The sequence below is a fragment of the Bufo bufo genome, chromosome 8 (genome assembly GCF_905171765.1).
Source record: "Bufo bufo chromosome 8, aBufBuf1.1, whole genome shotgun sequence".
Taxonomy (NCBI): Eukaryota; Metazoa; Chordata; class Amphibia; order Anura; family Bufonidae; genus Bufo; species Bufo bufo.
In genome coordinates, this window is record NC_053396.1 from 125,852,091 (window position 1) to 127,005,523 (window position 1,153,433).

The window sequence follows — 1,153,433 nt, forward strand, 5'->3', positions numbered from 1 at the left end:
TCCAGCTCTATGTGACTGGTCTTTGCATAAGGTAAAGACCCTACCAGTGATGGCTAACCTCTGGCACTCCAGCTGTAGTGAAACTTCAATTCCCAGCATGCTCCATTCATTTCTGCGGAGTGCTGAGAGCAGCCAAGCAAGTGTGCATCTTGGGAGTTGTAGTTTTACCACAGCTGGAGTGCCGGAGGTTAGCCCATCATAGCCCTAGCCTAGACCAAGGGTCAGCAACCTCCGGCACTCCAGATGTGAAACTACAATTTCCAGCATGCTCCATTTATTTCTATGGGAGTTCTGAGAAGAGCAGAGCAATTATACATGCTGGGAGTTGTAGTTTCACAACAGCTGGATTGCCAGAGGCTGTCTACCCTGCCCTAGACCATGGATCAGAAACCTTCGGCACTCCAGCTGCTGTGGAACTACAACTCCCAGCATGCACACTGTGCTTAGCTGTTCTTATAACTCCCATAGAAGTGAATGGAGCATTCTGGGAGTTGTAGTTTCAGAACAGCTGGAGTGCGGGAGGTTACTGATCCCTGCTATAGACAATCACACAGAATCCTCGGCTATGACCTATAGCAGAGATGGCCAACCTGAGGCCCTCCAGCTGTTGCAAAACTACAACTCCCATCATGCTCACACTGCCTACAGCTATCAGCCTACAGCAGGGCATGGTGGAAGTTGTAGTTTTACAACAGCTGGAGAGCCTCAGGTTGGCCATCCCTGACCTATAGCATGGCTCCAGCAACCAGCCCAACAAAATCCCAGGCAGCTCCCGTCTCCATGGTGATCCGCCAACGCTTCACAACCAATCAGCGCCCACAGGGGCGGGGCTTAGACATGCACGTTCTAGTAGTAATAAAGCACGTTGACGCAGAGCACGTACGGCTCCCAAGATGGCGACGGCCAATGAAGGCGGCGGTGTGACTGGAGTAAAGAGGGTGCACCTGGGCATCCCCGAGGCTGTGTTCGTGGTAGGTTCGGTGTCTGTCTCCGTGCACCCGTCTGTGGGTGAGGCGGGAGGTCGGTGGGCCTGTGGGACGCGGTGGTTCGGTTGCCTAGGCGGCCGCATCCTTCAGTGGCAGCGTTTGCCGTTTGTGCCCCGCCCTGTGCAGAACACGTGTGGCCCCTGTCATACAATCGGCTGCTGTTCCCCGTAATCCCGGGTTGTCACAGATCTGTGTCTCCCAAAATAGGCCGAATGTATGAGCTAAAGAAAAATCTGTACTACCCCCATTGACATACAGGGGGCGCTCCTGATACAGTGCTATTCTCTCAGGAGCTTCCAGTGTGAACATTACCTAGTAAGATTCTGCTCTGTCCTTGTTTCTGGTCCACTATAGCAGTCACCTGCTATTTCATTTTGTACGTGGCATCAGATGGCCTGACCCATATACAGGCCCTATGGGCACTGGAGATAAGTGGCGCCCTCTACAGAGATTGTAATGTGGTACTGTCACATGAATGTGTCATCTATGATGGAGCACCACGTGGGCGTCACATCATTGTATATGCTATGCAGCGGGCGAGTTGTTCCTGGTGTGGGGTCCCAGGCAGATCCTGATGATCAGTAGGTGCACCTGCACTGATATTTTCCTAGCGGATCTGGCGATGGGCACGGTGAGATGCAGTAGAAAGCTGGGCATAGGTGTCAGGACTGGCGAGTACTGTGCTTGGGGTCAGATCAGTGCAGGTACTGAATCGTTACTACCATCATTAATCCGCTGGTGTACTCATTGTGATGGGCTGTTGACTGTGATCCAGTTATGAGGAGCGCGCGTTTGTAAGAACAGTCTCGATATTCGTCCTGTCCTCGGCTGGTGTAAAACATTGGGGAGGAGTCCATTGACACCTGTGGCCCCGCCTCCTGCCCATGATTGGCAGGTTTCTATTATGTTACACATAGGAAAGGAACCAGCCAGCTATGGACATGAGGCGGGGCCACAAGTTTCAATGGACTCGCCCCTCATGCAGTTTGCCCCGTCAGTACTGTAAAAGTGCATAAAGGGCTATTCCCATCTCGGACAATGGGGCATATCGCTATCTCTAAAACAAAGCCGGCAAAGTGGTGGCTGGCAGTGCCGGGTCTGGCCACCACCAATTGTTCCAATTGGCCCGCCAAAATAGCTAAGCGGTCTTGGAATCCCTACAGAAATGAATGGGAGCGCACCGTGCTTGCGCGGTCACAGCTTCCATTCACTTCTATGTGGCTGATGGAATAGCGCTCGGCTATTTTCAGCGGCCCCATAGAAATGAATGGAGGGCAGCCACGGGGACCCGCGTCTATCAGACAATGGGGGGCATATCCTAGAGAAATCAATGGGTCTGTCACTATACTATGCTTACTCCAGGGAGCGCAACATAAGGGTTCAGGGTGCGGACCCATTCATTTCAATGGGGCTGCAAAAGATGTGGACAGCACACTGTGTGCTGCCTGCATCCGTAGTTCCATTCCGTGGCGCTGCAAAAAAGATCATAAAGTGGAAAGCCCACAGCCAGTATCCGTGTTGGGCTGAACTCTTAGGCCTAGTTCACACGAACGTATGGCTTTTATAGTTTTTTGCGGTCCGTTTTTCACGGATCCGTCGTTCCGTTTTTGAGTTCCGTTGTGTTTCCGTTTCTGTTCCGTTTTTCCATATGGCATATACAGTATACAGTAATTACATAGAAAAAATTGGGCTGGGCATAACATTTTCAATAGATGGTTCAGAAAAAACGGAACGGATACGGAAGACATACGGATGCATTTCCGTATGTGTTCCGTTTTTTTTGCGGACCCATTGACTTTAATGGAGCCACGGAACGTGATTTGCGGCCAAATATAGGACATGTTCTATCTTTCAACGGAACGGAAATACGAAACGGAATGCATACGGAACACATTCCGTTTTTTTTGCGGAACCATTGAAATGAATGGTTCCGTATACGGAACACAAAAAAACGTCCCGTACACCCGCAAAAAAAAACGTTCGTGTGAACTAGGCCTTACCCGTTCATTTCAGTGGGTATAGGCACATGAGCATTATGTTCCACTGACCATCTGTCCATTCATGAAAAAATTGCAGCATGTTCTATCATCAGTTTTTCATGCAGTTCAGGTCAGTGAAAAAAAACTGACAACATGCTGTGTTATTCTTTATCAACCACAGTTCTGAAATAAGGCACTACATGACAAATGTGCCCATATTGACCTCTCTATGGCACCAACACACCCTTGTAGGGCCTTTCTAATAGGGCAGGGGTGGGCAACCTGCGGCTCTAGCGGTGGAGTCGGGAAGCAGTCAGGCCGGGGCACTCTCCGCCCCATGCTCTGATCTCGTCATGCACAGTAGGGATCGACCGATTATCGGTTTGGCCGATATTATCGGCCGATATTGAGGATTTTGACCGTTATCGGTATCGGCATCTATTTTGCCGATATACCGATAACGTATTGGGAACACAGAACGCGCTGCTCTCAGCGCGTTCTGTGTTCCCTCCGCAGCACAGGGGAGAAGGAAGCAGTGTCTCCTCCCCCCTGTGATGCTGCTGCTGCCGCCAATAGCAGGAGAGGAGACAAGAGGAGGGGAGGGGCTGTGGCCGCTGCGCCACCAATGAAGATAAGCCTTTCATTCATTCATATACAGGAGGCGGGAGCTGGCTGCAGAATCACATAGCCGGCTCCCGACCTCTATGAACGGCAGCTGCGGTCCGCGGTAGTTAACTCCTCAGGTGCCGCGGATCGCAGCCACCGCTCATAGAGGTCGGGAGCCGGCTATGTGATTCTGCAGCCAGCTCCCGCCTCCTGTATATGAATGAATGAAAGACTCCTCTTCATTGGTGGCGCAGTGTGCCCCCCCCCCCGAGCCCCCCAGTATTAATCATTGGTGGCGCAGTGCGCCCCCCACCCCAATGCCGGCCAATAGTAAAAACATTGGTGGCGCAGTGCGCCCCTCCCCCCCACCCAGTATTACTCATTGGTGGCAGTGGCCACAGGATCCCCTCTCCCCTGCTCCTCCGATCGGAGCCCCAGCAGTGTAAGCCTGGGGCTCCGATCGGTTACCATGGCAGCCAGGACGCTATTGAAGCCCTGGCTGCCATGATAAGCTCCATGCTGCTGTGTGCACAAAGCACAGAGCAGCAGGGACAGTGTGAGATCCTATTCACTCTGATAGAGATCTATCAGGGGGAATAGGACAAGGGTTCTAGTCCCTAAGGGGGCTAAAAGTTAGTAAAAAAAAAAAAATACAAAAATATTAAGTATAAATGAAAAAGATTTATAAAAAAAAAAAATACACATTAACAATAAACCAAAATACACATTAACAATAAACATATTAATTTTCAGCAGATTTGTGTATGAATTTTTTTTTTTTCTCAAAAATGAAAATTCCCAGAATATCGGTATAAATTATCGGCTATCGGCCTGAAAGTTCACAAATTATCGGTATCGGCCCTAAAAAATCAATATCGGTCGATCCCTAATGCACAGTGTCAGAACGTAGTAGGTGGAGACGCGCCCTATGACCTGACGATGTGCGCATCAGGTCACAGTGGAGACCCTGTCAGACCTGCAGAGTAGCAGGCGCCTGATCAGGAGAGGTAGGCAATTTCTTAAAATTATCTGAGCTTTGGGAGGCTGATCTGAGGGGGGGGTCTGATCTGAGCATTGGGGGTCTTATTTTAGGGGTCTGATTTGGAGTTCTGATGAGGATTGGGGATCTTACTTTGGGTCAGACGAGCATTGGGGGTCTGATGAAAAATGTCTTCTCAGCTGAAACCTAGGAGCATCTTATAGGGTGAAAAATCTGGTGACTCGTGTGTAAATGTATAGCTTGTGGCTCCTGGTAGTCTTAAGTTGTGTGGCTTTTTTTTTCCTGGCTCTGTGTCTGTAAGGTTGGCCACCCCTGTAATAGGGCAATCACTTTAAGGGGTTGTCTCACTTCAGCAAATCGCAAAGTTAATACAAGGCACTTGCTAATGTATTGTGATTGTTCATATTGCCTCCTTCGCTGGCTGGATTCATTTTTCCATTGTATTTTGTATACACTGCTCATTTCTATGGTTACAACCACCCTGCAATCCGTCAGTGGTGGTTGTGCTTGCACACTATAGGCTACTTTCACACTGGCGTTTTGGCTTTCCGTTTGGGAGATCCGTTCAGGGCTCTCACAAGCGTCCAAAACGGATCAGTTTTGCCCTAATGAATTCTGAATGGAAAAGGATCCGCTCAGGATGCATCAGTCTCCCTCCGATCAGTCTCCATTCCGCTCTGGAGGCCGACACCAGAACAGTGCTTGCAGCGTTTTGCTGTCCGTCTAACGAAACTGAGCCAAACGGATCCGTCGTGACACATAATGTAAGTCAATGGGGAAGGATCCGTTTTCACTGACACAATAGAAAACTGATCCGTCCTCCACTGACTTTCAATGGTGTTCAAGACGGATCCGTCTTGGCTATGTTAACTCCTTAAGGACCGGGCTCATTTTCACCTTAAGGACCAGGCCATTTTTTGCAAATCTGACCAGTGTCACTTTATGTGGTGATAACTTTAAAACGCTTTGACTTATCCAGGCCGTTCTGAGATAGTTTTTTCGTCACATATTGTACTTTATGACACTGGTAAAATGGAGTTAAAAAAAATATTTTTATTTATAAAAATAATAATAATTTGCCAAACATTTCTCTACTTCTATAATACATAGTAATATCTACAAAAATAGTTATTACTCTACATTCCCCATATGTCTACTTCATGTTTGGATCATTTTGGGAATGATATTTTATTTTTTGGGGATGTTACAAGGCTTAGTTTAGAAGCAAATCTTGACATTTTTCATAAATTTTCAAAAACCCACTTTTCAAGGACCAGTGCAGGTCTGAAGTCACTTTGTGAGGCTTACATAATAGAAACCACCCAAAAATGACCCCATTCTAGAAACTACCCCCCGCGCATTTAGCCAAGGTGCCTGCTCAATGATCTGAGCAGGCACCTTGTTCCGATCACCGCCCGCCGGTGATCGGAAATACACAGGCCGTACCGGTATGCCCTGAAGAGGTTAAAGATAATACAAACGGATCCGTTCTGAACGGATGCAGACGGTTGTATTATCTGAACGGATGTGTTTGTGCAGATCCATGACGGATCCACACCAAACGTGAGTGTGAAAGTAGCCATAGGAAAAAGTGCTGGCTTATTTGTGGACAGGACAATGGGAACTCACGTAGGCTGGTGCTTTTTTCCTATAGTGTGCAAGCACGACCACCACTGCTGGATTGCGGGGTGGTCATAACCATGGAAACGAGCAGTGTATAATATGATAGAAAAATAAATTAAGACTACTTTCACACTTCCGGCAAAACGTATGCCAACTGATTGCATTTTAAGACTGATCAGGATCCTGATACGTCTTACAAATGCATTGCAAGAACGGATCTCTTTATTAATTTATTTTTAATTTTATTTATTTTTTTCACATTTTTACCGGTCTGCGAATGCACAGACCGGAAGGACGGGTCCGGCATTCTGGTATTTTAAATGCTGGATCTGGCGCTAACACATTCCTATGGGGAAAAAAAATGCCGGATCCGGCATTCAGGCAAGTGTTCAGTTTTTTTTGGCCAGAGATAAAACCGCAGCATCCTGCAGTATTATCTCTTTCCTGATCAGTCAAAAAGGCCGAACAAGATGTCTTCAGAACGGAATGCATGGGGATAAAACTGATCAGTTATTTTCTGGTATTGAGCCCCTAGGACGGAACTCGGCGCCGGAAAAGAAAAACGCTAGTGTGAAAGTACCCTGAATGAAATACCAAAACGAATCCTTGACCTGCCAATCATGCACCACCAGCCCTAGTGCTTTTTTTTTTTTTTTTAACTTTTTGTTTTGTCAATCGTGAGCATTTGTGATTACAATAAAATTGTGTATGGTTTCATTACACTTTGCGTTGGACATTATTTCATACTGTTCAGAAAGTACCCTAAGCCAGCAAAGGAGACGATATGGATAATAATACATTAGTAATGCCTAGGGGTGCACCGAAATTCCGGCAGCCGAAAATATCGTCCGAAAATGCACCTAATCCACTTCGGCCGATATTGTTACATATCGGCCGAAAATATGGGGTGTGGGATTTGTCACCCACCAAGTAGCTCACCATCTGCGGGCGGGCGGGCGGTTTACTTTGTCACTGCATCTTTATTTTACCTTACAATCGTGACGCTCCAGTAACAACTCTGCAGGCAGAGCGGAGGGCGGCGTAACGTCACTTACTCACGTGACGCGCCTGCTCCGCCTCCTTCATTCATAAAGTGGGCGGAGCAGGTGCGTCACGTGAGTAAGTGACGTTACGCCGCCCTCCGCTCTGCCTGCAGAGTTGTTACTGGAGCGTCACGATTGTAAGGTAAAATAAAGATGCAGTGAGTAGTCTGCTGTGAGCAGCAGGGCCGGGGCTGTTATGGGTAGAGGGATCGGTCTATGGCACTGCTATGGGGAGGGGGGATCTGTGCACTGTTATGGGGAAAGGGAACTGTGCACTGTTATGCCCATAACAGTGCACATATCCCCTCTCCATAATAGTGCACAGATCCCCCTCTCCATAACAGTGCACAGATCCCCCTCTCCATAACAGTGCACAGATCCCCCTCTCCATAACAGTGCACAGATCCCCCTCTCCATAACAGTGCACAGATCCCCCTCTCCATAACAGTGCACAGATCCCCCTCTCCATAACAGTGCACAGATCCCCCTCTCCATAACAGTGCACAGATCCCCCTCTCCATAACAGTGCACAGATCCCCCTCTCCATAACAGTGCACAGATCCCCCTCTCCATAACAGTGCACAGATCCCCCTCTCCATAACAGTGCACAGATCCCCCTCTCCATAACAGTGCACAGATCCCCCTCTCCATAACAGTGCACAGATCCCCCTCTCCATAACAGTGCACAGATCCCCCTCTCCATAACAGTGCACAGATCCCCCTCTCCATAACAGTGCACAGATCCCCCTCTCCATAACAGTGCACAGATCCCCCTCTCCATAACAGTGCACAGATCCCCCTCTCCATAACAGTGCACAGATCCCCCTCTCCATAACAGTGCACAGATCCCCCTCTCCATAACAGTGCACAGATCCCCCTCTCCATAACAGTGCACAGATCCCCCTCTCCATAACAGTGCACAGATCCCCCTCTCCATAACAGTGCACAGATCCCCCTCTCCATAACAGTGCACAGATCCCCCTCTCCATAACAGTGCACAGATCCCCCTCTCCATAACAGTGCACAGATCCCCCTCTCCATAACAGTGCACAGATCCCCCTCTCCATAACAGTGCACAGATCCCCCTCTCCATAACAGTGCACAGATCCCCCTCTCCATAACAGTGCACAGATCCCCCTCTCCATAACAGTGCACAGATCCCCCTCTCCATAACAGTGCACAGATCCCCCTCTCCATAACAGTGCACAGATCCCCCTCTCCATAACAGTGCACAGATCCCCCTCTCCATAACAGTGCACAGATCCCCCTCTCCATAACAGTGCACAGATCCCCCTCTCCATAACAGTGCACAGATCCCCCTCTCCATAACAGTGCACAGATCCCCCTCTCCATAACAGTGCACAGATCCCCCTCTCCATAACAGTGCACAGATCCCCCTCTCCATAACAGTGCACAGATCCCCCTCTCCATAACAGTGCACAGATCCCCCTCTCCATAACAGTGCACAGATCCCCCTCTCCATAACAGTGCACAGATCCCCCTCTCCATAACAGTGCACAGATCCCCCTCTCCATAACAGTGCACAGATCCCCCTCTCCATAACAGTGCACAGATCCCCCTCTCCATAACAGTGCACAGATCCCCCTCTCCATAACAGTGCACAGATCCCCCTCTCCATAACAGCGCCACCCACAGATCCCCCTCTCCATAACAGCGCCACCCACAGATCTCCCTCTCCATAACAGCGCCACCCACAGATCTCCCTCTCCATAACAGCGCCACCCACAGATCTCCCTCTCCATAACAGCGCCACCCACAGATCTCCCTCTCCATAACAGCGCCACCCACAGATCCCCCTCTCCATAACAGCGCCACCCACAGATCCCCCTCTCCATAACAGCGCCACCCACAGATCCCCCTCTCCATAACAGCGCCACCCACAGATCCCCCTCTCCATAACAGCGCCACCCACAGATCCCCCTCTCCATAACAGCGCCACCCACAGATGAATTTCATTCATGAAAAATAATTATTAATAAAATCATTAAAAAAAAAGTATTTTAAAAGTATTTGGGCAAAAAGGCGGTTTCGGTCAAGGGCATCCTGAATTTTCGTTTTCGGACCAGAATTTTCATTTCGGTGCACCCCTAGTAATGCCTTGTATTAACTTTCTCTACATGATAAATGCCATTTCCTGAAGTGAGACAGCCCTTAATGTGCACATCATGTAAATCAGTATGTGATTGTCATTTATTGGGTGAAATCACTTAGTGCAGTGTTGGGTGGCAGTTATTTTTGACTCCCTTCTATAGCACCAACCATTTCTGCAGCATTGCACATGGGGCCCGGGGTTTCACTATGTTAATCTGTGTATTTCCTGCAGGAAGATGTGGAGTCCTTTATGAAGAAACCTGGCAATGAGACGGCTGATGTAGTGCTCAAGAGGCTGGATGAGCAGTACCAGAAGTATAAGTTTATGGAGCTAAATCTCTCCCAGAAAAAGAGAAGGTAAGTGCTCACATGTGACACTGTTACATCTTGGGAGCACAACCCATAACATGACTGCTGATTTTCTTTATTTTGTTTTTAGGCTAAAAAGCCAGATTCCAGAAATTAAACAGACGTTGGAAATTTTAATGTATATGCAGAAGAAAAAGGTAATGGTTTACAGACCCCAGGTATCTCATTGTGTGTTGTAAAAGGGTTGTCCCTTTCCAACAACTTACATCCTATTAAAAGGGGATGTGTCTGATCTAGGGATCGACCGATATTGATTTTTTTAGGGCCGATACCGATAATCTGTGAACTTTCCAACCGATAGCCGATAATTTATACCGATATTCTGTGAATTTTAATTTTTGAGGGGAAAAAAATTCCTACTCAAATCTGCTGAAAATTAATGTTCATTGTTAACGTGGTTATTTTTTTGTAAATCTTTCTTTTTTATTTATAATTAATATTTTGGTGTGTTTTAAAAAAAAATAAAAAATTACTATCTATTAGCCCCCTTAGGGACTAGAACCCTTGTCCTATTCACCCTGATAGATCTCTATCAGGGTGAATAGGACCTCACACTGTCCCTGCTGCTCTGTGCTAGCAGCATGGAGCTTACCATGGCAGCCAGGGCTTCAGTAGCGTACTGGCTGCCATGGTAATCGATCGGAGCCCCAGGATTACACAGCTGGGGCTCCGATCAGAACTGCCACCAATGAGGAGGAGGGGAGAGGGGACCCTGTGGCCACTGCCACCAATGATTAATACTGGGGGGTGCACTGCGCCACCAAAGATTAATACTGGGTTTGGGGAAGGGGGGGGGGGGGGGGTGCACTGCGCCACCAATGAAGATGACTATCTCATTAATTCATACACAGGAGGCGGGAGCTGGCTGCAGAATCACATAGCCGGCTCCCAACCTCTATGACAAGTAGCTGCGATCCGCGGCAGTTAACCCCTCAGGTGCGGGGTTAACTACCGCTGATCGCAGCTACTTGTCATAGAGGTCGGGAGCCGGCTATGTGATTCTGCAGCCAGCTCCTGCCTCCTGTATATGAATTAATGAGAGTTATCTTCATTGGTGGCGCAGTGGCCACAGCCCCTCCTTGTCCTCCCTCCTCTCATTGGTGGTGGCAGCAGCAGAACGGGGGTGGGGGGGGGGAGAGAGAGATACACTCTGCTTCGTTCTCCCCTGTGCTGCTGAGGGAACACGGAGAGCTTGATCCTTGTTCCCAATACGTTATCGGTATATAGGCAAAATAGATGCCGATAACGTTTAAAATCCTTAATATCGGTAAAACCGATAATCGGTCGATCCCTAGTTCATTGGCGATCTGACCGCCACGAGAACAGGGTTGCTTGCTCCCCGTTTAAATGGAGGCACGTATGTGTGTCGGTCACTCCTTTCATCCCTATGGGACTACCAGAGATGGCAGAGTACAAGTACATGGCTATCTTTAGCAGCCAGTTAAATGAAGTGGCAGTGCATTCTCGTGATCGATAGGCTCCACAGTGGCCGGACTCCCGCTGATCAGACGGTAGAGCAGATTGGCACCAGATATTTGAGGAGAGCAGGGTCAGTGTGATGCATGCATTCCCTGCACTGACTAAAGCTTGGCTCACCTGAACTCACTGTATCATAGCGATTCATGGTGCTGTGAGTTCCAGCCTGACTGCAGGTCTTTTGTTCTGTACTCACATCACCACTTGGAAATAAAGCAGTTACTCAGTATTTAACGACCGCACACACTCGTCTGAAACCAGCTTTAGGCATCTTCTAAAGGCCATTGGAAGAATTGCTTGAATGTGTATATTTTTGCCCAGTACATAATAGATATTTCACTTTGCAGAGCACTACCAACCCAATGGAAACAAGGTTTTTGCTGGCAGATAATCTGTATTGTAAAGCATCTGTGCCACCAACAGACAAAGTCTGCTTATGGCTTGGGGTGAGTAACAAAGCTTATATGTATTAATGTAACCAGAGACTGGAGCAGTCAGAAAACAAAATCTGTGCACTTTATGATTCTGTCAAGTATTCCTCCCCTTTCCTAAATACGTTTAAGTTATCGACACTATCCACTATAACAGTGACCTCTACAGCACCCCCAAAAACGGTGACCTCCACAGTGCTCCATCCCTTTAAAATTGGACCTCCACAGCAGGCCACCCCCTTAACTTTGACTTTAACAGCAGCCTTCCCCTTTAACAGTGACTTTCACAGCATACCACCCCCTTGACAGTGACCTCCACAGGGGCCTGCCCCATTAACAGTGGCCTTTACTGGATCAGGGGCGTGTCCTTTTGAACAGCTTACTCTGAGGCTCCTTGCAGATGAGCGTTCCTCCCGCAGCGAGTCCGCAACGCAGCTCCCGCCCTGACCGGGTCACATAACATATCGATTTATGATGCTATGTAACCCTTACAGTTCTGCAATGTATTGGATAACACTGGCATAATGCTGCCAGTGTTATCCAATACATTCCAGAACTGTAAGGGTTACATAGCATCATAAATCAATCTAATGCTATGTGAATCCCGTCAGTGCCGGGAGGTCAGGCCGGGTGCTGCGATGCAGTCTCGCTGTGGGAGGAACGCTCATCTGCAAGGGGCCTAAGACAGCAGCACTGTACTGTCGGAGTGTGAGCTGCAGGAAGAAAGTCGCCCTCCCTCCCACCCCTGCAGCTGACAGAAGATGAGGGGGAAAAGTCCAAGATTTTGCCACATGTATGGCGCGCCACAAAATCTGTGACTTTATTACGCCACTATTATAGCGTAAATCTCAACCACTATGAGCCTGCTCCATATGCGGCAGATGCTGGCTGTATAATACAGCAGACACCCGGCTGCAATGACTGACATTTCAACATGATCGCCAATCATTCAACCCCTCAGATACTGCGATTGTGGCATCTGTGAAGTAAGGCAGAGGGATGCGGCTCCCTCTGCCTTCAGATCAGAGCCCCCGCAATGAAATTACGGGACTCCGATCGGTTACCATGACAGCTTGGGCGCTGCTGAAGAATGCTGTAATATAAAAACCCAAAAAACCTTGGTGGAATTATGGGTTTTTATTCAATTTAGCCCCACAAATATTTTTTTTTCCTATACAAGACATGGTAAATTAAATGGTGCCATTAAAAAAATCCACCTTATCCCACACAAAAAAATCTGCCTTCACGTGGCTATATAAATGGAAAATTAAAGTTATGACTATTGGAATGTGTGGAGGAAAAAAGGAAAATGGGCCTGGTACTTAACGGGTTAATAAATATCTCCCTGTGTCTGTAGCAAAGGATGTCTTTAAGAGGGGTTATCCAGGACCTACTTATTGATGACCTGTCTTTAGATTGGGTTAGTGTCAGATCGTCAGGGCTCCAACTCCCAAAACTCTTCAAACAGCTGATTGTGGTGGGGCAGAAAAACTGATCCCATATTTATTTATTTTTTTGCATTTTTAAAGGTCTGCGCGTCCGCAGACCGGAAATCCAGATCCGTTTTGCTGGAACACTTGGGGCCGGATCCGGCATTCCGGCAAGTGTTTAGGATTTTTGGCCGGAGAGAAAACTGCAGTATGCAGTAAGAGGGACTGAACTGATGCATCCTGAACGGATTGCTCTCCATTCAGAATGTATTAGGATAAAACTGATCAGTTTTTTCTGGTATTGAGCCCCTGTGACGGAACTCAGTGCCAGAAAAGAAAACCGCTAGTGTGAAAGTAGCCTTATTCACCAGAAAGTGTAAAGAAGGGCCATATATCTCTTCTCAGCAGTATTCAGTGGTGCCATCCATGCAGCCATGTGTGGTGCGGCAGCCCGGTCCCATTCACGTGATGGGGCTGAGGTGCAGACATGGACGTGCTATGTTGGGTACTGCTGTAAAGGCACCAGGAACATTTACATGTGCTGTATGTTTTGAACAGTCCTAAACTCAATTTCTTCTCCTTATGATGTACATTGATTCCTAGGCCAATGTCATGCTCGAGTATGACATTGATGAAGCCCAGGCTTTACTAGAGAAGAATTTGTCTACAGCCACAAGAAATCTTGAATCGACAGAAGAGGACCTTGACTTCCTGCGGGACCAGTTCACCACCACTGAAGTCAGTATCCTTTTTGAAGGTGTTGCCATGCCTTCTTTTGCTAATTTGGCAAACACTTAACTGGTCCAATCCGTTACCACTGAAGGGCCACCCTGCACCCCACCGATCAGGCCATCACTGGCTGATCGGTGAGGGTCTCATCACCCTGCACCCCAATCTGTCAGCTGTTCAGGTGCAGCTCTGTTCCTAGAGGTCAGAGCTGAAACTACACAGCACTGTCAACCTTGTAGTGGAGGCAGCTTGTCAATGAAGGATAGGCCATAACTTAGTAATGGCTGGAAAGCCCCTTTAATTGTAAGCAGCTGGCATTGCATCATAAAAGTGAAAGAGTAAGACCTCTGCATTGTTGTAAATGGTTTGATCACACCATATACCTGTGTCTTCTGGATAGTGGGGCGAGCTCAGGAAGGCGCGAAACGGTTAATCCAGATTAGAGGGCGGCAGTGTAAAACAGTCGCTCAATTCCACCCGCACTCTGCAGGTCTGCTCTGACTAGGAGAGGAAACGGAGGAGAGTTGTCCAGGTGAACAACGCATATTAATAGCTGTGATATTACAGCTTTAATGGCTACAGTCCCTCTGCTTCATGTCACCATGGCGGCACTTCCTGCCTGATGCTCTTAGGGAGCCTTCACACATGGCAGATTTTGTTGCAGAACTTTGAATGGGGTTAGTTTTGCAAGACTCACATGGATTTTTGCATACTTCATTCAAATGAATGGAACTGATTTTCAGTCGCAGAAATTTTCAGTCGCCGATGACATCACCGAAAGAGAAGACGTCATTGGCGCAGGCGCACTGAGGGAGTGCTGAGGATACGAGCCTCCTCATCTCAGAGCGCCTGCGCCGAATGACGCGAGGCGCGCGATTTTTGAATTACTGACAGGGCCGGCCGGAGGAGGAGATCCTGGCTGGCCCTGTCAATCAACACGGCGAGGGGGCGGATTTCTGCAGCAGCTACCAGCAAGTAGACGCCCTACTTGCTGGTAGAGCCCTCATTTACATATTATAAAAGTTCGTTTTATAAAGAATCGGCCGCATGAAAGTAAGTAAGAGCATTATATTCTGCTATATCGCACTAGGAGGAATCTAACTATCCAAAAAAAAAAAAATGAGTTTTGCGGGGTGACAGAAACCCTTTAAGAGCACTGTTGCATCAGTTTTGTAAATTCCCTTTAAAAAAAAAAGTTTGCACGGTATTTTGGTTGAGAACATGGATAAAAACGGTTATACCGCTTTTTGTATGTGTAAATGTGAGGTTTTTGGTGGTGGTTTATTCCTCCTTGCTCGTGCTTCCTTAACAAGTCTTCTAGATATGGCTCGGGTCTATAACTGGGATGTAAAAAGAAGAAACAAGGATGACGTCTCCAAAAGCAAAGCCTAGCTGTGCCTCTTTTAAATCTTTCCAGACACAGATTGTTTTAGATGAGCCCCCAGTCGTCATTTGGGCAGTCGGGAGGGACATTCAGTTGTGGACCTGTCCCCGCCCGACCCGTCACTCTCCCTTCAAGCAGGCACTTTCTCTTTATTTATTCATCTAGCCCCATGCATGCCCCGGTACATGGAGATGAAACAATAGAAGGGTAAGAATTTCGGCTGCTCATGTCCACTTAGTAAAATAGGTTTCATTAATAAAATGGAGGTGATCTGCAGCAAGGTATCCGCACGTGTTGTGTACTGTATACTAGGAGACTAATAAATCCACTAAGTGCCGTCTGCTTTATTTGACTTTAAATGATTTTGTTACAGCACAGGCCTTGTGTCATATTCTACATGGAAGAGGGGGCAAACAGTTTTAAATAAATGTGATCTGTTGATGGCTGCCGGTGACAGCCTGTTTTTTTAAATGTAATCCATATAAGTTATATTCACAAGCACTGAAATTTGGGTGAAGTGTATCTAGACTTTCCCTCTTGTATAGTCACTGTTGTGTGTTTTACCTAAAATGCTCTTGGAATACAAGGTTTGATCTCCTGTATACTTAGTAAGTATCATATGTGTAGGTTCCCACAGTTTTTTTTTTGGTGGGTGGTGGTGGTTTTGAGGGTTTCCTGCAGGTTTTTTCAGCCAAAGACAGAATTTGGAATTGAAAATTATAAAGGACGGACTTATACTTTTCCTTCCCTTTGGATCCACTTCTGGCTCTGGTGGAAAAACCTGCAGGAAAATCTGCCTCCAAACCGAATTCAAAAACTGTGTGCGAACCTACCCGAAGGGCTCATGCCTACAAACGTAAGGCCGCAGTGTGCACTCTATGATGTGGACCCCTTGACTTAAACGGGTCCACGATCCGTGAGATACGACTGAATATCGGACTCCACCTATGTTTTGTTCCAGTGGAGGCACGGATGAGAAGCACTACAAAGCATTTCCTTGGGTTTTCGGGTCCGTGCCTCTGCACTGCTAAAAGATAGAACATGTTCTTTCTTTGGCTGTATCCTGTGCATAGTGGACCCATTCAAGTCATTGGGTTTGCACCACAATATGGAGTGCACATGGCCAGTGCCCGTGCATTTCGGACAGCTATTTGCGATCTGCAGCATGGGCACTGAGCTAGCACTGTCATTTGCAGGGGCCCTAAGGGTTAAAAAAAAAAAAGAAGAGAAATGGGCCTTGGCAGGTGAATGAACCCCCCCCCCCCCCCCCCCCCCCCCAAAAAACACATTTTCACCTGAATCCTGTTAGTTAAAATACCTGAGCAGCTTTAATGCTTAAAGAAGCTTTCACCTCTACTGATGACTTTTTTTTTTTAGTAAATAATTGTATTCTAAATAAATTGACAATAGTGGAGCATCTATTTGAAGCTGAATATAACTGGGTGTTATACTATATAGTCCAATGCTGCCTGTGGTATCCTGTGCAGGGACCTCTTTGCACATTTATTCATAAACTTCTAGCAGGAATAATAGATGAATGTCACAACATGGGGACAAGGCAAGATGCTCCAGAATTATTGCATGGGGAATGCAATCAGTTAATAAAACAGACATGTTATTGAAGGTTATGGGTCCTCTTTAAGTTGAATCCTAGTGAAGTCTTCAACTGTCGTCTATCTTCATGTATTAACATCCATTGGCAATGTCTTTGTATTTTAGTCACAATGATAAAAAACACAACCCTGGATGCAAACGTGCATAACGTGTTTGTGGTTATTCATGCTAGGATACGATGTGGGCAGTCAAGCTCCTAATAGAGAGGGTGTTCTAGATAACTATTAGGCCTCCATTGTGTGCTGAAACTAATAGTTGGTGCATCTTCAAGTCTAGCATGTCTTTCTAGAGGCTTCTCCACCACCCCTTTACTGGAGTAGGAGTGCAACAATTTGTGTGACTTTTTAGGAAGGGGGCATGTAAATGAGCTCATAAGCCCCATTCGCACTGACATTTTCTGGAGTTTACCCGGAGGGGCTGTATGTGTGAACGCACACATCTGCAATATCAGTCCCAGACTTCTCCCCCAGAGCCCTGGTACTAAGTCCGGGTTATGTCTGAGTGTGCGCATGTGTGAAACCAGCAGTAAATGTTCCAGAACATCACAGTGGCCATGCCTAAAGTTCCTGCCCCTTGTCTAGGCACCTGGAACATTTCCTCCATAGTAAGGACGCACCCGACATGGAACATCTCTGGGGTGATAGCTACGTGTGTGAAAAGCCAACTCTGGTAATCTGGAAATATTCCGGAGTTTAGGTGTGAAAACAGCAATACAGGATCGCTTCCTTACATCTAGTTGTAAGTCAATGCGCAACCTCCTAAACAGGCCTTGAGACATGACACTGGCCGACCGGTTACATGTGCGATTGGAAGCTGAAGGCATCTGTGTTGGTCCCATGTTCATATGTGCTCGCATTGCTGAGAAAAATCTTGTTTTAATATATGGAAACTAGCCACTAGGAGCAATGGTGGTGTTGCCGTTACTCCTAGAGGCTCCGGTCTCACTGCAGCACCCTCTGCACTTTGACAGGGCGATTATGATGTGTACACTGCCTGGTCCTGTCAAGGTGCAGAGGGCTGGGCAGCTGTAGAGAAAGCGGAGCCTCTAGGTGTAATGGTAACATCCCTGTTGCTCCTAAAGGCAATGCAGACACATACGAACACAGGACCAACACAGATGCCTTCAGCTCTCAAGTGCACATGTAACAGGTCAGCCAGTTTCATAGGTACAAATCTGCCTTTAATACATAGTAACATAGTATATAAGGCGGAAAAAAAAAGACATCTGCCCATCCAGTTATCCTGCAAGTTGATCTAGAGGAAGCCCAAAAAAAAAAACACCCCCGTGAGGTACGTGTTTTTTTACCGAAAATAAGACACTGTCTTTTATTTATTTTTTCCTCTAGAATACACACTATGGTTTATTTTCAGGGGATGTCTTATTTTTTTATTAAGTATGGTACAACAATCGCCCCTGGTGTTTGTGTGGGGTGAGAGAGTCCCACAGACTGTTGCTGATCAGTGTTGGGCAGCAGCAGCTTTACTGGTGTTTGTGGGGGGTGAGAGAGACCCACAGTGTTGAGTAAAATGGCCGCCACAGCTTTATTCTTCGCCCTGTGGACACACAATACCTAAAGCAGAACTTCCTGCTCCTCACTCCACTGAGGAGACTTTTACTTTCACTTTCTAGGTCTCCCTCTATGCCTCAGTTTGCAGCACGCACAGAAGGACCGGTACCTGACGGGGGGAGCCGACCTTGTTGATGGGGCTGCCCGCACCTCTCCGGTCACCTCCGAGATAGCAGCAGATGAGAAGGGCTGCCCGTCTTCTTTACCACTCCGCGCCTGTACACTTAGCCACGCCAATCACTGTCTTCTTTTCGGGGTATGGCTTATATTGCGCAAAGACTTTGAAATCCTGCTACTGCTTATTTTATGAGTATGTCTTATTTTTGGGGAAACCTGGTAGAAGCCAATTTTCCAATCAGATCAACGACCCTTCTCCAGAAATCTAGTAACATGTAATATTATTACACTCCAGAAATACACCCAGGCCCCTCTTGAACTCTTAGTGAAGTCACCATCACGTCCTCCTCCTCAGGCAGAGAGTTCCATAGTCTCACTGCTCTTACCGTAAAGAATCCTCTTCTATCTTTGTGTACAAACCTTCTTTCCTCCAGCCGCAGGAGATATCCCCTCATCGCTCAGTCATCAATATCTGATCAGCTGTTTTAAGGAGACTCATAGCGTCAGACCATAAATATTAAACTCCCTGAAAACCTCTCTAATATTACACTACTGACTCTAATGTAACATCTCAGCATATTTGATCTGTGAGGATTGCTGCCCACAGGTTTTTGTTTACAGGGTGACGTTGTTCCAGTCTATCCATTGGTTAACTGCAGCCACTCGCTGACCGGTACGAGACTAGGAAGTAGACCATTCCTTTTTTGATGCCAAAACTTGGAGGGGGATTCAATGAAGAAGAAAAACATAAAACCACTGTATTGATAGCGAGCCCCAGGTACACACCTGCCACAAATAATGCCCCCTACGTGGTATAATAGCCTGTTGCCTCTCCAACCACACTCCTGTAGGACTTGGATACGAAATAAACACGGAGACTTGTTACGAGTTTTATCATTTCACATATTACCAGTAGTTTGTTCTAGGTACAAGCATGTTTAGTCATTCACATACAGCTAGATAGCATATGTTCACATTTACAGTGCAAAACAGAAAGCAAGGAAGTGTACATTTTTATATTCTGGAGGTTCTGAAGAACGCAAAACCAACATGCAGACTTAATTTAGAATGTAAGCTCCTTATATATTAATAGAAATGTATAGACCTTGTCATATAGTTTCCAGAAAAGAACTACAAGTCATGGAAATCCTCCTACTTACTATCATAATGTGCCACTAAAAGGGCAGAAATGTGTCCAGAAACCATCAAGGATATATAAAAACTGGAACGCTCTATATGGATCTCGGCTCATATTGATTACTACGTGGCGCTGTCTTGCTTTGGCCTACATTAAAAGGGCTGTCTAATAAATAGCAGGCCGCAACGGTAACCCGCTCCCCTTGCAGCCTGCTATTGGCTCCACCCCCTGAGGGTCATTTCCTGTTTGTTCAGCGGGACCAGTAAATAGAGACCAGCAGGTAAATGGGAAGGGGTGGGGGATGAGGTTTGTTTTTTTTGTGACCAGACAACCCCCGTTAACATATCAATTGTCCTTTAGAGGAAAGCAGGGAGGCCTTTCTTAAAGCAACTTCTCTCCTGTTATAGGATCAAATAATGTTTCCCATAAAACATGATGCTCACATAGACTGTTTATATAACTATATGAATAAAGCGTAAATGTTAAAGGCTTATTCCCCCCTGGGACACTTATGTCCTCCAGTGACTGTAGAGCAGTTGGCATGCGTGGCCAGCCTTCGCTCATCGCTATTGGAGCTCTGAAAATAGCCAAGCCCTGGCCCATCTGCTTCCGACAGTCCCATAGCAGTGAATGAAGAGGTGGCTGTGCTGGCGCAGCTTGCTCTCCATTCATCCCTACGGCACTTCTAAAAGATAGCCAAGCACGCTCACTCAACTTTTTTTAGGAAGTCCCATCGGGATTAATGGAGTCCTCGACCATATTCAAACAATTTCCCAGGGCTTACCCCTTTACTTGTTATGGGTTATTTAATGTCACACATTGTCAATCGCCAGTATATAGTACCTCTTACCACAGTCTGATGACTTGTGGACTCCTATCTTCACAGGAGGCTTAAGGTACAAAAGTAAAAACCAGTCCTTAACCTGTGGTTCGCTTTAATCAGAAGACAAGTTTTGTAGGGAGGCTTCATGTTGTAGCTGTAATGCCATCTACAAACCCAGTCATCCATTTTAGATGCAATCTAAAACCTCCTAGTGTCCAGTGTGAATCCTACTGCAGCAATTCTCGTAAGTCCACCTCTACCGTATATCCTTGTCTCATAAACAATTACTGGGCTGAAGAATATTAAAGGAATTATCCACAGGGTAGGTTATAAATATCAGACTGTGGGGAAAGTGGCAGATTCAACTGCTGGAAATCCCTGCGATCACAAGAACGAGGGGTCCCTTAGAACCCTTTCAGAATGGAGCGGAAGTGTGCATGTCCACCGCCCCATTCGCTTGGAGAGTCCGAGTTGTGCGCAATCTGATATTTATCACTGATCCTGTCGATATGTGATCATTTTCATGGGTTGATGACCTATCCTCAGATTGGTGGCGATCTGACACGCTGACCCTCACCGATCAGCGGTTTTGGGCAGCTGCCAGTGATGGAAATTATACAGTGAATGTAGCTGGAAGCAGAAGACTCTGACCACAGTTTAGCAGCCATGTTGGGGTAGTCTGGCGCCAGGACCCTCCCATCCACTGTATAGTTTCTGGCATTGGTGGCTGCTTGAAACAGCCGATTGGTGGGGGATGCGGGTGTCAGACCCCCATGATCTCATATTGACAACCTATCCTGAGGAGAGGTCATCCGAAGTCGATTCGCATAATACTTCGTTTGAATACTGTACAGAGCGAGTGCTCCGTACGGAATTAGAATATATTGGCTCCTATGAGCCGAAATTATTACTACTGTAATTTCTACTGTAAAAAAAAACATTTCCCGAACTCAGGTTTGGTTCGAAGTGGTATCTTAGAACTGAACCAGAGTTCAGGAAATGTTTTTTTTTTTTACAGTAGAAATTGATTTATGAAGTTATTATGCAAAGTCTCCCGAGACTTTGCGAAGTTATAACTTCGGCTCATAGGAGCCAATACATTCTAATACTGTATGGAGCGCTTCATCCGAATTCGATTCGCTCATCCCTAGTCATCATACCTAAGTAGTGGAAAACCCCTTTGAATATTACATTTAATTTTTTAGGGCTCAATCCCAAAAGAGTAAAGCTGAGGCCGCGTACGCAATCGGGACAATAGCTGCATAGTTTTGTCGCTTGTGGTCGTGCGTGTTCAGCCACACCATGTTGTCTCACCCCAAAGATGGGAAACAATATAAGAAATGCCGTCCTCTGTTTATCGTTACATAGTTAATACGGTTGAAAAAAGACTTAAGTCCATCAAGTTCAACCAAGGGATAGATGGGGACACGAATCTCAGAAGTTGTGGGGGAAAAGATAGGAAAGGGAACACATACCTCACATATAAAAAAAAAAAAAGAAGCCCCGCAGCTGGTGGCTGGATAGCACTCTGACGTCATGTGCAGTAAAAGGAATATGTCTATATGCCACGTTCACACGGACACTTTTTAACATCTGTATTTCAACCCACAACACCTGGACTCTCCTATAGAACAAAACCTACGTCGCCTTGAGGTTCTAGGATCATCTAAGGTCAGTTCAGTAGAACTGTGCGCAAGTGGGAATAGTACCAGTCAAATAACAGAAGTGCCAATAAATATAAAGTATCTACTGAGGAATATTTCAGCATGTCAATCTACAGAATTTGGACGACACTAGCTTGTCATAACAGAACTTAAAACCTACCCAATGAGGGCTTTTCCTGTGCCCATGATATGTCCAACAAGGCCGTATTTAGTTTTCCTTTAGAACATTTTTGGTTACTCGAAATCTCAATGAGCCATTTAGGTTAGTCATTTTACAATTTTTCAGTCTTATTTTTATCATCTCAGTCTCTGGCCGGTTACCCCGGCAACTCTAATCTCCGAACCATGGAAGGCATCCATTTTTAACCCTAAAGTACAATCTCCTTGGTTAAAACATGGTTTAGGAACTACTGCCAATAATAATAGGCCTGATGACATCTAGGGTTGCTTAACTTAACCCACAGATTTTAAAGGGTTGAGTAACTGTGGACCCTGCAGTGGAGAAGTTACCCTTGTATTAGTTGATGTCGTGCACCGCATACAACCATCTGGTTACACAACAGACTCTCCAATCATGGTAGAGAATAAGTGGCACACTAAGGGTAGGCTCACACTTGCTTTAAATGAATCAGACAGGCTGTTCTAGCAGAGAAGAGCCTGCCGGAGATCTCCATATTTGGCTTAACCAGATTCTGCTATTCACTGCCAGTTCACATTGACTATAATGGGATCCACCCACCGTTGCATGCAACAGTTCTTGTCAGGAATTTTGGCAGATACTATTATAGTCAATAGGGTCCGGCAGTGTCCGGATCCGGAGAACTCGGGCTGGCTGTTCTCTGCTGGAACAGCCTGCCGGATTCGTTTAATTCAAGTGTGAACGTTCCCTAACCATGATGTATTAACATGCCCAGTTCCTGCAACATTAGGCATGAGGTTATGTTGGAACCCAAAGAATGCATACTGGGGGGCTCCTTAAAGAACTTTTCTAGGATTAGAAAAACATGGCTGCTTTCTTCCAAAACCACCACCACCACCACCACCACCACCACCACCACCCCCCCCTGTCCACACGATGCATGTGGTTTTACTGCTCAACCTCGTTCATGTCGATGGGGCTAAGATGAAATACCAAACACAACATAGGCACAAATGAGGCACGGTTTATGTAAGAAAGAAGCCATGTTTATTCTAATTCTGGACTACCCCTTTAAGACAATGAAGAGGCAGTCAATGTCTGGCTGCTGGATCACAGCCCGTACTGGACATTACCAAAGACATTTCAGCGTGTTCTAGTTTGTACGGTTGATTTCTATGTATAGCCAGGAATGTTTTATTCTTCTATCTAATACAAGCATGTGAAACTACTGAACAATACCTGGTCTCAAGGCAGTAATGGTATTTTAAGCAAACATTGTGAGAAAAAGCCCAAAAAAAAAAAAGTGGCTTTTTCCCGTTACCTTGTAATCTGCATCCAAATTGTATTGTCACAGAAGTTAAAAGGGAATTTGTTCTATTGCTTATATTACACTTCTTTTTCCTTTGGAATAGTGCAAAATGTTATTATATTTGGTCGGATTACACACTAGCGTTAATATTTTCCGTTATTGAGATCCGTCATAGGGTCTCAATACTGGAACAAAAAAAACGTTTCAGTTTTGTCCCCATTCATTGTCAATGGGGTCAAAACGTAGCTGAACAGAACAGAATGCTCCAAAATGCTTCCATGCTGTGGTTTGCTTTCCGTCCTGGAATGCGGAGCAAGACGGATCCGTCATGACTCACAATAAAAGTCAATGGGGACGGATCAGTTTTCTCTGATACATTAGAAAACGGATCTGTCCTCCACTGACTTTCAATGGAGTTAATGACGGATCCGTCTTAGGTATGTTAAAGATAATACAACCGGATCTGTTCATGACGGATGCAGATGGTTGTATTATCAGTAACGGAAGCGTTTTTGCTGAACCCTGCAGGATCCAGCAAAAACGCTAGTGTGAAAGTAGCCTTAATCTACAGGATAAGAACTACCATGACGCGATTACATCCAATTGAAAGCACATTGGTCATGAGAATCTCGACAGCTTCAGTATTTTACTTTTTATGGTCGTATCCTCTATTAATTGTTACTTATTCTCCATTAGTATCTACATTTTAATCAGGGCGAGTCTGGAGCAAGCGCCTCCCCTGTGCCTACATAAAGCAACTACCAATCCACTAGGAGGCTTGCAGGTCAGTGGCAGACACTTTTTTTTTTAAGGAATTGGTAGTAGTATTCTTACTTTTTTTCAGTCGCCTCTGCGGGGCGTGAGAGATGATGTTTTAGGGCCGCTGAAATAGGGTCACAGCAACTAGAAGTCGGGAAATAATTTTCAGCGTGTTTCCAGAGTAAGGTAAATGAAAGGCTTGCTTTTTCTAGAACAATATATAATGACCATTACACTGTGGTAATAACTCACGGCATAAAACTACCAACATTGAACTACACAGAATTTATCAAATGAATTAGGATGTATCTGAATTCTTGGTATCATTGATTTATGAATCCCAACTCCTAAACACAGACATGCACACTTGGCCCCAGCCAGAGACCTAAGAGCTTCCTTAAGTTTGAGATGCGATTACGGATTTAACAATTTTTTTTTTCCTTCCGCTGTCCAGCCTCCCTTTGCTTTCTAGTGCCAACAACAAATTCAAGGAACCCTTTACCTCACGAATTGGTTACGGCTGTGTTATTTTATTAGAGTTCACAATGGCGACCTTGATAGTAACTTCTACTGCTTAGCAAAGGCACCGCCTCTCTGATTTAACTACCTCCTCAGACGAGTGCACTACATTTGGGACAAACCCACTTTTTACCCCCTCCCAGCCTTCTTGGATATTTATCTCCCCCTTTCTAACAAGCTCATATATATCGCGAGTCAGATCAGTGAAGGCTTTCTCTACGTTGATGGCGTCTCGGGCGGAGGTTTCTATATATCTCATGCCATAGGCAGTGGCCAGTTTCTCAGCCTCGTGTCTTGTCACTTGCCGTTGTGTGTCTAGGTCACATTTGTGGCCCACCAGGACAAAAACAATCTGGTAGGGCTGAACATGAGCTTTAGCCTCTTCCAACCACTCGTGGACATTCTGGAAGGAGCGGCGGTTGGTGATGTCAAATAGCAGGAGCCCTCCGACAGAATTTCTGTAGTAGGCACGTGTGATGGACCTGAAATGAAAGAGAATACAGCTTTAATAACAGACATATCACATTCTACAAGATCCACTAGGTTTGGCAAGCGTAACATTTACATAATTGGCACGCTACCAAATTTTACTAGTAACCAATGCACCCCTCCGGAAAAATAAAAAATCCCAAGTAGACCGACGTCTGCATTGACGTGGAGACAAAAATGAGTTGTCTAATATTGCCCACTCCTTCTTTTCAAATAATTTCCAGTTTGGTCGATGTTAGAAGCACTGCATTAGGGAATACAGATATCACAGTAGGTGTGGGGTCCTAAAGTGGAGATCTACTGAAAGAGCTGCTCCTGCCTATGGCATGTACTGCAAAATCTCTCCTGTGTCGACCAACAGGCGGTAAAATGTGCTGCCACACACAGCAGTATTGACTGACCACTAGGATTTTCAGCAGTGGGATTTAAAGATGTTCTCTAGTTAAAGGGATATTCTTTTTTTTATTTCATCTTTTATATAATGGGAAGTCATACAATTTTCTAATATACATAGTATTTATAATTTGCTTTGATACAATTGACCCATTTGTGCAGTAGAATGCTATAGCCCATATATCAGTCCTGCGTAATGTAGTTATGGCCTAATTGAAACATGGCATAATGATTTTTATTGTGGTTATTACAGTAACTACAGTACTGTGTGTATTCACATCGTAAATAAGAGGCAAACAGTGAAGAAACAAAAGACTGCTCTGTGCATAATGCTGCTGCAGCAGTAACATATGCTAAAATGGATTTTTTGATAAAAATATGACAGTTATCCTTTAACATGAAATGCCCTATTTATTTCATAGTAATACTTTTCATGGATGAACCCGTAAAATACTGTGTTTTTGACCAGAGGAGTATATTTTGAAAGTATTACTGATTTTTACTACAGGTTTTTCAGTTTATCATTTGTCATGTTTTAAAGGGGTTATCCAATACCATAAACTGCCCCCCCCCCTCTAAGCCGGGCCCCTCACATTGAATATGCTTACCCCGCTCCCTGCCCCCGCAACATCACTGCTGCTTCTCAGTAGGCGGCCAGGCCGGGATACCACGGACCGCTCACGGCCGTGTGCATTCGGCCTAATGGAAAGATCTGCATCTGTTCTGTGCATGTTCTGTGTTTTGGACCCACAACTGGTTTTGGCTCAAAATAACTGACCAAATAAGTGTGAACTCCGATTAAGTTCAGTATTCATTTACTGTCCTTTGTGGGGACTTTAGTTTGCTCTAGGCCAGGCATCTCAAACTCCGGCCCTCCAGCTGTTGCAAAACTACAACTCCCACAATGCCCTGCTGTAGGCCGATACCTGTAGGCTGTCCGGGCATTGTGGAAGTTGTAGTTTTGCAACAGCTGGAGGGCCGCAGTTTGAGATCCCTGCTCTAGGCAAATCTGGGACCCAGCTGCATAACAGCATGCTGGTGGTTTAGTTGCCCAAATCCAGGTGTCTTTAATTTGTTTTCTAGTTAAAGACGTTATCTCAGGATCAATGTAAAAATGGAAATCATATAGTACATGGCATCTCTTTCTAACAAAGTTAGAACCAGCCCTGTACCTCACATGGATCCAGCCAGATGGTCAATTTGGATGTTTGTGATCTACATGCCCTCAAGCAGCACTGCTTTAACCCCTTAATAGTACCGGGCTATTTTTTCACCTTAAGGACCAGACTGATTTTTGCAAATCTGACGTGTCACTTTATGTGGTGATAACTTTAAAACGCTTTTAGGCTACTTTCACACTTGCGTTCAGGGTTCCGCTTGTGAGCTCCGTTTGAAGGCTCTCACAAGCGGCCCCGAACGCATCCGTACAGCCCCAATGCATTCTGTGTGGACGCAGATCCACTCAGAATGCATCAGTCTGGCTCCGTTTCGCCTCCGTTCCGCTCAGCAGGCGGACACCCGAACGCAGCTTGCAGCGTTCGGGTGTCCGCCTGCCCGTGCGGAGCCAAACGGATCCGTACAGACTTACAATGTAAGTCAATGGGGACGGATCCGTTTGAAGATGACACAGTATGGCTCAATTTTTAAACGGATCCGTCCTCCATTGACTTTCAATGCAAAGTCTGGACAGATCCGTCTGACTAACTTTTAGACTTAGATTTTTTTCTGAAAGATAATGCAGACGGATCCGTTCTGAACGGATACCATCGTTTGCATTATAGGAGCGGATCCGTCTGTGCAGACACCAGACGGATCCGCTCCGAACGCAAGTGTGAAAGTAGCCTAAGTTATCCAGGCCATACTGAGATTGTTTTCTCGTCACATATTGTATTTCATGACAGTGGTAAAATTGATTCAAAATATTTCATTTTTATTTATAAAAAAAATACCAAATTTTCCAAACATTTTGAAAAATTTGCAACTTTCCAAATTTCAATTTCTCTGCTTTTAAAACAGATAGTGATACCTCATATAATAGTTATTCCCTTACGTCCTCAACAGCAGCACAGATGGGGTTAACTGCCCCTGTGGACTGGTAGGACCGGCGGAATTTTAATGAGCCCAAGAACCAATAAACGATCTTCAGCTCCCTGAAAGGGAGGAGATCACCCCCCAGCCCACCGTGTTTTTTTCTGTCTTCTGGACAGGTGGACTGGCGTGTCGCTCCCCCTCTGGGAGCTGAAGATTGCTTAGGGGCTCTTTCCCCTCCTTAAGCTTAGCTCGCTTTCTATGGATCTCAGTGCCTTTATTTTAGGCCTGATCATGGCGATTTCGGTCTGGGGTACCGTCGGGAGGGGGGTGTCCCCTCCCCTCTTCTCTCATCATCTGTAGACGGTGCTCCGTCCCTCCGTTACCGCATGTGTGCGGCGCTATGGGCGCCGCCATTTTCCGGAAGTGACGCGCCCTAGGTGCGCTACGTCACTTCCGGTTTTCCGAAGCGATGCGGTGAGGTATAAAACTCACCTTTCTTTTAAACTGGCTCCCTAGAAGGACATCCTGGACTTAGGATTAATCTGGGGAGACATTTTTCGTAATAGGTAGAGCCAGTATAGGCTCCGATTTTTCTTGGGGCAGATCTCGTTTCAGGACCCGCCCAGTGGGCGGGGCTTCCTCCTTTTAAGCGCCCAGAGCCCATCAGTCAGTGCTCTGGTTGCGTTGCTTTCACAAGTTAGCTCCAGAGATCTCCTGTGCTTTGTGATATTCTTGCAGTATTGCTTTGCTTGGGTTTTGTACTTCCTCTTCTTTCAGCTCTATTTCTTCTAGTGCTGGTGGGCCCCTTTAAGGTCTGGTTTTCTCCACCTCCTGATATTGTAGGTGTTATGACCTGTTTTGTTTCTTCCATTACAGACTATGGCTTCCCCTAAGGAGCAGGATCAGCGGAAGGCTGGGCCCAAGAGGAAGCATTTGGCATGTTACGAATGTAACACACCCCTTGATGACAGCTGTCCTTACTCCAGATGTGAGAGTTGTCGCACGGCATCCACGGAACCCACGATGCAGGAGATGTTCCAATGGACCAAGACATACGTGGATGATTCCATCAAGGGAGTAGTTCAGCTGCTTAATGAGAGGCTACCAGGTCCCTCTCAGACTCCCATGGAGGTGGTCGCACCGGTCGAAAGACCTACCCCCTGTTCAGTGGGGTCTTCTTCTGAGGAAGAAGAATCTACTTCTTGCTTTTTCCCTCCAGAAAAGACGCCGAAGTTACTCAAGTCCATCAGGTCGGGGGACCAGGATGTTGACATGGGGGAGTCCTCCGATCCCGCCGGTCAGACACAGTGTGTCTTTAGAGCGGATGAGACCCTTCTCTCTGTGATGCGCACAGAGTGGAAAAGGCCTGAGAAGGGTCCAGTGCTTACCAGAAAATTCAGACTCATGTACCCGATGGCTAAACCCTTGGTGGAATCGTGGGGTTCCGTTCCCAAGGTGGACATGGCTATAGCCAAGTTGTCCCGGCGCACTCTAGTCCCTGCAGACGATGGGTCTAGCCTGCAGGACCCTCTAGACCGGAGGGCAGAGTGCACCCTTAGGAGGGGTTACGCGGCGGCCGCTGCCTCCGCATCTACTTCTATTGCGGCCACTGAGGTAGCCACCTATCTACGCTCTAGGCTTAATCAAATCCAGACGGATGTGGATCAGAGCGTATCAAGAGACGACATCCTGGCAGCCTTCAAGTCAGCCAATCTGGCTATGGACTTTTTAGTCGATTCCTCCCAGATGCAGCTGAAGCTGGCCGCCCAAACTATGGCCCTAGTTTCAGCTGCCCGCAGACCACTTTGGCTGAAACCGTGGATCGCGGATAACACATCCAAGTTTAACCTTTGTGGGCTCCCCTTCGAACCAGATAGGTTATTCGGGTCCGAATTGGACAAGATAATGGAGGGGCTCTCCGATAAAAAGGGGAAGAGCCTCCCCCAGCAGCCCTTTCGGGGACGCCCCAGGCAGGAAAAGAAGGGCGGAGGTCGTCCTGGGCAGCAGTCTAGGCGCAGAGATTGGGGGGGGGGCCGTCTCGTAAATATCCGAGACGCCTCCGCAAACCCACCAGGGAGGCAAAACCCTCCTGACTATGGGCCTCCTTGAGGCTCTTGGATAAGCCCTGCTGCCCCTGCAGTGTCTCCTCTAGATTTTCCCGTACCCCTCCCCCAGATTTCCGTGGGGGGCCGTCTTACCCATTTCAAAGACTCTTGGAGCCGGTTGATTGCAGACCCCTGGGTCCAGGACATAGTTTCCGCCGGGTACCGGGTAGATCTTATCTCTCTCCCCCCAGAGAGATTCATCGCCACACGAAACTTCGGGTCTGCCAAACAGGTGGTCCTAGAATCTTACATTCAGGACTATATTTCCAAGGGAGCCCTAGAGGAGGTACCGGCAGGGGAGGGGGGCCTAGGGATTTATTCACCAGTGTTCCTGGTTCCCAAGAAGACGGGAGATCTCCGGATGATCATCGATTTGAGATTCCTCAATCGATTTATAAGGAAAACAAGGTTTCGCATGGAAACCATAAGGTCAGTCAGCCATATCCTCAATCCTGGGGACGTCATGGCTACTCTGGACCTCAAGGATGCGTACCTTCACATTCCGATCCATCCCGCGTCCCGGAAACTCCTCAGGATCGCGGTCCAGATTTCAGGGGTTTGCAGGCACTTTCAGTTCGCCGTGCTTCCCTTCGGAATCTCTTCTGCCCCCCTTATCTTCACCAAGTTGGTGGTTTTGGTGGTGGCAGCTTTAAGACTCCAAGGATTGACTATTATTCCTTATCTGGACGATTGGTTTTTCATAGCCTCTTCAGTTCCGATCCTTACCTACCATCTTCAGGTCGCAATCTCTTTTCTCTTCCGCCTAGGCTGGATTATCAACTGGCAGAAGTCGAATGTGAGCCCATCGACTTCAATCCATTACTTAGGATTTGTGGTCGACTCTGTGGTGATGTCCCTCCGGTTGACTCCAGAAAGGAGAGCGCGGATTCAGGACCTGGCAAAGGTCCTTTATGTCCCTCGTCGAGTCTCTATCCGGACTCTCATGAAGATGCTGGGGCTCATGTCAGCGGCTGCGGATGCAGTCCCTTGGGCGCTATGGCACTTCCGTCCTCTTCAGTCGGAGGTCTTACACCTATGGAACGGCAGCCCTGCGGGGCTAGATTCCCTGTGCTCCCTGTCCGGTCAAACCCGAAATTCCCTCAGATGGTGGTTTCAGCTACCACCAGGGAAGTCTATGACCCAACCAGCTTGGGTCATATTGACTACAGACGCGTCCCTTGTAGGCTGGGGCGCTCACCTGGACGGATCCCCAATTCAGGGATCTTGGTCTCCTCTGGAGCGGCATCTTTCCTCCAATCTTCACGAGATGCGAGCTATCCGGCTAGCCCTCCTTCACTTTGCGCCTCAGATCCGGGGCAAAGCAGTGAAAGTCCAGTCAGACAATATGACTGCAGTCCTCTATATAAACAAACAGGGAGGCACAAGATCATTGCCCCTTCTGTCAGAGATTGGGGTAATTCTTCGGTGGGCAGAGACGAACCTTTCCCATCTATCTGCCGTTCATATTCGAGGCTCCCTCAATATGATAGCGGACCGCTTAAGTCGAGGATTACCGACCATGGAGTGGTCTCTGCATCCGGAGATCTTCAGGCAGCTAGTTCACAGATGGGGTATGCCAGAAGTGGATCTCATGGCAACCAGGTTCAACGCCAAGGTGAGCAGGTTCTGTTCCCTCTACAGGGAAGACAACCCCCTGGCGATAGATGCTCTGTCAATACCGTGGAGGTTCAGGCTGGCTTACATCTTCCCTCCCTTTTCCATGATACCGAGGGTATTGATGAAAATCCGTCAGGATCAGGCCTCGGTAATAGCCATCATACCGTTTTGGCCCAGAAGATCCTGGTTTACCCAGCTCATTCAGATGAGTCGGGGACAATACTGGAGACTCCCCCCAGAGCAGACCCTGGTGTCGTGGGACACTCACCTCTGCCCAGATCTGCACAGGTTCAACCTGACAGCCTGGAGGTTGATCAGTCCCTTCCCAACATAGAAGGGCTTTCCGAGTCGGTCCTGAGAACTTTGTCGCATTCCTGAGAAGATTCTACAAAGAAGGCCTACTCCAGGATCATGAGAATCTTCGAGGCATGGTGTGATTCCAGACAGGTGGCGTCCGCAGATCCGCCCCTTCCTGCGATACTTCAATTTCTTCAGGATGGATTAGATAGAGGCCTATCTCCAGCTACCTTGAAGGTACAGGTTTATGCCATCTCGGCCTGTCTCAACAGGCCACATTCTCGGGACCCACTCATTAAACGCTTCCTGAAGGGAGCTGAAAGACTAAAGCCTACTATACTGAAACCTATCCCCCAGTGGGATCTTTCAGTAGTGCTCAGGGGGCTAGCATCTGCCCCCTTCGAGCCCTTGGAGGAGGTAAATTTCAAATTGTTGACTTTAAAGATGGTCTTTCTTCTGGCTATAGCTTCAGCCAAAAGGGTTTCTGAATTGCAGGTTTTCTCCGCAATTCACCCGTACATTATTTTTCTACAGGATAGAGTACTCCTGAAGTTTTTACCCTACTTCAGGCCTAAGGTGCCTACATTCCAGAACATCAATCAGGTAATATCTTTACCAGTTTTGTTTACAGCCTCCTCCTCTGATACTCCAGCTAGAGACCCGCTGGATATTTCAAGATGCCTCCAGATCTATGTGGATAGATCTAGTGAGTTCAGGATAGATGAGAATCTTCTTATCCTGTTTGCCGGTAAGTCTAAAGGCCGTAAAGCGTCTAAAGCCACCATTAGTCGCTGGATCAAGGAGGCCATTATGGAAGCTTTCGTCTCCCAACCCTTAGATCCTCCTGAGTTTGTGAGAGCCCATTCTACTAGGGCGGTCTCCACCTTGGTTGCGGAGAGAAGACTCCTCCCCTTAGAGTTGATCTGTAAGGCGGCCTCCTGGAGCTCTGAGTCAACCTTCATCTCCCATTATAGGATAGATGCTAGGATGGCAGAGTTTTCGGCTTTTGGGCAGATTGTTCTTAGTTCTCCCTAGGGGATTCTTCTTGCTATCTCCCCATCTGTGCTGCTGTTGAGGACGTAAGGGAATCGTTAATTTCTAACGATAATTTGTTTTTCCTTAGTCCTAACAGCAGCACACAAATATCCCACCCTAAATACATTATGCTTGTTAAAAACACGGTGGGCTGGGGGGTGATCTCCTCCCTTTCAGGGAGCTGAAGATCGTTTATTGGTTCTTGGGCTCATTAAAATTCCACCAGTCCACAGGGGCAGTTAACCCCATCTGTGCTGCTGTTAGGACTAAGGGAAAACAAATTATCGTTAGAAATTAACGATTACTTTACATTTCCCATATGTCTACTTCATGTTTGGATCATTTTGTAAATGCCATTTTATTTTTTGGGGACGTTACAAGGCTTAGAAGAAGTTTAGAAGCAAATCTTTTTTTCAAATTTTTCAGAAACTTTCTAAAACCCACTTTTTCAGGACCAGTTCAGGTCTGAAGTCACTTTGTGAGGCTTACATAATAGAAACCACCCAAAACTACACCCCCTCAAGGTATTAAAAACTGATTTTACAAACGTTGTTAACCCTTTAGGTGTTCCACAAGAATTAATGGAAAATGGAGATGAAATTTCTGAATTTCACTTTTTTGGCAGATTTTCCATTTTAATCATTTTTTTTCCCCGCTAATAAAAGCAAAGGTTGGCAGCCAAACAGAACTCAATATTTATGTCCCCGATTCTGTAGTTTACAGAAACACCCCATATGTGGTCGTAAAATGCTGTACGGGCACAAGGCAGGGCGCAGAAGAAAAGGAATGCCATACGGTTTTTGGAAGGCAGATTTTGCTGGACTGGTTTTTTGACACCATTTCCCATTTGAAGCCCCCCTGATGCACCCCTAGAGTAGAAACTCCAAAAAAGTGACCCCCATTTTAGAAACTACACCCCTCAAGGTACTTTAAACAGATTTTACAAATTGTGTTAACCCTTTAGGTGTTCCACACGAATTAATGGAAATTGGTGATGACATTTCTGAATTTCACATTTTTTGGGCAGATGTTCCCATTTTAATCCTTTTTTTCTGCTAACAGAGCAAGGATTAACAGCCAAACTAAACTCAATATTTATTGCCCTGATTCTTCATTATGGTGGGCTTTAGTACTACAAGGGGGCATATTTACTACGCGGGCAAACTGTAGGGGCTTTAATACTACTAAAAGGCACTGTGATGGGCTTTTTTTTTTTTACTATCGGGGCACACTGTGGGGACATTATGGTCCACCTCTACTGGAAGCAATTTGGAAAACATTATTACCATTGGGGGCACTCAGTACTAAGGGCAATCTGGGTGAGAATTATTTTCATTTGTGGGACTTTTGGGAGCACTATTACTGTGTGGGCACCCTAGCACAGTAACAGCTTTTTGGTGAACACTATGTTTATGGCACTATTACTGTCAGGGACAATATTTGCTGAGTACAATTATATTTTTAGGTGCACATTGTGGCAATACATATTGAAGAGGGAACTATCTGTGTGGAACTGGTATTTGCAGGGGGCTATTTGTTTCTGCAGTATAGTATTTGGCAGCATTGAAGAGCCCAGTGGGCACCATATTGTGGGGTGACAGGTATGGGTATTCAAAAGCTGGGAGGATGATAAAAAAAAGTGGGAACCCAAGATATCTGTGTGATAAACTCTGCAGACAGAAGGCCTGGCTGAAAGAAGTCATCATGGTGGTCTGAAAGGAATAGAGAAGATGAGGAAAGAATATGTACATCAGGGAATACTTCACTGGATGTAAGGCCCCTTTCACACGAGCGAGTATTCCCGCACGGGTGCAATGCGCAATGCGAACGCATTGCGCCCGCACGGAATCGGGACCCATTCATTTCAATGGGGCTGTGTACATGTGCATTGGTTTTCACTCATCACTTGTGTGTTGCGTGAAAAATCGCAGCATGTTCTATATTCTGCGTTTTTCAGGCAACGCTGGCCCCATAGAAGTGAATGGAGCTGCGTGAAAATCGCATCCGTAAGCAAGTGCGGATATGATGCGTTTCACGGATGGTTGCTAAGAGATGTTGTTTGTATACCTTCAGTTTTTTATCACACGCTTGCAAAACGCATTAAATCACATTGCACCCGCGCAATAAAAACTGAATGTGATCACAGACAAAACGTAATGACTTCGCGGAATCGCAAATTTTTACTGAACGAATTCACAACGCATCTGGACCTAATCCGCACACACTCGTCTGCAAGGGGCCTAAGAGGTAAGTACTGCTGTATTCTTTTTGGTAGCGCAGAATGTAATTTAAAAAGTAACAGTCATTCATTGTGGGTCCTAATGTGGTGTCTGTCATTTTGACAGGAAGATTAGTGCTGCAGGCTACATTTAAAGAAGCCCTCCCACAAAAAATGTTATTCTCTGAGCTGTTAGAAAGGTACATGATGTAATCTGCAATGAAGGTAATTTTCTTACCAGTGTCTGTATTTGCGAGTTATAACCTCCCTTTTGATCCTCAGCTGTGTTAGATGGTGAGTCACATAACACAGCATCTTACAGTGGATATAAAAAGTCTACACACCCCTGTTAAAATGTCAGGTTTCTGTGATGTAAAAAATTGAGACAAAGATAAATCATTTCAGAACTTTTTCCACCTTTAATGTGACCTATAAACTATACCACTCAATTGAAAAGCAAACTGAAATCTTTTAGGTAGAGGGAAGAAAAAATATAAAAATAAAATAATATGGTTGCATAAGTGTGCACACCCTTAAACTAATACTTTGTTGAAGCACCTTTTGAATTTATTACAGCACTCAGTCTTTTTGGGTATGAGTCTATCAGCATGGCACATTTTGACTTGGCAAGATTTGCCCACTCTTCTTTGCAAAAAGACTCCAAATCTGTCAGATTGCGAGGGCATCTCCTGTGCACAGCCCTCTTCAGATCACCCCACAGATTTTTAATCGGATTCAGGTCTGGGCTCTGGCTGGGCCATTCCAAAACTTCAATCTTCTTGTGGCGAAGCCATTCCTTTGTTGATTTGGATGTATGCTTTGGGTCGTTGTCATGGTGAAAGATGAAGTTCCTCTTCATGTTCAGCTTTCTAGCAGAAGCCTGAAGGTTTTGTGCCAATATTGACTGGTATTTGGAACTGTTCATAATTCCCTCTAGCTTAACTAAGGCCCCAGTTCCAGCTGAAGAAAAACAGCCCCTTGGCATGATGCTGCCACCACCATGCTTCACTGTGGGTATGGTGTTCTTTTGGTGATGTGCAGTGTTGTTTTAGCGCCAAACATATCTTTTGGAATTATGGCCAAAAAGTTCAACCTTGGTTTCATCAGACCATAACACCTTTTCCTGCATGCTTTTGGGAGACTTCAGATGTGTTTTTGCAAAATGTAGCCTGGCTTGGATGTTTTTCTTCATAAGAAGAGGCTTTCGTCTTGCCACTCTACCCCATAGCCCAGGCATATGAAGAAGATTGTTGTCACATGTACCACACAGCCAGTACTTGCCAGATATTCCTGCGGCTCCTTTATTGTTGCTGTAGGCCTCTTGGTAGCCTCCCAGACCAGTTTTCTTCTAGTCTTTTCATCAATTTTGGAGGGACGTCCAGTTCTTGGTAGTGTCACTGTTGTGCCATATTTTCTCCACTTGATGAGGTCTTCACTGTGTTCCATGGTACATCTAATGCCTTGGAAATTCTTTTGTAACCTTCTCCTGACTGATACCTTTTAACAATGAGATCCCTCTGATACTTTGGAAGCTCTCTGTGGACCATGGCTTTTGCTGTGGGAAGCGACTAAGAAAATTTCAGGAAAGACCAACTAGAGAAGCTGAACTTTATTTGGGGTTAATCAGAGGCACTTTAAATGATGGCAGGTGACGCTGACTCCTATTTAACATCATTTTAAATGTGATTGCTTAATTCTGAACACAGCTACATCCCCGGTTATTGAGGGTGTGCACACTTATGCAACCACATTATTTTAGTTTTTTTTTTTGTTTTCTTCCCTCCACCTAAAAGATTTCAGTTTGTTTTTCAATTGAGTTGTACAGTTTATAGGTCACATTAAAGGTGGAAAAAGTTCTGAAATGATTTATCTTTGTCTCATTTTTTTTTTTACAGCACAGAAACCTGACATTTTAACAGGGGTGTGTAGACTTTTTATATCCACTGTATGTGTGAACAGGAAGCCAGTTTCTCTATGTATTCCTTATCGGAGCCTCAATGTCAGTCTCTTAGGAATGAATAGAGAAATAAGTGACTTCCTGTCCCTAATCAGTTGGAGATCAGGAAGGAATTTTTTTCCCCTAAAATGAAGAAAATTGGCTTCTACCTCACAGTTTTTTTTTTTTTCTTTTTTGCCTTCCACTGGATCAACTTGCAGAATAACAGGCTGAACTGGACTGACATATGTCTTTTTTTAGCCTTACAAACTACTTTTTTTTTCGCCCTATAAGACGCACAGGCCCATAAGACGCACCTAAGTTTTAGAGGAGGACAATACATATTTTTTTTTTCATTAGACCTCATTTAAGACCTCAGCTAACAGCCCCAATCAGACCCCAATGTTAATAAGACCCCAACAAGACCTCAGCTCAGACGCCAATGTTAATGACCCCCAATCAGACCCGAATCAGACCTCATATCAGCCCCCAGCAGCCCCCCACTGCCTCCCATATTAGCCCCCATTGCCTCATATCAGCCCCCAGCAGCCCCCATTGCCTCTCATATTGGTTCCCAGCAGCCCCCATTGCCTATCAGCCCTCAGTAGCCCCCATTGCCCCATATCAGCCCCCAGTAGACCCTATTGCCACTCATATTGGCCCCCAGCAGCTCCTCACCGCCCGCGCTCTTCTTCCTCCTGCTGTCGGCTGTGCTGTGAACCGGCGCGCACAGCGTGAGGACACAGAGCGCCCTCACGCTTGCGCAGCCACTGCATAGCCGACAGCCGAGGACCAGGAAGCAGCCAGTACAGAGCCTTCACCGCTTCCTGGTCCTCCGGTACTAATGAGCACTTCCATAATGGAAGCACTCATTAGTATTCGCCCCATAAGACGCATGGGCATTTTTTCCCCACTTTTGGGGGGGAAAAAATACGGTATGCTATTATGTAGCGTGTTGGTCAAATGACACCAGGGTTGTCACGATAGAAAACTTTTGATTCGATACCATAAAAAAGTATTGCAATACTAGATACCACGCAAAAGAGAACTAAAACACCAAAAAGCCTGTGTGCATGTTGGAATGTTTGGCCCATAATAGAACAGTCCTAGCCTATTTTTTTGGGGGGAAAGCTGACTAAAAATGGTGAATCGCATGTTTTGTTTTGTTTTTCTGTTACAGCGTTCACCGCATGGGAAATATTTTTTTATATTTTAATAGTTCTGACTTTTCCGGACGTAGTGATACCTAATATGTTTATTTTTTTATTGTTTATATATTTTTATATGTAAACTTGGTAAAGAGGGTGATTTAAACTTTTCATTTTATTTTTTTTACACTTTATTTAATAACTATTAACCCCTTGGGGGCTAGAACTCTTGTCTTATTCACTCTAATACAGATCTATTAGAACAGCATTTCACACTCTCCCTGCTGCCGTGTGCATTGTGCACATAGCAGCAGGGAGCTTACCATGGCAATCATGGATGGCTTTAATAGTGTCCTGGCTGCCATGGTAACTGAACGGAGTCCTGTGATTTCACTGCTGGGGCTCCGATCGGAACCTATCACTGCCACCAATCAAAATACTTAGGGTAGGGGGCTCTGTGGCCACTGCACCCACCAATGAATACAATTCTGAGAAGGGTAGTGGGGCCTGTTGGTGGTCAGTAGCAGCTTCACAGCCCCCTGCCCTTAATCTTTCCATTGATGGCAGTGGCAGCTGCGTCATAGTGGGGAGGGAGGGACTCACATGGCGCACACTATGTTCTCTAAAAGATACTAGGCTGTGCAGTAGTGCAGACCAGTATCAGAAAAAAAGCTAATCCTGGTATCGTATCAATCCGGGTGCAAAAGTATCAATTTGGTATCGAAAGTTTGATACCAGGTGCAACTCTACATGACACAGCTAAGGATCGGAAGGGAGGTTATAACTCAGATACGGTCACTGGTAAGATTACAAAAGTTCACTACAGATTACATCATGTACATTTCTAACAGGTCAGAAAATAAAAATGGGAGTGCTTCTTTAACACTTTGTTTCCTTGAGATACTGGGTTCCAACTTCTTGTCACTAGGGGCTACTTGGCGTGAATAGGTTGAGAACCATGGTAATACGATCCAGTGGGACCTCATCAGAACTTCACCTCTGTATTACAGTTCCCGTTTGCACACTCTTAGGCCTCTTTCACACGAGCGTGTCCGTATAAGGTCCGGATGCGTTGCGGCAAACCCGCGTGAGTAGGTACCCAATTGCAGTCAGTTTTGACTGCGATTGCGTTCCGTTCAGTTTTTATTGCGCGGGTGCAATGTGTTTTGCACGCGCGTGATAAAAAACTGAATGTGGTACCCAGACCCGAACTTCTTCACAGAAGGTTGTGTAGATTGTATTATTTCACCTTATAACATGGTTATAAGGGAAAATAATAGCATTCTGAATACAGAATGCATAGCACAATAGGGCTGGAGGGGTTAAAAAATTTTTTTAACTCACCTTTATCCACTTGTTTGCGCAGCCGGCATCTCTTCTGTCTTCTTCTTTGAGGAATAGGACCTTTGATGACGTCACTGCGCTCATCACATGGCCCATCACATGATCTTTTAATATGGTGATTGATCATGTGAAGGACCATGTGTTGAGCGCAGTGACATCTAAGGTCCTATTCCTCAAAGAAGAAGACAGAAGAGATGCCGGCTGCACGAACAAGTGGATTAAGGCGAGTAAAAAATTATTCTTTTTCTTTTTTTTTAACCCCTCCAGCCCTATTGTGCTATGCATTCTGTATTCAGAATGTTATTATTTTCCCTTATAACCATGTTATAAGGGAAAATAATAAAGATCGGGTCCCCATCCCGATCGTCTCCTAGCAACCGTGCGTGAAAATCCACACTTGCTTGCGATTTTCACTTCTATTGGGCCTGCGTTGCGTGAAAAACACACAATATAGAACATGCTGCGATTTTCACGTAACGCAGAAGTGATGCGTGAAAATCACCGCTCATGTGCACAGCCCCAAAGAAATGAATGGGTCAGGATTCAGTGCGGGTGCAATGCGTTCACCTCACGCATTGCACCCGCGCGGAAATCTCGCCCTTGTGAAAGAGGCCTTAGACCTCTTGCACACGAACGGGTTTTTTTTAGTTTCTGTTCCGTTTGTTGCATTCCGTATACAGAACCATTAATTTTAATGGATCCGCAAAAAAAAAAAAAAAGAAAAGAAAAAGGAAGGTACTCCGTATGCCTTCTGTTTCCGTATTTCCGTTCAAAGATAGAACATGTCCTATTATTGTCCACATAACGGACATGGATAGTACTGTTCTATCAGGAGCCAGCTGTTCCGTTCCGCCTTAGGCCTCTTGCACACGACCATATGGCTTTTTCAGTATTTTGCGGTCCGCAAAAAACGGATCCGCAAAAAATACGGATGACGTCCGTGTGCATTCCGTTTTTTGCGGAATAGAACAGCTGGCCCCTGATAGAACAGTACTATCCTTGTCCGTTATGCGGACAATAATAGGACATTATCTTTGAACGGAACGTAAACGAAAGGCATACGGAGTACCTTAAGTTTTTTTTTGCAGATCCGTTGAAATGAATGGAACGCAAAAATAAAATAAAAAATTGTGTGCAAGAGGCCTTATGGGCCAAAATACATGAGGTTAATAATCCTGCCCTACACTTACAAAATAAGAGCTCATGCACACGACCGTTGTTGTTTTGCGGTCCGTTTTTCACGGATCCATTGTTCCATATAGGAGTTTTTTTTCCCCCAGTTTTGTTTCCGCATCCATTCCATTATGCAACAGAACAGATCCGTATGTGTTCCGTTATTTTTGCGGACCCATTGACTTGAATGGAGCCACGGACCGTGATTTGCGAACAATAATAGGACATGCACTACTTTTTTGCGGAGCGGCCAAGTGGACAAACAGAATGCACACAGCGTTATTTCCGTTGTTTTTGCGGACCCATTGAGGTGAATGGTTCCACATTTGGTCCGCAAAAAAAAAAAAAGGAATGGAAGTGCAAAGAAAATACATTCGTGTGCATGAGCCCTAACTGTAACCATCTCTAAGTAAGGCCTCGTTTACACATTAGTGCTGACATCAGTGACAGGATGGTTCACCCTTGAAGGATCCATGTGTCATCCGTGTTTTACGTACACTGCAAGGCTGAAAATCAGTTTCCAGGGCATTTACCAATTGCATCATGCGGTGTCCGTAAATTTCAATGAACCCAGGGGTGTAGCTATAGGGCGTGCAGAGGTAGCAGTCACTATGGAGCCCAGGAGCCTGAGGGAGCCCGAAGACGACCCTGGTGTTTTAGAAAGTGCATGCAGGTCAAGTTACACCTCTGACTGGAGGGAAGGTGTGACGAATACCACTGCTCGTGCCCGCTTGACGTCACCTACGTCGAGCTCATGAGACGCGGTATGTTCATGGGTTACCAAAAGCATGACGCTACGCCCTCCAGAGGAGCAGGTAAGGTCAGCTTGGTACAGTTTACACAGACTCCTCCTGTCCACGCCGGCACAGAGAGGCAACAAGCTGAGAGGGCCTTTTCACTGCCGCAGTGAAAGCAGCGCCTCCTCAGCCCGGGAAATCTGCCACCAGCTTCTCGTTTGATATAAGCCCGGTCCGCTAACGGGATTATATAGGGTGAGAAACCAACCCGCGGCAGCTTATAACTAGGCCGAAACACGTACGCGGGGATTCGTGATCGAGATACAAGACAGCACAAGATTCAATTCTATATTTAATCACCTTAAGGGCTCACTAGATAACACACTATACACAGAGAATATATACAGTGGTCTGAGGTTACAGATACAGGTGATACATGGGTACAACAGGGTTAAGCAGAGCAAGTCAGTTACCGGGTAGTTGAAAGTTCTAGGATAGTGAAATAGTCCTTGGCTGCAGTCACATGGGGGCAGTGATGTCAGCTGGTTCCCGGTCTTGCCAAACACACTGGCACAATGTGACCCCCTTCAGAAAAGACACGCCCGCTTGCTAGCACAAGCCTTTTAACCTGTAGCCGGCCCCTCCCAGCCTCTGGGAGTGGTCCCCCCCTCCCTGCTGATCCTGGCAGCTCAAGGACCCACAAAACCCTTTAGGGTTCATAGCTCCAGACCAGAACGTTACAGGGGGATGTTTCTGGTACCAACAGATCCGCCTCGGTTCCGGCTACAAGTAGAGTCCAAACATGGTACCATTATTTGGTTTCTGTGGGGAGATATGAATATCTCCCATGCCGGGCATCCTAGCCTCAAGCCAGGACTATGTGGATGTTCGGCTTTGCCCCAGGATCGCAAAAATATAACCGAATTATGCCTGGGATGGATGGACGATTCATAATTCCTTATGAAATGTAGGTGCCAACATGTCTGGGAGGCATCATTGATCCCGGGCAAGAGCTGAGACCCCCTGCTGGGGGTTTTTCTGCAGGATTAGCTTGCCTCCAAACTGTCTGGTTGATGTGTGACATTATCCACCTAGGGCCTCCTTGAAGCCTGGACCCATTGGGCTTTCTCCCTTGCTAGCTGACAATCAGATGGGTAGTGGGAACATATTTTGCATGTACACTGACTGTGTACATGCCAAAAGGTGAATCAAATGACAATCAGGGCTGCCAGTAAATAATAATCCATATTCCTCACAGAAGAGGTTGGTTAAAATTTTTGAATTTAGAATTTTTGCCTCAGGCAGCATAAAAGACCATGTGCTTCCCTGCCCCTGGCCACAAAGCACTGAGGGAAGGGGGACCCCAAGCTGAATTCCTGCACCAGGGCCCATGAGTCTTTAGCTAGGCCCCTGAATAAACCATAGGATATAATATACATGAGGGACCCGTAATTACAGACAAAATGCAGCATCCTTCTGTGGTGTTACCATGGACTCACGGTAAACCACTGACGTGTTTTTACACACGTTAAAGTCAATGAGTACATGTGCTGTCCGTGTCTGTGATTCACTCATGTGTGAAAGAGGCCTGAGGGTATGTTCACATGATGGATTTTGAAAACGTGCTGGGGAAAAAAAATAAAAAATCTGTGCTGATTTTCCAGGTGGTTTTGGTGTACTTTTTTTTAGCTTCCTATGCATCTGAAAGGGAGAATCAGCACGGATTACACTCCAACATAGATCATGCGGCTTCTGTTTTTCACGTGTTTATCATGCCAATAACGCCTTTAACCCCTTTGCTACCAGTGCCGTACATGTACAGCACTGGAGCGATAGGCAAATATGGGGCCTGCTCGCACGTGAGCTGGAAGGGGGGGGGGGGGGCCATCATGACCGGCAGGTCTCTGCTGTTTCAAACAGCAGAGACCTGCAGCTAATTACCGCGACCGGCAATAATGCCGATCGCGGTAATTAAAGGCTTTAGATGTCGTGATCAATTGAGATCACAGCATCTAAATGCGCAAAAATGCATGTTACCGGCGTCCCCTGTGGCTAATGGGGATGTCGGTAATTGATTTGAATGGGCTCAGCCTTGCTGAAGAGGCTGAGAACATTCCAAGTGCTGTCTGTGAAGGTTCTCATTTATCCAGGTCATGGTATATCTGTAAAGAATAAATCGAGGTAACTGGACTTACTGTAGCTATCTTGAAAACGTTTCACTCGTTCTTCCAACGAGCTTTCTCAATTCTGAGAAAGCTCGTTGGAAGAACGAGTGAAACGTTTTCAAGAAAGCTACAGTAAGTCCAGTTACCTCGATTTATTCTTTACAGATATTTAAAGTGCTATTCTTATTTTGGCCACCAGATGGCAGGCCAACATAAGAAATGAGCAATTCTCAAGAATAGGTGCAGTTTCCGTTGTGCTGCAGTCCTTTCCTGCATAACGGAAACCGGACAGATCCGTTATGCAGGCCATAGTCTTCTATTATGACGGAATGAATTACGGAATGCCTCTAAAGGCATTCCGTTATGGAATTGCGTTATGGTCCGTGGTGACGGAATCCATAACGCAATTCACATTATACCACAACCTGAACCGAAACGAATTTTAAAATATAAAATTGGCTTATCCCTAATAAACATCATAGGTATCACCGCGACTGAAACTGAAAACACCCTTACTATTAAAATATAAAAATATTTTTTCAATATGGCGAATGGCGTAACGGTAAAAAGGGTCAAAATGGCTAATTTGCAATTTTTTCATTGCTTCTCTTACCCAAAAAAATTGTCATAAAATATGATCAAAAGTCACACACACTCCAAAATGGTATCAATAAAAACTACAAATTGTCCAGCAAAAAAATTAGCCCAGACCCAACTCAATAGATATAAATCTAAAAAAGTTATGGGGGGTCAGAATATGGGGATGTAAAAAAAAAAAAAAAATTATTCTTCAAAGTTTAAAGGGGTTGTTCGAGTTATGAAAAAAAATAAAAAATTATATTATATATATATATATATATATACACACACACACACACAGTTGCAAGAAAAAGTATGTGAACGCTTTGGAATGATATGATCTGATCTTCATCTAAGTCACAACAATAGACAACCACAGTCTGCTTAAACTAATAACACACAAAGAATTAAATGTTACCATGTTTTTATTGAACACACCATGTAAACATTCACAGTGCAGGTGGAAAAAGTATGTGAACCCCTAGACTAATGACATCTCCAAGAGCTAATTGGAGTGAGGTGTTAGCCAACTGGAGTCCAATCAATGAGATGAGATTGGAGGTGTTGGTTACAGCTGCCCTGCCCTATAAAAACACACACACACACACACACACACACACACACACACACACACACACACAAGTTCTAGGTTTGCTTTTCACAAGAAGCATTGCCTGATGTGAATGATGCCTTGCACAAAAGAGCTCTCAGAAGACCTACGATTAAGAATTGTTGACTTGCATAAAGCTGGAAAGGGTTATAAAAGTATCTCCAAAAGCCTTGGTGTTCATCAGTCCACGGTAAGACAAATTGTCTATAAATGGAGAAAGTTCAGCACTGCTGCTACTCTACCTAGGAGTGGCTGTCCTGTAAAGTTGACTGCAAGAGCACAGCGCAGACTGCTTAATGAGGTGAAGAAGAATCCTAGAGTGTCAGCTAAAGACTTACAAAAGTCTGTGGCATATGCTAACATCACTGTTAGCGAATCTACGATACGTAAAACACTAAACAAGAATGGATTTCATGGGAGGATACCACAGAGGAAGCCACTGCTGTCCAAAAAAAACATTGCTGCACGTTTACAGTTTGCACAAGAGCACCTGGATGTTTCACAGCAGTACTGGCAAAATATTCTGTGGACAGATGAAACCAAAGTTGAGTTGTTTGGAAGAAACACACAACACTGTGTGGAGAAAGAGGAACAGCACACCAACATCAAAACCTCATCCCAACGGTGAAGTATGGTGGTGGGGGCATCATGGTTTGGGGCTGCTTTGCTGCATCAGGGCCTGGACGGATTGCTATTATCGAAGGAAAAATGTATTCCCAAGTTTATCAAGACGTTTTGCAGGAGAACCTAAGGCCATCTGTCCACCAGCTGAAGCTCAACAGAAGATGGGTGTTGCAACAGGACAACGACCCAAAGCATAGAAGTAAATCAACAACAGAATGGCTTAAACAGAAGAAAATACGCCTTCTGGAGTGGCCCAGTCAGAGTCCTGACCTCAACCCGATTGAGATGCTGTGGCATGATCTCAAGAAAGTGATTCACACTAGACATCCCAAGAATATTGCTGAACTGACACAGTTCTGTAAAGAGGAATGGTCAAGAATTACTCCTGACCGTTGTACACGTCTGATCTGCAACTACAGGAAACGTTTGGTTGAAGTTATTGCTGCCAAAGGAGGTTCAACCAGTTATTAAATCCAAGGGTTCACATACTTTTTCCACCTGCACTGTGAATGTTTACATGGTGTGCTCAATAAAAACATGGTAACATTTAATTCTTTGTGTGTTATTAGTTTAAGCAGACTGTGATTGTCTATTGTTGTGACTTAGATGAAGATCAGATCATATTTTATGACCAATTTGTGCAGAAATCCATATCATTCCAAAGGGTTCACATACTTTTTCTTGCAACTGTATATATATATATATCACTGTAAGGCCTCTTTCACACGACAGTATGTCTTTTTCAGTGTTTTGCGGTCTGTTTTAAACAAATCCGTTGTTCCGTTTTTTGTTTCCGTTTCGTTTTTCCGTTCCGTTTTTCCGTATGGCAAATACAGTATACAGTAATTTCATAGAAAAAATTGGGCTGGGCATAACATTTTCAATAGATGGATCCACAAAAAACGGAACGGATACGGAAGACATACGGATGCACTTCCGTATGCATTCCGTTTTTTTGCGGACCCATAGACTTTAATGGAGCCACGGAACGTGATTTGCGGCCAAATATAGGACATGTTCTATGTTAAAACGGAACGGAAATACGGAAACAGAATGCATACGGAGTACATTCCGTTTTTTTTGCGGAACCATTGAAATCAATGGTTCCGTATACGGACCGCAAAAAAAACGGCCCGCAAAACGGAAAAAAAAAACGGCCGTGTGAAAGAGGCCTAAATCTGATGGTCAGCAATGGGAAAGCTGAGGAAGTTTTCGGCAAAAAAAAATCTATTTTCCTCATTTCCCTGGTTCTCTTCTGGCCCTTTGTTTGCAGAGCAGGGGGAGGGGCAGAGATTATTGTTATTGCAGGCAAAGGACAAGCGATGCCCTGAGTGACATGTCTGCCCGCTGGGAGACTCAGCAGCATGTTGTATTTGTAGGACTACAAGTCCCAGCTGTACAATGACACTGGTGATGCACACAGGATCTTCCCCCTACCTTTTCTTTTGCAATGCTCTGCAGAACTCCTCTGTCGGCTCCTGTGCCCAGCATTTGTCTCCTCCATGCTTGCAGCTACTCAGTAAAGCCTTCAGCCCTGAGTCTGTGCAGCTGAAGGGGTTAAGAATCCAGGGAGAGAGCAGATAGCAGCAGTGCAGGGGGGAATGACCAGTACAGTATCTTCTCTCTCAGGCTTGTGCATGAAACATCATCAGAGCAGGGAGAGAAGTTGACATCACAGGTCATGTGACCCTCATTGAAATCTGAGAAAGGAGCAACTACAGATGCAGTAAGTGCATGGTAAAGCTGTTACATTTGCCTAGTTAGAAACATACAAAGAACAAAAAAAATTAACTCAAACAATCCCTTTAAATCAAAGGCGCTTTGGGTATGGTAATTTATTAGTAAGGCCATGTGCACGCTAAACAGACATAGTGTGAACAACAGGAAAGCTCCCAGCATACACTCTAGGGCTCATGCACACTAACGTATTTTCTTTCCGTGTCTGCTCCGTTTTATTTGCAGACTGTATGCGCAACCATTCATTTCAATGGGTCTGCAAAAAAAAACGGAAGTTACTCCGTGTGCATTCCGTTTATGTCCGCATTTCCGTTCCGCAAAAAAATAGAACATGTCCTATTATTGTCCGCACTACGGACAAGGATAGTACTGTTCTATTAGGGGCCAGCTGTTCTGTTCCACAAAATACAGAATGCACATAGACGTCATCCGGATTTTTTGCGGACCACAAAATACATAGAGTCGTGTGCATGAGCCCAAAATGTTTCCATATTTTTTCTATTTTAATTTGTTTTTATAATTGTAGACAAAAAGTGGGGGAGTCCACGCTAAGGTTATGTTCATATGGCAAAGTGTATTTTTGTGCATAAAATGTTTGTATTAAGGGCCATAATACACTCAAAAAGACTTAAAAACCACTTCCCATTGCTTCATCAGATGGCGCAGATTTTTATGCAGATTTTTTTTGTTTTGTTTTTAGTTCCGAGCCACTTTTCACCTTTAAAGGGAACCTGTCATCTGGATTTTGGGTATAGAGCTGAGGACATGGGTTGCTAGATGGCCGCTAGCACATCCGCAATACCCAGTCCCCATAGCCCTGTGTGCTTTTATTGTGTGAAAAAAAAACGATTTTATAGAGATGTAAATGAACCTTAGATGAGTCCTGTCTCCTCCGTGCTTCAGAGATGAGTCCAGCTTTCTCTGACTCTTAGCCCAGCCACGCCCACTGTGAAAGAGCCCAGTACCGCCCCGCATCCTCCGAATCTCCTCCTTGCTCCCCAAAGTCACAAAGCTAGAGCGCCGTAATCTCGCGATGTGCGAGCTAGCGCATGAGCAGTTCGTTCCCTGAGGCTGATGCCAGCATAAGGAAGGAACACTATGCCAACACTGCGCATGCGCTAGCTCGCACATCGCAAGATTACGGCGCTCTAGCTTTGCGACATCGGGGAGCAAGGAGGAGATTGGGAGTATGCGAGGCGGTGCTGGGCTCCGGAAACGTTAGTAACAGCTGCTTGGGCTTCTTACTTGCCTCATTTACATATATATAAAATAGCTTTTTCACACAATAAAAGCACACAGAGCCATGGGGACTGGGTATTGCGGATATGCTAGCGTCCATCTAGCAGCCCATGTCCTCAGCTCTATACCCAAAATCCAGGTGGCAGGTTCCCTTTAACCCCTCAGTGACCAAGACTGTTTGGGCCTTTATGACCAAGCGTTTTTCTTCCTTTTTTCATGGTCTCGTTCCAAGAGCTATAACTTTTTTATTTTTTCGTCTATATAGCTTTACGAGGGCTTGTTTTTTACGGGACAAGTTGTAGTTTTTAATGGCGCCATTTTGGGGTACACATAACTTTCTGATTAACTTTTATTAACTCTTTCTGGGAGGGAAATGGGGAAAAATAGCAATACTGCCACTGCGTTTTTACATTATAAATTTTACGGCGTTCATTTTTCGGTACAAATAACATAATATCTTTATACTCTGGGTCAGTACGATTACAGTGATACTAAATACTTATAATTTTTTTTTACGTTTTACTACTTTTTTTTCAATAAAACCCCTTTTATTAACCAAAAAAATTATTTTGCATTGCCACTTCACAAGACCCATAACTTTATTTTTTTTCTATGGAGTTGTGTGAGGGCTTGATTTTTGAGGGACGACTTGTATTTTTTATTGGTATCATTTTGGAGTAAATGCCGCTTTTTGATCGCTTGTTATTACGTTTTTTTCGGTGGAAACTAAGATGCCGGCTTCCTCACTGTGACGTAGTCGGCGCAAGCGCAGTGAGGAATCCGGCACCAGGATCGTACCATTCACTCACTGCGCCTGCGCCGAAGACAGAAGTGAACGGCGCAGGCGCGGGATTTCGCCAACGATGCAGGGAACAGTGGCATCAATCAAGAGGAGCGGGGCGGGCAGAACACTGGACCTGGGCGGGATAAAGCGTGAGTGGACGGAGCCTCTAGGTGCTGATTTTACGCCCACATAGCACCTAGAGGCTCATTAGCATATAATAAAAGTGCTTTTTTAACAAAAACGGCTGCAGGGACTAACGTTAGAAACATACTGTTATGTAGTGCTGACATTAGCACATCGCCAATGTCAGTCAGCTACATAACAGTATTTCTGGTGGTAGAAGCCCTTTAAAGAAAAATGGAGATGAAATTTCAAAAGTTCACTTTTTTTGGTAGATTTTTTATGTTAATCAATTTTTTCTTGCAACACAGCAAGGGTTAATAGCAAAATAACCCTCAATATATATATTACTCTGATTCTGCAGTTTACAGAAATACCCCATATGTGGCGGTAAACTGCTCTATGGGCATGTGGCAGTGGTCAGAAGGAAAGGAGCGCCATATGGAATTTGGAGGCAGATTTCGCTAGAATGGTTTTTAGGAACCATTTTGTATTTGAAGAGACTCCGACGTACCCCTACAGTGGAAACTAGGGGTGGGCGATATGGCCTAAAATCTATATTGCGATATAATTTTAAGCATGTGCGATATGCGATATATATTGCGATATATTGTTTTCTATATTGGGGGGGGTTTCAATTTTTACTTTTTATTTAATAACTATTAGCCTCCTTAAGGGCTAGAACCCTTGTCATATTCACCCTAATAGAGCTCTATTAGGATGAATAGGACTTTACACTCTCCCAGCTGCCCTGTGCTTTGTGCACACAACAGCAGGGAGCTGACCATGGCAGCCAGCCTCTGATGTGCTTCCCCCCCCCAGCCTCTGATGTGCCCCCCCCCAGCCTCTGATGTGCCCCCCCCCCCAGCCTCTGATGTGCCCCCCCCCCCAGCCTCTGATGTGCCCCCTCTGGTAACTCAAACCCACCCCCCTCCCTCCCTCCCCAGTATTAATTATTGGTGGCAGTGGCCACAGGGTCCCCCTCCATCATTGTTGGCAGTTCCGATCGGAGTCCCAGCAGTGTAATGCTGGGGCTCCGATCGGTTACCATGGCAGCCAGGAGTCACGCTACTGAAGTCCTGGCTGCCATGGTATGTTAGTGAGCAGCATTATACTCACGTGTGCCGTGGCCGCCGGGCGCTCCTTCTCATAGGTCTGTGCGGCGCATTGCTAATGCTATAAGCATTAGCAATCCGCCGCACAGACAGAAGAAGGTGCGCCCGGCGGCCACGGCACACGTGAGTATAATGCTGCTCACTAACATACCATCGCAGCCAGGACTTCAGTAGCGTCCTGGCTGCCATGGTAACCGATCGGAGCCCCACTGCCACTGCCACTAATGATGGGGGGGGAAGGAGGGGGACCCTGTGGGATATGGCCGGCACATTCATTGGTGGTGCAGTGGCCACAGTCCCTCCCCTCCTCTTCCTACTCTGTCCTCATTGGTGTTCAGCGGCAGCCGCGCACAGTGGGGAGGGAGGGACTCCCTCCTTCTCCCTCCACTGTGCCGGCCGGCTCAGGAGAAAATGGTGCGCGCAGAGAGCGCGATCATATCGCGGTCTGGCGATATGGCGAAAATCCATATCGTGGCCCAAATTTATATCGCATATCGCCTATACCGCCCACCCCTAGTGGAAACCCTCAAAAAGTGACCCCATTTTGGAAACTACACCCCTTAAAGAATATATTAAGGGGGTACTGAGCACTTTGACCCCCTTAGCGTTTTACAGAATTTGGAAACACTTGAAAAGATGAAGTTTTGTTTCTTCCAATAAAATGTTGCTTTAGCCCCAAATTTTTCATTTTCAAAAGGGGTAACAGGAGAAAAAGCAGCCCATAATTTGTTACCCATTTTCTCCTGAATACAGCAACACCCCATATGTGGTGGTAAACTGCTGGGGGGGACACATGGCAGAACTCAGAAAGGAAGAAGCGCCATCTGGCTTTTGATGGATTGGTTTATGGGCGCCATTGATTTTTATTTTTTAAGAGATTGTCTTATGTGGGGGCTCATTTTTTGTGGGATGCGATGACAGTTTGATTGGTACCATTAAGGGTACATAAGACCTTTTGATCACTTGGTATTACACTTTTTGTGAGGCAAGGTGACAAGAAAATGGCTTTTTTGACACTGTTTTTATATTATTTTTTTTACAGTGTTGACCTGATGGGGTGGAACATGTGATATTGTTATAGAGCCAGTCTACACACACACAGTGATACCCAATATGTCTACTTTTCTTTTTTACGGGTAAGTGACTTTTTACTTGAAACAAAATTATTTTTTTTAACTTTTTTTTTAAACTTTTTTTTGTCCCACTCTGCAATTTTTGGGGGTCTGATCACCTTTACAATACTTCTGTATTGTAATGCATTGGCTGTAAGTGCATTACCAGTGTAATACATACAGCTTCCTGCCCGTGAGATCCAGGGGGCTGGATCTAACACGCTCTCACCGAAGGCAGCCACGATGCCTAAGGAAGGCATCGGGCTGCCTTGCCTGCCATCGGATCCCCGTCACACCCCGCAGGATACTGCACGTGCCGCGGTCAGCGATGACCCTGGCAGTGCAAGGGTTAATGCGCCGTCATCTGTGTTTTCACCGATCCCGAAACATACAGCAGGGGTCCGGCTATCAGTGACTGTAGCCGTAGCTGTACAGCGTTGGGATTTCTGTCCCAGTATCCAGCGCCGTACATGTCACTGGAGCATTTTACGTGTTGCCTTTTGCCTATTAGTCAGTGAGAGGGCTTAAAAAACGCTGAAATCCGATTTCCATGGGCAACACTTCCTCTTCTTGTTTTCATCATACAATGCTGTCAGGGCATGACCACACAGCGCTGTCGTGACGCAAACACTATGTGGTCGAGTTCTGCACAGCCGTGTGGCCGCGTGGCCATTGACAATGCAGACAGACTGAACACTGCAGTTTCATTAGCTTAAAGGGATTCTGTCACCTCGTTTTCGGTTATAGAGATGCTGACATGCACGGCTAGATCGCCGCTAGCATGTCCGCTATATACCCGTCCTATAGGGCTGTGTGCTTTTATTTTGTTTAAAAATGATTTTAGAGATATGTAAATGAGCCTGGTAAGGTGCCCAGGCACCTTCCTGGTGCCCAGCCACGCCCGCCTGTGAAGGAGCCCAGCACCGCCTGTGTCCTCCGAATCTCCTCCTTTCATCAACGATAGATTGCCGTAATCTCGCGATGCGCAGTTCTTTCCCTGAGGCTGATGCCAGCACAGGGAAGGAACACTATACCGGCACTGCGCATCGCGAGATTACGGCAATCTATCTGTGATAAAAGGAGGAGATTCGGAGGACATAGGCGGTGCTGGGCTCCTTCACAGGCGGGCGTGGCTGGGCACCAGGAAGGTTCGTACAGCCCCTTGGGCACCTTACCAGGCTCATTTACATATCTCTAAAATAATTTTTTTAACTTAATAAAAGCACACAGCCCTATAGGACGGGTATATAGCGGACATGCTAGCGGCGATCAAGCCGTGCATGTCAGCATCTCTATAACCGAAAACGAGGTGACAGAATCCCTTTAACCCCTTAGTGACCAGCCTGTTTTGGCCCTTACTGACCAAGCGTTTTTCTTCCTTTTTTCATCATCGCGTTCCAAGAGCTTTAACTTTTTCATTTTTCCATCTATATAGCTTTATGAGGGCTTATTTTGTTTGCGGGACAAGTTGTAGTTTTTAATGGCGCCATTTTGGGGTGCACATAACATTCTGATTAACTTTTATTAACTCTTTCTGGAAGGGAGATGGGAAAAACAGCAAATACTGCCACTGCGTTTTTACATTATAAATTTTACGGCGTTCATTTTTCGGTATAAATAACATAATATCTTTATTCTCTGGGTCAGTACGATTACAGGGATACCAAATACAAATATTTATTTTTAGGTTTTACCACTTTTTTTGCAATAAAACCCTTTTTTAAAAAAAGAAAATTTTTTTTTTACATTGCCGCTTCCCAAGACCCATAACTTTTTTCTTTTTCTTTTTATAGAGTTGTGTGAGGGCTTTATTTTTGCGGGACGACTTGTATTTTTCATTGGTATCATTTTGGAGTAAATGGTGCTTTTTGATCACTTGTTATTAATTTTTTTTGGTGTCAACTAAAAATAAATTAGAGATTGTTTTTTTTTAACTTTTTTTTTTTTTTTACAGCGTTCATCGTAGGGGATAATTTATGTGATATTTATGTAGTCCGGGTCATTACAGATGCGGAAATACCAAATATGAAGTAATTTTTTTTAATTTAATAAATGTGTTTTTTATTACTTTTTTTTAACCACTTAATGGTCCCACAAGGGGACTATAACAGACAGTATTTTGATTGCTGTTAAAATGCAATGCATTATAGGGATAAGGGTACTTTCACACTAGCGTTCGGGTGTCCGCTCGTGCGCTCCGTTTGAAGGGGCTCACGAGCGGCCCCGAACGCATCCGTCTGGCCCTAATGCATTCTCAGTGGAGGCGGATCTACTGAGAATGCATCCGCCTGCCAGCGTTCAGCCTCCGCTCCGCTCAGTGAGCGGACACCTGAACGCTGCTTGCAGCGTTCGGGTGTCCGCCTGGCCGTGCGGAGGCGAGCGGATCCGTCCAGACTTATAATGAAGTCAATGGGGGCGGATCCGCTTGAAGATGACACCATATGGCTCAATCTTCAAGCGGATCCGTTCCCCATTGACTTACAATGTAAAGTCTGAACGGATCCGCTCAGACAACTTTCACCCTTAGAAAATTTTCTAAGTTTTAATGCAGACGCATCCGTTCTGAACGGATGCGAACGTCTGCATTATCGGAGCGGATCCGTCTGATGAAACATCAGACGGATCCGCTCCGAACGCAAGTGTGAAAGTAGCCTTAGGCATTGCATTTTAAAAACAATGCTAAAATTTTTAACATTGACCAGAGAGGTGCAACCTGCTGGAAAATACTACAGCCGGGACCAGGGCCTACAACAGATGCCAGGTAGCCTTCAAACACATCGGCACCCCGCGATCGCATTTGAGGGGTGCCGATGGGAGACAGAGGGAGTCCGCTCCCTCTGTCACTGCTTTACATGCGGCGGGCGCCATTGCCCGCAGCATGTAAAGTGTTAAACAGCCTGGATCGGCACTCCGTGCAGTGCTTAGACTGGGCGTAAGGCCCCTTAGTGACCGGCGTAAAAAAACACATATGGGTGATCACTAAGGGGTTAAATGGCGTCTGTCAGCAGATTTGTACCTATGAAAGTGGTGGACCTGTTACATGTGCACTTGGCAGCTGAAGACATCTGTGTTGGTGCAATGTTCATGTGCCCGCATTTGCTGGCAAAACTGATGTTTTAATATATGGAAATGAGCCTCTAGGCAGCTTTCTCCGCACTTTGATTGACGGGGCCAGGCAGTGTAAAGTAGAACTGACTCAGTTGCCCATAGCAAACAATCAGATTCCATTTTTCATTTTCCAAAAGGAGCTGTGAAAAATGAAAGGTGGAATCTGATTGGTTGCTATGGGCAACTGAGTCAGTTCTACTTTACACCAAGCCTGGAACCATGGAGACACAAAGCTTTGCATAGGAGCTGTGTACATAAATCAGTGGGGGTCATTTATCATGTGCGGGTGCAATTAGATCGGGATAGGGGATTAGACGGTCAGTATTTTGAACAGAATTTATAAGGAGTCGCACAGAAGGTGATGAATTAGACAAAGGGCCAGATTTATCATTACTCTGACAGCTCACTCCACTTTCACATATGGCTAAAGTCAGTTTTAGGCCTCTTTCACACTTGGATTCGTCGTGTACTCCATTTGCCGGAGGTGCCCGCCGGATCCGTAACAACGCAAGTGAACTGAAAGCATTTGAAGACGGATCCGTCCTGGCTGCCATAGTAGTAGCGGGGATCGGGGGAGCAGTATACTTACCGTCCATGCGGCTCCCGGGGAGCTCCAGAATGACGTCAGAGCGCCCCATGCGCATGGATGACGTGATCCATGCGATCACGTCATCCATGCGCGTGGGGCGCCCTGACGTCATTCTGAAGCGCCCCGGGAGCCGCACGGACGGTAAGTATACTGCTCCCCACTACACTTTACCATGGCAAACAGGACTTTGGTTACCATGGCTGCCAGGACGCTATTCAGAAAAAGCTAAATGTCGGCTCCGGCAATGCGCCGAAACGAAGTTTAGCTTAAGGCCGGATCCGGATCAATGCCTTTCAATGGGCATTAATTCCGGATCCGGCCTTGCGGCAAGTGTTCAGGATTTTTGGCCGGAGCAAAAAGCGCAGCATGCTGCGGTATTTTCTCCGCCCAAAAAAACGTTCCGGTCCGGAACTGAAGACATCCTGAACGGATTTCTCTCCATTCAGAATGCATTAGGATAATCCTGATCAGGATTCTTCCGGCATAGAGCCCCGACGACGGAACTCTATGCCGGAACAGAACAACGCAAGTGTGAAAGAGCCCTAAGCCAAGTCAGATTTATGATCGGCCCTTTAAGACTGTGATAAATGTGGTTTGACGGTAGCAGTTTATCCGTCAGTAAGCAGCTTTAGAAAACTCGCACATCTTTACGAAAAAGTCACACGTTTTTACGAAAAAGTCGCATGTTCTATTAAAAAGTCTCATAAGATAAGCATGGTCCTCACTGGAGTGAAATTGCGCATTTTCTTGCGACTTTTTTAATAGTCCCAATAGTAAATCTGTCTAGAGATTCATTTACATAAGAAAACACGCCCACTTTCAGAAAACTGGCGAGCATAGTGCAGAGCAGAAAAAAGTTGCAAATTTGTGCACAGTTTTAGCGTTTGCGCATTTTTTTGCGACTTTTTCACTCCATTATTCTGACCTGAGCTAATGATAAATCTGGCCCAAAGTGTCTTTGTATTCATCAGGGCGCAGGTAGATTGTGCACAATTACTTTTTTGGTCAGTTCAGGAATTAGGCGCAAATGTGCGGCCAAAAGTCACACATTAAATAAAAAGTTGAAGCCGTATACACGTTTTTATGTTTCTCGAAAAGGCCCAACACATCGCAGACAAACAGAACTATGCCACTACCAATGGAGTGGAGTAAAAATAAAGCTAATTTTTGACAAATTCATACTTAAAAAGGCGTTCCAACATAAATAGGCTAAAATAAAATAAAAAATGAATAAATAAATTAAAAAAAACAAAAACACAGAGCATATTAAGCTCCGCCCTTAAAAGTCACCCACACCATGAAACAGTCTAACGGGTTTAAAAGGACTCCAGAAAAGGCGCAGCGCTATTAGTAAATGTGCCTAAGACAATTAATCTGTCTTAAAAAAGAAAAATTAGACAAAAACAGGCACAAACCCTGTAACTTTTTTTTTTTTTACTAGTCCATCTGCAAATTTTTTTATCTTATTTTTTACTGGTACTGATCTTTTGAAGTACTTTTCTTAGGCTACTTTCACACTTGCGGCAGAGTGATCCGGCATACAGTTCCGTAGCCGTAACTGCCTGCCGGATTCGGCAAAATGTATGCTAACTGATGGCATTTGTAAGACTGATCAGGATCCTTAAAAATGCCTGATCAGTCAAAAAAATGCATTGAAATGCCAGATCCGTCTTTCCGGTGTCATCAGGCAAAACGGATCCGTGATTTATTTTTTTCACCTTTTTTTCGGTCTGCGCATGCGTAGACCGGAAGGTCGGATCCGGCATTTTGAATTTCCTATGGAAAAAATTGCCAGATCCGGCATTCAGGCAAGTCTTCAGTTTTTTTTCGCCGGTTTTCGCTTTTGCCTGATCAGTCAAAAAGACTGAACTGAAGACATCCTGATGCATCCTGAATGGATTACTCTCCATTCAGAATGCATTGGGATATGCCTGATCAGTTCTTTTACGGCATTGGGCCCTTTTGACGGAACTCAGTGCCGGAAAAGAAAAACGCTAGTGTGAAAGTACCCTTATTTTTTTTTGGGAGATGGTAATTTGTTATTTATTATGAGTCCCTAGGCCAGAAACTGGTGTAGAAAAGTCGCATCACCCTGTTTTCGGACCTTCTGAATGCTCGTGCACCTGCATTTAGTCCCATGAGGTGTTCCGATGCCCAGGGGCAGATTGGCCATAGACCTTACGGGGAAATTTCATGGTGGGCCGAAGCGCAGGGGGGCGGCCAGTGTAAGTTTTTGGGGATGTATTTTGTGATGGACTGTGGTATTTGGCTCTGTTGGGGTGGTATAATGTGCCACAATATGGTATTGCTGGCCCTGCCCTCCATCCATTTGGACCCAACTACAAAACGGGGCCACTTATTATTTTTTCCAGGGCCATTTTAAGTTCCCAGTCCGCCCCTGCCGATGCCACTACCGTGAAATGGCAGCTGCGGCACCACCAGCCCCGGCAAGTTCACTATAATTGATGGCACTTTCCTGGTGTAACTGATAGGCGGATAGCTACAGGTGGAGTAGATTTCATAAATTGAATAGAACTTGTCATACTCTTGTCCGTTTTGCGTACAATAGGCATTTCTATTATGGGTGGCCCGTTCCGCAATTTGCGGACCGCAAAACACAGCGCGGTTGTGTGCATGTAGCCTAAGGCTGGATTTAAATGTCCATATTTCTTGCGTGTGTCACGACTAGGGATGAAACATCTGAAGTCGATTCGCATAATACTTTGTTTGAATACTGAACGGGGCGAGCGCTCCGTACAGTATAAGAATGTATTGGCTCCTATGAGCCAAAGTTATTACTTCGCAAAGTCTCGCGAGACTTCGCATAATAACTTCATAAATCAATTTCTACTGTAAAAAAACATTTCCCTAGTCAAAAGTTTACCCGATGTGAAGTCACAGCACCATAGATCCCTTTTTATGCTGCGAGTTCAGGTCAGTTAAACCCACGATAGGGCCGTGACACACAGAAAACGGACATGTGCATCCATCCGGCTTTTTTCATGTTGCAGTAGTTTCCTACAGCTATTGGCCTGATTACTGCACCCATGTTTTTCTTGTGGTGATCTGGAGGCAACACCCGAACACCGCGCCACCACCTAGATCCCTAGGCTGCTGCATGTTCAGTGTTCGGTCAGTGTTTTTTCACTGACCATTGGTAGGAGATGCTTTGGAAATCCTTTTTTCAGCCTATCAGTGCACAAGAAATACAGGGGGCAAAGGCTGTGAAACACCGTTTTGTCTTGGACACCATCACAGACACGGACGAGTGATGGAGGCCTTAGGCCTCATGCACACAGCAATGCCTTGCAGTGCTCAATCTTGACTGTATGTAAAAGCATATACCCATAAAACGAGGCCCCAAGACTGAAACTGAACGCATACTGAGGTCCAGGGGAGACCCCTTAACCCTATGCTTCAGGCCTAATTTTGCTCAGAACATTGTTGGGGGTCCATGTTCACGGACGACCACTGACATGAACTTTTGATCCTCTTAGGGTGCCCCCTCTGGCATATATCACGCTGGCGCTCTCAATCAATGATATCTTTGATATTTTTCTAAAATACGCACACTACAAATGAAATAATGAGATTGGCTGCCAACGGCTCCTTACCTGAACCTCTCTTGGCCAGCCGTGTCCCAAATCTGCAACTTGATCCGCTTGCCTGGTTCAATTTCCACCAGCCGGGAAAAAAAATCCACCCCCACCGTGGGGTCAGACACCTGGGCAAAGCGCCCCTCTGTGAACCTCCGGATCAGACATGACTTCCCTACCGTGGAGTCCCCAATCACGATGAGACGGAATTGGTACAACCAGATTGCTTCCATTACTCCGGCTTCGCCTGTGCTCGTCCTTCTATCCTGTAGGACTCTCCAGCCGTGGGATTCAGTCTTCTGAAGTGACCGCTAATGGACAGACCTCCAAACTTTATTCAGAGGGCCCAGGTACCAGCAGAGGCCTTATACTAAGGGCTCCTAGCACAGGGCAGCCTCATGAACCAGGTGACAAGGCTGATTACTTAGCAGAGCTCAGTCAGTGTTCGCCTCCAGGGGGCGCTGCAGACAGGTAAGAGCAGGAATCAGTGGAGCAGCAGGAGGTGTGTGCTGAGCTCAGCCATGTTCTTCCTGATCACTGGCAGCAGGGGAGGGGTGTGATGGAAAGGTCAGACAGCCTCCATTTTGCAGTCCAGTATGAGGAGTCTGTTATGCACAGGCCGGGGAGGTAGCTGATGGCACAGAAGGGGTCACATCAGTGGGGGCCAGCGATGGGGGCACGCACATTGCAGGGGCACAAGGCCTCAGTGGGCAGAGCCAGGCCAGGTCTGCTCCTCGGTGCACTGGATCACTGCACGGTGCGATCCGGGCACCTACCTCCCCAGGAACGTGCAGGGCTCGCACAGTGGCTGCCAGGGATCAGCATCAGCCCCCGGGCACATGGACGCTCAGCCACCTAATATCAGCTGATCTGCCTCCGGCGACAAGCCTAGGCTGGCGGTGCCCGGCAGATGGCAGTGCCCAGGAGACAATGGAGGGCGCCGCTGCTGTCAGGCGGAGAGCTGGGCTACAGAGGATGATGCCCGCACCGAGCTGATGAAATGGCAGCAACATCAGCACCAAACACTCTGACTCATCATTGGCATCAGCAGCTCCCGTAATCACCGCACTATACGGGCCAGGGCCGGCCTCTACCGTACTGCTCCGAAGAGCTGCGCGCCTGCAGTCACTGCTGCTGGCCTCCTGGTGCATCACATAGAAGGGAAACTTCGGAATAAATCTTCATGTAATGATAAGATTGTCCCTATAGAGGAAGAAGGAAGGCAATCTATCAATTTACAATCTATGTATCTATCAATTATTCTATCTTTTCTATCTAGAAATTACTGGGCCCCACAGCAAGTTTTTGAATGAGCCCCCGACCCACAAGCCGCTCCTCCTGGGCATCCCCCACTCTTGCATCTAGTCGCGATCGCTGCCTTAGACCAGGCCAGGCACACGCTCCGGCCAGGGTTGCCAACCGTCTGGACAGTCCATAAAAATAGGTGACTTTTTTCCGGTGTCCCTGATTTTTTTGAGGCTGGTGATGACTAGATAAATTTTGTGGTAATTTTCATCATTTTACAGCTCACAGTAAATGCTGGTGATGACTTCTTATCAGTATATTGAGCTATAGACATGTATTACGTGTAAGCTTTATCATTCATGATAGTTTAACAATTTGTCCATAAAAAATGATAGCTGTCCGTGATTTTGGGATAAGTTGTCCAGAAAAAAATAAAAATTTGGGTTGGCAACCCTGGCTCCGGCCGTTTCCTACAGTGTCACTGTATATAAAGTAATTTTATAATACTCTTGAGGGGGTCCTGACAATAAAATCTTTCAGTCCTAATCCTGGGTGGGCCCTTTCTGAGTACGGGCCCCAAAGCAGTCTCCTACCCTGCTTCCCCTATAGCTACGCCCCTGTATCTAACTATCATCTATCTATCTATCTATCACATATCTATCACATATCTATCTATCACATATCTATCTATCACATATCTATCTATCTATCTATCTATCTATCTATCTATCTATCTATCACATATCTATCTATCTATCTATCTATCACATATCTATCTATCACATATCTATCTATCTATCTATCACATATCTATCTATCTATCTATCACATATCTATCTATCTATCTATCTATCACATATCTATCTATCTATCTATCTATCTATCTATCACATATCTATCACATATCTATCTATCTATCTATCTATCTATCTATCTATCTATCACATATCTATCTATCACATATCTATCTATCTACTATCTATCACATATCTATCACATATCTATCACATATCTATCTATCACATATCTATCACATATCTATCTATCTATCTATCACATATCTATCTATCTACTATCTATCACATATCTATCACATATCTATCTATCTACTATCTATCACATATCTATCACATATCTATCTATCTATCACATATCTATCACATATCTATCTATCTATCACATATCTATCTATCTATCACATATAATCACCAAAAAAAATGAAACTAACTTTCGTATGTATGAAAATCCAAAAAGCTTTATTGTAAATATATATAAACAGTACATACATGTATTATACAACAGGCAGCACAAGGCGGGACACACAGATGAGGAGCAGGACCCAAGGAGAGGCCGGGAGATCAGTGCACAAAAATACAGGGAAAAAGAATACTAGCTGAAAGAGCATACCTCAGTCTCATAGCAGCAACGCCCCAAACACAATGCAACAGAGGCGATTGTGGAGACTGAGGTTAAGATGGAAGGAACACAATTAAACATACCCTGAATAGTGCAAAGATCTCTCGGCTAACTCCTGACCCAACGCCGTTTCACCAGTAGATCTGGCTTCTTCCGACGACTATCTATCACATATCTATCATCTATCTATCACATATCTATCTATCTTTATTAGGCTCCATTCACACATCCGCAATTCCGTTCCGCATTTTGCGGAACGGAATTGCGGACCCATACATTTCTATGGGGACGTGTGACCCCCGATACGGAATTGCGGACCCGCACTTCTGGGTCCACAATTCCGATCCTGAAAAAAATAGAACATGTCCTATTCTTGTAAAGGGGACCTCCCTTGATCCAGGGGTGATGTTAGGCCACTAGGCCTCAGGTGTCTTTAGCTTGGGGTCTCCTGTCAAAGGCTGTGAGGGCATGCTGGGAGTTGTAGTTTTGCAACAGCTGGAGGCACACTGGTTGGGAAACACTGGTCTAGGACACTACTTCTCTCACTGCTCCAGTGTTTCCAGGGGCTGAACATGGCTGTGGCTCCTCTTTGCCCCAGCAGCACCAACCTACTGCCTCTTCATGAAAGTTACCTGGGCTTCTCACCTTGCATTTTGGTTGTTGTTGCGGCCATTTCATCTGTCTCAGCAGCCCTATCCGTTAGATGAGAGCACACCATCGCCATCCAGAGGACAGCGATACAGTTGAATCAAAAATTCATACATATCCTAAAATGGTATCAATAAAAGCTGTTGATCGAACACCGCCCAAACAAATGAACAAAGATTTTTTTTTAAAGTTTTAAAACCTAAGAAACACTAAGCTGTAACAGTAGAGACCTGCAGAATGATGTTAATGTCAGCTTTACACCGTAAAAACAAGCACTGGCGGAATGTGTTTTATTTTCCAATTTCACCCCATTTAGAATTTTTTCCAGCTTCCCACTACATCATATGAAGTCTTAACTAGTCCCATTATGAAGTACAACTTGTCCTGCAAAAACAAGCCTTCATACGGCTATGTGAACAGAAAAAAAAAAACATGGCTCCTGGGAGGGGGGATTAAAAAAAAATATAAAAAATGAAGAAACAGGAACTGGCTGCATGAGGAAGGGGTTAAGAATATGCCACGGTATGTTGTGTGCGCTACCAAGCTTTCAGTCTTTACTGCTGGGAGGGGTGGCACATTGTTTCCTCATTTCAGAGTATGAACAGTAGCATAATATTTATATCTTAAATATCCTTTTTTTGTGTGGTCTCTCTGAAAATCTTCAAAGCTGGAAATCTAACAAAGTTGTGAATGTGTGACAGCGCTTTACTGGAAGTATTAGCCAGTCCTACTTTACTGAACAATACCTCTGTGTTCTGGTCTATTATGTAACACAGACAAAATGACAAAGGCTTTATTATAGAATTGTTTCTCCAGTCCCCAAGCACCTTCAGCAGGTCATGTGTTCAGGATTTCCTTAGTTTTGCACAGATGATGAGATTATTCTTAGGCATTTTCATAGATGTTCTTATTATGGGCTATCCTCAAATCATGACCTGATGGTTCTGTTCTGGTTCTGGTCAAACTGACAGTTCGGTTGATGTACTGCTCCAAATTTGATGAATGTACGTGCACGGAAAGAGTGGGGGGGTGTAAGGTGGCGTGTATCTTTTCTATTGGCTATAAACTCTTAACTTTTCTGTAACATTGATGACAAGAGGAAGTTCCCCCCTCGCTGGTGGGTGAAGCCGTTACTTCTTCTTTCTTTGTAACTGCTTGCTTGAGCTGAACGGAAACCACAAAGAAGCACATGATAAAACACAAAGTAAGGCTAAGTTCACACGAACGCAATACACGGCCACAGTTCTGTGTGAATTCCGCATCACGGATGCGGACCCATTCACTTCAATGGGTCCGCAAATCCTGAATCGCGGAACGGCCGCACGGGACGGGACCCCTCGCAAGGTCCGGCGGCACGGCGAAATAGCCGCGGGACAGATCCGACATGGTGAAGAGTATGTCGGATCCGTCCTGCCGCAAGTGTGAAAGTAGCCTTAACATAGTCCTCAACAAGCAAGTATCCATTTTGTCTTAATGGTCCCTAACAGTCCCCCCTTCGAAACTTTAGTATAGACTTTCCCTTCGCCTAGCGAATCCCCTGGGCATACCATTCGTATCCTCTTCACCCGCAGTGGCGACAACCTACCCCTTCTAGGTAGGCTCCCGGTTGCTCGGACTTGTGGTAATACCCTGGGATTCATCTCACCCTATCTCAGCCAGACATCATAGTGAGGAGGGGGAGCTGTGTTGAGCGATGTTTCCTTCTGTTCTTCCTCATCGTGGGGAAGCATGATAGGTCGTTCATCAGTTTTCTTCATTCTTTTTGAAAAGCGGGTCACACAAATAAGAACGAGCTTAAATCACTACATATGAACCTGTTAGTTTTCCCCTGAAGACGCCGATTCGCTCGGCGAAACATGTAGGGAAGCAGGCTTCAGTTTTTAGGCAGGAAGGCCGTGTAGGGATCCTAAACTCACATAAGCTGGCACCAAGTGTGTGATCCATATCCATAGGGTCACATAGGTGTAAGAAGTGAAACACATCTTAGTCACAGAGACTGACATCCCGATCATGACTGTTTCCTGATAGTTTTAATCCTATTGATCCCTAGACTTATATGTTCTTTTAGTAGTAGAAATAATAAAGACTAGTTTTAATGTACTGCCGGTGAGGCTGCATAAACACGCTAAGGTCCTAGAGACCACCTGATGATTTTTCTTTCCTTGTTTGAATTATTAGCGTGGCAGCCTCCTGTGGGATCCATTTGTTTGTTATGAATGATAATCACTACATATATCACCAATATTATTAGGGCTACATGCAATATTACTTGGACAATTCCCATGAGCCAACCCCCAATACCTTTAAACCAGTTGTCGGGGTTAAGGAAAGAGAAGGTATCAGACCACCATGTATCTTTATCAGCTTTATGTGAGTCCAGCCATTTATCCCTTAGATCCGCCATTTTCTCTATACCCACCTTAACTTGCAAATTAACCTGCGGGTTTATGTAATGGCAACAAGAGGGTCCCACAACCTGGCACATACCTCCATCTTTAGCTGTGACATGTGACATTAGCCCAGTGTCCCTCTTGCCAGGGAGTAGAGCTATAATCTACTGAGGGTCCTGATCTGTTTATCATGAGCCATGGGGCATCTGCCCACCCTGCGACAGGTAAGGCCACTTCCCTGTCCTTGTGTGTACTGGATTTAACTTGGTGTATACTAGTGAGAAAGATGGTAGAATCAGACAGGTCAATCAGTTCAGAAAGGTCCAGGGGTATTGCAAAATAAGGCATACTGGTTGAACTCACGGGACTGTGGGTACAGATCCAACTATTTCTCAGAGTTTCAGTCTCCTTCAACCCCTGGACTAAAATTTGATGGTGCCGTATCAGCGAATTGTCCCACTCATCACCCAGTGGCGTGAATACTGCGGATATGCCTACTGTCAAAGTCATGATCAGTATTATTATTATTTATTATTAAAGCGCCATTCATTCCATAGCGCTGTACATGTGATAAGGATGCACATACATAATACAGACAATTGCACTAATTATAAACAAGATGAGTTACAAACTGGTACAGAAGGAGAGAGGGCCCTGCCCGCGAGGGCTTACAATCTACGTGGTATGGGAGAACAGTAGGTGCGGGTTAAGTTGGTCATGGCAGTATAGAGGCAGCAGGGTCACTGGTTGTAGGCTTGTCTGAAGAGGTGGGTTTTCAGGTTTCTTTTGAAGGATAGCACTGTGGGTGAGAGTCTGATATTTTGGGGTAGTGAGTATGGGGGATGCACGGGAGAAATCTTGAAGGCGATTGTGGGAAGAGGCGATAAGAGGAGAGAAGGAGGTCTTGTGAGGATCGGAGAGTGTGTGTGGGGGTCTATCGGGAAAGTAGCTCAGAGATGTAGGGAGGGGACAGGTTATGGACAGCCTTGTATGTATTTGTTAGTATTTTGAAGTGAATTCGTTGGGCAATGGGGAGCCAGTGAAAGTATGTGAATCCTTATGGTTCCTGGGATGATGGGACAGCCTTCACTCTTTTACAATGTGAAGCGTGGATCCAGGTGGGTCTCCCTTCGAGTTTCACAGAGGTTTGGGTGGTCAGTAGTGATGAGCGGCAGGTGCCATATTCGATTTCGACGAAATTCGCGAATATTCGTTTTATATTCGTCGAAATCAAATATTCGTCATTATTCTTGTTATCGCGATTAATATGCGATTTAAATAATCGCGTATTGCGATTTTAACTTAAAGGCTACTCTCCTATTGAAATAGCAATGCGATTAATTCAAGTTATAATAATCGAATTTCGATTTTAACTTAGCACTGCTATATTCCATTTTCGTTAATTCTAGCCTAATATGGAATATAGCAGTGCTAAGTTAAAATCTAAATTCGATTATTATAACTTGAATATTTTTATTTTTTTCTTATTGTTATATTTTTTTCTTTCCCACTTCCCTAAAGTTGTTCTTACCTGTCCTTTGGATTCCTGGCTTCCTGGCTGCTCCAGTCAGTGCCCGTTGCCGCTTCTGCCGACTTCCGTGCTCATGGAGCGTCCCCATCACCATGGGAACGTCTCCATATACTAGAATGTACTGTCGGATTTGAGAATTACGTGAAAAATCGCAATTCGATTATTTCAAGTTATAATAATCGAATTTCGATTTTAACTTAGCACTGCTATATTTAATTCTAGCCTAATATGGAATATAGAAGTGCTAAGTTAAAATCGAAATTCGATTATTATAACTTGAATTAATCGAATTGCGATTTCAACTTGGACCTGGTTTACTATGGTTGGCTTGGTAGAATTAGCGAATATGACGAATGTATTCGTCATATTCCACAAAACGAATATAACTAATGTATTCGTCATTTTCCACAAAACGAAGATAACAAAGTATTCTGCATCTTCGTTTTAGCTACCTATTCATCAACTTCGCTAATTCTAGCAATCATATAGGAAAGTTTACTATAGAGACAGCTAAGTTTAATTCGCTATGCGATTATATTACTTTGCTTTTTTTTTATAAATAGAATAATTATAATAATTATCAGGTATTATAATTATTCTATTTTTTTTTAAAAAAGCAGTCATATAATCGCATAGCGAATTAAACTTAGCTGTCTCTATAGTAAACTTTCCTATATGATTGCTAGAATTAGCAAAGTTGATGAATAGGTAGCTAAAATGAAGATACAGAATACTTCGTTATCTTCGTTTTGTGGAATATGACCAATACATTCGTTATATTCGTTTTGTGGAATATGACGAATACATTCGTCATATTCGCTAATTCTACCAAGCCAACCATAGTAAACCAGGTCCAAGTTGAAATCGCAATTCGATTAATTCAAGTTATAATAATCGAATTTCGATTTTAATTTAGCACTGCTATATTCCATATTAGGCTAGAATTAAATATAGCAGTGCTAAGTTAAAATCGAAATTCAATTATTATAACTTGAAATAATCGAATTGCGATTTTTCACGTAATTCTCAAATCCGACAGTACATTCTAGTATATGGAGACGTTCCCATGGTGATGGGGACGCTCCATGAGCACAGAAGTCGGCAGAAGCGGCAACGGGCACTGACTGGAGCAGCCAGGAAGCCAGGAATCCAAAGGACAGGTAAGAACAACTTTAGGGAAGTGGGAAAGAAAAATATATAACAATAAAAAAAAAAAAAAAAAAAAGAATATTCGAAATATCGAATTTATATCACTATATTAGAAATATTCGCGAATTAGCGAAGTGCCGATATTCGCGAAAAAAATTCGATATTCGAATATTCGCGCTCAACACTAGTGGTCAGCAACACCTGGTAAGGTCCCTCATATCGTGGTTCGAGGGTGCTTCTGACGTGTTTCTTGACCACCACCCACTCTCCAGGTTTGAGAGTGTGGCTTCTCTCTAGGAAGTTAGGATCTGGAATGGAAGAGAAAACTTGTGCATGTATATTAGACAATTGGTTGCTCAAGGCTATCACATATTGTGCAACAGATTCATAATGCATTTGTAACTGTTGTGGGAAATACTGTCCCATTCTTGGCCCTGTCCTAAATAAGATCTCATATGGGGTTAGTTTGTGTGGGGGCCTTGGTGTATGCCTAAGTGAAAAGAGGGTAATAGGCAAACACTGAACCCAATCAAGCCCTGTCTCCCTGGTCATCTTCAGCATTTTAGATTTAAACACCCCGTTCAATCTTTCGACTTTGCCGCTGCTTTGGGGCCTGTATGGGGTATGATACGCTAGGTTTGACCCTACCATCTTCCAGACCTCTTGGGTTAGACTAGCAGTGAATGCTGGGCCCTGATCACTCTCAATGACCTCAGGTACTCCGAACCTACAGACAAGCTCCTGCATCAGTTTTTTAGCAGTAGTGGTTGCTGTCTGGTTTCGGACGGGGTAGGCTTCTGGCCACCCAGAGAACAAGTCTATCACTACTAGCACATATTGAAACCCTTGGCACATTGGCATCTGGATATGGTCGATTTGTATCCTCTGAAAGGGATATAAGGCTTTTGGGAGACATTTTCGGGGCGTGGGCTCGGTTCTGCCGGGGTTACACTCTGCACAGATGAGACACGCTTGAGTATGTCTCACCAGGACAGGGGTTATCCCTGGGGCCACCCATATTTTGTCAATTAGTTCTTTCATGATGGTTTTGGTTTGGTGGGTGGGCCCATGGGCCACTGAGGCTATTAGGGGATAAAGAGCTCTGGGTAGGCACACTCTCTTTCCTTGTGTCCAGAGTCCAGATTCTTCTTCGAGGGCTGATTCTTTCAGCCAGATTTACTTTTCCCTGGGAGTGGCCTGTTTCTGCATTTGTTTCAGTAGGTCCCATGTGATTTCTTCTTGTTCCAGGTCTTCCTGTGTTACCATAATCTGGTCTGACTGGACTCTTTCCTCTTTCACTGCTGCTTCCTTGGCTGCTTGGTCAGCTAGGGCGTTTCCTCTGGCCTCAGGGGTGTCGGCTCGAGTATGGGCCTTTACTTTGATCACTGCCACTTGGGTGGGCAGGAGTACTGCTGCCATTAGGGCCGCTACTGCTGCAGCATTCTTAATTGGGGTTCCTGCAGCTGTGATGTAATCCCGGGCCTTCCATATTAGTCCAAAGTCATGAACCACTCCAAAGGCATATCTAGAATCTGTGTAGATATTGGCGGTAGAGTCTTTTGCCATGAGGCAGGCTTCAGTGAGGGCAATGAGTTCAGCCTCCTGTGCTGACTGGTCTGGGCGCAATTGTCTTGCACACAGCACTTCATGCTCACTAGTGACTGCCATGCCTGTATGGAACTTCCCCTTGTCATCGGCATACCTTGAGCCGTCCACAAAGAGAGTCCAATGAGGGTTTGTCAGAGGAGTGTCTTGGACTGATGGTGGTGTCCCTACTTCAGCTTCCATCATTGTGATGCAATCTTGTTCCTTGTAAAAAGAGTCAGTTGAGGCCCATAGTTCTTCTTCCTGAAGATCCTCTTCAGCATGTAGATCAATAAAAATCTTCAGAATCTCCAGTATACTCCCCCTTTGGAAGAGGAAGGAGTGCAGCAGGATTGAGGATGTGGCATCTCTGAATGGTGACATTATCTGGCAGGAGCAGACTACACTGATGTCGGAGGGGGCGCTGTGCAGTGAGGTGTTTAGGTTGAGTCTGCTGGAGGATGGCAGAAATCTCATGGGGAGCCAGAATAGTGAGGGGATGACCCAGCACAACGTCAGATGTGATGTCTAAAAGAGAGCTGGCGGCATGGACAGCTCTGACGCAGGAAGGGACGGCTCTGGCTACCGGGTCAAGACGCTTAGAATAGTAACCCAAGGGTCGATTGCGGCCACCATGAGTTTGAGTGAGGACTCCAGTGGCGTGACCTTGGCGTTCCATGACATACAGTCGGAAAGGAAGGTTGTAGTTGGGGATGCCAAGAGCAGGGGCAGATGCAATGGCGGCCTTCAATGACTGAAAAGCTTCTCCGGCCTCCATTGTCATCTGGAAAGGAGTAGCAGCATTGCAAGGTATACAGTCATATAAGGGCTGCATGAGGACAGAAGCATCAGAGATCCAGCGCCTGCAGTAGGAGATGAGTCCCAGAAAGGTTTGCAGCTGATGAGGGGTGTCCGGGAGTTGGATGTCAGAGATAGCCTTCTTCCTCGCCTCAGTTAGGTGCTTGTGACCTTGAGAGATACAATGACCTAGGAAGACAACTTTGGGGAGACACAGTTGTAGTTTGGCTTGTGAGACTCGACATCCAGCGGAGGCTAGGAACTGGAGAAGTGAGACAGACTTAGTCATGCAGATTTGGGGAGAGACCGCACAGAGGAGAAGGTCATCCACATATTGGAGGAGTTCTACATCCGGGTGATCTGCTTGCCAGGGTTGCAGAACAGAGGACATAGCCTTGCTGAAGCAGGAAGGGCTGTTTTGGGCCCCTTGAGGCATAACAGTCCAGGTGTACTGTTTGCCTGCATGTGTGAAAGCAAAAAGAAGCTGAAATTTCTCATGTAAGGGAATTGAAAAGAATGCATTGGCCAGATCAATGACAGTGAAAGTAGTGGCAGTGGGTGGAATGCCAGCAAGGAGTGTGTGCGGGTTGGGGACAATAGGTGTCTCAAGAACAGTAGCCTCATTGACAGCTCGGAGGTCATGCACCATGCGGTACATTGGAGGCTGTTCTTTCTCCCTTTTCTTCCGAACTGGGTAAAGGGGTGAGTTACAAGGAGAGGTAGTGATCTTGATTGCCCCATTCTGCAGGAGGGCCTGCACCTGGAGGGTAATAGCATCCTGTTGTGAGATAGAAAGCGGATATTGCGCTTTGTATGGCAGAACCTTGGGGTCCTTCAGGGTCACAGTGACCGGTGGGACATTGAGGCGTCCGATATCCTGGGGTCCTTTGGCCCAGAGAGTATCGGAGATGAGGTGCAAAATGGTTTGCAGCGAATCCCCTTGCTCATATGAGTCAGTGTCCTGAAGTGTGGTTAATGCCATAAGGAGGCAAGTATCTTCCGGGTGTAGGGCTGTACCGAGGGTGACCGTTCCATCCTCTTTGAACTGTATGTTAGGCTCTGATTTTCTTCAGAAAATCAGAGCCTAACAGATTGAAGGGGCATGTTTGGCTGACAACAAACTGCGACATGACTCCTGCAGGGAGGTGGAGTTGGGGGGTTTTAGTCCGGGAGAATCTAGGGGAAGTTACTGAGAGTGGCTTGGTCACGGGGTTATGTTGCACAGCCCCCTCTAGTCCAGAACAGGGTAATTGAATGTCAGCGAGTGAAGAATGAGGTACGGCAGTCTCACATAATACACTGCGGGCTGCACCAGTGTCTACAAGAAATGAAAGTTCCTTCCCTGCCACCTCGAGAGTCACTCGAGGGGCGGGACCGGTAGGAGGGGTAGAGACTGTCATATATGGAATGTCCCCTCCCTGCACTGGTTTGCCAGCGTCCTATTGCGATGAAGGGGGCTGAGTGCCCCCCTGTCGCCGTTGATTGGTTGGCCACAGATGTTTGCTACGGCAGTGCCGCTTCATGTGCTTGCCGCACCCATAACAGACATAAGGTGGTGGGTGTTCTCCACCATCTTCTCCTGACATTACGGCTATCACAGCAGCACCGGTTTTCTTTGTGTTACTCTCTAGACCCATTGCAATCTGCTCCAACTTATCTAGTGTCAAGGATTTCCACTCGGGGCGACAGGTCACAAGGGCTTTGTTTATCTCTGGTCGTAGACCATCGACAAACGAGCAGGCCAGGAGTCTGAGATGAACAGGCTCATTCTGACTAAAACCCATGTCTTTGTAATTTAGTTTAATCCTCTGAGCAAATTTCTCGACAGTTTCAACTTTTTCCTGTATCATATCCTGTAATGTGGTAGATTGGTCTGCTAATCTTGCTTTTGTCCATTTCTGTAGCTATAAAGTATTCTCCAGATTCATGATCCTGGGGGTCAAAGTTATCACCCTTCAGTTCAGGGGTGTGGATTTGATCCATTATCAGTGAAGAGTATTCACCTGTCTTGTTTTCCACTATACTTTGCAGGTCCGACCATGTGCACCCATAGGTTTGATGCACTTGGGACAGTTTCCTGAAAAAGGGCATGGGATGGGTCTCAGGGTCAGGCAGTAAATTCACTATGGTGAATAACTGTTGTGGTTGAAAGACATATTTTGGTGGTCCCTGTGGCCGGTTAAGTGCTAGGGCTTCTTTCAGTGTCTCAAGGTTTCCCTGCTCAATTTTCTGTAAGTTCTTTTGTAACTCTGTAATCTGACCCTGCAGTATTTGATCTTGCGAACGTCGTGATGGGTGCACGGCCATGGGTACAGTCCACTGTGGTGCCAGGGATAAAGTTGGCGGATCACCGTAGTCTGTCGGGGTACCCCGCGGAGGAGTCTGCATATTACCCGGTGCATTTTGTATGCCCATAGTAGATTCTGCAGCACCGCCTGCATCCCCCTGTTCTGCTTCATCAGGTTGCCCCCCCACCATTATAGGAGTAAGGATGGCAGGTGTGTGGGGTAGCATGAATGTACCGTCCGGGTTAACCATGGGGTACAAGGTAGCAGTAGGAAGGGGCAAGGGTGACATAGGAGTGACGGGGGGTGGTCCGGACCGAATGATATTAAAGGTCCGTTCATGGGCGTTGGCTGGGGACAAGATGGCGCTGTAGCTAACGCGGGAAGTGATGGGACGTGCTGGGGAGTAGTTACCAAGGTGTGATTTTGTGGGTGGGGAACCCCACAGGGAAGGCACGTATCACGGGAGGAGGGATTCTGTTGACCACATGTTTTGCAGGTCCACCCACCTGCTTTCTTCCCAGCGCCATTATAGGGTGGTGGCAAGTCATGTATCAATGCAACACCAGGTTTACAGAAATATCTCTGTCTTTTCTCATCAAAATTTAGTTCCCCCCCCCCCCCCCCCGGTCTGTTCAAATTCTTTACTACAGTCCAACCACACACGGACCATGTCTGTCAACTTATCATCCTCTAACTTCCCCCTCTTCTCGTTTAACAACACTTACCAGGTGGCAGTACATAGGATGCCTCCTTTACAGACACTATAACTCTTCTCCAACTTAGTTAATCCTTTTATGAAACGTTTGCCTCTCCTGTCCACCACGTACTGTTCAGGTGAACATTAGCCCTTCGGGACACTTTCCTCATTTCCCATTATCTCTCGCACCTACTGAAGCCGTCTAAAGGCCTCTGTATAGAGTAATCACTGGACTTTGTCTTAATGGTCCATAACAGTTCTAGGGGAGAAAACCTCCGTTAGGTATGTCATGAGTTAATATTTTTTTTTTTACTGACAGCTTATTGTACAGTGTGATGTAAAAGAAAATTAGGACATACCTGAGCAGATCAGTGGTTAGCAGTTGTGCCTTGGAGCACTGGGGTCCTAGGTTTAAATCCAACCAACATCTGCATGGAGTTTGTATGTTCTCCCTGTGTTTGCCTGGGTTTCCACCCAAAGTCATACTGCTAGGGAACTTGGATTGTGAGCTCCACTGGAGACAGGGAGTGATGATAATGTCTGTAAAGCTCTGCAGTACATGTCAGCCTTATATAAGTGGGTAAAATAAATACCTTGCACCTTCTTTGTATTTTGGACCCACTCTTGGTTTTGGCAGAATACTGACCATGTGAAGTGACCTTATAGGAGTTTTGCTTTTTAGACAAACCTTTGTTATAGGGAGGACTGTTGCTTAGGAGAGGATCTAGGGTACTACCATTTGGAGTGGCCATGCTGTGCTTGGGATGCGTCCGCCTGCAGCCGAGTACCACATTACCTAATTATTAACTGCGCTGTTTCTTCTGTCTTCGTCGGTAATGGTTACACAGTAATCTGCAAAACCACACTGCCAATGAAGACAGAAAAAACAATGCCGTTGTAATTAGTTAATCGGATGCTGTTTCGGTTTGTACGACTCTACAATAATCGGCTGCAGGTGGGCGCATCCCGAGCACAGCGTGGCCACTCCATGTGGTTGTACTCTTAAGGCTGATTTACATGACGGTGCTTGACCTGGGAAACACGGGCCGTGTGTTGGCCACATCTCCTGGACCGACAACGGCCCCCTGACCCAAACTGACTGCATCATAGTGTTTTATGATGCAGGCAATTCCTCTCAGATTGTGGGTCTATTGTACTGTACTCACAGCATCAGATCACAAGTCTCTTTTACTGTACTCACAGCATCAGAGGTCAGATCGCCAGTCTGTTGTACTGTTCTTACAGCATCAGATCGCCAGTCTGTTGTACTGTACTCACAGCATTAGATGTCAGATTGCCAGTCTGTTGTACTGTTCTCACAGCATTAGATGTCAGATTGCCAGTCTGTTGTACTGTTCTTACAGCATCAGGTCGCCAGTCTGTTGTACCGTACTCACAGCATCAGATCGCCAGTCTGTTGTACTGTACTTACAGCATCAGATCGCCAGTCTATTGTACTGTTCTTACAGCATCAGATCGCCAGTCTGTTGTACTGTTCTTACAGCATCAGATCGCCAGTCTGTTGTACTGTTCTTACAGCATCAGATCGCCAGTCTGTTGTACTGTTCTTACAGCATCAGATCGCCAGTCTGTTGTACTGTTCTTACAGCATCAGGTCGCCAGTCTGTTGTACTGTTCTCACAGCATTAGATGTCAGATTGCCAGTCTGTTGTACTGTTCTTACAGCATCAGATCGCCAGTCTGTTGTACTGTTCTTACAGCATCAGATCGCCAGTCTGTTGTACTGTTCTTACAGCATCAGATCGCCAGTCTGTTGTACTGTTCTTACAGCATCAGATCGCCAGTCTGTTGTACTGTACTCACAGCATCAGATCGCCAGTCTATTGTACCGTACTCACAGCATCAGATCGCCAGTCTATTGTACCGTACTCACAGCATCAGATCGCCAGTCTGTTGTACTGTACTCACAGCATCAGATCGCCAGTCTATTGTACCGTACTCACAGCATCAGATCGCCAGTCTATTGTACCGTACTCACAGCATCAGATCGCCAGTCTATTGTACTTGTACTCACATAATGATGAAAGTTCAGTACAACAAACCCCTGATCTGATAGGAACTGTATGATAAAACACTGTGATGCAGTCAGTTCAGGTCAGGGGAGGTAGGTCCAGGGGATGTGGCCAACACACAGACTCGATTTCCCAGACCGAGCATAGTCATGTAAATCAGCCCTTAGAGGTGTAACTAGATCATTCAAGGATAGCTTCAAGCTTACATCTCAAAAACATTCACACTCTGTCTCAGGTACCAGAAGGCAAGAATCCACCCTGCCAATATAGATACAAATGTTCACCTACAAAAGACAAAATACATTCAAATTATGTGAAATATAGCACATACAGAAAAAAAATAAAAAATTTATATAATAAACGAAAGAGAAACAGTGGGAAGCTCACCAGAATAGAGAACGACCCGCTACTATCCAATAGCTAATACAACTTGATAAATACTCTGGTGGTCAGCTCACAAGAAGTTAAAATACTTATACTTATTTATTATTACCACTAGATTATAATCAATATAAATATGGAAAAATATATCCTGCGTTATTTGTACCTTATTTGTTATTTGGGCACAAATAACGCAGGATATATTTTTCCATGAACATACCATGAATGCGCTCTACTATAAAAAGACTTGAATGAAATATTTCCTATTTATTTATGTTGATAGAATATTACAGCTGTACCATAAAATTGTGAGTTGCGTGAGCTCCGCAATCCACACCATATGACTGGTCCCAGGGACTGTGACCAATTTAAATTTACTGATTATATAAATTTTTAGGCATTTTTTTTTATAATTGTTTTTTTCATCATAATTGTGTTTTCTATCAGAATTGTGTTTATTATAATTATATTTTTATTAATGATAATCTAATGGTAATAATAAATAAGTATCCAGACTTCTTGTGAGCTGACCACCAGAGTATTTAAAGGATAACTTCGTATTTTTATTTTTTTTGGAGTATTGGATTGTGTGATTAATATCACCTTGGTGGCCCTATTTCAACTTTTCACTGTGTATTCAATTACCCCTTAATTCCACATTTTTGTTCCCTGTACTGCCTGCTTTTACCTGTGCTTAAAATAGGGTTGCTAGGCATGTTCCGTCTATCCCGCAAGGTCAGATTACTGACAGCCAGGGACTGTAAGTAAATGATTAAAGCCAGGTCCTCCCCAGCAGCTGATAACAGTGCCTGGGCTGTGTGCACTTCTCCCTGTCCCTGCGCTTGGCAGACGCTCCCTCACTCAGCAGAGCTGAAGAAGGCAGAGTTGGAGCAGACCAGGGAAGGGAGATCTGCCATCTGCTCAGTGTATAAATGAAAGCAACATGTGGTAAGAGGACTCCTTTGTGCTGCAGGAGATTAACCCTTTAGGTGGAGGGCTCTGGTTACTGACACTTTTGGGGGGCTATTGTTACTGGCTAGTGAGGGCAGACGGGATTAGCCTCAGGGTGAGGGCAGTGGTGGCCATCTTAACTGAATAGTGAAATTGCAGTTTTATGCAGATTGGTTGCTAAGAGCTGAATCTTATTAAATATGGGGTAAGTCAGTCTAATAGTAACTGATTCTGGAATATCATGTTATTAGTAACTACATATATGAAAATTGAAATTAGGGTCTAAATGTGACAGTTATCCTTTACAAAAAAAACTTGCAAAACATTTGAAACAAAAGAAAACAAACAAAAAGTATACCCCAACCCACAGCAGAGCAATGACTGAAGGCACAATACATTCTAGTTCCAGTGCCCTGATATGTGGCTCATAGTACATAGGGGATCATTTATCAAACTGACTGATTTGACCTTTCATTTTGGACAGCTCCTTTGGAAATTGAAAGGAACAATCTGATTGGTTGCTATGGGCAACTAAGCCAGTTCTACTTTACACCAGTTTGATAATTGACCTCCATGATGTCTGCATTACAAGTAAGCCAAAAATGTGCCTCCCTTAACAAGTGTCATGTTATACTCCGACATGCCGGATTTTTGTTCCCTCTTGGCAGCAGATGCCAGGGGACAGTTGGCATGTCCTCATACACTTTAGATTATTGGCATATCTCTTCAAAGGCAATTATCTAATATGTATTAACCCCATTGCGGTGTTAAGTCACAGCCCCCGGTATATACAGTTTGACTGCACAGACATTTTGGCAAACACTACTGTTCCTCATAGACTGGTTCTTCTAGTAAGGCCTGTTTATCTGGCATCTGGGTGTGATCGAGAAGACAAATAGCTGAAACAAGTCAATAGAAACAGCCAAGTCCGGTGAGAACCCTTATAAAACATGTCGTTCTGCCAGCAGACACCTTAAAGTTGCAGTATTTTACCATTCAGATGCCTACTGTAAGGTATCTAACGTACTCAATTTAGAAGGACCTTTACTGTCTGAGTATTTCTATACTAAAGGCTCTAAGCTCAAAAAAATAAAATAAAAATATAAAAAGATTCCTTAAACAGGTTGTCCAGTTTATACTAAGTGATGGCCTATCCTCACAATAGCCCATTACTAGCTGATCAGTGAGGGCAGACACCCCACACCAGAAGTTATGAATGAATTGCTAGCAGTCTGCAGTTAGGCTGGCTTCAGACCTGAGCGTATTTCATATGAGCGTTTAACGCGCGTTTTTATGTGCGTTTTTTTGCAATAGTAAACGCGCGTTTGACGCGCGTTTGTGTGATTGACTGCAGTGTCCTATGGCCACAAACGCGCGTCAAAACGCCCCAAAGAAGCTCAAGAACTTGTTTGAGCGTAGGGCGTTTTTCAGCGCGTTCAAACTCGCTGTAAAACGCTCAAGTGAGAACCAGGGCCATAGGGAAGCATTGGTTTTCATGTGTTGAGCGTTTTACAGCGCGTTTGAACGCGCTGTAAAACGCTCAAGTGTGAACCCAGCCTAAGGGTACAAAGGGGAGGGTGTACCTGCACAGACTGAAAATGGCAGCACCGATTGGATAGAGTCAGTCTGTGCAGGTACACCCCCCAACTGGTTAACACAGTCATAAGAATAGATGCTCCAGAATTGTTATTACATGGGGAATGCATGAAACTGTTAAAACAGGAATGTCAGGAGAGGTGAAAGGTCCTCTTTAATAAAAGCTGGACAACCCCTTTAAAGGTCGGTTCTGCTTGACATTCTTGTTTGGAAACAGTAATATAATTCCTGTTTTGTTGATGATCTTGAAAGGAAAAAAAGCAACACTAAACTTCAAAAAAAAATAAAAAATACTGAATATCACAGAATAGAAATATTTTTAGCTACATTCATGTGCACCATGTTCACTTAAAGGGGTATTCCCATCTGAGACAATATTTCCGTCAGCCCCATAGAAGTGAATGGGAGCGGTGGCTGCACAAGCGCGGCCTGCTCCCATTCCTTTCTATGGGGAGAGTGCTTGGTGGTGTCTGGGCCCGGGGTCCTCCAGCCACCACTTTCCCCGTTTCTTTTCGATATAGGTGCCAGTCCCAGCGGAGGGATCTGCACCTATCAGACAATGTGGACATATCCTAGCGATATGCCCCCGTTGTCTTAGACGGGAATATCCCTTTAAGTACAAAAATGGAGAACCCCTTTAATTCCCTACAAGATCCTTCTGCTCTTTTTGCTGTGTAATACTCTTCAATTTTCTAGGTTGACAGCCAGTAAATAGATCATTTCAGTGTCGCTTCTTTCTTCTGCGAGAGAACGATCTCTATTCCCACTACTAAGATCAAAGGACTTGTCGAGTCTGCAAGTAAAATGTCAAGGATAACTTGTCTGTAAGATATGTAGCGGGTGGACCATTTGCAGAGGTTCCAGATGTCATTCACATTTACAAAGTGAGATTCTTTCAGAAAACCATTATTCATTGTGAGTACAGGAACAATTTTGTACCAGGAGTCAAAGCCAAGCGCTAACATTTACAGTAATAGTACGCCTATTCACAAAAGACAAAACTATGCAATAACACAAATGGAATGCACATACTCACAATGATAAATCAATACTATGTTCTACATAGGTGACTATTTTGCTCCTGATATTGCAGATCTATCCTATCGGTATGTATTTGGTGGAGGTAGAGAACCCTCCGCAATCAGCTGTCCCTGCAGACTCCAATGATGGAACAAACACTTGACTTCAATGGGGCTGAGCTGCAGTAAACCGCAAACCAAGCGGCGCTTTGGACTCCAGAGGCTGAAAGGGATGTATTGTGACACGATTTGGTAAATGTGGAAAACACTATGGCATTGTGAGGTTATCAGATGCCTTTAGTAGGTGGCTCAGATGCAACCTGATGAAGAAACAGGATTGTAACACTTAGGACAGTCATGTAAGTGTGTTCAGTTACTAAAGCTTGCTAATGACATACTATATCACTTGTAATCCCTCAATATCCTAACCGTACCACACTGTATAATTTTTAATCCATCAGTACCCTTTTAGCAAGGGTACATGATAGGGCAGCGCTAAAGCCTGCCCATTGGTGTCGGTGATGTCACCGGGCTGACTGGTAGGTGGAAGCTTCACCCCTGGAGAGCTGGTACATCACCGGATCTCCAAAAAAGCCTTTACCCTGTGCGATTCAGCATATCAGTGGGGCTTCCTGGATGAAAATGGGGATATGTCCGGGTTCAGCTCTGGACCCGGACAACCACTTTAAGCCATATTCTTCCAAGTTTGATAAGAATTGATGGATTCAAAGAAAAGCACCAACTTTGGGAAACAAAATAGCACCCACAGTCAAGGAAGACGAACAACGAGCAAATACCCCATCAATACAAAAATGGATGGACCTTAAGGGCTTTTTTAGGTGCGGCCAATGTGGCAATTGCAAATTAACATCTTTCACAAAACAAACAAAAGAATTAATTGCGACCACAAATGGACACAAACACACTATAAGAGAATTTTTAACCTGCAGTACAGAAAATGTCATCTACATGATAGAATGTCCATGTAAACGCCAGTACATAGGCAGGACTAAAAGAACGCTTAAGAAACGCCTTTCTGAACATATATCAAATATTAAAAAGGGCGTAGATACCCACTCACTTTCTAGACACTTTAAAATGGTGCATAATAGTGACCCATCTAATCTAAAATTTGCAGCCATAGATAAAGTTCCAAAAAGCTGGAGAAAAGGCAACCATATTAGCAAAATGTCAAGATTAGAAACACAGAGAATCTTTGAAATGGAGACCATGATTCCTGACGGCTTAAATGCAGAATGTGAACTCTTTGGCTTTTTGTGATTGGTGGTTGGGGCCTGCCTTTGAGGGTGAGCTTTGCCGAATAGCTAACAAGCCCCGGCTGGCTCCCCCTCGACGGCAGTCCTCTAACCGGTTACATCTATCGACCTCATATGCCACTGCCTCAATTTCTTCATTTAATGAAATAATGAAAAATTCCTTCGTATGAAAAGAGAAAGAGTTTTAAAGATTTTTATGAAATTTTTATGTATTTTTGTCATTTTTAGGGGATCCTTTCTAGATCTATAACATTATTGAACAAAAATATATAAAATAAAATTTTAAAAATTCTTTCAGTTTTTGGACACATAAAATGCTGGGATACATAATGTTTCTGGATCTTTAGAAAACATACTGTAGATTTATTTGTGAATATACACTAATATCTACATTTATTTCCACGAATATACAAATATATACTTTATTAGATACAATTGGGTATCCTTGAATATTAGAATGTACATATACTATTAGTTTTGATCTATTTATATTTTAAATATCTGGTTGATTAGGAAACCCTTTACCTTCTTCTGCCTTTTGTTTTCACCATTCCATAAACAAAAATTTTTATAAATGAATTGTTATAGGTTTTTTAATAGGTTTTTTAATATATTTACTATATATATATATATATATATATATATATATATATATATACGTACTGGTAATGTCTTTGGAACGTTCTCTATATATGTTTATATATGCAGACACTATTTGTCTAGCCGTTTCTGCAGTCACAACATATATTTAAAACAAACCGCAAGTGAACCGCAAGATTATTTTAATGTTATTTATTTAACAAAATAACTCTATATGATACTTCTAGATGTGGACATATACTATCAATGGTTGAAACAAATGTAATAAGATAAGCCGCTCTAGTATATTGATAAAGAAAATATATAATTTTTGATGGGACAATCACTTCTATAGGACTTCCGGAATCAGAGCACGAACCGGGTTTTGCAAAGCTCCTTTGTGGAGCATAAAAGAAAGGTCTTTTGGGGAGGTCGGATAGCCACTGAAGAAGGGGATACTTTAGCCCCGAAACGCGTCTGGTCTGACTCCCCAAGTTCTACTTTGTGTGAGTGCACCACACTGATTCTACTCAGGAACAAGTCCGCACCGTCTTTAAAAAGCTGGTCTGAAACTTTTCATCCGGAGCTGTGGTATCGCAACCGCATTGAAACAAGCGGGACCGCGTGCAGCAAATTAACAACTGACAGGTGACCCAAAATACCTACTGGGGGTTCTACCTGATTACAGCGAAAAACAGCAAAGTTCCGATAGACAGCAGAGGCTCCTTCTATACGTGAGGAACCTCCAAAAATCGGTAAGACTGTTCCTAAACCTATTTACCATCTTATCGTTTGATTCCTCTCTGACTGAAAGCGGGACGCCGCCGAGTCAGCTAGGGAGTAAGATACCATTTACGATGAACCGTATCTTTGCCCTGCCAGGGTCCGTTTCTGTTATACCGAACTGACATTTGTTTTACCTGGACCTTCATGATCTCTCCAGGACAGTGAACATTTGTTTTTAAGTCCATACATTTTAGTATACTATATCATATTATATTTTATCTTAGGTTTGCGGTTTATATTCTTATCAAGACTAACATTCTTTTTAGACTATACTTGCCTATATTATACTGTATTTTTACTTATATGCATTGTTGCTTTTATACGAGGTTGTCTTTTATGCATTAATCCTATCTATTTATTTGTACCTGGAGTGTAGCTATTGGTCACAGGCTGTACCGCTATTTCATCAGTGATTAATGCGCACGTCAACTACAAATATATAGAACTTTATATGAAGTGTTGTTCAATGTACACACGTTACACAATTTTACTGTCGCAAGTTTATATCTGATATTATCAACTTCATTACACCTATTGTCTTTTTACCTAATAAACATTGGTAACCAAATATCCTTAGGTGTGCCCAGTCATTTTCCCTGTATTTAATAATAAATGACCCCCATAGTGTTTGGCAACTGTAAAGGGCTCTTTACACGGGCCGAGAATCCCGCAGAAACGCGCGCTTATCGGGCAATAGATCATTTGTGCGGTAACAAAAATGATCGTTTGCCCTCAGCAGATCGTGCTGTGTAAACAGCATCTGCTGCCGGCAAACAACGAGTCAGTATGGTGGCAAGTGAAGGCATTAGCGATCGCTCCACCAGCGAGCAGGTGATTGTCGGGAAGAAACGCTTCCTTGCCAATAATCTGATGCTGTATCGTTCTGTGTAAAGGGACCTTAACACATAGTAATATGTTCCAGAATTTGGATTCTAGAAATTGCATTGCATGTACGGCTTGTGCACCATTCACTGCTATTGGAATTCCGAAATTAGCAAAGCAAGCACAACTGGTTATTTTTTGGAAAGTCTGATAGAAGTGAATGGAGCACATACTGTGCAAGCATGGCCAGCTCTCCATTCACTGCTATGGGACTGCCGGAAATAGCAGAGCCAGCGAGCCATAGCTGTAAAAGAGGGCAACTAAGCGTGCATGATGTGCTCTCCCTTCACTTCGGGGACCCCATTCTGGAGATAAGAGTGGGTACCTGAGGTGATATGCCATCAATGTCCCAGAAGGGAATACCCTTTTAATACCCCTAGCATATTATACAAAACAGCAGCTGCATAATGTAAAAAACACAAGTACAATTACTTTATTTTTTACCATATTTCCCAATGTAAAGTGCAACACTGAAGCACTCTAGATCCATACCTTTGATTTACACAAAACAGAAAAAAGCCTTTTTTTTCAACCCGCAACATAAAATATTGTACCAATATATCTCCTCAGACATGGCAGTGATTAGGAAAATTCGAATTATTCCAGTTATTTGCTTGCTCCATGTATGATTTTATGCTATTTTATGGTTTGCTACGTCTTTTTTTTTTTTCCTTTCTTGTCCGTCCTCTGCCACAGTACCATGACTCCATTGACTGAAACCAAGTTCTTCAGGCGATCATTTAAGACTTCAACTGAGACCTTCACATCTGTGGTATACAAAGGTTTTCAACTCTTTTGGCACACTGAAATGTTCAAAATGTTCTGCTACTTAAGCAGGTTCTGGCAAAGGTTCTGCCAAATATTCCCCTCCAAGGGAGTTCCATGGAAGTCATTAAAGTAGATCCAAAATAAAGTGCTTTGGCATTAAGAAAGAAGTAACCCTTGTGCAGGTCATTTAGTCACAAAAAGAATAACTTTTTAGAAACTGAGAAAACAGACTTGTACCAGGAAAAAATCCAAAATGTGTTGTATTCTCTACACTTAATTAATGTAGATTTCGGGGAAAAAAACACTCACCCCCCAAAAAAATATATATATTTAGTTCTATATTTTATGAGTACCATGATGTGTCTGCAAACAGCAAGTCTATTTGAACTTCCTTCTCCCAGCCAAGGATCTTAAAGGGAGGGATCCTTCAATCCACTCATTTGGAGTCATCATCATTTCCTGCCATAAGGCCACCTCTTCCTGGGTAGAGTCCATCCAGTCCACAACAATCCCATAACTGTAACCTTAATATAGAAGATGATCAAAGACTGGTTAAATAATATAATTACCACCTACATTACCAATACACAAAACCATAAATTCAAAATACATAAATACAAGATAAAAGACTTGTTTGCGCATTCTACATATGAGAAAGTTTGCAGATATTTCACAAGCCGGGGTGGCACAAGACATTTGGATGAATTACAGAAACCTATAGAAGACTTTTTTCAGTTACTTAGACAAGCAGGGTTGCAGATCTATAACAGTATAGCACTGCAATGCTGAAAAACCTAGATTTGTCTTATGTGTAATGGCAAACCCATATCCTTCCATGTCTACAGCAACGACTTTTGTGGGGGTACAGTTGACTTCTGGCACTTACTCTGTTGAGAGGGCTGCATTCTATATATGCAATGCAGAACAGATATCTCAAATGTGCAAAAACAGTACCCCCCTATTCCTCCTACTTACAATGCACCCTAGACAGGTATCTACATTGCCTATCCATTGTCTAAATCCTGATTTTTATTTGTTTTATAGATGCTTTACCTGTACCAAGTCCAAGTCTTATTCCCCCAAGGAAATGATTGCTGAGTTTTTCATGATCCCAGACGGTCAACTCGACACATGCATCTTTTAAGTCTTCAGTGTGGAAGCCATCATAGACAATGGTGTGGTTGAATACTGGGTTTGAATCCTTCTTAATGACGCGTGTCTTTTGGTAACTCTTCTTGCTGGTATCCGGTAATACATAGCTACAAAGTGATTACAAGCGTTTATTTCTGGAATACAGTAACTGTGTATTGCAAGCTATTACCCATTAATATTTTATGACCCCCATATCAAGAGCTTTATACCTTATTGTAAAACAAAACAGGACTTCATACCAATTTCCCCAATTCTGCCTACAGATCGCGTTTCACTGAATTCACTATAATAACTGTTTGTGAATGTCTACAGAATGTGTTCTGAAAACTGGACTGTTCACTCCTCATTTACTGTAAAATATTTTAACAAAATGTTTTATTAATATAAAGTTAAAGGGAACCTGTCACCAGTTTTATGGTGTCCTAACTAAGGGTAACATAAATAAGTGATTGATTCTCTTAGCAAAATGCTGGGTCACTTTCTTTAATTGACCCAGTCAATCTGCCAACATCTTGTATTGAAAAGCTCCAGCTGATAATGATGAGTCCTGAATATTCATGAGCTCCTGACTCTCCCCGCCCACCTGCTGCTGAGTGACAGTTTTTTTCCATATGAATCAGCAGCAGGTGGGCGGGGGAGTGGCTATAGCTCTGAATTAAATATAAGCTGGACTCAATGACATCACGCTGGACTCCAATCAGCTCATTAGCATGTGGCATCTTTGTGTGTATATTATGAGGTAACCATCTGTCACACCAGTAAGTGAATACATCTAAGGTACTCTTTAGTAGTTAATGATTGTATATATTTAGTTAGATTATAATCAAATATCCACATGACAGGTTCCCTTTAAAGGGATATTCCGGAACCAACATATTGATAATATATCCATAAGATAAGTCATCAATATCAGATTGGTAGGGCCGGCACCCCTATCGATCAGCTGTTAGAGGATGAAGTTGGAACACCACAGCTCCGAAGAGGCAATTCTCAGGTACTGCAGCTCCGTTCCTGTTCATGTGAATGGGAGCTGAGCAGCAGTAACTCAGCACATCCACGACACTTAGAACAGAGCTTTGCTTTCAGCTCTGGTGAAAGAGCTCCAATAACAGCTGCAGTCAACAGCTGGTTGGTAGTGGTGCTGGATGGTGATCTGATATTGATGACCAATTTAAGGAGCCCAGAACAATACTTTAAGAAAAACCTGAAGTGTTTTCCTTTATTTTATTTTTTTATTTTTTTTGGAAAAACACATGTATGCAGATTTTTGAGCCATAGCTAGAAGTGGATCCAGTAAAAAGAACATAACTAGTGTTAGTAGATTCAGATTCGTCCTGCTTTGGATGAATGCTAATCTTTGTGATTCTTTAAGCCGTATGATTTCTTGAATACCTTACCTGTATTATACACATGAAGATGGCCACCACCAACGCGAGACTATGTGAGTCTTGTGCATGACCTATTTCTGTAAGTAGCGGTGCATGCAGTAAAAAGGACATAACTAGTGTTAGTAGATTCAGATTCGTCCTGCTTTGGATGAATGCTAATCTTTGTGATTCTTTAAGCCGTATGAATTCCTTAATGCCTTACCTGTATTATACACTTGATGATGGCCACCACTAACGCGAGACTATGTGAATCTTGTGCATGACCTATTACTGTAGGTAGCGGTGCATGCAAACTGTATTACACAATGAATACGAACCTGGATTCGTTATGCATTGCAGCACAATGAACAAATCTGGGTTCATATTTGTTGTGTAAAACAGTTTGGCATGCGCCACTATTCATAGTCTCGCGTTAGTGGCGGTCATCTTCATGCGGCCACTGCAGAGCCCATACTCTATAATACAAGTATGGTGATTAGAACTCATATCGTTTAGTGAAAGAATCACAAAGATTCAGGTTCATCCAAAGCAGGACGAATCCGAATCTAACAACACTAGACATTATTAGATTAGCCCTTCCCATTATAGACAGTTTGATGGTATTCCAAGCATTTATTTTAGATTGCCATTTAGTCAATAGGGGATGGATGTATAGAGAGACATATTCCTTGTGCTTATTGGAAATTGTAACCCTCAGATATTGGAATAAAGTCACACAATGTAAATCACCTACTCTATCTCCCCGCTCCCGAGGCCATGGGTCAAGAGGAATGATGACGATTTCCCCCAGTTAATTTGTAGTCCTGAATAAGTACCAAAGTCGCTTATAGTAGACATGGTATTAGACAGGGATGTGGATGCATCCGCCAGGAATAATAACATATAGTCAGCGTACAGTGCTATCATCTCTTCTCTGGAGCCATACCGAACACTAGACATTATTAACATTTACATTTCCGTCATGTTTCCCATTCCTTTTGGATCTACTTCTGGCTTCAGTTCAAAAACTGCATTGGCGTTAAAAAAACAAAACAAAGGCCAACGATTACTAATGTAAGTGCACCCACCAATTGTTGAAATTTGCCACAATTGGTATATTTAGCTTTAACAATCCACTGTGCCTAGCTCGACAAGGGGGCATTTGTCTTGCCAAGAAGCGGTGTGGTCCAAGATGCTAAGTTTTCTCTAAAATATTTGGTTTCACTTCCATCAGAAAGGGGTATTTCTTAATTAAAAAAATTATTTTTTTAAAAGGCAGTTTTTTATTGCCATTTCAACAGTACTATACCATTGAAAATTATATAGAATATATTGTCCTTCTGTAGCAGTTATCACAATTGGTAAGACCTCTTATATAGAATGGCAATCCATTGTCAGTTTACTACTGCTGTGATGGGAAGAGGTGATCTGAAGGGTAACCTCATAATAATAGGAGGTGTAGACTTGGGATAACAATATAGTCAGTGCTATTGCTCTCTTGATAGGTCTAGAAAAAGACGCCCACTATTGCATTAATATATGTGATGCTGTAATACAGTTAAGACTTGAGGGCTATCTCTGGTAGAAAAGGGTTAATAGAGACTGTTTGCCATGCTAAAAGCCCAAACAAAGAGGAACTTAAAGGGCATCTATGAGAGTTACATATTGGTAACCTATCTTTAGGATAGGTCATCAATATGAGATCGGTGGGGGTCTGACTCCCAGTGCCTGCCCCGATCAGCTGTTTTAGAAAGCCCCAGCCCCCCCCCCCCCCCCGGAGCTCCGGTGAGTGCTGCGGCCTCCTCGCACCTCGCCAAGCACAGAGTCATCCATTTTATAGCAGCTGTGCTTGGCATAGCAGCTCAGCCCCATTCACTTGAATGGGGCTGAGCTGCACCTAGGTCATGTGTCTGATGAACGTGACATCACATGGTCTAGGCCATCAATATGTAAATTCTGGAAATCTCCTTTAAATAGCCAGGATAGGAAGTAGATTACATGGAGTAACTTCAAAAAATTATATCCTTAAAACCGTGTATTTAATTAAAAAAATAATACCTATAATATTCACACATAGGCTGTTATTATGTGTTTATTATTGATGGGAGTGTCCCTTTAAATAAATTGTCCAAAGATGAATCTGCATAATTTGCCTACATGATGACAAATATTTACTCAGATAAACCAATATTGCCATTATAACACAAACATGGATTTAACGTTTAAAGCAAATATAGGTCATGCAAAAGATTTTACCAGAAACAAATTCACAAATCTATGCTATGGCCAGAGGCATGAAATATGGAAATGTATCTCAGGCAGTAAATCCTTGCTGCAGCTGAGCAGAAAGTAAGATAGAAATAATGGAGAAGATCAAATATAGGTTTTCTTTAAAGGGTTGTCCCATGATTAATGTAAAAAATGAAAAACCACAAATGCATCTTGAAATGAAGCTGCCATGGTGATCAGCCAATTGGTGCGGGCCAGGATTCTCTAAACCCTGTGATCAGCTGTTGAAGAGTCTCTACAGGGGGTGTAGTATTACATGGTCCGAATGAAATGAATGTTCAACTACATACAGAAATACATCGTTGTGTGGAGCATGCCAGAGTGGGAGAAAGTCTGCTGCACACAAGGGGGTCTCTAGTCTCATCCCTAAGCATATACTCACCACTTTACAAATGAGTCAACCCCAGAAGGTCGAAGTTGTGGTAAGTCTTTAGTATCTTTCACCCAAATATGAACTTCTCCTGAGGCTGGATGCTTTGGACCTGAAAATGTAAGAACATTTTATTTATTTTTTCATAATCAGCATAATATTTCTAAGGGTAGAACAATGATGACCTAACCTCAGGATTGGTTATCAATATCTGATTGGCGGGGGTCCAACCCTCTTGTTTTAAGAGACCACAGCGCCTTTTGTTCGCGCTGCAGCCTCTTCGTAGGCCAGTGACATCACATTGATCAGACACTTGGCCTAGGTGCAGCTCAGTCTCATTCAATGAGTCTGGACTGCAATACCAAGCACAGCCCCTATACAATGTACAGCACTGTGCCCCAGCCTCTTCATACAGCTAATCGGTGGTGGTGCCTGGTATCTGATCCCCCACTAGTCAGACATTAATAATGACCTATCCCGAGGATAGGTGATCAGTGTAAAAATCTTGGAAAACCCCTTTTCTAGTTTACTACTAACAAAACCCCTTAAAATTCAAATAATCAAATAAACAAATTTCCATTTGTGTTAGTAAGTTCTCCCATTACTAGTGAAATTATATATTATATACCACCTACACTAGAAAGTATTATCCCACACCATGTAGACTTTGTAACTATGGCAGTATTCATTGTCAGCCTGTGACTTTGCCCAAGAGCTGGGACAGTGAAAGAATATGTAGCCTGCTCTGGATGTTATTGGTATACTGTGCCATATAGCATAGCTGGTGGCTAAAACAGCAGATGGCATCCCAGGCGAGTGTATGAACTCTCCGGCACTGCTCAGAGTTATTGGAAATCTGGCATAAACTCTAAAGCAAAGAACCATTAAAATCAATGGCAGTTTTATCAGAATGTATAAGCTAAGATGCATTATTTTAGCAAACATTCTATAATGACTGTAGGCACGGACAGACAAGGACAGTGAGCCCTAAGGCTAGAACCCAGCCTGCTTTCCCTACCTATTTGCAGTACAAGCCCTAGATAGCTAGACCGCAACTGGTCAACGGTCCCTACACTACTTAAGTGCAGAGACGCACAACAAACAAAGACAGACAAACACAATACCAGAGTCGTACGTCAATGGGTCAGAACCAGATAGGGCTACACAGTACCAAAAGAGAGACAGAGAAGCAATCCAATAAAACCAAATACCATCACTGGCAATGATGTATGGCCAGGAAGGAAAAAACAGAGCATTGCATCCTGTCACTAAGGATGCGGTCGCATCACCAGGGGGCACAGTTCAGCAGCGCGTCTCTCCTGACACGGCCGTGCCAAGGCTGAGGATCGTGCCACTAAAGCCCGAACAGATCAATTTATTACACATTCAGACACAATTACATTGGGAAAAACCTAGCTGACCGCATAGTTGACTCTAACTAGTAAAACGTTGCACATACTAAGGTTACGGCCACACGGTCAGGTTTCTACAGGAGTGGATCATGAAAGAAGAAAAAGTATAAAGGACAGAAATTACATCTCCTCTTTTTTAAATTCACTCCTGGCTTTGCCTTCCAAAACTGCATCAGGAAAAGTCATTATGAGTTCACGTGTACGTTTTATCATTTGGGTGGAGAGGGGCTTTAATAAATTCACTATACTACCAGGATCATAATTACAATATATTCCCATATTCACTAACAGATGGATGATGATGTTCTTCTACTAAGGATCTAACCAAGATCTCTAATCTGCTGTAATGAATGCTCCTCATTTAGAATCTTACCAAGGCTTCCTGGAGGGATATACCTAATTGACAAATTCATCACTCCAAGATGATCCACACCATTCATTGCAGATAGACTCTATGGGATGAGAAAAAAAACATTTAATGTCATAGATTTAATATAGGGGATCATTTGCACAGCGCACTCATTTACTTTGTGATGCTGTTGAAGATGGTGGCACCTTCTTAATAATTTAGCATGGTGAAATGCAGTCACTGTAGCTTTTGTGTAATGTTTTTATATTATAATATTGTGACTTCTTAGCAATACAGTGATGCACATCATGTTTTATGCTGTTACCAGACTGATACATTGTTATATCTCCTAGTGACAGTTTCAGTCAGCCTCCAGTAGGGGGTGCATCTGTAACATCAGCTCTACTACAAGCAGGGATATACCGTAACGTCCCAATTGCAAAAGCTGTTGTCCATCTCGCATCGCTTGGTACAGAAACTGATGCCATAAGTGATCCCATAGGTTTCTATAGGATACTTCCTGGCATTCAGAGCATCCGTTTTTATGATGAATGTCTCCTAGCACTGGTGATGCAGCGTTTACTGTTTGGCGCTTTTAGGCTATGAGCGTCTGATCGGTAAACTAAAGTGTATAAAGCCTGAGTAGACAAACGGCAGTTTAAAACTGCTTGCTGGACACAACTGAATGAATATATATATATATATATATATATATATATATATATATATAAAAACGGACAGCACTTCCAATAGAAAACCGTGATTTAATCAGCCACAGTGGCACAGTGAGGCAACGTTTCGGCTCGAACACAGAGCCTTTCTCAAGCATGAGAAAGGCTCTGTGTTCGAGCCGAAATGTTGCCTCACTGTGCCACTGTGGCTGAATAAATCACGGTTTTCTATTGGAAGTGCTGTCCGTTTACTTCTATATTTTTGGGTAAGAAGTTACACCCTGGGACATAGCATCCGTGACTACCATTGTGAATTGGTGCTGACATATAGTTTCCTTTTTGTGTATATATATATATATACACACCCCCAGACTAAAAGAGTTTATGTCAACAGAGACAACTCCAACAAAATGTGGTCAGCGATCAGCTGATTGCTCCAGGTCCCATTTCTGGCACCAACAGAAAAAAGCTAATTTTTCTTTCCACGTAAGCCATGGCCAACCAGGGATTTCCCCAGAAGCTCAGGATTATATCAGTATACAGTACATGGGTTACACTTGCAATATGAGACTACACTATAGCTATGTAGCCCTGCTGTTTACTAGAACGCTTACATACCCGTGGTTTTAAGGTATACCAGTTAGGCTTTGTATTACTCCAATCCCAGCTAGTCAGATCAATCTCTAGCTCTCCGAGGAAGCTGTTCCTGCCAAGTGGGTCATTGTGCCACACAGAAAGGTTGAGTTTCTGGATCAGCAACACCATTTTTTCAATTTTGTACTAAAATTAAAGAAAAAAAAAACAACAAATCAATCAAGGCTCATAGAAAATTCTGGCTATTTTCACATCTGCGTTTTTCTTTTCCGGTGTTGAGATCTGTCATAGAATTGGCCCAAACTGAACTGAACGGAACAGAGTGCACCAGAATGCATTCCATTCTGTTTAGTTGCGTTTTTTCTCTCCGGCATGGAATGCGGAGCAAGACAGATCTTGCATGAAACACAATGTAAGTTAATGGTGCCGGATCCGTTTTCTGGGACACCATGACTTACAATGGTTTTAATGCCGGATCAGTCATAGCCATTTTAGAGATAACACAACCAGATCCATTGATAACGGATAGAGTAGGTTGTATTATCATAACAGAAGATTTTTTGCTAATCCCTGCCGGTTTACGCAAAATCGCAGATGTGAAAGTAGTCTAATTTTATTTTAGGTAAATCTGTAAAATCGGGGTGTAGCTTGGGGAAGGAAGCAGGGTAAATGTTCTGGATGCTGGATAGAAAAATGTCACAGCATATGTTGTGTGATTTTCTTAAAAAATAATATAAAATATATAAATCTAAATAAATAAAATATTATATAATTAATTCAGATGCAAGTAGACATTGGTTGCCTGTTAAGGACTAGACCAGACAGACCAGTGTGAAGTCTTAAGGTGGCCATAAACAATTGTCGGTTTAAGCTGCTGATTTTGGCAGGAGTGTCCAACCATCTAATGCAGGGGTCGGCAACCCCCGGGCACGCGTGCCCGGCATGGCACGCGAGTCTGTCTCTGCTGGCACGTGTGAGCGAGCGGGGACTCGGGGAGGGACTGGGAGGAGGATCTGGGGGCTGGCAATAGCGGCGGGGCGGTGCAGTCAGTGTAGCATAGCCCCGCCCCGCCGCTCCGGTATACTAATATAAGATGTCATATTCATTTATTGGTTATTAAACATGCCCCCTCAGTCCAATTACTACCTTACATCCTAATCGCATCTGTAGAATTCAGGCAGGCCAGGCGGGCGGCAGCGTAACTCTTGTCATGTGCCTGAATGAAGCAGGCGGCGCAGGCAAGTGACGTCAGTGAGAGACGCGCCGGCCGCCTGAATTCTACAGAAGCGATTAGGTCCTAATTAGGATGTAAGGTAGTAATAGGACTGAGGGGGCATGTTTAATAACCAATAAATGAATATAACATCTTATATTTGTATACTGGCGGCGGGGGGGGGGGGGAGGCGGGGGCGATCTGTGGATGGCACAGTTATGGGCTGGGGGGGGTCTGTGGATGTCACTGTTATGGGCTGGGGGGGGGGGTCTGTGGATGTCACTGTTTTGGGCTGGGGGGGGGGGGGGGGGTCTGTGGATGGCACTGTTATGGGCCACCCACAGATCTCCCCAGCCCATAACAGTGCCACCCGCAGATCCCCCCCTGTAACAGTGCCAGCCACAGATCCCCCCCCCCCTGTAACAGTGCCAGCCACAGATCCCCCCCGTAACAGTGTCCGTCATCCACAGATCCCCCCCATAACAGTGTCCATCATCCACAGATCCCCCCCATAACAGTGTCTGTCATCCACAGATCCCCCCCATAACAGTGTCTGTCATCCACAGATCCCCCCCATAACAGTGTCTGTCATCCACAGATCCCCCCCATAACAGTGTCCGTCATCCACAGATCCCCCCCATAACAGTGTCCGTCATCCACAGATCCCCCCATAACAGTGTCCGTCATCCACAGATCCCCCCATAACAGTGTGTCATCCACAGATCCCCCCCATAACAGTGACCGTCATCCACAGATCCCCCCCATAACAGTGTCCGTCATCCACAGATCCCCCCATAACAGTGTCTGTCATCCACAGATCCCCCCCATAACAGTGTCCGTCATCCACAGATACCCCCATAACAGTGTCAGCCCATAACAGATCCCCCCATAACAGTGTCAGCCATCCACAGACCACCATTAGTTCCAAACCCACAGCACACCTTTTGGTTAAAAATATTTTTTTTCTTATTTTCCTCCCCAAAAACCTAGGTGCGTCTTATGGGCCGGTGCGTCTTATAGGGCGAAAAATACGGTACGCGATTCGCCCACCCACCTCTGACATTGCCGCATTTCATTGGCTTGCAAAGGCGCGCTGAGGAGGCTCTCAGCGGTCTGCCCGATCTCCCGCCTGCAGTGCCTGGCGGTTCCCTCGTACAGCAGCAGAAATTGTTCCCTGCCCAGTTTCATCAGGAGCCAGAGCGCAGTGGAGAGAGCTGAAGGATCACCCTGCAGGTTTACGGTATGTGCCCCATGCTTTCTGCCTGCTGTCTGTATGCTGCCCAATTTTACTTTATGTGTTCCATGCTGTATGTATGTTGCCAAGTTTTACTTTATGTGCCCCATGCTGTGTGTATGCTGCCCAGGATTACCCAATGTGCCCCATGCTGTCTGTATGCTGCCCAGGAGTACCCAATGTGCCCCATGCGGTCTGTATGCTGCCCAGGAGTACCCAATGTGCCCCATGCTGTCTGTATGCTGCCCAGAATTACCCAATGTGCCCCATGCTTTCTGTATGCTCAGGATTACTTAATGTGGCCCATGCTCTCCGTATACTGCTCAGGAATACTGTATGTGGCCCATGCTCTCTGTATACAGCCAATGTTGGTCCTCAAACCTGCACACACGCAGATCCCCACAAATGCACTGCAGTATCTTGATCCACAAATAGCTTTGATTTTATTCCTGTCCTAATATATAGGACAGGAATAAAATCAATGCTATTTGTGGCTGATACAGCTGTGCACTTGTATGAGTCTGCATGCCAGGGGAGACTTCTGCTACAATACTTGTTTTCTTTTTCATTTCAAAATTGGGGCTGTTGCAGCCTGAAGTATGTGGATTGGTGTTGGTCTGCCACTCATTGCTGCTTATCTGAGGTCTGCTGTGCATTGGTGGTGTTCTGAGGTCTCCTGTGTATTGGTGGTGTTCTGAGGTCTCCTGTGTATTGCTGCTGGTCTGAGGTCTGGTAAAAGGTTTGAGGCTGACGTGAGGTCTTTTGGTGATGCTGTAGGCCTGTTAGAAATTATTTTCTGTAAGTAATAATTATTTTGTATTTCTTCCAGTCTACCAGAAGAAAATACCTGCCAGTAACCTACAGTCAGAAGTCTACAGCTTGAACGCCTACAGCCCACACGCCTCCGGTCTTTTGTCTCAGCTCTCCATCAGGTAAGTAAAAACCCTGTGTTTTATGAAGGTGCAGTGTTTAGGGCTGATCTGAGGTCTTTTTGTAATGTGGAATAGAATTTCTCACTGCCTTAAAGGAGAACTATGAGGTGAGCTAACACATGCACATAGCTGTAGCTCGCGTTATACTGAGCTTAGGGTGGCAAGGTAAACACCTTTAATTAATTAGTGAGTTTAACTTACTATTAGCAGTACAACTATGTACTTGTACTGTATAAAAAGTATAAAAATGAAAATCTAACTAACACTATGGAGCGCTGTTGTTCACTGGCACCCGGTTGTCTGATGGTTTCAAAAATGGCACTCGGTGTGTAAAAGGTTGCTGACCCCTGATCTAATGTGTATGTGGGTGTCCCATCTCTCCCCTAATCTCAGATGTCAGTGGAAAGAAGGCTTGGGCATGTCGGATTTTAACACACACCCGATCCTTTTGTTCTCGCGGGTGCTAAGCTGAGGTGTCTGACAGCCGTTTATTCCCTTCTCCTTACTGACAACACATGCATGCTCGGCCAGCATTCATGTGTTTGGGGATGGGTGCTGTCGGCCAAGCAAGAGTTCAGCTAACAGCTGTTGAAGGTATATGGCCTCCTTTAAAATGGCCATACACATGAGATATGTATCGGTAGATCATTGGCAGATTCAGCTTATTTTGGTAACATCTGATGTTAATCTTACAGTTATGAGGACCACAGACCAGATTCTCGGTAGATCTCACCAATTTACAGTCCGCCATACACATTACATTAGTATTAGACAGTTGCAGTCCAACGGCCAGTTCTTATCTTCCTGACATCTGCTGTCGGGGAGCTAAGATGGCTGTCGGATGGTTTGGCTTACAGATACCTGTCCTGACCTCTCTATACACTTGTATACTCGGCTTCGCTGAGCATATGTTCACGTGCATATGTTCTCAGAAGGAAGACAGTGGCTTATATATTTGAGAACAAAAGGATGGGGGCAGTTGAAATCTAACTATTCAATACTTACCTTCTCCAACATAAGCCCCCATACACATTAGATGGTCGGCCCGTCCTGCGAAAATCAAAATCTAATGGCTATTTAGACCTCTAGCTAGATCTGCCAAAGGTCGGCAGATAAGTATCTCATGTACATGATGTATATGGTCAGATGTGTATATATATACACTGTAAATTATAAAACAACTCCATATAGAAGCTATGGGTCAAAGGGAATATGAGACGCAGGTTGGGATAAGAAACAATTTCTGCATTTCCTGATTGCCGGATTGTAAAACAAATGGGAAGACTTACCCTTAAGACTTCATTGTAAATTGGGTTTGTCGTCTTTCTTTTGACCGACGTTTTCCTCTTCCCCATCCTTGCCTTATCCGGCAGTAAGTAAGTCTTGACATACCTACAACAGTTAATACATTGCAGTCAGTACAGTAATTGTCGATAATCCTGAGGACTGGAAATAGGTTTTTAATTCACATGTGGACACAGATCTAATAAAAGAGAATGAAACAGGATACAATACCGCTACCAAAATCAAGCAGTGATCAACGGCAGGTCCGCAGCCTACTGCTGTTATCTGTACGTGAAGTGATCGCATCTTTATGTGGACATTTGTATTTCTTCTAGAACTGTAATCCAATTAGATTATGCCTATGTGATTAATGCTGTAAAATGTTGATTCTAAATGAAGAAATCTAAATTACAGACTGTTTGAGATTGGAAAAAGTTTTTTCATGCAGTGTCAGACTGGGCTTCCTTGGGCCCATCAGAGGAACTTATTCTTGAGGCCAAACTCGTATATCATCAGTAAAGTACAGGTGAAACTCGAAACATTAGAATATAGTGCAAAGTTAATTTATTTCAGTAATGCAACTTAAACCCCTTCAGGACACAGCCATTTTTCACCTTAATGACCAGGCCAAATTTTGGAAATCTGCAATGTGTCACTTTATGTGGTAATAACTTTGCAACGCTTTTACTTATCCAAGCCATTCTGAGTTTTCTCGTGACACATTGTACTTCATGATAGTCATAAATTTGAGTCAATATATTTCACCTTTATTTATGAAAACATCCCAAATTTACCAAAAAGTTAGAAAAATTCTTAATTTTTTAAATTTAAATTTCTCTGCTTTTAAAACACAAAGTGATACCTCATAAAATATTTATTACTTAACATTCCCCATATGTCTACTTTATGTTGGCATCATTTTGTAAATGTCATTTTATTTTTTTAGGACGTTAGAAGGCTTAGAATTTTAGAAGCAATTCTTAAAATTTTTAAGAAAATTTCCAAAACCCACTTTTTCAGTTCACAAGTTCAGTTCTGAAGTCACTTTAAGAGGCTTACATAGTGGAAACCCCCCATAAATGACCCCATTGTAGAAACTACACACCTTAAGTTACTCAAAACTGATTTTACTAACTTTGTTAACCCTTTAGGTGTTCCACAAAAATTAAAGGAAAATGGAGATGAAATTTCTAAATTTCACGTTTTGGCAGATTTTCCATTTTAATCAATTTTTTTCTTTAACACATCGAGGGTTACCAGCCAAACAAAACTCAATATTTATTACCCTGATTCTGCACTTTACAGAAACACCCCACATGTGGTCGTAAACTGATGTAAGGGCACACAGCAGGGCGCAGAAGAAAAGGAACGCTGTATGGTTTTTGGAAGGCAGATTTTGCTGGACTGGTTTTTAGACGCCATGTCCCATTTGAAGCCCCCCAGATGCACCTTACAGTAAAAACTCCCAAAAAGTGACCCATTTTAAGAACTAGGAGATAAGGTGCCAGTTTTATTGGTGCTATTTTGGGGTACATATGATTTTTAATTGCTCTATATTACGTTTTTTGTGAGGCAAGGTAACCAAAAAATGGTTTTGGCACAGTTTTAATTTTTTATAACATTCATCTGACATGGTAGATCATGTGCTATGTTACAGAGCAGGTTGTTACGGATGCAATGATATTAAATAGGTCTACTTTCTTTGTAGACGTCAACTCTTCCTGCAAAAAATGAGCCCCTGCACAAGACGATCGGCATAAAAAAAAAAAAATATGACGCTCAGAAAATGGAGACACAAAAACAACATTTTTTTTTTAATTATGTAAAACTGAAAGTTTTACATAATGAAAAAAAAAATTTTGTTTTTGTGTCTCCATTTTCTGAGCGCCATATTTTTTTATTTTTCTGCCGATCGTCTTGTGCAGGGGCTCATTTTTTGCAGGAAGAGTTGACATTTTATTGGTACCATTTTTGGGTACATATGATTTTTTTATCATTCATTATTACACCTTATGGGGCAAGGTGACCAAAAAATTGGTCGTTTTAGCACAGTTTTTATTTTTTATGGTGTTCACTTGAGGGGTTAGGTCATGTGATATTTTCATAGAGCAGGTTGTTACGGACGTGGCAATACCTAATAGGTCTACTTTTTCCTATTTAAGTCTTGCACAATAATAGCATTTTAGGAAAAAAAAAAATTTTGTGTCTTCATTTTCTGAAGGCTATATTTTTTTCATTTTTTGGGCGATTGTCTCACGTAGGGGCTCTTTTTTTCCGGGATGAGGTGATGGTTTGATTGGTACTCTTTTGGGGTACATACGACTTTTTTGATCACTTTTAATACATTTTTTTTTGGAAGTGAGGTGGATAAAAGTTTCATTCCATCATAGTTTTTCTCATATTTTTTTTTTTTTTTTTATGGCGTTCACCGTGCAGGGAAAGTAACATGATCCTTTTACAGATCAGGTTGTTACGGCCACGATTATACCAAACATGTGTAGTGTATTATTTTTTTTAATCAATTATAAATGTGTGGCTATAAGAACAAATGTGATTTACCCAGACCCAGATTTACCCAGACCCAGACCTACTTGGTTCTTAACGATCCAGTGGGTCTGATGGTTTAAAATACACTGCAGTACACTCCATAGTGTACTGCAGTGCATTGTAACTCACAGTAAGCCTGATCAGGCTCCTGATCAGCTATACCATGGCAAGCCGGAAGCCTGTGAAGGCGTCCGGTTGCCTAGGTAACCATCCGCGTCCTGCCACAAGAGCGCAATGGCCAGATGTGGGAGGGAGCTCCCTCCCTCTTTTAACCCATCAAGCATCGGCCGCTGCCACAGCACAGCAGTAGCCTGATTGGAGAGGGAGGGAGCTCCCTCCATCTCTTAACCCCTTCCATACAGCGGTCCCTATGGACCGCAGCATTGAGGGGGTTAAAAGGCTGACATCGATGTCGGTTGTTTCAAGCAGATTTTCCATTTTAATCAATTTTTTTCTTTAACACATCGAGGGTTACCAGCCAAACAAAACTGTATGCTGACACTCTGCTAATGGCTCGGACATCCTGAAAATGGGGGAAGGAAGGGGGGGGGGGGGCGGGGGATCGCGTGCTCCCGACCGCCCGCCCGACCATCCTGAAATTAGGGGGGGGGGCACATCAGGAGCTGCGGGGGGGGGGGGGAGTAATAAAATATTATATAAATACATATATTTAACATATTTAGCAAGGTTCTGATCCCCACAGTCACGATCTGCCGATCGCCGGCCCGGGACCGCCCTCATTGGTCCCAGGCCGGTAAGCTGAGATCCCTGGCTGTGTATAACAGCCGGGGTCTCAGCATTGTCACCATATCTGAAGACATGGTGACAGTTTAATGCCATGACGTGTATACTCGTCATGGAGCGCCAAGTAGCAGTGCTCCATGACGAGTATACACATCAAATAGCACTAAGGGGTTAAAATGTGAAACTAATATATGAGATAGACTCATTACATGCAAAGCAAGATATTTCAAGCCTTTATTTGTTATAATTTGGATGATTATGGCTTACCGCTTATGAAACCTTAAAGTCTCAATTTTGAGGTACCCTTTGCTCAGGGGGTATGGATTAATTAGCTGACTAGAGTGTGACACTTTGAGCCTAGAATATTGAACCTTTTCACAAAATTCGAATTTTAAGTTGCGATACTGAAATAAATTTACTTTTGCACGATATTCTAATTTTTCGAGTTTCACCTGTATAATAGGGTTTTAATCACAGAAATAGATCCTAGCGGCAAGTGACTGGCTCCAAAAGCAGGACCTTTGGGGTCTATTAGGGTATCAAACCCTGGGCCTACCGGAGGATCCTCTGGTGGAACAGTCCGAACCTGGTTTCATGTATGATGGAGATATAAGCTAAATATTCTTTTAATATACCTGCAGAAATAAATCTGCAACGATAATATCTGCATGCCAATAATGTTTCATCAGGAAACGTATATTCTGTCCAGAAACCTATAACACTTTAAGGACATGTCACCACTGTGCCCAGTCACTGGCTGCATTGGTACTTGTGACCCCCATTCATTTTTTTTTTTAAATTCTGTTTATTTGAGGCAGATTCACAAAATACAAGGCAAAGGTCATGATCCCACATAACATACATTAAGCACGCTTTCTCCCCCTTACTTCTGAAGGAAGTCAGGGAGTCACATACAGTAACTTTAGGAACATGAGTTTAATATACATGAATCTGACTGCATTTTTTATTTTTAATTCAAAAGTGTTAGAAGACAGAAATAATAAAGAAAAGAAAGGGAAGAGGGGTAAGGGAAAGAGATATAGGGGGGGGGGGGGGGAGGCAGGGCTATACTGCCAGGGGTCCCAGAGTATTACTTAGAGATGCTTTAAGATACCATGTAGTGTACTGAAAGGGTTTAACCAATTCTCTAACTTCTACCATACTGTAGTGTGCCAAAACAAAAGTGCGCCACTTATTAAAGAATTTGGAAGCTGAACTTTCTTTGTGCCTAGATGCTTCAATCCTTTCATATCCTAAAAGTACTTTCAATTCAGAAATCACAGCAGGAATGTCCGGCATGGCATCTGTGAGCCATCTCTGGAGCAAGACCCTTTTGGCTACCAACAAAACCGAGTGTAATAAAATCGGTATCTTAGTTGGGTTCTCCATACGGATATAATGAAAAACCAAGGTCTGAGGTTCCATAGGTAATTCCACCAACCAGTTAGTCTTGATATATTCAATCACAGCGATCCAAAATTTGATTACCTCAGGACATGTCCAGATGCCATGCCAGAAATCCGTAGCAGCCATTTTACAATTAGGACAATGTGTGATACGGTCTGGAAACTGGGGAGAGGCTGGAAAGTTAAATCCATAAATTGCCCGATGCATCATACTAAAAAACGTTTCACGCCAAATCTCACCAATCACGCACTTACGCACCTTACTCCAACCTTCCAGGATCTTCACCCCAATCTCATCATCCATAGTGATGTGCTCCCACTTCTTAAAAAGAGTGGAAACCTTGGCTTTTGTGAAGTTTCCTGAAAAGGCCCTGTACAGCCTAGAGAGGGAGACTGTTTGGGGAGAGAAACTAAGGATCTCATCAAAGGAGTTTTTGGTCGCCTCTCTCGATAGATCACGTAATCTATGTGAGCAGAAACCCACAATCCGCATTATTTGCAAGAAATGGGAATCTGGTAAAGCGTATTTTTCCTTCAGTTCTTTTGGAGTCAGCCAGCGTTTCTCCCCCTGATGCATCAGATGTTCCGCCCTAGTCAAACCCCTAGATATCCACAACTCAGAAGGTCTCAAACTAGTCCCTGATGGAAATTCTGGATGACCCCATAGCGGCATCCATTTAGAGATTGCATGAGGCAGATTTGCTGTTTTCCTAACCGCCTTCCAGGTTGCTATCGTATCTCTCAATAAAAGCGAGGATTTAATTTCCCTGGGTAATGCGGCCAAATTAGAGTGGAGGCACGCTACCAGGTTCCATGGAGCTACCAGATTTTGTTCTACTTCCCTATTAGAGAAAAGATCAGTATCATGTACCCAATCCGAAACATGACGCATAAGACACGCCAGATTGTAACCCCGTACATTTGGGAATTTCACTCCTCCTTCTGGTTTCCATAACATAAAGCTTCGAAAGAGAGATACGAGGGCGTCTGCCTGACCACAAGAACGTGGTAAAGGCCCTGTTTAGAGCATTGACATCGGTATGTTTCAGTAGAATCGGAAGCGTTTGGAGGGGGTAGAGCAACTTAGAAAAACTCATCATCTTAATGAGCTGGCATCTTCCCAGTAGAGATAAGGGAAGTGAATGCCATTTCTGTAGTTCAGATATTATTTTCGCTATGAGGGGAGGATAGTTTAGTGAGTATAATGACCCCGGGAGCTTACTGATTTTGATCCCTAGGTACGTGATATATTTCTTAACAGCCGATAAAGGGAGACCTATGTCCTGCCAAAACTGCGGTGGGTTAGTGGCGTGAAGCTCTAAAATCTCACTTTTAGACGAATTTATTTTATATCCTGAGAAGGACCCAAAAGAACTCAAGAACTCCATTAGGGGGCCTAAGTGTCGCTGTGGAGAGTCCATGAAAATCAAAAGATCATCTGCATATAAAGTTAGTTTTACCTCTTTCTTGCCTATGATAATGCCCGTATATAAGTCAGAATCCTCTAAAAATCTAGCTAAGGGCTCAATGGCTAGGTCAAAGAGGAGGGGGGAAAGCGGGCAACCCTGTCTAGTCCCTCTCTGGAGAGGAAACACCCGAGATAGGAAACCTCCCGTATGTATGCGCGCCCCTGGGCTGGAATAGAGACCCTTCAGAAAGATCCGGATATCCCCCAAAATCTTGAATTTATCGAGCACCGCCCCCAGCCAGTTCCAACGCAATGAATCAAAAGCTTTTTCCGCATCTAACGCCAACAAAATGGGGGTTCCGGCTGGCTGAGGGCGGCGCTGGACCCAATCCAAGGTTGCCAACACCTTCCTAATATTTGCTACCCCCGACCTCCCTTTAATGAAACCCACCTGGGAGGACCCTATCAGGGCAGGCATTAATAGGCTCAGTCTGTCAGCCAATATTTTAGTCAATATCTTGAGGTCCTGATTAATGAGCGAGATCGGGCGGTATGAACCTGGATCTTGTGGGTCCTTATTTGGTTTAAGTATCAATTTAATGTGGGCAACATTAGCATGAGCAGGGAAACTACCTGTGTGTAAAAGATGGTTAAAATATTCCGTCAGTGTGGGGGCAAGATTTTCTTGTAGCACTTTATAGAATTCTCCTGAGAATCCGTCAGGGCCTGGCGCCTTTCCGTTGTGTAGGGAACGTATTATATGTAGCACTTCCTCAGCCGTTATTTCCGCATTTATAGATCCCTGCTGTTCCTCTGTTAGGGAAGGTAATTTAACGTCTGACAGAAATCTCCTACCCTTTTCAGGATCTTCTGGGGTGTCGCTATAGAGACTCTCATAATATTTTCCTAGCAGATCATTTATCAATTTAGGATTTGTTTGGACCACTCCCCCCTCTCCTTTCAGAGCTGTGATGACTGTAGGAGTCCTCTTACCCCGTGCTAGGTTGGCCAGCATTTTGCCTGACTTATTCCCAAATCTGAACAGATCCGTCTGGAATTCTGACCTATACATTGCCTCTCGTTTATCTACCCAAACTTCAAAGGTATTTCTAGCTGCAACCCAGGCCTCCTTGTGCTGAGTGGTAGCCACCCGGAGAAATTGAGTGTATGCCTTTCTAAGGGCCGAGCTAGCCTCCTGATATTGTTTAGCAACCACCTTGCGTAGATTACTGACATAACCGAGAATTCTACCCCTCAGAACCGCTTTTGCAGCCTCCCAATGGGTCGAAACATCTGATGCATCACGGGGATTGTCACCCCGAAACTCCCACCACCAACCTTGTAGTGTATCTTTGAAATTGTCATCCTTGGCAAGAAAAGAAGGAAAGCGCCATATAAAATCAGTTCCTCTAGGGTAGGTATCCTGCAAGGAAATGGAAACAGGTGAGTGGTCAGAAATTAGTAAGTCATGAATTTCAGCTGAGACCACCCTAGATGACATATGCAGAGGAAGGAAAAGATAGTCAATACGAGACCATACATTATGTGCGTGTGAAAAATGCGTATACTCCCTGTCGTCAGGATGTAGAGAGCGCCAGGTATCATATAAACCTGTAGAAGTTAGAAAGGGAGGTATAACCTTGTCAGAGAGTCTTTGCGAGCTGACCATCCCCTCCTCCCTCTTCCGGTCTTCCAGAACAGAGGCGACTGAGTTAAAATCACCACCCACAATTCTGTTGTGGGTTCCATCCATATGCAGTCTGTTCTCTAGAAGAGCGTAAAAGGGAGCATTGTTTTCGTTTGGGGCATACACATTATGAATGCTATAGGAGATCCCTCCTATCTCTACCACCAACTTATGCCATCTGCCTTCACTGTCATGAGACTCTGAAAGTATTTTCCCTGAGAAATTTCTATGTACTAAAGTGAGTACTCCAGCTTTGCGCTCCCTGGCTGAGGATCCAACCACAGAACCTACCCAAAACTTTTTCATACGGAAGAAATCCGTATCCTCCAGATGCGTCTCTTGCAGGAGAACTACATCAGGTTTAAGACGTTTTAGGTGACGTAAAATTTTTGACCGCTTCTGTGGGGAACGTAAGCCCTTGACGTTCCAGGAGATAATTTTCATTTCAGTTCCGGTATGTACGGATCCCCAGACAGAGAAAGCCAAGGGAGAAGGGAAGAGGGAAGGAAGAAGGGGGGGAGGAAAAGAGAACAGAAAAAACGAACAAAAATCAATATAAATACAACCAAATAAAATAAAACTGCCTAAGTGTGTGGCAGCAGGTACTGATCCACTGGACCGGATACGGCTAGATGGAGTCAGCCGTCACAAAATCTAGTTATAGACTTTCCTTTTTTCCGCCATGGCAGAACTCTCACATAACCAGCCTGAACAATTGCTATCTGTACAACTGAACAATAACGGCCCTAATACGGAGCATAAAGCAGAATAATAAAACATTCTTAAACTGGAACAGCTTAGTAGCATTAACGAAATTCTACCCCTAAGGGTTGAGTTTCAACCACATTTAGAATTGAGGAATGTCAACGTCCCCTCCTGGGGGGCCTTTCTTGGCCATTGCGCGAACGGTCATTCCCTCGCCGAACCTCTGGAATCAATGAGTCCTTCAAGGTAGACCGTTGGGGAGAGAGGGATACATCTTGCTGCTCTGAATTAATAATCTCATCCAAAGTCTCCTCTGCCTCAGTGGGAGATCTAAAAGTGATAGTCCCTCCATGTGCTTTGTGAATCTTTAGAACCGCCGGGAAAAGAAGCTGAAATCTGATGTCCCTTTGGTAGAGTGCAGTGCAGACTGGGCTAAAGGCCTTGCGTTTCTTCGCCACCTCAGCCGAGAAGTCCTCAAATAATAAAATTTTGTGGCCCCTTATAGTTATCTGGCGTCTCCTCCTACGAAAACTGCGAAGTAAAGCCACCTTATCATTGAAATCCAGCAGTTTAAATATAACTTGGCGAGGTCTCCCATCTCCACTGCGGGGAGACTCCGAATTAGAGTCCCTAGTGGCGCCTCTTTCCGGACCAATCCTGTGGGCCCTCTCCACTCGGCAGAAAAACTTTAGGCCCAGGGCCTCTGGCAGTTCTTTCTCACATATATCTAAAAGGTCCAATTGTTTAATGGACTCAGGCAGCCCAACCACTCTCAGGTTGTTGCGGCGTGACCTGTTTTCCAGGTCATCAACCTTGAAACGCAGGTATTCCAGGGCATGCTGCTGGGATTTTAAAACAGACTCAGTGTCCCCCGCTTGCTGCTTCAAAGACCGCATCTCTTTCTCCAGGGCCCCAACTTGTATGCTGGTTTGATTTACCTCCTCCCTCAGGGAGTTAAAAGAGGCCAATATTGTCGTTTCCAGTGTTTTCTGGATGTCCGGCATTATACGCATTGCCACTTCAATGGCTAGCTGTTTATAATCTATTGTGGCCGTGCCACCTAGGGGGGACCCCTCTCCCTGGGTATTCTGAGAGCCCTCTTCCCTGAAAAGTAGTGGCTGAGTGTCCGCCATTTTTGCCGCGTTCTGTGAGGCTGCTAGCTGCGCACCTGTAATCTTCTGCCCGCTCCGGAGGAGATATCTTTCCATCGGCTCCTTGCTGTGGGTAAGTGGTGTCAGTCGGACGTCCCTTAGGGCTGAAAAAACAGTTCCCTGCGCTGCCAAATGACCAAAATGTTCGGCGGTATGCAGGAGCTCTGAGCGCTGCGTCCTCACATGGCGGCGCCGGAACCGGAAGTCCCCCATTCATTTTTGAAGTTGACAATCAGAGAACCGGAGTGCGAGAACTGAAGGAGCAGGAACCAAGCAGCGGGGAGCCACAGGTGTGGGGGAGGATGGCTGGCTGCCATAAAGCTAGGGAACCCCTTTAATATAAATCCCTGTACACTAGAAGCAGAAGTGATAACCACAAAGAATGAAATACTGTGATTCCAAACTGACAGGTATCACTGGCCAGGAAAGGACCATACGTCTACAAAAAGTATTCAACTCTGCATACAGGCCACAGCTTATGTCACAGCTTATGCATTTCGGGATTATAAAGCGGTTACAATAAAAATAATACATTTGGCAGCAGCCAACCACCTTAGAAAATTATGGCAAGCTCAGATCGCCTGACAAACATTAAAAGGATATAAAGAATAAAACGATTTTGTAGAGATTGCGGCATGACAGGTACCACTGGAGCAAATATAACTAGCACAAATAGTAATAAACTATAGGGCATATACAGTATATGGTATAAACATACTGAACGTACACTATATACTTGGAAGGATTTGTGATGCCCCTGCCACATCTTGTTGGGAAATGAAATCCATAGCAAATGTACAGTATATATCTATATTAAAGTTTAGAGCAGTGATTCCCAACCGTATTACCATAAGGGAACCACTGAACAATGTTTCCACGCTTGATGAACCCCTTATGCCATTCCTGCCTTCAAGACGCTTCGTGTTGAGGCAAGTATAGCATTCTCCAATTCTTGTTCAGAGGCTAATTTAGCTCAGAACGGTTCACTTCTTCATAAAGCTTCCCTATTGTAGTGACAGGTCTTGTTGTTGCTGTGTTTAGGGGAAACCCTGATCAGGATGTAAGGAACCTCTGCACCATCCGTGAAAATAGGGGACTTTTTTCCAGTGTCCATGAAAAAAAATTAGATTTTTTTGAGGCTGGTGGTACTTGAGCAGGTCACTTTTCTCAGTAAAGGCTGGCAATGTGTTCAGCATTAGTATCTGACCTATAGACATCTATTACTTAGAATCTTTTTTATTGTGGTTTTCCAAATTGTCCTTAAAAAATGTTGGCTGTCCATGAGGTTTGGATAAATTGTCCAGAAAAAAATAAAAAATTTAGGTTGGCAACCCTGGCCAGCGTTCCTGGAAAACCTGGCTAAGAAACCCTGGTTCAGAGCCATTAGTAGATCGTCAGATTCCATAAAGTATATTGTGATCGTATCACTACACTTGTGTCTCTCAGCACTAGAGATAGTGGTGTACAGTCATGGCTGGTGGCTACAATGTAGATAATGTCTCTGTGTTTCATTTTCTTCTGTTGGCACTGTCAAGAATTATTCTTGGCACTAGTATGAAAACATAGCTAGCAGACAGGTGCATCTTAAAGCAGATTGTTTGCAAATGGAATCATTAATTTTACTTGGACGCAACACAACATTTTGTCAAACAGGTTTCTCCTGGGCTTGAAATATCCCGTGTTTCATAATAGGCACATTCTACCTTGTCAGCAAAACAATAGCCTTCCTCTTATATAGGTGTATATATGTAAATGGAGAACCAGACGACTGTCCGCAAGCTGTGGATCTCCTGGGAGCGGGTGGTCCAAGACCTGGATGACGAGAGCTGGAGGGCTTGCTTGGGGACAGTCGTTTGGCTCTCAGTTGAGCGGGCTTTAAAAAAAAAAAGAAAAAACACTCTGGGGTATTACATATATACCTAGGCCATTTGCTTGTATAAATATATAGCATGCTGCTCGATATAAACACAGCATTGTTCACATCATCTGGCTCTGTTGTTTAGCCACATTAAATAAGTCTTGGGTCATGGGCTTGAAGACACCAAAGGGATTAAAAAAGTTTTTTTGCTGGGTAATGAGCTCGATTTTTTAAAATCCAAAAGGTGGCAAGAAGCCTTAGATAGATGACGGTAGAAAGATGGTTTGGCCAACAGCTGTTTCTTCCCCCTCACTTTCCATACACATGCATCATGGGCTCAGCCGAGCATGCATGTGTTCTTAGTAGGGAGAGGAGAATAAGTCACTGCCAGACACTTATGGTGATAGTTTATCTCCAGGGAGAATCAAAAGATTAAGTATGTTGAAATAGTAAGATCCTTCTTTCCTACAACATTTCACATCGGTGGAGATTCTGGACACCTCCATATACAGCACTTTAGATGGTGACACTGAAATCAGCAGGTTCAGCCCATATTCTTCCAATGTGTATTGTGTGTTAGTCTTGTGTTCTTGTTGTGTCGGTACAGCATGTTACTGCTGAACTTCTTGCACATGCTGAGGCCACTGATTGGCTGCAGTGGTCTTGTGTCCAAGAAGGGGGGTCTCCATCACAACTGCCTTTTTACACAGTACACACTATTCATTTCAATAGTATGTAACAAGATAATTTGCATCTGTCAGCAGATTTGTACCTATGACACTGGCTGACCTGTTACATGTGCGCTTGGCAGCTGAGGGCATCTGTGTTGGTCCCATGTTTATATGTGCCCGCATTGCTGAGAAAAATGTATGTTTTAATACATGCAAATGAGCCTCTAGGAGCAACAGGGGCGTTGTCATTACACCTAGAGGCTCAGCTCTCTCTGCACTTTGATTGACAGGACCAGGCAGGTGTGATGACGTTTAATGTCAGTTTAGGGTTTCCTACATCTGTCCACAACTACATCCATTCTTATCAACCAGAATAGCTTTACTACTGCACATATAACCCATGTGTTCATCCAGAGTTCACATATATTTGCTGTGGACAGAAAGTACAACATATACAAAAGAAACATGATGACCACAAAGCAGAACAGGGAAACTGCAATACTAACGGGTCTGATCGTCCTTTCTTCTCATCCACCACAGCCAGGTCCCTGCACTGAGCCACGTATATCTGGAACTCACGGTTCTTCTCATCATAATCCAGAGAAAACTGAACAGTTCCTTGTGCGTCCACACTTCCAAAATCACCGCTGTACACACTGAGGACACTGTTACTGACCTGCCAAAAGAATGGAGGTTAAAGTGTTATTTACACAGGGTTCGGAGTAGTTCTTAACCCCTTAGTGACCAGCCTGTTTGGGCCTTTATGACCAAGCGTTTTTCTTCCTTTTTTCATGGTCTCGTTCCAAGAGCTATAACGTTTTTATTTTTTCGTCTATATAGCTTTATGAGGGCTTGTTTTTTACGGGACAAGTTGTAGTTTTTAATGGCGCCATTTTGGAGTACACATAGCTTTCTGATTAACTTTTATTAACTCTTTCTGGGAGGGAGATGGGGAAAAATAGCAATACTGCCACTGCGTTTTTACATTATAAATTTTACGGCGTTCATTTTTCGGTACAAATAACATAATATCGTTATTCTCTGGGTCAGCACGATTACAGTGATAGTAAATACTTATAATTTTTTTTACGTTTTACTACTTTTTTTTTGCAATAAAACCCCTTTTATTAACCAAAAAAATGATTTTACATTGCCACTTCACAAGACCCATAACTTTTTTTTTTCTATGGAGTTGTGTGAGGGCTTGTTTTTTGAGGGACGGCTTGTATTTTTCATTGGTATCATTTTGGAGTAAATGCCGCTTTTTGATCGCTTATTAAGTTTTTTTCGGTGGAAACTAAGAATAAATTAGAAATTCTGTCTTTTTTTTTGATTATTTTTTTACGGCGTTCACCATAGGGGATAATTTATGTAATATTTATGTAGTCCGGGTCGCTATGGATGCGGCAATACCAAACATATAGGGGATATTTTCTTTTTGCAATTTTTACATTGAAAAGCGTATTTTCAATGGAAAAAAAAGGATATTTTTTATTTTATGGAATTTTTTTATTTTATTTAATAAATCTATTTTTTATTTTTTTTCTTTACTACTTAATAGTCCCACAAGGGGACTATAATATACAGTATTTTGATTGGTTTTAAAATGTAATGCATTATCTCTATAATGCATTACATTTCAATAGCAATGCTATTCAAACATTGACCAGCAGGCTGCGCCAGAGAGGCACAGCCTGCAGGAGATAACTGAAGACAGGCTCGGGGCCCTGATCGCAAGCAAGGTAAGCTTCCCAACACATCAGCACCCCGCAATCGCATTTTCGGGGTGCTGATGGGAGACAGAGGGAGTCCGCTCCCTCTGTCACCACTTTACATGCAGCGGGCGCCATTGAGCCCGGCATGTAAAGGGTTAAACAGCCCAGATCGGCACTCCTGCTGGTTAGAGCAGGGCCCCGGCTCTCATGTGAGAGTCGGGTCTGCGCTCCCCGCTGCATGGGGGAGCCGTGCAGTGCTTAGACGTGGCCACCGTAAAAACGCGGCAGCCCAGCCTAAGGCCCCTTAGTGACCGCCGTAAAAAGGCGTATGGGTGGTCACTAAGGGGTTAAAACTAAACCAGACGTACTTGACACCTATGTCCAATGAAAACCTAAGAATGCAGTTGTAATTGCAGTTTACCCTAATATCTCATCCCCCCCGCTGTCTTAGGCTACATGCACACGAACGTTGTTTGTTTCCGTGTCTGTTCCGGGTTTTTTTTGTGGATATTGTCCGCATAATGGACAAGGATAGTAGCCGTCCCGTAAAAAACAGAATGCACACGGACGTCATCCGTATTTTTTGCGGATCCGTTTTTTGCGGACCGCAAAATACTGAAAAAGCCATACGGTTGTGTGCAAGAAGCCTTAATCATAAGTTCCGGAAATAATTAACCAAATTGCCCCTAATTGTGTTTCTTCGTTTTTTATTTTATTTGATTGTCCAGCGAGCAGTCAAAAAATGTCCACTACATGTCTGCCAGCATCTACAATATAGATTATACTGTACAGCAGTGGCGTGGCCAGAGGGGGCCACGGCCCCCCCTACATCATACTGTGCCCCCCCAACTAAAATGCCCCCCCCCCCCCAAGTGAGCCGCCGCCGGGCACAGGGAGATGAGCGCTTCCATTGCGCTCATCTCCATTGTAATCTGCCTGTGCCAGCGGAGGTGCAGTGGAGGGAGAGGCGTGTCCCTTCCCCTTCCTCTGATAGGCTGCAGGCACTAGGCCGGCAGCCTATCAGAGGCGCCGCCTGAGCCTTACAGCGCGGGACACAGGAAGAGTCTGCATCGCATCGCTGGCACTGAGGTAAGTATAAGTGTTTTTTTTTTACAATAGTGTTACTGGCACATTGGGGGGGCTTATTACAATGGGGGGGGGCTTATTACAATGGGGGGGGACTTAATACTGGCACGTGATGGGGGGGGGCTTATTACTGGCACGTGATGGGGGGCTTATTACTGGCACGTGATGGGGGGCTTATTACTGGCACGTGATGGGGGGCTTATTACTGGCACGTGATGGGGGGCTTGTTACTGGCACGTGATGGGGGGCTTGTTACTGGCACGTGATGGGGGGCTTGTTACTGGCACGTGATGGGGGGCTTGTTACTGGCACGTGATGGGGGCTCTTGTTACTGGCACGTGATGGGGGCTTATTACTGGCACATTGGGGGGCTCTTGTTACTGGCACATTGGGGGGCTCTTGTTACTGGCACATTGGGGGGCTCTTGTTACTGGCACATTGGGGGGCTCTTGTTACTGGCACATTGGGGGGCTCTTGTTACTGGCACATTGGGGGGCTCTTGTTACTGGCACATTGGGGGGCTCTTGTTACTGGCACATTGGGGGGCTCTTGTTACTGGCACATTGGGGGGCTCTTGTTACTGGCACATTGGGGGGCTCTTGTTACTGGCACATTGGGGGGCTCTTGTTACTGGCAGTGGCACGTTATTGAGGGCACTTATTACTGGCACATTATTGGTGGGCACTATAGGGGCATATACGGTATGTGGCATCCACAGATCCCCCCCATAGCAGTGTCATCCACAGATCCCCCTCTCTATAAAAGTGTCATCCACAGACAGCTGGACTTTTCTTCCCTGTTGCGGTTTTAGGTATTGGGTAAAGTATTGCAGCATTTCTAAGCGTACTTGTGTAAATGTATCGTTGTTATAGCTGCCCCCCCTACTTTTGTCCTGGCCCCCAGTGTGCCCCCCCAAAATTTGAAAGCTAGAGACGCCACTGCTGTACAGCCCTATAGCTGTCCGTAAAAATGGAGAATGCTCCTCACACAGAGTTGGTCCTGGATCATACTTTTTACCTTCTGTTATGCATTACTTAATCAAAGTTTATTTAAATGGAATATATGTACCCAGTAATAATAATATGAGACACAGATTATAAGACAGCTCTGAAAGTAAACGGGTATGCTAGTGAAAGGCCATCAAGTACTTACGGAAGATACTGATGCCATATCAGAGGAGTTGCTGCCACCGCTAAGGGTCTTTCTGTGTTTCCTAATGTTGAAGCTGATTTCAGAGGCAGTGTCAGATTCAGTCTGAGACCAAAACAGAGAGAAACAAAGGTTAAAAATGTACGTCTCAAGAAAATTTGTATAGTTCATAAATGTAAGACTCCGTTCCCAGCATCCCTGGGAGGTACACATGGGGAGTATTCCCTGATATATATTTGAATCAATGCATCCAATGTATGTCACTGCACATGCATACAATGACTATTGGCCACTGTGAAAACATATGTCATGCAGTATACTTTTTTTTTTACTGTTTCCATCAGTAGATTAGACTTTCCCATATATTGAAAAGAAAGTATGTACATACTGGACCAGCGTGAGCCCAAACAGCACTATTTTGCCATATACTAGGTGCATGTGGGCCTATGGTCATGTTCGGCATGAGAGCTACAGTATGAACATGCCCTTAGGCTGTGATCACATTATTTTTTTGGCCCAGGTTTAAAGGGCATCTGTCAGCAGTTTTGTCCCTATGACACTGGCCGACCTGTTACATGTGCACTTGGCAGCTGAAGGTACGGTATCTGTGTTGGTCCCATGCTCATATGTGCCCGCATTGCTGAGAAAAATGATATTTGCATACATGCAAATTAGCCTCCATGAGCAACGGGGGCGTTGCCGTTACACCTAGAGGCTCTGTTTCAGATAGTGAAAATGTCATCACACCTGGCCCTGTCAATCAAAGTGCAGAGGGCGCGGCAGATGCATAGAGAGCAGGCCCTCTAGGTGTAATGACAACGCCCCCGTTGCTCCTAGAGGCTCATTTGCATATATTAAACCATCATTTTTTCTCAGCAGCGCAGGCACCTTCAGCTGCCAAGCGCACCTGCAACCGGTCAGCCAGTTTCTGCTGACAGATGCCCTTTAATATATACTTTGGGGGGAAGATGCAAAATCATAGTATGTTGTGCTTTTCCATCCTGCAGAGTCCAGCAAAAAAAACAAAAAAACAAAAACATATATGTTAAATCGGATACTTTTTTTTCGGATGTAATTATACGCTCTGAGGCATCCCTTTACTGTATACATCATGTGTATAAATTAAAGGTGGCACATAATTGTGATTGCTATGAAGCAGAAGCTATACAAACCCCAGCCATGCTCTTTCCTGCGTCTGTCCTTACCTCTGAATGCAGGGCAGGAGTGGATCTGCTCAGCTCTTTAGCGCGTTCCGGCTCCAGAAGCTGGTGACTTAACGTGTTCGGCTTGTTATATGCTTAGAAGAACAAAAGAAGGAAATTAATAGTGATAAACATAACCTTGAGAAACAAAAAGGACACATCAAACTGGCAACATATAATACTGATGCGACCTCAGTTGTTTCCTCACTACATTGCCATACTACATTTGTTTTTCTCTTTTTCTGCACATGGCTTTCATGAAAGAATAAATATTGAGTCTTCGGAAGTTTTTTTTTTTTCTATAATAAAGCAAAGCGGGTTTCAAGGAGGACCTTACCTTACCCACTCACCTAAGCCGCAATGGTGCATATCTCATTAAACACTGCTAACAGCACTAGGAAGGGGCTGGGGACACCAGGGCAAACACATCTTTTGCGGATCTTTACTATCAGAAGTAGCGTGAATATGAACTTTTATTCTGCTAGATTCTGCTCCTGTAAGAGCCCAGGAGGTGAAGATTCACGGTTAAGTGCTCTCTGTATTGAGCTGCTTCACCGCCCCTCCCTTCTGCTGTGAGTGACAGGTGTAGCATCCAACCAGAAGACCACTACAGTTGTCCCTCAGAGCAGTGGGGAGGTGCCATAAAGCAGTTAAATGCACAGAGCACATCAAAGTGAAGCTCCGCCTCCTAAGCACTTGCAGGAACAGAACCAAGCAGAATAAAACTACAAATTCACACTACTCCTGATGATGAAAGTTCCACATAAAGTATGTGTTCCCTTCTCTCTCCAACCTCTACCTAGTGCTGCCAGCAGTTTTGCATGGTCAAAATTTTCTGAAAGACTCTTTTCAAGAAAGTGTCCTGCTAAGGATGTCGGAAATATCTGCTAAAAAAAAAATCAGACCCTAGTCAATAAATGTTCCTTTCAAGCTATGTTTGGATTTAAATGGTCCTGAGATCTACAAAAGAAGGGCAAAAAGAGATATTTTGAAGGTTACATAGATTTGAGCCCAGGAATAGTCATTTCACCTGATGTCCTGATATATTAGCTTATAGATATATGTCTAGGTGCACGTAGGCATTTTTTCCAGTCTGCTGTCTTCCACATTTTATAACTGTTCAATGTCCACAATACACAGATTAGTGACCAGGACGCACGTCACTGTGTCATACTTCACCCTCCCGATTTCAGTTTTTCTTTCCATGCTGTTTGCGTCTGTCGTTCCCTGCACAAGTTGTCAACAGTTCTTTATTCAAATACAAAGACCTTGCGGAAATCTATTTTACACCTGACTCCATGACTTGTATCAGGAAAAGGATGTGGACGAACAAACAGTAGATTTGTAAAACAGAGTCAACATTATGAATTGAACGCTTGGTTTCCTAGGTAAACTGACAGATGGGGTGCTATGATTGTGCTGTAATCATCTGTAATGGGATGTTAAAGAGACAATAGCAATCTTCAGAAGAAATAACATGGTTATCTTCACCAAAACCCAAAGAGGAACAATGACCAATACAGTGAAACTATCTTCCATCCCTGTGAAACTCACTTTCCGTGGTTGTATAAATATTCACCATGCTTCTTGCGTTGCTGACATTATTAGACTTTGATGCAGCCACATCCTCAGGGTAATCTTCAGAGCTCCGGCCTAGAGAAGAAACCAAATAGTTATGGGGGTGAGATGAGCAAATTGATTTGTCTCATCAGAAGGGCTTCTTCACTGTGGGGGGCAGTCCCCGTAGGTGACGAAGCGCACAACTGCCACAGTATTGACAGGGATGGACATTTAGCCCAAACGTGACAATTTCTAAATGTCTGGTCCTGTCCATCTTGTGCCAGGTTGGCGCTTCTTTACCTCTGCTGTCAGCCCCCCCAAGGGGAAGAAGCCCCGCTGATGAGACACATTGATTTGTTAGAATCAATTTGCTCATCTTTATTATGGGGTTCACGATGAGCAAACATTTTACTTGTTTTTATTTGTCAATGTGTGGAGAACCTTACTGATCGCTAATCCAAAGGAGAAAAACCTTCTTATGTTGTAGCCTATGGGGTTCTCAAAAACTGGTCTCCACAGATGACATCTTCTCTATGATATGTCAGAAGTCATAGTACAGTATGTGTGCATTCAACATGTGCAGCTACATAGGGGCCATCCAGGCAAGGGAGCCCACTGTTAATAATAGTGTTCCCTATGGTCTATTAGATCACATGTAACCAGCTACACAGTATATCCATGTCTCCAATAATCTGGTGGTTTGGCACAATGATGAGGAAATGAAGAAAATCTGTTTATCCACTGAGCTGCTGTGACATCACAACTGTGTTTGTCAGGGGAGTAGTTGTCACATCAGAAATGTATTTGTGTCAGGTAATCTCCTGAGACATCACAAGTAGATTTCAATCAGGTAATCTGCTGTGACATCACTAGTGAATCTCAGTCAGGTAATCTGCTGTGACATCACTAGTGAATCTCAGTCAGGTAATCTGCTGTGACATCACTAGTGAATTTCAGTCAGGTAATCTGCTGTGACATCACTGGTGAATTTCAGTCAGGTAATCTGCTGTGACATCACTAGTGAATTTCAGTCAGGTAATCTGCTGTGACATCACTGGTGAATTTCAGTCAGGTAATCTGCTGTGACATCACTAGTGAATTGCAGTCAGGTAATCTGCTGTGACGTCACTAGTGGATTTCAGTCAGGTAATCTGCTGTGACATCACTAGTAAATTTCAGTCAGGTAATCTGCTGTGACATCACTAGTAAATTTCGGTCAGGTAATCTGCTGTGACATCATTGGTGAATTTCAGTCAGGTAATCTGCTGTGACGTCACAAGTAGATTTCAGTCAGGTAATCTGATGTGTCATCACAAGTAGATTTCAGTCAGGTAATCTGATGTGTCATCACAAGTAGATTTCAGTCATATGTGATGCTGTGTCATCACAAGTGGATTTCATTCACGTAATATCCTGCGAAATCACAAGTGCATTTCAGTCAGGTATGATGCTGTGACATCACAAGAGAATTTCAGTCAGGTAATCTGCTGTGTCATCACAAGTGGGTTTCTGTCATGTGTGACATCACAAGTGGGTTTCTGTCAGGTAATCTGCTGTGACGTCACTAGTGGATTTCAGTCAGGTAATCTGCTGTGACATCACTAGTAAATTTCAGTCAGGTAATCTGCTGTGACATCACTAGTAAATTTCGGTCAGGTAATCTGCTGTGACATCATTGGTGAATTTCAGTCAGGTAATCTGCTGTGACGTCACAAGTAGATTTCAGTCAGGTAATCTGCTGTGACGTCACAAGTAGATTTCAGTCAGGTAATCTGCTGTGACGTCACAAGTAGATTTCAGTCAGGTAATCTGATGTGTCATCACAAGTAGATTTCAGTCATATGTGATGCTGTGTCATCACAAGTGGATTTCATTCACGTAATATCCTGCGAAATCACAAGTGCATTTCAGTCAGGTATGATGCTGTGACATCACTAGTGAATTTCAGTCATGTAATCTGCTGTGACATCACTAGTGGATTTCAGTCAGGTAATCTGATGTGACATCACCAGTGAATTTCAGTCAGGTAATCTGCTGTGACGTCACTAGTGGATTTCAGTCAGGTAATCTGCTGTGACGTCACTAGTGGATTTCAGTCAGGTAATCTGCTGTGACGTCACTAGTGGATTTCAGTCAGGTAATCTGCTGTGACATCACTAGTAAATTTCAGTCAGGTAGTCTGCTGTGACATCACAAGTGGATTTCATTAACGTAATATCCTGCAAAATCACAAGTGGGTTTCTGTCAGGTATGATGCTGTGACATCACAAGTAGGTTTCTGTCAGGTAACCTACTGTGACATCATAGTGGGTTTCAGCATTAGTGGCTATATCTGTCGCTGTTCAAAAATTGTACAGACAGTTTGAGCTAACAGCCCAGGAGGCATGACCAAGAACTCATCTTTTATCCCTGGCAGATGTATGTCCTTTTATATTTACTTTGGCTCTTTACTTTTGTATCAGAGCGTTCCCTTTAGGGTGCATTTACACGACAGTATAAATGGATCCGCATCCGTTCTGTTCCAGTATCCATGTTTTGCGGAACGGGTGCGGACCCATTCATTTCAATGGGGCCGCAAAAGATGCGGACAGCACACCGTGTGCTGTCCGCATCCGTTTTTCCGTTTCGTGGCCCTGCAAAAAAGATACGGCCGGTATCCATGTTTTGCGGATCCGCAATTTGTGGAACGCACTCGGCCGGTATCAGTGTTTTGCGGATCCACAATTTGCGGACCGCAAAACACCTACGGTCCTGTGAATGCACCCTTACTTGGAGTAGCACTACTGAAATCTGATAGAACCAATAAATTTGGTAAAAACCAAGGTGACATCAGCATGTACTACAACTCTTCTATATTCAGATGGCACACAAAAAACCCCACAATTTTTGTATAATGTGAACCCAATGATTATCTTCAATCTGTGTGGGAACCCAGCAACAAGTCTTTAATTTCCCTGCAGTGCCAAAATGGTGCAGATGAAGCATTACTTGGTGACTATAATAATCAATGGACTATCCTTCTAACTTATGAAAATGTTAGCGTAAAAGACACTCTTTTTAGCCGATCTTCACCTTGGCTCAAACTAGCCAAACACATAAGATAAAAGATATCCAAACTCGCCAACCTTGAGGTCTCCTGTGTTTCCTTCTACTGCAGAATTTGAGGGAAAGAAAAATTGTGCATGTTGGATTTCAATATGCCGATCTTTATTTCCTTGTGGGAGATGAACCACTGCCAGAAGAGTCTGGAAGAGAATTATTCTCTTTTCCCTTCAAAATAAACCATGCATGTCTGTGCACACTGAGCGTGAGGAATACTATCGGACGAGTGTTCAGCCAATGTGTGTGTGCTCAAACTGTATTGTCGCTACGGATCACTGAAAGTGCCATTATGGGTTCTGTGGCTATTGTAAATCACTATGAGGGCATTGCGGCGGCTCTGCTGTGCTACAGCACTTTGGCTAGCTCTGCTATCTCCATAACATAGCCAACCATAGCTGCCACAATGTATAGCTCTTCTGTGGGGAAACTATGGAATTAGCTCTATATTTCCCCAAAAATGTGCATTTATTAGCCAAAACCACATAAGTTATGTCTTGACTGCCTAGTAACATGTTGTCCACATTCCTGGTACGTGCAAAAGGCTACTTAATGAATGGCTTGTACAGTCACTCAGAATTGAGAAAGCTCGTTGGAAGAACGAGTGAAACGTTTTCAAGAAATCTACAGTACGTCCAGTTGCCTTGATTTATTCTTTACAGATATACCATGACCTGGATAAATGAGAACCTTCACAGACTTAATGAATGGCTGCACTATAGAGAACACTATTGTATGACATATTATTTTCTGAAGTATTCCTCAAATATAATAGGTCAGATCAAATATTCCTTAATCTATTCTACATTTTAATATCATGTAAGATCTGAAACAACCCCTGACAGAAGTTAAAACATGCTGAATACAATACAAACAGTATTACCGTTTTCAGTTTCCAGTAGTGAATGTCCGGTCTTGTCTTCTTCACTCTTGGGTTTTTTATCTGTCCCTCCCTGTTCTTCATCAGAGGACACAGTATCAATTAAAATCTGAACCTTGCTATAAAGTGACTCTGCTACTTTTGGTTTGCTTTGTGGGACAATGATTTCGTCCACAGAGTCTGTTATCTCTGGCACAGAAACGACAGGTAGCTTGTCTTTGGGAGAAGAAGTAGGATCACCTTTAGTCTCCTTGACAACTGAAGAAGCTCTAACTGGAAGCTTTGATTTCTTAGAAGAGCGATTAACGCCACTGTTGTCCTCACTGTGTGAGGTTGTCCCATTGCTTTCTGATACAGACATACTTCTCGAATTTGATGAACCCTTGCTTTTAGCATAAGTTGATCTTGGTATTGAAGAGGATGGGGTTTTTCGATGTGGAACCACATGGACCATTTCATCTTCACTGGAGGATACCACTTGAGGTCTTTGTGAGAAATACTTCAGTCGATGTGTATACTCTGGTAGAGATCTCTCCTCGCTATTAACTTTTGTGGTGGATTGTATAGTAACTGAGTGATTAGGCTTTGCAGGAGACTCATCTAAATTCACTGCATCTTCTGCTTCTTGCTTTAAATGGCCCTGACTTGCATTCCCTGAATTCCCTGCTCCCTTTTCCCAAAATTTTCTTAGAGATATAAACTGGTCTTTGTCTAGAATGGAATCTTGCTCTCCTTGCATCTCTTTGATTGAATGGACTTCAAAGTTTGCATTGGTTTTGACATTTTTCGGCTGCTCTGTCTCTGGAGAGGATAATCCAGACTGTGCCAATGTTTCTGTCTTCTTGAAAGTGATGCTTGAATGATCCGATTGTGCTGAAATGTCAGTCTTTGATGCTTCCCTACTTGTTTTCCTTTTGACTGGTATCTTACTAGGACTTCCACTTTCTTCGTTTGGACTTTTCTCAGGAGAAGATATTTTTCTAGCAAGAGGAACAGGTCTTGATATTAAATTCTTATTTGGTGCGCTGCTCTCTTGCAGATTACTTCTGTGTTCTCCTATGGAAATATAAAATGACACATAATTATAAAACTAACACTATGGTAAAATACAGAATATACAGAGCAAACATGCTGCAGTATGTAGCACATAATAAAGGTGTATACAATATACAGATGTATACAAGACGTTGTCAACACACCAGAGCTTTTTTTGTGATATGCAGGTAAGTCTATATACAGTATATATTCTCCATAGCTAATGCTTTGGCTTTTTTTTAAATTTTTTATCTCTGACTGGTTCTGCGTTATATCCTGTTCTATAGCCCAAAGATGCATTCAGTGTTGTGCTGTAACACTTAAGCAGCCTGTCGGTACATACCCCTGACAGCTTGATTCAGTAATGAAACGTTCTCTACATCTCTACGTTCTGGGAAACTCATTTTTTGCACATCAGATTACTGTACAGCACCTTGTATAAAGATCACACATCCCAAAATACCAATAAGTTCTATGCTGATACTGAACCAGCAGAGAATGCCAAGAGATCTCGGCTCAGCAGTCTGCAGTATTGTGATTGAAGCCCTAGGTGAAAATTGGGATAAAACCTGCTGTAACTAAAGATAAATACAAGGTAAATAAATCTATCTTTTGATAAAGTAATTTTTCTTCTATATACAGTATAAACTGTAAAATGGTGTTCAGACACAATAACATTTTGAATATGATTTAGGCTTATTTCACACTAGCGTTGGGCTTTTCCGGCCACCTCTCGGCATGTTTGCCGTGCTGTGGCCGCATCTCCTGGCCGTCCCCATTATAGTGAATGCCGGGACGGACTTCCGGCAGCACACATGTGCAAGCGTTAGTACGGATCCGGCAGCTAGTGTGAAAGAAGCCTTAGATCAGTGGTGGCGAACCTTTTACAGATCGAGTGCCCAAACTGCAACCCAAAACCCACTTATTTATCGCAAAGTGCCGACACGGTAATTCACCCTGAATACTACAGTCCAGTATAGTGTATCTTCCATGTACTTTATCGTTTAGCTATAATACCCTGCCTACATTCAGTGCTCTGCCTGTGCCGTTCATAGTGCGCCCTGCGCTGATGAATGGCAGGAAAAGTCCAAGGCATATTGGTACACCATAGACTTATTCCAGGATGCGGGTGCCCACAGGGAGGGCTCTGAGTGCCACCTCTGGCACCCGTGCCATAGGTTCGCCACCACTGCCTTAGATCATGTGAACATACACTTCAAGGTAGGGTCGGACTGGAGTTCTTTGGGCCCACCAGAGGAAATTATTTAAGATAGGGGGGTTGGGCCACGAGAATAAAGTCTAATTGGTTTTGATTCAGAGAAAAAGACCCTAGTCTCCTGCACCTTTATGGCCCACTATTGTATCAGAGCCTGGGCCCACTGGAGGATCCCTCTGGTACTCTGGTGGGCCAGTCTGACGCTACTTCAAGGTACAGTAGAAACTCAGTTATTTCACAATGGCAAATAAATAAAAAAAATGGAGGTTAAAACTCAGAACATTCATAATACGTTAAAATTATTTAAAAAAATGCATAATGCATTACTGGATATATTTTTTTATTTTAAAATAAAGTCTGGTATTTAATAGACATATATATATGTTATTCACTACAACCAAGAATCGTTCTTGTATGATAATCCAATACAATTAAGGAATTGTTAAAGGGGTTTTCCAGCAAGAAAAAAACTGGAGGCGGCAGGCTCAAAGGGGGTTAAAAAAATAACAGAACCGATACAATACTCACTGATCCCCGCCACTTCTGTTCTGATGCTACCCAGGTGCCCGCTGGTCTGTCCATCCTGGTCCCATCTTGACACACAGGAAATGCCCACTCAGCCAATGACTGGATAAGGCGGGTCACTGCTGTGGCCAGTAATTAGATGTGCATACATTTCCAGGCATTTCCTGCGTGTTGATACGGGACCAGAAAGTAGAGATCAGCGAGCACCTGGGCAGTGCCAGAACAGAAGTGGCGGGAGATCAGTGAGGTCACACATTTTTTTCCAGCTAAAAAAACCCTTTAAACATCAGTGGGCGAGATAAAGTGCTGTGGTTACATTTTACCGTAATAAACATCAAGCTCTGTACATGAAGGTCACCAAACAATGGGCATGAATCCTGCCCCAAATAATTGAGATATATAGCAGATACGAGAAAGGTTCATAGACGTTACCTCGTTCAGGAAAGCTTTGAGTCTCAGAAGACGGAGATAAGCCTTCATTAGTTACACGGTCTACTGGTTTATTGCCATTGAGGCTCCTCTGCAAAAATAATAATAATAGAAATATTGCCAATTGCAGCTAGACAGGTAGTGGACAAACAATGGAGGGCCTATTGTTTCCCGGAATCCTATTCTATTGTGATCCTTGGAGAGATGATTTTAAAGGGGTTTTCTAGGAATTAGGAAAAACATGGCTGCTGTCTTCCAAAAACAGCCCCACATCTGTCCATAGGATATGCATGGTACTGCAACTCAGCCACATTCACTTCAGTAAAACTACAAAACCAGACACAAATAATGGACGCGTCTGGAGCTGTTTCTGGAAGAAAGTAACCATGTTTTTCTAATCCTGAAAAACTGCTTTAGAAAGGAAACTAACCTAAAAAGGTAACACCCTAGACCAGGGATGCCCAACCTGCGGCCCTCCAGCTGTTGCTAAACTTCAACTCCCAGCATGTCTGGACAGCCTACAGCTATTCGGGCATGCTGGGAGTTGTAGTTTTACAACAGCTGGAGAGCCGCAGTTTGCTCATCCCTGCCCTAGACCAATACCTTTTCCTGAAGCTATTGTTTCACATGCAGAAGCACTGGAGGGGAGAAAAAAAGAGGAGGACAAATGTGTGCTTACTGGGACACAAATGGAGGTCTTGTATATTTAGACTGGAATATGGGATAAGATGGGATTGAGGATGAGGACAATATTAGGGCATTTGTAGCTACAATTTTAGCTCTTTTTGTTTGCTTAGTTCTCAATTAGTGTCTTTTTAATAATAAGCATAATTAAGTGATGGACGGCAAGGCCAAAGCTGGCCATACACGATACATTAATCTCAGCCAAACCTGCCATTTTTGGTGGGACCAGCTGACCTTATTTGTATGGGGGAGATTCCAATATGCCTGCTCTGAAGATATGCCACTGCCAGTGCATGTGCAAGTATATGGTGGGTGGGAGAGATAGCTGTCGGCCAAACAAGCATTCGGCAAACAGGTATCTAAAGAGCATCTTTAGATAGTATATAATATGCATTCATAACAGATGTCCAGACTGGTGCGGACACTGGTGATTATAGTCACTTTTGCCTATTGTTCTATATAGTCATATATGAAAATATCCCATAACGCCAAACATACTTATCTTATAATTACTTGCCTTTTCTGGTGAATTGTGACTGGATGATTCAGGCTCTACAGATGGATCTATCTGCAGCTGAGGCACACTGGCAGTCCTATCATAAATACCATCAACAGGACTGCAAATGAAGAAGCATGAAACGAGAAATATATCATTATACTGCACAGCATTGGTGGTCTTAATGACTTTGCATTTTTATCCCCACAAGAAATGTTTTAATCAGTCAACAAAGTATGCAAAGTGTACAAGGTGCATGTACAATGGTGTCCCAGCTAGTTCATGGTGAGGTTCCCCCCGGTATTGGTGAGGCATAGCTAGGGAGGCATGTCATGGTGAGGCAACCCCTGGTATTGGTGAGGCATAGCTAGGGAGGCAGTTCATGGTGAGGTTCCCCCTGTTAGTGAGGCACAGCTAGGGAGGCAGTTTATGGTGAGGCAACCCCCTGTTGTTGGTGAGGCACAGCTAGGGAGGCAGTTCATGGTGAGGCAACCCCCCGTTGTTGGTGAGGCACAGCTAGGGAGGCAGTTCATGGTGAGGCACAGCTAGGGAGGCAGTTCATGGTGAGGCAACCCTCTGTTGTTGGTGAGGCACAGCTAGGGAGGCAGTTCATGGTGAGGCAACCCCCCGTTGTTGGTGAGGCACAGCTAGGGAGGCAGTTCATGGTGAGGCAACCCCCCGTTATTGGTGAGGCACAGCTAGGGAGGCAGTTCATGGTGAGGCAACCCCCCGTTGTTGGTGAGGCACAGCTAGGGAGGCAGTTTATGGTGAGGCAACCCCCTGTTGTTGGTGAGGCACAGCTAGGGAGGCAGTTCATGGTGAGGCACAGCTAGGGAGGCAGTTCATGGTGAGGCAACCCCCCGTTGTTGGTGAGGCACAGCTAGGGAGGCAGTTCATGGTGAGGCAACCCCCAGTTGTTGGTGAGGCACAGCTAGGGAGGCAGTTCATGGTGAGGCAACCCCCCGTTGTTGGTGAGGCACAGCTAGGGAGGCAGTTCATGGTGAGGCAACCCCCTGTTGTTGGTGAGGCACAGCTAGGGAGAGAGTTCATGGGGAGTCCCAGCAATTTTGGGACTGTTGGCAACTATATAATTTCTAGAATATTTTGCAAGGCTGTGAAAGTTGAGGGAGGAAATTTTATAGTGAAACGATCAAAGTAATGCCATCCCAGAATATTTAGAAGCTCCTGGTTTTCAGTCTAGACTTTGTTAACTTGCGTTTTCATGTGAGTTTACCTTTGCTGTCCCTGAGAGTCAAGCTCCCCGTGTGTGGATAGATTGTGTATTGCTTCTTTGAAACCATCTCCTTTTCCATTCTTTATGCCTGATTGTGGAGTAAAATGTGGATAATATATTAATTTCATCCGATTACAGTTAATATAGAACATATAATACACATTTCAATGTAGAAACAGCAGCCTTTCTTCCTGGATCCAGCAATATAAAAAACTGTGACCTTTACCTCAGCTGTGGCCCCCAAGATCTACTCTTGGGTACTAATTTTTTAGTTATTTGTATTACAAAATTTGACTCTAGATGTGCTCATTGTATTAACCCACAAGATTTTAGCACTGCAAATTAAGAGGATGATGAGAAAGAATATTTCTTTACTGATATGAATAGAGAAGGACTGAATCCCCGAAAAGTTGTTCTTATTTGCTATGTTCTTCAGGCCACTCCTAGAAAAAATTGCATTCCAGCTGAATAGGCTGTCTCATCTGTGCAAGGATAAACTTAAGGCTGTATTAGACAGCCCGATTTAACAGGCGATTGTTGGGAAGGAAGCGTACCTTCCCGGCAATTACCTGCTCACTAGCTATTACACGCAGCGATCTCCATCGTTATACCATCGCTCTTCCCTATACTGAATCATTGTTTCCTGCTAGCAAATTGAGATTAGACATCACGATCTGCTGCCAGTATTTGCTCATTTATCGGATGATCACTAATAAGCGTTACTATGAGCGCTCATTAGTGACCACCTGCTGTAAAATCTGAAAGTGTAATACGCCCTTTAGGTGGTTTTGTAATGCCTGGAGAGCCATAAGTCATAAAGCCTAAGGACATCTACAGGGAAACGTAAAAAAATAAAAATAAATTATGTAGACCTATTTTAGGTTAACAAAAAAAGATCCTGTTTTTAGATTGTCTTAAAAACTCTGCACCATTTGGCTTCTGCAGCTTCTATGTTTCACAGTACATAGCGGCTGCAGAATACTAATTTATTATAAATCTGCAGGAATACTGCAGAACCTAAATGTTTAATTAAATCCTTTAAAACCCCAAATCATTCGATCCTTTTTAGTGATTCTGATGGCGATCCACCAGTTCCTGGTCCAATCTGCATTCATATATAATAGCTGCCAACTTCTCAGACTACCCGATCTATGCACAGTCTTTGTTTCCTCCCTGCGCTGCTGAAGGATTCGCCTAATTTATGGAGTTGTACTCCTCCTCATAAATTAGGTGCACATCTGGCGATCTGTGTGCCTGAAGTGGTTTTTGCTCCTCTTTTATGCCTGTTTTCAGCAGTAAATAATAGTAAATTTGCTGGAGCCCCCCGCCACTCCCATGTGGTGAGGATGGCATAAAAACACCCTTGCAAAAGTTTTAAAAAGGGGGTTTTCACCTCTTTTTACACCTGAAACTGGTGTATAAATGTTTGTAAATGACCCCAATTGTGCTTTGGCAGTCTGAGACACTACTCCCTGCTCTTGGATTGGTGTGTGCTGGCAACACTCTATACAGCATAGTACAGAACAGTCCATAACGTCATTGGCAGTTGTGTAGATCTTTTGTCTGTGACTGCGAGCTGCAGGTTACACCTTGGGATGTGCAGGGGCGTAGCTATATAGTGTTCTGCTTATAGGTAAATCTGGCCCTGGACACGTGCCGAATTTTCCAAAGTGTGACACAGGTCTACTAGTTTTTGTATCAAGCGCATTTAAGCCTAGAACAGGGATCAGCAACTTTCGGCACCCCAGCTGCTGTGCAACTACAACTCCCAGCATTCACACTTTCTTGGCTGTTTTTGTAACTCCCACAGAAGTGAAAGGAGCATTCTGGGAGTTGTAGTTTCAGAACAGCTGGAGTGCGGGAGGTTACTGATCCCTGGCTTAGAAGATTGCACACATCAAAAAAAATGGGGAGGAGCGCTCGCTTATGCCATCGCTGTAGCCCGTACTGACTCGTTGTTTGCCGGCAGCGGATCATGTTTGCTGTCGGGAAATGAGGATTTGTGTGCGAGTTTCACTTGTTCATTGGGTAATCAGCGGCACATTTACACCGCCAGCGATTATCTTATGAATGCTCAGCCTGTGTAAAGGGCACTTCAGTATAGGCCATTACAGAGGTAGTCCACAATTAGGAAAAAGGGGCTATTTTTTTCCAAAAACCACACCACCCCCATCCACAGGTTGTGTGCAGTCTTGCTCTACCTTATTGACTTCAATGGAGCTGAGTTGCAATACCAAACGCAACCCATGTTTTTCTAATCCTGATCCTAATCTAACTATTGCAGCTGGTACTTTTTGAAATCCGACTGGAAAAAAATGTGGGTCTAATAGGCTCAAGTTTCCAAATCAGCAGTTGTGGGGGTTAGTTAAATTTCACATTGAAGGTCTGATTTCTACTATGGTATGTGAAATATGAAAGTAGAAGAGCGGATTTACTAATCCTTACATCGGCGATGTCAAGTAACTTGCGGAGGAAATGCGTCACCTCAGCCACCGGTTGATGTACAGCAAATTCTGAGACAAAATAATCACTTATGCAGCAGATTTATATATATGTGGTTTTTCATGTTAATTTTACTCCATGTTTATGAACTGGTTATAATTCTGCATTATCTGTTACAAGTTCTGGTATAATTCTCTGTATCAGTGTTTCTCAACCTCTCTCCGTTTTGTATCCTCCAGTCAAATACATTTCAAACGATGACCCCCCAAAACTTCGGTTCATTGCAAATTAAGAAAAATGCACCCAGCGTACTGCTTATAACCAACGCTGCCAGTATTGCAAGTGCATGCTTAAAGCAATCAAATATAACTGAATACAACAGGCATGAAAAGCAACAAGAAAAATTCAATACCGCTTGTGGAGGTTCACAGCTTTCCCCTAATTACTGCCGCCATACAGTGTTTATGTAGTACTCCATTAATACTTCCCAGACAATCATTAATTACATAATGCCATCATTCTGTGTCAAATTAAAGCTGCATACTGCCAGTACTCATTTGACAGTACAATTAATTCACCCATTTAGTTGTCAATCTGGCCACATCACAGTTATGCTACAATTATACCATAGTTACCCAGTCCCAGTACAAAAAAAATCCTGTCATCTACAGACCGTTCAACTGATGACAGCACCCACCCCTAGAAAAAGGAATGCTGCCACTCACCCCTATGTAATTAAACTGCAATATTCTACCATGATTTTTTCAAAAACTTGTTTCAAAATATTGCACATTTTTCATTATCGGTTTCCAACAAACCAAAACAAATTGACAGTATTTTGTCATGATTTTTTACTGAAAACTCGCAATATGAGGACACAGCCTGGATGCTTGTTGTGTATCCCCTGGACCTGAGGCACATACCGTTGGTTGAGAACCACTGCTCTATACTATATGCCAGGCATGTTCAACCTGCGGCCCTCAAGGGGGTAGAAATCAATCTTCCCCACTCAAGGGGAAAATAATTCCTTCCCGACTCCAATAAGGCAATCAGAATAACTCCCTGGATCAACGACCCCCCTCTAGTAGCTATAGCCTGTAATATTATTACGCTCCAGAAATACATCCAGGCCCCTCTTGAACTCTTAGGCTACTTTCACACCTGCGTTCGGGTGTCCGCTCGTGAGCTCCGTTTGAAGGGGCTCACAAGCGGCCCCGAACGCAACCGTCCAGCCCTAATGCATTCTCAGTGGACGCGGATCCGCTGAGAATGCATCAGTCTGCCAGCGTTCAGCCTCCGCTCCGCTCAGCGAGCGGACACCTGAACGCTGCTTGCAGCGTTCGGGTGTCAGCCTGGCCGTGCGGAGGCAAGCGGATCCGTCCAGACTTACAATGGAAGTCAATGGGGACGGATCCGCTTGAAGATGACACCATATGGCTCAATCTTCAAACGGATCCGTCCCCCATTGACTTTCAATGTAAAGTCTGGACGGATCCGCTCAGGTTACTTTCAGACTTAGTTTTTTTTTTCAAACTATAATGCAGACGGATCCGTTCTGAACGGATACAAACGTCTGCATTATAGGAGCGGATCCGTCTGAGCAGACATCAGACGGACCCGCTCTGAACGCTAGTGTGAAAGTAGCCTAAGTGAAGTCACCATCACCACCTCCTCAGGCAGAGAGGTCCATAGTCTCACTGCTCTTACCGTAAAGAATCCTTTTCTATGTTTGTGTACAAACCTTCTTTCCTCCAGACGCAGAGGATGTCCCCTCGTCACAGTCACAGTCCTGGGGATAAATAGATGATGGGAAGATCTCTGTACTGACCCCTGATATATTTATACATAGTTCTTAGATCTCCCCTCAGTCTTTTTTCTAAACGGAATAAACCTAATCTTTCTGGGTACTGTAGTCCAACCATTCCAGTTATTAGTTTAGTTGCCCTCCTCTGAACCCTCTCCAGCTCTGCTATGTCTGCCTTGTTCACAGGGGCCCAGAAATGCATCCTGTGAAGGATAGGTCATCAATGTAGGAAACAGCACAACCCCTTTAAGTAGATAATATTTTCAAAATCTCATGTACATGGTGCAAACATTTTCTGCACAGAAATTGACCTGGGATGAGGATATTGAAATTTGCAGCAGGTACTGTTTGTGCAGATTTTCAGTGCAGACTTCACCCTTTGCAATGCAAATAGTGAGATCCGGTGCAAATCCGCCTCAAAATCCACACCAGAATCTACAAGTAACGCATGTGGAAAATCCGCATAATCTACAATGCCATGTGCCTGCCACTAAGCTTTATAGCCTAGTCATAAGATGTGCCATAAATTCATGATAGGTGCAGGTCCTACCTCTGTATGCCTGACCTAGCAGGCTGTGGTTTTGCTGTAAAGCTGGCCATACACATTAGGTAGAAGTAGGCTGATGGCTGAATATCAGTTGGCTGAAACGATCGTTCACTGTTACAACTGATGAACGTTCGTTTTGGTTCAAATCACCCATTTTGGTCAGCTTTTATGCACACAAACTAATTTTTTCTTCACATCTGATCAGCATATTTTGGGGTCGGATGTATTTATTTATTTATTTCACGCACTTATATAGCGCTGACATATTCCGCAGCGCTTTACAGATATTAACATCCAACTGTCCCCAATCAGTCCCTATCAGTATGAAGTGTGGGAGGAAACCGGAGAACCCAGAGGAAACCCACGCAAACATGCAAACTCCATGCAGATCTTGTCCTTGGTCAGACTCGAACCCAGGACCCCAGCGCTGCAAGGCACCAATGCTAACCACTGAGCCATCGTGCTGTCGGACGCGGACCTATTGACTTCAATGCGACTGCAAAAGATGCGGTATGTCCATTCCATGGCATCCGCAAAAATATAGAACGTGTCCTATTCTTGTCTGCTTTCCGGAACAGGATAGGACTGTTCTATTATAGGACGGACAGATGTTCTGCAAAATGGGGAATTCACACGACTGGTATGCGTGGAGCACAAAACAGGCAACAGTCGTGTGCATGAGCCTTAGGCTAAAGGTTATGGAAAGAGGTGGGAATCGCACGTCTCATATGACACTGAGTACATACATATGTAACGCCCCAGAGTGGCATTACCACTTCTGCACCCTGCTACTGTCTTTGTTGGTTAACCTCATGTCATCTTGTTTATTCCAAGTCCTTCACAATGTGCATTCCTATTTCTATGCAACCATTGTGTCAATATATAATGTGCCTGGTTCACCAGCAGGTGGCAGCAAATATGGCAGAGCTATCTTAGATAGAATGGAACCTTCCACTTCATTCTAACCCCCCTCTGTAAAGGAGTGGGCGAGTCCCACTTCCTGCAGATAGGGTGGGGATGAGAGTTAGTCTAGCTTACCCCCTGCTAGGGGATAAATGGTGTGCTGGGCACATCTCTGCTGGACGTGCCCAGACCAAGCCAAGCCAGCCAAAGCACCTTCAGCTCTGCTGGAAGTGGAGGCCACAGCTTAGAGCCTCAGGAGCCAGGAGGAGAGTTCCCTGGCATAATTAAGAGACAGACTACCAAGAGAGAAGTTGCAGCATAAAGAAGAAGCCAAGTTATACAGCAAGCCTGTCAGTACAGCAGAGCAACAGATGTAGCAGAGTTGAGTTTGCCTGCCAGAGTTTTAATGCCAAAGCCTTCTAGGACAAAGACAAAGTTGGAAGATTGTGTCTGATGAAAGTTTACCAAAGTAAAGCTGCTATTCAACTTCATCACAAGGTCTGGACTCAATTATTTCTTCAAATTCCTCAACTATTCCCCCCTATTTGTCTGCTTCGGAGCCCACGCCTGGGGTCCAGTCGTATCCAGGTAGGAGCACGGTAACACAAAACATTAAGGGACATTTTAGGCCACCCTATACCACTAGGCCATTCCTACACCTGGGTACCACCACCAATTACCAAAGGGGCCCTGGCCGTTGCCGCTGCATTGCACATACGCTGTCACTGTGTAGAGAATTTCGGCTTTTATGCATACATGATTAGTAACTAGATCTGTGCAATTATGAGTCGTGTGCAAAGCTGTCCGATTTGAATGTGTACACATAAACATGCACAAAAGCTAAAAAAAAAAAGCAGAATACAAGAGATTTCCATGAGTGTACATGGCAGCATAGCAGAAATATCACGGGTGGGGTATGTCATCACTCTGTCAGCGTGTTACAACCATACCGACAGAGCAGGACACGTAACCACTGCAGCTAATCCACTCCAGGACTTTGGTTTAACAACTTCCTGTTCAGTGAGAAAGTCACCTGATATGGGCAAACATAGGAGGAGGCTAACAAATATAATATAGCAGCGAGGTACTGTTTGCATTGGCACAGGCCCAGTCTGAACTGGGAACTATTGCTGGAAAGGAATGAAAACTAAAACTGGCACTGGCACTCTTTGTGGCACCCTTTCTGAAGGCATTACATGGTTGGGTGTACAGCATTTGCCAGATAGCACTTAGTAAAAATTGCAGAACTAGAAATGGAATTATACCAAGGGTGCACGTACCATAGGGTAGAGCCATTGATGGGGCTACTGCTCAGGTTTTGTCCAGTCCCCCTTTCATAAACCTATGCAGGGCTTGATCTTTGCCCAGGTACAGCTACATTAAGGTCTCAGGCACATGACCACAAAATGCGGACGTGCGAAATACGCAAAGCATCTGTGTAATGTCCATGTTGCATCCATTTTTTTTGCAGACCCATTGATGGGTCCATGGTGCGCATTTTGCGGTCAAGTATAGTACATGTTCTATCTTATTATCTTCATATTCACTTGCATTCTGACGCCGTGCTCCAACAAACCAGCAGTAATATGCACTGACAGGACTCCTCTCCATTATGTACGTGAGCACGAGAGTCCTGTCAATGCATTTTACTGCTGGTTTGTGGGAGCACAACGTCAGAATGCAATTGAGTTTGACCATAACTGGACTATACACCACCTACACTATCCACCACCACTTACACTATACACCACCACTTACACTATCCACCACCACTTACACTATCCACCACCACTTACACTATACACCACCACTTACACTATACACCACCACTTACACTATACACCACCACTTACACTATACACCACCACTTACACTATCCACCACCACTTACACTATCCACCACCACTTACACTATCCACCACCACTTACACTATACACCACCACTTACACTATACACCACCACTTACACTATACACCACCACTTACACTATACACCACCACTTACACTATACACCACCACTTACACTATACACCACTTACACCAGTTTCGGAGCTGACAGATTCCCTTTAATGATGATCAATGCAAAACTACATTACATGATAACCCATTACACTTGACATCTATAAAGCTTACTTTGATTTAGATTCCGCTTCTTCCGAATTGATGCTCTAAGTAATTCAGAGCCTTGTAAGTCTTCCTTGAAACGTCGAAACTTGACATCATGAAACCACTCCCCGGTCACAAATTTTTTCTTTTTTTCATCTTTCAATGATCCCTGAAGACGTCTAAATGAAAAAAAATAATAATCTATTTAACTGTATCCATAATGGCTCCTCTCATCCCATATTTCTGTATACACTTTCTTCTACATTTACCTAAGCGTACTTTCACACTAGCGTTTTCTTTTCCGGCATAGAGCTCCATCCTAGGGGCTCAATACCGGAAAAGAACTGATCAGTTTTATCCCCATGCATTCTGAATAGAGAGCAAATCGGTTCAGGATGCATCAGGATGTCTTCAGTTCAGTCTTTTTGACTGATCAGGCAAAAGATAAAACCGCAGCATGCTACGGTTTTATCTCTGGCCAAAAAAAAAACGGAAGACTTGCCTGATTTTTTTTTTATACATAGGAATGTATTAGTGCATTCAAAATACCGGAATGCTGGATCCGTCCGGTGGAAAAAATTAATGCCGGATCCGTTTTTCCGGATAACACCGGAAAGATGGATCTGGAATTTCAATGCATTTGTAAGATGGATCAGGATCCTGATCAGTCTTACAAATGCCATCAGTTGGCATACGTCTTGACGGATCCGGCAGGCAGTTCCGGCGACGGAACTGCTTGCCGGATCACTCTGCCGCAAGTGTAAAAGTACCCTTAAAGGAGTTTTACGGGAAGAAAATATTGATGACCTATCCTCAGGAATGGTCATCAATATCTGATCGGTGGGGGTCTGACTCCTGGCACAGCCATTGACAAACTTTTTGAAGAGACCTCTGGTGAGTGCTGCAGCCTCTTCACAGCATAGCAAGCGCAGCGTCATCCACCTGAATGGGACTGAACTGTTCTTAGTGTATGTGACTGATGAAAGTAATGGCACTGGCTTAGGAGGAGGCTGCGGCATTCCTGTTTCTTCGATCAGCTGATTGATGGTGGGGGTGCTCTGAGCGGGACCCCCACTAATCAGATATTGATGACCTATCCTGTGGAAAGGTCATCAATGTGTTCCTTCTGGAAAACCCCTTTAAGTTAAATGTAGATTTATTACACTCTTGAGGAACCCCTTCCATGAACATATTGTACAACAATATCATAGTATAATAAAAGAGGAAATCGCCAGTTGCAATGTCGAACAACAAAGATTAGGTCGCTGTGACAGATATGGTGAGGAGGTTGGCACTGATCTGGGCAAACAATACATACAGTATGTTAGAATTTTTTCTTTTTATTGTTGAATATAGAATTTATTTTCTTTATTGTAACCTGGTCTTTACTATTGATCTATTAGGAACAGAGTAACAGGTATTAAACGGAGCTGTGAGACCTAACTGAGGAGTTTGTCAAATTCCACAAGGGGAGGCTTAGTCATGGCCAACTTGCTAAAATATTTAGTAGTGGGAAAGCGGCTCTGTCACCAGGATCAACCCTATTAAACCAGACATACTGGCTGGTAGGGCTCATCATGCTGAATAAAACCATATCATTCTTTTGTCTGTACGTTAATCGCTGCAGAGAAATGTCCTTTTTATTCATATGCAAATGAGCAATTGGAGCACTCAGAGGCGGGACTGAATCATCTGAGCACTGCTCTGTAACACCCCTGTGCTCTAGACACTAGTAGATCTTACAATTCAATGATAATCATCTAATCCTCTAAAAATACTGTTTAAGGGCTCGTTCAGACAGCTGTATGCTGTCCGCATTTTTTGCAGACCCATAGACTTCAATGGGGCCACATCCTGATTTTTACTGACAAGTATAGGACATGTTTTATTTGTTTGACGAAGCCATAGAGCAGAAGAAAAAAAGGCCCCATAGAAGCATCTAATCCCCCAAAAAAACGGATCTGGACATTTTTGCGGACAGCATACGGCGGTCTGAATGAGCCCCAAATGTCCTGCAGCTCCAGCACTGCTGCTCCAGCACCCCGCTGGTCCTGCAGCGACAGAGTCCATGGTTTACGTGAACACTGCTGCCAATCACAGGCCCCTGCCGTCAAATGCTGTTCATGCACACATGACTGCTGAAGCCACTGACTGGCTGCAGTGTTCATGTGAATGATGAATGGCACATGACCGCTGCAGGCTCAGCGGAGACTCAAGCAGAGGGTTCTGAATCTGTGGTGCTGGAGCACTGGGATATTGAACAGTGTCACCAGGCACAGCTCCATTAATCTGCAGCGACTGTGCCTGGTACTACTGGTTTTTACAGTTTTGCTTTTATGAAAGTGAAAATACTTTTTACCTAAAATGAAAAGGTCTCGTGATATCAACATTTTATGATATGACATGAATGTCAGATAATATCTAGATTATAATGCAGTGATGTGAAAAATGATTTTATATGTGCCCCTAGTACTGCGCAGTTGTCAAACCGGGCAGTACTAGAAAAAGGGAACCTCAGAAAATATGTAGGATAAGGCGCTCCTGATTAACATAATTGTCATCATGAATCTGGTTTGACCAGTTAAATGCTTGGGGCTGATTGCTTCTAGCTATGTGACCATGCTTTCTTTGTAGTTTGTATTACTTGTAAACATGATTTTTGGGCCATATAATTGTTTTGCTTGTCATTTTATTATGGGCTATTTGGCTCATTTACTACCATATTTCCTTTGATCTTATATCTCTGTTCACACACAGATGTGTCTTCCTTAACTCGACATATCTCGAGAAAAACATATACTGTACGATGCCACATGTCCGCCATGTTTCATTGTAGAAAACCTCATACGTTTCATATTTTTATCTTATTCAGGATAGCAGAAGACTGTACTGATTTTGTAATCTGAGAAACTGGAGTCCGTAAAAAAAAATTGGACACACATCTATGTATATTTCTTTTTGCATGTGTTGTCTTGAGGCTTATTAGACTCTGGACCTTCCTGATGGGAATTCATACACTTCTGGGTTCTTAAAATGACCTCCTACCTTATAAAGGTGAAAATGCAGTTTTATTCCCATTGGAAAGATGTCCACCCCAAAGTTATGTCTCATTCACATCTCAGTGTTCGGTCAGTGAATTCCATCAGTGATTTTGAGCCAAAACCAGGTGTGGCTCTCAACACACAACAGGTGCAGATCTTTCCATTATACCTTATGTCTGTGGAGGCTCCAATCCTGGTTTGGCTCACAATCACTGATGGAAATCACTGACCAAAACACTGACGTGTGAATGAGGCATGGGCTGCTTTCACACAGTCAGTGTTTTGGTCATAGTCTGAATGCTTCCAATCAGGGCAATGATGAAGGGAGTGGTAGACGAAGTAGCAGCTGCTGGGGCACCACTGAAGAGAGGGGTGGGCACAGGGGTGGACTGGGAATTTAAAGTAGCCTCGTGTTGACAAAAGTCCCAGTAGAACCAAATATCACAGTGCAATACAAGATGCTGCCCCAGAGGTGCAAAATACCTCCCCAGAAGGTGCCCCTCGGAGGTGGTCAGAACCAGCTTCCACGTTCTGTCCTTCTCCTCCTCCTCTTGTTTCTAATTAACATATGGAGGGGGGCTAAGGAGGTGAGATGTGTGTATAAGGCTACTTTCACACCTGCATTAGGTGCGGATCCGTCTGGTATCTGCACAGACGGATCCGCACCTATAATGCAAACGCTTGTATCCATTCAGAATGGATCCGTTTGCATTATTCTTTTAAAAAAAAAGTCTAAGTCAAAACGGATCCATCCTGACTTACATTGGAAGTCAATGGGGGACGGATCAGTTTTCAATTGCACCATATTGTGTCAGTGAAAACGGATCCGTCCCCATTGACTTACATTGTAAGTCAGGACGGATCCGTTTGGCTCCGCATCGCCAGGCAGACACTAAAACGCTGCAAGCAGCATTTTGGTGTCCGCATCCAGAGCGGAATGGAGGCGGAACGGAGCCAAGCTGATGCATTCTGAACAGATCCTTATCCGTTCAGAATGCATTGGGGCTGAACTGATCCGTTTTGAACCGTTTGTGAGATCCCTGAAACGGATCTCACAAACAGAATTCAAAACGCCAGTGTGAAAGTAGCCTAAAGCGGCAAGACAGTTCTACCAACAGCATACTGCCTGCCAGCTCTATCAAATATACAGTAGAATACAGCACTACATACCTACCTACTACATCCAGTGACGTCTCCTCTGATGAAGATGTTTTCTTTCCTCATCTTCGCCGTTCGGCCCGGACCACCATGACAAATCCCTTCACATCTTGTCTCTGCCGAGTTTGCCACACAGATATTTTTAATTCCAAACTTTTCCATCATCCCCCCCACCTTCTCAGCACAAACATCCCATCCTGGAGTCCCAACTGTGTCATTCTGCTCTCACCCACAATACTGTGCCGACTGTGCTCCTCAATGCCCTAAAAACTATACTGCAAAAAAAAATTATTGTTCCCCCCAGTAGTAATAATGCCCCCTAAAATGCCTCAATTAATAATAATGCCCTTTTAATGCCTCCAGCAATAATAATGCACCCTAAAATGCCCACCCCTAATAATAATACCCTCCATTGTGCACCTAGTAATAATGCCTGTATACCCCCCAGTAATAATGTCCCATAAAATGACCCTAGTAATAAAAGTAGCCCCTCCCAACAGTAATGTATCCCAAATTTTCCCCCATAGTAATGTCCTCTGCAGTGCTCCCCAGTAGTAATGTCCCCCACAGTGCCTTCCCAGTAGTAATGTCCCCCACAGTGCTCCCCTGCAGTAGTAATGTACCTCAAATTACCTCCTGTAGTAATGTGCCCCCTACACTAGTAATGTCCCCCCAAATACCCCCCAGTAATAATGTCCCCATGGTGTCCCCCAGTAGTAATGTCCCCCACAGTGCCCCCTTACACTATTAATGGCCTCCACACAGTGTGTCCCAGTAGTAATGTCTTCCACAGTGTACCCCTCAAATTGCCTTCTATAGTAATGTACCCCAGAGTTCCCCCAAGTAGTACTGTCCCTCACCCAGTGCACTTTTCAGTAGTAATGTCCCCCCACAGTGCTCCCCCAGTAGTAATGTCCCCCACAGTACCCCCTTAAACTATTAATGCCCTCCACACAGTGTGTCCCAGTAGTAATGTCTTCCACAGTGTACCCCTCAAATTGCCTCCTGTAGTAATGTACCCCAGAGTTCCCCCAAGTAGTACTGTCCCTCACCCGGTGCACTTTTCAGTAGTAATGTCCCCCCACAGTGCTCCCCCAGTAGTAATGTCCCCCCACAGTGCCAGTCCAGTTGTAATGTCCCCCACAGTGCCCCTTCTACTAGTAAAAATGTACTCCAAATTGCTCCGTCTAGTAGTAATGTATTAAAGTCCACACCACATCTAAAGTGATGTGCAGATTTCATTTTGGACATTTTTCGCAGTGTATGTAAGAGATTTGTTAATATTTCACCCGCTTATAATCTTTATATAGCGCCAACATATTCTGCAGCGCTTTACAATCAGGGGGTTCAAGTACAAACAGAGTCCTAAGTAACATAGCAGCAAACAAGTGAACAATTGAAAAAAGAGGAATGAGGGCTCACAAGAGCTTACAATCTATGAGGAGATAGGGATGACACAGAAGGTGACAAGTGTTTGTTTTGTACAATGGTCCGGCCATCTTAAACACAATAGGGGAGTACATATAAGGCTGCATGAGCAGTCACAGCTGATATCTGTAGTGCTTTTGAGTTCATGGATTGTGATAGATATTGATGGATCAGGTTCAGAAGAATGATTCTGAAGGGGAGGGGGAGCGGTAAATGAAGGAGGCTTAGATCAGAGCATGCAATAGGCTAACCTAAAATAGGTTTTTAGGGAGCGCCTAAAACTGTGGATGTTGAGAATTAACCTAAATGCTTGGGGTAGTGCATTCCAGAGAACTGGTGCAGCTCAGGAGAAGTCTATTATGGTGGATGTCAGTTGTAAGTCATTAGCTGAACGGAGAGCCTGGGTAGGACAGAAATGAGGGAGGGGATGTAGGGGGTGCAGCACTGTGGAGGGCTTTGTGGGTGAAATTGAAGACTTTAAATTGAATCCTGTACTGACTGGCTGTCACGGCGGGGAGTGGGGGAAACCCCCACCGTGCGGTGTCAGAGGGTAAAGGGGATTAGCCTGGCCAAAAGGAGTAATAAGGGAGCAGGTCACCTCCTACCGCGTCCCTAATCCTCTCCCTGACTCCTCACTGTATGAGCGGACCCCGATGGTAGGACGACTCATACTCAGGATTCCTAGAAACCCTAAGTCGCCCTGGTAATCCCTCACTTAGGAGCAGGAGAGAGACAACCTGTTCATCCCAGTCATGGAGGAACAGGAGTCTTTGAGGCCAGGCTGCAAGGAGAGGGGAACACATACAGCTATAAGGAGATGGCAGGTAAGTGAAACCAGCAACACACTTACCTGCCACAGACACACTGACTGGAACCGGTGCACAAGTGCTGGTGTCCACACCAACATTAAAAGGACAAAGCACACACCACAACCACACAGGAACAAAGGACATCCATAGCTGCAATAAACGTGAGACACCATAAAAACATCTATGACCACAAGGGTGGCCCTCACTGGAGAGATGGAATATGAAGACCAGGAGGATAGCTCCAGCATACACCATGGCTTAGGGTGGCCACTGGCTTCACCCTAGAAAGCCGGACCGGCCCAAACCACACCCACAACACCCCAAACCACTCCCACAATGACCCAAACCACGCCTCCAAACCACAAAGCTGCACCCCCATGCCAGTGAAGCCACGCCCCCACCATCGGCTGGAAAAACACGGGGGAGGAGAGGGAAGAACTTTGTGAATGGAAGGTGAGCGGGGGCAGCCGGGGTCCTTCTCTTCCCCTCAGTCATCCACAGGGAGCCATATCTGCGGCTCTAGTGACTGACTGGGGGTGAGAGAAGCCTCGGTCAGTTGCTGCAGCTTACGCTCAGACAGCACAATGCTGCTGTCTGAGACGTGAGCTACTGAAAAGGAGGGCATCCCTGTGTCCGTCCAGACACTGCGCCGGACGGAGGACAGGGAGCCTGAAAACCGGACTGTCCGGCCTAAAACCGGACGTCTGGCCACCCTACCATGGCTGGAGTACCCCCCAGCTTCAGGCATCCAGCAGAGGCAAAATAGCCCAAGCAGCCACACCCACACACAAACCCAGTGTTAACAAAACACTAGGAAGGGAGTTAACCCTTCCAACACCAGACAAGGGAAGGAAGCCACTTAAAGGGGAAGTGCACACACAAGCATACCAATGCATATGTTACCACCGGCAATCACGCAGAAGGCGGAGACACTGCCACCGCATGCTCTAACAGCAACACGTTGCCACGGGCAACCGCAAGTGTAGCAACAGTGTCACAGCGCACACCATAGGCCGTGACACTGGCACAGGGTGGAGGCATCAAAGTAGCGGTTAGACAGATAAATGAGCCTGGCTGCTGCGTACAGGATAGATTGGAGAGGGGACAGTCTAGTAAGGGGGAGGCCAATTAGTAATTAGTTATAGTAATTGAGACAGCAATGGATCAGGGCAACAATGAGAGTTTTTGTTGCTTCCACAGTCTGAAGGGGGCAGATTCTAGAGATGTTTTAGAGGTGCAGGCAGCATGAGCGGGCGAGAGACTGAATATGGGGGGTAAAGGAAAGATCAGTGTCAAACACGGGCGTAGGCGTTATTGTACTGCCACACACTGAGATGGAGATATCAGGTTTGGGTAGGTCAGAAGATGGAGAAAACACCAGTAGTTCAGTTTTGGAAACATTTAGTTTCAGATAGAGAGAGGACATGATGTTAGAGACAGTGGAGTCATTAGTGTTTTGTAGTACAGCAGGGGTGATATCATGGGAAGAAGTATATAGTTGGCTATCATCAGCACAGAGATGGTACTGGAAACCAAATTTGCTGATAGGCTGTCCGATAGGGGCTGTGTAGAGAGAAAAGAGGAGAGGGCCTAGAACTGAACCCTGAGGAACCTCAACAGCAAGAAGTAGAGGAGAAGAAGTAAAGCAGCTAGAGAGATAGGCCCCTTTCACACGCGCGAGTATTCCGCGCGGATGCGATGCGCGAGTTGAACGCATTGCACCCGCACTGAATCCCGACCCATTAATTTCTATGGGGCTGTTCACATGAGCGGTGATTTTTACGCATCACTTGTGCGTTGCGTGAAAATCGCAGCATGCTCTATATTCTGCGTTTTTCACGCAACGCAGGCCCCATAGAAGTGAATGGGGTTGCGTGAAAATCGCAAGCATCCGCAAGCAAGTGCGTATGCGGTGCGATTTTCACGCACGGTTGCTAGGAGACGATCGGGATGGAGACCCGATCATTATTATTTTCCCTTATAACATGGTTATAAGGGAAAATAATAGCATTCTGAATACACCTTAATCCACTTGCTCGCGCTGCCGGCATCTCGTCTGTCTCCTTCTTTGCTGAACAGGACCTGTGGTGAGCATTCATTGCAGGAACAGGACCTGTGGTGACGTCACTCCGGTCATCACATGATCCATCACATGATCTTTTACCATGGTGATGGGTCATGTTATGGATCATGTGATGACCGGAGTGACATCACCACAGGTCCTGTTCCTGCAATGAATGCTTACCACAGGTCCTGTTCAGCAAAGGAGGAGACAGACGAGATGCCGGCAGCGCGAGCAAGTGGATTAAGGTGTATTCAGAATGCTATTATTTTCCCTTATAAACCATGTTATAAGGGAAAATAATAATGATCGGGTCTCCATCCCGATCGTCTCCTAGCAACCGTGCGTGAAAATCGCACCGCATACGCAAGTGGATTAAGGTGAGTTAAAATTTTTTATTTATTTTTTTAACCCGTCCAGCGCTATTTTACTATGCATTCTGTATTCAGAATGTATTATTTTCCCTTATAACCATGTTATAAGGGAAAATAATACAATCTACACAACCCCGATCCCAACCCCGAACTTCTGTGAAGAAGTTCGGGTACCAAACATGCGCGATTTTTCGCACACGAGTGCAAAGCGCATTAGAATGTTTTGCACTCGCGCGGAAAAATCGCGCGTGTGCCCGCAACGCCTGTGTGAAAGGGGCCATAGGAAAAAAAACAAGAGAGAGCAGTAGATTGGAGCATGGTGAGGAGTAAATGGTGGTCTACAGTGTACTGTGCAAATGCTACTGACATTACTTACGTTATTCCTCTGCTGATAATGTGCAGCCTTTATGCCACATGTGGCTGTACCCTATATTCAGATTTTGTGGTGTGGAGTTGGTCCAAAATAGTTTTGATAAAAAATATTTATAAAATTCTCTATATATTTGTGTAATGTGATTGGGTGTAGAATTGTTTGGCTGCAGCGTTCATGTGACTGATGGCACAGGCCCAGCGTAAATCCACCCTTAGGTTATGTCCACTGATAAAATCGGCAACATGAATGGAGACGCTGCAGATTTAAAGTCCATACCGCAGGTCACCATCAATGCACAATTTGTAGAATCTCATTCACAGTTCTACAATGAAAAATCTGCAGCGTATCATCATGTGTGGACCTACCTTAATTGTCAGGGGCGGACTGGCCATAGACCTTACAGGGAAATTTCCCAGCGGGCTGATGTCACAGGGGGCCACCCAAGTCCTCCTCTCTGCCGCTGACCGGGTACATAATGAGCGCTCTCAACAGTAATTAATGCAGTGAGAACCAGGTACTCATGTACCCGGCCAGTGACTGCACATGTCCTCCTGAATTCATTTTACCTCCTAAGCCCCCTGCTCCATAGACAACTGGAGGAGGAGGACAAAAGATGGTAGCTATTGATGCACACTACAGAGGAAAGCTTTTGGGGCAGTATATTGTGCTACACTGTGTTATTTGGTTTTGCACCATGGTATTGTGCAAATACTTGTTTTTCCCCAACTTCTGTTATTTGGACCTGCCTACAAATTGGGACCACTTTTAGTTTTCTTTTTCCATGGCCACTTTACGTTCCTAGTCCGCCCCTGCTAAATTGTATGGATAGTGCACAAAAAGTTTATTTGAAAGCATGCACATTTTGCAGAAAAAGTTTAAAGGGTGTTTCCACACTTATTTCTATTTTTATAAAAAGCACCATGAAATCCATGTATTTTTTACAACCTTTTTTCAGTGGTGTTTTTTAGTCATAATGTTTTACTTGCATTTTTAACTCACTTTTTTTTTCTATAGAAATTGCCTGAAAAAAGCGACACCCAAAGCATGCTGCAATTTAAAGGGGTTTTCCAAGACTTTTATTTGATTGGTGGAGGTTCGACATCTGGGACCGCCACCGATGAGGTCTTTGAGAAGGTACCAGACCTCCCAATAGCACTGCAGCCTTCTCGTAACTTAGCTTACGCCATGTGAAGTCACGTTCATCAGTCACATGGCCTAGGCGCAGCTCAGTCCTATTGAAGTGAATGGGGCTGAGCAAGATACCAAGCACAGCCGTTATCAAATGGACTACGCTGTGCTTGTTAAGATGAGAGAAGGCTGCGGCGTTACTGTGAGCACTGGTGCCTTCTCAAACAGCTGATCGGCAGGGGTCCCTGGTGTTGGACCCCCACTAATCAGATACTGATGACCTATACAGGAGGATATGGAGGATAGGGTCATCAGTATAAAAGTCTCAGAAAAGAACTTTGGCAAAAAACAAAACAAAAAAAACCCACCAGGATACGGTTTTAAAATGCCACCACAAAATGTACTGTTTGTAACACGTAACATCTGGCAGACCAAAAAAGCAGCAAAAAAAAATACTTGTGGAACCACCCTAAAAGCTGGCATTTCACTTTTCCAGACAGACATTGAGAAGAATATCCTGCAATGACTACCTTAAGATATTCAGCAATGACTACCTTACAGACAAGTGAAAGCAAGGCAGTTTATTCTAAGTGTCAGACATTCTAAAGAAACCCATGATACCATATGTTGCTTTTTCCTCACACGTCAACCAATGAAGAGTTAAATCTATTTGTTTTAATCACGCAGTACACGATCTCTGAGTAACAATCTGTCTGAGGTTTTACGATCACTTCTTGTAGACTTGTTCACAGGGTCCTACCTGATGCGGTCGCTGTCTTTCTTCTGTAGCTCAGCATCTCTCTGCAGAACTTTCATGAGCTTCTCATACTCCTCATCCGTCAAGAAGGTGAGGTCCAGCATGGTGCCCGAGCTGTTCTTCATTGTAAACAGTACAGAAACTACTACTTCAAATCAAGCTGGTAAACGTCAACCATGGAGGACCACAAGCAGGAACTTCTTTATGGAGAAATGGAGTTAGCAAGAGCTAAACATGTGGAAATTTGGCAGCTTCATCGTCTCAATTTATTTGCTGTCCAGAAGTAATGAAGGATAATTTCCATCCACTTTCCCCAGTGCAGTCACTGTGTTTCCAAGTAACGCAAGCAGACTACAGTGGTCCCCATTGTCTCTAGTAATAGCGCTTAGGGTCCATTCCAGACGTCATAGTTTTTCCTGTGAAAGAAAACAAGAGTTGTCAACTGGACTGGTTAGTGGAGAGAAAGAGAGAAAAAGACTCTTCCTAGATTAAGATGAATGCAGCATATGGCGACTGAATGTGTACTATGGGGGCGGATATTTACTCGTCGATTCCAAAGAACGCTACAGAACCCTACTTATTCCAAGTTCTGGTAAGGTAACTGAATGTGGTGATATCAGCTCTCTGAAGTAAGGGCACGGGAAAAGCAAACACGGAAAGACCAGGACGTGTTCTTTTAGAAAAAAAAAAAATGAAAGGGTAAACATGGAGCCTAGCGTGTGTGGACAGAACAAAGCAGGGGGTCATTTGTCAAATTCCAAGGTCACCTGCAGCTGCAGAGAGAATGATCTCAGGTAGACTCAGCAAGTCTGAATAAGGGTCTTCCAGATGTTAACAGTCCATATGTTCTTCTGGACTCCGATCTGGAGGCATCTGCAGAGCAGTAATAAACTTCAGATGGGAGTGTCTACCTGTCCTACCACTTTCCTTTACCATCCTGCACGCTGATAATTCCATTAACCCTTTTACTCATCATTGCCCGTGGCCACAGCCAGAAATACATGGTGACAACCTCCTTTTGTGGACATGCTATGATGACAGTCAGCCCAGTTTCCTTAAAGCTATAGTGAACAATTGCTGGAAAGGAGCCAGCAAAGCCTGTTCTTGAAGTCTTGTACACGAAAGGTTACAAAAATAGAGCGGCAGCTTTCTATACATGTACATATCAGTGCACATTAGAAAGCTGTAAAAAGCTGACATTGTCCAGAGGCAGCTACATTGTCTCCCCCGTGGAACCTAAAGGCTTATCGACATTTGCCGTGCAACTGAATGTCATCTATTGTTCCCTGTTATCAGCCATTTCAGTCTGTGAAGGGACAAAAGGCACATTTGATGAGCAGTAGATTGATGGGAAGGAAGCGTTTCTTCCTGACAATCGGCTGCTTGTTCAGTAGGGTTAAAGCACTGCATTTACAGGCATCGATCACCTCCACAGTATGAGAATGAGCGATCGTTGCTGCTATCGCTCGTCCACATACAAAATCATTGCTCCTGGGCAGCAGAGTGCTGTTTAGACAGTGCGATCTGCTGCCTTGGAACGATAATTGAGGTGTCCGCTTTTCGCTCATTCATCGCATGATCTGCGGCACCTTTAAATGGGCAGATTATTAGGAACGAGCGTTCATTGGAGCGTTCGTTCCCAGTAATCGGCCCGAATATTGGGCAGTCTAAATCCAGCCTAATGGTAATGTTCTAGTGAATTATTGCTCCTGTGATCGCTGCTTTATTTCATATATCTCCAATTCAGAGAGCCTCCATAAAGTTTCACATACAGACGCGGGGAACGTTTTTCATCTTGGATGCACAGGTGTAATAAATACTGTAAACTAGATGCAAATGTGTACAAACCTGATGAGAATAAAACAATACTTTGAAAGCTAATATACGGTATATATGTCTTCCCTCTTTCAGGGATGACCACTAAAGGCCCCCATACACATTAGTGTACTGTCAGCCAATGAGCCCCTGACCTCCTTCCAACATTATGTCGGGGGAGAGTTGGGAGCTTCCTATACATGTTAGGGCTCATGCACTCGACCGTGCCTGTATTGCGGTCCGCAAACAGCGGGTCCGCAATATGCGAGCACCGGCCGTGTGCACCCCCCAACACGGATGTGGACTTATTCACTTGAATGGGTCTGCAATCCAGAAGGTCCGATGCAGCACAAAGGCACGGAACCCATAGAAGCACTTCCGTGGGGTTTCTTTCTGTGCCTCCGCACCGCAAAAAAATAGAACATGTTCTATTTTTTTGCAGTGCAGACAGATCACGGACCCATTCAAGTTCAATGGGTCTGGATCAGTCTACGGAATCCGCACGCATGTTGCCCGTGCATTGGGAACTGCAAATAACGGTCCCCAATGCACGGAAAAGGCGGGCAACGGCAGTGTGCACGAGCCCTTACTCAGAATTTTTTATTCATTCCTTTTGTTCTCCTGGAAGCTAAGTTGGTGCCTGAGGTGTCTGACAGCGGCTTTCTTCTCTCTTCCCATTGCAAACACATGCATGCTCAGCCAAACCGAACATGTATGTGTATGGGGGAGTCAGGCCGACAGCTATAGGAGATTATGCACGCTTTAATACATCCGATTCACTCATTGTCTATATTTCTCTATCTGCCTATTCCATATTTCACACCAAAATATATGCCCTTGGTTGCCACGGAAGGTATCAACAAGCCAATCTGAAATTAGATTAAAAAAAATACACACTAGGCCCCTATAGCACATCAAATGTGGCAAGTCAGGCACGACGCTGAATGGACTTGTAGAAATAGTATAACAGCTGCAGCCAGATCCGCACCGGGGCATCAGCGATGTCCGCAGCTGTAGAGGCAAACTGGCGATCGGTGCTGCTGATGAAGTGAATGATGATTTATTGAGAAAACAATAAAATTGTGATGCCTTTACACTTAATCTTGGTATGTATGTATTCCGTACATGCCTGTGTAACATACATACCTGTATATGAGGTTAGTGGTCCCATACATATTTTCTTGCCAGAACAGGAATACATCCTGTCTGAGAGCAGAAGGGAAACCTTTCCCAAAACAAATTGCTTTCATTCTTCCCGACACGTGGGGTTGATGGATCATTATCAGTAAGACTCTAGTGATATTAGGAGTCATGCACACGACAAAGCCTAGAACATGTGTAGTATACAGAGGCTCTTTTAAACTCTATAGATATGAAGATAGCACCATACAAGAAGAGTCCAATGGAGAATGTCATCATTTTGTTTTCGGTCAGGTTCATATGCAATGAATTTGGAGGGATGACGCATATGCCCATTTCAACCATATCTGCGTCCTAAGGACACAGATACAGTAGAATGAAACAGGGAAGCTAGGAGCAGTCAGCTCCCTGCTCCACCATTCCCCAGCCAGTGCTTTCTCCAGCAGTAAGCACAATGCCATGACATCATCATGCCCGCTGAGCAGAAGACTACAGAGTGTACAGGCCGGGGATCATTCATGGGACAACAACTATGTGAGGAAACTAAGGGGGCGTTCTGCCTTCCCTCACATATTGCCTGTTTTCCATAAGGTACAAATTCTATGTCTTAACATCAGCTTGCTCTTCTGCTTGTGCCATGCACCATTTTCTTTTAATTCGCCTGGACCTGTAAATGGCTACATTTATAAAAGAAAAATCACAGAAAATAATGCACTAACACAGTAGAGTTTAGAGTAGGTCCTGCCTTACTGAGACTACCTTGGCGCGGGTAGGCGGGCACAGATGTGTTTTGATTAAAAATATATTGGCTGAGAGTCTCAGATTTTATCATATCAGAGTGAGGGCTTAGTCCATATATAATGTTTACATCTATTGTGTTTTCTTTTATAAATGTAGCCATGTACATCCGCATATTCATTTTTCATATCATGCATGAAGTTTTTTTTAATCTGTTTCTGTGATTTTTTATTATATTATATCCTGGTAATTTGCGGCACTGTGTGAAGCCGTATTCAATATGTGGATCCATGTTACTAGTGAATGCAACCTTGAACAGATAGAAACGAATGACTATTATGCAATAGTTTTATTTCTTCCTCTTCTGGCTTGTAAATGTTGACACGTGAATGCATGCTGTAGGCCGTGCTCCTTTGTGGAGTGTATTTATCCATAATGATACATTAGGCACAGGTCTTTTTTATATATGGGCCCAATGTACTATATTAGACAAGTTTTGCTGCAGGATAAAATCAAAAAAATATTACTGTACTATGTAGAAACATACAACCCTTTAATACTGCGTGTGTGTGTTCAATATTTGACAAGTTCCCATTGTTTGCTACAGGTGTAGGCTATTGACACAACACTCGAAAAAATAATATACAGATTGCAAATGTAATAGTTAGAGTGGGTTCACATCACGTTTTATGCCTCAGTTTGACATATACGTTAGAAAAAAAAAACGGATACAAAAACACAGCACACCACATTCTTGTATCCTGCAGAGTCCGGTAAAAAAACATATTTTTTTTTTACAATAAAAACTCTATGGTGAACGGATGCCACTGTATGTTTACGGCATCCGTTTAAGGTATACGATTTTTGTATACGTTAAACGGATGGGAAAAACGTGACGTGAGCCCACTGCCAGCAGAGCCACCGCCAGGCCTGCCCACTACTGTACACTCCAGAAGACTACACTTAGTAGCTAAAGTGGTCTCCTCATGGTCAGAAGAGACAATATATATCTCCTATATTGGTATATGACCCCTACCAATCCTTAGAATGAAAGAGCAGCAGCACTCAGGTGCATAGCTATAGTGGAAACAGGGGAAGCCACTGCTATTGTCAGGGCCTCCTCAACAGTATTACACAATTACATTATATACAGTGACAGTATATACAGTAATATGAAATACAGTATATATGTGTAGGAAACTGACAGAGCGGCTGCAAATGCTCATTCGTTGGGTGATGGCATCATTCATGCGGCACCTAAAATCACTGTTTGTCGGCAGCACATCGCTCTCCGTACACAGACACAAACAATAAATCTATATGGGGGGGGGGGGGGGGGAGAAGGATTTTAGTAACTATTGCTCATGCACATCCATAAACTGTACATGTAAATGCAGCTCTACTAATATAATATGGGGTCTGGTGGAGATCCAGCCGCTACCCAGGCAATATGCTGAGATTTTTGCTTAACTCCTTAAGGACACAGCCATATTTCACCTTAAGGACCAGGCCATTTTTTGCAAATCTGACCAGTGTCACTAAGTGGTGATAACTTTAAAACGCTTTGACTTATCCAGGCCATTCTGAGATTGTTTTTTCGTCACATATTGTACTTCATGACACTGGTAAAATGGAGTCATTTTTATATATAAAAAAATACCAAAAATTTGCAAATTTCCAAGTTTCAATTTCTCTACTTCTATAATACATACGGTAGTAATACCTACAAAAATAGTTATTACTTTACATTCCCCATATGTCTACTATGTGTTATAGGGGTGCACCGAAATGAAAATTCTGGTCCGAAACCGAAAATTCAGGATGCCCTTGACCGAAACTGCCTTTTTGCCCAAATACTTTTAAAATACTTTTTTTTTAAATGATTTTATTAATAATTATTTTTCATGAATGAAATTCATCTGTGGGTGGCGCTGTTATGGAGAGGGGGATCTGTGGGTGGCGCTGTTATGGAGAGGGGGATCTGTGGGTGGCGCTGTTATGGAGAGGGGGATCTGTGGGTGGCGCTGTTATGGAGAGGTGGATCTGTGGGTGGCGCTGTTATGGAGAGGGGGATATGTGCACTGTTATGGGGAAGGGGATATGTGCACTGTTATGGGCATAACAGTGCACAGATCCCTTTCCCCATAACAGTGCACAGATCCCCCCTCCCCATAGCAGTGCCATAGACCGATCCCCCTACCCATAACAGCCCCGGCCCATAACAGCAGACTAATCACTCACTGCATCTTTATTTTACCTTACAATCGTGACGCTACAGTAACAACTCTGCAGGCAGAGCGGAGGGCGGCGTAACGTCACTTACTCACGTGACGCACCTGCTCCGCCCACTTTATGAATGAAGGAGGCGGAGCAGGCGCGTCACGTGAGTAAGTGACGCTACGCCGCCCTCCGCTCTGCCTGCAGAGTTGTTACTAGAGCGTCACGATTGTAAGGTAAAATAAAGATCCAGTGAGTTAAAGTAAACCGCCCGCCCGGCGCGGGTGACAAATCCCACAAATCCCAAACCCCATATTTTCTGCCGATATGTACCAATATCGGCCGAAACGGATTAGGCCCATTTTCGGCCGATATTTTCGGCCGCCGGAATTTTGGTGCACCCCTAATGTGTTAGGATCATTTTGGGAATGACATTTTATTTTTGGGGGACATTACAAGGCTTAGAAGTTTAGAAGCAAATCTTGAAATTTCTCAGAAATTTTCAAAAACCAACTTTTTAAAGGACCAGTTCAGGTCTGAAGTCACTGAGGCTTACATAATAGAAACCACCCAAAAATGACCCCATTCTAGAAACTACACCCCTCAAGGTATTTAAAACTGATTTTACTAACTTTGTTAACCCTTTAGGTGTTCCACAAGAATTAATGGAAAATAGAGATACAATTTCCAAATTTCACTTTTTTGGCAGATTTTCCATTTTAATAATTTTTTTCCAGTTACAAAGCAAGGGTTAACAGCCAAACAAAACTCAATATTTATGGCTCTGATTGTGTAGTTTACAGAAACACCCCATATGTGGTCGTAAACCGCTGTACGGGCACACGGCAGGGCGCAGAAGGAAAGGAATGCCATACGTTTTTGGAAGGCAGATTTTGCTGGACTGGTTTTTTGACACCATGTCCCATTTGAATCCCCCCTGATGCAACCCTAGAGTAGAAACTCCAAAAAAGTGACCCCATTTTAGAAACTACAGGATAGGGTGGCAGTTCTGTTGGTACTAGTTTAGGGTACATATGATTTTTGGTTGCTCTATATTACACTTTTTGTGAGGCAAGGTAACAAGAAATAGCTGTTTTGGCACCTTTTTTTTGTTGTTTTTATTTACAACATTCATCTGACAGGTTAGATCATGTGGTATTTTTATAGAGAAGGTTGCCACGGACACGGCGATACCTAATATGTATACAATTTTTTTTATTTAAGTAACTTTTACACAATGATTTCATTTTTGAAACAAAAAAAATCATGTTTTAGTGTTTCCATAGTCTGAGAGCCATAGTTTTTTCAGTTTTTTGGCGATTATCTTGGGTAGGGTATGATTTTTGCGGAATGAGATGACGGTTTGATTGGCACTATTTTGGGATGCGTATGACTTTTTGATCGCTTGCTATTACACTTTTTGTGATGTAAGGTGACAAAAAATGGCTTTTTTACACGGTTTTAATTTTTTTATGGTATTCACCTGAGGGGTTAGGTCATGTGATATTTTTATAGAGCAAGTTATTACGGCCGCGGTGATACCTAATATGTATACTTTTTTTTATTTAAGTAACTTTTACACAATGATTTCATTTTTGAAACAAAAAAAATCATGTTTTAGTGTCTCCATAGTCTGAGAGCCATAGTTTTTTGTTTTTTTTGGGCCATTGTCTCATGTAGGGGCTAATTTTTTGCGGGATGAGGTGGCGGTTTGATTGGTACTATTTTGGCGTACATACGACTTTTTTTTATCACTTTTATTACCTTTTTTGGGAAGTAAGGTGGGCAAAATTTCAATTTCATCATATTTTTTTTTTTTTTTTTATGGCGTACACCGTGCGGGGAAAGTAACAGGACCGTTTTATAGATCAGGTCGTTACGGACACGGTGATATCAAACATGTGTAGGGAATTTAATTTTTTTCATTTTTAATCAGTGATAAATGTGTTTTTTATTTTTACTTTTTTTTCACTTTTTGTTTTACATTTTTTTGACCCAGACCCACTTGGTTCTTGAAGATCCAGTGGGTCTGATGTCTGTATAATACAGTACAGTACACTATATAGTGTACTGCACTGTATTTTCACTTTACAAAGTCTGATTAGACTTTTGCCTTTAGCAGAAGTCTGATCAGCACCATGGACAGCCGGACGCCTTCGACAGCCGGTTGTCATGGTAACCAACACTCACTGCCACAGCAGAGCAGTGGGTGATGGGGAGGGGGGCCCCCTCCCTCTCCCATCGGGGGCTGAAAAGGCACAGCAGCCCTCCGATGGGAGAGGGAGCTCCCTCCCTGTTAACCTCTTCCATACTATGGACCGCGGCATGGAAGGGGTTAAATGCCTGACATCTGTGCGAGCACAGATTTCAGGCGTTTTTAAGCAGAGTGTCAGCAATGTGCTGACACTCTGCTAACCGCTTGGCCATCATGAGAGAGGGGGCGGGCGGATGATCGCATGCCTGCCCGCCCCCCCCCCAGCACAGCCCTGATGATCACAGACCGCGGGGATCAGAAATCTCCCGAAAGCGCTGCAAACCGCAGGTCTGAATTGACCTGCGGTTTGAAGCGATCGCCGATACGGGGGGGTCACAGGACCCCCCTGGGCATTGACCCTGGGTGCCTGCTGATTGATTTCAGCAGGCACCGGGTTCAGATCACCGCCGGCCGAGCGGCGGCGATTGGAAATACATAGGACGTACAGGTACGCCCTGTGTCCTTAAGGACTCGGACATCAGGGCGTATCGGTACGCCCTATGTCCGGAACAGGTTAAAATAGAAAGAGAATGTGTCATCTCATTTCTAACTTTCTTAACTGTTCACAGTAACAGTAATTTTGACCAGGTGTGTCCATACTTATGCATGCCACTGTAGATAGACATTGTACATATATATATATACTGTATTTTTCGCTTTATAAGATGCACGTTTTTTCCTCCAAAAGTGAAGGGAAAATGGCAGTGCGTCTTATAAAGCAAATGCTGCCATTTTTACTTTTCTGACACTGATACATCACTGGCCACTATGCTGCACAGCACGGCCTGCACTGTATTACCGGGAAGGGACTAGGGGCTGGAGGCCAGAAAAACGCGGCGCGGCTCGTTGCAGTCACTGTACTCTATTACACCGGGCCCCGCACAGCAATCTTCATATGTAAAGTGTAGTCATGTAATCCTAAATAAAGTAGTGCAAACCTCTCCAGTAGTACTTACTATCAAACTACTATAGCAGGCAGGCCGGCAGCGTAACGTCACTCACTCTGTCACGCGCCTGCTCTTCCTGTTTCATTAATAAAGTAGGAGGAGCAGGCGCATGACGGAGTGAGTGACGTTACGCTGCCGGACGGCCAGCCTGCTATGGTAGTTTGATAGTGAGTACTACTGCAGAGGATTGCGCTACTTTAATTAGGATTACATGACTACACCTTACATATGAAAATTGCTGTGCGGGGCCCAGTGTTTTGGGGTCGCTATTTACACAGTGACACTTATGGGGGGGATCTGTGGATGACACATATATAGCATAAGATGCTATATATGTGCCATCCACAGATCCTCATAACAATGTCATCCACAGATGCCCCCCTAATAGTGTAATCCACAGATCCCCCCAATATTGTCGTCCACAGATCCCCCCATAACAGTGCGTCATCCACAGATGCCCCATAACAGTGCTTCATCCACAGATGCCCCCATAACAGTGCGTCATCCACAGATGCCCCCATAACAGTGAGTCATCCACAGATGCCCCCATAACAGTGCGTCATCCACAGATGCCCCCATAACAGTGTGTCATCCACAGATGCCCCCATAACAGTGCGTCATCCACAGATGCTCCCATAACAGTGCGTCATCCACAGATGCCCCCATAACAGTGCGTCATCCACAGATGCCCCCATAACAGTGCGTCATCCACAGATGCCCCCATAACAGTGCGTCATCCACAGATGCCCCCATAACAGTGCGTCATCCACAGATGCACCATAACAGTGCGTCATCCACAGATGCACCATAACAGTGCGTCATCCACAGATGCCCCATAACAGTGCGTCATCCACAGATGCCCCATAACAGTGCGTCATCCACAGATGTCCCATAACAGTGCGTCATCCACAGATGCCCCCATAACAGTGCGTCATCCACAGATGCCCCCATAACAGTGCGTCATCCACAGATGCCCCATAACAGTGCGTCATCCACAGATGCCCCCATAATAGTGTCATCCCCAGACCACCATTAGTTCAAAATCCACCAAAAGCACACCTTTTGGTTCAAAATATTTTTTTTCTTATTTTCCTCCTCAAAAACCTAGGTGTGTCTTATCATCAGGTGCGTCTTATAAAGCGAAAAATACGGTATGTACAATAAAACATTAAAATAGTCAGGCCTGTCTTAGACTGTACATCTTGAAGTATAGAGGGATTTCCCCACCATATTTATATCGTATTATTAGATGTGACAAAAAATTCAGACCAGTGGGATTAGGCCACTGGGATCCCTATAGATGACAACAATGGGCTTGTATCCATATTTTTCATTTACCATAATTGACAGTAACATTGTACATTGAGCGTAATGAAAAAGCAATTACATAGAGTCAAGGGTTGCATCCGGCTATGGGTTGACCACCACTGCTCTATTATAGAGCTATTATAACTGATCATAACTGATCCTTTTGTTCAACTATCTCAACGATAAGTAGAAGGCCAAAGCCATGGACATTGTGCTAGCCAGGCCAGAGCACAAAAGGTTTTCAATGAAAACCCATTGCACATAGTTCACTATAAAATAATCTCAAGACATTAAGATAATACTCATAATAAAACATCTGTTATTTTATCACATTTACTGGGTAATAAAAGCAAATGGAAATGAATAATCATGCACCATACACAAATATTGGAATACCTCTAGATGATGATTAAAGGGGACAGGATAGGTCATCAATATTAGTCACTGACATCAAAATCAGATTGGTGGGGTTCAACTCCTGGCACCTCCAACTATCAACTGTTTGAAGAGACTGTGGTGCTCTGGTGATGTCACGTTCATCAGTCACATGGCCTGGACGCAGCTCAGTCTCATTCAAGTGAAATGACCTGAGTTGTAATACCAAGCTATACAGAGTACGGCACTGAGCTGGATATGCTGTGAAGAGACCGCAGTGTTCACTGGATCGCCCCGGCCTCTTAAAACAGCTGGCTTACTTTGAACATAGCCCATGAATGTTGTATAAAAACTTGTGATACTGACGTCCAGCAGAAATGTTCAAAAATGGAATTGACTGGAAGTTTTGTAATAAAGTTATATTTTTAATCTCTTTAATAATTTTTATTTTTATAAGCTGGCTCTTTATGCATTGACATTTCATGAGCGCTGAGCAGATGGTATACATCCCAGCAACCCAGCTGCAGCGCTGAGATAAATATTTTTTTTAGCTGCTGTAACAGGAAAATTATTTCTTTCCATTCAGGTTCAGACCCATCTGGACTGAGTTTTATTTCAAGATGTTGATTTGTTAGATAAGATGTTCTGCACCTGGGAGGAAAAAAATCTAGTCTAATGTACCACATGGGTTCTCAACATTCAGATCTGTACATTTTGCTGTCTCATTTAAAAAAAGATCAAATTTATTTCTAAAAGACACATAGTTGCTAAATATTGCTACTTGATATACACAACAGAAAACAGTTGAAGCTAAACCATTGGTAGGTCCTGATCCTGACTCTATGCAAAAGGACTTTGTAAATGGCGTCCATAATGTGTAGGAAGTTCAGTAAATCTACAAGGATTTATTACATAAATGGTATTCGGATTCCACAGAAAAATTATTTTTAGGATATGTAGAACATTTTAAAGTAAACCAATAAACATTCATGCTGGGACTGTCGTAAACTCAAACCTTTCAGGTTGGCAGACAACGCCGCCATTTATAAAGTACTGTATGCTCTGTCACTTAAATTAAACTGGCCCTGGAACATATTTTTATTTAGCTCCCCAGATATGGCAACTGACGTACAGTAGCTACTCATCTTCTCAATGCAGCTTAACAACTAATACCTTTCAAATGGAGGAACACAAACCCTCCCGCCACAGACATGTGGGTGGCCAGTAGGATGGACAAATTGGCTGGCTGCGAGAATAAAATTATGGCTTCCTTCCTGTGGGTTTGATCGCCTTGGTTGAATTCTGAATACTTAAAGGGGTTCTCGAGGATTACAAAAATATGTCTGCTTTCTTCCATAAACAGCATCGCATCTGTCCACAGGTGTGGTATTACAGTTCAGCCCCATTACGTCAATGGAGCTGAGCTGCAATACCTACCACACACAACCTGTGGACAGCTGTGGTGCTGTTTTGGGGAGAAAGCAGCCATCTTTTGTAGAACTCCTCTGATGGAGTTCTGTCCTAATCCTCCTCTGTTACTCCTTATCCTCTGACCATAACTTTCTATCTACACTCTTGTAGACTCATTCTCCCTACCTGCACGCCACAGTTTGTTCTTCCTGGTAGCTTAGATGTTTTGATGTCCAATGTCAACAACTTATGCTGATTTGTAAGGATGTTACATCTATGTATCATTGACTCTTGCTGTTCAATAAAAACAGTTCTGACAAAAAAAAAGTAAAAAAAAAAATTTAACAGACCAATAAAAGTTTAGTTACTCTTGAAATATACTAATTGACATCAAAATATATTGTTAAAATGGGCTCCCTATTTTGCTTCATTTTGATATAAATATCTATTTACATACAGTTTTGTGTAAATAATGCCACTATGATGATGGTTCTGTTTGTTTTTTTTTGTTTTTTTTATATATTTTTTGTTTTATTTATTTATTTTTCTTAACCCCTTAGTGACTAGCCTGTTTTGGGCCTTACTGACCAAGCATTTTTCTTCCTTTTTTCATCGTCACGTTCCAAGAGCTATAACTTTTTAATTTTTCCGTCTATATAGCTTTATGAGGGCTTGGTTTTTGCGGGACAAGTTGAAGTTTTTAATGGCGTCATTTTGGGGTACACATAGCTTTCTGATTAACTTTTATTAACTCTTTCTGGGAGGAAGATGGGAAAAACAGCAATACTGCCACTGCGTTTTTACGTTATAATTTTACGGCGTTAATTTTTTGGTATAAATAACATAATATCTTTATTCTCTGGGTCAATATGATTACAGTGATACCAAATACATATAGTTTTATTTACATTTTACTACTTTTTTGCAATAAAACACCTTTTTTATGGTTCAATCTGTTTATTGGGCAGATTATAAAGGCAAAATGACTATACAACATGACCCATAATATTTTCGAAGTACAGGCATAGCAAATAATAACATAACTTGTGGGGTTGTCAAGACAAGACAGACGAGTGGGAGAGACAGGAAGGAAGGAGAAACAGAAGATATAAGCCAGAGGGCAAGGGTGAGGGGGAGAGGGGAGCACAGAATGCAAGAGGAGCACCAAAGCCTAATCCGCTAGGCGGGGAGAAGCATCATCTGCCAACCAGGTTAGGAACTGAGGAGAGCCTCTGAATTGCAGCCATGGCTCCCAAATCGGAGCGTGGGTGGACAGCTGGTTATGGGACTCTGCGCCTAATTCTTCCATGTGTACCAAGGTGTCTAGTGCCGTCGAACAAGTGATTCTCCTCAAACTATCAGCGGACTTCCAGTTACGAGGAATTATTTGTCTCATGGATTGGATAAACGTCCGAAGGGCACCTCTTTTGACCTGGCGGATATGGGATTTTTTTTATTTTACTTTTTTTACCACTTAATAGTCCCACAAGGGGACTATAACAGACAGTTTTTTGATTGCTCTTAAAATGCAATGCACTATCCCTATGCTATTCTAACATTGACCAGCAGGCTGCACCAGAGAGGCGCAGCCTGCTGGAAATTACTGAAGGGTGGTCGGGGGCTTACATCAGACCCCAGGCAGCCTTCACACACATCGGCAACCGCGATCGCATTTGCGGGGTGCCGATTGGGAGACTGTCACGGTCATATTGGTGTTTGACGGTAGCCGTGCAGACTGGTTGCCAGGGGCAACATGTAGTTTGCACGTGCACTTCCCCTTTAAGGTGTGCCTCCCTGCTGTTTGATTAGCAAGAGGTTAATCTTCTGGCTAGTGAGGATTAAGGTGTTTCCTGAGTGTGGCCGCAAGCTTGATATAAACCTGTCATCCCGGTGTCTCCTTCCCTTCCTATCTTTATTTGTTTGGAGTGGGTTATGTTCAGGGTGTTTGTATGTCTAGTTTGGTGTTACATGTCTGGTGGTGTTTGGTGTCCAGCATGTTTGCTAGACATTTCCCTGTCTTACGTTGTATCCTAAGAGTTATGACATTTACTTGCACAGTATGGCACCACCTGGTGGTCAATGTGTACAGCAATGTGCATGTCCATGTGCTGAGCTATGTGCTGCTGGTCACACATGCACAGTTGCTCTCCCCACAGTCAGGTCTATGGCTAGTGATCTTCTGTTTACTGCAGAGCAGCTTCTAGCCTTCTGAAGGCCATTTTTATGGGCTGTTCTGCAGGGAACACAGGGCAGAAAGCCATTTTTAATGGCTGCTCTACAGTGAACAGAGTCCTGACTGTAGGAAGAATGAGTGCGCTTGCTTGACCCTACTATCCTGCTCAGTAAAAGGATGTGGCCTATACACTTTGAACACTAGGCAGTGCCATTCTAAGTAAATGCCATAACTCTTCTCTGGATTGGTTTGTAAATGGCAAATAGGCATAATTTTTTATCATCTATGGCAGGGATCAGCAACCTTTGGCACTCCAGCTGTTCTAAAACTACAACTCCCAGAATCTACCTTTCACTTCTATGGGAGTTACAAGAACAGCAGACCAAATCTGCATGTTGGGAGTTGTAGCTTCACAGCGACTGGAGTGCCAAAGGTTGCTGACCCCTTATCTATAAAATGATTATGGCTTGCAATTATGGGACAACTCCTTTAACTCTTTAGTGACCAGCCTGTTTTGGGCCATAATGGCCACTCAATTGGTTTTCATTTTTCTGTTGTCTAAAACTTTTTTATTTTTCCATCTATGTAGCCATATGAGAGTTTGTTATTTGTGGGACAAGCTGTAGTTTTTTTTAATGTTGCCATTTTGGGGTACACAAAACTTACTGGTTAAGTTTTATTAATTTATTCTGGGAGGGGGATAGGAAAAAACAGCAACACTGCCACTGAGATTTTACATTATAGATTTTACGCCAATCATTTTTCGACATAAACAACATTATAACTTTTTTAGTTTTCAATGGTATCATTTTGGAGTACATAATTCTTTTAGAGCACTTTTTATTCTTTTTTTGTATTGTGTGTGTGTGTGGCTAATATGAAAAAAGTAGGAATTCTGGCATTTTTTTAATAGCATTCACCGTAGGGAATAAATTACATGCTAATTGTGGGACACAGCAATACCAAATATGTGGAGATTTTATTTTTGATTTTTTTTTTTTCCAGTAAAAATAGTTTTTTTCAGTGGAAAAAGGTATATTTTTTACTTATATATTTTTTTATTTAATAACATTTTTGTAACTTTTTTTAACCACTTAATAGTCCCACAAGAGGACTATAAAAGGCTCTCTTGATCATTTCTAAAATACTTTGCACTATTCTTGTAGCCAGAGACGCAAGGCCTTCTGGGACATGCTAGAGGCTGGTCTGGGGTCTTCACTAGGCCCCAGCCTGCGTGCACAGACATCAGCACCCTGTGATCTCATTTGTGAGGTGCTGAGGGGAGACGGAGTCCACTCCCTCTGTAACCGCTTACATGCCACAGGCGCTATTGCTTGCAGCATCTAAGGAGTTAAATGGCCCAGATTGGCATTTCTGCTTGGCGTTACGTGTGAGCTAAGCCCCTGCTCTCATGCTTAGAGTAGGCTGCCATTGAAAGGCAACAGCCCAGCCTAAGTCTCCTTATTGACCAGCATAAAAAGTTATATTGGTGTTCACTAAGGAGTTAAAGTGTAATGCTATAATAACGTAAACTTTGCTTTCTTAAAATAAAGTTTAGGTTTTGAAGCAGATTTCTCTTACCTAATGAGAACCAGAGAACTGGAACGCAGTGACAAAATCGTCACTTAAAACCAATTTACTGCAGTGTTAAAACCAGTGTAAACGAATCCACATCTAACAAACTGCTGCTGTTTTTCCCAGTGCCTAATGCACACCGAACCAAAGAAAATAGTCCTCTAAGCTCTTTCTATTTGCTGTGCGTGCAGACAGGATGTGCACACATATCACAATTTCTTAAGATGGGACATAGATAAAGTAATCCAACTCAGCACCGAAAAAAATCATTTTAAAGTGAATTTACAGCTAAACAGGAGACATTGCTTATGGATTTTCTTTTTATAAAACATTTTTTTAAAGTAAATTAAACCTGACTTTTTTTAAACTAATCCAAACATGTGGAACACTACAAATGCAGAACAAAAGTAATTAGCAATGTACAAGAGCTTGCAAAATGTCAAACATTTTCTGCTATTAGTCCTAGTTGTATCACAATGGACCAGGACCTGACAACAGAAAAACCTTTGCACTAATGCATCTAAGGAACTAATTGGTTCTCTTCACAAACCTCCTATCTTGTGAATGTACAATGCAACGTTAGTTAATGGGATTTTAATAAACCCCATTCGCTCATAGCGTGAGATAACAGTATGAATAAAAATCTACAATATTACAAAACCACAATTGGTGCAATATGTGTGACACCGTACCTAAAATCACCAAATATTCAAACACACACATATGATGCAAAATGATAATTTATTGATGCAATTTAATACAAAACTCAATGAATAACATTATATAAAGTTTAGCAGCAATACATGAGATGCCATGACAAAGATACTCTCCCCAAGGTTATGGTCACATGTTAACTATAACTCACACGAGTATAGACAAAAGTCAATGTATAGTGACCACTATAATCGGTACCACACTTACATACTCCATCCTGATCCTGCACAAGGCATTGGGAACATACATTCAAAAAGCAGCCCAAATATTTAAGGCAAAAAAATTACCATAAGGCCCCTTTCACACGGGCGAGTTTTCCGCGCGAGTGCAAGACGTGAGTTGAACGCATTGCACCCGCACTGAATCCTGACCGATTCATTTCTATAGGGCTGTGCACACGAGCGGTGATTTTCGCGCATCACTTGTGCGTTGCGTGAAAATCGCAGCATGCTCTATATTCTGCGTTTTTCACGCAACGCAGGCCCCATAGAAGTGAATGGGTCCGCGTGAAAATCGCAAGCATCCGCAAGCAAGTGCGGATGCGGTGCGATTTTCACGCATGGTTGCTAGGTGACGATCGGGCTGGGGACCCGATCTGTATTATTTTCCCTCAGAACATGGTTATAAGGGAAAATAATAGCATTCTGAATACAGAATGCAAAGTAAAATAGTGATGGAGGGGTTAAAAATAAAAAAAAATTAACTCACCGAGTCCACTTGATCGCGTAGTTGCGGATCTCTGTCTTCTTCTGTAATGTTGAGCTGCCGGCTAAGGACCTGTGGTGACGTCACATCACATGATCCAATCACATGATCCCTCACCATGGTGATGAACCATATGATTGGACCATGTGATGAGCACAGTGACGTCATCAAAGGTCCTATTCCTGTGCACAGCAAAGAAGAAGACAGAAGAGATGCCGGCTGCGCGATCAAGTGGATTAAGGGGAGTTAAATTATTATTTTTTAACCCCTCCAGCCCTATTTTACTAAGCATTCTGTATTCAGAATGCTATTATTTTCCCTTATAACCATGTTATAAGGGAAAATAATACAATCTACAGAACACCTAACCCAAACCCGAACTTCTGTGAAGAAGTTCGGGTTTGGGTACCAAACATGCCGATTTTTCTCACGCGCGTGCAAAACGCATTACAATGTTTTGCACTCGCGCGGAAAAATTGTGCATGTTCTCGCAACGCATCCGCACCTTTTCCGGCAATGCCCGTGTGAAAGAGGCCTGATACACCCCACTTGGGCACAAGGCTACTGCTATAGGTGTAATAAAATACCAAAAAATAACACCAGATCATTATGAGGAGTTTCCTATACAGACCGAGAACCTGGAGAGACCACGTAACCCCGATGCGCGTTTCGTGCACGCCCCCAGGAGGAAGAGTTATAATGTTATTCATTGACTTTTGTATTAAATTGCATCAATAAATGATCATTTTACATTATATGTGTGTGTTTGAATATTTGGTGATAACAGTATGAATGCCACATATTTTCCCCATGGTTTTAATTCAGTTAGTGATGCACCAAAATCCACAACAAAATCTGTATGGAGAGCTACAGGTTGCCATAGTGCCACCTGCTGCTCTCCAGCTGTTGTAAAACTACAACTCCCACCATGCCCTGCTGTAGGCTAATAGTTGTACGGGCATGCTGGGAGTTGTAGTTTTGCAACAGCTGGAGGGCAGCAGGTAGGGCATCCCTGCCATAGTGGATGTTGGTGCAGATATTTATGCCAGTTCCACAGCATAATTTTTAAGGTGTGTGTAAACCCAGCCTTATAAGGCCTCATGCACACGACCGTATTTTTTTGCGGTCCGCAAAACGGGGTTCCGTTTTTCCGTGATCCGTGACCGTTTTTTCGTCCGTGGGTCTTCCTTGATTTTTGGAGGATCCACGGACATGAAAAAAAAGTCGTTTTGGTGTCCGCCTGGCCGTGCGGAGCCAAACGGATCCGTCCTGAATTACAATGCAAGTCAATGGGGACGGATCCGTTTGACGTTGACACAATATGGTGCAATTTCAAACGGATCCGTCCCCCATTGACTTTCAATGTAAAGTCAGGAGTTAATATACCATCGGATCGGAGTTTTCTCCAATCCGATGGTATATTTTAACTTGAAGCGTCCCCATCACCATGGGAACGCCTCTATGTTAGAATATACTGTCGGATTTGAGTTACATCGTGAAACTCAAATCTGACAGTATATTCTAACACAGAGGCATTCCCATGGTGATGGGGACGCTTCAGGTTAGAATATAGTAAAAGAACTGTGTACATGACTGCCCCCTGCTGCCTGGCAGGTGCTGCCAGGCAGCAGGGGGCAGCCCCCCCCCCTGTAGTTAACACATTGGTGGCCGGCCCCCCCTCCCCTGTAGTTAACTCATTGGTGGCCAGTGCGGCTGGCCCCCCCCTCCCCTGTAGTTAACTCATTGGTGGCCAGTGGCCCCCCCCCCTCCCCTGTAGTTAACTCATTGGTGGCCAGTGGGCCCCCCCCCTCCCCTGTAGTTAACTCATTGGTGGCCAGTGGCCCCCCCCTCCCCTGTAGTTAACTCATTGGTGGCCAGTGGGCCCCCCCTCCCCTGTAGTTAACTCATTGGTGGCCAGTGGGCCCCCCCTCCCCTGTAGTTAACTCATTGGTGGCCAGTGCGGCCGGCCCCCCTCCCTCCCCTGTAGTTAACTCGTTGGTGGGCAGTGGGCCTTCTCCCCTCCCTCCCCCTCCTAATTAAAATCTCCCCCCTATCATTGGTGGCAGCGGAGTGTACCGATCGGAGTCCCAGTTTAATCGCTGGGGCTCCGATCGGTAACCATGGCAACCAGGATGCTACTGCAGTCCCGGTTGCCATGGTTACTTAGCAATTTGTACAACCATTATACTTACCTGCGAGCTGCGATCTCTGCTTTCGGCCGGGAGCTCCTCCTACTGGTAAGTGACAGGTCCGGCCGGGAGCTCCTCCTACTGGTAAGTGACATGACCTGTCACTTACCAGTAGGAGGAGCTCCCGGCCGGACCTGTCACTTACCAGTAGGAGGAGCTCCCGGCCGGACGCAGAGATCGCAGCTCGCAGGTAAGTATAATGGTTGTACAAATTGCTAAGTAACCATGTCAACCGGGACTGCAGTAGCGTCCTGGTTGCCATGGTTACCGATCGGAGCCCCAGCGATTAAACTGGGACTCCGATCGGTACACTCCGCTGCCACCAATGATAGGGGGGAGATTTTAATTAGGAGGGGGAGGGAGGGGAGAAGGCCCACTGCCCACCAACGAGTTAACTACAGGGGAGGGAGGGGGGCCGGCCGCACTGGCCACCAATGAGTTAACTACAGGGGGGGGGGCCCACTGGCCACCAATGAGTTAACTACAGGGGAGGGGAGGGACCGCACTGGCCACCAATGAGTTAACTACAGGGGAGGGGGGGGGGGGCGGCCGCACTGGCCACCAATGTGTTAACTACAGGGGGGGGGGCTGCCAGGCAGCAGGGGGCAGTCATCTACACAGTTCTGTTAGTATATTCTAACCTGAAGCGTCCCCATCACCATGGGAACGCCTCTGTGTTAGAATATACTGTCGGATTTGAGTTTTCACGAAGTGAAAACTCATCTCTGAAAAAGCTTTTATGCAGACGGATCTTCGGATCAGTCTGTATAAAAACTAACCTACGGCCACGGATCACGGACACGGATGCCAATCTTGTGTGCATCCGTGTTCTTTCACGGACCCATTGACTTGAATGGGTCCGTAAACCGTTGGCCGTGAAAAAAATAGGACAGGTCATATTTTTTTCACGGCCAGGAAACACGGCTCACGGATGCGGCTGCCAAACGGTGCATTTTCCGATTTTTCCACGGACCCATTGAAAGTCAATGGGTCCGCGAAAAAAAAAACGGAAAACGGCACAACGGCCACGGATGCACACAACGGTCGTGTGCATGAGGCCTTAAAGGGGTTTTCGGAGATGTGAAAACTGATGACCTATCTTCTGGATAGGTCATCAGTATCTGAAGGGTGGGGGTCAGACACCCGGGACCCCTGCCGATCAACTGTATGAGGAGGTACAGGCGTTCCTGTGACCGTCGCGGCCTTCTCTCTGCTTCTCCTAGGCCAATGACAACACCTTCATCGTTTGCATGACCTAGGCGCAGCTCAGCCCCATAGAAGTAAATAGAGCTGAGCGTGATACCAAGCACAGCTGCTATACTATATACGGTGCTGTGCTTGGTAAGCTGTGAAACGGCAGCGGTGTTCACAGGAGCGCCGCTGCCTTCTCAAACAGCTGATCGGTGGGGCTCCTGGGTGTCGGACCCTACCAATCAAATACTTATGACCTATCCTGAGGATAGCTCATTAGTAGTAAAATGTTGGAAAACCCCTTTAAATGGCATCAGCTTCCAACATTATTGAACGGCTCACTGCATGTAATAAATGCTGCTGACACTATAAGGCTAGTTTCACACTGGAGCTAAAATATTTATAGCATTAACCCTTTTAGCAGTGAACCGGGTACTGAAATCACTTGACCGACAGTCCATTCACACGTCCGTGTGTGTTTTGCGGATCCACGGATCCGTTGATCCGCAAAACACAGACATCGGCGATGTGCGTTCCGCATTTTGCAGACCATACATCACCGGCACTTAATAGAAAATGCCTATTCTTGTCCGCAATTGCGGACCCGGAAGTGCGGATATACAATTCCGGATCCGGGCAGGACATAGGTGCTGCCCCATAGAAATGAATGGGTCCGCAATTCCATTCTGCAAAATGCGGAACGAAATTGCGGACGTGTGAATGGACCCTTATTCTAGTAGGAGAATTTCTGGGCACCTGGCTCCTTGGATATGTTCAGCTCGGTTGTACAGGGACAGCTGAAGGAGGACTACACAGGGCTGCACTCTCTCAATTATGCCACAATTATCTAAATAGATTAACTGCTTAGAGCAAGGGAGCTAAGAACCTCATAAGCCTGAAGGAATTTGTGTAACTTAACCCTTTAGGAAAATGTACTGTATCTTGTAAAACAATGGATGACAACAGCCACAAGGTGCGGGAAGATGTTGCTTGAATAACAAGAGCAAAATAAGGTTATGGGTGACAGGGGTTATTTTGGCTTTAGTTTTGGATACAAACTTTACAAAGGTGACCACACACCTTAAAGCCTTAGGCCTTTTCAACGTCCGTGCGGCGGCTGGGATGGATCCAGACCCATTCAACTTGAATGGGTGCGTGATCCGTCCGTTCCGCAAAAAGATAGAACAAGTTCTATTTTTTGGCAGAACAGAAGCACGGAACGGAAGGAAGCACCGCATCTCCGGACCTATTAAAGTAAATGGGTCCACATCCGTGATGCGGAATGCACACAGCTGGTGACCCGTGTATTGCGGAACCGCCGTATGTGGCCCACAATACGGCCAAGGAACAAATACGTTCGCGTGAAAGAGGCCTTACTAAGGTGTCATTGATCACCCAATGAAAAAGTAAACACTTGTTCATCGGGTGAAAGCATTGTTCTGCAGCACCACACTGTCCTGTGTAAACAGCGATCTGCTGCCCTGAAACCATTAATCTGTATGGCCATGAGTGACTGATGAAATCGCTTGTCCCTATATAGAGGAGTTAATTGCTGCATGTAAATGATAAGTAGGTGATCAGGAACATTTAAAGAGGTTGTCCCACAAAAAATATTCTACCGTTTTCAAACCAGCACCTGGATCCAGAGCCTGGTCTCGGGAGGGGCACTTCCCCGAGCAATAGGAGATTATGGGGCCCCTGTGTCCCCGCCCACCCTCAAGCCACACCCACACACAGCCCCACCCGTATATCGCGCCCATATCTCTTACATCCAGTGACATCTCCTTTGATGTAGATGTTCTCTTTCTTCATCTTCTCCATTCAGACCAGACCACCATGATGATTTCTTTCAGCCATCTCTTCAGAGTTTGACAGACAGACATCTTAGGTTCCTACTTTTCTTCCCACCTTCTCAACATCCCATCATGCACCCCCCATACTGAGACTCTGTGCCCCCCAAAACTATACTGTAAAAACAGATAAACCCCCTGAAAATACTAGTTACACACAGAGAGCGCCCCTTTCAATAATTATTGGAACATAATGCTCTAAAACAATAACTGCACCCAGGAAATAGTGCCCCGACAATAATAGTGTAACCATAATGTCCCCCAAAAATAACTGTGCTAAGCTGATACTGTGCCAGGGGGCCCCCACAGTAATAGTGCTCCCAAAAATCACAACAATAGTAATAATTCTGTGCCAGAGGGCACTTAGTAGTAATAGTGCTCCTACAGTGCCCCCAACAGTAATTGTGTCCCAGAAGTAATAATGCTCCCATAGTCCTCCAGTTGTAATAAAGCCCTCTTATAATGTGCGCAAGTAGAAAAAATGCTCGGTTGTGTGGCAGTAAAAAAAAAAAAAAAAACCTCCTCTTAGTGCCCCCAGTAGAGTCAATGTCCCCAGAGTGCCCTCATGTGATCCAATGACCCTTAGTGCCTACAGTTGAGCTAAGGTGCCCATAGTGCCCCTATAAATTTGTGCCAGTATAAAATACTCCTTTAGTGCCCCCAGAAGATGCCCCCATAGTGCTCCTCCCCATCGTATATAGTGCCCACAGAAGATGCTCCCATAGTGCTACTCCCCGTCCTATATAGTGCCCCCAGAAGATGCCCCCATAGTGCCCTTCATAATGTGGCAGTATAAAATGCCCCTATATACTGCCCCACATAGATGCCCCCATAATGCTTCTCTTTCCCTTCCCCATAGTGGCACCAAAATGGGTGCCAGTATTAAATGCCCCTATATAATGCCCCCATAGTGCTCTTCCCCCCCTTCTCCATAGTGCTCCCCCTCATAATGTGCCAGTATATAGCACCCCACCCCCCTTCTTGCATACTGTATTAAAAATAATTAAAACAATAAACACTTATACTTACCTCCATGACACTGCAATGCGATGCAGGCCTCTTCCGGACTGTGTCCCGCTATGTATGGCTCAGGCGGCACGATGACGTCATCGCGCCGCCTGCACCAGCCTCTGATAGGCTGCAGGAACTAGCAAGGGAGACGCCTCTCCCCTGCCCTGCACTGTTCATCAGATGAATATAGAAATGAGCGCTTCCACAATGGAAGCGCTCATCTCTCCCTGCTGCTGCCACCGTCGCCAGAATGGTCAGTCCGCCCCTGGCTTTCATTATATTCTCAGGGCGGGGGGGGGGGGGGAGGCAATTGCCCCATTGCCTTCCCCCTGGATCCACCAATGCCTGGATCTGAATACTTATGTAATTGCATGTTATTAAAAATGTAGCATAGCCACAGGCCTGGTGGAGAAGAAGCTGGGAGCCAGTGCCTGGAAGCAGGTAAGGCCTCTTTCACACTTGCGTTGTTGGGATCCGGCATGCACTTCCGTTGCCGGAGGTGCCTGCCGGATCCGGAAAAACGCAAGTGTACTGAAAGCATTTGAAGACGGAACCGTCTTCCAAATGCTTTCAGTGTTACTATGGCACCCAGGACGCTATTAAGGTCCTGGTTGCCATAGTAGGAGCGGGGAGCGGGGGAGCAGTATACTTACAGTCCGTGCGGCTCCCGGGGCGCTCCAGAGTGACGTCAGAGCGCCCCATGCGCATGGATGACGTGATCCATGCGATCACGTGATCCATGCGCTTGGGGCGCCCTGACGTCACTCTGGAGCGCCCGGGGAGCCGCACGGACGGTAAGTACACTGCTCCCCCGCTCCCCACTACACTTACCATGGCTGTCAGGACTTTAGCGTCCCGGCAGCCATGGTAACCACTCTGAAAAAGCTAAATGTCGGCTCCGGCAATGCGCCGAAACGACGTTTAGCTTAAGGCCGGATCCGGATCAATGCCTTCCAATGGGCATTAATTCCGGATCCGGCCTTGCGGCAAGTGTTCCGGATTTTTGGCCGGAGCAAAAAGCGCAGCATGCTGCGGTATTTTCTCCGGCCAACAAACGTTCCGTACCGGAACTGAAGACATCCTGATGCATCCTGAACGGATTACTCTCCATTCAGAATGCATTAGGATAATCCTGATCAGGATTCTTCCGGCATAGAGCCCCGACGACGGAACTCTATGCCGGAAGACAAGAACGCAGGTGTGAAAGAGCCCTTAAGTAAGCTTCCCTGTACAGATCTGGCAAAGTGGGGGGTGTGCCAAAAACTCCTTTAAGCTAATCGCTAGGGGTCGAGTACAGTGGTCATGTTCCGATGGCATGTCATGCATGCCCACTACATTTATTCTCTATGGAAGTGTGGAGATAGCCGAGTACAGCACTAAGTCTCTCTCTCTCTATGGGAGCGCAGAGATAGCCAAGTATAGCGCTAAGTCTCTCTCTATGGGAGCACGCAGATAGACGAGTACAGCGCTAAGTCTCTCTCTCTATGGGAGCACGCAGATAGACGAGTACAGCGCTAAGTCTCTCTCTCTCTCTCTCTATGGGAGCACGCAGATAGACGAGTACAGCGCTAAGTCTCTCTCTGTGGGAGCACGCAGATAGACGAGTACAGCACTAAGTCTCTCTCTCTCTCTATGGGAGCACGCAGATAGACGAGTACAGCGCTAAGTCTCTCTCTATGGGAGCACGCAGATAGACGAGTACAGCGCTAAGTCTTTCTCTCTCTATGGGAGCACGCAGATAGACGAGTACAGCGCTAAGTCTCTCTCTCTATGGGAGCATACAGATAGACGAGTACAGCGCTAAGTCTCTCTTTCTATGGGAGCACGCATATAGACGAGTACAGCGCTAAGTCTCTCTCTCTATGGGAGCACGCAGATAGACGAGTACAGCGCTAAGTCTCTCTCACTCTCTATGGGAGCATGCAGATAGACGAGTACAGCGCTAAGTCTCTCTCTCTATGGGAGCACGCAGATAGACGAGTACAGCGCTAAGTCTCTCTCACTCTCTATGGGAGCATGCAGATAGACGAGTACAGTGCTAAGTCTCTCTCTCTATGGGAGAACGCAGATAGACGAGTACAGCGCTAAGTCTCTCTCTTTATGGGAGCACGCAGATAGACGAGTACAGCGCTAAGTCTCTCTCTCTATGGGAGCACGCAGATAGACGAGTACAGCGCTAAGTCTCTGGAGCACCAATTTATTAATTTAAATAATGGAATGGGCCTCCTATGCACCCCTCTCTTCCGATGGGATTCATTGAATCACATAAATTTCAGTACTAGAAAATGAGCTTTTCAAGAGAAACAAACAAGAAATCTGCTTTCCCTACACCCTACAGCCGCTCCCTCTAAATAAATATTGGTCAGCGGGTGTTGCTGAAAGCATTCAAATTATTCTGCCGATATATGGAAAGTAACCACACTCAATGTATGTGGTAAGTCATGCATACTGGGAATAGTAGATAACCAAGTTTATAAGTATCATGCTTAGACAATCTACAAAGTAAAGGAAGGACAATTGTATTTAGGGTCATGTCCCCACAGAACATAACTTGCAGTGAAAAAAAATCATTGTCAAATAAGCAGCAAAATTCGCATGAGTTACTTGCAAAATTGTTGCAGATTTAGCAGTGGAATTGCCACAGATTTCACTTTAAAAGGGTTTTCTGACATTTTTGTACTGATGACCTATCCTCGGGATAGGTCATCAGTATCTGATCATTGGGGTCCGACACAGGGACCCCCGCCAATCAGCTTGTATTAGAAGGCACCGCGACCTTCTCCGTGCTCACCAAGCACAGCGCTGTACATTGTATAGCGGCTGTGCTTGGTATTGCACTCAGCCCTATTCACTTGAATGGTGCTGAGCTGCTCCTAGGCCACCTGACACATGAACGTGTCGTCACTGGCCTAGGAAAAGAAGGCCGCTGCACTCACAGAAGCACCGGTGCCTTCTCTAGCAGCTGATTAGCAGGGATCCCAGGTGTCGGACCCCCACCAATCACATAGGAGGATAGGTCAACAGCATAAAAATGTCGGAAAACCCCTTTAACATTAAAATCACATGTTATTTTACATTGCAGTTTTCCAGAGCACATAGATAAGATTTCATAAAATCTCTCATCCTCTTTGCACTTCAGCCTATCCGTCCGGCGGGGAACAATCCCCTCCCCAATAGCTGTACACTGTTCCTTCTTCACAACTACACTGCGTGCAGAATTATTAGGCAAATGAGTATTTTGACCACATCATCCTCTTTATGCATGTTGTCTTACTCCAAGCTGTATAGGCTAGAAAGCCTACTACCAATTAAGCATATTAGGTGATGTGCATCTCTGTAATGAGAAGGGGTGTGGTCTAATGACATCAACACCCTATATCAGGTGTGCATAATTATTAGGCAACTTCCTTTCCTTTGGCAAAATGGGTCAAAAGAAGTACTTGACAGGCTCAGAAAAGTCAAAAATAGTGAGATATCTTGCAGAGGGATGCAGCACTCTTAAAATTGCAAAGCTTCTGAAGCGTGATCATCGAACAATCAAGCGTTTCATTCAAAATAGTCAACAGGGTCGCAAGAAGCGTGTGGAAAAACCAAGGCGCAAAATAACTGCCCATGAACTGAGAAAAGTCAAGCGTGCAGCTGCCAAGATGCCACTTGCCACCAGTTTGGACATATTTCAGAGCTGCAACATCACTGGAGTGCCCAAAAGCACAAGGTGTGCAATACTCAGAGACATGGCCAAGGTAAGAAAGGCTGAAAGACGACCACCACTGAACAAGACAAACAAGCTGAAACGTCAAGACTGGGCCAAGAAATATCTCAAGACTGATTTTTCTAAGGTTTTATGGACTGATGAAATGAGAGTGAGTCTTGATGGGCCAGATGGATGGGCCCGTGGCTGGATTGGTAAAGGGCAGAGAGCTCCAGTCCGACTCAGACGCCAGCAAGGTGGAGGTGGACTACTGGTTTGGGCTGGTATCATCAAAGATGAGCTTGTGGGGCCTTTTCGGGTTGAGGATGGAGTCAAGCTCAACTCCCAGTCCTACTGCCAGTTTCTGGAAGACACCTTCTTCAAGCAGTGGTACAGGAAGAAGTCTGCATCCTTCAAGAAAAACATGATTTTCATGCAGGACAATGCTCCATCACACGCGTCCAAGTACTCCACAGCGTGGCTGGCAAGAAAGGGTATAAAAGAAGAAAATCAAATGACATGGCCTCCTTGTTCACCTGATCTGAACCCCATTGAGAACCTGTGGTCCATCATCAAATGTGAGATTTACAAGGAGGGAAAACAGTACACCTCTCTGAACAGTGTCTGGGAGGCTGTGGTTGCTGCTGCACGCAATGTTGATGGTGAACAGATCAAAACACTGACAGAATCCATGGATGGCAGGCTTTTGAGTGTCCTTGCAAAGAAAGGTGGCTATATTGGTCACTGATTTGTTTTTGTTTAGTTTTTGAATGTCAGAAATGTATATTTGTGAATGTTGAGATGTTATATTGGTTTGACTGGTAAAAATAAATAATTGAAATGGGTATATATTTGTTTTTTGTTAAGTTGCCTAATAATTATGCACAGTAATAGTCACCTGCACACACAGATATCCCCCTAAAATAGCTAAAACTAAAAACAAACTAAAAACTACTTCCAAAAATATTCAGCTTTGATATTAATGAGTTTTTTGGGTTCATTGAGAACATGGTTGTTGTTCAATAATAAAATTAATCCTCAAAAATACAACTTGCCTAATAATTCTGCACTCCCTGTATAAATGCTTGTAAGTTTTCTTCACAGCCGTCAATACATTCCTGAGGACGTGTAGGCATTCTCATGAGTGGTTCACGTTACACACCTCCATCCTCAGCACATACAAACAGATCATCTTTCCTGATATTCCAGTATGGGAAGTGTGACACCGGTTAGGCTCAGTAAACACGGTGTCACCTTAACCAACATAATGGATCAAAACAAGTTCTCTACAGGATGTCTTTCAGCCGATGCAGAATACTGGGTGCATTCCCATGACTAATTACTTGCATGACTCATGGCATCAGCACCTTGGCTATTTCTCAGCTCATCAGTGAATTCATTTTAAAGGGGTTGTCTGGTGGCATATAATATTAATAATCTTTATTTGTATAGCGCCAACATATTCCGCAGCGCTTAACAGTTCAGGGGTTCATGTACAAACAGTCATAAATAACATAGCAACAGACATGTCAATAATTACAGCAAGAGGGCCCTGCTCGCAAAAGCTTACAATCTATGAGACCCCAAGGACGTGCCACCAATGTTCCATAGGTAAGGGTCTCACTCCTATCTCCAGAACGGGCCCCCCAAAGAGAAGGAGCGCTGCCACCATCCATTTACCACTATGGGAGTTCCAAAAATTGCAGAGTGCTAGCTCAGCTATTTTTGGCAGTCCCATAGAGATGAATGGAGAGGTGGCTGTGCATGTGCGTTGCACTCTCCATTCACTGCTATGGGACTGCCGAAAATATCTGAGCATGGTCGTTTAGCTATTTTCGGAACTCTCATAAAAGTGAAAGGACACAATGCTGCGCCTGCACAGTGGGCTCTCTTTCACTTTGGGGGACTTGTTCTAGAGATAGAAGCGGGTCTCAAAGGTGAGACCCACACCTATCTGACACTGGTGGTAGGACACCAATGTCTGAGATGGGTATACCCCTTTAACATTTTTTTAAACTAACTTAAAGAAACTAACTTTTACAGAAAAACTTAAAGGGAATCCGTCACCTAGTTTGAGCATATTAAACTGTTAACATAGCAATGTTTACTAAAGTACCTTCATTCCAGCAAGGGTCTTCTTTCTTTTATTCAAGAATAGTATAGAGCCTGTTCTATACTACGGCTCCTGAGGGCAACAGCGCTCTGATTACGTCACTGGGCTCGGCGCATGCCCAGTGACACTATTGAGGCTGTTGCCCTCAGGAGCCGTAGTATAGAACAGGCGCAGGCAGTCGGCGATCCTGCCGGCTGCGCGAGATCTCTGGGGAAAGAAAGGAGGACGCAAGGATCGTGGGGTGAATAAATTACATGACGTAGCGGAGGGGGCGGCGCCGTTCGGCTCCGATGTGGGAGTAAATTAATTTATGAGGAGGCGTGCTGGGCTTGAAATAAAGGAGGGCGTTACTGGGCACTTGAGGAGAGGAATAACGCCCCTCTGGGCACCTTGAAGCTTAACTAGCATAACCGAAAAATCGCTTTTTGATCAAAATGAAAACTTGAATAAAAGAAAGAAGACCCTTGCTGGAATGAAGGTACTTTATTGAACATTGCTATGTTAACAGTTTAATATGCTCAAACTAGGTGACAGATTCCCTTTAACATTGAAGTCAATGACCATAGGGAAAGCAGCATAACTAGGTTGCTAGGGATACGTTGCCTATAAATGACATAGAAATAATGATACATATTTTTTCCTGAATTATAAGTTAGGCTTTGTTAACAGCAGTTAGGAGCCTCTGCTGCAGATTCGATAGCATGATACGTTATTTTGTCCAGTAAGGGCCAAGCCTTGAAGGGGTTGTCTCATTTCAGCAAATGGTATTTATCATGTAGAGAAAGTTAATACGAGGTACTTACTACTGTAGTGTTATTATCCATATTTCTTCCTTTGCTGGTTGGATTCACTTCTCCATCACATTATACACTGCTTGTATCCATGGCTACGACCACCCTGCAATCCAGCAGCAGTGGTCGTGCTTGCACACTATAGGAAAAAGCGCAGGCCTATGCACAGTCCCGGCCACCAGAGAGGCCGGCACTTTTTCCTATAGTGTGCAAGCACGACCACCACTGCTGGATTACAGGGTGGTCATAACCATGGAAACGAGCAGTGTAAAATGTGATGGAAAAATGAATCAGGCAGCAAAGGAGGCAATATGGACAATCACAATACATTAGTAAGTCGCTTGTACAGTGCTCCCACAGGATACAATGGCCTCAGGATACAATGGTCTTTTCTGACCCATCATAAGTTGAAACCAGACTCAACAAACGATGCCTCAGACTCAGATCCATCCAACCAAGGCCACTTCTCTGGTAAAATAGCTGGATTACCGTATTTTTCGCTTTATAAGACGCACCTGATGATAAGACGCACCTAGGTTTTTGAGGAGGAAAATAAGAAAAAAATATTTTGAACCAAAAGGTGTGCTTTTGGTAGCTTTTGAACTAATGGTGGTCTGTGGATGACACTGTTATGAGGGGTCTTTGGATGACGCACTGTTATAGGGGGATCTGTGGATGACGCACTGTTATGGGGGATCTGTGGATGACACTGATGGGGGGGGATCTGTGAATGACTGATTGGGGCTCTGTGGATGACACTTATGGGGCTCTGTGGATGACACTTATGGGGCTCTGTGGATGACACTTATGGGGCTCTGTGGATGACACTTATGGGGCTCTGTGGATGACACTTATGGGGCTCTGTGGATGGCACTTATGGGGCTCTGTGGATGACACTTATGGGGCTCTGTGGATGACACTTATGGGGCTCTGTGGATGACACTTATGGGGCTCTGTGGATGACACTTATGGGGCTCTGTGGATGACACTTATGGGGCTCTGTGGATGACACTTATGGGGCTCTGTGGATGACACTTATGGGGCTCTGTGGATGACACTTATGGGGCTCTGTGGATGACACTTATGGGGCTCTGTGGATGACACTTATGGGGCTCTGTGGATGACACTTATGGGGCTCTGTGGATGACACTTATGGGGCTCTGTGGATGACACTTATGTCATCCACAGATCCCCATAAGTGTCATCTACAGATCCCCCATCAGATGTATCAGTGTGTAGGGAGGAGGCGGGGCCCAGTGCAGTAACTCTACTCTAATACACCGGGCCCCGCAACTGTTAAACATTCAATCTGATAGTATATGCTCTGTACGGCTCTTACTATAGTACCGTAAGTATAGTGCAGACCGGCATCTCCATCGGTCATGCGCCACCTGCCGCAGCTCCCTCTGTCATGCGCCGTCTGCTCCAGCTCCCTCTATCATGCGCCGCCTGCCCCAGCTCCCTCTATCATGCGCCGCCTGCCTGCTTATCTCACTTTATGAATGAACAGGCAGGCGGCGCATGACAGAGGGAGCTGGGGCAGGCGGCGCATGACAGAGGGAGCTGGGGCAGGCGACGCATGACAGAGGGAGCTGGGGCAGGCGACGCATGACAGAGGGAGCTGGGGCAGGTGACGCATGAGGAAGGAGGTGCGGCAAGCGGCGCATGACCGAGGGAGATGCCGGTCTGCGCTATACTTATGGTACTATAGTAAGAGCCGTACAGAGCATATACAGTTAGATATAGATCAGATTGAATGTTTAACAGTTGCGGGGCCCGGTGTATTAGAGTAGAGTCACTGCACCGGGCCCCGCCTCCTCCCTCCACACTGTCACTGATACTTCGCTGACCACGCTGTGCAGCATAGCGGCCAGCGAAGTATTCGCTTTATAAGACGCACGGCAATTTTCCCTCCACTTTTGGGGGGGAAAAAGTGCGTCTTATAAAGCGAAAAATATGGTAGTTACTAGTTAGCAGCTGTTCCTGACTGCTATATGTAAGGACTTGTTTTATCTTTCTTAGTTATCTGCTTATTTTGCTTAAATCTTAATTTTCTCTTATCTTGGATAACATTTAGGGGCTTTGGAACCGATTACTCAGGTTACAAAGATTTCAACATACAATGGTCGCCTCGAAACCAATTCATATTGTAACCTGAGGGACCACTGTGTTAACTTTCTCTACATGAGAAATGCCATGTGCTGAAGTGACACAACCCTGTTAAGGTGGAAACCTCATTGACCCCATTATAGTCCATGGATTCCTTTGGGTAGCATTTGTATGTTTTATGCCAAGGATGCTGTGCTTCCATTAAAGTGACAGCAAAATGGAAAATGCAACACTAGTGTGAATTCAGTCTTATCTGTCCATTTCATATGTAAATCCACAGCGAAGCCTCTCTATACATCCTCCAGACCTCCTCTGTGAGGAGACCACTCCATTTACGTGAGAGCTCTTTTATTCCCCTATACTGGTCGTCTTCTTTGAGAAAACCACCAGCCTAGGAGACCATTTTCCAATTTGGTCATTTTTAGAAATTTCTCTATAAATTTCTACATGACACAGAAGTCATATAAACCAGAAGGAAACACAGGAAAAATATATTTTTACATTTGAATACAGGACTCCATTGCTCTAATAGGCCACAGTGACCATATTGATGCACCAGTACAATCAATTATTATTTATTAAAAATGCAAGGATCAAATCATGTCTAGAGAGGAGACAAGTATGAAAAATGCAATATAGGTGAAGAGGCCTTGCACACTTCTAAGGACAAACTAGCAACGATTTTATTGAGTTTTCCATGTAGTATAACATTGTTAAATGCAAGCCACAATAAAGGTATTTGTAAGTCAGCAAAACAGTATCAGTGCAGTTTAGTTTTACAATACCAAGCATTGAAATAAGTGACTGTCTTTGGTTGCTGCAAGATGTGAACTCGTATAGACAACACATGTATAGTTAAATTAAAGAATGTGAAATGAAATAGGAGAAAAGGGGAGAGGCTGAAGAAGAGACTGGAGAGAAGAAAAGGAGAGGGAAGTAACGAGAGAGGGGGGGGGGGTTGTATATATTTAATAATCATGGGGGAGATGACTCCACAAAACTGGAGGTTCCTTTAGGACATCTCTCAAGTGGAGAGTAAGGAAAGGAAGTTCGGGGAATTCTGAAAATCTATCCATTTCGACCAGATCCTTATTGGAGGACTGATCATTTACTTCGGAGAAATCTCCTTCACATTCTAGCAATATATAGCATTTCTTGGTACCATTCTCTCAAGTTAGGTACATCTGTCGTGCGCCAGTGTCTAGGTATTACCGATCTAGCTGCCGTGATACAGAATGCGCGTTTCGCTCAGCCCCTTTTTGAAGAAGCTGAGCGAAACGCGCGTCAGGGGTGCGCTCACCAAGGTCCCAAGGTTGGTTCCCCTTTACTCTATCTTATATATGTGTTTTACATGCCTGTTGTGACCCTTTATGTGTTGGATACATGTGGCATTCTACTATGTCCGTTGTTGTGGATATGCTATCCATACACTGCGTCCATTTACACTTCTGATTTGGCTGGCATGTTAACACCTGCATTATTACTTAAGCCCACGCTTCCCCTGGCCTGTGGATGAGACAACTTATCTCGATATAGCTATTTAGCTTACTCAGGCAGGTGACGTGTGCTTAAGGGGGATATATTCACTTTGTGTAACCGAGGTGGGGCGCTGATCCGCAGTGCGGCCACATTACTGCTGTTATTCATTACATTTACTATTGTCTACCCTTTTTTTTCCTTTATGTGACAAATTAATAAAATATTTTTGTGATCTATGTACTTGTTTATCGGATCTATTGAGTTTGTGCTCACATATGATTTTCTAAATTTTTTTTGGAGAAGTATTTTGGTTATAACTTTATCATTTAAGTATAATGACCTGCCTACATTCAATGTGCTGTCCATGATGTTCATAGTGCGCCCAGCGCTGATGAATGGCTGGTGAAGTCCAGAGTATATTGGTACACCATAGACTTTTTCCAGGGTGCGGGTGCCCACAGAGAGAGCTCTGAGTGCCGCCTCTGGCACCCGTGCCATAGGTTCGCCATCACTGGCCTAGAGTGTCTCTATAAGAATCTGCCAATAGATTTCGGTATAGCTGAGAGATCAAGTGTGTTGGCGGAGAGGACAGAGTAAACAATTTTTCAGTCTCCGTCAGAGATGTCCCAGAAGCGCACTGCTCTCCTCCAGAGGAAATATATGATTTCAGTTGTTCATATTTTAGCCATGAGATCCGTGCGTTAGGGAATTTTGGGGCTATCGCGGATAAAGAAGGCAAAGGGTTCCCTAACAGAAGGTGGTGAAAGCGAGGATCGTCTATAATGCATATACCAAGGAAAGAATCTCTGCCTGTGCTAGTGGGGAAGGCCGGGTTGTGAAACATCGGAGTAAATGGGCTGAGTCTTCTGGCGCAAATGCCTCTCTGAGTCAGGGAATCCCACAATTTAAGAGTTTGTCGTAATAAGGCATTCTTTTTAATCAGTTGTGGACGAGCTTCAGGAACAATCCAAGGGGTGTATTTAAGAGGAAGAGGATAAAGGGATTGTTCTAACCCTACCTATTGTTTTATTTCTCTATTGTACTGCCAATCAAGTAATCTTGTGAGGGATGCCGCTGTGTGATATAACTTAAGATCAGGAAGGCCTACCCCCCCTTGAGACTTAGGTCTGATTAAAGTGGAGAATACTATCTGAAGGCTAAGGTGTCCCCAAACAAATCGGGTGATTGCTGTTCTAATTTTCGAAAGAAGGATGAGGGCGATGTCAGTGGAATGGTTTGAAAGATGTACAAGAATTTTGGTAAGATGTCCATTTTGAGGACGTTTATTCGACCGAACCGTGACAAGCCTTTTTTGTTAAAAGTAGCAAGATCCTTCAGCGTTCGTTCCAATAAGGGACGGTAGTTCAGATTAAAAATATGATTCATAGTTACTGGAATATGTATTCCCAAATATTTAAGCGAAGATGGTTGATGTCTAAACGGGAATGAGGTGAGGAGTCTGACAAACTCACTCTGGGGGATAGATATGTTGAGGATTTCAGATTTTGTGTAATTAACCTTGAAGTTGCTTAAGTGGCCAAATCTTTCAAATTCACTTACTATCGAGGGAAGGGATATGTGGGGCTGAGTAACGTATAACAAGAGATCATCTGCGTATAATGCTGATTTATATTGGGACCCCCTGAATGTGAAGCCATGTATTGATGAATTAGAGCGCTGGCCAAGTGTTCCATCACTAGAACATACAACAACGGGGATAACGGCCATCCCTGTCTGGTTCCGTTTCTGATCGGTATAGAAGGGGATAAAAGCCAATTTACCCTCACTATGGCTGTGGGGTTAGAATATAGGGCGCTAATTTTATGTAAAAACTTGGGTCCTAATCCGATTTGTTGTAGAGTGGAATCCAGGAAAGCCAGTGGACCAGGTCAAATGCCTTCTCGGCATCTACCAACAGCAGGCATAAAGGAGAAGCTTCAGATTTCGCTATGTTAGTGAGAATCAGGGTTTTAATCGTGTTGTCTCGCGTCTCCCTTCCGTGTACGAAACCCACCTGGTCCGTGTGTATTACTTTTGGGATTATAGGAGCCAACCTATCTGCAAGAATCTTAGAATATAGTTTAAGGTCAATGTTAATCAATGAGATTGGCCTATAGTTAGATGATATAGTGGGGTCCTTTCCTGATTTAGGTATTACACTGATGTATGCCTCCAGCGATTGAGTAGTAAACAAGGACTTTGGGCCGATGCTATTAAAGACCTTTGTTAAAAAGGGTGAAATGAGGTCATTGAAGCGTTTGTAAAAAGCGGTTGTGAATTCTTGATAATGGTCATCACATCTTTTTCAGAGAAGTCATTGTCTAGCTCTTCTCTGTCATGTTCAGGTATTGTGGGTAATGCTGTGTCGGAGTCTCGGAGATGTATTCATCTATGCGTGTAGAAAGAGAAGAATGTGTCATGTCTGAGAATTGGCCTATGATGTTATAAAGATGGGAGTAATAAGATCGAAATTGGTACAAATGGAGAGAGAGAGAGAGAGAGAGAGAGAGAGAGAGAGAGAGAGAGAGAGAGAGAGAGAGAGAGAGAGAGAGAGAGAGAGAGAGAGAGAGAGAGAGAGAGAATAAAAAAAAAAAAAAAAAAAGGGGGGGGGGAGATGGAGGGGGGGGTTGCTAAGAGGGTGGTGAAGAGAAAGAACGAAAGAGGAAAGGAAACGTTAGGACAGTTAAAGATTAAGAATAAGGCTTGGAGAAGTGTTGAGTTAAAGAGAAAGTAGCAGGTAAGATTACCAAGTCAAATCCAATATATATACTTGGAATTTTAAGATGATGCAGAGGATGTAGAAAGAAGGGAAAGAGTATATCTCACATCAAGAGAGGCGTGAGTCCCTATGTGGAAGCGTGCTTTCAACAGAGGAGTTACCTTCTCTGGATGGGAGGACCCTGTATGAGGATCTGAAGAACAACAATAAAGTATAAACATCACCATTTAATAACCATGAACTTCTAGTGAGCCATGAGCCCTTAATCATAAAGTCACCCTGCTAAGGTATATGTGTCTCAAAGGTTAGTAACATCAGTGTCATGGTTAACACCATGCCTATGAGAATCAGCCATCCAGGGACCCGGCCCCCAATGGAGGAAGCCGCGTCCCCAGGGGCCGACCGACACAGGAGGGCCAGGCAAACAGCTCAACGGTTGTGATCATATAACAGGTTCGGACTAAAGCCCCACACTATATCCTACCGTCAAACCCTATGGCAACTTCAAAACTAAGTATATAGCATCAACAACAGATATATCTATATCTAGAATCTTTTGGCTAGGGCCTTGAGCGGCCTCGGTATGTGGAGCTTTTTATCATTATGAGCTGGCCACCTACTAGAACCCTCTATCTCTCAGATACCATGTTAGTTCATATATATATATATCACAAAATTGGCCATTACTGGTATTAGACATGATGCCATGCCCATGAGGATGCGCCATCCGACACCCCTCTCCTCAAAGGAGAGCCGGGTCCCAGCGGCCAGACCAACACAGGAGGGCCAGATGATCCAGTTAGGAGTTGTAGCCCTTTGGCAGGGCCCAGCTCGTCAAAACTAAGTGTCAACATTAAGTATTTTTTTCAGAACTCTAAGGCCCCTTTCACACGGGCGAGTTTTCCGCGCAGGTGCAATGTGTGAGTTGAACGCATTGCACCCGCACTGAATCCTGACCCATTCATTTCTATGGGGCTGTGCACATGAGCTGTGATTTTCACGCATCACTTGTGCGTTGCGTGAAAATCGCAGCAAGCTCTATATTCTGCGTTTTTCACGCAACGCAGGCCCCATAGAAGTGAATGGGGCCGCGTGAAAATCACAAGCATCCGCAAGCAAGTGCGGATGCGGTGCGATTTTCACGCATGGTTGCTAGGTGACGATCGGGCTGGGGACCCCGATCTGTATTATTTTCCCTTATAACATGGTTATAAGGGAAAATAATAGCATTCTGAATACAGTAAAATAGTGATGGAGGGGTTAAAAAAAAAAATATATTAACTCACCGAGTCCACTTGATTGCGTAGTTGCGGATCTCTGTCTTCTTCTGTAATGTTGAGCTGCCGGCTAAGGACCTGTGGTGACGTCACATCACATGATCCAATCACATGGTCCCTCACCATGGTGATGAACCATGTGATTGGACCATGTGATGAGCACAGTGACGTCATCAATGGTCCTATTCCTGTGCACAGCAAAGACGAAGACAGAAGAGATGCCGGCTGCGCGATCAAGTGGATTAAGGTGAGTTAAATTTTATTTTTATTTTTTTAACTCCTCCAGCCCTATTTTACTGTATTCAGAATGCTATTATTTTCCCTTATAACCATGTTATAAGGGAAAATAATACAATCTACAGAACACCGAACCCAAACCCGAACTTCTGTGAAGAAGTTCGGGTTTGGGTACCAAACATGCCGATTCTCACGCGCGCGCAAAACGCATTACAATGTTTTGCACTCGCACGAAAAAATCGCGCATGTTCCCGCAACGCACCCGCACCTTTTCCTGCAACGCCCGTGTGAAAGAGGCCCAAGTCAGCTTCTAAAGTAAGTGTATCAAGCTAATAGCTTGATTCCTGACAATAGCTTGTTTCCTGACAACCTCCCTGGCTTCTGGTAGTACGGTGAACTTTCCGGCGAGGTGGTCTGGCTTCCCCCTGAGGCATTGGTGCCGTATCCCTTGTGATTCCATTGGGTAGAGAGGGCCATTCCAAGGTCTCCACTAAAGCAATATCTTGCGCCTCAGAGAGGGTTGTTCGAAGGACCACTGTCTGTCTGTTTACAAAAACCTGCAGGCGGAAGGGAAATCCCCAGGTGTACACAATTTTGTGTTGTTGTAGGAGGGGCGCAAGGACTTCCGTTTTAGTAAAGTATAGCGTGAAAGGTCTGACAGAAGTTGTATGGTGGAACCTTTAAATTGCACCTGACCAGCCTCTCTGGCCCTCTTCATTATGGCTTCCTCCTGTTGATAGTGGTGTACTTGGCATATCACATTTCTAACCCTATCTGGGTCAGTAGGTTTGGGTCCCAGAGCACAATGGGTCCTATCCAGCTCCAGGGGTGTATCTAAAGGAACCCCTAAGAGGTTATTGAAGATAGAGCGCAAAGTGTTTTCTAAGACCCCTGGTGCTACTTCTTCAGGGAGGCCACTCACTCTGATATAGTACTAATACATTATAATCTTATATGCGTACATAGATGTGTACATTAGCTACATAAAGAATGTAAACCAATTAAACACTGCGCACCGAGGAAACCTAACTATAGCCTCTAGAAGGGAAAGGACACCAACATGCAAAATAACCGGTCAGTGCGATGACTCAAACATGAAATAGCAGTTTAACTGGTTAAACCTGGTCTTTCGAAGCCATTAAGACTCTTCAATAATATGTATTTTAGCGTAAACCTAAAGTGTGTGTTTGTAGAAGACAGAGAAAAAAAAAAAAGTCATCTGAGCACCGCCAATCCACCTTCCCCTTATGTACATCGGTACAGTAAATCTGCACAAAAACTGGGTAATCTGCGACAGACCGGCTGCTTAACCCCTTAAGGACACGCCCATATTTCACCTTCAGGACCAGGCCATTTTTTGCAAATCTGACCAGTGTCACTTTATGTGTGAATAACTTTAAAACGCTTTGACTTATCCAGGCCAATCTGAAATAGTTTTTTCGTCACATATTGTACTTTATGACACTGGTAAAATGGAGTAAAAAAAATGCATTTTTATTTATAGAAAAATACCAAATTTATCAAAAATTTGGAAAAATTTGCAAATTTCAATTTCTCTACTTCTATAATACATAGTAATACCTCCAAAAATAGCTATTAATTTACATTTCCCATATGTCTACTTCATGTTTGGATCATTTTGGGAATGCCATTTTATTTTTTGGGGACGTTACAAGGCTTAGAAGTTTAGAAGCAAATCTTGAAATTTTTCTGAAAATTTCTAAAACCCACTTTTTAAGGACCAGTTCAGGTCTGAAGTCACTTTGTGAGGCTTACATAATAGAAACAACCCAAAAATGACCCCATTTTACAAACTATACCCCTCAAGGTATTCAAAACTGATTTTACAAACTTTGTTAACCCTTTAGGTGTTCCACAAGAATTAATGGAAAATAGAGATAACATTTCAAAATGTCACTTTTTTGGCAGATTTTCCATTTGAATCAATTTTTTCCAGTTACAAAGCAAGGGTTAACAGCCATACAAAACTCAATATTTATGGCCCTGATTCTGTAGTTCACAGAAACACCCCATATGTGGTCGAAAACTGCTGTACGGGCACAAGGAAAGGAATGCCATACGGTTTTTGGAAGGCAGATTTTGCTGGACTGTTTTTTTGGACACCATGTCCCATTTGAAGCCCCCCTGATGCACCCCTAGAGTAGAAACTCCAAAAAAGTGACCCCATTTTGGAAACTAAGGGATAGGGTGGCAGTTTTGTTGGTACTATTTTAGGGTACATATGATATTTGGTTGCTCTATATTACACTTTTTGTAAAACAAGGTAACAAGAAATAGCTGCTTTGGCACAGTTTTTATTTTTTGTTATTTATAACAGGTTAGATCATGTGGTATTTTTATAGAGCAGGTTGTCACGGACGCGACAATACCAAATATGACTACTTTTTTTGTTATTTGTTTCAGTTTTACATAACAAAGCATTTAAAAAAAAAATAATAATGATTCTTTAGTGTCTCCACATTCTGAAAGACATATTTTTATTTATTTTTTGGGCGACTGTCTTGTGTAGGGGCTAATTTTTTTCGGGATGAGATGACGGTTTGATTGGCACTATTTTGGGGTGCGTATGACTTTTTGATCGCTTGTTATTACACCTTTTGTGTGATTTGTGTGATTTTTTTTTTACGGTATTCACCTGAGGGGTTAGGTCATGTGATATTTTTATAGAGCAGGTTCTTACGGACGCGGTGATACCAAATATGTATACTTTTTATTTACCTAAGTTTTACACAATACCAGCATTTTTTAAACAAAAAAAATGATGTTTTAGTGTCTCCATATTCTGAGCCATATTTTTTTTTTTTTTTGGGTGATTGGCTTAGGTAGGGGCTCATTTTTTGCAGGATGAGGTGATGGTTAGATTGGTACTATTTTGGGGAGCATACGCCTTTTTGATCACTTGGTGTTGCACTTTTTGTGACAACACCAAGTGGTATTTATCGGACAGGGTGGATCATGTGATATATTTATAGAGCCGGTCATTACGGACGTGGCGATACCTAATATTTGTGTTTTTTTATTTATTTTTTATTATAAAATAATAATTCTTTTTTTACTTTATTAATTTTATTACTTTATTAATTTTATTAAAAACACTTTTTAAACTTTTTTTTTCTTTACTTTATTTCTGATTTTCACATTTGGGGGTCTGATCCCCTCTACAATGCATTACAATACATCTGTATTGTAATGCATTGCCTGTTAGTGTATTACACAGAGTAATACACTAACAGGTTGCCTAGGAGACCCAGCCTGAGGCTGGATCCCCTCGGCTCCCGTAGAAGGCAGTTCCCGATGCCGTGCAAGGCATTGGGCAGCCTCTTCACGGCATCAGGCTGCCTTCTGAGACATCGAGTCCCCGCCACAGCAGCGCGGGGACTCGATGCGCTCCCTCAAACACAAACCCCTTCTATGCCGCAATAGTGGCAGGCATAGAAGGGGTTAATACGCAGCGATCGCCGATACGGGGGGGGGGGGGGGGTCACAGGACCCCCTCGGCATTGACCCAGGGTGCCTGCTGATTGATTTCAGCAGGCACCCAGTTCCGATCACCGCCCGGCGCGCGGATGTGATCGGAAATACACAGGGCATACAGGTACGCCCTGTGTCCTTAAGTACCGGGACATCAGGGCGTACCTGTACGCCCTATGTCCGTAAGAGGTTAAAGAGGTTTTCCTGGACTGTAATATGGATGACGTATCCGTAGGTCCTCACCTAACCTCTTTAAAGCATGTTTTGAGTCCCTTTGGCCAGTAGAGCGCATAATCTAACGCTAAAAGTACAGTGATAGGTGTCTATGGTAGGAGCACTTAAAACGTGTTTAGTAGTCAATGCTGATGGATCCCGACTTATCCTTACCACTTCTGGCATATGTCTAGACACACTATTGCAGTACTACTTGAGCTGACTTTCGTTTTCCCCCTTTACAGTGCATATTGAAATCCATTCAGGTGCTGGGACACCCTGCCAACCTACACATGTGATAGATGAAAGCAAATCTAGGACCTCTGATTCAAAGGGAATCTGTCACCCTGAATTTGGACCATTATCTACAGTAATACATCAGTAAAACTGCAGATAAGTCCAGATCACTATTTTGTATGTTCCTAACGCCCCCCTTTCCCCAGCTGTCAGCACTCAGATCTGCATTGAAATACATTGTCAGGACTGCTGTACATGCGCCTATGAGTCGTCTCCGTTATGTTGGCACAACACAGTTGACTGTGTATTTCAGTGCAGTTTTGAGCACTGACTAACCATTAATCCCTTCAGGATCGGACCATTTTCCGTCTTTTCGTTTTCCACTTCCAGCCTTCTCAGAGCCATAACTTTTTTCCCCCATTCACATAGTCACATGAGAGCTTGTTTTTTGCAGGACAAGTTGTACTTTCTAATGGCACTATTTACTGTTGCATATAATGTAGTGGGAAGCTGGGAAAATGGGGGAAAAAAATAAAATAATTATGCCACAGTTTTATGGGTTTTCTTTTTACAGCGTTCCCTATGCAGTAAAACGGACCTGTTCCCTTCATTATCTGGGTCAGCACAATTACAACAATACCACCTTTATATATTCTTGCATGTTAATACAAAAAAATAATATCGAAAAAATGAATTTTTTTGTTTACATTGCCATAATAAGACCCCCATAACTTTTTTATAGTATAGTGTCAGGGCTCATTTTTTTGCTGGACAATCTGTAGTTTTTATTGATACCATTTTGGAGTGTGTATGACTTTTTGATCACTTTTTAGTAAAATTTTTTGGGGGAGGTGAAGTGACCAAAAAGTTTTGAATCGACAGTTTTGAAGCTTTTTCCCATTACACTATTTGCCGTATGGGATAAATATTTTTATATTTTCGCATGCAGTGATGTCTATGGTATTTTTTTATATTTAATTATTTTATTTTAATTTTGGGGAAAGGGGGATGGTGTGGAGTTTTTTTTTTTTTTTTTTTTCCTTTCACACTTTTTCATAATTCCCCTTGGGAACTTGAATGAGCAGTCATTAGAATGTATTAGCATTGGAGTCTAGGCAAATTTCACTGTGTTCCTATATAGCAGGGATGGGCAAACTGCGGCTCTCCAGCTGTTGTAAAAATACAAATCCCATCATGCCCTGCTGTAGGCTGATAGCTGTAGGCAGACTGGGCATACTGGGAGTTGTAGTTTTACAACAGCTGGAGAGCCGCAGTTTGCCATTCCCTGCTATAGAGCCCTGCCACAGGCAGGGTCTGCATAGGAACCTTTCTGCGGCAGCCTCGGATCATTCAGGAGGACCGAGGCTGTCAGGCTGTCTGAAAGAAAGAGTTTAGTTAACGCCCCAGAGAAACCCTTTTAAAGAAACTGTTGCAACAAAAATTGTGTTTTCTGCGATGCAAATTAGGGGAAAAAAATGTATTTAAGATATTCTATATATTACTATAGTACACATGGACAGTGGGGTATTAAGAAACACTTCTACTTTAAGGAGGTGTTCTTTTAGTGCCTTTATCCTTCATTGACATCTTTTACATACCGTGAAGATTAAGCCTCACCCAAAGCTTTCACTGTCTTTTAAATCTGTTGTGTCAGTGGTGCGGAATAGAATGCGAATACACTATACAAGCTTTTGTTTTTTGGATCTTTGTGTCTTCACACTTTGAAATATTGTCTTCTATTTGCATAATGATCTTTTGCTCTCATAGGAAATGTAGATCCGTTGGCAAGAAAAAGTTCCACATATGCAGGATGTGCTTACCAACCTTGTGCTGAGCAGGTGTCTATGCTCCTATGAATGTGTGCTCACGTGTAGACTGCGCTCACGCCCTCTGTTGTTTTATTACTGGAACTGCACTGATATCAGCTCCAAAACAGGTTCTTCAGAAAGTACTGGCTGAAAGTAGTTACCAGGCTCCCAGCATTGTCATTAAATATTAAAAAAACTTAGAAAATCCCTTTAAGATTCTGTAAAGTAATGTTACCAATAACAACGTCCTGAAGAACAATACATAAAACAAATCCACACATTCCACATGAATTCTTAGCCTTGTGCGGGGGGCTTATCCGTCCCCATAGAGTTTTACAAGGAGGAAATTCACTGTGGTGAAGAATAAAGGATAGGGCTGGGGCACCCTGACCCGTCACATGTAAGATTTATTGAGGGGTAGCACGGGAGACAATGTGGAGCCTGTGTCTCTGTCCTGACCTAATTCAGCCTCGGCACAGTGAATCTGCAAGTGGATTCAGCCAGCAGCCGGCATTCCCTATAGTAATACAAGATGCCATTACTGTCCTAATGCCCACCTAAAGCTGGTGACACAGATAAAGGAGCACTCCGGGACACTGTAAAGAGAGCCTGTCATCATGAAAACTCAAAAAATGGCATTTGTACCTCTGGACTACCTTACACTCCCCAACAGTAAGGCCTCTTTCACACGGGCGTCATAGCTGGGTGTTGTTAGGGGCAGTGATAGGGGAGTGTCTATGTAACTAGCTGGTGGGAGGAGCTATAAACCAGCTGGGTGTTGTCAGAGGCGGTGCTGGAGCTGTTTCAGAGGAAGGAGAAGTGCATCATGGGATTGGTTGGATACAGCAACAGGAAGTGCTACATACAGGATGGAAACAAACCCACGATGGAAAAAAACGTACATGGTGAAACTGGGTCAGGAGAGTCCAAATTAGCCCCTAATAAGGATCTGCGCAGTGCAAAATGCAATGGTCAACCTCAGATCTGTACCATGGAAATACATTTCAGATTTCAGAAATACAGATATGATGTGTTAAGCTGGTCGCTTCTCTGCACTGTAATGCATCCCCCGGACTCCTGAGCTCAGAGAAATGGCACAGCGGACTCCTAAATGCTTCATCAGCATACAGGGTTTACTGAGGGGGGGGGGGGAGGTCAGAGATAATAATCACCTCCTGGGAATCTGTGTCTCCTCAGCTAATCCCACATTATAGTAGCCGGAGAAGTGGTTTTAATAGTGACAGATTACCTTGAAAGTACATGGAACAGTACACTGCCATGTTCTGCATGAATTTGTCTTGAGCAGACCCAAACACATTAGATTAAAATTGGTGAAAATAGGAGACTTTGACCATAACAAGCATTCATCAAGTCAAACTTACAATTTTTATATTTTGACCCACCAATGACACATCGTCATCGTCTGGAAAAAAAAGTCGGCCATGCTTGAAATTTTCTTCCAATAGTCAGACTTAAGATCTTTCAGTCCTAAAAAAGTTGTTTCCAATGGTCTATTTTTGAAAGGATGTTTCCTTCGCCTGTTGTGACTCTACATGTAAGGGCAATATGACTGTAATGGCCAATACAGAGTAAACTATCTATGGCTGAGTCTGCAAAATGATCATTCACCAGAAGGTCATGCATCAACCTACTCTCTATATACTATGTATGGCCACTATTAGGCCTCCTGCACACGACGGTATCCATTTTTGCGGTCTGCAAATCGTAGATCCGCAAAACACACATACCACCCGTGCGCGTTCCACATTTTGCAGCTCGGTACGTCCGCCTCCTGTTAGAAATGTATATTCTAGTCTGTGTTACGGATGTGTTCTTTTTTTTTGCGGGGCCATGTAATGGAAATACAGACGTGGACAGCACACAGTGTGGTTGCGGTCCCATTGAAATAAATGGGTCTGCATCCAATCCACAAAAAAAAAGCGTATCGGATGCAGACAAAACTACAGCCGTGTGCATGCGCCCTAAACCTGTATATATTTACAGGGACAGCTCATGTTTGCATTTGGGGCATCTATGGGCACACAGAACAAGTAGAACAGGAAAGTACGTAGGTAGGTCTCCTCTGCGTGTACCCCAGCATGTGACATATCCCCCATTATGGTTCTCACCTTTACTGTACAGCACGAAGACATAAGAGGGGCGGAAATTGTAGATAAATCAGTGACATGTTGGGAAAGTGTCTGCGGCTGTGACTCATATTGGGGGACATTTATCAATAATGGCGTAATTTTGGCGTTACAAATCAAAAGTGGTGATTTGTTTCACCTCATATATCAAAAGACGCACGGCCCTTTTAAAATGTGACTTTTTAAAATATAAACTTGATTATCCGCCAATTTCTCTCGACTTTTAAACGCCAATAGCACTAAAAATGGGACTTTTTCCAAACTGAAATGCGCCATTTCAGCCAACCCCTGCCAGGCCACACTTGCAACAGATTTGCGACTTTTGAAGCATATTTGCGAAATTTCCAGTGGTAATTTGCGACTTTTGTCTTTTTTGTCGGGATATTTTTGTTATTGTTTTTGTTGAATGTCAATTTACTGACAAAACCCAGTTTTTTTTTAACCTAATTTCCTTTAGGTATAAATAACTGCATCCTGTTTTAATACTAACCCATCACTTGTTCCCACGATGACTTGTTTTTTTCATTTTCATAAATTCCACTTTTTGACAAAAAGTTGCATCTTTATGCCATAAATTAGTATCTCAATAGATCCTAAAAGACTTGTGATAGAAACACTCAAATATATATATATATATATATATCTCATGATTAAAAACAATGTCAAAGTACAGCATAATGGTAAGTAATCCAAATATGAAGCACTGCCAGATCCATAAACAATACCTAACACTGGTATGGAATAAATATCTGTACAAAAGCCTAAAAATTCATATACAAAGTGAATAGGACTACGGGAAACGTGCGTAGAGGGGATAGCGGCTGCCTCACCATTCACCTTCTGGTAGGTTCATCTGTTTACAAGGCCTGGCACTTGTTACGGATATTTATTTATTCCATACCAGTGTTAGGTATTGTTTATGGATCTGGCAGTGCTTCATATTTGGATTCCTTACCATTATGCTGTACTTTGACATTGTTTTTAATCCTGATTAATAAAAAATTGTTTTGCTTATTAGGACATTGATTCACTCGTTTTGTTTTGATTGAGATATTTATGCCATAAATGTGACTTTTTGCACATAAGTGGGCTTAATTGTCCGCAACAACTGGAGCCGTTTCTGCCGATATGAGGATGATGAGGCGCAATATGCGCCAATTTGATAGCCCCGCCCACTTTGACATTTATAACTCATTTCTGGCGTGATGCATTCTTTATGGCCAAACAGTTGATATATTTGGCGCAAAGCAATTGTTGTTTTTTTTGCATTTTACACCATAATGCAACATGCTAAGTAAATCTCCCCCAATGTGTGCAGAAGCCGCCTTCCTCCTGCCGCGGTCATATATCCGAGGCACTCGCCATGACAGAGGTGACAGGACCAGGCGGGCGCTTTACTTCCTGATTCCATGTAGTCACCTCTTACAGAAGAGACACCTTGCCCTTAAGGGATTCCAAAGTAACTTTACATGTGTCACTCGCTGCTCCCTGGTGACTCCGCCATACACGAGATGATAACATTTTGGTAAAATTAGTAGGAAATGTCACAATGCACGCATCAAATGGCGCTGCGTGGCTTTGTATTGTCAATGCAAGCGTAAATGGGTATAAAAACCAGTGCAAAGATGCAAATAACTAAATCTGCACTGGAAATATACTAGAAACTGCCCCACATGTACTTTACAGCCATTGTATACCCTCGCATGCAAAAACACTCTGTGGCATTTTCAAGTACATAAAATGAGGGAGTATATAAGAAGAAGCAGTATGTGCTCTCCTATACCAGAGGTCCTATGTACAGGACGTCATGTTTATCACTATTACATCACTGAATAAATTACAAAGGACGTAAATCAGAGACCCTAAATATATAAAAGTAGTACAGTCCCCTAAAAGGCATGTTATGTACAGCTCGGAATAAACCACTTATAGCTCAGGGGTGTATTCTGTCAGTGTGTACAGTCTCTTACCTGCGTGCTGGGCGGCAGGTGCGGGTCTAGTGAGGGAGCAGCGCACACACTCGGCTCTGCACTGCTGCCCCCGCCCCGGACCACACGGATACGGAGGGTGAGGAAAACCCGGAGACTGGATCACGGAGGGAAGGCGGCTGCAGCCTGACTGACAGGTTGTGTTACCTCAGCCGACTGTTATAGTGGGCGAGGGAGATGGGTGTCACTGCGCGAGCGTCAGAATTAACCCCTTGTGGTCACAAAAAGCTGTCACAAAAAGCTCGGAGAACCCACTACAAATAGCACATGAATATTATGTATTACATATCCAAAGCAGAAAGCCGCAGCTTCGGCCGCACAGTATGATTTATCTCATTATGTAGCACTTTTATTAATTTGGCTTTTTTTCCCCCCTAAGCTTGCTCATGTCCCCCGCCAGTACTCCTTTAACCCCTTCCTGCCCTGTGGCATTGCAATGGGCAGTTCATCCACACAAATCTCTGTAGTATCAGGCCGCCTGCACACAATGCGGAATCCGCGCGTTTTTTCCACGCAGATGACCGTGCGGAGAAACCACAGCGTAGTACAGTACCAGTAAAGTGTATGAGGTTACACAAATCTCATATACACTTTGCAGATTTTTTTCCTTTGCAGGAATTGACCCGCTGCGTGGATTTCCAAAACCGCAGCATGTCAATTATGTTTGCGTCTTTACAATGAAGGATAGGGGCCAGTTCACACTGAGTTTTTTGGCGCTGACTTTTGAGCATTCTGCCTCAAAATCAGCTCTATAAACGCCTCAAAACAGCCTCCCATTCAAAAACCTTAACTTCTGTCACCCCCCAAAAGTCATTTTTTATTTTTGGGCTAATTAAAATCCTTATAGTGCGATTATTCAATATATAGGGCTCTAAACTTTTTCTGTGGCTTAGTTTCTTTAAAAACCGCACTTTTATAATATGTTAATTACCTTGCTACCAGCAAGTAGGGCGGTTACTTGCTGGTAGCCGCCGCATCCTCCTTTCAAAAAAACGCCCCCTCCTCCTGTTGATTGACAGGGCCAGCGAGCACTCTTCTCCTCCGGCTGGCCCTGTCTGCGTTCCAAATCTCGCGCCTGCGCCGTACCGGTCTTCAGTCGGTGCAGGCGCACTGAGAGGAGAAGGCTCGCTCGGCGGCTCCTTCCTCAGTGCGCCTGCGCCGGGTGTAGATGTGACGTCATTGGCGCAGGTGCACTGAGGAAGGAGCGGCCGAGCAAGCGTCCTCCTCTCAGTGCGCCTGCGCCGACTGAAGACCGGTACGGCGCAGGCGCACTGAGAGGAGGACGCTCGCTCGTAACCGCCTGCTGGTAGCGAGGTAATTAACATATTATAAAAGTGCGGTTTTTAAAGAAACTAAGCCACAGAAAAAGGTAAGAGCACTATATATTGAATAATCGCACTATAAGGATTTTAATTAGCCCAAAAATGAAAAATGACTTTTGGGGGGTGACAGAAGCCCTTTAAGCTGAAAATGCAGCTTTGTATTGAAGTGAACACCCACAGGTTAAAAAAAAAGACACTTAAAAACACACATCAAAAACGTGCTTTACAGGCTAAGGTAGCGCTGAAACCCGCCCATTAGTGTCGGTGACATCACCGGGGACACTGCTAGGTAGAGGCCTCTGCTTAGCAGAGACCCGGTACATCACCGGATCTGCAGAAAAAGCCCTTGCCCTGCGCAATTCAGCACAGGGCAAGGGGGAGAATCGGAGCATCTCAGAGGGGGCTACCTGGGTGAAAACAGGGATTTGACCGGGTTCAACTCTGAACAGGGATCTATCAAAGTCTATTCTTTACAGCACATGTTTGTGGAGGTGTGTGGCATGAGGTGTATTTTTCATGGGTGTATGGTGGAGGCACGAACAAAGGAGATTTCTGAGGACCTCAGAAGAAGAGTTGTTGATGCTCATCAGGCTGGAAAAGATTACTAAGGGCTCTTTCACACTTGCGTTCTTTTCTTCCGGCATAGAGTTCCGTCGTCGGGGCTCTATGCCGGAAGAATCCTGATCAGTTTTATCCTAATGCATTCTGAATGGAGAGAAATCCGTTCAGGATGCATCAGGATGTCTTCAGTTCCGGACCGGAACGTTTTTTGGCCGGAGAAAATACCGCAGCATGCTGCGCTTTTTGCTCCGGCCAAAAATCCTGAACACTTGCCGCAAGGCCGGATCCGGAATTAATGCCCATTGAAAGGCATTGATCCGGATCCGGCCTTAAGCTAAACGTCGTTTCGGCGCATTGCCGGATCCGACGTTTAGCTTTTTCTGAATGGTTACCATGGCTGCCAGGACGCTAAAGTCCTGTTTGCCATGGTAAAGTGTAGTGGGGAGCGGGGGAGCAGTATACTTACCATCCGTGCGGCTCCCCGGGCGCTCCAGAGTGACGTTAGGGCGCCCCACGCGCATGGGTGACCTGATCACATGGATCACGTCATCCATGCGCATGGGGCGCTCTGACGTCATTCTGGAGCTCCCCGGGAGCCGCACGGACTGTAAGTATACTGCTCCCCCGCTCCCCACTACTACTATGGCAACCAGGACTTTAATAGTGTCCTGGCTGCCATAGTAACACTGAACGCATTTTGAAGACGGATCCGTCTTCAAATGCTTTCAGTTCACTTGCGTTTTTCCGGATCCGGCGGGCACCTCCGGCAAATGGAGTACACAACGGATCCGGACAACGCAAGTGTGAAAGAGGCCTTAACCACCTAGTTTGGACTCCATCCATTCACAGTCAGACACATTTGGGGGAGATCCATCAAAGGTTAAAAAAAAAGTCGCAAAATATTGTGCACGCCATATTTGTGCCGTAATTTGTGACTTTTTAAACTTCTAAAGTGGTGTGAAAAGGGACGGGTCTTTGTGCAGCACGCCAGATTTACTATAAATTACGCCAGAAGCTAGCATAAGTGACAGCTCGAATCTATGCCGGTTAACCTCTAAAGGGGTTATACCATGATTGATGTAAAAAATGAAAATCAGACATCATGTACTGCATGACAATACATTTCTAACAAAGCTAGTACCAGCCCTGTACCACATATGGGTCCAGAGATCTCCACATTCATTGCTCCAATTGCTCTGCTAGATTCTCTTCAGCATGACAGCACAGGGGGCATGTCCTTTCTGCTGCAGCTTTCTCCCTGTATTTGCCACAGCTTCTAACAGAACATATGGCTGATGGCAGTTGAAGATTTAAACTTAACACGTTCCACCAGCTCAATGAGACACCGAAAAAATAAGGAAAAGAACAAACAGCAGGAGGCGCTATACAGATAGATCTTATTGTATAAGTGGCTATGCTAAATTTTTGATTACATGCAGTTGCAAAAGTATTCAGATCCAGGTGCTGCTTTGAAAAATGTAGAATAGATTATTGTTTCATAACACCAATTGTCAACAGTTGTCCTAACTAGGAGGAATATAAACTAGTGACAGATCCACTCTCAAAATGTTTGGTCAATTTCTTTAATTGACCAAGTCGTTTTCCTGAAATCTTCTGATGAACAGTTCGAACCAATGTCGATGAGTCTTGAATATCCATGAGTACGATGCAACCACAGGGCGGACCCTCACGTCAGACTATGCTCTGCACCTTTTTTGAACAAGTTGCCATACTCACAGTTTAGAATTCACAATGTCCTCGGTGGGATGTGGAACAGTGGGCATATCCGGATTTCTGCCTTTTGTAAACTTATCCTGGGCCTGAAGCCTTTACGCTACTGAACAATATGGCTGTAGAGACTATAAGCGTCTTGTGATGCAGTTCACCTGCTTTTCCAGTAATGTTCTTTTCTGGCCTGGCCTTGTCTGATACCTAATCCAGGACTGGCTTTTCCATCAGCTTCCTTACTTGACATGCTTTGTCCTTTCTGCTCTGACACAGGACAGGTCTAAACTGATTACACTGACCGACTATGTTCTCACTCCTCCTTTCTATATAGAGAGGGTGACACCAGCCCCATCTAGTGGTTGCTGTGAATACGGCCTATTAACATACATAATACAGAAATGCATGTACCATACAAAATACATTTTTAACCCCTTTGCAGTGTAATGCACTAGGAAATAAAGGAGAGAGTGCTCCATAGTATAGAAGACCAAAGTAGCATAAAAAGAGAAAGCACTTAGGAGCCCACCTAATGAGCTTGTGCCAGGGGCGGGACTGAAATTATTTTCAAAAGGTGGACTCAAATAAGCACAGGAGGTGTCAGCAGCATAGCACATCACAGAAAACTATCTCTAAATTAATAATCAATAAGACAATCAGGATATTCCAAATATATAATCTAGAAGGATAACTTTTTTTGAAATAGGGGTGAGAGGGTTAAGCAAATAAAAGAAATGATGCTTTCCTAACTGATCTCCCGCTGCTCCCATTTCAATGCTAACTGGACTTCTGCTGGTCTGTACTTCCTGGTCGCTCTTGGCGTACAAGAAATGCAAGAAGATGCCTGCTCAGCCAATCACTGGCTGAATAAAGTCACCATACCTCCATTGATACCATAAGCCCCCTAAATATAAATCCCCTCTGTCAGCAGATTTGTACCTATAAAACTGGCTGACCTGTTACATGTGCGCTTGGCAGCTGAAGGCATCTGTGTTGGTCCCATGTTCGTATGTGCCCGCATTGCTGAGAAAAATAATGATTTACTATATGTTATGTAAATTATCCTCTAGGAGCAATGGGGGACTTCTAGAGGCTCAACTCTCTCTGCAAGTGCCGCGCCCCCTTCACTTCGATTGACAGGGGCAGGTTGTCACGGCCTTTGGTGTGCGCCGTGACACGGTTGCCGTGCATGCTGTTGCCAGCGGCAACGTGTTGTGGTTGCAGCGTGTAGGTGCCTCCTCCTTTCTCCTGGGGCCTTCCCTGTGTGGTGTCGGAGGGGTTAATTATCTAGCTGGTGGGGATTTAGGTGTGTCCTGGGTGTGGCCACGAGGTTTATATTGCCTGTGGCCTGTTGGCTGGGTTCAGTTGTCCTCCAGCCTCTGTTGGTGCTGGAGCTATGCTCGTGTCCTGGGTATTCCATCGTCCCAGTGTTTGAGGGCCACCTTGTGGAACATCAAGGTCTCTTCTATGTTTTCCCGGTGTCACCTTCCCTTCTCTACCCCTCATATATGTGTGGTGTTGTCCGTATGGTGGGTGTTGTCTTGTCTAGTGTTGTTACATGTCTTGTCTATTGTCTGTAGTCCAGTCTGTAGGGGGTGTCAGGGTTCCCCGGAGGGGGAACTACAAGTCTGTACGCTGCTCTGCCTGGGGCCGCCATGCGTCCTGTTTGCATGGGGGTTTCCAGGCAGTAACTGCTGTGCTGGATACCTGGGTGTGCTTGTTTCTACTGTGTTTCTATTGTATGTTGATACTCACCCCTGTTCCTATGCCGTGCACCTGCAAACTGGCAAATACATTGAGAGGACTGATGAGCGAGCGCATAATGGAGAGTACACCAGGAGGAGTCCTCTTAGTCTCAGGCAATCAGCGGGTGAACAGGGGTATCAGCACAAGTCAGGGGCAGCAGTACTATTCATGTAGTACTGTTCTTAATAGGGCTTGAGGGATTTGACAGACTCACTTTAGGTTTTATGCACACGACTGTGTCCGTATGGAGGTCCGAAAACCACAAATTCACAAAATACAGATACTTTCTGTGTGCAATCCGCATTTTTCCCACTGCTGTCACTACAAATGTCAATTCTCATTAGATTGTGCAGGGACGCACACCCAAGTGGTTACACCTATTGGTTTCTTTACTGCAAGCTGCTGATGATTCATTCATACATTTCTAGTAGAAATAACAGAGGAATGGAAAAACATAGAGCCATAAGAATAGATGCTCCAAAATTGTTATTACATGGGGAATGCAAGTAGTTACTAAGACAGACATGTCAGGAGAGGTGAGGTCTGCATGTGACAGGCTCCCCAAACACATGGAAGTTTTTTGGTCAGAGAAGAAATTTAACTTTTTGGCAATCATGGGAAATGCTATGGGTGGTCCAAACCTAGCACTTCCCATCACCCCAAGAAGACCATTCACATAGTGAAGCATGGTGGTGGCAGCATCATTCTGGGGTGGATGCTTTTTATCTGGACTGGAAAATTGGTCAGGATTGAAGGAAAAATGGATCGATGGCAGTAAATGCTGGGCAATTCTTGAGGACGAGCAACAAAACAATAAGTAACAGAACACTACACAAGCCTGTCTTTTACAGTACTTTGCATAATTAGTCAATGCTGCATAAAAGGCAAATGTAAACTGTAATTTAAAGAAGAAAAAAAAGTAGACCCTGGTAATATATCTGTAGCTCCATGAAATTTGGATATTATCTGGTTCTTTCTGTGAAATGTACTCTTGAAAACTCTTATTAATAGATGAACTAACAATTTACATGTATTTTGTATATTATGAGATCTTAGCAATATTGTTAACCTTTTTTTTTATACAGTGAAATAAATAATAAAGATTATAAATAATATATGTCTATGTCCGCACACATTAGCTTTTACTGTAAAATGAAGAAAATTATAGTAACCTACATAAGAACCCTAAGCTTAAAAAAATCACAGGCAGAGAGTCAAAAAATCTTAGTTCCCTATCAGTATGTCTTTGGAGTGTGGGAGGAAACCTGAGCAGCCGAAGGAAACCCAGGCAAACACGGGGAGAACACACAAACTCCATGCAGATGTTGTCCTTGGTCGGATTTGAATCTAGGACCCCAGAGCTGCAAGGCACCAGTGCTAACCACTGAGCCACCGTGCTGCCATGTTATTAGTATTTGCTGTGGCACAAAAGCTGAGCTAAATAATCATTATGTACTGTATATACCTCAATCATCATACTATATGGATATATACATGGGGTTAGTAACCAGTTGTAAGTCATAAGGCAAATGGCACAATACAGAAAATACACGGAGAGCACTCCCATGATTACATATGTTCACACATCCATATTGCAAAAAAGTTGTAGAGTCCAGCTTCCCATAAAAAGATTATTTTATTCATTCGACGTAAAATCCAGACATCCAATACAGTATAAAACGTCTACGCGTTTTGGACCCCAATATATAGGTCCTTCATCATGACATACAAATAAAAGACTTACACACGTCCGTAACTGTTTTGTTGCCCTTAAACAGCGGATCCGCAAAACACAGTTTCCAGCTGTGTGCACGCTGCACCAGTGAGCAGACCCATTGACTTCAATGAGCCTGGTTCTGTATGTTACAGTGAAGTATTAGGACACATACTATCTTTTGCAGCGCAGCCGCATAGATGCAGAAGCCCATCTGTGCAGCCACTCCACAAAAGATAGTACTTGTCCTATACTTCGCTGTAACATGTGGACCATGGAAATATGAAAGCCAGTGGTCCGCAATGTGATGCGACGTGCATATGGATGATATCTGTGTTTTGCAGATCGCAAAACAATCATGGTGATGTGAAAGCCCGCTTAATGTAAAAAATGAAAATCATACATCATATAGTATATGACAATTTCTTTCCAACAATGCTAGAACCAGCCCTGTACCTCACAGGGATCCAGAGCTTCCCCCATGCATTGCTCTAATCGCTCTGTTAGATTCTCTTCAAGCTGGCAGCTCAGGGGCTTGTCCTTTCTGCTGCAGGTCAGGGGATGTGTGCTTTCTGCTGCAACTCAGGGGGTGTATGATTTCTTAGGAAGAGTAACTTTTCTGCTGCAGTTCTCTCCCTGTAACTGTCACTGCAGCTTCTAACAATAGATATGGCTGGTGGCAGTTGAAAGATGGAACTGATCATGTGCAACCACCTCAGTGAAGTGGACAGAGCAATAAGGAAAGCAACAAACTGCAGGTGGCGCTAATACAGATACAATTTTTAGAATACTTAACTTTTAATTACACCAAATTACAAAAATATTCTGATACAAGTGTTGATTTGAAAAAGTTGTAGACATCCCTTTTAAAGGGTTTATGCATAGCTGCTTTCTTCCATAAATAATGCCACCCTTGTCCACCCGTTGTGTGTGGTATTTCAGCATAGCCGCATTCACTTCAGTGGAGTAAAGTTGGAGTACCAACAACTTCTTAGTTTTCCCTTATGGTGTCAGGATGCGGTGTTTTACTAAATAAATCAAACCTACTAATGTCCCAAGGACTAAATTACACCTCTTAATCCTGCACCTCCTTATTACTAAAACTTAGCTTTTAATTGGTCTATCTAATATATTTACTAAAGGATGCTTTTAAAATTGCCAGCTAGTCTCAGCTTACACTTCTAAGTATACATTACAATTCCTGCTATAGTGTCCTAGCTAGGAATGTAACATTGCTACCTTATAATCTGTAGGTACAATGTATCAATTACTTGGTGTTATATTGTCGTACTAGTGCTTTGCTAGAGACTAAGCTGAGTTAAAACATAAGAGCAACGCTGCACCCCCCGACATGTTTCGCCGAGTACCGGCGTCTTCAGGGGTTAGGGCAGAGTGTGAGCGTACTCCCTGCTCGGCTCAATTAATAATCTTATTATCTTAACCAATGAAGGTGTATTCGTCAGTGAACTTCTAATCTGATCGGTAGCGATTACAATCCTTGCCCTCCGCTGTCATCATTTGTCCAACCTATCTTTTCTGGTTGGTTGCGATCAATACATGTCATCAATAAGCGCGGCGCATGCTTAATAATCTTAGACTCTTAACCCACCGTCCGTGCCATTGCGCATGTCATGAGAGTTAGTATTCAGCACTCCCATGTCTTTGCCGTAAAGCTGCGCATGCGTTAGTACTTAGTTGCCTGTGCTGTCATTCGTGCCAGAGCGCATGTCACTGAACATAGTCTCCTTTTGCCATTTAATTTCACTTGCTCGTTGGCGCATCCTATATACTGCGCATGCGCCAGCACTTAGTATATTCCTCTATCATTCATGCTATTACTCATGTCTCAGGACTTTGGTCTCTTACGCGGGTTTGTATGTCTATGCATGCATTACAGCTTAGTTGTTGGTACTGCCATCGGTACTATTGCGCATGTATTAGAACTTGATATCTTTCACTGACAATCTATATCCTACCATTGCGCATGCGTTGAAACTTAGTTATCCGTTCTACCATTCTTACTAAGGCGCATGTCAGGGAACTTAGTCACCCTCACTATGGAACTATAGTCATCTGTATTTTAGTATATTACTTTGTATCTATCGCTCTCAGAACAGTGGCTTTACGACCGCGCGTACGTTATAAGGTTGTCCTATATCATTAAATACTTTAATTGGGTTGATTCACTTATTGATTACCTTCTATGCCACCATATATTCAGTTATTTACATTATTTTTGCTAAACAGTTTCTCTGTTTACAATTAGTTTTTGTATTATTGTAATAAATTCCTTCTTTTCAGTTTATTAAATCGTTTTTATTTAAATTTTATCTTAGAAGGGGGTCAAGCTACAGGAAGGACGAGTACGTGAAACCTTCATTCAGGCCTCTTGGGGATAGACTGTTTAAACGGTAAATCCATTTTGTCTCCTCTTGCTGGAGCCTTCTGTCAATATCTCCTTTACGTGGACCTGATTTTATTTTAGTTACTCCCCAGAATTTAAAGTTCGTACTGTTTCCTTTATGTTTTTTTCTCATATGTGTGGCCAGGCTTGTATCTTCTCCCGTGTTAATACTGCTCAAGTGTCTAGAAATCTGTCTTTTTAGTTCTTGAGTAGTTTTTCCTACGTACAGTCTGGGACAGTCACATTTAATAATGTACACTACTCCTTTCGTTTTGCAATTTATGTAATCTCTTATTTTGTAATTCCTCCTATTAACCGGATTTTCAAACGTTTTTTGTAATACTCATTTGATCACAAAATGTACAGTCTCCACATGGGTATGATTCTTTAACCACCTCAGCCCCCAGTGCTTAAACACCCTGAAAGACCAGGCCACTTTTTACACTTCTGACCTACACTACTTTCACCGTTTATTGCTCGGTCATGCAACTTACCACCCAAATGAATTTTACCTCCTTTTCTTCTCACTAATAGAGCTTTCATTTGGTGGTATTTCATTGCTGCTGATATTTTTACTTTTTTTGTTATTAATCGAAATTTAACGATTTTTTTGCAAAAAAATGACATTTTTCACTTTCAGTTGTAAAATTTTGCAAAAAAAACGAGATCCATATAGAAATTTTGCTCTAAATTTATAGTTCTACATGTCTTTGATAAAAAAAAAATGTTTGGGTAAAAAAAAAATGGTTTGGGTAAAAGTTATAGCGTTTACAAACTATGGTACAAAAATGTGAATTTCCGCTTTTTGAAGCAGCTCTGACTTTCTGAGCACCTGTCATGTTTCCTGAGGTTCTACAATGGCCAGACAGTACAAACACCCCACAAATGACCCCATTTCGGAAAGTACACACCCTAAGGTATTCGCTGATGGGCATAGTGAGTTCATAGAACTTTTTATTTTTTGTCACAAGTTAGCGGAAAATGATGATTTTTTTTTTTTTTTTCTTACAAAGTCTCATATCCACTAACTTGTGACAAAAAATAAAAACTTCTATGAACTCACTATGCCCATCACGAAATACCTTGGGGTCTCTTCTTTCCAAAATGGGGTCACTTGTGGGGTAGTTATACTGCCCTGGCATTTTAGGGGCCCAAATGTGTGGTAAGGAGTTTGAAATCAAATTCTGTAAAAAATGACCTGTGAAATCCGAAAGGTGCTCTTTGGAATATGGGCCCCTTTGCCCACCTAGGCTGCAAAAAAGTGTCACACATCTGGTATCTCCGTACTCAGGAGAAGGTGGGGAATGTGTTTTGGGGTGTCATTTTACATATACCCATGCTGGGTGAGAGAAATATCTTGGTCAAATGCCAACTTTGTATAAAAAAATGGGAAAAGTTGTCTTTTGCCAAGATATTTCTCTCACCCAGCATGGGTATATGTAAAATGACACCCCAAAACACATTCCCCACCTTCTCCTGAGTATGGAGATACCAGATGTGTGACACTTTTTTGCAGCCTAGGTGGGCAAAGGGGCCCATATTCCAAAGAGCACCTTTCGGATTTCACAGGTCATTTTTTACAGAATTTGATTTCAAACTCCTTACCACACATTTGGGCCCCTAGAATGCCAGGGCAGTATAACTACCCCACAAGTGACCCCATTTTGGAAAGAAGACACCCCAAGGTATTCCGTGAGGGGCATGGCAAGTTCCTAGAATTTTTTATTTTTTGTCACAAGTTAGTGGAAAATGATGATTTTTTTTATTTTATTTTTTTCATACAAAGTCTCATATTCCACTAACTTGTGACAAAAAATAAAAACTTCCATGAACTCACTATGCCCATCAGCGAATACCTTGGGGTCTCTTCTTTCCAAAATGGGGTCACTTGTGGGGTAGTTATACTGCCCTGGCATTCTAGGGGCCCAAATGTGTGGTAAGGAGTTTGAAATCAAATTCTGTAAAAAATGACCTGTGAAATCCGAAAGGTGCTCTTTGGATTATGGGCCCCTTTGCCCACCTAGGCTGCAAAAAAGTGTCACACATCTGGTATCTCCGTACTCAGGAGAAGGTGGGGAATGTGTTTTGGGGTGTCATTTTACATATACCCATGCTGGGTGAGATAAATATCTTGGTCAAATGCCAACTTTGTATAAAAAAATGGGAAAAGTTGTCTTTTGCCAAGATATTTCTCTCACCCAGCATGGGTATATGTAAAATGACACCGCAAAACACATTCCCCACCTTCTCCTGAGTACGGAGATACCAGATGTGTGACACTTTTTTGCAGTCTAGGTGGGCAAAGGGGCCCATATTCCAAAGAGCACCTTTCGGATTTCACAGGTCATTTTTTACAGAATTTGATTTCAAACTCCTTACCACACATTTGGGCCCCTAGAATGCCAGGGCAGTATAACTACCCCACAAGTGACCCCATTTTGGAAAGAAGAGACCCCAAGGTATTCGCTGATGGGCATAGTGAGTTCATGGAAGTTTTTATTTTTTGTCACAAGTTAGTGGAATATGAGACTTTGTATGAAAAAAAAAATAAAAAATCAGCATTTTCCACTAACTTGTGACAAAAAATAAAAAATTCTAGGAACTCGCCATGCCCCTCACGGAATACCTTGGGGTGTCTTCTTTCCAAAATGGGGTCACTTGTGGGGTAGTTATACTGCCCTGGCATTTTCCAGGGGCCCTAATGTGTGGTAAGTAGGTAAATGACCTGTGAAATCCTAAAGGTGCTCTTTGGAATGTGGGCCCCTTTGCCCACCTAGGCTGCAAAAAAGTGTCACACATGTGGTATCGCCGTATTCAGGAGAAGTTGGGGAATGTGTTTTGGGGTGTCATTTTACATATACCCTTGCTGGGTGAGAGAAATATCTTGGCAAAAAAAACTTTTCCCATTTTTTTAGACAAAGTTGGCATTTGACCAAGATATTTCTCTCACCCAGCATGGGTATATGTAAAATGACACCCCAAAACACATTCCCCACCTTCTCCTGAGTACGGCGATACCAGATGTGTGACACTTTTTTGCAGCCTAGATGCGCAAAGGGGCCCAAATTCCTTTTAGGAGGGCATTTTTAGACATTTGGATACCAGACTTCTTCTCACGCTTTGGGGCCCCTAGAATGCCAGGGCAGTATAAATACCCCACATGTGACCCCATTTTGGAAAGAAGACACCCCAAGGTATTCAATGAGGGGCATGGCGAGTTCATAGAATTTTTTTTTTTTTGGCACAAGTTAGCGGAAATTGATATTTTTAATTTTTTTCTCACAAAGTCTCCCGTTCCGCTAACTTGGGACAAAAATTTCAATCTTTCATGGACTCAATATGCCCCTCACGGAATACCTGGGGGTGTCTTCTTTCCGAAATGGGGTCACATGTGGGGTATTTATACTGCCCTGGCATTCTAGGGGCCCTAAAGCGTGAGAAGAAGTCTGGAATATAAATGTCTAAAAAATTTTACGCATTTGGTTTCCGTGAGGGGTATGGTGAGTTCATGTGAGATTTTATTTTTTGACACAAGTTAGTGGAATATGAGACTTTGTAAGAAAAAAAAAAAAAAATTCCGCTAACTTGGGCCAAAAAAATGTCTGAATGGAGCCTTACAGAGGGGTGATCAATGACAGGGGGGTGATCAATGACAGGGGGAGTGATCAATAACAGGGGGGTGATCAATGACAGGGGGGTGATCAATGACAGGGGGGTGATCAGGGAGTCTATATGGGGTGATAACCACAGTCATTGATCACGCCCGTGTAAGGCTTCATTCAGACGTCGGTTTGCGTTTTGCGGATCCGATCCATCTATCAGTGGATCCGTAAAAATCATGCGGACGTCTGAATGGAGCTTTACAGGGGGGTAATCAATGACAGGGGGGTAATCAATGACAGGGGGGTGATCAGGGAGTCTATATGGGGTGATCACCACAGTCATTGATCACGCCCCTGTAAGGCTTCATTCAGACGTCCGTATGCGTTTTGCGGATCCGATCCATCTATCAGTGCATCCGTAAAAATCATGCGGACATCTGAATGGAGCTTTACAGGGGGGTAATCAATGACAGGGGGGTGATCAGGGAGTCTATATGGGGTGATCACCACAGTCATTGATCACGCCCCTGTAAGGCTTCATTCAGACGTCCGGATGCGTTTTGCGGATCCGATCCATCCATCAGTGGATCCGTAAAAATCATGCGGACGTCTGAATGGAGCTTTACAGGGGGGTAATCAATGACAGGGGGGTAATCAATGACAGGGGGGTGATCAGGGAGTCTATATGGGGTGATCACCACAGTCATTGATCATGCCCCTGTAAGGCTTCATTCAGACGTCCGGATGCGTTTTGCGGATCGGATCCATCTATCAGTGCATCCGTAAAAATCATGCGGACATCTGAATGGAGCTTTACAGGGGGGTGATCAGGGAGTCTATATGGGGTGATCACCACAGTCATTGATCATGCCCCTGTAAGGCTTCATTCAGACGTCCGGATGCGTTTTGCGGATCCGATCCATCTATCAGTGGATCCGTAAAAATCATGCGGACGTCTGAATGGAGCTTTACAGGGGGGTAATCAATGACAGGGGGGTAATCAATGACAGGGGGGTGATCAGGGAGTCTATATGGGGTGATCACCACAGTCATTGATCACGCCCCTGTAAGGCTTCATTCAGACGTCCGGATGCGTTTTGCGGATCCGATCCATCTATCAGTGGATCCGTAAAAATCATGTGGACATCTGAATGGAGCTTTACAGGGGGGTAATCAATGACAGGGGGGTGATCAATGACAGGGGGGTAATCAATGACAGGGGGGTGATCAGGGAGTCTATATGGGGTGATCAGGGGTGATCAGGGGCTAATAAGGGGTTAATAAGTGACGGGGGGGGGGGGGGTGTAGTGTAGTGTAGTGGTGCTTGGTGCTACTTTACTGAGCTACCTGTGTCCTCTGGTGGTCGATCCAAACAAAGGGGACCACCAGAGGACCAGGTAGCAGGTATATTAGACGCTGTTATCAAAACAGCGTCTAATATACCTGTTAGGGGTTAAAAAAAACACATCTCCAGCCTGCCAGCGAACGATCGCCGCTGGCAGGCTGGAGATCAACTCTCTTACCTTCCGTTCCTGTGAGCGCGCGCGCCTGTGTGCGCGCGTTCACAGGAAATCTCGGCCATCGCGAGATGACGCGTATATGCGTGACTGTGCGCAGCGCTGCCACCTCCGGAACGCGATCCTGCGTTAGGCGGTCCGGAGGTGGTTAAGGTTTAACCAAGTTGTTTTATATGCTTTTTTATGCGGTTGATAGTGGCTATGCACTAGCATCTCTCTCATATTTTTTCCCCTTCTATAAGTTATCATAGGGTATCGCGGTATCACTTCCTGTATATCGGTATCTGCTTGTAAAATATGCCAGTGGCATCTCAAAATCTGGTTAACTATATCATGCTCAGTATCATATTTTCCTATACAACGTATAATTTTTTCTCCTCCTTTTTGGATCTTACCTGCTAGTAGTTCTAGTCTTCCCATCTTTTTAGCTTTATTGTATGCTCTGTGTAGGCACTTAGAGTATCCCCTATTCTGAAAGCGTAAATTCAGTGTGCTACACTCTTCTTCAAGTGCTTCCTCTGTAGAGCAGTTCCGCCTGGCTCCAAGATACTGCCCCACTGGAATTCCTTTTTTAAGGGGTTGAGGATGGAAGCTTTGCCAGTGCAAGAAATTATTTTATGGATGTTGGTTTTCGGTAAATTTCTGTTTGGATACTGCCGTCAGGCTGCAACAGAATCTTAAGATCCAGGAAATTGAGTGTACTCTTGTGTATTTCTGCTGTAAATGTCATTCCAATTTGATTATCATTAAGATGGCAAACAAATTCATGAAAAAGTGCTTCTGTGTCATCCCAAAAAATCTATATATCATCGATATATCGACCCCAAAATGAAATGTGATGCGTGTACTTATTGTAAGTGTCCGTGAAAACTATACGGTCTTCCCAGCACCCTAAAAAAAGGTTAGCGAAACTTAGTGCACAAATCGTACCCATAGCGGTACCGGTTGTCTGTAAATAATATTTGCCATTGAATATAAAATAATTGTGCTTCAACAAAAATACCAAAAGTGCTAAAACATAACAATTGTGCTTGTGATATTGTACCCCTTTAGTGCTAAGATAATGCTCAACTGCCTGTATGCCCAGGTTGTGCTGAATGCTGGTATATAAAGCCTCAACATCCAGACTTGCTATAAATGTTTGCGGATTTACCTGGATCTCTTGCAACCTGACGACAGTATCCTTAGTATCTTTAAGATATGAAGGTAGTGATTTAACAAATGGGGAGATTACTTGTTCTACATATTCACTAATATCCTCGCACAAACTCTGGTTACCTGAAACGATGGGTCTACCTGCAATGGGTTTCCTTTGTTTGTGTATTTTGGGTATGGCATAAAATGTAGCTATGGTAGGACGTGGTCTGAAAAGTATACTGAATTCTTCCTTTGTAATCAAATTACTATCTTTAGCACTTTTTAGCAACCTTTTTAGATCTAGTACATATTTTTCAGTCGGATCAGCACTCAGCTCTTTATATGAGTGTCATTACTATCTGTTTATAATAGTCTTTTTCCAATAACACTATGTTCCCCCTTTTGTCCTAGGGCTTAATAATGAGATTCTCATTTTCTGCTAGATCTTTCATAGCTGCTTGTTCTTCTATGGTCAGGTTGCAATATGTGTTGTTTCTTTGTACTTTAATTCTTTGTAGGTCTCTCGTTACAACATCCATAAAAGTCTGAATGTTCGCATATTTCCCAAACGGTGGAGTGAATTTGGGAGTCAGCATACTGAAAGGGGGGATTGGGATGACTATTTCTCCTTCACTTTCCTTCATCAGGAGTTCAAGTGTCTCAATAGCTGCTCTCTCACGTTTTTGTATTGTTTCTGTTTCATACTCTTTGGTTTTGAATTCTTTATGTAAGGCTAGTTTTCTAGCGAACAAGTTTATGTCCTTTACCCATAAGAAACTGTTGAATTGTGGGGCTGGTGTAAATGACAGACTTTATGTATCAGGCTTAGGCTACTTTCACACTAGCGTTCGGGGCTCCGCTTGTGAGTTCCGTTTGAAGGCTCCGTCCAGCCCTAAGGCTGGGTTCACACTTGAGCGTTTTACAGCGCGTTCAAACGCGCTGTAAAACGCTCAACACATGAAAACCAATGCTTCCCTATGGCCCTGGTTCTCACTTGAGCGTTTTACAGCGCGTTTGAACGCGCTGAAAAACGCCCTACGCTCAAACAAGTTCTTGAGCTTCTTTGGGGCGTTTTGACGCGCGTTTGTAGCCATAGGACACTGCAGTCAATCACACAAACGCGCGTCAAACGCGCGTTTACTATTGCAAAAAACGCGCATAAAAACGCGCGACAAAAACGCGCGTTAAACGCGCATATAAAATGCGCTCAAGTGTGAACCCAGCCTAATGCATTCTGAGTGGATGCGGATCCGCTCAGAATGCATCAGTTTGGCTCCGTTTGGCCTCCGTTCCGCTCAGCAGGCGGACACCTGAACGCAGCTTGCAACGTTCGGGTGTCCGCCTGGCCGTGCGGAGGCAAACGGATCCGTCCAGACTTACAATGTAAGTCAATGGGGACGGATCCGTTTGAAGTTGACACAATATGGCTCAGTTTTCAAACGGATCCGTCCCCCATTGACTTTCAATGTAAAGTCAAAACGGATCCGTTTTTTTTTGTTCATGGTAATGCAAACGGATCCGTTCTGAACGGATCTAAGCGTTTGCATTATAGGTGCGGATCCGTCTGTGCAGATACCAGACGGATCCGCACCTAACGCAGGTGTGAAAGTAGCCTTACATGTTCAGGCCTTAGTTCTATATCAGTTTTATTAATAATCTGCATCGCTCCCTTAGTATTTTTGTGATGTAGTTCATTTATTTTTTGGTTCAGATCTTTTGGTTGTAGCCCCATTTGTCTCGGTCTCTCAACTGTACTCCCATTCCTAAAAAACTCGCTGATGTCATAGTTAGGCTGGGTTCACACTTGAGCGCATTTTATATGCGCGTTTAACGCGCGTTTTTGTCGCGCGTTTTTATGCGCGTTTTTTGCAATAGTAAACGCGCGTTTGACGCGCGTTTGTGTGATTGACTGCAGTGTCCTATGGCTACAAACGCGCGTCAAAACGCCCCAAAGAAGCTCAAGAACTTGTTTGAGCGTAGGGCGTTTTTCAGCGCGTTCAAACGCGCTGTAAAACGCTCAAGTGAGAACCAGGGCCATAGGGAAGCATTGGTTTTCATGTGTTGAGCGTTTTACAGCGCGTTTGAACGCGCTGTAAAACGCTCAAGTGTGAACCCAGCCTTAGGGTTGGTTGAATAGTATATGTTACTAGTGGTGTAGCAGAGGAGGATGATTGTGGAAATTGTGAATATTGTGCTGACATACTTGATGATGGCTCTTGATTCCTTATGCATTTTGAATTCTCACTGGTATTAGGGTTCATGTTTTAAGGGGGGATTTTTTGTAGGATTTTTCCTCGGTGGATAAGGTAATCTATTTTTAACTTTCCTTTTTGTACCTGCCTTAGATTCCGTATAGTTAACTTCCGCTTCTGATATCTCAGATTATGAGATATCAGTATATTCCCTCCAATTGCCCCATACATTGTACCTACAGATTATACTGGCAGCGTGCAACCAGTAAGGTAACAATGTTACATTCCTAGCTAGGACACTATAGCAGGAATTGTAATGTATACTTAGAAGTGTAAGCTGAGACTAGCTGGCAATTTTAAAAGCATCCTTTAGTAAATATATTAGATAAGTTGGAGTACCAGACACAACCTATGGACAGGCGTGGCATTGTTTGGTATAGTGGCGCAACTAACCACTGCGCCACCATCTGCGCCTGAAATACGCTTAACATTGGCATATTTCAGTATAATAAATGACCCCCATAAAGTATACAAAAATACAGAAAAATTCTGGGAAAGCGGCTCACCCCACTCAACTAGTGGACCTAGGTACTCGTGTTCCAAGGCTATCCCACATCCCAGGCGCCTTTACATCCAGGCTACTGCCTACCAACTACGCTCGCCACACAGGGCCACAGAGCCCTTTATGAACGCAGCTTTCTGCTACCCACTGAGGGTACATTTCTTCCACGCTTCTATCCTATATCTGCGGCTCAAACCGGTTGTACTGAAGAAGGCTATAAGCCGAAAAACCTTTTTTTGACTGGAACCGCACAATAATAAAAGCATTATTCTTGAAAATCAAGTGGAGTACAGGAGTCTAAATTCTATCATTATCTGGTTTGGGAACCATCTCCGAATACCCACGCTATCAGATTGGAGTACGATCCAACCTTATACTACGAGAGGTAGAATATGTAACTAATGGTGGAACAGGCACTCTATCACCTGGATTTTATATAGAAAATAGCTATTTTATTGCAATCGTTGCCAAAAGTATAACCACAATTCCAAAGTCCCCTAAAATTTATATATATATAAAAAAACATATCACTTGTGTAGGACGTGTACAGGCTGGCTGTATTCCCCCAGGCACCTCCCAACTGGGGCTGTGTGTGTGGTACTAGAGACAGCAAGCTGGGTCCACACAGACGCACTAAACCTCAATACATAAAAACATCAATACATAAAAGAAAAATACACAAAATTAAAAGTGCTTAAATACAAGATGCGGAATCCTAAAAAGGGTTGATCATCGGTTCCGAGAGCCCGTCAAACCATAAGATATTAAAACATGGGTCCAGAAATTATGGATGGTAAATATAAATGGATTAAGTTGGTAGTTAATATCCCAATGGTCCTCTTTTATATGGGAGTCCAGTCATGCCATCTTTTAATATAATGTCAAACAGAATCAGGATTTAGGGATGTAAAGGGTATTGTGGATTAGGTGATCAGTCAAACCCACTGTGTCACAATATAGCCCGATCTATATTATTTGAAACAGTCTCACATAGTCCACAGATTAGTGCTGCTCTGTATAGTATGCAATCACGTATATGTTCTTCCTTAGCCACCAGGACTAAGGCTGACAAAATCAACAGTAATAGGTACTGATTAATAGATACGGTTGTTACCATGTCTTCAGCGTCTGTTTCCGCGAATATCGGTCAGCTTAGTAGAACACTGCTCGCTGTACCGCCAAGGGCTTGTTTCTTCCAAGCGGCAAATCACGTGGCGTGCCCAGCATGTCACGTGGCGTCCCACGTGATAGACTCGTATGCCGGATTTAATATTCTTCAGCGCGCTGAGGTTGGTTTATATAGACTTGATCACAGTAACTGTATTACATGCTACTCAGCAACTACATTATTCTGAGTAACATGTAATACAGTTACTGTGACTCTCATATAAAAGAGGACCATTGGGATATTAACTACCAACTTAATCCATTTACAGTTGCAAGAAAAAGTATGTGAACCCTTTGGAATGATATGGATTTCTGCACAAATTGGTCATAAAATGTGATCTGATCTTCATCTTAGTCACAACAATAGACAATCACAGTCTGCTTAAACTAATAACACAAAAATAAATGTTACCATGTTTTTATTGAACAGACCATGTAACCATTCACAGTGCAGGTGGAAAAAGTATGTGAACCCCTAGACTAATGACATCTCCTAGAGCTAATTGGAGTGAGGTGTCAGCCAACTGGAGTCCAATCAATGAGATGAGATTGGAGGTGTTGGTTACAGCTGCCCTGCCCTATAAAAGAGTGTACCAAACTAGGGGGACTGGAGGGTGTTGATAACACCTCAATCTCACCTGTTACTGAAAACCCTTATTGAGCGCCAATAGTGGTAGGTCAGTGGGGAGATGTTTTCGAGTAGTGTGGGTTTCAAATACAATAAAAGTTCTAAAAAGTGTAACAACATATATATAAATATATAAAAAAATAATAGTATAAAAAAAATATATATATATATATATACACTCACCTAAAGAATTATTAGGAACACCTGTTCTATTTCTCATTAATGCAATTATCTAGTCAACCAATCACATGGCAGTTGCTTCAATGCATTTAGGAGGGTGGTCCTGGTCAAGACAATCTCCTGAACTCCAAACTGAATGTCAGAATGGGAAAGAAAGGTGATTTAAGCAATTTTGAGCGTGGCATGGTTGTTGGTGCCAGACGGGCCGGTCTGAGTATTTCACAATCTGCTCAGTTACTGGGATTTTCACGCACAACCATTTCTAGGGTTTACAAAGAATGGTGTGAAAAGGGAAAAACATCCAGTATGCGGCAGTCCTGTTGGCAAAAATGCCTTGTGGATGCTAGAGGTCAGAGGAGAATGGGCCGACTGATTCAAGCTGATAGAAGAGCAACGTTGACTGAAATAACCACTCGTTACAACCGAGGTATGCAGCAAAGCATTTGTGAAGCCACAACACGCACAACCTTGAGGCGGATGGGCTACAACAGCAGAAGACCCCACCGGGTACCACTCATCTCCACTACAAATAGGAAAAAGAGGCTACAATTTGCACGAGCTCCCCAAAATTCGACTGTTGAAGACTGGAAAAATGTTGCCTGGTCTGATGAGTCTCGATTTCTGTTGAGACATTCAAATGGTAGAGTCCGAATTTGGCGTAAACAGAAGGAGAACATGTATCCATCCTCTGATGGCTACTTCCAGCAGGATAATGCACCATGTCACAAAGCTCAAATCATTTCAAATTGGTTTCTTGAACATGACAATGAGTTCACTGTACTAAAATGGCCCCCACAGTCACCAGATCTCAACCCAATAGAGCATCTTTGGGATGTGGTGGAACGGGAGCTTCGTGCCCTGGATGTTCATCCCTCAAATCTCCACCAACTGCAAGATGTTATCCTATCAATATGGGCCAACATTTCTAAAGAATGCTATCAGCACCTTGTTGAATCAATGCCACGTAGAATTAAGGCAGTTTTGAAGGCAAAAGGGGGTCCAACACCGTATTAGTATGGTGTTCCTAATAATTCTTTAGGTGAGTGTATATATATAAAGAGAATGATAGGAACAATTTAGAAATGGATGAGCATAAGTACACTACATTGGGTCTCAAGTGCCTAAGAGACCGTTGTCTGTAGTATCATACACGTCAAGACGTCAAGGTGTAGTGTAATGAGGCGAATGAGTTGTAACAAATAGTAAAATCCGTTTAAAAGTATACAAGTATAATAAAATAAAAATACTAAAGTATCGTATACTTATTTACTCACTTCACGAGGGGGGTGGTTTACTAGGATAAGCATAATACACTTGTAAACCAAACAACCCCCCCAGCCTGGATCGCTTCTAGTATCTTACAAGATGAAGGCAGCCAATCACACGGGTGCTTCTGTTCACTTGTCTTTATTGGAATATATGTATAAATCCGTCTCAACGCATTTCGGGACAGGCACGTCCCTTCATCAGGAGCAATATTTCATTCATGTGTTGGCAGGGTATTTATACCCTTTGTTTGTAGTTAAAATGGCGCCAAATTAACAAATGGGCGCCAAAACAAGGAGGGACCTCCCAGAAGATGGGAAAAGACTGCCAAACCCGTTTTTCCCGGATGGCCGGAAGCAGAAGTGTCCGGCCGTGATGTTGCGCATGACCGGAAGTCGATGCGTGTCAAGCTGGAATGCATCGCGGCATCCAGCGGTGTTTGTTTCCGGAGTGGCTGCGAGGCGTGGCTGTGCACAGGTCCGGAAGTGGGCTTTCGTGGTGTAGCGTTCCAAGCTGGAACGCAAAGTGTTCTTCCTGCTGGTGCGATTTTCCTTGTTGTTTTCTCTTGGATATCTTTGTGATGATCGCGGTCATGTTTGTTCGGAGTCATAAATGGACAATCACTCTCATAACACTATTCTCAACGATGCAAAAAACTTTATTCATAATGAAATAGATCACTTTTTTCTTAAAGTATACCTGGCCCTAGACCTCATCCCCAGAGGATTAAGACTATCACTTAAACTTACATTTCCCAACGATCAAGCTTTCAACACAGACTGGTTATACATCAGTGATAACTGTTCCCCGTCCCTTATGAAGATCCTTATAGTCAAACATAGGAACACTAGTATAATAGTATAAACCTTGCCCATAATCTCGACTACCACCTCAAAAAAAACAGAGCCACTACCAAAACAAGTCCACCCCTAAACGATCTAAAAGAACACTTAAGGATATATGAATATAATCAAGTACGATCTAAATGCACTAAACTCCTTAGAGACCTTAGGGACTACAGCAACAATTTAGTAAGAACCTGGGAAAGAAAACCCTGCAGAGGAGCCTCAACTAACCTTCCCCTTGAATATCAGAAAAGACCCCAAACCGTTTAGACACAATAGTAATACAGAAAAAGCGGGGAAGCCCAAAACCTATGCTGAGGCAGTAAGCAGACAAGAGAGAAAAGATATAACAATACACAATAACAAGTCTAATGGATACAACCCCCCACCAAATCTGCCCAAAAGACTGCAGACCATTCCCTTCCCCGCAAACAGGAGAGAACCAAAAAACCTCCACATCACTAATCTCTTAACCGGCCTAACCCCAACACACGAATGCGACCCAGACATATCCATCTACACCACACCCCAAGCAACCAACAAACATGGATCAAACACCCTGCCGCATCACACACCTGGAGCTATGCAGGCCAAATACATACCCGTATGTGTCTCACCGCCCGCCCATCAATTTCCTCTCCACAACCCTAGTGAGGCTGAACCAGAAACGGATACGAATCAAGACTTACTCCATCCCCTATCCCCACTCAATATCACCACCCACTCAGTCAGCTCATCCTATCCAAGTCCAGACCAGCATTTTTTAGACTTACCCCCCATTCTAACAGAAAGTCCTCTCCTAGAGAAGCTATCTACGCTCAACAAGACAGGACCACGGGGGGCCTCACCATCCCTCTCAATACCCCCACCCCGCCTAAACTTATCCAGCACACAAATCCTAAACACACTCATCTCCACACCAGGCCCTTCCCACCCCAGCTCACCAAAACTACAGGAACCTCTAAAAATCACCAACTTCTGCAGCCCTATCCCGAACCTCAAAAAAAGACCAAACCCCGCTACAGAGGATGTAGAGGTGGTAGGAAACAGTCTACCAACAAACAAAAAACACAAACCGAAAACCCAATTATCATAAAATCAGAATTTGACTAAAAGAAAAAGGTATCTTCAATCTATCCGGATACAGCCTAAAAGAAACAGAGGTCCAACTACTCAGCAAGGGTCTCTCTTTCTGCCCCACCAAGAAACCAGACCTATTTGAGCTATTTGTAGACTTAAATTAGTTTATCAGGAGACTAACCCTCCAGCGCCACTTCTGTATTAAAAACTCTGGGGCAAATATAACTAAAAGTTCCAACACCAATGGAACAGACGATGCAATAGCTTCCACCTCATCGGCACCAACTCCAGCCCACGACGAGACATACATCCCGGAACCTACTATTACCATAAAACCCCCATTAAAAAACAAATCCTCCTACTATCCCCTAGAAAGCTGAGGCCCGCACCTAGAAAGCTACTACAATATGGTTCTAGATGACCTCAAACAAGCATTCCCCTCAACAAAAGGTCCACTAGCAAAAGACATTGGAACAACCAAACCAAACAAATCCAAATCAACACCCCACAAACTCAAATTAGATAATCTGAACACCAATCAGAAAAAAGCCCTAAAAAGCCTAAAAAACAACCCTAACATTATTATAAAAAATGCAGACAAAGGAGGAGGAATAGTTGTCCTTAACACTGATCAATACGAAAAAGAGGCCCAAAGAATTCTGTCAGACACAAACTACTATAGACCTCTCACAGAAGATCCCACCAAAAACTACAAAACTCAACTACATGATCTGATAGATCATGGATCATCCCAAGGAATTCTAGACAAAAAAGAACAAAAATATCTAAACCCATCCAGCCATTGCACGATTCTACTACCTCCCCAAAATACATAAATCCCTACTAAATCCCCCCGGTAGACCTATAATTTCAGGCATAGACTCTCTAACCTTTCAGAATACATTGACGGCATCCTCCAAAGATACGTGATCACCCTCCCATCTCACCTAAAAGACTCAGCACACCTCATCCAGAGCCTAGATGAGGTCACGTGGCAAGATGACTACATCTGGGCCACGCTAGATGTAACATCACTATATAGCAACATTATACATTCATTAGGCCTCAAAGCCACAAATACATTTTTAGACACCGACACCGTCATGACACCCGTCCAAAAAGAATTCATCCTCAGATCTATAGAATTCATCCTATGCCACAATTATTTCACCTATAAAGAGAAATTCTACATCCAAACCAAAGGAACAGCAATGGGCACCAAATTTGCACCTTCTTATGCAAACTTGTTCATGGGTGCTTTCGAGGACCTACATGGCCTACTAAAACACCCCAACATCAAATTTTACAAAAGATATATCGATGATATCATCTTCATTTGGCAGGGAAACAATGAGGACCTTAGAACATTTGTAGACACTCTCAACAAGAATGATTGGAACATAAATTTCACATTAGAATCTGACCCAACAAATGCAGTTTTCCTAGACCTCCATCTCAACAGCAAAGACAACATTATCTCCACCAGCACACATTTCAAAAATGTAGACGCCAACAGCTTTTTAGACTTCAACAGTTGCCACAACCACAAATGGAAAACTAACATACCCTTTAGCCAGATGAAAGAATAAGATGCAACTGCACAAATACAGACACCATGAAAACACAAATAGAGACCCTGAGCCAAAGATTCCTAGAAAAAGGCTATCCCCCGCAGCTCATCAAGAATTCAAAAAAGAAAATCTCTCAAATAGACCAGAAACAAAGCCTTCAACCCAGACCAAAAGACATAAAAGAAACTCCCTTTAGACCAGGCTTAATAACAAGATACAATCAGAATCACCAAACAATCAGACATATTCTAACCAAACACTGGTCTGTACTACTAAAAGACCCCATATTAGGTAGGGAAATACCAAAAACGCAGAGACTCACCTTCCGAAGAGCAAAAACCCTAAAAAACATTTTGGCCCCATCATGCCCAAAGAAACATACCCCGAAAACTACTGAACATATAGACAAAAAAAACACTAGAATTCAAGGGATCCTCCAAATGTGGCACAAAAAAAATGCAAATGTTGCCGAATGATAAAAACAGCAGAAAGAGAAATCGATATTCCACACCCCATAGGGAAACTATCATTTCAACAACAAATGACGTGCAAGTAGAAATATTATTTATCTACTCCAATGCCCCTGTAACATCTACTATGTAGGCCGCACCACCCAAACCCTGAGAGAGCGGATGAACGAACACAGATCAAACATAAAAAGAAAAATTCTAACACAGTGTATCGCGGCACTTCTCATTGCTACATGAGGGCAATCCCCTAGATCTTAAAGTGATCCCATTGGAACAAGCCCCTTCCTTCCAACAACTCTGTAGGAAGGAAATGTTCTGGATTTTCAAGCTCAATACCCTCACCCTGTTCGGTCTAAATGAAACACTAGAACACGCCAACTACTAATTACCACTGCAGTCACAAGAAAAATCCAGATCTCAATAAGAAACGACCACTTCCGTCATTCCCTTCCGCCCCCTAACCCCCCCCCCCCCCACCGACCCTCCGTACAAGACCGTATTAAAGTCCTTATACATATATTCAGAAATAAACTAATTTGCAAACAAACCAACATCGTCTCACTGACCCACCCAATCGTTATAACTTCAGATACATGCACCAAACCAAAAACGACAAGGTCACGATGTCCAAAAAGACTAAAAGAACCGGGACTACAAGTATAGGACATCACAAGAGGTCCCAATCCCACTGTACATCCTCCCATAATACCCCTACTAGAAGTCCGGACCCCATGCCAAATCTTTATAATTACACACTCTCATACCTATACCTATCACACCACATCCTCATTTATACCCTCATTAAAAAAAAAGGCCCCATTTCCATAAATCATAAAACCCCATACATCCAAAGATACCCGAAATACGAAAAATTTAAAACAGAAAAGCCAATAGCAATACCAAGAAATTGATCCAGCCCCATATCATCAGATCTTCTTATTTTACGTATTCTGTTTATATCCCTTTACCCATCATCACCACACCATATCTCCATTTACACCTACATCCAAAAAGCTACCCAAAAGAAGATAGATAGGAACAACAGAAAAGCGGATAGCGATATAAATAAATAGCGATACAAATAAATAGATCCAGCCCCATACCATTAATACATTTTTTCATGGATTTTATCTCTTATAATGTACTGTCTTTACACACCCTTATCACTACTTCCAATTTTAGATCTCATTTCTCATTTTTTATTCTTTATATTTTATATGTATACATGGATTATATATACCCCAATCCTCATATGTATTACTGCATCTAATACCCAATTCATGTATAACCTGATATTGATGTATAATTTATAACCCTCATATTGATTATCCTATTTTATACTTAATTCATGCATATCAATGGTCAGACACCCCTATGATGTTTATCAAATACATCCCAATATCTAGTTTTTATGTCCCACACAAAACAATGAATTGACATAATGATGAAGTTTTTATCAAAAAGACTACCACAAAGACGCTTTTATATGGCCCATTTATGCCTCCGAACAAACATAACCGCGATCATCACAAAGATATCCAAGATAAAACAATAAGAGAAATCGCACCAGCCGGAAGAACACTTTGCATTCCAGCTTGGAACGCTACACCACGAAAGCCCACTTCCGGACCTGCGCACAGGCTGCGTAGCCACTCCGGAAACAAACACCGCCGGATGCCGCGATGCGTTCCAGCTTGACACGCATCGACTTCTGGTCATGCGCAACATCACGGCCGGACACTTCCGCTTCCGGCCAGCCGGGAAAAATGGGTTTGGCGGTCTTTTTCCATCTTCTGGGCGGTCCCTCCTTGGTTTTGGCACCCTTTTGTTAATTTGGCGCCATTTTAACTACAAACAAAGGGTATAAATACCCTGCCACCACATGAATGAAATATTTCTCCTGACGAAGGGGCGTGCCTGTCCCGAAACACGTTGAGCCGGATTTATACATATATTCCAATAAAGACAAGTGAACAGAAGCACCCGTGTGATTGGCTGCCTTCATCTTGTAAGATTCTAGAAGCGATCCAGGCTGGGGGGGGGTTGGTTTACAGGTGTATTATGCTTATCCTAGTAAACCACCCCCCTCGTGAAGTGAGTAAATAAGTATACGATACTTCAGTATTTTTATTTTATCATACTTGTATCCTTTTAAACGTATTTTACTTATTTGTTACAACTCATTCGCCTCATTACACTACACCTTGATGTGTATGACACTACAGACAACGGTCTCTTAGGCACTTGAGACCCAATGTAGTGTACTTATGCTCATCCATTTCTAAATTGTTTCTATCATTCTCTTTATATATATATATATATATATATATATATTCTACTATTATTTTTTAATATATTTATATATATCTTGTTACACTTTTTAGAACTTTTATTGTATTTAAAACCCACACTACTCGAAAACATCTCCCCACTGACCTACCACTATTGGCGCTCAATAAGGGTTTTCAGTAACAGGCGAGATTGAGGTGTTATCAACACCCACCAGTCCCGCTAGTTCGGTACACTCCCATATTCCATACAGGCAGACACTCTAGTCTGCCTGGTAAACCCTGAGCAGCCTTTACCACTCCGTTTTCTCCACTCCACTCCTACAAACCCTTGGCGCCTCAAGTTTTTCAGATCCAGTGGAATCCTTTCCATCAGATCTGTCTGACCCTCAAACTCTCTCTCTTCCTTTACTGCCCTATAAAAAACACACACTAGTTCTGGGTTTGCTTTTCACAAGAAACATTGCCTGATGTGAATGATGCCTCGCACAAAAGAGCTCTCAGAAGACCTACGATTAAGAATTGTTGACTTGCATAAAGCTGGAAAGGGTTATAAAAGTATCTCTAAAAGCCTTGCTGTTCATCAGTCCACTGTAAGACAAATTGTCTATAAATGGAGAAAGTTCAGCACTGCTGCTACTCTCCCTAGGAGCGGCCATCCTGTAAAGATGACTGCAAGAGCACAGCGCAGACTGCTCAATGAGGTAAAGAAGAATCCTAGGGTGTCAGCTAAAGACTTACAAAAGTTTCTGGCATACGCTAACATCCCTGTTAGCGAATCTACGATACGTGAAACACTAAACAAATATTGATTTCATGGGAGGATTCCACAGAGGAAGCCACTGCTGTTCAAAAAAAACATTGCTGCACGTTTACAGTTTGCACAAGAGAACCTGGATGTTCCACAGCAGTACTGGCAAAATATACTGTGGACAGATGAAACCAAAGTTGAGTTGTTTGGAAGAAACACACAGCACTATGTGTGGAGAAAAAGAGGCACAGCACACCAACATCAAAACCTCATCCCAACTGTAAAGTATGGTCGTGGGGGCATCATGGTTTGGGGCTGCTTTGCTGCGTCAGGGCCTGGACGGATTACTATCATGGAAGGAAAAATGAATTCCCAAGTTTATCAAGACATTTTGCAGGAGAACTTAAGGCCATCTGTCCACCAGCTGAAGCTCAACAGAAGATGGGTGTTGCAACAGGACAACGACCCAAAGAATATAAGTAAATCAACAACAGAATGGCTTAAACAGAAGAAAATACGCCTTCTGGAGTGGCCCAGTCATAGTCCTGACCTCAACCCGATTGAGATGCTGTAGCATGACCTCAAGAAAGCGATTCACACCAGACATCCCAAGAATATTGCTGAACTGAAATAGTTCTGTAAAGAGGAATGGTCAAGAATTACTCCTGACCGTTGTGCTCATCTGATCTGCAACTACAGGAAACGTTTTGTTGAAGTTATTGCTGCCAAAGGAGGTTCAACCAGTTATTAAATCCAAGGATTCACATACTTTTTCCACCTGCACTGTGAATGTTTACATGGTGTGTTCAATAAAAACATGGTAACATTTAATTCTTTGTGTGTTATTAGTTTAAGCAGACTGTGATTGTCTATTGTTGTGACTTAGATGAAGATCAGATCACATTTTATGACCAATTTGTGCAGAAATCCATATAATTCCAAAGGGTTCACATACTTTTTCTTGCAACTGTATATTTACCATCCATAATTTCTGGACCCATGTTTTAATATCTTATGGTTTGACGGGCTCTCGGAACCGATGATCTACCCTTTTTAGGATTCCGCATCTTGTATTTAAGCACTTTTAATTTTGTGTATTTTTCTTTTATGTATTGATGTTTTTATGTAATGATGTTTAGTGCGTCTGTGTGGACCCAGCTTGCTGTCTCTAGTCCCACACACACAGCCCCAGTTGGGAGGTGCCTGTGGGAATACAGCCAGCCTGTACACGTCCTACACAAGTGATATGTTTTTTAAAAAAAATCCAGGTGATAGAATGCCTGTTCCACAATTATTTACATATTCTGGGAAAGGGTTAGAGGTAGTGGAGCAGTAATGGCAACCAAGAGGTGCTACAGACCCCTAACTTTTAGGTACACCTCTCCTTTATATCTGAGAGTCTGCTTCTTCACATTGTCTGGTTATATTATGCCTGTAGGTAGGGACAGACATGGACAGTGAGCCCTGACCTAGAATGCAGCCCACTTTTCCTACCTACTTGCAGTACAACCCTATACTACTAAGGTGCAGAGACAAACATCAAGAGACAAAACAACACAAAAACAGGGTCATACGTAAATGGTTCAGAACCAGACAGGCTATGCTATACCAAACCAGAGACAGAGAGTGGTCAGAAGACAAGTCAAGATCAGAACCAGATGGACAATGCAGTACCAAAACGAGAGACAGGGAGGGGTCAGAAGACAAGCCTGGGTCAAAGGAACAAGTAATCCAACAAGCTGAGGAATCAGGAACAGAGCTAGTGAGTCAGAGACTATCATTGGCACTGGTATTTGGCCAAGAAGGGTTTTAAATAGAGCACTGAGTTTCAGGATCAGAGCCTGATAGGTCATGGCTCGACGCTCCATTAGTCAGAACACATAGGAATAGAGCAGCTGAGCAATCATCCCACTGCAGAGGAGGAGGTCCTGTGAGGATCGGAGATTAGGTGTGTGGGGATGTATCAGGAAAGCAGGTCAGAGATTTACAGAGGGGACATATTGTGGACGGCCTTATATGAAATTGTTTTCGCTGGGCAATGGGGAGCCAGTGAAGGGACTGGCAGAGGAAAAACAAGAGGAGAGGTAGATTAACTGGGCAGAAGAGTTGAGGATAGATTGGAGGGGAGCGAGAGTGCTAGAAGGGAGGCTACAGAAAAGGATGTAACAGTACTCCATGCGGGAGATGACAAGGGCATGCACTTTTAGTTGACTTAGTGGTGAGGAAGGAGCAAATACAAGAGATGTTCTTGAGTTGAAGCAGCAAGTTGTGGTAAAGGTTTGGATGTGTGGCTTGAAGGACAGGGCATTGTTATCACTTAGCTGTTTATTGTGGAAATATTGTGGAAAGATTCTGGGAGGCAGAATACTGCGCTATACTGTACACAGCATTAATAATTTTATACTTTTCACAAATGTATCCACAGTTTCTTCTATTGGCACTCTTTTTCATTTATAGTTGTAGTAAAGAGAGATGGAATACCTTTGATACATACCAAAACTGAGTTATGCTTTTCCTCTGCTAAATTCTAACCATATTTCTTGCTGCGTCTGACACATTCATACAGTACACCTTTGATAACAGATTCTGGTTGGAAAATAATTAACAAAACCAAACTCCTGTGAACAAGGATCCTGTTATTCAGCGCTGGGAAACAGAGGGCAACGTAAGATGCTGACATATTATCTTAAATAGTTACACAGGCCTTCATGTTTTCTAAAATGTCACCTAAATTTACAGGCTCTCACCTTGGTGAGCTAAAGATTAACCTGATCACTCATGCTGCAAACATTCCTTGTGAAACAAGCAGACATTACTCATTCCTTGACAACAGATAATAGTTGTCTACCAGGTTGCTAATGCAGTGTTGTTCCATGTGACCGTATAAAAGACAAAGACATTTTTTTTAAAGATTTTGCTATTCAATTAATCGTTTACTTCTATCATGTACTGTATATGTCTTCTACATGAAGATTCATATTGAATATAAATAGGGATGATCCAACTTGATGTTTTCAAGTTCGGGTTCACGTTCTGTGGCATTTCTGTTATGGATTCTGTTATAACGGAATTCTATGACGGAATGCACCACGGAAGCCTTTAAAGGGGTATTCCGGTTACCATAAATATAACTTATGTTTTAGACTAATTCATCATCAATAATTACCTAATATAATTTGACATATTTACCGTTCAGTAGTTATAAAAGTAGATTTCCTCCTCTTCTACCCACTGTGTTTCCTCATAAATCACCATGGCATCGATCTGTAGTTCTGAGCGTTAGTTAGGTCGAGCATGCTCAGTGTGTTGCTATCAATTCTCTAGCTAAATGTCTTGTGAAACAAAGGGCGTGTTACTGTGCTAGTGATTACTTAGTAGAGGGGGCGTGACTGCACTGTATATCAGACAGCCAATCAATAAACATCGACACTCACAGCAGGAAAGCTAGGGATTGTGGGAATTGTAGTCTTTGAAGTTTTGTGAGGGAAGATCAGGCGCCATGATACTCTAAGGCCCCTTTCACACGAGCGAGTTTACCGCGCGGGTGCAATGCGTGACGTGAACGCATAGCACCCGCACTGAATCCTGACCCATTCATTTCAATGGATCTGTGTACATGAGCGTTGTTTTTTACGCATCAGTTCTGCATTGTGTGAAAATCGCACCATGTTCTATATTCTGCGTTTTTCACGCAGCCCTGGCCCCATAGGGCTGTTTCACACGAGCGGATGCCGTGCGTGGCATCCGCTCCGTCAAAGAGTGCCTAGACCCGATGCAGACTGCAGAGGCACGGAGCATTAACATGACTGATAATGCTCCGTGCCTCTCTGTGACTTCTTTACTACGAAATCACAGTTGTCACTGTGATTTCGTAGTAAAGAGATCACAGAGAGGCACGGAGCATTATCAGTCATGTTAATGCTCCGTGCTTCTGCAGTCTGCATCGGGTCTTGGCACTCTTTGACGGAGCGGATGCCACGCACGGCATCCGCTCGTGTGAAACAGCCCATAGAAGTGAATGGGGGTGCGTGAAAAACGCATTGCATCCGCAAGCATGTGCGGGTGCGATGCATTTTTCAGTGATGGTTGCTAAGAGATGTTGTTTGTAAACCTTCCGTTTTTTATCACGCGCGTGAAAAACGCATCAAAACGCATTGCACCTGCGCGGAAACAACTGAACGCAATCGCAGACAAAACTGACTGAACTTGCTTGCAAAATAGTGCGAGTTTCACTGAACGCATCCTGAACGCATCCGGACCTAATCCGTCACGCTTGTGTGAAAGGGGCCTAAGTGTGATGCATGCTCACATAGGAGCTAGACAAATAGATTGCAAGGTAAATTTAAACTCTGGTTATATGTAAAGGTATGGGTTCTGGCAGGGGCGTAGCTATAGGGGGTGCAGAGGTAGCAGTCGCTACCGGGCTCAAGAGACTGAGAGGGCCCAAAGACCCTTGTGCCACATAAGAAGACACTGGTATTATGGAAAGTGCATACTTGTCAAGTTACACCTCTGGCTGGAAGGAAGGAGTTAGGTCAAGAAATTGGCATGGGGGTGCCATTTCAATTTTTGCCTCAGGCAGTGTGAAGGCTATGTTCTTCCCTGTCCCTGGCCACTAAGCACTGACGGAAGGGGGACCCAAGCTGAACTCTTGAACCAGGGCTCATGAGCCTTTAGCTACGCCCCTGAGTTCTGGTTGGGTCACAGCTTGCAGCCTAAATGCAATTTAAAAAAAAAATTAAGTTACTTTACCGGAATACCCCTTTAAGAGACATTCTGTTTTGCACTCTATCATAATAGAAGTCTATGGGCAGCATAACGGATCCAGCCAACAAGACAGCGTTGAAATAAATCAAAAAGTCAGTCAGAATATGACATGATACAGTCAGGTCCATAAATATTGGGACATCTACACAATTCTAACATTTTTGGTTCTATACACCACCACAATGGATTTGAAATGAAACAAACAAGATGTGCTTTAACTGCAGACTGTCAGCTTTAATTTGAGGGTATTTACATCCAAATCAGGTGAACGGTGTAGGAATTACAACAGTTTGCATATGTGCCTCCCACTTGTTAAAGGAACAAAAGTAATGGGACAATTGGCTTCTCAGCTGTTCCATGGCCAGGTGTGTGTTATTCCCTCATTATCCCAATTATAATGAGCAGATAAAAGGTCCAGAGTTCATTTCAAGTGTGCTATTTGCATTTGGAATCTGTAGCTGACAACTGTCAAGATGAGATCCAAAGAGATGTCACTATCAGTAAAGCAAGCCATCATTAGGCTGAAAAAACAAAACAAACCCATCAGAGAGATAGCAAAAACATTAGGCATGGCCAAAACAACTGTTTGGAACATTCTTAAAAAGAAGGAACCCGCCGGTGAGCCCAGCAACACCAAAAGACCCGGAAGACCACGGAAATTAACTGTGGTGGATGACCGAAGAATTATTTCCCTGGTGAAGAAAACGCCCTTCACAACAGTTGGCCAGATCAAGAACACTCTCCAGGAGGTAGGTGTATGTGTGTCAAAGTCAACAATCAAGAGAAGACTTCACCAGAGTGAATACAGAGGGTTCACCACAAGATGTAAACCATTGGTGAGCCTCAAAAACAGGAAGGCCCGATTAGAGTTTGCCAAACGACATCTAAAAAAATCCTTCACAGTTCTGGAACAACATCCTATGGACAGATGAGACCAAGATCAACTTGTACCATAGTGATGGGAAGAGAAAAGTATGGAGAAGGAAAGGAACTGCTCATGATCCTAAGCATACCACCTCATCAGTGAAGCATGGTGGTGGTAGTGTCATGGCGTGGGCATGTATGCTGCCAATGGAACTGGTTCTCTTGTATTTATTGATCATGTGACTGCTGACAAAAGCAGCAGGATGAATTCTGAAGTGTTTCGGGCAATATTATCTGTTCATATTCAGCCAAATGCTTCAGAACTCAATGGATGGCGCTTCACAGTGCAGATGGACAGTGACCCAAAGCATACTGCAAAAGCAACCAAAGCGTTTTTTAAGGGAAAGAAGTGGAATGTTATGCAATGGCCAAGTCAATCACCTGACCTGAATCCGATTGAGCATGTATTTCACTTGCTGAAGACAAAACTAAAGGGAAAATGCCCCAAGAACAAGCAGGAACTGAAGACAGTTGCAGTACAGACCTGGCAGAGCATCACCAGGGATGAAACCCAGCGTCTGGTGATGTCTATGCATTCCAGACTTCAGGCTGTAATTGACTGCAAAGGATTTGCAACCAAGTATTAAAAAGTGAAAGTTTGATTTATGATTAATATTATGTCCCATTACTTTTGGTCCTTTAACAAGTGGGAGGCAAACTGTTGTAATTCCTACACCGTTCACCTGATGTGGATGTAAATACCTCACATTAAAGCTGACAGTCTGCAGTTAAAGCACATCTAGTTCGTTTCATTTCAAATCCATTGTGGTGGTGTATAGAGCCAAAAAATTTAGAATTGGGTCAATGTCCCAATATTTATGGACCTGGCTGTAGATGGAAGTGTAAAGCAGCAGTAGAAAAAAGGGCAGTGCTTTGTTCAGTTATGTCCCCAAACATGCGCTTTTACACCCCAGAGAACAAAGGAATAATTAGTATTATAACTTGAGTTTTCTGCAGTGTACTGCCGTCCATAGACATCAATGTGTTTGATACATTACATCATTAATAGGTTGATATTAATTTCTATGATCACATTATGTAAGAAAATTCACACCTCTTTAATTCTTGACTGGTTAAAAATTATTTTTACGTGACAACCTCCAAACATCAATATGAATAAGGAAGACTTACACCTCTTTATACTTCATGATAGTTAATTGGCTAAAAGTTTTCACACGGGCGAGTATTCCGCACGGATGCAATGCGTGAGTTGAACGCATTGCACCCGCACTGAATCCTGACCCATTCATTTCTATGGGGCTGTGCACACGAGCGGTGATTTTCACGCATCACTTGTGCGTTGCGTGAAAATCGTTGCTCCTCTTTGTGCGTTTTTCACGTAACGCAGGCCCCATAAAAATGAATGGGGTTGCGTGAAAATTGCAAGCATCCGCAAGCAAGTGCGGATGCGGTGCGATTTTCACGCACGGTTGCTAGGTGACGATCGGGACCCGATCATTATTATTTCCCCTTATAACATGGTTATAAGGGAAAATAATAGCATTCTGAATACAGAATGCATAGTACAATAGGGCTGGAGGGGTTAAAAATTTATTTTTATTTTTTTAACTCACCTTAATCCACTTGTTCGCGCAGCCGGCATCTCTTCTGTCTTTAACTGTGAGCAATAGGACCTTTGATGACGTCACTACGCTCATCACATAATCCATCACCATGGTGATGGATCATGTGATGGACCATGTGATGAACGCAGTGACGTCATCAAAGGTCCTATTGCTCACAGTTAAAGACAGAAGAGATGCCGGCTGCGCGAACAAGTGGATTAAGGTGAGTTAAATTATTATTATTTTTTTTTTTTTAACCCCTCCAGCCCTATTGTACTATGCATTCTGTATTCAGAATGCTATTATTTTCCCTTATAACCATGTTATAAGGGGGAATAATACAATCTACACTACAACTAACCCAAACCTGAACTTCTGTAAAGAAGTTCGGGTCTGGGTACCACAGTCGGTTTTTTATCACGCGCGTGCAAAACACATTGCACCTGCGCGATAAAACTGTACATCGGAACGCAATCGCAGTCAAAACTGACTGCAATTGCGTTCCTACTGGCGCGGGTTTGCCACAATGCACCGGGACACATCCGGACCTAGATCCGTCAAAACGTATGCAAACTGATGGCATTTGTCAGACGGATCAGGATCCTGATCTGTATGACAAATGCATTGAAATGCCGGATCCGTCTCTCCAGTGTCATCCGGAAAAACGGATCCGGCATTTTTTTTCTTCACATTTTTCGCAGTCTGAGCATGCGCAGACCGCAATGCCAGATCCATTTTGCACTCGGCATTAATGCATTTTAATGGGAAAAAATGCTGGATCCGGCATTTCAGGAAGTGTTCCGGAATTAGTGTAAAAGTACCCTAACACATATGAGAATGAATATCTAATGCATTTTTAACCTTTAATCCATCATCCTCTGATTCCATTATCCTTGAAAGTGTTTTTTTGGCATAAATAAAAGAAGCTGACAAGTGTCCAATAATCAGTTATCTAAAAGAAGCTATGGAGTACTTAAATATGTCGCTAAGACTCCATGATTTTATTACTAGCTAGTCCTAATCAGAAAACATATGTTTTAATTGATCACCTAAGGACCTCTATTTTCTTAGCAAAAGTTATCAGTATTTAAGTTAACTCTTTAGTTAAGCTTTAACCCCTTAGGGACCCATGATGTACCGGTACGGCATGGTTCCCGAGTCCTTAAGGACCCATGACGTACCGGTACGTCATGTATAGTTCCGATCACTGCCGCCCGGCGGGCGGTAATCGGAACCCGGTGCCTGCTCAAATCATTGAGCAGGCACCTTGGCTAAATGCGCAGGGGGGTCCCATGCCCCCCCCCCCCCCGTGTCGGCGATCACCGCAAACCGCAGGTCAATTCAGACCTGCGGTTTGCGGCTTTTACCTGGTGCGGCGGCGGTGGTGCCATCAGGTCCCCATGGGGCTGTAGGGGGGACCCGATGGCATCGAAGGCAGCGCGATGCCTTCCTGAGGCATTGCCGCTGCCTACCTGTGACGTGCCTGTGAGATCCAGCCCCCTGGATCTCACATGCCGGAAGCTGTATGAGTAATACACACAGTATTACTCATACAGCCAATGCATTCCAATACAGAAGTATTGGAATGCATAGTAAAGGATTAGATCCCCAAAAGTTCAAGTCCCAAAGTGGGACAAAAAATAAAGTGAAAAAATAAAGTTTTCCCCCCAAAATTTTTTAAGTTTTAAGTAAAAATAAACAAAAACTTCATTTTCCCCAAATAAAGTTAAAAAAATTGGTAAAGTATACATATTAGGTATCGCCGCGTCCGTATCGACCGGCTCTATAAACATATCACATGACCTAACCCCTCAGATCAACACCATAAAAAATAAAAACTGTGCTAAATAAACAATTTTTTTGTCACCTTACATCACAAAAAGTACAACAGCAAGCGATCAAAAAGGCGTTTGCCCACCAAAATAGTACCAATCTAACCGTCACCTCATTCCGCAAAAATTGAGCCCCTACCTGAGACAATCAAACAAAAAATAAAAAAACTATGGCTCAGAATATGGTGATACTAAAACATCATTTTTTTTGTTATTGTGTAAAACTTACATAAATAAAAAAAAAATTATATATATTTGGTATCGCCACGTTCGTATCGACTGGCTCTATAAAAATATCACATGACCTAACCCCTCAGATGAACATAAAAAAATAAAAAATACAAAATAAACCATTTTTTGTCACCTTACATCACAAAAAGTGTAATAGCAAGCGATCAAAAAGTCACACGCACCCCAAAATAGTGCCAATAAAACCGTCATCTAATCCCGCAAAAATCATACCCTACCCAAGGTAATCGCCAAAAAACTGAAAAAATTATGGCTCTCAGATTATGGAAACACTAAAACATGATTTTTTTTGCTTCAAAAATGAAATCATTGTGTGAAACTTACATAAATAAAAAAAAGTATACATATTAGGTATCGCCGCATCCGTGACAACCTGCTCTATAAAAATACCACATGATCCAACCTGTCAGATGAATGTTGTAAATAGCAAAAAATAAAAACGGTGCCAAAACAGCTATTTCTTGTTATCTTGTCTCACAAAAAGTGTAATATAGAGCAACCAAAAATCATATGTACCCTAAACTAGTACCAATAATACTGCCACCCTATCCTGTAGTTTCTAAAATGTGGCCACTTTTTTTGAGTTTCTTCTCTAGGGGTGCATCAGGGGGTCTTCAAATGGGACATGGTGTCAAAAAAAACAGTCCAGCAAAATCTGCCTTCCAAAAACCCTATGCATTCCTTTCCTTCTGCGCCCTGCCGTGTGCCTGTACAGCTGTTTACGGCCACATATGGGGTGTTTCTGTAAACTACAGAATCAGGGCCATAAATATTGAGTTTTGTTTGGCTGTTAACCCTTGCTTTGTTACTGGTAAAAATGGATTAAAATGGAAGATTTGCCAAAAATTAGAAATTCTGAAATTTCATCTCCATTTGCCAATAACTCTTGTGGAACAACTAAAGGGTTAACGACGTTTGTAAAATCTGTTTTGAATACCTTGAGGGGTGTAGATTCTTAGATGGGGTCACTTTTATGGAGTTTCTATTCTAGGGGTGCATCAGGGGGGCTTCAAATGGGACATGGTGTCAAAAAAACCAGTCCATTAAAATCTGCCTTCCAAAAACCGTATGGCATTCCTTTCCTTCTGCGCCCTGCTGTCACGGAACCATGAACCAGACGTACAACAAGAGATAAGTGAAAATAAGAAGGCTTTATTGAAAATAAAGCTGTAAAGCAAAAGTCCAAACGGATGGTGAAACCAAGCAGAGTCTTTGCGAAGCCAGAGGTCAGGAACCAGAAGGGTAGTCAGACGAAGCCAGGATCAGGAACCAGCAGGGTAGTCAGACGAAGCCAGGATCAGGAACCAGCAGGGTAGTCAGACGAAGCCAGGATCAGGAACCAGCAGGGTAGTCAGACGAAGCCAGGATCAGGAACCAGAAGCAGCAGCAGTCTTAGAAGCATGTGAACACAGGAGGACCAAGCAAGGAACTGAAGCCACAGACCTCCTATATATATGAGCTAGGCATCCAGCTCCTCCCAGGGGAAGGAGGAGCCGCAGGGTGGAAGGCTACAAGAAACCCAGGACCCAAGATGGCCGCCAGCACATGTCAAACGAAGGAGAGCAGCAAGCAGGTAAGACCATGACAGTACCTCCCCCTCAAGGGCCCCTCCTCCGCGGAGCACAAAACGGTTTCTGAGGGAAGCGTGCGTGGAAGGCTCGGAGCAAGGCAGGAGCATGGACATCTGCGGAGGGAACCCAGGAACGCTCCTCTGGACCATAACCACGCCAATGGACCAAAAACTGCAACCGACCGCGGACCAGGCGTGAGTCCAGGATATTGCTCACCTCATATTCCTCACGATTGCCCACTTGGACCGGACGAGGCCGAGGAACCGAGGAAGTGAAACGATTACACACCAGTGGCTTCAACAGGGAGACATGAAACACGTTGGAGATCCGCATGCCAGGAGGAAGCGCAAGGGCATAGGCTACTGGGTTTACCCTGCGAAGCACTCGGAAGGGACCAACAAAGCGAGGCGCCAGCTTGGGAGTGGGCACTCGAAGGTTGAGGTTGCGGGTGGACAACCATACACGGTCTCCGACCTGGTAGGAAGGAGCAGGCGCTCGTCTGCGATCAGCCTGGAATCTCTGGCGCTGCGCAGAGACCTCAAGGGACTTCTGGATCTGTACCCAAGAAGCACGTAGGACGGAAAGGTGATCCTCCACAGCCGGAATATCCTGGGGAGAGAATACCTCCGGTAACACGGCAGGTTGGAACCCATAATTGGCCATGAAGGGAGACGTCCCAGAGGAAGAGTTCACCGCCGTGTTCCTGGCAAACTCAGCCCAAGGCAGGAGGTCAACCCAATTGTCTTGGTGATCGGAGACATAGCAACGAAGGAATTGCTCCAAGGCCTGATTGGATCGTTCTGCGGCCCCATTGGACTGAGGGTGGTAGGCCGAGGAGAAGGAGAGATGAATCCCCAATTGGGAGCAAAAGGCGCGCCAGAACCTGGACACAAACTGACTCCCCCGATCCGACACAATCTCCTTAGGCAAACCGTGCAACCGGAAGACCTCCCTGGCAAAAATCGTGGCCAACTCTTGTGCAGAGGGTAACTTCTTGAGAGGAACACAGTGGCACATTTTGGAAAACCGATCCACAATCATGAGAATGACCGTATGGCCTCGGGATGCAGGGAGGTCCACAATAAAATCCATCCCCAGGTGTGACCATGGGCGCTCCCCGGTGGCTATGGGTTGCAGAAGGCCCAACGGAAGGTGCCGAGGGGACTTACTCTGGGCACAAACGGAGCATGCCGCTACATATGCGGCGATGTCGGAACGTAGGGAAGGCCACCAGAACAGACGTGAAACAGCCCAGGACAGCTGATTCTTTCCAGGATGCCCCGCGGTCTTGGAGTTATGGTAGGTTCGCAACAACCGAGTGCGCAACTCCTCAGGCACAAAACATCTGCCGTTGGGTCTCCCAGAGGGAGCACCAGATTGAGCCGCCAAAATCTGCTCACCCAGGGGAGAGGTCAGGCTGGTGCGAATGGCGGCCAGGATCTGATTCGGAGGTATGACCGAAGTCGGAATCGACTCCTCCCTGGACAGCTCGGAGTACTGCCGTGATAAGGCATCCGCCCTGATGTTCTTGGAACCGGGTAGGTAGGAGACCACGTAATTAAAACGTGACAAGAACAGAGCCCATCTGGCCTGACGTGGTGTCAATCTCTTGGCCTCAAAAAGGTAGGTCAGATTCTTGTGGTCCGTCAGGATGAGAACCGGAACCACCGAACCCTCGAGCAAGTGCCTCCATTCTTTAAGGGCCTGCACGATGGCCAATAACTCCCTGTCACCAATCTGATAGTTGCACTCCGCGGAAGACAGTTTCCGGGAGTAAAACCCACAAGGAAGCAGAGGACCCTCTGGTGTTCTACGCTGAGACAGAAGGGCGCCTACTCCCGTCTCAGACGCGTCCACCTCGAGGACAAAGGGCAACCCAGGGTTGGGATGCGACAGAATCGGAGCCGACACAAAGGCGGACTTTAGGGCCTCAAAAGCTCGGATGGCCTCGAGCGGCCAGACCTGGGAATTACTGCCCTTCCTGGTCAGATCCGTGAGAGGCTTGGCCAGCATGGAAAAGTCCCTGATGAACTTCCGATAATAATTGGCGAAGCCCAAAAAGCGCTGCAGGGAACGAAGACCACTGGGCTGGGGCCACTGTAAGACAGCCGAAACCCTCTCAGGATCCATGGAGAACCCCTCAGCGGAAATGATGTAACCTAAGAAGGTTACCTGGGATCGGTGAAATTCGCATTTCTCAAGCTTACCGAACAGCTTGTTCTCTCGTAACCGTTGCAACACTCGTCTGACATCCAGAATGTGGGCCTCCATGGATTCAGAATATACCAAGATGTCATCCAAATAGACTACCACACACTGCTGCAACAGGTCACGGAAAACATCGTTGATGAATTCCTGAAAGACTGCGGGCGCATTGCACAACCCAAAGGGCATAACCAAGGATTCGTAATGACCGGTCCTGGTGTTAAACGCGGTCTTCCACTCATCGCCCGCCTTGATCCTTACCAGGTTATATGCCGCCCTCAGGTCGAGTTTGGTAAAGACCGTGGCCCCTTTAAGGCGATCGAACAGCTCGGAAATCAAGGGTATCGGGTAAGCGTTCTTGATCGTGATGCGATTGAGACCCCTGTAATCGATGCAAGGCCTCAACTCACCGCCCTTCTTTTTCACAAAGAAAAATCCAGCCCCTGCCGGGGACGAAGATTTGCGAATGTGTCCGCGTGAAAGCGCCTCCCTCACGTACTCCTCCATGGCCTCATTCTCCGCTACCGACAGTGGATAGACTTTGCCACGAGGAGGAACGGCACCAGATTGTAACTCTATGGCACAATCGTATGGGCGGTGCGGAGGTAGGGCAACCGCGCGCACCTTATCGAATACATCCCGGTACTCCTCGTATTCAGGAGGCAACAGAGAGTCCGAGGAAGTACACAGCAACTTGACAGACCCATGGATGCAACTAGCCCCACACTGCGGTGACCACGAGAGGATCTTGACCGATCTCCAATCGAAAGTCGGATTATGCTTCTGGAGCCAGGGGTACCCCAAGACCACCGAGTAGTGTGGAGACGAAATAACCTGGAGGCAGACCGACTCTCTGTGAACGGCACCAATGGCTATCCCCACTGGAAGGGTCTCATGAGTCACGTGTGGCGGCAGAAGGGGTCTGCCGTCTATCGCCTCAAGAGCCAGTGGGGAACCTCGAGCCTGCAGAGGAATGGAATTGGCGGCAGCGAACACACTATCAATGAACAAACCACCAGCACCAGAGTCCACCAACGCCTGGGTCGTCACCGAGCCCCCGACCCAGGAGAGGACAACAGTGATCAGTGGTTTGTCAACACGGGAAACCGGGGACGAGGAGACTCCACCCAAGATCTGCCCCCGACAGGATCTCAGGGTACGAGCGTTTCCCGGACGGTTCGGACATGCCAACCGAAAATGCCCACCGAGACCACAGTACATGCATCGGCCCTCGCGTCTCCGGAGTGCCCTCTCCCCCTCGGACAGGCGAGCAAACCCCAGCTGCATGGGTTCACCCCCAGACAAGTCATCCCCAGGAGGCGTGGGAGGAGAGGGAGGCACGGGTGGGACAGCAAACGTAGGCACCAATCTGTTAGAAGACCTCCGCAGGTTCTCCTTAAAGGAAGGTCTCTCCCTGAGTCTGGTGTCAATCAAAATCAGGAAAGAAATAATTGACTCGAGCTCAACTGGTAGGTCCTTAGCTGCAACCTCATCCTTCAAGGCATCCGAGAGACCATGAGAGAAAGCAGCGACCAGAGCCTCATTATTCCAGCCCACCTCTGCTGCCAGGGTACGAAACTCAATGGCGTATTCAGCTACGGATCGTGAACCCTGTCTGATGGACATAAGGAGCTTCGCAGCAGAGGCAGCACGAGCCGGCACATCGAATACCTTCCGAAGAGAAGCAACAAAACCGGAAAACTCGGCAACCACCGGATTGTTGTTCTCCCATAAAGGGCTGGCCCAGGCCAAGGCCTTGTCCGAGAGCAGCGAGATCAAGAAGCCCACCTTTGATCTCTCAGTGGGAAAGGCATGTGGCAGCAACTCGAAATAAATGCCCACCTGGTTAAGGAAACCTCGGCACTGAGTTGGCTCTCCCCCAAAGCGCTGTGGAAGAGGGGCAGAACCGGTCATACCCCGAAACACCGCAGGCGCAACAACAGGTGTCGGGGTAGACTCTGGCGCAACAACCGGAGCGGCAGTAGGAGCGAGCCCAGGAGCGACAACCGACCCATCGGCAACGGGAGCGAAATGAGCCGTGCGTTCAAGCAGGGTTTGCAACGCCACAGCGAACCGACCCAACAGGTGATCCTGCTGATCAAGTCTGGCAACCAGCGTGGGTAGCGAGGATGGCCCTGTACCGTCAGAATTCATGGCTTGGTCCTAATGTCACGGAACCATGAACCAGACGTACAACAAGAGATAAGTGAAAATAAGAAGGCTTTATTGAAAATAAAGCTGTAAAGCAAAAGTCCAAACGGATGGTGAAACCAAGCAGAGTCTTTGCGAAGCCAGAGGTCAGGAACCAGAAGGGTAGTCAGACGAAGCCAGGATCAGGAACCAGCAGGGTAGTCAGACGAAGCCAGGATCAGGAACCAGCAGGGTAGTCAGACGAAGCCAGGATCAGGAACCAGCAGGGTAGTCAGACGAAGCCAGGATCAGGAACCAGAAGCAGCAGCAGTCTTAGAAGCATGTGAACACAGGAGGACCAAGCAAGGAACTGAAGCCACAGACCTCCTATATATATGAGCTAGGCATCCAGCTCCTCCCAGGGGAAGGAGGAGCCGCAGGGTGGAAGGCTACAAGAAACCCAGGACCCAAGATGGCCGCCAGCACATGTCAAACGAAGGAGAGCAGCAAGCAGGTAAGACCATGACACCTGCCGTGTGCCCGTACAGTAGTTTACGACCACATATGGGGTGTTTCTGTAAACTACAGAATCAGGGCCATAAATATTGAGTTTGGTTTGGCTGTTAACTCTTGCTTTGTAACTGGAAAAAAATTATTAAAATGGAAAATCTGCCAAAATAGTGAAATTTTGAAATTGTATCTCTACTTTCCATTAATTTTTGTGGAACACCTAAAGGGTTAACAAAGTTTGTAAAATCAGTTTTGAATACCTTGACGGGTGTAGTTTTTGGGTGGTTTCTATTATGTAAGCCTCGCAAAGTGACTTCAGACCTCAACTGGTCCATAAAAATTGGGTTTTTGAAAATGTCAGAAAAATTTCAAGATTTGCTTCTAAACTTCTAAGCCTTGTAACATCCCCAAAAAATAAAATATCATTCCCAAAATGATCCAAACATGAAGAAGACATATGGGGAATGTAAAGTAATAACTATTCTGGGAGGTATTACTATGTATTATAGAAGTAGAGTATTTTTTTAAAAATAAAAATGATTTTTTTTTTTACTTTATTTTACCAGTGTCATGAAGTACAATATGTGACGAAAAAACACTCTCAGAATGGCCTGGATAAGTCAAAGCGTTTTAAAGTTATCAGCACTTAAAGTGACACTGGTCAGATTTGCAAAAAATGGCCAAGTCCTTAAGGTCAAATAGGGCTGAGTCCTTAAGGGGTTAAGGTAGAAATATAAGATGTCTGACTCAGACAACATGGTGGACCATCAGATAATATCTTACAGTGCATTGTGTTGTGACAAGGGATTTCAGCTGTAAGTCAGGAAGTTTTATGTGAGCTCCATTTCAGTAGATAATGAATGTAAATGGATAGAATAGGCCATCAATGTCATATTGGTGAGAGTCCGATACTCCCACCGTTTAGCCGTTCACAGCAGTTGCCAGTGCCGGAATTGACACAGAAATGGAGCCGGAAGCAGACAATCCCAGTCTCTGTGTAGTGGTCATGCCAGGTCAGCGCCCTTTCTCTGTTTAGTGAATGGGAGCTGAGCTGCAGTAACCAGGACGGCCGCCACACATAGCGCCGCTAGTGACTCCGTTCTCTGTGTTAGTTCCAGTGCCAGTGGCTGCTGTACACAGATGGGTTAGGATAGATCATCAATCTCTATAATTATCTACCTGGCGCTGTCATTACCATAGTCTTCCCTGTGCAGCAGCACGATGAAGACTATCCCTAGGGTTGCTGCTGGTGTGGGCACAGAGTCGGACTTGCTTTGGTGGTCCCCAGCTGTGATACCACAGTGGGCCCTAAAGGATCGGTAGAAATAAACCCATTTTTAGCTGCCTATTAATCCAATCACATTCCTATTCTTTTGAATCAAACCTTGTTAATGGATAATATACCGTTTGGATCCTAAGAATAATTTCCTCTTTTGGGCCCAAGGAACCCCAGTCCGACACTGTGTAGACAGCTTCTTAGAAATAAATGATAGACAAACAGAGATATATTTTACCAATTGCTGCACCATTGCCATAAGACAGTCAGTTTTGCTGCAGTTTTCCATCCATGGTTTCTGTGCCTCAGTGCAAAAAACTTAGCCTACAGCTTTTAAAGGGGTATTCCAGTAAAGTAACTTAATTTTTGAAAAACTGCATTAAGGCTGCAAGCTGTGACCCAACCAATACCCATACCTATACATTTAACCAGAGTTTCAATTTACCTTGAAATCCATTTGTCTAGCTCCTATGTGAGCCTGCACCACACTGAGAGCATCATGGCACCTGATCTTCCCTCACAAAACTTCAAATACTACAATCCCCACAATCCCTAGCTTTCCTGCTGTGAGTGTTAATGTTTATTGATTGGCTGTCTGATATACAGTGCAGTCATACCCATTGGCGTATACAGGGGGGGGCAACAGGGCAATTGCACCCCCCCCCTCCCCGAGAATATAGCTCATCTCTATATTCATCTGATGAACGGTGCGGGGCAGGGGAGAGGCGTCTCCCTTGCCCGTTTCTCTGATAGACTACAGGCACTAGGTCTGCAGCCTATCAGAGGCTGGTGCAGGCGACGTGATGACGTTATCGCACCGCCTGAGCCGTACAGAGCGGGACACAGGCCGGAAGAGGCCTGCATCGCATCACAGTGTCATGGAGGTAAGTATAAGTGTTTATTGTTTTAATTATTTTTAGTACAGTATGGCAAGAAGGGGGGTGGGGCCCTATATACTGGCACATTATGGGGGGAGCACTATGGAGAAGGGCGGGAAGGAGCACTATGGGGGCATCTAATGGGGGCCCTATATACTGGCACATTATGGGGGGCACTATGGAGAAGGGGGAGGGGGAGAGCACAATTGGACATTATATAGGGAACCCATTTTGGTTCCACTATGGAGAAGGGGGAGAGAAGCATTATGTGGGCATCTATGTGGGGCAGTCTATAGGGGCCTTTTATACTGCCACCATATGAAGGGCACTATGGGGACGGGGGAGGAGCACTTCTGTTCAGTTTTTACAAAGGAAAATGAAGGAAAAGGACTATAGGGAGGAAGACTAATAATTATTTTGATGCATGTGTCTTTACGGAGGAAAAGGTTTTAAGTCAGCTGTCTAAAATTAATACAAACAAGTCACAGGGGCCTGATGGGATACACCCAAAGCTATTAAAAGAGCTTAGCGGTGTACTAGCAAAACCATTAACAGATTTATTTAACCAATTACTGGTAACAGTAGTCGTCCCAAAAGATTGGAAATTAGCAAATGTTGTGCCCATTCACAAGAAAGGTAGTAGGGAGGAATCAAGCAACTATAGGCCAGTAAGCCTGACATCAATAGTGGGGAAATTAATGGAAACCATACTTAAGGAGAGGATTGTGGAACATCTAAAATCCCATGGATTGAAAGATGAAAAACAGCATGGGTTTACTTCAGGGAGATCATGTCGAACTAATCTTATTGATTTTTTTGATTGCGTGACTAAAATATTAGATGGCGGAGGTGCAGTAGACATCGCTAATCTAGACTTTAGTAAGGCTTTTGATACTGTCCCACATAGAAGGCTTATCAATAAATTGCAGTCTTTGTGCTTGGACTCCCATATTGTTGAATGGATTAGGCATTGGCTGAGGGACAGACAACAGAGGGTTGTAGTCAATGGAGTATATTCAGTCCATGGTCTTGTTACCAGTGGGGTACCTCAGGGACCTGTTCATGGACCTATTTTGTTTAATATCTTTATCAGCGAAATTGCAGAAGGCCTCGATGATAAGGTGTGTCTTTTTGCTGATGACACAAAGATTTGTAACAGGGTTGATGTTCCTGGAGGAATACACCAAATGGAAAAAGATTTAGGAAAACTAGAGGAATGGTCAAAAATCTGGCAACTAAAATTTAATGTTGATAAGTGCAAGATAATGCACTTGGGGCGTAAAAACCCAAGAGCAGAATATAAATTCAGTGATACAGTTCTAACCTCAGTATCTGAGAAAGGGATTTAGGGGTCATTGCAATAGAGCAGGACCGTGGTGCGGTTACACGGACACCAAATTATGCAGTGGGTCAGGATAAGGGTATAATAGTCTATAGTTTTGTTTGTGACGCCAATTGCAGCGTCCGCAGTGTACAGTCACAGGGCCCTTTAAGGTGTTGTAACTCACGTACCAGGTTAGGAATGCCAGAGTGGTGTAATGTCTCTGTATGGTAGTGGTAATGGTGTCAACGGTGTCTCCTACCTGGGTACGGCTAGACTCCTGGATCCTGGCTCACTTGCAATAAATTGAGTGTTGTACTAGTAGGAGTAATAGAGGGATTTTCAGCAGTAATTGAGATCCAGACCTTTGGTAAAGTTCAAACTTGTCTTTACTGAGAGTAGCTTTCATCCAAGCAGGGTACAGCATTAGTCTTTGGTCCCAGCAGGTATTGGCAATGTGTGGCAGGAATATATCTTCTGCTCTATCATATACCTGGATCTTGCTGGAAAAGGACATCTGCTTGTCAGCTCTATACTGTGGCAGGAATTTGGCTTCTGCGCTTTCTATCTTCTGCTGTCTGGGGACTGACTAGCTGAGGAGGAATATGGCTTCTCCTGGGTCTCTGGACTTTGACTCACAGTTAGCTTCACAGGGTATGCTTCTTCCTGAACTGGAGTTGTCTGCTTGCTTCTTCCAGCTGAGGCTGCAAGACTCAGACTGGGGATGATGATCAATGTCTCAGCCGAGACAAGATCCTGGCTTTGGATCCCTATATCTGGGAGCTCCTACACGCAAAGCCTTCCCTTAGCCAGGGGGGCTGGCACACTAACTTAACTTCCTTCCCTCCCTATGAGGCAGGATATGGGCATAGCCCACTTCTGCTCACAGAGGGGGGAGTTAAACTGGAATTAACTATTCCAGTCTAGAAACACTAAACTGTAGCTGACTCCTTGCTAACACATTGCTGCCACCTGCTGGTGAACATAGAAATTACAGCAACATACATTTAACAAGGCTTTTAGTGCACATTTGATGACAATGTAAATGCTCTTAAGAGATTGTAGCGGGGTAGAAGAGCTTAGTGACACAACTCTGGGGTGTTACATCATTATTTCAGAAGACTTAAAGGTAGGCAGACAATGTCATAGAGCAGCAGGAAATGCTAGCAGAATGCTTGGGTGTATAGGGAGGGGCGCAGTACTGGAGACCATATCTCCAGAAGGATATTGATACTTTGGAGAGAGTTCAGAGAAGAGAAGAGCTACTAAACTAGTACATGGATTGCAGGATCAAACTTACCAGGAAAGACAGAGGGGATATGATAGAAACTTTTAAATACATAAAGGGATTCAACAAGGTAAAAGAGGAGAAAATATTTTAAAGAAGAAAAACTGCTACAAGAGGACATAGTTTTAATTTAGAGGGGCAAAGGTTTAAAAGTAATATCAGGAAGTATTACTTTCCTGATAGAGTAGTGGATGTATGGAATAGCCTTCCTGCAGAAGTGGTAGCTGAAAATACAGTGAAGGAGTTTAAGTATGCATGGGATAGGCATAAGGCCATCCTTCATATAAGATAGGGCCAGCTACTATTCATAGTATTCAGTATATTGGGCAGACTAGATGGGCCAAATGGTTCTTATCTGCTGACACATTCTATGTTTTTATGTTTCTATCTTCTGGGGGCACTATATAGGAGGGGGAGGAGCACTATGGGGGTATCTTCTGGGGGCACTATATAGGACGGGGAGGAGCACTATGGGGGCATCTTCTGGTGGCACTATATAGGAGTATTTTATACTGGCACAAATTATACCGGCAATATGGGCACCTTAGCTCAACTGGGGGCACTTTTTTTTGTAGTGGCACACAGTACGGGTCATTGGATCACATGAGGGCACTCTGGGGACATTGACTGTACTGGGGGCATTAAGAGGTGTTTTTTTTTTGTTTTGTTTTTTACTGCCACACAACGGAGCATTTTTTTTGTACTGCCACACATTATAAGGTGGCTTTATTACAACTGGGGGACTATGGGAGCATTATTACTTCTGGGACACAATTACTGTTAGGGGCACTGTAGGAGCACTATTACTACTAAGTGCACTCTGGCACAGAATTATTACTATTATTGGGAGCACTATTACTGTAGGGGCGCCCTGGCACAGTATCCGCTTAGCACAGTCATTTTTTGGGGACATTATGGTTACACTATTAGTGTCGGGGGCACTATTTGCTGGGTGCAGATATTTTTTTAGAGCATTGTGTTCCAATAATTATTGAAGGGGGCACTATCTGTGTGTAACTAGTATTTTCAGGGGGTTTATCTGTTTCTACTGTATAGTTTGGGGGGCACAGCGTCTCAGTATTGGGGGTGCATGATGGGATGTTGAGAAGGTGGGAGGAAAAGTAGGAAACTAAGATGTCTGTCTGTCAAACTGCAGAGATGAGAGATGGCTGAAAGAAATCATCATGGTGGTCTGGTCTGAATGGAGAAGATGAAGAAAGAGAACATCTACATCAAAGGAGACATCACTGAATTTAAGAGGTATGGGCATGATATACGGGTGGGGCTGTGTGTGGGTGTGGCTGGAGGGTTGGCGGGGACACAGGGTCCCCATAATCTCCTATTGCCCGGGGAAGTGCCCCTCCCGAGACCAGGCTCTGGATCTGCCACTGGTCATGCCCCCTCTAATTAAAGAGGACCTTTCACCGATCCTGACATTGTGAACAAAGTATCATGACATATACAGCGGCGCCCAGGGATCTCACTGCACTTACTATTATCCCTGGGCGCCGCTCCGTTCTCCCGTTATGTCCTCTGGTATGTTCGGGGACTTGCTTATAGTAGGCGGAGTCTGCCCTTGTTCTGCGGGCGTCTCCTTCTCCTAGGCTGTAGCGCTGGCCAATCGCAGCGCAGAGCTCACAGCCTGAGAGGTTTTCTTCTCCCAGGCTGTGAGCTCTGCGCTGCGATTGGCCAGCGCTACAGCCTAGGAGAAGGAGACGCCCGCAGAACAAGGGCAGACTCCGCCTACTATAAGCAAGTCCCCGAACATACCAGAGGACATAACGGGAGAACGGAGCGGCGCCCAGGGATAATAGTAAGTGCAGTGAGATCCCTGGGCGCCGCTGTATATATCATGATACTTAGTTCACAATGTCAGGATCGGTGAAAGGTCCTCTTTAATAATCACAGCACACTAACACTCCCTTTGTTTCACAAGACATTTAGCTAGAGAATTGATAGCAACACACTGAGCATGCTCGACCTAACAAAGGCTCAGAACTACAGGTCGATACCCTGGTAATTTAGAAGGAAACACAGATGAAGAAAACTACTTTTATAACTACTGAACGGTAAATATGTGAAATATACATTATATTAGGTCATTATTGATGATGAATTAGTCTAAAACATAAGTTATATTTATGTTAACCAAAATACCCCTTTAAAAAGTACCTGTCACAGTGCAATCTACAGGCAGCAGGTTATAGAGCAGGAGGAGCTGAAGAGATTGATGTATAGTTTCTGGGAAAACATTCAGCAAAATTTGTAAGTAATACAATTAAATCTCTGCTGTGGGCAGTCTTATCAAAAGATCAGATATTTAAATGTATAAATGATAGAAGTTTTGCTGATCTCACAAAACTATATATCAATCTGCTCAGCTCCTCCTGATTTATAACCTGCTGACTGTAGATTGCACTGCATTTCGTGGTGACAGGTTCCCTTTAAAGATACTTCAACTAGGTCTGTCAAAGAGGGACAAAATGGCAGAATTATTTCTGACCAGGGGTTCTATATGAGATCCTTTTTTGCTTCCTGCTTCTCCTGTCCAGGACCTTATGCAATCTGTGTTAGATTTCTGATCGACAGATATTCAAACCAGACATACAGCACCTTCTATGAGGGACGCATTCCTATATTTATATTTGAACATAAAAGTTGTATTGAGCTGATTCATTTTAGAAGTTTAGAATGCTATTTGTGAGAATCTGTGGGTGCTTATTAAATGCAAACATATATCTTAAGCTTTTCACTTGGAAATGGTAATCAGTTCTCAGGAAGTTGTGACTCATTCAACATTTCCTGATCATGAATAGTTTATTGGCACAGAAAGAAGTTAAGATAAGATAAATGTACTGTAATAAAGCATGTTGTAGATGTAGATCTGCCCTCTTACTTTGTAGTACTGATTGACAGTAGGCTCTGTATATGCAGTAGCCGGGTTTGGGGTGGCTCCAACGCTACACTAGGTCCCTCAGACACCGTCAAAGTGTTACCGTGTGTGGCTGGTTTTCGGAAGGGATGGTAAGGTGTGGTGCACCCCAATAGGAAATAAGTCCAGAGAGTCAGGGTCTGCAGTAGATCAGCATGCTTCTTTACTGGAGGAATTCAGGTGCAAAACAATGCAGGAGAGGCATAGGACTGGCTTCTCCAGTCTCCTTCATGGCAGAAGAAGGGTTCATTGCTGACGAAAATCCTGAGCTAGGTGTCCCTCTCTCGCTCTCTCTCAGAATGCTGGTACCCTAGTTAAAGGCTGGAGGTCCATGGTCTGTAGCTCAGTAGTCCCATCTTCTAAGCACTGTTCCCTAACTGCAGAACACTATGGGCTCTGACTGCTCTCAGTTTCTAGCTCCCCTTCGTGTGTGTGTGTGGGGGGGGGGGGGGGGTCGGGGGGGATGGAGTGGAGAAACTCAGCACAAATAGATACAAAGTTACCACTCCGTCTGACTTACATTAAAGCTTCAATGATACTCAATTGCAATGACACAGCAGTTTTTTCCCAGACACAAACTGGTTTTCAGAGCTAAGGGCTCTTTCACACTTGCCCGCCGGATCCGTAACACCGCAAGTGAACTGAAAGCATTTGAAGACTGATCAGTCTTCAAAATGCGTTCAGTGTTACTATGGCAGCCAGGACGCTATTAAAGTCCTGGTTGCCATGGTAGTGGTGGGGAGCGGGGGTGCAGTGTGCTTGCAGCCCGTGCGGCTCCCGGGGCGCTCCGGGGTGGCGTCGGGGCGCCCCATGCGCATGGATCGTGTGATCCATGCGATCGCGTGGTCCATGCGCGTGGGGCGCACTGGCGTCGCTCTGGGGCGCCCCGGGGGCCTCGCGGACGGTGGGTGTGCTGCTCCCCCGCTCCCCACTACACTTTACCATGGCAGACAGGACTTTAGCGTCCTGGCAGCCATGGTAACCATTCAGAAAAAGCTGAACGTCGGATCCGGTAATGCGCCGAAACAACGTTTAGCTTAAGGCCGGATCCGGATCAATGCCTTTCAATGGGCATTAATTCCGGATCCGGCCTTGCGGCAAGTGTTCAGGATTTTTGGCCGGAGCAAAAAGCGCAGCATGCTGCAGTATTTTCTTCGGCCAAAAAACGTTCCGGTCCTGAACTGAAGATCCTGATGCATCCTGAACAGATTTCTCTCCATTCAGAATGCATTGGGATAATCCTGATCAGGATTTTTCCGGCATAGAGCCCCGACGACGGAACTCTATGTCGGAAAAGAGCAACGCAAGTGTGAAAGAGCCCTAAACCAGGCATTCAAGAGGTCAGTCTGTCTGGTTTTTGGTTGTAAACAAGTCTGTTTTTTTCCCCCCAAAACATGCTTTTCTTTAAACCCTATGGCAGCTGTGGAAAATTACCAGCTTCTCATTCAAGTTCCAAAAGCCTCTCTGTATTCATTAACCCTTTCCACAGAGCCTCGCAAATACAGTGCAAATGAACAGCATATACACTCACCTAAAGAATTATTAGGAACACCTGTTCTATTTCTCATTAATGCAATTATCTAGTCAACCAATCACATGGCAGTTGCTTCAATGCATTTAGGGCTGTGGTCCTGGTCAAGACAATCTCCTGAACTCCAAACTGAATGTCAGAATGGGAAAGAAAGGTGATTTAAGCAATTTTGAGTGTGGCATGGTTGTTGGTGCCAGACGGGCCGGTCTGAGTATTTCACAATCTGCTCAGTTACTGGGATTTTCACGCACAACCATTTCTAGGGTTTACAAAGAATGGTGTGAAAAGGGAAAAACATCCAGTATGCGGCAGTCCTGTGGGCAAAAATGCCTTGTGGATGCTAGAGGTCAGAGGAGAATGGGCCGACTGATTCAAGCTGATAGAAGAGCAACGTTGACTGAAATAACCACTCGTTACAACCGAGGTATGCAGCAAAGCATTTGTGAAGCCACAACACGCACAACCTTGAGGCGGATGGGCTACCACAGCAGAAGACTCCACCGGGTACCACTCATCTCCACTACAAATAGGAAAAAGAGGCTACAATTTGCACGAGCTCACCAAAATTGGACTGTTAAATCCTGGAAAAATGTTGCCTGGTCTGATGAGTCTCGATTTCTGTTAAGACATTCAAATGGTAGAGTCCGAATTTGGCGTAAACAGAATCAGAACATGTATCCATCCTCTGATGGCTACTTCCAGCAGGATAATGCACCATGTCACAAAGCTCGAATAATTTCAAATTGGTTTCTTGAACATGACAATGAGTTCACTGTACTAAAATGGCCCCCACAGTCACCAGATCTCAACCCAATAGAGCATCTTTGGGATGTGGTGGAATGGGAGCTTCGTGCCCTGGATGTGCATCCCTCAAATCTCCATCAACTGCAAGATGCTATCCTATCAATATGGGCCAACATTTCTAAAGAATGCTATCAGCATCGTGTTGAATCAATGCCACGTAGAATTAAGGCAGTTCTGAAGGCAAAATTGTGTTCCTAATAATTCTTTAGGTGAGTGTATATCACAACATATCGTGACACAGTGAGAGGTTTGGTCTTGGAAAACAGGTATTTTCCTCCCAGCATGTGCTGCTGGGCTGATTTACAGCCAGGGAAGGTCAAATACCGGACCGGGGAAGGGGCGTGGCCTGAGAGCGCATGGAGTAGGTCGCACCGCACTGAGCTCCTGCAGATATCCTGACTTTAGAGTGGTAGCAACCCCCTATATCGCTGATTCTTTCCTACCTGGTGGTTGAGAGGCGACAGGAGGGTGCTGTGCTAAATTTCTGAGCGCCGACATGCCGAGGAAGTCCGGTAAAGGGCCGCGATCTGACAGGCCAGAGGTGAGCCGGCATGGCGCCGAGGAAGAAGAGGGGCCGGCCTTACAGCCCAAGCTGAGACAGACTGCGGCCGCAAAGCTGAGCAGGTTTGCTCGCATGGATAGCGCTGTGGGAGACTGGGCTGAGGAAAAGGAGATGGACGCTCATATCTCCTCTGGACAGGAGGATGAATCCACTGATGGGAAAGGCCCTAGATGCGGTGAATTGGCCGCCATTAACCCCTGCACGGCCGGCAAAAGACGCGGTAGGCCCGAAAGCTGTGGTTGATGCAGAGCCTACTTTAAAAGATATTATGGCCGCTGTGGCCAGTTGTAATAGCACACTGAAGGTGCTTACAGTACAAGTTGGCAGCCTGAGGTCGGATGTGTCTTTAATTAGGCATGACCTACACAAAATTACAGAACGCACCTCTGAATTGGAGAAGAGGGTGTCCACCATTGAGGACGTTATTCAGCCTTTGCAAATGGCGGCAAAAACAACTGCTAAAGATATAGCTGCTTTATACGCCAAAACAGATGATCTGGAGAACAGGTCCAGAAGGAATAACCTGCGGATTGTGGGTATGCCAGAGAAGACGGAGGGGGATAATGCCACCGAATTTGTGGAAAAATGGTTGCACCAACTATTTCATGAAAAAGGTCTATCCTCATTATATGCGGTGGAGCGGGCGCACAGAGTCCCCATGCGGCCGCTTCCGCCTGGCAGACCTCCCCGTCCCATACTGGCGAAGATCCTGCATTTTAAAGACCGGGACACTATCCTGCGACAATCAAGGGACAATGAGGAGATGGTCCTGAATGGGGTTAAAGTGTCCATATTTCCGGATTATTCCAACGAAGTGCAGCGGAGGCGAAGTAGTGGCATTGGGATCCACCAGATTTTTTGAAGATCCGGAGGAGGCGGCGCAGTGGCTGGACGTCCACGAGCGACAATTGAGAAGTGGAGCCCTGGACACTTGAAGGAGGCAGATATATGTTTCTTATGTTCACGTTATATATGCATTTGCACTCTAGGATTGCTTTAAATGTTGCACCAGTTAGGGAGTGTATTATGTAATGCTACCACATGGTAGTTCCTGAGGAGGGAGCAGGCGGTAAAGAAAGTAAAATGTATTTCTCAGATGTGGGGAGGATTCTCTACCTGAGGAAATGTGTTATAAACTGTTATGTTTATTGTAGGTTGGGGGGCAGGTTGCTCTCGGATTGCCCTGTTTTAATGTGTGAAGTGGATACTGAGGGGACAGTGATCCCCAGTTACAGTAACCTGACTACGAGAGGGAGGGAGGGGGGTGGGGGGGCAAGGAGAAGGTTGGGGGGAAGGGTTAAGGTCTTTAACTATGAGCGAATGTTATCTGAGTGGGCGGTGAGATTCAAATATGGTTTGAAGTTTTACCATGTCACAGGTGATTAGAGTCTTAAGTTGGAATGTGAGAGGGATGGCTGATGCACGGAAAAGACAGTGTATTTTTCAGTATTTGGGGTGGTTTCAGCCGGCTATATGTTGCCTTCAGGAAACGCATTTGACTGGAGAAAATTTACACTGGATGAGTAAAAATTGGGTGATCCATGCGTTACATTCAACTCATTCCTCTCATTCTAGAGGTGTAAGTATGATTGTGCATAGTAGTATTAGGTATGAACATATGCAGGATTGTGTGGATGCTGAGGGTAGATATGTGTGTGTTGTGTGTAAGGTGGATGGGATACAGGTGGTGCTGGTGTCTGTGTATGTGCCTCCACCGTTTGCTTCCCCATTAATAAGAGAGATCATGGGCTTTGTGGCGGACTTCCCTGGGTTGCCGTGGCTATTGGTTGGAGACTTCAATTGCACGCTGAATGACTCCCTAGATAGATGCCGGGTGGAGGGAGCAGGTGGTTCACCGGGGAGTGCGGCTCTCAGGAATATTTTGGGTGAAGTAGGAGTACAGGATGTATGGAGATTGCGTAACCCTGATAAACGTGAATTCTCGTGTAGATCAGCCACGCACCATTCGCTATCGCGTATAGATCTGGCCCTTGTTAACGACATAATGCTACCACTGGTTAAGGATGTCGTTTATCATCCTCGGTCGTTGTCGGACCATTCTCTGGTGCAGATTGACTTGTGCCTGGGGGTGCTCAGACAGGGACCGAGGCTGTGGAAGTGTAATTCTCATTGGTTGAATGTGTTGGGTGACCTGTCTGGGATTTCTCTGGAAATTAAGGAATTTTTTGATATTAATACAGGGTCGGCTTCGATACCAGGTGTATGGGACGCCATGAAAGCATTCCTGAGGGGAGTTCTGATGAAAGAAATTAACAAGCATAAATCCAGATCCAGGGAGGCGGATGTTAAGGCGCATGTACTAGTGGCTGAGGCTGAGAGAGAGTTTAGTAGATCCCCCACCACGGTTAGTAGTGAGGCGCTGGAGGTAGCTCAGGAGCAGCTGAGATGTCATTTAGTCCAGGCCGCAGATAGAAAGAGAAGCTTTTATCGTCAGAGATCTTTTAAGGAAGGAGAGAAGGTGGGTCATTTGTTGTCGGTGGTCTCGCAGGCCCAGAGGGGCTCCTCTTGCATTCAGGAACTGAGAGATGACATGGGGAACAGTAGCCAGGACACGAAAGGAATATTAGATATTCTAAAAAGCTTTTATGTATCTCTATATACTTCCACTGGATCTAGTTCTGATGAGGCTCTGAATGATTTCCTAGGGGAGGCACAGTTATCGGTGCTGTCAGAAGAGGATAGAGAGAGGCTGGAGGAGCCGATTACACTTGAGGAACTGGAAGCTGCACTTGGGGACATGGCAAGTGGTAAGGCGCCTGGAGCTGATGGTCTCCCAGTAGAGGTATACAAAAAGTTGCAGGGGATATTACTCCCTGAATTACTTAAGGTGTTTGAGCACTCATTGGAGGCAGGTTCGTTACCACATTCGATGCAGGAAGCTATAATTGTGGTTATACCTAAACCTGGAAAGGATCCTAAAATACCGGATTCCTACAGGCCAATTTCACTTCTCACGGCTGATGTTAAGCTCCTGGCGAAGGTGTTGGCGAACAGGCTGTCCAAAGTGATTTTGACCATAGTACACCCGGATCAGACGGGGTTTATGCCAGGGAAATCGACGGCTATTAATCTTCGTAGGCTGTACACTAGTTTAAATATTCCGGCGGATAACAGTGGAGACAGGGCCTTGCTTGCGCTTGACGCCGCTAAGGCGTTTGACAGTGTGGAATGGAAGTATTTGTGGGGGGTCCTGAGAACTATGGGCTTTGGTGAGCGGTTCATTCAGTGGGTACAGGTCCTGTATTCTAGTCCTAAGGCGAGAATTAGAGCTAATGGAGGGTTGTCAGACTGTTTTCCCCTTGCCAGGGGCTCCAGGCAGGGATGCCCACTGTCGCCCTTATTGTTTGCTCTTGCAATAGAGCCGCTTGCGGCACATATTCGCTTATCAACAAGTATAGAGGGCTTTAGATACGGCGAGCTGCACAATAAAGTGGCTATGTACGCTGATGATACTCTACTTTTCATGGGCGATACTGGTGCGTCCCTGGATGCGGCCATGGCATTGATTGACAGATTTGGTAGCTTTTCTGGACTGCGGATAAATTGGCAAAAATCCTCTTTGATGCCAATTGATGGGCGGGCCCTGGCAGGCAGACAAGTAGATAGTTTGGTGCCCTGGGTGGATAAATTTAAATATCTGGGATTACATATAACACAGAGGCTATCGGATTTTGAAGAACTTAATCTGTCCCCATTGCTGGCTACTTTTAGGCTTAAAGTGAGGTCATGGTGTAGACTCTTTCTTTCGGTGGTAGGTAGAGTTAACCTTTTAAAAATGGTTATGATGCCCCAGTTGCTATATATACTGAATAATGCTCCAGTTTGGATCCCTCTGGATAGATTCAAGAAAATTCACTCTATATTTAGAGATCTTACTTGGAAGTACGGACAGGCTAGGATCAAACTGGAGACATTACAGTATTCTAAGTCGGAAGGGGGCCTAGCTGTCCCTAACGCATGGATTTATTTTTTGGCTTCCCAATGTCAGCATTTTAAGGGATGGATTGATCTACAAGCACCGGACATGACTGGGCAGATATTGCAGCATTGGCTGGGCAGTCATGACCTCATGGGCATTCTGGAAGGCTCAGGAATGCATGCAGGGAGGGAAAAACTTCCTCTTATTGAACTTATGAAAAAAGTTTGGGCAAAAGTGAAGCAGCTAAGAGGAGTGGGGGGTATTAGTGAACTTTCTCCTATTGGAAAGAACCACTTGTTGCCAGAACTATTTGCCATACCAGGACTTAGGAACTGGGAAACTTATGGAGTGACGAGAATTGGACAATTAATTAAGGACAAGATATGTAAGTCATTTCAAAACCTGCAGCAGGAATTTAATATCCCTAGGGAGTGGTTCTATAAATATCTTCAAATAAGGCATGCCCTTGAGGTCACGTTGCGGAAAGGATGTGAGATAGCTAAAATGGAGGGGGTTCATAAGCTTGTTCTTCCGACAGGTGGAGGGAAAAGAGGGTTAATATCGCAGGTGTACGCTCTTTTACTGGTAAAATTCTTAGAGGGATATCCGCTTTCAAGAATGAAAAAATGGGAGGCTGACGTGGGAGATATGTCTAAGGATAAGTGGGAAGATATATTGGAAGGAGTCCCCAAGGTGTCCTTGAGTGAACAGGGCAAATTGTCCCAACTATTTATCATACATAGAGTGTACAAAACACCGGTGTTCCTGAAAAAGATAGGAGTGAGAAGTGATGACAAGTGTCCAAAGTGTATGGAAGATGGTGCGGACTTGTTGCATATGCTGTGGTCTTGTCTGGTAGTTGGTAATTATTGGGAGGATGTTAGGAATATGATTAATAGCAAACTGACATTGGGAATTCAAAAAGATCCTAAGGTGTGTATTCTGGGGTATGTGTCTGAGATTGGAGGGACTGAACTGGTTAAGGTAGCTGTGGGGAGATTGCTATATGTGGCCAGGAAACTGATTGCTATGAGGTGGATCCAGGGAAGTCCGCCTACACTGAGCGAGTTTGAACGGAAGGTGCATGACATGCTGATATTTGAAAAAGGGGTGTATGTGAAGAGAGGGTGCCCTCAGAAGTTTGATAAAATGTGGAGTGAATGGTTATCTCATACCCATGTGGTTATATATGCTCGTGATGATCAAGACCAGTTGTTAGGGTTGGGGGGGTTAGGGCAGGGTTGGGGGGGTTAGGGCAGGGCAAGGGGGGGAGGGATGTTGGGAAGGTTAATATATTGGTAATTCTATGTCTAAAATACTTGTTTCAGCAAGTGTACACGTAATGTACAGATACGTGATAAAACTGTGTGCTGGTATCTCTATGATTACTGTTGTTCACTGATTCCACACGGTGGATAATGCAAAGAAAGGAAAATACAACGTATTGTTTTATGTTTTACTATGTATTTATTGTTCAATAAAAACGATTTGATTTAAAAAAAAAATACCGGACCGGATTTGAAATGCCGGTCTGGGTTTTGGCAGCACCTGGCTGTCCTTAAATAGGCAGCTGGGCTCAGAAGCCATGTCTCTGCAAGGTGACTTTTTGTTTGAATATGACTGCTTGTTTTGTCACTTGCCTAATGTGTGAATAAAACACTGAACTGTTTGATCCAACGAACTTGTTGTTGCCTCTATACTGCGTCCGCTAATCCTGTCTACCAGAGCGACTCCCAACAGTTGGTGGAGGATGCGGGCAAGAGCAGTGAGGCTGAAGTGAACGCCGATATTTTTGGTTTCTGCATTTTTCAGGCATGGTTGTATTTCGTACATTAAACCAGCTGTATTACAACCAGTGCATCATGACAAAATGGAGGCTGTTATGAAGGCCCTCATGGAGGCTAATCTTCAGCAGCGAGACAAACCTGCAGCAATGCGAGGCTAATAAGCAGCAGCAGGAGACTAACTAGTTGCTGCTACAACACGTGATGGCTTTGCAGACAGCAGGAGCAACCCCGAGTGTCCACGATGCCCGGAAAGCAGTCTGTGCCACGATTCCTAAGATGATCCCCGCAGACGACATTGAAACCTACCTGGCGATGTATGAGAAAGTGGCAATCAGGGAAAATCTACCCCGTGACCAGTGGGCTGAGGTCATCGCTCCATTCCTGGCATCCAATTCCCAGCGGGTGTATTTCGACTTGCCGGACGATCAAGCGGTTGACTACCAAAAAGTAAAGGGTGAGATTTTGGCAAGACTGGGGGTAAACGTGTTGGTCCGAGCCCAGCGCGTACATCAGTGGGGGTTTAAAGGGTTTCTGTCACCCCACAAAACTCTTTTTTTTTTTTTTGGATAGTTAGATTCCTCATAGCGCGATATAGGAGAATATAATAGTCTTACTTACTTTCATGCTGCCTATTCTTTATAAAACGAAGTTTTATAATATGTAAATGAGGGCTCTACCAGCAAGTAGGGCGTCTACTTGCTGGTAGCCGCAGCAGAAAACCGCCCCCTCGCCGTGTTGATTGACAGGGCCAGCCGTGATCTCCTCCTCCGGCCGGCCCTGTCAGTAATTCAAAAATCGCGCGCCTCTGGTCATTCGGCGCAGGCGCTCTGAGATGAGGAGGCTCGTCTCCTCAGCACTCCCTCAGTGCACCTGCGCCGATGACGTCTTTTCTTTCGGTGATGTCATCGGCGCAGGCGCACTGAGGGAGTGCTGAGGAGACGAGCCTCCTCATCTCAGAGCGCCTGCGCCCAATGACCAGAGGCGCGCGATTTTTGAATTACTGACAGGGCCGGCCGGAGGAGGAGATCACGGCTGGCCCTGTCAATCAACACGGCGAGGGGGCGGTTTTCTGCTGCGGCTACCAGCAAGTAGACGCCCTACTTGCTGGTAGAGCCCTCATTTACATATTATAAAACTTCGTTTTATAAAGAATCGGCCGCATGAAAGTAAGTAAGACTATTATATTCTCCTATATCGCGCTATGAGGAATCTAACTATCCAAAAAAAAAAAAAAAGAGTTTTGTGGGGTGACAGAAACCCTTTAAGCTGGCTGAGCCTGCGAGGACCCAGTATTATGACTTACTCCACCTCTTCCAAAAGTGGCTACAGCCTGATGTGCTGAGTCCCCCGGCCATGCTGGATAGACTATTAGCCGATATGTTCTGGAGGTCTTTGCCACACCCTCTCCAGCACTGGATCGGTCAGGTGTCTCCTGGCAATGCCCTTGAGATGGTGGACCTGGTGGAATGCTATGAAGCTACCAGGAATCTAAAGGAGGGTTCTGCCAGGAGGGGGATCGGCAAACCCCGGACATATCCACCCCAGGCCCCATGGATTTGAGCCGATAAAACCTGCCCGGGATGTACCCAAGGTGGACCTGGCTCCGATAGTCTGCTGGCAGTGTTATGTAAGGGTGGACGTCCCCATCGGGTTGAGCCTATGGACACTAACTATGGCTACTGTGAGTCGCTACATGCCAGGAGGCTGTGTGCAACAGGTACCCCAGTGTCACGGATGTAGTAGGGGAGAACACCAAAAGACAACAATAAGAAAGGGGAAAGACACTAGGCCTCACCGCTAGGGAAGGAAAAGGGTCATCACCTATAAAACCCTGCTCCTGGCCCTAAATCCTATCCGTATGGGCACCTCTCGATGGTAGAGATGCCCATACACAGGAACCTATAAAACCCTGGTGACCCTCGAATGCCTTAAAGGTAATGATAGGGCAGAGACAACCCGTTGCTTCCCTGGTGAAGGAACCAGCGTCTCGCGGAGGCCTAGTAAACAACCAGGGGGGGGGATACAAAATACAACAAGCGGAACACTTAACTTCTGAGGATGATGGATGAACAAGACTTCAACAAGAACCACACTCCAGCTCTTTCAAAACCAAATGAAGCTATCTAGAGCAAGGAGTAATGTGTAAAGTCAGACTAAATAGAGGGAGGTAAAGGTCACATGATCCACACCTGAACAGGAGGTGTGGACATACCAGCAACACACAGACAAAGTGAAACCAAAAGAGGCTGTTAGATCACTCATGTGCAGCCAGTCTTTCAGACCTTCTAACACCTGTCACAGGTGTGACACCCAGAGTCTCTACATCACTTGTGCCTAGGTAGAAGTGGGAGACACTACAGCGGAGGCTCTGCTTGACTCAGGGAGTCTGGTGACCCTAGTAAGGGCTACCCTGGTGCGGTCCACTGAGGATACTGGCTAAAAAGTCGGGGTGATGCCTATCCACTGAGACTTAAAAGACTACCCCACCGCGCTGGTGTCTCTAACCACAGTGGCCGGTAGATGGACCCATGAGGTGGCTGTCGCCACAAATCTGCATTATGAACTCATAATAGGGAGAGACTTCCTGGGCTTCCCGGCACTGTGGCCTGCTATGAGAGTGACTGATACCCATGAGACAGGGGTAACCCTAGCAAAGTGGCCCGCGTCAGGGGGGAGACCAGAACCCTGGGAACCTGAGACCAAAGGGCCAGCATTAGGGGTGACCGCCACTTTGTGGAAGAGCGGGAGACAACCCCGCTAAGTGTGATGTTGGGAGATGTGGAGGACTTGCCGCCGGGCCCTAAATTTACAGACCTCAATGTCTATGGGGATAATTTTGGTACCGCCCAACGTCGGGACCCAACCCTATCCCGCGCCTGGGAAAATGTGTTAATAGTAGATGGTGAACCACAACAACCTGGGGCAGAGTCAGTGTTTCCCCGTTTTGTGATTCATCAAGATATGTTGTATCGGGTAAACCAACTACAGGGTGAGGCTATTGAACATTTGGTGGTCCCCAAGGCTTATCGCAAGCTTGTGTTAGATCTAGCCCACAATACGTTCTCGGGGGTCACCTGGGGCATCAGAAAACTCAGGATCGTATTCTACAGCGGTTTTACTGGCCCAGCATATTCAAAGAAGTGGAAGAGTTTTATAAGTATTGCCCGACCTGCCAGATAACTAGCCCCCAGCCACATTTCCGTAGTCCCCTAGTACCTCTCCCGATTATCGAAGTACCATTTGACCAAATAGCTGTGGATCTCAAAAGCCAGGTAGCAAAGTCTGCCAGAGGGCATCAATACATCTTAGTTATTCTAGACTACGCCACACAGTGAGAGGTTTGGTCTGGAAAAACAGGCATTTTCCTCCCAGCATGTGCTGCTGGGCTGATTTACAGCCAGGTGAGGTCAAATACCGGACTGGATTTTAAATGCCGGTCTGGGTTTTGGCAGCACCTGGCTGTCCTTAAATAGGCAGCTGGGCTCAGAAGCGGTCTCTGTGTTGGGATCTGGGAGCCCTGTGTCTGGATGAAGGCTTGCTACCTATTTGGCATGAAAACAGGTTGGTTCTGCTATCAGCAAGGACTCTTTGAGGCAGAATTGCTGCATGGTGTGAATTACCACCAACACCGCAAGGTGACTTTTTGTTTGAATATGACTGCTTGTTTTGTCACTTGCCTAAAGTGTGAATAAAACACTGAACTGTTTGATCCAAAGAACTTGTTGTTACCTCTATATTGCGTCCGATAATCCTGTCTACCAGAGCGAGTCCCAAAAATATATATAAAATGCAGTTAAACAGTATTAAACAGTGCAAGTTAACCCTTTCAAGTGAAATAAAGTAAATAGTTTATAACTTTGCATAAGGGAAACAGGGGCAAATGTCCACAAATGTCCAGACTTCACAGTACCCCTGCTCCAAGGCACTATGAAGGCATCAAAACTATGAATTCACACATGTGAAATTATATACATAACAAACAAGTGTGAAATAACTGAAAATATGTCATATTCTAGGTTCTTCAAAGTAGCCACCTTTTGCTTTGATTACTGCTTTGCACACTCTTGGCATTCTCTTGATGAGCTTCAAGAGGTAGTCCCCTGAAATGGTCTTCCAACAGTCTTGAAGGAGTTCCCAGAGATGCTTAGCACTTGTTGGCCCTTTTGCCTTCACTCTGCCGTCCAGCTCACCCCAAACCATCTCGATTGGGTTCAGGTCCGGTGGCTGTGGAGGCCAGGTCATCTGGCGCAGCACCCCATCACTCTCCTTTATGGTCAAATAGCCCTTACTTTCAAAGTTTTCCCAATTTTTCGGCTGACTGACTGACTGACCTTCATTTCTTAAAGTAATGATGGCCACTCGTTTTTCTTTACTTAGCTGCTTTTTTCTTGCCATAAAACAAATTCTAACAGTCTATTCAGTAGGACTCTCAGCTGTGTATCCAGCTGACTTCTCCTCAACGCAACTGATGGTCCCAACCCCATTTATAAGGCAAGAAATCCCACTTATTAAACCTGACAGGGCACACCTGTGAAGTGAAAACCATTTGAAGAACCTAGAATATGACATATTTTCAGTTGTTTCACACTTGTTTGTTATGTATATAATTCCACATGTGTTAATTCATAGTTTTGATGCCTTCAGTGTGAATCTTCAATTTTCATAGTCATGAAAATAAAGAAAACTCTTTGAATGAGAAGGTGTGTCCAAACTTTTGGTCTGTACTGTATATATATATACACTGGACCCATAACCTTTAAGGTGTACCTGATTATTATTTTTTTAAGTTTGTATAATGGCTGTGCTTCTTTGTTTAATCATAACTGTAAAGGATCTGGTGTTTTTCAGCTTTTTTAGCTCTATTATTCCCTGAGTCAGCTGCACAGCTAGATGCATTTCTCTCAAAAGCAGGAGGCATATTCCCACTGTGAAATCTGCCACTACTATACTGCTATAACATCCTTTCACTTACATCCCACTATATTTGTTTTTAGCTCTGCATCTCACTGAACAGAAAAGGAGGGGTAATCACACTTACAGACACATCGGAGGCTCTCTGTGTAGAAAGCTGTGTAGAAGCTGTTCATTTCCTGTGAGCTGTCTTCTTTGTCTCTGTTAACAAGGACCTATCTTGCGTGACAACAGGCAGTGGACAGCAAATTAGATGGAAGTGAGACCCCTAGTGGCCACGACTTTGCAGCTTTTTTCAGGCAGCTGCAGGTAGATTTTTTAAATAAAGTAATAAAAAAATTTGCTAGTTATGCCATTCTTTTTAAATTAAATTCAATTGTATGAAGGTACAGTGACTCTTTAAAGCTGATCTGTCAGCAAAATATATTGTGCTATGTAATGACAGCATATTATAGCTAGATGCCCATACTATAAGTAGCCAAAACAGCCATGTGGCTACTAACAGCACTGAAAGAATGCGCTGGACAGGCTCCCCCTGCCCCTCCACAGGTTGGTGATTGACAGGTTGCTGTGTATGCACATATACACAATATACTGTCAGTCGCCAACCTGAGGATTAGGGAAGGGCTCAGGTAGGCTATCTTCAAAAATACACTGGTCTCACAAATTCACTTTACTAAGGTATAGACTGGGACAAATTCCAATGTGCCCCGGTGAAGAAGGTAAGCATCTAGTACCTGATATTACTGATACTGTCTAAAGGGGTTATGCCATAGATGATGTAAATAATAAAAAAATAGAAATCCTATAGTACATGAAAATCCCTTTCTAACAAAGCTAAAACCAACCCTCTACCTCACATGGATCCAGAGATCTCCCCATTCATTGCTCCAATTGTTCTGCTAGATTTATTTCAAGCTGGCAGCTCAGTCCTTTCTTAGGAGGGCATGTCCTGTAACTCTCACAGCTTCTAAAAGAAGATATAGCTGGTGACAGTTGAAGATTTAAACTGAGCATGTGTGACCACCTCAGTGAGGTGGACATGAAATGAGCAAAAAAAAAACAGCAGGTGGCACTATTGTTCTGCCATAGTCAGAGTATTTCAGGGTGTTTAGTGTGGTTATAGCACCATATAGCAGTGTTAAATTGTATTACCCTTTGTTTTCTTGTTACAAGACTATTGCAATGTGTGTTATTGCAAGGCATCCTAAGAAAGAGAAGTCTCCAGGATCTCAGAGCTGTTGTCACGAGTTGGAGGTCCCAAGAGAGACCACCGCGTCGTCAAGCAATAAACAAACGGAAATCAGGTACAGACATATAAGAGTTTATTGCACAAACAAAAACCAGGGAAGGCAGCACAGACAAAACATGAGCTCTATGTACCGTCAGCACAGTGGGAGAAAACCCCCACTGCGCCACTGTCTAGTAATACTCCAGAGGGGCGTGACTAAGCAACTCCGGAGGACAGGACCAGAAGCAGATACCTGCGCCGATAAAGGAAAACATGGCCGTAGGCAGAACGCATGCTAAAAGGCTACACCGGACGTTGCCCCTGGCAACCAGCATACACGGAAAACACCGCAGCCAGTACACCAAAGCAACCAAATCCGATACCTAAAGGCAGCATAAAGAGGGAAATACAGAATGCACACACACCACAGATAAGCAGAAAACAGAACAAAAAAACTCTGGGAAGGTTCACTTGTTCATTCAGTCACGAGTTGGAGGTCCCAAGAGAGACCACCGCGTTGTCAAGCAATAAACAAACGGAAATCAGGTACAGACACATAAGAGTTTATTGCACAAACAAAAACCAGGGAAGGCAGCACAGACAAAACATGAGCTCTATGTACCGTCAGCACAGTGGGAGAAAACCCCCACTGCGCCACTGTCTAGTAATACTCCAGAGGGGCGTGACTAAGCAACTCCTGGTATTCACTAGGGCCCCAGATGGTAGGGTTAGACTTTGCAGCAGGAAGTTGCCAGGGTCCACTCCAGAGCGTGAACTAGACAGTGACAGCCAGAACAAATGGACAACAGGTACCTGAAGGTACCGACGGCACATAGGCAAACATGACATAGACAGGCAAATACAAAACAGGGCAACTAAAACATAAGCAGGAATACATAGCAAGGAAACAGGAGTGACAATGAGCAGAGAAGGACTTGCTCCACCAGTAGTAAACTGCATGGCCTTGCGCATGGCACTCTGCTGCAAAGAAAAGTGCAGCAAGGGCTTGCTGAACACAGACATATGAATACACACAAAGTAACTAAAACATAACTGGCAGAACAGATATCAGAAAGACAGGAAAGAGGACGGGAATGAACAAGTAGGAAACCCACAAAGCACAGACAGACAGACACGGATCCCATGGGTCAGCAGCATGGGAGAGTGAGTACAAACAGGAGCAGGACAAGACAACACACACCAGGAGAGCTGACCCAGAACTGAGGAAACCTCAGCCTTATATACAGGTTCCATGGGTGCAGCAGAGAGGCCACACCCATGGAGCAGACAGAGAGGATTAACTCCTAATAGGCACACAGGGGAGTTAACCCATAAAGAACCACAAATAACACACAGGAACGGAGCTGCAGCGAGAGCATAGACAGAAGGTCACAGCCAGAGGTAACGACTGTGACACTCCCACCCCTCAAAGCCCCTCCCTCCCCCCCAAACAGAAAACGGGAGGAAGTGGGGCAACAAACCAAACAGAACCAGGCAAGGGGACAGAAATCAAAGGGGTGACGAGGTACATGGGCCGGAACACAAAAGACAACCACAGCCAGCACAAGCCCCTGAAAACCAGCCTGCACGGAGGGTCCGCAGCCAGTACGCCAGGGGAAGATATCCAGTCAACACAGAAAACACGTCAAGTGAACCGCACCATGCAGTTACCTCCCCCTCCACTCTCCCTCCGAAGAATGACATGTCTGCCAAGAACTAATTGGCCAAACATGCTGAAACCCCCTTCCGGAGGAGTGGGACCAGGAACGGGAACCAGACTGGAATACAAAGAAAATCAGAATCAAAGGGGTACAGAGGTACACAAGCAGAACACATAAGACGACCGCAGCCCGCATGCAGCCCCTAGCAACCAGCCTACACGAAAAACGCAGCCAGTACGCCAAGGGGAATGCCACCAGCCTACACGGCCACAAAAGTCACGGTGAACTGCAGTGTGCTAACACCTCCCCCTCCACTCTCCCTCCGGAGAATTGCATGTCTGCCAAGAACTGATTGGTCAAACATGTTGACACCCCCTTCCGGAGGACAGGACCAGAAGCAGATACCTGCGCCGATAAAGGAAAACATGGCCGTAGGCAGAACGCATGCTAAAAGGCTACACCGGACGTTGCCCCTGGCAACCAGCATACACGGAAAACACCGCAGCCAGTACACCAAAGCAACCAAATCCGATACCTAAAGGCAGCATAAAGAGGGAAATACAGAATGCACACACACCACAGATAAGCAGAAAACAGAACAAAAAAACTCTGTGAAAGTTCACTTGTTCATTCTGTCACGAGTTGGAGGTCCCAAGAGAGACCACCGCGTTGTCAAGCAATAAACAAACGGAAATCAGGTACAGACACATAAGAGTTTATTGCACAAACAAAAACCAGGGAAGGCAGCACAGACAAAACATGAGCTCTATGTACCGTCAGCACAGTGGGAGAAAACCCCCACTGCGCCACTGTCTAGTAATACTCCAGAGGGGCGTGACTAAGCAACTCCTGGTATTCACTAGGGCCCCAGATGGTAGGGTTAGACTTTGCAGCAGGAAGTTGCCAGGGTCCACTCCAGAGCGTGAACTAGACAGTGACAGCCAGAACAAATGGACAACAGGTACCTGAAGGTACCGACGGCACATAGGCAAACATAACATAGACAGGCAAATACAAAACAGGGCAACTAAAACATAAGCAGGAATACATAGCAAGGAAACGAGTGACAATGAGCAGAGAAGGACTTGCTCCACCAGTAGTAAACTGCATGGCCTTGCGCATGGCACTCTGCTGCAAAGAAAGGTGCAGCAAGGGCTTGCTGAACACAGACATATGAATACACACAAAGTAACTAAAACATAACTGGCAGAACAGATAACAGAAAGACAGGAAAGAGGACGGGAATGAACAAGTAGGAAACCCACAAAGCACAGACAGACAGACACGGATCCCATGGGTCAGCAGCATGGGAGAGTGAGTACAAACAGGAGCAGGACAAGACAACACACACCAGGAGAGCTGACCCAGAACTGAGGAAACCTCAGCCTTATATACAGGTTCCATGGGTGTAGCAGAGAGGCCACACCCATGGAGCAGACAGAGAGGATTAACTCCTAATAGGCAAACAGGGGAGTTAACCCATAAAGAACCACAAATAACACACAGGAACGGAGCTGCATTGAGAGCATAGACAGAAGGTCACAGCCAGAGGTAACGACTGTGACAGCTGTCCTATGCATATCTCATTCTCAAACTCCATTATCCTTGCAAAAGCATATCTGGTGATCTACCTTTGTTTCAGGGACATTATGTTATGCAGAGCTGCTAAGTTAGTTGTAATTGGTACTCAGGGAGTTGTTATTACTGTTAGCTAGCTATGCAATCTGATCTATAGGCAGCCATTTTACCATGTGCCTTCATTGTTAATGTAAATGCTATAGTATGTGCTATCTTATACTTAATACTTATACATGCTATTTGTATTCTTGTAGTTTTACCAATCAATCAATCATATACAATCACATATATAACCTGTTGACCAATAAACAAGTTAGACTACAAAGAACCGTCCTCTTATTTGTATGACCGGAATGGTTTATGCTATATTTCACACTGCACACTGTGTGAACGTGTAAGAAGACAGAACAGTAAAACAGTTACCACCGATAAAGGATCTGACTATACGGAGCCGCCATTAGCCATGCGGTCCTGCGTACAAGATTGCAGCGGCTGCCATACAGTCACAAGAAGCAAGAGTGCAGCCCCCAGCAAGCACGGCACGATCCAGACCATGCTGAAGTCCATTCCTACCGAGACTGAGTCCGCATAGAGACATTAGGCAGCCAGCAAACAGGCACACAATGTCCACAAGCCAGCCATCATCATTCAGGACTAGGTCACAAGCAAGTCGATCTAGCAATTCCTCAATAAAATAAATGGCTGCTCTCGTCTGTGCAGAAGCTGAGGCTGCAAAATAAGGTCTTCCTTTGCTGCACAAGAGATGCAACTAAAGTTAAAGCAAACAGATCAAGCATCACTGCCAGTGTCACTGGAAAAAGAGAGAGCATGCCTGAAAGCGTCACTGGAAAAAGAGAGAGCATGCCTGCAAGTGTCACTGGAAAGACTCGCTGCTGAGAAAGAAGCAGCAGCCGCAATAGCCAAAGCAGAGTACCTGGAAGCCATGGAGTTCCCCAAATCTGAGACACACAGCAAAGTACTTGGGCCAGACCTAGATCAACGAGATCCAGCACAGCGCGTCTCAGAATATGTCTATCAGCATCCCAAGACAGATGACGACTATAATCCAGTATATCAGCTTATAAAGAGCACCAAAGATCCTACATTAAACCGCAGTACCTCAAGCAGGACGGTATACGAAAAAGCGATGCCAGCCACAGCTACCGCCCTACAGAACAAAAGCTACAACCTTCGCTTCGACTTAAAACCTTTGCATTAACACAGTATTATTCGGACTTACCTAAGCCAGAAACCCCTAAAAGGTATGGTGATACACCACACACACAGTATAACAACAGCACACCGGCTAGTATTGGCTTTAATCAGGCTGCCATTGACTTTGCTAAGTTATTTGCTAAACCGGAGCTGGTTACCAAAGGACTTACAAAGTTCACCGATCGGGCCGATAACTACAGGGCATGGCGAGCCTCCTTCCAAAATGCCATAAGGGATTTAGATATTTCCTATAGTGAGGAGTAAGATCTCTTGGTAAAGTGGCTTGGAAGCGAGTCTGCTGAAGACACCAAAAGAATCAGAGACAGTAACATAAACTATCCGGGCAAATGCCTAAAGATGGTGTGGGAAAGACTTGATGATTGTTATGGAGCAATAGAAGCTATAGAAAAAGCTTTATATAAGAGAATTGATAATTTTCCCAGAATAGTGGGTAGGGGTTACCAGAAGCTCAGGGAACTCAATGACTTGTTGATAGAGCTAGAGGTTGCTTATGCAAAAGGAGATCTGCCAGGGTTAGCATTCTGCCAGAGGTGTTAATTCGATTGTCCAAAAACTCCCTTATAACCTACAGGAAATAATGGCAAAGAAGGAGAGAGAGGCGCTCATAGGGTGAGTACGTCAATTAACAATGCCCTCACTAAAGGGAGATGGTTTGCTCACCTATTTGTGTTGCACCAAATTGGGCGCAACCACAATGAGGGCCAACTGAAGACTAGGTCTATGAATAAATTGGAATTTGTTTGACTCCTGGTTGTGGTTCTGTGCCCAGTATTGTCCTCATGCTCACTTGATTCCTATGGCCCAGTGCTTTCCTAGTACTTATAACCTACAGGAGAAGTAGATTATGGTTCCCGTTATGAACAAACAGGTTCATAATGTACCATTCCACCCCTTTGTGGTGTTTGTAGACTTTGTCACTCAACAGGCAAGGATCAGAAATGATCTCAGTTTTGACTTTACTCTCTCATGTCCCACTACTCCTGGTGTCAAACGTCATAAAACACCAGTGGCAGTCCACAAAACTAACGTTTCCTCCATAGGTTCTCCTTACAGGCCGTTTAAGTCTTCTCAAGAAGAGAACAAACCCAAAGATCTTACCAAACAATGCCCCCTATACAAGAAACCACATTCTCTACTAAAATGCAGAACCTTGAGATAGAAGTCTTTAGAAGACCGCAAAGATTGCCTGAAAGAAAACAACATCTGCTTCAGGTGCTACACAACATCGCACTTCGCCAGGAACTGTAAGGTCAGTGTGACATGCACAGAACACGGTTTTACACCCTGGACCACCCTCTCAGGTTCCAAACCAGTGGAGCAGATAGAAACTGTCATAGACACCCCAGGAGTCACTTCTCAGTGTACAGAGATCTGTAAAGGACTTGTAGGAGGGAGGTCCTGCTCAAAAATCTGCCTTGTCAGAGTTTATCCAGTCGGCCACCGAGATAAGGCGATCAAGGTATATGCAATCTTAAATGATCAAAGCAACAGGTCTTTAGCTAAATCTACCTTCTTCAACACCTTCAACATCATAGGGCCCAGTTCTCACTACTCCTTAAGGACATGTGCTGGTACCGTTGAGACGGCGGGGAGGAAAGCAACTGGGTACAAGGTAGAGTCCATGGATGGTCAGACCTGTTTGTCCCTGCCAACTATACTGGAGTGCAATCATATTCCTGACAACTCGTCTGAAATTCTTACACCAGAGGTAGCGGCATACCACCCCCACCTGAGGCATATAGCTCACCTGATACTGGAATTGGACCCAGAAGCCCCGATAGTCTTACTCCTTGGAAAAGACATACTACAAGTTCATAAGGCTAGAGGACAGATTAACGGCCCCCAAAACGCTCCATACGCCTAGAGACTTGACCTAGGATGGGTCATCATAGGAGACGTCTGTCTAGGAGGAGCACACAAGCCGACCTCAGTCAACAGTATGCTCACCAAAACACTTGAAAATGGACGTCCTTCCCTATTCCAGCCATGTTAGAACAGTTTTCTGATAAAAGAATTGCCACACAGCGCTCCTGTGCCTTGTCCTTTCGCAGATCCCTCTTGTTAAGACCATGCCTGCGATGGTGAGCAAGATCACTTAGGGTGCACAATCTTCCACAGGACAAGAGAAGACAACAGGGTCACAATGTTCATAGAAGACAGGCTGTTCTTGGATATCATGGATCAAGGAATAATAAAAGACAAGTAAAAAAGCTGGGTCGCACCTTTACCGTTTAAACCCCGGAGATGACGCTTACCTAACAACAAAGAACTTGTCTACAGCCGATTTATCTCCCTCAAACACAAACTTCAGAGGACATCAGAGACGAAAGAACATTTCTTTACCTTGATGGAAAGAATATACCAAAAAAAAATGCAGAAATGGCACCCGCGCTCCAAGACTCTGAGGAGTGTTGGTACTTACCCATATTCGGCGTGTATCATCCTAAAAAATCAAGGCAGATAAAAGTAGTATTCGACTTGAGTGCAAGGTGCAAAGGCGTCTTGCTAAACAATGTCTTACTGTCTGGTCCCAACCTCAACAACAGACTTCTGGAGGCACTTCTCCGCTTCCACAGAGATTCCGTGGCATTTATGGCTGACATACAACAGATGTTCCACTGCTTCCTCATCAAGGAAGAACACAGGAACTACTTGAGGTTCTTCTGGTACCGCAACAACAACCACAATGAAGACATTGTAGAGTAACGAATAAGAGTGCACATCTTTGGAAACAGCGCTTCCCTTGCAGTTGCTATCTATGGTCTCAGACATTCAGCCCAAGAGGATGAAACAAAGTATGGGTCGGATTTCAGGTCCTTTGTGGAAAAAGATTTCTATGTGGACAACTGCTTGAAATCCACACCCACAAACAAGACTGCGATCAGTCTCCTAAAAAGGGCTCAAGAAATGCTCGCTCTATCTAATTTGAGGTTGCACAAAATTGCCTCCAACAGCCGTGAGTTAAAAGGGTTGTCCGAGTTCAGAGCTGAACCCGGAAATACCCATAATTTCACCCAGGCAGCCCCCCTGACTTGAGCATTGGAGCAGTTCATGCTCGAAGCTCTCCTTTGCCCTGCGCTAAATTGCGCAGGGCAAAGGCATTTTCTGGAGTTCCGGTGACGAATCGGGCTCTCCATGGGGCTGCCAAGAAGCCCGGTGATGTCACCGGCACTGATGGGTGGGCTTTAGCACTGCCCTAGCCAGTAAAACAGCTAGGGCAGTGCTAAAGCACGCCCATCAGAGCCGGGGACGTCACCGAACACACTGCCGGGCGGAAGCTTCCGCCTGGCAGTGTGTTATTGTAAACAAAAGAGCCCTTTCCCTGCGCGATCTAGCACAGGGCAAGGGAGCGCATTGGTGCATGAGATGCTCTGATGCTAACATCAGGGGGGCTGCCTGGGTGAAAATATGAGTATGTCCGGGTTCAGCTCTGAACCCAGACAACCCCTTTAATGGAGGCCTTCTCACCCCAAGACCATTCAAATAATTTAAATGAATTAGATCTTAGCACCGACTCCCTTCTCATGCAGCAGAGCCTCGGTTTGTTCTGGGATCTAAAGGCAGATACATTCACCTTCCAAATCAGCAAGGAAGAAAAGCCCTTCACATGCAGAGGAGTCCTGTCCTCCATAAACACCTTATAAGATCCTCTTGGATTCGTAGCGCCTGTTACCATCCAAGTTAAATAATGCTAAGAGACTTCACCACAGAGACATCTGATTGGGATGATCAGCTTCCCATGGAGAAAAAAGACCTGTGGACAGGTTGGAGGAAGTGTCTTGAAGCTTTGTCCAGACTTCATGTGGCACGACCGTATGCTTCTGTGCCATCAACTGAAGTCAAGATGCAAAGACTGTATATCTTCTGCAATGCTTCCGTAAAGGCGATTGCAGTCATAGCATACCTAAAGACTATAGACGTCAAAGAACAATGCCATATTGGGTTTGTTATGAGCCAGACCAAACTGGGGCCACTCCGTGAGCACATGATACCCAGACTGAAACTCTGCGCTGCTGTGCTTGCAGTGGAGTTGGCTGAGCATAATTATAACGACAAGAATGAACCTGGAAATCAAAAAAGTTGAGTTTTACATGGACAGCAAGGTAGTCCTAGGATATATTTACAACAAAACCAGATGCTTTTATGTCTATGTCAGCAATCGGGTCCTAAGGATCAGGAGATCCACTTGTCCTAAACAGTGGCACTATGTGCCCACACACCATAATCCTGCAGACCATGCGACTAGATCCGTCGCAACGAGCTACCTTAAAGACACAGTATGGTTTACGGGTCCTGCATTCCTGTACCGTTCCACGTCTTGCAGCGTAGGATCTGATACGTTTGAATTGGTAGACCCAGATGCCAATGAAGAAATCCGACTGAAGTATCTGTTCTACATACGGTGACTTTGGACCACCAACTCAAATCCCATCGTTTAAACAGGTTCTCCACCTGGATGTTGCTGTTGCTCATTTGTGCTATAGCCTGTCTAGTTCATATAGCTCAGCCTCATAAGTCGACATTACCTGTGAGCCAGAAGCCCTGCAAAGGTTGGCATCACTGCAAACACGCCTTTACCACTGCTAATCTGAAAAAGTCCAAGAACATAATAATTTGTATGATACATCTTGAATGTTATGCTAAAGAAATAGACTACCTCAGCGAAGGCCAAACAGTCTCCAAGGATAGCGCTTTAAAAAGGCTTGATCCCATCATTGACCAAAATGGGTTGCTAAGAATGAAGGAACCAATAGTGGCATCTGTTGACACCAGGCGGGGAGTGTTATGCCACAGTCAGGGTATTTCGGAGTGTCCAGTGTGGTTATATGGTTAAATTGTATTACACTTTGTTTTCTTGTTACAAGTTATTGCAAGGCATCCTGGGAAAGAGAAGTCTCCATTAGTGATGGACGAACATCTGCCGGGACGATCCGCAAACGCGATTGCGCGAGCGCAATCAAATGTTCGCGAACCGCAAGTTTGTGGCGGGCTTGATTCACTTTAATGGCAAGCAAACCTGAAAAACCTTCAGGTCATATTTGCAGCCACCAAATACTTACAAAAAGTGCACAAATCGTGCCACAACATGGACAATGACATACCAGAGGGGGATCAATGGCAAAAATTCCCCCCCAAAATCTGTATTTTAATCAGGGGCCATTTTTATGCGTTTTAAAGGGAAATTCTCAGAAACGTTCCCTGCTGGAGCATAGAAAATTTTTATTTTAGGCCACGGGAGTACGGTCCTTAAAAATTAGGCTTTCACCTGACATAAAAGAAATTGTGATTATGTGGCTCAAGGTACATTATGCGGTCAATGGATAAAAATTTTAATGTAGGCCACTGTAGGCCCCAAACAGGCATTCACTGGACAGAAAAGAACAAGTAATTGTGTGGCTGGAGGTATATTAGACAGTCATTGGATATCAATTTTACTGCAGGCCAGTACAAATAGATGTCAAATACATATGTTTAAAAGAACAAAAAATATAAAATTGGATTAAAAACATGGTTAACGAAATCCCCCCTCTTGAAAACCCCCCAAATGATAATAGTTGACATTCGATAATACATGGTCGTCACAGGTGTTGAATTCCTCCGAGGTCCCAAACATTAGGCATTCACCAGACAGAAAAGAACAAGTTAATTATGTGGCTGGAGGTATATTAGAAGGTCATTCAATATAAATTTTACTGCAGGCCTGTGTAGTACAGGCCCCAAACATTAGGCATTCACCGGACAGTAAAAGAACAATTGATAATGTGGATTGAGGTACATTAGGCGGTCACTGTATAACAATTTTACTGTTGGCCAGTTAGATTACAGGCCCCAAAAATTATGCATTCACCTTACATAAAAGATCAAGCGATTATGTGGCCGGAGGTATATTAGACGGTCAATGGATATCAATTTTACTGCAGGCCAATGGACTACAGGTCCCAAAAATTATTAATTCACCATACAGAAAAGAACAATTGATAATGTGGCTGGAGGTACATTAGGCGGTCACCGTATAACAATTTTACTGTTGGCCAGTTAGATTACATGCCCCAAAAATTATGCATTCAACGTACATAAATGATCAAATGATTATGTGGCCGGAGGTATATTAGACGGTCAATGGATATCAATTTTACAGCAGGCCAGTGGACTACAGGCCCCAAAAATTATTAATTCACCGTACAGAAATGCACAATTGATAATGTGGCTGGAGGTATATTAGAGGGTCATTGGATATCAATTTTACTGCAGGCCAGTACAAATAGATGACAAATACATATGTTTAAAAGAACAAAAAATATAAAATTGGATTTAAAACATCGCTCACGAAATCCCCCCTCTTGAAAAAAAACCAAATGATAATAGTTGAAATTCGATAACACGTGGTCGTCACAGGTGTTGAATTCCTCTGAGGTCCCAAACATTAGGCATTCACCGGACAGAAAAGGCCTTTTATGCCACTTTATTTACCTAGGACAGGGACCATTATTTGTTTTGTGTGGTGGCGGATATTTGTGGGCTGTCATGAGGAAATTCAATGAAACGTGGTCGTCACAGGTGTTGAATTCCTCCGAGATCCATGCCTCATTCATTTTTAGAAATGTGAGGTAGTCCACACTGTCGTGAGCTAGGCGAGTGCGCTTATCGGTCACAATCCCCCCTGCTGCGCTGAACGTCCATTCGGACAGGACACTCGACGAGGGGCAAGCCAAGAGTTCCATGGCAAATCGTGCCAGCTCTGGCCACAGGTTAAGCATGCACACCCAGTAGTCAAGGGGTTCCTCGCTTCTCAGAGCGTCCACATCGGCCATTAACTCGATGTAGTCGGACACCCGAGGCTGGATCCGGAGGGCGGCTGTCAATGGGTTGGCTGCAAGAATGATCTCATATTCGAAGTGACCAACACATCTTCAAACCGCCCTCTTCTTGCATGCGCTGTAGGATTGGTACTCGCAACTGTTTCTCTGTGGGTGGAAATTCCTCTGCCAGTGCCCGCAACAGCAGAATGCAGCATCTCATGCAGCAAGGCCTGAAAATGCTGCATTCTGACAGCCCTCTGTGATGCTCGTAACATGTCCGCCATTTTGTGTTTGTACCAGGGGTCTAAGTACGTTGCCACCCAGTACTGGTCCTTGCCCTTTATGCTTTTGGGCGTCCCTCTTCAAACACTGGAGCATGAAGGTCCCCATTTGCACTAAATTGGAAGCGGTGGAGCGGCCTGGCTCCTGCTCATCGCCCAGGAGAATGTTGTCCTCGGTCTCCTCCCCCCTTCCACGGACAATTGCGACTTCCTCATCTTCCTGCTCCTGCTCCTCGACGGCTTGATCAATGACACGATGCAATGCACGCTCCAGAAAGAAGGCCTAAGGTACGATGTCACTGATGGCGCCCTGGCTGCGACTGACCAGTTTGGTGATCTCATCAAATGGCCGCAGAATTCTGCATGCGTCGCGCATGAGCAGCCACTAGGTCAAAAAAAAACAAGCTCCCAGAACCTGTCCTGCCTCAGAGTTTGTACAGGTAGTCCTTAACGGCACATTTCTGCTGGAGCAGCCTATCAAGCATATACAAGCTGGAGTTCCAGCGCGTCGGGCAGTGACAAATCAGACGTCTGACGGGCAAGTGGTGTCGCCGCTGAACGTCAGCAAGGCGAGCCATGGCCGTGTAAGATCTTCTAAAATGGCCAGAGATTTTCCTGGCCTGCCGCAAGACGTCCTAGACCCTGGGATATTTAGCAATGAATCGCTACACAACTAAGTTCAGGACGTGTGCCATGCACGGCACGTGTGTCATTTTGCCCTGTTTCAGCACGCTCAGCAGATTGGCACCGTTTTCGCACACCACTTTACCAACTGTCAAATTGAGCGGGGTTAGCCACTGATCGGCATGTGACCATAGAACTGAAAGAAGTGCAGGACCGGTGTGGCTCTTGGCTTCCAGGCACAACAGCCGCAGCACAGCATGGCAATGTCTCACCTGGCACGTCGAATATGTTCCGGGGAGCTTGGGGGGAGCAGCGGAAGAGGCGATAGCAGTGGAAAAGGAGGAGTCAGCCGAGGAGGAGACGGAGGATGGAGTAGGAGGAGGAGGAGAAGAAGAGGCAATCCGTGGTGGTAACACCAAATCCACACGGGTGCCACGGGTTACATGCTTGACGGCCATCAGAAGGTTTACCCAGTGGGCAGTAAAAGTTATGTACTTTCCTTGCCTGTGTTTGCTAGACCACGTGTCTGTGGTCAGATGTATCTTGGCACCGACACTGTGTGCCAGAGATATATTAACTTGCCGCTGAATGTGGCAATATAGTTCAGGGATGCCCTTCTGGGAGAAATATTTCCTTCCGGGACCTTCCATTGCGGTGTGCCAATGGCCACAAATTTTCTAAAAGCCTCTGAGTCCACCAATTTATATGGCATTAGTTGGCGGGCTAGCAGTTCCAACAAGCCAGCGGTCAGCCGTTGGACAAGAGGATTATCCGGCGTCATCATTTTTTTTACGCTTGAACATTTTGGCCACGGAAGCATGCCTTGTGCCAGATGAATGCGACGATGGCACAGTGGAAGGTGGAGTGGAGAAAAAATGGAAGGAGAGAGGAGTAGAAGAGGCAGGACGTGGAGCACCAGGAGTGTGGCTTTGTGGGTTCTGATGGCGTTGCTTCCACTGGGCTCGGTGATGGGAGGCCAGGTGCCTTTTTAAGGCGGTCGTCCCTAGGTGACTGTTGGGCTTACCGCGACTTATGCGTTGACCGCATAGGCTGCAGATGGTAACACTATTATCAGCAGTTGACACGTTAAAAAAAGCCCACACTGTGGAGCCAAGTGACGGCGTTCTGGGAGCGCAAGATGTGACCGTGCATGGTGGATGGCTCGCTCCAGATACATTTGCAGTCTGCTTTTTGCCTCCTGTCCACTGCGAGTTCTGCCTGCTTCTCCTCCTTCTTCCTCCTATCTGCTGCTCTGTCTCTCCCTCTTAACTCCACTCTCCTCTTCCTCTCTTGTGGGCACCCACGTGACGTCCATTGACATGTCATCATCGTCACATTCACCAACACTGACATTAGAGATCTCAGAGCAGGCAGCAACAGCGGGGACCACCCTCCTTGGGCTGATCTGGGTACTGTCATCAGACTGCTGGGTTGCGGCTGTTTCTACCTCCTCATCCGATGCCAAGAATGGCTGCGCATCAGTAATGTCTGGAAATTGATTGGAAAATAATTCCTCTGACTTGAGTGGAGGGGCTATGGTGGTTGAAGGGTTAAATAGAATAAGCTATATGATCTGTATGAAGGACAGGATACTGGGTGACATCATACTAGAGGGTGAATGTGTTTACATTAGCCTTATGTCCATATAGGGAATGGATTCTGCCCAGCAACAGTGAATATGTGAATCAAATCTGTTTCCAATATGTGTGGATGTATGTGTATAAGAGGCCGTATGGTCCAGATTAAATCAGAACTGTTTCAGAGACACTGTCTGTGTGTATCATTGAGACAAGTTCTCCAGGTGCCTGACTGTGGAGACGAAGGAGGAACCAGGGTGCATTCAGAAGCATATTTCTTTCAGCTGGGGGCTCTGTCCGGGATAGAACATACAGCAACTCGGTAAGTACCGGAACATTCCTGTATTTAACGACTGGGGACATTCCGATGCTTTCCGAAAACATACTGTTGTTTCTATTTTAAATCCACTTCAGACACACTGAAAGGAATAGTATCTATCTTTAGGCAAGATAGATTTTAAATAGACTACTGGCCAAGTCTAACAGATAAATTCTTTAGGGAAGCATTTAAAAGAGGAATTCTTTTGGGAAGAATTCAAATATTGTCTGCACCCTGGTTTTTTCTTGTCAGCCAATTTTTGTCGCTTCTTATCTGTCGCTTTCTTTATGCTCTCTTTTATGCTGAAGGTAAGCAGCAAATGATACTGTGAAAACTGTACTAACTTTATTGTGTGTGTCCTGGATAACAGTAAGACGCCCCACTACTCTCGCGAGGGGAAACCCGCTAACCCAGAAACTGGTGAACGCAAGTGACGGTTTTAAGGGATAATACTAACAGTCAGTTGAGAAGGAGGTTGAGCATAGACATAAGTCCTCTCTACCCAGTTGACAGAAATTGTCGGAGCCTTTACGGTTCAGTACAGCCAGTCCTGGGGAGAGTTTTGCTCTGCCTCCGTCTCAATTAAGTTATAAGAAATGGGTGCAAAGCAAGGAAAGATCTCTCCACCCCCTCCGTATGTAGGAGAAACATGTAAGGATTATGTAGCCCGGGTCTGTGGGACTGATTATTATTTAGTTACTCCCTGGGTGGATAATATGGCAGGATGGACAGAGGGGATGAAGAGTATAAATTCGTTCCCTCAGGAAGGGGCTAATGACACCTTCCATATGGACATGGTAAAAGGGTTATGTTTGGGTGACACTGAAGCTTACGCATATTATGGTCCAGACCCCCAGTGGGACATGCAGTATATGAAGTTGGGAGGGGAAAATTGGCTTACTTATGCACCATATTGGTATGACAGGTTAGGAAACAGAAGGTAGAGAACCAGGAGGGATATAAAAAGAAACATGAGTTAGAAAAAGAATTGACAAGGGGTTCACTTCAAAAGCCCCCTCCTCCCTATTTAGGAAATATCCCACAGATATATCCATCCCTTACAAAAGATGACTTAGATTTACTGGCTGGATATACTGCTACCAATACCCAACCACCTACAGCTTCCCAGCTCACAAAAGTATTTTCCCAAACCTGAACATATACCTCATCCTGATGAGGACTATGACCCTGAGGAACAGTTCCCTTTTATGACTGTAGGGGATGAAAGGGTAAAATTTCCTTATCAATGCACCTCGATTCCATCCTTTGTCCCCGAAGACAGACGTCTGGAGAACATGTCAGTGACACAAGCAGTATGATGTCAGTAACAGTTCTATTTATTACTTGGTATACAGGCCTTATATACATTCATGCATACATACGAGAATAGCTGCAGCTCTCATTACAATAATAGCAGTTCCTTCTATAGACAGCAACTCTTGTTATAATAATGCTGACTAGAAACTTTTCCTTATAGAGAGAGGAGGTACATGTATATATAGTCACCCTTCAATATGATGTCACCCAACCTCCTGTCCTTCATACAGATCATATAGCTAATTCTTGTCAACCCTTCAATCCCCTCTTAAGTCATGAATATGACTTATCTTTTCTCTCTCATAGAGAGGTAAGTAGCATATGATTGTCCAGGATCTGTGGGTTTTAGACTCATTACACAAAACATCTGTATGAGGGAAGGGATACACTGGATGCAACAACATATGACAATTAAGGAAGCAATAATAATTATAATACTGATCAATAATGTTCTTAACCAACTCAAATCCAGCAGCCAGCTCAATAACCAGTCCCACCAAGAGGATGAATCAACATCTTTCCTGATATTATTAGCAATTTCATGTAACCCTTGAATATGGGACTGGATTGATCTGGAATGATCAGATAAATTAAGGCAACACATTCCTTTAAAATCTTGACATCCTATATTATGTTTTAGTAACAGATAGTCTACAGTGAATCTAGTTTCTAGCACTGCTCCTCTTATGCCTTGTATATCTAAAAGCATGTCTGATAAGGCGATAGAGGTATTATTCAGAGATTTAGCTAAGTCACATGCAATAGAATTTATAGTACGAGTATTATATATAGCCAGTCCAGGCACTTCTAATATAGAGGCGCCCAAACTTGTATATTCTGTATGTCTGAGAAGGGGTAAAGTAGAGTCACAGTCTTCTGATAAAGTCTTGGTAACCGATCTGTAAGCTCTCCTGATAGGGGGTTGACTGGGAAGGGCCAAAGTCAGCCTGGATAATGCACAGGGACCTCCAATAACATTAGCAGGAATGTAATTGTAGGTGTTGTTACCATAAGACAAAAACCATCCCTTAGGGAGCATTATATTATAGATAAAACTGGGAGTCACAATGGTCTTATTACAACTCATGGAATTATCCAGGGAGCTAGCAAGCCTACTATTCTTTTTACAAGTGTCGTCAATATACTCATATACACTATTCCTAGGTAATCCACTTTTTATGTCTCTATTATCACAATATAAAGTCATATCCTGGGAAAAGGTAAAACAAGTTTCTGCTGTAGTCACGTTAATAGTAGTTATTCTAATATTATCCCTAATATTTCCTAATCTCTGACACTCTCCACAGAAGTCATACAAGGGAATAAAAGATTGTGTATTGTTAGCCATTGACCAGACTTCAAGGAGGGTTTCATCGGGTGTAGGCACAGCAATAACACATGTTTGTATAAGATCCCGCGGGCTCTGTAAGTCTTTAAGGCACAATCAACTAACATTTAGGGCATTTGCCATCCTGACTATACTATTCTGTTCAGAATAAAAGGGGACGGGAGCAAAGGGATCTTGCTCCTGAGCTCTTTTATATACTGGCCGATTATTTGGTGCACCGCAGAAGAAACTCATCTCCTCTGGGTGATAAATACATGTAATAAGCCAGACTGGCAAGAAGACACAAAGATTAATAATTATCAGAAGACAAACAAATCTCCCAGAATATTGTGGGGTCATCATCTTCAGCTTGTGGCAAGGCACTTTTCAGGGAAACTTCTTCTGAGTCCCCCTCTTTGTTCAGGGATTTCACACCTGCTTCACCCTCTTTATCTTTGTCCGTCACCGGAGAAGAAGCCTCAGGGACCCTTTTCACTCTGCTAGCGTGAATCCACATTGGAGCCTCTTCTGTGAGAATCGCTGTTCTGGTGACTGCTACCACTCGGGTGGGTGGTCCAAACGGGAACTCAGTCTGTTTTCGTCCTTTTGCCAGGCGCAGGACTATCACCACGTCTCCTGGTTGGAAAGGATGCGTAGGTTCCTGTGGAGAGAAAGGAGAGGCACGAGCAATATCTTGTTCAATATGATCTAAGATTTCTACAATTTTCCTCACATATTCTGCGTGTACTACTTCTAGATCCCCTTTTTCTATCACAGGGGCCTTTGGACCCTAAGGGTTGGGGAAGGTCTTTCCATTAGGACCTCAAATGGTGAGTAACCAGTATTCTTATTAGGCTGCATCCTAATTTCTGCTACATATAATACACCGTAAAACATAAGATTGTACCTTTGAGCTAAGACCTAGTATAAAAAAATCTCTCTGAATGAGGTCAGTGGTTGCCTGTGCTCCCCTATGGCCAAGACCATGATACTGTGCAATTAAAATCGGGGCGCTTGCAACTGGGATACATGGCTTCCCCTCTTTGCAGAGAAGACCCGTATTAGGGTCTTGTACTGCACCTACCGACTGCCATTCTATTTTGTCACTACTGGTGGCCAAATCCTGGAGGCTGAGCAATAGAATGTCAGTAAGGGTAATGTCTGGAACTAGGGAGGGCATTTAAACTGTTGCTGCAGTTCTAATAGAAGCCTCTTTTGCTGACTGATCAGCTAGGGTATTCCCTTTAGCTATGTGTGTTTGGAGTCCAGTATGTGCCTTACAATGGATAATAGCAACTTTGCTCGGTAATTGGATGGCGGCCAGGAGATCATGTACTAGGGTGGAAAGTGAAATTTGTCTCCCATCTGAAGCTATGAAGCCTCTCCTCTGCCAGATTACCCCATGATTGTGTACAACCCCAAAGGTATACTTGGAATCAGTGTATACATTTACATCTTCCCCCTCAAAAAGACAACAAGCTCTAGTGAGGGCAATCAGTTCATCAGCTTGGACCGAACGTGGCTGCTGAGTATATGATATGAAGTTGAGGATTAGATAGCAACAAAACTTCATATCCACTCAGTCTTTGTGCTGACATGTGTTGCGTATGTATGTTCCTCAATAGGGCCTGAACATTGTGTGAGGTATGCAGAGTGGTGGGATGACCTAGGGTGATAGACGTGGCCATCTCAGCGACCATAGCACAGGCTGCCAAACTCCTGAGACACACAGGCATGCCCTGAACCTGTACGGGAACCACTTTTGAGAAAAAAGCAACAGGGCGGTATTTACCTCCATGATCCTGCGCCAGGACTCCTGCCATGGTTTTACAATTGTCCCTGGCAAATAAGTGAAACATCAGGCCATAGTCGGGTAGGCCCAAACCAGGACTTGAAACTATTGTACATTTCAAATGACTAAAAGCTTGTAAGTTGTAACATGTCATCAGACCATTTAATGGAGTCAGGCATATCAGTATTAGTGGCTTGTCTCAGAATATTATCATAGTAGGAACAATCATCAATCCATTGGCGGCAGTAACCAATCATGCCAAGAAAGGTCAACATGTCTTTCTTGGTTTGTGGGCGGGACAGACCCAGAACGGAGGTAATTCTGACATGGCTTATTCTCCTCTCACCTTTACTGAGAACAAAGCCCAAATACTCAACACTTTCCATACACCATTGTAATTTCTTCCTAGAAACTTTGTGACCATTTTCACATAACCACAGTAGTAAACTAACACAGTCTGCTTGGCAGGCCTCCCGAATAGGACTACATATGAGGAGATCGTCCACATATTGTAGAAGGACAGAACCATGAGGGGCAGTCCAAGGGCGCAGTGTAGCTTGGAGGACAATGGAGTAGACTACTGGGGAGTCTACATAACCCTGAGGCATTCTACACCATGTAATATAAAAGCAAAAAGTGGCCGTGTCTCCTTGTCAACTAGGACAGAAAAAAATGCATTCTTCAAATCAATAACAGAGAAAAACTCTGCATGGGCAGGAATAGCTGATAGCAGAGATGGTACGTCTGGAACCACAGGTAATAACAATCTTATTAATAACATCTACTTCAATAGGTTCCTTTAACAAGGTGACCCCTACAGTCATAAAAGTGAACTGTTCCTCAAGGTCACTGTCCACATCATGATGAGGTATATGTTCAGGTTTGGGAAAACATTTTTTGGTGATCTAAGGGGCATGGGAGATATAACATCTCTAGTGTTAGAAATGTGTGAATTGTATTCTACATGTGCTCGTATCTCCAGGACAACAACTGGTCAATCCCAAACTGTCAGAAACTGCATTTTTAGCTCAGGAGCCATCCCCCCCTCCCTTTACTACTGTCACTCGAAGCCTTGTGTATGTAATGGACATGAGGAGAAGGGGGGCAGGGAGCTGCGCTGTGGGCAGCGTCTGAACTATCACCCAACAGATGCTTTGAAGAAGAAGTGTGTACTGTAAAAGGACTGTGAGTGAGTGTGAGCTCTTCTCCTCCTATCTTCTTCCCTTTTGAGCCAGTTTAATAATGTCGGGGCCTCAAAGTACTTTTTAATCTAAGTCATCTTTTAGAAGGGACGGATATATCTGTGGGATATTTCCTAAATAGGGAGGAGGCGGCTTCTGAAGTGAAGTCCTTTTCAATTCTTTTTCTAACACATGTTTCTTTTTTCATATATATATATCTCTCCTGGTTCCCTGCCTTCTGCTTGTGAACCTTTTTATTTGGTCACTCATACCAGTATGGTGCATAAGTAAGGCAATTTTCCCTTCTTGACTGCATATACTGCATGTCCCACTGGGGTCTGGACCATAATATGGGTAAGCTTCAGTGTCACCAAACATAACCTTTCTCACCATATCCATATGGAAGGTGTCATTAGCCCCTTCCCGAGGGAACAAATTTATACTCTTTATTGCCTCTGTCCATCCTGGCATATTATCCACCCAGGGAGTAACTAAATAATAATCAGTCCCACAGACCCGGGCTACATAATCCCTACATGTTTCTCCTACATTCGGAGGGGGTGGAGAGACCTTTCCTTGCTTTGCACCCATTACTTAAAACTTAATTGAGATGGAGGCAGAGCTGAATTTTCCCCAGGACCGTGAAGGACTTATGTCTATGCACAACCTCCTGCTCAACTGTCTGTTAGTATAATCCCTTAAAATAGTTACTTGCGTTCACCAGTTCCTGGGTTAGAAGGTCATCCAGGACACACAATAAAGTTAGTAAATTTTTCACAGTATCAATTGCTGCTTACCTTCAGCATAAAAAGTACTGAATGCTTCATAACATCATAACATAACAGAAAGCAGAAGAAAGCGACAGAAAAGAAGCAACAGACAGTGGGTGACAAGAGAAATCAAGGTGCAGACTCTATATGAATTCTTCCCAAAAAAATTCCACTAGTAAATCCTTCCCCTTAAAGGATATATCTAATAAATACTTCCCCAAAGAATTTATCTGTGTGACCTGGCCAGGAGTCTATTTACAGTCTATCTTCTCTAAAGACAGACACTATTATTTTTCATTCTATCTTCCCTAAAGATAGCTACCATATCTTTCAGAGTGTCTAAAGCGGATTCAAAATAGAAGCAACAGAAAATGTTATGGAAAGTATCGGAATGTCCCCAGTCTTTAGACAGGAATGTTCCGTTACTTACCGAATTCCTGTATTTCCTATTCCACAGACAAGCTCCCAACTGAAAGGGTAAAATTTCCTTATCAATGCACCTCGATTCCATCCTTTGTCCCCGAAGACAGACGTCTGGAGAACATGTCAGTGACACAAGCAGTATGATGTCAGTAACAGTTCTATTTATTACTTGGTATACAGGCCTTATATACATTCATGCATACATACGAGAATAGCTGCAGCTCTCATTACAATAATAGCAGTTCCTTCTATAGACAGCAACTCTTGTCATAATAATGCTGACTAGAAACTTTTCCTTATAGAGAGAGGAGGTACATGTATATATAGTCACCCTTCAATATGATGTCACCCAACCTCCTGTCCTTCATACAGATCATATAGCTAATTCTTGTTAACCCTTCAGGGGACACCTTGTTAAAGAAACCTATTGAAGTAGATGATATTAATAAGATTGTTAAACACTGCCTAAACCGTCTTCATCTTCATCTGGGACATTTCATTATTTGAAGAGAGCTTGTAAAGGGAGATGTCTGACTCATGAGGATATGCACGTCATAATAGATGGGATCGTTGGGCACAATTCCCCCTGGGATTGGAGTAAGGTCCCCTCTATAAGCACTATAGAACCCCCGAATACGCCGGCTGGAAATTATAAATTACCGTATTTATCGGCATATAACACGCACTTTTTCAATGATGTATGCGTGTTATACGCCGATATTCATTGCGGCTCGGCAAAGATGCAGCATCACAGACTGCGCTGTATGAGCCGGAAGAGAGGAGGGGCTGGAGTCCGTAACTAGGGGCGGGGCCCGGTGCAGTCACTGTACTCTTACACCGGGCCCCGCCGCTCACCAAAGTATTTATAAACGTGAATCCTTATCCTGTTATTAAGTTGAACTAACGCTGCTCTCTCCCATGTTCCCATGTTCCCCTGTATCCCCATAGCACTTACTTAAGCTTCAATAGCAGGCAGAGCGGACGGCAGCAGTAACGTCACTCACTGACGTTGAGCGCCTGCTCCGCCCACTTTATGAATGAAGCAGGCGGAGCAGACGCGCGACGTCAGTGAGTGACGTTACTGGTGCCGTCCGCTCTGCCTGCTATGGAAGCGTGTTCGTAAGTGCTGTGGGGATACAGGGGGGACATGGGAACATGGGAGAGCGCAGCGTTAGTTCAACTTAATAACAGGATAAGGATTCACGTTTATAAATACTTCGGTGAGCAGAGGGCCGGTGTATTGGGGGACACTGTTATGAGGGGGATCTGTGGATGACATATAGCAGTGTCATCCACAGATCCCCCCCATAACAGTTCCATCCACAGATCCCCCCACCTCATAACAATGCCATCCACAGATAGTCCACCCCATAGCAGTACCATCCACAGATATCCCACCCCATAACAATGCCATCCACAGATCCCCCACCTCATAACAATGCCATCCACAGATCAACAGTGGCTTTTACTGTCCTTTTACATTATTTACCTTATAAGTGGTAATAATATTAATAAAAAAAAAGTTCTGAGCTACCCTTATTTTGCTTCAAAGTTCTTTATTTGAAATTAAAAAAAATTTCCTGAAATTTCCCTTAAAATGAAGGTGCGTGTTATACGCCTGTGCGTGTTATACGCCGATAAATACGGTAAATACTAAGGCAGGCATAGACACAATGTGGGAAGAAATTAAGTGTGAAATGGAAAGGTGTTTTCAGACTAGGTCCTCGTTGCCGACTGCTTTAGCCTGTAAACAAAAATCAGGAGAGTCTGTTATATTCTTTTGGAAGAGGTTTAATGAAGTTTGGACTCTGGAGGCAGGAATGAGTATTCAGGATAATATGCATTCTATGCTCATTCAGACTTTCCTTACCAACCTACAGCCACATCTCCAGCTTACTGTTAAACAAATGATCTCCGAATGGCCTAGTCTTAATAAAGATCAATTCCAAAATAAGTTAATAGAGAAAGATGCGGCGGGTTGTTTTGAAATGGTAGGACCTAAAGAGGCCCATTACCAAACTCAGGATAGGAATTGTCCCTCAGATCAGCCCAATAGGGAAAGTGGCAGAAGAAGGGGTAGAGGGCCATGCTCTGGAAGAGGGGGGAATAATAGAAATCGTTCTGCACGTTGCTTTAATTGTGGTAAGACTGACCACTGGATCAGTCGATGCCCTTACCCACTCAGACAACCTGCCCTAAATGATACCCAAGCTCAAGGCACCCAACCATATCCACAAGCTCAGATCCGAGATATCTCCCCCCCCCCCCACTGCCACAGCCCCAGAATAATACCCCTCGTTTTCCCGCAGCAGACATCACAATGAGGATGCCCGGGGGACAGTATCCCAGCATTCACTCTTATCACAAACCACTATAAGGAATCACCACTGATTGTGTTAACCATAGAGGGACGTCCTCTCCCTTTTCTTGTGGATTCTGGTGCTACTAGTAGTACTATATGTGAGGATTATTATAGTGGTCCAAGAGAGAATGCTGAGCCCTCTGTGGGAATTAATGGGATACTGACCAGATCTTATAAAACTCCTCCCCTCTCGATCCAACATCCATACAAGCACCAGTCAATGTTCACACACAGTTTTAGGATCATTCCAAATTGTCCTGTGAATTTATTAGGGAGAGATTTGTTTGTTCTGTTAAAGTTGCAGTTGGGGATTAGCAAGACGGGACGCCTACATATCACATCCTCAGTTATGCCCATTCATGTACCAAAGGATAAATGTTTTTTATATTTGGAATGCCAACCTCAGGATCCACTACTTGATCCGGTTCCTCCTGAGGTTTGGGCAAATACTGACCAAGATGTTGGCCTTATCTCTTGCACACCATATAAGGCAATGCTTAAGCCCGGCGCTGCACCTGTGTCACGGGGTTCCGAAGGTGCACTCGGTCCCCCATTGCCCGCAGAACTGTTGCTTAGCTTTTGGAATGAGGTTCTGTGTTTGACCTCATTCCCAGGGCGGCTTTACTAGCTGGGTGGCTCCTTGCTCCTAAGTCTGCCTTGAGCGCCGAGCTGATCACTCGGTGCTCGACTGGTTGGTCTGTCGGTCATGTGACGCTGGCCACGTCACATGACCCTCACTCCCCACTATAAATACAGGCAGCCTGCTGGCTACAGGTTGCCTGTTAATTTCTAGGTTCCTGGTATTTGTTGGACTGCTGAATACTTACCTGATCCTGTTCCTTGACCATCCTTTTGCCTGATCCTCCTGTACTACGCATCCGTCCTGGTATTGTGACCTCGGCTCCCACCTGACTACTCTCTTAGGACTCCTCTTGTACTTCTCTGCTCTCCTGGTATTTATGACCCCGGCTTCTCCTGACAATTCTCTGCTTGCTCCATTTGTACTTTGCAGCTTTCCTGGTATTGACTCGGTCCGTTCACGTCCTGTTGTTTGTCTGTCTGTCATCCCTGCACTTACTCCAAGTTAGGGATTGCCGTCCAGTTGTCCCCTGTCATTAGGACTCGCGAGGCAAGTAGGCAGGGCCAGGGGTAAGGATGGAGCGCAGTGGTCACTTCCCTTCCCCCTGTGTGTGTGTGTACGCGACCGTTACAGATTAACAGGCCCAATAACCACTGTATTATGAATCCTCTAGTGACCCTGACTGACTATGTCTCTAATCTGACGCAGATGGTGCAGGAGTTAGGGGAAAAACTCAGCTCTTTTGAGTTAGGGCAAGGCTCTTCCACTCCTCAGGCCTCCAGTCCGCATTTTGAGCCCCAGATTAAGCTCCCAGAAACCTTTTCTGGAGACCGGAAGAAGTTTCTCTCTTTTAAGGAGAGTTGTAAACTTTACTTCCGTTTGCGCCCCGTGTCCTCTGGCCCCGAGAGTCAACGCGTGGGCATTATCATTTCCCGATTACAGGGTGATCCCCAGGACTGGGCGTTCTCTTTACCTGCTGGCGCCAGTTGTTTATATTCTGTGGAGGGGTTCTTTCAGGCCCTAGGTACCCTCTATGATGAACCAGACAGGGCTCTAGTAGCCGAGACGGCTCTAAAGCACTGGTTCAGGGCAATTTACCAGCGGAGGATTATTGCACCCAATTCAGAAGGTGGTGTGTCCCCTCAGGATGGAACGAACCAGCCCTGAAGAGTCAGTTCAGGTCAGGTCTGTCTGATAAATTAAAGGATCTTCTGGTCAGTTATCAACTTCCAGAGACCTTAGAGGAGATGATGACCCTTGTTGTCCGACTTGACCGACGGGTTAGAGAGAGACGACAGGAGCAACAGTTCTGCGGGCAATGGGGGACCGAGTGCACCTTCAGAACCCCGTGACAACCTGTTTACATTAAACAGTACCCCCTTTCACCAGAAAAAAAAAAGGGGATTGAGTCTATGTTGATGGAATTCCTAGAGGCAGGGGTTATTGAGGAAATTATCTCCCCCTATAATACACCTATCAACCTAGTGAGAAAGGCAGATAATACCTTTAGGTTTGTCCAGGATCTTAGAGCGGTAAATGCACAGATCATACCCATAGCCCCTGTGGTTCCAGACGTACCATCTCTGCTATCAGCTATTCCTGCCCATGCAGAGTTTTTCTTTGTTATTGATTTAAAGAATTATTTTTTTTCTGTCCCAGTTGACAAGGAGACACGGCCACTTTTGCCTTTACATTTAAATTTCGCCAGTATACTTGGTGTAGAATGCCTCAGGGTTATGTAGACTCCCCAGTAGTCTACTCCATTGTCCTCCAAGTTACACTGCGCCCTTGGACTGCCCCGTATGGTTCTGTCCTTCTATAATATGTGGATGATCTCCTCATATGTAGTCCTACTCGGGAGGCCTGCCAGGCAGACTGTGTTAGTTTATTACTGTGGTTATGTGAAAGTGGTCACAAAGTTTTTAGGAAGAAATTACAATGGTGTATGGAAAGTGTTGAGTATTTGGGCTTTGTTCTCAGTAAAGGTGAGAGGATAATCAGCCATGCCAGAATTACCTCCGTACTGGGTCTGCCCCGCCCACAAACCAAGAAAGACATGTTGACCTTTCTTGGCATGATTGGTTACTGCCGCCAATGGATTGCTGATTGTTCCTACTATGATAATATTCTGAGACAAAACACTAATACTGATATGCCTGACTTCATTAAATGGTCTGAGGAAATGTTACAAGCTTTTAGTCATTTGAAATGTGAAATAGTTTCAAGTCCTGGTTTGTGCCTTCCTGACTATGGCGTGATGTTTCACTTATTTGCCAGGGACAATTGTAAAACTATGGCGGGAGTCCTGGCGCAAGATCATGGAGGCAAATTCCACCCTGTTGCTTTTTTCTCAAAAGTGGTTCCCGTACAGGTTCAGGGCATGCCTGCGTGTCTCCGGAGTTTGGCAGCCTGTGCTATGGTCACTGAGATGGCCATGCCTATCACCCTATGTCATCCCACCACTCTGCATACCTCACACAATGTTCAGGCCCTATTGAAGAACATACATACACAACATATGTCAGCACAAAGACTGAGTAGATATGAAGTTTTGTTGCTATCTAATCCTCAACTTTATATCAAATACCCACATTCGATCCAATGGCTATACTGAATGCCCTGCTTGGCTACAAGGGAGAGCAGGATGATTTGCCTCCTCCCCATGCATGTGCTGAACTTATCCATGAACATACCTCACCTAGGCCTGACTTACAGTCCACACCCATTGAAGGAGCACCTGATATTTTTGTGGATGGATCCTGTTCCCGCCCTAATGATACAACATCATGCAGGATACGCTGTGGTTCAACTCCCTGATGTTATACTGGAACCGAATCCTATACCTTTTCAGTCAGCCCAAGCAGCTGAACTGATTGCCCTCACTAGAGCTTGTTGTCTTTTTGAGGAGAGAGATGTAAATGTATACACCGATTCCAAGTATGCCTTTGGGGTTGTACATGATCATGGGGTAATCTGGCAGAGGAGAGGCTTCATAGCTGCAGATGGAAGGCAAATCTCACATTCCACGCTAGTACATGATCTCCTGGCCGCCATCCAATTACCAAGCAAAGTTGCTATTATCCATTGTAAGACACATACTGGTCTCCAAACACACATAGCTAAAGGGAATGCCCTAGCTGATCAGGCAGCAAAAGAGGCTGCTATTAGAACGGCAGCAACAGTTCAAATGCCCTCCCAAGTTACAGACATTACCCTTACTGACAATCTATTGCTCAGTCTCCAGGATTTGGCTACCAGTAGTGACAAAATAGAATGGCAGTCGGTAGGTGCAGTACAAGACCCTGATACGGGTCTTATCTACAAAGTGGGGAAACCATGTATCCCAGTTGCAAGTGCCCCCGATTTTAATTGCACAATATCATGGTCTTGGCCATAGGGGAGCACAGGCAACCACTGACCTCATTCGGAGAATTTTTTTTATACCAGGTCTTAGATCAAAGGTACAATCTTAAGTTTCACGGTGTATTATATGTCTCAGAAACAACCCAAATAATTCAAAGAAGGCCCAACACCAGCATCTGAATTGCCCGACTTCGCCATTCACTCACTTACAAATTGACTTCACCCATATCCCAAAGACAGGAAGAAAGCAGGAGTATGCCCTTGTAATTGTGGATATGTTCTCTAGATGGCCGGAGGTCTTTCCTACCACCAATGAAACCACACAAATTGTGGTAAATTTTTTTTTACAAGAGATCATCCCCAGATGGGGGTGTCCTGTTCAAATTGACTCAGATAATGGCCGAACTTTTGCGTCCAGGGTATGTAAGGAGCTTTCCAAAGCCCTTAGGATTGACTGGAAGTTCCATCTCCCTTATCACCCACAGAGTTCCGGGGTAGTAGAAAGAATGAATAGAACAATTGAAGAGAAAATAAGGAAAATTACTGGAGGCACATTCACTAATTGGAAAAAGTTCTTGCCTATAGCCCTAGCAGAAATTAGGATGTAGCCTAATAAGAATACTGGTTACTTACCATTTGAGGTCCTAATGGGAAGACCCTTACCCACCCCTTGGATTCCAAAGGCCCCCGTGATAGAAAAAGGGGATCTAGAAGTAGTACAGGCAGAATATGTGAGGAAACCTGTAGAAACTTTAGATCAAATTGAACGAGATGTTGCTCGTGCCTCTCCTTTCTCTCCACAGGAACCTACGCATCCTTTCCAACCAGGAGACGTGGTGATAGTCCTGCGCCTGGCAAAAGGACGAAAACATACTGAGTTCCCGTTTGGACCACCCATCCGAGTGGTAGCAGTCACCAGAACAGCGATTCTCACAGAGGAGGCTCCAATCTGGATTCACGCTAGCAGAGTGAAAAGGGTCCCTGAGGCTTCTTCTCCGATGACGGACAAAGACAAAGAGGGTGAAGCAGGTGTGAAATCCCTGAACAAAGAGGGGAGCTCAGAAGAAGTTTCCGTGAAAAGTGCCTTGCCACAGGCTGAAGATGATGACCCCACAATATTCTGGGAGATTTGTTTGTCTGCTGATAATTATTAATCTTTGTGTTTTCTTGCCAGTCTGGCTTATTACTACATGTATTTATCACCCAGAGGAGATGAGTTTCTTCTGCAGTGCACCAAATAATCAGTCAGTATATAAAAGAGCTCAGGAGCAAGATCCCTTTGCTCCCGTCCCCTTTTATTCTGAACAGAATAGTATAGTCAGGATGGCAAATGCCCTAAATGTTAGTTCATTGTGCCTTAAAGACTTACAGAGCCCGCAGGATCTTATACAAACATGTGTTATTGCTGTGCCTACACACGATAAATCCCTCCTTGAAGTCTGGTCGAAGGCTAACAATACACAATCTTTTATTCCCTTGTATGACTTCTGTGGGGAGTGTCAGAAATTAGGAAATAGCAGGGATAATATTAGAATAATTACTATTAATGTAACTGCAGCAGAGACTTGTTTTTCCTTTTCCCAGGATATGACTTTATATTGTGATGGTAGAGACATAAAAAGGGGATTACCTAAGAATAGTGTATATGATTATATTGACGACACCTGTAAAAAGAATAGTAGGCTTGCTAGCTCCCTGAATAATTCCATGAGTTGTAATAAGACCATTGTGACTCGCAGTTTTATCTATAATATAATGCTCCCTAAGGGATGGTTTTTGTCTTGTGGTAACAGCACTTACAATTACATTCCTGCTAATGTTATTGGAGGTCCCTGTGCGTTATCCAGGCTGACTTTGGCCCTTCCCAGTCAACCCCCTATCAGGAGAGCTTACAGATCGGTTACCAAGACTTTATCAGAAGACTGTGACTCTACTTTACCCCTTCTCAGTCATACAGAATATACAAGTTTGGGCGCCTCTATATTAGGAGTGCTTGGACTGGCTATATATAATACTTGTACTATAAATTCTATTGCATGTGACTTGGCTAAATCTCTGAATCATACTTCTATTGCCTTATCAGACATGCTTTTAGATATACAAGGCTTAAGAGGAGCAGTGCTAGAACCTAGATTTGCTGTGGATTATTTGTTACTCAAACATAATATAGGATGTCAAGATTTTAAAGGAATGTGTTGCTTTAATTTATCTGATCATTCCAGATCAATCCAGTCCCATATTCAAGCGTTACATGAAATTGCTAATAATATCAAGAAAGATGTTGATTCATCCTCTTGGTGGTACTGGTTATTGAGCTGGCTGCTGGATTTGAGTTGGTTGAGAACATTATTTATCAGTATTATAATTATAATTGCTTCCTTGATTGTCATATGTTGTTGTATCCAATGTATCCCTTCCCTCATACAGATGTTTTGTGTAATGTGTCCAAAACACACAGACCCTGGACAATCATATGCTACTTACCTCTCTATGAGAGAAAGAAGATAAGTCATATTCATGACTTAAGAGGGGATTGAAGGGTTAAATAGAATAAGCTATATGATCTGTATGAAGAACAGGATGCTGGGTGACATCATACTAGAGGGTGAATGTGTTTACATTAGCCTTATGTCCATATAGGGAATGGATTCTGCCCAGCAACAGTAAATATGTGAATCACATCTGTTTCCAATATGTGTGAATGTATGTGTATAGGGCCGTATGGTCCAGATTAAATCAGAACTGTTTCAGAGACACTGTCTGTGTGTATCATTGAGACAAGTTCTCCAGGCACCTGACTGTGGAGACGAAGGAGGAACCAGGGTGCATTGAGAAGCAGATTTCTTTCAGTGGTGGTGGTGTCTTTGGGGGTGCACACAGCAGAGAGTGAGGAGGGTGCTGATACAGAGGATGAGGAGGGTACAGAAGCGGAAGGCTGAGTGAGCCACTCAACCAACTCTGGTGCATCCTTTGATGTAATCGCACGCACGCACCTTCTCCAACTTCCCACTTAGGCTCTGGCCTGGTGCACCTGCCCGACCCCTACCACTCCTGCAGAACGGCCTGCCTCTTCCTCTGCCTGTCATTTTCAAAATAATCCTGTGCCAAAGTTCCTAGAGAAGAGCAGTATTTGTGGAAGCAGGTATATAGTACCCCTTAATCAGTTTTTTTGGGGGGCAACTGGTATATCACACCAGTTGCAATTAGTTGTTCCAATGGCGTTTGTCCCTCTGTATAGCTGCGGTATCTCAGCAGAACCGCACACAAATGCACTATATAGAAATTATATGCTAGGTATATCACACCCCTGCCTCAATCAGATTTTTTTGGGGCAACTGGTATGTCACACCAGTTGCAATTAGTTGTTCCAATGATGGCCCATTGCGCCTTCCTACATACCTCCCCCCTCTGTTCAACCCTGAGGAGGTGAACACCCACCAGTGTACCCGGGACAGGGCATTTGTGTTTCCCTGTAACCTGCCTGCCCTATGTTCCGTGGAAAATTTTAAGTTTTGTAATGACAAGAACCACCTGGTGACCCGAGCATTCCTCTCTTTGGCCTGGCTCATCCGCTTGCGAGGGGATTGATCGGTCATCAGATGGAACTTTCTCCCCAATAGGTAATAGCGGAGAGACTCGAGTGCCCATTTGATGGCCAGGCACTCTCTCTCCACTATACTGTACCTAGTCTCGGCTGGGGTAAGCTTTCGGCTCAGGAAAACAACAGGATGTTCCTCCCCATTGATGTCCTGAGAGAATACAGCTCCGAGGCCTACTTCAGAGGCATCGGTCTGTACCACAAACTTCCTCTTGAAGTCAGGCATCACCAATACCGGGGACCCACACAGGGCAGACTTCAAAACGGAGAGAGCCTTTTCCGCCTGCTCATTCCACTGAACCGTTACTGACCGTTTCGTCCCTTCGAAAGGCCTGTCAATGGTGTCGCGACTGTAGCAAAATTGGGGACAAATTTTCATATAGTACCCCACCATACCCAGAAACGACTTTACTTGCCGAGTATTGACAGGTCGGGTTCAATTCTTAATGGCCTCAATTTTGTTCACCTGAGGTTTGATTATTCCGCGCCCAATTACATACCCCAGGTACTTGGTCTCTTCTAACTCTATCGCTTTTTTGGGCTAGCAGTTAAGCCAGTCTTCCTAAGGGAGTCCACTACAGCCTGTACTTTAGGTAGGTGACTTTCCTAGTCGGTGCTGTGGATAATGATTTCGTCCAGGTACGCCGAAGCGTACCGACGATGTGGACGGAGTACAATGTCCATTAGCCTTTGAAACGTGGCGGGAGTGCCATGTAGACCAAAGGGTAATACCTTGTACCCTTTGGTGAGGTCCAACACAGAAAAATACCAGGCTTGGCCCAACTTCTCAATAAGCTCATTCACTCGGGGCATGGGATATGCGTCAAACTTGGACACCTCATTCAGTTTGCGGAAGTCGTTACAGAACCGCAATGTCCCATCCGGCTTGGGTATTAAGACTATCAGATTGGCCTATTCACTTTTTGACTTCTCGATGACACCTAGCTGGAGCATTAGCTGCACTTTCTCCGCGATGGCTTGTAGTCGAGCCTCGGATACCTAGTATGGTTTTAATCAGACTTTTGCCTGAGGCTCAGTGATAATGTCATGTCGGACTATGGAAGTGCGTCCAGGGAGGTACGAGAACACATCCGTGTTCCGACTAATGAACTCCCTGGCTTCCTGAGCCTGTTTAGAGGAGAGGCTGTCAGCAATTTCCACTGTGGCAGCCGCTTCCCTTGCTTCAGACAGAGGGGCAAAAACCGCTTCCCCTAGGAACCCTGGTCGTGGGCTGTCTTCCGTACAGGTTTCCGTATCTTTACAGGGTTTGAGCAGATTCACATTGTACACCTGCTACGGCTTTCGCCTCCCTGGCTGGTGTACCTTGTAATCTACCTCTCCAATTATTTCAAGCACATCGTAGGGCCCCTGCCACAAGGCTAGGAACTTACTGTCTACGGTTGGTACCAGAACCAATACCCGATCACCCAGGTTAAAGGTCCGGAACGGAGCCTGCCGATTATAGATCCTACTCTGGGCTCGCTGCGCTGCCTTCATATGCTCCCTAACCAGAGGTAAAATTGTTTCCATCCGTCCTTGCATCTGGGTGACGTACTCAACAACACTTCTGTGCGGTGTGGGTTGTTGTTCCCATGCCTCTTTGGCCACGTCCAACAGACCGCGAGGGTGTCTGCCGTATAACAGTTCGAAGGGCGAGAACCCAGTAGAGGCCTGGGGCACCTCTCGCACTGCGAACATTAGATAGGACAGAAGGCCCCAGTCCCTCCATCCTTAGAGACCACTCTTTTTAGCATATTTTTTTATGTTTGATTAAACCTCTCTACCAGGCCATCCGTTTGCGGATGATACACGGTCGTCCGTAGCTGTTTTATGTGAAGCAAGTTACAGAGTTCCCTCATGACCTTGGACATAAACGGGGTCCCTTGGTCAGTCAGAACCTCCTTAGGCAGACCCACGCGAGAAAACATCTCTATTAACTCCTTAGCTATGAGTTTGGCTGATGTATGCCGCAGTCACACCACCTCCCGGTACCGAGTGGCTTAGTCGAGGACAACCAAGATGTGTTGGTAACCTCTAGCAGACTTCGGTACCGGGCCTACGAGATCCATAGCGATTCGCTCGAACGGGACCTCGATAATCGGGAGGGGTACTGGGGGACTACTGAAATGTGGCTGGGGGCTCGTTATCTGACAAGTTGGGCAAGATTTACAATATTCTTCTACCTCTCTGAACACACTGGGCTAGTAAAACCACTGTAGAATCCAGTCCTGCGTTTTTTGCATTCCCAGATGACTCCCGAGAACATGCTGGTGGGCTAACTCTAACACGAGTTGGCAATAAGCCTGGGGCACCACCAACAGTTCAATAGATTCACCTCGCAGCTGGTTTACTCGATGCAACATCTCTTGATGAACCACAAAACGGGGAAACACCGACTCTGCCCCCCATTGTTGTGGTTCCCCATCTATTATTGATACATTTTCCCAGGCTCGGGATAGGGTTGGGTCCCAATGTTGTGCAGTACCAAAATTGTCCCAGGAGACATTGAGGTCAGCTAGCTCCGGACCTGGTGGCAAGTCCTCCATGTCTCCCACCATCACACTTAGCAGGGTTGTCTCCCCCTCTTCCACCGAAGTGGCGGTCACCCCTACCGCTGGCCCTTCGGACTCAGGTTCCCAGGGTTCTGGTCTCCCCCCTGAGCCGGGCCATTCTGCTAGGATCACATCTGTCTCACAGGTATCGGTAACTTTCGTGTCCGGCCATAGTACCGGGAAACCGGGGTAGTCTCTCCCAATTATTAGTTCATACGGTAATTTTGTGGCGACGGCCACCTCATGAGTCCACCTGCCGGCCACTGTTGATATAGAGACCAGGGCGGTGGGATAGTCCTTTAAGTCCCCATGAATGCACACAACGCAGACTCTTTGGCCAGTATACTCGCCGCACCAGGGCAGCTCTTACCAGGAACACCAGGCTCCCTGAATCCAGCAGTGCCACCGCCAGAGTGTCCCCCACTTCCACCTGGCACAGGTGGCTATTGTCTACCGTCTCGGAGGTACCTGTGGCACACAGCTTCCTGGCATACAATGACTGGCGGTAGCCATAGTTGGTATCCATGGGTTCACCCTGATGGGGACAGTCGGCCCTTATGTGTCCAGGCTCATGACACCGCTAGCAAACCACTGGGTCTGGGTCTGCCGTCCCGGGTGGGTTTGGCAGGCATCGGCCGTCAAGTCTGGGGTGGAGATTTCCGGGGTTTGACTGGCCCCCTCCCAAAAGAACCCCCTTGCAGATTTCTGGTGGCCTCGTAGCGCTCCACCAGGTCAACCATCTCTAAGGCATTACCAGGAGACACCTGGCCGATCCAGTGCTGGAGAGGGTAGGGTAAAGCTCTCCAAAACACATCTGCCAACAGATGGTCCAGCATAGCAGTGGGAGTCAATATGTCAGGCTGCAGCCATTTCTGCAACCGGTGTAGCAGGTCATAATATTGTGGTCTGGTGGGTTCAGCAGAGTTAACTTCCCACTGGTGCACCCGCTGAGCCCAGACCAATACATTCACCCTCAGTCTCGTCAGGATCTCACCTTTCACGGTCGGGTAGTCGGCCGCTTGATCATCGGGGAGATCAAAATACACTTGCTGGGGTCCAGACCAGGAATGGAGCGACGGTCTCAACCCACTGGTCTCGGGGTAACTTCTCCCTCACGGCCACCTTTTCAAACATCGCCAGATAGGTCTCGACATCATCCGAGGGGGACATCTTAGGGATCGCCGCATGGACTGCTTTCCGGGCATCGTGGACGTTCTGGGACGCTCCGGCTGCTTGCAACGCCATTACATGTTGTAATAGCAGCTGGTTAGTTTCCTGCTGCTGCTTGTTAGCCTCCCACTGCTGCAAGTTAGCCTCCATGAGGACTTTCACGACCGCCTCCATTTTATCCGGGGACACGGGTTGTAACCTTGCCGGCTTAATATAGGACATGCCCTTTTGCCCGGGATAAACAAAAATAACTTTTCGGCCTTCAGGCCTGCCTCACTGCGTTTGCTCGCATCCTTCACCAATTGTGGGGTTTTGCTCTGGTAGACAGGCTAGTGGACGCAGTATAGAGGCAATCACAAAGTCTTTAACTTAAACAGTTCATTGTTTATTCACACATAAGGAAAAACAAAATGACCGTTCACAGTCTTGGTGTTTGTTCTCACCATGCAATGTGAAAAGAAGAACAAAATCTTCACCTGCTTAGCAGTTTTCCACCCGCAGTCCACAGCAGGCTTTAGGGGCCTGTTTCCCGCCATGCGGCTCTCAGCCCTTTAGCATGGCACAAATTCACAGGTCCCAAAACACAGAGACTCTCCAGCTTCTCTGTCAGATGGAGGATAAACCACACCCAGCTGAAACTGCTGGCTGGGTTTTATATAGGCCAAAAAAGACCTGGCCTGGATCGTGGGGAGAAGCCACCCACCCAGCACTTTGGCTACTCCCAGTAAGAGCCGGCCCGGATCGACTTTACAGCCATACTAACAATAAACAGTGTCAGTCAGCACTAGCTGCCGCTGACACTTAAAACTACCGGCTCTTACCTCACCGAGGCCAGGAATCTCGGTGACACATACCTTCCATCAATGATGGCCCCTTGCGCCTTCCTACAGGGGCAACTGGTATATCACACCAGTTGCAATTACTTGTTCCAATGATGTTTGTCCCTCTGTATAGCTGCGGTATCTCAGCAGAACCGCACACAAATGCTGCACAATATAAATGCACTATATAGAAATTATATTATAGGTATATCACACCCCTGCCTCAATCAGATTTTTTGGGGTGCAACTGTTATATCACACCAGTTGCAATTAGTTGTTCCAATGACGTTTGTCCCTCTGTATAGCTGCTGTATCCCAGCAGAACCGCACACAAATGCTGCATAATACAAATGCACTATATAGAAATTATATTATAGGTATATCGCACCCCTGCCTCAATCAGATTTTTTTGGGGGGCAACTGTTATATCAAACCAGTTGCAATTAGTTGTTCCAATGGCGTTTGTCCCTCTGTATAGCTGCGGTATCTCAGCAGAACAGCACACAAATGCTGCACAATACAAATGCACTATATAGAAATTATATTCTAGGTATATCGCCCCCCCCCCTGCCTCAATCAGATTTTTTTGGTGGCAACTGTTATATTCCACCATTTGCAATTAGTTGTTCCAATGACGTTTGTCCCTCTGTATAGCTGCACACAAATGCAGCACAATACAAGAGCACTATATAGAAATTATATTATAGGTATATCACACCCCTGCCTCAATCAGATTTTTTGGGGGGAAACGGGTATAGTACACAGTTGCAATTAGTTGTTCCAATAGCGTTTGTCCCTCTGTATAGCTGCAGTATCGCAGCAGAACCGCAGATAACTGCTGCACAATACAAATGCACTATAATACACTTTCTATGTTAGAAAGTATATTATAAGTATATTGCACCCCTCAGTATGTCACACCTATCAAAAGCACACCTATACCAGTCCTTAAAAGGACTTTTGTGGCCCTATTAGCTAGCATTTGGTGTCTCTATACTCTCTAACAGTCTGCCCCTGCTCCACACAGCAACCTCTCCCTACACTGGCAAAAAACAGAATGTAAAATGGCTGCCATATCGGGTTTATTTATAGGGTAGGGGGTGTGTCTATGTGCTGAAACATCTCAGTTGGCTGTCCTGTCCCACCTGATGGATGTGTCATGGGTCAAAGTTCTGCACAATGCAAAGGATATGGCACCGGCGGACATCGCCATATGTTCGCCTGTTCGGCGAACAGCGAACAAGCAAAAATAAAACAAAGCTTTAAAATTCCAGTCCGTTGTTACCAGGATTTACCGCAGCGATTCCCGAAGGTGAAGTGGGAACAATTCACAGTTCAGTCAATGCGTTATATGGGACCCTATCCAATCAGAAGAAAGCCTCTTCAAGCTTAGATCATCCAATTTCATACACATAGGCAAAACATCAGGTCCCACCAATACTGTTTTCCACCTGGAGGATTTTCCGTAACTGTGTAACACCCCAGAGTTGTGTTACTACACTCCACTGCCCCGCTACTGTCTCCTAAGAGCCTTTACCTTGTCATCTGATATGATTTTACATTATGTCATTCACAAATGTGCATAAACCATGTTAAATGTAATTATTGTTGTAATTTTCCATGTTCACCAGCAGGTGGCAGCAATGGCTTGGTAAGGCGTTAGCTTCATTTTAGTTTATCTAAGCTGGAATGGATTATTCCAGCTTAGCTCCCTCTCTGAGGAGGTGTGGACTGTTCCCACATCCTGCACTTGGGTGAAGAAGGAAGTTAGGTCAGTGTGCCAGCCACTCCTGTTGGTGAAGGCTGTGTGTTAGTCCAGGAGTCCTCTTGCATAGGGAAGAAAAGCAGGATCTGGTCTCGGCTGAGACATTGATCACCTCCCCAGCTTGAGTCCTTCAGCCTCAGCTGGATGACAAGCAAGCAGACAAACTCCAGAGGAGATGCAGTTAAAAAGATAGATCGGCGAGAAGTGAAGTCGATATATGAGCTAGATACAATTCAACCGCAAGGACTTAATGTGGAATTGGATTTCAAGCCGTGCCTGGTGGAGTAGCGGTGATTTGTACAAGGAGTATTAGAAGTGGGGTGTGTCGCCACTGACCAATCAGGGAAGGTGTGTGTGTACCACGTGAGGTGCTGCACATTGGAGGATTGACCAGAGGAGATTTATGAATGAAGGGTCCGTGGATGAATTAATGAAAATGAGGGAATATATTATAATAGAAATTAGTGATGAAATTGGTAAGGTTGTGTATTTGGTCTGTGGATGGGGAGACAATACTGTGCCGAATTTTATTATTAAATTTTAAAAGTTTGTTTGTTATAGGCAAAATGGGGGAGGGGTATGAGGGTATTTAGAGACTTGTGGGAAAAACTGTTGAACACGCCCCAGATAAAGCTTGGAGCGAAACCTGGGTCGGGCTGGATCGTTCGATTGGTTTTATTGTATTGCCTGTAACCTTTTTATGCTTGTGAGTATAATAAATCCATTTTATACTGTTTTTTTTAAGCGGTGCTTCACTATTGGAGCAATTTAAATATTTTATACAGCTACACTGGATAAAAGAGAAGAAAGGAAGGAGTGTGAAGCCTCCGGATTCGTTTGATGTGCCTGCATGTTCATTTGCGCTCGTGAGTATAATCATACGAGTGTCATTAGCATTGGATTACAGTGCTTCATCAGTGCATTTTCTGATATCCCACAGGAATATCTGGTGGAAAACAATATTGGTGGGACCTGATGTTTTGCCTATGTGTATGAAATTGGATGATCTGAGCTTGAAGAGGCTTTCTCCTGATTCGATAGGGAACGCATGGTCCCATATAACGCATTGAGCAAACGAGCAAAGTTCGCCGCGAAACGACCGCCGGGTGAACCGCAAGGCCATCTCTAGTCTCCATGTCCAGTCCCAGGATCTCAGAACTGTTCTATGGATGTCTCCTTCTCAAACTCCACTATCCTTGCAAAAGCATATCTGGTGAAAGATCTACCTCTGTTTCAGGGACATGATGTTATGCAGAGCTGTTCAGTTAGTTGTAATTGGTACTCAGAGAGTTGTTATTACTGTTAGCTATCCATGCAATCCTATGTATAGGCAGCCATTTTACCATGTGCCTTCATTGTTAATGTAAATGTCATAGTACATGCTATCTTATATTTAATACTTATATGCTATTTTTATTCTTGTAGTTTTACCAATCAATCAATCAATCAATCGTATGCAATCACATATATACAACCTGTTGACCAATAAACAAGTTAGACTACAAAGAACAGTCCTCTTATTTGGAAGACAGGAATTGTTTATGCTGAACGTCAGACTGCACACTGTGTGAACGTGTAAGAAGACAGAACAGCTATACACATGCATTTTATTGAATAGCTCAGTGGCTATGCTACATTTTGCATTACATGCAGTTACAAAAGTATTCAGATGCAGGTGCTGGTTTGAAAAATGTAAAATATTTTTTGTGGCATATATTTGTGTAAACAAACTATAAAAAATAGAAATTCCTATTAATGGTAAAGATAATATGTAAGACTTTCTGGATATGGAGTATTCAAAATTAAAATGCAGAAGATCTTGTGATTTAGTAGGATCCTTCTTTTTCCTTCAGTTTATTAGCTCATCCCTAGACCAGTGGTTTAGTGGCCTGTATCTGGTGTCTATTATTATTTCAATACCCAATCTTTCCCAAAGATGCAAAATGTACACCTTGGTGGTTTATTGCCAAGTCCTTATGGCAGGATTTTAAGACCCCTGTGGCTATTCTAGGATCCCTTGTACTAATGCTAAATTCCTTCTGTCAGTTGGTTCAGTCGCTGGTGATTATCAATATGCTCCCTCATATTTGGCTCAGAGAAGCTCTGTTTACTCCTCCTGTAAAAGCATTTTAAGGTAAATCATCCTCTCCAAGACATTTTTCCTTATGTTTTCCAGAACTAACTAGGTACACGTATACAGCTATATTATTCAGTATAAAAAGTTACTTCTGCTATTTCAGATGTGCCAGTTTTTGCATGTCCATAAAGGGGTTGTCCAGCGTTTTTTAAGTGATGGCCTATCCTCATGATAGACCATCAGTAGCTGATGGTGGTGGTCCAGCACCATGCTCACCTGCTGATCAGCTGTTCTGTGCACCTCAGTTGCAGGAAGTCGGCACCAGAGCCTCAGAGCACCGTTAACATTGTAGTGGGCAGCATTTGTCACTGCAGTGCCGCTCCTATTGACTTCAGTAGCAAGCGCTGTCCACCACAAAATTGACGGTACAATGCCTGTACAGCGACGGAGCTACAACCAAACAGCTGATCGGTGGGGGTGGAGGTGTTGGACCCTGAGGTTAGGCCATCACTTAGAAAAAGCTGGACAACCCCTTTAATGATAAATGTCTTTTGCCTTACCAAAAAAACATTTCAGACATAAGTATTGACTTAGTAGCACATTGGATGCATGTATTTTGACCTAGTGCAGGGATGGCCAACCTGCGGCTCTCCAGCTGTTGTAAAACTACAACTGTCATGCCCCACTCTGACGATGTGCGGAGGTCAGCCAGGATTGCAGCACTAGTCTAGTATTTGTTTTGATACTGTGCACGTCCGCCGTGACATTATAATCCGCCATACTGTGACCGCCATTTCTCAGTGTTTATGTGATGGCGTCAATTGATGCACTGGTTGACCGCATGCAGGGTTTGTCCCTGGAGATAGGAGAAAATGGATTGCGCTGCAGGAGAGTATGCTAAAATGGTTAAAGTCCAAAAATAAATTTTCTTTCTTATGTAAATCTTCGGTCAAATGGGTTCATCCATATAAAACAAACACAACTGTGGTGTAGAAATCTGAAATAAAATAGAAACCGCACAATGGTATAGTACTTCTAAAAAGGAGTATCACCTGGCCACAGGTTATACTCACAGGACTCAGATGATAATAAGCGTAGAAGACCGACTCGGCACTTTCATCCACCCAGGAGCTGCACACCTCAGATCCCGTTCACTAGACCGCACGGACGAACAGGATCTTTAGCCGCTTGTAGGAAATCTTGCACAAGCACAAACTGGATCTTAAATTGGCAAGATGTCACCAAACTTTACTCTCTTCAAGGTCTCGGAAGAAGGATATCAACCAATGGTGAAGTACATACCACAGTGTTGGATAAAAAAGGATTTATTATACTCACAAACAAAGCAAGTTTTGGAGCAGATTAAAACAAGTACAAAGTGCCCGACCTGGGTTTCGCCATGATGCTTCGTCTGGGGCGTATGTTTCCTAAATGTATGCAGCTGAATATAAAGGATCCAGGGAACCTCCCCTGTTGGGCGTCATGAGACTTTTCAATAAAAAAATTGTTTTTATTTTTTTTTCCTAAAATGTATATACACACATATGTATACTATCCTCCCCCGCAAACAGATGGGTTGGAAACATAAAAGGTAGTCGCTAAAAATAATAAATATAAAATAAATAAAATCTAGTACAATCGTCTCCCTATCATAGACAACGCGGACCTATTATACAAACATCCTAGATTTAAACTATGCAAGCATTCACATCACATTCTATATTGAGTCCCTGGGGTTGAATGGTGTTTAATAAAAACATCCACTCCACCTCCCTTTTGTTTAATATTGAAATAAAATCCCCTCCCCGTATAGGGGTGCGGACCAACTCAATACCAGTAAAAATAAGCCCCCTGGGATTTTTCTGATGGTGAATTTTAAAGTGAAGGGAGACACTGTGGGTCTCCAATCCTTTTTTGATGTTACAGATATGTTCTTGCACTCGAGTCTTCAAATTACGCGTGGTTCTCCCCACATATTGGAGGCCACAGGGGCACTCCAACAAATAAATGACACCCACATTATTACATGACAGATTGCCTTTTATTTTAAAATTGGTGCCTGCTCTTTTATTGGATACTACAGAGTCTACACAGATTTTTCGATTTGTCCCTGGAGGTTGCGGATCTACGTAGTACGGTCACACATTGTCAGAGGGTGTTGGCTTCAGGTACAGGTCAAATTGTTGGGGAGCCTAAAGTCGCTCTTCCGGAGAAATTTGCAGGGGGTACTGATGATTTTTTCCGTTTCAAGGAATCATGTAAGTTGTACTTTCGATTGTGCCCATTTTCATCAGGTAATGAGGATCAGAGGGTGGGTATCGTCATGTCTTTGCTGAAAGGGGACGCGCAATCCTGGGCTTTTTCCCTGCCGCCCGGTTCTCTGGCTCTCCGGTCGGTGGAGGAATTTTTTAAAGCCCTGGGATTGATTTACGATGACCCAGATCGAGTTTCGATGGCAGAGTCAAAATTACGTAACTTACTACAGGGTAAACATATTGCTGAGGTTTACTGCACAGAGTTTAGGAGGTGGGCTACTGAGTCAGGGTGGAACGACCCCGCGTTACGTAGCCAGTTTTGTCAGGGGTTATCTGAAAGGTTGAAGGATGCTCTGGCTTTTCATGAATTCCCAGATACTTTGGAAAATGCAATGTCTTTGGCGATACGTTTGGATAGACGTATCAGAGAGAGGTGTATGGGTCCCTCTGTGCAGGGGATTCCTCCTGCGTGTGGTTTTGTTTCACCAGCTGCCCAGGGAGATATTGCTTGTTATTCTGGAGTAGGAGAGGAACCCATGCAGTTAGGCCAGATATCTTTCCATTCGGATAGTAGAGACTTTCGTAAAGCGCACAATTTATGTTTCTTTTGTGGAAAGAGGGGTCATTTTGTTTTTTCTTGTCCGTATGTTGAATCACAGGGGAAAGTGATAAAGAAAAAAGAAAAAGAAAAAAAAACCTCCCTCACACTTGGTAGTATGAATGGTGTGGTAGAGCAGACTGGTATGCAAGTTCCCTGCAGTTCCCGTTTTCTCCTTTCAGCTATGGTGGCGCTAGAGTCTCGAAATGTGTTTGTTGATGTTTTTCTTGATTGTGGTGCTGGGGTAAATTTAATTGACTATCGGTTTCTTGAGTGTTTGGGACTAAGTATTTGCACGGTAGAGAACGAGATTCGTATTTTTGCCATTGATTCTTCCCCTCTTTCTCAAGGGAGCCTTACTCACGTTGTTCATGATATTCATTTAAGGGTGGGTGATTCACATGCTGAGATTATTTCCTGTTTCGTCATGAAGGATTTGCCAGCTCCAATAGTTCTGGGGTTGCCATGGTTGTCTAAACATAACCCAATTATAGACTGGCAGGCGAGACAAATCATTGGTTGGAGCAAGTTTTGTTCGGATAATTGTCTTGTCACATCTATTTCTGAAGTGTCCGTTACGGCCTTGCCTCAGTATCTCTCAGATTTTTCGGACGTGTTTGCGGAGGGTGGGGCTCAGGAATTGCCCCTCATCGTGATTATGATTGTCCTGTGAATCTCATTCCGGGGGCTAAGTTGCCTAAGTCTCGGCTCTACAACCTCTCTCAACCCGAGAGAGAGGTCATGCGAAAGTATGTCGCCGAGAGTTCGGCAAAGGGTCATATTAGACCATCTAAGTCTCCAGTGGCTGTAGGTTTGTTCTTCGTGAAGAAGAAAGATGGATCACTGAGACCGTGTTTGGATTTCCGGGAGCTGAATCGTATTACAGTCCGGGATCCATATCCCCTGCCTTTGATCTCTGATCTTTTTGATCAGATTGTTGGAGCCAAGGTGTTCTCCAAGTTGGATTTGAGAGGAGCATACAATCTGATCAGGATCAAGGAGGGGGATGAGTGGAAAACGGCCTTCAATATGCACGAGGGTCATTTTGAGAACCTGGTAATGCCTTTTGGGTTGACGAATGCGCCAGCGGTATTTCAGTGATTCGTCAATGATATTTTTCATCATTTGGTGGGGAGGTTCGTAGTAGTCTACCTTGATGACATTTTAATTTATTCTCCTGATCTGAAGACCCATCAGGATCATGTGAGACAGGTTTTGACGATCCTGCGGGAGAATAAGTTATACGCCAAATTGGAGAAATGTTTGTTTGCGGTGCAAGAGCTTCCATTTTTGGGATACATGCTTTCTGATTCTGGTTTTCGTATGGACCCCAAAAAGGTCCGGGCGGTTCTGGAGTGGGACCGACCGGAGAATCCGAAAGCTTTGATGCAATTTTTGGGGTTTATGAATTATTATAGAAAATTTATTTTGAATTATTCCACGCTAGTCAAACCTCTTACTGATATGACCAAGAAGGGCGCTGATGTCTCTGTCTGGTCGGATGAGGCATTGCAGGCCTTTTCGGCTATTAAGGAGCGTTTTGCGTCTGCTCCCATTCTGGTGCAGCCGGATGTATCTCAGCCATTCGTGGTCGAGGTTGATGCATCAGAGGTGGGGGTTGGGGCGGTGCTTTCGCAGGGTCCTTCTCCTGGCAAGTGGGTCCCGTGTGCCTTCTTCTCCAGGAAGCTCTCGGTCGCCGAGAGGAATTATGATGTTGGAGATAGGGAGTTGTTGGCGATCAAGTTGGCCTTTGAAGAATGGCGTCACTGGTTAGAGGGGGCTTCTCACCCCGTTACTGTGTATACAGACCATAAGAATTTGGCTTACCTGCAATCTGCCAAGCGTCTGAACCCTAGACAGGCCAGATGGTCATTGTTTTTTACCAGGTTCAATTTCGTGGTTACCTTTCGCCCAGGGGTCAAGAACGTCAAGGCAGATGCCTTGTCTCGCAGCTTCCCTGGGGGAGGTGATTCAGAAGATCCAGCGCCGATTTTGGCGGATGGAGTGGTGGTCTCCACTCTGTACCCTGAATTGGAGATGGAGGTGTTGGGAGCTCAGGAGGGGGCTCCTAGTTCGTGTCCCCCAGGGAGGTTGTTTGTTCCTGAGGGCCTACGATACAAGATGTTCAAGGAACATCACGATACTGTTCTCGCTGGACATCCTGGTGGAAAGTCCACCTGTGATCTGGTGTCCCGGAGGTTCTGGTGGCCAGGTTTGCGTAAGAGTATTGAGAATTACGTGGCAGCTTGTGAAACCTGCGCTCGGTCTAAGGTTGCTCATACTCGACCGCCTGGTTCACTTCTTCCATTGTCTATTCCATCTCGTCCTTGGACACATTTGTCCATGGACTTTATTACGGACCTACCGAGTTCCTCCGGGAGAACAGTGATTTTGGTGGTAGTCGATCGTTTCAGTAAAATGGCTCACTTTATACCACTAACAAGTCTGCCTAACGCTAAGACTCTTGCGCAGATTTTTGTGGATAATATTGTTAAATTGCACGGTATTCCTTCGGATATTGTCTCTGATAGGGGCACGCAGTTTGTCTCCAGGTTTTGGAGGGCGTTCTGCTCTCGACTTGGCATTCAACTTTCTTTCTCGTCGGCTTTTCATCCACAGTCGAATGGTCAGACGGAGCGTACCAATCAAAACCTGGAGACCTACTTGAGGTGCTTTGTGGCTGAGAATCAGGAGGACTGGTCCTCATTCTTGCCCTTAGCAGAATTTGCATTGAATAACCGTAGGCAGGAGTCCACGGGTAAGTCGCCATTTTTTGGCGCATACGGTTTCCATCCTCAGTTTGGTACCTTTTCTGGGTCTGGTTCCTCCGGGATGCCAGAGGAGGAGAGATTCTCTTCTGCCTTATCCTCCATCTGGCGGGGGATTCAAGGGAATTTGGAGAGGATGGGTGAGAGGTATAAACGAATGGCTGACAGGAGACGTGTGACTGGTCCGGACCTGTGTGTGGGTGATTTGGTGTGGTTGTCCACTAGGAATATCAAGTTGAGAATGCCATCTTGGAAACTGGTTCCAAGATTTGTTGGTCCATATAAGATTTCTGCTGTGATCAATCCTGTGGCATTTTGACTTGATCTGCCGCAGACTTGGAGGATCCACGATGTCTTCCACAAGTCTTTACTAAAAAAATATGTTAAACCGGTGGTACCATCGCCATTGCCTCCTCCTCCTGTTCTGGTCGAGGGAAACTTGGAGTTCGAGATCTCCAGGATTCTCGACTCAAGAGTTCTGCGGGGTTCCCTCCAGTACCTGGTTCACTGGAGGGGATACGGTCCTGAGGAGAGGATGTGGGTTCCGGCGTCAGATGTCAACGCCAGCCGTTTGGTGAGGGCCTTTCAAAGGTCCCATCCGGATAAGGTTGGTCCAGGGTGTCCGGAGGTCACCCGTAGAAGGGGGGGTACTGTCATGCCCCACTCTGACGATGTGCGGAGGTCAGCCAGGATTGCAGCACGAGTCTAGTATTTGTTTTGATACTGTGCACGTCCGCCGTGACAACAACTCTAGCATGCCCAGAATGCCTACAGTTATCAGCCTACTGCAGGGCATGGTGGGAATTGTAGTTTTACAACATCTGGAGAGCCGAAGGTTGGCCATCACTGACCTAGTGATATATTCTGTGCCCGGTCTTTGCTGATCCAGTTATGTATTGTCAAAGTACCGGTATTTCATGTGGTAATTTTTTATATTATTCAGTCCCTAATGATCCTTTGCTTGAGATAATACATAATGTATTTGCTATTATGGGTTCAAAATATATATCAGCGCAAGATATGGAACTTCACGTTTTGTCCACTGGAGGTCACTGCAGCACATTCAGTTTCTTTATCTGGCCAGTAGCACATATACAGTACCTGGGACAAGCATGTAATGAAAGGAGCTTAGAAAATGTGTAAACATGCATTACATACTATAGTCATTGTGTGGAATATCTAAATGTCCATGTCAACTGTAAATCAGGATATCGTGAAATCTAATTAGTGGGCTGTTTTTTTATTCATTAGTTATTAAATTAATCCAGGTCGGTCATTCATCCCGATGCCACATTTACTGCTCCAGACAGATGACATATTGTGTGAAAATAAGGTTGTAATGATTGTCATGTATCTTCTGTTGGGCTGAAAGACAAGTCTCCAGTGTTAATAATCTCCCCCAAGCAAACCTTGAACTGAACCCTCAAGAAACACTGCACCCTGCAGCCATGACCTGCTGGGTCAGTGATCATGGACTACATTTTTAAGCTGCCCTCCGTGGTCTCTGGCCATACACCACTGAGGCCAGGAGTGTAGCCTACACAGAGAGGAGGTAAATAGGAAAGATCTGCTCCTGTTCTGTGTGTTTGATCCACACCTGGTTTTGGCTCACAATCATTTATGGAAATCACTGAAACCGAACACTGACCATGTTAATGAGGGCATATGTACATGGCCATCCGCAAATTGCGGACCTGCAAAACACAGGTACCGGCCGCGTGCGTTCCGCATTTTGCGGAACGGAGCGTCCTACCCTCTATAGAACTGTCCTATCTTTGTCCATTAAATGGACAAAAATAGGACATGTTCTATTTTTTTGCAGGCTCCAAAATGGACATATGGATGCAAAAAATGCAGATCGGATGTGGACCAAAAATGCATTTGTGTGCATGAAGTGAGAGAGGGAAGGGACTTTTTTTTATTATTTTACCAGGCCCCATTACTTTGGTAAAATAAAATAAAAAACTTAGTTCACCCCTTTAAAATATATGAAAGGTGCTATAAAGGTGTAGCCCCAGCTTTGGATTTTGGTGGTGAGAAAAATAATTATTTTATTTTCACTATATCATATGTGGTGATGTGCACAGTATAAGTGCTGGAAGACATGTATATCCCACCCAGATACCACAGCTGGGTGGGATAAATAAAGTCCAGAAAGCTGCAGGGATTTCAGCAAAGCATAGTTTGCTGAGGCAGTTTTGTTTACATTTTCTTCTGGGCTGGATTTTATTTGGACTGGTGGATAGGTTTGGTAGTGGGATCTGCCAGTCCACACCCTTCCAGTTCGGGTATTGTCTTTTACCTGAGGTCATTGCAGGTGAGGCCTGCTGTAATCAAGGAGGTATAAAATCAACCCTCTGGGTGTCAGTCTGGGGGAGAGAAAACTTGGAAACAGAGGCCTACAGAGGCTCTGGGTGGTCTCAGCCAGGAAGACTAAGGGGCCACGAGGCTACGTGTAGCCGGACCTCTTCCCCTTATGGACTTGTGTTTGATTACCGGATCTGCTAAGGCTTGGAGCCTGAGACCCTGTGCATAACCTGTGCTTAGAGGTGAGTCAGGGAAAACTACTGTGTATTAGTTAGAGCCCAGACGGACAGGTGTTTGTTTTGCTGTTTTGTGTGTGCTGGTGCCAAAATAAATGACCATTTTGGACTTTAAATCCGCTGTCTGACGAGATGTTTGTGATTGTGACCCCTTTTTTTTATTTTTTGAATCATAGATCTTTATTATATTTTTTCCAATCATGTTACAATTTTTCAATAAATAACATTTTTACATCCATATCTAATTATTGATATTCCATTTTACATGTTTGTATATATTGCCCCTCCCCCTCCCTTGCACGCCATGAAAAAAAAAAAAAGGAAATTTCCCCTCCTCTCATCCACCCCCTCAACCTCCCCGCAGCCTCCCCATCCTCCCAATTCCCCCCCCCCCCCCCCCCCGAAACCTAGCAAATCCAGTTTTTTTCTTGCCTACCAAATGGAATTCCTCCCCAACAAGCGAGACTCTGAAGGACCTCTCCCATTCTTTGACCGTGGGAGCAGCACTCCCCCCCCAACGCCCAACAATGCATTTCCTTGCCTGGAATAGAAGTTTAGAGGCTATCTCTCGATGTTGGGGGACTTCCACTCCATCCATTACCCACATAATACAGTTTTCAAATTGCCTTGGCACTTTAAACTGGTGATATTCCTATTCCTATTCCTATTTACACATGTCCATAACACATGTATATCGTCTACTCCTAACTCCCTACATTTTGGGCACCTAAACTCTTTGAACTTATAGCACTTCATTAACATCTTAGGAGAATAATGAAGTCGATACAGTATATTAAATTGAATAATTCTATGAGAGAAATTCCTTGAGACCTTATTTTTTGCCTGTATGGCCAGATCCCAAAAATCTCTGCGTTGAATATCTAAATCCGGCCGCCATTTGTTCATTAAACTGTGATTGTGACCCCTTGAGAGAGAGCAATCCCTTAAACATAGTAATTTACTATGTTACATTGCCAACTGATAGTCTGAGTTGTGGAGAATGCGTCATCTTCACTGTATTAAGTTCATGTCTATTACTATGAATTGCTTACATATTAATCCCACCAGACATGTACCGACTGCTGGACTAGAGTTTACCGTTCTACTGTGGTGTCTGAACTGATTTTATACCGTGTACACACAGAAACCAGTCATTGGTTGTAAGACAAACAGCTCGTCAGCGCTCCGGTTGATACATAATAGTATCAGCAGAGATTTACAGCTAAGCCAACAAATCTTTACACAGGTGTGTCAATCCGTGTAGTCCACAGCCTGCAGTACTGATTCACTTCCTGCATACAGGGGTGTTGCTAGGGTCTCAAAAGATTCGGGGCCCATTGACCAATTCTCTAAGGCTACTTTCACACTGGCGTTTCTGGGTCCGCTTGTGAGATCCGTTTCAGGGCTCTCACAAGCGCCCAAAACGGATCAGTCCTGATTTCACTGACACAATATGGTGCAATTGAAAACGGCTCCATCCCCCATTGACTTTCAATGTAAATCAACATGGATCCGTTTTGACTTAGACTTTTTTTAATGAATAATGCAAACGGATCCGTTATGAATGGATACAAGCGTTTGCATTAGCGGTGCGGATCTGTCTGTGCAGATACAAGACGGATCCACATCGAACGCCAGTGTAAAAGTAACCTAAGGCTACTTTCACACTTGCGGCAGTGTGATCCGGCGAGCAGTTCCGTCGTCTGTGACTGAAAGCATTTGTGAGACGCATCCGGATGCGGATCCGTCTCACAAATGCATTGCAAGAACGGATCCGTCTCTCTGCTTGTCATGCGGACAGGCGGATCCGTCTTGTATCTTTTTTCAAGACTGATCCAGCATTCCGGTATTTTGAATGCCGGATCCGGCACTAATACATTCCTATGGGAAAAAATGCTGGATCCGGCATTCTGGCAAGTCTTCAGTTTTTTTCGCCGGAGGTAAAACCGTAGCATGCTGCGGTTTTATCTTTTGCCTGATCAGTCAAAATGACTGAACTGAAGACATCCTGATGCATCCTGAAGTGATTACTCTCCATTCAGAATGCATGGGGATATGCTTGATCAGTTCTTTTCCGGTATAGAGCCCCTGTGACAGAACTCTATGCCGGAAAAGAAAAACGCTAGTGTGAAAGTACCCTAAGTCAACCAACCGACCCCAACCTCCACACCACCGCAAACACTAGCACTGAAGACATTTTACTGTACTTGCTATACAGCTATACCTCTCACATCCAGTGCTTCCCAGGTGACGTCTCCTCTCATGTAGATCTTCTCTGTCATCATCTTCTCCATTCAGTCTGGACAACTTCTCTCAGCTGCCTCGTCTCTGCAGAGTGTGACACACAGACATCTTAGGTTCCTCACTTTTCGGTACCCCCAAATACTATTCTGAAGAAAAAGGAGTGCCATACAGATAATCTTACCCATAGTAATAGTGCTCCTCATAGTCCAACCAATAGAAATTCCCTTCTAGAATGCCCTCATTAGTAATAATGCCCCCTACAGTGCCCTAAACAGTGATAGTGCTCCCCAAGAGTGCCTCCATTAGTAGAACAGCCCTCCAGTATTAATAATGCCCTTAGAGAAGTGAAGTCTGCATAACGAGAGATACATATTATACCTCTGCTGCGGTTTCGCTATCCCTTTCTAGATACATATCTGCTTTTAAGACATTGCTATGGCTATTGTCAGTATACGGTACGAGTATACCGACAAGGCAGCAGAGGTATAATATGTATCTCTCGTTATGCAGACTTCACTTCTCTAATGTGTATAGACATTTGAAGGGAAGAAGCCCAGTGCATTGCACTTAGTGCTCACAAACCGGCAAACGCCCCCCTACACACTGAGAACACGTCTCCAAGCCCATGAGAAGGTTTTCATACTGACAGTTTTACCATTGGTCCCGATTCAACCCAAGTACCCTCTGCTAGAGAGTTCTTCGGTTAAATCCAACACAGGGAGACAGATGACAATCTATAAAACACACACACATCCTAAGATAAAATGTCCGCATAATAAAATTTCCACAACAGTCCCTCCTTTTTTTCATATGCTCCCCAGTGTCCCTCGATGAATCTTGATCTTCTTCTTTGAAAAAAAAAAAACTGTCTTGTCTATGAAAAGTCCTGAATCCATAAAACAAAACAGATGATGGAAAACAGAAAGTCAATCTTGACACATAGCATCGGGAGGTGACTCAGGAGGTGGCATTTCGCGTTGGTCGCCGGCTGGCTTGGAATCCTCTGCATCTGGTCCATGGTTTGGTCTTCAGGGCGTCTTGCCTGTTCGGGCTTCCGTAACTCGGTCGATTAGACATCAGGAACATCTCACTCCGGCGCATAGAAGGAATGGAAACAAAAAAACATAAATACATGTCCTATTTCCTTTCGCCCCGGATCCCATGGAAAACCAGTGAGCCCCAAGACCTCCCAAAGCTTTAAAAAGGATTCCGACCCTCACTAGTCATAGCTCCTCCTCTGCCCTGCTCCTGTCAGTATGGGCCTGACCCTTGTCAATGGTGTCTGCTAGCCAGGCATAACCATACCACATCTACGGGTCGCCTAGCTGCCCGCACACCCATACAGGATTAACAAGCGAGGAGCAGGAGCCAGAGCTAATTTTAAACCTATAGCTGATATTACCTTCTAGGAATGTATCGTTATGTGCTATCAACAAATGTCTCCTTGTAACAAATAAACAAAAGTGATACTCTTCATTCTTTGACTTAGTTGAGCAGCTTCTTGCAATGACTGGTGTGAATCCAGTTGTCTCGTCCCTCGAACTTCAGAGAGGTTGGCGTCATCAGCATCACCTTGAATGGCCCAAGATATCTCGGCTTTAGTCCTGTCCTCGGATGTTTCTTTAGTACGACCCAATCACCTGGTTGAATGAACACTGGTTATTGAGTCTGGGTCCGGGAGAAACTCCCGAACCCAGTGGTGGACATCGGGTGATAACCCGTGGGGCTGCCTGGGGGCATACCTGATGGAATAAAAGGGTTACAGCGGAACATTCAGGCCATGGATTGGCAGTGATTTTTACCTTCTTTGCAAAAATCTGACCCAAGTACCATCAAAGAAAAGGCAGTCGTGATGGTTCTCAATGTAATTCCCTACTAGGTTAGAAATTAATTGACATTTGAGAGGTTAGAATGGTTAGTAAAAAGTTTGAAGATTTTTGTTTTCGGCACCACTTTCCCCCCTTTTCCTCGTCCTTAAAACCAGGACGAAGAGAAGCTGGATTCAACATGGTGCATCGTCTCAAGGTTAGATGGAGAGGATGAGGGAGGGATGAGAGAGAGAGGGAGAGATATAGAGAGAGAAAGAGAAAAGCGCTTCTCTTGGACTCTGTAGCTTTAGCTGGACGGGAGTACATGACAGTGTTAGTTCGTACTGTCTGGGACTTTTGAATGCCCTGTTGCTGGAGATCGATGGATTCGTGCAGCCACAGTCCTGCTTTCTGGAGGGAGTCTAGTGGGGAATTCACGGACTAACTTTTTCCCAATCCAGACCTCAAAGGTCCCTTCTTTTGGGGATGGTCCACTCTGAACCTACAGTCCCTTGGTGACAATCTTTGAGGGGCTTAACAACTCCTCCTCCATAGATAGATTTAATGTACTGCTTGGCTGTCCTATACTCAGAAGTGGTACCCTTCTGTTCGCTAGATTTCCCTAAACCCATGCTCGAGCCTTCTAAAAGTAGGTGCGTCCATCTACAGTGTCCCGCGACACACGCCTGGACTGTCCCGCGACACACGCCTGGACTGTCCCGTGACACACGCCTGGACGGCTGCTACTCCCCTTCGTTCACCTCTGAGTTGCCCTAGGGTTTCTGGCACCGACACACGGACTCCGTTCACCCTAGTTAGACCTCAGGAAAAGGAGTAACAGTGTGAGGAAAAGGGCTCTCGCCGACACACGGCAGCCCTCTGAGTCTCCTAATGAGATATACTAGCCTCGGTTTTGGCTCTGAATAGTGACCTGACCACAGGATAGGGCTTCCAATTGATCTGGAGTGGAATGTATGCACAGGAAACAAACACACAGTACTCCTGTGGGGAAAGGGGTTACTCACACAGCTATTGATATGCCCGGGTGATATATATCACCTTGTCTCCTTAAAAAAAGCTCATCAACTCACTTTCCTTTGCCTATATTATTCTATATAGTCAAGCTGAACAGCACACAAAGCCCTTTTTGCAGTGACTGATCAAAAACCTCTCGCTCAGCAGCAACCCTTGAATTCAGACAGTAGTTCCCACACAATATCATGAGACCCCCAGTACTCCTAACCAAATCTACAGAGAAGAGAGAGGGAAAGAGAGAGAAAGAGAAAAAGAAAGAGAAAAGCGCCAAAATATGAAAAAGGAAAAAATTAATAATATACTAAAAATAAAAATGGGTTAGTAAAAAGGAAAAACTGAAAAAAACGCGCGCCTGAAGAACAGAAGACAGGGAGGCTTCGGGGACGGACGGCGCATGCGCGATTCACTTACAGGATCGCGCTTCAGTCCGCGCGATAGACGGGATCGCGCTGCTACTGAGACCGACAGCGCATGCGCCGCCAGTACAAGCGCGGTCCTGGCGACTGAGCCGGGTGTCAGTTACACTACTTAGAGGAGGGGTTAGGGCAGGGGAGTTACAGCCCGGAGTGAGGGAAGGACTACCCCCTTGACTTCTAGCGTGACTGCAGGAGCTGGAGACAAGGACTTTATAAGTCGTTTTTTTCATCAATATACATCCCAGGAAAGCGGGACAAGAATGCATTTAAACAGAATGAGGATAATCTCTAAGGTACTGGTAATAGTTTATTAGGTGAAATCCTGGTGAAAGGTTCGCTTTAAAAACCGAAACTCAAATACAAAACCCTTTGGTAAACATACAACTGTATAGGCCTGAATTAACAAATCAATGTCTTGGAGGGTTCACCTAAAACCGTGAGCAGGAGAATTTCTACCCACCCATTGAAATGTTAATTTGCCCAGCCCCAAACCAGCTTCAGATTCATTTTCCCAAAGAAGTAGGATTTAACATTACAAGGTCCCAAAACCGTTTTTTTTTTTTTTTTTTTTAGGGGAACGGAAAAATCTATTTAAATTAGGTCTTAGAGTTAAAATGGTTTATAAAGACCTTAATTCACCCTTCTCTGGCACAAAAATTAGAAACTTTACTGAATTCCAGGAACCGATCTCTTTCCTCTCTGAGCATCAAATTTTCACATTTTAACCGTTCATATTGGTATTTAAAATCTGCTTCCCTGATCAAAGACCTTGGCTGTCCCTGGGTCCTATACCTTTGCAAAGAACCATGTCTGGGACCATTACCCCACCTTGCTGAATAAACCACTTTACTTCTAGGTGTGGTTCTGGGGTACTTAACATGTCTGTGTCTGTTGCCATTAGCAACGTCACAATATCATGCAATGTGCCAGTATTCCCTGCATGCACAACAACGAATAGCTTGTCTCCCTGCACAATATCTTCTCTGGGAACATGGTGATTTGATTTGCTGCACACTATTTACCATCCCAGCATGACTAGATCCTACACTACTATCTGTATTGAGTCCACTTACCACGGACTCATCTGAAGAATCTTCTGGCATTGTGTTTACACTCAGTGGCGTCTCTAGCTTTCAAATTTTGGGGGGGCACACTGGGGGCCAGGGCAAAAGTAGGGGGGGACAGCTATAACAACGATACATTTATACAAGTACGCTTAGAAATGCTGCGATACTTTACCCAATACCTAAAACCGAAACAGGGAAGAAAAGTCCTGCTGTCTGTGGTTTAAAAAATAAATAAAAAAATGTCCTAGCTGCCTGTGGATGACACTTTTATAGGGAGGGGGATCTGTGGATGACACTGCTATGGGGGGGGAATCTGTGAATGACACTGCTATGGGGAGGGGGGGATCTGTGGATGACACATACCGTATATGTGTCATCCACAGATCCACCCCATGACAGTGTCATCCCCATTTCCCCCTCTATAACAGTGTCATCCACAGATCTCCCTCCCCGCCACTCACAGGAGTGTACATTTGACATTTCTAAACTGTAATCTATATCCTGCAGTAACTTTAACTTTAAATCCGGATTCAGCAGCCGCTCATCTCTACTAGTACCTTAACCTTACACCACTCGGCTAGCTTCAGTAACAGGGCCAGGCTACAGCCTTCAGGTACTGCCTGTTAGTTGTTACCGAGCGAGTGCTGATTTTTGCAGGTCAGAGGATACGGATTACAGTTTAGAAGAAATGTACAATCCTGTGAGCGGTCCAGTGGCGGATCCAGAGCCTGGTCTCGGGAGGGGCACTTCCAGATTATTTTCTGTCCGCCGCCACAGAACAAGGGTGCTTATAGAACAGACTACACAGTGTAGAGGTATACTGTACATTGTGTGGCACAGTGTAGAGGTATACTGTACATTGTGTGGCACAGTGTAGAGGTATACTGTACATTGTGTGGCACAGTGTAGAGGTATACTGTACATTGTGTGGCACAGTGTAGAGGTATACTGTACATTGTGTGGCACAGTGTAGAGGTATATTGTACATTGTGTGGCACAGTGTAGAGGTATACTGTACATTGTGTGGCACAGTGTAGAGGTATAGTGTATATTGTGTGGCACAGTGTAGAGGTATACTGTACTTTGTGTGGCACAGTGTAGAGGTATACTGTACATTGTGTGGCACAGTGTAGAGGTATACTGTACATTGTGTGGCACAGTGTAGAGGTATACTGTACATTGTGTGGCACAGTGTAGAGGTATACTGTACATTGTGTGGCACAGTGTAGAGGTATACTGTACATTGTGTGGCACAGTGTAGAGGTATACTGTACATTGTGTGGCACAGTGTAGAGGTATACTGTACATTGTGTGGCACAGTGTAGAGGTATAGTGTACATTGTGTGGCACAGTGTAGAGGTATTTTGTACATTGTGTGGCACAGTGTAGAGGTATACTGTACATTGTGTGGCACAGTGTAGAGGTATAGTGTACATTGTGTGGCACAGTGTAGAGGTATACTGTACATTGTGTGGCACAGTGTAGAGGTATAGTGTACATTGTGTCGCACAGTGTAGAGGTATACTGTACTTTGTGTGGCACAGTGTAGAGGTATACTGTACATTGTGTGGCACAGTGTAGAGGTATACTGTACATTGTGTGGCACAGTGTAGAGGTATTTTGTACATTGTGTGGCACAGTGTAGAGGTATACTGTACATTGTGTGGCACAGTGTAGAGGTATACTGTACATTGTGTGGCACAGTGTAGAGGTATACTGTACATTGTGTGGCACAGTGTAGAGGTATACTGTACATTGAGTGGCACAGTGTAGAGGTATAGTGTACATTGTGTGGCACAGTGTAGAGGTATTTTGTACATTGTGTGGCACAGTGTAGAGGTATACTGTACATTGTGTGGCACAGTGTAGAGGTATAGTGTACATTGTGTGGCACAGTGTAGAGGTATACTGTACATTGTGTGGCACAGTGTAGAGGTATAGTGTACATTGTGTCGCACAGTGTAGAGGTATACTGTACTTTGTGTGGCACAGTGTAGAGGTATACTGTACATTGTGTGGCACAGTGTAGAGGTATACTGTACATTGTGTGGCACAGTGTAGAGGTATTTTGTACATTGTGTGGCACAGTGTAGAGGTATACTGTACATTGTGTGGCACAGTGTAGAGGTATACTGTACATTGTGTGGCACAGTGTAGAGGTATACTGTACATTGTGTGGCACAGTGTAGAGGTATACTGTACATTGTGTGGCACAGTGTAGAGGTATTTTGTACATTGTGTGGCACAGTGTAGAGGTATACTGTACATTGTGTGGCACAGTGTAGAGGTATACTGTACATTGTGTGGCACAGTGTAGAGGTATACTGTACATTGTGTGGCACAGTGTAGAGGTATTTTGTACATTGTGTGGCACAGTGTAGAGGTATACTGTACATTGTGTGGCACAGTGTAGAGGTATACTGTACATTGTGTGGCACAGTGTAGAGGTATACTGTATATTGTGTGGCACAGTGTAGAGGTATACTGTATATTGTGTGGCACAGTGTAGCGATATACTGTACATTGTGTGGCACAGTGTAGCGATATACTGTACATTGTGTGTCACAGTGTGTGCTATATGTGTATAACATAAACATATTTCACATGAAAACTTACAATTACTTGGCTTGGCCCTTGGGGATCTCGGACACCACTTCAGCACTTTGGCCGGGGGCTCGGCTGAGCTGATGTTGTGTTTCATCCTAATGAGAAAGATTTCATAATAAGGATTTGGAGAAGGGGCAGAGGGATAGCAGAGGAGGGAGAGGCTGGTGCTGCTACTAGGGGGTCATACCATGGGGGAGTAATAAAGCCCACCATAATGCCCCCCCCCCCCAGTAGAAATAATCTTCCTTATAATGTGACAGTGCAAAAAATACCCCCTTGTAATGCCCCTAGTTGAGCTAATGTCCCCCATAATGTGCCAGTATAAAATACCCCTATATAGTGCCCCCAGTAAATACCCCCATAGTGCTCCTCTCCCCCCTTCCTCCTAGTGCCCCCCATAATGTACCAGTATAAAATGCCCCATATATATCGTGCCCCAGTAGATGCCCTCAGTGTCCCCCATAATTTGCAAGTATAAAATACCCCTTCTTAGTGCCCCCCGTAGATGACCCCATAGTACTCCTCTCCCCCCTTCCTCATAGTACCCACCATAATGTGTCCCAGTATAAAATGCTACTGTACAGAGCCCCCATATAAAATACCCCTTCTTTGTGGCCTCAGTAGATGCCCCTATAGTGCCAGTAATAAGCCCCCCAATGTGCCAGTAATAAGCCCCCCCAATGTGCCAGTAATAAGCCCCCCAATGTGCCAGTAATAAGCCCCCCAATGTGCCAGTAATAAGCCCCCCCAATGTGCCAGTAATAAGCCCCCCCAATGTGCCAGTAATAAGCCATGCCCCCCAATGTGCCAGTAATAAGCCATGCCCCCCAATGTGCCAGTAATAAGCCATGCCCCCCAATGTGCCAGTAATAAGCCATGCCCCCGCCCAATGTGCCAGTAATAAGCCCCCCAATGTGCCAGTAATAAGCCCTTCAATGTGCCAGTAATAAGCCGCCCCCCCAATGTGCCAGTAATAAGCCGCCCCCCCAATGTGCCAGTAATAAGCCCCCCCAATGTGCCAGTAATAAGCCCCCCCAATGTGCCAGTAATAAGCGCCCCCCAATGTGCCAGTAATAAGCCCCCCCCAATGTGCCAGTAATAAGCCGCCCCCCCCCCAATGTGCCAGTAACACTGTTGTAAAAAAAAATCATACTTACCTCTATGTCAGCGATGCGATGCAGGCCTCTTCCGGCCTGTGTCCCGCGCTGTATGGCTCAGGCGACACGATGACGTCCTAGGGCCTGCATCCTATCAGAGGAAGGGGAAGGGACACGCCTCTCCCTTCCCTGCACCGCCGCAGCACAGGCCGGCAGATGACTATGGAGATGAGCGCAGTGGAAGCGCTCATCTCCCTGTGCCCGGCGGCGGCTCACTTGTGGGGGGCATTTTAGTTGGGGGGCACATGGGGGGGCACAGCATGATGTAGGGGGGGCCGTGGACCCTTCTGGCCCCCCCCTGGCGACGCCACTGTTTACACTTCCAACTCCAGGGTCAGACACATTGTCCATCTCCATTCCTGAGTCGGATCCACTATGTGACCCACAGTCCTCAGACTTCTTCATGCTTACAGCCCATACATTTCCTCTAATCCCAGACACATTACTCTCCAACGGTTGCTTCAATGCCTCTGGCTGCACTAAGCACTGAGAATGCTCATCCTCTGTCCTCCTGCAGAGAGCAGACAATTCCCTTACAGCACCCTGTGCATGCGTCAGGTTAAAACCTGCAGCACCAAACTAACAAAGATGGCCGACAAAATCTCATGTCTTCACACACATAAAGGACAATCAAAGATGTCCGACAAACCCACATGGCTTGACACAAAGGAAATCAAGATAGTGTCTACAAAATCCAGCAATAGAAAATCCAAATTAAACAAAACAGTTTCTATATTCCCTGTTCCCCACCCCCAAAACCAGAGCAAATCTCCACTCTGCGAGGGATTTACAGCCTAACAATATAAAAATACTCTTTAAATGCTATCTCTAATGTACAAAAACTAAAACAAATTGCTGCCTCTATAAACCTCTATAAAATCGTCTCTTACAAAATCACAGTAATATGAAAGTTAAGAAGTTACAACAAAAAAACACAATACCCTGTACTGCTCAGCACACATCATACAATCTCTGTACAATCAACTCAGATCCACCAAAAACTACACAACTGAAAAACACTTACCTTATCCTTACACCCCTTGACGCAGCAGACATCAACCACATACACCAAAAGGTTCTTTCAGTAGATTTTTTTCCTGATATCAGCAGATTGGAGTACACAGATTTCAATTCACAAAGAGCAAAACTTTCTCAAAAATAAGAGTAAGGCCTCATGCACACAACCGTTTGTTTTTGCGGTCCGCAAAACGGATTTCCGTTGTTCCGTGATCCGTGACCGTTTTTTCTTCCGTGGGTCTTCCTTGATTTTTGGAGGATCCACGGACATGAAGGAAAAAGTCATTTTGGTGTCCGCCTGGCCATGCGGAGCCAAATGGATCCGTCCTGACTTACAATGCAAGTCAATGGGGACGGATCCATTTGACGTTGACACAATATGGTGCAATTGCAAACGGATCCGTCCCCCATTGACTTTCAATGTAAAGTCAGGAGTCCCTATTATGCCATCGGATCTGAGTTTTCTCCAATCCGATGGTATATTTTAACTTGAATCGTCCCCATCACCATGGGAATGCCTCTATGTTAGAATATACCATCGGATTTCAGTTAGATCGTGAAACTCAGATCCGACAGTATATTCTAACACAGAGGCGTTCCCATAGTGATGGGGACGCTTCAAGTTAGAATATACTGAGAACTATGTAATAACTGCCCCCTGCTGCCTGGCAGCACCCGATCTCTTACAGGGGGCTGTGATCCGCACAATTAACCCCCCAGGTGCTGCCAGGCAGGAGGGGGCAGACCCCCTCCCTCCCCAGTTTTAAATTCATTGGTGGCCAGTGCGGCCCCCCTCCCTCCCCTGTATTTAACTCATTGGTGGCCAGTGCAGCCCCCCTCCCTCCCTCCCCTGTATTTAACTCATTGGTGGCCAGTGCGGCCCCCTCCCTCCCCAGTATTATATTCATTGGTGGCCAGTGCGGCCTCCCCTCCCCCCCCCTAATTAAAATCACCTTCCCCCATCATTGGTGGCCAGTGCGGCCTCCCCTCTCCCCCCCTAATTAAAATCACCCCCCATCATTGGTGGCCAGTGCGGATCTGCAAAATACATACGGACGTCTGAATGGAGTCTTACAGGGGGGTGATCAATGACAGGGGGGTGATCACCCAATATTAGACTCCCTGATCACCCCCCTGTCATTGATCACCCCCCTGTAAGGCTCCATTCAGACGTCAGTATGTGTTTTGCTGATCCGCGGACCCACGGATCCGCGGATCCGCAAAACACATACGGACGTCTGAATGGAGCCTTACAGGGGGGTGATCACCCCATATAGACTCCCTGATCACCCCTCTCATTGATCACCTCCCTGTAAGGCTCCATTCAGACGTCAGTATGTGTTTTGCGGATCCGCGGAACCGATCCACATACGGACATCTGAATGGAGCCTTACAGGGTGGTGATCACCCCATATAGACTCCCTGATCACCCCCCTGTCATTGATCACCCCCCTGTAAGGCTCCATTCAGACGTCCGTATCTGTTTTGAGGATCCACGGACACCGCGGATCCGCAAAACACGGACACCGGCAATGTGCTTTCCGCATTTTGCGGATCCGCACATTGCCAGAACTATATAGAAAATGCCTTTTCTTGTCCGCAATTGCGGACAAGAATAGGACATGTTCTATAGGCTCTACAAAAAACGCAGTGTTCGCCCGATCAGGCCTGATCTTGTGCGCATACTTCAGTCCGCCCCACCGCAGTGACAGAAATTGTTTTTTTCTGATCACTGCAAAAACACCGTAAAATCGCTGCGGCGCTATAAAAAGATCACTTTTGAGGGGCATGGCGAGTTCATAGAAGATTTTTTTTTTTTGTCACAAGTTAGCGGAAATTGATTTTTTGTTTTTTATTTTTTCTTACAAAGTCTTATATTCCACTAACTTGTGACAAAAAATAAAATCTCACATGAACTCACCATACCCCTCACGGAATCCAAATGCACAAGTGACCCCATTTCGGAAAGAAGACACCCCAAGGTATTTCGTGAGGGGACTGGCGAGTTCATGTAAAATTTTATTTTTTGTCACAAGTTAGTGGAATATAAGACTTTGTAAGAGAAAAAAATAAAATAAAAATCATTTTCCGCTAACTTGTGCCACTAGGAACTCGCCATGCCCCTCACGGAATACCTTGGGGTGTCTTCTTTCCAAAATGGGGTCACTTGTGGAGTATTTATGTGTTTTGTGGTGTCTTTTTACACATGCCCATGCTGGGTGAGATAAATATCTCTGTCAAATGACAACTTTGTATAAAAAAATGGGAAAAGTTGTCTTTTAGAGAGATATTTCTCTTACCCAGCATGGGTATATGTAAAAAGACACCCCAAAACACATTGTCCAACTTCTCCTGAGTACGGCGATACCACATGTGTGACACTTTTTTGCAGCCTAGGTTGGCAAAGGGGCCCAAATTCTAAAAAGCACCTTTAGGATTTCACAGGACATTTTTTACACATTTGAATTTCAAACTACTTCTCACGCATTAGGGCCCCTAAAATGCCAGGGCAGTATAACTACCCCACAAGTGACCCTATTTTGGAAAGAAGACACCCCAAGGTATTTCGTGATGGGCATAGTGAGTTCATGGAAGCTTTTATTTTTTTTCACAAGTTAGTGGAATATGAGAGTTTGTAAGAAGAAAATAAAATAAAAAATCATCATTTTCCACTAACTTGTGACAAAAAATAAAAATTTCTATGAACTCACTATGCCCATCAGCGAATACCTTAGGGTGTCTACTTTCCGAAATGGGGTCATTTGTGGGGTTTTTCTACTGTCTGGGCATTGTAGAACCTCAGGAAACATGACAGGTGCTCAGAAAGTCAGAGCTGCTTCAAAATGCGGAAATTCACATTTTTGTACCATAGTTTGTAAACGCTATAACTTTTACCCAAACCATTTTTTTTTTACCCAAACATTTTTTTTATCAAAGACATGTAGAACAATAAATTTATAGAAAAATTTATATAGAAATGTATTTTAAAAAAAAAAAAATTTACAACTGAAAGTGAAAAATGTCATTTTTTTGCAAAGAATTTGGTAAATTTCGATTAATAACAGAAAAAGTAAAAATGTCAGCAGCAATGAAATACCACCAAATGAAATCTCTATTAGTGAGAAGAAAAGGAGGTAAAATTCATTTGGGTGGTAAGTTGTATGACCGAGCAATAAACCGTGAAAGTAGTGTAGTGCAGAATTGTAAAAAGTGGTCTGGTCATTAAAGAGGACCTTTCACTAGTTTAAAAACTAAAAACTAACTATATCAGTGGGCAGAGCGGCGCCCAGGGGTCCCCCTGCACTTACTAGTCCCAGGCTATGAGCTGTGCGCTACGATTGGCCAGCGCTGCGGCAAGGGACAACCCTAATACAAAAACTCCGCCCAGTACAACAGAGGGAGCTGCAGACACCGGAGCCTATACCGGGCGAACGGAGCGGCGCCCAGACATACTAGTAAGTGCGGGGGACCCCTGGGCGCCGCTCTGCCCACTGATATAGTTAGTTTTTAGTTTTTAAACTAGTGAAAGGTCCTCTTTAATGGTGTTTAAGCTAGGGGAGCTGAGGTGGTTAATTAGGGAAGGGGGGGGAGAGGGGAGGTCGCACTGGCCATCAATGATGGGGGGGTGATTTTAATTAGTGGGGGAGAGGGGAGGCCGCACTGGCCACCAATGATGGGGGAAGGTGATTTTAATTGGGGGGGAGAGGGGAGGCCGCACTGGCCACCAATGAATATAATACTGGGGAGGGAGGGAGGGAGGGGGGCCGCACTGGCCACCAATGAGTTAAATACAGGGGAGGGAGGGGGGCCGCACTGGCCACCAATGAGTTAAATACATGGGAGGGAGGGGGTGGCCGCACTGGCCACCAATGAATTTAAAACTGGGGAGGAAGGGGGTCTGCCCCCTCCTGCCTGGCAGTACCTGATCTCTTACAGGGGGCTATGATACGCACAATTAACCCCTCAGGTGTGGCACCTGAGGGGTTAATTGTGCGGATCACAGCCCCCTGTAAGAGATCAGGTGCTGCCAGGCAGCAGGGGGCAGTCATGTACACAGTTTGTAGTATATTCTAACTTGAAGCGTCCCCATCACTATGGGAACGCCTCTGTGCTAGAATATACTGTCGGATCTGAGTTTTCACGAGGTGAAAACTCAGATCTAAAAAGCTTTTATGCAGACGGATCAGCGGATCCGTCTGTGTGAAAGTAGCCTACGGACACTCATGACGGACGTGGATGACAATCTTGTGTGCATCCGTGTTTTTTCACGGACCCATTGACTTGAATGGGTCCGTGAACCATTGTCCGTCAAAAAAATAGGACAGGTCATATTTTTTTGACGGACAGGAAACACGGATCACGGACGCGGATGTACAACGGTGCATTTTCCGAGTTTTCAATGGACCCATTGAAAGTCAATGGGTCTGCAGAAAATCACGGAAAACGGAACAACGGACACGGATGCACACAACGGTCGTGTGCATGAGGCCTAAGGAAAAGGATTGTATTACCTTATGCCGGCCTTTTTTTGCTTTTTTAAAATTGAGCTGTGTCTCCTTTAAGTTCTGCTGATAACGGGGGGAAAAATTATCTCCCTAACTGTGCTTGCCAAACTGTTGTAAAAATATTAATATTAGAAATCCGCTCGCATCGGGCTTTGTGTAAGGACAGGCAAATCCCTCTCCCCAGCCACCTTCAACATACAGCCCCATGTAAATAACATTACCCCTCAATATTCAGTTCCATGTAAATAATTTATCACTCCCTTCCACAGCCGCCTTTAACATATTTTCCCATGTAAATAACATCACCCTGCCCTAGCAACCTCCAACATGCATTCCCATGTAAATAACATCACCCCCTCAATTTTCAGTCCCATGTAAATAACTTCCCTCCCTTCAGCCCTAACATACAGTCCCAGTTAAATAACCACAACTCCTTTACCACAGCTTCTTCCCAGGATTTCTCTTCACTGCTGAGCTGTCCTCTCCTTCACTGGTCACATGATGGTGACATCATCGCAGGTCCTTTTAAGCTACTGCATTTAGAACTGATCACATGACCTGTGATGTCACCACAGGTCCTTCAGCTCTTGCAGGGCATTAGATTCAATTGCATTGCCGTCCTGAGGACGGCAATACAGTTTTCTCATTAATGTCATTGGGGGACACAGCACCATGGGTATATGCCCAGCTACCACTAGGAGGCGACACTAGATATCAAAAAGGTTGGCTCCGCCCAGGTGGGGTATACCTACAGCCACTAGGCTAATCAGTTTTTAGTCTAGTGTCCGTAGCAGCAAACATGACCTGCTCTGTTTTTTGCAGGTCTTGCTGCTTTTAATTTTTATTTTTTATTTTATTCTTTTTTCCTTTCCTCTGCAGGTCTCGGCCTGCTGCAGGATGGGGCTCCATCGTGGATTACCACTTTAGTTGCAGCCCCTGCAGGCGCGTACTTGAAGTACCTACGCCGGTCACCCAGTCCCCCATTATTGCATCTGAAGTGGCATGCCGGCAATCCCACGTAAGTGTTGGGTTTGCAGAAGGGGTGACCCTGTGGAGCCTGAAGACGCCGGACGGTAAGTATTCTCCCCTGCGTCCCTGCCACAGGAGGTTCCCCGGGTTAAACCAAGGGATGGGATTCATTTTATTTGTGGGGCCTGGTTAGTTCCCTCCTTTCCCCTTTTTCTTCCCTCCCTTGGGTATTCTTCACCTTCCTGGCCCGACCTTTACCTCTACTATAAGGATAAGTCGGCCAGCACTCGCTTGATGCACGCCGCGCGGGACAGGACCAATTCCACGTGCTATAAAGTGAAGAGTCCCAGCAGACGTGACTTGAATGCTCATAAGGAATTTATTGCAAAGTAACAATATGCTTCTGCCGGGACTAGGCCGCATCTTCCCCGGCCTGTCCTCGGGCCCCTGGTGCTACTTTTGCCTCGTTTTTACCCTCCCTGAGCATCGCTCCTCCTCAGGAGCCCCGCTCACCCGTTTTTTTCATTCCGGAGGGCCCCAGGTCTCCCGCGGTTCCAGTCCTCCAATGACGCTCCTTTTCCGTCCACCTCATTAATCAAGGCCCTGGCTTCTTTCTCGCGTCTTCTCCCGGCCACACCCCCCCTCACTTCCTGGGCTTTTTCTTGGCCCCTCCCCGCTCCTCTCGGTTTATGGGAGGGGTTCTCTTCCCCTTCTATCCCAGCCAAGTGCGGGCTTTAACCCTGTGGGGGGAGGTTTCTACTTTACCTCTTTTTCAAGAAGAAAGAGCCTCCATCTTGCCAGCAAATCTCCTTGCACGTTTCTGCAGCTGCTGCAACACCTCTTCGGGGATATGGCACCTGGGGTCCGGTAGGACAGCCTCTGCCTCGCTGTTTTAATTTTTTCGGGCTCCTTATCAGCCCCCATATCCTCCTCCAGAGAGGACTCTCATTCCCAGCCCCCACTCCTGGTCGCCATGTTTTTTACATGCGCCCGTTGCGATAAAAAGTTGCCAGGCGGTCAGCCTTCCCTGATTGTGCGTAGTACCTTGCTCCCAGGCACTTTCTCCCTGACCACCCCTTGTGTGTCGGTCCCTCCTGAATGGGTCTCTTCCCTTTCCCAAGCCATAAGGAACCTTGTCCGACACTCCCAATCCATGGTGGAGTCGCTGGACCGCTTGCCTGCCCAACTTGCGGCCGCATCGGCCCCTCCCAGGGACTCCTCCGCGGATGGGGAACACTCACATTCAGACACCAGGTCCTGCAAACAACCTCGAGTTAACTAAGTCCCTTTCCTCCTCGGCATCCTCTGGTCACCCCCAGGACAGGTCTGAGGCTGGTGACGTATTCTTCCCTGACACATCTTACGCCTCCTCGGGGGACACATCTGCACCGATTCTGACTCGGAACAGAGCATCAGGCAGTCTTCCACCATACAGAATCTCTCTGGGTGGTCAAAGACAAATATCCACTGAGGAACCTCTCCTCTCCAGGGTTGGTATCCCCTTTAGGTGGATTTTCAGATGGCACTCCCCTGGCTGCACAGGATATTATCCACAGAGGTAAGTCAGCTTGCCGCCTCTCCAGTACATGGTGCTTTACCCGTCACCGCGTTTAGCACGCCATCACACCTATGTGGTGTCCCAGGTACGTACGCCTTCCCCTTCACAAGGAGGTACTCGTACCACTGCCAAATGCTGTATCTGGCAGACTTTCCTCGTTCCAAGATATCTCCTTTTCAGCTGGAGTAATTTCTCTAGTCCAGGGGCTATATTCAACACACTCTCATACTCGGAGAGTGTTACAGGCCACAGTATTACTTCTCCAAACGCTGTAGCCAGTACACCAGCCTGGGGCTAGCGTGCACCATGCAACATATTACTGGGGGAGCCCTGGTTTACCATATTACTCCTTTATTAGGTGAAGTACCTGTATCCTCTCCAGAGGCTGTAGCCATTACACCTGTTCGGTTCTAGTGTGCACTACAGGCGAAGTATACATGTCATGTTCAGTTGCTGTAGCCATGGCACCTGTCTGGCTCTAGTGTGCACCATGCAGCCACCTTGCTTCCTTCTTCAGTGGAGTACCTGTACCATCTCCAGATACTGTATCCATTACATCTGTCTGGTTTTTAGTCTGCACTACACGACGTATTACTCCCTTATTAGGTAGAGTGCCTGTACCATCTCCAGATGCTGTAGCCATTCCATCTGTCTGGTTTTTAGTGTGCACTACACAATGTATTACTCCCTTATGGGTAGAGTACCTGTACCATTTCCTGATGCTATAGCCTTTACAACTGGCTGGTTTTTAGTCTGAATTACACAGCCGTTTTTCTCGCCATTACACTTGTCTGGTTCTAGTATGCATCATGCAGTCATTCTACTCCTTTATCAAGCACAGTACCTATACCATTTCAAGATGCTGTAGCTATTTCTCCACTCTCATTATCGTGTGCACCATGCAATCAGATGACTCCCATTCAGGCAGAGTATTTATAGTATCTCCAAGCGCTGTGCCCTATTGGTACAATCTGTGGCCCATACGGCTCCTACATTACTGGGTGTATTTTCCTGGCTCTAATGTGTGCTAGGCAATCATGGGGCCCCTCTTCATGCTGAGTGATGGTACCATCCCCAGACGCTGTATTCATCACCCTTTTCTGGTTCTAGTATGCATCTGGCACCTCATTACTGTCATGCTCGGCGGTGTACTTGTACTATCTCAAGGCGCTGTATCCGACAGGCCATCGTGGTTGGAGTATGTACCTGGCAACCATATATTCTCCCCCCTTTTTGGGCGGAGTAGAGTTGCATTTCTTAGATCCAGTATATGGCTGGCCTCTTCAGATCTCACACCCGGTGCAGTACCTCCAAGTCTTCTCATTGCCCCTGTACTAGGCATGATTTTTACTTTATTGCTTGCACCAGACAGCCACACTCCCCTCGCATGCACAGGTTGTTTTCTGTCATGCAAGATTTTCAACCCTATAAAGTACTACCGTATTCCGCACAGTTGCGTTACCCCATTTCATGATGGAGTACTCACGTTGTTTTTACTGCTTTTCTGCTTTGTTTTCACAGAGTTACGTGGTTCAGTCCTGACAGAGTTCCTGGATCTCCACTGAATGCTCTATCCTGCAGGGATACGAAGCATTGTGAGCACCAGCCGCTACTGCAGTTTTCGGGTCATCGCTGGACGTCCTCGCTGATATGGCTGTGACAGGACTAGTGAGCGCCACACACCTACTTCGTGGGTGGGATTTTCCGCTGCTCGCCCTGGTATCGGATATGGTCCAGTAGTTTTTAAATTTTATTGTACGCCCTTAGATTCACGGATTAGTGGTGCTACATGACAGTAGTGCCGTCCCCTTGGGCCTTGCCGTTTTCTGCACCTGTCAGTTTCTTCCCCCTGCCTTGGGGGTTTCATTGTGCTCTGCTGGTAGCTGATTTCTACATGTCAGTGTAGTCTCTCCCGGCTTCCCCTGGTAAATTCTGCATCCTCTTCTGACATATGGATATCTGGCCTTTCTTTTACAAAATCCAGGCTGCTGTACTTTCCCATTACGGGGCAGTGTTATACAGTATGCTAGCCACTACACTTGGGATGGTTGGTTGACCATGGCTGATGTTTTTTTCCCTATGGTGCATACATTTCACTTGATAATCTGGCTATTATTGTCCTCATGTGGTCCAGTTCTGTGGACCCTACCTGAGTCTCTGTATGGGTAATCTTTCTTGGAGTCCCTGCCCCTATGATTCTTTGACCATCTAGCTTTGCAATTTGGATCGTATTGGTTACTTTCGTGATGGAGCTTTCCCTCATTTGAGAACTGTTCCTCCTTAGGCTGTTTGGAGTCCTCTCCCTTCTACTCTAATATTTCTCAGAAGTGTGTCTCTGCTTGTATTACCAGGGTCTGCTACTGTTTCCCTTTTCCCTGAGACTTCATGTGGCCAGGGATATCTCTGGTCTTACATTTCACAGTGATATTTTGTTATTTTTTTCAGAGGCTCGATCCTAGCCTCTTTTTTATGGGAAGCAGGTCTTTACGTTCCCTTCTCCTGGCCATTACCTAGGACCCCCTCCTCCTGCAGGGGTTGGCTGCTTTCTATAGCAGGATGGGGTTTCCACCTTCTCATAGGGTGTTTCTCTTTGCCCACATGCCTTGCTGTGGAAGAGGCTCACTCCCTTCCCATGGTTCCTCTCTAACCTGGCCTTTACAGGAGGTTGGCCACAGACAGGCCATGTTTTTGGTCTGCGACAAGTTAAAGTTTTTTCCTTGATGGGTCCTCTTTCTGGTCGGGTTCCTTTGCTTCCAGGCCTTATAGAAGCGCCTTCCTTTTGCCGAGGGGCGGTCCACAGGGCCTTTGAGCTTGTTTCCAGGAAATTTTTCTCCTTGGTTAAGGACTGCCCTTCCTTTTTCCAGCCATTTTTTCTCCTGCCAGGTACCCTCATAGTCTAATTTTCTTGTTGGGTCTGTCCTCTTATGGATTCTCCTCCTGGAGCATCCTTCCATATGCCGAGCGCTAGGTCATTACCAACAGACGTTGCTGTGCTTCTCTCCTGTTTCTTCAGGAGGAGGCCTGGTTCTACCAGATCCTTCCTCGGGCTTTTTAGTGCGCACTTGTTCAACTCTTGGTTCTTGCTCAGGACATCTGCCTTGCTCCCTATCCCACCTCGGGAGGAATCAGGTGTTTTTCCTTGTTCCTTCTTAGGCTCTTTTCCCAGGCACTTGTGCTTGGAATCCTGACGGTCTCCTATATTTTTTCCTTTAGAACCATTTCATGCTATGGCCTCTCCTGGTCCAGTTGGGTCACAGGGTTCGCCAGCACCTGTGCGTCCAACTTTTTGCATGAGCTTTCCTTCCCACCCTCTGGGACTGCTTTGGGACGTCCCATGGTGCTGTGCCCCCAAATGACATTAACGAGAAAATTAGATTTTTGCATTTCTTACCGTAAAATCACTTTCTCATTCAATTCATTGGGGGACACAGATCCCACCCTTTGTTTTCACTTCTGTTCCTGTCACTGGGCTGCTGTTCTCATTTCCTTTCCCGGTCCAGGACATGTTGGTTCTTCACTTATGTTTCTCTCTCCTACTGCTATTGGTACAAACTCATTAGCCTAGTGGCTGTGGAGAGAGTATAGTCCACCTGGGCGGAACCAACCTTTTTGATATCTAGTGTCGCCTCCTAGTGGTATCTGGACGTATTCCCATGGTGTTGTGTCCCCCAATGAATTGAACGAGAAAGGGATTTTACGTTAGGTACAAAAATCCAATTGTATCAATCTGGCAGGCAGGACATTCGGGGCCTGGGACAAAACATCAGGGGCCCAGGCCCCGAATGTTTTAACCTAGAAACGCCCCTGCCTTGATAGATGTGAAGATCTGGCCTTAGGGGAACCTGCACACATTGAGGAATTGCTACGGAATTCTTCCGCACCACTTCCGCCAAAAAAATCTGCACCAAATTGTGCAAATTTCCTTGTGGATTTCACCTTCAGAACATAAGTTATTGGCTACAGCGATCACATGGAACGATATATCATTGCAGGAGGACGGGTTGTACTGAGACTAGCAGGCAAGGGAACCAGGGAACATCAATATTCTGTTTTTAAATATATTTATTTTCTTGAGATTTGTCATATGTAGATACGTGATCAACATCAAAATCTGTAGCAACACTCATTTATGCAGATTTGGTGCAGAAAATAGATCTGACATATAAATTGACATGCTGTGGCTATTAAAATCCTCACCACAGGTCATGTTACAGGTGGAATAATTTGATAAATAAAGTATATTTATATTTTTTAATTACCGTATATGAAATAATTATTATTTTTTTATTATATGAAGACCAAAATACCCCTCTAATGCCTGGTCCAGTACCTTCTGATTTATTTATTCATCATACAGTAAAAGTGAGGCCACACAGTCTGGTGCCACACGTTGCTGAAGCCTTGCCCATCCATATTGGCCAGTGCTGATTCTACAGCAAAATCATGCAGTCAATGGCCACCGTATGGCCTTACCATAAAGTTACCTGAATCAGAAAGGGATAAAAAAAATAAGCATTAAAGGGGTATTTCCATGTGAGACAATGGGGAAATATCGCTAGGATACACCGAGAACGGAGCCCCGAAAGTTGTTAAGGGCACACTGCGCATGCGCAGCCGCCCTCAATTCATTTCCATGGGGTAGCCGAAAATAGCCAAGCGCTGGCTCTGCTATTTTAGTTGGCCCCATAGAAATGAATGGAAGCAGTGGCTGCGCAAGCGTGGTGCGCTCCCATTCATTACCATGGGGAGAGTGCTTTGTGGTGGCCAGACCTCAAAAACCCGGGGTCCTCCGGCCACCACCTTCCCCGCTCCGTACTCGGTGTAGGTGCGGGTTCCAGCGGTGGGACCCACACCTACCAGACAATAGGGGCATATCCTAGCAATATGCCCCCATTGTCTCACATGGGAATACCCCTTTAAGGGTTCAGTTAAAACTAGTGATTTATTTACTCACTTTCCAATAGCAGCCTTTACCAGTATATTTTGTGAAGTGACTATTCTTGCTGACCTTTACATGTGACAATGGTGCGATATCTTGTAATAATCATCTTGCTACGTTTGTGCAGTTCGCACAGTTGTATGGGCAAATCTATGTGTGGCGGCAGTGCTAGTTGTCTGGCCCAGTGGTTTGGGCACTGCACTTAAAGGGAATGTGTCATCAGCAAATGACCTATTGTTTAAATCAGGTTTTTATGTTAAACATTTATTTTATTTTATTTTTTGAAATTTTGGTGTTTTTTTCCCTCCTATATCACTATCGATATTAAAAATGCATAGAATCCTGCAATTTTCACACTGGCCACTATGTCTAAAATTAGATCATGATTTCCTGTTCTGTGCAGATAACTTTTCAGTAGCTATTATAATTTTCACCACAGGTAGGAATGAGCGAACCCAAACTGCAAAGTCCGGGTTAGTACCGAACTTTGCAAGTTCTGGTACCCGGACCCGAACCCTGACTTTTTCACTGTAGTCTGGGTTCAGGGTTTGGGTGATTTATGAATTACTTTATTATTTTCCGCTATAACATGGTTATATTGGAAAATAACATAATACTTAAGACGGAATGCAAAAGAGACACCTTTAGATGCATTCCGTCATAATAGAAGTCTATGGGCAGCATAACGGATCCAAATCCATAGACATACACTTTTGTTTTAAGCCGGCTGGACCTGTTGATTTTAACGACACTGACCACTAACTTACAGATTTGAGGGTAAAGAAGGACCTGGCCTGTTGGATTTTAACATGCTCAATTGTTCCCCTCTCCCCACGGTAAACACATCCATGCGCAGCCGAGCCAAGTGTGCTTGTATGGAGGAACAGCTTTTGGCCACATTTTTAAGGTGTATGACCACTTTTACCATGACTGGTCAAGCACTATAACTTATATTGACTCACTGTACTGTGTCTCTGAGTTTCTGTTGCATTTGGAGATAAGATATAAACATTCACGGTTCGATGAGAAAAGGGAAGAAGGCCGTTGTGACAGACATTCATATACAGTATATGGCCATTACTTCTTGTTTTGCATTCGATAAGGGAGGATTTTTTTTTTTCTCTGTCATTTGCATCTAGTAACTAAGCAAATAAAAATAGCCCACATTTCTCCAGTGCTCCAACCATTTGGACGGGCAAGATTTTTCTGGCTCAGTATCTCCCTCACACCTTTGATTACACAGTAACACAGCTATCAGATCTCTTCATGAAACTGCTTGTTGAATCACACAGCTCCTGGTACTGACAATTTCCAAGTGGATAACAATTAATTTCCCTCCTACTACAGGCTGAGTCACTTCATAGCTCAGCTCCCACCAAGAAAAACACAGTCTGAGTGTTTGTATGCCTGACCGAAACCTTGTAGATTTAGTATTCAGTTTTTTATTTATTTAATTAAGATAATTTTTATTAACAATTTTTCAATTATACAAAAATAAACATGGAATATCAGCAGCGGATACAATAATAGGTAGAAGTAATCCATTTGGACCCGTAGTAATTTATCTAGACATTTTCCAAAAGTAATAGTACAGGTTACATGTCAAGGCCTCTTCATCCATATTTTAAAATTAACAGTAACTACCCCACCCTTAAACCATCCTACCCACCCCGGCGATGAAATGGGCAAAGCAACCACAATAAAGATATATTGTATTGGAACACCAACAGACAAACTCTTGATACACTAAGTATGGGCTTCATATCCAGCCGCATCAAGACAGTGTTACCTATCCACCTCCACGCCAGGTCTACACACCTATTCTCCATTCTACATTGTGGGATTCATATAAGGAAGTCCTGCATCTACACAGATCTCTGCGACCCTTCCTCACGAAAAAAGTTCCACAGCCATGAGCCCTGTTATACCACAATGGACCTACATTCAACCCATTTGTCCCATATTTTGTTAAACTTAGCCAGGCATTTCCTTTTAAGATAAACACCCGTTTCTAGGCGAAGGATCTCGGTCATTCTGTTAAAAAATTCAGCCCTAGTTGGGGGTTGGGGTCTAAGCCAGTGTTTAGCTATTAATTTCCTGGCCTGGAAGAGCAAGCGCTGCACTCCGGTGCGTGAGTGTCAGTTTCGAATATTCCCAGTACACATGTCCTCGGACCGGGCAAAACCGCAACCTGATAGGCGTCCTTGATATCTGCTAGCACACCCGACCAGAAGTTTCCAAGCCCCGCACACTCCCACAACATGTGCAGCAAGGATGCAGGACTCACTCCACATCTAGGGTATGAAGCATCATTCCCAACACCAAACTTGAACAGAAATGCCGGAGTTCTATATACCCGGTGGACAAGAAACAACTGAGACATACGCTGGCCCTCACATAATGATAACTGAGGCGTCAAGGCTAAAACTGCCTTCCATTGGTCTTCTGATATTGGGCCAACCTCTCCTTCCCACCTTCGCTTGACCACTAATGTATCTTGTTTCACAGATTTCACAAACAAGTTCCAATATATGATATTAAGCCACTGGAGGAGTCACTTGTGAGAATCTGCTGAAACAATGGGACTGTTGTGCATGTAAGCGACATAGATTTTGCCTGAGCCTGGAATGCGTGCCGTGCCTGCAAGAATTGTTAAAAGGCCGTATGAGGCAGGGCAAAGTCGTCCCTGAGCTGTTCAAATGATTTGAACGCCCCATCCCTCTGCAGCTGATACAGAAATGTCACGCCTTTCCGTTCCCAGGGCGAAAACTCTTCTAAGCGAAATATCTCAGGTAGCAGGGGATTTTTCCACAGGGGAGTGACCTGAGTGAATCCCTGTACAGACAGCAAATCCCGACACTTATGCCAAATCTTATGTATCAGATTAAGTGTAGGGTGTCTCCCCAACTTACCAGAGAGGCCATTTTGTTCCCATAGGACCCCCGGTGAGTCATCTTCTATAATGTGTGCTATTGGCCGGGCAGATGCGATATCCCCTGGGGTCTCTCCCAACCCCTCAGCTGCTGCAACTGAGAGGATATATAATATAGCCATGGATTTGGAATGGATAGACCCCCTGCTTCTTTTCGTCTCTGTAAAATATCCAGCCGGATCCTGGCTCGTTTCTTACGCCAGATCAAGCTTCTAAACATTCTATCTATCCTGAAAAAGATTCGTTGTGGAATCCAGACAGGGGAATTGTGCAAGACATACATAAGCTTTGGCATGAGAATCATTTTAAGGAGATTGCTCCTACCTATTTCAGACATTGGTAGTTTGCACCACGCATTGATTTTTTCACCCATTTATTTAGAAGCGATTCTATATTGTTTTTCACGTAGTGCCCAATGTTTGTTGAGACCACAATTCCCAAGTACTTAAATTCGTGGGCGACCTGCAGCTGAGTGTATAAAAGGGAGAAATCAATAGGGGTCTGATCCAGTGGACACAGAATAGACTTGTCCCAATTTATACAAAGATCAGACCTGTCTCTGAAATCCTGTATAAGAGACATGATAGGGCCCAGCGACTGCTTCACATTGCCCACATATATGAGCATGTCATCTGCATAGAGACACCCTCTCCTCTTTGGCTCCCATAGGGAAACCCACAATTTTTTCCGAGGATCGGCGTTAACATGCAACCGATTGAATCGCGATGGCGAATAAAAGAGGGGATAATGGGCACCCCTGACGTGTGCCTCTGCCCAACCCAAATACCTCTGATGTAGTATTCAGTTTTTAATATGGAATTTTTATTGAATACTAAAAATTAAGAATGAATTTACTTCTGTCTGAAACATCTAGGACATAGACCTTCAACTTAGGACAATTCCAGGATGTCCAAATAAATGTCTCCGTTCCCTCTAAAGTGCCAAGCACTGAACCACTAAGACTGAAAGTTAGGCCTCTTTCACAGGAACGTAAGGGCTCCATGCCTGTGCTGCGAACCACAAATTGTGGTCTGCAATGCACGGGCACCAACACAGAAGCAAGGGAACAGAAGCACGGAACAGAACACCACAGAAGCACTCTGTAGTGCTTCCATGGGGTTCTGTTCCGCACCGCATCTCCGGATTTGTGGACCCTTTCAAGTGAATGGGTCCGCATCCGTGATGCGGAATGCACACTGCTGGTGACCCATGTATTGCGGAACCACCGCATGCGGCCCGCAGCACAGGCATGGAGCCCTTACGTTCGCGTGAAAGAGGCCTTATAATGTTAGCGTTCAGATTTGGTAGCCCCTGTTCCCTCACAGTGCTCACACAATACAGCCATTCAGTGCCCAAATAATATTGCAATGTATTGCCTAAATAAAACCTCTATACAGTATTGAAATACTACCATACTTTCCATATATTTCCCCACAAATATTGCCATTATAAGATCACATAGAACTGCCATTCAGTGTCTAAAAAAATACCATACAAGGCCTACATAATACTCCCATAATCTCCACAAAATACAACATATGCCACTGACATATCCACCAGTATCCAAATAATACTACCGTATAGTTTTCATATAATACTGTATTTCAACTCTCGGATAATACCACCATACCTCTGTACATGATACAGGGTGGTTTAGGGTTAGGCCAAGTTCACACTTCAGTTATTTCATCTGTTATTTCCATGAGTTATTGTGAGCCAAAACCAGTAGTGAAACATACTCAGAGATCAGGTGTAATGTAAAGGTTTGCACTTACCGTATTCTGTGTTTTTGACCTGCACCTGGTTTTGACTCACAATATATCCATTTCATTCTTTTTTGGAACCCCTTAGCAAATGGACCCTGGGAAGTTGCCCAGTTTGTCATCCCCCTAATCTAACCTTGAGAGGAGGGTTGCACAAATTCAAACCTGCACAATGTGACTTTAGCTTTTCTTGAATTGTACAACTTTTTTTAAAAATAAATCAAGTAAATATGCAGTTTATATAAACACATTTTTAATGGAGTCTGAAACAGGAGGTGAGGTTACAGATGACCATGTCCAGACATACTTAATGTGCAGTAAACCTCATTGTGAATGCTCACATGACTTTAGATTACACATCAGAATTTTTACACACATTTTTGGATTAGACTGGAAAAGAAAATATGAGACTGCTATATAAGAACAAATTTAGTAAGATATTTATAAAATGATTTCCGTAGATTCAAACTGTGAAATGTTCTGAAGAATGCACACAAAAGAGGGCAGGCAGAAAGTGGGGAAGAAACGCAGGTTTTTAGATCAAATGTTCTCAGTTGTTCCATCTCAGAATCAGACTGGGTTCAGTTTTTTGAAACAATGGTCATTTAGATAATAATAAAGAGGAGCTTAGTAAAAATGTTTCTGTATACTACCCCAACAGACAGTACTTATATACAGGGGCGTAGCTAAAGGCTCATGGGCCCTGGTGCAAGAGTTCAGCTTGGGCCCCCCTTCCCTCAAACCTTCGTGCTGCATGAGGCAAAAAATTGAAACTGCACCCCCCCCCCCTCCTCTATACCAAATTCTTAACCTAACCCCTTCTGTCCAGCCAGAGGTGTAACTTGCATACACTTTCTATAATACCAGTGTCTTCTTATGTGGCACAAGGGTCTTTGGGCCCCTCAGGCTCCTGGGCCCAGGTAGCGACTGCTACCTCTGCACCCCCTATAGCTAGGCCCCTGCTTATATAGTTCACTGAGGATTTTTGTCATACCTCACAGCATTGTATTGTTCTGCTTGCAGCGTTGCATGCGTTTCTTAGGCAGTATTGATGACTATAAGGCCTCTTGCACACGATGTTGTGGGTCCGTTCCGTGCATTGGGGAACGCAATTTGCGATCCCCAATACACGGGCAACGTCCGTGCGGCGGCCGGGACGGATTGAGACCCATTCAATAAGTTCTATTTTTTTCCCGTGCGGAGGCACGGACAGAAACAACACAGAAGCACTCCGTAGTGCTTCCGTGGGGTTTTGATCCGTGCTTCCGTTCCGCATCTCCGTGATTGCGGACCCATTCAAGTGCGGCCACGGGCACACATCGGCCGTGTGCAAGAGGCCTAAATCCAATAAAAATAGGTATGCGCTGCTCTAAATAATAAAGAAAACTATAGGAGAAGGCTGGTTAGTCATTATCTCACTCGCAGGGCTCCTCAGGTAGATCTTAAATCCTTGAGGCAATTTTGCAATTTTCACACTTTTGTTACTATGGGAAACTTCACACATCTTGTGACTCCTGAAGTCCCAATTTGTAGAAAATATAAGAGGGCAAGCAGCAACAAGTGAAGTACCACTACTTTAGTTTCTCAAAACACAGAAACTATGGTAGTGACAGGAGTAAAAACAGAATTGCACATATCAGTAAAAAATGCAGCTCCCGCATGGGACCCACTTATCTTGAGTTTTGCTAAAGCTTGAGATGCAGTGCGGATTTAGTGCTGCCTAGAGGCTCCTAAGACACCCCATGCAAGGAACTGCAGCATGGATAACGCCACTGTGCAGGGAAGACTTAGAAGGGGATGCAGCCTAAAAACAGTGGTATAGTTGTACCATTCTCAAGATCAGCGAGGTACCCAGAGGTCAGACCCTCATTGATCACCAAGTGTTAACAAATTCTAACAAAATGGCATCTATAAAATGGGAATATCCCACTCCTTAACATTGAAATTGCAACACCAAAAGGACAATCTGTACAGTTTTGCAAATAGAGGAAGTATGTAACAGGTGTCACTATAATCTACCGATGATCACATTTTTAAGAACCTAGTTCCTATCTGTGTCATGTGGGAGGTGCACAAAAGCCAGATTGAAGGCAAAGTTTTTTTAGCCAAATGAAATCTCAAAAATTGGATCAAGTCATGTGGGATGATTGTGCAATGCACCCTGTTCATAGAAGTGCCAGTTATCGCCACTTGTGGCAAACTGAGGGGGACAGAATCTTTTAACTGAGAGACCTTGGTTTATCACTATGCAACTAGGCTGGGATTTCAGCACTGTTCAATAGTACATGTCCCGGTGGTTGGAAGAACAATGACAAACTGGAATGACAGCAAGAGGTGCACAGAGGCGAACCTCTACATGGACGGATTGACTGATTAGAAGATTGACGGGTAGTGATCCGTTCATCAAGTGAAATCGGATGTCACATCTAATGCCTTGGGAAGCAAATGGTGTCTACACAAACAACCAGAAGGCATTTGGGCTCTCAAAGGCTATGATGGTGCACAGCAAGATGGCAATGGAGGATGGAATAGAGGTCTGTCCTCTTCAGCAATGAGTCCTACTTTTGTCTCGGATTCACTGATAACTGGAGATTGATCTGGAGACCACTTGGGCAATGCCTTGAAGAAGCCTTCACAAGGGAATATCAGACTGATCCTACTGCCATGATTATGGTGTAGGGTGGCATAATTGACAGGAGATGGACCCTTCAAGTCTTCATTTCAGGTACATGAACAGCTTGGCTTTACATTGATTTGGTAATGGAACCAGTGGTACGGCCATTTTTCCAAAGTATCTCAGGCTGTTTTTCAGCAGGACAACACCAGCCCCATGTTGGTCGTGCTACTGTGAGCAGCCTAAACTTGCTACCATGGCAGCATGGCCTAAATGTGCTACCATGGCATGCAGCGTCTCCAGACTTGTCTCCCATCGAGCAAATCTGAGACATCATTGATCAGCAATTGCAAAGAGAGAGGCCAGCAGTGGATCTTGATGATTTGAATGCCCAAGTGCATTCAGTGTGGCGGAACATTACTCACACAACCATTAATAACCTCATTGATAGCATGCCAAGGTGTGTAAATGTGTGTATTTCTACGAGTGGCGCTCATACGCAATAAATATAATCCAGCTTCCTTGCTATCTTACATTTAGACCAGGCATAGAAAATGATGAATGAGACGGGCCTACCGGCCTGTCCCCTTCCCCTCCCTGCCCACACCACACCCACTTTTTTAGACCAGGCGTGAGCGGGAAAAAGTCATATTTCAGGATAATAAATGACCCCCATAATCTGTTTCCTGGTTCTGTTTTGATGTCTAGATATATTTTTCTGTACCATTATGCTTCTGATTGGTTGCTTTAATAAATGCTTGCGATTGGACATATTAAAATTAATGGCTAAAGGGGTGGGGGGGTTAGACGCCTAATGTACAACTAATAAAATTGACTCTACGGGTGTTGCCGGGCAGAGAATCCTTTAACCAGCAAAGTGTCTGGGTCTTTAATTCTTAAGTCGACCGCATCCCCTGGCACATGGGGAGAACTTATTAACCAATGTGAATCCCACAGACAGGCGAGGTGAAGTCCCCTCTTTTGGGACTTGTCCTAAATTGCAGCAACAGGCAATATGAAGACAAGTGTGTTAGCAACTATAAAGTCACAATTCAAAACGCTGAATGTATTGTTGGGTCAGTGTAATGATGACTTTACTTTTGGTGGCTCCGCATGATGCATAGAAGTGTCACCCAAACTTAGTGTAGACAAGTGTAGACAACTACTTTGTATATTGCATACATTTTCACACTATGATTATATAAATATTAGTACATTAAAGGGGTTTTCCCCTCTAATAACACTTATACCCTATGACTGATTGCTGGGTATTCCAACGCTGGGACCCCAGTGATCATGGAAACACAGGTCATGGAGTCACTTATATGGGACAGGTGAGTGCAGAGCTTGGCTTTCTCTCTCTCTCTCTCTCTCTCTCTCTCTAATACAATTGAATAGATGTATGCACCACCACTCCATTCTCATGGTGGACACCAGGATCACTATTTTCATGATCTCAGGGGTTACAACCAGTTTGACCCTAGTGATCAGCCACTTATGCTTACAGGAGTAAGTATTCTGAATGTCTACTATACTTTATTTTAGTGTTTGATAAACGTCACAGAGCTTAGTGGTGAGCTGGCAAAACCGTTAACAGATTTATTTAACCAATCATTAGTAACAGGAGTCGTCCTGGAAGATTGGAAATTGGCAAATGTCGTGCCCATTCACAAGAAAGGTAGTAGGGAGGAATTGAGCAACTATAGACCAGTGAGTCTGACATCAATAGTAGGCAAATTAATGGAAACCCTATTAAAGGATAGGATTGTGGAACATCTAAAATCCCATGGATTGCAAGATGAAAAACAACATGGGTTTACTTCAGGGAGATCATGTCAAACAAATCTTATAGATTTTTTTGACTGGGTGAATAAAATAATAGACGGTGGAGGTGCAGTAGACATCGCATATCTAGATTTTAGTAAGGCTTTTGACACTGTCCCACATAGAAGACTTATCAATAAACTGCAGTCATTGAGCATGGACTCCCATATTGTTGAGTGGATTAGGCAGTGGCTGAGTGACAGACAACAGAGGGTTGTAGTCAATGGAGAACATTCAAAACAAGGTAATGTTACCAGTGGGGTTCCACAGGGATCTGTACTGGGACCGATTTTGTTTAATATCTTCATAAGTGATATTGCAAAAGGCCTCGCTGGTAAGGTTTGTCTTTTTGCTGATGACACAAAGATATGTAACAGGGTTGATGTTCCTGGAGGGAAACGCCAAATGGAAAAGGATTTAGGAAAACTATAAGAATGGTCAGAACTCTGGAAACTGAAATTTAATGTGGATAAGTGCAAGATAATGCACCTGGGGCGTAAAAACCCAAGGGCAGAATATAGAATATTTGACACAGTCAAGACCTCAGTATCTGAGGAAAGGGATTTAGGAGTAATTATTTCAGAAGACTTAAAGGTGGGAAGACAATGTAATAGAGCAGCACGAAATGCCAGCAGAATGCTTGGATGTATAGGGAGAGGTATAAGCAGTAGAAAGAGTGAAGTGCTTATGCCGCTGTACAGAACACTGGTGAGACCTCACTTGGAGTATTGTGCGCAGTACTGGAGGCCATATCTCCAGAAGGATATAGATACTCTAGAGAGAGTTCAGAGAAGAGCTACTAAACTAGTACATGGATTGCAGGATAAAACTTACCAGGAAAGGTTAAAGGACCTTAATATGTATAGCTTGGAAGAAAGAAGAGACAGAGGGGATATGATAGAAACTTTTAAATACATAAAGGGAATCAACTCGGTAAAGGAAGAGAGCATATTTAAAAGAAGAAAAACTACCACAAGAGGACACAGTTTTAAATTAGAGGGGCAAAGGTTTAAAAGTAATATAAGGAAGTATTACTTTACTGAGAGAGTAGTGGATGCATGGAATAGCCTTCCTGCAGAAGTGGTAGCTGCAAATACAGTGAAGGGGTTTAAGCATGCATGGGATAGGCATAAGGCCATCCTTCATATAAGATAGGGCCGGGGGCTATCCATAGTATTCAGTATATTGGGCAGACTAGATGGGCCAAATGGTTCTTATCTGCCGACACATTCTATGTTTCTATGTTTCTATGTTTCTATGTTTCACCGAAGTTGCCTTGCAAGAAAAATCTAATAAAAATAATGCACTGATGATACCACATCCATAGGTGTGCTGAAGTTTTATTCTATGCCTATTAGTTCCTACAAGAGGCCTTGCATATGTATTTCAGTATATTATTGAAGTGACCAAGCATGGTCAAGTCCTCTAGTGGGACAGAAAATAAATGTGAAAAAATGTAAATCAAATGTTTAAAATATACTCTGAAAACTCTTTTCCTTAAAAAAAAAATAGCGGTACAAATAACTGGCATCACTGCACCCATAATAAACTGTACTATAAAACAAATGCATTATTGCTGAAAACTGTAAGGGCTCATGCACACGACAGTATTTTTCGTTCAGTATACTGGCCGTTTTTTGAGTTCAGTATGCGGTACATATACTGAACCATTCATTTCAATGGTTCAGCAAAAAAAATAAGGTGTCTCCGTGTGCATTCCGTTTCAGTATTTCCGTACCGTGAAAAGATAGAACATGTCCTATTCTTGTCCGCAAATCACATTCCGTGGCTCCAAAATTGAACACATACCGAAATGCATCCGTATGTCTTCTGTATCCGTTCCGTTTTTGCGGAACCATCTATTGAAAATGTTATGCCCAGTCCAATTTTGTAATGTAATTACTGTATAAGGGTCCATTCACACGTCCGCAATTTCGTTCTGCATTTTGCGGAACGGAATTGCGGACCCATTCATTTCTATGGGGCAGCATGATGTGCTGCCCGGATACGGAAATGCGTACCCGCACTTCCGGGTCCGCAGTTCCTTTCCCGAAAAAAATAGAACATGTCCTATTCTTGTCCACAATTGCGGAAAAGAATAGGCATATTCTATTAGTGCCGTGGATCCGCAAAACACACATGGATGTGTGAATGGACCCTAATGTATATGGCATACGGAAAAACGGAACGGAAACAAAAAACGGAACAACGGATCCATAAAAAACAGACCGCAAAACACTGAAAAAGCCATACGGTCGCGTGCATGAGCCCTAAGACAAAGGGTAGAATAGCACTTAGTAAACCCAGATTGGTACTAGTGAAAACTACAGATCATCCTGCAAAAAGAAAGCACATGTGAAGCTCAGTTTACCGAAAAAATTAAACATTTATGAAATTTAATACACAGATTAAGAAGTTAAAATGGCGTAAAGATAAAACCCAGAAAACAAATGGCAGAATTGGCATGTTTTTGTTATATGTATCCCAAAATGGTGCTGTTAAAAATTACAACTTGTCCCCCAAAAAGCTAAGCCCCCATACAAGCCTGTGATGAAAAAAAATAATAATAATTGGCCCTCAACCCAAAAATACTGCCACCTTCATAGGGGTAAAGGGTTTAAAACGAAACCACCCACGGTTCAATCAGTGTGTAATGCCCTCCAAGAACTCACAGGGGTTAACACAGAATACAAATACTACAGGTGCACACACCCTGATATAAAATTGAGCTGAAAATACAAAACCCAACAGAGTGTTATTGGGAGACGTCTGAGGAGTGTTTTTGATAAAGACTGTGAAAAGCCCTTGTTGACTTGCGATAAGAGGAAACACTGGGTAGAAGTCACAAGGAACTCAAGCTAGACGGAGGCAGCACCTGGTTCTTCACGCTTCAGATATCCTAGCAGGATGATACCACCTTTTCTTAGGACTTTCGTACTTTTGGGGAGTTTTATAGGTAAGGAGAAAAGAGAAAAATCCTATTCAATATACAGTATTGAAAAAATGATATACATGCAGACACTGGCATAAAGATGTAATACATTTTAGAAGATGTTTAGCTTTTATAATGAACATATAGGGCCAGATTTATCATTACTCTGACAGCTCACTCCACTTTCACATGTGGCTAAAGTCAGTTTTAGCCAAGTCAGATTTATGATCGGCCCTTTAAGACTGTAATAAATGTGGTTTGACGGTAGCAGTTTATCCGTCAGTAAGCAGCTTTACAAAAGTCGCACATCTTTACGAAAAAGTCGCACGTTTTACGAAAAAGTCGTATGTTCTATTAAAAAGTCTCATAAGATAAGCATGGTCCTCACTGGAGTGAAATTGCGCATTTTTGCGACTTTTTCACTCCATTATTCTGACTTGAGCTAATGATAAATCTGGCCCAGAGTCTTAATCCTGTAAACTGTGACCATTGCTGTTTGATATATGACATTAATAAGTATACTTTTTAATTTAAAAAAATGTGTTTCCATCCTTTTGTTATCGAATCAGATAAAAAAATATATATATTTAATAATATTTTTTACGGTAACTGTGACAAGGTTGTGTTGTAGAGATTTCCGTAGCCTCGTTGAAAGCTATTCCATGCTAATGGTGAAACCTTCTTTCCTCAAGTCATAGTGGATGGCCCAATGCTATCTTTCTTGGCCTGGGTATAAAAGGACCATTAGATAGATCTCTATACTGACCTAATAATAAGGTCACCTTTATGGCCCATTTTCACAGGTTGATACACTGAGAAATCTTTAGAAACGGATGTTTATAGGAACGCTTATTCCGGACCATTGCCTGCTTGTTAGCTACATTTACTGTACATGCAGCAGTCACTGGTGCTGTCCGGGGATGAATGATCACCCCCCTTCCCCCATACATTTTAATTCTTTTTCAGCAGCATATCCCTTTACAGAGTGATTTGCTGTCACGTAACAGCGATTTATTTTTTTCTTCCGCACAAATAATGAGATTAGGTAAAAAAAAAAACAAGCATTTGCTCATTTGTCGGGTGATCGGTGGCACATTTACAGTAAATGGGCCAATTATTGTGAACAGGTTTCGTACGAACGTTTACTCCCAATTATTGGTCTGGTCATCTCTTAGGGCTCATGCACACGAACGTATATTCTTTCCGTGTCCGTTCCGTTTTTTTTGTGGACCGTATATGGAACCATTCAATTAAATGGGTCCGCAAAAAAAACGGAAGTTACTCTGTGTGCATTCCATATTTCCGTTCCTCAAAAAAATAGAGCATGTCCTATTACACCGTGCAACAATGATTTTGCTACTGAGATAAAAACATGTGATTTATACTAAAATGAGCGCGCTGATTTTAAATATGAACTCGGAATTTGCCTGACACGTTTAGATTTTAACCCCTTAAGGACCCTGGGATTTTCCATTTTTGGCTTATTTTTTGCGGGACAAGTTGTACTTTATAATGGCACCATTTACGGTCTCATACCATGTAGGAGGAAGCAGAAAAAAAACTCCAAATGGAGTAGAATTGGGAAAAAACGCAATTCTGATAAAGGTTTTTACATTATGCGGTAAAATTGACCTGTTATCTTCATTCTCCAGGTCAGTACAATTACAACAATACCACACTTGTATAATTTTTTTTGCGTTTTAATACTAAATTAAAACCTTTGAGGAAATTTTTTTTTTAGAACCATATTCTGACCCCTATAACCTTTTTGTAGTTATGTGTACGGGTCTATGTGAGGGCTAATTTTTTTGCAGGACGATCTGTTCAGCGATACCAAATTGAAGTGTGTGCGACTTTTTGATCACTTTTTATAAAAAAAATTATCGGGTAGTTGAAGTGGCAAAAAAGGCAAATTGGCTGTTTTAATTTTTTTCCCGTTACGCCATTTGCCGTATGCCATTAATATTGTTATATTTTAATAGTATGGGCATTTTCTATTGTTTAAGTATTTTTATTTCTATTTTAAGGAAAGGGGGGTGATTTGAACTTTTTTTTAACCACTTGCCATCTGGGCCATTTGCCCCCTTCCTGACCAGGCCTAATTTTGCAAAACTGACATATCTCACTTTATGTGGTAATAACTTTGGAACGCCTTTATTTATCCAAGTCATTCAGAGATTGTTTTCTCGTGACACATTGTACTTATTTTTTTAGGATGTTAGAAGGCTTAGAAGTTTAGAAGCAATTCTTCAAATTTTTAAGAAAATTGCCAAAACCCACTTTTTAAGGACCAGTTCAGGTCTGAAGTCACTTTGTGGGGCCTACATAGTGGATACCCCCATAAATGACCCCATTGTAGAAACTACACCCCTCAAGGTATTCAAAACCGATTTTACAAACTTTGTTAACCCTTTAAGCGTTCCACAAGAATTAAAGGAAAATGGAGATCAAATTTTTAAATTTCACTTTTTTGGCAGATTTTCCATTTTAATCCAATTTTTTCTTTAACACATCGATGGTTAACAGCCAAACAAAACTCAATATTTATTACCCAGATTCTTCAGTTTACAGAAACACCCCACATGTGGTCATAAACTGCTGTATGGGCACACGGCAGGGCGCAGAAGAAAAGGAACTCCACATGGTTTTTAGATGCCATGTCCCATTTGAAGCCCCCTGATGCACCCTTACAGTAGAAACTCCCAAGAAGTGACCCCATTTTGGAAACTAGGGGATAAGGTGCCAGTTTTATTAGTACTATTTTTGGGTACATATGATTTTTTGATCATTCATTATAACACTTTATGGGGCAAGGTGACCAAAAAATTGGTTGTTTTAGCACAGTTTCTATTTATTTATTTTTACAGCGTTCACCTTAGAGGTTCAGTCAAGTGACATTTTTATAGAGCAGATTGTTACGGACGTGGCGATACCTAATATGTATACTTTTTCTCATTTATTAAAGTTTTACACAATAATAGCATTTTTGAAACAAAAAAATTATGTTTTAATGTGTCCATGTTCTGAGAGCTATAGTTTTTTTATTTTTGAGAGATTTTCTTATGTAGGGGCTCATTTTTTGCGGGATGAGGTGACGGTTTTATTGGTACCATTTTGTGGGACATACGCGGTTTTGATCACTTGGTGTTGCACCTTTTGTGATGCAAGGTGACAAAAATTGCTTGTTTTGACACTTTTTTTTTTTTTTTTTACGGTGTTCACCTGAGGGGTTAGCTCATGTGATATTTTTATAGAGCTGGTTTTTACGGATGCGGCAATACCTAATATGTATACTTTTTTTTATTTGTTTCACTTTAACACAATAATAGCATTTTTGAAACCAAAAAAATGATGTTTTAATGTTTCCATGTTCTAAGAGCTATAGTTTTTTATATTTTTTGAGAGATTTTCTTATGTAGGGGCTCATTTTTTGCGGGATGAGGTGACGGTTTTATTTGTACCATTTTGTGGGACATACGAGTTTTTGATCACTTGGTGTTGCACCTTTTGTGATGTAAGGTGACAAAAATTGCTTGTTTTGACACAGTTTTTTTTTTTTTTTTTTTACGGTGTTCACCCGAGGGGTTAGGTCATGTGATATTTTTATAGAGCTGGTTTTTACGGACGCGGCAATACCAAATATGTCTATTTTATTAAATTTTTTCTATCTTTAACTTTTTTTTTTATTCCTTACTTGGGGACTTTTTTTTTTTACATGTGAAACTTTTTTTTCTTTTATTTTTTCAACCCTTTATTTTTATTTTTTTTATTTTACACTTTTCGTCCCCCATAAGGTCATACAAGACCTCTGGGGGACATTTGCTTCACTTTTTCTTTTATTTTTCACTGTTGATTTCTCCTCTGGGGGACATTTGCTTCACTTTTTCTTTTTTTTTTCACTGTTGATTTCCCCCAGAGAGGCTGTACAGCATAATTCTGCGCTGTACAGCCTCAGAGCAGGGCTGATCGAGGTCTGTGAAAGACCTCACACAGCCCCTGCACTCTCCGGTCCCGGCGGTCACATGACCGCCGGGCCGGAACAGGAAGCGCATATCGCTTCCTGCTCTGCATACACAGCGCTCGGTGAGCGCTGTGTATGCAGCGATCCAGAAGGCAGGGACACCTGGGAACTGTCCCTGCCTTCTCTCTGGGTTGCCCTGCTGTCACTGACAGCGGGCAACCTGATCAGCAGCTGCACGATTAGCGTGCAGCTGCACTTTCTGAACCGACGTTTTAAAACGTCCGTTCAGAAATAGAGATCCACCCATAGGACGTTTATAGTCTATGGGCGGACGGAAAGTGGTTAACTTTTTTTTTTTTAAGTCATTAGATTGCCTATTGTGTTCATTGATGTCTATAGAGACACCATTAAACACTTCATTTGCACTATACAAATACAATGCTGCCACCTAGAGGCCTGTATTGGTATAGTCATCTGATAGGCACCGAAGCCTGCTTGAAGCTTCAGTCTATTAGATCAATGTAACAGGTTCCCCGATCTCAGCCAGGGAACGCTGTTACCGGAGCGTAAGTGCACTACTTCTCCTTCCGGACTGCGCAGATGACCACGGCATCTGAAAGGGAAAATGTATGCCAGGGCTACTCAACCTGCGGCCCTCCAGCTGTTGCAAAACTACAATTCCCAGCATGCCTTAATAGCTGTAGGCTGTCCGAGCATACTGGGAGTTGTAGTTTTATAACATCTGGAGGGCCGCAGGTTGGGTATCCCTGATGTATGCGATCAGCCTTATGGCTGCTCGTGCGAGCGGGCGCCATGTTTGGGGACCGGACTTCCACCGTACATGTACGGCGGAGGTCCTTAAAGGGTTAAGTTATAAATGCATTATAATATTAATGTATTATATTGGAGATATTCTAATGGACATGTCCAGACCTGTTCGGACACACTAAGGCTGATGTCAGTATATAAGGCAAGCTGGACAGATTTTGATAAAGTGATCTGTTATAGTGCTATCCGTTTTGAAACTTAAGATGGATAAACGCAAATGTGTTAATGATCCAGACAATTTCTGCTACATATGTGGCAAATACACTACTTATGATCAGCGCAAGAATCTGACAAAGCGAGTGCGTCTTGCAGCTTGGGATGCATTTGTGCTAGTAGTGCAGAACTTCTTTGGGAACAGACGAGCTGCAAACTACGCTGAATTAGTAGACAACATGCTTACAGCATATGAACAACTTGGCTGCCAAATGTCATTGAACGTGCATTTCTTAGGCTACTTTCACACTCGCATTTGGTGCGGATCCATCTTGTATCTGCACAGATGGATCCGCACCGATAATGCAAACGTTTGTATCCGTTCACAACGGATCCGTTTGCATTATTCATAAAAAAAAAGTATAAGTCAAAACGGATCCGTCTTGACTTACATTGAAAGTCAATGGGGGACGGATCCGTTTTCAATTGCACCATTGTGTCAGTGAAAATGGATCCGTCCCCATTGACTTACATTGTAAGTCAGGACGGATCCGTTTGGCTCTGCATAGTCAGACGGTCACCAAAACGCTGCAAGCTGCGTTTTAGTGTCCGCCTGAAAAGCGCAACAGAGACCAAACGCAGCCAAATTGATGCATTCTGAACAGATCCTTATCCATTCAGAATGCATTGGGGCTGAACTGATCCGTTTTGGGCCGCTTGTGAGAGCCCTAAAACGGATCTCACAAGCGCACCTAGAAACGCCAAGGTGAAAGTAGCCTTACATTCCCATTTAGACTTTTTCCCACCCAATTTGGGACACGTAAGTGACGAACATGGAGAGCGGTTCCATAAAGATATTTCTACAATGGAGAACAGGTATCAAGGCCGCTGGAATCCCAACATGATGGGGGGACTACTGCTGGTTTTTGCACAGGAAAATATGACCGTTCACAAACGCAAAAGCAGATGCCTGAAGCACTTTTAACAGTTCTGGGCCTTGCTCAAGAAAGACTTTTAAACTGAAAAACAAGACTTTTTGAAATGTTGTTATTCCATTACATTTTCATACACTGTTTACTACGCAAACTTTGATGTAGATCAGGTGATAGTTGGAGTAAAACTCGTTCTGTTCAAAATTATTCAATGCTTTCCAAGTGCTTAATTCCTTTAGGCATACTTCTGCATAGCAAAATTTTGTGACGTGTTACAACAATTCTGACTTCGGATTTGAAATCGATTTAGTATAGGACAAATGTTTTTTGCCCTGTAGCAGACGAACATTTTTTTGTTGTTGCGTGGTGTTATTGTCTGCATTACGGACAAGGATAGGACTGTTCTATCAGGGGCCAGCTGCGCCGTTCCGCAAAATACGGAATGCACACGGACGTCATCCGTATTTTTTGCAGACCGCAAAATACATACGGTCGTGTGCATGAGGCCTTAGTGTAAGTGCACCCTTAAGCTTTCTTTTTCCCCCCAAGAAATTAACACAATTCTGCTATATTTTTCTTATGTACGGCATGGCAGCCATTCTCTTAAATATGTAAGTCACCCACCTAGGAACACTTTCTGCTGTTTTTCTCATACACAGGTGCCCAAAACAGCCTAGATTTACTATTAGTTAGAGTAAACTTGGACTAGGCAGTCTTAGGCCTCTTTCACAACGAGCGTGTCCGGATAAGGTCCGGATGCGTTGTGGCAAACCCGTGCGAGTATGTACCCAAGTGCAGTCAGTTTTGACTGCGATTGCGTTCCGTTTTTATCGCGCGGGTGCAATGTGTTTTGCACGCGCGTGATAAAAAACTGAATGTGGTACCCAGACCCGAACTTCTTCACAGAAGTTCAGGTTTGGGTTCGGTGTTGTGTAGATTGTATTATTTCCCCTTATAACATGGTTATAAGGGGAAATAATACATTCTTAATACAGAATGCATAGTACAATAGGGCTGGAGGGGTTAAAAAAATAAAAATTTAACTCACCTTAATCCACTTGTTCGCGCAGCCGGCATCTCTTCTGTCTTCTTCTTTGTGGAATTGGACCTTTGATGACGTCACTGCGCTCATCACATGGTCCATCACATGATCTTTTTACCATGGTGGTGGATCATGTGATGGACAATGTGATGATCGCAGTGACGTCATCAAAGGTCCTTTTCCTGTAAACAGCAAAGAAGAAGACAGAAGAGAAGCCGGGCTGCACGATCAAGTGGATTAAGGTGAGTTAAATAATTTTTTATTTTTTTTAACCCCTCCAGCCCTATTGTACTATGCATTCTGTATTAAGAATGCTATTATTTTCCCTTATAACCATGTTATAAGGGAAAATAATAATGATCGGGTCTCCATCCCGATCGTCTCCTAGCAACTGTGCGTGAAAATCGCACCGCATCCGCACTTGCTTGCGGATGCTTGCGATTTTCACGCAGCCCCATTCACTTCTATTGGGCCTGTGTTGCGTGAAAAACGCACAATATAGAGCTTGCTGCGATTTTCACGCAACGCACAAGTGATGCGTGAAAATCACCGCTCATGTGCACAGCCCAATAGAAATTAATGGGTCCGGATTCAGTGCGGGTGCAATGCGTTCACTTCACGTATTGCACCCGCGCGGAAAACTCTTCCATGTGAAAGGGGCCTTAAGATTTATCACAGTGCCCCACGTTTACTAATGTGAGTGCACCTAGAATTTGCTGTATATTGCACAAAAAAAGTGGTGCAATTTGGCACATCTAGGTTTAGAGAAATTATCTGCACCTAGCCTTTGAAGGGAAATGGGCATGGTATAATATGCAACATTTTGGGCCAACCAATAGTTGGTATAAAGTTACACAAAAGTCTCTGTCCCTGCACCACATTTATCATCCAGTCTGAGCCTCTGTGATAAATCTGATGTCGGTCTAGACCATCTGTCTAAATTTACACCATCCATAGCAGGCATGCTAAACCTGCGGCCCTCCAGCTGTTGCAAAACTACAACTCCCAGCATGCCTGAACAGCCTACAGCTATCATCCTACAGCAGGGCATTTTGGGAGTTGTAGTTTTACAACAACTGGAGGGCCACAGGTTGAGCATGCCTGATCTACAGGATTAGGAAATCTTTGTTAGCTGTCACAGTCATCTAAGGCCTCTTTCACACGAACGTGTGCTGGCCGTGCCCAGTCCGTAATGCACGGGCACCGAACGTGGGGCAGCCGCATGCGGATCGCAGACCCATTCACTTGAATGGGGCCCGCAATCCGTACATTCTGCAAAAAGATAGAAAAAGTCCTATTTTTTTGCGGAACGGAAGCACGGAATGGAACCCCACAAAAGCACTCCGTAGTGCTTCCGTGGGGTTCCGTTCCGCACCATGTATGGGTCTGCATACGTGATGCGGAATGCACAAGGCCTGTGCCCCGTGTATTGTGTACCCGCCGTATGAGGGTCGCAATACGGTCACGGCCAGCACATGTGATTGTGAGCCAAAACCAGGTGCGGGTTAAAAACACAGAACAGGTGCAGATCTTTCCATTACACCTGATCTCTTTGTAGGCTTCACTACAGGTTTTGGCTCACAATAAGGGCTCATGCACATGAACTTATTATGTTTCCGTGTCCGTTCCGGTTTTTCTTGCAGCCCGTATGCGGAACTGTTCACTTCACTGGAGCTGCAAAAAAATGGAAATGACTCTGTGTGCATTCCGTTTGTCCATTCTGCAAAAAAATAGAACATGTCCTATTTAATTCAGGCCTACACTGGTTCAGACCGTGTGAGATACACCGTCTACATACAGGGGTTTGATTCAGGCATTTTAAATACAGCCATTTTGTGCAAAGAAATCTTTAATTCAGGCCTACACTGGTTCAGGCCCTGTGAGATACACCCTCTACATACAGGGGTTTGATTCAGGCATTTGAAATACAGCCATTTGAAATACAGCCATTACACCCATTTTCAAAAAGCCTTCACTTGACCAGTCTTTGTCCAGTTATCGCCCCATATCGCTTCTTCCGTATGCCTCAAAGCTACTTGAACAACATGTCCATTCTGAACTGTCCTCTCACCTCTCCTCCTGCTCCCTCTTTGACCGCCTACAATCTGGCTTATGACCCCACCACTCGACTGAGACTGCCCTTACCAAAGTCACCAATGACCTACTGACAGCCAAAACCAAGAAACAATACTCTGTCCTCCTTCTCCTTGAACTGTCCTCTGCCTTCGACACTGTTGACCACTCCCTTCTGTTGCAAACTCTCTCATCTCTTGGCATCACTGACCTGGCCCTCTCCTGGATCACATCATACCTCACAGACCGGACGTTTAGCGCCTCCCACTCCCGCAGCACCTCCTCGTCTCATACCCTCTCTGTTGGTGTCCCGCAAGGCTCTGTCCTAGGACCCCTGCTCTTCTCTATCTACACTTTTGGCCTGGTACAGCTCATAGAGTCCCATGGCTTTCAGTATCACTCCTACGCTGATGACACACAATCTAACTCTGTGGTCCAGACATCACCACCTTACTATCAAGAATCCCACAATGTCTATCTGCTATATCATCCTTCTTCGCCTTTCGCTTTCTAAAACTTAACATGGATAAAACAGAATTCATCATCTTTCCCCCATCTTGCTCAACCCCCCCCAACAGACCTATCTATCATGATCAATGGCTGCACACTCTCCCCGGTCAACCAAGTCCGCTGCCTTGGAGTGACCTTGGATTCTGCCCTCTCCTTCAGACCGCACAGCCAAGCCCTTTCCACCACCTGCCGCCTCCAACTCTCTCACATCCGTGCTTTCCTTAACTTTGAATCTGCGAAAAATGCTTGTACATGCCCTCATCATCTCCCGCCAGGACTACTGCAACACTCTCCTCTGTGGCCTTCCATCTGGCACTCTCGCACCCCTCCAATCTATCCCTTAACTCTGCTGCCCGACTAATCCACCTCTCACCCTATTACTCCTCTGCCTCTCCCCTCTGCCAATCCCTTCACTGGCTTCCCATTGCCCAGCGAAATCACTTCAAAGTACTAACAAATACATACAAGGCCGTCCATAACCTGTCCCCTCCCTACATCTCTGAGCTACTTTCCCGATACACCCCCACACGCACTCTCCGATCCTCATAAGACCTCCTTCTCTCCTCTCCTCTTATCGCCTCTTCCCACAATCGACTCCAAGATTTCTCCCGTGCATCCCCCATACTCTGGAACTCGCTACCCCAACATATCAGACTCTCACCTACAGTGGAATTCTTCAAAAGAAACCTGAAAACCCACCTCTTCAGACAAGCCTACAACCAGTGACCCTGCTGCCTCTATACCGCCACGACCAACTTCACCCGCACCTACTGTGTCCTTCTCCCATACCATGTAGATTGTAAGCCCTCACGGGCAGGGCCTTCTCTCCTTCTGTACCAGTTTGTAACTCGTCTTGTTTATGATTAGTGCAATTGTCTGTATTATGTATGTGCACCGCTTATAATATGTACAACGCTATGGAATGAATGGCGCTTTAATAATAAATAATAATAATAAAATTATTGCACGCATTACGGGCAAGGATAGAACTGTTCTATTAGGGGCCAGCTACGGAATGCACACAGACGTCATCTGTATTTTTTGCAGATCCGTTTTTTGCGAACCGCTAAATACATAAGGTCATGTGCATGACTGATGGAAACTGATGGAAATAACTGAACAAATAACTGAACTGTGAACTCAGCCTAAGGCCTCTTTCACACGAACGTGTGCGCTCCATGCGGATCCATAATATACGGGCGCCGTTCCTTGGGCATTCTGCATCACGGATGCGGACCCATTCGCTTGAATGGGTCCGCAAATCCGGAGATGCGGAATGGTGCGTAACGGAAGCACGGAACCGAACCCTACGGAAGCACTACGGAGTGCTTCCGTGGGGTTTCGTCCCGTACTTCCGTTCCGCAAAAAGATAGAACATGTCCTATCTTTTTGCGGAACGGGCGGATTGCGGACCCATTAAAGTGAATGGGTCCGCTATCCGCTGCGGCTGCCCCACGGTTGGTGTTCGTGCATTGCGGCCCGCAATTTGCGAGCCTCAGCACGGCCACGGGGCACACACGTTCATGTGCAAGAGGCCTAACTTCTCCAGAAGTGTATGTTTTAAAGTGACCTTGTACTTTGAACAAACTTTTGACATGTTGTAGGGACATATCAAAAGTTTAGATCGGTGGGTGACTGAGCGCTGAGACCCCACTAATCTCTAGAATGGGGGGAGAGTAGCGTGCACATATTGCGCTCTCTTTGCGCAAGACAGGAGAGAGACGGGCCTATAGACTTTCTATTGAGTCACTTCCTGTAAGGTAGCCAGGAGAGAGAGGGAGGTATGCATGCACTGCTCCCCCCTCATTCTAGAGGTCAGTGGGGGTCTCAGCGCTCACACCCCCACCAAAAATGGAGCTATTTTGATGTGGAAATACATGGTGATCCAAGATCACAGTCTTCACCAATATGATCTTCTCTCATCTTGATCAATGACAAGGGATCGTTTTGGCTGAACATACCCTTCAAGCCGAGCATTTACAGGTATATCACAAAATACAAATCTTATCTACCGGCCTTGGCTTTAACTGTGTTATAAACCAAATATATCGATGTGATTAGAATAGAGATTCATAGACAAACACTTGTGTGATGGAGAAAATGAATTAGTGTGTTCTGTGTTTTTAGGAGTCGTCCACTGCGTGCAGGTGACGGTACCGAAGTCTGTAGTGAATGTGACGGTGGGGCAGAGTGCCACCCTTCCCTGTACGTACACTCTTGCTAACCCCAACATTCGCAATCTTGTTATACAATGGGATTTTGTAGAAGCGCACTCACAGAAGACTGTTTCTGTAAGTATACCCAGTAATCAATGTCGTTACCATTATTGGATCTCACACATGTACTAACATTGGCTGGAATAGATTACGCAGAGTCATAGCCTTTCCTCCACTAGGGGCTAAGACTTTGTTTACTGCCCCCGCCCTGTATCTAAATACCCGATAGCGGCTTGCTGGCACCTCCCTGTTCCAAAAGCAGCACACACAGTCGGGGACACAAGTCCGGAATCCATGCCTAAATCCAGAGACAATTCACAGAGTGTGAACATGGCCTAAATCTGGCCCTAGACTTCATGTACATTTTTAGCTAGAGTCAGCATTTTAATTTAGTGGAGCATAGTATGACGGACAGATGTCAGTCATGTCATGTGCTTCTCATCTTAGGGGACACTACAGAATCACATAGGGAACAAATTCCGCCTTTCACATTTTTTGTTTCTTATCTGCATCGTAATAGATATTTGGTACAATTTGGCTGTTGTATATGTGCCTTACAAAATCACTTCTGCCCAATCCTAGCTTGCACGTTATTCACATTGTGTATTCTTTTTAGTGTTCCTATGTAAGATGATGTTATTAAAATCAATCATTAAAATTATTCTGATCATAGTATTAGAGGCAGACACTGACAGCAAAGGGCCCTTGTGCAAGATGTGTGTCTGGATATCTGCATATACCCACATACACCATATGTACATACTGTAACCACTGTACTGCACACATTGTATATACATTACACAGGCATACATATACACAAGGCCCACACATATACATATTATATATGTATATTGCCATTATGCACACAAATTCATATTACATATATACACTATCATATGTAAAATATACACATACATATTATACATGCATATACACATTGCATATATACATCACACGTGCATATACATTTTTGTGTATTATGCACGAATATTACACACATTTGCACATTACATATGCATGTGCACATTACACATATGCATTGAGCACCACACAATGCACATATACACGTACAGTATATGTAACAGCAGGACGGGCAGAGCATACACATGACTGAGGGACTCCTGTAAGTGTCCTGATCTGTTCTTACCCGTGCGGTGTCTGCAGATGTTCTCCCTTTTCCTCCCAGTCCTGACTACTGGCTTTACTCATGCAGCATTACAACAGCAAGAGGAAACTCCTGCTGTTGTAATGGCTACGCTGCTATGTATTGTATTCCAGAGCCCCGCTGCTGCAGCACACACTGCGCAATGCATAGGCACAAAGGCCATTCAGATCAGCTCAGATAAGCACCCTGGCTGGGTCCCCCACCCCTGGCTGGGTCCCCCACCCCTGCTGAACCAACTGCACAGGCTTAATGTCCGGCCCATTTCTTTTAAAGGCGTTAGTGCTATTCAGTGTATCACTAGTATTCCAAAAGAACAACTTTAAATAAGTTGCTTGATAGACAACCAGATTTCTAAATGCAGCTGGAGGACCTTGTGCTTTTCTCACACTGAGGATGAGGTGAACAGATTGTGACGACAGTGGCCCAAAAATAGATTTTTTTTAAAAAAGACCTAGATTTTCATTAAAAATAAAATAAAACTATACATAATTGGTATCTTTGTATCTGTAACAAACTGTATAACATAAGCATAATACAATTTTTGTTTGATAAACATCATATATAACAAAAGTATTCCCCCCCCCCCATCAACAAAATAAGAAAAAAGCCCACACACAGTTCCATGGATGGAAAAACTTAAATGTTATCAATTTATGAATGCAGCGACACAGGAAATTACATTCTATTAAAATAAAAATATATTATTGTGCAAAAATATCCATGTTATCTTCACATTAGTATGAACCTGCAATAAAAAGTTGTTGGGTAACAAAACAATGGCAGATTATTATCAAAAAATTTCACACTGCCCCCTTCCCCAAAAGAAAACAAAAAAAGAAAAAAAATTTGAAGTACTACAAAATGATTCCATTTAAACTTGTCCCACGAAAGAGTTCTTATAGTTCCAATATGGTTATGTTGATGGAAAAATAAGGTTTTTGGTTATTCAAAAGCGGAGCTAAAAAAAAAATTGAAGATAAGCTGGTTCTTTAAAAGGGTTGTCCAGCTTTTTTTTTTTTTTTGCTTTTTTTTCCTTTCGCTAACAGTCTGTTATACCCTTTGACCAAATATCCTAATTTTCTGCTCCCCGCAACTCCATACCATCCCCATACTCCCTTCTTCCAGTCCGTATGCTATAAACGTCTGGATAGATGAGATCACATGTGCTATTGCAGCCAATGACTGGCCTCAGTGGAAGGAATTGGGGAACATGTTGAGGATGGTAATGGAATAGAAGGTGACTGAGGAAAGATTGTTTCTTTACATCTCGTGGATTTTTTTTTTTATTGCATTGTGATCTCCATTATAATTTGGTTCCATCAAGACAGTGTTTTTTTAGCCATCTTTTTAAAATGGGTATCATTTCAAACTTCATAATGTGAACATTTTCATTTTAATGCAATGTTTTTTAATGTTTTTCCTAAAGTACAATGACATGACATAAGCACAGTAGATTACATTACCAGCAGGCCTATGTGCTTGTAATCATTTATCCTTAAGCGGGGTTAAATGACGCCCCACCTTCAGCTAACACTAGATATAAAGTCAACAAATGTCAAATCCAGCCAGCTGGTGAGAACACATCAAACGGTATTGTAGATTTTTTTTTCTTTTACTTTAGTGGGTATGTGTCATAGAGAGTACAATGAAACTCACACATTGGTTTTAATCCATGTTTTACAATTCATTACATTCAATTATAACCCAGGCTATAGGGTTTGCCCAAGTGTTTAACCCCTTAAGGACACGGCCATATTTCACCTTAAGGACCAGGCCATTATTTGCAAATCTGACCAGTGTCAATTTAAGTGGTGATAACTTTAAAACGCTTTGACTTATCCAGGCCATTCTGAGACCGTTTTTTCGTCACATATTGTACTTCATGACACTGGCAAAATGTAGTAAAAAAAAATTCATTTTTATTTATAAAAAAATACCAAATTTGGCAAAAAATTTCAAATTTCCAAGTTTAAATTTCTCTACTTCTATAATACATAGTAATACCTACAAAAATAGTTATTACTTTACATTCCCCATATGTCTACTTAATGTTAGGATCATTTTGTGAATGACATTTTATTTTTGGGGGATGTTACAAGGCTTAGAAGTTTAGTAGCAAATCTTGAAATTTCTCAGAAATTTTCAAAAACCAACTTTTTAAGGACTAGTTCAGGTCTGAAGTCACTTTGTGAGGCTTACATAATAGAAACCACCCAAAAACTACACCTCTCAAGGTATTCAAAACTGGTTTTACAAACTTTGTTAACCCTTTAGGTGTTCCACAAGAATTAATGGAAAATAGAGATACAATTTAAAAATTTCACATTTTTGGCAGATTTTCCATTTTAATAATTTTTTTCCAGTTACAAAGCAAGGGTTAACAGCCAAACAAAACTTAATATTTATGGCTCTGATTCTGTAGTTTACAGAAACACCCCATATGTGGTCGTAAACCTCTGTACGGGCACACGGCAGGGCGCAGAAGGAAAGGAATGCCATACGGTTTTTGGAAGGCAGAATTTGCTGGACTGTTTTTTTGACACCATGTCCCATTTGAAGCCCCCCTGATGCACCCCTAGAGTAGAAACTCCAAAAAAGTGACCCCATTTTAGAAACTACACCCCTCAAGGTATTCAAAACTGGTTTTACAAACTTTGTTAACCCTTTAGGTGTTCCACAAGAATTAATGGACAATAGAGATACAATTTCTAAATTTCACTTTTTTGGCAGATTTTCCATTTTAATAATTTTTTTCCAGTTACAAAGCAAAGGTTAACAGCCAAACAAAACTCAATATTTATGGCTCTGATTCTGTAGTTTACAGAAACACCCCATATGTGGTCGTAAACCGCTGTACGGGCACACGGCAGGGCGCAGAAGGAAAGGAATGCCATATGGTTTTTGGAAGGCAGATTTTGCTGGACTGGTTTTTTGACACCATGTCCCATTTGAAGCCCCCCTGATGCACCCCTAGAGTAGAAACTCCAAAAAAGTGACCCCATTTTAGAAACTACAGGATAGGGTGTTAGTTTTGTTGGTACTAGTTTAGGGTACATATGATTTTTGGTTGCTTTATATTACACTTTTTATGAGGCAAGGTAACAAGAAATAGCTATTTTGGCACAGTTTTTTTTTTTGTTATTTACAACATTCATCTGACAGGTTAGATCATGTGGTATTTTTATAGAGTAGGTTGCCACGGATGCGGTGATACCTAATATGTATACTATTTTTTTTATTTATGTAAGTTTTACACAATGATTTCCTTTTTTAAACAAAAAAATCATGCTTTAGTGTCTCCATAGTCTGAGAGCCATAGTTTTTTCAGTTTTTGGGCGATTATCTTAGGTAGGGTCTAATTTTTTGTGAGATGAGATGACGGTTTGATTGGTCCTATTTTGGGGTGCATATGACTTTTTGATCGCTCGCTATTACTCTTTTTGTAATGTAAGGTGACAAAAAATAGCTTTTTTTACACCGTTTATATATATAATTTTTAACAGTATTCACCTGAGGGGTTAGGTCATGTGATATTTTTATAGAGCAGGTTATTACGGACGCGGAGATACCTAATATGTATACTTTTTTTTATTTATGTAAGTTTTACACAATATCATTTTTTAAACAAAAAAAGAAATCATGTTTTAGTGTCTCCATAGTCTGAGAGCCATATTTTTTTTTTTTTTGGGCCATCGTCTTATGTAGGGGCTCATTTTTTGCGGGATGAGGTGAAGGTTTGATTGGTACTATTTTGGCGTATATACGACTTTTTTGATCACTTTTATTACCTTTTTTGGGAAGTAAGGTGGGCAAAATTTCAATTTCGTCATAGTTTTTATTTTTTTATGGCGTTCATCGTGCGGGGAAAGGAACATGATCATTTTTTAGATCAGGTCGTTATGGACGCGGTGATATCAAACATGTGTAGGGAATTTTATTTTTCTCATTTTTAATCAGTGATAAATGTGTTTTTTTATTTTTACTTTTTTCTTCACTTTTTTTTTACCCAGACCCACTTGGTTCTTGAAGATCCAGTGGGTCTGATGTCTGTATAATACAGTACAGTACACTATGTAGTGTACTGTACTGTATTTTCACTTTACAAAGTCTGATTAGACTTCTGCCTTTAGCAGAAGTCTGATCAGCACCATGGACCGCCTCTGATCAGCACCATGGACAGCCGGACGCCTGTGAAGGCATCCAGTTGCCATGGTAACCATGACTCGCTGCCAGCACAGATGTCAGGCGTTTCAAGCAGAGTGTCAGCAATGTGCTGACACTCTGCAAACCTCTCGGCCATCCTGAGAGAGGGGGCGGACGAATGATCACATGCCTGCCCGCCCCCCCAGCACCGCCGTGATGATCGCAGCCCTCCCGCCCGCACTGCCACACTGCACGGCGGTGATGGGAACTACACAGGACGTACAAGTACGCCCTGTGTCCTTAAGGGGTTAAGGGCTCATGCACACAAACGTATTTTCTTTCTGTGTCCGTTCCATTCTTTTTTTTTGCGGACCGTATGTGGAACCATTCATTTCAAGGGGTCCTCAAAAAAAAGTTATTCCGTGTGCATTCCGTTTCCGTGTGTCTGTATTTCCATTCCGCAAAAAAATAGAACATGTCCTATTATTGTCCGTATTACGGACAAGAATAGGACTGTTCTATTAGGGCTCAGCTGTTCCGTTCTGCAAAATATGGAATGCACACGGACGTCATCCGTATTTTTTGCGGATCCGTTTTTTGCGGACCACAAAATACATATTGTCGTGTGCATGAGCTGTAATTCTGATGAATGGTGACCTATCCTCATGTGCTGGATAAGCTGCAGGGAGATCGCAGCGCTCATCAGAGGACCGCAGCCTCTTCAGACAGTGGATCAGCAGGTGTGCCAGGAGCCAGACCCCCTACCAATGACATATTGACCACCTATCCTGAGGATAGGTCATCTGTATTAAACATTCGGACAACCCCTCTAATAGAATGTCCATCAAAGGTGTGCGTATGTAAGCCGTGTACCGGGGTGGGCTCCCCAGAATACAGCGAAGTCACAGACAAGGAAAGCGATACTGACACCAGCTTAATATGCAAGAAACAGAAAACTTACTTAAGCATTACCAAAGAGCTGGATACAGAAAGGATATTACAGCTACTCTCCTCCTTCTGAGTGTCCATTACTTGCCGGACATCTAAAAACCAGGATGGAATCGGATTCAGTCCCTCAAAGCACAATCCTTCCACCATGCTAGATCAACACACTTCCTGGTTCACTCACAGGCAGCAGCATGAATCATCATCTGTTTTGCATATTCAAATCTCAGAGTGTGCTGGCTGTAGCTGCAAAACAGTGGCCTCTAGTGCCCGGAATGCCAAATGACAGTTTAAGTACAGACATTATGCAGAAATAGCTGTTTCACAATCTCACACGTATATGAAGCAGATGTAGCAGGGCTATAGTCATCACTACATGCATCATTATGATATCATAATATGATACACAGCACAGCCACTACTACAGTACTGTCTATGGTAATTAGTGTTGATCAAACTTCTATTTGCAAGTTCGGTGTACAAGGTTCGGGTTATCTAAGAATTCCGTTGTGGATTCCGCTACCACGGACCATAAGTTATGGTCCGTGGTAGCGGAATCCATAACGGAATTCTTAGATAACCCGAACCCGAACGTTGTACGCCGAACTTGAAAACACAAGCACATCAAACACATCCCTAATGGTAAATGTGGCAGCCTGTTTATTACACGTTGGGCTCCTTTCCTTGCAGTCGCCTGCTCTCAGTCCGCTGAGGACGAGCTGCACCTGCTTACACCCATTGTGGGCTGCCTGCTGGTGCCAAACGAAACGTCATCACTAGAGATGGCCAGTTCGCAGTGTTCGCCAGCGAACACATGCTATCTGCCATCTTAACTGACAAGTCCGGCGAGGCACAGGTAAGTCGTTACCTGTGCCTGTGCGCGAGCCGGTCTGAAATGAAATGCGGTCTCTGGGAGCAGGAGCCAGGCAGTTACTGCTTCAGAATGTGGCGGGATTTATCATAACTTCATTATTATTAACATTTCTATTATTTATGATTGCATGTGGAGTTATCTAGAATAAAGAGGGTCTGTCACATGGTAGAACTTATTTTAAGGAAAAATTCCTCACTGTGATACAGGAGCTCTCGCTCCACATAAAATGAAGAGGTTGTACCAGCTAAGAAAAATGTGGCTGACACCCCGTCCATGGGACATGTCTGTTATTACAGCTCAGCACGAGGCGCTTGAACAGAGCTGCGTGGGTAAGAGTGGTGGTGTTTCTAGAAAAGAGCAGCTATATTTTCCAACCTCATGAAGCACCTTTAGGGTACGTTCACACGGGACTGAAATGCTGCGGATTTGCTGCTGCACATTTGAGTGTGGAAAAAGAGCAGCATTTTACAGTAGCAGAAAAATAGATGAGATTTTAAGAAATCTCATCCACACACTGCAAAAAAAATCTGCATTGTAAATTGACCTGTTGTGCAGATCTTACATCCATAGCATATAAAGTTATGCTGCAGATTTTCACCATGAATTTCACCTTTTGCCAAACATAGAGTAAATTCTGCAGGAAAAACACAGCAAACTCTACAAGTAAGGCCTGTTTCACACGACCGTTTTTTTCCCCGTTTACGTGCCGTTTTTTGTGTTGTGTATACGGTTCGTATACGTAGCCATTAATTTTCAATTTTCAACCTTTCAATGGTTCCGCAAAAAAAACGGGAATGTACTCCGGATGCATTCCATTTCCGTATTTCCGTTTTTCCGTTCCGTTGAAAGATAGAACATGTCCTATTATTGCCCGCAAATCACATTCCGTGGCTCCATTCAAGTCAATGGGTCCGCAAAAAAAAATGAAACATATACGGAAATGCATCCGTATGTCTTCCGTATCCGTTCCGTTTTTGCGGAACCATCTATTGAATAATTTTATGCCCAGCCCAATTTTTTCTATGTAATTACTGTATACTGTACATGGCATACGGAAAAACAGAATGGAAAAAACGGAACAGAAACGGAAACACAACGGAAACAAAAAAACAGAACAACGGATCCGTGAAAAACAGACTGCAAATCACTGAAAAAGCCATACGGTCGTGTGAAAGAGGCCTAACACATATGGATTCTGCTGTGAATTCAAGACACATTTTGATTTGGATCCAGGCAAAAGAGGTTGTCCACTCTTTTACTATTGATCGGTATCTGATGGGTGGTGGTCCGATACCCTGCACTCCTGCCAATCAGCTGTTTCCGAGTAGCTTCAGCACCGTAAGGGCTCATGCACACAAGCGTATTTTTGCCCGGCATCCATTCCGCAATTTTTAGGGGTCAGATGCGGACCCATTCACATCAATGGGGCCAACAAAATACAGACAGCACCTGCATCCGTATGTCCGTTCCGTGGCACCAGAAAAAATATATAACATGTCCTATTCTTGTCCGCATTACGGGCAAGGATATGACTGTTCTATTATGGTGTTTTCACAGCTAAGATAATAACCCACCAGAAGGTATAATCCACAACAGTGGTATATACACTGAACAAAAATATAAACGCGACACTTTCGGTTTTGCTCTCATTTTGCATAAGCTGAACTCAAAGATCTGAAACATTTTCTACCTACACAAAAGACTCATTACTCTCAAATATTGTTCACAAATCTGTCTAAATCTGTGTTAGTGAGCAATTCTCCTTTGCCGAGATAATCCATCCCACCTCACAGGTGTGGCATATCAAGGTGCTAGTTAGGACAACGAACACAGGTGCATTTTATTGATGGCATTTTGAATGCACAGAGATACCGTGATGAGATCCTGAGGCCCATTGTTGTGGGCCTCAGGATCTCGTACAGTGTATTAAGCAAAGTATTCACAGATTACCACCTTTAAAACATAGCCTTTATTCTAATCATATTAAAATTAAAACAACCTTAAAATGTAGAAAATATAGAAAAAAGAAAATAACCCAAAATTTTAAAAAATATTAAAGAATGATATTCTCATAGGTATGGACTGATTGCTTATTGGGACTCGGTCTCAAAGTCTCACACAAATTATATTTGGATAGGTGTAGACAGATTACTAACTGGGACTCTGTCCCTGAGTCTCACCCTATTCACAAAGCCCTGCCTATAAAAAGGGGTGATCCCGAATCAAGAACCTCCTATATACCCCTAGGGTGGCCTTGATAAGGGGATAGAGTGCCTATACATGGGCTGAGAGGCTACTATAAACACCAAAAATAAACATAAATCAAATGTTTAACCACCATGAATGTAGCATCCGCCACAGTTATCTTATTAACTCATTAGAACCAGATACTTCTTCAGGAGCCACCTATGGTGCTTCCCATATTTTTCAGATAATTATATTTCATGATGACCCTGTCTAATGCATTTCGCCCCTTCAATCACAGGGCTCATCAAAATGCAGAATGCACACAGTATCTGTTTTTTTTGGGGATCCACAATTTGCGGGCCGCAAAACAGGCAATGGTCATGTGCATGAGCCCTAAGTCAGCACTGCAACTACGTATCTCTGTTCATTATGCAGTGGAGATGATTACTGCAGCGCTGCTCCCATTGAAATAAAAGGGAGTAGTGCTGCAGTTACAAGCTCCATTCACTGAACAACAGAGAGAGCTGTGTAGTCCTTACACTGAAGCTACTCAGATATTGATGGCCTATCCTTAGTAGGCAACCCCTTTAAATATGTGTCTGTGAAGGTTCTCATTTATCCAGGTCATGGTATATCTGTAAAGAATAAATCAAGGCAACTGGACTTACTGTAGATTTCTTGAAAACGTTTCACTCGTTCTTCCAACGAGCTTTCTCAATTCTGAGTGACTGTACAAGAATTCTCTGGGAATAAATATGTAACTGAATCAACATCTGGTAATTATACCCAGCATGGGGTCAGAGAGGTCATTATACCCAGCATGGGGTCAAATGTGTTGATTCCATTATCCTAATTGGAGTCAGTAGGTGATAATGACCTCTCAGAAAAAGGTGTCAAGACAGCATTGTATGTGGCAGACAATAGATGTCTAACACCTTTTTCTGGGAGGTCATTATCACCTACTGACTCCAATTAGGATAATGGGATCAACACCTTTGACCCCATGCTGGGTATAATGACCTCTGACCCCATGCTGGGTATAATTACCAGATGTTGATTCAGTTACATATTTATTCCCAGATAATTCTTGTACAGTCACTCAGAATTGAGAAAGCTCGTTGGAAGAACGAGTGAAACGTTTTCAAGAAATCTACAGTACGTCCAGTTGCCTTGATTTATTCTTTACAGATATACCTTTAAATATGTGTTCACACAGCCTAAATTATACAGACCTGCATTCATTCCCAAACGCATTTCCAAAGGGAAACTGTGTTTAAGGCATGGCGGCTGTCCACGGCATGACAAACTACAAATCCCTGGCCGTATGCACATACACTATGACTGGAGTCTAGACGTTTTTGATCTCTAGGATTTTCGGCGGCCCCACTTTCAGGGTTCTGTTCTCCATGTAGGTGCGGGTCCCAGGGGTGGGACCTGCACCAATGAGACAATGGGGGCATATCCTAGCGATATTCCCCCATTGTCTGAGATGGGAAAACCCCTTTAATTGACTGACACGTCACATGTGGATAATTTATTTCGATGTAATTGTGCAGTAATGGTAAAGGATCAGGGCTCCAAATTTCAGGGTCCCAGTAATTATGCACAATGACAGCAGGAGCTCCAAGATCTCAATCAAGAATACTTCAATATTAAACAAAGTTTACTACTGTGACAGCTTCTCTTTAATGCTGCCGTTTTGTCATGTAAAACAGTATAAATGTATACCCAATAGAATATAGTTTTTTATTCTTTTTTTTTCCCCTTACAAAATAGATTGATGCAGTATAAGTGCCAACCGGGTCTCATTATACTGAAAAGTCTATTTTAAAGTGAATGTTGGAGCGCTGGTACATTACTTTCTCTATATCTGGTGGCTAATTATTATCGGGCAGGGTTCAGTTCTTAGGACTTTGGACCTTATTTTCTGTTTGATTTCCCTTTGTTTCATATTCCATATTGACTTAGGCCTCCTGCACCCGTATTGCGGCACTGGCCGTGTGCACCCCGCATCATGGATGCGGACCCATTCACTTGAATGGGTCCGCAAACCCGGAGATGTGGTGTGGAAGCACGGATCGGAACCCCACCGAAGCACTACGGAGTGCTTCCATGGCGTTTCTGGCCGTGCCTCTGCACAGAAAAAAAGTAGTGCATGCACTACTTTTTAGCGGTGCGGCCCGTCTGATGCGGATTCAAGGGAATGGGTCCGTGATCCACATGCGGCTGCCCCACGGTCGGTGCCCGTACATTGCGGTCGTGTGCAGGAGCCATTATTAGTATCAACACAATAAGGCAATCTACTTTCCAAGATATAATCTGGAGGTTATATTTCAAGACTTGGGATTTATTCGCATTTCTTGAGCAGGCTTCCCAGAAGGAGAAAATAATTGGCTATGTACAATAAGACTTACAGATCTTTAGATTGAGCAGATGCTATGGTGTGCAGTACGCTTTCAATCCTGAAAAATATGTAAATACAAGAATTACAAATTTTTTCCCATTTACTTATTTCTTACTGAATTTAAGTTCCAACTAGGAGCATCTTAAACAATATATTAGGGAAATAGATAATTGCAAATAAAATAAATTAGAACAGCACCCATGGCTGACATGTAAAAGAAAACACTATAGCAGCATACTGTACAGGGCACAAAGACACATGGAAACATTGGAAACATAAATTATACTAAATTGTATTACGGCTATACTTACTATACATGAAGATTCAAAGCGCTTTGTGCACATTTTATTTTTAAATTGTGTGGGGCACAGCTACCAACTACTAGGTGGCTTCTGCAGAAGGCAACCTTAAGGGTATGTTAACACAGCCAAAATCTGTCACTGATTCAACAGTGAAAAACAGGCGTTTTCCGCTGCTGAATTCACATTCAAAACTCAACTCTGTTGACTTTAATATTAAAAACTCCACCTTGTGCACACGGTATAAAATGGTAGATGTTTTTTCAGTAGCTGATTTGAAAAACGAGAAGTGACATGTTCACTTCTTGGAAACAGATTTGATTGTGGATTACATAGAAGTCAATGGGGAGGCAGAAAACCTTTTCTAAAACTCCTCTACAACAGACAGCAAATTAGAAATCTGCCACCAAAAATGACCAGTTTTCAGCTACTAATCTGCTACTGTTTTTTCTGCTGTGGATCTTGCCGTGTGAACACACCCTAACACTATTAGGCCCCTTTCACACGAGCGAGTTTTCCACATGGGTGCGATGTGTGACGTGAACGCATTGCACCCGCACTGAATCCTGACCCATTCATCTCAATGGGTCTGTGTACATGAGAGGTTTTTTCACGCATCAGTTCTGCGTTGCGTGAGAATCGCAGCATGTTCTATATTCTACGTTTTTCACGCAGCCCTGGCCTCATAGAAGTGAATGGGGCTTCAGTAAAAAACACATTGGGCCAGATGTATCATTACTCTGACAGCTCACTCCACTTTAACATATGGCTAAAGTCAGTTTTAGCCAAGTCAGATTTATGATCGTCCCTTTAAGACTGTAATAAATGTGGTTTGACGGTAGCAGTTTATCCGTCAGTAAGCAGCTTTACAAAAGTCGCACATCTTTACGAAAAAGTCGCAAGTTTTTATGAAAAAGTCGCATGTTCTATTAAAAAGTCTCATAAGATAAGCATGGTCCTCACTGGAGTGAAATTGCGACTTTTTTGCGACTTTTTAAATAGTCCCAATAATAAATCTGTCTAGAGATTCATTTACATAAGAAAACACGCCCACTTTCAGAAAACTGGCGAGCATAGTGCAGAGCAGAAAAAAGTCGCAAATTTGTGCGCAGTTTTAGCGTTTGGGACTTTTTTGGGGACTTTTTCACTCCATTATTCTGACCTGAGCTAATGATAAATCTGGCCCAATGTGTTTTTCACTGATGGTTGCTAGGAGATGTTTGTAAACCTTCAGTTATTTTTTATGCGCGTGAAAATTGCATCAAAATGCATTGCACCCGCACGGAAAAAAATGAACTGAACGCAATCACACATAAAACTGACTGAACTTGCTTGCAAAATGGTGTACGTTTCACTGAACACATCCCGAGCCAATCCGTATCGTTCATCATGTGAAAGAGGCTATAGAATGGCCTCTCCTGGACCTAAGCCTAAAAAATTCAGGGCAGTGTATGATCCAGCTATAGTATAAATAAAAAAAAAGCCTTGGGCAGGAGTGCACGTTTTAAACTGCGGCAGACACTTCCCCATTTGTACAATGCAAAAAAATAAAAAATTTGACCAGCACCTCCAAACAATATGAAATAAAGTGCAGTTGCACGCTACAATGGCTGACATGAAAAAACAAAACAAAAAAAACACTACCATCTACCTCCCAGGGTTTTGCCTTCCCCTGGACCAACTTGCAGGATAACAGTCTGAACTGGATGGACAGAGGGCTTTTTCAGCCTTATAAACTGTTATTAAATGGAGCAGCACCCTGTCCATGCGCAAAGACATATGCAAACACTGGAAAAATGAATGGTACAGAATTGCATTACTGCTCTACTAACCATACATGAAAATTTGAAGCCCTTTGTGCACATTTTTTTTCCAAAATGAGATCATTGCTATATCAGCACCCTTCATTCACGTTTGCCCTTGCCCTTGTGGTATCTATATTAAATGGACAGACTTGGTTAAGTTCTTAGATCATTTCTGCCCCACAACAGCATTCCCCGTGCTACAGCTTGAAGAACAGTTCAGTGAATCAGTGTCTAAAGCTGGCGTATGGCAGAGATGCACGGGGAAGGTGTAGCATGAGATACCAGGTAAGCTCAGAATTGTAATAATAATCACTAGGTGTAAGTATCTTAAAGGGGTTGTCCCACAAATAATATTCCACAGTTTTCAAACCAGCACCTGGATCTGATTACTTTAGTATTTGCTTATAATTAATAATTTATTATAGTTATTCAATAAAATCTATCTGTATATCGCCACCTGCTGTTTGCTCTTTTTCTCAATTACTCTGTCCCTCTCACTGAGATGGCTGCACATGCTCTGTTCCATCCTTTAACTGCCAGCAGCAGACAGGATCCATCCTCTGAGAAAGGGCACGCTCCTGAGCTGCCAGCTTGAAATAAATCTAGCAGAACAATTGGAGACATTAATGGGGAGATGTCTGGATCCATGTGAGGTACAGGGCTGGTTCTAGCTTTGATAGATATAGTCATGTATGATGTTCTGTATGATTTTCATTTTTCCCTACAATAAAATTCATGACCCATTGTACCAGCTAATTAATGTTTGCAAATAGAACACAATTACCAAAAATGAATGTATCAAAACATATCAGCCCACATGCCCATGCATAAAAATGCCCCATCCTATTGTTTCACATTCTGTTGCTAGCAGGCTAAGCAGATCTTCCATATGGCGGGTTATGTTCTCTCTCTGAGCAGTGAGATGGTGCATGCGGTGTTCTCATTGCACAGTGCAGGCATGCACAGTTTACAAGCGCTTGCCCCGCAAGCTTCAATACCCCCCACCATTACTATATCTACAGAACTATGCTTTGGGACATACTACCAGACAAGACCTAAACAGTAAGGCCCCTTTCACACGGGCGAGTATTCCGCGCGGATGCGATGCGCGAGTTGAACGCATTGCACCCGCTCTGAATCCTGACCCATTCATTTCTATGGGGCTGTGCACACGAGCGGTGATTTTCACGCATCACTTGTGCGTTGCGTGAAAATCGCAGCATGCTCCTCTTTGTGCGTTTTTCACGTAACGCAGGCCCCATAGAAATGAATGGGGTTGCGTGAAAATCGCAAGCATCCGCAAGCAAGTGCGGATGCGGTGCGATTTTCATGCACGGTTGCTAGGAGACGATCGGGATGGAGACCCGATCATTATTATTTCCCCTTATAACATGGTTATAAGGGAAAATAATAGCATTCTGAATACAGAATGCATAGTACAATAGGGCTGGAGGGGTTAAAAAAAATACAAAATAATTGAACTCACCTTAATCCACTTGCTCGCGCAGCCTGGCTTTTCTTCTGTCTTCTTTTTTGCTGTGTGCAGGAAAAGGACCTATGGTGACGTCACTCCGGTCATCACATGGTCCGTCACATGATCTTTTACCATGGTGATGGAACATGTGATGACCGGGAGTGACGTCACCACAGGTCCTTTTCCTGCACACAGCAAAAAAGAAGACAGAAGAGAAGCTGGACTGCACGAGCAAGTGGATTAAGGTGAGTTAAATTATTATTATTTTTCTTTAACCCCTCCAGCGCTATTGTACTATGCATTCTGTATTCAGAATGCTATTATTTTCCCTTATAACCATGTTATAAGGGAAAATAATACAATCTACCCAGCACCTAACCCAAACCCGAACGTCTGTGAAGAAGTTCAGGTTTGGGTACCAAACATGCCGATTTTTCTCATGCGAGTGCAAAACGCATTACAATGTTTTGCACTCGCACGGAAAAATCGCGCATGTTCCCGCAACGCACCCGCACATTTTCCCACAACGCCCGTGTGAAAGAGGCCTAAGAGAAGTCTAGTATAGAGCGCAGGGGGGGGAGCAGCTGCCTTAACTGCTCATATCTCTGTTTTGCTAGCAGCTAGAGATATGGGCTTTGTATTTTTTGAAAGCTATCATTCCAAGCTTTCAAACAATACCATTATTATCTTCACTACATGAGAAGATATCACTGTTAGAAATCGGAATGCAGTGAATGCAGCTGAAAGTGAAAGTAAAAGCAGGTTTTACCTACAATTATTCCTGACTCGATTTTTAACAGTGATTTCTCCTCTGTTGCTTGGACTTTAGCTGTCATTTTGGGCTTGTATGAAAGGCTGGAATGCCAGATTTCAAACAAGACCAGCCCCATGCTACCAATCTGGAAATATCAGCAGCTTAAGCAGCCCCTTCCTCTTCCAGTTCTGCCCGAGCCCAGCTCGGGCAGAACAGTTAAGTACTTTTCCCACAGCCCAAGCTGAGCTCGGGCAAAACAGTTCATTGGTTAAAGGGGTTTTCCAACTCTTTTTTACTGATAACCTATTCTTCCCTGCTGATGAACTGTTTGAGAAGGCCACGGTGCAACAGTGACGTCACGTTCATCAGTCACATGGCCCAGACTCAGCTCAGTCCAATTCAGGAGAATGGGGCCAAGCGCAACTGCTATATAATGTATGGCGCTGTGCTTGGTAAACTCTAATGAGGCAGTGATGGTCACCAGAGCACCACAGTCTCCTCAAAGAGCTGATCGGCAGAGCTGATTGTTGGGGGTCCCCGGTGTTGGACCCCCACCGATCTGATACTGATGACCTATCCTGAGGACAGGTCATCAGTATAAAAATGTTGGAAAACCCCTTTAAAACCTCCTCCAAAAAACTCTGTGTGAACCCACCCGTATACTGACTGATATGTATGAATGTATCACTCATAGACCAGGCAGATACGTTGCAGAATGTGGCTGATCAGCCGCACAAGAGGGAGCAGAGTGGAAATTATCATTACTGCAGGGACACTGTGCAGAGTACCTGTGACCAGTGATGGCCAGTTCGCATTGTTCGCCCGCGAACACATGCGGGCTGCCATCTTTTCTCACAAGTCCAGCGAGGCACAGGTAAGCCCTTACCTGTGCCTGTGCCGCGAGCCGGTCGGAAACAAATGCGGTCAGCGGGAGCAGGCAGTTTCCGAGAACAGCCCGATGAAGGCCCCCGGCGGCTGTTCTCGGAACTGCCTGCTCCCATTTGATTTCAGACCGGCTCGCGCACAGGCACAGGTAAGGGCTTACCTGTGCCTCGCCGGACTTGTGAGAAAAGATGTCAGCTCGCATGTGTTCGCGGGCGAAAAATGTGAACTGGCCATCACTGCCTGTAACTGCCCCTCTGCATAATATATAGACCAGGGACACAACCATTTCTGGTGGAGGGCCACATTGTTAGACTGAACTGATCCAGAGGGCCGAAAATTAAACTTAAAGGGGTATTACCAACTGAAATATTTATGGCATATCCAATATGTATACAGTAAATATCTGGTTACATTTCCATTACTCCCATCTAATGGAGGAATACATGAAAAATACATGTGAGCAGCTGCTAGAAATAGATAGACTTGTCTGTTACCAGATAGCTAGGGGCCCCACAGAATGGCACCAGGGGCCACATGTTGCCTCCAGGCTGTGCACTGCTGATTCAGTCCATTCCCCTGCTGTACCTATTGTGAGGTAACTTTTCATTCAGCCAACTCAATCATGGCTGCCATTGTATGTGTGCGGGTGCTCCATCTGGATTTTTGGCAGAAAAGCTACCAGACACCGAACGTACCGCCCCTCTCTCCCACAATCCGCCATACCACCAGGACTGCCTTGTGGGTAATGGAGGCTTAAAAAAAAACAAAGCAGGTGGCTCCATGGATTGAACTCCTGGACCAGCCATTCTGCTATCATTTTCAAGTCTCTAAATTGACAGATGGGTTTGGCTCAAATGAAATGACACATTTATTACATGTATCCTCTTTGTAATGGTACGTTCAGAAGGAGAACCTCTTGTAGAAAGTACACTGACTGACTGATGAGAAGTTACTTTTTCTGCATTTTCTTTGTGAATTTTATACCTTTAATAGTTTCATTCCTAATGTATATTTTGCATGTTCTGCCTTCTAGGTATATGCTTACCAAAATGGGCAATCATACTCAATGGGAAGGTTTCAGAACAGGGTGACATTTTCCAATACCACTGGGAACGCTACAATAACCATTTCCAACATGCAGCCGCAAGATACTGGAGTCTACAGGTGTGAGGTGTCCAACTTTCCAGATCCCCTCGGTGAAGGCCAAATTCAGCTGATTGTACAGGGTATTTATTAGTCATCCATTTTAATTATCATAAACTCTGCTCCTGCTGTGGCCGTCGTGTCACATACTGCAGTAAGTGACAAAGAGTGACAAAGCTGCAGTGGGGACACAAATTCAAAGTGAGAGCGGGGCCCTTTATAGAACACCTGCTGTGCTGATCAGGTGAGATTGGGAGGGCAAGAAGGCACATTTTTTACGGTAATATATATATACTGAGTAACCCTTGTATTTTTTTTTAATTAGAGGGCTACTTTAAAAAGAAAAGGAAAACCCTTCTGTTTTTTAAGTACTTATAATTGATTTTACAGTGGCTCCATCAGCTCCACACTGCAGTATTCAAGGCAACATCGTGACGGGGCATTCTGTAAAGCTGGTATGTTATTCTGAGCAGGGCATGCCTCGCCCAGACTATATCTGGCAGAGAGTGACAAATGGAATTGTGAAACCAATTAATATGGGTAAGTAAATTTATACGGCAGTAGAAAGTCTGAGGCAGAGATTGTCCAGAGTGGTGATTGGCAGTAAGGGCTCATTCAGACGGCCATAGTGCTTCGCGGATCCACAAAACACGAATACCGGCCGTGTGCGTTCCGCAATTTGCGGCAGGTATCGCACATGACTGCAACCATAATAGAAAATGCCTTTTCTTGTCCGTGATTGCGGACAAGAATAGGACATGTTCTATCTTTTCCGCAGAGCCGTGGAACGGAACCACGGATGCGGACAGCACGCGGTGTGTTGTCCCCATCTTTTGCAGCCCCATTGAAATGAATAGGTCCGCCCCTGTTGATATCACACTCCATATTATTATTTTTTTATCATTAAAAAATGCTGTATCCAGATGTTCCATGTTGGGCAATAGTAACATGTAAAATTACCTAAACTTTGAGTTTTTATGATATTTTTCTAGCTTGTTCTGCTCTTTGGAGTATTTTTTTTTTTTCTTCTTAAATTGCAGCATGTCTGGGTGCTTTGCTGTTTCATACTCTGGCTGTGGTGTGGCTTCAGGTGTTTTACCATAGGCATGTCTATGGGAAAAAAAAGAAACACCTGGAAAAAATGCCACAAAAATGCTGTGTGACAAAAAACAACACCATGCAAAAAATGCATGAAATTCATTCATTAGCATGAGCCCTAAAGGTGAAAAGAGTTTTAGAGGTTTAGAGGTTCATCCTGTTGAACAACACATATAATTATACTGCACAGTATATATAGCATGATCAAAAATAAGTTTACATTTAATGGTCTTACAACATTAAGTAGCCAATCTGGGTTAACCCCCTCCCAACATCTGCTGTATATGTAAAAAGCATGATTTCTCTGAAATGGAGGTGCTGATCTGCATGGGGACAAAAACATTTCAGTAAGGGCTCATGCACACAACCATTGGTGTTTTGCAGTCCACAATTTATGTTTATTCCGTATTTTGTGGAACGGATCGGTCCACCCATAATAGAACAGTCCTATCCTTGTCTGTAATGTGGACAATATTAGGACATGTTTTTAGTTTTTTGGTGGAATGGCCATGCGGACATACAGACACGGAACGCACATGGAGTAATTTTAGGTTTTTTTTGCAGCCCCATTGAAGTGAATGGTTGCACATACAGGCCACAATAAAATGTAACGGACACAGACAAAAAATATGTTTGTGTGCATGAGCCCTAAGGAGACCACAACTATGTGGTGTGTGGTGACAGATTCCCCTAAATTTCCTAATAAACACAGGAACACAGCGATTTTATCATAAACTGCAAGCATTAGGCCTCTTTCACACAACCGTATGGCTTTTTCTGTATTTTGCGGTCCGTTTTTCACGGATCCGTTGTTCCGTTTTTTGTTTCCGTTGTGTTTCCGTTCTGTTTTTCTGTTTGGCATATACAGTATACAGTAATTACATAGAAAAAATTGGGCTGGGCATAACATTTTCAATAGATGGTTCTGCAAAAACGGAACGGATACGGAAGACATACGGATGCATTTCCGTATGTGTTCCGTTTTTTTTGCTGACCCATTTGCTGACCCACTGACTTGAATGGAGCCACAGAACGTGATTTGCGGGCAATAATAGGACATGTTCTATGGAACAGAAAAACGGAAATACGGAAACGGAATGCATACGGAGTACATTCGTTTTTTTTTCTGGAACCATTGAAATTAATGGTTCTGTATACGGTCCATATACGGGACGCAAAAAAACGGTCCATAAACTGGAAAAATAAAACGGTCGTGTGAAAGAGGCCTTAGCCATTGTAGTCTATAGTATAAGCAATCTAAAGGTTGCATGTTCAAACCCCCAGATTTTTTAAATATAAAAAAAATTATTAGAATATAAAATTAAAAATGTGAATTCCCATTTTCTTCAATTTACAATAAAAAATAAACAGAATTTTTTTTTTTCCTGTTTATCACTGCATCCACAACTATTAAATTACAAATCTATCTTTCCATTATGGTGAATGCCATAACAGAAAAAATGGACAAAAAATCATATATACCTCAAAACTACAGATTAGCCTTGAAAAAAAAAATTTTTTTTTACATAGCTCCAAAAAATTATTGGTTATGGCGATGCAAACAAAACTTTTTTTTTTTCAAGTTATTTTTATTCATTTATTATTAAAGTTTTAAGACCAATGAAAAACTAGATAATTTTGGCTTCACTGTAATCTTGAAGGAAAGGAAACGTAATTTTCATCACACAATAAATGCTATAAACCACTGCTAAATGTAGACCTCAAGTTGTTCGCCAAAATTCTAGCTACGCGACTTGTTCCTCTTCGGCCAGGTCTTATCCATTCTGATGAAGTGGGCTTCATCCCATCTAGAGAGGCTCGCGATTAATACTATTGAAGTGATGAACCAGATCCAGCATGCTAAATTGCAGCGCTCCTCTTTTTGTCTCTTGTCCACGGATGCCAAAAAGGCATTTGACATAGTAAGTTGGCCTTGGCTCTTTGCAGTCCTGAAGCATGTGGGCATAGGTGACTCCATGATGGCTTGGATCCGATCCCTCTATACCTCCCGTACAGCCTCGACAAAGGTTAATGGTGTCTTGTCCGCTTTTGACACACGAAATGGGACCCGCCGGGGTTGTCCTCTCTCTCCCTTGATTTTTGTCCTAATCTTAGAGCCCCTGCTCCGTACAGTGCAGATAACTTCTAACATTGCAGGCCTCTCCTTAGGTGCCCAGAAAGTTTGCTGCATATGCCGATGACCTGGTGTTTACAATCACTAAGCCCCTAACCTCTCTCCCGAACCGGATCACAGAGTTTAATAAATTCCACACTTTAGCCAATCTAAAAATCAATTTTCAAAAATCAGAGGCTTTAAATTTGTCGTTAGCAAGCTCACTGGAATCCACCCTAGCCACCTCCCTTCCATTTAAATGGGCAGCGGGAACTGTCAAATACCTTGGGACCTGGATCCCAAGGGATCTGAAAGAGGTTTACAGCAGGAATTATGCTCCCCTTTTAGAGAGGACCTCAATAGATGGTCTAAGGGACTATACACATGGTTTGGCCAATGTGCCATATTTAAGATGAATGTTCTTCCTTGTCTGCTGTACCTCTTTCAAACCCTTCCCATGAAATTATCCCCAAGTTTCTTTGCTACTGCCCACCGAGATCTTTTTAAGTTTATCTTGGCAAGTAAGAGACAGAGGCTTGCTCGTTTCTTGCTTCGTACCCCTAAGGAGGGGCCTGGGGATCTCCGTAAATACTGTGCAGCCACCATGCTCCGGCGGGTCATGGACTGTTGCCGTCACGCTCCTTTTAAATAATGAACATCTGTGTTCCCAGTCCCCCCTTGCTCTTTTACCGTGGGCGATGTTCCAGATCACTATTACACTTTCTACCCACCCTACCATAGGCCCTACCTTACTCCAATTTCACAACAATGCTAGCCCTGCTATGATCTCGCCAGCACCATCCTCGCTGTTCCCAGTCCTAGGACACCTGGATTTCCCAGCTAGCTGTTCTCCTGGCCCATTTACCACCTGGCGCCTAGGGAGTAAGTGTTGAGCCCCTTACTTTAGAACATCAGGACTATGGTTTACATATCCCGAATTAATGAATCTCTCTGACCCACGTGTATTGGGGCCTTGGAGAGTTAGGCAGCTGTCCTATTTCCTTTCCACTATCCCCACGGCCCTGGGATTTGACAGACCTCATACTCCTTTTGAAAAAGTGTGTATTTGCTCGGGTACCTGCATTCTCTGACTGAATTCTATAGGGCTCTGGTGTCGCCGCAGTCGGATTTCTACCCTCCCTACATTGACCCATTGGCTTCTGATCTGGAAATGGACATCCCCTCCGACCAGTGGCCAAGACTATACCGTTTCATGCACAAATCCTCGATGGCTAGCAAATTTCAGGAAGCAGGTTACAAAGTACTGTCTAGATGGTATTATGTACGACTCGTCTACGTAAAATGTTCCCTTCAGCCTCCCCCTTGTGTTGGCGGTGTGAGTCAGCACAAGGCTCTCTGATTCATATCTTCTGGCATTGTAGCAAGCTCAGACTGTTTTTCAGAGATGTCCACAGGACCATTGCTTCAATTTTTCCATTTTCCATACCAAATACCCCTGGTTTCTTTTTGCTATTCCTCTCAGATTTGCCTACTCGTCTTCTCAGTAAGTCAATCTTACGACATTTGGTAAGTGCTGCTCGGGCCTGCATTCCAGCCGGATGCAAGTCCCCCTCTCCACCTTCTGTAGATCTTTCGGTTCACTAGGTGGAAAACATCCGGAGAATGGAGGAGCTGACAGCTCTTTTGAGAAACACTTACAAGGCCTTCATTACCTCTTGGATCCCGTGGTTTGTGTTCCAGGGCTCTCCGGAATATCAGGCTTTATTGGCCTAATGGGGACTTAGAGATAGTTTTTTTGCTTTTTCTATTTTCCTTAAATAAAGAATAATAAATAAAAAAAATGCTATGAACATAAAACGCAGAAAACAATGGAAAAATTGAGTTTTTTTTTTTCTAATTTCACCCCATTATGATTTTTTTTTCAGTTTTTCACTACATTGCATGAGATATTAAATGATGCCATTAGAAAGCACAACTTGTCCTACAAAAAACAAGCCCTTATATGTGTATGTGAATAAAATAAAGCTGTTGGAAGGCAATGGAAATGGCTGCAATAAGTATGGGTTCAATTTAGCTATACCAGCACAATTCTACCTGAACGGATACAGAAAGGACACTCTTTTGTCAGGTCAATGGAAGTTTATGGATGCATTTGGCATATGCCCCAGGAGTATTCAACTCTACAGTATATCTACATTTGATTTTGTCCTGTTTAGGCACATGTGCTTTTATACTCGAACAATTTCAGTATGGTTCAGTTTATTAAGGAAATGTGCAAATTCTGTTACATCATTTGGTCATTTGAATTGAGTGTAAAAATCATTACAAATCACAGCCTTTTTCTTATTTATTAAATCATATATTCTACAGGACAGCAGAATGGAGTCCTTACTATTGGAAATATGAGTAAGTTGGAAGATGGATACTACCACTGCACAGCAAGCAACAGCTTAGGCAATACCACCTGTCAACTGGATTTACATACCGGAGGTATGGTACTGTTATTTTTATTCCACAGCTAACACGATACTACTCATTTTCTGTTGAAAATTTTGTACATTTTTCTTGTTCACTATAATGAATAGAAGGTTTACACAGCTAGAAACAGAGTATTAGACACACTTCATATAATCCAGCAACGGCTTCAGAAATTGCAGAAGAAAAGAGCAAATGATAGTCTTGGGGACTGTTCACACCTAGCACAGAAACACCCAAATGAGCAAGGTCCAAAACTCATGTTATACAGATAATGAATAGAAGGTATGCGCAACTAGGAACAGATTATTAAGACCATCGTTTGCTCTTTTTTTTTTCTTGTTCACTATGTTTTCTTCTTCTATAGTAGTACACCTGTTTGTTTTTTAAACTTTTTTTATTTCATGTAAAGCTAATTGCTTTTACGCAGACCTAAATGTTTACATGGTAACAAACTACAAGTAAACTGTGTAGTCTGATCCTGCAGTAATATTGACATCTATCTTTCACCTACGAACTAACCTAGTGTAATATGAATTAGGAGACCAAGGGCAGCAGGTTTGGCCGACACACTAATGAATATATTTGCCTAATCCTTTTGTTCTCCCGGGACATAAGCCTCCAGCAAGTATGTGTATGGATGGAGTCAGAAGAGATAGCTCAATCATTTGGCCAACAGCTATTGAAAGTGTATGGCCTCTTTCACACGGGCGTCGTGTGTGAGGGCTGGACAAGATGCGGGTGCGTTGCGGGAAAAAGCGTGATTTTTTTCAGCGCGAGTGCAAAGCGTTTTAATGCGTTTTGTATGCGCGTGAGAAAAATCGGCATATTTGGTACCCAGACCCGAACCCGGACTTCTTCACAGAAGTTCTGGTTTGGGTTAGGTGTTGTGTAGATTTTATTATTTTCCCTTATAACATGGTTATAAGGGAAAATAATAACATTCTTAATACAGAATGCTAAGTAAATTAGGGATGGAGGGGTTAAAAAATAAAAATTAAACTCACCTCATCCTATTGTTCGCGCAGCCCGGCTTGTCTTCTTTCTTCTTTGAGGACCTGGGAGGAAAAGGACCTTTGGTGATGTCACTGTGCTCATAACATGGTCCGTCACATGGTCCATCACCATGGTGATGGACCATGTGATGAGCGCAGTGAGTTTACCAAAGGTCCTTTTCCTTCCAGGTCCACCAAGAAGAAGAAAGAAGACAAGCCGGGCTGCACGAACAAGTGGATGAGGTGAGTTAAATTATTTATTTTTATTTTTTAACCCCTCCATCCCAAATTTACTTAGCATTCTGTATTAAGAATGCTATTATTTTCCCTTATAACCATGTTATAAGGGAAAATAATAAAGATCGGGTCCCCATCCCGATCGTCTCCTAGCAGCCATATGTGAAAATCGCACCGCATCCGCACTTGCTTGCGGATGCTTGCGATTTTCATGCAGCCCCATTCACTTCCATGGGGCCTGCGTTGCGTGAAAAACGCACAATATAGAGCTTGCTGCGATTTTCATGCAACGCACAAGTGATGCGTGAAAATCACCGCTCATGTGCACAGCCCTATTGGAGTGAATGGATCCGGATTCAGTGCGGGTGCAATGCGTGAGGTGAACGCATTGCACCCGCACTGAATCCAGATCCATTCACTCCAATAAGGCTGTGCACATGAGCGGTGATTTTCACGTGGAATTCTCGCCTGTGTGAAAGGGGCCTATGAGTTAGTGCTTATGCACACGACCGCTCTGTGTTTTGCGTTGCACGGATGCTGCCAATGTGCGCTCCACAATTTGCGGAACAGAACCGGCCACCCATTATAAAAATGCCTATTATTGTCCGTAAAATGGACAAGAATAGGACATGTTCTATTTTTTTTCCGCGCCATGGAATGTAGCAACAGATGCGGACAGCACACAGAGTGCTGTCCGTATTTTTTGCAGCCCCATTGAAGTGAATGGGTCCACATCCGAGCTGCAAAATTGTTCTTTTTACATTTTCGATACATTGAAACAATATCCCCCCCTCCCTCCACTGGAGTGACTTTTAGTCCAGTAAAGTGGTCTACACTAAAACCACTGCCACTTTGGAGTCGAGGTCAAAGCACGGACAAGAATAGGACATGTTATATTTTTTTAGCGGGGCCGCGGAATCGAGCCACGGATGCGGACAGCACACGGAGTGCTGTCCGCATCTTTTGCGGCCCCATTGAAGTGAATGGGTCCGCATCCGAGCCGCCAAAACGGCGGCTCGGATGCGGACCCAAACAACAGTCGTGTGCATGAGGCCTAAGGCATAACCCAGGTTCAGTGCATGGATAAAAAATAAAAAAACTGGGAAAGGATTTTATTCCTCACTATTGAAATTAGTGTTGCTGCTTACTAATACATTGATAAGATATTGCTAACCTGGACCCCACACTTCCTTAGGCCTCATGCACATGACTTTGGGGCCACTGTGCCTGTGACCACAACATAGGCACGGTGGACCTACGGTCATGTGCATGAGGTTTTAGTCAATTACTCCATTGGTCAATTGGACTTTGCTTTAATTTCATATTGCTAGGCATATATTGTGTAGCGTTATTTCAGCATCATGTCGGCATTGATGCTAGCTGGCATGATGCTGAAATAATGCTATATTTCACAGCGCTATAACCAAAAGCCATAACCACCACCTCAAATACATGTACAGTAACAATGAGTAACTGCTTAGAATATATATTTCCATATGGTTGCTGTTGTTGGGGAACCATAGGAACCCAGGGGACAATGCTATATCTTGCCGATAATGTCTTGTTCCATGCAGGTATATTACCTGTCACTTGTGAAGAGATTAATACATAACTTTAAATAAACTCATTGGAGGCCATTTATAAAAAAAAACTGCACTTCTATAGCCCCTGCACTGCCATGGTACGTCACATGATCTTTTACCATGGTGATTCACTCACCATGTTATAAGGGAAAATAATAATGATCGGGTCTCCATCCCGATCGTCTCCTAAAAAAATAATAATGATCGGGTCTCCATCCCGATCGTCTCCTAGCAACCATGCGTGAAAATCGCACCGCATCCGCACTTGCTTGCGGATGCTTGCGATTTTCACGCAACCCCATTCACTTCTATGGGGCCTGCTTTGCGTGAAAAACGCAGAATATAGAGCATGCTGCGATTTTCACGCAACGCATAAGTGATGCGTGAAAATCACCGCTCATCTGAACAGCCCCATAGAAATGAATGGGTCGGTATTCAGTGCGGGTGCAATGCGTTCACCTCACGCATCCGCGCAGAATACTCGCCCGTGTGAAAGGGGCCTTGTGGAAACAGGTATGAATGTTAGTGAATTAGGCTGGGTTCACACGAGCGTGTCCGGATTAGGTCCGGATGCGTCCCGGTGTGTTGCGGCAAACCCGCGCGAGTAGGAATGCAATTGCAGTTCCGATGTTCAGTTTTTATCGCGCGGGTGCAATGTTTTTTGCACGCGCGTGATAAAAAACCGACTGTGGTACCCAGACCCGAACTTCTTCACAGAAGTTCGGGCTTGGGATCGGTGTTCTGTAGATGTTATTATTTTCCCTTATAACATGGTTATAAGGGAAAATAATAGCATTCTGAATACAGAATGCATAGTAGGTGATCAATTGAGGGTTAAAAAAAAATAAAAAAATTAACTCACCTCCTCCGCGTAGTTCCCAGTCTCTTCTGATGAGCTGTCGGCTAAAGGACCTTTGGTGACGTCAGATCACATGCTCCAATCACATGGTCCATCACCGTGGTGATGTACCATGTGATTGGAGCATGTGATCTGACCTCACCAAAGGTCCTTTAGCCGACAGCTCATCAGAAGAGACTGGGAACTACGCGATCAAGAGCAGAAGGTGAGTTAATTTGTTTATTTTTTTTAACCCCTCCAGCGCTATTTTACTAAGCATTCTGTTCCCATGTTATAAGGGAAAATAATACAGTGAATAGACTGTCACCTAGCAACCATGCGTGAAAATCGCACCGCATCCGCACTTGCTTGCGGATGCTTGCGATTTTCACGCAACCTCATTCACTTCTATGGGGTCTGCGTTGCGTGAAAAACGCAGAATATAGAGCATGCTGCGATTTTCACGCAACGCATAAGTGATGCGTGAAAATCACCGCTCATCTGAACAGCCCCATAGAAATGAATGGGTCGGTATTCAGTGCGGGTGCAATGCGTTCACCTCACGCATCGCATCCGCGCGGAATACTCGCCCGTGTGAAAGGGGCCTTGTGGAAACAGGTATGAATGTTAGTGAATTAGGCTGGGTTCACACGAGCGTGTCCGGATTAGGTCCGGATGCGTCCCGGTGTGTTGCGGCAAACCCGCGCGAGTAGGAATGCAATTGCAGTTCCGATGTTCAGTTTTTATCGCGCGGGTGCAATGTTTTTTGCACGCGCGTGATAAAAAACCGACTGTGGTACCCAGACCCGAACTTCTTCACAGAAGTTCGGGCTTGGGATCGGTGTTCTGTAGATGTTATTATTTTCCCTTATAACATGGTTATAAGGGAAAATAATAGCATTCTGAATACAGAATGCATAGTAGGTGATCAATTGAGGGTTAAAAAAAAATAAAAAAATTAACTCACCTCCTCCGCGTAGTTCCCAGTCTCTTCTGATGAGCTGTCGGCTAAAGGACCTTTGGTGACGTCAGATCACATGCTCCAATCACATGGTCCATCACCACGGTGATGGACCATGTGATTGGAGCATGTGATCTGACCTCACCAAAGGTCCTTTAGCCGACAGCTCATCAGAAGAGACTGGGAACTACGCGATCAAGAGCAGAAGGTGAGTTAATTTGTTTATTTTTTTTAACCCCTCCAGCGCTATTTTACTAAGCATTCTGTTCCCATGTTATAAGGGAAAATAATACAGTGAATAGACTGTCACCTAGCAACCATGCGTGAAAATCGCACCGCATCCGCACTTGCTTGCGGATGCTTGCGATTTTCACGCAACCTCATTCACTTCTATGGGGTCTGCGTTGCGTGAAAAACGCAAAATATAGAGCATGCTGCGATTTTCACGCAACGCATAAGTGATGCGTGAAAATCATCGCTCATCTGAACAGCCCCATAGAAATGAATGGGTCCGGGTTCAGTGCGGGTTCAGTGCGGGTGCAATGCGTTCACCTACCGCATTGCACCCGCGCGGAAATCTCGCCCGTGTGAACGCAGCCTTAGTCCCCAGTAAACACCAGCGGAAAAACACCTCATGTGACAAAATTATGTTGGACGGCGGTTTAAAAATTCACAAAGTGGGGGCTGGCAACTCTTTTACTCCAAAACCTGGTGTAAGGAGTCTTAATAAATGACTCCTGTTGTGAAAATGTACTTCTGTGTCATATTTGAAGACCATCATTTTATTACTACCGCAGGTGCAGCAGGGGCTATCGTTGGAGGAATTATCGGAGCAGTACTCTTGGCAACTATTATTTGTGTCGTCATCTGGTTCCTCGTTGTGAAAAATAAGCACAAAAAGAAGCATTTAAAGAGCAGCGAACTAAAGTAAGATTCTGTGATAAGGTTATAAGCAAGTAAACTGAGGTTTCTAATATACTTCATCACTAGAGCTACTAGGCAGTGTGGCATGGATGCAGTGTGCACATACATTCCCACATTATTGCCATATTATGATGGACTCACACACACGGACCCCCTGAGAACACTGCACAAGTAATGGCTCACAGAAAGTAATGGTGCTCCAATGGTGACAAGTAATGGCTCTCAGAAAGTAATAATGCTCCAATGGTGATAAGTAATGGCTCTCAGAAAGTAATGGTGCTCCAATGGTGACAAGTAAGGGCTCTCAGAAAGTAATGGTGCTCCAATGGTGACAAGTAATGGCTCTCAGAAAGTAATGGTGCTCCAGTGGTGACAAGCAATGGCTCACAGAAAGTAATGATGGTCCAATGGTGACAAGTAAGGGCTCTCAGAAAGTAATGATGCTCCAATGGTGACAAGTAAGGGCTCTCAGAAAGTAATGGTGCTCCAATGGTGACAAGTAATGGCTCTCAGAAAGTAATGGTGCTCCAATGGTGACAAGTAAGGGCTCTCAGAAAGTAATGATGCTCCAATGGTGATAAGTAATGGCTCTCAGAAAGTAATGATGCTCCAATGGTGAGAAGTAATGGCTCTCAGAAAGTAATGGTGCTCCAATGGTGACAAGTAATGGCTCTCAGAAAGTAATGCTGCTCCAATGGTGACAAGTAATGGCTCTCAGAAAGTAATGCTGCTCCAATGGTGACAAGTAATGGCTCTCAGAAAGTAATGGTGCTCCAATGGTGACAAGTAATGGCTCTCAGAAAGTAATGATGCTCCAATGGTGACAAGTAATGGCTCTCAGAAAGTAATGGTGCTCCAATGGTGACAAGTAATGGCTCTCAGAAAGTAGTGGTGCTCCAATGGTGACAAGTAAGGGCTCTCACAAAGTAATGGTGCTCCAATGGTGACAAGTAATGGCTCTCAGAAAGTAATGATGCTCCAATAGTGATAAGTAATGGCTCTCAGAGAGTAATGATGCTCCAATGGTGACAAGTAATGGCTCTCAGAAAGTAATGGTGCTCCAGTGGTGACAAGTAATGGCTCTCAATAAGTAATGGTGCTCCAGTGGTGACAAGTAATGTCTCTCAGTAAGTAATGGTGCTCCAGTGGTGACAAGTAATGGCTCTCAGTAAGTAATGGTGCTCCAGTGGTGACAAGTAATGTCTCTCAGTAAGTAATGGTGCTCCAGTGGTGACAAGTAATGTCTCTCAGTAAGTAATGGTGCTCCAGTGGTGACAAGTAATGGTTCTCAATAGGTAATGGTGCTCCAGTGGTGACAGGTAATGGTTCACAGTAAGTAATGGTGCTCCAGTGGTGACAAGTAATGGCTCTCAGAAAGTAATGGTGTTCCAGTGGTGACAGGTAATGGCTCTCAATAAGTAATGGTGCTCCAGTGGTGACAAGTAATGTCTCTCAGTAAGTAATGATGCTCCAATAGTGATAAGTAATGGCTCTCAGAGAGTAATGGTGCTCCAGTGGTGACAAGTAATGGCTCTCAGTAAGTAATGGTGCTCCAATGGTGACAAGTAAGGGCTCTCAAAAAGTAATGGTGCTCCAGTGGTGACAAGTAATGGTTCTCAATAGGTAATGGTGCTCCAGTGGTGACAAGTAATGTCTCTCAGAAAGTAATGGTGCTCCAGTGGTGACAAGTAATGGCTCTCAGTAAGTAATGGTTCCCAATTCAGCCTTTGGGACTTGTTTGTGGTAGACTTCTTTTAAGCCATGTTCATGAGTGCAGTCGTTAGGGGCCTTTTACGTGGGCGGAGACTGGCTCAATTATCAAGGACGAGCATTTGTACAGGTGAAACTCAAAAAATTAGAATATCGTGCAAAGTTAATTTATTTCAGTAATCCAACTTAAAAGGTGAAACTAAGATATTTCAAGCCTTTATTTGTTATAATTTGGATGATTATGGCTTATAGCTTATGAAACCCCAAAGTCACAATTTTGAGGTCCCCTTTGCTCAGGGGGTATGGATTAATTAGCTGACTAGAGGGTGACACTTTGAGCCTAGAATATTGAACCTTTTCACAAAATTCTAATTTTAAGCTGCATTAATGCAATTCCTTTTAATTTGCATTACTGAAATAAATGGACTTTTGCATGATATTCTAATTTTCTGAGTTTCACCTGTATATTCGCTCCCAATAATAGCAGTGTAAAAGGGCCACCAATCACCTGACGAATGAACAAATACTCATTCTTCAGGTGATCACATCTTTCATGTGGAACCTAAAATCATTGCTGTCATCAACACATCGCCCTGGGTAAACATGACAAACAATGAATCTGTATGTAGGTGAGTGATCATTTCATAGCCATACACAGGGGATCATTGCTGCATGTAAATGTAGATTTACTGCATAGAACAATCAGGCAGTGATCACGAATGAACAGTTTGTTCCTTATCATTGTCCTTTGGATTGGCCCATGTAAATGTGCCCTTAAATGTCCTGGAGGCACCACCCATGCACCAAAGTAACCAGATCAAATCCCTTTTGGTCACCTATGTGAATGCTATCCAATCTATGGGCAAAATGTTATAGAACAGGAGGAAGTGAGCAGACTGATATAGAGTAGCGTTTAGTTGGAAAAGATTCAGTAGAACTTGTAATTCATTCATTTAAATTCCTGCTCCTCCCAGGTTTAGCAGTCCAGCGGGTGGTCCTATCAGAGATTCATAGCTATCTTTGGATGGCTATGCATACAGAGATGACTGTCAATCACTGATAAGACCACACTTCTGCTCTATAGCAGTGACCTTAAGTTCAATCTGACAGGTTCCCTATGATTAATTTTCACCAATTTATTGTAAATAACGTAATTTCAATAAAATTGAAACTAGTGTATTGTGACCAAAAAATTTTGTAGCAGGGATGGAGTAGACATGGTATTTAATGGGGTTGTGCACCTTTGGGTGGGGTTCTGGCAAACCCTTCCTCATGGGCAGACCTGTGAAGGGGCGCATACTTGCTTACTTCCCCATGCTGGCTGCAGGCTCCTTCTCTTCCCGGCCTCAGCTTCTCTCCCTGGCTCCCAGGATGTAAACTTCTGTTTTGACGCCGCTGCAGCCAATCGTTGGGCACAGCAGTGACCTGCCCCCCTTGCATCATGTGAACATTTGACATGATGCAAGGGGAGGTCGCAGCTGCAGCCCGAGATTGGCTAAGCTGTGTCTAAACTGAAGTTTATACCCTGGAAGCCGAAGCCGGAAAAGAGGAGAAGCTGGGAGCCAGCACAGGGTAGCAGGTAACTTCTCAGGTCTGCCAACTTTGAGGGGTTTGCAGTGGTGGTATCCAGGCTCGGACTGGCCCATAGGGGTACAAGTGAATCCCCCGGTGGGCCCCTGAGCAACGTGGGCCTCTAGTCTCCCACCCCCTACACAAGTGGCACATAACACAGTAGACTACAGTGCACTACACACATATATTCAATGTACAGCACCTCAACCAGCCGATGGTCATATAAAAAACATGATAGAATATTAAAGAAACTTCCCAGTATATTATTATAGACACGATAGAGGAAAGCTAGCCAGTGTCCTCTTCTCCCCAGGACCTACCTTCTCAAAGTTGCTGCAGGGACCCCCATATTCAATCATCTGGTAGCATGTTGCTGTGTATATAATAAAGATATAATAAAGCTGCAGCAATATCTACGTCTACCATACAGGGATTAGACCTGCTGGGGATTCACCACGGATTTCATCTCTGCTATACTGAAAAGTGGTTGAAAATCCATAGGAAGAGTCATGCGGAAAATGCCTGCAGCATGAGCTTGTAAAACGTCCTCCATTTCCTTGTACTGCTAATGGCTATAACTTTTTCATTTGTTAGGATATTGGTGTAATTATTATTTTTTTGGTGTGACTAACTCAGGTCTCTTTTTTTACATTTATATAAACATTATTGTTCGTTTTTCTGGCAATCATACAGTGTTAACCCAAAATAAACCTTCTATTGTTTCTCATTGTCTACCATTAATTTGATACATTACATATCCAATTGATACTGGGTCAGAGTTTTTATGGCGGTAATCAGTTGGGGCTGGCTTTTAGAGGATTTATTTCATGCAGTGTTTTACATTTTTTTTTCGATACTATAATCTAAACGCTCATTTCTCTTTCATCCACAGAACAGTGTCCGCTACAACAGGTCAGAGCGCAGCAGAGGAGCCAGCCCGCCAGAACCTCGTGGTCTCTGAGCCCCCAGAAACCAGAGAATATCAAGATGTGCCTGAAAATGTGGCAGCTGGCCATGGTGAAGTAGAGGATCCAGCAGTGTGATATGCTTTGTAGATCTACGATATACAGATTTCTCAGTTCAGCCACAACTATCAGATTGTAAAGGCAGCAAATGCAGTAATAATAAAGAGGTTTCCCACAAAATACATTTAAGGCATATTAGGGCACACCATGACCGCTAGCCATCGCATCCAGGCAGATTGAATAGAGAGATGGCTGCACATGTTCTCAGCTCTCTCCATTGTAGTTTATGGGAGTTTTAGAAATATCTGCCAGACATTTATGGCATATCATGTAAATATGCCATTAATGTCTTTTGTGGGGAAACCCCATATTACCTGCCTCCAAAGAGAAATCTATTTTTTTATGTATTTTATTCTTGGCTTTGTATATTGTTTTTTTTTTTTTACTTGTGTTAATCAAGATTTACAGGAAAGGTTCAACTATTTTCTGTCCAAATGTAATAAAGAAGCATAGTAATGGCCACAAATTAGGGATATAGCAAGCATTTTAAACAGCTGAGCAAAGCACCCCATGTATCCAAGAATATACAGTGTATTTCAATTTATAGCTGTTAGTAAAGGCGTTTGGTACATTTCTGTAGGTGCTGTACAGTGGAGATTTGAACCCTTTGTGTTAGAATAACATTTTTTATTTACTACTCGATTCACATGTAAGCTTTAGGTAATGTGGGCAGCAGCCTTGAGAATGATCCATTGTGTTAAAAAAATAAAAAAAATAAAAAAATAGTGGGATATATAAGCTAGTTCGTTGTAGTGTGCTGGGGTGCTGTTTTTTTTGGAATTTATAGCAATGTTAATAAATAATATGGCCACACTTCATCTTTGTATTTATGTATAAGATACTATGTGGCATATACAGTATTTTTCACTTTATAAGATGCATCTAGGTTTTAGAGAAGGGAAATATGAAAAATTATTTTTCAGAAGACCTCACATCAGACCTCCCTTCAGACCCACCAATCTTCATCAGACCTCCCAATTAGGGATGAGTGAACTTCAGTTTTTGAAGTTCAGGTTTACGCTGAATTGGGTTATGGATTCCGTTACCACAGAACATAACTCAATTCAATGACGGATTGCATAACAGAATGCCTTTAAAGGCTTTCTGTTATGCAATCCATCATAATGGAAGTCTATGGCCAGCATAACGGATCCGTCCGGTTTCCGTTATGCAGGAGAAGACTCTCCTGTATAACATAAACCGGACGGAGATCAGTTATGCTGCCCATAGACTTCTATTATGACAGAATCCATTCAGCGTAAATCTGAAATTTAAGTTCGCTCATCCATACTCCCAATCTTTATCAGACCTCAAATAAGACCCCCGTTCAGACCCTCAATCTTTATCAGACCTCATATCAGACAGTAAAATAAAACAACTTACCTCTACTGCTCTGGACAGTGAGCTCTTCCTGCACTCTCCCTGGTTATCTACTGGCGCTGCGCTGCACTGCACTGTGACAGCGTCGGGTCATAGTGCCCGCCTATACAGTCCACCCGGAAGACCAGGGAGCAGTAAGTACAGCCAGCACTACACTCACTGCACCTTGTGTATACTAGTGAGTGCTTCTATTATGGAAATCCTCACTAGTATTCACTTTATAAGACGCACTGCCATTTCTCCCCCACTTTTGGGGGGGAAAAAAGCATCTTAAACAGTGAAAAATACGGTAATTAAATACTTTTTGTAGCAATAATAGGACACAAAGATCCATAAAGTGACAGCGTTCATGGCATCTTCTAATAATTGTAACATCATTTCATGACATGTGAAGCATGAAAACATGAAACATGTTATTTCTTCCAGTGTTCTAAAAATTGCAATAATATAGAAGTTTTACATGCCTTATATAATACACTAGATCACCATTCTGTGTTTTCACCAATGCTTTCTCTCTCTTAGATCATCTTTGTTGATTTCTTCCATTTATATTTGCCACTATAGGTAATGATTAATAAATTAAAAAAGTAAAAGTTTTCGGGTTATTTAAAAAAAAAAAATATAGCTCTAAATAATGTTTTATTTCAAAGAGGAGTATGATCAGTAGACCTACCACTGGATCTCTTCTAGTATGGACTTACAATGTGCACATGAGTTGAAAATGCCTCTCTTGCATAAAAATGTTTCCTTTTTCAGCTGAATGCATATTTCTGCTCTGTTCCCATGGGGTAATGTTGACCCTCTCATGGTGGCAATACCACCCAAGCTGAACTGTTGAACAGTTAGTGACTGGAGCATATGCAGTTCGGATCTCATCAGGCTGCCCCCATTGCTGAGATTTGAACTGCACAGGCACAGATTCAATATTCATCAGCGTGTGTGTGGGATTACAGGGTCAGGAAGGAAGACAGGGGATGCCTGGCCCTGTCACTCAAGGGGGAAAGGCAGTGGTGATGAAGTGCTCTGAGAGGTTAGGCATACCCTTCAGTGCTCCAAACACCTCATTAGTGTATGCCAGGCATGCTCAACCTGCGGCCCTCCAGCTGTTGCAAAACTACAACTCCCATCATTCCCGGACAGCCTACAGCAGGGATGCTCAACCTGCGGCCCTCCAGCTGTTGCAAAACTACAACTCCCAGCATGTCTGGACAGCCTACAGCTATCAGCCTACAGAAGGGCATGGTGGGAGTTGTACAACAGCTGGAGGACCACAGGTTGAGCATCCCTGGTGTATGCAATAAAGTGGTGATGTCTTCACAATGGTCATCTGATTTCAAAGGGATCGTTTAACTCAGCACGATCAACCCTAACAGGTAGTATGCCTGGTCTAATAAGGTTGATCATGGTGATAGATGCTTTTTAAAGAAGTATTCTGCAAATGCCTGGTTGGTGCAGGTTCCACCACTGGGATCCTCACATGTCAGGGGAACAGGGGTTTGGTGATCTTCTTTTGCCAATAGCAGGCCACCTCACTGTCCATACAGTAAGTTTTCATGCAACTCTCTCCATTGAAGTCTATGGGAAGAGTCAATAAAGAGGTCTGTGGACATGCCATAATGCTTAAGATGGAAATACGTCTTTAAGGGACTTTTTACACAGCAGATTTAGATATTGTCAAAATCTGATGGTCGTTCACTTTAGATGCTGTAGACCCGCCCGATGCTTAGCTCCATCAAGCGGAGGCTGACCTTACACAGCGCCAAGAAGACACTGTCCCGGCTTTAAACCACCAGCCTGCAACCTGCAGCACTGCCTCCCATTAAAAACAAAGGGCCCCTACAGAGGATCTGCCAACTCTCCTGACAAGTCAATTTCAGTAAATACTTGTATTCTTCATAATATAACAATTATCATCATGTTCCGCAGGCCATTGTTCACAATGAAGCGGTCATCCGTGTGGGAGGTGGCCAAAGGACACTATCTCTGTAGCAACCTGCTGATGACACTCTAAGCTCAGCGGCCACTTCCGTCTGAGAACATCCTGCTTGAAGCCTCCCAATGGCGGGGTAGTGTTGATCAATTGTTAGGTGTCGTCTTGGTCTCATGATGTCAAAATGTCAACAGCATGATGAGGAGTACTGTTTAAATACCAATTTTAATTGAACCAGGAAATTTATTGGGCGAGTCATGGATAAACCATCTCTGGTGAATTTTGCCATTAATTTCCTTGTCAGAGAACAGCAAGTTGTGCAAAAAGTACTGAAACATTGAACAGTTAGACATGTGCATTCAAAAGTTTAGAGAAGATCACATTAACCACCTCAGCCCCCCCTAGCTTAAACACCCTTAATGACCAGACCACTTTTTACAATTCTGCACTACACTACTTTCACGGTTTATTGCTCGGTCATAGAACTTACCACCCAAATGAATTTTACCTCCTTTTCTTCTCACTAATAGAGCTTTCATTTGGTGGTATTTCATTGCTGCTGACATTTAAACTTTTTTTGTTATTAATCAAAATTTTATGAAATTTTTTCAAAAAAATGACATTTTTCACTTTCAGTTATAATTTTTTTTTTTTTAAAACTTCATTTCTATATAAATTTTTCTCTAAATTTATTGTTCTACATGTCTTTGATAAAAAAAAAATGTTTGGGTAAAAGTTATAGCGTTTACAAACTATGGTACAAAAATGTGAATTTCCGCATTTTGAAGCAGCTCTGACTTTCTGAGCACCTGTCATGTTTCCTGAGGTTCTACAATGGCCAGACAGTACAAACACCCCACAAATGACCCCATTTCGGAAAGTAGACACCCTAAGGTATTCACTGATGGGCATAGTGAGTTCATAGAACTTTTTGTCACAAGTTAGCGGAAAATGATGATTTTTTTTTTTTCTTACAAAGTCTCATATTCCACTAACTTGTGACAAAAAATAAAAACTTCCATAAACTCACTATGCCCATCACGAAATACCTTGGGGTGTCTTCTTTCCAAAATGGGGTCACTTGTGGGGTAGTTATACATTTTAGGGGCCCTAATGCGTGAAAAGAAGTCTGGAATCCAAATGTGTAAAAAATGCCCTGTAAAATCCTAAAAGTACTCATTGGAATTTGGGCCCCTTTGCCCACCTAGGCTGCAAAAAAGTGTCACACATGTGGTATTGCCATACTCAGGAGAAGTAGGGCAATGTGTTTTGGGGTGTATTTTTACATATACCCATGCTGGGTGAGAGAAATATCTCTCTAAAAGTCAACTTTTCCCATTTTTTTATATAAAATTGTCATTATAGAGAGATATTTCTCTCACCCAGCATGTATATATGTAAAAAGACACCCCAAAACACAATGCCCAACTTCTCCCGAGTACGGCGATACCACATGTGTGACACTTTTTTGCAGCCTAGGTGCGCAAAGGGGCCCAAATTCCAATGAGTACCTTTTAGAAGGGCATTTGGATTCCAGACTTCTTCTCACGCTTTAGGGGCCCTAAAATGCCAGGGCAGTATAAATACCCCACGTGACCCCATTTTGGAAAGAAGACACCCCAGGGTATTCCGTGAGGGGCATGGCGAGTTCATAGAAGTTTTTTTTTTTTTGGCACAAGTTAGCGGAATTTTTTATTTTTTTCTCACAAAGTCTCCCTTTCCGCTAACCAATAAGATTCCTCCTTTCATTTTTGACAGCTCTTTTGGAAAATGAAAGGTGGAATCTGATTGGTTGCTATGGGCAACTAAGCCAATTCTACTTTACACCAGTTTGATAAATGACCCCATATATTCTTTGCACCGTTCGGTCACTTATTTAATTCCATAGAGAATTTGATTTAATACCTCATGTGGATATAGGGAGCATTCAGATTGTGCAGTCATTTCATGTATTTCCGGCAGCCTTGAAAAAAAAAATGATGATTACACTTACCGGTAATCGGATTTTCCGGACCCCACGACAGCACCTTAGAGAGATGGCTCCGCCCCAGGACAGGAAACCTGCAGCATAAAAAGGTGGAGCCGCTCTCCCACCTCAGTGAGTTTCCAGAGCATGAGAGGGACTCCCCCTTACGTTAGTTCAGTTTAACATTCTTCTTTTTTTTTTTTTTTTTTTCTTTGCAACACCCGTGAACACACAGACTTACACCAACAGGGAGGGAATAAAGAGGTGCTGTCGTGGGGTCAGGAAAATCCGATTACCGGTAAGTGTAATCATCATTTTTCCCCTCCCCCACGACAGCACCTTAGAGAGAGATTTCAGAGATCAGCCTCAGGGTGGGAAACAGTACTCAAGACTTTTGTACCAAAGAGAAGGTCAGAAATAGAGTCAAGTTGAAGCCTATAGTGTTTATAGAAAGTGGACGGAGAAGACCAGGTGGCAGCCCGACAGATCTGTTCAATGGATACGATGGCCCTCTCAGCCCAAGAAGTGGACACCGCCCTCGTGGAGTGAGCCCTCACAGAAATAGGGGGAGACACACCGGATACTGAATATGCCAAGGATATAGCTTCTCTGATCCAGCGGGCAATAGATGCCTTAGAGGCAGTATTACCTTTCCTAGCCCCGCCGAACAGAACAAATAAGGCAGAAGACTTCCTCCAGTCCTTAGTCACCTCCAGGTACTGCAAAATACACCTCCTGACATCGAGGGAATGCATCTCCTTCTCTCTGTCATCCTTTGGTTCTGAAAAGAAAGCTGGAAGAACTACCTCCTGAGCCCTATTAATCCTAGAAGGAACCTTCGGCATAAAGGCGGGATCTGGTCTGAGAACTACCCTGTCTTCTCTGATGGACATGAAAGGGGGGTTAATGGAGAGGGCCTGAATCTCCCCAACCCTTCTGGCTGACGTTAAGGCTACCAGCAAAACTAGCTTAAGGGAAAGCACTTTAATTGAGCAAGAGACTAGAGGTTCAAAGGGATGTTTAGTTAGGGCATTTAACACCAAGTTAAGGTCCCAAGGAGGAAATCTAGGGCCTGCTACTGGCGTAATCCTATCTACTGCCTTAAAAAACCTAACAATCCAAGGGTCCATGGCTAAACTCCTTCTCCCTAAGACCGACAAAGCTGACACCTGCACTTTTAATGTACTTTTTGCCAACCCTAGGGACAATCCCCTCTGTAAAAAATCCAACACCTGAACCACTGAAAATTCTAATGGCCAGGAAACCCTTTCTGTGCCTATAAAGGATAGGAACTTCCTCCATACCCGCGCATAAATAATATTCGTCACCTCCTTTCTACTTTTCATCAGAGTGGAAATGACCTCCTTAGAGAATCCCTGACTGGCTAAAAATGACCTCTCAAATTCCACGCCGAAAGATGCAGAGACTCTACCTCCGGGTGGAATACTGGACCCTGTCACAATAGGTCCGGAATTCCCGGCAGGATCCATGGATCCGAAACAGACATGGCCCTCAACAGGGAAAACCACGCCCTTTTCGGCCAGAAGGGAGCTATCAGAATCACTCTCGCCCTTTCGTATCTGATCTTCCTTATCACTAACGGAATCATTTGTAGCGGGGGAAAGGCATAACCTAGCGGGAAGTCCCATCTCTGGAGGAAGGCGTCCACCCCAGATGGGCACTCTTCTGGACTGAGGGAGAAGAACTCCGGTACCTTTCTGTTCTCCCTTGTGGCAAACATGTCTACCGAAGGCAGACCCCATAAATCTACTATCTGGGAGAATATCTTTGGATTTAGTGACCACTCCCCCTGACGTAGCCTGTGGCGACTCAGGAAGTCTGCCTGGAAATTCTCGACCCCTCGAATATGAATGGCCGAGAGATGAAGCACTTTCTCCTCTATTTCCTCGAAAATCCATCTTGTCTCCTTCTGTAAGGAATCTGACCTGGTTCCCCCCTGATGATTGAGATATGAGACCACTGTCCGATTGTCGGACATCACCCTCACATGTCTGTTCTGTATCATAGGAAGAACTGCCCTCAAGGCCAACAAAACAGCTCTCAGCTCCTTTCGATTTGACGAGAACAGCTTCTGACCCTGGGACCACTCTCCCTGAAAGATCTGATCCTCCACGTGAGCCCCCCATCCCCAGGGGCTGGCGTCCGTAGTCACAACTACCGGTTCCCGGAAAGGACCAGGGAAGTCCCTGAGTCAGATTCTCTTCTTCTTTCCACCAATTTAGGGATGAAAGAGTTACGTCGGACAAACTTATAACTGACTCCAGAGACGTCCCTGCTCGCCTTGTGGCAGCCAAAATCTCTCCCTGTAACTGGCGAGAGTGTCGCTGCGCCCACTGAACTGCTGGCATGCAGGATGTTAAGACTCCTAACAGGGACATGGCTTTCCTTATAGACAGGGTTCCTCCTGACTGAACCCTCCGAACTACTTCCTGAATCCTGGCTACCTTCTCCTCTGTGAGGAAAGTTTTCTCCAACCTGGAATTTAAAACCAGACCCAAGAAAACCTGGCTTGATGATGGCTCCATCCTGGACTTCTGGGTATTCAAAAGCCACCCCAGGGACTGAAGTACCTCCATCACCCGATTCAGAGCCCTGACACACTCCTCTTGAGTTTGGGCCACCACCAGAAAGTCGTCCAAGTAAGGCAGAAACGTGATGTTCTTCTTCCTGATGAAGGAGGCCATCTCCGCCACTACCTTCGTAAAGATACGAGGTGCCATGGAAAGGCCAAAGGGGAGTGCCTGGAACTGATAATGAAGAAGTCCTGTCTCGGTTCTTACAGCCACCCGGAGGAATCTCTGGTGATCTGGATGAATCGGAATATGATGGTACGCATCTTTTAAATCCAGAACCGCCATATGACAACCCGGAGATAAAAGAAATATCGCTGACCTGATTGTTTCCATCTTGAATTTCCTGGCTTTCAGGAATTTGTTCAGGCATCTGAGGTTTATTATAGTCCGGTATGACCCATCTGGTTTCTTCACTAGAAACAGGGTGGAATAAAAACCTCTCCCTATCTCTGACTCTGGGACAGGAATTAACACTTTTTTGCTTATTAGTTTTTTTATTTCTTGCAGCATAATGATAGAAAACTTTGAAATCACAAATTTTTCTGCGGGGTATCTCAAGAATTCTAACCTTAGACCTTCCCGCAGAAGACCTATCAACCATCTGCCCGCCATCTTTTCCCAAGCAGGAAGAAAGAATCTTAATCTTCCTCCTACTGGGATCATGGCGTCATTGCTTTCCTTGTTTTCCCCCACGAGCTGCGGCTGATCTAAACAAAAAACCCTTACTTCCTGATCTAGGCCTTGCTCCCTGCTCTCTGTCCCCCGTCTGCTTTTTATTCTGAAATCCACTCGGGTTCCGAAAGGGCCGTCTATATTGCTTAAATTGAGTGAAAGATTCTTGGGGAAACTTTTTCTTTCTATCTGCCGCTTTTTCGAGTAAGGAGTCAAGTTCAGACCCAAAAAGGAACTGGCCATCACAGGGAATGCTACACAATCTCAGCTTGGACGGCATATCCCCCCCTTTCCAATTCTTAAGCCACAAAGCACGTCGCGCAGAATTGGAAAGGGATGCGGCTCTCGCTTCCAGCCTCACCGAGTCCACTGCGGCATCTGCAATAAAGTCTGCGGCCTTCTGGAAAGTGGGCATAGATGCTAACAATTGCTCTCTAGGGCATTTATCCCTAATCTGCCCCTCTAGCCTATCCAACCACAGTGACATAGATCTCGCAACCACTGTGGCGGCTATACTAGGCCTGAAAGCCGCCGCAGAAGATTCCCATGAATTCTTAAGGGCAGAATCTATTCTTTTATCTAAGGGATCCCTCAAGAAACCCATGTCCTCAAAGGGCAGAGAGGATTTTTTAGAAATCTTGGAAATGGCTACATCCAGCTTCGGGGCCCTGTCCCAAGATGTAGATGCCTCTTTCTCAAAGGGGTATTTCCGCTTAAAGGTTTTAGAAATAAACGTTTTTTTATCCGGTTTTTTCCATTCTTTTTCTATCACAGCTGAAACCGATTTATGGACAGGGAAACACCTACGCTTCTTTTCCCTAAGTCCCCCAAACACAACATCCTCTACAGATCTATTTTCTCTGGTATCTTCCAATTCCAGGGTAGATCGGATAACCTTTAACAATTTGTCCGTATCTTCTGCCGGAAAAAGGAACTTTCCTTCTTTGGTGTCATCCTCAGAAGAGAAGGAATCATTAGAGTCCTCATCCCCGGAGAGAGAGCCACTATCTTCCGATTCCACGTCGGACTCCTGCCTCACCGCTCTTCTTCTCTTCCTACCGGCTTTCAAGGAATTTTTGACTTCGGACATAATAGACTTAATGTCTTTTAGAAGACTCGGAGTCTCCTCGGCCACTGTCTTCTCAATGCACTGCTGACAGAGCTTCTTAGCATAAGAAGAAGACAGCGAGCACTTGCAGATAGGGCATTCCTTGTTCTTTGTCGCCACCTTATTAGGCACCGTCTAAGAAAAATGGAATATACCCAATCTAAGTAACAGCCTAGACCCTGAAAGGAGCGAGAATAGGACTCACAATACCGGCGGCAAGATTTCAATATCTGCACATTCAGATCTCCCCTCTTCATCCATAATGAAAGGTAACCTGCAAAAATATTGTCCAGGTTATCTACTGCCACCAAGAATTCCTCTCACCTGAGAGATACATAGTTACTGCAAACCTCGCCACGCCAAGATAGCACAGGAACTTGGTCCACTTCAGGCACACTGAACAACAGACAACGGCGTCCAATAACTCCAGCACCCTCATACCTGTATGTAGTTGGTTTTAAAACTGCCGGGCAGCCGAACTTCCGGTCACCTGACCGGAAGCGCACGGCCGTGGAACGCATGGCACTTCCTGTCCGGACGCCACCCACCAGCGTCTACATCCGGTGGCGTCCTGGCTGGTTTGCAGCAATACTGGGGCCTTCTGGCCACCCTAGATCCGTTGGTGCGGTCCTCCTCGCCTGAGGGACCAGCACCTTCTGCCCTTGTGACCCGGGATCTTCTCACCGGTATCCTGCCCCCGACGCCTGTGGGGATGATCGGACAGGTAAACAAGCCGCCTCCAACCCTCCGGCATCTACCTGGACTTCCAGGTCAGGACGACAACTGCAGGCTCCCGTACCAGGACAGGAAACCTCACTGAGGTGGGAGAGCGGCTCCACCTTTTTATGCTGCAGGTTTCCTGTCCTGGGGCAGAGCCATCTCTCTAAGGTGCTGTCGTGGGGGAGGGGAAAAATAAAGTTTTGCCCCTGCAGTTTGTTCTATGTTACTAGGTGCTTTGGCATCCTCTGCACCAGTGGCAGATACAGAACCCTCCGTGGACACTCACAATTACATAGAAACATCATACCATTTCTCATTTCACTGAGTGACTGCTGCCACCTGTTGGCTGCATTAGTTGCAATCTGCTGCGTGAAAGAGAGCCAAGCCCCGTTCCGGACAGCAGGGACACGGAGCAGTAACATGATTGATAACGCTCCATGCATCTCTGTGATCTTTTTTTACTACAAATTCACAGTGAGAAATTTGTCACTGTGATTTTGTAGTAAAAAGGTCACAGACAGGCAAAGAGCATTATCAATCATGTTACTGCTCCGTGTCTCTGCTGTCCGGAACGGGGCTTAGCTTTCTTTCACGCAGTGGATTCCACACACGGGATCTGCTCATGTGAAAGAGCCCTTAGGGCTCACACGAACATATTTTTGGTTCGCAACCGACCCACATTTTGTGTGGATCAGATGTGGACTCATTCACTTCAACGGGGCCACAAAAGATGCAGACAGCACACCGTGTGCTGTGCGCATATGTCCGTTCAGCGGCATCCGCAAAAAAAATAAAAGATAGAACATGTCCTATTCTCGTACACATTATGAATAGTTCCAGTATTTTCTATGACACTTCCATTATGGGCCAGACGTTACGCGAAACGCTGAAAGGCACACGGCCAGTATCCGTATTTTGCAGACTGCAAAGCGGCAACAGCCTTGTACCCTTACTGATACTTACAAAGAGCCAATGGTCCTGGGAGAAGGAAGGTTATACGCAGGAGAGCATTCTCAATTTTGGATTTCAGCACTAAATCCAGGAAATTGAGGATGCTTTCAGCATCATTGACACATTCATATCTGTCACTGTTTTAACAACCAGCAAATACAAGCACTGTCATTTGTATTCAATGAAGACTGTAATAGGTAAAGGGGTTTGGCTAGGATATGTCTTCAATGTCTAACAGGTGGGGGTCCCACCTCTGGGACCTGCATCTATCTCTGGCGCGGGCCACCCTCTGTTCACTTCTATGGTCGAGCGCTTTCTGGAACTCCCGTAGAGGTGAATGGAGAGGTGGCCATACTTGCGCTGTGGCCGTTCAATTAATTTCTATGGCCTCTTTTTGGAACTGTCATAGAAGTGAATGGAGAGTGCGCTGCCCATGCATGATGCGCTCACTTTTGCTTTGGGGGCCCTGTTCTACAGATATCTTGGAGATATGCCACCAAAGTTCGAGATGCAAAAACAGTCACAGATATACTGTTAAAAAAAATATTACTTGCATGTATCCTCAGGTGACATTTCAAAACCTGTTCTTAAAGGGGTTGTCTCCTCATGGACAATGGGGGCATATCACTGGGACGCGCACCTATATCGAGAACAGAGCCCCGCAAGGTGGTGGCTGGAGGACTCCGGTCCAGCCACCACCAAACCGGATCCCCATAGAAGTCAATGGGAGCGTTCGGCGCATGCACGACCCCCGCTCCCATTAATTTCTATAGGGCCGACGGAAAAAGCTGAGCCAGCGCTTGGCTATTTTCGCCGGCCCCATTGAAAATGAATGGAGGGCAGCTGCGCATGTGCAGTGTGCGCTTCTTTACTTGTGGGCCTCCATTCTCGATATAGGTGCGGGTCCCAGCGGTGGGACCCGCACTTATAAGACAATGGGGGCATATCCTAGCGATATACCCCCATTGTCCATGATGAGACAACCCCTTTAACTATTTGACTGACTGAACTGACTACAAGGTGTATCTTTTTATTTGTGAATTGAAGACTACTGACCTATCAAAGTCCCATCATTGCCCTGTAGAGTCATGAGTGAGAGCTTTAGACAGGAACTGCCATTTACAACCTATTTTGTGGGCCTTCATAATAAAGCCATGAAGCGTTCGATTTCCCGGCAGCTACCTTGGATCGCTCCTACTCATGAAGGGACAATGAATGAACTATCCCTGAATATTGATGAACATGCAATATTGTGCAGTGTAAGTCCACACTGACTTTAGGTGTATCACAGAAGAACCTACTGATTTCACGGCAGGTGTTTTAAACACATCCATCACAAACTCAACCAGTCAATTAATATATGTGGAATCAGAGCTCTGAACAAAGAATATTTTATCAAAATGGCTAGTTTCTACATTTATTGTGAATGAATACCAATGCACGCAATGTCTAGTTTGCATCTATTATAGGCTATGAGCACCTTCGGGGGCAATTTTTTTATGATTGCATTTTACTCATTTTGAGCTAAAATCATTTTTTCAGTTAGTCTTTATTAAACATTTTCAACAGTTTTTGTTCCACAGGTGTTTTCAGTCCAGCTGCAGTGTATCTTGCTTTTAATTTCACACTAAACCAATCAGGTTGCTGCTCTGATGGCTCGATGTATAGCCCTTATCTCTGAACTGCTGACAGCTTATACACATTCATATAAGCCATATTTATATCAGTTTGATATTAATTTAGCTATGCAAGTGTTTATTAGCTGTTAGGAGCTGAGCGATAAAAGCTACAGATCATGCCATCAGAACAGCAACATGATGGGACTCAGTGTAAGGCACACAACAGTGTTCATATTGTGGCCTGTAAACCAAGGATCCAGAAAATACAGATACCTTCGGTGTGCAATCCACATTTTTCTCACTCCCAATACTAGAAATGAATATTATTAGGGCCCATTCACACGTCCGCATGAACGGGTCTGCATATGTTCTGCAAAATGCGGACCCATTCATTTCAATGGGGCAGCAAAAGATGCGGACGGCACACCCCGCAAAAAAGATAGAACATGTCCTTTTCTTTTCTGCAGCCAAGGAGAAGAATAGGCATTTCTATCATAGTGCCGGCCATGTGTGGTCCGCAAAATGCAGAACGCAAATGACCGGTGTCCATGCTTTGCGGACCGCAAAACACTTGCGGACGTGTGAATGCACCCTTAAGAAAAGGACATGCTCTATAATATGCAAAATGGAAATGTGGATGCAGGCTCTTTTTTTTGCAGACCAATAGAATTAAAATTGGTCCATGTGCAATCCACAAAAAAATTTAAATAAAAATGCGGGTCAGACATGGAAAAATAAGTGCTAAAACAGAAAGTGACAGTCTGCAGAGACTAAAACTTAACCCTGTAGGACAAAATAGCTGAATATGATTTTTAGACCAAAATAAGTAAAATGCAATCATAAAAACAATTGTCCCCAAAAGGTGTTCATAGCCCATAAGAGGTTCTAAGAGCCTTATACAAATCTATAAAAGCAGAGAACTTGTTGGTGTGATTCTGTAAAAGTATCCAAACTAGTTTTAACATATAACACAAAGAACAGACCATGTGATGGAAAATATATAAGTTACAGATGTGGCAGTTTAACATTTGTGCAAAAGTAACTAGCCCTCTACTATCCTTCTTAGCAGTGCCCCCAGTCCTCCTCTAGCTACTTGTAGGGGCGTCTTCTCATCTTTGTTCTCTATATAAATACTTGCTCCATGTTCTACCAAGAACTTGGCTTCCTCCGTTCGCTCCTCATCACAGGCAAGATGACTGAAAGAGACAATAAATGGATTATCTACAGGACTGTTCATAATGAGAGTAGATTGTAAGCCCTTATACCAGTTTGTAACTTGCTTTGTTCATGCTTATTGTACTTGCTTTTTATTATTACTACCAGAAGGACCCGGCTTCGCTCGGGTATATTTCATCTATTTCATTTAATGTTTGTGTGCGTTGTTAAAAGATATCAACACTATCCACTATAACAGTGACCTTTACAGCGCCCTGCCCCCTAAACAGTGACATCCACAGCCCCCCACCCCTTAACACTGACCCCCCCCCCCCACAGTACCCTATCCCTTAAAATTGGACCTCCACAGCAGCCCACCCCCTTAACTTTGACCCAGTGAGTTTCACAGCACACCACCCCCTTGACAGTGACCTCCACAGGGGCCCAACCCCTTAACAGTGGCCTTTACCGCAAGCTGCCCCTTAACACTGACCTCCATAGCGGATCATGACCCTTAACTATGACCTCCACAGCAGCCTGCCCCTAGGGTGGCCAGAGGTGCAGTTTTAGGCCGGACAGTCCGGCTTTCAGACTCCCTGTCCTCTGTCCGGTGCAGGGCCTGGACGGACACAAGGATGTCCTTTTGAACAGCTCACTCTCAGACAGCAGCACTGTACTGTCTGAGTGTGAGCTTCAGGGAGAAAGTCACCATCCCTCCCACCCCTGCAACTGACAGAAGTTGATTTTTAACTTCATTTTTTCAATCCCTATTGGCTGAGGGGTGATGGCATGGCCTACCCGAATTGGGGGCGTAGAAGTTGATTTTTAATGAATTTTTTTTTTATCCCAGTCGGCTGAGGATTGGGAGGGGGCGTGGCTTATCGGGACCTAGAAGTTGATTTTTAACTTCATTTTTTCAATATCTGTCAGCTGAGTGGTAGGGGCGTGGCCTAACTGGATCGGGGGCATGTCCTTTTGAACAGGATTTAAGGAAAGATCACCAGAATTGAACACTTTGAGCTTCATACTTAAAGGGGTTCTCCAACACCATATTTTTCAATGAATTTACACCATAAATGCATGTACATATGTGGGGCTGCAGTGTATCTGTGGGTATGCAACAGCAGAAAAATTCACACCAAGTGGTGCTGTTTTGTTGCAGAATTCCTTGCAGAAATGAAGCGAATTTGCCACAGATTTTACCCTAAAGGATTAATTAAACGGCAGAAATCTACTATGTAAATTGACATACTGCAGATTAAATATCCAAGTTATGTACAGATTCAGCATTATATAAAATGTCATCCACTTTGCTGTTACTGTAAATGGTGCATATTTTCTGTACGCAGTTCTGCTGCGGAAACGCTGTAGCATTTATGCCACGTGTGGTCGTACCATAAAGTTGCCAAAAACACAGTGATAAATCTGCTCCTAACTAGTTGTAGACCATTTCATATTACAATATATCTTACAAAAAGCGATCAGGCTCCAGAAGTATATTCCATGGCAAGTACTTACAGAGGAGTATTCCCTTCAGTGTCTTGTATGTTTGTTGAGGCTTTGTGTTTTAGGAGGAGTTCTACGATTTTCAGGTTGCCTTTGGACGCAGCACGATGCAGAGGTGTGGACTCCAGTTTGTCCTTTGCATCGGGAGAAGCACCATTTTCAAGGAGCAAAACTGCAATCTGCAAACAGAGATATTTGAGACATGTCACATCAAACAAATAATATGCACAGAAATATATTGTAGCTCAAAAACTTAGCTTTTTCCCTTTGGCAGAGTGGTCGCAGGGTTGCACTTGTTTGGCTGACTGCTATCTCCTCCAACCCCCTCTCCCCCTTCATTCACTCAACTTGGCCAAGCATGCATGTGTTCTAAATGGGGAGAGGGGAAGTAACCGCAGGCAGCTCTGTTTGGTGGCTTCTGAGAGCAAAAGGATCAGGCGTGTTGAAATCCAACTGCCTGATCCTTCTCTTTCAGAGGAGACTTGGAAGATGGTTGGCTGGTCTCACCAAAATCTAATGTATATGGCCAGCAGACAGATCTACTCTATTGTTAGAGGTCTAGATAAGGCAGAACCGTAATGCTGGATGCTTATACGCCCCAACCAGCCACTAATTATCGGGAAAGAAGCGCTCCTTCCCAGGAATTCCCCTGCTCGTCAGTGGAGGATAAGAGCTGCATTTACATGCAGCGATCGCCTCCAAAGTAAGAGGACGAGTGATGGCTACTGCGGTCGCTCGTCCTCATACAGCTGCATTGTTTCTGGTCTGCAGATCGCTGTTTACACCTCATGATCTGCGGGCCAGAAATGATAATTTTGGTGTCAACAACTGTTCAATTTTCTGTACATTAGATGGGTAAATTAACGGAAATGAGTGTGCATAAGAACATGCATGCCCGATCTGACCATTTACTCCCAGTCACTGGATGTACATGAAGCACAAGGCACACATGCAATGTAGGCGAAATGTGCGTGTCTGCGATACTGCTGTCCTAGGGAATTAATTCATTTTTGATTTGCTACAAATAACTCACTTAAAGGGGTTGTTTCACGTCAGCAAATGGCATTTATCACATAGACAAAGTTAATACAAGGCACTTACTAATGTATTGTCATTGTCCATATTGCCTCCTTTGCTGGCTGGATTCATTTTTCCATCACGTTATACACTGCACGTATCCAGGAGTTATGGCCACCACAGCAGCGGAGACACAGGGTGGCCAGGATAGGAGCTGCTGCCTATGAGCGTTACCAACGGTCCCGCCCACCAGAGAGACCGGTGCATTTTCCTATAGTGTGCAAGCACGACCACCACTGCTGGATTGTAGGGTGGTCATAACCCCTGGATACGAGCAGTGTATAATATGATGGAAATATGAATGAAGCCAGCAAAGGAGACAATATTGATAATAACAATACATTAGTAAGTGCCTTGTATTCCCTTTCACTACATGATAAATGCCATTTGCTGAAGTGACAACTAGGGCTGCAACGATTAATCGACTATCGCCGCCCGATCTGCCTGTTACCTGAGCTTCATTGTAAGGTAATAAAGATGCGCTGAGTAAAAGTTATTGCCAGAATAGTCTGCTGTGAGCAGCGGGGACGGGGCTGTTATTGGGAGGGGGATCTGTGTATGGCACTGTTATGGGGAGGGGGATCTGTGCCATCCACAGATCGCCCTCCCCATAACAGCGCCATCCACAGATCGCCCTCCCCATAACAGCGCCATCCACAGATCGCCCTCCCCATAACAGCGCCATCCACAGATCGCCCTCCCCATAACAGCGCCATCCACAGATCGCCCTCCCCATAACAGCGCCATCCACAGATCGCCCTCCCCATAACAGCGCCATCCACAGATCGCCCTCCCCATAACAGCGCCATCCACAGATCGCCCTCCCCATAACAGCGCCATCCACAGATCGCCCTCCCCATAACAGCGCCATCCACAGATCGCCCTCCCCATAACAGCGCCATCCACAGATCGCCCTCCCCATAACAGCGCCATCCACAGATCGCCCTCCCCATAACAGCGCCATCCACAGATCGCCCTCCCCATAACAGCGCCATCCACAGATCGCCCTCCCCATAACAGCGCCATCCACAGATCCCCCTCCCCATAACAGCGCCATCCACAGATCCCCCTCCCATAACAGCGCCATCCACAGATCCCCCTCCTATAACAGCGCCATCCACAGATCCCCCTCCCATAACAGCGCCATCCACAGATCCCCCTCCCATAACAGCGCCATCCACAGATCCCCCTCCTATAACAGCGCCATCCACAAATCCCCTCCATAACAGTGCCATCCACAGATCCCCCTCCTATAACAGCGCCATCCACAAATCCCCTCCATAACAGTGCCATCCACAGATCCCCTCCATAACAGCGCCATCCACAGATCCCCCATAATAGAGTCATCCACAGATCCCCCATAATAGAGTCATCCACAGATCCCCCCATAACAGCGCCATCCACAGATCCCCCCATAACAGTGCCATCCACAATTTGTTGTAATATGGCCTTTGAACATAATTTTTCAAGTAAAATCATATAAACCTCTTTGTTTTGTGATTTTGTTTCCCCCCCCCCCGATTAAATTATCGACAACTAATCGATTATTCATATAATCGTTAACTGCAGCCCTAGACACAACCACTTTAATGATATAACTAATGTGCTGCAACAGAAATGAATAAATGTTACAGTCACATACTGATTCTTCAGTCCGGGCTACCAGGGCACAAGTCTTTCTGTGCATGCGCAAGAAAATATGAAAGTATTTCAGTCGACTGATACTTCTTTGTTTAGCGCTGGTACTTTTCTGATAAAATCATGAGAAAAACGTGGCACTTATATCTCGGCACCGTTTGAAGTAGTGACTTTATTTGGTATAACAGATGGTTATCGATGTGTTAATGATACCTCGTGCTTGTTCTTAGAGGCGGCATAGTGCAGGGGTGTGCAGCCGTTCTGATTGGTTGCATTCACTTGCGCCCCTTTCCCAATCAGGGCTCCGACTATATCGGTGCGTCCTGCAGAAGCGGCAATGTGAAGAGGCGTCCACCCTGCCTGGGAGAGAGAAAGCAAACACTTGTAAAACATACTGTGATCTCTTGCCTCGCAAGGCCATGACGGATCTGCCTGCTCTGGTTAAAGGGGTTGTTCAGTTCTTGTAGAAGGAAAAAAAATGAGCTGTGAATATTATAAAGAAAAACTAAACACTACTCATTACTAGTGTTGAGCGAACTTGTGTTTTAAGTTCGGCGTCTAAAGCTCGGGTTATCGAAGTATCCCGTTATGGATTCCGCTACCACGGACCATAACGGAATTTAGAATCCATAACGGGATACTTCGATAACCTGAACTTTAGACGCCGAACTTAAAACACAAGTTCGCTCAACACTACTCATTACTTCAATTCAGCTGATTCGGCGCAGCTGCTCTGGTGGTAAAAGCCCGCTACGGCGTGCTGTGACCAGTGAGGTGACTGATTGGCTGCAGCAGCCATGTGCCGAAATACTGGCAGTGTGTTGCAGGATAAAACTTACCAGGAAAGATTAAAGGACCTTAACATGTATAGCTTGGAAGAAAGACGAGACAGAGGGGATATGATAGAAACTTTTAAATACATAAAGGGAATCAACAAGGTAAAAGAGGAGAGAATATTTAAAAGAAGAAAAACTACCACAAGAGGACATAGTTTTAAATTAGAGGGGCAAAGGTTTAAAAGTAATATCAGGAAGTATTACTTTACTGAGAGAGTAGTGGATGCATGGAATAGCCTTCCTGCAGAAGTGGTAGCTGCAAATACAGTGAAGGAGTTTAAGCATGCATGGGATAGGCATAAGGCCATCCTTCATATAAGATAGGGCCGGGGGCTATCCATAGTATTCAGTATATTGGGCAGACTAGATGGGCCAAATGGTTCTTATCTGCCGACACATTCTATGTGTCAACAAACGCTGCCAGGGAACTGCTGGAGCACCTGCGCAGGATGGTAGTAGAGGTTATTCTAGTGGTAGAGGTTCAACTTACATCATCTTTGTCATCAACATGTACGCCTAGTTTAAGTAAATAGTCAGCCACTTCTGTCTGCCCTGCAGAACATGCCCAGTGCAGGGGTGTCCTGTCATCCTAGAAAGATAAAAACAGTTGTTTCGTCTAAAATGATAGTTCAAATAATGTTTATAATAAAAACAATGTCAAGATATTGCCCCGTCCATGTGGATTTTGGTGTGGACTGCACTGCGTTTCCGTTCTCCATAAGGGCTCTTTCACACTTGTGGCAGGACGGATCCGACATGCTATTCACCATGTCGGATCCGTCCTGCCGCTATTTCGCCGTGCCGCCGCTCCGTCCCCATTGACTATAATGGGGACAGGGGCGGAGCTCCGGCACAGCACGGCGGTGCACGGCGAAAGCCGCCGGACATGCAGGACTTTTTAGTCCGGCGGCTTTCGCTGTGCACCGCCTTTCTGCGCCGGAGCTCCGCCCCCATTATAGTCAATGGGGACGGAGCGGCGGTCCGGCGAAATAGCGGCAGGACGGATCCGACATGGTGAATAGCATGTCGGATCCGTCCTGCCGCAAGTGTGAAAGAGCCCTTATCCATGTAAAAATCTGTACGTGTTCCACGTAGATTTTGTTGCGGATTTACCCCAGATTAGGCAAACCCCCTCCCCTTCCTGGGCAGACCTGCAAAGGGAAGCATACTTAATGGGCCTCTGTCAGCAGATTTGTACCTATGAAACTGCCTGACCTGTTACATGTGCTCCTGGCAGCTAAAGACATCTGTGTTGGTCCCATGTCCATATGTGGCTGCATTACTGAGAAAAATGATGTTTTAATATATGCAAATGAGCCTCTAGGAGCGACGGGGGCGTTGCCGTTACACCTAGAGGCTCCGCTCTCTCTGCAACTACCACGCCCACTGCACTTTGACAGGGCCAGGCAGTGTAAATATGATCACACCTGGTCCTTTCAATCAAAGTGCAGATGTAGAGGCAGTTGCAGAGAGAGCAGAGCCTCTCGGTGTAATGACAACGCCCCCGTTGCTCCTAGAGGCTCATTTGCATATATTAAAACATAATTTTTCTCAGCAATGCGGGCACATATGAACATGGGACCAACACAGATGCCTTCAGCTGCCAAGCGCACATGTAACAGGTCAGCCAGTGTCATAGGTACAAATCTGCTGACATATGCCCTTTAGCTGCTTCCCAACACTGGCTTTTGCACTCTCCAGCCTCTGCTGCTCCGCTTGGGTCCCTGGATGTAAACTTCCTTTTTGACCCTGCTGCAGCCAATTGCTGGCCGCAGCAGTGATCTGATCCCCTTGCGTCATGAAAAATGATGACGTGATACAAGGGAAGCAGGTCACCACTGTAGCCAGTGATTGGAGTCAAACCGGAAGTTTACGGATTACAATAGGGACGTTCGGGTCGGCAGCCCCGGGCCCAGCACCACTGGGGGGCCCAACGCTGACCTGAATGCCCACATACTGCGGCGGGGCACGAGAGCGCATAGTTCCCTGCCCCGCTGCCGATCACCGCCATAGGCTTCAGGCTTATGCGGTAGTGAAATCCCGGCGCAAGTGTGCGTGATTACATCATCGTGCGCGCCTGTGCCGGGACGCAGTGAAGTGTCCACGCCTGCCATCGCGAGCCTGGACATAGTTGAATATTTAGCTTTTAGGTTTTTATTTTATGTGCCAACTTTGGGGGACATGGGGGAAGGGACACACAGGTGGACATGTGAAGAGACATCGGAGGCAAATTATTATGGGAGGGATGGCAGTGTGGGGGCAAATGGCTGTGTGGGGGAAACTACTGTGCGGGGGAAACTACTATGTGGGGCAAATTACTATGTGGGGGGGCAAATTACTATGTGGGGGGGCAAATTACTATGTGGGGGGGCAAATTACTATGTGGGGGGGCAAATTACTATGTGGGGGGGCAAATTACTATGAGAGGGATGGCAGTGTGGGGGCAAATGGCTGTGTGGGGGAAACTACTGTGCGGGCAAATTACTATGTGGGGGGGGGGGACAAATTACTATGGGGGGGCAAATTACTATGGGGGGGATGTGTGGGGGAAATTACTATATGGGGCAGTGTGGGGGGCCTTGCTATTGGGGAGGCACTGTAGGGGCAATTCTATTATTTTGGGGGACACTATACAGAGATTATTACCTGGAGCACAATATAGGGTGTTATTATTACTGGGGCACGCTAGGGGACATTTGGGGTAATTTATCAAACTGGTGTAAAGTAGAACTGGCTTAGTTGCCCATAGCAACCAATCAGATCTTACCTTTCATTTTTAACAGCTCTTTTGGAAATCCAGTTCTACTTTACACCAGTTTGATAAATGACCCCAATTATGTCTATTAGGGTCACTATTTTTTCAGCAGTATAGTACCTGGGACAATGGGGAGCACAACGGGCACAGTATTGGGGGTGGCAGCAGGATGACACTGTGGGGACACCAGGATGGGGGGGTTGATGGAAAAATTGAGAAATCTAACATGTCTGTGTTACAAACTCTGTAGAGACGAGATGCGGCTGAAAGAATTAGCCATGGTGTTCTGGGTCTAACGGAGGAGAAGAGGAAAGAGGAGGTCCACATGACAGGAGATGTCCCTGGATGTAAGAGGTATGTGGTGCTGTATTCTCCTCCATGTCTTTTTTATTATAATTATATGCATTTTAAATTTGGTGACCACATTTTTTAGTTTAGGAGCCAATTTGGGGTATTTATTTTTAGTCTGGAGATGTCATATGGCCTAAGAAGAGACTGTGGCGCTCACGAAGCACCGCAGCCTCTTCATCCAAAAATAATCAACTAAAATGGAGGGAGGGGCCCAGGTTGGGTAGACAGCCCCGGGCATATCATGCACTTAATCCGCCCCTGGACCAGAGTGGAGCAGCAAAGGCTGAAGCGCGCAGGAACAGTTTAGTATGCTTCCCTTTGCAGGTCTGCCAACCCCCCTCAAATGTGCACAACCTGTTTAAAGGGGTTATCCAGGAAATGATAATGATGGCCTATCCTCAGGATAGGTTATCATTATCACATTGGCGGTATTCCCACCGATCAGCTGCGCTCACCGGAGCTCTAACCAAGCATAGTGCCGTACATTGTATAGCAGCTCAGTCCCATTCACTTCAATGGGGCTGACCTGCAACTAGGCCACGTGGCTGCTGCATGGTGACGTCACATGTCCTAGGTAGAGGTCGTTGTGCTCACAAAGCGCTGGCCTCTTCTAACAGCTGATTGGTGTGGGTGCGAGGCCCCCCACCAATCTGATACTATTGACCTATCTGGACGATGTCATCAATATTATTTCCAGGATAACCCTTTAAGCCTCTTTCACACGTCCGTGATGACATTCGTGACCAGATGGTCAGTGGTTCATCTGTGAAGGTGTCCATGAAGGATCAGTGCTTGGTCCGTGTATCTGTTCTTTGCTTTCAATGTCCGTATTCCACAGACACTGCCAGGCTGAAAATTTATTTCCAGAGCATCTTCTAGCAACAATCCGTGAAAACCACAGACCAAAGACGGGTGGCATCTGAGGTTTTTACGGACCCATAGACTATAATGTGCGGGAGGAATCCATAATCAAGGAGAAAGGTCATGCTTCTGTGGTCATATGTGAAAACATATATTAGATTCAATGAGTACATGTGCTGTCTGCGGAGACCACGGACAGCACATGTACGTGAATCACTGAAGTGTGAAAGTCCTTTGTGTACAACCACACGTGGCGTAAAATACAGCGGAAAAGTCTGCACAGGTCAATTTACGCTGCTAATTTTTTTACGCATCGCTTGTGAAAACTTCACTTTGCTGGTACGGTACCAGGGGTGCACCTACCCTTTCTGCTGCCCGAGGCGAAAACTGAAATGGCACCTCCCCCCTCCCCAATGCCAATTTAACGTAACCCCTTCCCTTCTGCCCATGGCCCTTCGGCTGCCCCCCTCTTGCCCCTACCTGGTGCTGCCTGAGGCGAACCCCTCACCTGGCCTCATTGGTGGTGCACCCCTGCACAGTACCATGCATGAAAATCGGTGACATGTCCCTCATATGTGACCCCATCCCATGTGTGAACCCAACTCATCCCATTTCCTGACCCATGAAGACATGGGGTCATCTGTAGGTTCTGGTTCAGAGCATGCTGAGACTAGTAGTTCCACTGCAGCTGGGGGGGACACAAGTAAGTGCCTCTCACATGTTAGACTCACCTGGTCTGTCCTGCTGGCCAGAGACTTGTCTGCTAGGACCCTGCTCCTCAGCTCGTCCAGCCGCCCCCCGTACGCCAGGTTACACACCTCCACATCAGACACTCTCACCTCCTCCATGCTGACAAAGGGAAAGAAGTCGCCTGCGGCCGCCAGCCTATCGCCGGCTTCCAAAACTCTGACGTCAAAACCTGGGTTTGAAAGTAGCACAATGAGCTATGGGAATTGTAGTTTTTCTTCGCCAAAGTACAGGCGAGCTAGACTTGCTATAGACTGCATTTCCCAGAGAGCATTGCGCCCACTGTTGTTGTGGACTAGACTGCGCCGGTCCCTGGGTGACAGGGCAGGATGGAGGCCGGTAAGTTCTTCACTCCAAAACGTCCTCCCATAGTGTGTAAGTGAAGGAATAAGTCCTGCAAGTGTGAACTGGAGTGGTGCCGGGGATTCAGGGGCCCGAGGTGGGCTTTGTGGCCCCTTGTGCCCAGTTCTCTGCTATTGTTGTTCACAGACTCCAGTTACCTTATTGTTTCCTTGACTGTTGTCACTTGTGTCTAGTGAGAATGTGTGACATTATGTCTGTGGAGCAGCTGCCGCAGAACCTCTTGGAAGGTAAGTCTGCTGCACCTTCCCTCCAACTTTTCCTTTTGCAGGATTATGCAGCCCTATGGTGGAGCGGTGTACAACTCCCAGGCGTGGTGATGTCATAAAGCAGTGTGCGCTGTAAAAGTGGCGGTGATCGTCAGTCACGTGGTCGGTGACTTAAAGATGAGAAAGTGTCAGGACCCTTCATAAGGATGGCGCTAGTGCCGAGTACTGTTTCTTCAATGTAGTAATGCCCCAAATCCCTCGTGCTGCCACTGTGGGGGCGAGAAAATGGGGATGCCATATCCTTTTGTGTCAGAAAAACGGACTTATTGCAGTAATAAATCCCTCAATCCGTCTGCAGAGCATCCAGTACTAGCAGCGGCCGTCTGACACCGCTGTACAAACCTAGCGCTTCGTGCAATCCACAACATTCAAATCGCAGCACCAATGTTACGGACCAGCGAGCGTGGACCCACTGTGCCGACTGTGTGGCTTTGGGCTAAAGGCGTTATTCTGGTGCTCCCCTGGTATGCACCTTTTAACCCCCATATAGGGATCTGGCGTTCGCTGCAGGGAAGCAACCGCTACCTCTTGTGATAGTCCTTGGAGGCTGACCTATGGGGTGCACCAGAAGCTCAGGATACAGAAAACGGACCAAAAACTCAGGAAACCTGCAGGGACAGTCAGGATAAACAGGCAGGCAGGGTGATACGGAAGGTACAGACGAGGCGGGCAAACTGGATACTCGGCAGTAAGGCAGTCGGACAGATCTGAAACTGAAAGGGCAGGTACAAGCTGGAGCACAGACAGGAACAGGATAGAGGAACGCAGGATAAACGTGGGTAAATCACAATAGCACAAGACTATCAGAACACCTTTGCTGGTCACAAGGGGACCTCTGTCTGGAGAGGTTGCCTAAGATACCCAGGGACCCTCAGCAGGGGCGTAGCTAACGGCTCATGGGCCCTGGTGCAAGAGTTCAGCTTTGGCCCCTCTTCCCTCAGTGCGTTGTGTGTCTTCTTATGTGTCACAAGGGTCTTTGGGCCCACTCAGGCTCCTGGGCCCGGTAGCGACTGCTACCTCTGCACCCCCTATAGCTACGCCCATGACCCTCAGCTGTTGGCTGGGGAAGTATTTGAAAGCACGCACACTGGCCGTTTAAGCGGTCATGGGTGAGCACGTGCCCTAAGGAGACAGACCTGAGCACAAGGCAGCAGCATGGTGAGTAGCGTGGATATCATACCTGCAGGGGACAGCACGGCAGCAGCGAACATAGGCAGATGACCTAAGAACCAAGAAGGACAAGCCACTAGGTTAGGCAAATTGTGTAGCAGGTGTCGCTAAGATCTGCAGCACCTAGCTCCAATCTGTGGCATGTGGGAGGGGCATAAAAGCCAGATTGAAAACAAAGATTTTTAGCCAAATAAAAACCTCAAAGGTTGGACTAAGTCACGTGGAATGATTTTGTGATGCCTCCTGTTTGTGGACGTGCCAGTCATCACCACTTTTCACAAATTGAGAAGGACAAAATCCTTCAACTAAGAAACCTTGGTTTATCACTCCGCCAGATCAGAATGATAGGTCCAGATGTCAGCACTGTTGGAGGTTGCATGTCCCAGTGGTTGGGAGAACAAGGACTACTTGAATGACAAAAAGAGGTGCACCGATAAGACTTGTAAGGAAACCGCAGCACTCTCTTGTCTTCAGTATTCAAAGGTTTATTCACCAATACAATGCGACGTTTCGACCAGTGAGGTCTTTCTCCGGAGAAAGACCACACTAGTCGAAACGTCGCATTGTATTGGATACTGAAGACAAGAGAGTGCTGCGGTTTCCTTACAAGTCTTATCTATGTCTGGGGGAGCTTCGGACTGGCTCCCAACACGGCTGGCACCACCACATAAAGGACCGCTATACTGTTTGTCGTTGTGCTGCTACACCCTTTTTCCCTTTCAGAAAGAGGTGCACAGAGATGATGGCATGTAGTGATCCATTCGGTTCCACAAGTGAAACTGGATGTCACATCCAAAACCTAGTCTTCCCTTGTATACAAAGGTTTTGAGACTGACACAAATTTTGGTTTTCATAGATTTTGCTGGTTCAGTGTTTTGAGATCTTTTTGTCAGATGTTTCTATGGTGTACTGAAGTACAATTATAAGCATTTCATAAATGTTTACATTTTATCGACAAATCTATCAAGTTTATGCAAACAGTTATTCTGATTACCTGATTGGAGTCGGGAAGGAATTTTTTATTCCCCTAAAGTGAGGAAAATTGGCCTCTACCTCACAGGTTTTTTTTGCCTTCCTCTGGATCAACTTGCAGGATGACAGGCCGAACTGGATGGACAAATGTCTTTTTTTGGCCTTATGTACTATGTTACTATGTTACTCAATATTTCCAGTGTTGACCCTTCTTTTTCAAGACTTCATCAGTTTGCCCTGGCATGCTGGATATCAGACTGGGCCAGATCCTGACTGATGGCAACCTATTCTTGCTTAATAAGAGCTTGGACTTAACTACAATTTTTATGTTTTTATTTGTCCACCTGTTTTTTGAGGATTGACCACAGGTTCTCTGTAGGATTAAGATCTGTGTCATTTCCCGGCCATGGACCCAAAATTTCAATGTTTTGTTCACTGAGCCCCTTAGTTCGCACTGTTTCCTTGTGACATAGTTCTCTATCATGCTGGAAGAAGCATTGTTCATCACCAAGTTCCTCTTGGATTGTTGGCTGAAGTTGTTCTTGGAGGATGTTTGATCCCATTATTTAGTGTTCTTAGGCAAAATTGTGAGTGAGCCCACTCACTTGGATGAGAAGCAACACCACGCATGAATGGTCTCAGGATGCTTTACTGTTGGCATGACACAGGACTCGCTACAATCATATTTCCAGATGTCCCAAACAGTCGCAAAATGTCATTCTGTCCTTCATGTTTTTCTTCATCCGATAAATGGCTGATAATTAGGTGCAATCTTACAAGCAGCAATGTCCTTGCATGTGAAGCCCTTTTAATGCAAACCAATGAGGGAGGTAACCATAGTTACCAGAAGAAGACCCCCCCCATCCTTTTTTAAAGCAAGTAGTCTGCTCTTCTAATTATGAATCCATCTTACCTGCCTATGCTTTATAATGGTCTTCGTTTCATTTTGATAGAGGGCATCTTTGTTGAGAATTCACCTTTTTATTTTCTGCTAATTCACCCCTGGGTGGTCGGGAATGAAAAGGAGCAGTAGGCTAATACGTTTTGAAAAGGGTATTTCTGATAAATGATGGTATTTGGGGAAAGAGAAATAACAGCGATATCTTTTGGGTGGGATACATTTATATTAGTGCCACAACCCCTTTAAAGAGAACCTTTCACCCATTATTACACTATGAACTAAGTATACAGACATGGAGAGCGGCGCCCGGGGATCTCACTGCACTTACTATTATCCCCGAGCGTCGCTCCGTTCTCCTGCTATGCCCTCCGGTATCTCCGCTCACTAAGTTATAGTAGGCGGAGATTCCAGTCACTAAGTTATGGTAGGCGGAGTCTGCCCTTGTTCTGCTCTAGCGCTGGCCAATCGCAGCGCAGAGCTCACAGCCTGGGAGGTTATTTTCTCCCAGGCTGTGAGCTCTGCAATGCGATTGGCCAGCGCTACAGAAGAACAAGGGCAGACTCCGCCTACCATAACTTAGTGAACGGAGATACCGGAGGACATAGCAGGAGAACGGAGCGGCGCCCGGGGATAATAGTAAGTGCAGTGAGATCCCCGGGCGCCGCTCTCCATGTCTGTATAGTTAGTTCATAGTGTAATAATCGGTGAAAGGTCCTCTTTAAGGCTGATGCAAGAAGTCATATCTGACTGCAAATGTTTTACTCCATTGAAGTCTGGGAAATGGCACTTCTCGGTAGCACAATTTTCAATGGACTTAAAGGGGTTGTCCCATTTCAGACATTGGGAGCATATTGCTAGGATAACCCCCCAATGTCTGATACAGTCCTGATCAAAAGTTTAAGACCACTTGAAAAATGGCAAAAAATCATATTTAGTATGGCTGGATCTTAACAAGGTTCCAAGTAGAGCTTCAACATGCAACAAGAAGAAATGGGAGTGAGACAAAACCTTTTTGAGCATTCAATTTAATGAAAACAAGGAATAAACTGAAACAGGCTGTTTTTCAGCTGATCAAAAGTTTAGGACCACACCTCCAAAAAAACTCTAAACCCCCCCCCCCCCAAAACAGAAATCCAACTTCCAAACATGAACTCGGTAATGAGTAGCTCCGCCGTTATTGTTTATCACTACAAAAATTTGTTTCGGCATGCTTGATGCAAGCGTTTCCATGAGGTGAGTGGGAACATTTCTCCAAGTGGTGAAGACGGCCGCACGAAGGCCATCTACTGTCTGGAACTGTTGTCCATTTTTGTAAACTTCCCTTGCCATCCATCCCCAAAGGTTCTCAATTGGATTTAGATCAGGGGAACATGCAGGATGGGCCAAAAGAGTGATGTTATTCTCCTGGAAGAAGTCCCTTGTCCTGCGGGCATTGTGTACTGTAGCGTTGTCCTGTTGAAAAACCCAGTCGTTACCACACAGACGAGGGCCCTCAGTCATGAGGAATGCTCTCTGCAACATCTGGACATAGCCAGCGGCCGTTTGATGCCCCTGCACTTCCTGTAGCTCCATTGTTTCACTGAAGGAAAAAGCACCCCAGACCATTATGGCGCCCCCTCCACTGTGGCGCGTAGAAAACATCTCAGGTGGGATCTGCTTGTCATGCCAGTAACGTTGGAAACCATCAGGACCATCAAGGCTAAAAAAAATTCTCATCAGAGAATAAAACTTTCTTCCACCTTTGAATGTCCCATGTTTGGTGCTCTCTGGCAAAGTCCAAACGAGCAGTTCTGTGGCGTTCAAGGAGACGAGGTCTTTGAAGACGTTTTTTGTTTTTGAAGCCCTTCAGTCTCAGATGGCGTCTGATGGTTATGGGGCTGCAGTCAGCACCAGTAAGGGCCTTAATTTGGGTCGAGGATCGTCCAGTGTCTTGACGGACAGCCAATTGGATCCTCCGGCTCAGTGCTGCTAAAAAAAAATTGGGTCTTCCACTTCACTTTTTTGTTCCATAACCCTCAGGATCATTTAAGAAATTCCAAATGACTGTCTTACTGCTTCCCACCTCAGCAGCGATGGCGCGCTGTGAGAGACCCTGCTTATGCAGTTCAACAACCCAACCACGTTCAAAAAGGGAGAGTTTTTTTGCCTTTGCCATCACAACGTGTGACTACCTGACAGAAAATGACAATGAATCCACATCTTTGCACAGATTTGGCCTTTTTTAAGGCATGTGGTCCTAAACTTTGGATCAGCTGAAAAACAGCCTGTTTCAGTTTAATCGTTATTTTCAATTAATTGATCAAAAAATGTTTTGTCTCACTCCCATTTCTTCTTGTTGCATGTTGAAGCTCTACTTGGAACCTTGTTAAGATCCAACAATGTAAAATAAGATTTTTTGCCATTTTTCAAGTGGTCTTAAACTTTTGATCAGGACTGTATGTGCGATTTCCACCTCTGAGACCTGCACCTACCTTTTGAAAAGAGCCTTCAAAGTGAAGGAGGGCGCACCAAGCCTGCATGGCCACCCTCCTTTCATCTCTATGGGAGTGCTGGCTATTTCTGTCAACCCCATAGAAGTGAACGGAGCGGTGGCTGCTCCTGTGCGGTGCGCTTCCCATCCATTTCAATAGGACTAGAAATGAGTGGAGGGTGGCTGTGCATGTGCGGTGCCCCCTCCTTCACTTTGCGGGCTCTGTTCTAAAGATAGGTTCAGGTCCAAGAAGTGGGACCCGCACCTATCAGACCTATCCTAGCGATGTGCCCCCAATGTATGAGATGGGACAACCCCTTTAAGGGTCCATTCACATGTCCGTTATAACACTCAGTTTTTTCGGATCCATTAATTTCAATTGCCACTGCAAAAATGCGGACACCAATCATAGTGCTGTCCGAATCACGGAATCCGTTCCGTTTTCCTATGTTCGAGTATGCGGATCCTGAAAAAAAATTAAGCTTGTCCTACTTTCTGTCCGTTTTTCGGGTCCGTTGTCCATTCAAGTCAATGGATCCGCATAAATGCGGATGACATGCACAAAACCATCCGAATGTCATCTGATTTTGCGGATCCGTTGACAGGAAAATGGATGGGAAAAAAACCCCCAAAAAACGGAATAACGGAAACACGGAACGGATTCGGAAGCACTTTAGTAAAAAAACGGAAGGTTGTACTGAAAAACGGATCCGCAAAAAAAAAGAACGTTTATCTGGAAAGGTAAAAATACTGACATCTGAATGGACCCTTAAAGGTGATCTGTCACTAGATTTGTTGTATTAGAAACCAACCCAATGGTCTTCCATAAGTCAAGCAAAGTGACCCATTAGTTCTTGAGTGATTTGGTCAGTGTTTGATCAGTGATTGTGAGCCAAAACCAGAAGTGGATCCTACACAGAGATAAGGTAGAATGGAAAGATTTGCACCCGTTCTGTGTTTTTCACCCGCTCCTGTTTCTGGCTCACAATCACTGATGGAAACCACGGACCAAACACTGAAGTGTGAACTAGGCCTTATAGGGTAATGCTGTGTAAGGTGTGCCATCATCAGCACCATGATGTCATGTCCATACCACCACATTGTCCCTAGATCCTCGCTGGAAAAGCCCTTTAACATAAAATGAGCTGTAACGTAGTAATATTTTATCACAAAATGGTGAAAATTATAGCCATAATGGTACATTGGGTTGTAGTAGTTTCTCTGTGAATTTGTGAGGCATTTTGGTGTACATGGTACAGATAATGTGTTTCCTTCCCACTATGTGCATGCGTACCGTGGTCCCCTCAATGCACTATGTGCATGCGTACCGGGGTCCCCTCAATGCACTATGTGCATGCGTACCGGGGTCCCCTCAATGCACTTGCAGGAGGAAAGGGTCCATTACTCTGTAGTTTGGGAGTAGGGGTGTTCCTGTGCTGACACGTTCCCTTTAAAAGGGGTTCTTTGTGTTCTCCTGTATGTGTCAGGGTTAGTTTCGGGTAACGGCTGCTGGGGTGGTGGACATGGGTTCTGAAGATTCTTTGGTGCCCGGGTGAATTTTCCTAGGAGCCCATATATTTCAGGCATAGCCATAGTAGAAGAGGCCACTGCTATGTCATCAGTGTGGAGATAGCAGCGTCCGTATACGGTAATGTGCTACGGTGGTATGTATTTTATACAGATATGTCTCACCAGGATATTACTTTACATCTGAAAACACCACTGTGGTTAGTCATTAGGCAGTAATTCGAGAAGCAACTTGTGACAATTTATATTCATGTCACCTAAAAGACGGGCAGCAAGCCCTGGAATCCGTCATATTCTCATTCCTATTGGTAAAGCCAAGCAAATGGTTCCACAAGCCTGCGTCATAACCAAGAACATAACTATGCCATAATATTATTATTCTTCACATTACTCCTGATGTTTGTACTGCTTTTTTCCAGCCCCTATCTACTGCTGTTACAGTGAGGGCTCTTTGACACGAGCGGATCCTGAAATAATTATAGCAGTGCAACTGGAGCAATGAATAGGGAACTCTCTGGAAGGATGGAACTGAGCATGTGCAACCTCTTCCGTGGTTGGACGTTCACATTACTATACAGGGGCACCAGGGGGCGCCATTATAATAAAGAGAATATCACCCAACTGTAACATTTTTGTAACTGAACGTAAATTACGAATGTAACTAGTTTTTCATGCTGAATTGTAATTTAAAAAAAATGACTGGTGGTGTAACCCCTTTAGGACAGGTAAACCTACGGTGAACAGCTGACGCCTGGGACAGCTTCATTCTAAGGCCTATTGCACACGACCGTATGGCTTTTTCAGTGTTTTTTGTTCCGTTTTTTGTTTCAGTTTCTGTTCCGTTTTTCCGTATGGCATATACAGCATACAGTAATTACATAGATAAAATTGGGCTGGGCATAACATTTTCAATAGATGGTTCAGCAAAAAACAGAACGGAAACGGAAGACATACGGATGCATTTCCGTATGTGTTCCGTTTTTTTGCGGCCCCATTGACTTGAATGGAGCCACGGAACATGATTTGCGGGCAATAATAGGACATGTTCTATCTTTAAACGGAACAGAAATACGGAAACGGAATGCATACGGAGTACATTCTGTTTTTTTTTGCGGTACCATTGAAATGAATGGTTCCAGATACGGACCGTATACGGAACGCAAAAAACGGCCAGTAAACGGGGAAAAAAAAACGGTCGTGTGCAGGAGGCCTAAGGGTGTATTCATACGACTATGGTGTAACAGTGCCTGTGCTGTGGACCGCATGTCCGCAAAACACAGGCATCGGCCGTGTCAACTCTGTGCTGCGGTGACTTGAATGGGTCCACGATCCGCAACATACGGCAAAAGATAGGACGTGATTTATCTTTTGCGGAGTGGAGGGAGGGATCGTAAACCCATGGAAAAACACTCTAAGCGTTTCCATGGGCTTTCGGGTCCGTGCCTTGCCTGGCAAAAGTTAGGACATGTCCTATCATTTGGTGTGTGTTGCAGATCGCAGACCCATTCAAGTCAGTGGGTCCACACCACAATGTGGAGTTCACACAGCCACTGCCTGTGTTTTGCGGTTTGAGGTCTGCAACATGGGCACGGCTAGAGCACGGTCGTGTAACTGCACTCTAAGAGAGGATTTCCAGCTGGGACATGCTCATTATTGAAATACATTAAAGAAGGTCTCCGGGCTTTTAATATTGATGACCTATTCTCAGGATAGGTCATCAATATCAGATCGGCGGGGGTCCGACACCCAGCACTGCCACTGATCAGCTGTATGAAAGGAAGGCGTGTGCACGTGCCGTCTCCCTTCTCTCTTCCTGCTCGCCTTAGACATAGCAGCAGTGAGCAGGAAGAGAAAAGGGAGACGGCACGTGCACAGTACGCGCGCCTTCCCTTAAGGCTCCATTCGGACGTCCGTAGTGCATTGCGGATCCGCAATCCACCCGGCCGGTACCCCCATAGAAATGCCTATTGCGGACAAGAATAGGACATGCTCTATTTTCTTGCGGAGCTGCGGACCAGAAGATCGGGGGCGTGCTCCGGAAATGCGGATGTGGAGAGCACATAGTGTGCTCTCCGCATCTTTTCCGGCCCCATAGAGAATGAATGGGTCCGCACCCGTTCCGGATAATTGCGGAACGGATGCAGACCCATTCTATGGACGTCTAAATGGAGCCTTACACCCGTCAATCCCGCCGATCTGATATTGATGACCTATCCTGAGGTTAGGTCATCAATATTAAAAGCCCGGAAAATGCCGGAGATAAAAACATGTGATATCGAAGTCATAATTGGAGGTGCTCTTTAACTTCTAATGTGTAACAAATATGCAACATTTCTTTAGGTAATCCGTATTGTTTCTGTTCATTCCAGGTTTTACCAGTTATGAAAATGAGATTTTTGAATCGAATTATTTGGAACTAGAAGAACTCCCAGATACTGATGAGCCCGTTTACATTCTGGGAAAACAGTATGACATTAAAACAGGTTGGTCGTGCGAGCAGCAGCCCAGAAGCTGGCGTCATGGAAGTAGCTGACAAACGCACATTAAGTGTCTAAAAGAAAAACTCGTTTATATCGCAGCCAATCACAGGGCAGCTTTCATTTCTAAATCCGCTCTTTAAAAAGTGAAAGCTGCCCTGAGGAGAAGTCATCAGTCTCTGTAGCCTAGACAACCCATTCGGTTTGCAAGCTTATAACTTCAAAATAGTGCAAAACTTTTCTTCTCCAAAAAGCCACTTTTACTCATATATAGTAGGGGAACAATACATAGAAGTAAATTGATGCATTGTTATCAGTAGTATGATACTTTCAGGTTCAAGTGATACCATTTTGACTGGAATCTCTCTCTTTCTTACAGAAAAATGTAATCTTCTCTCAGACATTACCTCCCGTTTGTGGTTTACATATAGAAAGAAGTTTTCTCCCATAGGCAAGTATTGAGCTGCTCCTGCCACGGACTTTACTGTACCTTTTCTGTCATTAAAGGGGTTGTCTCACTTTAGCACATGGCATTTATTATGTAGAGAAAGTTGATACAAGGCACTTACTAATGTATTGTGATTGTCCATATTGCCTCCTTTGCCGGCTGGATTCATTTTTCCATCACATTATACACTGCTCGCTTCGATGGTTACGACCACCCAGCAATCCATCAGCGGTGGTCGTGTTTGCACACTAGGAAAAAACGCAATGCTTTTTCTTATAGTGTACAAGCACGGCCATCGCTGCTGGATTGCAGGGTGGTCATAACCATAGAACGAAGCAGCATATAATGTGATGGAAAAATGAATCCAGCCAGCAAAGGCGTCAATATGGATAATAACAATACATTAGTAAGTGCCTTGTATCAACTTCCTCTACATAATAAATGCCATTTGCTGAGGTGAGATATAAGCACAGCAACTTAAGTTGATGAATAATTGGACCTCTGTATAAACTCCAAATTACGCGGAGAGACTTACTACATTTCAGTACTGAGGTTTTCACATTGCTTTCTTTATACAGAATAGCTTTAGGTTAGTGATGAGTGAATCCGTTTAGGCAGGTTAGGGTACTTTCACATTAGCGTTTTTCTTTTCTGGCATAGAGTTCCATCACAGGTGCTCTATACCAGAAAAGAACTGATAAGTTTTATCCCCATGCATTCTGAATGGAGAGTAAGGCCTCTTTCACACTTGCGTTGTCCGGATCCGGCGTGTACTCCATTTGCCGGAATTACACGCCGGATCCGTAACACCGCAAGTGTACTGAAAGCATTTGAAGACGGAGCCGTCTTCAAATTGCGTTCAGTGTTACTATGGCAGCCAGGACGCTATTAAAGTCCTGGTTGCCATAGTAGGAGCGGGGGAGCGGTATACTTACAGTCCGTGCGGCTCCCGGGGCGCTACAGAATGACGTCAGAGCGCCCCATGCGCATGGATGACGTGATCCATGCGATCACGTGATCCATGCGCTTGGGGCGCCCTGACGTCACTCTGGAGCGCCCCGGGAGCCGCACGGACGGTAAGTATACTGCTCCCCCGCTCCCCACTACACTTTACCATGGCTGCCAGGACTTTAGCGTCCCGGCAGCCATGGTAACCACTCTGAAAAAGCTAAATGTCGGGTCCGGCAATGTGCCGAAACAACGTTTAGCTTAAGGCCGGATCCGGATCAATGCCTTTCAATGGGCATTAATTCCGGATCCGGCCTTGCGGCAAGTCTTCAGGATTTTTGGCCGGAGCAAAAAGCGCAGCATGCTGCGGTATTTTCTCCAGCCAAAAAACGTTCCGTTCCGGAACTGAAGACATCCTGATGCATCCTGAACGGATTTCACTCCATTCAGAATGCATTAGGATAAAACTGATCAGGATTCTTCCGGCATAGAGCCCCGACGACGGAACTCTATGCCGGAAGAAAAGAACGCAGGTGTGAAAGAGCCCTAATCCGTTCAGGATGTCTTCAGTTCAGTCGTTTTGACTGATCAGGCAAAACCTAAAACTGCAGCATGCTACGGTTTTATCTCAGGCGAAAAAAACTGAAGACTTGCCTGAATGGCATTTTTTCCCATAGGAATGTATTAGTGCCGGATCCGGCATTCAGAATACCGGAATGCCGGATCCGTCGCTCCGGCATGCGCATGCGCAGACTGAAAAAAAGGTGAAAAAAATAAATGCTGGATCCGTTTTTGCCGGATGACACCAGAAAGACGGATCCGGCATTTCAATGCATTTTTTCGACTGATCAGGCATTTTTAAGACTGAAACAAGCAAGTGGAAGTAATGTATCAAAATATAATTTATTATAAAATATAAAGTATGGGGAAACAACAGGATGGTATACAGTATACAGAAAAGCAAAGGGCCATGCGACACCAATCCATACACCTATCAACCTATGCAAGATAGAACACAGGGTAGTAAAGCCATTGAACCGGGGCATTAGCTCTGGGACAACCAGAATGACACAAAATAATCACCACAATGGGGCTATGTACAGTAGGTACAGATGATCGTACCTGGTTGACCATGAGCTATCCCACACATCCCAAAATACATAGGCAACAAAACTGACCAGTATAACAAAAAACCCTCAATTAGAGTCAGTATCTGGATCTCAAAAAGTGGCAAAATAAACCTGAATATACAGGACCCACTATGGATATATATAGGAGTGCCCTATGGGGATGCCAGGCTGTACTAAACGCAGGACGTACATGAAGACATGGTGAATGGATGGATAACAGACCCTGAGCGCGAGACCTCGACGCGCGTTTCACCTCAGCGGTTTCACCTCCTGACGAAGCCCCCATCTATCAGGTGTTTGAAGAGGTTGCGGTGCTCTGTTGAGCGCTGTGGCCTCCCCTCAGCAAACCAAGCACAGCACGGTACATTGTATAGCAGCTGCACTTGGTATTGCTGTCCAGGCCCATTCACTTGAGCAAATAAGCAAATAAGCCATGTGACTGATGATGTGATGTCACTGGCCTAGGAAGAGGCTGCAATGCTCAACAGAGCACCACATGCTCTTGAAACAGTTGATCAGAGGGGGTTCCGACCCCTGCCATCAGATTTAGATGACCTATTCGGACGATAAGTCATCAATTTTGAACTCCCAGAATCCCCCTTTAAGTTGCCCACATCTTTGTCCCTCCCACCACCAGATTCGTGGTGTTATTACGATTCCATTTCCACAGTTGCATTTTTCTTATAGATATCGAAAGGGTTCTTCTATATTTCTTTGACACCTATATGGGAAAACCCAAGCACGCTGTATCCACAACTCTACACTGTAGTATTCCAAAATATATCCTTATTAAAGTTATAAAATGACATAATAAAAGACATGAATGAATTGGCAATGACAGACACAAACCACAAGAGTGGGCCAAAATAGGGTCAGATGTAAATGAACATAAGATAAAATGAAGTAAATTCAAGAGGAGGGTGTATCACAACAGTCTCGCCATATGGCTCACCCCCCTAAAATGTAGAAAAGTTACACAGTCCACAACATGTAAAATACAGACCCGGTTGATTGCACCTTTTAAACACCCCGACGCGTGTTTCGCATCCGCTTCCTCATTCAGACTGGTCAGGGTTAGAACTGCACATCAGTATTGTTACCAAGAAAGAGTACTTTATTTTCAAAGATGACATGTATTTCGGCACCAAGTGGACGCCAGGTCCTTGTTTGTGAAGGATAATTGTTCTGTGTCTCTAGTCTATTACGTTCTCCTTCATAGAGGCCAACTGAAGTATAAAGTAATTGCTAAAAACCACAGGGAATAGAATATGTGTGTGTGTATGTGTATATATATATATATATATATATAAATACTCTGGGGTCATTGATTAAGGTCTTTATACCGGTCTTAATAACTGGCGGCGGTGGTGGTTGATTCTCCCAACTTATGAAGAGGCACCGGCCTCTACATAACTTCGGTGTGTCCAGTGCCAGTCTAAATGTAAGACAGCTTCCTTGCTGGTGTAAATTTAGACCATTTTCTCAGCCTAAAACAGGCGTATAAAATGATAAATGAGACGGGCCTGCCGGCCCCTCCCCTTCCCACACCACACCACCTTTTTTAGACCTGGCTTGAGAGGGGAAAAGTGGCATATTGCCGCGCCTAATATATGTGTATTTTTGATAGTCTTTAGTCCTTAAAGTGTAACTGTCATATTTTTATTTTATTCGCTACTTTATTACAACTAGGCATGTATACCTGAGTTAGTCTGTCAATGATTGTCAAAAGATATGTAATTACCTTATAATAATAGATTTCATTATTGTCCCCTGTCCCTTTCCACTGCTCCCTTAAAAGAAAGTTGCTATGGCTTTTCTGTCTCTGGCTAAGAAGACAGGAAGACAGAGGGGCGGTCCTTCACACTGCATGCCTGTATTAGGCTTCAGAGTGAGGAGGCGTGTCTCTCAGTAATCCAATCTGATTGGCTGGCCGGGAGCTGCTGGCTACAGCAAGTGTGTATGTGAAGTGAGGGAAAGCAGTTTTGGCCTCAGAGAACTGGCAGAGGAGCCATCTTGAGAAGATCCTCATATTGTACATTTTTATACAGCCATAACTAAGGGAAAAACTCAAGGAAAACATAATGCTGCTGCAGTAGTAACATATGCTAAATATACTGTCGGATCTGAGTTTTCACAAAGTGAAAAATCAGATCTGAAAAAAACAGTTATGCAGACGGATCCGTTCTGAACGGATGCAAGCGTTTGCATTATAGGAGCGGATCCGTCTGTACAGACACCAGACGGATCCGCTCCGAACGCAAGTGTGAAAGTAGCCTAAAATTGATTTTTCAATGAAAACATGATGGTTGCACTTTAAATATAGTGCACTGTCAATTTCAGGTAATATATCAATATATCCAGGGAAAACACACCGTAGTTGCTTGTTCTGTTCTCTCCCTTCTACTCTTGTTATAGGCATGTGAATAGCCAGTTCATGGTATTGCCTTGTTTTCCAAGGTAGCATTTTCAAATTCCTCCTGCTGTTTAAGGCTGAAATGACACATCCAACAAAAACAATTTCCATTGGGTAACAACCTTAATTTCAAATTCTGCACTTTATGCACTTATAAATGTAGCAGAAAGACAAGAATATCATATGGTCGGCCATAGACCAATCACCTGCAAACTGCTCATTTTGTCATCAGAACTGCAGACAGCCAGAATGAGATATATTATATTATATTGTATTATATAGGTGCCAAAGTAAAGATTTGTGACTTTTACGTTTAAAAACAGGTGGAACGGGACCTTCGTCTGATGCTGGCTGGGGATGTATGCTGAGATGTGGACAGATGATGCTGGCACAGGCCTTAATCTGCCAGCATTTAGGCAGAGGTTAGTAACGCTGATAGTATAGATGATAACATGCCTATCACATGACTGCTGTTTGAAAAGTCTGCAGTACTTAAAAGACTGTGCACCTGTAGTGCAAACACTGTGATGTAAATGATGATTTTTTAAATTGAGTTTATGTTTAACTCCTTAAGGGTCCATTCACACGTCCGTAGTGTATCCGCAATACACCCGGCTGGCACCTCCATAGAACTGCCTATTCTTGTTTGCAATTGCGGACACGATTAGGACATGTTCTATTTTTTGGCGGAGCCGCAGGCCGGAAGTTCGGGGCCGAAGCCCGGAAATTCGGTGCTGCGCTCCTGGAATGCGGATGCGGAGAGCACATAGTGTGCTCTCCACATCCATTCCTGCCCCATTGAGAATGAATGGGTCCGCACCTGTTCCCGATATTGCGGAACGGATGCGGACCCATTTGTGGACGTGTGAATGGACTCTAAGTACGTGGCCCATTTTTGGTTTTGCATTTTTGTTTATTCCTTCCTATGTTCCAATAGTCATAACTTTTTAAATTTTCCGTTCATATAGCCATATTTTTTGCAGGATAAGTTCTATCTTTTAATGGCACCTTAATTTACCATGTGCATCCAGAGAAAGGAAAAAAACAGCAGTCTGGTTTGAAGTTGTTTGGGAGCACCTATACAAGCAGACAAACAACGCGAGTGTGTGTGTGTATAAAGTCTGTGACTTTAGATTAGTGACTTGAGATTCAGGGACTTTAGGAGGGGACTACAGTCAGTCACTTGCTTATCATTGCACTGTATTGTACTTTTTCTTTCTCTTTTCTTGTGTTATCCCCATTAGTATGTGTTCCATTATTGGCAGCACAGTCCAGTGCACGTCTAAAATATGCAGTCCTGGAACAGCCGTTTGAGGGTGCATATGTTTGTTCAAAATGGAAGCAAATTGCCCTTTTCGATTGGCACAATTCGAGCCAGTTTCGACACTGGGAAGCGTTGGCAATTTAGAAAATAGTTTGCTGCTCACTGAGCAGGCACTCTATGGGGTAGATGTGGGCCAGTGTGGTAGCATGGAGGCTCAGGAAAGTGAGGTAGGTAGCTGGATAACAGAAAGCAGGGAAGAGGGGGCATGGCCTACCACAGCATGGTGTGAGACGCGTCTCTGTGCGCTCCTGCCATTATCCTGCTTCAATCTGCTGATAGGCACAGTCTGCTGGACGTGGACACGGCTGAAAAGGGTCAGAGTGAGAGAGGAGTCCTCTGAAGTGTTTCTGGAAAGACCAAGATGCCCAAGAACGGAGCAGTGGGCGCCTGGACAGGGCGGAGAGCGGGCAAAATGCCGCCGGAGCGGAGGAGGAGGAGAAGCAGCTTGAGGGAGTTAGCTGGAGAGCGGCAGCGCGCCTCAGCAGATTCGCCAGAGAGTTGGAGGGGGTGCGGGACTGGTCTCAAAGTAAGGTAGCTGAGAACATGTCCTCCTCAGAACAAGAGGATCGATTCTCGGATGAGGAGGGAGAAGTAATCAAGGGACTCCAGCTCCCTGTGCAAAAGGGGCAGACACAGGGCAAAGTAAACTCTCACAACCCCAGTGAACAAGAGCCTACTCTCAAAGATATTATGAAGGCAGTAGCTAGCTGCAACACAACCCTTAAAGCCCTTCATCTTCAAGAGGGCAGTCTGAGGAAAGACATCTCCCTAATAAGAAATGATATGCATAAAATTACTGAGAGAACCTCAGAAGTGGAGAAAAGAGTGTCAGTAATAGAGGATGAAGTGCGGCTTCTCAAAATGGCGGTTAAATCAACAGCAAGGGATATGGCTGCCAAGGCGTACAATTTAGAAAATAGATCACGCTGCAATAATATATGAATCGTGGGGGTACCCGAAAAAACTGAAGGGGCGAACGCCACAGAATATATAGAAAAGTGGATACATCTAAAATTTCAGGACAAAGGACTGTCCCCGTTTATATGCTGTAGAAAGAGCCCTCCGGGTGCCCACAAGACCTCTACCTCCTGGTAGACCACCGAGGCCCATCATTGCTAAAATACTGCACTTTCAAGATAGAGATACCATAATAAGACATTCTCGGGAGCATGCTGATCTGGCCATAAATGGAGTAAGGATCTCCATCTTTCCGGATTATTCTACTGAGGTCCAGAAGAGACGGACTTAGAAATCTGCAGGTCCAATACTCTATGTTGTTCCCGGCTAAGCTGAGAGTGGTGGCTATGGGATCTGCCAGGTTCTTTGAGGATCCAGAAGAGGCGGCGAATTGGCTGGATTGCCATGAAAGTCAGTTGAAAGAACAGAACAAGGTCACCTGAGCAGGGTTATAGGGATGGCCTTTCTTGTGGGGTTAGTGCAACATCGGTCAGTAAAGCTGAGGGGTCAGGATAATGTTTGAATTAAAGAATATGACATATATGACTAAGCTCCTCAGTTGGAATGTGCGGGGTATGACTGAGGTCAGGAAGCATCATAGTATTTTAAACTACTTATCAAGATTTCAGCCAGCTACATATTGTTTACAGGAGACGCATTTAACTAAGAATACACTACACTGGTTAATCAAGTCGTGGGTGGGCTATGCGGCTCATCCGGTATTCTCTTCACATTCCAGGGGATTAAGTATACTAGTACATAAATATATTAGGTTTGAATGTATTAGAGAATTCTTTGATGAGGAAGGAAGGTGTATATGTATACTATGCAAAATTGAGGGTATTCAATTGATACTGGTGGCAATACAGGGAGTGCAGAATTATTAGGCAAGTTGTATTTTTGAGGATTAATTTTATTATTGAACAACAACCATGTTCTCAATGAACCCAAAAAACTCATTAATATCAAAGCTGAATATTTTTGGAAGTAGTTTTTAGTTTGTTTTTAGTTTTAGCTATTTTAGGGGGATATCTGTGTGTGCAGGTGACTATTACTGTGCATAATTATTAGGCAACTTAACAAAAAACAAATATATACCCATTTCAATTATTTATTTTTACCAGTGAAACCAATATAACATCTCAACATTCACAAATATACATTTCTGACATTCAAAAACAAAACAAAAACAAATCAGTGACCAATATAGCCACCTTTCTTTGCAAGGACACTCAAAAGCCTGCCATCCATGGATTCTGTCAGTGTTTTGATCTGTTCACCATCAACATTGCGTGCAGCAGCAACCACAGCCTCCCAGACACTGTTCAGAGAGGTGTACTGTTTTCCCTCCTTGTAAATCTCACATTTGATGATGGACCACAGGTTCTCAATGGGGTTCAGATCAGGTGAACAAGGAGGCCATGTCATTAGATTTTCTTCTTTTATACCCTTTCTTGCCAGCCACGCTGTGGAGTACTTGGACGCGTGTGATGGAGCATTGTCCTGCATGAAAATCATGTTTTTCTTGAAGGATGCAGACTTCTTCCTGTACCACTGCTTGAAGAAGGTGTCTTCCAGAAACTGGCAGTAGGACTGGGAGTTGAGCTTGACTCCATCCTCAACCCCAAAAAGGCCCCACAAGCTCATCTTTGACGATACCAGCCCAAACCAGTACTCCACCTCCACCTTGCTGGCGTCTGAGTCGGACTGGAGCTCTCTGCCCTTTACCAATCCAGCCACGGGCCCATCCATCTGGCCCATCAAGACTCACTCTCATTTCATCAGTCCATAAAACCTTAGAAAAATCAGTCTTGAGATATTTCTTGGCCCAGTCTTGACGTTTCAGCTTGTGTGTCTTGTTCAGTGGTGGTCGTCTTTCAGCCTTTCTTACCTTGGCCATGTCTCTGAGTATTGCACACCTTGTGCTTTTGGGCACTCCAGTGATGTTGCAGCTCTGAAATATGGCCAAACTGGTGGCAAGTGGCATCTTGGCAGCTGCACGCTTGACTTTTCTCAGTTCATGGGCAGTTATTTTGCGCCTTGGTTTTTCCACACGCTTCTTGCGACCCTGTTGACTATTTTGAATGAAACGCTTGATTGTTCGATGATCATGCTTCAGAAACTTTGCAATTTTAAGAGTGCTGCATCCCTCTGCAAGATATCTCACTATTTTTGACTTTTCTGAGCCTGTCAAGTCCTTCTTTTGACCCATTTTGCCAAAGGAAAGGAAGTTGCCTAATAATTATGCACACCTAATATAGGGTGTTGATGTCATTAGACCACACCCCTTCTCATTACAGAGATGCACATCACCTAATATGCTTAATTGGTAGTAGGCTTTCGAGCCTATACAGCTTGGAGTAAGACAACATGCATAAAGAGGATGATGTGGTCAAAATACTCATTTGCCTAATAATTCTGCACGCAGTGTATATATTCCCCCGTTGTTTGCATCGACCCCTTTGAGAATGATACTTACCTTTTTGGCGGATTACCCAGGGCTACCATGGGTTCTCATTGGAGACTTTAATTGCACACCAGATGATCGGTTGTTAGAGGGGTCTGGAAGCTCTCAGGGAAGCTCGGCGTTATGTAATATCATGAAAGAAGTAGGTTTGATTGATATGTGGAGGGTGCGGAACCCTACAGAACGTAAATACTCTTGTTGCTCCTTGACATATCAAAACCTGTCTCGAATAGATCTGGCGTTGGTGAAAGATGCTATGTTTCCGTTTATCCATTCCTCTGAATATATGCCTAGAGCATTATCGGATCACTCTATAATGAAGGTGGAGATGGGGTTCGGGGGGGCCAGACCGGGGCTGAAATTGTGGAAGTGCAATGCAATGTGGCTGCAAATTCTGGGAGACCTGTCAGGTATGACGGAATCCATTAAAGAATATTTTAGGTTTAATACAGGTACGGCGTCCCCACATGCTGTTTGGGAGGCGATGAAAGCATACCTGAGGGGTTCATTGATTAAGGCTATAAGTGTACATAAAAACAGGTCTAAGGAAGCGGACATCAGGGCTCACAAAGCAGTAGTGGAGGCGGAGGGGGCCTATGGGGTAGCACCTTCCCTGATTACTAGTAGAGTATTGAGAGAGGCACAGGAACAACTGAGATGTCATCTACTACAGGCAGCAGACAGAAAAAGTATATTCTATAAGCAAAAATTGTTTGCAGAAGGAGATAAAGTGGGACACATGTTATCGGTTGTCTCTAGGGCCCAGCAAGCGACAACCTAATTGATGGATACTCAGGGGAGGATATGTACCGACACGGGGGATATACTAGATATACTTGAGGGATTCTACTCCTCTCTATATTCCACTAAGACCTTTAATTCGGAGGAGAAGCTATTACAGTTTCTTGAGGAAGCAGGTTTGCCTACATTATCGGAGAGGGAGAGATTAGAGGAACCCTTGGTGCTGGAGGAATTGGAGGAGGCCCTGAAAGATATGGCCAATGATAAAGCCCCAGGTTCGGATGGTATTCCAATGGAAGTATATAAGCACTTCCAAGGAGTGTTATTACCGGAATTATTGAAAGTTTTCAACTACTCGTTAGAGGTGTGTTCCCTACCGGCGTCGAAGCAGGAAGCTCTTATAGAGGCAATACCTAAGGAAGGGAAGGATAAGAGGCTGCCCGACTCATATAGACCTATATCCCTTCTAACGGCGGACGTTAAACTATTGGCAATGGTCTTGGCAAAACGTTTGGCTAGGGTGGTTCTCAGTGTAGTCCATTCTGACCAAACAGGTTTCATGCCTCAGAAGTCCACGGCAATTAACATTCGTAGAGTATATACTATTCTGCAAACTGCGGCTGACAATTGTGGGGATAGGGCTATTCTGTTTCTTGATGCTGCCAAGGCCTTTGACAGTGTGGAGTGGGGATATCTTTGGGGAACGCTGAAATGTATGGGATTTGGTCCCCAGTTTATTAGGTGAGTGCAGGTTTTATACTCCAACCCAAAGGCAAGAATAAGGGCTAATGGGGGAATGTCTAATTACATTCAATTGTCTAGAGGAACTAGGCAGGGCTGCCCACTACCGCCGCTGCTATTTGCTATAGCCATAGAACCGCTAGCGGCAGCGGTGTGTAAATCGCCAGAGATAAAGGGGTTTCAATATGGACAGATACATAATAAAATTGCGTTATATGTGGATGATACTCTTTTATTCTTAGGAGATACAATGGCCTTCTTATCCGCTACTATGTCCCTTATAGACAAGTTTAGTAGTCAGTCGGGACACACTATAAATTGGCAAATATCGGTGCTGATGCCTATTGATGGTCCGGAGGTGTCTACTACAGTCCTTGTTAATGATATTCCACATGTGGGGAAAATTAAATATTTAGGAATTCATATTTCGCCCAGGAGTACGGAATATGAGGAGCTTAACCTGTCCCCATTGCTGTCGAGATTCAGATTGAAGGCCAAGGCATGGTGTAAGCAGAGTAAGGCTCCATTCACATATCTGCAATTCCATTCCGCATTTTGCGGAACGGAATTGCGGACCCATCCATTTCTATGGGGCCGGGTCCGCAATTCCGATCCTGAAAAAAATAGAACATGCCCTATTCTTGTCCGCAATAGCTGACAAGAATAGGCATATTCTCTTAGTGCCGGCAATGTGCGGAACGCACATTGCCGCTGTCCGTGTTTTGCGGATCCGCAAAACACACACGGATGTGTGAATGGACGCTTAACCTCCTCAAGATGATAATGATGATGCAGCTGCTGTACATGCTCCACAACGCCCCAGTCTGGTTGCCTGTGGAAAGATTTCATAAAATCAATGCGATATTTAGAGATCTAATATGGAGAGGAGGTCAACCCAGAATCAAACTGGAGATATTGCAGTATCCTAAAACAAAGAGGGGACTGGCGGTACCAAACCCATGGATTTACTACCTAGCAGCACAGTGGCAGCATCTTAAGGTATGGATGGATTATAGGTTGGCGGATATGTCTAGCCAGATTTTACTGCACCAAATAGGCAAGAGGGACTTGATGTGGTTTTTGGAGGGGGCGGGGTTACATAATTTGGAGTTAAATTTACCTTTTGATAGGGCTTATTTCCAAAATATGGGACAAGATCAAACAGTTGAGGGGAATTGGGGGAGTTAGTGAATTTTCTCCGATCTGAAACAACACGCGACTCCCTGAATTTATTCCTCTGTCAGGTACTCAGACTTGGGAGACTAAGGGGATCCTTAGAATAGGAGATCTATTAGACAACGGGATATTTAGATCCTTTACGGATATGCAGGAGAGATATCAGTTTCCGCGCACACGCTTCTACCAATACCTTCAAGTTCGACATGCGTATGACACTACGATCAAAAAAGGTACTAACGGGGGGCGTGGCTTGTGAGTGCATGGAGTAAGACGCACGTTTCACTGCTCCTGCTAAGATCCTGCTCATTTACTGTGAAAGCGCACTCAAACTGCCTGAAACTACTTTACCTAAGGAGAGGAAGGTGACCAGTGATTGCGGTGACAAAGTCGGAGCCTGAAAATGCCGAGGAAATCGTCCAAACTGGCGAAACAAGACCGCATGGAGAAAATCCAAGATGGCGCCGGAAGTGGAGAGGGGTCGGTGCGGCAGGAGATGGTGAGCCAGAGTGCGGCTGCTAAACTTAGTAAATATGCCAGATTGGACGGTGGAGTGGGCGATTCGGCCAGTGATAAAGGGACTGATATACCTACATCCTCTGACCAGGAGGACGGATCCATGGACGGTGATGACCCGGTTTTCACCGGTCAGCCGGTGCCCAATTCTGCGGTCCCTGAAATAGTTCCAGCAGACCTGCGGGCTGATTCTATAAGGGAGCCCACACTGAAAGATATAATGGTGGCAGTGGCAAGCTGCAACAGTACCCTTAAAGTGCTTGCAGTACAAGTAGGCAGCCTGAGATCAGATGTGTCCATAATCAGGCATGACCTGCATAAGATTTCTGAGCGCACTTCAGATCTGGAAAAGAGGGTGTCCTCACTGGAAGATGTTATTCAGCCCCTGCAAATGGCGTCAAAAATGAATGGGAAAGATATAGCTGCCCTATACGCCAAAGCGGATGATTTAGAGAACAGATCGCGGAGGAATAATTTGCGAATTGTTGGAATGCCAGAAAAAACAGAAGGGACCAATGCTACAGAGTTTGTGGAGAAATGGTTGCACCAGTTATTCCATGAGAAGGGCCTATCTTCCCTGTACGCGGTTGAGCGGGCGCACAGAGTCCCTTCGCGGCCGCTCCCGCCAGGCAGGCCTCCTCGCCCCATACTGGCGAAGATTCTACACTTTAAAGATCGGGACACTATCCTACGCCAGTCAAGGGACAATGATGAGATGATCATGAATGGGGTCAGAGTGTCCATTTATCCGGATTATTCCAATGAGGTACAGCGGAGGAGGAGCAGATTTATAGATATAAAGAAAAGGCTCAGAGTACTACAAGTTCCATACGCCATGTTGTTTCCGGCCAGATTGCGAGTGGTGGCATTGGGATCCACCAGATTTTTTGAGGATCCGGAAGAAGCAACACAGTGGCTGGACGTCCACGAGAGGCAATTGAGAAGTGGGGCCCTGGACACCTGAAGGAAATAGTTTGCAGTTTGTGTTCACCTTATATGCATAGGATTGCACCCTAATGTCACTTTAATGTTATACCAGTTATAAAGTGTATTGAGTGTTGCTACCACATGGTAGATCCTGATGCAGGAGTAGGAAGTTGGGATAAGAAATGTATGTCCCAGTCGTGGAGAGGATTCTCTACCTGAGGGAGAGTGTTGGAATCAGAAATGATTTTTGTTCAGTATTGGGCATGGTGCTTGCAGATTGCCCTGCGTTAGAGTTGGATGTTTGGGAGGGGGGGGGTTGGGGTTACTGTTCAAAGTAGTCTGATCACTGGGGAGGGGGAGGGACGGGGGGGGGAGGGGGACGGGTCAGAGATGGGTGAGAGGCGTGAATTATGCGAGAGTGACTTTAGTACGGAGTGTGAGATTCAAACATGATGTAATCTTTCATTATGACACAGGTGATTAAAGTGTTGAGCTGGAATGTGAGGGGAATGGCTGATGCACGAAAAAGACAATGTATATTTCAATATTTGAGTCGATTTCAGCCAGCTATCTGCTGCCTGCAGGAAACGCATTTGTCCAATGATAATGTGCAGTGGCTGAACAAAAATTGGGTAGGTCATGTGGTACATGCAATCCATTCCTCTCACTCCAGGGGCGTAAGTGTGATTGTGCATAAAAGTATAAGGTATGAACATCTGAAGCAATGTGTGGATGCTGAGGGCAGGTATGTGTGTGTAGTGTGCAAGATTGATGGGATCCAGGTGGTGTTGGTGTCAGTGTATGTGCCTCCACCGTTTGCTTCTCCCTTGATACGGGATATTATGACCTTTGTGGCGGACTTCCCTGGACTGCCGTGGCTGCTAGTGGGGGACTTCAATTGTACATTGAATGACTCCATAGATAGGTGTCGGGTAGAAGGTGCCAGTGGATCACCGGGGAGTGTGGCTCTAAAGAATATTATGAGGGAAACTGGCTTACTTGATGTTTGGAGGCTGCGCAACCCTGATAAGCGGGTGTTTTCATGTAGATCTGCTACGCATCATTCATTATCACGCATAGATCTGGCTTTGGTTAATGATGTTATGCTACCACTGATAAGAGATGTTATTTATCACCCTCGGTCGTTGTCTGACCATTCCTTGGTGCAGGTTGATTTGTGCCTGGGCGTGCTTAGGCAGGGACCGAGGTTGTGGAAATGTAACCCGCATTGGCTGAATGTATTGGGTGATCTGTCTGAGATTACTAGGGAGATCAGGGAGTACTTTTCTATTAATGGAGGGACGGCTTCAATTCACGGAGTATGGGATGCCATGAAAGCGTTTCTGAGAGGGGTATTGATCAAAGAAATAAGTAAGCATAAATCTAAATCTAGAGAGGCGGATGTTAAAGCTCATGTACAAGTAACAGAAGCTGAAAGGGAGTTTGGTAGAATCCCCACCATGGCTAATAGTGAGGTGCTGGAGGTAGCTCAGGAACAACTGAGGTGTCACCTACTACAGGCTGCGGATAGGAAGCGTAGTTTCTATCGCCAAAGATCCTTTGAGGAGGGAGAGAAAGTTGGGCATTTGCTCTCAGTGGTTTCTCAGGCACAGAGGGGTTCTTCTTGTATACAAGAGCTAATGGATGGCAATGGGAATAGTAGCCAGGATACAAAAGGGATATTAGATATTCTAAAAGGTTTTTACGTCTCTCTCTATGCTTCCAAGGCGTCTAGCTCGGAGGAGGCCTTGTCCGCATTTCTGGCTGAGGCTCAGCTATCAGTGTTATCAGAGGAGGATAGAGAGAGACTGGAAGAGCCGATCACGCTGGAGGAGTTAGAGGCAGCTCTTGGGGGGATGGCGAACGGTAAGGCGCCGGGGGCAGACGGTATACCAGTGGAGGTGTATAAAAAGTTGCAAGGGATACTTCTTCCTGAATTACTTCAGGTTCTTGAATATTCTCTGGAGACGGGTTCGCTACCTAATTCTATTTCGCTATTAACAGCAGATGTGAAGCTCCTGGCGAAAGTGTTGGCGAACAGGCTGTCCAGGGTAATACTGACTATAGTGCACCCGGATCAAACGGGCTTTATGCCTGGGAAATCGACTGCTATAAATATCCGTAGAGTATATGCTAGTCTGAATATTCCAGCAGATAATGGAGGAGATAGGGCCTTACTTGCGTTAGATGCCGCCAAGGCGTTCGACAGTGTTGAATGGAACTACCTATGGGAAACATTGAGAGTCATGGGCTTTGGTACTCGATTTATTCAGTGGGTGAAAGTGTTGTATTCAAGCCCAAAAGCACGGATCAGAGCTAATGGGGGGCTGTCAGATAGCTTCTCTTTGGCCAGGGGCACCAGACAGGGGTGCCCATTGTCACCCTTGTTGTTTGCGTTAGCAATTGAACCACTTGCACCCCATTTTCGCCTGTCACCTCATATTGTGGGGTTTAGATATGGTGAGACGCAAAACAAAGTGGCAATGTATGCTGATGACACTATGCTATTTTTGGGTGACACTGGGGGCTCTCTGGATGCGGCCATGGCTTTGATAGATAAATTTGGTGGCTTCTCTGGACTTCGGATAAATTGGCAGAAGTCTGCCTTGATGCCGGTAGACGGACAGGCACTCTCTGGTGTGCGGGCAGATAGTTTGATTCCCTGGGTGGGCAAGTTTAAATATTTGGGGCTATATATAACACCTAGACTGCTAGATTTTGAAGAGCTTAATTTAACTCATTTGCTAAATACCTTCAGGCTTAAGGCAAGGACATGGGGTAGACTCTTTTTGTCAGTAGTGGGCAGAGTGAATCTCCTAAAAATGGTAATGATGCCTCAGTTACTATATATATTGAATAATGCACCTGTATGGATTCCAGTGGAGAGATTTAGAAAAATACACTCGATATTTAAAGATCTCATCTGGAAATATGGTCAAGCTAGAATTAAGCTGGAGACGCTGCAATATCCCAAGGCTGAAGGTGGCTTAGCTGTCCCTGACTCCTGGATTTATTTCTTAGCCTCTCAGTGTCAACATTTCAAGGGTTGGATGGAATTTCAGCTACCAGATGTGACGGGGAAGATACTGCAACACTGGTTGGGTAGTAGGGATCTTATGGGTATTCTGGAAGGTGCAGGGATGCATGGGGGAAGAGAGAAAGCGACGCTTATAGAGCTTATGAAAAAAGTGTGGGCAAAGGTGAAATTGATCAGGGGTGTTGGTGGGGTAGGTGAGCTTTCCCCAATATGGAACAATAACTTGTTGCCAGAATTCACTTCTCTATCAGGAATCCGAAATTGGGAATCCCATGGAGTAATGAGGATAGGTCAATTGATTGAGACTAGTGTATTTAAATCATTTCAAGGTCTACAGCAGGAATTCAACATTCCCAAAGTGTGGTTCTATCAATATCTGCAACTGAGACACGCCTATGAGGTCACGATAAGGAAGGGATGCATTATTGCAAAAGTGGATGTGGTCCATAAACTGGTTCTCCCAGCTGGAGGAAAGAGAGGTTTGATATCACAGGTGTATACTCTGCTTTTAGATAAATTTCTGGTAGAATTCCCCCTTACTAGGATGAGAAAATGGGAAAAGGATCTGGGGGACATCCCTAAGGAACAGTGGGAAGATATATTGGAGGCAATTCCGAGAGTGTCTGTAAGTGAACAGGGCAAGTTTCACAACTATTTATCATTCACAGAGTTTACAAAACTCCAGTGTTTTTACGGAAAATTGGGATTAGAACTGATGATAATTGTCCAAAATGTATGGCGGAAGGTGCAGATCTATTTCATATGCTTTGGTCTTGTCCAGTGCTAAGTAGATATTGGGATGAGGTGTTGACTTTGATTAATCGTAACCTGGAGTTGAGGGTGCAGAAGGACCCTAAGATATGTTTGCTGGGATATGTGAAGGAGATTGGTGGGGGAGAGGCGGTCAAGGTGGCAGTTGGGAGACTACTGTATGTGGCCAGGAAATTGATTGCCTTTAGGTGGATCCAGGGGAGTCCGCCAACTGTGGATGAATTTGTGAGAAAGGTGCATGATATGTTAACATTAGAGAAGGGAGTGTTTGTTAGGAGGGGATGTCCTTTGAAGTTTGAAAAGTTGTGGAAGGAAAGGTTGTCTCACACTCATGTTGTAATATAAAAGGTCTTGGAAACTCATGCTCTGACCTGGGGGGGGGGGGGGGGGGGGGGGGGGGGGGGGGGGGGGTGGGTGTTGTTGGGGTTATAACAGTCAAATGTCTCTGTCAATGATTTGTCTTTATTTTGGTATATTCATTATGTACAATGATTGTAGAAGATGTAACAAATATATGGACATATGATAATGTTTTTATAATTGTGTATATTTGAGATGCGGAGGGGAGAAAACACCAAGAAAATTGTGATGCAAAATGTATTGTGATATACCAACTTTATGTGAACAATAAAAAACGATTTGATTGAAAAAAAAAAAAAGGTACTAACATCACTAAATAAGGGTACTTTCACACTAGCGTTTTTTCTTTTCCGGCACTGAGTTCCGTCCTAGGGGCTCAAATCCAGAAAAGAACTGATCAGTTTTATCCCCATGCATTCTGAATGGAGAGAAATCCGTTCAGGATGCATCCGGATGTCTTCAGCTCAGTCACTGAACAGCGTTTTGGACGGTATTATCTTCGTCCAAAATTCCGGATCAGTTGCCGGAATGCCGGATCTGGCATTAATTTACATTGAAATGTATTAGTGCTGGATCTGGGATTTTGGGTATAGAGCTGAGGACATGGGTTGCTAGATGGCTGCTAGCACATCCGCAATATCCAGTCCCCATAGCTCTGTGTGCATTTATTGTGTAAAAAAAACCCGATTTGATACATATCCAAATTAACATAAAAGAGTCATATCTTACTTGTGTGACCAGAGAAGAGTCATATTTTCAAGCTCTGACTCCTCTCAGGTTAATTTGCATATGCTTCAAATCGGTTTTTATACACCATAAAAGCACACAGAGCTATGGGGACTGGGTATTGCGGATGTGCTAGTGGCCATCTAGCAACCCATGTCCTCAGCTCTATACCCCAAATCCCGGTGATAGGTTCCCTTTAAAAGGCCAAATCTGTGCAAAGATGTGGATTCATTGTCATTTTCTGTCAGGTAGTCACACGTTGTGATGGCAAAGGCAAAAAAAACTCTCCCTTTTTTTAACGTGGTCGGGTTGTTGAACTGCATAAGCAGGGTCTCTCACAGCGCGCCATCGCTGCTGAGGTGGGACGCAGTAAGACAGTCATTTGGAATTTCTTAAATGATCCTGAGGGTTATGGAACAAAAAAGTCAAGTGGAAGACCCAAAAAAATTTCATCAGCACTGATCCAATTGGCTGTCCGTCAAGACACTGGACGATCCTCAACCCAAATTAAGGCCCTTACTGGTGCTGACTGCAGCCCCATAACCATCAGACGACATCTGAGACTGAAGGGCTTCAGAAAGAAAAAACGTCTTCAAAGACCTCGTCTCCTTGAACTCCACAGAACTGCTCGTTTGGACTTTGCAAGAGAGCCCCAAACATGGGACATTCAATTTTTTTTTTACCTTGATGGTCCTGATGGTTTCCAACGTTACTGGCATGACAAGCAGATCCCACCTGAGATGTTTTCTACGCGCCACAGTGGAGGGGGCGCCATAATGGACTGGGGTGCTTTTTCCTTCAGTGGAACAATGGAGCTACAGGAAGTGCAGGGGCGTCAAACGGCCGCTGGCTATGTCCAGATGTTGCAGAGAGCATTCCTCATGACTGAGGGCCCTCGTCTGTGTGGTAACGACTGGGTTTTTCAACAGGACAATGCTACAGTACACAATGCCCGCAGGACAAGGGACTTCTTCCAGGAGAATAACATCACTCTTTTGGCCCATCCTGCATGTTCCCCTGATCTAAATCCAATTGAGAACCTTTGGGGATGGATGGCAAGGGAAGTTTACAAAAATGGACAACAGTTCCAGACAGTAGATGGCCTTCGTGCGGCCGTCTTCACCACTTGGAGAAATGTTCCCACTCACCTCATGGAAACGCTTGCATCAAGCATGCCGAAACGAATTTTGGAAGTGATAAACAATAACGGCGGAGCTACTCATTACTGAGTTCATGTTTGGAAGTTGGATTTCAGTTTTTTTTTTTTTGTTTTGTTTTTTGGAGGTGTGGTCCTAAACTTTTGATCAGCTAAAAAACAGCCTGTTTCAGTTTATTCGTTGTTTTCATTAAATTGAATGCTCCAAAAATTTGTTGTCTCCCATTTCTTCTTGTTGTATGTTGAAGCTCTACTTGGAACCTTGTTAAGATCCAGCCATGCTAAATATGATTTTTTGCCATTTTTCAAGTGGTCTTAAACTTTTGATCAGGACTGTATATGTGTGTGTATATATATATATATATATATATATATATATATATATATATAAATAATAATGTGTGCTTACTATTTTCATTTAGAATGGAGATGGGAAAAACATAGAAAACAGCCAGAAGAATATTACCAAATCCTACAGTGTTTTCTAGACAGAAAAAACAGTTGTTATTCCATTCATCAGATGGGTAAGAACACTATTCATTGATGGATTTTATGCGGAAATAGATATTACAGCTGCGATAACATTAGTCAGTACCTGTAGTAAATGTTTCACCACTTTACTATGTTTTGTGTCAAAATACTGTATTTTATGACGTAGGATTTTCTGAGATTTTTATACTGATGACCATTGGTGCGGGTCTGTCACCTTGGAACCCCACTGTTTAGCTGTTTGAGAAGGCAGCGGCACCCCTTTGAGCGCCGCAGCCTTCTCTCAGCTTTCCCTAGGTCACATTCATCGGTCACAAGGCCTGGGAGCAGCTCAGACCCTTAGAAGTGAATGGGGCTGAGCGCAATACCAAGCACAGCCTCTATACAACGTATGGCGCTTGGCTTGATAAGCACAGAAAAAGGCACTGGCACTCATAGGAGCGCCAATGCTTTCTCAAACAGCTGATCGGCAGATGTCCCAGGTGTCAGACCCTCACCGATCAGATATAAAATCTTGGAAAACCTTTTTAACTCCATGCTGACTGCCCATTACATAGTACATAAGGCCGAAAAAAGACATTTGTCCATCCAGTTCGGCCTGTCATCCTGCAAGTTGATCCAGAGGAAGGCAAAAAAAACCCTGTGAGGTAGAAGCCAATTTTCCTCACTTTAGGGGAATAAAAAATTCCTTCCCGACTCCAATCAGGCAATCAGAATAACTCCCTGGATCAGTCGGCACTTATCTTTATATAGCCATTTATAAGCATCCTTGCAGAGACTGCAGCTGTATGCTAATTTTGTGGGAGCGGGGAGCCTGCTGTCAGTGACTGTAGGGTTCCCCATAGTGAAGGCAGGGACAGTTTCTTATAGTTCTTGTCCTCCCTTTTGCTGCAAACACAGGGCTCAATGAGCTCAGTATATACAGATCAGGAAACAGCAATACTGCTTCCTGCTCCCGTCCCTGTGGTCATGTTCCCGCTGGGTGTCTGAGCTGCTGGGTCTTAGGGGGACTCAGATCAGCTCAGCAGTGACACTGCACAGCCTTGTACAACCACTCTGGGGGCTGTATTCCCCCTGTAACTGGAGCTTATACACCAGTTACAGGAGAAACTAGCAGTAAAAAAATTTATTAAATTTATTAAATTGCCCCCAAAGGTCTTTTATGACCTTATAAGGGACACTAAGTGTAAAATTGGACAAATAAATAAAACCAAAATTAATATATATATTTTTAAATTCCACTACACACCCCCACTGCAGCTTCTAGCTCCGCCCTCAACGACCATAATCTATAATGCCATATATCAAAATGACCATTACAGAAAGGGGCATCATTTTAAAAAGTTAAGAACAATTTGTAAAACACCATTTTTATTTTTTTAAATAAATAAATACTAAAAATTACCTAAAAATAATGCCCCATATATCACCGAAAAAGGCACAAAAATTATTTAGACAAATTAATGGAATAAGTTTTGGCTTTCAAAGACGCATGTATTAAGAAATTTGAAAATGCGTTCAGTCAGAACTGGTTAGTTTGCAGCCAGCGGCGTAGATAGAGAAGTAAGGACCCCATAGCAAGGATCAAACCCCCCCACAGGACAGAAGGTTTTCTGCCTAAACCCTTTTCAATGACCCTTGGACCATTTTTCCACTGCCTCGTTTGCTAAAAGTTGTTTCTTTGAACGGTCCTGACCAAGTTTTCACCCCCAGTAGAAGAAATGATACCAACTAGTCCCCCTCTTGCCCTGGGCCCCATAGCAGTCGCATGGTCTGCTGCTATGGTAGTTACACCCCTGTTTGCAGCCTTAGTTGTATCAGCAACACGGTTTTAGGCAATAACATATTTCATGAAGAAATGAGCCACATAAGAGGAAGTCGGATCTGACAGTAATAAAGGATTCTTACTAAATAGCTGAAACTTTGTGTAAAGATGAATTGTTGAAATCTCAGTGTGAACAGTGTATGCAGCAGCCGTCTGTTGTGGATTCTGACTTCAGTGATCTGGTCAGTTGTTTTTGAGTGATTTCAATCAGTGATAGTGAGCCACAACCTGGAGTGTATAATGGGGAGATCTGCACATGTTCTGTGTATTTGACCCGCTCCTGGTTTTGAGATGAACGTTTTATTAAAACATAAAACAGTAAAAAAAAAATCTTACAGAGACTGTTAATCATCTTCATAATGAAATCCATGTCTCTTCAAAATCACAGTATGTGATGAGCGTAACAATAGGTATTATATATAAAAAGAAAAGCAAAAGAAACACAAATCAAAGAACATGAATCAAAAGAATGAATGCAGTCACAGATACAAGTACTATTACAGATACATATGGGCTAGGTAGGGCAAAGTAGTCACTGTGAGAAGTAGATTCTGCTAATCCAGATACTTAAAGCTAGTTGGAATTGAGAAAATTTGTTTTGTTGAGCGGCCAACATCTTCTCATACATGCATATAGTATTAACCTCTTGGGGACACAGGGCGTACAGGTACGCCCTGATGTCCCGGTTATTAAAGGACACAGGGCGTACCTGTACGTCCTGTGTATTTCCCATCACTGCTGCGCTGCGCTGATTGCTGAAATCATTCAGCAGGCACTCTGTGACAATGCCGAGGGGGGGGTCCTGTGACCCCCCTAAATCGGCGATCGCTGCAAACCGCAGGTCAATTCAGACCTGCAGTTTGCAGCGCTTTCGGAAGTTTCTGATCCCTGAGGTCCGTGACCGCGGGGATCAGAAACTTCAAAATGACAGATATTTTGCTTTTTAACCCCCTTCCCTGCAGCCCTCATTATTATGTGCCGATGGGGTGGGGGGTGGGGGGCGGGTTTGCTGGCGGTGCGGGCGCACGAGCGATCATCTGCCCGCCCACTCTCTCAGGATGGCCGAGCAGTTAGCAGAGTGTCAGCACATTGCTGACACTCTGCTTGAAACGGCTGACATCTGTGCTCATAAATGTCAGCCGTTTAACCCTTTCCATGCCGCGGTCCGTAGGGACTGCTGTATGGAAGGTGTTAACAGGGAGGGAGCTCCCTCCCTCTCCCATCGGGGGCTGCTGTGCCGTTTCAGCCCCCGATTCTTGACGGGATCACAGAGGGAGGGGCCCCCCTCCCTCCCCATCACCCGCTGCTCTGTTGTGGCAGCGGGTGATAGTTACCATGGCAACCGGACGCCTTCACAGGCTTTCTGCTTGCCATGGTAAGGCTAAGTCTGATCAGACTTCTGCTAAAGGCAGAATTCTGATCAGACGAAGTGTAAAGTGAAAATACAGTACAGTACACTATATAGTGTACTGTATTGTATTATACAGACATTAGACCCACTGGATCTTCAAGAACCAAGTGGGTCTGGGTCAAAAAAAAAAAGAAAACCTTTATCACTGATTAAAAAAAAAATGTAAAAAATGCACTACACATGTTTGATATCACCGCGTCCGTAATGACCTGATCTATGAAACGGTCATGTTACTTTCTCCACACGGTGAACGCCATAAAAAAAAAAAAAAAAAATTATGATGAAATTTAAATTTTGCCCACCTTGCTTCCCAAAAAAGGTAATAAAAGTGATCAGAAAAAAGTCGTATGTACGCCAAAATGGTACCAATCAAATCTGCACCTCATCCCGCAAAATATTAGCCCCTACATGAGACAATCGCCCAAAAAGTTAAAAAAAATTGCTCTCAGACTATGTAAACACTAAAACTGATTACAATTTTTTTTTAAAATGCTGTTATTGTGTTAAAGTAAAATAAAAAAATAAAAAACTATACATATTATGTATCGCCACGTCCGTAAGAACCTGCTCTATAAAAATATCACATGACCTAACCCCTCAGGTAAATGCAGTTAAAAAATAAAAATAAAAACGGTGTAAAAAAAGCTATTTTTCTCACCTCACATCACAAAAAGTGTAATAGCAAGCGATCAAAAAGTTATATGCCTCCCAAAATAGTACCAATCAAACCGCCATCTCATCCCGCAAAAATCATACCCTACCCAAGATAATCGCCCCAAAAAATATGGCTCTCAGACTATGGAGACATTAAAACATGATTTTTTTTTTTTGTTTCAAAAATGATATTGTGTAAAACTTTAAGAAATTAAAAAAAGTATACATATTAGGTATTGCCACGTCTGTAATAACCTGCTCTATAAAAATATCACATGACCTAACCCCTCAGGGGAATACCGTTAAAAAAAAAAAAACGGTGTAAAAAAAAAAGCAATTTTTTTTCAAAAAGTGTAATAGCACTTAATTGAAAAAAATGATTCTTTTGTGTCTCCACATTCTGAAAGCCAAAGTTTTATTTTTTGGGCGACTGTCTTGTGTGGGGGCTCATTTTTTTGGGATGAGATGACGGTTTGATTGGCACTATTTTGGGGTGCGTATGACTTTTTGATCACTTGCTATTACACTTTTTGTGATGCAAGGTGACACCGTTTTACAACGTTTTTTTTTTTTTATGGCATTCACCTGAGGGTCATGTGATATTTTTATAGAGCAGGTTATTATGGACGCGGCGATACCGAATATGTATACTTTTATTTTGAATTTATGTAAGTTTTACACAATAGCAGCTTTTTTAAAACAATGAAAATGGGCGATTGTCTTAGGTAGGGGCTCATTTTTTGTGGGATGAGGTGACAGTTAGATTGGTACTATTTTGGTGGGCATATGCCTTTTTAATCGCTTGCTGTTGTTCTTTTAGTGATGTAAATTGACAAAAAATGGTTTATTTAGCACAGTTTTTATTGTAAATTTTTTACGGTGTTCATTTGAGGGGTTAGGTCATGTGATATGTTTATAGAGCCGGTCGATACGGACCTTTATATGTCTACTTTTTTATTTTTTTTCCTATTTTTTCCTAATTTTGTTTTACTTTATTTGGGGGAAATGACTTTTTATTTTATTTAATTTTTTTTACTTGAAACTTAATTTTTTGGGGGGAAAACTTTATTTTTTAAACTTTTTTTTTACTTTATTTTTTGTCCCACTTTGGGACTTCAACTTTTGGGGGTCTGATCCCCTTTACAATGCATTCCAATACTTCTGTATTGGAATGCATTGGCTGTATGTGTAATACAGTGTGTATTACTCATACAGCTTCCTGCCTGTGAGATCCAGGGGGCTGGATCTCACAGGCTCTTCACCGGAAGGCAGCACCGATGCCTAAGGAAGGCATCGCGCTGCCTTCCATGCCATCGGGTCCCCATTACAGCAGCACGGGGACCCGATGGCACAGCCGATCCCCGCCGGAACGACTTGTAAACGCCGCAAACCGCAGATCTGAATTATACGGGGCGGCGGTGATCGCAACTAAACATGATGTACCGGTACGTCATGTGTCCTTAAGTACCAGGATCTCATGACGTACTGGTATGTCATATGTCCCTAAGAGGTTAAGGGGTTAAAGTAGCGTCCCCCCCCCCCAATATTTTTTTTTATTCTCTGACCTGTTAAAAAGGTACATGATGTAATCTGTAGTGCATGTAATCTTCTTACCAGTGACTGTATTTGTGAGTTATAACCTCCCTTCTGATCCTTAGCTGTGTCATGGGACCAACTCTCCAACTGCCATAGGACAGGGAAAAGTTACTTCTCTATTCATTCCTATGAGACTGACATTGTGCTTTTATAGGAATATACAGTACAGAGAAACTGACATCCTGTCCACACATAAGATGCTGTGTTATTTGGAAAGTCTGATTGTTGGTCACATGACACAGCTGAGGATCAGAAGAGAGGGGATAGCTTACAAATAGAGTCACTGGTAAGAAACTTACCTTCACCACAGTTAACATCAATCAAGGACCTTTCTAACAGGTCAGAGAATAAAAAAATTTGTGGGAGCGCTACTTTAACTAAATTAATAACCTCATTAATGTGTGGGATTTCCACCTTCTCCCAATATCTAGTAATTACTAGTTTTGTGGCCATTAGTAGGTTTGCTACTATAGATCTAACTGTCACAGGGAGAGATATGGTGGTCTGTGCAAGTAGATGTGTAAGCTGTTGCGTAGCGGTCCACAGTGGTTATATGTTTGCACATTCCCAAAGTATGTGAAGCAGAGTTCCCGTGTGACCACAATGTCTCCAGCATAAGTTAGTGCAAGATGGTAACATACGGTTTATTTTATCCAGAGTATAATACCATCTGAATTGGGTATTTACGACATCCTCTTTGTGTGTGACACTACGAAACAGTTTGTATATACATCCATAGGAAACTTCCCATTCCTCAATCGATAGCAGTCTGTGAATCTGTCTTCCACTTCCTCATATGTACATTCAGACAGTTTTGCCTTGAAGGAGGTTATAAAAGCGAGACATTCCCTGGGTTTTCACTACAGTTTACTTACATCTAATATATCAGATAATGAAATATCCCTTGAAGGGGCATTTTTTTGTATGAAATGGCTTAGTCGGAGGAATTTCAGTGTTCAGGATGTTTTTTGTCGAATTTAGATGATGAAAATGTAGGGAGTTAGATCTATTGTGTAAGTCCCAAACACTTTGGATGCCCATCTTGGAGATCAGAAGTCTAGATCAGACATATTGTCTTCCAGAAAGCCCAGGGGAATCTCACTCAAAGGGCAAGCCACTCGGCCTTTCTTATAAAATGTCTTCATATGTTGTCAGATACAGAAACAATATTGATAGGGGGTGTGAATCAGGGAGATCCCACAGAATGGATATCATATGTGGTTCACAGAATCATATGTGGTTTTAAGTAACTCATGCCGCATTGGTGGTTTTCAATCTGAACCCATAGTTTATTAAAATTAGTATCCCGCCAGTGAGTTATATCTAATAAAGTAGTTGAATAGTAGTCTTGAATATTGGAAAGCCCCAATCCCACCACTTTCCAGTGTTTAGATAGAATATGAGAAGCCACTTTTGGTTCCCCCCCCCCATTCCAAATAAAGTTTCGGAGACTGCTGTTTGTCATCTGGAAGAAGGTTTTTGGTAGGTTGGTTGGTAGAGATCTGAATAGATATACGGTAACAATGGCACTTCCGTTATCACCCTCCATGTTTTCAGTTGGGCACATCCTGCTTCTGCTGACTTGATGACTTGCGTATTTCAGTTGTGGGTTGTCAAAATCATTACTGGAAATCCCCACCTGTAGGGTATAATATGCTGGTGGAGAACTTGGGTCGGTGGGAGGAATTTCCTTCTGGCTTGCATAGTAGCTGCGGATAAATCTGTGAATAGTTTTGAACTGGAATATGCAGCAGGTAGGTGATGCACCTTCCATGCTTTAGCAAGAGTCTTATCTTTAACATTAGAGAATGTAAATCTAGCATGGACATCTCTTGGAGTTTCTGGTGGCAAACTTGCTGGCTTGGTGATCCTGTGTGCTCTGTACTCAACTCATATTCTCTTTCTTCTGGAATGTGCACTCTAAATTATTGGTAAGATACAAGTGTGGAATGGAGATTGTTTCTGGGATCCCCCTGAGTTTTATATTGTTTCTCCTGCTCCTGATTTCTAAATCAATGATTTTAGCTTGTAGTGCTTCAGTTGTGTCCTCCAGAGCATTTTGGGAGTCTACGGAGTGAGCTGTGTAAAGCCTCAAGCATATCTTTCAGTGTCTGCACAGATAACTCCTTATCAGTAGCCTGAGAGTCTGCAAAAGTCTCTACAGAGTCCTGAAGGTGAGTTTACAGGGGGAGATAATTGGGCAGATTATGGGGAATGAACGTTACTGTGAATGCTCATTCCCAAAAATCTGCCCATGTAAAGGTGCAACCGATCACCCGATGAGTGAACCTCTCATTCATGCAGGCAAGTAAATTACCGTTTCTGGGCAGCAGATTGTGCAATCTAAACAGCTGTATCCCAATAGCGATCCCACGTCCTCATACTGTGGAGGTGATGGCTGCATGTGCTTACTGCCCATCTGTAGCATGAATCCGTCCTGTATCAGCGCTTGTGCAGTCGCTGGCAGGTTTCTGAACTCTGAAGTGAGCGAAGTAAGCGAGGAGCTGTGTGCTCACGTGGCCATTACATCTGGCAGCCAACCCCCCCCCCCCCCCCCCCCCCAAATCCGCACCAGGTTTTGGCTCACTATCAATGATGGAAATCACTGCCCAAATCGCTGAAGTGTGAGCTAGGCCTTACAATAATGGGCATTCAACTGAATAGAGCTACATTTCTCTGTACAGCCTCTGCAAGAGGAATAAATAGGTGAATACTCTTGAAAGCCGATTGCTGTGTTGGTTCTCATATTAAATGTTTCTGTGCAATTTCTGAAACTTTGTTTGCAGATCAAGTATAATTTTGTGCTTTTTTTCTTTACCTGGTGGTCTTAAATTAGCACAGATGGGAGTTGGAGAAGGAAAGTCTATAGGAGAATGGTTTGGACCAAATACTGTGGCTCAGGTTTTAAAGTAAGTATGGTGTTCCTTACACCGTCCATCGTACAATGTAAAATATTTTCAACCTTAATTGAGAAGTTTATTCATTTTACTCATATTTCCAGGAAACTTGCTGTGTTTGATGAGTGGAACTCATTAGCTGTCTATGTTTCCATGGACAACACGGTGGTCATCGAAGATATAAGTAAGTTACATTTTCCTCTCCTTAAAGCCCGATTATCTGATATCGCAATCATTTAAGAACCTACAACTATTGTCCATCTGTCAAATCTACCAAGTGTCTTCATTGGCAATCTCAAAAGAATGCAATGTAGACAGAAGAATAAAATAGACATAGTTGAAAAACCCAAAGCGGCATGATTAATAACACATAATATGTGTTTAACCTCCAGCTACAAAGCACGGTACACTGCTGGCGAGATGTAGTTGTCTGTTCTCCTGAAATGCCCGTATTAGTAATATCTGTGTTCCCCACGAAATATCAATTCTGAAGCATCTTTTCTTTAGATCTCTGCATTGCCCCATTCCTCTGTTATTCCCCCTGTATTTGTATGAATAAATTGACAGCTGGGTGTTTCCTTACCCCTCGTCAGTGGAGCATCTCCCTAAGGGCCCTTGCACACGGCCATATGTCCCAGAGCAGCATTGATCGTGCGCATGGGAGCACACAGCACCATAGATTACAATGATGCTGTGGATGTCGGGGCTATTGTCCGGTGCTCATATGATTTTATGAGTGCGGGACAATAGCCCCATGGGCGGCCCAACATGCACAGCATCATTGTCATCTATGATGCTGTGTACTCCCGTGTGCACGATCAGTGCCGTTTTGGGACATATGGCCCGCTCACGGACCGTATATCTCGGAGGGCATACGGTCGCGGGCAGTTAGTGCTGATAGCCTCAGGCTGAAATAAAGTGGCCTAAATGGGAGGAAACGCTCAAAAACCCCAAACACTGTAGGGTGTTTATAACCGGGGGAGCAATTCCTCCACATGTGATCCGTTGCTAACGGCAATCCCCAGCAAAAATGCATACAATGGAGGATGTCGGCAGCGGACCACATGCACCACAATGGCATCCTACACAAGATGGGATAATGTGTGGATGCAAATTTAAAAATACATAAATCACTGCGAAAGGTGCACCACAATAATATGCAACTGACAACACTGGCTAATCCCTACAGCTGATGTTAAGAGCTGAGACTTTAGCCAATGTTTCCTGTCAGGAACACATCGGAGCCCTTTTTCACCACCGTCAAGGTATCTGTGTGGCATGGGTTCCTACCACTAGACTACCCACGGAGTGTGAACATGGTCTGAGAGGTGCTAAGATACCTGTTATAGGTGGGGCTTACAGCCTTATCATCTCTCCCACTACCTGAGTGATTTCACTATGGAGGTATGTGGGAGCTTGGCTGTAAGTTGGATCCTAGCACCTCTCAGACCGTGTTCACACACAGTAGGTAGTCTAGTGGTAGGAACCCATGTCACACTGAGATACCTTGACGGTGGCGCAAAAGGAATACATTGGAATACATTGGCTAAAGTCTCAGCTCTTAACATCAGCTGCAGGGATTAGCCAGTGGTGTCAGTTGCATATTATTGTGGTGCACCTTTTAGAGTGATTTCTGTAGGGATATATCCTATTGATATAGGAAATTGCATCACCTAGTTGTCAGTTTATTCATACATTTCCAGGAAGAATAATACAAGGCAGCATCCTGAGCAAATTTTCACAAGAATTATTTTACGGAGAATGCAAATACTTGCTAAAACAGAATTGTGCCAACAGCTCTTTGACCTACAATTACATTGGTAAACACAAACCACAGTAATAGTATGTCACATTGATGCAGGCACATGAGCTGTTAAGATGCCATCTCTTTTGAATGTCGACTGTATTATACAGCCAACACCCTGCTCTATCAGCTCATAGAAGTCGCTGCCAAAAACAACCATAATACCTAAATGGTTTTACAGTCACGAGTGCTCATGGGTGGCTGTGTCAATTAGATAATCTTATTATGGCCCTCTGTCACACTGACAGGCCTATTACATTGCAATACAAATGTATTACACTGTTTTATAAGTCAACCAGAGGATTGTATATTTAAAGGTGACCTTTCACCTCTCCTGACAAGCCTGTTTAATAGCTTCATGCATTCCCCATGTAATAACAATTCTGGAGCATCTATTCCTATGACTGTATGCTGTGCCATTCCTTTATTATTTCTACTAGAAGTTATGAATGAATTGCTAGCAGTCTGCAGTAAGGGTACAGAGGGGAGGTGACAAGTTGGGGGTGTGTCCCTGCACAGTTTGAAAATGGCAGCACTGATTGGATAGAGTCAGTCAGTGCAGGTTCACACCCCCAACTTGTAACCACCCCTCTGTACCCTTACTGCAGACTGCTAGCAATTCATTCATAACTTCTAGTAGAAATCATAAAGGAATAGCACAACATACAGTCATAGGAATAGATGCTCCAGAATTGTTATTACACGGGGAATGCATGAAGCTGTTAAAACAGGCATGTCAGGAGTGGCGAAAGGTCCTCTTTTAGTCCCCCTACTAGAACTAAAAAAATAAATAAAATTGTTTTATTTTTAAAAAATACAGCTAGGAAAAAAAGACAAAAACAAGACTTTGCAAGGCTGATATTATGCCAAAAAACTCCTAATGATTCGTATGATAAAAAAAATTAACGTGTAAATTCCCTGTCCCCATTTTGGTTCACAAGTTAAGCAATACCAGAACTGCTGGTTTTTCTACATCCAAGAAAAAGAAGAAAAGATAATAAATAAGTTGTATGCACCCCAAAATGGCACTAATGAAAGCTACAAGTTGTCCTATTAATGACAAGGACTTTCACAGCTCTGTCAACAGAGACAAAAACACATTATGTACAAAAATGTATTTATATTGTGCAAAAGTAGATTTTTTTTTTATTATCTTGGACAACCCTTTTAAGGATACGAGCTAGCCTGGGCCTTTTGGACAATGATTTATTTATTTATTTGCTTTTTCATTTAGAATTAGAAAAGCACAGCAATAGCCTACAATAAAAAATCATCTTCTACTCACCCCTTTCTCCAGTGCCGTTCTCTCAGAGTGTAGGTGACGCTCACAGTGGTGTGCAGGCGTATGGAACGTCACCGCTGCAGCCCATCATTGTCCTCAGCTTTAGAACACTGAAGACAGTAATAGGCTGCAGCAGTCACGGGGAGTATACTGGCATGTTCCCGATGTAGTTTGTACACCAGTAGCGTCAGAAAGATCGGACCAGCACAGCATAGAATGACACTGGAGAGAGGGTGAGCATATCATAATTCTTTATTTTACACTATTCCAGGGTTTGTCTCAGATTTTTAATCTCGGACAGCCCCTTCTAATAGGCTGAGAATATTAATGATGTTGTAATTACCATGTCATAAATCACTCTGCTTCACATTGTATAGACTGGATTAGAAGTGACTGATGTGGTTGTTCTGTTGATGTAGGGAAAATGTGCCGCTATCAGCCACATAGGTGGAGCACAGTGCAGAGCAAACCTTACACACACCAAAGTGCTTGGAGCAGAGACCCATCAGAGCAGTGTTCTGCCTGGAGGCCGCTGCTGCTAGTTGTACCACTGCGTCTGGGAATTAACCACATTAACCCTGTTTATATCGATGCTTTTAAGGTAAGCTTTCTCACACTTCGTGGTTTTTAGAAGTTGCCTGGTTTGGACACCCTAGGAGCACAACAGCATTCTGTGCTATTAAAGGAGTTCTCCGCTTATCCTATATTGATTACCTAGGCTGAGGATAGGTCATCAATATCAGATCAGCGGGAGATCAACTGCCGCACCACGCCGATCAGCTGTTAGAAGAGACCGCAGCGCTCGTACAAACGCTGTGTTCTCTTCACTGTTTATCTGCTTGCCGTCGACATCGCAGTGGTGAGCGGGAGTAATTACAGCTCCTCCGTCCTATTCACTCCAATGGGACGTCTCTGTCCTATTCACTTGGAGTGAATGGGACGGAGGAGCTGTAATTACACTGCCTGCTGCTGCAAAGTTTATAGCGAGCAGGTAAACAACAAGGAGAACACGGCGCTTGTACCAGTGCTGCGTTTTCTTCATACAGATAATCGGCGATATGATATTGATAACCTATTCTGAGGATAGGTCATCAATGTAGGAAACGGACAACCCCTTTAAATGGGTTGTCTCACCTCTTGATTTCAGTTTTGCATCACTCCCGACACACTCTCTAAGCTGAAGTGGGGGTGGTGCCTCTTGCTGAGAGTGATGGCACAGGCAAGCAGCTGTGTGTGGCCGCTCCCAAGGCTGATAGTGTATCAGAATCACTAGCAGCTTCGGCTGTGTGAGCACTGTGCAGATTGTGACAGCCAGCGATAAATGGTTGCCGCAATGTGTTTTCTAATTCTCCATCTTCCCATAGATGTATAGAACAGCTCCTAGGCTGTGGCATATGCCCTGGAGCTGTTCTATACAAGCAGCCATAGTTGAAACGAGGTGGCCAGGGACGAGAGCAACTGCCAGAGAAGAGAGAGCGGTGGACGGGGACCAGAGCTAATGTACATGTGCAGGTGTCTCTGCTTGCACCCGCAATTCCCGGCCACCAGAAAGGCCAGCTTATACTCTTGTTGTGAGCCAGCGCGGCCACCGCTGCTGCATTGCCATAATCCCTAGTGATGAACAGTGTATAAAAAGGAACAAATCTGAAGATACTAGGGACCAGAGCCATTATTGAAAACGAACATAGAATAGTAAGTTACTCATATAAACTTTATACAGATAATACTTTATATACATAATAAATTCAACTTGATGAAGTGAGACCCTTGGAGAGGAAGCTTCTGGTGAGCCCTCATCTGTGGCTTCAGAAAAAAAAAAAGATTCATTACACAGCACTCACTGAAATCAATTGGCAAGCCATGTAATATGCTTTTTATGCACATCTATCCTGGGAGTTCTCACTATTACATGCATATGCCCAAATAGGTTATATGAAAAGGCGTAAACCATTTGAATGGAGTGGTGGTCTCGCATGTGTGCTGCTACTTCTTTCAGCTCTATGGGGCTGGCGGCGATAGCCAAGGCTTGTACTCTGCTATCTGTGGCAGCCACCTCCAGAAGTTAAATGGAGCAGTGGACATGCATGTCTGTCATTCCATTCAGTTGGGGAGCACAGGCCCCATTCTAGTTACCAGCAGGGCCCCCAGTGGTCCCCAAGAATCAGACGTTTATCTTACGTTGTCTCAGTCACACAACCAGGAAAATCTGGTTAAAACTACTAAATGGGCCTCACCTGTAGTAGTGAGAAATAGTCCGTTTTCTATGAGATAGTTGATTTAAAATAACTTTGTTCGGACACTTATTTCCAGTAACTTTAAAGAGGTATTGTGTTGTACAAAATGGGAGTCCTATTTAAAATATGTTGTACAAAATAAAAATGCTCAATGTAGAGTAATTAAGTGTATAGACGTCTGGTTCTTGTGTAGAAGACTAGTTTTCACTCCCCGTTCCTAAGATTCACATCCCCACCCATGCCTTGCTTGAACTTGATGGACTTATGTCTGTTTTCAGCCGTACTATGTAAATCTTTTTCAGTAGTTTCCCATATAACCCCTACCCCTTGTGGAGTAAAATGTGATGTTTATAGCTTGCTGCCTATGGTTACCACCTGTAGTTCAGCTCCGCTTGCTGGTTGAGCTCGCTCAGTTCCAGCTTTATGAGTTTTAGGGAGTGGTGACCAGCAGTCAGGGAGCACAATATATATTGCACAAGAGGGGGAGCCCTGGGAATACATAGGGAGGAGAACAGCCTTATATAGCTTGCTAGTTCCAAGTGTTCTCTTCCTGTTTGACCGCACCTGTTTACCGATTCTGATGCTCCACTGCCTGACCTCTTCCTGTTTACCATATTGGCCCTCTGCCCTTTCCTCAGATTAGGTTTACAGATTCGCACGAACTCTTCCTGCGCTGACAACTTCCTACTAGTATTGCCTGATGCTTTGGTGCTTCACATCAGTGTCTTTGACCCCAGTCGGTCAGAGGCCAATCACACCAGGACCTTTCCAAGAAGTAGTGGCCTAGTGGCTTTCCTGCAGCGAATTCCAGATCCCTGTATCGGGTTAAAGGGAGGGAGAGGGCTGCCAGGATAACGCCTTTAGGTTTGGTGGGTTGGCACAGTGGTACCCCACTTCCATAGCAGCTTTATACTAAACTGATTGACTATAGGTAATATTTGCACTTTCTTCTATCTACAGGAATGTTTTAAAATGCCACAGTCACTAGGAGTATTAGGTGGAAAACCAAATAACGCCTATTATTTCATAGGCTTTTCAGGTAAGCTAATGATCAGCTATTTGACTGGACTTAAAGGGAATATGTCACCTATAATTTTTTATGCCAGTGAGATGGTGACACATCCTTTTTTTCTAATCTGTTATTACTTTCTGTATATTTTTAATTGTTTATTGTACATGATTATGAGGGCTGCCATCTTGCTCGAGCTGCTGTTAACAGCATTTAGAGATACGCTTTACAGCAGCCACCATGGGCCATAGACAGGAGGGGACCTCATTGACTTCTGTGAAGCAAAGTATAGATGTGACATAGAAAAGTAAAAATTCTTTAAAACTACCTTTCACATAAAAGCTTGATTTAAACAATAGGTCATCTCTTCAACCATTTACTGGAGACACAAGTCCTTATGACAGATTGTATAAAGCTCGAAATACAATAATACTATTACTCATCGGACTTTGTTTCTCGTCAGCTGCAACTTTCATAGATCGAAAATCAATACGTTTAATGCCACATTTAAAAAATAGCATTGTAGTGTGTAACAATGTATAGATTTACATAAACTGCCCTTTTTTATTTTTTAAAGGGGACGAGCTTATTTACCTAGATCCTCACACAACGCAGACCTTTGTGGACACAGAAGAAGCTGGCACGGTGCAGGATCAAACGTACCACTGCCAAAAAAATCCTAATAGGATGAAGATTCTGAATCTGGACCCCTCAGTAGCATTAGTAAGTAAAGGGAGTCAAACTCTTCTTTGTGCTTGCAGGTCAGTGCCGCCACACCGCAAAAGATGTTTTAGCTGCATCTTGTAGATTGTGGACCCATTGAAATCAATAGGTCCTCACTGCGATACGGGGTGCACATGGCCTCTGCCCGTGTTTTGCGAATCTGCAGTTTATGGTCTGCAAAATGGACATAGCTGTCACATGGTCATGTGAATGGGGCCTAAAATGTCATCAAGCCATAGACACTTTAAAGGGGACCTAAACTTTTACTGAAATCATGGAAGGTGCAGCAGTGCTTTCCAGAGTATGGATCTATAGAACGTTTATATCCATACCCCACATGCTGGAAAAGCCAAAGGTGCAGGGCGATCTGAGAAGCACTGCTGCACCTTCCATGCTTTCAGTAAAGGTTTTGGTTTCTTTAAAAGTTGTGTTTACAGTCAAGTTCTATCAAATGCTCCGATATGTCAGACAGCGCAGCATCACTGATAACAATCCAGTATCTCTCCCTACAAAACATTTCTCATCTTATAAAATGATAGCATCTCACTAGGATATGCTATCACTTTATGACAGGTGGGGGGGTCAAACCTTTTCAACCTCTACCAATCCGGAGAACGAAAGGGCTACAAAGGGAGTTTACCCGGCCTAAGTCTGCATTTCTTTCACAGACAATTGGCAAGGAGCGCTACTGTGCAGGGCAAACTTAGAAAGGGACATGGAGCTAAACTAGCACGGCGCCACCTTCCTTCTCTGGATCGGTGTCAGGAAAGGTCCAACCATTGGGATTATCATAAAATGATGGTGTATCCTAGTCATATGCCATCAATTTACACGGTGTCAACTCCTTTTTAAAGTGGTTGTCATATCTGAGACATTGGTGGCATATAACTAGGACATGCCACCAATGTCAGATTGGTGCAGGTCCCACCTCTGGGACCCACACCTATCTGACGTTGGTGGCATACAATGTCTCAGATGAGACAACCCGTTTAAGAAGGTAAGTACTGTAGTAATGAGGTAAATGTAGTAAATATGTAACATCAGAAATGCACAATAAAAATAGCAGGGCACATTTATTAAGACCTGGATTTTATACGCTGGTCTTAATAAACCCCCAAGCTGGCGGTGGTTCTGCCGAAGTTATGAAGAGGCGCCGGTCTCTTCAGAACTTCGGCAGATGATCCGCCAGTTCTAAATGTAAGACAGCTTCCTAGCTTTCTAGCTGTCTTAGGCCTCATGCACACGGCCGTTGTTGGGGTCCGCATCCGAGCCGCATTTATTGCGGCTCGGGTGTGGACCTATTCATTTCAATGGGGCCACAAAAGATGCGGACAGCACTCTGTGTGCTGTCCGCATCCGTTGCTCCGTTCCGTGGCCCCGCAAAAAAAATTTAGCCTGTCCTATTCTTGTCCGTTTTGCGGACAAGAAGCCCATTCCGTTCTGCAAATTGCGGAAGGCACACGGGCGGCTTCCGTTTTTTGCGGACCGCAAAATACGGAACAGTCGTCTGCATGAGGCCTTACTTATAGACCGTTTTCCACTCCTGAAACGGGCATAGAAAATGGTAAATCAGATGGCCCCTCCCCTTCCACTTTTTTAGACTTGGCGTGAGTAGGGAGAAGTTGCAGATTGCGGCGCACCTGAAATAAGCATAATATAGCCGTATTTCAGCATCATAAATGACCCCCAGTATGTCCAACATTAATGATGTTAATGGCTTGTGATATCATTAAGTCTGTTTTTACCATATTTCCTAGGGATTTTTTTGCAAAGAAGAAGCAGATTTTGATACTTGGTGTACTACCGTAGAGAAGGTAAGCATTAATGTATTATGAGAATATGATAATATACAAATAACAGTAATGTGCTGAAAATAGATAAAGAATGTACGGTATAATATGCGGTAGGTCTTTGTATAAAAAGATATTCGGGTTCCTTATCATAGGACTGCATTGTCCGGTGTTCACCTTTATGACAGTATGGCTATTGCTTTTTACCACCTCCAATCCTGAGCAGAAATTTTAACGACGTGTTATTGGTACATTTGTTTGTTTTCTGTTTTTGCCACATTACAGTGGGTTGATATGACCTTACTCTCAACAGCCTTCTAATACATGTTAACCCCTCTGCACGTTGTGACATACATCACAATTGCCCAGGGATTTTATGGAGTGGGCTTAGGAGCCATATGCCACCGTTTCACACAGTACCAAGTGGTTTTCATGGCAGCTGTGGCCCTAGTGAAGGCCCCTCATATCAAGCTATGAGACAGGAGAGGGCCAAATGCAGGGCTTAATAGGATGATGCTGGAGGTGCAATTTACTGCAATACAGAAGTATGGTACTGTACTATGTAGGTTCAGGTCCCCTAGGGGGACTTAACATTTTTATTTTCTAAGTTAAGTAATATGTTTAAAAATCTTTAGTCCCGCACAAATATTGAAAGTGCCCCCCTTCCTTTTCTCACTTATCAGTCTTAGCTTAGTAACAAGAATTGTCTTTGATTTTGGGTGTTATGTTGGAGATAACAAGTGTTCATCTTTCATCAGATGTTTCTGTTTTTCTCCAGGAAATATTAAAGAATCAGAGTTTACGGATGTTTGAACTTGCACCAAAGCACCCTCCTCACTGGCCTCCATTCATCCCACCAACCAAGCCAGAGGTCTCCACAACAGGTGCCGGTTAGTAATCAGATCAACTCCTCATGTAAATGTTTGTATCTCTTTTTAGATGAATTCTAGACGATTGTTAGCTATAGTCTCCTACACAATGCCCAGGAGCTGCTATTGAGATAGAGGTCTGTTTTTTTATGGAACGGATCTTCCTAGGAGCACGAATGAAGGTGTCACGTCAGCCATGTAACATTGAGGGACACTGAAATAAAAAGGGCTGGATAGAGTGATACAAGTCTATCCAGAAATATTTCTAAACGTATTCCACTGCCTCCGACCTCCTTTCTTAGTATAATTTCTTCATATTCATGAGGACAGCATATTGCTACCAGGGGCAGACTGGTCATAGACTCTACAAGGAAATTACCTGGTGGTCCAATGCCAAGGATGCCGCCTGAGCCCTCTTCCGAGTACATAGCAACCTGATGCCATCAGCATTAATTAATGCTAGGCACATCAGGCACTTATCCACCTGGCCGGCAACGGAAAGTGCCCTCCTGCATTGTATGACCTACAGTTGAACACTGCAACTGGGTTGGCAGTATTTTATGCTGGACTGTGGTATTTGTTTCTGTTGGTGCAGGATTTTGTGCTGCACTACAGTATTGCTAGCCCCACCTACTTAACCCCTTAGTGACCACCCATATGCCTTTTTACGGCAGTCACTAAGAGGCCTTAGTCTGAGCCGCCACCTTTTCATGGTGGCCCGTTGTAAGTGCTCCAGGGGTCCCCCGTGCAGTGGAGAGTTGGGGCTCAGCTCTCACATGAGATCCGCTCTCCTCCTCTAACAGCTCGGACCGGCAGGGGTGCTGATTCAGGCTTTTTAACCCCTTACATGCAATAGCGCCCACCACATGTAAGTGGTGACAGAGGGAGCAGACTCCCTGTGTCTCCCATTTGCACCCCACAAATGCGATTGTGGGGTGCCGATGTGTGTAAAGGCTGGCTGGGACCTCCAGCCAGCCTTTACACTACTTCTCTCTTGCGCAGCCTGCTGGTCAATGTCAGTATAGCACTGACATTAAAATGCAATGCACTATAGGGATAGTGCATTGTATTTTAGAAGCAATCAAAAGATTGCCTTTTATAGTCTCCTTGTGGGACTATTATGCGGTTTAAAAAAAAGTTTAAAAAAATTCCACTAAAAGAAAAAAAATAGCAAAAATAAAATTTCCCCCACATTTGGTATCGCTGTGTCCGTAACGACTCGCAGTAGACAAATATCATGTAAATTATCCCCTATAGTAAACACCGTAAAAATAAATGCCAGAATTGCTAATTTATCCTAAACTTAATAACAAGCGATTAAAAAGTATTATTTACCCAAAAATGATACCAATAAAAAATACAAATCATCCCGCAAAAATAAAGCCTTCACATAACTCCATAGAAAGAAAAATAAAAAAATTATATTTCTTGGGATGTGACGATGCAACTTTATTCTTTTTTTTTTTTTTTTTAAAAGGGGTTTATTTCACAAGAGTAGTAAAACATAAAAAAAAGCTATATGTATTTGCTATTGCTGTAATCGTACTGACCCAGAAAATAAAGATTTTTGCCGAAAACTGAACAGCAGAAAGAGTTAATAAAAGTTAATCAGGAAGTTATATGTACCCCAAAATGGCACCATTAAAAACTACAACTTGTCCTGCAAAAAACAGGCCCTCATACAGCTACATAGACAGAAAAATAAGGCTACTTTCAAAGTCGCGTTTGGTGCAGATCCGTCATGGAGCTGCACAAACGCATCCATTCAGATAATACAACCGCATGCATCAGTTCAGAACGGATCTGTTTGTATTATCTTTAACATAGCCAAAACGGATCCGTCTTCAACACCATTGAAAGTCAATAGGGGACGGATCCGTTTTCTATTGTGCCAGATTGTGTCAGTTTCATCAGACGGACACCAAAACACTGCAAGCAGCGTTTTGATGTCGGCCTCCAGAGCGGAATGGAGGCGGAACGGAGCCAAACTGATGCATTCTGAGCGGATCCTTATCCATTCAGAATGCATTGGGGCTGAACTGATCCGTTTTGGACCGCTTGTGAGATCTCTGAACGGATCTCACAAACGGAAACCAAAACGCCCGTGTGAAAGTAGCCTAAAAAAGGTAGACGACCGGTGATGGTCAGTTCGCAGTGTTCGCCAGCGAACACATGCGGGCTGCCATCTTTAGTAAGGTAGACTCACCCGTCCGGCGATGCACAGCTAAGCCCTTACCTGTGCCGGAAGCCGGTCTGAAATCAAATGCAGTCAACGGGAGCAGGCAGTTCCGAGAACAGCCGCCGGGGGCCTTCATCGGGCTGTCCTCGGAACTGCCTGCTCCCGGTGACTGCATTTGATTTCAGACCGGCTCCCGGCACAGGTAAGGGCTTACCTGTGCATCGCCGGACGGGCGAGTGTCCCTTAATAAAGATGGCAGACCGCATGTGTTCACTGGCGAACACTGCGAACTGACCATCACTGTAGACGACGATGAAAAAAGGAAGAAAAACACTTGGTCAGTAAGGCCCAAAACAGGCTGGCCACTAAGGGGTTAAGTTGGCCCTGCAATCTGTCGATTTGGACCCACCTACAACATGGGGCCACTTCTAGGTTTTTTCCAGGGTTGCTTTACTTTCCCAGTCCGCCCCTGATTGCTACAAAACCAGTGCTGGACTGATAGTCTTTTCTCTTTGTATGCACATTTTCCCATCACTTACTACTTCTCTATGAAATAGGAAAACCCTTTTAATGGGTCTTTATATTACTTCATAGTGTTTGACATTTGTGGTGTTTTTTTTCCAACAGAACTATATTTCATATAGCCTGATGCTTTCTACCAATTCCAACAGAGGTTCAGAAACAGGACAATTCTTCCCTCCTTGTCTTATGTGGCGAAAAGGGGAACAGCGCTCATAGGGTAGTAAGTTTTGCTTGATTTATAAAACAGGTGAAGAATAGTATTTATGCTCACCTTTTGGTGTTGTGCGATCATAGGCACAACACTAGTGTAGGTGTGTGTAGGCAAGTGGTCGGCGCTGCCGGTATCGTTCAGTCCTCGTTCGTGGAGTTGCCAGTCCTCCGGAGGATTAATACAATAGAAGACAGGAATAGAGTGGTTAATGGGGGCCACCAATTTTGATACCTCCTGGCGCAAATACACGACCTCAGTAACTTGGAGAATATTCTTTTTTATTTAAATAAAGCGTGACAGTGCGTTTCGGAGCTGCAACGCTCCTTTTTCAAGTCTAAAAGTTGATAATTAGTTTCACAAAATAGATAAAATTATAATCAAAGCCATAAGGAGAAATTAATAAATAAAATTTAGCTGATTTGCAAGTTGATTGTAGTAAACATAAAAATAGAATAAAAAGTCCATGAACTGCTAATTATTGACAGTGACAAAAATATGTAATATCATGTAAAAATGGGGATACAAAGTCATCCTCCTATTCAAGTGAGGATAGTAAATGTAATGAATTAATTAAATAAGTAATAAAAATCATTAATTAAAATAAGATCATTCATGATTCAGATACATACAAGCCATGTACAATCCAAAAAACATGTATTTAAATCATAATGATGTTATCATGCCCATGAGAGAGAAGTAGCGCTACCAGGAACAATAATAAATGATACTCGTAACATTATGACAACTGCAAATAGAGGAAATGCTATATTATCAATGTTAATACCTGTGTAGCGGTATCTGTGCCTCCTGGTACAAATGGTGCGGTTTTTCTGCGTTTGTGAGAAAAGCGCGCCATAATAAGGGGTCAGGAGGGAGTGGTGACTATGAACGGTTGTCTGAAAGGGATAGTGGCGCTGCCGGTGCGGGCAGATGCGGACACGAGCGTTCTGAGCCGTAGGAGTGTCATAAGAAGGGATGGAGCGCTGCGTGTCTAGTCAGTTGAATGGAAGGAGCGCGATCAGCGGGGGAGAAATGATTATATGAATGGACTAGCTGACATGTAAAAATGTGTATATATACGGAATGTAAATGAAAATTGGTTATTGTTGTACAGATGAGATGTATATATAAATTGGAAAAGAAGGAATGGATAATGGAGTTTGTATCTCTAAGGCTACTTTCACACCTGCGTTAGGTGTGGATCCGTCTGGTATCTGCACAGACTGATCCGCACCTATAATGCAAACGCTTAGATCCGTTCAGAACGGATCCGTTTGCATTAGCATGAACAAAAAAAAAAAAAAAAAAAAAAAAAAAATTTTTTTTTTTTGGTTCATGATAATGCAAACGGATCTGTTTTGACTTTACATTGAAAGTCAATAGGAGACGGATCCGTTTGAAAATTGAGCCATACTGTGTCAACTTCAAACGGATCCGTCCCCATTGACTTACATTGTAAGTCTGGACGGATCCGCTTGCCTCCGCACGGCCAGGCGGACACCCGAACGCTGCAAGCTGCGTTCAGGTGTCCGCCTGCTGAGCGGAGGACAAACGGTGCCAGACTGATGCATTCTGAGCGGATCCGCATCCACTGAGAATGCATTAGGGCTGGACGGATCCGTTCGGGGCCGCTTGTGAGCCCCTTCAAACGGAACTCACAAGCGGAGCCCCGAACGCTAGTGTGAAAGTAGCCTAACTAGGGGATTTGTATGCTGTGTATTGAATGAATGGAGAATATAAATTTGAATTTTAAAGGCAGTGAATTGATGGAAACAGTGTATATAAATAAATGAGTCTTGAATTAATGTATATATTTCACTATGTGAAACTTAATATGAGTGGAAATATGAAATATATAAAAAAATAAATATATATATATACATACATACACACTATTAATAATATAAATAAATAAAAATAAAAGAATGAATGTAATAAAAATAAGGAAAAATAAATAAATAATGAGTAAAAATTAGAGTTTAACTTATGGAAAATAGCTGAAAATAAAAAGGGTTTAAAGGCACATAAAGTAATAGTGAAAATGAGTCTGAATACGTGTACATATCCGCACATTAACACACGTACAGAGTGTGCGTGTACACACACACACACACACTCTGAGGCATACATACATACCTGTATGCGTACACATGCACATGTATATAAAGAGAGGGGAGGAAGAGAAAAAAAACTAAAACCCCAACCTATCTCATATCAAAAACAGTTACTTTCAAGAGATTCATTAAGACCGTAAGGTGCTATTGTTTGCATCTTGAAGATCCAAAACATTTCTTTGCGTCTAAGTTTCTGGAAGCGGTTAGAGTGTGTGATTGGGATGTGTTCAATGGGTGTTACCATAAATTTAGTGTGGTCCTTATTGTGAACTTGTAAAAAATGTCGGGATACCCCATGTTTGGTGAACCCATTGACTATGTTCCAACAATGTTTATTTACTCTCTCTCTCAAGCCAAGGGTTGTACGGCCTATAAATTGGAGTCCGCAGGTACATTCTAATAAATATATGATATAGGATGAGGAGCAATTCAAAAAGTGTTTAATTTTGAATTGTTCTCCGGTGCAGAGGTCGCACTACATTTTTTTTGGAAGAGTAAAAATTCTCCTCCTACCATTTTTGAGGAGTATTTTTAGGCGAGGAGGAGTACAAAACTTGAAGTAGTAGAAATAACTAATAGTAGGCCTACATAATGTTAAGGGCTTGTTCACATCTCCGCTGGAGGCTCTGTACGAGGCTCTGTCGCAGATTCTGTCAAAGACTGGCCAAAAAAAACTTACATTAAGGACTTTCTTGTCTGGTAAAAAGATAGGATCCTGAACAGAAACGGAATAGACTCCATAACAGCTACATGGTGTCTGTTCATCTCAGCCTGATCCAGCACTTCCATTATTTTCATTGTTCTGCAGAACAACAGAAATAAATAGTGGTGATGTGAACGGGGCCTAAGAGGTGGGTATGCAGGGAACCGTCTTAATAACAGCAGGCAATTATAGCAGTGATAAAGTATAGTCCAGTATAGTGGATCTTCCCTGTACATTATCACCAGTCAGACAGGTCAGTCATAAAAGTGACAGCTCCCCTGACAGAAGCAGTAGGCCGCAACAGCCCTCTGGTTTTAGGTGGCATACAGCTGCATGTAGGTCTATGGGAGTTACAGGCAGGGACCCATTAGCACTGGGACCCTGTCCTTGTCCACACCAGTGGATCCTATGACATGTTACATGGGAGTGAAGCAGAGCTTCACTTCCAGCCTAAGTACTGCAGAAAGGCATGAGAGCCACAGCAGAGCACAAGCCTGCCAGCCTCTTACAAACCCCACTGCCCTCCACATGCACAGGGCAACTTCAGAACACCAGTGCCAGGGGCATGCCCCCTCCTCTTCTCAGAGCATACACACACTGGAGGCTGCAGTGCCACAGCTCTGTGCCTTTACACCATGAATTAATACACATACTGTAGACATAATACATGGTGCCCCTGCCCACAGCACCTATCACCACAAGAGAAGAGGAGCTAACTTACTGGGCACATCCTGAGCAGGAAATCTCCCAAGGTTTTGACTGAGAGAGAGCAATACCTTTATTTCACCAAATCGCAGGATGAAAAGGGGAAATGCAAAGTTTCATTTGTGTGGGTCCTTCTTCTGAAGGAACAGCAAGAGTTAATAGAGCTTGGTGCATGTGTGCAGATCAACAAGCTGAAGCTACCCAAGCTGTACCCACAATGCCCATACAATCTGTAATGGGAACAGAAGGGAAAGGAAACGGGATGTAAGATCTTACAGTAGGACGGGATTAGATCGACTGAAGGGGTTAACAATGGGGGATGCTTTGCAGACAGCTCGGCACAGTCCGGTACTAAACAAGTTCATGGCATCAGGTAAACCTCAGAACACTCCTTTGGTGCAGTGTTTCCCAACCAGGATGCCTCCAGCTGTTGCAAAACTACAACTCCCAGCATGCCCGGACTGCATTTGGCTGTGCGGACATGCTGGGAGGTGAAGTTTTGCAACAGCTGGAGGCACACTGGTTGGGGAACTCTGCTTTGGTGCATTATCAGTGGTACACACTGTAGAGATGATACCTGGTGCCCCCCTACCCACAGCGCCCCTCACCACAGTAGAAGAAGAGCTAACTTACTGGGCTCATGCTGAGCAGCAGCTGGGACTGGAGGGCGAGCCCTGCTCTAGTTCCTGAACATTGTGCTCCGGGTGCTGTAGAGTGTGGGCAGCACCCACTGCGAAAGCTGCCCTGTGCAGATGGTGTGTGCACATATAATTAGATCGCGCGCTGCAGCTTCAGAGCGGCGTGCTGAATGGTCGGCAGCCCGCTCAAACTGACCAATAACAAAGCTCCTTACTTGTAAGGAGCCTTGTTATTGGTTTTTTCAAGCAGCATCGCTGCGCTGCCTGTGCCGTTCACAGCGCTCACTGTGATGAATGGCAGGGAAAAGTCTAAGGCGTATCGGTACACCTTAGACTTTTTCCAGGGAGTAAAATGCCCTGAACAGGTGTCTATGCCGCTTGTACAGGCGTTATTGCGACCTCTGTTCCGGTGACATTGCTGGTGAACTGAGAGATACATGTGGAGATGTTCAGACAGCATTTACATCGACGATGACCACATTTAGAGCTTCCCAGAAGTTGAGGAAATAAAGTAGTTGGATGACGTTTGTTGCTCTTTTTGGCTTGTATGTGACTGAGAGCTAAAAGATTCTTCAGGGACTGGACTCTTCTAAAGGTAATCTGGGGTTTTGGTTTGATGTACTTCTTTAAAAATGGCTTTTGTTTTGGAATCTGCACTTGATAGTTTGACTCTGAGTGGCGTAATCCTCGTCACTCGTGCAGTCTCTACGTATCCGCTTAAACTGACTAAAGGGAATGTTATTTTTCCATTTTTTATGGTGTGAACTTTGGTAGTCCAGATAGCTATTACCATCGACTTTTTATTTTATTTTTTTAAGTTTTAGTTTTTATGGACTTTCCTTTAAAGGATAAAAATAGATTTAAATATTCAATGGCTGTATTGGAATCATTGGCTGTAAACGTGAGATTAAACATATTATTGTTCAAATATGAGGTGAATTCAGTAGCATCATTCATACTCCCATCCCAAATGATTAACAAATCATCAATATAAGGCCTCATGCACATGACTGTTTTTTTTTGCGGTCCGCAAAACGGATTTCCGTTGTTCAGTGATCCATGACCGTTTTTTCTTCCATGGGTCTTCCTTGATTTTTGGAGGATCCACGGACATGAAAAGTGAAAAAAAAAACTAAGTCAAGTGTCCATTGAAAATTATAGGAAAAACGGACACAGATCACGGACGCGGATGACTATCTTCTGTGCATCCGTTATTTTTCATGGACCCATTGACTTGAATGGGTCCATGAACCGTTGTCTGTGAAAAAAATAGGACAGGTCTTATTTTTTTCACGGACTGGAAAAACGGATCACGGACACGGAAACCAAACGGTGCATTTTCCGATTTTTCCACGGACCCATTGAAAGTCAATGGGTCCGCGAAAAAATTGAAAATAGAACAACGGCCGCGGATGCACACAACGGTCGTGTGCATGAGGCCTTACGCTTATAGAATATTATCTTGTTAGACCAGGGGTGTTTACCATAAATGTATGGTTCTTCAAAAAGTCCCATATACAGATTTGCGAAAGGCGGTACCTTTAGTCTGTTTATGTATTTTATTTTCGAAAGTGAATGTATTGTGAATACAAATTACTCTTGTGAGGTGGGCATTGCTTCATCTTGTTGGAGAAAATGTTGCATTGCTCGTTTACCTGCCACATGTGGAATATTCGAATAAAGGGCAGAGACATCTAATGTGACCCAGATAAATGCCTCTTGCCATTCAACGTCCTTAAATTGAGAGATTAGGCTAGGTGAGTCTTTCAGGTAAGAGGGTAATCTGATGACATGTTTCTGTAGTAGAATGTCTACATAATGTGATAGGTTACATGTTAGGGACGAAATGCCAGAGATGATTGGTCTCCCTGGGGGGTTATGGATGGCTTTGTGTACTTTAGGTAAATGATCAAATAAAGTTAAATTCGGATGGTCAACGGTAATGTATTCTTTTTTTTGTCAGAATCTGTTGTCTTTCGGCCTCTTTCAAAAGAAGCATTCGTTTTTTTAAATCTTCTTTTAGCTGATTTTCAGTCAGGATTTGATAATATTCCTCATCTGTCAATATCTTGTAGGCTTCTGCCAAGTAATCGTCTCTATCCTGGATGCCTCCCCCTTTGACTGCGTTCCTAATTATAATGGTCTCATTGGACATTACATTTTTAAGGGCATTTATTTATTTTTACTGAAATTATGGGGAACGATTAAATCTTTGTTTATGTTGCTCAAGTCTTTGGTAACTGCCCCAATGATGAACGGGGTTGTACGACGATTTAGGTTTTAGTCCTGTATTAATCACTTTGGGTACTTCGTCCAGAGATGTTAATATATTATCTGGTATGGCATGACGTGTGGCTTGGGGTTTGACAGCTTGAATCTCAAAATATCTCTGTAATGTCAGTTTACGAATAAACAAATTTAAGTCAACAAATAATTCAAACTCATTGAATTTCCCTGTGGGGCAAAAAGAGATGCCTTTTTGTAGAAGTCTAGGTTCTGCATTACTGAGTTTGTGTGTAGATAAATTGAAGATGCGTACTAGTGCGTTATCTTGTTCCTTTTGGGGCTCAGGGTATTCATGTCAGGTTTCTTGATTGCATGTGGCCTCATTTCTTTGGGGTTCATTGTGTTTTGATTTCCCACCGTGTGTTCCTCTCCGAAGCTTATTTTTCTTTTGAGGCCTCTTGCTTGGGTGGATCGAAAAAAATCTGTTATCATGGTGGTCCCTGATGGTTGCCTTAAGGCATAAGTGGCTTCCGGGGTCAAGGCCCCGGGTAGGGGTAAAAAAAGATATTGATTGGTGTTCACTGGGATCTGGAGTATCGTGGGAACTGATATTGTGGATAGTGGATAAGTGAGTCCTCTGAAAGAGTAGAATTGTCATTATTGCAACTGATCTGGTTGTTATCAATTGACTTGCTGTTATGAATTGGTATGGGAGTAGGATGCAATGGTTGCATTACATTACACATGGGGGAATTGACTGTGGTTGGTGGAAAGTTAAGATGGTCGTCTTGAAGGTTTTCCAGGTCTAGTGTTGATGGTGATATGCAATGAGTTAGATGGCTGGGCTGGTGGTGTGTTTGGAACAGAAGGTGAGGGACCAATGGTAGTGGAAATATGATTGAGATGAGGAGTGAGTGGTTCCGGGATGTTATGTGGTTTGGTGCATGTTTCAGTGCTGAGACTATGGGGTCTATTGGTATCATTACGAGTTCTTGGTCTATTGATATTGAAAAAAAAGTTTTTATGATATTGTTTCCTAGTGGTGGTGTTTTTGGAATTTGGTTCTGATGCACGATGCATTACAGGTACCTGAGTATGATGGTATGGGACATCAACCGAACGGGTACCACCTGTATGATGAGACTTGGATATGGCTGGATTCATATTATTGGCGGATGGCCTGGAGGAATTGCCCATAAAATTATGGTGGTGATTAGATTTGTTTAGCCAGAATTTTATATTATTTGTACGGAAATCTGACCTATCTCTGTTGAGTTTAGTGGTATCCACTGTTTCTTTTTCGTATTGAAGGATTCTACATGTGATCAGACGGTTGAATTTAATGAAATCACTATGTGTTGCGTACTGTGATAGTGTGACCACTTGTTTGTCTATTTGGTCCTTTAGTGTATTACATAGTTGTTTAAGTTTGGTACAAAGTCTCTCAAGCATACCCTAGGCACATGTTAGCATATACTCATCGCATTCTTTTGTAAAGGTAATGTCATTTTTAAAAGCACTTTCAAACCTCAACCTCAGGCCCCTGGGTACCAGGTTCTCCTTTAGATAAACTTCAAGCAGCAACCAGTCCATATGATGTTTTATCTATTTTGTGAAACGGATTATCAACTTTTAGACTTGAATAAGGAGCGTCGCAGCTCCGAAATGCGTTGTCACCCTTTATTTAAATAAAAAAGAATATTCTTCAAGTTACTAAGGTCGTGTATTTGCTCCAGGAGGTATCAAAATTTGTGGACCCGATTACCACTCTATTTCTGTCTCCCTCCTTGTCTTGAAATCAATAAACATTTCCTGCCATCTGCAGATATGTCCCTCGTCTTTCTATAATAAAAAACTGCAAGTGTTATAGAATTGGTGAATGAGAGGGCAAAACACATAATGTAACACCATTCAAATAGTAACTCCAGATATTTATTGTACTCACAAAAGTAAAAGCACACAAGCTACTAAGAACACAAATACTTTAACCCCTTTAACAACCAAGAAGCCCTCAGTGCTATGCGCTGTACAATCCTAATGCTAAGCCCTCATGCACACGACCGTTCCGTTTTTGCCCATTGTAGAAATGCCTATTCTTGTCTGCAAAACGGACAAGTATAGGACGTTATATATTTTTTTTGCGGGGCCACAGAACGGAGCAACGGATGCGGACAGCACACTGAGTGCTGTGGCATCTTTTGCGGCCCCACAGAACTATGGTCGTGTGCATGAGGCCTAATGGTGGCAATGGGCATCAGGAACTGATTGGAGACCAATAAAGTTGGTTTCCATTAGTTTAACTCCTTAGTTTCCATGAGGTGTTTGATGGAAGGAGGAGGCCAATTGTTTACTATGGCAGTCAGGAGCCTAGCAATCCTGGTCTGCAATAAGCATCTGCCTGTGAGGCCATGCTGGTGGCAGTCATTGTGATCTGCTTTCTCCATCAGCGATTCATATCACATAGCTTTTTTGGAGAAGGACAGGGTGTACATATCTACAGACGCAAAGAATTCTTTGATCATTCTAGTGGACAAGCAAAAGAGGATGTCTGGTTTTGGAACCTTCATCAGATCTGGTAGAGCACATTGGGCTATATGTGAAATATCACCTTAAGAAGTGTGAACATAGGCACTGTGTTCCTGAACCCAGTTTGAGGTGGTTGCCGTTAAAAAGACCTCTTTTCTTTCCCAACAGAACTAATTGAATCCACTGATAAACTGTTTGAAGAGGAAGAGTTTGAGATCCTGACCGTGTGACAAGGTTTCAAGTGTTGACTATTAGTGGATCGCTGATACTCCAACCTTTGCTAGCCAGAAAGTGCCTCAAACACGATCGATCACAGAGCACAATCCAGGGGCATTGGACTAACGGCAGAAGTTGTATGGAAACCTCCATGGGGAGAATCACACCGCTACCTTGCATGTTCCTGTCTCTGGGATCACACAGCAGGTTGTTTACAGCCACACTCAGTGTGTCCAAGGAGCTGGTTGTCAGACACTTGGGCTTAAGTCGTTGCAGGCCAGTGTATTCTACAGTATATCAGTAGCGACAATGGTTGCCTGTTCCTTTAGCAATACCCTAACCCATAGTAGCCTACGGGATTTTTGCATATTATTTAACACTTCCATGCTGGAAAACTGTATGTAATTTGTAAGACTCATAACAATAATTTGGGGTTTCTACGTATGTATTATTGACTTTTTTCCATGGAGGGTTTTCTGTGTTATGTCCTCCCTGGTAATGATGCAATTGTATGATAAGATCCAGGCAGCATTCTGTATTTTTATGTTGCAATGTCTGAATGATGTCTGTCGATGACATACGGTGAGTAATGTTTTTTTATAGCTGCCGCAGTTTGTAAGATTTACCGACAATCACTTATTACAATTGTGCCAATTCATTTACACCATTCACATTCATAGCAATACGCTTCGTGAAAGGAGCCATCTCCTTACATACAATACATTGAAACAACAGAATTTCTCTTCTGCACTTTTTTATATAGATTTTAAGCATTATACTGTAAGCGTATGTGGAAAGGTATTAGTGGGACACGGAGAGGTAAGCAGGCAGTGTTTTTTACTTTTCACTACATGATAACTTTACCGCACTCAGGTTTGGTTTACTACGCATGAATAAATTCATTGTGTATTATTCACAAATATCGTGTCTTACATGTTGGATGAAATGGTTTTCTGCCAATGAAATATGAATATATATGAGATTTGTGTCACTGATTACACATGGCATTATAAGCGACGAGGACAGGACTACTGCTGCTTCAGTTTACTGTCAGTTGAGCAGAATTTTTCTTTGACAGAGATAAAGAATATTAGCGTGGCAGCTCATCATTTGTTGTGCTGTCTGAATTATCTTTGTGTCTATGACTAACTTCACTCATTAAGAAAAAGTCCGAACACAGACCATGTATAAGAAGATGCAGAGCTGCAATAGCTATGTTGTATGGCCTCTGTACAGCACTGCATTAAAGGGGTTGTGCAAGAATGGGTGAAAGGGGCTGGCCCACTTGGCTGTAGTTGCAAAGGGAAGCTTACTTACCCACTTCACAGCATTGGCTCCCTGCTCCTCCTCCTCCAGGTCTGCCATGCTCCAATGAGCTTCCTTGATGTAAACATTCGGTATGACATGGCCACAGCCAATCAATGGCCGCGGCAGAGACTGGATCCCTTTGCGTTATGTGACCATTTGTCAAGACGTAAGGGGAGCTTGTCACCGCCACAGCCAGTGATTGGCTGTGGCGATGTTAAATCCGATGTTTACACGAGGGAGCCCAGCAGAGCATTGCAGGCTGGGAGGAGAAGTAGCCAGCACCGGAAAGCAGGTAAGTAAGCTTCCCTTTATAGGTATGGCTTTCCTACCCCCCCCCTTTTATTCTTGCACAACCTATTTAAGGTGGTATTCCCTAGAAGTGATGGATCATTACTAACACAGGTTAAGAGCAGCAAAAATCTGTGAACTGTTGGGCAGATTCAGGAGAATAGTCAGCTAGGAAAAGGAGTTGCACATACTCTACGGCTACCTGCACACCTTGTGGACCATGCACAGTTTTTACGTGTAACGGAGTACAGTACCACTTTACAACAAGGTCTGCAGCTTATGTGGTCCTGCGTGACCGGAATACTCTAAGATTCAATGCAACAACAAAAAGAAGAGTATATATAATACCTTACATATGAAATATATATTTTTATTGATAATTAAAAAAGTGTACAAAACACTGTCATGAATAACCTAGTATGAGTTTCCAAAGTTGTTAATACAATGTCTATAGCGTCCAATAATTAATTTAATACATATGTATGGGTTACAATTCAATATGCAAGGGAAACACTATATGCGTGGCTTTATGAACTGCAGGGTATGGTAATCTCTGCTGGACTAAAGTGACTAGTGCATAATAGTAGATAAGATCGATGATCTGTCATGCAATGTAAAGAGACTAGTGCATAATAGTAGATAAGATCGATGATCTGTCAATACCTATAAGGTGACGATATGGACGAAGGTGCCGCTCCTCGACGCGCGTTTCGTCGTCAGTGAGTTTCTCAGGAGGAGTGAACTTTTAATGGGGAGAATGGTGGTGTATTTAAATTACATGTTGTCCTATCACGGGCTAGAGCCTGGGTCATGTGTTGAATATAATTACCTTATGCTGTTCAGGTAATGAACGCGGCGCATGACCCGCCTCTTCCTACGTATAGTGTCTTCCGCCCTCACCCTGAGTCGAGTGTCGGAGAGGGCAATCACTGACGTCACTTGTGACGTGGATTGAACTGTCCGGCACCCGATCTCGGTGGATGACGGCGCAAGCGCACGCATGGTGAGACTGTCATGCGCACCAAAACCTTTAGCATACTGAAAAAGTACCAGCAAAGTGTATTAGTTAAGCCAAATCTCATGTACACTTTGCTTTCTTTCTATGTGTAAATTGACCTGCCGTATGTCTAATCTTTGTGCGGTTCTGCAATGCAATGTGTGAGATCTGCAGCTGTAACAGTGGCTGCTGTACGCCGCTGTTCTCCTGCTTACCGCCGCAGTCCCGGGCGTCGTGTTCAGCAGTGATCTGCTGCCAGTGTTTACTTTCAGCCCTGGCCACAGCATGCTTGCTGCTTGTTTCCTGCAGCATTTCCTTAAGGGCCGGCGTGTGTCACTTCCTGTGTCTTATGGGTTGGATCATGTGACCTCGCCAACTAATCCTAGCCCTCCTGCACATATATAAGTGGCTCAACCCCCTTTCCAGATGCTTCAGTGTCAAGGTCCTTGTGTCCTGCTAAGGTTTCTAATATCCGCTTGTGTTCCTGACTCGTACTTGTGTTCCTGGACTCTGCTACCTATTTGATCCCTGCCTGCTTGCCTTGACTCTCTTGTTGCCAAGCCGGATTACCTGTACCTGTGCTGCCTGCCCTGACCTATTGCCTGTCTGACTTGCCTGGTCCTGCACTATTGCTCCTGGTAACAACTCAGCCTGCTGACAACGCCTGTACCTCTGCTACCTTTCTCAGGTACCTTCTGGACCAGCTGCCTTGTGTGCCTATCCTCCTCAAGAGGTAGCGACCTGGGGTTCCCCTCGGGAAAGTCTATCCCCACCATCAGGGGTACTGTAAAGATCGAGGGGTTCACTTAGACAACGCCCTTAGAGGAGGTAGGACACATGGCACAGTGGGTTCACACCCGCTTGTTCGTGACAGCAGCAAAACCACATCAAAAACACACGCAGATTTTAGTGCAGAAATGCACAGAAATCCATACACGGAAATTCGTGTGGGTATTTCTGTTTGTAAATTTTCACACGTGTGCAGGTTCCCTACAGCAGCATACTGGTAGGATATTCTTAATAAAGCTTATTTAGACTGTTGCATTTAAGAAGCCAATAAAAAGAAATCAATTGAAAGGTGTTAACAGCTTCTAAGATTAGATATTTTTTCTGGTAGCAAAGTAATTTTCCATCAACATCCTGCACATAGATTTCATTAGGCAGCACAGACTGCTGGAAGAGCCAGTCATAAATTACATGGCCCCTCTGGCAGCGCAGGCTCCTTCAATGCGAGAAACTCGCTGCGTGTGTCAGTGCAAGTTCCCGTTCTGACCTCTGCTCCTGCTATCAATGTAATTCAGTACATTCCAGGTTTCACAGGGACATACAGTCTTATAAATCATTATAATGATGTGTGGTCCTGTCAGAGGAGTGGAGTTCAGAACGGGAACTCACACTGCCACACGCAGCAAGTTTCTCACATTGAATTCGCTTGTCTGTGTCTGGCCTAACTTCTTCTGTGCAATACATGTCTTGCTTCTGTGTGCATTGCTATCTGGTGATGTCATATGTCTACATGTCGACAGGCATATTGCCATAGCGTCCAATTTTCTGTTGGGGTAAAAAAAAAAATTATCGACACTGTTTTAGTGAGGGATCATTTTTATTCAAAATTTACACAGTGGTTGTGTTCACTTCAAATCTTTCTATTCAAATTTCCCTTACACAGTAAATATTATTCATGTTGTGAGACATATGATGAAGAGTAACAGAGCTTTGCCTCAGTAGTCCTGAATGTGGAATTGCACCTAAAGGAAAACTCTGCTATAGTAGAATAAAACACAAACAGTTTTGGAATAAAAATCCTATCAAGTAAAATAGAAGCTATTGTACAAATATAATCAACTAGAATTTACATATTCACTGTGTTATGTCTAGCCTGTATATGGGCAAATGTGAAAAAAAATCTTTATAATTACAAAACATAAGCACCAAGGCTACCTCGGAAAGACCGGGATCTAGTGGTCAACAAAAGAAATTGGTGAGGGACAGTCCCCAACGTTGGTGGGATGTAGAATATTCTAGAGCAAGGTCAGTACAAGTCAGGCTATCCAGGTCTTCATAATGATGGCTGTAGCAGTCTTTATGGAACATTATAATCATTCATCTTTTAAGGCTTGTTCACACATCCTTAGTAGTACATGGCTGGAGATCCATCTTCTTGGCTACACCACCTCATAAGGTACTATGTGAACAAGCTATGGATCACCGCCATCGAGAATTCTTTAATATACAATAATACGTGTCTAGTTTGGTATAATATAATGTGATGCTGCAACTTAAGTATAATAAAGCTCTAATATAGTGAAAATGTGCAAGCATCCTCAGAAACAATTCACTTTAGGTTTTGCATCGATTTAGGAAGTCTTACCTATATTTTGACTTAAGTGTCCTTAGAAAATATGGCGATCTTATGTATCTTAAGGTGAACATTACAGATTATACTTTGGAAAAGTGACTGAAGTAGCACGTCATATTCAAGTTACCTAATACTCTAGCCTAGCATGCTGCAGCAGAAAGTCACCTTAATCTATGACAGTACCACATAGTTGTAGATGAGTATTTTCAGAAGGCGTTTCTGAGGTAGCCAGGAATAATACACTATTTTAAGACAAACCTAAAAGGTTAGCACCATTTTTTTTGTTTAAAATATTTACTTTTCAAAATGCGACCTGTCCATACTTCATGTACAGTGTCTCACTCATTTGTCCAAGGGATGAGTTTACAGCAGATATCCTTGCTATTTTCTAAAAAAGTGCCTTGTTGTCATCTCCAAGCTTCAAGGCAGTTGCCCATGGATTAGGTTGGCCAGCTTCCATGCCATTTCTGAACATTGACTGAGGCTGGAAATCAAGTTAAGTTCTTGGAAGGACAGATGTGCTACAAGTTCTTCATGCAAACCTGACAGCGGCTCACACGTGTTCGAAGCTGTCCAGATTTCAGTGTTTCAGAAGGAGGAGCAGCACCAAACTGTCGCCTCTCTTCCACAGTCGTAAGCCAGAAACTGTACTTATTTGCAAAATAATGGCAAGTTCCTCTTCCTCCATTGCATTCAATGAAAGGTGTAGCCCGGAAATCTTCTAAACATGACCCGGGGGATACCAAGGACTGACCACCTCCTTCGGCACCAGCTGCTGTGTGCTGTGGAAACAATCAGCAAGATGATGAAGCATAGAAACCAGCATATCAATATACAGCATTTGTAAATGTATACATTTCCACAGATTCCTAGTTCCTTATGATATACAGGTACATAATATATAAATTAAATTCCATTTAGTGTTTTTTTTTTTTACTATTTTTCACTTTTGACCACCCTATTTATCCCCTACCCTTTTTGGTTGCCACAGATTTAAAGGGAAAGTGTCATCAGAAAACAACCTATTGTTTAAATCACCTTTTTATGTTTAACATATCTTTGAAGAATTTTTGAGGTTATTTTTAATTTTTCAAGTCAATATCTATATTTAAACAAAAACTATAACATTCGGCAGTTTTTCGCACTGGCCACTAAGCCTAATAATAGGAATCAGTTCTTGGTCTGTAAAGATCACTTTACCGCAGTTACCTGCTTATCCATCATTTTAATCCTGCCTGTAATGATATAACCTCCGTGTATAGATAAGACAGCATTCACCATTCACAATAGGTGATTGTGTAAAAGCTTATCTATTCGTTCCTTGTACAATGACCTCTGCTCAGGTCCTAAAGCAGCCTAACACATGACACAGCTGAGTATCAGAAGGGAGGTTATAACTCGCAAATACACTGCAGATTACATACCTTTCTAACAGGTTAGATATTAAACAGTTTTGTGGGAGTTCTACTTTAATGCAACAACTTATGATTTTATGTGTAGTCTGCCTAAGCTGTCCAGACCAGCTGTAAAAATGGCATCTAAACTAAATTCCACAGCATTTAACTGAGTGCGTATCAGTGGCGGTTTACAAATAATATCATAAGGTATTGCACTAAACCACGGGTGGGGAACCTTTTTGCTGCTGAGGGCCATTTGGATATTTGTAACATAATTTGCGGGCCATACAAAATTCTCAAACATATAATTGACTTAGGGGTAAGTTACAGAAATTGCACTCCAGAGGGGTATACCCAGCTTTCACTCTCTACCTGCCATTACTCCTGCCTCTTTCTTCGCAACTGTCCCTGCCTTTGTCCCTTTCTCAGCCTCAGATCTGCCCCCAGCTCCATCAGCCTCAGATCAGACTCTTATTAGACCTCCCAGTCTCAGATTAGACCCGAATCAGACCCTCCCTAGCTTCAGATCAGACCCCCAGCCTCAGATAAGACCCTCCCCTGCTTTAGATCAGACCCCCAGCCTCAGATCAGACCCCTCATCAGACCCTCCCTAGCCTCAGCTCAGCCCCCATCAGAACCGCCCCAGCCTCAGATCAGCCCCCATTGTTTTCCCAAGTACCGTTTTGTTGCAAAAATGATGGCAAAACAAAGTGCAACAAAATTGCACATGTAAATACAGCCCTACAATGGGGGGATTATTAGATTGTCTCTCACAGCACGACAGATTTATTAATATTATTACAGCAATCAAAACATTAATTTCAGAGACATACAGTACAGACCAAAAGTTTGGACACACCTTCTCATTCAAAGAGTTTTCTTTACATGACTATGAAGACATCAAAACTATGAATTAACACATGTGGAATTATATACATAACAAACAAGTGTGAAACAACTGAAAATATGTCATATTCTAGGTTCTTCAAAGTAGCCACCTTTTGCTTTGATTACTGCTTTGCACACTCTTGATGAGCTTCAAGAGGTAGTTCAATGAAATGGTCTTCCAACAGTCTTGAAGGAGTTCCCAGAGATGCTTAGCACTTGTTGGCCCTTTTGCCTTCACTCTGCGGTCCAGCTCACCCCAAACCATCTCGATTGGGTTCAGGTCCGGTGACTGTGGAGGCCAGGTCATCTGGCGCAGCACCCCATCACTCTCCTTCATGGTCAAATAGCCCTTACTTTCAAAGTTTTCCCAATTTTTCGTCTGACTGACCGACCTTCATTTCTTAAAGTAATGATGGGCACTAGTTTTTCTTTACTTAGCTGCTTTTTTCTTGCCATAATACAAATTCTAACAGTCTATTCAGTAGGGCTATCAGCTGTGTATCCACCTGACTTCTCCTCAACGCAACTGATGGTCCCAACCCAATTTATAAGGCAAGAAATCCCACTTATTAAACATGACAGGGCACACCTGTGAAGTGAAAACCATTTCAGGGGACTACCTCTTGAAGCTCATCAAGAGAATGCCAAGAGTGTGCAAAGCAGTAATCAAAGCAAAAGGTGGCTACTTTGAAGAACCTAGAATATGACATATTTTCAGTTGTTTCACACTTGTTTGTTATGTATATAATTCCACATGTGTTAATTCATAGTTTTGATGCCTTCAGTGTGAATCTACAATTTTCATAGTCATGAAAATAAAGAAAACTCTTTGAATGAGAAGGTGTGTCCAAACCTTTGGTCTGTACTGTACGTATGACACTATTAAACAACCCATGATCTGTTGTTAAGGCTAGTTTCACACTACAGTTAAAATCATATCTGGCATAACCGGATACTACCTTTCCCTGCCGGAGCCCATTCCCTATAATGGGATTCAGCCTGTTTCCGGCATTAGTGCCGTGATTCGGCTGGGCAAAAATGCTTCAAGCAACGTGTTTTGTCTGGCCGAATCCTGTCACTAATGCCTGAAACAAGCCGGATTTTAGCAGTAGTCTGAATCCTAAGAAGGTCAAATTTCATTGTGAGATGTGCCATTCACATGGGTGGTAATTTGCTGCAGTGCAGGAATGGTGCTGGTCTCTGCCGCATTGTTACCACCCAATATGAATGAACCTTTTCATGCTTAACGTTTTCCATTTACTTCTGCATTTCAGACACATGGATAAATCATCTTTGTATTGAGAAAGAATTGGTTCCATGAAGTTTAATAACAGCAATATTACCATAAGGAAAGAGTATCCTATCCAGAGACTCCTCCAACCTTCTGGGCACTGAGGGATTGTGTTGTCTTGGCTGTGAACAGCAACAGCTTGAGAAGGAGCCTCGCACACAGAGCAGCGGCTGATGTAGTTTCTAATCTGTGTGCTGGACACTGGCATCATGGGAATAGGTGCAGTAGTAGAGAGCCAGTACGATTTGTCATTCCTGCTGGCATAGTAGCAAACCTCATTGAGGTTGCAATAAATAAAAGGCATGGTGGTAAATCGAGGTAAACAAGATCCGGCGAGACCTAAAATAAAATGTGAAATGGGGATAATCATTGAACAGCCATAACCCAATTTACAGATCTCAATCCTGCACATAATTCAAGCCTCTCGAGATACAAATTTATCCGTGCACTGAACCTTATTCATTTTCATTGTCCTGGATTATTTTTGGTGTGCAATCTGCACAGGTAATCCCCAATAAATTCACCACATGGCACTGTAGTTTTAGTGAGCTGGTCTGAGAGGGTACTTACCCAGGTCTTGACTGTGAGCCTTTTCCTGTCCTTCTACGTACAGCAGACTGTAACCATCCCAAAGCTTGCTCATGCCAACAGGACATGGAGGAATCTGTTCTGCCTGGCTGTGTTTTACCAAAGTATACCCAACGCCCACACTCCGTCCAGGCATACCGGGTAATCCTGCCACGCCTTGCTTTCCTGGGGCACCTGTGGTCATGAACAAATGTACAAATAATTAGATGACGCTGACAAGTGAGGTTGTGTGGAGCTTCTGCCCTGAGCGCACTCACTAGCTACTACCCAGATAACAAGGGCAGATAGAGTGAGCGGTGGTGAGTAAGACTAAATACTAAAGTTCCTCCTTTTGTTTAGAGGGGTCATGACATATCAATTGATCCCCTATCCAAAGTTGGGGTCTAACCAATGAGACTGCACCCACTCATCAAAGACTGCTAGAGATAGTCCAAGTACAGAGCCTCAATGTAGCTGCAGAATGCACGGTCAACCTGACGCTCCCTTCCTACAGCCATATGGGACTTCCATATTTAGGTCTAGTGGGGATCCCATCAGTTGGCCCCCCCCACGACCAGATGCATATCCCCTATCCTTTGGATAGAAGATAAGTTTATAACATGACAACCCCTTTAATTGTTGAATATCATTTAATTTGATTATTTGTCACGTATGTTTACTGCTTGTATTATACTCCATCGAAGGCTGAAAGAACAGAGGTATCTACATACACACATCACCTGGAGAGCAGTTACAAGGAGCGTCTCACTCTGGAGGACACAAACAATCCATTGATTTGAATAGATGTTTTTGTAATGCTTAATTTTCCCTTTGGTAACACTGAAGGCAAATTGAATAATTACTGCCAGATTTCCTATAGACTGCATCTGATTGCTGGGTATACCAGCAGTGATAATTTAAAGTGTAGAAGTTGTCTAGTTTCTAGATATAGACCTACAGTGCTTCCCATAATTATTCATACCCCTGGCAAATTTTGACTTGAAGTTACTTTTATTCAACCAGCAAGTAATTTTTTGACGGGAAATGACATGGGTGTCTCCCAAAAGATAATAACGCGATGTACAAGAGGCATTATTCTGGAAAAAAAAAACATTTCTCAGCTTTTATTTACATTTAAGCAAAAAGTGTCCAGTCCAAAATTATTCATAACCTTCTAAATAATCAATAGAAAAGCCTTTATTGGCTATTACAGCAATCAAATGCTTCCTATAATTGCAAACAAGCTTTTTACATGTCTCCACAGGTATTTTTGCCTATTCATCTTTAGCAATGAGCTCCAAATCTTTCAGGTTGGAGGGTCTTCTTGCCATCACACTGATCTTTAGCTCCCTCCACAGATTCTCAATTGGATTCAAGTCTGGACTCTGGCTGGGCCACTCCAAAACGTTAATGTTGTTGTCTGCTAACCATATCTTCACCACTTTTGCTGTGTGTTTTGGGTCATTGTCATGCAGAATTGTCCACTGGTGCCCAAGGCCAAGTTTCTCTGCAGACTGCCTGATGTTGTCGTTGTGAATCCTCATGTATTGCTCTTTTTTCATGGAGCTGTTTACTGTGATTAGGTTCCCTGGTCCATTGGCTGAAAAACACCCCCAAAGCATGAGGTTCCCACCACCATGTTTGACAGTGGGGATGGTGTTCTTTGGGTTGAAGGCTTCTCCTTTTTTACGCCAAATGAAGGAAACATCATTGTGACCAAACAATTCAATTTTTGTTTCATCTGACCATAACACAGAAGACCAGAAGTAGTCTTCTTTGTCCAGATGAGCTTTTGCAAAGGCCAAGCAAGCTTTTGTGTGCCTTATCTGGAGAAGTGGAACCCAGCAGTGTGCAGTGTCCGCAGGATTGTCTGCCTTGAGACATTGCCACCAGCAGAGCCCAGATTCACCAGGATGGCCTTGGTGGTGATCCTTGGATTCTTTTTCACCTCTCTAACTATCCTCCTGGCCAGCACAGGTGTCACTTTTGGCTTCCGACCACGTCCTCTGAGATTTTCCACAGTGTGGAACACCTATTATTTTTTGCTCAAATGTAAATAAAAGCTGAGAAATGTTTATTTTCCACAATAATGCCTCTTGTACATAGTCTTATTATCTTTTGGGAGACACCTATGTCATTTCCCGTCAAAAAATTACTTGCTGGTTGAATAAAAGTAACTTTAAGTCAAAATTTGCCAGGGGGGGGGGGGGGCGGAGCTAGCGCCGGACGGAGATGGTCGCATAGCTCTCTGCTCTGTGAGGAGACTCGTCCCTAACGCCAGCAAAAATCAGCTTTCATTAGCAAAAATGGTCAAGATCGGGAATGCCAGACACGGTGACACACCTGCTCCCTCTAAGAACCAAACATCGAGCGGGGATATGGAGAAATTTCTCAAAAAGGCTGCCGCCACGATCGCGGCCAGAGAACCTAAGATGGCGCCGACGCCACAGCCTAAAGCTCTGAAGCGCGCACCTGCATTGTCGGAAGGGGAAAGCGACTCAGAAGGCTCACACCCCACTACAGAGCTTCCGATTACAAGAAGGTACCTCGACCGTGCTCTAAATAGAGTAATGGAGCCGATCCTGACGGAACTTTCTGCATGCAGGCACGAGGTGAGACAAATAGGGGAACGTGTGGAGTCTTTGGAAACACACCAAGCAGCGATATTAAACCACCAGGCTTCGGTGTCAGACTCCTTCCGACGCTGCGCCTCATACCTAAACGACCTCCACAACTCACTAGAGGACCAGGAGAATAGGGGGCGCCGAAATAACCTGAGATTTAGGGGTGTGCCAGAATCGGTCCCTCCTGGTGAAGTGTCAGCCGCCATTATAGAAATCTGCGGATCGCTATTGGGCCCCGATCACCCGCAAGAAATTATTATAGAACGGGCGCATAGAGCCCTGAGGCCCAAGCCAAAGCCAACAGAACCACCCAGAGATATCATTTGCAAATTTCTCAACTTTCAAGTGAAGACAGCTGTCCTGGACTCTGCACGCAATCACCCGGATTTGGTTTATGAAGATTCCAGGGTCGAGATATTCCAAGATTTAGCCCCATCTACCTTGAAGAAGCGTAGATCCCTCAAGCCCCTGACGGATTGGCTTCGGTCCAACAAAGTGCTATATCGCTGGTCCTACCCATTTGGACTAACCTTTTCATACGCAGGCAAAAGGGTTAATGTTTCTTCCTTCACAGATCTAATAGCAGTGTATGATCTATTAAAAGTGCCTCCAATGCCAATTGAAAACTGGGAACTCTTTCAAGACCTAAGCATCCTGCCTGATATTCCCAGCGTGGTCCCTTTTGAAGTCCTCCGTACACCGAAGTCTTCCCGCTCCAAGAAAAGAGGCCAGCATCTTACCCCTAGAAGCCTCTCACAAGAGCAATAGATGGACGTATGGAGTCTTTACCTAATTGTATTAGTTTATAATGTTATCTAGAATCCTCAGTTCTGTGTAACTTAATGTCAGAGTTTCACCATTGCATTTCCTAATGTGACTTTTCCCTGAAAGGAAAAGTCTTTTCTTCCCTTTCCTGCCAAAATACGGCCCATACCTGGGCGTTACACGGTCTCCTAACCGGTCTACCGACCACTTAAACCCCCCCATCAATACGACATACCTTACTATGTCTGTTTTCTTATATTATGTTTGTTTAACCCGTTATGTCCTGTTTTCCCTTTCCTTTTCTATCCCTATTCCTCGACTAAGGTATTTCCCTCCACCATTGACATGGATTGAACTCCTTTCTTCCACATCTTCTCTGATACACCGAACAGTGGACCCCCACAAGCCTGATATGCTCTCTTGGGAAAGATCACACCAGCTACAAGGTAATTCCGCACACACCCTCACCAATGGCTGACCTCTTGGTAGCTTCTTATAATGTCAAGGGTTTTCACTCCCCATCAAAACGGAGCCAAATCTTTGCCATTCTGAGAAAAGCCGGAGCTGGGGTGATATTTCTACAAGAGAAACATTTCCGCTTTAACCATTACCCTGATATGCGCTTCTCCCATTACTCCAACTGGTATCATTGTGGGGGAGGTTCTTCAGCTTCTAGCGGAGTCAGCATAGGGCTACAAAGGAAAATCCCTTTCAAATTTATCAGCCAAATACTGGACCCGGAGGGAAGGTACATCCTACTTAAAGGTACTATTGGACCGCAGACTTACACCTTAATCAACCTATATGCCCCCAATTCTAGCCAGTCCCGCTGGTTCTCTGACATTTTCCCTGTCATAGAATCCTTCAAAGAAGGTATAGTTATTGCAGGTGGCGATTTCAACGTGGCTCTACTACCGCAATTAGATATATCCTCCCACAAATCATCCCACTCTAACAAGTCCTTAAGAGCAATTAGGAACCTCTTATGGGAATCACATCTGGTAGATGTATGGCGATCTCACCATCCCAACACCTCAGATTTCACATTTTATTCCTCTATGCATGGCTCCTATCATAGAATAGACTACCTGTTTATCTCTAAAGAACACATACATCTATGTAAAGAGTCATCTATAGGCTCTATACATTTATCGGACCATTCTCCCATCTTTATATCAGTTCTAGCTCCCCATGAAACCCCATCGTGCTTTAATTGGCGCCTAAATGAGTCTCTCCTGGGATATCAGGATTCAATCGAGGCAATATCTAAACATATCACAGAGTACTTTTCCCTTAATAAGAACCCGGAACTCCAGATAAATACTCTCTGGGACGCCCATAAACCAGTAATTAGGGGTCACTTCATTAGCATAGGCACGCATTTAAAGAAAGTTAGAGAAAAAGAAATTGATGAAGCTCTAAAAAATATTCAGAGGCTTGAATCCCAGCACAAAATTAAGCCCTCCGACCCAAAATTCCAAGAGCTGTCGAGATATAGAGCCAAACTCAAATCCCTCCTAAATTCCAGAGCAAATTCTATATGAACTCCCAACATAAATTCTTTGCCCATGGAGATAGGGCCACCAAGTTTGTCATGAGCAGGATTAAAGGGAGGAGATCTGCGAACTATGTCCATTAATTATCTTCGCAAGATGGGACCCCCATCTTCTCCTCTACCCAGATTGCTGCCCATTTTCGCTCCTACTACAACGACCTCTATAATCTTCCCCCTAATGCAGATTTGGAAACCCATGCCTCTGCTACATCAACCTTTTTAGAAGCCGCTAAACTACCAAACATTTCCCCAGCACAGAAGTTAGCCCTAGAAGCCCCCTTTTCCCTAAATGAGCTCAAAAAAGCAATGAACCAAATGCCGTCAGGAAAGAGCCCAGGCCCCGACGGTCTTCCGTTAGCCTACTACAAAACATTTCATGAACTTCTATTCCCTCATCTCTTAGAAATTTGCAATCAGACTCTCCAGGGAACCCCTCTTTCCAGAGATATAACAGCGGCCAACATCACCCTTATTCCTAAAGAAGGGAAAGATGCTAAATTGTGCCCCAGCTATAGACCCATCTCCCTCCTAAACATAGACCTCAAACTCCTGGCCAAGATGCTTGCTAACAGATTAGCTACTCTCCTCCCCCAACTAATTCATGGAGATCAGGCAGGCTTCATCCGCAACAGAGAAGGCAAAGATAACACTACTAGGGTGATCAATACCCTCTGCCATGCCAAGCGGATTTCCTCTCCCCTGCTTCTACTTAGCACAGATGCAGAAAAAGCATTCGACAGGGTCAACTGGTCATACTTAAAACACGTTCTGTCGAAATTTGGCATACCTGACCCTTTCATCCAGGCGACCTTTTCGATGTATAAACAAGCTACTGCATCTGTCCTAATCAATGGTACCATATCTCCCCCATTTTCTATTAGAAATGGGACACGCCAGGGTTGCCCCTTATCACCTCTCCTATTTTCATTGGCCCTTGAGCCGCTACTAGCATCTATAAGATTGGACCAGGAGGTAAGGGGTCTATGTTTGGGAGGCAGAGAACAGAAATTAGCTGCCTTTGCGGATGAAGTCTTGATAATGACGATCAATCCGAAGGTCTCACTACCTCGAATCCAGACCCATTTAAATACATATAGCATTTTGTCAGACTTCAAAATTAACTCCAGCAAGTCATTGGTCCTCTGTTCAGGCATATCACAGACAATTAGACACCAATTGATGGTAGATTCCCCATTCAATTGGTCCTCTCCCAATATTAAATACTTGTGGGTAAGGATCAGTTCTGAAATAACTGAACTCTTTTCCCTTAATTATACCCCCTTAAAGCAATCACTTTTTGACACAATAGATAATCTGGCCCGATCTAGCCCGACACTGTCCTGGTTCGGTCGCAAAAACCTTCTCTCCTCCTTAATACTCCCCCGACTTACCTACTTACAGCAAACCCTCCCCATCCCAGTCCCCAAAAGCTACTATAACTCTATCATGCAAAAATTCAGGTCCTTCATCTGGAATGGAAGGAAAGCGAGATTGTCATCTGCTCTTCTCACTAAGCCCAGACATGCAGGGGGAATAGGCTTACCAAATCCTGAACTGTACGGAAAGGCCATTCTCCTCTCACGTGCTATTGCATGGTTACGCCCCTCTTCACCTTCTTTAGCGGTACAGGTAGAACTAGAGATATTAAACAGGCCAGCCAGAGCACTTCTCCTAGGCCATAAATTGTTTCTTCCCGGCTCTATGTCCCACTACCCAATTCTTAAAGCCACGCTTGAGACATGGAAGTGGATATCCTCCACACATTGCCATATCCCATTCCCCTCCCCAACGCTATCAGTGTCTGATGTTTTAAACACAGCCCCTCCTGTCCTAAGAAATGCAACCTCAACAGGACTTTTATCCTCAGCTACCTCTGTGATTTCTCTCGCCCTCCCAACTGGAGAATGGATGGATCTAAAAGCTACAAATGTTTTGCTAAACCCTCATCCGTGGGATTTTCTTTCAGTCACCTACATCAGAGCCTACTTGAAACAACACATTAAATTTAGGGATCTCCTTCGACCACGGGTCTGGCTAGAATCCCAGATATCCTTACACTCACCACCCAGAAAACTCGTCTCACAAATCTACAGTAAACTGCGGTTACCCCCCATGATAGCTAAACCTTCCTTTGTGACGCAATGGGAACAAGACTTGAACATTGTAATTCCCTATGAATCTCTACCCAAACTGCTGGATTCTCCTCATAGGGCCTCCCGCTGTGTCAGAATCCAGGAAAATGGATATAAAATTCTTACTAGATGGTACAATACGCCAGATAAAACATCAAGATATGCCGTGTCTGCTTCTGACATTTGCTGGAGGTGCCTTGGGGAGAAGGGAACTTTTTTCCACATCTGGTGGACCTGCCCCCTTATCCATAAATGGTGGGGCGAGGTCTTTTCGGTTGTAAACAAAATTTGTGGCACCTCAATCCCTCCCTCTCCACAAATTGCTCTTCTATCTTTTTTCCATGGCATGGGACATGCAAAACCCCCATTTGTATTCACACAGATGCTGCTCGCAGCTAGGTTACAGATCCCGAAACACTGGTTACAACCTGTAGCCCCATCACTAGAACAATGGATTCAAAAAGTGGATCAGATCCATAGGTTTGAAGAATTGTCATCCTGGGAAACACGTACCCATGTAACTTTCCTTAAAAAATGGTCCTTGTGGTCCAAGTATAGATCCCCCACAACGTAACCACTTAGCAAACCATCTTACACTCTAGGGCTCTAGAGTGAAAGGCGTACTCTCTCCATGTTATAGTCTTTAATGCTCTGATGACAGCCTCTTGACTACTTTCCACTACATGTGTCTCCTTGATCTATACCACTTCAAAGATGGATAGGGATTGATTTGTGTACCATATAGTGAAAGGCGCTACACTGTTGTATCTACCATTTATCTACTCTGTATCTATACTATTTTAATATGGCCTGCGAGCCGAAACCTTGGTATCCCTGTTACCTATTGTTATACTTGAAAACTTATAATAAAAATATAAAAAAAAAAAATAATAATAATTTGCCAGGGGTATGAATAATTATGGGCAGCACTGTATCCTCCTAATGGGAGCTGAGCTGGAATAATCAGCACGGCTACTAAACCGCGAACTGAGCTTTCTGCTTGCTTCTCTGTACAATATGATCAGTCCGGCATCAGTGGCTGCAGAAAACAAAGGATCAGCCCCACCAATCTGATACTGATGGCCTATCCTGAGGATAGTCATCAGTATCTAGGAACCATACAACCGTTTAAGATATTATATAATAGACTCTATTGGTTTTAATAAACTATTGATTACAATTCAGCAGGGGTGGACTGGAAAGTGGCCCTGCGAAAAAACTAAAAGTGGCAGTGGATCCAAATTGACAGAAGGCGGGGCAACACAAGTAGGCAGAGACAACAGAAGTAGGTGGAGCCAGCAATAGTGCAGAACAATATACCGCCCCAGCAGAACCAAACCGCAGCACAAAATACTGCCTATGCAAAACCAAATACCACAGTGGAGCAGAAAATACTGCTGCCTATGCCATGGGTGGCATTGTCGGACAGCACGGTTGCTGTTTGACTCCTGGGTCCCGCTGCCTACTAGGGCAGTGCCGCTTTGTCACTGCATTGTGCTGTGCCTTTTTTGTCAGAGTAGGTCCCACTCAAAGAGGCGACCTTGGCGTGGTGAGTGAGCTTATGCCTTTTGATGAAAATGTACACTAATGCACCAGCATGCAGTATGGGGGGCTGTACACTTTAAAATGGTGCTGAGAAGCGAGTTTAGATCAAAGCATAGCATTGTGGATGTGCGATCCAGTTCTGTTTTTCCCCCCCTGATAACTGCTGCCTATGCCACAGTATAAAACTGTATCATCGTCCTGAGGATGGCGATACAGTTGAATTCAGGAGGGCAACTATGGCCACTGGCGAAGTGCATAAGTGCCTGATGCTCCTACATTAATCAAGGCTGAGAGCATCAGATCTTTATGTACCTGACTGGTGGCCATTAAGAGGGCTTGGGTATTGGCCAACTGGGAGGTTGCCCTGTAGGGTCTATGGTCAGTCCGCCCCTGCAATTCAGAAACAACTGAAAAACAGAAATAGCACTGTGTCCATCACTTGTATACTAAAATGTACATAAAATGATATTGCTAATAACATATATAACAAAATAAAGCTTGATTACTAAGTATATGAAGAGCATAGTAAAAATCTAGCAGTAAATAACTTTATATATGCTTGTTTCATAGCCACAGAATGTCACAGCAGATTCAAGCAAACATTATATTTCCTGACTCTTTTTATTTGACTATTAAACTTCTGCAAGAATTACCTTCAAATCCTGGGAGTCCTGGAAATCCAGGCTCACCGGGATCACCAATAAAGCCAGGCTGACCCGAAGGACCATTTCTTCCCATCTGCCCTTGCCTGCCAGGAAAGCCTTTTCCACCTGAAATAAATAATCACATTATTAATTTACACACATATCATAGACAAAACAGCGGTAAAACAGATCATACACAACCAAATGGGACTAAATATGTCAGCAAAACAGGCAGATATGATGCTTCATCTATCAATATAATACCTTGGGCCATATTTTACCGATATACAGTACATGGACAATGACTGGAAATCCCCCTTTTAATATATTCTTGTCTAAGTTACCTGCTCAAAGCCTGAGCTGCGCCATGTCCCAATGACGGATTACGATTAGGGAGCAGCCTGTGGCACTCGTGGCTTTGTTTCGGCTGGCTGCAATAACCGCACACGTGGCACTGGTGGGGGAAATGTGTTCCTGCCAGCAGCAGTTGCTCCGGGTTTTGCAACCAAGAAACAGTGCCTGAGGCCACGTCTCTTCAACTCCATTAATGCCAAGTGCTCCACTGGTGGTGAGGTGTCCTTGTGGATGTAAAGCTATACGGTACCTGTGTATGTATGAATGTAAAAGTATGGCTATGTGTGTGTACGTATGTGTAAAAGTTCACCTATGTGTGTATATGTATGAGGAACACTGCGCCTATGCGTGCGTAAAAGTACATGTCTGTATGTACATGTAATGGTAAATTGTACAGGGAGTGCAGAATTATTAGGCAAATGAGTATTTTGACCACATCATCCTCTTTATGCATGTTGTCTTACTCCAAGCTATATAGGCTCGAAAGCCTACTACCAATTAAGCATATTAGGTGATGTGCATCTCTGTAATGAGAAGGGGTGTGGTCTAATGACATCAACACCCTATATTAGGTGTGCATAATTATTAGGCAACTTCCTTTCCTTTGGCAAAATGGGTCAAAAGAAGGACTTGACAGGCTCAGAAAAGTCAAAAATAGTGAGATATCTTGCAGAGGGATGCAGCACTCTTAAAATTGCAAAGCTTCTGAAGCGTGATCATCGAACAATCAAGCGTTTCATTCAAAATAGTCAACAGGGTCGCAAGAAGCGTATGGAAAAACCAAAGTGCAAAATAACTGCCCATGAACTGAGAAAAGTCAAGCGTGCAGCTGCCAAGATGCCACTTGCCACCAGTTTGGCCATATTTCAGAGCTGCAACATCACTGGAGTGCCCAAAAGCACAAGGTGTGCAATACTCAGAGACATGGCCAAGGTAAGAAAGGCTGAAAGACGACCACCACTGAACAAGACACACAAGCTGAAACATCAAGACTGGGCCAAGAAATATCTCAAGACTGATTTTTCTAAGGTTTTATGGACTGATGAAATGAGAGTGAGTCTTGATGGGCCAGATGGATGGGCCCGTGGCTGGATTGGTAAAGGGCAGAGAGCTCCAGTCCGACTCAGACGCCAGCAAGGTGGAGGTGGAGTACTGGTTTGGGCTGGTATCATCAAAGATGAGCTTGTGGGGCCTTTTCGGGTTGAGGATGGAGTCAAGCTCAACTCCCAAGTCTGCATCCTTCAAGAAAAACATGATTTCCATGCAGGACAATGCTCCATCACACGCGTCCAAGTACTCCACAGCGTGGCTGGCAAGAAAGGGTATAAAAGAAGAAAATCTAATGACATGGCCTCCTTGTTCACCTGATCTGAACCCCATTGAGAACCTGTGGTCCATCATCAAATGTGAGATTTACAAGGAGGGAAAACAGTACACCTCTCTGAACAGTGTCTGGGAGGCTGTGGTTGCTGCTGCACGCAATGTTGATGGTGAACAGATCAAAACACTGACAGAATCCATGGATGGCAGGCTTTTGAGTGTCCTTGCAAAGAAAGGTGGCTATATTGGTCACTGATTTGTTTTTGAATGTCAGAAATGTATATTTGTGAATGTTGAGATGTTATATTGGTTTCACTGGTAAAAATAAATAATTGAAATGGGTATATATTTGTTTTTTGTTAAGTTGCCTAATAATTATGCACAGTAATAGTCACCTGCACACACAGATATCCCCCTAAAATAGCTAAAACTAAAAACAAACTAAAAACTACTTCCAAAAATATTCAGCTTTGATATTAAGGAGTTTTTTTGGGTTCATTGAGAACATGGTTGTTGTTCAATAATAAAATTAATCCTCAAAAATACAACTTGCCTAATAATTCTGCACTCCCTGTATGTGTGTATGTATGAGTAAAAACATATGTGTTTTTGTGTATGTATTATACTATTACTATTATGCAGGAGTAAAAGTGTACATATATGTGTGTATATGCATCAGAATAAATGTGCCTGTGTGTGTATATATTAGTAATAACGCACATATGAGTGTATAAACATGCCTATGCCTGTGTATATGTATGAGTAAAAGCACACCTTCAGTGGTGCTTGAAAGTTTTGTATATTTCTGCATGAACCTGCATAAAGATGTACATAACCTTTAATGATAAAAACTATTAGACTTGGTCATTTATTTATTGATGAAAATGGTCCAATATCGCATGTCTGTGAGTGGCAAAAGTGTGTGACCCTTTAGGATTAGCAGATAATTTGAAGGTGAAGAGACAGGTGTTTTCAATCATTGGGATGGATGACAATAAGGTGAGAGTGCTGAAAATAGTTGAGTGCCAACTCAGCTATTTCCAGAATTCCCATCGAGGTGGAGAGGCAGCAGCGCTTGTGTGGTGCGCTTACCATTCACTTCTATGGGAGTTCCAGGATTAGCAGTGCGCAACACTGATGGCACATCCTAGCGACATGGGCTAACCCCTTTAATTCAATAGAAATGGTGGCTGGAATGGGAGCTGCTGCGCATGTGTGCCTATGTGAGCTCCCACAGTCCCGTCCACCAGTGAGGCCGGCGCTTTTTTTCTATAGTGTGCAAGCACGGCCACCACTGCTGGATTGCAGGGTGGTCATTTTGTGTTTGTTTTGTACGGAGGAATGGGCTAAAATTCCTCTAATCCGACGTGCAGGACGAATCAACAATTACCTAACACATTTAGCTGCAGACACTAACAGACATTTGATATTGGATCATTTTCCTCAATAAATGAAAGGGCAAGCCTAATATTTTTGACTCATTTGTTTAATTTAGTTCTTTGTTTTAGGGCTTGTGTGCAAATCTCATGTGGTTTTAGGTTACATTTATGCAAAAATATAGAAATATGTATATTTATGTGTACAAGTGTGCCCCTGTACTTGCCCGATGTGCCTGTAAATAAAAGTGTACATGTATGTTCAAAAATATATTCAGATATGGGCATATATACTCTGTAAATTTTGGCTCGATTTAAATCATGTTTTGAACTGCATCCAGGCATACTATATTTTTGGATTGATCTTTTGTTTTTCAAAATGGCAGTGGAGATATTCTTCTGACACAGACGAAAGGCAAACATAATTCTGGTGCTGTTTCTATGCAGTAAGCATGATTCTAGAACTATCTTTGCAGTAAGCTTGGTTCTAGTATTGTATCTTTTCATTCTGGTTCTGTATCTATGCAGTAAGTTTGTTATTGATATTTTAGATATTTAGTACGTTTGGTTCTAGTACTGTATCTATGAAGCAAAATGAATTCTTCTACTATATCTATACAGTAAGCCTTGCCACTCTATCTGTGTACTAAGCTGTGTTTATGTATTATTTTATATAAGCAGTAAGCTTGGTTCTGGTATTGTATAAAACAATAAAAGGACGCGCACCACAGTTCCTTCTCCTAATGCAATGTGCTCTCCCCACAGCTCAAAAGGTTCCGGCAACCGCAGACCAATGGTCCAGTTTCAGAAAGCGTGTAGGATGTGGGTCAACTACTACTGTACTGCAAATTTTATTCAGAAGATGAAATAAAAGTTGGATGATTGTAACAAAGGTTCTGGATTTGGCCTTCTGAATCTGGTATTTGGTACAATATTTATATTTATGTAGTAAGCCTGGTTCTGGTATTGTATCTCTGCAGTAAGCTTGGTTTTGGTACTATGTTTATGTAGTAAGCCTGGTTCTGGTATTGTATATCTGCAGTAAGCTTGGTTTTGGTACCATGTTTATGTAGTAAGCCTGGTTCTGGTATTGTATCTCTGCAGTAAGCTTGGTTTTGGTACTATGTTTATGTAGTAAGCCTGGTTCTGGTATTGTATGTCTGCAGTAAGCTTGGTTTTGGTACCATGTTTATGTAGTAAGCCTGGTTCTGGTATTGTATCTCTGCAGTAAGCTTGGTTTTAGTACTATGTTTATGTAGTAAGCCTGGTTCTGGTATTGTATATCTGCAGTAAGCTTGGTTTTAGTACTATGTTTGTGTAGTAAGCCTGGTTCTGGTATTGTATATCTGCAGTAAGCTTGGTTTTAGTACTATGTTTATGTAGTAAGCCTGGTTCTGGTATTGTATATCTGCAGTAAGCTTGGTTTTGGTACCATGTTTATGTAGTAAGCCTGGTTCTGGTATTGTAGCTCTGCAGTAAGCTTGGTTTTAGTACTATGTTTATGTAGTAAGCCTGGTTCTGGTATTGTATCTCTGCAGTAAGCTTGGTTTTGGTACCATGTTTATGTAGTAAGCCTGGTTCTGGTATTGTAGCTCTGCAGTAAGCTTGGTTTTAGTACTATGTTTATGTAGTAAGCCTGGTTCTGGTATTGTATCTCTGCAGTAAGCTTGGTTTTGGTACCATGTTTATGTAGTAAGCCTGGTTCTGGTATTGTAGCTCTGCAGTAAGCTTGGTTTTGCAAATGAAAACTTTTACCCTCATTATAAACTCCCCTTTATTGTCACTGAGCGATCATATTACACAAAGCAATGACGTGCGAAAGAGGGAGAAGGAGAAGTCCTGCGATCATTAGATATACATATTCTTAGAGGATCCGTTTTTCTGCTGAACAGAATACAGATCATGCTCTAGAAATGCTGGCCATACACCTTCAATAGCTATCAGTCTAACAATCATTCGTCAGATAGCTATTACCTCCTGACCCTTATACACATGCACTCTCCCCTGAGCATGCATGTGTTCTCTATGTACAGAGCAGAGTGAGCTGCTGGTTATGGCTTATCTCTCCTCTGGGCAAGTTGAATTTCAACAAGACAATCATTTGTTCTCAAGCATCATCCCCCTTACACATTAGATGGTCATCTCTTCCCGCCAAAATCGGTAGGTTCAGCTGACATTAATCTAACATACATGGCCATTATAGTAATATACTAACTCAAACTGGAGCTTAAACTGTAACTGATCTAGACTGGACTGCTGCTCGTCTGCTATGTTTTGATATTGAATATTTGATTACCAAATTTCTTAAAACTTTCTCATTGCTTCCCATCAACAGGTAAATAAAGTGATTCCATTATATTGTTACATTACATGGTTATTTCACCAGCGTCCTAATACATGCAGAAAATCTATTACTTTATATATGTGAACAAATTATTCTGAAGTTTCCCTTCCATACCAGGTTGTCCTGATGGTCCTTGTGCACCACGATCTCCAGGCCCACCATCAAAGCCATTAATTCCAGGCAGACCAGGATTCCCAAGCGCATACTGAAAATCATCAACAGGAGGAAGACCTGGACGTCCGACAGGACCTTGAAAACCTGAAAGAACAAACAGTCATTCTAATTCAGATAATGGTCAATATCACGCCCCATAAGGACTGTTGATAATGGAGAAGATGACTACTTTCACGTTTTCACAAACAGCAACACACAAACCCCTGACCCCCTACTGAACAATTGGCCTTGTTCAGGTTTCCATGAGTTCTGCCAAACACACACCATATGTACTTTCCGGTATATTAAAGTGGATTAGGCTAGTTTTACATATGCTTTTAAGCGGTTATCCAAGAAATTATAATGATGACCTATCCTCACGATTAGTTTATCATTTCAGCAGGGGTCTGAGTCCCAGCACTTGGTCAGATGTTCCAGGGAGCCGCGGTCACCGGAGCTCTGGTGTGCGAGGTGGCCTCCTGGCAGATCACCAAGCACAGCGACCTACATAATATAGCGGATGTGCTTGGTTTTGCAGCTCAGCTCCATTCACTTCAATGGGGCCGGGCTGTGCCTAGACCATGTGACCGATGTACGGTGGTGTCACATGGCTTAGGAAGAAGCCATGGAGCTCAGGGAATGCCTGACCTTTCCTAATCTGACCCCTGCTGATCTGATATTGATGACCTATCCTAAGGATAGGCCATCAATATTATTTCCAGGGTAACCCCTTTAAGGCTATACAGTAGACTGTTCCATAAGAGGATCAGCCTGCCGGAGTTCACAAATGTTGTACAGTTGGTCTGGAAGAGGTTGAACCTGTAACTATTTAACATACATGTCCATTGTGTTCATTAGGATAGTGCTCCCCTCGCCTCTAATGGAGGTGATTAAATGACCAGGCTCATGCATATGTGAATATACCACAGAGAGAGGCGTTGGGATGTGGGGGCACTATTCTCATGAATACACTGGATTCATAGCTATGTATGAATATCCATTCAGTAGCCAAATGACACAACACCTATTGTGCCATTTTGGCTACTAGTATTATGCACCTGTAGTTCTAATGTAGTCCGTATATACATTATGGGGGTCATTTACGAACAGCTATACGCCAAAAGGTTATTTGTGCCACAATCTCCGACTTTTGCCCCTTTTCTGCCACTCACGCCAGGTTCAAAAATGGGGGCATGCAGGCCAGTCTCATTTATCATTTTCTATGCCTCTTTTAGGAGTAAAAGATGGTCTAAATTTAAGCCAGCAAGGGAGCTGGCGTGGATTTAGACAAGTGTAAAGTCCGCCTAAGTTATGTAGAGACCGGTAGAGAGTTATGTAGAGTCTAAATTGCCGATCTTCATAAATGTCCCCCCATGTCTTTTATCATAAAAATGTGAGACATTCTCACAAGCATCTCCTTTACAAGATCATAAAAATACATTATAATAGTTTCTTAAGATTTCAATACAGACGGTAACATTTTTAGAAATGGGCCTTTTTGATTTGGTAAAATGTGCAAATTGCACTTAAAATTGTAGTGTTTTTGACACTACAATTTAAAGTGCAATTTGCACATTTTACCAAATTAGTAATGATGTTTTCTGCCTGACTGCTCCTATTGTTAAAATAAGAGAGGAGTTTTTATTTTCTGTTGGGTGCATGTGTACTGTCCTGTGACCTATAAGTTATGTCATATATCAGAGATTATAAGTGCCTTCCTCCTGTATACTAATCCAAGTAGTCACAGAGTATACAGACATGGAGGAGGAATAGAGGGAATAGTCTGTGTATACTTGTAGTCAAGTGGGTTACCGGGTGGCAAAACTAGCTCTCTATAGACTTTGATATGCCTGGCAATATTTGCAAATATTTGGGGCAAAAATGTGCTTTAAGTCTAAAATGTAAAAACAAATAACGGGGGTCTTACTTTACGCCCACCTTAATAGATCTTTTTTTTATCTTAGAAACTTCAGTCTATGACCTACTATATCTTTATTGCAGTTTAAGCCACCACTGGGGAAAAATAGCATGTAGTCAGCTCAGTTCCTAAGCTTCCCCTAGTGGGGGATTAAAAACAGTCAGAATTAATTATGTCTTTTAGGGATTAAATCAATGCCAATCGATTTTAACTAATTAATTTGTCTCATAAGTAAGGTTCTTCACCTGTGAGGGCCTGTCCTCACAGGTGAAGAAGCGCCCACCTGCCATTTGATTGACAGGGCCAGACATCTCACCTGGCCCTGCCAATCTCGTGCCTGCGCCGCTGCTTTGTGTAGTGGTGCAAGCGCAGAGGCACTGATTCAGCAGCGACTGTTCATGCAACGCTACCTGGAAGTGTAGCAGTGCAAGCGCAATTGCTGCTCCAGTAAAAGATGGATGTGTGCTTCTTCATCTCTGGGAACAGCCCCTCATAGGTGAAGAACTCTTGAATTGATTCATTATCCCACTATTAATGTCTAGGAAGGTAATTTGGAACTCTGTATCAGAAAATGGACGTCTGAGCTGTATAAGTATATATTAATAAAATAATAACCACAAAATATTGGGCCTAAAAAGTAGTGCCAGTCGCCAGGTCTTTTTATATTAGCACTCACCTGCATTGCCCCTTTCTCCTTTAGAACCAAAAAATCCAGAATCTCCGACAGGACCTTCTTTTCCTGGAACACCCATGAAACCGGGATCCCCCCTGAGACCTAAGCAGGGTGAGAAAATGTTAACATGGTCACAGAAACCTAAGGAAAGTTTTTTATTTTTTACAGTAGTGGATATTATGGACTGAACTGTTAACTGGGCCGTAGGTTGTTTAAGATCCAGAATGCTTGGACACAAACCATTTATAATTTAGTTTGATGCTGCACTGTAATTGAAACTTTTGGACTTTTTGTACACATATTTTCTGTATTGGTGGTTAACACCATATAAACCGTTACAAGACTCAAGACTATCTCTGGAAGTGAATAATGAAGCTTTCCTTTAATGTGCATTACTGAATAATTTTTGCCTTCCTTAGTGAAACTATTGACTAGTAGTGACTTTTTATTATTGACCATTTCATTGCTGAACATTCGTTCTTATCATAGATGCAAATTTTAAAAATCATTCCCAGTTATGCTAACACACAAATACAAACAACAGTGATTTACCTTTTACTCCAGGTGCTCCGGAGCTTCCAGGGTTTCCTGGTATTCCTGAATCTCCCTTGAATCCAGGTCTTCCTGGTCCTCCCGGTACTCCAGAATCTCCTGTATCTCCTTGATTTGAGGCAGGTCCTGGGGGTCCACGTGGACCAGGAAGGCCAGGCAGTCCTGAAACCATACAAATAGAAACATTTTTTGCTAACGAGTTTATTTCAATTAGAATGTCAGAGTAGTGCCGCCATGGCTATCACTGTAGAGGCTATCACTCTGGAGTACACAATCTGTCCATGTATTAGATAAATGGACATTAATTTATTTGGACTACCCAACATACAAATTTTAATATGCAGCACCTGGTGCACCTTTCCCCGGCCGGGTTTCTGTAGCTAGACCTGCAACAACCAGCTGGCCAAATACTATGTGGAAAGGTGATGTCTTGATGAACAACCTCTTTAAATGGTTGCAGAGTTTAATGCACATCATAAGGATTCTTCTCTTAATCCCTATCCTCTTACAACTAAATCTATAACTTATATATCTATATATCATGGAAACAATGACAGCAGAGGCGGATCTGTCACACGACAGACATCAATAGCGCTGTCAAATCTAACTAAACTGCTGACAGAAGCTCCAAAGTGTCTGACGGTAATGGAACCCACCTTTAGGGCTCATGCAGACAAACATATTTTTTGTCCGCATCAGATCTGCATTTTTTGCAGGTCAGATGTGGATCCATTCACTTCAATGGGGCCGCAAAAGATGTGGAAAGCACACCTGGAAAGCATAAGTCCGTTGCTCAGCCCCGCAAAAAATTTGAACTTGTCCTATTCTTGTCCATTTTACGGACAAGGATAGGACAGTTTTATAAAGAGTAGAACGTTCCGCTGACTGCAAAAAGGCAACGGCCGTGTACATGAGCCCTTAATCTGGTAGATATCAGAGCTGTGGGCAATAGATGAACCCTTAGCTCACACAACAGAAAAGAAGACAAATATTACATTGTAAAAAAAAATTGCTGGGTAATTGTGCTATGTAAACTTCTACTAATAATCCCCTCCTAAACTGCCTTTACACTTCCTAAACCTATTTTGGTCTGCTAAAAACAAATCCACAAAATATGGACAGCTTCTGTGTGCACTGAGGATTTTTCTCACTCCCATCAATAGCTAGGACTATACTACTACTACTATAATACAAATGTGGACAAGAATAGGATCTGCACTGAGATTTGCAGATCAAGCACACTGCAAAGAGAATGGATCTGTACATAGCAATATAGTAATAAATGGGTCAGCATGTTATCCGTGAATGCATAAGCCTTTAGAGTTTAGAGACATATTACAGTGAAAGACTATATAACAACAATTAAACAAAAAGAGGAGTCCAATAGACAGAATGCAACAAAAACTGTTCTGAGCAAGCATTTCCTTTTTATATAAGTAAGCTGCAAAAAAAAAAAAAAAAAAGAATAGAACACAACAATTTGTAGACATACCCAACTCTCCATGTCTTCCGGCGGGTCCAGGGTCTCCAGGTATTCCAGGGATAACAGTTGATGTTCCAGGAGGTCCGGAAGGTCCAGGGGGGCCAGGAACACCAGGTAAGCCTAAAAAGTACATTTTAGGTGTTTATATAATAAGAGCAGATCACAACAGCTTCAAGGATGTGGGTCCAATGTGAATGTATATTCAGCTTAATTTTAGTACAGGAGTGACTATGAACAGTTATTCATGGATACACAGATAGGTATTTTACCTAATAACACACTAGGAATGTAAGATGAATATTATGTGAATAAAAATTTACACTTAAGATTACTAAAGGGTCTTCTGGATGTAATGGGAAAAGGGAGACTTTACCAGGCAATGCAGATGATTAAATGCCTGGAAGCATGGCCTCTTTTATTGATGGTGCAAAAGCAATGTTTTATTTTTAAAAGCAAAGTTTTTTTTATTAAGCAATAACTGATGAAGGGACTAGTTCAGTCCTGAAACATGTTGCTTTTACACTGTCGATAAAAGGTAAAATAGATCACGCCTCCACACACTTCCTCCTCGGCAGTGCCTGGTAAATTCCACTTTGTCCCAGGACTTCCAGTTGATCTCCACAGGCTCCACCAGTGTTCCCGCTTTGGACCTTGGGCTGCAGCCCTGACCATTGTACGTTGGGGTGGATAGTGCCCTATATTGTGCCATTGTTTTTTTTTTTTTCTTGGAAAAGGATCTTGTCTTACCTGAATCTCCACTAACACCTTTTACACCATTAATCCCTGGCTGTCCAGGTACTGTGTTGGAGAAGCCCCTTTCGCCTTTAGAACCTGGAAATCCTGGTGATCCTGGGCGTCCTGCTTCACTTAAACCTTTTATTTAGAGGGTAAAAACACTAAATTGAAAAAAAAAACTAAAAAAAAAGTTTTTACCAATATATCCATGCAGAACCACAAGACAGTTTTCCTACAACAGGAGAATGCTACAAGTGATTGGAGTCAATTTACTAAACTACCAGTTTCTAAAATTCACTATTTTGATCATTCTTGTATGTCTAATAAGACTGTATTATTTAGGGTATGTGATAATTACCAGGCGTGCCAGGTAAGCCCCTTGTGCCAGGCAAACCATTTAGTCCATCCAAACCTGGAAATCCTCGAAAACCTAAAATATAGGCAAAAAAAGATTAGTAGTACTTAGAAGAATAAGTGAACAGGAAATTTAGACTTGTTCACAAGAAACAGAAAACAAAACTTTTGAGGGCTTAAAAAATTAGGGGGGCTGTCTCACTAAGACAACCACTTAAAAAAAAAGTCATGTCTGACTATAAAGATACCTTGGAGTGGCTAAATGAACGGTCGCCCATGTAGTGCATGAAAGGGCTGGGTCTGCCAGAGTGGGAGCCACTCTTAAAAAGCAGCTCTCTCTTAAGACTCCTTTTATTCCAAGATTGTACAATTACGATTATTTGAAATAAAAAATGTAAAAAAAAAGAAGAAAAAAAAAGCTCTCCATTGTGGCTCATGGAGGAGAATCCTGAGCTGGGCAGTCCCCTCTATGATGTCCATATGCCCAAATAAAGTATATGGACAAACGTTTCCTAATGAGACAACCCCTTTCATTACTGTGCCCCTCCAGCAATGATAGCTGCCCCTTCTCAACCCACAGGGGAAACATCCTTGAACCCCCCTGAAGGCACTGAACATGCCTATAAGGTCCTCAAAATGGCGGCCCAGCAGACAGTTAAAGAAAAGGCCACAGATCAGCCGGCTTCACCCTGTGCTGCAGAGGCTACCCCTATGGAGCTTGGGCACTTTGCTATTGATGGAGAAGAACCCACAATTAAAGATATCTTCGCTGCTGTGCAGCATTGCAGCAGTTCACTGATAATTCTTAATACACATATGGGCAGGCTGCAAGAGAATGTCTCCCTCATCAGGCAAGATCTCGGGCAGGTTAATGAGAGGATCAAAGAGGTGGAAGATAGAGTGAGCACTGTAGAGGATCAACAACCCCCCGTGAAAAGAGATCTTGGCTGAATTATAGATAATTGATGTCTAACACCAACGACTTGGAAAAAAGGTCGCGCAGAAATAATCTCAGACTGGTTGGGGTCCCTGAAAAGGCAGAAGGGTCTGACCTGATTGTGTTTTTGAAGATTGGCTGACCCATTAATTCGGCAAAGACTCTATCTTGTGTATTTGCCATTGAAAGGGCACATAGAGTGACATTCCGAGCTCCTCCTTGTCCAATTCTGATGAAGCTTCTCCACTTCAGGGACAGAGATACTATCTTTAAAGGGGTTCTGCACTTTGTTTAAACTGATGATCTATCCTCTGGATAGATAATTAGCATCTGATCGGCGGGTGTCGGACCCCCGCCGATCAGATGCTGATGATCTATCCAGAGGATAGATCATCAGTTTAAACAAAGTGCAGAACCCCTTTAAGAAAGCCAGGGATCACTCTGATCTCCTAATTAATGGAAATAAAATATCTATCTTCCCGGATTTTTCCGCCAACGTCCAACGCAGAATAGTGAAGTTCCAGGACGTCAAACGTCGCTTACGGGATTTACAGATTCCCTATTCTATGCTCTGCCCTGCCAAGTTAAGAGTGGTTGCCTATAGAGAAGTCTGTATATTTGCAACACCGTTGGATGCAGTGCAATGGTTGGAGACCAACGAACGCTCCCTTAAAGCTTCTGCAAGCACAGGATGAAGACAACGCCCTCCTGAAAGGGCATGGAATTGTTTTTATGCTTGCCATTCTGCTCCAAGGACGTGTCTGAAAAGTGCTGTATATTTTCTACCTTAATGATGTGTTTTTTTCTCTCCCTAGTTTTATCCTAGTTCCCCTGGGCTTTTGATAGGGCTGTTATAATGTCTATTACTTGCTCTTGCAGGGTATAGCTCCTCCGCTAGATAGCATAAGCATGTCTAAGATTATCCTAAAGAGGGGGTGCATTAAGCTTAGTACAGTTTTTTTTATATGGTGCGCACTGCAGATTGTAATCTATAGGAGTTAGGCTACTTTCACTCTTGCGGCAGGACGGATCCGACAGGCTGTTCACCCTGTCGGATCCGTCCTTCCGCTATTTCACCGTGCCGCCGCCACGTCCCCATTGACTATAATGGGGACGGGGGCGGAGCTCCGATGCAGCCACCGGACTAAAGGCCACCGGACTAAAAGTCTTGCATGTCCGACCTTTTAGTCCGGCGAAATAGCGGAAGGACGGATCCGACAGGGTGAACAGCCTGTCGGATCTGTCCTGCCGCAAGTGTGAAAGTAGCCTTAGAGGAGCCACCCTGAAGCATGTTTAATCACAATGTGTTACTGACTGTTTTTTCTTTATGCCGATGCTCGGCTACAGGAATGGTAATTGCCCCAAACGTCCTTTTTTCTTTGTCTGTGGATCACATCCTTCAAAAATGTTTCTATGTTTTGTGACAACTCAGGGTCAGTTAGCTCTCCAGGATCGCCGTCTTCTCCGCTTAGACGGTTGGCACAACTCAAGAAGCCACTAGTCTCCAACACTGCAGATTTGGGTACAAACTGGCCACGACCAGCTTTATTGTCACTTTAACAGCAGACCAAACATAAATCATAAACACAAATCCTAGGCCGTCTGGCCACTGACTATACAGTAGTGCTGCCTCTCTATCGGGGTCTGGGTCTACCACCCAGCTCCCCAAAACACAGCACCGTGCTTACCCCACACAGGGTCAGAGGGTCCCGGCTCCCACAGACCTTGGCACAGCCTGCTTCTTCCCCAGACAGGGAGCCCTGATTGAGGAGATCAGCCCACATTTACCTGAGCTCCTCAGCTGGCTGCTAATTCTCTTAATTACCAGCCTAGCTGCCGCAGACAGTGGGAGAAACCTATTTTCCCAGCCTTTCCTGTTCTCACCCAGGCTCCTCTGGGTGAGATACACCATTTCAATGGCCTTCATATGGCCCTCTGGCAGCTCCACTGCCACAGTTTGTAATGTATATTTTGTTATGGGGGTTGCGCGGGTTTGGCAAAGAGACGGTTACATCAAGAGTCTGGTTCTGGGAGCTGCGGTGGAGAATGAAACATGGTTCCAGTGCTGCCTATTCTGGCCTACCTTTATCCTACGCGGATTATGGCTGACAAACTTAAAATTGTGGGCTGGAATGTCAGGAGATTGGGAGAGATAATAAAATGTGCCGCAGTGTTTCTCGCGGTTCAGCACTATCAACCCCCAGTGATATGCTTGTTCGAGACGCACTTAGTGCCCAACACTACATGTTTGCTACATAAATCATGGGTGGGACACGCGTATCATTCTATGCTGTGCATGCACTCTAGGGGGGTGAGTGTTCTCATACACAAATCTGTACCTTTTGTATGTCACTCTTCCTGACTGGACCCTATGGGCAGATATGTGTGCTTAAAATGTATTTGTTACTACTTCTTCGTTATCCTTGTAGCGGTATACATTCCCCCCCCATATAGTGCGGAAGTTTTGAAAGAGGCCATGGCCTTTGTTGAAGTACTCCCTCCGTGCCCAATCTTATTAATTGGGGATTTCAATACCTGCCCCTCACTACGGTTGGACAAGCTGGGGACAACGGGAGCGGGCGGAATAGACAGAGATACTAATTTTGCTAAAGTACTACGGGAATTAGATTTACATGAGGTTTGCCGAGTGAAAAACCCGGACGTGCATAGGAATCTTATTGTGAAGTCTGTGGGAGATGAACCTCTGCTGGTTAGACACAAATGGGAGAAGGATGTTGGCCCTATATCAGTTGATCAATGAAGGCCAGCGTATGTCTCAACTATTACTCGTTCACCACATATACCGAACCCCATCCTTTCTGTTTAAAATCTGGGTTACAGCTGACCCTCCTGCCCGAGATGTGGGGTCGGTCCTGCGTCTCTAGTGCACATGTTCTGCGAGTGTGCAGAGCTTTCGAATTTCTGGATGGGCGTGCAACAAAGTATTAAGAACACTTATCATGTAGTGGTTCCGCCTGGTCCTAGGTCATGTGTATTGGGGATATTGGACATTACGGACCATTGTACGCGCTTGAGTGTACAACGCCTACTTTTTCAGGCCCGGAAACAAATTGTTAAGCACTGGCTTTGCTCACAACCCCCGACTTTAGCTGAGTTTCTGAATAGAATGGATGGTATACTTCAACTAGAAAAAGGGGTCTATGTCAAAAGACAGTGTATCGCCAAGTTTACAAAAAATGGGACAAGTGGTTTTCTTTCAAGATTGGTGCATCTTCCTCCGGGCCTTCCTCTAATCCCCTGGCGATGAGGGGAGGGGGGGCTCAAGTGGTGGGGTTAGATAGCAAATCTTTAGTGTTCATATTCCGATGTAGGGAACAATAGATTTGGTGAGAATGACGTGAAATGGGAGCTATGTTTGAATTTGGAGACAGGCGGATCCATGACCACACTCATATAGATAGACATGATATCTTAGACGATAGGAAGTTTGATACCCTTGCAGGGGTTCCGAGTAACAGTCTCTTCGCTAGGGGGTGGGTTAGTGTGGGGTCTGTTTTATGGTACACAGCTGACAACTATGTATAATGGTGTGAATACTTGTCGGAGTATTATCTGAGATATCTGTGTCCCTTATGTTTATGTAACTTTAATAACTGTTGAATAAAAAATTATCTGATAGAAAAAAGGGAACACGTTTTGGAAAAGGGTCTTGAACATTATTGGGGATGTACTATTTTCTTGTACACTTATTGTACACTTAATGTACGTTGTACATTTTGAAAGCTGTTGAGGCTTTATTGTTTATATTGACAAAAATTATCTGGTTAAAGAAAAATATACTATGTAGACTTTTACCTTTAACACCTGGAGCTCCTACAGGTCCGGGGAATCCTGGGCGTCCTGGTAAACCTGGGTTTCCCACAAATCCAGGGTTTCCTCTAAATCCCTGCAGGCCTGGGGAACCTAAGAAAAAGCATTGTTGTGGATTAACGCTCTGTATACAGCAGATATAGCTCATATTAGTCCCATGTCACCTGAAGCAAATGTACCGGACTCCGTTCCATCATTGACTATTGCTATCTTTATTACTATATTGCTGTCTTCGCAGAAATGATCAGACTGCTGAATGTGAATGGAGCGAACAAGGTCAGGAATGAACAGGCTGTTCACGATCATTGTCCATACACCTTAGGTAACTGTAAGGCTGGGTTCACACGGGCGTTGCGGGTGACGTGCGGGAAAAGATGCGGGAAAATGCATGATTTTCCCCCGCGAGTGCAAAGCGTTTTAATGCGTTTTACATGCGCGTGAGAAAAATCGGACTTCTTCACAGAAGTTTGTGTTTGGGTTAGGTGTTGTGTAAATTTTATTATTTTCCCTTATAACATGGTTATAAGGCAAAATAATAGCATTCTTAATATAAAATGCTAAGTAAATTAGGGATGGAGGGGTTAAACAAAAATAATAAATAATTAAACTCATGGTGATGGATCATGTGATGAGCGCAGTGACTTCACCACAGGTCCTTTTCTCCCAGCTCATCAAAGAAGAAGAAAGAAGACAAGTCGGGCTGCGCGAACAAGTGGATGAGGTGAGTTAAAAAAAATTTAAGCCCTTCATCCCTAATTTACTTAGCATCCTGTATTAAGAATGCTATTATTTTCCCTTATAACCATGTTATAAGGTAAAAATAATAAAGGTCGGGTCCCCATCCCGATCGTCTCCTAGCAACCATGCGTGAAAATCGCACTGCATCTGCACTTGCTTGCGATTTTCACGCAGCCCCATTCACTTCTATGGGGCCTGCATTGCGTGAAAAACGCACAATGTGCTGCGATTTTCATGCAACACACAAGTGATGCGTGAAAATCACCGCTCATGTGCACAGCCCCATAGAAATGAATAGGTCCGGATTCAGTGCGAGTGCAATGCGTTCACCTCACGCATTACACCCGCGCGGAAATCTTGCCCGTGTGAAAGAGGCCTAAGACAGCCTTACATAACGACCACACCCCATACACATGCACACTTGGCTGGGCCGAATGTGCATTTGGTTTCAATAAGGCCTTGTTCACAAGTCAGTTTTTGTGAGCCAAAACCAGGAGGGGGCGGCACACACAGAGATAAGGTGTAATGAAAAGATCTGCAACTGTTCTTTGTGTCTGACCTGCACCTGGTTTTCGCTCACACTATCTGATGGAAATAACTGATGGAAATAACTGACGTGTGAACAAGGCCTAAGGAGACAGGAATAAGCTGCTGCCAGAGACGTCTGGATAGAAAACGAAGGACTCAGCTGAAATCCTTTGTGTGATGACCCTAAACACATAATAGACAGTCCCTTTGAAAAAAAACTGCAGGTTCGGCTGACATTTGTTTAATGTTATGATTACATTAAGGCCTCATTTACACCAGTATTTGATCAGATTTTTCTTTCATCCATTTCATTTAGCAATCATCATTCATCAGGAGTCGATACTAATCACAGAAGCATATCATGGAAGCCTTTTTTGAATTCAATTCAATCTTAGCCTAAAAAAATCACTGCAGAGCTGTTGCAGAAATTTCTGCAACTCAAAATCCATTCTATACATCTGAATGGGGTTGTTTCTGCAGCATGTCCATTGATTTCTGCAAACCTCATTGAAATGAACAGAGATTTTGGAAATCTCTGCAACACATCTGGTGTGTGTATAAACGTACACAAAGGGCTCACTTACATTTTGCTGTTCAGTTTGGGCACATGGATTGTTATTTCATTTCTACAGGCATATATCATATTCAATGAGGATCTGTGCCCAACATACAGTTGCAAAAAAAAGTATGTGAACCCTTTGGAATGATATGGATTTCTGCACAAATTGGTCATAAAATGTGATCTGACCTTCATCTAAGTCACAACAATAGACAATCACAGTCTGCTTAAACTAATAACACACAAAGAATTCAATGTTACCATGTTTTTATTGAACACACCATGTAAACATTCACAGTGCAGGTGAAAAAAGTATGTGAACCCTTGGATTTAATAACTGGTTGAACCTCCTTTGGCAGCAATAACTTCAACCAAACGTTTCCTGTAGTTGCAGATCAGACGTGCACAACGGTCAGGAGTAATTCTTGACCATTCCTCTTTACAGAACTGTTTCAGTTCAGCAATATTCTTGGGATGTCTGGTGTGAATCGCTTTCTTGAGGTCATGCCTCAGCATCTCAATCGGGTTGAGGTCAGGACTCTGACTGGGCCACTCCAGAAGGCGTATTTTCTTTGGTTTTAGCCATTCTGTTGTTGATTTGCTTCTATGCTTTAGGTTGTTGTCCTGTTGCAACACCCATCTTCTGTTGAGCTTCAGCTGGTGGACAGATGGCCTTAAGTTCTCCTGCAAAATGTCTTGATAAACTTGGAAATTAATTTTTCCTTCTATGATAGCAATCCGTCCAGGCCCTGACGCAGCAAAGCAGCCCCAAACCATGATGCCCCCCACCACCATACTTCACAGTTGGGATGAGGTTTTGATGTTGGTGTGCTGTGTCTCTTTTTCTCCACACATAGTGTTGTGTGTTTCTCCAAACAACTCAACTTTAGTTTCATCTGTCCACAGAATATTTTGCCAGTACTGCTGTGGAACATCCAGGTGCTCTTGTGCACCTGGACAGCAGTGGCTTCCTCTGTGGTATCCTCCCATGAAATCCATTCTTGTTTAGTGTTTTACGTATCGTAGATTCGCTAACAGGGATGTTAGCATACGCCAGAAACTTTTGTAAGTCTTTAGCTGACACTCTAGGATTCTTCTTCACCTCATTGTGCAGTCTGCGCTGTGCTCTTGCAGTCATCTTTACAGGACGGCCACTCCTAGGGAGAGTAGCAGCAGTGCTGAACTTTCTCCATTTATTGACAATTTGTCTTACAGTGAACTGATGAACAGCAAGGCTTTTGGAGATACTTTTATAACCCTTTCCAGCTTTATTCAAGTCAACAATTCTTAATCGTAGGTCTTCTGAGAGCTCTTTTGTGCGAGGCATCATTCACATCAGGCAATGCTTCTTGTGAAAAGCAAACCCAGAACTGGTGTGTGTTTTTTATAGGGCAGGACAGCTGTAACCAACACCTCCAATCTCATCTCATTGATTGAACTACAGTTGGCTGACACCTCATTCCAATTAGCTCTTGGAGATGTCATTGGTATAGGGGTTCACATACTTTTTTCACCTGCACTGTGAATGTTTACATGGTGTGTTCAATAAAAACATGGTAACATTTAATTCTTTGTGTGTTATTAGTTTAAGCAGACTGTGATTGTCTATTGTTGTGACTTAGATGAAGATCAGATCACATTTTATGACCAATTTGTGCAGAAATCCATATCATTCCAAAGGGTTCACATACAGATGCTGGGTATTTTCCTATAACATATCAATCCAAGCTCTTTCACATTGGACCTGTAGTTCAGCTAAGGTTCTTGGCTGCTGTTCATGGAGATCCATCACCCTATCCAGTCCCAGAACCTCTCAATGGGGGAGAGACTGGGTGATCAAGCTGGTCAGGGGAGCTGCTGGATATCCTGAAGAGCATGTTATGTAGTGCGGGCAGTGTGTGGGTGGCCGTTGGAACACTAAGTTTCCTAGCTGAGTTAAAAAAGGAAGCAGGACTGGTTCCACAATGTCCTGGACGTAGCAAAGGCTGGTAAACCTTCCCTCAATATCAGACAGGAATGGCCATGGTAGCTATTGGTGCCCTAAACCATGACATCTGGCATGGGTCCTCTGTGTCTCCGCACTACGCATTATGTCGGTAGGTGATCTCCAGCCTTATGGCAGTAGGTGCTCTTCAGCCCTCCTGCAAACTATGATGCGGCCATCAATGGAAAACAGTGGTGTTCACTGTTAAAACGGGTTCTGCCTTGGTACTAATTATGACCGCATTAGAGTTCGCATGAAGGCGTCTACTGCCATCAAGTTTTCCAGGTGTTCTTTTTCATTTTCCAGCAGTGTATTATAGGGATTCTGACACCTCCAAACTCGTTTTCAAGGTAAGCTGAAGTAGAGGACCTGATTTGTATGTTTATGGTTATGTTTTACGGCCTTTACCCTATATTGTGAAATACTTACTTTGAAACTGATTTTGGAGCTGACAGACTACTTTTACCAGCCACTGAGGACTCATTGGCCACAAGTGATGACTGACATCTTAGCTCCCAGTAATTCTTGGTGCTAAATGTAATACACATAAGTAGAGATGTGACTAATACTTTACAGCACCTGGTTGTCCTGGACGCCCTGTATCTCCAGCTTGGCCTTTCAGTCCAGGGCTTCCTGGAGTTCCAATTCGTCCAACATCTCCTGGAAATCCTTTGAATCCTCTTGAACCTGCAAATTAAAAGACAACTTAGTGTCAGGTAGGTTCTTTATCCTAGTAACATCAGCAGCCTCCTGCTGATCTCAGCTATATGTACGTTAAATAGGGTTTTTTGCGTTATTACATTATGACATACCTCTATGACAATGTTCCCGAGCCTGTAAGTGTACGGCCACATGGTCAGGTTTCTCTCCACATCTTTTATCATGCACTGACAGCATGTGGCTATCAGGGCATGATTGGAGTTGTAGTTTTGCAACAGTTGGAAAGCCACAGTTTGGAGGTCACTGCTCTAGAATATCCCATAATGTATTGATTACCGGTAATCGATGTCCAACTACTGGGACTCATATGATCACTATCATGAGAAGACTGCAGAGCTAGTAAACCACAGTTACTCTTCCAATTTTTCCCTGCATAGTTTCCACCTCCAACCGAGGAGTTGTCCTGAAGTCACAGGGCCATATGAGCAGAAGTACTGTACAGATAGCATGCATAAGGGTTCTCAGCCATTGGTTATCCCACAAATGAAATTTATCACCTATTCACAGGTGGGACCCACGTAGCCCCTTAAATGGATCAGTGGTCACATGTGTGATTTGGTGCTCTATTCAATGTTTATGGGGCCAACAAAAACAACTGAGCCCTGTACTTGGCGTATTCTTGCTTTGTGTGATCATGGGTATCTACATGGTGGGGCCCCCAGCAATCAGACATGTGCCACTTGTCCTGTACATAGGTGATTAATGCCCTTTGCTGGATGACATACGAAGGGCATTCAAGGTGTGAAAACCACTTTAACCACCTAACAGTTTTCCCTGAACTCAGCTCGGGCTCTAAGAAAAGCACTTAACCGTTTTGCCAGAGCCCAGCTCGGAAAAAAGGGGAAAGGGGGAGCTGCTTTAGCTGCTGGTATCTCCTGATTGGTAGCAGCTAGAGACATGGGCCTGGTCTTGTTTGAAAGCTGGCATACAAGACAAATTACGGCATTAACTCAACAGAATCAGGAGATATCACTGTTAGAAATCGAGTCTGGAATAAACGCTGTAAAACCCGCTTTTGGTTTCACTTTCAGCTACATTCACTGCATCCCAATTTCTAACAGCAATATCTTCCCATGTAGTGAATATAATACTGTGCTTCTGGTATGGCTTGAAAGCTCGGAATGTCAGCTTATATAGAGTCCTGATCAAAAGTTTAAGACCACTTGAAAAATGGCAAAAAATCATATTTAGCATGGCTGGATCTTAACAAGGTTCCAAGTAGAGCTTCAACATGCAACAAGAAGAAATGGGAGTGAGACAAAACATTTTTTGAGCATTCAATTTATTGAAAACAACGAATAAACTGAAACAGGCTGTTTTTTAGCTGATCAAAAGTTTAGGACCACACCTCCAAAAAAAAACTAAACCCCCCCCAAAACAGAAATCCAACTTCTAAACATGAACTCAGTAATGAGTAGCTCCGCCGTTATTGTTTATCACTTCAAAAATTCGTTTCGGCATGCTTGATGCAAGCGTTTCCATGAGGTGAGTGGGAACATTTCTCCAAGTGGTGAAGACGGCCGCACGAAGGCCATCTACTGTCTGGAACTGTTGTCCATTTTTGTAAACTTCCCTTGCCATCCATCCCCAAAGGTTCTCAATTGGATTTAGATCAGGGGAACACGCAGGATGGGCCAAAAGAGTGATGTTATTCTCCTGGAAGAAGTCCCTTGTCCTCCGGGCATTGTGTACTGTAGCGTTGTCCTGTTGAAAAACCCAGTCATTACCACACAGACGAGGGCCCTCAGTCATGAGGAATGCTCTATGCAACATCTGGACATAGCCACCGGCCGTTTAACGCCCCTGCACTTCCTGAAGCTCCATTGTTCCACTGAAGGAAAAAGCACCCCAGACCATTATGGCGCCCCCTCCACTGTGGCGTGTAGAAAACATCTCAGGTGGGATCTGCTTGTCATGCCAGTAACGTTGGAAACCATCAGGACCATCAAGGTTAAATTTTTTCTCATCAGAGAATAAAACTTTCTTCCACCTTTGAATGTCCCATGTTTGGGGCTCTCTTGCAAAGTCCAAACGAGCAGTTCTGTGGCGTTCAAGGAGACGAGGTCTTTGAAGACGTTTTTTGTTTTTGAAGCCCTTCAGTCTCAGATGCCGTCTGATGGTTATGGGGCTGCAGTCAGCACCAGTAAGGGCCTTAATTTGGGTCGAGGATCATCCAATGTCTTGACCGACAGCCAATTGGATCCTCCGGCTCAGTGCTGATGAAATTGTTTTGGGTCTTCCACTTGACTTTTTTGTTCCATAACCCTCAGAATCATTTAAGAAATTCCAAATGACTGTCTTACTGCGTCCCACCTCAGCAGCGATGGTGCGCTGTGAGAGACCCTGCTTATGCAGTTCAACAACCCGACCACATTCAAAAAGGGAGAGTTTTTTTTGCCTTTGCCATCACAAAGTGTGACTACCTGACAGAAAATGACAATGAATCCACATCTTTGCTCAGATTTGGCCTTTTAAAGGCATGTGGTCCTAAAATTTGGATCAGATGAAAAACAGCCTGTTTCAGTTTAATCGTTATTGTCAATTAATTGAATGCTCAAAAAATGTTTTGTCTCACTCTCATTTCTTCTTGTTGCATGTTGAAGCTCTACTTGGAACCTTGTTAAGATCGAACAATGTAAAATATGATTTTTTGCCATTTTTCAAGTGGTCTTAAACTTTTGATCAGGACTGTATCATATCTCTGGCTGCTACCTATCCAGAAATATGAGCAGCTAAAGCAGCCACACCCCTCTTCTTTCAGTTTGGAGGAGGAGGGGGGCAGTTGGGGAGCTGTTTTTTTTATTTTTCTCTCTAAAAATAAAATAATAAACGTTATTTCATACAGTATATATACCCAAAAATTGTTTCTAAAAATCCTAAAACTAATCCTACAAAAAAATAAAATTAAATAGAAGAAAAAAATTTAAATGTTATGACTGCTGGAACACAGAGGGCTAAAACTAATTATAATAGATAAATAGAAAAAAAAGGAGGAGGTTAAACAAATATTCAGGGGATAGGTGAAACCCCTTTAGGAGTGTGTGTAACCTTTGGGTGCCAGCAGTGATGGCTAAGAGAAAAGGTAGTATCCAAGAGGGAATGTAAAAGTAAAGTGGGGGAAGGCTGCTGAGAATAGTGTTAGCATTACTAAACGCTTAATCGTATTAATAGAGTGAACACTGGAAAAGAATGTGGTGGTGGTGGGAGGTGAAATATTCCACAGATTTTTCCACTACTTAGTGCTAATTTGTGAGAATCAGCAAGTGCAAACACAGAGCGCCACTCCCCGTATAGCCATTAATGGAACTAGTTAACCGTTTGGTAGAAATGCACAAGCTAGAGAGGAAAGTATCCGTGTGGAGAGTGTAAACACATCTAACACGGGATGGTCTAGAGAGAGGTGAGTATATGGTTAGGTAATTAAAATGAAATATTTTATAAAAAGGTAATCAATATATTCATCATTGATAAAGATAATCTAAAAAACAACAAGGAAATAAATAATAAAATATATGAGCCATATATTCTTCCAATAAAGAGATTGACCTGAAGCCACCTGAGGACTGTGCTGCCTTTAGTCTCCAACATTCTACATGCGATCCTGGCCGGGGGGATTAAATGTCTCAGGTGTCTTAAGCTTATCCTGCTGACAACCCCCAGCGAAGTGAGTTGACACCATTATTTTATTTTATTATTTATTTCCTTGTTGTTTTTTAGATTATCTTTATCAATGATGAATATATCGATTACCTTTTTATAACATATTTCATTTTAATTACCTAACCATATACTCACCTCTCTCTAGACCATCCCGTGTTAGATGTGTTTACACTCTCCACGCGGATACTTTCCTCTCTAGCTTGTGCATTTCTACCAAACGGTTAAGTAGTTCCGTTAATGGCTATACGGGGAGTGGTGCTCTGTCTTTGCACTTGCTGATTCTCACAAATCAGCACTAAGCACTGTAATAATCTGTGGAATATTCCACCTCCCACCACCACATTCTTTTTCAGTGCTCACTCTATTAAAACTAATTATGTTACTAAGGAGTTAAAAATGCAATTGTGTGCCAACAAGATTTAGGCTACTTTCACATTAGCGTTTTTTATGGATCCCTCATGGATCTGCAAAAACGCTTCCGTTACAATAATACAACTGCATGCATCCGTCATGAATGGATCCGGTTGTATTATGTCTTCTATAGCCATGACGGATCCGCCTTGAACACCACTGAAAGTCAATGGGGGACGGATCAGTTTTCTATTCTACCAGATTGTGTCAGAAAAAAGGGATCCGTCCCCGTTGACTTATATTGTGTGTCAGGACGTCTTGCTATGCACAACATCACGGACAGAAAAACATTGCTTGCAGCGTTTTTCTGTCTGCGATGGGGACGCAACCAAACGGAATGGAATGCATTTTGGTGCATTCCGTTTCGTTCAGTTCAGTTTTGTCCCCATTGACAATGAATGGGGACAAAACTGAAGCGTTTTCTTCCGCTATTGAGATCCTAACTTCCAACACATATTAAAAATCTACAATAAAAAAGTGACAGTTTTGAGACGGTTTTTCCAATGTTAATGTGACTGCTAGGAGGTTAAAGCAGGGTTACCAACTAGGGATGAGCGAATAGACTTCGGAGTTGATTCGCATAAAACTTCTACTGTGCGAAGCGAGTACTCCTTCCAGTATTAGAATGTATTGGCTCAGTGATACCTAGGAACCGAACCCGAGTTCAGGAAAAGGTTTTTAACAGTAGAAATGAATTTTTGAAGTTATTACCCGAAGTCTCGCGAGACTTCGCGAAGTAATAACTTCGGCTCATCTGAGCCCATACATTCTAATGCTGTACGGAGTGCTCGCTCCATACAGTATTCTAACAAAGTTTTATGCGAATCGACTTCAGATGTTTCATTCGAAGTCGAGTCGCTCATCCCTATTACCAGCCATCTATTGATTCATGGCCGTAAAATGATTAGAATTTTTCCACTATTCTTAAAAAAACTTATGTGTCTGTGATTTTTTTAAGTTACTGGGTTTGAAATGGCTATTTATGTGTTTATACCAATATTCTGAGACTTATATCACTTAGGCCTCATGCACACGACCGTATTTTTTTGCGGTCCGCAAAACGGGGTTCCGTTTTCCCGTGATCCGTGACCGTTTTTTCGTCCGTGGGTCTTCCTTGATTTTTGGAGGATCCACGGACATGAAAAAAAAAGTTGTTTTGGTGTCCGCCTGGCCGTGCGGAGCCAAACGGATCCGTCCTGAATTACAATGCAAGTCAATGGGGACGGATCCGTTTGACGTTGACACAATATGGTGCCATTTCAAACGGATCCGTCCCCATTGACTTTCAATGTAAAGTCTGGAGTCCCTTTTATACCATCGGATAGGAGTTTTCTCCAATCCGATGGTATATTTTAACTTGAAGCGTCCCCATCACCATGGGAACGCCTCTATGTTAGAATATACTGTCGGATATGAGTTAGATCGTGAAACCTCATTTCCGACAGTATATTCTAACACAGAGGCGTTCCCATGGTGATGGGGACGCTTCTAGTTAGAATATACTACAAACTGTGTACATGACTGCCCCCTGCTGCCTAGCAGCATCCGATCTCTTACAGGGGGCCGTGATCAGCACAATTAACCCCTCAGGTGCCGCACCTGAAGGGGTTAATTGTACTATCATATCCCCCTGTAAGAGATCAGGGCTGCCAGGCAGCAGGGGGCAGACCCCCCCCCCTCCCCAGTTTGAATATCATTGGTGGCCAGTGCGGCCCCCCCCCCCCCCCTTCCTCCCTCTATTGTAATAATTCGTTGGTGGCACAGTGTGCCCCCCCCCTTCCATTGTAATAATTCGTTGGTGGCACAGTGTGCCCCCCCCGCCCCCCCCCTTCCTCCCTCTATTGTAATAATTCGTTGGTGGCACAGTGTGCCCCCCCCCCCCCTTCCTCCCTCTATTGTAATAATTCGTTGGTGGCACAGTGTGCGCCCTTCCCCCTTCCTCCCTCTATTGTAATAAATCGTTGGTGGCACAGTGTGCGCCCCCCATCGGCCCCCCCTCCCTCTATAGCATTAACAACATTGGTGGCCAGTGTGCGGCCTCCCATCTACCCCCCGATCATTGGTGGCAGCGGGTTACTAGCAATAGTACAATAGTAAAAGATTCATACTTACCTGGGAGCTGCGATCTCTGCGTCCGGCCGGGAGCTCCTCCTACTGGTAAGTGACAGTTCATTTAGCAATGCGCCGCACAGACCTGTCACTTACAAGTAGGTGGAGCTCCTGGCCGGACACGAACATCGCAGCAGCCGGTAAGTATGAATCTTCTACTATTGTACTATTGCTAAGTAACCATGGCAACCAGGACTGTAGTAGCGTCCTGGTTGCCATGGTTACCGATCGGAGCCCCAGCGATTAAACTGGGACTCCGATCGGAACTCCGCTGCCACCAATGATGGGGGGGGGGGGGGAGATGGGAGGCCGCACACTGGCCACCAATGTTGTTAATGCTATAGAGGGAGGGGGGGCCGCACACTGTGCCACCAACGAATTATTACAATAGAGGGAGGGAGGGGGGGGGCGCACACTGTGCCACCAACGAATTATTACAATAGAGGGAGGGGGGGGCCGCCCTGGCCACCAACCTATTATTACAATAGAGGGGGGGGGGGGCCGCACTGGCCACCAATGATATTCAAACTGGGGAGGGGGGGGAGGGTCTGCCCCCTGCTGCCTGGCAGCCCTGATCTCTTACAGGGGGCCGTGATCAGCAAAATTAACCCCTTCAGGTGCCGCACCTGAAGGGGTTAATTGTGCTGATCACGGCCCCCTGTAAGAGATCGGGTGCTGCCAGGCAGCAGGGGGCAGTCTTGTACACAGTTTGTAGTGTATTCTAACTAGAAGCGTCCCCATCACCATGGGAACGCTTCTGTGTTAGAATATACTGTCGGTTCTGAGTTTTCACGAAGTGAAAACTCAGCTTTGAAAAAGCTTTTATGCAGACGGATCTTCGGATCTGTCTGTATAAAAACTAACCTACGGCCACGGATCACGGACACGGATGCCAATCTTGTGTGCATCCGTGTTCTTTCACGGACCCATTGACTTGAATAGGTCCGTGAACCGTTGGCCGTGAAAAAAATAGGACAGCTCATATTTTTTTCACGGCCAGGAAACACGGATCACGGATGCGGCTGCAAAACGGTGCATTTTCCGATTTTTCCACAGACCCATTGAAAGTCACGGGTGCACACAACGGTCGTGTGCATGAGGCCTTATCCATATTTGCTAACCCCCATAGAACCTCTAGGAGGCTCTCAGAGAAAGAAGAGACCTTCTGGACTACCGGAACAGTTAGCAAATCACCCAAGCACTGAATGAACTTTAACTGTATGTGGTTACAGGATGCTGCAATATCAAATTCAAGTGTAATGTCCAGACATGCATTGAGGGGGTGGTGCTGTGGACTGAAAAAGGGGTGTGGCCAATTAGAAAAAAGTTCAAAAATGAGGCATGGTCTGTTAGTACAGACTGAGACCTCCTGGAGGACACTTATGGAAGTTGGCAAGTATGCACTTATGATCTCACTCCGTTCCAATCAGTTCAGTGAGAGAAGAGTTGCAGTTACCACCTCTGTCTACTACAGAGTGGAAGCACTGTGTAGTTCTAGTGCCGGCTTCACTAGTTACTCTGAAATAGCTGATCAGAGGGGTTGTGGGACCACTGAGGATTAGATATTGATGGCCTCATGAGGATTAGATATTGATGGCCTCATGAGGCTATCAATATTAAACTGGAATTAAAAATTAAAACCTTTTAGGTAAAATGACTTTACAAAACATTACCTGGATTTCCTGGTTCTCCTTTGGGCCCTGGAATACTAGACTGTCCCAGTGATTCTCCACGTTCACCTTTAATGAGAAAGAGAAAATAATAATTTGTAATTCATGTAAGTCATCTATAATAAGTCACTAGTATACAGGCAGCCCTCAGCATGCTTATGTGATGGATCCACTTTAAAGGGATCCTGTCACCGGGATTTTGTGTATAGAGCTGAGGACATGGGCTGCTAGATCGCCGCTAGCACATCTGCAATACCCAATCCCCATAGCTCTGTGTGCTTTTATTGTGTAAAAAAAAACGATTTGATACATATGCAAATTAACCTGAGATGAGTCCTGTCCCTGACTCATCTCATGTACAGGACTCATCTCAGAATAATTTGCATATGTATGAAATCGTTTTTTTTTTACACAATAAAAGAACACAGAGCTATGGGGACTGGGTATTGCGGATGTGCTAGCGGCCACCTAGCAACCCATGTCCTCAGCTCTATACACAAAATCCAGGTGACAGGTTCCCTTTAAGATGCGTTGGAGAATGCCATGTCATTCACTATTGATCAGTGGTCAATCTAACACAACAGTTAGTTGGTTAATTCATTCAATTACGGGTCATGTCCAAGCATTGTCATGTCATAATCACCTTTAATTCCAGGTTGACCGGAGGGGCCAGCAAAACCTGGGGTTCCAGGTAATCCTTCTGCACCCTGTAAATGACATATAATGGTGATAACTGTGATCACAATAATATTTTCAGGTTTGGTTTGTGCTTTGCAAGACAATGGTTCCATTTAAACCAATATTTTTAAAATGTGAGTGTCATGTTGCTAGTGGTACAATGGGGACAAAACTGAACCGAAAGGAACGGACTGCACCCGAATGCATTCCGTTCCGTTTGAGTGCCTTCCCATGACGCACACAAAAGCGCTGCAAGCAGCGTTTTTTTGTGCGTCCTGGGATGCGGAGCAAGACCGATCCATCATGACTCACTGATATTCTCTGACACAAAAGAAAAAGGATCCGTCCATTGACTTACAGTGGTTTTAGAGACAGGTCCATCATGGCTGTTTTAGACATAATACAACCGGATCTGTTCATAACGGATGCAGACGGTTGTATTATTGTGACTGAAGCGTTTTTAACGAATCCATGATGGATCCAGCAAAAACGCAGATGTGAAAGTAGCCTTAGTCATCTATAGGATTAATAAATCTGTTCCACTGTGTATCAGCAGTAAAGCTCAGTAAATACACCCTAAGAAAATGTCACTTATAATTGTCCACACTGCAAATTTACAAAGAAGACTTACAACTGGTCCTGGCATCCCCGGAAAACCTACGATTCCTTGTGCTCCTTTCAATCCAGGGCTACCTGGCCTTCCATTTGCTCCTGGGAAACCAGCATCTCCAGGTCTACCCTTCTCTAGCCCCGGGGAACCTGGCAAACCTGGAAGTCCAGATGAACCAGGAACACCAGGAAATCCTTTATCACCTAAAATGAATCAAAACACTGACATTTCAGTAACAGATGCTATGGCCCTGAATCACTTTATTACTGTAATGTGAAGTTCTCTGCTTCAGAAAATTATAAGACATACCAAACAGGTAGCTAAATATTACCTCTTGGTCCAGGGAAACCTGGGCGCCCTGCTCTTCCTGGGTCACCACGATCTCCTCTCAGTTCACTAAGGTCTACAAGTTTTTCAGGGCCTCGTGGGCCTGGATCACCTGTACTGCCTGAAAAATACAGACATGGTTGAACAAGCTACTTTTATTGGAGCAAGAGTTAACAATGCTTTAGGCCTCTTGCACGCACCGTTGGGCGGCCGTGGCCGTATTGCTGGCTGCAAACGGCGGGTCGCAATCCACGGCCGCCGGCTGTGTGCACCACGCATCACGGATGTGGACCCAATCACTTGAATGGGTCAGCAATTTCGGAGATGCGGAACGGAGTCACGGAACGGAACACTGGAAGCACTACGGAGTGCTTCTGTGGTGTTTCTTTCCGTTGTTCCGCACCGCAAATAAATATGACGTCATATTTTTGGGCGGTGCGGACAGACCACGGACCTATTCAAGTTGAATGGGTCCGGCCCGCTGCACGGATGTTGCCCGTGCATTGGGGACTGCAATTTTGGTCTCCAATGCACGGAACGGCCGAACAACGGCCGTGTGCATGCGGCCTTAGGAAAATGAAAAAAACTATAGTAAAGTAACAATATTTCATTAAATTGCAGTAGACATCGGGTCCGAGTTTGGTTATAAAAAGTCATAGTTTACCCTGCATAGCAATGCACATAAAATATCAAACAACTAAGGCTACTTTCACACTTGCGTTTTGGTTTCCGTTTGTGAGATCCATTTCAGGGCTCTCACAAGCGGTCCAAAACGGATCAGTTTTGCCCTAATGCATTCTGAATGGATAAGGATCTGCTCAGAATGCATCAGTTTTTTGGTGTCTGCCTGACGATGCGGAGGCAAACCGATCCGTCCTGACACAATGTAAGTCAATGGGGAAGATCCGTTTTCACTGACACAATTTGGCACAATAGAAAATGGATCCGTCCCCCATTGATTTTCCATGGTGTTCAAGACGGATCCGTTTTGGCAATGTTAAAGATAATACAAACGGATCCGTTCTGAACGGATGCATGTGGTTGTATTATCGGTGCGGATCCGTCTGTGCAGATCCATGACTGATCCGCGAGTGTGAAAGTAGCCTAACAATGTATAACAGTAACTGTAAAGCGCAAGTATAATAAGTGTATAGAAAGCATACTGACCAAAAATGCAGACTACTCAGATTTGCCAAACAAACAGCATGGCCTGGCATTCAACTATACGATTAAGGGAAATTTATCACCAGCGACCTTCCTATCCAAATGCTTGCATAGACATATAGTTGGAGGTTCACCTGATTAAAACGCTGTTTATCTTTTGTTAATCCCAGGTTCCACTCCTTTCTTTTACCAGCCCCGATTGACAGGGCCAGGCAGTGACGAAGCAGCGAGGGAGGGACTAGCCACAGAACGGAGTGGAGCTTGGGTGCAACAAGAACAATGGTGACACCCTCACTGCACAAAAGGCCTAATTTGCCTAGTAAGAAATATTATCATAACTTGGGAACGTAGCCTCAGATCAAAAGAAAAAAAGTGTTTTAATCAGGAAAAACAGCATTTTATTCAGATGAACCACAGCTATGTGACTATGCAGACAGCTGGATAGGGAGGTCGCTGGTGGCAGATTCCCTTTAAAGAGGTATTTTGACAAGTAAACATTTAAGATATTTGCCATAACTAGTATATACAATAAACAGTGTCGGACTGGGGTTCCTAGGGCTCGCCAGTAAAATTCATTCTAGAGGCCCTCTGTGTAGCTATATTGTCTGCTCACAAAGTGAACTGATGCGTCTAAATAACACAATAGTTTTTTAAATAATTTAGCCCGTTTTGATATAGGCTTTTGAGATGCTGTACACTGCCTATCTACATGTAGTGCAGTCCACCCTTGCTTAGGGACCTGCCAGGGTATTCACCTGTTCCCCTGTGGGCCAGTCCGAGTCTGGCCATAAACATTAGATATTTTAGGGTCTCTGTTGAACCATCAAGTCAGCAAAGCAAGACCTCAAAGGAGAGGAGAATGTGAGTCTGACTGATGGGTCTCCCACCTGTCCTTTGGTGGATCTTCCCATCAGGCCTTAATGATCAGAAGGTTATAGAATATCCCATCTGTATGACATAACCTTTTGGGATGGAAATAAGCCTTAAAAAAAAGAAGCGGCAAACAAAATATTAAATATGCTAAACTCTTAAATCCCCTGCAGATCAAGCACAGATGCTCCAGTGGCTCCCCACCCGTCTTTGCTTACAGGCTCCCAGCGACGATGTCCTGTACCTGCATGTGACCACTGCAGCCTATCACTTACCTCAGCTGTCATGTGCCATGCGTACTGGCTTCACAACGTTTCTTTTTCTTTTTTTTGTAACAATCGGAACCCCTTTAAAGCATTATAATTGCAAACAAGGTAACACAAGAAGATGATAAATCGAAAGAGGATATATCTGAGACTATACTGTGCCCAACAGAAGTTTCTGAAGAAACAGGGTCTTTATTACCTTGCTCTCCTTTTCTCCCATTCAGACCAGGAATGCCATCTCTTCCAGGAAATCCAGAAGATCCTTTTATTCCAACACCACCAGGAAGCCCTGGCAGACCAGGCATTCCAGGAAAGCCAATCAAACCTGGAGAGCCTTTATCACCTGGAAATAAAAAAAAATGCATATATTTTATAGTTTATAAATCTCTCTCTCTCTCTCTCTCTTTCTTTCTCTCTCTCTCTCTCTTATACAGACCAAAAGTTTGGACACACCTTCTCATTCAAAGAGTTTTCTTTATTTTCATGACTATGAAAATTGTAGATTCACACTGAAGGCATCAAAACTATGAATTAACACATGTGGAATTATATCCATAACAAACAAGTGTGAAACAACTGAAAATATGTCATATTCTAGGTTCTTCAAAGTAGCCACCTTTTGCTTTGATTACTGCTTTGCACACTCTTGGCATTCTCTTGATGAGCTTCAAAAGGTAGTCCCCTGAAATGGTTTTCACTTCACAGGTGTGCCCTGTCAGGTTTAATAAGTGGGATTTCTTGCCTTATAAATGGGGTTGGGACCATCAGTTGCGTTGAGGAGAAGTCAGGTGGATACACAGCTGATAGTCCTATTGAATAGACTGTTAGAATTTGTATTATGGCAAGAAAAAAGCAGCTAAGTAAAGAAAAACGAGTGGCCATCATTACTTTAAGAAATGAAGGTCAGTCAGTCAGCCGAAAAATTGGGAAAACTTTGAAAGTAAGGGCTATTTGACCATGAAGGAGAGTGATGGGGTGCTGCGCCAGATGACCTGGCCTCCACAGTCACCGGACCTGAACCCAATGGTTTGGGGTGAGCTGGACCGCAGAGTGAAGGCAAAAGGGCCAACAAGTGCTAAGCATCTCTGGGAACTCCTTCAAGACTGTTGGAAGACCATTTCAGGGGACTACCTCTTGAAGCTCATCAAGAGAATGCCAAGAGTGTGCAAAGCAGTAATCAAAGCAAAAGGTGGCTACTTTGAAGAACCTAGAATATGACATATTTTCAGTTGTTTCACACTTGTTTGTTATGTATATAATTCCACAAGTGTTAATTCATAGTTTTGATGCCTTCATAGTCATGAAAATAAAAAAAAATCTTTGAATGAGAAGGTGTGTCCAAACTTTTGGTCTGTACTGTATATAAGAAAAAAGGTAAGGCAGCACTCTAGTCTTCAAGTGAAAGTGGATCTTTTATTACACCCAACAGCTGTTGGGTGTAATTAAAGATTCACTTTCACTTGAAGACTGTAGCATCCTTACCTTTTTTCTTCAATTTCATAGTTTCTAGTCCAGGAACTATTGGGGAGTTGCACCCGGCATAATTTTGCTGGTAATTTTTCTTTTTCTTTTCATATATATATATATATATATATATATATATACACATACATACACAAAGATGAAAGAAGGCCAGCAGCACACCACGGATTTCAGAAGAAAACGTGAAGTTTATTCACCCAGTGTCAGCAGCGACGTTTCAACAGCTTGTTGCTGTCTTTCTCAAGCTATGTGCACATGTGTTACAGGCTTACAAAATAAAGGTGCATCAATTAAAAATGCAATCAAAGCAATTTATCCATACAAAGATAGAAATTCATAGGTGCAATAGTCCATCTTAATAAACAAAGTACATAAATAGTGTCTCAAAAGTTGCAGGATACAGTACATATAACAGGTGTCCAATAAAAATACATAATGTTTACAGTGTAGGGCAAGTACTGTAATTGCCCCTAATTAGTGCAGGTGTGTCCACATGATCCCAAAACATGAAAAACTCACAATCAGCTGATGATCCGTATAGAGCCGGCATCGCGATCTCAGTGGCGTCCCTATTCGGTCTCTGCGCATGCGCGAAAAAATCAAAGTCGCGCGATACTTCGAGCGCAGAGAAACTGACTAGCGACCACAACAAAGATAGCCAGGCCTGTCTCCCGGTCAGTGTGCGCATGTCCATGTGTAAGTATCGGCCTCCCAGCAGTAGTCACGTGATCTAAGTCACATGATCGGATATCAACAGGTACATGAGCTGTAATAAGGAATCTACAGATTATAATATAGGTCTGGACCACTGTATACCCTGAAATCCCACAGAAGTACAACTGTGGGAATCCAGGGCCCAACGTCCTATCAACCCTATTACTGGCCATATAATCACCCTACCGTGCACATAATGGAAAGGATTCTGTGGGATTTCAGGGTATACAGTGGTCCAGACTTATATAATAATCTGTAGATTCCTTATTACAGCTCTTGTACCTGTTGATATCCGATCATGTGACTTAGATCACGTGACTACTGCTGGGAGGCCGATACTTACACACGGACATGCGCACACTGACCGGGAGACAGGCCTGGCCATCTTTGTTGTGGTCGCTAGTCAGTTTCTCTGCGCTCGAAGTATCGCGCGACTGATTTTTTCGCGCATGCGCAGAGACCGAATAGGGACGCCACTGAGATCGCGATGCCGGCTCTATACGATCATCAGCTGATTGTGAGTTTTTTATGTTTTGGGATCATGTGGACACACCTGCACTAATTAGGGGCAATTACAGTACTTGCCCTACACTGTAAACATTATGTATTTTTATTGGACACGTGTTAAGGCTGGCCGCAGGCTAGCCTGGATTTGTGGGAGGGGCCGGTACCTGTCTCAAGCAGTCTGGCTCTCCCAGGCAGCCTGGATTTGTGGGAGGGGCCGGTACCTGTCTTAAGCAGTCTGGCTCTCCCAGGCAGCACGTCGGCATTCGGACGTCTGCTACTTCCGGGTGTGACGTCATCAGCAAGCGTCCTGCACGAGTCGGATCTCAGAGAAGCCGGGTGTACCTTTCACTTCAGTCTGCAAGCTGTTCAGGTCGTTTTCCATGATAACTGCTTTGTTCGGGGAGCGTGGTAACGTGGAGGAGGGTAGGAGGGGGTGTAGAGAGGGGGAAGTGTGCCAGAGGATCGCTTCTCCTCACTGCGTTCAGGCACATGCAATTCAAGTTTTGGCAGCATTGTCACATAGTTGGAGCTCATTGCCTGTCTCAGCATAACCTGTATCTAAGTTCATACAGGGGCTGCGAGTCATCTGGGCTCAGCAGGTTAAACTCTGGCAGCTGGGTCCTGGTGCCATTACTGAGTTGATTACTTACAAGGTTGCTGCTTGTGCACATGTTTGACACTCATCACATACACTACATACATACCTTAGACACATAGTTCGCACATCAGGCAGTTTGACGAAAAAAAAAAAAAAAAAAAAAAGGGTACAAGTGGATTGTTAAATAAAGAAAAAAAAAAAGTGGGTTGTTCAAATAAAAAAAAAAAAAAAACTTTATCCACCAAGCTTCATCCATACACCTCTAGCATAGGTACATCCGCCAATACAGCTACACGCTCGCACGACATACACACCCCGTTTCATCTCGTAGACTAGTGTCATACGTCATACGGTCTGTTTTCCACAAATCCTATACTTACATACATCACCTACCACGTCTGTAGGTTCTTTAGCCCGCAGTATTCGTTTTTAATTAATCTGCCACGTCACAGATTCACACAAACTCGGGCTCGCTTCATACGTCAGTGGAAACGACTATCATACTCCCTGTCAGCCTCGAAGGCTTTTCGTTCAATCGTTTCACGCTGCTGGGGGGGGGGGGGGGGGGGGAAAGGGGAGGGGCTTAGATTCCGTCAGCTGGGTCCTGGTGCCATTACTGAGTTGATTACTTACAAGGTTGCTGCTTGTGCACATGTTTGGCACTCATCACATACACTACATACATACCTTAGACACATAGTTCGCACATCAGGCAGTTTGACAAAAAAAAAAAAAAAAAAAAGGGTACAAGTGGATTGTTAAAAAAAAAAAAAAAAAAAAAAAAAAACTGGTTTGTTTAAATAAAGAAAAAAAAAAAAAAAGTGGGTTGTTCAAATAAAGAAAAAAAAAAAAGAAAAAAAAAAACCTTTATCCACCAAGCTTCATCCATACACCTCTAGCATAGGTACATCCGCCAATACAGCTACACGCTCGCACGACATACACACCCCGTTTCATCTCGTAGACTAGTGTCATACGTCATACGGTCTGTTTTCCACAAATCCTATACTTACATACATCACCTACCACGTCTGTAGGTTCTTTAGCCCGCAGTATTCGTTTTTAATTAATCTACCACGTCACAGATTCACACAAACTCGGGCTCGCTTCATACGTCGGTGGAAATGACTATCATACTCCCTGTCAGCCTCGAAGGCTTTTCGTTCAATCGTTTCACGCTGCTGGGGGGGGAAGGAGAGGGGCTTAGATTCCGTCATCTTGTTTGTCAGCTTACGGGCAGCAGGTCGTAGGGTTAACAGGTTGTTTTTTTGTTTTGTTTTTTCTCTTTTTCTTTCTTCGTTTTTTTTTTTTTGTTGTTGTTTTGTGGTGTTTGTTGTGTTGTTTGCAGTGGTCTACGCCATCTGCAACTTCAGCCAGTGCAGGCTCCTGCATGTCTGTGCCACATGTTTTAGGGCACATCCGGTCACGGTCTGCACATTGAAGCTGGCGTGACTGAGCCGGGTGAATGTGGAGGCACTAGACCAGCTGCTGCGGCTTCATCCGGTTCAGCCGTTCCGTACATTCCTGGTGGAAGGGTTTTCACGGGGATTTCACACTGGGCTCATCACCTTGCCCCAGCAGACTCATGAATGCCCCAACTTGCAGTCGGCTTCTAAACATGCTGGTCTGGTGGATTCACTCTTGGCAGTTGAGCTGGACAAGGGTTTCATCATTGGTCCTTTCCAGTCCCCTCCTTTCTGCACTTGGAGGGTGAGCCCGGTGGGGGTGGTGCAGGGAAAATATTCCAATAAATTTCGTTTGATTTATGATTTGTCTGCTCCACATTCTTCCCACGTTCCTAGTCTCAACTCGTTGATTCCGTCCGAGGAATTTTCCTTGAAGTATACTTCCGTAGACCAGACTATCCAGGTCATTCTTCAAGACAGGCATGGGGGCTTGGCTGTCCAAAGCAGATGTCTCTGATGCGTTCAAACTGCTGCCCATTAGCCCATCTCTCTGGCAGTGGCATGGCATCAAATGGAGAGATGCGTACTATTTCGCCACCAAGTTGACGTTTGGTTCCTAGAGCAGCCCCAGTCTGTTTGACAGGTTAGCGCAGGCACTGGAATGGATTTTGTTGGAACAGGGTTGCCAGAATGTCATTCACTACCTGGATGATTTTCTGTTGATCGAAGAACCCTCACAGGCACCTGTTGACTTGCAGGTTCTCTTGCAGGTCTTCAAGGAGTTAAACATTCCAGTGGCCGAACACAAAACAGAAGGGCCTGCGCAGGTTGTCACGTTCTTGGGGATCTCTCTGGATTCACGTGCCATGTCAGCCAGTCTGCCACAAGACAAACTCGACAGAATCAAATCAGGTGTCCGTTCCTTGCTCATGTCTCAGGTTTGCAAGAGAGAATTGCAGTCTCTGTTGGGCATGTTATACTTTGCCATGAGGATCATTCCTCAGGGTAGAGCATTCATTTCAAGATTGCTAGTCTTATTACAACAGACCAGTGATTTGGACGCATCAGTGCATCTTAATGCGAACGCCCGAGCAGATCTGTTCATGTGGGACAGATTTCTCAGTGGGTGGAACGGCATTTCCATGTTTATTCCGAGGGCCACTTCCGATTCTCCACACGTATTTTCAGACGCGGCTGCCTCGGTAGGTTTCGCGGCCATATTTGGCTCACATTGGTTCGCCGGCTCATGGCCCACACACGTGCTACAGTTGCCGGGGTTTTCTCAGATGTCGGCATTGTTCGAGATCTATCCTATCGTAGCAGCTGCTATAGTCTGGGGGCATAGGTGGTCGGGTCACACGGTGGTTTTCCACACTGACTACATGGCGACCGCAGAGATCATTAACAAGGGCAGATCTAAATCGTTACTTATCATGTCTTTCATGCGTAGATTGACCTGGGTAGCTCTGGAACGGGGGTTTCATTTTCATGCCCGGTTTTTGGACGGGGTCAGCAACGTTGCAGCTGATGCTTTATCTCGTTTTGATTTTTCTCGCTTTTTCTTACAGAACCCAGAAGCAGACTCAGTGGACACCCCGGTACCGGACTGGCGGCTGCTGGTCTTGGATTAGACTCTCTGATGGTGGTCGCCAGTTCACTCATTACCAAGTCTTTGTCGGCCAGTACGTTGCGGTCGTACCGCCGAGCGTGGGTGGTTTTTTCGAACTTTAAGTTGGCATATCCTAGAGGTGACACAGGTCAGGTCAAGTATATGGTGGCTTTCGTGCCTTATTGTCATTCGGTATTGGCTTTATCCTACAACACCATTAGGCTATATTTGGCTGGGGTGTAGCATTTTTTGGCACTTCAAGAGCCAGACAGACCCTCTATATTTTCAGCTCACCCGATCAAGGCCATCCTCAGAGGCATTCAAAAGAGCCAGGTCACGGTCAAGTCGGTCCGTCGACCTATTAAGGTGGACACGTTTCGTAGCCTGTCGGAAGTTCTCACATTCTCATCATTCAGAGTCCTTCCCAGCCTGGTGATCAAGGCGGCGATGTACTTGGCGTTTACGGGTTTTTAAGACCAGGTGAAGTGACACAGGCCAGACAAGGGGCGGTGGCTCTCCGCAAGGGAGATTTAGTCAGGATGGGCAGTAACTCATTTGCAGTTGCCTCACAACAAAACAAGGCAGGTAGGTCCCGGCCATGTAGTTAAGTTCTTCCAGACCACAAACGCATAGTGTCCAGTGACAGTCTTGGACAACCTCTTGCTGGCCCTTAGTCTTCACAGCCCCACTGACCCATTACTTCCATTCCCTGTTGGTCCACTGACGTCCAGCCAGTTCATCAAACATATTCGCATCCTGTTGACCAGTGTAGGATTGAATCCGGCTCAATTCTCGGGGCATTCTTTCCGCATCGGTGCTGCATCCGCAGCGTCCAAGCATGGAGTCCCTGTGCATATCATTAAACACTTGGGGCGCTGGCGCTCGGGGTGCTTTGTACGGTATATCCCGAAGCCACAAGCGGAGCTGGTCCAAGCATTCAGTACATTGGCAGAGTAGCACCTAGCACCTCAGGCCTATCCTTCCCTCACTGGTGGGTTTTGCCCCCTTTTTCAGGCATACCGACCTAGTGAGGCCAAGGCACACCTCAGGCCAATTAGGTAGGGGGGTGGTGGTTGGGCATCTTCCACTCGTTTAGGTCCTGACCACAAGTGTTAAGGCTGGCCGCAGGCTAGCCTGGATTTGTGGGAGGGGCCGGTACCTGTCTCAAGCAGTCTGGCTCTCCCAGGCAGCCTGGATTTGTGGGAGGGGCCGGTACCTGTCTTAAGCAGTCTGGCTCTCCCAGGCAGCACGTCGGCATTCGGACGTCCCCTGCCCACCCATTCCCATTCTTCATTCAGTCATTCAACCATCACATTCAGGGTATGCCCCCTTTTTCAGGCATACCGACCTAGTGAGGCCAAGGCACACCTCAGGCCAATTAGGTAGGGGGGTGGTGGTTGGGCATCTTCCACTCGTTTAGGTCCTGACCACAACTGTTATATGTACTGTATCCTGCAACTTTTGAGACACTATTTATGTACTTTGTTTATTAAGATGGACTATTGCACCTATGAATTTCTATCTTTGTATGGATAAATTGCTTTGATTGCATTTTTAATTGATGCACCTTTATATTGTAAGCCTGTAACACATGTGCACATAGCTTGAGAAAGACAGCAACAAGCTGTTGAAACGTCGCTGCTGACACTGGGTGAATAAACTTCACGTTTTCTGCTGAAATCCGTGGTGTGCTGCTGGCCTTCTTTCATCTTTGTATCGCATTGGACCCAGGTGCCGGTTCATATTGGCTTGATCTGCACCCGCATCTTTTAGTGTGCTGCATCCTCATTTTTCTAAAGCCTATTTATATATATATATATATATATATATATATATATATATATATATACAGTTTCTAGCACATTGTACATTATTTTAAAGTCCCAACCTTTAGATCCTGGGAAGCCAGACAAAGCATCACGTCCGCTAGGACCTGGCGATCCAGGAGGTCCTAACTCTCCCGGGCGACCAGGATCTCCATCAGGACCTGGACGACCTTTTGTCCCAACTGGGCTAGGGGCTCCTCTATCTCCAGGTACACCCTTTGCTCCCGGAAAACCTGAAATAAGATATATAATGTTATAATCTAAAACTAAACAGAAAATGGAAGGGAAAAATACCCCTGTCACTTCTAGAGGATGCTTAATGGAAAGAGCAAATGATCCTCCATTAGTGAAAGGTAGATGATTACTAGCAGAACTTCGTTCTGCTACATACAGCCACCTGGCAGGAGGGACGTTAGCTGCAAAAGCATTAGTTAAAAAAAAAAAAAGTAACCTATTGCAAGGATTACTGCCTATAACACTACAACTGACAGCAGTGAAACCCCTTATGATGGTATTTTCTCCATATTATACATATGTGACTGGATAAGACAAGATGAATTGTAAAAGTCACAAACACAAGACACCTGCATTACTACAAGAATGAGTAAATGCCATATCATAGATATATTAATTGAACCATTGTCAGGCGAGTGGTGTGCTGAAGGCGGCACGTTTGGCATAAAATCTCTGAAAATTTAAGCAGTATTTCAAATTCTGGGCAGCAGAAATGATTTTACTGTTAAAAAGTCCAGTAAGGCTAATACATGTGGCAAAATGGCCACTGGGCAACTGTTTGGTTTCTATTGTCAACTTTTTCATCTCAGTAAAGCAGCATACATGTATACCCAGGGGTGGATTGGCCATAGACCTTACAGGGAAATTTCCCGGTGGGCCGATGTCCTGGGGGCCACCTGAGCCCTCCTTACTGCTGGCCATTGGAAGTTTTTGGGGCTGTATTTTGTGCTGCTGGCAGTATTTTGTGATGGAGTGTGGTATTTAGCTTTGTTGGGGTAGTATAATGTGCCACAATATGGTATTGCTGGCCCGGCCTTCCATCAATTTGGACCCAACTACAAAATGGGGCCACTTTTAGTAGTTTTTCCAGGGCCACTTTAAGTTCCCAGTCAGCCCCTGTTTATATACTTAGTATACTTCTACCATACTGTATAGCGGGTCATACACTAGATCAGAGACAGCCTTTTCAAAATGTCTAGTCGTTCATGGTTGTTCTATGAAGTTAATGCAACAAGTTAAAATGATCAAAAATCACTGACTGATCTCTGGCTGGAGCTATGACCTAGGCTGACCAAGACTGGTCTTCTAAGGATGGGTGCACATCTGTAGTTTTTTGGGATTAGCTTGATTTACTCCACATAGTCTATGTCTCAAATCACTTGTATGCCAATTCTAACCAGATCTGGCCTGGACTGAAGAGAGAATAAACGACACTTCACGTTTTAATGCTTTTAAAGAATCGGTCTTTATCACTCTTACAAAAAAAATTATTCTCTGAACTGTTGGAAAGGTGCATGATGTAATCTGTAGTGAAGATAATCTTCTTACCAGGGACTGTATTTATGAGTTATAACCTCCCTTCTAATTCCAGCTGTGTCATCTGACCAACATTCTGATCTCCAAATGACACAGGACAAAAAGTCAGTTACTTCTCTATTCATTGCTATGAGACCTGGATTGAGGCTTCCATAGGAATACACAGGCAAACTGGCTTCCCGTCCATTCATAAAATGCTGTGTTATTTGGAAAGTGCTGGTCACATGATACAGCTGAGGATCAGAAGGGAGGTTTTAACTTACAAATACAGGTATTAGTAAGAAAATTACCGTCACTACAGTTTGCATAATATACCTTTCTAACAGGTCAGAGAATAACATTTTTGTGGGAGTGCTTTTTTAAATGGGTTTTCAGCCATTAATATCTGATCGCTGGAGGTCCAACACCCGACACCCCCACGATCATCTGTTTAAAAAGGAAGTGGCGCTCCATGCGAGCGCTACTTTCTCCTAATTACACTGCACATCGTCTCAAAAGTGCAGTGAAATGACAAGTACTCTCTCCATTCAAGCGAATGGAGCAAGTACTTGTAATTACACTATGCCACAGCTCCATAGGAGACTAGGTGTAGCATAAAGACCAGGAAGCGGCGCTCTTATGGGGTACCGCCTCCTTGTCAAACAGCTGATCAGCGGGGTGCCGAGTGTCGAACCTGCGCCGATCAGATATTGATGACCTATCTTGCCAAACAAACCATATAACTTTCAAAGCTGATCCAGGTCAATATGGCTGATGTAATGTAAGGCAATAGTAATTGTACAGAATAATCGGATGTTTTGGTCCTTTATGAACAGTAAAGCCATATAACGTGATGTGGATATGGCCCCTGCCTGGAATGCTGAGTGGCACGGACTGCCAACGAGGACTGTAACTGTAATTCTCAGACCTTTTTAGATAAAGGAAAAATGCAATATTCACTCAAAGCACATAATGGTTTGAATTACTGACATTACTTACAAAGATGTTTCTACAGAAAAACTGTGTTTGAACTGTGAATGTTTTCTTTCCTAATGCTTCCCATAAGCCTGCCAATATACCAAACCATGCTGGGATAGGTAACTGATGACCCAAACTATGAAATACTGCTTTGCTATTGCTTCACAATAGCATGTCTTTTATAACAGGTAATACAGTATATATGAAGAATGGTCATATTAAACTCTATGTTTTTTGGACCACATGAGCACAATGGTTCTTGTATAGTGTTTAATCAAATAAGGGGTGTCACCTATGGTCAATGCTCGCAGCATCAAAAGCTGGGCTGTTAGTCCGTCTGCCTTTATGCTAGAGAGCACTTTCTCACCTTGGCAGCCTATGTGAAGAAGCCGACACCATAGATAATGACATCAGAATATGGAGGATTGGTGATATTTGGAATAAAAGCATGATGAAGGAAAAATAGACAAAATGTATGAAAGATAGCACACGGTGGAATGGAAATTGCCAGCTGAGAGATACAACAAAAAAAGTGAATCATTTTCTTTATGAGAGCAACCCATGGGAGGAAGGAGAGAGAGAATGATGTACCTGAACTTGATTTGAGATTAGATTTAGCCACCGGATTGAGTTTTGGTTAGTGATCAGGGTTAGAAAACCATAACAAATCAGAAGCAGAATTTTAGGCAAGCAGATAAAGAGAGAAAAGACAGCATTTTATGAGAATTCCACTATCTTGTCTCCAGTATTCACTCATTCTTATCATGATAATGTCCACTTATCAGTAGCCCATTAAATACACTGCTCAAAAAAATAAAGGGAACACAAAAATAACACATCCTAGATCTGAATTAATTAAATATTCTTCTGAAATACTTTGTTCTTTACATAGTTGAATGTGCTGACAACAAAATCACACAAAAATAAAAAAATGGAAATGGAGGTCTGGATTTGGAGTCACACTCAAAATTAAAGTGGAAAAACACACTACAGGCTGATCCAACTTTGATGTAATGTCCTTAAAACAAGTCAAAATGAGGCTCAGTAGTGTGTGTGGCCTCCACGTGCCTGTATGACCTCCCTACAACGCCTGTGCATGCTCCTGATGAGGTGGGGGATGGTCTCCGGAGGGATCTCCTCCCAGACCTGGACTAAAGCATCTGCCAACTCCTGGACAGTCTGTGGTGCAACGTGACGTTGGTGGATAGAGCCAGACATGATGTCCCAGATGTGCTCAATTGGATTCAGGTCTGGGGAACGGGCGGGCCAGTCCATAGCATCAATGCCTTCGTCTTGCAGGAACTGCTGACACACTCCAGTCACATGAGGTCTAGCATTGTCTTGCATTAGGAGGAACCCAGGGCCAACCACACCAGCATAGGGTCTCACAAGGGGTCTGAGGATCTCATCTCGGTACCTAATGGCAGTCAGGCTACCTCTGGCGAGCACATGGAGGGCTGTGCGGCCCTCCAAAGAAATGCCACCCCACACCATTACTGACCCAATGCAAAACCGGTCATGCTGGAGGATGTTGCAGGCAGCAGAAGGTTCTCCACGGCGTCTCCAGACTCTGTCACGTCTGTCACATGTGCTCAGTGTGAACCTGCTTTCATCTGTGAAGAGCACAGGGCGCCAGTGGCGAATTTGCCAATCTTGGTGTTCTCTGGCAAATGCCAAACGTCCTGCAAGGTGTAGGACGTCGGGCCCTCATATCACCCTCATGGAGTCTGTTTCTGACCGTTTGAGCAGACACATGCACATTTGTGGCCTGCTGGAGGTCATTTTGCAGGGCTCTGGCAGTGCTCCTCCTGTTCCTCCTTGCACAAAGGCGGAGGTAGCGGTCCTGCTGCTGGGTTGTTGCCCTCCTACGGCCTCCTCCACGTCTCCCGATGTACTGGCCTGTCTCCTGGTAGCACCTCCATGCTCTGGACACTATGCTGACAGACACAGCAAACCTTCTTGCCACAGCTCGCATTGATGTGCCATCCTGGATAAGCTGCACTACCTGAGCCACTTGTGTGGGTTGTAGACTCCGTCTCATGCTACCACTAGAGTGAAAGCACCGCCAGCATTCAAAAGTGACCAAAACATCAGCCAGGAAGCATAGGAACTGAGAAGTGGTCTGTGATCACCACCTGCAGAACCAATCCTTTATTGGGGGTGTCTTGCTAATTGCCTATAATTTCCAACTGTTGTCTATCCCATTTGCACAACAGCATGTGAAATTGATTGTCACTCAGTGTTGCTTCCTAAGTGGACAGTTTGATTTCACAGAAGTGTGATTGACTTGGAGTTACATTGTGTTGTTTAAGTGTTCCCTTTATTTTTTTGAGCAGTGTATAATGATATCCTCCTATAAGACTGGGTCACATCACTAGTGGAGTACCACAGAAGTCAGCATTGGGCCCTCTTTTTAATATATTAATGACCTTGTAGAAGGATTGTACAGTAAAATATACATTTTTGCAGATAACATTACAAAGGACAGTATTATTTTACAAATAAGTCTGGATAAGTTGGAGGCTTGGACAGATATGGCAAGTGAAGTTTAATACACACAAATATAAGGTTATGTACATGCGAAAGGAAAATACATATTGACACGAATAGGAATTTTAGTTGACAGTAAACCTAACTGCAGCAACCAGCGTCAGACAGCTGCTGCCAAGGCCAATAAGATCATGGAGTGCATCAAAAGGGACATAGATGCCCGTGATGAGAACATAGTCCTGCCACTTTACAAACTTGTAGTCAAACCGCAAATGGATTATTGTGTAGGAATTTGGGCACCAGATGTCAGCAGATTTGTAAAGATGATACTGGCTGACCTGGTGCATGTGCACTTGGCAGCTGAAGGTATCTGTGTTGGCCCCATGTTCATATGTGTCCGCATTGCTGAGAAAAATGAGGTTTTAATATATGTATGTAATATATGTAGGGGCAACAGGGGGGTTGCTGTTACACCTAGAGACTCTGCAACTGCTATACCCGCTGCACTTTGATTTACAGAGCCAGGCGTGGGCCTGTCAATCAAATTGCAGAGTGTGCAGCAGAAGCAGAAAAAGTGGAGCCTCTAGGTATAACGGCAACGACCTGTTGCTCCTAGAGGCTCATTTTCATGTATTAAAACATCGTTTTTCTCAGCAATGCGGACACAGATGAACATGGGACCAACAGAGATGCCTTCAGCTGCCAAGTGCACATGTAACAGGTCTGTTAGTTTCATAGGTACAAATCTGCTGACAGACGCCCTTTAAAGGGGCCCTCTGAATTATTTTTTTTAAAGAAGGTAGGCTATCAAAATATTAAAAACCTTTTTATACATACAGCCTCAAGCATCTAGTGCTACCAACTCCTTTCCTTCCTGCTGCTGCAGCCATGATGCACCTGTAATATATGGGCATGACACTGCTACGGCCAGGAAGACAAAGGCAGGACGGAGGCTTGGGGCAATAAGTAATACAATTTTTTATTCTTGAGACACTTTCTCTGCCTTTAGAAAAAAACTAAAATAAATTAGAAACTCCTTTAGTAAAAAAAAAAAAAAGACACCTGAGAAGTAACCTAATGTACAGTATAAAGAGTATAACTATAATAAGGTAGCCCTCTCTATGTCTAGAGGAAAGAAGGTTTCTACACCAGCAAAGAAGGGCCATGAGACTATGGAGCTCTCTATGGAGGTTGTGATTATGAATTCAGTTCAAAAGGGGCCTGGATTACAGGCTCTCGGGCACTGATCCAAGGAGTTACTCTAATTGGCAGATTTAGAGTTGAGAAGGTACTGTTTTCTTGAGATGGTTTTTGCCTTCATCTGTATCAGCTCTGCAGGATAATACAATGGACTGGATGAACATATGTCTTATTTCAGTCTTACAAACTACAGTATATTACTATGTTCTAATAATCACTAATGGACACTCATTCTGGCCTTAACATTTTTATCATGTCCAGTTAGAACATAACCAGTCCGAGGACACATTAACCAGTGATGACATTTGTTTTTTAGTTTTGTGTTTTAGTAACTGTATAATACAATGGAAATATCTCCTCCACTGCAATGGTATTCTCTCAGTAAATATAACTATTGAGGCTCTTCGTAATGATACTAACCATGCATGGACTTTATCACATGCCATTCTAGTGGGCCATATATTATTATTTGGGTCATCCCATACCCTTAGATCTACTTGCCCCCTTGGGCCTTGATTGCACTAGTACTGCTTGCATAACATAAGCTACATTCTACGTTGGTCACATGCAGCCATTACACAGCTGTATTTCCATTGATTAGTTGTCAATCAATATCCATAGATCTGCTGCTTTTCCTTTTTTGATTTTTGCTCTTTGTTTCATCTTCCATTATCTCTTGTATTATATTTATGTTACTGTATAAACAATAAATGAATAAAAATAATAATACCAAGAACATTAAACACGCATCAGACAATAAATCACATATGAGCACTCCTTTTGGCTGTCCAGTGTACTTACCAATCTGTTACTTATTATTGCACCTGAGATACAGATATTGACTTTATTCTCAAAGAACATCACAATTTAGTTTTTCAATGATGAGTGAAACGGTACCATAAAACTTATTATAAGAACTGACCGGTCTTTAAGTCATTTCTGACAACGGATTATAACTGAATATTTAGTATCTTCTACAACATTAAGAGCATCTATTACAAACTTTGGTTGACATACCCGGTGACCCTGGAAATCCAGTTTCTCCCACAGGACCTTGTCTTCCTTTAATACCAGCTGCACCTCCAAATCCAGGGAATCCTCTGGGACCTTGGCTACCAGGAAAACCAGCATTACCCTTTTCACCTTTAGCACCCATTAGCCCAGGACGTCCATCTAAACCTATTACACAGAAATCAAAAGCAAACTCAGCATCAGAAGCAAATACAATGAAACCTCTTTAAGACCATTACCCAAAATTGCACATCAAATGGTCTTTTATAGGGGTGGTCCTCCCTGTTCACGGGCAGCACAATGTCAGTGGCACACAAAACATGGAGCTCCCCTCCCCTGGCTCCTTCCCATTCTCCAGTAGGTGGCACATTGCTCTCCTGTGCTGCATTCAATCTGGGAATGCATCAGCACAGTGATGGAGGAAGGAGGAGAAAAAAAATGTGAAGCTTGGCAGCTGCCTCTGCTCCACTGGCTTTCTCCTGTCCTCTGCATGGCTTTGCTGATCTATGCTGCATTTTATTTCATGGTATAAAAATGGCAATTGAATACACAATGTGTGGCAATGTAAATTCACAAAAAAACACACAGAAAAACTAATAAAAAGCAAAGTAACAACAATATTAAAGTACAAATGGAGATAAAACATCACACATCCATTTTATAGGGAACCTGTCACATTGAACATGGTGTTGTGTGATATGTAGTCAGCAAGAGCAGAAGGGGCTGAGCATTTCATTTGAATCAGTGCTTTTTTACACTTAGGAGTCCAGTGGGCAGTCCTACAGCTGTCCCCATTTGAATGTGCATACAATTAGCTGGTAATCACTGATGGGACTGCAGGAACAGACACCCTGTTCAATGAAACAGGTTAAAATAGAGATAGAACATTGGGGCAGATTTCCTATTTAAAATGCACCAGTTTTTTGGCACATTTTACACCAAAAAAACTGGCGTGCATGCTTTGCATCACATTTGCTAACTATGTTACACTCTTTTATAAGCATTTTACATAGTTTCATAGTAAAGGGGTGTAACCCAAGTGCACCTCAATGCATCAAGATTTGGGGGCATTTTTCAATTTAAAACTATGCCAAGTTATAGGTAAAGTAAACTTAGACTAAACAGATTTTTTGGTGCACAGGCACTTTTTTTGGCACATGGACAAAATTTTGGGCTCTTGGCCAAATTTTAGGTGAACAAAATTTTAAACAGAATTCTAGTGGAAATCTGACGCAGGATTTATGATACTCCAAACTTACAAAGGTCTATGCTCCAGAATAGTAAATTTGTCTAATATTAAGTCTGTGATTCGTATTCTTAGACAAAGTATGACACTATTAGTAAATCTGAGACATCGTGTCTGTGGTATTCTATCTTCATTTATTTGTTAACTATGTAGTAATGTAATACAGTTATTACTTGGTGATGACATTTGTGTGGTGTGTGTCCTTTAATAGGCCATTTTATTTAATGGGACAATGCAATGCAGGAAATGGTCAAACAAATGAAACATGTCTATACAGAGATAATCCCAGCAAAAAAGGGCTGGTCAAGATGAGAGGTGATTATTATGTAGTTGCAAACAGGTCACAAAAACATCTGGTCTTTATGGTAGTGGTCCTGTCAGAGGTGGGAAGGTCACAGTATAGTGACCATCTTTGAGTATTCACATTCAACTTCACATAGTGTCAGTTCTTAAAGAGTACCTGTCATGTCCTCCAGAAATTATCTGTCTGTAGATGCCAGTCCACAGATTCCAGTGTTTTTTTTCCTAAGCCTCCCATTCCAGAGCAACTGGTATGCTGGTGTTTTTGGTTCCCTATATGTTATTGTGGCTATGCAATGTCAAGGGGGTGTAACTCTCAAATGAGAGTGAACCTGAGCACTGATGCTGTCCAATCTTTTTTTACTTCTTGTTTAGAATTATGAACCCTTGACGATGCATAGCCTCAAAGGCATATCAGGAGCCAAAACTAACAGCACCAAGAGCATCATGAGTTGGTGTTTGCACAATTTTGAGTTGACTTGTTCAGCCAACATTTCTCTGTCATGACACCACATATATGTATATGTGTTTAATTTGAAAGTGGAGAAAAAAGCCCCTTACGAAGGGGAACAGAGGGTCTGGCATGCTGAAATCCAACACGATAGATCACTCTGTCCCCAAATTCTGCTGTCAGGGAATTATCATCTTGCCCTCATAAACATTATAACTGGCCAATGATCCAAACATTAATGTATATTGCCAACTCAAAATCTAAATTCTACAAATGGCATTCAAGAAAACTTTCTAATTACCTCTCTGTCCATCAAAACCAGATTCTCCTCTAATTCCTTTATCTCCTATGACACCTGGTCTTCCAGGCTCACCAGGAGCACCAGGTTCAGCACCCAAAACTTCACCACGTGCTCCTTTAAAACCAGGCAAACCAGGGATTCCTGGTTTTCCCGGTAGTCCATCAATGCCATCCAAGCCAGGAAAACCAATAGGACCTTCATCTCCACGAGGTCCAGTAAATCCTGAAAAACAAATGGACCACAGCCGTAAGAAATAAATTACATTAATTATCAATCTATATACTAAATGCATATTTGTTTTATACCTGGAGGTCCTGGAAATCCACCAAGTCCTGGGCTACCTGGTTGTCCTTTGGCGCCATCAAAGCCACGTAGCCCAGGAATTCCTGAGAATCCGTTTTCACCCTTGGGACCTAAGTGATAGTTCAATGTATTAATTATCTCATTTTAAAAGACCCACAAGTAAATAAATGCAAAAGTATCACTCTCTCTCTATGAATAAATGCAAGCAATACCTGGAAGCCCAGGGTTGCCGGGAATTCCTGGATCTCCAACTTCTCCAGCAATTATACATGGCAAGGTGAGGCCTGTAAGAACACAAAACTGTTAATTTCTCACAAATGACATTATGTTAGTGTGCCACAACCAAACTTAGGAGGCAGATGAAAACAATGGATGTGCATTGGATGGTTGATGCAAAAGCTGCTGTAACGTGGGTTAAAGCTGTGGTTTAAAATATGTTACAGATTATGGATGATGAATGCATATCACAATGACCAGTGAATGAATCCTAAATGATGCAAACGTGCCAACAAATACACACATAACCCTGATTCCTAGAAATAGCAGCACCACAACCTAATTGCTTAGCACAGGGATGCTCAACCTGTGACCCTCCAGCTGTTGTAAAACTACAACTCCCATCATGCCCTGGCATAGGTTGATAGCTGTAGGCTGTCCAAGCATGCTGGGAGTTGTAGTTTTGCAACAGCTGGAGGGCCGCATGTTGGGCGTCCCTGGCTTAGCACAAATGCCTGTAACTGGAACAAATAAGGCTCTGTTCAGTATTTTATTATCCCTAACCTCTCCACACCCTTAAATGACCTTAAACAGCTGTGAGGGGGCGACCCAGACTAAAATGCACAGACTACTATGCCAAAACCAACTGATTTCTTTTTTGTATTCAACCTTACACCTTTAGCATCTTCTCCTGGTGAAATAAAGCTTAAAAAATATTGCAAGTGTATTATAAGTCTGCTTACATTTTAGTTCAGTAGCTACTTTACAGTGAACCTACACATAAAAATACTGTAATATTTTGCCACCCATAGGTGTTGTATTGTTTTGGATAACAATTACATATATCCAATAAATCTAAAAGTAATGCATTTTAAAGCCCATGGACATCTCTGATATGTAAATAATTGAAAAAAAAAAAAAAAAGATTTTTCCATATTTCAGTGGCTATCGAATTAAATAAGTTGCACTAAGTTTCAGGCTGCAATCTTTATTCCTTCATTAATTTTCAGACCACTGGTAGGCAGTTTGCTACCTTCTCCTAGTTTCAGACATTTCTCAATTGGACACGTAATACATGCTGGATGTTGGGTTCTTTTGCCCAGGATGCTGCTGCCTTCGCTAGCTCTCATGTACCAGCACAGGTGCATTCCTGATGCTGACGAGTAAGCGATTTTCCTCTCCCTCTGCAGATTCTGCTGTGGGAGCTCTCCTTCCTCTATGCAAAGCCTGTATGAGCCTCCCTCTGTCTGCTTACCTCCCTCTCTACACTCGGATACAGTACAGCTTGTGTGATCGGCTTTTCATGAAAACTTGGATGCTTTCCTCTACTTCCTCTAAACTGCCCTGTACAACCTCCTTCCCCACCCTGCTACTGTAACAATTAGAGAATGCAGAAAGAAGACACCGTCATGAGCAGGGTGCTGATCAGAAGCAGCTGCACAGCAGCTATGTGAAGGAGTTGCACAGACTCTACAGCAGTAAAATGGACATATATAATTAATTGTAGAAACTTGCTTAATTTTGTTTTTAAGATCAAATGAACAATAAAAAAAATCAGTGCAAAGGTTGTCTGACCCAAAAGTAATTTTCATTATTGCCCTGAAAGTGATTACCATAACGTAAAAATGTCATTCACCTATTAATAGGTGTTCTGTTCCAGCGCTGAGGGCTTAGCCCCATTGTTTCCAGTCCCCTGTGGACCGGAAGTGTGACATCCTGATCGTCGATATGTGCACAGCTGCAGCCATTCACTGTTTGAAGTGGCACATGACTGCTGAGGTTAGTGAATGGCTGCAGTGGTGCAGGTGATGATGAATTAGATGTCACACTTTTGGTCCACAGGGATGAGAATCAGTATGGAGCTGGAACAGAGCACTGGTGAACAGGTGAGGTGGCTTTTTTTCTTTATAGTAATCACTGTCAGGGCCATAATTATTACTACTTTTGGAGTCGGACAATCCCTTTAAGGAAATCAATAATTGTAAATTAGTTTACAGAAGCATTTCTCACTATTACTGAGATGAATGTAGGTGCACCTCTTGTGTTACAATGGTGAACCGATTTGTATCTAAATACACATTGGTAAAGGATGTTTCCCATCCGCAAATTCATTGACTACTGTGACATTGAATACATTCTTCACTATAATTGTGTGCTGTCCTACCTTCTTTAATTTGTAAACTGTAAAATAATCCTCTGTATTAATGAGGCTGTTTCAGTATAAACTTTGAGCCTAAAAGTCTGGAGTGAAAAAGCAGAGTTCTACAGTGTAAAGGTCTTGTTTCTACACACTGAAAATTTGGCATGCAGAAATTTGGGGCATCTCTGGTCAAAACTACTGTTACTGTAAACAGTTAAGCAAGTTAGAGATTAAATACACTTTTCAACATTTTAAGCAATATCAGTGTATTAATTTGGTTTTGTGATATTTAAGAGTGAAAAATGGAAAGGAAGTATGGGAAGGATATTTGAGTGATCAGATAACTTTGAACAAGGTCTCAGACCTTAAATAGTCTATAAGGGTTAGGGCTGTATTACACCAACAGATTATTTAACCAATTTCTGTCTAATGAGACCAATAGCTGGTGTGTATAAAAAAAGATCTGTGTGTAAACGGCCATCTGACCAATGTTTGGTCAAAAAATCTGTCAGATAATCTGTTGGTGTAAGAATTGAAAGACTTCTGGAGGCTACAAAAAATTTACAAGCTGTGATACTTGCCAAAGGGGGTGCTACTAGGTACTAACCATGCAGGGTGCCCAGAGTTTTGCTTCTGGCCCTTTTCCTTTTTTATTATTTCGAAAATGTAAAAGATGAAAATAATTTTTATTTTTTTAAAAATTAAAATACAAAGGGAATTTGTCATCTTCAACTTCAAGCCTTTTGGAGACTATTTCATCTTCGACTTGTTTAACTGTTCACAATAACAGTAATTTTGACTAGGGGTGCCCAAATTTTTGCATGTCACTGTAAGTAAATGGCACTTACACTCAACTTACAAAGGCATCACAAAATGTGATGAGAGGTTGCTGTAAGTTGACCTCAACACTATAGTGTATGTGTTGTTGAAAATGTTCTGTCTGCTACACTAGTTACTATTGCACCATTTTCACATACACATGAAGCACCTTTAGCTGTTATGATAACATTAAAAATGGGTTAGCAAGCAGATTGAAACGTTGGCACAATTCCAAGCCTGAGGCAGTAGTGAACAACCACTGTGAAGGGAAGCCTAAAAGCGGGTAACATTACCAGGGTACCACAGCATTCACCATCACAAAGCAAGTTATGATTGACCGAAGTCAGAATATGGCTTAATGTATAAAAGGTTGCTCATCACTGTGTACAAACATTCCTAAAATTGTCTACCAAGCTATGGATTGAATGACCAGATGTAACATGCATGCAAATCCAGAGGTTCTAACCAGCACCAGGAGATCAGATGGATCCCACAGCTGTCTTTATCTTCAACCTCTAGGATCTATCCTCTCACCTCCCTCTGTGACTAAGTCTCCATTACCAACATTGTCCCCGCAGCAGCAGTCACCTATACCAGTTAAGCAAAGGATGACAGGTTAGACATAGGTAAGAAAATCCCTCAAGAGAGGAAGCTTTTCAGCAGCACAAATATATTCACATTCCCACATGATGACGTCTTAAATATGTACATTTATGTTACTAAGTGATCTACTCTTCATATAGAGTTCTTTTCATTTCTCAAGCTTGAAGCCTTGGCTTTCAGCCTCTACCCATTGTGCTATGTTTCACAATATGGATGCTAACACTATATTTTTTGGGCTGGGATGAATTACAGAACTCATTATTTCACTACTGACATGCAATTTCCTTTGAGCTCTGAGTACAACTTGATTATATTTGCCTTCAACTATTGTAAAATAGAAGACTCTTTACTAACACATCACCATTGTAGTGAATATATTTGGCTGATTTCACAAGTTAAATATGCAAAAGCAGAAAATTGAAAATAATTTATTAAACAAGCAAAAGCAGGAAGAGAAGGTACAAAACTTTTTATAAAAAAAAACTCGAGTTGGAGAAGCATAGACTGCAGCTGACCCTCTGATAGCACTGGATATGTTGGAATGGATTCCCAAATCAGCTATCACCAAATAGCAACTGGAATAGTACTTCCTGCTGTTTTGTAATTGCCAAAAACAAACATATCATGAAAATTATTTGTATAGATAAAATAGCAATTATTCATTTATTTTTGACTGACGGAGATGCACTGGAAAGAAAGAATTGAGAAATTGAGAAAGCTCGTCGGAAGAACGAGTGAAATGTTTTCAAGAAATCTACAGTAAGTCCAGTTGCCTTGATTTATTCTTTACAGATACTGGAAAGAAAGGAGTGTAAAAAAATATACATATAAAAGCACATTATCATATATATGATTACACAGTATATATATATATATATATCCTTATTTAAACAGCCGCATTGAATGCTATATATCTGCAGTTTGTTAAGAAATATCATATTTTAGAATAGTACATAGCACTAGCTTTTCAGCTGTACACAGCCATAGTATGTCTCCCTCTGCATGGCACAATCTCATATGAAGATTTTTTTCTCTTGGATTCATATGGCAGCCAAGAAAACTGAAAACTAGTTCTATCCAATGCTGAAATATGGAGATATTTAGCCCTATGTATCTATGTTCTATAGAACCATAAGGAATACTGTATGGCCAGACAAGCTCCATGCTCATGGATCTGCTGTGTGCATAAGCCCAAATCATGTAGACTGTTTTCAAGTACTTCGCATAGTTGAATGCTTACATTTCAGTGGGGTGAGTTGAGAATGGCTAGTTTAGAAATGCAGACATCCCAACCTGCAAAAACTCATTTCAGGGAGGTGCACTTCTCATTTCAGGGAGGTTTTCTTTTTTTTTTTTCTTTCACAAACTTTTTATTACATTTTCCAGACATATGCAGTATCTGCACACTTTGCTCTATGGTGTGGAGGACTGGGCTCATTACCCTGCCCCAAATTATCATATTTATGTATATGATTAAAGGGATTCTGTCACCACCTATAAGCCCTGTGAGCTAAACATATGCTCATGTCCAGTAGCATTCTGATTTCTAAGGTGGCCTTATAAAAGCTATTTGTGGCTTTATTCTGCGGAAAAACAGGTTTTACTAACCTGTCAATCACTGAATTAAGGTGCCCAAGCAGGGGAGGTCTGTGGATGCATGGTGCCCAGCCGCACGCATCGCCGCCTTCTACTCCTCAGTGCCGCCTCTCCCTCCCTCCTCCCGCTTTGAGATCCCGCGCGTGCGCACAGGCTCAGCCTGATGCGCCGTTGCGGACTGCTGGCATCGGCTTCTTCTTGCACTGTGCGCACGCGCCGAGAAGAGGACACTGCTACAGGTTGCCGGAAAGGTTTACTGCGAGTAAACTAGAGAAGGGAAGTTCGGATCTTTCACATGAATCGGTTCATTTGAATCAGTTCATTCAAATGAACCGATTCATGAATCAAATCTTCGGTTCATTCGCTGAGCTGACAAGAAGCAAGTGAACCCTGTGTGTAATTATCTACCCCACTGTAGGAAAAAAACAAGCATCGGGGGGGGGGGGGGGGGGGGGGGGTATTTAACACTGGGGTAAATAATATAATTAAAATGGAGGGGTAAATGTGTAAATGTATTTTAAAAAAATACATCTCTCTCAATAGTTCTATAGCTACTGAATGAGACAGAAGAAGATGCCTCCTTGAGAAGCCAATTTGACCCTAAAGGGTTAATTCAACCTGTAATCTAAACTCTGTGTCCTGTCACTTCTCTTATCTCTCTGCTCTGCTATCAGTAAACCTTTCCGGGATATATTGTCTCACATGCGGGTGTCAGGGAGCCGCTATCTAATAGCGGGAGACTCCCTGAACTTCAGGGAGACTTGAGATCCCTGGAAATGAAAGGTTGGCTGGAGTTACTCTTTACTACGTAGGACGACATACAATCTACATATACATAATGTTGCTTTACTTAGCCTACATCTTGAAATAAAACATGTTGCAGAATTCAATAATGCCGTTTTACCTAGCAGTAAGTATTCCATTTTTGTTTGCTTACTTTTAAGGGATCTGCTGAAAATCTAATGTCTATGAGGACTATATCTACATTTACAAATATACAAAAAAATTATAGTACTATAAGTTGTCACCTTTCAGTAGAATAATTTCTTTCAATAGAATAATTCTTAAATACATAGAAAAAAAGATACATAGTGGTTAAATAGAAGATCTGTAAAATACATACCAGGAGGTCCAGGTTCACCTGCTCGTCCATCCAGTCCCGGTAAACCTGGGTCACCAGGAAGCCCACGAGAACCAGGTAAACCTGGAAAGCCAACACCTGGAAGTCCACTTTCTCCTCGACTTCCCTTTTGACCAGGTTGACCTGGAAAACCCTTCTCCCCCGGGTTGCCAATTCCACCTTCACCCTAGACATTTAAACAAGCAATAATAAATACAGAAATCCATAATAAGCAAAACATATATGAAAAAACCTGATTTCCTTGGTCCAGAGATGGGTAACATAAACGGTGCAAGATCTGAGGTACAAAACGCTGTGGCTTAGTGGTTAGTACTGGTGCCTTGCAGTGCTAGGGTCCCAGGTTTGAATCTAACCAAGGACATCATCTGCATGATGTATGTAGGGTTGTTTCGGGTATTGAACTTTCGATACCCAATCGATACTTTTAGCCCGGCATCGATACGATACCAGGATTTATCTTTCATCGATACTAGGCTGTGCGCCATGTTACCTCAGCAGCACAGGGAAGAAGGAAGCAGTCTCTCCCTCCCCCTGTGCTGCCACCAATGAGAGGAGAAAAGGGAAGGGGCTGTGGCAACTGCGCCACCAATGATAACTAACGTTTAATACAAATGCAGACGGTGGCAGAAACACATTGCCGGCTCCTGCCTCTGACAGGGCACTGCGATCCGCGGCAATTAACCCTTCAGGTGCCGCAGGACACCTGAACAGGACACTTGAAGTGGGCATACGCGGCCACTTTCCATTCATTTCTATGGGCCTGCTGAAAATCTCTTGCTCACTCAGCTATATTTGGAAGTCCTATAAAAATGAATGAAGCGTGGTCCACTCTCCTTAACTTTCATGGGCCCATTCTGGAGTTAGGTATGAGTCTCAGAGGTGGGACCTGCACCTATATGACTTTGATGGTATAGCCTAGTATGCCATCAAAGTCTGAGATGACAAAACCCCTTTAAAGGGGTTGGCAACCTTGGTGCCTATTAGGTAGTTAATACTTGTGTGCCTATTAGGTAGTTAAAACTTGAAACAGACTTCTCATTGATGGAAAGGTAAATCAACAGCAATTGGTTTGTGAAATAGACAATGAGACGGGTGAAAACAAAAAATGCCGACTTGTAATTTCCCCCCAAAAAATAAAAAAAATAAAACAAAATTTACAGAGAAAAATTATAAATAGGCAGATTAGATGGATTTCTTGATCTATTCTAAAGATTGTTGACAGTTGTAAGCCAGGTCATACATATGAAATAGTGTCAGCCAAATGCTTGTTCAGTCAACAGCTTTTTCGTTCAACTTATACATACTAGCTCTGCTGAGTGTGCACACTAATTGAGAGGGGAATAAGCCAGTTTTAGACACCTCTGGTAGCATCTTATCTCCCATGATAGCAAAGGATCATCATACTGAAATCCAATATTTCTGATTCTTCTTTCTTACAACATGCGCCATCAGGCAGAGTCAAAAGGCACCCAATTATGTTAATGTATGGGCATTTTTAGGGCCTACAATGCAAATCTTAATCAAATTAAGAAATACTGTTCATTGTACATGCATTTATCTAATATATGTTTAAATAGCTAAACAGTTCCATGAAAGCTTACAGGTGCGCCTTTTCGACCAGCAGACCCTGGTCGGCCATCCCTGCCTGGGTTTCCCGAAAATCCAGGTGCCCCTCTAAGTCCAACAGATCCTGGGTCTCCACGTGATCCTCTGCCAGAAGGAAATATTGGATCTCCCTTTTCTCCTTTTGGTCCTGGACCACCAGGTTGTCCTGCAGATCCCTAAGGATAAAAAAGCTAATCTTATCAGGACATAAAATAGATAAGAATCAGTACGGTAAGGATAAGTTAATGTAGTGCACAATTAACTACAGATTAATGGGGTGGATTCTTAACTGAAAAAAATCTGCAGAAATCTGACATAGCTTGTAGGTGGGATTATAGGTGGCGTTTCAAAAACCTCTTACACATGTAGCATAGAAAATCTCAGTGGAATACTGTGAATTTTCTAATTAAATTCTGCTGTGGATTTGCTGCACATTTGCACCACAGCTTTTAATATAAAATATGTGGATTTTGTGCAGGTTCACAATGGACTTATTACAAAATTTGTAACAATGCCTGTCCACATCGTGTAGTCTCTGCCTATGGTAGGTTTCTGAATAAGAAACTAACAGGCAGATTATACCTGGGTTATTGTATGACAGCAAATCAAGAATGCACTAAGTGATAAGGGAAAATATGAATAACTTCTTCTGTCATTCTGCTGCCTATAAATGACGTAAGCCAGCCATCCAGTTGTATCTGCCTAATTTCAGTGGCCTTAACAAGAATCTATCACCTATGTTTTGGGATTTTTTATTAATTAAAACAAGATACTGAAATATATACTTTTCTCACCATCTTCCTTCCTTTTATAGACTGTATATTTTTTATTTTATTTTTTTTCTGTACGTGATTACAAGGTAGCCAAGTTGCCTAACCTGTTGCTGTGTTAACGGCAGTTAGAGATGTGGTTTCACCTATTGTCATTGGTGGATTCTGTGTTATCTGCCTCAGCTTTATAATAGAGGTGTAATCCTTCATGTGATAATAATGAGATGACTGGTGAGAATTATTTTCTAAATAACAGAAAGTGTCTGTCTATTATGAGGCACAGGAACCAGCGTGAAAACTACAAAATGTATTTATTTATTTTTAAATATAGTTACATGTAAAATTAAACAAAAAAATAAAGAAAAAAAATGTAAAAAGGCATATAATTGAAGAAATATTATTAACATATAAACTTGATTTAAACAAGAAAATACAATTCTGACAGTACAGTTCCTATAAGTCTGCAAAGTGCCACATACATGCTACTGTACGGGGCACAGTTTAAAGCCCCTCCTGTGCCTGTTCTTTATTTATAGTTTATTTCTGTCCCTCCACCTTCCTGCTTCACATTAACTAGAGCTTCTTGGTAAATTCAATCTGATCACACCTATCTGAGATACCTGAGAAAAGCATTATGGAACATGTAGTTATCAAAGTTACTGCTTGCAGTGATTTTTAAAGTCAAGATCATTAAAAGAAGCAAGCTAGATGCTGCACAGAGGAAATGGAGAACACTGTTATAATAATGATGAGGAGAAGAGGAGGTGGGTATACTTTCATGTGTCTCCTGCAGTTTCTCTTTACAAACACAATTAGGATGGATTCACACTTACCAGTTTTATTCCAGTTTTTGCTATTTTTTGTGTACAGTAAAATCTATTCTGTCATTTTACACAAAAAAGCATCTAAAATCAATTTTAAAACAAACACGTGTGAATAATACATTACAATGATTTATTTTATAGCCTACTGGCGTATACTGTACATACGATTAATCATTGGGATATTCTGGACACTGATAGTTTATCCATCAAATTTTGATTAGAAAAGGCCCAATGACCACCAATCAGCAAGCATAGCGCTGAATATAAAAGTGTGCTTGGGCCTGGTACTGTAGATCAATCCCGTTCACATCAATGGAACTGGGGTGCAGTAACAGGCATAGTCCTCCATGCCGGAGTGCCAAATCCTCTCCATTCTACTCATTCTGACTCACACCAATTAAACATTGCCTATTTAATAATAAATTAGGCATCAGTACTTTACAGAATTAATAATCCCTTGCAGCATTATTCATGTCTTGCCTAGATTTTTCTAAATTTTTTACCTCTGATTAGTTACAGTTATACAAAATTTGCTTACAGGAGGTCCAGCTGGGCCCTCTGATCCTCTTCTGCCAGGATCGCCAGGTTGTCCATCGAATCCAGGAAATCCATCAGTTCCTGGTGGGCCTGCAGGTCCGGGATCTCCAACTCTTCCATTGCCAACAGTACCACCACGGCATGCACAGTCACCAAAGTCTCCTTAAAGTATGAAAACATAAAAGCTTATAACAATCCTGAAGCACAAAATGGCTTTGGTATGATGAATATAACGCATTCCTCCAGAGGCAATACTTCATACATAGACTTCATAACAGAAAGAAGAAAAAACAATAATGTTGGTATCACACTGATATTAAATCACAGATTTGGCATTTCCTTTCAGAGACAATCTCCAACAAGCATTTGTATCCCAATGTCTCTATGTAGAATGTTTTTTTTCACTGTTTCACATTTGAGAAGTTGTTCTAACATGTCTCCTGGCACTGTTGGCACATGTCTCCATCTGTCCGGGTAGACTGGGAACTTAAAGTCGCTCTGGAAAAAGGAGATTTTTTCTTAATTGGGGGCACAGGAACCGTGGGTATAGCTATGTCCTCTAGGAGGCGTTGACACTAGTAAAAGCTGTTAGCTCCTCCCCTGGCAGCTATATATCCTCCAGCCTGGAGAGAGAGCTTCAGTTTGTGTACAAACAGTAGGAGAAGCAAGCCAACGAAAGAAAAACACGTGGAACTCCAACCATGTCAAAGGACCCAACAGGGTTCTAACCAGCAACAGCCACAACTGTGGTCGAGCAACAATACTGGGTGGGTGCTGTGTCCCCCAATGAAGAGCGATAAAGAGATTTTACTGGTAAGTTATACAAAAACCTCCTTTTCTCTCCCATATTCATTGGGGGACACAGGAACCGTGGGACATCCAAAAGCAGTCCACAGGGAGGGAAAAACCACAGACACATGGAAGCAAGCGTCCCTGCAGGCATCTAAGAACTGTCGCCTGCAAGACCACGCGGCCCAAGGCAGCGACCGCCGATGCATAAGTATGCACCTGGTAAATTTTTGTGAACGTGTAAGGAAGACCAAGTACCCGCCTTACACAACTGTGCAGCCGAAGTGTTATTCCTATGAGCCCAAGAAAGCGCCCACCGATCTGGAGTGAGCCGTGACACCGAAGGGCGAAACCCTGCTCCGGGCGCAGTATGCTTCAGCACTTGCAGACTGAATCCAACGTGCAATCGCCACCTTGGAGGCTGCCAATCCCTAGCGAGGACCCTCCGGAAGACAAAAAGGGGTTCCGTACGCCGAAAGGGACTGGAGGCTGTCAAATAATGATCAGAGCTCTGACAATGTCCAATAATGTAACTCCCTTCCGTAGGGTGTGAAGGAGAAGGACAGTGAAGGAAGGACCATTTCTTCATTGATATGGAAATCAGAGACCACCTTCGGGAGAAGAAGGAATGGGCCGTAGAACTGCCTTAACCTTGTGAAGAACCAGGAAGTGTTTTCGGCAAGAGAGCACCCCCAACTCGAAAAACATCCGTCTGATGGATTTGATAGCCACAAGAAAAAACTACCTTCTAGGACAGGAGCCGGAGTGAGATCTCCCGCAAGGGCTCAAAGGGAGAAGACTGGAACGCTGAGAGAACTATATTCAGATCCCAAGGCAGTAGAGGAGGACGGTACGGAGGAACCGTATGTGCCATTCCCTGAAGGAAGGTTTCCGTGGGCACCAGGGGAACCAGAGGACGCTGGAAAGCTGCCCCAGGATAGAAGCGCCAACACCTGACCCATCAAGGAACTAAGGGCTAAACCAAGGTCCAACCCTGATTGTAGAAAGGATAGGACCGTGGGGAGAGAAAAAACGGAGTGAGGGGATGTCCTGGCTTTCACAGAAGCCCAGGAAGGACCTCCAGGTCCTATAATAGATCCTGGGTGATGCAGACATCCTGGCCTGAATCATAGTGCGGATGACGTCCGCCGAAAACCCTCTCCACATCAGAATGGTGGTTTCAATAGCCACGCCGTCAACCAAAGAACCTAAATGTTGATGTAAGACTGGACCCTGTGAAAGAAGGTCGTCTCTGAGTGGCAGTGACCAAGGGACGTCTCCTAGAAGGAGAACAAGGTCGGCGTACCACACGCGACGGGGCCAATCCGGAGCGACTAGGATTTGTCGGAATGCCCTCCATCTTGATGTTCCATAGAACCCTGGGTAGGAGGGGAAGGGGAAAAAACACGTAAGGAGGGAGAACTCCCGCCAAGGAGATATCAGGGCATCCACGCCGCATGCTTCCAGAACTCTTGCTCTTGTAGATACCGTTAGGAAACCTGGACCAATGGAAGGAGTCCCTGTAGAAGAAGGGATGTGGAGGGCGCCACAGCCCATCAGTCGGGACCGGAGCGTTTCTGGAAATGGAAGGCCACCAAACAAATACCCTGTGCAAATGCAGATGAGGGAAGGTAGTAACGTAGGAACTACCAAGGCATGCGGGGTGGCAATGAACCATGAGCCAGAGGAGGAAAAAGACAGGAGAAGAATAGGCTAGGTCTAAGCCCATTACCCGTCTGAGACTGGCGCTATACAGAAGTAGCCAAGGATTAAGTGGCTGTGCAAAAACTCCTCCTGAGGAGGAAGCCAAGCAAGCGGAGTCACACTGTATTGCTAGCCCCATACCCCTGCAGAGTAGGGGGCCACCCGCAGAGGCCACCAAATTCAGTGGTAGAAGAGTCCACCACCTGACGAAAGAGCTGTGCAGTAAGAACCCAAGTATGTAGTGGTAACGCAATACCGCTCCCACAGTAGTAGCCAGCGCTTGCCCCGTCAGCGCAAAGCTGAGGGGGAGGCCTGAGACTATCCTTAGAAGCCACATACCATACTGCCCCAGTTAAGTAGAGCTAACCTTAAAAACTCTACCTGGAAGGGCGCTGAACAGGAGCAACTGCCAAACTAGCGCCAGGGTAGGACCCCTACCTGAGGGGGATGTCCCACTGCAGTGACCACGAACTCGAGCATTAGCAAAAAGATGCACCTGTGGAGGAGAACATGCTGTAGCAGCTAAACCAGAGTGCCCGCATAACCACTTTCCCAGAGAAGGAGGAGCGGTGGATAGAGAATACAGAGTCAGTGAAACACTCGACTCGCTGGAACATACTCACCATATATGTGCAATGGTGTACACACTACGTATTGATGCGGACAATATCATGACCGACTGAAACAATGGAGGCCCATGGAGATGGGGGGTCTCTAGGACACAAAAGTGATGCTAGGTAACCCGCTGGGAAGACAGGGGATGTTATAATCATGCCCAAAACCAGCACCAAAAAGAAAGGAAGGATACAATGAGGAATAGCCACCGTATCCATTGGCGGCACCCATATACCACTAGAGTAAGAGTACCGGGCACCCGCGGGTACTGACTGTGCCACGCCCCCTTGTGAAATAAGCGAAGGCACCTAGAGCCGTGGCGCAGTTGAATTGCAGCATCCGAAGATGTTTAGTTATTCCCACGCTAGTGGATCACTTGTGGAAGGGGGTAATGCAACAGGAAGCATGGAAGGATAGCGCGACAGTCGGGACCGTATAAAATGGTGGTGCAATTACCCTACCTATGGAAGGTGGAATGCATACGGCAAGTACTTAAGCCAGTGGTAGGTAAAATACTCCACCTATGAAGGGGTTAAGGCCCACGGCGAGAACTAGTGCATATGGCGAGTCCTGTACCCTGTGGGAGAGCAATTAGTTAACCTAAGCAAGGGGGTAATGCATACAGCACACATTGTAACCAGTGATGTCATCACGCCACCTATGGAAGGGGCTAATGCATACGGCAGGTACTGCAGGTGAACCCAGTGGAAATGCAATTCAGGCTGGAGGCGGTATAACTGCCAGGGGAGGAGCTAACAGGCGTGTCAATGCCTCCTAGAGGACATAGCTATACCCACACGGTTCCTGTGTCGCCCAATGTATATGGGCGAGAAAAAAACTAAAAGTCCATGTTGTAGACGGGTCCAAATTCACAGAGGGCAGGGACAGCACAATACCGAACAAAATACTGCCCCTGCAGAACCAAATAGCACAGTGCAGCACAAAATACTGCTGAGCACGCCACAGTATACTGTAAAACGGTATCGTCGTTCTGAGGATGGCAATACAGTTGAAATCAGGAGAGCATCTATGGCCGCTGGCCAGGTGCATAAGTGCCTGATGCTCCTACATTAATTAATGTTGAGAGCATCTTTATGTACCTGGCTGGCGACCATGAGGAGGCCTCGGGTGGCCCTTGGGCATTGCCACCAAGATATTAGGGTCTATGGCCAATCCGCCCCTGCCTAGGTCTTCAATGGAAAACTTTAAAACTTTATGCTAGCCCTGATGTTCTTTTGTTTTCTTCTGTAGAAGTAATTTATGCAGCCTCTGTTGTTTTTTTCTGCAATTACATTACCTCCATCTGTATACAGTATACTGTTTAAAAAAGAATCAATTATTGATACGTCTACATGTATAAAAATGACTTATATGGAGTGTCAGAATGCATCAGTTTGCCTCCGTTCAGTCACCATTCCGCTTTGGAGGCGGACACCAAAACGCTGTACGTCTGACGAAGCGGAGCCAAATGGATCCGTCCTGACACACAATGTAAGTCAATGGGGACGGATCCGTTTTCTCTGACACAATCTAGCACAATAGAAAACGGATCCGTCCCCCATTGACTTTCAATGGTGTTTAAGACGGATCCGTCATAGCTATAGAAGACATAATACAACCGGTCATGACGGATGCATGCGGTTGTATTATTGTAACGGAAGCGTTTTTGCAGATCCATGCTGGATCCGCAAAAAACGCTAATGTGAAAGTAACCTTACTTTTTCACATAAATGTATCTCGTAAAAGAATGTGTAACAAAGTAAAATAAAATGTCACCTTTATTTCCTTTGGCTCCAATTTTTCCTGGTGGCCCTTGCAAACCATTTTCTCCTGGTTCCCCACGCTCACCTCTTTCTAATCGTTGTGAACGAAAAGCTAAATGAAAATGGATAACAGTAAATGGATTATCTTATTCCTCATTTCAACAATCTAATATTTCTTTAACCTAATAATAAAGCAATTGTCAACCTAATTTGACTCAGAAATCAAGAATTAAGGATTTGACTTTTTCAGTAGGAAACAGAATCATGCCTTGTCTGTGCCAATGGCACATCAGCCTCTATGATCATATGTACTTGTAAGACATCTAATCTAAAGCATAGATCAATTATACTAAGAAAAAATATCAAGTGGCCGTGTGAGGTAAACTTCCTATTAATTCTGTGATCAGTTACTTCTTAGAAATAAATGCTCATGTGAACATAGAAAAGCAAGAAATCAACTTATTTTGATATAATAAGGGCTCTTTCAAACCTGCGTTCTTGTGTTCCGGCATAGAGTTCCGTCGTCGGGGCTCTATGCCGGAAGAATCCTGATCAGGATTATCCCCATGCATTCTGAATGGAGTGAAATCCGTTCAGGATGCATCAGGATGTCTTCAGTTCCGGAACGGAACGTTTTTTGGCCGGAGAAAATACCGCAGCATGCTGCGCTTTTTGCTCCGGCCAAAAATCCTGAAGACTTGCCGCAAGGCCGGATCCGGAATTAATGCCCATTGAAAGGCATTGATCCGGATCCGGCCTTAAGCTAAACGTCGTTTCGGCGCATTGCCGGAGCCGACATTTAGCTTTTTCTGAATGGTTACCATGGCTGCCGGGACGCTAAAGTCCTGGCAGCCATGGTAAAGTGTAGCGGGGAGCAGCATACTTACCGTCCGTGCGGCTCCCGGGGCGCTCCAGAGTGATCGTATTGGACACGTCATCCATGCGCATGGGGCGCTCTGACGTCATTCTGGAGCGCCCCGGGAGCCGCACGGACTGTAAGTATACTGCTCCCCCGCTCCCCACTACTACTATGGCAACCAGGACTTTAATAGCATCCTGGCTGCCATAGTAACACTGAACGCATTTTGAAGACGGTTCCGTCTTCAAATGCTTTCAGTACACTTGCGTTTTTCCGGATCCGGAGTGTAATTCCGGCAAGTGGAGTACACGCCGGATCCGGACAACGCAAGTGTGAAAGAGGCCTAACATGACTTTGTATCTCTTGCACTTGTCTGTGTTACTACAATTAATGCTGATAACTGCATAGTATAAAAATCATACCTGGAAGTCCTGGTGGCCCTGGTGGGCCAGGTGGCCCTAGTGGACCAACTCTTCCTGGGGTACCATTTTGCCCAAAAGCTGGTCTTCCATTGTCTCCCCTTTCCCCCTTAGATCCTGGAACACCTTGAAATCCTGGACTACCAGGAAAGCCTGAAAAAGAAGAACGTCACATTAAAATATGTAATTGTGAAAAAAATACATAAATTACTGAACTTCCAGCATGTACATATCCTGAGGAGTAAAGACATGTTCCTCACACAGTGTGGTGTCACAAGCTATACATACACAGCAGAAGAGTTACATGAAGCTCTGATCTCATATGTGTCCCGGAGACCCCCAACCATTACATCTCACTATTAAGCAGACAGTTCTCTTCAACTTTTTAGTTATACCTGTTCCTGACAAAGTTGTCTGGGAGCTAATACAGTTCACAAGTTGGGTTCACTTTCTAGTGCAACAGTGTGTCCGCCCCTGGATCCCCAATGTATCCACTTCCAAGGAAGTTTCAATAAACTTATCCATTTGTATCCTGGTGAGTGCCGCAACGCTACTATTTCTTCTCCTCGCATTGTCACTTTCTAGTTGGTTTAGTGTTATACTGGTGTGCGCTACTCCCATAAAACTACAAAGGTCTGGAAAAGATGGGTGTACATCCCTGTGGCAGCTGTAATGGCAGTCATTTAGGTTGTCACTAAGCAGAAAGTCATAATTGCCCCACTCTCTAAAACTTCGTCATATAGTCATCAACCTTGAAGTTGAGAACCTGTATGAAGGTCCAATAATCAGGTCAATGAGGAACTCGCCTTGCATTACTTTTATTAAGCCTGCCATACAATTTTAGTGGTTCACTGAAGTGTTGGAGCTTAGTAGGAAACAGGGAGGACTTACCGGGAAAGGGCTATAGTTTAGGATCTAAAAATGTCTGTCAAAATACTGCCAAAATTACCGTGCAAAATTTTGGCACAAAGTAAGCCAACTAATAGGTGGTATAAACTGAAGACCCTTTTACATGTTCTGATGTATTGGAAATTAGTACAATAAACTACACGTTCTTGATAATTGCTTGAGCATATGAGGAACTAAGAGCTTCATTTACATGCTGCAATCATCTTCTCTCTTTGTGGACAAATAATCGCTGATGTGATTGCTTGTAAGTTGTCCCTATACAGATTCATTGTTTGCCAGCAGCACAACCCTGTTTACACGAGATGATGTGCTGCTGGTCAACGATGATCTTCTATGCAGGAGAAAAAGATCATCCTATAAATGAGTTTGTTCATTTGTTGGGTGATCGTTGGCACATTTACACAGGACAATTCTACAATGACAATGGCTCATTCCTGGTTTATTGCCTGTAAATCCGCAAGAGTAAAAGGCCCGTAAATTTACACTGTCTAAATCTTAAGGGATTACTAATTCTGCACCAATGTCGCTAATTTTAAGTAAGTAACCTAATCATGGGCACATCAACTTGGTCACTCCTTTGTGACACTTTCAATAGGTTTTTAGCAGTGTATTGTGCTGTTTTTTTTTTCTGTGGAAATAACTTGCATGCTAAGAATGCCAATGACTTTTGTTGAATTAATGCAGAGGCCCCTCTTAATATGAATGTCCACCTTCAAGCCATGTTTTACAGATTACATACACAAGTTATGTTTGTATACTTTGGAATAACAATCAAATATCTTGCACTAGTTTTGATTTACAGCTGCCATTGCAGTCCAAAGCTTCAGGGCCATCTCACAGAACTATGAGCATCAGCACAGAGCTTGTATCTGATTTCTGAACAGTGTGGTCTATACACCAGGCACTGTACAGTAAACTCATATAGATAAAGCAGTTTTTATGCACACAAAAAATGATATTAGTTAAAGGGGTTGGCCACTCTTTAAATACTCTCAACTACAGTGTTGCAGGCAGGGAAAAAATGAAGTTCCTAATATACTTCATTAAACACACCTGCCTGCTTCTCTTTCAGTTATAAGCCGCTCCCCCTTAGTCCAGCTCTACCTTGCAGCTGAGTTCGTCCATGGCTGCACGTGACATGGAGGAGCTTGAGAGGAAGTCTGCTCCTGTCAGTGGTCGGCTCTCTGCTGCCCGCTCCAACTGTTCCAGGAATCAGCTGCTTGTTCCCTCTCTACAAACAGCTGATTCCTGTCAGAAGCTGGCTGTGAGAAAAACCTGCAGAGTCCCTACTGCAGAAGATACAGTACTTAGTCAATCCCCACCCCCCTGCACCACACAGCTGACCCGCTAAGCCACGCCCACAGGTTCAGTTAGGCCACGCCCCCTGCAACCAACAGGGAAACCAGGAAATCTAGCCAAAAACTATGATTTTGTGTGTGTGTGTGTGTATATATATATATATATATATATATATATATATATATACATACATACACCTTTACCTTGGAGTGCTGCCTGCTTTTTGGAATATATATATATATACACACACACACATATTTATTTATACACAAAATATAACACACGTGTTTAATATATCTATATGTGTATATACATTGCGGTCCCCAATGCATGGGCACTGACCGTATGTGTATATATATGTATATATGTGTGTATGTATCTATATGTATGTGTGTGTCCATTCACACATCCGTGTGTGTTTTGTGGATCCACGGATCCGCAAAACACGGACAGTGGCAATGTTCGTAACGCATTTTGCGGACTGCACATTTCCGGCACTAAGAGAATATGCCTATTCTTGTCCGCAATAGTATACTAATTGCGGACAAGAATAGGACATGTTCTATTTTTTTCAGGATCGGAAGGTTCGCAATTCCGGATCGGGGCCGCACGTCGTGCGGCCCCATAGAAATGTATGGGTCCGCAATTCCGTTCCGCAAAATGCGGAACGGAATTGCGGATGTGTGAATGGAGCCTAAGTATGTGTACATATAAATATATATAAATATATATATATGAATATACATACACATATGTATATATACATACTGATATACATACCGTATTTTTCGCCCTATAAGACGCACCGGCCTATAAGACGCACCTAGGTTTTTGAGGTCAAAAATAAGAAAAAAAATATTTTTAACCAAAAGGTGTGCTTTTGGTGGGTTTTGAATTAATGGTGGTCTGTGCATGACACTATTATGGGGGATCTGTGGATGACGTACTGTCATGTGGGGGATCTGTGGATGACGTACTGTCATGTGGGGGATCTGTGGATGGCACTGTTATGGGGGACCTGTGGATGGCACTGTTATGGGGGATCTCTGGATGGCACTGTTATGGGGATCTGTGGATGGCGCTGTTATGGGGGATCTGTGGATGGTACTGCTATGGGGTGGGAGATCTGTGGATGGCATTGTTATGGGGCGGGGGATCTGTGGATGGCATTGTTATGGGGTGGGGGATCTGTGGATGGCATTGTTATGGAGTGGGGGATCTGTGGATGGCATTGTTATGGGGTGGGGGATCTGTGGATGGCATTGAATGGGGTGGGGGATCTGTGGATGGCATTGTTATGGGGTGGGGGATCTGTGGATGGCATTGTTATGGGGTGGGGGATCTGTGGATGGCATTGAATGGGGTGGGGGATCTGTGGATGGAACTGTTATGGGGGGATCTGTGGATGACACTGCTATATGTCATCCTCAGATCCCCCTCCTAACAGTGTACCCCAAAATACACCGGCCCTCCGCTCACCGCAGTATTTATAAACATGAATCCTCATCCTGTAACTAACGCTGCGCTCTCCCATGTTCCCATGTCCCCTGTATCCCCACAGCACTTACGAACAAGCTCCCATAGCAGGCAGAGCGGCTGGCAGCGTTACGTCACTCACTGACGTCGCGCGCCTGCTCCGCCTGCTTCATTCATAAAGTGGGCGGAGCAGACGCTTAACGTCAGTGAGTGACGTAACGCTGCCAGCCGCTCTGCCTGCTATGGGAGCTTGTTCGTAAGTGCTGTGGGGATACAGGGGACATGGGAACATGGGAGAGCGCAGCGTTAGTTACAGGATGAGGATTCATGTTTATAAATACTGCGGTGAGCGGCGGGGCCGGTGTAAGAGTACAGTGACTGCACCGGGCCCCGCCCCTAGTTCCGGACTACAGCCCCTCCTCTCTCTCCGCTCATACATCACAGTCCGCGATGCTGCAGCGTCGCAGACTGCGATGTAAAATGGAAGCATTCGCCCCATAAGACGCAGGGGCATTTTCCCCCCACTTTTGGGGGGGGGAAAGTGCGTCTTATGGGGCGAAAAATACAGTATATTTACACACGTGTGTATACACATTGCAATGCATGGGCGCCGACAGTGTGTCCACTGTCTGCAGACATGAACCCATTCATTTAAATGGGGTCTGCAATCTGCATCTGACAGTACTTTTTCGCAGTGCGGAGGCATGGACAGAAAACCCATGGATGCACTCCATAGGTTTCCAATCTGCGCTTCCATTCCAGACCACACCGTATCTTTCGGATTTCAGACCCATCACTTGATACGGTGCACACACGGCTGGTGCCTGTATATTGCAGACCCCCTGTTCTCTGGCCACAATACAGGCACAGGCAGGCTACGGTCATGTGCATGAGGCCTAAAGCCATACCTCCTTCCAGTATCCAGAGGGACAGTCCCGGATTTCAGTGGCGGTCCTGGTACAGGGGGAGGTATGTCGAAAATGGATCAGTTTTGCCCTAATGCATTCTGAATGGAAAAGGATCCACTCAGAATGCATCAGTTTGCCTTCGATCAGTCACCATTCCGCTTTGGAGGCGGACACCAAAAAGCTGTCCGCCTGATGAAACTGAGCCAAACGGATCCGTCCTGGCACACAATGTAAGTCAATGGGGACGGATCCGTTTTCTCTGGCACAATAGAAAACAGATCCGTCCCCCATACACTTTCAATGGTGTTCAAGATGGATCCGTTATGGTTATAGAAGACCTAATACAAATGGATCCATTTATGACGGATGCATGCGGTTATATTATGGTAACAGAACCGTTTTTGCAGATCCATGACGGATCCGCAAAAAACACAAGTGTGAAAGTAGCCTTGGGCACGTAGTGTCCCTGTTCCATCTATTCTAAAGTTAGGAGGTATGCTAAAGCACTGATGAAATGACACCTAATGTGCTGTTGTCACTATGGCATCACAAGTAGGCAGAGATGTCATGTGACTGCTCCCATGGAGACGCTTTGCTGTGATGCATGCTGGGATTTTTACTTTCACTTTGCAGCTGCTTCGCCCACACAGCCTCTCATTAATGGAAGCATGCTATGCTGAATGCAGAAGAAAAATGATATATATATATACAGTATATCTGTCATGATACAAATTCCTCTTGGCTTTAGTTATTGTCTGGGGCACTTTATTGTTTTTTATACTTATGGTGGCCAACCCCTTTAACTTTAAAATGATCCATGACGAGACATATTATAAGGAGGTAGTGCAAGCAGGACTACCAGGGTTCTGCATATATAGCTGCCCTCCATCCACGTGGAGGAACGCTGTGCACTGCTCTAGAGGAAATTCTATCTATCCTGCCATCATTCTACTCCTCTATGTATGAATCTAAGGCCATTCCTGCCGATATGCAATCCTTTTTTTCTCGGCATTCCCTATCTTCTCTGACTGAAGATCAGAGGAAACTGCTGGATGCACCACTCACATTGCAGGAAGACAGCACTGGGAAGTATATAAAAAATTAAGGCCCCGGGTATAGATGGCATCCCAGTGGAGGTTTTCAAAACATATAAATCAGTGCTATTGCCTCTTCTCTTAGATGTGTACATTGAGGAATGGGATCAGGGAGCGTTACCACCCTCAATGAATGAAGCTATAGTGGTAGTACTGCCTAAGCTAGACAAAGATGTGTTGTTACCAGAATCTTATAGACTCATATCACTGCTTACAGCTGATGTTGAAATTCTAGCAAAAATACTAGCTAATAGATTGGCCACAGTGATTACTTCACTTATTCATTCAGACCAGGCTGGCTTTATGTCTAACATGTCCACAGCTGTCAATGTCCAGCACTTATTCCTGATTATTCAGGCACATTAGGTCTCCACCTCCATCCTTGAATGTGGTTAAAGCATTTGACTGTGTAGAATGGCGTCACCTATGGGCGTTATCTGAAAAGATGAGCTTTGGAGCTGGATTTATTTCCTGGATAAAACTGCTATATGACTCTCCATCTGCCCGGATCCGAGCGAACCGGTTGCTCTTACATGCTTTTTCTTTATATAGAGAGACCCGGCTGGGTTGTCAGCTTTCAACGCTCTTATTTGCGGTGACTGTGGAGCCCCTGGCGGCTGCCCTTAAAAGGTCTGAAGTTGTGAAGGGTTTCTGGAATGGTGCTGTTCATGAGAAAGTTGCAGTGTGTGCGGGTAATTTTTTCTGGATGACAGGACACAGTCACTCCACCATGCTATGTCTATAATAAATGCCTTTGGCAAACTAATTGGACAAAGTCGGTCTTATTGCCATTGAGTAGTTCGCCTGGTCAAAATTGTTGATCATATCTTTCAAATATTTGGGGATTCAGGTATCAGCTAGGATTCAGGATTTTGATGTTTTAAGTAAGCAACCACTTTTGGTCAAATTTCGGTGTAAGGTGCATGGCTGGTCTAGACTTCCTCTTACACTGGTTGGTTGGGCCAATCTCACTAAAATGATTCTGATGCCCCAACTGCTCTACATGTTCCACAATGCTCTGGTGTGGGTCCCAATGCTCTGGTGTGGGCCTAAAACACATGGGAGGCTCACGGTCCCAAACCCTTGGGTATATTATTTAGCTGCCCAGTTTCAAAATCTCAGGGGTTTGGCAGAGGGAGATAAGGGGAGTTATTTACTACTGGAAATATGTCTATATAAGGCATATTTCTACCACAGATTTTTGCACCGCAATCTCCGACTTTTCCCCTCTCACGCCAGGTCTAAAAAAAGTAGGTGTGGCGTGGGCGGGGATGGGCCGGCAAGCCCCTCTAATTCATCATTTTCTATGCCTGTTTTAGGCCTACAAAGTGGTCTAAATCTACGCCAGCAAGGGAGCTGGCATAGATTTTGATTTTTGTATTGTATGACCAAAAGCTTAATAAAAAATATCTGACAAAAAAAAATTATTCATCACCTTCAAAGTTGTTGCCCCATAAGCTCTGTGCCCATGCCCAGTTGGGACAACTAAATGTCATATAGAGACATATAAAGATCTCCTCTATGAGCCAGTGTGGATAGCTTAATGTAGAACTCCCACAAAAAATGTTATTCTCTGACCTGTTAAAAAGTTACATGATGTAATTTGTAGTGAATGTAATCTTCTCATCAGTGACTGAATTTGTGAGCTATCCGCTCCCTTCTAATTTTTAGCTGTCATGTGACCAACAGATCTCCAACTGACACAGGACAGAAAGTCAGTTACTTCTCTATTCATTCATATGAGACTGACATTGAGGCTCCCATAGGAATACATAGAGAAACTGACTTCCTGTCCACACATAAGATGCTGTGTCAGTTGGAGAGTCTGATTGCTGGTCACATGACACGGGTAAAAAGCATAAGGGAGGTATAACTCACAAATACAGCCACTGCTAAGAAAATTACATTCACTACAGATTACATGTATCTTTCTAGTAGGTCAGAGAATAAAAAAATTTTTGTGAGTTCTTCTTTAAGTAAGTGCAGCTCCTGCTTTGGTGGATTTGGCCCAAATATTGCAATATCCACCATTAATCTGACAAAACTGAGAATAGCTATCTTTTATGATCTGGACTCAGGAATGATTGCTAAGGTGGCTGTTTTCAGGAAAGATGTTTTCTTGATGAGAAGCTTATTGGATGGTACAAAAAAGCACTATATATACAGTATATTGCCCATTGCAAAAAAAACAAAAAAAAAAACAGAAAAACATTTCTTACCCCTTCCAAACGCTGGAAATCCGGGGGGACCAGGAGGACCAGGTGGACCAAAGTCTCCATCGTCCCCTGGCATTCCCTGGAATCCAGGAGGTCCTGGATCTCCTGGAAAACCTAAAACAAAGTACATAAGAAAGTCACGTGTCTATGCAGGAAGCTACTGAAGGATAATACAAAATAAATGAGGATTCTTTTTTTTGATAAGGGCAACATATACCAAGTTGGAAGAAGTTATCATCTGATCAGATCCTTATACTTGTTTTCAAGCTGGGTAAATATTGGAACTATATGAGGCATCAGGTTCACTTTCGAAATACTGATGCTGGATATTGTAGGAAATGCTGTCACTGACAAGGTTGCAGCATATTTTACCAACAGTGTTATAGGCTTCTGTACAAATCCCAACGCCTCTAACAAAGTCTCCACCCATGAAGTGCTAACAAGTTGTGATGTACATAGTATTAAACATTTGCTGTGGAGAGCAGCTACAGAAGGAAGGTAGCAGGAAACTTCTACAGTGTCTGCAGGCTGATTTTCGTCGTCTTATTATCAAGTGATATCATCTTGAAGAAGAGAGAAAACCTTAGTGAAAAAAGCAGAGAACTGTATTACCTTGAATTGCTGCACCACCGTTATTAATATATACTGGGCTTCCTGGAAAACCTAAGTCTCCTGGTTCACCCTAAAACAAAGAGAAAAACTGGATAAACAGATCTGACTATAAAAGGGTTATCCAGATTCCTAAACTGGAATGCAGTGATAGCAGTGGTATGGCACTTGATCTCTGAGGCTGCAAACAAACCAGCATCTGCAGTGGTTCAGTGGGAGATTGAAGAGTTGACTAGTGTTTCCGTTTTATAGTATTTGTCAAAAATTGTCTAGGTGGCTGGCACTCCACAGTATAATATGTTCTGGTGCTCAGTGATGGAATAATAATCCCAGAGTGGCAGAGTAAAGATTCACGGCACTCAGATGTAGAAGATATCGTAATTGAATATTTATTTAATCCACCAATAGTTTTTAATACATTCACACTGGCCTTATGTACTGAATATACTAAAAACTATTGGTGGATTAAATAATTGTTCAATTATGATATCTTCTACATTTGAGTGCCGTGAATCTTATAGTATTTGTAACTCTTTTCATCTGATTCATGGCAGCTGTTAGTATCACACACCATACTGAACCCATGAGTAGAAGATATAATAATAGTAGGATGGTTGTTACCTTCATCCCTTTGAAACCTTCACGTCCTGGACCCCCAGCAAGACCGGTCTGACCCTGTGGTAACACAAACATATGAATACATGATCCTACACACAAGATTAACTTGTAGACAGATGTCTTCTATGACACTGAGCAAATGAAAGGTTATCTTGACAATTGGTTGCTGCTAACATGAAAGGAAACACTGAAGGCTATGTACACCTTTGGAGGCAATTTTTGTTTATGATTTTTGGCTCTATTAAAAATATTGAGCCATTCTGTCATAAAGGGTTAACTATTTTTCTAACTGTGTGACTGGTACTTTCATTTTGTGCCTCTAATAAACCTTATGTCTAAACTACTAAGAGGTCCTAAACACTTATTTAAGCCACATTCTTATTAGTAAGATAAGAATTGAGCTATAATGAGTGTTTATAATGTCAGAGAGCAGAGATAAGGAGTCTGTCTGCTCCCCAGATGACAGAAAATCCACAGGCTGCTACTAGAGCATCTCAGCTCTCTACACAAAAAAGGATTCCATATTTTAAATTAAGACCATTTGAAAAAATGATGTTAAGCTCAAAATAAGTACAATACAATAATAATAAAAAGCCACCCAAATGTGTACATAGCCTTTAAAGTTTCTATGTAAAACTGGAAGAAAGTTAGTTTTAATTTAGGTCTATAATTTTATTTTACTTTTTCAACATAACGATAAAACCTTTTGCTAGGTGATGCATTTTTGTACAAATAACTATTTCTGCATTGTCTTATCTTTCAACTCTTTATTAAACACAGCTTTCAGTACCTAAAATATTTTTAGTGGACAATCTATTTATGTGATTCTTGTATGTTTACTTGCTAACCACTGGATTTGACATTTAAATTAGAGCCCTACTTGAAGTCTACAAGCCTCCTCACATGAAGTCATCACCTCAAATTCTTATTTCTCCTAATGGGAATTGTCTAGCAGCCATCACAGATATTAGATTACTGATAGCTGATGCTGAAATCTCTAAGAACCGCTTACTAAAATCTATGGGTGGCCTTAGATGCCTGCAAATACATCTACAGATGTTCTACAAATACCGTACAGTAAGGAAAGCTTTACCTTGAACATCCACTCTGTGCTCTCAACAAATGACACATTATCGTGGTGCTTACAGAGAATAATTTCATGTTCCCATAGATTATATGCATATTGCTCAATGATTTGTGTTCAGTACCTTGTTACCCGGAAACCCATCAAGACCATCTTGTCCAGGAAAGCCCTAAAAGAAGCAGTAACATTTGTGAATCCACTGGTTATCTGGCAGCTCATGTTGTTTCTTCTAATGTTTTCCTATTTTTGGAGTAGTAGTGTGTGCACAGCACTGAGAATTACACATGGGACTTTTCAATGTATATAAAGTATTATGTGTGGCATGAGGATTATTTTTTAACTTCATACATAGTTGTATACTAATAAAGAGTGTGACACATACAGTGTACAGCAGCATCGGGAAAATGTATTTTTCAATGCAAACATAACAGTACATAGCATTAACTTCTGTGGGTTCTTTAATACATCGATGGACAGGGGACAGAGAGAAATCACTGATAAAAGTACTATATATTTCCCATTTCTGAATCTGTAGGTTAATATTCATGTATATGATAACAGGAATTCATGTATCTGAAAACAGGCACTGTAAATGTAGTAACTCACCCTTTGACCAGGCAGACCGGGAATACCCTTTTCCCCTTTTTCTCCTTGTCCTCTAAACCCCTATAAAAAGAAAAAAAATAAAGAGTATTGAAAACCAAGAAAGGCACTACAAGGACTGTTGCACAAAGCAGTGTCCAGCGTGCTCTAAAAATCCTAATTTCTATTTTAATATCAAATGAATAAGTGCCAACTTACTGGAGGACCAGGTGGTCCAGGCAACCCGGGAGATCCAAGAGGACCAAAATCACCCTGAGAAGAAATAAAGAATAAAATATTTAATTAAAAATATAGACTTTAAATATCTAATTATAGTGAGGTGTAAAATAGATACAAAGTATCAACGATTGTGAGCTCAATTGCTAAATAATGACCCATTTAGCAACTGGTATCTCTTAGTTTACTACTGTAAAGTTACCCAACAGACCGTGCATGGCACGTCTCATCAATTTCCAAGGAATAGGGATAAAGGGAGTCAAATGAATTTTTTCTACAGAAACCCACGTGACTATGTGAATGTTATTCTTTACGATGAACTATGTGTAACTGTAGATACACTTAAGACCACTATATAAGTCCACAGGAAACTAACTATGTACAAACGATTTGCATGCTGCTTTTGGGTATTATGAGAGGTGTACTGCATATGGAATATAATCCATGAGACGAATATCAAGGCTCTGTTCCAACAGGAATTCACATATATGTCTACTTATTTCATTCATAAGGTTTAGGTTAATTTCAGAATTTTATTCAGGTTAATAGTTAGAATTGCTCATACAGCTGGAAGGTATAAACAAAAAAGTTCAGCAGGACGTGTAGAACTGCAGTTCATTCCATATCTTATCCAACTTTCTACCATTATCCATTATTCTTGTCTGAATATTTCTGTAATATACAAACTCAACATGCATACATACTAGGTCTCCAGGGATTCCTTTCAGAAAAGTTGCAAAGAATTCCATTCCACTTGAAGCAGGAGGTCCTGGTTCACCCTGACGGCCAGTGTCTCCCTGCATGAAATCAGATGTAATGTGTGACTATGCGGTATATTGAGAACCGGCGCAAAGAGGTAGTGACATATAACATATAAAGCTGCACTTCAGTTCCTTCACATGGTGCTCCTTCAAGAACCACCAACCAAGAATACACATAAAAATAACTAAACAGGGCTATAGCCCAAATATATTTTATGCATTGGGTAGTCTGAATTAATACAGACCTGCCCGCATCATTTACTTCCTGCAGCATTTGTTCATAATCAATAGCCCACATGTATGTGAACCACTGCACGGCAAACAAAAATATCTTCTGGGGTTCACTGATGAATAATTTCTATGGGAGGATAGGTCATCAGTATTAAAATCCTGGAAATCACTTTTAAGGGGGTTGTGCCACAATGGACATTATCACCTATCTATAGGCTAAATGTCTGACAATGGGGACCCCCATGAACACTGGAACAGATGTCGGGGCCAGAATTAGGGAGAAGGGGGGGCAAACTCGGCAAATGCCCAGGGCCCGATTCCCCCAAGGAATCAGGGGTGGGGACAGAAAAGAAAGCTTGTCTTTAAATTTTTCTTACAGCCACTCTTAGCAGATGGTTATACAGTGCATTAATCCCTGCATGAAGGTAATATTTAGTCCTGGTGTTGAGGTATTATTTGGTAACTATATATCCTATATAATAACTATATATCCTATATATCCATATGCCTTTTGGGGCTTATGTCCCTTATTTTATAAGACCCCAGCAAAGACTGGGAAGCACTAGAGATTAATGCTGCAGATCTCTGCACACCACCTACTTAATGTTATTGTCTTGTTGGCACAGCATTCTGGGCACCACTTTTAATTTTTCTCAGGACCACATTTTGTCTAAAAGCGGCCCTGACAGAGGTCCCAAACCCCCACAATACCAGTGAATAGGAGTTTCAATGGAGTGGTGATAATATATGTGCCCTACTGTCTATAGCTGGTGGTAATATATGAGCCCTGCTGTCTATAGCTGGTGGTAATATATGTGCCCTACTGTCTATAGCTGGTGGTAATATATGTGCCCTGCTGTCTATAGCTGGTGGTAATATATGTGCCCTGCTGTCTATAGCTGGTGGTAAAAGATCTGCCCTGCTGTCTATAGCTGGTGGTAATATATGTGCCCTGCTGTCTATAGCTGGTGGTAATATATGTGCCCTGCTGTCTATAGCTGGTGGTAATATATGTGCCCTGCTGTCTATAGCTGGTGGTAATATATGTGCCCTGCTGTCTATAGCTGGTGGTAATATATGTGCCCTGCTGTCTATAGCTGGTGGTAATATATGTGCCCTGCTGTCTATAGCTGGTGGTAATAAATGTGCCCTGCTGTCTATAGCTGGTGGTAATATATGTGCCCTGCTGTCTATAGCTGGTGGTAATATATGTGCCCTGCTGTCTATAGCTGGTGGTAATATATGTGCCCTGCTGTCTATAGCTGGTGGTAATATATGTGCCCTGCTGTCTATAGCTGCTGGTAATATATTTGCTGTGTTTAATGTCTATAGCTGACAGAAACAGCCAAGCTCTGTACTTGGTTGTTTCCATCAGTCCCATAGACATTGAATGGAGTGGCAATGTGCATGCTTGATGGACACTCTTTTCAAAATCTTCCTCTGTGATCATGCAGTGACGAGGAAAGGATGGTTCAGGACTACCATTTTAGTGATTACTGTGGGTTCCGCCAATTCACACAACGCCCATACATCATAAAGGGTTTGTCCACCTTTTATTAAGTGACGGCCTATGCTCTGTATAGGCCGTCACTTAACAATGAACTACTTCAACAATGAACTACTTCAATAACAAAGTTGGGATATCAATTTTATTACATACCTTATCTCCCTTCTCGCCTTGATAACCTACTCCCATGTTACCCTGAAAAATGAAGCCACAAAAACTTAGCTTGTAGTAAGTAATCATTCATTTGTGATATATTCAATTGTTTCTGGGTCATCAATATTGAGTAGACCATTAATAATAAGAATAGAAGAATATAGTAATAAACACAGAAACTTACTTTTGGACCTGGGAAGCCGGGCATCCCCGGTGGACCCTAGAGACAGGTTCAATATGGATTCAGTTATTAATAACTATGTACACTTGTTTTACATTGGATTGATGTTACATATAGGAAACATTTTCATTCTGAATAATACAAAAATCTATATGTAGACATACTAATACCTCTGGAATAGGACATGCAGTATATTAGCAGTTTTGTAATACAACTCTTTGTGAAGATAACAGTGTGTTTGTGCATCTCTGCTCAATATTTGCATTCAATATGCATTGTGGGGATTCGCTCTGGTAGACAGGGTGTGCGGATGCAGTACAGAGGCAAATTACCAGTTCTTAAATCAAACTTTCGTGTTTATTCACACAAAGCAAAAACAAAACGTCACTTTGCAGTCTTGGTGTTAGTTCACACTAGGGATCGACCGATATTGATTTTTTAGGGCCGATACTGATACCGATAATTTGTGAACTTTCAGGCCGATAGCCGATAATTTATACCGATATTCTGGGAATTTTCATAAAAAAAAAAAAATAATTCCTACACAAATTTGATGAAAATTAATATGTTTATTGTTAACGTGTATTTTTTTTTTTTGTAAATTTTTCTTTTTCATTTATACTTAGTATTTATTTATTTTTTATTTTTTTTTTACTAACTTTTAGCCCCCTTAGGGACTAGAACCCTTGTCCTATTAGGATCTCACACTGTCCCTGCTGCTCTGTGCTTTGTGCACACAGCAGCATGGAGCTGAACATGGCAGCCAGGGCTTCAGTAGCGTCCTGGCTGCCATGGTAACCGATCGGAGCCCCAGGATTACACAGCTGGGGCTCCGATCGGAGGAGCAGGGGAGAGGGGATCCTGTGGCCACTGCCACCAATGATTAATACTGGGGGGGGGGCTTGGGTGGGGGGCGCACTGCGCCACCAACGTTTTTAATACTGGGATGGGGGTGGGAGGCGCACTGCGCCACCAATGATTAATACTGGGGGGCTTGGGGGGGCGCACTGCGCCACCAATGAAGAGAAATCTCTCATTAATTCATATACAGGAGGCGGGAGCTGGCTGCAGAATCACATAGCCGGCTCCCGACCTCTATGAGCGGTAGCTGCGATCCGCGGCACCTAAGGGGTTAACTACCGCAGATCGCAGCTACCGCTCATAGAGGTCGGGAGCCGGCTATGTGATTCTGCAGCCAGCTCCCGCCTCCTGTATATGAATTAATGAAAGACTTTATCTTCACTGGTGGAGCGGTGGCCACAGCCCCTCCCCTTCTTTTGTCCTCTCTCCTCTAATTGGCAGCAGACGCTGCTTCCTTCTCCCCTGTGCTGCTGAGGGAACACGGAGAGCGCTGAGAGCAGCGCGTTCTGTGTTCCCAATACGTTATCGGTATTTCGGCAAAATACATGCCGATACCGATAACTGTCAAAATCCTGAATATCGGCCGATAATATCGGTAAAACCGATAATAGGTCGATCCCTAGTTCACACACAATGGAAAGTCCACATAGCAAAAATCACCTTGTTGGCAGTTCTGCCTCTAGCAGTCCATAGCATGCTTTTAGGGGGCCCATTTCCCTTACAGACGGGTCTCAGCCCTCCAGCACCGCACAAGCCTCAGATCCCATCACATACACCTCCTGAGCTCCACTGTCAGACTGAGGTAATCCTCCTCACCTGGCAGTGCTGGCTGTTTTTTTAGGCCTGGCAAAACCCAGCATGGAACATGGGGAGTAGTCACCCACCCAGCACTTTGACTACTCCCAGTAAGAGCCGTCCCGGATCAGCTATACAGCCATACTAAGTAATAAGGTGTCAAACAGAAACTGCTGCTGACACATAAAAAATGGCTCTTACTCCACCGAGGCCAGGAACCTCGGTGACACGTACCTATCATCCATGATCATTCCTTGTACCTTCTTACAGCATATACATACAGTGTGTATATATATATATATATATATATATATATATACATACACCGCCTGTCCAAAAAAAAGTCACCACCAAAAAAAAGCCTTTAGCTTTGATTACGGCACGCATTCGCTGTGGCATTGTTTTGATAAGCTTCTGCATTGTCACAAGATTTATTTCCATCCAGTGTTCCATGAATTTTTCACCAAGATCTTGCATGGGTGAATGGTAGAGTCTGACCGCTGCGCAAAGCCTTCTTCAGCACATCCCAAAGATTCTCAATGGGGTTAAGGTCTGGACTCTCTGGTGGCCAATCCATGTGTGAAAATTATGTCTCATGCTCCCTGAACCACTCTTTCACAATTTGAGCCCGATGAATCCTGGCATTGTCATCTTGTAATATGCCCATGCCATCAGGGAAGAAAAAAATCCATTGATGGAATAACCTGGTCATTCAGTATGTTCAGGTAGTCGCTGACCTCATTCTTGGAATACATACTGTTGCTGAACCTAGACCTGACCAACTGCAGCAACCCCAGATCATAGTACTGCCCCCAAAGGCTTGTACAGTAGGCACTAGGCATGATGGGTGCATCACTTCATCTGCCTCTCTTCTTACCCTGATGCGCCCATCACTCTGGACCAGGGTAAATCTGGACTCATCAGACCACATGACCTTCTTCCACTGCTCCAGAGTCCAATCTTTATGCTCCCTAGCAAATTGAAGCCATTTTTTCTGGTTTGCCTCACTAATTAGTGGTTTTCTTACAGCTACACAGCTGTTCAGTCCCAATCCCTTGAGTTCCCTTCGCATTGTGCGTGTGGAAATGCTCTTACTTTCACTATTAAACATAGCCCTGAGTTCTACTGTTGTTTCTTCGATTTGATTTCATTAAACGTTTAAGTGATCGCCGATCACGATCATTCAGGATTTTTTTCCCGCCACATTTCTTCCTCGAATACGAGGGGTTCCTACTATCCTTCCAGTTTTTAATAATGCGTTGGACAGTTCTTAACCCAATTTTAGTAGTTTCTGCAATCTCCTTAGATGTTTTCTCTGCTTGATCCATGCCAATGATTTGACCCTTCTCAAACAGACTAACATCTTTTCCACGACCACGAGCTGTGTCTTTCGACATGGTTGTTTAAGAAATGAGAAGCAACTCCTTGCACCAGTTGGAGTTAAATAACTTATTGCCAGCTGAAATATAATCGCCCATGCAGTAATTATCCAATAAGAGGCTCATAACTATTTGCTTAGTTAATTCCAGGTGGCGACTTTTTTTTTGGACAGGTAGTGTATATACAGACATATAAGATTGCTGTAAAGGGGACACAATTGGCAAAATCTTTGTTTTCTTACCAACATATAACTACAGAAGCAAAGGTGGCATTGTAATGACAATTACTTACTGCTAAGCCAGGTGGCCCAGCTGGCCCTGTTGGACCTTGAGGTCCAGGTGGTCCCCGTGGCCCCTGTAGTGAGGCAAATCAATTATAAAATCAGACATATTTTTATACCAGTGACATGTGACCAACTTTTTTATCATGTAACATAAAATCTGTAAACGACTTGTTCACCAGATTCACTACTGATTTCAATATTTCAAGTTTTGACGGATGAAGGATGGAGAATGGATCATCTTCTCAGGAAATCGGCAGCACCTTACATCCAATAAGGCCTGACGATTCATAGAGGAAACTCTGATCCTTTCTACTGCTCTACACATTCATAATCAGGATTTAGGAAGCATAAGTCAAATAAAAAAAAAAGAGCATAAAAATGGCGAAAAGTTGAAAAATAGATTTTAACAATATTAACCCGTTCAGCACCTTGGATTTTCCATTTTTGCACTTTCGCTTTTCACTCCCTGCCTTCCCGGAGTCCTAACTTTATTTTTCCTGTTCACAGGGCTTGTTTTTGTGGTACAAGTTTTAGTTTCTAATGACACCATTTACTATTGCACACGATGTAGTGAGAAGATAGAAAATAATTCCAAATGGGGTGGAACCTAAAAAAAAAATACAATTCCACCACAGATTTATGGGTTTCATTTTTATGGTATTTATTATGCGGTAAAACTGACCTGTTCCTTTTATTCTCTGGGTCAGTACGATTATAATAATACCACATTTACATAGTTTTTCTTATGTTTTAATGCTGAAAAAAATACAAACTTTGGAAAAAAATTTTTTGATTTGCGTAGCCATTTTCTGACCCCCATACTTTCATAATTCCATTTATGGAGCTGTGTGAGGGCTAATTTTTTTTTGTAGGGAATCAGTATTTTGTGTATGGATCACTTTTTATTATTTTTTGTTTGGGGAAGTAAAGCAACGAAAAAACTGTAAATCAGCAATTTTTTAATTTTTTTTACTGTTATGGTGTTCAGTCGATTTTTGTGGGACCATCTGTAGTTTTTACTGATACCATTTTTGGGGGTGTATAACTTTTTATTAATTTTTTCTTTTGAGGTGAAGTGACAAAAAATGCAAATCAGCCATTTTGATTTATTTTCCATCACAGCATTCGGGATAAATACATTTAGGTTTTAATAGTTCAGGCATTTTGGGATGCGGCGGCGCATATTTTTTATTGATTATATAAGTTTATTATGGAGAAAGGGAGGTAATTTGAATTTTTATATATTACCTATTACCACTAAGGCCTATTACCACTAAGGAATACCTTCCCCAATCTAGATGACTTCCCCAATCTTACTTTTAACCACGGCATGTGAGGGGCTAAATGTCAGCAATCGGCGTTATCGCCGATCACAGACATTAGCCCCAGGAGTCTACCATGTGAAACTGAAGGCACACGGAGGCTATGGTGCTCCCTCCACTCTGGACCGGGCCCCATCTTTAAAGAGATGACATCGGTTGTACAACAGTAGATGTTGTCAAGGGGTTAATATAACTATGATAATCCTTTTAATTGTATATTATTTGTGTTGGTATATAAACAGGTATAGGATGATTAAAATTCCAAAATAAAATAATATGATTAAAAAAAAAAATTACGTACAGGAAAACCATCAATTCCGTTTAGTCCATCATCACCCTAAAATAATGAAAAAACACAGTGACGATATTTAGTACACTGTTCTAATACATTTTGTAACAATGTGGTAAAAGAGGATCTACCACTGTTCTCTGTTTTTCACCTTGCTGCAATTGCTTTTTCGAAAACTTTGCTATATACAATATACTTGCCAACTCTCTCAAAAAAAGGAGACATTTCCTATACAACCCAAAAAGTTATCAAATCTCCCAGGGCTGACATTTTTTAATTATACTCGCCTTTCTCTACTGCGGCATTTCTCTTACTCCCAGCTACTGGCACTACATTCAGCATTCTGACACTGGATATACACATTGCCAGGGTAGGATAGGTCATCAAGATCAGATTGGTGGGGGTCTGACAGCCAGCACTTCTTCCCCACCAATCAGTTACGGATAAGACCACAATATTTAAGTCCCAGACACCCCCTTTAAAGAGTCTACCCAATTCAGTCCATGCACTGTATAGCAGTGCTAGAATTGTGAGGCTAAAACTGACTGAAGTAGGAACGGTGACCCTGATTTACTACTGTGTCGGTGCAATTTTGTGCAACTATATTTTCTACAACTTATCTGACCCTGTGTTCACACAGCTTCCTCCATACTTCCCCACAGTACTCCAAAAACAACTAGTAATAAAATTATTTAGAATAAAGAGGCTTTACATAGTATAGCAGTGTGTAAATGTGTTCTCTACTCTTTTCTTCCCTAATTCACTACAAAAAACTGGTCCATATTTGGACTAGAGTCACTGTATCTTACCTTTGGTCCTTTAATTTCACCCTGAGCAAAGGAAGGTTCTCCCTTTTGGCCTTTTGGGCCTGAAAATCCCTAGGATAAAAGAAGGCATGAAAATATTTTTGCATATACAACAATAAAAAAATAAATAAAAATTTACAAAAATAGTTCAGTGTTTACAAGGGAAATCAAGTAAAACTTACTGATGAACCTGGACTCCCTTGAAATCCTGGAGGCCCAGGGTAGCCATCATCTCCTTTAGTACCATTACACCCATCTAGTCCAGGAAAACCTCTATGACCTGGCTGTCCGCTATGACCCTTAAAGGTTAATGAAAAGAACAATATTTTTTAGAGTATAGTTTTTTGTCAGCACAAGTGACTGAAAGTGTATTATATTTTGTGACAAATAATGGGACGAGGATCGGGCCCATCCTGATAACTGGTCTGTGCAAATGTGCCGACGATCACCCGACAAATGAATAAATGCTTGTTTTTTGGGTAATTGCACCAGAGATGCTCAGTTGTCAGCCACACATTGCCCTGGGTTAACAGGAAAGTGCTGCTGACAAACAATGACGCTCTATAGGGGAATGAGCAATCGCAGAAATGATTGTTCAACCTCATACAGTATATGCAGCTAATACGTGGGCAACGATCAGGGATGAACGATCTCATTGCTCACTCTATTGGTCTGTGTAAAAAGGCTTTAAAGAGGTTGTCCAAGTTGACAAAAAAAACCTCACAAAAATCCTTAAAAAAAACAAAAAAAACATCCTATAATAATCTTTTTCTCCAATGATATTTTCTGAGCCACAGCTCCGGTCCGTCTCCTGCTGTTTGTATACACAGCATCAGAGGTGACAAGCAGGTATACAGCACATGATTGCTGCAGCTAGTCATATCGCTGAGGACACTGATAGGCTGCAGCCATCACATGCCATATACTTGCACGGCACCACTGCAACCCTATGTACAAACAGTGGGAGGAAGACTGAAGATGAGGCGCAGAGAACATTGCTGGAAAAAAGAGGTGAGTATATGATGTTTTTTTATTTTAAGGATTTTAGTGGGATGCAACTCCACGCAACTCCAATACACAGAGGCACTCCACGCCAATTAAATTCAAATCAGTAACAACTTTTTTAAATTATACAATTAGTACAATTAAAAATATGCTAAATATAATGGGGGAAATGACTGTGCACCAAGGCGTGACATATCACTAGTGTCAATATGTGTAATTTAAAGAGCTTGTCAGCATGATCAAGCCAAGTAACCCACACATTTTGCCTGGTAGGGCTGATCATGCTGAGTAAAAATGGTATGGTCTTTTGGCTATATGATCAACTGCTGCTGAAATATATTTGTTTTTATATTTAGGGAAATCACCTATTTCGAGCACCAAGAGCCTGGCCATAGCTTCTTGGAGCACAAAAAGCTCTCCATTTCAAGACCTGTTAGTTGCATAGCATCTTGTACTTCATACCAGAGAGGTGCAATGGATTTTCAAATAGGGTTCCCTTCCACACATATTAGGATGGTCTCCATTATAAATCAGAGACACATAGATAGAAAGACATGTGACACAACTTACTGGAATCCCATTAGCACCCTGAAACCCAGGAACTCCCATAGCACCCTGTGGAAAGATAAAATTAAAATATTGTTATATATATTAATAAGCATGAGGTGGATACAAAATACATATAACAACAGGACACAGAATTTAACTCTACATATCTAGAATAGCGTAAATGTCTCAAAAATGTAAATTCTTTTTTCAAAGTCCTTTAAAAAAAATGCTAACAGTACACAGAATAAATAGTTCACAGCACTCAGACAGTAGCAATCACAATCTATCTGCCTTAGGTCAATGCATTTTTTGCATTATTTGATATTTTACAAAATGAAAATCGTATTTTTAAAGTGGAACTTTTGAACAGCACTGTGTAAACTCTACAGGTAAAATGGTATGTAAATCTTTAAATGTGCTGCATTACTTATCTCGTACTGCCTAGATGCATTTGGGCACACATTTCGCTAATACATGGAAAGGTTAGAACTGCCCAAACAAGAGGCAAGGGTCTAAGCTCTAACAGGGCATAGTGAAAGAGGCAATCATTGACGGCCGCCAAATTAATAACTTGGCTAAGCTTCTGTAATTCAGGGAAGTGTTACAGATTACTGTTCAGTGGAACATGACTCTCAAGAATTGAAATCACCAGATCCAGCTTTGCGCCAACATTCAGGCAGAAGGCATCAGCTCTGATGCCAGAAGTTGTGAATGCAGCCTTTAAAGTTATGTTCTATAATACACGCTGTAAAAAAGGAGGCGTATGAAATAAACTTACTCAGCTTTCATGTAGATTAATATGAATAAGGTAAAACAGTATTCAAAGGGGAAAATTTGCTCTAAAACATTAGGTGCCACACATTTCCTAACAAGTCAGGTAATTTTCACCGTACAATACATATCTGCATCTAGTGAATGCTGTGGAAGACTGTACAGTAGGTGTGCACAACCTTTGGCCTGGGGCCACATGTGGCAGGCAGTGGTGGTATTCAACCACGCTTGTCTGTGGATGGTGTCTGCTCATATTTATTTTCCATGTCAGAAAGAATTAGAAGAGGAATGGCAATCATAGCAGGGTAGCTGGAAGTACTAATGGTGCACTGTATTGATATCTCTGGAACCCCATATACTGGCAGAATAGGCATCATCTGACCCCTGTGTGACACTACAACTTCATTGTAGTTATAGGAGTATTGAAAATACTGTTTCATCAACTACAGTGGAGACACATGCATGGCTGGCCCCTTCCTTGCTGGAGTTAAAGGGGTTTTTAGACAGTTTTATACAGATGACCTATCTATCCTCCTTGTATGGTGCTGCGCTTGGTAAGCGGTGTGAAGGCTGCAACACTCACTGGAGTGCCGTGGCCCCCTCAAACAGCTCACTAGCTACGTTACAGGCTTTCGGACCCTCATCGATCAGATACTGATGACCTAAACAGGTCATAAATATAAAACAGTCGGGAGAAATGGACCCTTATTTTCCCAATAGATTAGCTATGTGTCCCTTGGGATTGGTTCAATATGACAATGTGGCCCTTGGAGCAGGGATCTCCCTGCTCCATAAGATTCATAAAATGGCATAATTTCAATGTCTGTTACAGGAGGACACAGAATTGAAGAGTAACTGCTTGACTGATGGGTGGTGCTGAGTGCTGGAGCAAAATCATGAAATCACCAAATATAAAATAAATACAGCCAATGTACCATCTCTATATAAAGCACATGAAAGGAGAGTCATAGCAGAGACTAAAGACTGCAGTCGAACAAGAAGGAAGAGTAGAGTAGAGATGAAACTGAGCTCCTCTTTTTGGTGCTGACTCATGCTACCATATTCTTCCCCATCTTGGACAATAGATTTGGCTGTTTGCATCTTAACAGCCCTTTCTATCATCCCTGGGCAAAATCCCCCTCTCCCCTGGTGTTGTGGTGGCCATAGAGGAAGGAAACGTGCATTTTTGCTTCTTTCATTAAAAGAATGAGCTGGGAGCCCTATCTCCAGAAGGCCCATAGCAGCCATGATGTGTGCCTGTGAACTTGATATATACATTGTTTCTGCATGGAAATGTGTAAATGCATAATTAATCAGACCTGGTCTCCTTTAGGTCCAGATGGTCCTGGTGATCCTTGATACCCTCTTTCACCTTTAGGTCCGGAAATGCCAGTTGGCCCTTGAAATCCTGGGGGCCCCATCGGGCCCTGTGGCCCAAGCTGTCCAGGACGACCCTAGTAAAGACACAATAAATCCATGAAAACATTAAACAATGTAAAGAATTAATATGTGATTATGAACAAGGATGGTTACATAAACCAACACATGAAAAATGAACTAACAGACATAGAGGCAACAATGCACACGTCACCTAAAACACCACTACAAATATTTGTGAGCCTGATAAATTGTCCACATTCAGACTGAATTATTAAATTGTGGCCATGTATTAATCAAAGCCAGTTATCGATCACAACTATACAATCATATAAAAATGAAAAAAAAAAAAACAGAAAACAAAACGTACATATTGGATGCCCAACACCTCCCAACATTTTGGATGGTCAAAGAAGGACACTTTTGGTTCATTGTACACAAGCACACCAAAGGCGCATAAACCTTTATTAGGATATATAAATTGGCAGAAGGGTGACAGACATGGTGGAAACACGTCACTGTAGCTGGCATGGACCTTGTCTGTGTCCCTCTCTCTCTCTGCCATGCATTGTGCTGGCTGTATGGCTGATAGCTCAAACTACCTTTGTGACAGTACTGTCTGCAGCAAACAGTGTGCGAAAATGTCTGCATAAAAAATGCAATGTATAATAGCACCCTCAAAGGTAATCTGAAATTAAAAGCTACTAAATATTTATATAGCATGTCCAGGACCTGGACCAGTTTTTTCTTGCACTGGAATACCACTTTAAATAAAAAAAATATAATAATCTGTTTATAGACATTTTAAGGTCCAAGTTACAGCAAATAATATGTTGACGATTCATGCAGGTAGGAAGCAGACAGCAGACAGCTTCTGGAGCAGTTTAGTAAATGTATTAATGCACATTTAATTACCAGGTTATAAAGGACTATTTAAGGAGCAAAGAGGGACAGGGAGACGGGTCAAAGAGAAGGTCTGCCCCTCCAAAAACAGGATACTTCTTCCCAATTCCACATATAAAATTAAACAATAGAAAATAACCATGATTGTTATTCCCACTTCTGAAAACGTCCAAACTATTAAAATATAAAAATATTTATCATGTGCGGTAAATACAAAACAAATGCCTGTTTCTATGATTTTTTTTTCCACCTTGCCCCCATCAAAAAAAAACACCAAAATTGTACAAATAAAAACTATAGCTCACCACACAAGCCCTCACACAGCTCTGTAAACAGAAATCAAAAATGCGTATGGGTTTTAGAATATGGTGATGCAATTTTTTTTTTTTACAAAGGTTTTTACTTTTTTTAAAGTGTACAAATTGCCAATGCTGTTATCATACTGCCCCACAGAACAAGGCTGACATGTCATTTTAAGTGCACAGAGTACGCTGTAAAAACAAACCCCAAAAAAAACACTGCAGAATTTTTTTCCTGTTCCATCCTGCACAGAATAATTTTTCCTATTTTTACAAGATATGGTAAATCAAATAGTGCAAAAGAAACCTAATACAGCTATCTGAACTAGTAAGGCTAGTTTCACAGTAGCGGTAAGAGATCCGGCAGGCTGTACCCTGCCAGAACAGCCTACCAGATCTCTTACCGTTACTGTGAAACTTGCCTAAAAAGGTTAAGGCTCTTGGAAGGCAGAAAGGAGAAAACAAAAACTTAAAAAATTAAAATTGGTCTGGTCCTCAAAAGGTTCAGGGCCTTTGCCTTTTAATGCATTTGTTGTATCTTACTCTAGTGCCCTACAGTCCTGTTACTGTATCATGCTGCCCATGATTAGACCAGCAAGAAGCTGGTGACATTTTCCAGCACGACTGTCTGTAGTGTTGTACCGCAGCTTTGGCAATGGGTTTCTGGAAAGGCTTGTTATTTCCAGCCCATGGGTAAAGGACTACAGTACGCTAAACTCTCACCCATTGATGCAGACTGATGTAAATGTGCATAGCGGTCCTTATTTCTTACCTGAATTGCTTCTAAATGTCAAAGGCTGATTTAGAGTATTAGATAATTTCAGATAACACAATGTCCTAATATGTCCCAGTGATAAAAAAAAAAGTCTTCACTTTAAGTCTTTAAAATGTCTTAATATTGTTCTAGTGTAGCTTCATTTCGAGCAATTTAACCAGTTTACACTGACATCTGTAGTCACAGATGAGTTAAATGAGGAATGCATGCAATTTTACATCATACATGTACTTTATAAAACACCAGCACACAGTTAAATAAAAACTGTGTTGTCATTCCTGATACTGCTCAGCAGGGGGAGCTCAAGGTTCACTCAGCACAGGGGCCTCTAGGCCATATGAAGTTGGTGCATGCGGTAGGAGCCCCAACTGCAGACCATTAACACTTGTAGAGACCTGCCAAGGTAAATTTTCTTTGTTGGTTCCTAGAAATGTGTCTGTTATTGAAAAGTTAAATACAGAGAGGCATGCAAAGATATTTCTCTTGTGGATTGAAACATCTGGTGTTGTGCACACCCTGTGATGTCATTCCGGCAATAAAGGAAAGTAAATGCTAACCTTTCACCTATACCCCTCTTAATGAATGTCTCCACTTAATTACGGTAAGAATCACAGTAACACATCTGAAAAGGTGTGTGTCTGCCCCTCCTCACCATTAGCTTATTTCTCATGTCATCCATCCTTTTCACACATAGAGAAGCTTCGCTCACTACCTAGGTCTCATTTAATGAAGAGTTAGACGAATATTGAGCGAGGAATCTCTGTGTGAAAAGGATGGATGACATGAGAAATAAGTTCCTGAGTAGAGGGTATCCAGATACACTTCCGAGAGAACAATTACTAACATGTACCCAGAAGAAAGACTCAACCAGGATACCCTTTGTGAGTACCTTTAGTCATCAAGAATGGCAAAATTATACGTGGTAACTGGGATATCATCCAAAGGGGTCATCCGGACATAGAGACACTAAAAGAACCATGGCCTATAAGAGACCAACAAATTTTAAAGATTTCCTTGTAAAAGCCCGATTCTGGGATCGACACAAACTTACCTGGCCCCACAGAAGCAAGGATGTTATCCATGTTTGAACTGCTGCAATTGTAACACAATGGTGAAAGGCTTCCCCACTTTACACACCCGAGAACTGGCAAGAGTTATAAAATCAGACACTTTCCAACCTGCCAATCATCATATGTGATTTATATCATACAGTGCCCATGTGGCCTCCTATATGTGGGCGAAACAACCATGGAATGTAGAGAACAGATTACGAAACACAAGTCGACTATTAGAAAGAAGGAAGAGCTACCGGACATTTTATAGAGGCGAAACATAACATCAGTCAGATACGGTTTCGCATCATTGATCAAATTCCCAGACAAAAAAGTGGTGGTGACAGGGAGAAACTGCTGAGAGTTGGATACTCTAACTCCGAAGGGCATGAATATTGACTTCGCCCTCACCCCTACTTGTAAATAGAAGTACCTTATATTGTCTTTACAGTATATATTCCTGCGCTAATATCTTGTCTTAATATTACAGGTTTTCCTATATTTTCATGGACACTATATGCTCATATCGCCCATTTTTTTCACTCTTACCAAAGGGTAAGATGCCATGATTGACATATGTCTTGTGTCCTATATAAAGACACCTTCAAAAAAAGTGGAAGGATATTGTATATGTGATATTTTTATCTATCTTTCTTCATGTGTAATGTCTATGGACAGAACATTATATCTATATATTCTGCAATGATTATGCGGTTTCAGAGTGGTATTTTACACTCAATCCTCATTAAGAATTGACATATCACTTTTTTTTCCACTATGTAGATTTAAATCTGCAGGGGAAAATAATCTGCATAATCAATGGGATGCTGAGTACACGCGGATTCCTGTGTACCCTTTCGAATCCGTGTACAAAAATCCACTATGTGAATACATCCTTGCAACCTATATGTAAAAAAACATTTCTATGTGCATTCCTAGAACAGTTTATTTTCAGACAAAAATATGGCAATGCTGCATGCACTTACGTTAATTTTTACGGCAGTTACTGTGGTGTGGTAGCAATGTGTCTCTTTGTCGCATCACTACTGATCAGTCTCAATATACCCAAAAAATACATATGATTTTGTAACATATTAAATAAACTTATAGTTCTATTTGCACAATATAAAATTACTGCAAGAACATGTTGAGATGCATCACATTACATCCTCTTCTTTTGTTTAGTCCCTTTAGGTTCTGCATTATTAAGTGCCCTTTCATTAAGAATCTGGCTCACAATAACCAACAAACTTTATAAATGCAGAAATCAAAGACCGTATAAGGCCACAGTGTTCCGTGAGAGGGCAGAGGTTGGTAACTGTTTATTAAAATGTTCTGGGAAGAAACGGAATCGAGAAACGGTAACTCAGACATAAAAAGGAATATTAAAGGGCTTCTGTCACCGCACTAAACAGTTTTTTTTTGTTACTTATAATCCCTATACTGCGATTTATGCATACATACTGTAATTAATCATTTTGGTTCAGCAGATTCTGTTAAAAACGTACTTTTAAAATATGCAAATTACCTTGCTACCAGCAAGTAGGGCGGCTACTTGCTGGTAGCAGCCGCATCCTCCTATCCTAAAGACGCCCCCTCCGCATGTTGACTGACAGGGCCAGCGGACGGGATCTTTCTCTGCTGGCCCTGTTTGCATTCAAAATCTGGCGCCTGCGCCGTACCTGTCTTCAGTCGACGCAGGCGCACTGAGAGGCGGATGCTTGCTCAGCCGCTCCATCCTCAATGCGCCTGCGCCGATGACGTCACATCTACACCCGGCGCAGGCGCACTGAGGAGGGAGCGGCCGAGCGAGCGTCCCCCTTCTCAATGCGCCTGCGCCGGGTGTAGATGTGACGTCATCAGCGCAGGCGCATTGAGGATGGAGCGGCCGAGCGAGCGTCCGCCTCTCAGTGCGCCTGCGCCGACTGAAGACAGGTACGGCGCACGGGCCAGATTTTGAATGCAAACAGGGCCAGCAGAGAGAGATCCCGCCCGCTGGCCCTGTCAATCAACATGCGGAGGGGGTGTCTTTAGGATAGGAGGATGCGGCTGCTACCAGCAAGTAGCCGCCCTACTTGCTGGTAGCAAGGTAATTTGCATATTTTAAAAGTGCGTTTTTAACATAATCTGCTGAACCAAAATGATTAATTACAGTATGTATGCATAAATCGCAGTATAGGGATTATAAGTAACCAAAAAAAAAAAAAAAACTGTTTAGTGGGGTGACAGAAGCCCTTTAAGATGTCCGTCAATTAAACTGCAAATTATATCCAGTATATGGATCTCAAGTACTGATCACCCTGTGGATTGAAAAACAGGTTTCAATATATCTGTAGGCACTTTATATGGACATCATAAAGTGTAAATGAACCTATAATTTAAAGGAATATAATGAGATACCGTACTTTTGTTTCTTGCTAGTGGTTACTATGCATTGTTGAAACTTTGAATTTACATATAACATGTATTTTGGTGTCTTACTACCTGCAAGACTTAACATGACTCTAAAGGACGCAAGAGCATTCATGCGTTCCCACCAAAACAGTAAACCATCAGTCTAGACCAATTCTGTAAGCCAAGTGCAGTGATTTTTTTCCAGCATTTTCTCAGTTGATTTAGGAATAGGGAGAGTTCAAATAAAGCATAAAAAGCTCCACGCCACATTTCAATGGGATGGTTGTTTGCCCCATTGGAAGAATGTACTACAATTTCATGGGTGACCTCCTGTGGGGTTAGGGCAAGACAGAGTTATCCTAGCTGCTGTCTTCTATGAGAGGGTCAGGAAGGCGGAAGACAGTTTTATCTTCCCAGATTACACATTGAAAGGGCTTCACAACACAGAAAAGATGAATGGGGGTAGTTAGGATTGTAAAAAACTCAGGAACCAATCAAAACTCTATCAAGTCTTTAAAAGTGTCATATGTGCAATAAAAGGACCATATCCTAATAAATCAGCTTCTAGAGTAAAGGTGCCTTCATACACTGATATACAAGCAAATATTGTTATATAACTACCAATTAGATGTTTCACGCAGAAATACTATTATAAGTGTTTACACCACAAAAATGATTCTACATTTTTTAAACCAGCAGCTGGATCTGAATATTTTTAAGTGCATTTAATAAAAAAAATCTAGTATGGTCCCTGAGCTATTCAATAAAATATATATGTATAGCAACACCTGCTGTCTGTTCTTTTCCACATTTCTTGTTCACTTCACTCAGGTGGTCGCACATGCCCACTTTAGATCTTCAACTACCACCAGCCATATCTTTTGTTATAAACTGCGGAAGTCATAGGGAAAGAGCTACTGTAGAAAGGACATGGCCCCTGAGCTGCGATAGGAAGAGAGCTGCAGCAGAAAGGACATACTCCCTGAGAAAGTGCACGACCCCTAAACTGCCAGCCTGAAATAAATCTAGAAAAACTAAGAAATGGAGTAATGAATGTGAAGATCTCTGAAATCCATGTGAGCTACAGGGCTGGTTCCAGTTTTGTTATACAGAGATCTCAGAATCCATGTGAGGTACAGGGCTGGTTCCAGCTTTGTTATAAAGAGATTGCAAGAGGATAGGTCATCAATAAAAAAAAAAAGGAAAACCCTTTTAAGAATGACTGAAAACCAACATTAAATGGGGTGTCCAAGATCAACCAAAATGGATCAATGGTAGGAAATGCCAAAAAATAATAAACATTACTTAGGATTCATTGCCATAAACAAAAACAGGTACTTGTTAAGAGGGTTCCTTGAAAATCAGCTGATCACAAAATGTCTTCCTGCAGGAGAATCGTGGCAATAAGTGTTCAGTTTCCCTGCAGCGCCACCACAGGGGAAATTAAACATTACACAGTGACCATTCAAATCAACAGTGTAACGGGGTGCCGAAGGCGCACTCGGTCTCCCATCAGCCGCAGACCTGCTGCTTAGCTTCGGGAGCGAGGATCTGTGTTTGACCTTGTTCCCAGGGCAGCTTTGCTAGCTGGGAGGCTCCCTGCTCCTAGGTCTGCCTTGAGCGCCGAGCTGATCACTCGGTGCTCGACGGGTCGCTCATGTGATGCTGGCCCCGTCACATGACCCTCACTCCCCACTATAAATACAGACAGCCTGCTGGCCACAGGTTGCCTGTTAATTTTAGGTATCTGGTGATTGTCTTGTTCCTGCATACTTACCTGATCCCGTGTTCCCTGACGATTCTCTGCCTGCTCCTCCTGTACTGCGCATCTCTCCTGGTATCCTGACCCCGGCTTCCACCTGACGATTCTTTGCAGACTCCTGTTGTACTTTGTTTCTCTCCTGGTATTTGACCTCGGCTTTTCCTGACTATTTTCTGCTCATTCCTTAGTACTGCGTAGCTCTCTAGGTATTGACCCGGTCCGTTCACGTTCCGTTATTTGTCTTGTCTGTCTTCCCAGCACGTATCATAAGTTAGGGACTGCCGTCTAGTTGTCCCCTGTCATTAGGACTTGCGAGGCAAGTAGGCAGGGCCAGGGGTCAGGGTAGAGCGCAGTGGTCACTATCCTCCCCCCTGTGTGTAGTGTACGTGACCGTCACAAATAGGTAGTGTAATGCAGGACAGGACAGGTGCTCCAGCTCCTTGTATCCACTCGGCACTCTGGCCAAGACATGAGGGTCTTGAACAGAAGATCTCCTCTATTAGCTCCCTAATAGGGTATATCACTATGTTTTTTTCCGCAAGTAAAGGCCAGTTTACATGATGATTTTTTTGACAAAAAATGCCAGGTCAATCAGTACAGATGGTGGACAGGAAATGTCATTGGTGCCTGGTAATGGCTAGAGCTATGTACTAATCAGGCACATGTAATGCACATACAGTAATACTATAATCATTAATATTGATTATTTTTCTTAATTCATGATTAATGTATGATAAATAAATCAGAATGATAGATGCTGATAATTGTAAATGTGTCATATGGGTAGTGACTTGAAAAAAAGGAAAAAGTTAAATTTTCACATATTTAGAATAAGTCACTGACCAAATATTTACATACATTTAAATTAATTTTACAGATGTGTTCTGCAATACTAGACAGTATCCTACTGGCATTGTAACTCATTTAGTGTACTGCATCGTACTGGTATACCATAAGCATATCCATGGGGTAGGTTGCACAATTTAGATAAATGCTCTGCACTGCTAATTCATTCTCAGGCTTTCTGGTTACTAATTAGGAAGTGACCTCCTCACCATGGTGATTATGACTTTATAATAGTGACTGTAAGCCAAGTTCTTTCTAGTTAATTGCATTTCATTTTGTTCACAAACCATCTATTGTCATTATAATAAAGGAAAAGGTGGAATGCCTGGTGTGCAATAAGCAAAAGGGGTTTGTTAAGGATGTAGTTAGTGACTACTCCTATACCAGCGCCTCCAGATGTTTGGCCGCCAGTCTAGAGTGTACCAGTTTAGAAAGATAGAAAACTTGAGTGGTTCTTTCAAGTTATTTTTCACAACATAAAGTTCTTTTAAATGGGGGATGGCTAAAATCTCCCACTGTGTTGCATCTCTGGAGGGCCACATGCTGAGGAGGGTTTATGGAGGGTTACAGAACAAGGGGGAGGAGTAATAGACAAATTGGTCCTCTTTTGTTGGTGAAGCAATAAATACTTCTCCCTGTAGATTCACATATCACTTGCATAAGACAGGTGAATCTGAGCAGCAGAAGGATCTGAATGCTGGAAAACAAGAGCTGAAATAGTCATTTACATCACAAAGGCAGAGACTGAGAAGTCTTCTATAGAGGCTTTTAAACCACCTAACTTCATACTGTGATACTTCAAAGAGGAGAAAGTTTGCCCTCCCAAATCACTTTTCATTCTCCATTACCACGGGCAAACATGATAACAAAAACACTCCTCTACTTGATCTTCCCATATTGTGCTTCATGTTGGCCACGTAATTAGCATGTCGTGGCAGTAGCGTCCACAATGAGAAGTTCTTGTTCCCAGACATAAATATTTATCAGTGATGAGAAAATTTTCAGTGACGGTGCATTGTTTGGGATTCAAACCTGTTTGGAGAACCCACTTCGGGCAACTTCCCATTTTGCGATGTAATGTGGCATTCCCCACCAAAACCAGCATGACAAAAACCCAAGACAAAACTGTACGCCACACTTAGAATATGTTCACAAGTCATGGATTTGCTTTAGAATATGAGCCTGGACTTGGCATTGGCGAGTCTTGGCACTGAAAAATTAACTTCAAAATCCACAGCAAAATCTGTAAGTGACACAAGTGCTGCAGCTTTTAAAGCCCATCACAGAGGTTTTTAAGGTTTGAGTGACCTTTTTCAAATAGGTAATATATCAAATTGTGCAAGGATTGGCTGCTGGGACCCCTAGTGATTCAGAGAACCTGGGTTTCCCAAGTTCACTCTCTGAATGATGCAGCAATGCACATGCCAGTCCACTACTCCTTCCACGTTTATGGGAGGTAGACAGATCAGCCCCCTCTCCATTCAAAGAGGGGATTCAAGGGAACTTCTGATTTAAAAAATTGCTCGGAGTCCCAACGTTTGGATCCCCCATGATCACATATTTATAACTTATACATTTCCTGGGATGACTCCACAGGAAGACCAATGGTGACCAACAATTTGCTCAATTTTGAGCTTGATATATGCACAATTTAAGAATATGTTATATAATTAAATGATCTAACGAGGTTTAAAAAATTAGTATTATCAGAGCGGACAATTGTTCTGTACTTGGTACCGTCACCTTAGTTCAATTCTACAACCCAGAAAAACGGCACTGCCTGCAGTATGCATCTAAAGAGCAGTGATTCTTTAAAGAATTATGGCCCCTGCAGCGATGCACCTGTTCCTTACAAGTGGCCATTGTTCTACAGACAACTTTGGAGACAAGAAGTTTGGTCCATAGCTAGACAATTCCAGAAGTGAACTATTAACCTACATGAATTTCCATTGGCTAAGCGCATAGAATAAACGATTAAGCCCAATGTTGCTTATCATCACTTAGATTGTGTGTTTAAGTCCAGGGACAGTATTACGTGGCTATGTTAACACTTCAATAGGCCAGAATCATTTGTTGGTATAAACTACACTTCCAGTCTGCTTAATCTTTGATGGACAGATTCTATTGTTTCCCAAATCTCTCTCCAAATAATACAACAAAGGCTTAAATGACTATGTGGATTGGTGAATCTACCCATGGTGCTCTATGTTTCCTGCCAATATATCCCTGGAATTCATGACCATGCAGATCACCAAATAACACAAAGGGCCAGGGATTAAGCCGGGTCCTTTGTATGGGACAATCTGAGGTCTGGAGGAAGATTTCACCTGTCACGGTTTGTGTTCATTAGGCCTTGATGAGAGGCAGAAGGAAGCAGCGCTGCAGAAGATCACAAACACTAGAGTGTGATAGTCACTGATCTGGACATGATAGTCTAATTCCAGCTGTCCTGGACTCGAGTCTAAAAAGCTTGAAATTATCCATAAATGTCTGCACTTTCTCTTCAGTGGCTTAGGACATTACATTATCCTAAGTGACTCCTTTCTTTATCATGAAAGAAGGTAAAGTGCTATTGTAGAGGATGCTGCAAGGCGCACTATGCAAAGACAATGAGCATCCCTAGGTTCTATATACAATGCATTAGGAAAGTCTTCAGACCCTTTCCCTTGTATCACAGTTTTCCCCATTAATCTGCACTCAATACCCCATAATAAGAATTTTAGATTTTTTTTTGCTAATTTATTAAAAAGGAAAAACTAAAATTTTGCAAAGACAAGAATTCAGACCCTCTTCTGTGACACTTGACATTTATTTCTGGGGCCTCCCATTTTTCTTGATCATCTTTCAGATGTTGCTACGCCTTGATTTGAGTCACCAGTGGTAAATTCAGATGATTGGACATGATTTGGAAAGACACAACCCTATCTATATAAGGCCTCACAGCTGACAATGCATATCAGAGGGAAAAAAACAAGCGATGAAAAGAAAACAACTGCCTGCAGAGCTCAGAGACAGGATTGTGTGAAGGCACAGATCTGGAGAAGGGTCCAGAAACATTTCTGCTGCACTGAAAGTTCCTAAGGTCACAGCGGCCTCCATACTTCTTAAGTGGAAGAAGTTTGGAACAACCAGGACTGTATCTAGAGATGGCTGCCCCAACAAACTAATCAGGGGAGACAGGCCATGGTAAGAGAGGTGACCAAGAACCGAATGCAACTCTGGCTGAGGTCCAAAGATCATGTGTGCAGATGGGAGAAAAGTCCAGAAGGTCAACTATCAGTGTAGCACTCCACCAATCTGGGCATTATGGCAGAGTCGCTAGAAAGAACCCTAAAGGACTCTCAGACTGTAAAGGTGCCTTCATACCCTGCAGATGTTTTTTGCTGAAAATTCTCTGACTTAAAATCGGTTCTATTCCCCTAAATGGTGCTTGCAGAAATCCATGCATTTTTTGCCCCATTCAAATGATTGCAACCGATTTTCAGTTGCAACATTTTCTGCAACAAAATCTGCAGAATGTGAAGGCACTCTAAGAACAAGAATCTCTGGTGCGACAAAACTAAGATTTAACTTTTTGGCCTCAATTCAAAGTGGCATGTTTGGAGGGAACCAGGCACTGCTCATCTCCTGTCCAATATCATTCTTACAGTGAAGCATGATACTGGCAGCTTCATGCTGTGGAGGTGTTTTTTAGAGGCTGGGACAGTGAGACTGGTCACAGTTAATTAAAGCTAAAAGGAGCAGAGATATTCTTAATTTAAATCTGAGTGCTCTGGACCTCAGACTGGGATGAAGGTTCAGCTTCCATCAAGACAATGACCTTAAGCACACAGCCAAGAAACACGGGAGTGTAAATGTCCTTGAGTGGCCCATCCAGAGCACTGACTTGAACCCAATCGAACATCTCTGGAGAGACCTGAAAATGGCTGTCCATCGATGGTGCCAATCCACCCTGACAGAGCTCTAGGGAATCTGCAGAGAAGAATGGCAGAAAGTCCCCAAATCTAGGTGTGCAAACCTTGTGGAGTCATACTCAAGAAGACTGGAGGCTGTAATTGCTGCCAATTGTGTTTTAACCAAGTACTGAGTAAGGGGTACTCAATGCACGATTTTAGCTTTTCATTTTCAATAAATTAGCAAAGATTTCTAACAGGTAGTGCAGAATGATTGGGGGGGGGGGGAGAGACTTGATTTTATTTATTATTTTAGCACAAAGCTGCAATATAACAAAATGTGAAAAACGTTAAAGGGTCTGAAGACTTTCTGAATCAGTGTATGTACAGCAAACATGGAAGACAGGAAATTATCTATCTATGTCCATCAGTCGTCTATCCAAGATTACTTTATATTCAAATAACTATATGTAATTCCGTTAAGAACCACTAGAGGGGACTGGATGATACCGTAATTGCTGCCAGTGACATCTAACTACGCATTTTTGTTTTATTCTCATAAATTCTCTTGAACACATACATCACAGTATTTATGAGTATATAATAAGATAGGCTAGCAATTTAGTTTCAAATATGGAAATATGCAGGCATCAGGGAGTAGATACCATATTATGAAGGGTAGCTTTGGTATGAATGTTGCACCCCTGGTGGCATGCTATATACCCACACTGTACCCCAGGTGACCTTTAAACCTAGGTCTCTGCCATAAGGTTAGATAACTGCAAAATCTAAGCAGAAAGGTCAGCTAGTGCCAATCTCCATATCGAAGGCTCGCTTGTGGCGCTCTAAGCTTTGCAGTTGGTGTGGTAAGACGCCGGGAAGGAAGGGTTTTCTCTCCTTTCCAGTAGAGTACTTATTTATGTAACTTAAAAAAAATCTCACAGTGGAAATGAGGATATTAGCTTTGGAGCTGGCGGTATAGTGCACAGCAGGGGAGACTTGACTGTCCCTCTTCCACAAGGACTTATTAAGTGTTTACATTGTCATGCCTGAAGAAACCTCCATGTCAAAATCTCCTTCGTTGTGATTGGTGACAGGTTCACATTTCTTGAAGATATTTTCCTATCAGCTGAACAAATCACTACTTCAAAGTGAAGCAATATACTCCAGACACGTCTTGAATCAAGCAGGAATATAGAAAGGCGCCAACGCCAGGTTAGAGATAACAGACCACAATTCTCCCTTTACATCGCCCATGCGAAATGGCTTGAGAAAAGCCGGATTTTCTGGGGAATTCCACCAAAATGATACTTAGAAAGCATCACCCTGTTTAATATTTGTATACATTTTTATGGAAAGAGTGTGAATCTGTTTGTGAAGTTATAGCAGTAGACTGGAATATCCTGAGACTCTGTAAAGATGGATCAGATAGATCAGTAGATAACTGCTGAATATACTGTGCAGCAATGATGGATCAGTCAGGTCTCCTATACTACACAGTATAGAGAGGGGTATGCTCAGCTATGGGGTATATAGCTTCCCATGATCTGATTCTTTATATTCATTCAGATGATTTGGATATGACACATATTTTGGCAAATCCAATGACAATCTGCAGTACAGTGTACCACTGACGTCAGTGAACGGCTGCTGTGGTCATATGTTGTCCCCCCATAACTGCGCCCCAATAAAGTACCAGATCAGTAGTATTTTTCAAGTGACTTTTATTATTTTAGCTCATTTGGGTAAATTTTGCCAATTTCTGGAAATCCCGTTGTGCAGTGTAGCCACTAACAGAACCTCAGATCTCTTTACTTCCTATAAATGACGGCTTGTATCATGTAATGCCTGCTGCAAAGTGTTGCATCGTGAAAAGCAAATATAATTCGAGCCATATGTGACTTGCTTTTTTATTTGTTTCTGTTCACTTTTGCAAATTTTTGGGTCATGTTACACATATACTGAATACCTGTCCTATAATAAAAAGTTTATACTGTAAAATATCTATAGGCTCTGACTGATGTGTCCTCTTGGCATAAGTTTAACAGGTATATGACAATACTTTTTCTTTCCCATACTAAGAAGTGCAGGCTTCATCTTTTTTGGTACATGAAAACTGATTTGCCCTTCAATACGTCCCTATCATAGTGCATTGGTTATGTATGAAATGTGCTCCTAATACATATGACAGCGACAGTATAAGGCTCAGTTAATACTAGTCCCATGCTTTTCAAGCATATAATGGTGAACCCCAATATTTCTAAATAGGTGGCGTTATTTTTGTCATAAAAAATACCAAAAGCAAAACCATGAAAGTAATAGATTTGTGACTTTTAATCTAATGCGAGTCATGATTTATTACAATCGACTTTCCGACTCCTACTTACCGTGGTGAACCAGTTGGCACTATATGTCACTGTATGTATTCATAGACTCCTGTTAGGCATACAGTGGGGAACAGAAGTATATGAACACCCTGCGATTTTGCAAGTTCTCCCACTTAGAAATCATGGAGGAGTCTGAAACTCACATTGTAGGTGCATTCCCACTCTGAGAGACAGAATAAAAATAAAAAAAAATCAGGAAATCACATTGTATGATTTTTAAAGAATTTATTTGTCTTGCACTGCTGAACATAAGTATTTGAACACCTGAGAAACAGCAAGAATTCTGGCTCTCAAAGACCTGTTACTGTGCCTTTAAAAGTCCACCTCTACTCCACTCATTAATCTAACTTAGTAGCACCTGTCCGAGCTCTTTAAAGACACCTGTCCACCCCACAGTCAGTCAGACGCCAACTACTACCATGGGCAAGACCAAAGAGCTGTCAAAAGACACCATGTCACGGATGGTGTACAGGAAACAAGACAATAATATAAACAATGACTCACTGGATCCACAACTAAGGAACAAAAGGGGAGACCCCTGCAAGAGACCTGCCGCTCTCCCTTATTGCTCAGCCTATGCGACCACCCCAAAGGTGGATGGGCGCATATCCACGTACCTCGACTATCTTACACCTGAAGACCCTACAATAGTGAGGGGACACGACCACCGGCTCCCTACACAGACACGGAGGGAGTCAGGGTCACCTGGATCCAGAAAACAGAAAATCATAAATACATAAACAGAACTTATCTTGCAGACGACTGGGGACTGTGGACTGGGAACAAGGAACAGCATGCACACACACTCCAGGAAGTTGTATAAGCCGCGCACTACTGCATTCTGGGGAGGAACTTAAAGGGCAGCAATCAGTCCAACAGCATGACAGCTGAGATAGACTAACGAGATGAGAAATTAACCAAAACAAAGAAATTCAAGGAGGAGGATCTGAAAGGCTCCTGTCAGGGCTTCTCAACTGTCTGGCTGTGACAGTACCCCTCCCTCTACGAGTGGACTCCGGACACTCAGAGCCCACCTTCTCAGGATGGGACCTATGGAAAGCCCTGATGAGACGAGAGGCCTTAATGTCCGTCACTGGGACCCACATCCTCTCCTCAGGACCATAACCCTCCCAATGAACGAGGTACTGGAGGGAACCGCGGACAAGACGAGAATCCACAATCCTAGAGACCTGAAATTCAAGATTTCCATCAACCACAATCGGAGGAGGAGGCAAAGGCGAGGGCACAATAGGTTGAACATAAGGTTTCAATAAGGACTTATGAAAAACATTATGGATCTTCCAAGTCTGAGGAAGATCAAGACGGTAGGCAACAGGATTGATGACAGACAGGATCTTGTAAGGCCCAATAAACCTAGGACCCAACTTCCAGGAGGGAACCTTCAATCTGATATTCTTGGTAGACAACCATACCAGATCACCAACATTCAGGTCCGGACCAGGCACACGTCTCTTATCTGCCACACGCTTATATCTCTCACTCATGCTCTTTAGATTATCCTGAATCTTTTGCCAAATAGATGACAAAGACGAGGAGAATCTGTCCTCATCAGGTAAACCAGAAGACCCCTCTCCCGAGAAAGTCCCAAACTGCGGATGAAACCCATATGCACCAAAAAATGGTGACTTATCAGAGGACTCCTGACGACGGTTATTTAAAGCAAACTCAGCAAGGGACAAAAAAGAACACCAATCCACCTGATTCTCCGCCACAAAACAGCGCAGATATGTCTCCAGATTCTGATTGACGCGCTCTGTCTGGCCATTCGACTGCGGGTGGAAAGCAGAAGAGAATGACAACCGAACCCCCAAGCGAGAACAGAAAGCCTTCCAGAATCTGGAAACAAACTGCGTGCCCCTATCAGAGACTATGTCTGAAGGAATACCATGCAATTTGACAATGTGGTCAATAAATGCCTGCGCCAGCGTCTTAGCATTGGGCAAACCAGGAAAAGGGATGAAATGCACCATTTTGCTAAAACGATCCACCACCACCAGAGTCATAGTCTTCCCCAAGGAACGAGGCAAGTCCGTTATGAAGTCCATGGACAGATGTGTCCAAGGACGGGAAGGAATGGGTAAGGGAAGGAGAGGACCTGATGGCCGTGAATGAGGGACTTTGGCACGAGCGAAAGTCTCGCAAGCTGCCACAAAACCCTCAACCGACTTACGAAGCGCAGGCCACCAGAATCTCCGAGCGATGAGATCCAGTGTGGCTCTTGCCCCCGGGTGCCCAGCAAGGACCGTATCGTGGTGTTCCTTAAAAATCTTGTGTCTCAAAGCGAGAGGCACAAACAACCTCCCAGGAGGACAAAGATCAGGAGCCTCTGACTGGGCTGCCTGCACCTCTGCCTCCAATTCACGAAAAAGAGCAGAGACCACCACACCTTCAGCCAAAATGGGACCCGGGTCTTCAAAATTCCCACCTCCCGGAAAACAACGTGACAGGGCATCTGCCTTCACATTCTTAACCCCAGGGCGGAATGTGACAACAAAATTAAACCTTGAAAAGAACAAAGACCATCTGGCCTGTCTCGGGTTCAGACGCTTGGCTGACTCCAAGTAGGCCAGATTTTTATGGTCAGTAAACACAGTAATAGGGTGTCTGGCTCCCTCTAGCCAATGGCGCCATTCTTCAAAAGCCAACTTGATGGCCAACAATTCCCTATCTCCCACATCATAATTTCTCTCTGGGGAGGAGAGTTTCTTTGAGAAAAAGGCACACGGTTGCCATTTGGCAGGAGAGGAACCCTGAGACAAGACCGCACCCACCCCTACCTCAGAAGCATCAACCTCAACTATGAAGGGTAACGAAATATCAGGTTGTACCAGGATGGGAGCGGAAGCAAAACTCTCCTTGATATTAGAAAAGGCCTTACGCGCCTCTACCGACCAGGAAGAAAAATCTACCCCCTTTCTGGTCATATCAGTGAGTGGTTTAACAACAGAGGAATAATTCAAAATAAATTTCCTGTAATAATTGGCAAAGCCCAAAAAACGCATCAGCGCCTTCTGATTCTCAGGAAGTTCCCACTCAAGCACAGCGCGGACCTTCTCGGGGTCCATGCGAAAACCAGAAGCGGAGAGAAGAAACCCCAGAAATTAAATTTCTGGAACCGCAAACACACATTTTTCCAGTTTCGCGTATAATTTATTCTCCCGCAGGATGAGCAAGACCTGACGTAAATGTTCCTTATGAGTCTTGAAATCAGGAGAAAAAATCAAAATGTCATCCAAATACACTAATACAAATTTTCCCATTAAATGATAAAAAATGCTGTTCACGAAATGCTGAAAAACGGCTGGGGCATTCATCAAACCAAAAGGCATAACCAAATTCTCAAAATGGCCCTCAGGGGTATTGAAAGCCGTCTTCCATTCGTCTCCTTCTCTGACCCTGACCAGGTTGTATGCCCCTCTTAGGTCTAATTTGGAAAAGACTTTAGCCCCAACAACCTGGTTAAACAGGTCCGGGATCAGAGGAAGCGGATAAGGGTCACGAATAGTGATACTGTTCAGCTCCCTGAAATCGAGACAAGGTCTTAAAGAACCATCTTTTTTCTTAACAAAGAAAAAACCAGGGGCAACAGGTGACTTCGAGGGTCGTATGTGTTTTTTTCTCAGACTCTCAGAGATATAAGCACGCATAGCGACCCTCTCAGGTTGGGAAAGATTGTATAAACGAGATTTAGGCAGCTTGGCGCCTGGGATGAGATTAATAGGGCAATCGTACTCCCTGTGCGGGGGCAAATCCTGAACTCCACTCTCAGAGAAGACATCCGAAAATTCAGAGAGGAAAGGTGGTACAGTCTTAGTAGAAACCTCAGAAACAGATGTCATGAGGCAATTCTCTCTGCAAAAGTCACTCCAACCATTTATTTGCCTCGCTTGCCAATCAATGGTGGGGTTATGTTTAGTGAGCCAGGGTAGCCCCAACACTAGAGGAGTAGGCAAACCGCTAAGGACGAAACATGACACATCCTCAACATGAGCATCACTGACAATTAAACGGATATTGTAAACTATGCCCTTTAATGATTTCTGAGAAAGTGGAGCGGAATCAATAGCAAAAACAGGAATATCCTTTCCCAAAGTGCATACCTGGAAACCATGAGTTATTGCAAATTGATTATCAATGAGATTGACAGCTGCTCCACTATCCACAAAAATCTCACAAAAAATGCTTTTGCTCTCTATTGCCACCCTAGCAGCCAGGACAAAACGGGAACTACAAGCAAACGGAAAACCTTCAATTTCCGCCTCAACAGTCTGCCAATAGTAACAGACGGAACATTTTTAAAAGATTTTTTCCTTTTAGTTTCTTTATTACTCCCAGAAAACTGCCTGAATCTCCTAGAGGGACAAACATTTGCCAAATGATTTATACCTCCACAACAAAAACAAACCCTCCCATGCGGGCTGAATCTTCTATTGTCAGAGGCAATCAACCTCTGAGACCCCTGCGCACAGAAAGAGACCACTGCACTGTCCCGGGACTGAGTATGACAGGAAGGAGAGATCTCTCCTCTCTCTCTAAGACGCCTGTCAATACGAACGGCCTGAGACATAGCAGAATCCAAGGAGGTAGGTCTCTCATGAAAGGCAAATGCATCTTTCAATCTCTCTGAAAGACCATGGCAAAATTGACTTCGGAGTGCAGCATCATTCCAACCAGTATCAGCTGCCCATCTCCGAAATTCTGAGCAGTATATCTCTGCGGATTGTTTACCCTGGCATAACAGACGTAGTCTAGACTCAGCCAGAGCAATACGATCCGGATCATCATATATCTGACCCAGGGCTAAAAAGAATTCATCCACTGAACGGAGGGGCCGTGCCCCCTCCGGCAGCGAAAAGGCCCAGGATTGAGCGTTACCCCTGAGCAGCGATATAATGATCCCCACCCTCCGTTTTTCATCACCAGAGGAATGGGGAAGAAGGCGAAAATGGAGTTTGCAAGCCTCTCTAAAACGCACAAAATACTCAATACCCCCAGAGAACGTATCCGGGAGCGAGATCTTAGGCTCAGAACAAACTCCATGAACGCAAGCTGAACCGGTCACTTAAAACTGAGAAAAAGTCTTACGGAGATCAGCTACCTCCAATGAAAGACCCTGTAAGCGCTTAGCCAAAAGTGAAACCGGATCCATGCTTGAGACGGTTTTGGCGGCTTATAATGTCACGGATGGTGTACAGGAAACAAGACAATAATATAAACAATGACTCACTGGATCCACAACTAAGGAACAAAAGGGGAGACCCCTGCAAGAGACCTGCCGCTCTCCCTTATTGCTCAGCCTATGCGACCACCCCAAAGGTGGATGGGCGCATATCCACGTACCTCGACTATCTTACACCTGAAGACCCTACAATAGTGAGGGGACACGACCACCGGCTCCCTACACAGACACGGAGGGAGTCAGGGTCACCTGGATCCAGAAAACAGAAAATCATAAATACATAAACAGAACTTATCTTGCAGACGACTGGGGACTGTGGACTGGGAACAAGGAACAGCATGCACACACACTCCAGGAAGTTGTATAAGCCGCACACTACTGCATTCTGGGGAGGAACTTAAAGGGCAGCAATCAGTCCAACAGCATGACAGCTGAGATAGACTAACGAGATGAAAAATTAACCAAAACAAAGAAATTCAAGGAGGAGGATCTGAAAGGCTCCTGTCAGAGCTTCTCAACTGTCTGGCTGTGACACACCAGAGACAAAATTGTGGACCTCCACAAGGCTGGAAAGGGCTACGGGGTAATTGCCAAGCAGCTTGGTGAAAATAGATCAACTGTTGGAGCAATTGTTAGAAAATGTAAGAGGCTAAAGATGACTGTCAGTCTCCCTCGGACTGGACTCCATGTAAGATCTCACCTCGTGGGGTATCACTGATGATAAGAAAGGTAAGGAATCAGCCCATAACTACAAGGGAGGAGCTGGTCAATGACATGAAGAGAGCTGGGACCACAGTTTCAAAGGTCACTGTTGGTAGAACACTACACCTTCATGGTTTCAAATCATGCATTGCATGGAAGGTTCCCCTGCTCAAGTCATCACATGTCCAGGCCTGTCTGAAGTTTGCCAATGACCATGTGGATGATCCAGAGGAGGCATGGGAGAAAGTCATGTTGTCAGATGAGACTAAAGTAGAACTTTTTGGTCTAAACTTCACTCGTCATGTTCGGAGGAAGATGAAAGATGAGTTGCATCCAAAGAACACCATCCCTACTGTGAAGCATGGGGGTGGTAACATCATGCTTTGGGGGTGCTTTTGTGCGAAGGGGACAGGACGACTGCACTGTATTAAGGAGAGGATGAATGGGGCCATTTATTGTGAGATTTTGAGCAACAACCTCCTTCCCTCAGTCCGAGAATTGACGATGGGTCGCTGGGTCTTCCAACATGACAATGATCCGAAGCACACAGCCAGGATAACCAAGGAGTGGCTGCGTAAGAAGCATATCAAGGTTCTGGAGTGGCCTAGCCAGTCTCCAGACCTAAATCCAATAGAACATCTTTGGAGGCAGCTGAAACTCTGTGTTGCTCAGCGACAGCCTCGAAACCTGACAGATCTAGAGGAGATATGTGTGGAGGAGTGGGCCAAAATCCCTGTTGCAGTGTGTGCAAACCTGGTCAAGAACTACAGGAAACATTTGACCTCCGTAATTGCAAACAAAGGCTTCTGTACCAAATATTAACACTGATTTTCTCAGGTGTTCAAATACTTATGTTCAGCAGTGCAAGACAAATACATTCTTTAAAAATCATACAATGTAATTTCCTTTTTTTTTTCTTCTGTCTCTTAGGGTGGGAATGCACCTACAATGGGAATTTCAGACTCCTCCATGATTTCTAAGTGGGGGAACTTGCAAAATCGCAGGGTGTTCAAATACTTCTGTTCCTCACTGTATATATGCAAAAAATACCAGAAATCTGCCAAAAATACCAGATCCATCAATCATCTGTGCACAACTATAAACCAATTACATACTATTTCACAGAACAAGTAGACTTGCAGATTAAGTTGCATTCCTTTCTTGCAGTGTACTTTTTTTTTTATATCCCTGAAAAGCGTATGTCTCTTAAAGGTCACCTAGAGTAAAATGTAGAAAACATATACTTGTAGTAAATTATCAAACGCCATCTACATCTGGCTAAAATGCTGCATATGTTACCCTCTTACTCCTGCTCTCTGCTATGCTCTAAAGGCACAGGAAATCTAAATGTATATCATAAAGATCTTATAATAATCCCCCTCTTTACATCATTAAGATAATTATACACATGTCCAGATGCATTACCTCCTCTGCGTTCACTCATTAGAGGTCCAGAATCGTGGCTGAAGCCCATAATTGTCATATAAATATTTAAATACGTAATATACATTTTAAACTAAATACTGTGGTGCAGGCATTAAGTCCTCAGGGAGACTGATTCATCCCATGTGGTAGATCGAGGAAAAACACTAAACATTCCCTGGAGGAGCAGCAATAACGGCCAAGGAATGGTATGACAAGTGGCCAGGTGGTCTGGGGATGTGGTGGGAAACGTGGAGCGTGTTTACAAGTAAACATGATTAAGGGATCTGTAGATATCGTTGACGTTGCAAAATATTTCCTAAAGTGATTAACATTTGTAATGTCTGTTTTACAGGCCCACTTTTATTATGTCTAGCCGAATCACGCTACCAGTGTATTATACAGCATAACCCTCTGAGCTGTCTCTACAATGACAAAGCAGTCATCGGTAGTGCAGCACAGCCTAATGCCTTAATTCTGTTCTATAAGTGTACAGTATATATGTCTGTATGTATATGTGTACCTGTTCTAGGTTTATGATCCACGCCTGGTTTTGGCTCACAATTACTGATGTAATTCACTGATCAAACCCTGACCAAACACTGAGGCCTCGTTCACATTTCCATGTCTGTTTGATGTCTGGGAAAAAATCAGTAAAGCCTCGTTCACATGTCAGTGTTCCACAGACGTGTGCTGTATGTGTTCTCCACGGACAGCACACGTCCCCATTCATTTTAAACCTAGGTCTCTGACCCACAGTCTATGGGTCCGTTTTTTTTTAGCACCGATGCATGTTCTATTTTGTAAAATAGAAAAAAACGGCTGGCACTCACTATGTGGTTTCACATCAAACAACAGTTTTATTCACCGCTAATTCAACAATAGAATACTAGCAGCAATGCATTCCACAATACAGTTAAAACATAAATGTTAAAAAACCCCTAAAAAATAAATAATAAAATCCAATGCACTGATGATGACAATAATTGTAAAAAAACGCACTAGAGTATAGTCTCCTGAAGATATATACTACAACACTAGTCCTTTGCCTGACAATAGTATGTATCCAAAACAACTGTATCAAGGATACTGTCTCTTTAAATACAGAATGTAGCCAAGTCCACAGGCTATATTGGCTGCTGCTGCGAGATATCGTCTCTCTTAGTAAATTTATCTTCAGCAGTTCCTTTGTTGGTTGGTATAGTGGCCTTCAATATTAAGGTATATTGTGGGTTGTTGGAAAGTGTTGCTTACCCACGTTGGACGAGTCTCCGGCAGTCTGATTCCACCGCTCGTTGTGCCGTTCACTTTCGGCGTCTCCGCACTCTGGCGTTGGTCACGTGGTATGCCAGAGGTATCGCGGGACTTGAAGACTCCGGTCCGATGTTCCTATACAAGGTGCAGGTCAGATGAAAGAATGGAGCGCTCCACTTGTGCAAGATGGTTTAGATTTCGTCAATCATGTCCAAGCACTTAATATCAGCAGGGATATAACGCTAAACGCGTTTCGAGGACTTCAATCCTCTTCCTCAGTAGCTATATCCCTGTTGTTAAATCCCTTCCTTTTATATCTTCATAAGATATCCACAAAATCTGGACTGGAATCACTTATTCCAATAGTGCGGTTTTTGGTGCGTTTCTGGTGCGGTTTTAAAATCGCATATGCGTTTTTTATGGCATTAAAACCGCAACCTCTTAGTTAGTATTAATTTGTCCAAGAACAATAAAAATCCAATATAAAAAGCAGAAATATTATACAATATATAAAATTCTATAAAAAACATTATAAGATCATGCCTTAGGAGATAAATATTCATTTCTAAATAGATAAGAACTAAATGGTAATTTCATACAAACAGTAATACATAAAAACCTATCGGGTATGAAAGGGCCTCATCCTATACCTCTATATTTTCATATTGCTTCTAATACTGATATTTGCAGTAGAGGATGATGTAAAGGGAGGCGTGCCCATCAGCAAGAGGGGATCGCAGCACCGGTAAACGGCCAAGCATGTGATCCCCAATTGAATGAGGGGCACGCCGCCTAATCTACAAGAAGCCAAAAATTTCCAGCTCGGCATTTAGGCCAACTGGCATCAGGCTTCCAAAATTATAGATTTGCTTGGATTCCGCCCTAGACATCCGCTCGATATGGTTGCCACCCCTCCAATGTCTTTCAATTTTTTCTAAGGCCACAAAGGACAAACCTGTAGGATCTTGTCCGTGAGCTTCTTTAAAGTGCCTTGAGAGTGAGTGTTTTTCGTATCCCTTCTTAATATTGGAAATATGTTCCGATATCCTCACTCTCAAGGCTCTTTTAGTCCGTCCAATGTATTGCCTTGAGCATGGACATTGAGCTAAATAAATCACACTCACCGAGTTGCATGTGAGGAATTGTTCAATCTCCCACACAAAAGAATTTTGTGTGGAAGATACCTTCTTGGTATTCCTTGGGATTTTTGTAGTTTTGCAACAAATGCAATGTCCACATTTATAAAAACCTTTCAAATTAGTTAGTCTCCCAATATTTGATGTTTTTATCTTTTTGGTCTTGATCGATGGGGCTACTTTTATCCCTAAATTGGCCGCCCTTGTATATATTATTTGAGGTCTAGCTGGTATTATCCTGCCTATTATTTTATCTTGTAGAAGGTGGTGCCAGTGACGTTTGATAATTTCTATTATTCTATGTTCTATTTTGTCCATTTTCACGGATCGATCACACCCGTTATAGTCTATGGGTCTGTGAAAACCACAGATGCAACGCAGATGCCATCCGTGTTTCTGTCACGGCCATGGCTATGACCGTGACTCCTGAACCGCATGCGGTTGTCAGCGGTTTTCATTGGTGTTCAATCACAGGTGAGGGCTGTGGTATTGGCCTCACCTGTGGTTGCCGCTGGCAACAGTATGTATGTGGCAGCGTAGCAGGCTGAGCTGTGCCATGCAGCTCGCTACGCTGCGCATGCGGTTTTGTGTGTGATGTGTGGATGTGTGCACTGTGTTTTATGTTATTGTGTGCACGTTCCCTTTAAGTGGTGTTTTCCCTTCCCTGGTGTTGGAAGGGTTAATCTCCTTCCTAGTGTGTGTGATCACTGGGTGTGTCCGACTGTGGGGTGTGGCTTCTTGGCCTATAAAGCCTCACTGCTTTTGCAGGCCTTCAGGTTGCTTCAGCCATGCTTAGCTGAGAGCAGCCTCATGTATTTATTACCTGCCAGTAAGAGCCACCCCTGTGGTCATAACCATAATGTCGCTTTAAGTTATTTCTAGTTATGTGTGATGTCCGTGTGATGTTTTATATGTGATTTTGTGCAGCTATGGATCTGGGTCCCTGTGTGGGGATGCGTTTGTGATCTGCACCCTGCTAACACAGGGATCCAGTCAGCAAGGCTGTGGCAGGTAGGTGGAACTCTTTGTTCACCTGCCATATCCATAGAGCTGTTTATGTCTCCCCTTTTCCTGCAGCTTGGCCGTTGAGACTCCTGCTCCTCCGTGTCTAGGAGGAGTGGGCTTGTCTTACTCAGCTCCTAGGTGAGGGTCATCTTGAGGGCTAGCAGGGACTTTTAGGTTCCGGAGCATGGGCCCTCCTACCATCAAGGTTGGCTCATGTAGCTAGGAGCCAGGGTCAGGTTAGGGATGCGTTTAGGAGGTGACCTGCTCCCTAATCCTGTTTTCATGGCCAAGCAGCCGTAACATCACCGGGCTCCACACGGCTGAGGATTTCCCCCATCCTCAGCCGTGACAGTTTCACGGATCATTAGGAAGATTTTTTTTTCCAGCTGTTCAGCAAAAAAACACACACGGACCAAACATAGATCCTTTACGGACATCAGTGACCACCTTTTCACGGATTTAAGCATGGACACGGACATGTGAATGAGCTTTAAGTCTTTCATCCATGAAGGATCCGTGTTTGGTCTGTGTGTCAGTTTTTTGCATATTCCACAGACACTGCTCAGTCGAAAGTTAGTTTACAAGCATCTCCTATTAGTAATCAGTGAAAAACAGACCGAAAAGCCGTGTGGTGTCCATGGTTTTTCACTGACCCATAGGCTATAATGGGCCTGTTTGGTCCACATCGCGGACCAAAGTAGTGAATGTCTCTGACCCACGATCAGTAAAAAAATACTGATGTGTGAACAGACATAGACTGAGTTCACACGTCAGTAATATTTGGTCAGTTATTTCCATCAGTTATTGTGAAACAAAAAAAGTAGCGAAGCCTACTCAGAGATTAGGTGTAATGATTTGACTGCACCTGTTCTGTTTTCTTTTACCTGCACCTGGTTTTGGCTCACAATAACTGACCAAATAACTAGCACACGTCATTGAAAAACAGAAATGTGAATGAGGCCTGACTGTGTGAAAGTACCCTTAGGTTTCTTTAACATGAGCGAGTTTTCCGTCAGGGTGTGATGCGTCAAACGTGAAAAAAAAAGGACTGAATCCGAATGCAATGCATTTTTCAATGATGGTTTCTAGAAGATGTAGATTGTTATTCTTCAGGTTTTTAACACACACGTGAAAAAAGCATCAAAAACTGATTGCACCCGCACAGAAAAAACTGAAATCGCAGACAAAACTGACTGAACTTGTGTGCAAAACCATCAGTTTTTTCCTGAACAGACCCTGAGAGAATCCATAACGCTCCTTAGATGTTGGATGAAGTAGCAGTGCACATGCTCAAGTGCTGCTCCATTCAAATGGGGGTTATGGGACCCCTGTTCTCATGATGGTCCAATCAGCTGGATCTCTGCCAATCACACACTTATTATATATACCGTGGATAGACGATAAGTTGTGATTATGGGACAACCCTTTTAATTTTAAAAATTTAAGAGCCATTCTTGGGAAGCTCAGTTGTCCTCTCTAAGAGACACAGCTAAGGCTTGATAGCCATGATAACAGAACCACATGGGAGTCAGCATAATGAATAGTGTGGTTGTTGACTGTATCACACAGTAACAATATGATAACTGAACAGGACTGTGATAACCCCCAAGGAGTTTATGTAGGAAATACTACACTGTCAGTAAATGTGGATATGCCTGTTATGTATATACACAGCGTCCTCATCCATAAATGAAGTCATGGACAACATGGAAGAAGTCATCAGCAGAACATGCAGAAGGGGGGTCTTAAAGGAACATGCAGTAGAAGCCTTGTCCCCATGCTGTAGCCCTGTTCAGCTAAAAACTGTTTTTCAAGGTAATCATGTTTATGTGGAAGCATTCTTGACTCTCAATTCTTTATTCATTTTACTCACTTATATAACACTGACATATTCTGCAGCACTTTACAGAAGTTATCATTACCGGAAGAAATTGGAGCACCTAGAACAAACCGACGTAAATACAGGGAGAACATAAAAACTCCATACAGATGTTGTCCTTGGTTGGATTCTGCTCTAGGATGCCAGCCCTACAAGGCACTATTGCTAACCACTGAGACACAGTGCTGCACAATGTGTATGAGCGGTAGTCGTTTTTGTAGTAAACTCAGCTGTTTGTGCTCCAGACTTTACTTGGCTGGAGTTTCTTGGTTGGGAAACTTTTGGCAATACTTATTCTCCTTGCAGAGATCCAGCTAATGAAGGGAGTCCTACAGGCAATAAATCCTAGTAAAAAACGATATTCCTCGAGAAAACTGCATCAAGGGCATGTCACCCACACAACCTGTACCCTGCTCTGTACTGGCAAGGGGCAAGAACCCCAAAACAGCTGTCTGCAGATGGGTGTCTTTGGTTTGGCTGAAATCACTAGTCAAGCTTGAAGGATCTTTAATTGGTCGGGCATTGACTTATAGGGTACCTACCTATAGATGGCCCTAGAGACAGTTTTCTGTCATAGGATGGAAAGCATGTCGGACAACTACCATTGTCAGCCATATTGGCTTTTTGGGGGTGCTCATCTGCTTGATCATTCTCTCAATCAGATTTCTCTCTCCCTCTCAGACATCTCACTGAGGAAAACACGATTTCATTTATATATCCATCTTGGGTTGACCTCAGTGAAGAAGGAAGCAGAAAACTCCAATGTATGGAACTCAGTATAGCGTCCAGCTTGGTATACAACTGCATGTAAAGACACATCTGAGACATATCCTAAATACATTTAGACCACAGGGACTGTAGTTGACATTGCTGATGTATAGGAAGGGGTTTACTTATGTATGACACATACTTTTCAGCTGTTCTCACAATGTACTACACTGGTCGCCATCTGTAAATGTTGATAACTTCGACTCCTGGGAATGTAGAACCACTTATATATTTTTTTTGTGAGAGACTCTATATATGCCATGGAGGTTCTTTAAATATTTGCATGATTTGTCTCACCATACAGAAAAACTTTCTGATGGGGATAAGTTGTATAAACAATATATTTTCAGAGGGACGTAAATCTATAATGTCTAATGGCCAACTGAGGGAGGTCTAGTGTTAGGCTAGCCTTACAAACAAATGCATTTCCTGCATAATGATATAATGTATTTCCCATTTTATTTTCTCCCTTAACAGACCAGCCTTCAGATCAATGTCCAAGATGAGGAAGCAAGATGGCCAGATAGCTGGAAGTTAAACATATGGTCCTTCTGGCATCATTCCAGGAAAAAAGTCTACATTTTGAGTTTGTACTTTACTGGGTCACCAGGAAAAATGACATCCTATGTTAATAGTTGGACACCCATCACGTTCATGACCTAGAACTGAACATTCCTGGCTCCGACTGTAGTAAAGGTTCCCACTATAGTAATACATGGAGCTTTCTAAGGATTAGGCTACGGAGGGCTCAGTAACCTGGTCCTTACCTAGTTTTCTTCTCTTACTTACTGAGCTGCAACAATTTCATTTATTTTTATTGTCTCATGAATATGCCAATTAATTTGTGCTTTTTCTTGCATAAACCCAACTGTTAAGGCTGTATTAGACAGCCCGATACTGCTGTTGATTGTCGGCGAGGAACCGTTCCTTCCCGGCAATCGCCTGATCGCTAGCGGAGGAGACCACTGCTATTACAGCATGGGGAGGAGCAATCGTTATACCATCGTTCATCCCCATACTGTCCAGTTGTTTGACGGCAGCAGATAGTGATTAGACAACAGCACGATCTGCCGCCGGCAAAGGTTATTTTTAAACCTGTCAAAAGATTTGGATTGCCCGATTGGTTTGCTTGTTCATTGGGTAATAAGCAGCAGAATTACATTACCAGATCATTGCTACAACACTCGTTAGCGATGACTGGTCTGACAATCGCCTGGTGTAATACAGGCTGTAGGGTTCATTTGCTTCCTGAGGTACTCAGCTAGTCTTATACTTTCCCTTTATCTTCACTGCACCTCTTGCTGAATGTCGGGCCCTCTGTTCTCCTTTACATGCTGTCCGCATTATTTTGTGGACCCAATAAGTCTGTGGTCTGCATTTACTATAACCTATTTATTCTCTTTTTACCTTTTTTACTACTTTTGAATGTACTTATTTTGATTTTTTTTATGTTTTCCCCACTGCGTGGGATTGTGTTTGACTGATAACCTTATGTTCCAAAAAACTAATTTTGGAACTAAACTGTGTTTACGTATTGTAAAATCTATTACTTTTACTATATAATATTGTAAGACCTTGGCCTTGGGTATTTATCTTCTGGCTGTAAGTAGTAATAATTCTGTCACATTAGTACTTTGTACATACATTTTCTTTTTAACTAAACAAAGGAAAACCGCATGAGCCGCAGATCTCATTAACCATTCAAACCAAGAGAGAAAGCAGCTGACTTATGACTTATAGGCTATGGCAGAAACTTCTGAGAGCCAAATACTCCTTGCACGGTTAACTTGCTGTTAACTCTTCTCATACATTGACTCTCGCAAACAGAGCTAAGCGGAGTGTCTGTGTTACATTAGATGTCACTTCTCTGTTGTAATCTGTTTAAATCATTGCTAAATATGCAGACTATTAGAGACCTCACAGAAAGGGCTCATGCACAAGACCATGCCTTTTTTTTGCGGCCCGCAAATTGCGGATCCGCAAAAAACTGATGCCGCCCGTGTGCCTTCTGCAATTTGCGGAACGGAACAGGAGGCCCATTATAGAAATGCCTATTCTTGTCCGCAAAACGGACAAGAATAGGACATGCCTCATCATTTTTGCGGGGCCACGGAACGGAGCAACGGATGCGGACAGCACACAGAGTACTGTCTGCATCTTTTGCGGACCCATTGAAATGAATGGTTCCATATACGGAATCAAAATTTGGCCCGTATACGGAACGCAAAAAACGTTTTTGTGCATGAGCCCAAACACATAAGGCATGTCCCCTTATGCAAGGCATTGTGCATAGAGCAAGTGTAGCTTAGTGTAAGCTGTGCTGTTTTCAGACATATGGCCAGCTATAATGGCATACTTTTAGGCACTGTGGGGGAACTCTGACTTTCCATTTTCCAATTATTTTGGTAGGAGCTATAACCGTTTGAGGGCAATATCTGCTGACCACAATTATTTTGGTTGGCCTGGTGTGACACTATTACTGTCAGGGGCACTATCTCTGTCAGGGGGCACTGTTCACAATTATGTTAAGGGACACTGTGAGAGGCAATATATGAATGGAAAAATTATTATTGGCATGACTGTAGTTATATCATTATTATCTCTGCACCACAACAGGCATAGTATTAACCAACCTGCGGCTCTCCAGCTGTTGTAAAACTACAACTCCCACCATGCCCTGCTGTAGGCTGATAGCTGTAGGCAGACTGGGCATGCTAGGAGTTTTAGTTTTGCAACAGCTGGAGAGCCGGAGGTTGGCCAGCCCTGCCTTATATCCTATGTCTGCGGAGGCTCCAATCCTGGTTTTGATGGAAATCACTGATCAAAACACTGATGTGTGAATGAGGCGTTAGGGGTGGCAGCAGGAAAAGGAGTTAGTATTGAGAAGGTGGAGAATGTGATGGAAAAGTGAGGAACCTAAGATGCCTGTACAGCAAACACTACTGGAAGAATCGTTCTCTCTTTAAGGCTGCCTACCCCTGCTTTTAGGGTCTTGTGAAATTTCAGTTTAGGCTACTTTCACACTGGCGTTTTGGGTTCCGTTTGTGAGATCCGTTCAGGGATCTCAAAAGCGGTCCAAAATGGATCAGTTTTGCCCTTAATGCATTCTGAATGGATAAGGATCCGCTCAGAATGCATCAGTTTGGCTCCGTTCCGCCCCCATTCCACTTTGGAGGCGGACACCAAAACTCTGCTTGCAGCGTTTTGGTGTCCGTCTGACGAAACTGAGCCAAACGGATCCGTCCTGAGACACAATATAAGTCAATGAGGATGGATCCGTTTTTTACTGACAAAATAGAAAACGGATCCACCCCCCATTGACTTTCAATGGTGTTCAAGACGGATCCGTCTTGGCTATGTTAAAGATAATACAAGCGTATCCCTTCTGAACGGATTCAGACGGTTGTATTATCTGAAGGGATGCGTTTGTGCAGATCCATGACGGATCCACACCAAATGCGAATGTGAAAGTAGCCTAAAACGGGCGAATACACAACAGTGATTACAAAATAATATTCACCATAATACAATCAAAAAAGAGTCATTGGTAGTAATTGTGACTTTACAAAACCCACTGTAAAATTACCACTGTTCATAAACATTGTGGCATTTAAAAGTTATTGCATACCAAGACCCCAGAAGAAAAATGCAGGGTTGCTTACATCTTACTAATTTATACCAAAAATAAATGAAGTGTTGAGTTTGTGACATAATTTTGGAGTCATATTAAAAAACACATTTGCAGGCCGCAATTTATTTTCATTAAGACTACATGCACACGAACGTTGTTTGTTTCTGTGTCCATTCCATTTTTTTTGCGGATAGGATGCGGACCCATTCATTTCAATAGATCCGCAAAAAATCTGTATGTCCATTCCGTAGCTCCGCCCAAAAAATTAGAACATGTCCTATTCTTGTCCGTTTTATGCATTGTTACAATGGATCCGCAAAAAAAAAAAACGGATGGCATGCGGATGTCATCCGTTTTTTTTTTGCGGATCCGCAATTTGCAGACCGCAAAACACATACGGTTGTGTGCATGTAGCCTGAACTGCAGTTTGTCTTCACTAAAATAAATTGTTGGAAAAGTCTCAAAGCTAAAATATTAAAATGCACCAATGGGAGGTTTGTACATTCTTAGTAAAAATTGTATTGGATTAGAAACCTATGTGAATCTGGTCTAACAAGGAGATATCCTGACTCTGGAGCCTTGTTTAGATAGAATAATACAGGGTATTTTAATACTTAAAGAAGACCTGTCGCCTCTCCTGACATGTCTGTTTTAGTAACTACTTGAATTTCCCCATGGAATTCTGGAGCAGATATTTTTATGACTCTGTGCCAGGGTTGCTAACCGTCCAGAAATTTCTGGACAGTCTGCAAGAATAGGCGACTTTTTTCCTGTGTCCATAAAAAAAATGTAAGTGTCCGTGATTTTTTTTCGAGGCTGGTGGTATATGCCTAGTAAATGCTGGTTATGACGTATTCTCAGTATATTGAGCTGTAGACATGGTTTACTTAGAATATTTATCGTTCATTATAGTTTTCTAATTTGTCCATAAAAAATGTTGGCTGTCCGTGATTTTGTGATGAATTGTCCAGAAAAAGGAAAAAATCAGGTTGGCAACCCTGCTCTGTGCTGTACCATTCCTGTATTATTCCTGCCAGAAGTTTACAAATACATTGCCAGCAGTCTGCAGTAAAGGTACTGGTGCCTCAGACTGGTAACACCCATCTGTACCTTTACTGCAAACTGCTTCTAATTCCTTCATACACTCCTTCTAGTAGAAATAACAGAGGAATGGCACAACATAGACCCGCAAGAACAGAATGCAAGTAGTTACTAAAACAGATATGTCAGGAGAGGTTCCAGGATCTCTTTAATAAAATACATAGCAGTCTTGTGTGTCTAAATGCATAAATGTATGTCTGTAGGAATATATTTGTATATATCTGTGTAGACATCCATGTAAAATATAATGTATTTGTTTAAGGCATGTGACGGTTGTCGGCAATCAGCTACTTCCGAAAACCATCAGCAGGATCCTTTCATCTTGGTTTGCTGGAGGACTGGTTCATTTCTTTACTCTGTGAGTTAAAGTATTTTTAAAGCTATAAAGTGGAAATTATTTACAGACTTCAGAAGACAGGGAAGATGCAAATCTTTATGTGCAGTCACTGTTTGGGTGCCCATTACCATCAGCAGGTCCAATGTGCTGCCCAGTTAAATAATAGGGATGGGATAGGTGGAGTGGGCTACGTGAAATGGGTATTAATTAAATGATTCTTTTGTTGTGCGCACAAAATAAATCAGATGTAGGAAAAAAAATCTGGTGAAAATATTTTCTTGCTGTATAGACAAAAAAACAATACACTTGTCAAATAGTGACCTAACTTGTTTAGAACAGTAAGGCCCCTTGCAGACGAGCGTGTCCGGATTAGGTCCGGATGCATTCAGTGAAAACTGTGCGATTTCGCAAACAAAGTCATTTACTGCATTTTGCACACGCGTGATAAAAAAGTGAATGTTTACAAACAACATCTCTTAGCAACCATCCGTGAAGTGCGGATGCGATTTGAAGCGCAGCCCCATTCACTTCTATGGGGCCAGCGTTGTGGAAAATTGCAGAATATAGAACATGCTGCGATTTTCACGCAACGCAAAAGTGATGCGTGAAAAACACCGCTCATGTACACAGAACCACGCATTGCACCCACGCAGAATTCTTGCTCATGTGAAATGGGCCTAAGGGTCTGTTCACACACAGTTGATATGTTTCAGACATTTCTGCAACTGCCCTATTAATATGCATAAGGCTTGCAGAAATCCATTTATCTGCTGTGAAACAACTTGTGATTTTCACCCAGTGAAAATCATAAAACGCCTCTGCAGCATGTGAATATATCCAGTATTTGTTGCACTTTTTTATGCCATTTAGCAATTGCCAGAACTGGAGCCAAAGACAGGAAAAGTGTAAAGGAAATACTGATATTTTTTCCCTCTTTTATAAATATTTCTTTGTCTGGGTCAAAAATACATGTGATTCTAGTTTTCTGGCATATAAATTTTTCACATTTTGGTGCAAGCCCTGTTTTGGCTACAATTTGTGACTTTTCCCCCAATTCTGTAACCCTCACCACTTTTGTAAAAGGTGGGTGGAGCATATGCAGGAGGGAGTGGGCCATGGATGGGACCTTCATGCCGGATATATTTCAATTTCTGTATCAAGGAATTCCTCAAGATGCGGCAAAATTATTAAGAGACCCGTGTCTCTTAATAATTTTGTCACATTGTATTCAAAATATCTACAGTATATTTTTTAAGACTGGCATACGAAACGCCAGTTTCAATAAATTCCCCAGACAGATACAAATGCATTTCAAGAACGGATCCGTCTCTCCGTTTGTCATCCAGAGAAACAGATACATTATATATTTTTTTCACATTTTTACCGGTCTGCGCATGCACAGACCGGAAGGTCGGATCCGGCATTGCGGTATTTTGAATGCCGGACCCGGCACTAATACATTCCTATGGAAAAAAATGACGGATCTGGCCTTCAGGCAAGTGTTCAGGTTTTTTGGCCGGAGATAAAACCGCAGCATGCTGCAGTATTATCTCCGTCCTGAACAGTCAAAAAGACTGAACTGAAGACATCCTGATGCATCCTGAACGGATTGCTCTCCATTCAGAATGCATTAGGAAAAAACTGATCAGTTCTTTTCCGGTATAGAGCCCCTAGGAAAGTACCCTAAAAGTGCAGAACAGCATAACAATTATACTTAACCCCTTAAGGACTCAGCCCTATTTCACCTTAAGGACTTGGCCATTTTTTGCAAATCTGACCAGTGTCACTTTAAGTGCTGATAACTTTAAAACGCATTGACTTATCCAGGCCGTTCTGAGATTGTTTTTTCGTCACATATTGTACTTCATGACACTGCTAAAATTGGGTCAAAAAAGTATTGCATAATTGCATAAAAAAATACCATATTTACCAAAGATTTAGAAAAATTTGCAAATTTCAAAGTTTCAGTTTCTCTACTTCTGTAATACATAGTAATACCCCCAAAAATTGTGATGACTTTACATTCCCCATATGTCTACTTCATGTTTGTAGCATTTTGGGAATGATATTTAATTTTTTGGGGATGTTATAAGGCTTAGAAGTTTAGAAGCAAATCTTGAAATTTTTCAGAAATTTACAAAAACCCAATTTTTAGGGACCACTACAGGTCTGAAGTCACTTTGCGAGGCTTACATAATAGAAACCGCCCAAAAATGACCCCATTCTATAAACTACACCCCTCAAGGTATTCAAAACTGATTTTACAAACTTCGTTAACCCTTTAGGTGTTGCACAAGAGTTATTGGCAAATGGGGATGAAATTTGAGAATTTCATTTTTTTGCCTAATTTTCCATTTTAACCCATTTTTTCCACTAACAAAGCAAGGGTTAACAGCCAAACAAGACTGTATCTTTATTGCCCTGACTCTGCTGTTTACAGAAACACCCCATATGTGGCCGTAAACTACTGTAGGGCGTAGAGGGAAAGGTGCGCAGTATGGTTTTTGGAAGGCAGATTTTGCTGGACTGGTTTTTTGACACCATGTCCCATTTGAAGCCCCCCTGATGCACCCCTAGAGTAGAAACTCCATAAAAGTGACCCCATCTAAGAAACTACACCCCTCAAGGTATTCAAAACTGATTTTACAAACTTTGTTAACCCTTTAGGTGTTGCACAAGATTTAATGGAAAATAGAGATACAATTTCAAAATTTCACTTTTTTGGCAGATTTTCCATTTTAATATTTTTTTTCCAGTTACAAAGCAAGGGTGAACAGCCAAACAAAACTCATTATTTATGGCCCTGATTCTGTAGTTTACAGAAACACCCCATATGTGGTCGTTAACCGCTGTACGGGCACACGGCAGGGCGCAGAAGGAAAGGAATGCCATACGGTTTTTGGAAGGCAGATTTTGCTGGACTGTTTTTATTGACACCATGTCCCATTTGAAGCCCCCCTGATGCACCCCTAGAGTAGAAACTCCAAAAAAGTTACCCCATTTTAGAAACTACGGGATAGGGTGGAAGTTTTGTTGGTACTAGTTTAGGGTACATATGATTTTTGGTTGCTCTATATTACACTTTTTGTGCGGCAAGTTAACAAGAAATAGATTTTTTGGCCCGTTTTTTTTTTTGTTATTTACAACATTCATCTGACAGGTTAGATCATGTGGTAATTTTATAGAGCAGGTACAATTTTTTTTATTTATGTAAGTTTTACACAATGATTTCATTTTTAAAACCCCCCAATTTTTTTTAGTGTCTCCATAATAAGATCCAGAGTTTTTTCAGTTTTTGGGCGATTATCTTAAGTAGGTTCTCATTTTTTGCGGGATGAGATGACGGTTTGATTGGCACTATTTTGGGGTGCATATGACTTTTTTATCGCTTGCTATTACACTTTTTGTGACGTAAGATGACAAAAAATTGCTTTTTTTACACCGTTTTTATTTTTTTACGGTGGTCACCTGAGGGGTTAGGTCATGTGATATTTTTATAGAGCCAGTCGATACGGACGCGGCAATACCTAATATGTATACTTTTTTATTTTTTTTATTTAAGTTTTACACAATGATTTCATTTTTGAAACAAAAAAAATCATGTTTTAGTGTTTCCATAGTCTAAGAGCCATAGTTTTTTCAGTTTTTGGGCGATTATCTTGGGTAGGGTATGATTTTTGCGGGATGAGATGACGGTTTTATTGTTACAATTTTGGCGTACATACGACTTTTTTGATCACTTTTATTACCTTTTTTGGGAAGTAAGGTGGGCAACATTTCAATTTCATCATAGTTTTTTATTTTTTATTTTTATGGCGTTCACCGTTTGGGTAAAGTAACATGACCGTTTTATAGATCAGGTCGTTACGGAGGCGGCGATACCAAACATGTGTAGAGATAAATGTGTTTTTGGATTTTTACTTTATTTTCACTTTTTTTCACATTTTTTTTGACCCAGACCCACTTGGTTCTTGAAGATCCATTGGGTCTGATGTCTGTATAATACAGTACAGTACAATATTTATTGTACTGTACTGTATTTTACACTTTGTCTGAACAGATCTATGCCTTTTAGCACAGATATGTTAAGCACCATGGACAGCAGGATGCCTGAGACGGCGTCCTGTTGCCATGGGAACCTTCCCCGTCTGCTCAGTAGTGGTCAGAACTTCGCAAACGGGGAAGGGTAAGGACGGGGCTGTCGGGGGGCTGTCTGGGAGCTCTCTCCCTCTCCATCGGGGGGCTGCAAAGGCACTGCAGCCCCCCGATGGGAGAGGGAGGGAGCTCCCTCTTCCTGTTAACTTTTTCCATACAGCGGTCCGTACCGACCGCAGTATGGAAAGGGTTAAACGGTTGACATCGCATCATTGATGTCAGCCGTTTATACCAGGGTGTCAGCAATGTGCTGGCACCCTGGTATACCCACTGTACACCAACGATTTATTCAAGGGGAGGCGGGCGGGGGATCGCGATCCCGCCTGCCGCACCGCCCGCCTCCCGCACCGCCCCCAACTCCCCCCCTGCACCACCCACCGGCAAAAAATCATGCAGGGGTGCAGGGGGGGTGTAAAATCTATATTTTAGGGACTGCAGAAAGCGCAGCAAACCGCAGGTCTGAATTGACCTGCGGTTTTCTGCAATCGCCTTTACGGGGGGGTCAAATGACCCCCCCCCCTGTGTTGTTACGGGATGCCGGCTGAATGATTTCAGCCGGCATCCCGTTGCGATAAACCCCCGGGCGCCGGAATCCCGATTTAAAGTTAGGACGTACCGGTACGCCCCGAGTCCTTAAGGACTCGGGAAATAGGGCGTACCGGTACGCCCTGCGTCCTTAAGGGGTTAAAGGGATTCTGTCACCTCTTTTTACCCTATAGAGATGCAGACATGCACGGCTAGATCGCCGCTAGCATGTCCGCTATATATATGTCCCATATCTTTAAGTGGTTTTATTGAGTGTAAAAAATGATTTTATAAATATGTAAATCAGCCTGGTAAGGAGCCCAAGGGGCTGCACTTACCGTTCTGGAGCCCAGCCATGCCCCCTGTGAAGGAGCCCAGCACCGCCTGTAACCAGAAATCTTCTCCTTGCTCATGAAGGCGAAAACTGAAGCAGCGCTTCTCCTTCCTCAATGCCAGTTGCTTAACCTAACACTTTCCCTTCATCCCATGGCCCTTCGACTGCCCCTCTCTTGCCCCTATCTGGTGCTGCCTGAGGCAATCGCCTCATCTGGCCTCATTGGTGGTGCACCCCTGAATGTATATACATAAACACACACATACACTGCAGCATTTGATACTATAGGCCACCATATCCTCCTCATCATCCTCCAATCTATTGGTCTTAAAAGGAATCTGTCACCAGCTTTAAGGTGTCCTAACTAAGAGCAACATAAACTAGTGATCCCCTTAGCAAAATGCTGGGTCTTTCTTTAATTGACGCAGGCGTTTTGCCAAAATCTTCTATTGAACAGCTCTAGCACATGCTGATTAATCCCCATATTCATGAGTCCCAGGCTTTCCCCACCCACCTGCTGCTGATTCATAAGGAAAAACTGTCAATCAGAGGCAGGTGGGGGGATCCATGATCTCATGAATACGAGGACTCATTGGCATGTGCTGGAGCTGTTAGGATTTAAAAGTGAAGGCAGCAGAAAACTGCTGACAGATTCCCTTTAAGGACACTGCTCTCTTTTGGTTTTCTTCCAATCTCTCTGGCTGCTCTTTCAGCATCACACTTGCTGACTTTACAACTCCCCTTCCTTTTGCTATTGGAGTTCTTTAGGGTCCCGTCCTAGGTCCGCTGCTCTTTTCTCTCTACACATCCCCTATCGGTTTTCAGTACCATCTATATACCGATGACACCCAATTTTATACAGTGCCTCATCCTGTGACCCCACCCCTGCTGTACTACAAAGCACCAGTGACTGTCTGTCTCAAACATCATGTCCTCTTTCTACCTGAAATGAAATATTTCAAAAACAGAACTTTACCATCTTACCTAACAAACCTGATAGTTCCATTTCAGTATGTGGTACTACCATAACTCCTAGGCAGGACACCCAATATCTTGGGGTTGTGTCCGCCAATCAGAAAAGAATAAGACACGTTCTATATTTTGTGGAACGGCCACACGGATGTGGACAGTACATGGGTGACATCAGGGACCTCTGCAGTCCTATATGTTTTTTTCCTTATTGTCACCAAAAATGTTATCCACCAGTTAAAACCAGATAGCAGAACATTTTTTTTATTCTATTTCTTGAACATGATTATGGGGGCAGCCATCTTGCCTAAATTGTTCTTAACAGCATTTAAAAATATAGACACAATGGTCTAGAGAGGAGGTGGCCCCTCCAGGCCACTGAATTCTATGGGAGAGTATTCTAGGCATGCTCTATGACCTGTGCAGAGGTCACTGTAGAAGGAAAGAATAGATAAGCTTTGACAATCACCTATTGTGAATGGTAAATCCTGTCTTATCTATACACAGAGGTGATATCATTGTAGGCAGGAATACAATGACAGATCAGCAGCTAACTGCAGTAAAGTGATATGTACAGACCAAGAAGTGGCGCCTTATTATTACGCTTAATGGCCAGTGCGAAAACTGCAGGAATTTATTGTTTTAGTTTAAATATAGATATTGACATGGAACATTAAAAACATCAAATATTATTTTAAAATATGTTAAACATAAAAATAGGATTTAAACAATAGGTCATTTTTTTTATTACACATTCCCTTTAAGTCCATCAAGCTATTTCCATTACAATCAGTCATTATGGTTACAATTGGTACTAAAATAATGAAATTGAATAATCCTCTAAAAGAAAACAGAAGTATTACCTACACAGTAATTTATTGCCACCGCTTAGTACTCAGGACAAATTGGAATGGCATGTATATGATTTACAACTACCATTGTTGTTAAAGGGAACCTGTCATGACCTCACTGAGGTCAGCATAAAATAGTGACAGAAATGCTGATGTCAGCGGTGTGTCACTTATGAGCTAAAAGTAAGTGGTTGCTGAGAACCAGCATCATAATCATTGCAGCCCAGGCCTCGAAAAGAGTCAAATCTACCTGAGAATAGTCCTGGTTATTCATAATCTCCTGCTCTCACCCATTTGCTGATGATTGGCAGTTCTCTCCGAGAGAGAAAGGGAGAAAACTAGGTAGAAGGTAGAAGTCATCAGCAGGTGGGCAGGAGAGCAGGAATTAATGAATAACCAGGACTCTTCTCAGGTGGCCGGGACTCTTTTCCAGGCCCAGTCTGCAATGATTGTGATGTTGGTTCTCGGCAACCACTTATTTTTAACTTATAAATGACAGACCGCTGAAATCATCTCACCTGTCTCTACTTCATGCTTCCATTAGTAGGGGCAGGATAAAGTTGATGACAGGTTCCCTTTAATACTAAATGCATCTGTCAGTTGGGCGAGTCACCTACAGCCACAAAATTAGCATTCCTCAAATAATATTAATAGACCCCCTAAGCTATAAAAAAAAACAATGGAGTGAGACTGCTGAAAATCAGACAGCACCACAAGTTGTGACAGGTCATCCTACCTAAAAGAAAAAGACAGTCAATTCCTTTTGGGTTTTACTGACGAATACACCTGCAAGGGGGGAAAAAATCCCATGTTTAAATTTTGGAAGTCTTGAGGCAAGTTCTACGGCAGACATGAAATGCAAACTTTTATAAAGCAAATATTTAAATACTTGAAAGGAAGAATGTTTTGCCAAGTCAAACCACGTAAGTGCAGTGATGACAGTGGAGCTGTAGGGATTGCTTGCTGTGGTTTATACATTGAAAAATTAAGCCAGCCATAATATATAAGGCAGAATGTGTATTAAATGGGTTTATTTGAGTCAAAGGATTGTTATTTTTACACATATTTGTCATTACAGTTCAATGTACAACTTGCTGCAGGAATCATTCATTATTCCTTGCCTTTTTTCCAACTTAACATTGGGAATGAGAGCAAACAAAACATGTTCCTTGGATTCAGGTAGGATTTGCAGGTCACCTTTCTAATGACCACAAGATAGGAATCAAATTCCTTAGAATGCAGCCCCCTAATTTAAGGTTGCTTGTCAACTTAGCGCAAATTATTTTCACCCTTGTTTCTTACCAAGAATCATAGTAGCCTGCTTCTATCTATCTAGCATTTCATATATTATTACACAATTTTATTGCACTGTGGTTATGGCTTCCTGTGCTTCCCTTGCAAAAAAATTGGTACTTGGATGGCCTTACTATTCTCCATGTAGTATCAAAGCTACAAGTTGGTTTCACTTACAGTGGTTTCCTGAAATTTATGATGCCCTATTCTTAAAATATCCATCAATGTATAATCATTAACGTTACCAACCCAGAGGATGTCCGAGATTAGCAGAACAATGGGGTCTATGGTGCTTTCTCATAGTTTATTAAGGAAAAGCGATGTATAGTATGTGCATGACTGTGCCTGGTACTGAAGATCACCCCTGCTCAGTGCTGCTGTAGAGCCAAAATTACCCTGGTCCTGAATAAGCAAAGTGGCCATGGGTTAAGGGCTGGTGCATGATGTGAGGGCATTCAAGGGGTTTAGCCTCTACAGAGCACATATTAGGCCTTGTTCACATGGGCACTAATGATTTATGTTGTTCTGCTTCGCTACAGTAGAAGAATAATGAAAATGATGGAAGTGCCACATAACTGAGACAACCTGAGCCAGACGAACCCCACTGATTATGAGGCCTGTTAGGTTTTTTACAAGTCAACCATTTTACCAGACAAACTAATGCATCATGTGCTATTTTATCCCATCATTTTGATGGAATCTGGAATGGAGGCCCTAACGGTGCCTCCAATGCAGATGTGAACTCATAGAAGGTCCCCTCCTAATATGCATGTGCATAGAAAATAGAGCTAATAGTGAAATAGTATTGTCGTTAATGTTAGGAGTTATTGAGAGTTATAACAGGTAGGTTATAACAGGAGTATAGATAAGTATATTTTAAAAAGAAGATTTGTCATACTTAACCACTTAAGGACCACAGGTTTATACCCCCCTAAAGACCAGGCCCTTTTTTACAAATCGGCACTACACTACTTTCACCGTTTATTGCTCGGTCATGCAACTTACCACCCAAATGAATTTTACCTCCTTTTCTTCTCACTAATAGAGCTTTCATTTGGTGGTATTTCATTGCTGCTGACATTTTTACTTTTTTTGTTATTAATCGAAATTTAACGATTTTTTTTGCAAAAAAATGACATTTTTCACTTTCAGTTGTAAAATTTTGCAAAAAAAACGAGATCCATATAGAAATTTTGCTCTAAATTTATAGTTCTACATGTCTTTGATAAAAAAAAAATGTTTGGGTAAAAAAAAAAAATGGTTTGGGTAAAAGTTATAGCGTTTACAAACTATGGTACAAAAATGTGAATTTCCGCTTTTTGAAGCAGCTCTGACTTTCTGAGCACCTGTCATGTTTCCTGAGGTTCTACAATGGCCAGACAGTACAAACACCCCACAAATGACCCCATTTCGGAAAGTACACACCCTAAGGTATTCGCTGATGGGCATAGTGAGTTCATAGAACTTTTTATTTTTTTTCACAAGTTAGCGGAAAATGATGATTTTTTTTTTTTTTTTTTTTTTCTTACAAAGTCTCATATTCCACTAACTTGTGACAAAAAATAAAAACTTCTATGAACTCACTATGCCCATTACGAAATACCTTGGGGTCTCTTCTTTCCAAAATGGGGTCACTTGTGGGGTAGTTATACTGCCCTGGCATTCTAGGGGCCCAAATGTGTGGTAAGGAGTTTGAAATCAAATTCTGTAAAAAATGACCTGTGAAATCCGAAAGGTGCTCTTTGGAATATGGGCCCCTTTGCCCACCTAGGCTGCAAAAAAGTGTCACACATCTGGTATCTCTGTATTCAGGAGAAGTTGAGGAATGTGTTTTGGGGTGTCTTTTTACATATACCCATGCTGGGTGGGATAAATATCTTGGTCAAATGCCAACTTTGTATAAAAAAATGGGAAAAGTTGTCTTTTGCCAAGATATTTCTCTCACCCAGCATGGGTATATGTAAAATGACACCCCAAAACACATTCCCCACCTTCTCCTGAGTACGGCAATACCAGATGTGTGACACTTTTTTGCAGCCTAGGTGGGCAAAGGGGCCCATATTCCAAAGAGCACCTTTCGGATTTCACAGGTCATTTGTTACAGAATTTGATTTCAAACTCCTTACCACACATTCGGGCCCCTAGAATGCCAGGGCAGTATAACTACCCCACAAGTGACCCCATTTTGGAAAGAAGACACCCCAAGGTATTCCGTGAGGGGCATGGCAAGTTCCTAGAATTTTTTATTTTTTGTCACAAGTTAGTGGAAAATGATGATTTTTTTTTTTTTTTTTTTTTTCATACAAAGTCTCATATTCCACTAACTTGTGACAAAAAATAAAAACTTCCATGAACTCACTATGCCCATCAGCGAATACCTTGGGGTCTCTTCTTTCCAAAATGGGGTCACTTGTGGGGTAGTTATACTGCCCTGGCATTCTAGGGGCCCGAATGTGTGGTAAGGAGTTTGAAATCAAATTCTGCAAAAAATGACGAGTGAAATCCGAAAGGTGCTCTTTGGAATATGGGCCCCTTTGCCCACCTAGGCTGCAAAAACGTGTCACACATCTGGTATCTCTGTATTCAGGAGAAGTTGAGGAATGTGTTTTGGGGTGTCTTTTTACATATACCCATGCTGGGTGAGATAAATATCTTGGTCAAATGCCAACTTTGTATAAAAAAAATGGGAAAAGTTGTCTTTTGCCAAGATATTTCTCTCACCCAGCATGGGTATATGTAAAATGACACCCCAAAACACATTCCCCACCTTCTCCTGAGTACGGGGATACCAGATGTGTGACACGTTTTTGCAGCCTAGGTGGGCAAAGGGGCCCATATTCCAAAGAGCACCTTTCGGATTTCACAGGTCATTTTTTACAGAATTTGATTTCAAACTCCTTACCACACATTTGGGCCCCTAGAATGCCAGGGCAGTATAACTACCCCACAAGTGACCCCATTTTGGAAAGAAGAGACCCCAAGGTATTCGCTGATGGGCATAGTGAGTTCATGGAAGTTTTTATTTTTTGTCACAAGTTAGTGGAATATGAGACTTTGTATGAAAAAAAAAAAAAAAAAAAAAATCATCATTTTCCACTAACTTGTGACAAAAAATAAAAAATTCTAGGAACTCGCCATGCCCCTCACGGAATACCTTGGGGTGTCTTCTTTCCAAAATGGGGTCACTTGTTGGGTAGTTATACTGCCCTGGCATTTTCCAGGGGCACTAATGTGTGGTAAGTAGGTAAATGACCTGTGAAATCCTAAAGGTGCTCTTTGGAATGTGGGCCCCTTTGCCCACCTAGGCTGCAAAAAAGTGTCACACATGTGGTATCGCCGTATTCAGGAGAAGTTGGGGAATGTGTTTTGGGGTGTCATTTTACATATACCCATGCTGGGTGAGAGAAATATCTTGGCAAAAGACAACTTTTCCCATTTTTTTATACAAAGTTGGCATTTGACCAAGATATTTCTCTCACCCAGCATGGGTATATGTAAAATGACACCCCAAAACACATTCCCCAACTTCTCCTGAGTACGGCGATACCAGATGTGTGACACTTTTTTGCAGCCTAGATGCGCAAAGGTGCCCAAATTCCTTTTAGGAGGGCATTTTTAGACATTTGGATACCAGACTTCTTCTCACGCTTTGGGGCCCCTAGAATGCCAGGGCAGTATAAATACCCCACATGTGACCCCATTTTGGAAAGAAGACACCCCAAGGTATTCAATGAGGGGCATGGCGAGTTCATAGAAATTTTTTTTTTTTGGCACAAGTTAGCGGAAATTGATATTTTTAATTTTTTTCTCACAAAGTCTCCCGTTCCGCTAACTTGGGACAAAAATTTCAATCTTTCATGGACTCAATATGCCCCTCACGGAATACCTGGGGGTGTCTTCTTTCCGAAATGGGGTCACATGTGGGGTATTTATACTGCCCTGGCATTCTAGGGGCCCTAAAGCGTGAGAAGAAGTCTGGAATATAAATGTCTAAAAAATTTTACGCATTTGGTTTCCGTGAGGGGTATGGTGAGTTCATGTGAGATTTTATTTTTTGACACAAGTTAGTGGAATATGAGACTTTGTAAGAAAAAAATAATAATAATTCCGCTAACTTGGGCCAAAAAAATGTCTGAATGGAGCCTTACAGGGGGGTGATCAATGACAGGGGGGTGATCAATGACAGGGGGGTGATCAATGACAGGGGGGTGATCAATGACAGGGGGGGTGATCAATGACAGGGGGGTGATCAGGGAGTCTATATGGGGTGATCACCACAGTCATTGATCACGCCCCTGTAAGGCTTCATTCAGACGTCCGGATGCGTTTTGCGGATCCGATCCATCTATCAGTGCATCCGTAAAAATCATGCGGACGTCTGAATGGAGCTTTACAGGGGGGTAATCAATGACAGGGGGGTAATCAATGACATGGGGGGTGATCAGGGAGTCTATATGGGGTGATCACCACAGTCATTGATCACGCCCCTGTAAGGCTTCATTCAGACGTCCGGATGCGTTTTGCGGATCCGATCCATCTATCAGTGCATCCGTAAAAATCATGCGGACATCTGAATGGAGCTTTACAGGGGGGTAATCACCACAGTCATTGATCATGCCCCTGTAAGGCTTCATTCAGACGTCCGGATGCGTTTTGCGGATCCGATCCATCTATCAGTGCATCCGTAAAAATCATGCGGACATCTGAATGGAGCTTTACAGGGGGGTGATCAGGGAGTCTATATGGGGTGATCACCACAGTCATTGATCATGCCCCTGTAAGGCTTCATTCAGACGTCCGGATGCGTTTTGCGGATCGGATCCATCTATCAGTGCATCCGTAAAAATCATGCGGACATCTGAATGGAGCTTTACAGGGGGGTGATCAGGGAGTCTATATGGGGTGATCACCACAGTCATTGATCACGCCCCTGTAAGGCTTCATTCAGACGTCCGGATGCGTTTTGCGGATCCGATCCATCTATCAGTGCATCCGTAAAAATCATGCGGACGTCTGAATGGAGCTTTACAGGGGGGTAATCAATGACAGGGGGGTAATCAATGACAGGGGGGGTGATCAGGGAGTCTATATGGGGTGATCACCACAGTCATTGATCACGCCCCTGTAAGGCTTCATTCAGACGTCCGGATGCGTTTTGCGGATCCGATCCATCTATCAGTGCATCCGTAAAAATCATGCGGACATCTGAATGGAGCTTTACAGGGGGGTAATCACCACAGTCATTGATCATGCCCCTGTAAGGCTTCATTCAGACGTCCGGATGCGTTTTGCGGATCCGATCCATCTATCAGTGCATCCGTAAAAATCATGCGGACATCTGAATGGAGCTTTACAGGGGGGTGATCAGGGAGTCTATATGGGGTGATCACCACAGTCATTGATCATGCCCCTGTAAGGCTTCATTCAGACGTCCGGATGCGTTTTGCGGATCGGATCCATCTATCAGTGCATCCGTAAAAATCATGCGGACATCTGAATGGAGCTTTACAGGGGGGTGATCAGGGAGTCTATATGGGGTGATCACCACAGTCATTGATCATGCCCCTGTAAGGCTTCATTCAGACGTCCGGATGCGTTTTGCGGATCGGATCCATCTATCAGTGCATCCGTAAAAATCATGCGGACGTCTGAATGGAGCTTTACAGGGGGGTGATCAATGACAGGGGTGTAATCAATGACAGGGGGGTGATCAGGGAGTCTATATGGGGTGATCACCACAGTCATTGATCACGCCCCTGTAAGGCTTCATTCAGACGTCCGGATGCGTTTTGCGGATCCGATCCATCTATCAGTGGATCCGTAAAAATCATGCGGACGTCTGAATGGAGCTTTACAGGGGGGTAATCAATGACAGGGGGGTAATCAATGACAGGGGGGTAATCAGGGAGTCTATATGGGGTGATCAGGGGCTAATAAGGGGTTAATAAGTGACGGGGGGGGGGGTGTAGTGTAGTGTAGTGGTGCTTGGTGCTACTTTACTGAGCTACCTGTGTCCTCTGGTGGTCGATCCAAACAAAGGGGACCACCAGAGGACCAGGTAGCAGGTATATTAGACGCTGTTATCAAAACAGCGTCTAATATACCTGTTAGGGGTTAAAAAAAACACATCTCCAGCCTGCCAGCGAACGATCGCCGCTGGCAGGCTGGAGATCAACTCTCTTACCTTCCGTTCCTGTGAGCGCGCGCGCCTGTGTGCGCGCGTTCACAGGAAATCTCGGCTCACGCGAGATGACGCCTATTGGCGTTAGTGTGACCTGGGAGCGCCGCAGAAATGACGCCTTTCGGCGTTAGCGTGGCGGGAAGTGGTTAAAGGAGTTGTCTGAGTTAAACATAACATGGGCAATGCCTGAATATGTGGGAAAATAACAAAAGAATCAATTGATTTCCTGGCTGCAGTGGTGACGTTCCATGCCCACAGGTCACCGGGCAGCCAATTACTGGCCTCAGCAGTATATGGGAAATCACTGCTGAGGTGAGTGATTGGCTGCAGCAGTAACCTGTGGGCATGGAATGTCACCACTGCAGCCAGAAAAACAAAGATCAGCAGGGGAGAAAAGGGGTCAGTATCATTTCTTCTGTTATTTTCCCACATGCACAGGGACTGCCCACATTTTTATATAACTCAGAAAACAACTTTAACTCACCATGGTGACTTTAACATCTCTGTTCCAAACATATTTAGTTTAGTACTTTGGAAAGTAGGCGGATGATAAAAAAAAAGAAATGATCAGAGTAAGTAAAAATAATCAAGGACTGCCAAACACCACGTAACAGAAAGTAATTCTGATATATTAGGACAGCCTGTCAACAAGTAGCCAGTAAAACCACCTAGTGATATGGGAAGATAAAGATTATGACATGAAATAAACGTAGCAAATTGAAGCAAAGGGGTTTCTTCATGCCATCTACATAAGTGAGATGGAAATCTACAAACACCCTTGAGTTAAGCATATACTAATAATAGTCATACAAGATATTTTATTGGACAAACACCTAGATCAGGGATCAGCAACCTTCGGCACTCCAGCTGTTGTGAAACTACAACTCCCAGCATGCTCCTTTCACATCTGTGAGAGTTCAGAGAACAACCAAGCAAGTGTGGATGGGAGATGTACTGTAGTTTCACAACACCTTAAATGCTGGAGGTTACTGACCCCTGACCTAGATACTGGTGGCAACATTTTTGTGATATCATATAGCGTAGGGACAACCTTAAGGCTGGTTTCACACGAGCGTGAAGGATTAGGTCCGGATGCGTTCAGGGTGCGTTCAGTGAAACTCGCACTATTTTGCAAGCAAGTTCAGTCAGTTTTGTCTGCGGTTGCGTTCAGTTGTTCAGTTTTTTCCGCGCAGGTGCAATGGGTTTTGATGCGTTTTTCACGTGCGTGATAAAAAACGGAATGTTTACAAACAACATCTCTTAGCAACCATCAGTGAAAAACGCATCGCACCCGCACTTGCTTGCGGATGCAATGCGTTTTTCACGCAGCCCCATTCACTTCTATGGGGCCAGGGCTGCGTGAAAAACGCAGAATATAGAACATGCTGCGATTTTCACGCAACGCAGAACTGATGCGTGAAAAACAACGCTCATGTACACAGACCCATTGAAATGAATGGGTCAGGATTCAGTGCGGTTGCTATGCGTTCACGTCACGCATGGCACCCGCGCGGAAAACTCGCTCGTGTGAAAGGGACCTAAAGGGCTTCTGTCACCCCACTAAACTCATATATTTTTTTTTTTGGTACTTATAATCCCTATACTGCGATATATCTATACATTATGTTATTAATCATTTTCGTTCAGTAGATAATGCAAAAAACTTACTTTTATAATACTCCTCAGCACTCCCTCAGTGCGCCTGCGCCGATGACGTCTTCTCTTTCGGTGACGTCATCGGCGCACTGAGGGAGTGCTGAGGAGGCGAGCCTCCTTCTCTCAGAGCGCCTGCACCGAATCAAGGCGCGCGATTTTTGAAATGCAGACATAGCCAGCCGTAGGAGGAGATCGCTGCTGGCCCTGTCAATCAACAGGAGGAGGGGGCGGTTTTTTGCGGCTGCTACCAGCAAGTAGCCGCCCTACTTGCTGGTAGACAGTTAATTTGCAAATTATAAAAGTAAGTTTTTTGCATTATCTACTGAACGAAAATGATTAATAACATAATGTATAGATATATCGCAGTATAGGGATTATAAGTACCCCAAAAAAAAAAAAAAAAGAGTTTAGTGGGGTGACAGAAGCCCTTTAATGACTTAGGAAAGCCACCAGCAGCAGCATCTAGCCTGCGTACAAGAAGACACCATCTAAAAAGAAAGTGTGAAAAAAAAACCTAAAACCATTTATATATATATATATATATATATATATATATATATACTTATTTTAATAACTGCAATTATTCAAGTGTTGAGTCAGCATAGCCTTTTTTTATTTTTTTTTGCAGACTTCAAAGTCCCCCCCCCCCTTGGAATTGGACAACTAAACATATCCTAACCTTAAAGGCTATGTACACCTTTGGAGGCAATTTTTGTTTATGATTGCATTTGACTCATTTTTGGCTAAAAGTCATATTTTCAATTGGCCTTTATTAAAATTAATGAGCCGTTCTGTCACAAAGGTTTAACTGTTTTTCTAACTGTGTGACTGGTACTTTCACTTTGTGCCAGTCATCTAATAACCTTTATCTTTAAACTACTAAGAGGTCAAATCCACATATTCAAGCCACATTCTTATCAGTAGGATAAGAACTGAACTATAATGAGTGTTTATAAGGACAGAGAGCAGAGATAAGGAGTCCATCTCCTCCTCAGATGACGGAAAGGACAAAAAAATCCTACTAGAACACGTCAGCTCTGTACAGAAAAAAAGGATTCCATATTTTTTATAAAGACCAATTGAAAAAAGTTTTTTAGCTCACAATAAGTACATTTCAATAATTGCTCCCAAATGTATACCTAGCCTTTAAGATCTCTTTCACACAAGCAAGTTTTCCGTCCGGGTGCATTGTGCGAAACAAAAGAATAGCATCTGGACTGAATCCTGAAGTTTTTCACACATCATTTCTGTGTTCAGGAAAAATCGCAGCATGTTCTATATTCTGCATTTTTCATGCAGCTCTGGCTCCGTAGAAGTGAATGGCACTTCCGTGAAAAACGGATTGCATCCGGATGCAATCTGTTTTTCACTGATGGTTGCTAGGAGATGTAGTTTGTAATTCTTCATTTTATTTTCAAGCGTGTGAAAAATGCATAAAAAAACTGATTGCAAACGACGTAGAAAAAACTGAAACACTGAACGCAGTTGCAGACAAAACTGACTGAATTTGTGTGCAAAACCATCTCTTTTTTCCTGAACAGATCCTGACACAATCCGTATAGCTTGTGTGAAATAGGCCTAAGGCTACTTTCACACTAGTGTTAGGCCTCTTTCACACGGGCGTTGCTGAAAAATGCGCGGGTGCGTTGCGGGAACACCCGCGATTTTTCCGCGCGAGTGCAATACATTGTAATGCGTTTTGCACTCGCGTGAGAAAAATCGTGCGTGTTTGGTACCCAAACCCGAACTTCTTCACAGAAGTTCGGGCTTGGGATCGGTGTTCTGTGGATTGTATTATTTTCCCTTATAACATGGTTATAAGGGAAAATAATAGCATTCTGAATACAGAATGCATAGTAAAATACTGCTGGAGGGGTTAAAAAAAATAATAAATAATTTAACTCACCTTAATCCACTTGATAGCGCAGCCGGCATCTGCTTCTGTATTCTTTTCTTTAGGACCTGGCTAAAGGACCTTCGATGACGTCACTCCGGTCATCACATGGTACGTCACATGATCTTTTACCATGGTGAATCACCATGGTAAAAGATCATGTGACGTACCATGTGATGACCGGAGTGACGTCATCCCAGGTCCTTAAACTATAGTTAATGCTCTCCACAGGTCCTATACAGTAAAAGAGTCAGACGGAGATGCCGGGCATCGCGAGCAAGTGGATTAAGGTGAGTTAAATGATTTTTATTTTTTTTTAACCCCTCCAGCCCTGTTTTACTTAGCATTCTGTATTCAGAATGCTATTATTTTCCCTTATAACCATGTTATAAGGGAAAATAATAAGGTTCGGGTCTCCATCCCGATCGTCTCCTAGCAACCGTGCGTGAAAATCGCACCGCATCCGCACTTGCTTGCGGATGCTTGCGATTTTCACGCAACCCCATTCATTTCTATGGGGCCTGCGTTACGTGAAAAACGCACAAAGAGGAGCATGCTGCGATTTTCACGCAACGCAAAAGTGATGCGTGAAAATCACCGCTCGTGTGCACAGCCCCATAGAAATGAATGGGTCGGTATTCAGTGCGGGTGCAATGCGTTCACCTCCCGCATCGCATCCGCGCGGAATACTCGCTCGTGTGAAAGGGGCCTTAATATTTTCTGGTATTGAGTTCAGTCATAGGGTCTCAATACCGAAAAAAAAAACGCTTCTGTTTTGTCCCCATTCATTGTGAACGATGGGAACAAAAGGTAACTGAACAGAACGGAATGCTAAAAATGCATGCTGCGGTTTGCTTTCCGTTCTGGGAGCGTTGGAACCCACTATGCAAGTCAATGGGGATGGATCCGTTTTCTCTGACACAATAGAAATCGGATCCATCCCTCATTAATTTTCAATGGAGTTCATGATGGATCTGTCTTGGCTATGTGTTAAAGATAATACAACCGGATCCGTTCATAACAGCTGCAGATGGTTGTATTATCAGTAACGGAAGCGTTTTTGCTGAACCCTGCCGAATCCAGGAAAAACGCTAGTGTGAAAGTAGCCTAATAGCTGCTGTAGGCAGATTCTATAAAGAAACAAAACTGGCATATAGGCACATCTAAGGCTGGTTTCACACGGGCGTTGCGGGAAAAAAAGGTGCGGGTGCGTTGCGGGAACATGCACGATTTTTCCGCGCGAGTGCAAAACATTGTAATGCGTTTTGCACTCGCGTGAGAAAAATCGCGCATGTTTGGTACCCAAACCCGAACTTCTTCACAGAAGTTCGGGCTTGGGATCGGTGTTCTGTAGATTGTATTATTTTCCCTTATAACATGGTTATAAGGGAAAATAATAGCATTCCATTCTGAATACAGAATGCATAGTACAATAGGGCTGGAGGGGTTAAAAAAAAATACAAAATAATTGAACTCACCTTAATCCACTTGTTCGCGCAGCCGTCATCTCTTCTGTCTTTAACTGTGAGCAATAGGACCTTTGATGAGGTCACTGCGTTCATCACATGGTCCCTCACATGATCCATCACCATGGTGATGGATCATGTGATGAGCGTAGTGACGTCATCAAAGGTCCTATTGCTCACAGTTAAAGACAGAAGAGATGCCGTCTGCGCGAACAAGTGGATTAAGGTGAGTTAAATATATATATATCTTTTTTTAACCCCTCCAGCCCTATTGTACTGTATTCAGAATGCTATTATTTTCTTTTATAACCATGTTATAAGGGGAAATAATAATGATCGGGTCCCCATCCCGATCGTCACCTAGCAACCGTGCGTGAAAATCGCACCGCATCCGCACTTGCTTGCGGATGCTTGCGATTTTCACGCAACCCCATTCACTTCTATGGGGCCTGCGATGGGGCCTTCTATATAGAGCATGCTGCGATTTTCACGCAACGCACAAGTGATGCGTGAAAATCAGCGCTCGTGTGCACAGCCCCATAGAAATGAATAGGTCCGGATTCAGTGCGGGTGCAATGCGTTCAGCTCACGCATCGCATCCGCGCGGAATACTCGCCTGTGTGAAAGGGGTCTAAATGTCACATTGCATATAACCTGCATTCTTTTCAGTGAATGATTACATGTACATACTACGACTGAATAAATCTACAGAAAATGGAAAAGAAAATAATTCAATACAATGAAGTCAGTCTTGTTGAGTTGACCTAACAGAAACATGCATGGTCTTTTTCCTGCTGTTGCCTGGGCATGCTAGCTAATTCCTGGCCTGAAAAAAAATCAGTATTCAAGGATAAATCAAACACCATGTGGAACAAAAATATGCTATGAGGTATTTAAGAATGCAAAAAAAAATATAAATGCTCTTCTGTACCTGTCTTGCCTAAAGCTTCAAGATTCCTAAAGCAAACTGAAGTGTACTCCGTTATCAGGTAGGGTGTTCTGTCCTGAGACAAAGTCAATATGAATTTGCTGAACACTAAAATACTCTTTTACTCCTGTATGGTTGGAATGTAACCTATTTCCCTGAAAAGCATTAGAATCACAGGAAATAAAATTACTTGTCTTTTGAGTACGTTAATTTCTGATAAGACGCCATACTTATGAATAAGACATAATACTGATAGAGAACCAGAGCTGTCTGAAGAGGCTTTCCTAATCTGGAGATATCTGAACTTAGTTTCACTGCACGGATTGCATATTGGTGATCACTGTTTCTCCCGATATTTTGGTTCTTTGCAGAATTCCACCAAGGTCCAAATCTGCGTCAGGGGCATCATTTAAAAGTTGAAACAGGGCCCTCCACCTATAATGTGCCATTTATAAAACAGCTGTCTTCTTATATGGCAGAGGGCCCTCAGGCAACCTTGGCCCCAGAACAATTCTGACCTATGCACCCACTATAGGTATGCTTTTAGGGTATGTTTAGATGGAGATTTTTGCTGTGACAGCTGCCATAGGAATGAATGAAATTGCAGCACAACCTGCATGTTTGGGAGCAGTGTTGGATTTTGTGTGATTCTTGTGTCACAGTCGCAGCAAACGTGCAAGTTGTGCTGTGACCCCATTCATTCCTATGGGAGCCCCACTACACTGGAATCATTAGTCACGTGACAGCTGTCGCTGACAACATCCCTGTGTGGACATACCCTTAATCTTCATGACGTGTTTACATTCTCTTCATGTTTTTGTGGGCATTTCCAGGTACTCAGGTTACCCCCCACACTCCAAAAACAAACTTACAGGTAAACTGACCATAGTGTAAATGTGCCTGATCAGATTGTGAGCCCTATTAAGGACAGGGACTCAGGGTGCTGTTGGAGAGGCTTCCAGTTGCCCAGAAACCCCCCTGTGATCACTGTTCTCTCTGAGGAAGCAGCTCAGAAGCAATCCCCACTCAGACTCCCTGAGTTGAGAGAGAGAATTCCTGAATTAATCTGCCTGATCATAAAGAAAGCCGGGCAGCTAACCAGTTACTGCTGCACAATCCTCTCCATCTCCTCCCTGTATATCTATGATCAGAGTAGGCAAGGAACAGCCAAGATAATAATGGAGCCTGGAGAGGTGAGTAACCCTTTAAACCCCAGAAGTGAAAGATTAACCCCGCACTACCTCTGAAGATCAGAGATTTTGACATTAACCCATTCCCTGCTCTAGACCACCAGGGATGCTGGAATCAACCCCTTAATTACTGTGGACCACAAGTGATACTTACACTAACCCCTTTACTACTCAACACCAGCAGGGATTCTGACGATAACCTATTCACTGCCCTAGACCATCAGGAATATTGACACCTAGAATGTATGAACATGAACCTTCTTTACAGAAAAAGATCTCTAGGCATTAACCTCTTTACAGCCCTAGACCACCAGAGATACAGAAGGTAACCTTCGCTGCGTTAAACCTGGATGCTGTTTAATACTATTTAATATTAAATATTGATACACTATTACCTGGATCTTATGTGGCCCTGTATATCTGGATTCTTTATTAGGGTGTTGTATCCTAATATTTATTTGACGTGGTTCTGTGTTGACTGGCTTATAGGTACCCAGGTCACAACCTACCCAAAACACAGGGCAGGGGGCTTAGAAGAAACATTGATCCTGATTTCATCAAGTAACCAGCTCTGTATACATTCCACAGTGCACAGGTCTTTGATGACTTACCAGGAGCAATGATGTGCCGAAGTGGCACGTGACCGATTCAGCCAGTCAGTGGCTTCAGTGGTAATTCCAATATGTATGGGGCATGACAACTGAGGCCAGTGATTTGAAAACCCCTTTTAGAAATCCTTCATTTGCCAGTGGGACTAATGTGAATGGTCACACTCTTCATACAGTAATGATACAAGCAATTGGAAATAAAATATACATAAAGGAATCATTTTAATTTTTTTCTCTTGGCTGATCTTCCACTCTGTATGAATCAGAGAAAAAAATAACTACCACACACCCACATAAAATAACAGACACGGAGGTGAAGTATAAACATCTTTGGGTGCCAATATTAGAGCTCTGCAAAACAAAGAGTTTGGGTGTAATATACTATACTGTTATAATTACAATATAAAAAAGTTAATCAAAGTATGAATTATTCTCTAGAATATTTATGAATGTGAGTTATGAATGTAAGGACTGTGAGTTCAGTGGTTAAAAGGTAGTTTTAGTTTAAATACCACAAGGTTGGTTAGCAAGATAAGGCATGTAATGATGATAGTAGCTTGAGAAAGTAGAACTGTGCGCAGATACAGGTTATGTCTTGACACAGCCATGCAAAGCACCAGGTACAAATCACAAAAATTTCATTCAAACATGGTTGTTTACATAGCATCAATCTATCCTTGCCGCCAGGAATTATCCAGCATACGCAATTAGTTAAATACTGGAGACATTGATTTGAAAAGAACAAAGAAGCTTTTTTCTCCTTTGAAAATACCAAATGGTACATCAGAACATAATAGGTTTACAGGGAAAGCTCAAGAAATGTAACAAATGCTGAAATTGTAACCCAGACTTTCTCTATTATTATCGTGTAATATTTTCAAGCTTTGTTTTAAACCTATTTTAATCAAGGAATGATGGTATAATGCCAGCAATATTAAAACTGACAAGTAATGAAGTCACCTATTAGTCCGCCTAGTTTGGGTGTAGTCACGTAGAATTATTTTACAAGGCACATGAAAGGGATTTTTGTGGTGCCAATTCAAACCCTACTAGAGCGAAGCTTGGATTTTAAGCTTTAAATCCACAATATATAATGCGGAAACATTCCTGCATCCAACCCATATGGAGCTATTTCGTCACAATCAAACATCCTACTAATTATGGCTTCCTTATTTGTAGTTTTTTAATAAAAACCTGAAACTACCTAACTGACAAAATCTAAAATGCATATAATGAGGTCATAACATAATACTGCAAAACGCAGAAACAATAAAACATAGGCATGTGCAAGGCTATGGAGTCGGAGTCCTGGAGTCAAAGTTAGTTTTGGGCGGAGTCAATAGAAATGTACTGACTCCGACTCTATCTTAAAAAAATAATATTTTCTGTTTTTAATATTGTGTAATTCATTTATTAACTTTCATATAAATTTAGCAAAGTTTAAAAATGTTAACCATAAATATATTTTATGTTCTATGAATCTGAAGTCCTTGTCAAAAACAGGATGTTCTAATGGTGATAGAGAATCCATTCTCACCTCTGTGTTCTCTGCTGTCCCTATACTATCATCAGTTATAAGTAGTATGTTACAGTGGTGATAGAAAATCAGTTCTTACCTCTCCTATGTTCTCTCCTGTACCTTATACTATAGTCGGTAATAAGCAGGATGTTCTAGTGGTGATAGAGAATCAGTTCTCACCTCTCCTTATACTATAGTCGGTGATAAGCAGGATGTTCTAGTGGTGATAGAGAATCAGTTCTCACCTCTCCTATGTTCTCCCCTGTACCTTATACTATAGTCGGTGATAAGCAGGATGTTCTAGTGGTGATAGAGAATCAGTTCTCACCTCTCCTTATACTATAGTCGGTGATAAGCAGGATGTTCTAGTGGTGATAGAGAATCAGTTCTCACCTCTCCTATGTTCTCTCCTGTACCTTATACTATAGTCGGTGATAAGCAGGATGTTCTAGTGGTGATAGAGAATCAGTTCTCACCTCTCCTTATACTATAGTCGGTGATAAGCAGGATGTTCTAGTGGTGATAGAGAATCAGTTCTCACCTCTCCTATCTTTTTCTCTCCTGTCCCTTATACTAGGTGACTTCATGTGTCCATCTTCTGGTCCACCGCTTGTTTAATTCGTCCCCTGCATGGGCATGATCATCTGCTCTACTGCAGCCAATTATCGGCTTCAGTGGTGATGTTACCGGCTACAGAGGAGCAGATGATCATGCTCATGGTGGAGAGTAAATAATCCAGAAATCAAAAGATGTAGACAGTGTGGTCCAGTGCGCAGGACCAGAGCTGCAAGAAGCAGGTAAGTATGAATCTTTCCATAGCAGAGGAAGGCACCTTTTGATTCTTGCTTCCCACGTTCCAATAGCCATGAGTTTTTTTTCCGTTCACATAGCCATATGAAGGCTTATTTTTGGCGGGACAAGATGCATTTTTTAATGGCACCATTTTTTATGGCAGCAGATGGGTGGGTAGAGCAGGAGCTCTATGAATAAAGGCTGATTCAGATGGCCATATGCTGTCCGCATATGCTGTCCTTTTCTTCCATTGCACAGCTCAGCAAAAAATGAAACATATCCTATACTTGTCAGTAAAAATCAGGACATGGCCCTATTGAAGTCTATGGATCAGCAAAAAAACGTAATGAAATTCGTTTTTTGCAGACATGCTGAACTGTCTGCAAAAAAACGGATCCGCATTTTTGCGGACAGAATACGGCCGACTGAATGAGCCCTAAGGGTACTTTCACACTTGCGGTAGAGGATTCCGGCAGGCAGTTCCGTTGCAATCCGGCAATCAGGACACAAACGGATGGCATTTTTCAGACGGATCCATCTGACAAATGCATTGAAATACCGGATCCGTCTCTCCGGTGTCATCCAGAAAAATTGATCCGGTATTAATTTTTTTAGCATTTTTAAAGGTCTGTGCATGCGTAGACCGGAAAGCCAGATCCGTTTTGCTGGAACACTTAATGCCGGATCCCGCACTAATACACTTCAATGTAAATTAATGCCGGATCTGGCAAGTGATCAGTATTTTTGGCTGGAGAGAAAACTGCAGCATGCTGCGATATTTTCTCCGTTCAAAAAACGTAAGAGGGACTGAACTGATGCATCCTGAACGGAATGCTCTCCATTCAGAATGCATTATGATAAAACTGATCCGTTTTTTTCTGGTATTGCGCTCCTGTGACGGAACTCAATACCGGAAAACAAAAACGCCAGTGTGAAAGTACCCTAAGGCTAAGTTCACACGAACGTGTGTGATCTGTGACCGTATTGCGGCCCGCAAATCGCGGGCCGCAATACACAGCCACAGTTCCGTGTGAATTCCACATCACGGATGCAGACCCATTCACTTCAATGGGTCTGCAAATCCGGAATCGCGGAACGGCCGCACGGGACGGGACCCCTCGGAAGCACTACGGAGTGCCTCTGTGGGGTTACGTCCCGTACTTCCGTTCCGCTAAAAGATAGAGCAAGTCCTATCTTTTAGCAGAACGGCCGGATCGCGGACCCATTAAAGTGAATGGGTCCGCGATCCGATGCGGCTGACCTACGGCTGGCGATCGTGCATTGCGGCCCGCTATTTGCAGGCCGCAGCACAGGCACGGGTCACACACGTTTGTGTGAACTCAGCCTAACTCTGAGTCTTCTCAGGTAGATTTGACTCTTTTCCAGGCCTGTGCTGCAATGATTATGTTGCTGGTTCTCGGCAATCACTTACTTTTAGCTCATGAGTGACACACCGCTGAAATCAGCGCGTCTGTCACTACTTTATGCTGCTCTGAGTAAGGGCAGCATAACGTTCATGACAGGTTCCCTTTAAAGGGTTTCTGTCACCCCACAAAACTCATTTTTTTTTTTGGGATAGTTAGATTCCTTATAGGGCGATATAGGAGAATATAATAGTCTTACTTACTTTCATGCGGCCGATTCTTTATAAAACGAAGTTTTATAATATGTAAATGAGGGCTCTACCAGCAAGTAGGGTGTCTACTTGCTGGTAGCCGCAGCAGCAATCCGCCCCCTCGCTGTGTTGATTGACAGGGCCAGCCGTGATCTCCTCCTCCGGCCGGCCCTGTCAGTAATTCAAAAATCGCGCGCCTCTGGTCATTCGGCGCAGGCGCTCTGAGATGAGGAGGCTCGTCTCCTCAGCACTCCCTCAGTGCGCCTGCGCCGATGACGTCTTCTCTTTCGGTGATGTCATCGGCGCAGGCGCACTGAGGAGACGAGCCTCCTCATCTCAGAGCGCCTGCGCCGAATGACCAGAGGCGCGCGATTTTTGAATTACTGACAGGGCCGGCCGGAGGAGGAGATCCCGGCTGGCCCTGTCAATCAACACGGCGAGGGGGCGGATTGCTGCTGCGGCTACCAGCAAGTAGGCGCCCTACTTGCTGGTAGAGCCCTCATTTACATATTATAAAACTTCGTTTTATAAAGAATCGGCCGCATGAAAGTAAGTAAGACTATTATATTCTCCTATATCGCCCTATAAGGAATCTAACTATCCCAAAAAAAAAAAAATGAGTTTTGTGGGGTGACAGAAACCCTTTAAGCATATAATCTCAAGAAGAAACATTTTAATATAATATACATAGACACAGATATGTTGCTACATCTATTAAGTGCATAGCCCTCATGAGAAATTCTAATTAATACAGCTTGTATCCCTTTCCAATTCAATGGAAACCTATCTCTGTACACAGAAAGTATAATCTTTCTAGTTTCTGCCCCCTCCATGCCACGTATTATCTTCCTGAAACAGCATTAAAGGGTGCCACTGTACTATGGGGCAGTGCTACAGCAGAAGATACTTGCAGTGACCACCTCTGTATGGCCACCATCTGAACACATGGGCCTTCTTGTCATGTGCTCAAATGGTGGTCACCCAGACATGAAGTCTGGCTGCTAGGCAACCCGAGCCCTTGCTCTCAAAATAATAAACATCATTTCTGAAGGTGATATTTACCCTAATGGTTGTTAATTCTAGTAAATACATGATGGGGAGATTAATCAAAGCTGGTGTAAAGGAAAACTGGCTAAGGGTACTTCACACTAGCGTTATTGTTTTCCGGTATTGAAATCCGGTAAAGGGTCTCAATACCGGAAAAAAATGCATCAGTTTTGTCCTAATGCATTCTGAATGGAAAGCAATCCGTTCAGAATGCATCAGGATGTCTTCCTTTCCGTCCCTTGTACGGTATTTGACCGGACAAAATATCGCAGCTTGCTACGGTATATTTTGTCTGGCCAAAATCCCAAAACAATACCGCACTTGCCAGATCCGACATTCATTTCCTTAGAGATGTATTAATGCCGGATCCGGTACCAAGTGTTCTGAAAATGGCCGTGTCGCCATATTTGGTTTTACGGTCTGCGCATGCGCCGGGATATAGGAGGAGCTGGTTTCGCTTTTGATCTTTGTAAAAATTTAAATACCGGATCCGTTATTCCAGATGATACCGGATGAGACGGATCTGGAAAAAAAAAGGACATCGGTTTGCATACTGTTTGCCGAATTCTAACAACGCTAGAGTGAAAGTACCCTAAGTTGCCCATAGCAACCAATCAGATGAAACCTTTCATTCTTTGGAGGACCTCTGGAAAATGAAAGGAGAAATCTGATTGGTTGCTATGGGCAACTTAGCCAGTTTTCCTTTACACCAGTTTTGCCCAGATGTGTTTAGTAGCTTTCCTAACCAATGAAACACATTTTTGAGTAATAAATGGTGGTTTTTGTATTCCAGCTACAAAATTATCATAAACAAGAATCATATTAGGGGAATAAGCTGTATGTATGTGTTAGCAGTTACATGTGTATTTTTGTATCCTAAAGAAGTTATAAAGAACAAAGTGATGACATGCTATCCAGGCTTTCAGCAACCCATTGGGATCAAAAACACTGCCCCATAGAAGTGAATGGAGAAGTGGCCGCGCTTGTGCGGTGCGCTTCCCATTCATTTCTTTGGGACTTCCAAAAAATAGCAGAGCACACTGCTTGGCTGTTTTCTGCAGTGCCATAGAAATGAATAGATGGTGACCACGCATGCGCGGCCCGCTCTCCTTCACTTTGTGGGCTATGTTCTATAGATAGGTGTGGGTGCCAGAGGTGAGACCTGCACCTATCAGACATTGAGGGCATATCCTAGTGTTAGGCCCCCAACGTATGAGATGGGCCAACTCCTTTTACATAGTGGTATTTGAGCTGTGGTGTATATGTTCACTTGCATCTGAAGAAGGGGCTGTGACCCCGAAACGTGTTATGTTTTTGGAACCAATAAAGCCATTTTGAATTACAACTGGGTAAGTGCTGGAGTGTGTATTTTCCACTGTGGAACCCCGAGGTCCCCTAGAGATTGCTCTACACTGCTTCCCATATCCGGATTGTCACCATGAAGGTCACTGATCCTCATCCAGACTATACCTATTGTTCTACGCTCATATACTGGTTGTTTGGAATTATGGACGTGCCTAGATATTTGGGGTACAGTAAAAAAGCGCACAATAGGGTAGTACATTCTAAATGGTGTTTATAATATAAAAAACGTGGAATGGAGGCTCACCTTGTAGGGTTGTGCGAATATAGGAACAACCCTATTGAAGGCTTGTTATACAAGATCTTGTTGTCGGGTGTGCTGCCGCAGGTCGTAGTTCCTTTGGAGAGGGATGTTCAGTCCCTCCATAAAGTGCTTTAAGACAAAGACAAAGTTCCTGATCCGGCACTCAAAAACCCGGTATAGACAGTCTTGAATGTAGAAAAGTCTTCTTTATTTCATAAAAATGTGCATAAAATACGCATAAAATAAAACAACTTTTTATTTTATGCACTTTTTTTTTAATGAAATAAAGAAGACCTTTCTACATTCAAGACTGTCTATACCGGGTTTTTGAGCACCAGATCAGGAACATTGTCTTTCTCATATACTGATTGTAGCTTATCACACTCTAATAAGGTGAGAGCATTACCTTACATAGACCCTTTTAGGGTACTTTCACACTCGCGGCAGGACGGATCCGACATGCTGTTCACGATGTCGGATCCGTCCTGCGGCTATTTCGCCGTGCCGCCGGACCGCCGCTCCGTCCCCATTGCTCCGTCCCCATTGTACACAAACATAGAAGAGGATTCTTTACGGTAAGAGTAGTGAGACTATGGAACTCTCTGCCTGAGGAGGTGGTGATGGTGAGTACAATAAAGGAATTCAAGAGGGGCCTGGGTGTATTTCTGGAGTGTAATAATATTACAGGCTATAGCTACTAGAGAGGGGTCGTTGATCCAGGGAGATATTCTGATTGCCTGATTGGAGTCGGGAAGGAATTTTTTATTCCCCTAAAGTGGAGAAAATTGGCTTCTACCTCACAGGGTTTTTGGCCTTCCTCTGGATCAACTTGCAGGATAACAGGCCGAACTGGATGGACAAATGTCTTTTTTCGGCCTTATGTACTATGTTACTATAATGGGGACGGGGGCGGAGCTCCGGCACAGCGCGGCGAAAGGCCGCCGGACTAAAATTACTGCATGTCAGGCTTTTTAGTCCGGCGGCTTTCGCCGTGCTGCGCCGGAGCTCCGCCCCCGTCCCCATTATAGTCAATGGGGACGGAGCGGCGGTCTGGCGGCACGGCGAAATAGCCGCAGGACGGATCCGACATGGTGAACAGCATGTCGGATCCGTCCTGCCGCAAGTGTGAAACTAGCCTTAGACTACTCTCTAGCATCTGGTGCTGTGTTTTTCTACTTTCTCTCTAGAATCATTCAGTGTTTGGACATAGAGCTTTTACTTAGGCCTCTTTCACACGACCGTATGGCTTTTTCAGTATTTTGCGGTCCGTTTTTTTGTTTCCGTTGTGTTTCCGTTCTGTTTTTCCGTATTGCATATAGAGTATACAGTAATTACATTGAAAATTTTATGCCCAGCAAATAATTTTCTATGGATGCTTCTGCAAAAACAGAACGTATACAGAAGACATATGGAGTACATTCCGTTTTTTTTGTAGACCCATTGACTTGAATAGGGCCACGGAACGTCATTTGCGGGCAATAATAGGACATGTTCTATCTTTCAATGGAACGGAAAAACGAAAATATGGAAACGGAATGCATACGGAGTACATTCCGTATTTTTTGTGGAACCATTTAAATGAATGGTTCTGTATACGGACCGTATACATAACGCAAAAAACAGCCCGCAAACGGAAAATTGTGGATCTGCAAAACATGGATGCCGCCCGTGTGTGTTCCGCAACTTGCTATTGAAGTGAATGGGTCCGCATCCGAGCCACAAAAATGCAACTCAGATGCGGACCCAAACGACGTTCGTGTGCATGAGGCTGCTATCTAAAGAATCAGGACATATAGGTGTTGCCTATGAACTGAATAACTTGGATAATAACAGCTCTTCCATAATGCACAGTATTGCATGGTCTTATGCTTAGCATTTCCTCCAGTCATAAAGATCTCAATCACTTTCATTGCATTTTATTGTGATGCATTTTCCTGTCAACACAGGCAGTTAGGAGAGAGATAAGAAGACCAGAGATCACAGAAAAAGTGCAACCCATTCAATGACCTCTTCAGAAAGGCTTTCCAAACAAATGTTGCTCTTGATATGAAGATCCCAGGCATTCCGCTGTCCTCATAAGTCATACACTAGCTGCAGACCATCCAGCAAAAGGTTAACAAATATACTAATCCGAACAAGGTGCAGGCTTGTAGTACAGATTGGTACCTGCTGGTCAGCTAGAGGGGTTTCCCAGCTCTCACCACTGTCATCATTCTTTATGTAGTAATGTTTTTAATCAGATAGGACCTACAAGCTGATGGTTACAGCAGATTTTGTCGTGCTAAAGAGGGCTTCCAGGAGCAAAACTTGGACAACCTATCCTCAGGATCATCTCCTTCTTTTAAAATCCCTGCCGATCAGCTCCATTTTAGAAGCTGACTGGACAACCCCCATCATGAATATCACAAGGGCTACCACCTTAGGTATCTAACCTCTATTTGCTGCTGCAAAAACTGGATCTCACGCTGGTGGACTTGGTGTATTATTTGGTTGCCGAATTATTTAATTGGAGACGGCAGTATCAAGTATTAGTATTTAATATACATAGCATCAAACAATCATAAAAACATCCATACCAGTTGGGACAGTGAGCCGTTCCCCCCCAAGTAACCACAAGTGATCAAGAAGAAACAACGGCGGTCGAGTTTACCTATACAATCTGTCTCGCATTGAGACTGCATCTTTGAGAAAGACTGATTACATCACCACCTCCGCAGCCGAGGAGTCACGTGAGACGTCACGTTTAGACTCTATACCACGTGGGACGCCGCGTTTGTAGCTGTGACCGGCTGTTTCTCTGATACACTACGCTGAGCCCAGTGACGGAGTGGGGTAAGAGACTTTTTGCTATCTTCTATCCATCTGAATAGAGAGTCCTCCCAGGATTGGACATAACTGTTTGTCCCTCTACATTGGAGCTCCGAAATTGGGCAGTACATTACATTGTAACCATCTAATTGAAGCTGACGGATTGTGCTGCTTGGATCCTTGTACAGAGCATTAAGATCCGCTGTGAATGACTGTCACTGTGGGGAGTGTTCATTGTTCATGAACTTTTTGAACTTCTACCATCTTTGGCAATTTCCAGGACCCTTTTCCACCTTGTCTGTTGTTTTTTTATTATTTTATTATGATATGGATGTTTTTATGATTGTTTAATGTTATGTATATTAAATACTAATACTTGATACTGCCGTCTCCTGTTCCCTTATACGGAGTGCCCCTCTATTTGTTATTACTATTTTTGTCTACCGTACGGTCTGGGTGGACCGAGAGGTGAGCACCCACATCCATTCAGTCTATAGGTTGAGTCGCTGATTTGTATCACAAATTATTTAATTATTTAATATTACATTTCCCATGAATTGAAATTTGTGGCCATGTGCAGCTTTCCTAGCAACATCAACTGGATTTAGCAGCTAGACCCCCAGGAATCAGTTGATATATCTTGCTTTTATGATGGTGTTATCCAGTTGGAACAACGCTTTTAAAGTGGTTGTAAAGACTTTTTAAAGGGAACCTGTCACCAGTTTTATGGTGTCCTAACTAAGGCCTCTTTCACACTTGCGTTGTCCGGATCCGGCGTGTACTCCACTTGCCGGAATTACACGCCGGATCCGGAAAAACGCAAGTGTACTGAAAGCATTTGAAGACGGAACCGTCTTCCAAATGCGTTCAGTGTTACTATGGCACCCAGGACGCTATTAAAGTCCTGGTTGCCATAGTAGTAGTGGGGAGCGGGGGAGCGGTATACTTACAGTCCGTGCGGCTCCCGGGGCGCTCCAGAGTGACGTCAGAGCGCCCCATGCGCATGGATGACGTGATCCATGTGATCACATGATCCATGCGCTTGGGGCGCCCTGACGTCACTCTGGAGTGCCCGGGGAGCCGCACAGACGGTAAGTACACTGCTCCCCCGCTCCCCGCTACACTTTACCATGGCTGCCAGGACTTTAGCGTCCCGGCAGCCATGGTAACCACTCTGAAAAAGCTAAATGTCGGCTCCGGCAATGCGCCGAAACGACGTTTAGCTTAAGGCCGGATCCGGATCAATGCCTTTCAATGGGCATTAATTCCGGATCCGGCCTTGCGGCAAGTGTTCCGGATTTTTGGCCGGAGCAAAAAGCGCAGCATGCTGCGGTATTTTCTCCGGCCAAAAAACGTTCCGTTCCGGAACTGAAGACATCCTGATGCATCCTGAACGGATTACTCTCCATTCAGAATGCATTAGGATAATCCTGATCAGGATTCTTCCGGCATAGAGCCCCGACGACGGAACTCTATGCCGGAAGACAAGAACGCAAGTGTGAAAGAGCCCTAAGGGCAACATAAATAAGTGACTGATTCTCTTAGCACAATGCTGGGTCACTTTCTTAAATTGACCCAGTCAATCTGCCAACATCTTGTATTGAAAAGCTCCAGCTGATAATGATGAGTCATGAATATTCATGAGCTCCTGACTCTTCCCGCCTACCTGCTGCTGATTGACAGTTATTTTCCATATGAATCAGCAGCAGGTGGGCAGGGAAGTGGCTATAGCTCTGAATTTAATAAACGCTGAACTCAATGACATCACGCTGGACTCAAATCAGCTCATTAGCATGCGGCATGTAGCATCTTTGTGTGTATATTATGAGGTAACCATCTGTCACACCAGTAAGTGAATACATCTAAGGCACTTTTTAGTAGTTAATGATTGTATATAATTAGTTAGATTATAATCAAATATCGACATGACAGGTTCCCTTTAAATGTTCCACACCAGTCTGCTGTACCTTTTGGGAAAAATCATGCTCACCTTTCCTCTATCACTTCATTCTGGCACGCTGGCTTCTTTCAGAGGTCTTTTAGTCCTGTCCTGTGAATTTGTTAATGTGATGGACTCGGGTTAAATCACATGACACCACTGAGGCCAGTCACTGGCTGCAGCAGCACACATGACCACGTCTATCTAGAAGTTTACAGGATCGGGTCCAGAAGACCTCTGACGAGCCAAAAAGCAGGAATGGTCTATACCAGTGGTGGCGAACCTATGGCACGGGTGCCAGAGGCGGCACTCAGAGCCCTCTCTGTGGGCACCCACACCCTGAAAAAAGTCTAAGGCATGCCAGTATGCCTAACACTTTTTCTGCCATTCATCAGCGCAGGCGTGCTATGAACAGCACAGGCAGCACACAAAATGTAGGCAGGCTATCATAGATAAATGATAAAGTACATAAAATATATATTATATTGGACTGTGCTGTTCAGGGTAAATTGCCGTGTTGGAACTTTGCGATAAATAAGTGGGTTTTGGGTTGCAGTTTGGGCACTCTGTCTGTAAAAGGTTCGCCATCACTGGTCTATACCCTTCAAGAAGAAGCATCCTAACAGTGAAAAATTATTATATCTTGGGTGGCATTTGGGACCAAGTGTCCTGTGCCTGGCTATAGATTCCATATTTCAGCTCCAAAGGTTAAAGGGGTTTTCTCACCTCAGACATTGGTTGCATATTGCTAGGATATGCTACCATGTAAGATAGGTGTGGGTCCCACCTCTGGGACCTGTTCCTATCTCCAGAACGAGACCCTCAAAATGAAGGGAGGGCAGCCACACACCCTCCATTCATTTTTATGGGAGTCCCGAAAATAGCCGAGCACTTGCTCAGATATTTCTGGTAGTCCCAAAGATGTGGACGTGCTTGAGCGGTGCACTCACCATTAATTTCTATGAAACTTCTGAAAATAGCTAATTACTGGCTCTTCTATTTCTGGCAATCTTATAGAGTTGAATGGAACGGTTGCTGCGCTTGTGCAGCTGGGCTCCATTCACTTTGGGGGTCTGGTTCTGGAGATAGGGCTGGGTCCCAGAGGAGGGATCCACACCTATCTGACATTGGTGCGCTCTTCTTCACTTGCCAGGGCTGGTTCTGGAGATAGGAGTGTGTCCCAGAGGTGGGGCCCGCACCTATCTGACATTTATGCACTGTTGTTCAACTTTCGGGGGCTTGTTCTGGAGATTGGTGCGGGTCCTAGCGGGGAGACCTGCACCTATCTGACATTGGTGGCTTAACCTAGCGATAAGCCACCAATGTCTGAGATGATAATACCCCAACGTTGAAAAAAGCGACAGATAAAACACTGCAGTGGAGTTTTAGTTATGTGGTTTTGGCAAAATCCTAATCTATTGGAGTAAACATATAATAAAAATGGCACACCTATAGGAAGCTGCCATTTTGAAAAACTGCATGGAAAATACCACAAACAAACACCTACTGTGTAAACAGGCATTTAACATCTGACTGTTGTGCAGCCCTCACCTCTGACCACTCAAAAACAACGGAAAACTCTTGGAAACCTGACCAATTCACTTTCTATAATTGATTGATGCATTATGCCTGGCTGAGGCTACTTTCACACTTGCGGCAGAGTGATCCGGCAAACAGTTCCGTTCCAACTGATGGCATTTGTAAGACTGATCAGGATCCTGATCCGTCTCACAAATGCATTGAAATGCCGGCTCCGTCTTTCTGGTGTCATCCGGAAATACGGATCCGGCATTTATTTTTTTCGGTCTGTGCAGGACGGAACCGGCATTCCGGTATTTTGAATGCCGGATCCGGCATTCAGGCAAGTGTTACGTTTTTTTGGACGGAGATAAAACCGTAGCATGCTGCGGTATTATTTCCGTCCTGAACAGTCAAAAAGACTGAACTGAAGACATCCTGATGCATCCTGAACGGATTTCTCTCCATTCAGAATGCATGGGGATATGCCTGATCAGTTCTTTTCCGGTATAGAGCCCCTAGGACAGAACTCAATGCCGGAAAAGAAAAACCGCTAGTGTGAAAGTACCCTAACTATACCATTTTATGTATTGTGTCATTTTTCCTAGACTTTGAAAATACATTTCGGGGACTGTAATTTCTCTTATTACGTTCTCAATCATGTCTAGATGTTTTGTAACCAGAATGCATATCCAGAACCACTTAACTTTTTTCCTGTTTAAATAGTGTTTTAACCTATGCGGTGAACTGTTCCTGCAGAAGACCACCCAGCAGGTTGAAGCATTTCCTTTGTTAACTTTTGAAGTGCACCACTGAAGAATACACTCGGCAAAGCTGCAAGTATTTAAATGCTATTACCATGGATCATCTACCTCTGGCATCAAGTATAGCTCGAATGCCCAATACTGAAAATATAAAACTGTGAAGCTGTGGTGAGGATGGTAACTGGATTATCAATAGATCATCCGTGTGCTTCCTGCATCCTTATGTGCCTACTGCAAAAAGAATACGTCCCCAAACAAAATGTGGACCACGGACCCATTGAAGTCCGCTAAAATATATGGACTGCATCCATATTTTGCAGATCTGCAGTTTGCAGATTGCAAAACAGATATATTCATGTGCATGAGGGCTTAGGCTGGGGGTAAACCTAGACTTTTTGTACTATTTTTAATTGACAGCTGTCTTGCCCACTACTGCAGATGTCACTCAAAAATACTCAAAAGTCCTACAAGAGGTCTAGGTGTAGCCTCAGCCTTATAAGTGGTCTGGTGGCCACCATCCAATGGATCCGTCACAGCATCATGGCTTTTGTTATAAACAGGAGCCATGATGCCAGTGTCTACAGTGTTGTTTTTTTCTTATGTTTGAAAATATGTTTTGAACCATTTTGTAAGGATCTCCAGCACTGTTTACTGCGCATCAATATTTTATCTGCAGAGAGCTGAGGAAACTGCACTGTGCAGACAATTACAGCAGTCTTTACTCTGCAAATTAATTGCTCAAAAAAATAATATTTATGGGTGATATGCTACATGAAATTGCTCTTTAAGAATCTATTTAAAGAAAATCAACCACCAGTATGGATCCCTTTAATTTAAAGGGGGTTGTGCCACGTATGACAGTTATCTCCTACTAACCACATAGGGGAATACTATCTGATCGTTTGGAGTCCGACCAGTGGAGTCCCCACTAATCCTGAGGGCTCCCGTTCTGATGGAGCGGCAGTCCTATAAAGAATAAATAGAGTGCATGTTTAGCCTGACTCTCCATCAGGATGGGAACATGGGACCCCCATTCTTGGGATTGGTGGGAGTTTCAGCGGTTATTCATTTTCTATTCTGTGGATAGGGGATAACGTTCCTTTAAAGCCGCGGTAATACAAAATATACAATGCTGTGCATCATTATCTAGGCTGTGTCTATTCCTCTAGACACTGTTTTAGTAAAGTGGTACTTGTGGTCCTGCAATACAAGCTGAAAAGCGTGACCTTAAGGCCCTGGCTTACAATGTGACTATACTTATTGCTTTTATAATGAAACCAATCAATTCCCACTCACACAATTACAATGGAGAATGAGGTTAATTGGTGATTGTAACTTTTTTTCTCTAAATGCAGACTTTTGTAACATGAAACAAATTCCTTTCTTTTTTTTTCTATGGAATGGTAAATCTTTAAGCTCAGAGCAATGTACAGCCATTTGCTGTTAAGCAGATTAAGGCCTTTTTCAGGGGGTGAATCTCTGCAGGCTATATAATTGCCCCAGTGCTGCGCTATAATAAATGTTTACAGACATGGAAAACTTTGGAAAGTATTATGCCGAATCCAAAATCCCTTTCCCATGAGATAAAATTAGCTCAGTCCGTTCAGATTTTCATCCCGTTTTGAAACAGTCAGCCTGGATATGTATATAAGAAGAGGAGAGAGCATTTTTAACCCGAAAAAAACTGTACATGTCAGGGACATAACTCTGAGGTGCTGCTAAATGAAGAAGGCTGCAGGAAGCTCAGCTGTCAGTGACAGCTATGGGCTCTGGAGAAAAATCAGTACTGATTCTCTATAACTGTGTAAGGCCTCATGCACACAGCTGTTGCCATATTGCGGTCCGCATACAGCGGGTCTGCAATACACGGGCACCGGCCCTGTGCACCCCGCATCACGGATTTAAGTGAATGGGTCCAAAAAGCGGGAGATGCGGTGCGGAATGGAAGCCCACGGAAGCACTACGGAATGCTTCCGCGGTGTTTCTGTCCGTGCCTCCGCACAGCAAAAAAATAGAACATGTTCTATTTTTTTACGGTGCGGAAAGATCACGGACCCATTCAAGTTGAATGGGTCTCGATCCGTCCCGGCCGCCGCACGGATGTTGCCCGTGCATTGGGGACTGCAAATTGCAGTCCCTAATGCACGGAACGGCTGCACAACGGCCGTTTGAATGAGGCCTAAAGCTGAGTTCACACTTCAGTTATTTGGTCAGTTATTGTGAGCCAAAACCAGTAAACCAGCAGTGATGGCCAGTTCGCCGTGTTCGCCCTCACAAGTCCAGCGAGGCACAGGTAAGCCCTTACCTGTGCGCGAGTCGGTCTGAAACAAATGCGGTCAGCGGGAGCAGGCAGTTCCGAGAACAGCCACCGGGGGCATTCATCGGGCTGTTCTCGGAACTACCTGCTCCCGGTGACCGCATTTGTTTTTCATACCAGCTCGCGGCACAGGTAAGGGCTTACCTGTGCCTCGCCGGACTTGTGAGTTGAGATGGCAGCCCGCATGTGTTCGCGGGCGAACTGGCCATCACTGTAAACCAGAAGTGAAGCCTACACAGAGATAAGGTATAATGGAAAGATTTGTACTTGTTCTGTTTTTTTGGCTCACAATAAGGGCTTATTCAGACGAATGTAATGGCTTCGTGGCTGTATTGTAAATGGCGGGTCCGCAATATACCGGCACTGGCCGTGTGCACTCCGTACTGCGGATGTAGACCCATTGACTTAAATGGGTCCGTAATCCACAAGATACAGCAAAAGATAGGACATGTTGGAGGCACAGATCAGAAGCCCACAGAAACACTCGGAAGCGGTTCCTGGGCTTTCGGGTGCTTTCGCACCGCAAAAGATAGGACATGTCCTACCTTTTGCCCTATTTTGTGGATCGTGGACCCATTCAAGTCAATGGGTCCGCACTGCAATACGGGATTCACACAGCCAATACCCGTGCATTGCAGACAGCAACACGGGCTCGTAGCCCTTACATTTATGTGAATGAGTCCTTACTGATGGGAATAACTGACCAAATAACTAAACTGTGAACTTGGCCTAAGCAGCAGTGGGCAACCGCGCAGTTTAATGTGATATGTTATGTACTTTGTTTTACATACTTTTGTGAGTATAATAAATCTGTTGGTTTTTATCCTCGTGCATGCGGTGCTATTCTGCCCCCCATTTCTGATTGAAAACATGTGTGGTGTACTTGTACTTCAAGTGGATGAAAGAAAAAATCCCCCATGTAATAATGCCATTCCTTTATTATACCTGCTAGAAGTTAAGAAAAAGTTAAGTTGTCAGCAGCTTGTAGTAAAAGTACAGATTCGTGTTACCAGTCAGGGGGGGTGTCCCTCTACAGTCTGACACTGGCAGCACTGATTGGGCAGAGTAACACCCAGCAGTACCTTTACTGCAGACTGCTGGCAATTTGTTTGCAAACTTCTAGCAGGAATAATACAGGAATGCCACAACATAGAGTCATAAAAAGAGATGCTCCAGAATTGTTATTTCATGGGGAGTGCAAATAGCTACTAAAACAGACAAGTCAGGAGAGGTGACAGGTCCATTTTAAAGGGGTTGTCCCGCTGTTTCATATTGTTGACAGGGGCTGACAGCTGACACCCCTGCCAGTGAAGTGAATGGGATGGCTTAGTTGTAATTACACTGCTAGCCACTGCAGTTGTGACGGCGAGCAGGTAAATAGTGAAGAGATGGCAGCTGATCGGCGGGGGTGCTGGCAGTCGACAAGCCAACCCCCCTCCCCCACCGGGATTTGATATTGAAGACCTAGCAACGGTCAACCCCTTTAATAAAATAAAAAATTTTGAAAACAACCCATGATGACCATACTGGTAGCCATGGTCCTATTCCAAATACTGAAAGTCTGAAAATATACATGCAACAAAAAGCTAAAGCTAGAGGGTGTCATTTACTAATGTTTTTGGTGTATAAAAGTCAAAAGACCCATTTTGCGACTTTTTTAATGACAGTTAGACAATGTTTTGTTGCACAAGCGTTTTTACACCATCCTTGGCATTTGTGAGTAGAGGGGCACGGTGGGACCAGGCTGCCAAATTTATTAACATTTATGCTAAGAAACAAGGGTATAAAATAAGTGAAAAGTACTCCAGTTAGGGTCTGGCATAGTTTTCAGTCCAGGCGCACAGCCTGCACCTCGTCATAAATTAGGCACTTCCTCCAAAGACTATCAAAGACCAGCGTAAAAGGCCGGTCTTCGATAAATGACCCGAAATGGTCCCAAATGCCACTGGTATGAAGGGTTATATGCATTATAGAAACTAAGCGAAACAACATGTGCCTTCAAACTCAAGAAAAATAGCAAAAACACAAACATGGGGAGTTAATATGGTGCGCAGATTGCCTGATGTGCTTCGTGAAGAGGGGCTTTCTGTTCTCAGATTGACTGTGAAAACAAGCCAAATCTTTGTGACATCCCGACAAAAGGGATGCCAACAGCTTTTAGTGCAATGTCAACACTTCTAAAGCCAGTTCAAACAGCCATGCCAAGGCTTGAGAGAGAAGCAGAAGACAGATATGGGAGCCCCTGATCCCTCCACGTTATGGTCAGCAGCTGCGAGAGGGCTTTGATTTGGACTTAAGCTTCCATTGTTCTTCGGTCATAGAAAAATATTATCAGCTCACTTGCCTCACATTAAGATGCCATGCTGCCTTCATTAATGTGATCTTTCAGCAGAATTGCAGGAATTGGACACAGAGCAGATGCTCTACATATCTCTCTATTCTGCAATCTTTTCCCTTCGTGTGTAAATGCCAATTAGGGCTTACCAGCCTAATTTACCAAAAGAGGAACGTGAACCCACTGGCATCAAGTGGGTCATATCCATAATACTCACAGTTTGGTCAGTGTTCGGTCAGTGATTTTAAACCAAAACCAGGTGTGGCTCTAAGCACAGAAAGGGAGCAGATCTTCCCCTTATACCTTATGTCTATGGAGGCTCCACTCCTGGTTTTGGCTCACAATCACTGATGGACATCACTAGTGTCGAGAGAATCGAGCTTCAGATCCAAGATTCGAAGTCAATTCGCTCAAAACTTCGTCTTAATGCTGTATGGAGACCCGTCTCCGTACAGCATTAAAATGTATGTCCTCCTACAAGGTGAAATTCGTTATGAGACTTTGGTGAATAACTTCGGTATTCGATTTTTAAACTTGAAAAACATTTTACTACAGGAATGCAAAGTCGGTTTCAGTACCAGCCGTACTGTGATTTTCAAGTAAGGTTATTTTTTCTTTATCAATACTGTCAGTGATTTGGTAACTGCACACGATGCAGGTTATGTTTGTTTTTCCGCCCGGATTTTTCGTGCAGATAAATCGCAGCATAAGGCTACATGCACACGACTTTTCCATTTTTTGCGGTCCGCAAATTGCGGATCCGCAAAACACAGAAGCCATCCGTGTGCCTTCTGCAATTTGCGGAACGAAACAGACGGCCCATTGTAGAAATGCCTATTCTTGTCCGCAAAACGGACAAGAATAGGACATGTTCTATTTTTTTTGCGGGGCCACGGAACGGAGCAACGGATGCGGACAGCACAAGGAGTGCTGTCTGCATCTCTTGCGGCCCCATTGAAGTGAATGGGTCCGCATCCGAGCCGCGAAAACGGCGGCTCGGATGCGGACCAAAACAACGGTCGTGTGCATGAGGCCTAATACAGTAATAGCAAAGTGAATGAAATTTGACAAATCTCATGTACACTTACCTTTTTGTGGCGGGGACCTAACTGCCTGCACCCCCACCGATCATCTGTAGATGGCAGCACTTATATAAGTGCTGCCTTCTTTTCACTGTTTCCCTGCTCACCGTCACAACCGCAGCGGTGAGCAGTGTAATTACATCTCAGCCATAGCATTAACTTTAATGGGACAGCTCTGTAGTATTCACTTGAATAGGAAGGAGCTAGCCCAGTGAAGTGAATAGGACTGTGTAGTTGCAATTATACTGCTCAACAGTGCAGTTGCGAAAGCAAGCAGGTAAACAGTGAGGAGAAGGCAACGCTTGTACGAGTGCTGCCTCTCTTCATACAGCTGATTGGCAGAGTTGTTGGGAGTTGGCCCCCCTTCAATCTGATATTGATGACCTATCCTGAGGATAGGTCATCAATATAAAAAAAGTGGACAACCTATTTAAAACCGACATGTGAGGGTCGTTAAACAAAAGTCGTCATATGTAGTTTTTCGTGTAAATGTAGCCTAACTCTGTACCCATCAATGGTTCATCCATGTAATCCATGGAGAGCTCCTTCAGAAGGAGACCTATTCCTGGTAGTGACTTTCTGTTCTGACTAATAGATTAGGATCCCTAAGGCTGGTTTCACACGGGCGTTGCGGATTGGGGCCGGATGCGTTCAGAGTGCGTTCAGTGAAACTCGCACTATTTTGCAACCAAGTTCAGTCAGTTTTGTCTGCGGTTGCGTTTAGTTGTTCAGTTTTTTCCACGCGGGTGCAATGCGTTTTGATGCGTTTTTCACGCGCGTGATAAAAAACTGAATGTTTACAAACAACATCTCTTAGCAACCATCAGTGAAAAACGCATCGCACCCGCACTTGCTTGCGGATGCAATGCGTTTTTCACGCAGCCCCATTCACTTTTATGGGGCCAGGGCTGCGTGAAAAACGCAGAATATAGAACATGCTGTGATTTTCACGCAACGCAGAACTGATGCGTGAAAAACAACGCTCATGTACAAAGCACCATAGAAATGAATGGGTCAGGATTCAGTGCGGGTGCTATGCATTCACATCACGCATTGCACCCGCGCAGAAAACTCGCTCGTGTGAAAGGGACCTAAAGGTGGCCAGACACATTTGATACAATAAATCTGCAGCAGAAAGGACACACCCCTAAGGCTACTTTCACACTAGCGTTCGGAGCGGATCCGTCTGATGTTTCATCAGACGGATCCGCTCCGATAATGCAGACGTTCGCATCCGTTCAGAACGGATGCGTCTGCATTAAAACTTAGAAAATTTTCTAAGTGTGAAAGTTGTCTGACCGGATCCGTTCAGACTTTACATTGAAAGTCAATGGGGAACGGATCCGCTTGAAGATTGAGCCATATTGTGTCATCTTCAAGCAGATCCGTCCCCATTGACTTACATTGTAAGTGTGGACGGATCCGCTCGCCTCCGCACGGCCAGGCGGACACCCGAACGCTGCAAGCAGCGTTCAGGTGTCCGCTCACTGAGCGGAGCGGAGGCTGAACGCTGGCAGGCGGATGCATTCTCAGTGGATCCGCCTCCACTGAGAATGCATTGGGGCCAGACGGATGCGTTCGGGGCCGCTCGTGAGCCCCTTCAAACGGAGCGCACGAGCGGACACCCGAACGCTAGTGTGAAAGTAGCCTAAGAAAGGGCAAGTCCCCTATGCTGACAGACTGAAATAAATCTAGCAGAACAATTGGAGCAGTGAATACGGGGATTTCTGGTTCCATGTGAGGTACAGGGCTGGTTATAGCTTTATTAGAAAGAGGTTGTCATGTACTAGATTATGTATTATTCTTTACATTATTTATGTGAGAAGCCCTTTAAGGACAGCTCCCCACTCCCCATCAAAAACGTATATATGCTTGACTAAACCAAGCATGTACAGTATGTGTATGGGGGAGTTGGGAGGGTATAGACAGATATAGCTGTCCAATGATTGACTGACAAGTATTGAAGGTGTATGGGCATCTTTACAGTCAACCTGACATTCTTTTCTGGGTGAATAAGTATGTAATAAGTCATATTACACTAAATTCATAGGGGGAATTTATCACTCCCTAATTTCTCACTACACTTAGAGAATTCTGGAACTTTTTGTCACTTTTTTGGGGTCACTTGTGCAAACCTTTTTGCAACTTTTTGCATTTTTACACCAATTACTCCAGTTTTGAAAGAATGGTGAAACATTTCACTCCAGATTTATCACTAGGATTTTTTTTTAAAAGTCGCAAAAAAAAAATGCCAAAGTCACTCCAGTACGGTAAGGGGGGTGGTTGTAGAAAACTGCAGTAGTATTTCTACACCAAAGGTTAAGTTTTAAATATTTAACAAACAAAATCGGCCATTTGATAAATGTGGCACAAAGTACATCAACGCAGACTCATGGAAAACTGACTTCAGATATTCCCCTCGTGATAAATTCCTCCCGCTAGATTCTTGTGACAACCTACAGCTCAAACAGCATTGTTAAACAGATCTAGAGAAAAACCTGCTGGACCATATGTTCAGCTGCACGCCGGCTACAAAGAGGGTGAAAGAGTCAGTGTCTTACAGACCCCCAGTTAGGTCAGGAGACCACATGGTCCCACAGATGTTCTCCGTCTCTAGCGCAGATGCATGATGTTACTACATTCTTGTTTCTCCAGATGTACTTTGTGGGGGGAAAAAAAAACCGAAGAGATAAGAGTTAGCTGCAAATTTTTCCATCCTAAGTGGAAGGAAAAAAACTTACTCGAGCTCCTTTCTCTGGAAAACATTTGCAGCCCCCGCTGCAATCTCGTCCTGCACATGGCCCCTGATAGGTCTTCTTTCCTCCCTGTGAAAGGAAAACATAAATATGAGATCATTTATGGCTCCCACAAACCTTGCATAAATAGATTACCAGTCACATTAATAACTGTTTCTCTTCATTCTGACACTGATGTCCTGAGCTGTAATCACCTCTGACAAGTGTTTGGTAACATCTGACATAAGGATATATAGAATACAGCCTCCCAAGAAGAGCCTATGTGAAATGTTTACTTCTTTATAATGTATATATAAAGGGTGACCTCTGGGTAAAGCCCATCTGCTAATCTTCGAAAGTGGTTGATAAAACTTCTCTATACAGCTGTATGAAGAGCATATACTGTCAAGATGTAGTAAACTAAAGAAGGACAAAGTACATACTGCTGCCCAAGGCATAGTTTAAACAGGTGGCTTGTACACTGTATATGGAAAAAAAAAAATAAAAAAAAAAATATATATATATATATATATATATAAAAAAAAATATATATATATATATATATATATATATATATATACACTGCTCAAAAAAATAAAGGGAACACAAAAATAACACATCCTAGATCTGAATTAATTAAATATTCTTTTGAAATACTTTGTTCTTTACATAGTTGAATGTGCTGACAACAAAATCACACAAAAATAAAAAAATGGAAATCAAAATTTTCAACCCATGGAGGTCTGGATTTGGAGTCACACTCAAAATTTAAGTGGAAAAACACACTACAGGCTGATCCAACTTTGATGTAATGTCCTTAAAACAAGTCAAAATGAGGCTCAGTAGTGTGTGTGGCCTCCACGTGCCTGTATGACCTCCCTACAACGCCTGTGCATGCTCCTGATGAGGTGGCGGACGGTCTCCTGAGGGATCTCCTCCCAGATCTGGACTAAAGCATCTGCCAACTCCTGGACAGTCTGTGGTGCAACGTGACGTTGGTGGATAGAGTGAGACGTGATGTCCCAGATGTGCTCAATTGGATTCAGGTCTGGGGAACAGGCGGGCCAGTCCATAGCATCAATGCCTTCGTCTTGCAGGAACTGCTGACACACTCCAGCCACATGAGGTCTAGCATTGTCTTGCATTAGGAGGAAGACAGGGCCAACCGCACCAGCATATGGTCTCACAAGGGGTCTGAGGATCTCATCTCGGTACCTAATGGCAGTCAGGCTACCTCTGGCGAGCACATGGAGGGCTGTGTGGCCCTCCAAAGAAATGCCACCCCACACCATTACTGACCCAATGCCAAACCGGTCATGCTGGAGGATGTTGCAGGCAGCAGAACGTTCTCCACGGCATCTCCAGACTCTGTCACGTCTGTCACATGTGCTCAGTGTGAACCTGCTTTCATCTGTGAAGAGCACAGGGCGTCAGTGGCAAATTTGCCAATCTTGGTGTTCTCTGGCAAATGCCAAACGTCCTGCACGGTGTTGGGCTGTAAGCACAACCCCCACCTGTGGACGTCGGGCCCTCATATCACCCTCATGGAGTCTGTTTCTGACCGTTTGAGCAGACACATGCACATTTGTGGCCTGCTGGAGGTCATTTTGCAGGACTGGCAGTGCTCCTCCTGTTCTTCCTTGCACAAAGGCGGAGGTAGCGGTCCTGCTGCTGGGTTGTTGCCCTCCTACGGCCTCCTCCACGTCTCCTGATGTACTGGCCTGTCTCCTGGTAGCGCCTCTATGCTCTGGACACTACGCTGACAGACACAGCAAACCTTCTTGCCACAGCTCGCATTGATGTGCCATCCTGGATAATCTGCACTACCTGAGCCACTTGTGTGGGTTGTAGACTCCGTCTCATGCTACCACTAGAGTGAAAGCACCGCCAGCATTCAAAAGTGACCAAAACATCAGCCAGGAAGCATCGGAACTGAGAAGTGGTCTGTGGTTACCACCTGCAGAACCACTCCTTTATTGGGGGGGTCTTGCTAATTGCCTATAATTTCCACCTGTTGTCTATCCCATTTGCACAACAGCATGTGAAATTGTCACTCAGTGTTGCTTCCTAAGTGGACAGTTTGATTTCACAGAAGTGTGATTGACTTGGAGTTACATTGTGTTGTTTAAGTGTTCCCTTTATTTTTTTGAGCAGTGTATATATATGTTGTGGTAAATATTAATAGTTGCAATCAGCTCGCATCAAAGTTTGTGTAAGGAAAATGGTGAGACCCCCTTCCCTCAGCCCCAGTCAGAGAGACACACATCTGTTACCATCTTGATTGAAAATCCTGAGAGACTCCCCCCGCCCTTCTCAGTCTGCTCACCTTTATTTACTCACAAAAGGTGTAAAAGGGGCTGGCCCAAGACAAGGATACAGGAAGTTATAACATGCAGGAAGTGATGTCAAAGGACAGGGCGGGGCAACCAATGTGGCCAGGCAGACAATGCACACGCCCCATCCCTGTATAAGGAAGGAATAGTCATGTCCATTGTCCGATCAGCCAGGTGGCCGCCCACCCCCCATCACTGTCAGCATGGACCTCATTCAACACTGCTCAAAGGTGATCAGTGTCTAATAAAGATCATTCTACTGGTTCCCATAGGTTTGAAATTATCTGCGAGGCATTGCTACGGCTATTGTCAGTATACGGTACTAGTATACCGACAAGGCAGATATGCATGTCTTAAAGGCAGATATGTCTCCAAGCCAATGAGAAGGTTTTCATACTGACGGTTTTGCCACTGGTCCCAATCCAGCCAAAGTGCCCTCTGCTAGAGCGCTCCCTGGCTAAATCAGACACAGGGAGACAGATGACAAACTATAAAAACACACACACATCCTAAAGTAAAATGTCTGCATAATAAAATTTCCACAACATATACATAGTAAAGAAAAAATTGCAGCACTTCCAATCGGTGAAAAAATGTGAGGTCCTTTATTCACCCATGCAACGTTTCAGTCCGCTTCCTGGGACCGTTCTCACGCTCAGGCTTGAGAACGGTCCCAGTAAGCGGACTGAAACGTCGCATGGGTGAATAAAGGACCTCACATTTTTTCACCGATTAGAAGTGCTGCAGTTTTTTATTTACTGTATTTCAAGACGGTGGGTTGCGTCTTATTGCTGGCACTCCTTACTTTGGTCACATATTTGTGCTGCCTTGAACTTTCTTTTTTGAGATATACGGTATATATATATATTTTATATATTTTTTTAAATATATGTATATGATATATTTTGCAATTTAATATTATATGTGATGGACTCCTATTACCCCTATACACATACATGCCTAAATGAAAGGATCGGGCAGAACTACTGATCCTTAGCTGAAGAGCCTGAAAGCACCATGCACCGATTTTGGTCCTGCCGAAATCGGTCGGCTGAGCCGACAAACATCTGATGACCAGATTAACAGAACCAAAGTCAACATGGTGTGGAAATACAATAGGACAAAGATTTGAAAGAAAATAACAATGAGGCATCATAAAAGAAGAGGCATGCCTGAGCCTATGGCATTATTACAGGGCAGTGCAGACAATTCAGTTTTACCAATTAGGAGCACAGGAACTCAAACCCTTATGGGTGAAAGTGGAATTTAATCTATCCGTTTATCAATAGCCACACTTTAAGCCTGGACTGGAAGTTATACAATTTAAATGGAGGAAGAGCAAAAAGTCAAAAAAGCAAAAAATGTATAGAGGTTAACGAGAATTTGATAGATGTAATAAAGAAAGATTGAGTTGTTTACAGGTCTATAATTTCTTCAAAAAGTATTAGCAAGGAAAAGAAGTACAAGAGACAACTTCTGAAAATATTTTTCTATATCAGCCACATAGAAAGGGACAAATATCACCAGTCCACAACATGCTCAATGAAAGTGATAAAATTGAGACACATGGTGAAGTGGGAAGAGGAGTTGGGGAAAACTTTCTTGTATCAGATGTGTGAAGACCTTAGAGAGGTTGGTAGACAAGAACCCTCAACATAACCCTTGTAAATACTGCTAGATAGAGCTTAGATCACTCTAGATGCATCTGGGGGTGTGGTGAAGAAGAAGGTAACATGTTTCATAAGTGGAGTAAGTGTAGGCAGGGGTGCACCACCAATGAGGCCAGGTGAGGCGATTGCCTCAAGAAGCACCAGCTAGGGGCAAGAGGGGGGCAGCCGAAGGGCCATGGGCTGAAAGGAAGGGGTTAGGTTAAGAAATTTGAATTGGGAAGGGGTGTGCCCATTCCAGTTTTTCGCCTCAGGCAGCAGAAAGGCTAGGTGCACCCCTGAGTGTAGGATGGTAGAGAAATACTGGGAGAAGTAATACAAACTAAAATCCAGGAGTTTGGTCTAGGAAACCATCACTCACTGTATTTTTAAGTGTGGCTTTTTAAGCCACAAAGTATATGACAAACACTTCTTATGGTATAAAACATTGCATTACTAAGAAGATCAAACCACAGTGGTCTAACAGCACAAGAATGGAAGCTCAGTTGTCCTGTCATGGCTTGCTGGCTCTTTGCCTTTAGGCAGGTACAGTTTCTAACTAGACCAAGGATGATGTATTACATACATTCTTGAATTTTTTTTCCTTAAGGCAAGTAAAATAGAGTTCAATAAATATAAAAGAAATTCTGTAGATGGTGTTTCATCTTTAGTAGAGCAACATAAAAACCTATATTAATCAGTACCACAACACACTAGCAGGTCAGAGATACAAATACCTAAAAGGGAACGTGTCATCAGGAAATGACGGATTGTTATACATACAGATTTTTTAATATTTTTATTTTATTTTCCATTTTATTGTTCACAATTTAAAAAAAGTCCTAATATTTTGCAGTTTTCACTCTAGCCTCTCACAGGCCGAGATTTCTTGCTCTGCACATATAATCTCAGTGGTCACCTCATTATCATCACAGACTATGTATAGATAACTCTGGATCACACCATTCATAAAGAATGATGGCATATCACTAGGCTCCCCTGATCTTTTACTTATAAGACTGACCAAGTGAGGTGGTTGCAGCATACAGAAATGATAAAACGTGTATATGGGTCATGCGTTGGTCCATCAGTGAGCAGTAGAGGGAAAAAGCACTATTTGCTGGGTGCACTTGCATAGACCCAAAAGATATTGGCCCAGAAGATATTACCCAAAAGATATTACTAATCCTGTAGATGGTGTAAGCTTAGACCTGCACCAGATTGATCACAGGGGCTCAGGCCGGATGATAAATGTGGTGCAGGGAGAGACTCTTCTCTTTGAATTTTATGTCTGAATCATAGCACATTTGAGACAAATTGCTCCCAAATTGCGCAAATTTTCTCAATTTTTACAAAGATTTTAAGTGCAGACAGACATATTAGTAAATCTGGGCCATTATGTTCATTAGAGATTAATTGGAAATAAAGCATATGTGACTATTCCCAGTTTTCCACACAAACAATGACTACTATATCCCTTAGATATGATTTAATTTGGGCCATGACTTCTTTTAATGAGCTGTGCTAATCAACATCAAGGGTACATTGATGACATATGAATAGCATTGTAGAATAAATCAATAGCACAAAGACATACATGTAGTGTCTGGGTGTAGGTTTTTGCATCATAGTGTTTTCTTATCCAGTCAGTTCCTATCTGATCGTGGTTTTATTGTACTGTACTCACATGATGATGTGAATACAGTACAAATCAGGAACTGACTGTATCATAAAACACTATGATGCAGTCAGTTCAGGTCAGGGCAGCTGCGGTTGGTCTGGGAGATGCTGATCGATCACGGTCCTGTGAATCAGCCCTTAAAATATTGCCCTGTTTTCCACTCTTATGTTAGTTCAGAGCAGCTATTCATTGTGAAAGGGTTATTCCAATAGGGTAAAATGTTACATCAAATATACACAGATGTGTGCATCATCTTTGGAGGACATCAAGTAACCATACCATTTCTTCTGACCGATCACACATAAGTACATAGGTACACTTATAAATATGCCCCATTATTCCGTACTATTAAGCAGGCAAACCTTTCACAAACGGCATGCTTTTAGCAAACGTTGAAATAAGACAGCCCTGCCTGAAAATGAAAACATGCCCCAAGTTCAATGCTGCAATTCTTAGCATAGAAGGAATACATTGATGAGTTGAGTATTCTGCTAAATATTTGCCTGGAGTGAAATATTTGGATGTCAAGATCAGAGATCAAACCAGAGAGTAAACTTATATATGTATAGGAATGCTATTGTATATATGTATATATCTATCACTTATTACTTGCGCGTTCAGACACGATCAATGCTGCAAAAAGTTTACCATCTGAAAGGATTAGCCTGACAATGTTACCACTTAAGGCAACATGTACTGAGTTTTCTTCAATTGTAAGCAAAACTATTAGGCTGGGTTCACACGGGCGAATGCATTGCACCAGCACTGAATCCTGACCCATTCACTTCTATGGGGCTGTGCACATGAGCGGTGATTTTCACGCATCACTTGTGCGTTGCGTGAAAATCACAGCATGCTCTATATTGTGCGTTTATCACGCAACACAGGCCCCATAGAAGTGAATGGGGCTGCGTGAAAATCGCAAGCATCCGCAAGCAAGTGCAGATGCGGTGTGATTTTCACGCATGGTTGCTAAGATGACAGTCTATTCACTGTATTATTTTCCCTTATAACATGGTTATAAGGGAAAATAATAGCATTCTTTAATACAGAATGCTTAGTAGAAGGTCAATTGAGGGTTAAAAAAATATAATAATAATTAACTCACCTCCTCCTCTTGATCGCGTAGTTGCCGATCTCTTCTTACTTCTTTAATCATGAGCTGCCGGCTAAAGGACCTGTGGTGATGTCACATCACATGGTCCAATCACATGGTCTATCACCATGGTGATGGACCATGTGATTGGACCATGTGATAAGCTCAGTGACATCACCACAGGTCCTTTGACAGGTCCTGAAGATAGAACAGGAGACCGGCAGCTACGCAATTAATTGGAGGAGGTGAGTTAATTTTATTTATTTTTTTAACCCTCAATTGACCTTCTACTAAGCATTCTGTATTAAGAATGCTATTATTTTCTCTTATAACCATGTTATAAGGGAAAATAATTACATCTGCAAAACATCAAACCCAAACCTGAACTTCAGTGAAGAAGTTTGGGTCTGGGTACCACATTCAGTTTTTTATCATGCGTTGGCAAAACGCATTGCACCCGTGCGATATAAACTGAACAACGGAACGCAATCGCAGTCAAAACTGACTGCAATTGGGTACCTGCTCGCGCGGGTTTGCCGCAATGCACCCGGGACGCATCCTGAGCCAAAACGTGACGCCTGTGTGAACCCAGCCTTAGATTTTTCTGTTCATTTCTAAAGTGTATCTTCCTGTTGCTGTGCTCCCCTGCTGGAGGTGCAGACCTGGCTCTCAATCTTCCCCTCCTGGTTAGCTCGTCCCTCCATGCAGGCTGTGGCCTGCTTGCCAGTTCAGCCTTTCTCTGCCCGTATGGTGCACTCTTAAAGGACCAGTGCATGCATCCTTATCTTCACCAGCTGATGGCTGGCAACCTTGGGGAGATTAAGGCACCTTCCCCTGTGGGATGGTGTCTAAACAATAGGTTCCTAGTTCACTAGTGTACTGCTAGGTTTGCTATAATACGAGCACCCACTTCTGCCTGTTTTCCGGATTTGACCCTTCACTGCCTGTCCTGACCCCTGCCCGATCTCTGTGCCGACCCTGTGCTGCCTGCCCTGACCCTAGACTGTTTCTCGGATTGCACATACTCTGCCTGCTCTGACTTCAGCCTGTCCCTGATTATGATTTTTCCTAATCCCTTGGTGCTCTGCACCAGTGACTCTTGACTCTGTGGGTTAGCTGTCAATCATACATCGATTACTCCAGGAGGAGGTAGCATGGTGGTTTTCCTGCAGCAAAGGTCCAGATCCCTGTAGAGGGGTTAAACGGTGAAGACTAGGGGACTGCCACGATAATACCCATAGGAATAGCTCAAATTCTATTCAGTTGACAAAGTAGCTCCGTACACCCTAAGTATAAGGCTCCATTCACACATCCGCAACGTGTTTTGCGGATCCACAAAACACGGAAAGCGGCATTGTGCGTTCCGCATTTTGCAGACCGCACATTGCCGTCACTAATAGAATATGCATGTTCTTGTCCGTAATTACAGACAAGAATAGGACATGTTCTATTTTTTTGCGGAATGGAAGTGCGGACCCGGAAGTGCGGATCCGCAATTCCGTGTCCGGGCAGCACCTCGTGCTGCCGCATAGGAATAAATGGGTCCGCAATTCCGTTCCGCAAAATGCGGAACGAAATTGCGGACGTGTGAATGGAGCCTAACAGTATAACTATATGAAAAGTAATGTACTTAACTCCTTAAGGACACAGCCTTATTTCACCTTAAGGACCAGGCCATTTTCTGCAAATCTGACCAATGTCACTTTAAGTGGTGATAACTTAAAATGCTTTTACTTTTCAGGCCATTCTGAGATAGATTTTTCGTCACATATTGTACTTCATGACAGTGGTAAAATGGAGTAAAAAATCATTTTTATTTATAAAAAAATACGAAATTTGCCTAAGTTTCAATTTCTCTACTTCTATAATACATAGTAATACCTACAAAAATAGTTATTACTTTACATTCCCCATATGTCTACTTCATGTTAGGATCATTTTGGGAATGACATTTTATTTTTGGGGGACGTTACAAGGCTTAGAAGTTTAGAAGTAAATCTTAAAATTTCTCAGAAATGTTCAAAAACCAACTTTTTAGGGACCAGTTCAGGTCTGAAGTCACTTTGTGAGGCTTACATAATAGAAACTACACAAAAAGAAAACCCCATTCTAGAAACTACACCCCTCAAGGTATTCAAAACTGATTTTACAAACGTTGTTAACCCTTTAGGTGTTCCACAAGAATTAATGGAAAATAGATATACAATTTCAAAATTTCACTTTTATGGCAGATTTTCCATTTTAATATTTTTTTTCCAGTTACAAAGCAAGGGTTAACAGCCAAACAAAACTCAATATTTATGGCCCTGATTCTGTAGTTTACAGAAACACCCCATATGTGGTCGTAATCTGCTGTATGTGCACACGGCAGGGAGCAGAAGGAAAGGAATGCCATACGGTTTTTGGAAGGCAGATTTTGCTGGACTGTTTTTTTTTTATACCATGTCCCATTTGAAGCCCCCTGATGCACCCCTAGAGTAGAAACTCCAAAAAAGTGACCCCATTTCTAGAAACTCCGGGATAGGGTGGAAGTTTTGTTGGTACTAGTTTAGGGTACATATGATTTTTGGTTGCTCTGTTTTGGCACCGTTTTTTTTTTTGTTATTTACAACATTTATCTGACAGGTTAGATCATGTGGTATTTTTATAGAGCTGGTTGTCACGGACGTGGAGATACCTAATATGTATACAATTTTTTTATTTATGTAAGTTTTACACAATGATTTCATTTTAGAAACAAAAAAAATCATGTTTTAGTTTTTCCATAGTCTGAGAGCCATAGTTTTTTCAGTTTTTGGGCGATCATCTTGGGTAGGGTATGATTTTTCTGGGATGAGATGACTGTTTGATTGGCACTATTTTGGGGTGCATATGACTTTTTGATCGCTTGCTATTACACTTTTTGTGATGTAAGGTGACAAAAAATGGTTTATTTAGCACAGTTTTTATTTTAATTTTTTTACGGTGTTCATCTGAGGGGTTAGGTCATGTGATATATTTATAGAGCCGGTCGATATGGACGCGGCGATACCTAATATGTATACATTTTTTTTATTTATGTAAGTTTTACACAATAACAGCTTTTTTAAAACAAAAAAAATGATGTTTTAGTGTCTCCATAATATGAGCCATAGTTTTTAAATTTTTTGGGCGATTGTCTCAGGTAGGGGCTAATTTTTTGCGGGATGAGGCGACGGTTAGATTGGTACTATTTTGGTGGGCGTACGCCTTTTTGATTGCTTGCTGTTGACCCCCCCTCCCCCCGTGCATTTAGTTGAGGTGCCTGCTTAATGATTTGAGCGGGCACCGGCTTCCGATCACTGCCCACCGCGCGGCGGTGATCGGAAATACACAGGGCGTACAGGTACGCCCTGTGTCCTTAAGTACCAGGACATAAGGGCGTACCTGTACGCCCTGTCTCCTGAAGAGGTTAAAGGGGTTGTCCCACAAAAAATATTCTACAGTTTTCAAACTAGCACCTGAATCTGAATTATTTTGTAATTGCATGTAATAAAAATTTTAGCATAGCCACTGAGTTATTCAATACAATCTTGTTTATTTCTTATTTCTTTGATCTGCTCACTGAGAAGGCCGCACATGCTCAGTTTTATCCTTTAACTGCCTCCTGAGCTGTGATAGGGAGAGCTGAGACACGCCCCCTGAGCTGCAGCAGAAAAGACACTCCCCTTGAGCTGTCAGCTTGATATAAATCTAGCAGAGCAGTGAATGGGGAGATCTCTGGATCCATGTGAGGTACAGGGCTGGTTCTAGCTCTGTTAGAAATAGACCGCCATGTACTATATGATGTCATGGGATAACCCCTTACACATTTATGTTAGTAAAAAGCAACCAATCTTCTATTCTATCAGCTGAACTTTCCATATTCACAGGACATGCCATAATCTCTTGGCAGGTGGGTCATTCAGCTCTTCTCTCAATGGCAAGAGCCTCTCTAAATTGACAAACAAGGAGAAACGGGCCCCATGTTCACAGCTGACCGTGGCCCCATGTTCACAGCTGACCGTCAGTCAGAGCTTAGAAAATCATGTAAAACCTTCTGGCATCACAGATACAAACTGTCCCACTGGACTAAAAATGTAGGCACAAAAAGGACCAGTGTCCTTACAGCAGTGTGCTGATTGATTACGTACGCTGTAAAGGTAGAAAGCTTCTGAATTCATTTTTCTTAAGACAGAGGAAGAAAGAAAAAAGAAAGACATAAATGTTTATAGTTTTAACCGAGGCCAAGTCAAAAATATTCCCATCCACAAACATTAAACTTTCACAGATGTTCAGGAACAAGCAGATCTGCTAAGCGAAGCCAACATGTCATCAAGAGGCTCCACTTACAATACACAGTGCTTTCTCTACGAGGGGCAGACAACACGTTCGGTGGACACCATCATGTACGGAGTGCAAAGTTCACTCAAACCTGAACAGGAATCAATCATGTTTTCAGGGAATCCATGACCGAAATAAGTCTTGGAAATGAAGGCAGCTAACAGTTCCTAATATATAGAAAAATGGACAAACCAAAGAACAGGCTGGTTCCTTAGGGTACTTTCACACTCGCGTTGTTAGAATTCGGCAGGCAGTTCCGTTGCCAGAACTGCCTGCCGGATCCGGAAATCCGTATGCAAACGAATATCTTTTTTTTTCTGGATTCGTTAGACTTATTCATTAAAATACCGGATCCGCCTTTCCGGTATCCGAAATAACGGATCCAGTATTAAATTTTTTCAAAGCTAGAGGGAACTGCGCATGCGCAGACTGGAAAACCGGATCCGGCAATTTCCGGAAAACTTGGTACCGGAACCGGTATTAATACATTTCAATGGAAATTAATGCTGGATCCGGAAAGTGCGGTAGTGTTCCAGAATTGCAAGCTGCAGTATTTTGGCCGGTCTAATACCATACAAGGGACTGAACGGAAGACATCCTGATGCATACTGAATGGATTGCTTTCTATTCAGAATGCATTGGGACAAAACTGATGCGTTTTTTTTCGGTATTGAGACCCTTTACCGGATTTCAATACCGGAAAAGAATAACGCTAGCGTGAAAGTACCCTTAGATGTCTTGCTGTCCACTCAGTGTACTACATACACCTGTGGTTGACTGTAATTGACACCAACATAGCTGTTGTATGATATACACTGCTCCAAAAAATAAAGGGAACACAAAAATAACACATCCTAGATCTGAGTTAATTAAATATTCTTCTGAAATACTTTGTTCTTTACATAGTTGAATGTGCTGACAACAAAATCACACCAAAATTAAAAATGGAAATCAAATTTTTCAACCCATGGAGGTCTGGATTTGGAGTCACACTCAAAATTTAAGTGGAAAAACACACTACAGGCTGATCCAACTTTGATGTAATGTCCTTAAAACAAGTCAAAATGAGGCTCAGTAGTGTGTGTGGCCTCCACGTGCCTGTATGACCTCCCTACAATGCCTGGGCATGCTCCTGATGAGGTGGCGAACGGTCTCCTGAGGGATCTCCTCCCAGGCCTGGACTAAAGCATCTGCCAACTCCTGGACAGTCTGTGGTGCAACATGATGTTGGTGGATAGAGCGAGACATGATGTCCCAGATGTGCTCAATTGGATTCAGGTCTGGAGAACGGGCGGGCCAGTCCATAGCATCAATGCCTTCGTCTTGCAGGAACTGCTGACACACTTCAGCCACATGAGGTCTAGCATTGTCTTGCATTAGGAGGAACCCAGGGCCAACCGCATCAGCATATGGTCTCACAAGGGGTCTGAGGATCTCATCTCGGTACCTAATGGCAGTCAGGCTACCTCTGGCGAGCACATGGAGGGCTGTGGGACCCTCCAAAGAAATGCCACCCCACACCATTACTGACCAAATGCCAAACCAGTCATGCTGGAGGATGTTGCAGGCAGCAGAACGTTCTCCACGGCATCTCCAGACTCTGTCACGTCTGTCACATGTGCTCAGTGTGAACCTGCTTTTATCTGTGAAAAGCACAGGGCGCCAGTGGGGAATTTGCCAATCTTGGTGTTCTCTGGCAAATGCCAAACGTCCTGCACGGTGTTGGGCTGTAAGAACAACCCCCACCTGTGGACGTCGGGCCCTCATATCACCCTCATGGAGTCTGTTTCTGACCGTTTGAGCAGACACATGCACATTTGTGGCCTGCTGGAGGTCATTTTGCAGGGCTCTGGCAGTGCTCCTCCTGTTCCTCCTTGCACAAAGGCGGAGGTAGCGGTCCTGCTGCTGGGTTGTTGCCCTCCTACGGCCTCCTCTACGTCTCCTGATGTACTGGCCTGTCTCCTGGTAGCGCCTCCATGCTCTGGACACTACGCTGATAGACACAGCAAACCTTCTTGCCACAGCTCGCATTGATGTGCCATCCTGGATAAGCTGCACTACCTGAGCCACTTGTGTCGGTTGTAGACTCCGTCTCATGCTACCACTAGAGTGAAAGCACCGCCAGCATTCAAAAGTGACCAAAACATCAGCCAGGAAGCATAGGGACTGAGAAGTGTCTGTGGTCACCACCTGCAGAACCACTCCTTTATTGGGGGTGTCTTGCTAATTGCCTATAATTTCCACCTGTTGTCTATCCCATTTGCACAACAGCATGTGAAATTGATTGTCACTCAGTGTTGCTTCCTAAGTGGACAGTTTGATTTCACAGAAGTGTGATTGACTTGGAGTTACATTGTGTTGTTTAAGTGTTCCCTTTATTTTTTTGAGCAGTGTATATGTACAGGTGTCTTCACATTTTTACTAAACCATTTTTTGAGTAAGAAATTTAAACAGATTCATGTCTTTGCATACGACCCTATTAACGTGAAAGCTCTTTTTCCCCTATGGCTTTTTCTTGCCAATTACAAGGGCTGCACAGCCTGTAAAGAGTCACAAGGACCCTGTGTCCCTATCATGAAACAACCGGCACTCAGATTGCCACCATATGGAGCTCTGTAAGCAACTGTATTATGAGGTTATTTTCTCCTAGAAGCAGAATACCTCTGTAATATGGCATTTGTATGAAGGTACAGTAGAGCCATATACTGTAGATGGTTATGGGTGCTCTATGCAACGCATAGGTTGTGACCTTCTTATTGAAGAGTCCATATTCAATTCTAACTTGCACCTCATAACATGGTGATACTGGCAGATGTACAGATGTAGTAGAGTTAACACACGTTTTATGAGACGTGTTATCTAAACTAAATGCGTTAAGCAAACACCTTCAATTGCTTTTCAATGGCTTTTGTTTCAAGATAACGCGATGAGTTAAGAAATTTGAGTTAAGAGTTTGTGTGTTAACCCTGCTACATCTGTATATGGTGGCCATGGTATGTGGTGAGATTCTCACAAGGCTCAAGATCACGCAGATGATTAACACACTAGTGAATAGGTCCTACAGAGGTAATGGCAGGGAAGGAACGCCTGATTAGGACAACCTTCTATAAAGAGCAGTACATGGATTTTCACCTACAGGAGAGCTCCCTAGAATCAGCTACTTGGCGGGGAACAAATCAGACAAACGGAATAGTCAAAGTGGACAATCCCTTTAAACTTAAAAGGAACAATGAACAAAATGTCTACCATGTTACCATTTAGGGCATTGCTACACTGCAATTTTGGCTGCAACAACTGTTGTGCGACCACAGTTCACAGTGCAGCTGGCTTGCCATGGATTTTTTGGTATTTGGGTTTGGCAGTGGCAGCAAACATGTTTTTCTATGGGGCGCGATACTGGGGCGCTCAACATGTGTCACAGCCATAGTCACCATGTAGCCGACCCCTCACTGTGCAGTCTCATCCTGGGCAGAACCGACTGTGAATGGTCTTCAAAGAAATTACTAAGAAGATCTTAATAGAACCCCCTACAGCACATGCAAAGTCAATTAAAAAATGATACAAAAAACCCCAAGAAAACAGAATATGGTTTAAGTTATAGTCAAATCGGTCAAGTTGGACAAACTGAATGAGTTCTCAGGTTGAAGAATTCGCCAGTTGTGTGGTCAGATGTCGTACACTGTACGCAAACAAAACTTTTATTTTATTTTTTTGTCCCTTCTAACAAATTAAGAAAATATGGAAAGTTATTGGAGCCAGATGACCAGCCCCATTGTTGTTGTTCTCTGTCTCCGTACTAAAAATAATCTGAATAAAAAAGAACCAGCTATGGTTCTCATTAGGTTAATCAGTTCCTATGTTCCATTTACAACGGCTCAGGCACAAGAAGGAAACATAGTTATGTTACAGCAAAAGTGTCACATTTTGAAGATATGTTTACAGTATCAATGCGGGGTTAATAATATGTACCTGCGATTTTACTTAAAATGTACCAGATTCCTGTACAGGGTGGCCAATTGGAAAGGAAAACTCACTAAAACTAAGACAATTTTTTTTTGTTTCCTAACAACGTGAGTATAGTGAACGACGAAGCACTTTTAGGGTAACTGCACATGATGCGGATTACGTGTGGTTTATCAATACAGGTTTTCATGCAGAAAAACCACAGTGTACGGTACCAGCAAAGTGAATTTGAGATTTGTACAGAGTCACATGTACAGATTGCGTATTGCAGAATTGATCTACCGAATGGATTTTACAATCCGCAGCGTGTCAATTGTTATATACCGTATAGGGGTTTTTCCCATAGATTTTAAAAGGGTTGTTAAAATAAATCCACACCAAAAACTGAATTTAAAAAAATGCAATTGCGCAGTTTTCATGTAGATTCAGGCAACATGTGCAGGAGAGGAGGATTTGGCAACCCACCTCCACTTGGTCAAACCTGTAAAGGGAAGCTTACTTACCTTCTCTTCCCAGCATGGGATGCTCCGCTGGGCTCCCTCGCTGAAAACATCCAGTTTGACGCCTCCTGCAGCCACAAGGTCACATGACACATGGGAATCTGGTCATCGCCACGGCCAGTTATAATGGGCAAATAGTTTAGGAATAAGATTGCACACCATATACTAGGGGTGGGCGATATAAACCATATACGATATTATCGACATAAATTCGGGCAACGATATAGATTTTAGCTAGATCGCGATAGATGACCACAGAGCGGTAGTGAATTGAAGAAGCTTCTCACTCACCGCTCCGTGGCCTCCCGACTCTGCAAAGCGCTGCACTGGCCAGGGCCTTGCGTGCACACATAGTCAGCGCGCTGGCTGACGCTGTGTGTGACGTCAGGTCCCTCTCAGTGCATGCTGGGAAGAAGATGCGGTCCGTCTCCTGCGGACTCCATCAGACAGCCGCGCACCGTTCAGGAAAGGTAAGTATATTAGCAGGGGCCCAAATCTACCGGGGGGTGGATGGCTATGGCATGGGGCTGATGGCGCTGGCTGGAGGACATGATGATGGTGTCAAACTGACAATGGCATTGGGCTGATGGCACTGGCTGGGGGACATGATGGTGGCAATGGCATGGGGCTGATGGTGCTGGCTGGGTACATGATGATGGTGACAATGGCATTGGGCTGATGGCGCTGGCTGTAAGACATGATGATGGTGGCAATGATATGGGGCTGATGGCGCTGGCTGGGTACATGATGATGGTGACAATGGCATGAGGCTGATGGCGCAGGCTGGGTACATGATGATGGTGACAATGGCATGAGGCTGATGGCGCAGGCTGGGTACATGATGATGGTGACAATGGCATGGGGCTGATGGCACTGGCTGTGGGACATGATGATGGTGGCAATAATATGGGCTGATGGCACTGGCTGGGGCACATGGATGATGATGGCCATGTAATTTGTATACATACAGAAGAACATAATATATCGCAATATATCGTTATATCGCACATGCTTCAAATTATATTGCGATATAGATTTTAGGCCGTGTCGCCCAGCCCGACCATATACTATGCATGGGAGCGGAAGTATGAGGGAGATAGGCTTTATGCATTATCAATGAATATGTATAAGGCCTCTTTCACACGTCCATGTCCATGATGCAGTCTGTGATAAGATTGGTCAGTGGTTCATCCAGGAAGATGTCCGTGAAAAATCTATGTTCGTGTGTCCCTTTTTTCCTTTTGGTGTGTTAGCAGTATTCCATGGACACTGCTGGGCGGAAAATTAATTTCCAGAGCATATTCTAGGAACGATCCGTAAAATCCACAGACCAAACACATGGCATTCATGTCTCAGACTACAAGGGCTAATACACACGAGCGTGTGAGCCCTGTGCCCGTGCTGCGGACCACAAATAGCAGTGCGATCCGCACCGCAAAAAAAATTGTACGCAACACAGACACAAACCCTCCTGTGCATGAGCCCTAATGTGCATGAGTGATCCATAAACACGGACAAAAATAGGTCATGGCTTCCGTGGGGTCACCACTGACCCACTGTCCGTGGAAAACCACTGATGTGAATACACACATTAAAGTCAATCGGTACGTGAACGGTCCGTTGAGACCACAGACAGTGCGCGTCTGTGATTTACTGACGTGTGAAAGACGCCTGTGTTACAAATTACCTACACTACATGTCATACATTTGAAAGTTAATATAGTATTTTCCCCTGATTCTTAAGGTACTATTACTCCAACAGATGACATACAGATCACGATGAACGAAGATGTAGCGACTCGTTAGCGATGAACATTTTGACTATTATACACATAGATCATCGTTCATACTTGCAGTCGTTGCTCATTTGCTTTTAAATTGTTCCTTGTAATTACATGTAAAGATGAGGGACAGATGCTTTGTCAAAAGCCATGTATGAGATCGTTAGCGAGTAGACGACTCCGTATTATACGAACGCATCTATTAACGAGGAGCGATAATTTTTTAGCATGCTGAAAGATCACTATTTGTCGCTCCTCTTTGAATCATTCATACTATTACATCACAAGATTCTCGTTCATTTTCACTCGCACGCACGAGAATCTGTACGATATTCGCTCCGTGTAACAGGGCCTTTACAACATGTACCATCTTATGGCCCACACTATGAACATCTCAGTGTCTTGTTTTGTGCTGCCCACAATGCAATATCATGCATTCTGATTATGGCCCTAGTCATGGATTCCGCTCTATAATCCTGGAATAACATGCTGCAATTTAATTGAAGATTGTCGTGGAATTTTTGACTGGAGTCACAAGAAGTGACATGTACACAACATCCCAGATAAACACACGCTGGATGATAGGAATAACCCTGCTGCAGGTCGCCCCTTGTTTACACCACACTGCTATGTTTTTTGGCTGGCAGGGGGGTGGCTCTATCGACTTGTGAATGAACACATACTGGAAGAGGAAAGAAACTGACACCATCTGGCTCGGAAACAAGTGACACAGGGGAAGTTGCTAAACTGGAACTCCAAGAGCCTATTTATGAGTGAATGGCCTTATCAGATGCTTAAAGGGTATGTGTCATCAGAAAATGAAACATTGTTTAAATTAAGTTTTTATATTAAACATATTTTGAAATAAATTTTGGCAGTGCTATTTTTCATTTCCACCTTGTGGAAGTGGCTCCCTATGACTCAAACTCCAACTTTTAGTTTAAAAGTCAAATTTTGACAAGGTGGTGCCAGAGAGATGGTTCTCTTTCCTTGGGAGATACCTCTTTGCATATTCTTTTCCCATGGTGCATTGCTAATAAGTCCCATATGATGAAGCACTTCCAGTAAATCTCTATACATAGCTGGTCTCTTTAAGGAGACCCAGCACCCTGCCTAAGCTATATTTTTTTTTGAAAAATTCTAAAATCCTGCAGTTTTCACATCAGCCACTAAGCCTAATAATAGGCGTCACTTTATAGTCTGTACAGTAACTTTGCAGCAGTCATATCATTATCATTGCAGTCAAGATTACAATGACAGATATCACCAAGGATCAACCATTCACAATAGGTGATTGTCAGACCTTATCTACCCCTTCTTTACACAATGTCCTCTGCACAGGTCACAGAGCAGGTACAGAAATCTCTCCCACAGAAGTCAATGAGGTCCCCTCCTGTCCATTGTGTCTGTGGCCAATGGTGGCTGCTGTAAAGCATATCTTTAAATGCTGTTAACAACAGCTCAGCCAAGATGGCAGCCCCAATAAAAACAGGTTGAAAAGAAAGGTGTCACTATCTGGTTTTGACTGGCTAAAAAAAATGGGACCCGCACCTATCTATAGAACATGGCCCCCAAAGCAGAGGAGAACGAACTGCGCATGCGCAGCATGCTCTCTATTCTCTTCTATGGGAGTTCCCAAAAAGAACCGAGCAAGCGCACTCTGCTATTTCCAGAACTCCCATAGAAGTGAATGGAGAGTGCAACACACAAGCACAGCCACCCTCTGTTCACTTCTATGACAGTTCTGGAAATAGCCGAGTGGCGTAAAAGTGAATGGAGCGTGGCTGCACTTGCGCAGTGCACCTTTGTTCACTTTGTGGGCCTCCTTCCAGAAATAGGTGCGGGTCCCAGAGGTGAGAACCGCACTTATCTGACATTGGTGGTATATCCTAGCAATATGCCCCTAATGTGTGAGATGGGCCAACCCCTTTAAGTGCCTCCTCCTGAGACCCAAGCCCTATCAAGATAAATCAGGACAATATTGTCTGAATTCTAGCCTTACATTCAATGTAAAACATGAAGACAGTGGCAAAATACATGACATTGGTCAACAGAGTAACTGTGTCCTGCTGGGTAACAGTTTATTGGTGTTGTGAATGAGTCCAGCATGCTGCATGAGCAACTGTTCAGCCATATTAGATTTCAGTCTTCGAATGGTGACATCAGGACAACACGTCAGGGAAACTGTAAATTGGAACAGTAAATATGGCTAGGAGAGATCTCAGCTAGATAAAGCGTACAGTACCTTTAGCTGGTATAGAAATGCATACACGACCATTATTAATACCAGGCACAGCTGCTGGCTGCCTCCTTACCTGCTGCTACATGTAGAGAACTTTGTGCAGCAGCCGCCACAGATGCCATGCTGTATTACATGTTGTATTCTTTACAAAACATGATTGGATGTTTGCATAGTGTCAGGCTGCTCAGTGCGCCATTCATTTCATGTCACTTATCACTGGCAAAAGACTGCAGATGGGAGCAATTATTAGGCATGGCTCTTCATCATCTCGGTGGATAGGAGACAGTATTATGACTCAGAGCTGCGCTTCTCCCTTCTAAAATCATCTACAAATCCACCCAAATAACAGCAGCCTTTCCAGGAGCTGCGCTGCTTCACATATTTTATTTACTGCCTAATGAAATTAAAGGGGTATTCCGATCTGAAACAATGGGGGCATAGCGCTAGGATATGATCCCATTGTCTGTTAGAGGTGGGACCTACACCTACACCGAGAGCGGAACGGGGAAGGTGGTGGCTGGAGGAACCCGGGTTTCCCCGTGTCCAGCTACCACCAAGCGCTTTCCCCACAGTAGTGAATGGGAGAGCACCGCGCTTGCGCGGATACATCTCCCATTCATTTCTATGGGGCCCCCATAGAAGTTAATGGAGGGAGGCTGTGCATGCGCAGTGCGCCCTCCACATTTTTTTCGGGGCTCTGTTCTCGGTGTAGATGCGGGTCCCAGAGGTGGGACCCGCACCTTTCAGAGAATGGGTGCATTTCCTAGCAATATGCCCCCATTTTCTGAGATGGGAACACCCCTTAAAAGGAGTTGTCTAGTATACTAATGTACTGTGATTCTCCATATTGCCTCCTTTGCTGGCTGGATTCATTTTTCCATCACATTATACACTGCTTATATCCAGGGCTTATGACCACCCTACAATCCAGCAGTGGTGGTCATGCTTGCACAATAAATAAAAGAGGACCGGCCTATACACACTCCCGTAATTCCGGTCCTATACTGCAAGCACAGCCGCCACTGCTGGATTGCAGGGTGGTCATAACATCTGGATACGAGCAGTGTATAATGTGATGGAAAAATTAATGAACAATATGGACAATCACAATACATTAGTAAGTGCCTTGTATTAACTTTGTCTACATGATAAATGCCATGTGCTGGAAAAGTGGGAAAACTCCTTTAATAAGGGCTGTCCATCTGCTAGGCTGTCTGTATTTTGGTCGGCAAACAGCAGATCCGCAAAATACGGATACATTCCATGTGCATTCCCTATGTTTCTCACTCCCATCAACAGAAATGACTATTCTCTTCTGCAATACAGACAAGAATAGAACAGGTTCTATAATTTGAGGAACGGCTTCACGGATCCACAAAAATGGATGTGTGCATGGCCCCATAGAAATGAATGTGTTGGTGTACTATCCGCAAAAAACCTGGATAGCACAAGGATGAAAAATATGGTGGTGAGCATGAAGCCAAAAAGACATATTAAAGAATACACAATGACATGGCAACAGACATGTGGGATGCAGATACTCCCTATGAGACGAGCAGCATGTAAGGATGATACAGATTGTGATACTACACATTATACACCGACGTGCACATAGTAGTTCAGGACTGCACTGTATATGCCTTAGGGTAACTTCACATCACCGTTTCGTTTCTGTTCTGATCTGAAAACAAGAAAAGATCCTGTATTTTGAACATCCGTTATGTCCATTTTGCATCCGTTTTAGCCATTTCTGTCTGAGATCTGTTATTTTAGATGGTAGAAAAATTCCTCCACAAAGTACTTTTTCACCCATTGAAAATAACGGATCTCAGATGGAAATGGTTAAAATGGATGCAAAACGAGCATAACAAATGCTCAAAATAAAGGATCTGTTTTTGGTTACTGTTCTTCTTACAGATCACAAGAACTGAAAATGAAGCGGTGATGGGAACCCACCCTTATCTAAAAAGGGGGCATTTTAAAAACAAATTTGGAAAATGTTCCTAGGAAATTGTCTGCCAAACTACTCATCTGATATTGTGATGAGAGTAAGTTCTACCAAAATTCCTTGCTAATGTATATGAAATCCCACTGAGCAGAAAAGAGAGCATTAGGTCAGTCAACATACTAGAACTTTACTACGCCTCTGCCTTATGTACGGTATATCACCCCATTCTTGCAGTGTACACAGTCACCACTCTGACACTGAAAATGAAGGCTGCTATTACAAACAATACGATTTCAATAGAAATAAATTCCACTTCGCCAAATCTCTGTACTAACAGGTATTTACCCTTCACATGTCAACTGCGCGTTTAACATTTATTTGGTCCTTTTCAGCGGGTCTTGAGGAGACCTGTCATAATAAAAGAAACTCCAAAATGCACATTCCTCCAGCTAATTTATCATAATGCGTTGGAGGGCATAAAACTAAATAGTGCATATATAACAAGATCTATGCATGACCGCTACTAAAGGTCAGCGTTGTTAACCACTGAGGAGCTGCTGGACCGGCTATGTCTGGAGTTAAAATTGCTATGTTCATACTCCCCAAAAAATATCTGATTCCCAAAATCAGTCAAATAACTATTTCAAAGGACCCAAATCTGAAAACAAACAATCGCTGGTATGTAATGAGGATGGCCTGGCTCACACTTTCACTTACTCTGAATGTCAGAACAACTTAGTATGCCCTGATAATCTTTTTTGGCCCAAGTAAAACATGTAAGTAGCTTATTAACACAACACGAAATTGCTGGCATTCCCGTTGCTTTGGATAAAACAATGGCAGAAGAACGTGGGTGCAGAACTACGCTATAGCTTCTCCTTTTACCAATGAACATTCGACTGGATATGATTGGCACCTTGCATGTACACAGGTGCATATAAAAATAAGGAAATGCAGTTCTACATACTGTGTATGAAAAGGAAATACGTTATGTTTTCTGTAAACTTTCCATTACTGGAATTATTCACTACCGCAATGGAAGGAAAAAAAATGACATAACACTAATCAAAAGAATGGCGTAAGGGATTATCAGAAGTTTTCTATAAAGCTCAATTCAGTGGACAAACAAGGCATGTGACTCAAATGTTGGCAGACAGGCCTTCAGAGTCATAGACCCAGATATTAGCAGATAGGCCTTCAAAGTCTTAGCTTGGTAACCACAGAAAAGGCAAATGACTGCCTGTAAAATGAATGTATGAGCCCCGTCTTGTACACCACCTTTCTTACTAATATCCATTAACAGGCACAGATACAGCCGAGCTCAAATTGACTGTGATGACTCTGATAACACATGGTACAGTGTTATTTTGTGCCAAAAGCCATTGAAATACATTAAAAGAGTTAGTTAACCTTTTTGTGCCATTTTTTTACTTAAAGGGATTCTGTCACCTCCCCTAACCCAAAATCGGATTTTAAAGCAGTCATGCAGCACAGCTTACCTTGAATTGGCTGTGCTCTTCTATCTTGTAATTCGTCCAGTAGTTTATGAGAAAAACGACTTTTATGATTATGTAAATTAGCCCTGAAGGTGCCCAGAGGGGCGTTTTATTCCCCTTAGTGTGCCCAGTAACGCCCCTCTTATAGTGCCCAGAACGCCTTCCTTCCGACTGCCTAACCGCCCACAGCCTCTCATCCCTCTCCTCCCCCTCCCTCACGGCCGAACGAACTCTCGCGCAGGCGCAGTACTCACTGAGGAGGGGGAGGAGAGGGATGAGAGGCTGTGGGCGGTTAGGCAGTCGGAAGGAAGGCGTTTTGGGCACTATAAGAGGGGCGTTACTGGGCACTCTAAGGGGAATAAAACGCCCCTCTGGGCACCTTCAGTGCTAATTTACATAATCATAAAAGTCGTTCTTCTCATAAACTACTGGACGGATTACAAGATAGAAGAGCACAGCCAATTCAAGGTAAGCTGTGCTGCATGACTGCTTTAAAATCCGATTTTGGGTTAGGGGAGGTGACAGAATCCCTTTAATGTGTCAAAGTGTAGCAGTGAGTTGTCGCATTGCATGTTTTTGTCTTTTAATGTGTCAAAGGTCAAGTTTAGCTCGGCTGCCTCTGTAACTACTAAAATAATGGAAAAGAATCATAAAGAGGCTATAGTCACCATGATCTTCAATGCACTCTTGTACAGAATATACAAATATTTCTATAGTATATCTACTTCAAAGGCATATTTTTTACGGAAAAAAAAAATCCCTTCGTTCAAGTTCATGTGTGGGTGTAAATCTCTTTTAGTTTCTTTTCAGATACTATTTGACACAACTTACTGAGCAGATGTGGACTGCCTGGGTTGCTCAGTATTTGGCATCTAGCTAAACCAGAGAGTGGAGTCTATGGGATTTTGATTTTTTTTCACACTAGAACCCCATGAGGGTTATTAATACTTCTACAGTAATCTCCATTAACAACAGCTGATGTAAGATTGAACTACAGCCACTGATATGTGGTACCAAGGATGGAGGCGAAAAGGGTAGTCAGAGGTTAAAGCAGGCAGAGTAAATTTAGTATAGTAGTGTACAGAGGCAAAGGTCAGGGCTGGCAGAGTTCAGGCAGTATGGTAGTCAGATAGTAATTCAAGATGGGCAGCAGACAGGTATACAAGTTCAGAAGACAAGCTGAGTCAACAAGGAATACACATACAGAAATACAGAAGAAAACCTTATACTTCACAGGTATGTAAACAACCTACATAAAGGTACGTAGGGAACAAGAAGATGGGGAAGGGTCTTTTAAAGAGCTGTGATCACTAGGCATTAGCTGGAGAGAAAAGGTATTGATGTACTCTGGCAGTTTAAGAATCTTAGAGTCAGGGTGCGCATATGAGGGAGACAAAAACAGAGAGCCCAGGAGAGCAGCTATGGGAAGGTGGATGCCAGGGATATAGCAAAAGAGCAGGAGAAGACAGCAGGATGCTGGGAATGAAGGCCCCGACACCAAGGACCAGGCAGGAGAACCGGATGCTGTGAGGCAGAAGCAGAAGTGTAACATTATTTCATCATATCATATTTCCATTGTATCTTCCAAAGAACATACTCTGACAATTATTCCCCCTCAAAGGCTGTTAACGTTTCATGTAGCCATGCCAGACAGAATATGAGCAGAACGATTTGTCATTGATGTTACTTTGTACATGTCTTTAAACATGGTGGCCTCCTAATTGCTTCATTAAATCTGCAGGAACACCTGTGAAGACAGACACTGCTGTACTCCAAATTTTACCAAATGTGTCTGTAGGAAAGATGATGGTGGTGTGGCTAGTTGTCATCAATATGTACCATTTTATAAAACACTACATATGAGTAATTCTGTACAGATTTTGACCAATTTATGGTAAGCAGGATATATTATATACACAATAAGGGTCCATTCACACGTCCGTTTTTTCTTTCCTGATCTGTTCCGTTTTTTGCGGAACAGATCAGGACCAGATCTGGACCCATTCATTTTCAATGGGTCCTGGAAAAAATCGGACAGCACAATGTGTGCTGTCCGTTTCCGTTGTTCCGTTCCGCTTGTCCGTTTAAATATAAAACATGTCCTATTCTTTTCCTGAAATATCGGATCCTGGTACAATACAAAGTCAATGGATCCGCAAAAAACGGATGACATACGGATATCATTCCGTATGTCATCCGTTTTATACGGAATCCGTTCCTGGAAATTACATTAAAATTTTTATTTTTTTTTTATTTTTTTTTAAAGAAATCCAAACAACTTTATTTGCTTATTGAAATTTATACATGTTTCCGTTTTTTGAGGATCCGCAAAAAACGAATGAAATACGGATGACATACGGAAACATTTTCAGGAACAACGGATCCGCAAAAAACGGACAGAAAATCGGATTAGAGAAAAATACTGACGTGTGAATGTAGCCTAAGACTGAGCACCATGTCTCGAAATGAACTGATACATCATTAAAAAAACATAAACGAATATATGTGGATCACACAATGACAGGGCACATAAAAGAAAAAGAAAAAAGCGATATTGGGCCCCAGGCTCCAACAGGTTTCACCCAACTTTGTCAGGAATTACACGCACTGCGTTTATCCACAGCAAACTCTGCACTGTAAATTCACTTGTATTTACATGATGATTTTGATACAAATGCTGCCATAGATGTCAGTCATACAACACAATGGGTGAATGGGTGGCCATTCTGAAGAAAAATCCCATACGGGATAATACAGGCCTTTTTTATTTCTATAGGCACGGGTGTGATGCTGCATGCAATGTCAGCCTAATTGATTGCACAGTTTTGCATGTGAACAGGAGTTACAGAAATCCGATTTGAATTTACACTAATTTCATGTAGGTTTTAAGGGTATGCTCACGTGGTACAAATATATGTTGGAACAAAACTGTCATGTATTTGCTGGGGAATCCACGGCAGAAATCCCCGTTAACCCTTGGATTTCTGCCAAGGTTTTACAGTTTGCATGGTATGGATCTTCCCCTGGACAAGAAGACACACAATGCTTTTTTCTGCGACGTGGTTTAGAAACCACACAGAAAAATATAAAGTACGGTGTGGATTTCCCATAATGGGAGGAGAACTCTGTGTAGTAAAATGCTCTGTGAACATACCCTTAAAGGGCTTCTGTCACCCGCCAACCCCCAATTTTCATTTAATGTAAGCAGATTCCATATATGCCCCTCTTACCTCGGGCTGTGCAGTAATTACAATAAAAAACATACTTTTATTATATGTAAATTTCTTCACTACCAGCAAGTTGGGCGGACTTGTTGGTAGCCGCCGCATCCTGTTTTAAAAAACGCCCCCTCCTCCACTTAATTGACAGCAGCCTCAAATCCCGCGCCTGCGCCGTACCGGTCGTCATTCGGCGCAGGCGCTCTGAGAGAAGGACGGCCGCTCCTTCCTCAGTGCGCCTGCGTCAATGACGTCAGCCCTACACCCGGAAGAGAAGACCTCTCTTCCGGGTGTAGGGCTGACGTCCGGTACGGCGCATGACGACCGGTACGGCGCGGGATTTGAGGCTGCAGGCAGGGCCAGCAAGAGGAGGAGCGCGCTCGCTGGCCTGTCAATCAAGTGGAGGAGGGGGCGTTTTTTCAAACAGAGGATGCGGCAGCTACCAGCAAGTCCGCCCAACTTGCTGGTAGTGAAGAAATATACATATAATAAAAGTAAGTTTTTTACTGTAATTACTGCATACGTAAGAGGGGCATATATGGAATCTGCTTACATTAACAAATATAATAAGTCAAAAACTGAAAATTGGGGGTTGGGGGGGGGGGTGACAGAAGCCCTTTAAGGTCCTTTTATATGGACCAATGTTTTAGGCAATTACTTGGAAGGACCCAAACGTTCCTGATAGCTGTCTGATCTTCAGTGGAGATGAAGCTGGATTTAAATGCAGCAAATACCTCCACTGTAAGCGATTGCTTGTCCTCATAGAAAATCATTGTTTTTGGCCAGCAGATCCTTACACAGGACAATCTGCTCCACAGAAACAATAATTCTGGTGACGGCTGAAAGACACGAACATCAGGTGATTGCCGGCACTATTAATCTGGGATGCTCAGTCCATGTAAAAGGTCCATTAGACAGGACCTGTACAGATACACATGGAGTCCCTGCACCTTGCCGTACAAAGGTATATCAGGACCTTATTGGTGCACTGCCATACACATAAAACTGCAGTGTGCATGAGCCCTTGGAGGGGTACCCAGGTCAAATGTACTGAAGGATTGTAAACCCTAATTGTATGTTTTCTCCCAAAATAATTACTTTCAGCTGTTATCTTCAGGTATGATGTTACAAACATTAGCAGATGCTTATACCCAAGGCAGTTCCTACATCATGAGCATCCAGTCACATAAACAAAAGCCAACAATGTGACTGGAAATAAACTCTGGGAACAAAACGAGGCTTGAATACATTAGGATGGAGATTGTGGAAATGAAACATACAACTGTTTCCAATTTGCTAACACTAAACGACATCTAAAAACAAAGGGCAAGAAAAAAGTGTAAGTGGGAGTTTGGGGGAAATCCAAACTTTTGCTTTCTTTGGAGATTGTAAGGATGAGCCTTCAAGCTGTAGAGCAACACAACCTCTCTAAAACTCATCTGTTCACCCTGGGGTATTGGGCGACCTCTGGGTCCCGGAAAGGTTTTGTAATTCCCATTTGCACATTGGCCAAATTCTGAACAAACTAGCTTTATCTTCATCCCCCTTTCGCTTTTGACAAAGTTGACTCTTTAAATGCTCCTGGGGCAAATATGTGCTGCAACATTGTTCGTCTACCAAACATGTGTAGTCATATTTATCAGAGTCCAATATCACCAAAACACAAATAGTTAAATATGTGTGAATATATGCAATAACTCACCAAATATTTGGAAACACATATGTAATGTAACTTCCTCTTTTATTGATAAAATGTCCTACAACACATAACATCTGATATCATTTATAGACTATCAGCAATACAGGACAATGCTGTGATAGAAATGATCCCCCCCAGCCAAAACAGGTCGGCATATTCAAGTCTCAAAGGAGTGTGCAATATACTAAGGTGTCAAGATATTTATAATTACACATACCGTAATCCTCCATTTTGCTACAAGCAATATTGCACAATCCCACAAACGTAATGCCTGTCAGTCATTGCAAAGAATCTCAGCAGTAAAGAACTTTAAGTAAGTGATAATACATAGTCCAAGCAAGACCAGGAGCCAAGGGGGAACACCAACCCCAAGAGGAAGTGATAATACATAGTCCAAGCAAGACCAGGAGCCAAGGGGGAACACCAAGAGGAAGTGATAATACATAGTCCAAGCAAGACCAGGCAATAAAAGGGTTACAAACAGTTTTTATAAATAGCATAAAAAGGACAGACATATACAGACCAGGAGCCAAGGGGGGAACACCAACCCCGACGAGCGTTTCGCCTCGCTTCCTCTTGAGGTTGGTGTTCCCCCTTGGCTCCTGGTCTTGCTTGGACTATGTATTATCACTTACTTAAAGTTCTTCACTGCTGAGATTCTTTGCAATGACTGACAGGCATTAAGTTTGTGGGAATGTGCAATATTGCTTGTAGCAAAATGGAGGATTACGGTATGTGTAATTTCAAATATCTTGACACCTTAGTGTCAAGCGTTATATATATTGCACACTCCTTTGAGACTTGAATATGCCGACCTGTTTTGGCTGGGGGGGATCATTTCTATGACAGCATTGTCCTGTATTGCTGCTAGTCTATAAATGATATCAGATGTTATGTGTTGTAGGACATTTTATCAATAAAGGATGAAGTTACATTACATGTGTGTTTCCAAATATTTGGTGAGAGATTATCAGAGCCCCAAAATACGTTCCCCTTTCAGAAAACATCATCATGTTCTGATCTGACCAATTCCATTGAAGAAATATTGTTCAACAAACAAGATATTTTTCTTCTCTTTTTCCTTTTGCTTTCACTTAAATAAGCCCTTAGTCCAATCTAAGGCTCCTTTCACATTAGCGTTTTCAATTCCGCTATTGAGATCAGTCATAGGATGTCAAAAGCGGAAGAAAACACTTAAGTTTTGTTCCCATTCATTGTCAACAGGGACAAAAATGAACTGAATGAAACGGAGTGCACCAGAATGCATTCCGTTCCATTCGGTTGCGCTTCCATCACAGACAGCGTTTTTCTGTCCGTGATGTGATGCGGAGCAAGACGGATCCGTCCTGGCACACAATGTAAGTCAATGGGGATGGATCCGTCCATCTTCTCTGACACAGAAGAAAACGGATCCGTCCCCCATTGACTTTCAATGGTGTTCATGATGGATCCGTCATGGCTATAGAAGACATAATACAACCGGATCCATTCATGACGGATTATGGTAACGGAAGCGTTTTTTGAAGATCCATGACGGATCCGCAAAAAACGCTGGTGTGAAAGTAGCCTAATCCAAAAGTCTGTATAGTGGTCTTCATAGTGGTAAAAAGGCCAGTTCACTGCGATGCACTTAAAAAATTTTTATGGTTGAGCATTGGTTTTCCTCATTGACTTCAATGTTTTGAAGATGCATCTTGTAAAAACTATATTAAATCAGTACCTTTTCCAAAGAAACTGTTTCAGGTAAAACTATCACCGCAGCATTTTTCACACAGTATTCAATACAAAGTCACCCACATAATTGCAGCAAAAAAAAAATGTACTAGAGCTGCAGTCCAAATCAATATATTCAACGGGGATCCACAGACTTTTCTTCTACTTGATATAGTTGGACTCAACTGAATGCTTTGAGAAATAAACCATGGTTTTAACTGTATCTCCATCATAAACGGCAAAAGATCTACTGCTCAAGCAACTTCTAGAAAGCCATCACCAAGTAAAATAAAGTATCTGGATAGCAAATAGTGAAAACCTAAAATAGAGTTTACACAAACTAATTGTTTTACAGAAGGGTAAAGGTGGATTTACATGGGGTGACTAGAGGCCGACTGTCAAGAAGGAAGCGTTCATTAAGTGGAGGTGAAGTGCTGCATTTACGTGCAGCGATCACCTCCACAGTATTGCTATCGTTCACTCTCATATAATGTATAAACAGCACGATCTCCTGGCCAGAAACAATAATTTACTTGCAAGCACTATTATTATTATACTCACTTATATAGCGCTGACATATTCCGCATCAAGCTGTCCCAATCTAAGTTTCCTATCAGTATGCAGTGTGGGAGGAAACCAGAGAACGCGGAGGAAACCCACGCAAACATACAAACTCCATGCAGACGTTGTCCTTGGTCAGACTCGAACCCAGGACCCCAGCGCTGCAAGGCACCAGTTTCACCCGATGAATAAGCATTTTGTTAGTTCATCGTGTGATCGGCTGCAGCTTCAGATGGGCAGATTGTCGGAAACCAGCGTTTGCAGGAATGTTCGTTCCCAATAATCTGGCTGACTATCACCCCATCTAAATCCACAAAGTGGTACAATTGTGTTACAGTAGATTCTATTAAAGAAGTATGGCCTTCCAAATATAGTCCACAAGATAACAAGCGGTGAAAATGAAAAATGAGATAAAAATAACAGAAAGCATGTAACTGCATATTCAGCCGCTCTTTTTTCAAATATTATTTTTAAAAGGAGACAACAGCATTGGGGACATACTTCCTCCCTTTACATAGTTTTTCAAGGTCACTTAACTTGCGGGTTATGCCCACATCGTGTAAGACGCTTTTCCTGTAGAAAGAATTAGCATAGGAGAACACTGTGCGACAATGTACACATGCATACACACAAATGCACTACTGCACTCATTAAGACGCCAGGGCTGTGTGGTAACCATCAAAGGATTCCAGGGGCCTAGCAAGGCATGACCCTTTCTTCCTAGGTTAAATCAAGCTGTCTCTCTGTGGAACCCTCCACATTTTCACAATGTCTCCACAACCAATGCCTAACTACTTTAACTAATCTGCCACATCCCACTGTGCCCGGCATGGCCTTTGTTACTCCTCTAAGCACCTTTGTGTCCTTTTAGTTCTTTCACACCAAGGGAAAAAGCTTTGTAGTAGGGGCTGCTGAGAGCCCAGTGACACATCCAAAATAAGATATTACTGATGGGACATCATGTTCTATACCGATACATTTATCTACAAGACAGCACAAAAATGTTCACTCATTAACTATGTTAAAAGACGTTGGGGCCGTGCAGAAATATGCAGAATTCTGCTTTCACTCTTTAACTTTAAAGGGCGTCGGACCCCTGCTGATCAGACATTGAAGGCCTATCCTGAGGACATCAACATCCTGGACAAACACCCTCAAAAAAGATTTAGATTAAATCAGTTTACCATATAGAAATGCTAGCCATAAGCTGAATCGCATGGACTTTGTTTTGTACACATCATTTTTACTTGGAAATACTTCAATAAAACCAAATGTTCTTGGGGAAAAAAGGAACTGTCTAATTATTTTTAATGAAAAAAAAGTACTGAATGTACTGCCTGCTAGTAAAGAGTAAAAAAGCCAAGTCACAATCCCTTCTTGACTCCCAGACAAGGCTTCAGAAATGTAGCACCTCACTTCAATGTAACTGCTTCCACAGCAAACAAAATCATTTTCTTTTGAGTAAATGTCCATGGTATTTCCACATAAGACTTCAAGCACACATCTGTATTGGGATCTGGGGGGTACTGATCCGTAATATGTCTAGAACTCTGTGGGTCCATACGGTACCTTTGTGCGCCTCTGATTCAATATGGAGGACGGTCAGAAGAAACCAGTCAGCAATCCATTAATGTACTCATTTCTGCAACTAAGTAAACTTTTTTCGTTTTTTCCCTTTCACAATGCTTTGCATTCATGTGGTCTGCAAAATACAGATGATGTCCATGTGACGTTTGTGTTCTATCGGTTTTTTTTGCAGACCCATTGACTTCAATAGGTCAGTGAACCACATTTTATGGCCAAGTATAGGACATGTTTTATCTTTCCGCCTCCGTATGTCCATTCGACAGGACAGAATGTGTCCTATACTTGGCTGGAAAATGTGGTTCACGGACCTATTGTAGTGAATGGGCCAGCAAAAGAATCCCAGATGCAACACAGACTTCATCTGTATTTTGAAGACCGCAAAATACATATGGTCGTGTGAATGCACTCTCAGTCATAAGATCTGACGATAAAGTGAGGTACTATAATTTCTTTCTTTAAAGGGGTTATCCAATCCTCTAAAATGCCCCCCATATGCCGGGCCCCTCACTTTGAATATAGTTACCTGGCTGCTTCGGTTTGCGGGGAGCCAAGTAAGTATATTCAATGTGAGGGGCTCGGTGTATGGGGGGACATTTTAGAGGATTGGATAACCCCTTTAAATGTAATTATGAAAGATAAAAGTAAAGATCTATATAAAACATATGACTAGCTGATGTAGAAGGACCCATTGTTATTTGGGCAGCACGGTGGCTCAGTGGTTAGTACTGGTACCTTGCAGCGCTGGGGCCCTGGGTTTGAATCTGACCAGGGGCAACATCTGCATGGAGTTTGTATGTTCTCCCCATGTTTGTGTGGGTTTCCTCCCACACTCCAAAAACTTACTGATAGGGACCTTAGATTGTGAGCCCCATTGGGGACAGTTAGATGCTAATGTCTGTAAAGCGCTGCGGAATAAAGTAGCGCTATATAAGTGCATAAAATAAATATATTTGCCTGAGTCACTCTTTAGCACACCTTGGCTTGTCTGAAGAAAAATGACTTGTGCAAAGGTTTAAATTTAGCATATGACCTAATGACTACGCAAGCAGGAACATGCATCACTGCCCCATCCTGCTTGCGTTAGGTATTAAACATGTCAGCCAATCTCTCTGTTGAGTCTGAGACAACAGTCTGGTTGCTAGAGGAAATAATTACTGTCTTTCTTTTGTGATGTACTTAACACATTTTATGAAGACTGGTGCACGTGACGAGGTGCTGTAGCCCTTGATCACCAATTCGATTTTTATGTAAATGAGCTTGAACACGTTTGCTCTGAAATTCAGCTACTTTTATTTCTTGTTGTTTACAAAGTTCTGATGATTTTATAGTAAAGAAAACTGGACATCCTAGAAAAGGACATAAGGAATACCTAGAATAAGGTTTTATTAAAGGTTCCCTCTAATATTGTACAAAGGAAGCTACCTGAATTAAAGAAGCTATCAAGGAATTTGATATTCATGGCCTATCCTCAGGCTTAGGCACAGGAGAGGCAAGTCTGACAGTGTAGATCCTGTCTGTTGGAAGCCACCTAGTCGCTGATAGACGGGACTGACACAATTTTAATCAAAAATGTGCGCGAAGAGCCCGTTCATTGGGTACTCTGATCATTTATGTGGACACAAAAAGCGTTATTTGCAGATCGTGCTGTGTCAGCAACGAGTCAGTATGGGGAAGAGCGATGGCATTAGCGATCGCTCCTCCCCATACTCTGTAGCAGATCGCTACATGTAAATGCAGCGTCTCCTCCACCAGCGAGCAGTAGATTGTCGGGAAGGAACGCTTCCTTCCTGATAATCTGCTGCTCTGTCGTCCCGTGTAAAGCATCTATAAGCTGGAGAGAAGCTGTAGTACAAGGCAAAGTGATATGGAATTGGTCCTAAGTCAGGAGGTAAAGTGTAGGGTTGCTCTTGTTGGTGGAAGGTGGTGGTCTTGGAAAGGCCCTCAGTTTTACAGTATATCCCAGAGGAACCCTTTAACGTACAATATATATATATGGATGAGTAATGTGTATACACTAAACAATATGCATCCATTTTAATTCTTGGATACTTCAGATGCAAGAAGAGCATTGGTGCCTTTACCTGTGGTCCTGAAGTTCTGCTCTCGAAAACAGAATAACTGTATCACATTTCAAGACATTCAGAATTGACCTTGCGTCTACGCTCCCAGTGAATCCCTGTGAGCTGTACCTTTTATGGCTAGAACGTTAACATACAGATTTTTAGTGCATTACGGGCTAAAATGAAAGTGGGATCACACTAAGGGCTACGGTCTAAGAAGAGTGGGTGGTGAAGTGGAGGAGATGTTAGTGAGGATGTGGTTACTGAGGCCTCTGGAAAGCATCTCATTCCAACTCAGAGCCAAGTGATAAAAAGTGTTACTGGGAGGTAAAAGTGCGAAGAGAGTGTGCGGAGGAGGTCGGAGGGGAATTGGATGACTTTCTAACTGGCATCAAACCCAAATAATCAAACATAAGCCTACTTATGTATGCCCGACCAACTGTCGTGACTATACCAAATACATGGTTTTTCAAAAAAGTTTTTTTCGGAATTGAACTTTAGTGCAATGAAATATGTACCATAAATTTATTGCCAACTGGCAAAGCTACTGGTACAGTGGAATTCTGTGGTACACAGAGGTATTTTCTTCCCACAGATTATAACTTACAATTTATTATAAATAGATTGTAGTACTTCTGTGTGCACCACTGGAATTCAGCTATGTTTTATTGCTTATATTGAGTACACCTGTCTTTTAGGCATTCTGGCCAGTGTCAAAATGGAGATATCTGCTAGGAATGGAATTTATCAGTTTGAGGTTACTATTAAGGTAGTTGAGATGCCTTCTAGCTAATTTGACTGATGTAAACCTTGAGATGTAGAGAAAACTGAATCTTGGACGGTAACTACAAGAGCAATTGTCTTACTATGCTTAATATAACTGTACTACTACTATTGGTCATTAGGAAAGTTACTGCAAACTTCACACCTCTGCTCCAAAGTAACTGGTGTGTTATTATCAGGTATTTTAGAGAATATGGTTGGAGGTTAATCACTGATGACTTGTGCTGATGGACAGATCCTGTCTACTCAACCTGGTAATGCTGGATGATATGACAATTTGCAAATCTGGTTACATAGTAAAGAGTCTCACCTTGTTAGCTAGTACTAGCACCCATTAGCTGAAATGTATTGTGTGGTACAGACACTGATGCATAATATGGAAAAATAAAAGTCATAATTAAAGGGTCACTGAGTTTTTATAGAACTTTTGATATGTCATAGAGACATATGAAAAGTATTGATCGGTGGGGGTCTGAGAACTGAGAAACCCACTGATCGACAGAATGAGGAGAGAGAAGTGTTCCCGTATCACGCTCTGTCTCTTCGCTGCAGGAGAGGAAGCAACACGGACTCAATAGAATGTCTATGGGCTCATCTTAATTCCATCCCCTGCAGTGAGGAGAGAATGTGTGATATGCAATGGCTTCTCTCTTTTCATTCTTGGAATTGGTGGTGGTCTCAGTACTCAGACTCCCACTAATCAAAACTTTTGATATGTCTCTATGACATATCAAAAGTTGTATGAAAACTCAGTGACTCTTCGAGATCACCGCTATACTTACTACATATACAATGTAAACTAACAATGCATTATTTATACATCGTAATAAATGAAATGACCATAATTAGTACTTTATGATGTGTATGTCATTGCAAATTAATATGAATTAGGTGATAGCAACCTTTGGTGGTTAACAAAGGGGTTAATTGGGTGACAAAAGCCTTTTATTGAAAGTTATTGAAGTTATTTCTTGCAATCCAAGAAAAAATAATAAAAGATAATAATCTTTACAAGTAAACAGATAAGACCGTGCATTTTTCCTCCTCTCAGAATCCAGGTGATTTCACTCTCACCACGCCACAAGAAGACCAGGGACCACAGACATCACTTCCAAATTACGCCCAGAGGGAGAAAAAAAGTCAGGTTTTTTCTCCATGTGTATCCACTCATGCAAACAATGCTCAGGGAGTCAGGGAGAAAAAACCTGACTATTCGATGTGCCTTAAACCTGCTTGCCCTTGTGAGTAAAATAGCACATTAGTGTAAGATCTATACAGCGGTATTCACACTATTAGCGCATTTTGGTGTCACACAGGGCGTAATTTGGAAAGGACATCTGTGGACCCTGGTCTTCTTGTGGTGAGAGTGAAAACAATTGGATTCTGAGAGGAGGAAAAACGCGCGGTCTCATCTGTTTACTTTTGCTTCATGTGAATTGAACCCACATCACTTTGGAGACTCGCTGCATGTTCCATCTAGTAACGGACTGGAACTATTGTTTTTTATATAATAATCTTTACAAGTTTGTATGTTTTGAGAAAGCTGTCCTCTGTGAAACTGGGATGGTGGGGAAAAGTACACAAAGACTCCGCCAGCTCTAAGATACCTCAATGGTTCCACGAGAAACTAAAGCACTGGACAAGTCTTTGGCCACAGCCTGCCCTTTAAAGCAGGAGACACAATAGAGCCCGATTGTGATCTGTCACCCCACTGTATTGCTGCATTTCCTTTTGTTACACATTCCTTTAGATAAAAGAGCAATGCTTTCACAAGTCAGGAGACACTTTAAAGATGGTTGTCTGATTCAGAATAATTGCAGAGGGTATTCTAGCCAATCTCTAGGGCTTTTCAAACTGTTGCCTTTGTTATAATTCCTTCTGTGAAAGTTATATGCCTCAGAAATGAATGCTGTCAGATATGACATGTGTTTTAACCAGACATGCTTGGGTGGGCTGGTTGTGGAATCCCAGTGGGAACATCTGAGGTCTCAGCGGGACCAAAAGCTTGACATAATATGAAGGGCGGCCTTTCCGTGTGTGGAGCCTAGGCCTAGGAAGTCCAGAGCAACACGGTACTAGTGCAGCACTGGAACAGCAGCATTGGCATCACTTCTTTTTTATTTTTAACACTTCTTCAACCCAGACTCATAATTTTTTTTTTACCATACATTAAAGGGGTTGTGCAGCTATTTATATTGATGACCTGTCCTCAGGATAGGTCATCAATATCTGATCAGCAGGGGTTTGACACCCGGCACCATACCAATCAGTGTAATGACAAGTACTAGCTCCATTCACTTGAAACTTATAATTACACTTCACCGCTACTCCACAGGAGACAACGCATAGTGTAAAGACCAGGAAAAGGCGTTCAAACAGCTGATCGAAGGGGCTGGCGAAAGGTTTAACCCCCGCCAATCTGATATTGATGACCTATACTGAGTGTAGGTCATCAATATAAATAAAACAGACAACCCCTTTAAATACACCACTTTTTTGAAGTTACTCCATGTATACTACTTTCTGTCCTGGCTCTTTATCTTTCTCTGGACTTTTAGCATGCGACCAGAGAGGGAAGGGGATGAGTGATTCAATTAGAACATCACACTTTACACTATTCAATGCGATGTTCTGTCAGCATCTTTATCTAGGACTAACAAGTGTAGTATCTGTTCTTATAAGGTCCTGGTAGCACAGAGCCACCACCAGGATGTAGGGCAGAGAACCACACGGTCATCCCTAGGGGGGTACACCTTTCACCATTACAGCCATATGGTAGGTGACCAAGGGACTGCCGGATCTAAGCCAGGGGTCTAGATGTGCTTGAAAGCCTGAGGTGTAGAAATGCCCTAGGAGTGATGGCCCTGGGGTGCCTGAACTCACTGGGGCTGGGAGCCCACTGGGTGATGGCACATTTGCATGCACTTCACTTCACACATTTTGAGCGCACACACCTCTACTCTTTGCCGGGCCTGGTGTACAGAGAAAGAAGTTTTATAATTTAATTGGTTGTTGTTCACTTTACATGTTTGTTTGTCATAAGGATCTTCAGGTTGCGGCATCCTTATGGGTTATCCTTTCCTGTGGTATAGGGGGTTGTGTGGCTATATTGGTTTCTCCCCCCCTTGCAAAACCCCTTGGCCTCTCCCTCTGGGGAGAGGCCAGACCTAGACTTTTGGCTCTTGGCCAACACCTTGGGTGGCAGCCAGGTGGAAGCCAGAGAAAGACCATGGCCTCAGTCCTGGTCCCTTGCAGGACCCTTCTGGCCAGAAGGGACCAGGAATGGTTTATGGGGGGCTCTTCTCTTATGGAGATGGCCTGTGATGGACTACGAAATAGTGCACGTTTTTGTGTGGTACGCTGCACGATTTTGATGTACAGGTGTAGAAAGCATGTACATTAGGCTTTTTAAATAAAATCAAGAGAACAATACAGCTCTCAGCAATTCTACATCTGTTATTAATAATGAAGTTTAACTTGCAGATAACATCCTCCCCTCACAACATCCTCCCCTCACAGCAGCAGTCAATTAACACTGGATTACCGACCCATCTATATAGGAGTTTTATCTCTCTCTCTGCTGACTGCCACAGGAGGACAATATATTGTATTTCATTTTCAGTGGTATACTACTACCAAAATAAAAAAATACAATAAAAATTAACAGTTTTCTATGAATACTGAGTACAAAAAACCTCTTTCTGATGGAAGTGACCCATCTAATTGCTAAAACTGTCTGCTTCCTAGAGACTTCACTAGTACTCACATATGAGACCATAGTCTGGCTATTTGGCATATACCGTATACCAAAGAGGTGAATTCATAGTGACGAACTATGCTAGGCATGCTAGCAAAAAGGTATTACAATTAAAGAATTCATCTGATTGCTGACTGGTGTACTCCACCCACTATACAAGACACGTTTGAATCTTTGGCAGCAAAAACGCTGCGAATACCAGAGTTGCAGTAAGACAGAGGGTAGCTTGAGGCACGTAGCATTATTGGCCATGCAAAGGTCATGCAAGGGAATAAAAAGGTGTAATCATTTTTGGGACGGACATGTAAATTTCAACAAAATTCATGCTTTGCAGGCAAATGTTTTAAGCTATTCCCTTCAAGCCATTCAGAATTCTCCAGAAAAAAAAACTAATCGCAGTATAGGTGACTGAAGAAAAAAGATAAACTTGCCTTACAGGCTTTTGTATAGCCTGTGACTAAATGTGTGGAATGTGTATAGAAGATGTATATTCTGTGGTACAGCTGTTCCAGAAGAAAAAAATAAGATTAGAAAATGATAGAGGCAGGCATAGCTATGTCATTCATTTACAAATGAGTCGAGGAATACTTGCAGAACTCTCAATTATTCTTGCTGTACATATTTCCAGTACAGAAAAATCTCCATGGATCTAGAGCACTCATATTCTATTGGTGTTTGTTATTACCCTACATAAAAAAAACGGTACAATTTCCAATTGCCATGGACTAACTGCAGTTGTCAAAGGGACAATTTTCAATAAAATTTTACTGAAATGTTGCCAGCATTATCGAGATTTGAAAAAGTGGCATGCATTACACCAGAAATCTACTCCAGCTATTTGCTGGCATATGTTAAATTTTTGGGCACATGGACCTCCTGAGCCTCTTAATAATTTGGTCCCATCATTCGCCAGTGAATTTGTTGACGAAGACTGGTGTGATGAATGTCAATCTTAATTAATTCTTCCCAAAGTGTCCACATGTATGGGGCAAAGGGCACCCTATGCATGAAATAAAGCTGTCAAAGGGCTTCAGCTAGAAGAGAAATTCCAAGAAGGGCTAGGACCATAGCCCAAGGTGCCGGGAGTCTTAGGACAGTTCCTTACAGGAGGTTTATCCATCCCCTTAGAATGGACATGTTCCCAGGAGACGGAATTCTCCCATTAAGTTTCAGGTGGTACATTAAAAGCAGATGTTATCTGCATGCTTTTCTCTTCCCAGGTGTGTAGTCCTAACAGCCAATTATATTATTCTTGGACTACATACCTACCTGAATGCACTTACTGATCCTCATAGAGGGACACTATTAGAAAGTGTAGTGATTATAGCTATTAGACTTGCTGAATATTTAATTGGCACTTATGCATTTGGCATCCAAAAGAAAGAGAATTGAGCACGAGAACTTGTGGGACTTATATGAATTCCAAGCAGAGGGAAAAAATCAACCATGTCAATTATCGCCAGGGTCAATTACACCAGATTCATTCAATAACAGTAAAGCCAAGAACAAATATTGAATATTTTTGCTAAATAATAGTGATATTTGGCAGACTAGATGAGCCAAATGGTTCTTATCTGCCAACACATTCTATGTTTCTATATATAATGACCAATACATTTAGTAAAGAGTCTCTCTCACATTCTGAATGGGGAGGTCTTGATACTGTGTTTTTAATACAATAGGATCATGGTGCAATATGGTGTTACATGGCAGGCATTATGTATGCCAAACTGGATGAGATCCTTCTATTATTATATATATTATATACATAATATACATAATACAGACAATTGCACTAAGCATGAACAAGACGAGTTACAAACTGCCCGTGAGGGCTTACAATCTAGGAGTGCTATGCACTGGTATTATATGAACTCTTAAAGGGTTTTTCTGAGATTCTGATATTGATGATGTATCCTGAGGACACCTTCTGACACCCGCTGATCAGCTGTCTAAAGAGGCCGCTGTGCTTCATGAGTGTTGCGATTTCTCGCAGCTTACCAACCACAGCGCCGTCCACCTGGATAGCACCTGTGTAGCTCAGCCCCATTTACTTGAATAGGATTGAGCTGAGCCCAGGCCATGTGATCGATGAACGACATCACTGGCCTAGGAAGAGACTGTGGCACTCACAAGCACCATGGCCTTTTCAAACAGCCGAATGGCGGCGGTGCAAGTTGTCGGACCCCTGCCAATATAATATTGATGACCTGGAGATAGGTCATCAATACCAGAATCTCAAAAAAAAAATCCTTTCAGTGACATTAGAAGATATATATTCAGTTGGGTTAATTCCGTATTACAAATTGTGCCCAAGTTAATTGTGCAAGTTACAGTATTTGCTGATGATATACTGAAGCAGAAACTGGATAAAACATATTTTTAAATATGAGGCATACACGACATGAGTAAGTCATTGTTAGACATAACTTCAGAACTTCCAGGTTTAGGTCCCCCCCGCATGTGGCTGTACAGAACCTGGCTCTGCCATATGCCTTCTGTGCAGGAATTTCCTCACGTAAATTCTATGCTATTGTTATACAGATCTGTACAGGCAACCTCTACAATGACTGCAAGTAAATGTACCCGTAGAAACCACGGTTTGCAGTCCTGTCTTACAATCTGGTAGTGCAGAACTCTGGAATGTATATGTTTGGAGACAGAGATCTTAGTGAGCACACCTACGGGCATGGGAAATCTCCAGAAATAAGTCAGGTTTCATTTTACTTTTCAGTGAGAGAATGAACTTCCTAAAATAACACAAATGAAAATGTTTAAAGGGGTTATCTCTTAAAAGGGTTTTTCAATATTTTACTACTGATGAGCTATCCTCAGGATAGGTTATCAGTATCTGATCGTGGGGTCCGACACCCAGAACCCCCACCGATCAGCTGTTTGAGAAGGCGCCGGTGCTACTGTAAGCACAGCACTGTACATAGTATAGCGGCTGTGCTAGGTATTACAGCTCAGCACCATTCACCACTATGGGGCCGAGCTGCACCTAGGCCATGTGACTGGTGAACGTGTCGTCATTGACCTAGGGAAAGCGGTGAGAAGGCCACAGCGCTACTGCGAACACCGCTTCCTTCTCAAACCAATCGGACCCCCACCAATCTGGTACTGATGACCTATCCTGAGGATAGGTCACCAGAAGTAAAATGTCAGAAAACCCCTTTAAAACTGGCAACAAACAACTGCAAATGATAAATGTCTCCCTATATACTTATTATACATCTATTTACTGCCATTTATACAGTCACTATTCCAAACAGGATGCAGATGATGGTGACTAAATGGGTGAAGTGTTTATGTCCCACCAGAGATTTAAACTGAGAAAATCCCTTTGTGACATGGAGCAGCCTTTGTGGGGGGGTTGTTAGATTTAGGATTTGGAGCCTCCTATGGGAGAAGACTGGGCACTAAAAGAGTTGGATTAAGAACTTAATTAAGATTTCTTCAGTCCTTGTCTCTGCCACCCACCGGAAGAAGGTATGTGATGATGTTAACAGAAATGACAAAGCCAATCCACAAGGGAGCTAACTCGCAGGCACTGATTATTTGCTTGAAAGACATTGGTAAAAAAAATAATAATCTTTGTTTTGACAGCTGTTCGGGCAAAATGCTGAGTCTTTTATTATAGACAGATTAGATAAAGTGTCTTCAATGGTCTGGAATCAGTACCCATCTCAAGTATGTAGGCCATTGTGCCAAATTCATAAAGAGAAGGATAACTGTTGTTTTAAGGCTGAGATTTGGGTGCGGACAAAAGCATTCCTCTGCCATCACATTCTATATAACAAGACTATGATGTCCTTCAAAGACCAGTGACAAGAGAACGACCATAAAGGTGCAACGACGACTAAGGCTACTTTCACACTCGCATTTTGTGCGGATCCGTCATGGATGGATCCGTTCAGACAATGCAACCGTCTGCATCCGTTCAGAACGGATCCGTTTGTATTATCTTTAAAATAGCCAAGACCGATCCGTCTTGAACACCATTGAAAGTCAATTGAGGACGGATCCGTTTTCTATTGTGCCAGATTGTGTCAGTGAAAACGGATCCGTTCCCATTGACTTACATTGTGTGCCAGGACGGATCCGTTTGGCTCAGTTTCATCAAACGGAAGCAGCATTTTGGTGTCCGTCTCCAAAGCGGAATGGAGACTGAGCGGATCCTTATCCACTCAGAATGCATTAGGGCAAAACTGTTCTGTTTTGGACCGCTTCTGAGAGCCCTGAACGGATCTCACAAACGGAAAGCTAAAACGCGAGTGTGAAAGTAGACTAAGGATTAGTGATACTGCCTAAAAACACATTCTTCTACAGCTTATCCGGGTAAATATTTCACAGATATGGGGCAAAAGTCAAAGCCAGAGCGGCATTTGTGAAATGAATATGTCTCTTTTTGTGTCAGATTATGGAAATGATAAAGATGGAGCTTATCAATGCAAACATGGCACTTTTTAGGCTTATAGGGGTTGTGCAGACAATATATATTGATGACCTATCGTCAGGATAGGTCATCAATGTCTGATTGGTGGAGACCCGACACCCCTGCCGATCAGCTGTTTGAAGAGGCTCTACATGTGAGCACCACTTTCTTGTTCATTACGCTATGCATTATCTCCTCTGGAGCAGTGGCGTAGCCGTTTTCATCCTGCCTTTTTTCTGCATATTTGCCAGGTTGAAGCCGGATCTCCGTGGGTCTCTATTATAGTTTAATGGGGTCAGATGGGAACACAGTGGCTTCCGGCAATGCCGGATCCAGAAACTAGCCTTAGATAGAGCCAGGAGACCAAGACAGCTAGTCTAATGGATTTTGTTCTGCAGTTTGCTATGTACTGTTAAACATAAAAGATTCAAAAGCCAAATTTAGCAAAGTGTAAAAAACAATTACACAAACATTTTAGCCCAAAAGACTTACAAATCAATAAATAAAGTTCTAAGTATTTTCACAGTCTCAAAAGCGGCTTTTGGCAGGGTGCTGGTTCTCCTTGAACAGACTAGTCCTGTATCAAGACTTACTGGAAGTACCACATGATATGGAGAATTATTGGCAACGTCAATGGGAAAAGTATATGCAAAGAGAAAGAGAACCATCTCACTGGCGTCACCTATTGGAAGTGGCTCCTCCCTATGGGTCTAGATCCAACTTCCCAACAAGCCTTGGGAACTTTCCAACAAGCCTTAACAAGGGAATATAGCTAGGCCAGATATCCATCCATCCATGGAATACTGTTTCGGTGTGCTTGACCCTCATCAGTACAGAGTGGGATTCTGGCTGGCTCAGTGCGATGCCTTAATTAAGGCTGTATTATACAGCCCGATTCTGTTGGCGATTGTCGGGAAAGAAGGGTTCCTTCCCAGCAATTGCCTGCTCGCTAGTGGAGAAGACCGCTGCCCAGGAGCAGATCGTGATTAGCCCCCACAATCTGCCACTTGCAAACAATAATTTTTAAACATGTCAAAATATTTGGATTGCCCGATGAACGGATAATCGGAGGCAGTTAATACAGGCTTAAGAAGCAGCTCAGGCATGGTGCTAAATCTCCTTGAAGAGACCACACCTGTCTGGAGACTTACTGGCAGTAAGCACTCCGTATTGACAAAGGCCAAGATGGTTCTCTTTCTTGGTAAATATGTCTTTGCATACAAAGTCTTTAAAAGAATAGTATTGTTTAAATTAATTTAAAATAGGACACTGATACATTTTCCTTTTTTCTAATCTATTCCTATTTCTGATTGTAATTTTTTTCTTATTCCATTTTCAGTGTCTGAATATGGGGGCAGCCATCTTGCCTAAACTGCTGATAATAGCATTCAGAGAAATGCTTTACAACAGCCACATGGACCATAAGAACCTGTAGACTGGAGATTACTTATTGACTTATATGGGGGAGTTTTCTAGGCATGCTGAGTGACCTGTGCAGAACTAATAGTGCAGGGAGGGGAAGTCTCTACAGCCCAGGTAGGGTCAACTTATTATGAGGCTCAGTAGCCAGAGTGAAAACTGCAGGATTTAAAGGAACACTGTCACCTGGATTTCACTTACTGAGCTATTAACATCACCACATCAGTCTCCACGATTTATATTAAAATATACTAGTATTACTGCCCTGTGTCTTCTCATTTGTCTAAAAAATAGCTTTTAATCATATGTTAATTACCTCGAGAAGGAGCCCAAGGGGCTGTCACTCCGGCCGTTGGAGCCCAGCACCGCCCCACTGCTAATTTATTCACTGCTCATCGCCGGGGTAATGTGCTTGTTGTGCCTGAAATCTTGCGCATTTCCTGGTCAAGCGAAGCTGGCGCATGCGCACTTCATTCTGTGAGGCCGATGCCAGGACATCGCGCTGACATGTGTATCCACGGCGCATGCGCGAGATTTTGGGCACAACAAACACATTACATTGGCGATGAGCAGTGAATAAATTAGCAGTGAGGCAGTGCTGGGCTCCAACAGCCGGAGGGACAGCCGTTTGGGCTCCTTATTGAGGTAATTAACATATGATTAAAAGCTATTTTCTAGACAAATGAAAAGACACAGGGCAGTAATACTAGTATATTTTAATGTAAATCGTGGAGACTGATGTGGTGATGATAATAGCTCAGTAAGTGAAATCCAGGTGACAGTGTCCTTTTAAGTTTATTTTTAATATAGTTACACAGGAAATTAAAAAGAAATAACCAAAGGTTTTTGAAAATGTGTTTAAGATAAAAAGTAAATTTAATCAATAGGTCACCCCTGATGACACATTCCCTTTAACTGTAAGTACAGCTAGATTAAAGGGAATCTGTTACCATGAACAACACTAAGAAACCAGGCACAATGCCAGGTAGGTCTGCCTGAGCTGATTATATCAATACCCATTTAATCCAGATCTGTTGTGGCATTCTGGCTTTGCCAGTCACATCCCGCCTGTCACGGTCCTGCCCCAGTTGATTAACAGGTCCAGGCGAGATGGCATTAGGGTACTTTCACCCTAGTGTTAAAGTTTCCGATATTGAGTTCCGTCACAGGGGCTCAATACTGGAAAAAACGCTTCAGTTTTATCCTAATGCATTCTGAATAGAAAGCATTCCGTTCAGGATGTCTTCAGTTCAGTCCCTCTTATGGTATTTGGCCGGAGAAAATACCACAGCATGCTGCAGTATTTTCTCCAGCCAAAATTCTGGAACACTTGCCGGAATGCCGGATCCGGTATTAATTTCCATTGAAATGTATTAATGCCAAATCCGGTACCAAGTGTTTAGTAAAACCGCATGTGCAAACCTTTAAAAATGCGAAAAAATTAAATCCCGGATCCGTTTTTCCGGATGACACCGAAGAGACGGATCCGGAATTTCAATGCATTTGTCAGACGGATCTGCATCCGGATTCATCTACAAATGATATCCGTTTGCATACGGATTTCTGGATCCGGCAGGCAGTTCCGGCAACGGAACCGCCTGCCGGATCCTCACAACGCAAGAGTGAAAGTACCCTTAGGATGCCTATTATACTGCATATACATAACCAGCTATACTGCATGCAAATGATCAAAAATTAGACAACTTTCTAATAAACCTAATAAACATTTATTAAGACCAGTGTTTTACATGCTGGTCTTAATCTACCTCCCGCTGTTTCCTGGCGTAAATTATGATAAATGTGATGGGTCAACTATGCCCGACACCGTTCTACCTATTCGGAAAGGTTGCAAAATTTTGTGCAAGCGAAGTGCGCTCAAAACATTACTATTTTTTGACACCAGTTTTCAATGAGCCCCTCTATGAGCTTAAATTTCTTGTCATTTTTAATATTAGATAGAGAATTGTTTGTATTAAGAGGGAAAAAACCCATCCTGATCATGTCCTGCTGACAAGGTGGACAGCTCATTTTAAGTAATCCTAACGGATGTCGTTATGACTTTTAGGCTACCACTTACCTCCACTGCCAGTAATCTAAGATTGTTCAGATATTTGTAATAAATGTCATCAAAGTCTAAAGGTCCCTTTAGACAGGACAATTTAGCAGGCGATGTATTACTAAATTACAGGAACTGAAATTGGTTGGTTTTAACTATAAATAGTTTAGACAAGACGACATGATGCACATATTTGCCAGTAGACAGTCTTTACATATAAGATAGGCCTACCTGATGTTCTTGTCTCAACGTCCATAACCATTCTCTTGACCAGTGTATTTGCAGCTAGCAATGATTATTTTTAGCCCAATTAAACCTTAACATAGTACAGTTCTAGGTATGAGTAAGAAAGCAAACATACAACTGAATGATGTTACTTCTCTGAGAAAAAAGGCCCTCCATGTTTCAGCTTAGATCCTAAACATTACAGACCTCTCACCTAGTTTATACATTCCAGATGTATAGTTCATTCTAGTTCTATTTCTAGATTTGGGTCCTCAAAGGGGTTGTCCGATTCAGAGCTGAACCCGGATATTACCTTTTTACTTATTTACTATGCCCACAGAGGTCAGTATAAAATAATAAAGGAATATTAAAACCTAAAAGAGGACCTGTCACTACAAAATGCAAAGCAATGTGCAAGTAGCATGTTATAGAGCAGGAAGAGCTGAGCAGATTGATATATAGTTTTGTGGGTATTTATACATTTATATGTGCCTTCTTGTAGCTATCAGTACATGGGGGAGATGTGACGGACAGCTATATGGAGAATAGTATCAACCACTGATAACACTTCCCCTGTGTACTGAGAGCAGTATATGGGCGGGGTCCGGCGGAGGGGTCAGTAGGGGTTCTATTGCTCAGACCACCACCAATCACAGATAATGGTGACCGGTATGAAGATAATAACTTCTCTAATGACCTCAATGGTCGGCTGATTGCACCGAGTATAGCTCCTAGCACCATGACTATTCAAATCTACTTAGCTTTCCCTACTCTGGCTCATAGATGGAGGTCCTCAGGGAGTACACACCACTCTCCGATGACTATATGCTCTGACGGACTGTGAACATAAAGTGGCCCTGGAAAAAAAACTAAAAGTGGCCCCATGATATAGGTGGGTCCAAATTGACAGAATATGGGGCTACACAAGTAGGCAGGGACAACAAAAGTAGGCAGGGTAGCAATACCAGGACAAAATACCACCCCAGCAGAACTAAATACTACAGATCAGCACAAAGTACTGCCTCCCTCACCATAGTAATCAACTGTGTCATGGGGCAGTGGAATTCAGGAGGGTACCTGTGGCCACCAGCCAGATGCATAATTACTTGATGTTCCTAACATTAATTAATGCTAAGAGCTCTAGATCATCATGTACCTAGCTGGAGGTTCCTGGGCAACAGCCACCCGGGAATTTTCCCTGTAGGGTCTATGGCCAATCTGACCCTCAATGATGTATGCTCTAAAAAAGTATATGAGCTGCAAAGAAGTCTCCAGTGTGAATGAAGCAGTAGTGCGCAGGCATGACCACCACTCCATCTAGCTAACTCCACCAGTCCCACAGAAGTGAATGGAGTGGTGGTCATGCACTTGGGGAACCCCTTTCTGGTGATCGGTGGAGGTCCCAGCTGTCAGATCCTCAGTGATTGAAAATGTATCACCTCTCCTGCAGATAAGTTATAAATTATGTAAATGTTAGGCTATAACTTGAATATTCAATACATAATAAAGATATTAATGAGGTGCAAACACAAAACTTAGAAAGAGGTACATTTGGATCTGATCGTAGAATGCCACAAACCATCAAATTTAGCTTTAAAACACACAAAAAAAGGAAACAAACTAGACACAGGCAGCCACAGGCAAACCACAAGAACCACTTGCACGTGTACAATTTTTTGTATACCAACATACATTTGGGGTATCACAGCTACGTTGTTCTACTATAGACAGCATTCAGGTTACATATGGAGATTTAGGGGAGGGTTCACAATTCTGTGCACCTAAAGACTCTATAAAGTTACAGCTGAAATTACCTTCACATTTGAGGAACACAAACCTTATTACCCTGGAGCATAACACCGCGGCACAGCGCAGTCCAATGGAATACATTACAAATGATTAGCACTCAGTCCTAGACAAGAGTTCACAATTTGTTTTTCCTACAATTTATGGAATATCTCTTAGGATGAGATGCTGTCTCTTACAGTTCAGATTTTTATCAGTAACAAAAATACAAGCTACATTGATGGACTAAAATAAATAGCTATGCCTGCCAAGATACAGACTAGCTTATACTATTTGTTTTTGGTTCTGCTGAAACTGACATGACCTTATTGGCCGACACCAGTCACAGCAGGGAGGCAAGACAAGAACGAAAATCAACTTTTTACCAAATATTTATACATGCAGAACAAAAATTGTGGCATATAATATATCTATGTTTAGTCATTTAAACATCTTTTAGTTTAAAAGGGTTGTTTGAGTTCGATTTATTTTGTGTCAAAAGGACATGAATGCTGCAGCCAGTCAATGGCCTCAGTGGTGTACGACATGAGACCACCGATTGGCTGTAGAGACCACGTGCAGGATAACACACTTCACCGCTGGAGCCAAAACAATGTCATGGCTGCAGCCCAGTGGAGAGGATGGTGTGGTGGTGCCGAAATGGCAGCAGAGGTGGCCGTGGAGCAATGCAGCTAGAATCCAGCAGCGGGAACCACACAAACCCCACCGTGGGTCCAGGCACTCTGAAGAGGTCTTGGATAAACCCTTTAATACCAAATCTATCCAGAAAGCACAATGTGGAGACTCAAAAAGTATCAGTATTAGACTTACATGACTGTGAGCATGGGCTGCATGTGTTAAACTAGCAGATTGTTGGCTGAAGATGGTTTTTTGCTATTATGTTTCCACAACTGGATTATGTCATGAATCTGATTTATCTGTGTTTGATAGAAAATTGAACTAGGAGCCAATTAGGGTCCATTCACACATCCGTGTGTGTTTTGCGGATCCGCGGTTCCGCAAAACACGGACACCGGCAATGTGCGTTCCGCACATCGCCAGCACTAATAGAATATGCCTATTCTTGTGCGCAATTGCGCACAAGAATAGGGCATGTTCTATTTTTTTCAGGAACGGAAATGCGGACCTGTAAGTGCGGGTCCGCATTTCCGGAACGGGCCGCATATCGTGCAGCCCCATAGAAATGAATGGGTCCGGAATTGCAGATGTGTGAATGGAGCCTTAGGCCTCTTTCACACGGGCGTTGCGGATTGGGGCCGGATGCGTTCAGGGAAAATGGTGCGATTTTAACACTAAAACAAGTTAGTTTTCACTGCGATTGCGTTCCATGTTTGCGTTTTTTTAGCGTGGGTGCAAAACATTGTAATGCGTTTTGCACGCGTGTGAAAGAAATCGGCATGTTTGGTACCCAGACCCAAACCCGGACTTCTTCACAGAAGTTCGGGTTTGGGTTAGGTGTTGTGTATATTGTATTATTTTCCCTTATAACATAGTTATAAGGGAAAATAATAGCATTCTGAATACAAAATGCATAGTACAATAGGGCTGGAGGGGTTAAAAAAATAAAATAAAATTGAACTCACCTTAATCCACTTGTTCGCGCAGCCGGCATCTCTTCTGTCTTCTTCTTTGAGGAATAGGACCTTTGATGACGTCACTACGCTCATCACATGGTCCGTCACATGATCCATCACCAGGAGCCGGAACGCTCCATACCAGTATGACAATCCCTCAGGCAGCTGCTCCCAGCCAATCCCAGTGCTTCTCTCATATACACCTCATGTGAGAGCAGCCATAACAGGCCCGCTGATTGGTTAGTGGTAAGACAAATGCTGATTGGATATAAACGAATTGGGGTTAGGCTACTTTCACACTTGCGTTCAGAGCGGGTCCGTCTGGTATCTGCACAGACGGATCCGCTCCTATAATGCAAACGCTTAGATCCGTTCAGAACGGATCCGTTTGCATTACCATGAACAAAAAAAACAAAAAATATTATTTTTTTTGTTCATGATAATGCAAACGGATCCGTTTTGACTTTACATTGAAAGTCAATGGGAGACGGATCCGTTTGAAAATTGAGCCATACTGTGTCAACTTCAAACGGATCCGTCCCCATTGACTTACATTGTAAATCTGGACGGATCCGCTTGCCTCCGCACGGCCAGGCGGACACCCGAACGCTGCAAGCAGCGTTCAGGTGTCCGTCTGCTGAGCGGAGCGGAGGACAAACGCTGCCAGACTGATGCATTCTGAGCGGATCCGCATCCACTCAGGATGCATTAGGGCAGTACGGATGCGTTCGGGGCCGCTTGTGAGAGCCTTCAAACGGAGCTCACAAGCGGAGCCCCGAACGCTAGTGTGAAAGTAGCCTAAGTGTGGCTTGCTGTACATTACTGGGGCTGGTGACTACCTGCAGTTCATCACCCTGTGTGCTGTGTGGGCCGTAGCTGCTGTCATGGGGTTGTCACTGTTACTGCCTGAGGTAGGTGATGCTTTGTGTTTGCATCATACAATAAGCTAATGTTAAAGAAGCAACCTGTGGCCTTAAGTGCACTACAAAGCCCAGCAAGCCCTCATCTATTTATGCCATGCAGACACTGAATAGATATTGTATTGGAAGGTGGGGGGTACTGTTGCCCCTTGCAGTATAAAGTCACCATTTGGCCCACCCCATGCAGAATAATGTCTCCTTGGCCTCAGCCACCCCATGCAGTATAATCCTCCCCATATAGTATAAAGTCACCTTGTCCCCAGCCGCCTCATATAGTAAATTGTCACCTTGTGGCCCCATGAGGTATAATGTCACCTTGTGGCCCCATGCAGTATAATGTCACCTTGTGGCCCCATGCAGTATAATGTCATCTTGATGGCACGGGGGTGAGGGAGAGCTGATGGCACCGAGTGGGGAGAGCTGAAGGCACTGGCGGGAGAGAGCTGATGGCACTGGGGTGGGGGAGAGCTGAAGGCACTCGGGGGGGGAGAGCTGAAGGCACTCAGGGGGGAGAGCTGAAGGCACTCGGGGGGAGAGCTGATGGCACAGGGGGATATGGGAGGAACGGAGCTGATGGCACTGGGGGGAACTGATGCACTTGGGCTGGTCACACAGGGGGGAATGAAGGGTGTTGGGGACTGATGGCAGGGGGTCTGATGTGTTTTTATAAAGGAAAACAGTTTATTTATTATTTTTTTTCTTATTAGAGTACTCGATTAATCGTAAAAACAATCGGTAGAATACTCGATTACTGAAAAATTTGTTTACTGCAGCCCTAACTTGAGTCCTCTCTGTACCTAAAAATGTTGTCTGCTGAATAGCCCTCCTCCAGAATTCCTATTAGTCTGTGAACATAAATGCAGGAAAAATCCCAGAGAGCACTGATGTTTTTGGCAGTAGTATATTGCTAAACCTGACTACTCAAGTCAATAACGGCTTTAAAAAAAAACAACTGGCTAAAATGGAAGGAGACAGATGGTATAAGCTATTATCGAGGATAAGGAGAGGACTTTTAATTGAAGAGTAATGGACAGAGAGTGAACTTCTTCCTAGCCAAACGGATAGGAGCACATTGGTTGCTGAAGCTTTAACCATCACTAATGTAATGCCTTATTTGGGAAAGTTTAGTTTGACCAGCTTATGGAAGCTAACCAAGAAGAGAAGAATGTCAGGTCTTCAAAACACATCCACTACAGGGTTTACTTCAGGGTTTATACTTTTCATTGCAAGATTATATTTCCACCGACATGCAGCACGTCCATTTTCTGGCTCATGGACACATTCTTTTAGCTCTTGATGTCTCATAATGTCATCATGTGCAGTCATCTTAGTAACAATGGTCTTCAACCTGCTTAACAAGGGGCATTATTTTGGCAGCTTGTACATATGTTCCTTATAGTAGACAGCAGGCTTCCCAACAATTACTAAACTTCATAGTTAAAGGAGTTTTTAAGGAGTATGCAATTTGTGGGGGTTTAATTCCCAGCACCCCCTGAAAGGGCTTCAGCACTCCTGAAAGCATACCATGCACAGCGCCGTAGACTGTATAGTCACCGTATTGCAGTGCAATCTCATCCACTTGAAGGGGATTGAGCTGCACATAGGCCATGTGCCAATGAACTTGACTTCACTGCCCATGGAAGAGGGCACTGAACTCTTCAAGTGTTGCTGTCTCTTCAAACAGCTCATTGGTGGTGGTTCTGGGAGCTGGACCCCACCAATTATAGAAACATAGAAGACTGACAGCATAAAAAGACCCCTTGGTCCATCGAGTCTGTCCTTATATTATTGCTTATTAATTTTAGGATAGAGGTATTTACCCAGGAATGTTTAAATTCACTTACTGTAAATTTCCTGACCTGATGGGAGTTTGTTCCGAGCCTGAACTATTCTTTCAGTGTAAAAATATTTCCTGAAATTAGTTCTGATCTTCCCCTCCAACAAATTTCTGAATCAGATATTGATGACCTATGCTGAGGATACGCCATCAATATTTTATTCCCTGAAAAACTCTTTAAAATACAGGCTTATTTTAGAGAAAACAGTAAAGTCTGAATTACACAGGCAGATCAGCAAGAGATTGTTGGGAGGGAAGCGTTCCCTTCTGGCAATTGCTTGCTTGCTAGCGGAGGAGACTGCTGCTATGACATGCAGTGATCTCCTCCACAGCAAGGAGAGGAGCGATCGCTATGCTAACACTCGTCCCCATACTGTCTAGCGGTTTGCCAGCGGCAGATCGCTATTAGACAGCACGATCTGCCGCCGCCAAGCGCTGATTTTTAAGAAATCGGCCAACCGGCGGCAGTATTACACTGAAAGATGATCGCTAAGAAGCGTTCATGTTCGTTACCGATTGTGGGCCAAAAAATCTGCCAGTTTAATACAGCCTTAATATTGAAGTATCTACAGATACTATAAGATAAGATAAACTTTGTTGTGAAGAGTCCATAAATGAAACGCTAAAGGCATGGCCCCATAAAGTTGTATGGGTTGTGATAAGCTAGACCTGTGGTGATTAATTTATTTGATGCCCTCAGTGGCTTCAACCTGAAAAATGGTTGTCTCACAAAATGCTATGTTCATTTTATTGTGCTTTTTATTGAGTGATTAACTTGTAAGAGGTAACTCCAATAAGTGACCCCAACTAAAGTTTTAAGCATTCAGCTGCACATAGACATAAGACAGCTGACAATTATTTTTACCTGCGTCTCCCATTAAAATGGGAGATGTTGGGGTACTGGCAGGGGATTTTTAAAATTTCTGTAAAAATTGCCAACTGGTCACATCAATCTGATTGAGGCATAAAGATAGCCATACAGATTTATTAGAAGTTGTTTGATGGTTGAATAGCAGATGAACAAAAAACATCTGGTGAACCTTTTCTTTCACAGACATGGCCATACACATTTTAGTCCATACTGGCCGTTACAGTTGTTTAAATTGCCCATACATGGTCAACAAAACTGGGCGATGGACTAAAGATCTTTCTTAGAACATTCTTTGAATGAAAGATCTTTCGTCAGACGATCGGGCAAGAATAAACAGGGCTGACCTCTTATGAGGTGATGATGCTCTGTCATCGGTCAGCTAAAACGATCGTTCATTGTTAAATTTCAACCGAGGAACATCTGTTTTGATCAACTTTAGCCACCTTAAAAAAAATAAAAAATGAATATAACTGGACAGACTTTGGCTTTCTCTTATCCCAGAGATAAATGGCACCAGAAGTCTATGGCAGCTGATTATTTTGCATTCTTTGTTGAAATAACTTGCATGTCTGGTAATGTTCCTCATCACTCACTCAGCTTATCACCTACTCAATCAAGTACTCACCCAGTTTTATCCATGATCACTAAAGATGGCCATACACATAATAATTACACATATAATTAGGCTGATAATTGAATAATTGTTGAATGAACGATCCACAGTTGTCCAATTATCAACCTATGCAGTAATTCAACCTGGCCATACATTTTCAGTGACACAGGGTTTAGGGCAAACAATGTTCCTGGGAATGCACTAGAAACTTTCTTTTGAAGTAAATGGTTGGACAGGATGGTGACCCACAGCAATATTAGGTGTGGCCAATGCTCTGTTTGTTGAATACGCTGAGTGTTAGGAATTTGAATTTGGTTGGGATACAACATGTAGTGTGCCAATGTGTGCCCATGTGGCTTGTTTTATATAGGGAAAATGATCAGAAGTCTTCATAAGAAATTTGAAGAACATGTGAGATCGGTAACTACTGGCATTGGATCACGTGAGAGAGGAGTAAAGGAAAGCTAAATGGACAATATGAACAAATGCCATCTGCCCTCTTGAGTTGAATGATAAAAATGACTGTAGTGGTTTACTTTATGAAATGTGGACTGTGCAATGTTTTTTAATTGTATGTTTAGATTCTTACTATGGTGACACCAGGAGGGACATATATCTGTGCATGTTGGCATCATGACATAGCAGGCTTGACAAAGTGCAGGGCACATGAAGTGGCCGTCACCTGATTGCACACCTACACCCAGAAACTGCTTATGTTGAAGGAAACAGTAAAGCGCCAAAAGTTTAACGATTGGGGAGAGCTGCTCATTGTTTTACACTAGTGTGTATGGCTACATTTACTCGTATATACTGCATCATTATGTCAAGTTACAGTACAATGGATCTCAAAGGGACTGTCTGCTGGAGATAAACCCTAGTTGTCCTAAGGGTCCTCTGACAATAAGATGATCACAGGGTTTCCAGCTGCAGCAGGTGAAATGAAGAACATACTCACTACTAACTCAGAATTTCCTAATAGGTTATTTGAAAAAGGGTTTGCAAAACTGGACAGTCCCTTTAAAGGTAAAAGTAAGGATACCTCTATGAAACGGCTTCTAAAATCATTCACAAATCGAGGCAGAAAAGACTGCTAACATGGAACAATTAGTTGCAAGTAACTGAAAAAAAAAAATCGATCAGATAGTATCCGTGTAAAGAAAATCCAGATCCTGACCGTCAGTTATGGTTGCTATCCTCCTTCCCCTGGCAGCCAAGAAAGAAAGAATTGCTGTCTCCAGCCAGGCAGGGATACAAAATATTTTCTTTTTATTTATAAAGATGGTAATATTAAGGAAAATTATTTTTAAAAAAAGCACACAGAAACAAGGACACACTCGAGAAGACTGCAGTCCACATCAAGGAAAACCAAACTGTAGACATAGAACATTAATACTGCTGTACGTCTAACCTCAGCAGGTGTATAACCCCTGTAGGTGGACATTTGTCTTCCTTCAGTACATAAATAATACCTTCTTTCTTGGACAGATGTTTCTACTCTTAATTAGGCTCATATGTTTGGAGATATACTGTATTTGCGGGGGTGAGCATGAGGTTCATCTCCAGACGCTAGCTAGTCAGCTAATCCGTAAAGGAGTCCTGTTTTTGTCTGCAATGCCTATCTATGATGTTTTACTGTGCTTTATGCCATTGTATTCCCATCTACACTGCACGCAGTAATTAGCCAATGAGTGGGTATTTACAGCATGACGCCAGCATTGACACAGAACATCCAACTATGAACAGATCTAATTCAACATAATGGACCAGTGGATGGTTTACTCTGATCAGTCAGCAGTGTCTGGCGTTACCTGTACCAATTTACTAGAGCACTGAGTATACAAAGGGAGATTTAAGGCAATGCACTGTGGACAATATGTGCAAATCATTTATTAATTTATTATCTACATCATTTATTGGCTGCGGTAGGACAGTTCTGTGTCGGCAGATGTCTGGCATTGGGGCGGGGGGGCATTTGATCTTGTTGAAGGTGCCTAGATAAGGATACAACCATCTAAAGTCTAAGGGTAGCACAGGTGTTATGAAGAACTACTGGCTGACTGATCTCTAATGTGATAATTAACTGAGGTTAAAGGGTGTTTCCGATACTTAGATATTGATGATTTATCAGGAAAACTCATCAATATCAGAAAAGTGGGGGGTCTTACACCTAGCGCCCACTGATAAGCTGTTTTGGGCAGTCATTGGCACAGAAAAGTCAGCCAATTGTGCCTTTTGGATGGTGCTTCTATCCATAAAATGGCAAATGGAGGTGGTGACATGTTCACATGCCCTTATAAGGGTTGCCAACTGTTCAGAAATTCCTGGACAGTCCGTAAAAATAGTCGTGTCCAGGAAAAAAGATAGATGTGTCCGTAATTTTTTTGAGGCTGGTGGTTCATGACTAGATTATTTTGGTGGTAATTATCAGAATTTTACAGCTCACAGTAAATGCTGGTAATGAGTTCTTATCAATATATTGAGCTATAGACATGTATTACTATAATCTTTATCATTCACTATGGTTTTCCAATTTGTCCGTAACAAATGTTGGCTGTCCGTGATTTTGGAAAAAAAGAAAAATTCTGGCTGGCAACCCTGGCCCTTTCAGCTGCATCCATTTTATGGACAATAGCTCAACCTGAATGGAACAGCGGGCTGGCCGAGCAGGAGGGACATGGCTTCAATTATCAAGCAAATATCCCCAAAGTTGTAATTAAGATGTATAAGTGACATATTATCCAACATGAGATTCCCAGGTATAAAGTTAAAATAAAGTGGCCAACCCTTTTTATTAGCTTTACCAATACTGATGTACTCAAAACACGCAGGTTGCAGAGTTGCATGACTGCGCTCCCCACCACCACCTGCGCATACCAAGATGTGAGCATGCATGTTTGTGGAAACATATCTGAAGGTTTTCATTAATGAAGGTTTTCATTTCATGAAGTTAGGCCTCATTCACAGATACGTGGATCACGGTCCGTGAAAACCTGTCCTGCTGAGTGCACGAACTTCCTGAGCGCTTCCTGCCGCTGTACAGTAATACACGGGTATAGATCATACGAGTGTATTACTGTACAGCGGCGGCGGCACGAAGTGCACGGCGTCATAGCAACCAATGACGCTGTGCGCTCGGCAGGACAGGTTTTCACGGACCGTGGTCCGCGTATGTGTGGATGAGGCCTTATACAACTAACATTTGACAATACTGCATCCAGTTGTGGCCCACATTTATCATCCTCTTCTTGCATTATGTAATATTCTAACAAAGACTGAGACATCCAAGTATCCAACCAGCAGGTACAGCTATATAGAAGTGCCCCATTATTCAATAGTCTATTGGCAAAGCCACAATCCACTATTTTCGAGAACATTTAAAGCAGTTTTCTTGCTTTGATAAATGAAACATGATTGTGGTAATTAATCCTGCCATGGCTAAACTAAAGAAGAACACTACTATACAAAGCATGAGACTCATCTGGATGAAAGTCAAAGCAGGTGTAAGCCAGCACATGGAAGGTGCCAAACAACCGCACTGGGCACGCTTCACAATGAGTTTAATTTAGGGAATCCTAAAGGCAGACTACAATTCACACCTCCCTCCCCTTGACAGAAGTAAATATCTCAGTGCCTAGTCTGGACAGTGCTAAACATGTAAATGTGGTATTCAGCACCATTTCCAAAACCCACAGTCACAAAGAGCTCAATTTCTTACTCCACTCCATACTACGAGTTGTGCCTGAATTAGTTATTGTAGATGGCCAATAAGAAAAGTGATTGCAACAATACATGTGTCCAAGTCCACCGTCATCTATGTGTCTGAAGGTCGCAGATCACTTTTGGATAGAGTTGATGTTGGGGAACTGCTCTTCCACAAATCTCTCAGGATGCATTTACATGTTGCAGAAAAATGTAAAAAGAATTTTGCCAAAATTAACACAAAATCATAGCAAACCGGATGCAGTGATTTTGTGGTAATCATGGCAAAAGAACCCTTGACTGCAACATGTGACTGTACCTTAAGGGAATGGCTACGAGGCGACACTGGTCGTCACACGACAGCTGTCGCGGCCTGTAAGGCAGGGGCATCGCAGTGTAGTGGTGACCCCATAGAAATGAATTGGGCCGCAGCACCACGTAACCAGTGTCGTCGTGTAGCCGTACCTTTAGGCTGGACTCTCACGTTATAAAGCAGACCAACACAGTTTTCTTATTTGGCTGTCTGGTAAACTGATGTTTAGGGTCCATTCACACGTCTATAATTTGGGTCCGCATTCGTTCCGCAATTTGCGGACCCATTCACTTTCAATGGGGCTGCAGATCCGCAAAACACTTACGGACGTGTAAATAGACCCTTAGCTGCAAAACCAGGCAGCCATTAACAATCAAACTCCTTTTTGCAGCAGTTTGAAAACCAAGCCAATCTGAATGGCAGCGCAGATCAGAAATGCTGCACTGATTGCGGGTGGTAGACTGCATCATTTTTTGAAAAAACACAGCAGTTTTTTTACACCATATATATTTTTTTCTTTAATGCTGTGGTCAAATGCTAAATTGATCAGCAGGAAATGATGAAATGCCCGGCAAGCAATTTTTTTTGTAGTGGCAGTTTCCTTTTGCTCCTTTGGTGTTCTTTTTTTATTGCAGCATACTGAGTTTGGCCTTTTATTTCACACATTTTCCTCTAGCCCTCTCTTTAGGGAAAAGAGAAACTCCCCCCCGCCCCCCCAAAAAATACTTACCTGAATTTCATGGCGTTTTTTAAAGGCAAAAAAAAAAGTCAAGAAAGCGACATAGGGGGTCATTTATTATTGCTTTTTGAAATATTTATGTCGCAGAGTTGTTCTGCTGCAAAATCTCGGACTTTTCCTTGCTCGCTCCACTTTTGCAAAGTGGCGAAAAAAGGAGGCGCAGTGTGGGCAGGGAAAATGACCTTAATCTACATCATGGGAGCTGGTATAGATTAAAGCACGTCGCACGGCCGGTGGGAGCAGGCGCCAAAGTTATGTAGAGGGTTTGTGTCTCAAATCACCAGTCTTAATAAATGTCCCCCATAGTGTGGAAGCAGCCTCAGGAAGACTTTAAAATCTTATGCAGCCCCTCCCCCAACAACTACAGAAAAGCCCATCAGCCAACAGAAGTATTTAGCGATAGACACTGCATCAAAGCCAATGCCTTCTTAATTAATCCAAATTAATTGCTGTACAAGGAGATACCCAATAATCCTTAATAAGAGTGTAGCTTCCATATGACAATACACTTTTAGTTTTTGATTTCCATTTTTGTAATTACTTAACGTTTTAGTAAACGAAAATGTAATTGAAATGGTATTACTGGTACTGGGCAATGGTCATTTCAGTTTTATTTTCCTAATGTAATGCAGTGCTGGCATCTGATATTCATTCACCTTACTGAACCAGGTCAGGGTTCTAACTTGTACCTGTGTGTCTCATTCGCATTCCCATGGAATTCCAGCCCTGCACCCCTCCCCCTCTATTCAGCAAGATTATCTCTAAATACATTCCATGATGTCATAATTGATAGAAATCCTATATCTGGATTGCTTCAAAGGACCAGATAGAAACAGTTACAGGCCATGTCAGCATAATGAACAGGACATTTCTTGTACATCCTCACAGCACCATAGGGCTCTGCTTAAAAGTATTTCGTGCTCCAAAATATTTTGTATGAAAATAAACTCATTAACAAGTTTAAAACTTATATTTTATTTTATTTTAATTTGGGATGTTTGTGTACAAACCTTCTTTCCTCCAGACGCAGAGGATGTCCCCTGGTCACAGTCCTGGGGATAAATAGATGATGGGAGTGATCTCTGTACTGACCCCTGATATATTTATACATAGTAATTAGATCACCCCCCAGTCGTCTTTTTTCTAAACTGAATAACCCTCATTTTGATAATCTTTCAGGATATTGTAGTTGCCCCATTCCAGTTATTACTTTAGTTGCCCTCCTCTGGACCCTCTCCAGCTCTGCTATGTTTTTCACGTGCACAGGAGCCCAGAATTGCACACAGTACTCCATGTGTGGTCTGACTAGTGATTTTAAAATACAATAGTAGCAGACCTATGGGCTTGTCACATGCATATTCTTTGAATAAATCCTCTCACAAGGTACAAACCGGATTCCAAAAAAGTTGGGACACTAAACAAATTGTGAATAAAAACTGAATGCAATGATGTGGAGATGGCAAATGTCAATATTTTATTTGTAATAGAACGTAGATGACAGATCAAACGTTTAATCCGAGTAAATGTATCAGTTTAAAGGAAAAATACATTGATTCCAATTTTCACAGTGTCAACAAATCCCAAAAAAGTTGGGACAAGTAGCAATAAGAGGCTGGAAAAAGTAAATTTGATCATAACGAAGAGCTGGAAGACCAATTAACACTAATTAGGTCAATTGGCAACATGATTGGGTATAAAAAGAGCTTCTCATAGTGGCAGTGTCTCTCAGAAGCCAAGATGGGTAGAGGATCACCAATTCCCACAATGTTTCGCAGAAAGATAGTGGAGCAATATCAGAAAGGTGTTACCCAGCGAAAAATTGCAAAGACTTTGCATCTATCATCATCAACTGTGCATAACATCATCCGAAGATTCAGAGAATCTGGAACAATCTCTGTGCGTAAGGGTCAAGGCCGTAAAACCATACTGGATGCCCGTGATCTCCGGGCCCTTAAACGACACTGCACCACAAACAGGAATGCTACTGTAAAGGAAATCACAGAATGGGCTCAGGAATACTTCCAGAAACCATTGTCAGTGAACACAATCCACCGTGCCATCCGCCGTTGCCAGCTGAAACTCTACAGTGCAAAGAAGAAGCTATTTCTAAGCAAGATCCACAAGCTCAGGCGTTTTCACTGGGCCAGGGATCATTTAAAATGGAGTGTGGCAAAATGGAAGACTGTTCTGTGGTCAGACGAGTCACGATTCGAAGTTCTTTTTGGAAATCTGTGACGCCATGTCATCCGGACCAAAGAGGACAAGGACAACCCAAGTTGTTATCAACGTTCAGTTCAGAAGCCTGCATCTCTGATGGTATGGGGTTGCATGAGTGCGTGTGGCATGGGCAGCTTGCATGTCTGGAAAGGCACCATCAATGCAGAAAAATATATTCAGGTTCTAGAACAACATATGCTCCCATCCAGACGTCATCTCTTTCAGGGAAGACCCTGCATTTTTCAACAAGATAATGCCAGACCACATTCTGCATCAATCACAACATCATGGCTGCGTAGGAGAAGGATCCGGGTACTGAAATGGCCAGTCTGCAGTCCAGATCTTTCACCTATAGAGAACATTTGGCGCATCATAAAGAGGAAGGTGCAACAAAGAAGGCCCAAGACGATTGAACAGTTAGAGGCCTGTATTAGACAAGAATGGGAGAGCATTCCTATTTCTAAACTTGAGAAACTGGTCTCCTCGGTCCCCAGACGTCTGTTGAGTGTTGTAAGAAGAAGGGGAGATGCCACACAGTGGTGAAAATGGCCTTGTCCCAACTTTTTGGGGATTTGTTGACACCATGAAATTCTGATTCAACATATTTTTCCCTTAAAATGGTACATTTTCTCAGTTTAAACTTTTGTTCCGTGATTTATGTTCTATTCTGAATAAAATATTAGAAGTTGGCACCTCCACATCATTGCATTCAGTTTTTATTCACGATTTGTATAGTGTCCCAACTTTTTGGAATCCGGTTTGTAATATGATCTGCTGCCAGGACTCCTGGAGACACAACCACTAAAGCAATATTTGACAACCCACATTCTAAGGCCTCATGCACACGACCGCACACAGCCATTGATATAACTGCCTATTCTTGTCCGTAAAACGGACAAGAATAGGACAGGTTATATTTTTTTTGCGGACCACGGAACGGAGCAACGAATGTGGACAACACAGGGAGTGCTGTCCGCATCTTTTGCGGCCCCATTGAAGTGAATGGGTCCGCATCCAAGCTGCAAAAACTGCGGCTCGGATGCGGACCAAAACAACAGTCGTGTGCATGAGGCCTAAAGCCACTCCACCCTCCATCTTTCCTTTGTATGCTGGGACTTAGAAATGCTAGCTCCAGCTATTCTTCCCCACCTCCAAATCTCTATAGGCGTGTAGAAAGTTGTACATGTCATACACTGGTGGGTTTTTGTGCACGTTGGGAAGCAAAACCAATAAAGGGGTTTTCTGGGATTTTCATATTGATGGTCTATCCTCAGAATAGGTCATCAATTGAGATTGTTGGATTCTGGCTCCTGGCACCCCCAACGAACAACTCTATGATGAGGCCGCGGTGCTATTTGAGTGCTTAGTCTTCTTCATAGGCCATGTGATGTCACGTTCATCAGTCATATATATACGCTGCTCAGTCACATTCAAGTGAATGGGGCTGAGCTGCGAAACCAAGCGCAGCCGCTATACAATGCACAGCGCTGTGCTCAGTAAGCTGTTAGGAGGCTGTGGTGTTCACCAGAGCTCCGGTAAGTGCCGTGGCTTCCTCAAACAGCTGATTGGTGGGGGTGCCAGGAGTTTTACCCCCACTGATCTCATATTAATGACCTATCCTGAGGATAGGCCATGAATATGAAAATTCTGGAAAAACCCTATAAATAAAACACAGGCAGAGCAAACAGCAGACAGATGTTGTCCTTGAAACCACATCTAAGCCTAAGCTTAAAGCTTCATGCACAAGACCCTGTGCTTTCTACATTTTTGCAAAAAGCACACTGACCCATTTATTTCTATGGGGCCAAACACGACATCCACATTTTTTGTGGATTAGTGTGGCCATTTATAGAACTTGTGTGGACCAAAACACGGACATGGTCGTGTGCATTAAGCCTTAGCCTAAGGGCTCATGCACACGATTGTGCCGTTTTTTGCGGTCCGCAAATTGCGGATCCGCAAGAAACGGATGCCGCCCGTGTGCCTTCCGCAATTTGCGGAACGGAACAGGAGGCCCATTATAGAAATGCCTATTCTTGTCCGCAAAACGGAGCAACGGATGAGGACAGCACACAGACCCGTATACGGAAAGCAAAAAACTTTGTGTGCATGAGCCCTAAGGGTACAACCACACGGCACAGTTGTGATCCATTCGGGTTGCAGCCAGCTGCGGTCAAGAACCACGCTGGCTGTGACCCGAATGGATCACAACTGTGCCGTGTGGTCGTACCCTAAGGCTGGGTTCACACTTGAGCGTTTTACAGCGCGTTCAAACGCGCTGTAAAACGCTCAACACATGAAAACCAATGCTTCCCTATGGCCCTGGTTCTCACTTGAGTGTTTTACAGCGCGTTTGAACGCGCTGAAAAACGCCCTACGCTCAAACAAGTTCTTGAGCTTCTTTGGGGCGTTTTACAGCGCGTTTGTGGCCATAGGACACTGCAGTCAATCACACAAACGCGCGCCAAACGCGCGTTTACTATTGCAAAAAACGCACATAAAAACGCGCGACAAAAACGCGCATATCAAATACGCTCAGGTCTGAACCCAGCCTTAGACTAGACGTTTCAGTGTGATGTCATGTATATTTCTAGCAGAGAAATGACTGTTGCATGATACAGTAACTATATTCTGTAATATTTTGGACTATTAGCTCTATGAAACCAATGAGACAAGTATTATTATTTTAAACATTCCAATTTCTCCGTTTCCCCCTTGATATACTATAGCACTGTTATCCCAAACATGTGCAGAAGATCACTCAGAGGTGTGAAAATTGAGTTTAAAAGCCGCTCTTCCTCGCAGTGTGACATTCACAGAGCCATGCTACCACATTAGGAAAACAGAAGTAAAGTTTCCTGGAGATTGAGCTCTTGAGTAATGCAGGCGGGAGCGTTACAGCTCTTGTCCTTTCACTGAAGAAATGCTGTGGGGCTCGCCACCAGGCTACAAGGTGTAAATCGACTGCATACGTTGTGTTACAATGCTCTCTATGGGAGGAGACCAAGCTACTATGCACTTCCCTAATTCTCTACAAAGGCTGCTATTCCAACAGATCATTGAGGCCAAGGGATTCCTTTCAGCTGGCCGCTCACAAGTCTGGAATAGTGTCAGAGCGTTACCAGCCAATGCTGAAATACAAAGACAAACCTTCCTGTTCCTTTTGGCTCATCTGTACATAAATGAATCCATATTACAGGCGGTAAACTAACAATGACTGCAAGGATTCCCCATTACAAATAGATGAGGCTACATCCAAAATTCTAATTTCCGGTGGCTCAGTGGTTAGCACTGGTGCCTTGGAGCGCTGGGGTCCTATGTTTGAGGACATGTCTGCATGGAGTTCTTATGTTCTTCCAGTGTTTGGTGGGACCCCGCCGATCAGATACTGATGACCTATACTGAGAAAGTGTCAGCATCACAATCTTTCTGAAATTCAGAAGGTAAAATCTGCAACAATCCGGCTGATTCATTTTTGCTACGGAATTCACACCATTTGGAGCAGATTTTGCTGCTGAGGAATACCGGCATGTCTGATGCAGATTTTCTACTCATCACGTGTGATCGCACCTTAGACCCCATGCATGCAAAAATATTTCACTACTATTGAAATAGCTTAAAACCACCTAGGCGACTGATGTCAAACGCAATAATGGAGTTGGGTACAATACTAACTACTGAGTATATTTCCACTATCTTTTTGTCATAATAACTCCTCTTTTGACTCATCCAACATTTTGACCAATATATGCCAATTTTCTCTTCCTAGCAACATGTTCTGATTACCACACAAGTTCTAATACAAACATCCATTTCACCAAGCACACAGTGGTATATTGCTTATCTTCATATTTGCAGATACCTGAGCTCAGGTAAGGCTACTTTCACACTCACGTTTGGTGCGGATGCGTCATGGATCTGCACAAACGCATCCGTTCTGATAATACAACCGCATGCATCCATTCAGAACGGATCCGTTTGTATTATCTTCAACATAGCCAAAACTGATCCGTCTTGAACACCATTGAAAGTCAATGGGGACGGATCCGTTTTCGATTGTGTTAGTGAAAACTGATCCATTGATATACATTGTGTGTCAGGAGGGATCCATTTGGCTCAGTTTCGTCAGACGGATGGATCATGTGATGGACCATGTGATGAGCGCAGTGACGTCACCACAGGTCCTTTCCCTCCTGGTCATCAAAGAAGAAGACAGAAGAGAAGCCGGGCTGCGCGAACAAGGGGATTAAGGTGAGTTAAATTATAATTTTTTTTTTCAACCTCTCCATCCCTATTGTACTAAGCATTCTGTATTAAGAATGCTATTATTTTCCTTTATAACCATGTTATAAAGGAAAATAATAAAATCTACACAACACCTAACCCAAACCCGAACTCCTGTGAAGAAGTCCGGGTTCGGGTACCAAACATGCCGATTATTCTCACACACGTGCAAAACACATTAAAGGAAACCTGTCACCAGGATTTTGTGCATAGAGCTGGGGACATGGGCTGCTAGATGGCCACTAGCACATCTGCAATACCCAGTCCCCACAGCTCTCTGCGCTTTTATTGTGTTAAAAAAACGTTTTGATCCATATGCAAATGAACATGATATGTGTCCTGTGTCCGGAGATGAGTCCAGCGGAAAGGAGCCCAGCACCGCCCCGCGTCCTCCGAATCTCCTCCTTGCTGGCTGACGTCACAGAGCTGGAGCGCCGAAATCTCGCGATGCACATGCGCCGTGTCGGCATCATGTTCATTCCCTGTGCTGGCATCAGCACAGGGAACGAACTGCGCATGCGCTAGTTCGCGCATCACGAGATTTCGGCGTTCCAGCTCTGTGACGTCAGCCAGCAAGGAGGAGATTCGGAGGACGCGGGGCGGTGCTGGGCTCCTTTCCGCTGGACTCATCTCCGGATACAGGACTCATATCAGGTCGTTTGCATATTGATCAAAACGGTTTTTTAACACAATAAAAGCGCAGAGAGCTGTGGGGACTGGGTATTGCAGATGTGCTAGTGGCCATCTAGCAGCCCATGTCCCCAGCTCTATGCGCAAAATCCTGGAGACAGGTTTCCTTTAAAACGCTTTGCACTCGCGCGGAAAGATTGTGCATTATCAGTGACCTCCACAGCATCCAGCCCCCCCTCAGCAGTGACCTCCACAGCAGCCTACCCCTTTAATAATGACCTCCACAGTGGCTGCCCCTTTATTAGTGACCTCCACAGTACCCCATCTCCTTAACAGTGATTTCCACAACACACCGTCCTCTTAACAGTGGCCTCTACAGCAATCTGCCCCTTAACATTGAACACCATAGCGGACCGTCCCTTTAACTGTGACCTCCACCGCAGCCTGCCCCTAGGGTGGCCAGAGGTCCGGTTTTAGGCCGGACAGCCCGGCTTTCAGACTCCATGTCCACCATCCGGGATGTCATTTAGAACAGCTCACTCTCAGACAGCCGCACTGTGCTGTCTGAGCGTGAGTTGCAGGGGGAAAGTCACCCTCTTTCCGACCCCTGCAGCTGACAGAAGTTGATTTTTACCTTCATTTTTTCAATCCCTGTCGGCTGCATAGTGAGAAGGGGCGTGGCCTAACCGGATCGGGGACATGGCTTAGCGGGAACGGCCACCCTACCTGCCCCTGAACTGTGACCTCCACAGCACTCCGCTCCCTTAACAGTGTCATCCACAGCGCCCTGCCCCTTTAAAGCTGACCTACAGCAGTGAAGAAAATGGCTGGGTTGTTATGCTAACCTGGTGTAAAACTGTGTGTATGTGGAGACTAAGGGCCTGTGAGCTTCTATTGGCTGATAAGGGTCATGTGACCAGGCTTCTATTGGCTAATGCATTTTTTGGGAATATCTCAGGAATGGTACGGGCTAGAGAGCTGAGACCCGTTCTAAAACCTTCCTATACACCTGATATACCTGTGTGCCAAATTTCGTGATTGCAAATGCGATGGTGCGGATTCCTTTAGAGGAAATACATACATACATACACTCAGCTTTATATATATGAGATTATCAGGAATGAACTAAAGATTCCCAATAATTGCCTGATCTTCACTTACATGCAGCAAACACACCTGCTGTATGAGGAAAAGTGATCGCTTCTTCCCATAGAAAATCATTGTTCCTGGGCAGCATATCGCTGTTTAGACAGCACAATCTGCTCCACAGGAAAGACGAATTTGGTGCTGGCCAAAAGACAAGATAACCCCGATAAATGAACGTTTGCTCGTTGATCGGGTGATCCCAGCACCCTTCACACAGGCCAACGGGTGTCTATGCAAACACTCATACCTGATAACTGGCATGATTATCAAGACCTTTAGGGTGAGACCACATGTCAAGGTCACGTTGCTGCGTTAGAGTACCACGTGGTCATAATGGCTGCAGAGGGCACTAATTAAACTAATGAGACTGCGCTATTTAGTCAGTCTGTATTGTTAATGGCCTTACAGTATTGAAGGTGCCATGTGGACATTAACAGTACAGGCAGACTAAACAGTGCAGTCTCATTAGTTTAATTAAAGCCCGCGGCAGCCCATACAGCCACACGCAGCGAGGCCGCATCACAAGTGCCGCACAACTGCACCCTGTGGTCATACCTTTACCCTAAGATGTAAGTTGTATATTAAGGGTAGATCACACTTATTATACATGCAGAAGAGTGCAGTGGAAAATATTATAGACGAGCACTCGACAGTGCTCCTGATAAGGAAACCACAGCTGAGGGAATGGCTGAGAGGCATTCTAATATCAGAACAAGATCAGGACAAGTCTGAGCAGAACATGTGAAATAAGCGAGCAAACGAAGCCAAGATTGTCTCTATTATCCACTGGGAATTCACAAAACCAAGCACATAATCTGGGGTCCAGTTTTCCCACACAGTTTCATAAAAAAAAAATATAATAAAGTTTAGTCCTTTTTCATATACCGGAGAATTAATCTAATATGTTAAATACCTGTATTACTGCTTGCTCTGAAGGTCAAAAACACAGATGAAAAAACTGCTCTAATACCTGCTTTCACATGGTCATAATGAGCATCCAAAGTCCATCTCATGACCGCTTTCTATGGTTCTACTGACTTCGATCACATAGCAGCCTATGAAAATCTATGTTTGGTTTAGTAGAACCGTAATAAGGCTGAGTTCAGAAAGTGTGTTCGGTCCATGACACAGTCTGTGTGATGCCCGAATTTCCTGGACCATCCGCAGCTCTGCTGACAGGAGCTCATTGCATCATAGAGATTTACGATGATGTGAATTCCTGTCTGGCTGACCGGAGGTGTACAGTCCCGCACTTACATGGGGCTGTTAGCACAGGACAACAGATCTGCAGTCGGGCTGGAATTCACAGCATCATAGATAACTATTAAGCAGTGAGTTTGGGTGAGCTGAGGCACAGTCAATCCGGGAAATGCAGCCGTCATGTGGATCATGTTCCATGGACTGAACACAGTAGTCTGAAACCAGCCTAAAATGAACTCTAAGGGTACTTTCACACTTGCGGCAGAGGATTCCGGCAGGCAGTTCCGTCGCCGGAACAGCCTGCCGAATCGAGCAATCCGGACTCAAACGGATGGCATTTGTCAGACAGATCCGGATGCACTTGGAACCGAACCTGAGTTCAGGAAATGTTTTTTTACAGTATAAATCAATTTCTGAAGATATTAGGCAAAGTCTCGCGAGACTTTGCGAAGTAATAACTTCGGCTTATCGGAGCTAATACATTCTAGTACAGTATTGAAACGAAGTTTTATGAGAATTGAGATATTTCAACCGAAGTCGATTCGCTCATCCCTAATGGCTAGCTTTAGTTCTGCTGACAGCGACATTACCTGCATTACATCTCCTGTATAACGTTGCGCATCCTAAATATCTGTGACATTCAGTGTAATTTTTTCTTAGCCGCTGGTGACAGCGACATTACCTGCGCTACATCTCCTGGATAACATTTGCGCATCCTAAATATCTGTGACATTCAGTGTAATTTTTCGCTGCTGGTGACAGCGACAGTACCTGCTCTATGTCTTTTGTATAACGTTTGCGCATCCTAAATATCTGTGACATTCAGTGTAATTTTTTCTTAGCCGCTGGTGACAGCGACATTACCTGCGCTACATCTTCTGTATAACGTTTGCGCATCCTAAATATCTGTGACATTCAATCTAATTTATTTGCGCATACACTTATAAAACCTGCGCTACTGTAGGTGTGACATACTTGCAAGCATATATATACCATTTAATATGCTCAAGGCGAGCAGTAAGGGAGGGGGAAGTGTCCGTGCTGCTGATGGTGCACGCAGAGGCCGTGGCCCTGGGCGCGGTGAAACTGTGCCTGCTGCCAGAGCACAAGAAACACACTAATCCACGATACCTAGCTTCATATCCCAGTTTGCAGGGCGGCGCAGGACACCACTCTCGAAGTCATACAAGTGCGACCAGGTGGTCAGTTGGATTGCAGCAGATAATGCTTCCAGTCGGTTAAGCACCAACCTGTCTTCCACAAAGTCCAGTCTCAGTAGCCAAGAGTCTGGTCAACAGAATCCTCACCCTGATCCTCTTTCCTCCCACCATGGAGAGTCTTGGCAAACAAGTGATCCCACACTCGGATATGCCAAGGAGCTCTTTTCAGCACTATTCCTTGACTTGGGCGTCTCCCCAAGCCCGCTTGAAGAGGGACATAAGGAGTTCTTGTGCACTGATTCCCAAACTCTTGAGCAGCCACAGTCAGAAGAAGATGACGGTGGGGAACGGCAATTAGTGTTTCACAAGGTGGATGATGATGATGAGACACAGTTGCCAATAAGTCAACGGCAATTAGTGTCTCAAGAGGTTGATGATGAGGATTATACACAGTTGTCAATAAGTGAGGTTCTTGTTAGGTCAACAAGTCAAGAGGATGACCAGAGTGAGGAAGAGGAAGTGGTGGACGATGACCACCTGGGAAGGTGGCAAGCCGAGCGAGGACAGCAGTACAGAGGGGGAAGGATCTGCAACAGGCTGGAAGAGGCAGTGGGGTGGCAAAAGGGAGAATGTGGGCCACACCAAACAGGCCCGCAACTGTTCCCTGGAGCACCCCCTTGCAAAAATCTCCCTTGCCAAGGGGTAGGTGTTACACAGTCTGGTGCTTTTTTGAGAAAAGTGCGGACAATAAAAGAATTGTGATTTGCAACCTGTGCCGTACCAAAATGAGCAGGGGCGTGAACACTAGCAACCTCACCACCACCAGCATGATCCGCCACATGGCATTAAAGCACCCTAATAGGTGGGCCGAATGCCTGGGTCCACAATCAGTGTCTGCGGGTCACACCACTGCCTCCTCTTCCTCTGTTTTACGTGCTGGCCAATCCCCTGTCCAAGACGCAGGCCCGGATGCCTCCCGCCCTGGACCTTCGCAAGCACATCAGTAGCACATCCACTTCTGTGTCCTAGCGCAGCGTACAGATGTCCATACCCCAGGCCTTTGAACGAAAGCGCAAATACCCAGCCACCCACCCACAGGCCATAGCACTAAATGCGCACCTTTCCAAATTGCTGGCCCTGGAAATGTTGCCATTTAGGCTTGTGGACACTGAGGTTTTCCGCTGCCTGATGGCGGCGGTCGTCCCTTGTTACTCAGTCCCCAACCGCCACGATTTTTCTCGGTGTGCCGTCCCCGCCTTACACCAGCATGTGTCCCGTAACATCACCCATGCCCTGACCAACGCAGTTATTGGGAAGGTCCACTTAACGACTGACACATGGACAAGTGCTTTTGGCCAGGGACGCTACATTTCCCTGACGGCACACTGGGTGAACGTTGTGGAGGCCGGGAGCGAGTCGTACCTTGGGATGGCACAGGTGCTACCGACGCCAAGGACCGCGGGCCCTACTTCCATCAGGATTTCTGCCACCACCTACATTAGTGGCTGCAACCCCCTCTTCTCCTCCTCCACCTCCTTCTCTCAATTCTCATCTTGCAGCATCAGTCAGCCATCGGTCAGTAGCTGAAAGCAGTGCAGCACTGCAGTGGGGAAGCGGCAACAGGCCGGGCTGAAACAAATTTGCTTAGGTGACAAACAGCACACTGCCACAGAGCTGTGACTAGGTATAAAGGACCAGACTGAGCTATGGCTCTCGCCACTCAACCTACAACCAGGCATGGTTGTGTCTGATAATGGCCGTAAATTGGTAGTGGCTTTGAAGCTCGGCAAGCACACACACATACCATGCCTAGCCCACGTGTTCAACTTAGTGGTTCAGCGGTTTCTCAAAACCTACCCCAATTTGCCTGAGCTACTGGTGAAAGTGAGCCGTGTGTGTGCCCATTTCCGAAACTCATCTACAGCTGCGCCGGTCTGGCAACGCTGCAGCAGCGTTTGCAATTTTTAGCTCACCGACTGTTGTGCGACGTGAGCACGCGCTGGAACTTCATGTTCCACAGGTTGGCCAGGCTTTGTGAGCTGCAGAGGGAAGTAGTGGAATACCAGCTGCAACATGGTCGTCGCCTTTCCAGTAAGCTTCTGCTCTTCACAAGCGATGAGTGGGCATGGATGTCTGACCTCTGAGAGGTTTTACGCAACTTTGAGGAATCAACACAGATGGTGAGCGGCGATGACGCTATTATAAGCATAACCATCCCACTTTTGTGTCTACTGAAACGCTCACTGCTCACAATGAAGGAGGACGCTTTGCATGTGGAAGAGGTGGAAATGGGGAAAGACAGTAAACAGGGTGATAGCCAGACCACCCTCAGTTCGTCTTCTCAGCGCAAATTGGATGATGATGAGGAGGAGGATCAGGAGACAGTTGCCTCCGCAACATAGCGTAGCCATAGCAGGTTTATTCCATCTGTTCCGCGTGGATGGGCCGAAGAGGAGGAAGAGGATGAGGAGATTGAGAGTCCTCCTCCTGATGAGGACAGCAAAGTCTTGTCTGTTGGGACTCTGTTGGGACTTTATGTTACGCTGCCTTTCCCATGACCCTCGTGTTATACGCATTTTGGCCAACACCGATTACTGGTTGTTTACCCTTCTCGACCCCCGCTACAAAGAGAACTTCCCATCTCTCATTCCTGCTGTGGAGAGGACTAGCAAAATGGTGCAATACCAGAAGGTCCTTATGGAGAAATTGCTCCAAAAATTTCCAGCTGACTACGCTGGCGGCAGAGTACATAGTCCCTTGGGCAACCAAGGAGGGGAGATGAGGGGAACACACAGCAGTTCCAACAGAGGCAGGGCAACACTCTCCAAGGCCTGGGACAGTTTCATGACACCCGGCCAGCACCTGTCACGAGGGTGTCAAGAACCACGCCTGACTCCGTTATACCTGGGGTCAGGAAGTCGCAGCGGTTGGCTGCGCGCTCTATGTAAGATAGGGCTGTTTCCTTATGGTAGCTTTCTGGGTTTGCTTTGCAACCCTTTTGGCTCACTCAGGGATCCGTAGCTCCTTCTCCTCAGCTGTTCCTTGACCAGCACTCCCAACCTCCTTATATTCCCCTCTCACACCTCTCTGGTTGCCAGATATAGAGCTTCCTGCCTGGACTTCTATACTGACCTACTGGAGCTGTGTTGCTGCGTTCTCTGGTTGTTGGTCCAGAACGCTACCCTCCGGATCCCTGTTGGACCTTTGTGGTCTGCTGTGGTCGCCCACCTGGGTGTATGTGTTTGTCTGTATTGTCTGTCCTCTCCCTGGTGTTTCCCTCTTAGTGTCAGTGGTGCGGACTAGCGATCCCACCGGCCCGTTCACTATCTAGGGCTCATTTTAGGGAAAGCCAGGGTTTAGGCACGTGATCGCCGCATGGGTGAGGAACCCGTCTAGGGACGTCAGGGCAGTCAGGTGCCAGCCGCAAGGTGAGTCAGGGGTCACCACCTTTCCCTCTCCCTTGGGCAGGGCTTTCCCTTTTCCCTCCCTGTGCGTGACGCCGGTCATTACAGCACCCTCACCCTGATGCACGGCCTAGTGTCACAAGGAGGGAAAGTTTTGAAAGATGATGAAGGAGTACGTAGGAGACCGTTTCAGCATCTTCAGTGATCCCTCTGTGCCTTACAACTATTGGGTGTCCAAGCTGGACACATGGCACGAACTGGCGCTCTATGCCTTGGAGGTGCTGGCCTGCCCTTCTGCCAGTGTTTTTGCATAGTGGGTATTTAGTGCTGCTGGGGGCATAATAACTGATAAGCGCATCCGCCTGTGAACTGAAAATGTTACTGTTAGTTTTAACCTGTCTACGTACGATTTGTGTTTAATAATTCAGGATTTTAAAGGTGAACTGAAAATGCTGACAGGTTGACTCTTATCAAAATGAACAAGGCCTGTATTGCCCCTGACTTCTCTACTTCACCAGAGGAAAGCGGCTGAACATAAAGTTTAAATGTGGCTTTTATGGTGTATAGAATACACTGTATTCCCATGCACCCCTTCCACCACAAAAAAGGGTATATGGTTCAATCTTCCTTTTCTCGTCGGCCTCCTCCATCATATCAACATGCTTATTAGGCTGCCCTCGCTCCTAATGTTTTAGAGGGTCAGCTCAGCAGCAGACCCTCACTCCTAATGTTTTAGAGGGTCACCAGCAGGCTCTCACCCATAATGTTTTAGATGGTCAGATCAGCAGCAGGCACTCACCCCTGTTTTAGAGGGTCAGCTTAGCAGCAGACCCTCACCCCTAATGTTTTAGATGGTCAGATCAGCAGCAGGCCCTCGCCCCTAATGGTTTAGAGTGTCAACTCAGCAGCAGACCCTTACCCCTAATGTTTTAGATGGTCAGATCAGCAACAGGCCCTCGCCCCTAATGTTTTAGAGGGTCACCAGCAGGCCTTTGCTCCTAATGTTTTTGAGGGTTACCAGCAGGCCATCAATTATAATTTTTCAAGGGTGTGTATGATGCCCCCCTTTATGTGTAACAAAGAGTGTATTGTAGTGCCAGTTCCTTGTAATTTTTGGCCGCCCTTTGACTTAGAGCATAGGCTTTATGAGTGTAGGAGTCCCACTACCTGAATAATTCTACCACAATGTGAATGAGGCCCTCCTTTATGTGATATACAGGTTGTATCGGAGTGCCTCTTCTTTGTAATTTTTGGCAGCACTTGCACATTATATACAAGTAAATATACAGGAAAGAATGTTTCCTAACAATTTTTACTCTAAAATCTATTTTATCTTCAGTTTGGTGCTTATTATTGTCAGTCTATAAAAGTGGCGTACTACTCGGACAACATCGTTCCCAGCAGCGACCTGAGAGTCCAAGATGCATCCAGACATCCTCCCCATGTTGTTCCCGAACCATTTCAGTGATGTTTCCATCAATTTCTGACCTTTTCCTGTGAACCAGACACCCTCCCCTCTTCAGAGCAGGGGGTGCCTGGTTTAATGCTCTGGTTCTCCCATTGACTTCCATTGTGCATCCCGAGGTGTTTTACTCGAGCACCCAAGCACTTTGGTGCTCGATCAACACTAGTATACATGCCTAGCTCTAATAAACTAGCAAATAAAATAAAATATGTCAGTTACACTTTAACAACATTTATATCCTGTCCCCCTATCCTCCGGTGAGCGCTGCAGCCCCCTTGCAAGCTGTGCTTAATTTGCAGCTCAGGCCCATTCATTGAGCTTCCCCTAAGTCATGTGACTGACGTATGGTGACGTCACTGGCCTAGGAAGAGGCCACGGCGCTCTGTCTCTTCAAACAGCTGATCGGTGGGGCTGCTGGTAGTCGGACCTCACCTATCAGATATTGATGACCTATCCTGAGGATAGGCCATAAATATAAAATTCTCGGACAAACCCTTTAATTGTGGCAAAGGTACACGGGCCTTCCTAAAAGCCACAGTTTGACAAGATCGTGAGTCCCTGACACCACTGAACTGAATGTGCAGATCTTGTGCAGCTGCAGAGAAAGAACATAATGTTTTAGGGGGTGAAAAGTTTGAAATGTGAAAATGTGGTTAAAATATTGGTCATAGCTTAAAAGGAGAACACAGAAAGGTTTTGTGTCACTGTGCAGTCATCTGCTATGATCTGTTTCCAAATGCAGCTTGTGGTCAAATGTAACCACAGAACAGCATATTAAACTTATCCTCTGGGACCAAAGCAAATCATTACCAGACTGCTCGATTTAATCTTAGTTCTCAGGCTGTTCTCTTGCTTTTGACATTTACACGGAAGAACAGGTGAATTTCATAATAGGCTAAAGCAAAGGAAAGGAAGCATCAACGTGACGCCTGCCAATAAATAATACAGTAATAATACAGTAATAATTTACACTTCAGACTAAGTCCCAGGAGATACACGGACAACGCTAAAACATTGTCAAAGACACATCTAATATATATATATATTTCTTTTCAGGCTTCCCTTTAACCGCTGCTGTAAAAAGACGCATGAGTATAGCAACTCTATTGTGAAAAATTGTCGATTTTTTTTAGGATAGAGCTGCAGGGGGACCTAAATTACAACACAGTGGCACACATTTTTTTTTTACTAAGGAGAGCGCATCTAGACAATAAGCGGCTGAATCCTGGCATATTTGCCAGGTAGCGGCCAGATCTCAGCTGGATCCCATTATAGTCATTGGGCCCAGTGGGCATTCCAGTAACATTTGGCATTGCCGGATCCAGACAGCCCCAGCAGAACTACTGCCACAGTGTTAAACAGGCCTTAGCTTTTAATCACTAAGAAGAACCACCCACATGACTTCTGAGACTAGAACGAGCAGAGATTAAAATGGATGAGTTACAAAATCTGCTGAAAAACATACATGCACTTTTATTTCCTCATGATATCATGTGGTTGGATCTGATCCCTACTATTGATTACATGGACTGTCAATTAACAGAGGGCATCTTAATTCTACAAGCTTCAAACCTGTTGATTCCCACAGGTGAACCCTTAAAGGGAACCTGTCACCTGGATTTTGGGTATAGAGCTGAGGACATGTGCTGCTAGATCGCCGCTAGCATATCCGCAATATCCAGTCCCCATAGCTCTGTGTGCTTTTATTGTGTCAAAAAAACGATTTTATAGATATGTAAATGAACCTTAGTTGAGTCTTGTCTCCTCCGTGCTTCAGAGTTGAGTCCATCGTTCTCTGACTCTTAGCCCAGCCACACCCACTGTGAAGGAGCCCAGCTACGCCCACTGTGAAGGAGCCCAGCACCACCCACTGTGAAGGAGCCCAGCACCGCCCCGCATCCTCCGAATCTCCTCCTTGCTCCCCGAAGTCACAAAGCTAGAGCGCCATAATCTCGCGATGTGCGAGCTAGCGCATGAGCAGTTCGTTCCCTGAGGCTGATGCCAGCATAAGGAAGGAACACTATGCTCTCTAGCTTTGTGACGGCTCTCTAGCTTTGTGACGTCGGGGAGCAAGGAGGAGATTGGGAGTATGCGGGGCGGTGCTGGACTCCTTCACAGTGGGCGTGGCTGGGCTCCGGAAACGTTAGTAACAGCTGCTTGGGCTTCTTACTTGCCTCATTTACATATATATAAAATAGCATTTTTCACACAATAAAAGCACATAGCTATGGGGAATGGATATTGCGGATGTGCTAGCGGCGATCTAGCAGCCCATGTCCTCAGCTCTATACCCAAAATCCAGGTTCCCTTTAAAAAAGGTCTCCATTCCTGAAAATCCCCCTACTGCCTAAAACAAGCTTGGTGTAGGGGTTGGTAAAGCTTAGGGGTTGGTAAAGCTTTCTATAATTCCTGTCCAGTGCCGTAATTCTCTGCTCTTCAAAGAGTCTTTGAGAAGGTTGAAGTTGCCCCCGCTATTGTAAACGTAACAGCAAGTCTTGTTGTTGCAGAGTTCTGGGGAACCCCCGATCAAGGCTGAAGGAGCTCTAGGATGACTGGAAACCCTGGTTGGTAAAAACGGCTCGAATCAAATCAAAATTGGCCATCTTGAGCAGCATATGCCAACCACATGGTCCACATCTAGAGAGGGTTAGATATGGAGATTAGATGAAATCACAAGCATAGCTACGTCATACTGTGCTTGATTAAGCCTAACCAAGTTAGAGCCAAGGGTTGTTAACGGCTTATTCAAAAAGATAATGAGGCTGTAGATATTTCCATTCCACATTTACACCTGTTCCATGAAAATCAAGTTAATTGTTGTAATTTAATAAATAATTCTTCAGCGTGACGGTGGGAACAAGTGTGTTGCATGGATAAGTATAGATTATTTGCCAAAATCAAACTAGAGCATGGTTAAATGTCTCCCATTTTAGAGCCCTCTGCTGTACAACAGAAATTTTACCACGCCCGTTTAAAGTGCAAAGCCATGTGCACGGAGTCTGTACAAGGGTAGCTGGATTCCCTATAGTTCTGTATTACAGCAAAAAGCCCTCCTTGTGCCACCAATGTCTTGGTGCATCATCATACTTCCTTAATTCATCTTCCTACGGAACAAGTCACAACAAATTCCATGTTAGGCCAGGACTACATGGAGATGTGTTTTGCTACTGACTGATTTTAAAAGGGTTGTCCAGGCCACAGATATTGAAGACCTACCAATGCGAAGGTACTGTTGTGCTGCTCTATATGATATATTGTTTCTATCCTCAGGATAGGTCATCAGTATCAGATCGGTGGGGGTCAGACAAACAGCACCACCATAGATTAACCGTTTTGGCAATCACGGCTCTGGAAACAGCTGATGGGTGGGGGTGTTGGACCCCCACAAAACTGACATTTATTACTTGTCCTGAGGATAGGTCTCCAATATCTGTAGCCTGAATAAACCCTTTAACTATGAAGCTATACCTGTAGTACAAAGAGTTACAAGCAATCCTGTGGACAGCAGCTGTCACCAAATAATCAAAAACAATTAGTAGTGCTACAAAAAGAAAAAGAGGAGGAAGGGAAATCAAAACCCCTTAAAGGGAACCTGTCACCGGGATTTTGGGTATAGAGCTGAGGACATGGGTTGCTAGATCGCCGCTAGCACATCCGCAATACCCAGTCCCCATAGCTCTGTGTGCTTTTATTGTTTAAAAAACCCGATTTGATATATATGAAAATTAACGTGAGATGAGCCAGAGCTTGAAAATATGACTCTTCTCTGGTCACACAAGTAAGATATGACTCTTTTATGTTAATTTGCATATGTATCAAATTGTTTTTTTTTTACACAATAAAAGCACACAGAGCTATGGGGACTGGGCATTGCGGATGTGCTAGTGGCCATCTAGCAACCCATGTCCTCAGCTCTATACACAAAATCCCGGTGACAGGTTGCCCTTAAGAAGACCCCTATAGGTGGCAGAATCAACGTGAACTGCGCTCAGTGGACTTTAATGGATAGGTCTTGAGCGTCAGGGGAGAACTATGTATGATAAATATAAGTCACTACCCACCTGTTACTGCCACAGGGGGGGGAAAGGGGGTTTGTATTGAACTGGTTAGCGATTTTATACACTGAGTCCAGGGTGCACCATACATGTGGAACACCCCACACAGGGTCCTAGTGATTAGAAGATCCACAACCAGGTATAAAAGAAATTTCACTGCAGCCAGAGCCAATACAAACCCCTATGTATCAGGGGAAGAAAAGAGGGAAGGTGTGTAGGTAAGGGCATGCACCTGAGGCTGGACTGGCGCAGTGAAAAAAGAGCCAATAATAGAAATCCACAAGGGTGCCCCACATAAACTAGGGGATTGAAAAATGACCCTACACGTGGAATAGAAGGAGGGAATCCCAATACATTTGTATAATAATTGGTTTAAAAAACAGATGAAGGAATACCAATCCTCAATACTATTTGGGCTCAGGAGCTACATCAATAGCTCAGCTTCATCAACATCAAGCAGCGCGTCTCAGCTCAACGCGTTTGGAAGCCCAATGGACCTTTATACTGGGAACCTTGCGGCCTCATGGACTCAATGACCACATTTCGTATGTCAGTTTCATTGAATGATTGCAGTGCGGTTTGTCATTGTCTGAGTGGGCTATGTATCCATCCGACATATGCTGATAAGAACAATTGTTCTGTGTAGCACATGGATACTTTATGTGAGGCTGTGCCCTGGCTGACACATTGTTTATACATCACATCTTTGCATTATGTTCTTCTCTGCATAATAATGTAACTTGGTTCTGCACTATATCCGCTATGATCTCACCTCCACGTTTCAATATCTATTGGGGTTTGAATACCCGTGACTTTTGTGGCTGTTTTCCATCAGATTGGCTGATGTTAGCATGTATTTGTGTAACTGCATGGTTTTCCCGCTCGTCCCCCCGGTCATTGGGTTTATAATTCATTACCTTGATGTGGGTATTCCTCATTTCATATGGACGATCGCGTCGCCAGGAGCTGACAGGCGGTGGGTGCCACCCCCTGGCCCGTGATTCGTTCGCCTTTAAATTCCTACGTCATTCTTAAAACGAGGAGCGTTCGGCTGCCGCTTCACGGCCGACCTAGCGCCGGAGGCTGTCACCACGCTGGTGGGACAGCTGATGCTCAGCAAATCTGTATACCCACAGGCAGATAGAATAGTTCCTGATGACTCTAGTTAGAAGAAACGCGTTGAGCTGAGACGCGCTGCTTGATGTTGATGAAGCTGAGCTATTGATGTAGCTCCTGAGCCCAAATAGTAGTGAGGATTGGTATCCCTTCATCTGTTTTTTAAACCAATTATTATACAGATGTATAGGGATTCCCTCCTTCTATTCCACGTGTAGGGTCATTTTTCAAATCCCCTAGTTTATGTGGGGCACCCTTGTGGATTTCTATTATTGGCTCTTTTTTCACTGCGCCAGTCCAGCCTCAGGTGCATGCCCTTACCTACACAAATAGCACCATGCCAGTCTACGATAAAGTCCCCCCTGTTTATATCTAGACATTTGGTTTGTGAACAAATTAGTTTCAAGATTATGTCCGAAACAGGCAAGTTATTTTTTACTTTTTACAACTGTCTTAGGCACTCAACCATATCAGACATCAGAGGAATGAAGCACTCTAAAGACTTCTGAAGCACCATATCCACCCACATATACTTAAATGGAGGGGTTGTAAACATACCAGTCGTGCATCATCAGGGCATGACAGAAACTATGATAAAATGAGTTAGACTGGACATCTTAGGACATTGCAGGGCAATATGTACTACACCAAAAGTCAACACACAAACTAAGGCTACTTTCACACTAGCGTTCGGGGCTCCGCTTGTGAGCTCCGTTTGAAGGGTCTCACAAGCGGCCCCGAACGGATCCGTCCAGCCCTAATGCATTCTGAGTGGACGCGGATCCGCTCAGAATGCATCAGTTTGGCAGCGTTCAGCCTCCGTTCCGCTCAGCAGGCGGACACCTGAACGCAGCTTGCAGCGTTCGGGTGTCCGCCTGGCCGTGCGGAGGCAAACGGATCCGTCCAGACTTACAATGTAAGTCAATGGGGACGGATCCGTTTGAAGTTGACACAATATGGCTCAATTTTCAAACGGATCCGTCCCCCATTGACTTTCAATGTAAAGTCAAAACGGATCCGTTTGCATTATCATGAACAAAAAAAACTTAAAAAAAAATAATATATATTTTTTTTTCATGGTAATGCAAACGGATCCGTTCTGAACGGATCTAAGCGTTTGCATTATAGGTGCGGATCCGTCTGTGCAGATACCTGACGGATCCGCACCTAACGCAGGTGTGAAAGTAGCCTAAAACAAAACTGCTAAAACATCAAAGCTGAGGTTTTTACATATAAAATAAATACATAAAACTGCAACCATAAAATACAATGAATATTGACTAATTTCTATTGCTTACAGTACATGCTACAGATTTGAATTGTTTCTAGTGCATTAGTAACAGATGCTACACTGCAGTGAATGGGGTTTTATAAAATTCCATATACTGTACACAGTAAGGTTGAAAACTGCTAGGTTTTTAGATCATATTGGGGGGAATGCATCAAGCCCTGCACTTTTGGGGCTCATTAGCTTAGACAGCATGACCTGCTGCCCAGAAACAATGATTTACGTGCCTGCACGAATGACAGGATCAACCGATGAATGAGTATTTCACTCGTTCATCGGGTGATTGGCGGCACATTTAGACGTGCAGAGTGTAGGCAACGAGCGTTCGCAGGAATGTTCGTTCCCGATAATCTGCCCAAAAATCGGGCCATGTAAATCCACCTTTACTTCCGTAAACGGTGGCATAGAAAGCGGAGTATCATCTGAAGGCAACAGTGCTAAACTTACAGATGCGCTAAATTTATCAAACATTGTGGGACAGCTTATAAATTTGGCACAAATTAAAACAATGCAGAATGCAAAACTGACTGTAAAATTAAAACTGCAACACGCTTCTTTTGGTCATGCGTTTTGCCAAGGTTTTCACACTGCCCTAATGGTGCTGCTTTTTTGGGCACCATGACATAGCATATACAAAGACCATAAGGCTACGGCTACGTGGCCATTTTGGGCACAATGTGTGTTGTGCTCAAGTATCGCTGTATGAAAGGGCAGAAACAGGAATGAATGGATTTGCAGTGCGACATATTCGCTGCAACTGCAACACAAAACTGCAAAAAATCCAGCAGTGAGGCTCCTTTCACACAAGCGAGTTTTCCGCGCGGGTGCGATGCATGACGTGAACGCATTGCACCCGCACTGAATCCTGACCCATTAATTTCAATGGGTCTGTGTACATTTTTTTCACGCATCAGTTCAGCGTTTTTCATGCAGCCCTGTCCCCATAGAAGTAAATGGGGCTGCGTGAAAAACGCATTGCAAGCAAGTACAGATGCAATGCGTTTTTCACTGATGGTTGCTGAGAGATGTTGTTTGTAAACCTTCAGTTTTTTATCATGTGTGTGAAAAACACATCAAAACACATTGCACCCGCGCGGAACAATATTAACAACTGAAGTGCAATCACAGACAAAACTGACTGAACTTGCTTGCCAAGTGGGGCGAGTTTTCCTGAACGCACCCTGAACGCATCCGGACCTAATACGTCACGCTCGTGTGAAAGAGGCCTGATCCTTTTGTGATTTGCGTGTTGTGGTCGCACTGCGACCTCATTCATTCCTATGGCTGCCCTGCTACATGCGTTGTGCCCAAAATCACTGTGTTGCAAACCATACTGACACATTGAAATGGCTTGCAGTCATGGAATCAGTGAAAATAGAAACAGTAATAGTAAAATCATGTTATATACAAATTTGTCTTAAGGTAATTTCAATGATTGTGGAAACTAAGAAGACATGCTGGTTGTTCCGGGCAGAGAAACCAAGACAGACGCAAACATGATGATAGGGGATGGCGGGGAAGAAGATGCAGACAGAGATGACCAGGCAGCCACTGGCTGGGATAAAAAAAGAAGTACAGATATAGAAAGAGACATACAAAGTCTGCCTGTCTGGAAGGTAACACGTGCATATAGACAGAGGAAACGTGTCTGATGGGACAGCTACAAGAGCTGCGGTACACAGGTGCAGACAGGTACGAACAAAAGCCGCTCTGAATATGCAGGGCAGTGACGGCCCTAGGGTTACAAGTTGAATGGTGACGTCATGGTTACTCACCTTACATCAATTCATAAATAATAGGGAAATAAATAAAAATTTTATGTGACGGCCGAAGTAATGCCAGAACAGTTTTATGTTAGTGTCGCCCCCTAGGGGCTGGCTTCAGTACTAATATTTGCAACCAACACCACCTGTAAGAAGAAACCACCCCCGTTATGGCGGAGGCCACAGGATAGGTGCAGTGGGAGGGATTTGTTCATAGTGTTGCATTTTTTTTCTTTTGTCCATTTTGTCATTTTTATTTTGTGCCATATTCGTTAACAGTGTGTTCTTTGTCTGTTAAATGGGTCGTACTTGTGAATTATGCATTAAAGGTATTAACATAGTTAAATGTGGCCAAGATTGTGAAGATCTGTAGTATTTTATGAAGGTATTCTGTGCGACCAATGCTCCATGTGATGGTGTGAGGGGTGACTGTGCAATACGGTGCACCACGGGGATGCCTATGTGCGACACAGTGCACCACAGGGCTTTCTGCTAACAGAATTTGACATAATTTATATTCCACCTTGGAGCTGGCATACTTTTAGAAAACTCAACATGGCAAAAAACACACGTCTATCATGCGTACTTCGTATGACACAGCAAACTAATATATAGCATGCAAGGGGAAAGAATGGCGCAATGGCTGATGGATTCTAAGTGCAAGTGCTATCCTCCCTCTGCCCCAATACAGCCAACATGACTGGCGGTTACCTTTACGGCCACATTCACAGCTATTTATTTCCGTTGCTCTGCTCCATTAGAGGAGCAAACAACGACAATGATAGAGGTGCCAGATTCTGCAAATAACTGAAACCAACGTAGCCCAACAGACCCTACTGACTATAATCTGGGAGGTTCAGCTGTTCACTTTATATAATGCAGGACTTTTTTGTCCCTTCTTTTTGGTGGAATCTGCAACGGAGGCCTCAAACGGAGCCTTCAATGCAGATGTGAACGAACCCTTATTTGTAAACTTGCTTTGAATTAGTTTTATGATATTTATTGTATTTATTCATAATCTAAAAATTTTATTTTTCTTAAAGTGGGTTATCCAAGACTAAACTTTATTAACAGACTGCTTTAGAGAGGCTGGTTCATACTCACCTAGTCCTCCCCACTGGATTCCAGCTGCATCACTCCACGGCCGGTCCCCTATCATCCTGCTGACAGGCATCACATGACTACTGCAGCCAATCACTGGCTACAGTGGTGACCAAATGATTGGCTGCATGACTTCCGTCAAAAGGATGTTAATTCCCAGAGAGCCGGGACCTGCCGAGGAGGCCGTGGAGCGATGCAGCTGGAATCCAGTGGCGAGGACTAGGTAAGTATGAACCCCACCACCAGTCCAGCCACTCCATGCAGTCTGTTAAAAAAGTTTAGCCTTGGATAACCCCTTTAATTTACCTGATATGCTCTCCCTCTTTAACTGGTGTTTTCATAAAGTTGAGTAAAAAAACATTAATTTTAATTTCTTAAACGGGAGTAATTAAAGCTTCTTCCAATGAAGGATTATTTATAACTTGTATATTTTAATACTTGACTTTTCTTGCCAAGAACAATGTACCAGCATTGTTTCAACTTGCTTCTATGACTTCACCGCTCACAGTCCCCTAATATAACTCACCCTATACTTAGCTGTACTTTTAACACTTTCATATATAAAACGTCATTTGCCCGACAGGTAACGATTTGAAAACCACTAGACATACAGATGTAGCAGGGCTAACACACAAACTCTTAACTCAAATTTCTTAACTCATCGCGTTATCTTGAAACAAAAGCCATTGAAAAGCAATTGAAGGTGTTTGCTTAACGCCTTTAGTTTAGATAACACGTCTCAGAAAGCATGTGTGTTAACTCTACTACATCTGTACTAGAGTAATATCAGTGATCACAGGGTATGTAGACACAGACATCAGATTCTTGTCAGGGGATCTCACCAATTTCAGCAAAATCCAGGTAGATTATCGTGTCTATTGGGACCAGCAGACACAACAGGGAAGCAGAGATCAGACAGGTCGGAATTCAACACTTCCTGTCCTATTGTATGCATTGTGCTAAGTGGTGCCAGGCATATGGAGGGGACGGGGTAGCTGTCAGATGTCAGCCATAGGCTACAACTATACTGCTTTGGCCATGGATATGGCTGATGTATCACTGCAGGAAAATCCAGAATGCAACTGCAGGACAAACCACCACTGCTTCACTTCCTTGCGTTAATGTCACAGCCACATTGTTTTGTGCAATATGTGAGAGATGGTCGTCAATCTAAAGATGGTCACCAATTTAGAGGGAACCTGTTCTAAGGATTTAGGATGCCACTAACATATTACCCAAGATGGTGACAGGACCACAATGACATTCTTCTATATTCTGGTAGATTCTGCACAATGCAGAAAAATAACTAAACTCTGTTTTTAGATGTAAGGAGTCAGAGGGGCTCCTCAGAAGAGTCACTCTGGAGGGTCCCCCTCCTGGCTTGATTGGCATCTCACAAGTCTTCTCCAAATGCCAAATATGCCAGGACATCAATGAGAACCTATCACCATCCTGGATAAAATGTTCCCTTTAAGGATTTTAGCTGCTTTAAAAATAAATTGAGCTAAAACAGCAATTCCACCCTACAATAATATCACTGAATCAGGAGATCTACTTGAGCAGACACGAGTGTGTGGGAAAATTATTATTTTTTATCACAATGAAATTTTTAAGAGCTCTGTCTGACAATCTGGAATCTTATTGCATTAGAGATGTTAGGGTTATGGGTTGATGATGGGAAGAAGAGAGGGCAAAATAAAGAAAAGTGTGAGGCTGTGATCAAGTATGGCAGGAGCAGCAAACGTTTAGGTCTACGGAGATATCTAACCGTGCAGATGTTGGGAAGTGGAGCTGTGCCTTTCTAGAACTGCGGTGACATGTGGACCCCTGGTCTTGAAAGCAATTTCTTTTGGCGCCAGTGGAAAAATGCAGCTGTCGCATGACAAATGTTGCAGTGTAGTCGTGCCCTATCTGTCGCGCGACTTATTGTCGCGCGACAAATCTCGTCATGTAGACCTAGCCTAAGGCCTCATGCACACGACAGTATTTTTTCACAGTCCGCAAAACGAGGTTCCGTTGTTCCGTGATCCGTTTTTCTTACCGTGTGTCTTGCTTGAGTTTTGGAGGATCACCAGACATGAAAAGTGAAACAAAAATCTAAGTCAAGTTTGCCTTGCAAATGATAAGAAAAAAACGGACACGGATCACGGACGCGGATGGCAATCTTGACTTGAATGGGTCCGCGAACCGTTGTCCGTGAAAAAAATAGGACAGGTCATATTTTTTTGACGGACTGGAAACACGGATCACGGACGCGGATGACAAACGGTGCATTATCCGAGTTTTCAACTGACCCATTGAAAGTCAATGGGTCCGCAGAAAATCACGGAAAATGGAACAACGGACACGAAACACAACAACGGTCGTGTGGATGAGGCCTAAGACTGTGAACATAGCCCTTGTGAACATAGCCCTTGTAAAGCTATGGAGCGGAGCATCTTTGTAGGGTCTTGTGGTTCTTGTTGGATTGTAGACCTGTGGTGCTCTGCACTCTTTGGGCTGACGTTCTGCACCTAGGCTGCTGTGAAACTGAATGCAGGTATCCTGAAATGTTATTTTTATTTTACAGACAAATTATTAAAGGGGTTTTCCAAGATGACACTGATGACTTATCCTCAGGACAGGTCATTAGTATCCGATCGGTATGGGTCTGACCCCCGAGACGCCCTGCCTATCAGCTATTTGAGAAGGCTCTTGTGAGCTCCACTGCCTTCTCCCTGCTCACCAAGCACAGCGCCGTACACTGTATAGTGGCTGTGCTCACTACCGCACTTAGCCCCATTCACTTCAATGGGGATGAGAGCGATAGGTCATCAGTCTCAAAATCTCGGAAAACCCCTTTAAGATTAGAAGGATTCCTACTTGTAAGCTAAGAATCTTCTTAAAGTCTTTGAATAAGTTACTTGTATAAAGTCATAAGTAACTACTGAGACGTCTGAAGATACTATCAAGCTGAGACAATATTTCATGACTCTAGAAAATGTCTCTCAAAGTTAAAGGGGTTATCCAATTTCTCAAACAGCCCCCCCATGTGCCGGGCCCCTCATAGGTGATATACTTATTATATACTAAATATATATATATATAATATACTTCACCCACAATGCTAAAGAGGTTCGTCCCTGTCCCCGCCTGCCATTGGCTGCTCCCACCCCGACACCAGATGTTTTCATCCGTGTACAGGGAGAAGCAGCAGAGGTAGTACAGGGACCGGGAGCGGTGCCGGGAGCGAGGAGCAGGGTAATTATATAACCTATGAGAGGCCCGCCACCCGGCACATGGGGGGGCTGATTGAGAGATTGGATAACCCCTTTAAAGAGAACCTGTCATGAAATGCAGTGCAATCAGCAGGCAGCATTGAATACAGCAGGAGGAGCTGAACAGAATGAGATATAATTTTGCAGGAAAAGATTCAGAAAAACTTGTAATTTTTGTATTTGAACCTCTTCTCTCTATGCACAGGAGATATTTGGGTGGCCCTACTCAGTGATTGATGGCTGTTCATGTATGTTTAGTCCTGCTGAGTTAGCTGTCAATCACTGAGTGGAGCCGCCCACATGACTCCTATGCATAAAGAAAAGAGGTTTAAGTACATAAATTACAGCTTTTCCTGAATCTTTTTCTGCAGAACTATATATCAGTCTGCTCAACTCCTCCGGCTCTATAATGTACTGCCTGCAGCTTGTACTGCATTTCGCGGTGGCAGGATCCCTTCAAAGTAGGTGAAGCCCCTAAGCAAACATGTGAGCTGTGGAGGCAGGAACCCAGAAGTGCACCACCTGAGGTTAACCACAAGATGGGATTCAAAGGTTTATTTGCTGTCCCACTCGGTCAGGAACACTATACATGCGTTCAGGAGCAATCGTGCCTTGTATCAATGACAGCAATGGGGTAACACATCAGGAGAAAGAGAGGGATGAGTTATTTGAAAGTGTGTGGTCCACAACTATGTCCACCCCAACCCTTTACCATTAGAACTAGGGATGAGCCAAGTTCGGCGTAGAAGGTTCGGGTTATCTAAGAATTCCGTTATAGATTCCGCTACCACGGACCATGACTTATGGTCCGGAATTCTTAGATACCCCGAACCTTGTACGCCAAACTTGAAAACAGAAGTTCACTCATCCCTAATCAGAACCATTTCATATTCACGACATGTGCCAATTGGTCAGTGCAATGTGCACAATATATAAGTGCGTAACCATACATCTCATTACAAGGGCTCATGCACACGACCGTATGTATTTTGCAGTCCGCAATACAGAGATCCACAAAAAAAAAAAAAAAAAAAAGGATGACATCCGTGTGACGTCTGTGTTGCATCCGTTTTTTTTTTTTTTGTGTGGATCCATTGTAACTAGGGATGAGCGAATCGACTCACTGTTAAAAACCTTTTCCCGAACTCAAGTTCAGTTCCAAGTGGTACCTTGGAATTTCCGTTTTTTTTTTGCAGACCCATTGAAATAAATGGATTCGCATACGGTCCGCAAATAAAACGGAACGGACAGGGAAAGAAAATATGTTCATGTGCATGAGCCCCAATGCAAACTTATAGCATTTGTGACTGTAGGTAAGTACTCTCCATCATTACATTTGTGCTGAATGGGACAAGTCTACCTGCGCACGTTGTGTATTTATGTGCAGAAAATCCGCACCAAAACTGCATAAAAAATGCCCATAAATCCTTACTCTTTATCGTGGTTTTGGTGTGTTTTTTATGCATTTTTTATGTTGTTTTTGCAACATTTTTTGGTGCAGATTTTCGGTTTATGTTAACAACTCCATTGACGTTTATGGGGAAAAAATCTCTATAAAAGGTGCTGAACTGCACACACAATTGACATTGCAGATTTTAAAATCTGCACAACAAGCCAATTTCTGCATGGAAAAAATATGCAAAGTGTACAGGAGATTTGTAAAACCTCATTCACTTTCCACACGAACATTCTGGTGGCAAACCCATGCCTGCGACGTGTGCAGGTAGCGTAAATGGGTATTTCAGAATAAAACTAATAATAATAGTGTCTGTAAGAAATATTAAAATGCAAATGAGCGCATCTCTGCTATCTCCTACAACTATAAGGGCTCATGCACAAAACTTTCGGTATTTTGCGTCCTGCAAAAAAACGGATCCGCAAAAAATACGGATGACGTCTGTGTGCATTCTGTATTTTGCGGAACGGAACAGCTGGCCGCTAATAGACCAGTCCTATACTTGTCTGTAATGCGGACAATAATAGGACATGTTCTTTTTTTGTGTTGCAGAATCTAAATGCAGGCGTATCCGAATTTTGCTCAATAGTAGAAGGAAATAAAGAAAGAAAACAGGGGCGCACATTAGGGTAGTATGTTCAACAATAAATATGTAATCAGCAATTAATGAGAATGGACGCTCACCTAAATGGCTGTGCTAGAAATAGGCACCACCCTATCGTAGGCATATATCGCAAAAGACCTTCAGTCACCAGGTATGTGCCCAATCCCACAAATAGATGCTTACGGACAGGAGGATTCTGCTTCGGCGCAAGAACTATTTTTTTGCAGAACGGACATACGGAAACGGGATGCACACTGAGTCATTTCCGTTTTTTTTTTTTGCGGTCCCATTGAAGTGAACGGTTCTGCATACGGGCCGCAAAATAACCGGAAACGGACATGGGCACAAAATACGTTTGTGTGCATGAGCCCTAATACCGAATACTAATACAATGTCAGCTTCCTGTTACTGAACCCCTTATCTGTCTATTATCGTTTAACCCTTTAAAGAAACCATTGGCCATCACCCTACATGAAGGCAGCCTAGCGCTCCACTTTGTCCATGCTACACAAGAACTGTAGTAAAATGAGCAAAAATGGCAAAATCATGTAAGACTTTAACATTTTAAAGTCCAGTTGATGCCCAATCGGCAATCACTTTCTGTCACTTTGCACTTCCACCAAACAGTCCATGTGCTTCTCCTATGTATAGATGACGTCCCCTGCTGCAGACATCTAATATCACTATAGAGATTTAGTCACGGTTGCACATCCGGGCGTTTATTTTTTTATTTTTCTTCTTTTGTCAATTTTTTGGCTTCTCCCGGACGCCAGACCATTACGCCGTCTATGGACGTAACAATTTTTCATCGATGACCGCTTCGCCCATCATCAGGTCAGATGTCATCGACTGAAACTGAATGACAGTCCACAGCCTCGGTGATAGCTGTCATGCAGGGACTGGGAAACTTCATGGTCCATACATCCTGCCTATAAGGAACCTATCAGTATTGCTATCAATAACCCTTTCACTGATGATGGGCCAGAATATGACATTATTTGCACAGGTACTGGTTAACTCTTGCAAACCCAAACCCATGTGTGGTGAATGCCATAGAGTGCATGCCCCGCTGAGGAGGACACTACAGTGGTAAAGGAACTCACCGCTTGCACCAAGTCCGCAACAAAGCAGGCAGCAAGAAGCAGCAGCAGCAGGCAAGTTCTGCAAGAGAAGCACAAGGCAGTATTATGACACCTGGGTCCCACGGACATGTTGGCACCCACAGAAAGTAACCGCAGTACTCACCGTGCCCTCATCTTGTGGCAGTCACTGACTGGCAGCCTGACCCCCCTGCGTTCTTCTACAGCTACAGTGGTCTGTCCCGGGGGCTCATTGAAAGCTTCTTGGCGGAGCTCAGAAAAGTCAGTCTAGTGGGGGTGTCCCGGGGGGGGGGGAACTGCGACACAGATAGGAAGAGGACACGGAGTTAAAACAGCGCGGCTCCGGTCGGGAGAAGAGCCGGTCGTGATAGAGAACTGTGTCACGAGAGAACCTGCCCGGACCTACTTGCCTCAGCCTGGAGAACGGCTCGCGTCCATACACTGTACAGGCAGCCTAAGGTTAGGCATGGAGGAAGGGGGCGGGGCCGGGCGCCTGTCAATCACTGCTCAGTGGGATTTTGGGGGACGGCTGAGGGGATTCTCATTTACACCTAGAAACTGTAATACATGGACATAAAGCTTATATTATTCCAGTCACAATTACATGCTTCTATTATATACTATACATATACAGCGCCCACCGGCTGCTCTCTTCACAATTACCCCGGGTGCAATGACTTTACACATTGCACCTTGCAACAAATTCGTCGCCAATTGTATATTTTTATTCCCCTAATAATGTGGACGGGCTGGGGTGGCTAATACGTTATATCGCGATATTCCTAGGCCGAGGATGCATGTGTGAGGAGAAGTGCATGGTCTCCATTGACTTTGCCATTCCAAACTATTTATTCCACAGAAAGGACAAATATTAGTTTTCAATTACAGACAAAATAAGTCCCCCCCCCCCCCCCCCCCCTTTAGAAATGCAGAGTCTCTGTGAGACACCGGTGGGCGGGAGTGGGTGTTGGGAGTGGGTGGGCTGTTCAGCAGGAGGCTGGGGTCACTATCACCACAGGGGGAGAGAAAAAAAATCCTAAGGAGTCTCTCCATTAATTTAGAGAAAAGGCTGCGGAGAGGCCACAGCTATCTGCCTCACACAGGTTTCTGTAGCCTAGGGGAGATGCTGCGGCGGAGGGATCCTTGAGAAAGTAGTGCGCCTCGTAACTTCACTAAGGGGGAAAAAAAAGTTTCGCAGCACTTTGCAGAAGGCAGTAGTGGCCCCTGCTGAGTGTGTCCTGCCGCCTCTCCTCCTCTGCCGGGCCATTCCGCAGAATATGTCAGCGCCTCTGCCTCTGCCTTGCAGTCGGAGCCGGTGCTGAGACATTTACAGCTTGAAGAATGAGGTTGGGGCATTTGCACAGTCTGGCTGCCCTGCTGCTGCTGGGGCACTGGGTGCAGAAGGCAGACCCTGCGGTAAGTACCCTCTTGTATAGAGATGCATGGAGTGGCTGACAGCCACCCTCTTATTATATTTATAAACCTTGTAACTCAAACCCTTCTGGTTAAAAATAGTGGATTGTGACCTCACTAGGACCAGGAAGGGGCAGGGGGGCTATTTCTGTCATTTTGGAAGAAAATGTGGCACATTGTTTCTATGGAGGAGGCCATGGGCTGACAGCTCTCACCCTCCCCAGTAGGCACTTTACTGGGAAGCACTTGTTTCCAGTTCAGATCAAGTTCTCTGTGAATTCGATGTATTTATGTTTTTTATTTTATTTACTTAGTGTCAGATTTTTAATATTGTTTCTTTCTTAGCGAACAGCAATATTACACCCTCTACATACCGCCCCTATGAGTAGGTGAATGAATGGTGAGATAGGGTGTATGGAGGCTCATCTCTTTACTGTGCCCCTGTCGAGGTCCGCAAACACGGATCCTTAAAATACGCACGCCTTTCCGTGGGCAATCCGCATTTATCACTGGAAAGGACTATTTTTCTACGCATAGGAGATGTTCTACCATTTGTGGAACGGACAGCCGTGGGCTGTCTCTCTCTCTCTCTTTTTTTATTTTTTATCTGCAAAATCCGGTCGTGTGCATGAGCCTTAACTCTATATAGTCTTTAAGCCAGCGGTCTGCAACCTCTGGTTCTCCAGATGTCGTGAGACTACAACTCCTAGTCTGAGACTGTCAGAGCATCCTGGCACCTGTAGTTCTACAACTGGGGAGGTACAGTTTAGAGACCTGACGCCTGCAGCTAGAGATGAGCGAATTTCATATTTAGAAATTCGTTCACGCTTCGTTTGGTGGTAAAAGCAGAATTGCGTTATGGATTCCGTTACCACGGACCATAACGCAATTCTGTGACGGAATGCCTTTAGAGGGGAGTCCTCTCCTGCATAACGGTAATGGGACGGATCCGTTTTGCAGCCCATAGACTTCTATTATGACGGAAAATGCATTCCGTCATAGAATTGCGTTATGGTCCGTGCAAACGGAATCCATAACGCAATTCTGCTTTTAACACCAAACTAAGCCATTGAAATTTGCTCATCTCTACCTGCAGCGTCTCTAATGGATTCTCGCATTATGAGATGCATAACCAGATAACGTATGGAAGCTCCCGGCTGTCCGGGGTGCGCACATCTCATTACACGTATGATAGCATTGTGTGGTCTTCTGTAGAGAACATCTGAGAAATCGCATTACAGCAGCCAGAGGACTTCCTACCTGTCCCGATAGGTTTCTGGAAGTAGATTTCAGGAGGAGGAGACTGTTCCACTATGGTACTGCAGCGAGAGCAGCTGAAAGGCTGGACTGCTGAGCAGGTTAGGCCTCGAAATGCCACAGGGAAGCATCCCGGAGCAGTCCTGACATGCTGGGCGGATTGTGGAATATAGGACATTCGTTCTGCGCAGGTAGCGTTAGACTTTTCCATGTACAGGCTGAGCTTTTCCAACCTTAAACTTTCTTGTTTTTTTTTTCTATAAGGGTGCATTCACACCACCGTATGTATTTTGCTGTATTCAAAATACAGATGACGTCCGTGTTGCATCCGTTTTTTTGTTTTGTTTTTTTTGCAGTTCCATTGACTTCAGTAAGTTCATGGTCTGCCTTTGTGGCAAAGAATAGGACACGTTCTATCTCTTGCAGAACGGACATACGGATGCAGAAAGCACATGGGGATGACATCTGTGTGCTTTCTGTGTCCGTATGTCCATAATGCAAATGGTACTTATTGAAGTCAATGGGTCCCCCCCCCCAAAAAAAAAAAATGGATGCCACACGGACATCAGTCGTGTGAATGTACCCTTAGTCTTACATGTTAATATTTGGTATATACATGGTGTATATACTTGCAGGACAGTAACCAGTACATCAGCTTGGCCAATAGACAAAGCTATTCGTGAACACTTTTCTATGACCAGGAAGGTAAATGTGCCTAACAGTGAAAAAAACATAGCCCCCAAATGCCTCATTTCACCGTTATCAGGGTCTAATCCTGTGCAAAATCCATTACTACACATAAGGCTCCATTCACACATCCGTGGTGTGTTGCGGACCCGCAACACACACGCCCGGCACCCCTATAGAAATGCCTATTCTCATCCGCAAGCTGCGGACAAGAATAGGACATGTTCTATCTTTTGCGGAGCTGCGGACCTGAAGATCGGGGCCGCGCTCCGCAAATGCGGATGCTGACAGCACACTGTGTGCTGTCCGCATCCATTCCGTCCCCATAGAAAATGAATGGGTCCGCACCCGTTCCACAAAATTGTGGAACGGATGCGGACCCATTTGCGGATGTGTGAATGGAGCCTAAGAAAGTGAACTGGTCAATCACACTAAAAAACCCTCTGGAAAGTGAACTGGTTAAGGAAGGGAAATCCAGTGTGAGTTGATGCCCGTTAGCACATTGATGAGGCGGTCGTGGCAGCCCTCGTTGGCATCATTGGCACATAGTCTTATATTAAATCAGTGCAGTTCACTGAGACCTCTGGAGTCCATCTACTGACAGTTTTCTAACTATAGAAATGAAAACTGGGACCTGGGACCACATCTGAGACTTCTCGACTGCCAAGTGCTTGTAAGATCAGGACTGTCAGATTTAGGCCTCTTGTACACGACCGTATGGTTTTTTCAGTGTTTTGCGGTCCGTTGCTCACGGATCCGTTGTTCCGTTTTTTTGTTTCCGTTGTGTTTCCGTTCTGTTTTTCCGTATGGCATATACAGTATACAGTAATTACATCGAAAAAATTGGGCTGGACATAAAATTTTCAATAGATGGTTCCGCAAAAACGGAACGGATACGGAAGACATATGGAGTACATTCCGTATGTGTTCTGTTTTTTTTGCGGACCCATTGACTTGAATGGAGCCACGGAACGTGATTTGCGGGCAATAGTACATGTTCTATCTTTGAACGGAAATATGGAAACAGAATGCATACAGAGTACATTCCGTTGTTTTTTTTGCGGAACCATTGAAATGAAATGGTTCCGTATACGGAACGCAAAAAACGGCCCGTAAACGGAAAAAAAAACGGTTGTGTGAAAGAGGCCTTAGGTGAAGTGGGATAGAATCCAGAATCCCTGTCTTCTGGTTATACGATGCCTTTAACAAAGATTGCTTCCCATCACTTTCCTTTCACCTGTTATTCAGGGGCAGTGAACATGAGTAATACACCGATTCAATGGAAAGCTCACGTAATGGCCGCAGCCACTCATTTCAGCTAGCATTGTCAAACAGACTAAGGCCTCTTTTACACGACAGTATGTCTTTTTCAGTGTTTTGCGTTCCGTTTTTTGTTTCCGTTGTGTTTCCGTTCCGTTTTTCCGTTCCGTTTTTCCGTATGGCATATACAGTGTACAGTAATTTCATAGTAAAAATTGGGCTGGGCATAACATTTCTAATAGATGGTTCCGCAAAAAACGGAACGGATACGGAAGACATACGGATGCATTTCCGTATGCATTCCGTTTTTTTGCGGACCCATAGACTTTAATGGAGCAACGGAACGTGATTTGCGGCCAAATATAGGACATGTTCTATCTTTGAACGGAAAAACGGAAATACGGAAACGGAATGCATACGGAACACATTCCGTTTTTTTTGCGGAACCATTGAAATGAATGGTCCCGTTTACGGACCGCAAAAAACGGCCCGCAAAACGGAAAAAAAAACGGCCGTGTGAAAGAGGCCTAAGGCATCATGCACACGTCCATATGTTTTTTACTGTCGCAAAAAATACGGATGACGTCCGTGTGCATTCCGTATTTTGCAGAACGGAACAGCTGGCCCCTAATAGAACAGTCCTATCCTTGTCCAATATGCGGACAATAATAGGACAGGTTCTATATTTTGTGGACCGGACCTACGGAAACAGAATGCACACAGAGTAAATTCTGTTTTTTTTTTTTGAGGACCCATTGAAATGAATGGTTCCGCCTACAGTCTGCAAAAAAAACGGAACGGACACCCCTTAGTGCTCATGCACAGCAATGTATTTTCGTTCCATTTTTTTGTGGTGGACCGTATGCAAACCATTTATTTCAACGGGTCCGCAAAAAAAAAAAAAACGGAAGGTACTCTGTGCGCATTCCGTTTTACAAATGTCCGCATGTCTGTTCTGCAAAAAAATAGAACATGTCCTATTATTGTCTTCATTACTGACAAGGATAGGACTGTTCTATTTGGGGCCAGCTGTTCTGTTCCGCAAAATACGGAATGCACACGGACGTCATCCGTATTTTTTGCGGACCGCAAAATGCATATGTTCGTGTGCATGAGCCCTTAAAGAGTGTGAGATCCTTGTAGTCAGTGCCCTTAGTAATGTGCTGCTGGAATCTAGCGTTCTCACTTGTGCCATCTATGAAAAATACATCCATTTCTGACAACTTTCAGTTTAAAACGTTTCCTGCCTACGGCGCACAATGACCAACCAGACTTTTTTGTGGCAACAAGAAGCCGTATCCCTCTGCGTTCATGCACATGATGCAAATACAGATGTCTCCACATTCGGCGCACTGGCGTTTTGATGCAGGTTTTTGAGCCATAGCCAACAGTTGGATCTGGCAGCAAGAAGAATTTTAAGTCCTTATATTTCCTGATCCTTTTGAATAAGACCAAAACAATTGCTCGACGTGCGGCAGTTTCTGAAAAACGCTGTGTGTGAATTCAACCTAAAGGCCATTTTTAAAGAATGACTTATAAGATTGAGCAATTTTGCACCAGAGCTACCTACCGTTCTCGGAAGATCTTCACATGCATCTTCATAAGTCGGTCCCCATTAACGCATGTATTTTTTCCCCGTTTTTGTGGATTCCAGCGTTGAAGTCATTAATAAACTGCGTGGTACCAGGCGGCACTGCAGGGGTGATTAGCCGAATCACCATAGTTTCACAAGTAGGACAAGAAAACTGCTATCCTACAAATTCCAGAGGAATTCCCACTTCATATGAATGATTACTGCCCACAGTTCTGTATGACATGTCCTTTATGACCAAACCTGACAGTCGCAACGTGAAGAGCAATCTTCTCCTCTTCATGCAATGGATATTGGGTGACATTTGCTGATTTGTTAGCCTAGAAGTAGGTGAATTAGCTGAGTTTAGCATATGTTTTATATACAGAATCGGGGTGGACTGGGAACTGAACGTGGCCCTGGGAATAAAAAACTAAAAGTGCCCCCATGTTGTAGGCGAGTCCAAATTGACAAGTAGGCAGGGACAACAGAAGTAGACGGGGCCAGCAATCCTTAGGTAGCACAAAATACTGCCCCAACAGAACCAGATACCACAGTGCATCTCAAAATACTGCCCCAGCAAAACCAGATACCACAGTGCAGCACAAAATACTGCCCCAGCAGAACCAGATACCACAGTGCAGCACATAATACGGCCCCAGCAGAACCAGATACCACAGTGCATCTCAAAATACTGCCCCAGCAAAACCAGATACCACAGTGCAGCACAAAATACTGCCCCAGCAGAACCAGATACCACAGTGCAGCACAAAATACTGCCCCAGCAGAACCAGATACCACAGTGCAGCTCAAAATACTGCCCCAGCAAAACCAGATACCACAGTGCAGCACAAAATATGGCCCCAACAGAACCAAATACAACAGTGCAGAACAAAATACTGCCCCAGCAGAACCAAATACCACAGTGCAGCATAAAATACTGCCCCAACAGAACCAGATACCACAGTGCAGCACAAAATATGGCCCCAGCAGAACCAGATACCACAGTGCAGCACAAAATACTGCCCCAGCAGAACCAGATACCACAGTGCAGCTCAAAATACTGCCCCAGCAGAACCAGATACCACAGTGCAGCACAAAATACTGCCCCAGCAGAACCAGATACCACAGTGCAGCTTAAAATACTGCCCCAGCAGAACCAGATACCACAGTGCAGCTCAAAATACTGCCCCAGCAGAACCAGATACCACAGTGCAGCATGAAATACTGCTCCATCAGAACCAGATACCACAGTGAAGCACAAAATACTGCTCCATCAGAACCAGATACCACAGTGCAACACAAAATATGGCCTCAGCAGAACCAAGTATCACAGTGCAGCATAACATACTGCCCCAGCAGAACCAGATACCACAGTGAGGCACAAAATACTGCTCTAGCAGAACCAGATACCACAGTGCAGAACAAAATACTGCTGAGGGCAACGATACAGTTGGATTCAGGAGGTCACCTGCAGCCACCGACCAAGTGCCTAAGTACCTGATGCTCCTACCATTAATTAATGTCGCGATCATCAGATCATTATGTACCTGGCCAGTGGCTGTGAGGAGGGCTCGGGTGGTCTCCTAGGCATGATCGGCCCACCTGGAAATTTCCCTGTTGGGTCTGTGGCCGGTCCACCCCTGTACAGAATATTGCATGTTGAGGATGTTTGAGCTCCCGCATTTCTACCCTCCATTACCAGGACAGGGAATGACAAGACACATACACTGCGTGCAGAATTATTAGGCAAATGAGTATTTTGACCACATCATCCTCTTTATGCATGTTGTCTTACTCCAAACTGTATAGGCTCGAAAGCCTACTACCAATTAAGCATATTAGGTGATGTGCATCTCTGTAATGAGAAGGGGTGTGGTCTAATGACTTCAAAACCCTATATTAGGTGTGCATAATTATTATCCTTTCCTTTGGCAAAATGGGTCAAAAGAAGGACTTGACAGGCTCAGAAAAGTCAAAAATAGTGAGATATCTTGCAGAGGGATGCAGCACTCTTAAAATTGCAAAGCTTCTGAAGCGTGATCATCGAACAATCAAGCGTTTCATTCAAAATAGTCAACAGGGTCGCAAGAAGCGTGTGGAAAAACCAAGGCGCAAAATAACTGCCCATGAACTGAGAAAAGTCAAGCGTGCAGCTGCTAAGATGCCACTTGCCACCAGTTTGGCCATATTTCAGAGCTGCAACATCACTGGAGTGCCCAAAAGCACAAGGTGTGCAATACTCAGAGACATGGCCAAGGTAAGAAAAGCTGAAAGACGACCACCACTGAACAAGACACACAAGCTGAAACGTCAAGACTGGGCCAAGAAATATCTCAAGACTGATATTTCTAAGGTTTTATGGACTGATGAAATGAGAGTGAGTCTTGATGGGCCAGATGGATGGGCCCGTGGCTGGATTGGTAAAGGGCAGAGAGCTCCAGTCCGACTCAGACGCCAGCAAGGTGGAGGTGGAGTACTGGTTTGGGCTGGTATCATCAAAGATGAGCTTGTGGGGCCTTTTCGGGTTGAGGATGGAGTCAAGCTCAACTCCCAGTCCTACTGCCAGTTTCTGGAAGACACTTTCTTCAAGCAGTGGTACAGGAAGAAGTCTGCATCCTTCAAGAAAAACATGATTTTCATGCAGGACAATGCTCCATCACACGCGTCCAAGTACTCCACAGCGTGGCTGGCAAGAAAGGGTATAAAAGAAGAAAATCTAATGACATGGCCTCCTTGTTCACCTGATCTGAACCCCATTGAGAACCTGTGGTCCATCATCAAATGTGAGATTTACAAGGAGGGAAAACAGTACACCTCTCTGAACAGTGTCTGGGAGGCTGTGGTTGCTGCTGCACGCAATGTTGATGGTGAACAGATCAAAACACTGACAGAATCCATGGATGGCAGGCTTTTGAGTGTCCTTGCAAAGAAAGGTGGCTATATTGGTCACTGATTTGTTTTTGTTTTGTTTTTGAATGTCAGAAATGTATATTTGTGAATGTTGAGATGTTATATTGGTTTCACTGGTAAAAATAAATAATTGAAATGGGTATATATTTGTTTTTTGTTAAGTTGCCTAATAATTATGCACAGTAATAGTCACCTGCACACACAGATATCCCCCTAAAATAGCTAAAACTAAAAACTACTTCCAAAAATATTCAGCTTTGATATTAATGAGTTTTTTGGGTTCATTGAGAACATGGTTGTTGTTCAATAATAAAATTAATCCTCAAAAATACAACTTGCCTAATAATTCTGCACTCCCTGTATGGCATTGAATGAGGTTGTGACTTACCACTCTACAGCTGGATTCACATTTACTTTTCAGCTCTGTACATACCGTAGTTTTATTTGAACTGTGCACACTGTAAGAGGATACATTGTACAAAGTGCTAGATGTAAAGAAATTTCCATTTTATGAAATGGAAGTGTCATAAATATTTATATAATATGATTTAGTCTCAGCTAAAAAAAAAACATTTAACTCTTTTGAAATGGGGTTTCAAAGTGAAAACTCTGCTAGGATAACTAAAAAAGGACCTGTAACCTCTCCCTACTTAGCTCTTTTAGTAACTACTTGCATTCCCCATGTAATATCAATTCTGGAGTCTCTATTCTTATGGCTATGTTGTGCCATTCCTTTATTATTCTTTCTGTAAGTTATAAAATAATTAGCTGCAGTTTGTAGTGAAGATCTAAGCTGGGTGTTACCAGTTAGGGGTGGGTCCCTGCACAGATTGGATAGTGTCAAGCTGTGTAGGGACAAAAGGGCTGTGGAGTCGGTAGATAAATGTTCCGACTCCGACTCCTCAGTTTTATGTACTTCCGACTCCGACTCCGACTCCCCGACTCCTCTGTATTAATATGCGAATGTATTTTATACATTCCTTGAGGGAAAGAAACGCAACCTACCACAGGACTACTGGCTGGGAAGCCTTAGCCTTAGCTAAATGACAGCAGTTTTTCCAATGGTTTACAGCTTCAGTCTTGAACTATTGGCCCTCCATTCCCTTCACTTATACAAGTGTCTCACTCTCTAGTCCTGCAAAAAACATATTTATTTAATCCCTTATCAGTGAGAGGCTAGGTTACACATGGACGCTGCGTTCCCTGTAAAAGCAGAACACAACACTATGGAAAGTATAAGTATTGCAGCTCCTAATTGTGCGTTGCGTGCCATATAGTGAAGTACATGAAAAGCATGCTTCTTCACCGTCACTTAACGTGTTCGTTTTGCGGTTACGTGAGGCACTGCATGCATTGGTCTTTATTCTTACAGTAGAGAAGTCATTAATTATAACTTTTTGTGAATTGGGACATTTAAACTTGCTTTTTTTTTTTATTCCAATCTAAATTTAGTAGGAGTCGGAGTCGGAGTCGGTGCATTGTTTGCCGACTCCGACTCCAGGTACCCAAAATTTCCCCCGACTCCGACTCCACAGCCCTGGACAAAACCTAGACTAGTAACACCCAACTGCAACTTAAAGGGGTTGTCTGATCTTGGACTTTGGGGGCTTATCTCTAGGAAATACCCCCAATGCCTGATGTAAGCCCCATAGAAGTGAATGGAGCTGTGGTCGTGCATTAATAAATAAAAATAATATTTTTTTTGTATATAGTGCCACCATATTCCGCAGCTCTTTACAAATTCAGAGGGTTTATGTACAAAACAAAATACATCACAATGTAACTAGCTAAAATACAACTGAAACACTAGGAATGAGGGCCCTGATCACAAGAGCTACCAATCTATGCATTCATTTCAATGAGACTATTAAAGAAATGTGGGCTGCACTCTCCATCACTTTACGGGTCCATTCTAAGGATAGGTGCAGGTTCCAGAGGTGGGACCGACACCTATCAGTCATTGGGGGCTTAATCTAGTGATATGCCCACAATGTCCAAGGTGAGACAATCCCTTTAATTGCAAACTGCTAGCAATTTCTTCATAACTTCTAGCAGGAAAAAAAAAGGGATGGTTCAACACAGAGTCATACAGATAGTTGCTCCAAAGTTGTTATTACACGAGGAAGTCAGGAGAGGTGACAGGTCTTATTTAATTGTGCAGACTAGGGCTGCAGCTGTTGATTATTTTAGTAATCAAGTATTCTATCGATTAATCCAACTATTTTTTCGAGTACTCTAATAAGAAAAAAATAATTAAAAGAACATTTTCCTTTATGAAACTCATCAGCTTCCTCAATGCCATCATCAGACCCCCATGCCATCAGTTTCCCCCCCCCCATGCCATCAGGCTCCCCCCAGTGCCATCAGCTGCACCCACCAGTGCCATCAGCTGCACCCCCAGTGCCATCAGCGGTTTCCCCCATGCCATCAGGCTCTTCTTCCCCCCCCCAGTGCCACCATCTCCCCCTCCTAGCCATAAGTCCCCAGCGCCAGTGAAATAAAATACTTACCTCTCCTGTAGGGGAGCTGCACGCGCTGCACTGGGAACAGACGTCACACAGCGCTTACGTGCACTATGTCCTGATGATGTGTCAGGATCCAGTGCAGCACTGTGCGGGCCAGTGGGTGACCCCGGAGCGGTGAGTAATAATAAGCATAATTTTCCGCGCGAGTGCAAAACATTGTAATGCGTTTTGCACTCGCGTGAGAAAAATCGCTCATGTTTGGTACCCAGACCCGAACTTCTTCACAGAAGTTCGGGCTTGGGATCGGTGTTCTGTAGATTGTATTATTTCCCCTTATAACATAGTTATAAGGGAAAATAATAGCATTCTGAATACAGAATGCATAGTAAAATAGCGCTGGAGGGGTTAAAAAAATTATAATAATAATTTAACTCACCTTAGTCCACTTGATCGCGATGCCCGGCATCTCCTTCTGTCTCCTTTACTGAACAGGACCTGTGGTGAGCATTCATTACAGGTAAAGGACCTGTGGTGACGTCACTCCGGTCATCACATGATCCATCACATGATCTTTTACCATGGTGATGGATCATGTGATGACCGGAGTGACGTCACCACAGGTCCTTGACATGTAATGAATGCTCACCACAGGTCCTGTTCAGTAAAGGAGACAGAAGGAGGTGCCGGGCATCGCGATCAAGTGGACTAAGGTGAGTAAAAAAAAATTATTATTTTTCTTTAACCCCTCCAGCGCTATTGTACTATGCATTCTGTATTCAGAATGCTATTATTTTCCCTTATAACCATGTTATAAGGGAAAATAATAATGATCGGGTCTCCATCCCGATCGTCTCCTAGCAACCGTGCGTGAAAATCGCACCGCATCCGCACTTGCTTGCGGATGCTTGCGATTTTCACACAACCCCATTAACTTCTATGGGGCCTGCGTTGCGTGAAAAACGCAGAATATAGAGCATGCTGTGATTTTCACGCAACGCACAAGTGATGCGTGAAAATCACCGCTCATGTGAACAGCCCCATAGAAATGAATGGGTCGGTATTCAGTGCGGGTGCAATGCGTTCAACTCACGCATCGCATCCGCGCGGAATACTCGCCCGTGTGAAAGGGGCCTAACAGTTCGAAATGATAGGCTAGGGGGTGAGGTTTGTTCAGGAATTACTCTTGTGTTAGATAGCAGTGGACGCTTGATTACTGTCAGTGATTGAATAGAAGCTTGTTAGCGATGCAAGGAATGAGAACGTGTTGCAGTTTTTCTTGCCAGGGTTTCCAAACCGGTATAAAATTGTAGAAACAAGCTATTCGTATCGACTGTGATTTATTGTATAGCTACAGTAGTTGGCCTTCTTTAACCACTATGAAATTGATAGATGTTCTTCAAAAGGAATGTACTAGTAGTTATACTCCGGCTAAGGCTTTTTACACACAACTGTATTTTTGGTCTAAAAAAGAAGGGGTGCAACCTCCAGGATCATCCAAAGCTTGGGGTGCTCAAGAATGCAAAAACTTTATTGGGATAGTCTCACAGTTCTTAGGTCTTGGTGATGTCTCCCCTTTACTAGATTCAGACTTTTTGATGAAGGGGAGACGCATCAAAATGTGTCGTCTTTTAGACTATATGAATAAAGTTATTGCATTTGTGTGCATCCCAAGCCTTGGATGACTTTATTCCACGATTCTGGAAGGTTATCAGTATTAGGCCTCATGCACACAGCCGTTGTTTTGGTCCGCATCTGAGCCGCAGTTTTGGTGGCTCGGATGCGGACCCATTCACTTCAATGGGGCAGCAAAAGATGCGTACAGCACTCCGTGTGCTGTCCGCATCCGTTGCTCCGTTCCGTGGTCCGCAAAAAAAAATATAACATGTCCTATTCTTGTCCGCGTTTTCCGGACAAGAATAGGCAGTTATATTAATGGCTGTCCGTGCCATTCCGCAAACGCACACAGACGCCATCCGTGTTTTGCGGATCCGTGGTGTGCGGACCGCAAAACGCACAACAGTCGTGTGCATGAGGCCTTATGCTAGATCCGATGTCATTTTCATCCCATCTTTCATGTTCAGGTAGCAGCGGTTCCCTCCTGAACTGAGGCTAAGGCATCTAGCAGAGCAGCCACTCTGCTCACTGCTTTAATATGAAAGGTGAGCAACCTACCGATAGAAATCTATACATAATGTATCACACAAAGCACCAAATTGCCTTTCTGCTTTCCTTCTAGTGTAAGTTATGCATAGGTAGATTCTTTTATCACATTAACAGTTAATATGTGAATATTCTATGTTGGGCAAGCCTCGAGTCGTTATAAATAGGTGGCTCCTGAGGCAGTCCGTGAGCTTGGATTGAAATCTGCGGTAACTCGGAGCTGCTGTCGATTTTAGTCTTTATGTACGCCAGCTTCTGGTGTAAATAACGATGAATGAGTCGGGGGTCGATGGCCCCGCCCACACTTCTCCTTCACCACTCCCCCTTTTCTTAAAATTGGCATAAAATGCCAATTGCAACTAGAAAAGTTGGATCTGGTGGATTTGCCAAAAACAGTCGTAGGTGGAAAATTGAATTTCCCTCAATATGTTTCCCTGATTGGTCATTCTAAGAAGCAGATCAGAGCTGAAAGGGACCAGACCTGCACTAAATGTGGGGGACCTTCCCAGCAGGTCATCCCAGCGATGACGGATTTAAGGTCAGACCGCTACCATTTTTTTCTTACAAATACTTTTTTGATTTTCTCAAAAATGGAAAGCTACCTGCACTTGCTTTTAAAACGGTACACAGCCACCATGCTTAAAAGCACCACCAATTTTTATGCTAAAGCATGAAGAACAGGTCAGTAATACAATGCAGTGATGAACACAGGCCTCCTCTGTACATCTATTGGCTTACATTTGCACTCAGTGCTCTTTCCTCTTCATGCACTCAGGCGTCATCATGTAATATCTGATTCATGTGTTCACCCATTCAGTCTATTACACATCAACACATCCACCAGTGGAATCCCAGTTCATGTGCCCTCATGTTACCTTTTTTAAAGAGGAAGTCAGTGTAAAAATGCATATTTACCTAGCAAGAACATATGAAATAAATGTAACATTGAGCATTTGAGTATTAAACATATATATTAATTAATATTCTTTACATACTGCCAGAATTCACTATGTCATGGATACCTGAAATCTGTCTCATTTTAATTGACAATAATGCACTTCCTAATGAGGGAATATTCTATTATATGGGCTGTTATAGTATTGGAGAAATTAACTTCAACAAGAATAAACGACATTGTTTCTAAAAAGATTGGATTAATTTCTAATGATGAGATTTTTTCTCTAACCCCTGGGGATCAGTGTTTCCCCTCGAAACAGTTGCTTTGCAGCATTAAAGGATCTTCCAGCATCAACAACTTATCTCCTATCCAATGGGTAGATTTGTGGTAATCCTACTGCTGAGACCCCTACCCACCATCAGTACAGGGATCGAGGGTCCCATGCTTGCATGGAGCGGTGGTGGAGCATGCTCACTGCTGCCCCATTCAAACACTGTAGCACTCTACTTAGCTTATCTTCACCGGTCCCATAAACTTTTAAATCCTCAGTATCGGTAGTAGTCCCAGTGGTTAGGCTTTGCACATTTATTAAACTTTTTTTGACTATTCGGACCAAAGGGAATGGCTTATGAGTGTGGCATGCAAGAAAGGTGTATGGCTTAGGGCTCATGCACACAACTGTTTGTTTTTTTGCGGATTGGATGCGGACTGATTCACTTCAATGGGGCTGCACAAGATATAGACAGCACAATGCAAAAAAATAGAACATGTCCTAGTCTTGTTTGTTTTACGGACAAGGATAAGACAGTTCTATATAGGGCCAGACGTTCCGTTCCGCAAAATGCGGAACACACACACGGCTGGTATCTGTGTGCATGAGCCCTTTAAGCTGAGCCAATGTGCGCAAACACTGCGACAACATTTTGGCACAAAATTCTGCCATACAGTAATCCAGGTAATAGGTGGTATAAACTAAACTGCAAACGGTCGTTCCCGACAATCTGAATTTGCCACCGATCACCTGATGAATGAGTGAAACGCTTGTTCATCGGGTGATCCTGTTGCTCGTGCAGGCACCACCGATTTTAGCTTCTGGGCAGCAGATCGTGTGGTCTAAACAGTGATCTACTGCTCAGAAACCATGACGCTATAGCAATCCCCCGTCCTCATACAGTGAAGGAGATCGCTGCACATAAATGTGCGGTCTCCTTCACTGAACGGGCAGCCAACCTCAGGAAGGCCGCACATTGCCCCGTGTAAGCCCAGCTGTAGACTGGACAATATAAATGTGCCTCAGATTTACCATTGAGCATCAGCCACTGCGATAAATGTGGTCCATGTTTAGACTGTCTAGTCTAAGCTTACACCGTATGTGCTCATGTATCGGTCTTATTCCAAAAATGAAGTTGAGCACATTACGCCACCCCTGCCTTAAATTCTAATAGCTGTGAGTTTTTGTCTGAGATTGCATGAGTGCACACGAGCAACCCGCAACCATTGTGGGCTGAAACGGGGCTAAGATCACGTGTCCAATGTACAGCACATGATCCTGGAAGTGTCCGCTACAGAATTACACAGGGAGCACAGCACTCACCCGGTAAGGATAAAAAAATGATGGTCATACTATTCTTGTAAGGGTACTTTCACACTTGCGGCAAAGGATTCCGGCAGGCTCTGGCAATCTGGACGCAAACGGATGCATTTGTGAGACGGATACGGATGCGGTTCCGTCTCACAAATGCATTGCAATACCGGATCCGTCTTTCCGGTTGTCATCCGGAAAAACGGATCCGGTATTTTTTTTTTTACAGATTTAATGGTCTGCGCATGCGCAGACGGAAAGAACGGATCCGTTATCAATGGAAATTAATGCCGGATCCGGCAAGTGTTCAGGATTTGTGGCCAGAGATAAACCTGCAGCATGCTGCGGTATTTTCTCCGTCCAAAAAAATGTAAGAGGGTCTGAACTGATGCATCCTGAACGGATTTCTCTCCATTCAGAATGCATTAGGATAAAACTGATCAGTTTTTTTCCGGTATAGAGCCCCTAGGACGGAACTCAATACCGGAAAACAAAAACGCCAGTGTGAAAGTACCCTAAGACTTACCGCTCTGCGCGAGATGAGATGATAAAATATAACCAGATATCCCCTTTAATTCCCTTAGTAAATGTCTCTTCGGTCACAGTTTTTCACCACGTGTGTGAAGGCACCCCCACCCCACACAGTTGTTGTAGATATCTCTATGCTTCCGCCATTGCAGCAGATAGTCAAGGAGTCATACAAATGGTATATGAACCTGTCTGTCATCTATGCCTGACAAAAATGTTAAAAAGAAAGACGCCATTACAGACCCGCAAAACTTTTAAAATCTTGCATATGGGGGAGGGGCAGTGGCCTAAACTCCATCCAAAGCTGGATGCCAGCCAAATGAGATACAGTTTCAAATACCCCCCTTGAATCCACAGTATAGCAAACGAGCAACGTTTTCTTGTATATTTCATGATAATACACAATAGAAAATTTCCCGTCATTATTAAGTATAGTATTTCTGGAAATATGGGCTTATGTCATGGTATGCCAATGCACAATGTACCCCCTGTCTAGATTACATCTCCATGGTCAGGAGACAGAATCACTGATGCAGGGAGTCATTTCCTGAAATTTTAACCTGAGTCTTTCACTTCACCTGAAAGAAAAAAATAAGGTGGAATAACAGAAAGTAGGAAATATACAATTAACCATTTTGCACCCACAGGCGGTGTATATCTTGCTTTGGATTACTCGAGCGTGAATGCCGGACAATGCACAAATGTTTCCAATGTTCTGATTAATGATTGCCTAAAGTGGAGGAAAAGAAGGAAATTGAAGAATGGAGATCCCAAATCATTCCCAAAGCTTTCTGTGCCATTAACCTATAAGAATCATAATCAATCCCCAAACTATAACTGCTGAATACATCCTGGTGCAGCTTGTGTTTTACATGCTGTAATGAAAACTGAAATGAAAGCAACCAATCAGAGCTCTGCTTTCATTTCTTAAATTGATTTGGGAAAGGGAAAGCTTCGCTGTGATTGGTTGTGAGGGGCAATAGGCCTTATATTTGTGTCAGTTTTCAGATGGGGCCAGTTTTGCAAATTCAGTTTAGCAGTTCGACCTTTGCAAGTTTAGAAACGTTAAAAAGCCTGGATAAAGCTATGAGTTCACCGATACCTTCTGTGGCCTGGACATGTGGTGATTACCACTCACTAGGTCTCATGCACACGGCCGTGAGTGTTTTGTGATCCGCAAATCGGGGATCTGCAAAACACGGATGCCAGCCGAGTGCAAGACACCATTATTATTAAACTTCTGTAAAAACGTCCTATCCTTGTCCACAAAATGGACAAGGATAGGACATGCTCTATTTTTTTGCGGGCCACCGGAACAGACGTGCAGATGCTGACATCACACGAGATGAATGGGACAGAAACTACGGCCGTGTGCATGAACCCTAAACCTGTATTTGCCCGGCAGCACCTGTATTTGCTGTTGTTTTAAATAGCAGGTATGGGTCCAATTTAGCTACCAACAGTCTTGAATTTGCAGGGACTGTCTATAATTTTCAGAGACAGGTCTCTGCAACTTCAGGCTGACCAAGGTTAAAAAATGGATGGGGCTTGTGTAAGCCCCGCCATCAGGTGGTTGGCCCTGGATTGGTTTGGGCATTCCCAAGGCGGGCTTACATGACCCAAATTTACCAGCTACATTGTTGGTAGCTATGGTGCGGCCGGGCAGGTAGTGGTAAGCTGCATGCAATTCAGACCGGCTAAACAGTGCAGTCTTCAGCCTAATTGCTCCTGATCTGATCGCAGCTGGCTGTGTCCCAAACGGCTCACGTCCGCGCCATGTGGTCATACCCTTAGTGTCGTGCTGGGATGGGGGCTCACCAGTCGAATAAACACTGGGAGCCCAACTAAAGTTATGTGCAAGTATTACTTGTTCATGTTTAGGCCTTAATTAAGTTACATTTGACAAAAAAAAATAGCACTGCATGCAGCACTATTTTTTCTGGCAACAACAGATATCTGAATGGGACTCCACGGCCTCTATTCTAATTCATTGGGGTCTGTTAAGCGACACTGGTATCCATCATGTGATGCATCCATTATTGCACAGATGTGAACAGAGGCTAAACGATTTTAGGACTAACAAGGACTAATTTTAAACATTTTTACCCCTTGAGGTGGCTTTACGGAGCGCCATAAACAAAGCAGCATCAGAACCATACTAAAAGGTCGATCCACCGCTACTCAAAGATGCTACTGTTAGTAGATAGTTAACATCTGCAAAGAGCGGCATCCTTCTAGTAAGTACAGGATCTAGCGGGGGGAGTGTGTGTTTATACAGCTGACCATATGGACCCTGACACCATAGCGGTTGGAAATGCTCTTATGGTTGCTCAGCAGAGCTTTGTATTAGACTTTGTTTAGACAGCAGGGTTTATACTCCATATTGTAAGCTCACAAATCAGATTTCCCTCTTGCTGTCCATTGTCCTGTTGCTCTAGAGTTGCGTCTCCTATGCTTCCCTACATTTCAGATCTTTAAAGAGGGAAAATTAGGGTATATTCATGTGTTTGTTGGAGAAATGTCTTTAATTGAAAATCAGATGCATTCACATGAATGGGGTTTGGCAGCAAGCACATGGATTTCTTCAAGGCCCATTCAGTTGAATAGGACAGTTGCGGACACTTCTGCATCAAATCTGCCACATGAGAAAATATACTTAAGGGGGGTTTCTGAGATTTTTATACTGATGACCAATCCTCTGGATAGGTCGTCAGTATCTGGTGGGGGTCTGACACCAGGGACCCCCACAGACCAGCTGTTTGGAAAGGCACCGGCACTCCTGTGAGCGCCACGGCCTTCCCTCAGCTTTTCCTAGGCCAGTGATGACACGTTCATGTGTCAGGTGGCCTAGAAGCAGATCAGCCCTATTCCAGTGAATGGGACTGAGCGCACTACCAAGCACAGCCATTATATAATGCATGACAGTGTGCTTGGTAAGCTGCGAGAAGGCCATGGTGCTCACAGGAGAACAGGTGTCTTCTCAAACAGCTGATCGGCGGGGGTTCTGATTGTCGGACCTCCACCTATGAGATACTGATTACCTATTCAGAGGATAGGTCATTAATATAAAAGACCCGGAAAACCCTTTTAAAGGGGACATATTCTCAAGTATTTCAGTTACTATCCGAACATTATAACTTCAGTAAATGTTTTAATGAACATCACTTTTGTATGAATGAGTCCGTTTTTTGTGTATGAGGACATTTTTCAGTGCTAGCGAAGGTAATGTACAGTGCAAGTGCTAATAAGCAGTTAAGCGCTAACCTACTCTCACATAACTTTTGGTGATGTCCAAAATAGGGCCAGTTTAAGATCAAAGCGGGTCAAGGGTCAAAAGTGATGGCCATCTTTCACTAAAGGAGGCCACTTGAGAAGTATGACTCCCTGCTGCAAGTGGGAACAGAAAGTTCCATCCATAGCGACTCCATGGAAAAAGAACATCTATCTATAAATCAAACATTCAGAAATTTTTTATTAAAAAAACTCTAAAGACACTTTTAAACAATTACAGCAAGTATATAGTGTTACGAAGAACTCATAAGAAACAGCTGAAGAATAAGTCTTGGCCAGCTGTTGGAGGCTTTAGTACATCCCAGGTCATAAAGGGAAGCTAGTGGTTTAGCTCAACTTTCATACCTGGTATTTTTTTGAGGAATGCAACAAGCGGGAAGGTTAGATCTCAGCACTGAGTTTTGTTGGCATGTTTGTTCATGCCTGAAAATGAGCTAGCCTTTGGAATGCATTACAGAATACATAAAGATTATAAAAATCCAACCAGCACTCTTCTGTATTCTTTAAGAGGCTCTTCTTAATTTAAGGGGGAGGAAAAAGTACATTTGCTCCAGATCTCCATGCTGCTGAGAACTTCCAGGCTTGGCATAAAAGGGCCATGGCATCTGAGGGCAGTAATTTGACATACTGTGAACATATTTAAAGTTTTACCATGTCTAATAGAACTTATTATTTAAAATGGTGGATCGTTCTAATTTTATATGTCAGTGCCTGTTACTCTGTGAGCAGCAGTCTGTATTCGATCCATAGTTATATATGCAATTTTTATTGCGTTAGCACTACCGTTGCTACAGACTTGTGTTTGTCATTTCCACCCAAACATGGTGTCCTGTAGACTAAAGATGGACATACATAAGGCAGCAGAACCCACAAATTACATGTGTAGGAATCTAATGTGTAGGAAACATAGACGGACTGGCCATAGACCCTACAGAGAAATTTCCCGGTGGGCCGATGCCCAAGGGGCCGTCCAAGCCCTCCTCTTGACCATCGGCCAGGTAATAAAGATCGGATCCTCTCACCATTAATTAATGTAGGCAGTATTTTATGCTGCTTTGTGGTATCTGGTTCTGCTGGGGTGGTATTTTGTTCTGCACTGTAGTATTGCTCATTTCGCCTATTTATGTTGTCCTGCCTTCTCTCAATTTGGACCCGCCTACAACATAGGGCCACTTAGGCTTTTTTCCAGGGCCACTTTAAGTTCCCAGTCCGCCACTGATAAAAAATGCTGGGTGAAGTGTCTGGGGAAGAAAGGATTGGCCCTGTTAAAGGTCCATATACCTGATCCTTTGTTTGCAAGAGTGATAAGCCGACTCCATTGGTGTCTAGCGATGGCTTATTCATCTCTTCCCTTTGTGAGTAGTAACAAGATGCGTGTACTCATGGGGAGCTCGGTAGGAATAGCTGATAGCTATTGAAATTGTACGACCATCTCCATCGTTCTCTACAGAGTCGTAGCTAGGCTTTCCTTCACCTGGAGCAAAGATTTGGTTCGCTACCATCGTCCTGTATCTGAATACCGTAGCCAAACCAGAGTGGCTTGTTGGCAGTCTCCGCTACGCAGGGAGCTATATAGAATAAAGGAACACTCAGGATATATATAATTGTCAGGACACCATTAGCTATTCCCAAAGAACCCAGGGTTACTAGACCCTGTATTTTCCTGTTTGCTTTTACTTAGCTTTTTTAATTCATGTCCACAATAGTCTTTTCGTTCCCCATTAACCATTTCTATAATGTTTAACCAGACAATGATTTTAAAGGAGTTTGGGGCGAACTGGTTGGTCAAGTGCATTACTTCTCAGTAACATTATAAATTACCTTGGCTGGTGAAACATTACAAGAAATAGGCAGTTTGTTTGTCGTCAGTGATCCAATCTTTCCACAGGAATTTGAGGACATTCCTTAGTTATCTAGGGACAGTTGAAGCTTAGATTGCACCCATCTTCTGTTTAAATGCCATCCAGGATTTGCCAGCAATGGTTTTTACTGACATAATAATCAGAAATTTGCACTTGAGGTGCTAAGGGGTGGTATGGTACATGGAGGGGACGTGTATAGGCTTCTATGCTGTATGTTGACCTGGTATTATGATAATAGCAGCTTCCCAAAAGACATCCAGAAGATTGCATGGGTGGAGGTCTGGGGCAAGTACCCATCGATGTAATGATCAGTTTGACCATTGAAAGAACTAAAAAACAACAGCAAGTGTTTTAAAATAACAAAAAGAACAGCTCTCCAATCCCCCACTGATCTAGTGCCGATGCTCCAGCTGTCCACCTGCTCTCTGCTTACAAGCAACTCGCACATGCCTGCTGCTTCCAATCAGTGGTCTCAGCAGGCTGTACTACTGACATAATGGCTCCAATTGCTGAGAGGTTATGCTTGTAGTAGGGTGCGTGACCACTGAGATCACTGATTGGCTGCAGTGGTCATGTGCCTAGTAAACAAAGAGAGGGCGGATCGGCAGGCGGTTAAAGAAGTGAGTATAGTTGTTCTTTCTTTTATCATTTTCACTGATGTTTTTTGTCAATAACATTCCCAATGATTTCAGTAGGATTTTTCTGATGACAAAAGCCGTACCTCTTGTACTCAGTGCTCGATCTGCATATTATTTATATATTGCTTACAACTAAGGAGAACAGCCTGCTGGATTTCCCTGGATCTGGCATTGCCGGATACTGCAGCCTGCCAGCTGGACCCCTTCACTATAATGGGGTCTGGCAAGAATCCGTCGCCTACCTGGCAAATATGCTGGGCGTCAGTCAGACAAAAAACCCTGCACACAATGCTTTTTGTCCGGCGGATTTCCGACGTTCTGTGTCTGGCGGTGAGGACAGCCGCAGGTGTGAAAATAGCCTTAGCAGAAGAGGTTTCATCATGGCAGATTAGACTTCTGTGTAGAAAGTAATGGAGTCAAATATTTATTGCTTATTTTGGGATTTTCTTGTCATAAACCCTTCACTGGTAATAATAATAATCTTTATATAGCGTCACCATCTACCGCAGCGGCTTTACAATTCATAGGGTTCATGTACAAAACAAAAGACACCAGAAAGTTGCCGGCTAATATACAACTAGGAGTGAGTGTAAGAGGAAAATAAGTATCAACCCTGGTCAGCTTCTCAGTGATTGGGCAGATCTACTGTAAATGGAAATACTCTTTTTAATTTAGTTGGGGGGGAAAAAAGTGCAGTTATTAATGAAAAACCTAAGTATTCAAGGCTTTCCAAATCTAGATGTCAGCTTCGTTTTAAACTGCAATTCCTCACACACTTCAGACGTATGTCTCAAGACTTCAGCTGAGCCACAGGCGATGACAGGCGAATTTCTTAGCTGTTAAGCACTAGTTCATTTTCAGGCATCTGAGCACATTTATTAGTATAGCCAACATGAAGGAGGAACGTCCCAGCACAGTGTTTTCATAGTATGGAGTGGACGGCACAGCTAATAAATACCACATGCTGTTTCATTACATCTGGAAATGGTTTTTGAAGAAAACCCCCGAGGTTCATGCCGGGAGGCCTGGGTAACATTTAAACAAAATCCGGATATCCTGAAAACTTGAACAGCATCAGCGGCTATGCTCCTCATTGATCTTACTGATTTAGTGGGAAGTTACGCTTGACAGTTGTAAGCGGTTTTGGAAAGGATATTAAATGAAAGCATTTACACAGACACGAGTCAAGGATAATTTACTTATTCTGTCTCCATACTGACGGGAAAGTGTGTGTGTAGATAGATTATGAATAGTATGGTATGGTAAAGTGCAGCCTGCTTTCCTATGTAGTCTTATTATCTACAATGGCAGCCTATAGCTTCATCTGTCGGTATATATCAGGATTAATTCCTGATATAAACATCAAACAGATGCCCTAAATCATTGTCAATCTGAAGTGCCTAAGGGCCCACGAGTAAAAGTTATTCTGGGGGCCCGCTGTACGGCTACATGAAAATACTACCCGCTCACACAGCGGTAGCAGCAGGGGCACAAGTCCACTGTGTTGAAATTGCACATTAAAGGCATGCTTAAAGGGGTGTTCTGGTTTACGCAAATGAAGTGCAATACTTTCCAATATCTGTTATGTTTCATTTCCTCACCACTGCAGAAATCTTTGCTTGGGCCCTTTAATATTGATGGGAGTGGACCCTGGGCAACCCCACAGATCATCCCCCCACCCCCCTTGTACTTATTCCGCTGATTCGCTACTTGTGGGCTGCGCGGGCATGAGTTTAGTCACTTCGGTGCGCAATCCCGTCCTTCGGCGCGTGATCCCGCGAGACCCGTGACCTCCCGCGGTGGGTCTCGCGGGATCACTCGCCGCAGGACGGGATTGAGCACCGAAGTAACTGAACTCATGCCCGCGCAGCCCGCAAGTAGCGGATCAGCGGAACAAGTACAAGTGGGCTGTGGGGATGATCTGTGGTGGGTTGCCCAGGTCCAATCAATATTAAAGGGCCCTGGAATAGCCAAATAAATGCTACCAGCATAACATTCGGGGGACTGAACAAAACATTAGGGGCTCAAGCCCCGAATGTTTTGACCTAACGACGCCCCTGGGTAGCAGCAGGACGCCCAAGATGATTGATTATGGGGTCCCTGCAGAGGCTTTTAGGAGGCAGGTCACTGGTGAAAGAGGAAACTGGCTGGCCTGTCTATGTGCCTGGAAGTCTTCTCCACCACCCAATGCATCTATAATAATAAACGGGGTGGTATTTTTAATAATCTACCCAGTTTTTATGTGGACAGATGTTGGTTAAAGGGTTTCTGTCACCACACTTTTCACTACTAAACAGGCTGACATTATACATGTGCAAATGTCACCTGAATTTAACTCTGCTATTCTTTTTTTTCAGTGTGCCCCCGTTTTTGTGCAATTATAACTTTTATTATATGCAAATTAGCCTCTAGGGGCATGGGGGATGTTGCACCTGCTCCTAGAGGCTCCGTTCGCCCACCTCTTTCCACTCCCTTCTACTCTTGATTGACAGGGCCAGGCCAGCGTTGGTATCCTCCTGCCGACCCTGTCTGCCAGGAAAATCTTGCGCCTGCGCCGCCCTGTTCAGTATTCGGCGCAGGCGCAGTGAGAAAAGGACTCTCGTCGGTTTCCTCACTGCGCCGAATACGTCGCAGTTATGTGGGAAGTGGGGGACTAGCGATCCACTGTTCTTTTCACTAGTTCCTCTTTGGGCCAGTCCAAACCTACCCTAATAGCAGTGGAGGGAAGTCAGTTTTGCTTGAGTCTGCATTGCCATTATATACACCAAATCTATCAAATGTCTCAAGTTGTTTGGTGCATCTTTAAAGCGTCACAGCAGTTATATAAAAAAATAGCATCATAGTGACAAATCAAAGGTTTTGATCGGTGGGGGTCTGAGTGCTGAGACCCTCTGCCAATTGCTAGAACATGGAGAGGGAAGCACTCAGATAGCCTAGTCTCTCTCCTCACTGCAGGAGATGGAAGCGAAACAGACTGAATAGAAATTCTATGGGCCCATCTTGATAGTGCTCTGTGTGAGTGCTTCCCTCTTCTCGTTCTAGCAGTTGGACTCTCAGCACTCAGACCCGTCCCCCACCAATGAAAACCTGTGATATGTCACTATGATATATAAAAAGTTTTTTCGTAAGTGCAGTGACACTTTAAAAGGGATAGGTCATCAGTATCTGATCAGTGGGGTTTAACACCACCCCAGCCGACCAGCTGTTTGAGAAGGCAGCGGCGCTCCTATGAACACCGCTGCCGTCTCACAGCTTACCAAGCACAGCACCGTATATAGTATAGCAGCTGTGCTTGGTATCGCGCTCAGCTCCATTCACTTCTATGGGGCTGAGCTGCGCCTAGGCTACTTGGGCTGATGAACGTGTTGTCACTGGCTTCGGAAAAGCAGAGAGAAGGCCGCCTTCTCAAACAGCTGATCAGTGGGGGTCCCGGATGTCAGACTCCCACCGATCACATCACAGGATAGGTCATCAGTATAAAAATCTCCGAAAAACCTGTGGCATACCTTCCATGAAAGCAGGTAAGGCAAGTCCTATGAAGGGAAGGGGACCCATTGCTAGATTTGGACTAACTATGGCAGGGGTGAGACAGGACTGGGATTTCTTTCATCCTGCTGCTCAGAGGCTGCTCTGACTCTGTATGGTCAGCAGATAAGAACTTATTTTTCCTGAAGAATTGATTGGTGGAATGTTTGTCAGATGAAAACTCTGATTGGGCACAGCCTGGTACAGGAAGTGGAGGGGAGGGCTATCTGCCTCCGCAGGCATGTGTAAAGAGCGGGAGGGTCCTGAATACATGCCTGATGCCAGCAATGGAGGAACGGATTATAGACCAGTTTTTTTGGTGGCGGTGGTGTTTGTGTGCTTTTAGTATAAGCACATCGTGTTATGGGGTAATCATACCTCCCACCCACTAGACATTTGCAAGCTTGGCCCGATCCCTCCCAGAAACACACTTATTACAGTATATTTTTTTAAAAGCCCCGCCCCTATAAATCTTATTTCGCTTTTCAATTCTGCAAAACAAGCAAAAGAAAATAGAAAGCTTGGAAGGAGCACTAATGTACATTCCATCAGAGTGGACTGAATTATATAACTTCCCATGCACATGGAGCAAAAGCTTGGTTTTTGGGGCAGGCTGCAGATTAGAAATTCCACAGTGTAATTTACTGTAACACCCTGTGGGGCAGATTTACTAATCCTCTAGGTAGCGTAAACATAGCCCACCTAGACCCGCAGCAGATTTATCACAGGGGCTCAGGCTGGATGATAAATCTGGTGCAGGGATAGACGCTTTTTTCTGTTGGTTGACTTAGGTCTCATGCACAAGAACGTTGTTTGGTTCCGCAACTGAGACACAGTTTTTGCAGCTCGGATGCGGACCCATTCACTCCCTGTGCTGTCCGTATCTGTTTCTGCGTTCCGTGGGGCTGCAAAAAAAATGGATCATGTCCTATTCTTGCCCGTTTTGCCGACAAGAATAGGCATTTCTATTATGAAATTGCGGAACGCACACGGGCGGCATCCATGTTTTGCGGATCCGCAATTTGCGGACTACAAAAAACAGCACGATCATGTGCATGAGCCCTTACTTTGTAACAGAATTTTACACTTGAATTGTGGCCCAAAGTGTTGGATCTCAGCCAGCTCTGCTTTTCTGATAAGCTGCCTCCTCTTTTTCGGCAGATAATTTCTCTAAACCTAGATTTGCCAATGGCCGATGGCAAATTTTCACCAAAATGTAGGCACGCACAGATTGGTAAATGTGGCCCACTGTGTTTTGTATTTTTCAGTGGTGTAAAAATCACAAAAACTTGCAATAGCCAACTTTTGGAGCCAGAATTCTGGAGTGCGGGGCTAGCTAAATCCCCTCCAATGTGAATAAAGGCCTAACAATCTCTCTGTGTTGTTTTTTTTTTTGTGAGTTAATGATCTGTCATGATTGTGTGTTCTCCAGCAGATATATGTGATACTGCCACAAATACTTGCCCGTTAATGTTCACAATACTCCCTCATTGCTGCCAAAGCTGTCCCGTCATATGATCACCCGCATCCAGTAGAATCGGCCAGAGAATTTTTTCATCTTTGTACACTGCCAGATTGGGGTTTTTCCTTTGGTTTTTGTGTCCTTTTGGCAACACTCCATTTTTGTGTCAAGCTAACGTAGCTCACCTGCAGGTGACCTTCACATGTCTTCGTTTTGGTGCACATCTGATCTATGGAGGTATGCTACTTGTATATCGCTACACAGTTGCATGCATTGATAACCATCAGGGTGAAACCATCGAGATGACTTATTAATATATTTGCACGCGTACCTTGTACGTTTGTGCCCGGTACACAATTTATCTATTTGATTATAAGGCCTACATGTTCTATAAATCAGTCACACTGCATTTGGAAATTACATTTGGTGTGAAAATCTGTATGAAATGATCCAATGAACATATTCACCTCAAATGTATACCACTATATGCGTATACAGTGGCATACACTTGTATATGGCGGTATAGCAGAGCCCCATAGACTTCTATGGACAAAGCTTTTAATACAGTTGTGTGCAGCTAAGAACTATATCACCTAGGCCAGTGTTTCCCAACCAGCGTGCCTCCAGCTGTTGCAAAACTACAACTCCCAGCATGCCCAGACTGCATTTGGCTGTGCGGGCATGCTGGGAGGTGTAGTTTTGCAACAGCTGGAGGCACGCTGGTTGGGAAACACTGACCTAGGCTACATTCACAGGAACCTATGAATGAGTCTGCTTTTGTTACGCAATATAGCGGAACGGGTGCAGCACCCATTCATTTCTGCCCGCATCCTTTGCTCCGTGCCGCGGCCCCGCAAAAAAAAAAATAGAACATGTCCTATTATTGTCCGCAATAGGCATTTTCTATGATAGCCACTGCATTTATTATTTTTAATATGTACCGTATGTTATTTAAGCTTTTTTAGAATCATCAATCATACAATAAACTAATATTTAATTACAAGCGGTCTGGTAGTGATTTATAGGTATAATAGCCACGGCATGTGCGGTCTGCAAATTGCAGAACGCACATAAGCCAGTATCCGTGTTTTGCGGATCTGTGTTTTGTGGATCCGTAAAACACAACGTTCGTGTGAATGTAGCCTAAGGCTACATGCGCACGACTGTATGTATTTTGCTGTCCGCAAAAAATACGGATGACGTCTGTGTGACATCCGTGTTGCTTCTGTTTTTGTTTGCGGATCCATTGTAACAATGACTATCCTTGTCTGCAGAACGGACAAAATAGGACATGCTCTATATTTTTTGCGGTACTACGGAACGGACATACACAGTGTGCTGTCCCCATTTTTTGCGGACCCATTGAAATGAATGGGTCCTCATCCTATCCTCAAAAAACAATGGAACAGACATGGAAACAAAATATGTTTGTGTGCATGAGGCCTCCTTATTTCTACGTCTTTACTGTCCTCTCTAGATTTCAGTTTATTCAAGGCTTTCCTTTTATATTTTATAGTTTTATGTCCTACCGTATGCATTTACAATAAAGTTCCCTCCACAGACTTGTAAATTGTGAACTTGAGGTTTTACAATCTATAAAAAATACAGTTTACTGCCACCTAAGCAAAATGTGTTTTCTTGTGAAAGCTTTCAAGAGTATGCTTTTGAACTTTTACAGGGTCATATAATGGACCATGAAATCTAAAATACAAATAATTGGGGATTTTAGTGGATGAATATTGTTTATGGCCTCTTGTTGATGTGATCAGTGTGGTTTGCATTCATGTTGGTTGAGAAAGTCGTATTTTACCTATCTGTGATGAGTTTAATATTAGACTTGTAGTCTTAATAGCACAAAATTGAGTACAAGTTCCTAACGAGAAACTAATGCTTGGACCATTCCCACGGTGGACATGTCACCCCCAGCTCCTAGGAGCCTGGTGGTACCAATAATAATACTATGATCTGTATCCATTTATCATTCAGGTATAAGGTAAATGACAGGAAAACAAAGGAACAAACAGTGAAACAAACGGCCTTAAGAGCTTACAATCTAAATAATATGGTTCTGGTTTAAAATATGATTTTCTCAATATACATCTTACAAAGAAGATTTACCCTTGTGTTAACTTCATTCAAATGGTCGTCCCAGACTTGGGGCCCTTGGATAGTCTATTGATGTTTGTCCCCAGGACCCCCCTCCCCTGTCAGTACTATGAAGGAGCTATAGCACTCCTCTAGAGAGGAGAATGGCCAAGGGAATGGGACTGCGCAGCAGCACCAGACGTAGTCTCCTATATGGGCAAAACATTATGCCTGTGTAAGCAACAAAGGTGACTAACGACCCCTTTCCTTTATAAGCAGAAAACCATGTGAACAGTTCCCTAATATTCCTGCATTACACTGCCTGTGGGTAATATGTCCAGTCAATTTTCCTTAAGGCCTCTTTCACACTACAGTATTTTGCGTTCAGTATACTGGACGTTTTTTGAGTTCAGTATACGGAACATATACTGAACCATTCATTTCAATGGTTCAGCAAAAAATACTGAAGTGTCTCCGTGTGCATTCCGTTTCAGTATTTCAGTATTTCCGTGCCGTGAAAAGATAGAACATGTCCTATTCTTGTCCGCAAATCACGGTGCTTGGCTCCATTCAAGTCAATGGGTCTGCAAAAAAAACTGAACACATACGGAAATGCATCCGTATGTCTTCCGTTTCCGTTCCGTTTTTTGCTGAACCATCTATTGAAAATGTTATGCCCAGCCCAATTTTCTCTATGTAATTACTGTATACTGTATATGCCATACGGGAAAACGGAACCGAAACGGAGACACAACGGAACCCAAAAATGGGACAACGGATCCGTGAAAAACGGAACGCAAAACACTGAAATGGACATACTGTAGTGTGAAAGAGGCCTAAGTCTGCATACTTTGCACCAAATTGATCAAACAGCACATGTTGTTTGTTAAATTTGACACATCTTTAAACCTGCCACTTTTGTCTAGAAATGCTATTCCAGTTTTCTGCACCTCCCCCTACTTCAGTAGCTTTGGGACTTAAAAAAAAAAAAAGTCCCAGTCAAAAATCTAGAGTGAAACTCATTAAAGGGCCTCTGTCAGCAGATTTGTACCTATGAAACTGGTTGACCTGTTACATGTGCGCTTAGCAGCTGAAGGCATCTGTGTTGGTCCTGTGTTCATATGTGCCTGCATTGCTGAAAACAAAATGATGTTTCAGTATATGCAAATGAGCCTCTAGGAGCAACGGGGGCGTTCCCATTACTCCTAGAGACTCAGCTCTCTCTGCAATTGTCACACCCTCTGCACTTTGATTGACAGAGCCAGGCAGAAAAATTTCATCATGGCACATAAGAACATGGGACCAACAGAGATGTCTTCAGCTGCCAAGCGCACACGCAACAGGTCGGCCAGTAGGTACAAATCTGCTGACAGATGCCCTTAAACATAACTAACCATGCCCACTTTACCACCCTGTTTTCAAAACTGAAGCGAGTAGCTTAAAACTGTAGAATGTTACAAAATCCCCCCCCCCCCATAGTTTGCAACTTCTTGAAGCCAAAATTCAGGAGTGCAAGGTGATAAACCCCCTTTCCCTGTATGTATTAGGGATAATCTCTAATTCTTGGTTCAGTAGCTTCTCAGATGCCATACTTCACTGCCATCATGGACATGGCATAAATCTGCCAGTCTAAGTACATCTTTGCTGTAATAGTCTTATTGCTATAACAGTCAATTTGTTTTCTCAATAATAAATTCAAGATTGTTTTTGCGTCAGGAAGTCTTTACCTCTCGGCCTCCTCTGTATATTTCCCGTTGTTTGCTTCTCACATTTGTTTGGCTGTTAGAGGAGTGGAATGTGATCTTTTCCTTCACACAGTCCTGCCTTCTAAGCTGCAAAGGTCCTAATTTCACTTAATTGCAAGATCATAGGCAAGGGACTTTGCAGGCCTGCCTGACCTCTAACCTTTCGGGGTCACTAGTCACCAACTATTACTTTTTCTTAGGAAACAATATATGCTCATACACAGTCTCTTTTCTTGGTTCCTTAGACATCATATTGATTTTTAAACTCAATTGTTTCTACGTAGCAATAGGTATTAGGTGAATAGGTATTGTCATATATTATTACTTTGAGATTTGAGTGGTATATGTCAACCCAGGATTAGGTAACTACAATATTCATGCATGCTATATGACTAATAATGAGGACTGTGATGTTCTTTGTAGCTAAGGTATGAAAATGTTTAGATACTTCTGTGTTGAAACCTGTTGCGTGTATAAAAATAATAATAATAATATTTATTTATATAGCACCAACATATTCCACAGCACAATACACTCAGGGGTTCAAGTACAAACAGAGTCAAATAATAGCAGTGTGGAGTTCAATGAGTGAGGTCATTCATTCTTTGAAAAACAGGTGCCAATTATTGCCCTTATTTAAGGAAGGAAGGCAGCAAATGTTGTACATGCTGGTTAAAGTGCATTTCTCTCTGAAATTCTGAGGAAAATAGGTCGTTCCAGACATTGTTCAGAAGAACAGCGTACCTTGATTAAAAAGTTGATTGTGAAAACATATAAAGAAGTGCAGAAAATGATAAGCTGCTCAGCTAAAATGATCGCAAATGCTTTAAAATGGCAATTAAAACCTGAAAGACGTGGAGGAAAGCGAAAAACTACCATTCAAATGGATAGAAGAATAGCAAAAATGGCAAGGACTCAGCCAACAATCAGCTCCAGGAAGATCAAAGAAGGTCTAAAGTTACCTGTGAGTACTGTTACAATTAGAAGACGCCTATGTGAAGCCATCTGCAAGAAGCCCCCGCAAAGTCCCACTGTGCTGAAGAGGTTACAATTGCACATTGACTGGCCTAAAGAGACATTTTGTGCACTGATGAAAGTAAGATTGTTCTTTTTGGGTCTAGTGGCCGGAGACAGTTTGTCAGACGACCCCCAAACACTGAATTTAAGCCACAGTACACTGTGAAGACCGTGAAGCATGGTGGCGCAAGCATCATGATATGGGGATGTTTCTCATACTAGGGTGTTGGGCCTATTTATCGCATATCAGGGATCATGGATCAGTTTGAATACATCAGAATACTTGAAGAGGTCATGCTGCCTTAGGCCTCTTTCACACTACAGTATGTCCATTTCAGTGTTTTGCGTTCCGTTTTTCACGGATCCGTTGTCCCGTTTTTGGGTTCCGTTGTGTCTCCGTTTCCGTTCAGTATGTCCGCAAAAACCTTTCAGTATGGTTTCCGTATGGTTCCCGTATACGGTCCGTTTTTCACGGATCAAAAACGGAAGCCACCTGTATTTGTGCTCAGCCAAAGTTTGGCAACAAGAAACACATGGCCACAGTGGGCTGGGCCTAGCATTTGTTAATGACGGATCCGCAAAAAACGGATGACATACGGATGACATACGGATGCCTTCCGTATGCATTCCGTTTTTTTGCGGACCCATTGACTTTAATGGAGCCACGGACCGTGATTTGCGGACAAACATAGGACATGTTCTATCTTTCCACGGCACGGAAATACTGAAATACTGAAACGGAATGCACACGGAGACACTTCAGTATTTTTTGCTGAACCATTGAAATGAATGGTTCAGTATCTGTTCCGTATACTGAACTCAAAAAACGTCCAGTATACTGAACGCAAAATACTGTAGTGTGAAAGAGGCCTTATGCTGAAGAGGAAATGCCCTTGAAATGGGTGTTCCAACAAGACAACGACCCCAAACACACCAGTAAACGTGCAACATCTTGGTTCCAGACCAACAAGATTGACGTTGTGGAGTGGTCAGCCCAATCCCCGGATCTTAATCCAATAGAAAACTTGTGGGGTGACATCAAAAATGCAGTTTCTGAGGCAAAACCAAGAAAATGGAGAAGAACTGTGGAATGTAGTTCAATCATCCTGGGCTGGAATACCTTCACAGGTGCCAGAAGTTGGTTGACTCCATGCAACACAGATGTACAGCAGTTCTCAGAAACAGCGGTTATACAACTAAATATTAGTTAAGTGATTCAAAGGAAAGCAAAATCTTCAAACATTTTTCAGTTTATATAGTGAATGTTTGAGTTTGTAAAGAAGAATACAAACACTGCTATTTTTTTTAACAGTCTAATATTCACTTTTCTTAATTTTTTTTAGAGGAACAACACAAATTTCATATATTTTTCTTCATGTTTTGATTTGGAATAGAATGTGTAGTGTTCCCAATGCATTTGTGTGTATGGAAATAAAAGCTATTAGAAGGATTTTGAGCTTTATTCACTTTTTTAAACACACTGCTATTATTTTGAACACAACTGTAGGTCACAGATATCTTGCATTTGCTTTTTGTTGTATTTTTATCCAAAATAGTATCTAATCTATTATGCTACATATACATTAACTATTTGGACCATAATTTAGAGTAGTTTGCACTATGGACGTCAAAATTGGATTGATAAGTGCAAATGGCTTGCTGCTTAGGCTACTTTCACATCTGCGGCATGGATTCCGGTAGTCTGCTTAGGCGGTCTGTTCCTACAGAGAACAGCCTGATGAATTGCATCGAATCCAGCACTGCTGGATGCAACTATAGTGGGGTCCGGTGGAGATCCAGCCACATTCTGCCAAATATGCCAAGAATTGGGCGGATACAAACTGCTGCATGTCGGAACTGGCAGCCGGATCATAGTGCCCCAGATGTGAAAGTAGCCTTAGGACAAATTTTTAAAATACATCTTTAAAAAAAAAAAAGTCTCATTGTTGCATCTTTTTTCCACACAGACCCTGGCATAAAAAAAAAGCCAGAATTTTAGCCAGTATGAAACCTAATGATAGTGCATTAAGGCTGAGCCCACGCGGCTATTTGGCCAAGACATCCGTGTCACTACCAAAGATCGTTGTGTAGCAGTGCAGCCATTGAACTGAATGGGGTCACACCAGGACTCGCAAGTTAACGCAAAAAAATCGATTGGTTTTGTGGCTGATATCGTCGTGTAGCCCCAGCCTAAAGAGCTGAATGGAGTTAACCCTTTTAGGACTGGAAGTTTTTTGTTTGCGTTTTCGTTTTGCGCTCCCTGCCTTCCCAGAGCCATAACTTTTTTATTTGTCTGTTCACATATCCGTATGAGGGCTTGTTTTTTGCGGGACAAGTTGTACTTTCCAACTCCACCATTTAATATTGCATATGATGTAGTGGGAAGCGGGAAACAAAATTCCAAATGGGGTGAAATAGCAAAAAAAGCGATTCCACCGCAGTTTTACGGGTTTTTTAATTACAACGTTCGATGAACGATAAAATTTACCAGTTATTTTTATTCTACAGGTCAGTACGAATCCGGCGATACCTTATATGTATAGTTTTTTTTGCGTTTTGATGGTGATAAAAAAATGTAAAAGTGGGAAAAAATCTGTTTTGACCCCTATAACTTTTTTGTAATTATGTGTACAGAGCTGTATGGTGGCTAATTTTTTGAGGGGCAATATGAACTTTTCATTGATACCATTCTGGGGTGTGTATGACTTTTTTATCACTTTTTATAAAAAAAATTGTAGAAAATTAAGCGACCAAAAACGGCAAATCGGCCATTTGGACGCTTTTTTTCGTTTAGCTGTTTGCCGTATGGGGAATATATTTTTATACTATGGGCGTTTTTGCACATCGCGACACCCATGATGTGTATTTTTTATTTATTTTTTTAGTTTTATTCTTATTTTGGGAAAAGGGGGGTGATTTGAATTTCTATGTTTTTTTTATTTATTTATCTTTAAATTTTTATTTTATTTTTTTTTACACTTTTTTATAGCTCCCATAGGGAACTATAAGGCTCCATTCACACGTCCGCAAATGGGTCCGCATCCGTTTCCGCAATTTTGAAAGTAGCCACTAGTGTGAAAGTAGCCTTAATTAAGTTTGTACCTTGGAAGCATCCGTAGGACTGCTGTGACATCACACAACGTTCCCATACACCTTACCAGCCGACTCCTTCACGCGCGTGTCAGCTACTAGCCGGAGCGGCGCACGCTCAAGAAGTTGAGCCCGAAGTATTTCAGGAAGACTCAGTTTGCTCTACCAAAGAAAGAAATAACCTGAAACTACCATGTCCTTTCCGGTCCCACACTGAAACCTCTGTCCCAAATACTAGAAACTCCATTAACTCGTAATTCCTTCGAGTATCTGCAGCTTTAGCACTTTTATACCTCTTTAAGCAAAACCCACACTCTAGAAAACTCACTGAGTTTGAGCAGATGTGTGTTTCCCCCTCAGCGGTCTTACACCCCATATCTTCTGTGTACAAGCTGCTGATACACCAGCGATCCTCATGTCTTCCTCCATATTGTCAAGCCTAGGAGCGGGATCTGGGAAACCACTATACCCCAGCCCAGTTGAACAGATGCTTCCTTCTATCGCACAAATCAACAATTTCGGCCAAAGCTCAAGAAACGAGCTACAAAATTGTATCTAGATGGTACAGAGTTCCAGCGTTACTCCATAAATGGTTCCCGACAGTATCGGACCGTTGCTGGAGGTGTTTCACGGAGGAGGGCACGATGATCCACGTGTGGTGGAATTGTAGCGGCTTACGGCCTTTCTGGAACTTTGTTCACAAAACAATCAAAGAAGTCACAGGTGTCCCCATTCAAAACTCTCCAGAAGCCCTCTTGCTGTTCGACTGTGTCCTGAATGTCCCAGCATATAAGAAATCCCTCCTAAAATACATGGTACAGGCAGCGAAGGCGGTGATTCCCAGGCATTGGAAGTCCTCCTCTCCCCCCTCGCCTGAGGAGTGGTTTGATGAAATCGCCCTGTATCAGAGACTAGAAGACCTCATTAGTATTACACCCGCTGACACCTTACGATATGTGAAGATATGGAGCCCCTGGGAAGCCTTTCGCTCCTCAGCCTCATTTCGGGATGTGCAGGTCTGACCTCTTCAAAAGAAACTGCACAACCCCTTTTCCTTCTCCCTCCTTCCCTCCCCCCTGCCCCCTTGTCTAATGTCTCGTCTGTTTGTCTACTATCATAATCTACATGTCCACTTGGGCATTTCTACCTCATATTGTTCCGTGGTTCATATTGTCTGATGTCGGGTTCTATATACCCATTACAGTTCTATAGACATCATACTTGAAATGTTCATATCACGTGAATTTGCAACTGTTTTATATTGTTATATTGCAAAAACTCAATAAAACCTAAATGAAGAAATAACCTGAAAACCAGGACGCTTACCTTCGATCCCCTGGACAGGTACAGGCACTGATTTCTTTACTATAATAAGAACTGATCATTGCTACTAATAGTCATTCCCAACTAGCGCGGGTATTTCTAAGTTTTATATTTGTTTACAAACATTACTGTACATTACAGTAATGATTACAAATGTCATGTTTCCGTTTGCGAACCGCAAAAAACGGATCGCATACGGAAACCATACAGAGATTTTTTGCGGTACTACGGAACGTGAACAGAAACAAAACACTGAGCAACGGATCCGTTAAAAGCAGACCACAAAATACTGAAAAAAGGCCATAAAAAGGCAAGAGGCCATAGTAGGAAATAAAGGAAGGTTGTACAGCTAATACAAACAACATGTATGCACCTTTCCGTATCATACAATGCAATCAGCTGGCCTATGTGTCAGGTACAATTAGAGAGATCCTCAGGCTAACCCTTGGAAAACTTTCTCCGATCCTTCAAATGCAAACTAGCAAAATGTTAAAAAATGTTCCTGGGAGAGACGCATTCCTGTGAGGCTTGTGATTGACTAGTATGAGAAGCATTCATGCCCTGAGGACACCTTTCACAGGCGCTCATCCCTCTCCTGCGCTCATACTTGTCATTACAGGGCTGGCCCCAGACATGATACTGCATTCTGTAAGTGTCCAAACCACCTGTGTCACTGACAAATGGCTTTGGTGGGATCATGTCAGCTTCTTGCACTGGCTTTGTGAGCAGCAGGGTGTTTGCAGTGAGGGTAGATTGTAATAATTTAATAAGGATGTACTATGGGAATATTAAGAGTTTTCCGAGACTTTTATACTGATGACCTAGCCTCTAGATAGATCTTCAGAATCTGATCGGCGAGTGTCCGACACCAAGGACCCCACCCATCAGCTGTTTGAGAAGGCATCGTCGCTCGTGCAGTAGTGTCATGGCCTTCACGCAGCTTAGCCAAGGCCAGGGGTCCCGGTTGTCAGACCCCCAACGATCAGATACTGATGACCTATCCAGAAGATATGATCTGTATACAAAATTGGGTAACTTTGAAAATGCAGTACTTATTTAGTACTGGCCTTGAGTTTATGCTGCGGTGTAGATACATAAACTACTTTTTTTTAATAATAATAATTTCCACCATTCCAAATGTTCATGTGCTCTACAGTATGTGGTTCTTCACCCGAACAGAAGCTTATAAATTCTGCAATGATATGGGCCCTTTACACGGGCTGAAAATTGAAACGATCATCGCTAACCAGCATCACTAGTAACGGTCGTTAGCGATCTGGAGGTGTAAATGAACCGCCGATTACCCGATGAACGAGCAAAACACTCGTTCATCGGGTAATTGTATCTTTTGTGCAGCACGAAAGATCATCATTTCCCAGTGGCAGATCATTCTGTGTAAACACGATCTGCTGGCAGGAAACAACGAGACAGTATGGGGAAGAGCGATTAGCGATCGCTCCTCTCCATACTCTGGAGGAGATCACTACATGTAAATGCAGCGATCTCCCCTGCTAGCGATCAGCAGATTGTTTGGGGGGTCTATTTAAAATACAAAAACCATTAATAAAGTATATTACTAAATGTGTTATTATGACATTAGGGACATTTTAACAAAAATGTATTCAAATGTTTAGTTACTCTTTAAAGTTAATGGAGGCCAGTTTAGGTAGGACCTGTAGAGGAAAGTAATGTAAAAATACTATGGCTAAAATCCACTGTGCATGCTATATAATGGCTCCCTCTAGTGGCCATCTATGATTGTCACATGCATTATTGCTCTATTGGGCACATCACTTTTTCTTTGGCGGTTTTTTCCCCACAAGGGCAGAAACACAAAATCACAAGATCTTTTGGAAGCAGATTCACTTGTAAATAGTGCAGTATGAAAAAAATATTTCATTAATGCAGACTGACAGCATGATATTCTGGGGATCATGTACTTGCCCTCAGTGCTCCAGTGTCAGGATTAAGGCCCCTTTCACACGGGCGAGTATTCCGCGCGGATGCGTTGCGGGAGGTGAACGCATTGCACCCGCACTGAATACCGACCCATTCATTTCTATGGGGCTGTTCACATGAGCAGTGATTTTCACGCATCACTTGTGCGTTGCATGAAAATCGCAGCATGCTCCTCTTTGTGCGTTTTTCACATAACGCAGGCCCCATAGAAATGAATGGGGTTGCGTGAAAATCGCAAGCATCCGCAAGCAAGCATCCGCAAACATGGTTATAAGGGAAAATAATAGCATTCTGAATACAGAATGCATAGTAAAGCATCGCTGGAGGGGTTAAAAAAAATAAAAAAATAATTTAACTCACCTTAGTCCACTTGATCGCGTAGCCCGGCATCTCCTTCTGTCTTCATCTGATCTCTGTTCAGCAATAGGACCTGTGGTGACGTCACTCCGGTCATCACATGATCCATCACATGATCTTTTACAATGGTGATGGATCATGTGATGACCGGAATGACGTCACCACAGATCCTATTGCTGCACAGAGATCAGATGAAGACAGAAGGAGATGCCAGGCTACGCGATCAAGTGGACTAAGGTGAGTTAAATTATTATTATTATTTTTTTTAACCCCTCCAGCAATGTTTTACTATGCATTCTGTATTCAGAATGCTATTATTTTCCCTTATAACCATGTTATAAGGGAAAATAATACAATCTACAGAACACCGATCCCAAGCCTGAACTTCTGTGAAGAAGTTCGGGTTTGGGTACCAAACACGTGCGATTTTTCTCACGCGAGTGCAAAACGCATTACAATGTTTTGCACTCACGCGGAAAAATTGCGGGTGTTCCCGTAACGCACCCGCACCTTTTCCCGCAACGCCCGTCTGAAAGGAGCCTAACAATAGATACGACTTGAACTTTCTGGCTTAAAGTAGATGCAATTCCAAGTCATTGATTTCTACATGAAACCGTGTATACCATACAGTGATGAGATGTGAGACAGAGCATACTGTTAATGAATACTTTGTGCTTGCTGCTTTGATATATGATGTCCAGTTTTCACTCTGGACACTGAGCCTCAGAGTAGGCTGATACTTCTTGTTTTGGTGAGATCAGTTTTCAGCAGTCATCTCATTATCATCACATTAGATAGATAGGTACATAGTAGATGCATAGAAAGGTAGCACAAGATGTTCACAGGTCACAGAGTATACTCACAACACACTCCCATAGAAGTTAATCTCCAGTCTACAGGTTCCTGTGATCCATGTGGCTTATACAAAGTGTATCTCAGAATGCTGTTAACATAGTCAAGTATAGAAAATAGAATAACAGTATACAATCAGAAAATAAAAATGGATTATAAAAAATATAATGTTTTAGTATCTGGTTTTAATTAGTAAAAAAATAAAAGTGATACGTGCCCTTTAGGTAGAGTATAATGTTATTAGTGTTTAACAGTATCTGAGCAAAAAAATAAATACGTATCAGAAATTTAATCCGGATCATAAATCTTGTTACATCATACAGCAAAGTAGATTCAGCGGATTTGTGCAAACATTAGATGCAAAAAGAACAAGTAAATAAGGAAAAGAAAACATATTCTTAGTCTGGGAGGTGTAGCATGAATATTGTACGGAGTGTAAGGATGATAGACAATCATGTCCATGCCGTATCACTAGTGACAGGTTATGTGATGATACGTCTTGAGTAAGGTCTCATGCACATGGCCTCCGTTCCATTTTTTTTTTTTGCGGATAGGATGGGGACCCATTCATTTCAATGGGTCAGCTAAAAAATGCTGATAGTTCATCCGTTTGTGTTCCGCATCCATCGCCCGTGTTTCCCTTCAGCAAAAAAAAATAGTGCATGTCCTACTTTTTTCACATTTGCGGACAAGAATAGGCATTTATTACAAGGGATCTGTGGAAAAAACGGATCCTACAAAAAAAACGGATGCCGCATTCGTTTTTTTTAGCGGACGCACAATTTGCAGACGCAACAAACAACTGTCGTGTGCATGAGGCATAAGGGTACTTTCACACTAGCGCTTTTCTTTTCCGGCATAGAGTTCCGTCCTAGGGGCTCATTACCGGAAAAGAACTGATCAGTTTTATCCCCATGCATTCTGAATGGAGAGCAATCCGTTCAGGATGTCTTCAGTTCAGTCTTTTTGTCTTTTCAGGACGGAGATAATGCCGCAGCATGCTGCGGTTTTATCTCCGTCCAAAATTCTAGGACACTTGCCGGAATGCCGGATCTGGCATTTTTTCCCATTGAAATGCATTAATGCCGGCCCCGAGTGTTCCGGCAAAACAGATCTGGCATTGCGGTCTGCGCATGCTCAGACTGCAAAAAATGTAAAAAAATAAATGCCGGATCCGAAAAGACGGATCCGGCATTTCAATGCATTTGTCATACGGATCAGGATTCTGATCCATCTGACAAATGGCATCAGTTTTCATACGTTTTGACAGATCCTGCAGGCAGTGCCGGCGACAGAACTGCCTGCCAGAATCCTCTGCCGCAAGTGTGAAAGTACCCTAATGCATCCACGCTTCCCACGTCTGAACAAAGTTATGACCTGTATGAATTGCCAAATGTAATAAACTTTTCACATATAAAAGTGTTAGTAATAGCTGCGATAACCTCTTCCTTTTTGGGAATTGTAGAGCTCTTCCAGGCTCGGGCGAGGATTATCTTTGCTATTATCATTATTTTACAGACCAAAGATCTGCTAAACAGTTTTCAGCGTGAACCAGTGCTTGCTGGACATAGGCTGAAAAGAGGACCCATAACTTCTCCTGACAATGTTGTTTTAGTGACTACTGGCATTCCTCACTTAGTAACAATTCTGGAGCGTCTATTCTTATGACTCTATGTTGTTTAGTTCATTTATTATTCCATCTGGAAGTTATGAATGAAGAATTAATTACTAGTAGGGATGAGCAAACTTGTGTTTTCAAGTTCGACGTACAAGGTTCGTGTTATCTAAGAATTCTGTTATGGATTCTGCTACCACGGACCATAATTATGATCCATGGTAGCAGAATCCCTAACGGAATTCTTAGATAACCTGGAATCTTGTACGTCGAACTTGAAAACACAACTTTGCTCAACACTAATTACTAGCAGTTTACAATAAAGGTCCAGATGGGTGTTAGGCTTCTTTCACACTGGCGTGTGCGGCCCGTTGCCGTATTGCGGACCGCATTTGCGGATCCGCAAAACACGGGTAGCATTCCGTGGGCATTCTGAATCATGGATGCGGACCCATTCACTTGAATGCGTCCGCAAATCCGGAGATGCCGAATGGTGCGGAACGGAACCCTACAGAAGCAGTCCTATCTTTTTGCGATCCGCTGCGGCTGCCCCACGGACTGTGCTCTTGTATTGCGGCCCGCATTTTGCGGGCCGCAATACGGCAACGGGCCGCACACGCCAGTGTGAAAGAGGCCTTACCAGTTGGGAGGGGTGTCCCCTGTACAGTCTGACACTATCCAGTCAGTGCTGCTGGTGTCAGACAGTGTAGGGACACACCCCAACTGGTAATACCCATCTGGACCTTCACTGCTAGCAATTCATTCATAACTTCTATGGCACATCATAGAATTATATGAATAGATACTCCAGAATGGATATTACATGGGGAACACAGTAATTACGAAAACTTAGAAGTCAGAATGGGTGACAGGTCCTCTTTAAAGCCTCATTATCTACTCTAATAAGGAAAATAGTAATGCTCAGTTGTCAATTCATTCATGCATTTCTAGGAGGAATAACAATGAAACTTCACAGGGCATAGTTTTATGAAGACGTTCTCCAGTCTTTCTGTTTTATGGGGAATGCAGGACATGTCAGGAGAGTTTACAAGTCCTCTTTAAGTTACATTTGTACAAGATTTAGCACTCTCCATGCCAAAGCATTGAAAACGTCTTCAAAAACCTTTCATTAATACTCTGTATCTCTTAAAATATTTCTTATATTATCACTGCAAATGTAATCATTTATTTCCTCTACATGTATCCTCCAGCGTTTCATACGAGCCGTAGGCTTGCTTGTTCACCAGTGGGTAGCCTTCATCTGCTGACGCATCTCTCCCCCTGGCTCCATTGTAATGTCTTGTTCACAGATTAGCATGGCTGCTGAGCCAGCACTTCTGCCAGCTTTGAAGATTATAGCACTGATCAATACTTGCATGTAGTCGGCTACGACTCCCAGCGGATTTATTAGCTTACTTAATAGTCATGAATTTTGATTTGCACTTCTTGTGTATTTTTGGTGCATACCTCTTCCTATAAATACAGAACTGTTGGAAGGAACAGGTGGCCCCAGATATGGCATGTTACCCCTGCTGTCAGCCTGAGCTTATCCTTCTCAATACTTCACTACGACGACTCCTACAAAGCCCCGGCCTCAGTAACCGTTAGAGACTCGTATGAATGGATGTTTGAGTTGTTGGATGGGTGTTTCTATAATGCTGCTGTGCATCATGTTCTGCAGAGCCTAAATATCAAGAAAGTGCAAAAACATCTCATTTTATTTTTCTTTTCTTCACAGGCTTGCCAGGGTTGTACATCCAAATGTGACTGCAGTGGTGTAAAGGGGGATAAGGTAAATATCACCCAGCTACGCTCATGCGCATTTCACCTTCCAGTAGATCCAGTATTCCAGTGCATGGACTTTGCTTCTGGCGTCTAGGTGTTTTCTCCAGTTCTCCTTCATGGAGGACTGAAGGCATAACTGAGGGAGCGGATATCGCCATATAGTATGAACATAACCTGTATAAATTGCATAAGCAGATGTTAGGTTTTTACCATAGAGACTATGGCACAGTCTTAGGGAGCATTCACACGACCGTATAAATGGATCCGCATCGTGCGCACCCATTCATTTCAATGTGTGCTGTCCGCTTGCGTTGTTCCATTCCGCAAAACACTTACGGTCGTGTGAATGCTCCCTTATTGAGGTTAGTGCCACATGACTACAACTTTGCCAGTTAGGATCAGATTAGCTTTAGAAATGTTTAATCATAGCTACCCACAGGCTAGTAACAACTCAAGAGGATAAAGAAAGACTGTGCAAGCACGAGCAAAAGACAGTTACTCATTTAATTGTTTCGCTAATAAAAAAAAAGGGCTTCTGCGCGGAGTGAAACAAAGCGAAGATGTTGTCAGGAGACTTCAAAGGTGGCGAGAAGGAGGGAAGCACACAGCGCTGTGGCCTTGCATCATTGGCAGTTACACGGAATGAGCAGTGCCAGACAAAGCACTGGTGACGTAACTGTTCGGTTTCAACTTGTCATTTTCTGGGTTTTTTTTCCAACTTTTGTTGGCTGATTTTACACTGGAGGTTACCGTATATCAATTGAATAGTAGGTTGGAGATTAGTAATCAATACTTAGTCAGTGTCTCCATTGCAGTGCATAGCAAGGACATGCAACCTGTCTGACCTGTAAAATCTTACTGTGTGGACCTATGGTTCTAATGAGGCTGATGGCATTCCACATGACTGACAAAGACATTGGGGGTCATTTACCAACTGTCACAGATTGAGGCGCTGCAGTCTGCGACTTTTTCCCGCTCACGCCAAAAAAAGGGGTGGGCAGAGAAGGGTGCGGACTGCCAGGCCCGTCTCATTTTTAATTTTCTACGCCTGTTTTAGGCATAGAAAATGTTCTAAATTTACACCAGCAAGGAAGCTGGTGTAGATTTAGACAGGCGGTGGATGCGCCAAAGTTATGTAGAGGCCGGTGCCTTTACATAACTTCAGTGGATCTACCGCCAGATATGGGGGTTATTAAGACCAGCATCTAAAATGCTGATCTTAATAAATGACCCCCATCATGTCCTGATAAGTCCCAACGCCCTGTTAGGTATTAGTTAACATATGAATGATAATAATTCATTCAAAAGCCGAAATCACAGTAAGCCCCTTACAGACGAGCGTGTGCGGATTAGGTCCGGATGCGTTGCGAATGCATTCAGTGAAAAATGTGCGATTTCGCAAGCAAAGTCATTCAGTTTGTCTGCGATCGCGTTCAGTTATTCATGCGATTTAATGCGTTTTGCACGTGCGTGATAAAAAAACTGAAGGTATACAAACAACATCTCTTAGCAACCATCTATGAAGAACTCATCACACCCGCACTTGCTTGAGGATGCGATGCGATTTTCACGCAGCCCCATTCACTTCTATGGGGCCAGCGTTGCATGAAAATCGCAGAATATAGAACATGCTGCGATTTTCACGCAATGCACAAGTGATGCGTGAAAACCAACGCACATGTATGTACGCAGCCCCATTGAAATGAATGGGTCCGGATTCCGTGCGGGCGCAATGCGTTCACATAACGCATTGCACCCGCGCGGAATACTCGCTCGTGGAGTTCATTCAAATTACATATTCTGGTGTCACAGGTCTCTGTGTATGAATTTATTGCAGTGAAATTACTGATCACCAAAATATAATCAACCCCTTTACCCTAGAAAGTAAAGTTTGGCACACGCCCTCTTGTGCAAAAATTTAGAAACTTTCTGTTCACTACTTTTAAAAAGTGGACAGAGTTGGGGGAGGAGAGGGCGTTACGGGGCAGAATATAGCTGATCTGGCATATTTATAATCTATGCCAGGAAAGGGTTATTGGTTATACCTGAAATCTATACTTGCTCCCTACTGGTGTAGATTTCAGTTGTGATGCATGGACCTGCACAGCAATTATTAAGAGACTTGTGAGTCTTAATAATTGTGGCACATCTGATGCCAGTGGGGCATAGATTAAGACTGGCTGGTAAAACACCAATTCTTAATAAATGCCCATCTATGGTTGTATCTCTTATAAAAAGCCATTAGATGTGGTTAGCGGAGTGATAATATATTACAGTGTGGTGTGAGAAAAGATGTTACAGTGTGTAAGTGGACAACGCTGGAAGCCCAAGAAGTATATGCTGCCTTGTAGAAGATCTGAAAGCATGGCAGGTACTACCAATGCCCGTATAATTACAGTACTATAGGAGTAGTAGCTGTATGATCAGGTTGCTGTTACGCAAAGTTTCATATATATATACAGTGGATATAAAAAGTCTACACACCCCTGTTAAAATGTCAGGTTTCTGTGCTGTAAAAAAATGAGACAAAGATAAATCATTTCAGAACTTTTTCCACCTTTAATGTGACCTATAAACTGTACAACTCAATTGAAAATCAAACTGAAATCTTTTAGGTAGAGGGAAGAAAAATAAATAAAAATAATAATGTGGTTGCATACGTGTTCACACCCTCAATAACCGGGGATGTAGCTGTGTTCAGAATTAAGCAATCACATTCAAAATCATGTTAATAGGAGTCAGCATACACCTGCCATCATTTAAAGTGCCTCTGATTAACCCCAAATAAAGTTCAGCTTCTCTAGTTGGTCTTTCCTGAAATGTTCTTAGTCGCATCCCACAGCAAAAGCCATGGTCCACAGAGAGCTTCCAAAGCATCAGAGGGATCTCATTGTTAAAGGTATCAGTCAGGAGAAGGGTACAAAAGAATTTCCAAGGCATTAGATATACCATGGAACACAGTGAAGACCGTCATCATCAAGTGGAGAAAATATGGCACAACAGTGACATTACCAAGAACTGGACGTCCCTCCAAAATTTATGAGAAGACGAGAAGAAAACTGGTCTGGGAGGCTACCAAGAGGCCTACAGCAACAATAAAGGAGCCGCAGGAATATCTGGCAAGTACTGGCTGTGTGGTACATGTGACAACAATCTCCCGTATTCTTCATATGTCTGGGCTATGGGGTAGAGTGGCAAGACGAAAGCCTCTTCTTATGAAGAAAGACATCCAAGCCAGGCTACATTTTGCAAAAACACATCTGAAGTCTCCCAAAAGGATGTGGGAAAAGGTGTTATGGTCTGATGAAAAAAAGGTTGAACTTTTTGGCCATAATTCCAAAAGATATGTTTGGCCCAAAAAAAACACTTCACATCACCAAAAGAACACCATACCCACAGTGAAGCATGGTGGTGGCAGCATCATGCTTTGGGGCTGTTTTTCTTCAGCTGGAACTGGGGCCTTAGTTAAGCTAGAGGGAATTATGAACAGTTCCAAATACCAGTCAATATTGGCACAAAACCTTCAGGCTTCTGCTAGAAAGCTGAACATGAAGAGGAACTTAATCTTTCAGCATGACAACAACCCAAAGCATATATCCAAATCAACAAAGGAATGGCTTCACCAGAAGAAGATTAAAGTTTTGGAATGGCCCAGACCTGAATCCGATTGAAAATCTGTGGTGGGATCTGAAGATGGCTGTGCACAGGAGATGCCCTCGCAATCTGACAGATTTGGAGTCTTTTTGCAAAGAAGAGTGGGCAAATCTTGCCAAGTCAAAATGTGCCATGCTGATAGACTCATGCCCAAAAAGACTGAGTGCTGTAATAAAATCAAAAGGTGCTTCAACAAAGTATTAGTTTAAGGGTGTGCACACTTATGCAACCATATTATTTTATTTTTATATATTTTTTTCCAATATTTTTATTATCAGCAAGAAATGGTACAAATGATGTGTAACAAATTATACAAAAAGAATAAACATTGTAAGTACATAGATTTTGCTTTTCACAATAGAGAGTTGTAAAGATTAAGTGTCTTACTCCTTTTTTTTTCTTTTCTTAACATAGAACAATAAATGTCCAAACAATGAAAACATTGAGTTCTCCCCCTCTTTCCCACCCAGAACTTAAAAACCTTATTTTTCTTCCCTCCACCTAAAAGATTTCAGTTTGTTTTTCAGTTGAGTTGTACAGTTTATAAGTCACATTAAAGGTGGAAAAAGTTCTGAAATGATTTATCTTTGTCTTATTTTTTTTTACATCACAGAAACCTGACATTTTAACAGGGGTGTGTAGACTTTTTATTTCCACTGTATATATATATTTACTTATATATTAGACCACAATAAAACAGGAGACAAGGGCTTGTTGGTTCCAGGTACTGGGTGGTTCCGCTGTTCAGCTGCCTGAGCATGAATACCTCGCTAGGCATCAAGTCATCCGCAGGCAGGAGCCAGCAGGAGCTCAGTTACAACATGCTCTGTACACTTTGTTTTATTATACAAGTCTTGCATCTTTGATGAGGTGATTATATGAGATTATTCTTTGTAACAACAGTCAGAAATAACTCTACACAGTTAGGGAACAACTTAAAGGGAACCTGTCACCGGGATTTTGTGTATAGAGCTGAGGACATGGGTTGCTAGATGGCCGCTAGCACATCCGCAATACCCAGTCCCCATAGCTCTGTGTGCTTTTATTGTGTAAAAAAAACGATTTGATACATATGCAAATTAACCTGAGATGAGTCCTGTCCCTGACTAATCTCACGTACAGGACTCATCTCAGGTTAAGGCCTCTTTCACACGACCGTTTGTTTTTTTTTCGTTTTGCGGGCCGTTTTTTGCGTTCTGCATACGGTCCGTATACGGAACCATTCATTTCAATGGTTCCGCAAAAAAAACGGAATGTACTCCGTATGCATTCCGTTTCCGTTTTTCCGTTCCGTTGAAAGATAGAACATGTCCTATATTTGGCCGCAAATCACGTTCCGTGGCTCCATTAAAGTCTATGGGTCCGCAAAAAAAACGGAATGCATACTGAAATGCATCCGTATGTCTTCCGTATCCGTTCCGTTTTTTGCGGAACCATCTATTGAAAATGTTATGCCCAGCCCAATTTTTTCTATGAAATTACTGTATACTGTATATGCCATACGGAAAAACGGAACGGAAACGGAAACACAGCGGAACAACGGATCCGTTTAAAACGGACCGCAAAACACTGAAAAAGCCATACGGTCGTGTGAAAGAGGCCTAACTTGCATATGTATCAAATCTTTTTTTTACACAATAAAAGCACACAGAGCTATGGGGACTGGGTATTGCGGATGTGCTGGTGGCGATCTAGCAACCCATGTCCTCAGCTCTATACCCAAAATTCCAGGTGACAGGTTCCCTTTAATACTTGGCAGTCTGCATACAAATAAGATGAAATACTTGTAGAGAATCCAACATGACACTGACATATTTTATACTATTGCTGTTATATCATGCCCCAGGGGCCTGCTTACTAATCACCCTTTTCTAGGCAAGTCATTGATTAAGGGCTGTCTCACTTCAGCAAATGGCATTTATCGTAGAGAAAGTTAATACAAGGCACTTACTAATGTATTGTGATTGTCCATATTGCCTCCTTTGCTGGCTGAATTAATTTTTCCATCACATTATACACTGCTCGTATCCAGGGGTTATGACCACCCTGCAATCTAGCAGCGGTCGCCGTACTTGCACACTATAGGAAAAAGCACCAGCCTATGCGCACTCCTCTGGTCCCTGGCAGGGTCATTTGACGTTTCTTTTTTGCCACTTTTAGCTTGGCACTCCAGTTCTCCTCAATGGTGTTTGTTTTCCATAGTATAAAAGTGATGTCCCATGCACACCACCTCAACGCTGCAGCCAGTCACTGGCCTCAGTAGTCATGTGCTGTATAATGCTAAAGCCAGTGATTGGGTGCACGGCGACATCGTATGCACAGGATGTCACCGCTGTAGCCAGGAAGATGACGTCAGCGCTGAAGGGCCAGAGCATGATGCTAAAAGTAGCATGGGAGAAACGTAGTTTCTAATTTTATCACATTTAATGCATACATAGGTTTTTAGTGGTGACTTCTGCATTTTTACATTTTTAGTTACTTTTTTGCACCTGTTTTTCTGTGCAGTAAAAATGCCAGCTCCAGATGTTAGGTGAAAGTCTATAGCAGAGGTTAGATCGTGGTTGACAGCCGTCTGGACCGCTGCATGTTATGCTTTCAACTGTATCTGTGTCCTCAGGACCATTCCCCTGCTGCCTGTAGTTCAGTTTGCGATGTAGTGATGTCATCACACCTGCTGCACAGATAGCTCTGCACAGAGCGGAGCAGACATGCTCTGCTCTGTTCGTCAGGTCAGTGTGGGGTAGGTAAGTATTGAAACAGGAGGCACAACTCTGTGAGGAGGGCATCTAAGGGGGCATAACTAAAAGCGGGGCATCACTGTGTGAGGGCCATCTAAGGAGCCGTTATCTATGAAGGAGGGATCACTGTGAGGGGGACATCGCTGTGTCTGTTTAGGGACACCTCAGGGGACATCACTATAAGGGGATGTCACTGTGTGGGGAGCCATCTAAGGGGCCATAACTATGAGGCAGACATCACTGTGTGAGGGGGCATGTAAGGGGAGATAACTATGAGTGGGGGGCATCACTGTGTGTGGGGTCACTTAATGGGGCATCATACTATGTGGGGTGCACTTAAGGGGGCATCATACTGTGTGTTGGGCACTTAAAGGAACATTATACTGGGTGGAAGCCACTTAATAGGGCATAACTATGAGACGAGCATTTAAATGGACATCATACTGTATAAGGGAGGCACTTAGAGGACATCAGTTTGTTCTGGGGGCATTTAAGAGGGTCTCATTCTGTGTGGGGAAACTTAAAGGGGTTGGCCACTTTCTGGCTACTTGTGACCAATGTGTGTCTAAGATGACTATATGGCACTTAGTAATATAACCTTTTGTTGATATTCTGTTCTGTTTGCTACTGTATATTTCATATGTCCCATTGTTGGGCAATACTTCTGTGCTTTCCACATAGAGGTTCTGTCCGTAAGATGGCCGCTGATGGAGGGTCATGTGACCAGGCACATCACTCACACAGTCACAGTCTCCTCTATTCAAACACATTCAAACAAATGCCCAACAGTGCAAGTACAGATGGCAGGTGCAGTGTATTTTGTATTTCCCTGGTCATATGACCCTCCACCGGCAGCCATTTTATGGACAAAACCTCTATGTGGACAGCACAAAAGACTTGGCATATATATTATGAAATAAAGAAAATTACACAGAATTTCAACAAAGGTTATATCAGTTTGTGCCTTATAGTCAACTTACAAACATATTGGTCAACCGTAACCAGAAAGTGGTCAACCCCTTTAAAGGGGTTGTCCGTGTTCAGAGCTGAACCCGGACATACTCTTATTTTCACCCAGGCAGCCCCCCTGAGGCTAGCATCGGAGCATCTCATGTTCCGATGCGCTCCCTTGCCCTGCGCTAAATCGCGCAGGGCACGGGCTCTTTTTATCATAACACACTGCCGGGCTGAAGCTTCCGCCCGGCAGTGTGTTCGGTGACGTCACTGGCTCTGATGGGCTGGCTTTAGTGCTGCCCTAGCCGTTTTACTGGCTAGGGCAGCGCTAAATCCCGCCCATCATTGCCGATGACGTCACCGGACTTTCTGGCAGCCCCATGGAGAGCCCGGTACGTCACCGGATCTCAAAAAAATCGCGATTTAGCAAAGGAGAGCATCGGAGCATGAAGTGCTCCGATGCTCAAGTCAGGGGGGCTGCCTGGGTGAAAATGGAGGAATGTCCGGGTTCAGCTCTGAACCCGGACAACCCCTTTAAGGGATCATACTACTGTGAGGGAAAACTTGAAGGCATCATACTGTGTGGGGAGGCACTAATGTGGCATCACACTGTGTCAGGGGCACTAAAGGAGCATCTTACTGTGAGGGGGCACCAAGGAATCACCCTGCTCTGAGGGGGCAGTTAGGGGACATCCTACTCGAAGGGGCATCATAATTGTAAGTTGGTACTTGGAAGACATACTGTGTGGGGAGGCACAAAGGGGGAACCAGTGGTGCACAATTACTGTGTGGTCGGCAGAAAGAGGATTAGGTGGGCTTACAGGTGTGGCTTATTATTTAAAAAAAATGGATGGTGCCCGCTCTAACTCTCCCAGCGTGGTGATAGCACATGATCACTAGGGAGGGAACGATCAAGTGGCATAGGGAGCATCGGCATCTGGGGGGTTAAATGGTCCGGATGGAAGTTTTCTCTGATCCTAGCTACCGAAGGTGGGTGTCAGCTGTTCAGCACAGCCAGCACTCGCCACGTACGTCTCGGTCAAGATGTGCAAAGGGGTTAAGCTTCCCCTAGAGGTTGCAACCACAATTTTTGCTTTTAACCGTGGTTACGCAGGACATATGGAACTTTGCATCAGAAAAATGAAGCCCGACTGTACTCATAATCACCCACAGATTTACAAGGAAAACCACTGTTATTTTTTCGTACCGGGGACGCTTAAAAACAAGGTCATAGATAATTTTATTGGACTTGATCTGAAAAGAACTGAAAGATTTTAGTAGGAAATGATATCCGCTATATAATTAGTCCCTCGGGGCAGTCTGTGGTATTGTACTGGATATTTGCCCAGCAGAAGCTTTGAGTCATGTTCACAGAGAGCCCATGTTTGCAACCAGTCAGAAGGTTTAGACGGCTTGTCTCATATGTCCACCTGCCGGGGGCTTATAATCAGAAGAATAGATGTGTTCCATGTAATCCAGTGCAGACACACAGCTTATAGAATATCTTCATGTCAGTGTCACAAAGTATAAAGCAGTTCATTACTCTGTGCCTAGGTGTCTCAGCAGTATCTGATAGATGTTGGATATTTATATGGGGTGTGCAGATAGAAGGCTTGAACATTAGCTATATACACTTATAAAGTACTTTTCTTCTTTGGTGTCCCCTTGAACATTGGCTTGTAAGTTGTGTCATACCTTCAATGGAGGCAGACCACGCAACTGCTACAGGGGGAGGGGGGCCTGGCGCTGCACTCGAAGCTTCAATTCTCGATGTGAAAACACTGCAACACTGCATTTTTATGCAGCCGCCACTAGAGGGAGCTCAGTGCAAAAAAGATTATTACAGTTTCTAGTTCAGTAAGTTGTAAACTCATTAAAGGGGTTCTCTGCAATTTAAAGGAATTGTTTGCTGTATAAGACGCTCCTGATCATAAGACGCACCTAGGTTCTTGAGAAGGAAAATAAGGAAAAAATATTTTTGACCAGACAGTAAAATAAAATAAAAAACTTCAGTGAGCTCTTCCTGCACTCACCCCTCTTCTGCCAGCGCCTCACTGCACTGTGACCTGATATTGCACAGCTTGAGGTCATAGTGCAGGCCTACGTACACTACGTCCTGACACTATACACAGTCAGGATATAGCACAGTGGGTGAGCGGTGAGTACATAATGAAAGTGTTCAACAGTATTACTTTCTCCCACTTTTGAGGAGAAAAAAGTACATCTTATAAAACAAAAAATACAGTACATATTGATGACCTATCCTCAGGATAGGTCATCAATATGAGGTCGGCGGGCAGTCGACTCCCAGGTCCCCTGCCGATCGGCTGTGCTCTGAGTATTTAGATCTCTTCCTAGGCCATGTGATGTCACATTCATCGGTGGCATCTAGATAGGTCATCGGTATATGATCAGTGGGGGTCCAACACCTGGGACCTCCGCCAATCAGCTTTTGAGAAGGCACTGGTTATGGCAGTAGCACCACAGCCTTCTCCAGCTTTTCCGAGGCCATGTGACTTTACATTCATTGGTCACATACCCTAGGTGCAGCTCAGCCCTATTGAAGTGAACACAACGACTATATATAGGGCAGTGTGCTTGGTGAGCTGAGAAAAGGCCATGGTGATACTGCAAGCGCTGATGCCTTCTCAAACACCTAATTGGCAGGGGTCCCAGGTGTCAAATCCCCACCGATCAGATACTGATCTAGAGGACCTATCCAGAGAACTCTTGGGAGATCCTGTTAATTAAAAAAAAAACATAAATTTGTTAGAAATCTGGAGCTTGTGCTTTACGTTGACAGGAAGTGATTGTCACACATGTACTGGGAAATTGGGTGGGGCAGGAGGGCCCATAGTAAGTTTTACTGAGGGGCCCTATCAGATCTGTGCACTTCTGCTTATAAGGGTCCATTCACATGTCCGTATTTCTTTTGTGGATCCGCAAAACACGGACACCGGCAATGTGCGTTCCGCATTTTGCGAACCGCACATCGCCGGCACTCTCATAGAAAATGCCTTTTCTTGTCCGCAATTGCGGACAAGAATAGGACATGTTCTATGTTTTTCGGGAACGGAATTGCGGATCCGGAAGTGCTGATCCGCAAATGCGGATGCGGACAGCACATTTCGGCCTATTGAAAATGAATGGGTCCGCACCCGTTTCACAAAATTGCGGAACGGATGCGGACGTGTGAATGGACGCTAAGGCCTAGTTCACACGACCGTATGGCTTTTATTGTTTTTTGCGGTCCGTTTTTCACGGATCCGTTGTTCCGTTTTTGAGTTCCGTTGTGTTTCCGTTTCCTTTCCGTTTTTCCGTTCCGTTTTTCCGTATGGCATATACAGTATACAGTAATTACATAGAAAAAATTGGGCTGGGCATAACATTTTCAATAGATGGTTCAGAAAAAACGGAACGGATACGGAAGACATACGGATGCATTTCCGTATGTGTTCCGTTTTTTTTGTGGACCCATTGACTTTAATGGAGCCACGGAACGTGATTTGCGGCCAAATATAGGACATGTTCTATCTTTCAACGGAACGGAAAAACGGAAATACGGAAACGGAATGCATACGGAACACATTCCGTTTTTTTTGCGGAACCATTGAAATGAATGGTTCCGTATACGGACCGTATACGGAACACAAAAAAACGGCCCGTACACCCGCAAAAAAAACGTTTGTGTGAACTAGGCCTAAGGGTTTGCATATAAAACAATCACCATTGTAATTATCTAATTTGATGGCAGGCCTATTATCTATTGCTCCTTTCTAATGTTAGAAGTGTATTATTATTGATGTACATATAGTACTGCCATACAGTACCCATGTATCTTAGAAATGTTTCAAGACTCTTTAGTGGAGCGGACATTGACTTGCAGGGCAGCTACCTATAGGTGGCGCTAGAAGGAGTTTCCTTACTCCTGGAAGAGAATTATTTCATTCACCAATTTATTTGGTAAGTTTAGCTTTACCTTTGGCACCTCAGCTTCATATACTGTAGCAAACAAGTATATCATCTTATAAAATACTCACATTATGGGCTCATTCAGACGGCCGTATGCTGTCCGCAAAAATACTGAATGCTATCCGTTTTTTTTGCGGATCCGCAAAAAAAATGAAACATGTCCTATACTTGTCTGTGAAAATCAGGACATGGCCCCATTGAAGTCTATGGGTCCGCAAAAATACTGAATGCTATCCGTTTTTTTGCAGATCCGTTTTTTTGCGGATCCGCAAAAAAACGTATAGCATTCAGTATTTTTGCGGACAGCATACGGCCGTCTGAATGAGCCCTATTACCTTTTCTGAAAGTCTTCCTAGACAGGACTTTTCACAACCTCATTTTATAGCAAATGTTACTTCTCCAATATAGAAAGCCTTTCTCATTATTAACTCTTTGTTTGTAATAGGGAGAAAGGGGGCTTCCCGGATTAGAAGGACAGCTTGGCTTACCTGGATTTCCAGGACCTGAAGGAACACCTGGACCTCGGGGTCCAAAGGTAAGAAGAAGAAGTTTGTTTGTGCTCTGTAGTAAAAAGTCAAGTAATTATGCAATGTGTTATTAAATGCTTATTTAGGGAGTTTTCCATTATTTTTATAGTGATGGCCTATTCTCAGAATTTTAGATCATTCTGTGCGAGGCATGATGACAAGGAGGAGGGCAGGAGGTGTAGAGAAGAGGAGGGCAGGAGCAGTGTTCTGCTCCAATGGGCACGGCTGGGCTTCTTTGGCAATAAGGACAGCCCCTTGGGTTCTTTTTATCCTCATTTGCATATTTATCAAAACCCCTTTTTTCAGGATCAAAAGATGAGGGATCAGAAGAAATAAAAATAAAGGTATATTTGGAAATGACATTAGGAGAGCTACAGCTTGATGCAAATGGGCCGCGGTGGTGACAGACTCCCTTTAAGTCTATTTCAGGAAAATAATAACATTAAATTAAATACTTGCAGCAAAGGATCCACTTTCTATGAATAAATCTAAAGCCAAAGCATTTGTTGTGGACATTAAACATCAGCGAGTTTCTGATCCCCTGTTAATAGCTGGTCTTGCATATTATTTTGTATGGAATAGAGGAGGCAATTATTGATTCGTCCACTAGATGTCAGTAAATACACATGAAGAAATATACCACTTCAGTCAGGTGTCTTTTATACCATTCTCAGCTGCTTGTAAAAATTTGGAGTTGGAAGACCCTTTTAATAAAAGTTTTTTTTATCCTGTGTTTTCACTTTTCGTTTTATTTAGAGCATGATCTGCAGCTCGTTTATTTTATTTACTGTTTTTTTTTTATAGCAATTATAAGCTATGCTATTTTACAATTTTACTGTGTTCACAAGAATCTAAGTGGAAACAATATGATTTCCAGTAACACGTCTCTCAAACTATATCTGTTTTAGGGTGATGATGGCACATCAGGACCAATTGGACCCAAAGGAATAAGAGTATGTAAATTTGTGTCACTAATTATGTGGGTGTGTATGGAAGTTGAGGACGGTTTTGATCATATTGAAATACATATTTCTCTTTTCAGGGACCTCCGGGCCTTCCAGGATTTCCTGGTACTCCTGGGTTGCCTGTAAGTACAACCCCATATGTTCTTAAATGGTTCTTTATCCTGTTTATATTTATTCTAAATATACAATGATAATCCAAATTGTACTTTCAGGGGTTACCTGGGCAGGATGGAGCCCCTGGACCTGCTGGTATCCCAGGATGCAATGGGACTAAGGTATTCAAATGTCTTATTTCTTTCTTTAGAAGGCTGGAATGCTGTGGACTATACAGGGCTCAGACCCGTGGTTCATTAGACAAGAGGAAGAAGACATTGTATACTATCTGAAGGCTCATTTAGATGAGTAGATAATCGTTACGATCTGAATGCTAGCGATTCATGGTGGAAGATAATCATGTAATGTGAATGTATGTAGGGACTGAACGATTTTACTAAAAACGTTCATTCAGCTCTTGTGAAATCATTGATGTGAACAAGCAAATGGTTTGTCGTTAATGAATTGTGGCGATGTAAATGTGCATTATGTGACCTTTCGCCGACAGGCATGAAGACTAGAAGTGTCATTGATCATCATTTAAGCGAGTATACAATTAAATATAAACAAATTTGTACACCATACTTCTTGCATGTAAATACTTATTGTTATTATTGGCACTGTGTCGTAGGACACTCGTGTCGTAAATCACCTGAATGATTATCTACTCTAAATGAGCCTTTAGAAGGGTAAATGAGGATGAATAGTTACATTTGAACATTGTATTTTAATCCCTTTAATCTGATTTGTAGGGTGAACGTGGTTTTCCAGGTGGTTCAGGAATTCCTGGTTTTCAAGGTCCACAGGTAAGAGTTAAGTAGATGTATTTAACTCCTTCAACCATCGTGACGTACCGGGACGTCACGGTGGTTGAGGGAATGTATGGAACGGGCTGCTTCGGTGAGCCCACTCCATACGTGTATATAATACATCAAGCACAAGGCCGTCTGGGAACGGCGATTGCGCTGAACCCTGCCATTTAACCCCTCAGGTGCTGCAACAAACGTTGATTGCGGCATCTGTGAGGCAAGGCAGAGGGCTACGGTTCCCTCTGCTTTCCGATCGGAGCCCCCCCCCCCAGTGAAATTGTGGGGCTCTGATCGGTTACCATGGCAGCCTGGACGCTTCTGAAGCTTTCCAGGCTGCTGTGGTGAGCAGCCTACTAAGCTGTGCACAAAGCACAGCTCAGCAGGGAGCACGTCAAAATCCTATTCACCCAAATAGATCTCTGTTAGAGTGAATAGGAAGAGGTATAAAAAATACAGTTTTTGATTATTACTGTAAAATAAATAAAATAAAATTACGGGTCTCTGATAGGTTACCATGGCAGCCTGGAAGCTTCTGAAGCTTTCCAGGCTGTCGTGGTAAGCGCCCTGCTAAGCTGTGCACAAAGCACAGCTCAGCAGGCAGCGTGTCCAAAACCTACCTAGATGTATATTAGGGTGAGTAGGACAAGGGACGGAAAAATTCCAGGTTCTAGATTATAACTGTAAAGGTAAAATAAAAAATAAAAAAAGCATTCAAATATAAAAAGTTTAAATCACCCTCCTTTCCCAATTTTACATATAAAAATATATTAACAATAAAAAAACATATCAGGTATCGTCGCATCCAAAAATGTCTGAACTATTAAAATATTTTTAAAAATGTCTGTGCGGTGATCTATGTAGCGTAAAAAAAAAAATAATGAAAACCACACAATTCGCTATTTTTAGTCACCTTTTCCCCAAAAAATTTTTATGACAGTGATTAAAAAGTCATACATACCACAAAAATGGTACTAATAAAAACTAGAGTTCATTCTGCAAAAAACAAGCCCTCATATAGCTCTCTAGACTGATAAATATTAGTGAATACCTCAGTGGTTATACTAAATTAAAAATGACAAGCAATTACAAAATTATTCAGATCCAGGTACTGGTTTGAAAAATGTAGAAAATTTTTAGTGGAACAACCCGTTTAACATGTACTGGATAGGTAGTAAGTGTCTGACCAGTGGTAGCTCCGCTGCTAAGACCCCAGCAAATTACAAGAAAGGGTCCAAAGTCCTCTATTTGAATTGACCCCTATTGATCAGTTAATGGTGGCGTATATATCAAAATTATGTGTTGTTGATTTTTTGTGTTAATTATGTCATTTTTATATATTTTCAGGGTCCTCCTGGATTACCAGGCTTAAAAGTAAGTCAACACATGCAACAAAGTCTAAAATACAAAAACATGTATAAACCTTAGAAGTCTGTAATAATAATAATAGTAGATAATAATATGGTTATAAAGCTGGTGGAAACCACATGGTAATGCACATCATGCAAATCAATAGCCAGAAACACAGTGATAAACAGACAATTATTCCCCACACGATGACTGGTTCAATCAGGGAACCGGAGTACAAATCAGATAGACTGGTACATGATGCTGACACCATGATGAGCTGGTATATACAATTTATCTGAATATGCCGCCACATAGTTTATTTCTTCGGTATAGTCAGAGAAGTAAGAATTCCTAATATTCAAATACTCTGTTACTCTCTTTCAAAACTGAATGAGCCCTCCATAGAATTAGAATAGGAATTGGAGGTTTTAATGCATTCAGTGGTCTGTATGTATTGTATCAAGTAAATCCCTACTTGGGGTTTATTAATGTCCTATTGTATTGACAGAAGCTGTTTCTGTTAAAGGGGTTGTCTGGGATCACAGTCTTTTTAACTAACATTAGTATTCACCGTTAAATGTATCTGTAAGGTCCCCCTGAAGGTTCCCAGTTATTTTTTTCACTCCTCCGGGTCCCCGAAGCTGCGCTCGGTATTGTTTACATTACAGCGCTCCCTCTATGTCGTTTCCTGCTGCACTGCCTTATGGGTCCCGCAAGGCAGTGCGACTCTGTAGATTGACGTCTCAATCCCAACCATGAGAGGCGTGCCTACAGGACACGGGAGGCGTGTCTACAGGACACGGGAGGCGTGTCTACAGGACATGGGAGGCGTGTCTACAGGACATGGGAGGCGTGTCTACAGGACATGCGAGGCGTGTCTACAGGACATGGGAGGCGTGCTTACCGAATCCATGCGGTGTACATGCAGATGAGAGGCGTGCACTATGCTAAACAGCAGCGTTCCCTGCCTTTAAATCAACCTCCTTCAGCCCAGAATAACGCCTCTCTGTGCCCAGTGACGTCACCGGGCTCTCTGCTAAGCGGAAGACAAGGCTTAGCACACCAGTAAGGAGTCCAGTACGTCACCAGCTGAACAAAAAATAACACTTCCGGTCCGCAAATCCAGTCTGAGGAATGGGGGCATCAGAATAAAGAAATAAAGGTAGAACCCACATATATGTAGGCTGTTAGTGAAAAGCAGCCTATTTACTAATAATCACCGAACCCGGACAACCCCTTTAAGAGGTTAGATATCCTAGAGACTGCTCATGTGGCTGCTCTGGGGCCCTTGGAGAATTCTTTTTTTTTTTTGTGGGTGGGAGAACTTGTGCAGGACTCTCCTTTCTAGAAACAAAATTGTTAGCTAACAAAGGGATAGGAACTGGCCGTTAGGTCATGGAAAGTGTATGGTAAGGGAAACCAAACATTAGGCTCTTCTGTCAGGGTGGCAGCACCATAATGATATGCACTGTGCACCACTGTTTTGGTTGGCGACATGTCTGTTTTAGTAACCACTTGCATTTCCCCATTAAAAGAACTATTCTGCAGCATCTATTCTTATGGCTCTGTGCTGTGCCATTCCTGTATTATTCCTGCTAGAAGTTTACAAATAAATTGCCAGCAGTCTGCAATAATGGTACGGCTGGCAGGGCCGGATTAACGTAGGGGGGGATGGAGCTGCAGCTCCAGGCCCCTGCATGAAAATAGGCCCAGCAGCCCGCATAGGCCAACCGGAGCTAGGCCCGCATAGGCCGCCTCGCTGAGGTTGCCTGGCGGCCGCCCCGCATCCCTTTAGTAGGACCGAACCGTGCCGACTGTCAGATGATGACAGGGCCGGCGCGCAAGGAGAAATCTCCCAGGCCGGCCCTTTACAGAACTCACCAGGACAGTGACAGCTGACAGATCAGGTCAGGTGACAGGTCAGCTGTGCACGCCGCGCTGCGTTGTCACATCAGACTCCTCCCCTGGGGCCTAGGCCATGCCGTAAAGTGAAAGACCGTGACGGCTGCTGCGCGCGGGAAGTACAAAATTCTTCCTGCGTGGAGTCAGGGGTGCTGCCAGCGGTGAGTCGCGTTCAGCAGCCTTCAATGTACTGCCCAGAAAACAACTCATAGGCGGTAAGTAAATCAGCATTGGCTCACCTCACCTATTATACTGTATACTGTATAATTTATACATGTCATTCAGGAGCATGGAAAAGCTGGGTGATGATTTTTTTCACCTAGCTTTTCCATGCTCCTGAATTGCATATCTGTTTATAGGCATATATATCTTTATAATAGCTGAGCCTGATCTGCCATTCAGGAGCATGGAAAAGCTAAGTGAGAAATAGTCACCTAGCTCTTCAATGCTCCTGAGTGGTATATCTGCTTATAATAGATCAGGTATTATAAACAGATATGCCTATAGGCAGATTTGCCACTCAGGAGCATGGAAATGCTAGGTGACTATTTCTCACCTAGGTTTTCCATGCTCCTGAATGGCATATCTGCTTATAATAGATCAGGTATTATAAACAGATATGCCTAAAGGCAGATTTGCCATTCAGGAGCATAGCATGGAAAAGTTAGGTGAGAAATTGTCACCTAGCTTTTCCATGCTCCTGAATGATATATCTGCTTATAATAGTTCAGCTATTACAAACAGATATGCCTAAAGGCAGATCTGCCATTCAGGAGCATGGAAAAGCTAGGTGACTGTTTCTCACCTAGCTTTTCCATGCTCCTGAATGGCAGATCTGCATATAATAGCTTGGCTATTATAAACATGTATGCATATAAGCAGATATGCCATTCAGGAGCATGGAAAAGCTAGGTGACTATTTCTTGCCTACCTATCTTTTCCAAGCTCCTCAATGGCATATCTGCTTATAATAGATTAGCTTTTATAAACACATATGCCATTCAGGAGCATGGAAAAGCTAGACGTGAATAGCTTTTTCATGCTCCTGAATGACATATCCAGCAGCACTAGTTAACTCCTTTGGCCAGAGATGTGCACTTAGGCTCAGTTCAGACCTGAGCGTTTTACAGCGCGTTCCTACGCGCTGTAAAACGCTCAACAAGGAGAAACCAATGCTTCCCTATGGGAATAGTTCTCACCTGGGCGTTTTACAGCGCGTACGATCGCGCTGTAAAACGGCCGACGCTCAAACAAGTACATGAGCGTTTTTTTGGGCGTTTGTCGCGCGTTCCCGTACATAGACTTTCGGGAACGCGCGACAATGTGTGTTCACTTGTCTCTGTATGCGCGCTTGTAAACGCCCGTACAATCGCGCATACAGAGCGCTCCTTTCAGAACGCTCTGGTGTGAACCCAGCGTTAGGCTAAGTTCACACAGCAGATTTTTCACACGCAAACCCATGCGTAAATCTGCTTCAAAATTACGCATGAACTTTAGTCCAATAGACTTCAAACTTTATGCATGCGTATTTTCACATGTGTAATTTTGCGTAAATTCACACTTTATTTATGCTATAAAAAGTTGCTCTGCGTTGTGTTTTCATTTTCTATAAAAAGGCCCATTAAAATCTTCTGCACCAGGCCCATGATGCTCTTAATCCGGCCCTGACGGCTGGGTGTTACCAATAGATAGTATGGCTGACAATTCATTTATAAATTCTTGTATAAATAACAGAGGATTGATACATCACAGAGCAATAAGAATTGATGCTCCAGAATTGTTGTTACATGGGAAATGCAAGCAGTTAGGGCTGTTTCACACGAGCGAGTCCATTGCGGGAATCACGCTCCGTGTGTGAGTGTGATCCTCCGCTCTGGACTTGCAGGAGCGCACGGCATTATTATGATTTATAATGCCATCTGTCTCTGCATGGCCTTTTTTCCACATAATCATAGTGACATAAAGCTGTCAGTATGATTCTGTAGAAATAAGGTCAAGCAGAGGCACATGGCATTATAAATCATGATAATGCCGTGCGCTCCTGCAAGTCCAGAGCGGAGAATCACACTCACACACGGAGCGCGATTCCCGCAATGGACTCGCTTGTGTGAAACAGCCCTTAGAAAGAGAGACGTGTCAAGAGAGGTGACAGGTCCTCTTTAATGTGACATCTGAAAGTATCCGAATGTGATTAAAATGTATGAACTATCATCTAGTGTAGGAATCACCTGTCGATAACCTAGGACTGTGATGGCTAACCTCTGGCTCTCCAGCTCTGGTGAAACTACAACTCCCAGCATTCTCCATTCATTTCTAAGGAGTTCTGAGAACAGCCAAGCAAGTGTACATTTTGGGATTTGTAGTTTTACCACAACTGGAGTGCCGAAGGTTAGCCATCACTGAACCAGGAGCTGTATTTTAATAGCTGCAGTTTGTGATTCAGCCACTAGATGTCATCAGTACACCTCGAATATAACTTGGAAGTTCACTTTTTTTAGACTCTATTTTAATGCAGTTTCCATTTTTTCCCTTAGGGGGAGCCAGGAGCAGTCATTTCTCTTTCTCAGTCAGGACAGAAAGGTGACTCAGGACTTCCAGGTCTACCAGGTTTACCAGTAAGTTTTTACAACCAGTCATCTCGATAATGAATGCATTTGATATTATGTTTCCACAATCCATTAAAACAAGCTATTTAAAACATAAGAGTAAATGTGCATATTTTTGCGTAGTTTATAATGTGCATATTATATTTCTCCGTTTGTAAAATGACTGAAAGCTTGTGAAGACACAGGTCTATCAAATTCAACTTGATCAATCTTACTCATTGTTTAATTTATTATAACCCACAGTGGCATTTGCTATTAGATAATCATCCAGCCCTTTTTAAATGCTGACATACTTTCTGCCACTACTAACCCTTGGAGTAGGGCATTCGACAGTTTGACTGCTCTAACTTTAATGAATCCTTTCTTGTATTGTTTATTTGACTCTTTGTGATTTAATAGTCACACACATACTACTCATCAGTATTGTCAAATATATAGTCACTGGATTTTTTCACTGTTCATATAGTGAACATTTCGTTTGATGTACATGTGCCACACGAGTGTCACACGTTTAAGTGTCAGACAATGGGGGCATATCGCTAGTATATGCCCCCATTGTCTCATAGGTGCGGGTTCCACCTCTGGGACCCGGACCTTCATTGTAAACTGAGCCAGCAAGTGGAGAAGGACGCACCACGCATGTGTGGCCACCCTCCATTCATTTCTAAGGGGCTGCCGAAAATAGCCGAGCGCTGGCTTGACGATTTCCGTCGGCCCCATGGAAAAAAAATGGGAGCTCACTGCTGTTGCGTGGCCACCCCTTCCATTCACTTCAGTGGGGCCGACAGAAATAGCCGGCTCAGTTTACGATATGGTTCCAGAGATGGAACCCGTGCCTATCAGACAATGGGGGCATATACTAGCGATATGCCCCCATTGTCTGAGATGGGAATACACCAAAACATATCAAAGAGGCATAGCTTGATTTTGCTAAATCCTGGTCCAAAAACTAAAATAGGACTGCCAGGGGCAGAATTAATTGCACCTCTTTGTAATAATGTCCTGATAGGGTAAAGAGGACATTATGGGACTCATAGGGTAAAGAGGGACTGAGCGTGTCCACCAGGAATGGGGTACTCGGCACCCTTATTCTTGAGAGAGGCCATGATCCCAGTTCCCCCAAAGCAGATACTTTTGACATATCCTGTCAATATGCCAAGGTCATATGTTTTTATATGACTACATTCATTTATAAATGAGTAATGCTGTGTGTGGCTTTATCAGTGCTTTTCTATCGTCACAAGATTCTCAGATGTTACCATGTCTTTAAAGTGTGCTTCCTTCAAGAAGCACATGGTACAGTGAAATGCTAAGGAATTACAAATTACAAGGAAGAAAATAAGACACGTGGAAACTCAGATGAATTAGCCATGATGACAGTTATCATGTTTATAGCAGTTCCTGTGAAATGAACGTCTGGATTTCTTTGCAGGGTCTGCTTGGGCCCCCAGGAATGCAGGGTTCAGCTGGGCGTCCAGGACCTGCAGGTTTACCGGTACAGTATGATTAGTTTATTCAATAAAAATAATTTCCGCTCCTTAATAGCATATATCACACTAATGGCATGGAATGGAAGCGATGTGACAAATCTGTGTCCCGGCCAATTCAAGTGGTCACTTTGGCCCTAATTCACTTTAAAGGGGCCAGTTGGGGTTCTGATACTTTTCTAAGGACAAAAATAGAATTGCAGAGCGCACTATGCTCATCTTCAGAAATCCCTGAGAGGCCAATAGAAACCCTGAGATATGCTGTTAGTGTGAACAGAGCTGTATCTGAGTACTCTTGAGTACAGATATCTACTCACCATAATCACAAAGATGTGGCCCCTACCAGACAGGCAATCTGATGTATAACCTTCAATGGAGCAGAACATCCTCCTTGCGCAGTATTTTGCTGCAATATATATAAATATTTAAGTTTCCTATTACTGCACATTTTTGGCAGTTGTGGTTAAAGCTTGTTAGAAAAGTATAGTGAGAAAATTAGCAATTTAAAGTTAATCTGTTCATTTTAATCAGTCACGGCATATGATAAATGAGTGAACCTGCAGAATTATTCTGTGTAGATAATCTAATCATTCATGACATGATCCCTCAGACACTTCTCTGGAGGATCTACAGTAGACTCTCTTTTATCCACATCCTCTACCCTCCCTGGTAATAGTAATGCTTATAGTAAACTAGTACCATTTCTCATGGTAGATATTTCATTTGGTTTAGGGTAACATTTAATATTTTATTTTATGTTTTAGGGACCTTCAGGATCCCCTGGAATTCCAGGAGCAAAGGTGAGACTTATCCAGTTTTATTTTAAAGGGGTTGTCTCATCTGAAACATTGGTGGCATATCGCAAGGAACGGGACCCAGAAGTGAGCGGAGAGCAGCTGCGCATATACGGCTATCCTCCATTAATTTCTATGGGATTGATGAAAATAGCCGAGCGCTGGCTTGCCTATTTCCAGCAGTCCCATACAAATGAATAAAGTGGTGGGCATGCTTGCGCTCTCCATTCATCTCTATGAGATTTCTGAAAATAGCCACGTGCTTGCTTTTTTCGGAACTCCTATATAGAGCATGCCGTGCTTCACTTTCAGGGGTCCGATTTAGAAATAGATGCGATTTCTTTCAGAAGCGGGACCTGAACCTATATGACTTTGATGGCATATTCTAGCCCATATCCCCAGATGAAACAACCCAGCCCAAGAATTTTAATATTTTTAAAATTACATTTTATGTTGATATTAACAACTTCCAATTTGATTTCATTAGGGTAACATGGGCTTAAATTTCCAAGGATCAAAAGGAGAAAAGGTATGTAAACTATCATGTTATGCGACACATTATATTTCAGGTTATTATTATAGTGTAGTATAGAGGTTTTTTTAGCATTGGGATATAGTCACGCTAAAAGCTAGATTTTCATAAGCTTGTTATGTTGAAAATAGACTTATGGTTCATTTGTAGGGTGACTCTGGACTTCAAGGACCCCCTGGACCTCCCGGACAGTCAACAGAACAGAAGGAACCAGGGGATAGTCAAGTCCAAAAAGGAGAGAAGGTTTGAACCATGACTTTATTATGTAGTAATATGACAGCACATATATATTCACACATATGCTTTTGGTTGCAATTTGGTCCCTGAGCACCCTCCACTTCACCCATGTGTTCATAGACAAGTCTGTGGAAACAAGCATTGTCCCATCTGCAGTCACAAGAGGCTGGTACCTATAGGGAGGCCTCTATGAAGTGTGAGTGCCATACTGTATGTGCTATTTAGCAAAACCTTTGTTCCTTTTGCCTTAAAGTGAATGTCAGCCCTTAAATACCATTTTGCTTTTTAGTCTAAATAATATAAAAAAAATCTGTGCTGAATAGTTTCTTTATATATCTATATAGTGATTGGTGCTTTGCTTTTTCTTAGTTTTTTCAACTGCATAAAATAAAACATGTTTTTTTTCCTGCAGCCACCATTATTATTATTAATGTGTGTATGCAGTAAGCTCCCTCTGGTGGTGACCTCTAGTGGCAGCCAGCATATTATATTTTACCTCTGTCTATGCAGGGAACTTGGAGCTCTGTATCAGAGAAACAGATCTCCAACTGCTATAAGGACATATTAAGACATTAAAGGGGTATTCCGGTTGTTTGAAGTTAGAGGATGGGGATAACGGTTAGGCCTCACCGATCACAAGAACGGGAGCCCTGGACCCCCTGCAGCTGTGGGAGTTCCGGAGACAGCCGAGTACAGCTAGTATATTAATTGAAGTTCCTGCTCATACTGGGTTTTGAAGTCAAGGAGGCGGTCAAACAGCAGCTCTGACACCATGTGACAGGTTTCTTTTAAATTTTCTTATTCAGATTTTAATTTTAAACCTTTGTAACCTGGAGACTCCGTGACTAATGATCCCTTCCTAGGGAGCCCTTACAAGTCATCCATACTGTAAAACTATTACAGTTGTTTCCTGTAGAGTCCTTTGCAGATTCAAAGCTTGCTAGGAAACGTGCTTGGAAAAATTATGGTGTGCTAATTTTTGCAGAACAGCAGTAATTTTTTACATAGTAACAAATAGGACTTTTAGGGGATCTATATTTACTGTTTGGGCATACATTTGTTTGAGATTCTGTATTTTTTTCATATGGCAACATGCCATATTTCTTGTATGTTTATGTTTGTCCAGTGGAATATATATGGTAGACCATAATGATATCCAATTCTTTCCTTCTAGGGTTCACAAGGTGGGCCAGGATTTTCTGGACCGCCCGGACCTCCGGGTCCTCCTGTAAGTAGTGTGAATTGTGTGACATGAAAACAGTAATAACTTGGTCATCTTATTAAATATTTCAGATAATCATAATAATTTCCTGAAATAAACCGTGAATACTATTATAAATATGAGAGGCTTCACTTTTGTTAATATTTCCTATTTACATGTAACATACATGAATAATAACAGCAAAAAATACAAAAAGAAACAAGCTTTTAATTTCTCCCATAAAAATATTTTGTTAAAACTCAATTAAAAATCCCACAATAAATATAAGTAACTTAGTGACTTAGATTTATTGTGTGATTTTTTTTTATTGATTTTCAATAAAATATTTTTATAGAACTAATTAAAAGCTTTTTTTTCTTTTAGAATTTTTGATCTTGAGATGTTTAGCTATTTCTAGTAATGGATTGGGTGTTACAGATTAAAGAATGTTTCATGTGGATATGCATAATAATCAGTATACATATAATACAGTCAAGATAATATTATTTATAGTAAATTGTATAATAAATACTCATATTTATCTTTCTAGGGTCCTTCTGGAGGTATTAAAGGACAAAAAGGACAACCAGGAGACCTAGGAAAAATAGTAAGTATTTCCATCCAGAATTTTATAGGGGTTGTCCCATGAAGACGATCCCTTGAGTGTATGGACATCTTAGAGAAGGTCCTCCTAAGATTCATAGCTCAAAGCTCTCCAAACAGTTGTTCTCAGTCTGGTGTAATGTATGGACAGCCATTTATGACCACTGGGGTTTCCTGAGCGGATCCCACAGGAATCAGTTGACTATCAGTCTGGTTCTAGTAAAGATACATTTCTATATTGGGGAGAATTTACTAATCTAAATGCGCCAGAATTCAGGCCCAGTTCGCATAAAAAACTGGTGTACATGCCTTGCGAGAGGTTTATTGTGTTTTATACAGGTTTTGCTCCTCACTAGACAGTTTTTAAAGTGTCTAGAAAAGGATGTGTGACTTAGAGAAGTGTTAAAATTCACCACAATAACTGCAACATTTTGTCACAAATCGTAAGTAAGGCAACCTCTGTGAAAAATTAGCAAAATTACAAATCTTTTAAATATCTAATTGTGACAAACAGGGCAAGCCTGGGAAAGAAGGAAGGAGTGGTCTTCCTGGTACTGAGGTTAGTATCAATTATATCCAAATCTGTATTATCTATGTCAAATTAAAATAAATTAATAAATGTACATTTTGTTTTCAGGGTCTTCCTGGAGATCGTGGTTTTCCAGGAAATTCTGGTAGAGATGGTGAGAAGGTAAGTAATGTTGACATTTATGATACGAGACTCAGTCATCTAGTAGACCTACGTCTACTAGATGACTACGTAATACATAATCTAGTGTAACGATCCAGCAGGTGTGAACCCACTGTGCCACTAACTGGCAATACTCCGGAGGGGCGTAACTAAGCAACACCTGGTATTCACTAGAGCCTCAGATGGTGAGGATAGGCTTGGGCCGAAGGTAGTTGCCAGGGGCTACTCCAGAGCGTAAACCGAGTCAGTGGCAGCTGGTCCAGCAGACCAGGAGGTACCTGAAATAGGTACCGGCAGGAAGCATAACATACAAGACATGACACAAGGCAAGGTAAAAAGCATGGTCAAGGCATAGCAAGGTACAGGACATGGATGAGGCATGGTATGGAACAAAACAAGAACAAGGCAAAGCGAAAAACAGGACATGGATGAGGTATGGCATGAAACAAGACGAGACAGAAAATGGGCATTCCCCCTCCGGGGAACACAAGAACCCTCCTCCGAAGGTAGGACATAGGACAGACATGAACAGAACATGGACAGAAGCAGAGGCACTACAGGACAGACATGGGACAGGATACAACGGAAGCAGTTAAGCACTGCCAGGCTCTCAGACGCAGTTACGCACTGCCAGGCTCTCAGACGCAGTTACGCACTGCCAGGCTCTCAGACGCAGTTACGCGCTGCCAGGCTCTCAGACGCAGTTACGCGCTGCCAGGCTCTCAGACGCAGTTACGCGCTGCCAGGCTCTCAGACGCAGTTACGCACTGCCAGGCTCTCAGACGCAGTTACGCACTGCCAGGCTCTCAGACGCAGTTACGCGCTGCCAGGCTCTCAGACGCAGTTACGCGCTGCCAGGCTCTCAGACGCAGTTACGCACTGCCAGGCTCTCAGACGCAGTTACGCACTGCTAGGCGAACATGGACAAGACATAGATAACAAACAAGATACAGAGCAGGAACCGAGCATAATACAGGGAAGATACAGATCAGGCAAGGATAAACAAGATACTGAATACAACAATGTAAAACCAGGCGGACCCATACAAACGGGCAGATGGTAAGACCCCTTGGGTCAGCTGCAAGAAGCTACACCTAGAATGAAAATGGACAGACTGACCCCAAGCCCTACAGCTCACAGGAACTTAAGGCTGCATAACGAGGCACCTGAGAAGCCCCACCCAGGCTCAGAACAGGGAAGTTAACCTCAACAGAAGCAGGCACAAAACTTAGGCTGCATTCACACGTCCGTGGTGTGTTGCGGATCCGCAAATTGCGGGTCCGCAACACACCAGCCCGGCACCCCCATAGAAATGCCTATTCTTGTCCGCAAGCTGCGGACAAGAATAGGACATGCTCTATCTTTTTGCGGAGCTGCGGACCCAAAGATCGGGGCCGCGTACCGCAAATGCGGATGCGGACAGCACACTGTGTGCTGTCCGCATCCATTCCGTCCCCATAGAGAATGAATGGGTCCGCACCCGTTCCGCAAAATTGCGGAACGGATGCGGACCCATTTTGCGGACGTGTGAATGGAGCCTAACAGGCAGAAGTGCATGTCGTTGCCCCTGGCAACCAGCATCCACAGAACACCGCAGCCAGTACACCAGAGCACAACGAGCCTGAACACAACAGAAACAGACAGGAGGATAGCAAAACACTCACAGGCAGTTGACAACAGACACCGCAGGTAGCACGCAGCCCCTAACAACCAGCCTGCACAGGAGGCAACCTGCAGTCAGTATGCTAGGGAGCCTGCAGCCAGCCTACACCGACACCACAGTCAAAGTGAACCGCACTGTGACATCTAGTACATGACAACCTCTTTCTAACAAAGCTAGAAGCAGCCATGTTCCTCACATGGATCTATAGATCTCCCGATTCATTGCTCCAATTGCCCTGCTAGATTTATTCCAAGCTGGCAGCCCAAGGGGGCTTGTCTTTTCTCAGGGGGTGTGCCCTGTCTGCTGCAGCTGGTGGCATTTGAAGGATGGAACTGAGCATGTGTGTCCATCTTAGTGAAGAAGAAATTAGAGAAAGAACAAACAGTAGGTGGTGCTATAAAGGTACACTTACTCAGTGACTACAAAATTTTACTTACATGCAATTACAAAAGTATTCCAATCCAGGTGCTGGTTTGAAAACTGTAAAAAAAAAATTGTGCAACAACCCCTTTAATGACTGAAGACATTCTCCCCTCTTGAATACACCGGACCATGGCAGCATAGTATGCTGACAGATCCGCTTTAAACTCTTTATGTGATCTGGTAATGAATTCCTGCAGCTAAAGGAGCTCTGTTTAATACAGTGAGTTTCATTTTCAGGGTCAAAAAGGTGACCGAGGATTCCCTGGACCTCCTGGACAGGTAATAGATGTCATACATGCATTTGCCCTAGGCCATTATGGTAATTCCAATGCATCTAGCACTAGTTGCCAGCAGAGACCATAAGTAGTCTGTGTACAGTAGTCTGTATTCCGTATGTGGAGCATGTAGTGAGCTGTCACTTAGTCCATTCTCACATGGCAGCTCAGTTAATACTAGTTCTGTGCATATAGTAACGGTTGACATAAATGTTCTGCTGAAGGCAGCCCTTACCACTGAGGGTAGCCCTGTGCTATTACCTGTGATACCCTCGTTCCTTATGGAAGTAATAGGTATTTATTAAATACGTGGATATCTTTGTGGTATTTATACTCATATGGGGATTGAAGTGGTTCTGTTAAATTACTTAAAAAAGAATACGGTTTAAAGTATACTTGTTTTGGCTAAGTAGGTCTAAGGCCTCTTTCACACGGCCGTTTTTTTTTTCCCGTTTACTGGCCGTTTTTTGCGGTCCGTATACGGTCCGTATACGGAACCATTGATTTCAATGGGTCCGCAAAAAAAACGGAATGTACTCCGTATGCATTCCGTTTCCGTTTTTCCGTTCCGTTTTAACATAGAACATGTCCTATATTTGGCCGCAAATCACGTTCCGTGGCTCCATTAAAGTCTATGGGTCCGCAAAAAAACGGAATGCATACGGAAGTGCATCCGTATGTCTTCCGTATCCGTTCCGTTTTTTGCGGATCCATCTATTGAAAATGTTATGCCCAGCCCAATTTTTTCTATGAAATTACTGTATACTGTATTTGCCATACGGAAAAACGGAACGGAAAAACGGAACGGAAACGGAAACACAACGGAAACAAAAAACGGAACAACGGATCCGTTTAAAACGGACCGCAAAACACTGAAAAAGACATACGGTCGTGTGCAATAGGCCTAACTCTGCATTTATTATTTCAATATTCATAGGTGATTTCTGGACCAGAACCAACCATTGGACCAAAAGGAAACACTGGACCTCCAGGATTCCCTGGAGATAAAGGAGAACGTGGCTTTCCAGGATCACTAGGTCCACCTGGTCTTCCAGGAACCCCAGGTGAGTCTGTGACAGATTTATGTAAAATTTACCTTACAGTTTATATGAGAAATCAAGTGAAAAGGTGAAGTCTAATCATGACCAGAACCTCACCCGTTAAAGCATTGGTTTGTGATCGAGAACTGCTCTTACTACTGTAAAAGGGACCTGGAAGTTGCAGCCATTGTAATCAGCTACTGTATGTTGCAGGCAAATAGAAATTCTCTTTAGTCTCTGAACATGTATGCAGATACACAAAGAGAAGGCACTCCTACACTAATATAGTAAAGCCTACATGACACACTAACATTGGTGACTCCTCTTAAGGGCTCGTTCACATGACCGTGCCGTTTTTTGCGGTCCGCAAAACACGGATGGCGCCCGTGTGCCTTCCGCAATTTGCGGAACGGAACAGGAGGCCTATTATAGAAATGCCTATTCTTGTCCGCAAAACGGACAAGAATAGGACAGGACTCATAATTTTTGCGGGGCCACAGAACGGAGCAACGGATGCGGATAGCACACAGAGTGCTGTCCACATCTTTTGCGGACCCATTGAAATGAATGGTTCCGTATACAGACCGTATGCGGAACGTAGAAAACGGCCCAAATACGGAACGCAAAATACGTTCGTGTGAACAAGCCCTAAGGCTGTATTACATCCCGATGTGGCAGATGATTGTCGGGAAGGAAGCGTTCCCTCCCAGCAATCACCTGCTCGCTAGCAGAGGAGACATTTGCTATTACATGCAGCGATCTCCTCTGCAGCACGGGAGGAGCGATTGCTATGCCATCACTCATCCCCATGCTGTATAGAGGTTTGCCGGTGGCTGATCGTGATTAGACACCACGATCTGCTGCCTGCAAATGATAATTTTTTAACATGTCAAGAGATTTGGATTGCCAGATGTCTGAGTAATTTCCTCGTTCATCGGGCAATTGGCGGCAGTATTAGGCCTCTTTCACACGGGCGTTGCGTGTGAGGGCCGGATAGGATGCGGGTGCGACGCTGGAAAATTTGCGATTTCTTCTGCGCGAATGCAAAATGTTTTAATGTCTTTTACACGCGCGTGAGAAAAATCGGCATGTTTGGTACCCGAACCCGAACTTCTTCACAGAAGTTTGGGTTTGGGTTAGGTGTTGTGTAAATTTTATTATTTTCCCTTATAATAGCATTCTTCATACAGAATGCTAAGTAAATTAGGGATGGAGGGGTTAAAAAAAATAAAAATGTATTAAACTCACCTCATCCACTTGTTCGCGCTGCCCGACTCGTCTTCTTTCTTCTTCTTTGATGACCTGGGCGAAAAGGACCTTTGGTGACGTCACTGCGCTCATCACATGGCCCATCACCATGGTGATGGGCCATGTGATGAGCGCAGTGACGTCACCAAAGGTCCTTTTCGCCCAGGTCATCAAAGAATAAGAAAGAAGACGAATCGGGCAGCGCGAACAAGTGGATGAGGTGAGTTTAATTAATTTAAAAAAAATTAACCCCTATATCCCTAATTTACTTAGCATTCTGTATGAAGAATGCTATTATTTTCCCTTATAACCATGTTATAAGGGAAAATAATAAAGATCGGGTCCCCATCCCAATTGTCTCCTAGCAACCGTGCGTGAAAATCGCACCGCATCCGCACTTGCTTGCGGATTTTTGCGATTTTCATGCAGCCCCATTCACTTCTATGGGGCCTGAGTTGCGTGAAAAAACGCACAATATAGAGCTTGCTGCGATTTTCACGCAACGCACAAGTGATACGTGAAAATCACCGCTCATATGCACAGCCCCATAGAAATGAATGGGTCCGGATTCAGTGCGGGTGCAATGCGTTCACCTCATGCATTGCACGCACGCGGAAAACTCGCTCGTGTGAAAGGGGCCTTACACTGCAAGATGATTGCTCATGAGCTTTTATGCAAACACTCGTTAGCGATTATCTGCTGAAAAATTGGGCAGTGTAATAATTTCCTAATTTCATCAGCAGAGAACTGCATTGTGGGCCATGATGCCGGTTATGATGTGATGGTTGAGGCCTCTGATCAGCTGCTTGTGAATAAAGACCAGGGGTGGACTGCCAGATTATTTTTAGTTTTTTTGGTTAGGTTTTTCCAGTTTAGAAACAGAAAAATAAAAAAAATAAAAAGCATCTCAGGTTCTGGCAAAAATGCAACCTGCCCGAACTGGAGATGGCTGCTCCTCCACTACAGATGTGAACCTAGTCTTAAACAAGGGACGAATACTATTCTCAGCCGCTACCCAACTGATGCCTGGGGGGACCAGGATTCGGACCCTTACCAATGTAATATTGATGACCTACCTCACAGGTAGGTCATCAATATTATATTCCGAGACAACCCCTTTAAATGGGGTCAGTGTTGTTTCACACAACTTTACATAAATCAATAGTACACGCAAATGTAAGCAAATTTGTAATATATTTTATCACAGCAAAGTGCCTTGTTCTAGAGCTATTCCCTCTCTTCTAAACTAACTTTTTCAGAAATATGTGATAAAGCAGTCTTGTTTAAACCAAGATGGAAAGATCACATTACATCATCCCATAGAAGTCTATAGAGAGGGGAGGGAGTGGAGGAGGGAGAGAGTCATTCTGAGTGATTGAATTTTAGGAAGAGGTCTCTCCTGTCTCTATCTGTACTCTGTGGTAAGACATCATATAAAGCAGTTTCTGCTCACCAGCTCAGAGCCACCTGAGAATTAAAGGTGCAGCATGCAAAGAAGAAAACAGCTAAAAAATGCCAAATACAAGTTATATAATGTATACTCCTATATAATCCTACATAGACTATCACTATTATTACATTAGACTATTTAAAACAGTCAGTGTAAGTTTCAGATTTTTGTACCACTTTCTTACTTTTATAATACAATTAATATATCTACAGTATAATACAATACATATCCAACATGCACAGTAATACTGTATAATGATTAATATATATGTGATTTGAATTCCCAGCATCAAATTTATGGACAGTCTTTAATATTTAGCAGTAGTACAGTATGTGGAAATGTATGGTTTGTTTTATTTTGTGTAGGTTCTTCTGCCACGGGTCCTCCAGGGGACCCTGGCTTTCCAGGAGAAAGAGGACAGAAAGGAGATCAAGGATCTCCAGGAATATCTATACCAGGTACTCCTGGTGAAGATGGTAGTACTGGATTTCCTGGACCTCCAGGACCACCTGGACCTCCAGGGTCTTCAGATCCTTCTAGTAAGTATCTGGACTGCTTCTTAATGTACAATGTCCTTCACAACACTTTATAGTTCAGTTGGTCCATTTGTAAGATTAAACCTAAACAGGAGTACAGTGAGTCTTTTACCAATGGCATACCAATGTTATAAAATCAATGCTAGTTATGGAATAACATTGTTTGCTCCTATCTGCTCAAATTGCTATGCATTGCATCCTGTTCAATTGCATCAACACATAACCTGACCCTAAATCAGTACCCCTAGAATGGATGTGTTATTTGTGGTCATCTCAGTGCTTCTGATTATTTTTTCTCATACTCAGTTGGAGAGCTATGTATGCCAGGACCACAGGGCTTTCCAGGCTCCCAAGGCAATCCAGGTCTTAATGGGGAAAGAGGACAAAAAGGTAATGTTTTCAGTGTTTGTTACACTTGTCTGCAGTGGCATAATTAGAGTGTTATGGGCCCCGGTGCAAACTTTGGATTAGGCCCCCCCCCCCCCAATTTATACAAAGAGGCGGCAATTTTTTTTACACTAAGCCCAATGCATGGCTACACTCACCCAGTCCTAACTACTAAAATCTGGTCCTACCTCATCCAGGGTGTTGCTGGCGTTGGTGTGAAGTCCACTGGATCCAGAACAAGGTCCCTGTGGTGATAGAGAAAATAAGAATAAGGAAGGGATGGCGACTGTCCCTGTAAAATCACCAGCAGGGGGCGCTGTGCTGGCCTGTAAGAATGAGCCATGCCAATGTAAAGCAGGGTAATCTAGGACATTTCCCCTAAGTGCTACCACACAGTACTAATGCCCACATTGTGGCCCCTCACAGTAATGAAGCCCACCTTGTGGCCCCTTCACAATAGTTATGTCCCCCTTGTGGCCCCTCACAGCAGTTATGCCCACCTTTGTTTCTGTCACAGTAGTTATGCCCACTTTTGTGCCCCCTCATTGTAGTTATGCCCAGATATGTGTCCCCTCACAGTAGTTATACAAGATATGGTTCCCCCTCACAGTAGTTATGCCCAGATATGTGCCCCCTCACAGTAGTAATGCCCAATTTTGTGCCCCCTCACAATAGTAATGCCCAGACATGTGCCCCCTCACAGTAGTTATGGCCAGATATGTGCTCCCTCACAGTAGATATGCCAGATATCTGTCCCCTCACAGTGGTTATGGCCAGATATGTGCCCCCTCACAGTGGTTATGGCCAGATATGTGCCCCCTCACAGTAGTTATGCCCAGTTATGTGCCCCCTTACAGTAGTTATGCCTTCAAAGTAGTTATGGCAGATTAGGTGCCCCCCTTAGTAAAAATGCCCACTTTTGTACCCCCTCACTCTTCTTGTGGCCCCCCTTTAGCCTCCAGTATGCAGCTTTATGAAAAAAATAAAAAAACATCTTTCTTCCCTAAAGACGCGCTCCCACACTCACATCGCGCTGTTGGCTGTGCTGGAGGCCGATTCCCGGGCTTTCAGCGCTCCTCCCACAGCCAGTAGCGCGATGTGCGGCCTGCAGGGGGAGCGCCGGAGCTCAGAAGAAAAGTGAAGCAGGAAGTGGAGACCACAGCCCGGCAGTGACAAGAACTGCGAGGTGAGTATGCCCGCCCCCCTCTTGCCTCTGCGCCGCCTCTTGTCTGTGCGCCTGGGGCACATTATATAGATGTTTGAAGAGCACTCTGACGGGGCCCGGCATTGTCACTGTACTTCATGCCAGGCCCCGTCAGAGCGCTCCCATTACATGAGAGCGCAGTGGGCCCCCTCCCCCCGCCGGGCCCGATTACGCCCCTGCTTGTCTGGCTTTCTAGCAGACATACTGATATTATATGAAGTAGGTTAAATTCAACTTTTAAAATCTCTTCTGGAGATACCACTGTATAAGCCTTTTCCAGTAGCCAACAAATCTTGATCATTCCTACTTATTATATGGAAAAAGATACATGACACAACTTGACAAAGATGTAACATCACAATGATATCGATGTCTGCAGAACTTACGTGTGGCCTACATCTTTATATAGCTATGTAGTTATTGCATTGTAATAATGTTATATGTCTACAGGTGACAAGGGAGATACCTGCTTCAACTGTATAGGAAATGAAATTACTGGCCAGAAAGGGGAACCTGGCCCTGCTGGTCCTCCTGGAAATCCAGGTAAATGAGAAGTTTTTGATTCTCGTAAAATTGGAGGATAAAAAAATTTGTTGGCAGATAGATCTATAATATTATTTTAACATTTCTCTTACCGGTGTTTTAAAGGGTTTCTGTCATCAGAAAAATGAGTATTAAGCTGGCTGACATTAGCGATGTGCTAATGTCAGCTGAACATAACTATATTAGTGCCATCTCTCTGCCTGCCGCCGTTATTGGGAAAAACAAACTTTTATAATATGCAAATGAGCCTCTAGGAGCAGGGGGGCGTTGCACCTGTTCGCTTACCTCTTTCCATGCCCTTCTACACTTGATTGACAGGGCCAGGCCAGCGTTGGTCTCCTGTCTGCCGGGGAAATCTCACGCCTGCGCCGTCCCGTTCAGTAATCGGCGCAGGCACAGTGAGGGAAGGACGTTTGCCGTCAGCCAGCTTCCTCACTGCGATGTATTCAGCGCAGGCCTCTAGGAGCAGGTGCAACACCCCCCCTGCTCCTAGAGGCTAATTTGCATATTATAAAAGTTTGTTTTTCTAAATAACGGCGGCACATAGTGACATGAGACTAATATAGTTATGTTCAGCTGACATTAGCACATCGCTAATGTCAGCCAGGTTAATACCCATTTTTCTGATGACAGAAACCCTTTAAGTAACTAGTAATCCCATTTACACAAGAACAGTTTATTCATTCTCTGTGCATCCCTCTGGCTCTACTTTCTAGCTGTTTAGAGTCTGTAATAAAAGCTGCTATCTGCTGATGAAAGGAGAACAGTATATGGGAGATATTCAGCTTTCACCAGCAGATGGCAGGCTGCATTACAAACAGCAGTCCAGTCAGAGGAGAGGGAGGGAGACAGATTTTCTGACCAATCATTGGTCAGATGGCCGTTTACACACACAGATTTTGACTGGAGCAGTCTTGTCCTGCTGTGCCCAAACCTGCTCAAATAAGCAAGTCATGTTTGACTTTTGTGTGTCATATATATATATATATATATATATATATATATATATATATATATATATACGCATGTGTGGGTGAATGTATCCATATGTACTGTATGTTTATATGTAAGTGTCACATTGTGTGTGTATATATATATATATATATATATATATATCACAGCAAAAATACACTGCCTGTCCAAAAAAAAAGTTGCCACCTGGATTTAACTAAGCAAATAGTTATGAGCCTCCTATTGGATAATTACTGCATGGGCGATTATCTTTCAGCTGACAATAAGTTATTTAACCCCAACTGGTGCAATGAGTTGCTTCTTATTTCTTAAACAACCATGTCGAAAGACACATCTCGTGGTCGTGGAAAAGATGTTAGTCTGTTTGAGAAGGGTCAAGTCATTGGCATGCATCAAGCAGAGAAGGAGATTGCAGAAACTACTAAAATTGGGTTAAGAACTGTCCAACGCATTATTAAAAACTGGAAGGATAGTGGGGACGCATCGTATTCGAGGAAGAAATGTGGCGGGAAAAAAATCCTGAATGATCGTGATCGGCGATCACTTAAATGTTTGGTGAAATCAAATCGAAGAAAAACAACAGTAGAACTCAGGACTATGTTTAATAGTGAAAGTAAGAGCATTTCCACACACACAATGCGAAGGGAACTCAAGGGATTGGGACTGAACAGCTGTGCAGCCGTAAAAAAAACACTAATCAGTGAGGCAAACCAGAAAAAAGGCTTCAATTTGCTAGGAAGCTGTCACTGATGGTGTTGCAGAAAACTGGAAGTTATAAACATCCGACTGACTTGATCCCAAACTAAGGAACATATGGGTGAGCCCTATAAAATCCCTAGAGCTATCCCTGACTGCTTTGCCCATGCAAAGATCTTTATGATAGAAAATTGCATGCCCTCGTACCTAGACTGCATGCCCTCGTACACCTGAAAAACCTATAATAGTGAGGGGACACGACCACCGGCTCCCTGCACTTAATACGGAGGGAGTCAGGGTCACCTAGAATCAAGCCAGCACGGAAACACAAATAAAGGAAAAGACTTATCTGAGGAACCAGTAGTTGCAGCCTCTTGCAGTGAACACAATCCAGGAAGTAGTATAAACCGCAAAGTGAGGCAGTATGGGAGGGAATATAAAGGGAGGCAATCAGTGTAAATAGATGACAGCTGGGAGAAGGAAAAGAGAAGACAAAGTGCAACCAAAACAAAGAACATCATGCAAGAGGTACAGAAGAACATCTGCCACAGCTTCTCAGAGCTGGCGGTGACAGTACCCCTCCCTCTACGAGTGGACTCCAGACACTCAGAGCCCATCTTCTCAGGATGGGACCTATGGAAAGCCCTGATAAGACGAGTGGCCTTAATGTCCGCCACTGGGACCCACATCCTCTCCTCAGGACCATAACCCTCCCAATGAACGAGGTACTGGAGAGAACCGCGGATAATGCGAGAATCCACAATCCTAGAGACCTGAAATTCAAGATTACCATCAACAACAATCAGAGGAGGAGGCAAAGAGGAGGGTACAGTGGGTTGGACATACAGTTTTAATAGGGACCTGTGAAAAACATTATGGATCTTCCAAGTCTGAGGAAGATCAAGACGGAAGGCAACAGGATTGATGACGGACAAGATCTTGTAAGGCCCAATAAACTTAGGACCCAACTTCCAGGAGGGAACCTTCAGTTCTTTGTAGACAACTACACCAGATCACCCACATTCAGGTCCGGACCAGGCACACGTCTCTTATCCGCCACACGCTTATATCTCTCACTCATCCTCTTCAGATTACCCTGAATCTTTTGCCAAATAAATGACAAAGACGAGGAAAATCTCTCCTCATCAGGTAAACCAGAAGACCCCTCTCCAGAGAATGTCCCAAACTGCGGATGAAACCCATATGCACCAAAAAATGGTGACTTATCCGAGGACTCCTGGCAACGGTTATTTAAAGCAAACTCAGCAAGGGACAAAAATGAACACCAAACCTCCTCATTCTCTGCCACAAAACAGCACAGATATGTCTCCAGATTCTGATTGACGCATTCGGTCTGGCCATTCGACTGCGGGTGAAAAGCAGAAGAGAACGACAACCGAACCCCCAAGCGAGAACAGAAGGCCTTCCAGAATCTGGAAACAAACTGTGTGCCCCTATCAGAAACTATGTCTAAAGGAATGCCATGCAATCTGACAATGTGATCAACAAATGCTTGGGCCAGCGTTTTAGCATTGGGTAACCTAGGAAAGGGAATGAAATACGCCATTTTGCTAAAACGGTCCACTACTACCAGAATCACAGTCTTCCCTGAGGAACGAGGCAGGTCCGTAATGAAGTCCATGGACAGATGCGTCCAAGGACGGGAAGGAATGGGTAACGGGAGGAGAGAACCCGATGGCCGTGAATGAGGGACCTTGGCACAAGCGCAGGTCTCGCAGGCTGCCACAAAACCATCAACCGTCTTACGAAGAGCGGGCCACCAGAATCTCCGAGCAATGAGATCCACTGTGGCTCTACTCCCCGGGTGCCCAGCAAGGACAGTATCGTGGTGCTCCTTAAAAACCTTGTGTCGTAAAGCGAGAGGCACAAACAACCTCCCAGGAGGACAAACATCAGGAGTCTGCCTGGGCTGCCTGAACCTCTGCCTCCAAATCAGGATAAAGAGCAGAGACGACCACCCCTTCAGCCAAAATGGTACCTGGGTCTTCAAAGTTCCCCCCTCCCGGGAAAACAACGTTGACAGGGCATCAGCCTTCACATTTTTAACCCCAGGGCGGAACGTGACAACAAAATTAAACCTAGAAAAGAATAAAGACCATCTGGCCTGTCTCCCTCTAGCCAATGGCGCCATTCCTCAAAAGCTAATTTGATGGCCAACAACTCCCTATCTCCCACATCTTAATTTCTCTCTGCGGGGGAGAGTTTCCTTGGGAAAAAGGCACACGGTCGCCATTTGGCAAGAGAGGGACCCTGAGACAAGACCGCACCTACACCCACCTCAGAAGCGTCCATCTCAACAATGATAGGCAGAGAGATATCAGGTTGTACCAAGATGGGAGCGGAAGCAAAACTCTCTTTGATACTAGAAAAGACCTTAAGCGCATCTACCGACCAGGAGGAAAAATCTTCCCCCTTTTTAGTCATATCAGTGAGTGGCTTAACAACAGAGGAATAATTTAAAATGAACTTCCTGTAATAATTAGCAAAACCGTATCAGCGCCTTCTGATTCTCAGGAAGCTCCCAATCAAGCACAGCGCGGACCTTCTCAGGGTCCATGCGAAAACCAGAAGTGGAGAGAAGAAAACCCAGAAATTGAATTTCTGGAACCGCAAACACACATTTTTCCAGTTTAGCGTACAATTTATTCTGCCGCAGAATGAGCAAGACCTGACGTAGGTGGTCCCTATGAGTTTTGAAATCAGGAGAAAAAATCTAAATGTCATCTAGATACACCAGTACAAATTTCCCCATTAAATGATAAAAAATGCTGTTCACAAAATGTTGGAAGACGGCTGGAGCATTCATCAAACCGAAGGGCATAACCAAATTCTCGAAATGGCCCTTAGGGGTATTGAAGGCCGTCTTCCATTCGTCCCCTTCCCTGACCCTGACTAGGTTGTATGCCCCTCTTAAATCCAACTTAGAAAAAACTTTAGCCCCAACAATCTGGTTAAACAGGTCCGGGATCAGAGGAAGCGGATAAGGGTCACGAATTGTGATACAGTTCAGCTCCCTGAAACCAGACATGATCTTAAAGAACCATCTTTTTTCTTAACAACCCAGCAGCAACAGGTGACTTCGAGGGTCAGATGTGTCCCTTTCTCAGGCTCTCAGAGATATAAGTACGCATAGCGACTCTTTCCGGTTGGGAGAGATTATATAAACGTGATTTTGGCAGCTTGGCGCCTGGGATGAGATTAATAGGGCAATCGTACTCCCGGTGAGGGGGCAGCTCCTGGACACCACTCTCTGAAAACACATCCGAAAATTCAGAGAGAAAAGATGGTACAGTCTTGGTAGAAACCTCTGAAAGAGACGCCGTGAGGCAATTCTCTCTGCAAAAGTCACTCCAATCATTTATTTGCCTTGCTTGACAATCAATGGTGGGGTTATGTTTAGTGAGCTAGGGTAGCCCCAACACTAGAGGAGTAGGTAATCCATTTAGGACGAAACATGACATATCCTCAACATGAGCATCGGGAACTACAAGCAAACGGCAAACCTTCAATTTCCACATCAATCTTGTCAATAGTAACAGATGGAAAGTTTTTAGAGGTTTTTTTTTTGTTTGTTTCTTTATTACCCTCAGAGAACTCCCTGAATCTCCTAGAGGGGCAAACATTTGCCAAATAATTTATACCTCCACATCAGAAACAAACCCTCCTCTGAGAGCTGAATCCTCTACTATCAGAGACAAGCAAACCCAGCTGCATGGCCTCCTCCTCAGAGGGGATTTAGAGAGGCTGAGACCCCTGCGCACTGAATGAGACCGCCCCACTGTCCTTGAACTGAATATGACAGGAAGGAGTGATCTCTCCTCTCTTTCTAAGATGCCTGTCAATACGAACAGCTCGAGACATGGCAGACTCCAAGGAGGCAGGTCTCTCATGAAAGGCAAATTCATCTTTCAATCCCTCCGAAAGACCATGGCAAAATTGACTTCGAAGTGCAGCATCATTCCAACCAGTATCAGCTGCCCATCTCCGAAATTCTGAACAATATATCTCTGCGGACTGTTTACCCTGGCATAAAAGACGCAGTTTAGATTCAGCCAGAGCAATACGATCCGGGTCATCATATATCTGCCCCAGGGCTACAAAAAATTAATCCACCGATCGGAGGGCCGTGCCCCCACCGGCAGTGAAAAGGCCCAAGACTGAGCGTTATCCCTGAGCAGCGAGATGATGATCCCCACCCTCTGCTCCTCATCACCAGAGGAATGGGGAAGTAGGCGAAAATGGAGTTTGCAAGCCTCTCTAAAACGAACAAAATTCTCACTACCCCCGGAGAACGTATCCGGAAGCGAGATCTTAGGCTCGGAACAAACTCCATGAACGCAAGCAGAACCGGTCACCTGAAACTGAGACACAGTTTTACGGAGATCTGCTACCTCCAGTGAAAGACCCTGCATGCGGTCAATCAAGGCTGAAACCGGATCCATGCTTAAGACGGTTATGGCGGTTTATAATGTCACGGATGGTGTTGCAGAAAACTGGACTGACTTGATCCCAAACTAAGGAACATATGGGTGAGCCCTATAAAACCCATAGAGCTCTCCCTGACTGCTTTGCCCATGCAAAGATCTTTATGATAGAAAATTGCATGCCCTCGTACCTAGACTGAGTGACACCTGAAAAAACCCTATAATAGTGAGGGGACACGACCACCGGCTCCCTGCACTTAATACGGAGGGAGTCAGGGTCACCTAGAATCAAGCCAGCACTGAAACACAAATAAAGTAAAAGACTTATCTGAGGAACCAGCAGTTGCAGCCTCTTGCAGTGAACACAATCCAGGAAGTAGTATAAACCACAAAGTGAGGCAGTATGGAAGGGAATATAAAGGGAGGCAATCAGTGTAAATAGATGACAGCTGGGAGAAGGAAAAGAGATGACAAAGTGAAACCAAAACAAAGAACATCATGCAAGAGGTACAGAAGAACGTCTGCCACAGCTTCTCAGAGAGCTGGCGGTGACAGGAGCATAAAGTTTGGACTCTGGAGCGAAGAAAGTCATGTGGTCTGATGAGTCCAGATTTACCCTGTTCCAGAGTGATGGGCGCATCAGGGTAAGAAGAGAGGCAGATGAAGTGATGCACCCATCATGCCTAGTGCCTACTGTACAAGCCTGTGGGGGCAGTGCTATGATCTGGGGTTGCTACAGTTGGTCAGGTCTAGGTTCAGCAACAGTATGTGCTCCAAGAATGAGGTCAGCTGACTACCTAAACATACTGAATGACCAGGTTATTCCATCAATGGATTTTTACTTCCCTGATGGCACGGGCATATTCCAAGATGACAATGCGAGGATTCATTGGGCTCAAATTGTGAAAGAGTGGTTCAGTGAGCATGAGACATCATTTCCACACATGTATTGGCCACCACAGTGTCCAGACCTTAACCCTATTGAGAATCTTTGTTATGTGCTGGAGAAGGCTTTGCGCAGCAGTCAGACTCTAACATCATCAATGCAAGATCTTGGTGAAAAATTAATGCAACACTGGATGGAAATAAATCTTGTGACATTGCAGAAGCTTATCTAAACAATGCCACAGCGAATACGTGCCGTAATCAAAGCTAAAGGCAGTCCAACAAAATATTAGAGTGTGTGACCTTTTTTTTTTGGGTGGTGACTTTTTTTTTGGACAGGCAGTGTATTTGCAAAGTATCTACCTGCTAGTGTCATACTGGGTATATTAGCCATTTGTGTACATCTCACACATTTTCTTATTTTGATAGGGTTGCCTGGTTATTCAGGACCAAAAGGTGATCCTGGTCTTCCCGGTTTGTTGGGTCCTCCTGGACAACCAGTAAGTATAAATCTGGATTTTGTGCATGTCTATTACTTTAAAACAAATGCACCCAGTTTTATCAGCAGTGCTTGTGATGAATATTATTGAATTCTGACGGGTTCAGGGTCAAGAAAACCTGTTTAGCAGATCTCCAGGATTTTGAAGACCCACTGTCTAAAAAAAACCTTCCAATGCTGGCAGATAAAATGAAGGCATTATTCTGAATATGTAAAAAGAAGAAATGTTATCTGTGCACATTAATAAATGTACTAAGCAGCGTATGTGAGATATGGCAACAAGAAATGTGATAAGTAAATAATACCTTTATCTCTGTGCCACACAGGGATTTCCTGGTTCTTCTGGTAACCCTGGCCGCCCTGGGCCTAAAGGAGATTCTGGTGACGTGATTGCACTACCTGGACTGAAAGGAGATAAAGGTGACACTGGATTCCCAGGTCCAGGTGGAAGCCCAGGCCTTGATGGTCTTCCTGGAAGAGATGGAATTCCAGGAATTCCTGGTCCTAAGGGAGAGCCGGTATGTATGTTTTATGTAGACACCATTTTCTCTTCAATGGAGCATGTCCCAACACACTGTTTCCATGGTCCAGTCAGTGCTGATGGTATCAGTGTGTGTGGGGACACTTCCTGTTCAGAAGCATAAGGGCTGTTTCACACGAGCGGATGCCGTGCGTGGCATCCGCTCCGTGAAAGAGTGCCAAGACCCGATGCAGACTGCAGAGGCACGGAGCATTAACATGACCGATAATGCTCCGTGCCTCTCTGTGACCTCTTTACTACGAAATCACAGTTGTCACTGTGATTTCGTAGTAAAGAGATCACAGAGAGGCACGGAGCATTATCAGTCATGTTAATGCTCCGTGCCTCTGCAGTCTGCATCGGGTCTTGGCACTCTTTCACGGAGCGGATGTCACGCACGGCATCCGCTCGTGTGAAACAGCCCTAATGGAAACATCCACTTGTCAGTTTATTGAAACATTTCCAGGAGGAATAGCAGAGTAGTGGCACATTGTGCAGATTCTCCAGTATTATTTCATGGAGAATTATTTACTATGTCAGAAGAGCTGACCTCTTAATGTTGCTCCGTATGCAAAGTCGCCAAAACCCTATGCATAAGCACTGTTTTACTGATTAATAATAAAGTGACTAATTATAGCTGAACCCTCAAGGATTATAATGATTTATTCTAGGAAGTAATTTCATGAAATAGAACTCTTTAGTCTTTAAGTCTATACTTATCTAGGCTTTGCATTTCATAGTTTCTGGAAACAATACATGTCAAGAGATATAGGAAGGAATTATATTTAACTCCATAATGACCACATGCTGTGGTTTTTATGCCAGTTTGCTTATTGGATCCAGTGATCACATGATCATGGATGCGTCCTGGCATAGCCCTATGGTCCCATCAGTCACTGGCTGAGCTGATTTCCAGTGACAGATTGTTAGCCTTTATTTACTAGGCATACTAGCCATCTTTGAGAGGACCCCACATTTTTCAGTGCAGTTTCAGTGGTCATCTCCCTGAGGTTTTATTGTGTGCATAAATCAACTATTAAAAGACTTTTTTTTATTTTGGATTTTTTCGTAAAACTAGTAATAATTTAACTCTTATTATTTCTAGGGTGGCCTTGCTTTCAAAGGGGAGCGTGGTCTGTCTGGTGAACCTGGCCTCCCTGGACTTCCAGGTGACAGAGGTCCTTTAGGTCCACCTGGCTTTGGTCCATCTGGTCCTGTTGGTGAAAAAGGAGTTCAGGGAGTTTCTGGTCGACCGGGAGCACCTGGAGCTCCAGGTAACTAAATTGTGAACACAAAGAAAATATAATATTCATTATTGCAATTAAAACATCACAGAACTGACGATAAGGGTATGTTATACGTATATGGGTTCATTTATCAAACTGGTGTAAAGTAGAACTGGCTTAGTTGTCCATAGCAGCCAATCAGATTACAAATTACATTTTTGACAGCTCCTTTGGTAAATGAAAGTTGGGATCTGATTGGTTGCTAGGGGCAACTAAGCCAGTTCTACTTTACACCAGTTTGATAAATGACCCCAATAGTTCTGTGGACGCTTGTCATACCTAAATATCTCATGTCTAATTATTTGACACTTGGCCTCTGTCTCTTCCAAGTTTAAGGTTCTAGAAAGATTTATGGTACATATAAATAACATTGGAACTCTGCTTTAAATTGTACATTCCAATAAAGATATAGGGATACATTTATTAAGACCGGTGTTTTAGACACCGGTCTCAATAAAGCCCTGCATTGGCGGTGGATCCGCCGGAGTTATGAAGAGGCGCCACTCCACCACTTCTAAATGTTTTACATTCAGACATTTTTCTACGCCTAAAACCGGCGTAGAAAATGGTAAATGAGATGGGCCTGCTGACCCTTCCCCGCCCACACCACGCCCCCTTTTTTAGACTTGGCATGAGCGGGGAGAAGTCACAGATTGCGGCACAAAGGACCGCAATCTGTGCCAGAAATACGCCTTATTTAGGCATATTTGTGTTTGATAAATGACCCCCATAGATGTCATTAGAGTCCATTACATATATAAAACAGATTAGAGCTATTAACTAGACATTAAAGGTTTTTTATTATTGCATCTACATTTATTCCTTATGGGGCATCTGCCAGTCTGCAGAATGACAGGTAGATTGCCGTCCATAATTGTTTGCAGCATTGGCTGCTGTGAGAGAATTGTAAAATTGTACACTGGCTAGTCAGAAATGAATGACCATCCATGTAATTCTTTGATGTGCTGGTTCTTCCAGAATGGAGTGCAGTGCGCCTTCCATTAATTTCCCCGCTCCGTTCTCGTTGTAGGGGCGGGTCCCAGAGGTGGGACTCGCACCTATCAGACAATGGGGGCATATTCTAGCGATATGCACCCATTGTATGTGATGACAAAACACCTTTAAGGTCCCAGAATCTGGAATAAGAGTGGAGAGGCACACAGTCCAAGTTGCATGAGGTCCAGTGTGAAGTTTCCACAGTCATTGATGGTTTGGGGAGCCATGTCATCTGCTGATATTGGTCCACTATGTTATATCAAGTCTTAAGTCACCACAGCCGTCTACTAGGAGATTTTAGAGCACTTCATGCTTCCACCTACTGACTAGCTTCGTGGGAATGCTGATTTAATTTTCCAGCAGGACTTGGCACCTACCCACACTGCCAAATGTACCAATACCTGGTTTAATTACCATGGTATCACTGTGCTGGATTAGCCAGCAAACTTGCCTGACCTAAACCTCATAGAGAATCTATGGGGTATTGTCAAGAGGAAGATGAGACACCAGACCCAACAATGTAGATGAGCTGAAGGCCGCTATCAAAGCAACCTGGGCTTCCATAACCCCTCAGCAGTGCCACAGGCTGATCGTCTCCATGCCATGCCGCATTGATGCAGTAATTCATGCCAAAAAAAAGTATTTAGTGCATATACTGTAAATACTTTTGAATAGGCCAACTTTTCTGTATTAAAAATCTTTTTTTCAATTGGTCTTATATAATAATCAAATTTTCTGAGATACTGACTTTTGGGTTTTCATTAGCTGTAAGCCATAATCATCAATATTAAAATAAATAAACACTTAAAATAGATCAATCTGTGTGTAATGAATCTATAGAATATGAGTTTCACTTTTTGAATTGAATTACTGAAATAAATTAAACTTTTCAATAATATTAAAATTTATTGAGATGAACCTAGTATAGGTATTAGTACATTATAAAACGTTCTCTAAAGCAATGAATTATTATTTTTTGTTTATAATGAAACATAATGCATTAAACTCTTATTGTAATGCCCTCAACCAATCCGATGAATGTAAGGAAAGGCAAGAATATGGCTTCCATGGACAGCTCTTCTATGCTTCTCCTCGTAAATATTTTTTACCCATGGTCATCAATACTTCCTTTTCTTTCTGCCTGAGTATTGTAGCTAACGGTTGCCAGTGCACAGTGCTCCGTTAATTGGCATTTTACTTGTCTTCATTTAGTGATTTGATATTGATTGTGACTGCCATCTGTCATCTGCACTGTTACTGCCAGCTCTTATATGGGAATCTTTGCATATTTGGTCTTTAAAGGAAGAGACACTTCAGTACTCTATATTATTAACTAGAATCACTGTCACCTTATTAGCTTTAAAGGTTAAATACACTTAAATATAGAATATTGCCCATAATTGAATAAGGCCTGTTAAGGAAACATCTAATGTAACACTTTTCCTGATCCATTTTCTGATGCATGCCTTCAATAGATGCTGAATACAGGACAACAGTTATAAATGTCTTTGGTGGAATTATTCTTTAATTATTTAGATATATATTTATACTATGGATACTATGCTGAACTCAAACAGGATTCGATTCTGACTAGGGACAGCATCTGCATGGACGTTGTATGTTCTCTTTGGTGCATGGGTTTCCTCCTTGCATTCCGGCTTCCTCTCGAACGCCAAAAGCATACTGATAGATTAATTGGCCCTAGAAGGTATGGGTAGTGAGCCTCATTGGGTACAGGGAGTAATATGAGTGTTGACAATTTCTGTATAGCGCTGCAGAATATTTTGAGGTTATATAAGTAATTGGAAAATGGGACATTGACTATAATAGTCATAATCAGTCTCGAACTAGCCCACTGGAGCATCCACTGATGGGCCCCTCCATTTAGATGGCCCCTTTCAATACGATGCTGAACAAACCAAGGCCCCTGCTTCTAGTTGCTTCCTTGCAGTACGACTCCGCACAGTCAGACCGGTCATATATATCGGGAGACTCCAGCAGGGGGTCAGTTCAGAGCTGCTCCAGTAAGATGGAGGATACACCGGACTCTGCCTGTATGTGAGGGTCTGCATCAGAGCTCTGCAGGCTGGACACTACTCCAAGAAGACCTGTCTTAATGGCTCCCTGCCTGCCTAGGTCAGTTTAGAGCTGGGCTAAACGTTTTATTTGCTGCACAGAACACAAGAAATGCCCTGACGCTATGCAACATCTGAATCTGCCCCTTCAGCCTCTGGATGCAAACAAGCAGGAGCTGCCATGGGTAGAGTGTCCGGGAAATACACTTACATAAAACAATACTTCCATACGTGACTTGCTGGCACTTTAGTAACATACTATATTACACAAACGACTTACTGACACACTGACTTACTGATAAAAACTTGTCCCAAACTGACACAGTGGAAGAGAAAACCTTGTCACTCCACCCCCAGCCAAAAGATCAATATCCTCTACTGTAAAATAGATCAGCCCCAATAAGCTATGTCTTATTGGCTGTAAATAAGCAGTAGCTGCAAACCAATACACACTTACTAACATACATTAAATCACATCTGCATTTTACTTACAGTAACTTTACTGACATGCATGCTTAATGACCTATATGCTGACTTGCTGATACACACTTTACTTACATACTGCATGACACACACCAATTTACTGACATATGCACTTACATGTTCACTTGCAGACACTTGCTGATATACTTTGTTAGAGACTACCATGTACACTTACATACTGACAAGCACAGACACAGATTTACTGACACATGAACTTACATATGACACACGTACTTACTAACAATTTTTACTGACTTACATTCTTAGAGACTCACACACTGACTTACTGTCAAACATTGACAGGTAGTCAGTGTGATGCTGCATGGTGCTTCCATACTGCACCATATTACAGAAAAAGTTTGCGGATGTTTAATACTGATGACCTATGCTCAGGATGTGATTGGTGCGGGTCCGACTCCCGACGCCAATCAGCTCTTTAAGGAGACTGCGGCACTCCTCACAACTTACAAAGCACAGCTCCATCCATTGGATAGCGGCTGTGCTTAGTATTGCAGCTCAGCATCATTCACTTAAATGTGACTGACGTGAGACTAGGCCATGTGACCAATTAATGTGATAACACTTGCATTGGGGGGTGTCAGGAGTCAGACGCCCGTTGATCTGATATTGATGACCTTTCCTGAGGATTGACCATCAATGTCAAACTCTCAGACCACCCCTTTAAATCAAAAGGCTTTTGGAGGTGCAGTATAGTAGTGCTCCATACAGTACTCCTATTACACCACTTGGTACAGAGCTGTATGGAACCAGAATATGCTTGCGTGCAGTAAGAGTACATTCACATGTGGAGAATACGCCAAAGATTTTCCACTGTGGAATTGTATGTGGAAAATCCGCAGAGGGTTACAGTTCTGGTACAGTGAGTGAGAGTTTATAAAATCCACAGCAGAAATTGACTTTTTAAATCCATAGCAAAAAGGTGAAATAAAATGCACGACTGCATTTGACAAATTCTGATGCGGAAAATCTGCAAAAAATGGCCATATCGATATTTTTTTGTGCATATCTGAAACTGAACAGGCAACATTTCTATATAGGTATAGAGTGGGCTGCAAAAATCAATTGCACTGGTGGGCCCTGAGCTCCGTAGTCCCAGACTGTACATAAGAGAGAGAGTTCATTTTTAAATTGTATTGTTGTATCCATATTGATTTCATTCATGATTTGTTCATTCATTTTCTAGGTACTAAGGGACCACCTGGCCAAACAGTAACGGAGAAAGGAGCTAAAGGTCTTCAGGGTCCTCTTGGCAGTTCAGGTCCACCAGGATCCCCAGGTGAGTCGTGTTCCTCAGTGGACCCCAAAAATTCTAATGTTTAAGCCCTAATTCATTGATATATATTGTATGGCCTGTAGGAATTAGCTCAATTTGCAGCACCTTTAGGATACTTTCATCTTCATCTGCCACTGCTGAAACAAAATAAAGCTGTGTCGTTGAGAGTATTAATGTTGTTGTCACCAATGTGATCTGGGTCTGAGGTCTATTTTGGGCAGCTTAAGCTACCTCTTCATAACTCTTACTAAACCTCATACTGACTGTTTGCATTAATTGCGTTACGCTCTCTGTTTTTAGGTGAGCCTGGTCTGCCTGGACAATCTGGACTTCCAGGCCTTACAGGAATGAAAGGAGATCCAGGTGTCCCAGGAATTGGACTTCCAGGACCAGCTGGTCCAAAAGGTATGCACTAATAATATTTATTAGGAAAGTTCATGAATAAGAACGTCATGAAGACATCTCTATTTTACAAATGGGACATTATTCCAACTGTCTTAGAGGTGTATATATATTGCTATATTGATCTACTACATATTATGTGAAAAGAGAACAAAATCTGTTGTTGCACTTTTAGATGAATATGCTGCTTTTATTCAATGACTGTACAGTGCAATGTCTTTTGGAAGAGGAAAGATTGAACAGCACATGTTTTGTTTCTCAGGGTTTCTGGGTGCACCTGGACCACCAGGACCACCAGGTTTATCAGGAAATCCGGGATCAGATGGAATACCTGGCCAGCCAGGTTTCCCAGGACCAAAGGTAAAAATGGCGGTGGATTCATAGATGTTACTTTATTGCAAAAAACCCTGAGATGTCTCAGATAATAGATAAGCGATATTGTAGAGTTGACAATGAAGAAATGTCTATTGTTCTATCTAGAAGTTGACATCTATGTAGAGATAATTCTACTGCAATAATATACTGTGCATGTAGTTTCAGTTCTCGCCCAGTTTTCCTTAATGCTTTGTTTGAAATAAAAGGGTGAGCCAGGATTTGGATTACCAGGACCTCAAGGGCAACCAGGTTCTATTGGATTTAAAGGATCTCAAGGACCAAAAGGAGATTCTGGATTCCCAGGGATGCCAGGGGCTCCAGGAAGATCAGGATTTGATGGCTCTCCTGGACCAAAAGGTAAAGAGTAAAAGAAGGGTTTTTTGGGATGGGAATGGTCAAGACAGAAAAAAAGGTTTAAAACCTGGGTGTATGTACCATTCATGCATCCCATGAGGCTTCTGTGGTCCTAAAATATGAGCGAACAAGAGTGTGGGGAACTCAAGGATCATGGAAAGGAGGTGAGATTGTAATCAAGCACCAAAAGGGAGATTTATTCAAACTGGTGCCAAGGAAAACTGGCTTAGTTACCCAATCAGAATGAGCCTTTAATTTTCTGAAGGAGCGCTGAAAAGTGAAAGGTAAAATTTGATTGGTGGTTGCTGTGGACAACTAAGCCAGTTTTCCTTTGCACCAGTTTTGATAAATCCCCACCCAAGTCTCTCTGATCCAAGTGGATTTCATTCATTGCATCGGAGAGCCCATCTCTATGTTTTCTCCTGAGTTAAAGGGGTTCTCTGAGCTTTTAAAATTGATATCAGATTGGGGGGGAGGGGGTCCAACACAACGCTGATCAACTGTATGAAGGGAAGGCGCGCATAGTGCTTGCCTGCCGTCTCCCTTCTCTCTTCCTGCTCGCCATAGACAGCAGTAACCAGGAAGAGAGAAGGGAGACCGCAGGCGCACACCTTCCCTTCATACAGCTGATTTTTTTTGGGGGTGCCGAGTGTCAGACCCCCGCCAATCTGATATTGATGACCTATCCTGAGGACAGGTCATCAATATTAAAAGCCCGGAGAACCCCTTTAAATCAGCATGGGTGTTGATTACATACTTTTCATTCACTTTTTGAGCTCTGAAGATGCAGAATTGTGAATGCAGCTCTGTATCTCTCTATAATAGAGGCTGTAATTTGCAGTCATGCAATGTACATAATTTACACATTACTCAGCTTTGGAATAATTGTACACATAAACTGTTAAATATTGTTAGTATCTGGAAGACACTTGCCATTTAAGCGTGCAGATTACCGGGTCATTTTAGGCGGATAGATGTCCGCCCCTTACCGTGCTCCAGTAGAAAAAACTGCATGTCAATCTTTGCTCGTTATGTGCTGATTACATGTGGCAATCATTGTCTGTATGGTGACCAGTGATTAATACGATTGTTTGCCCACATACAGTTTTCATTTTTCAGCAGCACATTCCCTGTTTACATGGGGCGATGAGCTGCTGACAAATGATTTTTAGTGCTGCATAAAAGAAACGATCACACATTGGGCACCGTTCTGGAATAGTTCATTCTCAATCACTAGCATGGGTAAAAAGGCACATAGTGTTGCATGTCATTCACTCTTATATTAATATGAAAATTGCTCTTAAGCCTCATTCACGCCACCGTATTTTTCATCCGTGTGCTACCTGACCCATTCATTTCTATGGGGCCATGCATATATCCATATATTTTGCAGATTTGTGTGGCCATTCCACAAATTAAATTACATGTGCTATTCTGGTCCATATTGAGCACAAGAGTAGCCCTTTGATTGAAAAAATGTGGATCGCACAAGGAAGGTGTCTGTATTTTGTGGATCTGTTGCTTGCAGACCAAAATACGGACTCTGTTGTGTGCATGAAGCCTTAGGCCCCTTTCACACGGGCAGGTTTTCCGCGCGGGTGCAAAGCGTGATGTGAACGCATTGCACCCGCTCTGAATCCGGACCCATTCATTTCTATGGGGCTGTGTACATGAGCGATTTTTTTTTTTCACGCATTACTTGTACGTTGAGTGAAAATCGCAGCAAGCTCTATATTGTGCGTTTTTCACGCAATACAGACCCCATAGAAGTGAATGGGGCTGTGTGAAAATCGCGAGCATCCCCAAGCAAGTACGGATGCGGTGCGATTTTCACGCATGGTGGCTAGGTAACGATCGGGATGGGGACCCGATCTTTATTATTTTCCCTTATAATATGGTTAATAATAGCATTATTATTGGGGATGGAGGGGTTAAAAAAAATAAAAAAATTAAACTCACCTCATCCACTTGTTCACACAGGCCGGCTTGTCTTCTTTCTTCTTCTTTGAGGACCTGGGAGAAAAGGACCTTTGGTGACGTCACTGCGCTCATCACATGGTCCATCACCATGGTGATGGACCATGTGATGAGCGGAGTGACGTCACCAAAGGTCCTTTTCTCCCAGGTCCTCGAAGAAGAAAGAAGACAAGCCGGGTTGCGCGAACAAGTGGATGAGTTGAGTTTAATTTTATTTATTTTTTTAACCCCTCCATCCCTAATTTACTTAGCATTCTGTATTAAGAATCCTATTATTTTCCCGTTTAACCATGTTATAAGGGAAAATATTAAAATCTACAGAACACCAAACCCAAACTTCAGTGAAGAAGTCCGGGTTTGGGTCTGGGTACCACATTCAGTTTTTTCTCACTCGCGTGCAAAATGCATTGCACTCGCGCGGAAAAAACTAAAGAACGCAACACAATCCCATACAATACTCACCCCACTTGCAGGCAAAATCGCGTGATTTTCCTGCGACGTACCTATCCGGCCCTTACACGCGACGCCCGTGTGAAAGAGGCCTTACTGTGGGAGCCATCTAACAGTCACATCCAGGGCTGGAAAATGACAATCTTGCTTGACCTGCAGGGGCTAAGAGAATGCATGCACTTGATGCTTGCACTGCATAAAAGAAGTAGTATACGCCAAAACATCTTGATGAGCAGGGTTCTGCAACACAGCCCCCTCAGCTGTATGAGACTGTGCTGCAATTCTCTGCCCAGCAGGTGGCAGGAGCGTTTCTGTCCAGAGAAACACTATGAAGGGGCCACAGAGCTTAGCTCCTCACTTCTAAGGAAAAGGGGGATGAGGCCACTTGTGACTATTAGATGCTGGCATATCCTAGCACTATCCTATTATGGGAAATCCTTTATAGGAGTTTTATGAGGTTAGCAAAATATGTGTGTAGTATTGCGGCTCCGTTCCATTGAAGTGAATTTAAGCTGCAATACAACATATGACTTGTAGACAGATGTGGCACTGGTTTTAGGAGAAAGCACTTAAGTATTTCTGTACAACACCTTTAAAGAGGACATGTAACCTCCGAATGAGGGAAAAAAATAGAAAAGAAGCGCACAATAGGGTAATATTGTTTAAACAAACAAATTAATACAGTGGGAATTATCCACACTCACCTTGTAGGGTTGTGATTAAATAGGCACAACTCTACTGTAGACTTGATAGAAATAAGATCTTTTAACCAGGACTGCAGCCGCAGATTGTTTGTTCTTTTCGGTGGGGTGTCCAATCCCCCAAAAAGGAATTTTCAGTAAAGAGAGAAAAGGTTTCTGCCTCGGTGCAAAATCACTGGAGAAGATGATCTTAGTGCAAGAATTCTTCTTGGTTTAATAGAAACTTGTAACCTCTAATGACATGCCTGTTTTACTAACTACTTGCATTCCCCATCTAATAACAATTCTGGAGCATCTCCTCTTATGATTCTATGATGTATCTTTTATATTTCATTATTCCTGCTAGAAGATGCATGCATGAATAAATTGCTTGCGGTCTGCAATGAAGGTCCAGATGGGTGTTACAAATTAGGGGTGTGTACTAGCACAGTCTGACAGTGGCAGCATTGATTGGATAGTGTCACACTGTGCAGAGACATGCCACCAACTGGTAACACCCATCTCGACATTCATTATGGACTGCTAGTAGTTACAAAAAGACATCTGTCCATCCAGTTCGGCCTGTTATCCTGCAAGTTGATCCAGAGGAAGGCAAAAAATAACTGTGAGGTAGAAGCCAATTTTCCTCACTTTAGGGGAAAAAATTCCTTCCCGACTCCAATCAGGCAATCAGAATGATCTCTACTAGCTATAACCTGTAATATTATTACACTCCAGAAATACATCCAGGGCCCTCTTGAACTCTTTTAGTGAATTCACCATCACCACCTCCTCAGGCAGAGAGTTCCATAGTCTCACTGCTCTTACCGTAAAGAATCCTTTTCTTTGTTTGTGTACAAACCTTCTTTCCTCCAGGCGCAGAGGATGTCTCCTCGTCACAGTCCTGGGGATAAATAGATGATGGGAGAGATCTCTGTACTGACCCCTGATATATTTATACATAGTAAATTAAATCTCCCCTCGGTTGTCTTTTTTCTAAAGTGAATAACCCTAATTTTGATAATCTTTGAGGGTACTGTAGTTGCCACATTCCAGTTATTACTTTAGTTGCCCTCCTCTGAACCCTCTCCAGCTCTGCTATGTCTGACTTGTTCACAGGAGCCCAGAACTGTACACAGTGCTCCATGTGTGGTCTGACTAGTGATTTGTAAAGTGGTAAAACTATGTTCTCATCACAGGCATCTATGCCCCTTTTGATGCAACCCATTATCTTATTGGCCTTGGCAGCAGCTGCCTGACACTGGTTTCTACAGCTTAGTTTGCGGTTCACCAAAATTCCTAGGTCCTTTTCAATGTCAGTGTTACCCAGTGTTTTACCATTTAGTATGTACGGGTGACTTGCATTATTCCTTCCCATGTGCATAACCTTACATTTGTCAGTGTTAAACCTCATCTGCCACTTCTCTGCCCAAGCCTCCAGTCTATCCAGATCCCTCTGTAGTAGTATACTGTCCTCTTCAGTGTTAATTACTTTACACAGTTTAGTGTCATCTAAAAAAAATATATTTTACTGTGCAAGCCTTCTACAAGATCATTAATAAAGATATTGAAGAGAATAGGGCCCAATACTGACCCCTGAGGTACCCCACTAGTGACAGTGACCCAATCTGAGTGTGTACCAATAATAACCACCCTCTGTTTTCTATCATTGAGCCACTTACTTACCCACATGCAGATATTTTCTCCCAGTCCGAGCATTCTCATTTTATATACTAACCTTTTATGTGGCACAGTATCAAATGCTTTGGAGAAGTCCAGATATATAACATCCATTGATTCGCCGCCATCAAGTCTAGAACTTACCTCCTCATAGAAACTGATTAAATTAGTTTGACATGACCGATCCCTCATGAAGCCATGCTAATTTGATGTTATTTGCTTATTTTCATTGAGATCCTCCAAGATAGCATCTCTAACGCTGGGTTCACACATGAGCGTACCTTGTTGTGCTCTGTATGCACGATTTTATCGGGCGTCTCACATACGCGGCTCCGAAACTAGCAAACGCCCATTGTCGCGCGTTCCCGGAAGTCTATGTACGGGAACGTGCGACCATACGCCCCAAAGAAGCTCCTGTACTTCTTGGGGCGTAGGGCGTTTTACAGCGCGTTCGTACGCGCTGTAAAACGCTCAGGTGAGAACCGTTCCCATAGGGAATCATTGGTTCTTGCCTGTTGAGCGTTTTACAGCGCGTAGGAACGCGCTGTAAAACGCTCAGGTGTGAACCCAGCCTTAGAAAACCTTCAAACAGTTTACCCACGACAGATGTTAAACTTACTGGCCTATAGTTTCCAGGCTCTGTTTTTGGACTCTTTTTGAATATTGGCACCACATTTGCTATGAACCAATCCTGTGGGACACTCCCTGTTCATTCATAGTTTCTAGCAGGAATAATAAATGAATGATATATCATTGAGTCATAAGAATAGATAATAAGAGGGGTGCAAGATGTTACTAAAACAGGCATGTCAGGAAAGTTTACAGGTCATCTTTCTCATTGTCATGCAGTAATGAGTGATAATTGTAGATTCTATTTTTTTTTATTAATTATGCTGTGTTAAATATAGGATTTCCAAAAGCCAACATCTGTAAAATCTTAGATAACAAACTCTTATTTCCAGGGAAATTTATTTTAAATTGTTTTAGTGTGCAGGCATTTAATAAAACATTATTCAAAATACATTGTCTGTTATGCCTTTTTATCATAGGTGACTCTGGTCAGAATGGACTTCCTGGCCCAGCAGGTCCTCCTGGGATTCCAGGTACTGGTGGCGAAGGTCCTCCTGGCCCTCCAGGGCTTCCTGGATCAGCCGGCCCCCCAGGTAAGTCATACATTCTCTCTGGTCTCTACAAGATTAAGCTGAGAAGTCATTTCAGTCACAGCAGGTATAGGTACGATGCAAATGAATATAACTTTGCATTTCTGCTGTTGTATTGTAGTAGTATTGTATATAGCAGTTTTTATACTCGTCAGATAAATGCATGTTCAAAAATCATTTACATCTCATTCTTGATTCATGGAATGTCACAACATTATCCATTTTAAAAATAACAGTTTTTTTTTTGGCTGTTTTGTTTCAAGGGGCTATGTCACCTGGTACTAGCATGAGTAGATGACACTATAAAATGTATAAAGAAGAAATACAATCTAAATTATGAAAATAATTATTATTATTAAAGTGTAATCTAAGCAAATAGTGTGGGCTTTATTTTGGACATTCATAAATTGGGTAAATGCCTTGAAGAGAGGGCACAGCCCTAGTTTGTCCCATCCTCTTTACTTTAGGTTTCCATAAACAGTGTAGGAGTCCCCTTTACAAACGTAATGCATTCTCAGTAAACGTGGTAGCCCAAAGGTCATACAACGAGGCACCTGATGATAAGACACACCCCAGGTTTTAGAGGATGAAAATAAGAAAAAAAAAATCATCAAACCTCAAATCAGACCCCATATCAGATCCTCACATCAGACCTCCATATCAGGACCTCACATGACCCCCATATCAGACCTCAGATCAGACTCCCATATCAGGGACTCGCATCAGACCTCAGATCAGATTCCCATTAGACCCCCGTATCGCCTCACATCAGACCTCCGATCATGATCTGACCCCCATCAGACCTACATATCAGACTCCCGTATCAGACCTCAGATGAGACCCCCATCAGACCTCACATCAGACCTTCATGTCAGACCTCTGTATCAGAACTCAGATCAAGATCAGACCCACATCAGACCTCCTTCAGACCTCAGATCAAACCATAAAATAAATAAATTCACTTTACTTCTTTACAGGTCTGGCGTTCTCCCCTGCATTCTTCTCTCCCTGATCTTCTCAGGGCCCGTGCTGGGGTGCAGTGCAGTCTGGATAGTGCAGTGTGGCCTGCAGAAGGGAGGATGAGTACTGGCAGAGCTCGCAGCACCTCACTCCTGGCTCCCAGCACGTACTACATACTAGTGAGTGCTTCCATAATGGAATTGCTCACTAGTATTCATTTTATAAGACACTTGGGGGGGAAAGTGCATCTTATATATGCTATATCTTTACTTTTCTTATATAAATGTTGTAATAGAAATATATATAGGTGTATATCTTCTGCCCCCTCAAGGTGACATAACCCCTTAAAATGCTTATTTAGTGACAGCTGTATTTTGCATAAATATGGTGTAATCTACAGAAACTGAAGGAGAATCCCCTCTCAGCACTATAGACAAACATAATGGTTCCTGTAGTCTCCATTGTATTTCTGCCATCTACATCCTGTTATTAAATATGCTTTCACACTTCTTATTGCAGCTGGTATGTACACTAATGAACACCGAAAAAGAAACTCATATACTGTATTTGCTTCACCGCTGTTAACTGAGCACTTTTCAGGACCTTTTATATTACATTTTCCTGCCACCAGCTCTGTGTGAGGCCACATCACCCTATGCATAAGCCGCCTGCACAATGTCCCACAAAAGGCTTTGGCCTGAAGAGCACTTGTGTGATCACTATTCACTGAACACTCTGCCTTCTTGCATCCTGCTCCCCGCTATACTGTGTTCAAGCTTTGCGAATGATTTCTACTAACTGCATGCATTAATATGACGCATGTTCACCATGCTTAACGTTTTATTATAAAGACACTGCCATCTTTTGTTTAATGGTATGGAGACTGTGGGCAATAGTTATACATAGGTACTATGTCAAATATTGCCTGATCACCGTCATGGCATTCTAGCCTATGGTCTATGGCTGCCCTTATTAGAACACAGGGAATTAATTGCCTAAGATGGTCTTTATTTTTTATTATACAATACTATTTTCTTAAGATTTTCCAAACAGTTTTTAGAGCACGATTGTCCAATCTCATTGTGCGTGTGATTGGGTTTATGAAAAAAAGGGGACCGGAAATTTTGTTTTATATGTCTTTGCAAAGCTCGTTTTGGACTATTGAGTGTACAAGTGGTTGGATCATCCCATACCATCTAGTGTCTTGCTTTAATTTTTTGCAGACACGATTCTTGTGCTTACATGGGTCACACTCTGGGTCTGGTTCTGTTTAGGAATCCAGCCGCAGCAAATAAACCATGGCGTTTACACACGCTTCACACGTGGGGGATAGGTTAACTGTCTTTATATGAAATTGCCTCTCGAGAGCGTATGTGCATGGTGGAGAAATTACTGAGGTCTATGCAAGGTGGTAGAGTAAGGCCTCTTTCACACTACCGTATGGCTATTTCAGTGTTTTGCGGTCCATTTTTCACGGATCCCTTGTTCAGTTTTTTTTGTTTCCGTTCTGTTTTTCCATTCCGTTTTTCTGTATGGCATATACAGTATAAAGTAATTATATATAAAAAATTGGGCTGGGCATAACATTTTCAATAGATGGTTCCGCAAAAACGGAACGGATACGGAAGACATACGGATGCATTTCCGTATGTGTTCCGTTTTTTGCGGACCCATTGACTTGAATGGAGCCACGGAACCGTGATTTGTGGGCAATAATAGGACATGTTCTATCTTTCAACGGAACGGAAATACAGGAACGGAATGCATACGGAGTACATTCCGTTTTTTTGCGGAACCATTGAAATGAATAGTTCCGTATACGGAACGTAAAAAACAGCCCGGAAACGGAAAAAAAAAACGGTAGTGTGAAAGAGGCCTAAGTTAGTGATATAATACATTGATATGATACAGAAGCATTATATTAGATTTTTATGGGGTTCTACTTTGCATTAGATATTAATATGTTAATACACTGGTCTGCGATTTAAAAGATGGCAGTGTTTTTACACGATCTATCTTTCTGTGTCACTTACTAATATCATTTATATGCATGTCATCACTTTGCTAGATTATTCTAAATCACATGTATCCATTATGTAGCATTTAGTTGCAAAAGAAAGAAGCCGCATTACTGTGCATTAAACCAGTGCAGTAGATTAGAGAGTCTAATATGGCAGGACGAAATAGGAAGTCATTACTAGAGTGGTGGATATTTTTCTATAATGTGCCCCTTTGTATTAGATTATCAGGTATGTCTTTTATTAGGGACTGATAAACTGGAGACCCTATCAGTGTCCTGATGTCAACTGAAGCTGACACAAGAGGGTTAATTTGCTACTTACATTCACATTATGTGATGTACAGTTATTACTAGTGGAGGAGAGACTCTCAATGAACCTTTTATCTCAACCACAATCATTCCCAATGCCAAGAAGCACAGTAAAGTCATGTTTCGTTCCATCATATGGTAGATATGAAGTAATCACTGTGTTGCAGTCACCCTATGTAACTGAAAAAGGCTTATACATTTTAAGGTTTACCTTTAATTACCCGTCTTATTTATATGCTTAATTGAGCACCTCGAGATGACAGTCTTACCAATTGCAGGACAGGCGTTTTCCTTGCGCACCACTACCCCTCTCCAGTAACTGTGCAGAGAATCGCAGCACTGCTCCATACAGGTGTGCTACCTGCATAACACCTAGACAGGAGTAGTGCTGCGCAGGGAAAAATCAGAGGTAGTCACAGTGTGCCAGGGCCTCTTTGTTCCACCAGTTGTGAGGGCTCCAGCAGGTAGACCCCCACCGTTCATCAAATGACAGCATATCCAAGCGTGTGTCCATGGGAAAACCCTAAAAATGATGGTTTAAAATGGAAGTAAATAGAGTTTGTAAGGCTACCTACACATCTGTGCAGCAGTTTCCATCTTTCTGTTCTGTTATAGAAACGGCATAGCCGGGGCCCTCGTATATATGATGGACCCCATTGACTTAATGGGACCCATCAGGATTCCGTCATGATGGCTCAGCCTTTTGTCTGCCATTTTCACAGAATCTGTGAGCACCCTCCATCACAGATGTGAACGTAGCCTAATGTGTTTGTGGTATCACAGGGTCTGATCTACAGTGTGGTATAAATGTACTAGAGAAATACACTGACCTCTAAACCATATTGCCTGAGACAGAACCATACACATACAAGAATTTCAGTATTAAAGGGCATCTGTCAGCAGATGTGTACCTATAAAACTGGCTGACCTGCTACATGTGTGTTTGGCAGCTGAAGGCATCTGTGTTTGTCCCATGCTCATATGTGGCTGTATTGCTGAGAAGTTTTAATATATGCATATGAGCTTCTAGGAGCAACGGGGGTGTTGCCGTTACACCTAGAGGCTCAGCTCTCTCTGCAACTGCTGCCCCCTCTGCACTTTGATTAACAAGCCCAGGCAGTGTAAACGTGATCACACCTGCCCCTATCAATCAAATTGGAGAGGGTGTGGCAGTTGCAGAGAAAGCAGAGCCTCTGGGTGTAACTGCAACGGCCTTGTTGCTCCTAGAGGCGTATTTGCATATATTAGGGTACTTTCACACTTGCATTGTGAGGATCTGGCAGGCAGTTCCGTCGCAGAATATCATTTGTAGACGGATCCGGATGCGGATCCATCTGACAAATGCATTGAAATTCTAGATCCATCTCTCCGGTGTCATCCGGAAAAACGGATCCGGTATTTATTTTTCTCGCATTTTTAAAGGTTTGCGCATGGGCAGACCGGTTTTCCGGAACACTTAGTACAGGATCCGGCATTAATACATTTCAATGAGAAATAATGCCAAGTGTTCCAGAATTTTGGCCGGAGAAAATACCGCAGCATGCTGCGGTATTTTCTCCGGCCAGATACCGTAAAGGGACTGAACTGATGCATACTGAACGGATTGCTCTCCATTCAGAATGCATTAGGATAAAACTGAAGTGTTTTTTTCCGGTATTGAGCCCCTGTGACGGAACTCAATACCGGAAAAGAATAACGCTAGTGTGATAGTACCCTTAAAGTATCTTTTTTCTCAGCAATGAGGGCACATATGATCATGGGGCCAACACTGATGCCTTCAGTTGCCGAGTCTACTAAGTCTGCTGATAGATGCCCTTTAAAGTATGCTCTATTAGAAATGCAATCCTACACATATTTCCAGAGTACGTGTGTACAGGGCTGACGTTTGCTTTTTGTTTGATGCAGATTGTGCTTTTTTTTTTAAATTTTCCATTCTATAATTAACTTAGTCTTTTATCTTAACCTAACTTCTTCCTGACTACATTATTTGCAACTCATTTCTGCTTGATGCCTCCTGATGATCCTAAACCTGCTGACTTGTGACCAAGGTCCACCAGGTACTGTGGTTCCTCCTCCATTCTAGCTCATTCTGTATCAGTTCTCTAACCTATTTACAAGGGTGCACTAATGCTATATTCTTGCATTAAATGTAAATTTTTTTTTTTGATTTTTGCATTATTTGACCTTATTTCAGCGCTATCCACTAGTCTAATACAGTTTTCCTGGAGCATAAAAGTAGCCATACAGATTAGATGAATGTCAGCTAAACCTGTTGATTTCAGCATGACCAACTGACCACCTAATACTGTATGTTTGGGGTATCCTGACTTCCTGATGGCAGTTGTCAGAGAAAAGAAGGTTTGGGAATGTTGGCTTTCAACATACCTGATCCTTTTATTTGGTGATATGCTACAGCCAGAGATGCCTGGCAGCAGTATTTTATATCCATTGCACGGTCAGCCAAGCGTTTGGCCAACATATGTCTAAGTGACTCTGTCTTAGCAGATGGTACTGAAGATGGGTATGACAGATGTGAAGTGTCCATACCTTATTTACAAAAGATAACACTTATATTTGCTATTGATTTAAAGGTTATGGACTCCTTAGGAGCCATTTTTAGCACTGATTTACATGTATTTTGGACTAAAAACATTTTGTAAATTCTATTACGTTTTCATTAAACATTTTGCGCCATTTGGCTTTTGCAGCCAAATCAAAGTTGATCTTTGCTGTGAGCATAAATCAAATTAGTATATCATGCAGAGGAGGGCAGAGAGAGAATGGGCAACGAGGGCTATATCACAGAACAGCTTTCTGCAGCTGGCTTAGAAGTGTAAAAGTTAGAAACTCAAAATCTTTAATAAAGAAAACTATTACAAAAAATGGGCTGTGGCTCAAAATACATGTAAAATCAGTAATACAAAGTGAAATGATATGAAGAATTTCACAGTGACGTGATATACAGAATATCACAGGGACATGATATATAGAATATCACACATATAGTGACATAGTAACATAGTAAAATAGTCATGTTTATGATATTTATATTTTCCTAAGGCTCATTTTCACTTTATCATAAAACTGTGAATGTTGTTAACCTCATTACCACTTTACAATATCAGTGATACATTAGCAGGTTCCTGGAAGAGGAGACAAGACCATTATTTTCTGGGCTGTCTCCATGTTGAGCTACATCAGTTGTCCCTGTGGCTGCTGGCAACACAAACGTAAAATGAGACTAAAGGGGAACAAACATACATACAATAATTGTCCTGTGTAAATGTGCTACCGATCACCCGATGAATGAGCAAACAGTTGGACGATCCTGACATTCCTGACGATCAGGCAATTATTGGGAACAAATGGTTTGTTCCTGATAATTGCCTGGTCAGTTGGTCTCTGTAAAGGTGCCTTAAGACCTCGTGCTCACAGAACAGAGGCCGTACAGCACATAGAGCCCTATATGGGTCCATGCCACAGCACCATACAAGACTGTGGGGTGCAGTAAAATGCTCTGCTGGGTGTTGTACATATGGAGCTCTATATTTCTAGAAGCAGTGCTTCCTGGGGGAGGATCAGATTGGTACAGGAGCGGATTGGCCATAGACCTTACAGGAAAATTTTCTGGTGGAACGATGCCCAGGGGGCTGCCTAGGCCCTCCTCATGGCCTACCAGTGGAAGTTTTGGGGGATGTATTTTGTGCTACTGGCAGTATTTTGTGATGGACTGTGGTATTTGGCTCTGCTGGGGTGGTATAATGTGCCACAATATGGTATTGTTGGCCCTGCCCTCTATCAATTTGGACCCGACTACAAAACGGTGCCACTTTTAGTATTTTTTCCAGGGCCATTTTAAGTTTGCCCCTGTATTGGAACATAAGGCATCTGATAGAACGTGCCACATTTTTTTTTATCACATTATTACAGAAGTAACCTCTGTAGGCCTCCTTGTGAAACTGAGACAGACAGAGGTGCAGTAAAGGACCCATGCACAAAAAGGAGAAGCAATACGGCTGTGTGCATGAAGCCTAACATAAGAGTCTCAATCCTTCACTAACAAAGTTGTTGCTTTGCTCATTAATAAAATGGATTTTTGAACCAGTAAGGGAAATAAAATCAGTAGTTACCACCTCAGTGGTCCGGTGTATCTGATCGGACATTATCCATCCATTTGATTTTGTTGGAAGTATGCTCCCAGCCGGGCGAGGACAGTTATTATTGCTGCATTTACATTTACAGACCATGCTTATAACGATGATTTTTATGGTGGTTGAGCACTCATGATCAATGTAAGATGTTATATCATTAATCATTGATCGCTTCCTGCATTCACACGCATTGTTTCAGTCACTTGGAAACCAGTGACTTATAATAATAATTGGCTGGTGTTGCTGGTTCACTAAACAATGTCCCATGCCTTGACTTTATATGAGCAGTAAGTGGGTGATATGGTTGGGGGAGGGGAAGGTAAGAGGGGATCTGTTGCATTTATTGAGGTGTTCTGTGAGGTTGGGCTTTAAGAACATATACAGTCATGTGAAAAAATTAGGACACCCTTTGAAAGCATGTGGTTTTTTGTAACATTTTTAATAAATGGTTATTTCATCTCCGTTTCAACAATACAGAGAGATTAAAGTAATCCGACTAAACAAAGAAAACTGAAGAAAAGTCTTTTCAAGATCTTCTGTAAATGTCATTCTACAAAAATGCCTATTCTAACTGAGGAAAAAGATAGGACACCCTTGCCCCTAATAGCGAGTGTTACCTCCTTTGGCTGAAATAACTGCAGTGAGACGGTTCTTGTAGCCATCTACCAGTCTTCGACATCGGTCTGAGGAAATTTTACCCCACTCCTCAATGCAGAACTTTTTCAGCTGTGAGATGTTTGAGGGGTTTCTTGCACGTACAGCCCTTTTCAAGTCACCCCACAGCATCTCAATGGGATTCAAATCTGGACTTTGACTTGGCCATTCCAGGACTCTCCATTTCTTCTTTTTCAGCCAATCTTTGGTTGATTTACTAGTATGTTTTGGGTCATTGTCATGTTGCATGGTCCAGTTCCGCTTCAGCTTTAATTTTCTAACTGATGGTCTCACATGTTCTTCAAGCACCTTCTGATACACAGTAGAATTCATCGTGGATTCTATGATGGTGAGCTGACCAGGTCCTGCTGCAGCAAAGCAGCCCCAAACCATGACACTTCCACCTCCATGCTTCACAGTTGGTATGAGGTTCTTTTCTTGGAATGCTGTGTTTGGTTTACGCCAAACATGTCCTCTGCTGTTGTGTCCAAATAATTCAATTTTGGACTCATCTGTCCAAAGAACATTATTCCAGAAGTCCTGGTCTTTGTCAACTTTATCTCTGGCAAATGTCAGTCTGGCCTCGATGTTTCTCTTGGAAAGCAAAGGTTTCCTCCTTGCACACCTCCCATGCAAGTTAAACTTGTACAGTCTCTTTCTGATTGTAGAGGCATGTACTTCTACATCAACAGTAGCCAGAGCCTGCTGTAGTTCTCGAGATGACACTTTAGGGTTTTTGGAGACCTCTTTTAGCATCTTGCGGTCTGCTCTTGGGGTGAACTTGCTGGGGCGACCAGTCCTGGGCATGTTGGCAGTTGTTTTGAAAGCCCTCCACTTGTAGACTATCTTCCGGACAGTGGAATGGCTGATTTCAAAATCTTTTGAGATCTTTTTAAATCCCTTCCCAGACTCATAGGCTGCTACAATCTTTTTTCTGAAGTCCTCTGACAGCTCTTTTGCTCTCACCATGGTGCTCACTCTCACTTCAACAGTCAGGAGCACACCAAACTAAATGTCTGAGGTTTAAATAGGGCAAGCCTCATTCAACATGCAGAGTAACGATCTACTAATTATGTGCACCTGGTGTGATATACCTGTGTGAGATCTGAGCCAATTTAAGAGGGAATACATGTGAGGGTGTCCTATCTTTTTCCTCAGTTAGAATAGGCATTTTTGTAGAATGACATTTACAGAAGATCTTGAAAAGACTTTTCTTCAGTTTTCTTTGTTTAGTTGGATTACTTTAATCTCTCTGTATTGTTGAAACGGAGATGAAATAACCATTTATTAAAAATGTTACAAAAAACCACATGCTTTCAAAGGGTGTCCTAATTTTTTCACATGACTGTAGATATTTAACAGATATCCTCTATAGTGAAATAACCGCATCAATGTACTGTAGACTACTATGTTCATGCCTGTGTTAAATACATATTTCTGTATATCACTGTCTCAATAAAAATATTTAGGGAAAATATGAATCATCTTGGAGTAACTGTTATTTGCATCAGCTTTACCTTTGCAAGTGTATTTGCAGTATTTAACATATTGTATTGTAATTCAGGGTTGCTGGGTATACCTGGTGACAAGGGTGATACTGGTCCTCCAGGATTTGAGACTCCTGGCCGACAAGGAGATCGTGGTAATCCTGGTTATCCTGGAGAACGTGGATTTTCAGGTCCTCCAGGGCCACCTGGGTTTCCAGGCCGTGACGGAGTACCAGGCACTAAAGGTAAACTTATTGCATACATTTGGTGAATATTGTTTTTTCTTAAAGGGGTTGTCCCACGAAAAATATTCTACAGTTTTCAAACCAGCACCTGGATCTGAATACTTTTGTAATTGCATGTAATTAAAAATGTATAACCAGTGAGCTATTCAATAAAATTTCTGTATAGCGCCACCTGCAGTTTTTTTTTCTTATTTCTTTGACCTGCTCACAGAGCTGGCCGCACATGCTCAGTTTCAACTTCAACTGCCTCCTGAGCTGTGATTTGGAGAGCACGGACACACCCCCTTAGCTGCAGCAGAAAAGACACTCCCCTGAGCTGTCAGCTTGATATAAATCTAGCAGAGCAATGAATGGGGAGATCTCTGGATCCATGTGAGGTGCACGGCTGGTTCTAGCTTTGTTGGAAAGACTGTCATGTACTATATGATGCCCGATTTTCATTTTTTACAATAGTCACGGGATAACCCCTTTAATGTTTTAAGTTATTCATTTGTTATTATTGTTTATAGTACCAATACATGTATAATTAGAGTAACAGTATCTTCTGATTTCACCCCTCACGATGACTTGTTCATGTACCTTCAATAGCATGTAAAAATACAAACAATCAGCGCCTGGCTTAATCACCACTTATCTATATATAGATTATTCTTTCTTGGCAACTACATAAAGCCGGTGTTCTGCCAGAATGCTATACCTTGGCAGAATGCTATACCCAGAAGTGCTATACCCGAAAGTGACGCGGCCGCACCGGAATCAGCTGGAGGAGGGTGTGTGTGGCGCTGCACAAGCGCAGATCCACTGGTAAGTAAAAATTATAGCACCGCAGCGGGAGAAGCACGCCCACTTAATGCGCATGCGCGAAACTGGCTGGGACACACTGCGCGCATTCTGCTAAAGTATAGTATCCTGGCAGGCCATATTTCTGAAGGGGCACAGCTGGGCATATTTCTGTGGGGGCACAATCCTGGCCAGCTGTGCCTCTTCAGAAATATGTCCTGCCAGAATACTATACCTTAGCAGAATGCTCGCAGTGTGTCCCGGCCGGATTCGCGCATGCGCATTAAGTGGGCGCGCTTCTCCCGCTGCGGTGCTATGATTTTTACTTACCAGTGGATCTGCGCTTGCGCAGCGCCGCACACATCCTCCTCTAGCTGATTTGTCACTTCCGGTGCGGCTGCGTCACTTCCGGGTATAGCATTCTGCCAAGGTATAGTATTCTGGCAGAACACCGGGATCATGGTGATGGGAGCTTTCAAAACTTAAAGGGGTTGTCCAGTTTCATGATGTTGACGATCTGTCCTCAGGATAAGTCGATATCAGATCAGAGAGGGTGGCACCTCCACTGATGAGCAGTTTGAGGTGTCCACTGCCCTTGTGTGAGCACTGCATTCTCTGTGGTGTTTATCTGCACACTGTCTCCATTGTAGCGGCGGTGTAGTTTACTTGCAGCTGTTTGTCTCATCCATGTGAATGAAAGAGGAAGCTGTAATTACACTGCACCACCACTACAATGGAGAAAGTGTGCAGGTAAACACCACAGAGAATGCAGTGCTAACATGAGTGCAGCAGTCCCTTCAAATAACTCATCAGTGGAGGTCCCAGGTGTAGGACCCCCACCAATCTGATACTGATTATCTATCCTGAGGATACGTCATCGATATCACGAAATTCTAAACTCTAAACCTGGAATGATAAAACTGAACAAGAGATAATCTTACCTCCACTCTTTTTCAGTCCGCAGCATTTTAAAGGGGTTGTTAAAGGGGTTTGCTAATTAAAGTGTGTTTTAACCAGTGTGTAGAAAATGGGTCTATATGCAATTTATTAATATGGTCTTGCACCGCACATTTGACAGGGAAAGCAATTTCCACATTTTGCACAGAGCCTTATTTTGGAAATGACCATTGATGGAAGGTCATGTAACCAAAACCTTCAGCAACCTCCTCACCCTGCGCATGCGCAGCTTTCTGATAGACAGTATTTTTCAGTGGAGGTTGGTGACGAATGGGACTGGTCACATGACTTTTTATCTGCATCCATTTGAAGACAAGAGCTCAGTGCTGTTCACACAGAATTGTCTGCCTCACTAAGAATATATTATTACATTAGTTATAGTCCAAGTTCTTAAATAGTGCTGAAATAAACATAAAGCGTCCAACCATTTTAGTAGTAATTGTAATTCGAGACAAAGTTGGATCAAAGCATAGGAAGAGATTAGTAGAGGATGTGCTGGAATATTTTTATTTTTGGGGGGTGTTCAGTTAAGGGGTTTATATATGATTAAAGTCTATACCTCTCCTTACCCTAAGTTCAAATCTGTCCACTTCTCCATTGAAACCAGAGGACAGTATTTGCGTGTCATGATTGTGGGGATCCCAACAATGGAACTCTACCAGTGATTTATAGCAAAGTCCATTTGTGACTAAAAGATGAATCAGATATAAATGAAGAGGATATAAGACCTCTTCCAGTTCACTTATAAACATCCAATTGCTAAACACATCTGAAAACATTATATTAATACCTCACAGAATTAGATACGCAGTAAATAAATGATGCATCCTACTGCTTCTGTTTGAAAGTAAGTTATCTACACCTGACATTTTTTTTATTCCTCTTCATCATCATCAATCATTATTATGTTGATATTGTCTGTAGGTGTAAAAGGTGACATGGGAATTATGGGAACACCCGGACCAGCTGGACCACCTGGCAATCCTGGCAGTCCTGGTTTTCCTGGCCCTAAAGGTAACATATACACATCAAAGTATGAAAATCTTACTTTATGTCACACTGACCATTGATGATATAATCATGCCTCGTGTGAGCGCCACAGCGTTCTCTCTGCTTTTCCTAGGCCGAGTGACGACGTGGCCTAGGAGTAGCTCAGCCCCATTCAAACCCTTTTAAGAGTTTTCCTTGACCATCTTTCTATATTCCTGATTATAAAGTGCCCTATAACCTATGACTGTCTTGCCCTAGCTGCATCCTCCTGACCACTAGCTGGACTATTTTTCTGGCTGTTAGAGAGAGCGGTATCCACTAGGGCTGCCATTTAAAACTAGCATCCTAAAGTTATCACCCAACTTGGCAATTAAGCTTGGAAGCACAGAAGTAGGGGTTTACTTCCTTTCTTGTGAACCCTTTCTACTCCCCCTAACTGACCCATTTACACACCTCCATTTCTACTCCCATAACTGCTTGCTCAGTGAGCAGCATGCTCTTCTCAAGACTAGTAAAGGGGTTTTAATGCAAGCTTCAAGATGGAAAACATACATCTGCCATAGATGTATACGTGCATAAGTATGGCAAACTGAAGAAAATCTCCATCTTGCTATCCATTATCTGAGTTACAAAAAACAGTAAAGTGTGAATAAAAAGTAGCGCTTACAGAGGATCTAATTCTGCCTTTAACTCATTTTAACCACTTATTTACAAATCCTGTAGTTAAGCAAGCCCAGTAAACACAAGCCCCAATAAATGTTTCTTCTACATGGTTAGATGGTAGATTGCCATCCTTTCAGTAGATTAGCACACAGATTATGAAATCATTCTATTTCTTATTATTCAATTGTATCGCAGGTCTTGATGGATTTCCTGGTCAACCTGGTACCAATGGTAACACTGGACCTACGGGTGACAAGGGAGAACGTGGTCTTGCAGGCCCACCGGGCTCTATTATAGGAGGTCTAGGAAGCAAAGGAGCCAAAGGAGAACCTGGGCCAGATGGTAAGTGTGATAGGGATAAGGAAATGTCATTAGCATTTTAATGTTGGGAATCTGGAGGAACCTGGATCTTGCTGGATTAATCTCACATTATTCATGAAAACTGTACTTTAGCAGACCGTTTTCCTATGGTATACACTGTTAGTAATGCAGTGTTTCAAGGTTTCATAGGAAGATACCACTTAAGAGAGCTGTCTGGGTATCTTCTGCAGAAGATGCTGGATCTTAGCAGATCAGCTCTGCAGTGAAGTTCAATAGCCTTGTGAAACCTCTGGGGCTGTATTCCCCATGTAACTGGAGCCAGTATGACCTCATAGGGGCACAAAGTATAAAAAAGATTACATGGATGAAGGCAAATTATATATATACTACTATATACTACTCACAAAAAGTTAGGGATAAAAATGCACTCTAACCTTTACAGGTGAACTTAATGTGACCTTCTCTAAATGTTTGAATGCACATGTCCAACTGTTCAATGTTTCAGTACTTTTTGCACAACCTGCTGTTCCCTAACAAGGAGCTTAAAGAGGACCTTTCACTTGTAAAAACAATGTGAACTAAGTATGCTGACATGTAGAGCGGCGCCCGGGGATCTCACTGCACTTACTATTATCCCCGGGCGCCGCTCCGTTCTCCTGTTATAGGCTCCGGTACCTTTGCTCTTTAAGTTATAGTAGGCGGTGTCTGCCCTTGTCCTGTGGGCGTCTCCTTCTCTTAGGCTGCAGCGCTGGCCAATCACAGCGCACAGCTCACAGCCTGGGAGAAAAAACCTCCCAGGCTGTGAGCTGTGCGCTGCGATTGGCCAGCGCTGCAGCCTAGGAGAAGGAGACGCCCACAGGACAAGGGAAGACACCGCCTACTATAACTTAAAGAGCAATGGTACCGGAGGGCATAACGGGAGAACGGAGCGGCGCCCGGGGATAATAGTAAGTGCAGTGAGATCCCCGGGCGCCGCTCTATATGTCAGCATACTTAGTTCACATTGTTTTTACAAGTGAAAGGTCCTCTTTAACAGCAAAATTCACAACAGGTGTTTTATCCATGAATCGCCCAATAAATTTCCTGGTTCAATTAGAATTGGTATTTAAACAATCCTCATCCTATTAACATTTTCACATCATGAGACCAAGAAGACACCTAACAATTGATCAACAGTACCTCGCTATTGGAAGGCTTCAAGCAGGATGTTCTCAGACGGAAGTAACCACTGAGCTTAGAGTGTCACAGAGTGTCATCAGCAGGTTGCAACAGAGATACAGAGAGATGGGAAGAGTCACAGAAAAGCATAGAAGTGGACGTCCTTTGGCCAAATCCCACACTGATAATCGCTTCATTGTGAACAATGCCCTGCAGAACCAGATAATGAAGGTCACACAACTCCATGTACATTTAAGGGAGGTGAGAGGCACCTATGTGTCACTTCAGACCATTTGAAACTCTTTACATCAGCGTGGTCTGGGTGCTAGATGACCTGCAAGTGTACCTGACCACAGGCGTCATCGTCTTGCATGGGCCAGGGAGCATCTATGCTGGATGAAGGACTAGTGGGCCTCAGTGGTGTTCACTGAAGAAAGTCGATTCACGCTGAGCAGAAATGATGGCCGCCAACCATGTTTGAGACGTCAAGGAGAGCGCTATGCATTAGCCATTGTTTGCCTTTGGCGGTGGTGATGTTACAGTGTGGGCAGGTGTGTCTAGTCAATACAGAACTGCCCTACACTTTGCGAATGGTACAGTGAAAAGCCCATGTTACTTGAATAACATCATTAATCCAGTCAATGTGCCTCTGCATGAACAACACAGGCCTAATTTCATCTTCATGGACGACAATGTGCCAGCTCATCGAGGTTGCATCATTAGGGAACGGCTGCTGGAGACTGGGGTATTTCAAATGGAGTGGCCTGCATTTTCTCCAGACCTGAATCCCATTGAAAACCTATAAGATCAGCTGAGTTGCCGTGTAGCGGCTCGTAACTCTGTACCCCAGAACCTCAATGACCTGAGGGCTGCCCTTCAAGAAGAGTGGGATGCCTCAGCAGACAATAAGTCGACTTGTGATCATCATGAGACGTCGTTGTCAAGCTGTAATTGATGCCCAAGGCCACATGACAAGTTATTAAGACCCAGCACTGGTGTCGGCTTTTGTTTCAATAAATTGTTTGAGATGAGGAATTCACCATTGCTGCTTCTACGTAAATGCACTACTTTCATGATATAATATCACTGTAGTGTGAACTTTACGTTTTCCATAAATTTCACCCAAAAGCCAAATATTCCTAATTTTAGATATATAAAAATGGCACTTCTAGCCCTGTCCCTGGTGACAGTACGTTTATATATCCTCTATATCGAAATAACAATAACAGAAAGTATTTTATATTTTTTCCAGCTGTAAAACATAAGAAGAAAAAATACAAAATTAAACGTAGCATAGAAAAAAAGATTTAAGAATTATTTTAAATAACCGAACAGAAAAAAAGCTATGGTTTTCAAAAAAATGTAGAGAAAGGGGTGGCAGAGGAAGGAGGAGAAGCAAGGGTGCACAGAGTGACTTAGGTCCACCTTTAGTGAATTTAGCTGCTCATTTGCATATGGATTAAAAGTACTTTTTTACCTGAGTGAAGAAGCGGGTGGCTAAGTGAAAGGTATCATTACCTTTTACCTACAGGGCATTGTGTCTTGTTTCACAAGTGAATTTCCTGATGACAGACTTGCATTAATTTATTTTGGAGCACGCTATGCAGTAAAAGGTGTCAGTGAAGGATTTGTTCAAGTCACCATAATCCAGAGGCAGAGATTTCATGGCACCTACAAAAGGTAGTAATGCTTAATGCGTATTTTATTAGGCCTCTTTCACACTTGCGTTGTTGGGATCCGGCATGCACTTCCGTTGCCGGAGGTGCCTGCCGGATCCGGAAAAACGCAAGTGTACTGAAAGCATTTGAAGACGGAACCGTCTTCCAAATGCTTTCAGTGTTACTATGGCACCCAGGACGCTATTAAAGTCCTGGTTGCCATAGTAGGAGCGGGGAGCGGGGGAGCGGTATACTTACAGTCCGTGCGGCTCCCGGGGCGCTCCAGAGTGACGTCAGAGCGCCCCATGCGCATGGATGACGTGATCCATGTGATCACATGATCCATGCGCTTGGGGCGCCCTGACGTCACTCTGGAGCGCCCCGGGAGCCGCACGGACGGTAAGTACACTGCTCCCCCGCTCCCCGCTACACTTACCATGGCTGTCAGGACTTTAGCGTCCCGGCAGCCATGGTAACCACTCTGAAAAAGCTAAACGTCGGATCCGGCAATGCGCCGAAACGACGTTTAGCTTAAGGCCGGATCCGGATCAATGCCTTTCAATGGGCATTAATTCCGGATCCGGCCTTGCGGCAAGTGTTCCGGATTTTTGGCCGGAGCAAAAAGCGCAGCATGCTGCGGTATTTTCTCCGGCCAACAAACGTTCCGTACCGGAACTGAAGACATCCTGATGCATCCTGAACGGATTACTCTCCATTCAGAATGCATTAGGATAATCCTGATCAGGATTCTTCCGGCATAGAGCCCCGACGACGGAACTCTATGCCGGAAGACAATAACGCAGGTGTGAAAGAGCCCTTATTAGCCATTATTATATTATCCAGGCTAAGACAATCAGAACCAGGCTCCAGGCTCATCACACATACTTATTTAGCCTTACAGAAACAGTGCTGAGAAAGGTCCAAGTGGATTGAAATGCTTAGTACTAACCAAGTACTTGCGCTAACATGTTGTGCTTCTGATTGCCTTAGGCGGAATAGTGTAATAATTGTTCGTAAAATAAAAATTAAACTTTACAGCCTTTTGCAAGGGCCACAAATTCTCTGCCTTTAGACTAGGGTCACTAAGACAGGACGTAATGTAATTTGAGGGAATTATATGTAGGAGATCCATTTTACATGTCGGGTTGTGCCTGTTACATAAGTCAAATGTTGCTTTGTCACTGAACTTAGGTTTTAAGATCTTTTAGTTTTTATTCCATAAGATACACCCTCGCTTTCACTAAAACACACATGGGGGAATCTATAAGAGACTGTACATCAGTTTTCTAGTGTCCAAATGTTGTGACATTTTGTGCACAGCCTGCCAGATCTCTTTGTATTTCAGCATTCCCGGAAACCTAAATGTTGCCGTCCAGCCCCATTGACTATAATAGGGTAACAGCAGAGATCCGGCCACATCCCGGTGAATATGGCTAGAATTGACCCAGAAGAAAACTGCTGCGTGGGTTACAACTGGATCTCTGCTGGTCCCCATTATAGTTAATAGGCCAGAAGACAACGTTTACGCTTCTGACAATGCCGAAATCCAGAGAGAAAAGCCTGCCAGATTTTAATCGCTAGTGTGAAACTAGCCTTACAGCACTCTTTCAACTTGCAGAAAGTGATCCAACAGCTTCACTATAGTTTATACCAGAATTATAGTGCAAATCTATTTCAGTTCATAGTGCTCACAGATTTGCTTTTCTGGTGCACGGACTGGCAGAAGATATACCAAATTTATTTTGTAGTCATTTGCAACTAATTTCTACAGGTAAAAACATATCATAGGTCTGTAGAATAAATAGTAGCAATAAGTAATCTTTTTTCCAGATAGTATTAATTCCGGCATTATTAATCCAAAATTGTTTCTTTGAATAATTACAGTAGTAACTGAATTAAACTAGTAAGAAATCTGTCTAATTAGGGTACTTTCACACTAGCGTTTTTCTTTTCCAGCATAGAGTTCCGTCACAGGGGCTCTATACCGGAAAAGAACTGATCAGTTTTATCCCCATGCATTCTGAATCCGTTCAGTTTGCATCAGGATGTCTTCAGTTCAGTCGTTTTGACTGATCAGGCAAAAGAGAAAACCGCAGCATGCTACGGTTTTATCTCCGGCTAAAGAAACTGAAGACTTGCCTGAATGCCGGATCCGTCTTTCCGGTATGCGCATGCGCAGACTGAAAAAAAGGTGAAAAAATAAATGCCGGATCCGTTTTTGCCGGATGACACCGGAAAGACGGATCCGGCATTTCAATGCATTTTTTAGACTGATCAGGCATTTTTAAGACTGATCAGGATCCTGATCAGTCTCAGGCTACTTTCACACTTGCGGCAGTGTGATCCGGCGGGCAGTTCCATCATCGGAACTGCCCGCCGGATCCGCCGATCTGCCGCTGACTGAAAGCATTTGTGAGACGGATCCGGGTGCGGATCCGTCTCACAAATGCATTGCAAGGACGAATCCGTCTCTCCGCTTGTCATGCGGACAGACGGATCCGTCTTGAACATTTTTTCACATTTTTACCGATCTGCGCATGCGCATGCCGGAGCGACGGATCCGGCATTCCGGTATTCTGAATGCCGGATCCGGCGCTAATTCATTCCTATGGGAAAAAATGCTGGATCCGGCGTTCAGGCAAGTCTTCCGTTTTTTTCGCTGGAGAGAAAACCGTAGCATGCTGCGATTTTCTCTTTTGCCTGATCAGTCAAAACAACTGAACTGAAGACATCCTGATGCATCCTGAACGAATTACTCTCCATTCAGAATGCATGGGGATAAAACTGATCAGTTCTTTTCCGGTATAGAGCCCCTGTGACGGAACTCTATGCTGGAAAAGAACAACGCAAGTGTGAAAGTACCCTTAGTAATGCCATCAGTTAGCATACATTTTGCCTGATCGGGCAGGCAGTTCCGGCAACGGAACTGCTTGCCGGATCTCTCTGCCACAAGTGTGAAAGTAGCCTAAGGTCACCAATAGGAAGTATGTTCAGTGATCTGTACTCATTATTACAATCCTGTTATTAACAAAGATATACACATGAGACAAACTCTGTAAAATGTACAAAAAACTACTGTACAAATGCATTGTAATGTTGATTGATATGTTAATTGATGGAAAATAAATAAAGAATTATAATAAATAAATAAATCTGTAAAATACACCACTTCATTCACATTCTTGAATCTTTGCCTGGAATTTATTACACAAGTCCATACACACAGATACAGCTTTGATTCTATCTTTTTCTGTTATTGAAAAGAGGGAGTTATAATTGATGTGCTTTACAATTTGAAACAATGAGTTCAATGAGCAAATGTTGGAAAATTAAACAGAAATATACCAAACATAAGACGCTTGGAAAACAACATTTCTTGCAGTTTTACACAATTGTTTCTGATATAACTTTCAGGTCAATCTGGCATTAATGGAGAAAAAGGCTTTAGCGGGATGCCTGGTTCTCCTGGATCACCAGGCCAAAGTGGACTTCCAGGATCTCCAGGACTACCTGGTAAGGAGAAAAGCACTACGAAGATGGGGGACAATGTTAATGTAATACACGCGGTCTAAGGCTACTTTCACACTAGCGTTCGGGGCTCCGCTTGTGAGTTCCGTTTGAAGGGGCTCACAAGCGGCCCCGAACGGATCCGTCCAGCCCTAATGCATTCTGAATGGATGCGGATCCGCTCAGAATGCATCAGTCTGGCTCAGTTTGTCCTCCGCTCAGCAGGCGGACACCTGAACGCAGCTTGCAGCGTTCAGGTGTCCGCCTGGCCGTGCGGAGGCAAACGGATCCGTCCAGACTTACAATGGAAGTCAATGGGGACGGATCCGTTTGAAGTTGACACAGTATGGCTCAATTTTCAAACGGATCCGTCTCCCATTGACTTTCAATGTAAAGTCAAAACGGATCCGTTTGCATTATCATGAACAAAACAAAAAAAAAAATTTTTTTTTTTTTTTTTTTGTTCATGGTAATGCAAACGGATCCGTTCTGAACGGATCTAAGCGTTTGCATTATAGGTGCGGATCCGTCTGGGCACATACCAGACGGATCCGACCTAAACGCAGGTGTGAAAGTAGCCTTACCTGCATTACAGATATCTCTGTAGTTGACTAATATTTGCATCTAATGTGTCAGATGATTCTCTTTATGCTAAATTACTGGGGAGAAATTGTTTGTTACTCCTATTAGAGAATATATTCTTGTCTTAAGAATTAGATCTATAGCAACATTTATATCTATATGCACTTTTATGCAAATTTACTTGTGTTATGGGGTAATTCATTTTCATTCATGTATCTAGGACCTAAAGGAGATGCTGGATTTCCTGGGCAGCCTGGATCAACTGGTCCTCCCGGACTAAAGGGGAATATGGGAGAGATGGGATTTCCAGGTATGTGCATTGCTGCTTTAGAGGTCACCTAAGCGACAATTTTAGAATTATATAAGCCCAAATCGGTCATTTAAGCTAGTCATTTATACAAGACAAGACCGGCACTCACTGGATGCGATATAGTTCTCTTTTTTATTTGTCAAATGAAGAACAACTGTGACGCGTTTCGGCTCGTAAGGTGGACCTTTCTCAAACAGACAAAATACAATGAAACACAAAGGTTTTAAATAGCCCCGGCAATACCGGATATGACGTCAGGTTACTATAGAAACCATATAAACAAAACAAAATAACCAAAGCAGCAGGAGCAAACCACTTGGGGTAAATATGAAACTGACATACAGTATTATTTATCGCAAAAAGCAACTAGCACGTAGGACAAAATATACTAGGTATGCAAAATATAATAAGTATGCAGAGAAGTTGAGGTGTACTCATATACTGTCCATCACGTTTTCTGTAAAAAAAAAAAAAAACAAAGAAAAATATACAATTAAAAACAAATATGAGTATTGTTCTTCATGTGACAAATAAAAAAGCAAAGGATATCGCATCCAGTGAGTGCCGGTCTTGTTTTGTATAGCGTACATGGGAGATTGATCTGGGACACGTGCATCACGCCACTGAGTAAACGGAGTGCCGACTGGACCATTGTTGGTTAAGCAAGTAATTGTAAGATTTTCTTTTGCCCAGAACAGAAGATGCTATCCGCCTTATGAGACGTTTTACTGAAATGCACAGTCACACTGTAATATTTGTTTTATGTGAAAATCATTTACACTATTTTTAATGGGCCCTAATGCTGTATTTTTCTATGAATGCATATTTTATCAATGACAAAGGGCAATCAGACATAGCTGCATATGTTAGGGTTCATATTACAGATCCAACACCTGGACCACCCAGATGCTACATGAAAAGTTAAATATGGGTCCAATACGTTTGTCAGTAAAAGCTTTAAGTCGAAAGTGCAATTATCCTTTAATTTGCCACACAATAAAGTGTCATTTCATAAATGGGATTACATAGGCACCTGTGCCAGTCATAATTATCATTATGTGCTGTACAAATTCATTTAGGAGAAATGTAATGCTTAGCTCTTATGACCAGCTTTATTGAGATATTGAAAATTTGCATTAATTGAATATATGTGACTATTAGTATTAGAAGAAAAATCTGGACCCCTGTCGTTCTTGTTTGCCTTTGTGTGAACGAGACCTTCCAGACCTGATGGAGAACCTTATATACCATATTACCATGTACCATTACAATGTCATCTGAGATTAGGTTAATTCCCAGGATTATAGAAATGCGTATCTGCTGTTTTATGGTCACATTTCTTTAAATGTAATTTACCCATATTCTCATAGGACCAAGTGGTCAAAACGGTGCATCTGGGCAGCCGGGGCGCCCTGGCTCACCAGGACCTCCAGGATTTAGTGGATTGAAAGGTGAAAAAGGTGAACCAGCATTTTCAGGCACTGGACAACCTGGTTTACCTGGCCAAAAGGTATGAACATTCCCATACTTGATATTACGTGGTTATTTTTGATTTGGCTAATTGTAAGGTAGAGATAATAAAAAAGTCACAAACTGATGTTCATTTGAGTTTGAGATAATTTTTATTACCAGTACTATAAAATTATATTTATAGGCTATGGATACCTATGGAACTTATTTATTATAAATTTACATGTATGTTCAGCTAAAAGATTATTGTAATTGGTTTTTATTAACAATTTGACTGTTTGGCTTCTGCATCTTCTATGTATCACAGTACATAGCAGCTGTAATGCTATTAAGTGATCGGTCCGTCAGACTGGTTGTTTGCCGGCTTGTTCTCTAGCTCCTCTCTGACGTCTATTGAACAATCTTCTAAACTGATTTCTATACAAATCAAAAGTTTAACTTTTACAGTCAACATATTGAGGTAATATATACAATACTTCTTGTTTTGTCTAGGGAGAACCAGGACCTGCAGGGTTTCCAGGTAGTAAAGGTGACACAGGAAGCCCTGGACTGCCTGGATTACCAGGAGTTTCAGGCCCTAAAGGAGATCCAGGCGACTCAGGATTTACAGGTACAAAAAATAGATCAATATGTGTACATTTTCAAATCAGTATACATTACATTAAAGGGTTATTCCCATCTCTTAACATCATTCTTGGTATATAGCATTAAAGTATAATTTGCCTGGGGTATGCTCAGTGTGTAAATTCTAAACTAGCATTGCTCTTTGGTATCTTTTTTTATTGACAGGCTGCATACTTAGTAAATTTATTTCTTAGTTTATAAAGTCCTGTGATTACAGCAGACTCAGCACTGATTCAAGCAGTGTGTGTGAGGAAGGATTGGCCAGTGTTATGTGAGCAAGCACTCTTGTAAGACAGTAACTGCATCTGTAACATGGCACACAATGTAACAAATTCCTTTAAGTGAATTAGGAGCTGAGCTTTAGGAAAAAGGCTCTACAAAAGTGCTGCACATGTGCTGTAGGTACTTGTGTTCTAAGACCACTATTAAGTCACTGTTTTTCACTGGAAGTGCACTTTAAATTAGATTTCTGCTCATTAAAAAATTACGGTGTCTTGCTTTTCTTGATATTTAGGTGCTCCAGGTCTTGCAGGATCAAAAGGACTTGATGGACCTCCAGGAAACCCTGGTGTCCCAGGCTCTTCTGGACCAAGGGGTAAAAAAATAATTGTAAACCTTGGATAGGTTATTGGGGCAAAATACATGTTCATGATACTTGGCTTTAGTAAATACAGAGTATATTTGGGTAGTTGACACAATACTATGTATGAACTACCGTATTTCCCTTTTGATATTTAAGAGAAAATAAGCCCAATAATGGTTAGGAAAAGAGCTGGTGTAAATTAAGATAAATGTTTTGGGGCCCACTGGCCTCACCCTCACCATAACCTCTTTTTGAGATGTTCAAACTTTTTTTAGCCAGAAAAGTGGCACAGGAGGAATGATAAATCCCCCCCATGTATTTTGCCATATATATTTGTGTACACACATATATATATATATATATATATATATATATATAGTGTGTTAAAAACTGCTATCATTTATCCAGGTCATTTATATATGTGATATTGCTGAGACAGTTATACTTTTTATAGTAATTAACACTAAGGTTACCTTGGGTGCCTTCACTGAAATCAGTACATGTGTATTTTTAGGTTTGTGTGGATTTTGGTGCATTTTTTTGGTGCAGATTTTAGTTCAGATTTCATGGGGCATTATTGCTTCCCATTAAAATCTTTGGAGAAATTGGGCTTCACAAAATCTGGAACATATCATGTTTTCTTCAGTGGAAGGACAGATTTTTTCCACAAATGCGTTCTGCCACATGTAAAAACACCATAGTAGTAATTCATGCAATGTCACATAATATAACTGGTAAATATTTTTGGATGTAAAAATTTCTTGTCTGTATTGTTTTGGATGGGAAGCAAGCAACAAAGTGCTTTTGCTCCCACCAACATGCAGTTACTGTGCTCTATTCTACCATCAAGTAGTTTTAATGCTCATACTGTTGTATGTGCTTTATATAAACATGTGAATACCTATCTGATACCTGTCCCTCGGATACCCACTTTTCTACAGTATGTATTGTGATACCTGAAGACCAAATTATAGATAAAGCAGCATGATCTAGTAATAGACTGTAGGGCCAATAGCATCGGGACTGCAAATTATTTCTGTATCTAATCTCAAAGTATGGTTAATTAAGAAAAGACTGTTCTCATTGCTAACTACCCATCCATTTAAGCTGGAGGTACAATGATATAAGTAAAATGGAAGTAAAAGGGATGGGGGAATAATAGCTGTTACAAAAGTATTACTGGATTAGCGATCATAGTAGAGCTCATGAGGAACTGACTAGAATTTAAGATGCTTACAAGGGGTCTTTCACACGACTGTATCCGTTTTGCAGTGCTCAAAACACAGATACTGGCCATGTGCATTCTGCATTTTTCCCTTATGCAGGTCCTGCACTATGCTACATATGCCTATTCTTATCGGCAAAATGGTCAAGAACAGGACATGTTAACATTTTTTTTTTTTTTTTTGCGGGGCCGCAGAACGGACATACCGATGTAGACAGCACACAGTGTGCTGCCTGTATCTTTTCCTGCCCCATTGAAATTATTGGGTCCGCATCCAATCGACAAAAAATGCAGATATGGGCCGAAATACGGTTGCGTGAATGCCCCCTGAGTATTTAATAAAAGAAAACAATTGTGAATATTTTGTATATTTAGATAATGTGTATCTTTTAGCACTAACTTAATGTATTATATTTTATAGGAGATGCCGGTCGCCCTGGTCCACCGGGATCTCCAGGCGAAAAGGGTCAACCGGGCCAAGATGGAATTCCTGGTCCTGCCGGCCTAAAAGGAGACCCAGGTCTGTGGCAGTCAGTTGTGACCACAACCTCTTATATTCCTGGATCTTTTTTAAATGCTGTATGCCTCTGTTTCAGGACTACCAGGCTTTGGGACACCAGGAACAAATGGATTTCCTGGGGCTCCAGGTATGGATCGATTTTCTTAAAGGGCATCTGTCGCCCTGATTTTGGACTGTAATCTACAGTAATACATGAGTAGTGCTGCAGATAAGGAGTCCTAATCACTATTTTTTATTTTCCTATTGCACCATTTACCTGCTCAAGGCTCACACCTGTGTTGAAATACATTGTCAGGACTGCTGTATGCGCACAGGAGTCCTCTCCATTATGTTAGAACAACACAACAGTCCAGACTTTGTATTTCACTGCAGCTTTGAGCGATGACAGCTTGGTAACTGGGAGCAGTAGGAAAATAAAAAAATAGTGATCTGGACTCCTTATCTGCATTACTGCTCATGTATTACTGTAGATAATAGTCCAAAATCAGGGTGACAAATTCCATTTAATTTACAATTTCTATACATTATAAGTTGTATCTGCCCATATAGAATTTATAAATCATATTAATTTGTCATAGCAAAACATTTCCTTTTTATTTGTATTTACGCCTGAGGAACAAAAAACTGAGAAAGTTACAGATCTGCTGTAGGCTGTGCACTCTAAATTATTAAAAGTTTAAATTATTATTAAACTTTTACCTTAAATGTAATTGTCCGATGTTGTATTTGCAGGTGCAAAGGGTGAGCCAGGATTTTCTGGTTCCCCCGGATCCCCTGGATTTCCTGGCGCTAAAGGAGACAGTGGTTATCCTGGACGTCCAGGTAGCCCAGGACCACCAGGACAACCAGGTCTCCCCGAACTAGTCAAACCAGGTCCTAAAGGAAATACTGGACCAGCAGGAACTCCTGGACGCCCAGGTAAAAACATTTACTCCTAAATGAATGTGGGTAATTCTTTTGCTACCAGATATTAAGTTTCAGAGTTAATTTTTATTTGTCCAATAAAAAAGTAAAATATCATTCCAAATCCAATAGACATAAATATGTATGTTTCTTTCCACTACCAACAGTAGTGAAAATAAACACAATAAAGATGTTAAGTATCAGCAAAACAATGTAGTATTGTAGGATGCAATAAGAGCAAAATATATCCAAATATAAATTGGGACATAAATAAGGTGACATAAAATGGGATATTTTCTCCCCTTACTGAAAGGCTAATAGCTGGTAGCAAAATACAGAGCACCTGTTTCCGCATGATGTCACTGAAATATGCTAGTGAGCACAAATAGCCTTGGCACAACCTGTGGCAGCTCAATTTATGGTCACCTAGTCCATGAACATAGTGAGCACTTGTAAAAAAAAATCATCGCCTTCTACACTGTGAAATTAAATCCATTGGGGCACAGAAGCATGAAAAAAATTTGGAGCCTTGTGTCTGCGATTCTCATTCCTGCACTCCATTGACTTCATCTCATTGCATTAGACGGCGGAATCCACTGAACATCAGTCCTCACCTTGTGTTCCATTTTTGTGGGCAGTATCTGCATATATTTGTTGTCTCTTATGTACAAGGAAAACATGACCGATATATGTCTGTGTGCATAGTGCTGTAGTGAGTGACACATACATTGGATAAAGGCCACTTGCCAGTAAACACCATGTTCACCTATCAATACTCTATTGGGTCTGTCGGAGAGAGAGCGCAGGCTAATACTATTTAGCAATGCCAATGAGTTATACGAGTTGCTATTCTGAATTTTTATGACACTATTTTCTAATTGTCAAAAAAATATCTTAACCCTGGTGTTACATGTAAATAGCATTATACAGGTTACACATAAGTAATTAGTAGCTCATGCTGAATTATATTAAAGTAACATTTAATGTTGGGACAACCCCTATCACTGCATACGTGTAGTCTCATAAAATCAGCAGGGGATACACCATACAGAAACTGAAATATGAGTTATTACTGGGCGTTTGATCTCACAGGCCATTAGATTTCTAAGTGAAGCTCTGACTTATAAGGGCATTTTAACACATAATTGGTAGAATATAAGTAAAGCACCAATGTATCATACGTTTCATTCAGTTTGGAAATGACAACTTGTATTTATTTCTTGTATGAACAAGCAAATCATTAGCTCTCTCCAACAGACAATCAACAGCGCCCGTGTTAAATGAGAAAAGTCTAGCACGTCCCGGCTCGGTCATGCTCTCCTTGTAAGCCTTGTATTTATTGCATGTATTGTGGGAACAAACCATTTTCATCTTGTTTATTTGTGCATGTGCTAATGTGGATAAAGCAAGCTATTATCAGTGTTCACAAAAGTCAGCAATTCGACCCTTTATCCCACAGGCCAGTAGGATAAATGCTGCACGTGCAACGCTTCGGTGTCCAGTCCGACATCAATTAGAAAAAAAAAAAACAGCCACCAGTATAGACATTTTAAGAGTAAAAACCATAAATTAACAGACCGGCAGATCAGTTTATTTCAAATATCATCTACAACCAGCAGCAGCGCACGTCTGCTGCTCCACTGGATTGGCCCTGCACATGGTTGTACAGCAATGCAGTGAGCACTTTCCTCTCCACTTCTGCATCATATTCAGTTACAACGCTGATAATAACTTGTTTCCACTGGTACGTTTGGGACTTGCTGAAGTAAAGTTTATGTAACCAGAATGTAGGATTTATTGTTGCTGAATATTCTAACAATCTTCGTGTTTCCCCCTCATTCATCTAATGATCAATATGGAAATGGATATTTGAATTGTGATCTCTCTTCCAGGCCCTGAAGGTCAGCCCTTAAATCCTAGATTATTGCAGATTATTATTATTATGTAAACTGACAATGTTAAATCACAGGCTATATTCAGGAACAGTGGTCTGTGGTATGCCAAGTCATTGATTTTGCTGTTACACTTACATTCCCTAAAGATCCTTACCAGCTATTAAGCCAATGGAGCTCTTTTTTAGTTGACAAAAACCAGCAGCAGAGTGTCAAGAGCTGGGACCATTCCTGAGACATGGATTAGTTGATCATATTGCTGTATTTTCAGAAGCCGTTCAGCTTCTATTAACATTATAAAGAAAAAGAACCCCAAATATAATATTTAAAGGCTATGTACACCTTAAAGTTTAAAGGGGTGTCCGTTTAATTAATATTGAAGAACTATCTTCGGTATAGGTCATCAGTATCTGATCAGTGGGGGTCTGACTCCCGGCATCCCCGCCGAACAGCTGTTTGAAGAGAGCGCAGCTATCGTATAAGCGCTGCCTTCTCTTCACTATTTACCTGCTCGCCATCACAACTGCAGCAGTGAGCAGGTGTAATTACATCATAGCCGTCCCATTCACTTCAATGGGATGGCTTCTATCTAACCACTTGAATAGCAAGGAGCCATCCTATAGAAGTGAATGGAACGGCTGAGATGTAATTACACCTGCTCACTGCTGCGGCTGCGGTTGTGAAGGCAAGCAGGAAAACCATGAAGGGAAGGCAGCACTCGTACTAGCATGGCCTTCTCTTTAAACAGCTGATCGACGGGCGTGTTGGGTGTCGGACCCCCACCGATCTGATATTGATGACCTATCCCGAAGATAGGTCATCAGTATAAATAAACCAAACAAAGCCTCTAACCCCGATGATGTTGTGGTCATTGACATTTAAGCAGTTAGCTAGTGGGAGGGAGCTTTTATATTGCCACCCTAACCTCAAAACAAATTGAAATAAATATGATCAAAAGGTCCCAGTATCCAAAAATGGTTTCAATAAAAACTGTAGTTCACTTGCCAAAAAAGCCCTTACACAACTCCATCGGCAGAAAAATAAATAGATGGGTGTCAGAATACACTGACACAAAGCAATTTAAAAAAATAATAATTTGTAAAAGTAGTAAAACATAACAACAAAAAAACATATCAATTTGGTATCTCCATAATTGTACTGTCCCGCAGAATGCAGTTACACTGTCATAATTGCCATGCAGTGAACACCATAAAGACAAAAAACTAAAAACCATGGTGGAATTAAAAGTTAACCAATTCACCTGATGTACCATAAAATGATGCCATTAAAAATACAACTTGCCCAGCAAAAATAAGCCCTCATACAGCTATAGCGATGGAAAAATAACAAAAAAGTTATGGATTTTGAAATGCAGGGATCTAAAAAAAATTCGTAGAATCTCCTTCCAAACTAGGCGGCATTCCTTAAGGGGTTGAAGAGGATCTGTCAGCTCTCCTGACAAGTATTTTTTTTAGCAAATGCCTGCATGTCTCCATGAAAAAAAGTAATTCTGAAGCACCTTGTCTTAGACATATGCATTGTGCTGGTCCTTTGTGATTCCTCCTGCAAATGTATTAATACATTAGAAAACTAGGTGTTACCATTCCCCTTGTATACCCTGACACTGTCAGCATTGACTGGACATTGTCAGATTGTGTAGGGACTCAACCTACTGACAAAGCAAATGGTTACACCAAGAGTCAATTTCTTAAAGAGGACCTTTCATGTTTTTTTAAATTCTAGATAAATACCTTAACTGATGCTGCCACCCTGCCTGTTTTTTTTTTTTATATTGCTCCTATGCCCCACTGTGCCCCCCTGCTATTTTCCTGCTCAGTACGTTAAGGCTCCATTCACACGTCCATTATAACACTCCGTTTCCGTTCCGTTTTAAATCGGAACTTTTTTTCGGATCCATTAATTTCAATTGCCTCAGCAAAAATGCGGACACCAATCATAGTGCTGTCCGAATCACTGAATCCATTCCGTTTTCCTATTTTCGAGTATGCGGATCCTGAAAAAAAATTAAGCTTGTCCAACTTTCTGTCAGTTTTTCTGGTCCGTTGTCCATTCAAGTCAATGGATCCGCATAAAAACGGATGACATGCACAAAACCATCCGAATGTCATCAGTTTTTTAACTCAGTTGACAGGACACAAGAAAAAAAATTAAGTCCAGCCCTCAGTGCCTGTGGTGAGAGAAGTTCAGGTCATCTTCTGCTCTCCTGCTCTCCTGCAAAATGGCATATGAAGTGGACCGATTGATCACTAGGATCCAGGAATGACCCTCTCTATGGGATACCAGACAAGAGGCCTACCAAAATAGGTCGCTAAGGGACCGGTGTTGGGAGGAAATTGCCCATGAACTTTTGCCATCCTCCTGGGACTCAGGCAACTTAGCCAAGAGGGAAAAAAAATAAGTGAGTAAATATATTATAATATGTGTAATTTTACTTTTCCATCTGTCCTAGAGCAGTATACTGTACGTGTTTGTCATTTTTTTTGTGCTAATTAGAAAATTGCAGCTTGAAGACATGTGGTTCACTGCATTTATCAGAGATTTCTTACACAGCTCCTACTACACCAAAAGCACAATAAAATGGCCCCTGTTCTAGAAGATGTCCTCTGTTTTCACCACTTTTTTTTTTTGGTGCCCTAGCAACATCTATTCCTCCTCCTCTTTTTTCTTTTTGAAAAAAAAATAAAAAAATGGAAACACGGAATGGATTCGGAAGCACTTTAGTAAAAAAACGGAAGGTTGTACTGAAAAACAGATCCGCAAAAAAAAGGAACGTTTATCTGGACAGGTAAAAATACTGACATGTGAATGGAGCCTAATACTGAGCATCGGTACAGGGAGGAGGAGACGGCAGGGTTTCTTAATGGGCGTCTCCTTCTCCCTGGCTATGCCGCAATCCAATCATAGCAGGGAGTGTCACAGCCAGGGAGAAAAAAAAGCTCACCTTCTCTCTGGCTGTGACGCTCTCCTTTGTGATTGGACCACGGCAGAGCCAGGGAGAAGGAGACGCCCATTAAGAAACCCTGGCGTCTCCTCCTCCCTGTACTGATGCTCAGTATTAACAGGGCTGTCAGTAAACTTACAGTATTACCAATATTATAAACAAGTATTAAAAGTAATTTTTTTAGGATCAATCAATGCCGGAGCTGTGTCTGAAGTTTTGTCATAAGACAAGCTGAGCGGCATGACGGCTTGGTTGTATTCTGACAGGCATGCAACACTGCACAGAGAACTTAAAGAGATTTTATTAATGCCACCTACTTTTGACAAGTGACTGAGAAAGAACTGTGTGTTCTTTTGGAATTATAGGTCACCCTGGAAATATCACATTTGCACAGAGAAATGGGTATCATGCCATGGCCATTCCCTGTTCAGAGATGCCTGGGCTTCTGTAATTGCTATAATTAGGTTGTGCAAATTACCTAGTTAATGCAATTATAAGGCAAAGTCTCACCTCGTAGAGTGCAGCACGTGATTTACTCTGTAATAACCAAGAAAATCAGCTGTGGAAGGAGAATCCAACACAACATTCACATATATCAATTTAAACGTGTGTGACAGCAAAAACATTAAAGAGAACCTGTCACCATAAAAATGCTAATTAATCTGCAGGCAGCATGTTATAGAGCAGGAGGAGCTGAGCACATTGATATTTAGTTTTATGGGAATTACAAATGAACGTGTAATTCATTTATATCCGTGCTCATTCTGAGCTTTGAAGTCAAGGAGGCGGTCCTATCAGGATTGGGCGGGTTCAGACGTCAATACACTAATGTGTAAGGGGGCCTTAACCCCTTTTCAACCAGCGCCATACATGTAAAAGATGTATAGGTACCATAGCCGCCAGGTGCCTGCAGTTTCATACAGCAGACAGTCAGTCGTGACCACAGCATCTGGACGTGCTTAAACCAAGAAGAGCACACTTCCAGATGTGCTCCAGCTCCCCTTGCGGGGATCATGGGAGCCCGAGTGTGTGTTTGCGGCAGCTCCTGTCCTCCTATATGACAGAGGCTGCTGCAAATTAGTTCCTATGGAGCCCCTGCCTGTACACTTCTCATAGACTCCAATGCTAATCCATTGGATTCTATGAAAGAAGCAAGCTAATGATTGCTTTTTATAGTTCCCTATGGGAACTATAAAAAAAAAGTGTAAAATAATATATTTAAAAATATAAAAATTCAAATTACCCCCTTACTCCAAAAAAAAAACAAAAAAACATAAAATATAAAAAAAATACACATCATAGGCATTGCTACATGCGAAAATGCCCATACTTTAAGTCTAAAAATATTTATCCTATATGGAAAACGGCAAAATTGAAAAAAAGTCAAAATTGTTGTTTCTCCTCCCACAAAAAATTTAATAAGTCATCAAAAAGTTGTACTCACAGTAAAATGGCACCAATGAAAAGTACAGATTGCCCTGTAAAAAGTTACCCCACACAGCTCCATACACATAACTACAAAAAACTTATAGGGGTCAGAAAATGGTGACAAAAGAAAAACTATACATATGTGGTATCGCCGTAATCGTACTGACCTGGAGAATGAAAGTAACTGGTCAGTTTTACTGTATAGGGATTGCCATATAAACAAATCCCATAAAACTGTAGCGTAATTGCTTTTTTTTTTCCAATTTCAGGTCTCCACTATATTGTATGCAATATTAAAATAGTGGAATCAGAAAGTGCAACTTGCCCCGCAAAAAACAAGTCCTCATACGGCTATGTGAACAGAAAAATAAAAATTTTATGGCCCCAGAAAGGCAGGAAGTGATAAAAGGGTTAAAGGGGTTGTCCAGTTTCCAATATTAATGACCTATCCTCAGGATAGATGATCAATATCAGATTGGCGGGGGTCTGCTTCTCCATCCTATTCACTTGAAAGGGAAGGAGCAGTTGTAGTAACACACTGTCCCAGCGAAGAGATCATCAACATTGGAAACTGGACAACCCCTTTAACCCACGCAGCCTGACCTGTGAATATGGATATCTTTATTGTATATCTAAATAGTTTTCTATGGATTTATACCATATTTGCCATATTTGTAGTGCAGGCAGTAAACAAGTTACAAAAAAATATCCTTGCAGCCATGGTCCTTGAGATCAAGGTGATTAAAATACACATGTGATCTGTTAGTTTAGACATATTTTCTGAATAACTTAAATCACCGATATTCACTTTAATACAAGTCCCATATCCTAAGACTTATCTGATTAGCAGCCATATTCACAGAATCTGACTTTCTATCAGTGTATATAATATTCTTGATTATTAGAGCCGATACAGCAATGACTTGGCATACTATTACAGTGTCAGGCGGTGTCACACATCATCTTTCATGACAGAGTATCATGGGTCATGTCATTCAGTAAGAGATGAAGTTTTATTTCTACCCAGGTTGGGTTAATTCTTGATGACTTTTCTATATACCGCCCTATAGTGCGTTAAATTGGTCATCATCAATAAGTGATAATGTTTACAATACTAATAAGCAATATGGTAATATGAGCTATGTAATCTGTCTGTATAATCACTTGATTTTGTGCCATACATAACAAGTGTTTCCATATGCTTGCGCAGCTGAGAATATACATAATTTACACATGGGCAAAATCTCATAATACATATAATGCCTCATTTCCACAGTAAGAACAGCATTCTGGCAACTTGTTTTTTTTCTACTAATTGCAATGTACCTGGAATAATGGTCCACTGCTGTAAATTGTGGTAAATACATATTTTCACTGACTCAAATTCTACCAAAGGCCGCTTTCAGACGAGCTAGTGTCACGCTCCGGACTCGCACCGCAGGACCCGTCCTGAACTTCCAGCATTGCCAGGGTCGCATAGCATTATACTGATTTATGATGTTATGTAACCCTTAGGCCTCTTTCACACGAGCGTGTCCGGATAAGGTCCGGATGCGTTGCGGCAAACCCGCGCGAGTAGGTACCCAATTGCAGTCAGTTTTGACTGCGATTGCGTTCCGTTGTTCAGTTTTTATTGTGCCGTTGCAATGCGTTTTGCACGCGTGGGATAAAAAACTGACTGTGGTACCCAGACCCGAACTACTTCACAGAAGTTGAGGTTTGGGTTCAAGGTTGTGTAGATTGTATTATTTTCCCTTATAACATGATTATAAGGGAAAATAATAGCATTCTGAATACAGAATGCTAAGTAAAATAGGGCTGTCAGTGTTATCCAATACATTCCAGAACTGTAAGGGTTTACATAACATCATAAATCAATATAATGCTATGCGACCCTGGTAATGCTGGAAGTTCAGGACGGGTCTTGCGCTGCGAGTCCAGAGCGTGACACTAGCTCGTCTGAAAGCTGCAATAGTCTTAGTGAAGAGTACACATCCTGATGTGTGTTTTAATAGGAGTTTACCATCTCAACATTTGTTGCGTATCATACGCCACAAATGTAAGATAGGTGTGGGGTCCACCTCTGGGACCCACTCCTATCCCAAGAACAGGGCCCACAAAGTGAAGGAAAGGGCACCATTCATTGCACTTGGCCGTTTTCAGAAGTCCCATAGCAGCGAATAGAGAGCAAGCCGTGCAACCGCGTGCACCTCTCCATTTGCCGCTATGAGACTGCTGCAAATAGCCTAGCTTGCTGGCTTGGCTATTTTTGGAAATCCCACAGCAGTGAATAGAGGGTGGCTGGGCATTTGCAATTGCTCTCCCTTCACTTCTGGGGTCCCGTTGTGGATAAAAGAGCGGGTCCCAGAGGTGGCATATACTAGTGATGTGCTGCAAATGTTGAGATAGGACAAGCCCAAATGAGATGTTTGTTTTATAGGAAACCTGTCATGTTGAACATGGTGTCTGAGCTGCAGGCGGCATGCTATAGAGCAGGAGGAGCTGAGCAGATTGATATATAGTAAGGCGGTGCACACAGAAATAGCTGTCAGTCGCTGAGTAGGGCCGCCCACTGAACTCCTAAGCATAGAAAGAACAGAAATTTAAAAGTTTTAAATCTTTTCCCACAAAAAATCTATATCAATCTGCTCAGCTCCTCCTGTAGCGTAGATGTTAGGTTCAATGTCACAGGTTCCCTTTAAGTGAAATAAAACTTGAATTAAGGTACTGTCCTTCCCTGTGAACAAGCAGAAGAGGGATCCTACAAGTTAGGCTACTTTCACACTTGAATTATTGTTACCGTTTAGTCCTCATGCATTCTGAATGGAAAGAGATCCGTTCAGGATGCATCGGGATGTCTTCCGTTCTGGCAGCATTCCGTTTTGTGACCAGACACAAAACCGCTGCAAGCTGTGGTTTTGTGTCCACTCATAAAAACAGAAAAAAAACGGCAATCCAGTACTGGAAACAATGTAAGTCAATGGTGACAGGTCCATTTTTTTAGGAGCCTAAAAAACTGTATCCATCACCCATTGACTTTGAATGTATTTAGTGACGGATCAGTTTTTTCTGTTTTGATTTCACACAACCACATCCTAGCGGAACGGATGCATCTTGATGTGCAAAATCAAAACGGATCCGTTTAATTCCGGTATTGAGATCCTCTGCCGGATCTCAATACCGGAATTAACAATGCAAGTGTGAAAGTGGTCTTATTGCTGAACATAAGCCACAATATGCAGTTCGCAGTTACAGACGTGTTCTGTGGTTCACAGCAGAGGATGCAAAGCTTGCCAGTTCTCTAAAAAGCAGAATGAAGACGTTGTAGTACTTGATGGATTCACTCCCCCTGTGCAGTGAACTGAAGTCGTAATCTAGACAAGAGTGCTGGGCTATGTTACAGTATCTCCTATTATATGTATATGTTGTGTTTTAAATGTGAATTTATAGGAAAAAAATAAAATTTAGTTCTGGCAGAAACTGGGTCCTAAACCCCCCCTCTATTTCCTGACCCAAGACTTTAACACAAAGGTCCCCTAAATCCATGCAAAAAGCCAGCAGTTCAGCCATTACTGATCAGTGCTACCTAAAGCTTTGTTCACACCACGTTAAGTTTGTAGTCTAGATGTATATGCTGGGAATATTTCCCAAAGTATACAATAGATGTATCCATTTACTTTTTTTTTTACCAGACCTGTGCCATTAGTCTTTGTTTGAAATGCTTTATCATACTTTTTTTTGGACTGTATTATATTATATTAATGGTAGACACTCAGATTGGGTCACCGTCACTCTTGGGGTATCACAGGGGTCAGTACTGGGCCCTATTCTCTTCAATATATTTATTAATGATCTTGTAGAAGGCTTGCACAGTAAAATATCAATTTGTTCAGATGACACTAAACTGTGTAAAGCAATTAACACTGAAGAGGACAGTATACTACTACAGAGGGATCTGGATAGATTGGAGGCTTGGGCAGAAAAGTGGCAGATGAGGTTTAACACTGACAAATGTAAAGTTATGCACATGGGAAGGAATAATGCAAGTCACCCGTACATACTAAATGGTAAAACACTGGGTAACACTGACATGGAAAAGGAATTTTAGTGAACAGCAAACTAAGCTGTAGAAACCAGTGTCAGGCAGTTGCTGCCAAGGCCAATAAGATAATGGGTTGTATCAAAAGAGGCATAGATGCCCGTGATGAGAACATAGTCCTACCACTTTACAAATCACTAGTCAGGGCCAAATTATCTGGAACAAACGTTTGTACGAACGTTCATTTAACCAATCATTTCTGTGTGTAAACATGCCCCCAATCACTCAACAGACTAGCTGTTTGGTGATCTAATCTTTTGTGCAGCATTAAAAATTGTTTTCAGCAGCTCACCGCTAATGTAAATGGGATATGCTGCAAACCAATGAAAACAGTATGGAGGTGAATGATCATATTAAGGATCATTCTTCCCTATACTAATGATAATTAGCATTTAGTGAGCGCTGATCAACATGGTGTATCACTGATTGACACTTCATAACAGGGAGAAAATCCCATGTAAAAGGACCTTTAGTTATCCTGGTTCAGAATTATTTGGGAGTGTTGTCCAATCTCCAGGCTCATCTGAAGTTTCACACTTACCAGCAAATGGATCAGATATTACAGTTCATGTTTAAAGGGCTTCTGTCCCCAGTTTCATAGCATTAGAACTGGCCGACCTTAGACCTGTGCAGTGCACTGGTCAGCAGAATTGGTTGGTCTTCGTCCTATCCCAATATGTGGCCACATTTAGTTGAAATAGAAGTTTTGATATATGCAAATGTACCTGTAGGAGCATTGGGGCATTGCCGTTACTCCTAGAGGCTCCGTTCTCCCTGCTGCTGTCACACCCCCTGCATCGCGTTACTGAACCGCATGGAGCAGAGGCGAGACTTCATGAGAAGTCAGAGCCAGGAGTGATGACCTTCTCAATTATTGGCCCTGTCAATCAAAGTACAGCAGGGAGAACGGAGCCTCTAAGAGTAACAGCAACGCCCCATTGCTCCTACAGGCTCATTTGCATATATCAAAACTTCTATTTCAACTAAATGTGGCCACATATTGGGATAGGACTAAGACAGACCAATTCTGCTGACCAGTGCACAGGTCTAAGGTGAGCCAGTTCTGGTGCTAGAAGCTCTTTAACTTGAAATTCTTCAGATAATGTGATCATATTGAAGCCTTATTATTACGTTTCCCTTTCTTTATAGAGGTGTTAAGAAATGTAAGGTGATGAGAAAAAATAACCAGTTCCACTGTTATTTATTACAATGATTTGTAAATCATCTAGGGGTATGAAAATGCACTGAGCTCACTTTAAATGTTCTAAGTTGGCTCGAGACCACCACGTTATATATGATATTCTATGGCAGAAGTAGAAAACCCTGTCCCTTCACTGAACGCCAGCCTCCATTGCACATATCCAGTCTGTTGCTAGTTAAGAACAGTGGGCACTCTTACTTGCAAAGATGTGAAGTGACAAGGGCGACCTACTTGTGTTCTAGAGGTCTCCTAGGTATATTATATATGAAAGATGTTTGGGTCACTAGCTGAGTGTATCATTGAACCCTGCTCCAATTGTATTGTGACCAAAGGTATAATGTATTATAAACTATTCACTGACACAATGCTTATTGAATTGACCTTATTCATGTATTACTGATAGAGCAGACACAATGGAAAGTATCCATTATTCATGTCATGTTGTACAAAGTACATGGTGACATTGGTCGTGGCTGTCACTGCTGCCAGTATATCCATTATTTGCAGATAAAGTAGATAACTTTGAGAGGGGAATAAGAAGTTGATAATTTTGCTCAGCTACTTCTTTAAAATGGAGAGCTGCGTTTTATTTTTCATTAAAATAGTCCTGAAGTAGGGATGACAGACAGTCCTGTAATATGAATTGAAAATGGTGAACCCAACTAGTATTAGGCTCCTTTCACACCAGCGTTTTTTGTGGATCTGTCATGGATCTTCAAAAACGCTTCCGTTACTGATAATACAACCGCATGCATCCATCATGAACGGATCCGGTTGTATTATGTCTTCTATAGCCATGACGGATCCGTCTTGAACACCATTGAAAGTCAATGAGGGACGGATCTATTTTCTATTTTGTCAGAGAAAACGGATCCGTCCCCATTGACTTACATTGTGTGTCAGGACGGATCCATCTTGCTCCGCACCACATCGCGCACAGATAACCACTGCTTGCAGCGTTATTCTGTCTGCGATGGGAGCGCAACCAAATGGAACGGAATGCATTCTGGTGTACTCCATTTCATTCAGTTTAGTTTTGTCCCCATTGACAATGAATGGGCACAACTGAAGCGTTTTTATCCGCTATGGAGATCCTATGATGGATCTCAATAGCGGAATTGAAAACTCTAATGTGAAAGTAGCCTTAGAAAGGCCAGTCCATCCTTCAGTAGAGACTGCAGAGATACCAGATTCAGTCCCCATGGTGGACACATACTCAGTGCACCCCAAGTACCATAGTTTTGCTGTTTTGTACCCCTTGCAGTCTGTATTAGTAGCTGTTTCATCACCACATGCTCTTCTTTCCCTCTTTCCCAGCCGACACCATTCCCTCTTTTTCAATAAGCTTCTATCTTATCAATTTTTCTTCCTTCCTTCTTTTGCTCTTCCATTTCTTGGCTAGAGGTTTTCCCATAAATAACATTTATCATATATCCACAGTATAGGTGATATATGATATATGTATGACCCCCATCAATCATGATACCAGGGAGTCCCCAAGTCCCCTGGAACAGTAGTGCATGTGCATGACCACCACTCCGGTCCATGTCTATGTGAAGATATCTGAGCACCATCTCTGGTAGTCCCATATTGATGAATGGAGTAGCAGAGCACATGCTTCTTATTGGGGAACACATGACCTCATGATGTCCAGCTGTCGGACCCCATTTGATCAGACGCTTATCCACTATTCTGTGGAGAGGGGATAAGTTTAAATCTTGTGACGACCTCTTTAACTCTACCATGTCCAGTAAATGTAGCCTTGGTGGCATTAATAATGAAGACAATATATTAAAGGAATTGCAGTTCATACATTTGCCTAATGTAGTGTATAAGAAAGCTCCAAAATTTTAAATCTGGTGCCAAAGTGACTGCATCACTTATACAAGCTAGTTATTACTGTGAAGAAATGCATGACATTACTAAGTGCCTCCTCATTCTACGAGCTGAAAATCCCATTAAAATATGTATGTCAGTTTAGTTTCCCGCACCGGATGCCTTCCCTGAGGTCTGCTAATTCATTTTCCCATGAAAGCAGCATATTTTTTTTTCCCTCTGAAATTAATTCATAATTCGCACTGGTGTCAGTGAATGGCTTATATCCCTCTTAAATCAGACGTCAATGAATGAAGCATGCCTATCCAGTTACCAAGTTCAATGCCTTCATTATTATTGGAAAAACCTTGTATTTCCTGCCTGATATTGAGAACAATGATTGTGTACTGTGCATGAAGTCCTCCTGTGAACATCTTTTGGTCATGATGTCTCTTTGTGCTGTGTATTAACCGGTGATTTTGTTTTGTGTTGTGTGACCCTTTCTAACATCGAACACTGGGCATTGGTGAACCTCTCCCAGGTCCTCAAGGTTAGATCTTAACATGCGCCGTCTTCTTTCATTGCATGTTGTTTCATTCTGACATTGCGATAAATGCCTTTGCCTCCTGTGGCTGTGGTGTAACCATAGTCATTACATTTTATAATGTCAAATCATACAGCTCTGACAGTACAGCCAGACCTGGCGTTGTTTTGAAGTGAACAGGTTCTTCTCCTCTAGTTTTCCAGCAGGCTTGGTCACACTGACTTCTGCTAACTTTTGTCTCACTGAAATAATACATCTCCTGCCTGTATTCCACATAAGTGATGTAATTTACTCCTCCGAGCTGGTAAAAGCTTATTCCACAGATTCTGAATTGTAGGATAGAAATTCTCATGCTTAGTATGAAGCAGCTATTTGAATATGAGAATTTCAATTGAAATGCTGCTTTTCATCTTTTTTGAACTTTAAAAACACATAATTATGTTCTCAGATACATAAATTGCCTTAAATTATGATGTAATGTATAATATTAAAGGGGCTGTCCACTTTTGACAATCTCTCTTTTTGTTGGAAGGGTCCTCAAAAAATAAACTGACCACAGACTATCCCACTGCTGAAATCCCTAGCAATCAGCTGGAATAGGTAGGGAAACCAAACAGCAGTTGAGTAATCTCCTGCAGCGTCACCAAAGGACACATTAAAGGGGTTATCCAGGTAAAGATAACGACGTATCCTCAAGGTTATCACATCAGTGGGGGTCCCGGCACCGCTACCAATCAGCTGTTTTGGGAAGCTGCAGTGCTCACCGGACCTCTGGTGAGCTTGGTGACCTCCCAGGCGCTTACCAAGCACAGCGCTGTACATTGTATAGCGGCTGTGCTTAGTATTCCAGCTCAGCCCCTTAGTCTATGTGACCGATGTACAGTGACATCACATGGACTAGGAAGAGGCCGTGATACTCATGGAGTGCCGGCCTCTTCTAACAGCTGATCAGCGGTGGTCCTGGGTGTCAGAACCCCATCGATCTGATATTGATGACCTATCCTGAGGATAGGTCATCAATATAAATTACCAAATAACCACTTAAGCTTTTCATATTGAGCATTAAAGAAGACCTGTCACCTCTCCTGACATGTCTGTTTTAGCAACTATTTGCATCACTCTTGTAATATCAATTTCTGGTGACTGCATTGGGGGACACAGCACTATGGGTATACAGTATTCCCAGTTGCCACTAGGAGGCTGACACTAGAACAAAAGAAGTCTTGGGTCCGCTCAGGTAGGCTATACCTTCTCCACAGACCAATATCAATTTTGAAGCATGTATTTTTATGACTATATGATGTGTCACTCCTTTATTATTTCTGCTAGAAGTTGTGAATGGATTACCAATAGATTGCAATGAAAGTCCAGATGGGTGTTACCAGTTAGGGGTGTGTCCCTGCACTGTGTGAACCTATTCAGTGATGCTAATCTCACACTGTGCAGGGACACACCCCCAACTAGTAACACCCACCTGGACCTTCAATGCAGACTGCTAACAATTCACTCATAAATTCTATCTGGAATAATACAAGAATGGCACAGCACAGAGTCATAAGAATACATGCTCCAGAATTGTTATTACATGGGGAATGCAAGCAATTACTACAGACAGGTCAGGAGATGGCGCACATCCTGTCTAGGTTAATATATAGACAGTGGGTCTTTTACTCCCTTTATTAATATCCAAATAGCATATTTCAAAAAATGTATTTTTAAACCAAAGTACTTTTGTAGTATTACATCACATCACATAATCTGTGGTCATTTATTTTCTTCCATCGTTTATTTCAGGTTACCTAGTTTTAACATATATAATAAAAGTTATATTTTAATAGAGTAGGATTGATGTCCAGTGATAGGTTATAATAATACTACTCCGTGATACTGTTACTTACTGTGAGTTGCCTAGCAACCAATTTTTTTGGGCAGGATGGACACAAATAATATACATATAGCTTCATGTACAAAAGTAGTCACATGTGGTTCTGTATTACAGTAGACGGCCTCTGGATGCTATACATTGGACAGAATGATACTTGGTCACATCTGAGGTGTTAGAGATGACTGCCAGTCCAGCAGTAAAAATCACTGCAATCTCCAATCAGAGTTAAAGTATATTTTATTAATTAATGTCCAGGTTAATCCAAGCAAAGGGTGAACGTTTTTTGTCTTATGACCTTTATCAAACCATCCTCCTTTAACCATACCTTGTAAGCACTAGGGAGTATACTGGACACTGCCGCATGTGTCTCACTATGCACACAGCAGTGTCTGATATAGTCCCTAGCACTGACATGGTATTGGTTAAAGGGAGTGTGTCATCAGCGACCTCCCTTTCAAATTGTTTGTGTAGACACGAAGCTGTGATTCCCCTGATTAAAAGACTGTTTTTCTTTTGCTGACCTGAAACTCAGTAATATATGCAGGCTTTTAGTGCAATGAGGGCGTCACCACTGCTCTTGTTGCACCCTAGCTCCACTCCTTTCTTTCAACAAAAGAAAAACAGCTATGTGTCTTTGCTGGTCATAAACTCCCTTTAAATGACAGTCCGGTGGTCTGATGAAGGTCGTAAGGCAGCAACCGTCCACCATTTGCTTGGATTGTCCTGGACATCACTAAATAAAAAAAGAAGTTTAAAGAGGACCTTTCACTTGTAAAAACTATGTGAACTAAGTATGCTGCCATGTAGAGCGGCGCCCGGGGATCTCACTGCACTTACTATTATCCCCGGGCGCCGCTCCGTTCTCCCGTTATAGGCTCCGGTACCTTTGCTGCTTAAGTTATAGTAGGCGGGTCTTCCCTTGTTCTGTGGGCGTCTCCTTCTCCTAGGCTGTAGCGCTGGCCAATCGCAGCGCACAGCTCACAGCCTGGGAGAAAAAAACCTCCCAGGCTGTGAGCTGTGCGCTGCGATTGGCCAGCGCTGCAGCCTAGGATAAGGAGACGCCCACAGGACAAGGGAAGACCCGCCTACTATAACTTAAGGAGCAAAGGTACCGGAGGGCATAACGGGAGAACGGAGCGGCGCCCGGGGATAATAGTAAGTGCAGTGAGATCCCGGGGCGCCGCTCTACATGGCAGCATACTTAGTTCACATTGTTTTTACAAGTGAAAGGTCCTCTTTAACTGTGACTGGAGATGACACTTGATGCTATAAAGGATTAACAGAATGCGTAAGAAGACAGGGAGGCTGGGTGTAGTAGTGGGCTGCAAAAAAAAAAAGGGCTTTAAATGTATGCAGAATGTTGCTGGAAAGTATCAAGGAACAGTCTGTTCAGATTACTTCTGATTTTCAGAAGTATTGCCAAATCCAAGTACACAAACGGGTCATCAGACCAGTTTCCCAAATTGTCTGGGTCCAGATTACAGTTCTGTATTGTGTTTTAGTGTTTACAGAATGCAAATGAATCACTAACTAGATGAAGAACATGTTCACTTCATAACAATCCACATCTGGCATCTACCTATTTTACTATTGGAAGAAGTCCTCACATTTCCTCAGTCCAGGGTGACATACGGCTTCATGGATTGTTGTTTTTGATCAAATGATTATTGCATATATTTAGACTGTTTACAAATGTCCTTTTCTATCAGTCATTAGTATTGTCTGTATTTTATGTCTGAATGGTAATGAATACAGTACCAAATGTAACTAATCAACATACCTTGTGTAGTTAATCATAGGGAAAAAAAGAGGAAAAAATAAAGTTCGGTTCACAAAACATGCACATAGCCGTAACAGTTTCTGGGTCGCGCTGACTTCCTTGACAATAGCCTCTTTGTTCAGTTAGATGCAGTAAACTCTTCTGTATAGACCTGAAACTGAGCAGAGCAATAGTCTGCATTACCTGAAGAGATCTTTATTGCAGAGGTAGCCTATTCTCTCCCATGATAATGCACAATGCTACTGCTGCCAAAAGATGTCATTCACGTTAAGGTTGTTCAGTATATATAGATTCCCAAACCTTAAAGAGCATCTGTCAGCAGATTCACACCTATGAAACTGGCTGACCTGTTACATGTGCGCTTGGCAGGTGAAAGCATCTGTGCCCCATGTTCATATGTGCCCGCATTGCTGAGAAAAATAAAGTTTTCATATATGCAAATGAGCTTCTAGGAGCAACAGGGGCATCACTATTACTCCTACAGGCTCTGCTCTCTCTGCAACTCCCGCGTCCTCTCCACTGATTGACAGGGCCAGGCGCAATGACGTTTTCACTGCCTGGTCCTGATAGTCAAAGTGGAGAGGATGCTGCAGTTGCAGAGAGAGCAGAGCCTCTAGGTGTAATGGTGACGCCCCCGTTGCTCCTAGAGGCTCATTTGCATATATTAAAACTTAATTTTCCCAGCAATGCGGGCACATATGAACATGGGACCAACACAGATGTCTTCAGCTGCCAAACGCGCATGTTTCATAGGTACAAATCTGCTGACAGATGCCCTTTAAATCCAAGGCCTAACTACCTGAGAATGTTTTTCCCTACACCTGCCTATAAGACACTTGGGGGGGGGGGGGTTACTAATAGAAATAAGTCTGTAGCAGATCTGCGACTTTTCCCCTCTCACGCCGGATCTAAAAAAGTGGGTGTGGTGTGGGTGGGGAAGGGGACGGGCTGGCAGGCCCGTCTCATTCATAATTTTGTATGCCTGTTTTAGGCATAGAAAATGGTCTAAATCTAGATTTAGAAGCGGCAGTGGATCCGCCGAAGTTATGTAGAGGCTGGCGCTTCTACATAACTTTGGCGAATCCACCGCCAGTGCAGGGGCTTATTAAGACCAACGTCTAAAACGCCAGTCTTAATAAATGACCCTCTTGGTATGTAACTAGGCAAAGTATTTCACTTCTTGGCCTACACATGGTCATAGATTAACACCAATAATAGATAACTCACAAAGTGAGTATGCGTACTAGGCCTGTACACCAAGTATCAACACCAAAAAAGGAGAAAAAGGCAAAGCACGACTAACAATATATATAAACTTTATCATTTATTATTCCCAAAAAGGGGAAAATCCGATAAAATACAATGACAGACAATACAGTGGTGGGTAATAGACACACAGGGTGGAAGAGGATCACAATATGGACAACATGTAAAAACAATTAATGAAAAGGTCAAAGGGATACTAAATAATTAATAAATACCCGAATGGAGAGTGTACTACAATGACCTAACCAAAGCCATGAACAAGATATTGGAGCCAAATACAGTACATAGGTTTTAAAGTGCAAAAGATACAATGTACATAGACAATAAAATGAACAGTATGAAAAAAAATAATTATAATTTACACCTGGGTCAAGATAGGTTCCGTTGCCTGGTTAGGCATTTGAAGTATTAATTTACACCTGGGTCAAGATAGGTTCCGTTGCCTGGTTAGGCATTTGTAAATAAACTAATTACATAAATACCAAAATAGTGATCCAAAAGCTCCAACACGCGTTTCGCGTAAGCTTCCTCAGGGGGTGTACACATACACCCCCTGAGGAAGCTTACACGAAACACGTGTTGGGGCTTTTGGATCACTATTTTGGTATTTATGTAATTTTTTATTTTTTCATACTGTTCATTTTATTGTCCATGTACATTGTATCTTTTGCACTTTTCACTTTAAAACCTATGTACTGTATTTGGCTCCAATATCTTGTTCATGGCTTTGGTTAGGTCATTGTAGTACACTCTCCATTCGGGTATTTATTAATTATTTAGTATCCCTTTGACCTTTTCATTAATTGTTTTTACATGTTGTCCATATTGTGATCCTCTTCCACCCTGTGTGTCTATTACCCACCACTGTATTGTCTGTCATTGTATTTTATCGGATTTTCCCCTTTTTGGGAACCAAAATAAAGTTTATATATATTGTTAGTCGTGCTTTGCCTTTTTCTCCTTTTTTGGTGTTGATGGTCATAGATTAGGTAATTGATTTTACTGCACCACACTTAGTATTTTTTTAACAACCTGAAATTAATTTACTATCCCTCCTGTAAAAGTGAAAGCTCTGCCGTCATCTTTGATGGATCCCCATACCAGGGTCCAAAGAGCGCCAGGGCTGAGATAGGAAATACTGCCAGGATTACTAAAGCATTTCACATTGCATTTCCACTAGGCAATCAAACAATTTAGTCAAACAACACAAGGTATTGTTATTCTGTTATAGTGTACATGTATACAATAAAGAACATCATCCAGTAGGTTGAACAATGGCAGTTTGAATCTCATTTTGTTTTCCTAACTTTCATTTATGATTATATAAAGGTCTACCTGGCCCAGAAGGTCCTCGCGGCCCCCCTGGCAATGGAGGTTTCAAAGGTGAGAAAGGTAATTCTGGCCTCCCTGGACAGCCTGGATTTCCGGGAGCAAAAGGAGATACAGGAACACCAGGAATACCGGTAATTATTACTGGATGTTACATTAATGTAGATTTTTTTTTTTTCTGTAAATCTAACTGATATATTAAGGGTATGTCTACATGGGACAGATACGCTGCAGATCTGTATGTGGTAAACCCTCAGTGTGTTATGGTACCAGCAGCATATGGATGAGATATTAGCAAATCTTATCCACACACTGCTGAAATAATCCCCAGTGTAAATTCACGGTGTGGATTTTAAATCTGCAGGATGTCAATTTAGGCTACATTCACACATCAGTATTTTTCTACATCCCGATTTTCGGTCCGTTTTTTGCGGATCCGTTGTTCCTGAAAATGTTTCCGTATGTCATCCGTTTTTTGCGGATCCGCAAAAAACGGAAACATGTGAAAACTCAAATCCGACAGTATATTCTAACACAGAGGCGTTCCCATGGTGATGGGGACGCTTCATGTTAGAATATACTAAAAGAACTGTGTACATGACTGCCCCCTGCTGCCTGGCAGCACCCGATCTCTTACAGGGGGCTGTGATCCCCACAATTATTGTGCGAATCATAGCCCCCTGTAAGAGATCAGGTGCTGCCAGGCAGGAGGGGGCAGACCCCCTCCCTCCCCTGTATTAAATGTGACCAGTGCGGCCCCCCTCCCTCTATATTCATTGGTGGCCAGTGCGGATTCCCAGTATTAAATGTGACCAGTGCGGCCCCCCTCCCTCTATATTCATTGGTGGCCAGTGCGGATTGCCAGTATTAAATGTGACCAGTGCGGCCTCACCTCTTCCCCCCCCCCCCCATCATTGGTGGCAGTGGAGAGTTCCGATCGGAGTCCCAGTTTAATCGCTTGGGCTCCGATCAGTTACCATGGCAGCCAAGACGCTATTGCAGTCTTGGCTGCCATGGTTACTTAGCAATAAATAGAAGCATTATACTTACCTGCGACTGCGAGCTGCGATGTCTGTGACCGGTCGGGCGCTCCTCCTACTGGTAAGTGAAAGGTCTGTGCGGCGCATTGCTTATAGCACAGACCTGTCACTTACCAGTAGGAGGAGCGCTCGGCCGGTCACAGACATCGCAGTCGCAGGTAAGTATAATGCTTCTATTTATTGCTAAGTAACCATGGCAGCCAAGACTGCAATAGCGTCTTGGCTGCCATGGTAACCGATCGGAGCCCAAGCGATTAAACTGGGACTCCGATCGGAACTCTCCGCTGCCACCAATGATGGGGGGGGGGGAAAGAGGTGAGGCCGCACTGGTCACATTTATAATACTGGGAATCCGCACTGGCCACCAATGAATATAGAGGGGGAAGGGGGGCCGCACTGGTCACATTTAATACTGGGAATCCGCACTGGCCACCAATGAATATAGAGGGAAGGGGGCCGCACTGGTCACATTTAATACAGGGGAGGGAGGGGGTCTGCCCTCTCCTGCCTGACAGCACCTGATCTCTTACAGGGGGCTATGATTCGCACAATAATTGTGGGGATCACAGCCCCCTGTAAGAGATCGGGTGCTGCCAGGCAGCAGGGGGCAGTCATGTACACAGTTCTCAGTATATTCTAACTAGAAGCGTCCCCATCACCATGGGAACGCCTCTGTGTTAGAATATACTGTCGGATCTGAGTTTTTCACGAAGTGAAAAATCTGATCTGTAAAAAACTTACTGGGAATCCGCACTGGCCACCAATGAATATAGAGGGAGGGGGGCTGCACTGGTCACATTTAATACTGGGGAGGAAGCCTAATTTCCAGGAACGGAATCCGCATAAAACGGATGACATACGTAATGACATACGAATGTCTTCCGTTTTTTGCGGATCCATTGACTTTGTATTGGTCCAGGGTCCGATTTTTGCGGAAAAGAATAGGACATGTTTTATATTTTTTCGGACATGCAGAACGGAACAACGGAAACGGACAGCACACATTGTACTGTCCAATTTTTTCCAGGACCCATTGAAAATGAATGGGTCCAGATCTGTTCCTTCCGCAAAAAACGGAACAGATCAGGAAAGAAAAAATGGACGTGTGAATGGACCCTTATGCTGCAGATTTCTCCCTTTAAAATGCACAGGGTAAAATCTGCAACAAATCTACATGAAACTCATGCAAGTCCATGGCAAAATCTGCTCTGGATTTTTCCACAACAAATTACAACCTGTGTGGATGAACCCAAAGTGGATTCAAGTTGAATCATTGACACATAACATTCATTTCAATTCACAGTAAAGAAGATAATAGATTTGGTGGAGCTTTTATTATCAAGAGTAGTATAATTATGAATACTTAGTCTGCTAGGTTCTGCTCCTGCAAGTGTCCAGGAGGCAGTGCTTCACTATGCAGTGCTCTCTACATTGAGCTGCTTCTTAGCCCCTCCCCTCAGCATTCAGTGCCAGATGTAACATCCAACCAGGAGACCTCTACAGCTGCCATTCACAGCAGAATGAATGTACTGCTCTCCCCAGACCCTACCTTGTGCTGTCAGGAGTTTTTGTATGCTCAGAACTGATGATAGACTCCCTTTATGGTTGATTTTGCTTTAATAAACTTGAGAAAATGTTCATCTTCATCATGGCATTTTTCACCTCTGCACAACTACTGATTAAGGTATATGACAGATGACTAAAATTGTCATTGGGAATTTTTTCATTAGCCATTACATTCACTGTAAGTCATCAGTATGTCCAGCAGTGAAGTCATTGGAACAACATCAGTTTTTTCTCCATCATTTCTAGCATTGTAACCAGTAGGATGGCAAAATTGATTTATTTCTTCCATCCATAGCCCTGAATAATTTTTCATTCGGAGATGGCATTAAAAATATAACAATTGTTTCTCCTCCTGTAAGGCCATTTGGATTTGGGCTTTGGTGCTTACCAACAAGATGTTAATTTAATCCATTCTTTTGCTGTTTTTGCACTGAGCATAGATGGTTAAAACATAGATCCACATTTACTAATGTGAGTGCACCTAGATGTTGTTGTAAAGAGAGGTGGCTTAAGGCCATCTGTCAGCAGATTTGTACCTATGAAACTGGCTGACTTGTTACATGTGCGCTTGGGAGCTGAAGACATCTGTGTTGGTCCCATGTCCATATGTGCCCGCATTGCTGAGAAAAATGAAGTTTTAATATATGCAAATTAGCCTGTTGGAGCAATTAGGGCGTTGCCTTTACACGTAGATGCTCTGCTCTCTCTGCAACTGCCATGTCCTCTGTACTTTGATTGACAGGGCCAGGCAGTGTAAACATCAAAATGCCTGGCCTGTCAAAGTGGAAAGGACACAGCAATCGCAGACAGAGCACATTCTGTAGGTGTAACGGCAACGCCCCTGTTGTCCCATTTGCATTTATTAAAACTATTTTTCTCAGCAATGCGGACACATATGAACATGGGACCAACACAGATGCCTTTAGCTGCCAAGTGCACATGTAACAGATCAGCCAGTGTCATAGGGACAAATCTGCTGACAGATGCCCTTTAATTGAAAAGGGCATAGCTTAGCAGGAAAGTGGTGTGTACTTATATGCCACGTTTTGCACCAAAATTGCACCACAATTCGGTAAAATTTGGTAAAATTTTGTCTTAAACTAAGCCAATAGATGATATATAATTGGACAAAAGAGGACATAGGATTAGTAAATCTGCCCCAGTTTTCAATGTGACATTGGCAGGAGGAAAATTATATTTTGTAAGTCTTTAAAGAGAATGTTGTGCTTGTCAACAGGGTGACTCCGGAAGACCAGGTCTGAATGGAATGAAAGGAGATCAAGGTGTACCTGGTGTCCCTGGTTTCCCAGGTAATATTAATGGGGGCTGGATGTGTATGGAGTCTTAGTTGCTGTCCCAGAGTTCACATATCATCATGGAAATATTTGCCCTCCAAGACAATGGACAGAGCCAAGCATGAGAGAACAGCAAAGATTAACTTGAACAATTCTCTATATAATCCATATAATATGGTGGAATGTGATATTTTAATCCTCGCTAAGATCTTCTTTTTATGTTATTTATACCGGTTGCCTGCCAGAGGTAGACAATGGTGGGTGCCGAGTTACATCACTCTTTGCCTTCCTGATACATAGCTGACTATAGCTGACAGGCGTGAGATGTACATTGCATATTCTGTCTAGACAACTAATACAGCATTTCAGCAAGTTAAGTGAAAGCCAAATGACCAGTCTGTAATCATATTATGTGTCTTTCCAGGTATGAAAGGGCCCAGTGGACCTCCTGGTTTGGCAGGCTTTAAAGGTGACCCAGGCAACCCAGGTCTTCCAGGTGAGAAGAATCTTAATTTTGATTTTGTGTTCTAGTTTTTGTAATTTCTACATTATTGTTGTTAATTATATGTCTTCATTATATGGCTGCATAACCTCTGGCTGCACTACTGTACTACTTAAAGGGACTAAAGCACAGTGAAACCTTCACAAGGCTACCTTTTTAAACAGTCCACCCCCTTATCCAAATAACATTTCCTGTGAAAGATTTTCAGTTCCATCATATATTATTCATACTAGACAGAAGACCACTTTTTAGTATAATTTTGGGTTAATAACTTTGGGTTCAAAAATGGTCAAGGGGTTGGTGGGGGAGAATTGCATAAAATAAAATAATAAAAGAAACAATAGTCACCTGTTATATGCCCTGCTGCTCCAGTACCCCACTCTCTTTGTTGACTGTGCTGTAGCGATGACATAGACACACATGTCTGCTGCAGCTAATCGTTGGCCTCAACAGTCTAGGCGCTGAGGGCCGTGGTTATCTGCAGCGGTCACCTGTCGACGTAACGTCATCATTACAACAAAGTCGACAAAGGCCAGTGGGATACTGGAGCAATGGCACATTTAACCGTTTGCAATTTCCCCCGTGACCCATATTTTCATTGAACTCAGACATGACAACTCCTTTAACTCTGAACAAGGCAGGAGTTGAATAGCAAGATGAGATATGATCTCAAAAAGCCGCCACATGTGCTTAGTAGCCAAAGTACTGTGATACATTTCTATGCAAGCAGGTGAGATGTACAGTGGCTGTCAAAAAAATAAAATGTAGCCTTGCTTCATTCTCTTATAGATCATATATCAAATGTAAGACAGGAGAAAACAAGTAGACTCTCCTGCTAGCATAACTACAGGTGACAGAAATGGCCATATTACCATGCTCACTGCCACTGATTTATCAAAGTTATACAACACTTTTCTATCTAGGAAAGTGGCGGTGCTGCACTGAGGATCGTGACCGCTGCGGGTTGGATAGTCATGCATGGTCTCTGAAAGCTTCTCAATTCTTCTGTACATGCACATCACATGCACATTTTCTGTTTTACTAACAGGTTTGCCAGGAACACCTGGTCCAAAGGGTGAGATCAGGACTATACCAGGACCTCCTGGTCCACCTGGGCGCCCAGGAAGCAATGGACCTCCCGGACCACCAGGACCATCTGGAATAGCAGGTAATTAAACTACAGGATTTAAAATATGGTTGATCGACCATTCATCACCACTTAACCAATTAGAGAGGCATTTGTGATTGTCTAAGCATGAACTAATCATCTTAGGCTACTTTCACACCAGTGTTTTCTCTTTCCGCTAGTGAGATCCGTCATAGGATCTCAATAGTGGGGGAAATTGCTTCCGTTTTGTCCCCATTCATTGTTAATGGGGACAAAAATGAACTGAACGAAATGCAATGCACTAGAATGCATTTCGTTCCGTTTGGTTGCGTCCCCATCGCGGACAGAGAAAACGCTGTAAGCAGCGTTTTTCAGTCCGCGATGTAGTGCGAAGCAAGACAGATCCGTCATGACACACAATGTAAGTCAATGGTGGGGGATCCGTTTTCTCGGACACAAAAGATAACAGATTCGTCCCCCATTGACTTACAATGGTTTTAGAGACGGATCTGTCTATTGGCTATTTGGTTGTATTATTATGACGGAAGCGTTTTTCGCTGGTGTGAAAGTAGCCTTAGGCCTCATGCACACGACCGTTATTCTGGTCCGCATCCGAGCCGTAGTTTTTGCGGCTCGGGTGTGGACCCATTCACTTCAATGGGGCCGCAAAAGATGTAGACAGCACTCCGTGTGCTGTCCGCATCCGTTGCTCCGTTCCACACCTGAGGGGTTAATTGTGCGTATCATAGCCCCCTGTAAGAGATCAGGTGCTGCCAGGCAGCAGGGGGCCAGACCCCCCTCCCTCCCCAGTTTTAAATTCATTGGTGGCCAGTGCGGCCCCCCCCTCCCTCCCCAGTATTAAATTCATTGGTGGCCAGTGCGGCCCCCCCTCCCTCCCTCCCCAGTATTAAATTCATTGGTGGCCAGTGCGGCCTCCCCTCTCCACCCCCCCCTAATTAAAATCACCCCCACCCCCATCATTGGTGGCAGCGGAGAGTTCCGATCGGAGTCCCAGTTTAATCGCTGGGGCTCCGATCGGTTACCATGACAGCCAAGACGCTACTGCAGTCCTGGCTGCCATGGTTACTTAGCACTTTTAGAAGCATTATACTTACCTGGGCTGTCTGTGGCCGGCCGGTCGCTCCTCTTACTGGTAAGTGAAAGGTCTGTGCGGCGCATTGCTTATAGCACAGGCCTGTCACTTACCAGTAGGAGGAGCGCCCGGCCGGCCACAGACAGCGCAGGTAAGTATAATGCTTCTAAAATTGCTAAGTAACCATGGCAGCCAGGACTGCAGTAGCGTCTTGGCTGCCATGGTAACCGATCAGAGCCCCAGCGATTAAACTGGGACTCCGATCGGAACTCTCCGCTGCCACCAATGATGGGGGGGGGATTTTAATTAGGGGGGGGAGAGGGGAGGCCGCACTGGCCACCAATGAATTTAATACTGGGGAGGGAGGGAGGGGGGGCCGCACTGGCCACCAATGAATTTAATACTTGGGAGGGAGGGAGGGGGGGGCCGCACTGGCCACCAATGAATTTAATACTAGGGAGGGAGGGGGGCCGCACTGGCCACCAATGAATTTAATACTGGGGAGGGAGGGAGGGAGGGGGGGCCGCACTGGCCACCAATGAATTTAATACTGGGGAGGGAGGGAGGGGGGGCCGCACTGGCCACCAATGAATTTAATACTAGGGAGGGAGGGGGGCCGCACTGGCCACCAATGAATTTAATACTGGGGAGGGAGGGGGGGGCCGCACTGGCCACCAATGAATTTAAAACTGGGGAGGGAGTGCGGCACCTGAGGGGTTAATTGTGCGGATCACAGCCCCCTGTAAGAGATCGGGTGCTGCCAGGCAGCAGGGGGCAGTTATGTACACAGTTCTCAGTATATTCTAACTTGAAGCGTCCCCATCACTATGGGAACGCCTCTGTGTTAGAATATACTGTCGGATCTGAGTTTTCACGATCTAACTCAAATCCGATGGTATATTCTAACATAGAGGCGTTCCCATGGTGATGGGGACGCTTCAAGTTAAAATATACCATCGGATTGGAGAAAACTCTGATCCGATGGTATATTAATAGGGACTCCTGACTTTACATTGAAAGTCAATGGGGGACGGATCCGTTTGCAATTGCACCATATTGTGTCAACGTCAAACGGATCCGTCCCCATTGACTTGCATTGTAAGTCAGGACGGATCCGTTTGGCTCCGCACGGCCAGGCGGACACCAAAACGCTGCAAGCTGCGTTTTGGTGTCCGCCTCCAGAGCGGAATGGAGGCGGAACGGAGCCAAACTGATGCATTCTGAACGGATCCTTATCCATTCAGAATGCATTGGGGATGAAAGGATCAGTTCGGGGCCGCTTGTAAGAGCCCTCAAACGGATCTCACAAGCGGAACCCCAAACGCAAGTGTGAAAGTAGCCTAACATGGTTTGCATCTTTATTATTTTAACTTAATTTTACATTTCTGTTTTGTCTTCTACTAGGTTCACTAGGGCCTCCCGGTGATCCTGGCAGAGATGGGCTACCTGGATTTGAGGGGCAGCCAGGATTTAAAGGTGACCGGGGTCAACCAGGCCAGCCAGGTAAGTTCTATTCTTATTTAATTAGAATTGTATGTTTTAATGAGTGCTCACAATACATGTCAGTTAAGCATGGAGCTGCACAGTCAAATCCGTTGGTAGGATGACCTGAAAACATGGTGGTTTGTCCAGCTGATCTGGACAGCACAGTGGCTTAGTGATTAGTGCTGGGGTCCTAGGTTCAACTCTGACCAAGGACAACATCTGCATGGAGTTTGTATGTTCTCTTCACGTTTGCATGGGTTTCCTCTGAGAACTCTGGTTACCTCCCACACTTCAAAGACATACTGATAGGGACCTTAGATTATGAGCTCCATTGGTGACAGATCGATGCAAATATCTGTAAAGCGCTGCAGAATATGACAGCGCTATATAAGTGCATAAAATAAATAAATAACTGTTTGTTGTTCTTATGTAGTTATATACAATATTGATATACACTACATTATATGGTATGATCTATTTTCAGTCTTTTAAACATACAGTTTAGGTTTCTGATGCTGTAAAGACATTTGTGTTTTCTTTTATGTAAAAAGGTTTAAGAGGAAACCAAGGTACCCCGGGTCCAGATGGATTGCAAGGCCCTCCTGGTTCACCAGGCTTAGGATCTGTAGCTCATGGATTTCTTATAACCCGCCACAGTCAGGCAACCGAATCACCAGCCTGCCCTCAGGGTACCAGCAGGATCTACGATGGATATTCTCTTTTATATGTACAGGGGAATGAACGAGCACATGGACAGGACTTGGGTAAGATGTTGTCTAAGACAAGTCATTAACTGACTGTAGAAATCCCTATAAAGCTAAGACATCTCTAGGAGAAGCTTTTTTCCCTCGAGAGCAAAAGGATTGGGCATGTTGAAATCCAACAGGCCGACCCTTCTTTCCTCGTGGGTCTACCTGACGTATATCTAACGCGTATGACCTCTTGCCTGATATAAAGAGGAAAATCAGAAATCAGACACCCAGTTTTTATAAAGGTGTAGCCTACCCATATATTGAATGCAGACATGTCTGCCTGCTCATGCTGTGACTCAGCAGTGAACTATTCATTTCATTTTAGGTACCGCGGGGAGCTGTCTCAGGCGTTTTAGCACAATGCCTTTTATGTTTTGCAATATCAATAATGTATGCAATTTTGCATCAAGAAATGATTACTCCTACTGGCTATCCACGCCAGAGCCAATGCCACAGAACATGGAGCCACTAAGGGGAAAAGACATTCAGCCATTTATAAGCCGGTAAGAAACTGTATGTGATGTGGTGACGCAATGTAGAGAGAACCTCATCACTAAATCTAACTTTACAAAATTTCACATTTTACCTATGAACTGCACTGAGTCATAGATTACTGCACATAACCGTTGGCACGGACAGTCCTGAAGACTCCTTAATAATGTAGTCATCCCAAAAACTCCTAATCTTAAATGACACTAGATTTTATCAATCTTTTACAATATATAGCTTCTTCAAGGGGTTTTCTATTGAGGGCCTATTGTGTGCAACAGCCAGAACCCCAAGTGATCAGCAGGATAAACCTATGAAACCAGGCATACTGCCTGGTAGGGTTAATCCCACTGGCGTTCCAGAGAAAAAAGACTTTTATCAAAAAAGGGCTTCAGTGCACCAAGAGACGGGGGCTTGCCACTCGGTGCACTTCAGCTCCTTGCCTTTCCAGGGCTGGACCCCGCCGCTCAGTGCACTGAAGCCCAACCACTCACCTGTTTGGATGTCACTTTTCCTGAATTGACAACAAAGGGCCAAAGCAACAGAATCTTAAAGGGAACCTGTCAGCAAGATCATGCTGCCCTAACGATGTTTACCTTTCAAGAGCTGCCTTGTCCTACAGAAAAAATAGTTTTATCAATGAGTTGTAGCCAGTGTTCCATAGAGGGCTCAGGGAGAAACATCCACTGGGTGGTCCTTCTCTAATTTTCCCTGTACAGCTGTCAATGACAGGACTCCTATTCCTATTCACCAAAAATATAGTAAAGTTTTGGCAGCATGATCTTGCTGACAGGCTCCATTTAATTAGGTTTACAATACAAGGTCTGAATTTGTCTCTTTCAGTTGAACCCCTGTAGGAAAGTTTTGGTAGCATGATCTTACTGTTGGGTACCTTTAAATAGGCATACATTACAAGGTCTGAACTTGGCTCTTTCAGTTGAACCCCTACAGGAAAGTTTTGGTAGCATGGTCTTGCTGACAGGTTCCCTTTAATTACACTTACATTGCAAGGTCTGAATTTGACTCTTTCAGTTGAACCCCTTTATGTCTAAACGCTAACACATTTTTATGCCTTAGACTTGCGTATGCATGCATAAAAAAGTGATAGAAGCATGCTCACTTTACTCACAAGAAATGTTCTGTGAGATCATTGAAGAATGGGAACGCTGCCAGTTGTCAGGATGTTGGTTATGAATGATTACAAGAGATTAGTGTCACAGGAACTTCATTCAGCAGGATAGCCCACACAATGTAGTTTATATAATGCCCCAGGCATGATATAGTGGGAGAACAGCCTGCTGGAACTACACAGCGCCTGTACACAGATGAAAACAGTGCAAGGTTCTGAGCAGATTGAATGATGGTGAATGATCACAGATATAACAGAATGTCTGTATGCTGAAAGATCATAGGATTAACATAACATCTGTAATATAAAATGACATTCGTCTCTGAGAAGTGTGATCTCTAGACAAACAGTGGCCATCTATATTAATGTGTATACTGAATAACCAGGAATTCATCAGTCTGGGGAAGATCTTGGCTGTGAATCATGTTGGCTCCATTATCATGCATTGGAATACTACCTCTTTGCTTCCGGATTCAAATTCAGCATATTGCTTCATGCTAGTCACCTTTGTCAACATATGGGAAAAGCATTGCTGCAGATGAATAGTTTGGCGAGTCTTCCAGCCGTGCTGTTGCTAGAAGTGTAGCCACATCCAATTCCTATAAACAATGAATGAGCACATACCTCTTGTTCCTCTTTTAACCTTGATTTTTAATTATAATTTTTTTTAATCCATTCAGATGCAGTGTCTGTGAAGCTCCTGCCATGGTGATTGCCATTCACAGTCAAACCATTCAGATTCCACCATGTCCACAGGGCTGGTCTTCTCTTTGGATTGGATATTCATTCATGATGGTAATGTTAAACCACTGCATCGTACCTAGAGCATGGGGTTAAAATGCTGTGCGGTTAATTGGTGTAGTTGACAAAGTACACATAGGAACTTGCTGCTTAAAGGGGTTTTCCAGAAACAATTCACTATTAATGAAAGGCCTCTAGTCTGCATCGCCTGAGAGATTAAGTTCCTCCCATGATGTGTCGCTTGGGACACATCACTGCTGAAGCCAATTATTGGCTGCAGTGGGGAACAAGACCATGTCCATACCCAGCCAGAAGAAAACATGCTGTGGATCAGAAGATAGAGGGATAGGAGTCAGCACATAGGACCGGAGCAAGTAAGTAGGAATCTTTCAGTAGGTGATGCAAGCTAGGGGCCTTCAGTTAAAAGGGTTTTCCAAGATTTTTTTTTACTGATGATCTATCCTCTGGATAGGTCATCAGAATCTGATCATGGGGTACCCTCACTAATCAGCTGTTTTAAGAAGGCATCAGTGCTCCTATGAGCACCACATTGTATAGCGGCTGTGGTTGGTATCGCACTCAGCCCCATTTACTTCTATGGTGCTGAGCTGCTTCTAGGCCACATGACACATGAACGTGTCGTCATTCGGCCGTGCCTTCTCAAACAGCTGATCGGTGGGAGTCCCGGGTGTTGGACCCCCAACGATCAGATACTGATGACCTATCCTGAGTAGGGATGAGTGAATCGATTTCGGATGAAACATCTGAAGTCAATTCGCATAAAACTTTGTTCTATTGCGAGACTTCGCATAATAACTTCATAAATCAATTTCTACTGTAAAAAAACATTTCCTGAACTCGGGTTCAGTTCCGAGTGGTACCTTGGAACCGAACCTGAGTTCAGGAAATGGTGTTTTACAGTACAAATTAATTTATGAAGTTATGCAAAGTCTTGCGGGACTTCGTGAAGCAATAACTTCGGCTCATCGGAGCCAATACATTGTAATACTGTACAGAGCTCCTGCTCTGTACATTATTAGAACTAAGTTTTATGCAAATCAACTTCGGATGTTTCATCCAAAGTCGATTCGCTCATCCCTAATCCCGAGGATAGATCATCAGTAAAAAAATTATCTCGGAAAACCACTTTAATAGCTAATTATTCCCGGAAAACTCCTTTAAGTGTATGTTCATACATCAAATAAAATATCATGTATTCACATGTATTTTTGCAACTGAAATCCATGGCTGACCCTTGGATTTTTGGCAGACATATGCAGTTTGAATTGGCGCAGATCCACACGAGCACTATCCTCATCATCTTTTGTTGGCTTTCCCATACAGAACCCACAGCACCAAAATGTAAATTTACCACTGCGTGTAAGTGGGGTTGCAGAAACGCCATTCACATGCATGGGATGTGGATTTTCATCGGATTTGATATTTGCAAGGAATGTGCTCTAAAGTGAGGTCTGAGTCAAGTCCGACACAAGAAATCTCCTCCATGGCTTGTCCTCATACCAAAAAAAGACAATGCAGCAGCACTCTGCAAACACAAATAAAGTACAATAATGCCATAATTATAGAAAACATTCTGGTGCTAATGCTACGCTTATTTTGCAAATTTGAGATTCTTGGCAAATACATTTTGTACAAAATTATTTGGGCCCGTCTGCCAAACGTCAAGGCGATCTCTGTAAGACGGGAACCTAACACTAAATACTACCTGTTATGTGCCATAATGGCCACCATATAATTCAGTGAGTGCAGGTTCCACATGCATGCTGGGTCCACTCTGCTTTTTACCATTTTTGGTGCCATAACGGCCTCTATTAAATCCAGGGATGCAGGTACCAACATGCATGCTGAGCCCACTCTATACTTCTCCCGGTGCCAAATGACTTCCAATAAATACAATGAGAGCAGGCTACAGCTTTATACTTACTCTAATTAAAATCATATGGGGCAGACAGGCTAGTCAGGGGTGCAAGACCAACTGGAGTCAGCCACACCTCCAGCTCTAGTACAACTGCAAAAAAAGGGGGTCAGTCAGCACATCCCAATGTGCAGGTCCACGCTGCCATGGCTAGAAACATACAGGAAAAAAAAGACAATGCAGCAGCAGTCTGCAAACACAAATAAAGTACAATAATGCCATAATTATAGAAATGTTTTTGTCCTCATAGCAAATCATTGTTTGCCAGCAGCAGAATTCTGTTTAGATGGCACGATCTGTTGCCCGCCAACATATGATTTTGGCGACTGCACCAACAAACCTATTACCTGATGGACAGGCGTTTTGCTCGTTCATCTGGTAACTGGCGGCACCTTTACATGACAGATAATCTGCCTGAACATCTGCAAGTGTAAAGGGGCCTGTAGACTACAATGTTGAGAGCTGTGTATATGCACTACAAATCTGGATTCATTTTCACACTAGGTAGTAACTGTAGCCGTTACTTTTCTTTCCTAGCATACTAGTGCTGGTGCAGAAGGCTCAGGACAAGCTTTAGCATCGCCTGGATCATGTCTAGAGGAATTCCGTTCAGCACCTTTCATTGAATGTCATGGTCGTGGTACCTGCAATTACTATGCCAACTCCTACAGCTTCTGGTTGGCCACCGTAGAAATGTCTGAAATGTTTAGGTAAGTCTATACACAAAGGATTCATTGCTTTAAGGGAAATCTGTGATTTTGGCGGTGTGTGGGGCAAAAATATCATCTGAGTGTGTCTGCTCTTTATCCGCAATATAGTAAATGACCTCAGGCAGTAAAGTTGGATGTAGCCTTCACAGAATGAACAACTAAGATCATAAATCATAGCTCAATATTAAACAAAATGGAGGGTAATGTTATCCGACAGCTGTCATGACATGTCGGTGGTAGTAAAACATGACTCTTTTCTATTCATTACCAGTAAACCTCAGTCTGAAACACTCAAGGCTGGTGACCTGAGAACACGTGTCAGCCGCTGCCAAGTATGTATGAAGAGGACGTAACATTTTGGAGAACTGGCTACCTGTTGAAGAGTGCTAAGGTCTGAATTGTCCCCCGTGACAATGGTGCTACTATGTAGATAAAGCAAAAAACCAGATAATGTTTAAAACAATTTCAAATGTACCTCACCAAAGTGCCATACTGAAGATTGTCTGGTGCATACTGTCGAGTGGACTAAGAAAACGATAAAACCTCTTCCAAGACAGAAAAGCTAAGTTTTGGCGAGGATCACATGAAGTTTTTTTTCCAGTACCAAAATGGCACTTTTCCTATCAGCTATACGAAGAAAAGCACTGAGTATCTTTACATAACAAGGCTGCAGTTTTGAAAACAAAAAACACATTTTGTATGGTGCTACTAACCCCTCCGTATCCTGGGTTTCAAAATATACAAATGCTAAGCTTGTTTCTCCTTGTAAGTAATGAAATGTGTATATTGTGTAAAACTTTTTCTTTTTTTTTCTTTTTAGTTTATCCATGAACTTATGTAGGAAAATCCAAGTATAAAATCACACTTTCAGTTCACAAACATATAAGAATAATATTCAAATTATATGCCACAGTATTTTCTGTATATTTTAAGCATCAGAATACTACTGATTTTATAGCTTTGCTTTCCCTCCCCGTGTTTCATTTGGACTCTATGTTGGCCTTGTATTATACATATGTCTTTAGCCAGGCTCATTTTATTGTTGCGATCCCGTTTTATTTGAACATTTTTTAACGTTTTGTTTTTGTACACTGAACACGTTAAATAATTAGCCATATTCTTTATAACACACATCCAACACCCGAATTTACCTGTCACCGGAAACCCTTCAGGAATCGCCAACGTAATTACACATATGGAAAGTGTTGTCATGTATATTATTGAACCTAGTGTGAATGAAATAAAGAGAGATTGGCTATATTGGTATTTTCTGGTCTTCTTATAAGAAGGAATACAAATATCTCATATCCATCTCAGACATGCACCTCCAGCGTGTCCAATAGCCCCTGTGCTCCCCGTGTATGCCAAAAGAGTGGCTTTTTGGCATAAGGACTGATTTTCACTTTCCTTTGCAGAGCTGTACAAAAATACATTTTTTTGTATGTAAGTGGCCTCAGAAGTCTCTCCTGATGTACACCTCCAATGTAGTCTGGATACAAGATATGAACAAAGTCTAAAGCCAAAAATACATACAATTGTCTCATAATAGTTGTACCCAGGATGCAGGCTCAGACTAGCCCACAGGGGTACTGGTGAATTCCCCTGTGATGACTTCTAGGTATAGAGGAAAGCTAGCCAGTATCCTCTTCTCCCCAGGACCTACCTTCTCAAAGTTGCTGCAGGGACCCCCATATTCAATCATCTGGTAGCATCTTGGTGCTCTGTGAGCAGGTAATATCTGAATGTATCCTACGGTGTGCCCTAGGCACCCCAGTCAGACACTGCCAGGATCTAATGGAGCCTATACAGTTGTGTTAAAAATAATAGCAGTCAGACATCACTAACCTGATCAATCACTGTTTTTAGTAGAAATGATACTTCTACATGGCAAATAATTTACTAGCAGGTGTAGTAGAGTAATAGAAATCCAACAGACCCAACAGTCATGACATGCATGCTGCTGATTGTGTGTAATTGAATCACTAATTGAAAGGGGCATGTTCAAAATAATAGCAGTGTGGAGTTCAATGAGTGAGGCCATTCATTCTTTGAAAAACAGGTGGAAATTATTGCCCTAATTTAAGGAAGGCAGCAAATGTTGTACATGCTGGTAACAGTGCATTTCTCTCTGAAATTCTGAGAAAAATGGGTCGTTCCAGACATTGTTCAGAAGAACAGCGTACCTTGATTAAAAAGTTGATTGGAGAGGGGAAAACATATAAAGAAGTGCAGAAAATGATAAGCTGCTCAGCTAAAATGATCGCTAATGCTTTAAAATGGCAACCAAAACCTGAAAGATGTGGAAGAAAGCGAAAAACTACCATTCAAATGGATAGAAGAATAGCCAAAATGGCAAGGACTCAGCCAACAATCAGCTCCAGGAAGATGAAAGAAGGTCTAAAGTTACCTGTGAGTACTGTTACAATTAGAAGACACATATGTGAAGCCAAGCTATCTGCAAGAAGCCCCCGCAAAGTCCCACTGTTGAAAAAAAGACTTGTGCTGAAGAGGTTACAATTGGCCAAAGAGCACATTGACTAGCCTAAAGAGACATTTTGTGGACTGATGAAAGTAAGATTGTTCTTTTTGGGTCTAGTGGCCGGAGACAGTTTGTCAGACGACCCCCAAACACTGAATTTAAGCCACAGTAAATTGTGAAGACAGTGAAGCAGGTCATGCTGCCTTATGCTGAAGAGGAAATGCCCTTGAAATGGGTGTTCCAACAAGACAACGACCCCAAACACACCAGTAAACGTGCAACATCTTGGTTCCAGACCAACAAGATTGACGTTGTGGAGTGGTCAGCCCAATCCCCAGATCGTAATCCAATAGAAAACTTGTGGGGTGACATAAAAAATGCAGTTTCTGAGGCAAAACCAAGAAAATGGAGAAGAACTGTGGAATGTAGTCCAATCATCCTGGGCTGGAATACCTGATCACAGGTGCCAGAAGTTGGTTGACTCCATGCAACACAGATGTACAGCAGTTCTCAGAAACAGGGGTTATACAACTAAATATTAGTTATGTGATTCAAAGGAAACCAAAATCTTCAAACATTTTTCAGTTTATATAGTGAATGTTTGAGTTTGTAAAGAAGAATACAAACACTGCTATTTTTTTTTAAGTCTAATATTCACTTTTCTTTAATTTGTTTAGAGGAACAACACAAATTTTATATATTTTTCTTCATGTTTTGATTTTGAATAGAATGTGTAGTGTTCCCAATGCATTTGTGTGTATGAAAATAAAATCTATTAGAAGGATTTTGAGCTTTATTCACTTTTTTAAACACACTGCTATTATTTTGAACACAACTGTAGATAGGGGTGTGCAGGGCTCCTCAAACCAGCAAGTACTATAATGGTTCCAAAAAAGAGGAGGATGGACCAGCTTTTGGGCACTTTCACTCTGCAGCATTTTGCTCAGCTTGAAGCTGATTTATCAAGACTATGAAGCAGATTTATCAAGACAGGCGTTCCCATACACCAGTCTTGATCCCCCTGTGCTGGTGTAAGATGGTATGGCTTTTAATAAATTTGGTGCATTTCTTCTTTTTAACTCCAAAATAGTGGCGTAAATAAAGTAATTAAATTTCCCTTTAAGTGGAATCTATAGACAAAAGAAAAAGTATGAAAAGATTTGCATGTCGTCTGTTTTTGGGATTTTATTTTGTGGTATTGATTGGGATCTTTCGTAGTCACTTACAGGGTATATATATTTATCCTGGTCACATGACTTGTTACATAACACTGATACCTGTACTGTATGTGTGGTAATCACATGACCAAGACCATTCCCTGAATGTAAACAATAAAGATTCCCATTCAGTGACTGCAAGCAGAGGTCTTGAGGAGTTGATACTCAAAGTATATTAAATTGCATAACTGAAAACCACTTTAAAAGGGTTTTTATATTGATGGTCTATCCTCAATAGATGATTGCTAATGTCTGTAAAGCGCTGCAGAATATAGTAGCGCTATTTAAGTGCATTAAATAAATAAATAGCTGATCACCAACCCCACCAATCAGATGTTGCCAAGTAACTCCAGCGCTGGAACCACACAGCTCTGTCCACTGTGTAGTGGTCGGAGCTGGTTACTGCAGCGCTGCTCCTAATGAAGTGAATGGGAACAGTGATGTAGTAACCAGCTCTATCCACTATACAGCGGACGGAGCTACTCAGGAACAGCCAATCATTATTGATGGTCTATCCTGAAGTTAGGCCATCAATATTAAAACCTTGGACAACCCCTTTAAAGGCACAGCCTTGTGTAATGTAAATGGTGTGGTCTTTCTGGAACAGAACTGCATGTGGAAAGTTGTTCGTTTAAAGTAGCAGAGAGGTGAATGCGATTGAGGCAGAAATTGACCTGCAATGCAGATTGTAAATGCTCAGCATATCAATATAGGTTGTGGACATCTGCTGCCCTTTGCTATCACTATTTGGATGTTTTTTATTGCAGAATAGCCACAGTGGAGCTGCAGTGTGTGGCTATATGCTCATATGGCCAGGAGGGGTTGCATAAGGCTCCTCTCCTCTGATTGAAGATGAACCTTTTGGCAGGTTTGATTTTGGGGTTTAAGTGAATTACGGAATCCATCATGTAATTCAGGGATGCTCAACCTGCGGCCCTCCAGCTGTTGTAACATAGTACATAAGGCCGAAAAAAGACATTTGTCCGTCCAGTTTGGCCTGTTATCCTGCAAGTTGATCCAGAGGAAGGCAAAAAAAAACCCTGTGAGGTAGAAGCCAATTTTCCCCACTTTAGGGGAATAAAAAATTCCTTCCCGACTCCAATCAGGCAATCAGAATAACTCCCTGGATCAACGACCCCTCTCTAGTAGCTATAGCCTGTAATATTATTACACTCCAGAAATACGTCCAGGCCCCTCTTGAATTCCTTTATTGTACTCACCATCACCACCTCCTCAGGCAGAGAGTTCCATAGTCTCACTTCTCTTACCGTAAAGAATCCTCTTCTATGTTTGTGTACAAACCTTCTCGTCACAGTCACAGTCCTGGGGATAAATAGATGATGGGAGAGATCTCTGTACTGACCCCTGATATATTTATACATATTAATTAGATCTCCCCTCAGTCATCTTTTTTCTAAAGTGAATAACCCTAATTTTGATAATCTTTCAGGGTACTGTAGTTGCCCCATTCCAGTTATTACTTTAGTTGCCCTCCTCTGGACCTTCTCCAGCTCTGCTATGTCTGCCTTGTTTACAGGAGCCCAGAACTGTACACAGTACTCCATGTGTGGTCTGACTAGTGATTTGTAAAGTGGTAGGACTATGTTCTTATCACGGGCATCTATGCCCCTTCTGATGCAACCCATTATCTTATTGGCCTTGGCAGCAGCTGCCTGACACTGTTTTTTGCAGCTTAGTTTTCTGTTTATTAAAATTCCTAGATCCTTTTCCATGTCAGTGTTACCGAGTGTTTTACCATTTAGTATGTACGGGTGACTTGCATTATTCCTTCCCATGTGCATAACTTTACATTTGTCAGTGTTAAACCTCATCTGCCACTTATCTGCCCAAGCATCCAATCTATCCAGATCCCTCTGTAGTAGTATACTGTCCTCTTCAGTGTAAATTACTTTACACAGTTTAGTGTCATCTGCGAAATTTGATACTTTACTATGCAAACCTTCTACAAGATCATTAATAAATATATTGAAGAGAATAGGGCCCAATACTGACCCCTGAGGTACCCCACTAGTGACAGTGACCCAATCTGAGTATGTACCGTTAATAACCACCCTCTGTTTTCTATCATTGAGCCAGTTACTTACCCACTTACAGACGTTTTCTCCCAGTCCAAGCATTCTCATTTTATATACTAACCTTTTATGCGGTACAGTGTCAAATGCTTTGGAGAAGTCCAGATATACGACATCCATTGATTCGCCGCTGTCAAGTCTAGAACTTACCTCCTCATAGAAACTGATTAAATTAGTTTGGCATGACCGATCCCTCACGAAGCCATGCTGATATGGCATTATTTGCTTATTTCCGTTGAGATGCTCTAATATAGCATCTCTCAGAAAACCTTCAAACAGTTTACCCACAACAGATGTTAAACTTACCGGCCTATAGTTTCCAGGCTCTGTTTTTGGACCCTTTTTGAATATTGGCACCACATTTGCCATGCGCCAATCCTGTGGGACATTCCCTGCCAGTTTAGAGTCCGCAAATATCAGAAATAAGGGTCTGGCTATGACATTACTTAATTCCCTTAGGATACGGGGGTGTATGCCATCCGGTCCTGGCGATTTGTCTATTTGTAAAACTACAACTCCCACAATGCCCTGCTATAGGCTGATAGCTGTAGGCTGTCCAGGCATGCTGGGAGCTGTAGTTTTGCAACATCTGGAGGGCCGCAGGTTGGGCATCCCTGATGTAATTCAATGCCGACATGTCGCATAATACAAGTGTGTGGCCTGCTCCAGGGGTTCCATTCTGCTGGCCATGCACTTGTATTAGGACGGAATGCCTCTAAAGGCATGCCGGCATTGAATTACGTTATGTATTCTGCGAGAATGGAATCCGTTATGTAATTCACTTAAACCCCGAACCTGCCAAAAGGCAGGTTTGCTCAACTCTAATTTATTTGCCTTATAAATACTTAATTCTACACTTTGATTCTGCAGACTATTTCTTGTGTGTAAATGTGTGCATCATTTGATGTGTATTTTAGCTACGTGTCTTTTCACTTGCATTTTTAGGTTATAACTTCCACACAGACTTTATATTGTGGCTGGTTGTTGTGCTCAGCTCCTTTCCTATTCTGACCCATCTCACTAGATCAGCGGTTCTCAACCTAGGGGTCGCGACCCCTTTGGGGGTCGATCGGCCCTTTCCGGGGGGTCGCCTGAGGCTTCCTATTGTGGGTCGCCTGCACAACGGCAGCGGCCCCTTATCCTCGCGCACAGGAAGTGATGTCCTATCACTGCCTGTGCTTGAAGGAGCCTGACGTCTGGACGGGTAAGTCGGGCCGCCTGTCTGCTGAGGTCCGAGTTTTGTCGTTAATGACACCGCCGCTGAGCACCACTGCCACCAATGATTTAATTGAGCCTGGCTAATTTTATTTTAATTATTTGGCTGAGCAAGGCTTAATTTATTTGGGGGGACATGAAGCACCGCTGATTTATTTATTTGGGGGACCCCGAGCACCATTTATTTATTTGGGGGGGGGGGGGACCTGAAGCACCGCTGATTTATTTATTTGGGGGACCCTGAGCACTTCTGATTTATTTATTTGGGGGACCCTGAGCACCGTTGATTTATTTATTTGGGGGAAACCTGATGCACCACTGATTTATTTATTTGGGGGTACCCTGAGCACTTCTGATTTATTTATTTGGGGGACCCTGAGCACCATTTATTTATTTGGGGGAGACCTGAAGCGCCGCTGATTTATTTATTTGGGGGACCCTGAGCACTTCTGATTTATTTATTTGGGGGACCCTGAGCACCATTGATTTATTTATTTGGGGGAAACCTGATGCACCACTGATTTATTTATTTGGGGGTACCCTGAGCACCGCTGATTTATTTATTTGGGGGAGACCTGAAGCCCCGCTGATTTATTTATTTGGGGGACCCTGAGCACTTCTGATTTATTTATTTGAGGGGTACCCTGAGCACCACTGATTTTTTTTTTTTGGGGGGGGGGGTACTGTGAGCACCACTGAGTTATTTATTTGAGGGGTACTGTGCGCACCACTGATTTATTTTTTAGGGGGTATTTGTTGTTTATTATTTATTTTAAAGTTATTTATTTGGTTTACAAATATTTTGTATTTATGCTAAAGTTCTGTGGTTATGAATAAATACTTGTGTATTTGAATTAACATTTGGTGTATTGGTGTATGTGCGTGTTTTTGGTGGGTCATCATAACAGTAGCAAAATTAGTTATGACGTAGCAAGGAAAAAAATGTAATGGTTAAGGGTCACCACAACATGAGGAACTGTATTAAGGGGTCACGGCTTTAGAAAGGTTGAGATCCACTGCACTAGATGATGAGGTTTTAGACATATTGTATATCCTTTGCTAGAATGGATTTAAGACAAAGCATTTCAGCATTACTTCCACAGGGGTAATCTTAATAAAATGTCATAGATATTCAGTGACATTCCAGTTTGACCCCTAGTGCTGTGTATAATTCTACTGAACAATTATTTCTATTATTTTTACATTTTCCTGGAAGCTGTCACCCACCGTAATTTCTTCTAATTCATGTAATCTATATAATTTCCAATGACCTTATGTCCCTGGTCATGAAGTACTGAAGGCAGTTCTATTTTTCCAGAAGGGGGCACTATTGTTTGATAAAACATTCTAAATAGATTTTAATTAGAACATTTAGTTTACAAATATTTGTAGAAAATTTAGTTTGTATATGAAACATAGTAGCTATATATTAAGTTTGTATATACCGTAACTTGCACCATGGGCAAATAAAGAGCCCACAGGACCCCATAGCAAAAATTTGTAAGGGCCCCCCTGCTTCATCCAGTTTAACAGTATGAATGCATTAAGCTACTTTCACACTTGCGTTCGGAGCGGATCCGTCTGGTGTCTGCACAGAAGGATCCGCTCCTATAATGCAAACGATGGTATCCGTTCAGAACGGATCCGTCTGCATTATATTTCACAAAAAAACCTAAGTGTGAAAGTTAGTCAGACGGATCCGTCCAGACTTTGCATTGAAAGTCAATGGGGGACGGATCCGTTTGGAAATTGCACCATATTGTGTCAACTTCAAACGGATCTGTCCCTATTGACTTACATTGTAAGTCTGGACGGATCCGTTTGGCTCCGCACGGCCACCGGACACCCGAACGCTGCAAGCTGCGTTCGGGTGTCCGCCTGCTGAGCGGAACGGAGGCCAAGCGGAGCCAGACTGAGGCATTCTGAGCGGATCCGCATCCACTCAGAATGCATTGGGGCTGGACGGATGCGTGTGGGGCCGCTTGTGAGAGCCTTCAAACGGAGCTCACAAGCGGAACCCCGAACGCAAGTGTGAAAGTAGCTTTAAACACTCCCAGGCAAAATACAATGCTCCAGATTTCTGAGTTAACTTTTTTAAAATTAATTATAATAAATTATTTAAAAAAAAAATTGTAATAAAAATTTCCCTTAGGTTCACCCATTTTATCTGACTTATATATCTGAGGTGGGACAGGTTCTACAAAAATAAGGCACCCCCTCTGAACACCATATGCCTCAATGTATTTACACCACAAGGGGGAGCACAAATCTGCCACATATGAATTGAACCTTATTAATTGCAGCCATTGCAGTTTATTAATTAACTACAGTCATCATAGATCCGAAGTTGATTAGTAACTTTGCTTTTAATGCTGTTTCCGTACAGCATTACAATGTATTGGCTCCATGTACAGTCGTGGCCAAAAGTTTTGAGAATTACATAAATATTGGAAACTGGAAAAGTTGCTGCTTAAGTTTTTATAATAGCAATTTGCATATACTCCAGAATGTTATGAAGAGTGATCAGATGAATTGCATAGTCCTTCTTTGCCATGAAAATTAACTTAATCCCAAAAAAAACTTTCCACTGCATTTCATTGCTGTCATTAAAGGACCTGCTGAGATCATTTCAGTAATCGTCTTGTTAACTTGTTAAGGTGAGAATGTTGACGAGCACAAGGCTGGAGATCATTATGTCAGGCTGATTGGGTTAAAATGGCAGACTTGACATGTTAAAAGGAGGGTGATGCTTGAAATCATTGTTCTTCCATTGTTAACCATGGTGACCTGCAAAGAAACACGTGCAGCCATCATTGCATTGCATAAAAATGGCTTCACAGGCAGGGATATTGTGGCTACTAAGATTGCACCTCAATCAACAATTTATAGGATCATCAAGAACTTCAAGGAAAGAGGTTCAATTCTTGTTAAGAAGGCTTCAGGGCGTCAAAGAAAGTCCAGCAAGCGCCAGGATCGTCTCCTAAAGAGTATTCAGCTGCGGGATCGGAGTGCCACCAGTGCAGAGCTTGCTCAGGAATGGCAGCAGGCAGGTGTGAGCGCATCTGCACGCACAGTGAGGCGAAGACTTTTGGAAGATAGACTGGTGTCAAGAAGAGCAGCAAAGAAGTGACTTCTCTCCAAAAAAAAACATCAGGGACAGATTGATCTTCTGCAGAAAGTATGGTGAATGGACTGCTGAGGACTGGGGCAAAGTCATATTCTCCGAGGAAGCCTCTTTCCGATTGTTTGGGGCATCTGGAAAAAGGCTTGTCCGGAGAAGAAAAGGTGAGCGCTACCATCAGTCCTGTGTCATGGCAACAGTAAAGCATCCTGAGACCATTCATGTGTGGGGTTGCTTCTCATCCAAGGGAGTGGGCTCACTCACAATTTTGCCCAAAAACACAGCCATGAATAAAGAATGGTACCAAAACACCCTCCAACAGCAACTTCTTCCAACAATCCAACAACAGTTTGGTGAAGAACAATGCATTTTCCAGCACGATGGAGCACTGTGCCATATGGCAAAAGTGATAACTAAGTGGCTCGGGGACCAAAACGTTGACATTTTGGGTCCATGGCCTGGAAACTCCCCAGATCTTAATCCCATTGAGAACTTGTGGTCAATCCTCAAGAGGCGGGTGGACAAACAAAAACCCACTAATTCTGACAAACTCCAAGAAGTGATTATGAAAGAATGGGTTGCTATCATTCAGGAATTGGCCCAGAAGTTGATTGAGAGCATGCCCAGTCGAATTGCAGAGGTCCTGAAAAAGAAGGGCCAACACTGCAAATACTGACTTTTAGCATAAATTGTCATGTAATTGTCGATAAAAGCCTTTGAAACGTATGAAGTGCGTGTAATTATATTTCACTACATCACAGAAAGAACTGAAACAAAGATCTAAAAGCAGTTTAGCAGCAAACTTTGTGAAAACTAATATTTGTGTCATTCTCAAAACTTTTGGCCACGACTGTAGGCAAAATTCGTCTTGCCGAAGTTGCGCGAGATTTCGGTGAATTAGCATGGTATTCCTATGTGGGTATTTAAAAAAGTTTAAAAATAGCAAGCCGAAGTGGGGTTTGGTACCGAGGTACAAGCTGGTGTAACGTTACATTTCCCTACCTCGTGAAATTTCCCTACCCTCGTCCCTTCCGGTCGCACCGGACATGACGTGAGGAGGTGTGCCACGCAGGCACACAACAACGCTGTAGGGAAATTTCACAGCAGAGTGCGCATGCGCCAGGAGCCTCGCCAGCGGTTAGGGTAGGGAAAATTTACGGGCCAGTGTGCAGGCGCAGTGATCGGATGGATGTTCTCAGCTGGACACCGGCCGACACTGCGCATGCGCCGGGAGCCTCACCAGCGTTTAGGGAAGGAAAAAATTGCCGGCCAGTGCTTTTTCCCTACCCCCCAAACCACTGGTGAGGCTCCCAGCGCATGTGCAGTGTTGGCCAGTGTCCAACTGAGAACATCCATCCGATCACTGCACCTGCGCACTGGCCCGTAATTTTTCCCTACACTAACCGCTGGCTCGGCTCGGCACACCGCCTTACGTCATGTCCGGTGCGACCGGAAGTGAGGAGGTTAGGGAAATCTCACGAGGTAGGGAAATGTAACGTTACACCAGTACCAAAGCCCACTTCGGATTGCTATTATACTTACCTTTCTTGTAGAGGCGCTGCCGACACTCCACAGATCTTCCAGCCTCTTCTTCACGTGCTGCACTGTCCTCCTGATGTCACGCAGAGTCAGGTCATAGTGCGCTCTTATGTGCACTACATCCTGACTATGTGTGTACGTCAGGAGGACAGTGCCGGCTGGCGGGAGATTACAGAGCAGTGAGTAACAGCAAGCGCTTCACTCACGCTCCATGGTCACATGGTACAAATTAATCCTCGATGCAAAAGGATTTTTTTGTGTTGAGTTTCTCGAGTAATCATTCCAGCCCTAGGCGGCGGTCCCCTTACGATCTGATATTGATGACCTATTCTAATCAATCTAGGATAAGCAGACCTCTTTAAGGTGTTCTAGTGGAAGAAAGTAGTAGCTTGTGGCCTTTCTTATGCAAAAAATACCACAACAAATATTTTTCAATTCCTTTGAAGTATCCTCCAAATACTCTCACAAAAAAAACATTTTCGTCATGTTTCACATAGCAGTTTTTTTTTCCATAGCAGACGTTTTGCACATGGTTTTTCCAGTCGAATTATAGAAAAATAATCAGTGCCAGTATGCATGGCCCCACCAAGCTGTGCTAGCGCCCATTCTATTGCAGATCATCACCTACAAAGTCTGAGCAGACAGCTCAGCTCTGAAAAATCCCTTAGAACAAGATGGATTATGATTTTTTTCTGCTAGTTGGTCCCTGTGATCACCTGATGTCGGGAGGACAGGACCCATTACAGTCAATGGAGGGCTATTGTTTGCAGTGTCTGCCTGCTTTCCCCCAGATCAAATGAGTTGTGCTAGGTGCAACCCCTTCACTGAAACAATTTGGAGAGCTCATATAGGAGCGTACATGAGCAAGCAGCAGGAAGGGGAGTAGGACTATAATCAGACTACAGAGGCTTGTCTTTAACCATACAGGTTGGCATAGAGATAGAATATTTTTAATCAATATTACTTAATTTTTTATAAAAACATTGCATGCATATAACCATTATACAGGATTGTGTTCAGCTTTGTTTAGTTATTGGATTATACAAGAATAAAGCAACATTTTGAGGGCATATACAGATTCTACCTTGGGCTCTAACTCTTCCTAAGGCTTCATGCACGTGGCTATTTGCAGTCCCCAATGCACGGGCAACGTTCGTGCGGCGGCTGGGACGGATCAAGACCCATTCAACTTGAATGGGTCCGTGATCCGTCCGCACTGAAAAAATAGAACATGTTCTATTTTTTTGCGGTGCGGAGGCACGGACAGAAACATCACGGAAGCCTCCGTTCAAATGAATGAGGCTTAAGGCTTCATTCACACGACCGTATTATTTTTAGTTCTTATCTGATCCTCATTTTTTTCGCATCACTTCAATGGGGCTGCAAAAGATACAGACAGCACTCCGTGTGCTGTCCGCATCCATGTGTCCATTACAAAGCCCGGCAAAAAATATAATATATCCTATTTTTCTCTATTTTGCTGACAAGAAGGCATTTCTGCCAAGGGCCAAACGTTTAATTCTGCAGTCCGCAAAAAACGATATGAAAGTGTGAATGGGGCCTAACAATGAGTCAGCCTCAAGAAATGGAGGATTCTTGAGTAATATTCTGATCATTGATTTTTGGATCAACACAACGGGCCGATCAGCGCAGCTGCACTCTTTACCTCTATGGCTCTTTGTATGGCTGGTCCACGGAGAGGTGGGGTTAGCAGTGTATAGGCCACTGATGGCTAACCTCCGGCACTCCAGCTGTAGTGAAACTACGACTCCCAGCATGCTCTATTCATTTCTAAGGAGTTCTGAAAACCGCTAAGCAAGTGTGCATCTTGGGAGTTGTAGTTAGCCATCACAGGTATAGTCCATAGACTTTCTATAAGGGCTCATGCACACAAACGTATTTTCTTTCCTTGCGCGTTCAGTTTTTTTTTGCAGACCGTATGCGGAACCATTCACTCCAATGGGTCCCAGTTGTCCTTTTTCTGTGTTTTTTCTTACCATAGAATAAAAGCAGCAGAAAAAAGCTTTAACAAATGTTTAAAACCATTAAAACATGAAACCATTTGTATAAAATATCAATATAAATGAGAAGGATCAAAAAGGCTGAAAAACGCACATGCGATTTCTGTGCGTTTTCAATGCGTTTTTTTTAAAAAAAGTGAAAAGGCTTGTATATATGCCTGCTGGTATCAAAATATACAAAATACACATGAGTGATGGAAAAATAAGGTGCACTAGTGCTATAAAAGAGGCAAAGACGCACATGCTGTTCCTGTGCGTTTGCAATGTGTTTTCTATCTGCCTATTTGGTTCAAATATATATATATATATACACATATATATACACATATACACACACACACACATATATATATATATATATATATATATACACACACACACTGCTCAAAAAAATAAAGGGAACACAAAAAAAACACATCCTAGATCTGAATTAATTTAATATTCTTCTGAAATACTTTGTTCTTTACATAGTTGAATGTGCTGACAACAAAATCACACAAAAATAAAGAAATGGAAATCAAATTTTTCAACCCATGGAGGTCTGGATTTGGAGTCACACTCAAAATTAAAGTGGAAAAACACACTACAAGCTGATCCAACTTTGATGTAATGTCCTTAAAACAAGTCAAAATGAGGCTCAGTACTGTGTGTGGCCTCCACGTGCCTGTATGACCTCCCTACAACGCCTGTGCATGCTCCTGATGAGGTGGCGGACGGTCTCTTGAGGGATCTCTTCTCAGACCTGGACTAAAGCATCTGCCAACTCCTGGACAGTCTGTGGTGCAACGTGACGTTGGTGGATAGAGCGAGACATGATGTCCCAGATGTGCTCAATTGGATTCAGGTCTGGGGAACGGGCGGGCTAGTCCATAGCATCAATGCCTTCGTCTTGCAGGAACTGCTGACACACTCCAGCCACATGAGGTCTAGCATTGTCTTGCATTAGGAGGAACCCAGGGCCAACCGCACCAGCATATGGTCTCACAAGGGGTCTGAGGATCTCATCTCTGTACCTAATGGCAGTCAGGCTACCTCTGGCGAGCACATGGAGGGCTGTATGGCCCTCCAAAGAAATGCCACCCCACACCATTACTAACCCAATGCCAAACCGGTCATGCTGGAGGATGCTGCAGGCAGCAGAACGTTCTCCACGGCGTCTCAAGACTCTGTCACATGTGCTCAGTGTGAACCTGCTTTCATCTGTGAAGAGCACAGGGCACCAGTGGCAAATTTGCCAATCTTGGTATTCTCTGTCAAATGCCAAACGTCCTGCACGGTGTTGGGCTGTAAGCACAACCCCCACCTGTGGACATCGGACCCTCATGGAGTCTGTTTCTGACTGTTTGAGCAGACACATGCACATTTGTGGCCTGCTGGAGGTCATTTTGCAGGACTCTGTGCAAGGAGGAACAGGAGGAGCACTGCCAAAGGCGGAGGTAGCGGTCCTGCTGCTGGGTTGTTGCCCTCTTACGGCCTCCTCCACGTCTCCTGATGTACTGGCCTGTCTCCTGGTAGCGCCTCCATGCTCTGGACACTACGCTGACAGACACAGCAAACCTTCTTGCCACAGCTCGCATTGATGTGCCATCCTGGATAAGCTGCACTACCTGAGCCACTTGTGTGGGTTGTAGACTCCGTCTCATGCTACCACTAGAGTGAAAGCACCGGCAGCATTCAAAAGTGACCAAAACATCAGCCAGGAAGCATAGGAACTGAGAAGTGGTCTGTGGTCACCACCTGCAGAACCACTCCTTTATTGGGGGTGTCTTGCTAATTGCCTATAATTTCCACCTGTTGTCTATCCCATTTGCACAACAGCATGTGAAATTGATTGTCACTCAGTGTTGCTTCCTAAGTGGACAGTTTGATTTCACAGAAGTGTGATTGACTTGGAGTTATATTGTGTTGTTTAAGTGTTCCCTTTATTTATTTATTTTGAGCAGTGTATTATGTCCCTTTACTCTCCTCAAGTCATTTTCCACACATTTTTTGAAAGTTGCTATTTGGTGGCTAATTTCTTGCTTTGGGTATCTTTTTGAAGTCACCTTCAGATTTGTATGTTGGTAACTAGTACTATCTACATCCCCATTGGTCTCTCTCGTCACTGGATTTTTAATAAAGTACTTTTTTAGATATTGTTTTCTGACAAATTTCTCCACCCCTATATAGGTAGAGAACTTGTCTAACTTAGCAGTGGGGGCATATTTTAAACCTTTGTTGAGTAAGGTTATTTGTGCATTTGTGAATGGGGCATTGCTCAGATTAACTACATTCGATATGGTTTCTGTTGGTTGTGCCCGTTTCTTTTTAGAGTGCCTTCCTCTGTGAATCTTCCTTAGTTTGTGTACGACTGTGTCAAATGTACATGAGTAATGAGGTGTACAGGTATAGATGGTACTCATTCATATCCATCTATACCTGTACACCTCATTACTCATGTACATTTGAATTGAACAAGGAGCTTAATCCAATGAGATGCAGTTCCCATATTGTCTCCTATTAATCTTAGAAAAAGAATATCGAAAACGCACAGAAAGCACATGTGCATTTTGTTGGTTTCTATATGTAACAATGAATGTTCCATGCCATAATGGTTTTCAAGATCGCACCTTATCACTCCACCACTCACGTTTATTGTTACAATTAACATTAATATATATATATATATATATATATATATATATATATATATATATATTATAGTATATGGATTTGAACCAAATAGGCAGATAGAAAACACATTGCAAACGCACAGGAACAGCATGTGCATCTTTGCCTCTTTTATAGCACTAGTGCACCTTATTATTCCATCACTCATGTGTAGTTTGTATATTTTGATACCAGCAGGCATATATACAAGCCTTTTCACTTTTTTTTTGAAAAAATGCATTGAAAACACACAGAAATCGCATGTGCGTTTTTAAGCCTTTTTGATCCTTCACATTTATATTTTATACAAAATGTTTCATGTTTTAAACATTTGTTAAAGCTTTTTTCTGCTGCTTTTATTCTATGGTAAGAAAAAACACAGAAAAAGGACAACTGGTACATATACAACTGTCCTTAGGATGCTATGATGGAAATCGTGAATGGGAATAGGTGCGGAATAATGTCACAATCCAACATGATGGACAATGTTTCATTATGAATCTACATGTGAGTCCCAGTATAACAAATCAGGATTCCTATCCATGCTTTCCAAAAATCCCTCACTGTCCCAGCATACATTGCAACATCCATAGACACTATATAAAAGGAAGAGCTCGGAACATCACTGTTTAAACCACCGAGGAAGGGGTCTTTTTACCCCAAAACGCGTTTGGTAAATAACAGTGAGGGAATATCAAGGAAGAAGAGCTACTAAGAAAGAGCGCTCTGGTTCGCATTAATATATACCCGGGAAATCTAACAATACTTGAAAAAGACCTTTGTATCCAAATATGGAATAGAGCTCCGCCTGAACTCTTGATCACGTGACCTGCTCGAGAACCACGTGGGCCGCCACACAGGTCCTTGCAGGTCACAGCGGAGACCAACATTACACAGGTCCCTGCAGGCCACAGTGAAGATTAACTTCACCCTGTACAAGTGGATCGCCAAAAGCGGACGTCAAGAGCGGTAAAGTACTGCACCATATCAATAAGAATACTGTCTGATAATTGGCCTTTTCTCAAAAAGCATATGTGGTAGAATCCTAAGAGAGATTCCAAAACTGAGTCCTATTGTGTGGATACCACTGTGATACACACATTGTATGCATCCAATTGACTTGTCTCCTCAGATAGGAGCCTACTGAGACTGTGGTGAACAACTATCCAATTCACCAATCAATCGACTTTGCTGCTATCTTGCTAATTTGCAAACTTTCTTACCATATGTTATTAGACATCTATTATGACTGTTTACCATTGATCATGGTTTTACTATCAACTATGTTGATCATGTTTAGGGAGTACATTTGATAAAGTATCCTTTGATAAATCTTATACCCTTGTAATAAATGCCTATACTTGTCCGCAAATGTGAAAAGAGTAGGACATGCACTATTTTTTTTTGCTGAAGGGAAACACAGACAACGGACGTGGAACACATACGGATGAACTATCAGCATTTTTTGGCTGACCCATTGAAATGAATGGGTCCCTATCCTATCCGCAAAAAAAAAAAACGGAACGGAGGCTGAGAAAAACAAATGTCGTGTGCATGAGGCCTTAATATGGCTCAATAATATTTTTTATATGAACTTTCAATAAAGATGGTAATTTTATCATTGTATCTTGGGTCCAGTAAATTTTATTTGGTGGTATAACTAGTTATATTTATTGGGGGCTGTTTTTATGGCAGTTTTCTAAATGGTCTTAATGCAAGATCAAAAATTCTAAATTACATCAGGATAATGGCGCATTCACTATGTGCGACTTTTACAAAAAAAAGTCAAAAAATAATAATTTGCATCTCCACGCCAGGCAACCTACCGTGGTGTACTTTTACAAAAGTGTCCAATTAGTAGGGATGTCCCGATACCGGGCATTTGCACGAGTACATGTACTCGTGCAAATGTCCCCGATACCACTGCCGATACCTGTGCACCGCTTTTATGTGTCCGTCCGCGGCCCCTGCATCTCCCACAGCTAACAGCTTCACAGACAGCAGCAGGCAGTGTAATAGGAGCCTAGAGTGGAAGCTAGGCCCGCCCCTCCCCGCCCTCCAACCAATCAGAGGCAACCAGCACTGACTCACAGCACAGGGAGCGTAGTGCAGGGACTCAGAGAATCGTCTGACAGTTTATTAGTTAAAAGAATCCAATGAGTCACAGACTGTGTCACCGAGTCCCTGCCAGGCTTCCTGCTCTGCGGCTCCCAGTAAGTCCGTCCGGGGGAAGGGGGGGCATTATTAGCATAGCATGTAGTGGAGCTGTGTGTGTACAGGGTGCATGTAGCAGAGCAGGAAGTCTGGGGTGACACAGTCTCTGACTCATTCGATTCATTTTAACTAATAAACTCTCAGACGATTCTCTGAGTCCCTGCAATAACTGTAATTACATCACAGTCTGCTCCACTGTGTTTGCCAGGAGCGAGTCCCTCTAAAAGTGATAGTGTCTGTCTTCTATGGCCCTGGTCCTTCCCTTCCTGCAAGCTGCACATTGATCTCTAAAAGCAGGCATTAGGGCAAGAAGAAATATACATTACTGTATGATGGCCACAAGAGTATTATACTGAGGAGGGGGGCTTCAAAAATTGTTGTCCTGACTCCTTACAGTAACGTCTCCTTGTGGCTGCCCCCCATACAGTATAACGTCTCCTTGTGGCTGACCCATACAGTATAACGTCTCCTTGTGGCTTCCCCCATACAGTGTAACGTCTCCTTGTGGCTGCCCCCCATACAGTGTAACGTCTCCTTGTGGCTGCCCCCATACAGTGTAACGTCTCCTTGTGGCTGCCCCCCATACAGTATAACGTCTCCTTGTGGCTGCCCCCCATACAGTGTAACGTCTCCTTGTGGCTGCCCCCCATACAGTGTAACGTCTCCTTGTGGCTGCCCCCCATACAGTGTAACGTCTCCTTGTGGCTGCCCCCATACAGTATAACGTCTCCTTGTGGCTGCCCCCATACAGTATAACGTCTCCTTGTGGCTGCCCCCCATACAGTGTAACGTCTCCTTGTGGCTGCCCCCATACAGTGTAACGTCTCCTTGTGGCTGCCCCCATACAGTGTAACATCTCCTTGTGGCTGCCCCCATACAGTGTAACGTCTCCTTGTGGCTGCCCCCCATACAGTATAACGTCTCCTTGTGGCCGCCCCCATACAGTATAACGTCTCCTTGTGGCCCCCATACAGTATAACGTCTCCTTGGAATGTTATAGTTCTGTTTTTGGGCCTTTTGGTTGGTCAGTGGTCAGAAAATACATGTGTGTGTATTTTATTGTTAAAATTAGTATCGGTAATTGGTATCGGTGAGTACTTAAATAAAAGTATCGGTACTCGTACTCGGTCTTAAAATGGTATCGGGACATCCCTACCAATTAGTGATTGAATCAAAACCAGGCATTGGTGAAAAACACAGAACAGGTGCAAATCTTTACATTATACCTTATATCTGTACAGGTTCCACTCCTGGTTCTGGTTCTGGTTCTCAATGAATGACCGTATGAATGAGTCCGCATCCATTCCGCAATTTTGTGGAACGGGTGCGGACCCATTCATTTCTACGGGGGCGCATATGATTCGGACAGCACACCGTGTGCTGTCCGCATCAGTTGCTCCGTGCCTCAGCCCTGCAAAAAAAAAAAAAAAAAAAAAAAAAAAAACACAGGTTGATTCTATTCTTGTCTGCGGACAAGAATAGGCATTTTCTATGACAGCCGTGGCATGTGCGGTCCGCAAACTGCGGAATGCACATGGGTCGTGTCGGTGTTTTGCAGATCTGCAATACACCACCATTTGTGTGAATGTAGCCTAACTGAAGGAAAAACTGATCAAACACTAACCAAACCACGCTGCTTATCTCTTCCTGTGAGACACAGGTCAACAGGTCATTGGGAGACAGAACTTCTGTCTTCTCACTATGACATGGCAGAAGCTTTGTAAATAAGTATGAGGACAGGGGGGGCTGGGTGTGTATTATATTCAGTCCGTTGTAGAATTACAACCTTAAGAAGAAGATTTAGGTTAGGCTACTTTCACACTAGCGTTCGGGTGTCCGCTCGTGCGCTCCGTTTGAAGGGGCTCACGAGCGGTCCCGAACGCATCCGTCTGGCCCCAATGCATTCTCAGTGGACGCGGATCCACTGAGAATGCATCAGTCTGGCAGCGTTCAGCCTCCGCTCCGCTCAGCGAGCGGACACCTGAACGCTGCTTGCAGCGTTCGGGTGTCCGCCTGGCCGTGCGGAGGCGAGCGGATCCGTCCAGACTTACAATGTAAGTCAATGGGGACGGATCCGCTTGAAGATGACACCATATGGCTCAATCTTCAAGCGGATCCGTTCCCCATTGACTTACAATGTAAAGTCTGAACGGATCCGCTCAGACAACTTTCACACTTAGAAAATTTTCTAAGTTTTAATGCAGACGCATCCGTTCTGAACGGATGCAAACGTCTGCATTATCGGAGCGGATCCGTCTGATGAAACATCGGACGGATCCGTTCCAAACGCTAGTGTGAAAGTAGCCTTAGTTGTGCTACAATTCTGGCTCAATTTCCACCAAACCCCCCCCTTCAGAATCACAGGTGCATATCCATGAAGCAAACATTATTACAAAAAACTAAATGGCTGCACACTGTTATATATACAAACAATAGAGCTAGGAAATGGGGGTCACTCTAGATAAAGGTGGTACAATACCGACTATAAATGAATAATGGAAGCTCTTAGCGCACATACGTGTCAGGCCCATCTACCCAGATGGGCCCGACACGTATGGAAGCTCTTAGCACACATTTATAGTCGGTATTGCACCACTTATCTAGAATGACCCCCATTTCCTAGCTCTATTTGTATATATATCGGTGTGCAGCCATTTTGTTTTTTGTCCTTATTCTAGTTGTCACCGAGTTTCTCATGAAAATTGTGACAAACTACAGAAGGGGGGGGGGATGCAAAACAAACTGAAATTTTGAACACTTTTTTTTTTAACTCAATACCTGTGTCTAATCATTTCTCTCACTGACATACAGCACGAGCATGTGAATGAATGAGAAGGAACAACAAATGTAATAAAGAGTACCAACCAGGTTTTATTAATTTGTACAGACAAAATAACTTTCCAATATGAAATTAAATTTACAGGACACACAATTCTCCCATCATTGGTAAATTTTAAACTATACAGCAGCATAAACTGACAGCTGGAAGATATTATCTAGTGATATGCTTTACATTATTCCAGCACAATACTGAATAAATTAGTTTTGTTTGTAAACTAAGAGATTGCATATTTTATGCTGTACCTGTGTAACTGACAGTGAACTAACTAAGGTTGAGGTCATCCATCGTAAGATCTAAACTGGCAGCCGCAAGATCTCGAGTTAAAAAAAATAAAATAAAAAAAATCTATGGCAATCAATCATATAACCGGTGTTGGGTGGCATTACAGATCTTCTGACTGAGTGATCATTTTGGTACTTTAGAGAAGTTTTCATTTGGGAAAGGAAAATACTGACTGGAGACCCATAAAGAACAAAATCTCTCAAATACTTCAGTTTAATACATGGCAAACTTTAAAAAGGCTGGTTCGGAAAAGATACTAGAAATAACAAACTGATAGAGAAGTGGTCATCTGTCGAGCGGGTACTTTGGATTTCTAACCGCAAAGATCTTTACACCAAGGCTCAGATTTTAAATATAAAATCAATCCCCGTTAAGATGGCCTTCGAGATTGGGAAGCCATCTCTGGGTATGCCTCACTGTCCTCCTCAGCCAATAAACAGTAAGGGCAGGGTTGTGCTTTAGCATACCATGGTCACAGTAATGAGGAGGCTCCGAAACAGAAACTTCAGCACAAACTAAATGGTCCATTTGTAGGAAGATGCCAGTTTTAACACAAACCACTAAAATCATGTATTACAACTCATTTCATTCTCTGAGTAACTGTAGTGTATCGTCTGAATTTACTTGCTGCTCAGTCGTACCTATACTTTAGGTTTTGGCTTCTACCTCTTGAAAACAGGGAAACACAAGCAACAATGGAAATAAATAGCTAAAATGAATGTAGGAAATCCCATCCTTGTCTGTTTTAGCTTGCACATGCCAGAGAACATCTTAATAAAGATTAATACTGTACCTTTTGCTTAAAAGGGGTATTCCAGTTTTTAATATTTTTATTTGTTTAATAGGAAATCAAACACTTTTCTAAGACACATGGATTTTTAATTCTGTATACATACCACATATCAGATGCCTATATGGAGTAAAAAGGGTAACAAACATGACATCAGTCATGAGACACTCAACATCATATAATCCCTGACATTCAGTAAGAAGCAGTGTACCATGACATACATGTGTTGGATCAGCATACATCCAGGTGATAAAGAAATAGGATTAGTGGTGGAATCAAGATTTGTATTGTGATTATTACAATACCTACATTACTGTAGTTACATGCCTGCCTGAGTGATGCTGTAAAATTTCAAAAAATAACCATCGCCTGCACAGGACATGTTCTTCTCCCCAATACGCTACTATTCACCTGTTAGAAACGTGGGCAATTAACTGAATGCCAAGTCACATGATGGATCACATGACCAATGCCATGTTTAGCCCTGTTCATCCTATGGATGCAAAATTTTAAGTAGATGCATATTAGAAAATTCTTCAACATCCTATTCTCTAAATAAATGTAATCTTTAAAACTGGAATACCATTTTAATGCTAAATAAAACTAATATTGCCACTTACAAGAAGGACAATGGTGTATAAAGTGAGAAATGCAGAGGTGGGGGGGGACTTCATGTACCATAGTCAAACGTATACATTTGTTCAATGAAGGAGGCATCTTTCCATAATATAGATCAAGTAAAATACATAGACTTTGACTTAAAAAAAATTAAACTTTCAAAATATTTCTTTTTACATATATCATAGTATCCTTTGTATGAGAAAATTAGATCTTGTATCGATCAACAAGCAAGCTGATTTACACAACTTACACCCTGTAAGGGTATGTTCTTGAAGTACAAGTTTAAAATTCTCCCAAGTGCTATAGAAGCACATGTCAAAAATACGTAAAGAGCAGATCTGGGATGTAAAATGGCACCAAAAGTGCAACATGGAAGTCCGTTCTGAACTATTTTACAAGCCAGAGCCACTTCATGAGAACACAGCAATATATTGTATGCAATTTTGTAAAACATGCCATGAGAACTCGGCTTTTTTTTTATTCCTCCCCTCACAAAAATAAGTTTACTGGAAAAAAAAAAAAAAAAAAGCTCTTTCGCCACACATTAATACAAGCTTTAAATGGCTGTACATTTAATCTGTGTGGGAAAAGCAGATACATGTCCATATGAAATCCAACAAGGCGTCACGCGTTCTATATGTGTATGCCGTCTTCCAGAGTCACCTTAGCCTAGTTTTACAGCGGAAGGCTGGCGTGACAATGTTCACCAGGTTTCCATGGTAATGCACTCAGTCTGTGGAAAATAAAATACAAATAAAAAGTCAATTAATGCTGAACAATAAAAGTGTACAAAATGCAATAAAGCACCCAGTGTAGGTTCACGTACAGCTGGCAAGTTTATGCAGGAAAATACTGTATGTTCAGCATTATTTCTGCAGTGGAAACCTCCCTGCCTATAATAAATCAGATCGGTGGAGGTCCGGGACTCCCACTAATGAGCTGTATCCGGCAGCCACTAGTGCCAGAAACTATACAATGGATGGAGGGCTCTGCAGCTTCTATTCACATAAATGGTTGCTGCGCTGCAGTACCCTGGTATGGCCACTACACAGGGGATGGAACCTTGAGCTCCTGCCCAAAAGAGCTGACTATCTATCGTTCTGTAGAACTGCGTATGAACAGTGCCGTAGTGATTGGGCCAGAATAATACATCGCCTGCACAGGACATAACTATAGAATATCCAGATGAGATCTATACATCAGATGGACAGAACCCAGTTGCTATGGTAATAAGCAAACCACAGCTGTGCCTGCTATACAATACATCACTGGCTTCCTGCAGCCGCCACTAGGGCGATATGTATTTATATAGCTATGGGTAAATATGTATGCGGAGAGACCCCTAGTGGCAGGTGCAAGCAGCAATAGTCTTATATAAAATCTTCCTTTTTCTACTCCCCATAACTTTTTTTATTTTTCCATTCACACTGCCATATGAGGGCTTGATTCTCTTGTGGGATGCACTGTAAAGCAGGGGGGGGCACTAATTGTGCCATTGTTTTCGGCCGTTCGCTGTGCAGTGAGTGGGTCAGTCCAATTACAATGATACCAAATTTACATAGTTTTTGTTATGTTTAAATATTTTTGCATCAGCATATTCTGACAACCCAGAAGTTTTATACTTCCATGGAGCGGTGGTTAAGGCTGTTTTTTGGTGCTACAATCTGTAGTTTGTGTTGATAGTTGATAACTTAGGTATGACTTTATAATCAGATTTTAATAATTGGTGTATTTTTGGGTGCAACAGTAGGAATGACGTTTATTTTCGTATTTTAATATACAGGTGAAACCCGAAAAATATGAATATCGTACAAAGTTAATTTATTTCAGTAATGCAACTTAAAGGGTGAAACATATAAGATATTTAAAGCCTTTATTTGTTATAATTTGGATGATTATGGCTTATGAAACCCCAAAGTCACAATTTTGAGGTCCCCTTTGCTCAGGGGGTATGGATTAATTAGCTGACTAGAGTGTGACACTTTGAGCCTAGAATATTGAACCTTTTCACAAAATTCAAATTTTAAGCTGCATGAATGCAATTCCTTTTCATTTGCATTATTGAATTACACACTAATTATATATATATATATATATATTTTTTTTTTTTTTTTTTTTTAACATTTACTGGTGTACGAGGTTTTGAAGAATCTTGCACCACAGCGAGCTTCAAATGTTTGCTCTACCTTTATTACACTGGACACTTCTCAGAAACAGACTCTAGTTTAGGCCTCATGCACATAAGTGTGGTTTTTTTTTTGCATTCATTCATTTTAAACGGTACTGCACACATCCGTATCTCCACACATCTATCCCGCAAAAAAATAGAACATGTCGTATTCTTGTCCATTTTGCGGACAAGAACAGGCATTTTGACTGGGTGGCCTGCAGAAATTGTGGGACTGGGACGCACACGGCTGGTACCCAGTATACGTGGTTCGCGGATCACAAAATGCAGTCTTCTATAAGTGGCAAGTGCTCAGAATAAGTGACCCTGAAGACGTTCTCCTTGCACTTGGCACCACGTCCTGGATACTACAACTAGCAGATATTCCGAACTATAGTGCACAGTACTACCCGCAGTGCCCATACAAATGTACAGTAATACATTTTTCTCCTTTAGGGCATGTTCACACATGGCAGAAATGCTGTGAATTAGCACGTGGAAAATGACGGTATTTTGCAGTGGAGAATATGTATCCAGCCTTATGGATCTGCACTGATCTCTACTATACTTGTAAGGCTGAACGTCTGAGCAGCAAACCATTAACCACTTCTTGTACGTTCAGCTCTGGCTCTCTTCTATTGAGGATAAGTTACATCCTAGGGCAATGATAGAACTTATTAGATCGGAGACATGAGTTTTCCCACAGGCTTAGGGCTCATGCACACAAACTTGTGCGCCCTGTGCCCTTACTGCAGACTGCCGTGTGCCCACCTTTTGCGGATGTGGACTCATTCACTTGAATGGGTCTGTGCTCCACAAGATTCAGTCCGCACATGTTTTAATTTATTTTTGCCGGGGAGGCCCAGACCACAAAAGCTCTCCATAGTGCTTCCATGGGCATCCACGCCGTATCTTGCAGACCCATTCAAGGGAATATCTTCAGCAGAAATCCGAAGCTGACCCTCAGGTTTTTGCCAGGATTGAGAGAAATGAGCATATATTATCATAAGAGGATACTGAACAGATACAAGAAGTGGGGAAGGAGAAGCTGCGGTTCTGTAGTGTGGGACAAAGGTAACAAGTCGCTAGGATATGCCCACATTGTCTGGGACCCGCAACTACATCGAGAACTGAGCCCCAAAAGTGATGGTGGGCACACTGCACATGTGCAGCCACCCTCCATTCATTTCTATGGGGCCACCAAAAATAGCTGAGCGTTGGCTCAGCCATGTCCGTCGAGCCCATAAAAGTGAATGAGAGCAGCGGTCGGTCATGTGCGGTGCTCTCCCATTCATTTTTATGGGGAGAGCGCTTGGTGGTGGCCAGACCAGAGTCCTCCAGCCACCATTTTGAGGGGCTCTGTTTAGGAGATAAGTGCAGGTCCAAGAAGTGGGAACTGGACCTATAAGACAATGTGGGCATACCCTTGTCAGAGATGAGACAGCTCCTTCAAGCTCAAGTTCTCATACACAGAGGTTTACTTTGAAGAATGAATGCAGATTAAAACAAATTTTCATTATTTTTTTATATATACACACACACAAGAGGCAGAGCCACATGGGGCAGGTTGTGGTCACTGTGGTTTTTAAGTGGTCATGTAGCAGCAGGACAGCTTATTCAAAAGCAAAAAATGTGTGGAGGATTGTGTTGCCTGCATGGTACTGCAGAAGCAGTGGGCTATACCCTGATGCTTCATTTGTAAGTCAGAATTTGGTTAGGTTAGTAAATGAAAAGCTGCTGCCACCACCACCAGCTGGAGGAGGTTTTCAGATACGCGGGGGCTCCTACAGACTCGTACACATGGCAGATCAGCACCCACAGAACTGTATTATCCCACATGCTACTGTCACAGGTTTAGGATAAAATATATATAAATATATATATATATATATATATATATATATATATATAGCAAAAAAACCACTGGCAGCACCACCCTGGATAGTGTGGAAAAATAGACGGGTGCAATGTCCAAGTATGGTAAAAAGGTGCTTACCCACTTTAGAAGACAAAAAATCGGACTGCACTCCAAGCATTTCTTCAAAAAAGTTTCGTTTTTATTCACCCATAAGGTGGCAAAGTGACGTTTCGGCTCAAGCATGAGCCTTTCTCAAGCTTGAGAAAGGCTCATGCTTGAGCCGAAACGTCGCTTTGCCACCTTATGGGTGAATAAAAACTAAACTTTTTTGAAGAAATGCTTGGAGTGCAGTCCGATTTTTTGTTTTCTATATATATATATATATTTATTTTTTTAAGCATTTGTAGGTTTTTTGCTCGGATTCACTGAGAATCGGTGACAAAACAAACAAAAATAATAATTATGCCATGGTCTAGCACATGCCGAAGTACTGAGGCATGGCTTCTAGGAAAGAACTGGGTGCTGTGCAGAACACTTCTGGCTGTAATGTGGAAGGACGGGCTCCACTGCCATTACCTTGTATGTGGTGATGCCTCCAGCAGCGCAGTATTGCAGTGTCCTCACTACACCCATAGGCAGATGGAACAGTGCAGGAGATTATAAGGCTTGGTTTACACCAGCGCTGTCCCAGATCTGCTCCATTACAAACAACAAAAATAACTGAAGTGGCATCTGGAACATAGCGGAGACTAACAGACCCCAATGACTACTTTTAGGTTTCAATGGGACTCTGTTAGAAGGCCTGGCATGTTACCAGACAAATATTGGAGCATTCTGCACTATTTTGTCTGTATTTTTTAAATAATATGTGACAGACATCTCTAATAGAGCCACCAACACAGATGTGAGTGAACCCTTATGGTCTTAAGAGAATCTGTAAGAAGGATCAACCCTCAAACCAGGCATGCCTGGTAGGGCTCATCCTGCTTAATAAAATACACAGGCCAGATAATCCTGCGCCGTACAAACTAGCATCAGCACATGCACAGTAGTCATCTGTTCAGCAGGGAAAAGTAGTACAGCACATGTGCCAATGCTAGGTCGTACACATGGAATTGGGGCCAGACAAGAGGCCAATGCCTGGTGCTATAGATAAAGGGCAGGGGAGTGAACACAGCACGAAAGCATAGGAGCTAAGGTGCACAGAACTGCACCCAGTGCACTGAAGCCCTCATCTGCATACAGATGTTTTTCTCAACAAGAGAAATGTGGTTTTAGTCAGCAGGATCAGCCCTCCCAGACATTATGCCTGCTTTAAGAGGGTTGATGCTGCTGACATATGTGGCACACCGTAAATGTGGTGCATCGTGCAAGACTTGTCGGACACTATTCTCTTCCTTAAAAAGGGGTTGTTTCCACGTCAAGTTGGAACCAAGTACCGGCCCCAGATGGCCAGGCTTATGGAAACTTCTGAGCGGGCCGGCACTGTGCCATTTCCGTAGCTCCAACTGCAGTGAATGAGAGCTATGGGTATAGCGTAGGTCGTTTCTTTAACTCAAGCAGTGTAGCTTCTTCTGCGATGCGGTTTACGTAGCTCCCCATTCACTGCAATGGGAATAATGGACACTGGCCCATTTGGCAGTGTCCGTAAGCCTGGAAACCTGGGTTCAGCACTTAGTCACATCTTGTCATTTCCACACAGTGGAAACAGCGAGCCTGGACACCCCCTTCAAGAAATAAAAAATTCAAAATAATTCACATCGACTGGGGAATTAACCAAACACTTACATGGTGTCCACCTAGTCATCCTTTCAGCAGCGCGTCTGCCGATTTACAGGCTCCTCTTCTGTCGTCCAAGATGGCCGCGCCACTTCGTAGACTACATGATGCACACGGTGCAGACACTTCCTGCATGTCCAGCAGGAAAGTCCTGGATTAGGAAATGCACAGTATGCATCAGGTAGTCTGAGAACAAGAGCACTATCCTGATAGGCAGAAGAGAAGCCCAGGAATTGTCCGATCTGCAGCTGAAAGGGATGGCACCAGGTAAGGGTTCCGTTTATTTCCCAGTAAGGCTACATTCACACGGCCCTAAGTGTTTTGCAGTCCACAAATTGCAGATCTGCAAAACACGGATACCAGAAAAAAAACAGGGGTCCGGAATTGCAGAACAGATGCGGACCCATTCATACGGTTGTGTGAACGTACCCTTAATGTGATTTTTAGCTTTAAGCCATTTCTTTGTTGACCTGCTTTACGTCAGTATAAAAGTTACCACTCCTCCTAGCCAAGACCCTTTTCTAGACTCGGCAGCAATCCTCATTAGAATTTAGCTTTGTAAATCCCCCCAATGTATTTATGGCTATAAACTACAATGGGCACCCCATGTAATTTAACATAATGGGTTGCATCAAAAGACCACTTTACAAATCACTAGTCAGACCACACATGGAGTACTGTGTACAGTTCTGGGCTCATGTGAACAAGGCAGACATAGCAGAGCTGGAGAGAGTTCAGAGGAGGTAGGGCTGCAGCTATCGACTATTTTCGTAATCGAGTATTCTATTGATTAAATAGAGTACTCTAATAACAAAAAACTAATTAAAAGAACGTTTTTCTTTATAAAAACTCATCAGCCCCCCCCATGCCATCAGCTGCCTCCTCAGTGCCACCAGCTTGCCCCCTCCTAGCCATGTCCCCAGCACCAGTACTTACCTTTCCTGTAGGGGCACTGCTCCACAGCTCCTCCCTCTTCTCTGCGTGCTGCACTGTAGTCCTGACGTCACACAGTGTCGGGTCATAGTGCACTATGTCCTGACGATGTGTCAGGGCTGAAAGTGCAGCGCGGTGCAGGCTGGCGGGTGACCATGGAGCGGTAAGTAATAGCAAGCACTTCACTCCCGCTCCGTGTTCACATGACAAACGAATCCTTGATGCTAGGGATCGACCGATTATCGGTTTCACCGATATCAGCATCTATTTTGCTGATATACCGATAACGTATTGGGAACAAGGATTGTGCTGCTGACAGCGCTCTCTGTGTTCCCTCAGCAGCACAGGGGAGAAGGGAGCATTGCTGTGCTGCCACCAATGAGAGGAAGGGAGGACAAGAGGAGGGGAGGGGCTGCGGCCACTGCGCCACCAATGATGATAAGTCTCATTGATTCATATACAGCAGGCGGGATCTGGCTGCAAAATCACATAGCCGGCTCCCGACCTCTATGACAAGTAACTGCGATCCGCGGCAGTTAACCCCTCAGGTGCCGCATTTGAGGGGTTAACTGCCACGGATCGCAGCTACTTGTCATAGAGGTCGGGAGCCGGCTATGTGATTCTGCAGCCAGCTACCGCCTGCTGTATATGAATAAGATAGTTATCATCATTGGTAGCGCAGTGCGCCCCCTCACCCAAGCCCCCCCATTTTTAATCATTGGTGGCAGTGGCCACAGGGTCCCCTCTCCCCTCCTCCTCAGTGGAAGTTCCGATCAGAGCCCCAGCAGTGTAAGCCTGGGGCTCCGATCGGCTACCATGACGCTACTGAAGCCCTGGCTGCCATAGTTAGCTCCCTGCTGCTGTGTGGACAAAGCACAGAGCAGCAGGGACAGTGTGAGGTCCTATTCACCCTGAGAGATCTATCAGGGTGAATAGGACAAGGGTTCTAGTCCCTAAGGGGGCTAATAGTAACAAAAAAATATTATCGGTCGATCCCTACTTGATGCAAAAAATTTGCATTGAGGATTTTTCAGTGTCGAATTACTCAATTCAATCTAGTGATCGTTTCAGCCCTAAGAGGAGGGCAACTAAAGTAATAACTGGAATGGGTGGACTACAGTACCCTGAAAGATTATCAAAATTAGAGTTATTCACTTTAGAAAAAAAGTTAACTGTGGGGAGATCTAAGAACTATGTATAAATATATCAGGGATCAGTACAGAGATCTCTCTCATCATCTATTTATCCCCAGGACTGTGACTGTGACCAGGGGACATCCTCTGCATCTGGAGGAAAGAAGGTTTGTACACAGACATAGAAGAGGATTCTTTACGGTAAGAGCAGTGAGACTATGGAACTCTCTGCCTGAGGAGGTGGTGATGGTGACTTCACTAAGAGTTCAAGAGGGGTCTCGGTGTATTTCTGGAGTAGGGCTGCAGCTAACGATTATTTGAATAGTCGATTAGTTGTCGATAATTTCAATCAATTAAATCGGGAAAAAACACCAAAATGACAAAGGGGGTTTATATGATTTTACTTGAAAAATTTAGTTCAAAGGTCATATTAAAACAAATTTAGGAGTTACATAATTATTAAAATTTTGCATTACAATGTAAAAAAAAAGACAAGTTATGGGGGATCTGTGGATGACACTTATGGGGAGGGGTGGGGGATCTGTGGATAGCACTGCTATGGGGAGGGGGAGATCTGTGGATGGCAGTGGTACTATTATTGGGAGGGGGGGGGGGGATCTGTGGATGGTACTGTTATGGGTAGGGGGGGGGGGATCAGTGGATGACACTGCTATGGGGTGGAAGGGGGGGAATCTTTGGATGACACTATATAGCATTGTATGCTATATGTGTCATCCACAGAGCCCCCTCCCCATAACAGTACCATCCACGGAACCCCCTCCCCATAACAGTACCATCCACGGAACCCCTTCCCCATAACAGTACCATCCACGGAACCCCCTCCCCATAACAGTACCATCCACGGAACCCCCTCCCCATAACAGTACCATCCACGGAACCCCCTCCCCATAACAGTACCATCCACGGAACCCCCTCCCCATAACAGTACCATCCACGGAACCCCTTCCCCATAACAGTACCATCCACGGAACCCCCTCCCCATAACAGTACCATCCACGGAACCCCCTCCCCATAACAGTACCATCCACGGAACCCCCTCCCCATAACAGTACCATCCACGGAACCCCCTCCCCATAACAGTACCATCCACGGAACCCCCTCCCCATAACAGTACCATCCACAGATCCCCCTCCCATAACAGTGCCATCCACAGAACCCCCTCCCATAACAGTACCATCCACAGATCCCCCTCCCCATAACAGTACCATCCACAGATCCCCCTCCCCATAACAGTGCCATCCACAGAACCCCCTCCCATAACAGTGCCATCCACAGACCCCCCTCCCCATAGCAGTGCCATCCACAGATCCCCCTCCCCATAGCAGTGCACAGATCCCCCTCCCCATAACAGTGCCATCCACAGATGCCCCAACATAGCGGCCACATCAGTATTCAGACTATTCCTTAACTGGCAGTAACTTTTACCTAAACTTTAAATCAGCTCTATGATCTTTATTATCTTACAAATACAATGAAGCTCCAGTTACTGGCAGAGCAGGCGGCGGTGTAACGTCACTCACTCACGTGACGCGCCTGCTCCGCCCACTTTATGAATGAAGCAGGCGCGTCACGTGAGTAAGTGACGTTACGCCGCCGCCCGCTCTGCCTGTTACCGGAGCTTCATTGTAAGTTAGTAAAGATGCGCCGATTTAAAGTTGAAGTAAAAGTTACTGCTTTTGTTAAGGACCCTGACCGCCCCGCATAGCAACGAATCGGCTGATTATTCGATAACTGGATTCGTTGACAACGAATCCCGTTATCGAATATTATCGATAACTTCAATTAATCGTTGCAGCCCTATTCTGGAGTGTAATATTACAGTTTATAGTTACTAGAGAGGGGTCTTTGATCCGGGGAGTTATTCTGATTGCCTGATTAGGGGTAAAAAATTCCTTCCCGACTCCAAAGTGGGAGAAATTGGCTTCTACTTCAGTTTTTTTTTTGCCTTCCTCTGGATCAACTTGCAGGATAACAGGCCGAACTGGATGGACAGATGTCTTTTTTCAGCCTTATAAACTATGTTACTAAAATGCCGATACGTTTCTGCTACATCAGTAATTGTCTACAGACTAAGGCCTAGTTCACACGAACGTGTGTGATCCGTGGCCGTATTGCAGCCCGCAATACACGGCCACAGTTCCGTGTGCATTCCGCATCACGGATGTGGACCCATTCACTTCAACGGGCTCGCAAATCCGGAATCGCGGAACGGCCGCACGGGACGGGACCCCTCGGAAGCACTACGGAGTGCTTCCGTGGGGTTACGTCCTGTACTTCCGTTCCGCAAAAAGATAGAACATGTCCTATTTTTTTGCAGAACGGGCGGATCGCAGACCCATTAAAGTGAATGGGTCCGCGATCCGATGAGGCTGACCTACGGCTGGCGATCGTGCATTGCGGCACGGGTCACACATGTTCGTGTGAACTCGGCCTAAGGGTACTTTCACACTTGCCCTTTTCTTTTCCGGCATAGAGTTCCGTCACAGGGGCTCTATACCGGAAAATAACTGATCAGTTTCATCCCCATGCATTCTGAATGGAGAGTAATCCGTACAGGATGCATCAGGATGTCTCCAGTTCAGTCGTTTTGACTTATCAGGCAAAAGAGAAAACCGCAGCATGCTACGGTTTTATCTCCGGCGAAAAAAAACTGAAGACTTACCTGAATGCCGGATCCGTCCTTCCGGTCTGCGCATGCGCAGACTGAAAAAAAAAAGGTGAAAAAAATAAATGCCGGATCCGTTTTGCCGGATGACACCGGAAAGACGGATCCGGCATTTCAATGCATTTTTTCGACTGATCAGGCATTTTTAAAAGACTGATCAAGTCTTACTAATGCCATCAGTTAGCATACGGTTTGCCTGATCCGGCAGGCAGTTCCGGCGACAGAACTGCTTGCCGGATCTCTCTGCCGCAAGTGAGAAAGTACCCTTAGGGCTCATGCACACGAACGCATTCTTTCCACTTCCATTCCTTTTGTGTTCAATGGGTCCACAAAAACAAAGGAAGGTACTCAGTGTGCACTCCATTTCTGTATTTCCTTTCTGCAAAAAAGTAGTGCATGCCCTATTATTGTCCGCAAATCACAGTCTGAGGCCCCATTCAAGTCAATGGGTCCGCAAAAAATACGAAACACATCCGTATTTTGCGGATTCATACTGTAGAAATGCTATGCCCAGCCCATATTGCCCATGTGTTTGGTGATTATTAAGTTACTGTTTCCTTTTCCGATCCGCAAAAAAACAGATCAAATACGGAAATCATACAGATAGGTTTTGTGGAAGAGGACTTAAAGGGCTTCTGTCAGCCCACTAAACCGTTTTTTTTTTTTTCTTTACTAATAATCCCTATACTGCGAGCTCTGCATACATAAGTTAAATAATCATTTTGGTTCAGTAGAATTTGATAAAAAGCTATTTTTAAAATATGCAAATTACCTTGCTACCAGCAAGTAGGGCGGCTACTTGCTGGTAGCAGCCGCATCCTCCGATCCTAATGACACCCCCTCCGCATTGTGATCGACAGGGCCAGGGAACAGAATCATTCTCTGCTGGCGCCTGCGCCCGCTCGCTCCTCAATGCGCCTGCGCCGGGTGTAGATGTGACGACATCGGCGCAGGCGCATTGAGGATGGAGCGGCCGAGCAAGCGGCCGCCTCTCAGTGCGCCTGCGCAGATTGAAGATAGGTACGGCCGCGGCGCAGGCGCCAGATTTTAAATGCGAACAGGCAGGGCCAGCAGAGAACGATTCCGTTCCCTGGCCCTGTCAATCACAATGCGGAGGGGGCGTCATTAGGATCGGAGGATGCGGCTGCTACCAGCAAGTAGCCGCCCTACTTGCTGGTAGCAAGGTAATTTGCATATTATAAAAATAGCTTTTTATCAAATTCTACTGAACTAAAATGATTATTTAACTTATGTATGCAGAGCTCGCAGTATAGGGATTATTAGTAAAGGAAAAAAAAAAAAAGGGTTTAGTGGGCTGACAGAAGCCCTTTAAAAGGGACACTGACAGGCCCTATAAACATACCGCAAAACAATGGTCGTGTGCATGAGCCCTTCGAGCCAGGGTTACAAGTTCCCTTTTTGCATCTTGAGATGGCTGCTTGTTGGCACACACGTAACCATTTGTGAGCAACTACAAGCTGCCTTTTACAGCAGTGAATAATCTGCAGGTAACACGGGCTGCAGACATTCCTAGTCTGTAATTTTCTGAAAAGCTCATCTCACCTCATGAACATATTGGGAATGCAGATAATGAGCCGTCACACCAAAACAATGTTCAGCGCTGATTTGAAAGACAAGCCTCGGATCTCTGCTCTCAGGATAGGTGGGGGTCCCTGCCGGTTCGCTGTTTCAGTGTAGCTCCAGAACTACACAGCTCTATTCATTGCGTAGTGGACGGAGCTGTGTAGTTCCCCTTCCACAGCGGGGTGTTGGACCCCTGCCAATCAGATTGTGATAGCCTATCCACAGGATAGGCTATCACTTGTAAAACGCTAGACAATTACTTCAAGGAGGGCCCGTCACCAGATTTCACAATACAAAATGCTTACATTATAAGGCCTGTGCGCCCCTTGGCTGTGCTGCGGGCCGCAATGCACGAACACCAACCACGGGGCAGCCGCAGCGGATCGCGGACCCCTTCACTTTAATGGGTCAGTGATCCACCCGTTCTGCAAAAAGATAGGACATGTTCTATATTTTTTGCGGAACGGAAGTACGGGACGAAACTCCACAGAAGCACTCCGTTCCGTGCCGCACCACAGCTCCGGATTTGCGGACCCATGCAAGTGAATGATCCGTATCCATGAGGCGGAATGCCCACGGCACGACGCCAGTGTATTGCGGATCTGCAAATGCGGTCTGCAATACGGCCACGGAGCGCACACGTTCATGTGAAAGAGGCCTAAGGGTGGAATCACAGGACCTTATTTTGGGTCCGATCTGAATCTTTTGCAGATCACACACTGACCAATTCATCTCTATGGGGCTGCAAAAAAGGTCATCCGTGTGCTGTCCACATCCGTCAACAGAGTTGCAAACAAGAATAGGCATTTTTTTCCAGGGGGCACCTGAAGTCTGGGCAGCACACAGACCACATCCGAATTTTGTGGAACTGATTTGCAGACAGCAAAATGGAGACTCATCTGAATGCACCCTTAAATAGATCTTAGACTTGATGAAACTGATATATGTACTTTGAGAAGGACCAGCTGGACTCATGTTAATGAGATGGATAAGGCCCCTTTCACACAAACGATATGGATTGCGTCTGGATAAAACGGATGGTGGTTCAGTTTTTTTTCCCACATAGATGCTATCAGTTTATATACGTTTTTCATGCGCATGTAAAAAGAAAACTGAAAAATAATCTACATCTCCTAGGAAGCGGAAGCCCCATTCACTTCTGTGGGACCAGGGCTGTGTGAAAAAGACAGAATATAGAACATGCTTGATTTTCACGTAATGCAGAGAGGATGCGTGAAAAACCACAGACCCATAGAAATTAGGTTACTTTCACACTTGCGTTTTGGCTTTCCGTTTCTGAGATCCGTTCAGGGCTCTCACAAGCGGCCCAAAACGGATTAGTTTTTCCCTAATGAATTCTGAATGGAAAAGGATCTGTTCAGAATGCATCAGTCTCCCTCCGATCAGTCTCCATTCCGCTCTGGAGGTGGACACTAAAACGCTGCGGAGCCAAACGGATCCGTCCTGACACACAATGCAAGTCAATGGGGATGGATCGGTTTTCTCTGACACAATAGAAAACAGATCCGTCTCCCATAGACTTTCAATGGAGTTCATGACGGATCCGTCATGGCTATGTTACAGATAATACAAATCGATCCGTTCATGACGGATGCAGATGGTTGTATTATTGTAACAGATCAGTTTTTGCTGAACCATGCCGGATCCGCCCAAAACACGAGTGTGAAAGTAGCCTTAATGGGTCTGGATTCAGAGTGGGTGCAATGCGTTCAATTCACGCATTTTACCCGTACAGAAAACTCACTCGTGTGAAAGAGGCCAAAAACATTCAAAAAGGATCCCATAACTATTCAGAGATGGATTCTTTATGTCAGTACTCCAGCCTCATCAGCTCCAAGATCACGTATGCATATTGCAGAGTAAAATCTGGTGACAGACCTTTTAAAGGGGCTTTAATCAACCTACAGGATCCCTCTGCACCTAGCAATCAGTAAAATACTACAACATAACCAAGTCCAAAGCAATAGCAATTATTACATAAAACTATTCTGTACAAAACTGAAACAAAAACAGCCGATTAAAAATAACCAAGTACAGTGAGAAATACAGGAGAGGCTGTGCCAAGTCCTAAGTCACAAGGGTATGTCACCATTCATAGAACTACATGCATACCAATGTCCAGCACCCTATTAAAGGAAACATGTCACCCTGAAAATGCAGTGTAAGCTAGGGGTACCATGTTCTAGAGCAGGAGGAGCTGGGCAGACTGGTCTATAGTTTTAGAGGGAAAGACTCATTCATGTAAGTTCCTGCTCATTCTGGGCTTTGAAGTCCAGGAGTCGGTCCTATCAGTGATGGACAGCCTTCCCTCTATGACTGTGTATACAGAGAGAGCTGTCAGTCACTGATCGGACCGAACCCTGGACTTCAAAGCCCAGAATGAGCAGGAACTTACATGAATGAAACACAAGTTTTAATGAATCTTTCCCTATAAAACTATACATCAGTCTGCTCAGCTCCTCCTGCTCTACTGCCTGCAGCACAGACACCATATTCAATGTGACAGGTTCCCTTTAAAGAGGACCCGTCACCTCTCCCAGTAACTACTTGCATTTCTCATGTAATAATGATTATGCCGTTCCTTTATTATTCCTGTTAGAGATTTATGAATGGAGGCCCAGCAGTCAGCAATGAGGCTAGGGCTACAATAAGTCACGCAACAAAAACCTGACAACTACACCTGTAACTAAAGTCAATGGTGTCGCACTGCTACATGCTGACGCGGCAAACAGAAACCCAACTTGGATGGATTTTTTGCAAATGTCGTGTGGCAGTACACCACCATTGTAACACCGGATGCTACGTGTTCACTACACACATCACATCCGAAAGGAAATCGTGTGAAAGAGGACTTAAAGGGGTCGTCTCACGTCAGTAAGTGGCATTTATTATGTAGAGGAAGTTAATACAAGGCACTTACTAATGTATTGTGATTGTCCATATAGTCTCCTTCGCTGGCTGGATTCATTTTTTACGGCGAAATTTTTTTGCCCCATCTGTGAGACCAAATATGGTCTACATAGACTACCACTATACCTACAGCTCAAATTATAAAGAGGCAGTAATATTAATAAAACGTAACTTTTACTATAAATGCACTAAAAAAGGGGAAATCAATAACGCATTTCCCTCTTAGCACAGGCCCCAGGACACAGACGCCTACTATTCTTAAACTCCGCAACATACTGTATATGAATATAGTGCTACAATAAGATGGAGTAGCCCCAGCGATTACTAATATCTCTTACCAGTAGAGCCGGATAGGTATACACATGACTCTTGGTAGGATAAGGCAATCAGTCAGGTTATTCTGAGACCTTGCTCCAGGTTCTCTCTCACCCCCCGGTATAGTGAAGTGGGGTACTGGAATCGCTCACCAATCGGGGAGGCCCTGGTTACCCTAATCCTGGAGTCTGTGTCCTGGGGCCTGTGCTAAGAGGGAAATGCGTTATTGATTTCCCCTTTTTAGTGGATTTATAGTAAAAGTTACGTTTTATTAATACTACTGCCCCTTTATAATTTGAGCTGGATTCATTTTTCCATCACATTATACAGAGCTCGTTTCCATGGTTACGACCACCCTGCAATCCAACAGTAGTGGGTGTGTTTGCACACTATAGGAAAAAGCATCATGCTCTCTGGTGGCCGGGACCATGGGAGTGCACATAGGCTGGTGCTTTTGCCTATATTGCACAAGCACGACCACCACTGATGGATTGCAGGGTGGTCTGTAACCATGGAAACAAGCAGTGTATAATGTGATTCCCAGCCAGCAAAGGAAGCAAAATGGATAATAACAGTACATTAGTAAGTGGCTTGTACATGATAAATTCCACTTACTGAAGTGAGACAACCCCTTTAAAGTGTTTTTTTTTTTTTTTTTTTTTTTTATAGATTTAGGTTTTGTCTTATAAGACAAAAAAAGAAAAAAAAAAAAAAAAAAAAAAGAAGAGGTCCCCAAAGTTCAGGCCTTCCTGAAGTACCACCAGCCATATCGGCGGTGTCTGGATCCTGCGTTCTACAATATGCCCTGTAGTGGGTGCAGTACTAGCGGGGGCACACATCACTATTCCTGCCTGTGCCCTCTAGTACAGCGCTCACTGCAGCGCCTATCGGAGAACACACATATGGCGTATGTACTCTGTAAACACTGCAGTTAAGAGCGCTTCAGGAAGGCCCAAACTTTGGGGGCATTTTTTGGTTTGTAAAACAAAATCAATACTTCTACTTAAAGGGCTTCTGTCACCCCACTAAAGTCTTTTTTTTGGCTAGTTAAATTCCTTATACTGCGATATATGAATATATAATGCTCTTACTCACTTTCCTTCAGCAGTTTCTTCAAAACTGACTTTTAGAATATGTAAATGAGCTCTCTACCAGCAAGTAGGACGGCTACTTGCTGGTAGCAGCCGCATGCTCCTTTCATAATGACGCCCCCTCCTCATGTTGACAGGGCAAGCGAACGCGCTCGTCCTCTAACTGGCCCTGTCTGCGTTCAAAATCTGGCGCCTGCGCCGTACCTGTCTTCGGACGCTCGCTCGGCCGTTCCTTCCTCAGTGCGCCTGCGCCGGGTGTAGATGTGACGTCATCGGCGCATTGAGGATGGAGCGACCGAGCGAGCGTCCTCCTCTCAGTGTGCGCCTGCACCGACTGAAGACAGGTACGGCGCAGGCGCCAGATTTTGAACGCAGACAGGGCCAGTTAGAGGACGAGCGCGTTCGTTTGCCCTGTCAACATGAGGAGGGGGCGTCATTATGAAAGGAGGATGCGGCTGCTACCAGCAAGTAGCCGTCCTACTTGCTGGTAGAGAGCTCATTTACATATTATAAAAGTCTGTTTTGAAGAAACTGCTGAAGGAAAGTGAGTAAGAGCATTATATATTCATATATCGCAGTATAAGGAATTTAACTAGCCAAAAAAAAAAGGGACTTTAATGGGGTGACAGAAGCCCTTTAAAGTACAGGGTGGGCCATTTATATGGATACACCTTAATAAAATGGGAATGGTTGGTGATATTAACTTCCTGTTTGTGGCACATTAGTATTTGTGAGGGGGGAAACTTTTCAAGATGGGTGGTGACCATGGCGGCCATTTTGAAGTCGGCCATTTTGAATCCAACTTTTGTTTTTTCAATAGGAAGAGGGTCATGTGACATCAAACTTATTGGGAATTTCACAAGAAATGGTTGGTGCTTGGTTTTAACGTAACTTTATTCTTTCATGAGTTATTTACAAGTTTCTGACCACTTATAAAATGTGTTCAATGTGCTGCCCATTGTGTTGGATTGTCAATGCAACCCTCTTCTCCCACTCACACACTGATAGCAACATCGCAGGAGAAATGCTAGCACAGGCTTCCAGTATCCGTAGTTTCAGGTGCTGCACATCTTGTATCTTCACAGCATAGACAATTGCCTTCAGATGACCCCAAAGATAAAAGTCTAAGGGGGTCAGATCGGGAGACCTTGGGGGCCATTCAACTGGCCCACGACGACCAATCCACTTTCCAGGAAACTGTTCATCTAGGAATGCTCGGACCTGACACCCATAATGTGGTGGTGCACCACTACTGCACATAATAGTCCAAGACTGGTGACTGATTCCACCTAACTCCTCCCTGACTTGGCTTGCTCGGCTATTTACGTCTGCCCCATAGAAATGATTGTGAGCAGTGGCGGTGCAGCGCTTGGTGGTGGACAGACCCAGAGAAACCCGGGGTCCTCCAGCCACAGCTCTTCTCGCTCAGTTCTTGTAGGTGCGGGCCCCAGAGGACCCACACCTATAAGACAATGGGGGCATATCCTAGCGATATGCCCCCATTGTATGCGATAGGAATACCCCTTTAAATGAGTTACCAGGCCTAATAAAAAATATTAAAAATTGCATTTTAAAGTGCCCTCTGTTTCTGCATCCCAGCTCCCTTTAGATCGGAATTAACAAGGAGACATGCTTGGTCACACGACCGCTGAAGCTGATCAATGTCCTCTGCAGTCATGTGTACAGAAATGGCACACCGCTGTAGTATGTGATTCTTGCACACATGACTGGTGACCTTGTGACCAAGAATGGGTAACCGTCACTTCCAGTTCAACAGGACTGCTTGGAGCCATAAAGCAGGAATGGAGGGCCATCCACTAGTTTTTTTTAACCCCTTAGGGTACTTTCACACTTGTGGCAGCGTGATCCAGCAATCTGCATGCAAACGGACAGCATTTGTAGACGGATCCATCTCACAAATGCATTGCAAGAACGGATCCGCTATATTATTTTTTTCACATTTTTACCGGTCTGCGCATGCGCAGACAGGAAGGACAGATCCGGCATTGCAGTATTTTTAATGCCGGATCCGGCACTAATACATTTCAATGTAAATTAATGCCAGATCCGGCATTCCGGCAACTGATCCGGAATTTTGGACGGAGATAATACCGCAGTATTTCCTCCGTCCAAAACGCAGTTCAGTGACTGAACTGAAGACATCCTGAACGGATTTCTCTCCATTCTCTAGGATGGAACTCTATGCCGGAAAAGAAAACCGCTAGTGTGAAAGAACCCTAAGTGACCAGCGTGTTTTGGGCCTTACTGACCAAGCATTTTTCATTGCGTTCCAAGAGCTATAACTTTTTTTATTTTTCTGTCTGTATAACTATATGAGGGCTTGTTTATTGCGGGACAAGTTGTAGTTTTTAATGGCGCCATTTTGGGGTACACAACTTTTTATTAACTCTTTCTGGGAGGGAGATGGGAAAACAGCAATACTGCCACTGCATTTTTAAGTTATAAATTTTATGGTGTTCATTTTTCTGTATAAATAACATATCTTTATTCTCTTGGTCAACATGATTACAGCGATACCAAATACATATAGTTTGTCACGTTTTACTATTTTATTGCAACAAAACCCCTTTTTTTTGCATTGCCACTTCAAGACCCATAACTTTTTTTTTATTTTTATTTCTATGGAGTTGTGTGAGGGCTTGATTTTTGCGGGACGACTTGTATTTTTCAATGGTATCATTTTGTAGTAAATAGCGCTTTTTTTTTTACGGCGTTTACCGTAGGGGATAATTTACATATTTATGTAGTCCGGGTCGTTACAGATGCGGCAATACCAAACATATGGGGGAGATTTTTATTAATTTTTTTCATTGAAAAGAGTATTTTCAAATGGAAAAAGTGCAACTTTTTTATGGAATAAATGTGGTTTCTTTTACCACTTAATAGTCCCACAAGGGGACTATAACAGACAACATTCTGATTCATTTTAAAATGCAATGCATTATTCCTATAGTGCATTGCATTTTAATATCAGTGCTATTCTGACATTAACAAGCAGGCTGCGCCAGAGAGGAGCTGCCTGCTAGAAATTACTAAAGGCTCGTCTGGGGCCTACACGAGACCCCAGCCAGCATTCTCACTCACACACACATCGGCACCCCGCGATTGCATTTGCGGGGTGCCGATGGGAGTCCGCTCCCTCTGTACTTTACATGCGGCGGGCGCCATTGCGTGAGTCATGTGAGAGCTGGAGCCCTGCTCCCTGGGGGGCCTGTGCAGCACTTAGACTGAGACGCCGTAAAAAAGCGGTGGTCCAGCCTAAGGCCCCATAGTGACCGCCGTAAAAAGGCATATGAGTGGTCACTAAGGGATTAAATAGGCCGGACAACCCCTTTAAAATGTTAAAACACTAATACCCATTTTTCTTTTATTCGTGCATGGCTGACATCAGAATAGGAGACATATGCACTGGGGTTAGAGGGGTTGTGCAGCGTCATGATACCGATGACTTATCCTTGGGATAGTTCATAAATATCAAACTGGCGAGAGTCTGACTCCGGGCACCGCCGCCGATCAGCTGCTTTAATTAAGGCTCATGCACACGAACATATTTTATTTCCGTGTCAGTTTCGTTTTTTTGCGGAGCGTATGCTGAATTAAAAAAAATAAATAAATAAAAAAAAAAAATTGTAATTACACCAGACTGCCGCTCCACAAGAGATGACCCCTTAGTTGCAAATCAGAGATATAGAAATATATATATTTATTTATCACACACACACACACACTACAATCCTTAACAAGAGTCCTTTACCCGTGACGGGCTGTCCCCACTGGTGAAGAAGCCTCGCCCTGACAGATTACATGCTGCCACCCGGAAGTGTAAGAATTGATTTGCTCATCTCCACTTCCATTCACTTCTACCGCAGTTACAGAGACAGCGAAGTACAGGCCACAACGCTGCTTCTGTACACCTAACCTCCTCTAGCTGCTCCATAACGGCTGGATTCTGATCGCAGCCATAAAGACTTGAAGTGGGTGAAATAGCTGGAATTTTAGATGCCACATGTCTACAACATGTTACGCGCATTTTATCAAGCTGCTTTCTTGGATATCAGATCGTGTCTTCGACACAATTACCTCCACTATCAGGTTTTCGTTCACAATTCCGTCATTTCCAAAATGCACATAAAGTTGCATTAAAACAGGGTCCCCAAGTGCCGATCTAGGGGATCCTGTTCTAATGCAAGGGGTAGAGGAGTGCATCTGACCACTGACATAGTCCACACAGCAGTCTATGGACATGCACTTGTAAAACTTCTTTAAGATGAGCATAAAGCCTCATTCACACGTCAGTGATGTCCATCAGAGACTGGGAGTCAAAAGCAGGATCGGGGCCTCCAAAGATATAAGGTCTAAGGGAAAGCTCTGCATCTTCTGTGACTAGAGCCGCACCTGGTTTTGGCTCAGTCAGATGGAAAACACTGACGTGTGAGGCATAAGATGAAAGCTAAAACACAGCTTGCTTTCCTGAATCTGAGACCTCTCTATACAGCAAGGCAAATTCTCCTCACATAAAACCAACACAGCCACAAGTTATCTAACAAAACCACTATCCAGCCACTAGAATGAGGGTTTAACCTTGTAATTTCCCCAGGAACTGGTTACTTCACAGACAGCGCTATAACAATATGCCCACGCACCAGCTGTACCACTGGGCCAGACGTGCCACCTCACCAGCAGAAGCCTTTCCGGCAGACACTATAGAAGACAATGCTGCAGGCTGGATACAAGATAAATCAGTAAGGCCTCTTTCACACTTGCGTTGTCCGGATCCGGCGTGTACTCCACTTGCCGGAATTACACGCCGGATCCGGAAAAACGCAAGTGTACTGAAAGCATTTGAAGACGGAACCGTCTTCCAAATGCGTTCAGTGTTACTATGGCACCCAGGACGCTATTAAAGTCCTGGTTGCCATAGTAGTGGGGAGCGGGGGAGTGGTATACTTACAGTCCGTGCGGCTCCCCGGGCGCTCCAGAGTGACGTCAGAGCGCCCCATGCGCATGGATGACGTGATCCATGTGATCACATGATCCATGCGCTTGGGGCGCCCTGACGTCACTCTGGAGCGCCCGGGGAGCCGCACGAACGGTAAGTACACTGCTCCCCCGCTCCCCTTTACCATGGCTGCCAGGACTTTAGCGTCTTGGCAGCCATGGTAACCACTCTGAAAAAGCTAAATGTCGGCTCCGGCAATGCGCCGAAACGACGTTTAGCTTAAGGCCGGATCCGGATCAATGCCTTTCAATGGGCATTAATTCCGGATCCGGCCTTGCGGCAAGTGTTCCGGATTTTTGGCCGGAGCAAAAAGCGCAGCATGCTGCGGTATTTTCTCCGGCCAAAAAACGTTCCGTTCCGGAACTGAAGACATCCTGATGCATCCTGAACGGATTTCTCTCCATTCAGAATGCATTAGGATAAAACTGATCAGGATTCTTCCGGCATAGATCCCCGACGACGGAACTCTATGCCGGAAGACAAGAACGCAAGTGTGAAAGAGCCCTAAAAGACACATGTACCAGTCTAATTAGTTTAAAAAAAAACAACGTTTCATAAAATATACAAACCTTTTCTGAAGGCAGGACACTTCAGACAGTCAGATCTTGTGAAGTCGATGCTCACATAAGCCCCACTTTCCAAATTTCTGCTGCCGTTCTGGTGCTGGCTGCAGGCCGGTGAGGACGCCTCGCAGACACCATCGTGCATACTTAGGGCTATGTAATTTAAGCCATGCTGGAAACCCGTGGAGCAGTGCTTGGACATGGTTTTCTCTTGATCACAAGTGCCTTCATCAGGCTTCAGCCAAACATTGTCAAAGGAGGCAGAACTGTGCCGTTTGCCACTTTCAGTGAAGCAAGAGGAAGTAGTAGTAGTAGTCACTGTGCTGGCGGAGGAGAAAGTCTCAGAGCTATGCCTCCGCCGTCCTTGGGCATCTGCGCGAATTACCTTAGGACCGACTACAGGCTCAGACACAGGGTGAAGAACCGAAGGAAAGCCACTGTTAAAGGAGGTCACGTCGCCAATGCGTAACCGGTCCACGATAGAAGAAGGGCTGCCCAGCTGTGTACCATTTTCAGCTTCACTAGGGAAGGGCCTTGGAGGAGTCATTGCCATATTAAAAGTCATTGTGGTGTAGTCCTCGTTCATATTTGTGGCACTGACACAGGCTGTACCACACGGGAGCTTGGCATAGTCTGCACTGGGCTGAATTCTAGAAATACCAGGGCATGAATACGATGAAATGTCCGTTAAAGAGTTGGACAGCTCAGCTGAGGCTTTGGGGGACTGTACATCTATATCTACACTCATGTAATCAGATAACGGGGACTGTCTATGGTCACAGCTTGAGCCCAATGAAGATGGTGAACCTTCTGCAGACAAGGAATATGGAGTACTGCTTGCTTTATCGCTGAAGTCGATATTGATGTATTCCCCGGGACTAGTGGGTTCAGTGGAATTTGAATGGTCAAACATCCTGGGTATTGTATTGCTCCCTCTCATAGACAGTGTAAGTTTGGTCGGCCTCGTGGCCCTCACTTGTTGATCCAGTATGCTGGCGGAAGATTTCAAGTCAATCTTTGATTCACCATCTCCATCTGTTGCATTTTCCAAACCCAAGTGCAGTAACTTTCCAGGAGAGGACATGGGGACATACTCATTGTGATCACTGCAGGGCTTTGATGAACTTTTAAAGCTTCTTGGTAGAGAAAAATAGGAGCTGAACCCCCGGGAATTACTCAAGTTAGAGTCATTGGTTTGTTTAACAGTTGAAGAGTTCCTGCAAGACATGTCCATGTATTCACCATTGGTGACTTTCTCTTGGTTACCCTTAGAAAGGCTTCCAGATGTGAAGTTTCTGACAGGTGAACTGGCAGTCGGAAACATCATCATGTACCCTTTGGAGTCCACCTGAGAAGGACACATGGACACGATTTGTTTTGGTGCAGAAGCACTCTTAGGGGCCATTGGCAAATAGTCACTGTCATAGGAAACAGAAGGCATCATTGGCATATAGCCGTCATCCTTGGCTTTACTCCCACTTTGGTTACAAACTGAGTTAATGAGACCATTGCTGTAATCCTCGGGATGATTGCTGTCTGTCAACTTTGGTGATTCAGAGTAGGCAAACTGCTTGTTGATGTCATCTTCATCTAAGGAGGCAGCAGCATGGGACTTGTGTTGCTGTAATGTACTACTGGTGGGTTTCGTTAACGAGTAGGTTCTTTTTCGGAAACATTTGTCTGCCTCCATATAGTCATCCCTCCCGTTGGGTTGGTTTCTCGTACTCATGGACATGTAGTCGCTTAAGGTATTTTCTTCCTGGATTGGTGGGGTGTTCCCCAAGGAATCTGGGGTATTACTTCTTACCCTAAAGTACCTGAGGTCACCTGGGCTGGAACCATATTCATCAGAAGAGATAAAGCCTCCGTCACTCGGAGATCCACACACAGAAGAACTTGATGGCCTGGTCAAGGTCTCCGATGCAGAACCGAGGCCGCTACTAGAACACACACTGATGGGGCTGGTGGCCGACGGGAAATGGGAGACTGGCAGAGAGGCCGATCTTGAGTGGTATCCAGAATTAAAGGGGGCTCTGACATACCTCCCAGTGCCCTCCTGCTTCCCCAGGTTGATCCTTGCAGTGTTTAAATGGATTAAGCTCCCAGTCACTGACCTGAACGGCCTGGTCATGGTCCCTTCCCCTTCACTTGAGGTCCTAAACCTGTAAGCACTGTTTTTAGTAGTAGTAGGAGGGGTGCCGGCCACACTCTCAGTCCTGGATCTCCTCTGCAGGCCGGTCTGGCTGGGGGGCAGGTTGCCCAGGTATCTCCTGGTGGTGATGAAGGAGATGGGGTTGGTGCCGGAGGACTGGCTCTTGCTCCTGGGTCTGAATTCGGAGTAAGCTTTCAGGGCTTTCATGGTCTCCAGGAAGGTTTCGTGCATGTTCTGGGCCACCACGCAGTCGTCCACCTGCATCCAGAGCTCGCCGGCGCCGGTGGAGGACGAGCGGCCGACCTCGATGAAGAAGTAGTTCTCGGAGTGGCCGCAGCGGCGGATGTTCATGAGCAGCAGGTGGACGCAGGCGACGTCCGAGCTCAGCTTCACCAGGTGCACCGCCTTGCTGGACAGGCAGAGGCGGTAGACGCCGGACAGGTTCTTGCTCTGGCCCAGGCCCCGGGGCTTGACGTTCACCTGCCAGACCTCCTTGAAGAGCGAGCCGCCCCGCAGCCCGCCGCAGTTGTCCTCCAGCTCCTCGGTGTCCAGGCACGACTTCTTGTTCTCGGTGATGAGGTCGCTCAGGGCCTGGTACCACGAGTCCTGCTCCGGCTCGCTCTCCGCCACCATGGCGAAGTACTCGTCCTTGGTGTACAGCGCCAGCAGGTGCTTGTTTTTGGCGTCGGCCCTGCGGCTGACGGTGAAGCACTGGGAGAGGAGGATGACCCTCTTGGGTGGGCAGCCCGGCCGCTGCCCGCTACGGAATTTCTTCTCGTTGTCGTAGTACTCCAGCCGGGCGGGCCCCAGGTGGCTGTGAGTCCGCAGCACGAAGTAGCGCTTGTGGCCGTGCTTCTGCTTCCTCAGGTAGCCGCGCTTCCGCACGTCCTCGTCTCCCGGCTGCACCGGCGGCTGTGCGGGCTGCAGACACTCGCTGCTGGCACACTCCTCCTGCACCTGAGACAGCGCCGGGCCGGACAGCCGCCGGTAAGACGAGTCCTCCTGCTGAGGGGGAGACGGGGGCAGAACCTTCATGGCCGCCCGGTTGCTTCTGTCCTCCTCCCAGTTGAGGACACCCGCCATGGGAGGAATGGGAGCCTCGCTGCTGCTGCTGCTGTGGAGTGAGCCGGCGAATGAATTAAAGAGTGCGGCTTCCAGCGTCATAGAGCTAGACGGCAGGCATGGCGTCCAGCAGGGAGACCACGCGCTCCGTATCCCCGGTCCGGACGGGGCAGCGGCTCCTCTCGCCGTACAACATTCACCACAGACAGACTACAGCGGGGGAGGGAGAGCGGCACGGCAAAAACAACACGTGACCCCACCCGCCCGCGTCACTCAGACAGCCGCCTTCCACGGGGGTCCGGTCACTATCTATCAATGACAGACCGGTCAGCCAATCGCAGGCCAGCCCCGGGCAAACATTCCCGCAGAATGGGCGGGAATCCTACTCCGCTCGTAGCGCCCCTCCCCCTTTTTACTCACGCTTTGGCATGTAAACAGCGACCTGATTGGTGGCCACGGGGGAGGAACACGGGATTCTACTAATAGGCGTTCAGTAGTAAAGGGCGTGGCCAGGGTGAAATTTACTGGCTGCCGACTGGCTGACAGCGAGAACAGTTTAGGTTTGGCAGCTTGTGATTGGTTGGTCTGGGTGTCTCCCTCTCAGTCCTTTCTGAGTGGGCGGGGTTTATCGTCTGGTTGTGAGGAGAGGTAAACAACAGTCTGGGGAGCGACGGTGGAGGGAGGGAGACGGTTCTACAGATGGGGGGACGACACGTCAAATTAGACCTGCCAAACAAATGGATGCGGCGCAGCGGAGGGCGCCTCACTGCGCAGTATCCGTCAGCCGGTGTGCCCGCTGCGGCAGGCGGCGACCCATTCTGCGGCAATGCAGGACAGCCCATAGCATCTGCATTGTAGAGTGCGGAGTCCGAGCCTCACGTGAGAGGGCTGCTGGGATGTCACACCGGAGCTCAGTGTCACCGGGAAGCCACCGCCTGTCACAGCACATTGGGGGTCAATATACTGAAACAGGGTGTGGTAATGTCATGTAAGGGTCTGTTCACACCTGAGAGAAAAAACATTCATCAAAATGGATTAAGGCTACATGCACACGACTTCCGTATGCCATCCGTTTTTTGTGTGTGTTTTTTTGCAGATCCATTGTAAGGCCTCATGCACACGGCCGTTGTTTGGCTCCGCATCCGAGCCGCTGTGTTGGCGGGCGGCTTCCGTTTTTTGCGGATCTGCGGTTTGCGAACCGCAAAAAATGGAACAGTCGTGTGCATGAGGCCTAACAATGCCTAAAAAAGGACAAGAACAGGACATGTTCTATTTATTTTTTTGCGGGGCTAAGGAACGGACATACTGATGCAGACAGCACACGGTGTGCTGTCCGCATTTTTTGCGGACCCATTGAAATGAATGGGTCCGCATCCTATCCGCAAAAAAAAAAAACGGAAACAGAAACAAACAACGTTCGTGTGCATGAGGCGTAAATGTCAGTTTTTCATCAGCATGTGGAAGAACTTTCTGACCTTTTATCCGTTTTTAATGTCCTTTAAAAATTAGTTTAATTGAATTTTTTTTTTTACTAAAAAACCCTCCAATTGCCCTCAGTGTATTTTAGCCCCCCTCCCACAGTATATATAGTGCCCCCAGTAGTTATAATAGCCCCCATAGTGCCCCCTGTATATTAAACAACTCCATATATTTAAAGGGATTCTGTCATGAGATTTGAGCCCTATAAGCTAAACATATGGCCAGGTCCGTACTAATAACATGAATCCTAAACTGCCCTTATTAAACCTGCTTGTGGCTCTATTAGCCCAAAAAACTGGTTTTTATAAGCTGTCACTCACCTACCTAAGGTGTCCAAGGGGTTTTACGTTAACCCAGGGTGCCCGCCCGCACCCCTCGCCGTCTGGTGCCCAGCGCCGCCTTCCTCACCTCAGCCCCGCCTCCGCAATCCTCCCGTCCCTCTGCTAGATCCGGCGCCTGCGCACTAGGCTCAGCCTGATGCGCCGCGGACTCCTGGCAGCGGCTTCGTTGAGCGAAGTGCACATGCGCATCAGGCTGAGCCTAGTGCGCAGGCGCCGGATCTAGCAGAGGGACGGGAGGATTGCATAATGCCCCCAAAAGTGCCTGTGCACCTCATACAGGTTATACTTACCCGGTCCCCGACACCCACGTTGTGCGGATCAAAACATACAGGGGCAGTGATTCTACTGGTGATTCTAGAGAGGCTCATCCCCGTCGCCGGATGTTTTGATCAGCGAGACGGGGAGATACGGGTGCTGGGGAGCAGGGTAAGTATAACCTGTATGTGGTGCCCAGGCGTTTTTGGGGGCATTATAGGGGTTGGATAACCGCTTTAAAGCCTCCAGCCCAGCCATGATAGTGCCAAAAAATAAACTTTTTTTTTTTTTTTACATATACCGGTATATATACTCACCTCACCACCAGCACTCGTGGGAACATGTGCCCCACACTGGAGGCAGCACATGTTCTCCAGTGGGGAGCAAATGTTCCCTGTCATGCCTGTGGAGAGGTGAGTATATATATATATATATAATTTTTTTTCCATAGTTTACCAATTTTTAACAACCTTTAGACAGATGCACTTCTGTCTAAACGTTCATTAAAACTGGGCCCATTGATGTAAGTGAGGTCCGTCAAAAGTAGGACATGCGCTATTTTTGGCTGGGCGGTATTCAGGGGCCATTAAAAAAAACTGCAATAAGGGCCTTGTGATGGTTTTCAGTTTCGTGTGATGGCACCCCAATTCTGCATATATAAGGCTGGGGTGACCTAGCGAGCTTGGTCGTGACCTGCCGTTGCTGTGTAGCAGGGCTAGATTTTTTGTGACTCTGGGGTCACAGTAAGGCTTCATGCACACGGCCGTGGCCTGTATTGTGACCCGCAACATGTTCTATTGTTTTGCGGTGTGGACGGATCACGGAGCCGTTCAAGTTAAATGGATCTGGATCCATCGCGGCAGCCGCACAAATAGTGCCCGTGCATATTGCAGTCCCCAAAGCACAGAACAGCGGTGTGTGCATGAGGCCTAAAGGTAACTAGTAACCTCATTCAGTTTAGTGGCTTCAGTGCTACACAGCGATTGTTGGTCACACGACCAGTATAGCGGCCAGTGTAGCCCCAGTATGTCACACAGTTTACAATAAAAACAAAAGGTAGAAAAATCAGGTACTGAATCTACCTCCTAAATCATTTGGTTTTCTGCTGAATTTTGGAAGTTCCTTTTTCATGCAGTTAAAATTGTTAAAGGGGTTCTGCACTTTCATTTAACTGATGATCTATCCTCTGGATAGCTCATCAGCTTCTGATCGGCGGGGGTCCGACACCCGGGACCCCTGCCGATCAGCTGTTTCAGAAGGCGACAATGCGGCAGCACTCTGCAAATCAGACAAAGTACAACAATGCTAACAAAAATTATGATGCTAATACTACGCTTAAAAAGCGAGATGCTTGGTCAATGCATTTTGTACAAAACCATCTAAGCCCGTATGCCAAACGTCAAGGCGATCTCTGTTACACGGGTCCTAACACTAAATACTACCTGTTATGCGCCATAATGACCGCCATAAAATTCAGGGAGTGTTGGACCCACATGCATGCTGGATCCACTCTGCCTCTTTGCCATGGCGGCGTGCACCTGCGCACTGGTGCTGACTAACCCTCTTTTTTTGCTGTTTCAGAAGGCAGCGCCGCGGCCTTCTCACTGTTTACCGCCGGCCCACTGACGTCACGACTAGTATCAACTAGCGTGGGCGTGGCTAAGCTCCATTCAAGTGAACAGAGCTTAGCTCCGCCCACACTAGTTAATACTAGTTGTGACGTCAGTGGGCCGGCGGTAAACAGTGAGTAGGCAGCAGCGTTGCTGGAGCGCCGCTGCCTTCTGAAACAGCTGATCGGCGGGGGTCCCGGGTGTCGGACCCCTGCCGATCAGAAGCTGATGATTTATCCAGAGGATAGATCATCAGTTAAATGAAAGTGCAGAACCCCTTTAAGGCTGGAACTACATGGGAGTTTTTGGGAGTGCAACTTTCCAATTTTAACCCTCAAACTCTTGAATTGCATGCAGCTTAGTGCTTTCTTGTGTAGACTACAGCAGTCGCTCAACAGTTAAAATTGGAAAGTTGCAATTCTGTGTGGCCTGAGCCTAAGGGCTTATGCCCACGAGCGTACTTGCTCAGTGCCCTTATTGCGGACCGCAAACAGCCAGACCGCAGTATACGGGCACTGGCCGTGTGCACTCCGTATCACCAATGTGGGCCCATTAACTTGAATGGGTCAGCACCTGCCAGATACAAATAAAGATAGGGCTTCACCTATCTTTTTGCGGTTCAGAGGCATGGATCAGAAACCCACGGAAGCACCACGAATCGCTTCCATGGGCTTCTGATCCATGCTTCCGTACCACAAAAAGATAGAACATGTTCTATCTTTGGCCGTATGTTGCGAATCACGAACCCATTCAAGTCAATGGGTCCGGAAGAAGAGTGCACAATTTGTGGTCTGCAGCACGGGCACTGAGCTAGTACACTCAAGGGCATGAGCCCTAACAGGTGTATTTTAATATTTTTGGCACACCCAACAAGAGATATAAAAGAACGGCACACCCAACATATTTGCAAGGCATGGTAGACCACCCAAAACTATCACTATCAGTGTATTTCATGGAATGAGAGCAGATCAAGTTCCATTCTTGCTTCAGATCTGGACAAAGCTGCTTTTTTAAAGGGAACCTGTCATCAACTTTATGTTGCCCATACTAGCGGCAGTATAAAGTAGAGACAGGTGAGTTGATTTCAGCGGTCTGTCATTTAAATATAAGTGGTTGCCGAGAACCAACATCACAATCATTGCAGACTGGGCCTGGAAAAGAGTCCCGGCCACCTGAGAAGAGTCCTGGTTATCCATGGATTCCTGCTCTCCTGCCCACCTGCTGATGGCTGACAGGCTTCTACCTAGTTTTCTCCCTTTCTCTCACGGAGAGAACTGCCAATCATCAGCAGACGGGTGAGAGCAGGAGATTATGAATAACCAGGACTCTTCCCAAGTAGATGTGACTCTTTTCCAGGCCTGGGCTGCAATGATTATGATGCTGGTTCTCAGCAACCACTTATGTTTAGTTCATGAATGACACACCGCTGACATCAGCATTTCTGTCACAAATGTATGCCGCCCTCAGTGAGATCAGCATAAAGTTGATAACAGGTTCCCCCTTTAAGTCCTCCAACTCTAAAACCTAAAGGGTTGTCTCACTTCAGCAAATGGCATTTATCATGTAGATAAAGTTAATACAAGGCACTTACTAATGTATTGTGATTGTCCATATTGCCCCCTTTGCTGGCTGGACTCATTTTTCCATCAAATCATACACTGCTTGTTTCTGTGGTTACGACCACCCTGCAATCCAGCACAATGGCCGTGCTTGCACATTATTGATGAAAGAGGTGGCCTATGCGGACACCCACAGTCCCAGACTCCAGAGTGGCTGGTGCTTTTTCCTAAAGTGTGCAAGCACGACCACCACTGCTGGATTACAGGGTGGTCATAACCATGGAAACAAGCAGTGTATAATATGATGGAAAAATAAATCCAGCCAGCAAAGGAGGCAATATGGATAATAAAAATACATTAGTAAGTGGCATGTGTTAACTTTCTCTACTTGATAAATACCATTTGCTGTTGTGAAACAACCCTTTTAACTTTTGGGGTCTGGGAGGACATGTAGCTGTCAAGAAGCCATTACTGAGAAAAAGATAATAGGCGGATAAGAATCAAGATTGCATCAAAATTACGAGAGTGGATATCTAGGATTGAAGAAGCACTCTCAGAAATGTTTTTCCCACTTTATAATTCACAGCGGGAACATAGTAGTGCTTTATTCCCATCAACCTCCTTCCGGTGCTCCCGGTGTACCAGGTATGTGCATGACTGAAGCAAGAAGACTCTTCCAACTAAGGATCAGTCATGTATTTTGGAGGATCAGTACTGGTGTGAGGATGAACAATGTCTGGAGTTAGCTGCAGACACATTTGAATACGTGATACAGTGAAAGACAGTTGGACACTTGGTTCTCCAACAAGATAACAACGCCAAGATGTCCTTATCAAACTAAGCTTCTGCTGGTGTTCTCAGAATGATGGACTGGCCACCTCAGAACTTCTACGTCATTGAATGTGTTTGGGATTAGATGACTGTGAGAAGCAAAAAATACAACTTTTCTAAAGTCTGCTATACACGAGCTGGTGTCTGACTCCCTCAAACTTTACCTGCTTACAGTATTTCAAAGTGGAGAGAGAATCCACTTTCAGTTACCTCTCCTGCTGGAGCAGACTTGGAAATCCAACGTGCTTAATCCTTCTTTTTCCTGATGGTGGACATTAATTGAGGGTCATCTATCCCCACACACCCTATACACACTAGATCAGTGATAACGAACCTTTTACAGACCCAAAAAATGACTTATTTATCGCAAAGTGCCAACAGGGCAATGTAACCTGAATACTACAGTCCAATATAGTATGTCTTCCATGTACTTTATCTTTGAGCTATAATAGCCTACATTCAGTGCGCGCCCTGCGCTGTTCATAGTGTGCCCTGCGCTGATGAATGGCAGGACAAGTCTAAGACATATTGGTGCACTATAGACTTATTCAAGGGTGTGGGTGCCCAGATAGAGGGCTCTGAGTGCCACCTCTGGCACCCGTGCCATAGGTTCACCACCACTGCACTAGATCAACAACCGATCGCTCTGAAATCTGCAGTCTTGGCCAACGCTCATCTAAATTGTATAGTTGGATTATAGATGCTTTCCCAGTACAGATATTTATCACATATTCACAAATTAGGTGATAAATTTATGATCAGTATGGGCCAACCACTGGGACCTCCACTGACCACTAAAAAGAGTCAGTCCCACAAACTTCTGTCTCCATTAGGCCCTTAGACATTTAATTGAGCGGCAGCGCACCTTCTTGATTGCTGCTCCTTTCAGTTTCCCGACTGCAGCGACTCTTGATTCCTGGGTACCGTTCTAGTGGGTGTCCCATCAATCATATATTTATTACTTGCCCTGAGCATAAATGATGTGTCTTTTCTGGGAAAACCCTCTAGACTAATTTTTGGAGGGAAGGCACATCTGAAAATACACCGATACTTTAGTTGGCAACCCATGAAATGAATGACCAACCCTGTAATGTATGAATGGACTGGGTCCGGCAGTAGGAGTGAAAATCTTATAGCCATTGAGGAAGGTCCGGAGCACTGGTGACATTTCTATATGATGATTCTTTTAAGGCCTCATGCACACGACCGTTGTGTGCATCCGTGGCCGTTGTGCCGTTTTCCGTTTTTTTTCGCGGATCCATTGACTTTCAATGGGTTCGTGGAAAAATCGCAAAATGCACAGTTTTGCAGCCGCATCCGTGATCCGTGTTTCCTGTCCGTCAAAAAAATATGACCTGTCCTATTTTTTTGACAACGGTTCACGGACCCATTCAAGTCAATGGGTCCGTGAAAGAACACGGATGCACACAAGATTGGCGTCCGTGGCCGTAGGTTACTTTCATACAGACGGATCCGAAGATCCGTCTGCATAAAAGCTTTTTCAGAGCTGAGTTTTCACTTCGTGAAAACTCATATCCGACAGTATATTCTAACACAGAGGCGTTCCCATGGTGATGGGGACGCTTCTAGTTAGAATATACTACGAACTGTGTACATGACTGCTGCCTGGCAGCACCCGATCTCTTACAGGGGGCTGTGATCCGCACAATTAACCCCTCAGGTGCTGCACCTGAGGGGTTAATTGTGCATATCATAGCCCCCTATAAGAGATCAAGGGCTGTCAGGCAGCAGGGGGCAGACCCCCCTCCCTCCCCAGTTTTAATTTCATTGGTGGCCAGTGTGGCCCCCGCTCCCTCCCTCTATTGTATTATTTTCATTGGTGGCACAGTGTGCGGCACCTGAGGGGTTAATTGTGCGGATCACAGCCCCCTGTAAGAGATCGGGTGCTGCCAGGCAGCAGGGGGCAGTCATGTACACAGTTCTTAGTATATTCTAACTTGAAGCGTCCCCATCACCATGGGAACGCCTCTGTGTTAGAATATACTGTCGGATCTGAGTTTCACGATCTAACTCATATCCGACAGTATATTCTAACATAGAGGCGTTCCCATGGTTATGGGGACGCTTCAAGTTAAAATATACCATCGGATTGGAGAAAACTCTGATCCGATGGTATAATAGGGACTCCTGACTTTACATTGAAAGTCAATGGGGGACGGATCCGTTTGCAATTGCACCATATTGTGTCAACGTCAAACGGATCCGTCCCCATTGACTTGCATTGTAAGTCAGGACGGATCCGTTTGGGTCCCCACGGCCAGGCGGACACCAAAACGACTTTTTTTTCATGTCCGTGGATCCTCCAAAAATCAAGGAAGACCCACGGACGAAAAAAGGGTCACGGACCTACGGACCCCGTTTTTGCGGACCTTAAAAAAAAACGGTCGTGTGCATGAGGCCTAAGGCTGTTGTTTTGGTAGTGAACATAAAATGTACCTCTCACCAGTGGCATAGTGCGGGTTGCCAGCGCCTGGAACAAGTTAAGTACCCTAACTTGTGACAAGTGATTGCTGGGCCAACTTGAGGAAGAGGAGTAGACGCTTCTTCCCTTCACCACATAGCGCTCATTGAGCTCTGCACCAAGCAAAAGAAAAGCCAGAAGCAGTAACAGACTGGGGGTTCCTGACAGCTGGAGACCCATAGCAGCAGTAAACTGCTGTATGTTCAATGTATATTATACCATATAATACATGCAATGTGTACAGATATATATTCTATACAGCAGTGTACTGATATGTGAGGTACAAGGTATAATACATGCAGTGTGTACATATTCTATACAGCAGAGCTATATATTCTATACAGCAGTGTACTGATATGTGAGGTACAAGGTATAATACATGCAGTGTGTACAGATATATATTCTATACAGCAGAGCTATATATTCTATACAGTAGTGTACTGATATGTGAGGTACAAGGTATAATACATGCAGTGTGTACAGATATATATATATATACAGCAGTGTACTGATATGTGAGGTACGAGGTATAATGGATGCAGTGGTTACACACATATCAGTACACTGCTGTCAGTTGGTAGTATTAGTGTTAATATTAGGGTTAGGACACATGGAGAGAAAAGGGGAGCACTCCAGAGGGAGGACCTTATTCTACCTATTCCATTCTAGTTTCCACCCTGCATTTTTTTATTGAGGGGTAAAGGACCTTTGATGATGTCATCACAGGTTCTGCAGCTGCACTATCCGAACCTAGGGCCTACACCATTGTCAGTGCAGTTCCTTTACTGGTATACAGTTCAGGACCTGTGATGATGTCATCACAGGTCCCTTAGCTTCCTTAGGCTCCAAACTGAACTAAAGACGCAGGGTTTGCATCATTAGTGCAGTTAATGTAAAGTCGTGTCAGGCTGCCGAGCACCCCCTGGCAGTTTGGCAGTCGCCCCAGTCTCCCAACACTACCCCCTCCCACCCCCATCCTCTGTATTAGGCCTCTTGCACACAAATGTTTTTTTATTCCGTTTGTGTTTAGTTTTTTTGCGTTCCGTATACGGACTGTATACGGAACCATTCATTTCAATTGATCCGCAAAAAAAAACGGAAGGTACTCCGTATGCCTTCCATTTCTGTATTTCAGTTGTTCCGTTCAAAGATAGAACATGTCTTATTATTGTCCACATAACGGACAAGGATAGTACTGTTCTATCAGGGGCCAGCTGTTCCGTTCCGCAAAAAATGGAATGCACACGGACCGCAAAATACTGAAAAAGCCATACGGTCGTGTGCAAGAGGCCTTACACTATTTTGTCCAATAGGTTTATATTAATCTAGGATGTGTTCCATCAATTCTGCAAGCTTACATTTTATGTGAGGCAATAGTTCGGACTTCAAAAAACCCTTTTACCGAACTCGGGTTCGGTTCCAAGGTGCCACTTAGAACCGAAACCGAGTTCGGTAAAAGGTTTTTTACAGTAGAAATATAATTTTCGAATTTATTACCCGAAGACTCGTGAGACTTATCGAAGTAATAACTTCGGCTCATCGGAGCCAATACACACGTTAGTCATCCCTAGTTACGACCACCCTGCCATCCATCAGTGGTGGTCGTGCTTGCACACTGTAGGAAAAAGTGCCAGACCCTCTGGAGGACTGGACTGTGGGAGCTCAAATAGGCTGTTGCTTTTTTCTATAGTGTGACTGTGCAAGAACGGCCTCCACTGCTGGATTGCAAGGTGGTCGTAACAACGGAAACGAGCAGTGTATAATGTGATGGAAAAATGAATCCAGCCAGCAAAGGAGGCAATATAGACAATCACAATACATTAGTAAGTGCCTTGTATTAACTTTCTCTACATAATAAATGCCACCTGCTGAAGTGACACAACCCCCTTAAGGTACCACACCTGCCCATAGCAACCCCATCCATCCCCCTAAAAAAAAGTAAATGAAATTCAAGCTTACAGGGAGTCCACTTTGCTGTGTATGCGCTGCACATTGAGCACATGCACAGTGAATTGGGCTGCACCATCCTCTGCTTCATGAGCGCAGTTTACAAGAGGCTAATGTCGCTAGAGAAGTCCTGGACATTTTGCTGCACATCGTGCACGTGCGCAGTGAAGGAAGGTGCACTGTCCTGGACTCTTCTCCTAGTAATTTTGAATTTCAAGCTTTATTCTGCAGGCACAAATGGGTTTACTATGGGCAGGGTTGGGACCCTGTATATACTGGAAGTATCAAGATAACCTTGGTCCTGCAGCCACTTCTGTAGTGAGCAGGAGAGCCTGAAAGACTCGTGAGCAATTCATGAACGTTTCTTTGCTAAGATGCAAAAATCAGAACACAAGTCACAAGTGGGGTCATTTACCAAACTGGTGTAAAGTAGAACTGGCTTAGTTGCCCATAGCAACCAATCAGATTTTACCTTTCATTTTCCAAATGAGCTATGAAATCTGATTGGTTCCTATGGGCATCTTTTTGCCTTTTACAAAACTAGAAGCTATATGAATAAAGCCACAATCTAGATCTAAGTTTGGGTTATCACTTTCCTTTACTTGGCACTGGGCTCTGATGTACACCCTTGTACTGAATAGCAGACGTACCCCCAGATCTTTACATAAGTGGTTACCTGCAGCTCGTTTTGTGGTTGATCCGTAGTTTTGTCCTGTAGAGCTCCTTCACAAATTAATTTGGACTGACATTTGCCGTTCAGAAAACACATTTTGTTATTTATTTTTTGCATGTTCCGAGTTTTTATAGCATTTTTATTGCCATTTGTTCACCATTTGTTCAAAAACGGATCCGCAAAAAATATGGATGGCGTTGATATTTATGCCTATATGTTGTCATTTACTTGCGATGCCTGCTCGAAAATGAAACTACCATGCTTGCTGCAGCTGGCTTGTGGTACAGAGGTGTACAAACATCACATTCCACACATTTTCATTTTCTAATTTTTGTCAACATGTCAACCGAAAGGGCAAGCAGGGCTTCCTTTGTTTAACCCATAGTATACCAGCACCGTACATGTACAGCGCTGGAAACTGGGACAGAAATCCCAGCGCCGTACAGCTACAGCACTCTGATCGGGCGGGCGCAGGAGCTGCACCCGCCCGATCAGCTGCAGGGGTCCGGCAGTCACTGATAGTCACTGACGCGCTGATGTGACGGGGACCCTTAGGCATCGTGGCTGCCATCCATGTGAGCATGTGAGATCCAGCCCCCTGATCTCACAGGAAGCAGGCTGAAGTGTATTACAGTGTGTAATACACTTACAACCAATGCAACACAATACAGAAGTATTGTAATGCATTGTAAAGGGGATCAAACTCCCAAAAGTTAAAGTCCCAGAGTGGGACAAAAAATAAAGTGAAAAAAATAACTGAAAAAATAAAGTTTTACAAAAAAATTAAACGTTTCAAGTAAAAAAAAGCGTCCTTTTCCCAAAATAAAGTAAATTAAATATGGGAAATAGGGAAAAAAAGTAGACATATTAGGTATAGCCGCGTCCATATCGACCGGCTCTATAAAAATATCACATGATCCACCCATCAGGTGAACGCTGTAAAAAAATAAAAACAGTGTCAAAAAGCCATTTTCTGGTCACCTTGGCTCACAAAAAGTGTAATACCAAGTGATAAAAAAAGTGTTATGTAGCCCCAAATGGTACCAATCAAACAGTCATCTCATCCCTCAAAAAATGAGCTCCTACCTAAGACAATCGCCCAAAAAAATAGGGCTTTCAGAAAATGGCAACACAAAAACAATATTTTATTCATTTCAAAAATATTTTCACTGTGTAAAACTTAACAAAAGTAAAAATTATAGACATATTGGGTATCGCCGCGTCTGTAACAACCTTCTCTATAAAAAATATCACATTATATGCCCCCTCAAGTGAATGCTGTAAAAAAAAATTTAAAACGATGCCAAAACAGCCATTTTTTTACCTTGCCTCCCAAAAAGTGTAATACCAAGTGATCAAAAATCTTATGTACCCCAAAATGGTACCAAACCATCATCTCATCCCGCAAAAAATGAGCCCATACCTAAGACAAGCACCCAAAAAATATAAAAAATAGGGCTCTCAGAACAACACAAAAACAAGATGTTATTCTGTTAAAAAATGATTTCACTGTATAAAACTTAACAAAAATAAAAATGATAGACATATTAGGTATCGTCGCGTTTGTAACAACCTTCTCTATAAAAATATCACATTATATGCCCCCTCAGGTGAATGCTTTAAAAAAAAATTATAATATGCCAAAACAGCAATTTTTTTCACCTTGCCTCACAAAAAGTTTAATACCAAGCAATCAAAAAGTCTTATTTACCCCAAAATGGTACTAATCAAACCGTCACCTCATCCCGCAAAAAATGAGCCCCCACATAAGACAATCACCTAAAAAAAAAAAAACAATCGCACCGATAAACCTATCCATCAAAATCTGCGCTGAAAAAGCCATATAGCGCTCCTTCCTTTCTGAGTCCTGCCATGTGTCCCCGAAGCAGATTACCACCACATATGGGGTGTTGCCGTATTCAAGAGAAAATGGGTAATAAATTATGGTGTGCTTTTTCGCCTGTTACGCCTTGTGAAAATGAAAAAGTTGGGGCTAAAGCAACATTTTATTGGAAGAAACAAAACTTTTCATTTTTACAGCCAAGTGTTTCCAAATTCCGTAAAACGCTTAGAGGGTCAAAGTGCTCAGTACCTCACTTAATATATTTTTTAAGGGGTGTAGTTTCCAAAATGTGGTCACTTTTTGAGGGTTTCCAATGTAGGAATACGTCAGGGTCTCTTCAAATACAAAATGGTGCCTAAAAACCATTCTAGCGAAGCCTGCCTCCAAAATCCATATGGCGCCCCTATCCTTTTGACCACTGTTACGTGCCCATAGAGCAGTTTACCGCCACATATGGGGTATTTCTGTAAACTGCAGAATCAGAGTAATATATATTGAGGTTTATTTTGCTGCTAACCCTTGCTGTGTTGCAAGAAAAAATTGATTAACAAAAAATCTACCAAAAAGAGTGACATTTTGAAATTTCTCCTCCATTTTCCTTTAATTCTTGTGGAACACCTCAACGGTTAACAAAGTTTGTAACATCAGTTTTGAATAATTTGAGGGGTGTAGTTTCTAAAATGGGGTCATTTATGGGTAGTTTACATTACGTAAGCCCCTCAAAACCACTTTATAACTGAATTGGTGCTTAAAAAAATGTTTTTTGAAATTTTGTTGAAAATTTGAAAAATAGCTTCTAAACTTCTAAGCCTTCTAATGTCCTAAAAAAATAGTGACATTTACAAAAATTGACGACATAAAGCAGACATATGGGGAATGTTGATTGATAACCATTTTATGAGGTATTACTATCTGTCTTAAAAGTAGAGACATTCAAATTTAGAAAATTGTGAATTTTTCCAAATTTATGATAAATTTTGGATTATTTTATAAATAAAGGTGAAATATATCGACTCAAATTTACCACTGTCATGAAGTACAATGTGTCACGAGAAAACAGTCTCAGAATGGCTTGGATTAGTAAAAGCGTTCCAAAGTTATTACCACATAAAATGGCACATGTCAGATTTGCAAACATCGGCCTGGGATTTAAGGTGAAAAGTGGCTCGGTACTGAAAGGGTTAAACAAGGTCCTTCAAAACATTTGAGAAAATGTTGCCCAATTACTTTGCTTCCTGCAATTTCTGAGGCATTCAGCAAGGATTTTAAAAACAAGTTATGAAACATCTGCAAATCTGAATTAGAGACAACAAGCAATACATTTTTAAAGCAGAAGAACAGCTAAGGTAGGGTTCAGCGGGGACACCAGTGTGACGTTTCATGAGGCTAAGACGACTGTTTTCCTGTTTTCCTCAGATTTGCCTCTTGTTTTTCCTCTGAGCCGTTTATAGACGATTGAGGCCAGCTTCTGAATGTTGTTTGTGCTGCCGTCCAATAATGCTGGGTCCGTTTTTCAAATTAATTATATCTCAGAAATGGTCTATCAACTGTACGTTCAGTCAAGCTGTTTTCCGCATCAGAGTGGCTGGGTGACTGGGGTCAGATGATTAAAGTAATAAGAACCTTCACCTGAAGGCAACATTTGGCCAATATGTCAAGGACCATAATTGAAAGCATTTTGTCTCATTCATGTAGTAGAAGAATACCTCTTGTTTTGCTGCTGTCAGACCCCTTTCAATCTTTTGGAACTTGAGAGTCACTGTTGGCTGTTGTCCTCTATCATCTTCTGCTCCACATGCCGAGAATGCTTGCAGTGTGGGGCGGAATGGATCAATTACTGACTCACAGGACTAATCATGTAGACAATATAAACTTACCACCCCCTTGGAAGTTACTTTGAAATTTTTGGTACAAGTGGTGGCTGCACTGTACTTCTGTCATAGGGCCAATTAAAACTAAACATTCATAGTATAATTCATAGTATCCAATGCAGCTACACAAAATAGGAGCTTTTAAGCATAGAAAAAATATATTGCCTCTGTATGAAATCAGATGTACACTAAGGTACAGTTTTAGACACATGGTAGTCTATGGGCGCTCTATTATGTATCCTTAAAGAGGTTGTGCCACCAAATTAAATATTAGTTCAGTATAAGGGCTCTTTCACACTTGCGTTCTTTTCTTCCGGCATAGAGTTCCGTCGTCGGGGCTCTATGCCGGAAGAATCCTGATCAGGATTATCTAGGGGTGCACCGAAATGAAAATTCTTGTCCGAAACCGAAAATTCAGGATGCCCTTGACCGAAAACCGAAACCGAAACTGCCTTTTTGCCCAAATACTTTTAAAATACTTTTTTTTTAATGATTTTATTAATAATTCTTTTTCATGAATGAAATTCATCTGTGGGTGGCGCTGTTATGGAGAGGGGGATCTGTGGGTGGCGCTGTTATGGAGAGGGGGATCTGTGGGTGGCGCTGTTATGGAGAGGGGGATCTGTGGGTGGCGCTGTTATGGAGAGGGGGATCTGTGGGTGGCGCTCTGGAAAGGGGGATCTGTGGGTGGCGCTATGGAGAGGGGGATCTGTGGGTGGCGCTGTTATGGAGAGGGGGATCTGTGGGTGGCGCTGTTATGGAGAGGGGGATCTGTGGGTGGCGCTGTTATGGAGAGGGGGATCTGTGGGTGGCGCTATGGAAAGGGGGATCTGTGGGTGGCGCTATGGAGAGGGGGATCTGTGGGTGGCGCTGTTATGGAGAGGGGGATCTGTGGGTGGCGCTGTTATGGAGAGGGGGATCTGTGGGTGGCGCTGTTATGGAGAGGGGGATATGTGGGTGGCGCTGTTATGGAGAGGGGGATCTGTGGGTGGCGCTGTTATGGAGAGGGGGATCTGTGGGTGGCGCTGTTATGGAGAGGGGGATCTGTGGGTGGCGCTGTTATGGAGAGGGGGATCTGTGGGTGGCGCTGTTATGGAGAGGGGGGATCTGTGGGTGGCGCTGTTATGGAGAGGGGGATCTGTGGGTGGCGCTGTTATGGAGAGGGGGATCTGTGCACTGTTATGGAAAGGGGATATGTGCACTGTTATGGGCATAACAGTGCACAGATCCCTTTCCCCATAACAGTGCACAGATCCCCCCTCCCCATAGCAGTGCACAGATCCCCCCTCCCCATAGCAGTGCCATAGACCGATCCCCCTACCCATAACAGCCCCGGCCCTGCTGCTCACAGCATCACTCACTGCATCTTTATTTTACCTTACAATCGTGAGGCTCCAGTAACTAACAACTCTGCAGGCAGAGCGGAGGGCGGCGTAACGTCACTTACTCACGTGACGCACCTGCTCCGCCCACTTTATGAATGAAGGAGGCGGAGCAGGCGCGTCACGTGAGTAAGTGACGTTACGCCGCCCTCCGCTCTGCCTGCAGAGTTGTTAGTTACTGGAGCCTCACGATTGTAAGGTAAAATAAAGATGCAGTGACAAAGTAAACCGCCCGCCCGCAGATGGTGGGTGACAAATCCCACACCCCATATTTTCGGCCGATATGTAACAATATCGGCCGAAGTGGATTAGGTGCATTTTCGGCCAATATTTTCAGCTGCCGAAATTTCGGTGCACCCCTAGGATTATCCCAATGCATTCTGAATGGAGAGAAATCCGTTCAGGATGCATCAGGATGTCTTCAGTTCCGGACCGGAACGTTTTTTGGCCGGAGAAAATACTGCGCTTTTTGCTCCGGCCAAAAATCCTGAACACTTGCCGCAAGGCCGGATCCGGAATTAATGCCCATTAAAAGGCATTAATCCGGATCCGGCCTTAAGCTAAACGTCGTTTCGGCGCATTGCCGGATCCGACGTTTAGCTTTTTCTGAATGGTTACCATGGCTGCCAAGACGCTAAAGTCCTGGCTGCCATAGTAGTAGTGGGGAGCGGGGGAGCAGTATACTTACCGTCCATGCGGCTCCCCGGGCGCTCCAGAGTGACGTCAGAGCGCCCCACGCTCATGGATGACATGTCGGATGGATCACGTCATCCATGCGCATGGGCCGCTCTGACGTCATTCTGGAGCGCCCAGGGAGCCGCACGGACTGTAAGTATACTGCTCCCCCGCTTCCCACTACTACTATGGCAGCCAGGACTTTAATAGCGTCCTGGGTGCCATAGTAACACTGAACGCATTTTGAAGACGGATCCGTCTTCAAATGCTTTCAATTCACTTGCGTTTTTCCGGATCCGGCGTGTAATTCCGGCAAATGGAGTACACGCCGGTTCCGGACAACACAAGTGTGAAAGGGCCCTAATTCAGTGTGAAAAATACTTCAGTTTTTTACTGTATGTCCTTACCGTATAGTCTCTTTACTTCATTATAATGGCACCCCTTGGTGTTTAATCTGTATAGTAATGTGCATGTCCACCTGTTGAGGTGGTTGCACATGCTCAGTTCCAACTTTAGTTAAACTTCCACTGGCCATATCTACTGTTAGAAGCTGTGACAGTTACATGGGATAGCACGGCAGCAGAAAGGACATCCTCCCCCACTTCCCCCAGAAAACAAGAAAAGACACAACCCTTGAGAAAGGACATGTCTCCTAAACTGGACCAGAAAGGACACCCCCCGAGCTGCTAGCCTGAAGAGACAGTAGCAGAGCAATTGGAACAATGAATGGTGAAAGCTCTGGACCCTTGTGAGGTACAGGGTTGGTTTTAGCTATAGTAGAAAGAGATTGTCATGTACTTTATGATGTCTGATTTTCATTTTTTACTTCAGTCATGGGATAATGCGACCATGCACATGAGCCTTCAGTCCAGTGGCATAACTAGAACTGACTGGGCCCCAGAGCAAATATTTTAAAGCCCACACCCCCAGCAATTTCTTTGCAACCCCCAACTCACGTGCAACCCCTTCTCCTGTGACTAGTTAAGATCTAGCTCTCAGACAAGGCTCAGCAGCCGCTCCGTCTGTTCCCTACAATGTCACTGTATATAATATTATTGTATAATATTGTTGAGGGGTCCTGACAATAAAATATTTTAGTCCTCCTACCGAGGGGGCCCCCAAAGAACCTGCTTCCCTTATAGCTATGCCCCTGCTTAAGACTCGTGTCTATAATGTTCCTTGACTAAATTGCCAAATCTTAGAACATTTGCGAATCGTATGCAATCTTTTTTTTAAAACTCCATGCTAATCTATATTCCATTGATTTATTAAAAAAAACAAGTAAGAAACCCTTATTTTGAAAATAAATCTACCTTTCCCTGTTTGTCAAGTCACTTTTATATGAAAACACATTAAAGTTAGTTACTATTTAATGAAAAGCTCAAGAAAGTAGAATCTGGATAACTGGTGACAATGCATTTTTGGGGTTATTTATTAATCTTCTTAAACTCAAATACTTGTTTGGTCACTTTCTGTGCCCACGCACCACCTTTTTATTCATGTGGCATGTTAGCAGGTACCCATAGAACAAATAGAGTGCCCAAACTGTGTCAAAGAGAAAGATATCCATGAAGAAAAGAATCGAGGACATGAAAGTGAGTATTAGGTAGAAAAGAAGAGAGAGGACTATTGATTTTAAAAACCAAAGCAACAATGTTTATGCAGATATAGTTAGTGATTAAATATGGCGCATCTGGCTATGTATATGACAGTGTGTGATACTGATGGTGGGGACATCAAAAGACACGGGCGTGAATTTTCTGGTGTGACAACAGTACAAAACATCTGTGTCCCACAAGACATGCATACAGGTCCTAGGGCAGGGATCAGCAACCTTCGGCACTCCATCTGTTGTGAAACTACAATTCCCAGCATGCTCCATTCATGTCTATGTGCGTTATTAGAAGAGCAGAGCAAGTATGCATACTGGGAGTTGTAGTTTCACAACAGCTGGAGTGCCGGAGGTTGCCCACCCCTGTCCTAGGGAAAGCAGGTGCAAGTTAAATGGGAGTAGGAAACAATACCTTGTATTATAGTCATTATATCACAATGTTGCTCTTATGTATGTAGTGCTTAAAAGCAGTAAATGTGGTAAAATAGTTTATACTTACCAGGTAATTCCTCCTGTTACTCCAGCAATTTTGCTGTGTTGGTCCCACCAGTCATGGTTGACTTATTCTGCAGTGATGACCTGTCATGTGTGTGTCCATAGCTAATCACTGGCCTCGCCGGTCTTTTGCCGGACATACAGGCATTATTGATAGGACTCCAGTGGTCACATGCACATGTATTACATGTCATCCCTACAAGTAAGTAAATAAGTAGGGGCCACCAAATTTTTTGTGCTGGAGTGATAGGGGATTTGCCAAGTGAATCTATGTTATGTTTTTATTTTACCATTTAGTAAATGTTTTCTACTGCTCTGGACAACCCCCTTAAAGAGGAAAACTTGAGTTGACTTCAACAGTGTCACAAGGTGGATTTTAAGTAATAGTGTGGTGTTGACTCAAGTACAGCAGAAGTCACTTGGAAGGACTGAGCGCATGCCCTTGGTGCAGTGCTCTCAGGTGTAATGGGCACTGTTAGAATAAAACAATCTAATGTTAACTACAAGAGAGGTGTCCTCCAGTGGACGGGAGGGTGATCTCGCTGCACAGGACACCTGTTGCTTCAGAGACTAAAGGTCCCTTTACATGGGACGACAGAGCAGCAGATTGTCGGGAAGGACCCGTTCCTTCCCGATAATCGCCTGCTCATCAGCAGAGGAGAACACTGCATTTACATGCATCAATCTCCTCCAGAGTATGGGAAGGAGCGATCGCTAATGCCATCGCTCTTTCCCATACTAACTCGTTTGGTGCAGTGCTCCAGACAAAAAAAAATTACCAGGAGCCATTGGCTCCTAAACTAAAGAATTTAGGAGCCAAATTTAATTTTTTAGTCGCCAAATTTAAAATGCATATAATTAAAAAAAAAGGACTTTGAGAAGATGAGACGCAGGTGACAGTAGTGAGCCAGCACTACATATAGGAGAAAACAGCACCACATACCTCTCACATCCAGGGACATCTTCTGGGGGACAAGGTGACTAAAAATGGCGAATTGCGTGGTTTAGAGGTTTTTTTTCTGTTGCGGCCTTCACCGGCCTTCATTAATATTTTAATAGCTCACACTTTTTGGGACGTGGCGATATGTAATATGTTTATTCTTTATTGTTTGTAAATTTTATATGTAAAACTGGGAAGGATGCCATTTAAACTTTTAGTATTTTGGTGTTTTTTTTAAACTTTTTATTTAATAACCATTTCTTCCCTTAGGGACTAGAACCTGGATCTTTTCATCCCTTGTGCTATTCACCCTGATAGAGATCTATCAGGGTGAATAGGATCTCACACATCTCCCTGCTGCCCTGTGCTCGGTGCACACAGCAGCAGGGAGCTGAACATGGCAGCCAGGGCTTCAGTAGCGTCCTGGCTGCCATGGTAACGATCTGAGCCCCAGCAGTGTAATCTGCCACTGCCACCAACAATGAAGGGGATGGGACCCTGTGGCCACCATATAACAATGGGGGGGGACTTGTGGCCAGTGATAATGGGGGGGGGGAGAGGCTTTGGGGGGGCGCACTGCACCACCAATGAATGTAATTAAAGAGGACCTTTCATGGGTCCAAAGAATATGAACTTAGTAGCAGGCTGCATAGAGCGGCGCCCAGGGATCTAAGTGCACTTACTATTATTCCTGGGCGCCGCTCCGTTCGCCCCCGCTGTGGCCCCCAGTATTTTCAACATTCAGAGCAAGGAGGAGGAGACGCCAGTGTCTCTCCTTCTCCCTGACAGCAGCGCTGTCCAATCACAGCGCAGAGCTCAGAGCCAGGGAGTTGTTTTTTTTTCTCCCTGGCTCTGAGCTCTGCGCTGTGATTGGACAGCGCTGCTGTCAGGGAGACGTAGAGACACTGGCGTCTCCTCCTCCTTGCTCTGAATGTTGAAAATACCGGGGGCCACAGCGGGCGAACGGAGCGGCGCCCAGGAATAATAGTAAATGCACTTAGATCCCTGGGCACCTCTCTATGCAGCCTGCTACTAAGTTCATATTCTTTGGACCCACGAAAGGTCCTCTTTAACTCCTTTATACAATTGTCTGCAGCGGTATCACAGACCCGGCAGCCGGCCTCAATAACAGGGCATGCGATCTGTGGCTCCTGAGGGGTTAATTGCCGCGGATCGCATGCCCTGTTATTGAGGCCGGGTGCCGGGTCTGTGATACCGCTGCCTATACTTATGTTTTACATTCATTGGTGGCGCAGTGGTGACAGCTCCTCCTCTCCTCCTCCCCTGCTATCTCCCCATTGGTGGTAGTGGCGGCCGCGTCACAGTGGAGAGGGAGGGACTCCTTCCTTCTCCACTGTGCTACTGAAGAGAACTTAGGCTGCGCAGGATCGCGGAGGTACAGTCGCAAATGGCGACAAGACTAAAAAGTCTTGTCGCCATCTGCAAATTTTAAGTCGCATTGGCGACCGTTTTGGTCGCCATCTGGAGCCCTGTGGTGGCAGAAGATCATGTTTACACAGTGCGATCTGCTGCCGGCAACGATGATTTTTGTGTGCTCACAAGTGATAGAATTACCCAATGAACGAGCGTTTTGCTCCTTCATCGAGTAATCATAAGTACATTTACACCTAAATATACCGTAATCACTAACAAGCATTCCTATGAACGTTTGGTAGCGATTATCTTTGGGATTCTCGGCCCTTCTAAAGGGCCATTAAGAAGCAGAGAACTGTGTAGCTTTGGAAAACTTTGTGAATTTTCACATTTGAATCCCTCTGCTTTTAAGACAGATAATGATACCTCACAAAATAGTTATTAATTAAAATTCACTATATGTCTACTTTATGTTGCCCTTATTTTCTAAATGTCATTTTATTTTAGGACGTTACAAGGCATAGAATTTTAGAAGCAATTTGTCAAATTTCCAAGAAGATTTCAAAAACTACTTTTAAAGGGCCAGTTCAGTTCTGAAGTGACTTTGAGGTGCTTACATAACATAAACCAACCATAAATGAACCCATTTTAGAAACTGCACCCCTCAAATTATTCAAAATTTAAAATGAAAAATTAGAAACGTTGTTAGCCTTTTAGGTGCCCTGCAAAATGGAGCTGAAATTTTAAATTTTTTATTTTTTTTGCAGATTTCCCATTTTAATCAATTTTATTTTGTTTGTAACGGACAACAGCAAAAAAAGCATTAATATTTATTATTCTGATTCTGCAGTTTACAGAAACACCCCATATATGGGCACACTGCAGGATTCAGAAGGGAAGCAGCGCTATATGGCTTTCGGGTACCATGTGGCATTTGAAGAGACTCAGAGGTACTCCTTCAGTGGAAACCATGATAAGTGACCCCATCTTGAAAACTATACCCCTTAAGGAATTTTTCAAGTAGTGTACTGAGCACTTTGATCCAAGAAGCTTTTCATACAATTTGGAAACACTAAATTAAAAATTATATTTTTTCCAATAAAATGCTTTAGCCCCAAATTTTTCAATGTCATAAGTGGGGATGGGGGGGAGGAACAGGAGACAAAGCACCCCACAATTTCTTACCCACTTTCTCTTGAATACAGCAATACCCCATATGTCGTCGTAAGTTATTGTATGAGCACCCTACAGGACTCAGAAGGGAAGAAGCACTATATGGCTTTTAGAAGGCAGATTTTGCTGAACTGGTTCTCGGGCACTATATTGCATTTGAAGAGACCCTGAGGTGCCCCTACAGTGGAAACCCCCAGAAATGATCCCATTTTTGAAACTACACCCCTCAAGGAGTTGAATTTTTTTGAAGGGGTGTGGGGAGCACATTGCCCCAACAAGTGTTTCATAGAATTTAGAAAAACTGTGAAAATGAAAAATTTTATTTTTTACAGTAAAAGGCTGCTTTAATCCAAAATTTTGGGATTTATGCAACATTGGCTAACAGTAGCAGAAGCTCTAATATGACATAAAAAAGAGCCCCGCAAGAAGGGATCCCATTTTGGAAACTACACCCCTCAAGGAATTTTTCAAGGGTTGTAGTGAGCATTCTGACCCCACAGGTGTTTAGCAGATCTGAATGTGTAATGGATGGTGAAAATGAAAATTGCAATTTTTCCACAGATATGCGATTTCAGTGCCCAATATGGTGTTCCCAATTTGTGCCACTATGAAAAGTCAGCTTTCTAATTATTGCAGTGTTTCCTGTTTGGAGAAACACCCCACATGTGTCCCTGAACTGTAGTCTGTATACACGACAGGACTCCAAATTGAAAGTGCACCATGCACATTTGAGACCTACAGTCTTGTGAAAAAATTAGGACACCCTTTGAAAGCATGTGGTTTTTTGTAACATTTTTAATAAATGGTTATTTCATCTCCGTTTCAACAATACAGAGAGATTAAAGTAATCCGACTAAACAAAGAAAACTGAAGAAAAGTCTTTTCAAGATCTTCTGTAAATGTCATTCTACAAAAATGCCTATTCTAACTGAGGAAAAAGATAGGACACCCTTGCCCCTAATAGCGAGTGTTACCTCCTTTGGCTGAAATAACTGCAGTGAGACGGTTCTTGTAGCCATCTACCAGTCTTCGACATCGGTCTGAGGAAATTTTACCCCACTCCTCAATGCAGAACTTTTTCAGCTGTGAGATGTTTGAGGGGTTTCTTGCACGTACAGCCCTTTTCAAGTCACCCCACAGCATCTCAATGGGATTCAAATCTGGACTTTGACTTGGCCATTCCAGGACTCTCCATTTCTTCTTTTTCAGCCAATCTTTGGTTGATTTACTAGTATGTTTTGGGTCATTGTCATGTTGCATGGTCCAGTTCCGCTTCAGCTTTAATTTTCTAACTGATGGTCTCACATGTTCTTCAAGCACCTTCTGATACACAGTAGAATTCATCGTGGATTCTATGATGGTGAGCTGACCAGGTCCTGCTGCAGCAAAGCAGCCCCAAACCATGACACTTCCACCTCCATGCTTCACAGTTGGTATGAGGTTCTTTTCTTGGAATGCTGTGTTTGGTTTACGCCAAACATGTCCTCTGCTGTTGTGTCCAAATAATTCAATTTTGGACTCATCTGTCCAAAGAACATTATTCCAGAAGTCCTGGTCTTTGTCAACTTTATCGCTGGCAAATGTCAGTCTGGCCTCGATGTTTCTCTTGGAAAGCAAAGGTTTCCTCCTTGCACACCTCCCATGCAAGTTAAACTTGTACAGTCTCTTTCTGATTGTAGAGGCATGTACTTCTACATCAACAGTAGCCAGAGCCTGCTGTAGTTCTCGAGATGACACTTTAGGGTTTTTGGATACCTCTTTTAGCATCTTGCGGTCTGCTCTTGGGGTGAACTTGCTGGGGCGACCAGTCCTGGGCATGTTGGCAGTTGTTTTGAAAGCCCTCCACTTGTAGACTATCTTCCGGACAGTGGAATGGCTGATTTCAAAATCTTTTGAGATCTTTTTAAATCCCTTCCCAGACTCATAGGCTGCTACAATCTTTTTTCTGAAGTCTTCTGACAGCTCTTTTGCTCTCACCATGGTGCTCACTCTCACTTCAACAGTCAGGAGCACACCAAACTAAATGTCTGAGGTTTAAATAGGGCAAGCCTCATTCAACATGCAGAGTAACGATCTACTAATTATGTGCACCTGGTGTGATATACCTGTGTGAGATCTGAGCCAATTTAAGAGGGAATACATGTGAGGGTGTCCTATCTTTTTCCTCAGTTAGAATAGGCATTTTTGTAGAATGACATTTACAGAAGATCTTGAAAAGACTTTTCTTCAGTTTTCTTTGTTTAGTTGGATTACTTTAATCTCTCTGTATTGTTGAAACGGAGATGAAATAACCATTTATTAAAAATGTTACAAAAAACCACATGCTTTCAAAGGGTGTCCTAATTTTTTCACATGACTGTAAGTTGGTGATTTACACAGTATCAGTTATCAATTGCTGAGGCCCTGATGTGAAATTAAAAATAGCCCCCATTCAGTGACCTCATTTTGGAAACTACACCCCTCAAGGAATTTTTCAAGGGGTGTAGGGAGTATTTTGACCCCACAGGTGTTTTCCAGAAATGCATGAGTAGTGGGTGGTGAAATATGAATTACTGGACACATTAAGGATAAAATTAATAATCCATGGAGTGGTACACTTTAAAGAATTCCTTTATGCACAGACCAGGTTTTTTCAGGGCAGGTTCACAATGATAAATGGTGTCCTTTTGTATCCCTCTTTTGGAACACACTGTACTTATTTTTTGTGTCCTTCCTTGCTGTTTCGTGGGCTTCGCCAGGAGATTGTTGCTCGGGCACAACACAGAAACTCAGAAGTACTGGGGTCGTCCCCCTTAATCATGATGTCTTCAGACTAAAATAATTATCCCGTCTGACCGCAGAACGAAATAATATAAGCATTATACAGTGCCATCTGTACAATGTGAAGGCCAGCTTTTTGTACCACACCTTCGTTTTCTGCATGGCTAGGGTTGGATGATATCAAAAATATTCCTACGATAACGATATTAAGAAATTTATCGCGATAACGATATATATCGCGATAAATGCCCATTTAGAAGAAAAAAAACACTTGGGGCCACAAGGAGACATTATACTGTATGGGGGCAGCCACAAGGAGACGTTACACTGTATGGGGGCAGCCACAAGGAGACATTATACTGTATGGGGGCAGCCACAAGGAGACATTATACTGTATGGGGGCAGCCACAAGGAGACATTATACTGTATGGGGCGGCCACAAGGAGACGTTACACTGTATGGGGCGGCCACAAGGAGACATTACACTGTATGGGGCGGCCACAAGGAGACATTACACTGTATTGGGCGGCCACAAAGAGACGTTACACTGTATGGGGGCAGCCACAAGGAGACGTTATACTGTATGGGGCAGCCACAAGGAGACACTACTGTATGGGGCAGCCACAAGGAGACGTTACACTGTATGGGGCGGCCACAAGGAGACGTTACACTGTATGGGGCGGCCACAAGGAGACGTTACACTGTATGGGAACAGCCACAAGGAGACGTTATACTGTATGGGGGCAGCCACAAGGAGACGTTAATTGTTATACTTTTATATGTCATTTTTCACCATTTCGGGTATCTGTAACTAGTCAATTGACTTCTAGTAACAACAAAAACATTATAGGGTTAATTCAGCCCCTAGCCTCTGATCAGCCCCCCCAGCCTCTCATGTGCCCCCCAGCCTCTTCCTCTTATCAGGCCCCTCTGGTAACTAAACCCCCCCCCCCTAGTATTAATCATTGGTGGCAGTGGCCACAGTGTCCCCCTCCCCCCCATCATTGGTGACAGTCGGCAGTGCCCTGCCGACCCCGGTATTAATCATTGGTGGCAGTGGCCACAGGGTCCCCCTCCCATCATTGGTGGCAGTGGGCAGTTCCGATCGGAGTCCCAGCAGTGTAATGCTGGGGCTCCGATCGGTTACCATGGCAGCCAGGACGCTACTGAAGCTGCTATGGTATGTTAGTGAGCAGCATTATACTCACGTGCGCCATGGCCGCCGGTCGCTCCTTCTTCTGTCTGTGCGGCGCATTGCTAATGCTTATAGCATTAGCAATGCGCCGCTCATACCTATGAGAAGAAGGAGCGCCCGGCGGCCACTGCGCACGTGAGTATAATGCTGCCCACTAACATGCAGAGACTGAAGAACATTCCCGACCTCTGAGAGGACGCTGTGATCTGCGCAATTAACCCCTCAGGTGCCACACCTGAGGGGTTAATTGCGTGGATCACAGCGTCCTCTCAGAGGTCGGGTGCCGGGAATGCAAGTCACAGAATTCCTTCCCCCACGCCGCACTGCTAAGAGCGCCGCCGCAAGCGGCCGGCAGGTATCGGCAGTGGTATCGGGGACATTTGCACGAGTACAAGTACTCTGCAAATGTCCAGTATCGGTTCATGCTGGGGCGGGCAGCCGCGGACGCAGATTTAGAAGCGGTCAGCGCACTTGACCACTTCTATGATGTCACGAAATACCGCGGTAATTAGGAAACAGCGATATCACCGTTTTTTTAATACCGCAGTATATTGTGATACCGGTATATCGCCCAACCCTAAGCTGTACCTTGTGTAGGAGCAGGGGAGCCACTGTTCCCATGAATTGTGGTCAGTTCAAGGACAGAGAGCCCTGCTTTCAACCTTTCTGAGTGGTTGCCAAGCAGGAACTTAGGGAGGCCTCTCAGATTTTTTCATACCATTCCACAAGCTACAGTAGCCCCAGTGTTCTGCTGGGCAATAGTTATCCACATAGAGGTGGTAACCCTGATCCAGCAGTAGGTGCAGTAAGTCCCTTTAATGTGTATAGAGACTCATCTACACAGATCCTTTTTTGAAACTTGGTGCTAAAGTGGTCGAGGACAGGCATTATGCATTATCATGCTAATGAAGAATTTTTGGAATTGATGTGAATCAATTCTAGGACGTAGCTGTACAGTAAATTGGAGTGTGGTACAATATAGCTGTACTCTAATACTGTTACTTCTGGCTTTCTTACAAGGCCCATATGCAGCAATAACTTACTGGGCGTATAAATTAGTTTGGCTACTACAAAATGTACAAAATACTCAGAGAAAAAGATTTTGAAAAAATTAATTTCTGTGAAGCCTTTAGTGTTCACCTGGATTCCTGTGCTGCCCATAAACCCAGGAATTTAAAGCTGCTAATCCTCAGGGGGTGGGGTCCATAATGGGGTTAATTTTGGGGGCTTTCTCACCTGTTGTCCTGGGGCACCTTCTTGAGGATCCCCTATCACTGGGTGATGATTATGAGGAAGAGGATAAAAGGAATGTGGCATTCTCTTCTCACTTGCTGGCCATATGCGTATCAATGATGGCATGTAGCACCGGGGTGCCATCTCCCCATGTTTGTGTATTGCTGTGATTATTAAATAAAGATACAGTGGTTGTTTCTTATCTGTGCTGGATCCATTCTTTGGTGTTCAAGCGGCATATAGCATAGCCGCCAATAGGAGGGCTTACAGGTGACAGCAAACCCTGGTGTTCCCTGTCTAACCTCGGGGGTGAGACTGTCCATTTCAGCACCAATCACCCCCCTTCCTTTCTTCAAAGCCCACCTGCAGCGCCCTCACTAGCTGGTCAATCCGCAATAACTGCCCAATTGCTGCGATCTGGGGGTGGGGGGGGTACAACTTCACTGGGCCCTTAGCAAGATGGCTTGCTATCACGGAGAACCACCATCTTACCTCAGTCACCCTGTCTATAGACACAGTGATCAGATTTTCGTTGCGACATACATGTACGCCGCTGGTTCTGAAGGTGTTAAAAAAGCGGACCACGCAGACGTTTAAAGTTTCAGGGGGAAATTTATCACAGACCAGTGTAAAATGCCAGATGATGCGCCTAATTTATGGCGAGGTGCAGGCCTTGTCATATATTACGTGCATCGCCCAGCAGGCCATGGGCCCCTAGAGAACTGCTGTAGGTTTCTGTCTTTAGGCGCAAATTAAGATAAATGTGTGGCACTCGCTTGCCCTGCTGACACCCCACCATACCCCCTTTTCAGAAAGTGGCAAGGGTGGTGCAGAAGCACCACTTGCAACTAAATTTGTCACAAGTGGAGTTAACAAAGTCGCAAACAAAGTGCAACTTTTTTACACCACAATACAGACTTGGAGAGATGTTAAAGGGGTTATCCAACCGCTGTAAAGTCCCCCCTAATGCACAGGCCCCTCATATAGGTTATACGTACCCTTAGGGCTGCAGCAAACGATTATTTTAGTAATCAAGTATTCTATTGATTATTTTTACAATTAATCGAGTAATCTAATAAGAAAAACCTTCTTAAAATAACATATTGCTTTATAAAAACAATATTTTTATTTCTTACAGTGGTATAGCAAATAATTGCACACACATAAGGCTTCTTTCACAGCTGCAATATACATTCTGTCAGAAGAACAGCCATCCAGAATGTACCATATCTGGTATAGCTGGATTATCTGCCGGCTGCTGCAGCGATTGACTGTAATGGAATCCGGCCTTGTTACAGCATTCAGGCTGGGTTTTGGCCGGACAAAAAAAAAAAAGCTTTTGACGATACGCAGCATGTATGCCGGAACATGGCCAGATGGCCTTGGACCACATTATAGTAAATGAGAGCATATAGCTGGTTGTATCCGGCTATACCCAATACGGTATACTCCAGCAGGCTGTTCTTCTGCCAGAATTTGTATCTAAGGTTATGTTGTGAACTGTCAGTCTGTTCCGGTGGAGGAACAGACTGCCGGAGTTCACTGGCTGAATCTGTCATAGCTGGATGCCCATTGACTGTAATGGTGATGCCCCCCTTACTGCCTCCAATTTGAATACTCACCCACCCAATGTTCCCCCAATGAACAGAGCGGAGCACGTCTGCTCCAGTCTGGGCTCAGCAAAGCAGGCTTGATTACGTCATTGTATCTCGCCTGCCTATGCTCAACCAATGGCAGGGAGCCGACAACTCCCTGCTGCACCACTCTTTACTATTTTTATAGGAAGTGCTTGCAGTCCGCGTACTGAAACAGAAGAGTCATACTTACCTGCCTTAAATCCGTCTGTGCATGGGCCTGGTCACATGCACCGCTCCTGCCAATGAGTAGCTTCAGTGCTGACGTGCTGCTTGTGACCACATCACCGCTGAAGCCAGTCACTGCATGTGACTGTGACCATGTCCATGCACAGCCTGATGTAGAGGCAGAGGCAGCACGTAAGACTGCAGGTAAGTATGAATCCCGTGTGGACATGCCCTCAGTGTTTCCCTGCCCAGCAGCACTGTCACATATTGCAGCCTGCCCCATTCACTTGAATGCAGATGTGCTGCAGTTCCCTGCATGGCGGATGGCTGGGGCACCACTATGCAGAGAAACACTGTGACGGGTGCAGCATGAATCAGTGTTGCAGCCCCTTCAGCTCCTCTGAACACAAGAATGGGGGGTCTGTACCCCCAAAATGAATATAGCGCTGGTCAAGCATGCACACTGCAGCTTGACTGCAGTCAGATATAGCCGGGCGCGGTACTCAGCAATCTCTGACAGTCCCATAGAAAATGAATGGTGCGACGGTGTGCATGCTTGACCAGCCCTCCATTCATTCCAGGGTATGGGGGTCCCCATTCTTGTGATCAGTGGAGTCCCTAGCACTCAGACCCACTCTGATCTCATAGTAATGCCCTGTCCTGTGGATAGGGAATAACTTCTTACCATAATACCCTATTAAAGGGGTCCTCCTCTCAGATCAGCCTCTGTCCATAAGAAGACATGGATGTCATAGAGAGGGAGCCCCTATTAGGCCGAATGCACGCGGCTGTGAGCGGTCCGTGGTATGCCGGCCTGGATTCCTGCTGACAGCAGGAGCGCACGGCGTCATTGGTTGCTATGACGCTGTGCGCTTCATGCCGCCGCTGCACTACAGTAATACACTGGTAATATACCATCAAAAGCTGAGACCAGCAATTATATATACCGCACGGCCACAAAACATGAAACTCCTACAAAAGCAAAACCAACCCGCGGTAATGTCTTTATAAATCTTTATTGAACAAATATGCACACATACAAGATAAATAATTAAAACCCAGTAGGGAAATGCAGAGAAGTGTGGATAACCCCCCCCCCCCCCAATGGCAGTACGTATGTCAATACATAATAGTTGCATATAGTTACCGCTGCTTATGTGATACACCAAGAAATATCCAGAAAGGAATGAACCAATCAATATGCTATATGCCAGTCTCCTCAATGAATGCATAAATATACCACAGGCCTATAGAATTGAAACCTGAATAAGCATAACACTGTATAAAGTACCACTAACACTCGGTACTAACACATAAGAAGCGATAATAGCATAATGAATACATCGCAGATAACCAACCTGGCTGGAGGGACGGCCCGACGTCCGTTTCGCTCACTAGCTTTTTCACAGGACCCTGTTGTAAAAACCTCAAAAGCCCCTTGAAAACATAAGTAAAATGTGGAGATGAAAGTACATGTGAAGTCATTTCAAGCAGGGGAAGTCAGACCCAGTTGCACATACTGTACGTCTGTAATGCAATGTGTCACACGTCATAATGTGATACAATGTAAACGAATGGCTGGGGTAAGTTAGCTCTTCATTATTTAACCTTGCTTCAATGGAGGTTGCATTTGTTTATACTCCTTTTATAGTTGGCCATGATAAAGCTACAAAACACATGCAGCAGCAGTCAGCGGCGGCAATAAAAATATATATTTCTCTAGCATCTCGTCACCATAGGAACAAAGTGGGGAAATCAACAGCAGTTTTTTCTCAGCTAATTCTGAACAATATAATAACAGCTGTGGCATTTGAGAAAGAATTCACTGTGGAGGTTTCTGCAAGTTTACATTCATTTATTTCCTTCGTAACTGTACATGTCATGCTCATTAATACTATTTCAATAACGCCGCGTGCCATCTAACTAAATTTACAAAATGGAAGTGACCTATGTTACCTGGCAGAGAGTGGTCTTTTTGAAAAACAATTTATTAAAACTAGCGTAAAGAAATTTAGAGGAATTGTCCATAATGAGTCAGATAGAAACATGGATTGTACACTTCTTTGCACTATGCTTTTTTTTCAATAAATTACAAAAAATATTAATATATATAAATTATATATATATATATATATATATCTATTTAAAGTATTTTATGGGTCAGAATTTTCATGCAATGGTGGGTAGGTTGCTAGAGGGACCTGCCATTCCCTCCCCCACACCGGTACACCACTTTCTCCTAGCCTGAGGCAAACCCAGGCATAGCTACTGGGCTCATTAGGTTGCCTTTCCAAGCTGCGGATTTTGTTGCAGAATTTTCCACATCTGAAAATCTGTTCCAAAATCCACAGCGTGTGAAGGCGCCCTTAGTGCGGGCATACCTAAAGGCTAAAATGCTCTGTCAGTGTCAGAAGAGCCTGATCATGTGTTTACCTAGGTGAGGTGATGATTCTATTTAGTTAGCGCCCAGACGGGTAAGTACTTTATGTTGCTGTCCATGGTTTATTTTGCTGTGGAGTCACACAAGTGAACATATTACTTGGATGGGAGTGATGGACTTTTTTGAAACGGCTGAATCCTGTGAAAACTGTCATCACTGACCCCTGTTCACAAACGAATCTCAACTATATATATATATATATATAGTAAACTATTCACTAGAATTGCAATTTATTCAATGAAGGAGACATTTCCAAAATTGTTCATGGCGGTATGGTGATGGGCTTGCTCGCCAGACTGCACTAGCATTGTCCTTGCTATGATCCTACAGTTTACACCTATGTAATTTTCCCCAGAGGCATACATATTGTAAAAAAATGGTTGATGTGTAGGATTCACCCAACAGTAAGCACATTGCCATTAGCCTGGCTGCTAAAACACCCTGTGATCTGCGGTGATAGTCAGTGGAAGCTGCCAGCCATCCAAATTTCTACATGTAGTATTACACATTGTTCTTTGAAGCCCTATACCATAGTAGGGCATTTGCATGATTATTGTCATGATGGGTTCATCCATAAATAAATAATTAAATAAGTAATCTCTTTGCTGGAAGATTCAGCAAAGACATTTTTTTATTCAGTTGACTAGATCGGTTTTGACTCCACGTCATGCAGTGATAGTACCATGCAGAGGAAATGACTGTAAGCAGGATAAAATGATGCAGATATGATATGATCCACCGCCACATATTTTAGAAGCAATTCCAGCAAGTGCTCCTATAGCTGCATGTATTGGGTTGTCCACAATTTGTTGAGCTTCATATAATGTAAAAGACTATACAACACATGCATTTCTACACAGACCAGCCCTGATAGAAAGTGTTACTTTTTTCTATAAGGGTTTGTCTGTGTAGAAATGCATTTGATGGCCACCATTTTACATTATACGCAGCTCAGCACATGTACCCGTTTCTGTAGGGGCTAGTCTGTGGATCTATACATTTGCACAGAACGTATGGAGACTGGTACATGTCTGCTTAGAAAGCTAATCTACATATTGCTGCTTTATTCCCACACAATACATCATTATAAAGACACCAGTAATGCGTGTTAGCTTATAAGCATGGAAAAAAACACACATCTCTGTATAGTAATGCTATAGTTTGGTGGTTAAGTGATTTGTTTTGCATTTAGAGATCCCAGGTTTAAATCTTGGGAGAGGTTTGGAAGTTTTTTTTCTTCCATAAGAAAATTTTATATCCTTATCATATTGAGAATATTGTTTCTTAGAAAGTTAATAAATATTACTGGTTTCTTTATAATCATATATTGTGCCTGTAAATAAACCAGTAATGGGTTTTATCAACAACAAAAAAAAAAAGCTCTATTCTCAATATAGTAAGGCCTTTTTATTATGATTATTATTATTATTATTACTATTATTATGATATCATTATTTATTATAGTATAGCCTTTTAATGTGGTTTTAAATAAGAGAGAAGAAAATAACTGAAAGAAAATGTATAACTCTCCTAGGACTTAACCAAATCTCTTTTTATCGAGAAAGCATATAGTCAAATAGTGCAGTGGTATGACAAGCGCCATATGGCATCTGACAAGTATAGTCAAATACAACAGTATTCAAAACTTATGAGGTGGGGGAACACACAAAAACAAACAAGACTAACAAACAGGGAGGAAGAAATCACATATGAGAAGAAGGGAGGGTGGGAGGGGGGGGGGGTGTAGGTACAATAATTGAGGTGTCGCTCATTACATGATGAGGTCACTCAGTTCGCCGGGTGGCGATAAGCTTTCCAGGAGCTCCAAATGTCCAGGAAACGAGGGCGAGTGTGAGATTCCGAGTGAGACAGTTCTTCAAAACTGCATATCTGGTCGACTTTCTCTTGCCACATTAGCAGCGTAGGCGCAGAGTTGTTCTTCCACAACACAGGGATCAGCAGGCGGGCCGCAGTAAGAAGTAATGTTGGTAAGTTGTTCTTAGATGGGGTTAGGGACATGTTGGGGCACCAGAGCAGGACCAATTGTGCGTCTAGTCTTATAGGAGAGCCGCAAATTTGGCCGATTAGGCTCTCAATCTGTTTCCAGAAGGGACAGATTAGACTGCAGGACCACCATATGTGAGATAGGGATCCCTTCTCTGTTCCACACCGCCAGCACTGATCGGGTATCTCGTGGTTAAGATTGTGTAGGAATTCAGGTGTTTTGTACCAACGTGTCAGCAACTTAAAGGAATTTTCCTGAATTTTGATACAACGACTGAATCCATGAGAATTGGAGAGAATGAATGCTTTTTCAGGTTCTGAGAGGCGGTACGAGAGTTCCTTCTCCCAGGCGGGTATAAAGGATAGTACTGGAGGTGTGGAAGAAAGTAACTCCTTGTAAAGAGTTGACAGGGGCTTCTTCGGGGGGATCGGCATATCTAGTTTCTTTTCCAGCCAGGTGGGTTCTTCAGTGCAGATAGGAGGAAGTTTCAAAATCGCAATATCTTTGCGAAAGGCTGCAAGAGCCAGGAAGGATTGCTTTTGAACCTCAGGTAAGGCCTGAATTGCGTCCCATGCCAAGTCCCCAACCGTGGATATAATCTCCTGTAGGGTGAGGTTAGATAATCTATACCAAACACCTGAGGGGGCAGAGGTTTCGGGGTGTACTAAGTTTTGTAGGAGGTGTAGAGGGAGGTAGGGGCTAAGGAATCTGAGATCTTTAGATTTGTAGAGTTTAGCCCATTCTACTAGCATGCCTTTCCAAATAGGAGAGACAAAGGAGTGTGAGGGCGTGCAGCTACGAACCCCCCATAGGATGAGATTGTCCTTATATGTAATGAGGTCACGCTCCAAAGCTGTGCATAGGTTCGGGAAAGGAGGGAGAAACACCTATTCAGGTGCGTAGCTGTATAATACAGGTGGACATCGGGAAGGCCGAAGCCTCCAAACCTCTTTTCCCTCGTCAGTGTGGAGTAGGCTATCCTAGATGGTTTGTTCGTCCAGAGGAAAAGGGAGAATCTCCGCCGCAGCTCCGTGAAGCATGAGCGTGGGAACCATATGGGTAGTGTCTGCAGCAGGTATAGGAGTTTGGGGACAATGAAGGTCTTGAGGTAGTTCTTCCTGCCTATCCAAGAGATGAAGGGGAGTTTAACCTACTGTAGGTGGGATGTAATAGAATTAAGCATAGGGGTGTAGTTAAGGCTGAAAAGGTCATTCAGATTTGCAGAAATGTGAACTCCCAGAAATGTGATGTCCGGGTGGCCCAAGCGACGCAACAAGAGCGGGTTTACAGGTGACATTCAAGGCAAGGGATTTGCTATAGTTGATCTTGAAATTGGAGACCCAGCCAAATTCTTTAAATATAGAGTGTAGCCGGGGGAAGGATTTCTCAGGGTTGGTGGTCATGATCAGGAGGTCGTCCGCAAATGCAGCCGTGAGGTGCGTGTGGGAGGCTCTCCGAAGGCCTTCAATATCGGGATCTTGCCTGATTTTGCATAGAAGAGTTTCCATGACTATCACGAATAGGGAGGGGGAGAGAGGGCAACCTTGTCTAGTGCCATTAGTAATGGCAAAGGCGGGTGAAAGAATGCCGTTGACTTTGACCCTGGCAGAGGGGGCTGAGTATAGAGAAAGAATAGCCGAGATAAGTTGGTCAGGAAAGCCAAATTTCGACAAAGCCAGTAACATATACTGCCAGCTCACTCTGGCAAAAGCTTTCTCTGCATCAGTGCTTAGCAGAGCTTGCGGAGTAGAAGTAGGCCGTGCCCAGTTCATAAGATGAAGGAGGCGAACGGTGTTCTCATTTCCCTGTCTGCCAGAGACAAAGCCAACCTGTTCTTTGTGGATAACGTCTGGGAGACCTTTTTGAATCCGCTGAGCCAAAATCTTAGCCCACCATTTAATGTCCGTATTTAGCAGAGAGATAGGGCGGTAACTGCCGCAATGCAACGGGTCTTTGTTTTCTTTGTGAATAATGGTAATATGGGTTGTAAGTCATTGGGGAGGGAGGTGGCCACCGCCCAGGAGATAATTGCATAAAGAGCTAAATTGAGGGGCCAGGACAGTTTTAAAAGTTTTGTAATAAGAGATGGTGAAACCATCAGGGCCAGGACTACGACCGGAGGGGATAGTGGCCAGGACTTTCAGTACTTCGGGGCCGGATATGGGAGCTAGTAATTGGGAAGACTGGTCTGGGGATATAGAGGGGAGTTGAAGGGAGGAGAGGAACTTATTTGAGGCCTCCGCGATGGAACAGGGAGATGAGCCAGGAGGGGCCGGGAGATTGTAAAGGTCTTCGTAAAAGGCACAAAATGCCTTGGCTATGTCAGGGGTAGATTTAAGATGGTTGCCCGCAGCGTCCTTGATTGCCAGTATGAAGGAGTCAGAATATTGTTGTTTAGTTAGTGCCGCCATAAGTTTGTTCCCTCTGTCCCCGATGGAAACTTTATCTTTTTGTAGCAAGGAAATCACCTGGGATCTTTTGCACAGCTCGTTCAGGCCTCGAACATTAAGAGAGGAAACTACAAGAGAAGCCATTTTAAGTCAGTAGGAAAGCACATAGCAATCAGAAACTGAGCGTACCTGTTGAGGAACGGTTGAGATGTATGCATATATATCCATGCATGCCTGCAAACACGTGCGGGCATGTATGGTATATATGTGCATACATTAGACATAGCATCATGGGACGATGTGCGCAGATGTGCCCAGCATCTGCGCACGTCTGCCCATGGTGATCCCCAGGGGCTCATGCTGGCCCCTGTGGGAAATATGTGTCCCCTGATAATGTAGGGGCTTGTGCCCCCTGATGTAGGGGCTTGTGCCCCCTGATAATGTAGGGGCTTGTGCCCCCTGATAATGTAGGGGCTTGTGCCCCCTGATAATGTAGGGGCTGGTGCCCCCTGATAATGTAGGGGCTGGTGCCCCCTTATATTGTAGGGGCTGGTGCCCCCTTATCTGTGCCCCCTTATATACATGAATGTGGCCCCTTATGTGAGTTATAATCCCCCTTAGATATATATCCCCCCCCTCCTACAACTGAAACCAGGTGCATCAGTGTGAATGTGCCCCAAGCATTCGCACCGATGCAATCTGGCTAATTGCATCAGAATGACCGGACAAGGGTCCGGTCATCCTGATGGATACAAAGAGCTCAGATTCAACAGAATCTGAGCCCTTTGTTGTAATTATCCCCAGCGCCTCTGGAGATAATTACACATCATAGAAGAAGGGGAGAAGCCTCTCCTCCTTCTATTATGTGCATTCCGACAGTGCGATTACTATTGCACTGTCCGGAATGCTAGATGCAGCAGGCGGGAGATCAAAGGCTTCTCCCGCCTGTCTGCAGCGCGTCCCCGATGTGCTGGGCGGCGCAGTGACGTCATATCACTGCGCCGGCCCACGTGGATGATGGGGGCGCGCGCACGCCCCCTGGTGGCGCGGGAGTGCGGGCCGCCGGGGGATAAATATCCGGCGGCCCCGGCACTCAGGGTTCAGGATCGGGGCCCCCACCTGGTGAGCGCATCGGCGCTCAGGAACGCGGCCTCCACAAGGCCACTGACCGGACCCAGCCGCACTTACCCCCACTCCCTGCTGTGTCCCTGATCCCTGCTGTAACCCTGGTAAACATCAGCACTCACTTGCAAGTAACCCTTGCAGTGCTGAGTCTATAGTGTCTGTGGCCTGCACTCCCTTGCAGTGCCACCATTAACCCCGTAGGGACAGTGAGTACAGATGGGTGGGTTATTGTTAATATAACTTGTATGTGTGAACTGTGTAGTTAGTTTATGGGTGGAATTGGGAATGTGTAGTGTAGTTTAGGATTGTATATGTAGTGCTGTATTGTAGTGTACTGCGTGCGTAGTGTATTGTTAGTGTATTGTTAATAAATACCGTTATATTTGTAACTATCTGTGTAACGTGTAGTTATTGGCGATAGTTAGTAAGGCGCATGCAGTTAGCATAAGTGATCAGTGTAAAGTATAGCGAAAGTATTGTGTTATTATGATATAAAGGCATAAATGGGCGGAGTTATCACTAGATGGCTCCTCCCATTTATGAATATTAATTATCGATATTTGCATAAATATTGGTGATTAATATTCTCCCTTTACAGTACCAAATAAGAACATAAGGATGGGATAAGAGGACACAAGAGGGGGAACACATGAGGGCAAAAGAAGGTAGACAATAAGGCAAACAGTGAGTCATATTCACATAGTGCAGAACTAAGAGCTCCACAGAGCGCCTGGGAATCGGAGGATCCTTTTTCATCACGGAATGGTGCTGGGATCCATCAGGCGAGGGGTCTCGTAGAGCTGGGGCCAAGAAAAGGCCATCAGGTAACAAGGAAGTCAACGAGGAAAACAGTGGCATGCAAATCCCCTGTGCAGAAGGGGGTGGGAGGGGAGAGGTAGATAGCACTCAGGAAGGTGAAATCCTTAGGGAAGTAAACAAAGGCATGAATACATCCAAAAAGGCCGTGTCAAAAACTAGGCGGCCCTGGTGCAAGTCCTGAACAGCAGAAAAGGAGAGATCCGTAACTTTCGGATGTCCACTTTAGGAGGGATCTCAATCGGAGCTATACCCAGTGGGACCCAGGCCCCGGATATGTCCTGAGGAGTGCGTATGGTGATCTGCCTTCCGTTTTTGAAGACAGCCAATCCAAAGGGGTACAGCCAGCGAAACTGGGTTCCGGAGGTTTTGAAAACTTGAAGAAGCGGACGCAAGATACGTCTTTTCGCCAGCGTGGAAGGTGCTAAGTCCTGAAAGAACTGCAGCTGTGAGCCTTCATATTCCAGACGGTCCGCCTCTCTACTGGCTTTCAATAAGGCTGCAGTGTCCACAAAACTGAGGATACCGCAAATAACATCTCTCGGCGGGTCCGATGCCTTTGGGTTGGGGAGAAGAGTGCGATTTATGCGTTCAATGACAATATTTGCCGCTCTTTCTGGATTCAAAAGATTTGCGAATATTTCTTTCGCGATTCTTTCGAGAACTTCCGATGCGAATATTTCAGGAAGAACAGGGATACGAATATTACGTCTGTGGCTCCGATTTTCCTGATCTTCGATTTGCAGGAGGGCATCGTTGATAAGATCTTTATGCGATCCAAGTGTTGAGCAGGTTTCCTCACCGAAGCGAATAATCGAATCCTGCGAATTTTCCAGCGCAGCGACTCTCTGGCCAATGGATCGAAGATCGGTCTTTATTTCGGTCAAGTCCTGTTTCATGGGAGCCAGGGCGGAATCCAAAATTTCGCGAAGGATCGCTTTTGAGAGATTCGATCCCTGCTTTCGATTTTTATATTCGGAAGCATCCTAAATACTTCCCGCTTCCGAAAATTCATCCGCATCGGAGTGAAGAGAAGGAGCTGGCGCCATCTTAGGTGTCCCCGGAGCAGTGCCCTTGGAAGCTTTTCTCAGGAATTGCTCCATGTCAGGCTGTTTGGAGCGGCTCACAGGTGGGTCGGCAGGTTCCCTGGGGCTATCTCTCCCCACTTTGCCCATTTTGAGCGTATGATAGGTGCTATAAAAGGGGGTTTGTGCCGGTTAGGATGAGGAGCTCAGAAACCAGCAGCCATACAGCTCAGCGGCCAAGCTCCGCCCCCCTCTCCTAGTACTTGAACATGAGATCTCAACCTGCATGGTAAACCACTAAACCACTTAGCTATAGCATCACCACATAGACATATAACTTTTTCTATGCTTAGAAGCTAACACACATTACTGGTGTCTTTATAATCATACATTGTGTCAGTAAATAAAACAGTAATATGTACAGTAGATTAGCTTTCTGAGCAGATGTCAGTGTGGTGAAGCTATAGTACATAGTGATATGATATTGCTAGCACACAGCTCTTGGACACAGCTCTGCCCTCAGCCTGATGTCTAGCAATGCCAATCAGTGGGAAGGGGGAGTGTGCAGAGCACAGGGGGTGTTACAAAGCAGTGCTCAAACAATTCACCCCCTGGTCCTCCACATGCTCATTTACATATGAATAAAACCCAGATATCTTTACAGCTATTTATCGTACAGACAAAAGAAAGGTATTTTTTTTAATCAGCATTATCAGCCCTACCAGGCAGTCTGGTTTAATAGGGTTGATCCTGGTGACAGAGCCACATAATCACTTGATGTTTTCTGTCCGGTGAATGCCTAATGTTTGGGGCCTGTACTCCACTGGCCTGCAGTAAAATTGTTATCCACTGACCGCCTAATATACCTCCAGCCACATAATCACTTGATATTTTCTGTACGGTGAATGCATAATTTTTGGGGCCTGTAATCTAACTGGCCAACAGTAAAATTGTTATACGGTGACCGCCTAATGTACCTTCAGCCACATAATTACTTGTTTTTTCTGTATTGTGAATGCCTAATGTTTGGGGCCTGTACTCCACTGGCCTGCAGTAAAATTGATATCCATTGACTGTCTAATAAACCTCCAGCCACATAATCACTTGATCTTTTCTGTCCGGTGAATGCCTAATGTTTGGGGCCTGTACTCCACTGGCCTGCAGTAAAATTGTTATCCACTGACCGCCTAATATACCTCCAGCCACATAATCACTTGATATTTTCTGTACGGTGAATGCATAATTTTTGGGGCCTGTAATCTAACTGGCCAACAGTAAAATTGTTATACGGTGACCGCCTAATGTACCTCCAGCCACATAATTACTTGTTTTTTCTGTATGGTGAATGCCTAATGTTTGGGGCCTGTACTCCACTGGCCTGCAGTAAAATTGATATCCATTGACCGTCTAATAAACCTCCAGCCACATAATCACTTGATCTTTTCTGTCCGGTGAATGCCTAATGTTTGGGGTCTGTACTCCACTGAAATGGAGGCAACTAATGCCTTAGGAAAAAAATGTCAAATGCCCAAGATATAATTATTTAAAGGAGAACCACACAAGAGAATTGCTGTGGTTTAATAAAGTGACACACAAAAAGAATCACACATTGTGCAGGTACTCAGAAAAGGTCCTGATTAGGAGAGGCTGGCTAAAACAGGTGAGAGTCAGCATCTCCCAGCAGGGTCCCGACACGTTTCCCCTATATTATTGGTTCATCAGAGGACTGTTACAAGGACAATAAGTGCGATGAAAATGCAGAGCTTAAAAAAACCATATATGGAAACACCATTCCTACTAATAAATCCGCTAGCTTGCTATAGCAGTAGTATAGTCCAGAAGTCTACAGGGGTAAGTCCAACAGTGTGTGCTGTAATAGAAAATCAATAAGAACAAACTTAATTCTAAGTAGAGTCTCCTAGAGATAACGTGGACCTGCAATGAGAGCGGTGGTTTGGAGTGGTGGTGCTGAAATGGAGGGGGTTTGGGACAGTGAGAAACTTTTTTGTTATTATTTTAAACCTTCCCTGTCTTTTACTGTCTTTTACTGTATAAAGAAAAAGCCCTCTAAGCCAGTCAAAAGATATGTCTACACTTGGCAGATTAATCACAGTTTTTGTAAGTAAAAAAAAATATCTATTTTATACAGGGCTCCTTCTCACTCTTGTGCTGTTTTACTGCTTAAAAAAAACCCACAACTCTTTGTTCTTTTTCCCCATACTGCGTGTATTTTGATTTTGTAAAGCAAATGTGTGGATGGTGTTGGGGTTTTATTCAGGCATTTTTCCCTATAGAGAAGGCAATAGAAAAATATCAGAAAATGGCAAAAAAAAAAAAAAGGCTAGACTCCAAAAACACCATCAAAATAAAAAAAATGAAGAAAAAAAACGCATGCATGTCCTGCATTGAATATTTCCTACGGACTTTCAGCTAACGTTTTTGCAACAAAAAGGCAGGTACATAAATCACCCCTTAAAACTCAACTGTGCAGAAAAACTCCACAAAACAACCTGTGTGTGAATCTATCCTAATGAAGATGTTTTATACAGCATGGATTTCTGCAAAGTCCATTTACATCCATATGACAGTTGCATAAAAATTTGCCCCATGTACGTACCCTTAGACTTTCCTCTATACCTTACCTTACTTCAGAATCCACTCACTCCTAAAAGACTGCCTAAAAACTTCATATGTGAATCCCGCCTTAGTAAATCTCCCCCTGTGTGTTAGCATAGAGCTTGTTTCCCATCCCACGTTTTGTAATGTAATATTTCTGATGACCGATATATGAGCCTATGTCGTTCACTTTCGATTACTTTACTTAACAGTCATTTTTCTGTTTTTAACAGACATTTCTCCTTTGATTTACAGAGCAGACCAATCCAATCCGATGCTGCTGGGAGAGAATTAACATTTGTGTTTTCAGAACAACACTCTCATTCTCTTCAGATCCCAATGAACCAGGATTATCTTGGTGCTCACTCACTTGGTGTACAAAATCCTTTTTGTTACTAATTGCCTTTTCCTTTGTTACCCAGTTCAAATATGTAATTAGGAAGTCATCCTGCAGTTCTCAGTTTTGGAAAAATATTTTTCAAGCAGCGTTTTCAAAAGTGGCTACAGGGGTCATGTTTTCTACCTGGCTTCTAACAAAAGCATTGTGTGATAATTCTGCATTCAAAGCTTTGTGCAATCATGTCAAGGTTAGAATGTTTTCAAGCTTAGAAGCATATTTTATTGAAAAAAAATAAATAAAAATTAACTGCAGCTCATGTTGAATAATGATTTTTTTTTTTTTAAACTTTGTGTGCTATAAAATACATTGAGTAATACCTTACACATAGATTGGCTGTGGTGGTCACATGTCTGCATCTAAACATCATCAGTGGAAGCTAGGAGACTGGTGAGGAACCTGGGAAGTGACAGAGCAGCAGAGGATTTGTATTGTGATTATGGCACACAACTGCAAACTTATCAAGACGTGGCCGCCCACCTAAGCGGACAACTCAGGTAAGGACAGCACTAATTAGAGATGTAGCGAAGTGGCCCATAGTCACTCTGGAGGAGCTGCAGAGATCGACAGCTCAGGTGGGAGAATCTGTCCACAGGACAACTATTAGTCGTGTACTCCACAAATATGGCCTTTATGGAAGAGTGGCAAGAAGAAATCCTGTATGCAGTTTGCCACAAGCCACGTAGGGGACACAGCAAACATGTAGAAGAAAGTGCTCTGGTCAGATGCAAAGTTGAATTGTTTGGCCTAAATGCAAAACGCTATGTGTGGCAGAAAACTAACATTGCGAATCACCCTGAACACACCATCCCCACCGTGAAACATGGTGGTAGCAGCATCATGCCGTGGGGTTGCTTTTCTTTAGCAGGGACAGGAAAGCTGGTCATAGTTGATGGAAAGATAGATGGAGCTAAATACAGGGCAATCCTGGAGGAAAACCTGTTAGAGACTGGGACGAAGATTCACCTTCCAGCAGGACAACCAAAAACATACAGCCAGAGCTACAATGGAATCATATTTATGTGTTAGAATGGCCCAGTCAAGGTCCAGACTTAAATCCCATTGAGAATCTATGGTAAGTCTTGAAAATTGCTGTTCACAGATGTTCTCCATCTAATGTGACTGAGCATAAGCTATTTTGCGAAGATGAATGGGCAAAAATGTCAGCTTCTAGATGTGCAAAGCTGGTAGAGACATACCCCAAAAGACTTACAGCTGTAATTGCAGTGAAAGGTGGTCCTACAAAGTATTGATTCAGGGGACTGAATACAAATGCACACCACAATTTCCAGGTTTTTATTTATAAAAATTTTTTATAACCTTGCATCATTTTCTTTTCACACATACTTGCTACTTTGTGTTGGTCTATCACATAAAATGCCCAAAAAATACATTTAAGTTTGTGGGTGTAACGTGAAAAAATGTGGAGGGGTATCAATACTTTTCAAGGCACTGTAGATATCAATTCACAAAGAAGAAGCAGCACTCCAGATATGGTGATAGGAGGGCTGCCTCTTTTTTTGTGAAGTGAAATTGTGGGACCTTGTACCGACGGTCTTGGAGGGATTGCACCCGACTTCAGTTGACAGTGCTGCTGATCTTTTCTTTTTTAGATACTTATATAAATATATATTCTGCTACCTTTTTAGTACCAATAACAGGTAACCTTTCAGCATGCCTAAAATGCCCCAAAATTATGCAAAAAAATGGAAGATTGGCTGAAGATTGATGCCGATTCCCATGAACTATATAGCGCATTTTATGTGAAATTCCATGAAAGCCATAGTTTCTTATGTGATTTCTCACTTATAATCATGAGGTCTGATGTCACTGCTATCACATATTAGGGCATGTTCACTTTAACTAGTCATTTCCTGGGTTCTGCTCCTTTAGAGATTCGGCACATAACTGAAGTGAATGGAACCGAATAGACCATGTTGAACATAAAGGGGTCAATTTGGTTTCAGTTCAGGAATCCTCTCCTTTAGCAGAAAAAAAAGTCCTGTATATAGGACTTTTTTGTCCAGTCTTTTTGGCAGAATCTGCAATGCAGGCCCTAAACAGAGCCTCTAATGCAAATGTGAACATGCCCTTAGTAAAACAGCAGGGTAAGATGAGGCTTGCACACCTTGCCTGGAAGTAGTGGTGCCAGCAGAGGACTGAGTAGTCATCAATAGTTCAATAGAAAGTCGACGACACACACAAAAAGTTATTATGCAGAAGTGCTGAATTTTATTCAAGTCACATTGAAAAGTAGACAATATCCAGATAGTGTTCAGGTTAGTATGGCAATATGAGAACTATTGTAACAGAAACCAGACACAAGAACATTTCTCAAAGGTATAGCTGTAAACAATGTAGAGAGAGTTGGAGCACTGAGTTTTGATTACAGTATGTATCCTGTCTGTATTTTTACATATGTATTCCTTTTTTTATTGAATTTATGGTAAAGAAAAACATAAAAAATACATATACTAAATAGTATCACAGGATACATAGAAGAGACCTGTCAATCTAGCTGAGTCAGAGGAGAGCAGCTGACATGGACTGTCCAGATGACTCTTCTGCTCGTTCCTGGCTAATTTTTAAACTATATTTTCTCTTGCAGCATTGCAGAGTAAAACATAGCTGTTAGTAAGGAAGGACTCATTATTTCATGCTGTAGATAGTTCAGGCAGCATAAATCTCCGGGCAGGTTCCCTGTTAGGCCCCTTGCAGATGAGTGATAGGAAACTCTAGTTTTTAAACAGACCAAACGCAGTTGTCCCGGTGTCGTCTATTTTTCCTTCAGACCCATTGAGCAGAATTAGCCAATCCATAGGGAGAATTAAGTGTCTTGAATTACGGATTTCGAGTGTCCATGAGGTAGTCAGAAAAGCAACATGGCCATCTTGGATGGCAAAAAAAGCCCTGGGATCAGTGACTCTTTGGCTGAAAAGATGAAATGAGGGCACCTTGTAAGTGTTGTGTCCATTCCCCAGCTAATGTGATTTTTTTCTTGAACCAGAGGGTTGCTTTAAATGGAGAGAGACACACACAAATATAGCAGTCTCTCTATCTATGTCAGTGGCAAAGACAGCCACTCAAACCCATATTGAATTGACATGAATATGAATTATAACTGGTTTTCGAGTATTCATTTTTAATTTTTTTACCAAGACTACCTGTTACTCTGTTCTCATATTTGGTAGACTTATTGTATTTAGTCTAGATCATGATTTTTGGCAAGGTGGTGATTTCTTGTCAGGGTCTTGATAGGGCTAATCAGCCCATCCTGACACAGGATCACCATCATCAGAGCGGCTTTAGATAACATCATAAGCAGATTTATATGAGACATTCTCCCTATTCTCTCTCTGCCTATACTGGTGTGAATTTTTCTTAAAGTATAATTCTCCTGTTATGTTTTAATATATTTAATTAAAGGTTATGTTTTAAAGGGATTCTCCAGTAATAATGCCATTTTACCAAGTGCAAGCAGCGTGCCCTACTAAGCTAAGGATTCATACTTACCTGCTACCAGCCGCTCTGGTCCACTGCACTGCCTCTGCTGTTTGCATCTTCCAGTCCTCGCACTACTTTCTTCTGACGCTGCATGGGTATGGCCAATGGCTGATTTTAGTTGTGACGTGGCTGGCTCTTAATCCCATCTCGTTGTGGAAACAGAGAAATCAGACAACCACTTTAAGCATTTTCCTAATATACAGTCAAGAGAGAAATAAAGTCCACCCTCTTTGAATTCTATAGTTTTACGTATAAGGACATAAAAAAAAATATCTGGCCCTTAACAGGTCTTTAAATTAGGAAAATACAACCTCAGGTGAACAACAGCACACAACATATTCCACTGTTCCTTTATCTATTCAATAAAAATTAAACCGCAATGGAAAAGAGTCTGTGAATAACTAAGTACATCCCATGAATTAATAGCTTGTAGAACCACCTTTAGCTGCAGTATCTCAAAGTAATCGCTTTCTGTGTGACTGTATCAGCTTCTCACATTGTTCTGAAGGAATTATGACCCACTCTTCTTTACAACATTGCTTCAGTTCAATAGGTTTGTGGCTGTTCGTTTATGCACACACCTTTTCAATTAGGTTGAAGTTTGGACTTTGACTGGGCCATTGCAACACCTTGATTTCTTTTTCAGCCATTCTCTTGTAGATTTGCTGCTGTGCTTGGGATCATTGTCCAGTTGCATGATCCATTGTCCTGTTGAATGACCCAGTTTTGGTCAAGCTTTAGTGGTTGGATCAATGACTTCACATTTGACTCTAGAATACTTTGGTATATAAAGGAATTAATGGTTGACTCAATGACTGCAAGGTGCCCAGGTCCTGTGGCTGCAAAACAAACCTAAATCTTCACCAGCATGCTTGACAGATGGTATACAGTGTTTGTGTTGGTTTGGTGTGTTTGGCTTTCACCAAAAATGGTGTTGTGCATTATGGCCAAATGTTTTCACTTTGGTCTTGTTTGTCCAAAGAACATTGGGGGAGATTTATCAAACTGGTGGTAAATTTGAATTGGCTTAGTTGCCCATAGCAACCAATCAGATTCCATCTTTAATTTTTCACAGCTCCTTTGGAAAATGAAATTTGGTTGGTTGCTATGGGCAACTAAGACAGTTCTACTTTACACCAGTTTGATAAATGTCCCCCATAGTAACATAGTTTATAGTTTATAAGGCTGAAAAAAGACATCTGTCCATCCAGTTCGTCCTGTTATCCTGCAAGTTGATCTAGAGGAAGGCAAAAAAAAAACTGTGAAGTAGAAGCCAATTTTCCTCAATTTAGGGGAAAAAATTCCTTCCCGACTCCAATCAGGCAATCAGAATAATTCCCTGGACCAACGACCCCTCTCTAGTAGCTATAGCCTGTAATATTATTACACTCCAGAAATACATCCAGACCCAGGTTGAATTCCTTTATTGTACTCACCATCACCACCTCCTCAGGCAGAGAGTTCAATAGTCTCACTGCTCTTACCGTAAAGAATCCTCTTCTATGTCTGTGTACAAACCTTCCTTCCTCCAGACGCAGAGGATGTCCCCTCGTCACAGTCCTGGGGATAAATAGATGATGAGAGAGATCTCTGTACTGACCCCTGATATATTCATACATAGTTATTAGATCTCCCCTCAGTCGTCTTTTTTTTAAGTGAATAACCCTAATTTTGATAATCTTTCAGGGTACTGTAGTAAACCCATTCCAGTTATTAATTTAGTTGCCCTCCTCTGAACCCTCTTCAGCTCTGCTATGTCTGCCTTGTTTACAGGAGCCCAGAACTGTACACAGTACTCCATGTGTGGTCGGACTAGTGATTTGTAAAGTGACAGGACTATGTTCTCATCACGAGCATCTCCTGTATGCCCCTTTTGATGCAACCCATTATCTTATTGGCCTTGGCAACAGCTGCCTGACACTGGTTTTTACTTCTTAGTTTGCTGTTCACTAAAATTTCTAGGTCTTTTTCCATGTCAGTGTTACTGAGTGTTTTACCATTTAGTATGTACGGGTGACTTGCATTATTCCTTCCCGTGTGCATAACCTTACATTTGTCAGTGTTAAACCTCATCTGCCACTTATCTGCCCAAGCCTCCAATCTATCCAGATCCATCTGTAGCAGTATATTGTCCTCTTCATTGTTAATTACTTTACACAGTTTAGTTTCATCTGATGTTGATGATGATTGATATTTTACTGTGCAAGCCTTCTACAAGATCATTAATAAATATATTGAAGAGAATAGGGCCCAATACTGATCCCTGTGGTACTCCGCTAGTGACAGTGACCCAATCTGAGTGTGTACCATTAATAACCACCCTCTGTTTTCTGAGCCAGTTACCCACATACAGACATTTTCCCCCAGTCCAAGCATTCTCATTTTATATATTGTAGGGGATCAGCTCTCTTTCGGGGGTCATTCTCACAGATATCTTCAGGACACCAAGTTTAAGATCCAAACACGGTGCTTTATTGTGCATAAACATAAACAATAATAAACACTCGCCCGGCTGGGCTCTAACTAAACAAACAGATCCCTGACTCACCTAAGTCCCTGTTCACACCCTGTGAACACATGCGGCTTTCTGAGCCAATGTCCCACAGCCTCCTGGCTGTACAGAGCACAGTACGCCCACTGTCTCCAGTCCAGTGTCTCTTGTGGAATCGTGGTCTCTCAGCCCTCCTGGCTTGGACCACACTGACAGAGCCTCCAGGCCTCTGTCCAGAGGTAGCACACTCCCCCCTTGCTGACACCCTGGGAGGTGCCTTATGCCAACCTGAGTACCTCCAGATGGTCTCACCTGTGGTGGAATAGGGGTGTGGACCGCACTATCCACCCCTTTCTTGCCTCTAACCTGTGTGAGACCTGTCACTGTCTCACAATATTAACCTTTTATGTGGTACAGTGTCAAATGCTTTGGAGAAGCCCAGATATACGACATCCATGGATTCGACGCAGTCAAGTCTAGAACTTACCTCCTCATAGAAACTGATTAAATTAGTTTGACATGACCCATGGCTCTTTTTTTGGACTCTTTTTGAATATTGGCACCACATTGGCTATGCGCCAATCCTGTGGAACACTCCCTGTCGTTATATAGTCCTTAAATATCAGAAATAAGAGTCTGGCTATGACAGTACTTAATTCTCTTAGGATACGGGGATATATTCCATCTGGACCCAGCAATTTGTCTATTTTAATCTTTTTAAGACGCTGCTGTACTTCTTCCTGGGTCAGACAAGGCGCTTTTAATGGTAAATTTACTTTTACATTATGCATTTCATCTGACAGTTTTTTTTCTTCAGTGAATACAGTGGAGAAAATAATATTTAATAGCTTTGCTTTCTCCTCATCACTCTCTGCAACTCCCCCCTCATCATTCTGTGAAGGGTTGACACCTTCAGATTTATACTTGTTATCATTTATATAATTGAAGGACATTTTAGAGTTAGTTTTACTCTGGCAATTAATCACTCGGTCTCTAGTTTGGCTGTTTTTATTTGTCTTTTACATATTCAATTTTTTTTGTTATAGAATTCTTGTGGTTTGTTCAGATGTAACTTTGCAAACATAAGCTGCACTACTATGTTCTTTTTAGGCTACTTTCATATCTGCGTTTTTGCTGTCCATTTTTGGGATCTTGCATGGGATCTCAAAACAATAGCAACACGGATCCAGTTGTATGATATCAAAAATGAAGAAAACGGATCAGGCACTAAAGCCACTGTAAGTCAATTTCGTGTCCGGAAATGCATTGGAATGCATTCTGGTGCACTCTGTTCAGGTTTGTTCAGTTTCATCCCCATTGACAATGAATGGGGATAAAACTCAAGCGTTGTGCTGCAGTTTTGTGAAACTGTGCCAGATCTTAAAACTGGACATAACAACACAGATGTGAAAGTAGCCTAAGAAAGAAGAGGCTTTGTCCAGGCAACCCTTACAAACAAGTCATGCTTGTCATTAAATTGTCTGTTTAACATGCTAACTCATGCCTGTAGAGTCTAAGATGTAGTTATTGGTTTTTTTGCATGGTCCATCTTTGGGGTTAATCTGCTGGGATGTCGACTCCTATGAAGATTGTCAACTGTCTTAAATATTTTCCACTTGTTAATAATTGTTCTCACCATTGAATGATGGACTTCATATTGTTTGGAATTGGCCTTATAACACTTCCTAGATTGATAGCCAGCAACAATTGCTTCACTGCTGATGACTTTCCTATTTGGCATTGTGTTAACATGCGCCTGAATGATCCAGACCAGCAAACTGCCAAAACTTCTGCTTTATAGTGGTGATCACAATTGTTGATGATCCTACGGAAGCAGTAAGGGTGTACTTAATTTTCCATACACAGCTTCTGCATTTTAGCCTAGTTTTTGTTTAATAAATAATGAAATAGTATAATTTCTTATGTTTTGGTATATATTTCTGTCTCACTATTCATTCAGGTACATAATTTGCTAAGAAACTGAATCCATTCATCACATATTATTATCCACTTTGTCGGTCTAACATTTGTGCCATATAGACACACGCTGTACACAATGCATTCATTTACATCTGAAAGGGATATTATGGTAAATACTTCTTTCACAGAAGCTCTTTTGCATGTTGTTCTGCTTGCAAGTACCCGTGGAGTCAGACAGGGTTAAAGTTCAGCACCTAATTTGATTTTTAAATATAGGCCAAGGTGTATATAAATGCAAATGGCGATACGCCCCGGGTGCCGGCTCTGACAGGGGTGCCAGCAGGCCCAGAAGCAATGAGTGCTTCCATCAATACAGATGGAAACGCTCATTGCTGAAGCGCTGACACCCGTGACCCAGTCCCACATACTGCGGCGGGGCAGGGAGCGGAGCACATAGTTCCCTGCCCCGCCGCCGATCACCGCCATAGGCTTCAGGCCTAGTAGGCCTGAAGCCTATGCGGTAGTGAAATCCCGGCACAGGCGCGCGTGATGACGTCATCGCGCACGCCTGTGCCGGAACTCAGCAGCACAGTGCCAGGACTCTGCAAGCAAGCGCAGGTAAGTATTGAGCTTTAGGGTTTCCTTCTTTGATTTTTTTTTTTTTTTTTTGTTTCTTTTATGTGCCAACTTTGGGGGACATAAGGGGGCCGGGGTTCACAGAGGACGTGTGGGGGCCGGCTCTGACAGGGGTGCCAGCAGGCCCAGAAGCAATGAGTGCTTCCATCAATACAGATGGAAACGCTCATTGCTGAAGCGCTGACACCCGTGACCCAGTCCCACATACTGCGGCGGGGCAGGGAGCGGAGCGCATAGTTCCCTGCCCCGCCGCCGATCACCGCCATAGGCTTCAGGCCTAGTAGGCCTGAAGCCTATGCGGTAGTGAAATCCCGGCGCAGGCGCGCGTGATGACGTCATTGCGCACGCCTGTGCCGGAACTCAGCAGCACAGTGCCAGGACTCTGCAAGCAAGCGCAGGTAAGTATTTAGCTTTAGGGTTTCCTTTTTTCATTTTTTTTTCTTTTTTTCTTTCTTTTATGTGCCAACTTTGGGGGACATGAGGGGGCCGGGGTTCACAGAGGACGTGTGGGGGCAAACTTTTATTTTATTTTATAATTTCGCAACTTTGGGGGACATGAGGGGGGTGTACACAGGTGGACGTGGGGGCAATATGGTGGGATACTGTGTGGCACAGTGGGGGGGCAATTTATTATGGGAAGGATGGCAATGTGGGGGACACTACTGTGTGGGGGACACTACTGTGTGGGGGGCCGCGTGGTGGACACTACTGTGTGGGGGGCAGTGTGGGGGACACTACTGTGTAAGGGATGCTACTGTATGGGGGCAGTGTGGGGGACACTACTGTGTGGGGGAAATTACTGTGTGGGGGGCAACGTGGGGGATACTACTGTGTGGGGGCAGTGTGGGGGAAATTACTGTGTGGGGGACACTACTGTGTGGAGGGCAGCGTGGGGGACACTACTGTGTGGGGGGCAACGTGGGGGACGCTACTGTGTGGGGGCCAGTGTGGGAGAAATTACTGTGTGGGGGACACTACTGTGTGGGGGCAGCGTGGGTGACACTACTGTGTGGGGGGCAGCGTGGGTGACACTACTGTGTGGGGGACACTACTGTGTAGGGGGCAGCGTGGGGGACACTACTGTGTGGGAAGGCAACATGGGGGGCAACGTGGGGGACACTACTGTGTGGGGGAAATTACTGTGTGGGGGATACTACTGTGTGGGGGGCAGCATGGGGGACACTACTGTGTGGGGGGCAGTGTGGGGGAAATTACTGTGTGGGGGACACTACTGTGTGGGGGCAGTGTGGGGGAAATTACTGTGTGGGGGCAGCGTGGGGGAAATTACTGTGTGGGGGACACTACTGTGTGGGGGGCAGCGTGGGGGACACTACTGTGTGGGGGATACTACTGTATGGGGGAAGTGTGGGGGACACTACTGCGTGGGGGCAGCGTGGAGGACACTACTGTGTGGGGGACACTACTGTATGGGGGCAGTGTGGGGGACACTACTGTGTGGGGGGACTATTGTGTGGGGGAAATTACTGTGTGGGGGGCAGCATGGAGGAAATTATTGTGTGGTGGACACTACTGTGTGGGGCAGCGTGGGGGACACTACTGTGTGGGGGGCAGCGTGGGGGACACTACTGTGTGGGGGAAATTACTGTGTGGGGGACACTACTGTATGGGGGCAGTGTGGGGGGCAGCATGGGGGCCTTTCTATTGGAGAGGCACTGTAGAGGCCAGTCTATTATTTCTGGACACACTATAGAGGGATTATTACCTGGAGCACAATATAGGGTGTTATTATTATTACTGGGGGCACTCTAGGGGACATTATAGATGCTGTAGACACTATAGGAACATTTGGGGTCATTTATCAAACTGGTGTAAAGTAGAGTTGAGCGAACCCGAACTTTAGGTTTTTCGGCACCCGAACCCGAACATTTACGTAAAAGTTCGGGTTCGGTGTTCGGCGATTTTTATGGTGCTTTTTGAAAGGCTGCAAAGCAGCCAATCAACAAGCGTCATACTACTTGCCCCAAAAGGCCATTACAGCCATGCAGCCAATCAACAAGCGTCATACTACTTGCCCCAAAAGGCCACCACAGCCATGCAGCATGTGACCCAGCCTATATTTAAGCTGGAGTCACTTAGCGCCACCCGTCACTCTGCTCGGATTAGTGTAGGGAGAGGCTGCATCTGCTGTGAGGGAGAGATCAGGGAGCGATCTTATCAAGAACTGGTTTATGTACTCAGCGATCTACAGAAAAAGTGTTTTGTGGGTGCAGTGCACAATTTTTTTAAGCCTGCCCTGAGCCAACTACTGCTGAAAACGAACTTTTTTTTCTTCATTTCATCAATATCTGATCGGCAGCCATTTTATGCAACGATAGTGCACCAGCATAGGCTATCTGCAAGTCCAGAAATACAGCTTTGGCATACTGGGGTGAAAAAAAACTCTAATATACTACAAAACTGACTGCAATTGCGTTCCTACTCGCGTGGGTTTGCCGCAATGCACCAGGATGCATCCGGACCTAATCTGGAAACGGCCGTGTGAAAGAGGCCTAAATCTCTCAAAATCCTCTGTTGTATTGCTGAGTGACATGAACCCCCTTTTGCCGTGAATGAACCCCTGATGTGCCTGGGTGACAGCGGCCTAAATCTCTCAAAATCCTCTGTTCTATTGCTGGGTGACATGAACCCCCTTTTGCCGTGAATGAACCCCTGCTGTGCCTGGGTGACAGGGGCCTAAATCTCTCCAAATTCTCTGTTGTATTGCTGGGTGACATGAACCCCCTTTTGCCGTGAATGAACCCCTGCTGTGCCTGGGTGACAGGGGCCTAAATCTCTCAAAATCCTCTGTTCTATTGCTGGGTGACATGTACCCCCTTTTGCCGTGAATGAACCCCTGCTGTGCCTGGGTGACAGGGGCCTAAATCTCTCAAAATCCTCTGTTCTATTGCTGGGTGACATGTACCCCCTTTTGCCGTGAATGAACCACTGCTGTGCCTGGGTGACAGGGGCCTAAATCTCTCAAAATCCTCTGTTCTATTGCTGGGTGACATGTACCCCCTTTTGCCGTGAATGAACCCCTGCTGTGCCTGGGTGATAGGGGCCTAAATCTCTCAAAATCCTCTGTTCTATTGCTGGGTGACATATACCCCCTTTTGCCGTGAATGAACCCCTGCTCTGCATTGCTGACAGGGGCCTAAATCTCTCAAAATCCTCTGTTCTATTGCTGGGTGACATGTACCCCCTTTTGCCGTGAATGAACCCCTGCTGTGCCTGGGTGACAGGGGCCTAAATCTCTCAAAATCTTTTGTTCTATTGCTGGGTGACATGTACCCCCTTTTGCCGTGAATGAACCTCTGCTGTGCCTGGGTGACAGGGGCCTAAATCTCTCAAAATCTTTTGTTCTATTGCTGGGTGACATGTACCCCCTTTTGCCGTGAATGAACCCCTGCTCTGCATTGCTGACAGGGGCCTAAATCTTTCAAAATCCTCTGTTGTATTGCTGGATGACATGAACCCCCTTTTGCCGTGAATGAACCCCTGCTGTGCCTGGGTGACAGGGGCCTAAATCTCTACTAAAATCCTCTGTTCTATTGCTGGGTGACATGTACCCCCTTTTGCCGTGAATGAGCCCCTGCTCTGCATTGCTGACAGGGAACTAAATTTAGTGAAAACATTTGTTACTGTCACCGCCAGCTCTCTGAGAAGCGCTGGCAGACGTTCTTCTGTACCTCTTGCATGATGTTCTTTGTTTTGGTTTCACTTTGTCATCTCTTTTCCTTCTCCCAGCTGTCATCTATTTACACTGATTGCCTCCCTTTATATTCCCTCCCATACTGCCTCACTTTGCGGTTTATACTACTTCCTGAATTGTGTTCACTGCTAGATGCTACAACTGCTGGTTCCTCAGATAAGTCTTTTCCTTTATTTGTGTTTCCGTGCTGGCTTGATTCTAGGTGACCCTGACTCCCTCCGAATTAAGTGCAGGGAGCCGGTGGTCGTGTCCCCTCACTATTATAGGGTTTTCAGGCGTCACACAGTCTAGGTACGAGGGCATGCAATTATCTATCATAAAGATCTTTGCATGGGCAGAGCAGTCAGGGAGAGCTCCAGGGGTTTTATAGGGCTCACCCATAGTTTGGGATCAAGTCAGTCGGATGTTTATTTATAACTTCCAGTTTTCTGCAACACCATCCGTGACATTATAAACCGCCAAAACCGTCTTAAGCATGGATCCGGTTTCAGCCTTGATTGACCGCATGCAGGGTCTTTCACTGGAGGTAGCAGATTTCCGTAAAACTGTGTCTCAGTTTCAGGTGACCGGTTCTGCTTGCGTTCATGGAGTTTGTGCCGAGCCTAAGATCTCGCTTCCGGATACGTTCTCCAGGGGTAGTGAGAATTTTGTTCACTTTAGAGAGGCTTGCAAACTCCATTTTTGCCTACCTCCCCATTCCTCTGGTGATGAGGAGCAGAGGGTGGGGATCATCATCTCGGTGCTCAGGGATAACACTCAGTCTTGGGCCTTTTCGCTGCCGGTGGGGGCACGGCCCCTACGATCAGTGGATTAATTTTTTGTAGCCCTGGGGCAGATATATGATGACCCAGATCGTATTGCTTTGGCTGAATCTAAACTGCGTCTTTTATGCCAGGGTAAACAGTCCGCAGAGATATATTGTTCAGAATTTCGGAGATGGGCAGCTGATACTGGTTGGAATGATGCTGCACTCCGAAGTCAATTTTGCCATGGTCTTTCAGAGGGATTGAAAGATGCATTTGCCTTTCATGAGAGACCTGCCTTGTTGGAGTCTGCCATGTCTCGAGCTGTTCGTATTGACAGGCATCTTAGAGAGAGAGGAGAGATCACTCCTTCCTGTCATATTCAGTCCAAGGACAGTGGGGCGGTCTCATTCTGTGCGCAGGGGCCTCAGTCTCTCTCAATTCCCTCTGAGCAGGAGGCCATGCAGCTGGGTTTGCTTGCCTCTGATAGTTGAGGATTCAGCTCTCAGAGGAGGGTTTGTTTCTGTTGAGGTATAAATCATTTGGCAAATGTTTGCCCCCTAGGAGATTCAGGGAGTTTTCTGAGCGTAATAAAGAAACAAAAAGAAAAAAAAACTCTAAAAACTTTTCATCTGTTAATATTGGCAAGGTTGATGTGGAAATTGAAGGTTTGCCGTTTGCTTGTAGTTCCCGTTTTGTCCTACCTGCCAGGGTGGCGCTAGATAGCAAGAACATTGTTTGTGAGATTTTTGTAGATAGTGGAGCAGCTGTCAATCTCATTGATAATCAATTTGCTATAACACATGGTTTCCAGGTATGCACTTTGGGAAAGGATATACCTGTTTTTGCTATAGATTCCGCTCCACTTTCTCAAAAATCGTTAAAGGGCATAGTTCACAATATCCGTTTGACTGTGGGTGATGCTCATGTTGAGGATATGTCATGTTTCGTCTTAAGCGGATTACCTACTCCTCTAGTGTTGGGGCTACCCTGGCTCACTAAACATAACCCCACCATTGATTGGCAAGCAAGGCAAATAAATGATTGGAGTGACTTTTGCAGAGAGAATTGCCTCACAGCGTCTATTTCAGAGGTTTCTACCAAGACTGTACCATCTTTTCTCTCTGAATTTTCGGATGTGTTTTCAGAGAGTGGTGTCCAGGAGTTGCCCCCTCACCGGGAGTACGATTGCCCTATTAATCTCATCCCAGGCGCCAAGCTGCCAAAATCACGTTTATACAATCTCTCCCAACCTGAAAGGGTCGCTATGCTTACTTATATCTCTGAGAGCCTGAGAAAGGGACACATCCGACCCTCGAAGTCACCTGTTGCCGCTGTTTTTTTTTTTGTTAAGAAAAAAGATAGTTCTTTAAGACCATGTCTGGATTTCAGGGAGCTGAACTGTATCACAATTCGTGACCCTTATCCGCTTCCTCTGATCCCGGACCTGTTTAACCAGATTGTTGGGGCTAAAGTTTTTTCTAAGTTGGATTTAAGAGGGGCATACAACCTAGTCAGGGTCAGGGAAAGGGCCGAATGGAAGACGGCCTTCAATACCCCTGAGGGCCATTTCGAGAATTTGGTTATGCCCTTTGGTTTGATGAATGCTCCAGCCGTCTTCCAACATTTTGTGAACAGCATTTTTTATCATTTAAAGGGGAAATTTGTACTAGTGTATCTAGATGACATTTAGATTTTTTCTCCTGATTTCAAAACTCATAGGGACCACCTACGTCAGGTCTTGCTTATTCTGCAGAAGAATAAATTGTACACTAAACTGGAAAAATGTGTGTTTGCGGTTCCAGAAATTCAATTTCTGGGTTTTCTTATCTCCGCTTCTGGTTTTCGCATGGACCCTGAGAAGGTCCACACTGTGCTTGATTGGGAGCTTCCTGAGAATCAGAAGGCGCTGATGCGGTTTTTGGGTTTTGCCAATTATTACAGGAAGTTCATTTTGAATTATTCCTCTGTTGTTAAGCCACTCACTGATATGACTAAAAAGGGGGTAGATTTTTCCTCCTGGTCGGTAGATTCGCTTAAGGCCTTTTCTAGTATCAAAGAGAGTTTTGCTTCCGCTCCCATCTTGGTACAACCTGATGTCTCTCTGCCTTTCATTGTTGAGGTGGACGCTTCTGAGGTGGGTGTGGGTGCGGTCTTGTCTCAGGGTCCCTCTCCTTCCAAATGGCGACCATGTGCCTTTTTCTAAAGGAAACTCTCCTCCGCAGAGAGAAATTATGATGTGGGAGATAGGGAGTTGTTGGCCATCAAATTAGCTTTTGTGGAATGGCGCCATTGGCTAGAGGGAGCCAGACACCCTATTACCGTGTTTAACAACCATAAGAATCTGGCCTACTTGGAATCAGCCAAGCGTCTGAACCCGAGACAGGCCAGATGGTCTTTATTCTTTTCTAGGTTTAATTTTGTTGTTTTTGTGGCAGCCTGCGAGACCTGCGCCCGTGCCAAGATCCCTCATTCACGGCCATCGGGTTCTCTCCTTCCGTTACCCATTCCTTCCAGTCCTTGGACGCATCTGTCCATGAACTTCATTACGGACCTGCCTCGTTCCTCCGGGAAGACTGTGATTCTGGTAGTAGTGGACTGTTTTAGCAAAATGGCGCATTTCATTCCCTTTCCTGGGTTACCCAATGCTAAAACGCTGGCGCAAGCATTTGTTGATCACATTGTCAAATTGCATGGCATTCCTTCAGACATAGTTTCTGATAGGGGCACGCAGTTTGTTTCCAGATTCTGGAAGGCTTTCTGTTCTCGCTTGGGGGTTTGGTTGTCGTTCTCTTCTGCTTTTCACCCGCAGTCGAATGGCCAGACCGAACGCGTCAATCAGAATCTGGAGACATATCTGTGCTGTTTTGTGGCAGAGTATCAGGAGGATTGGTGTTCTTTTTTGTCCCTTGCTGAGTTTGCTTTAAATAACCGTCACCAGGAGTCCTCGGATAAGTCACCATTTTTTGGTGCATATGGGTTTCATCCGCAGTTTGGGACATTCTCTGGAGAGGGGTCTTCTGGTTTACCTGATGAGGAGAGATTTTCCTCGTCTTTGTCATTTATTTGGCAAAAGATTCAGGGTAATCTGAAGAGGATGAGTGAGAGATATAAGCGTGTGGCGGAAAAGAGACGTGTGCCTGGTCCGGACCTGAATGTGGGTGATCTGGTGTGGTTGTCTACAAAGAATATCAAACTGAAGGTTCCCTCCTGGAAGTTGGGTCCTAAGTTTATTGGGCCTTACAAGATCTTGTCCGTCTTCAATCCCGTTTCCTTCCGTCTTGATCTTCCTCAGACTTGGAAGATCCATAATGTTTTTCACAGGTCCCTATTAAAACAGTATGTCCAACCCACTGTACCCTCCTCTTTGCCTCCTCCTCTGATTGTTGTTGATGGTAATCTTGAATTTCAGGTCTCTAGGATTGTGGATTCTCGCATTATCCGCGGTTCTCCCCAGTATCTCGTTCATTGGGAGGGTTATGGTCCTGAGGAGAGGATGTGGGTCCCAGTGGTGGACATTAAGGCCACTCATCTTATCAGGGCTTTCCATAGGTCCCATCCTGATAAGGTGGGCTCTGAGTGTCCGGAGTTCACTCGTAGAGGGAGGGGTACTGTCACTGCCAGCTCTTTGAGAAGCGCTGGCAGACGTTCTTCTGTACCTCTTGCATGATGTTCTTTGTTTTGGTTTCACTTTGTCATCTCTTTTCCTTCTGCCAGCTGTCATCTATTTACACTGATTGCCTCCCTTTATATTCCCTCCCATACTGCCTCACTTTGCGGTTTATACTACTTCCTGGATTGTGTTCACTGCTAGATGCTGCAACTGCTGGTTCCTCAGATAAGTCTTTTCCTTTATTTGTGTTTCCGTGCTGGTTTGATTCTAGGTGACCCTGACTCCCTCCGTATTAAGTGCAGGGAGCCGGTGGTCGTGTCCCCTCACTATTATAGGGTTTTCAGGCGTCACACAGTCTAGGTACGAGGGCATGCAATTATCTATCATAAAGATCTTTGCATGGGCAGAGCAGTCAGGGAGAGCTCTAGGGGTTTTATAGGGCTCACCCATATGTTCCTTAGTTTGGGATCAAGTCAGTCGGATGTTTATTTATAACTTTCAGTTTTCTGCAACACCATCCGTGACAGTTACTGATTGGAAGATGCGCGACTACAAGCGCACGCTGCTGATGGCATTCCCACCTGACAGCGGGGGCACAGTGGAAGCACAAGGCGAAGGCAGAGGAGGAGGAAGAGGTCGCCAATGCAGCTGGGGCACCGCCAGCACCTGAGAAGGCAGGGTTAGCATGGCCCAAATGTGGAAAAGCTTTGTCAGCCTTGGAGGTGCTGACCTGCCCTGCAGCCAGTGTATAGTGTGAACGTGTGTTTAGCACGGCAGAGAGCATTATCACAGGCCACAGCCAATGTGGACAAGCTTACGTTTATTAAAATGAACCAGGCATGGATCCCACAGGACTTGTCCGTACCTTGTGCAGAATAGACATTTATACCAACCTCAACCATTCATTCTTGTACTCAAGTGCACTTATTCTTAGTTTTATTTTGTTATATGTTCCAATATTTTGGGGGATACCCCAATTTAAAAATAAAAAATAACACAAATCAGTGTTGGCTACCTATTCCTCCTTCAACGCCGCTTCCACCTTGTGGCGAAACCAACCTCGCTACTGGGTTTTGGAGAGGCCTGTTTGCCAGCCTCTTGCCTCAGGATTATGGCCCATACTAACTTTAAAGGAGAAGACAGACCGGCCGCACAGCTTAAATCTGTCTTTGGAATTGTATTTTGTTATGTGAGGGTACCCAGATAGCTAATTTTATTGTATTCGTGTATTCTGAGTGCCATTCACCTAATGATATGCACTCAGACTTGAGCTATCTGGGGATATGTTAAATGTCTGTGTTTGCTGTGGGGGTGTGACATTGTGTGTTTGGGTGGTGATTTGTGTCCTGTTGTCCCCACATGTGTACTGGCGATTTCCCTTTGTCCTGAGAGATAATTGAATTGCTCCTCGGGTGTCTCCAGGGCAGAGAGGAGGAAACCATGATGCATTGTGGGGATGTGTTGTGTCTGTGTATCCTGAGTTGCTACGTATCTGTCCTGTGTCACAGTCTTCCTTCTGGTCCCCTAGGGGCGTGTACACCAGATGGGGACCTGCATAAATACGGGCGGGTAGCCCTCAATAAAGTGTTCCTGTTTTAACCCTCAAAGTGAAGTGTCGTCTCATTCTTGGGGGAGGATTTATGGTATGCTGTTCCAGTTTGACTGCTAGGAGTGTAAACCTATTCGTATGGTTTCCTATTCAACTGTCTACAGCATTCATATGCTTGAGAGGATTTTATGTGCTTCTTCGGTTCGGTGATTGTGGTGTCTGCCAGAGTGCTTGGAAACCTCAGGAAACGCTAGGAGCATCCGTCAACGGAGGTACTCAGTCGGGGTGCCAGGTGATCCGTTACATTGGTGGCAAGCAGTGGGATGGCGTCCTAGTGCGAGGAGAAGCAGCTCAGAGACACCGGTAACGTGTGGAGTTACAAATTGAGGGCAACGCTAGCACTCGTGCAGCGCCCCTGGGAGCAGAGGTATCCAGCGACTTGGACCAGACAAGTATGGAAGGCTCTGAAGATGACTGGCTGGCCGAGGTGAGGCAGCGAGTTGCCTAGTATGGAGATAATGTGTCCATGGATATATGTCAGGCCATCTGGAACCAGGTCATAGCCAAGCGACACGCAAGGATGGAACAAGAATTTCGACTGGCGAAAGAGAGGGAAATTGCCCAGCGGAAGGAGTGTTACAGCAGCCGAGCAGAGGTTGCATCTGAGGAGGTAAGCAGTCTCCCCCTGAGGCGGCCAAAGGAACCCGAAGTAGGGTTCCTCATAGACGTGTCCTGTGAGGAACCACAACAGGCAAGTGGAGACGGGACCGAGGTCTCTCCACCAGGATGCTGGGCAGCTGGCCCAGACCCTCAGCAGCAGCCGGAGTTGCCAGGTGTGGACGCAGGTGGTCCTTACTCGCAAATGTTGAGGGACCTCACAGACTGGTCCTGGGAAGACCCACAGATGGCAGGTGGAGATGGGACCGAGATCTCTCCACCGGCCCTACAGGGATGTTGGGCAGCCGGCCCAGATCTCCAACTCCAGATGGGGGTAATACAGGGAGAGAAGTGTGTCGTCCCCCCTTCCCAGCGGCAGAGGGTGTTAATAGGAGAAGAGACAGCCGCTCTCTCTCCCCAGCGGCAGTGTACTTTGAAGGGAGAGGAGACAACCGGTCTCTCTCCCCAACCACAGGGGGACAGCACCCCTAACTCCAATGATGCAGATGGGACCGCGGTCTCTGCACCAGGCCTACCGGGATGCTGGACGGCCGGTTCAGATCCCCCACCAACCCTGCAGGAATGCCAGGAGGAGGAGGTAAGCGATTCCTCCTCTCCACAGCCGATCTGCAACAAGGTCCTGGAGATAGGATTCCCTGACCACATCCCAGCGGAAGAGCTGGCATCTGGGCAGAGCGCAGTCGGCCTCTGGCCTCCCCTATCCTCTTATCCAGAGCCTGACTCCCCACAGGCTACCCCAGCAGAAGAGCTGGCATCTGGGCAGAGCGCAGTCAGCCTCTGCCCTCCTCTATCTTCTTCTCCAGAGGCTGACTTTCCACAGGCTACCCCAGCGGAAGAGCTGGCATCTGGGCAGAGCGCAGTTGGCCTCTGCCCTCCTCTATCCTCTTCTCCAGAGGCTGACTTTCCACAGGCTACCCCAGCGGAAGAGATGGCATCTGGGCAGAGCGCAGTTGGCCTCTGCCCTCCTCTATCCTCTTCTCCAGAGGCTGACTTTCCACAGACTACCCCAGCGGAAGAGCTGGCATCTGGGCAGAGCGCAGTTGGCCTCTGCCCTCCTCTATCCTCTTCTCCAGAGGCTGACTTTCCACAGGCTACCCCAGTGGAAGAGCTGGCATCTGGGCAGAGCGCAGTCGGCCTCTGCCCACCAAGTACCTACAGCTCCAAGCTAGAGAGCAACAAGGAAGCAAGGAGTAGCAGATGCCCCCTCAACAGCTGGGGACATACCGAACAGAGCCAGGCCCCAAAATTCAACAGGTCCAGTATTGGGTTGTGGGTGGACTGCCAGACTAACTCAGATACCGACCGGCATGAGGTCAGGTATCTGGTTAGTCTTCCCTGGGAGGGGGAGATGTGTGGCAAAACCAACCTCGCCACTGGGTTTTGGAGAGGCCTGTTTACCAGCCTCTTGCCTCAGGATTATGGCCCATACTAACTTTAAAGGAGAAGACAGACCGGCTGCACAGCTTAAATCTGTCTTTGGAATTGTATTTTGTTATGTGAAGGTACCCAGATAGCTAATTTTATTGTATTCGTGTATTCTGAGTGCCATTCACCTAATGATATGCACTCAGACTTGAGCTATCTGGGGATATGTTAAATGTCTGTGTTTGCTGTGGGGGTGTGACATTGTGTGTTTGGGTGGTGATTTGTGTCCTGTTGTCCCCACATGTGTATTGGCGATTTCCCTTTGTCCTGAGAGATAATTGAATTGCTCCTCGGGTGTCTCCAGGGCAGAGAGGAGGAAACCATGATGCACTGTGGGGATGTGTTGTGTCTGTGTATCCTGAGTTGCTACGTATCTGTCCTGTGTCACAGTCTTCCTTATGGTCCCCTAGGGGAGTGTACACCAGATGGGGACCTGCATAAATACGGGCAGGTAGCCCTCAATAAAGTGTTCCTGTTTTAACCCTCAAAGTGAAGTGTCGTCTCATTCTTAGGGGAGGATTTATGGTATGCTGTTCCAGTTTGACTGCTAGGAGTGTAAACCTATTCGTATGGTTTCCTATTCAACTGTCTACAGCATTCATATGCTTGAGAGGATTTTATATGCTTCTTCGGTTCGGTGATTGTGGTGTCTGCCAGAGTGCTTGGAAACCTCAGGAAACGCTAGGAGCAACCGTCAACGGAGGTACTCAGTCGGGGTGCCAGGTGATCCGTTACACACCTACACCGCCACGTCAACCTACACCGCCACATCCACCCATCCACCGCCTCCTCAACCTCCTACTCCTAGATCCAGATTGTTATTTTAAATTTTTCTGTATTTTATGTTATTTTAAGTCATTTCTGTAACGGTATCATCTGTGTCGCCGTCTAGTATTCCCTTCTTCCCATGTAATAGCACAGCCAAATAATCCACAGAGTAATAAATCGCTATTATCGCTGGTATCGCCGGTATCGCTGGTATCGCCAGTATCGCTGGTATCGCCCTATAAGTCCATACATGAGCCAAAGCTGAATGCTGGAAAACGTTTACTGGAAGCACACAGGCACTCAAATATACAATTTATTTTATCCTCTGCTCCCATGCAAGGGAGACACCCACAAATAACATACACTTAACCCATAACACAAAGGTTACAACCCACATAACATCCTCCCCTCTGCCTGTGATATAATTATGGTACACAATGGTTAACATAACTATCCCAGGCAGGACAATCCACAATGTCCTCTTTCCATTATCTCTCAGGATAAAGGGAAATCGCCAATACACACGGGGAGACAATAGGACAGACATCACTTACTCAAATACATAATGTCCCACCCTTTACAATAAACATAGACATTTAACACATCCCAAAATGGCACGAATTAGACCAGGAATTCAAAAGTTATTAAAAGTCTCTTTGGCCTGGCTGTACTCATGGGTTTTCTGTCCAAAACCGGTTCTACACAGTCTTTTGTCCTGGAGACAATTGAGAAGTGATCCACTTATCTCCCAAGGACAGGGGCAAGACTCCATTAGCCACATGGTAGCAAAAGACAGCAAAATACATTAACTTATATAACTATGCAGCTATTGCATAAAACCGGTGCATTCAACATGGGACCGTAATCACATGGTAAGAGGCTGGCAAGTAGTCCTCTCCAAGTACTCGTGGCAAACTCAAAAGAGGGGAGTTTGTCACAATTTCCCTATCCACATTTGTTTGCAGAACAGTTGTCATGCTCTTAAGCACATTTTGATGCCTTTTGCAGCCCTCTAGCCCTTTCCAGGACTATTTTAGAGCCATTTTAGTGCCCAAAAGTTCGGGTCCCCATTGACTTCAATGGGGTTCGGGTTCGGGGTCAAGTCCAGGTCCCGAACCCGAACTTTTTTTTCAAGTTCGCCGAACCTGCCGAACCCAAACATCCAGTTGTCTGCTCAATTCTAGTGTAAAGTAGACCTGGCTTAGTTGCCCATAGCAGCCAATCAGATTCCACCTTTCATTTTTGACAGCTCTTTTGGAAATACAGTTCTACTTTACACCAGTTTGATAAAGGACTCCAATTATGTCTATTAGGGTCACTATTTTTTCAGCAGTATAGTACCTGGGACATTGGGGAGCACAACGGGCACAGGTATTGGGGGTGGCAGCAGGATGACACTGTGGGGACACCAGGATGGGGAGGTTGATGGAAAAATTTTGAAATCTAACTTGTCTGTGTTACAAACTCTGTAGAGACGAGATGCGGCTGAAAGAATTTCTCATGGCGATCTAACGAAGGAGAAAAGGAAAGAGAAGTTCTATATGACAGGAGATGTTCCTGGATGTAAGAGGTATGTGGTCAATTATTGGGGGGTTGTCATGGTCTTACCTGCTTGCTGCTCTCCTTCGTTTGACATGTGCTGGCGGCCATCTTGGTTTCTGGGTTTCTTGTAGCCTTCCACCCTGCGGCTCCTCCTTCCCCTGGGAGGAGCTGGATGCCTAGCTCATATATATAGGAGGTCTGTGGCTTCAGTTCCTTGCTTGGTCCTCTTGTGTTCACATGCTTCTAAGACTGCTGCTGCTTCTGGTTCCTGATCCTGGCTTCGTCTGACTACCCTGCTGGTTCCTGATCCTGGCTTCGTCTGACTACCCTTCTGGTTCCTGACCTCTGGCTTCGCAAAGACTCTGCTCGGTTTCACCATCCGTTTGGACTTTTGCTTTACAGCTTTATTTTCAATAAAGCCTTCTTATTTTCACTTATCTCTTGTTGTACGTCTGGTTCATGGTTCCGTGACATTAGGACCAAGCCATGAATTCTGACGGTACAGGGCCATCCTCGCTACTCACGCTGGTTGCCAGACTTGATCAGCAGGATCACCTGTTGGGTCGGTTCGCTGTGGCGTTGCAAACCCTGCTTGAACGCACGGCTCATTTCGCTCCCGTTGCCGATGGGTCGGTTGTCGCTCCTGGGCTCGCTCCTACTGCCGCTCCGGTTGTTGCGCCAGAGTCTACCCCGACACCTGTTGTTGCGCCTGCGGTGTTTCGGGGTATGACCGGTTCTGCCCCTCTTCCACAGCGCTTTGGGGGAGAGCCAACTCAGTGCCGAGGTTTCCTTAACCAGGTGGGCATTTATTTCGAGTTGCTGCCACATGCCTTTCCTACTGAGAGATCAAAGGTGGGCTTCTTGATCTCGCTGCTCTCGGACAAGGCCTTGGCCTGGGCCAGCCCTTTATGGGAGAACAACAATCCGGTGGTTGCCGAGTTTTCCGGTTTTGTTGCTTCTCTTCGGAAGGTATTCGATGTGCCGGCTCGTGCTGCCTCTGCTGCGAAGCTCCTTATGTCCATCAGACAGGGTTCACGATCCGTAGCTGAATACGCCATTGAGTTTCGTACCCTGGCAGCAGAGGTGGGCTGGAATAATGAGGCTCTGGTCGCTGCTTTCTCTCATGGTCTCTCGGATGCCTTGAAGGATGAGGTTGCAGCTAAGGACCTACCAGTTGAGCTCGAGTCTCTTATTTCTTTCCTGATTTTGATTGACACCAGACTCAGGGAGAGACCTTCCTTTAAGGAGAACCTGCGGAGGTCTTCTAACAGATTGGTGCCTACGTTTGCTGTCCCACCCGTGCCTACCTCTCCTCCCACGCCTCCTGGGGATGACTTGTCTGGGGGTGAACCCATGCAGCTGGGGTTTGCTCGCCTGTCCGAGGGGGAGAGGGCACTCCGGAGACGTGAGGGCCGATGCATGTACTGTGGTCTCGGTGGGCATTTTCGGTTGGCATGTCCGAACCGTTTGGGAAACGCTCGTACCCTGAGATCCTGTCGGGGGCAGATCTTGGGTGGAGTCTCCTCGTCCCCGGTTTCCCGTGTTGACAAACCACTGATCACTGTTGTCCTCTCCTGGGTCGGGGGCTCGGTGACGACCCAGGCGTTGGTGGACTCTGGTGCTGGTGGTTTGTTCATTGATAGTGTGTTTGCTGCCGCCAATTCCATTCCTCTGCAGGCTCGAGGTTCCCCACTGGCTCTTGAGGCGATAGACGGCAGACCCCTTCTGCCGCCACACGTGACTCATGAGACCCTTCCAGTGGGGATAGCCATTGGTGCCGTTCACAGAGAGTCGGTCTGCCTCCAGGTTATTTCGTCTCCACACTACTCGGTGGTCTTGGGGTACCCCTGGCTCCAGAAGCATAATCCGACTTTCGATTGGAGATCGGTCGAGATCCTCTCGTGGTCACCGCAGTGTGGGGCTAGTTGCATCCATGGGTCTGTCAAGTTGCTGTGTACTTCCTCGGACTCTCTGTTGCCTCCTGAATATGAGGAGTACCGGGATGTATTCGATAAGGTGCGCGCGGTTGCCCTACCTCCGCACCGCCCATATGATTGTGCCATAGAGTTACAATCTGGTGCCGTTCCTCCTCGTGGCAAAGTCTATCCACTGTCGGTAGCGGAGAATGAGGCCATGGAGGAGTACGTGAGGGAGGCGCTTTCACGCGGACACATTCGCAAATCTTCGTCCCCGGCAGGGGCTGGATTTTTCTTTGTGAAAAAGAAGGGCGGTGAGTTGAGGCCTTGCATCGATTACAGGGGTCTCAATCGCATCACGATCAAGAACGCTTACCCGATACCCTTGATTTCCGAGCTGTTCGATCGCCTTAAAGGGGCCACGGTCTTTACCAAACTCGACCTGAGGGCGGCATATAACCTGGTAAGGATCAAGGCGGGCGATGAGTGGAAGACCGCGTTTAACACCAGGACCGGTCATTACGAATCCTTGGTTATGCCCTTTGGGTTGTGCAATGCGCCCGCAGTCTTTCAGGAATTCATCAACGATGTTTTCCGTGACCTGTTGCAGCAGTGTGTGGTAGTCTATTTGGATGACATCTTGGTATATTCTGAATCCATGGAGGCCCACATTCTGGATGTCAGACGAGTGTTGCAACGGTTACGAGAGAACAAGCTGTTCGGTAAGCTTGAGAAATGCGAATTTCACCGATCCCAGGTAACCTTCTTAGGTTACATCATTTCCGCTGAGGGGTTCTCCATGGATCCTGAGAAGGTTTCGGCTGTCTTACAGTGGCCCCAGCCCAGTGGTCTTCGTTCCCTGCAGCGCTTTTTGGGCTTCGCCAATTATTATCGGAAGTTCATCAGGGACTTTTCCATGCTGGCCAAGCCTCTCACGGATCTGACCAGGAAGGGCAGTAATTCCCAGGTCTGGCCGCTCGAGGCCATCCGAGCTTTTGAGGCCCTAAAGTCCGCCTTTGTGTCGGCTCCGATTCTGTCGCATCCCAACCCTGGGTTGCCCTTTGTCCTCGAGGTGGACGCGTCTGAGACGGGAGTAGGCGCCCTTCTGTCTCAGCGTAGAACACCAGAGGGTCCTCTGCTTCCTTGTGGGTTTTACTCCCGGAAACTGTCTTCCGCGGAGTGCAACTATCAGATTGGTGACAGGGAGTTATTGGCCATCGTGCAGGCCCTTAAAGAATGGAGGCACTTGCTCGAGGGTTCGGTGGTTCCGGTTCTCATCCTGACGGACCACAAGAATCTGACCTACCTTTCTGAGGCCAAGAGATTGACACCACGTCAGGCCAGATGGGCTCTGTTCTTGTCACGTTTTAATTACGTGGTCTCCTACCTACCCGGTTCCAAGAACATCAGGGCGGATGCCTTATCACGGCAGTACTCCGAGCTGTCCAGGGAGGAGTCGATTCCGACTTCGGTCATACCTCCGAATCAGATCCTGGCCGCCATTCGCACCAGCCTGACCTCTCCCCTGGGTGAGCAGATTTTGGCGGCTCAATCTGGTGCTCCCTCTGGGAGACCCAACGGCAGATGTTTTGTGCCTGAGGAGTTGCGCACTCGGTTGTTGCGAACCTACCATAACTCCAAGACCGCGGGGCATCCTGGAAAGAATCAGCTGTCCTGGGCTGTTTCACGTCTGTTCTGGTGGCCTTCCCTACGTTCCGACATCGCCGCATATGTAGCGGCATGCTCCGTTTGTGCCCAGAGTAAGTCCCCTCGGCACCTTCCGTTGGGCCTTCTGCAACCCATAGCCACCGGGGAGCGTCCATGGTCACACCTGGGGATGGATTTCATTGTGGACCTCCCTGCATCCCGAGGCCATACGGTCATTCTCATGATTGTGGATCGGTTTTCCAAAATGTGCCATTGTGTTCCTCTCAAGAAGTTACCCTCTGCACAAGAGTTGGCCACGATTTTTGCCAGGGAGGTCTTCCGGTTGCACGGTTTGCCTAAGGAGATTGTGTCGGATCGGGGGAGTCAGTTTGTGTCCAGGTTCTGGCGCGCCTTTTGCTCCCAGTTGGGGATTCATCTCTCCTTCTCCTCGGCCTACCACCCTCAGTCCAATGGGGCCGCAGAACGATCCAATCAGGCCTTGGAGCAATTCCTTCGTTGCTATGTCTCCGATCACCAAGACAATTGGGTTGACCTCCTGCCTTGGGCTGAGTTTGCCAGGAACACGGCGGTGAACTCTTCCTCTGGGACGTCTCCCTTCATGGCCAATTATGGGTTCCAACCTGCCGTGTTACCGGAGGTATTCTCTCCCCAGGATATTCCGGCTGTGGAGGATCACCTTTCCGTCCTACGTGCTTCTTGGGTACAGATCCAGAAGTCCCTTGAGGTCTCTGCGCAGCGCCAGAGACTCCAGGCTGATCGCAGACGAGCGCCTGCTCCTTCCTACCAGGTCGGAGACCGTGTATGGTTGTCCACCCGCAACCTCAACCTTCGAGTGCCCACTCCCAAGCTGGCGCCTCGCTTTGTTGGTCCCTTCCGAGTGCTTCGCAGGGTAAACCCGGTAGCCTATGCCCTTGCGCTTCCTCCTGGCATGCAGATCTCCAACGTGTTTCATGTCTCCCTGTTGAAGCCACTGGTGTGTAATCGTTTCACTTCCTCGGTTCCTCGGCCTCGTCCGGTCCAAGTGGGCAATCGTGAGGAATATGAGGTGAGCAATATCCTGGACTCACGCCTGGTCCGCGGTCGGTTGCAGTTTTTGGTCCATTGGCGTGGTTATGGTCCAGAGGAGCGTTCCTGGGTTCCCTCCGCAGATGTCCATGCTCCTGCCTTGCTCCGAGCCTTCCACGCACGCTTCCCTCAGAAACCGTTTTGTGCTCCGCGGAGGAGGGGCCCTTGAGGGGGAGGTACTGTCATGGTCTTACCTGCTTGCTGCTCTCCTTCGTTTGACATGTGCTGGCGGCCATCTTGGTTTCTGGGTTTCTTGTAGCCTTCCACCCTGCGGCTCCTCCTTCCCCTGGGAGGAGCTGGATGCCTAGCTCATATATATAGGAGGTCTGTGGCTTCAGTTCCTTGCTTGGTCCTCTTGTGTTCACATGCTTCTAAGACTGCTGCTGCTTCTGGTTCCTGATCCTGGCTTCGTCTGACTACCCTGCTGGTTCCTGATCCTGGCTTCGTCTGACTACCCTGCTGGTTCCTGATCCTGGCTTCGTCTGACTACCCTGCTGGTTCCTGATCCTGGCTTCGTCTGACTACCCTGCTGGTTCCTGATCCTGGCTTCGTCTGACTACCCTTCTGGTTCCTGACCTCTGGCTTCGCAAAGACTCTGCTCGGTTTCACCATCCGTTTGGACTTTTGCTTTACAGCTTTATTTTCAATAAAGCCTTCTTATTTTCACTTATCTCTTGTTGTACGTCTGGTTCATGGTTCCGTGACAGGGGTGCCAGAGAAATGACCCACCCCGGGTGCCAAACACCCTGAGCATGCCACTGCATTCACACAGTACTTTCATTCAAAGATTATTGCTGGCTATAGACCTTGTAAGACAGTCAGTGGATCCTTCTGTATAACAGGATGCAGGCAGAATTTTAGCGATTGTTGTGCATACATTTAACATGGCATTGCTATTTGATAAAGCATTGGCATATTGCTAGGATATGCCATTACTTTATGTTCTCTGGAGTCCAACCTCTAGGACCTTTACAATTCTGAAAAAGAAGCGGCCACAGCAATGGTTTGTGTTTTTGTCCCCTTCACAGTCATTCACTGCATAGCAGCACTCTGGCCACAAGTTGTGCAGGGAACTGCAGCATGGCCTCATTTAAAGGGGTTTTCCCCTTTTAAAAAATAACTCAGCATTACTTACCTGACAGATCCTGCTCCACTGCTTCTGTTCTCCTGGCTAGGCTCTGTTTCCCTGGCTGCAGCAGTGATGTCACGTCAACAACACATGACTGAACTGCAACTGCCATCTGCACTGTTGGGAGTCTAGTGCAGTGTGTTTGAATGGAGGAGGCTGAGTGATGTTTTTGGTCAAATCATTGTCCGTCAGAGGTCATCTTATGGACAGGACCTCTATGACGACAGCACAAAAGATTTACCCACTAAGGGGACAATGGCACAAAATATCAACAAAGGCTATATTAATAAGTGCTATATAATCATCCTACATACTAATGGTCAACAGCAGCCAAAAAGTGGCCAACCCCTTTAATTCAACTTAAAAGCAAAGTCTGGGGCATATGTTCAGCAGACTGTATCTTAAGACCCTTTTACACTGTGAAATTGAGCAGACGATTGTCGAAAAGGAGGTGTTCCTTCCGGACAATCGCCTCCTCATTAGTGAAGGAGACCTCTGCACTTACATGCGGCGATCTCCTCTACAGTATGGGGAGGAGCGATCGCTAATGCCTTCTCTCATCCCCATGCAGAATCATTGTTTGCCAGCAGCAGAGAGCTGTTTAGACACCACAATCTGCTGCCGGCAAACAATGATTTCAGTGTCTGCACAAACGATCCTATTTCTGCTACCTGAGGCGAAAACTGAAATGGCGCCCCTCCTTCCCCAAAGCCAGTTTCTTAACCTAACCCCTACCCTTTGGGTGCACCCCTGTACCCGATAAACAAGCAAGGTGTAAGCCTAGCCTAAGCTGCACCAGGGACACTCACACAGTCCCTAGATCCTGTATCGATTCCTGGTGGCACATTTCTGTGAAGAGCTCAATTTTGTTTGTTTGCTGTAGGCAGAATCAGTTTTTGTTTTTTTACAGCAGCCCCCCCCCCCCCCCCAAACCTCTGTCTTGTCCGTAGCTGTTTTTTTTTAAAAAAAAGCAGCTGTTGTCTTGGTGACCCAAATGGCAGTTACCCTCTGAAAACCAATATCTGTTCTTCATAGCAGTGCATGCATATGTCATCAAATCTATCCCAATATGAATTTGGTATTCAACCCCAGTAACATTATATTATCTTTTAATCATTATAGTTTCATAAAGAAACCCATCAGTACAAAAGCGGTTAACTGAGAGAATTAAATCATGCCGTTTTATTGAGACTTTCATGAATAAATTGCAAGCTGGAGCTACATTAATTCATATTTATGTCCCACCGTGAGCACGCCTCCTATTATTAAAAACAAATCACATGTGTAATTAAAAGTTGCTGTTGAATAAAAAGCACATTTCCCTTAGAGGAAAAGTTGTAATTTGTGGTAATATTCAGACTTTATTCAGCAAAAATTGTGTCATGAGTGACTTGGTGGTACATGTTCTCCTGTGTGTTTTTCCTCAGGTTTATTGGATGTGATGCAAGACACAGCGGAATCAAATTAACTAATTAGAAACGAGTTTGTTTATACATATTTTTAAAGGGGTTTTCCAACCGATTTTTACTGATGACCAATCAGTATCTGATTGGTGGGGTTCGATACCTAGGACCCCTACCGTTTAGCTGTTTAAGAAGGCACTGGCCCTCGCAGTAATGCCTCGGCCTTCTATCCGCTCACCAAGCCCAGCATTGTATAGAGGCTGTGCTTGGTATCGCAGCTCAGCCCCATTCACTTCTATGGGGCTGAGCTGCGCCTAGGTCATGTGACCAATAAATATGATGTCACATGACCTAGGAAAAGCTGGAAAAGGCTGCTGCGCTACTGCTAGCAATGCTGCCATCTCCACTGATCAGATACTGATGACCTATCCAGAGGTAAACCCCTTTAATATTTATGCAAATTTGCGGGGTACCGTGCTGCCATTAACAACAAACACAGATTAGACAATTCAGTTTTAATTAATTCATTTGATCAGCCACAAGGCACCATTTTTAAAACTCTGTGTAACCAAACCCAAAAACGTGGTGTCATTAAAGGGGTTTTCCGAGACTTTATAAACGATGACCTATCCTCAGGATCTGATTGGTAGGGGTCCGATAGCTTGGACCCCCACTAATCAGCTGTTTTAAAGGGATCGGCGCTAGCAGTGGCGACACAACCTTTAGCTTTTCCTAGGCCAGTGACAATGCGTTCATTGGTCATATGGCCTAGGCACAGCTCAGCCCCATACTGTAGAAATGAAGTACGATACCAAGCACAGCCGCTGTACAATATAGGGAACTATGCTTTGTAAGCACGGAGAAGGCCGCAGCGCTCACAGGAGCCCCAGTACCTTCTCAAACAACTGATTGGTGGAGGTTCTGGATGTCCAGAGGATAGGTCATTAGTTCGAAAATCTTGGAAATTTTAAAGCGCTTGTCTCACTTCAGCACATGACATGACAAAGTTAATACAAGGCACTTACTAATGTATTGTGACTGTCCATATTGCCTCCTTTGCTGGCTTGATTAATTTTTTCATCGCATTATAACCTAGTAATTTCTGGGAGTTACAACAACATCTGCAGTGCAGATACGAGATGGCTGGGATGGGAGCTGCTGCGTATGTGTGCCTATATGTGCCACCTGAGAGGTCGACTTTTTTTCCTATTGTGTGCAAGCACGACCACCGCTGCTGGATTGCAGGGTGGTCGTAACCCCTGCATATGAGTAGTGTATAATGTGATGGATGTGTTTCATTGTTTTTTGCATCCACAAAAGTGGCAACTGGATCGGTGAAAAAGGACCAGACACAGATTCCATCTTTTTGCTCTTCATAGTTTTCATGGACCCATTGAATAGAATGGGCATGTTCTCCCATTTCTTTCTTGCAGACGAACGGTCCTCGAAAGAACACGGTCATCTGAATACATATATAGAGTTCAACTGATCTGTGTGCTGTTAATGGAGAACACAAACAGATGTGATTGTGTGCGGCACCTGAGGGGTTAATAGCGGCAGATCGCAGCGGGCAGTCATAGAGGCTGGGTGCCGGGTATGGGATATGTCCGGCATCCGCAGTGCAGCCTGCATTTGTATTAAGCATAAACTATATTTATTGGTGGCACAGTGCACCGACCCCCCCCCCCACCCCCAACCCCAGTATTATAAACTATATTCATTGGTGGTGCAGTGGCCACAGCCCCTCCCCTCCTCCTCCCTGCTATCAGCCTATTAGTGGCAGCAGCAGCAGCGGCACAGGGGGGAGGGACTGCCTCCTTCTCTCCTGTGCTGTTGAGAAGAACATGGCACGTGCTTACAGCAGCGCGTGCCATGTCACTTTATGAAAGCGGCAGAGCAGCGGCGGGTCTAGGCACAAATGGCGACAAGACTACAAAGTCTTGTCGCCATTTAGCAATTCTAAGTCGCATTTGCGACCATTTTGGTCGCCATATGGAGCCCTGGGCCCACCAGTAAAATTCACTCTGGGGGCCCATTGTAAAGCTACATGTACAGTCGTGGCCAAAAGTTTTGAGAATTACATAAATATTGGAAATTGGAAAAGTTGCTGCTTAAGTTTTTATAATAGCAATTTGCATATACTCCAGAATGTTATGAAGAGTGATCAGATGAATTGCATAGTCCTTCTTTGCCATGAAAATTAACTTAATCCCCAAAAAACCTTTCCACTGCATTTCATTGCTGTCATTAAAGGACCTGCTGAGATCATTTCAGTAATCGTCTTGTTAACTCAGGTGAGAATGTTAACGAGCACAAGGCTGGAGATCATTATGTCAGGATGATTGGGTTAAAATGGCAGACTTGACATGTTAAAAGGAGGGTGATGCTTGAAATCATTGTTCTTCCATTGTTAACCATGGTGACCTGCAAAGAAACGCGTGCAGCCATCATTGAGTTGCATAAAAATGGCTTCACAGGCAAGGATATTGTGGCTACTAAGATTGCAACTGAATCAACAATTTATAGGATCATCAAGAACTTCAAGGAGAGAGGTTCAATTCTTGTTAAGAAGGCTTCAGGGCGTCCAAGAAAGTCCAGCAAGCGCCAGGATCGTCTCCTAAAGAGGATTCAGCTGCGGGATCGGAGTGCCACCTGTGCAGAGATTGCACAGGAATGGCAGCAGGCAGGTGTGAGCGCATCTGCACGCACAGTGAGGCGAAGACTTTTGGAAGATGGCCTGGTGTCAAGAAGGGCAGCAAAGAAGCCACTTCTCTCCAAAAAAAACATCAGGGACAGATTGATCTTCTGCAGAAAGTATGGTGAATGGACTGCTGAGGACTGGGGCAAAGTCATATTCTCCGATGAAGCCTCTTTCCGATTGTTTGGGGCATCTGGAAAAAGGCTTGTCCGGAGAAGAAAAGGTGAGCGCTACCATCAGTCCTGTGTCATGCCAATAGTAAAGCATCCTGAGACCATTCATGTGTGGGGTTGCTTCTCATCCAAAGGAGTGGGCTCACTCACAATTTTGCCCAAAAACACAGCCATGAATAAAGGATGGTACCAAAACACCCTCCAACAGCAACTTCTTCCAACAATCCAACAAGTTTGGTGAAGAACAATGCATTTTCCAGCACGATGGAGCACCGTGCCATAAGGCAAAAGTGATAACTAAGTGGCTCGGGGACCAAAACGTTGACATTTTGGGTCCATGGCCTGGAAACTCCCCAGATCTTAATCCCATTGAGAACTTGTGGTCAATCCTCAAGAGGCGGGTGGACAAACAAAAACCCACTAATTCTGACAAACTCCAAGAAGTGATTATGAAAGAATGGGTTGCTATCAGTTAGGAATTGGCCCAGAAGTTGATTAAGAGCATGCCCAGTCGAATTGCAAAGGTCCTGAAAAAGAAGGGCCAACACTGCAAATACTGACTCTTTGCATAAATGTCATGTAATTGTCGATAAAAGCCTTTGAAACGTATGAAGTGCGTGTAATTATATTTCACTACATCACAGAAACAACTGAAACAAAGATCTAAAAGCAGTTTAGCAGCAAACTTTGTGAAAACTAATATTTTTGTCATTCTCAAAACTTTTGGCAACGACTGTATATCTGCCCACACTATACAGTCTATTATATGGACATAAGCAATGTACTGTATAGCATCTTAGCCTGCCAATCTTTATGTCAGTCTAGTGTGCTAATTGTGCAGGGGATTGGGGGACTAGGGGCCCACCTTACTCAGCATCCCATCAGAGGATTCACCTGTTCCCCTGTGGGCCAGTCCGAGCCTGCTAACAAGCCACTCTGCTTTGGCTAAGGTATTTAAATGTATGGCTATGGCTAAAAGGTAAGTCTTTGCCCCAGATTAAGAAAAACCCAACTACAATTTAGTTGTTTCTTATATTTTACTGAATTACATGCATATACAGCAACTCCCTAAACTATCCTTACCATGGAAAATGTAGAAATGAAAAGCTAGGTTCACATTTGGGTCAGATGCTCTGTTAGGAACCTCAGTTGCAGATTCCATTAAAAAAGCTAGAAGTTTGATGGACACCATGATGAAACTTATCCATTAAGCACTGTCAGTGTCCATCATGTGATGGATCCAGCCCCCAGATTATCAGGACGATTATTGGGAAAAGATCTTTGCATGAACGTTTTGCCCCGTGTAAATGTGCTTGTTCATTGAGTTAAAGCCTCGTTGCTGTGGCACCAAAATCGTCATTTCTGAGCAGGAGATCGTCTTGTGTAAACAAGGATCTGCTGCCCAGAAACAATTAAACTGAATGGGGATGAGCGATCACATTAGCGATTGCTCATCCCCATACAGAGGAGATGATTCTATGTGAATGTAGCTATCATCTCTGCTCAAAATTAGGCAATTATTAGGAATGTTTGGCTCATTTCTGCTAGGTGTCTGACCATGTAAAATAATGTTAACCCCTTAACGCAAAATGCCGTGCATGTATGGCGGGGGATGCTGTGCCAGAATGCATTCTGCCATACATGCACAGTGGCTGATCAGGCGGGTGCAGGAGCTGCGCCCGCCCGATCACTGAAGGGGTCTGGCGGTTCCTGGTAGCCGGGCCCCTGCAGTATCCGCCGGCATCGCTGTTTACAGCAATGCCGGCGGATTAACCTCTTTTATGCCACGGTCAGCGCTGACCGCGACATTGAAGTGGTTTGCGATGGGTGAAGGAGCGCATCGGGTCCCCGCGCTGCTGTGGCGGGGACCCGATGTGTGACAAGGCAGCCTGATGCCGTGCAGAGGCTGCCCAGTGCCTTGCACGTCATCGGGACCTGCCTTCTACTGGTGCTGATGAGATACAGCCTCAGGCTGCATCTCCTAGGCAACCTGTTAGTGTATTAATCTATGTAATACACTAACAGGCAATGCATTATAATACAGATGTATTGTAATGCATTGCAGAGGGGATCAGACCCCCAAAAGTTAAAGTCCCAGAGTGGGACAGAAATAAAGTTTAAAAAAAATATTTAAAAAAGTGTTTTCAATAAAAAAGAAAAAGGTTTCAATAAAAAAAAAGAAAAAACACCCCTTTCCCTTGATTTTATAATAGAAAATTAAAAAAAACACATATTAGGTATCGCCGCGTCTGTAACGACCAGCTCTATAAATATATCACATGATCCACCCCGTCCAATAGACACCATAAACAAAATAATAAAAACTGTGTCAAAAAAAGCCATTTTTGTCGCCTTACATCACTAAAAGTGCAACACCAAGTGATCAAAAAGCGTATACCCCCAAAAAAAGTACCAATCTAACAGTCACCTCATCCCGCAAAATATTAGCCCCTACATAGAAAAATCACCCCCCCAAAAAAAAAAAAATATGGCTCTCAGACTCAAACACTAAAACATGATTTTTTTTTGTTTCAATAATGATATTAGTGTATAAAACATATAAGGTACCGCCGCGTCCGTAACGACCTGCTCTATAAAAATATCACATGATTTAACCACATGATTTTTGGTATCAAAAAGTCATTTTGTCACTTTACATCACAAAAAGTGTAATAGCAAGCGATCAAAAAGTCATATGCACCCCAAAATAGTGCCAATCAAACCGTCACCTCATCCCGCAAAAATTATACCCTACCTAAGACAATCGCTCAAAAAATAAAAAAAAACTATGGCTCTCAGTATATGGAGACACTAAAACATAATTTTTTTGTTTGTTTCAAAAAAGATATTATTGTGTAAAACTTAAATAAATAAAAAAAATTATACATATTAGGTATTGCCACGCCTGTAACGACATGTTCTATAAAAATATCACATGACCCTAACCCCTCAGGTGAACACCGAAAAAAATAAAATAAAACAGTTTCAGAAAAGCCAACTTTTTGTCACCTTACATCACAAAAAGTGTAATACCAGGCGATCAAAAAGTCATAAGCACCTCAAAATTCTACCAATCAACCTGTCATCTCATCCCGCAGAAAATGAGCCCTTACCTAAGACAATTGTCCAAAAAATTTAAAAAACTATGACTCTCAGAATATGGAGACACTAAAACATGATTATTTTTGTTTAAAAAATGCTGTTATTGTGCAAAACTTAAATAAATAAAAAAAGTATACATATTAGGTATTGCCACGTCCGTAACCACCTGCTTTATAAAAAAAATCACATGACCTAACCCCTTAGGTGAACACCGTAAAAAAAAAAAAACAAGCGATTAAAAAGTAATATGCACCCTAAAATAGTACCAATTAAATCGTCATCTCATACCGAAATAAATGAGCCCCTACATAAAACAGTCGCCCAAACAATAAAAAGAACTATGGCTTTCAGAATATGGAGACACTAAAAAATCTTATTTTTTTCAAAAATGCTTTATTATGTAAAACTGAAACAATATTTGGTATTGTCGCATCCGTAACAACCTGCTCTATAAAAATAGCTCATGATCTAACCTGTGAAATGAACGTTGTAAATAACAAAAAATAAAAACTGTGCCAAAACAGCTATTTTTTGTTAACTTGACTCACAAAAAGTGTAATATAGAGCAACAAAAAATTATCTGCTACCTTATCCCATAGTTTCCAAAATGGGGTCACTTTTTTGGAGTTTCTACTCTAGGGGTGCATCAGGGGGTCTTCAAATGTGACATGGCAAGTTAAAATTATCCCAGTGAAATCTGCCTTCCAAAAACCATATGGCGTTCATTTCGTTCTGTGCCTTGCCGTGTGCCTGTACAGCAGTTTACGACCACATATGGGTTGTTTATGTAAACTACAGAATCAGGGCAATAAATAAGGGCATCAGGGCAAAGTTTTGTTTGGCTTTTAACCCTTGCTTTGTTAGCAGAAAAAAATTATTAAAATGGAAAATCTGCCAAAAAAGTTAAATTCAGAAATTTCATCTCCAATTTCCATAAATTCTTGTGGAACACCTAAAGAGTTAACAAAGTTTGTAAAATCAGTTTTGAAAACCTTTAGGGGTGTAGTTTCTAAAATGGGGTCACTTTTTGGAGTTTCTACTCTAGGGCTGCATCAGGGAGGCTTCAAATGGGACATGGTGTCCAAAAACCAGTGCATCAAAATCTGCCTTCCCAAAAAGATTTGGCGTTCCTTTTCTTCTGCGCCTTGCCATGTGGCCATACAGTAGTTTATGACCACATATGGGGTGTTTCTGTAAACTACAGAATCAGGGCAATAAATATTGAGTTTGGCTGTTAATCCTTGCTTTGTTAGCTGATATTTTTTTATTAAAATGGAAAATCTGCCAAAAAAAGTGAATGTCACGATAGGTAGGGAAGGGAACAGCAAACTGAAAGACAAACTAAACAACGTACTAGGCCCCATAAGCTAGGGAAAAAACAAGGTCACCTCTTAGCAATCCCTGACACACTTTCCCTAGGCTGCTAAGCCCATGTGCATACCTCAATGGTAGATATACACATATCCCCGTGCCTAAGACTATAACACACTAAATAGACCCTCAGCAATAGGGGAAAAGGGTAAGAGACACCCAGCGCCTTCTACCACCAAAGGTGCTAGCGTCCCCACAAGAGGCCTAGACAAAACAGAAACCAAAAGGGAAAAGAGAAGGGAAAATACTTATCTGATACGAGAAGGAGCAGACGATCCACCAAGCATACAAAGCTCAAACAAGGTAGAACTATAATCTGCAATGGCTATAGGGAAAAAAGGAGGTACAAATAGCTTCACTCATCACCAAAAGAACACCACCTGGAAGAAGGTGGAACTGTGCTCAAACCCACAACAAACAAACTATCAGATCGAGTCATGTGCAGCAATTCTGACAGATGGCAGGGCGTGACAGTGAAATTCTAAAATTTCATATCCATTTTCAATTAATTCTTATGGAACACCTAAAGGGTTAACAAAGTTTGTAAAATCAGTTTTGAATACCTTGAGGGGTGTAGTTTCTAAAATAAGGGTATTTGTTTTGGAGTTTCTACTCTAGGGGTGCATCAGGGTGGCTTCAAATGGGACATGGCGTCAAAAAACCAGTCCATCAAAATCTGCCTTCCAAAAACCATATTGCGTTCCTTTCATTCTGCGCACTGCCGTGTGGCCATATGGCAGTTTATGACCACATTTGGGGTGTTTCTGTAAACTACAGAATTAGGGAAAAAAATATTGAGTTTAGTTCGGCTATTAATCCTTGCTTTGTTAGCGGAAAAAAATGATTAAAATGGAAAGAAAAAGTGAAATTCTGAAATTTCATATCCTTTTTTAATGAATTCTTGTGGAACACCTAAAGGGTTAACAACGTTTGTAAAATCAGTTTTTAATACCTTGAGGGGTGTAGTTTCTAAAATGGGGTCAATTGTGGGTGGTTTCTATTATGTAAGCCTCACAAAGTGCTTAAAACGTGGGTTTTGGAAATTTTCTGAAACATTTCAAGATTTGCTTCTAAAGTTCTAAGCCTTCTAACTCCCCCCCCCCCCAAAAAAAAATGGCATTCACAAAATGATCCAAACATGAAGTAGACATATGGGAAATGTAAAGTAATAACTATTATATGAGTTATCACTATCTGTTTTAAAAGCAGAGAAATTGAAATTTGAAAAGTTGCAAATTTTTCTAAATGTTTGGTAAATTTGGTATTTTTTTATAAATAAAAATGAAATATTTTGATTCAAATTTACCACTGTCATGAAGTACAATATGTGACGAGAAAACAATCTCAGAATGGCTTGAATAAGTAAAAGCGTTTTAAAGTTATCACCACATAAAGTGACACATATCAGATTTGCAAAAATCAGTCTGGTCCTTAAGGTGAAAAATGGCCCGGTCCTTAAGGGGTTAAAGAGGTGTTCCATCTTTTTGATATTGATGACCTATCCACCGTATAGGTCATCAATATAAGGTCAGTGGGAGTACAACACCCGACAGATCAGCTGTTTTCTGCATCCACTGGAAACTAAACAGTGAACAGAGCTGAAAGCAGAAGAATCCATCAATTATGTAGTGGCTGTGCTACAGCCCAACTCCCATTCAATACACATTCCCACTTGGTCCACTATTTAGTTCCTGTTCTGGTATCGAAAACAACTGATGGGTGTGTCGGTTGTCATACTCCCACTTATCTGAAATTGATGACCTATCCACAGGATGGGGCATCAGTATCAAAAAGCAATGGGAAAAAGCCATTAAAGTGTTTGTCCACTCCTTTTATATCGATGACCTATCCTGAGGATAGATCATCAACATCTGATGGGTGGGGAGCCAAAACACCACACCCCCACTAATCAGCTGTTCTACAGTAGCTCTGATCCCGGAATTAGGCATAAATAGCACTGTCCATTGTGTAGTGGATGGAGCTGGTAACTGCAGTGATGCTTCCATTCATTTTCACCTCCTATGGTGACACTCGCTGTTTTGGTGACTTTGGAGATACTTCAGAATAGCTGGGGGTGTGAGGTCGATCAGATATTGATGGCCTATTCTAAGTCTAGGCCTTCAATATAAAAGTACTAGAAAGCTAGTTGACCAGAATCAAAATCTATTGGGCAACTCCATCAGCATAAAAAAGGAGAAGGGTCTGGGGGGCGGCATCTTGTTTTGTAATGGCAGCGGGGCCCGGTGCAGTCACTGTATTCTATTGCACCGGGCCCCGCTCACTGTACTAATCGTATCTAACTGCAGGCAATGTTTAACTATAGAATATCTTCAATCCAGCAGCCTGTACTTACGTCCGTAGCAGGCAGGAGGCTGGGCAGGCGGGCACTGGCAGCGTAACTCACTACGTCACGCGCCTGCTCCGCCCACTTTATGAATGAAGCAGGCGGCGCGGGCGCATGACATAGTGAGTTACGCTGCCAGTGCCTGCCCGCCCAGCCTCCTGCCTGCTATGGACGTAAGTACAGGCTGCTGGATTGAAGATATTCTATAGTTAAACATTGCCTGCAGTTAGATACGATTAGTACAGTGAGCGGGGCCCGGTGCAATAGAATACAATTACTGCACTGGGCCCCGCTGCCATTACAAAACTACTGTAGATGCCAGCCCCCACCCCCTGTATTGGGGCTCATTCAGAATACACAGGGACACTGTTATGGGGGGGATCTGTGGATGACACATAGCATAAGATGCTATTTATCTGTCATCCACAGATCCCCCCCATAGCAGTGTCATGCCATCCACAGATGCCCTCATAACAGTGCCATCCACAGACACCCCCATAACTGTGCCATCCACAGACGCCCATAACATTGTGCGTCTTATAGGGCGAAAAATACGGTCTATAATACCAATGCATATTTGTGGTAGGGGCAGAGGTGTACATTGGCGTGGAGTTGGGAGGGATGCCTATCACCCTCCATGATCTATCTGGCTGAACTGTGCCCGGAGCCAGTGCGGGGTAGGCCTGAATAAGTGGGCCACCCAAGAGAGTGGAATGAAAGAAAGAAGGGTCGGGAGGGTGGGGCATGAAGCGACCGTCCTCAGGGTGAGGTCGCGTGAGAAGATATAGCCAGCAGCCCCGCCCACAAATACAGGCTGTAACCAGCCTTAATACTTGTGGTAGGGGCTGAGGTGTACATTGGCGTGGAGTTGGGAGGGATGCCTATCACCCTCCATGATCTATCTGGCTGAACTGTGCCCGGAGCCAGTGCGGGGTAGGCCTGAATAAGTGGGCAAAAAGACTACCCACACTGTTAGGAGGGAAATAGTTATTTAGTTTCAAAAAACATTTATTTGGAATTTTTGCATAATACAAAGGAAAGCAATTACATGAATAAATTCACATAACAGGTGACATATTACAAATACGTCTCTTGGGAATATACATGGAGCATAGTACAATAAGCAATGCATGTTATGGCAGTAAAAGTAAGAATATATCAATCTAACAGACATAATCTTAGATCATAGGGAAATACTATATCTAACGTCCGGAGAGTGAGGAGAAGCCAACCAGGGATCCCATACCCTCTCAAAAGCGGCATACATATCGGTGCGGATAGCCGACAGCTTTTCAAATATTAATATTTTATTGACCCTATCTACGACAGCTGGGAAGGATAATGAGTCAGAGCGCCATTTAAAGGCAATGTGAATCCTCGCTGCCAGAAGAATAAATTGGGCAAGCTTGAATTTGGCGTAAGGAAGCTTGTGAGGTTTGTCACCCAATAGACAGAAAGGCACTGTCTTGGGGCAGTTACAGTCTAAGACTGAGGAAATCAAATGAATCACCCTATCCCAGAATCTCTTTACTATATGGCATGACCACCATGTGTGAATCATAGAACCCACCTCACTACAACCTCTAAAACATAATGGAGAGACTTCTGGGTATATACTGTGTAGGCGTGCAGGGACCATGTAAGTCCTATGAAGCACTTTTATGGAGGTCTCGGCTAATGTGATTTGCCATGAACCTTTCGTGAGAGCTATGGAGCAATCTGACCATTTGGAGGGTGAGAGTTCCCGACTCATATCTACTTCCCAAGCTCTCATGTAAGGCATTTTGTGATCCGGAGGGACCAAGTTGAGTGCCCCATATATTCTGGATAGTAACCCCTGTCTGCATAGCGAGAAGTTTATTGTACGTTCAAATGGCGTAAGCTCTACAGGTCGCTCAGATGAAAGAATCGCCCTAAAAAAGGAAAAAATCTGGTTCATGGTGAGGTATTCCCTAACGGGAGGGGAGAATCTTTCCTTAAAATCTGTAATGGAAATCAGTTTGCCTTTAGACAGGAACTTAAGCAATGAGCACAAATTATTGCTCACCCACCAATCCATATGGCAGGATTGAATGCCCGGTAGGAAAGCAGGGTTACCCACAAGGTATTCTAGTGGTGAGGGCTTATTCTGCAGAGCGAACTTAAATCTGACCGACCTCCACAGCAATATCGAGTAATATGACAATATGGAGGCGTTGCGTAAAGCCTGAGGGATGGGAGAGGTTGACCATATCAGTGCCTTCCATGTGAAGGGTTTAAAACTGTTCAGCTCCATCCCAATCCAAAGAGGATGCATGTTCGGATCAAGATGTGTCAAAAACATCTGGGCCAGTCTCGCTGCTCTATAATATTTCACAAAGTCAGGTACGGATAAGCCCCCCTGGGATCTGTGCCTACATATCGTTACTCTAGATATGCGGTGACGCTTGTTTGCCCAAATAAACCTCAGCACATCTCTCTGCAAGGATCTCAGATCCCCTATAGGGACTGGTATTGGTAGGGTTCTAAATAAATATAGGAGCCTAGGGAGAACCACCATCTTAATAATGTTTATTCTACCTATCCAAGATGTCTGTAAAGTCTGCCACGACGTTAAATCCTGACGGATCTTAAGGTAAATAGGTAAGTAATTTAATTTGTAAACTAATTCCAGGCTGTTCGGCATCTGGACCCCTAAATAAGAGACGTGCTGAGGTCTGTACTGGAAGAGGAAACTGTTCAGCAATGCTAATTTAGTGGAGGCTGGTGTGTTGCATAAGAGTAATTCAGATTTGGTATGGTTGATCGCCAGACCTGAGGCTTTGGTGAAAGTGTCCAGGAGCTTCAGAAGAGAGGGAAAAGATATAATGGGGTTAGTGATAGTTAATAACAGATCGTCCGCAAACAGGCTCAACTTGCTATCTGATCCCCCAATTGCACAACCTGTGATATCAGGGTGGGCCCTAATATGAGTAGCCAGTGGTTCCATGGCTAAGGCGAATAAAGCTGGGGAGAGGGGGCAGCCTTGCCTAGTACCTCTTTCAATGGTAATGGGGAGGGGTTTCGTGGTGGGGAGTTTAAGGGAAGCCTCCGGCCCAGAGTAGAGCGCCTGGATAGCTGCTAGGAAAGGGCCGTTAATACCCATCTTAGAGAGGAAAATAGTTATTTAAACCGAACGACACGGGAGGTAACACGGGCCTGAGCGATTCAGGCAGGAGCTGGGCTGTTAAATGACCTGAACGATTCGGGAAGGCACTGGGTAGTTAGTAAAGTGACGGTCCAGGATGACAGAGGAAGAGCGAGCCTGGGCAATCCAGGATGAGAGAGGCAACGTCGGCCTGGGCGATCCAGGATGACTGAGGCAGAGCGAGCCTGGGTGATCCAGGATGACAGAGGCAGAGCGAGCCTGGGCGATTCAGAATGACAGAGACAGAGCAAGCCTGGGCAATCCAGAATAACCGAAACAGAGCGAGCCTGGGCGATCCAGGAAGACAGAGGCAGAGTGAGCCTGGGCTGTCACGACTATGACTGATCCAGACAGGTCTGGGAGGAGAAGGTCGCAGCGACTTGCTACTCGCGATAGCTTGTGAGTTTGCTCCGTGGTTCAGGGTATGTCATCGGGGTTTTGCCTTGTGAACCTTTTTGTCCTGACTGGGAGTTTGTAGGCATCCTTCTCAGGTGAGTCCTGTCTGCCACTCCGAGCTACTATATTAGTTTCAGTTTCACTTGCAGTCATTGCCAGATATAGTCCTTACTTCCAGTGCTATTCTGACCTTTGAAGGAGATCGTTGGACAGTATTGCTGTGGAGCTCTTGTCTGGCGTGGACTGTCGTCATTGGGATCACCTTCTCTGCTCGTGACTGGATAAGTCTATCTCTGCTGTAGATTGTTTGTTTGTTGCTGTCTTCCCCTGTTGTTCTCCTAGACACGAGTGATGGTGACTAGTGCTCCCATCTGCCTTTCCCCAGTCTAGTCTTGTTAGGGTGACTGAGGGTTTAGGCATCCTGCTCGCCGCACGGGTTCACACCCCGTCTAGGGTATCAGGGCAGACAGGTGCCAGCTTAGGGTTAGTCAGGGGTGGCCATTCTATTCCCCATCCGTAGATAGGGGTCCCCCTTCCCCTCCGTCTGGTGCGACACGACTGCTGCTGGGATAGCAGTCGTGATATGGGCGATGCCGAATGATAGAGACAGAACGAGCCTGGGCGATCCAGGATGACAGAGACAGGGCGAGCCTGGGCAATCCAGGATTACAGGAGCAGAGCGAGCCTGGGCGATCCAGGATGACAGAATGAGCCAGGGCGATCCTGGATGACAGAGGTAGAGCGAGCCTGGGCGAACCAGGATGATAGAGACAGAGCGAGCCTGGGCCAGCCAGGATAACCGAAACAGAGAGAGCCTGGGTGATCCAGGAAGACAGAGGCAGAGCGAGCCTGGGCGATCCAGGACGACCGAGGCAGTGCGAGTCTGGATGATCCAGGATGACAGAGACCGAGCGAGCCTGGGCAATCCAGGATGACAGGTAACAGAGCGAGCCTGGGCGATCCAGGAAGACAGAGGCAGAGCGAGCCTGGGCGAACTAGGATGACAGAGGCAGGGCGAGCCTGGGTAATCCAGGATGACAGAGACCGAGCGAGCCTGGGCAATCCAGGATGACAGGTAACAGAGCGAGCTTGGGCGATCCAGTATGATAGGGACAGAGCGAGCCTGGGAGATCCAGGAAGACAGAGACAGGGCGAGCCTGGGTAATCCAGGATGACAGAAGCAGAGCGAGCCTGGGCGATCCAGGATGACAGAAACAGAACGAGCCTGGGTGATCCAGGATGACAGAGGCAGAGCGAGCCTGGGCGATCCAGGGGGACCTCAGATGATGTGAGAGTGCGACAAGAACCAGGGAAGACAGGCAAAAGACGTATGCGTGATGCCTGAAGAATTCAGGAAGCTGATGAGCAGCTACTTGGCTGATCGGGAGGACTGAATATCAGACAGTACCGCAACCCTGTTTGTTTTAAGAAAAGATTGCCCAAAATGGTACATTAGGAAACCGGAAAATAGCACGGCAACAAAACCCCACTACTGAGACAACTTTCATGGAGTTAGCTACCCTAGAGGGGATAACTTGTGTTACATCTAGTAGCAGCAGTGGAAGGTGCAGTTTCTGGCCCCAGTCGAGGAGGCATAGAGCGATTGTGCAGCAATTGATTGGCACTTGTGGGTATAGGGGTCCACTGGAGGTTCCAACTTAAACTTGACCTGGGCTAGTGGTAGTATAGGTGATGGGAATCAGAGCAGCAGTCCCTGACCCCGCAGCAGTGTCCGCAAGGCAGCACCTTACTGATCACACCGGTGTCTGGTCTCTCCGCTGCGTTCTTGAAGCTTTTTTTTTTTTTTTTCTTTGATCTCATCTTTTGTTCCCAGGAATAGAAGCTCTGGCATGCGCTTCCTCCCCTCTCTGTCTCCATACTTGAACTCCCCCCCTAGCAGAAGCAGGACCAGCCCACTCCCACCGGAATGGAGAAACAGGCGGCCAGCCCCGTTCCTGCCAACTGATGCCAACCATGGCTTCTCGGCTGGAATGTACTGCCAAATAAATGAAAATAGAAAACAATACATGCAATTGTACCTAAATATAGTTGTAGATACCACCAGGTCAGGCGTACTGAAGAAGTACTTGTACCAATTAGATGTACCTGAGTGAATCGAGTGAGGTCCTGAGTGACTCAGTATGAAATACCTGACCCTGGGCTATCCTGGACGTGTACGTGCCGTGATAGTAAAAGAAGACCCGAGCGACATGGTGGAGACATGGGCCTGAGCGATTTAGGCAGGTGCCAGGCTGTTAAATGTCCTGAGATTTCAGGAAAGGCACCGGAAAGGTATGGGGTGGAAACTAAGATGGACCCTGATGGTGGCTGACGTCTGAGTTATTTTAGGAAAAGACAGCCAGTTACGTGGATCTGAGCGATTTAGATGGACACTGGTCAACAAGAATCCCCGAGTGAATCAGGCTGAAAATTAACCCTGGAGGTGCAGGTAGAAGACAAATTAGAGAAAGTGTCCATGTAATTGGACCCAACGTGCTCAGGAAGGCCTGGACGGAACGGGAGTGGACGAACCAGGATGACAGAGGCAGCGTGTGCCTGGGCGATCCAGGATGACGGAGACAGAGTGAGCCTGGGCGATCCAGGATGACAGAGGCAGCGTGGGCCTGGGCGATCCAGGATGACAGAGGCAGAACGAGCCTGGGCGATCCAGGATGACACAGGCAGAACGAGCCTGGGCGATCCAGGATGACAGAGACAGAACGAGCCTGGGCGACCCAGGATGACAGAGGCAGCGTGTGCCTGGACGATCCAGGATGACGGAGACAGAGCGAGCCTGGGTGATCCAGGATGACAGGGACAGAGTGAGCCTGGGAGATCCAGGATGACAGAAACAGAACGAGCCTGGGAGATCCAGGATGACAGAAACAGAACGAGCCTGGGTGATCCAGGATGACAGAGACGGAACGAGCCTGGGCGATCCAGGATGGCAGAGGCAGAACGAGCCTGGGCGATCCAGGATGACAGAGACGGAACGAGCCCGGGCGATCCAGGAAGACAGAGGCAGCGTGTGCCTGGGGGATCCAGGATGACAGAGACAGAACGAGCCTGGGCGATCAAGGGAGACTACAGATGATGTGTGAGAGCGAGACAAGAAGCATGGAAAACAGACAAAATGACGTGTGCGTGATACCTGAAGAAATTCGGGAAGCTGAGCAGCTACTTGGCCGAACGGGAAGACGGTACTGCAGCCCTGTTCATTTTGGAAAAATTTATCAGCACCTAGGTAAAGACAACAAGCTCATAAAGACAGCCCTGAGTCCGAAATGGCACATAAGACAACCGGAAAACAGCATCTCCACCTGAGAAAGGAAGGGCCCGTTTAAGGGTTATCCCGCCCTCCCCCATACACGCGTCAGGGCGGTATAACACGGCGGTGCCACACGCATGTGCACAGGAGGGCGGCACGAGACAGCTATGCCAGGTACCCGAGCATGGAGGGTGGCACAACACCGCAAAGCCGTGTAATGTGCCCAGAAGGGTGGCACAAGATAGCGGTGCCGAACACGTGTGCACAGGAGCGCGGCATCACACCACTGCGCTATAAACAAGTGCACAGGAGGGCGGGATGACATGCGGTGTGATGTACCTGTGCACAGGAGGGCGGCATAATAGGTGTCACTGATATGGCATAGGAGGGCGGCACAACACGGCCGTGCCGTAAAAAATGCGGTGCGATGCACATACCTGCTTGGTAGAACACTAATTCATACAAAGGCAGAAGAGCTGGGCATGCTGTTTTTTTTTTTTGGGTTAACATTTTCAGCTCTGTGCCAGACAAGTCAGATCGGCTGCATAAAATGAAACGAGGAGTGCGTGAATTAGTGATGGTAGGGGCTAAGGAACTTGTGGCGCAGGCTGAGCCCAGCGGAACGGTCCGCCCCACCTGAAGTGCCGTGGATGCCGGTCCTGCCGAACCCTAGCCGCGGACAAGAGAAACACACCTGTTGTGAGGAGGCTCCCCCCGGAGCTGGAGGGGAGAGGAAGCCCGGCCGGGAGCCGGACGAACGCTGCCCCCAGCTGAGGAAGCCTAGAGAGCAGCTACCTACCCGGAAGTGACGTGGCAGCGAACCGGAAATGACGGAACGGACCGAGGAAAGCCTGCATGAAGCGACCGTCCTCAGGGTGAGGTCGCGTGAGAAGATATAGCGAGCAGCCCCGCCCACAAATACAGGCTGTAACCAGCCTTAATACATGGAATTTCTGGGCAGATTTTCTAAATTGATGACGTCAAAAATGTTCACTTATTAATTGGTCTCCCATGAAACTGATCATTTGTGTGTTGCACACTTCGGAATATGCTGACGTTGTATAAGCAATGAGAGTTAATATTAGGTTTTTCATTTAATTAGTGAGAATTTTTTACATCCGCTGTATGCCAACTACGCATTTGTCCTCAAAACCTCTAACTGACATTCTCAAATTCTTACGAATTTGCATTAAAACATTGATAAGATTCTCACAAACGTCTTATGACTGAGCTCCGCAGCGCATTATGATTTTCCACTTTGTTTTGTCTGTGCCCCAGCAGGGAGTAAGGGTGTTGTAAGCCAGAGTCTTGAATTTTGGAGAAACCCCCACATTCCAGCTTGTGACTGTCAACACATTTATACTCTAGCTAGTTTGCAGCACAATCATGGGTAGATCAGAGGAGAAAATGTATTTTTAACTGACAGTAATAAGAATTCTGAATTACTTTTGCTCATAATAAACCAAAATCTGATCTGCACATTAGCATACACCTCATCAGACTCAGGAGTCGTCTGTACAAACATATCAAATGCTAACAAAGTCAGCCTGAGGAAACTTAAGGGACGTTCAGAATAAATCGCTTTCACGACGATGCTCTACATATGTGAGTTATTTAAATTCACCTCCTATGGTGACACTGGCTGCTTTGTTTTAAGGTTATGCAAGCATCCTCTATGCACATGTCATTGTCACAGTCTTTGTGAGGGATTTCAACCCTTTTCTCTTTCATGTTCTCTTAGTGGAAGCTGCATGGACTGCTTGCTGTTCATTATCAAAACCAACTGTTACATGGTGTTGTACATCACTGACAAAATGCCGATGAGGTGGACCTGGCATCATATAAAGCTGGAATGCACGTTTTCTAAATTTCACTCGGGCAATAGAGTCTAGGCCGCCTCTCTTAAATAAACAGTATTTCATCCCTTTAGCTTCCTAGAAGACCATTTATTTTGCATAGAGCATGTATCTGCGGTATGGGTGAAACTAGATGAGGTTCACCTTAGATGAACTGCAGCAGGAGCTCGCATTACAGCTTGGATCGATGCGAGACTGGAACAGGCAAGTCCCCCCAGTAAGGACAGTTTACACATACACACCGTCAGAAGTGCTGTCATAGGAGGACTGCCACACTGTTGACAATTCGACTGCAAGTTTACCACTGAAATGGAACATGTGACACTGAAAATACCGTCCAGGCAGGCACCATGCTTTAGACTGAAATGAGCTCAGCAGATTAATATATATTTTTGTGGCAAAAGATTCAGTAAAACTAGTAATTTACTAATTTATACCCTTGCTCATTGTGGGCTTAATGATTTTCTTTTTTATTCTCCCTTCCATCAGTGGTACCTATGAAGAGATCTATACTTACCTGCCCATCTGTCACAGCTCCATGGCTCCCAGGCTCTCTACACTGCACTTCCAGTCCCTGATTCTCAACTTCTACATGGACAAGATCACATGTGCCACTGCAGCCAATGACTGGCCTTGGTGGTAATGTGTCCCCAAGCAGCAGTGACGTACCGCTTGGGCACCAAATCACCCCAAGTAGATAAAAAAAAGTATCCTCTTGGCCTGTGTCAGGTCACTATACATTGTTATACCCTTTCTTCTTCTTTTTTATTGTATAGAAAAGCATAGTTGACAATTGCTTTTCTATGCAAGGCATCCAGTAAAAAGATATACAGATCATGGTATACATTTGTTTACATGAGAGCCTATGGACAATGTGTGCCAATGTATACCTATACAGTGACATACATCGGAGACTTCCATCGGAGATATACCTCCAACAGAAGATTTCAACACAATGTGAACGGAGCATTATAGTTTAAGCTGATCTCGACATCCACTCACCTTCTTAGACCCCTTTTAAAGGCTGTACAGGGGTCTACAGGGAAATAACACCCTGCTTTTTGCACACAAAATCTTATTAGTGGTCCAGGAGGCCTATCACAACTGGCATCCGGGAACAGTGATGGAGCAGAGAGCACATTAATGAAGACAGTGGGGAAATTGATGCCAACTAAGTAATTAGAACTGGCATGGAGCTGGACCAGCAAATGCTGATTCCTCGATAATTGCCTGGAGTTTAATGGCCACATATTTACTGTATAACATCCCTAAGGATAGAACTGTGAAACAATCACATGGCGCATGTGTAGAACATATTATAACATCATATTATAAAATCAATATTGTGTGTCAAAAGTGATGTGCATGTTGGCCACAAACATGTCTTTTACATATGTGTGTCTTGTGTTGCCGCTAGGACACTGCTTCCCAAACCGAAGGTTGGAAACATTGGTTTAAAAAAGAAACAGGGCTCCCCTGCTTAGTCCCCTGCTGTTCCATCAGCGCCACTCTGGTGCTACCAACGGTCTACCAGTCCACATGAGATTTTGGGCACCATTAGTGTGGATGTAGTGCCCTGTAGCAGGACTACTTTGACGTCTGGACATTTATGGACATTTGCCCCTGTTTCCCCTATGCAAAATCATCACCTCCTTACTTTATTTCACTTTAAAGGGTTAACTTGCATTGTCTTATGCTATTTAACACTGTGTAGCTGCATTTTATATGTATGTTGTGATATGTATCCTGTTCATTTTCACGGTGTTTGCATGGCACTGTGGAAAGGGTTAATGAATACTGAGAGACTTTTGGGACTTTCTGAGTAATAATTTTCCACAGCTACCATAAGGTTTAAAGAAGAGCATGTTTTGGAGGTAAAAGGCCAGACTTGTTTACCACCAAAACCAGACAGACTGACCTTTTGAATGTCTGGTTTAGCTCTATTATGTCTCAAAACCTGTTTTTGTCTAGTAAAACTGCTGTGTATGTGTAATTGCCATTGAGAATCATTGAATCTCAAATGAAAATCTATGAGAGACGGGAGTTGTAACATTGTATTTGTTTTTGCTGAGTTTCTCCACTCCACCCCTCCTACTAGAAGGTTCTAGTTTAGCCAGAAACTGTATATAAGGAGAGCAGTCAGAGCCCCTAGTATTCTGCAGTTAGAGAACAGTACTTAGAAGAGGAGACTCTGACAGACTATTGAGTGACCAGGAGAAGATGCTGAGATTGGCATACTCTGCCACACACCCTAGATCACCAGCCTTTGGCTAGGGTACCAGCCTTCTGAAAAAGAGAGGGACAGCTAGTGCAGGCCTTCCTTCAGCATGAAACCCTTCTTCTGCCAGGGAGAAGACTAGACAAGCCATCCCTATGCCTCACCTGTATTGTTTTGCACCTGAAATTCTCTAGTAAAGAAACATTCTGGTTTACTGCAGACCCTGAATCTCTGGGGTGCGCCACACCTTACCATCCCTTCCGGAGAGACATGGTGACATCTCGATGGTGTCCTGGAGACCCAGCTTAGCGTTCGGACCACCCCAAACCCGGCCACTGCATGGATTCTAGGAGAGAGGCCACTCTAAGGCACATTATAAGGAGTAATAGGTTATCAGAATAAAGATCTCGAAAAATGCATGCATTAACATGGCTGTTTTTCATGCAGTGGTCATGCCATTACCTAGAGTTAAATCCACCCCGCCCCAGAATAGTTACATTTAACCCCATGCACTTGTAAATTTGAAATATGGAATGATGAAATTCCATTAATAGTAACTAATATGAAAATATGTTGATGGTCACATGAGGTTGCAGCTGCCACTATTACAAGTTTGGAACTAATTATCTGGAAAACAGCTTATAAAGGAATCTAGATTCAGGGACACTATTAATTACCCTAAAATATATCCAACAGCAATTAAAAGGGTAACATAGTAACATAGTATATAAGGCCAAAAAAAGACATTTGTCCATCCAGTTCGTCCTGTTATCCTGCAAGTTGATCCAGAGGAAGGAAAAAAAACAAAACATGTGAGGTAGAAACCAATCTTCCCCACTTAAGGGGAAAAAAATTCCTTCCCAACTCCATTCAGGCAATCAGATAACTTCCTGGATCAACGACCCCTCTCTAGTAGCTATAGCCTGTAATATTATTATACTCCAGAAATATATCCAGGCCCAGCTTGAAATCCTTTATTGTACTCCCCATCACCACCTCCTCAGGCAGAGAGTTCCATAGTCTCACTGCTCTTACCGTAAAGAATCCTCTTCTATGTCTGTGTACAAACCTTCTTTCCTCCAGACGCAGAGGATGTCCCCTCGTCACAGTCACAGTCCTGGGGATAAATAGATGATGGGATAGATCGCTGTACTGACCCCTGATATATTTATACATAGTAATTAAATCTCCCCTCAGTCGTCTTTTTTTTTAAAGTGAATAACCCTAATTTTGATAATCTTTCAGGGTACTGTAATTCCCTCATTCTCGTAATTACTTTAGTTGCCCTCCTCTGAACCCTCTCCAGCTCTGCTATGTCTGCCTTGTTCACAGCAGCCCAGAACTGTACACAGTACTCCATGTGTGGTCTGACTAATGATTTGTAAAGTGGTAGGACTATGTTCTCATCACGGGCATCTATGCCCCTTTTGATGCAACCCATTATCTTATTTGCCTTGGCAGCAGCTGCCTGACACTGGTTTCTACAGCTTAGTTTGCTGTTCACTAAAATTCCTAGATCCTTTTCCATGTCAGTGTTACCGAGTGTTTTACCATTTAGTATGTACGGGTGACTTGTATTATTCCTTTCCAGGTGTATAACCTTACATTTGTCAGTGTTAAACCTCATCTGCCACTTATCTGCCCAAGCCTCCAATCTATCCAGATCCATTCTTGTATACATGCCTAGCTGTAATAAACTGGCAAATAAAATAAAAAATGACAGTTACACTTTAAGTATCTACTATTTGCATGTACCAGATATGCCATTCTACTACATTATATTATCGGCATCCATTTTTTCCTTCTTGCCCTTTTACAACTATCAATTTTCCATAGCAGTAGCATACCAAAGAGTCTGAATGTGTTGAGAGCACATTTATTTTAAAGGGGTTGTCTCACTTCAGCAAATGACATTTATTATGTAGACAAAGTTAATACAAGGCACTTACTAATGGATTGTGCTTATCCATATTGCCTCCTTTGCTGGCTAGATTCATTCTTCCATCTTCCATCACATTACAGGGAGTGCAGAATTATTAGGCAAGTTGTATTTTTGAGGATTAATTTTATTATTGAACAACAACCATGTTCTCAATGAACCCAAAAAACTCATTAATATCAAAGCTGAATATTTTTGGAAGTAGTTTTTAGTTTGTTTTTAGTTTTAGCTATTTTAGGGGGATATCTGTGTGTGCAGGTGACTATTACTGTGCATAATTATTAGGCAACTTAACAAAAAACAAATATATACCCATTTCAATTATTTATTTTTACCAGTGAAACCAATATAACATCTCAACATTCACAAATATACATTTCTGACATTCAAAAACAAATCAGTGACCAATATAGCCACCTTTCTTTGCAAGGACACTCAAAAGCCTGCCATCCATGGATTCTGTCAGTGTTTTGATCTGTTCACCATCAACATTGCGTGCAGCAGCAACCACAGCCTCCCAGACACTGTTCAGAGAGGTGTACTGTTTTCCCTCCTTGTAAATCTCACATTTGATGATGGACCACAGGTTCTCAATGGGGTTCAGATCAGGTGAACAAGGAGGCCATGTCATTAGATTTTCTTCTTTTATACCCTTTCTTGCCAGCCACGCTGTGGAGTACTTGGACGCGTGTGATGGAGCATTGTCCTGCATGAAAATCATGTTTTTCTTGAAGGATGCAGACTTCTTCCTGTACCACTGCTTGAAGAAGGTGTCTTCCAGAAACTGGCAGTAGGACTGGGAGTTGAGCTTGACTCCATCCTCAACCCGAAAAGGCCCCACAAGCTCATCTTTGATGATACCAGCCCAAACCAGTACTCCACCTCCACCTTGCTGGCGTCTGAGTCGGACTGGAGCTCTCTGCCCTTTACCAATCCAGCCACGGGCCCATCCATCTGGCCCATCAAGACTCACTCTCATTTCATCAGTCCATAAAACCTTAGAAAAATCAGTCTTGAGATATTTCTTGGCCCAGTCTTGACGTTTCAGCTTGTGTGTCTTGTTCAGTGGTGGTCGTCTTTCAGCCTTTCTTACCTTGGCCATGTCTCTGAGTATTGCACACCTTGTGCTTTTGGGCACTCCAGTGATGTTGCAGCTCTGAAATATGGCCAAACTGGTGGCAAGTGGCATCTTGGCAGCTGCACGCTTGACTTTTCTCAGTTAATGGGCAGTTATTTTGCGCCTTGGTTTTTCCACACGCTTCTTGCGACCCTGTTGACTATTTTGAATGAAACGCTTGATTTTTCGATGATCACGCTTCAGAAGCTTTGCAATTTTAAGAGTGCTGCATCCCTCTGCAAGATATCTCACTATTTTTGACTTTTCTGAGCCTGTCAAGTCCTTCTTTTGACCCATTTTGCCAAAGGAAAGGAAGTTGCCTAATAATTATGCACACCTAATATAGGGTGTTGATGTCATTAGACCACACCCCTTCTCATTACAGAGATGCACATCACCTAATATGCTTAATTGGTAGTAGGCTTTCGAGCCTATACAGCTTGGAGTAAGACAACATGCATAAAGAGGATGATGTGGTCAAAATACTCATTTGCCTAATAATTCTGCACGTAGTGTATACACTGATTGTATCTAGGGTTTATGACCACCACTGTAGCACATTTACGAAGGGGTTGCGTTCTTATGTGAGCTCCCACAGTCCCGGCCACCAGGGAGGGCGGCACTTTTTCCCAGAGTTTGCATGCACAGCCACCGCTGCTAGATTGCAGGGTGGCCTTAATCATGTAAACGAGCGATGTATAATGTGATGGAACAATGAATCAAGCCGGCAAAGGAGGCAATATGGTTAATAATAATACATTAGTAAGTGCCTTGTGTTAACTTTCTCTACATGATAAATTCCATTTTCTGGAAACAACTTCTTTAATGATGGCCATGTAATATTACATTTCCTCTGCAGTGTTGCACCTAAGGAAATATGTAGCCACCCACAACTTACTTAATATTTACATCAGTTAAAGGGGTTGTCCGGATTCAGAGCTGAACCCCGACATATCCCTGTTTTCACCTAGGCAGCCCCTCTGATACAAGCATCGGAACATTTCATGCTCCAATGCTCTCCTTTGCCCTGCACGATTCAGATGTTTTTTGGAGATCTGGTGACGTACCGGGCTCTCCATGGGGAAAGCTAGGTGGAGGCTTCTGCCTAGCAGTGAGCCCCGTGACATCACCGGTACTAATGGGCAGGCTTTAATGTTACAGTAGCCTGTAAAACGGCTAGGGCAGAGCTAAACCGCCCATCAGAGCCGGTGACGTCACTGGGAACACTGCTAGGTGGAAGCCTCTGCCTAGCAGTATAATAATATAAACAAAAAAGCCCTTGCCCTGCGCAATCCAGCGCAGGGCAAGGGAGAGCATCGGAGCATTTTATGCTCCAATGCTCATGTCAGGGGAGCCGGAGGGGTGAAGATGGGGATATGCCCAGGTTCAGTTCTGAACCCGGACAACCCCTTTAATTGCCAGGAGTGAAAATCCGAGGACTGAGGGGCAGAAGGGGCTGTCTTATGCGAAAGGATTGTCTTGATAAGACAATCACTTTAAGGATGCAGACAATTTAAAGTGGTTTAGTGATGAAGACAACCCCTTTTCTCTAGAGATCGTCGTCCAGGAATTAGCAGATTGCTGTTGGAATACCCATAGCTGTTAATACTGGAGGAAGTGTCACAAGGTTGCAACAGAGGGAAATGTAGTATTAAATACCGACCATTCCGTTCGTGATGTCCTTATCTCAGGTTGTATGAACATCCCCTTTAAGGACCAGAAGGATGTGGATTTTTTTTGCCTGTCTCCATTTTAACAGCTGTATCTTTTTCGGTGTCACCCTATTTTGGGTACATACAGCATCGAAAGAAAATTTTAGATTAGAAAGAACATCTCTTGCCCTAGTCATCCAGTATGTCCATTACATGAAAAGCCTATTGATTTCAATGTGAACTGTGTAATTTGTTGTCTCCCTAAGGCCTCATGCACACGGCTGTTGCTGAGGTGCGGAACGGAGGCACGGAACCCCATGGAAGCACACGTTCTATTTTTTTTTTGCGGTGCGGGTGGATCACGGACCCATTTAAGTTGAATGGGTCTCAATCCGTCCTTGCCGCCGCACGGACATTGCCCGTGCATTGGGGACCGCAAATTGCGGTCCCTAATGCACGGAACGGCCGAACAAAGGCCGTGTGCATGAGGCCTAAAACTGAAAACTTACTGCAGTTGTCAGCTGCATTGTATTGCTATTTTCTATGTATATTTATCCAAAAAGGCTCTATATCTGCTGAAACATTAGATACATCGAGATGCCTTTCTTCACTGGAACCATTTTGTGGAGTGCTGCCATATTCATTTCTTGTGGAATACAGGGTTGTTTAATCCCCACAGCAATTATACTTATGGCCTCGAAATTGCTCAGCCTAAGGGTACTTTCAGACTAGCGTTTTTGTTTTCCGTTATTGAGTTCCGTCACAGGAGCTCAATACCGGAAAAAAACGGATCAGTTTTATCCTAATGCATTCTGAATGGAGAACATTCCGTTCAGGATGCATCAGTTCAGTCCCTCTTACGTTTTTTGGACGGAGAAAATACCGCAGCATGCTGCAGTTTTCTCTCCGGCCAAAAATACTGATCACTTGCCGGAATTACGGATCCGGCATTAATTTACATTGAACGGCATTAAGTGTTCTGGCAAAACAGATCCGGCTGCAAGCGCATGACCTTTAAAAATGCAAAAATAAACTAATACCGGATCCGTCTGACAAATGCCATCAGTTTGCGTCCGGATTACCGGTAAAAGTACCCTAAAGAAAAAAAAGCCACTTACCTATTCTCCGGTGCTCCATTCCAGTGGAAAGGGTCCAAGAAGTGTCACGTCTATCGTCATGTACACCGCTGCAGCCATTCACTGGCCACTTGGGGACATTCAGCTGCAGCGGCGCACTTGACCCCACCCATTTTGGAAGTTTATTATATAGGAAGTGAAGACAGTGGACACAAGGAGTCTGAACTGAGCGGCAGGGAGCAGATAAGTATGCTTTCCTTCAAAAAACATGTCAGTGTACGATTTAAAGGGCTATTCCCATGATCCCATCAGTACATTCATGGCTTAATAACAGGTCCCACATCTAGAACGCACCTCATCTTGCAGTTTGAAACCCACTGCTATCGTTTTGAAGGGAAATGCTTTAGTGTGACAGTGTAAGGAATATGTTTAGTGAGCAAAAACAGCACACAGCGTACACGCCTGACACAATTTATCACTTTTTAACACTCCAAAGTCATATCCGCTTTTTGGTAACATTCAGCAATACTTACAGTCATGTGAAAAAATTAGGACACCCTTTGAAAGCATGTGGTTTTTTGTAACATTTTTAATAAATGGTTATTTCATCTCCGTTTCAACAATACAGAGAGATTAAAGTAATCCAACTAAACAAAGAAAACTGAAGAAAAGTCTTTTCAAGATCTTCTGTAAATGTCATTCTACAAAAATGCCTATTCTAACTGAGGAAAAAGATAGGACACCCTCACATGTATTCCCTCTTAAATTGGCTCAGATCTCACACAGGTATATCACACCAGGTGCACATAATTAGTAGATCGTTACTCTGCATGTTGAATGAGGCTTGCCCTATTTAAACCTCAGACATTTAGTTTGGTGTGCTCCTGACTGTTGAAGTGAGAGTGAGCACCATGGTGAGAGCAAAAGAGCTGTCAGAAGACTTCAGAAAAAAGATTGTAGCAGCCTATGAGTCTGGGAAGGGATTTAAAAAGATCTCAAAAGATTTTGAAATCAGCCATTCCACTGTCCGGAAGATAGTCTACAAGTGGAGGGCTTTCAAAACAACTGCCAACATGCCCAGGACTGGTCGCCCCAGCAAGTTCACCCCAAGAGCAGACCGCAAGATGCTAAAAGAGGTATCCAAAAACCCTAAAGTGTCATCTCGAGAACTACAGCAGGCTCTGGCTACTGTTGATGTAGAAGTACATGCCTCTACAATCAGAAAGAGACTGTACAAGTTTAACTTGCATGGGAGGTGTGCAAGGAGGAAACCTTTGCTTTCCAAGAGAAACATCGAGGCCAGACTGACATTTGCCAGCGATAAAGTTGACAAAGACCAGGACTTCTGGAATAATGTTCTTTGGACAGATGAGTCCAAAATTGAATTATTTGGACACAACAGCAGAGGACATGTTTGGCGTAAACCAAACACAGCATTCCAAGAAAAGAACCTCATACCAACTGTGAAGCATGGAGGTGGAAGTGTCATGGTTTGGGGCTGCTTTGCTGCAGCAGGACCTGGTCAGCTCACCATCATAGAATCCACGATGAATTCTACTGTGTATCAGAAGGTGCTTGAAGAACATGTGAGACCATCAGTTAGAAAATTAAAGCTGAAGCGGAACTGGACCATGCAACATGACAATGACCCAAAACATACTAGTAAATCAACCAAAGATTGGCTGAAAAAGAAGAAATGGAGAGTCCTGGAATGGCCAAGTCAAAGTCCAGATTTGAATCCCATTGAGATGCTGTGGGGTGACTTGAAAAGGGCTGTACGTGCAAGAAACCCCTCAAACATCTCACAGCTGAAAAAGTTCTGCATTGAGGAGTGGGGTAAAATTTCCTCAGACCGATGTCGAAGACTGGTAGATGGCTACAAGAACCGTCTCACTGCAGTTATTTCAGCCAAAGGAGGTAACACTCGCTATTAGGGGCAAGGGTGTCCTATCTTTTTCCTCAGTTAGAATAGGCATTTTTGTAGAATGACATTTACAGAAGATCTTGAAAAGACTTTTCTTCAGTTTTCTTTGTTTAGTCGGATTACTTTAATCTCTCTGTATTGTTGAAACGGAGATGAAATAACCATTTATTAAAAATGTTACAAAAAACCACATGCTTTCAAAGGGTGTCCTAATTTTTTCACAAGACTGTAAGTCTTATCACCTCTCCTTATGGGGCTACTGCTGTTTATCTACAAAGACGCAGGGTCCATCTAGAGCGCTCATTTTACCTCTTTTTTTTTAAGTCTTACATATGTTTTGCACGCAGCACATAGCTGATAAAAGTCAGGAAGTTTCTGTTATCAGTTTTTCGCCATTCTGAATTTTACTTACAGACTGAAAGGCTCTATCTGGCTTTTATGAGTCACTGTTTATCATTACCACTTCTAGCTGCACTTCTGCCTAAATTCAGTATGCAGCAGTGAAGATATTTCCTTCCTCATTTATATTTAAAGCAAGCACAACAAGAATCAACTATTATTTTAAAGCAGCCATAAAAAAGCACACGTAGAGCTGGAAGCTGACCAGATATACACAGTGTGATGGTCCACCAGGAAGACATTAATTGGTGTATAAAATGTTCTTGATTGTTTTGTTAATCAATGTTTAAATTTTCAGATATGTGGATATTAAGGCTACTTTCACACTAGCGTTTTTCTTTTCCGGCATAGAGTTCCGTCACAGGGGCTCTATACCGGAAAAGAACTGATCAGTTTAATCCCCATGCATTCTGAATGGAGAGTAATCCATTTAGGATGTATCAGGATGCCTTCAGTTCAGTCATTTTGACTGATCAGGCAAAAGATAATACCGCAGCATGCTGCGGTTTTATCTCCGGTGAAAAAACCTGAAGACTTGCCTGAATGCTGGATTCGGCATTTTTTTTCCATAGGAATGTATTAGTGCCGGATCCGTCCTTCCGGTCTGCGCATGCGCAGACCTTTAAAAATGAGATACCGGATCCGTTTTGCCTGATGACACCGGAAAAATGGATACGGTATTGCAATGCATTTTTCTGACTGATCAGGCATTTTCCAGACTGATCAGGATCCTGATCAGTCTGAAAAATGCCTGATCAGTCAGAAAAAATGACATGCGTTTGCATACAGTTTGCCTGATCAGGCAGGCAGTTCAGGCAACGGAACTGCCTGCCGGAATCAAACAACGCAAGTGTGAAAGTACCCTAAGGGCACTTTCACACTAGTGTTTTTCTTTTCCAGCACTGAGTTCCGTCCTAGGGGCTCTATACCAGAAAAGAACTGATCAGTTTTATCCCCATGCAATCTGAATGGAGAGCATTCTGTTCAAGATGCATCAGGATGTCTTCAGTTCAGTCTTTTTGACTGATCAGGCAAAAGATAAAACCGCAGTATGCTATGGTTTTATCTCCGGCCAAAAAAACTGAAGAAGACTTGCCTGAATTTTTTTCCATAGGAATGTATTAGTGCCGGATCCGGCTTTCAAAATACCGGAATGCCGGTGAAAAAAATAAATACCGGATCGGTTTTGCCGGATGACACCAGAAAGACGGATCCGGCATTTCAATACATTTTTCTGACTGATCAGGCATTTTTCAGACTGATCAGGATCCTATCGTATCGGTTGGCATACGTTTTGCCGGCGACGGAACTGCTTGCCGGATCACTCTGCCGCAAGTGTGAAAGTAGCCTAACCCGTTCCACCTGTATGGATTTGGGTCGTAAGTGACCAGGCAATTTTTAAATATTTAAAATTTTTCCAAGAACTATAACTTTTTTATTTTTTCTGTCGATGTAGGCATATGAGGGCTTGTTTTTGTGGGACAAGTTGTACACATTTCTTACTGGTTAACTTCTATTAACTGTTTCTAGGCAGAGATGGGGGGGGGGAAACAATACTGCCACTGCGTTTTTACAACTTTTGCACATTAAAAACCCTTTAAAAAATGTTTTTGCATCACCGCATCCCAAGAGCCATAACTTCTTTATTTTTCATTCTACGGAGCTGTGCGAGGAATGATTCTTGCAGGCTAACTTGTAGTTTTCATTGGTACCATTTTGGGATATATAATGCTTTTTATTCCTTTTTTTGCTTGCAAAAAATAGTAATTCTGGCATAGTTTATTTTTATTTTTTTACCGCATGCAGGATATATTACATGATAATTATATAGTGAGGGTTGTTACAGATGTGGCAATACCAAATATAAGGGGGGGGTGTTTCTTTTTTTTCCACTGAAAAGCATATTTTTAATGAAAAACAATTTTTTTAACTTGGAGATTTTTTTTAAATAAAACTTTGACTTTCATTTTTTACAATTTATTTCATATGCTTTGATCTTTTATTGCTTCTATAATACATGGTGCTACTTATGCAGTACATTGTATTATACTGGCAGTACTACAGTGAAGCCTGATAAGATATATATCTGCACAATAAATATTGAGAATTTACACATATTAGATCTTCTGACTGGTCACTTGGGCCTAGAGAAGCTTCTTTGCCTTGGCAATTTCTAAATCTTCTTGGGGAATCGGGCATCTCTGATAAGAAGAGTTCCATCCGTAGCTCAAGACCAACCGATCCTGGGATCTATCCGATGAGCTTCTTCTAGAGTTGTGCCTCAGGTTAACACAAGTTGAGCCTCCCATTTGGAGTAGAATACTTACCTCATCTGTACGATATCACCCTATGGTGCGCCTTTTTCTTTACCAGCAGACATTGCCTGTATTACTGAGGCGTACAATGCAGGCAGACCTGGGGATCTTCATTAAGCCTCCAGCTGCCATGTGTCACAGACGTAACGAGACATACGGACGTCCCCGCGACAGTGGGTGACAGAAGATCTGTGAGACTAGCAACACGTGCTTTGATCTGACAGGTTTCCTTGTGGATAAATTGATGTCTGTGTTGTTTCTGATACTGGCCACATCTCTAACCTCCAGGTGGTGCTATTGTGGTCATTTAACTTTCCTTATTTATAGTTGCTTCTTCCACAATGCTGTGCGGTTTATAGCTTCAGTGGTATCTGTGGTCTGCTGGTGTTTGGTTCTCAGCTGAGTTCCTGTTGCTACCATAGCTACTGGAAAGTTAAGTGTTTCCTTTCCCTTTTGCATTTTGTTTTGGTTTATATGTGTGTTGTTTTTCCCCTGCCCTTTGTTGTAGGCCTGAGGGAGACTCCTTGTCGTCGTTCCTTTCTGGAGGAACAGGTAGTCTCAGTCCTGTCACTATAACCATGGTCTTATAGGGTGAGTTAGGACTCTAGGTAATCCTGCATATGAACTCACCTACCTTAGGGGTCTGTTCATACTGATAGCCAGTCAGGACTGTGACTAGGGATTTGACTAGGAGGTGTCCTTCTTTCTTTCCTTGCTCTCAGGTCTTGTTCCTTGTTCCATCTCCTTCTTCGTCCGGTGTGGTGTCTCCCTCCCACACACGGGCGTGACAACATGTGAAGACATTGGCACCCCACAATCTCACTGGTGGGTTTCCGATGCCTGACATAGGAAGCCCTCTCTCTCTCTCTAAACCACTTAGATGCCATGGTCATTATTGACCGCAGAATCTAAGGGGTTAAACAGCCCAGAATGCCAGTTCTTCTGATCTGGGGCATTAGAACAAGAGCCCAGCTCCTGCTTTTCACTGCACAGGAGACCGTTAAGCACGTATTCTAGGCCACAGTAAAAAGGCGGCATTTGTATGCAAACTGTAGCAGGAGTACTGGACCAGTGCTGCAGAGAACAGCACTGGAGAACAGGATCAGTACAATATTTAAGCCAATTTAGTTCTTTGTCCAAGATTTTTTATTATCTCTGACAGGCCAAAAAACAGGCAAACAAAATCACTCCTAGTGCAGATAACGGTATAATAAAGTAAATGTCCACCCACAGGTGCAACTATAATTCATAGGACCCCATAGCAAAATAAGATGGGGTCCTCACCACCTAATGTAAGAAAATTAAAACAGCAGCATAGGTAGCAATAATTAAACGTATGTATAATAGCACAATATATCTCAGAAACCTACATTATAGCAAAAAGATACTACATTGTTATTCTCTACAAAAAGTTACAATGTTCTTGCACCCAGTAAGCCCCATTTATCTCTGGGCCCACATAAGAAGTGCTATGACTATAACTGCGCCTATGCGTCCATTTTACGGTTAAAGCAATTAGTTGTAGTGTAAGTAAATTGGAACATGTAAATGGCTTTAATGAGCCGGATGATATCAAGACATTTTTCATTGCTTTAGTTAAGGGCCCATTTACACTAAAGCTGGCCATACATGTAACCCACTACTACTGATGACTACAATATGTCCCTTGATCCTCCCCAAACATGAGTGCTCACCTTGGCATGCTTTGGGCTGAACATTCATGTTACATCTGCTGTAGGGTTGCCTTCTAGGTGTCTTTATATATATATATTAGATTGTTGCTGAAATTTATGTTTTACTTCAAGTGACAACCAAGAAAAAAATCACAAATAAATAGGTGCTGCTCCCTCAGCTATATACTGTATGCTTGTCAGTTTTTGACGACACCAATCAGGGGCAGATTGGCCATAGACCTTACAGAGAAGTTTCCCAGTGGGCCGATGCCCAGGGGGCCGCCTGAGCCCTCCTCCCGGCCGGCCAATGGAAGTTTTTGGGCATGTATTTTGTGCTGCTGGTGGCAGTAGTTTGCGATGGATTGTGGTATTTTGCTCTTTTGGGGTTCTTTTTGGTATGTGCCACAATATGGTATTGCTGGCCCTTCCATCAATTTGGACCCAACTACAAAACTTGCCCACTTTTAGTATTTTTTCCAGGGCCACTTTAAGTTCCCAGTCCGTCCCTGGCATCAATGGAAATAAGATTGGCAACAGATGCCACTGTACTCCCTACAGTCTGTGGATCTATAGTATTGGAGAACATCAAAAATACTCACATATGGAAGATATTACCATCAGCAACAGAGCTGACTGTGAATTGCAGTAAGGTTTGAAATGACTCATGTCCTGGAGTAACATACCCCAAGGAGACCTGTTCAGCCTTGATCATGATTGTGTGCACAATAACCACTTTCAATACAATAAACTACTCTTTAACCTAAATGTCCTTCTGACTCACAAAAAAAAAAAATCAACAATTTTACAATGTTTCATCAAATGCACTGTGTATTTCTAGAAACAGTGCTCTTTCTCAGGAAATAATCACCTTGGGCACAGTTCAGAATCATATGCAGTTTGTGTATTTATTTGACAGCGTTTAGGCTGAAAATGAATTATTGTATCTAGGCTCTGTTCACACTGGCATTATGGCTTCTGTTTTAACAGGATCCATAATGGATATAACAGATGATTATATCCCACCACCATTGACTTATAATTGGTTCTTCGGGTTTGCTTATTTTTTTGTACAACATAGGACAGTGTAGCATGTTGTTATTGTACTGCATTGGTAACCAATGGTACCCATACTTTAGTTTCCTGTGATTTACAGTATACAGCACATCAACATATAGTGAAACATTTTTGGGGCAACTACCCAAGTTGCATTGAAAAGTGTTCTTCTCGAGAAAGATGGCTAGTATGTGGACATAGTGGAACTGAAAATCTGTCACAGGAAATCTGGTCTGGGGAAGGAATTTCTCGTCTTAAAGAAGTTTTCTTCTGAAAAGGATTTGTAACGGTATTAACCATTGGCGACGTCCTTCTCCTCTGGTCAGCGTGGCACTGTAGAGCTGCTCCAGAGACTTCCAAGCTGAGTTGCGATTTCCAGTAGCTGTGCACCTCTTACAAAAGCTAGTAATGATATAGCTGTTCCCTACAACACGAGACGAGGCTGCGAGTTGAGGGTAAGAACAACATTTATTGGTGCCACCCTTGGCCTTATATACAAGTCTCCATGGAAGGGGACCTCCCCCGTGGACCTGATGGAGAACTGCGTGACAAACACACAGACCAATGGAAATAATCACACAATCCGGGACAGTCCTACACAATGTCTCCCCTCTGCCTGGGAGATAATCAGGTTAGACACTGTAGGTAACCTAATCATCTCCAGACAGTAAAACCACATTGTGTATAAAGACTCCCATACAGGATGTACAATGTCTCCCCCCTGACTGGGAGATAATCAGGTTAGACACTGTAGGTAACATAATCATCTCCAGACAGTAAAACCACTTTTTTTTTTTTATAAGCATTAAAAAGTACCTCAAAATCCACAATATTTCAACAGACAAACCGAGGATTTCTGTTACATGGCTCCCTTTTAGTGGAACACGCTGGCAGACCCAGTTTGACCCCTTTTCAGGGCAATTTGGGGCTGGCCAGTCTCTGTTATGTGGGGTTGAGATCAGTCTGCCGGGATAATCCATCTGCGTTGCCATTCTGTTTTCCAGGCCGGTACTGGATGGTAAAGTTGTAGGGTTGGAGTGCCAGTCTCCATCTCAGTAGCCTGCCATTGTCCCCTGCAAAACAGTTTAGCCACACAAGCGAATTATGGTCTGTAACAAGTGTGAACTCCTGTCCATATAAATATAGATTAATCGAAGCTAAATTAAATGTGTAAAGGGTAGTTGTACATAGAAAAGCGAATCACAGGAGCCAACTACCTAAAATATAACTTTTAATATCACGTTTAAAATATTACACAATCCCTCACCTGGGGACTAATAAACATACAACACTCACAAACAGACACTGGAGGCCAGATGAAAGTGACAGACAGGGTGGCTAGTATTGATAGTACAACCACACGACAAACCATCCGGGTCTCTGGTGTATCCCTAAGGTGTCCCTGGACTTCTCTCAGCCCGGAGATGCACCCTGATGGTGGGAACACTCCGTCCCCGTGCCTAGTCTGTCTGTCCTTAGAAGGCCCTTGTAGCAAAAAGACCCATATGGATGTCCGGGTCATGCATCAAAAGTAGTTTAAGAATAAACGAGCAGACATAACGGTTATTCTACAGCGGTCAAAGTAAAGATATTTCTCACAGCATGTAAGTATCCAGATCATACATCAACATTGGTTGAACAAGAAAATGAAGGATAACGGTTATTCCAAGGCAGGAGCAACGACCAAACAGCAGTTTGTGGGTAAAAATCACACCAGGGCTGATTGTCGCATCAATTGCCGAAAATCAATGTACGCACACTTTATCAAGATGGATGGCAATACATTAACATTGGTGGAGAAAGACATGTAGTAACAACGGTTATTCTACAGCAGTCAATTTCAAAATCTCAGAAATGATGGTCACAGTGGTGTAAATTGATAATCAATCATGTCAGAAAATGCTGAATGTGCAATAGAATGATAAAGAAGTATTATACCAATGGGTAAATCTCTACCAAAAATTTATTTGCTACACTCAGTCAAAGATCTCATGACATGGAGTATTACACTCCGTACAAAGTCTCATCGCGTTTCCCCTTAAATCAAAAGGTTCATCAGGAGACTATATTAAGAGGTGAAAAGAAAATAAGTTGCTGCTAGAATGAAGCGGCTACATGGCCCTTTTCATAAAAAGATAAAAGAAAAGAACCAAAATAGCTGGAGCACCCCGAGGCGGTGTTCCACTTTAGTAGACCATAACAATAGTACAGGAATGGACAGAGTAATGACGATAGAACTCATGTATATGTTGTACTTATCCCATCCTGAGATCTCTCCATATAGTGGTCCGCAGTCAGGGGTACTCCAGGGGGCAGAAAAATGATGCTCCAAGTTGCAGATTCACACACTGACTATTTATACCCTGCAGGTGAGGGCGGTCCCCCCAAGGTCCAGGACCAATCACATCATCCCCATTACCCCATGTGATACAGACATCCAGATAAATTAAGCAGGATCAGATGGTACCACTCTGTAGGTGGTGGTGTATTGCAAGTGACCCCAGTCATCATACTCAACCCACTACCGGTATCTAGATAATGCTCACCTACTTGCTTCTCTCATAACTGTATATCTCTGATCGCTGCTGGAACGCACGCCAAGATTGCCAATATGGCCGTGCGTTCCACCTCCGGCATCCAATCAGACGCCGCCTGCATCATCAGTATGCAGCCGGCTCCGACTCATGCGTTCCACAACGATTCAAAAAGGGGCGTGGTTATGCGTTCCACCATCCGTAACCAATCATACGCCGCCTGCGTCATCGATAACCGCAGGTAAAAGCTCATGCGTTCCACAGCGATAAGAAAGGGGCGTGGTTATGCGTTCCACTGTCCGATCATTTCCACCACTGCCCCAAATCGGCGGTATTTTATTCATTCCTTATAGATGGATCAAGAAGTGGGTACAGGAAGACAAAAACAGCCCACTGTGGGAGGGGGGAACCCAGATGGAGACAATAGGGAAGACATTGGGAGATGGCCAGATAACAGGTAAAGGTTGAATTGACAGGTGTAAAAACACCGATGGATATTTTGGAGCCAATGTTCAACTAAATACGTCAGGTGTGAAACCACATACAATTTGTAAATGAAATATGGTTTATAAAATGTATATTTAATAAATAGATACAATACTTATAAATGATAGAGGGGCCTTACTGATGTAAAAAGGACCTACACTCGAAATGACACTTCACGTGTCGATAAGCTTTTAGTCAGTTATCAGATGAGGATGAAGTGGCGGGTCAAACAGAGACAGGAATACCAGGAACCTAAACTCACAAAAAACAAGTAAAGGTAAGCTGTTCATTCAAACCCGCTGGAGATTGCGACTGGAACCGGAAGATCCACCCAGACTCCTTCTGGAGGATTCTGCGGTCCCAGTCGCCCCTCCTGGGTGAGGGTCTGACCAATTCCAAACCGGAGAAGCGAAGTAATCTCGAATCTCCGTGATGTGCTTCCCACATATGATTCGCAAGAGGGGTGTCTTTTTTGTTTTTTATATCATTCATATGTTCCAGTATGCGCTTACGAAATTCTTTTCGTAAGTTTTGCCCACATAGTCCTTAGGGCATGCACATTGAGCTAAGTAGACCACCCCCTCGCTACGACAGTTAATAAAGTCGCGAATGTCATATGTTTTGCCCGTCACTGAGCATACGTTCATTTTGGTGTTATTAATATTTTTGCACGCCAGACAGGATCCACAACGGAAAGTACCAAGTTGTTTCCGGTCCAGCCATGTTCCCTTGGGGGCAGGCCCCAGATAGTGACTATGCACCAATCTATCGCGGAGGCATCTGCCTCTCCTGAACGTAATGCTTGGATGGGAAGGAAGTTTATCCGATACATCAGGGTCCATTATTAGAATGGGCCAGTACTTGGTGATAATATCCCTCATCTCCTGACTCATGGTATCAAACGTCGAGATAATTCTGATGATCTCGTCGCTCCCCCCTGACTGTCTTAGTATCAAGAGGGTATTGCGCTCACAGAGAGATGCGTTTTGGAAGGCCGTCCCAAGAATGTGTTGGGGGTAGCCCCTAGTGGAAAATCTCTTTTGTAATTTTTTTGACTCATAATAGAAGCTCTCACGGTCAGAACAATTCCTTCTCATCCGCAGATACCCTCCGCGGGGGATACCCTTCTTGAGACTCACTGGATGGTGACTGTCCCAATGTAACAGGCTATTGGTGGCCGTAGATTTCCTGAACGTGGAGGTGACAAGACCGTCCCCGGTTTTGGTGACCCTCACATCAAGGAAAGTCAACGATTCTGGGCTAAACTCAGATGTAAAAGATAATCCCACATCGTTGACATTCAGGGCCTTGATGAACAGGTCAAATTCATCCGAGCTGCCATTCCAGATGATAAATACATCGTCGATGTACCTGGTCCAGAAGACGATCTTGTCACCCCACCAAGATGGTGTATCAGGAAAGACCACTTGGTCCTCCCACCAGCCCAGGAGGAGATTCGCGTAAGTGGGGGCACAAGGACTGCCCATCGCGGTCCCCCTGATCTGGTGGAAGAACTGCCCATCAAAAAGAAAAAAATTGTGTGTAAGCACAAACTCAAGAAGGGTTATCACAAAGGAATTGTGTACCCCATGGCTAACTGCCCTTGTCCTGAGGTACGCAGATGTAGCCATGAGGCCCTTCTCATGGGGAATCGAACTATAAAGCGACTCCACATCCACACTACCAAGAGACCACGATGGATCGATGCTCAATGCCTCAATTTTACGCAGGAAATCCATCGTGTCTCTTGTGTAGGATGGAAGGGAAGACACAAAGCTTTTGAGTACACTATCAATGTATATACCACTGTTCTGAATAATAGAGTCAACCCCCGACACAATGGGGCGGCCTTTGAGGGGGGATGTTCCTTTGTGAATTTTCGGTAACCCATAAAACGTGGCAGTCTGGGGTTTCGTTGGGAGTAAGAAACGATATTCGGCATCACTGATCACCCGATTTATTAGACCGTCCTGAAGAATAAGTGACAGATCTCCCAAGAAAGATTCCGTTGGGTCAGAGGGTAATACCCGGTAACAGCTCTTATCATTCAGCAGTTGTTTACACATAAGTTTATATTGTATGTGTCCCATCACTACCATATTTCCCCCTTTATCCGCCGGTTTGACTATAATTGAGGTATCCTTTTCAAGATTACGCAATGCTTCCATCTCTTCCCCAGACAGGTTATGGAAATGGGGTTTCTTGGGGGGTAATCTATTGATTTCATCAGTGGTCATCTGTAAAAATTTTTCTATATGATCGTAGTTCATGGGAGGGGGCTGTCTCTTACTCTTAGGACGGAGATCAGTGAATGGACCAAAACCCGGTGTACGTGAACCCTCTTCCTGGAGATCACAGAGTGTTCTCAGGTCTGCAAAGTCACTCTCCTGCAAGCCCAACTGTTCACAAGTCCTGCGATCATTGTTTTTCATAAACTTGTGCCATTTAAGTTTCCTGGCGAATAGATGAAGATCCTTGGTCCAGACAAAAGGGTCAAACCTCGTGGTGGGAACAAAGGAAAGGCCCCGCCGAAGTAACGATTCTTCTACTGCACTAAAGACTCGAGGAGAAAGATTTACAATCTGTAATTGGTCGTGGGTCCCCGGGTGCGTCCGAATTACGGACGATCCCGCAGCTGATACGGGCCACCCTTTCCTAAAAAACTGCCCTGTGTAGCTGGTGCCGGAATAGATGAAGAGGATGAGGAGGAGGGTCCAGATGGTGGGGGATACTCTCCCTCTCTCCCTCTCTGACCACTGGTTTTTGGCCATTTTTTATTCTTATTGGAATATCTTCGACCCCTTCCCCTCTGTCCCTGTCTTGTGTTATATCTCCCCCTATTACTTGGTACCTCACTGTCCGAGAACTCCTGTTCGGAAGACGAAATGTCAGTTTCAAGTTGATTCTGCGGTTTTTCAAACTGATAAGCTCTATTTTCCCTGAATTCTCTCAGGTCCCTATTGAACTGTCTGTGCTTTCTCTCCTTAATCTGCCCTTGGAATCTCTCCACCGCCGTCTGTAGGGAGGACTCCCGTCGATTAAATTCAGGGTCAGTCTTCAGGGTCACAGCCAGTTCAATAGAGCCCCTCAGTTTCTCTGATGATTTTTCAAAATAGATGCGTTCCTCGGACAGGAGTAAGTTCATAAGTCTTAGTGAGCTACTGGTTAACTCCTGTTCCCATTGGGACAGGAGACCAGGGGAGCTTATACGTTCGGCGGGGGTGATTCCAATGCGTAATCCCCGCGGTATGATTTTATGTTCAAGGTAACTTTCGAGGGACTTGATTTCCCACCAGGATTTAATATTATTTTTGTACTCTTCGTAGAGATCAGTGAAAGTGAGCTTGCAGGTGAGCGAGTTTGAGATGCCTGGAAGTTCCTTGTCTGAAAAGATATCCCTTGCTTCCTTAATGAGATCCTCAGTGAACAGTGTTCCTGACAAAAAAACTAGCCATAAGGACAATTAATCGAAGCTAAATTAAATGCGTAAAGGGTAGTTGTACATAGAAAAGCGAATCACAGGAGCCAACTACCTAAAATATAACTTTTAATATCACGTTTAAAATATTACACAATCCCTCACCTGGGGACTAATAAACATACAACACTCACAAACAGACACTGGAGGCCAGATGAAAGTCACAGACAGGGTGGCTAGTATTGATAGTACAACCACACGACAAACCATCCGGGTCTCTGGTGTATCCCTAAGGTGTCCCTGGACTTCTCTCAGCCCGGAGATGCACCCTGATGGTGGGAACACTCCGTCCCCGTGCCTAGTCTGTCTGTCCTTAGAAGGCCCTTGTAGCAAAAAGACCCATATGGATGTCCGGGTCATGCATCAAAAGTAGTTTAAGAATAAACGAGCAGACATAACGGTTATTCTACAGCGGTCAAAGTAAAGATATTTCTCACAGCATGTAGGTATCCAGATCATACATCAACATTGGTTGAACAAGAAAATGAAGGATAACGGTTATTCCAAGGCAGGAGCAACGACCAAACAGCAGTTTGTGGGTAAAAATCACACCAGGGCTGATTGTCGCATCAATTGCCGAAAATCAATGTACGCACACTTTATCAAGATGGATGGCAATACATTAACATTGGTGGAGAAAGGCATGTAGTAACAACGGTTATTCTACAGCAGTCAATTTCAAAATCTCAGAAATGATGGTCACAGTGGTGTAAATTGATAATCAATCATGTCAGAAAATGCTGAATGTGCAATAGAATGATAAAGAAGTATTATACCAATGGGTAAATCTCTACCAAAAATGTATTTGCTACACTCAGTCAAAGATCTCATGACATGGAGTATTACACTCCGTACAAAGTCTCAACGCGTTTCCCCTTAAATCAAAAGGTTCATCAGGAGACTATATTAAGAGGTGAAAAGAAAATAAGTTGCTGCTAGAATGAAGCGGCTACATGGCCCTTTTCATAAAAAGATAAAAGAAAAGAACCAAAATAGCTGGAGCACCCCGAGGCGGTGTTCCACTTTAGTAGACCATAACAATAGTACAGGAATGGACAGAGTAATGACGATAGAACTCATGTATATGTTGTACTTATCCCATCCTGAGATCTCTCCATATAGTGGTCCGCAGTCAGGGGTACTCCAGGGGGCAGAAAAATGATGCTCCAAGTTGCAGATTCACACACTGACTATTTATACCCTGCAGGTGAGGGCGGTCCCCCCAAGGTCCAGGACCAATCACATCATCCCCATTACCCCATGTGATACAGACATCCAGATAAATTAAGCAGGATCAGATGGTACCACTCTGTAGGTGGTGGTGTATTGCAAGTGACCCCAGTCATCATACTCAACCCACTACCGGTATCTAGATAATGCTCACCTACTTGCTTCTCTCATAACTGTATATCTCTGATCGCTGCTGGAACGCACGCCAAGATTGCCAATATGGCCGTGCGTTCCACCTCCGGCATCCAATCAGACGCCGCCTGCATCATCAGTATGCAGCCGGCTCCGACTCATGCGTTCCACAACGATTCAAAAAGGGGCGTGGTTATGCGTTCCACCATCCGTAACCAATCATACGCCGCCTGCGTCATCGATAACCGCAGGTAAAAGCTCATGCGTTCCACAGCGATAAGAAAGGGGCGTGGTTATGCGTTCCACTGTCCGATCATTTCCACCACTGCCCCAAATCGGCGGTATTTTATTCATTCCTTATAGATGGATCAAAAAGTGGGTACAGGAAGACAAAAACAGCCCACTGTGGGAGGGGGGAACCCAGATGGAGACAATAGGGAAGACATTGGGAGATGGCCAGATAACAGGTAAAGGTTGAATTGACAGGTGTAAAAACACCGATGGATATTTTGGAGCCAATGTTCAACTAAATACGTCAGGTGTGAAACCACATACAATTTGTAAATGAAATATGGTTTATAAAATGTATATTTAATAAATAGATACAATACTTATAAATGATAGAGGGGCCTTACTGATGTAAAAAGGACCTACACTCGAAATGACACTTCACGTGTCGATAAGCTTTTAGTCAGTTATCAGATGAGGATGAAGTGGCGGGTCAAAAAGAGACAGGAATACCAGGAACCTAAACTCACAAAAAACAAGTAAAGGTAAGCTGTTCATTCAAACCCGCTGGAGATTGCGACTGGAACCGGAAGATCCACCCAGACTCCTTCTGGAGGATTCTGCGGTCCCAGTCGCCCCTCCTGGGTGAGGGTCTGACCAATTCCAAACCGGAGAAGCGAAGTAATCTCGAATCTCTGTGATGTGCTTCCCACATATGATTCGCAAGAGGGTGTCTTTTTTGTTTTTTATATCATTCAGATGTTCCAGTATGCGCTTACGAAATTCTCTGAAAGTTTTGCCCACATAGTCCTTAGGGCATGCACATTGAGCTAAGTAGACCACCCCCTCGCTACGACAGTTAATAAAGTCGCGAATGTCATATGTTTTGCCCGTCACTGAGCATACGTTCATTTTGGTGTTATTAATATTTTTGCACGCCAGACAGGATCCACAACGGAAAGTACCAAGTGGTTTCCGGTCCAGCCATGTTCCCTTGGGGGCAGGCCCCAGATAATGACTATGCACCAATCTATCGCGGAGGCATCTGCCTCTCCTGAACGTAATGCTTGGATGGGAAGGAAGTTTATCCGATACATCAGGGTCCATTAATAGAATGGGCCAGTACTTGGTGATAATATCCCTCACCTCCTGACTCATGGTATCAAACGTCGAGATAATTCTGATGATCTCGTCGCTCCCCCCTGACTGTCTTGGTATCAAGAGGGTATTGCGCTCACAGAGAAATGCGTTTTGGAAGGCCGTCCCAAGAATGTGTTGGGGGTAGCCCCTAGTGGAAAATCTCTTTTGGAATGGCAGCTCGGATGAATTTGACCTGAATTTGACCTGTTCATCAAGGCCCTGAATGTCAACGATGTGGGATTATCTTTTACATCTGAGTTTAGCCCAGAATCGTTGACTTTCCTTGATGTGAGGGTCACCAAAACCGGGGACGGTCTTGTCACCTCCACGTTCAGGAAATCTACGGCCACCAATAGCCTGTTACATTGGGACAGTCACCATCCAGTGAGTCTCAAGAAGGGTATCCCCCGCGGACAGTATCTGCGGATGAGAAGGAATTGTTCTGACCGTGAGAGCTTCTATTATGAGTTTAAAAAATTACAAAAGAGATTTTCCACTAGGGGCTACCCCCAACACATTCTTGGGACGGCCTTCCAAAACGCATCTCTCTGTGAGCGCAATACCCTCTTGATACCAAGACAGTCAGGGGGGAGCGACGAGATCATCAGAATTATCTCGACGTTTGATACCATGAGTCAGGAGGTGAGGGATATTATCACCAAGTACTGGCCCATTCTATTAATGGACCCTGATGTATCGGATAAACTTCCTTCCCGTCCAAGCATTACGTTCAGGAGAGGCAGATGCCTCCGCGATAGATTGGTGCATAGTCACTATCTGGGGCCTGCCCCCAAGGGAACATGGCTGGACCGGAAACAACTTGGTACTTTCAGTTGTGGATCCTGTCTGGCGTGCAAAAATATTAATAACACCAAAATGAACGTATGCTCAGTGACGGGCAAAACATATGACATTCGCGACTTTATTAACTGTCGTAGCGAGGGGGTGGTCTACTTAGCTCAATGTGCATGCCCTAAGGACTATGTGGGCAAAACTTACGAAAAGAATTTCGTAAGCGCATACTGGAACATCTGAATGATATAAAAAACAAAAAAGACACCCCTCTTGCGAATCATATGTGGGAAGCACATCACGGAGATTCGAGATTACTTCGCTTCTCCGGTTTGGAATTGGTCAGACCCTCACCCAGGAGGGGCGACTGGGACCGCAGAATCCTCCAGAAGGAGTCTGGGTGGATCTTCCGGTTCCAGTCGCAATCTCCAGCGGGTTTGAATGAACAGCTTACCTTTACTTGTTTTTTGTGAGTTTAGGTTCCTGGTATTCCTGTCTCTGTTTGACCCGCCACTTCATCCTCATCTGATAACTGACTAAAAGCTTATCGACACGTGAAGTGTCATTTCGAGTGTAGGTCCTTTTTACATCAGTAAGGGCTCTTTCACACTTGCGTTATTGTCTTCCGGCATAGAGTTCTGTCGTCGGGGCTCTATGCCGGAAGAATCCTGATCAGGATTATCCTAATGCATTCTGAATGGAGAGAAATCCGTTCAGGATGCATCAGGATGTCTTCAGTTCCGGAACGGAACGTTTTTTAGCTGGAGAAAATACCGCAGCATGCTGCGCTTTTTGCTCCGGCCAAAAATCCGGAACACTTGCCGCAAGGCCGGATCCGGAATTAATGCCCATTGAAAGGCATTGATCCGGATCCGGCCTTAAGCTAAACGTCGTTTCGGCGCATTGCCGGAGCCGACATTTAGCTTTTTCAGAGTGGTTACCATGGCTGCCGGGACGCTAAAGTCCTGGCAGCCATGGTAAAGTGTAGTGGGGAGCGGGGGAGCAGCATACTTACCGTCCGTGCGGCTCCCCGGGCGCTCCAGAGTGACGTCAGGGCGCCCCAAGCGCATGGATCATGTGATCACATGGATCACGTCATCCATGCGCATGGGGCGCTCTGACGTCATTCTGGAGCGCCCCGGGAGCCGCACGGACTGTAAGTATACTGCTCCCCCGCTCCCTGCTCCTACTATGGCAACCAGGACTTTAATAGCATCCTGGGTGCCATAGTAACACTGAACGCATTTGGAAGACGGTTCCGTCTTCAAATGCTTTCAGTACACTTGCGTTTTTCCGGATCCGGCGTGTAATTCCGGCAAGTGGAGTACACGCCGGATCCGGACAACGCAAGTGTGAAAGAGGCCTAAGGCCCCTCTATCATTTATAAGTATTGTATCTATTTATTAAATATACATTTTATAAACCATATTTCATTTACAAATTGTATGTGGTTTCACACCTGACGTATTTAGTTGAACATTGGCTCCAAAATATCCATCGGTGTTTTTACACCTGTCAATTCAACCTTTACCTGTTATCTGGCCATCTCCCAATGTCTTCCCTATTGTCTCCATCTGGGTTCCCCCCTCCCACAGTGGGCTGTTTTTGTCTTCCTGTACCCACTTCTTGATCTATCTATAAGGAATGAATAAAATACCGCCGATTTGGGGCAGTGGTGGAAATGATCGGACAGTGGAACGCATAACCACGCCCCTTTCTTATCGCTGTGGAACGCATGAGCTTTTACCTGCGGTTATCGATGACGCAGGCGGCGTATGATTGGTTACGGATGGTGGAACGCATAACCACGCCCCTTTTTGAATCGTTGTGGAACGCATGAGTCGGAGCCGGCTGCATACTGATGATGCAGGCGGCGTCTGATTGGATGCCGGAGGTGGAACGCACGGCCATATTGGCAATCTTGGCGTGCGTTCCAGCAGCGATCAGAGATATACAGTTATGAGAGAAGCAAGTAGGTGAGCATTATCTAGATACCGGTAGTGGGTTGAGTATGATGACTGGGGTCACTTGCAATACACCACCACCTACAGAGTGGTACCATCTGATCCTGCTTAATTTACCTGGATGTCTGTATCACATGGGGTAATGGGGATGATGTGATTGGTCCTGGACCTTGGGGGGACCGCCCTCACCTGCAGGGTATAAATAGTCAGTGTGTGAATCTGCAACTTGGAGCATCATTTTTCTGCCCCCTGGAGTACCCCTGACTGCGGACCACTATATGGAGAGATCTCAGGATGGGATAAGTACAACATATACATGAGTTCTATCGTCATTACTCTGTCCATTCCTGTACTATTGTTATGGTCTACTAAAGTGGAACACCGCCTCGGGGTGCTCCAGCTATTTTGGTTCTTTTCTTTTATCTTTTTATGAAAAGGGCCATGTAGCCGCTTCATTCTAGCAGCAACTTATTTTCTTTTCACCTCTTAATATAGTCTCCTGATGAACCTTTTGATTTAAGGGGAAACGCGTTGAGACTTTGTACGGAGTGTAATACTCCATGTCATGAGATCTTTGACTGAGTGTAGCAAATACATTTTTGGTAGAGATTTACCCATTGGTATAATACTTCTTTATCATTCTATTGCACATTCAGCATTTTCTGACATGATTATCAATTTACACCACTGTGACCATCATTTCTGAGATTTTGAAATTGACTGCTGTAGAATAACCGTTGTTACTACATGTCTTTCTCCACCAATGTTAATGTATTGCCATCCATCTTGATAAAGTGTGCGTACATTGATTTTCGGCAATTGATGCGACAATCAGCCCTGGTGTGATTTTTACCCACGGACTGCTGTTTGGTCGTTGCTCCTGCCTTGGAATAACCGTTATCCTTAATTTTCTTGTTCAACCAATGTTGATGTATGATCTGGATACTTACATGCTGTGAGAAATATCTTTACTTTGACCGCTGTAGAATAACCGTTATGTCTGCTCGTTTATTCTTAAACTACTTTTGATGCATGACCCGGACATCCATATGGGTCTTTTTGCTACAAGGGCCTTCTAAGGACAGACAGACTAGGCACGGGGACGGAGTGTTCCCACCATCAGGGTGCATCTCCGGGCTGAGAGAAGTCCAGGGACACCTTAGGGATACACCAGAGACCCGGATGGTTTGTCGTGTGGTCGTACTATCAATACTAGCCACCCTGTCTGTCACTTTCATCTGGCCTCCAATTTCTGTTTGTGAGTGTTGTATGTTTATTAGTCCCCAGGTGAGGGATTGTGTAATATTTTAAACGGCAATTTCTTTAAGGCCCGCACCAGGGCTAAGCACTCCTTCTCCACCGCCGCGTAGCTGACCTCTCGGGGAAGAAGCTTTCTACTAAGATAGGCGACAGGGTGTTCTCCTCCATCTTTTCCCACTTGGCTCAGAACTGCCCCCAGTCCGGACATTGAAGCATCTGTATGGACAATAAAGTGTTTGTTAGGGACTGGGCTTAAGGGCTTGGAACGCAGTTTCACAGTTCGGACCACAGGACCTGTCGGGGTAAATTTTTCTTGGTCAGGTCAGTCAGGGGTTTGGCAATGGCGCTATAGTCTGGTATGAAGCGTCTGTAATACCCGATTGTAACCAGGAAGGCCAGTACTTGGGTCTTGGTGTGAGGTGTGGGCCAGTTAGCGACAGCCTCAATTTTAGCAGGCTCAGGTCGCTGTTTCCCACACCCCACCCGGTGTCCTAGGTACTGGACCTCAGCCATCCCAAACTGGCATTTGTCTGGTTTCAGAGTCAGGCCAGCAGCCCGAATCTGATCCAGCACTGTTCCTACGTGAGCTAATTGTTCCTCCCAGGACTCACTATAGATCGCTATGTCATCCAGGTACGCACAAGCGAAATCCTGGAAGCCATCAAGGAGTCTATCCACCAAGCGCTGGAACGTGGCTGGGGCATTTTTCATCCCGAATGGCATGACCTTAAACTAGTACAGGCCAAACGGGGTGACAAAGGCCGACTTGGGGATCGCCTCCTTGGCCAGGGGAATTACCCACTAACCATTACAGAGGTCAATGGTGGTTAGATAGTGTCCCCTGGCTATGCGATCCAAAAGCTCCTCTACTCGGGGCATAGGGTATAAAAGAAAGGAGAGAAAGGAGACAGGAGGCCGCGCCTCGTGTGTGTGGCTGTATATTTGGTCTTATTTCACTGTATACAAGAAGCGCTTACCGTATGTTGTTGTGTGAAGCCACAACAACTGTAAAAAGCTTGTGCTGGTATTCTCCCGTCCAGCATGCGGGGTCCTGTACTGCTGCCAAAGGTTCCTTTTTCTCTGCCCCAGATGGTGGCAGGAGAAATAAGAATGGAGATAAAAGATAGTGGTTTTTGAACCCTTTTTTCTGGCGCTGAAAACAGGAGGCAAGTTCTCATAAAATATTTTTAAAAAATAGAGTAGCTTATTTATTCTTTCTTCTTTTGTCAACGCGTTTCAAGGGCGCACAGCCCTCTTCGTTAGGACAATAAAAGTATGCTTTTATTGTCCTGACGAAGAGGGCTGTGCGCCCTTGAAACGCGTTGACAAAAGAAGAAAGAATAAATAAGCTACTCTATTTTTTTAAAATATTTTATGAGAACTTGCCTCCTGTTTTCAGCGCCGGAAAAAAGGGTTCAAAAACCACTATCGTTTATCTCCGGGGCATAGGGTAGGCATCAGTCACCGTCCTGTCATTTAACTTGCGGTAGTCCACACAGAATCTGGTGGTACCATCTGTCTTGGGCACTAATACTACAGGAGATGCCCAGGGGCTGTCTGGGGGTTCAATTACCCCTAACCTCAGCATATTATGAATCTCCTTCCGCATCCCCTCTCTGACTGCTTCAGGGATGTGGAAAGGTAGCTGTCGGAGTGGGGCTTCTCCAGGGGTTTCTACTCTGTGAGTCGTGAGAGTGGTGTACCCAGGCTCTTGGGAAAAAGTAAGGCTCTTAGCCTGTATTAGGTTGTGCAACTGTTCCCTCTCAGTGAGAGTGAGTTTGTCCCCTAACTGAACCTGGCTAAGGAAATCGGCACGTGACCCATTCTCTAAGAGGTCAGGTAAGGGTAGGTTGTCAGGGTCCTCGGTAGCAGGGCTACATACCGCCAACACATTCTCCGGTCTCTCTAAGTATTCTTTCAGCATATTAATATGAAAGGCTCTTTTTAGCCTCTAATCCTTACAACTGGCAATGACATAAGTTGTATCGCACAGCTTCTCTATCACCTTATAGGGTCCCTGCCAGGAGGCCTGCAGTTTATCATGCTTAACAGGCTTCAATACTAAGACCTTTTATCCTATAAGGAAATTGCGTTGTCGGGCACCCCTATCATACCACACCTTCTGTCGCCCTTGGGCTGCCTGGAGGTTGTCTTTGACTGCCCGTGCCAGCTGCTCCATGCGGTCCCGATGCTCCAGTACGTATGATAAGATTAGGGTCCCTTCATTCTTCGTTTCCCCCTCCCAGTGCTTCCTGATGAGATCAAGGGGCCCTCGCACCTTTCTCCCATATAGAAGCTCGAAGGGGGAGAACCCAGTTGATTCCTGTGGTACCTCCCTATAGGCAAATAGGATGTGCGGTAGGAATCGCTCCCAGTCTCTGTATTCGCTGGTGAAAGTCGTGAGCATTTGCTTCAAGGTTCCATTGAAGCACTCACAGAGGCCGTTAGTCTGGGGATGGTAGGGTGAACTAAGTAGCGATTTAATACGGCAGACCTTCCACAGCTGTTGTGTCAGTTCTGCAGTAAATTGTGTGCCTCTGTCCGGGAGGATTTCCTTGGGAAACTCGACTCAGGAGAAAATCTGCACCAGAGCAGTAGCTACAGTGTCTGCCTGTATGTTTGACAGAGCAACTGCCTCTGGATAGCGAGTAGCATAGTCCACCACGGTAAGTATGTACTTCTTACCGGATGGACTAGGGTTGGCGAGGGGTCCCACAAGGTCAATGGCTATCCTGCTGAAGGGTTCTTCAATAATTGGCAGGGGTACCAAGTGAGCCTTGGGGTGATCCCCCCGTTTCCCCACTCACTGGCACACATCGCAGGTTCGGTAGTAAGTCCGTACGTCTGCATGTACCCAGGCCAAAAGAAGGTCTGGGTTACCCGGTGTAATGTACAGGTTACTCCTAACTGCCCGGCCAAGGGAATGTCGTGCCTGTTCCTAAGGATTTCCCTTCGATACTTGCTGGGGACTACTAACTGGCGCTTTTGGTAGGGGTTCTGTCCTGCCTGTTCAGTGACCCGGTATAAGCTATTAGCGTCCCACATAAAAACTTTGTTGTTCAACCCCCCAGCTCCTGTTCCCGCCTTTTCCCTATATTTCTGGAGGGACGGATCTGCTCTAGTCTCCCTCCCAAACTCCTCAGGGTGGTCCCAAGCTATTAAGGTCTGGGGATTAGTCAGTCAGGGGGTGTCTTACCTGGGTCTCCGGAGCTGGTGAACTGGTCCGTTCCCTTCTAGCTTGGGCCCTGGTCGTTACGGGGTGGGCAGCTGCTGTAGAGGTGGGAACGTAGACAGAAGTGAGGGGGCCCAAAGCGTTGCCCAGAAGGACTTCTGCAGGTAAGTTATCCATTATGCCAACTTTTACTACACCGGATCCGGCTCCCCAGTCTAGGTGAACGCAGGCAGTAGGCAGGCGAAATACGGCTCCACCAGCTACTCGAACAGCTACGGTTTGGCCCGTACGCTTATGGTATGTGCCCCTGTGCCAGTGTAAAGGTAGTCCCGTAATCCTTGGGCGACCTGTCCGTCGAGTTTGACCTCTTATCGGTGCTGTTGTCTATTATCCCCTGAATCAGCCTGAATGGGATTGACCTTGTACAATACCCCCAGATATTCCTCAGGGTGAGTGTCCATGTCCACGCAGTGGACAGCCGGGTTACGGGATGCAGCAGGGGTTGACACAGGGAGTGAATTGTTCCAGGAAGATCTGGGGGGCCAAAAGGGCAATTGGCCACTAGGGGTCCTGGTTCGTGGCATCAGTGGCATTTCACCTTGGAATACTCTGAACTATTCCTGGAAGGACCAGCAAATCGAGGGGGGCCGGGTGAAACAGGGGCCCTAAACTCCGGTTGTGGAGAGTTTCTGGATACAAGGGGGACCCGGGCATCGGCTCGAGGATTAGGTCGGGATAACGCTGGGTCCAGTCGCCTGGAATCCGCATACTCATAGGCCAGGCCAAGTAACATATAAAACCAGATTCAAAGCATAGATCACAAGGCGGATTACTGTATACTGTACATAAAATGTATGGAGGTTACACCATCCCGGACAATATAACCTCTGTGCCATGCTGTACAATAAACAGTATAACCCCTTCAACGCTTTGGCCGGGGGCTCGGCGGAGCTGATGTTGTGCTTTATCCTAATGAGAAAGATTTCATAATAAGGATTTAGAGAATGGGCAGAGGGATAGCAGAGCAGGTAGAGGCTGGTGCTGCTACTATGGGGTCATACCATGGGGGAGTAATAAAGCCCACCATAATGCCCCCCCAGTAGAAATAATTCTCTTTATAATGTGCAAAACATACCACCTTGTAATGCCCTCAGTTGAGCTAATGTTCCCATAATGTGCCAATATAAAATACCCCTTCTCAGTGCCCCCGTAGATGACCCCATAGTGCTCCTCTCCCCCCTTCCCCATAGTACCCACCATAATGTGTCCCAGTATAAAATGCCCCTATAAAGAGCCCCCCATATAAAATACCCCTTCTTTTTAGCCTCAGTAGATGCCCCTATAGTGCCACCCAATAATGTGGCAGTAATAAGTGCCCCAATAAATGCCCCCCAATCATATGCCAGTAAGATGTTCCCCCATAGATGCCCCCTAATCATGTGCCAGTAAGCTGTGCCCCCATAGATGCCCCCAATCATGTGCCAGAAATAAGAGCCCCATAGATGCCCCCCAATCATGTGCCAGTAATAAGAGCCCCCCACCATCATGTGCCAGTAGACATAGTCCCCCTATCATGTGCCAGTAGCCCCCTATCAAGTGCCAGTAGCCCCCCTATCAAGTGCCAGTAGCCCCCCTTATGTGCCAGTAGCCCCCCCTTATGTGCCAGTAGCCTATCATGTGCTAGTAGCCCCCCTTATGTGCCAGTAGCCCCCCTTATGTGCCAGTAGCCCCCCTTATGTGGCAGTAGCCTCCTATCATGTGCCAGCAGCCCCCCTTATGTGCCAGAAGCCCCCTTATGTGCCAGCAGCCCCCCTTATGTGCCAGAAGCCCCCCTTATGTCTGTGCCAGCATCACCCCTTATGTCTGTCCCAGCAGCCCCCCTTATGTGCCAGTATTGTAATTTTTACATATAAAAAAAATAAACTTATACTTACCTCCTCCAGGATGCGATGCAGGCCTCTTCTGGCCTGTGTCCCTCACTGGCTCAGGCGGCGCGATGACGTCGCCGCCTGCACCGCCCTCTGATAGGCTGCCGGCCTAGTGCTGGCAGCCTATCAGAGGAACAGGGAGGGGACACACCTCTCCCTGCCGCAGCACAGACTTTTGTATCGCTGTCCTGAAGGCGGCGATACAGATGACTATGGAGATGAGTGAGCGCTTCCACAATGGAAGCGCTGCGCTCATCTCCTGCTGTGCCCTGCCGGCGCCCCCTTCTGACAGAGCCCCAGGCGGCCGCCCGGCCCGCCCGGTCCAAGAAACGGCCCTGGTCTCACTTCCCCATTTTTTGGTATCTCGGAATTTCCGCCGGTATGCTTCAGGAGTTAGGGCATACCGTTTAACTAAGGTGTCTTTGACAAGGTGGTATTGTTTTACCTGGTCCTCTGGGATGGCCCGGAAGGCTTCCGCTGCTCTCCCGGATAGCTGGCCAGATAGAATAGTAACCCATTCCTCTGGGGTACCTGGTGAAGTACACACTGCCTTCAAAGTCCGCCAAATAGCTGTCAATCTCCCCCTCTGTCTCCTGGAACTGTTTAAATGCAGCAAACGGTACCTTCTGCTTTTCTGTGATGGCTGGAGTAAGGGTGACTGGGGGTGGCTCTGGAGGTCACTGGGCAATAATTCGTATTCGCAGCTCGTATTCCCTCTGTTCTCGAGCTTCTGCTGCTACCTGTGCAAAAATCTGTGCAATCCGTTCTTTAGTGGGGTTTGGCCCATAGATCGCCAACCGCTCCCTCACTATGCGAGACGTTTCGTCTCCAGATGGGGTAGGGGTTTCAGCCATGGCAGAATTCCGATCCAGCAGCTGTAACTCCGCAATCAGCTCCCTCTTAGGTCAGTTTCTGGCACTCCTTCCACGGCTTTCCAGTAGATCCTTGAGGGTCGTCCTTTTTAGCTGCTTATATCGGCTTTCCATTTGACCTGCACGCCTCCTTGGGTGGAAGGACCATCCCACTGCTTGCCACCAAATGTAACGGTATCAACCGTTGGTGACGTCCTTCTCCCCTGGTCAGCGTGGCGCTGTAGATCTGATCCAGAGACTTCCAAGCCAAGTTGCGATTTCCAGTAGCTGTGCACCTCTTACAAGAGCTAGTAGTGATATAGCTGTTCCCTACAACACGAGATGAGGCTGCGAGTTGAGGGTAAGAAGAACAACATTTATTGGTGCCACCCTTGGCCTTATATACAAGTCTCCATGGAAGGGGACCTCCCCCGTGGGCCTTATGGAGAACTGCGTGACAAACACACAGACCAATGGAAATAATCACACTATCCGGGACAGTCCCACACAATGTCTCCCCTCTGCCTGGGAGATAATCAGGTTAGACACTGTAGGTAACCTAATCATCTCCAGACAGTAAAACCACATTGTGTATAAAGACTCCCATACAGGACGTACAATGTCTCCCCCCTGACTGGGAGATAATCAGGTTAGACACTGTAGGTAACCTAATCATCTCCAGACAGTAAAATCATTTTTTTTTTATACGCATTAAAAAGTACCCCAAAATCCACAATATTCCAAAAGACAAACCAAGGGCGTCTGTTACAGGATTCGCTGTATTCTATACCACTGTACACTTTTATGAACAACAGGGATTTCCCTGTTGCCTCATGTTCACCTGCTTACTAACATTGTTGAGGTAGTTACTATGCAACTGCCTTGCATCTGAGTCTAGGTTATCGCTTAGCCTAATTAATTTAGGGTGGAGTTGTTGATTTTATAGCCTTTATGTGTCCAGACTGTTTGCTTCTCTGGTTGCTGGGGTTATAATATGCTCTGAGTATTTGTTTCTAGATCCAGTACCCAGTTTTTTTATATTGTGTTGCATGTTTGTATCCGTGGACTTGTGGTCCTCTGGTCCTTCATTGTTGTCAGCTCTGCAGTTTGTCTGTCTTGTTTTTTTTTCTTGTCTTTCTTGCTGGGTGTTGGTATTTTATTTGTATATTAACCATTTTCTGTTCACTGTCATTCATTCACTCAGCTTGCGTACCATTGCCATCTACTACTAGACTCCCATCTCCACCATTTGTGGCTATCATCGTTTGGTACCTGTCATGTACTGGTAAGTTTATTTCAGTACATTATTTGCTGCTGATACTTGCTTCATATGTATTTCTTATGATTGTCCTGTTGTTGTGTCGTTCAGCCCTACTGAAAGTCCTGGGCGTATCTGGGCACCAAGAGACACTGTTAGTACTTGAAAAAGGCAACTGCTGTAGGTGAAGTCCAGTTCTCTGTTCTTGTGAACCACCGGCATCATTACATACATGGAATGTATTACCCATCTCAGACAAACCAATTTCTCTGCCACTGGCTAGGGCCAATTTCAAAGGTGGACGGTTTATATTCAGAGTGTGGTAAGAACCCAGACAGAAGAATTCTACTTTGATAATTAATCGTTACTCGTCCACAGAAAGATCCTTACACAATAATATACACTGCTTGCCACCTAGATTTAACTAAGCAAATAGTTATGAGCCTCCTATTGGATAATTACTGCATGGGCGATTATCTTTCAACTGGCAATAAGTTATTTAACCCCAACTGAGTTGCTTCTCATTTATTAAACAACCATGTCGAAAGACACATCTTGTGGTCATGGAAAAGATGTTAGTCTGTTTGAGAAGGGTGAAATCATTGGCATGCATCAAGCAGAGAGAACATCTAAGGAGATTGCAGAAACTACTAAAATTGGGTTAAGAACTGTCCAATGCATTATTAAAAACTGGAAGGATAGTGGGGACCCATCGTATTCAAGGAAGAAATGTGGCAGGAAAAAAATCCTGAATGATCGTGATTGGCGATCACTTAAATGTTTGGTGAAATCAAATCGAAGAAAAACAACTGTAGAACTTAGGGCTATGTTTAATAGTGAAAGTAAGAGCATTTCCACATGCACAATGCGAAGGGAACGCAAGTGATTGGGACTGAACAGCTGTGTAGCCATAAGAAAACCACTAATCAATGAGGCAAACCAGAAAAAAAGGCTTCAATTTGCTAGGGAGCATAAAGATTGGACTCTGGAGCAATGGAAGAAGGTCATGTGGTCTGATGAGTCACGATTTACCCTGTTCCAGAGTGATGGGCACATCAGGGTAAGAAGAAAGGCAGATGAAGTGATGCACCCATCATGCCTAGTGCCTACTGTACAAGCCTGTGGGGGCAGTGCGATGATCTGGGGTTGCTGCAGTTGGTCAGGTCTAGGTTCAGCAACAGTATGTGCTCCAAGAATGAGGTCAGCTGACTACCTGAACATACTGAATGACCAGGTTATTCCATCAATAGATTTTTACTTCCCTGATGGCACGGGCATATTCCAAGATGACAATGCCAGGATTCATCAGGCTCAAATTGTGAAAGAGTAGTTCAGGGAGCATGAGACATAATTTTCACACATGGATTGGCCACCACAGAGTCCAGACCTTAACCCCATTGAGAATCCTTGGGATGTGCTGGAGAAGGCTTTGCGCAGCAGTCAGACTCTACCCTCATCAATGCAAGAGCTTGGTGAAAAATTAAAGGAACACTGGATGGAAATAAATCTTGTGACATTGCAGAAACTTATCGAAACAATGCCACAGCGAATGCGTGCCGTAATCAAAGCTAAAGGCTTTTTTTTGGTGGTGACTTTTTTTTTGGGACAGGCAGTGTATAGCTGCTATTGGATGGGATGAATAATGTCTTGAATTACTGCTTAGTTTCAGCACATTCGGTACTAGCCACCTGCTTTCCGGTTATACCTAACCTGCAGGGTGCTGAGTAATAATTTGGCACAGAATGAAGTTGTCACAATGTCCCAAACTGACTGCTTGTAAAATCATATTAAACTTCAATCAGCACATATACTTTTTCCCTGGGGAACTTGGACTGAAATAGAAACAAGGTGATGTAAGTAATTCCCTTATGTAATGTGGTACTATTGTCTGTATAAAGGACCACACCTTCTTCTCTAATTATTATTTTTGTCTCATCTTCCATCTCGGCCATAATAAAAGCAAACAATGCCCAAATACAAAAAATGGTGAGGCTGTTATCATGCTTGTAGTTGAGCAACACTTGTTTTTCTTCTGCCATTGCAAGGTTCACTGATTGCTGCCAGCCTCTTGCAGATTATTAAGTAGTTCAGTGGATTCTGTCCTCTCATTATTAATGTGTGTCTTCTCCATGTGCTCTTTGTGAAGTGAATTAATCAGCTTGGAACATCATTTGAGTAATATCTTAGCAAAATATGCTAATAAGAAGCCTGTTCTGGGAACACCTGTTGTCGAACCCTGGGAGCATGTTTTCAGCATGTTGTAAAATCACCTTATACTGAACACATTCTAAGACATCTCATTTCTAATCATTGAGAGTCAGGAGGCATGAATATGCTTAATTGACTACCTATGTGACATATCTGCTTGACTATGGATCCTCTCACTTTTTTAAAGCCAGCTTCACGTATGTCTGGCGATACGGCTCAATTCCCTCCAGTCATAGATAAAACTTGTAAAAAAAACGGAGCACTCACTTGTCTTCAGTATCCAAAAGTTTATTCACCAATACAGTGTGATGTTTCGACCTGTGTGGTCTTTCGGAGAAAGATTACACAGTTCGAAACATCGCACTGTATTGGTGAATAAACCTTTGGATACTGAAGACAAGGGAGTGCTGCCTTTTTTTTTACAAGTCTTATCTATGTCTGGGGGAGCTTCGGACTGGCTCCCAACATGGCTGGCATCACCACATAAGGTACCGGTATACTATTTGTCATTGTGCTGCTACACCCTTTTTTCTTTTTCAATTCCCTCCAGTGTGGTGCTGACAGTACCGAAGGGGAACTGAAGCTGGTGCTGAGCCCATAGTTTTCTACAGAATCGTTCATATTCATCCAGCATATCACTGATGTCAAATAACGGCGGACAGAAAAACGCTATAAAGTACGTTTTTCTGTCCAGCGCTATAAGTGTTTTAAAGCCGAATCTGTGCACTGAAGTGCAGTAAACATATATCAGTTGTGTCTAGGCCCCCAGCCTAAAACAGCTGGTCGGGCACAACAGATATATGGGGAGAGGGTCATAAGTACCCTTTTTCTTTCAATTTCAATTACATTAAAGGCAAAATTCAGCGGAAATAACAGCATAACCCCTACATGTAAGGAAAAGTTGTTGTATGTCATGCTACCTTGCTGCTTGTACGAGAAACCAATGACTTAAAGATTCAGAACTCTTCTTTTTCTAATTTCACTGAAGATCAGGGCATTCTGCCCAGATTACATTTATATGAAAAGATATAGAAGTGCTTTGAGAGATGTGCAGACTGTTATGTTACATTGTTATGCTGTGTGAATCACCCTTAAAGTATCTTTGGTTCCTTTTAATTTGTAACCTTCATAAGCCTCATGTTACCGCATGTGACCTTCTGCAAACCTGACACCAAGTATACTTGTTGGAAGCTCCTCACATCTCTTTTTCCTCTTGATGAAACTTAGGTTCGGTAGCCATGGATATAGCATTTTTCTTAATGGTCAGTGTCACGAACCAGCGGGTGTGAACCCTCTGTGCCACGTGTTCTACCACCTCTAAGGGCGTTGTCTAAGTGAACCCCTCCATCTTCACAGTACCCCTGATGTTGGGGGATAGACTTTCCCGAGGGGAACACCAGGTCACTACCTCTTGAGGAAGATAGACACACGAGGCAGCTGGTCCAGGCGGACCAGGAGGTACCTGAGAAAGGTACCAGAGGTACACGCGTTGTCAGCAGGCTGAGTCGTTACTAGAAGCAACAGTGCAGGACCAAAGGATGAGGCCGAGGCGAAGTCAGACAGGCAATAGGTCAGGGCAGGTGGCACAGATACAGGTCAGGCAATCTGGTTCGACGACAGGAGAGTCAAGTCAAGCAGGCAGGGATCAAACGGGTAGCAGAATCCAGGAACACCAGTATGAGTCAGGAACACAGGAACACAAGCGGATATCAGGCACCTTAGCAGTACACAAGGACCTTGACACTGAGGCATCTGGGAAGGGGGCTGAGCCACTTATATATGTGCAGGAGGGCTAGGATTGGTTGGCGAGGTCACATGATCCAACCCATAAAACACAGGAAGTGACGTGTGCCAGCCCTTAAGGAAATGCTGCAGGAAACAAGCAGCAAACATGCTGTGGCCAGGGCTGAAAGGAAACACTGGCAGCAGATCATCGCTGAACACGGCGCCCAGGACCGTGGCGGTAAGCAGGGGAACAGCGGCGTACAGCAGCCGCTGTTACAGTCAGATGAATAATCTGATATTCAATCACGTTAGAACATTCGTCTGGTAACATCATGAATGGTTATACCCAAACACATGACATCTACTGTAGTCTGAGACAAAACTATGCTGTCATAACTGAAGAAACATGATTTGAGTTGAGTATGAGCAACACCCATAAAATTACTCTTGAAGAAACTTTTACCAGATACAGTGAGTAAAAAGTAAGAACATAAAACCCAGATGAGGACAGCGCCTTTCATATCATTAATGCATCAGGGATGAAGTAAGTAATATGAGTAAGACAAGAATATCCTGGTATGGTTCATATACTGCTTTATCTGTAAGTGAAAACCTAGGGCAATGCTGCTGTAATACTGAATAGTATTACTAAGGTTCCCAAAATAAATGTGTCACGATCCCTACTCAATAGGTCACGTCACTGGGGTGAATTATACTAGTGAGCTCATCAAGTTACCACAGAAATTCCCACCCACCTATTCTAGATGACGGAATTATGCTAACCTAGATTGTAACACCCCAATAATTTATATCACAATAGCTGCCACCACCTATACTATAAGGCAATAGGGGCCTATACTCAGATATTCTCTCAACCCAAATTTAAACTTGGGTTGAGAACACTTGGGTTGAGAACACTTGGGTTGAGAACACTTGGGTTGAGAACACAGTAACACAGGTTATCTATATGGGACCTAAAATCCTCTAAAACACTACTGGTAACGTTATTCCCGCGGAAAGAGCAAGTTCTATCAGACCACAAGGAAGGGACTTATTAATATTTAATTTTAATACACAATAGTGCAGTGCAATATAAAAAGAAAGTGTCAGATAAAAGATAAAAACACAATATACATACAATAACAATGCAATGAACAGATAAAATAAACGGGATAAAAAACTGAATATTGGCTTACTGAGATGCAGCAGTTATATTCCGGCTGTGGGGACAGCTGAAGATATGGGCAGTTACTCCAAACGATGTGGATCCCCAAAATGGCTGACAATTACCTGTTCCCAAACACCCATTTTTATCCCCCCCCCCAGGGTGGGCTGTGAGTGAACCTCCGTCCTTTCGGTCCGGCCTTCTGGGACGTCTGATATTATTCAGGTTTCTGCCCCATCTTCCCAGAAGACTGCCTGAGGTGGCAATATGAATCACGACGATTCCTCACTGTATGACAGGGACTGCGGGTACAGGTATGATCCCATAATCTGAGTCGCTTCGTCCCGTTCATACAGACACCAAATGTGATTGAGTTATGAATTCCAGAAGGCCAGATCCTGAATACAGAGAAATGCCTCTTGTCCAGTATGGCGCACATAGACTCTGCCCGTAGCCCATGTCAGGCTGAACACAATTATTAGGGTTCTGAGGATGTGGGTGCCATGAGGTCGGAGTTATGGCTTCTGACATTATTTCATTCATCTACTGAATGGGTTAGACCACCCACAGGTGTAGCAGCCAACATGTCTAGGGTGGCTGTGCATTTTAAGTATCCCCCTCCCAGGTCTTCATTAGGATGCCCAAAAGGTTTGCAATTAGCAGGCCAGTGCTAAATGGGGGCTTCCTCTGAGAATGTGGAGTGTCTCACCTAGTCTTCAGATGGGCTGGCATCTAGAGGTACAATTTGCATTTACTTAATATATCCACAGCCACTGCTATACAATCAGCTATTGATAATACGTTTAGGAAAATATGAAATCAATCTATCTATCTATCTATCTATCTATCTATCTATCTATCTGTCTATTTACCTCGGATTTAGTTACAAAATGGGAAATAAAGAAGAATAAGTTTTTGCCCTGTAAATCAAGATGGAGTAAGAAGAATCATCTTCAACCTTGTGGCCCTCCTTATCAGAATTGAGAACAAATATGGTTCTTTGTAGAAAACAGTATGATTTGGGATATGCTGTAGCCGGAAAGCCCCTATTGAAGATGAGTTGCTGAATGTTTGGTGGAAATACCAGTGTGTCAGTAATCACTGACACTGACCCATGCACATAGGATTTTCTCAAATTCTCCATAAGTACTTCATAGAAAACAAGTCTTTTAGTCTAGTTTCACAGCCTGCCAGAGCTCTCTGGATCACCAGCCTTATTGACTATAGTAGTGTTCAGATCTTCTCCAGATAGTCAATGGGGCCAGCGAGCATTGCAGTAATATCGGGCCATGCCCAAAACAGGGAGATCCAGCAAGCTGTTCTCTACCAGAAACCGGAAATGTAGATGTAAAAGAGGCCTTATGACTGTAGAAGGGGCACACCCCCAAAACGTAACAGTTGTGTGTGGTGCGCTTCAGTCTACCTTCATTTTTATTTTAAATTCACTTTTATTAATTCTCTCACCATAAATGACACAAAAGTGTACACAAAGCGGCGCCTTAAGGGCTCTTTCACACTTGCGTTCTTTTCTTCCGGCATACAGTTCCGTCGTCGGGGCTCTATGCCGGAAGAATCCTGATCAGGATTATCCTAATGCATTCTGAATGGAGAGTAATCCGTTCAGGATGCATCAGGATGTCTTCAGTTCCGGTACGGAACGTTTGTTGGCCGGAGAAAATACCGCAGCATGCTGCGCTTTTTGCTCCGGCCAAAAATCCGGAACACTTGCCGCAAGGCCGGATCCGGAATTAATGCCCGTTGGAAGGCATTGATCCGGATCCGGCCTTAAGCTAAACGTCGTTTCGGCGCATTGCCGGAGCCGACATTTAGCTTTTTCAGAGTGGTTACCATGGCTGCCGGGACGCTAAAGTCCTGACAGCCATGGTAAGTGTAGCGGGGAGCGGGGGAGCAGTGTACTTACCGTCCGTGCGGCTCCCCGGGCGCTCCAGAGTGACGTCAGGGCACCCCAAGCGCATGGATCACGTGATCGCATGGATCACGTCATCCATGCGCATGGGGCGCTCTGACGTCATTCTGGAGCGCCCCGGGAGCCGCACGGACTGTAAGTATACCGCTCCCCCGCTCCCCGCTCCTACTATGGCAACCAGGACTTTAATAGCGTCCTGGGTGCCATAGTAACACTGAAAGCATTTGGAAGACGGTTCCGTCTTCAAATGCTTTCAGTACACTTGCGTTTTTCCGGATCCGGAGTGTAATTCCGGCAAGTGGAGTACATGCCGGATCCGGACAACGCAAGTGTGAAAGAGCCCTAATCAGAGCACCTCTTGAAATCTCCTATTACAGGTGAAGTTTGTCAAATTAAATAGGAACTCAGGTATCAATTAAACATCAAAGAGCATGTTTATACCACATGTGAATATGTACATTGAAGAAACTACACAGAAAAACACTACGGACAAGACTTGACAAACAAACAAAAGACTAAAAACAAAGGGAAAGCGGGGAAAGGGAAGGTTTATGTTGGGATACACTCACTTCATGCTATACCCCTCCAGGATCTCCACGTGTTCCAAATTTTAAGTAGGACTTATGCTTCCTTTCGGTCCAGCTAATAAGCTCTTCAAAATTGCACACCTGATCGACCTTCGCACACCGTTCCTCCAGTGAAGGGCGAGACGTTTGTAGCCAGTGTAGCGGGATCAGTGACTTCGCCACAGCCAGCAAATGTGTGATGAGATTTGATTTAGAAGGGCCATAGGAGTCCCCTAGTTTGGCCAGGAACACCATCGCAGGGGTGATTACAAATGGAAATTTGAGTAGGTCTTGAATGACTGCTTCAATTTGTTTCCAAATTGATGCGATGGTGTCACACGTCCACCAGATGTGCAAATAAGAGCCCCTAGACTTCTGACATCTCCAACACCTATGGGGTCCAATGCCTTTGTGCAAGAAGAGGACCTCGGGAATCTTATACCAGTGGCTCAAGAGTTTATAATGACTTTTATGAAGCCTAACACAGCGGGAGAAACCTTGGGCATGTGTCAAAATAAAGCGTGCCTCTAAATCTGTTAAAGTAAGGTAAGTTCTTTTTTCTAGCTCAGGAATATTGGTTTTGCATGTTGTGAATTTATCACAAAATGTTGATATAGGTATGAGATCTTCCTCGTTCTGGGAAGGTTTGAAACCATCAATTGCTCAAAGTCTGTGAGATCTCTCTCCACTACGTCCAAGGCTAAAAATTTTAAGCAAATATATCTAAAGTGAGTATAATAGAAAGACAATGTCACTGCAGGTATATTTGCTGGGAGAAAGCTCCTAAATAGAGCTGGCTACCTTCATTTTTTAACTTACCATATGAACTGATTTTCATCACTGACTGAATTTTTGGATTACATACATCTATGTCAATTGTAATTTTGCACAAATTTTGGATGTTGAGAATTTTATTTTTATAAAATGTTTAGCAAAAACATGAGGAAGAGCCGAACAATGTCAAAATGTCAGAGACAACTATAGATGAAATTTTTTTTTTACATTTTCAACCAAATACAAGAGGAGTTAAAGAGTAACAAACAATATGGTAGCTGTCACAAGGAAATTGCATACATAAGCCTGCTATACATATTGTCCTGATGCAGACCTTGATGGGGTTTAGCAAGGAGAGGTGATAAAAGGTATGCCATGGGTAAACAGGAGCTCATCTTGCGTATGGCTTATTGTCGTCCTATGTACAGATACTCCAGTCTCTGCTGTGGAACTCTGCAGCTCCTCCAGGGTTACCTTAGGTAGAGACCTAAGGTAACCAGGGAGGAGCTGCACAGAGGTGCTGCCTCTCTGATTAATGCCCTCCTTGCCCGGTCCGTGAGTTTTGGTGGGCGGCCGTCTCTTGGCAGGTCTGCTGTTGTGCCATGTTCTTTCCATTTGGTTATGATAGATTTGATGGTGCTCCTGGGGATCATCAAAGATTTGGATATTTTTTTATAACCTAACCCTGACTTGTACTTCTCAACAACATTGTCCCTTACTTGTTTGATGAGTTCCTTGGTCTTCATGGCAGTGTTTGTGTATATGTAATGACAGATGATGTGACACTTAGATTGCACACAGGTGGACATCATTTCAGTAATTATGTGACTTCTGAAGGTAATTGGTTGCACCAGAACTTTTTATGGGCTTCCTATTAAAAGGGGTGAATACATACGCACATGCCAATTTTCTGTTTTCTATTTCTAAACAATAGTTTTATTTATATATTTTTATCATTTCATTTCACCAACTTAGACTATTGTGTTCTGATCCATCACATAAAATTCAGATTAAGAAAATATTGAACTTAAGGCCGTAATGTAACAAAATACAAAAAAAGTCAAGGGGGTGAATACTTTTGCAAGGCACTGTATATTGTGAGACAGTGACAGTCTCTCACAGGTTAGAGTCAAGGAAGGGGTGGATAGTGTGGTCCACACCCCTATTCCACCACAGGTGAGACCAGCTGGAGGTACTCAGGCTGGCATAAAGCATCTCCCATGGTGTCAGTAAGGGAGAAGTGTGTTACCCGTGGACAGAGGCCTGGAGGCTCTGTGAATGTGGTCTCAGCTGGGCAAGGCTGAGGGACCACGAGCCTGGACTGACTTTGTTACAGCCTGGAAGTGAGCTGGACTACTGGCTAAGAAAGCCGCATGTGATGACCGTGTGTGAACGGTGCTTTGGTTGAGTCAGGGATATGACTGTGTTTAGGTAGAGCCCAGACGGGCAAGGTGTTTATTTATTATTGTTTTGTTCTATTTTTGCTGGGGTACCACAATAAATGCATTGTTTGGACATTGAACCCGTTGTCCTGAAGCCGTATCTGTGAGGATGATTCCCTGAAAGAAAGCTACCCCTCACAATATATATATATTGTGACAGAGTATTTGGAGAAGTAGTGGACGGAGTCTATGTGTGCACAAGGTTCCTCACCTCTGTCATTTTAAAAAAAATGGGAGATGTTCAGCAGAGGTCTATGCTATGTCAGGTAATCACTCCTCAGGTGTGCTAGCCTGATATAAGGCTGAGAATGCAGACACGTCGCTCTGACTCTACCTGGGAACAGGACTGCTGGGAGTCTCTGAGAGCATAGCAGGTGGTACAAACGATATGGTTATGTTTGGTGCCCAGTGTTAGGCTGGCACCAGGTTAGTCAGGAGTTCCTGATTGTATAGTTAGAGCTGGACAGGCATAGAATTTTGTTTATGTTTATTTTATGTACCACCCGCTTCCATAAATCTGGAAAACTGAGGTTGCCTGGAATCTGTGCTCGATAGAGTGTGCTCGTCGATCCCAGAGACGACCACCCCGCTACCTAACTCTTACAAGTGGTGGAGGATGCGGGCACAAGAAATTCTGTCATGAAAAAAAAAAAAGGAGATCCTTACACGCCTTGGAGTTACTCTTTCGGTACGCGCACAGCGTGTGCACAACTGGGACTACAGCATGGATAAATATAAGTAAAAAAGGAGATCCAGCTTCCAAACTACCATATAATGCTTTAATGAAAAAACGTGCTAAAATCCGGACATGTACATCAGGTCTACGCGTTTCAGATCAACAAATTCCGATCCTTACTCATGACAACATGATAGTGTGAGACACTGACCTTAAATAAGGGGCAGGTCAAACATATCAAGTGGACACAATCAACACATAGCTCCACCTTTAACACATAAAAGACATATGCTAAAAACAAAAGAGAGGAAAATCTTCAAGGGAAACAAAAGTGTACCACGGTCAATAGTGTAATATGAGATCATGCCTACGATTAAGACCTGTTTGTATGCAAGTACCCATAGTAAAGATCCAATATGATTCTCTATTTAAAAGAACTCTCCTATGATCACCTCCACGTTTAGGAAATTTAACCCGTTCCTCTCCTTGTACCACAAGGCTACTGGTATCACCTGCATGACAAGCCGCATAGTGTGAACTGACCGCAGAAAAATTTCGGGTCAGTGCATGTGGGATGTCAGAAATATGTCGGCGAATTCTAGTTTTAAGGCTGTTAGAGGTACAGCCTATGTACTGTAGGCGGCATGTCATGCAGGTGATGCAGTATACCACAAAGCTGGTATTACAATTAATGTATTGTTTCAAAGTGAAAGTTTTCTGATTAGATACAGAGACAACAGTTTGGCCAATGGAGAGGTGCTTGCAGCAGGTGCAGATACGATGTCCGCACTTGTAATTGCCTTTGAAGCTTAACCAGCTCTGCTGTGTCTGCAAGTCATCCATGAACAAACTGGGGCTGATACGTTGGCCTAGAGTTGGAGCTCGGCGAGCAATACATTTGATATTAGAACTGAGAACATCAGACCACTGCTCGTCCATACGCAGCAAGGACAGATTTTTTCTGATTATTTGGCGGATTTTGTTAAATTCTGTAGAAAAAACTGGGGCTCTGTTTTTTGAAACCTAACTGTTAAAATTGGGACAGCTGTTAGCCCTATTCTGTGGAAAAACTAAGTCTATCCGTGGTTTGGACTTAACTTGTGTTGTGTCCGCAACACAAGTTAAGTCCAAACCACGGATAGACTTAGGTGAGCCTCGATCACTGCCTTCTCACAGCATGGATAAACCTCCACATTTCCAAATGCACGACATCACCTGACCAAGAAGTGGTTGCAGCCAGAGATCCTGACAGGCCCCCAGATGGTGAAGCGGGTTGGGATGGACCAGTACTTAAGGGCCATCCCCGTTACCTTGTGCAAGTGGGTGAGCCATGGTGACTCCAAGACTGCTGACCAGATGGTGGAGATGGTGGAGAGCTACGCAGCAGCAGAGGAGCTACTCAGTCTGCCACAGCGCCCACCAGCCCCGCAGCGGAGATCTCCAAGACTACCGGGTAAGACTGTTCTAAGGAAAAAGCGGTCTGGCAGAGGTGATATATCTGTGGGTGCAAGTGGAGAGACTGGAGGCCCAGGCTCTAGAAGCTGGCAAGCTGTGCCAGGGAGGTCTGTGGCCTATAAGAGACCTAATAGAGACTTAATAAAATGTTTCAGATGTCAAATGCCAGGTCATGTTGTTGCCAATTGCCCAATATCTGATGAACCAATGCCTCCTCTATAAACTGCCGTTTATCACTGTATGCTCAGCTTGCGTGTGTGGCATTACCAAATACTGGGGATGAGAAACAAATGTGTGTTATTACTGTGGAAGGTAAAGATGTGAGTGCATTGTTAGACTCAGGCAGTCTGGTCATCCTAGTAAAAATGACTTGGTAAATTCCAGGAAATGGCAAGCAAAGACCATTGTGGTAACCTGCATACATGGAGACACCTGTAATTATCATACTGCTATGGTAGATGTAAATACCCGGTTCGGGGCAGAAAAATTTAGGGTTGGTTTAGTGCCCAGGTTAATGCATGGTGTCATCATGGGGAGGGATTTCCCACATTTCTGGCAGCTATGGGAACATAAACTTTCAAATGCCCGTCAGGAAGGGGATGACCTACCACCGGGTATCGAAGGGTGTAGGTTTTTAAGAAGGACTTCTGTCGATTAATCATTTCCCTTGTCTCTCATGGTGGGGTGAGCCTGAGGTCTCATAGTGATGGGTTAGAAGAGGGTCAGAGCAGTCCCGAGAGAGAAGACTCCCTTGATAACAATTTGCCAGACCTTGCAGTAAGGAAAGAGCAGTTTGGTGCTGAGCAATTAAAAGATCCCACCCTTACTAGAGCCAGGGAAAATGTGAAGTCTATTGATGGTAAACTGGTGTAACTCGACAGCAGACTTTGCTTCCCGCATATGGCTGTGAAACACGACTTATTGTACCAGGTGGTAAAAAGGGGAGAGGATCTGGTGGAACAACTATTGGCCACCAACATATTCTCGTAATCATGGACTACGCTACTCGTTACCCAGAAGCTATACCCTTACGTAATACGTCATCCAAGGCCATAGCTAAAGAGGTGGTGCATGTGTTCAGTCGCGTGGGACTACCAAAGGAGATCCTAACAGATCAGGGTACCCCCTTTATGTCACGCATCATGAAGGAGTTATGTAAACTGTTCCAAGTTAAACACCTGCGTCCCTCTGTCTACCATACACAGACTGATGGACTGGTAGAGAGATTTAATAAAACTCTAAAAGCCATGCTAAAAGCCATCGCTTTCTTGAGGTCATGCCACAGCATCTCAATCAGGTTGAGGTCAGGACTCTGACTGGGCCACTCCAGAAGGCGTATTTTCTTCTGTTTAAGCCATTCTGTTGTTGATTTACTTCTATGCTTTGGGTCGTTGTCCTGTTGCCACACCCATCTTCTGTTAAGCTTCAGCTGGTGGACAGATGGCCTTAAGTTCTCCTGCAAAATGTCTCGATAAACTTGGGAATTCATTTTTCCTTCGATGATAGCAATCCGTCCAGGCCCTGACGCAGCAAAGCAGCCCCAAACCATGATGCCCCCACCACCATACTTCACAGTTGGGATGAGGTTTTGATGTTGGTGTGCTGTGCCTCTTTTTCTCCACACATAGTGTTGTGTGTTTCTTCCAAACAACTCAACTTTGGTTTCATCTGTCCACAGAATATTTTGCCAGTACTGCTGTGGAACATCCAGGTGCTCTTGTGCAAACTGTAAACGTGCAGCAATGTTTTTTTTTGGACAGCAGTGGCTTCCTCTGTGGTATCCTCCCATAAAATCCATTCTTGTTTAGTGTTTTACGTATCGTATATTTGCTAACAGGGATGTTAGCATATGCCAGAGACTTTTGTAAGTCTTTAGCTGACACTCTAGGATTCTTCTTCACCTCATTGAGTGGTCTGCGCTGTGCTCTTGCAGTCATCTTTACAGGACGGCCACTCCTAGGGAGAGTAGCAGCAGTGCTGAACTTTCTCCATTTATAGACAATTTGTCTTACCGTGGACTGATGAACAGCAAGGCTTTTGGAGATACTTTTATAACCCTTTCCAGCTTTATGCAAGTCAATAATTCTTAATCGTAGAGCTCTTTTGTGCGAGGCATCATTCACATCAGTCAATGCTTCTTGTGGAAAGCAAACCCAGAACTGGTGTGTGTTTTTTATAGGGCAGGGGAGCTGTAACCAACACCTCCAATCTCATCTCATTGATTGGACTCCAGTTGGCTGACACTTCACTCCAATTAGCTCTTGGAGATGTCATTAGTCTAGGGGTTCACATACTTTTTCCACCTGCACTGTGAATGTTTACATGGTGTGTTCAATAAAAACATGATAACATTTAATTCTTTGTGTGTTATTAGTTTAAGCAGACAGTGATTGTCTATTGTTGTGACTTAGATGAAGATCAGATCAGATTTTATGACCAATTTGTGCAGAAATCCATATCATTCCAAAGGGTTCACATACTTTTTTTGCAACTGTATATATATATATATATATATATATATATACAGTACAGACCAAAAGTTTGGACACACCTTCTCATTCAAAGAGTTTTCTTTATTTTCATGACTATGAAAATTGTAGATTCACACTGAAGGCATCAAAACTATGAATTAACACATGTGGAATTATATACATAACAAACAAGTGTGAAACAACTGAAAATATGTCATATTCTAGGTTCTTCAAAGTAGCCACCTTTTGCTTTGATTACTGCTTCGCACACTCTTGGCATTCTCTTGATGAGCTTCAAGAGGTAGTCCCCTGAAATGGTTTTCACTTCACAGGTGTGCCCTGTCAGGTTTAATAAGTGGAATTTCTTGCCTTATAAATGGGGTTGGGACCATCAGTTGCGTTGAGGAGAAGTCAGGTGGCAGGTGGATACACAGCTGATAGTCCTACTGAATAGACTGTTAGAATTGGTATTATGGCAAGAAAAAAGCAGCTAAGTAAAGAAAAACGAGTGGCCATCATTACTTTAAGAAATGAAGGTCAGTCAGTCAGCCGAAAAATTGGGAAAACTTTGAAAGTAAGGGCTATTTGACCATGAAGGAGAGTGATGGGGTGCTGCGCCAGATGACCTGGCCTCCACAGTCACCGGACCTGAACCCAATCGAGATGGTTTGGGGTGAGCTGGCCCGCAGAGTGAAGGCAAAAGGGCCAACAAGTGCTAAGCATCTCTGGGAACTCCTTCAAGACTGTTGGAAGACCATTTCAGGGGACTACCTCTTGAAGCTCATCAGAGGATGAGTGTGCAAAGCAGTAATCAAAGCAAAAGGTGGCTACTTTGAAGAACCTAGAATATGACATATTTTCAGTTGTTTCACACTTGTTTGTTATGTATATAATTCCACATGTGTTAATTCATGGTTTTGATGCCTTCATAGTCATGAAAATAAAGAAAACTCTTTGAATGAGAAGGTGTGTCCAAACTTTTGGTCTGTACTGTATATATATATATATATATATATATATATATAAATCTCCCCCTTCCCTCTACAGAAGGTTTGTCTCTTTCTTAATGGATGTGGCAGCACTATGAAGTGCCTTTTGCCCTGTGGCATTAGAAGAATTCTGATATCTCTGACTTTTAGTCTAACCAGACTGTCTATTACTCTGTAATTCCTTTAGCACCGTTCTATGGAAAGAGTAGGGTTAAAGAGCAAATGCATGAACTAACTCCAACTTTTCTTCATATGTAACACTGCCGCCTCCGCAGCAGATAGTCCATGTACATAACCTGTGTTGAATAAAGTATCATAAAATGGCAGCATGCATAAGATGGTGGTTCAACTGTTCAATCTTGTCATTCAACATAAAATGGTGGATATATCTGTACTCTCACTTTAACTTATTTAAGCACTTTATGATCTCTCTGAGAGGTATATCTGAGGTCTAACTAATAGTTCACTTGCTGAATTTGGTTGCAATTTGCAATATGCAGTTAGCAGTAACTATTTGCAGATTGGTTGAGTATGATCTGGTATGGTTGTATGCAATTTGGATTGCAATATGGAATTTGAATTTGGATTGTGAACTTTGTAGTTTGCAATTGGTGGAACTGTAAGTAAACATACATATAACCAGTTCAGTATACAGTTCTAATCACTATATTAACAATAGGAACATTATATAACTGTTTTAAATACCTCTCTGCTTCCATAAAACACAGCTCTTAGTGGAGTGTGTGTCTGTTCAGCTCCCCTCTCTGGTGAATAATGATCTCAGCAGCTCCTGCTAGGGGAATTTCCCACACAAGCTGTGTGTGAGGCTGGCTGTAATTGGTCAAAACTCCTGGGCTGTGTGAGGCTAGCTAGGAATGGTCAGGACTCCTGATTAGCAGCAACAGTTTAACTCTATGCTTTCTGTTGTGTCTGCTGTGTCATTGAGCTTGAATCAATGAATCTTAAAGGCATACTATCTTTTCTGCTTCTGTGAACACAAAATATAACTATTATATGACATCCAAACATGAAGTCACTGTAAATAACTGTGCTTTTGTCTTTAACACACAAACATGGGAACTGTATTAAGGTTATTGGCAGGTCTAGCTGTATTAACACACGAGCAATATTAGCAACCTAGGACAGGTCTTAGCTGGCCAGCTACACTCCCACAAATATTACCTATAATTCTATGTTCTTAGTGGTAGGACTTAAACATGACTTTAGGGAATTTTCCATCAGGTTCTCAACTTCCAAGTGTATTTTATCACTCTCAAGTAGAACAACTAATTTCTGTATAGGACGATCCAACTTTAGTGGAGTAGTGAGACGTTCCCTTTTTTGTCAAGTTTTGAGTCTCCTATTTGTAACAACACTCTTCTTACTAGTTTGTCTTCATCCTTTTGAACTTCTAGAACTTTGGCCAATTTCCATTGACTTCTAGATAAATCTTCTTCTTTTACTAACACTATGTCACCAACTTGGACATTTCTTCTGGGTGTTTGGCATTTACTTCCTAGCATCAGATTGGCTAAGTACTCTTTCCTCCATCTATTCCAAAACTGATCTGATAGATATTGAACTCTTTGCCATCTCCTTTTGGCATATAAATCCTCTTTGGTGAACTTGCCAGGCGGTGGCTGTATGTAATCAGACTTAAGTGTGAAGTAGCTGGTTAGGAGTTAGGAGTTAAAGGGTCCAAACTTGTTGGATCGTTGATGTTATCAACTGTAAGTGGACGACTGTTAACAATAGACATTACTTCATAGAATAGGGTCCTAACTGAAGCATCATCTATTTTTCCTGTATTCCTTTTTAACACTGAACTTAATAAATGTCTTACAGTTCTGATTTGTCTTTCCCAAACTCCTCCTGTCTGGCTTGCATGTGGAGCATTCATATGAAAATCACACTGTTTCTCTAACAAATACTCAGTTACTTTTTCTTTATCGATCTCTTTTAGAGCTTTCTTCAATTCATTCTTTGCTCCGACAAAATTAGATCCTTGGTCAGATCTAATCTCTCTGACAGTACCTCTAATGGCTATGAAACATCTCAAGGCGTTGATAAATGTGTCACTTGACATATCTTCTAACATTCTGAAGACTACACATTTACTTATATAATTTGCTATAACTTTGCTTCCTTTCACTATCCAGTAACCACCTTCTCTCAAACAGCTTTGGATAAAGCTTCTTCCTTGATGCAAGGATTTGTTGTGGTAGTGATCAATAATCAATCTTGTGAAGGTAGAATTTCTGGGTGGAATTGCTGGATGCTTCACTCTGCTAGGTAACAATGCATTTTCCAGTCTCCCTCCCACCTTCAGCATACCATCCTACAGAACAAGATTAAGCTTGTACAATGGGTGGTTGTTTGGAAGCCTTTTAGGTTCTTGACTAAGTCTCTTCAACTCTTCACTGTAGAATCTCTGTTAAATAAGTCTTATGACTGTTTCTTCAGCTTTCATTCTTTCCTCTACATTCAACAATTCCTTCTTTCTGATTCCCTTTGCCAAACGTTGAATTCGAGCTACTACATTTATGACTGTATTCCATTTTAAACATCTGGCTAGTCTTTCAAGTATGTCATCTCGACACTTGGCAGCAGTGCTCAATGTTTGTACCACTTTTACTTCTGGATCACCCATAGACAATTCTGTGTAACCTTTACTGGGTGTGATTTCCTGTTCCCAAAGGAACTCTGGGCCTGTGAACCAGTTTGAATTCTTCAATTTTGTTACATTCAGGCCTCTTGAAGCATGATCTGCTTGGTTATGCTTTGTGTCAATGTGATGCCAATGTTCTGGATTTGTTATTTCCCAAATTTTTTCAACTCTGTTGGCGACAAAGATATGGAATCTTCGAGCTTTGTTGTTTATGTATCCTAGGACAACTTGTGAGTCTGTCCAAAAATATTTTTCATCTATTTTCAATTCCAATTCTTCTCTCAGAAACCTGCTTACTGATGCTGAAACAACAGCTGCTGTCAGTTGAAGTCTTTGATTTGTCTGAATACTGGTAGGTGCAACTCTGGCCTTCCCCATAACCAGGGAACAGTGTATGCTTTCTTCTCCTATTACTCTAATGTAGGAGCACTGACCATAACCATAACTACTGGCATCTGAAAAGTGATAAAGTTCTATTTTCTTGTACTTTCCGAAATTATGAGGTACAAAACATCTGGGTATCCGAACTTCTCTTAAGTTTTGCAAGTTTCTTATCCAACTCTCCCACCTTGGCCTCAAATCTTCAGGTATGGGCTTGTCGCATCCTAACTTCTGCCTGCATAATTCTTGTAGTATTTCTTTTGCTCTGAGAATTACTGGGGCCAAGAATCCCATTGGATCATATATAGAAGCCACTGCGGAAAGAATGGTGCGTCTAGTTGCAACTTTCTCTTCAATAGATACTTCAAAGAAGAACTTGTCATTCTCTACATTCCATCCCAATCCAAGTACGTTTTGAACTGGAAGATGATCATAATTGAGATCTACATTCTTCATTGTTGATGCACGTTCAGAGTCACTGATGGATCCCAGTACCTCTCTGTTTGAGATGAATTTATGAAGGTGCAGGTTTCCTCTGGCGCATAACTTTTGGCTTTTTTTCCCTAGTACGATTGCAGATTCTGTGGACTCTAGACTTATGAGACCATCATCTACATAAAAGTTTTTCTTCAGAAAATTTGCTGCTGATGGGCAATCCTTTTCATTCTGATTGTCCAGGACCTTTATACCATAATTGGCGCAACCTGGAGATGATGCTGCTCCAAACAAGTGTACTTTCATTCTGTATTCTGCTGGCTCTGAATCTGTATCTCCATCCTCCCACCATAGAAACCTCAGAAAGTCTCTATCTATATTCTTCACATGAAACTGGTGGAACATCTTTTCAACATTACACATGATCGCTACGGGATACTTTCTGAATCTATAGAGTATTCCAGGGAGAGTGTTTGTAAGATCTGGTCCTTTTAGTAGATGATCATTCAATGCAACACTATTGTACTTTGCTGAGCAATCAAATACTACTCTAATCTTATCTGGTTTCTTTGGGTGGTAAACACCTTGATGTGGGATGTACCACACTTCTCCTTCTTTAGGCTGATTATTAACTTTCTCTGCATGTCCTTCTTCAAGGATGCCTACCATGAATTTTAAATAATCATTCTTGATCCTTTTATTTAAACATTTCAATCTTGCCAGGTCAAGATTTCTGTTATTTGGCAGACGAGGTCGCTCTCTAAAGGGTAAGGGCATTTCAAGATGACCTTGTTGATTCTGCTGAAGACTTTATGTCTTCTTGGGATACACTCTTTTCTTTAGAACTTATATCTGCAAAGTCGGATTCAAGGATCTTGATTACTTTTGCTGGACTTACAGTTGGTAACTCTTGGACAGATATTCGATGACACAATCCTGTCACCTGTCTTGAGTTTGCGATCTGCTGTTTTCCTCCAACAACACCCCATCTTAGATCAGTTTGAACAGTGTAGGGTTCACCCTTTTCTCATGTGATTACCTTTCGTGGTACCAAGGCTTCGGGACAATCGTAACCTATCAACAGTCCAACACCAAACTCCTTCAGCGGGGACATTTCATGAGATATGACAGATAGGTGCTCCCATTTATTGGCTGTTTCACAGGTAGGTATACGATCTAGAGGTATATCGTCTTTTGTATAAGCTGAATGTGAAGTTTGAATGAAGTCCTCTAACTCTCAGTCCTTTGACCCTTTGACTAATTCACTAATGTGTCTCTCCCCGTCATTGTGGTGAGTTTGAGCTTCACTGGTTCTGTAGCCACTTGTAATTTCTTGCAGATTTCTTGATCAATGAAGGTGACATCACTCTGGGCATCCAGTAGCACATAGGCGTATACCTTCTTGTTCTTTCTTTTAGGATTTTAAATGCAAATTGATACAACCATTGATTTACCATTGCTTTCTCCTTCCCTCACTCTGCAAGAGAATACTGATACTTTCTTTCCTTCCTCAGTATCTTTAGGTATTGAGGATTTATCTTTCTTTGGACGTTCTTCATGTAGTGGTGTAGGATGGCGTCCTTTGCAAATGCTGCATGTGGCCTTTTTCTTACACTGCTTAGTAACATGGCCTTTTCTTAGACAACCGAAACACAGTTGGTTCTCAAGTACAAATTTTTTTTTTTCTTCTGGGGACTTCTCCTTCCCTTGTTGGCACTTGTGTATGGAGTGGTTCTCTCCTTAGAACATACATTTGAAGGTAGTCTGAAGATTTGTCAGTTCTGTCTCTCTACTGATCCCAGTAGTGACTTTGAACTTGCTCTTGTAGGTGTCTAGGCCTTTAGCTGCTGTGTTGGTTGCAAAGTTAGTTGCTCTTGCGCGTCTTATCTCTCCTGCAGGCCAATTTTCTAAGGATTTTAAGACGTAAGATGATGTAACTGGATTACATGCTATCAGTGCTTTCTCATTGACAAACTCAGAGAACTCTTTAAAACTTTGGAAGTTCTTACCTAGAGCTAACTGTTTAATCACATAGCGATTCCATCTAGAAGCCACTTCTTCAGGTAGCTTAGTTAGCATCCTGTGGTTTTCTAGATAGTCGTTCAGTACTTCAAGTCCTTGAACATGTGGGATGGCATTGCTGCATGCTTGCAGGAAGTCACCATACTTTTGGACTCTGAACTGTTCTTTAGTACCTATTGTAGGCCAGGTATTAAGTTTCTCTCTAAAGGCTCTTTGTATTAAGAAAGAATGACCATATCTTGCATTAATTTTTTCCCCAAGCTTGCTTGTAGGCTTCTTCATCTTTTCTATAGAATTTACCTTCAAGAACCTCCTTGGCTTCTCCACAAACATATCTCAGAAGGTAGATTAACTTGTCAACTGGACTCAAGCAATGATGCTCAATGATCATTTCAAAGCTTGCCTTCCACTCTATGAACTTCAGTACATTTCCTGAAAATACAGTAGGTTCCGGAACGGGAAGTCTAGCTTGCACTGTTCTCTGTTGTCTTGCTGGGACAATGGTTGTAACACTCTCCTGAGCATTGCCGTGACATCTAGGAATAGAATCATCCTGTTCTATTTTCTCACTTAGTTCTGAATTAGGTGAGTCCCTTTCTTCATCTTTTCTGGTAGAGATAGAAGGTATATTCACACACCTTTTTCCTGACACTGGACTAGGCCTCTCTTTGTTTTTCTGAGCAGGGATAGACGGATAATGACTTATTTCCTCACTAAGTGCTGGAGATATCCTTCCATGGGTGTATGTAGGAAAGTAGGAGTCAGCCTCTTCACTTAGTTTATATTTGAACCTATGACTACTCTGATTCATATCCTCTTCGTGTACTCTGAGTCTGGCTTCTATGATCTTAACTTCTTTTTGCCTTTCCAGACTTTCCATCTGTTGGTGCTGTGCCTCCATTTCAGCTTCCGTTTGATGGCGCTGTGCTTCCATTTGATAGCGCTGTGCCTCGATGGCAGATTCCATTTAAATTTCTGCTCTCTTGACAGCAAGTTGTTCAGCTAATTCCTTTCTTTTGGCTGAAGTACCTGAGGACTCTGATATGTGGGTGGCACTTTTGCTAGCGAAGGAAGTCACACTTGAGATTGTGGTTCCCCCTAAGGACCTAGCATAGTCTCTCATAAAAAGCTCGTTCATTCTCTTTCTTGCTTTAACTTCATCATAGTTTTCTGCAGATGAAAGTTCTCTCATGAGCTTTACTAAATCTTTAGTGACCGCAGTACATGTGTCCATGTTCCTTACAATATCCTGGGACGGTGTCGTAGATGATCGCAGGTTGACATATGCTGCCATAAGCTCTGATTCAAATTCTTCTACTGTCTCTACCATGTCACTCAAGTTCCTTTTTACACTTTCTCGCTTTAGCTTTCTACGAATTTTTTTAATGTATGATTTCCACCTATCATACATCCGGGTGAACTTTTTCTCTTTCAGTGCTGCTTCTTGCTCCAAAATTTCCAGCATTTTTGGGGTCGGTTTTCTGGCACGTGATGAACGTCTTAGTTAATTTGTTTGGGCTAGATTTGTTTGAGGCAAGATTAGTGCTGCATTAGACTCTTCTAACAGGTTCTCTTGCTCTTCACCTTCTACCCTATCTATCTTTGTATCCTCTAACAGTAGCATTGTAATACTAGGCTCAGACATTTTACTTTAAATGCTATAACAATCAATACAAATAATAATATGCCTTTCACTTTAAATGCAATACTGACAAATGCAGAAATAAATAACTTTCACTTTAAATGCAACAGTCCGTGTATTACAAACTGTCCTTTGTCTTTTATTCCTGAACACGAAAATGTCACTTTATACCAAAACCTATGTGCAATGATAAGTAATAAGGAAAGCTCTGACCTTATTCTGAAGAGCAGGAACAAATGTCTGTCTTAAAGGAGACGTGTCTTTTCTTGATGATGCAATGCTCTGTGCTGACTTGCGATCACTTGCGATGCTCTGTGCAGACTTTCGATGCTCTGGCTTGGATACGCTGTTGCAGGCTTTGGGGCTAGTGGTGGGAAACTAGCTGGCTGCAGTACGTGGCCTCTTCAGGAATAGCGGTGCGGGCACTCTAGCTCTGGACTTTGGCCTCTAACCATGCGTCTCTTTCTCTCTCTAGGGATCGCAGGAGGGTTGGCGCTCTTTCTCTAACTATTTTGCCTTTGCCGTTCGGCTGCAGATTGACTAATGCACACATTTTACGCGTGGCGGTATATGCTGCCACTCCGCTGCTCTAATGCGCTCTTTACTGTGCAAGTTGAGGAGCGCTATCACTTCGCCCTCTGAGGGCAATAGTTCCACTGTGGCAGGCACAGCACTATGAAGATCATTTTGCGCTGTGGCATTAGAAGAATTCTAAAATCTCTGACTTTTAGTCTAACCAGACTGTCTATTACTCTGTAATTCCTCTAGCGCCATTCTATGGAAAGACTAGGTTTAAAGAGCACACCAAATGCTTGAAATAACTTCTTTATTAACTTCAACTTTTCTTCATATATAACACTGCCGCCTCCGCAGCAGATAGTCAATGTACATAACACGTGTTGAATAAAGTATCATAAAATGGCGGCATGCATAAGATGGTGGTTCAACTGTTCAATCTTGTAATTCAACATAAAATGGTGGATATATTTCTCTCTTAAATATCTGTACTCTCACGTTAACTTATTTAAGCACTTTATGATCTCTCTGAGAGGTATATCTGAGGTCTAACTAATAGTTCACTTGCTGAATGTGGTCGCAATTTGCAATATGCAGTTAGCATAACTATTTGCAGATTGGTTGAGTATGATCTGGTATGGTTGTATGCAATTTGGATTGCAATATGGAATTTAAATTTGGATTGTGAACTTTGTAGTGCAATTGGTGGAACTGTAAGTAAACATACATATAACCAGTTCAGAATACAGTTCTATTAACAATAGGAACATTATATAACTGTTTTAAATACCTATTTTGGCCTCTCTGCTTCCATAAAACACATTTCTTAGTGGAGTGTGTGTCTGTTCAGCTCCTCTCTCTGGTGAATAATGATTCCAGCAGCTCCTGCTAGGGGAATTTCCCACACAAGCTGTGTGTGTGGCTGGATGTAATTAGTCAAAACTCCTGGGCTGTGTGAGGCTAGATAGGATTGGTCAAGACTCCTGCTTAGCAACAACAGTTTAACTCTATGCTTTCTGTTGTGTCTGCTGTGTCATTGAGCTTACCTTACATTATATAATGAATCTTAAAGGCATACTATCTTTTATGCTTCTGTGAACACAAAATATAACTATTACATGACATTTAAACATAAAGTCACTGTAAATAACTCTGCTTTTGTCTTTAACACACAAACATGGGAACTGTATTAAGGTTATTGGCAGGTCTAGCTGTATAAACACATAAGCTATATTAGCAACCTAGGACAGGTCTTAGCTGGCCAGCTACAATGGACATCTACAAACCTTTACAGAGAGCAGTTTTAGCAGATTTCCTGCAGTCAGGTGCCAGATCCGGCATTAATGCATGTCAGGAAACAAGACAATAATATAAACAATGACTCACTGGATCCACAACTAAGGAACAAAAGGGGAGACCCCTGCAAGAGACCTGCCGCTCTCCCTTATTTCTCAGCCTATGCGACCACCCCAAAGGTGGATGGGCGCATATCCACGTACCTCGACTATCTTACACCTGAAGACCCTACAATAGTGAGGGGACACGACCACCGGCTCCCTACACAGACACGGAGGGAGTCAGGGTCACCTGGTTCCAGAAAACCATAAATACATAAACAGAACTTATCTTGCAGACGACTGGGGACTGTGGACTGGGAACAAGGAACAGCATGCACACACACTCCAGGAAGTTGTATAAGCCGCACACTACTGCATTCTGGGGAGGAACTTAAAGGGCAGTAATCAGTCCAACAGCAAGACAGCTGAGATAGACTAACGAGATGAGAAACTAAACCAAAACAAATTCAAGGAGGAGGATCTGAAAGGCTCCTGTCAGAGCTTCTCAACTGTCTGGCTGTGACAGTACCCCTCCCTCTACGAGTGGACTCCGGACACTCAGAGCCCACCTTCTCAGGATGGGACCTATGAAAAGCCCCGATGAGACGAGAGGCCTTAATGTCCGTCACTGGGACCCACATCCTCTCCTCAGGACCATAACCCTCCCAATGAACGAGGTACTGGAGGGAACCGCGGACAAGACGAGAATCCACAATCCTAGAGACCTGAAATTTAAGATTTCCATCAACCACAATCGGAGGAGGAGGCAAAGGCGAGGGCACAATAGGTTGAACATAAGGTTTCAATAAGGACTTATGAAAAACATTATGGATCTTCCAAGTCTGAGGAAGATCAAGACGGTAGGCAACAGGATTGATGACAGACAGGATCTTGTAAGGCCCAATAAACCTAGGACCCAACTTCCAGGAGGGAACCTTCAATCTGATATTCTTGGTAGACAACCACACCAGATCACCAACATTCAGGTCCGGACCAGGCACACGTCTCTTATCTGCCACACGCTTATATCTCTCACTCATGCTCTTTAGATTATCCAGAATCTTTTGCCAAATAGATGACAAAGACGAGGAGAATCTGTCCTCATCAGGTAAACCACAAGACCCCTCTCCCGAGAAAGTCCCAAACTGCGGATGAAACCCATATGCACCAAAAAATGGTGACTTATCAGAGGACTCCTGACGACGGTTATTTAAAGCAAACTCAGCAAGGGACAAAAAAGAACACCAATCCTCCTGATTCTCCGCCACAAAACAGCGCAGATATGTCTCCAGATTCTGATTGACGCGCTCTGTCTGGCCATTCGACTGCGGGTGGAAAGCAGAAGAGAATGATAACCGAACCCCCAAGCGAGAACAGAAAGCCTTCCAGAATCTGGAAACAAACTGCGTGCCCCTATCAGAGACTATGTCTGAAGGAATACCATGCAATTTGACAATGTGCTCAATAAATGCCTGCGCCAGCGTCTTAGCATTGGGCATACCAGGAAAAGGGATGAAATGCACCATTTTGCTAAAACGGTCCACCACCACCAGAATCACAGTCTTCCCCGAGGAACGAGGCAAGTCCGTTATGAAGTCCATGGACAGATGTGTCCAAGGACAGGAAGGAATGGGTAAGGGAAGGAGAGGACCTGATGGCCGTGAATGAGGGACTTTGGCACGAGCGCAAGTCTCGCAAGCTGCCACAAAACCCTCAACCGACTTACGAAGCGCAGGCCACCAGAATCTCCGAGCGATGAGATCCAGTGTGGCTCTTGCCCCCGGGTGCCCAGCAAGGACCGTATCGTGGTGTTCCTTAAAAATCTTGTGTCTCAAAGCGAGAGGCACAAACAACCTCCCAGGAGGACAAAGATCAGGAGCCTCTGACTGGGCTGCCTGCACCTCTGCCTCCAATTCAGGAAAAAGAGCAGAGACCACCACACCTTCAGCCAAAATGGGACCCGGGTCTTCAAAATTCCCACCTCCCGGAAAACAACGTGACAGGGCATCTGCCTTCACATTCTTAACCCCAGGGCGGAACGTGACAACAAAATTAAACCTTGAAAAGAACAAAGACCATCTGGCCTGTCTCGGGTTCAGACGCTTGGCTGACTCCAAGTAGGCCAGATTTTTATGGTCAGTAAACACAGTAATAGGGTGTCTGGCTCCCTCTAGCCAATGGCACCATTCTTCAAAAGCCAACTTGATGGCCAACAATTCCCTATCTCCCACATCATAATTTCTCTCTGCGGAGGAGAGTTTCTTTGAGAAAAAGGCACACGGTTGCCATTTGGCAGGAGAGGAACCCTGAGACAAGACCGCACCCACCCCTACCTCAGAAGCATCAACCTCAACTATGAAGGGTAATGAAATATCAGGTTATACCAGGATGGGAGCGGAAGCAAAACTCTCCTTGATATTAGAAAAGGCCTTACGCGCCTCTACCGACCAGGAAGAAAAATCTACCTCCTTTCTGGTCATATCAGTGAGTGGTTTAACAACAGAGGAATAATTCAAAATAAATTTCCTGTAATAATTGGCAAAGCCCAAAAAACGCATCACCGCCTTCTGATTCTCAGGAAGCTCCCACTCAAGCACAGCGCTGACCTTCTCGGGGTCCATGCGAAAACCAGAAGCGGAGAGAAGAAACCCCAGAAATTTAATTTCTGGAACCGCAAACACACATTTTTCCAGTTTCGCGAATAATTTATTCTCCCGCAGGATGAGCAAGACCTGACGTAAATGTTCCTTATGAGTCTTGAAATCAGGGGAAAAAATCAAAATGTCATCCAAATACACTAATACAAATTTTCCCATTAAATGATAAAAAATGCTGTTCACGAAATGCTGAAAAACGGCTGGGGCATTCATCAAACCAAAAGGCATAACCAAATTCTCAAAATGGCCCTCAGGGGTATTGAAAGCCGTCTTCCATTCGTCTCCTTCTCTGACCCTGACCAGGTTGTATGCCCCTCTTAGGTCTAATTTGGAAAAGACTTTAGCCCCAACAACCTGGTTAAACAGGTCCGGGATCAGAGGAAGCGGATAAGGGTCACGAATAGTGATACTGTTCAGCTCCCTGAAATCCAGACAAGGTCTTAAAGAACCATCTTTTTTCTTAACAAAGAAAAAACCAGCGGCAACAGGTGACTTCGAGGGTCGTATGTGTCCTTTTCTCAGACTCTCAGAGATATAAGCACGCATAGCGACCCTCTCAGGTTGGGAAAGATTGTATAAACGAGATTTAGGCAGCTTGGCGCCTGGGATGAGATTAATAGGGCAATCGTACTCCCTGTGCGGGGGCAAATCCTGAACTCCACTCTCAGAGAAGACATCCGAAAATTCAGAGAGGAAAGGTGGTACAGTCTTAGTAGAAACCTCAGAAACAGATGTCATGAGGCAATTCTCTCTGCAAAAGTCACTCCAACCATTTATTTGCATCGCTTGCCAATCAATGGTGGGGTTATGTTTAGTGAGCCAGGGTAGCCCAAACACTAGAGGAGTAGGCAAACCGCTAAGGACGAAACATGACACATCCTCAACATGAGCATCACTGACAATTAAACGGATATTGTGAACTATGCCCTTTAATGATTTCTGAGAAAGTGGAGCGGAATCAATAGCAAAAACAGGAATATCCTTTCCCAAAGTGCATACCTGGAAACCATGAGTTATTGCAAATTGATTATCAATGAGATTGACAGCTGCTCCACTATCCACAAAAATCTCACAAAAAATGCTTTTGCTCTCTAGCGCCACCCTAGCAGGCAGGACAAAACGGGAACTACAAGCAAACGGAAAACCTTCAATTTCCGCCTCAACCCTGCCAATAGTAACAGACGGAACATTTTTAAAAGATTTTTTCCTTTTAGTTTCTTTATTACTCCCAGAAAACTGCCTGAATCTCCTAGAGGGACAAACATTTGCCAAATGATTTATACCTCCACAACAGAAACAAACCCTCCCATGTGGGCTGAATCTTCTATCGTCAGAGGCAATCAACCCCAGCTGCATGGGCTCCTGCTCAGAAGGGGCTGACAGCGACTGAGACCCCTGCGCACAGAAAGAGACCGCTGCACTGTCCCGGGACTGAGTATGACAGGAAGGAGAGATCTCTCCTCTCTCTAAGACGCCTGTCAATACGAACGGCCTGAATCCAAGGAGGTAGGTCTCTCATGAAAGGCAAATGCATCTTTCAATCTCTCTGAAAGACCATGGCAAAATTGACTTCGGAGTGCAGCATCATTCCAACCAGTATCAGCTGCCCAGCTCCGAAATTCTGAGCAGTATATCTCTGCGGATTGTTTACCCTGGCATAACAGACGTAGTCTAGACTCAGCCAGAGCAATACGATCCGGATCATCATATATCTGACCCAGGGCTAAAAAGAATTCATCCACTGAACGGAGGGGCCGTGCCCCCTCCGGCAGCGAAAAGGCCCAGGATTGAGCGTTACCCCTGAGCAGCGATATAATGATCCCCACCCTCCGTTTTTCATCACCAGAGGAATGGGGAAGAAGGCGAAAATGGAGTTTGCAAGCCTCTTTAAAACGCACAAAATACTCACTACCCCCGGAGAACGTATCTGGGAGCGAGATCTTAGGCTCAGAACAAACTCCATGAACGCAAGCTGAACCGGTCACTTGAAACTGAGAAAAAGTCTTACGGAGATCAGCTACCTCCAATGAAAGACCCTGGAAGCGCTCAGCCAAAAGTGAAACCGGATCCATGCTTGAGACGGTTTTGGCGGCTTATAATGTCACGGATGGTGTACAGGAAACAAGACAATAATATAAACAATGACTCACTGGATCCACAACTAAGGAACAAAAGGGGAGACCCCTGCAAGAGACCTGCCGCTCTCCCTTATTGCTCAGCCTATGCGACCACCCCAAAGGTGGATGGGCGCATATCCACGTACCTCGACTATCTTACACCTGAAGACCCTACAATAGTGAGGGGACACGACCACCGGCTCCCTACACAGACACGGAGGGAGTCAGGGTCACCTGGATCCAGAAAACCATAAATACATAAACAGAACTTATCTTGCAGACGACTGGGGACTGTGGACTGGGAACAAGGAACAGCATGCACACACACTCCAGGAAGTTGTATAAGCCGCACACTACTGCATTCTGGGGAGGAACTTAAAGGGCAGTAATCAGTCCAACAGCATGACAGCTGAGATAGACTAAGGAGATGAGAAACTAAACCAAAACAAATTCAAGGAGGAGGATCTGAAAGGCTCCTGTCAGAGCTTCTCAACTGTCTGGCTGTGACAATTAAGCCCCTGTGATGGAACTCAATGCCAGAAAAGAATAACGCTAGTGTGAAAGTACCCTTAAACTTTCATATCTTGGGCTGTGTAGAGCTGCTCTTGTTTAAAAGCTGACTAAGTTTTAAAACGTGACCAGTTATAAAGCATTAGCTGCTATAAGTAGGGAACTATAGCCTCTGATTTGGAGTGAAAGCAGATGAAGCTTGCTTTCACTTTCAGCTGCTGTCACTTCTGATCTGATTTCTAAAGGCTATATCTCCCGATGTAGAGGAGATAATGCCAGGATCCCAGTCTTGTTTTAAAGTTTAGCTTGCCTGTTTTCGAACTGTTAGGTCGTTTTCCCAAAGCCGATAGAGCGTGGGCAAAACCGTTTAGTGGGGTAAAGGGTTATCCCATGATTAATTAAAAAATATAAAATCAGACATCAGATAGTACAAGGCAATCTCTAACAAAGCTAGAACCAGTCCTGTACCTAACATGGATCCAGAGATCCTCCCATTCATTGCTCTAATTGCTCTGAAAGTGTTACAGTTGTGGATGTGGATCCGCCACCAGAAGTGGTCAGCTGCTGTCCCGTGGGGATCAGAAACACAAATGCAAGGCACCAGGGAACCAGGCAATACTGTGCAGAAAAGATTTAGGCTAAGGTCAAGTCAGGCAGCAAGAGTCAAAGTCCAAGAATCTAGCAGCAGTTGGTACACGGGAACAAATAAAGTTATAGCTCTTTCAGCAAAGTTTAACAGACTGGACCTGTATATGAGGCAATCAGTGGAACAAGGAGCCCAGCATATAGAGTAGCAAACGAGTCCATTAGTCAGCATCTGGACAGCAAGTAGAGAAGGGTCTAACCCCTGCTGTCCTGAACAGAGTAGAAACACTATTAACTAAACTCCTATTCATATATACATACAGGACAGACTGACACATGGTGATCGGAGCAGCAGACACAGGCCGTCAGCATAACAGCTACATTTATTTTAAGCTGGCAACTCAGGGGATGTGTTCTTTCCCTGGAGGTGTGTGCCCTGCTGCAGCTTTCTCTCTGTAACTGTCACAGCTTCTAACAGTAAATAGGGGTGGTAGCAGTTGAAGAATGGAACTCAGTGAGGTGGACATAGAAATAAAGTAAAAACAAACACCCGGTGGCGCAGTACATTTTATTGAATAACTCAGTAGCTACAGTCAGGTCCATAAATATTGGGACAATGACACAATTCTAACATTTTTGGCTCTATACACCACCACAATGGATTTGAAATGAAACGAACAAGATGTGCTTTAACTGCAGACTGTCAGCTTTAATTTGAGGGTATTTACATCCAAATGAGGTGACTAGTGTAGGAATTACAGCAGTTTGCATATGTGGCTCCCACTTGTTAAGGGACCAAAAGTAATGGGACATAATAATAATCAGAAATCAAACTTTCACTTTTTAATACTTGGTTGCAAAGTCAATTACAGCATGAAGTCTGGAACGCATAGACATCACCAGACGCTAGGTTTCATCCCTGGTGATGCTCTGCCAGGCCTCTACTGCAACTGTCTTCAGTTCCTGCTTGTTCTTGGGGCATTTTCCCTTCAGTTTTGTCTTCAGCAAGTGAAATGTATGCTCAATCGGATTCAGGTCAGGTGATTGACTTGGCCATTGCATAACGTTCCACTTCTTTCCCTTAAAAAACTCTTGGGTTGATTTTGCAGTATGCTTTGGGTCATTGTCCATCTGCACTGTGAAGCGCCGTCCAATGAGTTCTGAAGCATTTGGCTGAATATGAGCAGATAATATTGCCCGAAACACTTCATAATTCATCCTGCTGCTTTTGTCAGCAGTCACATCATCAATAAATACAAGAGAACCAGTTCCATTGGCAGCCATACATGCCCACGCCATGACACTACCACCACCATGCTTCACTGATGAGGTGGTGTGCTTAGGATCATGAGCAGTTCCTTTCCTTCTCCATACTCTTTGTAACGGTCACGTACACACACACACACAGGGGGAGGATAGTGACCACTGCGCTCCACCCTCACCCCTGGCCCTGCCTACTTGCCTCACGAGTCCTGATGACAGGGGACAACTGGATGGCAGTCCCTAACTTAGGATACGCGCGGGAAGGATAGACAAGACAAATAACAGATAGTGAACGGACCGGGTCAAAACCAAGAGGACAATGCAGTACAGAGGGATAAGCAAAGAATGGTCAGAAGAAGGCGGGGTCATAAATACCAGGAGAGTCGAGAAGTACCAAAGAAGTCCGCAAAGAATAATCAGGTGGAAGCCGAGGTCAAAATATCAGGAGGGATGCGCAGTACAGGAGGAGCAGGTAGAGGATCGTCAGGGAACAGGATCAGGTAAGTATACAGGTATCCAACAAATGCCAGGAACCTAAATTAACAGGCAACCTTTGGCCAGCAGGCTGCCTGTATTTATAGTGGGGAGTGAGGGTCATGTTACATGGCCAGCATCACATGACGGACAGACCGACCAGTCGAGCACCGAGTGATCAGCTCGGCGCTCAAGGCAGACCTAGGAGCAGGGAGCCTCCCAGCTAGCAAAGCCGCCCTGGGAACGAGGTCAAACACAGATCCTCGCTCCTGAAGCTAAGCAGCAGGTCTGCGGCTGATGGGAGACCGAGTGTGCCTTCGGCACCCCGTTACAGTACCCCCCCTTTTACAAGGGGCCACCGGACCGAAGACTTCAGGCGATGGCCTTTCAGGGTGTTCTAAATGAAATTTTCGAACAAGTCTAGGAGCATGAACCTCCCTGGCAGGTACCCAAGATCTCTCTTCAGGTCCATACCCCTTCCAGTGAATCAGGTACTGCAAGGAATTACGCACCTTCCTGACATCCACTATTTTAGACACCACATACTCGACAGCATCATTAACAAGAACCGGCAGAGGCGAGGCTTACGATGGTACTACCGGTTCAAAATATTTTTTAAGTAGAGATTTATGGAACACATTATGAATGTGGAATGACTCGGGCAGCTCCAACCTAAATGATACCGGGTTAATCACCTCCGTGATCTTATATGGTCCAATAAAACGAGGAGCAAACTTTTTAGAATCTACCTTAAGAGAGAGATTCTTGGAGGACAACCATACCTTATCCCCAACCTGAAAATTCACCCCCCTTGAACGTCTCCTATCGGCCTTGAGTTTCTGAGAACTTTGAGCCTTTTCTAAGTTCGATTGAACCGGGGCCCAAACTGTGCACAGTTCAGAGGAGAGCCTATCCGCCTCAGGGTTAGAGGAGGAGACGGATGACCCAGAATGAAAACGGAGATGGAAACCATGGTTACAAAAGAAAGGTGAAACCCCAGCAGAAGAATTGACATGGTTATTCAAAGCAAATTCAGCCAATGGAAGAAATTTAACCCATAATTGCTGGTCATCAGCAACATACAACCTCAAGAACTGTTCCACAGACTGATTAAGGCGTTCAGTCTGCCCATTACTCTCAGGGTGGTAGGCAGAGGAAAAAGACAATGAAATTTGACATTTTTGACAAAAGGCCCTCCAGAATTTGGACACAAACTGCACACCCCTGTCAGAAACAATATTTTCCGGGATACCATGCAATCGAACAATTTCTTTCACAAAAATAGACGCCAGGGTTTTGGCATTCGGGAGTTTAGACAGGGGAATGAAATGGACCATCTTGCTAAACCTATCGACCACTACCCAAACCACAATCTTACCCTCCGACGGCGGTCGGTCAGTTATAAAGTCCATCGAGATATGGAACCAGGGTCTACTGGGAATGGGTAGGGGTCGTAGGTTACCAGCAGAGCGAATCCTAGGTGTCTGTCACGGCAGGCGTGCACTCAGAATAACAGAAAACCTACCAACCAGGCTCTGGGCGAGAGACAGGGGAAGGGTCATCTCCTAGCTAATCCCTGACCTCTTTCCCTGCACTGCTCAGCCCAACTGCAGACCTTTAAGGTAGGTATGAGGTGTCCCCGTGCCTGGGCTGACAAAACCCTAACTTCCCTGAGATGGTGAAGAGGGGAAATAGGAGCAGCCTGCTCGCACAGAACCTGGATGGAAGAGATGACACAAAATAACTAAACCAGAAATCACACTTATCTCTCTGAGCTGGAACAGACAGAAAACATTCCTTCCTAGCTTCCAAGACCACAATGATTTGTATAATCCGCTCAGAGCACTGGGCTGGTGAGCCCTTTAAACTAATGACCCCACCCAGTGCACCTGATGAGAGGCGGATACAGCACGGCTCCAAAACCAACACTAAACTCGTGCTGCAATCCTGGCTGACCTCCGCACATCGTCAGAGTGGGGCATGACAGTACCCCCCCTTCTAGGGATGACCTCCGGACACCCCGGACCAACCTTATCCGGATGGGACCTATGAAAAGCCCTCACCAGTCGGCTGGCGTTGACATCCACCGCCGGAACCCACATCCTCTCCTCAGGACCGTATCCCCTCCAGTGCACCAGGTACTGAAGGGAACCCCGAAGAACTCTCGAGTAGAGAATCCTGGAGATCTCAAACTCCAGGAGGAGGAGGCAATGGCGATGGTTCCACCGGTCTCACGTATTTTTTTAGTAAAGACCTGTGGAACACATCATGGATCCTCCAGGTCTGCGGAAGATCCAGCCGAAACGCCACAGGATTGATTACCGCAGAAATTTTATACGGACCAATAAATCTAGGACCCAGTTTCCAAGATGGCACTCTCAATTTGATATTCTTAGTGGACAACCACACCAGATCACCCACACACAGGTCCGGACCAGTCACACGAGTCCTGTCCGCCATTCGTTTATACCTCACACCCATCCTCTCTAAATTCCCTTGAATCCTCCGCCAGATGGATAAGGCAGAAGAGAATCTCTCCTCCTCTGGCATCCCAGAGGAACCAGACCCAGAAAAGGTACCAAACTGAGGATGGAAACCGCATGCGCCAAAAAATGGCGACTTACCAGTGGACTCCTGCCTACAGTTATTCAACGCAAATTCTGCTAAGGACAAGAATGAGGACCAAGAGAAGATACAAGCGGCACTTCTGCTTTCAGCGGTGCGGTGCGCGCGTCCCGGGAGGAAGATCCACAGATAATGGTATAGTAAGGACCAGCACTCGCTTCAGTAATAATTTCAAATTGAATGAGGACCAGTCCTCCTGATTGTCAGCCACAAAGCACCTCAAGTAGGTCTCCAGGTTTTGATTAGTACGCTCCGTCTGACCATTCGACTGCGGATGAAAAGCCGAAGAGAATGAAAGTTGAATGCCAAGCCGAGAGCAGAACGCCCTCCAAAACCTGGAGACAAACTGCGTGCCCCTATCAGAGACCACGTCTGAAGGAATACCATGCAATTTCATAATATTATCCACAAAAATCTGCGCAAGAGTCTTAGCGTTAGGCAGATTCGTTAGTGGTATAAAGTGAGCCATTTTACTGAAACGGTCAACTACCACCAAAATCACTGTTCTCCCGGAGGAACTCGGCAGATCCGTAATAAAGTCCATAGACAAATGCGTCCAAGGACGAGACGGAATAGACAATGGAAGAAGCGAACCAGGCGGTCGAGTATGAGCAACATTTGACCGAGCGCAGGTTTCACAAGCTGTCACATAATTCTCAATGCTCTTACGTAACCCTGGCCACCAGAACCTCCGGGATACTAGATCACAGGTGGACTTACCACCAGGATGTCCAGCGAGAACAGTATCGTGATGTTCCTTGAACACCTTGTATCGTAGGCCCTCAGGAACAACCTCCCTGGGGGACAAGAACCAGGAGCCCCCTCCTGGGCTCCCAACACCTCCATCTCCAATTCAGGGTACAGAGCAGAGACCGCCACCCCATCTGCCAAAATCGGAGCAGGATCTTCTGAATCACCTCCCCCAGGAAAGCTGCGAGACAAGGCATCTGCCTTGACATTCTTGACCCCTGGGCGAAAGGTAACCACAAAATTGAACCTGGTAAAAAACAGTGACCATCTGGCCTGCCTAGGGTTCAGACGCTTGGCAGATTGCAGGTAAGCCAAATTCTTATGGTTAGCATACACCGTAACGGGGTGAGACACCCCCTCTAACCAGTGACGCCATTCCTCAAAGGCCAACTTGATAGCCAACAACTCTCTATCTCCAACATCATAATTCCTCTCGGCGACCGAGAGCTTCTTGGAGAAGAAGGCACACGGGACCCACTTGCCAGGAGATGAACCCTGAGACAGCACCGCCCCGACCCCCACCTCTCATGCATCAACCTCCACTACGAATGGTTGAGACACATCCGGCTGCACCAGAATGGGAGCAGACGCAAAACGCTCCTTAATAGCCGAAAAGGCCTGAAATGCCTCATCCGACTAGACAGAGACATCGGCGCCCTTCTTGGTCATATCAGTAAGAGGTTTTACTATGGTAGAATAATTTGAAAAAAAAATTCTATAATAATTCGTAAACCCCAAGAACCGCATCAAAGCTTTCTGATTCTCTAGTCGGTCCCACTCCAGAACCGCCCAGACCTTTTCGGGGTCCATACGAAAACCGGAATCAGAAAGCATGTATCCCAAGAACAGAAGCTCTTGCACCGTAAACAAACATTTCTCTAATTTGGCATACAACTTATTCTCCCGAAGGATCGTCAAAACCTGTCTCACATGATCCTGATGGGTCTTCAAATCAGGAGACTAAATCAAAATGTCATCCAGGTAAACTACTACGAACCTCCCCACCAAGTGATGAAAAATGTCATTGAATAATCTCTGAAATACTGCTGGCGCGTTCGTCAACCCAAAAGGCATTACCAGGTTCTCAAAATGACCCTCGTGCGTTTTGAAGGCCGTTTTCCACTCATCCCCTTCCTTGATTCTGATCAGATTGTAGGCCCCCCTCAAATCGAACTTGGAGAACACCTTGGCTCCAACAATCTGATCAAAAAGATCAGAGATCAAAGGAAGGGGATATGGATCCCGGACTGTAATACGGTTCAATTCCCGGAAATCCAAACACAGTCTCAGTGATCCATCCTTTTTCTTTACAAAGAACAAACCTACTGCCACTGGAGACTTAGATGGTCTAATATGACCCTTTGCCAAACTCTCGGCGACATACTTTCGCATGACCTCTCTTTCGGGTTGAGAGAGGTTGTAAAGCCGAGACTTTGGCAACTTAGCCCCCGGAATGAGATTAACTGGACAATCATAGTCTCGATGAGGGGGAAATTCCTGAGCCCCACCCTCCGAAAAGACATCCGCAAAATCCGAGAGATACTGAGGTAAAGCCGTAATGGACACACCAGAGATAGATGTGCCAAGACAATTATCTGAACAAAACTCACTCCAACCAATGATTTGTCTCGCTTGCCAGTCTATAATTGGGTTATGTCTAGTCAACCATGGCAACCCCAAAACTAAAGGAGCTGGCAAATCCTTCATGACAAAACAAGAAATAATTTCAGCATGTGAATCACCCACCCTTAAATAAATATCATGAACAATGTGAGTAAGGCTCCTTTGAGAAAGAGGGGAAGAATCAATTGCAAAAACACGAATCTCATTCTCCAAAGTGCAAGTACTTAGTCCTAGGTTTTGAAGGAAAAGAAAGTCAATTAAGTTTACCCCAGCAACACAATCAAGGAATACATCAACAAACACATTTTTTGACTCTAGCGCCACCATAGCTGGAAGGAGAAAACGGGAACTGCAGGGAGCTTGCATACCCGTCTGCTCCACCACCCCATTCATACTACCAAGTGTGAGGGAAGTTTTTTTTTCTTTTTTCTTTTTCTCTTCCACCTGTGGTTTAACATAAGGACAAGAAAAAATAAAATGACCCCTCTTTCCACAGTAGTAACATAGATTGTGCACTTTCCTAAAGTCTCTACTATCAGAATGGCAAGATATCTGACCTAACTGCATGGGTTCCTCCCCTACCCCAGAGTTATAAATAATATCACCCTGGGCAGCAGGAGGAATCCCCTGCACGGAGGGACCCTTACACCTCTCTCTGATACGTCTATCCAACCGTATAGCCAAAGACATAGCATTCTCCAGAGTATCCGGGTACTCATGAAAAGCCAGGGCATCTTTCAACCTTTCAGACAACCCCTGACAAAACTGACTATGTTTACCCTGTAGTAAGTTACTCAATATCGATTCTGCCATCGAGACCCGATCCGGATCATCGTAAATCAATCCCAGGGCTTTGAAAAATTCCTCCACCGACCGGAGGGCCAGAGAACCGGGCGGCAGAGAAAAAGCCCAGGATTGCGCGTCCCCTTTAAGCAGAGACATGATGATACCAACCCTCTGATCTTCATTACCTGACGAAAATGGACGCAGTCGAAAATACAATTTACATGACTCTTTAAAACGGAAAAAATCATCCGTCCCCCCTGTAAATTTCTCGGGAAGAGCGACTTTAGGCTCCCCACCAATTTGACCTGTACCTGATGCCAGAAACCTCTGACACTGTGTGACCGAACTACGCAGATCCGCAACCTCTAGGGATAAACCCTGCATGCGGTCAACCAGTGCATCAATTGACACCATCAAAAAACCTAAGGTAGGTATGAGGTGTCCCCATGCCTGGGCTGACGAAACCCTAACTTCCCTGAGATGGTGAAGAGGGGAAATAGGAGCAGCCTGCTCGCACAGAACCTGGATGGAAAAGATGACACAAAATAACTAAACCAGAAATCACACTTATCTCTCTGAGCTGGAAAAGACAGAGAACCTTCCTTCCTAGCTTCCAAGACCACAATGATTTGTATAATCCACTCAGAGCACTGGGCTGGTGAGCCCTTTAAACTAATGACCCCACCCAGTGCACCTGATGAGAGGCGGATCCAGCACGGCTCCAAAACAAACACTAAACTCGTGCTGCAATCCTGGCCGACCTCCGCACATCGTCAGAGTGGGGCATGACAGTGTCTTGGACCTGGCACAAACCTCACAGGCTGACACGTAGGACTTGACATCCCTAGTTAGAGTGGGCCACCAAAAAGATCTAGAAACCAGATCCTTAGTGCCCTCAACACCCGGATGTCCACAAAAGGCAGAATCGTGACACTCACCCAACAGCTGGAGACGAAATTGTACGGGAACAAACAAATTATCTGTTGGGGTGGATACCGGTGCCAGATGTTGTTCAGACCTAATGCGAGCCGAGATATCCTGGGTTAGAGCTGCTATGAATATTTTTGCTGGTAGGATGGATTCAGGTGGTACCTCAGTAGGTTGAAAAGCATGGAAGCTCCGAGATAATGCGTCCGCCTTCACATTTTTACTTCCAGGTCTAAACGTAATAGAAAAATCAAAACGAGTAAAAAACAGAGCCCATCTGGCTTGACGGGGATTCAACCTCTTAGCAGACTCGAGAAACATAAGGTTTTTATGGTCAGTGACAACAGTTACACAATGCCTTGTCCCCTCCAGAAAATGCCTCCAATCCTCAAATGCCCATTTAATGGCCAGCAGCTCCCTATTTCCTATGTCGTAGTTTCTCTCCGTGGGATAGAATTTCCTGGAGAAGAAGGCACATGGTCTCAGGTTAGTGAGGCTAGCAGGACGCATCCACCTCCACAATAAAAGGTCTCTCCTGATCAGGCTGGATCAGAATGGGAGCGCTACTACATAGTAACATAGTAACATAGTAACATAGTACATAAGGCCGAAAAAAGACATTTGTCCATCCAGTTCGGCCTGTCATCCTGCAAGTTGATCCAGAGGAAGGCAAAAAAAAAACCTGTGAGGTAGAAGCCAATTTTCCCCACTTTAGGGGAGCAAAAAATTCCTTCCAATCAGGCAATCAGAATAACTCCCTGGATCAACGACCCCCCTCTAGTAGCTATAGCCTGTAATATTATTACGCTCCACAAATACATCCAGGCCCCTCTTGAATTCTTTTATTGTACTCACCATCACCACCTCCTCAGGCAGAGAGTTCCATAGTCTCACTGCTCTTATCATAAAGAATCCTCTTCTATGTTTGTGTACAAACCTTCTTTCCTCCAGACGCAGAGGATGTCCCCTCGTCACAGTCACAGTCCTGGGGATAAATAGATGATGGGATAGATCTCTGTACTGACCCCTGATATATTTATACATATTAATTAGATCTCCCCTCAGTCTTCTTTTTTCTAAAGTGAATAACCCTAATTTTGATAATCTTTCAGGGTACTGTAGTTGCCCCATTCCAGTTATTACTTTAGTTGCCCTCCTCTGGACCTTCTCCAGCTCTGCTATGTCTGCCTTGTTTACATGAGCCCAGAACTGTACACAGTACTCCATGTGTGGTCTGACTAGCGATTTGTAAAGTGGTAGGACTATATTCTTATCACGGGCATCTATGCTCCTTCTGATGCAACCCATTATCTTATTGGCCTTGGCAGCAGCTGCCTGACACTGTTTTTTGCAGCTTAGTTTTCTGTTTATTAAAATTCCTAGATCCTTTTCCATGTCAGTGTTACCGAGTGTTTTATCATTTAGTATGTACGGGTGACTTGCATTATTCCTTCCCATGTGCATAACTTTACATTTGTCAGTGTTAAACCTCATCTGCCACTTATCTGCCCAAGCCTCCAATCTATCCAGATCCCTCTGTAGTAGTATACTGTCCTCTTCAGTGTAAATTACTTTACACAGTTTAGTGTCATCTGCGAAAATTGATACAACGACCCCTCTCTAGTAGCTATAGCCTGTAATATTATTACGCTCCAGAAATACATCCAGGCCCATCTTGAATTCCTTTATTGTACTCACCACCTCCTCAGGCAGAGAGTTCCATACTGATTGCCTTTTTTAATTTTTCAAATGAAGAAATGGCCTCAGTAGACCAATTTTCCAAATCCGCCCCTTTCTTAGTAAGGTCGGTCAACGGTTTAGCAATTACAGAAAAATTCATAATAAATTTACGATAGAAATTGGCGAAACCTAAGAACCGTTGTAAGGCCTTTAAAGATGAAGGTCTTACCCATTCCTTAATTGCTAGTACCTTACCAGTATCCATCTTGAACGCGTGAGGAGTCAGAACATGCCCTAGAAACAGAATCTCCTGTACACCAAAGACACATTTCTCTTGCTTAGCGGATAGCTGATTATCCCTCAACACCTCTAATACTTGTTTAACATGAGACACATGGGATTCGAAGTCAGGAGAGAATATCAAAATTTCATCAAGATAGACAATAACAAATTTACCTAAGAACTCCCTAAGAATGTCGTTCATAAAGTTTTGGAACACAGCTGGGGCATTGCTGAGTCCAAAAGGCATCACCTGATATTCAAAGTGTCCTGCCGGAGTATTGAACGCCGTCTTCCAGTCGTCTCCCTCCTTGATTCGGATTAGATTGTATGCCCCTTTCAGGTCAATCTTGGAAAACCTGGTTGCCCCCAGAACCTGGTTAAATAAATCCGGAATCAATGGGAGGGAGTATCTATTCTGGACAGTGATTTTATTTATTCTCCGGTAATCGATACATGGCCTAAGACCACCATCTTTTTTCTTAATGAAGAAAAAACCTGCCCCCATAGGAGAGACAGAAGGTCTAATATGCCCTTTACCAAGGCTCTCCTTAATATAATCTTCCATTGCCTTGCGTTCGGGCTTAGAAAGATTATAAATTCGCCCCTTAGGAAACTTGGCCCCCTCTACTAGCTCTATAGTACAATCATAAGTTCTATGGGGGATTAGAACCTCCGGGGTTGGGGATGAGAATACATCAGAATATTCCCTAACAACAGTGGATAAAGTATCAGACTTTACAGAGACCCCAGCCTGTACCACGGACAAGCACGAGTCACACTTAGGCCCCCATCTCACCAACTCCCCCTTGGACCAATCTATAGTGGGGTTATGTAGTCGGAGCCAAGGCAACCCTAGTACCACCTCAACCGGTAGGTTCTCCAGGACTAAAAGGGAACATCTCTCTGAGTGGCACACACCCACGGTTAGAGAAATCTCTGAGGTACATGAGCTCACCGTACCACCAATAAGAGGAGTAGCATCAATAGCCATGACATGGATATGAGTTGGTAAAGCAAACATTGGAATACCCAATCTTACAGCATACTCAGAGTCAATAAAGCTGGCCGCTGAGCCAGAATCAATAAAGGCCTTACCCAGCCATTTATCTACCCCCAGAGAAATCGTAATGGGTACCAAAAGCTTACATTTAGAAAAATCAGGGTGTACCTGGTCTTTAGGTTGCCTTGCCTTAGGAGACTTGACAGAGAGGACCTTCTTAGGATACTGGTTGATCCAATGGTCAGGATCTCCACAGTAAAAGCATTCTCCACACCTGCAGCGAAGATTCCCTCGGGTCATGCCAACCTGCATGGGTTCCTCGGTGGAGACCTCAGCATTGTCTCTGGGACAGGCCTCTGGCTGGACCACCATCTGGGAAGAGAACTGTCGTTCCTGTCGTCTCTCTCTAACCCGTCGGTCAAGTCGGACAACAAGGGTCATCATCTCTTCTAAGGTCTCTGGAAGTTGATAACTGACCAGAAGATCCTTTAAATTATCAGACAGACCTGACCTAAACTGACTCTTCAGGGCTGGTTCGTTCCATCCTGAGGGGACACACCACCTTCTGAATTGGGTGCAATAATCCTCCGCAGGTAGATTGCTCTGAACCAGTGCCTTTAGAGCCGTCTTGGCTACCAGAGCCCTGTCTGGTTCATCATAGAGGGTACCCAGGGCCTGAAAGAACCCCTCCACAGAAGTTAAACAACTGGCACCAGCAGGAAAAGAGAATGCCCAGTCCTGGGGATCACCCTGTAGTCAGGAAATGATAATGCCCACGCGTTGACTCTCGGGGCCAGAGGAAACAGGGCGCAAACGGAAGTAAAGTCTGCAACTCTCCTTAAAAGAGAGAAACTTCTTCCGGTCTCCAGAAAAGGGTTCTGGGAGCTTAATCTGGGGCTCAAAATGCGGACTGGAGGCCTGAGGAGTGGAAGAACCTTGCCCTAACTCAAAAGAACTGAATTTTATCCCTAGCTCCTGCACCATCTGCGTCAGATTAGAGACATGGTCAGTCAGGGTCACCAGAGGATTCATTATACAGTGGTTATTGGGCCTGTTAATCTGTAACGGTCACGTACACACACACACAGGGGGGAGGATAGTGACCACTGCGCTCCACCCTCACCCCTGGCCCTGCCTACTTGCCTCACGAGTCCTGATGACAGGGGACAACTGGACAGCAGTCCCTAACTTAGGATACGTGCAGGAAGGACAGACAAGACAAATAACGGATAGTGAACGGACCGGGTCAAAACCAAGAGGACAACGCAGTACAGAGGGATAAGCAAAGAATGGTCAGAAGAAGCCGGGGTCATAAATACCAGGAGAGTCGAGAAGTACCAAAGGAGTCCGCAAAGAATAGTCAGGTGGAAGCCGAGGTCAAAATATCAGGAGGGATGCGCAGTACAGGAGGAGCAGGCAAAGGATCGTCAGGGAACAGGATCAGGTAAGTATACAGGTATCCAACAAATGGCAGGAACCTAAATTAACAGGCAACCTGTGGCCAGCAGGCTGCCTGTATTTATAGTGGGGAGTGAGGGTCATGTGACGTGGCCAGCGTCACATGACGGACAGACCGACCAGTCGAGCACCGAGTGATCAGCTCGGCGCTCAAGGCAGACCTAGGAGCAGGGAGACTCCAAGCTAGCAAAGCTGCCATGGGAACGAGGTCAAACACAGATCCTCGCTCCCGAAGCTAAGCAGCAGGTCTGCGGCTGATGGGAGACCGAGTGTGCCTTCGGCACCCCCTTACACTCTTCTCTTCCCATCACTCTGGTAAAAGTTGATCTTGGTCTCATCTGTCCATAGGATGTTGTTCCAGAACTGTGAAGGATTTTTTTTTATGTCGTTTGGCAAACTTTAATCTGGCCTTCCTGTTTTTGAGGCTCACCAATGGTTTACATCTTGTGGTGAACCCTCTGTATTCACTCTGGTGACGTCTTCTCTTGATTGTTGACTTTGACACACATACATCTACCTCCTGGAGAGTGTTCTTGATCTGGCCAACTGTTGTGAAGGGTGTTTTTTTCACCAGGGAAAGAATTCTTCGGTCATCCACCACAGTTGTTTTCCGTGGTCTCCCGGGTCTTTTGGTGTTGCTGAGCTCACTGGTGCGTTCCTTCTTTTTAAGAATGTTCCTAACAGTTGTTTTGGCCACCCCTAATGTTTTTGCTATCTCTCTGATGGGTTTGTTTTGTGTTTTCAGCCTAATGGTGACTTGCGTCACTGATAGTGACAGCTCTTTGGATCTCATCTTGAGAGTTGACAGCAACATATTCCAAATGCAAATAGCACACTTGAAATGAACTCTGGACCTTTTATCTACTCATTGTAATTGGGATAATGAGGGAATAACACACACTGATTGAGCATGCATTTCACTTGCTGAAGACAAAACTGAAGGGAAAATGCCCCAAGAACAAGCAGGAACTGAAGACAGTTGCAGTAGAGGCCTGGCAGAGCATCACCAGGGATGAAACCCAGCGTCTGGTGATGTCTATGTGTTCCAGACTTCAGGCTGTAATTGACTTTGCAACCAAGTATTAAAAAGTGAAAGTTTGATTTATGATTATTATGTCCCATTACTTTTGGCCCCTTAACAAGTGGGAGGCACATATGCAAACTGTTGTAATTCCTACACTGTTCACCTGATTTGGATGTAAATACCCTCAAATTAAAGCTGACAGTCTGCAGTTAAAGCACATCTTGGTCGTTTTTTTATTTCAAATCCATTGTGGTGGTGTATAGAGCCAAAAATGTTAGAATTGTGTAGATGTCCCAATATTTATGGACCCGACTGTATACTAAATTGTTAATTAAATGCAATTACGAAACTATCCTGATCCAGGTACTGGTTTGATAAATGTAAATTTTTTTTGTGGGACAACCCCTTCAAATATGCAAAATGGGAATAAAAATTTGTAGTGATTGCTAAACAAGTTTTATGAGTGGCAGATGTTTGTAGTAAATGTTTTTTTTTATAATTCAGTAATCATGGCATCCATAATTATTATTAATGGGGTTTTCCAGTGCGTAGAAATTGGTTGTAGCAGATTACTTAAAAGTATAAAAAAATGTATATATCCCTGATCCCCCACCACTGGGGTTATGGTGCTACCTGGATTCCTCTATCCTCTACCCATTGCTCCCATCTCAACATGCAGGAAATACCTGGAAATCTCCTCTTAGTCAATCACTAGTCACTGCAGTGATCCACCTCAGTCAGTGATTGCCTCAGTGGGCATTTCCTGCGTGATGAGCTGGGAGCTGGGAGCTGGAAGTGGAGAACAGCGGGGACCCTGTCAGCATCCGAACAGTTGACCCTGGATATCAAACAGGCCGTAAGTTCCTGTTTAGCCTCATTAGATTATATACACTATGATGAAAAGCCGAGTTTGATGAGTCTAAGTTTTTTTTATATCATGGATGCCTTGCTGTTGTGCCGTTGCTTGGACATTTTTACCTTGTTACTGTAAAATGAATTTTTGTACCAGTGATAAGAAAATAAAAATCATCTGCTGTTTCATCTTCACTCTGACACATTGCTGGAACAAAAGGATCTCAAGAACAATATCCCATTCGTTGATAAACTCCGACTATCCATTCCCTGCCTGGTCTCTTTTAATACGATTTTATTTGCAGAGAAGGCCTTGTGGAGATCAGTCTATGACTTTGTCAGTACTTGCACTCCTGGTATAGATATTCAATTGGAATATCAGATAGAACAAATGGTGATTCATTTTTTCCAGACGTGTAACCTCTCTTAAATGGGATGATTAATATCAATGCTTCTTTACAGGGACACACTATTTTCTATTTGTTAGCAAAAACCAGGATGAGTCACCAGTGGAAGAGGTGTTTCAGACTCTTCACTTAGATAATGAGCACACCTTGATGAAAGGACATGTTTATGCCAATCACACTTCTATTCACAGATAACACTAAAGAGAATTCCAGATTCCCTTCCAGTGCCCTGCAGATACTTTCGACGATTAAAGGAGTTGTCCATGTTTTTTTAAAATTTGCCCCCCTGCCAGCGTTAACTGTAGTGAAATCCATACTCACTTGCATCACTGCCTATCTTTTTGCTCCCTTGCTCCTGGGCTCTCTTCAATGGACTTCCAGTCACATGTGCCACTGCAGCCACTGACTGGCCTCAGCAGTGACATGTCTACCCGCAGCACATCACTTCTGGGTCACATGAAGCTTGAGGACACATCACTGCTGAAGTCAGTTATTGGCTGCAGTGGCATATGTGACCCAGTTGGTGCCAAAGTTGATAGAAGAGGACTGGAAGTCCAGCGAAGACAACCCAAGAGCTACAGAGTCGTAAAAGGTTGACAGTGAGCAGGTGAGCATAGACACTGCTGGCTGGGGTTTAAATTTAAAACCCCTTTAAGGCAGCCCATATACTGTCAAAATGCCGCAGACATGGAGTGCACATACATAAAAGTGTGACTTCTCGGTAATGATTAAACAGGAATATATTATTGGTCATATTATCGGTCCAGATTTAAATCCATAATTTATAAATCGAGTGGCGATAGCAGGGATCGCTGATGCATTTTGGAATTCACTATCATAGCAGGTGACAGGTCTTTCTTGCTAGTTTGGATACAAATTGGTAAGTCAAATACATAATAAGTATAGGTTGCATCACAAGCCATGTAAATCATAGACCATGATGTGGTGCCAAAACATTGGCATCCAATACAGTACACAATTCAATTACCAGTAGTCCATATATTGTATATGGTTCTTTATAGTAACATATTAAATTGACCTGCTGTAGACATAAAGATGTAGACCTGGGTACCTGTTCTGTTCAGAGATGTGTCAATCAGTATGTGTCCGTCTAAAGACAAAATTTAAGTTTGCTCACACAATGGATCCAAAGAGTTGCTTGTTTCAGATATTGCCTCTTCCATCAACCTAATGCAGAAGGAATCAGACAACTTTTTTCTGGTCTTCAGTGGTCTGCTTTTGGCATTCATGTACCCAGGGCTGGCATGAGGGGTAGAAATTTGTTGGTTGCCTGTGATTGGGTGCAAACACTGGGAGCTAAATTTCCATGAAAAAAACATGCTCTTCACGTTTTTACGTCATTGTTGTGAATTGCTGCAAAGACTGTGATAAAACTGCAACGTGCAATGATCCCTGTAGGCTAAATTTGTGTAGGACCTTTTACAATAAAAGTACCCTCTAATTACCGCCTTGTGGGCTTCCCACAGTGTAGCCCAGTTAACCTAATGGCAAAAGCCCAGGCCCAGACGATTTTAGCATAGCCTATTATAAACAATTTAAAAAGATTCTCTCCCCACACCTAACTAAATACTTTAATTGTGTTGGACAAGAATTAGAATTTAGACCAGAAACTCTTACAGCAAATATTACCGTAATACCAAAAGAAGAGAAAGATCCCTTTTACAATAAAAGTAGTGGAGTGTAAGCTCTGTCTGCGGTCTTCATATGATTAGGGGGTTTGTACTTAGGGGCTCTGTACTTGGAGGGTCTGTTCTAGAGTCCATATGTAGGGGATCTGGTCTTGGGTTTGAATTAATAAGGGGGCCTGGGATCTGTTTATAGGGGCTCTGGAACCTATATTTATTTAGGTGTTTTTTTCTAAGTTCTGGATTTAGTCAACTTTCACACTGGCGTTCGGTGCGGATCCGTCTTGTATCTGCACAGACGGATCCGCACCGATAATGCAAACGCTTGTATCCGTTCATAACGGATCCGTTTGCATTATTCATTCAAAAAAAGTCAAAACGGATCAATCTTGACTTACATAGAAAGTCAATGGGGGACGGATCCGTTTTCAATTGCACCATTGTGTCAGTGAAAAACGGATCCATCCCCATTGACTTACATTGTAAGTCAGGATGGATCCGTTTGGCTCCGCATAGTCAGGCAGACACCAAAATGCTGCAAGCTGTGTTTTAGTGACCGCCTAAAAAACGCAACGGAGACCAAACGCAGCCAAGTCGATGCATTCTGAACGGATCCTTATCTATTCAGAATGCATTGGGGCTGAACTGATCCGTTTTGGGCCGCTTGTTAGAGCCCTGAAACGGATCTCACAAGCGGACCCAGAAACGCCAGTGTGAAAGTAGCCTTAGTGGGTCTGGGTCTGTAGTAATTTAGGTGGTCTGGAGGGCTATTTTGAGGTTTTGTTCTGAGGGGTGGGGTTGTGTTATTTCTTAGGGTGTCTATTTATTTTGAGGTCTGGTCTTCTGCCCATATTTATTTAGAGGGTATGGTGTGAGGTTTGTATTTATTTTTGGGGTTTGTTTTTATTTCAGGGCCAGATCTGGGTCTCTATTAATTCTGGGATAAATTTTTGTTCGAGAGCATTAATTTATCTGGGGGAGGCATATTTATGCAGGGGTCTGTATTTATTTAGGGTATCTGCCATGGGTTCTGTAGTTATTCTAGAGGTCTGGGTCTGTATTAATACTTGGATCTGTTTTTATTCTAGGGTCTGTCTGAGTTTATATTTATTTAGGGGCATTGGGCACTGTGTTTAGTCAGAGGTCTGTATTTACACTGCGTCTGCATTTATTTTGGGGTCTGGGTTTCCTTGTCTGTCTAGTGAACCAATATGCCTTGCCAGAGCCCTGCATGCAGCCAGTGGAATCAGGCATTACATTCGGAAGAGCAATATACACCAGAAATAAAATATTCATTCCAATGCCCCAGAAGAAAAATGTACAAAAGTGACTTTCCCATTTATTTTTTTAGTTATTAGAGACAACTAAAGAAGTTTAACCCCTAAAAATATTTCCTGCATAGATGTATAAAACCCCATTGATAAATGTTCACTTTGGCTTTTCAAGCATTTTTGTATTTTTTTTAGGTGTGTTGTATAACAGAATAGGTCCCATAAATACTTTTAGTTCTACAAGCATTATGCAAGGTTTTGTGGTGATGTTTGTCCTTATCCTTTAAGCATTCTTGACATTCTTTGTACTGTCTGCTCGCTCATATATTTTGTGGAAAAAAAAGGCTTTTTTTATTTTGTTTGTACCCTTATGATATTTTCTCTCTGGCTCTAAGGTGCCCTTCTGCTCAAACTTTCCATTTTCTGAATCTGTTCTCTTCATCGGCACAGAATTTTACTTGTCAGACTGTAATGTGGAGTCGGGGCTATATCAGATGCTGTCTCCCTCACAGAAAAAGGAACGATGGACAATGAGAAAATATATAGAGTGAAGAACATTGCTAGACTTTCAGTCTCTGGACTAGATTTATGCATTCTTCTCTGCTCACAGAGGCACAAAGTTCTTGAATGTTGCAACAGTCTCTGTGGAGGCAGCAATGGTGGATTCTCTGCTTTGAGAATCAGATATTCATGTAACCAGCCAGCGGCCGCACATGCCCTCCTGAATTCAACTGCTATGGCCGGCATCTCACCTCCTAAGCCCCCTGCTCCATATCTTAGAAACAACTGGAGGAGGTGTACAGCAGATATTGATGGCCACCACAGAGTGGCTACCTTTGGGGACTCTTAGTTTTTTTTTTCCAGGGCCACTTTAACCCCTTAAGGACCTAGGACGTACCGGTACGCCCTATTTCCCGAGTCCTTAAGGACCTAGGACGTACCGGTACGCCCTATTTCCCGAGTCCTTAAGGACCGAGGACGTACCGGTACGTCCTGACTTAAAATCGGAACTCCGGCGCCGCAGGGGTTAATCGGAACGGGATTTCGGCTGAAATCATTCAGCCGGCATCCCGTAACAATGCAGGGGGGGGTCATTTGACCCCCCCGTATCGGCGATCGCAGAAAACCGCAGGTCAATTCAGACCTGCGGTTTTCTGCGTTTCCGGTCCATTCGGGTGTCCTGTGACCCGATGAACCGGAAAAAGACTGCGATCGGTGGCGTAATTATACACCACCTATCGCAGTCCGAGGATTTGGAGAGGCGGTGCTGGCCCTGGTGCTGAATGCCGCTGTCCAGGGTGCTGATTGGTGCAGGGGAGAGAGGCGCGAGATTCAAACTTCCTGCGCTCCTCTCTCCCCTCCTCTTCCTGTCCAGCACCCTGACCGTGCAGCACCGTCCAGAACGAGCTCCTGTGTCCCCCTAATCGGCATCCATCACCCTCCTGCACCCATCGCCACCCAGGTAGGTTAGGGTCAGTGAGGGAGAGGCACCGTTAGGCAGGGAAAGAAGGGAAAAGTAAGTTAGAAAAAAAAAAAAAAAAGTACTTTTATTCCAAACTTCCAAACTTCCATCTAACCCTAACCCAGACCCCTCCTGCCACTTGCCCCCCCACCCACCCCCCCCCAGCCACTTCCCCCCCCCCCCCCACCTGCCTCCCCCCCCCCACCCACCCCCCACCAGCACCCCCCACCCCCCACTCACCACCACTTTTTTTTTTCTGCGTGCGCTGACTGGCCGGCACTTTTTAGCGTCCGTCCACTGTTAGCGCATCGCCCGCCCCACCACCCCACCGACCGCTGATCAGCGTTGTACCGCTGATCAGCAAGTTTTAACTTTTTTTTTTTCTAACACTTGCCCATTTTTTTGCCTGGACTTTTTAGTACGCGAACACCCGTTGCCCCCACACACACGCACATATAATAAAGTTTGCCACACACGCACACCTACACGCACACACACCCATGGCCCACCGGATGTTCTCGGCCGAGGAGGCATACGCCCAGATTGCCTCCGACTCTGAGAGCCCCAGTGAGGATGAGGATGACCCCACATTCCTTTTGTCATCCGCATCCTCCTCATCATCATCTGATGACGATGAGCCACCAAGGCGGCGGAGACGCCGCCAGGCGGAGCCAGGGGCCCCACATGCTAGGGATCCTGTGGCCCACCCTAGTACGAGCCGCCCTGGGGTTCGTACTGGTTTCCCGGCCCACCAAATAAGTCCACCGGAGCCCCCTGCCGATGAACTTAGCTGGTGTCCCCCAGTGGACTTTGAGCCTGAGATTCCGGATTTTGCTGGCAATCCTGGAATCCAGATTCCCACAGTGGGGTTTACTGAAATAGACTATTTTAGTTTTTTTTTCAGTAACTCACTGGTGAATCTGATGGTGGAGCAGACGAATCTGTACGCCCAACAGTTCGTCGCTCAAAACCCAGGCTCAGTTTTGGCTAGACCCGGTGGCTGGACGCCGGTCAGTGCAGCCGAAATGAGGACATTTTGGGGCCTCGTGCTGCATATGGGTCTAGTCCAAAAACCCAGTGTCAGGCAATACTGGAGTGGGGACATACTCTACCAGACCCCACTGTACAGTATGGTCATGACACGTCACCGGTTTGAGGCCATCCGGAAATGTCTGCATTATTCCGATAATGCAGCATGTCCCCCCCGAAGTGATCCTGCCTATGACCGGCTGTATAAGATACGGCCGGTCATCGATCACTTTGGGGCCACATTTCAGCAGGCCTACGTACCTGGAAGGGAGGTCGCGGTTGATGAGTCTCTCGTTGCGTTCAAGGGGAGACTCAGTTTCCGCCAATACATTCCCACAAAGCGGGCGAGGTATGGCGTGAAGCTATACAAAATTTGTGAGAGTGCCTCAGGGTACACTTACAAATTTCGTGTGTACGAGGGGCGAGATTCCCGTATTGAACCCCCAGAATGTCCCCCCACTCTGGGTGTTAGCGGGAAACTCGTGTGGGACCTTATGTACCCACTGCTGGATAATGGTTACCACTTGTACGTGGATAACTTTTATACCAGCATTCCCTTGTTCAGGTCCCTTGCCGCCAGATCCACGTTCGCTTGTGGGACCGTGCGGAAAAATCAACGCGGCCTCCCTGCCTACCCCCTCCAGGTACCTATCCCCAGGGGTGAGACCCGTGCCCTTACCAGTGGAAACCTGTTGCTGGTCAGGTATAAGGACAAGAGGGATGTCCTTATGCTGTCCACAATCCACGGTAACGGCACCACCCCTGTCCCTGTGCGAGGTACCGCGGCAACGGTCCTCAAGCCCGATTGTATCGTCGACTACAATCGGTATATGGGAGGAGTTGATCTCTCTGATCAAGTCCTCACGCCATATAACGCCATGCGCAAAACCCGGGCATGGTACAAAAAAGTTGCGGTCTACTTGGTACAGGTTGCCATGTACAACTCTTTTGTACTATCCCGAAGCGCTGGCAGCACAGGGACATTCCTCCAGTTCTATGAGGCAGTCCTCAAAGACCTGATCTTTTCGGACCGGGAAAGAGCAGGCCGGAGTACCTCGGGAATTGGAGGCGCCCGGATCGTCCCTGGCCAACACTTTCCAGGTGTGGTCCCCCATACTGGAAAGAAGGGACGAACCCAAAAAAAGTGCAGAGTGTGTCACAAGAGGGGGATACGGAAGGACACCACTACTCAATGTGACACTTGCCCCGATCATCCGGGCCTCTGCATTATCAATTGCTTCAGGGAGTATCACACTTCCATGGAGTACTAAATTTTTATAATCCTCAACAGTCCACTAGAGAACATAAAACACTATGGCTCTCAGACTTTGGAGACACGGAAACAATTTTTCTTTCCCCAAAAAATATTAGTTTTAGAGCAGGCATCCTCAAACTGCGGCCCTCCAGATGTTGTAAAACTATAACTCCCAGCATGCCCAGACAACCTACAGCCATCAGCAGGGCATGGTGGGAATTGTAGTTTTACAATATCTGGAGGGCCGCAGTTTTAGGATGCCTGCTTAGTGTCTCCAAAGTCTGAGAGCCATACATATTGGGCATCGTCGCGTGCGTAAAAGTCGTCGCTATAAAAATAACTTTTGACCAAACGCCTCGGATGAACGGTGTTAAAAATATAAAATAAAAACTGTGCCAAAACACCAATTTTTGGGCAAAATTTCAATTTGAATCCATTTTGCCGGTAATAAAGCAAGGGTTAACAGCCAAACAAAACTAAATATTTATTGCCCCGATTCTGTAGTTTGCAGAAACACCCCATATGTGGTCGTAAATGGCTATATAGCCGCACGGCAGGGCATAGAACGAAGAGAACTCCATATGGTTTCTGGAAGGCAGATTTTGATGGACAGTTTTTTTTTTGACACCATGTCCCATTAGAAGCCCCCCCTGATGTAGCCTAGACTAGAAACTCCAAAAAAGTGACCCCATCTAAGAAACTACACCCCTCAAGGTATTCAAAAGTTACTTTACAAACTATGTTAACCCTTTAGGTGTTCCACAAAACCAAATAGTGAATGTAGAAACAATTTTAGAATTACATTTTTTTGTTACATTGCCTCAAAAAAGACTAATATAGAGCAACCAAAAATCAAATTTACCCCAAAAATAGTCCCAAAACAACAACCACCTTATCCCGTAGTTTCCTAGATGGGGTCACTTTTATGGAGTTTCTACTCTAGGGGTGCATCAGGGGGCTTGAAAGGGTACATGGTGTCAATAAACCAGTCCAGCAAAATCTGCCTTCCAAAAATGACGTTCCCCTTCTTCTATGTCCTGCCGTTTAGCCAAATAGTAGTTTACGACCACATATGGGGTGTTTTTGCAAACTACAGAATCAGGGCAACCCATTTTGAGTGTTGTTTGGCAGTTAACCCTTGTTTTACTCCTGGAAAAAATTGATTATATTGGAAAATTTTCCAAAAAATAGAAATTTCAAAATTGTTTCTCCATCTGCCATTAACTCTTGTGGAACACCTAAAGGGTTAACAAAGTTTGTAAACCCAGTTTTGAATACCTTGAGGGGTGTACTTTCTTAGATGGAGTCACTTTTTTGAAATTTCTATTCTAGGGGTGCAACAGGGGGCTTCAAATGGGACATGGTATAAACAAAACCAGTCCTGCCAAATCTGCCTTCCAAAACCCATATGGTGTTCCCCTCCTTCTATGTGCTACCGTTCGGCCAAACAGTAGTTTACGACCACATATGGGGTGTTTTTGCAAACTACAGAATCAGGGCAACCCATTTTGAGTGTTGTTTGGCAGTTAACCCTTGTTTTACTCCTGGAAAAAATTGATTATATTGGAAAATTTTCCAAAAAATAGAAATTTCAAAATTGTTTCTCCATCTGCCATTAACTCTTGTGGAACACCTAAAGGGTTAACAAAGTTTGTAAACCCAGTTTTGAATACCTTGAGGGGTGTACTTTCTTAGATGGAGTCACTTTTTTGAAATTTCTATTCTAGGGGTGCAACAGGGGGCTTCAAATGGGACATGGTATAAACAAAACCAGTCCTGCCAAATCTGCCTTCCAAAACCCATATGGTGTTCCCCTCCTTCTATGTGCTACCGTTCGGCCAAACAGTAGTTTACGACCACATATGGGGTGTTTTTGCAAACTACAGAATCAGGGCAACCCATTTTGAGTGTTGTTTGGCAGTTAACCCTTGTTTTACTCCTGGAAAAAATTGATTATATTGGAAAATTTTCCAAAAAATAGAAATTTCAAAATTGTTTCTCCATCTGCCATTAACTCTTGTGGAACACCTAAAGGGTTAACAAAGTTTGTAAACCCAGTTTTGAATACCTTGAGGGGTGTACTTTCTTAGATGGAGTCACTTTTTTGAAATTTCTATTCTAGGGGTGCAACAGGGGGCTTCAAATGGGACATGGTATAAACAAAACCAGTCCTGCCAAATCTGCCTTCCAAAACCCATATGGTGTTCCCCTCCTTCTATGTGCTACCGTTCGGCCAAACAGTAGTTTACGACCACATATGGGGTGTTTTTGCAAACTACAGAATCAGGGCAACCCATTTTGAGTGTTGTTTGGCAGTTAACCCTTGTTTTACTCCTGGAAAAAATTGATTATATTGGAAAATTTTCCAAAAAATAGAAATTTCAAAATTGTTTCTCCATCTGCCATTAACTCTTGTGGAACACCTAAAGGGTTAACAAAGTTTGTAAACCCAGTTTTGAATACCTTGAGGGGTGTACTTTCTTAGATGGAGTCACTTTTTTGAAATTTCTATTCTAGGGGTGCAACAGGGGGCTTCAAATGGGACATGGTATAAACAAAACCAGTCCTGCCAAATCTGCCTTCCAAAACCCATATGGTGTTCCCCTCCTTCTATGTGCTACCGTTCGGCCAAACAGTAGTTTACGACCACATATGGGGTGTTTTTGCAAACTACAGAATCAGGGCAACCCATTTTGAGTGTTGTTTGGCAGTTAACCCTTGTTTTACTCCTGGAAAAAATTGATTATATTGGAAAATTTTCCAAAAAATAGAAATTTCAAAATTGTTTCTCCATCTGCCATTAACTCTTGTGGAACACCTAAAGGGTTAACAAAGTTTGTAAACCCAGTTTTGAATACCTTGAGGGGTGTACTTTCTTAGATGGAGTCACTTTTTTGAAATTTCTATTCTAGGGGTGCAACAGGGGGCTTCAAATGGGACATGGTATAAACAAAACCAGTCCTGACAAATCTGCCTTCCAAAACCCATATGGTGTTCCCCTCCTTCTATGTGCTACCGTTCGGCCAAACAGTAGTTTACGACCACATATGGGGTGTTTTTGCAAACTACAGAATCAGGGCAACCCATTTTGAGTGTTGTTTGGCAGTTAACCCTTGTTTTACTCCTGGAAAAAATTGATTATATTGGAAAATTTTCCAAAAAATAGAAATTTCAAAATTGTTTCTCCATCTGCCATTAACTCTTGTGGAACACCTAAAGGGTTAACAAAGTTTGTAAACCCAGTTTTGAATACCTTGAGGGGTGTACTTTCTTAGATGGAGTCACTTTTTTGAAATTTCTATTCTAGGGGTGCAACAGGGGGCTTCAAATGGGACATGGTATAAACAAAACCAGTCCTGCCAAATCTGCCTTCCAAAACCCATATGGTGTTCCCCTCCTTCTATGTGCTACCGTTCGGCCAAACAGTAGTTTACGACCACATATGGGGTGTTTTTGCAAACTACAGAATCAGGGCAACCCATTTTGAGTGTTGTTTGGCAGTTAACCCTTGTTTTACTCCTGGAAAAAATTGATTATATTGGAAAATTTTCCAAAAAATATAAATTTCAAAATTGTTTCTCCATCTGCCATTAACTCTTGTGGAACACCTAAAGGGTTAACAAAGTTTGAAAAAACAGTTTTGAATACCTTGAGGGGTGTAGTTTCTAGAATGGGGTCATTTTTGGGAGGTTTCTATTATCTAAGCCTCACAATATGACTTCAAACCTGAACTGGTCCATAAAAAGTGGGATTTTGAAGATTTCTGAAAATTTCAAAATTTGCTTCTAAACTTCTAAGCCTTGTAACATCCCCAAAAAATAAAATATCATTCCCAAAACAATTCAAGCATGAAGTAGACATATGGGGAATGTAAAGTCATCACAATTTTTGGGGGTATTACTATGTATTACAGAGGTAGAGAAACTGAAAATTTGAAATTTGCTAATTTTTCAAAATTTACGGTAAAAATTGTATTTTTTTATGCAAAAAAATTAACTTTTTTGACCCAATTTTAGCAGTGTCATGAAGTACAATATGTGACGAAAAAACAATCTCAGAACGGCCTGGGTAAGTCAAAGCGTTTTAAAGTTATGAGCACTTAAAGTGACACTGGTCAGATTTGCAAAAAATGGCCTGGTCCTTAAGGTGAAAATGAGCCTGGTCCTTAAGGTGAAAATGAGCCCGGTCCTTAAGGGGTTAAGGTCCCAGTCTACCCCGGCATGGCTCCATAGGAATACTGTATATGGGGTCATTTATTAAGATCGACGTTTAAGAGGCCGGTCTTAATAACCCTGCGCTGGCGTTTGATGCGCTTAAGTTATGTAGAAGCGCCGGCCTCTACATAACTTAGGTGCTGGCCATGTGACTTGCTTAAATCTAGGCCAGCTCCCTTGCTGGCGTAGATTTAAGTCATTTTCTATGCCAAAAACAGGCATAGAAAACGATAAATGAGACGGTCCGGCCAGCCTGCCCACCCACCTTCTCTGCCCTCACCAAAGAAAAGTGGCGTGAGTGGGGAAAAGTCACAAATTCGGTCGCAAATCCCCTTTGCAACCGAATCTGTGACAAAAGTATGCCAAAAAGTGGCATACTTCAGATCATAAATGAGCCCATAGTGAATTTCCCTTAGACTACAATGTTAAATGTCTATGGGAGAAGACGATCGCATGTTAAAGTTCCCTTGGGAGACTTAAAATAAGTGAAAGTGTAACAAAAGTACAAAAAAAGTTTTTAAACGTATATAAAAAATATAAAACTTCTAATCACCCCCTTAAAAGTAAAAATAAACAACAAAAAATTAATTAGCATCGCCACTCCCCAAAATGTCCAAACTATTAAAATATTTTAAAAAAGTATGTACATCTTGTATGGTGAATGACATAATGTCTGAGATGCTACAATCCCATTAATCAGATTTGTCTGCGATTGCGTTTAGTGTCTTGATGCGTTTTTCACGCGCATGAAGAAAAACTGAAGAGTAACACTCAACATCTCGTAGCAACCATCAGTGAAAAACCCATTGGATCCGGATGCCTTCCATTTTTACACAGCCCCATTCACTTCTATTGGGCCAGAGCTGAGCGAAAACACACAATATAGAAGATGCTGTGATTTTTCCTGACCACAGAGATGATCAATGATAAACAATGCTCATGTGCACAGACCTATTGAAATGAATGGGTCAGGAATCAGTCCTGATGTTCACAATGTGCATCACATCTGGATGGAAACGTCGCTTGTGTGAAAGAGGCCTAATGATCTCTTCATCGATACCCAAAATAAACATTTTGAAATACTGTAAGATATTAACTACATGGAAAACTTTCATTTAGTTCAGTGGTGCAAAGGTAAAAGAAGAATAAGTAGTCAGTTCTATTGTTAAACTTGCAGCATAATAATAATTCTATCTCACCAGACTTAGTTCATTTTTTCTAATATTAGTCTCTATAACTAGTGATGGCAGCAGAAAATGGTAGTGCCTGATCTGATGTATCAGTTGGTTGCACTTTATTTTGTGGCATGTTTCTTTGAAGTATTTCATAATGTGCAGAGTTTTCCTCTGGGTTCATTGAGCTTGGACTGTAGATAATTTGACTAGTTCAAAACAACACGTTTTGTTTGGTTAAGATGTCACTCTTGTTTTTCATCTGTGGTGCCCGAGATTCTTTTATTATGTGCTTTACAGTTGATGAAAACATTCCACCTGATAACAAGCTTTCATAATCTGTATGTCTGGAGCAACTGAATAACGATTTCCAGAAATGTCCCCTCTGCAGATTATTATTACAAATGTAGCACATAGCGATAGCCTGGCAAGAGTTTACAAGCAGGGAAATGCAAGTATATAATGGATGAAGACGCTGGTCTATAAATGTGCTATCACTTAAAATGCACATTATTGCTTGTTCATCTGGAATTTTATACATTTTAATAGAGATATCAAGCTAGAAGTCTACAGGTGATATATATATATATATATATATATATATATACAGTACAGACCAAAAGTTTGGACACACCTTCTCATTCAAAGATTTTTCTTTATTTTCATGACTATGAAGGCATCAAAACTATGAATTAACACATGTGGAATTATATACATAACAAACAAGTGTAAAACAACTGAAAATATGTCATATTCTAGGTTCTTCAAAGTAGCCACCTTTTGCTTTGATTACTGCTTTGCACACTCTTGGCATTCTCTTGATGAGCTTCAAGAGGTAGTCCCCTGAAATGGTCTTCCAACAGTCTTGAAGGAGTTCCAAGAGATGCTTAGCACTTGTTGGCCCTTTTGCCTTCACTCTTCAGTCCAGCTCACCCCAAACCATCTCGATTGGGTTCAGGTCCGATGACTGTGGAGACCAGGTCATCTGGCGCAGCACCCCATCACCCATCATGGTCAAATAGCCCTTACTTTCAAAGTTTTCCCAATTTTTCGGCTGACTGACTGACCTTCATTTCTTAAAGTAATGATGGCTACTTGTTTTTCTTTACTTAGCTGCTTTTTTCTTGCCATAATACAAATTCTAACAGTCTATTCAGTAGGACTATCAGCTGTGTATCCACCTGACTTCTCCTCAGCGCAACTGATGGTCCCAACCCCATTTATAAGGCAAGAAATCCCACTTATTAAACCTGACAGGGCACACCTGTGAAGTGAAAACCATTTCAGGGGACTACCTCTTGAAGCTCTTCAAGAGAATGCCAAGAGTGTGCAAAGCAGTAATCAAAGCAAAAGGTGGCTACTTTGAAGAACCTAGAATATGACATATTTTCAGTTGTTTCACACTTGCTTGTTATGTATATAATTCCACATGTGTTAATTCATAGTTTTGATGCCTTCAGTGTAAATCTACAATTTTCATAGTCATGAAAATAAAGAAAACTCTTTGAATGAGAAGGTGTGTCCAAACTTTTGGTCTGTACTGTATATATAATTTTCCAGTTACTTGTCTATGAAATGATAATCTCTGTTCAGCTTTTTCAGCTCTCCATAGAGACCAGGCTCAGACTGGCCCCCCGGGGAGCCAGGGAAATCCTCGGTGGGCCCCCAAACCAGCTAGTGAGCTTCCTTGCTTTGAAGCTGTCTGCGATAAGCTCCGCCCCCTGTACACAGTCTGATGCATGCTGCCTGCAATTCATCCTAAATGAGAAGGAGGGCTCCATACCAGCGCTGATTCATGGGAACTGACAAGTTTTTGTGTAATCAGCGCTCCTGGTCAGTAAGGCTATTTCCACATGATCTGATTTTCATAAAATTGCAGCAAAAAACAGGGCATTTTGCCGCGATTTTATGTGTGTATGTATGACAGTCACAGCGTGTGTATGGAAGAGTGCCTGCATGTATTAAAGTGTCTGTATGCAAGAGTGCCTGCATGTATGACAGTCACAGTGTGTGTATGAAAGGTTGCCTGCATGTATGAAAGTGTGTGTATGAAAGAGTGCCAGCATGTGCAGAAGTGTGCATGTAAATGAGCGTCGATATGTGTAGAAGTGTGCGTGTAAAAAAGCGCTGACATGTGTAGAAGTGTGCTTGTAAAAGAGCGCCGGCATGTGTAGAAGTGTGCCTGTAAAAACGTGCCAGCATATGTAGAAGTATGCGTGTAAAAGAGTGCTGACATGTGTATAAGTATGCGTGTAACAGAGTTCTGTTACTGTATCTATACATGCAGCTTGGTTCTGGTACTGTATCTATGTACGCAGCTTGGTTCTGGTACTGTATCTATGTACGCAGCTTGGTTCTGTTACTGTATCTATACACACTGTCACGGCCTCTGTGCGTGCCGCGACATTTTCGCCGCGTATGCTGGTTGCCGGTGGCAACTTGTTTTTATGTATGTGTGTGCGCTTTCCCTTTTAGGATGTTTCCTTTCCCTGCTTTGGTGTGCACGGGGTTAAAGTGTGCTTGGTAGGTGTGGTGGGTGTGACCTCAGGCCTCCTATATGTTGGTGTGGTGGAGCCTGAGTGTCAGTTTGGTTTTTGTCAGCTTGGTGTGGAGCTCTGCTCCTGGGCTGAATGATACTGTCTGTGTGAGCTATCCTTATTTGTTATTTTGTATTTCTTGCTTTGTCTGTTGTCCCCTCCGGTGTGTTTCTATCATTCCTCCCCCCACCTGGTGTATGTAGTTATGGTGCAGGTTTTGCTTGGAGGTTTGATTGTTGTTTGAGGCTCCGAAAGGGGCGGCTTTCCCGGAGGGGTTTAAGCCCGCCCCTTTCTGAGCCTCAAACAACAATCAAACCTCAAAGCAAAACCCGCACCATAACTACATACACTAGGTGGGGGGAGGAATGATAGAAACACACCGGAGGGGACAACAGACAAAGCAAGAAATACAAAATAACAAATAAGGATAGCTCACACAGACAGCATCATTCAGCCCAGGAGCAGAGCTCCACACCAAGCTGACAAACAACCAAACTGACACTCAGGCTCCACCACACCAACATATAGGAGGCCTGAGGTCACACCCACCACACCTACCAAGCACACCTTAACCCCGTGCACACCAAAGCAGGGAAAGGAAACATCCTAAAAGAGAAAGCGCACACACATGCATAAAAACAAGTTGCCACCGGCAACCAGCATGCGCGGCGAAAATGTCGCGGCACGCACCGAGGCCGTGACACACGCATCTTGGTTCTGTTACTGTATCTATGCACAGAGCTTGGTTCTGTTGCTGTATCTATGCACAGAGCTTGGTTCTGTTAATGTATCTATACACACAGCTTGGTTCTATTACTGTATCTATGCACGCAGCTTGGTTCTGTTACTGTATCTATACACGCAGCTTGGTTCTGGGACTGTGTCTATACACACAGCTTGGTTCTGTTACTGTATCTATGCACAGAGCTTGGTTCTGTTAATGTATCTATACACACAGCTTGGTTCTGTTACTGTATCTATGCTCGCAGCTTGGTTCTGTTACTCTATCTATACACACAGCTTGGTTCTGTTACTGCATCTATGCACACGGCTGGGTTCTGTTACTGTATCTATACACACAGCTTGGTTCAAGTACAGAACTTGTTATTGTTATGGTATCTAAGTACTGAGCTTGAAGGGGGTACCTAAGTTCACATTTTTGAGGCCAAACTACAGGGAAGCTGTTAAAATAAAAACAAAAAACAAAACCTCACCATCTTGATCACTATTTGATCCAGCACCAATACTCTGTTCTCTCTGCCAGTGGTCATGGGCGATATTACACTACAGCTTCCTATATAAAGGATTATTTTAAAGGATGTTGATGCAAATTGGAAAACCCCCTTAAGTGTTAACATTTGCATGAAACTATAGGGTGGGCCCCTAGAGTCACTTCTACTGGTGGGCCTTTGGCACCCCAGTCCAACACTGATAGAGACCCAAGTAGAATGTGTACAGATGTATATACAGTCTAGGCTGAAGGACACAGCACGTTACTTCTGACTCTTCTTTCCAGAGACTGTTTCAGATATTAGTACTTGGGCTCTCAACAATCAAAGGTATCACTAAGAGTACTTACCCTTTGATATCCCAACCTTATTACATTAGCTATAACACCTCAAGTACCTTCAAAAGCATAATGAGTTTATGTCCAAATTGGTTCAAATCGTTTTTTCCAGGTTTTATTATATTAATGACCTAGCCTCAGGAAAGGTTATCAATATTCGATCATTGGGGGCCCGACACCCTGCACCTCCTTGATAAGCTGTTCCCTGCAGCCTCTGGAGACAGCACTTTGAACGTAACAGGAAGCACAGCTCCATTACTGCATTTATTTGATCGAGAGCTGAGCTGGAGTTACTCGGCACAGTGAAAACACTTTGTGCTATATTCAAGAGCCAGTTCTGTTGCTGGCAGCTGATTAGTGGGGGTGCTGAGTGCCGGACCCTCGCCGATTGATATTAATGATCTATCCTGAGGATAAATCATCAACATCAGGAGCCTGAAAACCCCTTTTAACTGTTTGTTTATAGCCAAATGCCCCAAGTTGCACCAATTGCTCCATAGCATTATGGCATCATCTGCGAGTTGTAAAATTTTAGGACTACCGTAATTGCACTGCAGCTTCAGTGCTTCGCATTGTAACCATCAGCATTCATTTCTTTAGGGGAACACTGAGGTTGCAATGTGTTTACTGTAGGAACTGCTTTTTCTAGAGTGCCCGTTTTACTGTCAATCCTTCCTCGGCAGAGTTAAAAAATTAATGCAATTTTCATTGTAACTGTGTTACAATCATAATTAGCAATTGCAAAAGGCTGACAGAGTGGCTCTACATTACAAATCCCGCTGCAGGGCTTAGGACAAAATGATACAGTAAAGTAACGTCATCTCAGACAGGGCCTGACCCTAAGCAAGTCGAGATATTGATCACAGTGGTGTACAGGAAATGTCATGAACATTCACTTGTCTCCTGCGACCGCATCGCCTCCACTACACGGCCCCTCTAAATAGACATTTGTAATACACAGATATATCGGTCACCAGGCACCATCATTGCTGAGATTTCCAAATGTTTTCTTTCATGTCGTATTAGTGGAAAGTGACCTGTTGTGCTTGTGGAAGCTCTGGAATCCCGCAGGAGAAGGATCACTCAGTCCTCTGGCGGGCAGCCAAGTACAACTTGTTCTGGAGCAGAGAATCTCTATGAAGCAGCACTATCAAGTGAGACGGGTCATGCTGGCGGGAGGTGGTTGAGACTGTTGATTAGCTAAGCTGTTGTCGAACAGGTCGAGGGAAATCAAATTAATTGTTTGTACACTACTCGGTAAACATTTTGATGTAATTTAAACACATTGCAGTGTTTTCTGGTCGATTACAAGGCACAGGTCTAGTATTTTCCTCTTCTGTATGGTCGAATAGTGCTTGAAAAGTTAAACTATAACTTGTTCTAGTTGTAAAATGTAAAACAAGCAAAAGAAACAACAGTCAGCTCTCTAAGGGTGCAAAGTGACAAAAGCTTATTGGGCTTGTTTTTGTGTTTTTGCATGTATTTTTCACTATCACTGCAGAAGTAAGACTCTGTCAGATCTGTCGCAGTGGTTTCCACAGATTGTTATATATTTTCATTGTAACACATGTCATGACATTAATGATATGTATACCATTCTGATGTACGTTTACGATATTAATTTACACTATCATTTTATTGTAATACAAATTTGTTCTTTGAACCTGGAAAATTTTAATAAAAAAAGAATTTAAACAGATCTGTCGCAGTGGACTCCACTGACTGATAATGAGTGTCTGTCGAACTCTGATGAGGTGTCCGCCAGGGGCAAACTGGTCATAGACCCTACAGAAGAATTTCCCGGTGGGCCGATGCCTAGGGGGCCATGCGAGCCCTTCTTACAGCCGCCAGCCCGGTACATGATGATCTGATGCTCTCAACATTAATTAATGCTGAGAGCATCAGGTACTTATGCACCCGGCCAGCGGCCGCAGATGCCCTCCTGAATTCAGCTCTTCAGGATGGTGATACGATTGAATGCCATGGCGAAAGCGGCAGAATTTTGTGCTGCACTGTGGTTTTTGGTTCTGCCGAGGCAGTATTTTGTGCTGCATTATGGTATTGCAGGCCCTGCCTGCTTCTCGTGTCACTGGCTATTTGTATTGGCCATGTCTACTTGTGTTGTCCTGTCTTCTGTCAATTTCGACTTGCCTACAACATGGGGCCACTTTTAAGTTTTTTTCCAGTGCCAGTTCCCACTTGGCCCCTGGTGTCCACTGTTCTGACAAGAAAAATAGCACTGTATGCGGAGCAAAAAAAACTACTGAATCTGTGAGGGAATCTCAACACACATGTGAACAGGACTTTGACCAGACAAAGAGTAATTTAATGGTCAATTATGCCTAACGGTGCGATTCCATACTTACCAACATTGTAGTTGTTAAGCCCTGCCCCGGCAATTTATTTATTTTACTCACTTTGCGTTGACATATTCCGCAGCGCTTTACAGATATTACCATCACTCGCTGTCCTCAATGGGGCTCAAAATCTAAGTATGTCTTTGGAGGAAATCCGAGTACATGAAGGAAACTGACACAAACGCAGGGAGAACATACAAACTCCAAGCAGATTGTTGTGGTTGGTCGGATTCAAATTCGGGACCCCAGCGCTACAAGGCACCAGTGCTAACCACTGAGCCACCCTGCCGCCCCTGTTCCCGTCTTGATTGAAGAAAACCTGCTAAAGGACCTCCGGCGAGCTTGAAAACATCACCACATGATCATGCTGGCCGTCCGGTGACATCATCAATGGTGCCGTCACCGCTTGTGGCCAGCGTGATCAGATGGTGACGTTTTCATGCATGCCGCAGGTCCTTTGGTGGGTTTTCTTCAATTAAGACAGGAGCGGATGGCCTCTCTGCAATCAAGTGGATGAGGTAAGTATAATTATTTCGTTTTCAGCGACCATTTTAGAAAAAATAATTTCTTTACCACAAAGTGCAAGGAAATTCGGATTCGTGGCAAATCAAATTTTGTGCGAATTCCACTTCAGATGCTTTGATTCGCTCAACACTACCAAAGAGATGTAATGGTGCAGAATCATTTTAAGGATCTTCATTAACAACAAGAGTGCATGCACAATGAATCCAGATGCTTTTGCATGTCTTCTGTCTGTAGTACAGAACTAGTGGTAATGTGTGGGCCCCCCAGAGTGTATAGCTTGGGGGACGCATTGTGACACGGTCACTTGTTTTGGTGTTCGTTCAAGCAGTGGTTTTATTGTTTTGGCGTATGTGGTGCTGTGGTGTTTCCCCCATTCCCCTCTTGTTTTGCTACAGGGCCTTACCTGAGGAGAATCCGGTTTCAGGTGGTTCAGGTGTTCTTCTGCCTGGTGACAGCTTCTCCTGGGTCAGATGTCCAGCAGCGGGAAAAAGTGGATCAGCTGATTGGTAGAAGTCTATTGCGGCGGGAAACCGGCGGGTTTAAAAGAGAGGACATCGATATTAGGTGCTGTCAGTTTAAGAAGACCTGGACCAGCGCCCGCCCACCCTCCCTTTATATGTTGTGTTGCTCTTATTAGGGGGATAATTGTTGCCCAGCTATGCTGGGTGGACTGATTGGTCTATAGTTTTATTTGGTGATTGATTAAATTATTCATTGATTGATGGTTATTTATGGATTATTTATTAAATATTTATTTATTTATCTTGGGTAACCCCAAATAAAGAAACACAGCCTAATTTTATCCCTAAAGAAGTGTGTGGTCTCTTATTTAATTGGTTTTTGGTTGAGTTATGTGACCTGTGTTACCATGAGGTGGTAGTTCTGAGGTAATAATAGGCTAGTAGTGAGGAAATAATAAAGTGGTAGCAAGCTTATAATGAACTGGCAGTGAGGTAATATGAGGTAAACCTGAGGTAATTACCAGGTGGTAGTGATGTATGAGGAGGTGGTGAGCTAATAAGGAACAGGTAGTGAGGAAAAATGGGGTAACAGTGTGGTGAAGTAATTTGGAGTAAATGTGAGGTAATAATGAGGAGATAGTGAGCTTAATGAGGACGTGATAGTGAGATAATATAAGGTAAAAGTGAGGTAATGATATGGTGGTAGGTGATAATAAGGTGTTAGCGAGCTAATATCTTTGAGGTAATGTAAGTTAAACAGGGATCTCAAGTCTCCCGGAGGTTCAGGGAGTCTCCCGCTATTAGATAGCGGCTCCCTGACACCCCATGTGAAACAATATATCCCAAAGGTTTACTGATAGCAGCGCAGAGAGATAAGAGAAGTGACAGGACAGAGTTTAGATTACAGGTTGAATTAACGCTTTAGGGTCAAATTGGCTTCTCAAGGAGATATATATGTTAAAGGCATCCCTCCTTCTGTCTCATTCAGTAGCTATATAACTATTGAGAGAGATGTATTTTTTTTAAATACATTTACACATTTAACCCTCCATTTTAATTATATTATTTACCCCAGTGTTAAATTCACCCCCCTGGATGCTTGTTTTTTTCCTACAGTGGGGTAGATAATTACACATTTACACAGGGTTTTAAAGAATAAACTTCCTGACTCAGACCAAGAGCCGACTCAGCGAGTCAGCAAGTGAATCGAAGCTTCCTTCATCAGCACATGCGCATTGCGCAACCTAAGCTTCGGTTCACTTGCTTCTTGTCAGCTCAGCGAATGAACCGAAGATTCGATTCATGAACCGATTCATGTGAAAGATCCGAACTTCCAATCTCTAGTTTACTCGCAGTAAACCTTTCCGGCAACCTGTAGCAGTGTCCCCTTCTCGGCCCGTGCGCACAGTGCAAGAAGAAGCCGATGCCAGCGGTCCGCAACGGCGCATCAGGCTGAGCCTGTGCGCACGCGCGGGATCTCAAAGCGGGAGGAGGGGGAGGGAGGGAGAGGCGGCACTGAGGAGTAGAAGGCGGCGCTGGGCACAAACGGCGATGCGTGCGGCCGGGCACCATGCATCCACAGACCTCCCCTGCTTGGGCACCTTAATTCAATGATTGACAGGTTAGTAAAACCTGTTTTTCCGCAGAATAAAGCCACAAATAGCTTTTATAAGGCCACCTTAGAAATCAGAATGCTACCCTGGACATGAGCATATGTTTAGCTCACAGGGCTTATAGGTGGTGACAGAATCCCTTTAATCATATACATAAATATGATAATTTGGTGCAGGGGAATGAGCCCAGTCCTCCACACCATAGAGCAAAGTGTGCAGATACTGCATATGTCTGGAAAATGTAATAAAAAGTTTGTGAAAGAAAAAAAATGAAAACCTCCCTGAAATGAGAAGTGCACCTCCCTGAAATGAGTTTTTGCAGGTTGGGATGTCTGGTTAAAAGATGAGGTAATAATGAGGTAGTAGTGAAGTAATAATAGGATTGTAGGGACCTAGTAGATATGAAGTAATGTAAGTTAAAATATGAGGTCATTATGAGGTGGTAGTCAGATGATAGGGAGAATGAATGAGGTAGCACAGAGGTAATGAAGAGATAGTAATAATGTAATACTGAAAAAGATAGAGTTGAGGTGGCAGTGAGGTACAAATGAGGTAGATGTGAGGTAATAATAAGGAAATAGCATTGATGATAATGAGGTATTAATGTGGTAGTACGGCAATGGTAAGGTAGTAAGTAGTGAGCCACTTAATATGTGGTTATTCTGTAATCATGAGGTAGGCCTGAGGTAATATAGATGATATTGAAATCAGAATTAAAGGGGTATTCCCATCTCATTGATCCTATTTTAATTTGTTATAGAAGTACCTGTGAGCATTTTTGTAATTATGTTCCTTTAGTAAATTCCTACCTATCTTGGAAAAAATCTTTCAATCCTACCCCACTGTTGTCTTCTGGTATCCACTAGATACGGCCACTGCTTGTGTGCCACATCAGTGGGCCGCGCCTGCGTAGAACACATTTTCTTCCCCCGGCCGGGCTGCACATCGCTGTCTTAACGCGCATATCGCTGTCTTGAACGTGCACGCCGCCGCGCATGTGCCATGGTGACTTCTTCCTGGCCAGTATAGTACAGAGCCACGAACGCACATGCCACCGAGCACACGCAACGGTAACTTCTTCCTGGCCGAGTATAGTACAGAGACGCGCATGCTCTGTATGCAGCGCAGCTCTGTACTATACTCGGCCAGGAAGAACTCACCATTGCGCATGCGTGGCGGGGTGCGCGTTTGCAGCTCTGTACTATGCCGTCCAGGAAAAAGTCACCATGGCACATGCACGGCGGCGTGCACGTTCAAGACAGCAATGCGCAGCCCGGCCGGGACAAGCCTTCAATCAAGCTCACTAAGCCCGCCCAGCCTCACAGGCCGGAAACCAGGAAGTGAACAGAGCAGCTCGCAGCAGGTGATTATGAAATTGCTAGATGGGACAACCCCTTTAATAAACGGTATTTAGCTATTTCTTCTCATTTTATAGACATCATTCACCTGTTAAAGTTGGCCAGTGGGAGATTGTAGACATTTTTTGGGAGTAAAAACTCCCCTTTTCAAAGTCCATGCTCTTATCCTGCATAGGTCATGCCTCTTTTACTTCACATAATTCCCCTTTCCATGACCTGTCATCCCCCTCAGAACAAGCATGAGCACTGGAGATGGGTATGATGATGCAGGATCCTAGTGCCCAGTGTCAGACTGGGATGCCTAGGGCCAACCAGTAAAATTCATTCTGAGGGCCCACTGTACAGAGACATGCAAATATTACCTGCTTACACAGAGGCAGACAGCAACATGATTGATTATGGGGGTCTCTGCAACAACTTCAAAAGAAGAGGAAAAAAGCATTCCTCTATGTGCAGTGCGGGAGATTTGCTAACTCTTCTGGGAATCTGAGAGGTCTCCCCTTTTTCGCGAGTCTTCTAGATGCTCGGGAGAGTTGGCAATTATGTATTAATGTGAGTTGTGACTAACTGTATGTGGTACCGAATAACATGAAAATATAGTTATTAAAAGGATTTTCCAAGGCTTATTTAAATCTTCTGAATAGGTTATCAGTATCTGATTGGTGAGAGTCTGACATGCGTTTGAGAAGGCACAGTTGCTCGTAGCCACCCCTTGGCCTTCTCTCAGCTCCACAAGCACAGCGTCATACATTGTATAGCAGCTGTGCTTAGTATCGCAGCTCAGCCCCATTCACTTCAATGGGCCTGAGCTGTACCTAGGCCACGTGACCCATGAATGTGATGTTAGTGGCCCTGGCACTCACCGGAGCTCTTCAAACAGCTGATCGGCAGAGGTACTGGGAGTCGGACCTATCCTGAGGATAAGACATCAATATAAAAATCTCTGAAAATCCTGCAAGTTATTGTATAATATAGAATTATGGGAAATACTAGTGATAATACATCAAATATAATGACACAAATGTCTTAAATTCTCCAAAATTGTATAGAAGTAGTAATTGTTTGGTAAGACAATCAAAGTCTTACGTCATTTCTGGACTTCACAATGACAGACAGTATGAACATAGCTACATCTGCATTCTGAGAGCGTTTCACCATTAACAATAAGCCTACTGTGGAAGCTGCAGAAGCCGCTGGTTCCTGACGCCTCTTGGTGATTTTCGTTCTACTAGGGGCTGTCAGAAGAACAGAGTTTGTTTATTTTGAGACTGGGATGGAATGGATCCAAGCAGATACACAGTAGCAAAGGAAGGAAGTAATTGTGTTGTATTGTTCTCCGGAGCTCATTGCTCATAGTGGGAAAAAGTCACAGAAAAGGAAGTTGTTGAATTTTAAGGAGGAAAATGAAAGTCCTGGAACAGTCGTCACTGCGGTCAGCTTGTTTTTATTAATGATGGTATTGTTTGACATTAATTACAAGGGAAAGGATTGTTTCAGCAGAATATTTTTGCAACTCTAACAATTGATTTAAGGAGGTTTGATTTCCTCTGCAAACATATACCATGCAAGCCTTAAAGGGGTTGTCCAAGTTATATTTATTGATGACCTGTCCTCAGGATAGGTCATCAATATCAGATCGGTTGGTTATATTTATTGATGACCTATCCTCAGGATAGATCATCATTATCAGATCGGCTGGGGTCCGACACCCGGCACCCCCGCCGATCAGCTGTTTGAAGAGAAGGCGCGCACCGTGCCAGCTCCGCCTCCTCTTCACTGTTTACATTCTCGCCGTTGCATCTGCAGCGGTGAGCAGGTGTAATTACACCCAACCGTCCCATTCATTTCAATGGTATGGATCGCTCCTATACAAGTGTATGGAAACGATCCGTACCATTGAAATGAATGGAACGGCTTAGATGTAATTACTCCTGCTCACCGCTGCAGATGCAACGGCGAGAATGTAAACAGTGAAGAGGAGGCGGCGCTGGCACGGTGCGCGCCTTCTCTTCAAACAGCTGATTGGCGGGGGTGCCGGGTGTCGGACCCCAGCCGATCTGATAATGATGATCTATCCTGAGGATAGGTCATCAATAAATATAACTTGGACAACCCCTTTAACTAATTATTACATTCATACATTTACTAGCTGGTATAATATAATATTATATATTGCTTGTAGTGCTGGTTTCTTAAACATGTCTCTAGTATCCTAAATGGGGATTGTCTAATTTCAGAAAAGCCATGAAAGTGGTCATAACCCCTGAAAACGAGCAGCGTATAATGAGATGTAAAAATGAATCAGGCCAGCAAAGGAAGCAATATGGACAATCACAATACATTAGTAAGTGCCTTGTATTAACTTTCTCTACATAATAAATGCCCTTTGCTAAAGTGAGACAATCCCTTTGAAGGGGTTGTCCAAATGATTGTACAGTTTTAAAACTAGCACCTGGATCTGAATACTTTTGTAAGATACCACAGTGCAGCACAAAATACTGCTGCCCACGGCACAGTATGAAATTGTATCATCGTCCTGAGGCAGGGGCGGACTAGGAACTTAAAGTGGCCCTGGAAAAAAATACTAAAAGTGGCCCTGTTTTGTAGTTGGGTCCAAATGGATGGAAGGCAGGGCCTGCAATACCATATTGTGGCACATTATACTACCCCAACAGAGCCAAATACCACACTCCATCACAAAATACTGCCAGCAGCACAAGATACAGCCCCAAAAACTTCCACTGGCCGGCCATGAGGAGGGCCTAGGCGGCCCCCTGGAAATTTCCCTGTAAGGTTTATGGCCAATCCGCCCCTGTCCTGAGGATGGCAATACAGTTAAATTCAGGAAGGCGCCGCGGGTCAGGTGCATAAGTGCCTGATGCTCCTACATTAAATAATGCTGAGAGCATCAGATCTTTATGTACCTAGCTGGTGGCCAAGAGGAGGGCTTGGGTGGCCTCCCTGGGCATCAGCCCACAGGGAAATTTCCCTGTAGAGTCTATAGCCAGTCCATCCATGAGTGACACCTTCTCTTTGTTCTTTTTCCTGGTTATTTGTCAGGTTCACTGAGAAGGCCGCACGTGCTCAGTTTCATTCTTCAACTGCCCCCTGAGTTGTGATAGGGAGAGCATAGTCATGCCCCCTTAGCTGCAGCAGAAAAGACTAGCAAAAATCTAGCAGAGCAATGAATGGGGAGATCTCTGGATCAATGTGAGGTACAGGGCTGGTTCTAGCTTTGTTAGAAAGAGATTGTCATGTACTGTACGATGTCTGATTTTCATTTTTAACATTAATCATTGGATAACACCTTTCATTTGAAACTCTGACACAACAGTACATGTGCTAAAACAACAAAAGAAGTCATACTCACCACTCTCCTTCCCTGACGCTTCCGACATTGCAAACTGGTCCTGCAATGATGACATCATCTTTCTGGCAGCTGCTGTGATGTCCTGTACACCCCAGGTCTTCATTCAGCCAATCACTGGCCTCAACAGTATATGGGATGTGACTGCTGAGGCCAGTGACTGGCTACTGTGGTGATGAGGTGTGTATGGGACATCACTGCTGGTGGGGAGGACTAAAGCATGGCACAGGAAGAAGCAGGGGAAGAAAATTGTATCACTTCTTTTGTTATTTTAGCACGTTTACTGTTGCAGTCAGTTATAACTTGGAAAACCCCTGCTGATTTCGTGGTATGCAAAAGTGGGGGAAAACATCCTGATTATGTGAAAACACAACTAACACTGTTTTTGCTCAGGATACCTCGGGATAGGTCATCAGTATCTGATTGGTGGGGGTCCGGCACTCAGGACACCTGGCGATCAGCTGTTTGAGAAGGCACCGATGCCTGCAGTAGCGCCGCCGCCTTCTCACAGCTTCTCCTAGGCCATTGACGACACATTCATCGGTCACGTGGCCTAAGCGCACCTCAGCTCCATTCAAGTACAACTGCTATACAAAGTACGGTGCTGTACTTGGTAAGTTGCGAAAAGGCCGCAGCGCTCACACGAGTGCCAGTGCCTTCTCAAACAGTTGATCGGCGGGGATCTCAAGTGTCAGACCCCCACCGATCAGATACTGATGACCTATCTACAGGATAGGTCATCAGTTACAAACTCTTGGAAAACCCTTTTAATCTGTCTTCCCTTAACCACCCACCTCTCTCTTGTCTCATCGGTGACACCGCTAAAACCAGTTTCACATGTGCATGTTCTGCCCGAGAAACAGGCTGCATTTTCTGGACCGAACACTGCTTCTCTGACCAAACTCACAGCATCATAATGATTTATGAGTTCCGGCCTGACCACAGGTCATCTGTACGGTAATCACAGCATTATGTCAGTACATTACACAAGACCTGTGGTCAGACAGGAACTCAAAGCATCATAAATCATTATGAACTGTGAGTTTGAGTTACTTCATAAGTAATGATGGACGAACATCTGCCGGGACGGTCAAATGTTTGAGAACCGCAAGTTCGGGGCTAGTCCCATTCATTTTAATGGCAGGCGAACCTGAAAAACCTTCAGCTCATATTTGCAGACAAGAAATAATTACTAGAAGTGCACAAATAGTCCCAGAACATGGACAGTGACATACCAGATGTATTATTCGAATTTGCGATCTCCATTCATTTTTTTCAATGCGAAATATTGGCAATATAATTTTCGCATATGCGCAAATGCACTATACAGTACCCAAATGCACTATAAAGAAAGTATATTGGTATATAACACCCCGCTTCAATCAGTTTTTTGGGGGACGACTGGTATATCACACCAGTAGAAATTATTTGTTCCAATAACGCTTGTCCCTCTATATACCTGCAGTATCGCAGCAGAACCGCACAATACAAATGCACTATAATATACTTTCTAACATAGAAAGTATATTATAACATTGTACAAGGAAGGCAATCCATTAGAATATACATAAAGATAAAACGTAACCTTTAATAATTTTACTATGAGGGTCCATTCACACGTTCGTAAGTGTTTTGCAGATCCGCAAAACACGGACACCGGCAATGTGCATTCCGCAATTTGCGGACCGCACATCGCCGGCACTATAATAGAAAATGCATAATCTTGTCTGCAAATGCGGACAAGAATAGGACATGTTCTATTTTTTGCGGAAACGGAAGCACGGATGTGAAAGTGCGGATCTGCAAATGCGGATGTGGATCTGCAAATGCGGATGCGGACAGCACATTCCGGCCCCATTGAAAATGAATGGGTCTGCACCGGTTCCGCAAAATTGCGGAACGGATGCGGACCCATTTTGCGGACGTGTGAATGGAAAAGATATCCCTCAAAATGAAAATAAATTTAATTATTAAAGTTAAGCAAAAAGCATAGATGTGGTAGGCAATAACAAGTGCTCGGCGGCACCAAATCAGAAACCATATGTCCTACCACAATCCGGGGGGTTCCAGTGCACATCCATGAATCCCGGAGGGAAAGCAAAAAGCATCTATCCCTGGGCTAGATGATGATGTGGTATTGAAGGACAGGGTGGGCAAAGAACTGTCCCTGATATTGCCCTACAGGGGGTGCTATTCTGGCCCTGATAGCTTAACCACAGACCACCCGCCCTGATAAGAGCGACCCCGTCCTGAACCTTACCCTATATAAAAATGGCCCTAGTAAGCCCCTAGCCCCTAGGCCCCTGACTTCCAGGTGATTACTATATAGATCTATGTGTTTTTGACTCATTATAAAAGTATATTATAAGTATATCGCACCCCTCTGTGTATCACACCTATCGATAGCACACCTATACCAGTTCTTAAAAAGACTTTTGAGGCCCTATTAGCTAGCATTTGGTGTCCTTAACAGCCTGTCCCAGATCAGGTTTATTTATAGGGGGTATGTCCATGTGCTGAAATGTCTCAATTGGCTGTCATGTACTACCTGATGGATGTGTCATGGGTCAAAGTTCTTCACAATGTAAAAGAATATGACGGGCGCGGATATCTCCATATGTTCGCATGTTCGGCGAATCGCGAGCATGCAAATTTGCCGCGAAACGACCGCTGGGCGAACCGCAAGGCCATCTCTATTCATAAGCTTGTGTGAAATTAACCTTAGATTTACACTGAGTTCTTTAAAAAAACCTGATCTGCATTGCAGACTACTATCTATAATAAAATAGTCTGTAATTAGACCCTTAGGGCTCATGAACACAACCGTGTGCTGGCCGAGCCCGTGCTGTCCGCAATGCATGGACACTGACCGCAGGGCAGCCGCATGCGGATCGCTGACCCATTCACTTGAATGGGGTCCGTGATCCGCATCTGACAGTTCCCACCGCAAAAAAATAGTGCATGCACTACTTTTTTGCAGTGCGGAGGCACGTACAGTAAACCCACGGAAGTACTCTGTAGTGCTTCCTTTGGCTTCCGATTCGTGAATGGGTCTGCGATGCGTGATGCGGGATGCAAACGGCTGGTGCCCTTGTATTGCGGACCCGCCATATGCGGGCCGCAATATGGCCATGACCGGGCAATGGCCGTGTGCATGAGCCCTTAGACTAATGAAGTTATGGGTAAGGGCTTGTTCACACGACCATGTGAAGCCCGT

The 1,153,433-nt window shown here is 43.9% G+C and overlaps 9 protein-coding genes across 23 annotated transcripts; 4 read left to right on the forward strand and 5 right to left on the reverse strand.

Moving 5' to 3' along the window:
- Positions 1-875: 875 nt before the first annotated feature.
- VBP1 (VHL binding protein 1) lies at positions 876-15,515 on the forward strand. Its single transcript, XM_040405788.1, has 6 exons — positions 876-971; positions 9,582-9,706; positions 9,789-9,855; positions 11,542-11,640; positions 13,659-13,797; positions 15,106-15,515. Exons 1-6 carry the CDS (start codon positions 894-896, stop codon positions 15,174-15,176), a joined length of 579 nt encoding a protein of 192 aa, XP_040261722.1. The 5' UTR covers positions 876-893; the 3' UTR covers positions 15,177-15,515.
- An 8,929-nt stretch (positions 15,516-24,444) lies between these two features.
- Positions 24,445-59,078, reverse strand: RAB39B (RAB39B, member RAS oncogene family). The gene is made up of 2 exons (XM_040404850.1): positions 58,738-59,078; positions 24,445-25,300 (listed from the first exon to the last, which is right to left on the reverse strand). Exons 1-2 carry the CDS (start codon positions 58,950-58,952, stop codon positions 24,874-24,876), a joined length of 642 nt encoding a protein of 213 aa, XP_040260784.1. The 5' UTR covers positions 58,953-59,078; the 3' UTR covers positions 24,445-24,873.
- A 23,421-nt stretch (positions 59,079-82,499) lies between these two features.
- On the reverse strand, positions 82,500-222,954 carry LOC121009336 (synaptotagmin-like protein 2). 5 transcript variants are annotated; one of them, XM_040442385.1, is made up of 17 exons: positions 222,855-222,954; positions 143,028-143,440; positions 131,922-132,073; positions 124,092-124,179; positions 122,879-122,978; positions 121,681-121,768; positions 118,476-119,528; positions 114,488-114,586; positions 112,937-113,028; positions 111,735-111,836; positions 108,288-108,457; positions 95,610-95,712; positions 90,966-91,127; positions 89,701-89,779; positions 87,928-88,027; positions 83,791-83,996; positions 82,500-83,261 (listed from the first exon to the last, which is right to left on the reverse strand). In XM_040442385.1, exons 2-17 carry the CDS (start codon positions 143,147-143,149, stop codon positions 83,116-83,118), a joined length of 2,862 nt encoding a protein of 953 aa, XP_040298319.1. In that variant the 5' UTR covers positions 143,150-143,440; positions 222,855-222,954; the 3' UTR covers positions 82,500-83,115. The 5 variants fall into 5 exon arrangements, with proteins under 5 accessions (XP_040298319.1, XP_040298317.1, XP_040298320.1 ...); XM_040442383.1 differs by lacking the exon at positions 222,855-222,954 and adding an exon at positions 190,920-191,062; XM_040442386.1 differs by lacking the exon at positions 222,855-222,954 and adding an exon at positions 143,792-143,922 and having other exon boundaries at positions 118,476-119,525.
- A 117,520-nt stretch (positions 222,955-340,474) lies between these two features.
- VSIG1 (V-set and immunoglobulin domain containing 1) lies at positions 340,475-386,694 on the forward strand. 2 transcript variants are annotated; one of them, XM_040405073.1, is made up of 8 exons: positions 340,475-340,628; positions 352,231-352,394; positions 366,328-366,426; positions 370,288-370,480; positions 370,788-370,937; positions 375,940-376,059; positions 381,456-381,585; positions 385,757-386,694. In XM_040405073.1, the coding sequence occupies exons 1-8, from the start codon at positions 340,580-340,582 to the stop codon at positions 385,905-385,907; spliced, it is 1,056 nt and encodes a 351-aa protein (XP_040261007.1). In that variant the 5' UTR covers positions 340,475-340,579; the 3' UTR covers positions 385,908-386,694. The 2 variants fall into 2 exon arrangements, with proteins under 2 accessions (XP_040261007.1, XP_040261006.1); XM_040405072.1 differs by lacking the exon at positions 366,328-366,426.
- Positions 386,695-399,485: 12,791 nt separating this feature from the next.
- Positions 399,486-409,891, reverse strand: PSMD10 (proteasome 26S subunit, non-ATPase 10). The gene is made up of 5 exons (XM_040404877.1): positions 409,740-409,891; positions 405,532-405,630; positions 404,419-404,565; positions 401,503-401,669; positions 399,486-400,025 (listed from the first exon to the last, which is right to left on the reverse strand). The coding sequence occupies exons 1-5, from the start codon at positions 409,854-409,856 to the stop codon at positions 399,872-399,874; spliced, it is 684 nt and encodes a 227-aa protein (XP_040260811.1). The 5' UTR covers positions 409,857-409,891; the 3' UTR covers positions 399,486-399,871.
- A 156-nt stretch (positions 409,892-410,047) lies between these two features.
- On the forward strand, positions 410,048-470,806 carry ATG4A (autophagy related 4A cysteine peptidase). 2 transcript variants are annotated; one of them, XM_040404876.1, is made up of 13 exons: positions 410,048-410,094; positions 419,794-419,907; positions 420,281-420,352; positions 425,164-425,262; positions 440,162-440,263; positions 448,551-448,623; positions 448,716-448,795; positions 452,117-452,298; positions 454,892-454,970; positions 455,518-455,663; positions 457,421-457,477; positions 458,232-458,343; positions 470,315-470,806. In XM_040404876.1, the coding sequence occupies exons 1-13, from the start codon at positions 410,085-410,087 to the stop codon at positions 470,374-470,376; spliced, it is 1,188 nt and encodes a 395-aa protein (XP_040260810.1). In that variant the 5' UTR covers positions 410,048-410,084; the 3' UTR covers positions 470,377-470,806. The 2 variants fall into 2 exon arrangements, with proteins under 2 accessions (XP_040260810.1, XP_040260809.1); XM_040404875.1 differs by lacking the exon at positions 410,048-410,094 and adding an exon at positions 410,147-410,345.
- Positions 470,807-474,392: 3,586 nt separating this feature from the next.
- On the reverse strand, positions 474,393-746,212 carry COL4A6 (collagen type IV alpha 6 chain). 4 transcript variants are annotated; one of them, XM_040442327.1, is made up of 47 exons: positions 745,878-746,210; positions 745,736-745,793; positions 655,581-655,664; positions 578,644-578,778; positions 576,575-576,619; positions 575,182-575,298; positions 575,003-575,071; positions 574,206-574,241; positions 572,591-572,653; positions 569,267-569,302; positions 569,083-569,124; positions 567,135-567,227; positions 566,413-566,466; positions 566,218-566,277; positions 565,736-565,780; positions 564,531-564,584; positions 563,913-563,982; positions 563,304-563,414; positions 555,402-555,551; positions 554,134-554,232; positions 549,251-549,411; positions 547,115-547,294; positions 545,496-545,679; positions 542,708-542,761; positions 539,211-539,282; positions 539,001-539,108; positions 538,696-538,917; positions 536,404-536,565; positions 532,064-532,072; positions 529,251-529,421; positions 521,246-521,389; positions 518,751-518,867; positions 518,441-518,622; positions 517,775-517,838; positions 517,135-517,200; positions 509,141-509,248; positions 504,738-504,845; positions 499,989-500,060; positions 499,643-499,768; positions 498,905-499,015; positions 497,413-497,574; positions 496,864-496,962; positions 494,231-494,374; positions 488,732-488,848; positions 479,461-479,652; positions 478,943-479,229; positions 474,393-476,096 (listed from the first exon to the last, which is right to left on the reverse strand). In XM_040442327.1, the coding sequence occupies exons 1-47, from the start codon at positions 745,886-745,888 to the stop codon at positions 475,836-475,838; spliced, it is 5,115 nt and encodes a 1,704-aa protein (XP_040298261.1). In that variant the 5' UTR covers positions 745,889-746,210; the 3' UTR covers positions 474,393-475,835. The 4 variants fall into 4 exon arrangements, with proteins under 4 accessions (XP_040298261.1, XP_040298263.1, XP_040298262.1 ...); XM_040442329.1 differs by lacking the exon at positions 542,708-542,761 and having other exon boundaries at positions 474,395-476,096; XM_040442328.1 differs by lacking the exon at positions 532,064-532,072 and having other exon boundaries at positions 474,395-476,096.
- Positions 746,213-746,775: 563 nt separating this feature from the next.
- Positions 746,776-905,565, forward strand: COL4A5 (collagen type IV alpha 5 chain). 5 transcript variants are annotated; one of them, XM_040442331.1, is made up of 54 exons: positions 746,776-747,148; positions 789,025-789,078; positions 800,835-800,924; positions 801,825-801,869; positions 801,959-802,003; positions 802,094-802,156; positions 802,727-802,780; positions 804,128-804,154; positions 808,567-808,647; positions 810,071-810,133; positions 810,890-810,925; positions 811,407-811,448; positions 811,602-811,694; positions 812,863-812,916; positions 813,440-813,496; positions 814,007-814,051; positions 814,130-814,183; positions 816,507-816,548; positions 817,482-817,608; positions 820,648-820,821; positions 821,125-821,208; positions 822,860-822,952; positions 830,380-830,450; positions 830,776-830,967; positions 832,075-832,243; positions 837,014-837,106; positions 837,404-837,508; positions 837,768-837,865; positions 838,087-838,237; positions 844,071-844,184; positions 849,519-849,527; positions 853,840-854,007; positions 856,669-856,758; positions 857,593-857,739; positions 863,949-864,047; positions 864,844-864,933; positions 866,304-866,443; positions 866,896-867,013; positions 867,542-867,622; positions 869,257-869,355; positions 869,432-869,482; positions 870,088-870,273; positions 872,151-872,159; positions 884,197-884,205; positions 890,460-890,593; positions 894,303-894,375; positions 894,785-894,856; positions 895,911-896,030; positions 898,468-898,566; positions 899,100-899,312; positions 899,626-899,803; positions 901,599-901,713; positions 904,133-904,305; positions 904,577-905,565. In XM_040442331.1, exons 1-54 carry the CDS (start codon positions 747,074-747,076, stop codon positions 904,656-904,658), a joined length of 5,046 nt encoding a protein of 1,681 aa, XP_040298265.1. In that variant the 5' UTR covers positions 746,776-747,073; the 3' UTR covers positions 904,659-905,565. The 5 variants fall into 5 exon arrangements, with proteins under 5 accessions (XP_040298265.1, XP_040298267.1, XP_040298266.1 ...); XM_040442333.1 differs by lacking the exon at positions 872,151-872,159; XM_040442332.1 differs by lacking the exon at positions 849,519-849,527.
- Positions 905,566-925,704: 20,139 nt separating this feature from the next.
- Positions 925,705-952,948, reverse strand: IRS4 (insulin receptor substrate 4). 2 transcript variants are annotated; one of them, XM_040442337.1, is made up of 2 exons: positions 949,455-952,947; positions 925,705-928,121 (listed from the first exon to the last, which is right to left on the reverse strand). In XM_040442337.1, exons 1-2 carry the CDS (start codon positions 952,762-952,764, stop codon positions 928,117-928,119), a joined length of 3,315 nt encoding a protein of 1,104 aa, XP_040298271.1. In that variant the 5' UTR covers positions 952,765-952,947; the 3' UTR covers positions 925,705-928,116. The 2 variants fall into 2 exon arrangements, with proteins under 2 accessions (XP_040298271.1, XP_040298272.1); XM_040442338.1 differs by lacking the exon at positions 925,705-928,121 and adding an exon at positions 940,911-940,921 and having other exon boundaries at positions 949,455-952,948.
- Positions 952,949-1,153,433: the final 200,485 nt, after the last annotated feature.

What these genes read in the sequence shown, in the direction of transcription:
- VBP1 (XM_040405788.1), top strand. Translation starts at nt 894, where the DNA reads ATGGCGACGGCCAATGAAGGCGGCGGTGTGACTGGAGTAAAGAGGGTG. An exon ending in CTCTCCCAGAAAAAGAGAAG is followed by an intron (nt 9,707 to 9,788) that starts GTAAGTGCTCAC and finishes TTTTGTTTTTAG; the next exon opens with GCTAAAAAGCCAGATTCCAG. An exon ending in GTTCACCACCACTGAAGTCA is followed by an intron (nt 13,798 to 15,105) that starts GTATCCTTTTTG and finishes CAAGTCTTCTAG; the next exon opens with ATATGGCTCGGGTCTATAAC.
- RAB39B (XM_040404850.1), bottom strand. Translation starts at nt 58,952, where the DNA reads ATGGAAGCAATCTGGTTGTACCAATTCCGTCTCATCGTGATTGGGGAC. An exon ending in GCTGGCCAAGAGAGGTTCAG is followed by an intron (nt 25,301 to 58,737) that starts GTAAGGAGCCGT and finishes CTTTCATTTCAG; the next exon opens with GTCCATCACACGTGCCTACT.
- LOC121009336 (XM_040442385.1), bottom strand. Translation starts at nt 143,149, where the DNA reads ATGAAGAACAGCTCGGGCACCATGCTGGACCTCACCTTCTTGACGGAT. An exon ending in CTCCTGCCCTGCATTCAGAG is followed by an intron (nt 111,837 to 112,936) that starts GTAAGGACAGAC and finishes TTTTGGTCTCAG; the next exon opens with ACTGAATCTGACACTGCCTC. An exon ending in ATATGGCATCAGTATCTTCC is followed by an intron (nt 108,458 to 111,734) that starts GTAAGTACTTGA and finishes TTCTTTTGGCAG; the next exon opens with GTCAGTAACAGTGTCCTCAG.
- VSIG1 (XM_040405073.1), top strand. Translation starts at nt 340,580, where the DNA reads ATGATACCACCTTTTCTTAGGACTTTCGTACTTTTGGGGAGTTTTATA. An exon ending in AATTCAGCTGATTGTACAGG is followed by an intron (nt 370,481 to 370,787) that starts GTATTTATTAGT and finishes TTGATTTTACAG; the next exon opens with TGGCTCCATCAGCTCCACAC. An exon ending in ACTGGATTTACATACCGGAG is followed by an intron (nt 376,060 to 381,455) that starts GTATGGTACTGT and finishes TTACTACCGCAG; the next exon opens with GTGCAGCAGGGGCTATCGTT.
- PSMD10 (XM_040404877.1), bottom strand. Translation starts at nt 409,856, where the DNA reads ATGGAGGAGGTGAGAGTGTCTGATGTGGAGGTGTGTAACCTGGCGTAC. An exon ending in TGGCCAGCAGGACAGACCAG is followed by an intron (nt 405,631 to 409,739) that starts GTGAGTCTAACA and finishes TTATCTTTCTAG; the next exon opens with GATGACAGGACACCCCTGCA. An exon ending in ACTGAAGGGAATACTCCTCT is followed by an intron (nt 400,026 to 401,502) that starts GTAAGTACTTGC and finishes TGTCTCTTTCAG; the next exon opens with TCATCTTGCCTGTGATGAGG.
- ATG4A (XM_040404875.1), top strand. Translation starts at nt 410,297, where the DNA reads ATGTGTGACATTATGTCTGTGGAGCAGCTGCCGCAGAACCTCTTGGAA. An exon ending in TGGACCCCTCAGTAGCATTA is followed by an intron (nt 455,664 to 457,420) that starts GTAAGTAAAGGG and finishes CATATTTCCTAG; the next exon opens with GGATTTTTTTGCAAAGAAGA. An exon ending in GGTGTACTACCGTAGAGAAG is followed by an intron (nt 457,478 to 458,231) that starts GTAAGCATTAAT and finishes GTTTTTCTCCAG; the next exon opens with GAAATATTAAAGAATCAGAG.
- COL4A6 (XM_040442327.1), bottom strand. An exon ending in CTGGTCGAAAAGGCGCACCT is followed by an intron (nt 545,680 to 547,114) that starts GTAAGCTTTCAT and finishes TTAAATGTCTAG; the next exon opens with GGTGAAGGTGGAATTGGCAA. An exon ending in AGGAGCTCCAGGTGTTAAAG is followed by an intron (nt 500,061 to 504,737) that starts GTAAAAGTCTAC and finishes CCTATATTTTAG; the next exon opens with GTTTTCGAGGATTTCCAGGT.
- COL4A5 (XM_040442331.1), top strand. Translation starts at nt 747,074, where the DNA reads ATGAGGTTGGGGCATTTGCACAGTCTGGCTGCCCTGCTGCTGCTGGGG. An exon ending in CTGGATTACCAGGCTTAAAA is followed by an intron (nt 804,155 to 808,566) that starts GTAAGTCAACAC and finishes TTTTTCCCTTAG; the next exon opens with GGGGAGCCAGGAGCAGTCAT. An exon ending in GTGGTCTTCCTGGTACTGAG is followed by an intron (nt 814,052 to 814,129) that starts GTTAGTATCAAT and finishes TTTTGTTTTCAG; the next exon opens with GGTCTTCCTGGAGATCGTGG.
- IRS4 (XM_040442337.1), bottom strand. Translation starts at nt 952,764, where the DNA reads ATGACGCTGGAAGCCGCACTCTTTAATTCATTCGCCGGCTCACTCCAC.